At 38.9% G+C, this 1,153,433-nt stretch overlaps 8 protein-coding genes, 1 long non-coding RNA gene and 9 pseudogenes across 23 annotated transcripts; 9 read left to right on the top strand and 9 right to left on the bottom strand.

Annotated features, from left to right (window-relative positions):
* Positions 1-81,119: 81,119 nt before the first annotated feature.
* Positions 81,120-82,700, bottom strand: LOC103232041 (ATP synthase subunit beta, mitochondrial pseudogene; annotated as a pseudogene).
* A 409-nt stretch (positions 82,701-83,109) lies between these two features.
* LOC103232042 (large ribosomal subunit protein uL3 pseudogene) lies at positions 83,110-87,744 on the bottom strand (annotated as a pseudogene).
* Positions 87,745-134,835: 47,091 nt separating this feature from the next.
* On the top strand, positions 134,836-136,290 carry MAGEH1 (MAGE family member H1). Its single transcript, XM_007991846.2, has one exon. It carries the CDS (start codon positions 135,096-135,098, stop codon positions 135,753-135,755), a length of 660 nt encoding a protein of 219 aa, XP_007990037.1. The 5' UTR covers positions 134,836-135,095; the 3' UTR covers positions 135,756-136,290.
* Positions 136,291-162,351: 26,061 nt separating this feature from the next.
* USP51 (ubiquitin specific peptidase 51) lies at positions 162,352-167,574 on the top strand. 5 transcript variants are annotated; one of them, XM_007991850.3, is made up of 3 exons: positions 162,364-162,461; positions 162,988-163,073; positions 163,252-167,574. In XM_007991850.3, exon 3 carries the CDS (start codon positions 163,301-163,303, stop codon positions 165,431-165,433), a length of 2,133 nt encoding a protein of 710 aa, XP_007990041.1. In that variant the 5' UTR covers positions 162,364-162,461; positions 162,988-163,073; positions 163,252-163,300; the 3' UTR covers positions 165,434-167,574. The 5 variants fall into 5 exon arrangements, with proteins under 5 accessions (XP_007990043.1, XP_007990041.1, XP_007990042.1 ...); XM_007991851.3 differs by lacking the exon at positions 162,364-162,461 and adding an exon at positions 162,469-162,772; XM_007991849.3 differs by lacking the exon at positions 162,364-162,461 and adding an exon at positions 162,469-162,772 and having other exon boundaries at positions 162,871-163,073.
* A 61,445-nt stretch (positions 167,575-229,019) lies between these two features.
* Positions 229,020-229,732, bottom strand: LOC103232045 (prefoldin subunit 3-like). The gene has a single exon (XM_037994902.2). The coding sequence runs from the start codon at positions 229,704-229,706 to the stop codon at positions 229,113-229,115; it is 594 nt and encodes a 197-aa protein (XP_037850830.1). The 5' UTR covers positions 229,707-229,732; the 3' UTR covers positions 229,020-229,112.
* A 103,041-nt stretch (positions 229,733-332,773) lies between these two features.
* FOXR2 (forkhead box R2) lies at positions 332,774-333,709 on the top strand. The gene has a single exon (XM_007991853.3). The coding sequence runs from the start codon at positions 332,774-332,776 to the stop codon at positions 333,707-333,709; it is 936 nt and encodes a 311-aa protein (XP_007990044.1).
* Positions 333,710-378,834: 45,125 nt separating this feature from the next.
* On the bottom strand, positions 378,835-386,291 carry LOC119622592 (X antigen family member 3-like; annotated as a pseudogene).
* Positions 386,292-403,302: 17,011 nt separating this feature from the next.
* LOC103232048 (X antigen family member 3-like) lies at positions 403,303-408,291 on the bottom strand (annotated as a pseudogene).
* A 44,313-nt stretch (positions 408,292-452,604) lies between these two features.
* RRAGB (Ras related GTP binding B) lies at positions 452,605-493,893 on the top strand. Of its 3 annotated transcripts, XM_007991854.3 has the most exons (11): positions 452,609-453,290; positions 454,203-454,236; positions 458,096-458,195; positions 463,209-463,292; positions 465,203-465,269; positions 467,486-467,708; positions 486,189-486,284; positions 488,481-488,603; positions 490,957-491,048; positions 492,323-492,438; positions 493,360-493,893. In XM_007991854.3, the coding sequence occupies exons 1-11, from the start codon at positions 453,199-453,201 to the stop codon at positions 493,455-493,457; spliced, it is 1,125 nt and encodes a 374-aa protein (XP_007990045.1). In that variant the 5' UTR covers positions 452,609-453,198; the 3' UTR covers positions 493,458-493,893. The 3 variants fall into 3 exon arrangements, with proteins under 3 accessions (XP_007990048.1, XP_007990045.1, XP_007990047.1); XM_007991857.3 differs by lacking the exon at positions 486,189-486,284 and having other exon boundaries at positions 452,605-453,290; XM_007991856.3 differs by lacking the exon at positions 463,209-463,292 and having other exon boundaries at positions 452,612-453,290.
* Positions 470,423-471,963, bottom strand: LOC103232049 (ribosomal protein uL30-like; annotated as a pseudogene).
* On the bottom strand, positions 477,713-483,681 carry LOC140710866 (uncharacterized). Its single transcript, XM_073013645.1, has 2 exons — positions 479,881-483,681; positions 477,713-478,796 (listed from the first exon to the last, which is right to left on the bottom strand). The coding sequence occupies exons 1-2, from the start codon at positions 480,413-480,415 to the stop codon at positions 478,567-478,569; spliced, it is 765 nt and encodes a 254-aa protein (XP_072869746.1). The 5' UTR covers positions 480,416-483,681; the 3' UTR covers positions 477,713-478,566.
* A 971-nt stretch (positions 493,894-494,864) lies between the features above and the next one.
* On the bottom strand, positions 494,865-657,632 carry LOC140710867 (uncharacterized). 2 transcript variants are annotated; one of them, XR_012091994.1, is made up of 5 exons: positions 657,464-657,632; positions 510,225-510,394; positions 502,091-502,128; positions 501,437-501,714; positions 494,865-496,759 (listed from the first exon to the last, which is right to left on the bottom strand). It is a non-coding gene; the product is annotated as an uncharacterized lncRNA (long non-coding RNA). The 2 variants fall into 2 exon arrangements; XR_012091993.1 differs by lacking the exon at positions 494,865-496,759 and having other exon boundaries at positions 501,144-501,714.
* On the top strand, positions 636,590-639,642 carry LOC140710770 (coiled-coil domain-containing protein 117-like; annotated as a pseudogene).
* A 78-nt stretch (positions 657,633-657,710) lies between the features above and the next one.
* KLF8 (KLF transcription factor 8) lies at positions 657,711-919,105 on the top strand. 8 transcript variants are annotated; one of them, XM_073013639.1, is made up of 8 exons: positions 657,711-658,315; positions 684,729-684,834; positions 705,209-705,325; positions 877,023-877,096; positions 889,029-889,593; positions 893,575-893,686; positions 894,380-894,519; positions 914,220-919,105. In XM_073013639.1, the coding sequence occupies exons 3-8, from the start codon at positions 705,304-705,306 to the stop codon at positions 914,399-914,401; spliced, it is 1,095 nt and encodes a 364-aa protein (XP_072869740.1). In that variant the 5' UTR covers positions 657,711-658,315; positions 684,729-684,834; positions 705,209-705,303; the 3' UTR covers positions 914,402-919,105. The 8 variants fall into 8 exon arrangements, with proteins under 8 accessions (XP_072869740.1, XP_072869743.1, XP_072869744.1 ...); XM_073013641.1 differs by lacking the exon at positions 657,711-658,315 and adding an exon at positions 658,381-658,556; XM_073013642.1 differs by lacking the exon at positions 684,729-684,834.
* Positions 693,409-695,284, top strand: LOC103232052 (aspartate aminotransferase, mitochondrial-like; annotated as a pseudogene).
* Positions 743,799-746,530, bottom strand: LOC140710769 (coiled-coil domain-containing protein 117-like; annotated as a pseudogene).
* A 42,375-nt stretch (positions 919,106-961,480) lies between the features above and the next one.
* LOC103232054 (transcriptional coactivator YAP1-like) lies at positions 961,481-962,329 on the top strand. Its single transcript, XM_037994918.2, has 2 exons — positions 961,481-961,548; positions 961,669-962,329. Exons 1-2 carry the CDS (start codon positions 961,481-961,483, stop codon positions 962,327-962,329), a joined length of 729 nt encoding a protein of 242 aa, XP_037850846.2.
* A 48,601-nt stretch (positions 962,330-1,010,930) lies between these two features.
* Positions 1,010,931-1,012,036, top strand: LOC103232055 (selenide, water dikinase 1 pseudogene; annotated as a pseudogene).
* Positions 1,012,037-1,153,433: the final 141,397 nt, after the last annotated feature.

Genomic DNA, 1,153,433 nt, shown 5'->3' with positions numbered 1-1,153,433 from the left:
AGGGTGGACATTAGGAAGAGGATGGGATTAGGGGCTCATCAAGGGGAGAAACTGTGCTTGGATTATTTACAAGACATTCAAACAGAGTAAGTCCAGAGGTGAGAAATCTGGGCTGACCACAGGAGCAGAGGGCTCTCATTAGCATGTGAATAGAGACTGAGGCCTGAAAGTGGGCAAGATCACCTATGAGAGAAGAGAGGGTGAGAGAAAGGAAGAGGACTTAAGACCAGGAGGAGAGGTTTCAAGATGATTGACTAGGGACATGCCAGTTCTCCTCAGAAAGAAGATCAAAGTTACTGTGAATTGACAACTTTTGAATGGAAAATAGAGGAAAGAGAGCCAGGACCTTTAGGAGCACCCATGGGAAGAAGCTGGAGCTCAGAAAAAGAAAGCAGCAAGAGTGACTGAGATCCATCCCTGAGGATCTCAGAGCCCTGTGGACAGGGTAAGTGGGAGTGCTTCTCTGCTCCCCTCACCCCTCTGGCAATCTGCTGACTGTCAAAGTCCCTCTGCCCCAAAGCCCCACTGCTGGCTAGTGCCACTGCACCACCAGATCACCTGCAAACATACCCCATTACCCATTGCCCATGGTAAACCAACAAGTATCTGAGACAAGTCTCAATCAGCTTAGAAGTTTATTTTGCCAAGGTTAAGGATGTGACTGGGAGAGAGGTCTGTGCTTTTTTCCAAAGATGATTTTGAGGGCTTCAGTATTTAAAGGGGAAAAGCAAGCTGGAAGGGAAAAGGAGAGTATGGTAGTTCACATGTTGCAAGAGAAAAGGAGCAGGTAAAGGAATAGTCAATTATATTTTAATCTTGAGCTCAGTAAATCAGCACTTTACATACAATAAGGTGAACACAGAGTATCCACCTTTTATTTGTAGCTATCTGCTTAGGAACAAAAGGAAAGGTAGTTTCTTGCATGACTCAGCTTTCAGCCTTTTTTTTTTTTTCTTTTCTTTTGGTGCAGTGAATCGGGGCCCCAGGTTTTTGTTTTTCTTTCACATCATTCTGACTTTGACAAGCACAGGAAACCGATAGTTCCCCAGGGACATGTGGTCCCCTGGAGATCTAATCCTTAATGCAGTCTGCTCTGAAGGGAGGGGGTCCCCCTTGGGACAAAGAAAATGCAGACACAGTACAAACTGCTGAAGGGGGCAGCACCGATGCCCAGGAATGAGCCTGGAGAGGGTGTCATCTCCCACACACACCACCCCCACTGGCCAACACCCCTCCCCACCCGCCACCAATAATGCCCACCACATCCCTCCTCCAACACCTCTTCCTTCCCCCTCAACACCTCCCTCTGCTAACACCCGTCCCCCTCTCCCCCTACACCATCTCTCTCTGCAACATCCCTGCACCACCCTCCCTACCCCGCTCCCAACACACAGTTTCCGAGTGAGTGGCGGTTCTTCTCACAAGAGTCCCAGTGAGCATGCACTAAAAGAAAATGCTTTTTGTGTTTTTCCAGTGGCCCCACCCTAGCTGAAAGTGAGTCTGTGCCTGCTAAGGCTTTCTAGAAGGGCAGAGCCTAAGTTCCCACCCTACACAGAGCAGCAGCATCCCGGCAACAAAGTTCAGACTATGGAGTTGCCTCTCCTGGACTAGGGGAAGAGGCTCTGCCCCATCCCCATTCTAGTGGTAACCATTAGAGAGCAGGATCTGAGGCCCACAGCCACACTATGGCAGGAACAAAAGGACAAAGCCTTTATAAATAGAAGGTCATGAGTCCTGCAACTGGGGCTTAATAGGGAAGTGAATAGTGTTTCTGCTGGCCCAGGAAAAGGAGTTGGTGCACATCTTCCCCCACATTCCTTCCTCACCACCCCCCACCATCCCGAGACTTTCAGCACACCCCAATACAATTTCTTTCTGCCGTCCCTGTCAGGGCAGGTGCATCCACTGGGCACCATACTGGTTCTCACTCTTTTGCTCCTTCTACTGCATTGCATCATGAACTGCACTACCAAAAAATATACATGGTTACAATAAGGAGAATCTGAGAATGCTTCTCCACAGAACCTAACCACAACAAACGAGCCCATACAGAGCTTTGGCCCCGTGAAAGCACCTGGAAATGAAGCCAATCAATCTTACACAGCATATACCACAGTCATACCTTGAAGGGAAAAAAAAAAAATTAAAAAACTAAAAGGCCCCATTCAAATGATAGCAAATTCAAAAATAAGAAGCAATAGCTCCCTCAAATGAGAAGGAATCAGTGCAAGAACTCCGACAGTAAAACATCCAGTTTTGACACCTCCAAAGACTCACACTGTCTCCCTAGGAATGGATCCTAACCAGAATGAAATGTCTGAAATGACAGATAAAGAATTCAAAATATGGATTGTGGATCCTGTTCCAAGATGGCCGAATAGGAACAGCTCTGGTCTGCAGCTCCCAGCATGATTGATGCAGAAGATGGGTGATTTCTGCATTTCCAACTGAGGTACCTGGATCATCTCACTGGAACTGGTTGGACACTGAGTGGAGCCCATGGAGGGTGAGCCGAAGCAGGGTAGGGCGTCACCTCACCCAGGAAGCACAAGGAGTCAGGAGATTTCCCTTTCCTAGCCAAGGGAAGCCGTGACAGACTGTACCTGAAAAAACGGGACATTCCTGCCCACATACTGCACTTTTTCCATGGTCTTAGCAACTGGCAGACCAGGAGACATTTTCCTGTGCCTGGCTCATTGGGTTCCATGCCCACAGAGCCTTGCTCACTGCTAGCACAGCAGTCTGAGATTGACCTGCAAGGCTACACACTGGTTGGGGGAGGGGCGTCCACCATTCCTGAGGCTTGAGTAGGTAAACAAAGCATCAGGGAAGCTCGAACTGGGCAGAGCCCACTGCAGTTTAGCAAGGCCTACTGCCTCTATGGACTCCACTTCTGTAGGCAGGGCATAGCTGAACAAAAGGCAGCAGAAACTTCTGCAGACTTAAATGTCCCTGTCTGACAGCTCTGAAGAGAGCAGTGGTTCTCCCAGCACAGCATTGGAGCTCTGAGAACAGACGGACTGCCTCCTCAACTGGGTCGCTGACCCCATGTAGCCTAACTGGGAGACACCTCCCAGTAAGGGCCAGACTGATGCCTCATACAGGTGGGTGTTCTTCTGGGACAAAGCTTCCAGGGGAAGGATCAGGCAGCAATATTTGCTGTTCTGCAATATTTGCTGTTCTACAGCCTCCACTGGTGATACCCAGGCAAACAGGATCTTCAGTGGACCTCCAGCAAACTCCAACAGACCTGCCGCTGAGGGACCTGACTGTCAGAAGGAAAACTAACACACAGAAAGGAATAGTATCAACACCAACAAAAAGGACATCTACACAAAAACCCCATCTGTAGGTCACCAACATCAAAGACCAAAGGTAGATAAAACCACAAAGATGGGGAGAAACCAGAGCAGAAAAGCTGAAAATTCTAAAAACCAGAGCACCTCTTCTCCTCCAAAAGATTGCAGCTCCTTGCCAGCAACAGAACAAAGCTGGACAGAGAATGACTTTGACAAGTTGACAGAAGTAGGCTTTAGAAGGTTGGTAATAACAAACTTCTCCAAGCTAAAGGAGCATGTTTTAACCCATTGCAAGGAAGTTAAAAACCTTGGAAAAAGATTAGACAAATGGCTAAAGAGAATAAACAGTGTAGAGAAGGCCTTAAATGACCTGATGGAGCTGAAAACCATGGCACAAGAACTTTGTGATACATGCACAAGATTCAATAGCCAATTCGATCAAGTGGAAGAAAGGGTATCAGTGATTGAAGATAAAATTAATGAAATAAAGTGAGAAAGCAAGGTTAGAGGAAAAAAGAGTAAAAAGAAAAGAACAAAGCCTCCAAGAAATATGGGACTATGTGAAAAGACCAAATCTACATTTGATTGGTGTACCTGAAAGTGATGGGGAGAATGGTACCAAGTTGGAAAACACTCTTCAGGATATTATCCAGGAGAACTTTTTCAAACTTGCAAGGCAGACAAACATTCAAATGCAAGAAATACAGAGAACACCACAAAGATACTCCTCAGGAAGAGCAACCCCAAGACACATAATGTTCAGATTCACCAAGGTTAAAAAGAAGGAGAAAATGTTAAGAACAGCCAGAGAGAAAGGTTGGGTTACCTACAAAGGGAAGCCCATCAGACTAACAGTGGATCTCTCGGCAGAAATCCTACAAGCCAGAAGAGTGTGGGCAAATATTCAACATTCTTAAAGAAAAGAATTTTCAACCCAGAATTTCATATCCACCCAAACTAAGCTTCATAAATAAATGAGAAATAAAATCCTTTACAGACAAGCAAATGCTGAGAGATTTTGTCATCACCAGGCCTGCCTTACAAGAGCTATTAAAGGAAACAGTAAACATGGAAAGGAACAACAGGTACCAACCACTGCAAAAACATGCCAAATTGTAAAGACCATCAGTGCTATGAAGAAACTGCATCAATTAATGGACAAAATAACCAGCTAACATCATAACGATGGGATCAAATTCATGAATAACATTATTAACCTTAAATGTAAATGGGCTAAAAGTCCCAATTAAAAGACACAGACTGGCAAATTGGATAAAGAGTCAAGACCCATCAGTGTGCTGCATTCGGGAGACCCATCTCACCTGCAGAGACACACACAGGCTCAAAATAAAGGGATGGAGGAAGATCCACCAAGCAAATGGAAAACAAAACAAAATAAAAAAGCAGGAGTTGCAATCGTAGTCTCTGATAAAACAGACTTTAAACCAACAAAGATCAAAAGAGACAAGGCCATTACATAATGGTAAAGGGATCAATTCAACAAGAAGAGCTAACTATCCTAAAAATATATGCACCCAATACAGAAGCACCCAGATCCATAAAGCAAGTCCTTAGAGACCTACAAAGAGACTTAGAATCCCACACAATAATAATGGGAGAATTTAACACCCCACTGTCAATATTAGACAGATCAACGATACAGAAGGTTAACAAGGATATCCAGGAATTGAACTCAGTTCTGCACCAAGCTGACATAATAAGACATCTACAGAACTCTCCACCCCAAATCAACAGAGAATATACATTCTTCTCAGCACCACATCTCACTTATTCTAAAATTGACCACATAATTGGAAGTAAAGCACTCCTCAGCAAATGTAAAAGAACAGAAATCACAACAAACTATCTCTCAAAGCACAGTGCAATCAAATCAGGACTCAGGATTAAGAAACTCACCAAAAATCCCACAACTACAGGGAAACTGAATAACCTACTCCTGAATGACTACTGGGTAAATAACGAAATGAGGGCAGAAAAAAAGATGTTCCTTGGAACCAATGAGATAAAAGACACAACGTACCAGAGTCTCTGGGACATATTTAAAGCAGTGTGTAGAGGGAAATTTATAGAACTAAATGCCCACAAGAGAAAACAGGAAAGATCTAAAATTGACACCCTAACATCACAATTAAAAGAACTAGAGAAGGAAGATCAGACAAATTCAAAAGCTAGCAGAAGGCAAGAAATAACTAAGATCAGAGCAGAACTGAAGGAGATAGAGACACAAAAAATCCTTCAAAAAATCAATGAATCTAGGATCTGGCTTTTTGAAAAAAAAAAATTGATAGACCAGTAGCCAGACTAATAACGAAGAAAAGATAAAAATCAAATAGATGAAATAACAAATGATAAAGGGGATATCACCACCAATCCCACAGAAACACAAACTACCATCAGAGAATACTAAGAACACCTCTACGCAAATAAACTAGAAAATCTGGGGGAAATGGATGAATTCCTGGACACACACACCCTCCCAAGACAAAACCAGGAAAAGTTGAATCTCTTAATAGACCAATAACTGAAATTATTGCTTTAATTAAGGCAATAATTAATAGCTTTCCAACTAAAAAAAATCCAGGAGCAGATGGATTCACAGCTGAATTCTACCAGAGGTACAGAGAGGAGCTGGTAACATTCCTTCTGAAACTATTCCAATCAATAGAAAAAGAGGGAATCCTCCGTAACTCATTTTATGAGGCCAGCATCATTAGATACCAAAGCCTGACTGAGATACAACAAAAAAAGAGAATTTTAGACCAATATCACTGATGAACACTGACGCAAAAATCCTCAATAAAATACTGGCAAACTGAATCCAGCAGCACATCAGAAAGCTTATTCACCATGATCAAGTGGGCTTCATCCCTGGGATGCAAGGCTGGTTCAACATACACAAATCAATAAATGTAATCCATCACATAAACAGAACCAACAACAAAAAACACATGATTATCTCAATAGATGCAGAAAAGGCCTTTGACAAAATTCAACAGCCCTTCATGCTAAAAACTCTAAATAAACTAGGTATCGATGGAATGTATCTCAAAATAATAAAAGCTATTTATGACAAACCCACAGCCAATATCATACTGAATGGACAAAAACTGGAAGCATTCCCTTTGAAAACCGACACAAGACAAGGATGCCCTCTCTCACCACTCCTATTCAACACAGTGTTGGAATTTCTGGCCAGGGTAATCAGGCAAGAGAAATAAAGGGTATACAATTAGGAAAAGAGGAAGTCAAATTGTCCCTGTTTGCAGATGACTTGATTGTATATTTAGAAGACCCCCTCATCTCATACCCAAATCTCCTTAAGCTGATAAGAAACTTCAGCAAAGTCTCGGGATATAAAATCAATGTGCAAAAATCACAAGCATTCCTATGCACCAATAAGACAGAGAGCCAAATCATGAGTGAACTCCCATTCACAATAGCTACAAAGAGAATAAAATACCTAGGAATACAACTTACAAGGGATGTGAAGGACCTCTTCAAAGAGAACTACAAACCACTGCTCAACGAAATAAAAGAGGACACAAACAAATGGAAGAACATTCCATGCTCATGGATAGGAAGAATTGATATCCTGAAAATGGCCATACTGCCCAAGGTACTTTATAGAGTCAGTGCCATCCCCATCAAGCTACCAATGGCTTTCTTCACTGAATTGGAAGAAACTACTCTAAAGTTCATATGGAACCAAAAAAGAGCCCGCATTGCCAAAACAATACTAAGCCAAAAGAACAAAGCTGGAGGCATCACACTACCTATCTCAAACTATACTACAAGGCTACAGTAACCAAAACAGCATGGTATTGGTACCAACACAGGTATATAGACCAGTGGAATAGAACAGAAGCCTCAGAAATAACACCATACATTGCCAAGACCAGCTTGGTCATAGAGACCCCAACCCAGCAGTACTAGAGGAATAAAGATACAGTCACAGAAATAGAGTGCAAAGTGGGATCAGGGGGCTAACAGCCTTCAGAGTTGAGAGACTCGAACAGAGTTTGACCCACATATTTATTGATAGTAAGCCTGTGATAAACATTGCTTCTGCAGTTTATAGATTAACTAAAAGTATTCTTTACGGAGAACAAAGGGACAGGCTCTGGCTTGTTATCTGCAGCAGGAACATGTCTTTAAAGCACAGATCACTCATGCCATTGCTTGTGGTTTAGGAATGCCTTGAATGGTTTTCCACCATGGGTGGGCCAGGTGTTTCTTGCCCTCATTTCGGTAAACCAGCAACCTCCATTGTGTGCATCATAGCCATTACGAGCATATCACAGAGCTGCTGAGATCTCGTTTATGGCCAGTTTCTCATGGCCTGTTTAGAGCCAGGCTTGGAGCCTGTTCCCAGCAACACATCTGCAACCATCTGATCTTTGACAAACCTGACAAAAACAAGAAATGGGGAAAGGATTCCTTATTTAATAAATGGTGCTGGTAAAACTGGCTAGCCACATGTGGAAAGCTGAAACTGGATCCTTTCCTTTCACCTTATACAAAAATTAATTCAAGCTGTATTAAACAATTAAATATTAGACTTAAAACCATAAAAACCCTAGAAGAAAACCTAAGCAATAGCATTCAGGACATAGGCATGGGCAAAGACTTCATGACTAAAACACCAAAAGCAATGACAACAGAAGCCAAAATTGACAAATGGGATCTGTTAAACTAAAGAGCTTCTGCACAGCAAAAGAAACTACCATCAGAGTGAACAGGCAACCCACAGAATGGGAGAAAATTTTTGCAATATATCCATCTGACAGGAATCTACAAAGAACTTAAATAAATTTACAAGAAAAAACAACCCCATCAGAAAGTGGGCAAAGGATATGAACAGACACTTCTCAAAAGAAGACATCTGTGCAGCCAACAGACATGAAAAAATGCTCATCATCACTGGTCATCAGAGAAATGCAAATCAAAACCACAATGAGATACCATCTCACACCGGATAGAATGGTGAACATTAAAAAGTCAGGGCACAACAGATGCTGGAGAGGATGTGGAGTAATAGGAATGCTTTTACACTGTTGGTGGGACTGGAAACTAGTTCAACCATTGTAGAAGACAGTGTGGCAATTCCTCAAGGGTCTAGAACTAGAAATACCATTTGACCCAGTGATCCCATTACTGGGTATGTACCCAAAGGAGTATAAATCATTCTACTATAAAGACACATGCACACGTATGTTTATTGCAACACTATTCACCATAAGAAAGACTTGGAACCAACCCAAATGTCCATCAATGATAGACTGGGTTCAGAAAATGGTGGCACATATACACCACAGAATACTATGCAGCCATAAAAAAATATGAGTTCATGTCCTTTACAGGAACGTGGTTAAAGCTGGAAACCATTATTCTGAGCAAACCATCACAAGGACAGAAAACCAAACACTGCATGTTCTCACTCATAGGTGGGAATTGAACAATGAGAACATTTGGACACAGGGTGGGGAACATCACACACTGGGGCCTGTCATGCAGTGGGGGGCCGGGAAAGGGATAGCATTAGGAGAAATACCTAATATAAATGACAAGTTGATGGGTGCAGCACACCAAAATGGCACATGCATAGCTATGTAACAAACCTGCACATTGTGCACATGTACCCTAGAACTTAAAGTATAATAATAATTAAAACAAAATGTGGATTGCAAGGAAACTCAATGCGATCCAAGATAAAGTTGAAATCCAATACAAAGAAACCAGGAAAATGATCCAGGACATGAAAGACTATGAATGCATAAAAAGTATTAGACAAAATCAACATCCTTTCATAAAAACTCAAACTAGGCATTGAAGAAGCATGCCTCAAAATAATAAGAACCATCTATGACAAACCCACAGTCAACGTTATACTGAACCAGCAAAAGTTAGAAGTATTCTGGAGCAAGTTAGAAGAACTGGAGCAAGTAAGAACTGGAGCAAGACAAAGATATCCACTTTCCCCACTCCTATTCAGAACTGTACTGGAAGTGCAAGCCACAGCAATCAGACAAGCAAAAGAAATTAAAGGCATCCAAATTGGAAAAGAGGAAGTTGAATGAACTCTGTTTGCTGTTGATATAATTCTATACTTAAAAATCTCTAAAGATTTCTCCAAAGGGGCTTTTAGACCTGATAAATGACTTCAGCAATGTTTCAATATATGAAATCAATGTACAGAAAATCAGTGGCATTTCTATACAACAATAACGTTCAACCTGAGAAACAAATCAAGAATGAAATTCCACTTACAATAGCCTCCTTCCTTTCCCTCCTGCAAAATATCTAGAAATACATCTAACCAAGGAGGTGAAAGAAGAACTCTAAGACAAGAAGAACTATTAAACACTGATAAAGGAAATCATAGATGACACAAACTAATGGAAAAATATTCCATTCTCATGGATTGGAAGAATCAAGATCATTAAAATACCTATATTACCCAAAGCAATCTTCAGATTTAATGTAATTCTTAGCAAACTACAGACAACATTTATCACAGAGTTAAAAAAAGTCTATTCTAAAATTTATATGAAACCAAAAAGCCTGACTTTTCAGAGCAATCCTAAGCAAAAAGAACAGAGTACAGGCATCACATTACTTGATTTCAAACTATACTACAAAGATATAGTAACCGAAACAGCATGGTACTGGTACAAAAATAGACACATAGATCAATGGAATAGAAAAGAGAACCCAGAAATGAAGCCACACACTTACTCCAACTGATTTTTGACAAAGTTGACAAAAATAAACAATGGGAAAAGGATATCCTATTCAGTAAATGGTGCTTGGATAACTAACTAACTGTATGGAGAAGATTGAAACTGGACCCCTTCCTTTCACTGTATACAAAAATAAACTCAAGATGGATTAAAGACTTAAATGTAAGGTCGCTACCTATAAAAATCTTGGAAGAAAACCTAGGAAAATTTCTTCTGGACATTGGCCTAGGCAAGTAGTTGATGACTAAGACTTCAAAAGCAAATGCAACAAAACAAAAAGTTGTTAAGTGACAGTTAAATGAAAGAGCTTCTGCACAGCAAAAGAAACTATCAAAAGAGTAAACAGACAACTTACAGAATAGGAGAAAATTTTTGCAAACTATGCATCTGATAAAGTACAAATATCCAGAATCTGTAAGTAATTAAAATCAATAAGAAAAGGACAAACAACACCATTAAAAAGTGGGTAAAGGACATGGACAGACACTTCTCAAAAGAAGACATACAAGTAGCCAACAAACATGAAAAATTTTTCAACATCACTGATCATCAGAGAATTGTAAACTAAAACCACAATGAGATGCCATCTCACACCAGTCAGAATGGTTATTATTAAAAAGCAAAAAAAAATAATGTGGAGAGAAAGGAATGCTTATAGACTGTTAGTGGGAATGTAAACTAGTGTAGCCACTATGAAAAACAGTATGGAGATTTCTCAAAAAACTAAAAATAGAACTACGATGTTATCCAGCATTCCCACTACTGGATATTTATCGAAATGGAATGAAATCAGTGTATCAAAAAGATACCTGCACTTGTTTGTTTATTGAAGTACTATTCACAATAGCCAAGATGTGGAACCAGTGTAAGTGTCCATCAATGGACAAATGGACAAAGAATATATGGTACATATTCACAATAAAATACTATTCTCCTAAAAGGACATATGCATTCACTATGATGTGTTATGTCTTTGTCTGTCTTTGCCTCTCTGCATGTCTGTTTCAATGTCATCTCCCACACATAACTACATATGTCTTCTATATGTTGGTTGGCCTTACAGAGAATAATCACTCTGTAAAAACTGAGCTGTGCAGCAAGCACTTTGTGAATTAATTCTGGACCTGTTTTCAAGGTGAACATTACCTGGTTAGTGTTTCATGAGTTCCGTTTACATTGTTTACATTGTTCCAATAGTTCTGTTTTGAATTCTGCTGTTAAATTTTTAATTTTTGAAATGTTAAGTGATTTTTTTCCCAAAATATGATAATGTGACTTTTCTTCATTGTAAAAGAGATATCGGTTACCAACTTTTATGAAGGGAGGGGGATTTGTTAATTAAAATTCTCTGATGCCTTCTAAGGACAGCTGGTGGGTCTGTGGGAGGATACAAATAGGGGGCTAAGACTAACTCAAAGTGCCATCATGGTGAAACTGGATGCAGATGGCAGCTGGAGACAGGAGGCTGTGCAGGTCCCTAGGGAGATGAGAGAAGCAGGTGGGGTGAGAGCAGGTGTCCTCAGGATTAGGAGGGAAATGGAATGTCAGTCAACAGAGAGGAACTTTAGGAAAATGCAGTGTTGTGCATGTGGAGGCTTTATTCACTTTTCTATTGCACTCCCTCTGTCAGGCAGTATACTGATAGCTTTATGCATTGATTACAACAGTCAGTCATCTTAACAACCCCACCAGGCAGTTACTATTATTTCTTTCCTTTTACAGATGAGAAAACTGACTCACAGACCTTAGGAGTCATGCTAAAGTTTATAAAATAAAAAAAAAAAAATGGAGAATTTGAAGAGAGAAAAGACATGTGACTTCCTCTAGAAGAATAACTTTAGAGAAAGGACAGAAAATTTTCTAAGGGAGTTATTTTTGTTTAACTACCTGATTGAGGTATGACTGACAAACTCACCAAGTTGAAGGAAGTTTTGAAGTATAGCCAGGAAGTGGGTAATGGCCATACTCTTCTCCATGCACCCTCAAAGAGTCCCAAGTTGACCTCAGTGTGCAAGTTATTTTCTTTTTAATTCCACAATCCAATGCATATATTACACAGCACTTGGGCTCCACTTTATTCTATCTTCCAGAGCTTTCTTGTTGTCCTCCTCTCCTCATATAACTTAAGTAAGGGAGGCTGGTCAGGGGACAATTCCCTGGAGAGACAGAAATGTCCCTGACCTCTACAATTAAGGTTTTCTTCTTCCCTGACATTTTGTCTATTGGAGTAAGCCCTCTGCATGGACACTGCTCGGCTCCTCCTGCCAACTGACCTTTGGCCCCAGCAATTTGACAAACATGCATGGACATCTCTGAACCCCAGGGATTAACAAAGCTTAGGTGGCGGGGGGGGGGGGGGGTGCGGAGCAAGATGGCTGAATAGGAACAGCTCTAGTCTCCAGCTCCCAGTGCGAACGACACAGAAGACAGGTGACTTCTGCATTTTCAACTGAGGTACCGGGTTCATCTCACTAGGGAGTGCCAGACAATCGGTGCTGGTCAGCTGCTGCAGCCTGAATAGCGAGAGCTGAAGCAGAGCGAGGCATCACCTCACCTGGCAAGTGCAAGGGGGAAGGGAATCCCTTCTCCTAGCCAGGGGAACTGAGAAACACAACACCTGGAAAATCGGGTAACTCCCACCTCAGTACTGTGCTTTACCAAGGGTCTTAGCAAATGGCACACCAGGAGATTATATCCCACACCTGGCTGGGAGGGTCCCATGCCCACGGAGCCTCCCTCATCGCTACCACAGCAGTCTGCGATCTAATGGCAAGGCAGCAGCGAGGCTGGGGGAGGGGCGCCCACCATTGCTGAGGCTTAAGTAGGTAAAGCCACTGGAAAGCTCGAACTGGGTGGAGCCCACAGCAGCTCAAGGAGGCCTGCCTATCTCTGTAGGCTCCACCTCTGGGGACAGGGCACAACTAAACAAAAAGCAGCAGAAACCTCTGCAGATGCAAACGACCCTGTCTGACAGCTTTGAAGAGACCAGTGGATCTCCCAACATGGAGGTTGAGATCTGAGAACTGACAGGCTGCCTGCTCAAGTGGGTCCTTGACCCGAGTGGCCTAACTGGGAGACATCCCCCACTAGGGGCAGACTGACACCCCACACCTCACACGGTGGAGTACACCCCTGAGACGAAGCTTCCAAAGCAAGAATCAGACAGGTACACTTGCTGTTCAGCAATATTCTATCTTCTACAGCTTCTGCTGCTGATACCCAGGCAAACGGGGTCTGGAGTGGACCTCAAGCAATCTCCAACAGATCTACAGCTGAGGGTCCTGACGGTTAGAAGGAAAACTAACAAACAGGAAGGACACCCACACCAAAACCCCATCAGTACGTCACCATCATCAAAGACCAAAGGCAGATAAAACCACAAAGATGGGGAAAAACCAGGGCAGAAAACCTGGAAATTCAAAAAAAAAAGAGCGCATCTCCCCCTCCAAAGGAATGAAACTCATCACCAGCAATGGATCAAAGCTGGACGGAGAATGACTTTGATGAGTTGAGAGAAGAAGGCTTCAGTCCATCAAACTTCTCAGAGCTAAAGGAGTAATTACATACCCAGTGCGAAGAAACTAAAAATCTTGAAAAAAGAATGGAAGAATGGATAACTAGAATAATCAGTGCAGAGAAGGCCATAAACGAACGGACAGAGATGAAAACCATGACATGAAAAATACGTGACAAATGCACAAACTTCAGTAACCGACTCGATCAACTGGAAGAAAGAGTATCAGCAACTGAAGATCAAATGAATGAAATGAAGCGAGAAGAGACGTCTAAACAAAAAAGAGGAAAAAGAAATGAACAAAACCTTCAAGAAGTATGGGATTATGTGAAAAGACCAAATCTACATCTGCTTAGGGTGCCTGAAAGTGAGGGGAAAAATGGAACCAAGTTGGAAAACACTCTTCAGGATATCATCCAGGAGAACTTCCCCAACCTAGTAAGGCAGGCCAACATTCAAATTCAGGAAATACAGAGAATGCCACAAAGATACTCCTTGAGAAGAGCAACTCCAAGACACATAATTGTCAGATTCACCAAAATTGAAATGAAGGAAAAACTGTTAAGGGCAGCCAGAGAGAAAGGTCGGGTTACCCACAAAGGGAAGCCCATCAGACTAAGAGCAGATCTCTTGGCAGAAACTCTGCAAGCCAGAAGAGAGTGGGGGCCAATATTCAACATTCTTAAAGAAAAGAATTTTAAACCCAGAATTTCATATCCAGCCAAACTAAGTGTCATAAGTGAAGGAGAAATAAAATCCTTTACAGACAAGCAAATGCTTAGAGATTTTGTCACAACCAGGCCTGTCTCACAAGAGACCCTGAAGGCAGCACTAAACATGGAAAGGAACAACCAGTACCAGCCATTGCAAAAACATGCCAAAATGTAAAGACCATCAATGCTAGGAAGAAACTGCATCAACTAGCGAGTAAAATAACCAGTTAATATCATAATGACAGGATCAAGTTCACACATAACAATATTAATCTTAAATGTAAATGGACTAAATGGTCCAATTAAAAGACACAGACTGGCCAACTGGATAGAGTCAAGACCCATCAGTCTGCTGTATTCAGGAGACCCATCCCTCATGCAGAGACACACAGAGGCTCAAAATAAAGGGATGGAGAAGATCTACCAAGCAAATGGAAAACAAAAAAACAGCAGGGGTTGCAATCCTAGTCTCTGATAAAACAGACTTTAAAGCATCAAAGGTCAAAAGAGACAAAGAAGGCCATTACATAATGGTAAAGGGATCAATTCAACAGGAAGAGATAACTATCGTAAATGTATATGCACCCAATACAGGAGCACTCAGATTCATAAAGCAAGTCCTTAGAGACTTACAAAGAGACTTAGACTCCCATACAATAATAATGGGAGACTTCAACACTCCACTGTCAACATTAGACAGATCAATGAGACAGAAAGTTAACAAGGATATCCAGGAATTGAACTCATCTCTGCACCAAGCAGACCTAATAGACATCTACAGAACTCTCCACCCCAAATCGATAGAATATACATACTTCTCAGCACCACATCACACTTATTCCAAAATTGACCACAACGTTGGAAGTAAAGCACTCCTCAGCAAATGTAAAAGAACAGAAATTATAACAAACTGTCTCTCAGACCACAGTGCAATCAAACTAGAACTCAGGACTAAAAAACTCAATCAAAACCGCTCAACTACATGGAAACTGAACAACCTGCTCCTGAATGACTACTGGGTACATAACGAAATGAAGGCAGAAATAAAGATATTCTTTGAAACCAATGAGAACAAAGATACAACATACCAGAATCTCTGGGACACACTTAAAGCAGTGTGTAGAGGGAAATTTAGAGCACTAAATACCCACAAGAGAAAGCTGGAAAGATCTAAACTTGACACTCTAATATCACAATTAAAAGAACTAGAGAAGCAAGAGCAAACTCATTCAAAAGCTAGCAGAAGGCAAGAAGTAACTAAGATCAGAGCAGAACTGAAAGAGAGAGAGACACAAAAATCCCTCCAAAAAATCAATGAATCCAGGAGTTGGTTTTTTGAAAAGATCAACAAAATTGATAGAATTGATCATGAATGAACTCCCATTCACAATAGCTTCAAAGAGAAGAAAATACCTAGGAATCCAACTTACAAGGGATATCAGGACCTCTTCAAGGAGAACTACAAACCACTGCTCAGTGAAATAAAAGAGGACACAAACAAATGGAAGAACATACCATGCTCATGGATAGGAAGAATCAATATCGTGAAAATGGCCATACTGCCCAAGGTAATTTATAGATTCAATGCCATCCCCATCAAGCTGCCAATGACTTTCTTCACAGAATTGGAAAAAACTGCTTTAAAGTTCATATGGAGCGAAAAAAGAGCCCACATTGCCAAGAGAATCCTAAGTCAAAAGAACAAAGCTGGAGGCATCATGCTACCTGACTTCAAACTATACTACAAGGCTACAGTAACCAAAACAGCCTGTTACTGGTACCAAAACAGAGATATAAACCAATGGAACAGAACAGAGCCCTCAGAAATAATACCACAGGTCTATAGCCATCTGATCTTTGACAAATAAACAAGAAATGGTGAAAAGAGTCCCTATTTAGTAAATGGTGCTGGAAAAATTGGCTAGCCATAAGTAGAAAGCTGAAACTGGATCCTTTCCTTACTCCTTATAGGAAAATTAATTGAAGATCGATTAGAGACTCAAATGTTAGACCTAATACCATAAAAACCCTAGAAGAAAACCTAGGTAATATCATTCAGGACATAGGCATGGGCAAGGACTTCATGTCTAATACACCAAAAGCAACGGCAACAAAAGCCAAAATTGACAAATGGGATCTAATTAAATGAAAGAGCTTCTGCACAGCAAAAGAAACTACGATCAGAGTGAACAGGCAATCTACAGAATGGGAGAAAATTATCCAGGACCTACAAAGAACTCAAACAAATTTACAAGAAAAAACAAACAACCCCATCAAAAAGTGGGCAACGGATATGAACAGACATTTCTCAAAAGAAGACATGCATACAGCCAACAGACACATGAAAAAGTGCTCATCATCACTGGCCATCAGAGAAATGCAAATCAAAACCACAATGAGATACCATCTCACACCAGTTAGAATGGCAATCATTGAAAAGTCAGGAAACAACAGGTGCTGGAGAGGATGTGGAGAAATAGGAACACTTTTACACTGTTGGTGGGACTGTAAACTAGTTCAACCATTATGGAAAACAGTATGGCGATTCCTCAAGGATCTAGAACTAGAAGTACCATATGACCCAGCCATCCCATTACTGGGTATATACCCAAAGGATTATAAATCATGCTGCTATAAAGACACATGCACACGTATGTTTATTGCGGCACTATTCACAGTAACAAAGACTTGGAATCAACCCAAATGTCCATCAGTGACAGACTGGATTAAGAAAATGTGGTACATATACACCATGGAATGCTATGCAGCCATAAAAAAGGATGAGTTTGTGTCCTTTGTAGGGACATGGATGCAGCTGGAAACCATCATTCTCATCAAACTATCACAAAAACAGAAAACCAAACACCGCATGTTCTCACTCATAGGTGTGAACTGAACAATGAGATCACTTGGACTCGGGAACGGGAACATCACACACTGGGGCCTATTATGGGGAGGGGGGAGGAGGGAGGGATTGCACTGGGAGTTATACCTGATGTAAATGACGAGTTGATGGGTGCTGACAAGTTGATGGGTGCAGCACACCAATATGGCACAAGTATACATATGTAACAAACCTGCACATTATGCACATGTACCCTAGAACTTAAAGTATAATAATAATAAAAAAAAATGAAAAAAAACCCCACAAAGCTTAGATTGAAGATGGGACATCTCTCCCCACTGATACTTTTTCCTATCTAAAAATAACCTGCATTTTATACCAAAGTAACACATGATCATTTGGTACAATTTCAAGCATATAGAATTAAGTAAATGAAGACCTTAAGATGAACTTTCAATTCTTTCTACCTGAGATAACAAAGTTGACATGAAAACAACAATGTATGTACCAGGCACCAGTGTTGGACAAACTTGAGGTACATTCTTTCGGTTAATCCTCACAAAAAAGCAACAAAGTGGGTCATTTGATCATACATATTCTTGTCACTTTGTCAAGCTCTCTTTTAGTAATGAAAATGGATCTCCATGGTGGCTCCTCTTGTGGTCATCTAGGGAAAGCCCACAGTGCATGGTGGTTGAAGGCATAGGCTCTGGAGGGAAATGGTCTGGGAACAATTCTGGACCCCATCATACATCAGACTGTGACCCTTAGCAAGTGATAGAGCCTCTGTGACTCAGGACTGTCTTGTGTGATGTCAGGTGAGGATATACGCTACTAATAGAGCTCTTGTTTGGGGATTAAATGTTTTTGTAGGCATAAAGCACCAAGAAAAGAGCCTGGTTTGAGTTCAAGTACGTTGGGATATAATCCCATCTAAGACAAAGAGTATCTGTACAGGAATATTATCACCAACTTTATCCCAATAAACTTGTCAGTCCTTACATGCCTCTGAGTGCTTCTAGAAGGAAAGCAATATTTGGAATGGAGGGATGGAAGTGTTCCTGCTGAGCCAGGGATTTGCCCTATTTTGACCTTGAGTGAGGAAGAGGACTAAGCAGCTGAAGTGGTCTTTCCATCCAAAGCTGTGGGGAACAGTCTTGAGTGTGATGCTTTTTCGCTACCTCCCATTTAGACTCCTCCACAAGGCTGGCTCAATCTAATCTTTCTTCTTTGCCTTTGTGGGCAAACTGCTGAGTTGTACATCACTCAAGTAAACTTCCTGATGGAGGAGTCTAGGGTGTTGCTGTTGGTTTTTAGCTCCCCCTTGGCACATGTCCAAGCAGCCTGACAAGTGTTATGGCAGACATCAAAAGTTCCATTCTCTTGATTGATGACTTGCCTTGGAAGGCAATGCAGACACAGCTGCTTCCCAGTCGTTTCTCTACATTTCCTAATGCAGCTTGAGAGAGAGAAAGAGAGAGAGATAGAGAGTGAGAGAGATTGAAAGAGAGAGGATCTCCCTTTTCTCACTAAAGTTATTTCCTAAAAAGAATCCAGTCAATCGGTATATATAAGAGTCAATTAAAAGTGCATATTCTGATTTCTTTAAAAAATATTACTTTCTCGTCAAAGCTGCCATTCTCTCCCTCTCTTCCATATACCATCTCCCTTACATTTAACTGATGGTAAATGTGAGTATAAATAGTGAAAATGGAGATGATGTATATAGCTTACTGTCTACATTAACAAGAGTTTACTCATCTATAGTTTTCATCAGCATTGCTTTACCATTCCAGGAAACTCTTGCCCAGAAAGGAACATGCAAATAACTTCATTGTTCATTCCAGGAACTTCATGAAAGACCCATCTTCTTTTCTTTCAGGTAATTGTTTTTGTTTGTTTGTTTTTGTTTTTTAAGTTATGGGGTCTTTCTCTGTCACCTAGGCTGGAGTGCAGTGGCGCAACTGTAGCTCACTGCAGCCTCAAATTCCTGGGCTCTAGCGATCCTCCTGCCTCAGCTTCCCAAAGTGCTGGGATTATTGGCATCAGCCACCTTGCTAGGCCCCCATCTGTGTTTCAGTAAAAAAATCCAAATAACATTTTTTAACCCCAAGACTCTCTGAATGCTTTGAAAATCCTTGCATTGCTAATTCCACCCATCCTAAACAATTATTAATATATTGTAATCCTTACCACATACCCTATTGTCCTTCCTCACCCACATTTGAAGACTCACTTTACCACAGACTTCAAAATCTCAATAAATATCCCTTCCTCCTCTGATATTTTCATAAGGCTCTGTCCAGATGTTGCTCTCCCTTAGACCGATATACAGTAATGACAGCTATGTCTTATCAATAGTTGTTTGACAGATATCTGGATAATACTCTCTCTTCATGCACTGTATAACAATGTTTCAGTCAACTATGGACTACATAAATAAGGACGGTCTCATAATAAGGATGGTCTCATAAGATTATAGTAGTAATATACTGTATATTTACAGTATATTTTCTATGTTTAGATACACAAATACTTGTGTTTCAAATGCCTACAGCACTTATTACAGTAACATGCTGTACAGCATATATGTACAGTATATAGCATATATGCTATATGTATAGCATATAGCCTAGTGTGCAGCAGACCAGGCTATACCATTTAGATTTGCATAGAAACACTGCAAGATAATCACATAGTGATCAACTGAGGCATTTCTCAGAATGTATCCCAGTCAATAAGTGGTGCATGCCTGTATATTATGGTGAGCATAGGCAACACCATTGTACAACATGCAATAGTACATGAGTCCAAATCCTAGTACCCATATCTATGGGTATTTCTGAACCATACACTGTCCGAATGAACACAGGCATATTCAGCAAAATTAGTGTCACTTCAGAGACACAATTATGCAACAAGGCATCCAAAACTATAAAGAAATCATGTGAAGGTGTTTATTTTATGGGAATTGGCTAGGTCATTGCAAATATGACAGAAATCTGAGAAACAGGAAAGTACATAATTGATCAATGCATGTGCAAATTAGGTATTAAAGTTCATAATGGCTATTTCTGTTACAGGGATCTTTCTGTGACACATCTTTCCCTAAAGGTAACCTCGGTCTGTCAGTCCCCAAAATACCTGGACAGGGAGGAAAGGATGGATGCAAAAAAGAAGGAACTGCACAAGCCCCTTTTCATACTCAGGAGAGCTAGTGGTTCCTTGTCTGCAGAGGTGGGAAAACCTCAGCATCCACACCATCCTATGGATCAGTGCACATGGCTGCTATTGCCATCAATTATTGATAAGACACAGCTATCTTTACTACATAGCACTCTAAGGGAGAACAATATCTGGACAGAGCCTTAAGAGGGTATCAGAGGAGGAATGGATATTTATTGAGATTTTGAAGTCTTGTAAAGTGAGTCTTCAAATGTGGGTTGGAAGTACAATAGGGTATTTGATAACCTTGCACCTTTTGCTGTCCGTGTTCTGTGCTCAAAGCTGTGCCAGAGCAGGTGGTCTTCCTGAGGTCTTTGTTCTTTTTCCTCAACTGAGACTCAGGTGGTGAGTCCCCGGTTCAGACCTCTCAGGAGTTTAAGTGTGAGTGGGTGTGAGGAGGAGCTAGCAGTCTTCAAGTAGGTCAGGCAGGTTGGTCTGTGACTTTGGAAGAGGGAGGGGCTTGAGTTCATCTTCTCTTCACAGATGGCATAGCCGCCATGGGCCTTGTCATCGTGGCTGGGCTGGAACAAGGGAGGAAGGAAGGTTGAACAACGGAGTAAAGGAGTAGGGGGGTCAGGTGAAGATGGAGCAAGCACTGGGGGTGCTGTTGGAGGTATCTGAGTCCTGAAAACACCTGGAGTCCCTGAAAGAAGACAGATTCCAGACTCCTTGGTGAGAACCCCGGAAGAAGTAGGACGGGCAGTAAGGAAGGGACCTTAAATCTGGGAATACTGTGGGCTGGTGACCGCAGCCCTGAGGACTAGAGAGTGCCTGGCAGAGGTGTCCAGTGAGGAGCACACCCTTCACTCTGTGTCACAACTTCTCACCTCCTACATGAATGTCATGGGTAGGAATGGGTAAGGCTGTGTATTCCAACAAAACTTGATTTTAGTGGGGAAATGAGCCTAGTAAATCAGAGTGTGATGAAAGCACTATATACTAAAATTCTAAATCTCTAGTCTCTAGAGTCCAGTTGTGAAACCAAAAATCATCAGAAACATCCCCAGGCTTTTTTTTTTTTTTTTTTTTTTTTTCCCTTTAACCATGTTCATAAGGGCAGTTTCTCTGCCTGCTTAAGGATATATAAGCAAAGGTTTATTTACTGTGATTAGAAAGCATGCATACTTGTAATGACCCTGGGACTTTCTCTGAAAATATTTTCTAAATTTGAAAAGAAAAGGGCACTGTGGAAGCTGATATACAGGAAGATCGCTTGAGACAGGAGGATTACAGGAGTTCAGGACCAGGCTGGGCAACGTAGCGAGACCCTATCATTTACAAAAATTAAAATAAAATTTCAAGTCACCATTTGGCCATGAAGTGTTCATATATAGCTATTCTTTTAAGTACATTTTCAAAATCACAGTATTCTACTTTCAGCATGAAATATGAATGGACATGTAAAGATAAGATCCAAATCTAGAGGAAGAGGAAATGATGGAGAGACTTCCCAGACAGCTGAACCTATGATTGTGAGTGCTTTGACATATCATGTTTTCTATTTGCAGAAATTTATTTTTGTGATAATGTTGTTGAACAAATATAGATACACTTTTAAAAGGCTTCCATACTGATAGTGGGTGACACTGGAATCTCACAAAGCAAACATTGATCTCAAAAGATTACATTCTGGTGTTGCTTGGATGACTGCTGTTAGTTTACTGGGAATATGCCTGATGACTTCTTCTCATGCTTATTAACAGATTGCTTATATCCATGCCAGCATAGATTAAAATACCTTCAAAAGACCTACGAGTAACTTTTCTTGTTATCTTTACTCCTCCTTTGTAGGAAGAGTAACTTTGTTAAGAGTATAAATATAGAATAGTACTGGGAAAATGTTGTTGAACTTATTTATGATTAGATATGTGTATGTGTTGTGTATATTTATATTATTGGCATATATATTTTATTATAAATTGAGAATTTATAGTATATATAGGGTACAAAGTGATGTTGTGATTTATGAATAAAATGTGAAATTATTAAGTGAATTAACATATTCGTCACTTCAAGTACTTATCCATTTTGTTGGTAAGAATATTTGAAATTTACTCAGCCACTTTGAAATGTACAATCCACCTTTATTTACTGTATTTACCATGCTGTGCAATAGATCTCAAAAATTTTCTTTCAATCTGTCTGAGATTTTGTACTCCTTGACCAACATCTCTTCATTCCCCCAACCCTCGCAGACTCTGTAACCACCATTCTACTCTCTGCTTATATGAGTTTCATTGTTTTAGATTCCACATATAAATGAGATCATGCAGTATTTGTCTTCCTATGCCTGACATATTACACTTAATGTAATGCTCTCCAATTCTATCCATGTTGTTGCAAATGACAGAATTTTCTTCTTTTTTAAAGCTGAAAAATATTCCATTGGGTATATATGCCATATTTTATTTATCCATTTATCTGTTCATGGACACTTAGGTTGATTCCATAACTTGTCTATGGTGAATAGTGCTGCAGTGAACATGGCAGTGCAGATATCTCTTCAGCAAACTGATTTCAATTTTTTTGGCAAATATCAAGAAGGGGGATGGCTAGATCATATGGTTTATCGACTTTTAGTTTGTTGAGGAACTTCCTTACTGTTTTCCATAATGACTGTACTAATTTATATTCTTGCCAGCAATGTACAAATGTTCCCATTTTGCCACATCCTTGCCAGCACTTGTCATCTTTTTGACAATAGCCATCCTGACATGTGTGAGATAATATCTCATTGTGGTTTTAATTTGCATTTTACTAATGATGAGTGATATCAACCATTTTAAATATATATCTGTTGGTCATTTGTATGTCTTCTTTTGAAAAATGTCTGTTCAGGTGGGCACAGTGGCTAACGCCTGTAATCCCAGCACCTTGGGAGGCCGAGGCTGGCAGATCAGGAGGTCAGAAGATTGAGACCATTCTGGCCAACACAGTGAAACCTTGTCTTTACTAAAAATACAAAAAATTAGCCGGGCATGGTGGCAGGCGCCTGTAGTCCCAGCTACTCGGGAGGCTGAGGCAGGAGCACAGTGTGAACCCAGGAGGTGGAGCTTGCAGTGAGCCGAGATTGCACCACTGCACTCCAGCCTGGGTGACAGAGCGAGACTCCGTTTCAAAAAAAAAAAAAAAAAAAAAAGGCTATTCAAGTTTCTTGCCCATTTTTTAGATTTTTTCTTGATATTGAATAGTTTGAATTCCTGATATATTTTGGATATTAACCCCTTATTGTATGTGTAGTTTTCAGATATTTTCCTTAATCATTAGGTTGTTTCTTTATACTCGTTTCCTTAGCTGTGCAGAAGCTTTTTAATTTTATGTAAACTCATTTATCTCTTTTTACTTTTGTTGCCTACGCTTTTGCAGTTAAATGCAAAAAATCATCGCCTAGACCATGTTTTGTAGTTTTCCCACTATGTTTTCTTCTAGTAATTTTGCAGTTTCAGGTCTTATGTTTTTAATTCACTGTAAGTTGACTTTTGTGTCTAGTGTGAGATAAGGGTCCAGTTTCACGATTATCTTCATGTGAATATCCAGTTTTCACACCATTTATCCTTTCCTTATTGTGTATTTTTGGCAACTTTGTTAAAAAAATCATTTGACTGTACCTGCATGAGTTAAGTTCTGGGCTCTCTGTTCTGCTCTGTTGGTCAATGTAACTGTTTTCTGTCAGTGCAATACTATTTTATTTACTATAGCTTTGTAATATCGTTTGAAATCAGGTACAATGATGCTTCCAGCTTTGTTCTTTTTGCTCATGATTGCCTTGACAGTTTAGTATTTTTAGTAGTTCCCTGTGAATTTTAGGGTTTTTTTCTATTTCCCTGAATAAAAACATTGAAATTTTGGTAGGGACTGCATTGACTCTGTGGGTCACCTTGCGTAGTATACATATTTTAACAATATCAATTCTTGTAATCCATGAATTATGGGGTTTCTTTCCCTGTTTTGTGTCTTTGATTTTTTTTTTTTTTTTTGGTCAGTGTTTTTATAGTTTTCATTGTACAGGTCTCTCACCTCATTGGTTAAATTTACTCCTGAGTATTCTTTGTTGTTGCTATTGTAAACAGGATTGTTCCCATTTTCTTTTTCAGATAGTTAATGGTTAATGTGTAGAAATGCTACTGATTTTTGCATGTTGACTTTGTATCCTACAACTTTACAGTGGCATCTGTAAGGTTTACTATATATAAGATTATGTCATGAGCCAACGGTGACAATTTATCTTCTCCCTTTTCAGTTTGGATGCCTTCTATGTCTTTCTCCTACGTAATTACCCTGTTGAGGTTTTCCACTACTATGTTGAATAGAACTGGCTAGAGTAAGCATCCTTATCTTCTTCCAGATCTTAGAGGAAAGACTTTTCACCATGGAGTATAATATTTGCCATAGACCTCTTCTCTATGGCTTTTCTTGTGCTGATGTACATTCCTTCAAAACATAATTCCATGAGAGTTCTTATCATGAAAAAAATGTTGAATTTGTCAAATTATTTTCTGCATCTCATGAGGTGATTATATGATTTTTATCCTTCATTCTGTTATGTGATGTGAAATATCACATTTATTGATTTGCATATGTTGAACCATCCTTCAAACCCAGGGATAAGTCTCATTTGATCACAGTGGATGATCTCTTAATGTGTTGTAGAATTTGGTTTGCGACTATTTTGTTGAGGATTTTTGCATCTATGTTAATTAATAACTTTTATTGTAATGTCCTTGTCTAGCTTTGGTAGCAGACTAATGCTGGCCTCATAAAAACAGTTTGAAAATATTTCCTCCTTTTATTTCTTGGAAGAGTTTGAGAAATATTGGTATTCATTCTTCAAATGTTTGATAGAATTCAGCAGTGAAGCCATCAGTTCCTGTGCTTTTCTTTGATGGGAGGAATTTTTATGACTGATTAATCTTATTATTGTGTTGTTCAGATTTTCTATTTCTTCATGATTCAGTCTTTGTAAGTTGCATGTGTCTAGGAACTTATTGATTTCTTATCAGCTGCAATGTCTCTTTTATTTCTGATTCATTTGAATTGTCTCACTTTTTTTCTTTGGTAGTTTATCTAAAGTTTTGTTGGTTTTGTTTATCTTTTCAAAAACCCAACACTTAGTTTCATTGACTTTTTTTTATTCCTTTTTAGTTTGTATTTTGTTTATTTCTGCTCTGACCTTTGCTATATCTTTCTTTCTGCTAACTTTGGGCTTCATTTGTTCTTTCTCTTGAAAAGTAATGTGAAATTATTTTTGAGAGCTTTCTTCTTTTTGATGTAGGCATTTATTACTATCAACTTTCCTCTTAGAACTGCTTTTGTTGTATTTTATAAACATGGGTAGTATGTTGCATTTTTATTTTTGTTTTTCCCAAATATTTTTTTGATTTCCCTTTTATTTTCTTTGTGGATCCACCAGTTGTTCAAGAGCATGTTGTTTAATTTCCATGTATGTAAGTTTTCTGGAATTCTACTTTTATTGATTTGTAGTTTCATGCCATTGTGGTCAGAAAAAACACTTGATATGATTTCAGTCACCTAAAATTTGCTAAGGCTTGTTTTGTGTCCTAATGTGATCAATCCTGGAAAATGTTCTAAGTGCAGTTGAGAATAATGTGTATTCTTTTCTTGGATGGAATGGTCCGTATATATATGTTGGGCCCATTTGTTCTAAACTGTTGTTTGTGTCCCATGTTTCCTGATTAATTTTCTGTCTGGATAATCTGTCCATTGTTGAAAGTGGGATATTGAAGTCTTTAGCTTGTGATTCTGGAAGGTCTAGCTGTTGATGGGTAGGCAGAGCTTGTTGTGAGTTCCCTAGTTGGCTGGATTGCTTCATTGTCTTTACTCTGATGTTAGGTGGGGCTGCTGTCTAGGTTCTGCTGTCTGGTGACGCCATTGGTGAGACTGTTGTCAGGCAGAGCTGCTGGCTAGTTACTGCAATGGCTTCTGGTCAGGTCGGTCACAGGACGTAGTCCCTGGCTGGGCAGTTCTGCTCTTTGGGATGAGTAGTTGGGCAAGACTGCAAGCTGGGCTCTGAGGCGAGGCAGAATTGCTGCTCAGGATGGGTGGGACCAGAAGATATGGTTCTGTGAAATGCATGATTTAGGATTACCTCCCTGTCCTGGAAGAGCTGTGGGATGGGGTTTTGGCTGAGTCAAAAAGCTCTTTGACCTTCTAGATCAAGTAGGTAAACACTTCTCTGCAATGTGTAGAGGTGGGGGTCTTTCTGCTTGAGTGGATGTTTTGGCTGAGTGAAGACTTGTGAGTCAAGCAGATCTAGTCTATACACATCTCCAAGATGGCCAGAGGTGGGCATCTCCTTGCTTGGGTGAATCATTGGACTGGGCTCTGAGGCCAGGCATGGAAACTAGCCATCTAAGTATTTAAGCTATGTTGACCCTCCCCTGGGCTTCTGAAAGTGACCAACTCAACTTTATAGGTGGTTATAAAGTTGGCTGATGTCTCCAATCATGTACAACAGGTAGCAGGAACATAGAGGTACCACAAAGATCCATGTGCTGGTCACCATGATCTCTGCCTCCTTTCTTTGTTTCTATCTGACCCTGGCCACTTGGGCCCATTACATTTGGTGTTTCCCATGAGGTGAGACTAGAGTAGGCTTTTTGAGAAGCATCTAATAATGCTAGGAAAGCCTGATGACTGCCTCTGGTTCTCTTTTCCCCTTGTAGCAATCATGCACTCAGAGAAATCTTCTCTATATGGAATTGTGTCAACTTAGGGGAGGTGGAAGGGTGGTGCGGTTGAAGTGAGACCATTCTTCTTACCCCTTTAAATTGGTTTTCATTCAGTTCCAAGGATCACACAGTTGTCTTGGGCTTGATTCCATTTATTGGTGTTTTCAGAAAGGTGTTCTTGTCTGTGAATAGTTGCTAGTCGAACTTTCTGTGGGCTGGGGTTGGAGCTTGAAACTTTCTACTCCACCATCTTGCTGATGTCATCTTTATTGACATATATTAATAACAAAACTTTTAATTTGCACACACGTATTCCTAGGTCCAGCAGCCCAGTGACGAACAATCTCAAAAAGAGACACCACCACCTAAAAGTTGGGATATTTCTTCCATTCAAGAGAAAGGAGATGAAGAAGTATCTGTGGTTCAAGGTGAAAAGAAGGGGAAGAAGAATGCCTATGGATGGAAGTTTATGTGTGCGCCATGCATTATGACAGATCAGGAACAGAAGAGAGAGCATTAGAGAAGGATATCAAACACTTCCTAAAAATTGACTTGAAAGTGAAGTGGGCTTGCAGCCATGTGCAGTCCCCTCGTCATTATGAATTTTCCCTTTCTCTTCAAGACTTACTTGGTGTGCTTGGAAAACACAGTACTTCTCAGAACTAATCTCTAGTGAATCTAAGAAAGCTATTTAATTTTAGTCATAAAATTGTACATCATTTCACTAGTCAAATTTGATATTAGAACATTGTTGCTGGATTTTTAAATCATTGCATTAAAAGTGTAAGCAACTTTTAATAGCATGTGTAGAGTACCGAGTCAAAATGTAAAGTGCCAAGTGAACATACATTGAAACATTCTGACTAAAGCCCTGTTGTGTAGAAATGTTAAGCTACTTTGTAAATGAGAAAACTGAGGCTAGCTCATTGTGTCTCACCAAAGAGGATGCAAATGATAGCTACAGAATTCATGTTTCATTCCAGAGTTTGTGTTCTTCCTAAAATCTCTGTTGCTTTAAGAAAAAGTGAATGATTTTGCTTAAAATGCCTAATACTCAAATTTCTATACTGTAAGATAGCTCAGCATTGACACAGGCATAGATCTAGTTCAAAGGAACAGGACAGACTCTGGAAAGGAGCTCAATGAATGATGGCCATTGTTTTCTTTGATTTACATTTTTTGTGTGGTAAGCTTGGTTAAGAGCTGGATAATTCAGGGTACTGACATACCTGTACATGTTTTACTGTAATTATTTAAGTCACTTTTAAAGGTGGTTAAGTCGTCTTATGGTGAGGAAACTCAAAAGACTGAGTTCCTAAGATTAACAGGAAAAAGAATCATTTTTTCCATATAGAGTATTTTTAAGCGAAATATTTCTATAATTTAGACTGTGGATTATTTTAGTGGTTCATTGTGAACAGATTTCCAGAATATGACTCAAACAATGCCCATGCATTTGTCTTCACCCCTCTTCCCTTATTCTCAGTAGAAGACAGTAATTTTGCTGTATTCACAAATAATTTTTCTGTCGTTTTTGATTCTTTGTTCTGCCTGGGATTCATTTGTGGAAAGTTACACATAGGACTTTTGGATAATTTTAACAAAGTATGTTTCAGGTTACTCCAATAGTGGTGGAGGTCATGACTATAAGATTTGCCATGGGCCCTCAAATCCATTTGGCTGATCCTTTAGAAAATTATCTTTTAAATGTAATTGAAATCCTGTTCATGGTGTAGATTTCAGATTTTTTTTTTTTGACAGCTGATGTTTATTGCTCTTAATACACTATGGGGAAATATAGGAAATGTAGGTTCAGCATGGCTCTTACGTCGTCATTTAAAATAGGGTTTCATAAGACATATACAGGTAACAATGCTATTTTAATAGTAGAGTTTACACATAAAGATTCTTTGAAAAGTAGTTCAGATTCCATATATACTTGACTTATAAACTATGAGAGAAAAAAATTGGGTCAAAGCAATATTGTAGTATAAAACATGAAGGTGTTTACTTACTTTTCAGTGTCCTTTAACCAACAACAAATAATTTTAGGATACTATCATAATGTCCTGATTGTTACAAATAAATAATACATTTATAACACAAATCAGTGGTATGAAATATGCTATGCACTGAGGTTGGTTGTCGTACCAGCTCTAACATAAGTTTTTTTTACTCTGGGTCAGTCCCTTAAGATCTAAACTTATTTTTGCTGTTATAAAAACTCCAAGTTCAGTTAATAGTAATTTATTGTATGTTTCAAAATTGCTAAAAGAATCAATTTTTTTAAACATTCTCACCACAAAAAAGTGCTAAGGTGGTGAGGTAAGAGATGTGTTAATTAGCTTGATAGGATCTTTTTATAATATGTACCAGTATGACATTGGACTCCATAAATATATACCGTTATTGTCAATTAAAAATAAAGAAGCAAAATGGAAAAAAACAGTGAGTTCAAGTCAGATATTTTAAAATGATTTTCAGTGTATTCTGGTTCTGTTGGCTAGAATTCATAAAATAGAATCTGCTTTGTGTGATTTGTTTATCATACTTCATCAGATTCTGGCCTGAGTCCAATTTAATTCTTCTGACTTTTAAAGAATAATTACATTTTAAATCCTTCTCCAAATGTAACTGCAAATGATTGAATGATAAAATGGTGAGAGGCTATCTAGTTTCTAGTTACTGTAGTTGGTGAAGTAGGGAGAGTGCATATAGGTCACTGATACTCCAGATGGGTGTAAGTGAGATGCCCATGCTAAGCATGCTTCTTGCTCCTGTCAGTCTTCTAAGACAACTGTGGACACTATATTATAGAGTTCAAGTTCAAATACCATAACAGCAGTACTTATTTAATAATTTAGTGTTTTACATATGTGTTTTCCAATTTTCTCAGCATTAATTACACAAGCTTCTGAATTTAAAAGAAGCTCTTGATGTTTAGGGAGGAAATTACCTTGCGTTAGTCTTCTAATGCACTCTACATTTTTTCATTCTACATTCCTTACCCATTCCATCAGAATATTTAGATTAAAAAATTGTTTTTAAACTACTCTTAGAAACCATTAAACGTGGCTAAATGTACTAATGGAAACATCATAGCTTTCAATCATTGTTATTAAAAAGATGATAAATTACATGAGCACCCAACACAAAAATAAGAATAAAAGAGTAACAAAATAAACCTAAGGGAAAAGGAATGAGGTACTCAATGAAAAAACAGGTATAAATCATTAGTAAAAGAAAAAATAGTGCCAGAGAAAGGGGGGAGCAGCCAAGATGGCGGAATACAAACAGCTCCACTCTGCAGTTTCCACTGAGAAGGATGAAAACCGTGAGTGAACTCTGCATCTTCAATTGAGGTAGCAAAGTTCTCTTTGGGACTGACTAGGTGGTTGGCACAACCCACAGAGAGTGAGGAAAGCAGGGTGGAGTGATGGCCCACCCAGCTGCTGCACAGGGCAAAGGAGAGAGTGAGGAATTGTGTCTCCTCTCCCTGAAAACCACAGCTTTTCCCAATCCTTGCAACCTGTAGATCAAGAGGTCCCCCACTGAGCCCATGCTCCTAGAGCCTTGGGTCCCAAGCACAAAGCTGGGGAGACCCATGGTGGCTTCTCAGGCTTCTCACACTGAGTGAGAAGGCACTGAAACACAGGAGTATTTGCATACTCCAGCTCTGGGAACTTCCACAAGGTGGGAGATTCCTCCACTCCATCTCAGCTGAAGCCAGGAAAGGGAGCTGAAGTCAGGGAGCCAAGCAGCCTCACTTCAGTGGAACACCACAAACTGAAACCCATTGGCTTGGAATCTTCCCCGGCCAGCCCAGCCCTCTAGAGACTGCCTAAGAGGACCGAATTTCCAGGGTGGGGAGTTGAGGAGGGGCAACACGATCACTGCAGCTCCAGTAGGCCGTTTTCCCCTGCTACCCATGCCAGTGAGATGGGTGGTCTGGACCCACAGCAGTTCACCACAGTGCAGCACAGCTGCTGGATCAATTTGTGGCCAGACTGCTTCTTTAAGCAGGACCCTGATCCACTCCTCCTCATTGGACAGGGTCTCCCTGTGGGAATCTCAGTATCCCCAGCCAGGGGTTTATGGACAGAACTCTGATAACCCTGAGAGGAGCCCCTATGAGAAAGGGGTGGCTGCAATATCGTGGATCAGTAATCTTAGTCTTTTCTGCCTGCTGGCTCTGGAGAGTCAGGGCAGCCCAGATGAGGGGGATTCCACCCAGTGCAGCACATGTGCCCCACCAAGGGGCAGACAGACTACTTATTTAAATGGGTCCCTGGTCCTGATCCTCCTGACTGAGACCTCCAAACAGGAGTCTCCAGACACCTTATACAGGAGCATTCCCGGGAGCATCAGCTCAGTGCCTCTCTGGGATAGAGCTCCCCGAGGAAGGAGCAGGCTGCCCTCTCGGCTGGTCTGTAGCCTCCACTGGTGATGTCTCCAGGGGTGGGTGGGGCCCAGGTGAATAGGGTTTGGAGTGCACCCCAAGCAAACCACAGCAGCCCCACAGAAAAGGGGCCTGACTGCTAAAAGAAAACAAAGTAGCAACAACAACATCAATGAAAGAGACACCAGGAAAACCCCACCCAAAAGTCAGCAGCCTCAAATATCGAAGGTAAATAAACCCATGAAGATTAGAAAGAATCATTGCAAAAATGCTGAAAACTCAAAAATCCAGAGTGCCTCTTCACCTCCAAATGATCACAACACGTCTCTAGCAAGGACATAGAACTGGGTTGAGGCTGAGATGGATGAATTGACAGAAATAGACTCCAGAAGATGGATTATAATGAACTTCACTGAGCTAAAGGATTATGTTCTCACTGCAAAGAAGCTAAAAACCATGACAAAACATACAGGAGCTGTTAACCATAATAACCAGTTTAGAGAGGAACATAAACAATCTGATGGAGCTGAAAAACACAACATGAGAACTTCACAAATCAAACAAAAGTATCAATAGCTGAATAGACCAAGAAGAAGAAAGGATATCAGAGCTTGAAGACTATCTTACTGAAATAAGGCAGGCAGACATGATTAGAGAATAAAGAATGAAAAGGAATGAACAAAACCTCCAAGAACTGTGGGATTATGTTAAAAGACCAAACCTACAACTGATGGGGTACCTAAAAGAGATGGGGAGAATAGAACCAAATTAGAAAACACACTTCAGGGTATCATCCAGGAGAACTTCCCCAACCTTAGCAAAACATTCAAATTCAGGAAGTCCAGAGAACCCCAGTAAAATACTCCATGAGAAGATCAACCCCAAGATACATAATCATCACATTCTCCAAGATCAAAATGAAGGAAAAAATGTTAAAGGTAGCCAGAGAGAAGGGCCAGGTAGTCTCTAAAGGGAAACCCATCAGACTAACAGCAGACCTCTCAGCAGAAACCCTATAAGCCAGAAGAGATTGGGGGCCAATATCCAACATTCATAAAGAAAATAATTTCCAACCAAGGATGTCATATCTGGCAAAACTAAGCTTCATAAGTGAAGGAGAAACACAGTCTTGTTTAGACAAGAAGATGCTGAGGGAATTCATCACCACCAGGCCTGCCTTGCAAGAGCTCCTGAGGGAAGCACTAAATATGGAAAGGAAAAACCATTACCAGCCACTACAAAAAACACACTGAAGTACACAGACCAGTGACACTATGAAATAAATACATAAACAAGTCTGCAAAGTAACCAACTAACATCATGATGTCAGGATCAAATTCTCACATAACAGCACTAAACTTAAATGTAAATGAACTACATGCCCCAACTAAAAGACACAGAGTGGCAAGCTGGATAAAAAAAGTCAAGATCCATTGGTGTGCTCTATTCAAGAAACCCATCTCAAATGCAAAACCACACATAGACTCAAAAGAAAAGGATGGAGGAAAATTTACCAAGCAAATAGAAAACAGAAAAAAGCAGGGTTGCAATCCTAGTTTCTGACAAAACAGACTATAAACCAACAAAGATAAAAAATGACAAGGGCATTACATAATGATAAAGGGGTCAATTCAACAGGAAGAGCTAACTATCCTAAATATATATGCACCCAATCTAGGATCATAGATTTACAAAACAAACTCTTAGAGAACTACGGAGAGACTTACACTCCCACACAATAATAGTGGGAGACTTTAACACCCCACTGTCAATATTAGACAGATCAATGTTACAGAAAACTAACAAAGATATTCAGGACTTGAACTGAGCTCTGGATCAAGTGGACCTGATAGATATCTACAGAGCTCTCCACCACAAAACAACAGAATACACATTCTCCTTGGTGCCACATGGCACTTACTCTAAAATTGATGATATAATTAGAAGTAAATCACTCCTCAGAAAATGCAAAATAACTGAAATGACAACAAACAGTCTCTCAGACCACAGCACAATCAAATTAGAACCCAAGATTAAGAAACTCACTGTAAACTTCACAACTACATGGAAATTCAACAACCTGCTCCTGAATGACTCATGGGTAAATAATGAAATTAAGGCAGAAATCAAGAAGTTTTTTGAAACCAATGAGAACAAAGAGACAATGTACCAGAATCTTTGGGAGGCACCTAAAGCACTGTTAACAGGGAAATTTATCGCACTAAATGTGCACATTAAAAAGCTAGAAAGATTTCAATCGACACCCTAGCATCACAACTAAAAGAACTATAGGACCAAGAGCAAACAAACCCTACAGGTAGCAGAAGACAAGAAATAACCAAGATTAGAGTGAAACTGAAGGATATAGAGACAAGAAAAACCCTTAAAAAATAAATGAATTCAGGAGCTGACTTTTTTTGAAAAAAATAATAAAATAGACCATTAGCTAGAGTAATAAAGAAGAAAAGAGAGAAGAATCAAATAGACACAATAAAAAATGATAAAGGGAATATCACCACTGACAACACAGAAATACAAACAACCATCAGAGAATACTATAAACACCTCTATGCACATAAACTAGAAAATCTAGAAGAAATGGATAAATTCCTTGACACACACACCTTTCCAAGACTAAACCAGGAAGAAGTTGAATCCCTGAATAGACCAATTCAAGTTCTGAAACTGAGGCAGTAATAAACAGCCTCTCAGCCAAAAAAAAAAAAAAAAAAAAAAAAAAAAAAAAAAAAAAAAAAAAAAAGAACAAAACAGCCCAGGACAAGGTGGATTTACAGCTGAATTCTACCAGAAGTACAAAAAGGAGCTGATACCCTTTCTTCTGAAACTATTCAAAGCAATTGAAAAGGAGGAACTCATTCCTAACTCATTCTATGAAGCCAGCGTTATCTTGATACCAAAATCTGGCCGAGATACAACAACAAAACTTCAGGCCAATATCCCTAATGAATGTCGATGCAAAAATTTTCAATAAAATACTGGCAATCCAAATCCAGCAGCACATAAAAAAGCTTGTCCACCATGATCAAGTTGGCTTCATTCCTGGGATACAAGGCTGGTTCAACACATGCAAATTAATAAACATAATTCATCACATAAACTGATCAAAAGAGAAAAACCAAAGGATTATCTCAATAGATGCAGAAAAAACCTTTGATAAAATTCAACATCCCTTCATGTTAAAAACTCTCAACAAACTAGGTATTGAATGAACACACCTCAAAATAATAAGAGCTATTTATGACAAACCCACAGCCAGTATCATACTGAATGGGCAAAAGCTGGAAGCATTCCCCTTGAAAACCAGCACAAGACAAAGATGCCTTATCTCACCACTCTTATAGAGCATACTATTTGAAGTTCTGGCCAGGGCAATCAGGCAAGAGAACTAAATAAAGAGTATTCAAATAGAAAGAGAGGAAGTAAAATTGTCTTTGTTTGCAGATGACATAATTCTATATCTGGAAAACCCCATTGTCTCAACCCAAAAACTTCTTCAGCTGATAAGCAACTTCAGCAAAGTCCATACAAAATCAGTGTGCAGAAGTCACAGACATTCTGATACACCAAAAACAGACAAGCAGAGAGCCAAATAATGAAGGAACTTCCATTCACAATTGCTACAGAAAGAATAAAATACCTAAGAATACAGCTAACAAGGGAAGTGAAGAACTTCTTCAAGGAGAACTACAAACCACTGCCCAAGGAAACCAGAGAGGACACAAACAAATGGAAAAATATTCCATGCTCATGATAGGAAGAATCAATATTGTGAAAATGACCACGTTGCCCAAAGTAATTTATAGATTTAATGCTATTCCCATTAAACTACCATTGACAGTCTTCATAGAATTAGAAAAAACTATTTTAAAATTCATATGGAATCAAAAAAGGGCTATATAGCCAAGACAATCCTAAGTGAAAAGGACAAAGCTGGAGACATCACATCGCCAGGCTTCAATATATACTGTAAGGCTACAATAACCAAAACGCATGGTACTGGTACAAAAACAGACACATAGACCAATGAAGCAGAATAGAGAACTCAGAAATAAGACTGTACATGTACAACCATCTGATCTTTGATAAACCTGACAAAAACAAGCAATGGGGGAGAGGATTTCCTATGTAATAAGTGGTGCTGAGAGAACAGGCTATCCACCTGCAGAAAATGGAAACTGGACCCCTTCCTCACACCTTATACAAAAATTAACTCAAGATGGATTAAAGACTTAAATGTAAAATTCAAAACTGTAAAAACCCTAGAAGAAAATCTCGGCAATACCATTCAGGACATAGGCATGGGCAAATATTTCATGATAAAATCTCCAAAAGCAATTGCAACAAAAGCAAAAATTTTCAAGCGAGACCTGATTAAACTAAAGAACCTCTGTGCAGCCAAAGAAACTATCATCAGAGCAAACAGGCAACCCACAGAGTGTGAGAAAATTTTTGCAATATATCCATCTGACAAAGGTCTAATATCCAGAATCTACAAGGAAAAACTTCACAAGAAAAAAAAAAAAAAAAAACATTAAAAAGTGGGCAAAGGACATGAACAGACACTTCTCAAAAGAAGACATTCATGCAGCCAACAGAAATATGGAAAGTAGCTCAACATCACTGATCATTAGGGAAATGCAAATCAAAACCACAATGAGATACCATCTCATGCCAGTCATAATGGTGATTATTAAAAAGTGAAAAAACAACAGATGCTGGTGAGGTTGCAGAGAAATAGGAATGCTTTTACACTGTTGGTGGGAGTTCAACGACTGTGGAAGAAGGTGTGGCAATTCCTCAAAGATCTAGAACCAGAAATATCATTTGACCTAGCAATCCCGTTACTGGGTACATACCCAAAGAAACATAAATCATTCTATTAGAAAGATAGATGCATGCATATGTTTATTGCAGCACTACTCAAAATAGCAAAGACATGGAATCAACCCAAATGCCCATGAATAATAGTCTAGATAAAGAAAATGTGGTACATATACACCATGGAATACTATGCTGTCATTAAAAGGAATGAGATTATGTCCTTTGCAGGGACATGGATGAAGCTGGAAACCATTATCCTCAGCAAACTAACACAGGAATAGAAAACGAAACACCACATGTTCTTGCTTATAAGTGAGAACTGAACAATGAGAACACATGGACACAGGGAGGGGAACAACACACACTGGGGCCTATTGGGGGTTGGTGTTGGGAGAAGGGAGAACATTAGGAAAAATAGCTAATGCATGCTGGGCTTAATGCCTAGGCGATGGGTTGAAGGGTGCAACAAACCACCATGGCACACATTTTCCTATGTAACAAACCTGCACATCCTGCACATGTACCCCAGAACTAAAAATAAAAACTAAAAGAAAAAAAAGGAAAAAATAACCCAACTAGTAAATTAAAAAGATTGCTACTTTTAAATACATCTACAAATAGAAGATCCACTAATTTTACATAATCTTGAAGAAAATGGACAAAGTCAACCATATACAATAAGGAATATGGACAAGACGCTAACACATAATGAGTATATTATATAATTAAAAGTTAATACATTTTTGAAATATAAATATTTTTAAAATATGAGTGAAATGTGCTAGGAAAACATAAATTCTTTAACATATTGCAAGAGTAACTAGATATCTAAACAACACAAATAATATGGATGAGCTTTTAAAATTTGTCAGTTATCCCTCCAAAGCAATTATCTTTTAGAAGCCAATAATAATCTGTATATGTGTATACTGACTTTTCCTGATCTCTCTCTCTGTCTCTTTCTCCCAGACCATGAGAAATTAATTGTACTATTTTTTTCTTCACGTTGTTTTGTTTCCTAAAATTATATGACTTAAAAGTAGTGTGTTCCTGTAATTTATTTTACAAACTGAAAAAAACTTTAAGTGTATAAAGAGGCATTATTTATAATTAAAGCAGGAGTATGGGTGACAAAGAGGACAAGTGGCTACTCTAAAACAAACACACAATGGCTAAATTAGCCTAAAGGTACATTTTTGTACTTTTCCACAAAACGATAAAGTAAATATAATGGTGGTCTTTTTATTCACTTTACCGAGGAGTTCTAAGACTGACATCATTTTTGCTATCTTGTGTTGAGAATGTCATTTCCAGACAAAATATCTCAATGATACCTTTAAATATTTCTCTTTGTTTTGATATTTGTTTGCTTTAGTTGCATTGTTATTAAAAGTTATGGGATTTTTGCTTTCGACTTAAAAGAACCTTTAAATAACTTTTGATTTAATCTGTTCTTTACTTGAATAGTCAATTTGAATCCCCTTCTACTAGAAAGGGTAGTATGTTTAACAAAAAAATATTGTTAATATGCCTAAAATTCTACCTTCAGAGTCTGTATAGACCTTTAACTAGGTATAAACCCAAGGGTTGCCCTTAGAATTCTGTGCTTAGTTCACTCTATAAAACCTTAACTGCAGTGTTCTTTGGACCTTTACTGTCATCTAAATAAAACTTTGCCCAATAGTTTTCCCAACTGTTATGTCTATTTTATAGGTGAAAGGCAACTGTAGCTTTCAAGGAAGACAAAGTTCTTCAAGGAAGACATGCGGTCCTTACGTTGGAAATTTGACTGTTTAAAATTCTCTCAATAAAGTTTTATAATTTTATCCAAAGAAGTCCTGCATGTCTTGCTATTATAAACCATATATTTTTCTGAAATTTTATACTGCAACTGATCTGATATACAAACGTGTACTTTTTGGATACTGATCATTCTGCAATTTTGCAGTTCCCCCCATCTTTCTCAGGAGCATTCAGTGAAAGTATATTTGGAAGAACTTGCAAGAGGGCACAACAGTCCTTGTGTCTGTGGCTCTCAAGAGTTCTATACCATCATGGCAGGCCACACTAGGCCCTTATCAGCTTGTTAAAAGTGTTAACTGAAGTCTACTCATCCACAGTGTGTCCTCCTCCCATGCTCTACCCTGTGGTGGGGGAGTCATCATTCTTGTTTTGAAAATTCTTACAGGTACTTTTCTTTCCTTAGATTTCAGGCTAGCAAGTATCTCTGAAAACTAAGCTTTCTGATTAGTTCAAGAAAAGTTATGATTTTTAGCTTTTTCTTTCTGTTTGTGTGGGAGTAATGCTCTTTCCAGTTTTTCAGTCTTATGCAGAAGCCAGAATTCGTCTAAATTCTTTAAGTCTGTTAAATGAATTTTAGAGTCAATTACATAAAAATCATTTCTATTTAGTAAAGGAAATCTGTCATATATCTAGGCACAACTCAAAACTGAACATTTGTGTTTAATTTATATTGCCCCCTTATCCTGCCTGATGAAAAATAGATGGTTGTAATTTAGAATAGTGAACTATGTCTTTCTTCCAAACTCAAATACAACTTAAATCTTAATATATATGCAAATAAGACCTGGAAACCTGTACTTCTTCCAAAAACCTTTAAAATTATGGTACCCTGTGAAATTTTTATCAAACTCTAGGAATTAATATGCTGGGGGAAATAGCCCTGTTGATTTTTCACATTTACATGTACCATGTATGGGGAGGACTAAAGTATTCTATTTACATATTTGGATTTTTTTTCTCTCTATTGCTGTTACACTGACCAGTTTATCTAAGCAATGCCATTAACCCCTGTTTTTGCAACAATAGCACAAAATTCGACTTCGCAACTGGGGCATTCTTTTATTGTTGGGTTTTTTCTTTTTCTTGAGACAGGGTCTCACTCTGTCATCCAGGTTGAGTGCAGTGGTGTAAACACAGGTCACTGCAGCCTTAACTTCCTAGGCTCACGTGATCATCCCACCTTAGCCTCCGAAGTAGCTGAGCCTACACACCCATGTCACCATACCTGGCTAATTTAAAAAGTGGGTTTTTTTTTTTTTTTTTCTGCAGAGATAGGGTCTTAACTATGTTGCCCAGGCTGGTCTCAAACTTCTGGCCTCCTGCCTTGGCCTCCCAAAGTGCTGGGATTACAGGCATGAGCCACTCTGCCTAGCCTGGTGTATTCTTACATAGAGAAATTGCCTTGAAATACAAATTATTAACCATACAACCAAATTCATCATAACAGTGTAGTTTCCCTTCCATAGATCTGATCCACTCTAGAAAATTGAACCAAGAGTCCTCTCATTCTCTGAAAATATTGAAACAATTGACTAGTTAAATTTATACAGGTTGAACAAACTTAATTTGAAAATGTGAAATCTGAAACACTCGAATCTGAAACTTTCTCAGTGCCAACATGATTCTCAAAGGAAATGCTCATTGGAGTATTTTGGATTTCAGATTTTTGGATTAGGGTTGCTGAACCAGTAAGTGTAAGTATTAGCTCGGTGCAAAAGTAATTGTGGTTTTTGCCATTACTTTTGATGACAAAAACAAAATAACAAAATTACAGTTTTTGCCATTACTTTTGGATCGACCTAATAAATGCACATATTCCAAAATCCAAAAAATCCAAAATCCCAACACTTCTGGTCCCAAGCATTTCAGATAAGGGATACTCAACCCGTACTGATTCAAACAAACAAACAAACAAACAAAACAGAACATGTTTAAATTGAAGCTAATCATATATTACATGGTGACTGGCTGACATGCACACATTCCAGAGTTTCTCTGATTATCTCAGTAAGTGAATCATCAGTTTCTATGAAAACACTTCAGTTTCTTTATCTTTTTTCCATGGGGTTGGGACTTAGTTGGGAGGCATCATGCCCTCTCCTCCCTGCACAATTTTGGAGGAGCAATCCTCCTAGCCCAGTTAGGTCTCTGCGTTTGACATTACCCATAGAAGGTTTAAAGATCTTATTCTCCACCTATAAGGGAAATTCCTAACATGAAAAGAGAAACATTTCATACGCAAATTTTAAATCAAAATTCTGTTCTTGAAGAGACAATGTTTGTGAGTCTAACAATTGCTGAATGCAGTTTAAGGTCAGGAAAAGAGAAAGATTATGTTCAATTATGGAATTCTATTTTTAAAATTTATTTTTGTTTTTGAAACAAGGTCTCACTCTGTCGCCCAGACTGGAGTGCAGTGGTGAAATCATGGCTCACTGCAGCCTCTATCTCCTGGGCTCAGGTGATCCTCCCACCTTAGCCTACTGAGTAGCTAGGACTACAAGTGTGCACTACCATGCCAGGTTAATTTTTGTATTTTTTGTGGAGACAGAGTCTCACTGTGTTGCCCAGGCTGATCTCAAACTCCTGGGCACAAGTGATCTGCCCACCTTGGCCTTACAAAGTGCTGGGATTACAGACATTAGCCATCGCACCCAGCCAGTTATGGAATTCTAGAAACATTAAGTCATACCCTGGCCTGCCTTTTTATTCTCATATTCTCTCTCTCATTCTTTAATCTCCTTCTGTCTGTCTGTGTCTCTCAGGCCCATGTTGTCCTCACTCCAAGTGCTACTTCAAATTATCTGTCTACATCTACTACCTTAAGCACCACTGCCCCAGAATAAGAGGTTAAGATCTGTGAAAAAAAGTACTCCTTTGGAAGTCCTAGACTTCCTTAAATGACAGGAGGACAACAGCATCATGAGGCCACCTGGTTTTCAGGCCACTGGGAAAGAGCTTCTTAGAGAAACTGAATCCTAGTTTCCTCCCTCAGGCCTGAAGCAGACAGGGCTGGATGAAGAGAGGGTGGAGCTGTGGAAGGGGAGGTAGGCTTTCTTGGGTAACAAAAAATAAAGCTCTATTCTGAGGAGGAAGGGGGTTGAGCACTGAAATACAGGACATCCCAGCACATGAAAGTAGAAGCAGCATGGGAGTGACTTATCCCCAATAGGTGTGATTGGCTGGAACAAGTGCTTCTTGAGGAGGAAAGAAGAGTTTTCGGGCAATATGAGTGACTTCACAGAAAGGGGTTTCATTACAAAAAGTGGACCCTAAATATCCCAGCTCTAGGTCCTAGGGTTGGGACTAGGAGGATGGAAATGAAATGGGCTTCTCTGTGGGGCTGACTGGATAAGGATGGAAAGGAAATGTGCTTCTCTGTGGGGCTGACTGGTAAGTTTATTTTTATTATAGTAATAATATATTTATTATAGTGCATATTTATAAGAATAAATACCTTTTATTGTAAAGTTGCTTAAATGCTTACTGTTTTTGCATAAGCAATACAGGTACACGGTAAAAATGCCGGAAACATCTTCATGCCTAACTATAGGGAAATGTGTACAGAGATTCTGTTCTTGTAGGGAGGAAATTGATAATAGAACAGCTCTTTGTTGTTACAAATAGAAGTAATATATTCATAGTCTAAAAGAAGAGATAACTGAATAATTATCCCAAATTTTTATTATTTTCATTGAAAATGAATTATGTTTAAGTAAAATATGATCTCCAAAATCACAGGAGTAATTCGTGAGAGGACCGTATATTGATGAACATCAGATCCACATTTCTAGCTCAGGCCTATTTCCTAATCTACATGCTTCCTGGCCAACTGTGGGTCCCAGAGGCACCTGACAATCAACATGTCTGTAATGAAGTCATCTTCCCTCTACCCTGAAATCGTGCACTCCTTTAGTGTTGCCTAACAAGGTGAAAGCCACTGCTCTCTACTCATTTTACCCAAGCCAGAAATCTTTAACACTATATATTTATTTGAGAGAATTACCCTAGCCACTCAACCTCAGGGTAGATTTTCCTGATATGTGCTAAACTGAGGCCACAGCAAACCTTTTATTATTATTATTTTACACTCAGGGCACATGTGCTTTTTTGTTACATGGGTATATTGCATACTGGTGAAGATTGGGCTTCTAGTGTACCTAGTACCCAAATCGTGAACATTGTCTCTCGTAGATAGTTTTTCAACCCTCACTCCCCTCCCACTCTCCCACCTTTTGGAATCTCCAGTGTCTATTATTTCATCTTTATGATCATGTGTACCCATTGGCACACTTTATTTTGAAGAACACTTTCTCAGTTTGATGTCACTTTTTTTTGTATTGCCATCTTCTCCAACACCCATTCTGTCTTGCTGCTTCTGAATGTTCAGTGCTTAGCACAGTTTCTGACACACAGTTTTGGAAAAGGAAAAGACTGTATGGCAATTATGATTGGAATAACAAGGAAATATAAATATGAACATACTTTTTCAGTTTATGGAATAAAGGTGCAGTGAAAAACTACAACTAAAGGGAACGTAATTTTTAAACATATTTATTTATTTTAACTTTTATTTTAGATTCAGGGGGTACATGTGCAGTTTTGTTACCTGGGTATATTGCATGATGCTGAAGTCTGGTGTACAAATGTTCTGCTACCCAGGTACTGAGCATAGTACCCAATAGTTAGTTTTTCAATTCTTGCCTCCCTCTTTTCCTCCCCCATCTAGTAGCCCCCAGTGTCTATTGTTGCCATCTTTATGGCCATGCAAACACAATATTTAGCTCCCACTTATAAATAAGAACATGCAGCATTTGGTTTTCTGTTCCTGAATTAATTCGCTGAGTATAATGGCCTTGAGCTGCATCCATGTTTCTGTAAAAGACATAATTTCATTCTTTCTTATGGCTGTGTAGCATTCCATGGTGTATATGTACTTTTATTTTTTTTTGAGGCAGAGTCTCGCTTTGTCACCCAGGCTGAAGTGCAGTGGCGCTATCTCGGCTCACTGCAAACTCCGCCTCCCGGATTCACACCATTCTCCTGCGTCAGCTTCCCGAGTAGCTGGGACTACAGGCACCTGCCATCACGCCCAGCTAATATTTTTTTTGTATTTTTAGTAGAGCCGAGGTTTCACCGTGTTAGCCAGGATGGTCTCGATCTCCTGACCTCGTGATCTCCCCACCTCGGCCTCCCAATATGTACCATATTTTAAAAATTCAATCCACCATTGATGGGTACCGAGGTTGATTCCATGTCTTTGCTATTGTGAATAGTGCTGCGACGATCATTCAAGTGCATGTCTTTTTGGTAGAATGATTTGTTTTCTTTTGGATACGTACCCAAGAATGGAATTGCTGGGTCAAATGGAAGTTCGAAGTCCTTTGAGAAATCTCCAAATTGCTTTCCACAGTAAGTGAACTAATTTTCACTCCCACTAACAGTGTATAAGCATTTCCTTTTCTGGGAACATGTAATTTTTAATAGAACATATCAACGACTTTATTCAACTCAATTAATGGACATACCAGTAAGATGTTGACACAAGTTCAAAGAAGAAATTGAAGAACAGGAATTTATGTAGTCAGTCAGAAATATTCTTAAATGAACTTGCTAATAAATGCAAAACTGATTAATATCTTGAAAAACAATAAATTGCATTATTAAGGATTATCTTTTCTACATAATGTTCATTGCTGCTATAATTATTATAATTAATTATACCAGATAAAATTTATTTGCATAGAAATATATAGGAATCCTTTGTATTTCTCTCAGACCAGAATAATTTGCATTGTTATCAATTTTCTGCAAGTTAACCTCTACCTGTACAGTGCTGTAAAAGAGTAGCCAAATAAAAATCAATGATTGCATGCCCAGCACTACACTGATAAGAATATCCACATTTTGAATAATTTTTCATTAAAATCTCAGCTTTGTGCTTATAAATAACCTCTAAAGATTCACAAAATGACTTATTATGTTTTGCCCAGTTATTTACATAAGTGTAGCAGGGGTGCTTATTAATAACATAGAAATCTTTGAGTTTGTGTTTCAAATTCAGCTTCTAGCAATATCGAGCAATTCCTAATGCCCAATAATTAATTTCTGCCAGGAAGTTGTCCTACTGAATCTTGGAAAGAACTTTACAACTTCTTCTATTATATACTACTCTATCTCAAGGAGAGAATATCAAACCCAAGAAATTAGCTTTACCATATTTCACCTGAAGCTCCTATAAATTCGAGGGTATTTCTCCCTTCTCAGGGTCCACCAAATTTGCTGTGGTTTGTAGCATGCCAAGAAGTGACCTTTCTTACCACTTCTGTGGATGGCACTGGTTTGTAGTCATTGGTTTGCGTGTAAAGTCAATCTCTGTTCCTTAGTGGACTTGACATAAATGATTAAGTGACACTTTAGGCATTGCCCTGGTTGCAGAATTGATTTGTTCAAGTATATCCTGGTTAAAAGGAGAACAGATTCTTATTTAATCCATATAAAAAGCTATGTTGCCATGAAAAGTAAGAAAACTCAGTTATAAATAATTGTTTCTGAATTCTAATAGTTCAGTGAGAAGGCGATATCATTTTAAAATGTTTTATTTCAATTTACAAAAGCACAGTTAAATAAATTGTGAGTTAGAGATAGATTGATAAAGAATATAAAGGACTTCTTCATATATGCATCAGAAAATAACAATTTTCTTTAAACAACATCAACATGTTTCCAATAAATAGCCACAATTAACTTTCCCTCATTATTTCATTCATGCTGTCTTAGTCTGTTTGTATTGCTATAACAGAATACCTGAGACTGGGCAATTTATAAAGAGCATAAATTTATTTCTCACAGTTCTGGAGGCTGAGTACTCCAAAATCAAGGTGCTAGCATCTGGTGAGGGTCTTCTTGCTACATCCTTATATGGCAGAAGGAGGAAGGGCAAGAGAGAACTTTTTTTATTGATATATAATAGTTGTACATATTTTGTCAAGCCCTTTTTTATTGATATATAATAGTTGTACATATTTTGGGGGTACATGTGATATTTTGATACATGCATACAATATGTAATGATTAAATCAGGGTAATTGGGTTATCACCTCAAATATTCATCTTTCCTTTGTGTTGAGAACAGTCCAGCTCTTCTCTTCTGGCTATTTTAAACATAAAATAAATTACTGTGAACTCTAGTCCCCCTTTTGTACTATCAAAAACTACAACTTACTCCCTCTGTCTAACTGGGTATTTGTACCCATTAACCAACTTCTGTTCTCCACCCACTCTTCTCAGCCTTGAGTAATGACCATTCTACTCTCTACCTCAATGAGATCCACTTTTTTAGCTCTCACATATTTGTGAGAACATGTAAAAATTGCCTTTCTGTGTGTGACTTATTTCACTTAGCATAATGTCCTCCAGTTCCATCCATATTGCTGCAAAAAACTCAGGATTTTATTTTTCTCATGGCCGAATACTATTCTGTTGTGTGTATACACTGTATTTTCTTTATCCATTCATCCATTGATGGACATTTAGGTTGATTCCATATCTTTGCTATTGTGAGTAATGCTGCAGTAGGTATGAGAGTGCAGATATCCCTTCGACATAATTATTTCCTTTCTTTTGGATATATACCCAGCAGTGGTATTTCTGGATCATATGGTAGATCTATTTTTCATTTTTTGAGGAACCTCCATACTACCCCATTTGTCTATTTTTGCTTTTGTTGCCTGTGTATTTGAGGTCCCACACAAAAAATCTTTGCTGAGACCAATGTCCTAGAGTATTTCCCCAACATTTTCTTCTACTAGTTCCATAGTTTCAGGTCTTACATTTAAGTCTTTAATCTGTTTTGAGTTGATTTTTTTATATGGTGAAAGATTGGGACCTAGTTTCATCTTCATATGGATATCCAGTTTTCCCAGCACCATTTATTTAAGAGAGTATTCTTTCCCCAATATATGTTCTTGGAACTGTTTTAGAAAATGGATTGGCTCTAAGTTCTCTGGGTTCCTTCCATTGGTCTATGTGTCTGTTTTTATGCCAGTACCATGCTTATTTGTTTACTATATCTTTGTAGTGTATTTGAAGTCAAGTAGTGTGATACCTCTAGCTTTGTTCTTTTTGCTCAGGATTGCTTTAGCTATTTGCAATCTTTGATTAAATTGCTTACTAGGGTTTTAATATTTTTAGCTGTTGTAAATGGGATTGTTTTAATTATTTCTGTTTTAGATTGACTGCTGTTAGAGTACAAGAGTGCTACTGTTTGTTTCATATTCATTTTGTATCCTACTAGTTTACTAAATTCATTTATCAGTCAGTTATAAGAGGTTTTTGGTGAAGTCTTTAGGTTTTTCTAAATGTAAGATCATGTCATCTGCAAATAAGGATAATTTGACTTCCTTCTTTCCAACTTGGGTGCCCTTTCCTTCTTTTGCCTAATTATTCTGGCTAGGACTTCCAGAACTATGTTGAATAAATGATGAAAGTGGGAACCCTTGTCTTGTTTCAGATTTTAGTGGAAAGCCTTTCAATTATTCCCAGTTCAGTATGATATTAGCTGTGGATTTGTCATATATGGCCTGTATTGTTTTGAGGTATGTTCCTTATACACCCAGCTTGTTGACTTTTTATCCCTTCATGAAGGGATGTTGAATTTGAATTTTATTGAATGCTTTTTCAGTATCTATTGAAATAACCATGTGGTTTTTGGCTTTGATTCTTTTGATATGATGTATCACATTTATTGATTTGTGTTTGCTGAATCCTTCTAACATTCATGGGATGAATCCAACTTGATCATGGTGAATGGTCTTTTAAATTTATTGTTGTTAAATTCAGTTTGCTAGTTTTTGTTGAGGATTATTGCATCTATGTTTATCGGGAATATTGGCCTGTAGTTTTCCTTTTTTGGTGGCTGTCTGGTTTTGATATGAGGGTAAAGCTGGCCTTGTAAAATGAGTTTGAAAGTATTTTTTCTGCAATTTTTTGGAATATTTTGAATAGGATTGGTATTAGTTCTTAAATTTTTGGTAAAATTCAGCAGTGATTGCTTCAGGGGTAACTTTTTATTGCTGCTTCTAGCTGGTTATTCATTATTGGTCTGTTAAGGTTTTCTGTTTCTTCATGTTTCAATATGGTAGGTTGTATATGTTCAGGAATATATCCATTTCTTCTTGGTTTTCCAATTTGTTGGTGTATTAGTCCTTTCTCATGCTGCTATAGGGACATATCTGAGACTGGGTAATTTATAAAGGAAAGAGGTTTAATTGACTCACAGTTTCACATGGCTGGTGGTGCCTCACAATCATGGTGGAAGGCAAATGAAGAGCAAAGTCAAGTCTTACATGGTGACAGGCAAGAGAGCATGTACAGGGGAACACCCCTTTATAAAACCATCAAATCTCATGAGACTTATTCAGTATCATGAGAACATCATGAGAAAGGCCCTCCCCCATGATTCAATTACCTCCCACTGGGTCCCTCCCATGACATGTGGGGATTATGGGAGCTAAAATTTGAAATGAGATTTGGGTGGAGACACAGCCAAACCATATCAGTTGGTATATATTTGTTCATAATAGTCTCTAATGATTCTTTGGGTTTCTGTGGTATCAGTTGTAATGTTTTTGTATTTGTCTCAGATTTTCTTTGAGTCTTCTCTTTCTTAATCTAGCTAATGTTTTGTCAATTTTTTTATCCTCTTCAAAAAACCAACTTTTCATCTTATTGATCTTTTGTAGTTTTTAGTCTCAATTTCATTTATATCTGTTCTGTTCTTTATTATTTATTGTTTTCTACAAATTTTGGGTTTAATTTGTTCTTGTCTAGTTGCTTGAACTGTTTCATTAGGTTGTTTATTTGAAGACTTTCCACTTTTTTTGATGTAAGTGTTTGTTGCTGTAAACTTCCCACTTACTACTGCTTTTGCTATATCTCATATGTTTGACATGTTGTGATGACATTTTTATTTGTTTGAAGAATTTTAAAATTTTTCTTCTTAATTTTTTCATTAGCCCATTGGTCATTCAGGAGCATGTTGTTTAATTTTTGTGTATTTATACAGTTAGTTTCTGAAGTTCTTGAGTTCCAGTTTTATTCCATTGTGGTCAGAAAAGATACTTGATATTATTTCATTTTTTTAAATTTGTTGAGACTTGTTGATAAGGGCATTTAGTCTCATCCGCAAAGAAGCCCTTATGGCTTAACCACCTCTTAAAAGCTCCATCTTTAAATACTATCACGTTGGCAACATCTAGATTTTAAAGGGAGCACATTCAAACCATAAGACATATTTATGTATTTAATTCATGTTCTGCTGGATGTTAGGTCATGACTCAATTGGTTTGGGCTGCTGCAATAAAATATCATAAACTAGGTGGCTTATAAATGACAAATACTTATTCATCACAGTTCTGGAGGCTAGGAAGTGCAGGCTCAATATGTCAGCAAAATCAGTCTCTGATGGGGATTCATTTCTTGATTCATAGACAGTCTCTTCTCACTGTGTCCTCACATTATGGAAGGTGGCAAGGCAGCTTTCTATGGAGCTGTTTATAAGGAGACTAATTGTGTTCATGAGGTTTCTACCCTCATGACATAATCACATTCCAAAGGACCCACTTCCTAGTACCCCCACTTTGGTGATTAGCTTTCAACATATAAATTTTGGGTAGACACAAATCTTCAAAACAAAGCAGTTCAACAGTCTCCTTCCATGTAGCCATATGCTTCCAGCCAAAAGTGATCCTAGCAAAAATACCAAGGCCAAAGGGTACAGTCTGAAAATTGCTTAAGTGATATCAGCTAGGAGTTTCTAACCAAGAATCTATTCTTTGAAGCATCAGTACTTTATAGTAACTGCTAACATTCTTTCAAGATTTCTAAAATTTAATTTAATTTTTTAAATGGACAAATATTTCTTAGCTCTCTATTCTGTTCCGTTGGTTTATGTGTCTTTTCTTGTACCAGTACCATGCTGTTTTGGTTACTGTCACCTTGTAGTATAGTTTGAAGTTGGATAGTGTGATGCCTCCAGCTTTGTTCTTTTTGCTTAGGTTTGTCTTGGCTATGTGGGCTATTTTCGGGTTCCATATGAATTTTAAAATAGTTTTTTTCCCCTAATTCTGTGAAGAATGTCAATGGTAGCTTAATGCGAATTGCATCGAATCTATAAATTACTTTGGGCAGTATGGCCATTTTCACGATATTGATTCTTCCTATCTGTGAGCATGGAATGTTTTTCCATTTGTTTGTGTCCTCTCTGATTTCCTTGGGCAGTGGTTTGTAGTTCTCCTTGAAGAAGTTCTTCACTTCCCTTGTTAGCTGTATTCCTAGGGATTTTACTCTTTTTGTAGCAATTGTGAATGGGAGTTCCTTCATTATTTGGCTCTCTGCTTGTCTGTTGTTGGTGTATAGGAATACTAGCTATTTTCGCATATTGATTTTGTATCCTGGGACTTTGCTGAAGTTGCTTATCAGCTGAAGAAGCTTTTGGGCCAAGACGATGGGGCTCTCTAGATATAGGATCATGTCATCTGCAAACAGAGATAATTTGACTTCTTCTCTTCTTACTTGAATGCCCTTTGTTTCCTTCTCTTGCCTGATTTCCCTGGCCAGAACTTTGAATACCATGTTGTATAGGAGTGGTGATAGAGGGCATCCTTGTCTTGTGCTGGTTTTCAAAGGGAATGTTTCCAGCTTTTGTCCATTCAGTATGATGTTGGCTTTAGGTTTGTCATATGTGGCTCTTATTATTTTGAGGTATGTTTTTTCAGTACCTAGATTATTGAGTGTTTTTAACGTGAAGGGATGTTGAATTTTATCAAAAGCCTTTTTGGCATCTATTGAGATAATCATGTGGTTTTTGTCGTTGATTCCGTTTGTGATGAATTACATTTATTGATTTGCATATGTTGAGTCAGCCTTGCATCCTGGGACATTTTAGCAATGTCTGGAAATATTTTTGTTTGTCACACTGGGGAGATGTTGTTACTAGACTCTAGTGGATAGAGGCCATGAATGCTACTAAAAATCCAACCATGCACAGGAGAGCCCCTCCCCCCACAGCAAAGAATTATCCACCTCAAAATGTCAACAGCACCAAAATGTCAACAGTACTCAAAATATTAAGTAACTCTGTAAGTAATGGGTAACAAAATAAATATGTAAATTTCAATAGCTTTCATATACACTGAAGATAACCAGCCAGAGGATGTGATAGTAGAGAAAATTCTATTTTTATCAGCAAAATAATATATAGGAATAAACATAACAAGTGAATAAAACTTTAAAACACTTTGTTAGTAGCTAGATTTAATCATTTCACATTATAAGTATATATCAAGACTTCACATTGTACCCCATAAATATATACAATTATTATTTCTAAATTAAAAATTTAAAAAACACTTGTGAAAGAAAAGTAAACTTAAACAAATGAAATGTTACTAATTGATCTTGCATCAGACAACTCAACATCACAGACTTTATGTTTCTTGAAGTTAATTTATTAATTTAATGTGATCTGGGATAATCTCCTTATTTTAAGACCCTTAATTTAGTCAAACCTGCAACATCTCTTTTGTGCTTGTAAGGTAACACTCAGGCTTCATTGATTAGGACATAGAAACCTTGAGGGGCCATTATTCAGCCTACTACACAGGTGAACTTCCTTTTTGAAATCACTTTTGGTTTGTGTATTACCTGACAAGATATTCTCATGTTTTTTCTTCTACCATACTGGTCGTTCTTTCTTAAGTGTTTTTACTAGTTTCCTCTTCTCCAGCTAACTTTTAAATGGGTTTGAGGCTCTAGCTATATTATCTCTGAGTGGTTTCATCCAATCCATAATATAGCGTCTTTATCGTGAGACCTCCCAAATTGAATTATCATGCACCAACCCCTTCCCTGATACCTAGACTTTTATCTGACCTCTCTTTGGATAGTAAAAGGACAAACTCAACATTTCCCAAACAAAACTAACTCCTGGTTTTATTATTTTTTATTAGTTTTTTTATTGCAACCCTTTAGCAAGTCTTTTTGATTTGATCTAAAAAACAGAACCCTTAATCCAGCCCTTTCTCTTCTTATATACTTCTACCAAGTTAAAATATAAACTCTCTAATCATCACTTCTATTAGCTACTAAGTTTACCTCTTTATTTTCTTATTTGAGTTATCTTTCCTTTAAAATCTATTCTACACAAGGCTGTAAAATTATAAACTTAATCTTACTAGAATGTAAATCAGATAATGTCTGTATTCTAAGAAAAAATCTCCAAAACTTCACATTGCACTTGTGTGGGGAAAAGAAAGAAAGATCAGACTGTTACTGTGTCTATATAGAAAGAAGTAGACATAAGAGACTCCATTTTGTTCTGTATTTGAGATGCTGTTAATCTGTGACCCTACCCCCAACCTTGTCCTTGCAAGAGACATGTGCTATGGTGACTCAAGGTTTAAAGGATTTTGGGCTGTGCAGGGTGTGCTTTGTTAAACAAGTGCCTGAAGGCAGCTTGCTGGTTAAAAGTCTTCACCATTCTCTTAATCTCAAGTACCCAGGGACATGCACACTGCCAAAGGTCGCAGGGACCTCTGCCTAGGAAAGCTAGGTATTGTTCAAGGTTTCTCCCCATGTGATAGTCTGAAATATGGCCTCGTGGGAAGGGAAAGACCTGATCGTCCCCCAGCCTGACACCCGTGAAGGGTCTGTGTTGAGGAGGACTAGTACAAGAGGAAAGAAGGCCTCTTGGCGGTTGTTGGCAGTTGAGATAGAGAAAAGCATCTGTCTCTTGCCCGTCCTTGGGCAATGGAACATCTCGGTATAAAACCCGATTGTATGTTCTGTTTACTGAGAAAGGAGAAAACCGCCTTAGGGCGAAAGGCGGGACTTGCTAGCGCAATGCTGCTCTTTATGCACTAAAAAGATTTATGGAGATGTTTACATATGCATATCAAGGCACAGCACTTTTCCTTAAACTTATTCATGTCACAGAGGATTTTATTCATATGTCTTACTGCTGACTTTCTCCCTATAATGATCCTATTATCCTGCCACTTCCTTTTCTTTAAGATGGTAAAGATAATTATCAATAAATACTAAGGGAACTCAGAGACCAGTGCCGGCGTGGGTCCTCTGTATGCTGAGCGCCGGTCCCCTGGGCCCACTTTTTCTTTCTCTATACTTTGTCTCTGTGCCTCATTTCTTTTCTCAAGTCTCTCGTTCCACCTAACGAGAAACGCCCACAGGTGTGAAGGGGTAGGCCACCCCTTTACACTTGTAATAAGATTCATTGTTATTTTGGCCTATAAAACCATTCAAAATTAGGACCTAGCCTAGCTTTCCAAATTCATTTTCTTATTATCCTCACATCACTCATTATGATCAAGCAACATTGGAATTTTTCTTTTCCTTTAATACATCGTGCTCATTTGCTACTTTAGGTATTTGCACTTTTTGTTTTCTTTTTATGAGCTAGTTTTCCCCCAGATCTTTTCACACCTGATACCTTTTCATATTTCAAGTTTTAGCTCAACCGTCACTTCATAAAGAAAATCCTTTTCTGGCTGCTCATTCTAAAGTAAAGTGTGCCTGAGGTAGTTTTTATTGCAGTTCACACAATATTTTATTTTTTTCTCACGTCAAGGCATACAACCTTACTGCACATCTTTGTTCCTTGCAGTTTGGTGGGACCATGTGACCAATTGTGAAGTGGTGACACTTCCAACATAGAACACTAAATTGCTGATGTGAGACCTTATAGATATCTCTCTTTTGCTCTGCTATGAGATAGGTACCCTTAGGGATTGTAGCTTTTGTAACATTGACTACAGAGCCCTATTGTTGCCCTGGGATGGATAAACATTAGCAGTAGTAAATAAATCTTCATGATTTTGAGGATCTCATATCTGGGAGTTGTTTCCTATTACAGCTTAACTTTACCTACCCTGATAATACAATACCCTTCATGCAGTTAGCCTCTACTTTATCACATTTATTATTGTCTTCAAAGCATTTATTCTAATGTGAAATAACTCAACTCATTTGTTCTTTAACTTATGTCTTGTTTAGCAGGTCAAATGAAATGTGGGATAAGTGATGGTTTTGCTTCATTTTTTAATGTTTCATTTTGTTTAAAATTGGTGAAATCTGGGAAGCCTGCATGGGGTTGCTGAGCACTAAGACTCATTTCTGGCCCTGAGTGGCTCCTAGGGAATGGGTAAGTTAAATAGGCATGGAGTGGCCCACGCTCACTATGAACCTCTGAAACCATAGCTGCAGGAGACCCTATGGTCCCCATGGGCATTGGAACTGGCAGGGAAAGCTGTTTGGAGAGTTGGCAGGGACAGAACTCTAGAAGGTTTGGTGTGGGAATGGCTGCAGTGGAGCACAGCCAGGGATGCCCACCCCAAGGCTTGCCATGGCTTTTGTTGACTATTGAACCTGAACAGAACAGGGCTATCTTGCCTGTGGGACAGGGCCAATCCAATCTGAACATCCCCCTGTCAGGGTCTTTGTTGGACCCCACTCATTAGCAGTGCAGCTTCAGATACCCAACCCAGGTGCTTCTCAGGGGCTACTACCATAGCTCCTTCACTGGCAGACCCTGCCTGTCAGAGAGCTTCTGCAAATGGGCTCCTGCTGGCATGCGCCCACCCACTGCCTACCCCAACCGCTTTGCCAGCCTTCACTTGCCTGCAGCCTTCCCCCATTGGTTTGCTGGTGCAGGCACATGGGCCTCACTGGTCACTGCCACCAGCATGTGTGGACCTTGCTGAGACCACACTGCTCAGGCTGGTCCACATGTGCATACCCTGCTGCCCTGCCACCACTAGCATGTTCTACACACATACACCATCATGCTGCTGCCATTGGGGCACGTGCATGAGTGAGGATCCTGCTGCCACCACTCTGATGAAGAACTTTTGCCAGCACTCCCCACTGGAATGTTTTTGCCAGCAGATGAGAAACACCTTGGTCTCTCCAGCACGGCAGGTGGTCAATCTTGAAGGACCAGAGAACAAAGCAACTGGCTTGGTCCCAACCCCCTAGAGTTAGAGCATGAATCCCAGGAGTGCAGAGCTGAACCTTGGCCACCTGAAATGAAACCAGGCAACTGAACCCAACTTATACCACAGTCATACCCTCTAGGGCATCAAATAATATAAAAATATAAATATAAAGAATTTATAAGAATATAAAACCATATGCAAAGGACAGTAAGTTCAAAGATTAAAGGAACAACAACCTGCAAAGCTGAGAAAGAACCAGCTCAAGAACTCTGGCAACTCAAAAAGCCCAAGTGTCTGTTCTAGAAATGACTGCACTAGCTCCCCAGCAGTGGTCCTTAACCAGACTGAAATGGCAGGAATGATAGACAGATAATTCAGAATTCACATGGCAATGAAAATTATCAAAATCCAAGGGAAAGTTGAAACTTAATCCAGGGGAATATAAGGAATCCAGTAAAATGATGCAAGAGATGAAAGATGAAATAGCCATTTTTAAGAAAGAACCAAACGAATCTGAAACTCAATACAAGGATTGCATAATCCAATCAGAAGTATTAACAGAAGAATAGACCAAACTGACAAAAGAATTTTAGAGCTTGAAAATCAGTGCCTCTAAACAACACAGTCAGACAAAAATAAAGAAAAAGAAATAAAAAAGAATGAACAAGACCTTCGAGAAATATGGGATCATGTAGAGACCAAACCTAAAACACATTGGTGTCCCTGAAAGAGAGGGAGAGAGAGCAAGCAACTTGAACAACATTTTTGAGAACATTGCTCCTGATAACTGTCCCAACTTTGTTAGAAAGATTGACATTCACATTCAGGAAATTTAGAGAACCCCTACAAGGTACTCTGCACTCCAGCCTGGGCGACAGAGCGAGACTCTGTCTAAAAAAAAAAAGAAAAAAGTAAGAACCAACTGTATGCTGTCATCAGAAATCTGACATTCATAAGTTCAAAGTAAAGGTATGGAGAAAGATCTATCAAGTAAACAAAAACCAAAAAAGATCAAGTGTTGCTCTTCTCATTTCAGACAAAATAGACTTTAAACCAACAAATATCAAAAAAGACAAGGTCATTACATAATGGTAAAAAGTTCAATTCAACAAGAAGATGTAACTGTCCTAAATATATAGGCACTCAACACAAGAGCACCCAGATTCATAAAACAATTTATTACAAACCTATGAAGAGATTTAGATAACCACACAATAACAGTGGAAGACATCAACACTCCACTGACAGTATTAGACAGATCATGAAGGCAGAAAACTAACAAAGATATTTGGGACCCAAACTGAACACTTGACCAAATGGACCTAACAGACATCTACAGTATGCTCCACCCTAAGACAACAGCATATACACTTTTATCATCTGCACATGGCACAGTCTCTAAAATTGACCACACAATCAGCCATAAGACAATTCTCAGCAAATTCACAAAAACCAAAATCATACCAACCATACTCTTTGACTACAGTGCTATAAAAATGGAAATCAATACTAAGGAGATTACTTAAACTCATACAATTACATGGAGGTTAAACAACCTGTTCCTGAATGACTTTTGGGTAAACAATGAAATTAAGATAGAAATCAAGAAATTATTTGAACCTAATATACAATATACATTCCTTGAAACAAAGATACAAAATACCAGAATCTCTGAGACATAGCTAAAGCAGTGTTAAGAGGAAAAATTATCGTGATAAATGCCACCATCAAAAAGTTAGAAAAATCTCAAATTAACACACGAATATTACACTTAGAGAAACTAGAAAAATAAGAGAAAACAAACACCAAAGCTAGCAGCAGAAAAAAATAACCAAAATTAGAGCTGAACAGAATAAAATTGAGGTGCAAAAGATCAGTGAAACCAAATGTTGGTTCCTTGAAAGAATAGATAAGATAGACTCCTAGTTAGACTAATAAAGAAAAAAAGAGAGAGAATCCAAATAAACACAATCAGGAATGACAAGGGGGACATTACCACCATACCACAGAAATAAAAAATATTCTCAGAAGTTCTTACAAATACTTGTATGCACATAAACTAGAAAACCTAGAAGAAATGGATAAATTCCTAGAAACTTACAACCTTCCAAGAATGAACCAGGAAGAAATTGAAAGCATAAACAGAGCAATAATTAGTTCTGAAATTGAATCAGTAATAAAAAACCTACCAACTAGTAGAAGGCCTGAACCAGCTGAATTCATAGCCAAAATTTACCAGACATATAAATAAGAGCTGGTACCAATTCTACTGAAATTTTTCCAAAACTTGAGGAAGAGTGAATCCTCCTTATCTCATTTCATGAGGACAATGCCATTCTGAGATCAAAATCTGGCAGGGACACAAGAAAGAAAAACTTCAGGCCAACGTCTCTGATGAACATAGATGCAAAAATCCTCAACAAAATACTAGCACACCAAATCCAGAAGCACATGGAAAAGCTAGTCCCTCATGATCAAGCAGGCATTATTTCTGGGATGCAGGGTTGGTTCAACATACACAAATCAATAAATGTGATTCATCACATAAACAGAACAGAAAACAAAAACTACGTGACCATCTCAATAGATGCAGAAAAGACTTGATAAAATTCAACATTCCTTCATGTTAAAAAACCTCAGCAAACTAGGCATTGGAAGAACATACCTCAAAATAATTAAGCCATCTGTGGGAAACCCTCAGCCAACATCATACTGAATGGGCAAAAGCTGGAAGTATTCCCCTTGAGGACCAGAACAATACAAGGATGCTCACTCTCACTATACCTATACAACATGGTCCTTGAAGTCCTGCAAGAGTTATCAGTCAATAGAAAGAAATAAAAGGCATCCAAATAGGAAGATAGGAAGTCAAATGATCTCTTTTGCAGACCATATGATTCTATACCCAGGAAACCTCATAGTCTCTACCCAAAGACTCATATATTTGATAAACTGTGGCAAAATTTCAGGATACAAAATCAATGTACAAAAAAATCAGTAGCAGTTTTATACACCAATAACATCCAAGGTCAGGGTCAAATCAAGAACACAATCCCATTCACAAAGCCACAAAAATATAAAATACCTAGGAATACAGCTAACCAGGGAAGTGGAAGATCTCTACAAGAAGAATTACAAAACATTGCTCAAAGAAATCCCAGATGACAAGCAAATGGAAAACGTTCCATACTTATGGATAAGAAGAATCAATATTGTTAAAATGGTCATACTGGCTAAAGCAATTTACAGGTTCACTGCCATTCCTATCAAAGTACTCATGTCATTTTTCACAAAATTAGAGAAAAAAGGCCAGGCATGGTGGCTCACGCCTGTGATTCCAGCACTTTGGGAGACCGAGGCGGGCAGATCAAGAGGTCAAGAGTTTGAGACCATCCTGGCCAACATGGTGAAACCCTGTCTCTACTAAAACCACAAAAGTTATCTGGGTGTGGTGGCACATGCCTGTAGTCCCAGCTACTCGGGAGGCTAAGGCAGGAGAATCGCTTGAACCCAGGAGGTGGAGATTGCAGTGAGCCGAGATTGTGCCACTGCACTCCAGCCTGGCGGCAGAGCAAGATTCCTTCTCAAAAATAAATAAATTAATTAACTAACTAATTAATTAAATTTATATTTAAATTCTAATGATCCCATATTTTACATACTCCCTGAACTCCATCCCCAGATTCAGGTAAAATTGTGCCGATACTTATCTTAGAGGGTATTTGTGCATCTTAGTTATGTGTGTACAGGGCCTGGTTTCTAGCTGTCCTTCAATAAGAATTCTCTGAGCAACTGCTGTGTGCTTTGTTACTATTTTCAGTGTTGAGAATACAATAGAAAACACCATTCACAAATATCTAACCTCATAGAATTTTCCAGGAAATGTATAGCCCACTAGAGGGTAGTAGGTACTGCATAAGTCAGGAAGAATGATATGTGAAAAGAATTGCTACTGTATTCAAGTATATCAGAGAAGGCCTCCCTGAAAACATGATTATTGATCAGACCTGGAGGAAGTGAGGAAGCAGGCCATGCAATTACCTAGAGAAAGAATATTCCAGGCAGAAGGAACAGTAGGTGCCCTGATATGGTTTGGCTATGTCTCATCTTGAATTGTAGCTTCCATAATCCCTATGTGTTGTGGGAGGGACGTGGTGTGAGGTGATTGAATCATGGAGGCAGATTTTCCCGTGCTGTTCTCGTGATAGTAAATAAGTCTCATGAGATCTGATGGTTTTGTAAAGGGCAGTTCCCGTGCACACACTCTCTTGCCTGCCACCATGTAAGATGTGCCCTTGCTCCTCCTTTGCCTCCCCACCATGATTGTATGGCCTCCCCAGCCATGTGCAACTATGAGTCCATTAAACCTCTTTTTCTTTATAAATTACCTAGTCTCGGGTATTTCTTCATAGCAGTATGAAAAGGGGCTAATACAGCAAATTGATACTGGTAGAATAGGGTACTGCAATAAGCACGCCCAAGAATGTGGAAGCAACTTTGGAACTGGGTAATAGACAGGGGTTGGAACAATTTGGAGAGCTCAGAAGAAGATAGGAAAATGTGGGAAAGTTTGGAGCTTCCTAGAGACTTGGAGGGCTCAGAAGACAGGAAGATGTGGGAAACTTTGGAACTTCCTAGAGACATGTTGAATGGCTTTGACCAAGATGCTGGTAGTAATATGGACAATAAAATCCATGCCGCGGTGGCCTCAGATGGAGAGGAGGAACTTATTGGGAAGTGGAACAAAGGTGATTCTTGCTATGTTTAGCAAAGAGACTGGTGGCATTTTGCCCCTGCCCTAGATATCTGTGAAACTTTGAACTTGAGAGAAATGATTTAAGGTATCTGGCAGAAGAAATTTCTAAGGAGCAAAGCATTCAATAGGTGACTTGGCTGCTCTTAAAAGCATTCAATTTTATTCATTCACAAAGGGATGGTTTGGAGTTAAAACTTATGTTTAAAAGGGAAGCAGAGCATAAAAGTTCAGAAAATTTGCAGCCTGATGATGCAATAGAAAAGAAAAACCCATTTTATGAGAAGAAATTCAAGTGGGTTGCAGAAATTTGGAAAAGTAATGAGGAGCCAAATGTTAATTTTCAAGACTATGGGCAAAATGTCTCTGGGGCATGTCAGAGGTCTTCATGGCAGCCCCTTCCATCAGAAACCTGGAAGCCTAGGAGGAAAAAATGATTTCATGGGCTGAGCCCAGGGCCTTGCTGTTTGCTGCAGTCTTGGGACTTGGTGCCCTGTGTGTCAGCTGTGGCTAAAAGGAGCCAAAGTACAGCTCGGGATGTTGCTTCAGAGGGTGCAAGCCCCAAGCCTTGCTGGCTTACACATGGTGTTAAGCTTTCAGGTGCACAGAAGTCAAGAATTGAGGTTTGGGGACCTCTGCCTAGATTTCAGAGGATTTATGGGAATACTTGAATGTCCAGGTAGAGGTGTGCTACAGGGGCAGAGCCCTCATGGAGAACATCTGCTAGGGCAGTGTGGAAGGGAAATGTGGAGTGGGACCCCCCACCGAGTCCCCACTGGGGCACTGCCTAGTGGAGATGTGAGAGGAGGACCACCATCCTCCAGACCCCAGAATGGTAGATCCAACAACAACTTTTGCCATGCACCTGGAAAAGCTGCAGACACTCAATGCCAGCCCATTAAAGGAGCTGGAAAGGGAGCTGTACCCTGCAAAGCCACAGGTTCAGAGCTGCCCAAGTTTGTGGGAACTCACCTCTTGCATCAGTGTGGCCTGGATGTGAGACATGGAGTCAAAGGAGATCATTTTGGAGGTTTAAGATTGGACTGCCCCACTGTATTTGGGACTTGCATGGGGCCTGTAGCCTGTTCATTTTGGCCAATTTCTCCCACTTGAAATGGGTGTATTGACATAATGCCTATACTCCCATTGTTTCTACAAAGTAACTAACTTGCTTTTAATTTTACAGGCTCATAGGTGGAAGGGATTTGCTTGGTCTCAGGTAAGACTTTGAACTGTGGACTTTATAGCTAATGCTGAAATGAGTTAAGACTTTGAGGGGACTGTTGGGAAGCCATGACTGGTTTTGTAATATGAGGACATGAGATTTGGAAGGGGCCAGGGGTGATATTACATGGTTTTGCTGTGTCTCCACCCAAATCTCATCTTGAACTGTAGCTCCCATAATCCCCATGTGTCATGGGAGGAACCCGGTAGGAGGTAATTAAATCATGGGAGTGGGTTTTCTCATGCTGTTCTCATGATAGTGAATAAGTCTCATGACATCTGATGGCTTTATAAAAGGCAATTCCCTTGCACATGTTCTCTTGCCTGCCACCATGTAAGACATGCCTTTGTTCCTCCTTCACCTTCTGCCATGATTGTGCAGCCTCCCCAGCCATGTGGAATTGTGAGTTCATTAAACCTCTTTTTCTTTATAAATTACCCAGTCTCAGGTATTTCTTCATAGCAGTATAAAAATGGACTAATACACTCCTTGAGAAGAAAACTTGGTGTGTTCCTGAAATATGACTCCTGTAATACTTGTAAAGCCTCATCATCCCAGGTTTTGGCACATAGCATTCATTGAAAGCCACCTAGTAGTAGTAACTCTATTTCTCCTACAACGTGTGAGAGAGGTGGGGTTATTTCCATTGTATAAATGAAAGACCTGAGACTCTGAAAATTTCCCTGAGCCTCTTTTCCTGTTCACACCTGGAACTCTTAAAGGAGGAACAAAGTCTTCATTATGAGAGACAAAGATTTGAGCATTACAGCTAGAGGGTGGACACCATGCACAATGGATGCCAGCTAACCAGCCAGTATAAATGAAAAGTTATAATAGAGTGACCATGACCATCATAACATTTCTACTTTTGGTGAAGGGAAGGACATTAGGAATGAGACAGTCATTGGGATATGGGAGAAAGGCAGAAAGGGGAAGCTGGGGACAGTGGAAAAAACAAAACAAAACAAACACTGATTGGGAAGGGATCCAGTGGACATTTGCAATGCTGATAATAGTCCACTGCTCGATCTCGAAGTATAATTGTACACTTGTTCATGTGTCTTCCCAGTTCTGCCTTATTTTGCTCACATATTTTAAATTTCTGTGTTTGAATGTAGTATAGAAAAGTGTTAATCATAGTCGGCCTGATTCTGCTATCCTAGAAAAGGCCAGTTTGCAAGGTTGGGCCTTGCCAGAAATCTAAGAACTTGGATTTTGAGAGTATTGTCATGATTTCTTAATTGATAAAGGTGGTTTACTGTGCCTCATCTATTTGTGTAAAAAATAGAATCAGTCCCCATTATCCATGGGCTCTACCTCCTTTGAATTCAACCAATGGCAGATTGAAAATATTTTTTAAAAAAGGATGGTTGCTTCTGTATCAAACATGTACAAACATTTTTCTTGTTATTATTTCCTAAACAATACAGTATAACAATTTTTTACATAGTATTTACATTGTATTTGATAGTATAAGTAATCTAGAAATGATTTAAAGTATATGAGAGAGGAAGGACTTCAAGATGGCTGAATAGAAGCATTTCTGGCTCACCTCCCTCCTTCGCTTAGAAGAACCAAAATAGTGTATAGACAATCACATTTCAAATACATTATCCAATAGAGAACACTGAAATTCAACAGAAAAGTGAGTGACAGAAAGCAAGAAAAGAGAAGGAAGAGAGGCAGTCTGCTTGACTGAGTTTGGCTGGGAACTGGGAATGACTTCCTTACATGGGGAAAAGGCAAGTGAGAGACATGTAGCGGCCCACATCCCCACCATCAAATCTGCAATCCTGATCACTTGAAGAGCCCCTCGATCCTCCAAGCCCTGAAATTAACATAAAGAGCTGGCAGAAGATGATGAGACAAAACTGCTCCAGGGAGGGAGCTCGCACTAAATCCCAAACCCTTTCTGACAACTAAATGGCTACTTTAGTTAGCATGGTGCCATTTAAAATCCCAGCCTTTAACAGAGTATGCCAGGACTGAGGCATTAGTGAAGCTTGGGCTGTTGTTGCTGGAGCTGGGGAGCAAGATGGAAACAGGCTCCCACGGCTGGGGCTGAGAAGTGAGCAAGGCATGGGCTGCAGCTGGCAGTGTTGGGAATTGAACACTACTAGTATTGAGACTGAGATGTGAAAGGGGTGCAAGTTGCCATTGGGCCTTAGTTTCAAGCTGGGTGAGGGTCTCCTGCAGCTAGGGCTGGGGTGAGACTTAGGTGTGGGCTACCACCACCAGGATCAGGGGGTGAGCCTCGCTGGAGCTGGAGCATGAGAGTGACATGCATTTCCCACCTGCTAGCCCAGGCTGTGGCCACTGAGGTGAGCCCCACCCTGTCCAGTGGCAGGGTCTCAGCTCATTTGCTAACCACCCCTCTCCTGAGCATTCCACCTGGAGTCTTAGGATTATCTGTCCCTGCTAACCACAGCTGGTGCCTACCGTCACCATTGGAGAGCCTGAGTACAAGCCCACTCAGCCCGGTTTTACACACTCCCTCCAAGACCCCAGGCATATAACCTGGGGTCATGCAGATTGCCCAACCCAATCCATCAAATCGAACACTTGAACACTTTCCCAGGGGCCTAAGATTGAGCAAAAACTCCTGACCACTGCCACCACAGTTAGCTTCTGCCTGCAAGCACCATCTTCAGGCCTGAAGACTGACCCACCCAACCCATTGCAGGCACTGCCAACATTGATGCGTACTGCTCCGGACCCAGAAAATCATCCCACCATTGCTAGTACCATTGTCCATGCCACACCAGTTGTCCAGGGGCTCAAGAACCCACCCAACCACCTGGTTCACCATTGCGACTACCAGTATGTAAGCAAGCCACCTGGACGCCCAAAAATTGGCCTGCTGGTAACCATCAACACTTATGCCAGTGTACATTGCCCTGGTGCACAAAGATAGGCACATTCAGCCCACTGCTGCCACTACTGGGGCCTGAGGACTTGCTCACCTGAGTGTCCGAGTCCCAAGCACAACTTCATCCCTGCCTCTACTAAAAACTATACCTAACCCACCAAGTAAATCATAGTTACCACTAATGCTGTTTACAGCCAAAGAAATACATACAGAGACTACACCACTGCATACACCCAAAATCAAAGTCAAAATGCCCTACCCAATCAACACCATAAATACATCGTCAGGAAAACGTCTTCCCCTTCAAAAGTAAATTCAAAAATAGGAAGAAGCAACTGTCACACTAGATGTTCAGATATCAACATAAAGACACAAGAAACATGAAAGACCAAAGAAATATGTTACTTCCAAAGGAACACAATAATTCTTCCGCAATAGACCTTAATCAAAAAGAAAATATCAGAATTCCAGATGAAGAATTCGAAATATTGATTTTAAAGAGGCTCAGTGAAATACAAGAGAATTCTGAAAAACAACACAAAGAATCAGAAAAACAATTCAAGATATGAATGACAAATTTACCAAAATGATAGCTATTTTTTAAAAAATCAAATAGGGGAAATCCTGGTACAGAAGAATTTATTGAAGAAAGTACAAAACATTTGAAAGCTTCAACAATATATTAGATCAAACACAAGAGATAATCTCAGAACTTGAAGACAGGTATTTAAAAATAATCCAGTCAGAAAAAAACTAAAGAAAAAAAGAATTAAAAAATTAGCAAAACCTTCATGACATTTGAAATAACATAACACAAATACTTACAGCCAACTGATCTTTGAAAAAGCATACAAAAACATAAAGTGGGGAAAGCACACCCTCTTCAACAAATGGTGCTGGGATAATAGGCAAGCCACATGTAGAAGAATGAAACTGGATCCACATCTCTCATCTTATACAAAAATCAACTCAGGATGGATCAAAGACCTAAATCAAAGACCTGAAACCATAAAAAGTCTAGAACGTAACATTGGAAAAACTCTTCTAGATATTGGCTTGGGCAAAATTTCATGACCAAGCACCCAAAAGCAAATGCAACAAAGACAAAAATAAATAAATGGGACCCAATTAAACTAAAAACCTTCTACACAACAAAAGAAATAATCAGCAGAGTACATAGACAATCCACAGAATGGGAGAAAATATTTGCAACCAACACATGTGACAATGGACTAACATCCAGAATCTACAAAGAACTCCAACAAATCAGCAAAACTCCCACAAACAGACCCATCAAAAAGAGGGCCAAGGGCATGAATAGACAATTCTCAAAAGAAGATATACAAATAGCCAACAAACATGAAAAAATGCTCAACATGACTATCAGGAAAATGCAAATTAAAACCATAATGAGATACCACTCTACTCCTGCCAAAATGGCCATAATTTAAGAATAAAAAATAATAGGTGTTGGTGGGGATGTGGTGAAAAGGGAACACTTTTACACTGCTGGTGGGAATATAAACCAGTACAACCACTATGGAAAACAGTGTGGCGATTCCTTAAAGAACTAAAAGTAGAACTACCATTTGATCCAGCAATCCCACTACTGGATATCTACCCAAAGGAAAATAAGTCGTTATATGAAAAAGACATTTGCATATGTATGTTTATAGCAGCACAATTTGTAATTGCAAAAATATGGAACAAACCTAAATGCCCATCAATCAATGAGTGTATAAAGAAAATGTGGTATGTATACACCATGGAATACTACTCAGCCATAAAAGGAAATGAAATAATGCCATTTGCTGAGCTTGGATGGAGTTGGAGATCATTATCCTAAGTGAAGTAACTCAAGAGTGGAAAATCAAATATCATATGTTCTCACTTATAATCTGGAGTTAAACTATGAGGATGCAAATGCGTAAGAATGATGTAATGAACTTTGGGGAATCAGGGGAAAGAGTGAGAGGGGGATGAAGGATAAGAGAGTACACATTGGGCACAGTGTACACTGCTATGGTGAAGGGTGTATCAAAATCTCAGAAATCACCACTAAAGAATTTCTCCATGTAACCAAAACCCACCTGTTCCCCCAAAACTATGGAAATAAAAATTAAAAAATATATATATATCATAGCACAATGGATGCAAAAAAAATAGCAACATCCATGTTTGGCAAAAATACTGATCATGCAAAATTTCAGTACATTGCTGATAGGAGTACAAGTTGTTTTAATCAATTATGGGAGTAGATTGGAATTATCTAGTTAAAAGGAAGAGGCACACAGCTATGAATTTTAAGTACATATCCCAGAGAAAAATGTGTACATATGCACCATAATGTATTCACAAGAACATTGATAAGAATGTTGTCCTTGTTAGCTAAAACTTATAAAATACAGAAATCCATCTACCCAAAGGAGGAAAACTGGGTGGTATGTACACTCTGTGGAATATTATAAGGTAGTGAAAATGCATACACGAAAACAAGCACCAATGTAGTTCAATTTCCAATCATGATGTTGAGTAAATGAAAGAAGATTATACAAAGTATGTGTACATGGTTATTTTGTTACATAAAGCTCAAAGGAAGGCAATATTTCTTATTTAGGGAAGCATATCTAGGAGAATTTTGTAAAGCCTGTGGTATCTATATTGAAATTACTTCTTTTCTAATATATTTAATATTGACAATGTCTTTCACTTCTTGTTTTGTCTGAAATTCTATATTTTGCTATGTTTTAATTGTATTATCATTTTTCTTTTATGTATTTTAACTGATAAATATACATATTTGTGTGGTACAATGTGGTATTTTGATATATGTATATATTATAGAATGATTAAATTAAGCAAATTAACAAAAAAATTGAAATAACATAAAGTGACTGAATAGTAGAATAATTGGTATCCCCCAGGGCAAAGAGAGAACAAAAGTATTTAGAAAATCTATTTAACAAAATGACAGATAAAAACATCCCAAGTCTAGCAAAAGATTTAGACATCCAGATACAGGAGAGTCTGTGATCCCTAAGCAGATAGAATGCAAAAGGGTCTTTTACATGACACATTATAGTCGGACTATTTAAAGTTAGAAAAAAAAGCAAAATCCTAAAAACAGCAAGAGAAAAGCAACTAGCCACCTATAAAGGAAACCCCTTCAGACTAACAGCAGAGAGGGATGATATATTCAAAATGCTAAAAGAAAACACTGCTAGTCAGCATATTATATCCAGCAAAAATGTAGGAATACAGTCTTTCCCAGACAAGCAAATGCTTAGAAAAATGTGCTACCAATAGAACAGCTCTACAAGAAATGCTCAAGGGAGTCCTAAACATGGAAGTGAAAGGATGACGTTTATTAATACTATCATGAAATCACATGAAAGTATAACTCACTGGTAAGGCAATTACACAATGGGCTCAGAGAAAAGACTCAAATGATACCACTACAGAAATTCACTAAATCACAACGACAGACAATAAGAAAGATGTATACAGCAGGATGTGCATAGGTCTACGCAAATACTACACCATTTTACATAAAGGACTTGAGCATGTGTGAGTTTTGTTTCTACACATGTTTCTCTTTCCTTTGTTGCATGGATACTGAGGGAAGACAGTATTTCAAACTTAGTGCTTTTGTTTGTGAGAGTCTAGAATATTGGTATGTGCTAGGTAGAGTGCCTAAGTGACCAGCTCTCAATAACAACTTTACAGGCTGAGTCTATAATGAGCTTCCCTGGTAGACAACATATCACACAAATTGTTACAAATCATTGCTGGAGGAATAAAATGTGTGATTCCACAAGGAGAGGACTTTTGAAAACTTGTACAGATAATCTTTCAGTCCTCTCTCCAGGCATCTTTTCCTTTTGCCATTTTTGTTTTATGTCCTTTTACTGTAGTAAATGTATTTTTTCCTTTTTGATTATGGTAAAATCACATAAAACAAATTTATCATCTCAACAATTTCTGAGTTCAGTAGTGCTAAGTATATTTTCATTAATGTGCAACTAATCTCCAGAACATTTTCATCTTGCAAAACTAAAACTATACCCATTCAACAATAGCTCCCCTTTTGTTGTAGCAAATCTGAGCTGTGAATTTGACTATCAGCTGAGTCCTGTGAGTTTTCCTAGGAACTCATCAAACCTGTGGTAGTCTTGGGAACAGCTGACACTGATGTATACACATTAAGTTGGTCTTTGATCTGCTTCACTGACTACACATTTTACATGTGGGAGGTGGGGTAGAGGAATCACCACTTCCGCATTCAGTGAATCTTCATTTTTACATAGGATAAAATAAGCATAGGGCAGAGGAAACAGTCAGATATGCATTTTTCTCAGGTAAACAGAGGGATGACTTTTTAGTTCTGTCCTTTGTCTGGTACCCGTGAAGGTAAGTTATTAATTTACATTGTCAGGGTGAAATTTAACAGAACTGTTTTAGGGTAAAGAGCTTGGGGCCCATTGTGGGCAAATTATGAGGGAGGTATGCAGCTTTTATTCTACTTATGTTTGTAGCTATCTTATTTAGGAACAAAATGTGAGGTAGCCTTGTGTGACCCAGGTCCCAGCTTGACTTTTCCCTTTGGCTTAGTGAGTTTGGTGTCCCAAGATTTATTTTCCTTTCACAATAGTAAAATGGTTACTATAGTGAAGTAGATTAACGATTAACTTTTTTAACTCCTAGAATTTCCATTTGGCTCTTCGTTAAATCTTTTTTGTGCTTGCTTGTGTGTATGCTGAGATGTCTGTATTTCTTTCAGAAGTGTTCATGATTGCATGTTGGAGCATTTTGACAATTTTGGCTTTAAGCCTGTCAGGTAATCCCAACATCTCCGCCTTTTTGACTTTAGTATCTGTTAATTGTCTTTTCCCATGTAGGTAGAGATTTTCCTAATTCTTCATGTTGTGAGAATTTGGAATTATATCACGGGAATTTTGGATATCAGGTTATGAGACTCTTGGTCTTGTGTATATTCTGTAAAGAATGTTGATATTTTTGTCTTAGCAGGCAGTCTACTTCTCTTCTCTGGTGATACCTTTGCCATAACTCTTTTCCTCATGATGGAGCTAAGGCAAAAGAGAAAGGCTGCAGAAGGAAGGTGTTTAAAGATAGGGTGAGTCTTGAGGGCACTGTTTAAGGTGCCTCTGCCCAGGACACTGTGACGGAACTGCTGGTGGTGCACAGATTTCAGAATCCTTAGTGAATACAAAAGATGGAGGTAGGGTAGTAAAGAAATGGCCTAGTAATTAAAAATTATGTCAAGTTGTAACTGCATTTCTGAGATTTATAGTGTGACAAGCAACAGTGCCAAGTGAGGAGAGCACCACTTATGGTCTTTATCACAGCTACTCAACTTTACCGATTATTGAACCAGTATAGACGAATCAACAGAGAACTAAATATTGTTTCATTATGGGTGACCAAGTGTTAACAATTGGCTATTACTTACACTCTGGCTTGGATTGACCTTAGTCAGGCTCCTTTATTCCTTGCAGGCTTGTTCCCTAGTTGGAGGGAGCAGTCATTATAATTCAAAATCTACCCTTAATAGCTTATCCTGAGAAGCAATTGACCACAGCATAAAATATTTTCTGTCAGGTCACCTGGTTATGTTGTCTGTTCAGTCTCACTCTTTCCCCCAATTTCCCTTCAAATGTTCCTGCTAGACCTGCTTATCTCTTCCTATAAAGGAAAGCCTTTTTCTGATTCTGAGATTCTCAAAGACTCTGAAGTCAGAGCAATCTTCCTATGATAACAGTGTTTTTGAAAAAAGTCTTTCTTTATCTAAGACTAGATTGTTTTTATTTGACTTAGTGATATGGATGGAGGAAAAAAAGTGTGTGTATGTGTGTGTGTGTATTGTGCTATCCTCTAGCCTAGTTATAAATGTAACATGAATGTAAATAAGTAATATAATAAAAATAATAAAATAATAAAACCCTTCTGAGGAAAATGATAGAAGACTGGAGAAATTTGGCAATTACTTTTTTCTTTGATAAACAGACATCGTTATAGAAAGATGATGATTTTTTCTAACTTAATATATAAACTAAATACTACTGCAATTAGTATCCCAACAGAATTTTTTTTGGCATCTGACTGAAAGATTTTCAAGTTCTTCTGAAAGACCAAAGTACCAGAAGAGCCAGGAAAGGAGAAAATAATGGAGAAGAACGAAGGTTACTTGACATTTAAAACATAATTAGGTTATAGCAATTAAAATAAAGTGATACAAAAATAAATATACAAAAATGAATATTGAATAAACAAATGTACAATAAAGAAAGAAAATAAAATTAAGAGGCGAGAACTAAATACAAAAATGTATGGGGATGTATGACATAAAAAATAAGCCATTTTAAACAAGTGGGAGAAACAGGGATTCATTAAACAATGGTGAATCCTTCACTCTTTGCCCTAAGTAGATGTGCTAAAGAAAAAATTAGTCAATGAAACTTGTTAAAGCATGCAAGGCAGACTTTACTCAGGATCATTGTGATGGATATAAGGACCATGACATTGGGGTTTTGCAGCAGGAAAAGAGATTGGATTCAACTCCAAAAGTAGTACGGGAAAGTAGTAATTTATAGCCAAGGAGCAGGGTGGGAGTCAGTGGATGGAAAATTACTGAAAGGGAACATCAGGATTAAGGAGGATTCTGGCTAAACCTGCCTAACAGGATTCTTGCTGAAGACAGGCCAGAGTGATCAGACATCACCTAGGGAATGGTGGAGGATGGGGAACAGGATCAGATATCAAGGATGATCAGATATCAAGGGTAGGGTGTTCTTGCTAAATGGACTTAGCAGGGTTCTTTGTTAAAACTGGATTTTACAAGTACACAGATGGGCCTAGGAGAAGTTTTGGGAGCCCGACTAAAGTTTGGTCAAACAGAAACTCTTTGTCAGATGAAGGAATTAAATGTATAATAATGCAACCAAATAGTATTAAACAAAACAGATGTGAATGTGTTTATTCTGTAGGGTGGACAAAGTCATTGTAAGAATGACAGAAAAACCAGGAGCAGAGAAGAAAATGATTGATGAAAGTTTGGGCAAAAAAGCCAAATGCTAAAAAATGTCTGAAGATTTATTCTAAGCCAAATGTGAGGACCATGACTCATATGCAGGGGCTTCCCTCTACTCACGATTTTTTTCCCCAGCTGTTAAAAAAGAGGAAAGATTGTCCTTTTTTTCAGATTTAGATGCTTAGCATAATAATGAATTAGCATATCAGTTTTTCCCTTACACTGACAACACACATCCAGTGTGTTGACGAAAAATCCAAACTCTAAAATATTTGAAGAAATTTATTCTAAGCCAAATGTGAGTACCATGACCCATGACACAGCCTCAGGAGGTCCTGAGACCATGTGCCTAAAGTGGCTGGGTTGCAGTTTGGTCTTCTAAATTTTAGGGAGACATAAGATATCAACCAATACACGTGAGGTATACATTGGTTCGGTCCTTAAGGGCAGGACAACTTGAAGTGGGGGTTCTCACAGGTCATAGATGGATTCAAAGATTTTCTGATTGGCAATTGGTTGAAAGAGTTAAGTTATTATCTAAAAACCTGTAATCAATAGGAAGGAGTGTCTGAGTTAAGATAAGGGATTGTGGAGACCAAGGTTCATATTAGGTAGATGAAGTCTCCTCGGTGGCCATCCTTAGAGGCAATAGATGGTAAATGTTTCCTTTAAAAGGTCCTAGACTCTCAGTTAACCTCCTTAGGATCAGTAAAAGACCTGGAAAGGGAAGTGGATTATCTACAGAATATAAATTTCCTCCACAACAATTTTGCAGAGCCATTTCAAAATATGTCAAGGAAATATATTTTGGGATAAAATACTTCAATTTCTGGCCAGGCGCGGTGGCTCACGCCTGCAATTCCAGCACTTTGGGAGGCTGAGGCAGGTGGATCACGAGGTCAGGAGTTCAAGACTAGCCTGACCAACACGGTGAAACCCCATCTCTACTAAAAATACCAAAATTAGCTGGGTTGGTGGCACACACCTGTAATCCCAGCTACTCAGGAGGCTGAGGCAGTAGAATCGCTTGAACCTGGGAGGCGGAGGTCGCAGTGAGCCGAGATCGTGCCATTGCACTCCAGCCTGGGTGACAGGAAGACTCTGTCTCAAAAAATAAATGAGTAAATAAAACAAAAAACAAACAAACAAACAAAACAAAAACCTTCAGTTTTCTTCAGGGCCCTGCTATCTGCCATTTGATACTATACTAGAGTCGGGTTGGAATTTGACATCTTATTGCTACAAAGAGTTTATTTTGTCAGTCTTAATATCTCCTTTTTTAATGTTAATTCTTGTCAGTTGTGCCTGAATTCCAAAGGGAGGAGAGCATAATGAGGCACGTCTCAGGTGAAGATGGGGCGAGTATTGGGGGTGCTGTTGGAGGTATCTGAGTCTGGGACAGAATCCAGATCCCTTGATGGGGACCCAGGAAGGGGCAGGGTGGACAATAAGAAAGGTGCCTGGAAACTGGGAATACTGAGGGCTTGTGCCCATGGCCCCAAGATCTATAGAGCACCCCATGGAGGTGCCAAGTGAGGAGCGTGCCCTTAGCTCCTTGTTGCAGTTTTTTTACCTCTGCCATGGATGTCCAGGGAAGGAATGGGCAAGGCTGTGCGTTCTAACAAAACTTGATTTTAGGGAGGAAATGGGCCTAGTAAATTAGAGTGTTATGAAAGCAGTAGTCACTCCAGTTTCAGTTCTCTAGTGGTATTTTTTTAAATGTCTTCATTTTGGAGAATCCTGTTGTGAATCTAAATCTCATCAATAGACTCCTCTATCTTTTTACCATAAGCCTTAAAGTGATTTCTATGCCTGCTTGGCCGTAAAATAAACAAAAACATATTTACCCTGATTAGAAAATGTACACAGTATAATAATTGGGATTTATTATTAAAACATTTTCAAATGTTAAAAAAATGTACCCAAATGCAGGTATGGATGCTTGCCACTTACAGAGTCCAGTTAACAAGAACGAGGTCTGGTAGAAATAACGTGTCTTTTTTTTTTAACCAAAACTAGTAAAAGGGAAGTGGCCAGATTCCTATCCAAAGTAACCACTTCGATTTGGAGGAGAAGGGAAGCCACAAATCTCTGTTTTCCTAAAATTCTTTATTGCCTGACAGCAAATCTCAGCCCTTCCTGATTCCAGTCTTACACCCTTATCATTGTACACAAGGACAACAAGGTACATCTGTGAGCCCCGATTTGTACCCTCACAGTCTTAGAAACAGTTCTGTAACAAAAGACCCTACTAAGAATCTACCCTGCTTAGGAAAGCAATTATTTCTTTCTCCTACAGAGGTTTAAAAATAAATTTCTGATATAAAAGCACTGAAAATCTATGGTTCAAATATGAAGTGAGACTTATTGTAGGATATCTCAATTTGCCACAACATATGTGTAATGTCTCCACAGTGGGACCATTGAGGTGGACAGACAGGGTACAGCCTCAAGAAAAGCAAGTTTCCCATCCCCTGGGGAGAACAAAATGTCAACGGTCAATTAACATAGAGTGATTTCTGTTGCAATAACAATAAAAATACTATCAGCATTTACCTGACTGTGATTCTGTGTCAGACACTTGCCGATCAGTTTACATGAGTCCTGTTTTCTTACACCAATTCCTGAGTGTAAACGGTATGTTTATCATAAGTTACAGATGGGAAAACTGAGACCCTGAGGGCCTTCTGTGTTCTCTTCAGCCCTGAGTAGTCCTTTGCAGGGGCCTTCCTGATCTTCCTCTCCCTCCTCCTTGTGACTAGGTCTAGTATCTTAACCTCACAGTGGTCCCTATTCTCTCTGTCCTCAGCCCTCATCGCAGCTGTCAACCACTAACATCTTACCACACTTCCACTTCCTCTTCTGGATGCCTATGGTCCAGAGTGAGACCAGGTCCAAACCTGAGCTTCTTGCTAAGTCAAAGTGACCTTTTCCTGTCAGTCAGGGAAGAAGAGCTGTGAAAGTGGTGCCATGTTGGTTGACTTGCTGTCACCAGGCAGAGCTCAGACTGCCCATATTATAGTGATATCTGCTTTTGCCAGAAGGGGCATCTTATCTCCCAGACCTGGAGGTCTTCAGAGAAGACAAGGGAGAGACACACTCTTAAACACTCATACCTGTTAAGGTCACAGACCTTAGGATGCATGAGGGCCAAGCTGGGGTGTCCCCCCAATCAACACTCTCTGTGCGTGGACAGGTGGGGCAGGCTAAGGCTGGCTTAGCCCCTTCTTCCTAAAGGGCCTCAATTTTAGTCAGTGTTGTTTGGAATCATCGCCTTATGGCTGTTTTCTCCTTTATACTCCTTTCCCTCATACCAGAAGTTCATTTCCAAGGCTAAAGGTAAATTCTCACACATTTTTATCTTTTTTTCTTATTTAATGATTGCATTATATGCTTTCTTCTACAAGATGCACTGGCTCTGAGGGAGGTCAATGCATCTTGTACTTGTGCCAGGCAGGGCAGGCTACAACTTGGCCTGTCCTGAGGGCACAAGCCTGGATCCTGAAGACACTGGGGAAAACCCCAACAGAGCACTGGGCTTAAGAAAAGACCACCAACTTCCAGCCAAATGCTGGTCAGCTGCCGGCTCTGCCTCCACCCAATCCTATATCAGGGTCTGAAGGCTGGGTCTAGAATCCCAAATTGGAGTGAGTGGATGCCCCAGGACGGGGAGTCTGAGGGGTAGACTGACAGGCCAGGAAGGCCTCTCAGAGGAGGAGGCAGCAGAAAATCTCCACATGGCTTGAGGGGATGTACAGCTGTAGGGTGAAGCACGGCCCAGCAACCACCTGTTCACTGACCTGCTGTGCAGGTGCAGGTCCAGTTTTTGCCCTCTTTGGGCCTCAGTCTCCTCACTTGCACAATAGGCATAATTAAACCTCCAGCATGCAGGGGATGTTTCTGAATGGAGAGGAGCTGAAGTGATAAGAAAGCAGATTTGGCCCAAGAAGAGGAAAAGTGGGTCAGAGTGGGTGGGGAAAGGTTGATAGGGGCCACTTCAGCACAGCCAGGGGCTGCCTTCCTGGAAGTGCTCAGCGCAGTCAGGCAGGGGGAGACTGAGGCTGTGGTCGGAACCACAAACCAGAGACCAGGTAAGGTTGTTTCTGTAGTGCTCTGGGGTGATCAGCTGCTGTGTCACTGCTCCTTCCTCATCTCTGCTCACAGGGAGTCCCAAATAAGCCCAGTGGTTATCTTTGCCCCATTGGTTACTGTGACCCATGTGAAGTTATTAGAGCCAAATGTCATCATCACAACGGTCACCAGGTTAGTATTTTGTAAATGTATCCAAATAATGACTTGCCTGTTCTGAGATGATTTTGATAATATATCATCATTTATTGTAGCCATAGTTTATTCAGCCATTCTCCTATTGGCTATTAAGTAGGGCTTGATTTACTTTTTATGCATCTTAAACTAGTTGTGGTGAGCATTCTTGTACATAAATGTAAATATGGAGGATATAGAGCAATGTACTATTTGTAATAGCAAAAAACTAGAAACAGTCCATTTATATATTAAGGAAATGCTTCAGTGAATTATGTTATATTCACATCATGTGATAGATACAACAATGATAATGAAAAAATTAAACCATATGCAGACATGTGAAGTGAAAGAAGCCAGGCATAAAAGAGGGTATGCTATATGAAAGTAGACAAAACTGGTATTTAGGGATATATGCACTTGTATTAAAGCAGTTTTACAGAAAACAAGGATTCTCACCTACCTGAATAATAATTTTTTTGTAATTTTATTTTTTAAGCAATCAGGCAGTAAAATTGACATTTCAAGGTGTACAGTTTAATGAATTTGTAAGCACGTATTGATTTACCACCACATTCAGAACACAGAACTGTTCCATTATTCCCAAAAGCCTCCTATGTGCTTTATTTTTATGGTCACACCTCTCTATTCACTTAAGCCCCTATAACCACTGATCTGTTCTTTATCACTGTACTTTTGTCTTTTCAAGAATGTCATATAAATGGAATAATACAGCATGTAATCTTTTGAGTATGGCTTCTTCATTTAGCATAATGTCATTTAGTTCTATGCAAGTTTTTAAATGTATCCATATTTCATTTGTTTTATTGCTAAATAATAGTCCGTTGTATGTGTATACCACACCTTGGTTATCCATTCACCCAAGGATATTTGGATTATTTCTCATTCTTTGTGATTATAAATAGAGCTGTCATAAACATTTGTATATGGGTTGTTGTGTAATCATAAGTTTTCACTTCTTTATAGATCAATTTGGGAACGACTGACATCTTAACTGTGTTGAGTCTGTTAATCCATGAATATGTCATATTTTGTTTTCTGGAGACTTTACTGAGAGAAGACTCTTGGAAGCTTGTGTTAGTTTTCTCTGGACGTTGCTCTGTTTACCTTTTCACTTCGCTGATTTTCATTTGTATCTTCTTACTGTAATAGATATAAGCTATTAATATGTGTGTGACTATATGGTGAATTCTGTGAGCCCTCCTTGGTAATCATCAGCAATCATCAAAATTGGGTGCAGCTTCAGAGATTCCTGACACAGTGGTGACAGGGGCTGAAATTTTCTAGTGCAACCCAAAACTCTAAAACATACCAAGAGCATTGTTTGGGTAAAGGAAGGATGAATGATTGAAGAAGGATGAATCTCTGATACCTGTGTAACTATTGGGTTACCCATGACTTCATATGAAGTAGCCAGTCAGCTGCTTGTCTGTTATGAGAGGTGAAGCCACCTAGGATATTTAACCATAATGCATCCAACTCCAGTAGAGTTCACTCACTGGATCTCTTGGCTGCTATTGGCCATGCTTGATGAAGTGAGGGGAAAAAGCATAGCTGGAGAATGCCTTTGTCTTTGTTTTTGTTTTCTCTTCTCCAGGGAGAAGGAGAAAGATCACAAACATCTCTAAAGGTGACTTTTAAGTAGGCCAAAAATGTTAAAAGTTGATGTTGCTCTTTTCTAAATGGAAGGGAAAAAATAAATCAGATCCTTTGGCTGGAGCAAAGCTTTGGATAAACCAGAGGGGAAATAAAGGGGACACTTCAGCCTTTTCTTAAACTTGGCTACTGTTTCTGATGCAGCCTCTTACTCTCCTCTGGCATTCCAGCCAAGATTTCTCATGGAAACTATAATGTTAACCTTATAAATGCTAAATTTATTGTTTGCAGTTTTAATAAACTTGCAATGAGATAAAAATGAATTAAAAATGACTTTGTGTTTGTGGCTATTGCATTTGGATGTCTCATGGGGGTTATTTTCTATGGAAATAAGCTTGTTAGAGTACTTTACAGGACTTGTGTAGAATATGTTGAATAATCTCACTTGACTAATTCAAATTTATTTATCTCCACTTTATTTTTTCCTGATGTTGCCTTTCTGAGTAATTATACTCTATTTTTCACACTACACCCACCTCACCCTCTCCTACCTGACAAATTGTTCCAAAATCATAAACAAAGATTGAACCATTTGGACAAGAAGAAACTATAGAAGGAAGCACATATGTCAGTAAAAGGAAAGAATTAGAAGGTAAATTTGCATTTGCTTGCATGTGTGCATTGTGTTATACCTGTAACATGTGGTCCCCATTCTCCTCTTATTAAGACTCTTACTGATGAAGGAAGAGTTTGTACTATTTAGGTAAGTATCCTCCTTACTATGATTAGAAAGACATTTCGTCAATATTTTACCCAGCCTAGTTTTTAAGGCTTAGTGGGAAAAAAAGAACTTATTTTTAATAGGATTGTACCTTAACCAAAACAAAGTAAAGTAATTACATTTCAAATACAGACATTCAATTGGCATACCATTGCTCTAAATTAACCTGGTGCCCTTAAAATATCATTTTCTTGCCCCTGAAGTCACTATTTCAAAAGATGGAGAATATATTAATGACACTTTGTTATTATTTTTATTGATATGTAACATAATAGATGTACATACTTTGGGATACAGGCAATAATTTGATACATTCATGTAGTATGTAAAAAACAAATAAAGTATTGGGGATATTCGTCATCTTAAATATTTATTTTTTTCTTTATGCTGGCAACATTTGAATTATTCTTTTCCAGCTATTTTGAAATACACAATAGATTACTATTAACTATATTCAACCTAGTGATCTATCAAACACTAGGTCTTATTTCTTCTATCTAACTGTATATTGTACCCATTGAGGAGAGATTAATTAATGACACTTTCGTTGTGCTATCTTCACTTATATTTCACCCTCCCTAAATCCAAGGAATGCTGTGAAGCTTATCTGCATTTCATAGATAAGAAAAATATGTGGCATACTTAAAATCACTTAGCTGGTGCAACCAAAATTTAGATCTGGTTTGAAAGCTTTGTTATTCACCATTCTATTCTACTCTAAGAGTAAATGACTTTGCTTAGAAGGGCTTATTTATTCATTGACAAACTGTTTTGGCTGCTAATTATGTGTGTACCAGGCATTGTTCTAGGTTTAATATTACAGTGTCTCTACACTAATTCACACAGCTTAGTACTGGTTCAGAAATGCACACAGATAAATGCAAAGGGTGAAGGAATCTTGAAAATATGTCTAAAAATGGGAATTTGTATATGTTATAATAAAATTGGTATTTAAAATCTGTGGGATTGAGTCAAAGATATTCTTTGTTAAGAAATATGGGATCACGGCCCAGTCTTTTGCAAAATATGAAAAAGGATCCCTTTTAAAATTATTATACTACAGTAAATTCTATATGGACACAAGATGCAAAAGTAGAAAGTAAAGATGCCAAAATAGTACATGAAAATATGACAAAGTGTTTTGTAGTATTGACATGTAACTCAGTATTCATACAGGGAAAGACTGATAAATTTGATTACACACAATATTGAAACTTATGTATAGAAAATTTTCATAAACAAAATTGGGAAGTATTTTGCAACAAACATGTTAATTTTATATGAGTGATACAATGCAACCTGGGCTGTAGCAGCTTGGGGTTTTACAATCACAGGACTCTATTTTATTGATGGCCAGCAGATGTGGGGTGAGGTTTTTTTGAGGTATGCATAGCAGATGGTCTCTAAATGGCAAACATATGCTTGTTTGGGCTATTTTTAAAACAATTGGACTTGTAAAAATTGTATTTTACTACCAGCAGACTTAAGCTAATGGGTCTCAGCCTGTAGGGAAGAAATAATTAACCAAGGGACCAATACACATAGGCTATTTTTGGCTCATTTATGTAACACTTCAATAAGATTAAAAAACAATTTGCAAAACAGAGTACATACTACATTCCGATTTGTGTGAAAAATATCTGAGAGTATATGTATGTGTTTTCATTTCTCCTGGTGTATATATGTGTGTAGCACACAAGAGGAATAAATTTTGAAAGATGACCTTTATTAACAGAAGTGTTTGGAGTGGAAATTGGACCAGAGGCGAAAAACAAAACAAAACAAAACAAAAAAACAAAACAAAAAACTCCAGTTTTTAAAATGTTTTAGCACATCTATGTATTTTTCAAATTTTCTTTTACTCGGAATGTGTATTATTTATATACTTTTAAAAAGCTATTAGGTCAGGCGTGGTGGCTCACACCTGTAATCCCAGCACTTTGGGAGGCTGAGGTGGGTGGATCACTTGAGCCCAGGAGTTTGAGACCAGCTTGGGCAACATAGTGAGACCCTGTCTCTACAAAAAATAAAAATTAGCTGGTTAGCTCTGTGTGGTGGCATGCGCCAATAGTCCTATCTACTTGGGAGGCTGAGGTGGAAGGATGGCTTTAGCTTGGGAGATCCGGGCTGCAGTGAGCCATGATCACACCACTGCGCTCCTACCTAAGACCTTGTCTCAAAAACAAACAAACAAACAAACAAACAAACAAAAACCCATTTAATTTTTCATTAAAAACCCATTGAGATAGTTACTATTGTATTTCCTAAAGAAAATAATGTATGGGAACCACTTTTACATTAATATATTTCTACTGCTGTCTGAGCAGTAATAAAATATCACTAACATATTCCAACATTTCTTCTTGTGATCTTCATGGTTGGATTTTCTCCAGCAATGTATGATGCTTGCTCTCGTGATCTGCTTTATTGGTGTGCTCAGTTTAGATAGAAAGACTTCATAGATTTGGGATTTAGGACAAGAGGTGTGCTAAAACAGTTTTAAGAATAGGTTTATTTTTAGTGGTAGTTGATAATGTAAATAACATTGCAGTACATAATTCAATCTCATTTCTTTTTTCGACGCTATATAATTTAGACTGCACTAATTTTGGCTTTTTCTCATCTAGCTGCTTCTTCAATATAAGTTTGTTATGATTTTGAGCCTTTGTTCTCTAATCTCAAAAAATGTGGATTCTTAATAGTTTTTGTGGTTGTATAGCATGCTCAGGCTCTGGAATCAGACAGTCCTCAGTTCTGAATTCTAGTCATTTAAGAACTGCATGGATTTGGGCAAGCTATTTAATCTCTTCTATGTCTTCTATGCTACAGTTTCCACATCTATATAATGGGGATAGTTGTAGTACCTACCTCACAGCACTTGTGAGAAATAAATGACATTTTCCATAAAAGCATGGTATACGTACAAAAACAGACATATAGACCAATGGAACAGGATATAGAACCCAGAAATAAAGCTGCACACCTACAAACATCTGATCTTCAACACTAGTAAGCAATGTGGAAAGGACTACCTATTCAATAAATGGTGCTGGAATAACAGGCTAGCCATATGCAGAAGATCAAAACTGGACCCCTACCTTGCACCATATACAAAACTTAACTCAAGATGAATTAAAGACTGAAATGTAAGACCTAAAACTGTAGAAACCCTAGAAGAAAACCTAGGAAATACCATTCTGGACATCAGCTTGGGCAAAAACTTTGACTAAGTTTCCAAAAGCAATTGCAATAAAAACAAAAATTGACAAGTGGGACCGAATTAAACTAAAGAGCTTCTGTACAGCAAAAGAAACTATTAATAGATTAAACAGACAACCTACAGAATGGGAGAAAATATTTTCAAACTATGCATCCAAGAAAGGCCTACTATCCAGAATGTATAAGGAGCATAAATGTTGAATTCAACAAGTAAAAAACAAACAACCCCATTAAAAGTGGGCAAAGGTCATGAACAAACCTTTCTTAAAAGGAGACATACATATGGCAAACAAATATATGAAAAAAATGCTCAGCTTCACTAATTATTAGAGTAATGTAAATCAAAATCACACTCAAAACCGGTGAGATTCATTGGTTAGAATGGTTATTATTAAAAAGACAAAAATAACAGATTTTTGCAAGGTTGTGGAGGAAAAGGACTGCTTATACATTGTGGGAATATAAATTAGTTCAGCCACTGAGAAAAGCAGTTTGGAGATTTCTCAAAGAACTTAGAACTACTATTTAACCCAGCAGTTCCATTACTGGTATATAACCCCCCTAAAATAAATCATTCTACCAAAAAGACACAAGAACTTGTATGTTCATCACAGCATTATTCACAATAGCAAAGACATGGAATGAACCTAGGTGCCAATCAACAGTGAAGTGGATAAAGAAAATGTGGTATATATACACCATGGATTGGTACACAGTCTTAAGAAATAATCAAATCATGTCCTTTCAGCAACATGGATGCAGCTGCAGGCAATTATCCTAAGCAAATTAATGCAGAAACAGAAGGCTAAATACTGAATGTTCTCACTTGTAAGTGGGAGCTAAACATTGAGTGCACATGGACATAAAGATAGGAACAACAGACACTGGGGATTACTAGAGGGGGAAGGGTGGGATGGAGAAGAGGTTTGAAAAACTACCTATTAGACACCATGCTCTCTACCTGGGTGACGGGATCTTTTGTATGCCAAACCTCAGTGACGTGCAATTTAGTCATGTAACAAACCTGCACATGTACATACTGAACCTAAAATAAAAGTTGGAAAAAAGCAGATAGAATAAAAATTAGTTCTAATTTGGAAATTGAAAGTTATTAATAGCATTTTCATTTTTTGAGGGGTGTACATTTTATTGGAAACCTTAAATAATTTTCAGAAGACATCTTCAATCAAGTTTCTTGTGTGGCCTACACAGAAAACTGAAGCTTTTTGGATTAGGGGCAAGGAGACGGACAGTACAGAGGACAAGGACCCCTCACAATGAATGGCCTTCAGCTAGCTTTTGCCACAGCTTCTTCAATGGGTCCTAGCCTATAGAAGATCTGTTCTGGGAGATGGTCATATTCACCTGGCAAAATCTGCTAGAATCCTTTGATGGTATCCTTCAGGGGTACCAGCTTCCTCATATGACCTGTAAAGACCTCAACAACCTGGAATGGCTGAGACAAGTAACACTGTATTTTCTGTGCACAGGACATGGTCAATTTGTCATCCTGAGAAAGTTCATCCATACCCAGGATGGCAATGAGGCCTTGGAGGGATTTGTAGTCCTGCGGGATCTTTTGCACCCCATGGGCCACATCATAATGCTCATCACCAACAATGTTGGGATCCATGATACAAGAGGTGGAATCTAGAGGATCCACAGCTGGACAGATGCCCAGTTCAGCAATGACATGGGACAGCACATCCAAATGAGCAAAAGTAGTAGCAGAGGCAGGGTCAGTCAGGTCATCAGCAGGCACATAGATAGCCTGTACAGAGGTGATAGATCCCTTCTTGGTGGTGGTAATTATTTCCTGCATAGTACTCATGTCAGTGGTCAGGGTAGGCTGATAGCCCACAGCAGAATGGATTCCGCCTGATAAGGCAGACACCTCTGCACGAGCCTGGATGAAGCAACAGATTTTATCAATAAATAGCAATACATCTTGACCTTCTTGATCTGTGAAGTATTCAACCACAATCAGTCCAGTCAGAGTTACCTGGGCACGAGCACCAGGTGGTTCAATCATTTGACGTATACCAGTACTATCTTGGAGGTGGCATGTTTTAAGCTGATAACATCAGATCACAGAATAAATCATTGCCCTCACGGGTCCTGTCACCAACACCAGCAAACACCGAGTAACCACCATGGGCTTTGGCGACATTGCCTACTAACTCTATGATCACTACAGTCTTGCCAACTCCAGCACCACCAAAAAGTCAAATTTTGCCAACCCTGGCATAGGGAGCTAGCAGATCTGGTGACCTTGATATCAGTCACCAGAATTTCCTGCTCAACACTCATTTCCATGAACTCAGGAGCCTCAGCATGAACGGGAGCAAACTGTGTGGTTTTGATGGGACCTCTTTCATCAGGCTCCTTAATGACATTCATGATTCTGCCCAAAGTCTCAGGACCAACAGGAATTTTGATTGATGCACCAGAATCCAGGACTTTCTGGCCTCTAACCAAGCCTTCTGTACCACCCACAGCAGTGGTCCTTACTGTGCTCTCACCCAAATGCTGGGCCACCTCCAAAATCAGCCTGGTCTTCCTGCCTTGAACTTCCAGGGCATTTAGGGTATCCCATCAAACTAGACATCCACCACTGCATTAATGACTGCCATGATGCTCCCGGTGAGAGCATCTGCCTTCAACAAAGGAGATGCTTGTGATGCATTGTCCCTGGCAGGATGGACTGCTGTGGGAATGGCCTGCAGTAAGAGTTGAGCTATGGATAGCGATGCTGAAGGACTGAGTCCTTGCAAGGCCCTAGAGACTGAGGCAGCAGCCACAGGACCAACAAGACTCAACATGGTAGAGTCCGGGTGGAGTCTAGCACTTTCAATTTTGAAAGGTATTACTTTTGTAGAAACTACCTTTTTTTTTCATGCAGAAAATCTCTAAAATGTGATCAAAACAACTCTTTCTAAATTTACTTACATTTCTTTAGCTAAGCCATGTACTATGTATTCAATTTTTCAATGTAAATGCTTTGAAGAAATATGTATTTTGAGCATGTAAAAACATAGAGGTGGTTAAGAGCTTGGCATTAACTTATGATGGGTAAACGAATAAGTGGTCAGAAATGTTTTTCAGACATTTCTAATTAAATTTGTTTTAAAAATAAACCGACTAATTTCTCTGTCCATTTCAATTTATGATTTTGCAGCAAATATTTATGGACTTTTATAAACCTTTTGTTATTTGTTTCCTTATTTGCTGTTATTGATCTTTAGAATACGGATTGGGTAATTCTTTCTTATAATTGAAGTCGAATATAGAGAAGAAGCCTACTGAAGAGCTTTATGATATCATGTTACACCAGATACTCAGTAAATAGCTGCGTGATATATGAGTAATTATTTAAAACAGACTTTACTTTTTAGAGACATTTTAGGTTCAAACTTGAGCAGAAATTATAGAGTTCCCTTCCATGCACAGACTCCTCCACAGTCAACATCCCACACCAGAGTGATACATTTTCTACAAATGGTGAACCTACACTGATAACATTATCTCCGAAAGTCATGGCTTACATTAGAGTTCAGACTTGGTATTATACATTCTCTAGGTTTGGATAAATATATACTGATATGCATCTACCATTGTAGTATATGGAATAATTTCGCTGACCTAGAAATCCTCTGAGCTTTGACTATTCATCCGTTTCTCACCACCGACACCTGGTAATCACTATCTTTTTATTGTCTCCATAGTTTTGCCTTTTCCAGCATGTCACCTGTTGGAATCATACAGTATTCAACCTTTTTATATATGCTTCTTTCACTTAGAAATATGCATTTGAAGTTTCTTCAGGCCTTTTCATAGCTTTATGGCTCTTTTTTAAATTGTTGAGTATATTCCATTGTCTGGATATACCACAGTTTTGCTGAAGGACATCTTGGCTTTTTCCAAGTTTTGTCAATTATGAATAAAGCCGTTATAAACATCTGTGTGCAGGGTTTTTTGTAGACATGAGTTTTAAACTCATCTAGGTAAATACCAAGGACAGCAACTGCCAAATCACATGGTAAGAGTATGTTTAGTGTTTTAAGAACTGCCAAACTGTCTTCTAAGGTAGCTATACTACTTCGCATTACTACCAGCAATGAATGAGAGTTTCCATTGCTCCACATACCTGTCAGCATTTGGTGCTGTCACTGTTCTGGATTTTGGTCATTCCAAGGGATGTGTAGTGGTATCCCATTGTTGTTTTAATTTGAATTTTCCTAATGGCACATGATGTTGAACATTTTTTTTTACATGCTTATTTGCCATCTGTATATCTTCTTTGGTGAAATATCTGTTCTTGTCTTTTGCCTATTTTAAAATATTTTTATATTATAGTAATTTAATTTTGTTCCTGTATTATATTAATTTAATCTCCATTGAAACACAGGGTTTAAAATGTGTAAAATAATTTCAGCTTTTGTTTTAAATTCAGGGTGTACATGTGCAGGTTTGTTACATGGGTATGTTGAATGATGCTGAGGTTTGGGATACAAATGATCGTGTCACCCAGGTTGTGAGAATAGTACCCAAGAGTTAGTTTTTCAGTTCTCATGCCCCCCACTTTCTTTACTTGTTTCTCCAATAGTCAGTCTAGTGTCTAGTGTATAGTCCAGTCCAGTGTTGACACCTTTATGTCCATGAGTACCCAGTGTTTAGCTCTCACTTATAAGTGAGAACATGTAGTATTTGGTTTTCTGTTCCTGCATCAATTTGATTAGGATAATTATTTGATGATTTTTAAATCTGATTTTTTACTTTCTTATTTGTAAGTTATAAGAGTTAACTGTACATTTTAGATAATAGTCTTTTATTAGATATGTATTTTGCAAACATTTTCTCATAGTCTGTGGCATGTCTGCTTATCCTCTTGGTGGTGTCTTTCATAGAGAAGTTTTAAATTTATTTTAGTTTACACATATTGTTTTATTTCAGTAGCTTTTGGGGTATAACTGGTTTCTAGTTACATGGATGAATTATATAGTGATGAAGTCTGGGATTTTAGGGCACCTGTCAGCCTAGTAGTGTACGTTGTAAAAGTAGTTTTCTATTCCTTTCCCTCCTTCTACCCTCCCAACTTCTCAGTCTCCAATGTTCATATTACCACTCTCTATGCCTTTGCATACCCATAACTTAGCTCCTACTTAAAAGTGAGAAAATGCCATATTTGGTTTTCTGTTCCTGAGTTACATCACATAGGATAATGGCCTCCAGTTCCATCCAAGTTGCTGCAAAAGAGATGATTGCATTCTTTGTAATGGCTGAGTAGTCTTCCATGGTGTGTGTGGAACATTTTCTTGATGGGCATTAGGTTGATTCTATACCTTTGCAATTGTAAATTGTGCTGCAATAAGTACACATGTGTAGGTGTCTTTTTTATACAATGACTTATTTTCCTTTGGGTAGATAACCAGTAGTGGGATTGCTGGATTGAATGACGGGTCTCTTTTTAGTTCTTTGAGAAATCACCATCCTGTTTTCCACAGAGGTTGTAAATACTACTTTACATTTCCATTAGCAGTGCACATATGTCCCCTTTATACTACATCCATGCCAACATTTGTTGTTTTTTGACTTTCTAATAATGGCCATTTTTGCAAGAGTAAGATGGTATCTCATTGTGGTTTTAATTTGCATTTCCCTGATGATTAGTGATATTGAGTATTTTTTTAATACACCTGTTGGCAATTTGCATATCTTCTTTGAGAAATTTCTGTTCATGTTGTTTGCCCACTTTTTAATGGGGTTATTTGGGGTTTTCTTTCTTACTGATTTGTTTGAGTTCCTTATAGATTCTGCATATCTGCATATTAGTCATTGGTCAGATGCACAGTTTACAAATATTTTCTCCCATTCTGTAGGTTGCCCATTTACCCTGTTGGTCACTTCTTTTGCTGTGCAGAAGCTTCCAGTTTAATTGGGTATCGTTTATTTAATTTTGTTTTGTTGCATTTGCTTTTGAGGTCTTACTCATAAATTCATTGCCTAGGCAAATGTCCAGAAGAGTTTTTACTAGGTTTACTTTGGGAATTTTTATGGTTGGAGGTATTAGATTTAAGTCTTTAATCTATCTTGAGTTAATTTTTGTATGTGCTGAGAGGTCAGAATCCAGTTTTATTCTCCTATTCATGACTACCTAAGGACACTGAATCAAGTGTCCATTCTGCAGTGTATATTTTTGTCTACTTTATCAAGGACAAGCTGGTTGTAGGTATTTGGTTTTATATCTAGGTTCTCTATTCTATTCTGTTGGTCTATGGGTCTACATTTATCACAGTACCATGCTATTTTGGTTACTATATCCTTGTAGTATGATTTGAAGTTGGGTAATGTGATGCTTCTAGATTTGTTCTTTTTGCTTAGAATTAGTTTGGCTATTCAGGCTCTTTTTTTGGATTCATATAAATTTTAGGATTGTTTTTTCTAATTCTCTGAACAATGATGTTGGCATTTACATAAGAATTGCATTAAGTCTGTACATTGTTTAGCATAGTATGGTCATTTTCCCAATATTGATTCTTGCAATCCATGAGCAGTGGATGTTTTTCTATTTGTTTGTGTCATCTATGATTTCTTTTTTTTTTTTGCTGGTGGAAAATAACTTTTATTGAGACCCCACCAGCTGCAAAATCTGTTCCTGGCACTAAATAAGCTTCTTCCTTTGCAATTTGGTCTTTCTTGAGTGGTCCCATGAATACTTTCTTCTCCTCCTTGATCTGGAACTGCCCATGGCCAAACTTGAAGGTGGTGTCAATGAACTTAAGGTCAGTCTTCTCCAGGGCCCGCTGTTTGGTCTGCACCAGCAAGGACTTGTGGAGGGTGAGCACTCACTTCTTGGTTCCCATCAAACAGCCTTTCAGCATGACAAAAGTTATTGGTCACTTCACCATAGTGGACAAAGCCACCCAGGGGGTTGATGCTTTTGTCAGACAGGTCATAGTTAGTGGAGACCTTGTCCTTGATCAGTTTGATGTCATTGATAAGGTAGCCCTGGGCAATCTTATAGATCTTCTTGTTGATCTCAGTGCAGTGATGGTAGCCTTTCTGTCCAGTGCATGCCACAGGGAAGGCTGCATGAGCATGATGCCATGCTCTAATGCAGATCACCTTGCACAGGACTCAGGGGGTCTTGAGGGGCAGCCTCTTGCTGTGCCAATGTCTGGTGACTCCTTTGTAACCTTTGCCTGTGGTCACCCCAATGATGTTGATTATCTCATCCTGTCCAAACACTTGGTTCACAGGTACCTGCTGCTCAAGCCTCTCTCGGGCTCAGTCCAGCTTCTTGGCCATGGTGCCTCGGTTCACCTGGATCTCCATCAGGTGGGCCTTCTGGCACAGAGGAAGTGGGTGCCTCTGGGTGTGGGCAATGACGTGGATGACTTGGCAGTACTTCTTCATGCTGCTGAAGTCCTTCTCCAGCTGCTTCTTGCCATCCTCGTACTGCCATTTCTTGCAGTACTTGAGAAAGGCCTTCTTCTTAGATTTATGCCAGTTCTTATAGCCCTTTGCACTCATTGCTGATGTGCTCAGCAAAAATGGTCTTGAAGTTCCGGAGGCCTCAAGGGGTTTCCCTGTCACCCACATTGCCCACAACCACCATGGGTGATGTCTCCACAATGGACACAGCCTCTACCACCTCCGTCTTGTTCACCTTGGATTCTGGCCTGTCGACTTCCCACATGATGCGGGTCATGCCAGCCTTGTATCCCAGGAAGGCTGTGAGGTGGACCGACTTGGAAGGGTCATCTTAGGGTAGCAATTCACCTTCCCATGGTGCCTGCTGCTGCACTTCCAAGGCAGGAAGCCGAGGGACCCATGTCTGGGAACAGAGAACTTTCTGTGAGACATCATACTGTCAAATCCCGCCAGTAGAGTCATCTATGATTTCTTTCATCAGTGTTTTGTAGTTCTCCCTGTAGAGATCTTTCACTTAATGATAAAGTATATTCCTAGGGTTTTTTTTTTTTTTTGCAGCTATTGTTAATGGGATTGAGTTATTGATTTGATTCTCATCAGTGCTACTAATTTCCTCTTCTAATATAAATTTGACATATGACTCCAATTTCATTACTTCTTCTTGAGGAATCTTTGTTTACTCATGACACCAAGACAAGGTTTGCCAAATAGGACAAATAGATACAGGACACTTTGTTAAATTTGGATTCCAGATAAATAACAAATAATGAGACACACTTATAATAAAAATCATAAAATTTATTATTTACCTAAAATTCAAATTTAATTAGGTGTCCTGTATTTTGTCTGGCAACCTTAACTCAGAATTACTTTGTTTCTACACCCCTTCAGATTAAGATACTGCCCCACCCGCCAACACACAAATACATTCTGGATGGTCTTCAGTAGCATAGAACACTCCAAATAGATATCCTCTGACTTTCCCTTGATAAGTTCAAACGATTGACTAGAAAAAGAGATTCTCTTGCGTATTGCAAGTAGACATCTTCTTTTGAGAGAAATCCTCTCCCTCTGGTGAAATTTTCTGACAGTCATTCTGGCTATTTTCCCTATTCAGAATAAACCAGACCTCAGAAAGTGTGCATCCATCCTTTCTTTACTCTGGCACTTGACATTCTGTCCCAGGTCTATATTGGGAAGAGCAGCTAGTTCAGGTCATCTCTTATAAGTTTTAGCATTTTCCAAATTTATAAGAATATTCTTATTTTTTAATTTTAATCATTTTTGTGAAATTATGCATGTTGTGTTTTTAGATTAATTTAATAATTAATAGCTGTAGAAGAATTATTTACTTTAAAAGGCTTGGAAATTCTATAATTCTATAGCTGTAGAAGAATTATTTACTTTAAAAGTCTTGGAAATTGTGACGTTGATTAGGAATTTCTTCCTTCAGTCCTGGGACATTGAAACATGTTCTTCCCTATATCACCTTCCAAAATTAAATGAGGATATAGAAAGTAGGGCCAGTAAGGTAAATCATAAATATGGTAGCAGATTGAGCACCTCCCTTTGTTGAGTTCACCCTCGCACTGCCTTGATTTCTGAAAAGAAGTAATTCAACAACTAACTCTCCTGACCTCTCTTCACAAAACCAGGATAGGTTTTGTAACTTGCTTTAGTATTTTCAAAGTGTGGACAGCGCTATCATTTTAGGCTTACCGATGCTCCAAATCTCCAGATGGCCAATTTACAGATCTAATGTACTAGAAAGGGCACAGAACAGAGTATTTTCCAAAGCAACCAAGACCCACACTAAGCATGTTCCTGACACTGTAAGTAGCATACAATGTAGCAGGCTCTTCCTAAATGAAAACATCGTAAGACAAAATTACAACAAACTTAATTATAGATCTAATTGGTTTTTATTCACAATTCATTCATCAGGGTTACTTTCATTCTACAAAATAGAATGAAAGCTGCTGGACAATATCAGAACAGTGGGTTTTGTAGGGTGGGAATAAGAAAGTAAAACAATAGGAAAAAACTCATTGGTTAATATAAGGTTATTTTGGTTACTTTTCTGTAAGGGTTGAAGCAGAAGGGACTTCCTTATTATGCTAATGCAGGTAGACTGGAATCTCCTAATTTCAGGAAAAATGGTCTGTTCAGGATCTGTTTGCTTCCTTAAAGCTTCAGTTTGATTACGTGACATTTAGCATGAGTGACTCAATTTTGATTTGGTCTGGTCTGTTGTGGCCTAGTACATGGGCTCAGTACAAAATAATGGCCTCCCATCATTTTTGTTTAAAAGAAGTAAGAAATGGCAAAGGATGCAGAACCTTTTATTTGAGGGACCAGAGGACAGGTAGAAGTGTCATTGAATCAAGGCTTCCTAAATCTTTCTTAAATTCTGCTTTCTCATACCTCTTTCAATTATCCTGTTATTATCTTCCCCATAGTGTCCAGTTCCTCTTAAGTTCTGCTCCAGATTGATTTACATTTCAATTTACTCACAATTCACTGTTTTAATTCCTGTGCTCAGTTTACCTTCTTCCCACTGCCAGGTTCTGCCTACTAACAGCTTCATAATTGAATCCATTTTGTCTAGCTTTAGTCCCAAGCAGCCCTTTTTAGAACTGACCAAGGATTGGGTATATACCTAGACAGGATGCTTACAAGAGAAAACATTCTCCAAAGACACACATATTTACTTTACAAACAGTGTAAAGTATCACTTTTTGTGCTTATCTCCGTAAAGGTGAGAGAATGAGTTACCTTGTTCCAAGAATGAATGACTTAATTAGGGATTAATCACCCTAATCACCCTTCTGTTTGTCAACCTTTTGTTTTTCAAATAATTATTCTATATGTATGAACAATTTGTAATAATTAAAAGTACGGTAAGTACATCTTTCTGAAAATATATTAAAATGTTCAAATATGGAAAATAATAAATAAAATGTTAAAATAGACAAAAATCTATAAAAATCATCTTTATGAAATACAAAATCAATAATGCCCCTTGATTCTGATAAGTGCACAATTTGTTTGGGGGAAAAAAGTTAAAAAATATCCATTGCTGTAGTAAAAACAAAGGATCAAAAGATTTTTTAAAGTGACAGGAATAAACTTGTGGCCTGGCAGAAAAAGCAACAAAACAACTAATGCTGAAAAATAATTTCTAAATGGTAAACAAAAGTGATTGTAAATGATTTATGACCATATTATTTTGATTTGGAAAGTTTGTTTTCAAGGAAACTGTTTGAATCTTCTCAACTGAGAAGTTTCCATTTATCTTCTACAAAGCTCTCAAGATTTGCCCCAGCAGGTATCTGAGTGACAGCAGGTACAGTAATACTCCTTCTAGTTAGTATCTGTGGCGATACAAGAAACTCAAGCATTCCTTTAGGAGGGCAGTGTCAGAAACCCCAGGAGCCTAGGAATTCTCACTAGAGACGTTTCAACTGTCACGTGACTCAGGAGACTGCTTCAGGCTTCTCATGTGCTTATTTAGACTGTAGGCTTCTAGCTAGAGCAGAGTAAATACCCTCCATTGCTGTGTAACCTGTGAATGGTGATCTCTGTCTTTTTACATTATCATGCTTCTTCATTCACACAAGTGTGGTTTGTGGAGATTAAATGTAAACCTCATGTTTGTTACCTAGACATGCAGACTCTTATTTCCAAACCCAAACCTGAAATAGGAATCAGAATATTTTCAGACTTTTCTTTTCTTTCTTTCTTTCTTTTTTTTTTTTCAGATGGAGTCTAGCTCTGTCGCCTAGGCTGGAGTGCGGTGGCACGATCTCGGCTCACTGCAACCTCCACCTCCTGGGTTCAAGCGATTCTCCTGCCTTAGCCTCTCGAATAGCTGGGATTACAGGCACCCGCCACCATGCCCAGCTAATTTTTGTATTTTCCGTAGAAATAGGGTTTCACTGTGTTGGCCAGACTGGTCTTGAACTCCTGACCTCGTGATCCGTCCGCCTCAGCCTCCCAAAGTGCTGGGATTACAGGCGTGAGCCACCGTGCCTGGCCTAGATGTTTTAAGAATAATCCATTCACATCACAGTAGTGAGTGAGGATTTCAGGGAACAGATGAAGTTTATTCCTCAGTGTTTCACCAGGAAAACCTGCATTGGCCACATTCTCCAACCAGAAGGATTCCCCTCTATATTCTTCTTCTGGGAAGCCTCTAAATTTCTCTAGATCTTGTCCTACTTGGCTGTCAGCCCCCCTTCACCCCCATCACAATAGAACAATTATAAATCTCTCAGTTAAGAATCTCTCAGTTTCTAAAGCTAAATTGGAACACCCTACCCTTTACTTGAAAAATGCAAAAAGACATTTAGTATTCTAAAGCTAAAAACAGCACTCAGAAAAAAACAATCTTCTCCACTTAGTATAACTCACTTCCTTAAAAGGCAATAGAGAATTTTAAGTAAACACTGTTTTCCTATGGATACATATACAATATAAATGGGCATATTAGTTTTGTTGTTAGGTAGGATGGAGACATTGAGTCTCATGTTACTTCATTAGCAGTATCCATTCAGATAACTGCTGACAGATATCTATTAGAAGCAAATAGAAACAGTAGCAAATAAAACATAACATACATACAGCATGCTGTCATTCATCTAGGGATTAAAGTCACTTGGACCCATGGAACTGGCATTTGGACCAATAGGAATGTACTGGTCAATGTTTCACTGATTACAAGCTGATTGTAAGCATTGCATTACAGCCTTATACCAATTATCAAAACTAGGTTATTCAACGTTAGTAGTTGATGTAGAATTTTAAGACTCTAATCAGCACATTAGAGCAGTTTGCTGCAGAAAGGTGTGCATTAGGCAGATGTGTTTTTACCACCTGCTTTCTGTCTTAATAATGCAGATAACAGTTACGGGGCCCTATTAAGTGCTGGGTGCATTTTTGATGTGTTTTCTGATTTTATCCTCACAATATCCCCCTGACATGAATATAATTATCACATTTTATAGATGAAGAATATGAGACATGGAGAGATTAAGTAACTGACTAAAGATCAAATAGCTAATAAGTTGTCAAGCCCAAGATGTGAATACAGGTCTGCTTTGACTTCACACACCCTATATTTATCACTACAATATAAATCTCTCTGGCATCTGGCATTCTGATTTTTTTAAAAAAGAAAATAAAAAGAAAGAAAATAGCCCAAAGTGGGAAGATTAAACTTTGTATGGAGACTAGTATTTTCCCTCACCAAGAGGCTCAGCTACATTTTACTGGTGGTACAATGTAAAGACAGTGCAAAGGGAAAATAGCTGGGTGACAGGTGGGATTGCTAAATAACAGTTTATGAAATCCAGTAAAACCATGACAATGGAACACAATGGTCCCAGTCACGAACCTATTCAATATTCAAGAGTAAAGACACAGCTATCAGGAACATCTGGTAAGATAAATCAAGAGTGCTATAAACTTTGGAAATACAAGGCATCAGTATCATTATTGTTATTACCAGAATATATGATACAAATAATCAAAACAATCAGTGCATTTAAAATAATTGCTTCATTAAAAATGTCATTGTCACATATAGAAACTTTATTTTCCTTGACAAACAAATTTTCTGCTTTCTTTTCTTACTAAACACAACTCTTCACTTTGATTAAAGAATGAATCTGTGCTACACCAGAACACTTTGCATTTTAAAGCATTTTGGATTTACAATGTGCTTCCTGACAATGTGTTTCTGACGATGCTATAACAGATAGTATCATTCCCATTGCATAGAAAGAAAAATTGGGGCTTTAAGGAATTTAAGCAACTTGTCCAAGGCACACTGTTAGTCAATATCACATCCTAAACTTCTACAGAGGTCTACTTCTAGATAAGAGCTTCTTCCAGTCAAAGTACTTTTTATAATTCCCTAAGCCACATATGTATCTGAGAATCTGACCAAGCTCGTGGTCCCTTCCTCTGTCCTTTTTGATGATTGTGTCATCTCCCTGGACTTTGTCAGTTATTACATACACCTCACCCCAAATGTCTGCATCCTGAGTTTGATCACGAAAATGGACGCTTGATCTAGCAGCAACTCAAAACCCTGCTTAACTTTCTGCCTTGCACTAACCTGCACCCATCCACCTTCTCTGTGCTCAAACCAGCACTTTAAATAATGAAGTCAGGAGCCATTATTTAACAAGACCCTTTCAGGCTAGAGTAACACCTTTGTTCCTCTTTCTTATTCTCAAGATTGTCTATGTAGGGTAGGCTTCCACATTTGATATGAAACATATCAGTTAAGGACTGTGTACAGTACTTTAGGGGGTAAGAACTCATGTTTACTGAAGGTCTGATCATTCAATTCTCCATCATCTTATGTAAATCAGAAGACATAAACCTCATTTTTCCAGTTCCAGTTTGATATGCACCATTGACATTATAGCTAGAAGGATCTACTTTGATATGCACTGTTTACAGCCAGAACTCCCTATATAATAAAACATATGAGAAAAGCTGCAATGTCAGAATCCAGCCTTTCTGTGAGGTGTAATGCTCTAAAAATTCTTTTGGAGATAATTATGATGACTGAACATGCATGGATATGAGATACACACAATCATGATCACCTTTGACCAGTGCCTCCTCAATGTGGTCCCAGTATTTGGAGAGTGCAGTGGGGCTCAACTCTGTTTGAATGGCTATTCACATGTTACAGACAATAGAGGGTATCCACACTTGCAGTGATACAACGCTTGGCTATTTCCTAATGTCATGCATTTCCTTATAGGTCTTCTGAGGGTCTTCTATACTTATAATGTCCTCAGTTTACCACTTCTTGTTACACTTAAGTATTATGGAAGAACATCCAAGGAAGAACATACAAGGAGGCATCAGACTGGTATGTTCAGTGAACTAAGCACAACATCTGAAGTCTCCTCAGTTTTTTAGTGGACACTAAAGTTGGTGGTGATGGTATTCCTTGTACCAGATCACAGAAAACTCTATCAGGAGCAACCTAAGCCAGATTAAGAGTTAATAGGAAGGAAGCTAGATCTCTATAGCTTATTGGATTACTGTCCAAATAAATTACAGATATAGTTAATTACATTATTCCTCTAGGGACTAAGATCTTCCACATGGTGTTGTAAAATCATTTTTTTCAGTAGCAGAACCTTTTCTTCACATATTACCTCAAACCCATTTTGTAATTTGGTTATTTAGTTTGTTTTGCTTGTAGGTAAAATCTGTTAGTGATATATTATCTCAATGTTTATCAAATAAAGTTTTAATTATTCTTTTATTTTTGAAGGATAGTTTTTCCAGATATAAATACTGGGTTGACAGCCTTTTTATTTAATCATTTTGAATATGCCATCCCAATGACATCTTGGCCTCCATGGTTTCTGATGAGAAGTCAGCTATTATATTTTTGAGGATACCTTGTATATGATGAGTCACTTCTCTCTTGCAGCTTTTAAGATTTTTTCTTTGCCCTTGCTTTTTGACAGTTTGACTATGATGCACTCAGCTGTGACTCTCTGTGTTAATCCTAATTGGAGTTCGTTGAGCTTCTGGGATGTGTAGGTTAATGTTTTTCACCAAATTTCATAATTTTGGTGATGATGTCTTCAACGTTCTTTCTTTCTCACTTCTCTCCTCTCCTAGAATCTTATGCCTATGTTGGTGCTCTTGATGTTGTTCCATAGGTTCAAGTTGCTCTATTTATTTTTATTCATCTTTTTTTCTGTTTCTCAGACTGTATAATATCAATTGACCTATCTATATCTTGCTCACTCCTTTTTCCTGCTAGTTCAAACCTGCCGTTGAGCTCCTTTGTGAAAATTTTCTTTTTAGTGGTGCTTCTCTTCATAATTTCGATATTTTTAAAATAATTTTCATATCTTTATTGATATTCTCTACTTGGGAAGACATAGTTTTCATACTTTCTTTTAGTTCTTTATACATGGTTTCCTTTAGTTCGTTGAACATATTTAAAATGGCTGATTTAGATTCTTTGTTTACTAAGTTTAATATTCATGCTTCCAGAAAAAGTTTCTATTGATTGTAGGATGTTTTTCTGTGTATAGGCCGTAATTATCTATTTTTTTGCATTCTCATAATTTTTGTTAAAAACTGGACATTTTAAATAATATAATGAAGCAATTCTGGCAATGAGGTATCCCTTACTACAGGTATGGCAAACATAAGTAATTACTGTTCATAGATGTTTAATGTCCTAATTACCCAGAATCTTCTATTATAACAGATTATATTGTAAAAGGGAATTAAGTTTGCTTATGCAATCAACTTTGCTAATATGCTGACCTTACAATAGGGAGATTATCCTGGATTAACTGAGTGGCCCAATGTAATTACAAGGTTGTGTAAAAGTGGAAGAGGAAATCAGAAGAGATAACCTAAGAGATGGTAGCATGACAAAAGACTGGGGCCACACAAGGAATGTAGGTGGAATCTAGAAACTGGAAAATGTAAGAAAAAAAGATTCCATCCTAAGACATCCAGAAAGAACATATTCTTGCTGATAACTTGATTTTGGTCAGCTAAGACCCATTTTAGAATGAGTCTTTCCAGAACTATAAAATAATAAATTTGTGTTGCCTAAGCCACTAAGTTTGTGTGAATTAATAACATCAGCAGGCTGTTAATGTACTAGGATTTCTTCTTGTTGCTAGTTTGTTTTTGTTGTTGTTTGTTTAATGACTTTACTGAACCAATTCTGTAGTCTGTATTTTTTGTCATGTACAGCAAATTCTCTGCTCAGTTAGCTTAGTAGTCAATGATAAAGTAGGGATTTCCTTAAATGCCTTGAACCATTAAGTCTCCCAGCCTTTACCAAGAAGCTCTGTGTATGTGTTGAGATATACCTTCAGTGCTCCAGCAGGCAGTTTACAATTCTGCCTTTGCCTTCATTTCCTACTTGTGCAAAACCACAAGTGAGAGATTAGGGCCTTCTCATGTCTTTCTTGAATATGTCCAAAGCCTTGGACATATGCATGGCCTTCTAAATTCCCAAGAATATGTTATAGGTTTTCCAAGCCCCATATGAAACCCTCATTCTCCAGTTTTTTTCTTTTAATTTTTTTTGTAACCTCTTATTAGCCCTAACTTCTTCTAAGGCAGCTGTTATGTTAAACACTTGCCTCTGATGTTTTTGACAAATGCCTTGGCAATAGAGTTTTTCAGAGTGATCTCTGAGTCATGTCAAATAAATATAAACCTTGAGCATGAAGCTTTTCAGTGAGTTTCCAGACAGGTCAAATTGTAGTAATTCTCTGGGTGAAGCTTTTGGGGATCTCCAAATGCATCCTCCACTCCCACCCCACATTTGCTGCTAGGTTGCTGGTTTTCACAGGTACTGTAGCACTGGGGCTATTCATTTCCAAGGATACCATGAAGGTAAAGAGTAGGGGATATAACAAGGGCAAGTTAAAACACCATGAAGTTCACGTTTCTTGTTGAGATTCAACATTTTTCTTGAATAAGCACTTCTCAGTTATTGCAAATATGTAGTTAATTTCCAGTTTTGAAAATTTTGTTTGACATATTTTACCAGTGCTCTTATAGCTGCTATAGGGGGAAGATTTTTTTTTCTTGTCATTTCAGATGGCCCTGTCTTTTCTAATTTAGGTGGAGATTTTCTTGGTTCTAGGTATTGTAAATGATTTTTTAGTGAAACCTGGGCATTTTGGGTGTTATGACACTATGGACCTTATTTAAATCTTTTTTCTCCCATGCTGTCAGGAAAAGAGGGGTACTTCCTCATTTCTTCTAGATGGGAGTGGAATTCCAGATTCTCCACTTGACCTCTATTAATATCCAGTGGTAGAGGCTCATTCTTACTGCTGAATGTAGGTAGGAGTTGATGCTGTTTCTTATAAAGAAGTAGATAGTTTTCATAGCCCTACATATTAGTAAAAACTTTCCCAGAAAGAACACTCCAGGCCCAGAATTCTACCAAACATTTAAGGAAGTAATAACACCAATTTTCCACAATCTACTCCAATAAAAGAACCAGAGGAAACACTTTCCTACCATTCTGTAATGTGAGCAGTACTCTGATACAAAAATAAAACGAAACAAAGTTTACAAGAAGACTACATCAATATCTATTGTGAATATAGATACAAAAATCTTTACTAATATTTTAGCAAATCATATATATGTGTGCATGTATGTATATATATATGCTATATATATTATATATATACATACACACACAAATGATATGTTATGTTTATTTTATTTATTTGAGACAAGGTCTTGCCTTGTCACCCAGGCTGGAATGCAGTGGCATGAACACAGCTCACTGCAGCCTCAACCTCCTGGGGTCAAGTGATCTTCCTGCTTCCACCTTCTGAGTAGCTAAGACTACAGACATGTACCACCATGCCCAGCTAATTGCTTTAAAATTTTTGGTAAGATGGGGTTTCACTTTGTTGCCGAGACTCGTCTTGAACTCCTTGGTTCAAACAGTCCTCCTGCCTTGGCCTCCCAAACTGCTGGGATTACAGGCATGAGCCACTGCCCCTGGCCCAATAATATTGTAGGTTATAACCACATGGGATTTATCCCAGGCATGCAAGTTTGGTTTAATATTGGAAAACTGATCAGTAGCATTCATCATATTAACAGTCTAAAAAGTACAGTCTATATGATCATCTCATTTACTGCGGAAACAACATTATACAAAATCCAAATGTTCACGATAAAACCTCTCAACAAACTAGGAATAGAACGAAACTTCTTCTTGGTAAAGGGCACCTACAAAATACCTATAAGTACCATCATACTTAATGGTGAAAGACAGTGCTTCCCCTCAAGACTGAGAGTAAGCCAAGGAAATCTTTTCTCAAAACTCCCATTTGAATTTTTACCATAGATGCTAACTAATGTAATAAGTCAAGTAAAAAAGGGAATACAGATTTTTTTAAGTAGAAAAACTATTTTTCTACTTTTAACATGTTTTAGACAACATGATTGCATATGTATATAAAAAAGATACTAGAACTAAAAATTAGTTTAGCAGGGTTGAAGAATACAAGGTCAACATGCATAACTCAATTGCATTTCTATATACGGGCAACTAATAATCTGAAAGTTAATAATATAAAAATACCATTTACAACAGCATCGCAAAACCAGAAATACTTTGGGATAATTTTGATAAAATATGTACTCTGAGAACAAAACAACATTGCTAAGAGACCTAATTAAAGAAGACCTAAATTGATTTGAGAGTCGTATTGTTTTCTTGCTAGGAAGCTTTTTTTATTTTTTATTTTTTGGTAGCCATTGACAAGCTGATTCTAAATTTTATGCACAGAAATTATAAAACATTAGTGAGATATGTAAAAGAAAAACTAAGTAGGTAGAGAAATATACCACATACACTGGAAGGCTCAATGTTGTTAAGATATCATTTATTCCCAAATGTATCTATACTGTCAACACAACCTAGGTGAAAATATTAGCAGGTTATTTTGTTGAAATTTATAAGACTCCTAAAATTTATTTGTAAATTGTATGGATCTCTAACTGACAAAACAATTTTGAAAACAAGAACAAACTTCAAAGCCTTAAACTACCAGATTTCAAGACTTATTATAAAGCTACAATCAAGACAGTGTGATATTGATGTAAAGAAAGACATGTAGAACAGTGGAACAGAAAAGAAAGTTGAGAACTAGATCTAGAAATAGTAAGATCAGATCAAATTATCAACCATGCAAATAAAAGAATCACTTGGGGCAGGGACTTAGAGTCAGTGCTATAAAAGCACAGTCAAGTTGTACATTCCCAAAGTACTTTGGTATGTTTATTTTGCACAAAAAATTGACAAATGAATTTAATCTGCTTGTTTCTATGCAATATGTAGCCCTAATTTGCAACATGTCTTTTTAAAGAATCTTCAATTATGGCTTTAGTAGATGTCCAGCCTAAGACAGTAAAGAGTGATACAAACTAATTCAAATTAATGATTTAAACCAATTCAAAGTATTGGTAATAATATTAAAATAAGCTTAGTTACAGAAGTATCTGACGACTGTTATATTTTAAAATTTTGCTGAGATTTAGCATTTTTTCAAGAGATTAATTGCCTAAATGGTAATATTTATACCAAGTTAAAGATGTCAGTTTAGGCTTCCCCAATGAGAGTTAAATGCCAACTGAATAATTTTGAATCCTCTCTGTCTGGAATTGTGCTTAGCTAGTCAAACCAAAAAAGATTATGTTTCACTGTACATATAATTCAAATTGATAGCTTAATATGACTCTGGCTGATGAGCACCATTTCAATACCATCTCACTTGTATATATGATAATTTCAGACAAGAAATTATAATTTCTAAACACTATTCTAACTTTCTGAGATTAAGACTAAAGAATGTGAACAACATTTTTATTTTCCACTAACTGTAATGTGGGGTCTCCATTGGGTCACTTGGGTTATAATAATTACATCTGGTTTGCCACAATTGTGTAATCTTAAAACATCTAAAATTTAAAGAATAGACAATAGAGTGAGTATCCTTACAATGGGGAGTTGCTGTCTACCAGTTATATAGTATCAGTTACACAAGATGAATACATTCTGAACATCTGCTGTACGGCATTGTGCCTACAGTTAACAATACTCTATTGTGCACTTAAAATGTGTCAAGGGGATAATCTCATGTTTAGTGTTCTTAACACACACACAGACACACAGGCACAAACACACACACACACATGCAGACACACACACACACACACACACACGAGGGGGAGGAAAAGCATCTGTAACACCAAGAATGAGTCTCCAAAATAGAATCACCCTTTGTTTAGAGACAAAAATGCTTTAGGTAACTTCTTGCTAACTGGAATTGTCCTCTACCCAGTGATATATAAATTATGACCTGAATATTTAGAAAAATTCTGATATACAACATTCTTCCCCCTGTCCATACACAAGGTAGAAAATTACCTGGAAATTTTATTAGTATGTCTTTCACATTCAGAGATAGCATAAAAATCTTTGGCAGCTCATATGTCCTAACTTTAGATTTACATTTATTTATTAGAGTTAGCATTGAAGAACAAGTTAGTTTACATCATCACACATATATCTTTGATACCTGTCTCAGCTTCTGTGGCAGAAATTGACTTCCCATTAAAATTGCCTGACAAAATACAGAATACCTTGTTAAATTGAATTTTAGCTATATGGTGAATATTTTAGCATAATTATATCCTGATTATCACAAGAAGCATATTTATACTATAAAATAGTTGTTTATCTCTGTCAATTTGGGTTGACGACTTGTGAAGCATTAAGATGATGAATATAATGATTGAGTAGGTTCTACTTACCACTCTCTACTACCTAACACATTTAGCCTGTGATATAATTGTGATCGTGTCTACAGTGAGATGGAGTAAACAGGAAGACATATTTGAATAAGTTAACAAGAATGAAATTCAGAGAAATAAGGAAATTAAAAATATGAAAGAGAAATTAAATGATATGGAGAATATGGTATGCAGGTTGTACACTCATCAAATTGTAATGTCAGAAATAGATAATAGAAAGAGTAAGAAATAGGTGGTATTAAAAATATAAAGGCCGTGGGGGCAGAGCAAGATGGCTGAATAGGAAAGCTCCAGTCTCCAGCTCCCAGTGCGAGTGACACAGAAGACACGTGATTTCTGCATTTTCAACTGGGTTCATCTCACTAGGGAGTGCCGGACAATCGGTGCTGGTCAGATGCTGCAGCCCGACCAGTGAGAGCTGAAGCAGGGCGAGGCATCGCCTCACCTGGAAAGCACAAGGGGGAAGGGAATCCCTTTTCCTAGCCAGGGGAACTGAGACACACAACACCTGGAAAATCGGGTAACTCCCACCCAAATACTGCGCTTTAACAAGGGTCTTAGCAAATGGCACACCAGGAGATTATATCCCACACCTGGCTGGGAGGGTCCCATGCCCGTGGAGCCTCCCTCATTGCTAGCACAGCAGTCTGTGATCTAATGGCAAGGCAGCAGCGAGGCTGGGGGAGGGCCACCCACCATTGCTGAGGCTTAAGTAGGTAAACAAAGCCACTGGGAAGCTCGAACTGGGTGGATCCCACAGCAGCTCAAGGAGGCTTGCCTGGCTCTGTTGACTCCACCTCTGGAGACAGGGAACAGCTAAACAAAAGAAAAGGCAGCAGAAACTTCTGCAGATGCAGGCGACCCTGTCTGACAGCTTTGAAGAGAGCAGTGGATCTCTCAACACGGAAGTTGAGATCTGAGAATGGACAGACTGGCTGCTCAAGTGGGTTCCTGACCCCTGAGTAGCCTAACTGGGAGACATCCCCCACTAGGGGCAGACTGACACCCAATACCTCACACAGCAGGGTACACCCCTGAGATGAAGCTTCCAAAGCAAGAATCACACAGGTACACTCGCTGTTCAGCAATAATGTATCTTCTGCAGCCTCTGCTGCTGATATCCAGGGAAACAGGGTCTGGAGTAGACCTCAAGCAATCTCCAATAGATCTACAGCTGAGGGTCCTGACTGTTAGAAGGAAAACTAACAAACAGGAAGGACACCCACACCAAAACCCATCAGTACATCACTCATCATCAGATAAAACCACAAAGATAGGGAAAAAGCAGGGCAGAAAACCTGGAAATTAAAAAAAAAAAAGAGCGCATCTCCCCCTCCAAAGGAACGCAGCTCATTGCCAGCAACAGATCAAAGCTGGACGGAGAATAACTTTGACGAGTAGAGAGAAGGCTTCAGTCCATCAAACTTCTCAGAGCTAAAGGAAGAATTATGTACCCAGTGCAAAGAAACTAAAAATCTTGAAAAAAAAAAATGGAAGAATGGATAACAAGAATAATCGATGCAGAGAAGGCCATAAACGAACTGACAGAGATAAAAACCATGACACGAGAAATACATGACAAATGTACAAGCTTCAGTAACTGACTCAATCAACTGGAAGAAAGAGTATCAGTGATCGAGGATCAAATGAATGAAATGAAGCAAGAAGAGAAACCTAAAGAAAAAAGAGGAAAAAGAAATGAACAAAACCTTCAAGAAGTATGGGATTATGTGAAAAGACCAAATCTACATCTGCTTGGGGTGCCTGAAAGTGAGGGGGAAAATGGAACCAAGTTGGAAAACACTCTTCAGGATATCATCCAGGAGAACTTCCCCAACCTAGTAAGGCAGGCCAACATTCAAATTCAGGAAATACACAGAATGCCACAAAGATACACCTTGAGAAGAGCAACTCCAAGACACATAATTGTCAGATTCACCAAAGTTGAAAAGAAGGAAAAACTGTTAAGGGCAGCCAGAAAGAAAGGTCGGGTTACCCACAAAGGGAAGCCCATCAGACTAACAGCAGATCTCTCAGCAGAAACTCTCCAAGCCAGAAGAGAGTGGGGGCCAATATTCAACATTCTTAAAAAAAAGAATTTTAAACCCAGAATTTCATATCCAACCAAACTAAGTTTCATAAGTGAAGGAGAAATAAAATCCTTTACAGATAAGCAAATGCTTAGAGATTTTGTCACCACCAGGCCTGCCTTACAAGAGACCCTGAAGGAAGCACTAAACATGGAAAGGAACAACCAGTACCAGCCATTGCAAAAACATGCCAAAATGTAAAGACCATCGAGGCTAGGAAGAAACTGCATCAACTAATGAGCAAAATAACCAGTTAATATCATAATGGCAGGATCAAGTTCACACATAACAATCTTAACCTTAAATGTAAATGGACTAAATGCTCCAATTAAAAGACACAGACTAGCAAACTGGATAAAGAGTCAAGACCCATCAGTTTGCTGTATTCAGAAGACCCATCTCACATGCAGAGACATACATAGGCTCAAAATAAAGGGATGGAGGAAGATCTACCAAGCAAATGGAGAGCAAAAAAACAGCAGGGGTTGCAATACTAGTCTCTGATAAAACAGACTTTAAACCATCAAAGATCAAAAGAGACAAGGCCATTACATAATGGTAAAGGGATCAATTCAACAGGAAGAGCTAACTATCCTAAATATATATGCACCCAATACAGGAGCACCCAGATTCATAAAGCAAGTCCTTAGAGACTTACAAAGAGACTTAGACTCCCATACAATAATAATGGGAGACTTCAACACCCCACTGTCAACATTAGACAGATCAATGAGACAGAAAGTTAACAAGGATATCCAGGAATTGAACTCATCTCTGCAGCAAGCAGACCTAATAGACATCTACAGAACTCTCCACCCCAAATCGATAGAATATACATATTCTCAGGACCACATCACACTTATTCCAAAATTGACCACATAATTGGAAGTAAAGCACTCCTCAGCAAATGTACAAGAACAGAAATTATAACAAACTGTCTCTCAGACCACAGTGCAATCAAACTAGAACTCAGGACTAAGAAACTCAATCAAAACCGCTCAACTACATGGAAACTGAATAACCTGCTCCTGAATGACTACTGGGTACATAACGAAATGAAGGCAGAAATAAAGATGTTCTTTGAAACCAATAAGAACAAAGATACAACATACCAGAATCTCTGGGACACATTTAAAGCAGTGTGTAGAGGGAAATTAATAGCACTAAATGCCCAGAAGAGAAAGCAGGAAAGATCTAAAATTGACACTCTAACATCACAATTAAAAGAACTAGAGAAGCAAGAGCAAACACATTCAAATGCTAGCAGAAGGCAAGAAATAACTAAGATCAGAGCAGAACTGAAGGAGATAGAGACACAAAAAACCCTCCAAAAAATCAATGAATCCAGGAGTTGGTTTTTTGAAAAGATCAACAAAATTGATATACTGCTAGCAAGACTAATAAAGAAGAAAAGAGAGAAGAATCAAATAGACACAATAAAAAATGATAAAAGGGATATCACCACCGACCCCACAGAAATACAAACTACCATCAGAGAATACTATAAACACTTCTACGCAAACGAACTATAAAATCTAGAAAAAATGGATAATTTCATGGACACTTACACTCTCCCAAGACTAAACCAGGAAAAAGCTGAATTCCTGAATAGAGCAATAGCAGGCTCTGAAATTGAGGCAATAATTAATAGCCTACCAACCAAAAAAAGTCCAGGACCAGATGGATTCACAGCTGAATTCTACCAGAGGTACAAGGAGGAGCTGGTACCATTCCTTCTGAAACTATTCCAATCAACAGAAAAAGAGGGAATCCTCCCTAACTCATTTTATGAGGCCAACATCATCCTGATACCAAAGCCTGGCAGAGACACAACAAAAAAAGAGAATTTTAGACCAATATCCCTGATGAACATCGATGCAAAATTCTTAAATAAAATACTGACAAACCAAATCCAGCAGCACATCAAAAAGCTTATGCACCATCATCAAGTGGGCTTCATCCCTGGGATGCAAGGCTGGTTCAGCATACGCAAATCAATAAACGTAATCCAGCATATAAACAGAACCAAAGACAAAAACCACATGATTATCTCAATAGATGCAGAAAAGGCCTTTGACAAAATTCAACAGCCCTTCATGCTAAAAACGCTCAATAAATTCGGTATTGATGGAACGTATCTCACAACAATAAGAGCTATTTATGACAAACCCACAGCCAATATCATACTGAATGTGCAAAAACAGGAAAAATTCCCTTTGAAAACTGGCACAAGACAGGGATGCCCTCTCTCACCACTCCTACTCAACATAGTGTTGGAAGTTCTGGCTAGGGCAATCAGGCAGGAGAAAGAAATAAAGGGGATTCAGATAGGAGAAGAAGAAGTCAAATTGTCCCTGTTTGCAGATGACATGATTGTATATTTAGAAAACTCCATTATCTCAGCCCAAAATCTTCTTAAGCTGATAAGAAACTTCAGCAAAGTCTCAGGATACAAAATTAATGTGCAAAAATCACAAGCATTCTTATTCACCAGTAACAGACAAACAGAGAGCCAAATCATGAATGAACTTCCATTCACAATTGCTTCAAAGAGAATAAAGTACTTAGGAATCCAACTTACAAGGGATGTAAAGGACCTCTTCAAGGAGAACTACAAACCACTGCTTAGTGAAATAAAAAAGGACACAAACAAATGGAAGAACATACCATGCTCATGGATAGGAAGAATCAATATCGTGAAAATGGCCATACTGCCCAAGGTAATTTATAGATTCAATGCCATCCCCATCAAGCTACCAATGAGTTTCTTCACAGAATTGGAAAGAACTGCTTTAAAGTTCATATGGAACCAAAAAAGACCCCGCATTGCCAAGACAATCCTAAGTCAAAAGAACAAAGCTGGAGGCATCATGCTACCTGACTTCATACTATACTACAAGGCTACAGTAACCAAAACAGCATGGTACTGGTACCAAAACAGAGATATAGACCAATGGAACAGAACAGAGTCCTCAGAAATAATACCACACATCTACAGCCATCTGATCTTTGACAAACCTGACAAAAACAAGAAATGGGGAAAGGATTCCCTACTTAATAAATGGTGCTGGGAAAATTGGCTAGCCATAAGTAGAAAGCTGAAACTGGATCCTTTCCTTACTCCTTATATGAAAATTAATTCAAGATGGATTAGAGACTTAAATTTTAGACCTAATACTATAAAAACCCTAGAAGAAAACCTAGGTAGTACCATTCAGGGCATAGGCATGGGCAAGGACTTCATGTCTAAAACACCAAAAGCAATGGCAACGAAAGCCAAAAGTGACAAATGGGATCTAATTAAACTAAAGAGCTTCTGCACAGCAAAAGAAACTACCATCAGAGTGAACAGCCAACCTACAGAATGGGAGAAAAGTTTTACAGTCTACTCATCTGACAAAGGGCTAATATCCAGAACCTACAAAGAACTCAAACAAATTTACAAGAAAAAAACAAACAACCCCATCAAAAAGTGGGCAAAGGATATGAACAGACATTTCTCAAAAGAAGACATGCATACAGCCAACAGACACATGAAAAAATGCTCATCATCACTGGCCATCAGAGAAATGCAAATCAAAACCACAATGAGATACCATCTCACACCAGTTAGAATGGCGATCATTAAAAAGTCAGGAAACAACAGGTGCTGGAGAGGATGTGGAGAAATAGGAACACTTTTACACTGTTGGTGGGATTGTAAACTAGTTCAACCATTATGGAAAACAGTATGGCGATTCCTCAAGGATCTAGAACTAGATGTACCATATGACCCAGCCATCCCATTACTGGGTATATACCCAAAGGATTATAAATCATGCTGCTATAAAGACACATGCACACGTATGTTTATTGCGGCACTATTCACAATAGCAAAGACTTGGAATCAACCCAAATGTCCATCAGTGACAGACTGGATTAAGAAAATGTGGCACATATACATCATGGAATACTATGCAGCCATAAAAAAGGATGAGTTTGTGTCCTTTGTAGGGACATGGATGCAGCTGGAAACCATCATTCTCAGCAAACTATCACGAGAACAGAAAACCAAACACTGCATGTTCTCACTCATATGTGGGAACTGAACAATGAGATCTCTTGGACTTGGGAAGGGGAACATCACATACTGGGGCCTATCATGGGGAGGGGGAAGTGGGGAGGGATTGCATTGGGAGTTATACCTGATGTAAATGACGAGTTGATGGGTGCTGACGAGTTGATAGGTGCAGCCACCAACATGGCACAAGTATACATATGTAACAAACCTGCATGTTATGCACATGTACCGTAGAACTTAAAGTATAATAATAATAATAATAATAATAATAAATAATAATAATAAAATAAAAGAAAAGAAAAAAAAGAAAACGTGGCACATATACACCATGGAATACTATGCAGCCATAAAAAAGAATGAGTTTGTGTCCTCTGTAGGGACATGGATGCAGCTGGAAACCATTATTCTCAGCAAACTATCGCAAGAACAGAAAACCAAACACCGCATGTTCTCACTCATAGGTGGGAACTGAACAATGAGATCACTTCGACTCGGGAAGGGGAACATCACACACTGGGGCCTATTATGGGGAGGGGGGAGGAGGGAGGGATTGCACTGGGAGTTATACCTGATGTAAATGACGAGTTGATGGGTGCTGATGAGTTGATGGGTGTAGCACACCAACATGGCACAAGTATACATTTAACAAACCTGCACGTTATGCACATGTACTCTAGAACTTAAAGTAAAATAATAATTAAAAAAAAAGAAAAAACAAAAAAAATATATAAAGGCTGAGAATATTTCAAAAATTATGAAGGAAATAAATCCTCAGATTCAGGAAGTCCAGTGAACCCCACATAGAATATATAAAACTAAATTCACACCTAGACATATTATAATAAAACTACAGAAACCCAAAAACAAAGATATATTCTAAGAAGCAAAAGAATATGTAATTATCTACAGAAGAATTACATTTAACTTCTTAGATGACATCTCAATAGGAACAGTAAAATCTAGAAGACACTATAGCATCTACACAGTGATAAAAAGAAATAAGGATTTGGGACAAGATGACTGACTAGGAGCAGCTAAGGTGCATGCCTCTCACAGAAGGAAACAAAAGGGGCAAGTAAATATAGCAAATTCAACTGAAAAATCCACTCACATTGGGACTAATCAAGGAAACAACTCGACCCACAGAGAAAGGAGAAAAGCAAGACAGGACAACAGCCCACCTGGGAGTGACACAGAGCCAGGAGAACCTCCCCAACCCAGGGAAGCAGTGAGTGAATGATTGACCCCAGGAAACCATGCTTCTGTCACTGATCTTTGCAACCCTTTGGTTGGGAGACCCACCAGGACCTTCAGTCTGACACTCAGTGTGAAATCTCAGCAGAGCAGCTACTCAGGCATGCATGGAGGCCCAGGAGCTTTACATACTCCAGCTCCAGGCTTACTGGCAAAAGTGACTGCAACTCAGGCAAGGCAGGGGGTTGAACCTCCACACATACCTCTAGGAAGGGGGCTGAGTAGCAATGGTCTGTGGGCCCCACTTCCACTGAGCCTCACAGGATAAGACCCACTGGCTTGGAATTCCAGCCAGTGTTGCCCATACCTGGGACAGAGTTCCCAGGGGAAGGGGCAGGCCACCATCTTTGTTGTTTGGGTAACTCAGCCATTCCAGCCTGCAGGCTTTGGAGAGTCCAACCAGGAGCAGAGGGATCCCTAACCACAGCACAGCTGCTCTACCAAAACGTGGCCAAACTGCTTCTTTAATCAGGTCTCTGATCCATTCCTCCTCACTGGGCAGGACATGCAATCTGGGCTTCCAGCCACTCCCACTGGTGTTCTCTGACTGATAGAGATTGGAATTCTCCCTGGGAAAGAGTTTCCTGGAGGAAGGGGTGGACTGCCATCTTTGCTGTTTGAGCAACTAAGCTGTTTCAACCAGCAGCCTTGGGAGAGTTCAAACCAAAAGAGGGTGGAAGCAGTATTCTGGCACAGCACACCTGCCCTATAAAAGTATGGCCAGACTGCTTCTTTAAGCAGGTATCCTATCCCATTCCTCATGACTGGGTGAGACCCCAAAATAGCATCTCCAACCACCTCCTACAGGTGCATTTGGGCTGGCAACAGTTCTGTACCTCCCTGGGACAGAGGTCCCAGAGCAGGGGGCAGGCTGCCATCTTTACTGTTTCTCATCCAAAGGTCAGCAACCTCATAGACTGAAGGTAGATAAGCCCACACAAATGAGAAAGAATTAGTGCAAGAATGCTAAAATTTCAAAAAGCCAGAGTGCCCTATTTCCTCCAAATGACTGCACCACCTGTCCAGCAAGGGTTCAGACCAGGCTGAGGCTGAGATGGCTGAAATGACAGAAGTAGAAATCAGAATATGAATAGGAACAAAGTTCACTGAGCTAAAGGGGTATATTGTAACTCAATGCATAGAAGCTAAAAATCATGATGAAACACAGCAGGGGCTGACAGACAAGATAGCCATGATAGAGAAGAATGTGACTGACCTGATAGAGCTGAAAAACACATTGGAAGAATGTAATAGTGCAATCATAAGTATTAACAGCAGGCTAGATCAAACAGTGGAAAGAATCTCAGAGTTTGAAGACTGCATTTCTGAAATAAGACAGGCAAACAAGTATAGAGAAAACAGAATGAAAAGAAATAAAGAAAACCTCTTAGAAATAAGGGATTATGAAAAGAGTGTGAATCTAAAACTCATTGGTGTATCTGAAAGAGATTGGAGAAATGGAACCAATTTGGGAAACATATTTCAGGTTTTATGCATGAAAACCTCCCCAACCAAGGAAGACAGGCCAACATTGAAATTCAGGAAATGTAGAGAACCCCAGTAAAATACTCTATGAGGTTATCATCCCCAAGACATAATTTTCAAGTTCTCCAAAGTTGAAATGAAAAAAAAAAAAATGTTAAAGGCAGCTAGAGAGAAATGCCAGGTTACCTACTAAGGGAAGCCCATCAGAAGAACAATGTACCTCTCAGCTGAAGCCCTATAAACCAGAAGAGATTAGAGGCCAACATTTAACATTCTTAAAGGAAAGAAATTCCAATGCTGAATTTTGTAGCCAGCCACACCAAACTTCATCAGCAAAGGAGAAATAAGATATTTTTTCACAGAAAAGCAAATGCTGAGACCTGCCTTACAAGAGCTTCTGAAAGAAGCACTAAATATGAAAGGGAAAGACTGTTACAAGCCACTACAAAAACACAATGTACTTCAGACCAGTGACACTATAAAGCAACTATATAAAAAGTCTGCAAAATAACCAGCTGACATGATGACAGGATCAAATCCACACATATCAACACTGACCTTAAATATAAATGGGCTAAATGTCCCAATTAAAATACACAGAGTGACAAGCTGGATAAAGAACCAAGACCCATTTGTATGCTATCTTCAAGAGACCCATCTCAGATGCAATGACACACATAGGCTCAAAATAAAGGGATGGAGGAAAATCTACCAAGCAAATGAAAAACAGAAAAAAATCGAGGGTTGCAATCCTAGTTTCTAACAAAACACAATTTAAACCAACAAAGATCAAAAAAGCCAAACATGGGCATTACATAATGGTAAAGGGTTCAATTCAACAAGAAGAGCTAACAATCTTAAATATATATGCACCCAACACAGGAACACCCAGTGAAGGGGTGGCTTGCCCCTCTACACCTGTGGGCATTTCTCGTTAGGTGGAATGAGAGACTTGAGAAAAGAAATGAGACACAGAGACAAAGTATAGAGAAAGAAAAAGTGGGCCCAGGGGACTGGCGCTCAGCATACAGAAGACCCACGCCGGCACAGGTATCTGAGTTCCCTCAGTATTTATTGATCATTATCTTTGCCATCTTAGAAAAAGGGAAGTGGCAGGATAATAGGATCATTGTAGGGAGAAGGTCAGCAGTAAGACATATGAATAAAGATCTCTGTGACATAAGTTTAAGGAAAAGTGCTGTGCCTTGATATGCATATGTAAACATCTCCATAAACCTTTTTAGTGCATAAAGAGCAGCATTGTGCTAGCAAGTCCCACCTTTTGCCCTAAGGTGGTTCTCTCCTTTCTCAGTAAACAGAACATACAAACGGGTTTTACACCGAGATGTTCCATTGCCCAGGGACGGGCAGGAGACAGATGCTTTTCTCTATCTCAACTGCCAAGAGGCCTTCTTTCCTCTTGTACTAGTCCTCCTCAACACAGACCCTTCACGGGTGTCAGGCTGGGGGACGATCAGGTCTTTCCCTTCCCACGAGGCCATATTTCAGACTATCACATGGGGAGAAACCTTGGACAATACCTAGCTTTCCTAGGCAGAGGTCCCTGCGACCTTTGGCAGTGTACGTGTCCCTGGGCACTTGAGATTAAGAGAATGGTGATGACTTTTCACAAGCTTACTGCCTTCAGGCACTTGTTTAACAAAGCACACCCTGCACAGCCCAAAATCGTTAAACCTTGAGTCACCACAGCACATGTCTCTTGCAAGGACAAGGTTGGGGGTAGGGTCACAGATCAACAGCATCTCAAATACAGAACAAGATGGAGCCTCTTATGTTTACTTCTTTCTACATAGACACAGTAACAGTCTGATCTCTCTTTCTTTTCCCCACACCCAGATTCATAAAACAAGTTGTTAGAGGCCTTCAAAAAGACTTAGACTTCCATGCAATAATAATGGGAGACTTTAACACCTCATTCACAATACTAGGCAGATCATCGAGACAGAAAGTTAACAAAGATATTTGGGACTGAAGCCCAGCTCTAGATCAAGTGAACCTCATAGATATTGACAAAACTCTCCACCCTAGACAAGAGAGTACACATTCTTCTCATCAACATAGAAACGCATGATGGGAAGTAAAGCACTCATCATCAAATGCAAAGGAACTGAAATCATAACAAACAGTCTCTCCAACCACAGCACAATCAACTTGGAACTGAAGACTAAGGCATTCACTCAAAACCATGCAATCACATGAAAATTGAATAACCTGCTCCTGAATGACTTCTGGGTAAATAATGAAATTAAGGCAGAAATCAAGAAGTCCTTTGAAACTAATGAGAACAAAGAGAGAATGTAGCAGAATCTCTGGGATGCAGCTAAAGCAGTGTTAAGAGGGAAATTTATAGCACTAAAGGCCCACATCAATAAGTTAGAAAGATCTCAAATTGACACCCTAACATGACAACTAAAAGAACTAGAGAACGAAGAGAAAATAAACCCCAGAGCTAGCAAAAGACAAGAAATAACCAAGCTCAGAGCAGAACTGAAGGAGATAAAGATATGAAAAACCCTCCAAAAAATCAACAAATCCAGCAGCCGGTTTTTTGAAAAAATCAGTAAAATATATAGACTGCTAGCTAGACAAATATAGAAAAAAAAAGAGAAGATTCTAATAAACACAATCAGAAATGTTAAGAAGGATACCACCACTGACCCCAGAGAAATACAAACAACCATCAGAGAATACTATAAACACCTCCATGCAAATAAGCTGGAAAATCTAGAAGAAATGGTTAAATTCTTGGACACATGCACCCTCCCAAGACTGAACCAGGAAGAAGTTAAATACCTGAATAGACAAATAACAAGTTCTATAATTGAGGCAGTAAAAAATAGCCTACCAACCCAAAAAAAGCCCAGGACCAGATGGATTTACAGCTGAATTCTACCAGAGGTACAAAGAGGAGCTGATATCACTTCTTTTGAAACTCTTCCAAACAACTGCAAAGGAGGGACTCCTCCTTAATTCATTTTGTGAGGACAGCATCATCCTAACACCAAAACCTGGCAGAGATACAACAACAACAACAAAAACTTCAGGTCAATATCCCTGATGAACATTGATGCAAAAATTCTAAATATAATACTGGCAAACCAAATACAGCAGCACATCTAAAAGCTTATCCACAATCAAGTCAGCTTCTTCCCTGGGATGCAAGGCTGGTTCAACACACAGAAATCAATAAATGTAATTTATCCCATAAACAGAACTAAAGACAAAAACCACATGATTATCTCAATAGATGCAGACAAAGCCTTTGATAAAATTCAACATCCTTTCATGTTAAAAATTCTCAATAAAGTAGATATTGAAGGAACATACCTCAAAATAGTAAGAGCCATTTATGACAAACCCACAGCCAGTATCATACTGAATGTGCTAAGGCTGGAAGCATTCCCCTTGAAAACTAACAGAAGACAAGGATGCCCTCTCTCACTACTCGTATTCAATGTAGTACTGGAAGTTCTGGCCAGTATGATCAGGCAAGAGAAAGAAATAAAATGTATTCAAATAGGAAGAGAGGAAGTCAAATACTCTTTATTTGTGATGACTTGATTCTATATCTAGAAAACCCCATTGATTCAGCCCAAAAGCTTCCCCAGCTGATAAGCAACTTCAGCAAAGTCTCAGGATACAAAATCAATGTGCAGAAATCACAAACATTCCTATACACCAACAACAGCCTAGCAGAGAGCCAAATCATGAATGGACTCCCATTCACAATTGCCACAAAGAGAATACAATACCTAGGTATATAGCTAACAAGGGAGGTTAAGGACATCTTCAAGGGGCACTACAAACAACTGCTCAAGGAAATTAGAGAGGACACAAGAAGACTGAAAAACATTCCATGTTTATGAGTAGGTAGAATCTATGTGAAAATGGCCATACTGCCCAAAGCAATATAAAGACTCAATGCTATTCCCATTAAACTACCATTGACATTCTTCACATAATTAGAAAAAGACTATTTTAAAATTCTTATGGAACCAAAAAAGAACTTGTATAGCCAGGACAATCCTAAGCAAAAAGAACAAAGCTGGAAGCATTAAACTACCTGACTTCAAACAATACTATAAGGCTACAGTAACCAAAACATCATGGTACTGGTACAAAAACAGGCACATAGACTAATGGAACAGAATCAAGAACTCAGAGACAAAACCACACATCTACAACCATCTGATCTTCAACAAACCTTTGACAAAAACAAGCAATGGGGAAAAGATTACCTGTTTAACAAATGATTCTGGAAGAACTGGCTATTCATATACATAAAATTGAAATTGGACCCCTTCCTTACACCTTGTGCAAAAATTAACTCAAGATGGATTAAAGAATTAAATGTAAAACCAAAGACTATAAAAACCCTAGAAGAAAATCTAGTCAATACTATTTAGGACATAGGCATGGGCAAAGATTTTTATGATGAAATCACCAAAAGCAATTGCATCAAAAGCAAAAATTGACAAATGGGATCTAATTAAAGAGCTTCTGCACAGAAAAAGAAACTATCATCAGAGTGAACAGACATCCTACAGAATGGGAGAAAATGTTTGCAACCTATCCATCTGACAAAGGTCTAATATCCAAAATCTACAAGGAACTTAAACAAATTTTATGAGAAAAAAACAAACAATCCCATTGAAAAGTGGGCAAAAGACATGAACAGAGAATTTTGAGAAGAAGACATACATGCGACCAACAAGCATGTGAAAATAAGCTCAACATCACTGATCATTAGAGAAATGCAAATCAAAACCACAATGAGATGCCATCTTATGCCAGTCAGAATGGTGATTATTAAAAAGTCAAGAAACTATAGATGCTGATGAGGTTGTGGAGGAATAGGAATGTTTTTACACTGTTGGTGGGAATGTAAATTAGTTAAACCATTGTGGAAGACAGCGTGGTGATTCCTCAAAAGATTTAGAACTAGAAATACCATTTGACCCAGCAATCCCATTACTGGGTATATACCCCAAGGAATATAAATCATTATATTATAAAGATACATGCACGCATCTGTTCATTGAAGCACTATTCACAATAGCAAAGATGTGAAATTAACTCAAATGCCCATCAATGATAGACTGTATAAAGACAATATGGTACACATACACCATGGAATACTATGCAGTCATAAAAAGGAACAAGATTATGTCTTTTGCAGGGGCAAGGATGAAGCTAGAAACCATTATCCTCAGCAAAGTAATGCAGGAACAGAAAAACAAACACCACATATTCTCAGTGATAAATGGCAGCCGAACAATGAGAACACAAGGACAAAGGGAGGGGAATAGCACACACTGGGGTCTGTCAGGGGAGGGCAGGGGGCGGGGAGAGCATTAGGAAAAAAAGCTATTGTATGTCGTGCTTAATACCTAGGCGATGGGTTGATAGGTGCAGCAAACCACCATAGTACACATTTACTTACGTAACAAACCTGCATATCCTGCACATATACCCTGGAATGTAAAAAATACAATAAAATAAAAAACAATACAAAAAGTAGAACCATCATGCAATTCAGCAATTCCTTTACTGGGTATATATCCAAAGGAAATGGAATCAGTATACTGAAGGGATATCAGCACTCCCATGTTCACTGCAGCATTATTCACAATAGTCAAATATGGAATCAAGCTAAGTGTCCATCAATGGATGAATGGATGAATATAATGTGGCATTTATACACAAGGGAATACTATTCAGCCTTAAAAAAGAAGAAAATCCTGCCATTTGTGACCACATAGGTGAACCTGGAGGACATTGTGCTAAGTGAAATAGGCCAGGCACAGAAAGAGAAGTGCCACGTGATTTTATTTACATGTGGAATTTAAAAGAGTTGAGTTGATAAAAGTAGAAAATCGACTGATGATTTCCAAGGACTGGGAAGATGTTGGTCAAATATTACAAAATTTCAGTTAGATAGGAAGAATAAATTCAACAGATCTATTGTACAACATGGTGACATAGTTAACTATAGTTAACTAAAGTATACTATATAATAACTATAGTTAACTATTGAAAATTGCTAAGAGCATAGATTTAAGTGCTATCACCACAAAAATGATAAGTATGTGAGGAAATGCATATGTTAACTAGGTTGATTAAGCCATTACATGTATAAATACGTCAAAACATGTTGTATATGATGAGTATATATAATTTTTATTTATCAATTAAGGAGCAAATAGGTAACAATGAAGTATTAATATACACAACAATTGGGATTGATCTCAAGGATGGATTATGTTGAGTGAAAAAAGCCAATCTCAAAAGATTACACACTGTATATTCTATTCATATAACATACTCGAATTGACAAAGGTATAGAAATGTAGAATGGATTAGAGGTTATCAGGGCTTAGGGATGTTGGATTCTAGAGAGTAGATGTGGCTGTAAAGGGGTAATTTAATAGTTTTATATTTTAAGACAGTGGTGGTTATTAAAATCTACATGTGTGATAATATGAACTATACATATTATATATGTGTAGAACATAGAACTATACACAAACATTGTGTCAATGCCCATTTCTTGGTTTTGATATTGTGCCATAATTATGTAAGATGTTACCAGTTGGGTAAACTTGAAGAAGGTTGTAAAGGATCTCTCTGTATTATCTTTGCAAATTTCACTCTATCTGTAATTATTTCAAAATAAAGTTTTTAGAGCTAATGAATGAAGAAACTATACACACAAAAATAATAAACAGAAGGCTCGTGAAATTATATTGACATCAGACTAAGCTGGCTTTAAGGCAGAAAAACACATAATAAAATTAAAACCTTACAAATAATGCTAAATTAAACAACTGACTCAGAATCTGTATCAATTCTGGATATTTATAAACCAAAGAATATAGCTTCAAAATATACAAAACAGAAACCATCAGACTTATAAGACTTACAAGAAGAAACTGATAAATTGACATTTATATTTTAGAATTTTAACATATCCTCTCCGTAATTGCTAGATGAAGCAAACCAATACTAAAGAAAGATAGAGATAAATTAAACAACATAGCAAGGTTTATCTGATAAATTAAACAACATAGCAAGGTTTATCTGATAAATGCATGTAAAATAAGACACTGAACAAAAAAATAAGTACATATTAATTCTAGACTAAACAACATTTTTTAAAAGTAAACACATACTATAACACAGAGCAAATATTACCAAAGAGTCATTACCCTCTTTATCACATTGTCTTCCTACAATACAAGTAAATTAGTCGTCAATAACAAAAGATAACCCCCAATGCTTGAAATACTTGGCCATTCAAAGAATAGTTTATAAATAACTTGTGGGTCAAGGGAGAATTCACAGGGGAAATTAGAAAAGGTTTGGAATGAGAATGAAAGCAGTACACATCAAAACTTGTGGGATGCAGCTAAAAGTGAAAATTTGAAGACATAAATGTTTGTATTGACAAAGAAGACTGAAAGTAGTAAGCTAAGTAAATAATTCAAGAAATTAAAAAAGAACAAAATAGAAGTAAAAGAAAGGAAACAATAAGATCAACAATCAACAAAACCAAAACCTGATTATTTGACAAAAAAAAAAAGTTAATGAGAGAGAGAGAAAGATCACAAATGAGTAATTATGGGAATGAACAGGGAATGTTAAGTACAGGATAATAGGTTTTAAAAATTCACTTTTAAAAAAGGAGCACTGTGCACAATGTTGTGAAACAATACATTTAAACTTACATCAAAAGAACAATATTCTGACTTACCAACAAAAATTAAAATAAAAGAATAAAAAGGGAAAAAAAATATGGGGGTGGGGGAAGATGGAAAGTCAGTGGAAGAATCGGGAAGGGGGAGAAAAAGAAGAGAGTTTTGGGTTGTAACCTATAGTACAGTAGGACAGACAGTGCCGAACAGAATATAATAGGACTTGAAAAGATACAACATAATACAACAGAATTCACTATTCTCGCTCTCCCTCTATCTCTCTCTCTTTGTCTCTCTCTTTCTCTCTGGTCTCTGAAACATCACTAAAAGTCTCTTACTAAGGAATCTTCTAAAGGGTGAAACTTTGGGATCACTGAGTGTTATTACTTCAGTAAAGAGAAGTACAAAACATTTATTAATTTAACTATGATAAAATTTCAGACAAAACTAACTTTGCAAAATAATGGATACATTATACTACAAGACTGAGTTGTTTAACTGTCAAAACTGTAAATCTACTACAGATCTCATCACATTCTGTCAGATGAAAACCAACAGAGGATTGAAAGTGTTTACTGAAGGCTTCCAAAGGATCTGGAAGGGCCCCATTATGAGGGGCTCTTTGAGATTTTGTCCCATCCCATCACTCTAACCTGTCTCTTGATTCCTCCATCCAATCCATCAGCAAGTCCAGTATGTCCAGTTCCTAAATACATTCCAAAACCATCCACTTTACCTCCACTGGGCCAAGATTATACCTATGCACCGTCATCTCTCACCTGCAATAGCCTCCTAACTAGTTGTTCTTCTTTCACTACTGACCTTTACAGTCTATTCCTTACCCAACTGCAAGTGTGAAATATTTTAAATGTTGATCAGATTATGTTACTCACATACTCTAAACTTTGTAAGAACCTTCCACTACACTAATAATAACATCCAAACTTGCTACCCCAGACTTCAAGGCACATTCATGATCTGGCCTCTACCTATCACTGTAGTCTCATGTTGTGGCCTCACCTCAAATATTACATTCCCAAAGAAGCCTTTTATTTTCTTCTTGTTGTGGCCTCACCTCAAATATTACATTCCCAAAGAAGCCTTTTATTTTCTTCTTGTTTTAGGCAGTACTCTCTCCCTACAAGTACTCTTTATCACTGTACCCTGGTTAAATTCCTCATAGCATTTACTATGATCTGAAAGTAGTACACACCCACACAGAGTCACTCCTCACTCCCACTAGATTTCTTGTCCTGAGACCATGCATCTTGTCCACTACACTTTAACAAGCCACCCAGAAACTCCAAACACTACTATCCCTCAGAGTTGGCCCAAATTTATCTAACTACAAATTAGAATTTATTCATATAGATGAACATTCAAATGTAAAATTTAGCAAATTCTGTTCAGTCTACAAAACTTATAACAAAGAAGATGAAAATATCTTAACTGCTAAATATGCGCACCTTGCACACATCACTGATAAAATGAGAGTGATCTGTTTGCCTGTAATATTGAGGTTTTCATAATGAAAGGTTGTGGTCACTTTTTAATTTTCTCAAAACATGAAGAAGCACCTAATGGGATTTTTGACTATACATAAATGGAAGTACATAGCATCCTCAGACACATGTCTACAAGAGGGCTATTATTGTTGCCAGTCACAGAAAATATCTAAACTGTTGGTCTGCCATAAAATCATATTTTCAAAACATGAGATAAGAAGAATGTCATTCTCTTATTTGAAAATATATTGAAGATGGGAAAGGAGAAAAGGATTAGAGTAAAACAGAAATTTTTATGCTGTTCCTCTAAAACTGAAGATCTTTGAAGAACCTTTAAGAAGTTTGTCAAAAAAAAAAAATGCTGGAGACTTGTTGAAGTTGTAAGGACAGATTTTAAAATAATTGGCAATATACTATTGCAATAGGGAAAAGCATCCAGCATAAACTGAACACAACTTCAGTTTGTGGAGAGGTACCTGGGTATTAATGAAGAAAAAATGAAAAGTAGAGAGGAAATGGTAGGGACTTGAGCAGAGTACAGGAAAAGGAAAATTATAAAAAGCAACAAAGGAGGCTTGAGGTGCCTACTGAAGCAGATATATCTTAGATCAGAACGCCCAAGTCCTTTCAAATATCTGGAAAACCTTCCCAAGAATGGTGGGTACAAAAAAGCCAAGACCGTGAAGACTACAATAAAAACTTAACTCTTCAATGCCACAACACCAAAGAGTATCTACTAGCATCAACATCATCCAGGAAAATTACCTCACCAGGCGAAGTAAGCCACCAGGGACCATCTTAAAGAAAAAGATATATGTGACCTTTCAGACAGAAAATTCAAAATAGCCACGTTAAGAAAACTCAAAGAAATTCAAGATAACACAGACAAGGGATTTAGAACTGTATCAGATAAATTTAACAAAGGGATTGAAGTAATTAAAAAGAAGCAGAAATTCTACAGCTGAAAAATGCATCTGGCATACCGAAGAATGCATCGTAATCCTTTAATGGCAGAATTCATCAAGCAGAAGAAATAATTAGCGAACTTAAAGACAGGCTGTTTGAAAACTCACAGTCAGAGGAGACAAAGTAAAAAGTAATAAAAACAATGGAGCACACCTATGAGATTTAAAAAATAGCTTTGAAAGAAAAAAATCTAAGTTATTGACCTCAAAGAGATAGAGAAAGAGATAGGGATAGAAAGTTTATCCCAAGGGATGCTAATAGAGAACTTCCCAAACCTAAAGAAAGATATCAATATCCAAATACAAGGCAGGTTTAACCAAAAAAAGAATATTTTCACTGGATATACTATAGTAAAGTGTTGAAGGAAAAAAAAAAACTATTATCCTAGAATAGTATATCCAGTGAAAACACAAAGCAGGTTTAACCAAAAAAAGACTACCTCAAGGCATTTTATAATCAAATTCCTAAAGATCAAGGATACAGAAAGGACCCTAAAAACACCAAGAGAAAAGCAACAAATTACATACAATGGAGCTGCAATACATCTGACAGCAGACATCTCAGTGGAAACTTTACAGACCAGGATAGAGTAGTGTAACATATTTAAAGTGCTGAAGGAAAAAAAAAAATCTATTATCCTAGAATAGTATATCCAGTGAAAATATTCTTCGAACATGAAGGAGAAATACTTTCCCAGCAAACAAACAAACAAACAAACAAACAAACAAACAAACAAAAACTTGAGGTACTTCATGAAGACCCAGACTTGTCCCACAAAATGTTAAATGGATTTCTTCAATCTGAAAGAAAAGGGTGTTAACAAGCAATAAAATATCTGAAAGCAAAACACTCATTGGTAATAGAAAGTACACAGACAAACACAGAATATTATAATACTGTAGTTGTATAAGCTACTCATATCTTGAGTACAAAAACTAAAATATGAACCTATCAAAAATTATAACTAAAACATCTTTTCAAAACATGGACAGTATAATAAGATATAAATTGAAACAAGGAAAAGTTTAAAAGTAGAGGGGGAATGAAGTTAAAGTGTACAGTTTTCATTAATTTTCTTTTTGCTTGTTAGTATGTTTATTTGTTTTGCAATCACTGTTGTCATCACTTTAAAATAATGGGTTATAAGATGTTATTTGCAAGCATTATAGTAACCCCAAATCAAAAAACCTACAACATACACCCAAAAATTAAAAGGAAAGAATTAAAACATACTACCAGAGAAAATCACTTTCACAAAAAGGAAGACAGGAAGGAAGAGAAGACCACAAAACAACCAGAAAACAAATAACCAAATGGCAGAAATCCTTATTCATCAATAATAACATTGAATGGAAATGGACTAAACTCTCCAGTCAAAAGATAGAGTGGCTCAATGGATTATGAAAACAAGACCCAGCGATCTGTTGCCTACAAAACACACAGTTCACCTATAAGGACATGCATAGACTGAAAATAAAGGGATGGAAAAAGATATTCCATGCCAATGGAAACAAACAAACAAACAAAAACAGGAGTAACTATACTTATTTATATCAGAATAAATAGATTTCAAGACCAAAACTATAGAAGGGACAAAGAAGAACATTAAATAATGATAAAGGGGCCAATTCAGAAAGAGGATATAACAATTGCCAATACATATGCACCCAACACTGGTGCACCTAGATATATAAATAAAATATTAATAGAGCTAAAGGGAGTGATGGATTCCAATAAATTAATAGCTGGGGACTTCAGTGCCCCACTCTCAGCTTTGGACAGATTATCCTGACAGAAAATCAACAAAGAAACATCACACTTAATCTGCACTATAGACCAAATGAACCTAATAGATATTTACAGAACACTTCATCCAATGGATGACGAATGCACATTCTTCTCTTCAGCACATGGATCATTCTCAAAGATAGATCATATGTTAGGCCATGAAACAAGTCTTAAAACATTCAAAGTAATTGAAATCATATCAAGCGTCTTCTCTGATCATAATGAAATAAAATAAAAAGTCAAAAACGAGGAACTATGGAAACTATACAAACACATGGAAATTAAACAACATGCTGCTGAATGATCAGTGGGTCAATGAATAAATTAAGAAGGAAATTGAAAAAAATTCTTGAAATAAATCACAATGGAAACAACATGCCATATCTACATCAAAAAAAATAGAAAAACTTCCAATAAGCAACCTGACAATTCATCTTAAAGAACGTGAAAAGCAAGAGCAAACTTAACCTAAAATTAGTAGAAGAAAATAAATAATAAAGATCAGAGCAGAAATAAATGAAACTGAAATGAAAAAAAAAAAAACACCAATACAAGGAAAAGTTGGTTTTTCAAAAAGATTTTTAAAAATTGACAAAGCTTTAGCCACACTGAGAAGAAAAGAGAGAATACCAAAATAAATAAAATCAGAGCTAAAAAGGTAGACATTACAACTGATCCCGTAGAAGCTCAAAGGATCATTAGAGAGTAACTATGAAAAACCATATGCCAATAATTTAGAAAACCTAGAATAAACGGACGAATTCCTAGACATACACAACTTAGCAATATGGAACCATGAAGAAATCCAAAACCTGAGTAGATCAATAACAAGTAATGAGAGCAAAACTATAGTAATAAAAAAAACTTACAGCAAAGAAAAGCCAGTGACCCCATGGCTTCACTACTGAATTCTACCAAACATTTAAAGAAGAACTAATACCAATCCTAATTAAACTATTTCAAAAAGTAGAGGAGGATGGAATAGTTCCAAACTGATTTTATGAGGTCATTGTATGAGGTCATTACCCTGATACCAAAACCAGATGACAGATTTAAAAAAACCCACAAAACTACAGTCCAATAACCCTGAAAAATATTGATGCAAAAATCCTCAACAAAATACTAGCAAACCGAATTCAGCAACACATTAAAAATATCATTCATCATGACTAAATGGAATTTAACTCTGAGATGTGAGGATGTTTCAGCATATGCAAACCAGTCATTGTGATACACCATATCAACAGAATGAAGGATAAAAACCATATGATCAATTTAATTGATGCTGAATAAGCATTTGATAAAATTCAACATCTCTCCATGGAAAAAAACTAAAAAAACTGAGTATAGAAGGAGCATACCTCAACACAATGAAAACCATAAAAACCATAGACGACAGACTCACAGCTAGTATCACACTGAATGGGGAAAAACTGAAAGCCTTTCCTTTAAGATCTGGAGCAAGACAAGGATGCCCACTTTTACCACTGTTATTCAACATAGTACTGGATGTCTTAGCTAAAGCAATCAGACAAGAGAAAGATATAAAGTGCATCAAAATTGGAAAGGAATAAGTCAAATTATCCTTGTTTACAGATGATAAGATCCTATATTTGGCAAAACCTAAAGACTCCACCAGAAAACTCTTAGAACCAATAAACAAATTCAGTAAAGTTGCAGGATACAAAATCAACATATAAAAGTTAGTAGCATTTCTATATGCCAACAGTGAACAGACTGAAGAGGAAATCATGAAACCAGTCCCATTTAAAAGAGCTACAAATAAAATAAAACACCTGGGAATTCACCTAACCACTTAACCAAAGAAGTGAAAGATCTCTACAGTGAAATCCACAAAACATTGATGTGACAAATTGAAAAGGACACAAAAAATGGAAACATATTCCATGATCATGGATTAGAAAAATCAATGTTACTAAAACGTCCATACTACCCAAAGCAATCTGCAGATTCACTGTAACCCCTATCAAAATACCAATGGTGTTCTTCACGGGAATAGAAAAAAAATTCCTAAAATGTATATGGAACCACAAAAAATCCAGCAAAGCCAATGCCATCCTGAGCAAAATTAACAAAACTGCAGGAGTCACATTACCTGACTTCAAATTACACTACAGAGTGATAGTAACCAAAACAGCATGGTACTGGTATTTAAACAGACACATAGACCACTGGAATAAAACAGAGAACACAGAAATATGTCCATACTTCTACGGGGAACTCATTTTTGACAAAGATGCCTAGAACCTACATTGGAGAAAGTATAATCTTTTTAATAAATGGTGTTGGGAGAACTAGATATGCATATAGAGAAGAATGAAACTAGACTCCTATCTCTCACCATATAGAGAAATCAAATGAAAATGGATTACAGACTTAAATCTAAGACCTCTAACTATGTAACTACTAACAGGGAACATTGGGGAAACTCTCCAGGACATTGGTCTGGGCAAGTAATAATTCTTGAGTAATAACTCACAAGTGCAGGCAACCAAAGCAAAAATGGACAAATACGATCACATCTAGTTAAATTGTTTCTGCACAGCAAATGATACCATCAACAAAGTGAAGAGACAGCCCACAGAATGGGAGAAAATATTTATAAGCTGTCTTATCTGAAAAAGGATTAGTAAGCAGAATATCTAAGGAGTTCAAACACCTTATTAGAAAAAGTCTAATAATCTGATTTAAAAATGGATGAAAGATCTGAATAGACATTTCTCAAAAGGAGACATGCAAATGGCAATAGCTGCTGCCTACTTTAGATAGAGAGTGTGCTTGTGAGTTTGCCCCAGTTCCTATGTCATTGAGTCTGCAAAATATATTTACATTTCCTTTTTGGTCCCTGTGTGTATTTGAGTTTAGAACCGTGCTTATAAGATCATAAGACATAACTCTATCAGTCTGTGATAGAGTCAGTTCAATATTTTGTACAACATTCCAGATTCCATAAACTTTTTTCCTTAGCCTCTACCCATTTCCAGATGAGGGTATCTTTGCTCTTATTTCAGCTTTTTAAATACTCTCATCAGAACTTCCTGCTTCCATTCTGAGTCTGTTCCTACCACCATTACCATCCTGCCACTCCCAACCCCTGAATTATAAGGTAACAAATGGTTTTATTTAGTAATCAGGCTTTTATTATTTCTTTTAACTTGACATACAAAATTGTATAAAAGCCTGATTACTAAGCCCCAAAAAAAAAAAAAAAAAAAAAAATCCTGATATGCTGCCTTAATATTGGGAACCCCTGCCCTAAACAATCTTTACTTAATAATAATTCTTATTGCCCTAAACAATTCTTTACTTAATAATATGCAGTGAATTGTTTCTGAGTTATTCAGCTGAATTTTTTTACCTGCTTAAAACCTCATAACTCTAAATTATTGACCACAGTTTAAAAGGCCGTTTATTTCTCACTAGTCCTCCTTATACAGTGTCCACTCTTCAATTGCTTATACAAGGCATCCCTTTATTGTCCTTAAGGTAACAATTTCAGGTTGTCCCTGATACCTTCATATCTCCAAACTAGGCGTACTCTTTCTATAACAATTTTCAGGATGACCCTGCCCTATGTACTTAGGAAGGAGGAGGGCAAAACCTCCATTTATCAAAAGAATATGTGCAAACTAAAATCCAACGATACTTCAGTAGGACAAGATACCCAAGAGAAGCTCAAGGCAGCTGACCTGCTTCTCCTCCTGTATTCTGAATCTCATCTCCTACCCAAGCCAGAACCTGGGTGTCCCACTTAACCCATTTTTCTCCCTCACTGCCAAGATCCAAGAAATCCACAAGGCTTGTTGATGTGGTCTTCTAATCATCTCTCATATTCATTTCCTTCTCTCCATCTTCACTCTATTTTAGATCACCACTATCTGTAGCCTGGATAAGGGTCTTCCACTCTCCCTTCTCCCCTCCCACATAGTCCATTTTTCTCCATACTGCAGCCAAAGAGATTTTGCTAAACCACAGATCTGATCTCCTCAGTTCCTTGCTGGAAAATATCCAGTGCCTTTGGGGTAATGTTCAACACGGCTTATGTATTGTAGAATTATGTAGTCAGACAAGTCTCTGCTTCCTATTGAAGATTCAGGAAAAAACCATAAATTACCTCTATTCTGACTGAAGTAGAAGGAAGAATTTTAAATAATTTGTCAAACATCCTGAAGATAACATTTACTCTCATACTCCTTTGGAAATATTTCCCATTTGAGAAAATGGGCACTGAATTTTATTAGAGCATTGTTTTTAGAAAATTAAATAAGTTGGGTGGGTCCATTCCAATATGGCCAAATAGGAACAGCTCAAGTCTGCAGTCCCAGTGTGATTGATGCAGAAGATGGGTGACTTCTGCATTTCCAACTGAGATATCTGGTTCATCTCATTAGCACTGGTTGGACAGTGGGTGCAGCCCACAGAGGGTGAGCTGAACCAGGGTGGGGTGTCGCCTCACCCAGGAAGCCCAAGGATCAGGGGATTTCCCTTTCCTAGCCAAGGGAAACCATGACAGACTGTACCTGATAAAATGGGACGCTCCCACTCAAATACTGTACTTTTTAAACTGTCTTAGCAACTGGAAGACCAGATTATATCCTGTGCCTGGCTCAGCAGTTCCCATGCCCATGGAGTCTTGCTCCCTGCTAGTGCAGCAATCTGAGAACAACCTGCGAGGCAGCAGTCTGGCAGGGGGAGGGGCATCTGCCATTGCTGACAGTTGAGTAGGTAAACAAAGTGGCCAGGAAGCTCGAACTGGGCCGAGCCCACCACAGCACAGCAAGGCTTGCTGCCTCTATAGACTCCACATCTGGATGCAGGCATAGCTGAACAAAAGGCAGCAGAAACTTCTGCAGACTTAAACGTCCCTGTCTGACAGCTCTGAAGAGAGCATTGGTTCTCCCAGCATGGTGTTTGAGCTCTGAGAATGGATGGACTGCCTCCTCAAGAGGGCCCCTGACCCCTGTGTAGCATAACAGGGAGATACCTCCCAGTAGGGCCCAACTGACACCTCATACAGCCAAGTGCCCCTCTGGGACAAAGCTTCCAGAGGAAGGATCAGGCAGCAATATTTGCTGTTCTGCAGTATTTGCTGTTCTGCAGCCTCCACTGGTGATACCCAGGCAAAAACGGTCTGGAGTGGACCTCCAGCAAACTCCAATAGACCTGCAGCTGAGGGACTTGACTGTCAGAAGGAAAACTAACACACAGAAAGGAATAGCATCAACATCAACAAAAAGAACATCTACACAAAAACCCCATCTGTAGGTCACCAACATCAAAGACCAAAGGTAGATAAAACCACAAAGATGGGGAGAAGGCAGAGCAGAAAAGCTGAAAATTCTAAAAACCAGAGTGCCTCTTCTCCAAAGGATCACAGCTCCTCACCAGCAACAGAACAAAGCTGGATGGAGAGTGACTTTCACGAGTTGACAGAAGTAGTCTTCAGAAGGTCAGTAATAACAAAGTTCTCCAAGCTAAAGGAGGATGTTCGAACCCATCACAAGGAAGATAAAAACCTTGAAAAAAGATTAGATGAATGGCTAACTAGAATAAATAGTGTACAGAAGACTTTAAATGACCTGATGGAGCTGAAAACCATGGCACGAGAACTATGTGTTGCATGCACATGCTTCAATAACAGATTCAATCAAGTGGAAGAAAGGGTATCAGTGATTGAAGATCAAATTAATGAAATAAAGTGAGAAGAGAAGTTTAGAGAATGAATAATAAAAGAAATGAATAATGGTGTGAACCCAGGAGGCAGAGCTTGCAGTGAGCCGAGATCATGCCACTGTACTCCAGCCTAGGTGACATAGCAAGACTCTGTCTCAAAAAAAAAAAAAAAAAAAAAAAGAAAGAAAGAAAAGAAATCACAAAGCCTCCAAGAAATATGGGGCTGTGTGAAAAGACCAAATCTACATTTGATTCGTGTACCTGAAAGTGATAGGGAGAATAAAACCAAACTGGAAAACACTCTTCAGGATATTATCCAGGAGAACTTCCCCAACCTAGCAAGGCAGGCCAACATTCAAATTCAGGAAATACAGAGAACACCACAAAGATACTCCTCAAGAAGAGCAATCCCAAGACATATAATGGTCAGATTCACCAAGGTGGAAATGAAGGAAAAAAGGTTAAGGGCAGCCAGAGAGAAAGGTTGGGTTACCTTCAAAGGGAAGCCCATCAGACTAACAGTGGATCTCTTGGCAGAAACTCTACAAGCCAGAAGAGAGTGAGGGCTAATATTCAATGTTCGTAAAGGAAAGAATTTTCAACCCAAAATTTCATATCCAGCCAAACTAAGCTTCATAAGTGAAGGAGAAATAAAATCCTTACAGACAAGCAAATGCTGAGAGATTTTGTCACCACCAGGCCTGCGTTACAAGACCTCCTGAAGGAAGCACTAAACGTGAAAAGGAACAACTGGTACCAGCCACTGCAAAAGCATGCCAAATTGTGAAGACCATTGATGCTATGAAGAAACTACATCAATTAACAGGCAAAATAACCACCTAACATCATAATGACAGGATCAAATTCATACAAACAATATTACCTTAAATGTTAATGGGCTAACTGCCCCAATTAAAAGACACAGAATGGCAAATTGGATAAAGAGTCAAGGCCCATCAGTGTGCTGTATTCAGGAGACCAATCTCACATGGAGAGATACACATAGGCTCAAAATAAAAGGATGGAGGAAGATCTACCAAGCAAAAGGAAAGCAAAAAAAAAAAAAAAACCAAAAAAAAAAAAAAACAAAAAAAAACCAGGGTTTGTAATCCTAGTCTCACATAAAAAAGACTTTAAATCAACAAAGATCAAAAGAGACAAAACCATTACATAATGGTAAAGGGATCAATTCAACAGGAAGAGCTAACTATCCTAAATATATATGCACCCAATATAGGAGTACCCAGATTCATAAAGCAAGTTCTTAGAGACCTATGAAGACACTTAAGATTCCCACACAATAATAATGGGAGACTTTAACAACCCACCGTCAACATGAGACAGATCAACGAGACAGAAGGTTAACAAGGTATACAGGACTTGAACTCAGCTCTGCACCAAGCAGACCTAATAGACATCTATAGAACTCTCCACCCCAAATCAACAGAATATACATTCTTCTCAGCACCACATCATACTTATTCCAAAATTGACCACATAATTGGAAGTAAGCACTCCTCAGCAAATGTAAAAGAACAGAAATCACAAACTGTCTCTCAGAGCACAGTGCAATCAAATTAGAACTCAGGATTAAGAAACTCACTCAAAACTGCTCAATTACATGGAAACTGAACAATCTGCTCCTGAATGACTACCGGGTAAATAATGAAATGAAGGCAGAAATAAAGATGTTCTTTGAAACCAATGAGATAAAAGACACGACATACCAGGATCTCTGGGACACATTTAAAGCAGTGTGTAGTAGGAAATTTACAGCACTAAATGTCCACAAGAGAAAGCAGGAAAGATCTAAAATTGACACCCTAACATCACAATTAAAAGAACTAGAGAAGCAAAAGAAATGAATTCAAAAATTAGGAGAAGGCAAGAAATAACTAAGATCAGAGCAGAACTGAAGGAGACAGAGACACAAAAAACCCTTCAATAAATCAATGAATCCAGTAACTGGTTTTTTGAAAAGATCAACAAAATTGATAGACTGCTTGCAAGAGTAATGAAGAAAAGAAAGAAGAATCAAATAGACGCAATAAAAAATAATAAAGGGGATATCACCACTGATCCCACAGAAATACAAAGTACCATCATAGAATACTGTAAACACCTCTATGCAAATAAAGTAGAAAATCTAGAAGAAATTGATGAATTCCTGGACACATACATCCTCCTGAGGCTAAACCAGGAAGAAGTTGAATCTCTGAGTATATCAAAAACTGATATTATTGCTGAAACTAAGGCAATAATTAATAGCTTTCCAACCAAAAAAGTCCAGGACCAGATGGATTCACAGCTGAATTCTACCGGAAGTACAAAGAGGAGCTGGTAACATTCCTTCTGAAACTATTCCAATCAATAGAAAAGGAAGGAATCCTCCCTAACTGATGTTATGAGACCAGCATCATCCTGATACCAAAGCCTGGCAGGGACACAACAAAAAAAGAGAATTTTAGACCAATATCCCTGATGAACATCGATGCAAAAAATCCTCAATAAAATACTGTCAAACTGAATCCAGCAGCACATCAAGAAGCTTATCTATCATGATCAAGTTGGCTTCATCCCTGGGATGCAAGCCTGGTTCAACATACACAAATCAATAAACGTAATCCATCACATAAACAGAACCAAAGACAAAAACCACATGATTATCTCAACAGATGCAGAAAAGGCCTTTGACAAAATTCAACAGCCCTTCATGCTAAAAACTCTCAATAAACTAGGTATTGATGGAACATATCTCAAAATAATAAGAGCTATGTATGACAAACCCACAGCCAATATCATACTGAATGGGCAAAAATTGGAAACATTCTCTTTGAAAACTGGCACAAGACAGGGATGCCCTCTCTCACCACTCCTACTCAACATAGTTTTGGAAGTTCTGGCCAGGGCAATCAGGCAAGAGAAAGAAATAAAGAGTATTCAATAAAGCAAAAGAGGAAGTCAAATTGTCCCTGTTTGCAGATGACATGATTGTATATTTAGAAAACCCCATCGTCTCAGCCCAAAATCTCCTTAAGCTGATAAGCAATTTCAGCAAAGTCTCAGGAAACAATATCAATGTACAAAAATCAGAAGAATTTCTATACACCAACAACAGACAGAGAGCCAAATCATGAGTGAACTCCCATTCACAATTGCTACAAGGAGAATAAAATACCTAGGAATCCAACTGATAAGGGATGTGAAGAACCTCTTCAAGGAGAAATATAAACCACTGCTCAACGAAATAAAGAGGACACAAACAAATGGAAGAAGGTTCCATGCTCATGGATAGGAAGAATCAATATCGTGAAAATGGCCATACTGCCTAAGGTAATTTATAGATTCAATGCCATCCCCATCAAGCTACCAATGACTTTCTTCAGAGAATTGGAAAACACTACTTTGAAGTTCATATGGAACCAAAAAAGACCCCACATTGCCAAGACAATCCTAAGCAAAAAGAACAAAGCTGGAGGCATCATGCTACCTGACTTTACGTTATAAGGCTACACTAACCAAAACAGCATGGTACTGGTACCAAAACAGAGATATAGACCAATGGAACAGAACAAAGCCCTCAGAAATAATACCACACATCTACAGCCATCTGATCTTTGACAAACCTGACAAAAACAAGAAATGGGGAAAGGATTCCCTATTTAATAAATGGTGCTGGGAAAATTGGCTAGCCATAAGTAGAAAGCTGAAACTGGATCGTATCCTTACTCCTTATACGAAAATTAATTCAAGGTGGATTAGAGACTTAAATGTTAGACCTAATACCATAAAAACCCTAGAAGAAAATCTAGGTAATACTATTCAGGACATAGGCATGGGCAAGGACTTCATGTCTAAAACACCAAAAGCAATGGCTACAAAAGCCAAAATTGACAAATGCGATCTAATTAAACTAAAGATCTTCTGCACAGTAAAACGAACTACCATCAGAGTGAACAGGGAACCTACAGAATGGGAGAAACTTTTTGCAATCTACCCATCTGACAAAGGGCTATTATCAAGAATCTACAAAGAACTTAAACAAATTTTCAAGAAAACAAACAACCCCATCAAAAAGTGGGCAAAGGATATGAACAGACACTTCTCAAAAGAAGACATTTACGCAGCCAACAGACACATGAAAAAATGCTTGTCATCATTGGTTATCAGAGAAATGCAAATCAAAACCACAATGAGATACCATCTCACACCAGTTAGAATGGCGATCATTTAATAGTCAGGAAACAATAGATGCTCGAGAGGATGTAGAGAAATAAGAACGCTTTTACACTGTTGGTGGAAGTGTAAATTAGTCCAATCATTGTGGAAGACAGTGTGGCAATTCCTCAAGGATGTAGAACTAGAAATGCCATTTGACCCAGTGATCCCATTACTGGGTATATACCCAAAGTATTATAAATCATGCTACTATAAAGACACATGCACATGTATGTTTATTGCAGCACTATTCACAATAGCAAAGACCTGGAACCAACCCAAATATCCACCAATGATAGACTGGGTTAAGAAAATGTGACACATATACACCATGAAATACTATGCAGCCATAAAAAAGGATGCATTCATGTCCTTTGCAGGGACATGGATGAAGCTGGAAACCATTCTGAGCAAACAGTCACAAGGACATTCTGCGTCATTCTGAGCAAACAGTCACAAGGACAGAAAATCAAACACTGCATGTTCTCCCTCATAGGTGGGAATTGAACAGTGAGAACACTTGGATGCAGGGCAGGGAACATCACACCCTGGGGCCTGTCATGGGGTGGAGGGTAGGGGGAGGGATAGCATTAGGAGAAATACCCAATGTAAATGATGAGTTAATGGGTGCAGCAAACCAACATGGCACATGTATACCTATGTAATAAAGGTGCACGTTGTGCACATGTACCATAGAATAATATAATAATAATAATAAAAGAAAATTAAATAAATTGAAGAGATTATGGTAAATCCATTGCAGGAATATCATCCAGCCACTAGAATGAAAGAATTAGAAGTGTAAATTGAGGAGATTTCATTATGAATTAGGAAAAAGGTTTGCCTGGAAATTCAATATGGAATGTTTTGATTTTTATAAATGAAACAAAGTAGAAAGCCATGTGTTCTATCTAAACATATACATGCCAACACATCCAGTAACCCTACTCTTTGATGTTGATCCTAGAGAAATGCATGCACATGTTCACAGGGAACATGCACACAAATATTAATAAGAGTATTATATTGTTTTGGAAAAATGGGAACTTCATAGGCGTGGATCATTAGGGACAGGATAAACTGAAAATGATGAAATGTACAAAATTAAAATAAATGAACTAGAGTTCCATGTATTTACATGGGTAAACATAAAAAATATAAACTTGAGCTGTAAAATCAACATGTTGAACAATGTATACAGCATGATGATGTGCTTTAAATAAAGGAAGAGATTCTATGTTGTATACAGACACACAAGTAGGTAGAAAATATATACAAGTTTCCATGGGCATAATAATTGCTGACTTCATCATAGAGGAGCACAGTGGGGAAGGAGAGAGCAGAGTGGGTCATGGAAGACGTAAAAGGAGTGTTTTACCATATCCAATATATAAAAGACAGTAAGTAGGGCCTAATATTTAAATTTTATGCAGCTAACTATTGGTGTTTATAATATTAATCTCTCTTCTTGCCCTATGTTTGAGATTAATTCTCAGTAAAAAAAAAAAAAAATTCATGCTAAACACAAGCAAATAAACGGCAAAAGCAATCCCCCCATTTTTGTTTCATAGGGTAGGATTATACATGCTATAGACTTCCATGCAAGACCCAAATTCCTGGAAACAGTAAAATAAGTTCATACCTGCACTAAAAAACAATTTAGAGCAATTATCAGTGGACCAGAAACTGCGAGAATTCTCAGAATGTGGGACAGCAGATAGAGCCAGACTACTGGTTTGAGTAAGCCATGACCCAGAACGAATGCAGATTATCCCAAATGGAGGGCTGGCTCAAGAGTGCTCTATGTCCTGGAGAGGTGCTTTCTTTGCTGAACCAAATTGATTTATTGCTAACTTACCCAACAGGAGGACTCAGTAGGCTCTAATTATAAAGAAAATTTCAGCAAGACACGCATAAAGTATTCATGTGTTTCTTAAGAGTTCAGTTAAGAACACCTATAAAATCTTTTCCATCATGTATTCCTTCAGCATGCATTGATTAGATGCCACACTCACACACCGCTTGGAAAACCTTGAGAGGCAGAGTCTGTGCTTACCATGTAATAAATGCTTTTCATTTTTTATCATATTTAATTCTCACAACCCTATGAGGGCAGTACTTTAGCCCCACTTTACAGATGGAAAAACAGGCTTAGAGAGAAGTGACTTGCTTAAACTAATACCTTGAATGACATAAGAAAGACAGAGTGCTAGTTTTAGGGCTTTCCTCAATGGAGTAAAAATGGACTCACGACCTTTTTGGGCACATCAAGACAAGTTTCAGGGAGAAACAGGTCTGTGAGCAGCCAGGTGGAATTTAGCTAGTTGGAGAAGGCTGAGAAGGCAGGTCAGGCAGAGCAAACAGTGAGCAAAAGCAAGCAGTGGACAAAGTTCAGAGTATGTTCTGAAAGAAGCAAAATAAATCAGGTGTCCAGGAAGACGGGAGCCTAGAAACCTTGGAGCCAACCCGCACCCCGTCACCCCCTCCCCATTCCCCACTTCATCCATTCTGTCTATAAAGCCCTTCAATGGTCACCTTTAAAATGTCTTTCTGCCTCTCCATCCCCATGGCAACAGCCTCAAGGCATACTTTAGTTCCCAGTGCTTGTTATTCCAATTGCTTCCTATGTGGTCTGCCAGGAAATAGTTTGCTCTTCTGAAAGCCTGCACAAATGCAATTCCTCTGATCCTGTCACTGCCCTGCTTTCATACATACATACATACATATAAGTGTGGTAGATATATGCACTGTATATAAAAATGTGGTAGATATATGCATGATATATGTAGGTATGTATGTATATATGTATAAAAGCAGAGCAGTATATATATCGTGCATATATCTACCACATTTTAAGGGCTCTGCACCTCTTTCACCCTGCTTGTTTCTGCAGTCCCATCTCCTCACATCATCCAGCATATCTGCCATAACAATATTATCCGGGTCCTACACGGGACCACGAATTCATTAGTATACACATAAATGCCTTCTGAAAACAGGGCGAGTGAATGAACGCGATATGTAAGTCAAGACAGGAAAGGAAGGCTGGAGACAGCTGACTCCTTCCAAGAATACACCCTCCCGCCACCCCTAGCCTCCCAACCTGCAACACACACACCGCCTGTCGTCAGTGGGAATGGAGCTGACGCACTCCTTCCCCAGACTGCCAAGCCAATCTTGGAATGTTTGTACTAGGCTGATAATACAGAAACTTTAAGCTATTTTTTTTTTCTCTTCTGCAAACTCCAGCCCCCACCAATCTCTAGCTGTCATTCCTGCCCTTGTCCCACCCCTGTCGCTGCCTGCCCCTTTTCCTATCTGCTAGCGGAAGTCCCTGTGGAGGACCAGCCTACTTCCTCTTTGGTGCTAGGAGTGTGCGTGGCAGGAGAGGCGGGGCCGGTTTTGCTGAGCTTTCTCGCGGGCTTGCAGCTGCGGCAAGTGCTGGCGGCGGTTGCTTGCGCAAGTCAGCTGGCGTGGGAACTAGCTTTGTAGCTGAGAACGGCTGGTTTATTGATACAGAGACTATTGACGTTGGTAGCTCCAGCGGCAGCAGCTTCTTACGGTATAAAGCAGTTGCTTCCTGAAGAGGCTACAAGCATCCTTCCCTAGGACTGCTGTAAGCTTTGAGCCCCTAGCAGGAGACATGCCTCGGGGACGAAAGAGTCGGCGCCGCCGTAATGCGAGAGCCGCAGAAGAGAACCGCAACAATCGCAAAATCCAGGCCTCGGAGGCCTCCGAGACCCCCATGGCCGCCTCCGTGGTAGCGAGCACACCCGAAGACGACCTGAGCGGCCCCGAGGAAGACCCGAGCACTCCAGAGGAGGCCTCTACCACCCCTGAAGAAGCCTCGAGCACTGCCCAAGCACAAAAGCCTTCGGTGCCCCGGAGCAATTTTCAGGGCACCAAGAAAAGTCTCCTGATGTCCATATTAGCGCTCATCTTCATCATGGGCAACAGCGCCAAGGAAGCTCTGGTCTGGAAAGTGCTGGGGAAGTTAGGAATGCAGCCTGGACGCCAGCACAGCATCTTTGGAGATCCGAAGAAGATCGTCACAGAAGAGTTTGTGCGCAGAGGTTACCTGATTTATAAGCCGGTGCCCCGTAGCAGTCCGGTGGAGTACGAGTTCTTCTGGGGTCCCCGAGCACACGTGGAATCCAGCAAACTGAAAGTCATGCATTTTGTGGCAAGGGTTCGTAACCGATGCTCTAAAGACTGGCCTTGTAATTATGACTGGGATTCGGACGATGATGCAGAGGTTGAGGCTATCCTCAATTCAGGTGCTAGGGGTTATTCCGCCCCCTAAGTAGATCTGAGGCAGACCCTTGGGGGGTGGAAAAGAAAGTCACAGGTACCCCAAGGAGTAGATGGCCAGGGTCCTAAGTTGAAAATGATGTGGATTGGGGGCGGGGGACACTGTATTTGATACTTGTGATCAGTGATCATTGTTTAACTGCAAAATAGAGTGTTTGCTTTTGATAATGGAAAATTGTATTCGTTTTAAAATTCTGTTTGTTGAGAATAACAATATGTTTAAAAATATAATTGAACAGATTTTTTTTCTTTGTTTCCTGTCATTGACATTTAGTATAACAGTTTTGCTACCGTTCTAAAATGAAGTCGTTCCATCATATTCTATAATCTTGTACAGCACTTATAGGAATGAGCTGTTCTTTTGAAGTTGAAATACCCAGTAAAAGGTTGAAGAAGGATGGAGGATTTCTTCATATATGACGTTTCTGAAATGCTTTGTGTTTGCTGTTGTGTGAAGATTGACATTTACTATGATTTTCCTTGGTTACTGCAGAACATAGAGAAAAATAAAAGCATAACGACTAGTACATCTTGCGCATTTTCTGACCACCTGTTATGTGAGGCACCAGTGTAGATTCTAGGAATACTCCCTAGTACACATCCTCCATGTCCAAAGAATGTTCTAGATTATGTGGGAGAGAAAAATAGGTAAACTGGCAGTGCAGTAAATGCTGGGATAGAGTGCCATGAAAATGTAGAAAATGACTGAAGTGCCATGAAAATGTAGAAAACATTATGTGACCTGTCTTGGGGAGGGAGCCAGGGAAGGGAGCATTACAGGATGTGTGAAAATTCAAGAGACACTTAAATAAGTTTGGGGGGACTGAAATATATGATCAGAATATATGATGAAAATATAATGTATTAGATATTTGATTGGATGCTCCACCCAGCATAGGGGAGGGAGCACTGGCAAAAAGAAGGGGACATCACAGGGTGCCTGCCACGGAAGTAGAAAATACACATAAACCATCTTGAGAAGAGGAGGGCAGAGGGAAGGGGTGGGTGCAGGGGAAAAGGTTGTCATGGGGTACTTCGGAAATAAAAAAAGATGGGGCCGTCACAAAATCTTGGTGAGGGGACAATCTGAGGTTTGGAAATAATAGAGAAGAAGGAGAGGGAGTAAAAATGGAGACACTGAAGGCAGCGTGGACATTTGGAAATAAATTCTTCACTGAACTATTAAGGTTATATGAAGGGGAAAGTAGAGAACAAGGAATGAGGCAAGCGAAGAAGTGCGCAGGACAGACCCTCAAAGGGTGGGTGACTTTAAACTAATGACAATAAAAATGATTAATAATAGTAACAACCCTGAAATAATTTGAGAAAACGCTATAGAAAAGCAGAGCTTCTGAGATACTGGATGAGCCAGAGAAAAGGCTCCACCTGTGGCATCTCCGAAAGGTAACCTTGCACTTCTCTCAGGAACTATGGTTCGTTATGGTGCACACATTGTTTAAAAGTGTGTGTGTCCAAGGGGGCAAGGGGACATTAGTATTTTCACTCTCACCTTCGGCCAATGGAGTAAGTCCGGATTGGTACCTGGCATGAAGGCCTATGCTATACTAAGTCATGTGGGATCAGGCCCAAATCCTACCACCTTTTCTCCAAGAGCTAAGCACTGCATGAACTGGGTCCCCCTGCTGGGGAGCACCAGTGACAAGTGCCCAACCTAGCCCTGTGGGGCTCATGGTTAGCAGTTATAACACACACAAGAGTGGTCAGGCTACCTTCTTCCTTCTTGACATCCAGGCTTACCCTGCTTCCAGCTGTGTGCAAAGTAACGTCACCAGGTGCAGGGTAGGCTAGCAAATGACCTTCTGGAGAAGGCCCAGGGACCCGCTCTCCTCAGCCTGCAGGCCAAGGAGGCTTCAAACAAAAGTAGTAACTATGACCCCATCAGCAGCTCCACATTCATTCAGCAAGCCAGAAAATGGTGAGCGCCTTCTGGGATTCAGACAGTGTGATAGAAACTGGAACTGCAGAAAATCAAAAGGCCTGTTCTTTGCCCTGGGAGGAGTCCTATTTATCAATATCACCTCCAGAGGTAAACAAGGTGGGAATCTGAGGTCCAGGTTTCTCGGTGACTTTCCCATCTAGAGCCACAGAAGCAAGAGAGAGATCCTAGACAAGACCCTATGTCCACTCCCTGCAAACCCAGGGTGCTTTCCTCTAGGCCACCCTGCTGCCTGTCTCTGCCTGCTAGTGCACTCTCAAGTCTCTGTCTTCAAAAGAAACACCACGTGAAGACAGGGGAAGGGATGTGAGTAACCCTGGCCGCAGCATCCAATCCTTTTGGGGACCAGGCCAGATTACATTCCTCCCCGCACCCGCCCTTTTACCCAAGGGGGCTTACAGCAGTCAGTGAGCCCCAGGTCAGTCAGCTAGTAAGTGGGAGAGCTGCAGAGTAAAATGATTTGTTGAGCACCTGCCTGTCCCAGAAGCACGCCACATATTATTTCTGCCAGGTCAGTGTGATTACTGCCCATTAAACAGGATGCTCCTCCGGCTAGCTTGGGGGAAGAGGTAATGTCTTCCCCTACCCTGTGTGAATCCATGCTTTCTCCGGCTCTGGTGGCAAATTATCATCCAATGGTCTAAAATGGTTCTTTGCAAGTATGGGCCAAGAAGCTTAATTCAGTCAGAGAACCAGCAGTATAAGAGGAGAAAGACTGGGAGAATACCTCCAGCTGCCCTGTCAGAGAGATGACTGCTGGAGTCCTGAAGGCCTCAGGCAGGAGGCTCTGCAGGGGATTAGGAAACAAGAGATTGGGTGATGGGTGACCTGCCCTAGCGCAAGGAGTACGCGATCAATGGACCAGGCCTATTCTCTTGTGGCCTGGAGGTTCAGTCTCCCTAACACACTACAAGAGTACTGCAAAGAGTTAAACTTCCTTTGGTTAGATAAAGGCTGAAGAAGGGCGGGACTTCCGGTGGCTGTGAAATGAAAGACAGGGGTGAGGGAGAGGCAGGGAAAGGGGCTTCTGGAAGGTGGAGAGGAAAAGAAAGCATTCACTGTGCCATTTACAAAAATTCTTTGAGCTTTGCGGGGAATCCAGATGAGACATCCAGGTGCAAGCCTCTTGCTGAGTAAATCTGAAACCCAAACTGGCCCCACCCCAGCGGAGGTTCCACAAAGCAAGTGGGAAAGCTGCAGTTTTAGGTGCAAGGATGCCTCTGAAAAGGGATTGACTTTCTGGGTCCTAGAACACTCCAGTTGTTAGGAGCACTCAAGGATAGAGAGCCCCAAGCTGCCCAAAGCCTAGCAAACATGGCAGTTGGCATTTACCGAGTGCCTAAATTGTTCCAGGCACTTTGATTGCTGTTTTCATGCATTGTCTCTAACTGCAGTAGTCCTGCAAGGGAGGTGCCACCAGGTCAGGCCGAGTTTACAGAGGAGAAAACCCCAACTCAGATCTCACAAGCAAGTTGCCAGGATCAGCTGGCTGGTCATTGGCAGCCTTGCAGGTGGACCCAGGGCCTGCCAAGTCTGAAGCCCACACTGCCGTGCTACAGGGAAAGATTCCATCTCCAGGGGAGCTGGGGCTCTGCCCAACCCTGGGAAAGTCTTCTGTTTTCAAACTCGGACACATCGCAGGGTAGGAGTGACAGGGAACATGCCGGGGTCAGGTGAGGAGGTGTGGAAAAATAAAATTAATCTGCACTTTCAGGACTAGCTGTGGCAGTCTGTCCCTTTATTTTGAAGGGCTGGGGCCCCATTGCCAGGCATCTTGGAGGAATCGTATGTGTGGAGTGAGCATTTCCTTCCAAGACAAGTGGACTTCCCCATCACAACACATTCCCCGGAAACTTAACTACCCAGCACCCTCCGTCAGTCCTGAAAATCCTAGGTCCTGGCTTTCCCACGGTGGACCAAGCAAACAACAATGTTTCTGAGCCTGCAACATTGCTCCGATACTGTTGCCAATGCAGAAGGTACTGGCAGACCTGTTCCCTTGAGCAGAGCAACCGGGATAAGATGCTGGCAGACAGCAAACAGTGGGCATTTGCCCATGAACAAAAGACAGGTTCCAGGGCATCCTCCTCGGGCCCAGTGTTGCGGCCTTGGCCTCAGCAGGCAAGTGCAGAGTAGACAATGGCCATGACCAAAGGGAGATTTGGATTCAGCCTGGGCTCACGTTGGCCCCTGTGAGGTGGGGAGCGGGCAGGATCTCCCCGACTCCTTTCTTTGGCAGAAAGGTAGAATTCCAGCCTTCTGGAGGAAATGATTTTGGAGTTGTGGTGGAGGTGGATGAGGGTGATTCTTAGGAAGATGTACTGAGACCTGTACACAGGCTCCTCCAGGGCTCACGAGCCATGGAACAGTTAAATGTCAAAGAGCAGATGGAATTTCTTTGAACATCCCTGTGAGGGCACTTTGTCAAAGGAAGGGCTCAGCTCAGCCAAGACTACATAGAAGAATAACTGGAGTAATCTGGGGCTCAGAGAAAAGGTTTCTGGAGGAGAAGTGGGCTCTACGCTTACACTGCTCATCATGCAACAGGCTTGCAAAGCTCACAAGGGTGATTCGGAGGGGAAGGCAGAGTCTATACACAGCTAGTGAAAATCAGGCCCAGTTCTTGACTGGTCGACTTCTGCCCCAGTTCCTGTGGCAAGTGACACCAGTGTTGCCAGTGTTATCTCCAGATGTGCAACGCACGAGAAGTGGTTGAGATTCCTCCTGTAACTTGGACCACGGAGGCCTGTGTAGTCTCAATAATAATGTAGCCTATATTATTTTTCATGTTGTGATTATCTAATGATTCATCCATTCACTCTTTCAACGAGTGCTTATTAAGGTCTACTATGTGCCAGTCATGAGTCTAGTCACCTGGGATTCATAGGTGAACAAATCACAAGCACCCTTGCCCTCATGAATGGTACACATAAAGGCAAGGAAACAGAAAATAAAATGCAAACCTTCTACATTACTAATTATATAGAAGGGTAGAAGGAGACAATCACTTTGGGTAGGGCAGGTGGTGGGTAGTGGTGGTGGTGGTGGTGGTGGTAAGCTAACACACAGCAGGGTAGGGTGCATCTCGGGTCGTTGAGAATGGGAGAGGAGAAAGGGAGTAGAGCATTCACTGCCATACGCAAGGGTAAGCAGGTAGGCTTCCTTGGAGGGGCGACATTGGAGGAAAGAAATGAAGAAGGTGAGAGGGGTTGCCTTGTGGATATATAAAGAAAGTACTGTCCGGGCGGAAGGTCCAGCTGGTGCAAAGGCTCTAAGGCCAGGGAGTGACTACCACGCTTGCGAAATGGCAGAGAAGCCAGCGTGGTTGCTGTAGAGTGAGCCAAAAGGACGAGAGCAGGAGAGGAGGTCAGAGAGATTAACAGAATCCCACATTCTGTAGGTTGGGAGTCCGTTTTAAGGACCTTGGCTCTTGCTTGGGGTGAAATGTTGGGGGAAGAAGGAGGGAAGCAGTGAGGGGTGGAACAGAGGAGTCATGTGATCTGACACATGTTTGGAAGGGATCACTTTGATTACTTACTATGCCAAGAATAGAGTCAATTCAGGAGAGGGTAGCGGAAGCGTGTAAACCAGGTAGGAAGCTACCACGGCTGACTCCAGGGGTTTTTTTTTGCCTGAGCAACAAGTGGACTGGGATTGGTATCAACTGATATGGGGAGCACTGCAGTGAGAATAGGCTTTGTAGGTAGGGAGGGGTCCAATAATTCAGTTTTGTACACATTGAGTTAAGCTGTCTCTCTGACATCCGTGTGAGTCAAGTAGGCAGTTGTATATACAAGTTGGGAATTTGGCTGAAAGATCTATACCTAAATACATGTGGATGGCACTTAAAAGCCATGAGACTACACGAGCTCTGCTAGGGAGGGAGAGCACATAGAGGAGGGCCTAAAGTCACAAACAGAGCCCTGCAGCATAAAGGGATCACAGAGAAGAGGAGACACCAGCTGAGGAGATGGGGAAATTGACACCAGTGACGCATGGAGGAAAACCAAGAGTGTCCTGGGAACTATGTGAATAAAAGTGTCTCAAGAGACATCCAGCGGTTCACTCTGCTCAAACTGCTGATGTCAGGCGAAATAAGAAGAGGAGTGAGAATTAACCATTGCATTTAGCAATGCAGAGGTTCCTGGTGACCTTAATAAGAGCAGTTTTTTGGGGGGACTGTGTGAAAAAGCCTGCTTGGGACAGCTTTAAGAGAGAATGGGAGGAGAGGAATCAATGAGTATGGACAAGTTTTACAGGTTTTGCAGCAATTTGGAGCAAAGAAATCAGGCAGCATCTGGTGGGGAAAGAGGGAGTCATGAAAAGATTTACTTCAGGTGGGAGAAATATCATTGTGCTGAAGGCAAGCACCCGGTGGAGAGACATGAAATCGATAGCACAGGTGTGGCAGAGAGCATCCTTGGAGCGGCAGCTTTGAGTAGGCAGGAGGGTGCAGGGACCTTGTATCAAGGGGAGAGCTGGAGCATGCAGGAGGAGTTGCAAAATAGGGAGTTACTGGAATGGGTAGATGTCAGCTAGGCATTCTGGCCATCCTGAACTCCTCTAGCTGAGGTTAGGCACCTGTCTTTTTGTTGATTCTGCATGTCTGTTGAGCATCTACTATGCATGAGGCACACTTGTGGGCACTTTACTAACATTTAACACTCCAAACAACCCATTAGGTGGGTTGTGTCACAATACCATGCTACATGTGAGAGGTCTGCCGCTCAAGGAGGTCAGATGGACTGGCCAAGTTCACTTAGCAAACAATTGGAAGAGTAAAGCTTTGAGAGACAGCCTGCCTCTCCAGGCAGGCTTATAAAGCTCACATCTGCTGGCAAGTCAGAGTGTGGGATTGCTCTTGCATCCCCTTACACTGGTAACAAGCTTGCCCACTGAACCACAGCAGCTTCTGATGACCACATGGAAGCCACAGTCTGTATGTCTGGGCACTTGCCTCAGTTTCCTGTGTGCCCATGCTACTTCAGTGTGCATGAGTTCGATTCTGAGTCTGAGGCTGAGGGGCAGGGCCTCTCTGTGACCTTGTCTCATTTAAAACAGACCTCTCTTCTGAAGGCTGACTCAGCTCCAAGTGGAACAGACACTCCAGAACTACAGAACTGCCCTTCCACTGGCTTTTTAAACACCCTTACTACCCAAAAGCCTGCTTTCTCACCAAGTCAGAGAAGAAAGGGCCACTGAGCTCACTGAGCCATGTGGACCATTATCATCTAGATTGATGGACACACACACACACACACACACACACACACTCCACATGAATGTGCGTGTGATCTCTTCTCATTAGACCTTTCTCTCTCTCTCTCCCTGTATGTGTGTGTGTGTGTGTGTGTGTGTGTGTATGTGCGTGTGTGTGTGTGAGAGAGAGAGAGAGACAGACAGACAGACAGAGAGAGAAAGAGAGAGAGAGAGAGAGAGAGAGAGAGACCCTACTTCACTCTGTCCTCTTCCTGCTTTTGGCCAAACTTGTTAAGGAATGATCCTATCAAATAAGACCCCCAAAGAAATAAGCTTTACGGTGCGTGGAGCCCCTCCTGTAGGGTATGCCTGGGTCCAGATACGGCTTTTGCAGGGTTGGGTCTCAGGGTACAGGGTCCAGGCCCATCCTGGGAAAGGAATAAACATTTTGCTGTTCTGAGCCAGTGAGAATGAGGCCAGAGACCATGAGAAGAAAGGAACAGAGAAGAGAATGGCCACTGGGGCCATTCGAGTCTTAAATCGGGAGGGCAAATTATTTTATAAATGAGCTTCTTTAAGGCACACACACCTATCTTCTACCCACTCCAATAGCCTTGATGACCCAGAAACAGCAATCAAGGACTTTGGGTACCCACCTCCCTCCAGATGGACATTTAGTATCTTTTGACTCTGCTTTCTCTTCATACACTGCTTTAGATAACATGCTTGAATGTGTCTCCCTCTTTTCAGAGATGAACTCCACCAAGATGCTTCAGAGCCCTGCTGCAGTGACTTCCATAAAGGCTGCTGAACTGCTCTGAAGGCATCACTGGCCCACATGATGTGGGGAGGTGAAAAGCCCCACCATGGTTGGGTTATCTGCACTTTGGAAATCCTGGTAAGTAGCCATTGATGTAAACCATGCATGTTGAGGGGAAGTATGCTGGTCCTGAAGCCAGAGCGTCTACTTGATCAGTAGCTTGGGGACCTGGTCGAAGTTATCTCCCTTGGGCCACCCTCTGTTTACATCTCCAAATACATGAATAATGACTCCTGCTTTATATACATGCTGCAGAAAATACATCAGCTGAACTCCACAAAGCTCCAAACTGTTGCTTCTTGAGCTCTCTGATGTAAAGGAGAAGCATTTAATTTTTTTGTACATCCGTCATTCATGGATCAATACATTCCTGTAACACAAGGAAGGTGAACGAACGACTAGAAAGAAGAAAAATATAGCAAAGACGTACAAAATACAAGCCCTGATTATTTCAACATCCAAATGACTCTCACTGCATGCTATAAAACTTCCTAAACGTATATTCTTATGCTATAAAACTTCCTAAACGTATATTCTTATGCTATAAAACTTCCTAAACGTGTACTCTCAAATGCTGTACTTACCGCAGAGAGGTAACAAACTTTTGCGAAGCGGCAAGAGTCCATGGACTGTGCTTTCATCAGTGATGCTCTGGCGCAGCAGCACCTGACCTATCACATTCATTCACTCGGTGGTTACTGTTACAAGGGAGTTATTACAAAATATGGTTCTTATCATGAAGGAGCTTCCATAACAAGAAATTGCAACTAAAGAGTACAAGAAATGCCAAAAGGTTCAACTGCTGCCTGTCATGAGAGTTGTGAGTCCCTGAAGCAGCACAGGAGTTCAAAAAGCAGATATCACAGTGTACATGACTTCCATTGGGCCTTGACGATCAAGGAAGGGTGGAACTTACTTTGTAGCGTTTTGTATTCTGTGATTGTAGGAAAGGAGCTTGATCATTGCACACGTTTCTGCAAGCCCTAGAAGAATAAGGCGGCTGGAAAATATTAAGCCTAATCCCAAGAATCAGAGTTTACCTGTGCTAACATTTATGTGTACACCTTCAATGCATAGTCAGGAATATTATAATAATGATAAGTAGAATTATTATAATAACTATATATATATAATATATATATATATATATACTGCTCTACACACCCTATGTTTGCAAATATTTATACCAGTTTTCTGTAAGCTGATGCAAACAATTACCTTGACTCAGAGCTCACACTACTGAGTTTGACTCGGAGCTCACACTGTTGACGTTCACACGACATTGATGAGATTCCCACAGTAGTTGTGTCTGGGAGTGCCCAAAGGGCGATACAAGTCATTAACAAGAGCAGCCTGCACACTACAAGCAGCCCCCTGAGAGAGCCTCACTGTAGCCTCCACCCTTGTGATGTTGACATTGTCCCTGATCAGCCCACAAAGCTGCCGGGACCCAGGTGCCAGAGCTGAGCTGCATTCTGTGTGGAGGTACATGGAATGGCCCTGTCCCCACCCCGTACCCAATCATGGACTCTGAAGCAGCTCTGCCAAACCCACACTGTCCCTCTCAGGAAGGCGAGCTCCTCACCACCTTCCTTCCAATCAAGTTCATCTGCAAACAAATCGCCATGTACAACACAGGTCTGCAGGCAGTATGGCTGAAGATTCACACATATTACTTAAATTCACACAGCAATCATAGGAAGCATGTCAAATTGGCCCCATTTTACAGGTTACAAAACCAAAGTTCAAGGAGGTTTCTGATAAGAGATGGAATCTCAGAAACACTGACCTGGTAGCTTCCAACATCACACATACGCACAGTTCAGTTTCTCTCTCTCTCTCTCTCTCTCTCTCTCTCTCTCGTTTCCTTCTCTGTGTCCTGTCCCCCACTACACAGACTACTGAAAGAGTCTTGGAAGGGGGCAACATGGTCCCCAGCCCTGAGGAAGAGTTACAGTGAGTGGGCGGCACCCACAACCTCCCGTGAGTCTTGGGCACAGAAGAACTCAGTCCTTGACCCCAGCCCCAATAGCTCCAAAGTCCATAGTTATGGCCCCTGCTTCTCAGCTCTTTCTTTTCACTGCTCCCTCTCCCTGCAGTGAGGCCTCCCTGCACCCTGACTTGTCTATCTTAGAATGTAGCTGCAGGAAGAAAGCAGATGTATCTGTTGTTCTATCCAACCACTGGTCTCAGGAATCCCAGCTCAAGAGAAGATAAAACGCTCATGTGCAAGGGGGATGAAGGAACACAGACAACCTACATACCATAACAGGGAACAGGAGATTAGCATGCAAGGTAGTGGCTACATATCTGGGAGCAAGGAGAGAAATGAGGAGGGAAGCCAAGGGAATCCTGCCCTGTTATCCAGTGCTGCCCTCACACAAAGTTTTCCTCAGGACTCACAATGAGTCTCTTAGCAACCCCTTCCTCCTTCCAGCTCTGGAAAATCAGACTGCTTGCCCTAGCAAAGCTCAGTCCATGGCATGCCAAGCTTTCATATGAGGCTTGGAACCTGTAATTCACAAATACGTAGACTGAAAACTCCTGAAGAATGTCAACACCAAAAGTGTAATAATAATAATAATAGTAATAATAAAAAAGAATGTCAACACCAGACTCTGGCCATCCACAGGACTCAACCCAGGACTCTGCTGAAGCAGAGGAGAAATGGCCTCTCCCTCTTGTCATCATGTGGTTAACAACCCCAAAGTCCGCTGCCCTCTCTCAGTAGACTCCGACAGGGCAGGGTACAGAATTTTGGAGGTCTGAAGGAGGACGTCCACATGGACCTTGTGGTCCAAGGGCCAGGAAAACCATGGTGCCCAACATTCCCCAGACAGGCTCCTAATCAGAACACTTGTGTCTCTCCAGTCCTGGCAAGCAATGTGTGGATGTGTGATGAGGTTGTGTGAGACTAAGTCTAGGAGGTAGATTGTGAAAAGTGCCTCTGAATGATCAGTGTCAAGAAAATTGCCAGACGTTGGTATGCCAGGAGAGTGGAAGGTGCTGGGCTTAGAGCAGGACCCAATTAGACCTTTATGCTAGGGTTTCCCTCAAAGCAGCCCCGCCGTCTGTTCCCATCAACATTCGTGTTTTCACATGTGTGCTGAAAATAGTCCCATGAGTGCAACTGGCAGCAAAGTGGAGATGGGCAAGCAAAGGGGGAACGAGAGAAATGCACTGTATCTACCCTGCAAAGAACTTGTGGGCAGCAGTAGCCTTCCTCTTCTTCTGTACCCTACTGCGTACTGCACCCTACTGTTGCAGTAAGGAATCACCACCCACAAGCCATGTTCGTGGCCTTTGGACACCACTGGCGGGAGCAATCTCAGGGGCTGCCATGTCCCTGACCTAAGTCAGAGAAGCAAGTTTGGACTGGCTGTGGCGTGCTGCTTCTCCATATCAGCCCCTTATTCCCACCCCAGCCCTAGCAGACTATAGAGAGTGCTCAACTCGAAATGAGGATAGGGATAGGAAATGAGGATAGGGATAGGAAATGAGTATCTTTTCCTTTCCCATGTCATCAAGGGTGTGGACCTTGCTGCCAGGGAAATCTGTGCATAGTGAGCGTAAGTAAGCCTTGGGCGTATCAGACACTGTGGTGCTTGAGAAGGCAGGACCTGGCCCATTCATCCTGCGAGTGGTCGATTCAACCAGCAGGCCAACACATATGGTATTAATCCCTGGGCTGTGGAAGCATCACAGATTGCACTGAGGCAATTGTTCTTCATTCTTTGAAAAACTCTCCTTCTGTGACCTCAACAGGCACAGGAGCATGCGGTGTGTGCACGTGCACGCGCACACTCTCTCTCTCTGTCTCTCTCTCTCTCTCTTTCTGTCTCTCTCTCTCTGTCTGTCTCTCTGTCTCTGTCTCTCTCTGTCTCTCTGTCTCTCTCTCTCTCTCTCTCTCTCTCTCTCTGTCTGTCTCTCTCTCTCTCTCTCTGTCTCTCTCTCTCTCTCACCCTGCACACTGTGCGTTGTGATCTTCCATTTTCTCATTGGGTTGGAGCTGCCTTTACTAGTTACGCCCTGAGAAACATGGATGGGATTTGGAATCAGAAGATACGGCTTCCTCCCTATCTCTGGGCTGTGTGATGCCTACTGACAGCATGGCTAGGAAGATTAAATGAGGTACAGTGTGTGCAACTGCTTTCTAAAGTGCAAGGGGTGGCTAAGCAAATATGATACCTATCACTGCCAAATACAACAATAGATAAGCAAGTTCAATGGCGCTGGTCACGTTCCTACCAAGATAGGAAAAGATTGTCTATCTTGTCTGGTTTCTCTGGAAAATACAGCAAAGTCTGTGGCCAGCAAGTCGGTCCATGGTTCTATCCATTCCCCATTATTTTGCTACAATGTAAGCTTCACGGGATCAGAATTCTGCTTGTTAGTAACACTTTCTTCACTGATGTGCCGCTAAAGCCTAGGACAGTACCTTGTGCATATTAAACAGTCAAAATATGAAGTGTGTGGGTGAATGAATCTTTTTGATCATCTACTGGAAAGGACGTCAAGGGTAATGACTGTAAATAATTTCAAGTGGGCGAGGTACTCACACAAAAATATCAGCTGACAGGAGAATATTACGTCACTCATCTTTAAGTGAAGGATACCAAGTTATTTTTAATGACGAAAACCACTGAAGCTCAGGGATGGTGCGTAAAACAATCCTAAAGCCAAGGCTGCATTCTGTGGTAGCACAGCTGGAAAATGCTGTGCTAAGTTGCTCTGGAGGTGGTACAGAATCCTCCCCTGATCCTGGGGGCAGATTCCAGAATGGAGCAAGAATATGAATCTTATCCATAGCTTATATATCTTGAGCACCTATTTTGTCCTGGGTATATAGTCATATCATTCATCTCAGCCTCATCACAACCCTAAGCGACAGGAATCATAGCCCTCCTTTTTCCAGATGAGTAAACTGGGAATCAGAGAGGTTAGGTAGCTTATACATTGCCATGTGAGCCTCCTATTAAGCGGCAGAAGTAGGATCTGAAATCGGTCTCTCCAAGTCCAAAATACACACTTTGCTTTTAAACATTAGATGGCATTGCCTTCCATTATCTGCGGGCTGGTCCAAAATGCTAATATCAGATACGTCTGTTTTTAGGTGAAGTTCTAAACCACTAGAGGGATAGAGACACCATAAATTGAAAGGGAGCCACATGGATACAAACTATCTTGCTAACAGGAGCTCAAATTTTAATACAGTATACAGTATAGGTTGTTGTGGAAATACAAAGAAACTTGTTTGCTTTCCATAAATAATCCTGCTTTCTGAGTACACAGTCCAACGGTTACTACAAGTGAGCAGGGGTGACCAGTTACATTTCTCCAATGAATTAAACATTCTTCAGCCTCTTCCAGTCTGGCTACTCTCTTTCAAGCAATCATTGAGTCAATTCTAAGATCTATGGACACCTCCATCTCCCTCTATAAAATCATGTCTGGGGATTGGAGGAAGGAGTGTGACATAAGTGATACTAGAGAGGCTTTGCAGCGGCAGTTGCGGGGGGTCCCCACTTTGAGTGCTTTGCTCTGGATTCTGCTGATATGTGTATACAACCTGTGTGCTCCTTTCTTACTGAACTTCTTTTTTCTCTTTCAAATATTGTGGATCCATATGAGATTTGGTTGCCACTCAGAGTTGAGACTTCAATGTGGGTGCTCAGTGCACATTTGCTGTGGCAATGGTCTCTGATAATTTTTCATCAGACGTTGTACTGGGTTGAATGGTGTCCCCCCAAAATACATGTCCACCCTGAACCTCACAAGGTGACCTTATTTGGAGACAGTGTCTTCACAGATGTAATTCATTGAGAGGAAGCCATACCCAGTTGGGGTGGACCCTCAATCCAACATGACTGATACCCTCATAAAAAAGAGTAGAGAATACACGGAGACGCAGACACATGGGGAGGAGAACACTGCGTGAACATGAAGGCAGAGACTGGAGTGAGGTGTCTACAAGCCAAGGAACACGAGGATTGCCATAAGCACCAGAAGCTGGAAGAGGCAAGGAAGGACTTTCCCCTGGAGGATTCAGAGGTAGCATGGTCCTGCCAATACCTTGCTTTCAGATTTCTAGCCCCCAGAACTGTGAGATAATACATTTCTGTTGTATTCAGTCACGGAGTTTGTGGTAATTTGTCACAGCAGCACCGAGAAACAAATACACCAACAGTAATAAAAGATGTTGAGCCCACACCTACAATATATGTATCTTTGTAAATTTACAAATTATATACTGGAAACACTGAATAATTATGGAATTCTCATATAGAACACACACCAAAATTAGACTTTTAAAATAAAGTGATACAAATGAATATGCATAGACTTGCTAATGTTTCCTTCCCATGCCTCAATGGCTCTTCTTGCCATTTCTGCATGTGCACACCTCATTTTGTAGAATAAGGCGCTCCAAGATCTACTCACCATGGTTGGGGTGGCCATGGAGTGCTTGCCAGAAAACATTCAGCTGCCTTCTGGACCCTTCCATCAGGCTGGTGAGACATTCTCAATCTCTTCTGAAGCAAATAGGAGCTGAGGAAAGTTCAGGAGTGCAGACGTGGGTCCATTCTCTCCAAATCCACTCTGATTGACGTGTCTTCACACAGACTGCAACAAATCTTTCCTCTTATAACAGTCAGAACGGCCCCAGTGTGGACGGCACATGGCCCCCTCTATATCCGGCTTTCTCATCCATCTAATGCCTCCACCTGTAGGATTTTTCACAAGATTGTTTCAGGTCACATATAGCTAAATAATTTATATCTCTGTCTCTGTCTCTGTCTTTGTCGCTCTCTCTGTCTCTCTCTCTCCACGTATTCCATCCTCTTTCTGTCTCACTTCTGGGGAGGGGAGAAGCATTGTGTTTTACCTCTTTTGTCTAATTGCCAGAGACCTAATTCTCCCATATAATGTTACCCTTTTCCTCAAGGGGATATCCTCTGTGGCCATCAGGGCTGTTGCAAGGCAAACCATTTATGGTGGAAGAATCAATACTCACATTTATTATTTCAATATAGCATCCCCATTATACAGCTTTGCTTCTGGAAAGTACCCAACCCTGAAAGCAGCAGAGGGTGAAAACCTCACCCCCACCACCCCTGACCTCTGTCACCTGTACTGATATAACTTAGACGAGAAGCATCAAGGTGGGACTGCTCCTCTCTTGAATATAAAGCAAAAGGGGAGGCAGGGGGTGGGGGTGATCCTCACAGATGAAGGTGATAGCTGATAGCCTAGGTTCAAAATTTTACTGCTATTCCCTGGGGGACCTAGTAAGATCTGAATGGAGTGTTTCAAAGGGGCCTCTATTTCAAAGGGGGCCTCACCCCTTTATAAAGGGGATGAGGGTTAGGCAGGCCTTTTTCTCCCAGAAGTGGGCAAAGGGACAACCCATCTAGGAACCTCTACCCTTGGGTAGGGGAGAACAACCTTTCCAAGGGATCCTGCCGGATCGACCACTCTCCTGGTGCACTAGTGGTAAGGAGAGAAAGTAACCCACTGCTCGAGTTCCCTAGACTGGTGTGTATGTTTTGGGGTCAAATACTGTTGGGGAGAGATGGCCTCTAATTGCTATGAACAGAATGTGGAGCATGTACCCCTTCCACAGTGACAATTAAAGCCAGGGCATAAGAGTCTTTGTTTCTGTTTACTTGCCCATTTTTTCATTATAAAAGTTTATTCATGAAGCATATTAAATTTTGAAAATGGAAAAAAGAAGAAGAAAGTCACCCAAAAGCTGCCCAGGCTCAACCCTGTGGCTCAAGGATCAGGAGAACCGTGACTGCCTTTATCTCACAACCAGACGTGTAAACCGGGACCCGTTTGTTTCCCCAGTCCTGGCAAGACGTGAGCGGGTTATACTTTCTTGAACAAAGAAATGGCCCAGAAACAATGAGGGGAAGGTGGAATCTATCCAAAGACTCTAAGAGACACTGAAAATTACATGCAATGTGTGGAACTTTTCGGATTTTAATGGGGTCACATGAACTGGAAAATCTTTCATGAGACAATTGGGAAAATGGAAAAGGTACTGGAGAGTAGATGATGTTTGTTCAGTCTTAGTCTTTTCTAGGGTATGATATTGTATCCTGCTTATGTTAAAACAGCCCTTACCTATTAAAGTCTGTTTCCGGATGAAAAGATTTGATGTCTATACTTGGCTTCTCTGCACTCTGAAAAGAAAAATTAAAAGTATGATGGAGGATAGATGAAACAAGGACTGAAGAAAGTTAATGATTGTTGAAGTTGATGGCTCTTGAAATTAATGGGTACACGGAGTGCATTCTAACATGCTTTCTGCTTTTATGTGTTTGAAGTTTTCATAATAAAAAGTTAAAAATGACTTGATTGGATTAGTGAGGGTAATGTGGGGGCAAGAGATTAGGAGGAAGAAAGAGTCATGTTCATGGGAACAATAGCAAGAGAAATATGAAAAATGCCTGTGAACTACATATTCATAGACGTCACGCCAATTGTAGATTCTGACGGAAATAAGCCACTCTTGAACAAATGGTTCAGAAAATGGCTCTGCAATATGAAACAGTGTTTATTTTCCCAGAGAAAGAATATGGATGGAAGGAGTGGTCTTTTGGATTTCTTAATCAATCATAATTTACTTTTAAAAGGCACTACTTTGCTGTTGTTGTTGAAGAACAAATGTACAAATTATTTATAAAATAACATGTACCCTCGGTAGCATGACCAAAAAAAAAAAAAAAAAAAAAAGACAGACAGATAAATTATTGTGTTATTTTAGTGACAGATGGAAGAACACATAAGACTGGATTAGGGAGGTAAATGCTGCACACCATGCACCCAACGCTGATGAGAAGAAAAGTGTGATTTGCTTACCTGTGATTTTGAGACCTATATAGTGAAGGCTTGTTGCCACTTTTTAATTTCCTCGAACATGCAGAAGTAAGTAATGAGGTTTGACAGAGACATGGGACTATAAGATGTCTGTCATTGCTGCCAACCATAGAAACGATGTTAAGATGTCCAGCTGCCCATAAAATCATATTTTCAAAGTGTGAGACAAGAAGAATGCCATTCTCTTATTTGGAAATATGTTGAAGATAGGAATAAAGAAAAGAATTACAGTAAAGTGGAGACAAGAGACACAGTGAAGCAGAAATGTATATGCCATTTCTCCAAAACTGTGTGAAGGTCCTTGAAGAGGCCATAAAGAGCTTAAGAACCTATCAACTGACTGCCCCTGAATTGTTCCGTGTTATGTGTAGGTTGTAATGAAAACTGACATGGCAAAAAAAAAAAAAAAAAAAAAAAAAAAGAGGCACTTTTTTTTTTGGCAAAAAGACTGCTTGAGAAATCAAGAGAAAAAAGGGTCACTAGCAAAAGGCTTCCATGTCAAACAGGACTTTCTCAACTTCTTTGCTAGTAATTTAACTTATAGGAAATCCAACTTCAACAATGCAAGTTCAAATTACCCTTGATCTTTAAAAACCTTTTTCCCGAGAAAGAGTGATGTAACATACGATGACATCCAGTGTGCTTCAGAGTGTTTAAGAATTATGGACACTTTAGCCATGAACAGCCTATAGGAGGAATCATTGATACAAAAGACCCAATTGACTGACAAAGCAAGCCTTATGTATAGAAAGGAAATGCACACTTCTGGAAACCTGGAAATCAGTTTCTACAATCTAAAACCTACTGTAGGTAGAAGTAAAATCCATGCTCAAACGCTTTGTTGAGAGGATATTTAGTTCAATGTCATTACGTTGGACTGATGCCGGGAGGCAATCTAATGTGGCCTTGAGAAGAGGAGAACTTGATACGTCTAAGTAAATGATAAGTCTGGTTGAGTGCTGATTAGCCACTGCACAAAAAAAAAAAAAAAAAAAAAAAAAAGGAAGTTCTAACATGGCGAGCAGTTCAAAGAAGAGTTATGACAGAAAAAAAATAAAAGTATTTTACTATTTTGGGAGACAATGAAACAAGCCAGTGGGTTTTTTTTTTTTTTAATGTAGGTAAATATCTGTGTGGTTATTACTGCTGTTTCTGCATATGCCTTTGAAAAAGTCTTCTGGTTGTGTATGATAAAAAGTAATAATATAGCCAACAAAATTTTAAAATCCAATAAGAATTTTTCTAAAAAGAGTTACCATAAATTGCTGTGTCAAAAGACAGAAAGGAACATTATGCTATATCGTTACATTTTTCACACCTACTGTATAAATAGTCCATTTATTTACTACTATTTGCCACTGTAAACTAGTCCCATTGTCACCTTGTTTAAACAATGGCATTTATGAAACCAAAGAAAGAAATACGGAATGATATGTAATTGTAAGTGAACTCTTATTTTTCTTATTTTATGGTGAAGGAATAATGTATACATGTACTACTAATTATGACACAATGCTTTCTTGTCTCCAACGGATATATCCAAGGTTGATGTTCTAAAATTTTGGTCACCCCAACCTTCCTTTTGTGATTTGTAAGATTTCTAGAAGGGTGCCTTCTCATTTCAGTAGACAGGTATCACAGGCGAGACTGAGTTTGAATGGCAAAGATACAGCCATCATTTTATTTCTTTATGGATTTCCATTAATATTTCATGGCCCAAATGATTTTTCATCATACAGAAGATATTTCTCAAAATTCCGATATTTTCCGAGCATTTTTTCATTTGCTCTTTGAACACTGGGATAAAGTATTTTTGAATGTTCTGATTTCACATGAATGATGGCATGGAACTGATATATGCTGATCATTTAATTTCTTCATCATCAATGACAGGACATTTTACTTATTTGAAGCATGAACATAACAGAACACAATTGTCGGTCTTTGAAATGTATGTGTTTAGCAATTTCAACTTTTAGATCTGACATTTGAGGGCCATTTGCATCCAACATTGAAATCACTTGCAAACAGAGTACACTCTAGTTGGAGAGAGGGATGTTGCGTCTGAGTGTGGAGGTTCAATCCTGACTCTACTATCTATTAGTTGTATGACATTATTTCACCTCATCTGTAAGATGAGGATGGTAATACTAAGCACCTCTTCCAGCTGTTTTTTCACTTAGTCGACAGACCATTCTGAAAGTTTGCTATGCTTCTAACAGGAACCAAGGATATTGCAATAAGCTAAAAAGAAAAACTGCCTTCCCTTGGGCCACTTTGATCCTATTGGAGGAGACATCACATACACGTATATTATAAAGTGGGAAATAAAGTCAAATAAAAGGAATAAAGGGAAACAAAATGCCCTTTATTCCCTAAGATGGTGGGCTGGGGAAGGCCTCTCTGGGTGATATTTGAGCAGAAACCTGAATGAAGACAAGGCAAGTCATAGGGAAAGACAGTTCCAGGTAGAGGAATGTGTGAAAAGATCCTGCGAGGAAACTAAGCTAATGCTTTGAGAGGGAGCAAAGAGCTTACATATATTTAGCCTTCACTATGTGTCAGGTTCTGTCCTATGCACTTGCTATTTCTGTAGCTATTGAATTCTGTCCACATCTCTCAAAGATAGGTGGTGCCAGTATAATCAGCCTGGTTTTACTGATGAAGAATTCAGGAAACACTGGGGAAGCTCTACAGGACATTGGTCTGGGCAAAGTAATAATTCTCGAGTAATAACCCACAAGCGCAGGCAACCAACGCTAAAATGAACAAATGTGATCACATCTAGTTAAATAGCTTCTGCACAGCAAAGGATACAATCAACAAAGTGAAGAGACAGCCCACAGAACGGGAGAAAACATTCGCAAACTGCCCATCTGACAAAGGATTAATAACCAGAATATCTAAGGAGCTCAAACGACTCAATACAAAAAAAGTCTAATCTGATTAAAATATGGGCAAAAGATCTGAATAGACATTTCTCAAAAGAAGACATGCAAATGGCAAACAGGTAGATGAAAAGGTGCTCAACATCATTGACCATCAGAGAAATGCAAATCAAAACTACAATGAGACATCATCTCACCCCAGTTAAAATGGTGTTTATTCAAAAGGCAGGCAATAAGGAATGCTTGCGAGGGTGTGGAGAAAAGGGAGCCCTCAGCACTGTCGGTGGGAATGTGAATTAATACAGCCACCATGGAAAACAGTTTGGAGGTTCCTCAAACAACAAAAATTAGAACTATCATATGATCCAGCAATCCCACTGCTAGGTATATACCCAAAAGAAAGGAAATCACTATATTGAAGAGATCTCTGCACTCCCATCTTTATTGCAGCTCTATTCACAATAACCAAGATTTGGAAGCAACCTAAGTGTCCATCAACAGACAAATGGACAAAGAAAATGTGGTACATATGCACAGTGGAGTACTATTCTGCCATAAAAAGAATGAGATCCTCTCACTTGCAGCAACATGGATGCAACTGCAGGACATTACGTTAAGTGAAGTAGAATGATGGTAACCAGATGCTGGGAAAGGTGGGGGCTAGGGGAAGTGGAGGTGGTTAATGAGTACAAAAATATAGTTAGGTAGAAAGAATAAGATCTGGTATTTCAGGTTGACTTATTTATTTATTTTTTTGAGACAGAGTCGCACTCTGTCACCCAGGCTGGAGTGCAGTGTGGCAATCTCGCCCCTCACTGCAACTTCCGTCTCCTGCATTCAAGCGATTCTATTGCCTCAGCCTCCCAAGTAGCTGGAAATTACAGGCCTGCTCCACCACACCTGGCTAATTTTTGTATTTTTAGTAGAGATGGGGTTTCGCCATGATGGCCAGACTGGTCTCGAGCTCCTGGCCTCAAATGATCCGTCCGCCTTGGCCTCCCAAAGTGCTGGGCTTACAGGCGTGAGCCACTGCGCCTGGCCCCGATCTGGTATTTGATACCACAACAGGGTGATTACAATCAACAATAATTCGTTGTACATTTAAAAAGAACTAAACGTATAATTGGAATGTTAGTAACACAAATAAATGATCAATGTTAGAGGTGATGGATACCCCATTTATCCTGATGTGATTATTACACATTGTATGCCTGTATCAAAATATCTCTTGTACCCCATAAATATATACAGCTACTATGTACCCATAAAAGCTAAAAATAAAAATTTAACATTTCTGTTCTTTAAAAATTATTATAAAGAGAATAAGAAGACAACCAAAGACTGGGAGAAAATATTTGCAAATCATATATCTTATAAAGCACTTTTATCCTTTCATTCCTAGTTTTCTAATATTTTTGTTAAGTTTTAGTTAGGAATGTAGATTAAATTTTGAAAAATACTTTTTTTTCTGAATCTGTTGAGATGATCACTTTGTTCTGTTAATGTCATGAATGAATTAGATTCATTCCTGAATGTTGAACTAGCCTTGTATTTTTTAATGAATATCACTTCATCGTTATATAACATCCTTTTATAGCTTGCTTGATTCAATTTGTTAATATTTTATTGAGAATTTTTGGATCTTAGGTAATGAGGGACATTAGTCTTTTCTGGTAATAAAAAACCAATGTCTTTTATTGGTCTTTCATCTATGTCAGGTTTGGCTCTCTCTTCTTTGACTTGTGGGTAATTTAGAAATGTGATTTTTAAGCACCATATAATTGAGACTCTTCTATGTATCTAAATATTATTGTTTTCTAATCGGTTGTGAACAGAGGATGTACTCTGTATGATTTTCTTCCTTTGGAATTAGTTAAACATTGTGTTATGGTCCCAGAATATAGTGTATCTTAGGGTTGGCAAAGTATGCCCTGTGAGCTGGCAGCTTGTTATTGTCAATTAAGGTTTTTTTAAATACAGTCACACCCATTTATTTATACATTATTTATGGATGCTTTTACACTAAAACGTCAGAGTTGAGCAGTTTACAAAACCTGAAATATTTACTATTTTTCTCTCGAAGGAAAAGTTTCCCAATTCCTGTATCTTACTGAATACTAAGCACATTTCAAAAGATGTGTGCAGTCAGCCCTCCACATCTGCAGGTTACACATTCATGGATTCAACTGTCAATTGAAAATATTTTAAAACATAAAATAGAAATAAAAATGACAATACAATAATAAAAAGTAATAATACAAATTAAAAATTACAGCATAGCCATACTCACATAATCGTATTAGGTATTATAAGTCGTCTAGAGATGATTTAAAGTACACGGGAGTATGTGCATAGGTTATATGCAAATACTATATACCATTTTATATAAGAGACCTGAGCATCCAAGGATCTCGGTGTTCACGGGAGTCCTGGAACCAATCCCCTGTGGATACTGAAGGAAGACTGTATTTTATGGTGTATATTAGTGGTGTATTTTATAAGTATCGATTACCACAAGTTGGTTCACAGTGTCGTTTAGTCTTCTATATCTTTATTGTGTATGGCCTTTTGTTTCATGAATTATTGAAAGAGCAGTGTTAAAATATCCAACTATGATTGTGGGCTTCCTATTTTTTCCTTTAATTCTGTCTAAGTGTTAATACAATCATGATTTTGAAACAGTGCTCTTCGTTTTTGTATCACTCTTTTTTTATAAATGGAGCATACCAAAGATTCGTGGGGTGGGGGGGAAGAGAGAGAAAAGAGCACACGATATGCACTTAATAAATGGTCTGTAATTCTTTGGCCCACTAAGCAGGCAAAGTGCTCAGGGCATCGTGAAGCAAGTCTAGTCAGAGCTTGGAATTCAGAGGTCTCTGCATGTGTGTGGGGAAAAGAGCTGCGTCTTTATTTTCACCCACCTCTAACTTAAAGTGATCATGTCCTAAAACTATGGGCCTAGGCATGAAACTCCATTGATAGTAGTACTACATGTGACTGTGTCGCCAATAAACATTTCGGTATCACATTACACTTCTATCACATTTCTCAAGAGTATCACTTATGCTCAACACTACTTTGAAACTATGGTAATTATTATACCCATCTTGCGATACTTATGTAAGGTTTAATAAAAAAAAAAAACTCCTCATATCACAATATCTTTCTATCTTTCTAAAAGTACAAAATGTCATCTCCATACTATGCATTTTTATAATCCCGTGTATTTAGTTATATATATTTATGTTAAAAATATCATTGTCTTAAGGGATCCACCGGCTGTACCAGGATACCAAAGGGATCCAAGGCACCAAAAGGCTGAGGATCCCTACTCTGAAGGTTAATATTAGGGGTCAACTTGATTGGATTGAATTGAAGGATGCCTAGATAGCTGATAAAGTATTACTTCTGGGTAAGGGTGTTGTCAGAGGAGACTGACGTTTGAGTCCGTGGACTGGGAGAGGAAGACTCATCCTCAATGTGGTTGGGCACCATCCAATCGGCCGCCAGCGCGGGTAAGGCAAGGCAGATGGAAGTAGGTGGGACAAGCTGGCTTGCTGAGTCATCTGGCTTTCATCCTTCTCCCATGCTGGATGCTTCCTTCTGTTCCTCCTGCCCTTGGACATCAGACTCCAGGTTCTTTAGCCTTTGGACTCTTGGACTTACACCAGTGGTTTGCATGGGGGCTCTCGGGCCTTGGGACACAGACTGAAGGCTACACTGTTGGCTTCCTTATGTTTGAGGCTTTTGGACTCAGACTGAGTCACTACTGGCTGCTTTCTTCCCCAGCTTTCAGACGGCCTGTCATGGGACTTCGCCTTGTGATCATTTGAGCCAATTCTCCCTGATAAACTCCTTTTCATACATATACATATACATATGCATATACATATACATATACATATGCATATGCATATACATATACGTGTGTGTGTGTGTGTGTGTATGTAGGATACATATATCCTATTGGTTCTGTCCCTCTGGAGAACCCTGACTAAAACACCTACTCTAGGGGATGTTTTGAAATGAACATCCAAGGGCAAAGGGAAGGCAATGGACTGACAGGCCGGATGTTTTCACATATGTAATCTCATGTGCACAGACAATACAGAGGCTTCTGTGGTTGAAGTGCTGGAGCCTAAAAAAGCAGAAAGTGAAGCTGAGGTTGGACCTACTCAGGGGTAGGGGGAGTTGGAGTAAGTTGGGCAGTTTCCATTTTAACCAAGAGACCACAGGGAGTCACCATGGGTCTGTGGGCAGGAGAGGGCACACTCCAGTGGTGTCTGAGGCTGTTGCTTCAGAAGCCCGGAGGCAGACCAGCTACGAGCTGGAGTACAGGATGTAAAGGAACAGAAGAGGGGATCCATCAAGTGAGGGGGCAGGGGCAGGAGGCTGGGCAGACAAACGTGGGCCCCAAAGGACTAGAACCCAGTCCATGGCACCCTCCCTGCAGCCCCAGTCAGGGGCAGGTAATGGCTCCAAGTCTGCCCTTTGGGATGCTGGCCTCTGAGAAGCGAGGTCATTGAGGGGAAGAGGCCCAGGTTGGGAGAAAGAAGGCTGTGTGAGGCTTCAGGAGTCCAGTTTTCAAGGTACTGAGTGAGCCACCAGGAGCACAGAGGCAGGCTTTTTCCCAATCCTGCTCTTTCATACACCACCCCACTCCCAAAGGAGCCCGCCAGACTGGCCACAGCTAGAATCTGTAAGAGACGCCAACATAACACAGTCCTGGGAAACCAGCTCCGTCAGACATGGCTCCTGCTACCAAGGCCAGAGTGCCTTGACCTGGGCTTCTTTACACATAATCCCACAGCAGTGGTTCTCAAAGTGCCCTCTCCATGCCAGCAGCACCCGCATCAGCTGGTACAGCGTTAGAAACCTAAATTATTGGGCCTCACCAAACCCACTAACCTGGGAACTCTGGGAGTGGGGTCTAGCAGACTGTTAAGTCCACCAGAAAGTTAGATGCTGCTTCATTTTGGAGGAACCAGTGAACTCCAGAAAGGCCTAAACCATGCAGTCCCATTCATTTTCGTTTTGACAGAAGTGACCCATCACACTGTTCTGAGGTTTTCCTACAGGACAATTGTCAATGAAGAAATCATTTGTTTGGTCACCGTAGCGTGTGGGCCGATTTAAAGGTGTGTCTTGCTCAATAACAATTGTTTTCAGAAACTTTTTGAAGCACTATAACAATCCCACCTCCCAAATGTTAAGTTGTTGATTAGGAGTGGTTTTTAGGCCTTTATTAACTAACATTAATCTTCACAGCACATTCCTTTGCATTTCCTGATGTGGATCTCAGGCAGGGACTCTGACTGACTTGCTTTTGTGCCCAGTTTTGTTTGGCTGTATATTCATAGTGCCCAGGGCAGCAGTAGGTGCTGTTTACATATCTGCTAAATAAATGAATCTAGGTAAGGCTGGCATTCTCATGATTCTGATTTTGCACAAAAGAAAGCAAAGGCTCAGAAGACAGAAGTATTTATAAATTGTGCCCTGCCTCCCTGCCTGAATAAAGGGTGCAAGGCTGTCTCAGAGCAGCTGGGATCCACGCCACAGGTGGCGCAGCTAGCAAACAACTGACTCAGCATTTCCTTCTAGATCTGCTAATGCAGAAGCAACTCTTTGCTTAGCTGTGACTGAGAAAATGCCCTTCCCTAGGGGAGAAGAAACACGTTTTCCTGCACAAGCCAGTCTATAATTCCAAAGCACTTTCCCTCCAGTTGCTTGTAGGTGACTGAGATATGGTCGAATCTAGACCAAGTCACAAAATCGCTGATATCCATTGTGCGGAGGTATCCACTAGATGCCACTGCCAAGTTAAAGAGAGCTGAATCTTAATCGTGAGGTTTTGAGGGGAGATGTGTGACTTTCTCAGAGAGATTAAATGTAGCATTAAACATCCTCTGTAATAAACCATAATTTTCTTGGGATTGGACAGGAAGGGCAAGAAGCCCTGGAGATAGCTTTCCTCTGAGGTTGTCACCTTGGATGCTGGATCTGTCACAGAAAAGGAAAAGTCTCCTGGCCTATGGACTTCATGACACAAACAGTTGTATCTTGTGCTTCTCACAGCACAATCTAGCACTATAATGCACCGATGGCATCTTTGGTGAATGCATGCTCCTGTACATGAACCGCCTAGGAGGGATGATAGCGTGAACTGAGCCATAACTTGGAGAGAGCTTCGAAAGAGAAAGGCATTCTCTTCTCCTCTGCTCTGCATCAGTTGTTGTTCTCTAGACTGATTTTCAGGTCGGGACTGAAAAAAGAGGTGTGAAAGATAAAGCTTGCCAAAAAGGTCTTTTACTTGATATATACTATGACTTAGTGTTCACATTGGGTTAGGGTTATTATTTCAATTTCTCTTAAAAAATTGACACAACTAAGGCTCAGAGAAGTTAAGTGTTTTATCTGAGGTCACACAGCAAGCATGTGCCTGGGCTCAGGTCTCTCTGAGCCTGAGCCCTTGCTTATGCTTCCTCCCCTGCACATTCTGGGATAATCTCTCTCTCTTTCTCTCTCTCTCTCTCAACTCCCAGAGACCAGACTCTGACAGGATCCTGAGGGATTCCTGCCAGGGAGTTGCCATCTCTGGAAGCCCCCACCCCCATGCCGGGCGAATCTTTTTTTCTGTGGAGTGCGGGCCTGGAGCTAGGTGAGGCCTGAGCCTCCATTTCAGGGGCTTTCTGTAGAATCTGTTGCTGCTGTTGCCTCCAGTAGAGTCTGTTTCAGGAAGAGGTTTGCCTGCCTGCGCGGGACAGCGGTGCCATTCATCACTGCAGGAGGGCAGAATCCGGGGTTGGGGGCCGCACGTCGAGAGGGGAGGGGCCAGGGGGCGGCCCCCTTGTGACCAGCCCTGAGGAGAGGTCAGGAGAGAAGGCTGGCTGAGGAGCGCCTGGACAGCAGCAGTTGCTGACGTTCTATATCACGCGCCTGGGGCCCAAGGTAACCCAGACCTTTAAACAAACCGCCGGGCTGGGGGCGTTGCAGGGGCAGGAGAGGGAAAAGGGAGCGGGGACTTCGGGGATCGCCCGAGGATGGTGGTGGCCTTAGAGGTGGCAAATGCCTGAAGGGAGGGAGTAGTAATCCGAATTCTAGGAGAAATCGTAGGAATTGAAGTCGCAGAAGCAAGAAAAGGGGTGTGAGAGCACAAGAGCGAAAAAGCGTGAGAGGGCGCAAGAGCTGGGCGGACCGAAAGTGCGCTGAGGGGCAACGGCTTAGCGTGGAACACACCGGGTCACAGAAGTATAGATAAGGTAGGAGCAGAGGGACACTTTCTTCCTCTGAGTTCATTTTCCAAAAGTGCGCCTTTCAGCCATTTTTGAGAGAAAATGTTGACCCAAGTGTTTTTTAGGATACAGGGAAAGAACGTCAGAGGAAGCTGCACCAAAGCGAGGCTGCGCAGGGCGCAAAAAAGCAGACAGAGGGTGGCGCCTTTTTTAAAGAAGTTTCCATCCTTTCTGTCCTAAAGCTCAGGCCGTTCCCCACCCCCACCGCTCGCTAGCCTTCTGTTCCCAGTCCCCTGGCCCCTGCATGATCTGAGCGTCTTTAAAGCAGGTAACCGCCTCGGTCTCCCCATCAGCTCCAGGGGCCTCTCAGTTGAGTGGGTGGAGCCGGCAGCGGCCGCGGGCTGAGCTCAAGGGCCGATGGGAGGGGTCCTGGGGGCGCTAACTGCGCACTGCGGCCATGACGCTAGGCAGATCATTCACAGAAGTCTGTCTCGTTTCATCTACAGTCGCAGCTCGTTTGCAGACGCCTTGCTTCTCAGGTCGAGCAGTGATCTGATGGCCCAGGTTCGAGAAACTTCTTTGCCCTCCGGCTCTGGGGCCCGCTGGATCTCCGGAGGTGGGGGAGGAGCCTCTCCAGAGGAGGCGGTTGAGAAGGCGGGGAAAATGGAGGCGGCGGCGGCGGGGGCGACGAAGGCGTCTTCGGGACGGGAAGCTGAGGAGATGAAGCTGGAGCCATTACAGGAGCCTAAGCCCGTGCCGGAGGAGAACTTGACGTGGACCAGCAGCGGCGGCGACGAGAAGGTGCTCCCTTCAATCCCCCTTCGCTGTCACAGCAGCTCCTCACCCGTTTGCCCGCGCCGCAAGCCCCGCCCTCGGCCCCAGCCCCGGGCCCGCTCCCGCAGCCAGCCTGGGCTCTCGGCCCCACCCCCGCCTCCGGCCCGGCCCCCGCCCCCGCCGCCACCCCCGCCCCCATCCGCACCGCGGCCCAGGGCCTGGCGTGGATCCCGGCGCAGATCCCGACCTGGGTCCAGGCCTCAGACACGGAGAAGCTGCTCTGGTGACCTAGACGGGTCGGGGGATCCTGGCGGCTTAGGGGACTGGTTGCTGGAGGTCGACTTTGGTCAGGGTCCCACAGGCTGCTCTCATGTGGAGAGCTTTAAAGTAGGTAAGAACTGGCAGAAGAACCTGAGGCTGATCTACCAGCGTTTCGTTTGGAGTGGGACCCCAGAGACTAGGAAACGTAAAGCAAAGTCATGCATCTGTCATGTATGTAGTACCCATATGAATAGACTCCACTCTTGTCTCTCCTGTGTCTTTTTTGGCTGCTTCACTGAGAAACATATTCACAAACATGCAGAAACAAAGCAGCACCATTTAGCTGTAGATGTTTATCATGGGGTCATATATTGCTTCATGTGTAAGGATTATGTATATGACAAAGACATAGAACAGATTGCCAAAGAAACAAAAGAAAAAATTTTGAGATTAACTTCCACCTCAACAGATGTTTCTCATCAACAGTTTATGACATCAGGGACTGAAGACAAGCAATCAACCTGTGAGACAAAGGAACAGGAGCCAAAATTGGTGAAACCCAAGAAAAAGAGAAGAAAAAAGTCAGTCTATACTGTAGGCCTGAGAGGGCTAATCAATCTTGGGAACACTTGTTTTATGAATTGTATTGTCCAGGCACTTACCCATATTCCTCTACTGAAAGATTTCTTCCTCTCTGACAAGCACAAATGTATAATGACAAGCCCCAGCTTGTGTCTGGTCTGTGAAATGTCTTCGCTTTTTCATGCTATGTACTCTGGGAGCCGAACTCCTCACATTCCCTATAAGTTACTGCATCTGATATGGATCCATGCAGAACATTTAGCAGGGTACAGGCAGCAGGATGCCCATGAGTTCCTTATTGCAATATTAGATGTGCTGCATAGACACAGCAAAGATGATAGTGGTGTGCAGGAGGCCAATAACCCCAACTGCTGTAACTGCATCATAGACCAAATCTTTACAGGTGGCCTGCAATCAGATGTCACATGTCAAGCCTGCCATAGTGTTTCCACCACCATAGACCCATGCTGGGACATCAGTTTGGACTTGCCTGGCTCTTGTGCCACATTCGATTCCCAGAACCCAGAGAGGGCTGATGGCACAGTGAGCAGGGATGACCACATACCAGGAATCCCCTCACTCACAGACTGCCTACAGTGGTTTACAAGGCCAGAGCACCTAGGAAGCAGTGCCAAAATCAAATGCAATAGTTGCCAAAGCTACCAGGAGTCTACTAAACAGCTTACAATGAAAAAATTACCCATTGTGGCTTGTTTTCATCTCAAGCGGTTTGAGCATGTAGGCAAACAGAGGCGAAAGATTAATACCTTTATCTCCTTTCCCTTGGAGCTGGACATGACTCCGTTTTTGGCCTCCACTAAAGAGAGCAGAATGAAAGAAGGCCAGCCACCAGCAGATTGTGTGCCCAATGAGAATAAGTATTCCTTGTTTGCAGTGATTAATCACCATGGAACTTTGGAAAGTGGCCACTATACCAGCTTTATCCGGCAACAAAAGGACCAGTGGTTCAGCTGTGATGATGCCATCATCACCAAGGCTACCATTGAGGACTTACTTTACAGTGAAGGGTATTTACTCTTCTATCACAAACAGGGTCTAGAGAAAGACTAGTCTTACCAGACCACTTACTGAAGAAAAGTAAATGATTAGGCAAGGATTTTGAAGTGACACACAGACCTACTTGGAATGGACAATGACAATAACACCTATATGACAGCTAGTATCTTGATGTAAAGAACCTATTTTAGCATGGCCCATGGGTCTGTAGGAAGAAAAAAAATGAATACTAACCAGTGACCATTCAACCTTAAGAAATGGGGAGAGGGAGAAGAGGTTGAAAATGGTCACATAAAGCATAATGAAATGAAAAGAATACTTTAGGTGGGGACAATGGGAGTAGAGGTGTTCTGATGCTACTATGTCATTTGTTTCTACAGAAATATCTTGTGAAGTCAGGGAGTATTCCTTTATCAGCAAAAACTTCACAATTGGTGTTCCAGCTGTGGCTGACCAGCCAAATAGTTTGAAAGAAAATTAATATTTTAAAATAAAGTTTAAAAAGCTTTAAAAGAAAAACATTTAAAAAGGAAAAAATCATTTTTAAGGTTTTAAAAGAAAAAAATTTTAAATGTTGAAAAAAATTTAAGTTGATATTTTTTAAATAAATATTTTAAAAGTTAAAAATAATTTTTTAATTTAAAGAAGTTTCAGAATTTTAAAAATTAAAAGCAAATTAAATTCTTAAAGTTTAAAAATGTAAAATAAGGAACAAGGTTAAAAATGAAAGTTTACCAAAAAAAGGAAGAAAATACTGTTAAAAATTAAAGTTAGAAACAAAAGAACATCTTAAAAGTTTCAAATGAAGGAAAATAATATAAATAGATATTTCAAAATTAAAGCATAAAATATACATATTTAAAAAGTGTTAACAAAATTACTACTATAATGATTAAGAAATAAATTTTCGAAAATACAGAATGGAATGCAATTCAATTTTAGAGAAAAGTTTTAAAAGAGGAAAGTTTAGAATAATTCAATACAAAAAGACAAAATTTGTTTAAAGACAAAAATTGAAAAAATATAGGAAGAAAATAGAGACTTATAAAAAGAACCTTAGATAAGTTCAATTCAAGAGATTTAAATGAAAATTTTAAATATTTAAATAAAGATTTAAAAATTTAAACTTAAAAAAAGTTACATAAAAATTGATAAATGTAAAAGATTCAAGTAGAAAAAAATTATTAAAATTAAAAGTTTAAGAAGTTCTATTTTTTTATTTAAACATATTAAAATACAGACGGGTATGAAAGAAATGGAGGAGACAGGAATAACAAGACAGCGGTGTGTGAGTATATATTTTTTTTGAGCTTTATGTTGATATATCAATATACTTTGCAAAAGGAAATAGACATTTTAATCATTATCTTACCATCCAATTGTGAGATGGCTGCAAGGCCTAAACACTAACCCACCTTCCTCTCTTGAGATTCCATGCCCCATCTCATATCCTGAAGGAAGTCGAATTACTTCCTAGGCAGAATCAATTCATCTGAGAAAAATGAAAACATTAGGGACTTTTCCATTTAGAACTGCATTATTCATACAAATTCTTAGCTTCTGAAAAGGGGCTTGATAATTTGGTGGCTTAGGGAAGTTAGATCACAGCTGTGAAACTCTGGCTTTGGTATTTGAGCCCCATGGCCTGACTGAGGAAGTGGCAGGGACCCATATCTGAGGCCCTCCCACCTTCCTTTTTCCCTCTTCCCCCTCCAAGGGGAAACAAGACCTTTAATTTCCACAGTAGAGCTATGGGCTTGTGCTTGCAGTCCTTCTGCTCATTCGTTATTCCCTCTTTATTTCCTTTTTTTGTCACTCATACCTAGTTCCCTGAACCCCTCACTTACCTGGCCTTACCTACATCTCTGAGCCCCAGCCTGCAGGGCTCCTTCTTTGACTATTCACCTGGTGGCTTTTACTCCTCCTTCAAGACCCAACTCACAGATGACTTCTCTGTAGCCTTCCCTGAATGCTCTAGGCAGGTATAAATGAGAAAATTGTTCCTCCCTCGCCCTCTTTATCCCTCTCACTGTGCCTCCAAAGTACTTTGTCCATACCTCGGTGATAGTACTTATTCTACTGTGATTTTATTGTAGCTTTGTGATTGTCTGCCCCTCTGCACTGAGCATCTGAGACCAGGGGGCCAAGCCTTACTCATTTCTGTGTTAATAAATATTTGTTAAATGTGAAGATGAGTTCAGTTATTTGCTCTATTCACCTTGTCAGTAATGTTTTCTCACCCCTTCATCCATCAGGCTGCCATTAAATGCCCAGTGCTATAATACAGTGTGATCAGTATTGTATTTTACCCCAAAGCAGGGTATTAAAAGCACTCAGCTGCAGGGGCTGGCTTAAGAAAGGTGGTCAGTGAGAAATAGCCAGGTGTGTGGAGGGAGGCCCAGGTACAATGCAGAGAAAAGAGCACAGGCCTGGAAGTTGGCAGTCATGGAAGACTGGGTGGGGAAGAGGAGCAGCAATCGAAGGTGAGGCTGAGCTCTCTGGCATGTATGTGTCCACACTGCCCCTCATCACAGTGTCCCTCAGCAGCAGTGTCTCACAACTGTGTACCACACCTTTCTAGGGTTTACCACATTAGTTTACCTTCCCCCATGAGACAGTAGTACCTCACCACTGCGCAGTGTTCTTCATCACACTGCACATCATCACTCTGCTACAAGGGAGTGATGTCTGGTGACTGTGTTTATCAAAGAGCTGTAGTTTATTTTTCTGCTTAGCACCCTCATTTTCCCACCATTCTTTGTGGACCTATTGGGGCTACTGATCACTTTTCCTTGCCTCTGTCACCCCACCCCAGGGTGGGCACGTTACACAGGCTGGGCCAGATTAGAGTTCTCAATTCCCCGGTCCCTCTACCAATACCCCTCCCACAAGAGCATTTCTTCTGAGGGTGGGCATAGGGCCCAAGTAGGGCCAATCAGAGTCTATTGCTAAATTGAATGTATATGGACACTGGAAGAAAATACGTGTCTCCCTCCTGACCCCACCCCCAAGCTGTAGTCACTATGCTATGATGACCTGATTCTGGGACTTTGAGAGGTTAATATCTATAACACAAAGAGAAAACCAGAACTGGAGATTGGGAGAAAGAGCCCAGGGAACATCGTTTGAACCTTGTGGATCCAGCTGTGCCAGAAGTGCCAAAGTTCCCAGCTATCTGAGCCAATAGAGTCCTTTGTTTTGCTTAAGCTAGTTTCAGTTGGGATCCTGTCATTTGCAGCCAAGGGTCTTGAACATACTAACCAAGCTATACGATTAGTGCAGCATCAGTTCCTAAGACCACAAAGCATGAGAGAGAAAAGGGAAGGAGGAGTGACCTTGGATGAACATCATATAAAATTAAGAAACTATAGTGAGTCCCTGTACATCTTTAAGAAACAAGTGTCAGCTCAGCCACTGACCTATGCTAGACTTCAAACCTTACAGCAATGAAATACTTATTCCAAATAAAAGGGAAAAAACGGCAATAATGTTATATGAGTACTGATTTAAAGCAGGCACTGTGTTAACTGCTTTACCTTGATTATCTCACTGGGTCCTGGGTCCTCGTATTTCTGGGAGACAATCATTACTGAACATATTTCACAAACTGGGAAAGTGAAAATCAGAATAGAAAAGTGATTTGCTTAAGTTCACTCTACTGTTCTAATCAGTGAAGCCATTATTCAAATGCAGGTCCCCAAAGCCCATGCATGTCCCATCATAATCCAGTATAGATAATTCAAATATATATATTTTTGCTTTTTGTGACTTTGCTATGGAAGACAGCATAAACCAGCATGGTACAGAAGGGCAACTTCTGACAAATCTGGATGCAGGTAACCTGCGAGGAGAGAGTAACCTATCAACTACACAAAGTTGCCCATGCTGCAGGTGTATTTGTTTTTGTGGAAATGGCTGATTCAGATAGATCAGGCTAAACGACTTTCCTAAGGATAATAATGATGGATGAGACCAAAATATTACCCCCAATATAAGACACATAGCCTCACTCAATACTATATGCCAGGCTGAGCACCAAGACCTGACTGTAAGATCTCACGTTTTTGCTATCTGTAAAACCACCAGCTCTTTAGTCACACAAGAATTCTTTTCTAACTTCAACACCATAGCCATCACTTTGTCACTTTTATCACCCCTCTCCCTCAGATCCTCCCAAAATGCCCACAACACCAGCTCTTCCAACAAGCCTGGGGAGGGACTTACGTGTTGGGACCTTATCCAGGTGGTCCAATACTGATTTGCAATGTATAGCTTCTGTTGTTTCTGAATTGCTTTCAGTTCCTTTACCTTGATTCTCTTCCAAACACACAGTAGTGGCTACTCCGGGCCAGGGCCAGATCTATGTGTTTATAAATCCCACAGGCCTACCACAGTTTATGGCAGGTACTTAACATGCTGGCTGAATGAATATATGAATGAACAAATGAAGACATTCCATTCTACACTCTAAGCCTCAGCTTCAGCAGGTGACTTCATGTCCTATTTTTCTGAAATCAAAAATCTCATAAGAATGCCTGATTTACCCATGTCTACACACTTAAGTTTCCATCCATCCTGTATGCCTTCACTATCATTTCAAAGGAAAAGGAATACTGCTTCTTTTTTGAAGCTGCACCCACTAGCCTCCTTCTTCTAATCCATTCCTAACAGCCTGAGGGCCTTACTCCTACACACTTTCCTCTGTTCCAGTAACAGCCATGTTTTCGCTAGACAGATAAAATCCAGCAACTAGACATCCTAGATTTTCTATGGTAGTTCCTCAAAAATGTTGTCCCATCATCCCTGTAAGAGAAAAAGTCTCCCAAATCCCAGTACTTCTCTAGAGTGTATGTTATCCCCAGAAGAAACCCGAGTCTGTTTTAAAATCCAGATTTGGGTTCTCATGTTTAAAAGAAAAATACATTACCTTTGCTCCCCTTCCTTTCACTGTCAAACTCTTTCTCATGTGTTTTTTTCATACACTATTTTCACTTACCTCCCACTCCATCTTTAGTTCCCTGCATTCTGGTTTCTGCTTGCACCACTCTGTTGAAACTACTTTTGCTTAAGTTAAAATGACTTATTTTTTCAAAATTCCTGATTTTACTACTTTATTCCATTTAATAAAGAGATATATGATATTTGCAGATAATGGAACAGCAATCACAGAATATTTGAAGTTAAAGCTTTCCTCAAAAAATCCAGATCATAATGTTGCCACGTTGGCTACCATTTAGGAGCAGTTTCAGCTTCCCTTATACCAGGAGAGTATGCCAAATCTGAGAAAGGGACTGCAGCTAGAGGTGGAGCAAGTGGAGTTGAGGAAGGGATTGCATAGAAAATCAAATTTTAAAAAACTGCATCATGTTTTAAATGTATCAGAGAAGTTGGTATCTAAGGACAGGTGTAGAAAATCCTTTTTGTATACAAATGAGGCCTTATCCAGACTCTAACCATGCCCTAAATTGATTTGTTTTTAAGAGTCCCCTTAAAGACACACCTGTATTCTATATGCAAACTTACAATTTGAACCCTGTTTCTCACCAACCCTTTCATCGAGAATTAAACTGACTGGCCTATGATTTCTACTTCTTTATGATGAGGTACCTGTGGTGAGGCCTAACTAGGCAGAAGATGACTGAGGCACCAGAAAGACTTGAACTGAAATCACATCCCATATTTGCCATTTATTAACCGGCGACACTGGGCCGGTTGCAGCTCCACCTCTAGCTGCAGTCCCTTTCTCAGATTTGGCATACTCTCCTGGTATAAGGGAAGCTGAAACCGCTCCTAAATGGTAGCCAACGTGGCAACATTATGATCTGGATTTTTTGAGGAAAGCTTTAACTTCAAATATTCTGTGATTGCTGTTCCATTATCTGCAAATATCATATATCTCTTTATTAAATGGAATAAAGTAGTAACAGAATCTTGTGCACAGCCCTCCCAGGATTGTAGAAGAGACTAAAACTAACAATCTTTGTAAAGCATTTGGTGGATAGCAAAATGCTTGCTATCTACACATGGTTGAAGCTAAAAAGAAAAAGTAGTTATATCTCTTGTCCCACGTGTCAGTGTCCACATACTCTCTTTGACCCACACATGTCCATAGTAGATAAGAAGTGCTAGCTCTCTGGAAGCATATTTTCCAGTACATTACATGGGATTGTTACCTGAGCAAATCCTCATCAGGCAGGGCTCTCCCAATGGGGTGTGACTTACTGTTGGCTATACTTGATGAAGAATATGAGACTCAGAGAATTTGAATATTTTTTCCAAAATAAATAGTAATTAACACACAGAGCTGGGTCAAAAAGACTGGACGTTAACCACCAGGCTGTGCTGCATCCACAGAAGCTGCCCTGGTCTAGACCAACCTCTAAGGATCTATCCTCCACACTGGTTTTTCTCTCCTCTACACCCAGGTCAAGTGTCGCCTCCTCCAAGAGGCCTTCCAATATCTTCCAAATCATGAGAGAAGGAGCACTCAGAGCACAGAAGCACTACTAAGGCAGCATCCACAAATTATAAAAGGGGTCATGCCCCTCAGATTAGACTGCAGCCCCAGCACCTGACCCTCCTATCCCTGCCCCTTTGTCAGCAGGGATTGGGCTACATAAAGAGGCCTCCACAAAGAAAACAGGTGTCTGGTAAAAAAGGAGCTAAAAAAATTTCCAAGTCGCAGTCACAATACAAGCACCTGGAGGAAAGTGCTTTGGAATTATAGACTGGCAATGGGTTTGGTGAGGCCCAATAATTTAGGTTTCTAACGCTGTACCAGCTGATGCGGGTGCTGCTGGCATGGAGAGGGCACTTTGAGAACCACTGCTGTGGGATTATGTGTAAAGAAGCCCAGGTCAAGGCACTCTGGCCTTGGTAGCAGGAGCCATGTCTGACGGAGCTGGTTTCCCAGGACTGTGTTATGTTGGCGTCTCTTACAGATTCTAGCTGTGGCCAGTCTGGCGGGCTCCTTTGGGAGTGGGGTGGTGTATGAAAGAGCAGGATTGGGAAAAAGCCTGCCTCTGTGCTCCTGGTGGCTCACTCAGTACCTTGAAAACTGGACTCCTGAAGCCTCACACAGCCTTCTTTCTCCCAACCTGGGCCTCTTCCCCTCAATGACCTCGCTTCTCAGAGGCCAGCATCCCAAAGGGCAGACTTGGAGCCATTACCTGCCCCTGACTGGGGCTGCAGGGAGGGTGCCATGGACTGGGTTCTAGTCCTTTGGGGCCCACGTTTGTCTGCCCAGCCTCCTGCCCCTGCCCCCTCACTTGATGGATCCCCTCTTCTGTTCCTTTACATCCTGTACTCCAGCTCGTAGCTGGTCTGCCTCCGGGCTTCTGAAGCAACAGCCTCAGACACCACTGGAGTGTGCCCTCTCCTGCCCACAGACCCATGGTGACTCCCTGTGGTCTCTTGGTTAAAATGGAAACTGCCCAACTTACTCCAACTCCCCCTACCCCTGAGTAGGTCCAACCTCAGCTTCACTTTCTGCTTTTTTAGGCTCCAGCACTTCAACCACAGAAGCCTCTGTATTGTCTGTGCACATGAGATTACATATGTGAAAACATCCGGCCTGTCAGTCCATTGCCTTCCCTTTGCCCTTGGATGTTCATTTCAAAACATCCCCTAGAGTAGGTGTTTTAGTCAGGGTTCTCCAGAGGGACAGAACCAATAGGATATATGTATCCTACATACACACACACACACACACACGTATATGTATATGCATATGCATATGTATATGTATATGTATATGCATATGTATATGTATATGTATGAAAAGGAGTTTATCAGGGAGAATTGGCTCAAATGATCACAAGGCGAAGTCCCATGACAGGCCGTCTGAAAGCTGGGGAAGAAAGCAGCCAGTAGTGACTCAGTCTGAGTCCAAAAGCCTCAAACATAAGGAAGCCAACAGTGTAGCCTTCAGTCTGTGTCCCAAGGCCCGAGAGCCCCCATGCAAACCACTGGTGTAAGTCCAAGAGTCCAAAGGCTAAAGAACCTGGAGTCTGATGTCCAAGGGCAGGAGGAACAGAAGGAAGCATCCAGCATGGGAGAAGGATGAAAGCCAGATGACTCAGCAAGCCAGCTTGTCCCACCTACTTCCATCTGCCTTGCCTTACCCGCGCTGGCGGCCGATTGGATGGTGCCCAACCACATTGAGGATGAGTCTTCCTCTCCCAGTCCACGGACTCAAACGTCAGTCTCCTCTGACAACACCCTTACCCAGAAGCAATACTTTATCAGCTATCTAGGCATCCTTCAATTCAATCCAATCAAGTTGACCCCTAATATTAACCTTCAGAGTAGGGATCCTCAGCCTTTTGGTGCCTTGGATCCCTTTGGTATCCTGGTACAGCCGGTGGATCCCTTAAGACAATGATATTTTTAACATAAATATATATAACTAAATACACGGGATTATAAAAATGCATAGTATGGAGATGACATTTTGTACTTTTAGAAAGATAGAAAGATATTGTGATATGAGGAGTTTTTTTTTTTTATTAAACCTTACATAAGTATCGCAAGATGGGTATAATAATTACCATAGTTTCAAAGTAGTGTTGAGCATAAGTGATACTCTTGAGAAATGTGATAGAAGTGTAATGTGATACCGAAATGTTTATTGGCGACACAGTCACATGTAGTACTACTATCAATGGAGTTTCATGCCTAGGCCCATAGTTTTAGGACATGATCACTTTAAGTTAGAGGTGGGTGAAAATAAAGACGCAGCTCTTTTCCCCACACACATGCAGAGACCTCTGAATTCCAAGCTCTGACTAGACTTGCTTCACGATGCCCTGAGCACTTTGCCTGCTTAGTGGGCCAAAGAATTACAGACCATTTATTAAGTGCATATCGTGTGCTCTTTTCTCTCTCTTCCCCCCCACCCCACGAATCTTTGGTATGCTCCATTTATAAAAAAAGAGTGATACAAAAACGAAGAGCACTGTTTCAAAATCATGATTGTATTAACACTTAGACAGAATTAAAGGAAAAAATAGGAAGCCCACAATCATAGTTGGATATTTTAACACTGCTCTTTCAATAATTCATGAAACAAAAGGCCATACACAATAAAGATATAGAAGACTAAACGACACTGTGAACCAACTTGTGGTAATCGATACTTATAAAATACACCACTAATATACACCATAAAATACAGTCTTCCTTCAGTATCCACAGGGGATTGGTTCCAGGACTCCCGTGAACACCGAGATCCTTGGATGCTCAGGTCTCTTATATAAAATGGTATATAGTATTTGCATATAACCTATGCACATACTCCCGTGTACTTTAAATCATCTCTAGACGACTTATAATACCTAATACGATTATGTGAGTATGGCTATGCTGTAATTTTTAATTTGTATTATTACTTTTTATTATTGTATTGTCATTTTTATTTCTATTTTATGTTTTAAAATATTTTCAATTGACAGTTGAATCCATGAATGTGTAACCTGCAGATGTGGAGGGCTGACTGCACACATCTTTTGAAATGTGCTTAGTATTCAGTAAGATACAGGAATTGGGAAACTTTTCCTTCGAGAGAAAAATAGTAAATATTTCAGGTTTTGTAAACTGCTCAACTCTGACGTTTTAGTGTAAAAGCATCCATAAATAATGTATAAATAAATGGGTGTGACTGTATTTAAAAAAACCTTAATTGACAATAACAAGCTGCCAGCTCACAGGGCATACTTTGCCAACCCTAAGATACACTATATTCTGGGACCATAACACAATGTTTAACTAATTCCAAAGGAAGAAAATCATACAGAGTACATCCTCTGTTCACAACCGATTAGAAAACAATAATATTTAGATACATAGAAGAGTCTCAATTATATGGTGCTTAAAAATCACATTTCTAAATTACCCACAAGTCAAAGAAGAGAGAGCCAAACCTGACATAGATGAAAGACCAATAAAAGACATTGGTTTTTTATTACCAGAAAAGACTAATGTCCCTCATTACCTAAGATCCAAAAATTCTCAATAAAATATTAACAAATTGAATCAAGCAAGCTATAAAAGGATGTTATATAACGATGAAGTGATATTCATTAAAAAATACAAGGCTAGTTCAACATTCAGGAATGAATCTAATTCATTCATGACATTAACAGAACAAAGTGATCATCTCAACAGATTCAGAAAAAAAAGTATTTTTCAAAATTTAATCTACATTCCTAACTAAAACTTAACAAAAATATTAGAAAACTAGGAATGAAAGGATAAAAGTGCTTTATAAGATATATGATTTGCAAATATTTTCTCCCAGTCTTTGGTTGTCTTCTTATTCTCTTTATAATAATTTTTAAAGAACAGAAATGTTAAATTTTTATTTTTAGCTTTTATGGGTACATAGTAGCTGTATATATTTATGGGGTACAAGAGATATTTTGATACAGGCATACAATGTGTAATAATCACATCAGGATAAATGGGGTATCCATCACCTCTAACATTGATCATTTATTTGTGTTACTAACATTCCAATTATACGTTTAGTTCTTTTTAAATGTACAACGAATTATTGTTGATTGTAATCACCCTGTTGTGGTATCAAATACCAGATCGGGGCCAGGCGCGGTGGCTCACGCCTGTAAGCCCAGCACTTTGGGAGGCCAAGGCGGACGGATCATTTGAGGCCAGGAGCTCGAGACCAGTCTGGCCATCATGGCGAAACCCCATCTCTACTAAAAATACAAAAATTAGCCAGGTGTGGTGGAGCAGGCCTGTAATTTCCAGCTACTTGGGAGGCTGAGGCAATAGAATCGCTTGAATGCAGGAGACGGAAGTTGCAGTGAGGGGCGAGATTGCCACACTGCACTCCAGCCTGGGTGACAGAGTGCGACTCTGTCTCAAAAAAATAAATAAATAAGTCAACCTGAAATACCAGATCTTATTCTTTCTACCTAACTATATTTTTGTACTCATTAACCACCTCCACTTCCCCTAGCCCCCACCTTTCCCAGCATCTGGTTACCATCATTCTACTTCACTTAACGTAATGTCCTGCAGTTGCATCCATGTTGCTGCAAGTGAGAGGATCTCATTCTTTTTATGGCAGAATAGTACTCCACTGTGCATATGTACCACATTTTCTTTGTCCATTTGTCTGTTGATGGACACTTAGGTTGCTTCCAAATCTTGGTTATTGTGAATAGAGCTGCAATAAAGATGGGAGTGCAGAGATCTCTTCAATATAGTGATTTCCTTTCTTTTGGGTATATACCTAGCAGTGGGATTGCTGGATCATATGATAGTTCTAATTTTTGTTGTTTGAGGAACCTCCAAACTGTTTTCCATGGTGGCTGTATTAATTCACATTCCCACCGACAGTGCTGAGGGCTCCCTTTTCTCCACACCCTCGCAAGCATTCCTTATTGCCTGCCTTTTGAATAAACACCATTTTAACTGGGGTGAGATGATGTCTCATTGTAGTTTTGATTTGCATTTCTCTGATGGTCAATGATGTTGAGCACCTTTTCATCTACCTGTTTGCCATTTGCATGTCTTCTTTTGAGAAATGTCTATTCAGATCTTTTGCCCATATTTTAATCAGATTAGACTTTTTTTGTATTGAGTCGTTTGAGCTCCTTAGATATTCTGGTTATTAATCCTTTGTCAGATGGGCAGTTTGCGAATGTTTTCTCCCGTTCTGTGGGCTGTCTCTTCACTTTGTTGATTGTATCCTTTGCTGTGCAGAAGCTATTTAACTAGATGTGATCACATTTGTTCATTTTAGCGTTGGTTGCCTGCGCTTGTGGGTTATTACTCGAGAATTATTACTTTGCCCAGACCAATGTCCTGTAGAGCTTCCCCAGTGTTTCCTGAATTCTTCATCAGTAAAACCAGGCTGATTATACTGGCACCACCTATCTTTGAGAGATGTGGACAGAATTCAATAGCTACAGAAATAGCAAGTGCATAGGACAGAACCTGACACATAGTGAAGGCTAAATATATGTAAGCTCTTTGCTCCCTCTCAAAGCATTAGCTTAGTTTCCTCGCAGGATCTTTTCACACATTCCTCTACCTGGAACTGTCTTTCCCTATGACTTGCCTTGTCTTCATTCAGGTTTCTGCTCAAATATCACCCAGAGAGGCCTTCCCCAGCCCACCATCTTAGGGAATAAAGGGCATTTTGTTTCCCTTTATTCCTTTTATTTGACTTTATTTCCCACTTTATAATATACGTGTATGTGATGTCTCCTCCAATAGGATCAAAGTGGCCCAAGGGAAGGCAGTTTTTCTTTTTAGCTTATTGCAATATCCTTGGTTCCTGTTAGAAGCATAGCAAACTTTCAGAATGGTCTGTCGACTAAGTGAAAAAACAGCTGGAAGAGGTGCTTAGTATTACCATCCTCATCTTACAGATGAGGTGAAATAATGTCGTACAACTAATAGATAGTAGAGTCAGGATTGAACCTCCACACTCAGACGCAACATCCCTCTCTCCAACTAGAGTGTACTCTGTTTGCAAGTGATTTCAATGTTGGATGCAAATGGCCCTCAAATGTCAGATCTAAAAGTTGAAATTGCTAAACACATACATTTCAAAGACCGACAATTGTGTTCTGTTATGTTCATGCTTCAAATAAGTAAAATGTCCTGTCATTGATGATGAAGAAATTAAATGATCAGCATATATCAGTTCCATGCCATCATTCATGTGAAATCAGAACATTCAAAAATACTTTATCCCAGTGTTCAAAGAGCAAATGAAAAAATGCTCGGAAAATATCGGAATTTTGAGAAATATCTTCTGTATGATGAAAAATCATTTGGGCCATGAAATATTAATGGAAATCCATAAAGAAATAAAATGATGGCTGTATCTTTGCCATTCAAACTCAGTCTCGCCTGTGATACCTGTCTACTGAAATGAGAAGGCACCCTTCTAGAAATCTTACAAATCACAAAAGGAAGGTTGGGGTGACCAAAATTTTAGAACATCAACCTTGGATATATCCGTTGGAGACAAGAAAGCATTGTGTCATAATTAGTAGTACATGTATACATTATTCCTTCACCATAAAATAAGAAAAATAAGAGTTCACTTACAATTACATATCATTCCGTATTTCTTTCTTTGGTTTCATAAATGCCATTGTTTAAACAAGGTGACAATGGGACTAGTTTACAGTGGCAAATAGTAGTAAATAAATGGACTATTTATACAGTAGGTGTGAAAAATGTAACGATATAGCATAATGTTCCTTTCTGTCTTTTGACACAGCAATTTATGGTAACTCTTTTTAGAAAAATTCTTATTGGATTTTAAAATTTTGTTGGCTATATTATTACTTTTTATCATACACAACCAGAAGACTTTTTCAAAGGCATATGCAGAAACAGCAGTAATAACCACACAGATATTTACCTACATTAAAAAAAAAAAAAACCCACTGGCTTGTTTCATTGTCTCCCAAAATAGTAAAATACTTTTATTTTTTTTCTGTCATAACTCTTCTTTGAACTGCTCGCCATGTTAGAACTTCCTTTTTTTTTTTTTTTTTTTTTTTTTTGTGCAGTGGCTAATCAGCACTCAACCAGACTTATCATTTACTTAGACGTATCAAGTTCTCCTCTTCTCAAGGCCACATTAGATTGCCTCCCGGCATCAGTCCAACGTAATGACATTGAACTAAATATCCTCTCAACAAAGCGTTTGAGCATGGATTTTACTTCTACCTACAGTAGGTTTTAGATTGTAGAAACTGATTTCCAGGTTTCCAGAAGTGTGCATTTCCTTTCTATACATAAGGCTTGCTTTGTCAGTCAATTGGGTCTTTTGTATCAATGATTCCTCCTATAGGCTGTTCATGGCTAAAGTGTCCATAATTCTTAAACACTCTGAAGCACACTGGATGTCATCGTATGTTACATCACTCTTTCTCGGGAAAAAGGTTTTTAAAGATCAAGGGTAATTTGAACTTGCATTGTTGAAGTTGGATTTCCTATAAGTTAAATTACTAGCAAAGAAGTTGAGAAAGTCCTGTTTGACATGGAAGCCTTTTGCTAGTGACCCTTTTTTCTCTTGATTTCTCAAGCAGTCTTTTTGCCAAAAAAAAAAGTGCCTCTTTTTTTTTTTTTTTTTTTTTTTTTTTTTGCCATGTCAGTTTTCATTACAACCTACACATAACACGGAACAATTCAGGGGCAGTCAGTTGATAGGTTCTTAAGCTCTTTATGGCCTCTTCAAGGACCTTCACACAGTTTTGGAGAAATGGCATATACATTTCTGCTTCACTGTGTCTCTTGTCTCCACTTTACTGTAATTCTTTTCTTTATTCCTATCTTCAACATATTTCCAAATAAGAGAATGGCATTCTTCTTGTCTCACACTTTGAAAATATGATTTTATGGGCAGCTGGACATCTTAACATCGTTTCTATGGTTGGCAGCAATGACAGACATCTTATAGTCCCATGTCTCTGTCAAACCTCATTACTTACTTCTGCATGTTCGAGGAAATTAAAAAGTGGCAACAAGCCTTCACTATATAGGTCTCAAAATCACAGGTAAGCAAATCACACTTTTCTTCTCATCAGCGTTGGGTGCATGGTGTGCAGCATTTACCTCCCTAATCCAGTCTTATGTGTTCTTCCATCTGTCACTAAAATAACACAATAATTTATCTGTCTGTCTTTTTTTTTTTTTTTTTTTTTTGGTCATGCTACCGAGGGTACATGTTATTTTATAAATAATTTGTACATTTGTTCTTCAACAACAACAGCAAAGTAGTGCCTTTTAAAAGTAAATTATGATTGATTAAGAAATCCAAAAGACCACTCCTTCCATCCATATTCTTTCTCTGGGAAAATAAACACTGTTTCATATTGCAGAGCCATTTTCTGAACCATTTGTTCAAGAGTGGCTTATTTCCGTCAGAATCTACAATTGGCGTGACGTCTATGAATATGTAGTTCACAGGCATTTTTCATATTTCTCTTGCTATTGTTCCCATGAACATGACTCTTTCTTCCTCCTAATCTCTTGCCCCCACATTACCCTCACTAATCCAATCAAGTCATTTTTAACTTTTTATTATGAAAACTTCAAACACATAAAAGCAGAAAGCATGTTAGAATGCACTCCGTGTACCCATTAATTTCAAGAGCCATCAACTTCAACAATCATTAACTTTCTTCAGTCCTTGTTTCATCTATCCTCCATCATACTTTTAATTTTTCTTTTCAGAGTGCAGAGAAGCCAAGTATAGACATCAAATCTTTTCATCCGGAAACAGACTTTAATAGGTAAGGGCTGTTTTAACATAAGCAGGATACAATATCATACCCTAGAAAAGACTAAGACTGAACAAACATCATCTACTCTCCAGTACCTTTTCCATTTTCCCAATTGTCTCATGAAAGATTTTCCAGTTCATGTGACCCCATTAAAATCCGAAAAGTTCCACACATTGCATGTAATTTTCAGTGTCTCTTAGAGTCTTTGGATAGATTCCACCTTCCCCTCATTGTTTCTGGGCCATTTCTTTGTTCAAGAAAGTATAACCCGCTCACGTCTTGCCAGGACTGGGGAAACAAACGGGTCCCGGTTTACACGTCTGGTTGTGAGATAAAGGCAGTCACGGTTCTCCTGATCCTTGAGCCACAGGGTTGAGCCTGGGCAGCTTTTGGGTGACTTTCTTCTTCTTTTTTCCATTTTCAAAATTTAATATGCTTCATGAATAAACTTTTATAATGAAAAAATGGGCAAGTAAACAGAAACAAAGACTCTTATGCCCTGGCTTTAATTGTCACTGTGGAAGGGGTACATGCTCCACATTCTGTTCATAGCAATTAGAGGCCATCTCTCCCCAACAGTATTTGACCCCAAAACATACACACCAGTCTAGGGAACTCGAGCAGTGGGTTACTTTCTCTCCTTACCACTAGTGCACCAGGAGAGTGGTCGATCCGGCAGGATCCCTTGGAAAGGTTGTTCTCCCCTACCCAAGGGTAGAGGTTCCTAGATGGGTTGTCCCTTTGCCCACTTCTGGGAGAAAAAGGCCTGCCTAACCCTCATCCCCTTTATAAAGGGGTGAGGCCCCCTTTGAAATAGAGGCCCCTTTGAAACACTCCATTCAGATCTTACTAGGTCCCCCAGGGAATAGCAGTAAAATTTTGAACCTAGGCTATCAGCTATCACCTTCATCTGTGAGGATCACCCCCACCCCCTGCCTCCCCTTTTGCTTTATATTCAAGAGAGGAGCAGTCCCACCTTGATGCTTCTCGTCTAAGTTATATCAGTACAGGTGACAGAGGTCAGGGGTGGTGGGGGTGAGGTTTTCACCCTCTGCTGCTTTCAGGGTTGGGTACTTTCCAGAAGCAAAGCTGTATAATGGGGATGCTATATTGAAATAATAAATGTGAGTATTGATTCTTCCACCATAAATGGTTTGCCTTGCAACAGCCCTGATGGCCACAGAGGATATCCCCTTGAGGAAAAGGGTAACATTATATGGGAGAATTAGGTCTCTGGCAATTAGACAAAAGAGGTAAAACACAATGCTTCTCCCCTCCCCAGAAGTGAGACAGAAAGAGGATGGAATACGTGGAGAGAGAGAGACAGAGAGAGCGACAAAGACAGAGACAGAGACAGAGATATAAATTATTTAGCTATATGTGACCTGAAACAATCTTGTGAAAAATCCTACAGGTGGAGGCATTAGATGGATGAGAAAGCCGGATATAGAGGGGGCCATGTGCCGTCCACACTGGGGCCGTTCTGACTGTTATAAGAGGAAAGATTTGTTGCAGTCTGTGTGAAGACACGTCAATCAGAGTGGATTTGGAGAGAATGGACCCACGTCTGCACTCCTGAACTTTCCTCAGCTCCTATTTGCTTCAGAAGAGATTGAGAATGTCTCACCAGCCTGATGGAAGGGTCCAGAAGGCAGCTGAATGTTTTCTGGCAAGCACTCCATGGCCACCCCAACCATGGTGAGTAGATCTTGGAGCGCCTTATTCTACAAAATGAGGTGTGCACATGCAGAAATGGCAAGAAGAGCCATTGAGGCATGGGAAGGAAACATTAGCAAGTCTATGCATATTCATTTGTATCACTTTATTTTAAAAGTCTAATTTTGGTGTGTGTTCTATATGAGAATTCCATAATTATTCAGTGTTTCCAGTATATAATTTGTAAATTTACAAAGATACATATATTGTAGGTGTGGGCTCAACATCTTTTATTACTGTTGGTGTATTTGTTTCTCGGTGCTGCTGTGACAAATTACCACAAACTCCGTGACTGAATACAACAGAAATGTATTATCTCACAGTTCTGGGGGCTAGAAATCTGAAAGCAAGGTATTGGCAGGACCATGCTACCTCTGAATCCTCCAGGGGAAAGTCCTTCCTTGCCTCTTCCAGCTTCTGGTGCTTATGGCAATCCTCGTGTTCCTTGGCTTGTAGACACCTCACTCCAGTCTCTGCCTTCATGTTCACGCAGTGTTCTCCTCCCCATGTGTCTGCGTCTCCGTGTATTCTCTACTCTTTTTTATGAGGGTATCAGTCATGTTGGATTGAGGGTCCACCCCAACTGGGTATGGCTTCCTCTCAATGAATTACATCTGTGAAGACACTGTCTCCAAATAAGGTCACCTTGTGAGGTTCAGGGTGGACATGTATTTTGGGGGGACACCATTCAACCCAGTACAACGTCTGATGAAAAATTATCAGAGACCATTGCCACAGCAAATGTGCACTGAGCACCCACATTGAAGTCTCAACTCTGAGTGGCAACCAAATCTCATATGGATCCACAATATTTGAAAGAGAAAAAAGAAGTTCAGTAAGAAAGGAGCACACAGGTTGTATACACATATCAGCAGAATCCAGAGCAAAGCACTCAAAGTGGGGACCCCCCGCAACTGCCGCTGCAAAGCCTCTCTAGTATCACTTATGTCACACTCCTTCCTCCAATCCCCAGACATGATTTTATAGAGGGAGATGGAGGTGTCCATAGATCTTAGAATTGACTCAATGATTGCTTGAAAGAGAGTAGCCAGACTGGAAGAGGCTGAAGAATGTTTAATTCATTGGAGAAATGTAACTGGTCACCCCTGCTCACTTGTAGTAACCGTTGGACTGTGTACTCAGAAAGCAGGATTATTTATGGAAAGCAAACAAGTTTCTTTGTATTTCCACAACAACCTATACTGTATACTGTATTAAAATTTGAGCTCCTGTTAGCAAGATAGTTTGTATCCATGTGGCTCCCTTTCAATTTATGGTGTCTCTATCCCTCTAGTGGTTTAGAACTTCACCTAAAAACAGACGTATCTGATATTAGCATTTTGGACCAGCCCGCAGATAATGGAAGGCAATGCCATCTAATGTTTAAAAGCAAAGTGTGTATTTTGGACTTGGAGAGACCGATTTCAGATCCTACTTCTGCCGCTTAATAGGAGGCTCACATGGCAATGTATAAGCTACCTAACCTCTCTGATTCCCAGTTTACTCATCTGGAAAAAGGAGGGCTATGATTCCTGTCGCTTAGGGTTGTGATGAGGCTGAGATGAATGATATGACTATATACCCAGGACAAAATAGGTGCTCAAGATATATAAGCTATGGATAAGATTCATATTCTTGCTCCATTCTGGAATCTGCCCCCAGGATCAGGGGAGGATTCTGTACCACCTCCAGAGCAACTTAGCACAGCATTTTCCAGCTGTGCTACCACAGAATGCAGCCTTGGCTTTAGGATTGTTTTACGCACCATCCCTGAGCTTCAGTGGTTTTCGTCATTAAAAATAACTTGGTATCCTTCACTTAAAGATGAGTGACGTAATATTCTCCTGTCAGCTGATATTTTTGTGTGAGTACCTCGCCCACTTGAAATTATTTACAGTCATTACCCTTGACGTCCTTTCCAGTAGATGATCAAAAAGATTCATTCACCCACACACTTCATATTTTGACTGTTTAATATGCACAAGGTACTGTCCTAGGCTTTAGCGGCACATCAGTGAAGAAAGTGTTACTAACAAGCAGAATTCTGATCCCGTGAAGCTTACATTGTAGCAAAATAATGGGGAATGGATAGAACCATGGACCGACTTGCTGGCCACAGACTTTGCTGTATTTTCCAGAGAAACCAGACAAGATAGACAATCTTTTCCTATCTTGGTAGGAACGTGACCAGCGCCATTGAACTTGCTTATCTATTGTTGTATTTGGCAGTGATAGGTATCATATTTGCTTAGCCACCCCTTGCACTTTAGAAAGCAGTTGCACACACTGTACCTCATTTAATCTTCCTAGCCATGCTGTCAGTAGGCATCACACAGCCCAGAGATAGGGAGGAAGCCGTATCTTCTGATTCCAAATCCCATCCATGTTTCTCAGGGCGTAACTAGTAAAGGCAGCTCCAACCCAATGAGAAAATGGAAGATCACAACGCACAGTGTGCAGGGTGAGAGAGAGAGAGAGACAGAGAGAGAGAGAGAGAGACAGACAGAGAGAGAGAGAGAGAGAGAGAGAGAGAGAGAGAGACAGAGAGACAGAGAGAGACAGAGACAGAGAGACAGACAGAGAGAGAGAGACAGAAAGAGAGAGAGAGAGAGACAGAGAGAGAGAGTGTGCGCGTGCACGTGCACACACCGCATGCTCCTGTGCCTGTTGAGGTCACAGAAGGAGAGTTTTTCAAAGAATGAAGAACAATTGCCTCAGTGCAATCTGTGATGCTTCCACAGCCCAGGGATTAATACCATATGTGTTGGCCTGCTGGTTGAATCGACCACTCGCAGGATGAATGGGCCAGGTCCTGCCTTCTCAAGCACCACAGTGTCTGATACGCCCAAGGCTTACTTACGCTCACTATGCACAGATTTCCCTGGCAGCAAGGTCCACACCCTTGATGACATGGGAAAGGAAAAGATACTCATTTCCTATCCCTATCCTCATTTCCTATCCCTATCCTCATTTCGAGTTGAGCACTCTCTATAGTCTGCTAGGGCTGGGGTGGGAATAAGGGGCTGATATGGAGAAGCAGCACGCCACAGCCAGTCCAAACTTGCTTCTCTGACTTAGGTCAGGGACATGGCAGCCCCTGAGATTGCTCCCGCCAGTGGTGTCCAAAGGCCACGAACATGGCTTGTGGGTGGTGATTCCTTACTGCAACAGTAGGGTGCAGTACGCAGTAGGGTACAGAAGAAGAGGAAGGCTACTGCTGCCCACAAGTTCTTTGCAGGGTAGATACAGTGCATTTCTCTCGTTCCCCCTTTGCTTGCCCATCTCCACTTTGCTGCCAGTTGCACTCATGGGACTATTTTCAGCACACATGTGAAAACACGAATGTTGATGGGAACAGACGGCGGGGCTGCTTTGAGGGAAACCCTAGCATAAAGGTCTAATTGGGTCCTGCTCTAAGCCCAGCACCTTCCACTCTCCTGGCATACCAACGTCTGGCAATTTTCTTGACACTGATCATTCAGAGGCACTTTTCACAATCTACCTCCTAGACTTAGTCTCACACAACCTCATCACACATCCACACATTGCTTGCCAGGACTGGAGAGACACAAGTGTTCTGATTAGGAGCCTGTCTGGGGAATGTTGGGCACCATGGTTTTCCTGGCCCTTGGACCACAAGGTCCATGTGGACGTCCTCCTTCAGACCTCCAAAATTCTGTACCCTGCCCTGTCGGAGTCTACTGAGAGAGGGCAGCGGACTTTGGGGTTGTTAACCACATGATGACAAGAGGGAGAGGCCATTTCTCCTCTGCTTCAGCAGAGTCCTGGGTTGAGTCCTGTGGATGGCCAGAGTCTGGTGTTGACATTCTTTTTTATTATTACTATTATTATTATTATTACACTTTTGGTGTTGACATTCTTCAGGAGTTTTCAGTCTACGTATTTGTGAATTACAGGTTCCAAGCCTCATATGAAAGCTTGGCATGCCATGGACTGAGCTTTGCTAGGGCAAGCAGTCTGATTTTCCAGAGCTGGAAGGAGGAAGGGGTTGCTAAGAGACTCATTGTGAGTCCTGAGGAAAACTTTGTGTGAGGGCAGCACTGGATAACAGGGCAGGATTCCCTTGGCTTCCCTCCTCATTTCTCTCCTTGCTCCCAGATATGTAGCCACTACCTTGCATGCTAATCTCCTGTTCCCTGTTATGGTATGTAGGTTGTCTGTGTTCCTTCATCCCCCTTGCACATGAGCGTTTTATCTTCTCTTGAGCTGGGATTCCTGAGACCAGTGGTTGGATAGAACAACAGATACATCTGCTTTCTTCCTGCAGCTACATTCTAAGATAGACAAGTCAGGGTGCAGGGAGGCCTCACTGCAGGGAGAGGGAGCAGTGAAAAGAAAGAGCTGAGAAGCAGGGGCCATAACTATGGACTTTGGAGCTATTGGGGCTGGGGTCAAGGACTGAGTTCTTCTGTGCCCAAGACTCACGGGAGGTTGTGGGTGCCGCCCACTCACTGTAACTCTTCCTCAGGGCTGGGGACCATGTTGCCCCCTTCCAAGACTCTTTCAGTAGTCTGTGTAGTGGGGGACAGGACACAGAGAAGGAAACGAGAGAGAGAGAGAGAGAGAGAGAGAGAGAGAGAAACTGAACTGTGCGTATGTGTGATGTTGGAAGCTACCAGGTCAGTGTTTCTGAGATTCCATCTCTTATCAGAAACCTCCTTGAACTTTGGTTTTGTAACCTGTAAAATGGGGCCAATTTGACATGCTTCCTATGATTGCTGTGTGAATTTAAGTAATATGTGTGAATCTTCAGCCATACTGCCTGCAGACCTGTGTTGTACATGGCGATTTGTTTGCAGATGAACTTGATTGGAAGGAAGGTGGTGAGGAGCTCGCCTTCCTGAGAGGGACAGTGTGGGTTTGGCAGAGCTGCTTCAGAGTCCATGATTGGGTACGGGGTGGGGACAGGGCCATTCCATGTACCTCCACACAGAATGCAGCTCAGCTCTGGCACCTGGGTCCCGGCAGCTTTGTGGGCTGATCAGGGACAATGTCAACATCACAAGGGTGGAGGCTACAGTGAGGCTCTCTCAGGGGGCTGCTTGTAGTGTGCAGGCTGCTCTTGTTAATGACTTGTATCGCCCTTTGGGCACTCCCAGACACAACTACTGTGGGAATCTCATCAATGTCGTGTGAACGTCAACAGTGTGAGCTCCGAGTCAAACTCAGTAGTGTGAGCTCTGAGTCAAGGTAATTGTTTGCATCAGCTTACAGAAAACTGGTATAAATATTTGCAAACATAGGGTGTGTAGAGCAGTATATATATATATATATAATATATATATATAGTTATTATAATAATTCTACTTATCATTATTATAACATTCCTGACTATTCATTGAAGGTGTACACATAAATGTTAGCACAGGTAAACTCTGATTCTTGGGATTAGGCTTAATATTTTCCAGCCGCCTTATTCTTCTAGGGCTTGCAGAAACGTGTGCAATGATCAAGCTCCTTTCCTACAATCACAGAATACAAAACGCTACAAAGTAAGTTCCACCCTTCCTTGATCGTCAAGGCCCAATGGAAGTCATGTACACTGTGATATCTGCTTTTTGAACTCCTGTGCTGCTTCAGGGACTCACAACTCTCATGACAGGCAGCAGTTGAACCTTTTGGCATTTCTTGTACTCTTTAGTTGCAATTTCTTGTTATGGAAGCTCCTTCATGATAAGAACCATATTTTGTAATAACTCCCTTGTAACAGTAACCACCGAGTGAATGAATGTGATAGGTCAGGTGCTGCTGCGCCAGAGCATCACTGATGAAAGCACAGTCCATGGACTCTTGCCGCTTCGCAAAAGTTTGTTACCTCTCTGCGGTAAGTACAGCATTTGAGAGTACACGTTTAGGAAGTTTTATAGCATAAGAATATACGTTTAGGAAGTTTTATAGCATAAGAATATACGTTTAGGAAGTTTTATAGCATGCAGTGAGAGTCATTTGGATGTTGAAATAATCAGGGCTTGTATTTTGTACGTCTTTGCTATATTTTTCTTCTTTCTAGTCGTTCGTTCACCTTCCTTGTGTTACAGGAATGTATTGATCCATGAATGACGGATGTACAAAAAAATTAAATGCTTCTCCTTTACATCAGAGAGCTCAAGAAGCAACAGTTTGGAGCTTTGTGGAGTTCAGCTGATGTATTTTCTGCAGCATGTATATAAAGCAGGAGTCATTATTCATGTATTTGGAGATGTAAACAGAGGGTGGCCCAAGGGAGATAACTTCGACCAGGTCCCCAAGCTACTGATCAAGTAGACGCTCTGGCTTCAGGACCAGCATACTTCCCCTCAACATGCATGGTTTACATCAATGGCTACTTACCAGGATTTCCAAAGTGCAGATAACCCAACCATGGTGGGGCTTTTCACCTCCCCACATCATGTGGGCCAGTGATGCCTTCAGAGCAGTTCAGCAGCCTTTATGGAAGTCACTGCAGCAGGGCTCTGAAGCATCTTGGTGGAGTTCATCTCTGAAAAGAGGGAGACACATTCAAGCATGTTATCTAAAGCAGTGTATGAAGAGAAAGCAGAGTCAAAAGATACTAAATGTCCATCTGGAGGGAGGTGGGTACCCAAAGTCCTTGATTGCTGTTTCTGGGTCATCAAGGCTATTGGAGTGGGTAGAAGATAGGTGTGTGTGCCTTAAAGAAGCTCATTTATAAAATAATTTGCCCTCCCGATTTAAGACTCGAATGGCCCCAGTGGCCATTCTCTTCTCTGTTCCTTTCTTCTCATGGTCTCTGGCCTCATTCTCACTGGCTCAGAACAGCAAAATGTTTATTCCTTTCCCAGGATGGGCCTGGACCCTGTACCCTGAGACCCAACCCTGCAAAAGCCGTATCTGGACCCAGGCATACCCTACAGGAGGGGCTCCACGCACCGTAAAGCTTATTTCTTTGGGGGTCTTATTTGATAGGATCATTCCTTAACAAGTTTGGCCAAAAGCAGGAAGAGGACAGAGTGAAGTAGGGTCTCTCTCTCTCTCTCTCTCTCTCTTTCTCTCTCTGTCTGTCTGTCTGTCTCTCTCTCTCTCTCACACACACACACGCACATACACACACACACACACACACACACACACACACACACACACACACACAGGGAGAGAGAGAGAGAAAGGTCTAATGAGAAGAGATCACACGCACATTCATGTGGAGTGTGTGTGTGTGTGTGTGTGTGTGTGTGTCCATCAATCTAGATGATAATGGTCCACATGGCTCAGTGAGCTCAGTGGCCCTTTCTTCTCTGACTTGGTGAGAAAGCAGGCTTTTGGGTAGTAAGGGTGTTTAAAAAGCCAGTGGAAGGGCAGTTCTGTAGTTCTGGAGTGTCTGTTCCACTTGGAGCTGAGTCAGCCTTCAGAAGAGAGGTCTGTTTTAAATGAGACAAGGTCACAGAGAGGCCCTGCCCCTCAGCCTCAGACTCAGAATCGAACTCATGCACACTGAAGTAGCATGGGCACACAGGAAACTGAGGCAAGTGCCCAGACATACAGACTGTGGCTTCCATGTGGTCATCAGAAGCTGCTGTGGTTCAGTGGGCAAGCTTGTTACCAGTGTAAGGGGATGCAAGAGCAATCCCACACTCTGACTTGCCAGCAGATGTGAGCTTTATAAGCCTGCCTGGAGAGGCAGGCTGTCTCTCAAAGCTTTACTCTTCCAATTGTTTGCTAAGTGAACTTGGCCAGTCCATCTGACCTCCTTGAGCGGCAGACCTCTCACATGTAGCATGGTATTGTGACACAACCCACCTAATGGGTTGTTTGGAGTGTTAAATGTTAGTAAAGTGCCCACAAGTGTGCCTCATGCATAGTAGATGCTCAACAGACATGCAGAATCAACAAAAAGACAGGTGCCTAACCTCAGCTAGAGGAGTTCAGGATGGCCAGAATGCCTAGCTGACATCTACCCATTCCAGTAACTCCCTATTTTGCAACTCCTCCTGCATGCTCCAGCTCTCCCCTTGATACAAGGTCCCTGCACCCTCCTGCCTACTCAAAGCTGCCGCTCCAAGGATGCTCTCTGCCACACCTGTGCTATCGATTTCATGTCTCTCCACCGGGTGCTTGCCTTCAGCACAATGATATTTCTCCCACCTGAAGTAAATCTTTTCATGACTCCCTCTTTCCCCACCAGATGCTGCCTGATTTCTTTGCTCCAAATTGCTGCAAAACCTGTAAAACTTGTCCATACTCATTGATTCCTCTCCTCCCATTCTCTCTTAAAGCTGTCCCAAGCAGGCTTTTTCACACAGTCCCCCCAAAAAACTGCTCTTATTAAGGTCACCAGGAACCTCTGCATTGCTAAATGCAATGGTTAATTCTCACTCCTCTTCTTATTTCGCCTGACATCAGCAGTTTGAGCAGAGTGAACCGCTGGATGTCTCTTGAGACACTTTTATTCACATAGTTCCCAGGACACTCTTGGTTTTCCTCCATGCGTCACTGGTGTCAATTTCCCCATCTCCTCAGCTGGTGTCTCCTCTTCTCTGTGATCCCTTTATGCTGCAGGGCTCTGTTTGTGACTTTAGGCCCTCCTCTATGTGCTCTCCCTCCCTAGCAGAGCTCGTGTAGTCTCATGGCTTTTAAGTGCCATCCACATGTATTTAGGTATAGATCTTTCAGCCAAATTCCCAACTTGTATATACAACTGCCTACTTGACTCACACGGATGTCAGAGAGACAGCTTAACTCAATGTGTACAAAACTGAATTATTGGACCCCTCCCTACCTACAAAGCCTATTCTCACTGCAGTGCTCCCCATATCAGTTGATACCAATCCCAGTCCACTTGTTGCTCAGGCAAAAAAAAACCCCTGGAGTCAGCCGTGGTAGCTTCCTACCTGGTTTACACGCTTCCGCTACCCTCTCCTGAATTGACTCTATTCTTGGCATAGTAAGTAATCAAAGTGATCCCTTCCAAACATGTGTCAGATCACATGACTCCTCTGTTCCACCCCTCACTGCTTCCCTCCTTCTTCCCCCAACATTTCACCCCAAGCAAGAGCCAAGGTCCTTAAAACGGACTCCCAACCTACAGAATGTGGGATTCTGTTAATCTCTCTGACCTCCTCTCCTGCTCTCGTCCTTTTGGCTCACTCTACAGCAACCACGCTGGCTTCTCTGCCATTTCGCAAGCGTGGTAGTCACTCCCTGGCCTTAGAGCCTTTGCACCAGCTGGACCTTCCGCCCGGACAGTACTTTCTTTATATATCCACAAGGCAACCCCTCTCACCTTCTTCATTTCTTTCCTCCAATGTCGCCCCTCCAAGGAAGCCTACCTGCTTACCCTTGCGTATGGCAGTGAATGCTCTACTCCCTTTCTCCTCTCCCATTCTCAACGACCCGAGATGCACCCTACCCTGCTGTGTGTTAGCTTACCACCACCACCACCACCACCACTACCCACCACCTGCCCTACCCAAAGTGATTGTCTCCTTCTACCCTTCTATATAATTAGTAATGTAGAAGGTTTGCATTTTATTTTCTGTTTCCTTGCCTTTATGTGTACCATTCATGAGGGCAAGGGTGCTTGTGATTTGTTCACCTATGAATCCCAGGTGACTAGACTCATGACTGGCACATAGTAGACCTTAATAAGCACTCGTTGAAAGAGTGAATGGATGAATCATTAGATAATCACAACATGAAAAATAATATAGGCTACATTATTATTGAGACTACACAGGCCTCCGTGGTCCAAGTTACAGGAGGAATCTCAACCACTTCTCGTGCGTTGCACATCTGGAGATAACACTGGCAACACTGGTGTCACTTGCCACAGGAACTGGGGCAGAAGTCGACCAGTCAAGAACTGGGCCTGATTTTCACTAGCTGTGTATAGACTCTGCCTTCCCCTCCGAATCACCCTTGTGAGCTTTGCAAGCCTGTTGCATGATGAGCAGTGTAAGCGTAGAGCCCACTTCTCCTCCAGAAACCTTTTCTCTGAGCCCCAGATTACTCCAGTTATTCTTCTATGTAGTCTTGGCTGAGCTGAGCCCTTCCTTTGACAAAGTGCCCTCACAGGGATGTTCAAAGAAATTCCATCTGCTCTTTGACATTTAACTGTTCCATGGCTCGTGAGCCCTGGAGGAGCCTGTGTACAGGTCTCAGTACATCTTCCTAAGAATCACCCTCATCCACCTCCACCACAACTCCAAAATCATTTCCTCCAGAAGGCTGGAATTCTACCTTTCTGCCAAAGAAAGGAGTCGGGGAGATCCTGCCCGCTCCCCACCTCACAGGGGCCAACGTGAGCCCAGGCTGAATCCAAATCTCCCTTTGGTCATGGCCATTGTCTACTCTGCACTTGCCTGCTGAGGCCAAGGCCGCAACACTGGGCCCGAGGAGGATGCCCTGGAACCTGTCTTTTGTTCATGGGCAAATGCCCACTGTTTGCTGTCTGCCAGCATCTTATCCCGGTTGCTCTGCTCAAGGGAACAGGTCTGCCAGTACCTTCTGCATTGGCAACAGTATCGGAGCAATGTTGCAGGCTCAGAAACATTGTTGTTTGCTTGGTCCACCGTGGGAAAGCCAGGACCTAGGATTTTCAGGACTGACGGAGGGTGCTGGGTAGTTAAGTTTCCGGGGAATGTGTTGTGATGGGGAAGTCCACTTGTCTTGGAAGGAAATGCTCACTCCACACATACGATTCCTCCAAGATGCCTGGCAATGGGGCCCCAGCCCTTCAAAATAAAGGGACAGACTGCCACAGCTAGTCCTGAAAGTGCAGATTAATTTTATTTTTCCACACCTCCTCACCTGACCCCGGCATGTTCCCTGTCACTCCTACCCTGCGATGTGTCCGAGTTTGAAAACAGAAGACTTTCCCAGGGTTGGGCAGAGCCCCAGCTCCCCTGGAGATGGAATCTTTCCCTGTAGCACGGCAGTGTGGGCTTCAGACTTGGCAGGCCCTGGGTCCACCTGCAAGGCTGCCAATGACCAGCCAGCTGATCCTGGCAACTTGCTTGTGAGATCTGAGTTGGGGTTTTCTCCTCTGTAAACTCGGCCTGACCTGGTGGCACCTCCCTTGCAGGACTACTGCAGTTAGAGACAATGCATGAAAACAGCAATCAAAGTGCCTGGAACAATTTAGGCACTCGGTAAATGCCAACTGCCATGTTTGCTAGGCTTTGGGCAGCTTGGGGCTCTCTATCCTTGAGTGCTCCTAACAACTGGAGTGTTCTAGGACCCAGAAAGTCAATCCCTTTTCAGAGGCATCCTTGCACCTAAAACTGCAGCTTTCCCACTTGCTTTGTGGAACCTCCGCTGGGGTGGGGCCAGTTTGGGTTTCAGATTTACTCAGCAAGAGGCTTGCACCTGGATGTCTCATCTGGATTCCCCGCAAAGCTCAAAGAATTTTTGTAAATGGCACAGTGAATGCTTTCTTTTCCTCTCCACCTTCCAGAAGCCCCTTTCCCTGCCTCTCCCTCACCCCTGTCTTTCATTTCACAGCCACCGGAAGTCCCGCCCTTCTTCAGCCTTTATCTAACCAAAGGAAGTTTAACTCTTTGCAGTACTCTTGTAGTGTGTTAGGGAGACTGAACCTCCAGGCCACAAGAGAATAGGCCTGGTCCATTGATCGCGTACTCCTTGCGCTAGGGCAGGTCACCCATCACCCAATCTCTTGTTTCCTAATCCCCTGCAGAGCCTCCTGCCTGAGGCCTTCAGGACTCCAGCAGTCATCTCTCTGACAGGGCAGCTGGAGGTATTCTCCCAGTCTTTCTCCTCTTATACTGCTGGTTCTCTGACTGAATTAAGCTTCTTGGCCCATACTTGCAAAGAACCATTTTAGACCATTGGATGATAATTTGCCACCAGAGCCGGAGAAAGCATGGATTCACACAGGGTAGGGGAAGACATTACCTCTTCCCCCAAGCTAGCCGGAGGAGCATCGTGTTTAATGGGCAGTAATCACACTGACCTGGCAGAAATAATATGTGGCGTGCTTCTGGGACAGGCAGGTGCTCAACAAATCATTTTACTCTGCAGCTCTCCCACTTACTACCTGACTGACCTGGGGCTCACTGACTGCTGTAAGCCCCCTTGGGTAAAAGGGCGGGTGCGGGGAGGAATGTAATCTGGCCTGGTCCCCAAAAGGATTGGATGCTGCGGCCAGGGTTACTCACATCCCTTCCCCTGTCTTCACGTGGTGTTTCTTTTGAAGACAGAGACTTGAGAGTGCACTAGCAGGCAGAGACAGGCAGCAGGGTGGCCTAGAGGAAAGCACCCTGGGTTTGCAGGGAGTGGACATAGGGTCTTGTCTAGGATCTCTCTCTTGCTTCTGTGGCTCTAGATGGGAAAGTCACCGAGAAACCTGGACCTCAGATTCCCACCTTGTTTACCTCTGGAGGTGATATTGATAAATAGGACTCCTCCCAGGGCAAAGAACAGGCCTTTTGATTTTCTGCAGTTCCAGTTTCTATCACACTGTCTGAATCCCAGAAGGCGCTCACCATTTTCTGGCTTGCTGAATGAATGTGGAGCTGCTGATGGGGTCATAGTTACTACTTTTGTTTGAAGCCTCCTTGGCCTGCAGGCTGAGGAGAGCGGGTCCCTGGGCCTTCTCCAGAAGGTCATTTGCTAGCCTACCCTGCACCTGGTGACGTTACTTTGCACACAGCTGGAAGCAGGGTAAGCCTGGATGTCAAGAAGGAAGAAGGTAGCCTGACCACTCTTGTGTGTGTTATAACTGCTAACCATGAGCCCCACAGGGCTAGGTTGGGCACTTGTCACTGGTGCTCCCCAGCAGGGGGACCCAGTTCATGCAGTGCTTAGCTCTTGGAGAAAAGGTGGTAGGATTTGGGCCTGATCCCACATGACTTAGTATAGCATAGGCCTTCATGCCAGGTACCAATCCGGACTTACTCCATTGGCCGAAGGTGAGAGTGAAAATACTAATGTCCCCTTGCCCCCTTGGACACACACACTTTTAAACAATGTGTGCACCCTAACGAACCATAGTTCCTGAGAGAAGTGCAAGGTTACCTTTCGGAGATGCCACAGGTGGAGCCTTTTCTCTGACTCATCCAGTATCTCAGAAGCTCTGCTTTTCTATAGCGTTTTCTCAAATTATTTCAGGGTTGTTACTATTATTAATCATTTTTATTGTCATTAGTTTAAAGTCACCCACCCTTTGAGGGTCTGTCCTGCGCACTTCTTCGCTTGCCTCATTCCTTGTTCTCTACTTTCCCCTTCATATAACCTTAATAGTTCAGTGAAGAATTTATTTCCAAATGTCCACGCTGCCTTCAGTGTCTCCATTTTTACTCCCTCTCTTTCTTCTCTATTATTTCCAAACCTCAGATTGTCCCCTCACCAAGATTTTGTGACGGCCCCATCTTTTTTTATTTCCGAAGTACCCCATGACAACCTTTTCCCCTGCACCCACCCCTTCCCTCTGCCCTCCTCTTCTCAAGATGGTTTATGTGTATTTTCTACTTCCGTGGCAGGCACCCTGTGATGTCCCCTTCTTTTTGCCAGTGCTCCCTCCGCTATGCTGGGTGGAGCATCCAATCAAATATCTAATACATTATATTTTCATCATATATTCTGATCATATATTTCAGTCCCCCCAAACTTATTTAAGTGTCTCTTGAATTTTCACACATCCTGTAATGCTCCCTTCCCTGGCCCCCTCCCCAAGACAGGTCACATAATGTTTTCTACATTTTCATGGCACTTCAGTCATTTTCTACATTTTCATGGCACTCTATCCCAGCATTTACTGCACTGCCAGTTTACCTATTTTTCTCTCCCACATAATCTAGAACATTCTTTGGACATGGAGGATGTGTACTAGGGAGTATTCCTAGAATCTACACTGGTGCCTCACATAACAGGTGGTCAGAAAATGCGCAAGATGTACTAGTCGTTATGCTTTCATTTTTCTCTATGTTCTGCAGTAACAACGCACAATCATGGAACACATAAGTCTTTATATAACATACACACAAATGCAGGAGGATTATTCAGATGAACTTGTTTTATTTTGTGTTTTTCCCTTTTATGACCTGGCTATTTTACTGAAGAATCCATTGAAATATTTCAAGGGTACTCCATTGAAATGCTATGTACTATGTATTTCATATAATAGAATATCATGAAAAATATTTTTGTTTTTACAAAGCTTTTGAAATACTTGTGAGGAATCTGTACAGGCAACAGGAAAACAAGTCCTCACAAAGTTATTAATACTTAGAGTGTGATCTTTCACCAAAATCTTATGATGAATATAACTTGTGAATATCCAGTAATTAAAGGGGGGAAAAGAACCAATATTGAAATAACACCTAAATCATAATGTTACCCACAGAAACTCAAACACCAGCACCAAATATTTTGTTTTCTCTTCCTTTCCTTTCCCTTTCCAAATCAGTAATACCCATTGTCCTGAGGCACTCTGGCTCTTCTAGTTGCCCCTCCTCACCAAGTGATAGCTGTGACTCATACTTCACTAGCTGCATGAGGAGTTGCTGATGGTAGCATTTGAAGGAAGCTGAAATTGGAACTGGAACTTGCACAGGATCTGGCAGGGGCTAGAACTCTGGCGTCGGTTTGGGCTTGGACATCAGTTAGTGCTTTGTATTTTGCTGTGTCTCTGGCCTTCAGTTGTTTCATAGCTTCACTGTACTGTGATGGCGAGTCCCAGAGGTCTCTGTTAAAGACTTTGGCCACAAAATTTAAAATTTCCATCTTACTGTTTTTTCTAGTTGGCTTTGGGACCCCAAAATAATGCATACCCCAGTGGATTGTTGTAGTTCACAAGCTTATACTCTAGGTACCCATGCTATACAAACTCTTGGGTGATTACCTTTTTCAGGTACCCAAATATTCTGTACTTCTTCTTCAGTTTCACTTCTAACTTTTGCAGAACCTCCCAGATGAGGTTTTCCTTAGCTCAAGTGAGCACCATGAAATCGATGCCTAATATCACAGTTAGGAGACCTCTTTTGAAATTATTCACATGTTTGCTGGTGCTTTGGGACTTTGATATTTTCTGGGCCCTTGAAGTACCCCAAGCCTTTGAGGTTCTTGGCTTCTGAGAGATGCCTGAAACCACTGAGGATCTAAGGATCTCTGAAGTCCTGAGTTCCTATGAGATTTTAGGGGTCTCTGAAGTACTGGGAACCTCAGACATGATCAAGGAATTCAAGGTGCTGGAGGATTTGAAGGTGCTTAGAACCTTTAAGGCCCTCCAGGCTTTTGACATGCCTGTAGCCTCTGAGGAGCTGAGGGTCTTTAAAGTGGTGGGAGCCTCAGAGGTGCTTGGGTCTTCTATGGAGGACTCCGAGATACTTGAGACCTTCGAGATGTTTAAGGCCTTTGAGGTACTCACTGTCTCTGAGGTGCTTGGAACATTTAAGGTGCTCAGGGCCCTCAAGGTATTTGGGACCTCAGTGGTGCTGGGCGCTTTCAAGGTGCTTCTAGCCTTAGTGATTCTAGGGTCCTTTGAGGTGCAGGGAGCCTCGAAGATGCTGGTAGCCTTTAAGGTTCTTAGGATATAAAGAATGCTCAGGGATTATGAGGCACTAGGGACTTCAGAGGTCCTGAGGCCCTTAGAAACTCTTGGAGCCCTCAAGGTGCCAGGATCCTTGGAGGTGATCTGAGATTTCAAGGTTCTTGGGACCTCAGAAGTTCTGGTAACCTCTGAGATGCTGGGGTCACTTGATATAATTTGCTTGGATGTACGTGGGCTCCTTGATGTGCTGGAGCCCATGGATGCATTTGGTACACTGGAAGTGCTTGAGGCCTTCCAGTTACTCAGGCCCTGCAAAGGGCTTGGGGTCTCCAAAGTGCTCAGGTCCCAGTAAGTGTTTGTGTTTGGAGTCTCTGATGCACTGAAGCCTTGTGAAGTACTAGGAATCTCAGAGACACTAGGACTCCTAGGAGTGTTTCTCAGGGACTCCTAGGAGACCCTGAGAAGTGCTGCAGTCATGAGAATTATTCCAGCCACGAGAGCTGCTGCAAACTTGGGAGTTGTTATGACCCCTTAAAGGACTTGGGCCCCAGGAGGTGCTTGGGATCCAAGACAGGCTTGGGACCCACATAGTGCTAGGAGTCTCAGATGTCCTCTGGCCCTGTGGATTACCACAGTCTCTGGAGGTGCTAGGGCCTTACCAAGTGCTTGGGCCCTTCCAATTGTCAGGGACCCGCCAGGTGCTGGGGCCCGGCCAATAGCTCTGGATCTCTGAGGGATGAGGGCCCTGCCAGGTACTTAGGCCTTGCCAAATGCTGGGACCCATAGCAGCACTTGGACATTGCCAGGTCCTGGGTTTCTGCCAGGTGGCTGAGTCCAGCCAGGAGGTTGAAGTCCCCCAAGTCGTCAGTCTGTGCTAAGCTGTTGGATCCCTCCAGATGGTTAGGCCTATCCAGGAAGTACTCAATCTTTGTGAAGAACTCAGCCTCCACAACATGTTAGGAACCCAACCCATGCCCCTCCAGGTGTTGGGGCAAAGTGAATAGGGACTCTAAGTCTCCAGTTGTTTGACATCCCCAAGGTGCTTGAACCAAAGAAGGCCCTGAAAGTCCTGGAAGTCCCTGGGCCTTGTGAAGCCATCAGGCCCTGTATATCGCTGCTGCCCCTCCATTCTCTCCTACACCCTGTGAGCTTCGAAGCGGCTCACTATTCTGTCCTCAGAGCTTGTGTCCAGCAGTGTTGGGGAAGAGGGGGGAGAATGGGGGATGTGATTCATGCAGGTAAGTCAGAGATGGTTGCATACAAACCATAGCAGCCTGGAGGGCAGGAGGGAATAATGTACTACAGAACAGCCTTAGAAACTGGTTGCTTCAGCTGATATTACTCCCACTGCTGCCACCACCGCCTCTATCATTACAGTCTCTACTTTCTCTACTGCTGCCTCCTGCCTCAGCCCCTTCACCTTCCCTATCTCTGCCACCACAGCTGCGGCTGCGGCCAACGCCTCTACTGCCGCTGACAATGTGATCCCTACTGCAGGCAATAAAATGCCACCATTAGCCCATTGTGTAGCTGGTTTCTGTGCTGCAGCTTCCTGGCTAACTACGCCTACCTACAGCCCTCCAGACTTCCTTCCCAGCAGCCTCCAGTCATAGGGCTCCCCTCATATGGCTTTGCCCCACTCCACTTCCAGCACTTCCCACCTCTGACTCCTGCAGAGGAGGTGGGCGGTCTGCAGTTGAGGATGGGAGGCTGGCAGCCAAGGGAGAAGGCTGCAGGGAAAGGAGTTGAGAAGAGGATGGCAACCAGTCCTTGCATTCTATAATTATTAGCTCTCAGGTCTAAGGAAGTAGTGAGAATCTACTCCATTCCTACTGAAGGCGGGCTTTTTGTGTGGTTGTGGGGTTGGGAGGCCAGGGGTGGCGGGAGGGTGTATTCTTGGAAGGAATCAGCTGTCCCCAGCCTTCCTTTCCTGTCTTGGCTTACATAGAGTATTCATTCACTCACCCTGTTTTCAGAAGGCATTTATGTGTATACTAATCAATTTGTGGTCCCATGTAGGACCCGAATAATATTGTTATTGCAGATATGCTGGGTGATGTGAGGTGATGGGACTGTGGAAACAAGCAGGGTGAAAGAGATGCAGAGCCTTTAAAATGTGATAGATATATGCATGTAATATATGTATATGTAGATGTGTGTATATATACACATATGTGTGTGTGTGTGTGTGTGTGTGTGTATGCAGGGCACTGACTGGATCAGAAGAATTGCATTTGTGTAGCCTCTCAGAAGAGCAGACTATCTCCTGGCAGACCACATAGGAAGCAATTAGAATAAAAAGCACTGGGAACTGAAGTATGCCTTAAGGCTGTTGCCATGGGGATGGAGAGGCAGAAAGGCATTTTAAAGGTGACCATTGAAGGACTTTGCAGACAGAATGGATGAAGTGAATTAATCTCAAACATGGGGACAAGAAGAGAGATTAATATTATAAACACCAATGGCTAGTTGTATAAAATTTAAATATTAGGCCCTACTTACCGCCTATCTTTTACATGTTGGATATGGTAAAACACTCCTTTTATGTCTTCCCTGACCCACTCAGCTGTCTCCTTCCCCACTGTGCTCCACTATGATGAAGTCAGCAATCATTATAGCCATGGAGACTTGTATATATTTACTACCTACTTATATGTCCATATAAGTAGGGGAGGGGGTGATGGACTGCAGGTTGGCTCTAAGGTTTCTAGGCTCCAGTCTTCCTGGACACCTGATTTATTTTGCTTCTTTCAGAGAATACTCTGAACTTTATCCACTGCTTGCTTTTGCTCGCTGTTTGCTCTACCTTACCTGCCTTCTCAGCCTTCTCCAACTAGCTGAATTCCATCTAGCTGCTCACAGACCTGTTTCTTTCTGAAGCTTGTCTTGATCTGCCCAAATGGGTAATGAGTCCTTTTTTACTCCATTGAGGAAAGCCCTATAACTAGCACTCTGTATCTTTCTTACGTCATTCAAGGTATTAGTTTAAGCTGTTTTCCCATCTGTAAAGTGGGGTCAATTAAAGTACTGGCCTCATAGGGTTGTGAGAATTAAATGAGATAATAACTGAAAAGCATTTATTACATGATAAGCACAGACTTTATCTCTCAAGGTTTTTCAAATGGTATGTGAGTGTGGCATTTAATAAATGCGTGCTGAAGGAATACATGATGGAAAAGATTTTATAGGTGTTCCTTACTGAACTCTTAAGAAACAAATGAATACTTTATGCCAGTCTGGCTGAAATTTTCTTTATAATTAGAGCCTACCAAGTCCCCCTATTGGGTAAGTCTAGCAATAGACCAGTTTGGTTCAGGAAAGAAAGCACCTCTCCAGGACATAGTGCACTGTTGAGCCAGCCCTCCATTTGGAATAACCTTTGCACTCATTCTGGATCATTGCTTACTCAAACCAGTAGTCTGGCTCCATCTGCTGTCCCACATTCTGAGTCTTCTTATAGTTTCTAGTCCACTGATAATTGTTCTAAAATGTTTTTCAGTGCAAGTATGGGCATATTTTACATTTTCTAAGAATTTGGATCTTGCATGGAAGTCTATAGCATGTACACTCCTACCCGCATTAAGCAAAAGTGGGGGGATTACTTTTGCAGCTTATTTGCTTGTTTTTAGCATGAAATATTTTTGCTGTGAATTAATCTCAAACATGTGGACAAGAAGAGAGATTAATATTATAAACACCAATGGCTAAAATTTAGATATTAAGTCCAACTTACTGTCTATCTTTTACATATTGGATGTGGTAAAACACTCCTTTTACGTCTTTCCTGACCCACTCTGCTCTCTCCTTCCCCACTGTGCTCCACTATGATGAAGTCAACAATCATTATACCCATGGAGATTTGTATATATTTACTACCTACTTATATGTCCATACACAACATAGAATCTCTTCCTTTATTTAAAGCACACCATACTGTATACATTGTTCAGCACTTTGATTTTCCTGCTCAAGTTTGTATTTTTTATGTTTACCCATGTAGATACACAGAACTCTAGTTCATTTATTTTAATTTTTAACATTTCATCATTTTCAATTTCTCTTGTTCCTAATGACCCACACTTATGCAGTTTCCATTTTTCCAAAACAAAATAATACTCTTATTAATATTTGTGTGCATGTCCCCTGTGAATATGTGCATGCATTTCTCTAGGATCAGCATCAACAAGTAGGGTTACTGGATGTGTTGGCATGTATATGTTTAGATAGAACACACAGCTTTCTACTTTGTTTCATTTATAAAAATCAAACCATTCCATATTGAATTTCCAGGTTAACCTTTTTCCTAATAAATAATGAAATCTCAATTTATACCTCTAATTCTTTCATTCTAATGGCTGAATGATATTCCTTGCAATTGATTTCCCGTAATATCTTCAAGCATCTGCCTCTTGGCAGAGCGTACTGTATTTCCAACTTATTTAACTTTCTAAAAACAATGCTGAAATAAAAGTTCTCTTGTTAGTTTACTAGAATTTTCTCAAATGGGCAATATTTCCAGCTGAGTATGAGACCCAGGTTTATCTTCAGGATGTTTAATGAATGATTTAAAATTCTTCCTTCTTAATTCAGTCAGAATAGAGATAATTTATGACTTTTTCCTGAATCTTTAATAGAGAGCAGAGGCTTGTCTGTCTACGTAATTCTGCAGTGTGTAACACTGCAGAATTGTTGAACATTACCCCAAAGGCACTGGATTGGGCATCACTGAATGTTTTCCAGCAAGGAACGGAGGAGATCAGATCTGTGGTTTAGCAAAATCTCTTTGGTTGCAATGTGGAGAAAAAGAGTATGTGGGAGGGGAGAAGGGAGAGTGGAAGACCCTCATCCAGGCTACAGATAGTGGTGACCTGAAATAGAGTGAAGATGGAGAGAAGGAAATGAATGTGAGAGACGTTTAGAAGACAGCATCAAGAAGCCTTGTGGAATTCTTGGATCTTGGCAGTGAGGAAGAGAAACAGGTTAAGTGGGACACCCAGGTTCTGGCTTGGGTAGGAGATGAGATTCAGAATACAGGAGGAGAAGCAGATCAGTTGCCTTGTGCTTCTCTTAGGTACCTTGTCCTACTGAAGTATTACTGGATTTTAAATGGCTGCTTAACCCATACTAATGCTCAGCCTCTCACAACACACAGTCACAGAGTAAAGCGAGGTGCAGCCTGCCCTTAGAGTTGTGGGAGAGTAGACATTGCCTATGACATTTGTGTCTTGAAGAAGATTCTCTTTAAGCGCAAGTAAACACATACTCAGTTTCCTGTGGACTCTTCTCGGAATGACAATTGTCCTTAGAACCCCAAATTAAGCCCATCATCACAGGTATGATGATGCTTCCTGAAATGCATCCTGGGGTCCTCTGGCATCTCAGGGTGCTGACATGCCCCAAGTGACATCGGAGGCAATCTGAACAAAAGGCGCTAAATGATTCAACGCATTAAATAAGGCTGCACGCTCTTTTTTGCGACTTCAGTGCCTACCACTGGTGCCTTTAGAGTAGCTTTTTTGGCTCCTCTTGGACATGCCCATACATTTTCCTAATGGGAACACCACCAGTCCTTCATTCTTTCTCTTTAGGAATGGGAATGAATCTGGAGGCAGACATGGGATACCTGCATCCTCAAAATTTAAAAAAGTACTCAATTACATTAAAGTTTCCCCAGGTGTTATCCAGTGCATCACTTATTCTTGGGCAATGAACAGTGGTTGCATTTCCTACTTCAACATATATCTGAAATCCATCTTATTAATATTCATAGTATCAAGAATAAGTAACTTCCTTCTGCCATTCTTCATGGGCATTATCTCTAGGTGGACACTGTCATTTGGATGCCCAATGTAGATATGAGGCTTCTGAGGCTGTCACTGGCACAATAACAGACCTAGTATCAAATGCCTGACAGGCAGTGGAGTCAGGGGTTTTGATGCACTTTCCCTGATGCCCCAGACATTGTTCATTCCCTCTGTGGGTCATTAATGATGCTATTCCCACTACCACCACCCTCCCTGTCTTAGAGGGTTGTCTGTGTAGATTTATGCAGCAGGCGCCTTCTTCTTCTTTACCTCACCTCTAGCCTCTCCTCATCCAAGGGTCTCTTGGTCATAAGATGATCCTCCTGAGGAGGATCTTACTTGTTTCCCATCACTAGCCTATATTCCTTAGGTGCTGTGTTGTGTGCCTTGCTAGCTCAATGGGGTTTGGCCCATAGAACATCCTCAAAATTAAGACATGATGGATCAAATGAATGAATGAACAAATGAAGAAATGAGGCAATGTATCTTCCTTCCTTAATATCTCTCAGCTGGAGCCATTAGTGTGTTTGGCCTTCAGTCTCAAGTTTTCCCAGTTCTTTAGCCCATACTGATCAAGCAGGGGAGACCCTTAGACTCAGCCCTCTGTGTATTTGCATGGCTGTGTGCACATAGGTTGAGGCAGGAGAGCCCCTTAGGGCACCAGAATTTGCTTGTTCACCTAGATCCTTGCTTCTGGTTCTGTGTGAAGGTTCTGACGCTACTCCCTCTGAGATAGACCATCCACTCAGCACTTGTCTGTTCAAAATTTAGCATACTTTATCTTATCGAACCTTCACAACATTACTGAAGAGTGGGCATTCTCATTCTCTTATGCAGGTGGAAGCCCGACATGGAGATTCCTTACCTAGATAGAAGTATGGACACAGGAGAGGAATGGGGGCAGAATATCAATAAAAATGTTGACCATTTCTTGAGCAGCTTGTCTGTGCCAGGCATTTTGCATATTCCATTTGTAATATAGTTACTATTATTCCTGTAATTCTAAAGATGAGGCATCTGGGACATAACAAAAACAAATACTTGTTCAACATCAGTGTTAAGTTTTGTACCTGGGTTCATGCCCAAGTTTGTTTGCTGTCATAGCCCATGCCCTTATGACGAAGCCAAGTGTCGGGTGTGGGAGTAGACTGAAGGAGTAGGGACTGGTGTGTATGAAGGGTGGGGATGTGTGACAAGGCAATGGGGGATATCCCAGCTGGCATAAACCTCCCTTCCTCCTTCAGAGGACTAAGAGTCGTGAATGGCTCTGAGGCCGGAGCTCATCTATGGGTCATCTCCACCTCCTCCATAATTGTCAGAAGTGAACACTTCGAGATTAATAAAAATCTTTATAACTGGAAGCTACAAAAGGGAATCAACTTCGTTACTACAACATTCCTCTTTTTGTAAGCAATCAAGGACTAAATAGGCCACTATCCTTCCTAGAAGGGACACTGTGGCTTGAGAAACTTTTAGTGTTGCTTAGCATCAGTTCTGACAGCGCTTAGTATGCCCTACAATGTAATGTTAGTCTATGATTGTTGATGGCTCTCTTTAGCACACAGATGTCTGGACCTCAGGTCCACAGTAACAAATTCATGGTCAACAGTGAATTTCCCTTTTAATAGCCTTTTATAATTGACTATAATAGTGGCAGTAGAGATGCAGAGAAGTGGACAGATGGTAGAGATATTCATGTGGTGGAATAGCCTAGACTTGGTGACCAACTTGCTATAACAAAAAAAAGGAAGAGAGTAGTCCATGCTGAGTTCAAAGGGCATTTGTTTTTCCTTTGGACCATTGATAATTTGGTGGTGGTACCATTTCCTGAGACATAAGACAGGAGGAGTAGGTTTTAGAGAGGAAATGACTATGAGTTCAGTTTGGGTTTCATTTGAGGTACCTTGGGATGTCTGAGTGGAGAAGCCCTTTAGGCAGGCTGCTAAATAAAGGAGTGTGGGATTTCTCAAGACATCCAGGATACAGTTAGAGATTAAGGAATCACCAACACACAGATGACAAATGAAAGAAGGAGGATGAGCTTACCTAGAGAGAATGCGTAGACATAAGCAAGTCTAACATTTAAGGCCTAAGAAGAAAATGAGAATGCACAGTGTTTAGAAAGCATTTTAAGATTAAAATAATTAAATATTAAAATATATTTAAAAGCCATAACATATTTAAAAGAGAGTCAATTTTCTTTCAGTATTCAAGTAGCAATCTCCCAGTAAGATGCTGTGCAGAAAATCATTTAGAACTTGACTTTTAAAACTCTGAAAAACAGGTGACTTTTCTATTTTAGTAGGGCAATATTTTAGTGTTACACTGTACTCAAGTGAGTAAATCTCTTTAGTTTTGTTTCTAGTAGTGAAAAATTTCCTGATTCAGTCCTATGGGTATCAGATGTATGTAATATTACACATATAATTCTAAGTCATGATTCCCCTTTTCAGGCACTTCCCCTACATTGTCTTAGTCTGCTTGAGCTGCCATAACAAAATATCACAGACTAGGATGCTTAAACAACAGGAATTTATTTTCTCACAGTACTGGAGACTGAGAGAAGTGCTTCTAAGTGAATGAGGGTTCTACAGCCAAAATGTGAGATATTAAAGAAATTAAAGCTGGCATTGAAATTTTGAATGCCTTTGATTTTCTTTTTTATTTGTCAGCATTGCCAACTGTGATCACATAGTTCATATTGCATAGCAGAAGGGGAAAAAAGAAAACAACAAAACTTCCAAATTATCACAAAACCTGTGGGGGAAGGGAAGGGAAAAACTCTCAGCCCTTTGTTCCTCCAGGGACAGTTTCAGGACCTAACTTCTGACTCCAAGCTCAGACTCCTTTCTAAATATTCTTCTTCACTCGGGTTGCCAGCTCTAGTTGTAGCCATAACAATGGCTAGCTACCACTAATTGAACATCTACAATGTGCCAGATACTTTACTCTTAAGAATCAAATTTACTGAATATTTATTGTATGCTAGGCACTGGTCCACTCATTGGGATTTTAAGGATGAGGTCTCAGTCTATTAGAAGAGACAGGGAATTTAAAAAGGTGAGTATAACAGGTGCTGCCTTTGATTAGGAAAATCTTGAATGATGCATCCAAGCATGAATCAGGGGAATCCGCCTAATTTTTAGTGGTCAGGGAAGGTATATATGAGTAAGTAAGTGGTCTAGATTGAGACGCCATGGTTTGGTAGGAATTAGCTAGGAGAAGACTGAGGGAAAGTGTTGCATACAAATGGAACAGTATGTTTGAGGACCTGGAAACCAAAATGAACACAGGCACTTATAAAGAGTTTTGGTGATTGTAAACTTTTCTCTCTAAGGGTCAAGTTTTATTTCCTGTGTGACCTGAGTATCTGGAGGCACACATAATTTTTAGTCCATAATATTATATACATTGTGTGGCTGCACATAATTTATTCCACCATAACCCTACTGTTGAATATGTAATTACTTGCTTTTAGAAGCAGTGCTATAGCCCTCATCCTGTACACATTTGTACACTTGTCCATTTATTTAGTTACAATATATTTCTAGTCATGGAATTTCTGATTCAGATGGCTGTGCACATTTAAACTGTGATGCAAGTATCCAGCTTGATTCTCTTGAATGGTTGTGTCATTTCATGGTATCACCAGCAGAGAACTGATAGTGACTATATGATCACATCTATACTTGCCTTAAGCGTTGTCAAGCATGTTACAAATTGGTAATCAGATAAATGAAATACCATATCTCCCTAATGTTGCTTTTAACAGTTTTTTATGTGTAATTGGCATATAATAAACCACATATCTTTACATATATAAGTTTTGACATCAAAACTTATGAAACTGTACACCTTAAATATATGTAGCTTATTATATGCCTATATATATATACACACCTGTGAAACTGTCACCATAATCAAGATATTATCATATCCTCCATCATCAAGTTTCCTCATGCCCCTTTGTAATCTTTCTCTTTATATCACTTCCCTTCCATCACCCCAGAGAAACACCAATTTGCTTTCTATCAAAATAGATTATATTGTATTTCCTGTAGTTCATACAAATAGAATCATACTATAGGTACTCTTGTTTTGCAGTCTAGTATCCTTCACCCAGCATAATTATTGTGAGATTCATTCATGCTGCTGTGTGTATCAAAAATTCTTTTTTTTTCTGTTATCTCATTGTATGGATGTATCACAATTTGCTTATCCATTTACCTGTTGATGGACATTTGGGTTGCTTACAGCTTTTGACTTTTACAAATAAAGCTACTATAAACATTTATGTGCAAGTTGTATGAACATATGCTTTCATTTATCTTAGGTAAATAAGTGTGAAATGGCTGAATAGTATAGAAGGTGTATGTATAACTTTTAAATACATTTCCAAAATATTTTTCAAAGCTATTCTCAAATTTCACGTTCCTACCAGAAATGTATGAAAATACCAGTTCCTCCAAATCCTTGCCAACATTTATTATTTTCTATCTTATTATAGTCATCTTAGTGTGTGAAGTGTTATCTCATTGTAGTTTTTATTTGTATTTCCTAATGATGAATGATGTTAAGCACCTTTTCATATGCTTATCTGCCATCCAAATATCTTCTTCGGTGAAATATGTGTTCAAGTCTTTGGCCCATTTGTTCATTGGCCCATTTGTTCAATAACTTCTTTGCTTATTATTATTAAGGTTTTAGTGTTTTGTGGAATACAAATTCTGGATAAAAGAGCTTTATCAGATTTGCTAATATTATCTCCCAGTCTATGGTTTGTTTTTCATTCTTTTAACAATGTCTTTTAAAAAGAAGAAGTTTTTAATTTTGATGAAATCCAATTTACCATCTTTTTTTCTTTTATGAATTATGCCTTGATGACATAAACAAGACATTATTTCTTACTTGTGTAAATGTATAGGGTATAAGTGTAAATTTGTCACGTGGATATTTTACATAATGGTGAAGTCAGAGCTTTTAGTGTATCCATTACCAGAATAAAATCCCTTGTACCTGTTGAGAAATTTCTTATCATACCCTCTCCCATCCATCAACTCTTCCAAGTATCCATTGTCTATCATTCCACTCTCTATGTCTATGTGTATACATTATTTAGCTTCCACTTGTAAGTGAGAACATGCAGTATTGGTCTTTTCGTGTCTGAGTTGTTTCATAAGAAAATGGCCTCCAGTTCCATCCATGTTGCTGCAAAAGACATTATTTCATTCTTTTTATGGCTGAATCATATTCTATTTTGTGTGTGTGTGTATGCCACATTTTCTTAATCCAGTAATCTGTTGATAAACGCTTAGGTTGGGTTACATATCTTTGTTACTGTGAATGGTTTCTTTTCCTTCTAGGTAGATACCCAGTACTGAGATTGGTTGTTTTATTTTTACTTCTTTGAGAAATCTCCGTATCGTTTTCCATAGAGGTCGTACATTCTCACCAACAACATATAAGCATTTCCTTTTCTCCACATCCTCTCCAACATCTGTTATTTTTTGTCTTTCTAACAATAGCCATTTTGATTGGTGTAAGATGATATCTCACTGCAGTTTTAATTCTAATTTCTCTGATTATTCGTGATGTTGACCATTTTTCCTACGCTTGTTGGCCATTTCTGTCTTCTATTAAAAAATAACTATTCATCATGTCCTTAGCCTTTTCTTCCTTCCTTCCTTCCTTCCTCTCTCTCTCTCTTTCGTTCGTTCATTCTTTCTTTCTTCTCTCTCTCTCTCTTTCTTTCTTTCCTTTCTTTTTCTTTTTCTTTTTTTTCAGAGTCTCCCTCTTGTTGCCCAGGCTGGAGTGCAGTGGTATGACCTCTGCCTCCCAGGTTCAAGTGATTCTCCTACCTCAGCCTCCTAAGTAGCTGAAATTACAGGAGCCTGCCACCATGCCTGGCTAATTTTTGTACTTTTAGTAGAGACGGAGTTTCTCCATGTTGGCCAGGCTGGTCTCGAACTCCTGACCTCAGGTGATTCGCCTGCCTCAGCCTCCCAAAGTGCTAGGATTACAGGTGTGAGCCACTGTGCCTGGCCAGCCCACTTTTTAAATGGAATTATTTGTTTTTGTTTTTGTGTTTTTTAGGTATTGTAGCTCCTTGTAAATTCTGAATATCAGACTCCTGTCAGATGCATAGTTTGCTAATATTGTCTCTCATTCTACATGCTGTCTCTGTTCACCCTGTTGATTACTTCTTTCACTGTGCAGAAGCTTTTTAGTGTAACTAAATCCCATTTTTCTATTTTTGGTTTTGTTGCCTATGCTTTTGAGATATTAGTCATAAATTCTTTGCCTATACCAAAGTCCAGGAGAGTTTTCCTTAGGCCTTCTTCTAGTATTTTTATAGTTTTGGGTTTTACATTTAAGTTTTTAATCATTGTTGAGTTGATTTTTTTTATGTGATGACAGATAGGCATCCAGTTTCATTCTTCTACATATGGCAATCCAATTATCCTGGCACCATTTATTGAACCCAGTGTCCTTTCTCCAGTATATTTTCTTGTGGCTTTGTAAAAAAATCTGTTAGCTTTAAATATATGCCTTTATTTCTGTGTTCTTTATGCTGTTCCATTGATTTATGTGTTTATTTTTATACCAGTATCATGCTTTTTGTTTACTGTAGCCTTGTAGTATAATTTGGAGTCAGGTAATGTGATGCCTCCAGCTTTGTTCTTTTTTCTTAGGATCACTTTGGCTATTGGGGCTCTTTCTTGGTTCCATGTACATTTTAGGATTTTTTTTTTTTAGTTCTATGAAAAATGACATTGATATTTTCAAAGGGATTGCATTTAATCTGTAGCAATCTAAAGCAATTGCTTTAGGCAGATTTGCCATTTTAATGATATCAGTTCTTCAGATTCAGGAAGATAGGATGTTTTTCCTTTTGTTTGTGTCATCTACAATTTCTTTCATTAGGATTTTCTAGTTTTCCTTGTAGAGATCTTTCACCTCCATGGTTAAATATATTGCTAGGTATTTTTTTGTGGCTATTGTAAATGGAATTGTCTTCTTGATTTGGTTCTTGGCTTGACTGTTATTTGTGTATAGAAATGCTACTGATTGAGGTCAGAGCAAGATGGCCGAATAGGAACAACTCCAGTCTCCAGCTCCCAGAGTGAGCAACAAAGAAGACGGGTGATTTCTGCATTTTCAACTGAGGTACCAGGTTCATCTCACTAGGGAGTGCTGGACAATCGGTGCTGGTAAGCTGCTGCAGCCGGACCACCAAGACCTGAAGCAGGGCGAGGCATCACCTCACCTGGGAAGCACAAGGGGGAAAGAAATCCCTTTACCTACACAGGGGAACTGAGACACACAACACTTGGAAAATCGGGTAACTCCCACCCCAATACTGTGCTTTACCAAGGGTCTTAGCAAATGGCACACCAGGAGATTATATCCCACACCTGGCCGGGAGGGTCCCAAGCCCGTGGAGCCTCCCTCATTGCTAGCACAGCAGCCTGTGATCTCGAGGCAAGGAAGCAGCGAGGCTGGGGGAGGGGCACCCGCCATTGCTGAGGCTTAAGTAGGTAAACAAAGCCCCTGGGAAGCTCCAACTGGGTGGAGCTCACAGCAGCTCAAGGAGTCATGCCTGTCTCTGTAGACTCCACCTCTGGGGAGAGGGCACAGCTAAACAACAACAACAATGACAAAAAGCAGCAGAAACCTCTGCAGACACAAACAACTCTGTCTGACAGCTTTGAAGAGAGCAGTGGATCTCCCAACATGGAGGTTGAGATATTCTATCTTCTGCAGCCTCTGCTGCTGATACCCAGGAAACAGGGTCTGGAGTGGACCTCAAGCAATCTCCAACAGAGCTGAGGGTCCTGACTGTTAGAAGGAAAACTAACAAACAGGAAGGACACCCACACCAAAACCCCATCAGTACGTCCCCATCATCAAAGACCAAAGGCAGATAAAACCACAAAGATGGAGAAAAAGCAGGGCAGAAAAGCTGGAAATTTAAAAAAAAAAGAGTGCATCTCCCCCTCCAAAGGAACGGAGCTCATTGCCAGCAACGGAACAAAGCTGGATGGAGAATGACTTTGACGAGTTGAGAGAAGGTTTCAGTCCATCAAACTTCTCAGAGCTAAAGGAGGAATTACGTACCCAGCACAAAGAAACTAAAAATCTTGAAAAAAGAATGGAAGAATGGATAACTAGAATAATCAATGCAGAGAAGGCCATAAACGAACTGACAGAGATAAAAACCATGACACTAGGAATACGTGACAAATGCACAAGCTTCAGTAAATGACTCGACCAACTGGAAGAAAGAGTATCAGAAATTGAGGATCAAATGAATGAAATGAAGCAAGAAGAGAAGTCTAAAGAGAAAAGAGGAAAAAGAAATGAACAAAGCCTTCAAGAAGTATGGGATTATGTGAAAAGATCAAATCTATGTCTGATTGGGGTACCAGAAAGTGAGGGGAAAAATGGAACCAAGTTGGAAAACACTCTGCAGGATATCATCCAGGAGAACTTCCCCAACCTAGTAAGGCAGGCCAACATTCAAATTCAGGAAATACAGAGTACACCACAAAGATACTCCTCAAAAAGAGCAACTCCAAGACACATAATTGTCAGATTCACCAAAGCTGAAATGAAGGAAAAACTGTTAAGGGCAGCCAGAGAGAAAGGCCAGGTTACCCACAAAGGGAAGCCCATCAGACTAACAGCAGATCTCTCAGCAGAAACTCTACAAGCCAGAAGACAGTGAGGGCCAATATTCAACATTCTTAAAGAAAAGAATTTTCAACCCAGAATTTCATATCCAGCCAAACTAAGTTTCATAAGTGAAGGAGAAATAAAATCCTTTACAGACAAGCAAATGCTTAGAGATTTTGTCACCACCAGGCCTGCCTCACAAGAGACCCTGAAGGAAGCACTAAACATGGAAAGGAACAACTGGTACCAGCCATTGCAAAAACATGCCAAAATATAAAGACCATCAATGCTAGGAAGCAACTGCATCAACTAGTGAGCAAAATAACCAGTTAATATCGTAATGACAGGAAGAAGTTCACACATAACAATATTAACCTTAAATGTAAATGGACTAAATGCTCCAATTAAAAGACACAGACTGGCAAATTGGATAGAGTCAAGACCCATCAGTTTGCTGTATTCAGGAGACCCATCTCACATGCAGTGACACACATAGGCTCAAAATAAAGGGATGGAGGAAGATCTACCAAGCAAATGGAAAACAAAGAAAAGCAGTGGTTGCAATACTAGTCTCTGATAAAACAGACTTGAAGCCATCAAAGATCAAAAGAGACAAAGAAGGCCATTACATAATGGTAAAGGGATCAATTCAACAGGAAGAGCTAACTATCCCAAATATATAGGCACCCAATACAGGAGCACCCAGATTCATAAAGCAAGTCCTTAGAGACTTACAAAGAGACTTAGACTTCCACACAATAATAATGGGAGACTTTAACACCCCACTGTCAACATTAGGCAGATTAACGAGACAGAAAATCAACAAGGATATCCAGGAATTGAACTAATCTCTGCACCAAGTGGACCTAATAGACATCTACAGAACTCTCCACCCCAAATCGACAGACTATACATTCTTCTCAGCACCACATCACACTTATTCCAAAATTGACCACATCATTGAAGTAAAGCACTCCTCAACAAATGTAAAAGAACAGAAATTATAACAAACTGTCTCTCAGACCACAGTGCAATCAAACTAGAACTCAGGACTAAGAAACTCAATCAAAACCGCTCAACTACATGGAAACTGAACAACCTGCTCCTGAATGACTACTGGGTGCATAACGAAATGAAGGCAGAAATAAAGATGTTCTTTGAAACCAATGAGAACAAAGACACAACATACAAGAATCTCTGGGACACATTTAAAGCAGTGTGTAGAGGGAAATTTATAGCACTAAATGCCCACAAGAGAAAGCTGGAAAGATCTAAAATTGACACTCTAACATTACAGTTAAAAGAACTAGAGAAGCAAGAGCAAACACATTCAAAAGCTAACAGAAGGCAAGAAATAACTAAGATCAGAGCAGAACTGAAGGAGATAGAGACACAAAAATCCCTCCAAAAAATCAATGAATCCAGGAGTTGGTTTTTTGAAAAGATAACAAAATTGATAGAATTGATCATGAATGAACTCCCATTCACAATAGCTTCAAAGAGAAGAAAATACCTAGGAATCCAACTTACAAGGGATGTCAAGAACCTCTTCAAGGAGAACTGCAAACCACTGCTCAATGAAATAAAGGAGGACACAACAAATGGAAGAACATACCATGCTCATGGATAGGAAGAATCAATATTGTGAAAATGGCCATACTGTCCAAGGTAATTTATAGATTCAATGCCATCCCTATCAAGCTACCAATGAGTTTCTTCACAGAATTGGAAAAAATTGCTTCAAAGTGCATATGGAACCAAAAAAGATCCCGCATTGCCAAGACAATCCTAAGTCAAAAGAACAACGCTGGAGGCATCACGCTACTGGACTTCAAACTATACTACAAGGCTACATAACCAAAACAGCATGGTACTGGTACCAAAACAGAGATATAGACCAATGGAACAGAACAGAGTCCTCAGAAATAATACCACACATCTATAGCCATCTGATCTTTGACAAACCTGAGAAAAACAAGAAATGGGGAAAGGATTCCCTATTTAATAAATGGCACTGGGAAAATTGGTAGCCATAAGTAGAAAGCTGAAACTGGATCCTTTCCTTACTCCTTATATGAAAATTAATTCAAGATGGAATAGAGAGTTAAATATCAGACCTAATACCATAAAAACGCTAGAAGAAAACCTAGGTAATACTATTCAGGACATAGGCATGTGCAAGGACTTGATGTCTAAAACACCAAAAGCAATGGCAACAAAATCCAAAATTGACAAATGGGATCTAATTAAACTAAAGAGCTTCTGCACAGCAAAATAAACTACCATCAGAGTGAACAGGCAACCTACAGAATGGGAGAAAATTTTTGCAATCTACTCATCTGACAAAGGGCTAATATCCAGAACCTACAAAGAGCTCAAACAAATTTATAAGAAAAAAACAAACAACCCCATCAAAAAGTGGGCAACGGATATGAACAAACATTTCTCAAAAGAAGACATGCATACAGCCAACAGACACATGAAAAAGTGCTCATCATCACTGGCCATCAGAGAAATGCAAATCAAAACCACAATGAGATACCATCTCACACCAGTTAGAATGGCAATCATTGAAAAGTCAGGAAACAACAGGTGCTGGAGAGGATGTGGAGAAATAGGAACACTTTTACACTGTTGGTGGGATTGTAAACTAGATCAACCATTATGGAAAACAGTATGGCGATTCCTCAAGGATCTAGAACTAGATGTACCATATGACCCAGCCGTCCCATTACTGGGTATATACCCAAAGGATTATAAATCATGCTGCTATAAAGACACATGCACACATATGTTCATTGCGGCGCTATTCACAGTAGCAAAGACTTGGAATCAACCCAAATGTCCATCAGTGACAGACTGGATTAAGAAAATGTGGCACATATACACCATGGAATACTATGCAGCCATAAAAAAGGATGAGTTTGTGTCCTTTGTAGGGACATGGATGCAGCTGGAAACCGTCATTCTCAGCAAACTGTCACAAGAACAGAAAACCAAGCACCGCATGTTCTCACTCATAGGTGGGAACTGAACAATGAGATCTCTTGGACTCAGGAAGGGGAACATCACACACCGGGGCCTATTATAGGGAGGGAGGAGGGGAGAGGGATTGCCCTGGGAGTTATACCTGATGTAAATGACGAGTTGATGGGTGCTGACGAGTTGATGGGTGCAGCAAACCAACATGGCACAAGTATACATATGTAACAAACCTGCACATTATGCACATGTACCCTAGAGTTTAAAGTATAAAAAAAAAAAAAAAAGAAATGTTACTCATTTTGTAGGTGGATTTTATATCCTGAAACTTTACTGAGCTCATTTATCAAATCTAAGAGTGTTTTGGTGAAGACTTTAGGGTTTTCTAGATACCATCTGCAAACAGGGATAATCTGTCTTTTTCTTTTCCAATTTGGTTGCCCTTTATTTCTCTCTTGCCTGATTGTTATTGAATAAAAGTGGTGAACGTGGGCATTCTTGTCCTATTCTAGAATATTTTTCAACCTAGGATTAACATGAGTTGTGAAGTATTTTCCTTCAAGTTTTTGGGAGAATTTTTAGGAATGGCATTATTTCTTGCTTAAATATTTAGTAGAATTCAATGGTGAAGCCATTTCGGCCTGTAGTTTCCTTTGTGAGATGGTCTTAAACTATAAATTAATTTCTTTATTAGATGTGGAATTATTAAGTTATCTATTTCATCTTTGTTAGTTTGTACCTATCAAGAATTTTTTTTCTATTTAATGTAAGTTGTGTAATTTATTGGCATGAAGGTCTTCATAATATTCCCTTCTCTTATTAAAATCTCTAGAATCTATAGTAATGCCATCTCTTTCTTTCCTAACAGTGATAATTTGTCTTCTGTCTTACTTTCTTGATCATCTGCATAGAGATTCGTCAATTTTATTGACTTCTTAATGAAACTAACTTTTCAATTCGTTGATTTTTCTGTATTTTCTGCTTTCTATTTCATTGATTTTTGTTGTCGTCTTTTTTCTACCTACTTTAGGTTTAATTTGCTCTTCTTTTTCCATTTTCTTAAGGTGGATGCTGAAATCATAATGTTGAGACCACTCTTTACTTCTAAAATTGATGTATATGTAATGCTCTAAAATTTCCCCTAAGTACTGATTTAGTGGTATTGCACAGACTTTTTCCTTCTTAAATTTTCATAGAGTAAAACTGATTTATTTTAAAGTAAACTTCTATAAATTTTAATGCATGTATAGATTTATGCTACTACTACCACAATTAGAGTGTGGGACAGATATATCACTACCAAATATTTTCTTATGCTATCATTGCATGGTCATACCACCTCCCCACCATTTATCTTCCAGGGTTTTATAGTTTTAGGTTTTACATTTAAGTGTTTAATCCATGTTGAGTTGATTTTTTTTTCCTTCTTAAACTGGGGGGCTGTGTTGTCTTTCAACTCTTGGATCATTTTCCTGTGTTTCTTGGATTGTATTTCAACCTTCTCCTTTATCTCAATGAGATTCCTTGCCATCCAGATTCTGAATTTTATGTCTGTCATTTCAGCCATTTCAGTCAAGTTAAGAACAAGTACTGGGGAACTCATGCAGTCATTTGGAAGTACGCACCTGCTGGACTGAAGGAGCCGAGATATTCCCAGTCTACTAGCAATAACACTCCAATGGAGACCTCTTGCAAAAGCGCTCCAGCAAGGTATTGGCAGGTCTGTGCCCACACATGCACTGGTGGGTCTCTAGGGGTCTCTATGCTCTTGCGTGCTGGCGGTGGGTGGTGATAGCAGGTCCCTGCATGTGTGTGTGCTGGTAAGGCAGCACAGGGAGGCTATCGTCAAGTGTGCACTGGCGAGTAAAGGCTGAGGGTGGGTGGGTGCATGCTACTGGGGGAAGGCTGTGGGCAGGTGTGCACCAGTGAGGGCATGCTGCTGACAGGTGTGCACTGGTGGCGGTCTGTCTGCAAAAGTACTGCAATGGTTAGGTGGGTTCTGCTGGTGAAAGAGCTACTGCAATGTCTGTTGGCAAGCTGAGGCTGTGCTGCAATGAGTGCCATCAGGCAAGGTCCCAAGGAGAGGCCAACAGATCGGGGGACACTCACATCAAACTGGTCTTGTCCCATGGGCACGACAGTCCTGCTCTCTTTAGATCTGGCAGCCAAGCCAACAAGGGCTACAGCCACCTAGGGGAGGATGGTGAGCCTTGGGGGATAGGCACAGATGGCTGTGCTCTATTGAAAGCCATTCCCATGCCAAATGCTCTGGGCTCTGTGCAGGCTGGAGTTCTGTTTCTGTAAACTCTCTGGGCAGTTCTCCCTGCCAGCTCAGATTTCTCTGAGAGCTGTGAGATCTCCCACAGCTAGGATCCCAGAGGTTCATGGTGAGAATGGGCCACTCCATGCGTTCTTCACTCACCTCTTCTCTGGGGACCACTTGGGTCCAGGAATGAGTCCTGGTGCTTGGCAAACCTGTGCAGGGTTCTCAGCTTCCTCTCCTTTCAGCCTGGTGTGTCTGCATTCTCACTCTGTCCACTCTTTTTAAATTTTTTTTTCTTTTTCGAGAGGGAGTCTCACTCTGCCAACCAGGCTGGAGTTCAGTAGCATGATCTTGGCTCACTGCAACCTCCCTCTCCTGGGTTCAAGTGATTCTCCTGCCTCAGCTTTCCAAGTAACTGGGATGACAGGCACTCACCACCATGCCTGGCTAATTTTTGTATTTTTAGTAGAGGTGGGGTTTCACCACATTAGCCAGGATGGTCTTGAACTCTTGGAACTTTTGACCTTAAATGATCCACCTGCCTCAGCCTCCCAAAGTGCTGGGATTACAGATGTGAGCCACTGTGTCTGGCCTGTCCACTCTCAATGTCTTGTTTCTGGGAATCTGCTTGGAGTGAGATAGTCTACTTGATCTTAGTGGGAGAAGCTCTTTCTGGCTTCAATTAGTTGGCCATCTTGACTCTCCAGCATTCTCTTTTGACTATTTTTATTTCTGTAAGGTTGGTAGTAATGTCTACTCTTTCATTTCAGATTTTAGTATTTTGAATCTTCTGTCTTTTTTCTTTGTCAGTCTAGCTAAGTTTGTCTATTTTCTTGATTATTTTCAAAGAATCATATTTTCATTTTATTAATTCTCTTATTTTTCTATTTTTTATTTTGTTTATCTCCCATCTAATGTTTATTATTTCCTTTCTTCTGTCTGCTGGCTTTAATTTTAATTTGCTCTTCTCTTTGTAGTTTCTTGAGGTGTCATGTTAGGCATGACATGAGGATCTTTCATCTTTTTAAATATTGGTGCAAACTACTAAAATTTCCCTCAGCACTGCTTTTGTTGAATTCCATAAATTTTGGTATGTTGTGTTTTTAATTTTATTTATCTGTAAGTATTTTCTAATTTCTTTTGTGATTTTTTTCTTTCATCTGCTGGTAATATAAGAGTGTGTTGTTAGGCTGGGGGAGGGGTGCACACCAGTGCTGAGGCTTGAGTAGGTAAACAAAGCTGCCCAGAAGCTCGAACTGAGTGGAGCCTACCGCAGCTCAAGGAGGCCTGTCTGCCTCTGTAGACTCTACCACTGAGGGCAGGGAATAGCCAAACAAAAGGCAACAGAGACCTCTGCAGACTTAAATGACCCTGTCTGACAGCTTTGAAGAGAGTAGTGGTTCTCCCAGCATGGAGTTTGAGATCTGAGAATGGACAGACTGACTCCTAAAGTGGGTCCCTGACCCCAGAGTAGCCTAACTGAGAGGCACCCTCAAGTAGGGGCAGACTGACACCTTACAAGTCCAAGTACCCCTCTGAGACAATGCTTCCAGAGGAATGATCCGGCAGCAACATTTGCTGTTCAGCAATATTTGCTATTCTGCAGCCTCCACTGCTGATACCCAGGCAAACAGGGTCTGGAGTGAAGCTCCAGAAAACTCCAACACAGCTGCAGCTGAGGGTCCTGACTGTTAGAAGGAAAAGTAACAAACAGAAAGGATATCTACACCAAAACCCCATCTGTACGTCACCACCATCGAAGACCAAAGGTAGATAAAATCACAAAGATGGGGAAAAAACAGAGCAGAAAAGTTGAAAATTCTAAAAATCAGAGCGCCTCTCCACCTCCAAAGGAGCACAGCTCCTCACCAGCAATGGAACAAAGCTGGATGGAGAATGACTTTGACGAGTTGAGAGAAGAAGGCTTCAGACGATCAAACTTCTCTGAGTTAAAGGAGGAAGTTCGAACCCATCACAAAGAAGCTAAAAACCTTGAGAAAATATAAGAGGAATGGCTAAATAGAATCACCAGTGTAGAGAAGTCCTTAAATGACCTGATGGAGCTGAAAACCATGGCATGAGAACTACGTGATGAATGCACAAGCTGATTTGATCAAGTGGAAGAAAGGGTATTAGTGATTGAGGATCAAATGAATGAAATGAAGTGAGAAGAGAGGTTTACAGAAAAAAAGAGTAAAAAGAAATGAACAAAGCCACCAAGAAATATGGGACTACGGGAAAAGACCAAATCTACATCGGATTGGTGTGCCTGAAAGTGACAGAGAGAATGGAACCAAGTTGGCAAACTCTCTGCAGGATATTATCCAGAAGAACTTCCCCAACGTAGCAAGGCAGGCCAACATTCAAATTCAGGAAATACAGAGAACGCCACAAAGATACTCCTCAAAAAGAGCAACTCCAAGAAACATAATTGTCAGATTCACCAAAGTTGAAATGAAGGAAAAACTGTTAAGGGCAGCCAGAGAGAAATGTCGGGTTAACCACAAAGGGAAGCCCATCAGACCAACAGCGAATTTCTCAGCAGAAACTCTACAAGCCAGAAGAGAGTGGGGACCAATATTCAACATTAAACAAAGGACACGAACACATGCTTTTTATGGCTGCATAGTATTCCATGGTGTATATGTACCACATTTTTTAAATCCAGTCTGTCACCGATGAACATTTGGGTTGATTCCAAGTCTTTGCTATTGTGAATACTGCTGCAATAAACATATGTGTATGTGTGTCTTTATAGCACCATGACTTATAATCCTTTGGGTATATACCCAGTAGTGGGATGGCTGGGTCGGATGGTATTTCTAGTTCTAGATCCTTGAGGAATCGCCACACTGTTTTCCACAATGGTTGAACTAGTTTACAGTCCCACCAACAGTGTAAAAGTGTTCCTATTTCTCCACATCCTCTCCAGCCCCTGTTGTTTCCTGATTTTTAATGATTGACATTCTAACTGGTGTGAGATGGTATCTCATTGTGGTTTTGATTTGTATTTCTCTGATGGTGAGTTATGATGAGCATTTTTTCATGAGTCTGTTGGCTGTATGAATGTCTTGTTTTGAGAAGTGTCTGTTCATATCCTTTGCCCACTTTTTGATGGGGTTGTTTGTTTTTTTTCTTGTGAATTTGATTGAGTTCTTTATAGGTTCTGAATATAAGCCCTCTGTCAGATGAGTAGATGGCAAAAATTTTCTCCCATTCTGTAGGTTGCCTGTTCACTCTGATGGTGGTTTCTTTTGCTGTGCAGAAGCTCTTCAGTTAAATTAGATCCCATTTGTCAATTTTGGCTTTTGTTGCCATTGCTTTTGGTGTTTTAGACATGAAGTCCTTGCCCATGCCTATGTCCTGAACGGTATTACCTAGGTTTTCTTCTAGGGTTTTTATGGCTTTATTTCTAACATTTAAGTCTCTAATCCATCTTGAATTAATTTTCATATAAGGAGCAAGGAAAGGATCCAGTTTCAGCTTTCTACTTATGGCTAGCCAATTTTCCCAGCACCATTTATTCAATAGGGAATCCTTTCCCCATTTCTTGTTTTTGTCAGGTTTGTCAAAGATCAGATGGCTGTAGATATGTGGTATTATTTCTGAGGACTCTGTTCTGTTCCCTTGGTCTATACCTCTGTTTTGGTACCAGTAGCATGCTGTTTTGGTTACTGTAGCCTTGTAGTACAGTTTGAAGTCAGGTAGCATGATGCCTCCAGCTTTGTTCTTTTGACTTAGGATTGTCTTGGCAATGCGGGGTCTTTTTTGGTTCCATATGAACTTTAAAGCAGTTTTTGCCAATTCTGTGAAGAAAGTCATTGGTAGCTTCATGGGGATGGCATTGAATCTATAAATTACCGTGGGCTTATGGCCATTTTCACAATATTGATTCTTCCTATCCATGAGCATGGAATGTTTTTCCATTTGTTTGTGCCCTCTTTGATTTCACTGAGCAGTGGTTTGTAGTTCTCCTTGAAGAGGTCCTTTACATCCCTTGTAAGTTGGTTTCCTAGGTATTTTCTTCTCTTTGAAGCTATTGTGAATGGGAGTTCATTCATGATTTGGCTCTGTCTGTTACTGGTGTATAAGAATGCTTGTGATTTTTGCACAATGATTTTGTTTCCTGAGACTTTGCTGAAGTTGCTTATCAGCTGAAAGAGATTTTGGGCTGAGACAATGGGGTTTTCTAAATATACAGTCATGTGATCTGAAAACAGGGACAATTTGAGTTCTTCTTTCCTAACTGAATACCCTTTATTTCTTTCTCTTGCTTGATTGCCCTAGCCAGAATTTCCAACCCTATATTCAGTAGGAATGGTGAGAGGGGGCACCCCTGTCTTGTGCCAGTTTTCAAAGGGTATGCTTCCAGTTTTTGCCCATTCAGTATGATATCAGCTGTGGGTTCGTCATAAAGAGCTCTTATTATTTTGAGATACGTTCCATCAATACCGAATTTATTGAGAGTTTCTAGCATGAAGAGCTGTTGAATTTTATCAAAGGCCTTTTCTGCATCTCTTGAGATAATCATGTGGTTTTTGTCTTTGGTTCTGTTTATATGCTGGATTACATTTCTTGATTTGTGTATGTTGAACCAGCCTTGCATCCCTGGGATGAAGCCCACTTGATCATGGTGGATAAGCTTTTTGATGTGCTGCTGAATTTGGTTTGCCTGTATTTTATTGAGGATTTTTGCATCAACTTTCATCAGGGATATTGGTCTAAAATTCTTTCTCTGTTGTATCTCTGTCAGGCTTTGGAATCAGTATGATGTTGGCCTTGTAAAATGAGTTAGGGAGGATTCCCTCTTTTTCTATAGATTGGAATAGTTTTAGAAGGAATGGTACCAACTCCTCCTTGTACCTCTGGTAGAATTTGGCTGTGAATCCTTCTGGTCCTGGGCTTTTATGGTCGGTAGGCTAATAATTATTGCCTCAATTTCAGAACCAGCTATTGGTCTATTCAGGGATTCAACTTCTTCCTGGTTTAGTGTTGGGAGAGGGTAAGTGTCCAGGAAATTATCCGATTCATCTAGGTTTTCTAGTTTATTTGTGTAGTGGTGTTTATAGTATTCTCTGATGGTAGTTTGTATTTCTGTGGGGTCGGTGGTGATATCCCCTTTATCATTTTTTTTTTTTTTTGCATCTATATGATTCTTCTCTCTTTTCTTCTTTATTAGTCTTGCTAGCGATCAATCAATTTTGTTGATCTTTTCAAAAAACCAGCTCCTGGATTCATTGATTTTTTGGAGATTTTTTTTATGTCTCTATCTCTTTCAGTTCTGCTCTGATCTTAGTTATTTCTTGCCTTCTGCTGGCTTTTGAATATGTTTGCTCCTGCTTCTCTGGTTCTTTTAATTGTGATGTTAGGGTGTCAATTTTAGATCTTTCCAGCTTTCTCTTGTGGGCATTTATTGCTATAAATTACTCTCTACACACTGCTTTAAATGTGTCCCAGAGATTCTGCTATGTTGTATCTTTGTTCTCGTTGGTTTCAAAGAACATCTTTATTTCTGCCTTCATTTCGTTATGTACCCAGTAGTCATTCAGGAGCAGATTGTTCAGTTTCCTTGTAGTTGAACGGTTTTGATTTTGTTTCTTAGCCCTGAGTTCTAGTTTGATTGCACTGTGGTCTGAGAGACAGTTTGTGATAATTTCTGTTCTTTTACTTCTGCTGAGGAATGCTTTATTTCCAACTATGTCGTCAGTTTTTGAATATGTGCGATGTGGTGCTGAGAAGAATGTATATTCTGTTGATTTGGGGTGTAGAGTTCTTTGGATGTCTATTAGGTCTGCTTGGTGCAGAGTTGAGTTCAATTCCTGTATATCCTTGTTGATTTTCTGTCTCGTTAATCTGCCTAATGTTGACAGTGGGGTGTTAAAGTCTCCCATTATTATTGTGTGGAAGTCTAAGTCTCTTTGTAGGTCGCTAAGGATTTGCTTTATGAGTCTGGGTGCTGCTGTATTGGGTGCATATATATTTAGAATAGTTAGCTCTTCCTGATGAATTGATCCCTTTATCATTGTATAATGGCCTTCTTTGTCTCTTTTGATCTTTGATGGTTTAAAGTTTGTTTTTTCAGAGACTAGGATTGCAACCCCTGCTTTTCTTTGTTTTCCATTTGCTTGGTAGATCTTCTGCCATCCCTTTGTTTTGAGTCTATGTGTGTCTCTGCATGTAAGATGGGTCTCCTGAACATAGCAAACCGATGGGTCTTGACTCTTTATCCAACTTGCCAGCCTGTGTCTTTTAATTGGAGCATTTAGTCCATTTACATTTAAGGTTAATATTGTTATGTGTGAACTTGATCCTGTCATTATGATATTAGCTGGTTATTTTGCTCGCTAGTTGATGCAGTTGCTTCCTAGCATCAATGGACTTTACATTTTGACATGTTTTTGCAATGGCTGGTACCGGTTGTTCCTTTCCATGTTTAGTGCTTCCTTCAGGGTCTCTTGTGAGGCAGGCCTGGTGGTGACAAAATCTCTAAGTATTTGCTTGTCTGTAAAGGATTTTATTTCTCCTTCACTTATGAAACTTAGTTTGGCTGGATATGAAATTCTGGGTTGAAAATTCTTTTCTTTAAGAATGTTGAATATTGGCCCTCACTGTCTTCTGGCTTGTAGAGTTTCTGCTGAGAGATCTGCTGTTAGTCTGATGGGCTTCCCTTTGTGTGTAACCTGACCTTTCTCTCTGACTCCCCTTAACATTTTTTCCTTCATTTCAGCTTTGATGAATCTGACAATTATGTGTCTTGGAGTTGCTCTTCTGAAGGAGTATATTTGTGGCATTCTCTGTATTTCCTGAATTTGAATGTTGGCCTGCCTTACTAGGTTGGGCAAGTTCTCCTGCATGATATTCTTCAGAGTGTTTTCCAACTTGGTTCCATTTTCCCCGTCACTTTCAGGCACACCAATCCGATGTAGATTTGGTCTTTTCACATAATGTCATATTTCTTGGAGGCTTTGTTCATTTTTTTTTTTACTCTTTTTTCTCTACACTTCTCTTCTCCCTTCATTTAATTCATTTGATTTTCAATCCCTGATACTCTTTCTTCCAGTTGATCAAGTTGGTTCCTTAAGCTTGTGCATTTGTCACGTAGTTCTCATGTTATGGTTTTCATCTCTATCAGTTTGTTTATGGTCTTCTCTGCATTGATTATTCTAGTTATCCATTCATCCATTCTCTTTTCAAGGCTTTTAGTTTCTTTGCGCTGGTTACGTAGTTCCTCCTTTAGCTCTGAGAAGTTTGATCGACTGAAGCCTTCTTCTCTCAACTCATCAAAGTCATTCTCCATCCAGCTTTGTTCTGTTGCTGGTAATGAGCTGCGTTCCTTTGGAGGGGGAGATGTGCTCTGATTTTTTGAATTTCCAGCTTTTCTGAACTGCTTTTTCCCCATCTTTGTGGTTTTATCTGCCTTTGGTCTTTGATGATGTTGACGTACTGATGGGGTTTTTGGTTCGTGTTTCCTTTCTGTTTGTTAGTTTTCCTTCTAACAATCAGTACCCTCAACTGTAGGTCTGTTGGAATTTGCTTGAGGTCCACTCCAGACCCTATACGCCTGGGTATCAGCAGCGGAGGCTGCAGAAGATAGAATATTGCTGAACAGCGAGTGTTGCTGTCTGATTCTTGCTCTGGAAGCTTCGTCTCAGGGATGTACCCCACTGTGTGTGGTGTGAGGTGTCAGTCTGCACCTAGTGGGGGATGTCTCCCAGTTAGGCTACTCAGCGGTCAGGGACCCACTTGAGCAGGCAGTCTGTATGTTCTCAGATCTCAGCCTCTATGCTGGAAGATCCACTGCTCTCTTCAAAGCTCTCAGACAGGGATATTTACCTCTGCTGAGGTTTCTGCTGCTTTTTGTTTAGCTGTGCCCTGTCCCCAGAGGAGGAGTCTACAAAGGCAGGCCGGCCTCCTTGAACTGTGGTAGGCTCCACCCAACTCGATTTTCCAGGCAACTTTTGTTTTTTACCTACTTAAGCCTCAGCAATGGTGTGTGCCCCTCCCCCAGCCTCGCTGCTGCCTTGCAGTTAGATCTCAGACTGCTGTGCTAGCAATGAGGGAGGCTCCATGGGCGTGGGACCCTCTGAGTCAGGTGTGGGATATAATCTCCTGGTGTGCCATTTGCTAAGACCCTTGGTAAAGCGCAGTATTAGGGTGGGAGTTACCCAATTTTCCAGATGTTGTGTGTCTCAATTTCCTTTTGCTAGGAAAAGGAATTCCCTTCCCCCTTGTGCTTCCCAGGTCAGGGGATTCCTTGCCTTGCTTCAGCTCTTGCTGGTCTGGCTGCACTCGTGGACTAGCGCCAACTGACACACCCCAGTGAGATGAACCTGGTACCTCAGTTGAAAATGCAGAAATCACCCGTCTTCTGTGTCACTCATGCTGGGAGCTGGAGGCTGGAACTGTTCTTGTTTGGCTATCTTGGGCATGCCCCACTGGAGGCCTTCTTTCAATTAACATCTTAAATGTATAACAACTTCATTTGAATTGATACCAACTTTGTTAACATAAAAAAATCTCTTTTACCATACATTACTATCCTTTTCATTACTCTTGTGGCAAATTACATCTTTATACTTTGTGCGCATATTGTTGTAGACATAAGTTTTATGCATTTGTCTTTTAAATCTTGTAGGAAATGGAAAATGAAATTACAAGCCAAAAATACAGTAATACTGTCTTTGTATTTACCTATAAAGTTAATTTTACTGATGTCCTCTATTTCTTCAAGTTACTCTCTAATGTTGTTCGTTTTTGGCATGAAGGACCCTTTTTAGCATTTCTTGTAAGACAAATATGTTAACATCAAACTCCTTTAGTTTTTATTTATCTGAGGAATGTTTGAACTTCTCTTTCATTTTTGAAGAAAAATTTTTCCATACATAAAATTTTTGATTGTGAAGCTTTTTTCCTAACTAGTTAAAAAAGCACCCATCGCTTTCCATTATGACTTCCATGGTTTCTGATAGAAAGTCAGCTCTTAAAATATTCTTGACAGTACCTTGTATGTGATGAGTTGCTTCTATATTGTTGCTTTCAGTATTTTTCCATTATCTTTAGCTTTTGACAGTATGATTATATTGTGTCTCAGTATGAATCTTTTTGAATCTTTCCTATTTTTAGTTAATTGAGATTTTGCATGTATAAATTTATGTTTTTCATCAAATTTTGTTTTTGAGTATTATTTTTTAAGTATTTTTTCTGCCTATCTCTTTCTCTCTTTACTTCTGAAACACCTGTAATATGTATGTTATGCTTGACATTGTCCCATAGGTATTTTAGGCAATGTTTATTTCCTTTTATTCTTTTTCTTTTTGCATCACAGACTGGGTAATTTCTATTTTCTTATTTTCAAGTTCGCTGATTCTTTCTTCTGCCTGTTCAAATATGCTGTTGAATTGCTCTAGTAAATTTTTTTTAGAGTTCAGTTAATGTGCTTTTCAGCACCAGTATTTCTATTTGATTCCTTTTATGATTTCTGTCTCTTTTTGATATTATCTATCTGTTGACACATTATTTTCCCAATTTCCCTTAGTTATTTGTTCATATTTTCTCTTAGCTCTTTGAGAATTTTAAAGAGAGTTGATTTAAAACCTTTACTAAATTCAATATCTAGAATTTCACAGGAATTATTTCTGTTAGTTCATATTTTTCCTGTGAATGAACTATACTTTCATAATTCTTTGTGTAGCCTGTATTTTTTGTTGAGATGTGGATGTTTTAAATATTATTGTGTAGTAATTTTAGAAATTAGATTCTCCTCCTTACTCTCTGGCTTTGCTTTTGTTGATTTTTGATGGCTTCAATCATCCATTAGTTTAGTGAATTTTTAAAACTATTTTTGTAAAGATTGTATTTTTTGTCATGTGTGGTCACTAATATCTCTGTTCTATTATCTCAATGGTCAATCAATGACCCAACAGAAACTTTTTTAAACATTTGGAACCACATGGTTAAAAAAAATTAGTACTCTCCCAATCTTTGAAGCATAGCTCTTTACTAGGGTGTTCCTTCTATGCTAAACCAAGCTGCTTGGGATCTTGTTTTACCTTTCAACTTCTACTTGTGTGGAGTCCACAGATCCACCAGAAGTTGGAATCCTAGGGGTCACTCAGGTGTTTTCTAAGTATGCATTCTCCCCTGTGCATGCACATGCATTTTTCACTCTGTTTTCCTGAGTAAAACCTTGCTTTGTAGCCTGCTGTTTCAGGGCTCTTAAATTCTCTCAGCTGCTTGTCTTATCTGCAGTCCTTTTCCTAAGGGAAGAATGGGATGTGTATGATTATATATTTCAACAGATGCCACTACTGCCCAGAAAGCAGTAGTCGGGGGCAGGTGGCAAAAGACAGACTTTGTGGCCAGTCCCTCAGGAAATCAGCAGAAAGGTCAAAATACACAATCTCAACATTTTAAGAAAAAGGTCCATATTAGTCTCCAGATGTCAGCAATCTACATGAGAAACATGGGCTTCCATCCCCACCTTAGCTGCTATTGCACTGGAAAACTGATTCTTTAAGTGTTTTACTCCAAATTTTTTTTTTTATTTTAGTTTTAGCATCACTGTTTTAACATCATGAAATACAAGTACAAAACATTATATAAGTGTACTTTTTGCTACACAGAGATGAACTAATACATTTATGTTTTCATCAGAATCTGTATCACCCAGAACTGACCAATGTACTAGTAGTTTTCCACGGGGATTTTTTTTTTTTTTTTTTTTTTTTACGATTCTTATAAGGTTTTATCATGAATAAAAAAGCTCACAACTCTTTTCAGCCATTGCAGATTTACATTTATCTTAATATTCCTGTTTAAGACGCTTTGGAGAACTGTTAAGAACTACAAAATCATCTTAAGCAGAGTTTTGAATGAGTAATTTTATTTCACGTTGGCCAAGATCTCCCTTATGCTGGCATTGCAAAGACACTGCACTTATCTGAGGTTAGAAAAAATGTTGTCTTAATAGCCCCTTCACTGTGTAACAAGGCAAATTACTATTTCCTGAAATGTCCAGAATATCATAGTAGATAGTTATTTGTTAAGCAGTGAGTCATGAAACCCCACTTATAGAAGACAATAGCAACAGAGGACCACTAAGTTCTAAATATACCAAAGAAAAACAAGTTCACAAATATTCAAACTGTCTGTCTTCTCTACCTCTAAAATGGTTTAACCACATCAAGTGAGAGTAACATAAGCCAATTAGAAAGGGAAAAAGTAAATGTGCTAGTGTCCGACATTCAGCTTCCATAGCATGTCTCACAGTTTTCGGCCATTTCAGCTAAGAGTTTTCTAATGACAGGCAAAAATAATGATTAAAATACCATTAGCTTTGCTGAGAAATGTGGGAATAAACCACAATGTCAAAAATATTTGAAACTAATTTTGTTTTTATAAATAAATAAAATGATGTTTATCTTTTCTTAAATTCTTGCTGTTAAAACATTCAAAGTTACGTCAACCTGTAAGGATAAAGGGGTATTTAAGATAACATGCTTGGAAAACTGAACCACATTTTTAATTGCCAGCATTATGCTTTATTCTTGGTAGAATCATCCTGGTTTCTTCTTTTTACATCCCAATTATAAACCCTGGCCATATTGACTTCTGTGGTAGTAAATTGATCTCGAAGAAAGTCAAGGTCTTCCTCAAGGGAATCAAGATTCTTCGTGGCAGTCGATAAATTCTTTTCCAACAATGCCTGAGCTTCATCAATATCATATTCAAGCATTACATTAGCCCCCAACCACAGACGCACTTTATCAGGAGGAGGAACTGAAGCTTTGCAATACAAGTTATCTGCCAATAAGAATCTGGTCTCCATTGAGTTGGTGGACTCTTTTATTTTTTGCATGTATTTTAGAATTTCCAAAGTCTGTTTAATTTCAGGAATCTGACCTTTTAGCCTTCTTTTCTTTTGAGCAACTTTGAGTTCCATAAACTTATACTTCTGGTACTGTTCATCCAGCTTCTTTAATACCGTATCTGCAGTCTCATTCCCAGGCTGTTTCATGAAGGAATCTACATCTTCCACAAACACTGCCTCAGGAATCCCCAGGTGGAGCCGCCGCCCATTCCCTGTGGCCATTTCTCCTTTGCCACAACTGTCCTTAGCGGCCGCCATCTTGGGGATCTACTCCAATATTTTTTGAAGTCATCTACATTGGTTGATTTTTGTATGTTGAATCACTCTTGGATTTTTGGGATAAATCCCATTTTGTTATGGTGCATAATCCGTTTTACATGCTGCTGCATTCGTCTTGCTGGTATTTTATTGAGGATTTTTGCATTATGTCCATATAGAATATTGTTCTGTAGTTTTCCTTTCTTGAGATATATTTTTTTCTGGCTTTGGTATCAGAGTAATGCTGGCCTCATAGAATGAGTTACAAAGTGTTACTTTATGTTCTACATTTTGAAATAGGCTTTAAAAGATAGATGTTAATTTTTAAAACATTTGGCAGACTTTACCAGTGAAGCCATATACTTCTGGGTTTCTGTTGTTGTTCTTAGCAGTTTTTTGATTACTAATTCAATCTCTTTACTTGTAATAGCCTATTCAGGCTTTTTATTTTTCATTAGTCATTTTTTGTAGTTTGTGTGTTTCCAGGAATTTATTCATTTTATCTAGGCTATCAAATTTATTTATGTTGTTCATAATATTCTCTTGTGATCTTTTTTATTTCAGTAAAGTCAGTAATATTATTCCCACTTTCATTTCTGGTAATAGTAATTTGTGTTTCCTCTATTTTTCTTTAGTCATGACTAAACATTTGACAATGTTTTTGAACTTTCAATGAACCAACTTTTGGTTTCATTGATCCTCTGTATTGTTTACTGCTCCTCAATTTTGTTGATCTCCTCTCTAATCTGTATTATTATTTTCTTTCTTCTTCTTGCACTGGATTTAGTTTTCTTTTTTTCTAGGTCCTTAAGATAAAAAGAAGTTAGCTTATTGGCTTGACTTATTTTTCACCTTTTAAGGTAAGCATTTACATGTGTAAATTTCCCTGTCTGCATTTTTTCACTGTACTGTGTAGGTTTTGTGTGCTTTCATTTTAATTCTTCTCACAATGTTTGTCAATTTATCTTGTTTTTTTCTTCTTTGATCCATTAGTTTTTTAGGAGTGTATTGTTTAATTTTCACAAATTTGTGAGTTTTCCTTCCATTATCAGTATCTAATTTCATTCAGAGAAAACACTGTGTATGATTTCAATTTTTTAAAATTTATTGAAACTTACTGTGTGGGCTAACTATGGTCTATTCTGGATGAAGTTTCATGTAATTTTAAGAAGAATGTGTAGTCTGTGTTGTTGGGGGCAGTGTTCTCTATATGTCTAGTAAGTGTAGTTGGTTTATAAAGTTGTTCCATCATCTATTTCCTTATTGGTTTTCTGTATGGTTGTTCTAGCCATCAATCAATGTGAGGAGTAATTTAGTTTCCAATTATTATTTGAGAATTTTCTATATCTCCATTAAATTGTTATTTATTTTGCTTTATATATTTTTGGGCTCTGTTATTAGGGGTATGTATATTTATAATTTTCATATCTTCTTGATCAATTGACCCTTTCGTCAATATGTAATGTTCTTTGTTCTAGTAACAATTTTTGACTTAAAGTCTATTTTGTCTCATATTATTACAGTCACCCCTGCTCTCCTTTGCTTTCTATTTCCATGGAATATCATTTTCCATCATTTACCCTTCAGTCTATATGTATCTTTGGATTTAAGTGAGTCTCTTGTTGACAGAATACAGTTGGGTGACATTTTTTTGTATCCATTATGCCTATCTCTACCTTTTAATTGGAGAGGTTAAACCATTTATATTTAATGTGAATAGTAAAAATAAAATGCTTGCTTCTGCCATTTTGCTATTCAATTTTTATGTCATATATTTTTTGTCCCTTAATCCTTCCACCACTCTGTTGTCTTATGTTTGATTGATTTTTACTGTTCCATTTTTGTTCTTTTCTTATTTATATTTCTCTATATATGTTTAGTTATTTTCTTAGTGGTTACCTACGGATTACAATTTATGATAATCTAGCTTGAATTAATACCAATTTAGTATACAAAAATTCTCCTCCTATACATCTTCTTCTTTTGTGCTTTATATAGTTATTGTCACAAATTATATCTTTATACATGTGCCTACTAACATAGATTTTTGTTATTTTTTTTGGTTGTTAATTATTTTGTTAATTATTTTTTAAATTTGTCTTTTAATATAGAGAGTTGTTACAAGTGAAACATAGAATACTGGCTTTTATACATACCTATGTATTTATATTTAACAATATTTTCCTTTCTTCATAGAGTTTTGATTCTATCTAGTGTCCTTTCCTTTCAGCTTGAAGAACTTCCTTCAGAATTTCTTATAAGAAAGCTTTACAGTGAAAATTTCCCACAGGCTTTATTTGTTATTTTAATTTTTCTAAATTTTTGAGGGAGATTTTTGCCAGACATAGACATGTGGATGGAAGAGTTTTATTATTACCTTTTACACTTAAATATGTCTTCCCACTGCTTTCTGGCCTCCATGGTTTCTGATGAAAAATTGGCTGTTAGTTATTTAGAACTGTTTATGCATAATGAATTTTCTCTCTTGTTGCTTTCAAGATTCTCTCTGTCTTTGGCTTTTGACAGGTTGATTATAATGTGTTTCAGTATGATTCTTTTTGAGGTTATCTACTTGCATTTTGTTGAGCTTCTTGGATATGTTGATTCATGCCTTTCATCAAATTAGTAAAGGATTGGGCAGTTATTTTAAAAAATATTTTCTCTGCCTGTTTCTTTCTTTCCTCTCCTTCTGAAACTCACATTACGTGCATGCTTATATGCTCTGGTTTCCCACAGTTTTGTTGGGCTTTATCAATTTTCTTCATTATTTTTTCTTTCTGCTCCTTAGACTTGATCATTTCAATCGACCTATCTTCAAATTTATTAATTGTTTCTACACTGCTCAAATCTGCTTTGGGATCTGTTCAGTAATTTTTTTCATTTATTGTACTTTTGACCCCACAATTTTCATTTGGTTCCTTTTTATAATTTCTATTTCTTTATTAATATTCTCCATTTGCTAAAACATTGTTCTCCTGATTTTCTCTGTTTGCCATGCTTTTCTTTAACTCTTTAAGCATGTTTAACACAGTTGTTTTAAACTCTTTGTCTTCTAAGTGCAATGCCTCAGCTTTCTCAATGATATTTTCTGTTAATATATTTTTCCTTATGCATAAGCCATACTTTCTTGCTTTTTGCCTAACTTATTATTTATGTTGTTATTGAAAAGTAGACTTTTAAATATTATTATGTGATAACTCAAAATAAGATTTTATCCTTCCAGAGTGTGTTTTTGTTTCTGTGGATTGCTGTTGTTTGCTTATTTAGTAAGTTTTTAAAATTGGTTTTGTAAAGTCTGTATTTTTTGTCATGTGTGATCATTAAAGTCTATGTTGCATTAGCTTTGTGGTCAGTTAATGATTTGACAGAGATTTTCTTGAGGGCCTTGAACAACAACATAAAACAGGCTCTCTTGGTCTTTGCTGACTGACTCTGTGTAGTAGTGTTCTTTCAGGTTTAATCAGGCCGTTTATAATTCCGTGCTATAGTTTAGATATTTGACCCTCCAAACTTCATGTTGAGATTTGGTACCCGATGTTGGAGGTGGAGCTTAATGGGAAGAGTTTGGGTCATGAGGTGGATCCCTTATGAATGTTTTGGCGCTGTCCTCACAGTAATGAGTGAATTCTTGGTATATTAGTTCCTACAAAAGCTGGTTGTTAAAAAGAGCCTGGAACCTGCCTCCCCCTCTTCTTTGTTTCCCATTTTGCCATGTGATTTCTGTACATGTGGCTGTCATTCACCTTTTACCATGAGTTGAAACTTCCAGAGGCCATCACCAGAAACAGATTCTGTTTCCATGCTTCTTATAGCCTGCAGAAAAATTAGCCAAATCAACCTCTTTTCTTTATAAATTACCCAGCCCAATCTCAGGTATTCTTTTACAGCAACATGAATGGACTAAAACGTTCTGCATTAAACTTCACTTCCTGTGTGTGTGGAGCACGAAGATCAGCCAAGTAAAAAAGGTTTGGGTCTTCTCAGATATTTTCTGAACATGTGTCATTGCCTGAACATCCTCATATATCTCTTTTCCCATACTTTTTTTTTTTTTTTTTTTTTTTTTGAGACAGAGTCTTGCTCTGTCACCCAGGCTGGAGTGCAGTGGCATAATCTCGGCTCACTGTGAGCTCCACCTCCTGGGTTCACGCCATTCTCCTGCCTCAGCCTCCCAAGTAGCTGGGACTACAGGCACCCACCACCAGGCCCAGCTAATATTTTGTATTTTTAGTAGAGACGGGGTTTCACCGTGTTAGCCAGGATGGTCTTGATCTCCTGACCTCGTGATCCACCCGCCTCGGCCTCCCAAAGTGCTGGGATTATAGGCGTGAGCCACCGTGCCTGGCCTCCCAGACTTTTTTTTCCTAGGCTTTTCAGTCTGTTAGCAGTTTACCCGCCCTGTTATTCCTTGACCAAGAAAGATGCAGCTAGTATATTTGCATTTAAATGTTTTCAACAAATATTGCGCTGGAGGCCACTTCAGCCCTGAGAACATTTTATAGTTGGTGAAGAAAAGGCAAGCCCTTTATCTTATTCCTCAGGAAACCACCAGACAGGTCAAAATACAAAACCAAAATACTTTGAGAGCAAGGTCTATATTGCTTTCTCTGGCATAAGCAAGCTGCATCAGGAACACAAGCCACCATCTCCATAGCCATGACTGACATGGGAGATAGGGAATGGTATGTGGATAAATTAAAATGCCACAATATTCCCTCACTAAGATTAATCACTTCCCTGGTAATTGTAAGTTTTTAAAATTAGATTCCAGCATTCTGAAAAAGTTGGTTCTGACACATTTTTTTTGTCAGGCTAATATTTGATTTAGTGGTTGGATAATGTTTTAGAATTCTCCACTTTGCCATTTTCAGTGGAATCAGTCATTGATATTTTCAAGTTGTATATTCCATTAAATCTTATCCAGCTTTCAAGTAAGGAAACTATATCAAAACTTAATATGATTTTTCATACCATGTACTTCTATTTTCATAAATGAGGACATTATGCCATATTATGTTTGTTTTATAAATAGTGGAAGCTTCAGATGTGAGGATTAGGACATGGGTTATACTGATGACTGCAGGCCTATGGTGAGGACATTAGGGTAGGCAAGGAATTTCTAGTTTCCAAAATGACTGCCTTTTTCCAGGAGAAACCCATCAGCCTATGAAACTGAGATTTTATTTTTAGTTGAAGCTTTTTCTATTCACAAACTGACTTCCTGATTAAAACTTTTCAGACCAAGAACCTCCACATCAATTAAAAAAAATCTTAGACTTCTTCATGAAATCTCATCCAGTGTTTATCCTCAAACTCTGTCACTCAGTGAGCACAGATTTAGTCATATATTCACCCTATCACCCTGACATTATATTGTCCAGGAAGGAGCTATGTGCTGCATAATAGGATCAGCAGGCCAGAGAAAGGAAAAGGTCATGACTAACAAGCATTATGAACAGTGGGTGTCATCTAGGGAAGGAAACAGGTAAGATTTTTCCCCCTCACATCAGCACTACCAGATACTATTTCAAACTGAGGGTTGGTTGGTAAGTGCATTCAAATAGACAAAATGGCACCCTTAGTTATGATAGGGTTGAACTGTGATGGCTGCAATGAGTAAGAAAGCTGTGTGGCATGTCCATGTATGGACTTAAAGAGAAGTGGAGCAGGCTCAGGTAAGACAGCAGAGGTGAGGACATACACCATATTGGGCACAAAATAAGCTATGTTTTTGGAGCTGATGTACAAGTGGTGGTCACAGTGGGCTCACTAGAATTCATAAGGAATAAAGTTGTGAAATATGTGCCATGGTTAGCATATGGGCAACATGACTACTGTTTTCATGGTCCCCTCTCAGAGCAGGACCTACTCTAGTATGTAGACAGTGCATACGTTCTGGGGACAGTGAAAGAAGTTCCTTGTACTGAAGACTTCATGAGAGACACTTATGCAGGACAGAATCTAGTGCTAAGTGATTGTGTTGAGTTGTCTCTTTGTCGTAGTAGGGCTACCGTGAATGTACAAGGTGTTTTAGTAAAAATATATGTGCAGAGCCTATTCAAGGGGTGTTAGTTATCAGTTCATGCTGGGTAAGATTTGAGACTGCAAGAGCTGCGTAAAACAGAAATAAGGACCCTAGTCTGGATGGGGTATGCCAATGGTGTGGTGGGAACTTGGCAGGGGCTATTTCAGGCAGGGGACTAAGTCTAGTTTTTCTGTTTGCCAAGAAATTTAATGTTTACCTTCAGGAACCCTTCCTCCAAGAATCTGGCCATATTTTATGGAAAATTTCATCACTTATTTGATTAATTACCGGCTATACTCTTTGAGACTGCAGGCTTTCTCTTCCACCCAACATGGGCTGATTCTAGAGGAGCATTCCTTAGACAGTTCCATCACAAATCCTGTGTTCGTTCCATAGAAATCTGAGCCCAGTAGTCACATGGAAAATAGAATTAGCAAATATGTTTTAGGGGAGCCTATCCCACAGGGCCAGCATAGTCCACCTCCCCCACTGTGAAATGGACTTGCAGTCACTCATAACTTCCATCCTCCGCCTTCAAAATGAACCCATATCTTAGCAAGAATAGTCCCAATTCTTGTTCAATTTATTCCCCATCTCTAATCCACCTCCCTTCCTTCATCTCCTCCTTTTGGCCTTTCCGTAGTTGAGCTATAAGCTGAAGTGCAGAGTGCACAGATCATTTCCTATGAAAAAAGGAAAAGGAAATGGTCATTTCTGACAAGACTTCTTCAGCAAAGGATATCAACTAGGTTTGGAAAAATGTGACTTTGTTGTTTCATCACATCTGGAATACCTTGTTCAGCCACATGGTCAATAGCTGGCTCATTAAAGTATTCTAATGGATCAAGCATATTTAAGGATTGCAAAGACCCCAAGTAAGGAAACTATATCAAAGACCTATTGCAAACTATTGCAAAGACCTCAGTGTAGGATGCTGTGTCTTGGTGTGATGGGCAATGGTGTGTGCCTGAGTTCGAACAGGGGTTATTGGAGGTGTATGTAGTGGCACAGAGAGCTTGCTATAGAAAATGCCCACTTCATATACCAAGGGGGTGAGGGATTGCTTTACTTTTACTTGTTTCTGCCCATTGGTTCTACATATTGCTGAGAGAGAAAAAAATCATTTTTACAAATTAGTTGAAAAACATCACTTTACATTTTACAACTTAGTACTACTGTTCGTTGATTTCACACCTATGTTAGACATTTTTGCAAGTCATTTTAAATTGTTTTGTTTTATTTTAGCTCCTTTCCATTCAGTAATATATATTTTACATATTTAGCCTAGTTTGCACTTTTTCATTGACTATTCCTTTTATATTTAAAGAGAATTTATTTAAAATAATTCTATCATACATTGCAAAGGTTTCTATATTTTTCTCTCAGAATTAGGGTATTTTCCCCTAATCTGGACAGGGTCTGTTTCCTTGTGTTAGGGGCAGAGGTGAGGGCCCTGTCCTGGACATAAATGGCCTGCTTACCTAGCATGAAAATGTTTGATATTTTCATGAGAACACTTTCTTTTAGTCATATATAGGTAATGTTATTAGACTACATATAATTAACATGGACAATTTCCAAGGGTCTATAGAAATTCTCAACACCATTCCAACATGGAAGAGTGACTTTTTCACATCCATCAAGAAAATTCCACTCACAGAAAATTCTGTGTGAAGAATGTGGACTTTACTAAAAATTTTAAAGAAGCATCAGTGAGTTTACTCCCCCACAGCAGAAATGCTTAGTAGTTTTGTGTTTTATGACATTTCTGGCAGATATCTCCATTAAGCATTTTTTCCCAAAGCTTTTCAAGCATAAAAATTATGAGACTTCTGCTGTTGGGAACATAATATAGACACAAGTGTTCATATTCTTCATTGTAAGTAAAACTAAAACCCCAGATATTATGTACAAAACAAACATAAAAAGGCCTTGAAAGGTAGAGAGAAGGAAGACTGGCTATGGACATCAGGTCATGGGGAACAATATGATGATGAGTTCCATAAGTTTTTGTTTTGTCTGAGATATCCCAGATTGAGTACTGGAAAAGGTGGCAACTCAGCAAAGCCAATCTATCCACATAAAAGAGTCCCAGAAAAGTCTGCTTACTCTAGCCAAGGGACCTGGAAAGGAGCAACATAATATACCAAAAACTTTTAAACAATAATTATTCTTCTTAAGCCAAACATCATAAAAAAGACTCTGACCCCAAGCCCATTTGCACTGGCAAAGGCAGGGTACAAGCCTAGACTTCCATTCTCCTAAGGCTGAAACAGATGCCCAGGCTCCTCTCCCCAAAACCAAGGTAGTGTCAGACAAGTTACAGTGGAGATACAGGACATCCCCATAGGGCGATAACCAGCTCCTCCACCGTCTTGGTGTCAGTAAAGACCACATAAGGAATCTGAATTTCTACTTCCACTTAGCAATATGAAAGTATCCCTCTCCCTCCCTACTTTTATTGTGCTGTAAGATATTTAATGGAAAATTGGGACTATCACATCCACCAGGCAGTAATGAGGCCACCCACTCCTTTGGTGGTCTAGTTGAGGTCAGGGAGTGAGTAGGAATGAAAGACTCCTACTCCTCCCAGAAATGGAGATAGCAGTGGAGTGTGAGGGAGAAGCTGGAACCTACAACCTTATCGACCAGTAATGAGGAGCCCCTCACCAAGTGTCAATGAATGCTAAGTAGGAAACTTGGACTTCTATCCTCACCTGGTAGTGACAAGGTGTTACCCCATCATCCACTGATAGATTAATGTCAAATAAATCCAGTTAAAACAGAAGGCATGAATAAGATCTAGAACCTCATAACATAAACTCCCAAATGTCAGGTGTCAATCAGAAACCATTTTCAGACCATGAACCAGGAAGATATCAATCTGAATGGAAAAAGACAATAAATAGATACCAACACCAACAAGACAAAGTGTTAGAATTATCTGGCAAAGATTTTAAAGCAGCCATTATAAAAATGCATCAGTGAGCAATTATGAACATGCTTGGAACAAGTGAAAAATAGAAAGTGTCAACAATGAAATAGAATGTCTCATCAAAGAAATAGATAATTTGAAAAAGGACTTAAAATACAATAGTGAAAATTAAAAACTCAATGAATATGTTTAAGAATGGGATGGGGAAGAAGAAGAAAGAATCACTGGAAGGAGGCAAGATGGGTGACTAGAAACAGCCAGAAGGAACATCTGCCACGGAGGGACTGGAACATCAGGAAGACTGGCACTCTCCTAACAGATCTTCAGAGGGGAGGCATTGAGAGTGAGTGGAGGGAAGTCACAGATGCTGAGCTGAAGTGAGAAGAAGGTGGGAAATCTGCTACCATGCACCAGGATTCATTCCTGGTCCCAAAAATCTCCTCGGGAAGGAGTGAGTTGAGCAGGCAAGGAGCAACCTTCTCTTGCCACAGTCCTCTTGGTTACTGGCAGCAGGAGACCCCATGACCCCTGTGCACACTAGAGCTGGCAGGGAGAGCTGCTTACAGAAGTGATAGGTGCAGAACTCCAGCCAATGAAGAGCCCAGGGCATTTGGTGTGGCAGCATCTGTATAGAGCATGGTCAGGGACACCCATCCTCCTGTTCACCATGTTCCCCGGGAGACTTTAACCCTAGGGAAATTGTTGGACCTGAACAGAACAAGGCAAACTGCCCATGAGACAGGGACAATCTGACCTGAGCACCCCTCAGTCTGCCCACCTCTCTTGGGACCCCAGCCCAGCCACATCTGCTTGCATTGCAGCCTCAGATGCCCAGGCAGGGGGACCCAAATCATAGCTTCTTCACTGGCAGCCCATGCCTGACAGGTGGAGAGCTCCAGCAGAGCAGTCTCCACGGATACGAACTAGCCCACTTGTGCTCTCCCTCCACTGCAGCCTATCCTGTGCTGCTTTCCCTGCATGCCCTTTCCCATGTCCAACCCTCAAATCACTTTGCTGGTGTGTATGTGCATGGACAGAACTTGCCTTCCCTTTCCTACCAGAGCACGAATGCACATGTACCCCACTGTGTCATTGCTGCTGGCATGAGTGCACCCCACTGCACCCACCATGCCACCACTGTCATCAGAGCATTCATGGGCACAGAGACCACCAGACCAGCACCTGCCAGCACTCTGCCCCCATGTTGACACTGCTACCGGCATGAAACTATGCAAGGAGACCAGTGGACTCATCCCCACTGAACAATGCCACCCATATGAACACATGCACAGAGGAGGTACATAGTCACACAGACACCAGCACGAATGCATGTACTGATGCTGGCATGGTCCCCTGTTCCCTTCATTATGCTGCCATCACGCTGCTGTGAACACCTGCATGGAGGCTGAAACCACCAGCACCGTGCCACAGCTGATGAGCATGTGCACCACCTTGCTGCCACTGCTGCTGACACATGTGAAAGAGGATGTATCACACAGCCACGACCCTATGGAGCACTTTGGCTACTACCACCCATCAGAGTGTTGTGACCAGCCATTCAGGAACACATCAGCCCCTTCAGCACAGCAGGTTCCTAACCTTGAAGAACCGGAAAACAAAGTTAGGCACTCAATACTAAGCCCCCAGAATTAAAGCAAACAGTCCAGGAGTTCATATGTGAGCCTTGGCCTTCAAAAACTGTTCCATAAACAAAGCCAGTTGATCAAAGTCACATTATACCACAATCAAACCCCTAGGACATCAGATAGGATACAAGAGAAACATTCCAAAGGACAGCAACTATAAAGATTAAAGGAACATCAGCCCACAGAGATGAGAAAGATTCAATGCAAGAACTCTGGCAACTCAAAAAACCAGAGCCTCTTCTTATCTCCAAATGACCACACTAGTTGCCCAAATATGGTTCTTAACCAAGCTGAGATGGCTGAAATGACAGAAATAGAATTCAGGATATGGATAGGAACAAAGGTCATCACCATAAAGGTGAAAGTCAAAACCCAAACCAAAGAATCTAAGGATTATAACAAAATGATACAGTAGATAATAGACAAAATGGCCATTATAAGAATAAACCAAACTGGCCGGGCGCGGTGGCTCAAGCCTGTAATCCCAGCACTTTGGGAGGCCGAGACGGGCGGATCACGAGGTCAGGAGATCGAGACCATCCTGGCTAATACAGTGAAACCCCGTCTCTACTAAAAAAAAAAAATACAAAAAACTAGCCGGGCGTGGTGGTGGGCGCCTGTAGTCCCAGCTACTCGGGAGGCTGAGGCGGAAGAATGGCGTAAACCCGGGAGGAGGAGCTTGCAGCGAGCTGAGATCCAGCCACTGCACTCCAGCCTGGGCAACAGAGCGAGACTCTGTCTCAAAAAAAAAAAAAAAAAAAAAAAAAAGAATAAACCAAACTGATATTATAGAGCTGAAAAACACTACAAAAATTTCATAATGCAATCACAAGTGCTAAAACAGAAGAATTGACCAAGCTGAGGAAAGAATCTCAGCTTGAAGACTGGCTCTCTAAAATGAGAAAAATCAAGAAAAAACAATGAAGAAGAATCAGCAAAACCTCTGAGAAATATAGGATTATATAAAGATGCCTTATCTACAACTCATAGGCATGCCTGAAAGAGAAGGAGAAAAAGCAAGCAATTTGGAAATCATATTTCAGGATATCATCCATGAACATTTCCTCAACCTTGCTAGAGAGGCCAACATTCAAATTCAGGAAATACAGACAACCCATGTGAAATACTAGACAAGAAGACCATCCCAAAGACAGAGAATCATCAGATTCTCCAAGGTTGAAATGAAAGAAAAAATGTTAAAGGCAACTAAAGGGAAAGAGCAGGTCACCTATAAAAGGAACCCTGTCAGGTAAACAGCAGACTTGTCAGCAGAAACTCTACAAGCCAGAAGAGATAGGAGGCATATATTCAGCATTCTTAAAGAAAAGAATTTTCAACCAAGAATTTCATATCTGACCAAACTAAGCTTCAAAAGCAAAGGAGAAATAAGACCCTTTTTAGACAAGCAAATGTTAAGGGAATTCATAACCATGAGATCTGCCCCACAAGAGGTTTTGAAGAGAGTGCTAAGTATGCAATGGAAAGACTGTTACCAGCCACTACAAAACCACATTGAAGTACATAGACTAGTGACACTACAAAGCAACCACATAAACAAATCTGTATAGTAACTAGTTGACATCTTGATGACAGGATCAAATCCACACAGATCAATACTAACCTTGATTTTAAACAGGCTAAATGCCCTAATTAAAAGTTACAGAGTGGAAAGTCTGATAAAGGAGCAAAACCCAGTGGTATGTTGTCTTTAAGTGATCCATCTCACATGCAATAACACCCATAATTTCAAAATAAAGAGTTGGAGAAAAGTTTACCAAGCAAACAGAAAAAGTCATTGCTATTCTAATTTCAGACAAAAGAGACTCTCATAAAGATCAAAAAGACAAAGAAAAGTATTACATAATGGTAAAGGACTCTATTCAACAAGAATCTGTAACTATCCTAAATATATATGCCCCCAACACAGGAGCATCCAGATTCATAAGGCAAGTTCTTAGAGACCTACAAAGAGATAACCACATAATAATACTGGCAGACCTTAACACCCCATTGACAATATTAGACAGATAATCAAGGCAGAAAACCACCAGATATTTGGGACCTTAACTCCACACTTGACCAAATGGACCTAGTAGATATCTACAGAACTCTTTATCCAAAAACAACGGAATAATAGATTATTCTTATCTGTACATGGCACGTACTCTAAAATCAACTACACAATTGGGCATTGATATTGTTTGGCTCTGTGTCCCCACCCAAATCTCATGTCAAACTATGATCCTTAATGTTGAAGGAGGGGCCTGGTGGGAGGAGATTGGATCATGAAGGTGAACTTCCCCCTCGCTGTTCTCATGACAGCAACGGGGAAGACAGTGAATGAATTCTCATGAGATCTGATGGTTTAAAGTGTGTAGCACTTCCCCTTTTGTTCTCTGTCTCCTGCTGGCTGTGAGAAGATGTGCTTACTTCCCCTTCACCTTATGTCATGACGATAAGTTTCCTGAGGCCTCCCCAGGCATTTCTCCTGTGTAGCCTGTGGAACTGTGAACCAATTAAATCTCTTTTCTTCATAAATTACCCAGTCCCAGGTAGTTCTTTATAGCAGTATGAAAATGGACTAATACAGGCATAAAACAATCCTCCACAAATTCAAAAAAACCCGAAATCATACCAATGACACACTTGGATGACAGCACAATAAAAATAGAAATAAATGCTAAGAAAATCACTCAAAACCATACAACAAGATGGAAATTAAACAACTTACTCCTGAATGACTTCTGGGTAAATAAAGAAATTAAGCCAGAAATCAAGAAATTCTTTGAAACAAATGAGAAAAAAAGATACAATATATCACAATCTTGGGGACACAGGCAAAGCAGAGTTAACAAGGAAGTTTATAGCACTAATCATGCATATCAGAAAGGTAGAAAGATCTCAAATTAACAAGCTCGCATTGCAATGAGGGGAACTAGACACACAACCTAGAGGAAGTGAGTAAATTCCTGGAAACATACAAGCTCTCAAGATTGAACCAGAAAGAGAGAATCCTTGAACAGACCCGTAATGAGTTCTGCAATTGAATCAGTAATAAAATGCCTACAACCCAAAAAAGCCCAGGAGTAGGTGAATTCACAGCCAAATTCTACCAGATGTATAAAGAAGAGTGGGAACCATTACTACTGAAACCATTTCAAAAAACTGAGGAGGAAGGATTCCTTCCTAACTAATTGTAGGAGGCCAGCATCATCCCATACCAAAACCTGGTGGAGACACAACAAAAAAAGAAAACTTAAGGCCAGCATCTGTGAAGAACATACATGTAGAAATACTTAACAAAATATTAACAAACTAAATCCAGCAGCATATAAAAAAGCTAATCCACCATGATCAAGTAGGTTTTATCCATGGGAAGCAAGGTTGATTTAGCATATGCAAATCAATAAATGTGATTCACCACATAAACAAAACTGAAAACAAAAATCACACACACACACCCAGACACACACACACACACACACCCAGCTCTCAAAGGAAATGCCAACTATAGGGAAGACAGAAAGAACTGGTATACCATTTTTCAAATGCTGAAAGAAAAAAAAAAAAACCTGTGATGTTAGAATCCTATACCCTACAAAAATATTCTTCAGAAATGAAGAAATTATCAGATAATGGGAAACTAAGAAAATTGTTATTCAGCCAATCTACCTAAAAATAATGGCCAAAAAAGTTTTTACATGTAAAAAAAATGAAAGAAGGAATTTTGAAAGAAATGAAGGAAAAAAAAATCAGAGTAAGCAAAAAATTTTCTGAATTTTGTTTGATAAAGTAAAAATTTCAATGCTGTGTGATGTGGTTCTAAATGTGTGTCGAAGAAATACTAAGATGCTTATTTTATAAATAGTGAGGGTAAAGAAATGTAATGAGTGGTAAGATTTCTACACTTCACTTGAACTAATAAAATGTATCCTATAAGTTATGTATATGTAATGTAGTATCAGTAAAAGAAAACTATACAAACAGATACACTCAAAAACACTAGGTGAATCCAAATGAAATTATATAAAATTTAGACACAATCTGTAGAAAGGGAGGAGAAATAAAATGGAAACAAAAATAGAGTGCAAATAGAAAACAAACAATAAAAGTCAGACTTAAGTTACAGCATATCAATAATTACAGTAATGTAAATGGACAAAATATTCCAGTATTCTGAATGGATTTAAAAAGATAATCCAACAATGCGTTATCTACAAAAAAAATCGCTTTTAATATCAAATGCCAAAGAGGTAGGTTGGTAAAAGTATGAGAAAAGCTGGGCATGGTGGCTCACACCTGTAATCCCAGCATGCTGGGAGGCTGAGGTGGGAGGATCTCTTGAGCTCAGGAGTTCCAGACCAGTCTCGGCAACATAAGGTGACCTCACCTCTACAAAAAGAATTAAAAATTAGCTGGGTGTGGTGATACATGCCTGTAGTCCCAGCTACTTGGAAGGCTGAGGTGGGAAGATCACTTGAGCAGAGGAGGTCAAGCTGCAGTGAGCTGAGATTGCACCACTGCACTCCAGTCTGGGCAACAGAACAAGACTCTGTCTCCAAAAAACAAATGAAAAAAATATATGCAAATATTAATTTAAAGAACCCATAGGTACCTATATTAATCTCACTTAAAGTAGACTTCAAAAGACTTCAAGCCTCAGAAATCTAGGCACTACTGTGAAGGACTTTTACAGGTGTAATTAAAGTTTCAAGCCAGGTGTGGTGGCTCATGCCTGTAATCCCAGCACTTTGGGAGGCCAAGGCAGATGGATCTCCTGAGGTCAGGAGTTTGAGACCAGCCTGGCCAACATGGAGAAACCCTGTCTCTACTAAAAATACAAAAATTAGCCCCTTGTGGTGTCAGGCGCCTGCAATGCCAGCTACTCGGGAGGCTGAGGCAGGATAATTGCTTGAACCCAGGATGCGGAGGCTGCAGTGAGCCGAGATTGTGCCACTGCACTCCAGCCTGTGTGACAGAGCGAGACTCCATCTTAAAAAATAAAATAAAATAATTAAAATCCCAATTCAATTGATCATAAGATTTTCTAGGTAGATATGACCAAACCAGACAAGCCCTTTAAAAGCCATTTTCTCTGGCTTAGCAGCAGAAGAATAAGTTGAAAAAATGCAAAGCGTAAGGATTCAACAATTGTTGTGGCTTTGATGATGGAGTGGGGGGCATAGGCAAGGAAGGGAGAGATGCATCTAGGAGTTGAGTGACATACAGCCAACAGGTAGCAAGGAAACAGGGAGCTCAGTCTCACAACCTCAGAGAAATGGATTCTGCCTACAATCTTAATGCACAAATGTAGATTCTCTCACTAAGCCTTTAAATAGAATCCAGCCTGGTGACCACCTTGATTTTGGCCGTGTAAAATCTTCAATGGAGAACTCAACTGAGCTTACCTGGATTTGTGACCTAGAGAACTTTGAGAATAAATGGGTGTTGTCTCAATCCTATAAGTTTGTAGTAATTTTTTACACAGTAATAGAAAAATAATGCAGATTTTTGATATAAATTTAATATGGAAATCTTCCCACAATTGGAATCTCTGAGCCACTTCTGTAGGCATCTAAACAAGACTTTAAACAGAGCTGAGGAATTCATAGAAAATAACAAAGACAACATAAGAAGAAAACTGTGGACCAATATAACTTATGAAATTCATGAAAAATTCCAGAAGTATATTAGCAAGTAAAATTCAACAAGAGAATAACATACCACAACTTGAGTTGTTTCTTGTGCAGTAAACACTTCATCATTATAAAGTGTACATCTTTATGTATTTTATTGTTATTATGCTTTAAACTGTACTTTTGTTTTCTTTTAAGGTCATGACCCTTGCTTTATTCTTACTTGCACTTCCTTGGTAGCTCCTTATCTATGCATTTGTTTTTTAACATTTCTGAATTAATAGTTGGCCTTCAGCATATATTTGTTGAATGCCTACTATGTGCTAGGTGAAGGTCCAGGCAGTACGTTTAATCCATTCAGCAGACATGTTTTGCCTTAATCTGTTATGGTATGACTTTTTAACATAATAATGCTCACTTAGTTTTAATTTTTTAAAAATATTTTATGGTCTGTGATTTCTTTTTATTTTATTATTTGTTTTTTGGTGTGTCTGTGTGTGAATGTATATTTTGCTTTTCATAATCCTGATGGTTTATAGTCCCTTTTTTCTAGTTTTTCCTTTATAGCTTTGTGTATTTAAACCTCTATTTCTTATGACCTGTTAAAAAGTTTCAACTCTCTATTGAAATGTGAAAAAATATTTCTCCAAGCTTTTTGCCACCTGTTTGTTATATTATTCTTAGTTCTTCCGGTAGTTAAATTTATACTTTTAAATAATATATTTATCCTTTTGTTAATTAATTTATTGGTTTTCAAACAGTGCCTATAGATACCTACAACACACAAAAGATATAAATCAGCTTACTTATACCAACTGATTCCACCCTTGCCATTTCATAGTCTCTCTCTCTCTCTCTCTCACACACGCACACACCCTAATCTTTTTATTTACTTTAATTTTTATTTTTATGGATTTAGAGGTACAGGTGCAGTTGTGTCACATGGATATATTGCATAGTGGTGAAGTCTGGTTTTTAGTGTACCCATCACCCAAATCGTGCAGATTGTACTCAATAGAGTATTTCAGCCCTCATTCCCCTCCCCCACCCTCCCACCTTTTGTAGTCTCCAATGTCTGTTGTTTACAGAGTGATCTTTTTAAAGTTTAAAGCAGATCCTTCCATTCCCCTGCTTAAACTTGTTCAGTGACTTCTCATCTCTGGCCTAAGGTCCTAAATGTTTTGCCAATCATCTCTCCAACCTCATCTCCCAACACTACCTAACTAGCACACTGAGTTCCACCCGCAATGGCCTACTGACCTTTCTATTCCTTGAACTTGCTAAGGTGTTATTCCAAAAAACAATACAGAAAAAAAAAGGACATACATGGGATGTAAATCCTCTCAGAGACTTTGGATTTGCAATTTCTTGTTTGAAATGCCTTTTCCCTCTGGCTTTTCAAATGCCTGCACCCTTCTCACCTTACAGGTCATCTCTTCAGAGAGGTCTTCCCTGATCATCTTCTATGAGAACACAAAACTCTTCTTTACCCCAAGCAATTATTTTCTATCATATTATATTTCTTTGCTTCATAATGTTTCTCAAGGTATATAACTATCTTTTAAAAATTTATTTAATATCCAACTACCCAACTAACAAAGTTCCATGAAGAAAGGGGCTTCTCTTTTTTAAAATTGTCTGCTATACACTGGATCCATGTACCAGTAGTTTGGTACATAACTGGTGTTCAGTGAATATTTTTGGAAAAGGGACAAATGAATACATTAAAATTAAATAAATGAAGGAATTGTTAACTGGTAATAGAAGAAGAGAGAAAAGATGACAACTGGACAGGTATTTGACATCAAAAATGTTCTTTTTACATGTAAATTGACCCCTTTATCATTATATAATGACTTTCTTTTTACAGTTTTTATGGTTTTTGACTTAAAGTCTATCTTGTATGATGTAAGTATAGCTACTCCTGCTCTTTTTTGGTTTCTGTTTACGTTTAATATTTTTTCATCTCTTCATTTCAGAGTTCAGTTTTAAAGACAAAACTAAACACTAAAAATGAGTAGAGTATTATTATTATTATTAATAGTTACTATTTATTGAATGCTAGCAATAAACCAGCCATTATATTTGGCTGTTTCCATACATGGTCTACTCTTACAATATCTGAGACAGTTGTTATTATGCTTATTTTATAGAAGAGGAAACTGAGACTCAGAGAAGTAAAGTAACCTATGTGTCCATGACTGGATGAATGGATAGAGAAAATGTGTTATACGTACAAATTGGAATTGTATTCAGACATAAAAAATGAAATCTGTCATTTGCAGCAACTGCATAGAACTGGAGGTCATTATCCTAAGTGAAATAAGCCAGGCACAGCAAGGCAAATACCGCATGTTCTCACTCACATGTGGGAGATAAAAAAGTGGATCTTATGGAGGTAGAGAGTAGCATGATGGTTACTAGAGGCTGGGGAGGGTAGGGGGTTAGGTAGGGGGAAATCGAAAAGTCAGTTAAGGGGTACAAAAATGCAGTTAGATAGAAAGAATAAGTTCTAGTACTCAATAACACTACAGGGAAATTATAGTTAACAATTATTCATTGTATATTTTAAAATATTTAGAAGATGACAATGGTAATATTTCCAAGACAAAAAAGAATTGTTTGAGGTGTTGGATATCTCAATTATCCTGATTTGATCATTACACATTGAATACATGTATGAAAATGCCATATATACCACCCAAATATATACAACAATAATATATCAATAAAAATATAAAAAATAAATAAAATGGAGACTAAAGGCATTTAAAAATTAACAAACGTGAGTTGTTCTTTTAAGGATAAATAAAATTGACAAACCTTTAGCTAGATTAATTAGGAAAAAGATAGGAATTAAATTAAATAAGGAATGAAATATGAGAAATTATAACATATACCGCAGAAATACAAAGAATCATGAAACTACTATGAACAATTATATACAAACAAAATGGATAATCTAAAAGAAACAGATAAATTCCTAGAAACATACAACCTATCAACAATGAATCATGAAGAAATCAAAAATCTAAACAAAATAATGAGTAAGGACATTGAATCAATAACAAAAATAATCTCTCATCAGAGAAAAACCCATGGATTGATTGCATCTTGGCTGAATTCTACCAAACATTTAAAGGGGAACTAACATCAATCCTTCAAAACTTTTCCAGAAAATTGAAGATAAATGAATATTTCCAAACATTTTTTTAGACCAGCACCATCCTGATGCCAAAGCCAGACAAGGACATTACAAGAAAAGAAAACTAAGGGCTAATATCTCTGAGGAACATACATGCAAATATACTCAATAGAATACAAGCAAACCAAATTCAACATCATGTTAAAAGAACAATTTACCATGATTAAGTGGAATTTTTCTTTGAGATACAAATTAGTTTAACATGTGTGAATCAATAATTGTGATACACCACATTAACCGAATAAAGGCTAAAAACTATACTGTCATCTCAATAAAGAGAAAGCATTTGATAAAATTTAACAACATTTATTATAAAAACCCTCAACAAAATACATAAGAAAGAAATGTACTACACCATAGTAAATACCATACACAAGAAGTTCACAGCTAACATATATCCAATGGTGAAAAGTTGAAAGCTTTTCCTCTGAGATTGGGAACATGACAAGGATGCCCTCCCTCACCACTTGTATTCAACATAGTACTGGATGTCCTACCCAGAGCAATTAGGAAAGAGAGACGTAAAAGGCATCCAAATTGGAAAGGAGGTAGTCAAATTATTCTGTTTGCAGATAGCATGATTGCATATATAGCAAACACTGAAGACCTCACCAAAAAACCCATAGGAAATAAAATTAACACCTCATAAAGATATCAGTACTCCCATGTTGATTGCGGCATTATTTACAACAGCCAAAATATGGAAACATCCTAAGTTTGACAAATGTGATGCACCACACTAACAGAATAAAGGATAAAAACTATATGGTTATCTCAATATGTAAAGAGAAAGCATTTGACAAAATTCAGCAATTTTTTATTATAAAAATTCTCAACAAAATACATGTAAGAGAAATGTACCACTGATGGATAAACAGATAAAGAAACTGTTATATATATATGTGTATATACACATACATAATTAAATATGACTGGACCTTAAGAAAGAAAATCCTGTCATTTGCAACAACATGGATGAATATGGAGAACACTATGCTGTGTGAAATAAGCCAGACATAGAAAGAAAAATACTGCATGATCTCTCTTGTATGTGGAATCTAAAAGAAAAGAAAAGAAAAAGTCAAATACATAGAAACTGAGTATAAAATGGTGGTTACCAAAGACAGAGAGAAGTTAGGATGTAGAGATGTAGTTCATAGGGTACAAACTTTCAGTCATGTAGGATGAATGTCTAGAGATGTAAAGAACAGCTTGAGGACTATACTTAATAATATTGTATACTGGAAATTTGCTAAGACAGTAGATTTTGGGTATTCTTAGCACACACACAAGCACACACACAAGAAAGATAACTATGTGAAATAAGAGATATGTTAATTGGTGTGACTAATTCTAATTTCACTATGCATATGCATATTAAAATGTCCTATTGTTTATCTCATATATAATCAAGATATATTTTTTAAAAAAGAAATGAACTCCGAGTAGGACAATTTAAGAATACCCAATCATCACGTTAGAATTTTAGTGCCTCTAAGGGTCATCAGACTAACCCCCTAACTTATAAATGAAGAATCTAAGGTCAAGAAAGGGGAAAGAAATCATCCATATTCACACCACCAGTTGAGAGCAGAGGAAATTCCAAACAACCTCTGTTTATTTCTCTTTCTACTACAGCAACTTGTCCCTCAAGGGGAATAAAAAATCACATGAGACATAATAGCCTTTGGCCTAAAGGACACAGTTTAATCTCACTTCTGAATGTCAACATGAGATTTCCACATAGATGTTGAGAAGATTCCTTATCAAGTTACAAACATAAGAAACAGGTTCTAGTTGACAATATAAATGGACCTGACTATCTAAGATTTTTATTTCTAGCTGATTTCTTGAGGGAATTTTTGGAGTGAATTTATAAAGTAATTATGAAACCTCCCTAAGAGGGGAAGACTACATTTCTAGCTTTGCTTTATCTCATTTTTAAATAAAATTATCTTCAAATGTACTCTAATCATGGAAAAGCATTTGAAATGGAGTCAATTTAACTGTTACTTTATACATAATTCTAACAAGTTTGTTTCTGTAGTGTCTAAAGATTATTAGAAGCAGCCAACATGATAGAATTAAGAAAGACAATCAAACATCAAAGAAGGATACTGAACGAATACTGCATATTTAATGAGACATAGCAGTGTGAGACCATAAGCATATTGTCAATACACTTTCTTTAATCCTAACATATCCTGCCAGGGAGGCTGTCTAGAGAACAGTGATAACCCCTAAATAGTCATTATGAAATTCATGTTTTATTTCACCTCTTGTAAGTGGGTGAATCGTATAAGTGAGTAGCAATAGGACTTTCAGGCATTTGAGTTTTGTAAGGCTAACCAAGTCAAATTTTAAGATTATTAGCCATTGGACCCATACTTCTTTTTTGGCCTTTTTTAGTCATCACAAATTTTATATATTTATGGGATCCAATGTGACATTTTAATAGATTTATAAATTGTGAAATAATTCAGTCAAGTTAATTAACATATCTATCACCTCACATACTTATCTTTTTGTTTTGAGAACATTTAAAATCTACTCTTCTAGCAATTTTCAAGTATATAAAACATTATTATAAACTATGGTCTCCATATTGTACAATAGACATGCTAAATTCATTCCTTGTGTCTTACTGAAAATTTGTGACATTTGACCAACATGTCCTCAATTCCTCTTCCCTCTTCAGCCTCTGGAAACCATCATTCCACACTAATTTCATGAGATCAAATTTTTAGGTCTCTTATGTATGTCAGATCATGCAGCATTTGTCTTTCTATGCCTGGCTTATTTTACTCCAGGTTTATACTCATCCCTGCAGTTGACAGGGTTTCCTTCTTTCTGAAAGCAGAATTGGATATCATTATGTATATATGCCATATTTTCTTTATCATTTCATCTACTGAAAAACACCTAGATTGATTCCACATCTTGGCTATTGTGAATAATGTTGAAATGAACATGGGAGTGCAGACATCTCTTCAACATACTGCTTTTACTTCCTTTGGGTATATATTCAGAAGTGGGATTGTTGGATCATATAGTAGTTCTATTTTTAATTTTTTGAGAAACCGCTATACTTTTTCTGGTAATTGCTGTACTAATATACATTTCTACCAAGAGTTCACAAGGGTTTCCTTTTTTGCTACTTCCTTAAGAACACTTTTTATCTTTCATCTTATCAATAGTAGTCATCCTAACAGGTTGGAGATGATAATTCATTATGTCTTTAATTGGCATTTCTCTGATGAGTAATCATGTTTATGATTTTTTTATATAGCTGTTGGTCAATTGTGTGTCTTCTCGGAGATATGGTTATTCAGTTCTGCTGCTCATTTTTAAATAGAGTTATTTGTTTTCTTGCTATTGAGTTGTTTGAATTTCTTACACGTTTTGTATAATACCCCTTTGCCAGATATGTGGTTCACAGATATTTTCTCTCATTCCCCAACTTGTCCCTTCACTTTGTTGATTATTTTCTCTGCTGTTCATGAACATTTTAGTTTGATGCACTCCCATATTTCTGTTTTTACTTTTGTTATCTACGCTTTTTGGTTAAATTTTAAAAGTATACCCAAAACCAATGTCAAAAAGTTTTTCTCCTATTTTTTTTTTTTTTTTCTGAGTAGTTTTACAGATTCAGGTCTTACATCTGAGTCTTTTGTCTATTTTGAATTTATTTTTTATATAGAGTGAGATAGGGTTCGATTTCATTCTTCCACATATGGATATCCAGTTTTCCCAACACTGTTTATTGAAGAGACTATCCTTTCTCCATTGTATGTTCTTGGCATCCTTATCAAAGATCAGTTGACCATAAATGTGTGGATTTATTTCTGAAATCTCAAATCTGTTCCATTGGTCCATGTATCTGTTATTTCAATAGATTTTGAGATCAGATAGTGTGACGCCTCCTGTTTTGTTCTTTCTGTTGAAGATTGCTTTGGCTAAACAGGGTCTTTTGTCGTTCCATATGAATTTTAGAATTATTTTTCTATTTATGTAAAAACGGCACTGAAATTTTGACAGGGATCACATTGAATCTGTAGGTTACTTTGTGTAGTATGAACAATTAAAAATATTAATTCTTCCAATCCATGAACATGAGATATCTTTTCATTCATTTGTGTCTTTAGTTTCTTTCATTAATGTTTTATAGTTTTCAGTGTACAGATCTCCAGATCTCTTTGGTTAAGTTTACTTCTAAGTATTATAACTTTTGATGCTTTGTAAGTAGAATTACAAATTTTTTGTATACTTCATTATTAGCGTATAGAAATGCTACTGATTTTTGTATGCTGATTTTGTGTGATTTTATTTATTCTGATAGTTTTTTGGTGGAGTCTATGGAATTTTCCATATATAAGATAATTTCATCCACAATCAGAGACAATTAAATTTCTTCCTCTCTGATTTGGTTGCCTATCATTTTTTACTTGCCTGATTGCTCTGGCTAGGACTTCCAGTACTATGTTGAGTAGAAATTTTAAGAGTGAGAATCTTTGTTATTTTCCTGATCTTAGAGGAAAAGTTCTCAACGTTTCACTATTCAGTATAATGTGAGCTGTGAGCTTGTTATCTATGGCCTCAATTCAATTGAGATATGTTCCTTCTAAATCTATTGTGTTGAGAATTTTTAATCATGAAATAATGTTGGATATTGTCAAATGCTTTTTCTGTATCTATTGAGATAATCATACGGCTTTGTCTTTTGTTCTGTTAATGCAGTGTATCACGTTTATTAATTTGCATATGTTGAACCATACTTGCATCCTAAGGATAAATCCCACTTGATCATGGTGGATGATTCTTTTCATGTGTTGCTGAATTCAGTTATTGGCTAGTATTTTGTTGAAGAATTTATCATCTATATTCATTAAGGGTATTAGCCAGTAATTTTCTTTTCTTTTAGTGTCCTTTTATGGCTTTGGTATCAGGATAGCACTGGCCTTATAAAAAGAATTTAGAAATATTCCTTTCTCTTCAGTTTTCTGAAAAATTTTTGAAGGATTGGTATTAGTTCTCCTTTAAATGTTTGGTAGAATTCAGCCATGAAACTCTAAGGTTCCGGGCTTTTCTTTGGTGAGAGATTTTTGATTATTGATTCAATCTTCTTACTCATATTGATCTGTGCATATTCCTATTTCTTCATGATTCAGTGTGGGTAAGTTGTATGTTTCTAGGAATGTAACCATTTCTTCCAGATTATTCAGTTTTTTGGCATATAATTGTTCATAGTAATCTCTTATAATCCTTTATGTTTTTTTTTTTACCACTTATAATGTCTCCTTTCTCATTTCTGAATGTATTCATTTGAGTCTTCTCTCTTTTTTTATTAGCCTAGCTAAAGGTTTGTCCATTTTATTTATTTTATTTATTTATCGAATTCTTAGTTTCACTGATCTTTTCTATTGTTTTTTTTCTAGTCTCTATTTCATTTATTTCTTCTTTGATCTTTATTATTTCCTTTTCATCTACTAACTTTTGACTCTGTTCTTCTTTTTCTAGTTATTTAAGATATAACATTAGATATTCCTTATTTTTTAATGCAGGCACCTATTGTTGTAAATCCATTTTAAAACTGTTTTTGCTCCATCCTATAAGTTTTGGCATGTTGTGTTCTATTTTTGTTTGTTTTGAGATTTTTTTTGCTACCCCCTTTGATTTCTTCTTTTTCTATGGGTTATTTAGGTGCATGTTGTTTAATTTACAAATATTTGTGAATTTTCCAAATTTCCTCTTATTAAGTTGTCATTTCAACCAATTGTGGTGAGAAGAGATTCTTGGTATGATTTAAGTCTTCTTCAATTTGTTAATGCTATTTTGTGTCATAACATATACTCTATCCTATGTGCTATTGAGAAGAAAGTGTATTCTGCTGATATTGGATGGAATATTTATATGCGTCTGTTTGGTCCATTTAGTCTAAAGTATAGTAGTTCAAGTTCAATGTTTCCTTATTGATTTTCTGTCTGGATGATCAGATTATTGAAAGTGAAGTACTGAAGTCCTCTACTACTTGTACTGCTGCATATCCCCCCCTTCAGATCTATTAATATTGGCTTTATTTATTTAGGTATGCTAATGTTGGGTGCATATATATTTACATTTGTTATATACTGGGTTCACAGTTGGATCTGCAATTGGTGAGCCTATTACTGGGGATCTAGCAGACATGGATATTATCTGGTCCCTGGGTGGACTGGAGTGTCTTTATGATCTTTGTTCAGAGAACTGTTGGTCAAATGATAGTCCACTCAGCCACAAGCAGTGGGCCTGTTGCTATGTGTGTGGGTGAGTGTGACTTCTTCCAAGTCCCTCGGATTCTCTCACTGGATTACTGAGTGGGTTCCTGGAAAGGCATTACTGCCCTACTTCATGGCTAAGAGGATCTGGAACTGAGTTGCAAGACTACTTTTGGGTCCACAGCTGAAGCCAAGTTCTTCAGACCTGTCTTTAGGGTCATGGACAGGTGTGTCTCTTTATGTGTTTCTAGGTGAGCAATCTTGCTCTCCAACCACAGTTAAGAGGTCTGGAACCATATTACAGAGCCAATTAAAGATCCACAGTGTTGCTCATGTCAGAGGGCCAGTATGCAGGGTCACTGATGGGTATGTCCCCATTGGTGTCGCTGTGTGGGCAAGTCTTCTCTCAAGCCACAATTGAGAGTGGCTGGGACTCAGATTCAGGATAATTTCAGTATCTACTATGAGACCAACATCGGCAAGCCTGCCTCATAGACTCAGACTGATGTGTCTCCTGGCTAGTCTCTGGATAAGCAGAATTGTTCTGAGACTGCAATTGAGAGGGCTGAGAATAATATTAGCGGTGTTTCAGGATCTGCTATGGGGCTGGGATCAGCAAGCCTGTCTCAGTGACACAGATAGGTAAGTCTCCCAGCAATGTTTGATGCAGGTAAGAGGTAGAGGAGCTGGAGCCTAGATTTGGGGCCTTTTCAGGATCTGCTGTGGTACCAAGGTTAGCAAGTCTATTCCAAGAATACAGATGAATGTGTTTCCCTTTGGGTCTTTGTGTAAGCAAAACTCATCTCAGATCACAGCTCAGAGGGGCTAGAACTGCATTAGAGGGTAGTTTTAGGGTAAATAGCCAAAACAAAAGTTTAGTGGGCCTGTCTCCTGAGATACTAGTGTATGTGTGTGACATATCCAAGGCACACTGGCAAATGTTTTTGATAGCAATACCAAGATCATACTGGTCCATAGCCAAGACTACAGGAGCACAGGGCCACTTATGGGTCTGGCTGCATGACCACAATCAGTACATCTGCCACCTGGGTGCAGGTTTACCTTCTCAAAATAACCGTTCTCATTCATGCTACTCATTTTTCAAGTACTCATAGAACATTCACAGAGATAAACCGTATCTTGGCCATAAGCAAATTTCAACAAATTTAACATAATTTAAATAATAAAGTGTGTTGTCTGACCATAATAGAATCAAACTAGGAGTCAATAACAGAAAACTAAGAAGAAAATATCCAACCACTTTGACATTAAACAACACACTTTAAAATAATCCATTGATCAAAAAAAGTATCAAGAAAAAAACACAGCATAGCAAATTTTGCAGGATGCTGCCAAAGTAGTACCGGTAGGAAAATATATAGCTTTAAATGTTTATAACATTATAAAAGATTCCAAATCAGTAATATGGGCTTCTAAGAGTCTAGAGAAAAAAAAAAACCAAAAGCAAGAAGAAAGAGGAGCATAATAAAGACAGGATCATAAATCAAAGGAAGTTAAATTGTCCCTCTTTGCAGATGACATGATTGTATATTTAGAAAACCCCATCGTCTCAGTCCAAAATCTCCTTAAGCTGATAAGCAACTTCAGCAAAGTCTCCGGAAACAAAATTAATGTGCAAAAATCACAAGCATTCTTATACACCAGTAACAGACAAAGAAAGAGTCAAATCATGAATGAAATACCATTCACGGTAGCTTCAAAGAGAATAAAATACCTAGGAATCCAACTTACAAGGAATGTAAAGGACCTCTTCAAGGAGAACGACAAACCACTGCTCAGTGAAATAAGAGGACACAAACAAATGGAAGAACATACCATGCTCATGGATAGGAAGAATCAATATCGTGAAAATGGCCATACTGCCCATGGTAATTTGTAGATTCAATGCCATCCCCATTAAGCTACCAATGACTTTCTTCACAAAATTCAAAAAAAAAAAAAACTGCTTTAAAGTTCATATGGAACCACAAAAGAGCCCGCATTGCCAAGACAATCCTAAGCCAAAAGAACAAAGCTGGAGGCATCACGCTACCTGACTTCAAACTATACTACAAGGCTACAGTAACCAAAACAGCATGGTACTAGTACCAAAACAGAGATATAGACCAATGGAACAGAACAGAGACCTCAGAAATAATGCCCCACATCTGCAGCCATCTGATCTTTGACAAACCTGACAAAAACAAGAAATGGGGAAAGGATTCCCTATTTAATAAATGGTGCTGGGAAAACTGGCTAGCCATAAGTAGAAAGCTGAAACTGGATCCTTTCCTTACTCCTCATATGAAAATTAATTCAAGATGGATTAGAGACTTAAATGTTAGAACTAAAGCCATAAAAACCCTAGAAGAAAACCTAGGTAATACCATTCAGGACATAGGCATGGGCAAGGACTTCATGTCTAAAACACCAAAAGCAATGGCAACAAAAGCCAAAATTGACAAATGGGATCTAATTAAACTAAAGAGCTTCTGCACAGCAAAAGAAACCACCATCAGAGTGAACAGGCAACCTACATAATGGGAGAAAATTTTTGCAACCTACTCATCTGACCAAGGGCTAATATCCAGAACCTATAAAGAACTCAATCAAATTTACAAGGAAAAAACAAACAACCCCATCAAAAAGTGGGCAAAGGATATGAACAGACATTTCTCAAAAGAAGACATTCATACAGCCAACGGACACATGAAAAAATGCTCATCATCACTGGCCATCAGAGAAATACAAATCAAAACCACAATGAGATACCATCTCACAGCAGTTAGAATGGCAATCATTAAAATATCAGGAAACAACAGGTGCTGGAGAGGATGTGGAGAAATAGGAACACTTTTACACTGTTAGTGGGACTGTAAACTAGTTCAACCATTGTGGAAAACAGTGTGGCAATTCCTCAAGGATCTAGAACTAGAAATACCATTTGACCCAATCATCCCATTACTGGGTATACACCCAAAGGATTATAAATCATGCTGCTATAAAGACACATGCACACGTATGTTTATTGTGGCACTATTCACAATAGCAAAGACTTGGAATCAACCCAAATGTTCATCAGTGAGAGACTGGATTAAGAAAATGTGGCACATATACACCATGGAATACTATGCAGCCATAAAAAAGGATGAGTTTGTGTCCTTCATAGGGACATGGATGCAGCTGGAAACCATCATTCTCATCAAACTATCACAAGAACAGAAAACCAAACACCACATGTTCTCACTCACAGGTGGGAATTGAACAATGAGATCACTTGAACACAGGAAGGGGAACATCACACACCGGATCCTATTGTGGGGAGGGGGTAGGGAGGAGGGATAGCATTGGGAGATATACCTAATGTAAATGATGAGTTAATAGGTGCAGCACACCAACATGGCACATGTATACATATGTAACAAACCTGCACGTTTTGCACATGTACCCTAGAACTTAAAGTATTAATAAAAAAAAAGAAAGAAAGAAAGTAAAAAAAAAATTAGTGGGATAGAAAAGAGAAAAAAATAGAGAATAGCAATGAAGCCAAAAACATATTTTCATTAAAATGATCAATAAAAGGGATAACCCTTTAGTCAGACTGATGAGAGAGAGGAAGAATATCAATATCAGGAATGAAGTAGGGAATATCACGACAGATCCTACAGATGTAAAAATGACAAGAGAATACCACAAACACCATTATTCTCACACATTCAACAAAACAGAAGAAATGGACTAATTCCTGAGAATCCGCAAATGAACAAAAATCAGTCCAGATGAAATTGACAAACTGAACAGTGCTGATACCACTAAAGAACCAAATTTGTAACTCAAAATTTCATGAAAATGAAATCTCTGTGCTCAGATGTTCTTAGTGGATAATTCTATTAAGTACTTAAAGAAAATTATATCAATTTTATACCATCTCTTCCCAAAATCATAAAAGGAGGGAGCACTATTCAACTCATTTTATGAGGCTAGTACTGACCATCCTATCACAGGGATAATCCCAGGATTAGCAACAATACGCACTCCTCTACTGATGTGGTTTGGTTGTGTCCCCACCCAAATCTCATTTTGAATTGTAGCTCCCATAATCCCCATGTGCCATGGGAGAGACCCGTGGGAGGTAATTGAATCACGTAGATGATGGTTTTTATAAGGGGCTTTTCCCCCTTTGTTCAGCTCTCATTCTCTCTCCTGCTTCCCTGTGAAGAGATGCTTTCCACCATGATTGTAAGTTTTCTGAGGCCTCCCCAGCCATGCGGAACTGTGAGTCAAGTAAACCGCTTTTCTTTATAAATTACCCAGTCTCGGGTATGTCCTTATAGCAGCAGGAGAATGAACGAATACATCTATCTTTTGTCCAAATTGGCTATTTCAGGCAGAACTAGACTATCCCATTTCATATTATGTATATTGACCTTCCAGGTTTGAAGTTGCCCAGCAACTGTTGACTGAGAGTCTGGTCAATGCATCTTGGATGAGTTTAGGGAAATTCAGCTCACACTAAATGGCATGCACCTTGTTAATCTAGTCATACCATTTTAAAATTCTTTACTCTCCTATGTCTAGAACTCCCATTAAACATTGTGTTGGACATTATGAAATATGGGGAACATGTGTGGGAAGTGCTCTGCTCTGAGAGGCTCTCTAGCCTAAATATTTCGTATTCAGCCTTGGTTGAAGGTAACTGAGGTGTAAACACAAACAATTTGATCCATACAGTTGTCTGTGCTCAGCTGAAATCTAAATCACCATTGTGGCTCCCAAAGTGTCAGAGGGCAGTGAAGGCTGAAGGCTGGCACAATAAATTATTAATTTTTCCAAAGATAATGCACCTTAGGTGATTTATGCAGCCAATTCAAAATTTTGTGGAGGGAAACTTTGAGCTGGAGATTTGATTTATGCATGGAAAGAAACTGGCCTTGGCACCCAAAAGATCCTATACTTGATGCCTGGTAAGGGAAAGAACCATAAGAACAGTCAGGGAAATTGCTGAATTGCATCCCAAAAGTTGGTGCATCACCATCTTTGAGATTGCTGTAGCTCTTTGGACTTTAGTATTTAAAGCAGGTTTTTTGGTGCTTGTATATCTAATCCCTATGGAAATACAACTTGGCTAGTGTCTCTGGCCCTCAAAACTTTTACTGCTTCTTTACAGTTTCTGTTCTAGTTATTGTTCTGATCCAAATAAATAAAACTCTACCCTCAAACGTATACCTTAAGTGATTTCAAATATATATGCCCACAGACAGGACATTTAATTATTTTCTTTCTCCTATATGATTAAAATAGCATTAAATTATATTAAATGTGTTCTCTTTATTACATATTATACATTATTTAATTATACATAGATGTTACTTCATTTTGTGCACAAAATCCTGTATATTGTGCTTGTTCGCAACTTAATAGATACCCAGAGTTATTTTGACTATATAAGATTTCATACTGCTTGCTGATTTCTAAAACTACTAATCTACATAAAATGTAACTCATCAGAAACACAGGGGTCAAATGGCATCACCATGTTTGTAACTGGAGGATCACAGCTGGAAATATCAGTTAAGTTTAATGAACCTTGAAAACTAATTGTGCACAGACATCCTCCACAATAGCTGATCTCGCTAGCTGAAGAACAATTAAAAGGTAAATTGCCAAGGATAACCATGACGTAGAGTCTGAAAGCTACTCCCGATCATTCTTTCCCCTTATTTTTTGATAAAAGACACTCAAGCTTTGGCAAGCCATATACCACTATGAAAGAAGTCACAATTCAAGCTTTGAGCTTTGGGAGGACTCTGTGGCACAGGGCTCTACTTATTGTAACAGTCATAGAGGCAGTGGAGACAGATGCTATGGAACTAAGATCACCTTGAAAGTCTAGGTATGACTAGAAGATGGTGTGGAATTTCTAAGTATTAAAATTTCTAGCAACGCTCCAGTTTTCATCCCAATGCCACACCTCCACTTCCACAGTTTCTGGTGCCTCAAATTCCAAAAACTTTTCTAATTGTCTTTGGAGTAAATGGGCTTCCATCTTTTTTTCTATGCCTCTCTGAAAACACTTAAATTTACCTTCTATTGCTCTGCTAAGTAAGCTACTAATCCTCTTTCCTCATTGTGGTTCAAGATTATACATCTAAATATATCCTTCTTTCCTTGATGTTAGAGTTTATGTTGCTAAGTCTCATTTTCCTTTCTGTTTAGGGGCAATTCCCAAGAGACAAATACATCTTTGCCATCTTAAATGACAAATCCACAAAATTTTCCTTTGAGGAGAAGTGATTGAACTTGTCTAAGAAAGACTTCTAGGAGGTTTGCAAATACATGTGAGAGTTGTATTAGTCAACAGTGCTGGACTTGGCCACCAGCACAACTGCTGGAGGGTCACCCACTTATTAACGCTAAGAGTTTTAGACTTGATATATCAGATGTGGTGCAGAGGTGCATCTACTATGAAGCTAAGGAATCTTAAGCTTCAGCTTCTGTCAGTTGCACAGGCCCCTTTCAAGGTCCTGAGAGAGGCATTAGAAACATGCTAACATGATTTTATGCCCTTTTAAATTTGAAAGCTAAGGTATTTTGACAGCAATTGGTTAAGACTATTGTCTCTTTCCACTCTGACTTCCCCTCCATCATACTATCTCTTCTGCCAGATGGCATTGGAATGCTAGCAAGCATATTTGGGATCTGGCAAAGGGCAAGTTGAGTATTAAGTGGTTTGCAGTTGCTTCCATGTAGTTAATTTATTGCTAACTGTCCTGATGTAGAAATGGCTTCCAGGAATCCTCTCATTTCCATTTGTGCCAATTCACTTGGTGTCTTGACATGAAGGTTTATGGCTTGAGAAATATGTAGGTAAAGGAGGAGAAACAAAGTTTGAAAGGAACTAATAAAGATAGTAATCTGTGGAAAAACCTTCAAATCATCAGATACGTAAAATTATAATTTAAATTTGGTTCTCATCTATGCCTAGAAAAACAGAAGGACTTGCTTGAAAGGACTATACTAATAATGCAGCTTATTCAATTATGTGTGCACCACACATTTTCGTTTGCTTTCGATAGAAATTGGGTGAAAAGTAATTCATCAGAATCCTTGGGTTCACAGGGGACAGATTCCACATACATACATGTGAATTTGCATTATTTATGTATCCCAACTATTTATAACTAAAAAATAAATTTGACCAACCGAATATATTACAAAACCCTTGTTGTTTGAAGAAGTAATCAAAGAGTAGGCAGCTAACAAGCATAGGATAAAGATTAGAGATGGGTTAGGTAATAATAAATGTGGTATTTTTTTTTAGATTTGGTAGCATTTAACAAGTTTCTCAACTTTAAAAAGTGTAAAATATTGTAATGTCATTTCTTATTCTAAATGAATATTTATTTTCCTACCTAATTTTGTATTTGTAACTTTGTATTTTATCTTAAAGAAAATCATATAAGCTTCAGGCCCACAAAATGTGCCTTTTCAGTACTTGTTGATGTGTCATGATTGAATTGTGTATTCAGGAATTGAGCATTATTTTCTGTGCTTTTGATACCTACAGGCTTTGTGAGACTATGTATGTGCATGTGTATATGTGCATACACGTATGTGTTTGAGTGTATGTGTGTCATGAGTCTGTGATGGGGTAGCATAGAGATAGGAATTCAGCCTCTAGGTCTGAGACACAATGAACTAGATTCGGTTGTGTACCAGGTAATGTGCATTAATGGGAAATAAAATGTGTTTTAGAAGGAAATATTTAGTTAACACTAAGTTTGGTTTACACATTTAATTTATAGAAAACAAATATGCCTTGTGGGTGGTTTGTTACTCATTGGTAACTTTTCTGTAACGTAAATGAACTTTCCAAACTTTGATGAGACAAAGCATTTTCATCATTTGGGATTCTTTGAATAATTTGTGATATTTTAAATTTTATTTCTGACTCATTTTAGCCCATTATGTATATTCTCCTCATTTGCCAATATTTTAATAAATTTTATTTTTTAATTACTTTAAAATGTCACCAGTATATATATATATATAAAATTATAATTTAAGTTCTAGGGTACATGTGCATAATGTGCAGGTTTCTTACATATGTATACCTGTGACATGTTGGTGCTGCACCCATCAACTCGTCATCACCCATCAACTCGTCATTTACATCAGGTATAACTCCCAATGCAATCCCTCCCCCCTCCCCCCTCCCCATGATAGGCCCTGGTGTGTGATGTTCCCCTTCCCGAGTCCAACCGATCTCATTGTTCAGTTCCCACCTATGAGTGAGAACATACAGTGTTTGGTTTTCTGTTCTTGTGATAGTTTGCTAAGAATGATGGCTTCCAGCTGCATCCATGTCCCTACAAAGGACACAAACTCATCCTTTTTTATGGCTGCATAGTATTCCATGGTGTATATGTGCCACATTTTCTTAATCCAGTCAGTCACTGATGGACATTTGGGTTGATTCCAAGTCTTTGCTATTGTGAATAGTGGCACAATAAACATACGTGTGCATGTGTCTTTATAGCAGCATGATTTATAATCCTTTGGGTATACACCCAGTAATGGGATGGCTGGGTCATATGGTACATCTAGTTCTAGATCCTTGAGGAATCGCCATACTGTTTTCCATAATGGTTGAACTAGTTTACAATCCCACCAACAGTGTAAAAGTGTTCCTATTTCTCCATATCCTCTCCAGCACCTGTTGTTTCCTGACTTTTTAATGATTGCCATTCTAACTGGTGTGAGATGGTATCTCATTATGGTTTTGGTTTGCATTTCTCTGATGGCCAGTGATGATGAGCATTTTTTCATGTGTCTGTTGGCTGTATGAATGTCTTCTTTTGAGAAATGTCTGTTCATATCCTTTGCCCACTTTTTGATGGGGTTGTTTGTTTTTCCTTGTAAATTTGTTTGAATTCTTTGTAGGTTCTGGATATTAGCCCTTTGTCAAATGAGTAGATTGCAAAATTTTTCTCCCATTATGTAGGTTGCCTGTTCACTCTGATGGTAGTTTCTTTTGCTGTGCAGAAGCTCTTTAGTTTAATTAGATCTCATTTGTCAATTTTGGCTTTTGCTGCCGTTGCTTTTGGTGTTTTAGACATGAAGTCTTTGCCCATGCCTATTCCTGAATGGTACTACCTAGGTTTTCTTCTAGGGTTTTTATCGTATTAGGTCTAACATTTAAGTCTCTAATCCATCTTGAATTAATTTTCGTATAAGGAGTAAGGAAAGGATCCAGTTTCAGCTTTCTACTTATGGCTAGCCAGTTTTCCCAGCACCATTTATTAAATAGGGAATCCTTTCCCCATTTCTTGTTTCTCTCAGGTTTGTCAAAGATCAGATGGCCTTAGATGTGTGGTATTATTTCTGAGGGCTCTGTTCTGTTCCATTGGTCTATATCTCTGTTTTGGTACCAGTAGCATGCTGTTTTGGTTACTGTAGCCTTGTAGTATAGTTTGAAGTCAGGTAGCGTGATGCCTCCAGCTTTGTTCTTTGGACTTAGGATTGTCTTGGAGATGCGGGCTCTTTTTTGGTTCCATATGAACTTTAAAGCAGTTTTTTCCAATTCTGTGAAGAAACTCATTGGTAGCTTGATGGGGATGGCATTGAATCTATAAATAACCTTGGGCAGTATGGCCATTTTCACGATATTGATTCTTCCTATCCATGAGTATGGTATGTTCTTCCATTTGTTTGTGTCCTCTTTTATTTCACTGAGCAGTGGTTTGTAGTTCTCCTTGAACAGGTCCTTTATATCCCTTGTAAGTTGGATTCCTAGGTATTTTATTCTCTTTGAAGCAATTGTGAATGGAAGTTCATTCATGATTTGGCTGTCTGTCTGTCTGTTACTGGGGTATAAGAATGCTTGTGATTTTTGCACATTAATTTTGTTTCCAGAGACTTTGCTGAAGTTGCTTATCAGCTTAAGGAGATTTTGGGCTGAGACAATGGGGTTTTCTAAATATACAATCATGTCATCTGCAAACAGGGACAATTTGACTTCTTCTTTTCCTAACTGAATACCCTTGATTTCTTTCTCTTGCCTGATTGCCCTAGCCAGAACTTCCAACACTATGTTGAATAGGAGTGGTGACAGAGGGCATCCCTGTCTTGTGCCAGTTTTCAAAGGGAATTTTTCCAGTTTTTGCCCATTCAGTATGATATTGGCTGTGGGTTTGTCATAAATAGCTCTTATTATTTTGAGGTACGTTCCATCAATACCCAATTTATTGAGCATTTTTAGCATGAAGGGCTGTTGAATTTTGTCAAAAGCCTTTTCTCCATCTATTGAGGTAATCATGTGGTTCTTGTCTTTGGTTCTGTTTATATGCTGGATTACGTTTATTGATTTGTGAATGTTGAACCAGCCTTGCATCCCAGGGATGAAGCCCACTTGATCATGGTGGATAAGCTTTTTGATGTGCTGCTGAATCCGGTTTGCCAGTATTTTATTGAGGATTTTTGCATCGATGTTCATCAGGGATATAGGTCTAAAATTCTCTTTTTTTGTTGTGTCTCTGCCAGGCTTTGGTATCAGGATGATGTTGGCCTCATAAAATGAGTTAGGGAGGATTCCCTCTTTTTCTATTGATTGGAATAGTTTCAGAAGAAATGGTACCAGCTCCTCCTTGTACCTCTGGTAGAATTCAGCTGTGAATCCATCTGGTCCTGGACTTTTTTTGGTTGGTAGGTTATTAATTATTGCCTCAATTTCAGAGCCTGCTATTGCTCTATTCAGGGACTCAACTTCTTCCTGGTTTACTCTTGGAAGACTGTAAGTGTCCAGGAAATCATCCATTTCTTCTAGATTTTCTAGTTTATTTGCGTAGAGATGTTTATAGTATTCTCTGATGGTAGTTTGTATTTCTGTGGGGTCGGTGGTGATATCCCCTATTTCATTTTTTATTGCATCTATTTGATTCTTCTCTCTTTTCTTCTTTATTAGTCTTGCTAGCGGTCTGTCAATTTTGTTGATCTTTTCAAAAAACCATCTCCTGATTCATTGATTTTTTGGAGGGATTTTTGTGTCTCTATCTCCTTCAGTTCTGCTCTGATCTTAGTTATTTCTTGCCTTCTGCTAACTTTTGAATGTGTTTGCTCTTGCTTCTCTAGTTCTTTTAATTGCGATGTTAGAGTGTCAATATTAGATTTTTCCAGCTTTCTCTTGTGGGTATTTAGTGCTCTAAATTTCCCTCTACACACTGCTTTAAATGTGTCCCAGAGATTCTGGTATGTTGTATCTTTGTTCTCACTGGTTTCAAAGAACGTCTTTATTTCTGCCTTCATTTCGTTATGTACCCAGTAGTCATTCAGGAGCAGGTTGTTCAGTTTCCATGTAGTTGAATGGTTTTGATTGAGTTTCTTAGTCCTGAGTTCTAGTTTGATTGCACTGTGGTCTGAGAGACAGTTTGTTATAATTTCTGTTCTTGTACATTTGCTGAGGAGTGCTTTACTTCCAGTTATGTGGTCAATTTTGGAATAAGTGCGATGTGGTGCTGAGAAGAATATATATTCTGTTATTTTGGGGTGGAGAGTTCTATAGATGTCTATTAGGTCTGCTTGCTGCAGAGATGAGTTCAATTCCTGGATATCCTTGTTAACTTCCTGTCTCGTTGATCTGTCTAATGTTGACAGTGGAGTGTTGAAGTCTCCCATTATTATTGTATGGGAGTCTAAGTCTCTTTGTAAGTCTCTAAGGACTTGCTTTATGAATCTGGGTGCTCCTGTATTGGGTGCCTATATATTTAGGATAGTTATCTTTTCCTGTTGAATTGATCCCTTTACCATTATGTAATGGCCTTCTTTGTCTCTTTTGATCTTTGATGGTTTAAAGTCTATTTTATCAGAGACTAGTATTGCAACCCCTGCTTTTTTTTGCTCTCCATTTCCTTGGTAGATCTTCCTCCATCCCTTTATTTTGAGCCTATGTATGTCTCTGCATGAGGGATGGGTCTCCTGAATACAGCAGACTGATGGGTCATGTCTCTGTATCCAGTTTGCCAGTCTGTGTCTTTTAATTGGAACATTTAGTCCATTTACATTTAAGGTTAATATTATTATGTATGAACTTGATCTTGCCATTATGATATTTACTGGTTATTTTGCTCGTTAGTTGATGCAGTTTCTTCCTAGTCTCGATGGTCTTTACATTTTGGCATGTTTTTGCAATGGCTGGTATGTGTTATTCCTTTCCATGTTTAGTGCTTCCTTCAGGGTCTCTTGTAAGGCAGGCCTGGTGGTGACAAAATCTCTAAGCATTTGCTTGTCTGTAAAGGATTTTATTTCTCCTTCACTTATGAAACTTACTTTGGCTGCATATGAAATTCTGGGTTGAAAATTCTTTTCTTTAAGAATGTTGAATATTGGCCCCCACTCTCTTCTGGCTTGTAGAGTTTCTGCTGAGAGATCTGCTGTTAGTCTGATGGGCTTCCCTTTGTGGGTAATCCGACCTTTCTCTCTGGCTGCCCTTAACATTTTTTCCTTCATTTCAACTTTGGTGAATCTGGCAATAATGTGTCTTGGAGTTGCTCTTCTCGAGGAGTATCTTTGTGGCGTTCTCTGTATTTCCTGGATTTGAATGTTGGCCTGCCCTACTGGGTTGGGGAAGTTCTCCTGGATGATATCCTGAAGAGTATTTTCCAACTTGGTTCAATTTTCCCCATCACTTTCAGGCACCCCAATCAGACGTAGATTTGGTCTTTTTACATAATCCCATACTTCTTGCAGGCTTTGTTCATTTCTTTTTCTTCTTTTTTTTTTGGTTTCTCTTCTTGCTTCATTTCATTCATTTGATCCTCAATCGCTGATACTCTTTCTTCCAGTTGATCGAGTTGGTTACTGAAGCTTGTGCATTTGTCATGTATTTCTCGTGTCATGGTTTTCATCTCTGTCATTTCGTTCATGAACTTCTCTGCATTAATTACTCTAGCTATCAATTCTTCCACTCTTTTTTCAAGATTTTTAGTTTGTTTGCACTGGGTACGTAATTCCTCCTTTAGCTCTGAGAAGTTTGATGGACTGAAGCCTTCTTCTCTCATCTCGTCAAAGTCATTCTCCGTCCAGCTTTGATCCATTGCTGGTAATGAGCTGCGCTCCTTTGCCGGGGGAGATGCGCTCTTATTTTTTGAATTTCCAGCTTTTCTGCCCTGCTTTTTCCCCATCTTTGTGGTTTTATCTGCCTCTTTGTGGTTTTATCTGCCTCTGGTCTTTGATGATGGTGACGTACTGATGGGGTTTTGGTGTAGCTGTCCTTCCTGTTGGATAGTTTTCCTTCTAACAGTCAGGACCCTCGGCTGTAGGTCTGTTGGAGATTGCTTGAGGTCCACTCCAGACCCTGTTTGCCTGGGTATCAGCAGCAGAGGCTGCAGAAGATTGAATATTGCTGAACAGCGAGTGTACCTGTCTGATTCTTACTTTGGAAGCTTCCTCTCAGGGGTGTACTCCACCCTGTGAGGTGTGGGGTGTCAGACTGCCCCTAGTGGGGGATGTCTCCCAGTTAGGCTACTCAGGGGTCAGGGACCCACTTGAGCAAGCAGTCTGTCCCTTCTCAGATCTCAACCTCCGTGTTAGGAGATCCACTGCTCACTTCAAAGCTGTCAGACAGAGTCATTTGCGTCTGCAGAGGTTTCTGCTGCTTTTTGTTGTTGTTGTTGTTGTTTAGCTGTGCCCTGTCCCCAGTGGTGGAGTCTACAGAGACAGGCAGGTTTCCTTAAGCTGCTGTGAGCTCCACCCAGTTCGAGCTTCCCAGAGGCTTTCTTTACCTACTTAAGCCTCAGCAATGGCGGGCACCCCTCCCCCAGCCTCGCTGCTGCCTTGCGGTTAGATCGCAGACTGCTGTGCTAGCAATGAGGGAGGCTCCGTGGGCTTGGGACCCTCCCGGCCAGGTGTGGGATATAATCTCCTGGTGTGCCCATTTGCTTAAAGTGCAGTATTGGGGTGGGAGTTGCCTGATTTTCCAGGTGTTGTGTGTCTCAGTTCACCTGGCTAGGAAAAGGGATTCCCTTCCCCCTTGCACTTCCCAGGTGAGGCGATGCCTCACCCTGCTTCAGCTCTCGCTGGTCGGGCTGCAGCAGCTGACCAGCATGGATTGTCCTGCACTCCCTAGTGAGATGAACCCAGTACCTCAGTTGAAAATGCAGAAATCACTGGTCTTCCGTGTCACTCGCGCTGGGAGTTGGAGACTGGATCTGTTCCTATTTGGCCATCTTGCTCTGCCCCCACCAGTATATATTTTTAAATTTTGTCTAAAGACACATGATTTATGATTTACATCTTATTTGCTTTAGTTTTGTCAGCTTTCCAGTATGATATCTGCTTTTGTAGATTTAAAAATCATTTTTAGTCTGAAATTAATTTACCATTTAGTCCTACATTTCCTTTTAAATTTGTCTTATGCTTAGTTTCCTGTAACTTCGCGTAACCTTTATATATCCATAATATATATAATTATATTTCTTTCTTTTACTGTAATATATAATACACAATTACTATATATAATTACTCTTATATATAAAATTACTCTTACCTGGCATATTCTGCCTCTTATTAAACGTACATTGCAACTTGGTCAGTGTAAGGATCACCTGGATTTTCATAAAATAGAAATGAGAATATTGATTTCAGAAGACACTGCTTTATGATAAGAATGTGGAAGATAAGTTTCCTTACCATTGTAGTAATTGTCAGTAGGTGTGGGGATATGAGGAGAGGTTTCTGATCTGAGTGAAGGCTAATTTATGGAATAGGGTTGGGACCCACCTGATGATGTAGGGACAGGAGGGAATTCTCTATTTCTATGTTAGGATTGACCTACTTTCAGAAGAGAACAATGTGTGGTTGATATGCTGATTAAGAGAGCTCAGTTCCTATTGCAGATTCTTTCTGCCTGGGGGAAAGTCATAGCCCTACCTCTAGGTAGTGTCTTTCTCTTTTATTGATGACACAGCGATAGCCTTTCACACCAAAAATTCTGACATTATGTAGTGATGTAGAATTGTCTCCAGTAATGTACATCCAGTACAGATCTCATTTTCACTGACAGCAAAGCCCAGAAAAGTGGGAAGATGTATGGAATATCTCCCACAATGGGGATTATGGCAGGCAGCCTTTAATATGGTTTCCAATGATCCTGTCTCATGTTATTCATGTCTTATGTAACCTCATCCTTTTAGTATAATAAGCTCTACCTAATGACTTGGTTCTAATGGCAGAGGTAATGGGATGTCAATTCCAAAATTAGGTAACAAAAACACTCTGGCTTCTGTCTTCATTTTCTCTTGTTCTCTCATTTGTTCATTTTGATGGAAGCCATATTTTATGTTGTATTTTGCCCTATAGAGAGGTGCATGTTGTAAGGAAGTGAGAGCAGCTTCCAGCCAATGATCAGCAATGAACTGAGGTCCTAAGCTCAACAGCTTGCAACAAATTGAATCTTTCCAAACACTACTTGAATGAGTTTGGAAACAGATCCTCTCCCAGCAAAACCTTGGAATGATACTGTAGCCCTAGCCAACACCTTAATTGCAGTCTTATGAGCTAACTTGATGGATACTCCTGGCTGTAACTTCATGCTTTTTTAAAAAATCTGGTAATTCACCAATATTCAATGAAAACTAGATGCAGACCAGACGTGGTGGCTCACGCTTGTAATCTCAGCACTTTGGAAGGCTGAGGCAGGTGGATCACTTGAGGCTAGGAGTTCGAGACCAGCCTGGCCAACATGGTGAAACCCCGTCTCTATTTAAAAAACAAAACAAAACAAACAAACAAAAACACATTAGAAAAAGAAAACTTGATGCAGAAGCATTGATTAAGCCATGCATTGATACCTGACCCAAAGTAACTTTAAAATAATAAATGTTTATTGCTTTAAGCTGCTAAGTTTTGGAGTAATTTATTTTGCAGTCATAGATGAATAATACAAGGGTGCACTCCTTCCTATAGCAAATTAGGTACCCCATTTCACTGTACTTATACTTTAAAAATTTTTAATTGACAAATAAAATTCTATGTATTTATAATGTACAACATAATGTTTTGAAGTAAATATACATGGTAGAATAACTAAATATAGTAATTAACATTTGCATTACCTCACATAGTTATCATTTTTATGATGAGAACACTTAGCACCTACTCTCTTAGCATTTGAGAACACAATATATTGTTATTAACTATTGTCACCATGTGGCACAAGAGATTTCTTGAATTCATATCTAGTATCTCACTAAAATTTTATATCCTTTGACCAACATCTCCCTAACCTCTCCTCAATAATTTCTTCAGCTCCTGGAAATCACCATTCTACTCTCATTTTGTGAGACCAACTTTTTAAAATTCCACATATGAGTTAGGTCATGTGGTATTTGTCTTTCTGTGCCTGGCTTACCTTAATTAATATAATGTCCTTCAGATTCATCCATGTTGTCACAAATGACAGGGTTTTATTCTTTTTTAAGGCTGAAAAGTATTCCATTGTGTATATATACCACATTTTCTTTATCATTCATTCGTTGATAGACATTTAGGTGGATTTCATATCTTGGCTATTGTGAATAATGCTATAATAAGCATTAGAGTACAGATATCTCTTCAACATATTGATTTCATTTCCTTTGGATGTATACCTAGTAGTAAGATTGCTGAATCACATAGGAGTTCTATTTTTAATTTTTTTAGGAACTCCCATACTGTTATCCATAATGGCTGTACTAAGTTACATTCACATTAACAATATCACCACACTTATTCTTAACCTGTCCTATGCCTGCCCCACTGCTTCATCCCCCATCACATCAATCATGGAAAACTACATATCCCAGGGAATAGCCTTCAAGTAACTCATAGTCAACCATATAAAGTTACAGGACTCTTCAGCATGTCACATGAACTTAAATCATTTTATAATTAATCATCTTGAGGTCACTATTTCCTTTGATGCCATCCCCTTCCAAGCAGATAACTAATTGAACCTATACTCCTGGCTGTAATTTTATGCTTTATGACCTGGCCACTCACCAGTATCCAAGGGCAGGGGAATAGCTGCTATGGAGGAACAGAAAAAGTCTTCATATCCTCAGCTTCTTTACAACCACGACAATGTAATACCCATTCAAGTTATCCATCAGCTTTGGGATGTTACTTTTACAAACTCAAATTTTGCTGCTTCAGCCAAGCATCCTTGCCAGCTCTTCATGCTATTAGAGTATGAATCCAATCTGTCCTTTGTGCTGAATCCAATCTGTTATTTTAGATGCTTTTATTTCCCCTACCCCTCAAGAAAACTCTTCACTCCCTATGTGAAAGAGGAAAAAGTTCCTCCCAGGGTATGTAAGATGCACACATAAAGATTGAATAATTTGTTGGAATATATCATAAAATAAGTCATTCCACATTTGAGTCATATTGATGTTTATGTAGGTATAATGCATATGACAGATTGAATATAAAAGAAGCTAGTACAATTCTGCTTGCAAGGTTTTTCATCCCATAATGGTTTCTACAGGTTTAAACCTATTATTAGAGAACTACATCAGACCACTAACTTGACCATATAATGTTAGAATCATTTAGAAAAAGCTATTTTAAAAAACATTACATTTCAGTAGCCCCAACTATGGTGAATGGTGGCTTCTTTTGGGATTTTTAAAGGGAAGATCACAAATTAGAAAATGGAAAAAGTGTCCAATATATCCTCAAAATAATAATTATTATCCTACTAATGTAATTATTTTTGGAATTATACCTATGAACACTGATAATAGGTAATAACCAAGAAACAAAGTGAATATTCATACATAGAGATAAATAAAACTTATCTACATTAAGTTCTACATGGAAACCCAAATCCTACAATTTTACAATATTTCCCCACTGATAAAATATAGAGAGAGCAAAAAACTGAAATTATATTAATTATTTGATCCCAGGACACATTTCTGTCCAGATCATCACCTGCTTGGTGAAATTTGGGAAACAATAGGTGGTGGAATAATGGGAATGTGTAGGTAATATTGTATTTTACAATGCTTGACAAACATTACTGTTCATATGAGTAGTCTGGAGAGCTTATTAGAACATAAATTACTGGTATATTTCTTGAATAGGTCAGGAATTCGGCCCATACATTTCCATTTCTTATTCTCTGGTAATAATGATGTAGCTGGACCAATGAGCACATTTAGACTAGTACTGATATATCCTGGAACTTGGGAATAGGTTCAAGAGTCATAGAGTTTCAGTAACACCCTGTGAAGTTTTCTCTCTTTTTTTATGAGGAACTTCTCTCCTCTTTTATGAGGAAGCTTCTGGGACATTTTAATAATTCTTGGCAAAATATTCAACCAATTATAAGTTTTCCTGATGTGCTACGTAGGGAATCTTCAAGATGGAGTCAGTCAGATGAGTCCAAGTCTTCAAGGGTGGGGAGTTTTATAACATTTCAGCCCAGTATGAGGAATCACTTAGCTGTGTCTATTTGTAACTGTAGCTTCAACTACTTCATGGCCACCTGCTGATGGACATCATATATTTACAGAGAATACATACACTTTCTAAAACAATAACAACAATAGCAACAACAGGTATTCAGTATAGCTGCTTAGGAATCTATCTGTAGAAGTGAATACTTTTTTTTCCTTTTGAACAATGTGAACTCCTCTTAAAAACAAATTAATGAGTGCTACTGATGGAGCAGAGAGCTCCAAGGATCTGTTATTCCATACAAGCAACCATTAAATGGACAAAAACTATCAGAATCAACTCTTTCAGAATACTAAAATACGTATTTTTAAAAACTTACAACAACAAGGAGAATTTTGAATGAAGAAAGAGGTTGCAAAATTTCTTAATAAAATGCTGGGGCATTTTAAATTATTTATCTATGATCCTCCACTCTCCAGTCAAGCAGTGGCTATGATGATGGTGGTCTACTTTTTGGGGTGGCTTACTGATATCAGAGGGGACAATCATTTACAAAGAATTATGGTTATGGATTTTGATGTGTCTGGTGTCTCCATGAGGCATTGACTCGGGGGCCTGGTTTGGTTTTGTCTCCCTTAGAACTTAGGGCCGGAGGATCGTCCCAGAGAGCATTTTACAAAAGCATTTAAAAGTAAATACTAAGTGCAGATGCCTGAGTTAAGGGGCAACACTGGGGACAAGCAACAGGCAGATTGAAACTTAGGGGAAAAGATGCTGGGGAATGAGATGCTTAAGGGAGGAGGGTATAAGGGCTTGGAAAAGATTTTGCAAATCCTATGGAATTCAGAAGGCCACGCAAATGCCCATAGATAGGTGCATGCTCAGAAAGTACCTGAGAAAACTCTAAGTTTACACGTCAATCTGAATTTTATGTTCCTTGTAAGCAGGAAGTGAAGGCTAGGGCAAAATTATTAGTTCCTTAGCTATGTTTTGAAGATGTTCCTCAATACAGAGCCAATCCGCAAAAACAAAAAACTAATCCAAAAGAAGTAACAACAACAAATCCTGAAGAGTGAGGATAACTTGGTTTCTAGAGTTGCCACATTATATGATTCAAGATGCCTCATTTTCAGCAACAAAATAAAAGACATGGGGAGCTGCCAAAATGGCTGAGTAGAAACAGCTCCGTTCTGCAGCTTCCACGGAGAACAAAAACAGTGAGTGAATTCTGCATCTTTGATTGAGGTACCCAGGTTCTCTCATTGGGACTGATTAGTCAGTTGCCGCGGTCCACAGAGAGCAAGGAAAAGCAAGGTGGAGCGAGGGCCCCACCCCTGGAGCTGCAAGGGGCAAAGGCAGTTCCCTCCCCAAGCCAAGGAAGGTGGTGAGGGATTGTGCTACCCCTCCCTGAAAACCATGCTTTTCCCATGGATTTTTGCAACCTCTGGATCAGGAGATCTCCTTGTGAGCCCATGCTACCAGGGCTTTGGGTCTCAAGCACAGAGCTGTGCAGACTCACAGCAACTGGTCAGGTAGGCGGTAGTTGGGGGCAGGCACTGAGACACAGGAGTTTTTGCATACTCCCACTCCAGGAACTCCAGTGAGGCAGGAGATCTGTCCAATCCCATGGGAAGGGGGCTGAAGCCAGGGAGCCAATCAGCTTTGCTCAGCGGGCCCCACTTCCATACAACCCCACAAGCTAAAACCTACCAGCTTGGAATCCCCATCGGCCAATGCAGCAGTCAGGAGACTGCCTAAGAAGACTGAGTTCTGCAGGCGGAGGGGCAGCTGCCATCACTGTGACTCCTGTCGGCCATTTTCCCTTGCCACCAGTGCCAGTGAGACTGGGAAGTTTGCACTGGGAGGAATTCTCCACTGGACATGGCCTCCCTATGTGATTTCCAGCATCCCCAGTCAGGAGTTTATGGACAGAACTCTGATCTCCCTGAGAGGAACCCCTAGGAGGAGTGGTAGCTGCAGTATCATGGATCAATGGTCTTAGATTTTTCTGCCTCCTGGCTCTAGAGAGTCAAGGCAGCCTGAACCAGGGAGATTCCCCCCAGCACAGCACACCTGCTCCACCAAGGGGCAGCCAGACTGCTTATTTCAGTGTGCTCCTGATCCTGTTCCTCCTGACGGGCTGAGATCTCCCAAAAGGGGGTTCCAGAAACCTCACATGGGAGCATTCCAAATGGCATTAGGTCAGTGCCCCTCTGGGACAGAGCTCCCCAAGGAAAGAGTAGGCTGACATCTTTGCTGTTCTGCAGCCTCCACAGGTGATACCTCCAGGTGCAGGAGGGACCCACGTAAATAAGGAGTGGAGTGGACCCCCAGCAAATTGCAGCAGCCTTTCGGAAGAGGGACATGATTGCTAAAAGAAAAAAAAATAGAAAGCAACAACAACATCAATGAAACACCACAAAAACTCCATCCAAAGGTCAGCAGCCCCAAAGATCAGAGGTAGATAAACCCATGAAAATGAGAAAGTATCAATGCAAGAATATTGAAAACTCAAAAAGTTAGAGTACCTCATCTCCTCCAAATGATTGCAACATTTCTCCAGCAAGGACGCAAAACTGGGCAGAGACTGAGATGGATAAATTGACAGAAATAGGCTTCAGTAGATGGATAATAGCAAACTTTGCTGAGCTAAAAGAGTATGTTCTAACCCATTTCAAATAAAGCTAAGAAGCATGATAAAACATTACAGGAGTTGTTAACCAGAATAACGAGTATAGAGAGGAACATAAATGACCTGATAGAGTTGACAAACATAACATGAGACTGTCACAATGCAAACACAAGTATCAATAGCTGAATAGACCAAGCAGAAGAAAGGATATCAGAGGTTGAAGACTATCTTGTTGAAATAAGGGAGGCAACATGATTAAAAAAAAGAATGAAGAGAAACAAACAATACCTTTGAGAACTCTAAAACTGTGTAAAAATACCGAACCTATGACTGATTGGGTTACCTGAAAGAGATGAAGAGAATGGCCCAAGTTGAAAATACACTCCAGGATAACATCCAGAAGAACTTCCCCAACCTAGCAAGACAGACCAACATTCAAATTCAGAAAATACAGAGAACCCCAGTAAGATAATCCATGAGAAGATCAACCCCAAGACACATAATCATCAGATTCTCCAAGGTCAAAATGAAGAAAAAAATGTTAAGAGCAGCTGGAGAGAAAGACCAGATCACCTACAAAAGCAAGCCCATAAGACTAACAGCAGACCTCTCAGCAGAAACCCTAAAAGCCAAAAGAGATTGGGGGTCAATATTCAACATTCTTAAATAAAAGAATTTCTAACCTAGAATTTCGTATCTGGCCAAACTAAGTTTCATAAGTGGAAGAGAAATAAAATATTTTCCAGACAAGCAAATGCTGATGGAATTCATCACCACCAGGCCTGCCTTGTAAGAGGTCCTGAAAAAAAAGCACTGAATATAGAAAGGAAAAACCACTATAAGCCACTTCAAAACACACTGAGCTGGGTGCAGTGGCTCACACTGTAATCCCAGCACTATGGGAGGCCAAGGTGGGTGGATCACCTGAGGTCAGGAGTTCGAGACCAGCATGGCCAACATGGTGAAACCCCATCTCTACTAAAAATACAAAAATTAGCTGGGCCTGGTCGCAGGCGCCCCTGTAATCTCAGCTACTTGGGAGACTGAGGCAGGAGAATTGCTTGAACCCAGAAGGCAAAGATTGCAATCAGCTGAGATCTTGACACTGCACTCCAGCCTGGGCAACAAGAACAAAACTCCATTTCATAAAACAAACAAACAAACAAACAAATCTGAAGTACACAGAACAATGACACTGTATAGTAACTATATAAACAAGTGTGCAAAATAACCAGCTAGCATCATGATGACAGGAACAAATACACACATAACATTTTTAACCTTAAATGTAAATGGGTTAAATGCCTCAATTAAAAGACACAGAATGGCAATCTGGATAAACAGTCAAAATCCATTGGTATGCTGTATTCAAGAGACCCATCTCACCTGCAAAGACACACATAGATTCAAAATAAAAGGGTAGAAGAAAATTTACTAAGCAAATGAAAAACAGAAAAAAGCAGGGACTGCAATCCTAGTTTCTGAAAAAACAGACTTTAAATCAACAAACATCAAAAAGGACAAAGAAGGGCATTACATAAAGTAAAGGGGTGAATTCAACAAGAAGAGCTAACTATCCTAAATATATACACATCCAATCCGGAGAACCCAGATTCATAAAACAAGCTCTTAGAAACATTCAAAGAGGCGTAGACTCCCACACAATAATAATGGGAGACTTTAACACCCCGTTGTCAATATTAGAGAGATCAATGAGACAGAAAATTAACAAAGATATTCAGGATTTGAATTCAGCTCTGGATCAAGTGAACCTGATAGGTATCTATAGAAGTCTCCACCCTAAAATGACAGAATATACATTCTTGGCATCACATGGAACTTACTCTAAAATTGACCACATAATTGGAAGTAAATCACTCCTAAGTAAAAGTAAAAAAAAAAAAAAAAAAAAAAAAATCCCAAAATCATAATTAATAGTCTCTCAGACCACAGCACAGTCAAATTAGAACTCAAGACCAAGAAACTCACCTCAAACCACAGACCTACTTAGAAATTGAACAACCTGCTCTTAAATGACTCCTGTGTAAATAATGAAATTAAGGCAGAAATCAAGAAGTTCTTTGAAAAAAATGAGAACAAAGAGAAAAGGTACCAGAATCTCTGAAATGCAGCTAAAGCAGTGTTAGGAGGGAAATTTATAGGCCCACATCAAAGAACTCAATAGATCTATGTAACGACCTAACATCTCAACTAAAAGAACTAGAGAACCAAGAGCAAACAAACCCCAAAGCTAGCAGAAGACAAGAAATAACCAAACTCAGAGTGAAACTGAAGGAGACAGAGACATGAAAAATCCTTCAAAAATCAATGAATCCAGGAGTTGGTTTTTTGAAAAAATTAATAAAATAGACCACTAGCTAGACTAACGAGGAATAAAAGAGAGAAGAATCAAATGGACACAATAAAAAATGACACAGGGGATATCACCACTGACTCTACAGAAATACAAACAACCATCAGAGAATACTATAAACACTTCAATGTAAATAAACTAGAAAATCTGAAAGAAATGGACAAATTCTTGGACACATATACCCTCCGAATACTGAACCAGGAAGAAGTAGAATCCCTTAATAGACCAATAACAAGTTCTGAAATTGAGACAGTAATTAATAGCTTACCAATCAAAAAGAGCCCAGGACCAGATGGATTTACAGCTGAATTCTACCAGAGGTACAAAGAGAAGCTGATACCTTTTCTTCTGAAACTATTCTAATAGAAAAGAAAGGACTCCCCGCTAATTCATTTTATGAGGCCAGCATCATCCCAATACCAAAATCTGACAGTGATACAATAAAAAAAAAAAAAGGAAACTTCAGGCCAATATCCCCGAAGATCGTTGATGCAAAAATTCTCAGTAAAATATTGTCAAACCAAATACAGCAACACATCAAAAACCTTATCCTCCACAATCAAGTTGGCTTCATCCCCAGGATGCACGGCTGGCTCAACATACACAAATCAATAAACACAATTTATCACATAAACAAAACTAAATACAAAAGCCACATGATTATCTCAATAGATGCAGAAAAGGCCTTTGATAAAATTCGACATCACTTCATGTTAAAAACTGAAAAACTGTCAATAAAGCGGGTATCGAAGGAACATAGATCAAAATAATAAGAGCTATTTATGACAAACCCACAGCCAACATTATGATGAATTAGGCAAAAGCTGGAAGCATTCCCTTTGAAAACCAGCACAAGACAAAGATACACCCTGCGACTGCTCTTATTCACATAGTATTGGACATTCTGACTAGGGCAGACAAGAGAAAGAAATGAAGGGTATTCAAATATGAAAAGGGGATGTCAAATTGTCTTTGTTTGCAGATGACATGATCCTATATCTAGAAGAACACTTTGTCTCAACCCAAAAGCTTCTTAAGCTGATAACCAATTTCAGGAAAGTCTCGGGATACAAAAGCAATATGTAGAAGTCACAAGCATTCCTATACACCAACAACAGACAAGCGGAGAGCCAAATCATGAATGAACTCCCATTCACAATTGCTACAAAGGGAATACAATACCTAAGAATACAACGAACAAGGGAAGTGAAGGATCTCTTCAAGGAGAACTAAAAACTACTGCTCAAGGAAATCAGACAAACAAATGGAAAAACGTTCCATGCTCATGGATAGGAAGAATCAATATTGCAAAAATGGCCATACTGCCCAAAGCAATCTATAGATTCAATACTACTCCCATTAAGCTACCATTGACATTCTTCATATAATTAGAAGAAACTATTTTAAAATTCATATGAAACCAAAAAAGAGCTCATATAGCCAAGACAACTCTAAGTAAAAAGGACAAAGCTGGAGGCATCACGCCACCAGACCTCAAACTATATACTACAAGGCTACAGTAACCAAAACAGCATAGTACTGGTAGAAAAATACATACACCAATGGAATAGAATAGAGAACTCAGAAATAAGACTGCACATTGACAACCATCTGATCTTCAACAATCTTGACAAAAACAATCTATGAGGAAAGGATTCCCTATTTAATAAATGGTGCTGGGAGAACTGGCTAGCCATATGCAGAAAATTAAAACTGGACCCCTTCCTGACACCTTATACAAAAATTAACTCAAGATGAATTAAAGATGTAAATATAAAACCCGAAACTATAAAAACCCTAAAAGAAAATCTAGGCAATATCATTCAGGACATAGGCACAGGCAAAGATTTCATGATGAAATTGCCAAAAGCAATTGCAACAAAAGCAAAACTTGACAAATGCAATCTCATTCAACTAAATAGCTTCTGTACAGCAAAAGAAACTTATCATTGGAGTGAACAGGCAAACTACAGAATGGCAGAAAATTTTTGCCATCTATCCACCTGACAAGGTTCTAGTATCAAGACTCTACAAGGAGCTTAAACAAATTTGTAGGATAAAAACAAAACAACCCCATGAAAAAGTGTGCAAAGGACATGAACAGACACTTTTCAGAAGAAGACATCCATGCAATCAACAAACATATGAAAAAAAGCTCAACATCACTGATCATTATAGAAATGCACATCAAAACCACAATGAAATACCATCTCATGCCAGTCAAAATGGTGATTATTAAAAAGTCAAGAAACAATAGATGCTGGTAAGGTTGCGGAGAAATAGGAATGCTTTTACACTGTTGGTGGAAATGTAAATTAGTTGAATAATGTGGAAGACAGTGTGGCAATTCCTAAAAGATTTAGAACCAGAAATACAATTTGACGCCGCAATTCTATTACTTGGTATATACCCAAAGGAATATAAACCATTCTATTACAAAGATACATGCACATGTATGTTCACTGCATCACTATCCACAATAGCAAAGACATGGAATCAACCCAAATCTCCATCAATGATAGACTGGATTAAAAAATGTGGTACATATACATGATGGGATACTATGTAGTCATCAAAAGGAATGAGATCATGTCCTTTGCTGGGACATGGATGGAGCTAGAAGTCATTATCCTCAGCAAACTAACGCAGGAACACAAAGGCAAAAACCACATATTCCCACTTATAAGTAGGAGCTGAACAATGAGAACACATGGACACAGGGATGGCAACAATACACATTGGGGCATGTCAGAGGGGGTGGAGGGGGAGGGAGAGCATTAGGAAAAATAGCTAATGCATCCTGGGCTTAATACCTAGGTGATGGGTTGATAGGTGCAGTAAACCACCATGACATATGTTTACCTATGTAACACACCTGCACATGCTGCACATGTACCCCAGAACTTAAAATAAAAATAATTCTTTTTTTGAAAAAGAAGAAAGTAAATTACATGGTAGAAATAGAGACAAGAAATAAGGGCCCTTTCAAATAGAAAAATAAAATTAACAGAAACTGTCACCAAGGAAGACCAGATATTCAGCTTACTAGAAAAGGACTTTAAATAAATGGATTTTAATATGTTCAAAGAGCTCAAGAGAATCTGGCAAAAATATGTAACATAATCCAGGAGAATGGTATGTCACTAGAGAGAGAATATCAATAAAGGGAAATCAATTATTTAAAAGAAACCAAATGAAAATTGTAGAGCTAAAAGGTATAATAACTGATATTTTTAGAAAAATCACTAGAAGGGTTCCACATAAGACTTGAGCAAGGAGAAGAAGCAATCAGCAAACATACAAATGGGTCAATTGAAATTATCTAGTCTGAGATGCAGAAAGAAAAATAATGAAGAAAAATAAAGATTCTAAGGTGCATATGGTACACCATTGATCTTACCAACATACTCATAAGTGTGTCTCCAGAAGGAAAAAGAGAAGTAAGGGTGCAGAAGAAATAAAGTCAAAAAACTTTGAAAATTTGTTGACAGACATAAATCTACACAACCAAGAATCTCAGTGGTTCCAAGTAGAATCCACTGAGATCCATTGGATTCAAAGCAGCATATGCTAAAGCAGGTCACGCTAAAACACGTTATAATTAAACTATCAAAAGCCAGAGATAAAAAAAATCTTAAATGCAGCAAGAGAGAAGTGAGTTGCATTGTATAAGGTATCCTCAATAACATTAACAGCCAATTTATCATCATAATCCGTGGAGGGTGGAGGTAGCAGATAACATTTAAAGTGCTGAAAGAAAAAGCCCTGTCAATCAAGAATTCTATGCCTGGTAAAACACCTCCTCAAAAATACAGGAGAAATTAAGTTATTCCTACACAAACAAAAGCTGAAGGAGTTTGTCACTAGTAGACCTGCCTTACAAGAAATACAAAAGAAGTCTCTTAGGCTGAAATGAAGGATGACAGACAGTTAACTCAAAGCCATATGATGAAAAAAAGTGTATCATTAAAGAAAAATACAGCAGTAAATATAAAAGCCAATCTTGTTTCATTTTTCGCAATGCCTCTTTATTCCTATATGATAGAAAAGATAAGTCCATAAAACAATATTATAAACTTATGTTAATGGGCATACAATGTATAAATGGGCATACATTAACTTATGTTAATGGGCATACAATGTATAAATATGTAATTTGTGACAATAACATAAAGGGAGAGGGCTAGAGATCTATAGACAGAGAATTTTTGTATACTGCTGAAGATAAGCTGGTATCAATTGAAACTAGATTGCTATAAATTTAAGATGTGAGTTTTCATCCCCACAGTGGTTCTAAGAAAATGACTAGAAAATATACAAAAAGAAAATAAGAAGGGAATCAAAATGGTAGCTAAAAGAAATCCACCAAATCAAGTCTCAATAAACGTCAAAAGATGGAAATCTTGCAAAGTGTTTTCTCTGAATAAAACCATCTATAGATAACAGAAGAAAAACTGGAAATTCCCCCAAATTTTTTGAACTTAAACAAGATACAAGTAAGCAACTAATGGATCAAAAAAGAAATAAGGGAAATTAGAAAATATTTTGAGATGAATGAAAATGAATACACAGCATAGTAAGGCAGATAGGATATGGCAGAAGGAGTACTCAGAGAAAAATTTATAGTTTTAAATGTTTACAATAAAAGAAAAGAGAAGTTGCAAGTCAATAAACTACATTTACACCTAAAAACTATGGAATAAAAATAGATAATTAACTAGGAAACTAGCTAGCATAAGGAGGAAATAATAAAGATTAGAGACATGCAAAAGAAAGTAGAACAACAACAGAGAAAAACCTGAAAACAAAGATTCATTCTTTGAAAAAAATCAACAAATTGGTAAACCTTAAGTTACACTGATTAAGGCAAAAAAGGACTCAAGTTTTAATATAAGAAATGAAGATATAGATATTACCCACCAACCTTATATAAATAAGACATTATAAAGAAGATTATGACTTGTACACCAAAAAATTAGATAACTTAGATAAAGTGGACAAATTCCAAAGATACACAAAGCTGTCACAACTGAACACAATGATAAATAGAAAATCTTGATAGACCTATTATGAGAAAGGAGATTGAATACGCCCTCAACAACTTTCGAACAAAGAAAAGCCCAGGATCATATGGCTTCACTTGTAAATTCTACCAAACTCTTTAAAAAGAAATATTACCAATCCTTCTAAAACGCATCAAAGAAATGAAAAGGAATGAATACTTCTTAATTTAGTCTATGAAGCCAGCATTACTCTGATACCAAACCAAATATATGACAAGGAAAGAGAGCCACAGACCAATAACTCTTACGAATACAGGTGCAAAAATCTTCAGCAAAATATTAGCAAATAAAATCCAGAAGCAAATGAAAATAATAATTCACCATTGCCAAATGAGATTTATTCCACAAATGCAAGGGTTGTTCAACATATGGAAAGCAGTCAATGTAATACACCACATTAGCAAAATGAGGGAGAAAAAATGACATGATCATTTCAACTGATGCAGGAAAAGCATTTGACTGATTTGAACACCCTTCTGTGATGAAAACCTTAACAATCTGGGAATAGAAGAGAATTTCTTCAACACGGTAAAGAACATTTATTAAAATTTCAATGATGAAAAACTGAAAGTTCTCCCCATAAAATCAGGACCAAATAAAGGTGCACACATTCATCCCTTCCATTGGACATTGTACTAGCCAAATCAATTAAAGAAGAAAAATAAAACCAACTAAACTGAAAAGAAAAAATAAAAATATGTCTACTTTCAAATTGCATGACTTTATATATAATACTAAAAATCCCATGAAAAATGATTGGAACCCATCAAAGAATTCTGCAAAGTTACAAGATATGAGATGAACAGACAAAAATCTGTTTTATTTCTGTATCCTAGAAATTGACAATCTGAAAAAAACATTAAGAAACAACTCTATCTATGATAGTATCAAAAAGACTAAAGTAGGAATAAATTTAACCAAGGAGATACAAGGTTTTTACACTGAAAACTACATGATATGCTGAAAGAAATTAAAGATGATCTAAACAAATGACAAATGGAAATATAACCTGTGTTTATGGATGGGAAGACTAAATATTGTTAAGACGGCAATATTTGGATAAAGAAATGTGGTATATAGACAAAACAGAAGAAAATTCTGTCATTTGCAATGACATAAATGAACGTGGGTGTGAAATAACCCAGGCAAGAAAAACAAATACCAAATGATTTGATTTATATGTGGAATCTATCTAATGAAGTCAAATTTATACAAGCAGAGAGTAGCATGAGGGGTATAAAGGGCTGGGGAAGAGGGGACTGGGGAGATGTTGGTTAAAGGATACATAATTTCAGTTAGACAGGAGGAATTAGTTCAATTGTACAACATGATGGTTAGATTAAAAAGAATGCATGGTATAATAGAAAATTGCTAAAAGAGATGTCAAGTGTTCTCACCACAAAAATGATAAAGATATGAGGTAATGCATATATTAATTAGCTTGATTTCACCATTCCACAATGTATATTCCAAAACACTATGTTGTACACCATAAATACATATAATTTTTATAATTAAAATAATTCAAAAATAAATAACAATTTTAAAGGTAGCAATACTCCCCAAAGCATTCTACATACTCAATGCAATCCCTATCAAAATTCCAGAGGATTCATTGTTAAAATAAAACAGCTAATATCAAAATGACAGGATCAAGTTCACACATAACAATATTAACTTTAAATGTAAATGGACTAAATTGTCTAATTAAAAGACACAGACTGGCAAATTGGATACAGAGTCAAGCCCATCACTTTGCTGTATTCAGGAGACCCATCTCACATGCAGAGACACAGGTAGGCTCAAAATAAAGGGATGGAGGAAGATCTACCAAGCAAATGGAAAACAAAAAAAAAGCAGGGGTTGCAATCCAAGTCTCTGATAAAACAGACTTTAAGCCATCAAAGATCAAAGGAGACAAAGAAGGCCATTGCATAATAGTAAAGGGATCAATTCATCAGGAAGAGCTAACTGTCCTAAATATATACGCACCCAATACAGGAGCACCCAGATTCACAAAGCAAGTCCTTAGAGACTTACAAAGAGACTTAGACTCCCATACAATAATAACGGGAGACTTTAACACCCCACTGTCAACATTAGACAGATCAAAGAGATAGAGAGTTAACAAGGATATCCAGGAATTGAACTCAACTCTGCACCAAGCAGACCTAATAGACATGTACAGAACTCTCCGCCCCAAATCAACAGAATATACATTCTTCTCAGCACCACATCGCACGTATTCCAAAATTGACCACATAGTTGGAAGTAAAGCACTCCTCAGCAAATGTACAAGAATGGAAATTATAACAAACTGTCTCTCAGACCACAATGCAATTAAACTAGAACTCAGGACTAAGAAACTCCATCAAAACCACTCAACTACATGAAAACTGAACAACCTGCTCCCGAATGACTACTGCGTACATAACGAAATGAAAGCAGAAATAAGATGTTCTTTGAAACCAATGAGAACAAAGATACAGCACACCAGAATCTCTGGGACACATTTAAAGCAGTGTGTAGAGGGAAATTTAAAGCACTAAATGCCCACAAGAGAAAGTAGAAAAGATCTAAAATTGACACCTTAACATCACAATTAAAAGAACTAGAGAAGCAAAAGCAAACACATTCAAAAGTTAGCAGAAGGCAAGAAATAACTAAGATCAGAGCAAAACTGAAGGCGATAGAGACACAAAAAACCCTCCAAAAAATCAATGAATCCAGGGGTTGGTTTTTTGAAAAGATCAACAAAATTGATAGACTGCTAACAAGACTAATAAAGAAGAAAAGAGAGAAGAATCAAATAGACGCAATAAAAAATGATAAAGGGGATATCACCACCGACCCCACAGAAATACAAACTACCATCAGAGAATACTATAAACACCTCTATGCAAATAAACTAGAAAACCTAGACTAAACGGATAATTTCCTGGACACTTACACTCTCCCAAAACTAAACCAGGAAGAAGTTGAATCCCTGAATAGACCAATACCAGGCTCTGAAATTGAGGCAATAATTAATAACCTACCAACAATAAAAGTCCAAGACCAGAAGGATTCACAGCCGAATTCTACCAGAGGTACAAGGAGGAGTTGGTACCATTCCTTCTGAAACTATTCCAATCAATAGAAAAAGAGTGAATCCTCCCTAACTCATTTTACGAGGCCAACATCATCCTGATTCCAAAGCCTGATAGAGATACAACAGAGAAAGAATTTTAGACCAATATCCCTGATGAACATTGATGCAAAAATCCTCAATAAAATACAGGCAAGTCAAATCCGGCAGCACATCAAAAAGCTTATCCACCATGATGAAGTGGGCTTCATCCCTGGGATGCAAGGCTGGTTCAACATACACAAATCAAGAAATGTAATCCAGCATATAAACAGAACCAAAGACAAAAACCACATGATTATCTCAAAAGATGCAGAAAAGGCCTTTGATAAAATTCAACAGCCCGTCATGCTAAAAACTCTCAATAAATTCGGTATTAATGGAACGTATCTCAAAATAATAAGAGCTATTTATGACAAACCCACAGCCAATATCATACTAAATGGGCAAAAACTGGAAGCATTCCCTTTGAAAACTGGCACAAGACAGAGATGCCTTCTCTCACCACTCCTATTCCACATAGTGTTGGAAGTTCTGGCTAGGGCAATCAGGCAAGAGAAAGAAATCAAGGGTATTCAGTTAGGAAAAGAAGAAGTCAAATTGTCCCTCTTTGCAGATGACATGATTGTATATTTAGAAAATCCCATTGTCTCAGGCCAAAATCTCCTTAAGCTGATAAGCAACTTCAGCAAAGTCTCAGGATACAAAATCAATGGGCAAAAATCAGAAGCATTCTTATACACCAATAACAGACAAACAGAGAGCCAAATCATGAATGAACTCCCATTCACAATAGCTTCAAAGAGAATAAAATACCTAGGAATCCAACTTACAAGGGATATCAGGACCTCTTCAAGGAGAACTACAAACCAATGCTCAGTGAAATAAAAGAGGACACAAACAAATGGAAGAACATACCATGCGCATGGATAGGAAGAATCAATATTGTGAAAATGGCCATACTGCCCAAGGTAATTTATAGATTCAATGTCATCCCCATTAAGCTACCAATGACTTTCTTCACAGAATTGGAAAAAACTGCTTTAAAGCTCATATGGAACCAAAAAAGAGCCCGCATTGCCAAGACAATCCTAAGTCCAAAGAACAAAGCTGGAGGCATCACGCTACCGGACTTCAAACTATACTACGAAGCTATAGTAACCAAAACATCATGGTACTGGTACCAAAACAGAGATATAGACCAATGGAACAGAACAGAGCCCTCAGAAATAATACCACACATCTAGCCATCTGATCTTTGACAAACCTGACAAAAACAAGAAATGGGGAAAGGATTCCCTGTTTCATAAATGGTGTTGGGAAAATTGGCTAGCCATAAGTAGAAAGCTGAAACTGGATCCTTTCCTTACTCCTTATACCAAAGTTAATTCAAGATGGATTAGAGACTTAAATGTTATAACTAAGACCATAAAAACTCTAGAGGAAAACCTAGGTAATACCATTCAGGACATAGGCATGGGCAAGGACTTCATGTCTAAAACACCAAAAGCAACAGCAACAAAAGCCAAAATTGACAAATGGGATCTAATTAAACTAAAGAGCTGCTGCAAAGCAAAAGAAACTACCATCAGAGTGAACAGGCAACCTACAGAATGGGAGAAAATTTTTGCAATCTACCCATCTGACAAAGGGCTAATATCCAGAACCTATAAAGAACTCAAACAAATTTACAAGAAAAAAACAAACAACCACATCAAAAAGTGGGCAAAGGATATGAATAGACAGTTCTCCAAGGAAGACATTCACACAGCCAACAGACTCATGAAAAAATGCTCATCATCACTCACCATCAGAGAAATGCAAATCAAAACCACAATGAGATACCATCTCACACCTGTTAGAATGGCAATCATTAAAAAATCAGGAAACAACAGGTGCTGGAGAGGATATGGAGAAATAGGAACACTTTTACACTGCTGGTGGGATTGTAAACTAGTTCAACCATTGTGGGAAATAGTATGGCGAATCCTCAAGGATCTAGAACTAGAAATACCATTTGACCCAATCATCCCATTACTGGGTATACACCCAAAGGATTATAAATCATGCTGCTATAAAGACACATGCACACGTATGTTTATTGCGACACTATTCACAATAGCAAAGACTTGGAATCAACCCAAATGTCCATCAGTGACAAACTGGATTGAGAAAATGTGGCACACATACACCATGGAATACTATGCAGCCATAAAAAAGGATGAGTTTGTGTCCTTCATCGGGACATGGATGCAGCTGGAAACCATCATTCTCAGCAAACTATCGCAAGAAGAGGAAACCAAATACTGCATGTTCTCACTCATAGGTGGGAATTGAACAATGAGATCACTTGGGCACAGGAAGGGGAACATCACACACTGGATCCTATTGTGTGCAGGGGGTAGGGAGGAGGGATAGCATTAGGAGATATGCCTAATGTAAATGATGAGTTAATGGGTGCAGCACACCAACATGGCACAAGTATACATATGTAACAAACTTGCACATTGTGCACATGTACCCAGGAACTTAAAGTATAATAAAGAAAAAATTTCTAAAAGTCAAATGGCATTTCAAGAGACACTGAATAGCCAAAAAAGTTAGAAAATTGAAAGACTCAAAATTTTAGGTTCAAAACTTACTACAAATTTACTGCAATCAAAAACAACATGGTACTGACAGAAAGATAAAAATACAAATTAATGAGATACAACTGAGATTCCAGAAATAAACCCATAAATCTTTGATCAATTGATTTTGAAAAGGCTGCCAAAAACATTCAATGGGGAAAGTAGAATCATTTCAACAAATGATGTTGGGACAATTGCATAGCCACATGCAAGACTGTTTACAATGCAGTTTGACCATTACCTCACACCATATACAAAATATATACAAAAATTAAGTCAAAGTTGATCAGAGTTCTCAATATAGGAGACAAAAATGTAAAACTACTAAAAGAAAACCTAAGGGTATATTTTGCATGACTTTGGATTTAATAATGGATTCTTAAATATGACACTAAAATCACAAACAACCAAAAATAGACAAATTGGACTTCAAACGTTCAACTTTTGGACAAGAAAAATATTTTATCAATAAATTTTAAAAGAAAAACCACACAATTTAGAAAATATTTGCAAGTCATATATGTGATTAAGTGTTGAATAACCAGACTTTAAAAAGAACTCCTTCAACCTAACAATAAGAAAAAAAACACACACAAAACACCACCTCTATTAAAAAACAGAGCAAAGGGTTTCAGCAGACATTTACCCAAAGAAGATATATAAATGGCAAATATGTACATGAAAAGATACTCAACATCATTATTCATTAAGAAAATTACAAATCAAAACCACAATGAATTACTACCTCATTGCCACTAAGCTGGCTATAATTTTAAAAATCAGAAAATAAGCAATGGTAAGGATGTGGAGCGATTGGAACCCTTCTATATTACTGGTTAAAGTGTAAAATGATGCAGCCACTGTGTAAACAACTCCTCCTCAATAAGTTAAACTTAGAATCTCTTTGTTTCCCAGTAATTCCAATCCTAGATATATTTTTGAAAGGATTGAAAACTGGTGTTCAATGAGATCACTTGGACACAGGAAGGGGAACATCACACACCAGGGCCTGTTGTGGGTTGGGGGAAGGGGGGAGGGATAGCATTAGGGTATATACCTGATGTAAATGGTGAGTTAATGGATGCAGCACACCAACATGGCACATTTATTCACATGTAACAAACCACATTGTGCACATGTACCCTAGAACATAAAGTATAATAAAAAAATTAAAAATTTGTAAAACTAAAAGAAAAGAAAAGAAAATAGAATATAAAAAAAAGGTGGAGAGTTACGTGGCCCCCCACTGAGAGCAGATTATCTACATAAATTATTTTGAATACAAAAAAAAAAAGAAAAGTGGTGTTCAAACAAAAGCTTGTACATGAATGCTCATAGCAGTAATATTCACAATAGTCAAAAGGTGAAAAAAATCTAAATGTCCACCACTGGAAGAATGAATAAGCACAATATATTACAATATACCCATTCACTGGAATATTATTCAGACATAAAAAGCAATGAAGTACAAATATATGTTAAAACATGGATGAACTGAAGATATGCTAAGTGAAATGCAAAAAGAACAAAGCTGGAGGCATTATGTTACCAGACTTCAAAACACACTATAAGGCTTTTATGAACAAAACAGCATGGTATGGGTACAGAAACAGAGACATAGACCAATGGAACAGAATATATAGCCCAGAAATAATGCCACACACCCATAATCATCTGATCTTTGAAAAAGTAAACAAAAACAAGAAATGAGGGAAGGACGCTCTATTCAATAAATGGTGCTGGGATAGCCGGCTAGCAATATGCAGAAGATTGAAACAGGACCTGTTTCTTGTAGCATGTACAAAAATCAACTCAACATGGATTAAAGACCTAAATGTAAAACCTAAAACTATAAAAACTTTGAAAGACAACTTAGGAAATACCATTCTGGACATAGGATCTGGCAAAGATTTCATGATGAAGATGTCAAAAGCAATTACAACAAAAACAACATTGGACAAATGGGGCCTAATTAAACTAAAGAGCTTATGCACAGCAAAAGAAACTAGCAACAGAGTTAACAGCCAACCTACAGAATGGGAGAAAATATTTTCAACTACACATCCAACAAAAGTCAATATCCAGATTCTATAAGTGACTGCAACAAATCAACAAACAACAAACAAACAACCCCATTAACAAATGGGCAAAGAACATAAATATACATTTTTCAAAAAAAAAAAAAAGACATACGGCCGGGCGCGGTGGCTCAAGCCTGTAATCCCAGCACTTTGGGAGGCCGAGGCGGGTGGATCACGAGGTCAGGAGATCGGGACCACCCTGGGGTAACATGTTGAAACCCCGTCTCTACTAAAAATACAAAAAAAAAAAAAAAAAAGAAAAAGCAAAAAAAAAAAACAAAAAAAAAAACTAGCCGGGGGTGGTGGTGGGCGCCTTTAGTCCCAGCTACTTGGGAGGCTGAGGCGGGAGATGGCGTGAACCCGGGAGGCGGAGTTTGCAGTGAGCCGAGATCACGCCACTGCACTCCAGCCTGGGAGACCACAGCGAGACTCCGTCTCAAAAAATAAATAAATAAATAAATAAAATAAAAGACATACACGTGACCAAAAAGCATGTGAAAAAGTGCTCAACATCACTAATCATTACAGAATGCAAATCAAAACCACCATGAGATACCATCTGACATCAGTAAGAATGGCTATTATTAGAAAGCGACGCTGGCGAGGTTGCTGAAAAAAAAGGAATACTTATACCCCCCTGTTGAGAATGTAAATTAGTTCAGCCATTGTGGGAAGCAGTTTGGCAATTTCTCAAAGAACTCAAAGCAGAATTACCATTTGACCCAGCAATCCCATTATTGGGATTATTGCCAAAGGAATACAAATCATTCTACCATACAGATACCTACATGTGTATGTTCATCACAGTACTATTCACAATAGCAAAGATGTGGAATCAATCTAAATGGCCATCAGTGGTAGACTGGATAAAGAAAATGTGGTACATATACGCCATAGAATACTATGCGGTCATAAAAGAAGAATGAGACCATGTCCTTTGCAGCAGCATGGATGGCACTGGAGGCCATTATCCTAAGCAAACTAATGCAGGAACAGAAAATCAAATACCACATGTTCCCACTTAAAAGTGGGAGCTAAACATGTGAGTACATATGGAAACAAATAATGGAACAATAGACAACAGGGCCTATTTGAGGATGGAGGAAAGAAGGAAGGTGAGGATAGAAAAACTACCTTGTTAGGTACTATGCTTACTACTTGGATGGCAAAATAATCTGCACACCAAACCCCATGGCAAGCAACTTACCTATATAACAAACTTGCACAACTACCTCTGAACCTAAAGGAAAATTTCTAAAAAGAAAACATGCTTTGTGGAAGAATCAGACATAAAGATCACACATTGTATTACATTTATATAAAATATCCAGACTGAGATCATAAGTTTTCCCCTCAGGCTGTTGCAAACAGAACATGGTTAGCTAATTAGTGAAGGACTATTTTGGCACAGAGCCAATTGTGAAAAGTGGGAGAGGTTACTCTTTAAAAAATTATAATTGATACATAATAAGTGCACATATTTTATGTATTACAACATGATGTTTTGATACATGTACATATTATGTAATGGTAAAATCACAGTAATTACCATTATCCATCACCCTAAACATTTATTATTTCTTTGTGATGAGAATGTTCAAAGACCTATTTTCTAATTATTTTGATATATACAATGCATTATTGTTAACTGTAATCATACTACTATGTAATAGAACACCAGAACTTATTCCTTCTAACTGTGGCTTCATACCTGTTGACGAATCTCTTTCCACCACCTCCCCCACATTTTTTAAATGTGTAATTTTCAAAAAAAATCATGAAATATACAATAAAACAGGAAAACATAATCAAAGGATAAAAATGAAATGACAAAAACAATCCCCGAAGAAGCACAGGCATGAAGCTAGTCAAAAGACTTTAAAACTGTTGTAAATATGCTCAAAGAACTGAAGGAAAACAGATTTAAAAAAAAAAACTAAAGGTTTCAGGAAAATGACATATTAAAAAACAAGAATATCAACAAAGAGAAAGAAATTATTTTTTAAAAAAGAAAAAATAAAAATTCTGGAATTGGAAAATATAAGGACCATATTGATTGAAATATTCGTTAAGGGGTTCAACAGCAAATTTGAGTATGCAGAAGAAAGAATTGGTGAACTTGAAGAGAAGACATTTGAAATTATCAAGTCTAAGGAATAGAAAGAAAAAAGACAGGAGAAAGTGAACAGAGCTTAAGGAAGTTATGGGACATGATCAAGTGGACCAGCATATATATTATGGTAGTTCTAAAGGAGAGAGAAAGAGATAAAGGCTATATAAAAAATAATGGCAGAGAATTTCCTATATTTGTGGAAGAACATGAATAATCAAATCTAAGAAGCTCAACAAACTCCAAAAAGGAAAAACCCAAAAAGACCCACATTAAGACATATTACAATCAAATTGTCAAAAGACAAAGAGAAAGAGAGAATGTTGAAAGCGACAAAAGATACTCATACATACCAAAGATCCTCAATGAAATTATTAGGTGATTTCTCAGCAGAAGCCTTAGAGGACAGAAGGCATGAATTAGAAAAGAGCAAGTAAATTATCTCTGTTTGGTGATACTAATAATATAATATTATACCTAGAAATCCCTTAAGACTTTATCCAAAGACTCCTAGATTTGGTAAATAAATTCAGTAAAGTTGCAGGATACACAATGAACATACAAAAATCAATTTTATTTCTACATAGCAATAACAATAAATCTGGAAACCAAATCAAGAAAGAAATCTGAACTGCAATAGCCACAAAAAAAAAAAAAAAAAAAAAAAAAAAAAAAAAAAAAAAAAAAAAACACTGGGAGTATATTTAACCAAAGAGGTGAAAGATGTCTACAAGAAAACCTACAAAACACTCATGATAAAAATCATAGATGACACAAGCAAATAGAAAAACATCTCATGCTCATGAATTGGAAGAACCAAAATCATTAAAATGACCATACTACCCAATGCAATCTACAGATGCAATGCACATCTTACCAAAATACCATCATTTTTCACAGAAATTAGAAAAAAAGTCCTAAAATCCATATGGAACCAAAAAAAAAAGCCTAAACAGACAAATCAATTCTAAACAAAAAGAACAAAGATGGAGGCATTACATTACCTGACTTCAAATTATACTGCAAGCCTATAGTAACCAAAACAACATAATACTCATATAAAATATAAACATAGTTCAATGTATATAAACTCAAAAATAAAGCCACATATCTAATGCCAACTGATTTTGAACAAAGTCAACAAAAACACACACTGGAGAAAGGACTCCCTATTCAATAAATGGTTCTGGGATAAATGGATTGCCATGTGCGAAAGAATGAAACTTGATCCCTATCTTTCACCATATGCAGAAATCAACTCAAAGTGGATTAAAGACTTAAATGTAAGACTGAAAACTATCAAAGCACTAGAAAAAAATCTAGGAAAAAACTCTTCTGGACATTGGCTTTGGCAAAGTATTTATGACTGAGACCTCTAAAACATAGGCAACAAAAACAAAAATAGACAAATGGGACTTAATTAAATTAAAACTTGTGCACAGCAAAATGAATCATCAACAGAATCAATGGACAATCTGATGGATGAGAGAAAATATATGCAAAGTATGCAACTGACAATGGACTAACATTCAGAATCTATGAGGAACTCAAGCATCTCCGTAAGAAAACAACAAATACCCCATTAAATAGTGGGCAAAAGACATGAGTAGATATTTCCCAAAAGAAGACAAAGAAATTACCAATAAGCATAGGAAAAAATGTTCAACATCACGAATCATCAGGGAAATGCAAATTAAAACTACAATGAGATACCATCTCACATCAGTAAGAATAATGGCTATTATTTAAACGTTAAAAAAAGAACATATACTGGTGAGGATATGGAGAAAAGGAAACACTTATACACTGTTAATGGGAATGCAAATTATTAAAACTTCCAAGGAAATCAGTGTAGAGATTTCTTTTTTTCCTTTATTTTTACATTATACATAAAATTCTTATTTTTTATTTATTATTATTATTATATTTTATGTTCTAGGGTACATGTGCATAACGTGCAGGTTTGTTACATACGTATACTTGTGCCATGTTGCTGTGCTGCACCCATCAACTCATCAGCACCCATCAACTCGTCATTTACATCAGGTATAACTCCCAATGCAATCCCTCCCCCCTCCCCCCTCCCCATGATAGGCCCCGGTGTGTGATGTTCCCCTTCCCGAGTCCAAGTGATCTCATTGTTCAGTTCCCACCTATGAGTGAGAACATGCGGTGTTTGGTTTTCTGTTCTTGTGATAGTTTGCTAAGAATGATGGTTTCCAGCTGCATCCATGTCCCTACAAAGGACACGAACTCATCCTTTTTTATGGCTGCATAGTATTCCATGGTGTATATGTGCCACATTTTCTTAATCCAGTTTGTCACTGATGGACATTTGGGTTGATTCCAAGTCTTTGCTATTGTGAATAGTGCCGCAATAAACATACGTGTGCATGTGTCTTTATAGCAGCATGATTTATAATCCTTTGGGTATATACCCAGTAATGGGATGGCTGGGTCATATGGTACATCTAGTTCTAGATCCTTGAGGAATCGCCATACTGTTTTCCATAATGGTTGAACTAGTTTACAGTCCCACCAACAGTGTAAAAGTGTTCCTATTTCTCCATATCCTCTCCAGCACCTGTTGTTTTTTATTTATACATAAAGTTCTAAGGTACACGTGCACAACGTGCAGGTTTGTTACATATATATACACATGACATGTTGGTGTACTGCACCCATTAACTCGTCATTTACATTAGGTATATCTCCTAATGCTATCCCACCTCCCTACCCGCTCCCCACAATAGGACCTGGTGTGTGATGCTCCCCTTCCTGTGTCCAAGTGATCTCATTGTTCAATTCCCACCTATGAGTGAGAACATGCAGTAAATGGTTTTCTGTTCTTGCGATAGTTTGCTGAGAATGATGGTTTCCAGCTACATCCATGTCCCTACAAAGGATACAAACTCATCCATTTTTATGGCTGCATAGCATTCCATGGTGTGTATGTGCCACATTTTCTTAATCCAGTCTGTCACTGATGGACATTTGGGTTGATTCCAAGTCTTTGCTATTGTGAAGAGTGCTGCAATAAACATACGTGTGCATGTATCTTTATAGCAGCATGATTTATAATCCTTTGGGTATATCCCCAGTAATGGGATGGCTGGGTCGAATGGTATTTCTAGTTCTAGATTCTTGAGGAATTGCCACACTGTTTTCCAAAATGGTTGAACTAGTTTACAGTCCCACCAACAGTGTAAAAGTGTTCCTATTTCTCCACATCCTCTCCAGCACCTGTTGTTTCCTGATTTTTTAATGATTGCCATTCTAACTGGTGTGAGATGGTATCTCATTGTGGTTTTGATTTGCATTTCTCTGATGGCTAGTGCTGATGAGCATTTTTTCATGTGTCTGTTGGCTGTATGAATGTCTTCCTTGGAGAAGTGTCTGTTCATATCCTTTGACCACTTTTTGATGGGGTTGTTTGTTTTTTTCTTGTAAACTTGTTTGAGTTCTTTATAGGTTCTGGATATTAGCCCTTTGTTAGATGAGTAGATTGCAAAAATTTTCTCCCATTCTGTAGGTTGCCTGTTCACTCAGATGGTAGTTTCTTTTGCTTTGCAGCAGCTCTTTAGTTTAATTAGATCTCATTTGTCAATTTTGGCTTTTGTTGCTGTTGCTTTTGGTGTTTTAGACATGAAGTCCTTGCCCATGCCTATGTCCTGAATGGTATTCCCTAGGTTTTCTTCTAGGGTTTTTATGGCTTTAGTTCTAACATTTAAGTCTCTAATCCATCTTGAATTAATTTTCATATAAGGAGTAAGGAAAGGATCCAGTTTCAGCTTTCTACTTATGGCTAGCCAATTTTCCCAGCACCATTTATTAAATAGGGAATCCTTTCCCCATTTCTTGTTTTTGTCAGGTTTGTCAAAGATCAGATGACTGTACATGTGTGGTATTATTTCTGAGGGCTCTGTTCGGTTCCATTGGCCTATATCTCTGTTTTGGTACCAGTCGCATGCTGTTTTGGTTACTATAGCCTTGTAGTATAGTTTGAAGTCAGGTGGCCTGATGCCTCTAGCTTTGTTCTTTTGACTTAGGATTCCTTGGCAATGCGGACTGTTTTTTGGTTCCATATGAGCTTTAAAGCAGTTTTTTCCAATTCTGTGAAGAAAGTCATTGGTAGCTTAATGGGGATGGCATTGAATCTATAAATTACGTTGGGTAGTATGGCCATTTTCACAATATTGATTCCTCTGATCCATGAGCATGGTATGTTTTTCCATTTGTTTGTGTCCTCTTTTATTTCACTGAGCAGTGGTTTGTAGTTCTCCTTGAAGAGGTCCTTGACATCCCTTGTAAGTTGGATTCCTAGGTATTTTATTCTCTTTGAAGCTATTGTGAATGGGAGTTCATTCATGTTTTGGCTCTCTGTTTGTCTATTACTGGTGTATAAGAATGCTTGTGATTTTTGCTCATTGGTTTTGTATCCTGAGACTTTGCTGAAGTTGCTTATCAGCTTAAGGAGATTTTGGGCTGAGACAATGGGGTTTTCTAAATATACAATCATGTCATCTGCAAAGAGGGACAATTTGACTTCTTCTTTTCCTGACTGAATACGCTTTATTTCTTTCTCTTGCCTGATTGTACAGAACTTCCAACACTATGTGGAATAGGAGTGGTGAGAGAAGGCATCCCTGTCTTGTGCCAGTTTTCAAAAGGAAATTTTCCAGTGTTTGCCCATTCAGTATGATATTGGCTGTGAGTTTGTTATAAAGAGCTCTTATTATTTTTAGATACGTTCCATCGATACTGAATTTATTGAGCGTTTTTAGCATGAAGGGCTGTTGAATTTCGTCAAAGACCTTTTCTGCATCTATTGAGATAATCATGTGGTTTTCATCTTTGGTTCTGTTTATATGCTGGATTACATTTCTTGATTTGTGTATGTTGGACCAGCCTTGCATCCCAGGGATGAAGCCCACTTCATCATGGTGGATAAGCTTTTTGATGTGCTGCTGGATTCGGTTTGCCAGTATTTTATTGAGGATTTTTGCATCGATGCTCATCAGAGATATTGCTCTAAAATTCTCATTTTTGTTGTATCTCTGCCAGGCTTTGGTATCAGGATGATGTTGGCCTCGTAAAATGAGTTAGGGAGGATTCTCTCTTTTTCTATTGATTGGAATAGTTTCAGAAGGAATGGTACCAACTCCTCCTTGTACCTCTGGTAGAATTCGGCTGCGAATTCATCTGGTCCTGGACTTTTTTTGGTTGGTAGGCTATTAATTATTGTCTCAATTTCAGAGCCTGTTATTGGTCTATTCAAGATTCAACTTCTTCCTGGTTTAGTCTTGGGAGAAGGTGTCTAGGAAATTATCCATTTCTTCTAGGTTTTCTAGTTTATTTGCATAGAGGTGTTTATAGTATTCTCTGATGGTAGTTTGTATTTCTGTGGGGTCGGTGGTGATATCCCCTTTATCATTTTTTATTGCGTCTATTTGATTCTTCTCTCTTTTCTTCTTTATTAGTCTTGCTAGCGGTCTATCAATTTTGTTCATCTTTTCAAAAAAGCAGCTGCTGGATTCATTGATTTTTTGGAGGGTTTTTTGTGTCTCTATCGCCTTCAGTTTTGCTCTGATCTTAGTTATTTCTTGCCTTCTGCTAACTTTTGAATGTGTTTGCTCTTGTTTCTCTAGTTCTTTTAATTGTGATGTTAGAGTGTCAATTTTAGATCTTTTCTACTTTCTCTTGTGGGCATTTAGTGCTCTAAATTTCCCTCTACACACTGCCTTAAATGTGTTCCAGAGATTCTGGTATGTTGTATCTTTGTTCTCACTGGTTTCAAAGAACATTTTTATTTCTGCTTTCATTTCATTATGTACCCAGTAGTCATTCAGGAGCAGGTTGCTCAGTTTCCATGTAGTTGAGTGGTTTTGATTGAGTTTCTTAGTCCTGAGTTCTAGTTTAATTGCACTGTGGTCTGAGAGATAGTTTGTTATAATTTCTGTTCTTTTACTTTTGCTGAGGAGTGCTTTACTTCCAACTATGTGGTCAATTTTGGAATAAGTGCACTGTGGTGCTGAGAAGAATGTATATTCTGTTGATTTGGGGTGGAGAGTTCTGTAGATGTCTATTAGGTCCACTTGGTGCAGAGTTGAGTTCAGTTCCTGTATATCCTTGCAGTTAGATCTCAGACTGTTGTCCTAGCAATGAGGGAGGCTCCATGGGAGTGGGACCCTCCAGGCCAGGTGTGGGATATAATCTTCTCATGTGCCCTTTGCTAAGACCTTTGGTAAAGCGCAGTATTAGGGTGGGAGTTACCTGATTTTCCAAGTGTTGTGTGTCTCAATTTCCTTTGGCTAGGAAAAGGAATTCCCTTCCCCTTGCACTTTCCAGATGAGGTGACTCTGCTTCAGCTCTGGCTCATCAGACTGCACCTGGTGGCCAGCGCCAACTGTCTCACAGGCCCCAGTGACATTAACCCAGTACCTCATTTGAAAATGCAGAAATCACCCATCTTCTGTGTCACTCACGCTGGGAGCTGGAGGCTGGAGCTGTTCCTATTTGGCCATCTTCCAGAGTCCTTTTTATTAATACAATCAAACCCCTCTGCCAGCTCCAACCAGAAAAATGTCTTCACCATCATCATTACAGGCAAGTCTTTGGCCAGCCCCATCCCCATCAAGTCCTTCTTATGGTTGGCAGGCTTCTATAACCAAGGTTCTTCTATTCTTTATTCAAAGGCTTCTCTTCATTCCCTCTCAACCCAGGGTATTTCTCTTCTGTAGAAGCAGGCCTCTAGTCAGTTCCACCCACGTAAAAGTTGTTCTCATTTCTCTTGGTAAATCCCTGCCTATACTATAGGATCTTTCTCTGCAAGGAGTTCTCTATTCTTCTGAGTACACACCAGGTCCTTCCATATCACACGGGCAGTCCTATGCTCAATCTTACCAACACCAGAGTGGTATTCTCATATTGGGAGGCATCTCAGTAGGCCTGCCCCTGACAATTATGTATTTTCTATTTATAGGCAGTCCACTGAACAGCCCTTCTCACATAAGGGTCCTCTTTATCATACAAGCCCACATATGGGTGAACCACCCACCATAGGGTACCTTGCATTTCTATTGGCAGGCTTCCAGTTAGCTCCACCCAGCATCATAATGTCTCTCTTTTTCATGGGTGGGTTCACTCACCTAAGTTCCTAAGTAATATAGGAAGGCCTGTGGAGAGCTGTGCCCCTTGAGTGTGGTACTCTTTTGCGATGGAGGATGGTAGCATTTGTGTCACCATAATAGGGTATTTCTCTTCACTAGAGGCAGTCTTCTGGTCAATTCTGCGACATCATGGGCCTTATCATCACTACAGGTAGGCTTTTGGTCATCACCACTTATGCCTGAATCCTCTCCTCAATACAAGTAATTCCTCTGGTAGATTCCAATAACCTACAACTTGAATTTTTTCACTAAACAGTTCTCCTGAACTGCGCTCAGTCTTCCTACAAATTTTTTTTTTTTTTTTTTTTTTTTTTTGAGATGGAGTTTCGCTTTTGTCGCCTAGGCTGGAGTGCAATGGTATAGTCTTGGCTCACTGCAACCTCCGCCTTCCAGGTTCAAGAGATTCTCCTGCCTCGACCTTCCGAGTAGCTGGAATTACAGGCACGTGCCACCATGCCTGGCTAATTTTTGTATTTTTGGCAGAGACGGGGTTTCACCATGTTGGCCAGGCTGGTCTGGGACTTCTGACCACAGGTGATCCGCCCAAAGTGCCTCCGCCTCCCAAAGTGTTGGGATTACAAACATGAGCAGCCATGCCCAGCTTGTGTGTGTGTGTGTGTGTGTGTGTGTGTGTGTGAAAGCTACATAGTGCTCCTTAGTATAGTTTTTATGGTATTTAAGTCCCCTGTTGCCATCCACATTGATGGACATTTTAACTATTTTCAGCATTCCAAGCAGTAGTGTGGGGTGCACCCTCTCCTATTTCCTTAATCATAGTTACAAGTGCATTCTAGAATACATGCCTGGAAGTTAAAACGTCAGAATCTTAAGGTACTCAAATTATAACTTGTAATAAACACAGACAAATTGCCTTTTATATATTTGTACCAGTTTACACTCTTACAACTAGTGGATGAGAGTATTTCCTTCCATTCTTGTCAAAGCTCGATGTTATTGTTAGCTTGCTTTTTTTTTTTTTTTTTTGCCAAAATGATGAATGTGAATTGATATCTCATAATTTATGTATTTTTCCACATTACAGCCTCAATTGAAACTCTCTGTGTACTCCTCCCTAATCCTATTCTCTTTTCTCCCTTTGCATGGTTTTACACTTTCTCTATATATTTTTAAATAATTTAAATAGTATTGTTTTGCAGCCTTTAAAATTTCATTTAAATGATGGCATATGGTATATATTCATTTGCTACTTTTTTCATTCAAAATTATCTTTTTGAAATTAATTCATATTGAAATGCATAGCTTTGGTTTACATGCTAATATCAGTCTATTACATATCCTTATATTTGCTGTGGACATCAGGCTTTTAGCTATTTTTCATTTGTTTTACCATTTCAAACGGTGCTGTTTTTCTGATATATTTCTCAGTGTGCACATGTGAAAGAAGTTCTCTAGAATATAACCTAAATATAGAATCCCCAGGTTGTAAGTTTTAAGTATCTTTTAATTTACTAGCTATTTCTAATCTGATGGTGTGTAACATAACCTTATTTTGTTTTAATTTGCATTTTTCTGATTATTATTGAGTTTGAGCATCATTTGTGTTTTCTTGGCCATTTAGGGTTTTTCTTCTGTGAGCTAGCCTTTTCATGTCCTTTGCCTATTCTACTGTGTTATTTGTTCTTTTCTTGTTGATACGCTGAAGTTCCTCTTGTGTTCTTGTTTTATGTGTCTCATAAATCTTCCTGCAGTCTGTAGTGGCTTGTTTTTACCCTTTGTTTGTTACTTCTGTCTGTATGTGTGTCCATGAGTTTTAAGTTTTTATGTAAACCATTTTTTTATATTTCTAAGAAATTCTTCTCTACTCCAAGGACACAACCATATTTATTCCCCTGTATTCTAAAGAATACCAGTTTCAGTCTGGATACGATGGCCCACGCCTGCAATCCCAGCCCTTTGGGAGGCCGAGGCAGGCAGATCAATTTGAGCTCAGCAGTTAGAGATCAGCCTGGGCAACGTGGTGAAAGCCTATCTCCACAAAAATTACAACTATTAGCACCTGGCTAATTTTTGTAAATTAGCTGGCACACACCTGTGGTCCCAGCTACTCGGGAGGCTGAGGTGGGAGGATTGCTTGAGCCTGAGAGGCAGGGGCTGCAATGAGCCTAGATCACCACTCCAGCCTGGGTGACAGAGTGAGACCCGGTCTCAAAAAATTAATTAATTAATTAAAATTACAAATATCCGTTTTGATTTTCACATTTAGATCTTATTCATTCACTAAATATTTATTGAGGCAGGGATTCTTCTGGGCACTGGGAATACTTCATCAAAAAAATGAACAAATACAGGCAAACATCTCAGTCTTTTTTTTGAGATGGTGTCTCTCTCTGTCACTCAGGCTAGAGTGCAGAGGCGTGATCTCGGCATCTTGGCTCACTGCAAACTCAGCCTCCTGGGTTCAAGCAATTCTCGTGCCTCAGCCTCCCGAATAGCTGGGATTACAGGTGCATGCCACCACGCCTGGCTAATTTTTGTGTTTTTAGTAGAGACGGGGTTTCACTATGTTGGCTAGGCTGGTCTGGAACTCCTAACCTCAAGTGATCTGCCCGTCTCGGCCTTCCAGAGTGCTGGGATTATAGGCATGAACCACCTCACCTAACCAAAAATTTCGGTCTTTATTGAACAAGACCATTAAATAATAGAATTGTGTATCATTTTAGGGAATAAGTGCTACAGAGAAAAAGAGGGATAGAGAGTACAGATGATGGGATTTGTTTCTGGACTCCTTTGTCTCTTTGAGTCTTCCCTTTGTTAATAACATAGTTTTAATTTACTATAGCTTTATAATAAGTATAGGTGTCTAGTAGAACAAATCTCCTAATTGCATTTTCTATAATATGTCTTAGATATCCTAGGGCTTTTGTTCCCGTCTGTAATATTGAGGATCAACTTGAAAAGTTGTTTTAACACTCTTCCTGGGATTTTGATTGGAATGCTATTCCATTTTTAGGGTAAAATGCAGAATGTTGATATCTTTATGATACTGAGAATTTCATTATATTAGCATGGTATATCTATTCATTTATTAAGACCATATTTTATGTCTTTTAGTAAGGTTTGTTAAGTTTGTTGGGTTTTTAATATTTTTGGTGAAAGACATCATTTGTAATGTGTTTTATTTTTCAGTACAATTGTTCATTTAGAGCTATAAATACCTTTCTAAATGTCACTTTACTGCATCTCTCAAGTTTCAGAATCTGTTCATTGCTGTTTAGGTTTGAATATCTTGTAATTTTCATTTTGAACTCTTCTTTAACGAATGAGATTTTAAAGAATGGTTTTTGATTGGGAGGCTAAGGTGGGTGGATCACCTGAGGGCAGGAGTTTGAGACCAGCCTGCCCAATATGGGGAAACCCCGTCTCTACTAAAAATACAAGAAATTAGCTGAGCATGGTGGCAGGCGCCTGTAATCCCAGCTATTCGGGAGACTGAGGCAGGAGAATTGCTTGAACCTGGGAGGTAGAGGTTGCAGTGAGCTGAGACTGTGCCACTGCACTCCAGCCTGGGCAACAAGAATGAAACTCTGTCTCAAAAAAAAAAAAAAAAAAAAAAAAAAGGAGGGGTTTTAAAATTTGTAAGCATTTTTTCTTATTTTTACTACATTTCATAGTTAATTGCATTGTGATTAGAGAAAGTGAATACGTTACATATTATTTGAAATTTTTAAGACTTATGGTAAATTTTGCAAATTCTTGAAGAAAATGAGGTTATTTCTTGGGTGCAGGTTTTTATATATAGGTTAATCTTTAATTTTATTGGGATTTATTTATTGGGACTTTTAAATTTATATGAGTTTGTTTCTTGACTATTTTTCCTTTGGGCCTTTTGTTTTCCCTTTATTAATAAGGGTCTTAATTTACTATAGCTTTATAATAAGACTTGGTGTTTGGTAGGAAAAATCGCCCCACTGTATTTTCTTTAATATGCTTTAGGGTATTCTAGGGCTTTTGTTCTTTTTCTCTGTTTCTAATATAATAAAGGAGAGTGCAATTCTGTCTTGTTTGCAGATTCATAAATGTCTCCTCGTAATTCTGTCAGTTTTTGTTTTATCTGTTTTGTTGCTACCTGGAGACATGCATCCAAGTCCATGATGCACTGTTTCTTTTATTATTTTGGACTGTCCCTCTATTGATGCTTTTTGCCTTTAATTCTATTTTCTCCAATATTTAATTTTTTGATGTTTTTTCTTTTAGATGTAGCTCTTAGAAATACTATATAGCTCGATTATTTAAAAATGATTCTGGTTATCTTGTCTTTATTAGATGAAGTTAACTTTTTTACATTATTATGTTTATGAATAGATTTTGACTCATTTCTACTATTTTGGGGGGTTTTCAGTTTGTTTGATTTTTTCAAGACAAGGTCTTGCTCTATCGCTCAGGCTGGAATGCAGTGGCGTAATGATGGCTCACTGCAGCCTTGACCTTTTGGGGCACAAGTGATTTTCCCACCTCTGCCTCCCAAGTTGCTGAGACTACATGCTACCACATCTGGCTAATTTTTGTATTTCTGTTAGAGCTGGAGTCTCGCCACATTGTCCAGGTTAGTCTTGAACTCCTGGCTCAAGTGATCCACCTGCCTTGGCCTCCCAAAGTGGGAGGATTACAGGTGTGAGCCACTGCACCTGGCCAGGTTTTGAGTTTAACATCACTTTCCTTGGCTTCTTTGTCCCTCATTTCCTATGCTGCTTTGGATGCTGCAGATTATGTTCTTACTGTGTTTGCCTTTAAATTTTTAGATGTACACACAATTAATTTTTCTAACAAAATCTTTGGTTACTCAATATTTCCTATCCTTTTAACTATGGTAAAAGCCTTAGTATTCTGGAACTACCCATTGAACCCCTACTTATTATTTTTGGACACAGTTTTTTTTTTTTCTTTACCCTTTTAAACACAAAAAATCAGTTATAATTTTATAGTCACAATAAACACAGCCTGTTAGTTTCTTTCTTCATTGTTGTTTCTCTTTCCCCCATATTTTCCCTGTGGCTTCGCTCCTCATACTACTAAAAAACATTGTTTATCTGTGAGTATAGTGATGATCTTTGGTTGACTCTAATGACGGAAAGTGTCTTTATTTTGCTCTCACACTTGAATAATTGAGTACAAACTTATGAGCGACAGTTATTTTACTTCAACATTTATAAGTATTTCTAGTATCCATTGTTTTTTGCCCTCAGTCTAGTTGATCTTCCTTTAGAATAAAGCTTTTTCCCCTCTAGTGGCTGTTAAGATTGTTGCTTTATTATGATTTATTATTAATGTCATATAATTCTTTTTAGATAAAGTGCAAACACAAGCACAACTAATCTATGATGATAGAAGACAGAAAGTAGTTACAAGGGTGAGTGAAGATTGGAAACAGGATGAGAAAATCCTCTGGGGTGAAAGAAATGTTCCACATCTCATGCTGAATGGTAGTTCATGGGTGTATGCAATTGTCAGAGTTGATCAAATTGAATATGTATGTTCTATGCATTTTAACGTATTTGAATTATTTCTAATTTTTAATGCCGTAGGACTTCAGTAACTTATGGCAAACTTCTTGCAAAAAGCTCTCAGCATCCTCTGAGGCAGAGCTAGTTGCTTAACCATCACATTGTACAAGAAGTCCCAGAAGAGTTCATATGAAACATCTGGCGATTATTTCCATGGAATGAAGTGTGACATCTATATCTTCATCTTCTCTAAATTGCACAGCTAGGTTTGAATTTTTAAAAATCTCCGGTGTTATTGTTTTATTGCAGGTGAGCCAGCAGTCTGTGTCTGCACAGTGGCTTTATCAGTTAAAGTCTTATCATCAGCAATAGCCTACTCCTGACAATATCTACAATTTTCTCACTGCTGCAGGGCAATAGGTATAATTCTCTTTTCTGTAGCTAGGCACACAGATAAGATACCTCTGAAGTCTGTATACTAATGGCTATGAAACAAAGCTTGAGCATCTCTATGGCATATTGCACTTAAAATAATATTGGAAAAAATGAGGGAAAATTATTTCAGATAAGAAATATATCAAATACAGAAAATACCTCTGGCTTCTAGGAGATTATGAAGACTGACACACCTCAAGCAGTACCCAACTCAGCACCACTGCCATTGTATCAAGCACCCACCTTCCCTGACACTTTATTCTTGATGTTATAAGGTTTTATTCAGTGTGTCTTGGAGTGGGTTTACTTGTATTTATCCTGTTCAGTGGACTTTTGAAAACTCATGTCTTTCTTCAAATCTGGAAAGTCATTAGCAATTTCTCCTCAGTTATTAATCCTTTATAATTCTCTTGAAACTTTTATTAGATGAATGTTGGAGTTTCTCAATATACTCTCAATTTCTCTTCACTATTCTTTTGTATTTATATATACATATATATTTTTTCTTTTTTTTATTTTACTTTAAGTTCTGGGATGTATGTGCAGAATGTGCAGGTTTCTTACATAGGTATACATGTGCCATGGTGGTTTGCTGCACCTATCAACTCGTCATATATAGGTTTTAAGCCCCGCATGCATTAAATATTTGTTCTAATGCTCTTCCTCTCCATGACCCCCACCCCACAACAGGCCCCAGTATGTGATATTCCCCTTCTTGTGTCCATGTGTTCTCATTGTTCAACTCCCACTTATCAGTAAGAACATGCGGTGTGGTTTTCTGTTTCTGTGTTAGTTTGCTGAAAATGATGGTTTCCAGCTTGATCCATGTCCATGCAAAGGACATGAACTCATTCTTTTTTATGGCTGTATAGTATTCCATGGTGTATGTGTTTCATATTTTCTTTATCCAGTCTGTCATTGATGGGCATTCGGGTTGGATCCAAGTCTTTGCTATTTTAAATAGTGGTGCAATAAACATATGTGTTCATGTGTCTTTATAGTAGAATGATTTGTAATCCTTTGGGTATATACCTAGTAATGGCATTCCTGGGTCAAATGGTATCTCTGGTTCTAGATCCTCGAGGAATTGTCACACTGTCTTCCACAGTGATTGAACTAATTTACATTCCCACCAACAGTGTAAAAGCATTCCTAATTCTCCATAGCCTTGCCAACATCTGTTGTTTCCTGACTTTTAAATGACCACCATTCTAACTGACGTGAGATGGTGTCTCACTGTGGTTTTGATTTGCATTTCTTTAATGACCAGTGACCATGAGCATTTTTTCATAAGTTTGTTGGCCACATAAATGCCTTCTTTTGAGAAGTGTCTGTTCATTTCCTTCATCCACTTTTTGGTGGGATTGTTTGTTTTTCTGTTGTAAATTTGTTTAAGATGCCTCTAGAGTCTGGATACTAGACTTTTGTCAGATGGGTAGATTGCAAAACTTTTCTCCCATTCTGTAGGTTGCTTGTTCACTGATGATAGTTTATTTTGCTTTGCAGAAGCTCTTTAGTTTAATTAAATCCCATTTGTCAATTTTGACTTTTGTTGCAATTGCTTTTGGTGTTTTAGTCATGAAGTTTTTGCCCATGCCTGTGTCCTGAATGGTATTGCCTAGGCTTTCTTCCAAGGTTTTTATGGTTTTAGGTTTTACGTTTAAGCCTTTAATCCATCGTGAGTTAATTTTTGTATAAGGTATAAGGAAGTGGTCCAGTTTCTGTTTTCTGCATATGGCTAGCCCGTTTTCCCAGCACCATTTATTGAATAGGGAATCTTTCCCCATTGCTTGTTTTCATCAGGTTTGTCAATGATCAGATGATTGTAGATGTGTGGTATTATTTCTGAAGCCTCTGTTCTGTCCCATTGGTCTATATATCTGTTTTGGTACCAATACCATGTTGTTTTGGTTACTGTAGCCTCGTAGTATAGTTTGAAGACAGGTAGCGTGATGCCTCCAGCTTTTCTTTTTGCTTAGGATTGTCTTGGCAATGCAGGCTCTTTTTTGGTTCCATATGAACTTTAAAGCAGTTTTTGCCAATTCTGTGAAGAAAGTCATTGGTAGCTTCATGGGGATGGCATTGAATCTATAAATTACCGTGGGCAATATGGCCATTTTCACAATATTAATTCTTCCTATCCATGAGCATGGAGTGTTTTTCCATTTGTTTGTGCCTTCTTTGATTTCACTGAGCAGTGGTTTGTCGTTCTCCTTGAAGAGGTCCTTTACATCCCTTGTAAGTTGGATTCCTAGGTATTTTATTCTCTTTGTAGCAAGTTGTGAATGGACGTTCACTCATGATTTGTCTGTCTGTTTATCTAATGTTGGTGTATAGGAATCCTTGTGATTTTTGCACACTGATTTTGTATTCTGAGACTTTGCTGAAGTTGCTTATCAGCTTAAGCAGTTTTGGGGCTGAGATTATAGGGCTTTCTAAATATACAATCATGTCATCTGCAAGCAAAGACAATTTGACTTCCTCTCTTCCTATTTGAATACCATTTATATCTTTCTCTTACCTGATTTCCCTGGCCAGAACTTTCAATACTATGTTGAATAGGAGTGGTGATAAAGTGCATCCTTGTCTTGTGCCAGTTTTCAAAGGAAATGCTTCCAGCTTTTGCACATTCAGTATGATATTGGCTGTGGGTTTTCAACAGCTTTTATTATTTTGAGATATTTTCAATTAATCTCTAGTTTATTGAGAGTTTTTAGCATGAAGGGATTTTGAATTTTATTGAAGGCCTTTTCTGCATCTATTGAGATCATCATGTGTTTTTTGTCATTGGTTCTGTCTATGTGATGGGCTACATTTATTGATTTGCATATGTTTAACCATCCTTGCATCACAGGAATGAAGCCAATTGATTGTGGTGGATAAGCTTTTTGATGTGCTGGTGGATTCATGTTGCCAGTATTTTATTGAGGATTTTCACATCGATGTTTATCAGGGATATTGGCCTGAAATTTTCTTTTTTTGTTGTGTGTCTACCAGGTTTTCATATCAAGATGATACTGGTCTCATAAAATGAGTTAGGGAGGAGTCCCTCTTTTTCCACTGTTTGGAATAGTTTTAGAAGGAATGGTACAAGCCCCTCTTTGTACCTCTGGTAGAATTCGGCTGTGAATTGGCCTGGTCCTGGGCTTTTTTTGCTTGGTAGGCTATTAATTACTGCATCAGTTTCAGAACTTGTTATTGGTCTATTCAAGGATTCGACTTCTTCCTCGTTTAGTCTTGGGAGGATGTATGTATCCAGGAGTTTATTGATTTCTTCTAGAGTTTATAGTTTGTTTGCATAGATGTGTTTATAGTATTCTCTGATGGTAGTTTGTATTTCTGTGGGATTAGTGGTAATATCCCCTTTATCATTTTTCATTGTGTCTATTTGATTATTTTCTCTTTTCTTCTTTATTAGTCTAGCTAGCAGTCTATTTTGTTAACCTTTTCAAAAAACCAGCTTCTGGATTCATTGTTTTTTGAAGGGTTTTTCATATCTCTATCTCCTTCAGTTCTGCTGTGATCTTAGTTATTTCTTGTCTTCCACTAGCTTTTGAATTTGTTTGCTCTTGCTTTCCTATTTCTTTTAATTTTGATGTTCAGGGGTCTATTTCAGATATTTCCAGCTTTCTGATGTAGGCATTTGGTAGTATAAATTTCCCACTTAACACTGCTTTAGCTGTGTCCCAGAGATTCTGGTACTTTTTCTCTTTATTCTCTTTGGTTTCAAAGAACTTCTTTGTTTCTGCCTCTATTTCATTATTTACCCAGTAGTCGTTCAGGAGCAAGTTGTTCATTTGCCATTTTTCCATGTAGTTGTGCAGTTTTCAGTAAGTTTCTTAATCCTGAGTTCTAAATTGATTCCACTGCAGTCTGAGAGATGGATTGTTATGATTTCCATTCTTTTGCATTTGGTGAGGAGTGTTTTACTTCGAATGATGTGATCAATTTTAGAATGAGTGCTATGTGGTGCTGAGAAGAATGTGTATTCTGTTGATTTGGGGTGGAGAGTTCAGTAGATATTTCTTAGGTTTGCTTCTTTCAGAGCTGAGTTCAAGTCCTCAATATCCTTGTAAATTTTCTCTTGTTGATCTGTTTAATATTGATAGTGGGGTATTAAAGTCTCCAACTATTATTGTGTGGGAGTCTAAGCCTCTTCATAGGACTCAAAGAACCTTTTTTTTTTTTTTTTTTATGAATCTGGGTGCTCCTGTATTGGGTGCATATATATTTAGGGTAGTTAGCTCCTGTCATTTTATTGATCCTTTTACCATTATGTAATGCCCTCTTTGTACTTTTTGATGTTTGTTGGTTTAAAGTCTGTTTTATCAGAGACTACAATTGCAACCCATGCTTTCTTTTGCTTTACATTTGCTTGGTAAATCTTCCTCTATCCTTTTATTTTGAGCCAACATGTGTTTTTGCATGCAAGAAGGGTCTCCTGAATACAGCATACCAATGGGTCTTGATTCTGTATCCTATTTGCCTGTCTGTGTCTTTTTTTTTTTTTTGCATTTCTTTTATTATTATTATTATTATTATAATTATTAGTAGTAGTATACTTTAAGTTCTAGGGTACATGTGCAGAACATGCAGGTTTGTTACATATGTATACTTGTGCCATGTTGGCGTGCTGCACCCATCAACTTCTCAGCACCCATCAACTCGTCATTTACATCAGGTATAACTCCCAATGCAATCACACCCCCACCACCTTCTTCATGATAGGCCCTGGTGTATGATGTTCGCCTTCCCAAGTCCAAGTGATCTCATTGTTCAGTCCCCACCTATGAGTGAGAACATGTGGTGTTTGGTTTTCTGTTCTTGTGATAGTTTGCTGAGAATGATGGTTTCCAGCTGCATCCATGTCCCTACAAAGGACACAAACTCATCCTTTTTTATGGCTGCATAGTATTCCATGGTGTATATGTGCCACATTTTCTTAATCCAGTCTGTCACTGATGGACATTTGGGTTGATTCCAAGTCTTTGCTATTGTGAATAGTGCTGCAATAAACATACGAGTGCATGTGTCTTTATAGCAGCATGATTTATAATCCTTTGGGTATATACCCAGCAATGGGATGGCTGGGTCACATGGTACTTCTAGTTCTAGATCCTTGAGGAATCGCCATACTGTTTTCCATAATGGTTGAACTAGTTTACAATCCCACCAACAGTGTAAAAGTGTTCCTATTTCTCCACATCCTCTGCAGCACCTGTTGTTTCCTGACTTTTTAATGATTGCCATTCTAACTGGTGTGAGATGGTATCTCATTGTGGTTTTGATTTGCATTTCTCTGATGGCCAGTGATGACGAGCATTTTTTAATGTGTCTGTTGGCTGTATGAATGTCTTCTTTTGAGACTTGTCTGTTCATATACTTTGTCCACTTTTTGATGGGGTTGTTTGTTTTTTTCTTGTAAATTTGATTGAGTTCTTTATAGGTTCTGGATATTAGTCCTTTGTCAGATGTGTAGATTGCAAAAATTTTCTCCCATTCTGTAGGTTGCCTGTTCACTCAGATGGTAGTTTCTTTTGCTGTGCAGAAGTTCTTCAGTTTAATTGGATCCCATTTGTCAATTTTGGCTTTTGTTGCCGTTGCTTTTGGTGTTTTAGACATCAAGTCCTTGCCCATGCCTATGTACTGAATGGTATTACCTAGGTTTTCTTCTAGTGTTTTTATGGTATTAGTTCTAACATTTAAGTCTCTAATCCATCATGAATTAATTTTCGTATAAGGAGTAAGGAAAGGATCCAGTTTCAGCTTTCTACTTATGGCTAGCCAATTTTCCCAGCACCATTTATTAAATAGGGAATCCTTTCCCTACTTCTTGTTTTTGTCAGGTTTGTCAAAGATCAGATGGCTGTAGTTGTGTGGTATTATTTCTGAGGGCTTTGTTTTGCCCATTGGTCTATATCTCTGTTTTGGTACCAGTACCATGCTGTTTTGGTTACTGTAGCCTTGTAGTATAGTTTGAAGTCAGGTAGCGTGATGCCTCCAGCTTTGTTCTTTGGACTTAGGATTGTCTTGGCAATGTGGGGTCTTTTTTGGTTCCATATGAATTTTAAAGCAGTTTTTTCCAATTCTGTGAAGAAACTCATTGGTAGCTTGATGGGGATGGCATTGAATCTATAAATAACCTTGGGCAGTATGGCCATTTTCACGATATTGATTCTTCCTATCCATGAGCATGGTATGTTTTCCCATTTGTTTGTGTCCTCTTTTATTTCACTGAGCAGTGGTTTGTAGTTCTCCTTGAAGAGGTCCTTGACATCCCTTGTAAGTTGGATTCCTAGGTATTTTATTCTCTTTGAAGCAATTGTGAATGGAAGTTCATTCATGATTTGGCTCTCTGTCTGTCTGTTACTGGGGTATAAGAATGCTTGTGATTTTTGCACATTAATTTTGTATCTTGAGATTTTGCTGAAGTTGCTTATCAGCTTAAGGAGATTTTGGGCTGAGACGATGGGGTTTTCTAAATATACAATCATGTCATCTGCAAAGAGGGACAATTTGACTTCTTCTTTTCCTAACTGAATCCCCTTGATTTCTTTCTCTTGCCTGATTGCCCTAGCCAGAACTTCCAACACCATGTTGAATAGGAGTGGTGAGAGTGGGCATCCCTGTCTTGTGCCAGTTTTCAAAGGGAATTTTTCCAGTTTTTGCCCATTCAGGATGATATTGGCTGTGGGTTTGTCATAAATAGCTCTTATTATTTTGAGGTACGTTCCATCAATACCCAATTTATTGAGCATTTTTAGCATGAAGGGCTGTTGAATTTTGTCAAAAGCCTTTTCTGCATCTATTGAGATAATCATGTGGTTCTTGTCTTTGGTTCTGTTTATATGCTGGATTATGTTTATTGATTTGCAAATGTTGAACCAGCCTTGCATCCCTGGGATGAAGCCCACTTGATCATGGTGGATAAGCTTTTTGATGTGCTGCTGAATCCGGTTTGCCAGTATTTTATTGAGGATTTTTGCATCGATGTTCATCAGGGATATTGGTCTAAAATTCTCTTTTTTTGTTGTGTCTCTGCCAGGCTTTGATATCAGGATGATGTTGGCCTCATAAAATGAGTTAGGGAGGATTCCCTCTTTTTCTATTAATTGGAATAGTTTCAGAAGGAATGGTACCAGCTCCTCCTTGTACCTCTGGTAGAATTCAGCTGTGAATCCATCTGGTCCTGGACTTTTTTTGGTTGGTAGGCTATTAATTATTGTCTCAATTTCAGAGCCTGGTATTGGTCTATTCAGGGATTCAACTTCTTCCTGGTTTAGTCTTGGAAGAGTGTAAGTGTCCAGGAAATAATCCATTTCTTCTAGATTTTCTAGTTTATTTGCGTAGAGGTGTTTATAGTATTCTCTGATGGTAGTTTGTATTTCTGTGGGATCGGTGGTGATATCCCCTTTATCATTTTTTATTGCGTCTATTTGATTCTTCTCTCTTTTCTTCTTTATTAGTCTTGCTAGCGGTCTGTCAATTTTGTTGATCTTTTCAAAAAACCAACTCCTGATTCATTGATTCTTTGGAGGGATTTTTGTGTCTCTATCTCCTTCAGTTCTGATCTGATCTTAGTTATTTCTTGCCTTCTGCTAACTTTTGAATGTGTTTGCTCTTGCTTCTCTAGTTCTTTTAATTGTGATGTTAGAGTGTCAATATTAGATTTTTCCAGCTTTCTCTTGTGGGCCTTTAGTGCTCTAAATTTCCCTCTACAGACTGCTTTAAATGTGTCCCAGAGATTCTGGTATGTTGTATCTTTGTTCTCATTGGTTTCAAAGAACATCTTTATTTCTGCCTTCATTTCGTTATGTACCCAGTAGTCATTCGGGAGCAGGTTGTTCAGTTTCCATGTAGTTGAGCGGTTTTGATTGAGTTTCTTAGTCCTGAGTTCTAGTTTGATTGCACTGTGGTCTGAGAGACAGTTTGTTATAATTTCTGTTCTTGTACATTTGCTGAGGAGTGCTTTACTTCCACTTATGTGGTCAATTTTGGAATAAGTGCGATGTGGTGCTGAGAAGAATGTATATTCTGTTGATTTGGGGTGGAGAGTTCTATAGATGTCTATTAGGTCTGCTTGCTGCAGAGATGAGTTCAATTCCTGGATATCCTTGTTAACTTTCTGTCTCATTGATCTGTCTAATGTTGACAGTGGAGTGTTGAAGTCTCCCATTATTATTGTATGGGAGTCTAAGTCTCTTGGTAAGTCTCTAAGGACTTGCTTTATGAATCTGGGTGCTCCTGTATTGGGTGCATATATATTTAGGATACTTAGCTCTTCCTGTTGAATTGATCCCTTTACCATTATGTAATGGTCTTCTTTGTCTCTTTTGATCTTTGATGGTTTAAAGTCTATTTTATCAGAGACTAGTATTGCAACCCCTGCTTTTTTTTGTTCTCCATTTCCTTGGTAGATCTTCCTCCATCCCTTTATTTTGAGCCTATGTATGTCCCTGCATGTGAGATGGGTCTCCTGAATACAGCAGACTGATGGGTCTTGACTCTCTATCCAGTTTGCCAGTCTGTGTCTTTTAATTGGAGCATTTAGTCCATTTACATTTAAGGTTAATATTGTTATGTGTGAACTTGTTCCTGCCATTATGATATTAACTGGTTATTTTGCTCATTAGTTGATGCAGTTTCTTCCTAGCCTCGATGGTCTTTACATTTTGGCATGTTTTTGCAATGGCTGGTACCGGTTGTTCCTTTCCATGTTTAGTGCTTCCTTCAGGGTCTCTTGTAAGGCAGGCCTGGTGGTGACAAAATCTCTAAGCATTTGCTTATCTGTAAAGGATTTTATTTCTCCTTCACTTATGAAACTTAGTTTGGCTGGATATGAAATTCTGGGTTGAAAATTCTTTTCTTTAAGAATGTTGAATATTGGCCCCCACTCTCTTCTGGCTTGGAGAGTTTCTGCCGAGAGATCTACCGTTAGTCTGATGGGCTTCCCTTTGTGGGTAACCCGACCTTTCTCTCTGGCTGCCCTGAACATTTTTTCCTTCATTTCAACTTTGGTGAATCTGGCAATTATGTGTCTTGCAGTTGCTCTTCTCGAGGAGTATCTTTGTGGCGTTCTCTGTATTTCCTGGATTTGAATGTTGGCCTGCCTTACTAGGTTGGGGAAGTTCTCCTGGATGATATCCTGAAGAGTGTTTTCTAACTTGGTTCCATTTTTCCCCTCACTTTCAGGCACCCCAATCACATGTAGATTTGGTCTTTTTACATAATCCCATACTTCTTGCAGGCTTTGTTCATTTCTTTTTCTTCTTTTTTCTTTAGGTTTCTCTTCTCGCTTCATTTCATTCATTTGATCCTCAATCGCTGATACTCGTTCTTCCAGTTGATCGAGTCAGTTACTGATGCTTGTGCATTTGTCACGTATTTCTCGTGTCATGGTTTTCATGTCTGTCATTTCGTTTATGACCTTCTCTGCATTAATTACTCTAGCTATCAATTCTTCCACTCTTTTTTCAAGATTTTTAGTTTGTTTGCACTGGGTACGTAATTCCTCCTTTAGTTCTGAGAAGTTTGATGGACTGAAGCCTTCTTCTCTCATCTCGTCAAAGTCATTCTCCATCCAGCTTTGATCCATTGCTGGCGATGAGCTGCGTTCCTTTGCAGGGGGAGATGCGCTCTTATTTTTTGAATTTCCAGCTTTTCTGCCCTGCTTTTTCCCCATCTTTGTGGTTTTATCTGCCTCTGGTCTTTGATGATGGTGACGTACTGATGGGGTTTTGGTGTGGGTGTCCTTCCTGTTTGTTAATTTTCCTTCTAACAGTCGGGACCCTCAGCTATAGGTCTGTTGGAGATTGCTTGAGGTCCACTCCAGACCTTGTTTGCCTGGGTATCAGCAGCAGAGGCTGCAGAAGATAGAATATTGCTGAACAGCGAGTGTACCTGTCTGATTTTTGCTTTGGAAGCTTCCTCTCAGGGGTGTACTCCACCGTGTGAGGTGTGGGGTGTCAGTCTGCCCCTAGTGGGGGATGTCTCCCAGTTGGGTTACTCAGGAGTCAGGGACCCACTTGAGCGGGCAGTCTGAGATCAGGAGGTTCTCAGATCTCAACCTCCGTGTTGGGAGATCCACTGCTCTCTTCAAACCTGTCAGACAGTGTCATTTGCGTCTGCAGAGGTTTCTGCTGCTTTTGTTGTTGTTGTTGTTGTTTAGCTGTGCCCTGTCCCCAGAGGTGGAGTCTACAGAGACAGACCGGCCTCCTTGAGCTGCTGTGAGCTCCACCCAGTTCAATCTTCCCAGGGCTTTTTTTACCTACTTAAGCTTCAGCAATGGCGGGCACCCCTCCCCCAGCCTCGCTGCTGCCTTGCAGTTAGATCGCAGACTGCTGTGTTAGCAATGAGGGAGGCTCAGTGGGCGTGGGACCCTCCCAGCCAGGTGTTGGTTATAGTCTCCTGGTGTGCCCATTTTCTAGGACCCTTAGTAAAGTGTAGTATTAGGGTGGGAGTTACCCGATTTTCCAGGTGTTGTGTGTCTCATTTCCCCTGTCTAGGAAAATGGATTCCCTTCCCCCTTGCACTTCCCAGGTGAGGCCGTGCCTCACCCTGCTTCAGCTCTTGCTGGATGGGCTGCAGCAGCTGACCAGCACCGATTGTCCAGCAATCCCTAGTGAGATGAACCCAGTACCTCAGTTGAAAATGCAGAAATCACCTGTCTTCTGTGTCGCTTGTGCTGGGAGCTGGAGTCTGAAGCTGTTCCTATTTGGCCATCTTGCTCCGCCCCCGTTGGTGTCTTTTAATTGGGACCTTTAGCCCATTTACATTTCAGGTCAATATTGTAATGTGTGAATTTGATCCTGTCATTATGATACTAACTGGTTATTTTACACATTATTTGATGCAGGTTCTTCATAATGTCATTGGTCTTTATATTTGGGTGTGTTTATCCAGTGGCTGGTACTGGTTTTTCTTTTCCATATTTAGTGCTTCCTTCAGGAGCTCTTGTAAGGCAGGCCTGGTGGTGACAAAATCTCTCAGTATTTGCTTGTCTGGAAAGGATTTTTTTTTCTCCTTTGCTTATGAAGCTTGGTTTAGCTGAACATGAAATTCTGGGTTGAAAATTCTTTTCTTTAGGAATGTTGAATATTGGTCCCCTACTCTCTTCTGGCTTGTAAAGTTTCAGCAGAGAGATCTGCTGTTATTCTGACTGGCTTCCCTTTGTAGGTAACCTGACCTTTCTCTCTGGCTGCCATTAACATTTTTTCCTTTGTTTCAACCTTCGTGAATCTGATGATTATGTGTCTTGGAATTGATCTTCTTGAGGAGTATCTTAGTGGTGTTCTCTGTATTTCCTGAATCTGAATGTTGGCCTGTCTTGCCAGTTAGGGGAAGTTCTCCTGAATAATATCCTGAAGTGTGTTTTCCAACTTTGTGCATTCTCACTGTCACTTCAAGTACACCAATCTATTGTAGGCTTGGTCTTTTCACATATTCCCATATTTCCTGGAGGCTTTGCTCATTTCTTTTCATTCTTTTTTCTCTAATCTTGTCTTCACGCCTTTTTTCAGTAAGTTAATCTTAAACCTTTGATATCCTTTCTTCCATTCGATTGATTCAGCTATTGATACTTGTGTATGCTTCACGAAGTTCTCGTGCTGTGTTTTTCAGCTCCATCAGGTCATTTATATTTCTCTCTAAACTGGTTATTCTATTTAGCAGTTCCTGTAACCTTTTATCATGGTTCTTAGCTTCCTTGCATTGAATTAGAACATGCTTCTTTCACTCAGAGGAGTTTGTTATTGCCCACCTTCCAAAGCCTACCTCTGTCAGTTCATCAAACTGATTTTCCATCCAGTTTTGTTCTCTTGCTGGAGAGGAGTTGTGATCCTTCGGAGGAGAAGAGGCATTCTGGTTTTTGAAATTTTCAGCATTTTGTGCTGGGTTTTCCTTATCTTCATGGATTTATGTACCTTTGATCTTTGAGGTGGATGACCTTTGGATGTGGTTTTTGTTTGGGGGTTCTTTATGTTGATGTTGTTTTCTGTATCTTTCTTCTAACAGGCTCCTCTTCTGCAGGTCTGCTGCAGTTTGTTAGAGGTCCACTCCAGACCTTGTTTACCTGGGTATCACCAGTGGTGGCTGCAGAGCAGCAAAGATTGCTGCCTGTACCTTCCTGTGGAAGCTCCGTCCCAACGGAGTACTACCCTCATACCAGTGGGTGCTCTTCTGTATGAGGTGTCTGTCGACCTCTTTTGGGAGGTCTCTCCCTGTCAGGAGGCACAGGGGTCAGGGACCCACTTGAGGAGGCAGTCGGTCCCTTAGCAGAGCTCAAGAACTGCACTGGGAGAATCCTCCTTGTCAGTATCAGCTGCTTTCTTCAGAGCTGACAGGCAGGAGCATTTAAGTCTGCTGAAGCTGTGCCCACAGCTGTCTCTTCTCCCATGTGCTCTATCCCAGGGAGATGGGAGTTTTTTCTATAAGCCCCTGACTTGGGCTGCTGCCTTTCTTTCAGAGATGTCCTGCCCAGTGAGGAGGAATCTAGAGAGGCAGTCTGGCCACAGCCCCTTGCCAGGCTGTGGTGAATTCTGCCCAGTCCAAATGTCCCGGCCTCCTTTGCACTGTCAAGGGAAAACCGCCTACTCAAGCCTCAGTAATGGCTGATGCCCCTCCTTTCACTAAGCTCAGTCATCCCATGTAGACTTCAGACTGCTGTGCTGGCAGTGAGAATTTCAAGCCAGTTGTTCTTAGCTTGCTGGCTCTGTAAAAGTGGGACCCGCTGAGAGAGACCAGTTGGCTCCCTGGTTTCAATCCCCTTTCCAGGGGAGTGAATGGTTCTGTCTTGCTGGGGTTCCAGGTGCCACTGGGGTACAAAAGAAAAAAACTACTTCTTCTAGCTTGGTGTCTGCCCAAACGGCCACTCAGTTTTGTGCTTGAAACCTAGGTCCCTGGTGGTGTAGGCATATGAGGGAATCTCCTGATACGCAGATTGCAAAAGCCGTGAGAAAAGTGTAGTATCTGGGTCGGATAGCACAGTCCCTGTCGGCTTCCCTTGGCTGGGGAAGGGAGGTCCCCAGATCCTTGCATTTCTTGGGTGAGATGATGCTCCACCCTGCTTCTGCTCTCCCTCTTTGGACTTCACCCACTGCCTAACCAGACCCAATGTGATGAACTGGGTACTTTAGTTGGAAATGCAGAAATCACTTGCCTTCCTCGTTGGTCTCTCTGGGAGCCTCAGACCAGAGCTGTTCCTATTTGGTCATCTTCTCAAAGGTCCTTATTTTTATATTTTTATGACTACTGCATGTTGGATGTTCTTTAGTATTCTATCTTCCAATTAACCAACTTACTCTTTGACTATGTCCAAATGAGTTTCTCTCATCTATTGCATTTTTAAATTTCAGTGACATTTTGTATTCAATATTTTTATTGCTTTTTTATTTCTACCTGTGTTACTTTCATTGCACATATTTTTTATTATATTCACTTTTTGTTGCTTTGACTATACTGAACATAATTATTTTATTATCCAGGCAGCTGTATAACATTATTGTTTCTTTGAATGAATTCATTACCTAGCTAATTATTCTTGTTGTTAAATTTCTTCATGTATTTTTGGAATTTGGGTTTTCTGCCTGATTTGAATGGATAGTTTTGGTTCTCCACCTCTTGCCTACGTTTATTCATTAGCCTGTGCTCCCTCAACCCTTTCTAGAGGCTTTTTGGTTGCTTTCTCCCAGCACTCCAGGCTTCAATCCACTACCACATTTCAGAATGGAAGTTCTGAGTTACTGTCTCATGATGTTGCAGAGAATACTACAGATCCAGTAGAATCAGTTACAATTGCTAGTGGGCTTGGCCCAAATTCTGGTTGCAAGGTTTCATCAGTGATGTTCTTCTTTCCTAGACCTGCAGTTTGCCAGGGTTTGGCAGGATTCCTTTTTTAGCTTCTTTTCACAAGCAGAGGTAGTCCCTAGGATGGGGCTAGAATGCCACTGAATTTTAGTCTCCTTTCTTCCCCCACCAATAAAAAAAATCTCTGAACTTTTAATTCCTGCTTGATAATTCAGAGTCCAGCAAGCCAATGGCTTAGTTGCACTCATCATTCTGCTTTTCTCTTGTCTAATAAGATGCTTTTTTTTTTTCTTACATTTGAGCTTGATTTTTTTTTTTATGGTCTGTTTATCTGTGTAATTTTTTATTCCTTATTTATTTGGAGTAGAAAGAAGAGGGTTGTTAAAGTGTATTAAATTAGTGTACCAAATTGACCTGGCCATAATATGTGTTTAATATATGTATGTTGGTGTGACTTGTCCTGAGAATAACAAAAAGCAGCTGAGATTATGTGAAACATGTACTGGACCTAAAATCCTGACTCTACTCTCTGTATTCTGTATGTTCTTGACATGCCATTTAATTCGTATCGCAGAATAGATTCATTGCGTTAAGTTGTGCAAACTTGACCCAGGATATAGCCATCTCCACAAGGTTTTTATCTGATTTTATATTTTCTTTTTTTTTGTAGACAGTCTCTTTCCCCTTTCCAGGCACTTGAGGCTGAACCCTTGGAAAGAAAAACAAGCAGTAAGTGGCAATTAACAAGGGGTTATTGCCTTTTAAAGGGTCTCAGAACACTTGAAAAAAAGTATTCCAAATAAAAAGTCACTTTTCTCTCTCAAGTTCAAAACTCTGGAAGCCTTGGAATAAAGTAAGGCTCCAGATTTTTTTGTTGGATTGAGGTTTTCAGTTCAAATTGCAGCTCCTAAAGTAAGGATTAAAATTCAATTTGACGACTCCCAAGTTAAGTAAGCTTTCTATGCATAGTTATTTAAATCAATCCTCTTTGTTTGTCACTATGATTTCTGTGTGATATATTCACGTTTAAGAACCAGTGTTGCCCTTATAAAGAGTAACATAATAAAAGTTTACATTTATGGAACATTATAATTGTCAAACGCTAAACTTAGGCCTTGATACACACGATACATAAATTAATGATATACGTTAAAGTATTTCATTTGATATTCTCAATAACTCATTGAGGTAGGACTTTTTATTATCTTCATTTTACAGATGAAGAAGCTTAGTAAGGTGTGACAGAAACAAGTTGGTGAGTCTATTAGCAATCACTTATTCAAATAGCCTACTTTAGTTTGCTGCATGTACAGGTACTTCAAACACAGCATTTCCAGAACTGAACTCTGTCATTTTTGGTGCATGTGAGAATGCTGAGGAGTTCTCCAGAAACTCAAAAGGTTAATCTGATTGCTAAAGAGAAAAGCTAAAGAAAATAGTGTTAACATAATAAATCCTTTCACAGATTCTTGGGCATCCAGTGGCCTTTGTACATGGATATAAATACTTACCACTACTTGTACATTGCCTCCTGCTCTATTTTATGAAATTCAAATAACTTATAAATAAAGATTTTAAAACTAATTTTTAGTGACCATCTAAACATTGGTTACCAATTTGATGAATTAAATTTCCTAAAAGCTTTAAACTGCAATTACAAATTTGACGTGGCCTTTTTTGAAACACTTCAAACAGCTCGACTCGTATATGAAATCTACACAAATACAATGATTAAAAATATATCCATGCATTTACATTTAAAGTTACTCTACAATATGAATACCACAGGTTTAATTTATTTATTCTTTATTTGCAGTCTTGCATTTTTTTCTTCCTTGAGCTAACTTATTTTATCTTCCCAGAATTTTAGTACTTTTATTTCTTTTTACATTTTCCTAGGATTTCAATAATCTTAGTCAAATGAGAGGAAAAAAGAAATAACATCTCAGACATGCCAAGCTAACAGAATACAGGTTATCAACTAAATTGATTCTTGGGGCAAGAGGGTCATAAGACATCATTGGGTTGCTCAAAATGATTTAACCATAAGGTATTGGCTGAAGTCCTTTTAATAACAATTTTCTATTTATTATCTCATGGTACTAATTCCCTATCCATCACACAGAGGTGTTTTGTTTTTGCTTTTGTTTTGCTTTTTTGGCAACTTGTCTTTGACAAAAATGGAGCATTCTTTAATTTATACATGTTTGCTAGTATCCATTATCCTGTCCTGTCTTCTTGCTATATTTATCTAGTCTGTTAGCATTATTCAGATTTATGTATTCTTTATTAATATTTCATTATAATTATTAGGACTTCTGAAAGGATTTATTTTTTAGAAGATAAGGGATTGAGTTTTCTTAGGTAGTTTTTTTCTTTTTTTCTTTTTTATTTTTTGAGACAAAGTCTCACTCTGCCACCAGGCTGGAGTGCAGTGGTGTGATCTCCACTCGCTGCAACCTCCGCCTCTCAGGTTCAAGCAATTCTCCTGCCTCAGCCTCCTGAGTAGCTGGGACTACAGGTGTGTGCCACCACGCCCAGCTATATCTTGTATTTTTAGTAGAGATGAGGTTTCACCGTGTTGGCCAAAATGGTCTTGATCTCTTGACTGCGTGATCCACCTGCCTAGGCCTTCCAAAGTGCTGGGGTTACAGGTGTGAGGCACTGTGCCCAGCCGGTAGTTCCTTTCTTTAAATCATGTTGTTAATCATCTTGCAACACTCTATTGGACCTATTTATACGTGATTATTATTTGTGACCATCAGTATTAATCTGTCTTACTAGTTCTTGGTATACATGGCGGCTGGTCTTTGTGTGAGTTAGAATAAAGATGTCCCATCTAGGAAGATACAGTTTGGCCACATGGTGACCGAATGGCTCCTCTGTGTGAATTAAAAAGAGACACCACTTTGGAATTGACACAGCCACAGAACCAGAGCACATGGTTTGGAAAACAGAGCTCAGGCTAAATTTTATGCTATCTTGTTGGGCACTGTATTAGTCAGGGTTCTCTAGAGGGACAGAACTAACAGAATATATGTATATATAAAGGGAAGTTTATTAAGTATTAACTCACACGATCAGAAGGTCCCACAATAGGCCATCTGCAAGCTGAGGGGCAAGGAGGGTCAGACTGAGTCCCAAAACTGAAGAACTTGGAATCTGATATTCAAGGGCAGGAAGCATCCAGCATGTGAGAAAGATGTAGGCTGGGAGGCTAGGCCAGTCTAGTCTTTTTATGTTTTTCTGACTGCTTTATACTCTAGCTGCACTGGCAGCTGATTAGATGGTGTCCACCCAGATTAAGGGTGGGTCTGCCTTTCCCAGCCCACTGACTCAAATGTTAATCTCCTTTGTCAACCACCTCACAGGCACACCCAAGATAATTACTTTGCATCCTTCAATCCAATCAAGTTGATACTCAGTGTTGACCATCACAAGTCCACACCTTGTCATCTTGAGCCCATACACATCTCCTGAGATCATATGTAATCTTCAAATAAAAACAACAATAAAGTCATAATTACGATTAATATAAAACAACTATCCTTCGTACACCTGGAAATGCACCAATCCCCAATCCAAATACTATTACATAAAGTTAACAATATTTAAATGCTGATATGAAGTCAATAAATCTTATGTCACATGAGAACAGAAAAAGGAAATAAAATTAAAGTATTTTCTTAGTGCAAGTGTATACATGCACAAACATGTTTTTAACAAAAGGAGGAGGAAATACTCATGACAATTACAGTCCTCGTTTCTGCAGCTGGTTATGTGGTCATAACTGGTACTGATGACTACCTTCTTCTACTATCCATTCTTTATTCCCTTTACCTTTAGCAAGCACCTCAGCAGGTTGTGGGTTTTTTTTTTTTTCCTTGGTGGAGTGACCCAAACCTTCATTCTTGAAGGTCTGGGCCATTTATAGTCCTTCCTGGATTGGACTGTTGTAGTTTCCCATTGACCTGAATCACAGGGCATAGTAATACTAAGAGATGCCTTAATTGATCTCTTGTATTCCATACATGCACTTCCTTACCTCCGTTGTGGAGTAAAAGACTGATTTCATCTTGATACTCTGGGTCTGTCACCTCAGTCAACACTCTAACTCCCTTCTTAGCCTGTTGACTTAAAGATAGGAGGAGCCCAAAGTGTCCATGTGGCAATCTTAACTTCCAGTTGAATGGATTTGTTGTTGTGTCTCCTGCTGGCATCATTCCTCCCTCTGGAGCTAAGACCTCTAGACCAGCAGAATGTAATGTCATGGAAACAGGAAGCAAAAATTTTGCTAGTGGATCACTATGTGTCATGGCAAATGGTGCCACTTCCACTTCCACCCCTTGATTCCTGGACCCATGAATCCTGGCTGTGGGAGAAACTATCATATACTGGACGCTGATTCAGAGTATACATAGCCTTCTGGAGAACTTTGCCCCAGGCTTGCAAAGTATTGTCACCTAGTTGGCATTGCAATTGTGACTTCAAAAGGCCATTCCACTGTTCTATCAATCCAGCTGCTTCAGGATGTTGGGGAACATGGTAAGGCCAGTGAATTCCATGAGCATGAGCCCACTGCTGCACTTCTTCAGCCATAAAGTGAGTGCCTTGGTCAGAAGCAATGCTGTGTGGAATACCATGACGGTGAATAAGGCATTCTTTGAGTCCACGGATGGTAGTCTTGGCAGAAGCACTCCGTACAGGATAGGAAAACCCATATCTGGAGTAAGTGTTTATTTCAGTGAGGACAAATCTCTGCCCTTTCCATGATGGAAGAGGTCTAATATAATCAACCTGCTGGCTGATCATCCCAAGGAATGATGCCATATTGAGGACTCAGTGTTGGTTTCTGCTGCTGGCAAATTGGGCACTCAGCAGTGGCAGTAGCCAGGTCAGCTGTAGTGAGTGGAAATCCATGTTGCTTAGCCCATGTGTAACCTCCATCCCTGCTACCATGGCCACATTGTTCATAGGCCCCTTGGGCGATGACAGGGGTGGCTGGGAAAAGAGGCTGAGTGGTGTCCACAGAATGGGTCAGCCTAGTCACTTGATTTTTTTAAAAAAATTTATTTATTTATTTATTTATTATTATACTTAAATTCTAGGGTACATGTGCATAACATGCAGGTTTGTTACATATGTATACTTGTGCCATGTTGGTGTGCTGCACCCATCAACTCGTCAGCACCCATCAACTCGTCATTTACATCAGGTATGACTCCCAATGCAATCCCTCCCCCCTCCCCCTCCCCATGATAGGCCCCGGTGTGTGATGTTCCCCTTCCCGAGTCCATCAGTGACAGACTGGATTAAGAAAATGTGGCACATATACACCATGGAATACTATGCAGCCATAAAAAAGGATGAGTTTGTGTCCTTTGTAGGGACATGGATGCAGTTGGAAACCATCATTCTTAGCAAACTGTCACTTGATTATTAAAATCCTCCTTTGTTGAGGTCACCTGTTGGTGAGCACTCACATGGGATACAAATATCTTCAGAGTTTTTGACTCTTCAGGTCCATCTACATGCCTCTTCCCCAAATTTTTTGTCACCAATTTTCCAGTCATGCTTCTTCCAAGTCCCTGATCATCCAGCCAAAGCATTGGCTACACCTCATGAATCAGTATATAATCCCGCATCTGTCCATTTCTCCTTCCATGCAAAGTGCACAACCAGTTGCACTGCTCGAAGTTCTGCCCACTGTGGAGATTTCCCTTCATGGTTCTTCTTCAGGGATGTCCTAGAAAGGGGCTGTAGTGCTGCAGCTGTCCACTTTCAGGTGGTGTCTGCATATCATGCAAAACCATCTATGAACCAGGTTCTAGTCTTCTCTTCCTGTGTCAACTGATCATAGCGAACTCTCCATGAGGCCATTGGTGCAGGCTTGGGGAGAGAAGGCAGGGTGGCAGGAGTGGAGACCATGGGCATTTGAGCCACTTCCTCATGTAACTTACTTGTGCCTTCAGGATCTGCTCAAGCCCGATCACGAATATACCACTTCCATTTGATGAAGGAATGCTGCTGTGCACGACCCACTTTATGGCTAGATGGGTCAGAAAGCATCCAGTTAATGACAGGCAGTTCAGGTCGCATGGTGACTTGATGACCCATAGTCAAATGTTCACTTTCCACCAAAACCCAGTAACAGGCCAAAAGGAGAGTAGTTATCTGCAGAAGATGGCAAGACCTTGCTCCAAAATCCTAGAGGCTTCTGCTGCGATTCGTCAATGGGGGCCTGCCAGAGGCTCCAAACAGCATCCCTATCTGCCACTGACACCTCAAACACCATTGGATCTGCTGGGTCCTATGGCCCAAGTGCAGAGCAGCTTGCACAGCAGCCTAGACCTGTTGCAGAGCCTTCTTCTATTCTGCACCCCACTCAAAACTGGAAGCCTTTCGGGTCACTTGATAAATGGGCTGGAGTAACACACCCAAATGAGGAATGTGTTGCCTCTAAAATCCAAAGAGGCCCACTAGGTGCTGTGCTTCCTTCTTGATTGTAGGAGGGGCCAAATGCAGCAACTTATCCTTCACCTTAGAAGGAGTATCTTGACAGGTCCCATACCACTGGACTCCTAGAAATTTTACTGAGACTGAAGGTCCCTGAATTTTAGTCAGATTTATTTCTCACACTCTAGCACGCCAGTGTCTCACCAATAAGTCCACTGTGTTTGCTACTTCTTGCCCACTGGATCTAATCAGTATAATGGCACCAATGTAATGGACCAGTGTGATATCTTGCAGAAGCAAAAAGCGATCAAAGTCTCTTCAAATAAGATTATGACACAAAGCCAGAGAGTCAATATACTCCTGAGGTAGGACAGTAAAGGTGTATTTCTGGCCTTGCCAGCTGAAGGCATATTGCTTCTGGTAGGCCTTATGGACAGGAATGGAGAAAAAAGCATTTGTCAAGTCAGTGGCTGCATACCAGGTACCAGGAGATGTGTTAATTTGCTCAACCAATGAAATCACATCTGGTACAGGAGCTGCAATTGGAGTCACCACTTGGTTAAGCTTACTGTCACTCTCCAAGAGCAATCTGTCTTCTGCACAAAACAAATGGGCGAGTTGAATGGGGATGTGGTGAGAATCACCATCCCTGTGTCTTTCAAATCCTTGATGGTGGCACTAATCTCCACCATCCCTCCAGGGGTGCAATATTGTTTTTGGTTTACTTTTTTTCTAGGTAGAGGCAGCTCTAATGGCTTCCTTTTGGCCTTTCCCACCATAATACCCCTCACCCTACCAGTCAGGGAGCCAATGCAGGAGTTCTGCCAGCTGCTAAGTATGTGTATGCCAATTATACACTCTGGCACTGGGGAAATGACCACCGGATGAGTTTGGGAACCCGCTGAACCCACTGTAAGTCGGACCTGAGCTAAAACTCCATTAATTACCTGACATCCATAAGCCCCTACTTTAACTGGAGGACCACAATGACGTCTTGGGTCTCCCGAAATCAACATCAGCTCAGAGCCAGTGTCCAGTAGTCCCCCAAATGTCTGATCATTTCCGTTTCTTCAATGCATAGTTACCCTGGTAAAAGGCCAAAGGTCTCCTTGTGGAGGGATGGGAGAAACAGTAACAGTATAAAAATTGTCAGTAGTGTAACAGGGTTCTTCCTCAAGGGGACCCGGCCTCCCCTTCATTCAAGGGGTTCTGGGTCTGTAAACTGGCTCAAGCCTGGAAATTGATTGAGAAGCCGTGATTCTCTGTTTTTATAATTCAAATTAGTCTTTTGTCCATTCGACCTAGAAGTTTTCTGCTTATATAAATTAAGTAGGAATGCAGTAGGCTTCCTATCAATTTCACTTCTAGGAACACCATGATTAATTAGCCAATGCCAGAGCGCTCTCTCTCTGTCTCCCCACCCCCCATATATATACATACACACACACACACACACACACACACACACAAACACAAAGGGGAGTTTACTAAGTATTAATTCACACTATCACAGGATCCCACAATAGGCTATCTGCAAGCTGAAGAGCAAGGAGAGCCAGTCTGAGTCCTAAAACTGAAGAACTTGGAGTCTGATGTTCGAGGGTAGGAAGCATCTAGCATGGGAGAAAGATGGTAGGCCGGAAGATTGGGTCAGTCTAGTCTTTTTATGATTTTCTGTCTGCTTTATATTCTAGCCATACTGGCAGCTGATTAGATGGTGCCCACCCAGATTAAGGGTGGGTCTGCCTTTCCTAGCCCACTGACTCAAATGTTAATCTCCTTTGTCAACACCCTCACAGGCACACCCAGGATCAATACTTTGCATCCTTCAATCCAATCAACTTGACATTCAGTATTAACCATCACAGGCACCCTTGGGCTGCATGCAACCTATACAACTATACACAGCAGTCACTGGTATCGTACCTGTTTTTGTGGAACCACGTATAGCTTATTCATCGTTTTTCCTGTATTCTTTCCTGTTTGCCCATTGATAGAAACAAGTATATATCTATGCTTTACAAAAGACATATACTTAAAATGAAAAAAGTACCCATGAACATTTAGCAGTTTCATATATAAAAGCAACAAATCTTAAAAATCCTATGGCAATTTTTTTCATTACAAGTACCTACTTTATTTTATTTTTTTTTAAAGATAAAAGGTCTTATTCCACCGACCAGGCTGGAGTGTAGTGGTACCATCACAGCTCACTGCAGCATTGAACTCTTGGGCTGAAGCAATCTTCCCACCTCAGCCTTCTGAGTAGCTAGAACTACAGGTGCATGCCATCAAGCACAGCTGATTTTAAAAAATGTTATAGAGGCAGAGTCTCACTGTGTTGACCAGGCTGGTCTCAAGCATTTGGCTCCAAACAACCCTCTTGCCTTGAGCTCTCAAAGCACTGGAATTACAGGCATGAGCCACTGCATGCAGCCCACAACTACCTTTTGTATTTTTAAGAGTATCATCATATACTTATAACATTTAGCAGACTAAAAGAGTTTCAATTAATCATAACATATGTGGTAAAAAAAAAGTTAGAATTTGGTAGTGAGAGCCCTTTTAAAGTGACTTTTCATCCTTTTAACACTGCTCCTCACATTCTTGAAGGAATTTTTTATTGTAACAAGAGGGTTTATTAGTATTGCTGACTTTTTCTTGTGAGAACTCAATATCATGAGAACAGCAAGGGAGAAATTCATCCCCATGATACAATCACCTCCCACCATGTCCTTCCTCCAACATTGGGGATTACAATTCAACATGAGATTTAGGTGGGAGACAGAGCCAAACCATACCATTGGGACTGCGTGTGTGTGTGTGTGTGTGTGTGTGTGTGTGTGTGTGTGTGTGTAAGAGACAGAGCAAGCATAAGCATGCCCATGCTAAAGAGGTATTTCTAAGGTCATTATGAGTTCTCACCACTTTTTCCAATTTAGCTTATTATGTTGTTGTACCATTCTTTACTTATAACATGTGGTTTCATCAATCGCTGACATTTTTGCCTATATCAACACTTGGGATAGGTTTGGACCTGGGAAACAGGCTACCCACAAATATGAGTTTGAGTACTTTTCCAGAGCATGTGCAAAATGTCCCTGTCTCCTTTTCTGGAGCACACTTAAGCAACATTGGGTTCTAACATGTGTTTGAGAGTAACGAACACCATCTTTTGATGGTTACCATCTTACTCTGAAACTCATATAGTTTTATGGGTTTTGCTTTGTATAGTACATATACTGTGTTGAATGTGTACCTGGTTGGCATGTGCTAGCCTGTTCTCCATATCTCTGCTTCTGGGTAACATGTCTTTTAAGCCTAAGTAATATTTTCTATGGGATCTCTTTTGATTCCTATTATCTGGGGTTAAGTTGTTCCTCTCTATGGTCTTCTGTTGCAGTGTCTAATACTCATCACAGTGTATTTTAACTTTCTCTTCACTTCTCTGTCTTTCCCCGTTACTCTGTGATATCCTCTCGGGTTGTGTCTTACTCATCTGCCAGACCTATTACATACTTCTTGGAACATGCTGGATGCTCAATACATAAATATTGAATGTTTCTAAATGAGGCCTAAAGAAACAATACACAGTGATAACTTGGTTTTATTAGCCAATATCTAAGGATTGGAGCACTTTCCCAGGTGAAGATGGAAGAGAAATTCTGTAACACCAGAGCCCCCATTTAAGGAATAAAAGACTGCTGAGCACTAAAATGCTGCCAGGTTCTCTGTGGTTGGCATAATAAGCTAAATATTTCAGGTTAATCTCCTGCTTTTCCAAGATCAGTGCTCCACTGGCAAGGAGATCCATTAATTCCCTGTGGGAAGATGGAGGCAGTGTTTTTATTAGAGAAGGCTTTCTATTGTCTTAAAAGATGAGTAGAGGTTTGTTAAGTCAAGGCAATGGGTAGTAAGCCATTTTAAGCGAATGTTTTTGAGCAAAGAGACATGAGAAAAAGATCGGTGTGTGGTGAAGATCCCAGCATTTCAGTATTTCTTGGACGTGAAGTATGAAGCAAGAAATCTAGGGTGTTATGTTAGCCTGGAAAGGTAAGCAGAAGTGATTTTGGAGGGCCTTTTATGTTGCATTAAGTTATAAGATTTTATGTTATAATATCAAAATAGAGAAGATTGGTATAGTGAGTAAAAGCACATGTTCTGCAGTCAGGTTGCCTATATTTGAAAGTCAGCTCTGGCCTTTACTAACTCTGTGACTTAGGCTTTTTTGTGCCTTATGTTTTTTACTCTGTAAAGGAAGAGTAAGAGTACCTCCTTCATACGATTATTTTGAAGACTTACGAGTTAAATAGAGTGCTTACAGCATTCTGTAAGAATTAACAGTTGGTACAACTGTTGTGTTATTTTTTATATTTATGCTGTAGAAAGACCACTCAGGCCATCTGTGTGAAAGATCATTTAGAGTAGAAGAGAACCAGAGTGTGAAAACCATATGGAGATTAAAGTGCCTCTCCAATAGCTCCCAATGACATTTGCTGGATATGTTTGCAACATAGTCCTATGTAATGACTTTAATGAAATAGCGTACTTTACACATGGATTTTGTGCAAACTGAATTAAAGGAAACCTTGGCATTTTGTTTTTCTTACAAATATCCTGAGCATGAACTTATTGGAAAAAGAAGCTCTGGGGCTTTCAGGACCTTGCATACTGTGGATAACTTTTGGTCCTACTGTTCAGCATATAGTTCAGAATTCATTTCCTGAGAAGGTGACCTGGAGAGAGGAAAGCCAGCTGTTTCCCAGAAAAGGATTAAAAATGGCAGCAAGGTTAGATTCTAGTATCAGTATGAGAATAATAGAAGCCATGTTCTGATAGTTACCATCTTACTATAAAACTCAGGTTGCACATATTGCTGCCTGTTGTATATCGTATGTTGAGTATGATCAAGAGGCAATGGGTATAGTGAAAATAAAACAAGATCTGGGTTGTGAATCTAGCTCTTCTACTTACTTGTTTATGTAGATCTCAGTTGCCATATCTGTGACATGAGGTTAATAATACCATGTTATCTTGCAGGGCTGTGATGAAAATCAGTTGAGATCATCTATGTGAAAGCACTTAACAGAAATCCAAAGGCACTTGATGAATGAAATGATTTTTTAAACCATTAAGGAAGACTCAGAAATATAATGTGATCTATACATATGTTTGTCCCTTCATTAAATGAACTCATCAAGAGTTTAAATATGTACCAGATGATCACCTGTTATGCAAGTCACCGTAGTTTGCACATAATTCAAAGTTTATAATTCCTCTCGAAGCGACTTTCTGCTTCCAATCAAAGCTCAAGAATTCCACCTAAAAATGTTTTTCTGCTCAAAAGCTCTTTTTTATTACTTCCATGTTTTGAGCCTTGTTCCAGAAAGCTGAGGTTTCTCCGGGTCTGACCACTAATCAGTGAGGCATTGTTGCCTCTTTCTTCAGTGCTTCTAGCTGGCCTACTGATAAGCTCCCTAGGTGAGGATATACTACATTAAAAAATGGTGCCCAAACAACAGCTTTAAGCGCCTGCTAGATCTCTGTTCTTCCAGAAGTCTCTCTCCACCTATCTCTCCACTAAAGATGGACTTAAAACTAAAAGATTGTGAATTTTGGTATAGTCTCCATGGCCAGGTCCCAGGGCTGCTGGACTGGGACATGGGGAATGAGTTATTTCTGCCTTGTACCACAGACCAGTGCCCTTTAGCTGAGCAGATCCTTGCCAAATACAAAGTCCAAGTAATTAAGCCCCCAGAGATGCCTCAGAAGAGGAGACCCAGTCCTGATGAAGATGGTCCTCACTGTGAACCCAATCTGTGGATGTGGGTGGACCCCAATATCTTGTGCCCCCTTGGCAGCCAGGAGGCCCCAAAACCCAGTGAAAAAGAGGATCTGACAAGCATTTCTCCTTTCCCTCAGCCCCCATTAAAAGATGAAGAGTCTAACTGCTCAGAGGACAAAGTGGTAGAGTCTCTGCCATCTTCCTCCAGTGAGCAGTCTCTTTTACAGAAGCAGGATGTCTATTCCCCCAGTGAGTTTGAGCTCACAGAAGAGGAGGCTGAGGAACAAGAGGACAACTCCCTCCTGTCCCCTGAAAGGAAGTGCTTCCAGAGTCAGAAGCTACGGCAAATCAACAGCCAAGTGAAGTCCTGGCAACGGCCCCCTCTCAATTGTAGCCACCTTATTTCCCTAGCATTAAGAAACAGCCCCCACTGTGGCCTCAGTGTGCAGGAGATCTACAGTTTCACCCGACAGCATTTCCCCTTTTTCTGGACAGCTCCAGATGGCTGGAAGAGCACCATTCATTACAATCTCTGCTTCCTGGACAGCTTTGAGAAGATGCCAGACAGCCTTAAGGATGAAGATAATGCAAGACCTCACTCTTGCCTTTGGAAGCTCACTAAGGAGGGGCACCGCCGCTTTTGGGAGGGGACTCGTGCCTTAGCCTCTGCTCAAAGGGAGAGAATCCAAGAGTGCATGAGTCAGCCAGAGTTGTTGACCTCTCTCTTTCATCTTTGAAATACCACTGCTCCCTTTTTGGAATACTGCCTTCCTTACTGTGCTTACTTATCCCCTGACTGATATTCATTAATCTCTAAACTTACCCAGCCTGGTTGGTGCCAAGCCTGTCTTTAGCTACTCTTACAATAATAGTGTTAAGTAAAGTTAGAGGTGGGTACACGGGAAGCAGAACTTAAATCAAGGTGGAGAGTCATGGAAAGTCACACAAGGAGAGTGGTTGCTGTTCCACATATTGAGCAAAGGAAGGAAATCCTAGAAACAATGGCATGGAAACTAAGGAAAGAAGGATGTGTTTTGTGAAAGAAAGGAATTTTGTTTGTAGAGAGTATTTTCACACATTAAAGTGAACAGTGGAATATAAAGCATAAAAGGCAGGATGGAGCCAAGCCATGGAGAACCTCGAGTGCCATGTGAAGAGAATTTGACTTGTGATGGAGAATCAAGTTTCCTCCTCTACCATTCATCAACTACATCTCCTTTTTAAGTAACCCATTCCATCCTTCAGAACCTCACTTTTCTATTTCTGGCCCTGGACTTCTAAGCCTTGTTTCTTTGTCATCTAATTCTAATATTAACAAATAATCCTGAACAGCTACTTTTAGTTTGTATGTTGAACGTCCTTTGAAATATTCCTGTATTAACCCCAAGCCTTTTGATGATAAAGGTTTGTTTTTCATTCTTTTTAGTTCTCAAGATGTTATTGAAGACATGCTAATGCGTCAAGGTCCATCTTAGATGTTGAGGATAAAAAGCTGAGGGATACTAGTGGGAGACATATTTATAATGTAAATATGATAAAACAGATGTGAGAAATTGACATGGAAGTGGGGAGACATTCTTCCTGGGAAAGACATTAAAGGCATTGGAAAAAATACATTTTGAGCTAGTTTTGAAGAATAAATAGAAATTTGCTGGACTGGTAAACTGAAGTAGAGGCATTACAGAGGCAACAATGTGAAAAAAATGGATGGAGTGTTTTGGGGGGATAGCATGAAGTTCAGTGTGTCTTAAATACATGAGGACCATGAGTGACTAAGAGAAAATTATTAGGTGTTTGGACTTGTGGGTTTTTGGGAGCCAAGAGGCATCAGTGGTGTTTTGCTAAAAAACAAACAAACAAGAAAAGAAACAAACCAGCAGCAACAACAAACATTTCAGCATTTGTTTTTCTAATTTCAAAATTATCTTTAACATCTTTTCTATGCAAATAAACTTTTGTGTGCCAGATTTAAGAATAGCTTTTTGCCTTCAATGTTATTAAAAAATATCCAGGAGAAAATAGATTTTTAGGTATAAATTTAGTTGCAAAACCTTCATAATGGGGGTACAAAAATGCCTGTAAGTTACAAAAGCATTTAATTCAACATAACTGTAACTCTTTTGAAAGTTTACATTTTTTCAATGAACTATTATAGCTCATACAAAATTGTATATTTGCTAAATCACAAAACAACATTTGCAAACAGTATTTTTTGAAAAGGAATTGTAAATGTTACTTCTGTATCATAAGGCAAAGACGAAGTTAACAGAATACCTTGGAATTAATAAAATATTCTGCATATGAGTAGTCACCATTTGCTTCTCATTTTTCTCCCAAATTAACACTTACTAGTAAAAGAGCTGGATGTGAAATTAATGAGACTATTTTTATCACAAACTACACTTCTAATATACCTAGTCTGTGAATTTTTCAAACAAGACAAACTTTCATTTTTAGAACTAAACCTGCATTTTTCTGCTGCAACCTAGTACCTTTGAGTTTTGAACTCTTTTCAGTATTTTCTGATCCTTATTTCTGCTCTCTGGTTGCATGAAAAAAAAAGCAGTGGCTGGACATGGTGCTTCTTCAGTAACCTCAGATGATCCAGATATACCTTCAGAGGAACATTTTTTAAAAAAATTATAAATTGCTGTAATCGAGTGCAAAATAAAGGAAACTTGAGTTGCTTTATTCAGCTTTCAGTTTCTGGGAGGCTTAAGAGTCATAAGAATTCTGGATAACAAAAGAAAATAAGGCTGTGCTTATAGAGTTTGTTCTGCCATATTTTTTCTTAATGATTGCTATTTTATTATTACCTTTCCTGTTACATGTGACGTACACATCAGGTGTTAAAAGGTACAGTACATTCTACAACTGAGCACCATTTTCTGTAACTGAACAGGCAAAGAAATGACACCAAACATCTGCATCTGGCTAAAAATAAACATTAAAATGATGAAAAAATGGCTAAAAATAAACACTATTAAATCACATCTAATATTTGATACTACATGATTCAATACAGCTATAAATACAATTATACAAAATATGTTAACATCAAAGAATACAACTAAAATTAAGACAGCAAACAAATCCTATATAACTTCTTTAAATAGGAAAATACTTTTGAAGTATGCACGTAGCTGCCCATTCTTTTAAAGAAAATCTACTGCAAGCAAAGCTATCAACCTCCAGAAAAATCACACATAGCATTACTAAGCATATCCCCAAAAAGTGTACAATATGTGCATTTGGAAAATATAATATTTTAAAAATTGTAAACAACAGGTGAACTTCATATTTATAACAATGTGAAAAGAAGTCCCATTTTTAACACTGTTGTATAAATAATTGTCTTTATGTGAAAAGACCAAATCTACATTTGATTGGTGTACCTGAAAGTGACGGGGAGAATGAAACCGGTTGGAAAACACTCCTCAGGATATTATCCAGGAGAATTTCCCCAACCTAGAAAGGCAGGCCACATTCAAATTTAGGAAATACAGAGAACACCACAAAGATACTCCATGAGAAGGGTAACCCGAAGACACATAGTGGTCAGATTCAACAAGGTTGAAATGAACGAAAAAATGTTTTTTGTTTTGTTTTGTTTTGTTTTTACAATTAAAGGCATTTATTGAGAACGTTATTTACACAAGTCTCCACAGCCTGTACTTTGGGTAGATTATTTTAATCTCCACCATTAGCCCTATGAGGTAGGCATTGTTTTTTTTTTTTTTTCTTTTTTTCTTTTTTTTGATTATACTTTAAGTTCTAGGGTACATGTGCACAATGTGCAGGTTTGTTACATATGTATACTTGTGCCATGTTGGTGTGCTGCACCCATCAAATCGTCAGCACCCATCAATTCATCATTTACATCAGGTATAACTCCCAGTGCCATCCTTCCCCCCTACACCCTCCCCATAATAGGCCCCGGTGTGTGATGTTCCCCTTCCCGAGTCCAGGTGATCTCATTGTTCAGTTCCCACCTATGAGTGAGAACATGCGGTGTTTGGTTTTCTGCTCTTGTGATAGTTTGCTGAGAATGATGTTTTCCAGCTGCATCCATGTCCCTATGAAGGACATGAACTCATCCATTTTTATGCCTGCAAAGTATTCTATGGTGTATATGTGCCACATTTTCTTAATCCAGTCTGTCACTGATGGACATTTAGGTTGATTCCAAGTCTTTGCTATTGTGAATAGTTCCACAATAAACATACTTGTGCATGTGTCTTTATAGCAGCATGATTTATAATCCTTTGGGTATATACCTGGTAATGGGATGGCTGGGTCAAATGGTATTTCTAGTTCTAGATCCTTGAGGAATCGCCATACTGTTTTCCACAATGGTTGAACTAGTTTACAATCCCACCAACAGTGTAAAAGTGTTCCTATTTCTCCACATCCTCTCCAGCACCTGTTGTTTCCTGACTTTTTAATGATTGCCATTCTAACTGGTGTGAGATGGTATCTCATTGTGGTTTTGATTTGCATCTCTCTGATGGCCAGCCAGAGAAAATGGTCGGGTTACCCACAAAGGGAAGCCCATCAGACTAACAGCAGAACCATAGGCAGAAACTCTATAAGCCAGAAGAGAGTGGGAGCCACCTTCTAAAAGAAAAGAGTTTTCAAACAAGAATTTCATATCCAGCCAACCAAAGCCTCAAACTAAGCTGAGAGATTTTGTCACCACCAGGCCTGCCTTACAAGAGCTCCTGAAGGAAGCACTAAACACAGAAAGGAACAACCGGTACCAGCCACTGCAAAAACATGCCAATTTGTAAAGACCATCGATGCTATGAAGAAATTGCATCAACTAATGGCCAACACAAACAGCTAACATCATAATGACAGGATCAAATTCACATATACCAATATTAACTGATGACTCAAGACCCCTCAGTGTGCTGTATTCAGGAGACCTATCTCAAGTGCAGAGACACACATAGGCTGAAAATAAAAGGGTAGAGGAAGATCTACCAAGCAAATGGAAAGCAAAAAAAAAAAAAAAAAAAAAAAAGCAGGGGTTGCAATCCTAGTCTCTGATAAAACAGATTTTAAACCAACAGAGATAAAAAGAGACAAAGAAGGCCATTACATAATGGTAAAGGGAACAATTCAACAAGAAGAGCTAACTATCCTAAATATATATGTACCCAATACAGGAGCACCCAGATTCATAAAACAAATCCTTAGAGACCTACAAAGAGACTTAGACTCCCACACAATAATAATGGGAGAATTTAACATCCCACTGTCAGTATTAGACAGATCAATGACACAGAAGGTTAACAAGGATATCCAGGAATTGAACTCAGCTCTGCATCAAGCAGACCTAATAGACATCTACAGAACTCTCCATCCCAAATTTACAGAATATACATTCTTCTCAGTACCACATCGCACTTATTCCAAAATTGACCACATAGTTGGAAGTAAAGCTCTCCTCAACAAATGTAAAAGAACAGAAATCACAACAAACTGTCTCTCAGATCACAGTGCAATCAAATTAGAACTCAGGATTAAGGAACTCGCTCAAAACCACACAATTACATGGAAACTGAACAACCTGCCCCAGAATGACTGCTTGGTAAATAACAAAATGAAGGCAGAAATAAAGATGTTCTTTGAAACCAATGAGAACAAAGACACAAAGTACCAGAATCTCTGGGACACATTTAAAGTAGTATGTAGAGAGAAATGTATAGCACTAAATACCCACAAGAGAAAGCAGGAAAGATCTAAAATTGACACCCTAATATCACAATTAAAAGAACTAGAGAAGCAAGAGCAAACACATTCATAAGCGAGCAGAAGGCAAGAAATAACTAAGATCAGATCAGAACTGAAGGAGATAGAGACCCAAGAAACCCTTCCAAAAATTGATGAATCCAGGAACTGGTTTATTGAAAAGGTCAACAAAATTGGTAGACCACTAGCAAGACTAATAAAGAAGAAAAGAAAGAAAAATCAAATAGATGCAATAAAAAATGATAAAGAGGATATCACCACCAATACCACAGAAATACAAACTACCATTAGAAAATACTATAAACACCTCTATGCAAATAAACTAGAAAATCTAGAAGAAATGGATGAATTCCTGGACACATACACTCTCCCAAGACTAAACCAGGAAGAAGTTTAAGCACTGAATAGACCAATAGCAGGCTCTGAAATTGAGGCAATAATTAATAGCCTACCAATCAAAAAAAGTCCAGGACCAGTTGGATTCACAGCTGAATTCTACCAGAGGTACAAGGAGGAGCTGGTACCATTCCTTCTGAAACTATTCCAATCAATAGAAAAAGAGGGAATCCTCCCTAACTCATTTTACGAGGCCAGCATCATCCTGATACCAAAGCCTGGCAGAGACACAAAAACAACAAAAAAGAATTTTAGACCAATATTCCTGATGAACCTCGATGCGAAAATCCTCAATAAAATACTGGCAAGCCGAATCCAGCAGCACATCCAAAAGCTTATCCTCCACGATCAAGTCGGGTTCTTCCCTGGGATGCAAGGCTGGTTCACCATATGCAAATCAAGAAACATAATCCATCACAAAAAAAGAATCAGCAACAAAAACCACATGATTATCTCAATAGATGCAGAAAAGGCCTTTGACAAAATTCAACAGCACTTCATGCTAAAAACTCTCAATAAACTAGGTAGTGATGGAATGTATTTCAAAATAATAAGATCTATTTATGACAAACCCACAGCCAATATCATACTGAATGGGCAAAAACTGGACTCATTCCCTTTGAAAACTGGCAAAAGGCAGGGATGCCGTCTCTCACCACTCCTATTCAACATAGTATTGGAAGTTCTGGCCAGGGCAATCAGGGAAGAAAAGGAAATAAAAGGTATACAATAAGGAAAAGAGAAAATCAAATCGTCCCTGCTTGCAGATGACATGATTGTTTATTTAGAAAACCCCAGTGTCTCACCCCAAAATCTCCTTAAGCTGATAAGCAAATTCAGCAATGTCTCAGGATACAAAATCAATGTGCAAAAATCATAAGCATTCCTATACACCAATAACAGATAAACAGCCAAATCATGAGTGAACTCCCATTCACAATTGCTACAAAGAGAATAAAATACCTAGGAATCTAACTTACAAGGGATGTAAAGGACCTCTTCAAGGAGAACTACAAATCACTGCTTAACAAAATAAAAGAGGTCACAAACGATGGAAGAACATTCCATGCTCATAGATAGGAAGAATCAATACCCTGAAAATGGCCATACTGCCCAAGGTAATTTATAGAATCAGTGCCATCCCCATCAAACTACCAATGACTTTCTTCACAGAAGTTGAAGAAACTACTTTAAAGTTCATATGGAACCAAAAAAGAGCCTGCATTGCCAAGACAATGCTAAGCAAAAGAACAAAGCATCATGCTACCTGACTTCAATCTATACTACAAGGCTACAGTAACCAAAACAGCATGATACTGGTACCAAAACAGAGAGACCAATGTAACAGAACAGAGGCCTCAGAAATAACAACACACATCTACAACCACCTGTCTTTGACAAACCTGGCCAAAACAAGAAATGGGGAAAGGATTCCCTATTTAGTAAATGGTGCTGGGAAAACTGGCTAGCCATAGGTAGAAAGCTGAAACTGGATCCCTTCTTTACACCTTATATAAAAATTAATTCAAGATGAATTAAAGACTTAAATGTTAGACCTAAAACCATAAAAACCCTAGAAGAAAACCTAGGCAATACCATTCAGGACATAGGCATGGGCACGGACTTCATGACTAAAACATCAAAAGCAATGGCAACGAAAGCCAAAATAGACAAATGGGACCTAATGAAACTAAGGAGTTTTTGCACAGTAAAAGAAACTACCATCAGAGTGAACAGGCAACCTACAGAATGGGAGAAAATTTTTGGAATCTGACAAAGGGCTAATATCCAGAATCTACAAAGAACTTAAACAAATTTACAAGAAGAAAAGAACCCCATCAAAAAGTGGGCAAAGGACATGAACAAACACTTCTCAAAAGAAGACATTTATGCAACTTCATCATCATTGGTCATCAGAGTAATGCAAATCGGAACCGCAATGTGGTATCATCTCACACCAGTTAGAATGGTGATTACTAAAAAGTCAGGAAACAACAGATCCTGGAGAGGATGTGGAATAATAGGAACACTTTTACACTGTTGGTGGGAGTGTAAATTATTTCAACCATTGTGGAAGATGGTGTGGCGATTCCTCAAGGATCTAGAACTAGAAATACCATTTGATTCAGTGATCCCATTACTGGGTATATACTCAAAGGATTATAAATCATGCTACTATAAAGACACATGCACGCATATGTTTATTGTGGCACTCCTCACAATAGCAAAGACTTGGAACCAACCCAAATGTCCATCAATGATAGAGTGGATTAAGAAAATGTGGCACATATACACCATGGAACACCATGCAGCCATAAAAATCGATGAGTTCATGTCCTTTGCAGGGACATGGATGAAGCTGGAAACCATCATTCTCAGCAAACTATCACAAGGACAGAAAACCAAATGCCACATGTTCTCACTCATAGGTGGGAATTGAATAATGAGAACACTTAGAACACAACAGGGAACATCACACCCTGAGGCCTGTCATGGGGCATGGGGTAGAGGGAGGGATAGCATTAGGAGAAATACCTAATGTAAATGACAAGTTAATGGGTGAAGCAAACCAGTATGGCACATGTATACGTATGTAATAAACTTGCACGTTGTGCACATGTACCCTAGAACTTAAAGTATAATAATGACAATAAAATGGTATAGAAACATGAAAACAAATTGTCTTTTGATGTGAAGTTCATAAATTGTCCTCCTGTTGGGACCATACTTTATAAAAACACTGTGTTTTTGAAATGAGATTAGAGAGCAAGATAGAGCATCTTAGCAATGTCACTAAAGGGTTTTTTTTTTTTTTAATGAGTATCTCATCAAAATATGTCCCTTACATGTGTAGGATTCATTTTTCAAATTCTTCTTAGAAGTAATATACAGGAGGGGCGGAGCAAGATGGCCAAATAGGAAGAGCTCCAGTCTCCAACTCCCAGCGCGAACGACACAGAAGACCAGTGATTTCTGCATTTTCAACTGAGGTACTGGGTTCATCTCACTAGGGAGTGCCGGACAATCGGTGCTGCCAGCTGCTGCAGCCTGACCAGGGAGAGCTGAAGTAGGGTGAGGCATCGCCTCACCTGGGAAGCACAAGGGGGAAGGGAATCCCTTTTCCTAGCCAGGGGAACTGAGACACACAAAACCTGGAAAATCGGGTAACTCCCACCCCAATACTGCATTTTAAGCAAACAGGACACCAGGAGATTATATCCCAAACCTGGCCGGGAGGGTCCCACGCCCACGGAGCCTCCCTCACTGCTAGCACAGCAGTCTGTGATCTACCGGCAAGGCAGCAGCGAGACTGGGGGAGGGGCGCCCGCCATTGCTGAGGCTTAAGTAGGTAAACAAAGCCGCTGGGAAGCTCGAACTGGGTGGAGCTCAGAGCAGCTCAAGGAAACCTGCCGGTCTCCATAGACTCCACCTCTGGGGACAGGGCATAGCTAAACAACAACAACAACAACAACAACAACAAAGCAGCAGAAACCTCTGCAGACGCAAATGACTCTATCTGACAGCTTTGAAGAGAGCAGTGGATCTCCCAACATGGAGGTTGAGATCTGAGAAGGGACAGACTGCCTGCTCAAGTGGGTCGCTGACCCCTGAGTAGCCTAACTGGGAGACATCCCCCACTAGTGGCAGTCTGACACCCCACACCTCACAGGGTGGAGTACACCCCTGAGAGGAAGCTTCCAAAGTAAGAATCAGACAGGTACACTCGCTGTTCAGCAATATTCAATCTTCTGCAGCCTCTGCTGCTGATACCCAGGCAAACAGGGTCTGGAGTGGACCTCAAGCAATCTCCAACAGACCTACAGCTGAGGGTCCTGACTGTTAGAAGGAAAACTATCCAACAGGAAGGACACCGACACCAAAAGCCCAACAGTACGTCACCATCATCAAAGACCAGAGGCAGATAAAACCACAAAGATGGGGAAAAAGCAGGGCAGAAAAGCTGGAAATTCAAAAAATAAGAGAGCATCTCCTCCTGCAAAGGATCGCAGCTCATCAACAGCAACAGATCAAAGCTGGACGGAGAATGAATTTGACGAGATGAGAGAAGAAGGCTTCAGTCCATCAAACTTCTCAGAGCTAAAGGAGGAATTACGTACCCAGTGCAAACAAACTAAAAATCTTGAAAAAAGAGTGGAAGAATTGATAGCTAGAGTAATTAATGCAGAGAAGGTCATAAACGAAATGACAGAGATGAAAACCATGACACGAGAAATACGTGACAAATGCACAAGCTTCAGTAACGGACTCGATCAACTGGGAGAAAGAGTATCAGCGATTGAGGATCAAATGAATGAAATGAAGCGAGAAGAGAAACCTAAAGAAAAAAGAAGAAAAAGAAATGAACAAAGCCTGTAAGAAGTATGGGATTATGTAAAAAGACCAAATCTACATCTGATTGGGGTGCCTGAAAGTGAGGGGGAAAATGGAACCAAGCTGGAAAACACTCTTCAGGATATCATCCAGGAGAACTTCCCCAACCTAGTAGGGCAGGCCAACATTCAAATCCAGGAAATACAGAGAACGCCACAAAGATACTCCTCGAGAAGAGCAACTGCAAGACACATAATTGCCAGATTCACCAAAGTTGAAATGAAGGAAAAAATGTTCAGGGCAGCCAGAGAGAAAGGTCGGGTTACCCACAAAGGGAAGCCCATCAGACTAACAGCAGATCTCTCTGCAGAAACTCTACAAACCAGAAGAGAGTGGGGGCCAATATTCCACATTCTTAAAGAAAAGAATTTTCAACCCAGAATTTCATATCCAACCAAACTAAGTTTCATAAGTGAAGGAGAAATAAAATCCTTTACAGACAAGGAAATGCTTAGAGATTTTGTCACCACCAAGCCTGCCTTACAAGAGACCCTGAAGGAAGCACTAAACATGGAAAGGAACAACCAGTACCAGCCATTGCAAAAACATGCCAAAATGTAAAGACCATCGAGGCTAGGAAGAAACTGCATCAACTAACGAGCAAAATAACCAGGTAATATCATAATGGCAGGATCAAGTTCACACATAACAATATTAACCTTAAATGTAAATGGACTAAATGCTCCAATTAAAAGACACAGACTGGCAAACTGGATAGAGAGTCAAGACCCATCAGTCTGCTGTATTCCGGAGACCCATCTCACATGCAGAGACATACATAGGCTCAAAATAAAGGGATGGAGGAAGATCTACCAAGCAAATGGAGAACTAAAAGAGCAGGGGTTGCAATACTAGCCTCTGATAAAACAGACTTTAAACCATCAAAGATCAAGAGAGGTAAAGAAGGCCATTACATAATGGTAAAGGGATCAATTCAACAGGAAGAGTTAACTATCCTAAAGATATACATGCCCAATACAGGAGCACCCAGATTCATAAAGCAAGTCCTTAAAGACTTACAAACAGACTTAGACTCCCATACAATAATAATGGGAGACTTCAACACTCCACTGTCAACATTAGACAGGTCAACGAGACAGAAAGTTAGCAAGGATATCCAGGAATTGAACTCATCTCTGCAGCAAGCAGACCTAATAGACATCTATAGAACACTCCACCCCAAATCAACAGAATATACATTCTTCTCAGCACCACATCGCACTTATTCCAAAATTGACCACATAAGTGGAAGTAAAGCACTCCTCAGTAAATGTACAAGAACAGAAATTATAACAAACTGTCTCTCAGACCACAGTGCAATCAAACTAGAACTCAGGACTAAGAAACTCAATCAAAACCGCTCAACTACATGGAAACTGAACAACCTGCTCCTGAATGACTACTGGGTACATAACGAAATGAAGGCAGAAATAAAGATGTTCTTTGAAACCAATGAGAACAAAGATACAACATACCAGAATCTCTGGGACACATTTAAAGCAGTCTGTAGAGGGAAATTTAGAGCACTAAATGCCCACAAGAGAAAGCTGGAAACATCTAAAATTGACACTCTAACATCACAATTAAAAGAACTAGAGAAGCAAGAGAAAACACATTCGAAAGCTAGCAGAAGGCAAGAAATAACTAAGATCAGATCAGAACTGAAGGAGATAGAGACACAAAAAACCCTCCAAAAAATCAATGAATCCGGGAGTTGGTTTTTTGAAAAGATCAACAAAATTGATAGACCGCTAGCAAGACTAATAAAGAAGAAAAGAGAGAAGAATCAAATAGATGCAATAAAAAATGATAAAGGGGATATCACCACCGATCCCACAGAAATACAAACTACCATCAGAGAATACTATAAACACCTCTATGCAAATAAACTAGAAAATCTAGAAGAAATGGATTATTTCCTGGACACTTACACTCTTCCAAGACTAAACCAGGAATAAGTTGATTTCCTGAATAAACCAATAGCAGGCTCTGAAATTGAGACAATAATTAATAGCCTACCAACCAAAAAAAGTCCAGGACCAGATGGATTCACAGCTGAATTCTACCAGAGCTACAAGGAGGAGCTGGTACCATTCCTTCTGAAACTATTCCAATTAATAGAAAAAGAGGGAATCCTCCCTAACTCATTTTATGAGGCCAACATCATCCTGATATCAAAGCCTGGCAGAGACACAACAAAAAAAGAGAATTTTAGACCAATATCCCTGATGAACATCGATGCAAAAATCCTCAATAAAATACTGGCAAACCGGATTCAGCAGCACATCAAAAAGCTTATCCACCATGATCAAGTGGGCTTCATCCCAGGGATGCAAGGCTGGTTCAACATTTGCAAATCAATAAGCATAATCCAGCATATAAACAGAACCAAAGACAAGAACCACATGATTACCTCAATAGATGCAGAAAAGGCTTTTGACAAAATTCAACAGCCCTTCATGCTAAAAACTCTCAATAAATTCGGTATTGATGGAACGTATCTCAAAATAATCAGAGCTATTTATGACAAACCCACAGCCAATATCATCCTGAATGGGCAAAAACTGGAAATATTCCTTTTGAAAACTGGCACAAGACAGGGATGCCCTCTCTCACCACTCCTATTCAACATAGTGTTGGAAGTTCTGGCTAGGGCAATCAGGCAAGAGAAAAAAATAAATGGTATTCAGTTAGGAAAAGAAGTCAAATTGTCCTTCTTTGCAGATGACATGATTGTATATTTAGAAAATCCCATCGTCTCAGCCCAAAATCTCCTTAAGCTGATAAGAAACTTCAGCAAAGTCTCAGGATACAAAATTAATGTGCACAAATCACAAGCATTCTTATACACCAGTAACAGAGAAGCTGAGAGCCAAATCATGAATGAACTTCCATTCACAATTGCTTCAAAGAGAATAAAATACCTAGGAATCCAACTTACAAGGGATGTCAAGGACCTCGTCAAGGAGAACTACAAACCACTGCTCAGTGAAATAAAAGAGGACACAAACAAATGGAATAACATACCATGCTCATGGATAGGAAGAATCAATATCGTGAAAATGGCCATACTGCCCAAGGTTATTTATAGATTCAATGCCATCCCCATCAAGCTACCAATGAGTTTCTTCACAGAATTGGAAAAAACTGCTTTAAAGTTCATATGGAACCAAAAAAGAGCCCGCATCTCCAAGACAATCCTACGTCAAAAGAACAAAGCTGGAGGCATCACACTACCTGACTTCAAACTATACTACAAGGCTACAGTAACCAAAACAGCATGGTACTGGTACCAAAACAGAGATATAGACCAATGGAGCAGAACAGAGTCCTCAGAAATAATACCACACACATCTACAGCCATCTGATCTTTGACGAACCTGAGAGAAACAAGAAATGGGGAAAGGATTCCCTATTTAATAAATGGTGTTGGGAAAATTAGCTAGTCATAAGTAGAAAGCTGAAACTGGATCCTTTCCTTACTCCTTATACGAAAATTAATTCAAGATGGATTAGAGAGTTAAATGTTAGACCTAATACCATAAAAACCCTAGTAGAAAATCTAGGTAGTACCATTCAGGACATAGGCATGGGCAAAGACTTCATGTCTAAAACACCAAATGCAACAGCAACAAAAGCCAAAATTGACAAATGGGATCTCATTAAACTAAAGAGCTTCTGCACAGCAAAATAAACTACCATCAGAGTGAACAGGCAACCTGCAGAATGAGAGAAAATTTTTGCAATCTACCCATCTGACAAAGTACTAATATCCAGAACCTACAAAGAACTCAAACAAATTTACAAGAAAAAAACAAACAACCCCATCAAAAAGTGGGCAAAAGATATGAACAGACATTTCTCAAAAGAAGACATTCATACAGCCAACAGACACATGAAAAAATGCTCATCATCGCTGGCCATCAGAGAAATGCAAATCGAAACCACAGTGAGATACCATCTCACACCAGTTAGAATGGCAATCATTGAAAAGTCAGGAAACAACAGGTGCTGGAGAGGATGTGGAGAAATAGGAACACTTTTACACTGTTGGTGGGATTGTAAACTAGTTCAACCATTATGGAAAACAGTATGGCGATTCCTCAAGGATCTAGAACTAGATATACCATATGACCCAGCCATCCTATTAACGGGGGTATATACCCAAAGGATTATAAATCATGCTGCTATGAAGACACATACACAAGTATGTTTATTGTGGAACTATTCACAATAGCAAAGACTTGGAATCAACCCAAATGTCCATCAGTGGCAGACTGGATTAAGAAAATGTGGCACATATACACCATGGAATACTATGCAGCCATCAAAAAGGATGAGTTTGTGTCCTTTGTAGGGACATGGATGCAGCTGGAAACCATCATTCTTAGCAAACTATCACAAGAACAGAAAACCAAACACCGCATGTTCTCACTCATAGGTGGAAACTGAACAATGAGATCACTTGGACTTGGGAAGGGGAACATCACACACTGGGGCCTATCATGGGGAGGGGGGAGGGGGGAGGGATTGCACTGGGAGTTATACCTGATGTAAATAACGAGTTGATGGGTGTTGACGAGTTGATGGGTGCAGCACACCAACATGGCACAAGTATACATATGTAACAAACCTGTACGTTATGTACATGTACCCTAGAACTTAAAGTATAAAAAAAAAAAGAAGTAATATACAAAGGAGAGGCATATTTATTCCCAGTGACACTCCTGGAAGATGTTTCCCATGTTCGAGAAGGGTCTTTTCTCGCTTCACTGGTGGTTTTTGGCCTTAGCATGTGTTAAAATGTGAGATTTCAGGTAAGTTGACTGAGCAAACTTATTACAACCAACGAAGGGGCACACATGGGTCTTGTCTCTGGCAGATTCACACTTGTATACCCAAATTGAAGTCCAGGGGAAAGCATTTCCCAGAAAGGGGGGCCAAGATGGCCAGATAGGAACAGCTTCGTTCTGCAGCTCCCAACGAGACCAACACAGAAGGCGGGTGATTTCTGCATTTTCATCTGCGGTACCCAGTTCATCTCATTTGGCCTGGTTAGGCAGTGGGTGCAACCCACGGAGGGTGAGCAGAAGCAGGGTGGGGCATCGCTTCACCTAGTAAGAACAAGAAGCCCAACACCTCCCTCTCCCAGCCAAGGGAAGCCATGAGGGACTGTGCTATCTGCCCAGGTAACTATGCTTTTCCCATGGTTTTTGCAATCTGAAGATCAGGAGATTCCGTCATGTCCTTATGCCACCAGGGCCCTAGGTTTCAAGCACAAAGCGGGACAGCTGTTTGGGCAGAGCGAGCTGCAGGTTTTTTGGTGTTTTTTGTTTTGTTTTGTTTTTGTTTTTTTGTTTTTTGTTTTTTTTGTACTCCGGTGGTGCCTGGAACCCCAGCAAGACGGAACCGTTCACTCCCCTGGAAAGGGGGCTGAAGCCAGGGAGCCAAGTGTTCTCGCCTAGTGGTGAACTGCAAGCGAAGAACCACTGGCTTGAAATTCTCACTGCCAGCACGGCAGTCTGAAGTTGACCTGGGAAAATAGAGCTTGGTGGAGGGAGGGACAGCGCCATTAATGAGGCTTTAGTAGGCGATTTTCCACTGACAGTGCTAAGGAAGCTGGTAGGACTGGACTGGGCAGTGTCACCACAGTCCGGCAAAGTGGCTTAGGCCAAACTGCTTGTCTAGATTTCTCCACACTGGGAAGGGCATCTCTGAAGGAAAGGTAACAGCCCCAGTAAGGGGCTTACAGATGAAACCCACAGTTCCCTGGGACAGAGCACATGGGGGAAGAGGAAGCTGTGAGTGTAGCTTCTGCGGATTTCATCTTTCCTGCCAGCCGGCTCTGAAGAGAGCGGCTAATACTGATAGGTGGGACTCTCCCAGCACAGCACACCAGCTCTGCTAAGTGACAGACTGCCTCCTCAAGTGGATCCCCTACTCCTGTGCCTTCTGACTGGGAGAGACTTCCAAACAGGGGTCAACAGACATCTACAGAAGAGCTCCGGCTGGCATCAGACTAGTGCCCCTCTGGGATGGAACTTCCAGAGGAAGGAGCAGGCAATGATCTTTGCTGCACTGCAGCCTCCAATGGTGGTACCCAGGTGAATAGCATCTGGAGTGGACCTCCAGCAAACTGGAGCAGACCTGCAGAAAAGGGCCTTGACCGTTAGAAGAAAAACTAACAGAAAGCAACAACATCAACATAAAGGACTCCCACAGAAAAACTGCATCCAAAGGTCATCAGCCTCAAAGATCAAAGGTAGATAAATTCAAGAAGATGAGGAAAAACCAGTACAAAAACACTGAAAATTCCAAAAACCAGAGTGCCTCTTCTCCAAATGATCACAACTCCTCTCCAGCAAGGGCACAAAACTGGATGGAGAATCAGTTTGACAAATTGACAGAGTAGGCTTCAGAACCTGGATAATAACGAACTGCTCTGAGCTAAAGGAGCATGTTCTAATTCAATGCAAGGGAGCTAAGAACCTTGATAAAAGGTTACAGGAACTGCTATCTAGAATAACCAGTTTAGAGAGGAACATAAATGTCCTGATGGAGCTGAAAAACACAGTATGAGAACTTCGTGAAGCATACACAAGTATCAATAGCGGAATCGATCCAGTGGAAGAAAGGATATCAGATATTGAAGATTAACTTACTGAGATAAGGTGTGAAGAAAAGATTAGAGAAAAAAGAATGAAGAGCAATGAACAAAGCCTCCAGGAAATATGGGAATATGTGAATAGACCAAATCTATGATTGATTGGTGTACCTGAAAATGACAGGGAGAATGGAACAAAGTTGGAAAACACACTTCAGGATATTATCCAGGAGAAATTCCCCAAACAAGCAAGACAGGCCAACATTCAGATTCAGGAAATACAGAAAATACCACTAAGATACTCCTTGAGAAGATCATCCCCAAGACAAATAATCATCAGATTCTCCAAGGTTGAAATGAAGGAATAAATGTTAACGGCAGCCAGAGAGAAAGGTCAGGCTACCTACAAATGGAGCCCATCAGACTAACAGCAGATCTCTCTGCAGAAACCCTACAAGCCAGAAGAGAGTGGGGGCCAATATTCAACATTCTTGAAGGAAAGGATTTTCTACCCAGATTTACATATCCAGCCAAACTAAGCTTCATAAGTGAAGGAGAAATAAAATCCTTTACAGACAAGCAAGTGCTGAGGGATTTTGTGACTACTAGGCCTGCCTTACAAGAGCTCCTGAAGGAAGCACTAAATATGGAAAGGAAAAACCAGTACTAGCCACTGCAAAAGCATACCAAATTGTAAAGGCCACTGACATTATGAAGAACAAGCTTCAAGTAATGTGCAAAATAACCAGCTAGCATTATGATGACAGGATCAAATTCACACATTACAATATTAACCTGAAATTTAAATGGGCTAAATGTCCCTATTTCAAAAGTCCTAGACTGGTAAATTGGATAAACAGTCAAGACCCATCAGTGTACTTTATTCAGGAGACCCATCTCACATGCAAACACACACATAACCTCAAAATAAAGAGATGGAGGAATATTTACCAAGCAAATGGAAAGCAAAAAAAAAAGAAAGAAGCAGTGGGTTCAAGTCTATCTCTGATAAAACAGGCTTTAAAACAGCAAACATCAAAAAAGACAAAGAAGGGCATTACATAATGGTAAAGGTATCAATGGAAGAAGAAGAGCTAACTATCCTAAATATATATGCATCCAATACAGGAGCACCCAGATTCATAAAACAAGGTCTTAGAGATCTAGGAAGAGACTTAGACTCCCACACAATAATAGTTGGAGACTTTAACACCTTACTGTCAATATTAGACAGATCAACAAGACAGAAAATTAACAAGGATATTCAGGACTTGAACTCAGCTCTGGACCAAGTGGACCTAATAGACATCTACAGAATTCTCCACCCCAAATCAACAGAATATACATTCTTCTCAGCACCACATCTCATTAAATCCAAAATCGACCACATAGTTGGAAGTAAAACACTTCTCAGCAAATGCAAAATATGGAAATCATAACAAACAGACTCTCAGACCACAGTGCAATACAATTAGAACTCAGGATTAAGAAACTTACTTAAAATCGCACAACTACATGGAAATTGACCAACATGCTCCTGAAGGACTATTGGGTAAACAACGAAATTAAGGCAGAAATAAAGAAGTTCTTTGAAACTAATGAGAACAAAGAGAGAACGTACCAGAATCTCTCGGACATGGCTAAAGCAGTAAGAGGGAAATTTATAGCACTAAATACCCACATCAGAAAGCTGGAAATATCTGAAATTGACACGTGAACATCACAATTAAGAGAGAAGCAAGAGCAAACAAATTCAAAAGCTAACAGAAGATAAGAAATCACTAAGATTAGAGCAGAACTGAAGGAGATAGGGACACGAAAAACTCTTCAAAAAATCAATGAACCTAGGAGCTGGATTTTGAAAAGGTTAAGAAAATAGACCACCAGCCAGACCAGTAAAGAAGAAAAGAGAGAAGAATCAAATAGACACAATAAAAATGATAAATGGTTTATCACCATAGATCCCACAGAAATACAATCTACCATCAGAGAATACTATAAACACCTCTATACAAATAAACCAGAAAATCTAGAAGAAATGGGTATATTCCTGGACACATACACTCTCCCAAGACTAAACCAGGAAGAAGTCAAATCCCTAAATAGACCAATAACAAGTTCTGAAATTGATACAGTAATTAATAGCCTATCAACAACAACAACAAAAATGCCCAGGACCAGATGGATTCACAGACGAATTGTACCAGAGGTACAAAGAGGAGCTGGTACCATTCCTTCTGAAACTATTCCAAACAACAGAAAAAGAGGGACTCCTCCCTAACTCATTTTATGAAGCCAGCATCATCCTGATACCAAAATCTGGCAGAGACACAACAGAAAAAGAAAATTTCAGGCCAATATTCCTGATGAACATTGATGCAAAAATCCTTAATAAAATACTAATGAACCGAATCCAGCAGCACATCAAAAAGCTTATCTACCATGATCAATTTGGCTTCACCCGTGGGATGCAAGGATGGATCAACATATGCAAATCAATAAAAGTAATCCATCACACAAACAGAACCAATGACAAAAACCACATGATGATCCCAATAGATGCATAAAGTTCTTTCATAAAATTCATCATCCCTTCACGTAAAACCTCTCAATAAACTAAGTATTGATGGGACATATTTCAAAATAATAAGAGCTGTTTATGACAAACCCATACCCAATATCATACTGAATGGGCAAAGGCAGGAAACATTCCCTTTGAAAACCAGCACAAGACAAGGATGCCCTCTCTCACCACTACTATTAAACATAGTATTGGAAGTTCTGGCCAGGGCAATCAGGCAAGATCAAGCAATAAAGCATATTCAAATAGGAAGAGAGGAAGTCAAACTGTCTCTGTTTGCAGATGACATGATTGTATATTTAGAAAACCCCATCGTCTCAGCCCAAAATCTCCTTAAGCTGATAAGCAACTTTAGCAAACTCTCAGGATACAAAACCAATGTGGAAAAATTACAAGCATTCCTATACACCAACAACAGACAAGCAGAGAGCCAAATCATGAGTGAACTCCCATTCACAATTGCTACAAAGAGAATAAAATACCTAGAAATACAACTTACAAGGGATGTGAAGGACCTCTTCAAGGAGAACTACAAACCACTGCTCAAGGAAATAAGATGGGACACAAACAAATGGAAAAACACTGCATGCTCACGGATAAGAAGAATCAATATAGTGAAAATGGCCATAATGCCCAAAGTAATTTATAGATTCAATGCTATTCCCATTGATCTACTATTGACTTTCTTCACAGAATTATAAAAAAAAAAAACCTTTAAATTTCTTATGAAACCAGGAAAGAGCCCATATAACCAAGACAATCCTAAGCAAAAAGAACAAAGCTGGAGGCATCATGCTACTTGACTTCAAACTATACTACAATGCTACAGTAACCAAAACAGCATGGTACTGGTACCAAAGCAGTTATATAGACCAATGGAACAGAACAGAGGTCTCAGAAATAACACCACATATCTACAACAATCTGATCTTTGACAAACCTGACAAAAACAAGCAATGGGGAAAGGATTCTCTATTTAATGAATGGTGCTGGGAAAACTGGCTAGCCATATGCAGATAACAGAAACCGATGTCCTCCTTACACCTTATACAAAAATTAACTCAACTTGAATTAAATACTTAAATGTGAATCCTAAAACCATAAAAAGCCTAGAAGAAAACTTAGGCAATACCATTCAGGACATAGGCATGGGCAAAGGCTTCATGAATAAAACACCAAAAGCAATGGCGACAAAAGCCAAAACTGACAAATGGGATCTAATCAAACTAAAGAGTTTCTGCACAGCAAAAGAAACTACCCTCAGAGTGAACAGGCAACCTACAGAATGGGAGAAAAGTTTTGCAACCTACCCATCTGACAAAGGGCTAATATACAGAATCTACAAGGGACTTAAACAAATTTACAGGAAAAAAAAAAAAACCATCAAAAAGCAGGTGATGGATATGAACAGACACTTCTCAAAAGAAGACGTTTATGTGGCCAACAAACATATGAAAAAAAGCTCATTATTACTGGTCATTAGAGAAATACAAATCAAAACCACCATGAGATACCATCTCACACCAGTTAGAATACCAATTATTAAAAAGTCAGGAAACAACAGATGCTGGCAATGCTGTGGCAAAATAGGAACAATTTGACACTGTTGGGGGGAGTGTAAATTAGTTCAATCATTTTGGAAGACGGTGTGACAATTCCTCAAGTGTCTGCAACCAGAAATACCATTTAACCCAGCAATTCTATCGATGGATATATTCCTGAAGGAATATTAATTATTCTACTTTAAAGACACATGCACAAATATGTTTATTGCAGCATTAATTACAATAGCAAAGACTTGGAACCAACCCAAATGCCCATCAATGATAGACTGGATAAAGAAAATGTGGCACATACACACCATGAAATACTATGCAGCCATGAAAAAGAATGAGTTCATGTACTTCGAAGGGAAGTGGATGTAGCTGGAAGCCATCATTCTCAGCAAACACAGGAACAGAAAACCAAAGACCACATGTTCTCACTCATAAGTGGGAGATGTACAATGGGAACACATGGACGCAGGGAGGGGAACATCACACACCAGGTACTGTCAGGGGATGGGGGACAAGGGGTGAGAGAGCACTAGGACAAATACCTAACTCATGCCGGGCTTAAAACCTAATTTACGGGTTGATAGGTACCTTGTATGTTGTTGGTAGGAATGTAAAATGATATAGCTGCTGAGGAAATCAGTATGGGAGTTACTCAAATAATTAAAAATAGAATTACTAGATGTTTCAGCAGTTTCACTTCTGGATACATACACCAAAAAGAACTAAAAGCAGGGACTCAAAGAGCTATGTGTATATCCATGTTCATAGTAGCATTATTTACAATCGTCTAGAAGTAGAAGCAAACCAAGAGTTCATCAAAGAATGAATTGATAAACTAAATGTGGTATATAAATAACAATCAAATAATATTTAGTCTTAAAGAAGAAGGAAATTCTGACACACACTATAACATGGATGAAACTTGAGGACGTTATGCCGAGTGCAATAAGCCAGTCAGGATAGGACAAATGCTGTATGATTTCACTTATATGGTGTATTTAGATAAGTCAAATTCGTAGAGACAGAAAGTACAAAGGTGGTTGCCAGGGGCTAGAGAGAAGCTAATTAATAAGTATGAGTTTCAATTTTGCCAGATAGTGTTCTGTGAAAAGATGATGGTGATGGTAGCAAAACAATGTGAATGTACTCAATGTCACTGAACTGTATACATAAAAATGATTGATGTTAAATTATATATTATGTATACTTTACCATAATTTAAAAAATAAGAAATGAATGAACAATTTTTACAGAGAAAAGCATCTTGAGATACCAACTCTAATAATCCTGAGACATACCATGAATATACCAAACATATAGTTAGAATATACCCAAAATTAATAAATCATAAGTGAAGAGATTCAGTTAATCTGGAATAGGTTCATATATTAATAAACAAATAACAATATGCTATTGCTATATAATGTCAAGTAAAAAAGCACCAGGATTCTGGTAAATAGAAAAATATGATGGAGAGTGAGGGCATTAACAAATCTCTAGAAACTTCTCATACGGCATACAATTCTAAACTATTTATATTAACAACTTTAGCCACACACAGGCTGTGGGTAAAGTTGTTAATATAAATAGTTTAGGAAGACCTAGCAAAGCTTCTGATCTGACAACTCTTTCCAGACAACTCATCAATAGTAACATGTAAAATAAGCACAATTATTTATAGCACCTCTCTTTCTATGATGTAAATGAATACGAATTTTACGTGCAAAAAATACCATGAAAGTTTTATTTTACTTTATTTGACGTTTAGGATTCAATGTTGAAAAGATGCAAATTAAAAGTTTTCAGATTTGAACACTTAAGACAGGAATTGGATCATGAGTGCCTGAGAAACTGCACTTTGCCATTCATTTCAAAGTGACAGTAAAACAGTTAAAAATAAAACAGAAGGTAACATGATCATTAAAAATATTAGCTCTTTGTTTTGTTTGCTTAAATAATCAGGGGCATAAGAAAATCAATATATCCCATAGAAGATTATTTTGGAATACACAGAATCTTTGCTGTCTATTCAGAATACACTGAACAACAACAATCCTTTATATTATAGGTGAAGGCACTTAACTGTAACCAAGAAGACATGGTCTTCAAAATTGAACAAACTTCGCTAATATTTTAACATGTTGTATAACTTTTCAAACTCATGTATTATAAACCAAAATACATGAAATTCACTCTGAAGATTTGTGTTTCATTCAAGTCTTTCATATTCTGAAACAAACTAATAATTTATTTTAGGATTGATCTCAGTGAATCCACAAGGTCAGAACCAATTTTATAATATTACCAAAATGTTATTAATATGTATTGCATTCATGATTCATCATTGCTCTCTTCAAGTAAACCAATAAGCAAATGCAAACTATTACTTTTTTTTAATTTATTTTTTATTATCATTATACTTTAAGTTCTAGGGTACATGTGCATAACGTGCAGGTTTGTTACATATGTATACTTGTGCCATGTTGGTGTGCTGCACCCGTCAACTCGTCAGCACCCATCAACTCGTCATTTACAACAGGTATAACTCCCAATGCAATCCCTCCCCCCTCCCCCCTCCCCATGATAGGCCCCGGTGTGTGATGTCCCCCTTCCCGAGTCCAAGTGATCTCATTGTTCAGTTCCCACCTATGAGTGGATTAAGAAAATGTGGCACATATACACCATGGAATACTATGCAGCCATAAAAAAGGATGAGTTTGTGTCCTTTGTAGGGACATGGATGCGGCTGGAGACCATCATTCTTAGCAAACTATCACAAGAACAGAAAACCAAACACTGCAAACTATTTCTGTTAAAATTTTTGAGATAGTAAAAATATCAATACTTGTAACCCACAAAACAGCTCTCTTGGGTCCTCAGTAAACTTGACAAGTGCAAAGGGGTTTGGAGACCAAAAAAATATTCTTTTAGAACAAAACTACTCTTTTCCTTAAAAAATAGAAACGTTCACACAGTTGCATTTCTATAAAAATGTTGCTCATAAGTAATATTTATTCACATAGTAATTATACCTTTTTCCAAAGTAACTGACTTCTATGTAACAGAGAAAACTATGTGATGGGTAATTGTGAACTGTCTGTCACACAACAGCATTTTGCAGCAGATTAGCAGAGCTTGTTGGGGGGAATAAAACAATCCTTCCAACAAAAGACCTCCAACACAATTTGTCAGTGAGTATGCATTATAGGTTTATACATATATAAAGGCAGCATGAAAATGTCTATAAAATCTGCATACAACTTCACACAAATTTATGTCTGTAGTAAAGTGGAAGAAAGAACAATACAAATAATTAAAATTTTCTCCATGAAATACAAATGACACACCTTGATGACTGTCTTTTGTATACCTTGTTAGAGAGTTCAATTTGGAGGTATGTATTTACAGTTCCAAAAGTCAGAAGGTCCATGAACTTACATTGTAAAATTCAAAGTTTGGGCACCTTATTAGGTCTATTATGTCAAGGAGACATACTAAAAAGAGGAGGGTGGAGAAGGAATGGCCTTCCTCCTCTTAATTAGACAAAACTTGATCATCTTACCCTTATAATTTGAGAGCTTGGTCATTTTGCATCCATAATTTTCCCTTTTATTAACAGTTTATATTAACATAATTTTTAAAATTATTGTCATTGTCCTATCTATGTTTCTCTGTGCTATTTTCAATCATCAAAATATCCATCAAGTCCATAGGAAAATACAAAGAAAAGCAATTATCAGAACTACAAAAGAATGAATTTAAAAATTATATAATCTGAATATGACATCAAAGCTTTCTATATGAGTGACAGTAAGCTCATTAGAATAAATCTTTTTCTGGTAAGTTCATTACCAATGTCAGATATTCTAAAAAATTTAAGTTTCAAAGTCCTTTGTGTGAGTCTCTGGTATTTTTGAGGTACTGTCTTCACATGAAAAGCATAAATCTAGTTGAGTTATTTCACCTTAATAGTAGTATGGGTGATAAAAAAAATCTGTATGTATGTTTATTCCCAGTGTGGTGGCAGTCCTTCTTCTTCAGAATGCTTTTTTATAGATGACATCTCTTGATTGATATGGATGAAAGATTTCTTCTGATTAATCTTTCCAGTTTCTTGTAATTTTATTTCTTAGGGTTGTGAGAGGAGAGAGAGAAGCCTTTTTAAGTATTGGCATGGTTATGAAAGGATTCAATTAATGTAGACATGGAATATGGTCTCAGGCCCATATTCACAGGTCTGCCAAATATAAATCCTAATTTTTAACAAGGCTAGTGACAAAGGTTTAAGGCACATTAACCCAATATGTTACTGAATTGTAGCCAATGAGTTGTGCTTTTTCTTTGAATTTGATTATGTTTTTCGGATGAAGGATAAGAAATATACTCTTACAGGAATTTGCAAACAATTACATAATTAGTAGATAACAGTGAAAACAAAATGACTTCCTCTGTCTGATTCAGTATGCTTAATTCTCTAAAAAACGGGAATTATTTATAACAAAATCACCTTTACCCATACTTTGAACATCAGTCTTTGGAGAAGTTTGGGCCATGTCAACACCATATAAACCATAACAAAATAGAAGCTTTTACCTTCCACAGAGGCTGCATACGTCTGCTACTAGTTTCCTGGTAAAGTTTTGTAGGGAAAGAAGAAATGTTTTCCTCTACCCTCTTAGGTTTATTACCTGGGTTCCTGCAAGTTAAACTGACAAAATACAGATTAATGGAAGAAAAGGCTTGTACATTTCATTTGATGTGCATATTTTTCATCTGTGACAATGGGAGGTGTTTTATAGAAAAGAAGAAATCCCTGAAGAAGTAGTTAGGCCTGAGACAATATATACCATTTTAACAAAAGCAACGAGTTGTTGACATGTGATAAGACAAAGGAAAAGGAGTTTGGGGCTTCTAGGGTGGTAATTTGTGGAAAGGTAAATATATGAAAGAAAATACTGGAACATAAAGGCTATTTAGTAAGTTTTGTTATGTAAACTCAAGTCAGTGTCATCTTCAGTGAAAAGAATCTAGTAATAGTTATCTCCAGTGATTAAGAGGTATTCTTCCCTTTCTGGTATGTGAGAGGGGAGAGAGGGAAACTTTCACAAAGGGAAATGTTTGTCCTACCTTTAAGCACAAAAACAGAAAGTGAAAGTAGAAAGATTTTCCTGTCTGGTGTTTCTCCACTGCTTTCAGTTCAAAATAATTCTTATGCCAAAGTGGCATGTTTTGGAGTAGCATACTCTGATGCCTTTTAGTTTCTTAGGAAAAAAAAAAAAAAACCCATATAATTTATGAGAACATAGGGGCATAAGAAACTAACCATCCCATAAGATTTATCCAGAATTAAGCCCATTTGGAGGTTGTATAGACTAGCCTACAACCTCTGGATATCAGAGCTGGGCAGAAAGAGTGAGAGAATGTCATGTCTCCATTGAATATTGAAGTAAACATAGGAAGCAGCAATGTGATTATTAAGACATTCTAGGCTGAAGAAAGAGTGTGCAAAAGCAACAGCGAATGAAAAGGAGTGAGACTCTTTTACAACTTGCAAGTAGTTTAAGAATGTTTGGGTTAGGAGACATGAGGAAAGTAGTGATGGTAACTGAGGCTGTAGAGGTAAACAGGGCCAAATCTTCAAAGGCATTGTAAGTCATCTTATTTTGAAGGCAATGGGGAGTCATAGAACAATTTGAAGCAGGATAGTGTAGCATGTTAGAAGTATCAAATATTACACCCAGAAGTATGAGTCTACTAGTAGTTCTACAGTTGTAGGTCTTACATTTAAGTCTTTAATTCATTTTAAGTTGACTTTTGTATATGAAGTATGGTATGAGTCCAATTTATTCTGTATGTGGATATCCAGTTTTTACAACACCATTTTTAAAAGAAATTGTTCTTTCCCCATTGTGTGTTCTTAGCACTTTTGTCAAAAATCAGTTAACTGTAAATGTGCAGATTTATTTATGGACTCTCTCTTCTGTTCCATTGGTCTGTGTCCATCTGCCATGATTGCGAGGCCTCCCCAGCCATGAGGAACTGTGAGTCCATTAAACTTCTTTTTATTTATAAATTACTCAGTCTCAGGTATGTCTTTATTAGCAGTATGAGGATCAACTAATACACAAGAGAAATACATTTTGGAGATCTATTGTAAAACACGATGACTATAGTTAATAATAATGTATTGTATACTTGCAAATTGCTAAGAGAGCAGATTTTAAATATCCTCAACACCAAGAGATGATAACTATGGGGGTGATACATATTTTAATTAGCTGCATTTAATTATTCCACAATTTATACATATATTGAAATGTTAAATTGTGCCCCATAAACATATGCAACTTTTATGTCTCAATTTTAAAAGGTTGAGAGAGAGAGAAAGAGAGGCACAGCAAGATGGCCAAGTACATGGCTCCACCAATCATCCCCACTGTAAAGGCACTAATTTAATAACTATCTGCACAAAGAACAGCACCTTCATAAGAACCAAAAGTCAGGTGAGCACTTACAGTACCTGCTTTTAACTTCATATCACTGAAAAACATACATAAGAGAGTTAAAAAGATAGTCTTGAATCCCCACACCACTCCTCTTCCATACCACTGCAATGGCTGCATGACAGAGAAGGAAACTGTGCACTTGGGCAAGGGAGAGTGCAGGAATTGTGAGATATTGCATTGAACTCAGTGATGCCCTGATACAGCTAAAAGCAAAACCTTGCAGAATTCAGTGACACCCACCCACAGAGGGAGTATTTAATCCAGCCCTAGCCAGAGGGAAATGATTCAACCCAGTAGTCAGAACTTGAGATCCAGCAAGAGTTGTTACCATGGGTCAAAGTGTTCTGGGGCTCTACATAAACTTGAAAAGCAGTCTAGGCAACAGGACTGCAAGTCTTAGAAAAGTCCTGAACTGGACTTAGAGCCCATGGACTTGTGAGGCACAAAACCTACTGAGGCACCACTTGGAGTGGCTAAGGGACTGTTAACATCACACTTCTTCCAACTGCGAGTAATGCAGCTCATGGCTCCAATAAAGACCCTTCCCTCTGTTTGATGAGAGGAGAGGAAAAGTGGGAATGACTTTGCCTTGCATCTTGGATACTACCTTAACCACAACAGGATAGGGCACCAGTCAGAGTCATAAGGCCTCCATTCCAGGCCCTAGCTACCAGATGACATTTTTTAGGCACACCCTGGACCAGAAGGGAACCTGTTGCATTGAAGGAAAGAACCCAGTCCTGCCAGCATTTATCATCTGCTAATGGAAGAGCCCTTGGCCACTGAATAACCAGTAGGGACACAAAGGTACTACTTCAAAAGCTTTGATAAGCCTCTGAGACATTCTGGCTTCAGGTGAGACTAGTCACATTACCAGCTGTGGTGGCTATGGGGCAAACATATAATGGCACTCCAATACTTCTGGCAGCAGGCTTTTAAGTGGAAACCTTACAGGCCAGGAGAGAGTGGGATGACATATTTAAAGTGCTAAAAGAAAAAAACCTCTTATCCTATATTAGTGTACCTGGTAAAAATATTCTTCAAGCATGAAAAAGAAATAAAGACTTTCCCAGATAAATAAAAGCTGAGGGATTTCATCAATACCAGATCCTTCTTACAAGAAATGCTAAAGGGAGTACTTCAATCAGAAAGAAAAGAACATTAATGAGCAACAAATAATCACCAGAAGGTCCAAAATTTCCTGGTAATAGTAAGTACACAGAAAAACAGTGAATATTATAACACTGTAACTGTGGTGTGTAAACTACTCTTATCGTAAGTGGAAAGACTAAACAATGAACCAATTAAAAATAATAACTACAATAACTTTTCAAGACATAATCAGCACAATAGGAAATAGAAACAAAAAATAAAAAGAGAATGAAGTCAAGGTGAGTTTTTTAATTAGTTTTCTTTTTCATTGTTTGACTATTTAAAGAGTGTTACGTTGTTATCGGTCTAAAACAATGGGTTATAAGATAGTATTTGCAAACCTCATGGGAACCTCAAACCAAAAACATACAATAAAGACACAGAAACTAAAAACCAAGAGACTAAATTATATCACCAGAGGAAATCATCTTCATTAGCAGAAGATGAAGAGAAGAAAGAAAGAAAGAAAGAAAAGAAAGAAAGAAAAGAAAGAAACGAAAGAAAGAAAGAAAAGAAAGAAAGAAAGAAAGGAAGGAAGGAAGGAAGGAAGGAAGGAAGGAAGGAAGGAAGGAAGGAAGGAAGGAAGGAAGGAAGGAAGGAAGGAGAGAGAGAGAGAGAAAGAGGAAGAGGAAGAAGAAGAAGGATGAGGAGGAGGAAAGGAAGGAAGGAAGGAAGGAGAGAGAGAGAAAGAGAAGAAAGAAAAGAAGGAAAGAAAGAGAGAGAGAAAGAAAGGAAGAAAGGAAGGAAGGAAGGAAGAAAGAAAGAAAGAAAGAAAGAAAGAAAGAAAGAAAGAAAAGAAAGAAAGAAAGAAAGAAAGAAAGAAAGAGAGAGAGAGAGAAGACCACAAAACAACAAGAAAACAAATAACAAAATGGCAGGAGTAATTCCTTACTTATGAATAATAACATTGAATGTAAATAGACTAAGTTCTCCCATAAAAAATACATAGACTAGAAGAATGGATAGAAAAACAAGACCAATCGATCTTGCTTACAAGAAACACACTACACCTAGACCCCAATAAAACAAGAGCAGGAGACTTCAACACTGCACTTTCGGCATTGGACAGGTCTTCCAGACAGAAAATCAACAGAAAAACTTCAGATTAATCTGCACCGTAGATCAAATGGAGCTACTAGATGTTTACAGAACATTTTGTCCAAGAGCTGCAGAATATAAATTCTTTTCCTCAACATATGGATCATTCTCAAGGATAGACTATCTATTGGTACACAAAACAAGTCTTTTCTTTTTTTTCTTCTTTTTTTTTTTTTTTTTTTGACAGAGTCTCGCTCTGTCGCCCAGGTTGGAGTGTAGTGGTGTGATCTCAGCTCACTGCAAGCTCCACCTCCCAGGTTCACACCATCCTACTGCCTCAGCCTCCTGAGTAGCTGGGACTACAGTCAACCCGCCACCCACACCCCAGGTAATTTTTTGTATTTTTAGTGGAGACAGGGTTTCACTGTGTTTGCCAGGATGGTCTCAATCTCCTCACCTTGTGATCTGCCTACCTCGGGCTCCCAAAGTGCTGGGATTACAGGCATGAGCCACTATGCCCAGTCCAAAACATTAAAAAAAAAATGGAAACAATATCAAGCATCTTCTCTGAACACAATAGACTAAAACTAGAGATTAATAACAAGAGAAGAAAAGAAATAATAAAGATCAGAGCAGAAATAAATAATATTGAGATTAAAAAATACAAAAAAATTAACGGAACAAAAAGTTGGGTTTTTTTAAAGCTACACAAAATTGACAGATCTTTAGCCAGACTAAATAAGAAAAAAACACAGAAGATCCACATAAATAAAATCAGAAACTAAAGAGGAGACATTACAGTGATACTGCAGAAATTCAAATCATCATTAGTGACTACTATGAACAAAAAATATGCCAATAAATTGGAAAATGTTGAAGAAATAGACAAATTTTGAGATACATACAATGTACCAAGATTGAACCAGGAAGAAATCAATAATCTGAACGGACCAATAACAAATAACAAGATAAAGCCATAATAAAAGTTCTCCCAGTAAAGAGAAGCCTGAGACCTTGTGGCTTCACTGCTGAACTCCACCAAACGTTTAAAGAAGAACTAATATTATACCAATCCTACTCAAACTATTCCAAAAATTGGAAGATGAGGGAATACCTCTCAACTCATGCTATGGGGCCAGTATTATTCTGATACTGAAACCAAAGACACATCAAAAACTACAGGCCAATATCGCTAAAATATATTTATGGAAAAAGTTTAACAAACATTAGCCATCCAAATTCAGCAATACATTAGAAAGATTATTTGCCATGCAACATCAATTCATGATTTTAAAAACCCTAAAAAAAACTGAAGATAGAAGAAACATACCTCAACATAACAAAATCCATATAGAGGTGCGGGGCCAAGATGGCCAATTAGAAGCAAAGACACTCTGAGGCTCTGATTAAAAAAAAAAAAAACAACAACCATAATAAGCATGTGAAGCCTGCACAGGCAGCCAAGGTATTCAGGTTGTCTCATCAAAATTGACTAGAAGGCTGGCGTGACTCAGGGAGGTGGTGAGTGAGCATGCTATGCAGCCGGGAAAACTGTGATTTTTCCACAGAACTGTGCAACCCATGGATAGGAAGATCCCACTCCTAAACTCATACCACGAGGCCCTAGAGTCCCAACTCAGAAATGCACAGATACTTACAGTCTCTCAGCTGGAATCTGCTTAAGCCTACTGAACTTCCAGGGGGAGGGGCGACCAGCACTTGCTGCAGCTGCCTGCTTTCTAAGCCCTTTGAGTTCCTTGGGGACAGCAGCCAGTACTGGGACTCACACCTGCCTAACACACTAAGCTCCCTGGATGGGGGAAAGGAGGCACCCATTTGATAGCTCCAGGCTGCACTTTTCCCCTGCTGGAGCCAGGGAGCCTGGACGGCTTGGTCCAAAGATTTGTCCCTACAAGCCAACACACCAACTGTGGCAGTCTGTGGCCAGAGTGCCTCTTCAGGCCTAACCCTGACCCATCCTCCTCAGTGAGTGGGGCTTCCCTGGAGGATCTCCAGTAACTCCAACCAGAGGCTCAGGGACAGAATTTAGATCTCCCTGGGCCTGAGCCCGTAGAGGGAGGGGTGGCCACAGTCTCTGTGGACCAGCAGACTTAGCCTCTCTTTCTGGTAGTTCTGAGGAATCTAGGCAACCCAGACAAGTGGGTTTCCCCATTGAAACATACCCTCTCCAACAAGGGACAAAATGCTTTGTTAAACAGGTCCTGTTCCCTGTGCCACCAAACTGGGTGAGACCCTCCAACAGGGGTTCTCAGACACCCTATACAACAGCGATCCTACTGGCATTATGTTGGTGCCTCTCGAGGTCACAAGTCCCCAGAAGAAGGAGCAGGCACCCATATTTGCTGTTCTCCAGTCTCATTGAGAGACATATCCAGGCACAGAGGCTAATCAGATGAATAAGGACTGAAGTGAATGCCAAGCAAACTGAAGCAGCCCTAAATAAGAAGGACCTGACTATTGAAAGAAAAACAAGAAGACGGCAGAATAAAAACAGCTCCAATCTGCAGCTCCCAGCGAGATCAAAGCAGAAGGTGGGTGATTTCTGCATTTCCAACTGTGGTATGTGTCTTATCTCATTGGGACTTGTTAGACAGTGGGTGCAGTGCACGGAGGGTGAGCTGAAGCAGGGCAGGGTGTCACCTCACCTGAGAAGTGCAAAGGGTAGGGAAACTACCTCCCTTAGCCAAGGGAAGCCATGAGGGACTGTGCCTTGAGGAATGGTGCATTCTGGCCCAGACACTACACTTTTCCCATGGTCTTCACAACTTGCAGAACAGATTCCCTCAGGTGCCTACACCACTAGGGCCATGGGTTTAAAGCACAAAACTGCGCAGCCATTTGGACAATCACCGACCTAGCTGCAGGAGTTTATTTTTCATACCCCACTGGCACCTGGAATGCTAGTGAGGCAGAACCACTCACATCCCTGGAAAGGGGGCTGAAGCCAGGGAGCTAAGTGGTCTAGCACAGCAGATCTCACCCCCACAAAGCCCAGCAAGCTAAGATCCACTGGCTTGAAATTCTCACTGCCAGCACAGTAGTCTGAACTCGACCTGGGACACTAGAGCTTGGTGGGGGAGGGGGGGTCATCTGCCATTACCAAGGCTTGAACAAGTGGTTTTCCCCCTCACAGTGAACAAATCTGCCTGGAAGTTCAAACTGGGTGGAGCTCACAACAGCTCAGCAAAGCCACTGTGGCCAGACTGCCTATCTAGATTTCTCCTCTCTAGGGAGGGCATCTCTAAAAAAAAGCCTGCAGCCCCAGTCAGGGGCTTATAGATAAAACTCCCATCTCCCTAGTACAGAGCACCTGGAGGGAGGCGAAGCCATGGGTGTAGCTTCAGCTGACTTAAATGTTCCTGCCTGCTGGCTCAGAAGAGAGCAGTGGATCTCCTAGCACAGTGCTCAAGCTATTGAGAAACAGACTGCCTCCTCAAGTGAGTCCCTGAACCCCATGCCTCCTAACTGGGAGACACTTCCCAGCAAGGCTCGGCAAACATCTCAGACAGCAGAGCTCCTGCTGGCATGTGGCAAGTGTCTCCCTGAGACGAAGCTTCCAGAGGAAGGAACAGGCAGCAATATTTGCTGTTCTGCAGCTTCTGCTGGTGACACCCAGGCAAACAGGGTCTGGAGTGGACTTGCAACAAATTCCAACACACCTACAGCAGAGGGGCCTGACTGTTAGAAGAAAAACTAGCAAACAGAAAGGAATAGCATCAACATCAACAAAAAGGACATCCACTCAAAAATCTCAGCCAAAGGTTACCAACAGCAAAGACCAAAGGTAGATAAATCCATGAAGCTAAGGAGAAACCAGTGCAAAAAGGCTGAAAATTCCAAAAACAAGAACACCTCTTCTCCAAAGAATCACAACTCCTTGCCAGCAAGGGAACAAAGCTGGATGGACAATGAGTTTAATGAATTGACAGAAATAGGCTTCAATAAGTGGGTAATAACAATCTCCTCTGAGCTAAAGGAGCATGTTCTAACCCAATGCAAGGAAGCTAAGAACCGTGAAAAAAGGATGGAGGAATTGCAAACTAGAATAACCAGTTTAGAGAAGAACATAAATGACTTGATGGAGCTGAAAAACACAGCACGAGAATATCGTGAGTCACACACAAGTATCAATAGCCAAATCGATCTAGTGGAAGAAAGGATTGAAAATCAACTTAATAAAATGAAGCAAAAAGACAAGAGTAGAGAAGAAAGAATGAAAAGAAACAAACAAAGCCTCCAAGAAATATGGGACTATGTGAAAAGACTAAACCTATGATTGATTGGTTTACCCGAAAGTGACAAGAAGAATGGAAACAAGTTGGAAAACACTCTTCAGGATATTGTACAGGAGAACTTCCTCAACCTAGTAAGATAGGCCAACATTCAAATTCAGGAAATACAGAGAACACCACAAAGATACTCCTTGAGAAGAGCAACCCCAAGACACATAATCATCAGGTTAACCAAGGTTGAAACAAAGGAAAGAATGTTAAGGGCAGCCAGAGAGAAAGGTGGGATTTCCCAAAAAGGGAAGCCTGTCAGATCTCTGCAGAAATCCTACAAGCCAGATGAGAGTGGGGGCCAATATTCAACACACTTAAGAAAATAATTTTCAACCCAGAACTTCATATCCAGCCAAATTAAGGTTCATAAGTGAAGGAGAAAAAAAAAACCTTTACATACAAGCAAATGCTGAGAGATTTGGTCACCACCAGACCTGCCTTACAAGAGCTCCTGAAGGAAGCACTAAATATGGACAGAAGAAACTGGTACTAGCCACTGCAAAACCATACCAAATTGTAAAGAAGATCAACACTATGAAGAAACTGCATCAACTAATGGGCAAAATAACTAGCTAGCATCAAAATGACAGGATCAAATTCACACATAACAATATATATATTTCTTAATGTTTTAAGAAAGTTTATGAATTTTTGCTGGGCTGCATTCAAAGCCATCCTGAGCCACATGCAGACTGCAGGCCACAGGTTGGACAAGGCTGGTTTACACCTTAAAATTTAGGGTAATCAACACTTTGTAGTTTGATATTACTTCTTTTTTATATATATACTTTAAGTTCTACGGTACATGTGCACAATGTGCAGGTTTGTTACATATGTATACATGTGCCATGTTGGTGTGCTGCACACATCAACTCATCAGCACACATCAACTCGTCATTTACATCAGGTATAACACCCAATGCCATCCCTCACCCCTCCCCTCTCCCTATAATAGGCCTGAGTGTGTGATATTACCCTTCCAGAGTCCAAGTGATCTCATTGTTCACTTCCCACCTATGAGTGAGAACATGCAGTGGTTGGTTTTCTGTTCTTGTGATAGTTTGCTGAGAATGATGGTTTCCAGCTGCATCCATGTCCCTACGAAGGACACAAACTCATCCTTTTTTATGGCTGCATAGAATTCCATGGTGTATATGTGCCACATTTTCTTAATCTAGTCTGTCACTGATGGACATTTGGGTTGATTCCAAGTCTTTGCTATTGTGAAGAGTGTCACAATAAACATACATGTGCATGTGTTTTTATAGCAGCATGATTTATAATCCTTTGGGTATATCCCCGGTAACGGGATGGCTAGGTCAAATGGTATTTCTAGTTCTAGACCCTTGAGGAATCACCACACTGTTTTCCACAATGGTTGAACCAGTTTACAATCCCATCAACAGTGTAAAAGTGTTCCTATTTCTCCACATCCTCTCCAGCACCTGTTGTTTCCTGACTTTTTAATGGTTGCCATTCTAACTGGTGTGAGATGGTATCTCATTGTGGTTTTGATTTGCATTTCTCTGATGGCCAGTGATGAAGAGCACTTTTTCATGTGTCTGTTGGCTGTATGCATGTCTTCTTTGAGAAATGTCTGTTCATATCCTTTGCCCACTTTTTGATGGGGTTGTTTTTTTTTTTTTTCTTGTAAATTTGTCTGAGTTCTTTATAGATTCTGCATATTAGCACTTTGTTAGATGAGTAGATTGCAAAAATTTTCTCCCATTCTGTAGGTTGCCTGTTCACTCTGATGGTAGTTTCTTTTGCTATGCAGAAGCTCTTTAGTTTAATTAGATCTCATTTGTCAATTTTGGCTTTTGTCGCCATTGCTTTTGGTGTTTTAGACATGAAGTTCTTGGCCATGCCTATGTCCTGAATGGTATTACCTAAGTTTTCCTCTAGGGTTTTTATGGGTTTAGGTCTAATATTTTAGTCTCTAATCCACCTTGAGTTAATTTTCATACAAGGAGTAAGGAAAGGATCCATTTTCAGCTTTCTCCTTGTAGCTAGCCAATTTTCCCAGTACCACTTATTAAATAGGGAATCCTTTCCCCATTTCTTGTTTTTGTCAGGTTTGTCAAAATCAGATGGCTGTAGACGTGTGGTATTATTTCTGAGGTCCCTGTTCTGTTCCATTGGTATACATCTCTGTTTTGGTACCAGTACCATGCTGTTTTGGTTACTGTAGCCTTGTAGTACAGTTTGAAGTCAGGTAGCGTGATGCCTCCAGCTTTCTTCTTTTGACTTAGGATTGTCTTGGCAATGCGGGGTCTTTTTTGGTTCCATATGAAATTTAAAGCAGTTTTTGCCAATTCTGTGAAGTAAGTCATTGGTAGCTTAATGGAGATGACATTGAATCTATAAATTACCTTGGGCAATATGGCCATTTTCACAATATTGATTGTTTCTATCCATGAGCATGGTATGTTCTTCCATTTGTTTGTGTCCTCTTTTATTTCACTGAGCAGTGGTTTGTAGTTCTCCTTGAAGAGGTCCTTGACATCCCTTGTAAGTTGGATTCCTAGGTATTTTATTCTCTTTGAGGCAATAGTGAATGGGAGTTCATTCATGATTTGGCTCTCAGCTTCTCTGTTACTGGTGTATAAGAATGCTTGTAATTTTTGCACATTGATTTTGTATCCTGAGACTTTGCTGAAGTTGCATATCAGCTTAAGGAGATTTTGGGCTGAGATGATGGGGTTTTCTAAAGATACAATCATGTCATATGCAAACAGGGACAATTTTATTTCTTCTTTTCCTAACTGACTACCCTTGATTTCTTTCTCTTGCCTGATTGCCCTAGCCAGAACTTCCAACACTATGTTGAATAGGACTGGTGAGAGAGGGCATCCCTGTCTTGTGCCAGTTTCCAAAGGGAATGCTTCCAGTTTTTTCCCATTCAGTATGATATTGGCTGTGGGTTTGTCATAAATAGCTCTTATGATTTTGAGATACGTTCCATCAATACCGAATTTATTGAGCGTTTTTAGCATGAAGGGCTGTTGAATTTTGTCAAAGGCCTTTTCTGCATCTATTGAGATAATTATGTGGTTTTCATCTTTGGTTCTGTTTATATGCTGGATTACGTTTCTTGATTTACATATGTTGAACCAGCCTTGCATTCCAGGGATGAAGCCCACTTGGTCATGGTGGATAAGCTTTTTGATGTGCTGCTGAATCGGGTTTGCCAGTATTTTATTGAGGATATATGCATCGATGTTCATCAGGGATATTGGTCTAAAATTCTCTTTTTTTGTTGTGTCTCTGCCAGGCTTTGGTATCAGGATGATGTTGGCCTCCTAAAATGAGTTAGGGAAGATTCCTTCTTTTTCTATTGATTGGAATAGTGTCAGAAGGAATGGTACCAGCTCCTCCTTGTACCTGTGGTAGAATTCAGCTGTGAATCCATCTGGTCCTGGCCTTTTTTTGGTTGGTAGGCTATTAATTATTGCCTCAATTTCAGAGCCTGCATTGGTATGTTCAGAGATTCAACTTCTTCCTGGTTTAGTCTTGGGAGAGTGTAAGTGTCCAGGAAATTATCCATTTCTTCTAGGTTCTCTAGTTTATTTGCGTAGAGATGTTTATAGTATTATCCAATGGTAGTTTGTATTTCTGTGGGATCGGTGGTGATATCCTCTTTATCATTTTTTATTGCATCTATTTGATTCTTCTCTCTTTTCTTCTTTATTAGTCTTGCTAGTGGTCTATCAATTTTTTTCATCTTTTCAAAAAACCAACTCCTGGATTCATTGATTTTTTGGAGGTTTTTTTTTTTTTTAATTTTACTTTAAGTTCTAGGGTATATGTGCACAACGTGAAGGTGTGTTACATATGTATACTTGTGTCATATTGGGGTGCTGCACCCATCAAATCATCAGCACCCATCAACTCGTCATTTACATCAGGTATAACTCCCAATGCCATCCTTCCCCCCTACTCCCTCCCCATAATAGGCCCTGGTGTGTGATGTTCCCCTTCCCGAGTCCAAGTGATCTCACTGTTCAATTCCCACCTATGAGTGAGAACATGCGGTGTTTGGTATTCTGTTCTTGCGATAGTTTGCTAAGAATGATGTTTTCCAGCTGCATCCATGTCCCTACAAAGGACACAAACTCATCCTTTTTCATGGTTGCATAGTATTCCATGGTGTATATGTGCCACATTTTCTTAATCCAGTCTGTCACTGATGGACATTTGGGTTGATTCCAAGTCCTTGCTATTGTGAATAGTGCCACAATAAACATACGTATGCATGTGTCTTTATAGCAGCATGATTTATAATCCTTTGGGTATATATCCAGTAATGGGATGGCTGGGTCAATTGGTATTTCTAGTTCTAGATCCTTGAGGAATCGTCATACTGTTTTCCACAATGGTTGAAATAGTTTACAATCCCACCAACAGTGTAAAAGGGTTCCTATTTCTCCACATCCTCTCCAGCACCTGTTGTTTCCTGACTTTTTAATGATTGCCATTCTAACTGGTGTGAGATGGTACCTCATCGTGGTTTTGATTTGCATTTCTCTGATGGCGAGTGATAAGGAGCATTTTTTCATGTGTCTGTTGGCTGTATGCGTGTCTTCTTTTGAGAATTTGGAGTGTTTTTTGTGTCTCTTATCTCCTTCAGTTCTGCTCTGATCTTAGTTATTTTTGCCTTCTGCTAGCTTTTGAATGTGTTTGCTCTTGCTTCTCTGGTTCTTTTAATTGTGATGTTAGGGTGTCAATTTTAGATCTTTCCAGCTTTCTCTTGTGGACATTTAGTGCTATAAATTTCCCTCTACACACTGCTTTAAATGTGTCCCAGAGACTCTGGTATGTTGTATCTTTGTTCTCATTAGTCTCAAAGAACATCTTTATTTCTGCCTTCATTTTGTTATGTACCCAGGAGTCACTCAGGAGCAGGTTGTTCAGTTTCCATGTGGTTGAGTGGTTTTGATTGAGTCTCTTAGTCCTGAGTTCTAGTTCGATTGCACTGTGGTCTGAGAGACAGTTTGTTATGATATCTGTTCTTTTACATTTGCTGAGGAATGCTTTACTTACAACTATGTGGTTAATTTTGGAATAAGTTTGATGTGGTGCTGGGAAGAATGTATATTCTGTTGATTTGGATTGGAGAGTTCTGTAGATGTCTATTAAGGCCCTTTGGTGCAGAGTTAGTTCAATTCCTGGACATCCTTGTTAACTTTCTGTGTTATTGATCTGTCTGATGTTGACAGTGGGGTGTTGAAGTCTCCCATTATATTGTATGGGAGTCTGAGTGTCTTTTTACATCTCTAAGGACTTGCTTTTTTAATCTGGGTGCTCTTGTATTGTTTGCATGTATATTTAGGATAGTTAGCCCTTCCTGATGAATTGATCCCTTTACCATTATACAATGGCCTTCTTTGTCTCTTTTGATCTTTGATGGTTTAAAGTCTGTTTTATCAGAGACTAGGTTTTTTTTTGTTCTCCATTTGCTTGGTAGGTCTTCCTCCATCACTTTATTTTGAGCCTATGTGTGTTTCTGCATGTGAGATGGGTCTCCTGAATACAGCAAACTGATGGGTCTTGACTCTTTATCCAATTTGCCAGTCTGTGTCTTTTAATTGTACCATTTAGTCCATTTACATTTAAGGTTAATATTGTTAACACATAACAATATTAACCTTAAATGTAAATGGGATAAATGCCCCAATTAAAAGACAAATGGGATAAAGAGTCAAGACTCATTGGTGTGCTGCATTCAAGAGACCAATCCCATGGGCAGAGACGCACATAGTCTCAAAATAAAGGATAGAGGAATATTTACCGAGAAAATGGAAAGAAAAAAAAAGCAGTGGTTGCCATCTTTGTATCTGATAAAACAGATTTTAACCAACAAAGATCAAAAAATAAAAAGAAGGCATTACATGATAATAAATGGATCAATGCAACAAGAAGAGCTAACTATTCTAAGTATATATGCACCCAATAGAGTAGCAAACAGATTCATAAAGCAAGTTCTTAGAGACCTTCAAAGAGACTTAGGCTCCCACACAATAATAGTGGGAGACTTTAACACACCCACTGTCAATATCAGACAGATCAACAGGACACAAAATTAACAAGGATATTCAGGACTTCAACTCAGCTCTGGACCTCAGAGTTCTAATAGACATCTACAGTAGTCTCCTCTCCAAATCAATAGAATATACATTCTTCTCAGCACCCCATCACACTTATTCTAAAATAGAACACATAATTCGAAGTAAAACACTCCTCAGCAAATGCAAAAAATGGAAATCACAGCAAACAGACTCTCAGACCACAGTGCAATTGAATTGGAAGTCAGAATTAAGAAACTCACTCAAAACCACACAACTACATGGAAACAGAACAAATAGCTCTTGAATTACTACTGGGTAAATAACAAAATTAAGGCAGAAATAAATAAGTTCTTCAAAACCAATGAGAACAAAGACACAATATACCAGAATCTCTTGGACACAGCTAAAGCAATGTGTATAGGGAAATTTATAGCACTAAATGCCCACAGGAGAAAGCTGGAAAGATCTAAAATTGACACTCTAACATCACAATTAAAAGAAATAGGAAAGCAAGAACAAACAAATTCAAAAGCTAGCAGAAGACAAGAAATAACTAACATCAGAGCAGAACTGAAGGAGATAGAGACACCAAAAATCCTCCAAAAAAATCAATGAATCCAGAAACTGGACATTTGAAAAAATTAACAAAATAGATAGACTACTAACCAGAATAATAAAGAAGAAAAGAGAAGAATCAAATAGACACAATAAAAAATGATAAAGGGAATATCACCACTGATCCCACAGAAATACAAACTACCATCACAGATTACTATAAACAACTCTACACAAATGAACTAGAGAATCTAGAAGAAAAGGATACATTCCTGGACACACACACCTTCCCAAGACTAAACCAGGAAGAAGTCAAACTCCTGAATATACCAATAACAAGTTCTAAAATTGATGCAGTAATTAATGGTCTACTAACCAAAAAAAGTCCAGGACCCAAAGGATTCACAGCCAAATTCTACCACAGGTACAAAAAGGAGCTTGTACCATTCCTCCTGAAACTATTCCAAACAATGGAAAAAGAGCAAGTCCTCCTTAACTCATATTTTTAGGCCAGCATCATCCTGATACCAAAACCTGGCAGAGACACACACACAAAAAAAGAAAATTTCAAGCCCATATTCCTGATGAACATCGATGTGAAAATCCTCAATAAAATACTGACAAACCAAATCCAGCAGCACATCAAAAAGCTTATCCACCACGATCAAGTTGACTTCATTCCTGGGATACAAAGCCGGTTCAACATATGCAAATCAATAAATGTAATCCATCACATAAACAGAACGAATGACAAAAACCATGTGATTATCTCAATAGATGCAGAAAAGGCCTTCAATAAAATTCAACACTCTTTCATGCTAAAAACTCTCAATAAACTGGGTATTGCTGGAACTTATCTCAAAATAATAAAAGCAGATGACATGATTGTATATTTAGAAAATCCCATCATATCAGCCCCAAATCTACAAGCATTCCTGTACACCAATAATAGCCAAACAGAGAGTCAAATCATGAACTTCGATTCACAATTCCTACATAGAGAATAAAATACTTAGGAATACAACTTACAAGGGATGTGAAGAACCACTTCAAGGAGAACTACAAACCACTATTCAAGGAAATAAGAGAGGACACAAACAAATGGAAAAAAGTTCCCTCCTCATAGACAGGACGTATCAATATCACAAAAATGGCCATACTGCCCAAAGTAATTTATAGATACAATGCTATCCCAATCAACCTACCATTGACTTTCTTCACAGAATTGGAGAAAAACTACTTTAAACTTTATATTGAACCAAAAACAAGCCCACATAGCCAAGAAAATGATAAGCAAAATGAACAAAGCTAGAGGCATCACGCTATCTGACTTCAACCCATATTACAAGTCTACAGTAACCAAAACATCATGGTACTGGTACCAAATCAGATATATAGACCAATGGAACAGAACAGAAGTCTCAGAAATAATTCTACACATCTACAACCATCTGATCTTTGAAAACCCTAACAAAAACAAGTGACGGGGAAAGGATTCCCTATTTAATAAATGGTGTTAGGAAAATGGCCTAGTCATATACAGAAAACAGAAACTCAATCTCTTTCTTTTACCTTTTACAAAAATTAACTCAAGATGGATTAAAGACTTAAATTTAACACCTAAAAACATAAAAACCCTAGAAGAAAACCTAGGCAATACCATTCAGGACATAGGCATGGGCAAAGACTTCATAACTAAAACAACAAAAGCAATGGCAACAAAAGCCAAAATTGACAAATGGGATATAATCAAACTAAAGAGCTTCTGCACAGCAAAATAGACTATCATCAGAGTGAACATGCAACCTAGAGAACTGGAGAAAATTTTTGCAATCTATCCATCTGACAAAGGGCTAATAACCAGAATCTACAAGGAAATTATGCAAATTTACAAGAAAAGAAAGACAACCCCATCAAAAAGTGGGTGAAGGATATGAACAGACAGTTCTCAAAAGAAGATATTTGTGCAGCCAACAAACACATGAAAAAAGCTAATTATCACTGGTCATTAGAGAAATGCAACTTAAAACCACAATGAGATACCATCTCACGCTAGTTAGAATGGCAATTATTAAAAAGTAGGAAACAATAGATGCTGGAGAGGATGTGGAGAAATAGGAACACTTTTACACTGTTGGGGGAACTGTAAACTGGTTCAACCATTGTGGAAGGCAGTGTGGCAATTCCTCAAGGATCTAGAACCAAAACTACCATTTTACCCAGCAATCCCATTACTGGGTATATGTGCAAAGGATTATAAATCATTGTACTATAAAGACACTTGCACACATATGTTTATTGCAGCACTACTCACAACAGCAAAGACTTGGAACCAACCCAAATGCTCATCAATGTTGGACTGGATAAAGAAAATGTGCCACATACACACTATGGAATACTATGCAGCCATAAAAAATGATGAGTTCATGTCCTTTGCGGGGACATGGATGAAGCTGGAAACCACCTTTCTCAGTAAACTAACACAGGAACGGAAAACCAAACACCACATGTTCTCACTCATAAGTGGGAGTTGATCAATGAGAACACATGGACACAGGGAGGGGAACATCACACACCAGGGCCTGTTGGGGAGTGCAGGGCTAGGGGAGGGATAGCATTAGGAGAAATACCTAATGTAGATGATGGGTTGATGCGTGCAGCAAGCCACCATGGCACGTGTATACTTATGTAACAAGCCTGCACGTTCAGCACATGTACTTAAAGTATAATTTAAAAAAAATAGTGAAAGAATTCTGTGACCAAATGTGTGGTTTTATTCCTCCACAAACCAAGCAAGCAATGAGTTTCCCAACACATACCTGTTGGGTGTCCTCTCATTCAATTCTGAGACAATCTACCTAGAGATAGTCTCAGATTGTACAGGTTGACACACAGACCCACAATATGGCCCCCAAGTTCTAATGCCAATTGCAAGCACTAGGATGTTTTACCTGTGCTTCTGACACACCAGCTATAAATTGGATTTCACATGACTTTTATTCGGGTTCAATTAATTTGCTACATCACCTCACAAGACTCAGGGAAACATGCACATTTATGGATTGATTAAAACAGGATATTAGAAAGGATGCAGATAAAGAGATACATGAGATAAGAAACGGGGGAAGAGCAGGGAGCTTCCATGCCTTGTATGGGCATGTTGCCCACCATGTGTTCAGCTAATCAGAAGCTCTCTGAACCCTGTACTTTTGGGTTTTGATGGAGGTTTCCGTTATTGATTAAACTGTTGGCCTGCCATTGATGATCAAATTAACCTTCAACCCCTCTTCCTTCCCTGAAGGTTGGGGTTGGGGTTGAAAGTCAGAACCCTTAGCCACGCCCAAGATGGCCGAATAGGAATAGCTCCAGCCTCCAGCTCCCAGCATGAATGACACAGACGATGGGTGATTTCTGCATTTTCAAATGAGGTACCGGGTTCATCTCACTGGGGCATGTCAGACAGTTGGTACTGGTCCATGGGTGCAGTCCAAACAGCAAGAGCTGAAGCAGGGTGAGGCATCGCCTCACCTGGGAAGCACAAGGGGGAAGGGAATTCCGTTTCCTAGCCAAAGGAAATTGAGACACACAACACCTGAAAATTGGGTAACTCCCACCCTAATACTGCACTTTATCAAGGGTCCTAGCAAATGGCACACCAGCAGATTGTATCCCACACCTGACCCAGAGGGTCCCACACCCACAGAGCCTCCCTCATTGCTAGCACAGCAGTCTGAGATCTAACTGCAAGGCAGCAGGGAGGCTCCGGGAGGGGTGCCTGCCATTGCTGAGGTTTAAGTAGGTAAACAAAGCCACCAGGAAGCTCGAATTGGGTGGAGCCCACCACAGCTCAAGGAGGCCTGCCTGCCTCTGTAGACTCCACCTCTGGGGACAGGACATAGCTAAGCAAAAAGCAGCAGAAACCTCTGCTGATGTAAAAGTCCCTGTCTGACAGCTTTGAAGAGAGCAGTGGTTCTCCCAGCATGGAGGTTGAGATCTGAGAACGGACAAACTGCCTGCTCAAGTGGGTCCCTGATCCCTGAGTAACCTAACTGGGAGACATCCCCCACTAGGTGCAGACTGACATCTCACACCTCACACGACTGGGCGCACCTCTGAGATGAAGCTTCCAGAGCAAGAATCAAACAGCAACACTCGCTGTTCAGCAATACTCTATCTTCTGCAGCCTCCACTGCTGATACCCAGGCAAACAGGGTCTGGAGTGGACCTCAAGCAAACTCCAACAGATCTGCAGCTGAGGGTCCTGACTGGTAGAAGGAAAACTAACAAACAGAAAGGACACCCACACCAAAACCCCATCAGTACATCAAAATCATCAAAGACCAAAGGCAGATAAACCACAAAGAAGGGTAAAAAGCAGTGCAGAAAAGCTGGAAATTCAAAAAATCAGAGCACATCTCCCCCTCCAAAAGAATGAAGCTCATCACCAGCAATGGAACAAAGGTGGATGGAGAATGACTTTGATGAGTTGAAAGAAGATGGCTTCAGTCGATCAAACTTCTCAGAGCTAAAGGAGGAACTACGTAACCAGCACAAAGAAACTATAAACCTTGAAAAGAGATGTGACGAATGGCTAACTAGAATAACCAATGTAGAGAAGTCCCTAAAAGAACTGATAGAGATGAAAACCATAACATGAGAACTACGTGACAAATGCACAAGCTTCAGTAACCAACTCGATCAACTGGAGGAAAGAGTAACAGTGATTGAAGATCATATGAATGAAATGAAGTGAGAAGAGAAGTGTAGACAAAAAAGAGTAAAAAGAAATGAACAAAGCCTCCAAGAAATATGGGATTATGTGAAAAGACTAAATCTACATCTGATTGGGGTGCCTGAAAGTGACGGGGAAAATGGAAACAAGTTGGAAAACACTCTGTAGGATATCATCCAGGAGAACTTCCCCAATCTAGTAAGGCAGGACAACATTCAAATTCAGGAAATACGGAGAACACCATACAGATACTCCTCGAGAAGAGCAACTGCAAGACACATAAATGTCAGATTCACCAAAGTTGAAATGAAGGAAAAAATGTTAAGAGCAACCAGAGAGAAAGGTCTGGTTACCCACAAAGGGAAGCCCATCAGACTAACAGTAGATCTCTCGGCAGAAACTCTCCAAGGCAGAAGAGAGTTTCTCAGGACTAAGAAACTCAATCAAAATCGCTCAACTACATGGAAACTGAACAACCTGCTCCTGAACGACTACTGAGTACATAACGAAATGAAGGCAGAAATAAAGATATTCTCTGAAACAAATGAGAACCAAGATACAGCATACAAGAATCTCTGGGACACATTTAAAGCAGTGTGTAGAGGGAAATTTATAGCACTAAATGCCCACAGGAGAAAGCTGGAAAGATCTAAAATTGACACTCTAACATCACAATTAAAAGAACTAGAGAAGCAAGAGAAAACACATTCAAAAGTTGGCAGAAGGCAAAAATAACTAAGATCAGAGCAGAACTGAAGAAGACAGAGACATAAAAAAATCCTCCAAAAAATCGATGAATCCAGGAGGTGGTTTTTTGAAAAGATCAACAATATGAATAGACCGCTAGCAAGACTAATAAAGAAGAAAAGAGAGAAGAATCAAATAGATGCAATAAAAAATGATAAAGGGGAATATCATCACTGACCCCACAGAAATACAAACTACCATCAGAGAATACTATCAACATCTCTACACAAATAAACTAGAAAATCTAGAAGAAATGGATAAATTCCTGGACACATACACTCCCCCAAGACCAAACCAGGAAGAAGTTGAATCCCTGAATAGACCAATAGCAGGCTCTGAAATTGAGGCAATAATTAATAGCCTACCAACCAAAAAAAGTCCAGGACCAGATGGATTCACAGCTGAATCCTACCAGAGGTACAAGGAGGATTGGTACCATTCCTTCTGGAAGTATTCCAATCAATAGAAAAAGAGGGAATCCTCCCTAACTCATTTTACGAGGCCAACATCATCCTGATACCAAAGCCTGGCAGAGATACAACAAAAAAAGAGAATTTTAGACCAATATCCCAGATGAACATAGATGAAAAATCCTCTATAAAATACTGACAAACCGAATCCAGCAGCACATCAAAAAGCTTATCCACCATGATCAAGTGGGCTTCATCCCTGGGATGCAAGGCTGGTTCAACATACGCAAATCAATAAATGTGATCCAGCATATAAACAGAACCAAAGACAAAAACCACATGATTATCTCAATAGATGCAGAAAAGGCCTTTGACAAAATTCAACAGCCCTTCATGCTAAAAACGCTCAATAAATTCGGTATTGATGGAACGTATCTCAAAATCATAAGAGCTATTTATGACAAACCCACAGCCAATATCATACTGAATGGGCAAATACTGGAAGCATTCCCTTTGGAAACTGGCACAAGACAGTGATGCCCTCTCTCACTACTCCTATTCAACATGGTGTTGGAAGTTCTGGCTAGGGCAATCAGGCAAGAGAAAGAAATCAAGGGTAGTCAGTTAGAAAAAGAAGAAGTCAAATTGTCTGTTTGCAGATGACATGATTGTATCTTTAGAAAACCCCATCATCTCAGCCCAAAATCTCCTTAAGCTGATAAGCAACTTCAGCAAAGTCTCAGGATACAAAATCAATGTGAAAAATGACAAGCATTCTTATACATCAATAACAGGCAAAGAGAGAGCCAAATCATGAATGAACTCCCATTCACTATTGCCTCAAAGAGAATAAAATACCTAGAAATCCAACTTACAAGGGATGTCAAGGACCTCTTCAAGGAGAACTACAAACCACTGCTCAGTGAAATAAAAGAGGACACAAACAAATGGAAGAACATACCATGCTCATGGATAGAAACAATCAATATTGTGAAAATGGCCATACTGCCCAAGGTAATTTATAGATTCAATGTTATCCCCATCAAGCTACCAATGACTTTCTTCACAGAATTGGCAAAAACTGTTTTAAACTTCATATGGAACCAAGAAAGACCCCGCATTGCCAAGACAATCCTAAGTCAAAAGAACAAAGCTGGAGACATCATGCTACCTGACTTCAAACTATACTACAAGGCTATAGTAACCAAAACAGCATGGTACTGGTATCAAAACAGAGATATAGACCAATGGGACAAAACAGAGCCCTCAGAAATAATACCACACATCTACAGCCATCTGATCTTTGACAAACCTGACAAAAACAAGAAACGGGGAAAGGATTCCCTATTTAATAAATGGTGCTGGGAAAATTGGCTAGCCATGAGTAGAAAGCTGAAACTGGATCCTTTCCTTACTCCTTATACGAAAATTAATTCAAGATGGATTAGAGACTTAAATGTTGGACCTAAAACTATAAAAACTCTAGAAGAAAACCTAGGTAATACCATTCAGGACATAGGCATGGGCAAAGACTTCATGTCTAAAACACCAAAAGCAATGGCAACAAAAGCCAAAATTGACAAATGGGATCTAACTAAACTGAAGAGCTTCTGCACAGCAAAAGAAACTATCATCAGAGTGAACAGGCAACCTACAGAATGGGAAAAAAATTTTGCAATCTACTCATCTGACAAAGGGCTAATATCCAGAACCTACAAAGAACTCAAACAAATTTACAAGAAAAAAACAATCCCATCAAAAAGTGGGCAAAGGATATGAACAGACACTTCTCAAAAGAAGACATCATGCAGCCAACAGACACATGAAAAAATGCTCATCACCACTGGCCATCAGAGAAATGCAAATCAAAACCACAATGAGATACCATCTCACACCAGTTAGAATGGCAATCGTTAAAAAATCAGGAAACAACAGGTGCTGGAGAAGATGTGGAGAAATAGGAACACTTTTACACTGTTGGTGGGACTGGAAACTAGTTCAACCATTGTGGAAAACAGTATGGTGATTCCTCAAGGATGTAGAACTAGAAATACCATTTGACCCAGCCATCCCATTACTGGGGATATACCCAAAGGATTATAAGTCATGCTGCTATAAAGACACATACACACTTATGTTTACTGTGGCACCATTCACAATAGCAAAGACTTGGAATCAACCGAAATGTCCATCAGTGACAGACTGACTTAAGAAAATGTGGCACATATACACTACGGAATTCTGTGCAGCCATAAAAAAGGATGAGTTTGTGTCCTTTGTAGGGACATGGATGCAGCTGGAAATCATCATTCTCAGCAAACTATCACAAGAACAGAAAACCAACCACCACATGTTCTCACTCATAGGTGGGAATTGAACATTGAGATCACTTGGACACAGGGCAGGGAACATCACACACCAGGGCCTGTAAGGGGATGGGGGAGCTGGGGTAGGGATAGCATTAGGAGAAATACCTGATGTAAATGATGAGTTGATGGGTGCAACAAACCAACATGGCACATGTATACCTATGTATCAAACCTGCACGTTGTGCACATGTACCCTAGAACTTATAGTACAATAATAAAAAAGGAAATTAATTCTGGACAAAAAAAAGACTATAACCTTCCTAAGAATACAGTTGAGTCTTCTTCAGTAGGCTCTTGGAAATAGACTAAAAACTACTTTTCAATGTGAATGGTCTAATGGAATGGTTCAGCAGTGTAGAGTCAAAAACATTTAGGTAATTTCTTCCCTAAATATGAAGTGCTTCCTTGAAATTCAGAAGTTCTTCTAATTAACCATCAGCAATTTAGAAAATATGTGTAAAAAATACTTACGTCGACTACTCACGAATTAGGACGTTATGGTCTTTGAACTTTAAATCATATCATCTGATGTCTCAAGGCAGAAACCTGTAACCTATGATATGATTACAGGTGATTCTATCATATGTGCCTTCAATCTAATTACACACAGTAGCTCATGAAGACTAACAGGAAGACAGGGGTCATAATTAACACAGGCATCTTACACCCACCTTCAGCATCACTGACCTACATGTATGCTCCCTACTACATCGGTCACAGAAACCTGACAGTCTCTTGCCATTTTATTATTCAGTCATTCAAGGGTTCACTGCAGAAAGCGTTTAAAATGCAATTATTCTTTAAGAGCCAGAGAAATCAGAATTTAACAAAATCCAAGGATAGTCATTTACGTCTCCAAACAGGAAAAAAAAAAACATCAAGCAGGTTGCCCGCTCATTTCTTAGGAACCACGAAATCTCAACTCAGATATTATAACTGGAGGGAAACTGATTGTTATGAAAAATCATATCTTTGTGTTATATCCAACAGAACATGAAAACACAGAAATCAACCTTGAAACAGATTTTAATGTATCTGATTTGCATCTACTATTTTCAATAATAGAAAAAGATGGGTGTAGAATTTATGGAATTCACCCAAAATCTCACAAATTATGTTAGATCTGATACTAGAACCTCCTTCAGTACTCAGCATATTTCACACAAAGTAGTATTACAAATGTATTATGTATTTATTAAAAGCGGAAATTAGAAAATAATCTGAAAATTTTTCGCTCTTGGTTATAGTCACAAGTAAGAAAATGCTTTCATATTTGATGATTCAATACAGCTTTGACCCAATTTGTTTCTGTATCTGATAGTGTTTAAGTCTTCCAGTCAGGCATATGGGGTAGGAACAACTTTTCAAGGAAAGCCTGCATTTGAATTGTGTTTTAAAGGGGCAGTAATGTTCTCTCTTTTTGTTATCAAAAGTATAATATTGTGAAAAACAGAAAACACATAATTTTGCCTCTTAATGGATAGCATACCTCCTTCTGGCGTTTTAAATTGCTCTAATTTTGGCAGAATTTTCTCCTGGACATCAGTACCATCTCTGCATTCATCCCAGTCTTTGACTGAGACAGTTCCTGGAGATCAATTTCCAGGTCAGGCACTAAAAAATACAAAGGTTATTGATTAAAACGGGCAAACAAGAAAGACAAAAAAGGAAATGATAGTATTCTTTTCCTCAGTGTTATGAAATAAAAGCCTGTGGACTACCGTGCTAATAAATGTCATGTAAAGATGTCACACCTTTATTTTCCTGTATTATAAAATCTTATATTAAATGACAATCTGAGGATAAATCACACCACACCTACATTTCCCATATTTTACCATTGTGTATTATGAACAGTGAATATCGACTAAGAAATCTGAAGTCTGCCTGAAGTCTGGATAGAATTTTAATCATAAATGAAATGTAATTTTCTAAAGGATTAGAACAATGTATTGGCCTGCTTATGAGAAATCTTACAATTGGACACCCATTCCTTGTTGAGGTAACTTGAAAATTATTTGGATAAAGTTAATTAACTTTATGCTTAGGTTCAAGGGCCCTATATGTAACTTTGTATAAATAAGTCACATTTAGAATAATGTACCAAAATAACAGGAAAGTAACTGTATTCCAGTGAGGGCATAGGAAATTGAGTGCAAAGAAATTAGTGGTCATCGTTGACAGTCATATTCTGGAAACCTCTTAACAATGAATTGCTAAAATAATCCACGTCCCAAATTCTGCCAATGTTTAGTGTGAAAATGGTATCCACTGAGTAAACAACTTCTGATTCAGGATAAACTTATGGTACTTTGAGTTTTCTAATTATGAAAGTGCTTCAGCAACTTTTAAAAGCCCCTTCAAAATCATACTAATATAGCTACCTGTATGCCAGTATCTTGAATTAGCCACCTTTTACCAAACATCTTGAAAAAATACCAATCAAAGGATACCACTCAAAGAGTGGCTGTCATTTATTGAGCTGTTTTCTGGAGTTGCTATTCTGCTTCATTGAACTGTGTTTTGTCCTGAGCCCAATACTGAAGTACCTTACAGTACACACACATTCGAATAATAAGTATCTTAAGCAAAACCACTGACCTTTTCTTATTACAACATGGATAACACAAACCTTGGGACAAAATATGAATTTTGTCTCCATAAGTCAAGTGTTCTTGGTAAACCTCAATCCCTGAGCCTCAATTTTCTTATTTATAAAATGGGGCTAACATTCCTATGCAAATGGGCTTTATTCAGGGTGTTACAAGGTAGGATGACTTGGCACTCTATATGCTATTAAAGGGTGTTTATAGCACGGTTGACGCAATGACTTAGAAGATCATAAAACAACATTCTAAGAAGAACACATTAAACTAGTGAAATACTGCATATGTTTATACATAAAATTAAACTGCTTAGTCTGATTTAGCAAGGACTGTATTTTCAAGCATACAAAATACATCATGAAGAAAAAGAAAAGATTCATTATATTCAGGGACTGCATGAAGCTGCAAACTATACTGTTCACTTTTCCAGCCAACTTTCAGCAAGTGTTTGAGATCCTTTCCTAATGTTTTCTTTCCTCCCGTTACTGGTCATGACGTAAGGCATGATGCACACGTAGGTCTCCTCCCCACTGTAGACATTCTTTCTTTCCCTTCCCAGCACCATGAATCTCAGCTGCACCCTGATCTCTCTCCTGACCAGGTGTAGGATCCCAATTTTCAGTTGGTGGTTCTTCTTGTTGAGGGTCCTCATCACTGTGCTCCTGGGATCATGGTTGTGTGTGTACAAATAAAAAGTTTTGTTGTCAATATATGTCAATAATGTAAATATATAGAATACATAGATATTTCTGATCATAAGTAAGTCTAAAGACATTTCTCCAACACTATTCCATATACCTATCCTTCATAAAGTTATTCTTCCCACAGAGAGGTTACTCTAAGACAGAATTACCCTCAAGGGCTTTGGAAGGTGATTTAATCTATGTTGAGATGGATGTGTGCAATCTGTTATGAATAAGCATACGGAGGAAGTCATGGGCAAAATCTGGGGAACACAAGGTTATCCATCCAGGCAAAACCAGAAAGTACGCCAGGCACAGTGGCTCAGGCCTGTAATCCCAGCACTTTGGGAGGCCGAGGCAGGTGCATTACCTGAGCTCAGGAGTTTGAGACCAGCCTGGGAAACACAGTGAAACTCTGTCCCCCATCTCTACTAAAATACAAAATGAAATTAGCCGGGCATGGCGGTGTGCACCTGTAGTCCCAGCTACTCGGGGAGATGAGGCAGGAGAATTGTTTGAACCCGGGAGGCAGAAGTTGAAGTAGCTGAGCCTGGGCAACAGAGCAAGACTTCGTCTCCAAACACACACACACACACACACACACACACACACACACACATATACAGCAACAGACATAATCCTCTTGGATCAGTCTTTCCTTCATGAGATGCCATGATCTTTTTTTGTCAGCTTGGAAGACCTTTAACAGTGTATGTATACTAGTTCAACAACACTATCACAAAAAGAAATGTCTGTTAATAGAAAACAACGAATGTTAAAGCACTCACAAGCATAGGCCCAATCAGCTCAGGAGTTTGTAAACTTCATCTTGGTCTAGGCCTACATGTTGATCTTCCTCACCAGATTATATTTCACTCTGCAAAGAGAATACAAAATACTGTGATTGGGAAAATGCACTTGACAAGATAGCTATATTTGAGCACTTCCATGGCCAAATGTTAACTTGTTATTTTTTTAAAGTTTGGAAATACTTTGAAGGTAAGTCCCAGGGCAAGTATAAGTTTGTGTGCCTTCTGAATAGAATTCTTGCACAGTCACTTAAGGTGGCGAAGCTAGCAAAGTAATGCCTTAAGGCTCCTGGCAAGAGACACTGGATATCTCTGATGTGGTTTAAGGCATTTCTGGGACTCAGATACCTCCAACAGCACCTGCAACACGAGCCCCATTTTAACCCTATCCCCTCCGTGCCAAGGCGCTCCTGCCTCCCTAGTTGTGGCCCTGACAAAAAAGAAGGCCCATGGCTGTGGTGCCACATGAAAAGGATGAAGACCTCCAGGCCCTTCTCCCTCTGAGTCTCCCTCCCCCTGACAACCCTCTGGAAGCGCACTGGCTTCTCCTCACTCTCACTCACACTTCAACTCCCAGTTGGATTGGACTGTGGACCTACCTGCTGCTTCTCAGTAGGAGAGAAAGAATCCAGACCTCAGGAACTTGACCCCACAGCTCCGAGGCATTCACCACGTGGGCGAAGAGATAGAGTAGAAGACACCCAGTGAACACGTGCACTGAGGTGGGCGCCCAAAGAGCATGCGCAGTGAGATGTGTGCGTGCCTTAAGTGTTGTGGTGTCCCTCCTTGTCCCCCCCTCCCCCCGCTCTTTCCTCTATCCCTTCCTAGGACCCCACTAAGGACTTTGAAATCCATCCTCCCTGTGTGACTTTTTTTTCATGCCTCTGAGACTCAAATATCTCAATATCACCGTTCAAAACTCACTCCATGTTCACCTGACCCTCCTCCCTTCTACGGCCCTTGTTCCTCCCTTGTCCAGGCCCTCAAGGGAGCAAGTGCATGGTGGTGTCACTGATCTCTAGTAGAAGGATGAGGATCTCTATCAGGCCATGGACCAAGTGGCCCAACCCATAGGAAGTCTGCCCACTTTCCCTCACATTCACTCACACTCAACTTCTGGTAGAACTGATCTGTGGACATATGTGTTATAGTTAGCAAGAAATAAGTCACAATGTTTCCTTCCACAGCTCTGCAGGGACAGAAGGCAGATAGCAAGGACCACGGGGAACAGGAATTTGCATAGGAAGGGACATGCACACTGAGCCAGAGACTTTCAGGGAACACCAGAGTTTTCCCTCTGTCGCCGTGATAGCAGCAGCCACTGCCATCATACTGGCTGCAGCAGGGAGGCCCAGCCAGGGCTGCATGCTCTGTGGAGCCAGCAAAAGCCAGGGACAAGTGGGATCCCCACCTTTTACGAGTTGAGGAGGGAGCCTCTGGGTGCCTCTGCAGCCACCCAAACTGCAGCTGTGGACTCAGAATTCCCACTCCATAGAGCAGGCAGGAGCCCTGCCCTCCTGGGCGGGACTGCAGCCACCCAAATTGTGGCTGCAGCTCCAAGCCTCCCTGTGCTCTTTGGGGGACAATGAGCAGGCAGGATCCCTGCCCTCCTGGGTGCAATTGTAGCCACTGGATCCATGGTTGTAGACCCAGGGGCTGGGGACAAGTGGGAGTCCCAACCCTTCAGAGTTGGCGGGTCAGGAGCTCCTTGGGTGCAGTTGAAACTCCCCTCCCAGAGGCAGGACCCAGGTGTGCCTGCAACCTGCACTCTCTGAAACCCGGGAAGGTCCCCACTGTCCCCGCAGACTCAGAGGTATCTGCTCCCACTACTTGGTCCCTCCCTGCTCCCAGCACCCACTCTGATTTCAGAGCAGGTTGTGGGCTGAGCCCCTGCACTGTCACAGCTCAGCTGGGCTTGCACATGGGCAGGTCAGCACTGGAATACCAGCCCCCTGCCACCTCATACCCCTCCAGAATTTCGGTGCCAAGAAACATGAGAGGGGAAGCCAAGAGAGTGCTGAGGGCAGCTGGGCAGTGGCCTGCAGGTGTGAGCAGTCTGGACACCATGGACTTCAGTGGGAGGCAAACAGGATCCAGAGCAGAAGGGGGTGGTCCTAGGTAAGTTCCCACCTTCAGGCCAGGGATGGGCCAGGCTGCTAATCCCAGAGACCAGAGTGTGGACTTGTGATGCCTTTTCTGGGTACACTCATGGACTAATGTACATGCACTTTCTCCCCTCTGAGGTCCATAAATGCCTGGAACTCAGCCAGAGCAGAGCAGAGGATGGAGAGACAATGGGACAACCAGCTGCAGAGACGAGCTACCCTCTCCAGGGCCTCCTCTCTGCTGAAAGCTGCAGATGTTTGAAAGACCTGCCTGCAGAGAGGAGACACACTCTTCAGGGCCTCCTCTCTGCTGAGAGCTGAACACTTGAACTGACAACCTGCCTACAGAGGAGCTACTCACTGGGATCTCCTCTGAGCTGTTCTAATACTCAATAAAGCTCCTGTTTGTCTTGTTTACCCTTCACTTGCTTGCATGCTTTATTCTTCCTGGATGCATAACAAGAACTTGAACAAAGGCGCCACCAGCCACAGAGGTTTCCAGCCAGAAAAATTGACTCCCCAAAGATCCCATAACACCCGTACCCACATCCACAGGGCATTTTTTTAGTAAAAATAAAGGGACTTAAAAGAGCTTTTCCTTCTTTGCCCAATCTCTTGCATTGAGAAACACTGGAAACACACAGTCCCATGTCATCCTTATTGGAGGATGTATTTCTTTTGTGACAGAAATAAGGAATTTTATGTCTGTATTTACATATGCTTTTTTCTAAGGATGTTACTCTGTTGCCAAGGTGGAGGGCAGTAGGATGACCACACCATTCTATGCAGCCTCCAACTCCTGGGCTCAAACAATCCTCATGCTGCAGTCTCCCAAGTGGGTGGTACTACAGGTGTGGACACACCTGGGCAATTGATTCATTTATTTTTTAGAGAGTGGTCTCACTATGCTATCAATGCCAGTCTCAAATTCCTGGGCTCAAGCAATCCTCCCACCTTGGCCAATTTTTATACATGATTTGATTAATGACTTTTTTCTGTGGTTCTGGGTTTTCTGCCATGCTTCCAGTAATGTAACAATAAAAGATCTTACATGGCAGTAATTCTACTGCATTTCTAAGGAGACTAACAATTATTACACGTCAGATTTTATGTCACCATTATGCTTGAATGACACATTGACCAAGATATAAAATGAAAGATTCTGAGATTTTGATATTTTTAACAAATCAACTTGATAAATACACAATCATGGAATATCAGGAAAATTCTCCCCGTGAAGCTCATGTAGGATAGGCGAGCCCCAAAGTTGGAGCTTATTCCAGGAGAGTTCCTGACTTTGCCTCAGAGAGAATTTAAGCATGAGCTGGTAATGTTAGACAGCAATACTTTTACTGAATAGTACTGTTCCTTTCTGAACAGGGGTAACCCACAGGCAGTGAGTCAGCAGGCAGCAACCTATGGGCTCTTGACAACCGTATTTATGCTCATTTATACCCACTTTCAATTCCATGTAAATGCAGGAGTGGGTTAATGCAAATTGAAGGATGAATTATTTAGAACTGTCTAATAATGCAGGGGGCAGAGGAGGGTGAACTTCTGGTTCATTGCCATGGCAGTTGTAAACTATCATGGCGCTGGTGGGAGCATAATGTGCTAGTGAGCAATGAGGGCAGCTAAAGATTGCGATCATCTCTATCTGTGGGTTCATGTGGGTTCCTTCACCCTATCCTGTGGGGACCATGATTTAAGTCCTATCAGGACCTGGAATTAAGTCTTGTGTGTTTTCTACTTCAAAACTACAAGAGAATGCAGGGTTTTCTTTCTCATTAAAATCAGGTGTCCCTTTAATCATCCCAAGCATATTTTTTATTGCATGCAATCATTCAAAGTTTGCTTTTTCACAAATGCTTAGCCTAAATCTTCTATTGAGCTTCAGTTTCAGCTTAGGATGTTTAGGAAGACCCAGCAGCTAAATTATATGCCAATAAGATTGGCATCCCCATACTACTTTGGCATCCCTATACTACTGGCATCCCTATACTACTTTGTGATTCTGATCGTTCTTATGTGACCATCATATCTAACCAATAACACTTGGTTATTCAGTACTATATCAGTACTATAAACAAGCCATAACATTTGGAGTCATGGTTATCATGTGAACTTCCTCCTTCAATAATAGGTAATATTTTATGATGTAACTTTGAATAAAAATCTATTTATATGCTTAATATTTTGATATACTGCTAGTCAGTGAAGGTACAAATGTATATTAATCATAGAGTAATAATCTGCCATAAGTAATGATGATTGTAAAAACTCCTAATATTATGTATAGAAACAAAGAATAGTCTTTCAGATGAGTAGTTAAGAAATAGATTGAAAGTTCAATAAAAAGAGAGTATACATAAGCTAGAAAATATCTGGAAGAATGTTATATTCTTCTTGATTAGACCCATGTTTATATAAATGTATGCATTATAACATAAATATGTCTTTACATTGATACAAATTCTTGGTAAAGATAGTGAAAAACATTCATTTGTATCAAGTTTTTAATTTTGCTTGTTGAAAAATTACAAAACACAGAAAATCATAAACAAAAACTTCAGCAATGGGAGATTTACAAAAGTGCCCATTTAACTGCAGCATTATGAAGAATATCCATGGATATTCCTTGTTTATTCAAAAATAAGTGTTTTCTAATTTGATGGAGAAAGTTTCAATTCAAATTTTGCTTTATTTTTCATTCTGAAATTGCTAGAAGGTGCATAAGTGTTTCTATATCTTTATAGTTTGAACTGTTTTGGTGTTAATTTTTCATTTTATTATTATATTTATTCATCATGTTATATCCATACTATTTTAAATTTTTTCATCTCAAAAGTTTTTGTGTGGACAAAGAATGTTAACTCTGTCACGTTATATAAAGAAGAATTTTTCTGTTGACATATTGTTTCAAAATTGTTGATGACTTTTATTATTTTTTCTTCTTTAAAAACGTTTACTTAACAACTAATAATTATACATATTTATGGGAACAGTGTGATAATTTGATATATGTATACAACTTAAGATATGAGTGAGTTATAAAAGGGACTGGATAGACATGCAACAAATGGTTTACCTCACACCGTGAAATTGTGGCTGTTAGTTTATATTCTGCTATTCCATATTTTACAATTTTCTATAAAAAGCACCTACTACTTTTTGATCAGAAAAGAAATAGTATTTTACATCAAGAAAATTAATATTAAATTCCTTTAGAGAGGATATACAATCACATATCTTTGATAAAATAAATGGTAATATGCTATTTACTTTATTATGGTGAACTTCTGGTTCATTGCCATGGCATTTATAAACTGTCATGGCGCTGGTGGGAATGTCCCATGCTAATAAGCAATGAGGGCAGCCAGAAATCACCCTCACGGTCACCTGCTGGTTCCTGCCAGTTTCACTATCTGATCCTGTTTGGATCCGATCCTGTTTTAGTCAGTAGGGTTATGACCAGAAAACAAGTCCTGCTGGTCTCCTACCTCACATGTATGTTTCTGTATTCACATGAGCCTTGGGCCAAGTTTCCCCTGACTGAAACCATGGTATCATAAAGCTGGATGATTTCTTGAGAGGATATAGTAAGATGAGAAAGTAATCCATACTTTTCAGTCTGTGAGTAAATAAATTAAATAATGGATGAAAAATGTATACAATAATGCAAAGCAGAATAATACATATTAAATTAATATGAGGTTGCAGCAAACTTTTCTTTATCAGGCCCAATAATAAATATTTCAGTCTTCGTAGGCCATGTAGTTTCTGTGTCATGTTGTTGTGTTTTTTAGAAATAATACTTTAAAATGTAAAAAGAAAAAAAAATGCTTATCTCAAGAGCTATGCAAAAAAAAGCCATAGGCTGGATTTAGCTTTCCAGTCACAGACGGCTAGCCCCTGGATTATCTTTAATTCAAATACTTGAATACTGTATTTTTGTACCAGTAGTCAAAATATTAACAAAGGAGAGTTATACCCAAAGTAAGATTTTGAAAGTCTCAAGAGAAAGTCACTCTAGCCCTGAAAATGAGAAAAAGCCTAATAATCTGTAAGAATATAGGGGGTTTTTAAGATCATGATCTAAAAAAAGATCATCAAGGTAACAAGGCAGCCATAGAAACTTATACAAAAGGGTGACTAGTCCCTCTAAGGAGAGATGAGGCACAAACTCTGGCAGAGCATGTGTGGAAGAAGTGCCAGTCATAAGAGTGGGTAAGAAGGAAACAACTGAAAATGTAACAAATTCATAAAGGCCAAACACAGGCACTTGAGAGAGCTGGAATCCCTGGAAGTCTCAGAGACAAGTGGAATTCACATCCACAGGCAGAGTGAGATACCTTTCTCAAAAAATAATTTTTCTGAGTTTATAACACTGAATTAAAAAGCAAGAACGAAAATAACAGATGCTGGTTAGTTTGTGTAGAAAAAGCAACACTTGCATCCTGTGAGTTGGAGTATAAATTAGTTCAACCATTGTGGAAAGGAGTGTGGCGATTCCTCAAAGACCTAAGAATAGAAATACCATTTTGACGCAGCAATCCCATTGCTGGGAATATACCCAAAGGAACACAAATCTTTCTATTATGAAGACACATGCACATGTATGGTCATTGTAGCACTATTCACAATAACAAAGACATGGAATTAACCTGAATGCTCATCAATAGTAGACTGGATAAAGAAAATGTGGTACATATACACCATGGAATACTATGCAGCCATTTTAAAAAGCAAGGTCATATCCTTTTCAGGAACATGAATGGAGCTGGAGGGCATTATTGTTAGCAAACTAATGCAAGAAATTAAAAATAAATACCACAAAATCTCACTTATAAGTGGAAACTAGATGATGAGAACTCACGGACACATAGAGGGGAACAACATACACTGGGGCCTATTGGAGGGTGGCGGGTGGGAGGAGGGAGAAGATCAGAAAAATACTTAATGGGTACTGGGCTTAATACCTGAGTGATGAAATAATCTGTACAACAAACACCTGTGACACAAGTTTACCTAGGTAGCAAAAGTGCACATGTACCTCTCAACCCAAAATAAAAGTTTCAAAAAAAATCACAAAAAATTGTGAAATATTCTGATCTTCCTACTGAGAAAAAAAATCAGTTCATTTCTTTTTATTAAGGAAGGAAGGAAGGGAGGGAGGGAGGAAGGAAGGAAGGAAGGAAGGAAAGGAGGGAAGGAAGGAAGGAAGGAAGGAAGGAAGGAAGGAAGGAAGGAAGGAAGGAAGGAAGGAAGGAAGGAAGGAAAGGAGGGAAGGAGGGAAGGAGGGAAGGAAGGAAGGAAGGAGGGAAGGAAGGAAGGAAGGAAGGAAGGAAGGAAGGAAGGAAGGAAGGAAGGGAGGAAGGGAGGGAGGGAGGGAGGGAGGGAGGGAGGGAGGGAGGAAGGAGGGAAGGAAGGGAGGGAGGGAGGGAGGAAGGAAGGAAAAGAGGGAAGTAAGGAGGGAGGGAGGAGAGAAGGAGAAGAAAACAGAAAAGAAAAACAGGGCTGAAAAATGTGGCTGTCTCTATCCGATGAGCAGGCACTTTGAGCAACTTGAGTGAGAAGTAACATAAATCAGAGGGTCACAAACAGACTTTCAAAAGTTATTCTGGCTGGTTTTTCTGAGTGATTCAATCCTGCCATGGGCTCCATTGAATCCGTGTATTGTCCTGAAGGGCACCTCTTCCCTGGATTAACAGCCCAGCTGAGGACCAACAGAGACTGGCTAGTTTAGGAAAAAAAGGAAAAGAAAAATACAGAAGACCAATATTTCCCCTTCCCCCATGATATTGTTCTCCTTTTTACATTTCCCACTCAATCTACAGAAGGATATTTGAACACCAAAATGTCAAAGCTAAGAGAGCTCTGAGAGATCATCCAATATAGTGGTTTTTCAAAGAACTTTTAGCAACAGAACACTTTTGTAAAATGAAATTTTATCCAAAACCCTATTGCAGAAAAATGGGGGGATAGAATGATATTTTTATACAAATATATCACTTTAGTTTCAAGTTATCTTTCTATAAAGGCTGTCAAAGAGTTTGATTGAGGTTCTTTTACAGAACCTAACAAATTATTCTGTGGATTTCTGCATAACACTTGAGTTCCATGTTAACTTCTGCATCTAATTTTTTGGTAGTATAATTGTTGTGGCACAGCTGCAAGATCATCTTGATTTTTACAATATATTTATCAGTAATCCGTATCTTGAAAACACCCCACTTTAAAAATAAGTAAGTTATAAGTAAAGGATAGAAGAAGATATAACCCCACAAATATGAATCAAATAAAAACTGGAGGTATTAAATTAATACCTCACAAGACACACTTTATAGTGGAGATTATTACAAAGGACAAAGTGGGACATTACATAATAATCATAGAGAGATGCATTGATTCAGACGACAGAAACACCATGAGTATGTATGCACCTTCGAAATACATGAGGGAAAAACTGATACATCAGAAAGAAGAAATAGACACGTACTCATTTATGGTAGAAGACTTCAACACTCCTCCCAGCAATTGGTAGGAAATGTGTACAAAAACAAAAACAAAAACAAAAACAAAAACCCAGGCTATATAAATACAAAAGGCTTAAACAACATTATCAAACAACTTGGCCTAATTGATATTCATAGAACAACAGCAGAATGCACATTCTTCTCAAGTGCTCATGGAATGTTCACCAAGATAAACCATATTATGGGCCAAAAAACAAATTTCAACAAATTCAAAAGGAGTGAAATCTTATAAAGCATGTTTTGTGACCACAAAAGGATTGAAATAGAAATTAGTTGTAGAAAGATACCTGGAATCCATGAAATATTAGAAATTAAACTACACTTTTAAGTAATGCAGTGATAAAAGAAGAAATTGTAGGGAAAATTTTAAAATGAAAACGGAACATATCAAACTTCGCAAGATGAAACTAAAGCATAAGGGAAAATGTATACCATTCAATACATCAGAAAGGAAGAAAAGTCTTAAATTGGCCAGGAGCGGTCAGACGCGGTGACTCACACCTGTAATCCCAGCACTTTGGGAGGCTGAGATAAGAGGATTGCTTGAAGTCAGGAGGTCAAGACCAGGCTGGTCAACATAGGGAGACCCTATCTCTAATTTATTTTTTAAAAAAGCATCATAGAACTAAATGTAAAAGCTAATGTTACAACACTTGTAGAAGAAAATGTATGAGGATCTGTGGCATCATGTCAGACAAAGATAGGATACAAAAAGCACAAATTATGAAACAAAAAATTCATACTGTTTTTAAATTTATATACATATGTCCTATCATTATCCAGTGACTACTTACTTCTCAAAGCATTATACAAACCAAATGAAGAAGTCACTAGAGGTATGATTGCCTAGAGAAATTTCCATGCAGATTTTTCCTACAAGCTCATGATGACTAAACCCCACTTAGGTTCCACATTACCCTTTAAGGAGAGCTGAATATTCATTACGCTTAAAAAAACAAAAAGCAAAAAACAAAACAAAAACAAACAAACAAAACAAGAAAAAAGCTATGCCCTCCCCCAAGCCCCACAGACTCAATCCTTGAGTCCCTGAAGAGCTGAAGAGATAATCCAAAGATCAGTCAAGGGGTCAAAGGTAGCCTTGAAGTTGTATCTCTGGAACACGCTCCAGGAAAATGTGGAAACAGCAAATATTAACGGCAAAAAAATAACAGCTAGAATTGATTGGAAACTTACTATATGCCAGGAACTGTTCTGACAACTGTACTTGTCTTCACATAGTCAGTGCTCTAAACTGCCTGCAAGAAGTAGACGACTTTACTAGTACTATTTCTGAAGAACTAATGGAGAAAGGCGGCAAGAGATGTTAAGTAACATTTTCAGTGTCACCCAGCAGTGAGCAGTGGAGCCATGTGGTTCAGAGGCATCATGAACAAGTAGGATACCCCCAGCAGGACATACATTCGTTAGGCAGGAGCTGGCCAACGCTCCCAATATGGCCTCCCACTGTGCGACGTTTCCCTCTAGGGTTCCTTATCCAGTCCAAACAATTCATTTGCGTCTTTGGCTTAGGGGAACTGTCAGAAGGCAATCAGTTCAGGGTAGTCATTGACACCAGCTCCTCCACTTCAAAAGCATGGATGACATCCCCAGGTGTTATGCCTGGGATGTTCAGGAGCTGGGTTGCCCCTGCTGTCCCATAGTCGCAGCTGTGTTAGGTGTGATCTTCCGTTTAGTATTCAGTGTGATTTCAACCTTGGCCGCAGCGTATGACTGTGGGCTCCTCATAGGCAGAGAGACCCACCATCTGTGCTGTCATTGAGTACCTCTGATTCAGTGTCATACTGTGAGACTAGGGACACAGTGCTGACACAGTGCTGATCTTACTTTTGCTGTGTATGCAAGCACTCAACCACTTGGATCAATTTGGACTCATTTTCTTCTTACTGGCCAAATATATGGATATGTGACAAGGCAAACTAACAACAGCACTGGTGAACCTTGTAGCCCTGTTAGCCACAATAGGGCTGTTTAGGAACTGCTTGAGCAATTGACACACTATTTTACTGAATCGTGTGTAGTGTTGCCTGGCCAGAATATTGACTAATTCCTTCTGGCATCACACAGAGCAAGAAGCACAGTTTTCAGCATGTACCATTGACTTAGGTTTGGCCTTTTCACAGTTGGGTATTCACAAACAGACTTTAGAATTCATTCTACATCTGATACAATTAATTAACATATTTATTACATCAAATAAGTTTTGGAAGTCAAATGCATTTTAAAAGGTAACTTGGTATTTTTACTTGCATTTCAAAAACAGTTATTACTTAATTATAGATGTAGTTGTAAAGGTAAATTGAATGAAAAAATAAATTTTGAAGAAAAAGCAGAAATATAACTAGTAAACTAAATTTGTCTGCAATGTAATGCTTGCTTCCTATATTATTTCATTTATTCTTCACAGCAAGTATTTAGTGTAAATATTCTAATTTCTACTTTAGAAATGGGGAGGTGGTCCCACAGGATATATGTATCTTGTCCACCATCTCAAGACCAGTGTGTGAGAGGCAGGATAGAAACCCATGGCTATTTCATGCCATAGCCTATAAAAAGACAGTGTAGCTAAGACCCGAGTCCTCTCTCATCAGCAAGTTGCCCTGGTTACTTTCCCCTGTCTACTACCTAGGCCCTCATTCTTTCATCCAGCTCTGCAGCCTAGGAACTTCTCACATACTTTGTGGCAAATGGGATCCCCTACATTTAATCTCACTTTTTATTTGAATCCTAGCTTTTCAGTCCTTTTGGATAAGAAAATATTTTACAATCTCTGTAATAGAGAGAAATAATTGCTGATTATAATTTCCTTCCCCTCCTTAAGCAGTATGGATTGTGAGTAGGCCCGCAGAATTCTCTCTGTGTATATGAAGATACAAATGGAGCTCAGAGTTGAAATTCCTGTATTACGTATAGTAAGAGGGGTATCAGGCTGGATCTAGGAAGCTTCAGGGGCTTCTGAATGAGATGTGGTGACTGTCAGACTGATGGAGTTTTCTGTAGATGAAAAATAAGGTTTGCATGTAATACTATGCAGCCATAAAAAAAGAATGAGATCATGTCCTTTGCAGGGACATGGATGAAGCTGGAAGTCATCATCCTCAGCAAACTAATATAGGAACAGAGAACAAAACACTGCATGTTCTCACTCATAAGTGGGAGTTTTCACTCATTAGGTAGGGGAGCGAGAGCATTAGGACAAATATCTAATGCATGTAGGGCTTAAAACCTAGATGACGGGTTGATAGGTGCAGCAAACCACATGGCACATGTATACCTATGTGACAAATCGGCACATTCTGCACATGTATCCGGAAACTTAAAGTAAAATTTAAAGAAAAATGAAAAATGATTTAAAGAGGAAGCAGAATTTCTTTTAGAAATACAGAAGAGGAAGCTTAGCAGTCTAACTACATTAAAGAAGGCTTCATAGAGAAGGTAACACCTGAGCAGAATAAGGGAGAGTAAATGGGAGTTACTCAAGTTAAGAAAGAGGGGTAAGCACATTCCAGGCAGAGAAGACAATATATATACAGACAGGGAGGAATAAAATAGCATTGTGTGTGGATGAGAAGTATGAGCAGTCCTTGACAATAGAATGTAAAATGAAAGGTGGAAAGTGGCGGTGATTGAAACTAGAAGGATCATAGGAGGGTGGGAAAGAGAGGAAATTTTGTATGTCGTGTTGAAAACTTGGAATATATCATACAGAGATATAAAATCAGTGCTAAGTTTTGAGTGATGGGGTTCAGGACACACTACCCCAGAATATGGGGATATTTAGAAAACAGTAGAAACAGGAAGGTAACTCTCACCTTCCCCCAACTCTTCTCTCCTGAAGCAGGTCATAAAACCCTCATTTGACAGGTGCTGTCTCTATACCCAGAGGAAGTGAACATCTGTGTATCTCTAAAAACAGAAGGTCACTGACAGCAATCTAAACAAACAAGCATAGCTGAGTTCTCCCCAGTTAACTATCATTAGATCATGTGTTTTTATCCAATTATACTTCATCACTATCCACTTCTCTATCAAACCTAGAATAAATATACACAAGTTTTCCTGTTTCTTTGTGTTTTCCTTTTCCTATGTAAAACTTATATTAAATAAATGTGCATGCTTTTCTAAAAAAAAAAAAAAAGAAAAGAAAATGAGGTTTGGTGCTTCTCCTTCCCTGGATTTTAATAACTTTTAAGGAAAGGTCAGATGTGTTTTCAGGAGATGTTGTGACATTTTCCATAGGAATTGAGGCATCAGTTCTTCTCTCCGTGTTCCCACAAACTATTCCAAATGACTTTAGTATTCAAGTTATATTGTTCTGTAGCACAGTAAAATAGGTATGTTATCATTACTTTTTAAAATGTTTTTGTACCAATGGTTTCATCTCGGAACGTCTGTTAGCTCTATGTGTCATATTTTGGAAAACCACTCCTTCAATAAAAGAAAAAAGTCTTTTATCTTTAACAATGAAAAAATATACATTTTATATATTACCACAGATTTATATAAAAATGAGATTACCACTAAAGTCAACATATACAACACCAGTTCTACATTCAATGCTATCAGAAGCATTTGCTTTGAGAAAACGCAGACTGTGAACTTAGAACTCGAATCCCCATATCTGCTTTTTACTAGAGTCATTTATTGTTAATTTTATGAAAACTCTTAGTCACCTTTTTAAAGGATTAAATGAGGTCAGAAACAATGAAACGTAGCTCAGAGAAGTGGCTAATGGATAACACATACTCTATAAATGTGACTTATTATTATTCCTGTTTTTCTTAAAGAACTCAATAAATGGAGCTATTGTCGTAACTATACACACCTTTGGTTAGTCAACCCATTCACAACCGCATACCACAGATCAAAATCATGTAGGCAGGCCCAGCACGGTGGGTCACACCTGTTATCCCAGGATGTTTGGAGGCCAAGGAGGGAGGATCACTTGAGCTCACGAGTTCAAGATCAGCCTGGGGAACATAGCGAGAACTCATCTCTTTAAAAACTTATGTAGGCAAATTAACAGAATGGCTACTTTTAACTTTTTTTTATACAGAGGTTAATATCAGTACAGAAAAAGGAGAGGTAGTTTTCAGAGTGACAGCATCATTAGAGGCATTACTGGAGGAAAGACCGCCACCTTATAATATTGGGAGCCGAAAGCCTGAGGATTGTGACCAACTCAGCATTCCACTGGAGGCTATATGATCAAACAGCAAACTGCACCTGCCACCAGAAGGTATGCTGAGGGAAGTCACTCCTTGGTGCCATGCTCCTTGAGGTTATCTAATGGAGCATCTGAAGCCTACTGTTCAAAGAATGCAGTCATGGAGGCCTGCACTAAGTCAAGCAGCTGACTGACAACCACTCCCTTCTCCCTATCTCCTTTACTCAATAAATATGAAGGGTCTAGAAGCTCAGGGCCCTTGTTCACTAAAAGCAAGGAGCCCCTGATCCCTTCTTCAAAACATACTGTTTTGTCTTCATCTTTATGCCCATGTTCATCCTTCTTTGTTCAGTTCGGCAAGGTCTGCAGCATTATAAAGTTCAAAGGCATGGGAACCTAGAGCTGCCCCTTCTGCCTTTCTTTTAAGTAGGGTCCAAAGGTAAAAAGGAGATTCAATCCAGAAACAAAAAAACATGGTAAAGGCTATCCCCAAGTTATTCAGTCTTGTAGAGATTTCAGTTCCAGAGAATAGAAAGAGGACTTATATCCCAATTCATTTCATGAAGCTAGTGTAACCCAGATACCAAAGTCCAAAGAGAGAATACAGATGCCCCTGACTTGTGATGCTTCCACTTAAAAATTTTCAGCTTTACAATGGCAGATAAAAGAAATGCATTCAGTGGAAACAGTACTTTGAGTAGCCATATAACCATTATGTTTTTCACTTCCAGGATCGTATTCAATAAATTACATGAGATATTCAAAGTCATGATAAAATAGACTTTGTGTTAGATGATTTTGCACAACTATAGGCTAATGTAAGTGTTCTGGGCACATTTAAGGTAGGCCAAGCTAAGCTATGATGTTTGCTAAGTTAGGTATACTGAATGCCTTTTCACCTTACAAAATTTTTAATAAATGATCAATTTATTGGGACATAATCCTATGATAACTTGAGGAGCAGCTGTACATAAAATAAAAATATAGGCTAATGTCACTTCTGAGAACACACATACAAATCCTAAACCAATTAATGATACATAGATTATTCAAAAAAGATAATGTGTCATGACCCAGTGTTCCCCCTAGGAATGCAAAGTTGGTTTAAACATAGCAACTTACCAATGTAATTCATAATGTTAACAGATTAATAAAGGAAAAAGTCCTGTAATAATCTACATGGATGCATTACAAGTGCTTCATGAAACTCAACATATATTCAAGATAAATAGTCTTAGCAAAGGGAAAATAGAATGGAACTTCTTATTCTAATAAAATATATCTATTTTAAAAAGCACAGCAAACATGGTAATATGTTAAAAAAAAATTTCCAATACCTACTAGGCATAAGAGAAGGATGGCCACAATTACTGGTCCTAATCAGCACTGTATTGGGTGGGTCTGTCCGATGTTGTAAAATAGGAAAAAGGAAAAAGTATACTGTTTGAAATGTCAAAAACAAGCTGTTGTTATTCAAAGATGATATGATTGTATATGTTGAAAATCAGAAAGGATTTAGAGATAAATTTGGAATAAGGATATTTAGCAAAGTTACTTCATAGAAAACCAATATACAAACATGAAACCTGTTGGTTGAATGGAAGAAAAAAGTGTTTTCTCTGTTCTTGCCCTACAACCAGTAACATGAATGACTTCTGTGACCAAATACATGGGGAGCTTTTCTCCACACACCAAGCAAGCAATCAGTTTTGCAGCATACACCAGCTGGGTATCTTCTCATTCAACTCCAATAAGATGTACCTGGAGATAGCATCAGATTGCACAGGTTGAGGGCTCAGTTCCACAAGAGGGCCCTGCCAGTTGCCTCAAGCCCTGGGTTGTTTTACTGTGTTTGTGACCTACCAGCTATAAATTGAATTTCCCATGACTCCTACTTGGGTTCAATTAACTTGCTAAAGCATCTCACAACTCAGGGAAACATATACGTTTATGGGTTGATTAAAATAGGATATTAGGGCCGGGAGCGGTGGCTCACACCTGTAATCCCAGCACTTTGGGAGGCTGAGGCAGGCAAATCATGAGGTCAGGAGATGGAGACCATCCTGGCCAACATGGTGAAATCCTGTCTCTACTAAAAATACAAAAATTAGCCAGGTTTGGTGGCACGTGCCTGTAGTACCAGCTACTTGGAAGGCAGAGGCAGGAGAATCACTTGGACCTGGGAATTAGAGGTTGCAGTGAGCCAAGATCACACCACTGCACCATTGCTCTCCAGCATGTCGACAGAGTGAGACTCCATCTCAAAAACAAAACAAAACAAAACAAAACAAAAAACAAAAACAAAACAACAACAACAAAAACAGGATATTAGAGAGGACGCAGCTAAAGAGATGCATAGGATAAGGAATGGGTTAAGGGGCAGGGAGCCATGCCCTCTATGGAAATGCTGTCCTCTGTGTGCACAGCTACCCAGAAGCTCTCTGAACCCTGTCCTTTTGGGTTTTCATGGAGGTTTCCATGATGTAGATGTGATCAATTAAACCACCGGCTGACCATTGGTAATCAACTTAACCTTCAGCCCCTCTCCCTTTCCTGAAGGTTTGGGGTGAGACTAAAAGTCCCAGCCCTCTAATCTCCCATCATAAAGCTACCAAGGGGCTGCCAGGCATCAGCCAACTCATTAGCATACAAAAAGACATCACTTTGTGGAGATTCTAAAAATATTAAGAGTTGTATACCAGTATAGAGGGTAGAGGACCAAATATATATTTATGTATTTCATAATATCACAAGTGTGTATACCAGTGTAATAAGAATACAAATTTTCAAAAATGATACTTTTCCTATTTTTTTAAAGCAGAGTCTCACTCTGTCACCCAGGCTGGAGTTGCAGTGGCCTGAACATAACTACCTGCATCCTCGACCTCCTGAGTTCAAGAGATCCTCTCACTCTAACCTCAAGAGTAGCTAGGACTAACGCTACATGTGTACATGCATACATTCATGCATTCATTCATTTATTTTTGGAGTGAGGGGATCTCACTATGTTGCCCAAGCTGGTGTCAGTTTCCTGAGCTCAAGAAATCCTCCTGCCTCAGCATCCCAAAGTGCTGAGATTACAGGCTTGAGATACCACACTAGGCCACCATTTTCAATAGTTTCAAATATTTCGGAATAAAATGAACAAAAGATGTGCAAGACTTCTTTGGAGAAAGCTGCAAAAGTTTATTTCGATATTTTTAAGTCAAATATCTTAGATAAGAACAGTTCATGTTGTTTCAGCTTGTCTTCGTTGAAACCTGTGGTTGCCTGTCACCTATAATAGAAACATAACAGGGGGGAATATTAGTAGCAGAACTGTATTCAGATGACATTAAAGGTATGCGAAGGACACGAAAGTTTTGGTTTTATACCATGGGCTGAAACCAGAAGCCTAAGAATAACCTGATGGCTAACATTCAGTTAAACCTCTGCACAGACTTGAAGATAGTCTTCCAAGCATATACATTAGCAACATTTTTAAAACACCCTGCTTTCTGTAGTTTAAGGAAACCAAAAACTGTCTAACTTCAGAACACATTAAATCAAGTGACCTATTAAAAGGTGTTCGAAAGTGAAAAGCAAACATTGTATATAGTTTTAATAAAAATATAACCAACACACAACAAACCTAAGAAATAAAAGGAATTTACAAACAATGTATAATGTAATGTAATGTTTTGGCTTGAAATAATAGCCTGGATATTCAACAAGCTCCTGGGAAACAGTTAATGTTACATTAGGAATTGCGTAAGTGCAGTGAATGGAAAGCCCAGTACTGCATTTGTTTTTTCTCTGTTGCACACAAGTGCAAAAATATTGCTTGGGGCTAGTTTGCCTTCTGTGGTCTTTCAGGTATGGTAACCATTTGTCCAAGATTTTCACCTGATATCCTGATATCAATATGAAGAGTCTCTCTTTTTACACTTGAAAGTATTCCCATTGGTAAAATAAATTACATGGTCAGATTCAGTTTATTCTATCACTATTATTTTTAACATCAAAATGGGAAAGAGGCATACACCATGAACAGTGGGGCAAAAAAAAAAAAAAAAAAAAAAAAAGAAAGAAAGAAAGAAAGAAATGGAGGGAGAGGAAAATAGAAAAGGAGAGCCAAATATCTAGAAAAGCCAAATAATTGTTTCTAAAAGTTAAGCATTTTTGAGGGATAAGTGGTAAGTTTCAGAAGTTCTTCCACAGTCTTTATGATGTTTAGATATTCAGCTATTACTGGAATAGATTAACTTATGTGTGTGTCTCTAGCATATCAATCATTTCATTCATATTTTGAAAATATTAGAGTTCAAGAAGGTATTCACTTTCAATTATACCATATATTCAGTATCTGTTAGGGTCTTGTTCATATTCCATGCTGAGCATTTTCCATTTTCCATTTTCCATTCTCCATTTTCTTACTGTATTCACAGATACTTTTCAAAAGAACAATCTTTTAAATTTATTACTTTTGGATTACATTTCCTCTTACTAATGATTCATAGCTGTCTCCTATTAAGTACCTCTTTCCTTTTCCCTTAGATTTATTCTATTGTTCTTTATTATTTTCATTTTTTATTATTTTCCTTTCTCATGTAATTTGCTAACTATTTTAACAAGATAATTATTTAAGACTATAAGATTCCTAAGAATGCAACTGAGGCTTGTTCAACGGGCTCCTGGAAATAATTGAAAATTATCTTTCAATGTAAATAGTCTAATGGAATGGTTCAGCAGTGTAAAAACATTTAGGTAATTTCTTCCATAAACATGGAATGCTTCCTATAAATTCAGAAGTTCTTCTGATTAACAGTTGCCAATTTGAAAAATGTGTGGAAAAGATACTTTCATCAAGCAAGTTGCCCACTCATTTTCTCTTTCTTTCCTTCTTTCCTCCCTCCCTCCCTCCCTCCCTCCCTCCCTCCTTCCTTCCTTCCTTCCTTCCTTCCTTCCTTCCTTCCTTCCTTCCTTCCTTCCTTCCTTCCTTCCTTTCTTCTTTCTTCTTTTTCTTTTTTTTTGACAGAGTCTCGCTCTGTCGGCAGACTGGAGTGCAGTGGTGCGATTTTGGCTCACTGTAACCTCTGCCTCCCGGGTTCAAGCCATATTCCTGCCTCAGCCTCCCGAGTAGTTGGGACTATAGGCATGCACCACCATGCCCAGCTAATTTTTGTATTTTTAGTAGAGACGGGGTTTCACCATGTTTGCCAGGATGGTCTCGATCTCTTGACTTTGTGACCTTGTGATCTGCCTGCCTTGGCCTCCCAAAGAGCTGGGATTACAGGTGTGAGCCACCGTGCCTGGCCTGCCCACTCATTTTCTTAGGAACCATGAAATCTCAACTCAGATATTATAACTGGACTGAAACTGATTGTTATGAAAAACAAATCATATCTTTGTATTCCATCCAGTAGAACATGAGGATACAGAAATCAACTTTGAAACAGATTTTAATATATCTGATTTGCATTTACTATTTTCAATAACAGCAAAAGATGGATGTAGAATTTATGGAATTCATCCAGAATCTCACAAATAATGTTAGAGCTGGTACTAGAATCTGCTTAAGTTGCTCAAGATATTTCACACAAACTGGTATTAGAAATGCATTATGTATTTTTTAAAAGCAGAAATGAGAAAAGAATCTGAAAATTGTTAGTTGTTGGGTATAATCAGAAGTAAGAATATGCTTTCATATTTGATGATTCTATATGGCTTTGACACAATTTGTGTCTGTATCTGACAGTGTTTAAATCTCGTAGTCAGGCAACTGGAGTCTGAACAACCTTTCAAAGAAAGTCTGCATTTGAACTCTGATTTTAAAGGGGTAGTAATGTTCTCTCTTACTATCGAAAGTATAATATTGTGGAAAACAGAAAGCATATAAGTTTGCATCTTAATAGATAGCATACCTCCTTCTGGCATTTTAAATTGTCTGATTTTGGCAGAATCTTCTCCTGGTCATCAGGACCATGTCTGCATTCATCCCCAGTCTTTGACTGAGACAGCTCCTGGAGATCAGCTTTCAGGTCAGGCACTTAAAAATACAAAGGCTATCAACTGAAGAAGGCAAACAAGAAAGATAATGATAATATTCTTTTCCTCAGTGTTATGAAATAAAAGGCTGTAGGCTACCGTGGCAATAAATGTGATGCAAAGATGTCCCACCTTTGTTTTCCTGTATTATGAAATCTTATCTTAAATGACAATCTGAGGAAAAATCAGACCACACTTATATTTCCTATACTTTACCATTGTGTATTATAAACAGTGAGTATCAGCTATCCAGGAAATCTGAAGACTGCCCAATGGATAGCATTTTAATCATAATGTAAATGTAATTTTCTGAAAGATTAGATGAATGTACTGGTGAGCCTATGACAAATCTTACAGTCCTGACACTCATCACCTGTTGAGGTAACTTGAACATTTTTTGGTTAAAATTAAACAAACTTAGGTCCAAAGGCCCTATATGTAACTTTCCATAAATGAATCGCATTCAGAAAAAAAGTACCAAATATAACAGCAAAATCACTGTCTTCCACAAGAGTACAGGAACTTGAGTGAAAAAAAAATTAATGGGTATTGTTGACAGTCATATTCTGGAACCCCCTTAACAGTGAATTGCTAAAATAATCCATGACCCAAGTTCTGTCACTGTTTAACTTCAGAATGCTATCTGTTGAGGAAATAATTTCTGTTTCATGATAATCTTATCGTACTTTGAGTTTTCTAATTATCAAAGTTTAAACAACTATTAAAAAGTCTCTTAAAAATATACTAATACCTGTATGCCAATGTCCTGAACTATCCAGCTTTTACCAAACATACTGTCAAAAATGCAGAGCAAAGGAAACAGTGGCTGTCATTCATTGAGGTCTTTTCTGGAGTTGCTATCCTGCTTCACGGAACTGTGTTTTGTCCTGAGCCAATACTGAAGTACCTTGCAGTACAGACACATTCAAGCATGAACATTTTAAGCAAAATCATTCATGTTTTCTAACACAGATGGTAGGAAGAACACAAACCTTGGAATGAAACATGAATTCCTTCTCCACGAGTCAAGTGTTCTTGGTAAGCTCCCATTTCAGAGCCTCAGTTTTCTTATTTATAAAATGGGACTAATATCCTTATGCAAATGGACTTTATCCAGGGTGTTACAAGGTAGGGTGACTTGGCATTCTACATGCTATTAAAGGGTGCATACAATACTGTGGACACCACAGCTGAGAAGATCAGACAACATTCTAAGAAGATCAAACTAGTGAAATTTTATACACCACATTAAACAGTTTCATCTGATTTAGCAAGGACTGTATTTTCAAGCATGCAAAATAAACCTGAAAGAAAAAGAGAAGATTCATTGTATCCAGGGACTGCATGAAGCTGCAAACTATACTCTTCACTTTTCCAGCCAACTTTCAGCAAGTGTTTGAGATCCTTTCCTAATGTTTTCTTTCCTCCTGTTACTGGTTTATGGCAAAATGTATGACACACATATAGGCCTCTTCTACCCACCGCCCTCCCGCCCACCATAGATAATATTCCTTCCCTTCCCAGCACCTTGAATATCAGTTGCACCCCTGATCTTCTCTCTCCTGACCAGGTGTAGGAGGATCCCGACTTTCCTCTTGCTGTGGTTTCTCATCACTAGGCTCCTGGAACGAGAGGTGTGTGTGTGCAGATAAAAAGTTTTGTTATCAATACATTTCAATAATATAAATATACAGAATACATAGATATTTCTGATCATGAGTCTAAAGACATTTCTCCAACACTCTTCCACATACTGATACTTCATAAAGTTACTCTTCCCACAGAGAGGTTACTCTAAGACAGTTACCCTCAAGGGCCTTGGAAGCTGTTTTAATCTATGTTGGGATGAATGTGTGTAATCTTTTGCAAATAAGCATGAGAAGGAAATAATGGGAAAAAAATCTGGGGAACACACAATCATCCATCCAGACAACAAAAGAACTTAATTCTCTTGGATTAGTTTTTTCTTCATGAGATGCCATGATCATTTTTATAGCATGGGAGACCTTTATCGGTGAATCTATACTGGTTCAACAACAATTACAAAACATATTTTTGTAACAACAAGTTACAAAAATAACTTTTTGCTAATAGAAAACATCAAAGGTTAAGACACTCACCAGCAGAGGCCCAATCAGCTCAGGAGGTGGTACACTTCTCCTTGGTCTAGGCCTATATGTTCATCTTCCTCGCCAAATCATATTTCACACTGCAAACAGAATACTGTGAATTGGTAAACGCACTTGAAAGGACAGCTGTATTTGACCACTTTCATGACCAAATGTTAACTTGTCATTTTTTAAAAGTTTATGAATACTTTCAATCTAAGTCTCAGGATAAGTGTAAGTGTGTGCCTTCTGAATGCTTGCAAAGCCACTTAAGTTGGTCAAGCTAGATGAGCAATGCCTTATAGCTTCTGGCAAAAGACACAGGATATTTCCGATGAGGTTTGGTTTCACAACCGAACTCTCCTCCATGGAGGCATTTAGGAAAATACAGCCAGAGAATTAAAACTACAGTGACCACGGCTTTTGTCATACACCCATTTGCTAGGCCCGTTGCCCCCCCAAAATCAAGTTTTGTTGGAATGCAGAGCCCCGCCCATTCAAATCTCCACAGTGAAGTTGAGAAGTTGCCACACAGCACTGGGCCCTCTTCACTGTACACCTCTGCCAGGCGCTCTGCAGACTTCAAGGCCACAGTCACCAACCTGCAGCGCTCCCAGTTCCCTTCCTTAATGCCCACCCCTCTCCTTCTTGGGTCGCCATGGAGGAGTCTGGAATCTGTCCTCTGTCGAGGGTTTCAGAGACTCAGATACTTGCCTCAGCATCCCCAGCACTCACCCCATCTTCATCTAACCCCTATCAACTACTCAGCCCACCTTCTTCCCTCGTTCTGACCCCACCACAACAAGGTCCACATTGGTGCCACCTCACGAGGAGAAGGACGAGCACCTTGAGACCCTTTGGCTTCTGAGGCCACGTACCACCCTGCCCCACACTCCAGACGGCCGCTGGCTCCTCCTCACTCTCATTCACACTTCAAGCCCTGGGAGGACTGGCCTGCGGACCTACCGGCTGCGTCTCAGCAGAACAGAAAAAGTCCTGACAACAGGAATGCGACCCTCACACCTTCACAGCTCCCTGGCGTTCACCACATGGGCAAAGGGGCCTATGGGAAGATGCCCAGTGAACATGCGCAGTGAGGTCAGTGCCTGCCCAGTGGGCTGTGGCGCCCCTCCTCGCCCCACCCCGTCTCGCGCTGCGCAGTCCTCTGCCCTCTCCCAGGTTCCCACTGAAGACTTCGGAATGTGTCTTCTGTGGGCGGTTTCATATGCCTCTGGGACTCAAATACCACAAATAGTTTCCCCCTTCAAGACTCACTCCATGTTCTCTAGGTCTTCCTCCCCTCTATGGCCCTCCTTCCTCCCCTGTCTGGGATCCCCACGACAGAAACGCCATGGCTGCATCTCGCCGCCTGTTAGGAGGACGGGAACCTCAAGGCCCTTCCCGGTCAGCGGCCATAGACTGCACCTGCGGGCTCCTCCTCACACTCTCACACGTCAAATCTGGGAAGACTGATCTGCGGACCTACTGCCTGACTCCTAGCCAACAGCATAGAAGGAAGTCACGATGTCTCCTTGCGCAGCTCTGCAGGGACAGAAGGCAGACAGCAAGGCACATGGACAAGAGACTTGGGCAGCAAGGTGCGTGCACACTGAGTCAGGCACATGCAAGGCCAGCTGGGGTTTTCCCTCTCTCCCTCGGCCCACATCCCTAAAGTGTTTGTAGTAGAAGGAAAGGGACTAAGAGGCTTTGTTCTCTCTCTTGCCCTACCGTTCTCATGCATCCAGAAACACTGGGAACACATAGGTGACAGTCCCATGTCACCATTAGTGGAGGATGTGGTTCAGAAAGACCTTTTGTGACAGAAATAAATTACTTTAATAACTATGTTTATACATGCTTTTTTTTTTCATTTATATATGCATGGGTGCCTGCCATGTTGCAGGAAATATCTGGGATGCTGGAAATGTGAAGACCAACGAACCACACGTGGTCTGTACCATGGAGGCTACCACACTGTGGTGGGGAAGACAGACAGTTAAACAGAAGAGCAGTTGAGCTGCAATGGAGAAACACGGGGAATAGACCCAGGGGAGTAAAGAACAATTAATGTAGTGGCCAAGAAGCAGGGTGAAACAACACAGTTTCTCAAGAAGATAATATTTTTCCATTGCCTTTGCACCTCTTTTGAAAATGAGTTTATCATGTCTGTGAACCTATTTCTGGACTCCATTCTGGTTTGTTGATTTTTCCCCAGTACCACGTTCTCTGGGTTACTATAGAATTAACATGACTCTTGATATTAGGTAGTATGAGTTCCCCAAAGTTATAGTTCAGAATCGCTTTGGTTGTTCTGGTTCATTTTCTTTTCTATATAATTTTGAAAACTGACTCCAGTGAAGTGGATTGTATAAATTCATGCAGTTTCCCTTTGAAGGGCAGCAGATCAATGTGTTAGTGGCTACAGGAGGACATGGGGGAAGAAGGTGAGTTCCCCCTTAGCTTGGGGAATTATCCCATTTAGAGGGAGCAGTTGGTAGTTCAGGAGAGAGGAATGATCACTGCAGGAGCAAAACCCCTGAGAAGGTGAGAGGCATAGGATCCTGAGCTGAGGTGAGGGACTGGCATCAGTTAGGAGCATTGTATGCAGAAGGGCGATGGAGAATGCCACGGCAAGCATGGGCAGACTGGGTTTGGGAAGCTCTAAGAGTTCCCAGCAGATCGCTTCTCTCCTCTGAATGCATCATTATGGGAGGTCATTCAAATGGAAGAGAGTTTGTAGCATTGTGTAGGTGTTTATATAACTATAGAGAAAGTTTCTGTCATCTCAGAGAATACATCCATCATCATTAACAGAATATTCCTAGAAATATGAATGTTGAAGGTGCTTCTGGTGAGCTCTCAGACAGGAATGGGGAACACGTTATTGGAAACGTGGACACACAATCCTTGTAAGAAAGTGGCAGAGAATTTGGCTAGATTGCATTCTCTTAGATGCAGAGTAGAACTTGTAAGTGACGAAATTGCATATGTAGCTAAGAACATTTCTAAGCAAAGTATTGAAGTTGTGGCCTGGTTTCTCCTCGCTGCTGGTTGCAAAATGCAAGGGAGGAGAAATAAATCAACGACAGAATTGCTGAGCAAAAAGGAATCAGCCCTTGATTATTTAGAAGACTCTCAGCCTATCCAGATAGCAAGCTCTGGAAATAGGGCCAAGGGTGTAGTGGGAAAATTGATTGCTAAAGAAATGAGGTATATGAGTCATGGATCCAGTCAACCATCTCAGCAGAATGCAGGGAAGGAGATGCATTTATCCAGGAAAGATCTATGGAGGACCCAGGGACTGTTGGCATGGACGCCATTAATTGCATCAGAGGCCAGCACGTTTTGGGGATTTTATACCAAAAGAAGCACAGCCAGCCTGGAATGAAAGGAACAGAAATGGGACAAAATAAAGGAAGAGTGACTTTGAGGCTAGAGCTACAGATGCAGAGGCTGGCAAGCTGCCACTGCCTCTGTAGGCCCAGAGAGCAGCGACCTGGGGGACAGGAATCCAGACACTTCCTCCTGAGCTCCAGATGGCAGAGCCACCTCCTCGATTTCAGGGAACAGGGCTTCTGCCCAGGGTCGAGGGAGCAGGGCTAACACTCAGGTCCAAGAGGGCAAAACTGCCACCACAGTAGGCCCAGAGGACACAGCATCAAGCCAAAGAGGACCATTCTGAAGCCTTAAAATCTCATGGAATTTACCCTGCTAGGTTTCAGACTTGCTTGTTCCCCATGACTGCTTTTCTTCTTCCATCTTCTCCATTTTGGAATGGGAATGTTTCTCCTGTGCCTGCACCTTCAGGCTACTTGAAAGCAGATAACGTCTTGTCTGGTTTCACAAGTTCACAGATGGAAAAAATTTTGTCCCAGGATACAACATACTCTGAATCTCACCCTTTCCTGATTTTGATTATATTTGAATGATATTTGGGATTTAAAGTTGATGCTAGAAAGAATTTTGAGGATGTTGAGATGAAGTGAATGCATTTTAGATGTGAGAGGACATGAATTTTGAGGTGCCAGATGGTGGATTTTTATGTGTTAAATCATGCCCCCTTCAGAAATTTATTCAGACATAAATCATAGATACTGTACTGTTCCAGACCACCACAATAAACAAGTCACACACATATTTTTTGGTTTCCTAGTGCATATAAACGTGATGTTTATTGTATGTTTTCACTCATAAGTGGGAACTAAGCTATGTGGATGCAAAGGCATAAGAATGATACAATTGACTTTGAGGACTCAGGGGAAAGGGTGGGATGGGGGTGAGGGATAAAGGACTACAAATTGGGTTAAGTGTTCACTGCTCGGGTGATGGGTGCACCAAAATCTCACAAATCACCACTAGAGAACTTACTCATATAACAAAATACCACCTGTTTCCCAAAAACCTATTGAAATAAAATATTTTAAAAATAATAAAATAAAATAAAAGTGATGTTTACACTACACTACAATCTGTTAACTGTGCAATAGTATTATGTCAAAAAAAGTACAATGTATCAAGCTTTTTGTGTATGTTTGCTACCTTGATTGGAAAATACTGTATTGCTAAAACATGCTAAAGATCACCTGAGCCTTCAGTGAGTTTTAACTTTTGGACTGGTAGGGGGTGTTGTCTGGATGTACATGGCTGCTGACCGACTAGGGTGCTGGTTTTTGAAAGTCGGGTGGGTGTGGCAATTTATTTTCTTTTTTATTTACTTTTTAACAAGCCAATACTACATGGAGGGCTATGGCAATTTCTTAAAATAAGACAACAATGAAATTTCCTCCACTGATGGACCCTTCCTTTCAAGAAAGATTTCTCCACAACAGGCAATGCTGCTTGATAGCATTTTACCTACAGTAGAACTCCTTTATAAATTACAGTCAGATCTCTCAAATCCTGCCATTACCTAATCAACTCATCCTTTGCTGTCATTTCCACAGCGTTCAAAGCATCTTCACCGTGAGTAGATTTCACCACAAGAAACTACTCTCTTCATTCATCCATAAGAAGCAACTCCTCACAGGTTAAAGTTTTATCATGAGATGGCAGCAGTTGAGTCACCTCTTCATGCTCCACCCTTGTTCTCTTTCTGTTTCCACCATGTTGGCAGGTACTTCAGCCACTGGAGCTGTGAACCCCTCAAAACCAGCCATGAGGGAATACACGGTCTGCTGTCATTATGAGGAGTTTTCTCCACGTGTCACTTAGATCCAATTAGTCCATGGTGCCATTCAGTTCATCTATATGTTGCTGACTTTTTTCCATTGGTTCTGTCTGATTTGATTATGTATTTTAAAGCTTTGTAGTTGAGTTCTGTGCAAAAAAAGAGGTAATATAGCAGGTCTGAAACTACTATCCTTAGAAAGGCCAGCTTGCAAGACTGGCCCTTGCCTGGCATCTGTGAACTTGATTTTGGGAGGTTTCCCACCATTCTCCATCTGATAAGAGTGGTTTACTCTTCCAAAACTGTTTGTTCAAGCAATGTGTTTTATGTTGAACATCAGCCTCCCTTCTAGGAATCTGAAATGTTATTGCCTGCTAGGCAGAGAGTGCCTATGTGACCAGTCCCCAGTAAAAACCTGGGGCACTCAGTTTCTAATGAGCTTCCCTGTAAAATGTAGATAACATTTTACACATGTTATCATGGTTCATTGCTGGAGAGACAAATTGTGTGACTCCATTGGGAAAGGACTCTTGGCAGCTTTTGCTGGTTCCCAACAGACTTTGCCCAGTGGTCTTTCCCCATTACTGATTTAGCTCAGTATTCTTTTGCTGTAATAAGTCTTAACCATGAGCACACCTATTCATTGGGTCCTCATAGGCAATCACTGAAAGTGAGGGTGGTCTTGGGGATCCCTGACACACTGGCAGCAACAGTGTGATTCACCAGCAAGACCCTGACTCACTAAAATATGATGAAAGCCTTCTTTGAATAAAGAATGAAGAAGCAGACATGACGAAGCTGTACTGGGAGACTGTGGATTTGCCCCTAATAGGAAGCAGCAGCCAAGCTGTTGTCTGTTGTGAAAAATACACGTACTCACAGCATTTCACAGTAATCCCTCCAACGGCAAGAGAGTTGGCCCACTGGATCCCTGAGCCGCTGTTCTATGCTGAATAATGCGGTGGCGGGGGTGGGGGGGTGCAGCAGGGGGAAGGTGCAGCCAGGTGCTGCCTTTGGCTTTTGTTTTCTCCTTCAGGCAGGAGGAGAAAGTACTCAAATGTTGCCAAAGCTGAGTTTTGAGTAGACAAAAATCCTGAAAGTTTGATTGCTCTTTCCTCCAAGTGGGAGAGAAAACATCGGTTTTCTGGGCTGGAGTAAAGACTTAGATAAAGGAAAAAAATGGAAGGGGCAAACAGGCCAGGTGCAGTGGTTCACACCTACAATCCCAGCAAATTGGGAGTCTGAGGCAGGACAATCACTTGAAGCCAGGAGTTTGATACCAGCCTGGACAACATAGTGAGACCTCACATCTGCAAAATTTTAAAAATTAGCTGAGCATGGTAGCACCCATATGTAGTCCCAGCTACTCAGGAGGCTGAGGTGGGAGGATCACTGAATCACAGAAGGTTGAGGCTGCAGTGAGCTGTTATCATGCCACTACCCTCCAATCTGAGCGAGGCAGCAAAGCTCTGTCTCAAAAAAATAAATTCATTGGTGACGTAATAAAAGACCAATGATACTAATATTTTCTGAGCTAAATGATGAGAAGATGGTATCAATTTACTCAGATCCAGAGTCAGAGGAAATGGACAATGGGGAAATAGAGTGGAGTGTGGAGGGGAGGTGAAGGTGTGCAGGGCAGGGAGAGAGGTCTGCAGCAGACAGGGGCAAGGAATAATGGGGAAGAGCAGAAAGCAGAAGTTCAGAGATGTGAGAATAGAAGCTCACACTTCTGGATACTTACTCTAAGCCATATGTTTTAGTGTTTCTCTCTCTCTCTCTCCCCCCCCACTTATATATATATATATATATATATATATATATATATATATATACACACACACACACACTATATTTTAAATTATATATATATATATATATATCAGTCACTTAGTGCTCACAGCAACACTGTCAGATGTGTGTTACTAATGTTATCATCTCTTATTATAGAACAGGAAACCGAGACACATTAAGAGACTAAGGAACTTACCCAAAGTCACCTTGCCAGCGAGGGCAGAGTCAGATTGGTACCCAGGCTGGTGAGGGGTATACAGACACATGCAATCCGACCCTGACACTCTAAAATGTGCCGCAGTGTGGAATGGTCCTCCAGATCACAAGACAGGTGAAAGTGTCCAGCAGTATTTATGAGATGACATTATCTGTGTGTGGATTGAACATGAGGTCTCTTGAGTGTATTCGATAATACAGGGTGATGAGTCAATACCAGGAAAGCACAAATGCAATCTCTGGTCCATATTAAGCTTTCTGTGTTTGCTACCATGGATTTTAGCAGCAACATCCCTGTCACTGTCATTATGGGAAATAGCTTTGGTATATTAAACAAAACAACAGATGCAGTTTATTATTATTATTATATTTTAAGTTCTGGGATACATGTGCAGAATGTGCAGTTTTGTCACATACACGTGCCATGGTGGTTTGCTGCACCTATCAGCCCATCACCTACATTAGGTATTTCTCCCAATGCTATCCCTCCCCTAGCCCCCCACCCCCCGACAGGCCCCAGTGTCTGATGTTCCTCTTCCCGTGTCCAGGTGTTCTCTTTGTTCAACTCCCACATATGAGTGAGAACATGCAGTGTTTTATTTTCTGTTCCTGAGTTAGTTTGCTGAGAATGATGGTCTCCAGTTTCATCCATGTCCCTGCAAAGGACATGAACTCATCTTTTTTTATGGATGCATAGTATTCCATGGTGTATATGTGCCCCATTGTCTTTATCCAGTCTATCATTGATGGACATTTGGGTTGGTTCCAAGTCTTTGCTATTGTGAACAGTGCTGCAATAAACATACATGTGCATGTGTCTTTATAGTAGAATGATTTATAACCCTTTGAGTATATACCCAATAATGGGATTGCTGGCTCAAATGGCATTCCTGATTCTAGATCCTTGAGGAATCACCATACTGTCTTCCACAATGGTTGAAATAATTTACACTCCCTCAAACAGTGTAAAAGTGTTCCTGTTTCTCCACATCCTCTCCAGAACCTGTTGTTTCCTGAGTTTTTAACGATCACCATTCTAACTGGCATGAGATGGTATCTCATTGTGGTTTTGATTTGCATTTCTCTAATGACCAATGATCATGAGTGTTTTTATGTATCTGTTGACTGCATAAATGTCTTCTTTTGAGACGTGTCTGTTTATGTCTTTTGCCCACATTTTGATGGGGTTGTTTGTCTTTTTCTTATAAATTTGTTTAAGTTCTTTGTAGATTCTGGATGTTAGTCCTTTGTCAGATGGATGGATTACAAAAATCTTCTCCCATTCTCTAGATTAGCCTGTTCACTCTGATGATGGTTTCCTTTGCTGTGCAGAAGCTCTTTAGTTTAATTAGATCCCATTTGTCAATTTTGGCTTTTGTTGCCATTGCTTTTGGTGTTTTATTCATGAAGTCTTTGCCCATACCTATGTCCGGAATGGTATTGCCTAGGTCTTATTCTAGGGTTTTTATGATTTTAGGTCTTATGTTTAAGTCTTTAATCCATCCTGAATTAATTTTTGTGTAAGGTTCAAGGAAGGGATCCAGTTTCAGTTTTCTGCATATGGCTAGCCAGTTTTACCAACACCATTTGTTAAATAGGGAATCCTATTTCCACCGCTTGTTTTTGTCAGATGTGTCAAAGATCAGATGGTTGTAGACGTGTGACGTTATTTCTGAGGCTTCTGTTCTGTTCCATTGGTCTATACAGCTCTTTTGGTACCAGTGTCATGCTATTTTGGTTACTGTATCCTTGTGGTATAGTTTGAAGTCAGATAGTGTGATGCCTCCAGCTTTGTTCTTTTTGCTTGGGATTGTCTTGGCTATACGGGCTCTTTTTTGGTCCCATATGAAATTTAAAGTAGTTTTTTCTAATTCTGTGAAGAAAGTCAATGGTAACTTGATGGGGATAACATTGAATCTATACATTACTTTGGGCAGTATGGCCATTTTCACCATATTGATTCTTCCTCTCCATGAGCATGGAATGTTTTTCCATTTGTTTGTATCCTCTCTTATTTCCTTGAGCAGCGGTTTGTAGTTCTCCTTGAAGAGGTCCTTCACATCCCATGTAAGTTGTATTCCTGGGTATTTTATTCTCTTTGTAGCCATGGGAATGGGAGTTCACTTATTATTTGGCTCTCTGTTTGCCTATTATTAGTGCATAGGAATGTTTGTGATTTTTGCACATTGATTTTGTATCCTGAGATTTTACCGAAGTTGCTTATCAGCTTAAGGAGATTTTGGGCTGAGACCATAGGGTATTCTAAATATATAATCATGTCATCTGCAAACAGAGAAAATTTGACTTCTTCTCTTTTTATTTGAATACCCTTTATTTCTTTCTATTGCCTGATCGCCCTGGCCAGAACTTCCAATATTATGTTGAATAGGAATGGTGAGAGAGAGCATTTTTGTCTTGTGCCACAATAAAACCGATTTCTTTGAGAAATTGCCAAGCTGCTTTCCACAATGGCTGAACTAATTTATATTCCCACTGGCAGTGTATAAGCAAGCGTTCCCTTTTCTCTGCAACCTTGTCAGCATCTGTTATTTTTTGACTTTTATTATAGCCATTCTGACTGGTGTGAGATAGTATCTTAATGTGATTTTTCATTTGCACTTCTCTAAATGATTAGTGATGTGCATTTTTTCATGTTTGTTGGCTGTATGAATGTCTTCCTTTGAAAAGTGTCTATTCAGATCCTTTGCCCACTTTTAATGGGGTTGTTTGTTTTTCACTTGTAAATTTGTTTAAGTTCCTTATAGATTCTGGATAGTACACCTTTGTCAGGTGCGTCATTTGCAAATATTTTCTCCCATTCTTTAAGTTGTCTGCTTCTTGATTATTTCTTTTATTGTGCAGAAGCTCTTTAGTGCAATTAGGTTCCACTTGTCAACTTGTGTTTTTGTTGAAATTGCTTTTGGAATCTTTGTCATTCAATAAAGTTTCATGATACAAAATCAGTGTACAAAAATTAGTAGCATTTCTATACACCAATAACGTCCGAGCTGAAAGCCAAATCAAAATGCAATTCCATTCACAATAACCACAAAAAATCATAGGAATTTACAGCTAATCAGGGAGGTGAAATATCTCTAAAACAAAAATTACAAAACACAGCTGAAGGAAATCAGAGATGACATAAACAAATGGAAAAACATTCCGTGTTCACCGGTAGGAGTATCGATATTGTTAAAATGGCCATAATACCCAAAGCAATTTACAGATTCAATGCAATCCTATCAAACTACCAATTACATGTTTTACAGAATTAGAACAAAGTATTCTAAAATTCATATGGAACCAAAACAGAGGTGGAATAGCCAAAGCAATCCTAAGCAAAAAGAACAAAGCTGGAGGTATCACACTATCTGAATTCAAACTATACTACAAGGATACAGTAACCAGAACAGCATGGTACTGGTACAAAAACAGACACATGGACCAATAAAACAAGTTATGGAGCCCAGAAATAAAGTCACACACCTACAACCATCTAATCTTCAACAAAGCTGACAATGACAAGCAATGAGGAAAGGACTCCTTATTCAATAAATGATGTTGGGATAATGGGCTAGCCATATGCCAAAGATTGAAACTGGACCCCTTCTTGGCACCATATGCAAAAGTCAACACAAGGTGGACTAAAGACTTAAATATGAAACCTAAAACTATGAAAATCCTAGAAGAAAACCTAGGAAATGTCATTCTTGATATAGGCCCTGGCAAAGATTTCATGATAAAGTTTGGATTTCTTTTTCAGACAGTTTGCTATTTCATTGTAGACACAATACTAATTTTTGTACATTGATGTTGTATCTTGCAGCTTTTCTAAATACACTAATTAATTCTAATAGTTTTTTGGTGGAGTCTTTATGGTGTTCTATGTGTATGATAGTATTATCTACAAACAGGAATTATTGGCCTTCCTCCATTGTAATTTAAATGCCTTGTATTTCCTTTTCTTACCTAAATGCTCTGACTAGAACATACAGTACTATGTTGAATCAAGTGATGAAAATGGGTATCCTTGTCTTGTTCCATATCTCAGAGAAAAAGGTTTCAATTTTTTTCCCATTCAGTATGGTGTTATCTGTAAATTTGTCATTTATGGCCTTTATGGTATTGAGGTATGTTTCTACTGTACCTAGTTTTTTTAGGGTTTTTATTATAAAGATATGTTGAACTTTAATGCTTTTTCAGCATCTTAAAATGATGTCATCATTTTTGTCCTTCTGTTAATGTGATATATCAGATTTATTGATTTTCTTTTTTTAATATACTTTAAGTTCTGGGTTACATGTGCAGAACGTGCAGTTTTGTTGCAATGTTATACATGTGCCATGGTGGTCTGCTGCACCCCTCATCCCGTCACCTACATTAGGCATATCTCCTAATGTCATCTCTCCCCTAGCCTCCCACCCCCTATAGGCCCCAGTGTGTGATGTTCCCCTCCCTGTGTCCATGTGTTCTTACTGTTCAACTCCCACTTATGAGTGAGAACATGTGGTGTTTTGTTTTCTGATCTTGTGATAGTTTGCTGAGAATGATGGTTTCCAGCTTCATCCATGTCCCTGCAAAGGACATGAACTCATCCTTTCTTATGGCTGCATAGTATTCCACAGTGTATATATGCCACAATTTCTTTATCCAGTCTATCGTCAATGGGCATTTGGGTTGGTTCCAACTCTTTCCTATTGTAAATAGTGCCAAAATAAACATACATGTACAAGTGTTTTTATCATAGAATGATTTCTAATCCTTTGGGTATATGCCCAGTAATGGAATTGCTGGGTCAAATGGTATTTCTAGTTCTAGATCCCTGAGGAATCGCCACATGGTCTTCCACATGGTTGAACTAATTTACACTCCCACCAACACTGTAAAAGCAATCCTATTTTTCCACAACTTGTCCAGCATCTGTTGTTTCCTGACTTTTTAATGATTGCCATTCTAACTGGTTTGAGATGGTATCTCATCGTGGTTTTAATTTGAATTTCTCTAATGACCAGTGATGATGAGCATTTTTTTATATGTCTGTTGCTTGAATAAATGTCTTCTTTTGAGAAGTGTCTGTTCATATTCTTTGCTCATTTTTTGATGGGGTTGTTTGTTTTTTTCTTGTAAATTTGTTTAAGTTCCTCATAGATTCTGGCTATTAGCCCTTTGTCAGAAGGACTCCTTCTGTAGGTTGCCTGTTCACTCTGATGATAGTTTATTTTGCTGTGCAGAAGCTCTTTAGTTTAGTTAGATCCCATTAGTCTATTTTAGCTTTTGTTACCATTGCTTTTGGTGTTTTAGACATGAAGTCTTTGCCCATCCCAGTGTCCTGAATGATATTGCCCAGGTTTTCTTCTGGAATTTTTATGGTTGTAGTTCTTATGTATAAGTCTTTGAACCATCTTGAGTTGATTTTACTATAAGGTGTAAGGAAGGGGTCCAGATTCAGCTTTCTGCATATGACCAGCTGATTTTCACAACACCATTTATTAAATAGGGAATCCCGTCCCCATTGCTTGTGTGTGTCAGGTTTGTCAAAGATCAGGTAGTGGCAGATGTGTGGTATTATTTCTGAGGCCTCTGTTTTGTTCTATTGGTCTACATATCTGTTTTGGTACCAGTACCATACTGTTTTGGTTACTGTAGCCTTGTAGTAAAGTTTGAAGTCAGGTAGCATGATGCCTCCAGCTTTGTTCTTCTTGCCCTGAATTGTCTTGGCTATGCGGGCTCCTTTTTGGTTCCATATGAACTTTAAAGTGGTTTTTTCCAGTTCTGTGAAGAAAGTCATTGGTAGCTTGATGCGGATGACATTGAATATATAAATTACTTTGGGCCGGAAGGCCATTTTCACGATATTGATTCCTCCTATCTATGAGCATGGAATCTTTTTCCATTTGTTTGTGTTCTCTCTTATCTCCTTAAGCAGTGGTTTGTAGTTCTTAAAGAGGTCCTGCACATCCCTTGTAAGTTGGATTCCTGGGTATTTTATTCTCTTGATAAGCAATTATGAATGTGAGTTCACTCATGATTTGGCTCTCTGTTTGTCTCTTATTGGTGTATAAGAATGCCTGTGATTTTTGCACATTGATTTTGTATCCTGAGATTTTGCTAAAGTTGCTTATCAACTTAAGAAGGTTTTGGGCTAGGACAATGGGTTTTTCTAAATATACAATCATGTCATCTGCAAACAGGGACAATTTGACTTCCTCTCTTCCTATTTCAATATGCTTTATTGCTTTCTCTTTCCTGATTGCCCTGGCCAGAACTTCCAATACTATGTTGAATAGGAGTGGTGAGAGAGCGTATCTTTGTCTTGTGCTGGTTTTCAAAAGGAATGCTTCCAGTTTTTGCCCATTCAGTATGATATTGGCTGTGGGTTTGTCATAAATAACTCTTATTATTTTGAGATGCATTCCATCGATACCTAGTTTATTGAGAGTTTTTGGCATGAAAGGCTGTTGAATTTTGTCAAAAGTCTTTTCTGCATCTATTGAGATAATCATGTGATTTTTGTCTTTGGTTATGTTTATGTGATGGATTACGTTTATTGATTTGTATATGTTGAACCAGCCTTGCAACCCAGGGATGAAGCCGACTTGATTGTGGTGGATAAGCTTTTTGATGTGCTGCTGGATTCGGTTTGCCAGTATTTTATTGGGGATTTTCTCATCAATGTTTATCACGGATATCGGACTAAAATTCTCCTCTTTCTTGTGCCTCTGCCGGGCTTTGGTATCAGGATGTTGCTGGCCTCATAAAATGTGTTACAGAGGATTCCTTCTTTTTATGTGTATTGGAACAGTTTCAGAAGGAATGGTACCAGCTCCTCTCTGTACCTCCGGTAGAATTTAGAGGTGATTCCGTCTGGTCCTGGACTTTTTTTGGTTGGCAGGCTATTAATTATTGCCTCAATTTTAGAACATATTATTAGTCTATTGAGGCATTCAACTGCTTCCTGATTTTGACTTGTGAGGGTCTATGTGTGCAGGAATTTATACTTTTCTTCAAGATTTTCTAGCTTATTTGTGTAGAGGTGTTTATAGCATTCTCTAATGGTAGTTTGTATTTCTGTGGAACGGTGATGATATCCCCTTTATCATTTGTATTGCATCTATTTGATTCTTCTCTCTTTTCTTCTTTATTAGTCTTGCTAGTAGTCTATCTATTTTGTTCATCATTTCAAAAAATCAGCTCCTGGATTCATTGATTTTTGAAGGGTTTTTTGTGTCTCTGTTGCCTTCAGTTCTGCTATGATCTTAGTTATATCTTGTCTTCTGCTCGCTTTTGAATTTGTTTGCACTTGTTCCTCTAGTTCTTTTAACTGTGATGTAAGGGTGTCCATTTTAGATATCTCCTGCTTTCTCTTGTGGGCATTTAGTGCTATAAATTTCCCTCTACACAATGCTTTAAATGTGTCCCAGAGATTCTGCTTCATTGTGTCTTTCTTCTCATTGGTTGCAAAGAACATCTTTATTTTTCCCTTCATTTCATAATATACCCAGTAATCATTCAAGAACAGGTTGTTCAATTTCCATGTAGTTGTGTGGTTTTGAGTGAGTTTCTTAATCCTGAGTTCTAACTTGATTGCACCGTGGTCTGACAGACAGTTTGTTGTGGTTTCTGCCAGTTTACATTTGCAGAGGAATGTATTTTTTTTTTTTTATACTTAAGTTCTAGGGTACATGTACACAACGTGCAGGTTTGTTACATATGTATACATGTGCCATGTTGGTGTGCTGCACCCATTAACTCGTCATTTACATTAGGTATACCTCCTAATGGTCTCCCTCCCCCCTCCCCCCTCACCTCAAAAGGCCCCAGTGTGTGATGTTCCCCTTCCTGTGTCCAAGTGATCTCATTGTTCAATTCCCACCTATGAGTGAGAACATGCGGTGTTTGGTTTTCTGTTCTTGCGATAGTTTGCTGAGAATGATGGCTTCCAGCTACATCCACGTCCCTACAAAGGACACGAACTCATCCTTTTTTATGGCTGCATAGTATTCCATGGTGTATATGTGCCACATTTTTTCAATCCAGTCTGTCACTGATGGACATTTGGGTTGATTCCAAGTCATTGTTATTGTGAATAGTGCTGCAATAAATGTACGTGCGCATGTGTCTTTTTGCAGCATGATTTATAATCCTTTGGGTATATACCCAGTAATGAGATGGCTGGGACAAATGGTATTTCTAGTTCTAGATCCTTGAGGAATCACCACACTGTTTTCCACAATGGTTGAACTAGTTTCCAATCCCACCAACAGTGTAAAAGTGTTCCTATTTCTCCACATCCTCTCCAGCACCTTTTGTTTCCTGATTTTTTAATGATTGTCATTCTAACTGGTGTGAGATGGTATCTCACTGTGGTTTTGATTTGCATTTCTCTGATGGCCAGTGATGATGAGCATTTTTTCATGTGTCTGTTGGCTGTATGAATGTTTTTTTTGAGAAGTGTCTGTTCATATCCTTTGCCCACTTTTTGATGGGGTTGTTGTTTTTTTTCTTGTAAATTTGATTGCGTTCTTTACAGGTTCTGGATATTAGCCCTTTGTCAGCTGAGTAGATTGCAAACATTTTCTCCCATTCTGTAGGTTGTCTGTTCACTCCGAGGGTAGTTTCCTTTGCTGTGCAGGAGCTCTTTAGTTTAGTTAGATCTCATTTGTCAATTTTGGCTTCTGTTGTCGTTGCTTTTGGTGTTTTAGACATGAAGTCCTTGCCCATGCCTATGTCCTGAATGGTATTACCAAGGTTTTCTTCTAGAGTTTTTATGGTTTTAGTTATAACATTCAAGTCTCTAATCCATCTTGAATTAATTTTCGTATAAGGAGTAAGGAAAGGATCCAGTTTCAGCTTTCTATTTATGGCTAGCCAATTTTTCCAGCACCATCGATTAAATAGGGAATCCTTTCCCCATTTCTTGTTTTTGTCAGGTTTGTCAAAGATCAGATGGCTTTAGATGTGTGGTATTATTTCTGAGGGCTCTGTTCTGTCCCATTGGTCTGTATCTCTGTTTTGGTACAAGTACCATGCTGTTTTGGTTTCTGTAGCCTTGTAGTATAGTTTGAAGTCAGGTAGCGTGATGCCTCCAGCTTTGTTCTTTTGGCTTAAGATTGTCTTGGCAATGCAGGGTCTTTTTTGGTTCCAAAGGAACTTTAAAGCAGTTTTTTCCAATTCTGTGAAGAAAGTCATTGGCAGCTTAATGGGGGTGGCATTGAATCTATAAATTACCTTGGGCAGTATGGCCATTTTCAATGTTAATTCTTCCTATCCATAAGCATGGTATTTTCTTCCATTTGTTTGTGTCCTCTTTTATTTCACTGAGCAGTGGTTTGTAGTTCTGCTTGAAGATGTCCTTTACATACTTTGTAAAATGGATTCCTAGGTATTTTATTCTCTTTGAAGCTATTGTGAATGGGAGTTCATTCATGATTTGACTCTGTTTGTCTGTTACTGGTATATAAGAAAGCTTGTGATTTTTGCACATCGATTTTGTATCCTGAGACATTGTTGAAGTTGCTTATCAGCTTAAGGATATTTTGGGCTGAGACAATGGGGTTTTCTAAATATACAATCATGTCATCTGCAAACAGGGACAATTTGACTTCCTCTCTTCCTATTTCAATACGCTTTATTGTTTCCCTTACCTGATTGCCCTGGCCAGAACTTCCAGTACTATGTTGAATAGGAGTGGTGAGAGAGCGTATCTTTGTCTTGTGCTGGTTTTCAAAAGGAATGCTTCCAGTTTTTGCCCATTCAGTATGAATTTGGCTGTGGGTTTGACATAAATAACTCTTTTTATTTTGAGATGCATTCCATCAATACCTAGTTTATTGAGAGATATGGCATGAAAGGCTGTTAAATTTTGTCAAAGGCCTTTTCTGCATCTATTGAGATAATCATGTGGTTTTTGTCTTTGGTTCTGTTTATATGCTGGATTACGTTTCTTGGTTTGTGTATGTTGATCCAGCCTTGCATCCCAGGGATGAAGCCGACTTGATTGTGGTGGATAAGCTTTTTGATGTGCTGCTGGATTCGGTTTGCCAGTATTTTATTGAGGATTTTTGCATCGATGTTCATCAAGGATATTGGTCTAAAATTCTCTTTTGTTGTTGTGTCTCTGTCAGGCTTTGGTATCAGGATGATGTTGGCCTCATAAAATGAGTTAGGGAAGATTCCCTCTTTATCTATTGATTGGAATAGTTTCAGAAGGAAAGGTACCACCTCCTCCTTGTACCTCTGGTAGAATTCAGCTGTGAATCCATCTGGTCCTGGACTGTTTTTGGTTGGTAGGCTATTAGTTATTGCCTCAATTACAGAGCCTGCTATTGGTCTATTCAGGGATACAATTTCTTCGTGGTTTAGTCTTGGAAGAGTGTAAGTATCAAGAAAATTATCCATTACTTCTGGTATTCTAGTTTATTTACATAGAGGTGTTTATAGAATTCTCTGATGGTAGTTTGTATTTTTGTGGGGTCGGTGGTAGTATCCCCTTTATCATATTTTTATTGCATGTATTTGATTCTTCTCTCTTTTCTTCTTTGTTAGTCTTGCTAGTGGTCTATCCATTTTGTTGATCTTTTCAAAATCCCACCTCCTGGATGCATTGATTTTTTGGAGGGTTTTTTGTGTCTCTATGTCCTTCAGTTCTGCTCTGATCTTGGTTATTTCATGCCTTCTGCCAGATTTTGAATTTGTTTTCTCTTGCTTCTCTAGTTCTTTTAGTTGTGAAGTTAGGGTGTCAATTTTAGATCTTTCCTGCTTTCTCTTGTGGGCATTTAGTGCTATAAATTCCCTCTACACACTGTTTTAAATGTGTCCCAGAGATTCTGCTTTGCTGTATCTTTGTTCTCATTGGTTTCAAAGAACATCTTTATTTCTGCCTTTGTTTCATTATGTACCCAGTAGTCATTCAGGAGCAGGATTGTTCAGTTTCCATGTAGTTGAGCAGTTTTGATTGAGTTTCTTAGTCCTGAGTTCTAGTTTGATTGCACTGTGGTCTGAGAGACAGTTTGTTATAATTTCCGTTCTTGTACATTTGCTGAGGAGTGCTTTACTTCCAATTATGTGGTCAATTTTGGAATAAGTGTGATGTGGTGCTGAGAAGAATGTATATTCTGTTGATTTGGGGTGGAGAGTTCTGTAGATGTCTATTAGGTCAGCTTGGTGCAGAGTTGAGTTCAATTTCAGGATATCCTTGTTAACTTTCTGTGTCGTTGATCTGTCTAATGTTGACAGCCGGGTGTTAAAGTCTCCCATTATTATTGTATGGAGTCTACATCTCTTTTTAAGTCTCTAATGACCTGCTTTATGAATCTGGGTGCTCCTGTTTTGGGCACGTATATATTTAGGATAGTTAGCTCTTCCTGATGAATCGATCCCCTTACCATTATGTAATGGGCCTTCTTTGTCTCTTTTGATCTTTGATGGTTTAAAGTCTGTTTTATCAGAGACTAGTATTGCAACCCCTGCTTTTTTTTGTTCTCCATTTGCTTGGTAGATCTTCCTCCATCCCTTTATTTTGAGCCTATGTGTTTCTCTGCCTGTGAGATGGGTCTCCTGAATATAACAAACTGATGGTCTTGATCCTTTATCCAATTTGCCAGCCTGTGTCTTTTGATTGGACCACTTAGTCCATTTACATTTAAGGTTAATATTGTTATGTGTGAACTTGATCCTGCCATTATGATATTAACTGGTTGTTTTGCCCATCAGTTGATTCAGTTTCTTCCTAGCCTCGATGGTCTTTACATTTTGGCATGGTTTTGCAATGGCTGGTACCGGTTGTTCCTTTCCATGTTTAGTGCTTCCTTCAGGGTCTCTTGTAAGGCAGGCCTGGTGGTGACAAAATCTCTAAGCATTTGCTTATCTGTAAAGGATTTTATTTCTCCTTCACTTATGAAACTTAGTTTGGCTGCATATGAAATTCTGGATTGAAAATTCTTTTCTTTAAGCATGTTGAATATTGGCCCCCACTCTCTTCTGGCTTGGAGAGTTTCTGCCGAGAGATCTGCTGTTAGTCTAATGGGCTTCCCTTTGTGGGTAATCCGACCTTTCTCTCTGGCTGCCTTTAACAGTTTTTCCTTCATTTCAGCTTTGGTGAATCTGACAATTATGTGTCTTGGAGTTGCTCTTCTCAAGGAGTATCTTTGTGGCATTCTCTGTATTTCCTAAATTTGACTGTTGGTCTGCCTAACAAGGTGGGGAAATTCTCCTGGATGGTATCCTGCAGAGTGTTTTCCAACTTGGTTCCATTTTCCCCATCACTTTCCAGCACACCAATCAGACATAGATTTGGTCTTTTCACGTAATCCCATATTTCTTGGAGGCTTTGTTCATTTCTTTTTACTCTTTTTTCTCTACACTTCTCTTCTTACTTCATTTCATTCATTTTATCTTCAATCGCTGATACTCTGTCTTCCAGTTCATCCACTCAGTTACTGAAGGTTGTGCATTTGTCACATAGTTCTTGCGTCATGGTTTTCATCTCTATCAGTTCTTTTAAGGTCTTCTCTGCATTGATTATTCTAGTTATCCATTCATCCATTCTTTTTTCAAGGCTTTTAGTTTCTTTGCACTGGTTACGTAGTTCCTCCTTTATCTCTGAGAAGTTTGATTGACTGAAGCCTTCTTCTCTCAACTCGTCAAAGTCATTCTTCATCCAGCTTTGTTCCATTGCTGGCAATGAGCTGCATTCCTTTGGAGGGGGAGATGTGCTCTGATTTTTTGAATTTCCAGTTTTTCTGAACTGCTTTTACTCCATCTTTGTGGTTTTATCTGCCTTTGGTCTTTGATGATGGTGACGTACTGATGGGGTTTTGGTTTGGGTGTCCTTTCTGTTTGTTAGTTTTCTTTCTACCAGTCAGGACCCTCAGCTGTAGGTCTGTTGGAATTTGCTTGAGGTCCACTCCAGACTCTGTTTGCCTGGATATCAGCAGCAGAGGCTGCAGAAGATAGAATATTGCTGAACAGCGAGAGTTGCTGTCTGATTCTTGCTCTGGAAGCTTCGTCTCAAGGGTGTACCCAGCCCTGTGAGTTGTGAGGTGTCAGTTGATCTGCACCTAGTGGGGGATGTCTCCCAGTTAGGCTACTCAGGGGTCAGGGACCCACTTGAACAGGCAGTCTGTCCATTCTCAGATCTCAACCTCCATGCTGGGAGAACCACTGCTCTCTTCAAAGCTGTCAGACAGGGACTTTTACATCTGCAGAGGTTTCAGCTGCTTTTTGTTTAGCTATACCCTGTCCCCAGAGGTGGAGCCTACAAAGGCAGGCAGACCTTCTTGAGATGCAGTGGGCTCCACCCAATTCGAGCCTCCCTGTGGCTTTGTTTACCTACTTAAGCCTCAGCAATGGTGGGTGCCCCTCCCCCAGCCTCACTGCCACCTTGCAGTTAGATCTCAGACTGCTGTGCTAACAAGGAGAAAGGGTCCGTGGGCGTGGGACCCTCAGGGCCAGGTTTGGGATATAATCTCCTGGTGTGCCGTTTTCTAAGACCCTCGGTAAAGTGCAGTATTAGAGTGGGAGTTACCCGATTTTCCGGGTGTTTGTGCCTCAATTTCCCTTGGCTAGGAAAAGGAATTCCCTTCTCCCTTGCACTTCCCAGGTGAGGTGATGTCTCACCCTGCTTTAGCTCTCGTTGGTCGGGCTGCACCCGTGGACCAGCATTGACTGTCCAACACGCCCCAGTGAGATGAACCCAGTACCTCAGTTGAAAATGCGGAAATCACCTGTCTTCTTTGTGGCTCATTCCGGGAGCTGGAGGCTGGAGGCTGGAGCTGTTCCTATTTGGCCATCTTGGGCGCTCCCCACTGAGGAATGTTTTACTTCCAATTATGAGGTAAATTTTAGAATAAGTGTGACTTGGTTCTGAAGAAAATGTATATGCTTTTGATTTGGGGTGGAGAATTCTGCAGATGTCTATTAGGTTACCTTGGTGCAGAGCTGAGTTCATGTCCTGGATATCCTTGTTAACTTCCTGTCTGGTTGATCTGTCTAATATTGACAGTGGGGTATTAATGTTTCCCATTATTATTGTGTAGGAGTCTAAGTGTCTTTGTAGGTCTCTAAGAACTTGCTTTAATTATCATGGTGCTCCTGTATTGGGTGCATATATGTTTAGGATAGTTAGCTCTTCTTGGTGAATTGATCCCTTTACCATTATGTAATGGACTTCTTTGTCTCTTTTGATGTTTGTTGGTTTAAAATCTGTTTTATCAGAGACCAGTATTGCAAATCCTGTTGTTATTATTATTATTATTATTATTATTTTGCTTTCCATTGCTTGGTAGATCTTCCTCCATCCCCATATTTTGAGCCTATGTGTGTGTCTCCACGAGAGATGGGTCTCCTGCATACAGCACACTGATTGGTCTTGACTCTTTATCCAATTTGAGAGTCTGTGTCTTTTAATTGGGGCATTTAGCCCATTTATATTTATAGTTAATATTGTTAGGTGTGAATTTGATCCTGTCATTATGATGTTAGCAGGTTATTTTGCCCGTTATTGATGCAGCTTCTTCATAGCATCAATGGTCTTTACAATTTGGCATGTTTTTGCAGTGGCTCCTACTGGTTGTTCCTTTCCATGTTTAGTGCTTCCTTCAGGAGGTCCTGTAAGGCAGTCATGGTGGTGACAAAGCTCTCAGCATTTGCTTGCCTGTAAGGGTTATGTTTCTCCTTCACTTATGAAGCATAGTTTGGCTGGATATGTAATTTTGGGTTGAAAATTCTTTCCTTAAGAACGTTGAATACTGGCCCCCACTCTCTTCTGGCTTATAGGGTTTCTGCAGAGAGATCCACTATTAGTCTGATGGGCTTCCCTTTGTGTATAACCTGACCTTTCTCTCTGACTGCCCTTAATATTTTTTCCTTCATTTCAGTCTTGGTGAATCTGACAATTACGTGTCTTCGGGTCACTATTCTCAAGCAGTATCTTTGTGGTGTTCTTTGTATTTCCTGAATAAAATGGTGGCCTGTCTTGCTAGGTTGGGGAAGTTATCCTGGATGATATCCTGAAGAGTGCTCTCCAACTTGGTTTCATTCTCCCCATTATTTTCAGGTACACCAATCAAACGTAGATTTGGTCTTTTCACAGAGTCCCATATTTCTTTGAAGCTTTGCTTGTTTCTTTCCACTGTTTTTTTCTGTAATCTTGTCTTCTCACTTTATTTTATTAATTTGATCATCTGTCACTGATATCCTTTCTTCTGCTTGATCGAATTGGCTATTGAAAATTGTGTATGCTTCATGAAGTTCTTTTATTTATTATTATTATGCCTTAAGTTCTAGGGTACATGTGCATAACGTGCAGGTTTGTTACATATGTATACTTGTGCCATGTTGGTGTGCTGCACCCATCAACTCTTCAGCACCCATCAACTCGTCATTTACATCAGGTATAACTTCCAATGCGATTCCTCCCCCAAACCCCGTGATAGGCACCGGTGTGTGATGTTCCCCTTCCCGAGTCCAAGTGATCTCATTGTTCAGTTCCCACCTATGAGTGAGAACATGCGGTGTTTGGTTTTCTGTTCTTGTGATAGTTTGCTAAGAATGATGGTTTCCAGCTGCATCCATGTCCCTACAAAGGACACAAACTCATCCTTTTTTATGGCTGCATAGTATTCCATGGTGTATATGTGCCACAATTTCTTAATCCAGTCTGTCACTGATGGACATTTGGGTTGATTCCAAGTCTTTGCTATTGTGAATAGTGCCGCAATAAACATACGTGTGCATGTGTCTTTATAGCAGCATGATTTATAATCCTTTGGGTATATACCCAGTAATGGGATGGCTGGGTCATATGGTACTTCTAGTTCTAGATCCTTGAGGAATCGCCATACTGTTTTCCATAATGGTTGAACTAGTTTACAGTCCCACCAACAGTGTAAAAGTGTTCCTATTTCTCCACATCCTCTCCAGCACCTGTTGTTTCCTGACTTTTTAATGATTGCCATTCTAACTGGTGTGAGATGGTATCTCATTGTGGATTTGATTTGCATTTCTCTGATGGCGAGTGATGATGAGCATTTTTTCATGTGTCTGTTGGCTGTATGAATGTCTTCTTTTGAGAAATGTCTGTCCATATCTTTTGCCCACTTTTTGATGGGGTTGTTTGTTTTTTTCTTGTAAATTTGTTTGAGTTCTTTGTAGGTTCTGGATATTGGCCCTTTGTCAGATGAGTAGATTGCAAAAATTTTATCCCATTCTGTAGGTTGCCTGTTCACTCTGATGGTAGTTTCTTTTGCTGTGCAGAAGCTCTTTAGTTTAATGAGATCCCATTTGTCAATTTTGGCTTTTGTTGCCATTGCTTTTGGTGTTTTAGACATGAAGTCCTTGCCCATGCCTATGTCCTGAATGGTATTACCTAGGTTTTCTTCTAGGGTTTTTATGGTATTAGGTCTAATATTTAAGTCTCTAATCCATCTTGAATTAATTTTCGTATAAGGAGTAAGGAAAGGATCCAGTTTCAGTTCTACTTATGGCTAGCCAATTTTCCCAACACCATTTATTAAATAGGGAAACCTTTCCCCATTTCTTGTTTTTCTCAGGTTTATCAAAGATCACATGGCTGTAGATGTGTGGTATTACTTCTGAGGACTCGGATCTGTTCCATTGGTCTATATCTCTGTTTTGGTACCAGTACCATGCTGTTTTGGTTACTGTAGCCTTGTAGTATAGTTTGAAGTCAGGTAGCGTGATGCCTCCAGCTTTGTTCTTTTGACTTAGGATTGTCTTCGTAAGAGAAAGAAATAAAGGGTATTCAGTTAGGAAAAGAAGAAGTCATATTGTCCCTGTTTGCAGATGACATGATTGTATATTGAGAAAACCCCATTGTCTCAGCCCCAAATCTCCTTAAGCTGATAAGAAACTTCAGCAAAGTCTCAATATACAAAATTAATGTGCAAAAATCACAAGCATTCTTATACACCAGTAACAGACAGAGAGCCAAATCAGGAATGAACTTCCATTCACAATTGCTTCAAAGAGAATAAAATACCAGGGTTCCAACTTAAAAGGGATGTAAAGGACCTCTTCAAGGAGAACTACAAACCACTGCTCTGTGAAATCAAAGAGGACATAAACAAATGGAAGAACATACCATGTTCATGGATAGGAAGAATCAATATCTTGAAAATGGCCATACTGCCCAAGGTAATTTATAGATTCAATGCCATCCCCATCAAGCTACCAATGAGTTTCTTCACAGAATTGGAAGAAACTGCTTTAAAGTTCATATGGAACCAGAAAACAGCCCGCATCTCCAAGAAGTTCTTGTATTGTAGTTTTCAGCTCCATGAGGTCATCTAAGGTCTTCTCTACACTGTTTATTCTAGTTAGCCATCCGTTTAACCTTTTTTCAAGGTTTTTAGCTTCCTTGCATTCGGTTAGAACGTGCTCCTTTAGCTCAGAGAAGTTTGTTATTACTGACCTTCTGAAACATACTTCTGTCAACTCGTCAACGTCATTCTCCATCCAGTTTTTTCCCTTGCTGGTGAGGAGTTGTGTTCCTTTGGAGGAGGAGGCATTCTGGTATTTGGAATTTTCAGCCTTTCTGCTCTCATTTCTCCCCTTCTTTGTGGTTTTATCTACCTTTGGTCTTTGATGATGGTGACCTACTGATGGGGTTTTGGTGTAGACGTCCTTATTGTTGATGTTGAGGTTGATGCTATTCCTTTCTGTTTCTTAGTTTTCCTTCTAACAGGCCCCTCAGCTGCAGGTCTGTTGCAGTTTGCTGGAGGTCCACTCCAGACCCTGTTTGTGGGGTATCATCAGCGGAGGCTGCAGTACAGCAAATATGGCAGAAGAGTAAATATCGCTTCCTGATCCTTCCTCTGGAAGCTTCATCCCAAAGGGGCACCCACCTGTATGAGGTTCTGTTGGTCCCTACTGGGAGTTGTCTCCCAGTGAGGCTACATGGGGATCAAGGACTCACTTGAGGAAGCAGTCTGTCTGTTATCGGAGCTGAAACACTGTGCTGGGAGAACCACTGCTTTCTTCAGAGCTGTCAGGCAGGGAGGTTTAAGTCTGGAGAAGCTGTCTGCTGCGTTTTTTTCAGATATGCCCTGAGCCCAGAGGCCTTGCTGAGCTGCAGTGGGCTTTACCCCATTCGAGTTTCCCTGCTGCTTTGTTTACACTGTGAGCATAGAACCGCCTACTCAAGCCTCAGAAATGGTGGGCATGTCTCCCCCTGCCAAGCTCCCGCATCGCAGGTAGATCTCAGATTATGGTGCTAGCAGTGAGCAAGGCTCCGTGGACATGGGACCTGCCGAGTCAGGCATGGCAGGGGATCTCTTGGTCTGCTGGTTGTGAAGACCATGGGATAAGCACAGTATTTGGGCAGGAGTGTACTGTTCCTCCAGGTACTGTCACTCATAGCTTCTTTTGGCTAGGAAAGGGAAATCCCTTGATCCCTTGTGCTTCCTGGATGAAGCAATGCCATTCCCTGCTTCAGCTCACCGTCCGTTGGCTGCACCCACTGTCCAATGAGTCCCAATGAGATGAACCAGGCACCACAGTTGGAAATGCAGAAATCACCCATCTTCTGCATTGGTCTAGTGGGGAGTTGTACATCACAGCTGTTCCTATTTGGCCATCTTGAAAGCCACTGGATGTAAATCATTTTTAAGTCAGGTGGGATGATATCTCATTGTAGTTTTGATTTGCATTTCTCTAATCAATGATGTTGAGTACGTTTTAATATGTCTTTTTGCCACGTGCATGTTTTTTTGAGAAATGTCTATTCAAATCTTTTGCCCACTTTTTAATTGGCTTGCTACATTTTTTTCTTGTACAGTTCTTTGAGCTTTTCCTATATTCTCATTATTAATCCCTTGTCAGATAGGTAGTTAGCAAATATTTTCTCCAAATTTGTGAGGTATCTCTTCATTTTGTTGATGATCTCCTTTCTGGTTCAGAAGCTTTTTTTAAAAAATTAATTAATTAATTAATTAATTATTATTATACTTTAAGTTCTAGGGTACATGTGCATAACATACAGGTTTGTTACATATGTATACTTGTGCGTTGTTGGTATGCTGCACCCATCAACTCGTCAGCAACCATCAACTCGTCATTTACATCAGGTATAACTCCCAATGCGATCCCTCCCCCCACCGCCGTCCCCATGATAGGCCCCGTTGTGTCATGTCCCCATCCCGAGTCCAAGTGATCTCATTGTTCAGTTCCCACCTATGAGTGAGAACATGCGGTGTTTGGTTTTCTGTTCTTGTGATAGTTTGCTAAGAATGATGGTTTCCAGCTGCATCCATGTCCCTACAAAGGACACAAACTCATCCTTTTTGATGGCTGCATAGTATTCCATGGTGTATATGTGCCACAATTTCTTAATCCAGTCTGTCACTGATGGACATTTGGGTTGATTCCAAGTCTTTGCTATTGTAAATAGTGCTGCAATAAACATACGTGTGCATGTGTCTTTATAGCAGCATGATTTATAATCCTTTGGGTATATACCCAGTAATGGGATGGCTGGGTCATATGGTACTTCTAGTTCTAGATCCTTGAGGAATCGCCATACTGTTTTCCATAATGGTTGAACTAGTTTACAATCCCACCAACAGTGTAAAAGAGTTCCTATTTCTCCACATCCTCTCCAGCACCTGTTGTTTCCTGACTTTTTAATGATCGCCATTCTAACTGGTGTGAGATGGTATCTCGTTGTGGTTTTGATTTACATTTCTCTGATGGCCAGTGATGATGAGCATTTTTTCATGTGTCTGTTGGCTGTATGAATGTCTTCTTTTGAGAAATGTCTGTCCATATCATTTGCCCACTTTTTGATGGAGTTGTTTGTTTTTTTCTTGTAAATTTGTTTGAGTTCTTTGTAGGTTCTGGATATTAGCCCTTTGTCAGATGAGTAGATTGCAAAAATTTTCTCCCATTCTGTAGGTTGCCTGTTCACTCTGATGGTAGTTTCTTTTGCTGTGCAGAAGCTCTTTAGTTTAATGAGATCCCATTTGTCAATTTTGGCTTTTGCTGCCGTTGCTTTTGGTGTTTTAGACATGAAGTCTTTGCCCATGCCTATGTCCTGAATGGTACTACCTAGGTTTTCCTGTAGGGTTTTTATGGTATTAGGTCTAATATTTAAGTCTCTAATCCATCTTGAATTAATTTTTGTATAAGGAGTAAGGAAAGGATCCAGTTTCAGCTTTCTACTTATGGCTAGCCAATTTTCCCAGCACCATTTATTAAATAGGGAATCCTTTCCCCATTTCTTGTTTCTCTCAGGTTCGTCAAAGATCAGATGGCTGTAGATGTATGGTATTATTTCTGAGGACTCGGATCTGTTCCATTGGTCTATATCTCTGTTTTGATACCAGTACCATGCTGTTTTGGTTACTGTAGCCTTGTAGTATAGTTTGAAGTCAGGTAGCGTGATGCCTCCAGCTTTGTTCTTTTGACTTAGGATTGTCTTGGAGATGTGGGCTCTTTTTTGGTTCCATATGAACTTTAAAGCAGTTTTTTCCAATTCTGTGAAGAAACTCATTGGTAGCTTGATGGGGATGGCATTGAATCTATAAATAACCTTGGGCAGTATGGCCATTTCCACGATATTGATTCTTCCTATCCATTAGCATGGTATGTTTTCCCATTTGTTTGTGTCCTCTTTTATTTCACTGAGCAGTGGTTTTTAGTTCTCCTTGAAGAGGTCCTTTACATCCCTTGTAAGTTGGATTCCTAGGTATTTTATTCTCTTTGAAGCAATTGTGAATGGAAGTTCATTCATGATTTGGCTCTCTGTTTGTCTGTTACTGGTGTATACGAATGCTTGTGATTTTTGCACATTAATTTTGTATCCTGAGACTTTGCTGAAGTTGCATATCAGCTTAAGGAGATTTTGGGCTGAGATGATGGGGTTTTCTAAAGATACAATCATGTCATATGCGAACAGGGACAATTTTACTTCTTCTTTTCCTAACTGCCTACCCTTGATTTTTTTCTCTTGCCTGATTGCCCTAGCCAGAACTTCCAACACTATTTTGAATAGGAGTGGTGAGAGAGGGCATCCCTGTCTTGTGCCAGTTTCCAAAGGGAATGCTTCCAGTTTTTTCCCATTCAGTATGATATTGGCTGTGGGTTTGTCATAAATAGCTCTTATGATTTTGAGGTACGTTCCATCAATACCAAATTTATTGAGCGTTTTTAGCATGAAGGGCTGTTGAATTTTGTCAAAAGCCTTTTCTGCATCTGTTGAGATAATCATGTGGTTCTTGTCTTTGGTTCTGTTTATATGCTGGATTATGTTTATTGATTTGCGAATGTTGAACCAGCCTTGCATCCCAGGGATGAAGCCCACTTGATCATGGGTGTAAGCTTTTTGATGTGCTGTTGAATCCAGTTTGCCCGTATTTTATTGAGGATTTTTGCATCGATGTTCATCAGGGATATTGGTCTAAAATTACCTTTTTTTGTTGTGTCTCTGCCAGGCTTTGGTATCAGGATGATGTTGGCCTCATAAAATGAGTTAGGGAGGATTCCCTCTTTTTCTATTGATTGGAATAGTTTCAGAAGGAATGGTACCAGCTCCTCCTTGTACCTCTGGTAGAATTCAGCTGTGAATCCATCTGGTCCTGGACTTTTTTTGGTTGGTAGGCTATTAATTATTGCCTCAATTTCAGAGCCTGCTATTGCTCTATTCAGGGATTCAACGTCTTCCTGGTTTAGTCTTGGAAGAGTGTAAGTGTCCAGGAAATTATCCATTTCTTCTAGATTTTCTAGTTTATTTGCGTAGAGGTGTTTATAGTATTCTCTGATGGTAGTTTGTATTTCTGTGGGGTCGGTGGTGATATCCCCTTTATCATTTTTTATTGCGTCTATTTGATTCTTCTCTCTTTTCTTCTTTATTAGTCTTGCTAGCGGTCTGTCAATTTTGTTGATCTTTTCAAAAAACCAACTCCTCGATTCATTGATTTTTTGGAGGGTTTTTTGTGTCTCTATCTCCTTCAGTTCTGCTCTGATCTTACTTATTTCTTGCCTTCTTCTACCTTTTGAATGCGTTTTCTCTTGCTTCTCTAGTTCCTTTAATTGTGATGTTAGAGTGTCAATTTTAGATCTTTCCTGCTTTCTCTTGTGGGCATTTAGTGCTATAAATTTCCCTCTACACACTGCTTTAAATGTGTCCCAGAGATTCTGGTACGTTGTATCTTTGTTCTCATTGTTTTCAAAGAACATCTTTATTTCTGCCTTCATTTCGTTATGTACCCAGTAGTCATTCAGGAGCAGGTTGTTAAGTTTCCATGTAGTTGAGCGGTTTTGATTGAGTTTCTTAGTCCTGAGTTCTAGTTTGATTGCACTGTGGTCTGAGAGACAGTTTGTTATAATTTCTGTTCTTGTACATTTGTTGAGGAGTGCTTTACTTCCAATTATGTGGTCAATTTTGGAGTAACTGCGATGTGGTGCTGAGAAGAATGTATATTCTGTTGATTTGGGGTGGAGAGTTCTATAGATGTCTATTAGGTCTGCTTGCTGCAGAGATGAGTTCAATTCCTGGATATCCTTGTTAACTTTCTGTCTCTTTGATCTGTGTAATGTTGACAGTGGAGTGTTGAAGTCTCCCATTATTATTGTATGGGAGTCTAAGTCTCTTTGTAAGTCTCTAAGGACTTGCTTTATGAATCTGGGTGCTCCTGTATTGGGTGCATATATAATTAGGGTAGTTAGGTTTTCCTGTTGAATTGATCCCTTTACCATTATGTAATGGCCTTCTTTGTCTCTTTTGATCTTTGATGGTTTAAAGTCTGTTTTATCAGAGACTAGTATTGCAACCCCTGCTTTTTTTTGTTCTCCATTTTCTTGGTAAATCTTCCTCCATCCCTTTATTTTGAGTCTATGTATGTCTCTGCATGTGAGATGGGTCTCCTGAATATACCAGACTGATGGGTCTTGACTCTCTATCCAGTTTGCCAGTCTGTGTCTTTTAATTGGACCATTTAGTCCATTTACATTTAAGGTTAATATTGTTATGTGTGAACTTGATCCTGCCATTATGATATTAACTGGTTGTTTTGCCCGTCAGTTGATGCAGTTTCTTCCTAGCCTCGATGGTCTTTACATTTTGGCATGTTTTTGCAATGGCTGGTGCCGGTTGTTCCTTTCCATGTTTAGTGCTTCCTTCAGGGTCTCTTGTAAGGCAGGCCTGGTGGTGACAAAATCTCTAAGCATTTGCTTATCTGGAAAGGATTTTATTTCTCCTTCACTTATGAAACTTAGATTGGCTGGATATGAAATTCTGGGTTTAAAATTCTTTTCTTTAAGAATGTTGAATATTGGTCCCCACTCTCTTCTGGCTTGTAGAGTTTCTACTGAGAGATCTGCTGTTAGTCTGATGGGCTTCCCTTTGTGGGTAACCCGACCTTTCTCTCTGGCTGCCCTGATCATTTTTTCCTTCATTTCAACTTTGGTGAATCTGGCAATTATGTGTCTTGGAGTTGCTCTTCTCGAGGAGTATCTTTGTGGCATTCTCTGTATTTCCTGGATTTGAATGTTGACCTGCCCTACTGGGTTGGGGAAGTTCTCCTGGATGATATCCTGAAGAGTGTTTTCCACCTTGGTTCCATTTTCCCCCTCACTTTCAGGCACCCCAATCAGACGTAGATTTGGTCCTTTTACATAATCCCATACTTCTTGCAGGCTTTGTTCATTTCTTTTTCTTCTTTTTTCTTTTGGTTTCTCTTCTCGCTTCATTTCATTCATTTGATCCTCAATCGCTGATACTCTTTCTTCCAGTTGATCGAGTCGGTTACTGAAGCTTGTGCATTTGTCACATATTTCTCGTGTCATGGTTTTCATCTCTCATTTCGTTTATGACCTTCTCTGCATTAGTTACTCTAGCTATCAATTCTTCCACTCTTTTTTTAAGATTTTTAGTTTATTTGCACTGGGTACGTAATTCCTCCTTTAGTTCTGAGAAGTTTGATGGACTGAAGCCTTCTTCTCTCATCTCGTCAAAGTTATTCTCCGTCCAGCTTTGATCTGTTGCTGGTGATGAGCTGTGTTCCTTTGCAGGGGCGATGCTCTCTTATTTTTTGAATTTCCAGCTTTTCTGCCCTGCTTTTTCCCCATCTTTGTGGTTTTATCTGCCTCTGGTCTTTGATGATGGTGACGTACTGATGGGGTTTTGGTGTGGGTGTCCTTCCTGTTTGTTAGTTTTCCTTCTAACAGTCAGGACCCTCAGCTGTAGGTCTGTTGGAGATTGCTTGAGGTCCACTCCAGACCCTGTTTGCCTGGGCATCAGCAGCAGAGGCTGCAGAAGATAGAATATTGCTGAACAGCAAGTGTACCTGTCTGATTCTTGCTTTGGAATCTTCCTCTCAGGGGTGTACTCCACCCTGTGAGGTGTCGGGTGTTGGTCTGCCCCTAGAAGGGGATGTCTCCCAGTTAGGCTACTCAGGGGTCAGGGACCCACTTGAGCAGGTAATCTGTCAGTTCTCAGATCTCAACCTCCGTGTTGGGAGATCCACTGCTCACTTCAAAGCTGTCAGACAGAGTCGTTTGCATCTGCAGAGGTTTCAGCTGCTTGTTGTTGTTGTTATTGTTGTTTAGCTGTGCCCTGTCCCCAGAGGTGGAATCTACAGAGACAGGCAGGACTACTTGAGCTGCTGTGAGCTCCACCCAGTTAGAGCTTCCCCAGCAGCTTTGTTTATCTACTTAAGCCTCAGCAATGGCGGGCGCCCCTCCCCCAGCCTCACTGCTGCCTTGTGGCGAGATTGCAGACTGCTGTGCTAGCAATGAGGGAGGCTCCGTGGGCGTGGGAACCTTCCAGTCTGGTGTGGGATATCGTCTCCTGGTGTGCCCATTTGCTAAAATCCTTGGTACAGCGCAGTATTGGGGTGGGAGTTACCCGATTTTCCAGGTGTTGTGTGTCTCAGTTCCCCTGGCTAGGAAAAGGGATTGCCTTCCCCCTTGCGCTTCCCAGGTGAGGTGATGCCTCGCCCTGCTTCAGCTCTCGCTGGTCGGGCTGCAGCAGCTGACCAGCACAGATTGTCAGGCACTCCCTTGTGAGATGAACCCAGTACCTCAGTTGAAAATGCAGAAATCACCTGTCTTCTGTGTTGCTCGCGCTGGGAGTTGGAGACTGGAGCTGTTCCTATTCGGCCATCTTGCTCCACCCCCCGGTTCTCTTTCTTACCAATAAATATCATTTGTGGCTTTTTCCCCCAGAATAGGGCACATTCATTGCAGTAAAAGTTGTTCAGGCAGATATCCTCTCTCCTCAATGATTTTCTTAATGGTGTCTGGGACCTCTGTGTCTGTTGATTGCCAGAAGCTGCTTCTCCTGCTATCTTAACATTTTAGAAGGCAAACCTCTTTCTAAGTTTATCAAGCCATTTATTACTGGCATTAAATTCTTCAGCTTCAGGTCTTTCACATTCTTTTTGCTTTAAGTTGTCAGATCATATTGAAGTCTGTAGGAATGCAATGCTTATAGCAACACAGCACCCAAATAAAAAGTGTATTTTCATTACAATATAAAAAAGTATTTTGCAAAAGGTGCAAGGATTTCATGCGTGCTGGCATAGCTCCAGCAACGACTTCATGAAATTTCTTTTCTTTTTTTAATTTTTACTGTGGTCTTTACACTGGATTTATTAATCTTGAAATGGTAGGCAACCATAGCTTCAGACCTCAATCTATGGTACACATCAAACAAGTCAACTTTTTCTTGTAATGTAATTACTTTTCTATGTTTCTTGGGAGCACTTCCAGCATCACTAGTGGAACTTTGTATAGGCCCCATGTCATTATTCAAGGTTTACAACTAAAACTGCCTTTGTAAAAATTATATCAGTGAGAAAATTATGGCAGCGAGGAAGATCTGATCTAGCCAACTCTCCTCTGGCCTTTAGCCTTCAAACTGCCAAGCTAGCTTTGGAAAACATCTAGGTTATAGTTTAAATGATAATTGCCCTTCACCAAAACTCAACTGCCTTTGTAAACCTAATGAGAGACCACTAGGCTAGGAGAAGGAAAGGAGCCTGAATTCTGCTAAGGTGTAGACATAAAAGATTGCCAGCCATTATTCCAGAGATCACAAGATAACATCACTAATGTGGAATCTAAGATTGGCCTTTTGAGATATCTTTTCAGGTTTTGTGTATGTCTGGAACCCATGGCTCCACATGGACTCACCAAATGATGGTTCTTGTGGCCCTATCCAGAAGAAATTCAGCCTGAAGAAGGATCATTTCCCACACCCCTGTAATTGCACCCCAACCAATTAGCAGCAAACAACCATTTCCCAGCCACCTCCACCCCTTCCCCCAAACTGCCTTGGAAAAACCCCTAACCTAGGAGCCTTCCAGGAGATTGATTTGAGTAATAACTCAGTTTCTGATGTGGCATGTCAATTCAACTTTTTCTTTATTGTAGTGCTGTGGTCTTTGTGCAGTGGGCAGGAAGAACCTGTCAGGTGGTTACACAATACTGCAGTAAACACGATTAAAAAAAAATAAGTGAGAACTCTGACAGATCACTTTTTACTTTGTTAGCCAATTTTCTGGAGAGATAAACTCCTTATGCAGAGATAATTAGTGTCACAGGGCATTTTAAGTGATAAAACACTTGAGCCCACTGCAAAGACAACAAGAGGTGACTATGAAATTATTATAGTAGTACAGTATTGTAACACAGCTAATTTTATGCAGATATGATTTGATTCTGCATCTTTACATTTGTTTACATTTCTCTCAACTGAGAATGGTGTCATGTTTATCTGATCTTTGACTCACCTGACAAAAACAAGCAATAGGGATAGGATTCCCTATTTAATAAATGATGTTGGGAAAACTGGCTAGCTATATGCAGAAAACTGAAACTGGACACCTTCCTTGCACCTTGTACAAAAATTAACTCAATGTGAATTATAGACTTAAACATAAGACCTAAAACCATAAAAACCCTAGAAGAAAACCTAGGTGAAACCATTCAGGATATAGGCATGGACAAAGACTTCATGACTAAAACAACAAAAGCAATGGCAACAAAAGCCTAAATTGACATATGGGATCTAATTAAACTAAAGCGCTTCTGCACAGCAATAGAAACTCTCATCAAAGTGAACAGGCAACCTACAGAATGGGAGAAAATTTTTGCTCTCTATCTATCTGACAAAGGGCTAATATCTAGAATCTACAAGAAACTTAAACATATTTACAAGAAAAAAACAAATAACCCCATCTAAATGTGGGCGAAAGATATGAACAGACACTACTCAAAATAAGATATTTATGCAGCCTACTAACATATGAAAAAAAGCTCATCATCACTGGTCATTAGAGAAATGCAAATCAAAACCACAATTAGATACTATGTCACGCCAGTTAGAATGGCAATCATTAAATAGTCGGGAAACAACAGATGCTGGAGAGGATGTGGAGAAATAGGAACACTTTTACACTGTTGGTGGGAGTGTAAATTAGTTCAACCATTATGGAAGACAGTGTGGTGATTCCTCAAGGATCTGGAACCAGAAATACTGTTTGACCCAGCAATCCCATTACTGGGTGTATACCCAAAGGATTATAAATCATTCTAATATAAAGACACATGACACATACATTTATTGCAGCAGTATGCACAATAGTGAAGACTTGGAACCAACCCAAATGTCCATCAATGATAGACTGGATATAGAAAATGTGGCACATATACAATATGGAATATTATGCAGCCATAAAAAAGCATGTGTTCATGTCCTTTGCAGGGACATGGATGAAACTGGAAACCATCTTTCTCAGCAAACTATCACAAGGACAGAAAATCAAACACCACATGTTCTCACTCATAAGTGGGATTTGAACAATGGGAACACATGGACACAGGGAGGGGAACATCATCATACACTGGGGCCTGTCTAGGCATTGGGGGCTAGGAGAGGGATAGCAGTAGGATAAATACCTAAAGTAGATGATGGGTTGATGGGTACAGCAAACCACCATGGCATGTATATACCTATGTAAAAAAACTGCACATTCTGCACATGTACCACAGAACTTAATGTACATTTAAAAAAAGACAATAACACAATTCACAAAGAAATTTGGTTACCTCTGTGACATACAATGATTTTATGTAACAATTATAATTATTAATAACATACACAAAGTCATATCAGAATTATAGTTATCCATAATTTCAAAACATGCCAAAAACACATTTATAGGGAAATACAGCCCAAAGAAAACCAAATACCATTTTGTATTTGATAATGCTTCCTGTATAACTTTTATACCAAATAAGCCAAATGTCACTATTGCATTAGTGCATTATTGATGTCAAACCCAATTTTATTTTATTTTATTTCATTTTATTTTACTTTATTTTATTTTTTAACATACTTTAAATTCTGGGATACGTGTGCAGAAGATGCAGGTTTGTTACATAGGTGTATATATGCCATGGTACTTTGCTGCACCCATCAACCCATCATCTAGGTTTTAAGCCCTGCAAGCATTATGTATTTGTCCTAATCCTAGCCCTCTCCTTGCCTCCCACCCACCAACAGGCCCTGGTATGTTATGTTCCCTCCCCTGTGTCCATGTGTTGTCATTTTTCAGCACCCACTTATGAGTGAGAATATTTGGTGTTTGATTTTCTGTTCCTGTGTTAGTTTGCTGAGAATGATGCAAACCCAACTCTTAATAAAACTTTATAGACAAATATAATCAATCTTAATCAGTTTGACCATAAGGTAAGATTTTCATAAACCTTTTAAAACCTTTACAAATTTTTGTTTAAGAGCAGATCATAAGCATGTTTTTGCTCTAAGAAAAACCTGTTGCGCTTTTATTCCAATGCTAAATTTACAGAAAAACTGAATAATACCCTTTAATTTTAGGCAATGTCCACATACAGAATCTCTTTTACAATTAGTTTTATTAGTTTTTCATGAACCTTCCACAACTTGCTTAAACCTTTAGCTTTATCATAACTTAAAACAATCCTTTAACCCTTTAGGAAAAAAAAAATCCACGTTCCCATGACTTTTTATAATTAATTAATTAATTTATTTATTTATTTTTAACCAAAAACACAATTCACTTTCCTTACAAGTCTTACATGTAGGACTGTTTCTTTAATAGTCTTCATTATGTGTTACAATGTTAAGTTTGGCAATTTTTATATTCTATGAAAACCTTGGTAAGTTTGGGATTTTAATTATGTACTAGGTGTGGAGCCTAGGACTCAGACAGAAGTGTAGATAAGGTATGACTCTCTCTAGTCTCTAATTTTATGTGTCTCAGGCCTTACCTAGCTGTAAAACAGGCAAGTTTTACAGTTAAGAGTCACAGTGGCATTTTATGAAGTATTTAGGAGGGCTAATCACCTTTAAATTGCACATTTCTTGCATAAATTCTCTTTGACAAATTCTTTCATGACTTATACAGACCATCTATGACATGCTTGGACTTTCTGACTTGTCCTAAACATTGCTCTTGTCAAACAAACATTCATTTTATTTTAGGACAAGAATTTACCATACAACACCCTTTGTTTTAGAAAATGTCTTTTCTTTATAATCTTCTTTGTATAGCTAAGGAGCATGGCTAATTCAACTTGCACCCAGGCCTTATCTAGAATCTAATGTCCAAGCTAGGTAAATTGAACAATTTTTAAAAGTCAAAGAAGCAGTTTATGGCCTTAAAGCATTTAGCAAACTTAATATCTAACCTGCTTAATTTAGACCAAATGCTTACATTTTAGAAGATATTTTTATTTTACCAATAACCTTTAAAACTGTCTTTATTTCCCAAAGATTAAGTTGCATGAACTAAATAAAAAGCATTACACTTTTACTTTTCTGACAAAATATTTAATTTAAGCTCTTATTATTATTAAACTCATTAATTAAAACTTTTATATTAAACACACATAACACATATAACTACACAGACAGACAGAAGATAAACGACTCATTCCGCAAACCAGGAATTAAAACCTGAACCTGGGCTACTATTGTAAAAAGAAAAGCATGGCCACATTGTTTCAATGTCAAGTTTCCAAGGACATACAAGGCAAGAGGGAAACCTCATCCAGTTTTTTTCAGGGAACTGTAGCAAAGTTTGTAACCAGTTTTCTGGGCCATCTTGGATAGTGGGCTCTGGGGTCCTAGGCCCATGTTCTGTCCTAAGGTACCCCTCCTTCATGACAGAACAATACAGAAAGACACATGAAGAACACCAGAATTGCTACAGCTCAAGACTAGCCTAACAAATCCTCATAAATCCTTTTTATCCATTAATCAAACATTACACAGGCAATAAACAGTGATTTTTACCATTCTTTCAACTGGTTTGCATAGAGACAGAGACAGAGAGAGGGAGGGAGGAAGGGAAAGAGAGAGAGAGAGGCCAGGAGTCTGAGTTGTAAGAAATTCTTGCCCTTTTGCCAGCATCCCAGGCTTCTGTGTTTCCTTTCCCTGATTCAACCTGGTGAACCAGTTTGCTGCACCATAGCACTGGGGGCCAAGTTGCAACACAAAGGAAAATTATCATTTTCTGTTCTGGCCAGAGCAAAATACATATGACAAAACGTAGACATTAGCCACTGTGCTTATCACCCAAAATCAAACTGGCAAGGCCCAAACTTGCCCCTGATTGGGCCCCATCATCATTAATCCAACCTCTGACCAGGAGTTTCAACTCGTGGTCTCTGGGCAAGACAGTCACCCTGAGTAATAGAAAAGATAGGAAAGAGAAAGGAGAGAAAGAAAAGTATTGCCTGTGGCAGGGTGGGGAAGGCGAAGAGCGCAGGGAGGTGAAGTGAAAGACTTATCCCTTGCAGCCACACTGAATCAAAAGTTCAGATGGCCACTTTTCGATTGTGAAGGGATATTTTCCAGCAGTCCCATCAGCTCTCAACTTTCCCCTTTTTGAGAAGAAAAAGGCTCCCCATATCCCACTGTCCTGTACATGCCTAATCCTGTCACCCACAGCAAAAGCTGCAAGGCAGATTATTCCAAAGAGAATAGCAGTTAACATTCTGTAGTGCCAAACCCATTCTTAGCCAAAAGGGAATTTACTGAGAGGAGCCTCTAACCCTCTAAGTCTTAGAAGGGACCCTAACCCTCCTAGGTTGGGCCTCTAACCCAAGGTTGGTCAAGTGTCCTTGCCTTTTATTAAGAGGGGCCTCTAACCTACTCTGTCTTATGAGATACTCTAACTCCTCTAAATTAGGCCTCTAACCCAATCGCATCCTTTACCTGGGTACTCCACCACTTACCCAAAATGGGACAATCAGTGCTGCAGTTTATTTCCTTTGAGTTGGAGTGTTTCTTCAGTATCATCCCTTTGAGGTTTGCCAAAAAGATGTTACTGGATCCTATCACTTGCCCAAAGTTAGCCTTTGGGTTAGGTGTTTCTGCAGTATAGTCCCTTTGGTGGTTGCCAGAAAGATGTTACTGGAAAGGGGTCCTGATCCAGATCCCAAGAGAGGGTTCTTGGATCTCTCACAAGAAAAATTCAGGACAAGTCCATAAAGTGAAAGGAAGATGTTAGGAAAGTAAAGAAATAAAAGAATGGCTACTCCATAGACAGAGCAGCCCCAAGGGGCACTGGTTGCCCATTTTTATGGTTATTTCTTGATGATATGCTAAACAAGGGGTGGATTATTCATGCATCCCCTATTTAGACCTTATAGGGTAACTTCCTGACATTGCCATGACATTTGTAAGCTGTCATGGTGCTGGTGGGAGTGTAGCAGTGAGGGCAACCAGAGGTCACTCTCGTCACCATCTTTGTTTTGGTGAATTTTAGCTGGCTTCTTTAATGCCACCTGTTTTATCAGCAAGGTCTTTATGACCCGTATCTTGTGCTGACCTTGTATCTCATCCTGTAACTTAGAATGCCTTGTCTGGGAATGCAGCCCAGCAGGTCTCAGCCTTATTTTACCCAACCCCTACTAAAGATGGAGTTGCTGTGGTTCAAACACCTCTGACAGTTCAGGTTTTTCTACCTAGGTAATGGTTCCCAGGGAGGCTTCTGCTCATGGAATTTTGCTCTGGAAACTTGTCATTATCTGTATTTGCCTCTCTCCCCAATTCTGGCAGCAGCTGTTTGTCCTGTGGCCTCACTTCTCTAAAGGATTTAAGAATAATTGTTGATTTTTCAGTTTGTTCGTTTTTTTACTTATTGTTAACATGGAGTGTTGACTTCTAAGCTCCTTATACCTAGGATTGGAAACTGAAAGGCCCGACCTTAAGTTTTCATCAATCAAGTCCTTAAATCTTGTTAAATAGAACACTTTGTGACATTTTAAGCCATGATGTGGGAATGGGGAGAAAAGAGTTGCTAGCAGTATGTAGGCGTAAACTTAAGGTGCTCTGGGAAGTAGCAGTGAGCTATGGAAAAAGAGGAAGAAGGGAAGGGTGGAGTAGGAGAAGGGCAGGCAACTTACAAGTGACAGTTTGAGTACTGGAGACTCAGGAGCATGTTTGCAGATACAGGTAACTAGATTGAATTTAGGGCGTAAAAGGAAACTTATTAAAGGATTTGTTGGGGGCCTGTATTACTTTTTCTTGCTGAGATGGATGGTTAAAAAAATATACGTGTTGGGATCTAGACAAACAGAATGCTGACGTTCGTGTGTATATAGTGGAGCTGAAGTGTTAAGACAGAAGCATCTGACAGGCAGTGGAACCTGAAATAGAGTGATGTTTGTATCCCTGTTGTCCAACACAGTTCCTGGCGCTGAATGGCTGCTCAATAAACATTTGTTGAATGAATGTGTGAGTAATAGAGTTTAGTTCACTCTTTCTGAAAAGAACCTATAATTAAAAGTTTAAAAATTAATTCTACAAAAATAAAAAGTGACCTCTGCTTCCTATGTATGTAAGGTTTCTTTTTTAAGAATAAAAACGTGAAAAATAAGTAGCCAAAGGTACCTGGGTAGAAACCAGAATCTTAACTGATAGACTATATAGTATCAACAAAAAGAGTCAAACTCTGGAAAATATTTGATGAGATTTATTCTGAGCCAAATAGGAGTGACCATGGCCTGTGACAAAGTCCTCAGGAGATCCTGAGAACAAGTGCCCAAGGTGGTTGGGGAGCAGCTTGGTTTTATACATTTTAGGGATACAAGAGGCTTCAGTCAAATACATGTAAGAAATACATGGGTTTGGCCCAGAAAGGTGGGACAACTCCAAGTGGGGTAGGAGGGGGGGCTTCCAGCTTATAGGTAGATTGAAAAAATTTCTGGTTGACAATTGGTTGAGTTTAAAGAACTGGGATCAATAGAAAGGAATGTCTGGGTTAAGATAAGAGGTTGTGGAGACTAAAGTTTAATCATGCAGATGAAGCCTGCAGATTCAGAGAGAATAGAATGTAAATGCTTCTTATCAGATCTAAAGGTCTGTGTTGATGTTAAAGCCGGAGAAATACAATGAGGCATGTTCGATCCCTACTTCCTGTCATGGCCAGAAAGTCTCTCAGGTTACATTTTTAAAGAGCGCCCTGGCCGAGGTGAAAGTACATTCAAATGGTTGAGGAACCTTGGTATTTTATTTTTGATTTACAATAGGAATGCATTGCACATTGGCCCTATTCACCATTATTTGGAATCTATACTTATTTGATTTAGTTCCTCAATCTTTTTCCACTACCTTTCTTCCATTCCCCTCCTCCTATCCCTATTCCTCCTTTTTCCTCTTCTCCTTACCCCTCTATTCCTTCCCTCTTTCCCATCTCCCCACTTCTCCCCCTTTTCTTCTTCATCCCTCCCCTCCTCTCCCCTTCTTTATCTGTTCCTTCCTCTTCTTACTTCTTGCCTCTTGGCACTTTGAGGCAACTACCAGCAGTTCCTTATGAAGCTTGTGAGGTAGTGAATGTGGGTAGAGAAATATAGCTGATAAGTTGCTATAGGCCAGATCTTGAAGGTCCTTGTGTTGACACACTTTTTCCTTAAGTTATGGGAGGATTTTAAAGTACAGAAGTAGTCTCCTCTGATTTGTGGTTTAAGAGAGTACTTAAGTTGAGGTTGCAGTGAGCCATGATTGTGCCACTGTACTCCAGCTTGGGTCATAGAGCAAAACCCTGTCTCAAAAACAACAACAACAACTACAACGACGACAATAAGAAATTTTATCACACCTTTAATCCCAGCACCTTGGGAGGCCAAGGCGGGCAGATCCCTTGAGACCAGGAGTTTGAGTCTGGCAACAAAGTGAGACCCCAGTCTCAACAAAAACTAATTAATTAATTAATTAATTAAAATAAAGGATCACTTGAGCAGCTTTTAGGGAGGATGGATGGTTTGAAGGAGGGGGAAAAGGATACTGGCAGCAACAGGGAGACAGTAAATTTTTTTTTTTAACTTGCTTTGTTGCCCAGGTTGGAGTGCAGTGGCACGATCTTGGCTCACTGCAACCTCCGCCTCCTGAGTTCAAGTGATTCTCTTGCCTCAGCCTCCTGAGTAGCTGGGATTATAGGTGCGTGCCACCACACCTAGCTAATTTTTGTATTTTTAGTACAGATGAGGTTTCACTATGTTGGCCAGGCTGGTATTGAACTCCTGACCTCAGGTGATCACCCCACATTGGCTTCCCAAAGTGCTGGGAATACAGGCGTGAGCCACCGTGCCTAGCCGAGACAGTAAATTTTTATAAAAGAGTGGTTTAAGGGGCCAGTTTGGCTGGTGAAGCCTGGGGGCAGTAGGTGTTGGAAGACATATTTAAAAGCTGCCTTTAGAAAGCAAGCACATATTAATTACATCAAATTTTTGGGGGGATGAGATGATTAATGAAGATCAACTCACTCACTCCCAATCCCTTCGGAGCTGCCACTGTGGGAAAATCACTTAGCAGGCTATTGTGGATGTCTAGGCCAGAGATTATGATAGCTGGAATAAAAAGAGCAACAGTAAGAATAAGAGCAGGCAGACAGTAGAAAACAGACTGATCATGACCTGGTCTCATTGACACATATGGAGGACAGTGAATCTAAAGTGACTTCCTGATTTTGGACTCAGGATCTTTCATCAGACAAGGAAAGCCAGATGGAAGCTTGTTTGGGGGTAGTTGGTTGGAAGGAAACAAAAGATTAGCTAGTGATAGAGTGAAGGATCACTAATCCGTGTAGAATAACTTTTTTCTTGAGGCAAGGCAGTTGTGGAGAAAACAAATCACACAGGACCTCAAGTGGAAAGTGTGGGAGCAGACAGTGTAACTGCTCAATGGGTTCACCTTGCCTGCCGCTTAGACAGAGCTGATTATCAAGACAGGGGAATTGCAATGGAGAAAGAGTAATTCATGCAGAGCCACCTGTGGGTGAGACTGCAGTTTTATTATTCAAATCAGTCTCGGGGCATTGAAACTTTTAAGAATAATTTGGTGGGTAGGGGCTTGGGAAGTAGGGAGTGTTGACTGGTTGAGTTGGATATGGAATCATAGGGGGCTCTAAGTGAGTTTTTCTTGCTATCCTCTGTTCCTGGGTGGGTTCACAGAACTGTCTGGGCCAGATTACTGGTCTGAATGCTGTAAGTGAAATGGGGAAAGTTCCCCTATCCTCCTTGCAGGGCATGCCACAGGGGGAATGGCTCGCTTCTTCAGAACCTCTAGGGGGAGTATGCAGACAGGCAGGCTGTGGGGCTCTGACCCCATGGCAACATCTAGGGGTGAAAATAACATTTGGGTGGGAAGGCAGGAGTGCCTATCCTCACCTAGGTCCCTGGGCACAGACTCGAGGGTGGAGCCCTAGCCAGGGACCCGCCTTTCTCTGCCCAGCACTTCCCTACCCTGCTCGTGTATCACAAGCTGGTGCATCAAAATGCAGGGTCTGCAAAATATATCAAACAGTGATCTTAGGTTTTACAACAGTGATGTTATTCCCGGGAGCGATCTGGGGAGGTTCAGACCCTTGCAACTGGAGGCTGCATGGCCCCTAAACTGTAATTTCTAATCTTGTAGTTAATTTGTTAGTCCTGCAAAGGCTGACTGGTTCCCAGGTAAGAAGGTTTTTTTTTGGGGGGGTGGGTGGGAGGAGACGGAAGGGCTATTATTAATTTTGTATCAGAGTTAAACTATAAACTAAATTCCTTCCCAAGGTTAGTTCGGCCTATACACAGGAATGAACAAGGACACCTTAAAGGTTAGATGTAAGATAGAGTCGGTTAGGTCTGATCTCTTTCGCTGTCATAATTTCCTCAGTTACAGTTTTTGCAAAGGCAGTTTCAATAATAGTACCCTTCTCTTCCTTCCTTCCCATTTTTTCTTCTCAAAGTAATATATGTACACAGTTATGTATAAATAATACATGTAGTATATCATATATATTAATTATAAATCATATAATTAACAAACTACACATGTATTAAAAATAGCATCTATAACATATTAAGTATTAATTGATTATATTAAATATAATTGTCATATTATCTTATTATATATCATTTATACATTGTAGAAACATATATAGCACAGAAGGGCTTCAGATAAAAAATAATAGTCCCCTGATATATCACATCCTTAACCCTACCCCACTCTCCAAAAGCAACATCTTTGAACCCCTTTGGGCATTTTTCCTGGTGTGCATACCCCTACCAGTAGTCTTTCTGTTATCAATTCTAGACTTTACTTATTTATAGATGGGGTCTCGCTACGTTGGCCACGTTGGTCTTGAACTCCTGACCTCAAGTGATCCTCCCTCCTCAGCCTCTCAAAGTGCTGGGATTAGAGGCATGACCCACCACCCCCTGCCCTAGACTTTATTTATTGACTTCTTACTATGGTATTTTCTGTACTTCCTGTTTTAAACAAGTGGGAAGATGAATGCGTGTGTTAAAATTCCTGATGAATCCCTGGTTTCAGCAATAACGATAATTTATACAGCACTTGCTATGTGGAAGACAGAGTTCTTAGCGCTTTGGATGTATTAATCATTTAATTACAAACTCGATTGCAAGAATCAATAAAAAGCAGGAAGGCAAAGAATGCTGAGTCTTCCCCGTCAAAAACCATTACCGGTAACCAGCAGTAAAAGAGAGAAGCTCAGAGGCACTGAAATTGCCAGCGGCTCCTTTAATTCTCCATAGCGGATGAGTGGTGCCAGGCCCACCCACACGAAACAGGCTGAAGGCTCCCAGCGCCCTACCCCGCCCGAGGCGCGGAGCCTGAGCCAAGGCCACGTGACGATGACAGACGGCACTCTGGCTTTCCCGGAGCAGTCTCTATGGTATTCTTCCCAGCCCACCCATCCCTTTGGTAGCGTCAGTCACGTGAGAGACTCCGGGTTTACGGCAGATGCCCACGTGATCCTGGCCTGCAGTGGGGTGGCTGCGGTGAGATACCTGGGTTCCTGAAGGGCGAGCGGTTAGGTCGTAACTACCGCCTCCGCTGGCCGACTCTCCGAGCGGCCGGGCTCCGAAGCAACGAGCCAACTCAGGCTTTCACCGCTTAGTGCCTACGGCACGGGTCAGCTCTTTCTGCCTCCTCCGCCTTCGCGGTCCTCACCTCTTTGCGGGTGAAGTTACCTTTGGGTTGCCAGACCTTGGGGCCTGAGGCCCAAACTCGGGACGAACCCCAACCCACCTCTCTTTTCCTGTCATTCTCCAACTCTTACTTTGTACCACGGAATCACTTGGCCTTAGAGCTAGCTAGCTCGGCTGTGCCTTGAGGCCAGGTTTGGGGAGATAAAGGTAACCGTGGGGAAAGTGGCCCCCCAGTGGACAAAGGCGGAGGCAAGAATAGAGCAAGCCTGAGGGCCATAGGGATGAGAATACGCGGTTGAGGGGTGAAAAAGAAAACAAACAACAAAAAACCCTAAAGACTACTGAAGATTTAGAAGGGACTGGAAAGGACTTGTTGCGCAATGGAAGAATCTGACTCTGAGAAAACGATGGAGAAAGAAAATCTGGGGCCGAGAATGGATCCACCACTAGGGGAACCGGAAGGATCGCTTGGGTGGGTGAAGGGTATTATGTCAAACTTGGAAGTGGGGGTGTTCAAATTGAAGAGAGTATTGTGAATTAGAACACTTCTCCCCACCCCCCCCATGATAAATTGCTTTGATTTACCAGTAATGTAATGTTGATTTGTATTATGCTTTGGACGATAGGATAAACTGGAAAGCGAATTGGTGCTAACTGGGCAGAAACAACCCTTGGGAAGGGGCTGATACTCCTGGTGGTGGTGCTGGGGGAGTGTTCTAATTAAAGCAGTTCTGAGTTGCTTTGAATTATCAGTAAAGGAGATTTGCTGTCACCAGGTTGGGGATGGAAAGACTAGGAAGAAGATTTGCATTTCCAGGTCAGAGACCAGTGGCTTGAGGGTGCTTTCTGTGCCAATTTGTACTTGAATTTGAGACTTATGTTATATCTACTTTGTGCCTGTGATGAGTGAAATAGGGCTTGGAAGGACAGCTGAAGGACTAAAAAGATACTTCCAGATTTTAAAATTAGGAGGCTGAATGCTTTTTATAAATAGAGGATATTCAATATTCAGTCCTCAAATAGAGGATATCAATATACTCTATTTTTTAGAAATAGAAGATATTGTTTGATTAAAGCAGCTGCATTGTTTTGATTAATTTAAGATGATGAAAAATTGAATCTTGAATTTTAATGACTGATTTGTATTCCTAAATACATCTTCCTAGGAGTTCTCTCTTGAACTTCTACTTAGGAGATAGGGAGCATACGCACAGTTTTATAATTTAGGAAAATGAGGCCTCTATTCATCTCAGGTCCCACACAGCTGTACTCAGCTGTTGTACTAAACATGCTCTTTTGTACCTCCGTGTTTATTTATATTTCATTAATTTCAATTTCTAAGGGAATTGGATCATAGAAACTGTTTTTTGGTTTATATCTGCAGATGGGTGCTACCAAATACAGCCATGAAGAAAAAGGTAAGACGTGTTAGATACATCAAAACCATGAAGGTAAAGGTAAGAAGTTGATATTCAGGAAGTTTGTGATATATATACACCACCTTTTCTGGACTATTGCAGGAGCCTTCTATGTGGTCTCTCTGACTCTCTTCCCCTTGTATGCTATCTGGTTTAATTTTTCTAATATGAAAATCTGACTGAGTCATCTACATACTTAAGAACCTTTAGTAACTTCTTTAAGCCCGTGGAATAAAATCCAAATGATTTCATGGTCCTTTAAAAATCTGTTCCTGACCAAACCCTCTGCCACACTTACACACCCTTTCGCAGCCATACAGAATTTATTGTTCTCCAGATTTACAAATTAATTTGCACTTTGTGTAAGCCATATACCACACACCATACAGGCCTCTGTCTGCACATTTATTTTTAATCTAACTCAAATGTTACCACTATAAGGTCTTCTGTGAGTTCTTCAGATGGAATTGGACACACCTTCCTTTGTGCTGTCATAGTACTGTGCCCTACGTTGGGATTTAGGCAGAATTGCTAAGAGTGCAGCTCAAGCTAATTTCTTAACCTTTTGGGGCTTCAGTTTCCTAATTTGTAAAATGGTAGTAATAATATTAACTGTATCATAGGATTGTTGTGACGTTTAAGTTAGTAAATGCCTGTAGAACACTTAGATCAGTACCTAACATGATTAGCCTTGGTAAGTCTTTCATAGGCAATTAAAAGAGGTACATTGTATAAATTAATAACTGAAGGAAATGTACCATATTTTGCCTTAGCTTCATCTAATAATTCAGTTCTGTAACTACAGTTTGCTAAGGGAGTGTTCTTGATGAGCCTGTCTGAAGTTGCTTTCATCGAGAATGCCTAAAAATACCAGAAATTTCTACATGATTAAGAACAAAAATTAGTTTGATTTAATCATTCTGCGTTGTATACATGTATCAAAACATCGCGTTGTACCTCCTAAATATATTGTTTTTCAATTAACATTTTAAAGAACAAAAGCAAACTTTTTGTGGCAACTTTAGACTGGCTCAGCAGTGACATTTTCTTAGTGAGATAAAGTTATGTAGCTAAAATTGTTAGATTAAATCAAGCCTGAGTGTAGTATATTTCATCAATACTCCTTATATTTGTAATTAAAATTTTAATAAAATATCTTGGGATCGAAGGTAGAATATAGATTCCCTTCATTTGAAAAGCAAGGTAAGGCTGAGCACGGTGGTTCATGCCTGTAATCCCTGCACTGTGGGAGACTGAGGTGGGCGCATCGCTTGAGGCCAGGAGTTCAAGATCAGCCTGGCCAACATGGCAAAACCCTGTCTGTACTAAATGTACAAAAAAAATTAGCTGGACGTGATGGTGCATGCCTGGAATCCCAGGCATGGGATGGCTGAAGTGGGGTGGCTGAGGCACGAGAATCACTTGAACCTGGGAGGCGGAGGTTGCAGTGAGCCGAGATCATGCCGCTGCACTCCAGCCTGGATGATAGAGCGAGGCTTGGTGGGATTGTAAACTAGTTCAACCATTATGGAAAACAGTATGGCGATTCCTCAAGGATCTAGAACTAGAGGTACCATATGACTCAGCCATCCCATTACTGGGTATATACCCAAAGGATTATAAATCATGCTGCTATAAAGACACATGCACACGTATGTTTATTGTGGCACTATTCACAATAGCAAAGACTTGGAATCAACCCAAATGTCCATCAGTGACAGACTGGATTAAGAAAATGTGGCACATATACACCATGGAATACTATGCAGCCATGAAAAAGGATGAGTTTGTATCCTTTGTAGGGACATGGATGCAGCTGGAAACCATCATTCTTAGCAAACTATCACAAGAACAGAAAACCAAGCACCGCATGTTCTCACTCATAGGTGGGAACTGAACAATGAGATCACTTGGACTTGGGAAGGGGAACATCACACACCGGGGCCTATCATGGGGAGGGGGGAGGGGGGAGGGATTGCATTGGGAGTTATACCTGATGTAAATGACGAATTGATGGGTGCTGACGAGTTGATGGGTGCAGCACACCAACATGGTACAAGTATACATATGTAACAAACCTGCACGCTATGTACATGTACCCTAGAACTTAAAGTATAATAAAAAAAAATAAAAAAAAAATAAAAAGAAAGAAAAGAAAAGCAAGGTAATTGGAACTATATTTCATAAATTCTAGATTTGAAAGGACTCTCAAAAGTCACTTTACTAAATTCCCTTTTAGTATAAGAGTATACAACATCTTTGACAAGTGCTCTCTGTGTGAGATGCTGATATTGACGGGAAGGCTGCTTACCTTCATGAGGCTACCCTTGCCCTTGGACAATTCTCACTGTCAGATACTCTCTTGCTTTATATATTTGTTTTGATAACTTGCTTGTCCTTTTGATGTACATACTTGGAGCATCTGTTATATGTTAGGCACTGGAGGTATGAGGGGACTCTCTCTCCCCTTGCAGAGCTCAGAGTCTTCTGAGAGAGAGGGACAGACCCCCCCCAAATAAGTAACTGCAGTGCATTATAGTCTTTGCAATGAAATAACAGTGCCATGGGAGGACAGAGGTGAGGTAAGACACTTAAGTCAGCCTAGAGCATTGGACTCAGAATATGTTCTTGCAAAAATGATTACTGAACCAAGTCTTGAAGGGTAACTGCAATTTAGCTGAAGGAAGGAGGAGAATGGATAGTTTACTGGCAGATAGTACTGTGTGAAACAATGGCACAGATGCAGGACCTTCCAGAGGGTTGGGAGCAATCAGAGGGACTACCAGCAGTTCAATTAAGTGTGGCTGTAAGCTAAAACTTTCAGGCCAAGAGGGACAGGAGATGAGGGATGAGAAGTAGATAGACTAGATCAAGGAGGGTCTTATATGTAGTCTGAGGACTTCATCCTGCAGGCCATGGGAAGCTTATCAGTGACAGATTGGATTAAGAAAATGTGGCACATATACACCATGGAATACTATGCAGCCATAAAAAAGGATGAGTTTGTGTCCTTTGTAGGGACATGGATGCAGCTGGAAACCATCATTCTTAGCAAACTATCACAAGAACAGAAAACCAAACACCGCATGTTCTCACTCGTAGGTGGGAACTGAACAATGGGATCACTTGGACTCGGGAAGGGGAACATCACACACCGGGGCCTATCATGGGGAGGGGTGAGGGGGGAGGGATTGCATTGGGAGTTATACCTGATGTAAATGACGAGTTGATGGGTGCAGCACACCAACATGGCACAAGTATACATATGTAGCAAACCTGCACGTTGTGCACATGTACCCTACAACTTGAAGTTTAATAATAATAAATAAATTAAAAAAAAAAAAAAAAAAAAAGAAAAGAAAAAGGAGGGATAGTAATAAATGGAACAAGAGCATAGCGGTAAGTGGAAGGGATGAGATCAAAGGCAGAGGTGGAAAGATTGACCTTGAGCAGGAGGAGGAAGAACTTTCAGTTATATTGCAATCCTCTGCTAGGTAATTCAGTTAACAAAACATTGAGTTATGATAGAACAGGGTTTAGTTTCCTCTAAACGTGGTATTTTTCTAATGTGTTTCTGAACATATTAACAGTGCATCTTAATAGCATAGATTCAGTGTAATTCTGTCACCTAAAGGATGTGTGTCCTGTGACAGGTAAGTGTCTGGCTTCTGGAATTCTAAGTATCTCTGCATTCACCCTTGGTTGGGAAGAGTTTAGTTAGTTGTGAGTATCCACAGCAGGTTGTTGGTACTGTCAGTTCAGGAAAATATCAAATCCAGGAGAGAAATAGATCCCTTTAGACTTGATTTGCTCTAGATTGCTAACTTTTTTCCTTTCCTTTTCCCTACTTTGTCCTTAGGTGCTGTTGATGGGTAAAAGTGGATCTGGTAAGACCAGCATGAGGTCTATTATCTTTGCAAATTATATTGCCAGAGACACACGTCGCCTTGGCGCAACAAGTAAGATGTTTTATCTTATTGTAAAGTCAGGTGATCTTAACTCTTAATAATCTGCATAACACACTTGTTTGCAGTAGCTTGGGGATGCAGAAAGGTTGGGGGATTTGTTATGGAGCATGTTTACCCTTTTTGCATTGGTTCTCAAAGAGGTATGGCCTAATTCCAGTTACTGCTGCTTGCTCTCTTCAGGGAGGTTCTTTTCTTTCTAGGTTGTTTATGAAGTGGATTGCCCTTATCCAACTTTTTGTTTATCCTGCTATTTCTTAAACAAGCATTGTTTGTTCGTCTTCTGGGGAGTGTTTTTAACTCTTATACAAAGGAAAATTCATAGGTATTAACAAGCATAACAGTAAAATATCCTAAGATTTTTTAAAGCAGTAGTTATACCTTGTCTTCGTTAAAAGGTAAATTACGGTGGTGGGAAGGAAAGAGGTTAACTTGATCTGTACTCTGCTACTTCTTTTCCTGGATACACATAGATGATCTCATTAGAGTTTTGGTTCTGATTTAGGGAATATATTGTTGCCTTTTATAGTTTGAGTGTTAGTATGTACTAATTGGGCTGCCATGACAGTGAATGTAGGATCCTGGGAGAGCCCTTCTGTCTCTGGGTTGTACTGCCATTTCCTTCTGCAGCATTCAAGCATTTCTGGATTCTGCTTGGTCCTTTATTTTTAGGGACAGGCCACCCACTACCCTATACAGTTCCTGAAGTTTCAAAAACAACAGCATTTTAAAAACACAGTATGTTTCAGACCCTAGGAAATAAAAGAGAAGGAAACTTCATTTCTGTTCTTATGGTGCTTGGAGTGTAAGTGTAGACTCTCATAATTGGGGCAGCTTTGATGACTAGAAAGCTATTTCTTGAATGTATTTTTTGTTGTTATTGTTTAAGATGGAGTCTAGCACTCTCTTGCCTAGTCTGGAGTGCAGTGGTGCAGTCTTACCTCCTGGGTTCAAGTGATTCTTGTGCCTCAGCCTCACGAGTAGCTGGAATTACAGGCACCCACAACCACGCCCAGCTAATTTTATATTTTTACCAGAGACAAGGTTTCACCGTGTTGGCCAGGCTGATCTCTAACTCCTGACCTCAAGTGATCTGCTTGCCTCTGCTTCTCGAAGTGCTGGGATTACAGGTGTGAGCCACCGTGCCTGACCTCTTTCTTTTTTTTTTTTTCTGTTAGCTTGTTCTCTTTCTGTTCTCTTAAGCCTCTACAAAAATTTGAGGATAGTCATTGTCTCAGTTTGTCCAAGCCATCTCTTGCCTCACAAATCTTTTTTTATTTTTTTCTTTTTGGAGACAGAGTCTTGCTCTATCATCCAGGCTGGAGTGCAGTGGCATGATCTCAGCTCACTGCAACCTCCTTCTCCTGGTTCAAGGGATTCTCCTGAATCAGCCTCCCAAGTAGCTGGGACTACAGGTGTGTACCACCACATCCAGCTAATTTTTTTTATTTCTAGTAGAGATGGGGTTTCACCATGTTGGCCAAGCTAGTCTCGAACTCCTGACCTCAGGTGATCCTCCCGCCTTGGCCTCCCAAAGTGCTGGGACTACAGGTGTGAGCCACCATGCCCGGCCATCTTGCTTCACAAATCATGTCTTCCTTAAGTTAAAAATGTCCAGCTCTTCCATCTATTTCTCATTTGACATATTTTGAAACATTTTTAAGGACTTGTTCAAACTTGTCTACATTTTTCTTATGGTACTGAGACTTGGATGCAGGTGGAGTCTGATCAGGGCAGAGTGGGCCTATCACATGTGTTATTCTGGACATTACATTGCTGTTAGCACAGTCTAACATGTGTCCTCCTTTTCTGGAGTAAGTTTTGTTATGAGGAGTCTTACCAAAAAACCCTTTCAAATATATTCAAATTCCCTTTCAAATATGTTGTTTTTAAAACACATACCCTTCTGGCTTTTGGGCAATTAATATTTTAAACCAAAGAATAAATGCTTGCTTCTATTAAATTATTTAGTTTTGTTTGTTTTAGCCCATGATATGTTCCTGTACCCTTTGTTTGTTAACTGTGAAATTCAGAACAAGTCCAATCCCTTTTTTCTCATCCATAAAAAGAGGGATTGGATCCTGTTTTCATTTTAGCTACTTATTCTCTTATCTGATATATTAGCTATATTTCCTAACTCCATGGAGTTTGTACATTTGATGAATATCTCATCTAGTTTTCATCTAAGTCATTGGTCAAAAGTTTTGGTCAGGATAATGTCCCATGGCCTGTCATGCCTCTAATTGACATCTGTAGCTCTGGCCTCTGGAAAGTCTACCTGTCCAAACTTCTCTCTGTCTTGATTTGATAGATTAAAACTTTTTTTTTTCCTTTCAAGTTAAATATTTGGGCCTAATTACCCTTATGGTTTCAGTAGATTAGAGGAAGCTAATGGTTACTGAACAACTGTTATTTGTCAGGCTTTTGTGTACTGTTTTATTTACTTAAGTTCTCATCTTAACTTCATTTTTATAGGGAATAAAGGAGGAGGTACAACTTAGAAGTTAATATCACTAAGCTAGGAAGTATCAGAGCTGGAATGTCAATCTATGCTCTTCCCTTATTCCTTATGCCACATTCTATCTAGCTTACCCTCTCCTAACAATTCCTGGCAGACGTATTTTTATTTCTGTTTTAAATTCTGCACACTTTGTTGAAGCACCTTTTTCTAGTCCAGTTGCTGTTGCTGTTTTTATATAGCTGATCAGAGTTGACTTATTACCCCGAATCCAGAGAACAGTCTTGCAACCAACATTTCAGAGCTATTCAAACTGCTTGAAATAGTTTTGATATAACCTAGCAGCCTTATTGTGAACAGAATGTTGCGAATTATATGAACCCTATACATTAAGGCAAACCATTTATTTAGCAAGTGCTTTTCTGGAACTTTTTATGTAGGAGGCACAGAGAACAGGACAGAGCTCTTGTCCTTAAGAATATCTCAAGCAGGACCTTTATTACTAATACTTTGTTAGTAATCACTGTATCTCCTTACAGGTAGTGAAAGTATACTTTAAAATACTATGCTTTAGGATATCATCATTAGCTAGTTTGTCATTGCTAAAGAAATACCTGGGTTCTACTGCTAAACTTATAGACAAGTTCAAAATACATATATAGTGCATTACTTTTTACTTGATAATCCTCTTTATGTAGTTGCTGATTTTCTTTAAAAGTAGTAAGAGTACTTTTAAAATATTACATTGATTTTAATGTTTTAGTGTTTTTCTGGTTTCTTATTGCTGAAAATAGTCCAGTTTTATTTTGTTAAACTTAGAGCCTACTGTGTTTTGAAATTTGAAGTAAGAGTACATGATGGTGATATTATTAATTTATTAGGGGGCTGCTAAAATGTGTTTGTTGGAACAGTAAACTTGTCAATAAAAATGATTATGAAGTATTTTAGTCTCAAACACTGTTGACGGCTCCAAGATTTCCTACCTTCTCAAAATTCTCTGTTCCCTTGGCTTTTATTTAATGCTCTGTTACCCTGGTTTTCTTCCATTATCTTTAACCATCCCATCTCTCTTTAAAAAAAATCTTTATCATAGTATTTTCTTCTTTCTGCCCCGTAAGTGTGTGTCATTCCCCAAAGCTCTGTTCTTGGTTCTTTTTAGTTGTTCTTGTGATAATAGGGTTTTTAGTTGTTCTTGTGATAATAGGGTAGGAAGACTAGGAGAGCCAGAAAGCCATATATGGAAGACATGAGACTAAAGAGGGAAGCAGGAAGTGGGTGGTTAGATCATAAAATGTCTTGTAAGCCAAGTTAGGTAGTAGGACCTGAGGGTAGAGAGAGTTTTAAACAGAAGAGCGATATTTTACAGGTCCCGGGGATTAGGGAAAATGTTAAAAAAAAAAAAAAAAAAAGCAACATGAGCAGATTTATATTTTATATTTTTAATTTTCAGTTTTAATTACAAAAGTAGTACTTGTGAAAAATTCAAACATTACAGACGTGTAAAAAGCCTCTTTTCTCCCTCTCAGGCCTGCTTCCTAGGGACAACCACAATTAGTAGTTTTGAGGTTATCCTTCCGGCCCTTTCTTTTCTGCGTGTATACAATTGTGCATATGCAGAGAGACATGGTTTTTTTCTGTTTAAAGAAGAATGAAAATCTGCATTTTGGAGAGAGATCACTCTATCTGTAATATGGAGGATAGATTGGAGGGAGGCAAGGTTAGAAAGAGGTTGATAAGTTAGGAATCTATTTTAGTAGACCAGGTGAGAGATGATGGGGGCTTAGTTTGGGCTAGGGTGATGGTAGTGGATATGGCGAGAAGCAAATGGATTTGAGATCTATTTAAGAGATAGAGTCAGCCAGACTTCCTGGTAGATTTAGGGAGAATGATGAGGAAAAAAGCAGACTGAAGGATGAAACTGAGGTTTTGGCTTAGGCAACTGGTTGAATTCACTGAGAGAGAGAAGACTGAAAGAGGAATAGATTTGTAGGAAGAAAGGGGAGATGATGAGCTACATATACTTGGATACATTGAGTTTGGGATACTTGTGGTTTATTCAAATGGAGATTTGTAATATATGTCAGAAAGGTAGGAGAGAAATCTGTCCTAGAGATACCTGTTTCTGAGTCATCAGTGTCCAAATGGCAAATAAAATAATACGAATAGACTAGCTTGCCTTGGGGAAGGTGGCCAAGGATGGAGTCCTGAAGAACTTCCAACATTTAAGGGACAGAAAGAAGAATAGGAATTGTAAGGGAGGATCTGCCAGAGAAGTCGTAGATATGATATCAGAGACCAAGAGAAGAGAATTTTTTGAGAAGAGAGTAGTCAACAGTGTCATGCTGCAGAAAGTAAGACAAGGACTAAAAGGTCCATTGGATTTGGTTATGGGGCCATTGGTCACTTGATGAGAATAATTTCTATGATATGGGAGTAGAAACTTGATTTCTATCCCATGTGCCCCATGTCTAAACAGTCACTGAATCCTGTCACTTCTTTTGTTATTGTCTTTCCCTTTCTCAGTAGCACTTCTTTCCATTTTTTTTTAGTACTAGACCGTATACATAGTCTTCAAATTAATAGCAGTTTGAGCACCTACTCTCTCGTAGACTCTGTTGGAAATACAAAGACATGTAAGATATGATTCCTTTTCCAAGGAGGGGGAAGTAAAGGGGAGAAGGGAAGTAGTTTGAGCACCTACTACGTGCCAGGCACTTTATGTATGATAATTCATTGAATCCTCATGGTAATCCTGTGAGGTCAATGCTATGCCCCGCCCCCCCCCCACTTTCTTTTTTAATAGAAGAGGAAACTAATACTCAGAGCTTAAGTGACTTGCCCAAGGTCACACAGAGAGGTAGAGCCATGATATTTGAGTGAAGATTTGTTCGACTCCAAAGCCCGTGCTTTTTAAAATAATGCTCTGCTGCTTACAATGTAGTTTATAAGAAGATAAAATTGCACAAAAGTTAGATAGCAGTCAATTTAAGCAACAGCTTTGAGATAGTCATAGGGGAAATATCACTGTGTGATTGATTATCACAAATTGTATAGATTATAATTCCTAGACTTTGATAAATTTTCAGGATAAAATCTTTCATTATTACTCCTTGGGATTTTTAGTGCCTGGCAGAGAGTAGATGCTTAATAAATGTTTGAATGAATTCAGAGGGAGAGATGACGGTAAGTGGGGGTAGCCAGGCAGGGCTTTTAGAGGAGGTGGGATTTAGGCTGGCTCTTAAAAGATGAATATAGTTTGAAAGAAAGATGGGGAGGGCTTTCCAGGCAGATGAACAGAGTAGGTGAAGAATAGAGGGGAGGGAAGTGTAACTCAGAGGTCGCAAACAGGCAGCCTGTATCCTGGATAAGACCTGTAGATGTGTTTTGTTTGGCCCATGTGATGTTTTCTAAAAATGAGAATTAGTTATCAACATGTAAAAGTTTTCATAAAAATATGGATTTCCCACTACTGCTGAAAAACTTAAAGGTCTGGTAACCCAGAACCCCCATTCCTGCATGGCAAAGCAACCAGAGCTGAGTAACTGATGCTCACTCTACTGTCCCATTGGGTAGATGTTTACCCTCCATTTGTGGCCAACTTTGCTCATAGACGTTTACTGCCCTGGCCCCTGTTAGCAAGTTTGCGACCCCTGGTGTAAAGTATTTTGGGGGTTGGGGAGGTAGTGGGGTTTGGGAGGACTGTGAATAAACCAAATTGGGCTGGAGTGAAAGGCTTTATTAATGTGGATCATTGGGGACTGTATAGGTAGACTGGAAGCCAAATTGTGAAGGACCTTGAATGCCTCCCCATAGGCATGGAGGAGCCATTGAAAGTGTTTTGAATGGGGAGTGACATGTTCAAAGTAGTGTTAAGAAGATGAGCTTGACAGTAGCCTGTAGGATGAAGTAAAAGTGAGTAAGGCTTTTTGGTGGGGAGGTCAGTTATGGAGCTATTGTAGTAGTGTAGACATGAGATGATAAGGGGCTTCCTTAGTGTTTGTGGTGGGTTATAAAATAAGGAATGGAATTAAGAGAGATTACAAAGGACTAGCAATGTATTGAATGTGGATAGAAGAGTCAAAAGTGGGAAAAAGTTAGGGTCATTAACTGGAAAGGAAATCAATAACAGGAGTTCATTTGGTTATGTGTTATGTTTGTTTTTTGTTACTTTTTTTTTTAATGTGTGTGTGTGTGTGAGGTTGGTGGGGGCAGGTGGGACAGGGAAGACTGATTAAATGGTATATATCTATTACATGTTGAAATTTTAACATAAGTATTGTAATTGGAGATTGTTTCTGCTCTAAGTATTAAACTACTAAAAAGTAAAATGACTTACATGAGAGCCAATTCTGTAGCTCAGGGTAGTTTAGGTGCCCACCTTGCCACTAAACCACACTAACTCAGCTGAAAATCACCTTCTTGTTGTGGCTTTGAGCATTTCACTCCACTTTGGTCCTTCTAAATTTCATGGGTTAGTGCTTTGCTTATTTTGAATTTCACTTCACCTGCTATAATTACTAGATCTGTCATATTTGTCTTCCAGTTGATGTAGAACATTCTCATGTTCGATTTCTGGGAAACCTGGTATTGAACCTGTGGGATTGTGGTGGGTAAGTACCATCTGCTTACTTGTTTGTGAAGTTGATGTCAGTAATCATGGCATCTAGCATATCAGCATGGTGAATACACCTAGACTAACTATGATTTGTAATAGATTAGATAGAAATTAGTTCAAAATTGACACTTGAGTCAATAAACATCTCTGACTTTTATGGAATTGTGAAAATGCCCTCTGTATGTGACATGTTTAAATAGCACTAATCCAAGCTCTATCTAGGTATCTGTAGTTTGGGATAGATTATTCCCTTTTGTGGAGGAATAAATTAGGTTTCTGTCTCAGGCATCCTGACACCAGTGCTGAGCTCTTAGCTGTCACACCATACTACTTTGTTCTTAGTAATAAAACATCAATAATTTTCTCCAGGCAGTCTCAATACTGTAGATCAGACACTGAGCACACATTCTCTAGCTAAGTGACCTACTTTTTGGAAGAGTAGGAGTTACCTCTTCCTCTTATGAGCAAAGTATTCACCACATATTCCATCACAAATGTACACACACTATGGATGTATGCTGATGTTGCTCCCTACCCTATGGCCATTGCATCTCTGTGCTGAAGGAGCAGTGTGCATTGCACAGTGGATAGGAGCATAGGTTTTGGAGTCAGATTGGGGTTTGCACCTCAGCTCTATTAACTGTGTTATCTTGGGTAAATCATTTAAACTCTCTGAGCCACAGTTTCTTCATCTGTACAGTAGTGAAGGCAATGGTACCAGCTCATAGGGTTGTTTTGATGATTAAGATAATTTATACAAAGTTGCATAGCAGAGTGCCTCACAAAACGCATAGATATTGTTAGCTCAGTGTATCCCAGCTTTTAGCATAGAGCCAGCCATAGAGTGGGTGCTCAGTGAATATGTGTTGAAAGAATAATGCAATAGCTAAATACTCTATAAGAAAATGACTCCATTCCTGATAGCAGATGGATCACTTAACATCCTAGCACCTATCTCCATACAAATCCTTCCTCATTATCATTGGTTCTAATTTTCGAATCCGTGTTAAGACATTAGTCCCAAGTCCCTTGCTTTTAGGCACTAAGATGTGGTGATCTTCGTTTTTACAGATAAGGCAGCTGAGGCCTGGGGAGATTATGATTCTGCTGAGTTCACACAGCTAATTAATAGCAAAGTGCAGGATAAGAACCTAGGTTCCTGATTTTTTTCTCCTACTACCGGATGCTACTGTTTTCTGCTGGCCAAGTGGTAATTGAGAGCTTCCTGGAAAGCAGCACTTAGCCTAAGGAGCAGAGAGCAACATCTACAAAAAAATACAAAAAAACTAGCCGGGGGAGGTGGCGGGCGCCTGTAGTCCCAGTTACTCGGGAGGCTGAGGCAGAAGAATGGCGTAAACCCGGGAGGTGGAGCTTGCAGTGAGCTGAGATCCAGCCACTGCACTCCAGCCTGGGTGACAGAGCGAGACACCGTCTCAAAAAAAAAAAAAAAAACAAACAAACAAACAAAAAAAACAGTTACCATTGGAGTCATTTTAATGTAGTTTAGAATATTTGACTGTTGAGTTATTCATTCAGCAAATTTTCATTGAGTACTTAACACTATTAGAAGCTGGGAAACAATGAAGAATAGTAACATACATGGAACTTGCTGTCTAGGGAAGTGAATGGTATTAATGAAAAACTCTCACAAACAAGTGTAATAACTTGTGGTAAGTGTTAGAAGTAAGAGGAATATATTGATATAAGAGCCTATGCTTAGTGGATTGACCTGTCAGGAGGCCATGGGCAGTTTCTGTGAGGAAATATGGATTGAACTGAAATCTAAAGAGACAAGCAGGGGTTAACTAGATGAAGAGGTGGGGGGTAGCATCTGAGACAGAGTGAACAGCATGTGTAAAGGCTACATAGTGGATAAACCATGTGTCACTTGAGGAATTGAGAAAAAGTCAGTGTGTTTAGAATATAAGGAGAGGGGCAGAGAAATGGATCTGGTACAGGAGAATCAGTGGGACCTGGTAAGAAACAGAAAAGGGGCTGCACCAAATGGTTGACATGCTTTGCAAACTTCTTTTGTTGGCTCAAGTTGTGCCTCAAGAGGTAAGAAGGTAAGGCCAGACTTATTTGTTATGATTTGCCCTTTAGATTGAAGCCTTAAGGTTATCTTTCACATTGATCAAGCCAACAAAAATAGGTCATAAGGAGGAGTGATTGAACTGCGGATTTGCTTACTATATATTTTTTTTCTACCAGGCAAGACACCTTCATGGAAAATTATTTTACTAGCCAACGGGACAACATCTTCCGAAATGTGGAGGTTCTGATTTATGTTTTTGATGTGGAGAGCCGCGAACTGGAAAAGGACATGCACTATTACCAATCATGCCTGGAGGCCATTCTGCAGAACTCTCCAGATGCCAAAATATTTTGCTTGGTACACAAAATGGATCTGGTACAGGAGGATCAACGGGACCTGGTAAGAAACAGAAAAAGTGCTACACCAAATGCTTGACATGCTTTGCAAACTTATTTTGTAGAGGTATAGGTTAATTTGTACCATTTTTTTCAGGAATAAAAGGTCAGCAGAAGTTTTCAAAGTAAAGTTTTGTCATTTGCTTTAACAAAACACTCTTTTAAACACATTTTCAATGATAAGGGAAAGATATTATTTATTAGTAAATAATTTTCAGAATTAGGCAAGAAATCTGTCCAAGTGATCTCACTAAGCAGCATTTATTTATTTTTAAAATATATTTGCTGCCCCAGTTTTATTGTCCTTCAAAGCAGGGAGGTAGTGTCAAGGTTAAGACCCACTAGAAGTGAGATGAAGAGAGGTTGCTGATTTCATTAGATTGACTTAGGAAACTGGTATATACCAGTTCAAGTGCCAACCACAGTGTGTTAGGCACTATGCCAGGTCCCTCATAATTGCACTGATATAGTAAATTTCTCTTTCTGACGTGGGAGTTAGTACACACAAATTTAAACCAGAGAAGGCACAGTAGCAGGTGACGTCACCAAGATAGTGGAGTAGGAGATAACCAGTCTTCATTCCCCTACAAAAAAACAAATATAGATAGCTATCCACAAACCAAAATAGCCCCGAGAAGGCTCAAAGGCCCATTATAGAAAGACATAGTAAAATGGGTAAACTCCTGCTTAGCTGTGAGACTACAGGATTGGCAAGTCATATAGTCTAGCTTCAATATAGTCTGTCTAGTTTGCTCAATATAAAATAAGAGGATTGGATTTTAAGGTCTATGCTGAAAGAGAAGATCCTTCTCTATTTCTAAGGGTATGAAACTAAGGAAAGCAGTTTTGGGATATGCTGGTCATATAGAGGAATACAGTTACTCTTTGAGTTGGAGTATAAGAATCTAAGGAAATCCTTTAATGAAAGGATGTTTTGGTAATTGCTCTGGTAAGGAATACTTCTTTATATGACTAGTTACAGGATTGCCTCCACTGTTTTAGTGTTTTGATATTTATAGGTTAGCTTATAGGCTTTCAAAACCATTTGAAGGGTTCCATATTTGACTCAGAAAACTGCTTTTGATTATTTAGTAGTCTTTTTAGTTCTTCCTCAACTTCTGTCATTAAGTATTAATTACTATTTAATACCTAATAATTAATATGGTTTTAATTGAGCATAAAATCATGTGTGTAACTTGGGTCTTGAGTTTGTGAGGGCCTTGTTACTGCGCTTGCTGTTTTGTTCTTGTTTGCTTTTAAAAATCACTTTATTTCCTAGCCAAAATTGCAGTAGAAAAACTTACAGCATTCCAATAAATGAGCTCCTTTAAACATTTAGAAGTGTTTTATTCACTTGTAATTTTGTGTTTTTTTAGTATTTTTATTTATTTTATTATTTCAGTAGCTTTGTGGTTATGTGTGGTTTTTGGTTACATGGATGAATTGTACTATGGTCAAGTCTGGGCTTTTAGTGCATTCATCACTTGAATAGTGTACATTATACCCAGTAGATAATTTTTCTTCCCTCACCCCCCACAACCTCCCCGTTTCTGTGTCTCCAGTGTCCATTATACCACTCTGTATGCCTTTGTGTACCCATAGCTTAGCTCCCACTTACAAGCGAGAATGTGCAGTATTTGGTTTTCCATTCCTGAGTTATAAACAAGAGATAGTTTGACTTCCTTTTTTCAATTTGGATCACCTCTATTTCTTTCTCTTGCCTGATTGCTCTGGCTAGAACTTCTAGTACTATGTTGAGTAGAAGTGGTGAAAGTGAGTATAATTGTCTTTTTCCAGTTCTTAAGGGGAATGCTTTAAACTTTCCTCCATTCATTTTGATGTTGGCTGTGGGTTTCTCATAAAAGGCTCTTAATATTTTGAGGTATGTTTCTTCTGTACCTAGTTTGTTGGAGGTTTTTTATCATAAAGGGATGCTCTGTTTTATTGAATGCTTTTTCTGCATCTATTAAGATGACCATATGGTTTTTGTTTCTAATTCTGTTTATATAGTGAATCACATTTATTGACTTGTGTATATTGAACCATGCTTGCATCCCTGGGATGAAACCGACTTGATCTTGGTGAATGATCTCTTTGATGTGCTGGTAGATTAGGTTTGCTAATATTTAGTTGAAGATTTTTGCATTTATGTTCATTGAGTATATTGATTTGTAGCTTTCTTTTTTTATGTCCTTTTGTGGCTTTGGTATCAGGATGACACTGGCTTTGTAGAATGAGTTAAGGAGGATTCCCTTATTGTCAATCTTTTGGGGCAATTTCAGTTGGATTGGCATCAGTTCTTTGTCTCATAGAATTTAGCTGTGAATCCATCTGGTCCTGGGTGTTTCGTTTGTTTGTTTGTTTTGTTTTGATTTTTTGGTTGGGAGATTTTGGGCTTGTTTTTTTTTTTTAACTGATTCAGTCTCACTAATTGTTAGTGCTCTGTTCAGGATTTCTATTTTTTTTTTTTTTTTCCTGATTCAAGCTTGTGTGGTTGTGTATTTCCAAGAATTTATCCATTTCCTCTAGATTTTGTACTTTGAGTGCATAGAAGTGTTCATAGTAGTCTCAGTCATCCTTTGTATTTCTGTGTTATCAGTATGATGTTTCCATTTTCATTTCTGATAGAGCTTATTTGAATCTTCTTTTCTTTATGTAGCTAGTGGTTTATTAATTTAGTTTATCTTTTTTTTTTTTTTTTTTTTTTTTTAGAGACAAGTGAACATTTATTTGTATGCCTTTCTTCCTATGTGTATTTCAGGTCTTTTTCAAAACAAGGCCCTAGGACTCTCCAGATTCAATTATGTCCTTGGGCTTGGTCAACTGCTGCAGGAGTCTTAGGGAGCCTTGTACAAATGCTAGAGTGACTCATTTACCAACATTAAACCCTAAGATAGATGCAACAAAGCAGGACTCCTTCCTCCACGGAATGTGCTGATTTCAGACGATGCAGTACCCAATGTAGAAAACACTGGAATTTTTCTTTGGAACTGGAGTGTGATGAGAGATGCTTGCCATGAACATGAACATAAGCTACTGTCTTTTCTTTTCTTTGAGACAGAGTTTCGCTTGTTGCCCAGGCTAGAGTGCAAGGGCGTGATCTCGGCTCACCGCAACCTCCGCCTGGCAAGTCTCCTGCCTCAGCCTCCTGAGTAGCTGGGATTACAGGCATATGCCACCATGCCCGGCTAATTTTTGTATTTTTACTAGAGACGGCATTTCTTCATGTTGGTCGGGCTGGTCTCGAACCCCCAACCTCAGGTGATCTGCCCGCCTCAGCCTCCCAAAGTGTTGGGATTACAGGCGTGAGCCATCACGCCTGGCCAGCTACTGTCTTTTCTTTGACCCTTCCTTTCCAGTTTTTGAAGATAAAGCAGGAAATAATCTTCTCTGAAGATACTTGATAAAAATTCCCAAAACAATTAAACACATGCTTCCACTTCATTGATAAAAATTTACCGCAGTTTGATACCTGGGTCTAGTTCAGCTGGCAGATGAGCTGATTGATGCGTTCACCCCGATAGCCAGGTGTGCCCATCTCCTTGAGGAAGCCCACTCTATTTTTGGTAGCATGTCGGGCCACTGAGAGGTGGAAAGGGCGCAAGAACCATGAGATCTCCTGGAAATGCTTCCCTGGGAAGGCAATTTCATGAATGAGATCTTCCAAGCAAATGACGCCAAACTTCCCCAGGTGCTCCTCAATCACTGTGTTGTCTGGCAGAAATGGTCTTATTCTTGACCTTGGCTTGTCCACGTTTCAAAATGAGTTCTCGGACAGACTTCAGATTTGGAAATCCCCAGGTCACATAAGGTTCCACTATACGCAGCATTTTTAGGTTCTGGGGGGTGACTTTTACAAAGACACCACTAAAAATTTTCTTTAGGCGAAGTCTTGTAATGGTTCTCTGCACCAATAAACTCACGCCATCAATCCTTTCGATGCGTACAACAAAGGCCAAGGAATGTTTGTCTGGCAATTCCAAGGCATGAGGTTTCACTTCTAGTCGTCTGAGACGCACCTTGTCACGTTTCTGCCGCCAGGAATCATGTAGGAATGATTCCAGTCGCTTAAACCTGAGCCCTTTTCCTTTCCTCTGCTCCTTCTTTGCCAAAAGTGCCTGCTTTGCCTGGGTGGCTTTGAGGGCTTGATAAGCCTTCCTCTTTTTCAGCAGATTTTCTGGAACCAAAGGGATTTTTCTTTGCTCTTCCTCCGCCATCTTTCTAGTGGTGCAGCTACTGATCATGCGCCTAGTTTATCTTTTCAAAGAACCAACTTTTTGTTTCATTGACTATTGTATTTTTTAAATTTATTTTCAGTTTTCTTGAGTTCTACTCTAACCTTTGTTATTTCTTATTTCTTTTCTTCTGCTAGCTTTGGGTTTGGCTTGTTCTTGTTTCTCCAGTTCATTGAGGTGTGATGTTAGGTTGTAAATTTGTGATCTTTTTGTCCTTTTGATGTAGGCATTTAGTGCAATAAACTTTGATCTTAGCACTGCTTTTGCTATATCCCAGAAATTTTGATAACTTGTGTCAGTATTTTCACTCATTTCAAAAACATTTTTAATCTCCATCTTGATTTTATTTTTGACCCAAAGATCATTCAAGAGTAGACTGTTTAATTTCCATATATTTGTATGGTTTTGAGAGTTCCTCTTGGAAATGATTTATGGTTTTATTCTGCTTTGGGTTGATTCGATACTTGATATGATTTTGATTTTTTAAAATTTATTAAGTCTTGTTTTGTGGCCTGGCATATGGTCTATCTTGAAAAAGTTCCATGTGCTGACAATAAGAATGTCTATTCTGCAGTGTTTCGATAGAATTTTCTGTAAATGTCTGTTAAATCCACTTGTTCTAGAGTCCAGTTTAAGTCCAGTGTTTGTTTGTTGACTTTCCGTCACAATGATCTATCCAGTGCTGTCCATGGGGTGTTGTAGTCCTCCACTATAATTGTATTGCTTTCTATCTCTTTTTCTTAGGTATAGTAGTTTCTGTTTTATTAATCTGGGAGCTCTGGAGTTAGGCGTGCATATATTTTGGATTGTAATATCTTCTTGTTGAATTGATTTCTTTATCATTGTATAATGACATTTTTTGTCTTTTTTACTGTTGTTGATTTAAAGTCTGTTTTATCTAAGAATAGTTATTCCCACTCACTTTTGGTTTCCATTAACATGGAATATTTTTCCTCCCCATTTACCTTAAGTCTATAAGCATCTTTACAAGTTAACTGGGTATCTTGCAGACAGCAGATATTTGGTTTGTGTTTTTTTCCATTCTGTCCATCTGTATCTTTTAAGTGGCACATTTAGACCATTTACATTCAATGTTAATATTGACATGTGATGTACTGTTGCAGTCATCGTGCTGCTACCTAGTTGCTTGATTTTCTTCAATGTGTTACAGTTTTATAAGTCCTGTGAAATTTTTGCATTCAAGTGTTTTCATACTGGTGCATATGATCTTTCATTTTGATATTTAGAACTCCTTTTGCATTTCTTATAGTTCTGGTCTAGTGGAGACAAATTCCATCAGCATTTGCTTGTCTGGGAGAGACTTCTTTTCTCTTTCATTTATGAAAATTGGTTTTGATAGATACAGAATTCTTGGCTGACAGTTATTCCATTTGAGGAGACTTAAAGATAGGACTCAATCCCTTTTGGCTTGTAAGATTTCTGCTGAGAAGTCTGCTGTTAGTCTGATAGGTTTCTCCTTTATAAGTTATCCAATACTTTTGTCTCACTCTTCTTAGATTTCTTTCCTTCATGTTGACTTTAGATAGCCTGATGATTTGGTAATGTCCTTTTTATAATGAATCTGCTGTGAGTTCTTTGAGCTGCTTGTATTTGGATGTCTAAATTTCTAGCAAGACCAGGAAAATTTTCCTCAAATATTTCCTCAAATGGGTTTTCCAAGTTTTTTGCTTTTTCTTCTCCCTCAGGAACACCTGTGATTCTTAGATTTGGATGTTTTATACCTAAACCCATATTTACTGGAGACTTTGTTCATTTCTTTTAATTCCTTTTTAAAAATTTTTATCTGATTGTGTTAATTTGAAAGCCTTGTCTTCAAGCTCTGAAATTCTTCTTCTACTTGGTCCAGTTATTTCTTTATGTTGGTTTTTAACTTTCTCTTAGATATCATTTAGCAACCTAATAATTAACATTTTGAATTCTTTATCTGATATTTCAAATATTTCATTTTGGTTTGGATCCATCACTGGAGAGTTCATGTGATCTTTTTGGGGGTGTTGTAGAACTCTGTTTTTGCACGTTGCCAGAATCATTTTTCTGGTTCCTTCTCATTTGGGTAGATAATTTCCTCTTATTATTTTTAAATTTATTTCTGATTTTACTGGGTTTTTAAATTTTTTTCTCCCCTTGAGGATGTGACTTTAATGGGTGTAGTGTATGGTCACCTAGCTTTGGCTCTGGGTGCTTTCAGTGTCAAAGACTGTGTATGAGCTCTTTGGTTGTACAGAATCTTTGTGCAATGGCTTTCTTAGCTGCTGGTTATAGTAGCAGTGTGCTGGGTGTGTGAGAAGGCTTACTGTCTCCTATGGGCCAGTATGGCAGAGGTCTCATGAAGCTTATCTCATTTCCCCATGGTATACATTTTGTTATTTTTGTGAGAAGTATACTGGGGAAAAAATAACAAAGTGCATACCACTGGGGAATGAGATAAGCTTCATGAGACCTCTGCCATTGAATAGTTCAGCCTTCATGCTAGTACAGGCACCCACAGGTGAAAACCAGCTGCAGCTGAAGCAGGTGGGTATATGCAGTACCCCGTTTGTGGGCAGAAGGCCCAGCCTTGACTGAGCTGGCTGGGGGAGCTCTCTGAAATGTACTGAGGTCTTTGCAAGGGGACAGAAGGGAGCCATCTCAGCTCCTCTCCCAGGCCAGCAAGAAAGCCATCTGCTTCCCCATCATGCCCTTGTCCCAGTGTTCTGGATATTCAGATCAGACAAGCACCTCTGTCCATCTGCAGGAATGCTGACATTCCGTGTAAAGAGGAATTGTGACTTTACTTCTTATGCAAGCCTGAACCCAGAAGGCACTCCTCTTGTGGAGATGTAGTCACCCTGAAGTGCTCCAGAAAGACTGTCTATAGGCACACTCATGCTGAGTTCCTGGAAGAGAAGCCCCACCTGTATCTGCAAGTGCTGGGCAAGGGGGAGAAGTTTCCTTCTCTAGGTCCCTTCGTGAGCCCTGGAGCTGCCTGACTGCTGGGGTAGAACTGCAGTTTTTCACCACTGAGCATGGCCTTGCACCTGTGCCTCTGCTGAAGGAAACTTCCCACAAGTGGAAACTTCTGGGACTCAAGGCCTGCAGTCTGGTTTCTTTTGTCCCACAGGGTGCTCCCTTGATGTGGTGCACTCCCTGCTCCCATAGGTGTGGCAGTCCCTGAGGGCCAGACTGCTGTGAATCCTGCTGCTCATCTGGTCTAGCCACCTTGTGGGGCTTCCACACTCTAAGCTGTTGCTGGGGGAATATGTGCAAAGCATCCAGTGATGTGAAGACACAAGGATTGAAGGTCCCTGAGCAAAACAAAGTCTCACAATGGGTGCACATCCAGCATGGCACCCACTGCTATAGCTCAGGTCCAGAGGGAAAGTGAAGGGACCTTGTGTTAGCAAGGTAATGCCCTTGAGGAGTCCCTAAATCACAGCTTACTCTGGTACTTGTGCTCACAAGTGCAGAGAAGCCCTCTTTGAGCTTGGATACCAGCAGTCTGCTGCAAGGGCCAGAGAGGCCAAGAGCACTCCCATCTCCCCTGTCCACAGATTACTAAGTTTCTCAGGGTTTGATCTCTGCCAGCTTCTTGTTACTTTCTTTTTTCTTTTTTGGTGTGTCACAGATTCTTCCAGTGAACTCTCTGATAAGCTCCAGCACTCTCCGCTTAACATTCAGTTTGGGCTACGATTATTCACCTGTAATTTTCGTTCTTCCTTCTGAGGAGAATTGGTCACTGATGCTTCTTATCAGCCAAGTGGAGAAGCTGTCTGATGCCTCAGGCTGTGGACAGGTCTGCAGGATGTGCAGTGGCTTAGGCTCTGCTCTGAGCTTCAGAGGGGGACAGTGTTGGGTGGATCTGGACCAAGCTGCCCTGCCCTCTGGTCTCCCAGCAGCAGGTGTAAGCACAAGCTCTGATAAGGGTAGCAGGGGAATGACATAGACTCTGAAAGATTTCCCTGGCTAAAAATAGCATTACTGTGATGGCTTTCTCAAATCCCAGCTATAGTAGTAATGTACTGGGCAGATGAATAGGCTCAAGACCTCCTGATTAGCTGGGATGGTGTAGGTAAATGATGTTAGCTGAGGTCATGCAGACGTTTTCTCCTTCTCAAGTGGTGTGTTGTTGTGTCAGCAGATGTTGTAATGGGCTGCACCAATTGGTCTCTAGCCAGGAGGTGGTATTTGCAGGAGAGAGCCAATTGCTATGGTGGCCATGGCATTTGTGCCTGGCTTATCATACCCAGGGGAAGTACTTGTGTCTCAGGCGATGGGCAAGGCCATGAAACTCCCAAAAGTCCCTGTCTGTTGTGTTATGCTACCAAGGCAGGTGGAGGGGCAAACCCAGGTTTGGGCTGGGTCAAACAGATTTGCATTCTGGCTCCTCATATGTAAGCACAAGCAGTGGTCCCAATGGGGCTTGGAGGGCAGTTCCCTGGCCACTAGGGTAATGTTCCAGGGAGAAGCACAACTGACTCTGCTGCACAAAAGAATCCACATTGGGAGAAGGAGTAGCAGGTGTCAGTGAGACCCACCCAACTCCCACACTCTTGACAAGGTGGGTCTCACACCCACAGTCTTCTGCTGGCAACGGCTAGCTGGGTCCCAGGCAGTCTGTGTTCAGAATGCAAAACTGCCCCAGGCCATAAGCCTTCCTGCTGCCTGAGACAGAAACCACGCCTTTCAGGCCTCACTTCTCCCTGTTTGTTCACAAAGCTGGGACACTTGGCTGCTGTTCCTGTGGCAAGAGCATACTTCCCACTCACCCCTCAGTTCTGGCCAAGGGAGTTTGTCCCCACTGGAGAGATTAGAGTGCAAATCTCAGTTGGGAGCTTCTCGCATCCTGTGACCACTGCCTGAGTTAGCTGTAAGGTTCCTCTATCAGGAATGGTTTCCTTCTGTCCCCACTGGGGTTTCAGGGTACATGCAAAGTACTACTGTTTTTCATATACTTGCCACTGCTCACCAGATCAACTCCAGTGCTGGGTAGGGTTAAGGTGCTCCCCTGTGGCCTGGCTTGCTCAACTCCTCAGTAGGAATGTGTATCAAGGAGACATTCTCTCCCGCTTTCATGCTCTGGAGACTCACAGTGGTCTGCCTGGCTCATGGTGTAGGTTGCTGCCCACCACTTCTTTCAAAGTGTCTGAAGTTTCTTTCAGTTTTTCTATTGAGTTCCTGTGTTCCTTCTTGGATAAAAGTTTACACTGTGAATCTCTACACACCACTCTGCTGTTTCCAAGCAGGTGAGGCCCGCTAACAAAGCCTTCAGTCTATCATCTTGGAAAAAAAAATCACTTGTAATTTTGATTAATCATCTTATTATTTTCTAAATGCGTATATAAAGATTTCCAAAGATAGATTAATATTCTTCAAGATACTTTAAGCTTAATTAAGAAAAGTATGTTCTTTATTTTATTAAAAATATAGACTTAGAAGTTTTAGGTAAAATGGTTAGTGTACTTCCCTAAATATCCATTTCAGCTAAGGTTGCTGCAAAAATAATTGTGATTTTGAACCATGAATTATTTATTTATTTATTTATTTATTTATTTATTTATTTATTATTATTATTATACTTTAAGTTCTAGGGTACATGTGCATAGCGTGCAGGTTTGTTGCATATGTATACTTGTGCCATGTTGGTGTGTTGCACCCATCAACTCGTCAGCACCCATCAACTCGTCATTTACATCAGGTATAACTCCCAGTGCAATCCCTCCCCCCTCCCCCCTCCCCATGATAGGCCCCGGTGTGTGATGTCCCCCTTCCCGAGTCCAAGTGATCTCATTGTTGAACCATGAATTTTAAATCATAACTAGGCTCAAACACATCTTTCTTAATGAAAATAGGAACCATTACAATTAGCACATTTTTGCCAACAAGAAACACATTTGTTTATTCCTGTAGCACAAAAATTCGTGCTTCAGGATTCGACAAACTCTTGGAAAGCATTTTCTGCATCCTGCTGGCTGTGGAAGTGTTTTCCCTGCAAAAGATTGTCAAGATGCTTGAAGTAGTAGTTGGTTGGCAAGAGGTAAGGTGAATATGATGAATGAGGCAAAACTTCGTGCCCAATTCCTTCTACTTTTGAAGTGTTAGTTGTGCAATGTGCGGTCGGGTGTTGTCATGGAGAATTGTACCCTTTCTGTGACTGGTGCTGGCAGCAGGTGTTGCAGTTTTTGGTGCATCTCGTTGATTTGCTGAGCGTATTTATCATATGTAATGGTTCCCCCGCGATTCAGAAAGCTGTAGTGGATCAGACCGGCAGCAGACCAACAAAGAGTGACCATGAGTTTTTTTGTGCAAGTTTGGCTTTGGGAAGTGCTTTGGAGCTTCTTAGTCCATCCACTGAGCCAATTGTCACCAGTTGTCATATAAAATCCACTTTTTGGTGCACACCGCAATCCAACTGAGAGAATCATTTGTTGTTGTTGCATGGAATAAGAGAAGACAACACTTCAAAATAATGATTTTTTTTTTTTTTTTTGCTCAGCTCATGAGCAAACCTGTTGAGCTTTTTTACCTTTCCAATTTGCTTCAAATGCTGAACAACCATAGAATGGTCGACGTTGATTTCTTTGGCAACTTCTCGTGTAGTTGTAAGATGATCAGGTTTGATGATTGCTCTCAATTGATCGTTGTCAGCTTCTGATGGCTAGCACTATGCTCTTCATCTTCAAGGCTCGTGTTTCCTTTGCAAAATATCTTGAACCACCACTGCACCATACGTTCGTTAGCAGTTCCTGAGCCAAATGCATTGTTGATGTTGTGAGTTGTCTCCGCTGATTTATGACCCATTTGAACTCGAATAAGAAAATCGCTCAAATTTGCTTTTTGTCTAACATCATTTCCATAGTCTAAAATAAATATAAAACAAACAGCAAGTAATAAGTCATTAGCAAAAAAACATAAAGCGAGAAATGGACATTAAAATGATGTCTCACATAACCACATTTACTTAAGAATGTATTCCAATATCAAATGGCAAATTTCAACAATACAAAAACTGCACCTAGTTATTTTCTTCTATGTGTGTATCTTAGGGTTCTCCAGAGAAACAGAACTAATTGTGTGTGTATGTGTGTTTATGTGTGCGCTTGTACTCACACATGCACCCATGCGTTGAAAGACAGGAAGAGACACATGCAGAGAGAGGGGTATTTATTTTGAGACCTTCAACTGATTAAATAAGGCCCACTTACATTATAGGTTGTAATCTTTACCCAAAGTCTCCTGATTTAAATGTTACTCTCATCTGAAAAATACCTTCACAGTGATATCTAGACTGCTGTTTGACTAAATGTCTGGATACTGTGGCCTAGCCAAGTTAACACGTAAAACTAAATATTACAGTCACACCCCTTGTCAACTTGGCACTCATACACATCTACGAAACCATACTTAATCTTCAAATAAAAACAATAACAAGGTCATACTTCCACTTAACATGATACAGTAATCCTGCATACAACCAAAAATGCACTAATCATTTTCCTAGAAGAGGATGTAAAGTTATTGACTAATGTTTACTCTTCTTTTACATTATAATGTAAAGTTAACAATACTTAAATATTATGACATATGATATGTTCATGATAAGGGATTAAAAGGGAAAAAATAGACATTTACTTTATATACATAGATACATGTTCATAACAAAATCAAGATGAAGTACTCTTGACAATTGCAATTCTCATTTATATATCTGGTCATGTGATTTTTAGCTGGTATTTATAACTGCCTTATTCAGTTCCTTATTACCTTTGCCCACAGCAATCACCTCAGCTTGTTGTATTATCTGGTGGGGTGACCCAAAGACCATTAGTGGACCTTCCTGAATTGGGCATTGTTGTTTTCCATTGAGTTTAATTACAGAACGTGCTATTACTAAGAGACATCCTAAGAGCTCTCCTATATTCCAGAAATACTCTTCTTCCTTACCTCTGTTGTGGAGGAGCAATCCAGCTTCCCCATGGTAGTCAGGATCAGTCAGTCCAGTCAGCATAGTAACTTCTTTCTTTGCCTGTTGATTCAGAGGCTTGAGGGACCCAAGGTGGCTGGTTGGTAGTCTTAACTTCCAGTTCAGTGGAATCACTATGTCTCCTGGTATACACATTTCTGCCTTTGGAACCGAGACCTCTAGTTTAGCAGAGCATAAGGTCACAGGGGCAAGAAACAAAAATTTTGCTAGTGGGTCACTGGAGTGAGTGGTGGCGCAGTTTCCACCCCATGAATCCTCACTATGAAATAAAAAGCACCATTTTCTGGACGCTGATTCAGAGCACATACAGCCTCCTAGAGAACCTTGCCTAGCTCTGCAAAGTATCGCAACATAGTTGGCACTGTGCATCTTCAGAAGGCCATTCGAACCAGGTATGGTGGCTCGTGCTTGTGGTCCTATCTCCTTGCGGGAGGGTAAGGCAAAAGGGTTGCGTAGCCTCGTTGAAATCCAGCCTAGGAACATAGTGAGATGCATCTCTAATTAAAACAAAACAAAAAGGCCATTCTGCCATTCTGTCAAGCCAGCTGCTTTAGGATGGTGGGGAACATGGTAAGACCAGTGAATTTCATGAGGATGAGCCCATTGCCTCACTTTATTTGCTGTGAAGTGAGTTCCTTGATCAGAAGCAATGCTGCGTACAATACTGTGATGGTGGATGAGGCATTCTGTAAATCCATGTATGGTAGTTTTGGCAGAAGAAATGCATGCAGGGAAGGCAAATCCCTATCCAGAATGTGTAATTAAGTAATCATGTCCCTTCCATGATGGGAGCAGATGAGTGTAATCAACCTGCCTCCAGGTACTTAGCTGATCAGCTTGGGAGATAGTGCCATATCAGGGACTCAGTGTTGGTCTCTGTTGCTAACAGATTGAACACTCAGTTGTGGCTGTAGTCAGATCAGCCTCGGTGAGTGGAAGTCCATGATGCTGAGACCATACATAACAACCCTGCCACCATGGCCACTTTATTCAAGAGCTCATTGGGCAGTTACCTGCATGGTTGGAGAAAGAGACTGAACAGGTCATCCTATCTACTTGGTTATTAAAATTCTCTTCTGCTGAAGTCATTCTTTGGTGGCATTCATATGAGACACAAATATCTTCACATTTTTCACCCATTGAGAAAGATCTGTTTATATACCTCTTCCACAGACCTTTTTGTCACCAATTTTCCAGTCATGTTCCTTCTAAGTCCCTGACCATCCAGCAGACCAGTGGCCATAGCTCATGAATTGGTAACTAATTGTATGTATGGCCATTTCTTCTTCCTAGCAAAATGAACAACCAGGTGGTCAAAGTTCTGCCCATTGGGAGGATTTCCCTTTACTACTTTCTTTTAGGGCTGTCCCATAAAGGGCCTGTAGTATTGCAGTTGTCCACTTCCAGATAGCACCTGTGTATCATGCAGAACTATCTGTAAACCAGTCCTGAGTTTTCTTTCTCTGTCAGCTGATTGTGGGGAACTCCCCATAAGGCCATAGTTGCAGGCTGGAAAAGAGAGGGTAGTATAGGCCGGGCATGGTGGCTCATGCCTGTAATCCCAGCTTTTTGGGCGGCCGGGGTGGGCAAATCACTTGAGGTCAGAAATTCGAGACCAGCCTGGCCAACATGGCAAAACCCCATCTCTACTAAAAATACACTAATTAGCCAGGTGTGGTGGTGTGTGCCATGCGCCTGTAGTCTGAGCTACTCAGGAGGCTGAGGCACAAGAATCGCTTGAACCTGGGAGGTGGAAGTTGCAGTGAGCCGAGACTGTGCCACTGCACTCCAGCTTGAGTGACAGAGTGACTCAAAAAAAAAAAAAAAAAAAAAAAAAAAGAGGGTAGTATAGCAGGAATGGGGACTGTGGCCATGTTCCTTACTTGTTCATCCAAGGCCTACTTGAGCCTGATCTCATATATACCACTTTAATTTAGTGATGGAGTCCTACTGTGTATGCACAACTTTATGGCTTGGTAGGTCAAGTAATACCCAGTTCATGATCAGTAGCTCAGGTCTCATGGTAACTTAGTGGCCCATGATTAAGTGCTCAGTCTATACTAAGACCTAATAGCAAACTAAGAACTGTTTCCCAAAAGGGGTATAGTTATCTGTGAACAATAGCTGGGGTTTGCTTCAATATGCTGAAGGCATGTGCTGCAATTCACGTATGAGGGCTTGCCAGTGACTCCAAATGGCATCCCTATCTGCCATTGACACTTCAAGCACCATTGGATGTGCTGGATCGTATGACCCAAGTGGAAAGCAGCTTGAATAGCAGCCTGAACCTTCTGTTCTGGGACCTACTCAAAACTATCAGGTTTTTGGGTCACTTGGTAAACGGGCCAGAATAACACAGCCAAATGAAGACTGTGTTGCCTCCAAAATTCAAAGAGGCTTACTAGATGTCGTGCCTCTTTCTGGGTTGTAAGAGGGGCCAGATGCAACAACTTAACCTTCACCTTAGGAGGGATATCTCTCCATACCACTGCACCCCTCAAAATTTCACTGAGGTAGAAGGCCCCTGAATTTTTGTCAGATTTCCTATCCCCTGACGTGCAGCTATCTTACCAGTAAGTCTAATGTAGTTGTTACTTCTCGCTCATTAGGTCCCATCAGCATAATGTCATCAATATAATGGACCTGCCTAATATCTTATAAAAGGGTGGTCAAGATTCTTGTGAAGGTGGTCAAGATTCTTGTGAAGCAAATTATGACATAGGACTAGAGAGCTGATATACCCCTGCAGCAGGACAGTGAAGTGTATTGCTGGCCTTGCCTGCGGAAAGCAAACAACTTACAGTGTACTTATGGTGGACCTTAATAAAGACAGGTATGGAGAAAAGAGCATTTGTTAGAAAACCAGCTGCATACAGGTACCAGGGGATATGTTAATTTGCTCAAGCAATGAAACCACATTTGGCACAGCAGCTACAATTGTAGTCACCATCTAGTTAAGTTTATGACAATCCACTATCCAGGAGTCATCTTTCTTCTACACAGGCTGAATAGGAGATTTGAAGGAGGATGTGGTGGTAATCACCAACTCTGCATCTTTCAAGTCTGATGGTGGCACTAACCTCTGCAATCCTTCCAAGAATATGCAATATTGTTTTTGGTTACCATTTACCTAGGTAGAGGCCATTCTAATGGGTTCCACCTGGCTTTTCCACCACAACAGCCTACACTACACAGGTCCAGAGACCAATGAGGGATTCTGCCAGTTGTTGAGCATGTCTGTTTCAATTATGTACTCTGGAACAGGAAAAATAACCCACAAGAAGGTTGCAAGGACCCACTGGGCCTACATGAGACAGACCTGAGCTAAAACTCCATTGATTACTTAATCTTTATAAGGCCCTACTTTGACTGCTGGATCACAGTTACATTTTAGGTCTCCCTGGAATTAGGGTCAATTCAGAGCTAATGCTCAGTAGTAGATTATTTCCTTTTCCCTAACGCACAGTCACCCTGGTAAAAGGCCACATAGGTCCATTTGCAGGAGGCTGGGAGGAAGATTAACAGTATAAATACTTGGCAGTGTCCTTCCTCAAAGGGACCCAGGCTCCCCTTCATTCAAGGGGTGTGGGTTTGTAAACTGGTACAAGTCTGGGTATTGATTGAGAAGCTGTGACTCTCCAATTTAATAATTCAAATTAAATTTTTTATCACTTGACCTAGAATTCTTCCACATATACAGATCAAGTAAAAATTTAGTAGACTTCCCATCCATTTCACTTCTAGGAACATCATGATAACTAGCCAACACCATAGGTCTCTACGAGTCAGACTATTCTGATTAATGCTTTGACTCTGCTTCAGTTATGGTACTATGCCCACCTTGTCTTTGGTGATTAAGTGCCCCCACTTGGTTCCTGCCATTCTAGGATCCAACTACTCCCATTGCATTTAGGTTTCCCAATTCAGTGGCAGCAGTTCCCACTGAAAGTTCTAGCCTGCTGAGAAGAATGATCACATAACTGGGGAAAGAAGCTGGGGCTGCCCTCACAACTTTATTTTTCATAGTCATGATGAAAGAAAGGTGTGTCTTCTGGAACCTCGCAGGTTTGGTGAGTAGGCCTTAAATAAATCTGTTAATACTTGAACATTACAATGTCCCTAAAGCCTCTTTTTTTAATGAATCTCTTCTTCTAGAGTATACCAAATCAGTTCTGGCATTTTAACTTCATGTCGTTTAGGCCACCTTTTGGTCCATGTTTCATCCAACCGTCCAAACAAACTGTTAAAGCTCTTTCTTACCCCATGGGCTGCAACATTAAGTGTGGAACCTCTGCTTAATGAGCTCCTATCAGTAAATTTAGCCTGATTCAACTTTATATTTTTTCCACTGTTTTCCCATACCTTTAATACCTATTCCCATACATATTTCCTTGGTTTTTGTCTGTAAATTGGAGAAATTATGTAGTTCTTTGGAGTATAGCATAATTCCTCATGGGTCATACTTCACACCTCACCTTTAGGAGCCTGCTGAGACTTGAACTAGTTATAGGTCTAGAAGCAAAGAGGGGTAGTGGAGGTGAATCAGTAGTGTCTTGCATGGCAGATACCTCAGAGGAGACCATTGCAGTTTTCTCAGGCCAAATAGAGTTAATCTAAGATATGGATGAGTGGCTGCTTCTACTGGCAAAGAAGACTGAGAATTTAAGGGTTCAATTTTGCCAGCTTCATTAGGATCTTCCCAAATAACCTCCATTCCAAATTTTAGAATCCTACTTCTTCTTGGTCAATGCCCTCACTTTATTAGCAGATGCCCTGTGAGGTTGTGAATTCAGTTTGCATTGTAATTCATCCACTTAAAGGATGAGATTCTGAGTTTGGTTTTCATCAGTCTCAGCTCTGCAGCTATAGGGGTTAAGAGGTTTTTTTCAGGGCAGTCATAGAAACTTTCTGGTCATTTATAAAGTACTTACACTGATAATTCAGATCTCTGAGCTCATCCTTTCTCTCCTTTATTCAGCACACTTAGGATCAGCCAGCCAATCTCATATTTGTTATTTTGACAAAAATGTTCAAAATTTTGTATGTGGTCACCTGGAACCTTGCCTCTTAAAACTATTTTATTAGGAATATCCAGTGGTGGTATTTTGTGTATCTCTGCTGCCACATCACACTATAGATGATCAGTACTCTCTTTTCTACTGGAAAGAGAGTCATTAGGGCCTTTAAATCTAATCAGATTAGAGAACCAACCCCAGAACCAATTTAGAAAACTCATCCTTAAGATTATTCTCTAGAATCACTCTCAGTACTAAAGTCTGTGTTAGGGTTCTCCAGAATAACAGAATTAATAGAATATGTGAATATACATATACATACATATATATGTGTGTACGTGTGTGTGTGTGTGTGTGTGTGTGTGTGTGTGTGTTTAGGGAGAGAGATTGAGAAAGACTGAGATTGATTTTAAGGAACTTTCTCAACTAATTGTAGAGACTAGCAAGTCCAAAATTTGCAGGGCAGGCTGACAGACTGGAGACCCGTGGAAGAGTTAATGTGGAGTTAATTTTGTGGTTCAGGTTAGAAAGCAATCTGGAAGCAAAATTCTTTTTTCTTGGGGAAATGTCAGGCTTTTTCTCTTAAGGCCTTCATCTGATTAGATGAGGCCCACCCACATTATACAGAATGAACTACTTTACTCAGAGTCTACTGATTCAAATGTTAATCTTAACTAAAAACTGCCTTTACAACAACATACAGATTGGTGTTTAACCAAATGTCTGGGTATCATGGCCTAGCTAACTTGACACATAAAATTAGCCATCCCAGTGTGTATGTACATATTTAACAATAATCCACTGACTCCTGGGAAAATATCAGTGTATATATGTTTATATAGATATTTTTCCATATGTATATATGTGTCTGAGAAAGATATATACAAGGGTTAAAATATTTTCATTTATATATTCTTGGTATGTGTATAACTATCTTAAAATGACCCAGATTTGGTGATTTGGAGTGTTTGATGTATTAAGACTCCTCTGTATGATAAGCTTTATTTATAAACATAGTGCTCATAGTGAGTATTTAGCATAAGCAGGATAGGCCTGAAGAATTCTAGCTATTGCACTTTTAGACCTGACCTGAAACAATTTCTGCCATCCTAGTTTGTGAAATAGACATACTTAAAATTCCTCTTAGAAAGGAACAAAAAGCTCCTGGTTAAAATATGATAAAATAACTACATCTTAGCTTGAAAGATGAGAACTATTATATGTTGATCAGTATGTTGGGCTTTTTAATTTAGATTTTTAAAGAGCGAGAAGAAGATTTGAGGCGTTTGTCTCGCCCATTGGAATGTTCTTGTTTCCGAACATCTATCTGGGATGAAACCCTCTATAAGGTGTGTATGTCTCCCTGAGTTCCCTCATTTTAAGAGCATGAAAAAAAACCTAGAAGGATGTTAACAAAACTGAAAGATTTTAAACTATTTCATAGCCATCTAGATTTGTTGTACTAAAAAGAAAAATAATCTGCAACAAATTGTTTGAAGAATATCAAACTTAATATTAAGAGACTTGGGTTTTGATCTTAGATTGGGTCGACATAGCTACTGAGTCACACTGAATTAGCCAGTTTGGTGATGATTAATTTGGTACTGGTCTTTGTGATAGCAGAGGTTTTACTTACTGGCCATCATCCATTTTGACCTGTTGTGGTCTCAATGCTGATTGGAGTTGTATCTAGTATTCAGGTACTTCTACATGATATAAGCTAGTCTGTCTAAGTTTGGATGGCAATAAAATGACAATATTTAGGAAAGAGATTGGAGAAGGAGTCTTAGAATCAGACATGTTATGCCTAGCATATGGTATAATAGCTTCAACTTTCATGCCAAATTGGAGACGAGCATTCTTTCAACCAGAAGTACTGTTCCCATTTCTGGAATGGATACCACACTGCTTACACTTATTATGGAGGTTGCAACAATAGCTTTGTTATGGATGAAGCTGAAATTACCTTATTGGCACATAGGCTCCTTATTCTGATTCCTCCCTTTCTCCTACTGATCTGGTTATTTGAAGGACTAGGTCCTTTTGGATCCTCCTATAGTTAGCCCTTTCCTTCAGACTGCTTCTGGTATCCATTGACAAGTCTGACTCTGGGTAGGAAAGCACCCTTCTCTGTCACTGGTAGCTAGAGCTTCAGTATCAACGGCATCTGACAAGTATCTACAACCAGAAGCACAGAAACCTGACGTGGCAAGGAGAAAAACCATTGGACTTTAAAATAGCCATTGCTTTTTTTTTTTTTAACTAATTCATTTTCCCCAATATTATGTTGACCTAGCCTCACTCTAATAACAGATCATTTTGAGATACCTGTCTAGGAAATACTGTTCTAGATTAATATGGGCCGAATTTCTCTCAAAGCCTTATTCCCATAGAACAGGTAACCGTGAATAAGGATGGACATGACGCACTGATAAGAACCAACTGCGGTGTGAAGGATGGCAATACATAACACGACCAAAGACAATTGGCTAATCACAACACTGCTGTGAGTGACAATGTCTCTGCTGTGGTTAGCTTTGGTGCCTTCTCCAAGGTAAATTCAGCAGTGACATTAACACCGACCTGGGAACTTGGAACCTGAACCCTCATGCCTAAGTAATAAAACTAATTGGAACAGAGACATGGCACTTCTATCTCTTACATCAATGTTGCATAGAGCTGACTTAAATTTTTATATTAAGTTTTATTCAACAAGCACTCATTACATACCTGCTTGATGCTGTTGGATACACAAATGACTAAGACCAGGTTCCTGCCCTCTTGTAGGGGAGAGAAGAACAAAGTACACCTTACCAGACAAATTGGAGTCAGAGTGAAGGAAGTATTATAATGAAAATACAAATAAAAGAGCCTATAAGAATAGAGGGAGAGTGTGGTTAATTTCAACTGCTTACATTAGTCATACTCCTGGATGAAGTCAGTTTTAGGCAAAAACACAGTAGATCATTTTGAATTCAATTGGATCAATAACTTATGCAGATAACAACAAACCTTTGGGAATGATAATGCCACTAGTTTCTCTTTTAATGGTATATTATTCTATTGAGGGGAGGGGCCATTTGTCTATGTGGCTCTGCTACTTTCATTAAATTGATTCTTAGGTATATGTTAAATATAGCATAATTAGGTTCTGATCTTTAGAGAAATCTACACTGTTGGGCTTAAATATTTGTGACTAGATTAGGAGCTTTTTAACAGAGTAGATCATATTTTTCAACTTTTTTCCTAAGGCAACATGATGGCATTAAATATTTGTTTGCTTTCAATTATCAATGGAAATAAGTTTCTCCAGCATTTTACAAAACTGTTTGAACTTAAAAAAAAATTCAACTCAAGGATAAAAATCAGATACTAGCTTCATTTTCTCATTTCATTTGTGTTATATCATATTTAATGTCAGTATTTGTTTGGGACTGGATTATCATCATATTTTGCTGTCCACATGTTATAGTGTACTTACTAATTTCAAAGGTCTGGGACTGACTAGCTGTTAATAATAGTACACTGTGTTTCTGTTCTGTTAGGCTTGGTCCAGCATAGTTTATCAGCTGATTCCCAATGTTCAGCAGCTGGAAATGAACCTAAGGAACTTTGCTGAAATTATCGAAGCTGATGAAGTACTTCTGTTTGAGAGAGCTACTTTTCTGGTAAGAACTTTCTGCTTTGCAGATGTACTTCACACTGTACCTTCTTTGTTTTCAGCAGCAGAGAACAGCATGTCACTACTTTCACGAAGAACCTTCTTCCCTCTTGTCAACTTCAGCATGTACAGCCTTATTTATAAAATAGTATTGTCAGCAAGTGACCTGAAAGAAGGAAGCCCTTTGGTGTGTAGCTCTTTAGAAGTTAATGAAACTTAGATTTTTGCAGGTATTTCTTATTAGTGAGTTCAGATTATTGGCTGGGTGCGGTGGCTCACACCTGTAATCCCATCACTTTGGGAGGCCGAGGTGGGTGGATCACCTGAGGTCAGGATTTTGAGACCAGCCTGACCAACATGGAGAAACCCCATCTCTACTAAAAAATACAAAATTAGCCAGGTGTGGTGGCACATGCCTGTAATCCCAGCTATTCAGGAGGCTGAGGCAGGAGAATCGCTTGAACTCGGGAGGTGGAGGTTGTGGTGAGCCGAGATCGTGCCATTGCACTCCAGCCTGGGCAACAAGAGTGAAACTCTGTCTCAAAAAAAAAAAAAAAAAAGAGTTCAGATTCTTTATGCTAATCACTGTTCATTTATGTTAAAGGATTCCTATTTCCTGTGGACTTTTATTATGAAATGTGGCATATTTTCCTTTTGAGAAAACTCACATCCTATCCTTTTCTCTAAAAGACTCATTGAAAACTTTTAATGTAGAAGAAACGTTATGGTCATCTCAGTGATATAGTTAGGAGTTCACATGAAGAAGTGGAGAGGGAAAGAAGCATGTTGGTATTTCTATTTTTCTTGTAAATTGAGCTTAGCAACTATATTAGAGCCTACTGTTTGTATAACCCTGAAAGGGGGATGCAAAAACCAGTATTGTATTTGTAAATACATTTTAAAAATAGCAATAACAGAAACTAATTTAAGATGTCACAACACACTGCATAAGTAATTGCTAATTAGCCTTGGTAAATGTAACTCTAAGAGTCTTTCCCAGTAAATAATTTGTTTCTGGGCCCTGCCAATGCTTGGTGATTTTAGAAACAATACTTAATCTCTAGGGGCTTGTTTTCCTTCTACAAATATCTAGATCGTAGATTTATTGTGCAGATGAAAATGGGACACAGGAACATTGAGCACCTAGCAAGCCTTGGCATTTAGCTGGCAAACTATTAAATATTGATTCCTTTTGCTACTATAGCAACAGGGCAGAGAATCTAAAGTACAATTTTCCCCTCTTCCTTTGTGGAAATATTATTTGTAACCCCAAGAGTATTTGGGAGCCATCCTTCTAGCTGGTATAGATGGGGCAAGGAGTCCTAATTAGAGTATCTTTCTGTCTCAGCCCACTGACAGAGGTCACTTGCTTGGAATTGTGCTACCCTGAGCCTGTTTTTCCTGCTAGTGTGAGTAACCATGAGCAAGAAAGCTATTCTGTCTTGATGTACGTGGCAGGACCGAAACCTGCTTCAGCAGTATTCCCCTACTATGTCTGCCACACATGGTTGTAGAGGTTAACCTAATATAAGCTCCCTGTTCCTCACTAATAGTAACAGGTAGTTTTTGTTTCTCTTGGGACCAAGTTTAGATGTGACTGAACATTTTCACTGAACGGGGTGAAGTCAAGCAAGGGGGATTTGTTCTTCCACTGGTATAGAAATTATGTTTTGAAATTTTCACATTGTCTCATGGAATTTCCCTGTGAGTTTTCTTCTGGTGAGTGACTCAGTTTTGCTTCCTACTAGACACTCTGCATCTGCATATTCAGCCTATAGGTAATACTTGTGTGGTTTTATTAAAATGTGAAAAAGTTAGAAAAGTATTTTCAGCTGGTGTGGATGTCCATCCTGCATAAGTTCATTTGTAAATAGTCCTCAGGGATTGGAATCAACCAGTTACGCTTTTAAAATATAATTCCAAAAGCTATTTGGTTAGCTTGGGCTTTTTAAAAATTAAACACGTGAAGTATACCTCAAGAACAGCTAGGAATTTTTATGTTTTTCTTTTTGATTTGTACTTTTTAAAAATCGAAGACTATCATGTGAAATATTGAAATAAAATGAATATTTAGTGATTAAAGTTAGAAAAAATAGCAGTGAACCAAAATAGGCAATACGTAAATGATTTAATAAAATTATAACCAAACGGTACTAGATGGGCCATCTGAATAGACGTTGAAATCACACAGAATGTTGGTAAGATACAGGACAGAGGAAAAGAGACAATAAGCCAGGTGCCAAGTCTACTCTACCCTAAAAACCAGTGACCAAGGGACTCACAAATGTCTGCTTTGAGGAGTAGCAGAGGATGATATGACTATTTTGCATGGATTCAAAGGACAATATTCTTTTTCATAGGTAATTTCTCACTATCAGTGTAAAGAGCAGCGTGATGCCCATAGATTTGAGAAAATAAGCAACATTATTAAGCAGTTCAAGCTGAGCTGCAGGTAAGAGATCTTGTATGAATGATCTGTTAATCTCTTGAAAAAATTATTGTCATTTTTTAGAAGTTCAAGTAACTATAGTTAACTGTACTTCTATATTCAGAATAGTTCCTTCAATCAAAGAGAAAGCTAAATTCTAAGGGGCCTCCAGTTGACTGAAGTGCAGGTCCTTGTCCTTTAATGCAAACTCAGCTGGTACAGAAGCATATGAAAAATATCCAAACAGAATATCTTTTTGAGATGATTGATACTATTTGGGAAGAAACAGAATATCCAAGAGAGTTTTGAAAAAGAAGAAGGAAGGAGCATTTGTCTTACTGAATACCAAAATTTAGTCTAAAACTACTACTTTAAGTATTTACTATTTAACTGAATTAAAATAGGTACTGATTCAGAAATGGTACAGAAAAGACAGTCTAGAAATGTTTAATCATGTTGTGTCAGCCATTGTTAAATAAAATTTGAATCATAGCATTGCGAATCTAGGAAAAAGGAATGGCTGAACACCATAATTTAGCAAAGATTTAATAATCAAAATCCTTACCCTGATAAAAGTTTGATTCCAGAACAGCAGGAGTAAGCTTACTCTCTATGCCTTAGCACACTTTGAGACTTTCTGGAATGTTTATGCTAACATTTTGAAGAAGAAATAACCAATGACAAGCAAATATAGTTGCCTTGTTTGTTTTCAAAGAAAAAAGATCATTTCTTGAATTTAAATGTAACACTGAAAAGATGTAGGCTTTAATCTCAATGATAAGGAAATTTCAACTTAAGATGCTTATTAAATGTTGAAGAAGTCTTCTGAATATGATTTTAAACATGGATCTAGGTCTAAGCCAATTTTCATTTCACAGTCAGTTTCAAGTGCTTTAGGCAGATGTGGTGGCATGCACCTCTGTAGTCGCAGCTACTTGGGAGGCTTAGGCAGGAGCCTAAGACTTGAGCCAGGATTTCAAGGCTGCAGTGAGCCATGATGGCACCACTGCACTCCAGCCTGGGTGACAGAGCGAGACTCTGACTCATAAAAAAATAAATTGAAATTGAAAAAATTTTAAAAATCAAGTCCTAGCCCACTTTTGTCCCAGTTACTTTTCAAAACATGTTAAATTCAGTATAAGAGTTTCCTTGGAAAAAATAGAGTTAGTGATTAACAATCTTAATGAAGTGGTGAATTGAGGTATAATGCTATAAAAAAGATGTTTAACATAAATGATAAGAGCTTGTTACAGTGTTATTATTTCATTCTTTAACCACTTTTCTTCTTTTTCCTATAGCAAGCTGGCTGCCTCTTTCCAGAGTATGGAAGTCAGGAACTCTAACTTCGCTGCTTTCATTGACATCTTTACATCCAACACTTATGTGATGGTTGTGATGTCTGATCCATCCATTCGTAAGTTTAAACTTAGCTGACCTAGCTTCAAAGCCACATATTCTTTAAACAATTGTCCCAGAGGTAGTACCTTATTAGATACTTAAAAGCTGTTTTATAGTGGAGATGATTACACAACAATGTGAGGGCACTTAATCCCAATGAACTGTATGCTTAAAAATAATTTAAATGATAAACTTTGTGTTATGTATACTTTACCACAATAAAAAAAACTATTTTAGTACTAGTGGTAAATAGTTTTTATTTAATAGACTTATATTTTAAAGCTTAAAAATAATTTACCCTCTAGTGTATTACGTTTTTCTTCATGGGAACTTCAAAAAGCAAGTCACTAAATCCAAGAATTTTAAAGAAAAGAGAACCCAAATACATGATTTGTGCTGCATCTGGTATAGATTTTTAAAAGACTAGTCAATCTAAGCTCTTAAACTATTAAATGACAAACTATTTTATATGTCATTGCATATTCCTATGTACCATATTCTCATATTTCTGTTATGGGCATGAAGGGGTGTTTGATGCTTCCATACCATAATAACCATGACTATCACAACCATTGAAATAAAGGTTCTTGCAGTATTTTTCAGGATGGTCCCAGAGTTTAAATTAATTTCTCATTCATCGGCTTTTGCTACTTTAAGTTAATATTAAAATATAACATAAATTTATGGGTTTTATGTTGTTAGCTCCAAACCAAAAGATTTTGGAAATTTATTTTGTAAATTTTGTGTTTAGAATATGAATAAATCTTCTGCTTATTCAGAAAAATTAAACCTTGATAACTTGGGACCTCCTATTCCTGTATGTTCTCTGACATACATTGAGGGATTTGGCTCTCTTTTGTTTATGTGTTTTACTAGTCAGACATTCCTTTGGCTGCCCATACTTAATTCTGTTGGGTGTTTCCGCCCCCACCCTCAGCTTCTGCAGCTACTCTGATCAACATCCGCAATGCCAGGAAACACTTTGAAAAGCTGGAAAGAGTGGATGGACCAAAGCAGTGTCTTCTCATGCGCTAAACATTGATGAATGTTGTTTCACACAAAAATTAAAAGTTTCCTAATTAATGTATTCATATATGTAGGCTCTGAAATGTTGTGATGCTTATTGCTTCTGTATTTCTTCTCTACTCCCTAGTCTTAATGTTAAACCTTGAATGCTATTAACTTAAATAGCCATTGAGGAGTTAGAAGATGAATTGTTCATGAAGTTGGTGTTACATAAAAGTAGGTGATATGTAAGTTTTCTGATAACAAGGTTCTAATAGTGTTTAAATGTACTGGCAACCTGGTTCCAATAGTTGTGTTTGCCAAAGCCTTTCTCAGCATCATCTTGTATTCCTTATCAGACAGTAAGTAACCTGTAAGTTTGGAGTATTACTGTTTTCTCAGCATGCATTAAAAATATTCCTTAACTTCAATTGTAAATAAACTTTTGCTGTTAGGGATTTCAGTGTCTATTTTTCTTTTCCCTGTTTCTTCAACTTTGTCCTAAGAAACAGTAAAGGAATTTCACAGTTATCCTAGGTGAAGGGGACCTTCTGGTTGGGAAGGCACAAAATAAAGTTGGATGGGAAGAATGTAGCCAGATTATGGCCTTAAAGCGAGCCAGAAGAATTCAGATATAAGACATCTAAATGTGATAGGATATAGGAAAGCATTGTGGGCCTTTGAGCAAGGGAATTATGTGAAAGCAATTTTGAAAGAAAGTTAAGCTAGACCATATGTACTGACTGATGGCAGCTGGGGAAACTCTGGTAGTAATCCATGCCTGAAGTGTATTGAAAGTCTATTCAGGATGCAGCTGGAGAAGGAATGCATAAAAAGTGGGGGGAGAAATAGGATTTATGAGGTCCAGGAGTGGTTAATTAGGTGTAATTTCCATAACACTTAATGAGATGTACCTTCATTATTCTATCAAGCAGTATTAAAACCTTTTTCAAGCTGGCAGTTGGCTTTAATTTTGTCCCCTAAGGAAAAAATGAAGCACGGTGAACTGTGAGAAATGGAGTGTGATATCACAAAGCCCTAACCTTTTCAGTTTCCATTTGCAGGAAAATAGAAGACAGAACCATTTAGGGAATCTACAGCACCGTTGACAGTAGACTCATCCCATTTCTCCTTCTCCATGTCATAAAGGAACTTCTTCTAAACCACTGGTCTCTCACCTTTTCTCACCTTAGTTTAATAGTTCCAGTTGAGGGATAAGTAGAGTTTTCACTGAGCAACAAAAAACATGTTTTTTTTTTTTTTTGCTACATGACCTGCATTATGTAGACTAAAATTCTCAACTTGTAAAACAATTTTATGGGAGTATTTCTATCAACAGCTGTGTTAATCTTCTGCAGAAGGAGAGATTTAAGTATTCCAGAGTCTTTATCCTATTAGCATCTAGGAAAATGAAAAGAGTTCAGGAAAGTGAAAAGAGTCATTGAACAGGGGTATATTCTGTGACTAGTAATGAAGTGGGATTCACTTCTAAATCAGACATTCACACTACTTGAATGTGTTCTTTTTAAGGTGGATAGATATTGATACATATAGAGACATTAAATTAGATGAGCCCAGAAAAATCATAAAGTTATATCTTTATCCTATTTGCCCTTAGTTCATTCAATCCCTGCTCAGATTATAGTTATAACTTGGACATGGATGTTTTGAAAGTTTAGACAAATGAGGTTCTGATTAGACTTAATCCTTCTTATGGTGATGGCCAGATAGCTGTCTTTGTCACTGAAGGCAAAAGAGTTTTGAGATATATATTTATCCAAAGATGCAGTCACTTTGAAACAGAAGTGGAATCAGGTGGATGGTGAAGGCATGCACACAGAAACAGATGGAGAATAGAAATCAAAATTAGAGATGAAATGAAATGATACAATGAAATAATGCTTTTTATAGGCCGTGTTAACTATGTCAGTAGGATAGGGCAGTGGGTCTCAAACTTGAGCATGCATCAGAATCACTTGGAGGGGGACTTATTAAAACAGATTGCTGCCCCACCCCAAAAGTGTCAGATTCAGCAGGTCTGGGGTGAGGCTCATGAATCTACACTCTTCACACGTTGCCAGATGATGCTGATCCTGCTGGTCCAGGGACTACACTTTGGAAACCACTGCTTTAGGGAAGAAAAGAGGAAATGTAGACATGGAAACAAGTATGGGAAAAACATGTGTTCACCACTTTGGCAATAATGAAGTGAAGGCATTATACCAAGTATGATATATATATTTTAAACCACTGATTCTCAAAGTGATCTGTAAGTTTGAGAAGCACTGTTGTAGACAAAAGCAATGCCTGGCAAGCTTCTGTTTCATAAGTAATATGTTCATGTGGAAACCCTTGCTAGTATAAAGAGACTATGGGTACTGATTTGTATCGGGACGACCTAGCTTGTTGCAGTTTCATCCAGCTTTATTTGCTAACTCAATAGGATACCAAGAAGAGTTAGGTGGATTGCCAAATGAAAACGGTGCTATCCTTTAGTTGAGTACTTACCAAGTGTCAGTGCTTTATAAGGATTATCTCAGTTAATCTTCACAAGAACCCCATGGCATAAGTACTATCACTGTCTCCATTTTGAAGATGGGGAAACTGGTCTCAGAATAAGAAACTTGCTAATAGTTATTGTAGTAATGGCAAAGCTGGGATTTGAATTCAGTGTAACTCCGGAGCTCATGTACTTAATCTTAACCTTGAAGTTATATGGCCTTCCTGAATGTAAGGGCCTATTCAGAGTGGAGAGTATGAGGTGCACCCAGATGTGGTACCTCACTGTGAGATTACCACTATTTGGCTACTTTGAAATAGTAAAGCAAATGCTCGTGAACCTATCTTACTCCTGGTTTTACTGCAGCATAGGAAGCCTTACCACAGTAGGCAGTACAAAGCAGTCACCAGGAAAACAAAGCAAAAACCCCTCCAGCTTGAAGGATTTAGGTCAAACCTAAACCGTTTTTTAATATTTAGAAGTTTTGTCCCTGAATTGGGTTTCTGTAAGCAGTTATAGCCTCTACTTCTCTGGGGCCATTTATTAATAAAAATAGGAGGGAGAAAGTGTGTAACTTTATAACATTTTTAGGTCTCTCCCAAGAGTGCCTTGCATAGGCCAGTTTAATATTTCCTGCTTAAATTCCTGACTCTTCATTATAAAGCAAGAATTGGTTAGGGCCCTCCTGTAGCCCTCACTAACAAAATTTCTGGCCTCATTAATTTAGTCAAAAGATATTTTTTCAATACTTACTATGTTTCAGACACTGTTTTTGAAGCCCAGGATATGAGAGTGAACAAAATAAAGCCCTTGTACTCATGGAGTTCATATTCTAGGAAGAGGAGACAGACAACCAATTAAGTAAACATAATATATTAGGAAAGACAGATATATGAAGAAAACTTAAGCAGTAATGTGGGAAGGGGCTGGGGCAGGCAGAATAATGGCCCCATGGAGGATTACATCCTAATCCCTGGACCTATGAATATGTTGCATGGCAATGAGGAAGTCAGGTTGCAGATGGAATTTAGGCTACTAATCAGCTGCCCCCAACATAAGGAGATCATCCAGGTTTATCCAAATGGTCTAATGTAATCATAAGGGCCCTTTAAATGTGGGAGAGGGAGGTAAGAGAGTCAATGTCAGAATGACTTGCTGTGAGAAAGAGTCAATTTGCTGTTCTTTGCTTTGAAGATGGAGGTAGGGGGCCATGAGCCAAGAAATGTGAGCAATCACACTAGAAACTGGAAAAGGCAAGGAAACTGATTCTTACCTAGAATCTCAAGAAAGAAACAGAGCCCTGCTGACGTCTAGATTTTAGCCCAGTGAAACCTACATCAGACTTCTGATATCCAGAACTATAACATAATAAATTTTTATTGTTTTAAGCCACTAAGTTTGTGGTAATTTGTTAGAGAAGCAATAGGAAACTATATTAATCAGGGTTCTCCAGTGAAACAGAACCAATAGGGTGTGTGTGTGTGTGTGTGTGTGTGTGTGTGTGTGTGTGTGTAAAACTGTATTAGAAATTGGCTGACATGATTCTGGAGGCTGAGAAGTCCAAAGATCTGCAGTCAGCAAGTTAAAGACCCAGGAGAGCCAATGATGTAGTTACAGTCTGAGTCCAATGGCCAGAGAACCAGGAGAACTGATAATATAAGTTCCCGTTCAAAAGCTGGCAGGCTTGAGACTCAGAAGGAACCAGTGTTTCAGTTCAAGTCTGAATGCAGGAAAAGACTGATGTCCTGGCTCAAGGCAGTCAGGCAGGAGAAATTCCCTCTTACTAATGGGAGAGTCAGCCTTTTTGTTTATTCAGGCCTTCAGCTGATTGGATGAGGCCCACCCATATTAGAGAGGGCAATTGCTTTACTCGGTCTACCCATTCAAATGTTGGTCTCATCTAAAAACACCCTGACAGACACACTTAAAATAATATTTCACTAGATATTTAATCTGGGCACCTTGCAGCCTAGTCAAGTCAACATGTAAAATTAACCATCAGAGAAACTAAAACAGGGATTTATTTAGTTAGGGAGATCAGAGATAGCCTCTAACATGAGATGACATCTGAACAAAGAACTGAATAAAATGTGAGAGCCATGTGTATAGCACGTTTAAAAAAAAAAAAAAAAAAAAGACATATTAGGCAGAGAAAACAGCAAGTACAAAGTCCCTGAGGTGGGAGGATTCTCAGAATATTAGAGAGGCAGCAGCAAGGCCAATGTGGAGGTAAGAGTGGTAAGAAGAATAGGAGATTAAGGTGAGGAATTAGATAGACATGGGGTGGGAGAGAAGACTGTGTAGGACCCTTTAATCAAGTGTAAGGATGTTTGTGTTTACTACCAGTAAGATGGGAAAGCCACTAGAAAGTTATGAGCAGAGGGGTGATGTGATCAGACTTACTTTTTAAAAAAGATCACAGCTAAAGAATAGACAATTCGGAGATAAGAGTAAAAGCAGGGAGACCAGTGAAGAAGCTATTGTGATATGTAATATTAGGTATCAACTTGACTGGATTGAGGGATGCCTAGCTATCTGGTAAAGTATTGTTTCTGGGTGTGTCTGTGAGGGTGTTGCCAGGAGAGATTGACACTTGAGTCAGTGGACTGGGAGAGGAAGACACCTTCAGTGTGGGTGGGCACCATCCAGTCGGCTGCCAGTACTGCTAGAACAAAGCAGGCGGAAGAAGGGGGATAAAAGCAGCTTGTTTACTGAATCTGCTTGTTCTCTTGCTTCCCATGCTATGCCCGATGCTTGGCTTCCTTTCCTCCTGCCCTGGGACATCAGACTCCAGGTTCTTTGGCCTTTGGACTCTAGAACTTGCACCAGCAGCTTCCCAAGGGGCTCTTGACCCTTTGGCCTTAGGCTGAGGGCTGCACTGTCAGCTTCCCTGGTTTTGAGGCTTTCAGACTTAGACTGAGCCATGCTACTGGCTTCTGTCTTTCCCCACCTTGCAGATAGCCTATTGTGGGACTTTACCTTGTAACTGTGTGAGCCAATTTTCCCTAATGTGCTCCCCCATGTGTGGGGGGAGCATATATACACACATGAGGGAGCATATGTATGTGTGTATACACATATACACAGGGGAGTACGTGTGTGTGTGTGTGTGTGTGTGTATCTCCTGTTGTTTCTGTCCCTCTGGAGAACCCTGACTAATACAGCTATTAAAGTAATAAGTGAGAGATGATGGTGGCTTGGCTTGGGTCAGAATGGTACCAGAGGAAGTGATGAGAAGTGGTAGGATTCTTGCTAAGTTTCTAATGCCACATCAACAGGGTTTCTTAATGAAGTGTGTAGGAGAAAGAGGAATCAGATAACTTCAACGTTTTTGGCTAGAGCAACTGGATTAATGAAGCTGCCTGAAACTGAGAATGTTGAGGGAGAACCTGGCTTAAGGAAGAAAACAAGGCTTGGGAGTTTTGCACATGGTATGGTAAGCTTGAGATACCTGCAATACACAGATGGAGTTGCTGAGTATGAGTATGAATATGAGTATGATGCATGAGTGTCAAACTCAGAGGAGAGGTTGAGCTACAGATTCAAATTTAGTTTTGACATTGGATGAGATAAACTCAACGGTGAGTGTAGATAAAGAAAATAAATAGTTATTTAAAATTTATAAAGAAAGGAGGAAATAGCTTGCCACAAGCATTAGAATAGATAGCTGATGTAGAATCTCAGACTCTTGAACATATACAGTTGTGCGCCACATAATGACATTTTGGTTACACAGATCACATATATGATGGTAGCTTCCTAAGACTATAATGGAGCTGAAAAATTCCTATTGCCTAGTGGCATTGTAGCCATCTAACATTGTAGCATGACACATTACCTGCCATTGTGTTATAATTGCCTACAATATTGAGTACAGTCACATGCTGTACAGGTTTGTAGCCTAGGAGTGATAGGCTATATTATATAGCCTAGGTGTGTACTAGGCTATACCACCTAGGTTTGTATAAGTATACTCTATGATGTTTGCACAATAACAAAATTGTCTAACGACCCATTTCCCAGAACATATCATCATTAAGCAATGCAAAACTATATTGTCATTTTCTGAAAAAGAGAGGGATTGAAATGGATAACTCCTTAAGCTTACTTTCAGGCCTGTATATGTCCTTAATATTGAGTGGCTGAATGCCTACAACAAGAATAGCAAATAATATTTACTGATCTGTTAAGACGTGCCAGGCATAGGATCTAATTGTTGTTACATGTATTCACTCACTTAACTGTCACAGCAGCCCTATGAAATGGGTATTGTTATTTCTTTATTTTGTATGAAGAGACCAATTTGTACTTTAATCAAAAATCTCTCAACTTATAATAATTCTGTCTTGTGAATATATTTTATAGTTCTCACATTAGTTTCTCATACATTGTCTTTTTTGTTCTTCCCAAGAATCTTGTGAAATGGATAGGAAAGGTAGTAGCACAGTTTTATAGATAAGGCAAGTGAGCATCAACAAGGTCGTGATTTATCCAGTGTCACAAATTAGTGAAGAGCGTAGTTGGCACTTAAACCCAGTTCTGATTCCAAGCCAGCCTCACCTATACCTTCCATACAAACTTGCTCTAAGACAGCACTGTCCAATAGAGGTCTCTGTGATGATGGAAATGGAAATTTTCTAATCTGTGCTGTTCACTATGGTAGCCACTCAGCACATGTGGCTATTGAACACTTGAAATGTGGCTAACAAAACTAAGCAAATAATTTTTTATTTAATTTTAATTAAATTTAAATGAATATAGCCAGATGTGACTAGTGGCTGCCATGTTGGACACTGCAGCTGAAAAATATGAATAATCATTAGCAAATGAAGATTATATGAAAATATTACTAAGGAATTCCACATCTCTTTGTGTCACAAATAGACACTGATGAATTTTTTCCAACTGTTTCAAGAAGAGTTAATCCTGTATTGTACTATTTCAAAATACAGAAAAGGATGCTGTGCTGTCTAGCTTGATGAGACAAATAAGGTTTGATCCCCAAACCTCAAAATAACTTTACCACAAATGAAAATTTCAGGCTGATCATAACTTATGAACATCAGTCATTCTAAATAGACTTGGCAAACCACACATTGCAAGTATTCCACATGATCATCAAGTAGAAATTTCAACTTAAAATTGTTATAACAGAGTGGTTATTTAAAATATATAATAAATATATTTATTAAAATAAATTTATATAGAAAAAAACACCAAAAGGACAAATAATGTATGACACACGTAAAAGTTAAGAGTAGGTAAACAATCTAAATGATCACCTCTGTTTAATATCCAAATTTTACTTGACAGTTTACAAATTAAAACAAATGCTTACTCCAGGACCCTCAGTAGTTGCGATAGGCAGTCTCCACGCATTTGTGTTTTCCCTTCCCCTTAAGTGTAGACTGGATTTAGTGACTCTCTTCTGACAAACAGAATTTTGCAAAAATGATGAGATGTCACTTAGATTAGGTTACAAAAAGACTGTGGCTTCTGTCTAGCTTACCTTTTCTTGCATGTTCAGCATTAAGAACTGAGGAACTGAGGATGGCCTCTGACCAACAACTAGCAAGAAGCTGAGACCCTCGGTCCAGTAGCTCACAAGGTTGTTGAATTCTTCCAATAACCACATAAGTGAGCTTGGAAGCAGATCCTCCCTCGGTATAACCTTCAGATAAGACCACAGCCCCAGCCAACACCTTGATTGCCAGATTGTAAGAGGTCTTGAATCCTTGAGGCAGAGACACTCAGCTAAGCCTCACCTAGTTTCTTGACCTGCAGAAACTGTGAAATGATAAATGCTTATTGTTTTAAGCCATTCAGTTTTAGTGTAATTTGTTACACAGAAATAAAAACTAATATACTAGGGAAATCAAAGATGCACTGGCTTTGCTTCAGCCTCATTAGGGAGCTTCCTTTCAAGTAGGGGAGAATGCATGAGGTGATACACAAAGTAGATCCTGAAGTAGAAAAAAATGCATTGCCTGTGCAGCTATCAAAAATACATTTTAAGGTACTATTATGTAGCATTCAAATGCAAAAAATGACAGGGCTATTGTCAGCATATTGCTGAAATATACTTTGCATATTGCTGAAAGCTCCAAATCGGTCCTTTCTGACAAGGTATCTGGCAAAAATAATATTACAAAATTTTTCTTACCCTTTGATGTGGTGATGATTCCTTTTTGGCAAGATATCCTAAGAAAATACCAAAAGTATATGTGGTTTTAGAGGGAAAATTTTAAAAATATGACTAATGCTGCATTATAAATAATAGCAAACAATAGGAACATTTCAAATACCTAACAGTGGATTAAAGATGTACATCTGATGCAGCAACTTAATGAAATACAGTAGAGTATCATATTGTCTAGGATTAAACCCAAAATGGAGTAGCTTAAATAAGACTTTTTTTTTTCCTCAAATATTAGAAGTTTGGAGATAGATCCTCTAAGACTTGGCTGTATGGTAAAATCAGAGACTCAGGCTCCTTCTAGCTTGTTGCTTTGTTATCTTTAAAAGGTTACCTCATGGTCCAATATGGCTATTTAAACTCTAGCCATCACATCCACATTTCAGCCAACAGAATATTTTACACTTCCTGAAAACCACATACAGCACTCATTCATATCTTACTGTCCAGAATCTAGTCACACAATCATATGTACCTACAAGGGAGATTCAGAAATGTCATCTTTTATTTTATTTATGTATTTATTAAGACGGAGTCTCACTCTGTCGCCCAGGCTGGAGTGCAGTGGCACAGTCTCAGCTCACTGCAACCTTCGCCTCCTGGGTTCAAGCGATTCTCATGCCTCAGCCTCTGAAGCAGCTAGGACTACAGGCACGTGCCACCACACCCAGCTAATTTTTGTATTTTAGTAGGGGTGGGGTTTCACTGTGTTGGCCAGGCTGGTCTCAAACTCCTGACTTCAAGTGATCCACCTACCTCGGCTTCCCAGAGTATTGGGATTACAGGAGTAAGCCGCTATGCCTGGCTGCCATCTTTTAGTTAGGTACATTGCTTCCCCAAATGAAATAATGTTTTGTTACTAAGGAGCAAGGGAAGAATGGATGTTGTTGTAGGAAAATAGATTTTGCCACAAGCGGCTGCTTATAATTATGTCTATGGATTGAGTTGATAAATGGAGATACACATAGCTGACTCTTGGCATTTATGAGGGGGTGTCATCAGAGATCTTAAAAATTCTAGAACTGTAAAAGTGAAAATGTTGATTTAAGTGCCTGGCTATTTTCTGGAATCATTTCTGTTGAGTTATGTATTTCCTATGCTTTGTCTCAAAACACAAGTTAATCCCTTTCAATTTTGATAAGAGTGCTGCCTATATAACAACAAGTACAGAGAAAAAAAAAAGATTAGGGATTCTGGTTATTTTTAAGAGGGGAGGGTGACTTGCTTTTGTATAATTCAAATTTGTACCAGAGGAAAATGACCAGTTACTAAGTCTTAGACTTTCAGGGAGTTGAAAGTACTAATTACACCTAAGTGTATACACTGAAAAAGATCAAAAGATAACTTGCATAATTATTTTTAAAAGCCATCGTTATTAAGTTGCTAACTTATTTATAGTTTTATTAAAAAATAATTATGTTTCCTCAACTCTCATTCATTCCTCTACCTACTCCATTCTGGCTTCTGTCCTCACCATTCCACCAAAATAGCTCTTGTTAAGATCACCAGTGCCATCCATACCATGAAATTCAATGGACACGTTTTAGTATTCATCTTCTTTGACTATTAAAGCAATATCTGGCTCTGGTGAGCATTCACTTTTTCTTTTTTTTTAAATTTTTTTTTTATAGTTTGTAGGGTACATGTGCACAACATGCAAGTTTGTTACATATATATACATGTGCCATGTTGGTATGCTGTACTCATTAATTCATCATTTACATTAGGTATTTCTCCTAATGCTATCCCTCCCCCATTCCCCCAACCCACGGAAGGCCCCCGTGTATGATGTTCCCCACCCTGTGTGCAAGTGTTCTCATTGTTCATTTCCTACCTATGAGTGAGAACATGTGGTGTTTGGTTTCTGTATGCTCAGAATGATTTCCAGCTTCATCCATGTCCCTGCAAAGGACATGAACTCATCCTTGTTTATGGCTGCATAGTATTCCAGGGTGTATATGTGTGACATTTTCTTAATCCAGTCTATCATTGATGGACATTTGGGTTGGTTCCAAGTCTTTGCTATTGTGAATAGTGCCACAATAAACATACGTGTGCATGTGTCTTTATAGTAGCATGATTTATACTCCTTTGTCTATATGCCCAGTAATGGAATCGCAGGGTCAAATGGTATTTCTAGTTGTAGATCCTTGAGGAATCACCACACACAGTGGTTGAACTAGTTTACACTCCCACCAACAGTGTAAAAGCATTCCTATTTCTCCACATCCTCTCCAGCACCTGTTGTTTCCTGACTTTTTAATGATTGCCATTCTAACTGGTGTGAGATGGTATCTCATTGTGGTTTTAATTTGCATTTCTCTGATGACCGTGATGATGAACTTTTTTTCATGTTTGTTGGCCATGTAAATGTCTTCTTTTGAGAAGTGTCTGTTCAGATCCTTTGCCCCCTTTTTGATAGGGTTGTTTGATTTTTTCTTGTAAATTTGAGTTCTTTGTAGATTATGTATATTAGCCCTTTGTCAAATGGGTAGATTGCAAAAACTTTCTCCCATTCTGTAGGTTGCCTGTTCACTCTGATGGCAGTTTCTTTTGCTGTGCAGAAGCTCTTCAGTTTAATTAGATCTCATTTGTGGCTTTTGTTCTTTTGTTGCCATTGCTTTTGGTGTTTTAGTCATGAAGTCCTTGCCCATGCCTATGTCCTGAATGGTATTACCTAGGTTTTCTTCTAGGGTTTTTTATGGTTTCAGGTCTAACATTTAAGTCTTTAATCCATCTTAAATTAATTTTTGTATAAGGTGTAAGGAAGGGATCCAGTTGCAGCTTTCTACATATGGCTAGCCAGTTTTCCCAGCACCATTTATTAAATAGGGAATCCTTTCCCCATTTCTTGTTTTTGTCAGATTTGTCAAAGATCAGATGGTTGTAGATGTGTGGTGTTATTTCTGAGGCCTCTGTTCTGTCCCATTGGTATCTATCTCTGTTTTGGTACCAGTACCATGATGTTTTGGTTACTATAGCCTTGTAGTATAGTTTGAAGTCAGGTAGCATGATGCCTCCAGGTTTGTTCTTGTTGCTTAGGATTGTCTTGACAATGTGGGCTCTTTTTTGGTTCCATATGAACTTTAAAATAGTTGTTTCCAATTCTATGAAGAAAGTCATTGGCAGCTTGATGGGGATGGCTTTGAATCTACAAATTACCTTGGGCAATATGGCCGTTTTCATAATATTGATTCTTCCTATCCATGAGCATGGATTCTTCCTATCCATGAGCATGGAATGTTCTTCCATTTGTTTGTGTCCTCTTTTATTTCGTCAAGTAGTGGTTTGTAGTTCTCCTTGAAGAGGTCCTTCACTTCTCTTGTAAGTTGGATTCCTAGGTGTTTTATTCTCTTTGAAGCAGTTGTGAATGGGATTTCACTCATGATTTGGTTCTCTGTTTGTCTGTTACTGGTGTATAGGAATGCTTGTGATTTTTGCACATTGATTTTGTATCCTGAGACTTTGCTGAAGTTGCTTATCAGCTTAAGGAGATTTTGGGCTGAGATGATGGCATTTTCTAAATATACAATCACGTCATCTGCAAACACGGACAATTTAACTTCCTCTTTTCCTGATTGAATACCCTTTATTTCTTTCTTCTGCCTGATTGCCCTGGCCAGAACTTCCAATACTATGTTGAATAGGAGTGGTGAAAGAGGTCATCCCTATCTTGTGCCAGTTTTCAAAGGTAATGCTTACAGTTTTTGCCCATTCAGTATGATATTGGCTGTGGGTTTGTCATAAATAGCTCTTATTATTTTGAGATACGTCCCATCACTACCTAGTTCATTGAGAATTTTTAGCATGAAGGGCTGTTGAATTTTGTCAAAGGTCTTTTCTGCATCTATTGAGATAATCAGGTGGTTTTTGTCTTTTTTTTATTATTATTATACTTTAAGTTCTAGGGTACATGTGCATAACGTGCAGGTTTGTTACATATATATACTTGTGCCATGTTGGTGTGCTGCACCCATCAACTCATCAGCACCCATCAACTCGTCCTTTACATCAGGTATAACTCCCAATGCAATCCCTCCCTGCTCCCCGCTCCCCATAATAGGCCCCGGTGTGTGATGTCCCCCTTCCCGAGTCCAAGTGATCTCATTGTTCAGTTCCCACCTATGAGTGAGAACATGCGGTGTTTGGTTTTCTGTTCTTGCGATAGTTTGCTAAGAATGATGGTTTCCAGCTGCATCCATGTCCCTACAAAGGACACAAACTCATCCTTTTTTATGACTGCATAGTATTTCATGGTGTATATGTGCCACATTTTCTTAATCCAGTCTGTCACTGATGGACGTTTGGGTTGGATGGTTTTTGTCTTTGGTTCTGTTTATATGATGCATTGTTTATTGATTTGCATATGTTGAACCAGCCTTGCATCCCAGGGATGACGCCAACTTAATCATAGTGGATAAGCTTTTTGATGTGCTGCTGGATTTGGTTTGCCAGTATTTTATTGAGGGTTTTTGGATTGATATTCATGAGGGATATTGGACTAAAATTCTCTTTTTTGTTGTTGTGTCTCTGCCAGGCTTTGGTGTCAGGATGATGCTGGCCTCGTAAAATGAGTTAGGGAGGATTCCCTCTTTTTCTGTTGATTGGAATAGTTTCAGAAGGAATGATACCAGCTCCTCTTTGTACCTCTGCTAGAGTTTGGGTGTGAATCCATCTGGTCCTGGACTTTTTTTGGTTGGTAGGCTATTAATTATTGCCTCAACTTCAGAGCCTGTTATTGGTCTATTCAGGGATTCAACTTCTTCCTGGTTTAGTCTTGGGAGGGTGTATGTGTCTAGGAATTCATCCATTTCTTCTAGATTTTCTAGTTTATTTGCACAGAGGTGTTAGTAGTATTCTCTGATGGTAGTTTGTATTTCTGTGGCATCAATTGTGATACCCCCTTTATCATTTTTTATTGCATCTATTTGATTCTTCTCTCTTTTCTTCGTTATTAGTCTTGCTAGCAGTCTATCTATTTTGTTGATCTTTTCAAAAAACCAGCTTCTGGATTCATAGATTTTTTGAAGGGTTTTTTTGTGTCTCTATCTCCTTCAGTTCTGCTCTTAGTTATTTCTTGCCTTCTGTTAGCTTTTGATTTTTTTTTGCTTTTGCTTCTCTAGTTCTTTTAATTGTAATGTTAGGGTGTTGATTTTAGATCTTTCCTGCTTTCTCTTATGGGCACTAAGTGCTATAAATTTCCTTCTACACACTGCTTTAAATGTGTCCCAGAGATTCTGGTATGTTGTGTCTTTGTTCTCATTGGTTTCAAAGAACATCTTTATTTCGGCCTTCATTTCTTTTTGTACCCAGTAGTCATTCTGGAGCAGGTTGTTCAGTTTCCATGTAGTTGTGTGGTTTTCAGTGAGTTTCTTAATCTTGAGTTCTAATTTGATTGCACTGTCGTCTGAGAGATAGTTTGTTGTGATTTCTGTTCTTTTACATTTGCTGAGGAGTACTTCCAACTATGTGGTCGGTTTTGGACTAAATGTGATGTCGTGCTGAGAAGAATGTATATATTCTGTTAATTTGGGGTGGAGAGTTCTATAGATGTCCATTAGGTCTGCTTGGTGCTGAACTGAGTTCAGTTCCTGGATATCCTTGTTAACCTTCTATCTCATTGATCTGTCAAATATTGACAGTGGGGTGTTAAAGTCTCCCATTATTTTTGTGTGAGAGTCTAAGTCTCTTTGTAGGTATCTAAGGTCTTGCTTTATGAATCTGGGTGCTCCTATATTGGGTGTATATATATTTAGGATAGTTAGCTCTTCTTGTTGAATTGATCCCTTTCCCATTATGTAATGGCCTTCTTTGTCTCTTTTGATCTTTGTTGGTTTAAAGTCTGTTTTATCATAGACTGGGATTGTAATCCCTACTTTTTTTTTTGCTTTCCATTTCCTTGATAGATCTTCCTCTATCCCTTTATTTTGAGCCTATGTGTGTCTCTGCATGTGAGACGGGTCTCCTGAATACAGCACACTGATGGGTCTTGACTATCCAATTTACCAGTCTGTGTCTTCTAATTAGGGCATTTATCCCATTTACATTTAAGGTTAATATTGTTATGTGTGAATTTTATCCTGTCATTATGATGTTAACTGGTTATTTTGCCCATTAGCTTATGCAGTTTCTTCCTAGCATTGACGGTCTTTACAGTTTGGCAAGTTTTTCAGTGGCTGGTACTGCTTGTCCCTTTCCATGTTTAGTGCTTCTTTCAGGAGCTCTTGTAAGGGCAGGCCAGATGGTGACAAAATCTCTCAGCATTTGCTTGTCTGTAAAGGATTTTATTTCTCCTTCACTTATGAAGCTTAGTTTGGCTGGATATGAAATTCTGGGTTGAAAATTCTTTTCTTTAAGAATGTTGAATATTGACCCCCACTCTCTTCTGGTTTGGAGAGTTTCTGCCGAGAGATCTGCTGTTAGTGTGATGGGCTTCCCTTTGTGGGTAACCTGACCTTTCTCTCTGGCTGCCCTTAACATTTTTTCCTTCGTTGCAACCTTCGTGAATCTGACAATTAGGTGTCTTGGGGTTGCTCTTCTCGAGAAGTATCTTTGTGGTATTCTCTGTATTTCCCGAATGTGAATGTTGGCCTGCCTTGCTAGGTTGGGAAAGTTCTCCTGGATAATATCCTGAAGAGTGTTTTCCAGCTTGGTTCCATTCTCCCCGTCACTTTCAGGTACACCAGTCAAATGTAGATTTTGTCTTTTTACCTAGTCCCATATTTCTTGGAGGCTTTGGTTCGTTTCTTTTTACTCTTTTTTCTCTAAACGTCTCTTCTCACTTCATTTCATTAATTTGATCTTCATTCATTGATACCCTTTCTTCCACTTGGTTGAATCAGCTACTGAAGCTTGTGTATGTGTCATGTAGTTCTTGTGCCATGGTTTTCAGTTCCATCTGGTCATTTAAGGTCCTCTGTACACTGTTTATTCTAGTTAGCCATTGTCTAACCTTTTCTCAAGGTTTTTAGCTTCCTTGCGATGGGTTTGGACATCCTCTTTTAGCTCAGAGAAGTTTGTTATTACTGACCTTCTGAAGCCTACTTCTGTCAACTCGTCAAAGTCATTCTCAGTCCAGCTTTCTTCTGTTGCTGCCAAGGAGCTGCTATTCTTTGGAGGAGAAGAGGCTCTCTGGTTTTTAGAATTTTCAGCTTTTCTGCTCTGATTTCTCCCCATCTTTGTGGTTGTATCTACCTTTGGTCTTTGATGATTGTGACCTACAGATAGGGTTTTGGTATGGATGACCTTTTTGTTGATGTTGATGCTATTCCTTTCTGTTTGTTAGTTTTCCTTCCAGCAGTCAGGTCCCTCTGCTGCAGGTCTGTTGGAGTTTGCTGGAGGTCCACTCTAGACCCTGTTTGCCTGAGTATCACCAGTGGAGGCTGAAGAACAGCAAATATTGCTGCCTGATCCTTCCTCTGGAAGCTTTGTCTGAGAGGGGCACCTGGTTGTATGAGGTGTCTGTCAGCCCCTACTGGGAGGTGTCTCCCAGTTAGGCTACATGGAGGTCAGGGACCCACTTGAGGAGGCAGTCTGTCCATTCTCAGAGCTCAAACACTGTGCTGGGATAACCACTGCTCTCTTCAGAGCTCTCAGACAGGGACGTTTAAGTCTGCAGAAGTTTCTGCTGCCTTTTGTTCAGCTATGCCCTGCCCCCAGAGGTGGAGTCTACAGAGGCAGGCAGGCCTCATTGTGCTGCCATGGGCTCCACCCAGTTCAAGCTTCCCAGCCACTTTGTTTACCTACTCAAGCTTCAGCAATGGCGGATGCCCCTCCCCCAGCCAGGCTGCCACCTCACAGTTCCATCTTGGACTGCTGCACTAGCAGTGAGCAAGGCTCTGTGGGTATGGGAGCTGGTAAGCCAGGTGCAGGAAATAATCTCCTCATGTGCTGTTTGTTAAGACCATTGAAAAAGCGTGGTATTAAGGCGGGAGTGTCCCAATTTTCCCAGTACAGTCTGTCACGGTTTCCCTTGGCTAGGAAAGGGAAATTCCCCGACCCCTTGTGCTTCCCGGATGAGATGATGCCCCGCCCTGCTTTGGCTTGCCGTCCTTGGGCTGCACCCACTGTCCAACCAGTACCAATGAGATGAGCCACGTACCTCAGTTGGAAATGCAGAAATCACCCATCTTCTGCGTTGATCACGCTGGGAGCTGCAGACTGTAGCTGTTCCTATTCAGCCAACTGAGCACTCACTTCTTTTTGGAACACTCTGTTCCCTTTCTTGATAGCATAGTTGCCCCCACCTCTTTGGCTGCTCTTGTCAGTATCCTTCGCAAAAAAGAAAAGGCCTCTCTCAGCTGTACTGTTTACCTAGACAAGTTTATATGCTTCAAATTCCATTATATGCTAAGCCTTCCAAATGCCTATATGATCTCTACAACTGCCTATGTAATATGTGCAAATGCTATCATGGTATCTCCACTAGGATTATCTTCAGGGCACCTCAAATTTTCCAAGTCTGGAAACAAATCCATGATCATTCCCTAAAATGTTAATATCAAGTGATCATACAGGTTTACCATTATGGAACAGAGTCTAGCAGGGGCTTTGTTAATGTGCATTAGGAGGCTGAATTAATTAATTAAAGGTGTATTATACCTTTATGCAATGCTGAAGAAGGAGAGCATGGAATGTAGATGAGGTGCATTACTAATGATTTGTGTTGATGTTCCTACCAGTTTGATAGGATGGGGCATCGGATGGGGTGCTCTTTTATTTAAAGAAAATAAAAGATATATGACATTTCTTACGTATCTAACTTTGTGGAATAAGATTCATACCTATGACATAATTATACATTCATTAATGTGATTATTTGATTAAAATCTATCTCTTACATTTATCTGTGTGCTTGATAAGTACAGGAATTATGCCTGTTTTGCTTACTGTTGTATCTTTAGTACTAACATAGTGCCTAGCAAGTAGTAGGCTTTCAATAAATGTTCAATGCACAATTAGTGGTCTGTATTTTCTGCTGTGTATTCTATTGTGCACTCAAGTGTAGTCTGATTTACCCTTACTCTTTATCCAAACATATATGCCTCCATGACTTTAAAAAGTGAAATTAGACAAACCTGGCCAGAGAATAAGTAACACCAGACATATTCTCAGACTACTTTGTGAAGCATGGGGGATGCTGAACCTGTAGGGAGAAACAGAACCTATTCATTTAGAAGAGCCATTTGTTGCCTAATCTTGTTCTTTTGCAGTTTGTCATTCTCAGTTTTGGTTCCTGGTTTTTGTGTTCTGTCAGATAGTCAGCTTCAAAAAATTATGTCCAAAATCAGAACAAAAAAACACGACAAATGGAAGTTGTCGAGGCTTGGCCCTAGTAATGCATAAACATTTGACTGTGTGAGGATTGGAGGGCTACTAAAACAAGGATTATATGGTTTACTCATTGATAACCTCAGCAAAGTGACTAGAAAAACTGGAGGCACTTATGAAGTACAGGAGGAAGGCAGAGAATAGACTGAGTACCTGTTAGAAACAGCTGTCCCAATAGACAGCAGTCAGGAAAGGGCTGGGGCTGGGAAATGCATTGTGATAGACTGGCTCTTTATGTCTTTTGGAGTAGGCCATGGCTTACTCTTTTTTAAAAAAAGCACTAGGATCTCTCTGTGTTAACATTACTTCGCATTTCAAGGCTTCCAACTGATCTTACAGATAAGTCACCTGTTCTGATCTGGGCCTTCTTTTGGTTCTGTGCTATCCCTTTGGGCTTGCTCAGACAGAGGGAGGTGCTGATGGTCCCAGCTCTTGGATGTTGTGCAGTCCTGGACATTCTGACCAAGTGCTTTGTGCTTTGTGAACCCAGAAAATCTGAGACAGGTCTCAGTTAACTTAGAAAGTTTATTTTGCCAAGGTTGAGGATACACCCATAACACAGCCTCAGGGAAACCTGAGGCATGTGCCCAAGGTGGTTGGGACACAGCTTGGTTTTCTACACTTTAGGGAGACATGAGACATCAATCAATATATGTAAGAAGTATATTAATTTGGTCTGGAAAGGTGGGACATCTTGAAGCAATGGTAGAAAGACTGGAAGCTGGGAGGGTGCTTCCAGATCACAGTTGAGACACAAATGGTTGCATTCTTTTGAGTTTCTGATTAGCTTTTCCAAAGGAGGCAACCAGATATGCATTTATCTCAGTGAGCAGAGGAGTGACTTTGGATAGAATGGGAGGCAAGTTTGCCCTAAGAAGTTTTCCAGCTTGAATTTTCCGTAGTGATTTGGAGGGTGCAAGATACTATACTTTCACAGCTTCTGCTGAGGATTGTCCTTTAAGTCCTTTCAGCAAGAATGGACAAACCTTGTGGCCATTCAAGGGACAGGTAAATATCACCTGAGAACCTAAGAAAATGCATTTCTGTGTCAGTTCCCAAGCTCAGTGTGCCACTTGGAGGGCCAAGGCATCATGGTTTCAAATTCCAACATTGCTACTTATATGCTATGGGATTCTGCCTAAATCTTTAGATCTCTCTGCAGTTCAGTAAAACACTTTTCTGTATATTTTTTCCTGGATCCCTAATGACCATGTTCCACTCCCTTTTAGATACTTTTCAGTGTGTCTGGCAAGGTATATAGGGATCAATATTTGGTGTGTATCTGCATGTAAGAGAGGTCTATAATCCCTTTAGCAAATGCACACAAACACACTCATACACACATGTTTATAATACCTGCATAGTAATTATAGAATTACTGTAGTATGTTTAGTAATATCCTGAGGCAATGTGTTTTAAAAGGCTGTCATCTAATTGACCAAGGAAGTGATTTCCTCTATTCCATTCCCACTGTCTTGTGAACCAGGGACCAGCTTTGTCATGGGCATCCATGTGAAGAGACTACCAAACAGGCTTTGTGTGAGCAACATGGCTTATTTCACCTGGGTGCAGGCAGGCTGAGTCCGAAAAGAGAGTCAGTGAAGGGAGATAGGGGTGGGGCCGTTTTATAGAATTTGGGTAGGTAAAGGAAAATTACAGTCAAAGGGGGTTGTTCTCTGGTGGGCAGGGTTGGGGGGTCACAAGGTGCTCAGTGGGGGAGCTTTTGAGCCAGGATGAGTCAGGAAAAGGAATTTCACAAGGTAATGTCATCAGTTAAGGCAGGAAGAGGCCATTTTCACTTCTTTTGTGGTGGAATGTCATCTGTTAAGGCAGGAACCAGCCATCTGGATGTGTACGTGCAGGTCACAGGGGATATGATGGCTTAGCTTTGGCTCAGAGGCCTGACAAGCTTCTCACTGCCAAACAGAAAGATCTAGAAAAGCAACTGGAGTGTGGGCTGAGAGAGTGGTGATCAGTCAAGAGTCAGTGTGATTGCCACGTAATATTTCTCATTCCAGATACAAATTCTATGCATTATGCCTTATGTGTGGGGAATGGTGATCTGGCCTTAGCCTGACTCCCCTGGGCAAACAATATAAGGCTCCCATCTGGAAACCTTGATAGGTTGCTTCAATGGGGCTGTGCTGGGAAATTTAAGTAGGAGCAGTGATGGGAAGGAGAACTAACATTTATTTCATAAGCAAATATGTGATTTCATTTTATCTTCACAACAATCCTATGATATAGGGATCTTAAATATCTCCCATTTTAAAGATGAGAAAATAGAAGCTCAGAGAGGCAGAGTAACTTGCGCCAGGTCACAGAGCCATAAAGTGAAATTCCAAACCATATCCTTCCAAATCCAAAACCTGCGTTATTTCTCTTATGCTATTTGGCATAAAAGTGTAGGAAGGAAAATGGTTAAGAACAATGACTCTGGGGATGGATTGCCTAAGGCTGAATAGATGTGTGATGTTGGCAAGTCACTTCACATCTCTTGGTTTTAGCCTCATCTTAAAATGGGGACAATAACTACCTACTTCCTAGGGTAATTTGAGGATTAAAAGAGTTAACACAAGAAAAGTACCTCCAGTGCCTAGAGTAAAATATGCAAGCTATTTATTATCATCCCACAGTGCTTTGGAGCTCCATCCCTCCGAGTATGCTGGTAGCACAGGGCTCTCACATTCCTGGCTCTTGCCCTCACATCTATAGCCTGGGGCCTCTTTAGCAGGGATTGTCTACTGCTAAAAGAAATAAGGCATTTTCCTGGTAGCCTGCAGTGAAACTTTTATTGAAGTATCAGCTTATCTAATTGGCTTTTAATATTACTCAGTTCAGCTTCTCAAGAGAAGAAGTTTTTAGTGCTGTGGGGTCGCTCTCACTTAAGGAGGGGCATGGTAAATGGACAATTTGGATATAAAAGCAGCTTAATTTTTTTTTTACTTTTATTTTAGGTTCAGGGGTACATATGTGGGTTTGTTATATGGGTAAACTTGTGTCACAGGGGTTGGTTGTACAGATTATTTCATCACCCAGGTACTAAGCCTAGTACTCAATAGTTACCTTTTCTGATCCTCTCCCTCCCCCAACCCTCCACCCTCAAGTAGGCCCCAGTGTCTGTTGTTCCCCGCTTTGTGTCCATGTGTTGTCATCATTTAGCTCCCACTTATAAGTGAGAACATGTGGTATTTGGTTTTCTGTTCCTGCATTAGTTTGCTAAGGGTGATGGCCTCCAGTTCCACCACAGAAATTTAATACACAGAAATGAACATTCCTTGAACAAAAATCTTTGCCTATCTAACTGTACCTTCTTAGTGCAGATTTCTTGAAGTGAAATGGCTGGATCAAAGGATAGAAACATTTTTAAAGCTCTTTAAATTTAGTATTAAATTGCTTTCCAGGCAAATGATATCCCCACCAACACATAAGAAGATCATGAACCTGCCTATTCAATGACACCTCCATAAGCCATAGTGTTATTTAAAATGCTTCTTCTGAAAGAAATCATAGATGGCACAAACAAATGGAAACACATCCCATACTCATGGATAGGTAGAATCAATATTGTGAAAATTACCATACTGCCAAAAGTAATCTACAAATTCAATGCTATCTCCATCAAAATACAACCATCATTCCTCACAAAATTAGAAAAAAAATTCTAAAATTCATATGGAAGCAAAAAAGAGCCCACATAGCCATAGCAAGACTAAGCAAAAAGAACAAATCTGGAGGCATCATACTACCTGATTTCAAACTACCCTATAAGGCCATAGTCACCAAAACAGCGTGGTACTGGTATAAAAATAGGCACATAGACCAATGGAACAGAATAGAGAATCCAGAAATAAACTGAAATACAGCCAACTGATGTTCGACAAAGCAAACAAAAACATAAACTGGGGAAAGGACACCCTTTTCAACAAACGGTGCTGGGATAATTTTCTAGCAACACGTAGGAGGATGAAACTGGATGCTCATCTCTCACCTTATACAAAAGCCAACTCAAGATGGATTAAGTACTCAAACCTAAGACCGGAAACTATAAAAATTCTAGAAGATAACATTGGAAAAACCCTTCAAGACATTGGCCTAGGCAAGGATTTAATGACCAAGAACCCAAATACAAATGCAATAAAAACAAAAATAAATAGCTGGGATCTAATTAAACTAAAGAGCATTTGCATGGCAAATCTTCACAATCTATACATCTGACAAAGGACTCATATCCAGAATCTACAACGAACTCGAATCGGTAAGAAAAAAAGCAAACAATCCCATCAAAAAGTGGGCTAAGAACATAAGTAGACAATTCTCAAAAGAAGATATGCAAATGGCCAATAAACATATGGAAAAATGCTCAACATCACTAATGATCAGGGAAATGCAAATCAAAACCACAGTGTGATACCACCTTGCTCCTGCAAGAATGGCCATAATAAAAAAAATTAAAAAACACTAGATGTTGGCGTGGATGCGGTGATCAGGAACACTTCTGCACTGCTGGTGGGAACATAAACTAGTATAGCCACTATGGAAGATAGTGTGGAGATTCCCTAAAGAACTAAAAGTAGAACTACCATTTGATCCAATAATCCCTCTACTGGATATCCACCCAGAGGAAAAGAAGTCATTATTTGAAAAAGATACTTGCACACACGTTTACAGCAGCACAATTCACAATTGCAAGATCGTGGAACCAACCCAAATGCCCATCAATCAACAAGTGGATAAAGAAACTGTGATATATATATATATTTTATATATAGATATATGATGGAATACTACTCAGCCATAAAAAGGAATGAATTAACAGCATTTGCAGTGACCTGGATGAGATTGAAGACTATTATTCTAAGTGAAGTAACTCAGGAATGGAAAACTAAACATCGTATGTTCTCATTGAAATGTGGGAGCTAAGCTATGAGGACACAAAGGCATAAGAATGATACAATGGACTTTGGGGACTTGGAGGGAAGAGTGATAGCGGGGTGAGGGATAAGACTACAAATATGGTGCAGTGTATACTGCTCGGGTGATGGGTGCACCAAAATCTCACAAGTGACCACTAAAGAACTTACTCATGTAAACAAATACCAGTTGCACTGCAATAACTTATGGGAAGAAAATATTCTGTGGTATTTAGTTCCCTTAGTGAAAGTCAAAAGCGTGAAGTCACAACTTTAAATGTCAACATTTATACCACACCCAAAATTATGTCTTTTGCAAGTATTTAAAATTATTTTAAACATTTTTAGATGTCGACCTAAAAATATATGAGGGCCTGTATAGTCTGCAAATTTTTTTTGTAATGGTTCTCATCCTTGCATTCACATTGGAGTTTCCTGGGGAGCTTCGGAACTTATGAATGACTGGGTCCCATTTCCAGAGTTTCTGATGGAATTGATATGTTTTACAGCCTGAGCACCAGAAGTTTCTATAGCTCCCCAGGTAAATCTAATAGCTAAAGTAGAGAGCTCTGGTTTTAGGGTGGGTATGTGAGCAAAAATTTGTAAAGACTATATTTTACAGAAATGCCTTTTTGTCACTTCTCATCCCAACCCCATTCATGGAGGCAGTCACTCAATGTCAAGATCCTGGCCTCATTAGTCCGCTGCAGTTTCGGTCTCCAGGTGCTCCAAGTACTCGTGAACATAATTCTTGAGCCCCTGGACTAGGGTTTTCTCATAGTACTGCCTTTTGTTCTGAAGAGAAGCATCAAAAAAGGTCATCATCTAGGCCATTACCTTTCCAAGATCTTAAGACAGAATCTTTCCCTCAAGCAGAGGACTGACTTTTATTTCTTGTTTTTCTAACACATCACCTACTACCTATCCTCAATCATGGGCTTTGTACAGTAACTGGCATCCTTATATTTCCCTGGATCCTCCCAAAAGAAATGGGATTTTTAAGTTTAATTTAATTTTAAATTAAAACTTCTTTGCCAAAAATGTCTTATATGCCCATGCCATGAGAATGAAAATATAATAAAACTAAATTGCCTTCACAGATCTGTTCCTAGCAACCCATTTCTTCTTCAAGGAGGCAACTCCTATTAATAGTTTCTTACGTACCCTTCCAGAGACACTTCATACATTTACATTTAGTTATGCATAAGTGTCATTTTTCAACTTTAGTTTTTATTTTTGCACAAATAATGTCACACCATACACACTTCCCTGCACCTTGTGGCTAGTTTCATATCAGCAATAGACATCTTAGTTTCTTATATGAATCTTAGCATATTAACTCTGGTCTCTTTTGCACTTCTCACCTCCTCACGATCCAGTTTAATGGTTAGCTTCTCTGTCTAATGCCTAAGGCCAACCAATGCGAAATGAAACCCTACAATAAGTGACTTTTTGTGTCTGGCTCAGTGTGAAGTGAGTTTATACTATGCTGCATCTCTGGTATTGTGCTGTGGTACATGTGGTCCCACACCTGATTCAGCTCTATGAAAAAGGAGAATGAGACTGAGATCTGTAGTATTCTGAAGCAGATTTTCAAGAACTATTTTCCTGTTCCTCTCTTGTGTCTTAGTTGTTGATCTCTTCACACAAGTGAACTTCTAATTGCTCTGTTTTTTTTTTCTCTTTATTAACAACTATGTGTTTGGCTGTTTTCTCCGTGCCAGGTCCTATGCTAAATAATTTGCATGCCATTATGTCTTCTTTTGCATATATATGTGAGCTGAGTTGTGTTAAATTCCATTTCACAGATGGGAAGATTAAGGCAGAAAACAAGTAAATCACCTTTACTTTGCTACAGCAAGTAAGTGGTAGAACCAAGATTTGAACTAAGAGGGTCTGGCTCCAGTCAGACCTTAATCAGGATTTTTTTTTTTTTGGCATTTTAGTATATCCAGCGTGCAAAGACGCAAGAAAACAGTATGCAGTAAGCCAACATAAATGTGTAATCCTGAGATTGGAATCCTTAATCTGCAGATACATTTGAAAGTTTTATTGCAAGGAATTGAGTTTCTACCTAAAGATGAGATTGAGGTTTAAGGTGGGTAGAAAAGGTTTAAATAGCCATTGCTCACAGGGTGAGAGAACCATCTGGGGAAAAGTTGGAGATTTAGTGGGCATAATACTTACTAAATAGTTACCTGTATATTACCGTAGCGGTTCTTCCCTAGTGGTTTCCCTCCCAACCATGCTCTTCTACACAGGATGTTAGCAATCCACCATCACATAGAGGAAATATGAGTTATCAATTTAGTAAATGATTATTTAATACTTATGACACATCAGGCACTAGTGTCAGTGTATATACATTGGCATGCTGAACCAGAATGAAAGGCCAGCAGGAGGGCCACTGTGTAGAGGAGAAATCTGTTGGAAGTGACCAATGATCACTTCATCATTCCCCCAGGTGTCTGCTGCACTAGGATGGGCCTTTGCTTTGCTTTCAGTGAGCGTATCAGGAGGCAAAACTTACTTCATTGTTAAGTTGACACGTGTTCTTATTGAGGAAGAGCAGCTTCTACTAATCGGCTGAGGTCACAGTCATGCTCTCTGAGAGATGACCATTTATTCTGAGTCATTCTTCTCTGTGTTGATATACTCTGCATGTGTGCATTCTGTGTTCTCTTTGCCAGGAGGAAATGGATGTGGGAGAGGCATCCAAAACCTTAGTCTGGTTCTCAATGCATTCAATGGTCTGGTGGCTGCATTCACTTCCCTGCTTAAAATAATAGTTAATACTTATTGAACATTCACTCTGCCAGGCATCTGGTTAAGCACTTTATCTGGACTATGTCATCTATTCTGCTCCAGGAAACCTTTGATGTTGATGCTACTATTATCCTCTATTTCTATATGAGATACGAAGAGGCTATATTCAGGGTTCCAGAGCAACAGAGCCAAATAGGATATATGTGTATAGATATATGTGTATACGAAAGGGAGGTTATTAGGGAGAATTGGTTCACATGATTACAAGGTAAAGTCCCACAATAGGCCACCTGCAAGCGGGGGAAGAAAGAAGCCAGTAGTGGCGCAGTCTGAGTAAAAAAGCCTCAAAGCCAGGGAAGCCAACAGCGTAGCCTTCAGTCTGCAGCCGAAGGTCTGGGAGACCTCTGCAAGCCACTGGTGCAACTCCCGGAGTACAAAGGCTGAAGAACCTGGAGTATAATGTCCAAAGACAGGAGGAACAGAAGCAAGCGTCCAGCACGTGAAGCCAGAAAACTCAGCGAGCAAGCTTATCCCACCTTCTTCCACTTGCTTTGTTCTAGCCATGCTGGCAGCTGATTGTATGGTGCCCACTTACATCGAAGGTCTTCCTCTCCCAGTCCAGCGACTTAAATGTTGATCTCCTCTGGCAACACCCTCACAGACAAACCCAGAAACAATACCTTACCAACCATCTAGGCATCCCTCAATCCAATCAAATTGACACCCAATATTAACCATCACAGAGACTAAACCTTTTATATTTGATAGCCAATAAAATGGCAGAGATGGAATTTGAATCTAAGAAATTTATATGGAGCCTGTGTACTTAACCATGTCTTGATACTACTTCTCAAATCCACAGATGTTTTTCCCTTACACCAACCAGTCTCCTGACCATGGCCTATAAGATCTTATGTGATCTGGCTTCTACTTCTTCAACATCATCTCTTACCATTTTCTTCTCTATTCATTCTGCTTCTGCCATAACTGGCCTTGCTAATTTTAACATATCAAGCTTATTCTTACTTTAGGATCTTTGTTCTAGCTGTTCCTACTTTAATGTTCTTCCCATGACTTGTTTATTCTCATTATTCAAGTCCCTGTTCACGTTACCACATCAGATATCTTCTCCATGAACACCTCATCATAACTACTTCTATCTCACCCCCATTACCGCTCTACCATAGTATCTTGTTTTAATTTCTTTATAAAACTTATCATTACTTGAAATTATTATTTATTATTATTATTTTGAGACAGAGTCTCGCTCTGTTGCCCAGGCTGGAGTGCAGTGGTGCAATCTTGGCTCACTGCAAGCTCCGCCTCCCAGGTTCACGCCATTCTCCTGCCTCAGCCTCCCAAGTAGCTGGGACTACAGGCACCCGCCACCATGCCTGGCTAATTTTTTTGTATTTTTAGTAGAGACGGGGTTTCACCATGTTAGCCAGGATGGTCTCGATCTCCTGACCTCGTGATCCGCCCGCCTCGGCCTCCCAAAGTGCTGGGATTACAGACATGAGCCACTGCGCCCAACCTACTTGAAATTATTATTTTATTTATTTGATAATTTTCTGTTGGCTCTCACTAGAATTGTAGGTCCACATGAGTGCAGGGACCTTGTTCACCACTGTATCCACAGCATCTAGAACAAAATCTGTCATACAGTAAAGGACTCAGTAAATACTTGTTTAATGAATGAACAAACCCTACAAACATTTATTCAACACCTTCTACATGCCATGCCAGATACTGGGAATACATAGATTGGATAGGACATGGACTTCGAAATTTCTGCCATTGAAATTTCTGTGGTTTTACAAGAAAGGCAGACATTACACCAGAGAGTGAGCAGCATTGTGCTAGAAGGAAACAGAAAGCTCAGAGGAGGGACGTTTACTGCAGCCTGGAGGCATTGAGAAAGGCCTCCAAGAGAGGGGGGCTTCTGAGTTACATACTGAGGACTAGGTCAGTGACACCTAGAAAAACGAGAAAATAAGGGTATTCCAAGCCAAGAGACCAGCATACTGGTAAGAAGAGTCCTGGAGGTGTGAGACATCATGTTGCTTTAAGAAACAACAATATGATTAGAGTGAAGTGAGATAGTGAAAAGACACGCCCTCCAATTTTCTGCTTGACTCACACCTACTGCTGTTTAAGACTCAGTTTGAATGACACTGCCACAGTGAATCAGGCTTTGCCCTGTTCCACCCTTATTCCTTTAGCATCCTATACTTCTATTTAACATAACCCCTACCTTACATTATTAGAATGATTTTCCTTTTCACTTTGGTATTTCTCACTGGAGTGCAGCTCCTTGAGAAAGAGGTATGTGTGACTCATTTATGTGCCCTCTCTACACTTAGTGCCCAAATGGTGCTATTTGAGCTAATGAACATAAAATAAATAATGGTCATGGATTCAGCAGTTAAGAATAAGATTTTCATTAAATAAAAATAGTTCTGATGACAAAAAGGGGGAAAAATTAGAAAACCACTGCACTAAAGCTCTCTCTACAAAGACAGTTTTCCTGAAAAGCTATTCACCATGATATGTGGACAAATCCAGGAAGACTATGTGAAGTAATGGTTAAGATAATAGGCTTTGCATCAAATAAATATTTATTTTCTAATCCTGGCTCTGCCTTAATTGAATTTAGGCAAGTTCCTTAACCCTTTAGATACCCCAGTTTCCTAGTCTGTTGAATTGGTATCTACCTCACAGGGTTGTTGTATGGATTACACAGGATAAGGCATGTAAAAATGTTTCACACCAGCATTTGGCACATAGCAAATGTGCAATAAATGCTTGTTTCTTTTATTATCATCCTCATGCTCATCATCTATGGCATAAAGAAGTGTTTATTGTGTTAATCTTAGCTCTTATATAGAACAGCTTTTTCCCAGATGGCAATATTTGGAAAGAATTTGCCTTTGAGGTCTGATTTGTACTTCTTTTTCACTTCCTCAAGGGGGCCTCTGATAGATGCAATAACCAGAAACTGACCAAGCAAGGGTAACAAGGAGTAAGGAGTGAGAAATAGACTGAAAAAGGAGTAGGTTAGTAGGTTAGGAATAGGAGAGAAATAAGCTTTTCTGGGAGCCTATGTAGCAGGGAGGCACAAAATAAGACAATGAGAGAGCAGATTTAATGGACGTGTGAAAAGAGACTAGAATTAAAGGCCTGCACAATTTACCTAGAATGAGCAAAAGAACTAGTAAGAAATATTTCTTAGTCTTTCTCATTGTAAATAATTTTATTTTATTGATAAAATACTAATTAAAATGTACACAAATATGTTTATTTCAGGTGCTGATTATTATGGTAAAGTGTTGGAAACAATATAGAAGTTCAACTGTAGAATTTATTAAATTATCCTTCACATCTGTAGGAACAGTAATGTACACACATTTGTTTGTGTGTGTGTGTGTGTGTGTGCACAACAAGGCTGTTTATTTCACCTGGGTATAGGCGGGCTGAGTCCGAAAAAGGAGTCAGCAAAGGGTGGTGGGATTATCATTAGTTCTTATAGGTTTGGGATAGGCATACAAAGTACATTCTTAAGGGCAGGGGAGAATATTATCAAGTACCTTCTTAAGGGTGGGAGAGACTATATCGAATTAGTTAGGGTGGGGCAGGAACAAATCACAATGGTGGAATGTCATCAGTTAAGGCTATTTACACTTCTTTTGTGGATCTTCAGTTGTTTCAGGCCATCTGGATGGACACGTGCACGTCACAGGGGATATGATGGCTTAGCTTGGGCTCAGAGACCTGACATTCCTGTTTTCTTATATTAAAAAGAAAAACAAAACAAAATAGTGGTGAAGTGTTGGGATGGTGAAGTTTTTGGGGGGTGGTATGGAGAGATAATGGGCGATGTTTCTCAGGGCTGCTTCGAGCGGAATTAGGCACAGTGTAGGAACCTACGGTGGGGGAGATTAAACTGAAGAAAGATTTGGGGGTAAGAGGTGATATTGTGGGGCTGTTAGAAGGAGAATTTGTCATATAGAATTATTGGTGGTGACCTGGATGCAGTTTTGTATGAATTGAGAAACTAAATGGAAAACACAAGGTCTAAATAAAAGAAGGAGAAAAATAAGTATTAAAGGATATAAGAATTGGGAGTACCCAGGACATCCAATTAGACAGTGTCCAAGGGGGTTCAACATAATTATTTGCTTGGTTGGTGAGTTTTGGGGCTCTATCCTTCAGTTTTTTTGTTTTGTTTTGTTTTGTTTTTTTATATATATACCAAGCCAGATTGATTTAGGTAAAAACAACACTCTTTGTTTAAAAATGTACAGAGTCCTCCTTTTTCAGCAGTGAGTAAATCGAAGCCTCAGTGATTTTGGAGGAAAGAGAAATGCAAAGCCAACAATTGTTTGTTAAAGAAGGATTAGAAACAGCTAGGAGAGAGTGAATGAGATGGATAGTGTGGTGGAGAGAGCTGGGGAGAGGTAAAGTGTGGCATAAGAACAGGAACGAGAGTAAGAAAGTATAAAAGTAAAGAATAGGACTTCATCAGGGTGAAAGTATTGGAGTGTCCTGTCAGCAAAGATCATCTATCCACTCCAAGAGGGAGTCAAGAGTGGCAGACTGGGGATAGATTTTCATGATGGAAAGGAAATAAGAGGTTTTATAGGTGGGCTAACAGCTTGTAACCTACATGGAAGAGGTCATGAAATGATGACAGAATAGAGTGGGCCTGTGAGGCTAGTGGGAGAGTTTTTTTTTTTTTTTGGTCTAAGAACCATCTGCCTTGAGTGGAGAGGGATTGATAGGTGGAAACTTCATTTAGAGAGTAAATAGGAGTGACCAATGAGAAGGAGAAAAACTGGCCGTGAGGGACAGAAGTTGGAACGCTAGCTGCTGCTTTAGCTACCTTATCAGCATAAGCGTTGCCCTAAGCGATGGGATCTGATGCCTTTTGATGGCCCTTGCAGTGAATGACTCCAGCTTCCTTTGGAAGTAAAGTGGCTTTAAGAAGAGTTTTTATTAAGGAGGCATTAATGATGGAGGACTCTTGTGTAGTGAGGAAATTTCTTTGTGTCCATATAACAGCATGGTGGTGCAGGATATGGAAGGCAAGTTTAGAGTCAGTATAAATATTGATGCATAGTCCCTTTGCAAGAGTGAGAGGGCCCGAGTTAAGGCAGAGAGTTCAGCTTGCTGAGAGGTAGTGGAGGAGGGCAGAGCAGTAGCCTCAATGATAGATGTGGAAGATACTATAGCATGGCCTGCCTTTGCTGGTGAGTGGCGATTAGGGCTGGTGGAACTGCCATCGATAAATCAAGTGTGATCAGGGTGAGGAACAAGAAAGAAGGAAATATGGGGAAATGGAGTGAAAGTCAGATGGATCAGAGAGATAGTCATGGGGGTAAGGTGTGGTATCCGGAATAATGTGGGAGGCTGGATTGAAGTCTGGGCCAGGAACAGTGGTACTTGTGGGAGACTCAACAAAGAGTGGGTATAGCTGAAGGAGCTGGGGGGCAGAAAGTATATGCATCAAGGGTGAGGAAGAAAATAGATTTTGAAAGTCATGGGAACTGTAGAGAGTAAGTGGAGCATAGTTTGTGATTTTGAGGGCCTCTAAAAGTATTAAAGCAGCGGCAGCCACTGCACACAGACATGAGGGCTAGGCTAAAGCAGTAAGGTCAAGTTGTTTGGATAGAAAGGCTACAGTGCACAGTCCTGGCTCTTGTGTAAGAATTCTGACCACACAGCCCTGTATTTTGGCTGTGTGTAATGAAAAGAGTTGGGATGAGTTAGGGAGAGCTAGTGTGGGAGCAGCCTTTAGGACTGTTTTTTAAGGAATGGAAAGGGGAGTAGGGAAAGGATTTAGGATTTATGGGGTCAGCTAGGTTTATCTAGAACAGAATAATGGGTTGTGGAGTGAGGTATTGAGGATAGCAGAGTATATGGGTTTGGCACCACAGGGTGGATAGGAAAACAATTTGGTTGATAAGGTGCTGATCCTGAACAAACTTGTAAGACTTGTCTGGTTTTTGGACAGGTAAAATGGGGAATTGTAAGGAGAATTTATAGGCTTTAAAAGGCCATGCTGTAACAGGCAAGTGATAACGGGCTTTAATCCTTTTAAAGTGTGGTGGGATAAGGGTGATTAGGTTTTAATGGGATGGTAAGGGGTGCATGATTGGTCACCAAGGAGGGAGTAGAGGTGTCCTTTACTTGTGGATTAAGGTGGGGAGATACAAGGGGAGGATATGAAGGAGGCTTTGAGCTGGGGAAAAGGGCAGCAATGAGGTATGGTTGTAGCCTAGGAATAGTCAGGGAAGCAGATAATTTAGTTAAAATGTCTCGATCTAATAAGGGAGAAGGGCAGGTGGGGATAACTAAAAAGGAGTGCATAAAGGAATGTTGTCCAAGTTGGCATCAGAGTTGGGGAGTTTTAAGAGGTTTAGAAGCCCGGCCATCAATACCCACAACAGTTATGGAGGCAAGGGAAACACGCCCTTGAAAAGAAGGTAATGTGGAGTGGATAGCCTCCATATTGATTAAGAAGGGGATGGACTTACCCTCCACTGTAAGGGTTACCCAAAGCATCTGTGATGGTCCTGTAGGCTTCTGAGGCAATCAGGCAGTGTCAGTCTTCAGCTGCTAAGCCAAGAAGATCTGGGAAGAAGTCAGAGAGCCTTGGGCCAGAATTCCAGGGTCTCTGGGAGTGGCTGCCAGCTGAGTTGGACAGTCCAGTTTCCAGTGGGGTTCCGTACAGATGGGACATGGCTTAGGAGGAATCCCAGGCTGTGGGCATTCCTTGGCCCATTGGCCAGATTTCCGACACTTGAAGCAAGATCCTGGGGGAGGCGGTCCTGGAGGAATGCCTAGCCCCTGCGGTTTAGGCGTTTTGAAATTCTTGTGTGCTGGAGATATGGCTGGGGTTTCTCTTACAGCGGAGGCAAGTAATTGCAACTCTTCCCAATTATTGTACACCTTGAAGGCGAGGTCAATTAAGTCCTGTTGTGGGGTTGAGGGCCAGAATCTAATTTTTGGAGCTTTTTCTAATGTCGGGAGTGGGTTGGGTAATAAAATGCATATTGAGAATAAGGTGGCCTTCTGGCCCCTCTGGGTCTAGGGCAGTAAAGCGTCTAAGAGTTGTTGCCAAACGGGCCATGAACTGGGCTGGGTTTGTATATTTGATGAAAAAGAGCCTAAATGCTAACTGATTTGGGAGAGGTTGGCTAAAGAAAAAGGGGCATTAACCTTGACTATGCCTTCAGCTTCAGCCACCTCTTTAAGGGGAAATTGTTGGGCAGGTTGGGGAGGGCTAGTTGTGGAACGAAACTGTAAGCCAGACTGGGTGGGAGGAGGAGAGGTGATAGAAGGATTATAGGGTCGGGGAGCGGAGGCTTAAGAGTTGGGACCTGGCTCGGCCTGGCGAGGAGCAGCCTGGGGAGAAGGGGAGAGGTCAGATGGGTCTGTAGAAAAGGAGGATTCACAGGACTCAGAGCTTGGGGTGGAGACTGAAGGAATAGAGAGGAGAGAAAGAAGAAAGATTTGGGACGAGTCTCACTGGGAGCAGAGACTAGGGAGGGACCAATGTGTAAAAGAATGTCTGGACGTCAGGCACCTCAGACCATTTGCCCATTTTATGACAAGAATTATCTAGATCTTGTAGGATGGAAAACTGAACGTGCCATTTTCTGGCTACTTGGAATCATTGTCGACTTTGTATTGGGGCCAAGCAGTGTTGCAGAAGAAAATAAGATGCTTAGGTTTTAGGTCAGGTGTGAGTGGAAGAGGTATTAAGTTTTTGAGAACATAGGCTAAGGGAGAAGAAGGAGGAATGGAGGGTGGAAGGTTGCCCATAGTGAAGGAGGTAAGTTTAAAGAGAAAGGTAGAGACATGGAGAAGGGGGTGGTGAGCAGCCCTGGGCTGCAATGTGGGTGAGCAGCCAAAGCAGACGTCCTTGCAATTGACTTGCCACCAAGGGAATGTGGGTGAATAACCAAGGCAGGTGTCCCCATGGTGATCAGACACCAATGGAATGTGGGTGAATAATCAGGCAGGCATCCCTGCAGTGATTAAACACCAAGGGAAGACTGTCTTCCCGAGTCCGTGACTGGTGCTGGAGTTTTGGGTCCACGGATAAAATGTGTCTCCTTTGTCTCTACTAGAGAGGAAAAGAACTGGAATTGGAAGGATGGGGAGATTGAAGGGTAGCAAGAGAGGTTGGAGAAGAGAGTGAAAAGACCGCTTACCCAATTTAAAATTGGTGAGCTGTTCCTTGGGCTCGTTGGTCTGAGGACCCGAGGTGGATCTCCTCACGGAGTGAGAGTGACGACAGGGTACAAGTCTCCCGAAGGAGTCCTCCTGTCCTGGGTCTTCGGCACCAAATGTCACACGCATCCATGTGAAGAGACCACCAAACAGGCTTTGTGTGAGCAATAAGGCTGTTTATTTCACCTGGGTGCAGGCGGGCTAAGTCCGATAAAGGAGTCAGCCCACACATTTCTTAATATGAAGTAGTGTTCAGTATGTAAATTATTAAAGAAAAAGATTACATAAGTGTATATATCGTATATTCACATCTATTTATAAGTTTATACATATATACATAAAATAGTGTAGCTGGATACACAATAAATATTTAAAGGCTGTGGGATTATGAATGTTGTTTCCTCTAACATTTACATATACTTATGTTCTAGTTTCTCTAAAATAATTTGTATTAATTGTGTCATAAATATTTTTATTAACAGTTAACATTTATTGAGTGTCTAATGTGTGCCAGACACTACATATATCTTTTAATCCTCACAGTCACCCTGGTAAGTATTATCTGTCCTCCCACCCCCTGCATTATACAGATGATGAAATAAAGGCTAACAGTGACTTGGGCAAGATCATGCGGCTAGGATGACTGGAAACTGAAACCAAATCTGTCTGGCCCAAGTCCGTGCATTTACCCACAGCAATACTGCCTTTCCTGGTTAGCTCATCATGTCAGAACCTGGAAAAAAAATAGCTGTTCCAACTGTCAGAATGTTATACCACAGTGGTTTATGTAATAACCTTGTTTTGTTTATTTTTCTAGCAGAACACTTTCTTCAAATGAAAAGTTATGTAACAGGCTCTCAATAAGTGCTTATTCAATTTTCCTTGAGATACTCCTACTCTGATCTCCTAAACACGAGTTCATGTGCCTCCCACAAAGCTGAGATCGCAATGGCTCTTGTTACTTGTGCTTTCTCACATCTCTCCTGGGAAATGTTGGCTTATCCCATTAGGATGGGGTCTTGAACCTGAGGATGATGAAGTGTCAGCAAGTCTAGGACCACAGGAATCCCTGCCATCTCCACAAGGACTGTTGTTATTTTTGAAAGAATCTCCCATGTAAACAGAAGAAGCCTTGGTATTTAAACACTAGTGTCATATAACCAGATTGCTAGACCTTGTGAAAAATGGGCTTCTGTGAATTCTGTTTTGCCTCATTATATTTTTCTGACTACACTCTGCCCTTCCTTGTTTAAATCCAGTATACTGCCAGTAATTTGAATTAGCAATCTCAGTAGTGAATGAAGGAGGAGAACGGTGTCATCATTGAAGTGGAAACAGTGTGAGGGGTTGCCCAGCTGAACATCATTAGTTTGATGCTTTTTCTACCCAGCTTGGTGAAGTCCCTGTTGTCATGGTTCCTTTGTGAAAGTTCTCTCACCCTCATAATTACACATGCCTCATTGCCTACCGTACTTGTGAATGGAATACAAGGCCCTCATATCTGCTTCATGCCTCATACCAGTTTCCTCTAATGCAATACCCTTGCCTTGAGTTTTACATTCTGTATCACAGAGCATTTCTTTCTTTCCTTTTCCTTCCTTCCTCCCTCCCTCCCTCCCTTCTTTCTTTCTCCCCTCCCCTCCCCCCCTCCCCTCTCACCTCCCCTCCCCTCCCCTCCCCTCTCCTCTCCTCTCCCCTCCCCTCCCCTACCCTCCCCTCTCCTCTCCTCTCCTCTCCTTTCCTTTCACAGACTCTTACTCTCTTGCCCAGGCTGGAGTGCAGTGGTGCAATCTCGGCTCATTGCAATCTCCGCTTCCCGGGTTCAAGCAACTCTCCTGCTTCAGCCTCCCAAGTAGCTGGGACTACAGGCACAAGCTGCCATGCCTGGCTAATTTTTTTGTATTTTAGTAGAGACGGGGTTTCACTGTGTTGCCCAGGCTGGTTGTGAACTCCTGAACTCAGGAAATCTGTCTGCCTCGGCCTCCCAAAGTGCTGGGATTATAGGCATGAGCCACTGGGCCCAGCCATCACAGAGCATTTCTAACTTTCTGTGCACTCATTGTGGGCTTCTGTCCATGCTGCTTGTAATGCCCCTCTTCTCACTTTTACCACCTTGCTAACTCATTTATTTTTCTTTTTTTTTTTTTCTAAAATAGATATATAAAGGTGGAGTTGTTGGATTAAAGAAAGTGAACAATCTTATTTGATTTCTACAAAATCAACTTCCAAAAATGCTTAACCGAATTGGATATGTGCCAATAACATATGACAGTAACTGTTTTTCCTCCTCTACCAATATTACATTTCACTAATTATGTAATTTTTGTCGGTCTTATGAGAGAAATGTGGTATTTCATTGTAGTTTTGATTTGCTTTTCTCTGGTCTCTACTAAGGTGGAATTTTTAAATTTTCTTATTTGGCTATCTGTATTTCTTTTATGAATTGTCTGTTCATATACTTTACTTATTTCTATGAGATTGTCTTTTTCTTATTTAATGTAGTCTTTCTTTGTGTTTTTGGTATTAAGATTTGGCTGTAGTACATGTCACAAATATTTTCAATGAGTCTGTGGTATGTGGCATTTTATTTGTATGTATGGGTATATACAAGTTAATTCTGAAGTTGTCAAATGTATAAATCTTTTCATCATGGTGTCTATATTTTACATCTTCCTTAGGCTGACTGTCCTTATGCCAAAGTTTATTAGATTATTAGAAAGTTATCCTTTATTTTCTCCTAATCTTTTATACTTTTGTTTTTTATGTTTACTTCTTTAAAACTTTGGAATTCATGTGTGCTTATAGTGTGAGGTTAATATCTAATCTAGGGGATGGGAATTCAACAGTGAAACAGATAAAAGTTACTGACCACATACAGTGGGAATTATGGTGAGTTTTTTCTTTGATTATGCATTCATTTCTAATTCACTTAAATATTATACCTTCCTCAAGACAAATACCATATGATCTCACTTATATGTGTAATCTAAGAAAGTCAAACTGATAGAAGTAGAGAGTAGAATGGTGGTTACCAGAGACTAGGGGTTGATACTGGGGAGAGATTGATCAAAGCATACAAAATTTCAGTTACACAGGAAGAATAAATTCAAGAGATCCATCATGGTACAACATGGTAACTATAGTTAAAAACAATGTATTGTATAGTTGAAAATTACAAAAAGAGTAGATTTTAAGTGTTATTACCAAAAATAAATATTACATCTTCTTGATATGTTTTAATATCTGGTGGGGCAAATTTTCCCTCATTGTTCATCTATACAGTCACATGTTGCTTAACAACAGGGATGCATTCTGAGAAATGTGTCAGTAGGCAATTATGTTATGTGACCCTCATAAAGCGTATGTACACAAGTCTAGATGGAATAGCCTACTACACATCTAAGCTTTATGGTACAGCCTATTGTTCTACGCTACAAACCTGCGTGTTATCGTACTGAATACGGTAGGCAATTGTAATGCAATGGTATTTGTGCATTTAAACATATCTAAACATAGTAAAAATATAGTATAAAAGTTAAAAAATAGTACACCTGTATAGGGCACTTACCATGTATGGTATTAGCAATCTGGAAATTGAACTGGAAGAACTGGAAGTTGCTCTGGGTGAGTCAGTGAGTGAGTGGTGAGTAAACATGAAGGCTTAGGACATTCTACACACTATGGTAGACTTTGTAAATACTATACATTTAGGCTACACTCAATTTATGAAAAAATATTTTTCTCTTCAATAATAAATTAACTTTAGCTCTCTGTAAGAATTTTACTTTATAAACTTTTTAATTTTTTTAACTTTTTGACTCTCCTGTAACAACACTTAGCTTAAAACCCAAAACACTGTATAGCTGTCCAAAAATATTTGCTTTCTTTATACCCTTATTCTATAAGCTTTTCTTATTTTAATTTTTTTTATCTTTAAAACCTTTTTTTGTTAAAAACGAAGGCACAAACACACACATTAGCCTAGGTCTACACAGGATTAGGGTCATCAATATCACTATCTTTCACCACCACATCTTGTCCCATTGGAAGGTCTTCAGGAGCAAAAACATGCACGGAGATGTCATCGTCGATGACAACAATGCTTCTTCAAGAATGTCTCCTGAAGTACTTGCCCAAGGCTCTTGAGAAGGTATCACTCTTCAGAAATATGTCTATGATGATTTACTTTTTTGTCTCTTTTTTTTTTCATCATAAATTTGTAAGTAGATAGAGCACCATGTACATCTTTCTCTCTTTTCAAAATCTTTAATGAGTTCGTTGAAGTTTGCAAGAGCTTATGATAAACCTTTCACTGTGGATTTTCTTGAGGATTCTTTTTCTTTTTATTCTCCTGCAGTTTCCTTTTCTGTTGCCTCTTCTGAAGCTATGCATTTCTGTTCCAGTTCTAATAACTCCTCATTACTCAGTTTTTCAGGAACCACTCTAGGAGCTCCTCAGTGTCATCCTCATCCTCATCCAAGTTAAAGTTTCTTGCTATCTCAACTCTAGCCTTGTTGATTTTTACAGCCTCCCCATTCTTGGAAAATCCTTTGAAGTCATAGATGAGCCTCTTGAGTGTCTTCTTCTAGATACCATACATACACTCCTTGGTGACATCATCCCAAGCCCAAGCAAAGTTACTGATGCAGTCATAGATGTTATAATCCTTCTAGATTTGCACCAGTGTCTTCTCAGTGTCTTCCTTAGCTGAAACCCATGTGACCTGGCTCCTCAATGAAATACTAGCAAACTGAGTCCAAACACACATCAAAAATATAATACACCATTATCAAATGGATTGTATTCCAGGGAAGCAAGGATGATTCAACATACTCAAATCAGGCCAGGTGCGGTGGATCACACCTGTAATCCTAGCACTTTGGGAGGCCACAGCAGGAGGATCGCTTGAGCTCAGGAGTTGAAGACCAGCCTGGGCAACAAAGTGAGACCTTGTCTCTAAAAAAAAAAAAAAAAAGAAAGAAAAGAAAAAACATACTCAAATCAATAAATGTAATTAATCACATAAACAGAATAAAAGACAAATAAAACCATATAATTGTCCAGGTGTGGTGGCTCATGCCTGTAATCCCAGCACTTTGGGAGGCTGAGGTGGGAGGATCACTTGAGCCGAGAATTTGAGACCAGACTGGGCAACATGATGAAACCCCGTCTCCACAAAAAAAATACAAAAATTAGCCAGGCATGGTGGCACATGCCTGTAGTCCCAGCTGCTTGGGAGGCTGAGTTGGGAGGATGGTTTGAGCCCCGGAGGAGGAGGTTGCAGTGAGCCGAAATCACACCATTTCACTCCAGCCTGGGTGACAGAGCCAGTTCCGGCTCAACCAAACAAACAAACATATAATCATCTTAATGGATGCAAAAAAAGCCTTTGATAAAATTTAGCATCCCTTCGTGATAAAAGCTCTCAACGAACTAGGTAAAGAAGGAACAGACCTCAAAATAATAAAGGGTATATAGAACAAACCCACAGCCAACATCACACTGAATGGGGAAATGTTGAAGGCATTCACCTGAGGAACTGGACAAGAAGATGCCCACTCTCACCATTTCTATTCAAGATAGTACTGGAAGCTCTAGCCAGAGAAAGCAGGCAAGATAAAGAAATAATAGGCATCCACATTGGAAAAGAGGAAGTCAAATTATTGCTGTCCACTGCTGACATGATCTTATATCTAAAAAACCCTAAATGCTATACCAAAAACCTTTTATATTTACCAAGTTAATTCAGTAAAGTTTCAGAATAGAATATCTATGTACAAATGTTAGTAGCATTTCTATACACCAATAATGACGAAGCTGAAAACCAAATCAAGAAGGCAATACTATTTTCAATAGCTATAAAAAATATACCTGGGAATATATTTAACTAAGGAGGGGGAGGATCTCTACAAGGAAAACTACAAAACACAGATGAAAGAAACTGTAGATAACGCAAAAAAGATGGAAAAACATCCCATGCTCATGAATTAGAAGAATTAATATTGTTAAAATGATCACACTGTCCAACACAATCTACAGATTCAATGCAATCCCTATAAAAATGTCAACATCATTTTCCACAGGATTAGAAAAAAAAATCCTAAAATTTACATGGAACCAAAAAGGAGGCTGAAACCAAAGTAACCTAAGCAAAAGAATAAAGCTGGAGGCATCACATTACCTGACCTCAAATTATACTACAAGGTTACAGTAACCCAAACAGCCTAGTACTGGTATAAAAACAGACACATAGATCAATGGAACAGAATAGAGAACCCAGAAATAAAGCCACATATATACAACCAACTGACCTTTGATAAAGTTGACAAAAACATACTGGGTAAAGGACATCCTTTCAATAAATGCTCCTGGGAAAATTGGATATCCATATGCAGAAGGATGAAGCTGGATCCCTATCTCTCACCATATACAAAAATTAACCAAGATGGATTAAAGACTTAAATATAAGACCTGAAACTATAAAAGTCCTAGAAGAAAACCCAGGAAAAACTTCTGGACATTGGCCTAGGTGAAGAATTTATAATGGAGACCACAAAATCAAATACAAGAAAAAGAAAAACAGACAAATAGGACTTAATTATACTAATAAGCTTCTGCATAGCCAAAGAAATAATCAATAGAGTGAACCGATACTCTGCAAAATGAGATAAAATATTTGCAAATATCCATCCAACCGGGAACTAATATTTACTATTTATAAGGAACCAACAGAAACAACCCCATTAAACAGTGGTCAAAGGACATGAGTAGGCATTTTTTCAAAGAAAACGTACAAATGGCCCATGAACATATGCAAAATGGTCAACATCACTAAACATTACAGACATGCAAATTAAAACCACAATGCGATATCATTTTATACCAGTAAGAATGGCTATAATTAGAAAAGACAAAAAATAACAGATGTTGGTGAGGATGCAAAGAAAGGGAAATACTTATACACTGTTAGGAAATTCACATTAGTACAGCCTGTATGGAAAACAGCATGGAGATTTGTCAAAGAAGTGAAAATTGAACTACCATTTGATCCAGCAATCCCTCTACCAGGCATATACACAAAAGAAAAAAAGAGTCATTGTATCAAAAAGATAACTGACTCATACATTTATCAAAGCACTGTTCATAATAGCAAAGATATGGAATCAAACCAAGTGTTCATCACTGGATGAGTGGATAAAGAAAAAGTGGCATATATATACCCAGTGGAATACTATTCAACCATAAGAACAATGAAATATCTTTTGCAGCAACATGGATGGAACTGGGGGCCATTATCTCAAGTGAAACAGCTCAGAAAACGAAAGTCAAATATAAATTTTCACTTATAAGTGGGAGCTAAATAATGTGCACACAATGACAGAGTATGGAGTGATATACATTGGAGACTGGAAAGTGGGGATGGAAGGACAGAGGGTAATGAGAAATTACTTAATGAGTACAATATATGTTATTTGGGTGATGGATACACTAAAAACCAATACTTCCCCACTACTCAATGAATGCATGTAACACAATTGCACTTGTACCCCTAAATTTATACAATTTTTTTAAAAAGATAAACATCATGAAAGTTAACAGGACTGACCGAAGTTGGAGAAAGATCAATGCAGTGGCTAAGAAAGCAGATTTTGTGGTCAGACAAATCTGACTTAGAATCCCATCATAACCACTTACTTTCTGAGTGACCTTAGACAAACTTACTTAAGTGTTTGTACCTAAATGTCCTAACTGCATCTAATTTCATGGAACATCATTACTATGTTTAAGAAAATAGGCTGGAGGCGGTAGCTGGCGCCTGTAATCCCAGCACTTTGGGACGCCCAGGAGGGTAGATCACCCGAGGTCAGGAGTTTGAGATCAGCCTGGCCAACATGGCCAAACCCCGTTTCTACTAAAAATACAAAAAATTAGCTGGGGGTGGTGGCGGGTGCCTGCAATCCCAGCTACTCAGGAGGCTGAGGCAGGAGAATTGCTTGAAGGTGGGAGGCGGAGACTGCAGTGAGCCGAGATCGCGCCATTGCACTCCAGCTTGGGCAACAAGAGCGAAACTCCGTCTCAAAAAAATAAAAACAAAATAAACAAACAAAAAAAAGACTACATTAAACTAGAAAAATATCAGTATACATCGCATAAAGCAAGGCTTATCATTTCTGTGAAACTTTTGCTGTGTGTATGTCTGTGTGTGTTTGGTTTTGATGTGAAATGTTGTTTTTACATGTATTATATTCAGTTTGAAAGCCTCTGTTGTAGTTACAGGATAAGTAATCTGAAAATGTGGTGGAAAGGGAATTTGCAAATAAAGAAGAGTTGGGAGAGACATTGCAGACAGAATGGACATGCCTTGGTGATTGACTGGATTGTAGGGAGGGATCATTAAGGCAAAAAAAGGAGGAAATGAATATTATCGTGAGCTTCAACTGGGTAATGTGATGATTATTCTTTTTACAAAAATGGGACTATATGGTTGCATTCCACTAAGATGGCTCTCAGAATTGCAGCTGACAGTGAATAACATTGACTTATATGATTCATTTACCTCCTGCTTAGTCTCTTTGTCTCTAGACTCTCCCTCTTATTTCTTTCTTATGACTGATTAGGTGGATTTAATGTTCTGAAAGCATGGTACTCAGAGTCTCAGCTCTGCTCTAAAACTCTACATGATTGTCTACTGTCTGAATTATTTGGGATCATGGCCTTCATTACCTATTTCAACTAAGTAGAATATCTTTGTTATAATAAGTGGGGTCTAAAATGTTATACTGAAATCAATGCAAGATCAGAGCCTTGAATTTAGTCGCTCTTTAAGTAGGGAGTTTACAGATAATTTTACTTTTAAGAAAATCTGCTTCTTCCAATTACTCACCTTAAAACCACCTGATTTGTCAGGTGATGGCAGCAAAGAGCTGGTTACCTGAGAAACACTCTGGGTCCTCAAGTGCCTGACTACTGACTGTTTAACTTTTATAAGCATAATTATCTCATGTAAACTTCATAAGTATTCTGATGTAAATACTATTCTTCTCTCAATTTTACAAGTGATGAATTGGAACAAATAGAATTCAGGTACTTTCTCAGGTCACAAAGCTAGTTATGGTGGAGTCAGAATTTGAAGTCTGTATAAATCAGAATCCTGGTTCCTTCTACTACATAACTTATCTTCTCTGGATGCAATAACATACAGCTGAGTAGCCTCAGGCAAATTTGTTCTAACTTCTCAGAATCTGTATCATTATTTGCAATATTGGGTTAATACTTTAAAGGTGTGAGAATTAAATAAAATTATAGGTATAAACCTCTTAGTACCTGCTAAGTGTTAAACAAATCTTACTCCTCTTTTATTTCCTCAAGGAAGAAAAGATAAACAATAAATTAGTTGGTCAACATAGTCATATGCTGTAAAAAGATTGAGTCAGCATCAGCTACGACCTAGGAATAGTCTGATATGGTTTGGATCTGTGTCCCTGCCCAAATGTCATGTCAAATTGTAATCCCCAATGTTGGAGGTGGGGTCTGGTGGAAGGTGTTGGACAGTGGGGGCAGTTTCTCATGATTGGTTTAACACCATCCCCTTGGTACTGTTGTGATAGTGAGTTCTCACAAGATCTGGTTATTTAAAAATGTGTGGTGACACATCCCCGCTCTCTATTCCTCCTGCTCCTGCCATGTAAGACACCTGCTTCTGCTTTGCCTTCTACCATGAGTAAAAGCTCCCTGAGGCCTCTTCAGAAGCAGATACCACAGTGATTCCTGTACAGCCTGAAGAATCATGAGCCAATTAAACCTCTTTTGTTTATAAATTACCCAGTCTCACATATTTCTTTATAGCTGTGTGAGAACGTAATAACACATAGACTCAGTTTGTATGCTGGCAATTCGAATTTTAATTTGGCAATTAAGTTGCATTGGAGTGGAGGAGGCAGAAGCCACATCCACTGGACATGAAGAGTGGACAGTGATAAAGGAAAGAAGTGATGCAGAGAAGAACAATAAGATGGCAGCAATGTCCAGGGAAGTATTTCTTTTCATAACTCCTTAAAAATGTCATACTTGGCCTGGTCTTATCCCAAAATAAATTTCTTAGAATGTCTGACCAACAGCTTCTGAGTGAAAGATTGCCTAGTATATATTTTGAATACCACATATATGCTCTTCTTGAGACTGGGAAGACTGAGCTCAGTGTAGAAGAGAAAGCAGACAATTATTCATCACATCAAAACAGGAAACTGAATTTATTTCAAATGGCTCAGTTGGAAACAACTAAATTTTAATAGCTCCCTTCATTGTAGCTTCAGAGTAACAAATACAATGTCCAACATTTATTGATTACTTACCATATATTAGGCACACTTCTAGCATATATTTAACTCTAATCCTCAAAACTTCCATTAATTAGGTTATATTATGGATGATAAAACTGAGGCACAGAAAGGTTAGGTTATTTGCCCACAAGTCACATGGTTAGTGAGAGACAGAACTGAGACTTAAGTCCAAGGCAGTTTATTGTGTCCCACTATCCTCTACTGCTGTACTGCTAGAATAACGGAAAAGATCTTAGAGAAGGAGATGACTGGATGACTGCACCCTGTATAGCTCAGGAATGTCAGATTAAAGTGAACAGATCTGGACAGACACATTATCTCTAGATGAGATTGAAGCCAAATCTGTCTCACAGTATTGAGGCTGATTTAGCTCAAGTTATTTTCAATTTCCTTTCATATGTTCAACAAGCCTTTACTGAAGATAGTCTGCTTGCAAGAAAGATCTCACTAGGCTGGAAACTCCTTGAGGGAATAAACGTGTCTGTTTAGTTCCTCCCTCACTGACTCCGCACAACATAGTACAGTGCCTGACATGTCACAGAATCCATGATGAATCAGTGAAAAAGGCTTCTGCTCTAGATGGTCTCTGTGCTAGAGAGAGAGAAAGAGAGAGGAGAGAGAGAGAGAGAAACAGAAAGAAATGCTTGCTGCATTAACTGAGATTGAGGATACATCTAGCTCTAGTTAATAGCTTTTAGATTTCTGTGTAGTCACTTTTTTTACATTGTCAGTTGGAACGGGTAGGTTAAAGTGCTTGAGCCTGCAGCTTGATGATTTTCTAAGCCGGATTTCTACGGTACCTCTTGAAACTTTCAGCAAGACAAAAGCATTTTGTAGCTGGGGGCATTTGAGGATAACATCAGTTCATTTCATGCTGAGGCAAGACACATAATCTGAGGCAGGACACGTTGTCTTACTCTGAGACTGTTCTCTGGTAAGGAAAAGATGGCCAAAGTTATGCATGCTTCATACTGTTCCACTCCAGACAGTTTCTCTGCCTTCAGCCATGCTTTCTTAGGCAGAGCCCTTGGGGACTAGAGTCTGAAACCCCCAAAGGAAGAAAGTTGGTCTTTCTTCTGCTTCATACTTAATGGAGTAGGTGGGGTACAACTTTCAGTGGCTCAGATTGGCAAGAGCTACATGTGTCTGAACATGGAAAATACAGTGATTGTTCTCTAAAGTAACCTGGTGTAGAAGTAAAAAGATTAGCATTAAAGTCAAACAGACCAACTTTACACTTTCTAGATGCATTATTTTGAATAAGTCTCTTAACCTCTCTGAGCCTCAATTTCCTCATCAATAAAATGGTAACACCACCACCACACCAGCTTCACAAGGCTGTGAGGAGAAAGCGATGAAATAATGTATCTAAAGCTCCCTAACAATGCTTGGCACATATTTGGTACTCAATCACAGTAGATATTAATACTATTAATAAAAACTGATCCAGTTGTAGATCCACAGAGAGATGAATCTGGAACACCTGGCTCAGAAAGATGCTAAGGAGAAGATGGCTTAATTAACTCCCCAGAAACTGAAACTCTGGACCATCAAAATGTCATCAGGCATTGGAGTCTCTACAAATACCTGGCCACAGTGAACCTGGGAAGGGTCAACAGAAAGCTCCATGGTCATGCCTTCCTAAGGATTCATTTAAGCAGAGATACTCCTTGTGGTACTGAGGGAACTTAGTGCTGAGATGTCCCTGGCTGTCTGCGGCTTTCCTTGGAGACCTGGCTCTATGTGATAGCCCTAGTGGTAATAGCTTCTTTGCCTAATCTGGATCCATCCCTATCCAGTCTCTGCCATACCTGGCTCCTGGCTGGCTTATCTACCACCCGATCTGAACCCTAGTTCTGTATCCACCCTTATTAGTCATTCTGGTCCCAATGTCATTCAAGATTTCAACTTAATTCAGTATCCTGCCAGAGTAATAATGATAATAACTGCTATTTGGAGAGCACCCACTATGCATGAGGCATTTTATTTACATTATCTCATTTCATCCTCATAGTAACTTACTTAAGAAAACTCTCAGATGATCCTTACCTTTCAGATATAAATGCTGAAATGTTTATGTATGAAAGGATAGAAAGTGTGGAATTTGCTTCCAAATTTTCTGGAGGTCTGTAGGGCGTGGGTAGGTATATAGATGAAACAAGAGAGACTGTGACTTGATAAGTATTAAAAATGACAAGTACAAGGGAGTTCATTATATTATTCTACTTTTGTATTTATATTTGAAACTTTCCATTATAAAAATGTTTTAACAATTAACAGAAAAGCAAAGCAGAGACACATGCGTGCATGCACACACACACACACACACAATCCCCAAACAAAAATCCTCTCAGATGACCTCTCATCACACTTAGAACACATTCATAATTTTTTATAAGACATAAAAGGACTAACATGACCTATTTTTTTTAATCTCACCTCCTACTACTCTCCTCCAGGCCTTCTGAATTCTATCCACAGTGTTCTCCTTGCTATTCTTTCAACGGCCTTGCTCTGCATCAGGGCTTTGGACTTGATGTTCCCTCTACATGGATCACTCCTTTCTCAAATATTCACATGCCTTGCTCTTTTGTTATTTACCTAAATGTCACCTCATCATAGAAATATGTTCTGACCATGAAAAATACTCCATTCCTCTCATTACTCTCTAACCATTTACCCTGTTTTTCTATTTTTAAAAAAATTCACTATCTGAAACAGTAATAAACATTTTTTTTTGTTTGTTTATGTTTGGTCTATCCCACTAAAAGTTGACTTTTCTTAGGATAGGGACTTGGTTTTGTTCACTGTTATAGCCTAAGTACCTAAAGCAGTACCTAGACTATAATGGTTCTCAAATATTTGTTAAATGAATTTAATCAAATTATAAGTAATTGCCATAGCCCTTAAATGAAACACCAGGAAATGTTACTGCCAGACTAAAGTGAGATATGTGTTTAACATAGGCAGGGTAATTATTTAGTTTCCCACCAAGCCACCATTCTTCAAACATTAGTTCAGCATTTTGGAAATGATAATATATTTTCTTACTAATACATTTTTTATGTCTCTGAATTTCAAAACAAATTAGTACTTATTTATTATATGTGATTTTCTAAAACCAGACAACTTCTTGGGAAACATTTTTAAAGCTCTAACATTCAGCTAATAAAACAACTTTATTTTTAAATGATAAACAGTATATAACATGCACTATTTGGTCACAGAATTCCATCTGACTTGGACTATCGACTTTAGACAACTGTCAGTTGATTGATAATCCAGCTTGTAATTGCACTATGCAACTTGGAAGTGTGTCGCAAAATTATTCAGCAGAGATTAATCAATTGTTGATAAAATGTGAGCTCTTTTTAATGTTCAATTTCCATTTGAATGTGCACTCTAGTTTAGCAATAGGTAGTAGTAGAGAGACCAATTCACATTTTACTAGTTAAAAGTCTCATGCTGAAAACTGAGTTGTCTAAAATCACCTTTATCATGTATCTCAGTGACACTGCAGTGCTCATATAGATCTGGCTTTGGTAAGGTAATATACAGCATGCAGTCATGAGGTCTAAAACTGTGATAGAGCCCTAAGAAACAATTTTTGATAATGATGGCAATTGCAGCCCATCTGGAGTGGCTGATACTAAGATGCTGGCTGCAGCAGGGAAGGTGCAGCTGGGTCTGTGTGCTCTGGGGAGCCAGCAGGGGGCTGGAAACAGGAGGGAGCCCTGAATTCCCAGGCATAGCTGCAGCTGCCCAGCCGCAACTCCAGATCTAGGCATCCCTGCACTCTCAGGGGCCTGGGAAGCCCCCTGCCCCTGCAGGCTTGTGCCTGCTCCCACTCCCTGGTCTCTCCCCACTCCCAGTGCCCATTCTGGGGTGGAGCAAAGTTGTGGCCAAGCCCCGGTGGTGTTGCAACCTGACTGGGTGTGCACACACTCAGAACAACACTGACATGCCATCTCACTGCCACCTTGGCCCCTCTGGACTTTGGGTGCCGACAAGCATGGAAGGGAGGCTGAGGAAGGGCTGAAGGCAGCTTGGAATGGGCTTTCAGGTGCTCCTCAGTATGAACAGCCATGTCGATGGAGGCAAGAGGCAGACAGGCTCCTGGGAGGAAAGGGATGGGTCCCTGGTTAAACTCCACCTTCAAGTCAGGGATGGCCTGAAGCTTGGGGGCCAGATTGCCAGTTATAGGTGGAGTCCATGGCCCAGAGTGAGAATTTATGGTGCTTTTTCTGGGCCCACCCATGGCCACCCATGGACCAATCAGCACACACTTCCTCCCTTCTGAGCCCATAAACACCCCAGACTCAGCCAGACTTAGCCAGATGTTGGGACCACCAGCTGTGGAAAGGAGCTACCACTTTGGGTCTCCTCTCAGCTGAGAGCTGGACACTTGTTGGGACAATCGGCCTGCAGAAAGGAGCTACCCACTGTGGTTCTCCTGAGAGCTGTTCTGTCACTCAGTGAAGCTCCTCTCCACCTCACCACCTTGCTCACCCTCCAGTTGTCCAAGTACCTCATTCTTCCTCGATGTGGGACAAGAACTCGGGACCTGCCAAATGGCAGAGACTGAAAGAGCTGTACCACAGACAGGGTTGAAACATGTACCCCCACACTCACCATGTGGGTGATGAGGAGAGAAGTGCTGTGGCCCTTCAAGAAGCCCAGACCTAGGGGCTCCCTGAGCCAGGGCTGTGACACCCTCTTTGGGGCTCTGCAGTCCTAGGCATCTCCAAGCTTCCAGGTGCCACTGCGTTCCCCTTGTCCAGATGTGGGTGCCTGCAGCAGAAGCTGTGTGTGGTACATCTGGTCCAGTCACAGCCTCACATGGAGCTTGCACCTGTGCTGGCGCCTGAAGCTGCCTGCCCCACCACAACAGCTGGTGTGCCTGGCTGTATGCAGTGGCTGGATCCTGCACTTGCTTGCCCACACTCCTCTTGCCACTTAGTGCCTGGTTCACCCTTGGTGCATGTAGGATATGGGCCAGTAGCATAAGCCAAGCACAGCCTGCTGGGCTGAGTGGGTGGAACAAGCCCAGCAGGCAGGAGCAATACTCAGGCAGAAGGCACCATTGGTCACAGAGATTTCTGGCTGGTGAAGCGATATCCCAGGGATTCTGTGACAATAATATATGGGGCAAGGAAGGACTCCAATTGTACCCCCCCAAAACTGAGAAACTTTGCCTCGGGCTTCAACTTTTTCTATCTCCATTCTCATTCTGAATTCATATGATCAACAGCTATTTCTCGAGGGTAGATCATATGAAATCTTTAACTGTCACCACACTGCTACTACACTTGAGTCCTCAATTATCTCTTTTGCCATTGGGAACTGCTTTCCTGCCAACAGCAGCTTTTCTATAGTCACAAGCTGTAGTGTTGAGAAAAAAGGATTGAACTATACTTGTAGTCAAAAGACCTGGGTTTTAGTGTACTGCTCAGCCAGGTAACTGAGAAATTAAGGGCAAGTCACTTAAGCCAATTAAACCTCAGTTTTTTCATATGATAATGTAGAATAATAACATCTATCTCATAGACTGTTGCACTTGCTCTTTCATTGAAATATCTATAGCACCCCCTACATTCTCTAGCATTGTGCTTACCAAGTTGTATTAAAATGAATTCTTTATATCTCCCACCACAACTTGAGTTGCTTAATGGCAGAGATGGTGGCTTATTCATCTCTGTATCCTCAAGTGCTTAGTATAGGGCCTGCCATGTAGCCAGCCCTCAAGACATGTTGTTAAGTTAATCAAAACCAGTGTAAAAAAAAAAGGCATTGAAAGTAGTTGCTTATCAGCTAAAGAAGATTTTGGACTGAGACGATGGGGTTTTCTAAATATACAATCATGTCATCTGCAAAGAGGGACAATTTGGCTTCTTCTTATCCTAACTGAATACCCTTGATTTCTTTCTCTTACCTGATTGCCCTAGCCAGAACTTCCAACACTATGTTGAATAGGAGTGGTGAGAGAGGGCATCCCTGTCTTGTGCCAGTTTTCAAAGGGAATTTTTCCAGTTTTTGCCCATTCAGTATGATATTGGCTGTGGGTTGTCATAAATAGCTCTGATTATTTTGAGGTACATTCCATCAATACCGAATTTATTGAGCGTTTTTAGCATGAAGGGCTGTTGAATTTTGTCAAAAGCCTTTTCTGCATCTATTGAGATAATCATGTGGTTCTTGTCTTTGGTTCTGTTTATATGCTGGATTATGTTTATTGATTTGTGAATGTTGAACCAGCCTTGCATCCCAGGGATGAAGCCCACTTGATCATGGTGGATAAGCTTTTTGATGTGCTGCTGAATCTGCTTTGCCAGTATTTTATTGAGGATTTTTGCATCGTTGTTCTTCAGGGATATTGGTCTAAAATTCTCTTTTTTTGTTGTGTCTCTGCCAGGCTTTGGTAGCAGGATGATGTTGGCCTCATAAAATGAGTTAAGGAGGATTCCCTCTTTTTCTATTGATTGGAATAGTTTCAGAAGGAATGGTACCAGCTCCTCCTTGTACCTCTGGTAGAATTCAGCTGTGAATCCATCTGGTCCTGGACTTTTTGGTTGGTAGGCTATTAATTATTGCCTCAATTTCAGAGCCTGCTATTGGTCTATTCAGGGATTTACCTTCTTCCTGGTTTAGTCTTGGAAGAGTGTAAGTGTCCAGGAAATTATCCATTTCTTATAGATTTTCTAGTTTATTTGCGTAGAGGTGTTTATAGTATTCTCTGATGGTAGTTTGTATTTCTGTGGGGTCGGTGGTGATATCCCCTTTATCATTTTTTATTGTGTCTATTTGATTCTTCTCTCTTTTCTTCTTTATTAGTCTTGCTAGCGGTCTGTCAATTTTGTTGATCTTTTCAAAAAACCAACTCCTGGATTCATTGATTTTTTGGAGGGATTTTTGTGTCTCTATCTCCTTCAGTTCTGCTCTGATCTTAGTTATTTCTTGCCTTCTGCTAGCTTTCGAATGTGTTTGCTCTTGCTTCTCTAGTTCTTTTAATTGTGATGTTAGAGTGTCAATTTTAGATCTTTCCTGCTTTCTCTTGTGGGCATTTAGTGCTCTAAATTTCCCTCTACACACTGTTTTAAATGTGTCCCAGAGATTCTGGTATGTTGTATCTTTGTTCTCACTGGTTTCAAAGAACATCTTTATTTCTGCCTTCTTTTCGTTATGTACCCAGTAGTCATTCAGGAGCAGGTTGTTCAGTTTCCATGTAGTTGAGCGGTTTTGATTGAGTTTCTTAGTCTTGAGTTCTAGTTTGATTGTACTGTGGTCTGAGAGACAGTTTGTTATAATTTCTATTCTTTTACATTTGCTGAGGAGTGCTTTACTTCCAATTATGTGGTCAATTTTGGAATAAGTGCGATGTGGTGCTGAGAAGAATGTATATTCTGTTGATTTGGGGTGGAGAGACCTATAGATGTCTATTAGGTCTGCTTGCTGCAGAGATGAGTTCAATTCCTGGATATCCTTGTTAAATTTCTGTCTCGTTGATCTGTCTAATGTTGACAGTGGAGTGTTGAAGTCTCCCATTATTATTGTATGGGAGTCTAAGTCTCTTTGTAAGTCTCTAAGGACTTGCTTTATGAATCTGGGTGCTCCTGTATTGGGTGCATATGTATTTAGGATAGTTATCTCTTCCTGTTGAATTGATCCCTTTACCATTCTGTAATGGCCTTCTTCGTCTCTTTTGATCTTTGATGGTTTGAAGTCTGTTTTATCAGAGACTAGTATTGCAACCCCTGCTTTTTTTTGTTCTCATTTGCAAAGGATATGAATAGACATTTCTCAAAAGAAGACATTCATACAGCCAACAGACACCTGAAAAAAATGCTCATCATCACTGGCCATCAGAGAAATGCAAATCAAAACCACAATGAGATACCATCTCACATCAGTTAGAATGGCGATCATTAAAAAGTCAGGAAACAACAGGTGCTGGAGAGGATGTGGAAAAATAGGAACACTTTTACACTGTTGGTGGCATTGAAAACTAGTTCAACCATTATGGAAAACAGTATGGCGATTCCTCAAGGATCTAGAACTAGATGTACCATATGACCCAGCCATCCCATTACCGGGTATATACCCAAAGGATTATAAATCATGCTGCTATAAAGACACATGCACATGTATGTTTATTGCGGCACTATTCACAATAGCAAAGACTTGGAATCAACCCAAATGTCCATCAGTGACAGACTGGATTAAGAAAATGTGGCACATATACACCATGGAATACTATGCAGCCATAAAAAAGGCTGAGTTCATGTCCTTTGTAGGGACATGGATGCAGCTGGAAACCATCATTCTTAGCGAACTATCACAAGAACAGAAAACTAAACACCGCATGTTCTCACTCATAGGTGGGAACTGAACAATGAGATCCCTTGGACTCGGGAAGGGGAACATCACACACCGGGGTCTATCATGGGGAGAGGGGAGGGGGGAGGGATTGCATTGGGAGTTATACCTGATGTAAATGACGAGTTGATGGGTGCTGACGAGTTGATGGGTGCAGCACACCAACATGGCACAAATATACATATGTAACAAACTTGCACGTTATGCACATGTACCCTAGAACTTAAGGTATAATAATAATAAATAAATAAATAAGTAAAAAAAAAAATAAAGTAGTTGAAGACCAATTTTTCACTTCATTTTGCTAGTGCCTGACTAAAACAATATAAATTAAACTTATAGGAATCTTTTCCCAAGAATGAGGAATCCCTCAAACTTCACTGCATTACTGCCATTACACCTCTGCACCTTGCTCTTTACCTGGATGTGTGATTACTAATATTTTCAGGCCATGACTCCCTTAGAGTAGCTGATAAAAGCCATGTACACCTGGAAAAAATGTACACATATATCCATTTTTTTTTTTTTTTTTTTTTTTTTTTAGTTTCATGGGATTTGTAACGCCCTGTAGCTCTCCGGGGATTCCAGGTTAAGAATCTCCATTAAGAAAAACTGTGTACTCACTTGAGGAGAATGAGGAAGCCTTGTGTCTTACACTGCTGTGGGCCTAAGATCTAGGTCTAAGGGCATATCATATTCAGAAGAGGCTGCTTTTCATTAAAAAGAAAAGCCTTACCGAGGACTCCCATACCCTTACTATCTGCCTAAATGATTTCTTCTTAACTCCTATATCATCAGCAAGGTGCTTCTTTCAAAGACTCTGCAAATCCTTTCAGTCTTCCTGGTATGTTTCTGCAGTAGTTCTTGGAGCAAAAGTTCACAATGTGAGTCTCCACACAATGTTCTGTCCATCCAAGTGGGAGCCGCAAGTTAATCCTGCCTCCATTTCTTTTTCCTTTTTGAGCAACTTTTTTCATTTGTTTGTTGGCCACATGCATGTCTTCCTTTGCGAAGTGTCTGTTTGTGTCCTTTGTCCATTTGTTAATGAGGTTGCCTGTCTTTAGCTTGTTGATTTGTTTAAATTCCTTATAGATTCTGGGTATTAGATCTTTGTTTGATGCTGTATTAGTCTGTTCTTGCATCGCTATAAAGAAATACCTGAGACTGGATAATTTATAAAGAGGTTTAATTGGCTCATGATTCCACAGGCTGTACAGGAAGCATAGTGGCTTCATTTTCTAAGGAGGCCACAGAAAGTTTCCAATCATGGCAGCAGGCAAAGGGGGAGCAAGACTTCTCACATGGCCAGAGCAGGAAGAAGAGAGCAGGGAGGTGCTACACATTTTTAAGCAACCAGATTTCATGTTAAATCACTCACTATCATGAGAATAGCACCAACGGATGGTGCTAAATAGACCATTCAGGATTAACCACCCCCATGATCCAATCACCTCCAACCAGGCCCCAACTCAAACACTGGGGATTACAATTTGACATGATATTTGGTGGGGACACAGATCCAAACCATATCAGATGCATAGTTTGAAAATATTTTCTCCCATTCTGTAGGTTTTCTGTTTACTCTGTTGATAGTTTCTTTTGCTGTGCTGAAGCTCTTTAGTTTAATTAGGTTCCACTTGTCAAATTTTGTTTTTGTTGCAATTGCTTTTGGAGTCTTTGTCATGAAATCTTTACTATGGTCTATGTCCAGAATGGTATTTCCTAGGATTTCTGTCTACCTTGATGGGCCAAGAAGGCTATGCTGTCTTGCTGGGCAAGTGCTAGTTCTATATCTTGAAACTTTATTGAAGTTGTTTATCAGTTCTACAAGCTTTTGGTCAGTGACTACGGGGTTTTCTAGGTATAGAATCATATTCTCTGTGAAGAAAGATAGCCTATCTTTTTCTTGCTTGATTGCTCTGGTTAGGACTTCTAGTACTATGTTGAATAGGAGTGGTGACAGTGGGCATCCTTGTTTCAGTTCTCAAGGGGAATGCTTACAGCTCTTGCCCATTCAGTGTGATGTTGGCTATTAGTTTGTCACAGATGGCTCTTGTTAGTTTGATGTACACTTTTTCAATGTCTAATTTGTTGAGGGTTTTTAACATGAGGGATATTAAATGTTATTGAAAGCCCTTTCTACATCTATTGAGATGGTCATGTCGTTTTTGTTTATACATCTGCTTATGTGAGGAATTACATTTATTGATTTGCATATGTTGAACCAAACTTCGATCCAGGAATAAAGGCTACTTTGTCACAGTGGGTTAGCTTTTTGATGTACTACTGAATATGATTTGCTAGTATTTTGTTGTGTATTATTGTGTCTGTGTTCATCAGGGATACTGGCCTGAAATTTTACTTGTTCACTTTGTCTCTTCCAGGTTTTGGTATGGGGATGATGCTGGCCTCATAGATGAGTTAGGGAGGAGTCCCTCATTCTTGCTTTAATAAAATAGTTTCAGTAGGATTGGTATCAGCATTTCATCATATGTCTGGTAGAATTCGGCTGTGAATTCATTTGGTCCAGGGCTTTTTTTCTGGTTTGTAGCTCCCTTCCTTCCTTCCTTCCTTCCTTCCTTCCTTCCTTCCTTCCTTCCTTCCTTCCTTCCTTCCTCCCTCCCTCCCTCCCTCCCTCCCCCCTCCTCCCCCTCCTCCTCCTCCTCCTCCTCCCCCTCCTCCTCCCCCCTCCTCCCCCTCCTCCTTCTCTCCTTCCTTCCTTCCTTCCTTCCTTCCTTCCTTCCTTCCTTCCTTCCTTCCTTCCTTCTTTAAATTAGTGATTCAGTTTTGGAAATTGTTATTGGTCTGTTCAAATATTCATTTTCTTTTTGCATGAGTATTAGAAGCTTATGTTTCCAGGAATTCATCCATTTATTCTAGGTTTTCAAGTTTCTGTGCACAGAGGTACTCCTGGTAGTCTCTGAGGGTGGTTTGTATTTTTGTAGGGTTGATAATAATGTCTCCTTTATCATTTCTGATTGCACTTATTTGGTTTTTCTCTCTTTTATTTTTTATTAGTCTAGATAGAAGTGTACCAATCTTAACAAAGAACCAACTTTTGGGTTCGTTGATCTTTTGTATGTCTTTTTTGCAACTCGGCTTCCTTCAGCTCAGCTCTAATTTTGATTATTTCTTTTCTTCTGCAAGGTTTGGAATTGATTTGGTCCTTATTGCTAGTTCTTCTAAGTGCCATGATAAATTGTTAATCTGATATCTTTCTGACTTTTTGATGTGGACATTTAATGCTATGAACTTTCATCTTAAAACTGTTTTAGTTGTGACTCAAAAATTCTGGCATGTTGTACTTTGTTTTCAGGAGTCTCAAAGAATATTATGCTTTCTGCCTTAATTTCATTCTTTACCCAAAAGTCATTCAGGAGAAGTTTCCTTAATTTTCATGTAATTGTATGGTTTTGACAGATCTTCTTGATATTGATTTGTATTTTTATTGTCCTGTGGTCTGAGACTATGGTTGGTATGACTTTGGTTTATTGAATTAATTGAGAATTGCTTTACGGCCAAGCATGTGGTCAATCTAAGAGGACATGCCATGCGCAGATGAAAATGTTTATTCTTTTGTTGTTGGGTGAAGTGTTGTGTAGATATCTGTTAGGTCCATTTGGACAAGTGTTGAGTTTAGGTCCTGAATAACTTTTTTAAATTTTTAATAACTTTTTATTTTTAATTTTTGTGGCTGCACAGTAAATGAATATATTTATGGGATACATGAGATGTTTTGATACAGTCATGCAATATGGATAATAATCACATTATGAAAAATGGAGCATTAATTGTTTGTGTTATATGAAAACCAATTATACTCTTTTAGTTATTTTAAATGTACAATTAAATTATTATTGACTATAGACATGATGTTGTGCTATCAAATACTAGGTCTTTTTTTAAAAAAATTATTATTATACTTTAAGTTCTAGGGTACATGTGCATAACGTGCAGGTTTGTTACATATGTATAATTGTGCCATGTTGGCGTGCTGCACCCATCAGCTCGTCAGCACCCACCAACTCGTCATTTACATCAGGTATAACTCCCAATGCAATCCCCCCCTCCCCCCTCCCCATGATAGACCCCGGTGTGTGATGTTCCCCTTCCCGAGTCCAAGTGATCTCATTGTTCAGTTCCCACCTATTAGTGAGAACATGCAGTGCTTGGTTTTCTATTCTGGCAATAGTTTGCTGAGAATGATGGTTTCCAGCTGCATCCATGTCCCTACAAAGGACACAAACTCATCCTTTTTTATGGCTGCATAGTATTCCATGGTGTATATGTGCCACATTTTCTTAATCCAGTCTGTCACTGATGGACATTTGGGTTGATTCCAAGTCTTTGCTATTGTGAATAGTGCCGCAATAAACATACCTCTGCATGTATCTTTATAGCAGCATGATTTATAATCCTTTGGGTATATACCCGGTAATGGGATGGCTGGGTCATATGGTACTTCTAGTTCTAGATCCTTGAGAAATCACCATACTGTTTTCCATAGTGGCTGAACTAGTTTACAATGCCACCAACAGTGTAAAAGTGTTCCTATTTCTCCACAACCTCTCCAGCACCTGTTGTTTCCTGACGTTTTAATGATTGCCATTCTAACTGGTGTGAGATGGTGTCTCATTGTGGTTTTGATTTGCATTTCTCTGATGGCCAGTGATGATGAGCATTTTTTCATGTGTCTGTTGGCTGTATGAATGTTTTCTTTTGAGAAACGTCTGTTGATATCCTTTGCCCACTTTTTGATGGGGTTGTTTGTTTTTTTCTTGTAAATTTGTTTGAGTTATTTGTAGGTTCTGGATATTAGCCCTTTGTCAGATGAGCAGATTGCAAAAATTTTCTCCCATTCTGTAGGTTGCCTGTTCACTCTGATGGTAGTTTCTTTTGCTGTGCAGAAGCTCTTTAGTTTAATTAGATCCCATTTGTCAATTTTGGCTTTTGTTGCCCATGCTTTTAGTGTTTTAGACATGAAGTCCTTGCCCATGCCTATGTCATGAATGGTATTACCTAGGTTTTGTTCTAGGTTTTCATGGTATTAGGTCTAACATTTAAGTCTCTAATCCATCTTGAATTAATTTTCGTATAAGGAGTAAGGAAAGGATCCAGTTTCAGCTTTCTACTTATGGCTAGCCAATTTTCCCAGCACCATTTATTAAATAGGGAATCCTTTCCCCATTTCTTGGTTCTCTCAGGTTTGTCAAAGATCAGATGGCTGTAGATGTGTGGTATTATTTCTGAGGACTCTGTTCTGTTCCATTGGTCTATATCCCTGTTTTGGTACCAGTACCATGCTGTTTTGTTTACTGTAGCCTTGTAGTATAGTTTGAAGTCAGGTAGCGTGATGCCTCCAGCTTGGTTCTTTTGACTTAGGATTGTCTTGGCAAAGCGAGCTCTTTTTTGGTTCCATATGCACTTTAAAGCACTTTTTACCAATTCTGTGAAGAAACTCATTGACAGCTTGATGGGGATGGCATTGAATCTATAAATTACCTTGGGCAGTATGGCCATTTTCATGATATTGATTCTTCCTATCCATGAGCATGGTATGTTCTTCCATTTATTTGTGTCCTCTTTTCCTTCATTGAGCAGTGGTTTGTCGTTCTCCTTGAAGAGGTCCTTTACATCCCTTGTAAGTTGGATTCCTAGGTATTTTATTCTCTTTGAAGCAATTGTGAATGGAAGTTCATTCATGATTTGGCTCTCTGTCTGTTACTGGTGTATACGAATGCTTGTGATTTTTGCACATTAATTTTGTATCCTGAGACTTTGCTGAAGTTGCTTATCAGCATAAGGAGATTTTGGGCTGAGACAATGGGGTTTTCTAAATATACAATCACGTCATGTGCAAACAGGGACAATTTGACTTCTTCTTTTCCTAACTGAATACCCTTGATTTCTTTCTCTTGCCTGATTGCCCTAGCCAGAACTTCCAACACTATGTTGAATAGGAGTGGTGAGAGAGGGCATCCCCATCTTGTGCCAGTTTTCAAAGGGAATTTTTCCAGTTTTTGCCCATTCAGTATGATATTGGCTGTGGGTTTGTCATAAATAGCTCTGATTATTTTGAGATACATTCCATCAATACTAAATTTATTGAGCATTTTTGGCATGAAGGGCTGTTGAATTTTGTCAAAAGCCTTTTCTGCATCTATTGAGATAATCATGTGGTTTTTGTCTTTGGTTCTCTTTATATGCTGGATTACGTTTATTGATTTGCATATGTTGAACCAGGCTTGCATCCCACGTACGAAGCCAAGTTGATCATGGTGGATAAGCTTTTTGATGTGCTGCTGAATCCAGTTTGCAAGTATTTTATTGAGGATTTTTGCTTCAATGTTCATCAGGGATATTGGTCTAAAATTCTCTTTTCTTGTTGTGTCTCTGCCAGGCTTTGGTATCAGGATGAAGTTGGCCTCATAAAATGAGTTAGGGAAGATTCTCTCTTTTTCTATTGATTGGAATAGTTTCAGAAGGAATGGTACCAGCTCCTCCTTGTACCTCTGGTAGAATTCAGCTGTGAATCCATCTGGTCCTGGACTTTTTTTGGTTCGTAGGCTATTAATTATTGCCTCAATTTCAGAGCCTGCTATTGGTCTATTCAGGGATTCAGCTTCTTCCCGGTTTAGTCTTGGGAGAGTGTAACTGTCCAGGAGATTATCCATTTCTTCTAGATTTTCTAATTTATTTGTGTAGAGGTGTTTATAGTATTCTCTGATGGTAGTTTGTACTTCTGTGAGGTCGGCGGTGATATCCCCTTTATCATTTTTTATTGCGTCAATTTGATTCTTCTTTCTTTTCTTCTTTATTAGTCTTGCTAGCAGTCTATCAACTTTTTTGATCTTTTCAAAAAACCAACTCCTGGATTCATTGATTGTTTGGAAGGTTTTTTGTGTCTCCATCTCCTTCAGTTCTGCTCTGATCTTGGTTGTTTCTTGCCTTCTGCTAGCTTTTGAATGTCTTTGTTCTTGCTTCTCTAGGTCTTTTAATTATGATGTTAGAGTGTCAATTTTAGATCTTTCCTGTTTTCTCTTGTGGGCATTTAGTGCTCTAAATTTCCCTCTACACACTGTTTTAAATGTGTCCCAGAGATTCTGGTATGCTGTATCTTTGTTCTCATTAGTTTCAAAGAACATCTTTATTTCTGCCTTCGTTTCATTATGTACCCAGTAGTCACTCAGGAGCAGGTTGTTCAGTTTCCATGTAGTTGCGTGGTTTTGATTGATTTTCTTAGTCCTGAGTTCTAGTTTGATTGGCACTGTGGTCTGAGAGACAGTTTGTTATAATTTCTGTTCTTGTACATTTGCTGAGGAGTGCTTTACTTCCAATTATGTGGTCGATTTTGGAATAAGTGCGATGTGGTGCTGAGAAGAATGTATATTCTGTTGATTTGGGGTGGAGAGTTCTGTAGATGTCTATTAGGTCTGCTTGCTGCAGAGATGAGTTCAATTCCTGGATATCCTTGCTAACTTTCTGTCTCGTTGATCTGTCTAATGTTGACAGTGGAGTGTTGAAGTCTCCCATTTTCATTGTATGGGAGTCTAAGTCTCTTTGTAAGCCTCTAAGGACTTGCTTTATGAATCTGGGTGCTCCTGTATTGGGTGCATATATATTTAGGATAGTTAGCTCTTCCTGTTGAATTGATCCCTTTACCATTATGTAATGGCCTTCTTTGTCTCTTTTGATCTTTGATGGTTTAAAGTCTGTTTCATCAGAGACTAGGATTGCAACCCCTGCTTTTTTTTGTTCTCTATTTGCTTGGTAGATCTTCCTCCATCCCTTTATTTTGAGCCTATGTATGTCTCTGCATGTGAGATGGGTCTCCTGAATACAGCAAACTGATGGGTCTTGACTCTTTATCCAGTTTGCCAGTCTGTGTCTTTTAATTGGAGCATTTAGTCCATTTACATTTAAGGTTAATATTGTTATGTGTGAACTTGATCCTGCCATTATGATATTACCTGGTTATTTTGCTCGTTAGTTGATGCAGTTTCTTCCTAGCCTCGATGGTCTTTACATTTTGGCATGTTTTTGCAATGGCTGATACCATTTGTTCCTTTCCATGTTTAGTGCTTCCTTCAGGGTCTCTTGTAAGGCAGGCCTGGTGGTGACAAAATCTCTAAGCATTTGCTTATCTGTTAACGATTTTATTTCTCCTTCACTTATGAAACTTAGTTTGGTTGGATATGAAATTCTGGGTTTAAAATTCTTTTCTTTAAGAATGTTGAATATTGGCCCCCACTCTCTTCTGGCTTGTTGAGTTTCTGCCGAGAGATCTGCTGTTATTCTGATGGGCTTCCCTTTGTGGGTAACCCGACCTTTCTCTCTGGCTGCCCTTAACATTTTTTCCTTCATTTCAACTTTGGTGAATCTGGCAATTATGTGTCTTGGAGTTGCTCTTCTCAAGGATTTTCTTTGTGGCCTTCTCTGTGTTTCCTGAATTTGAATGTTGGCCTGCCCTACTAGGTTGGGGAAGTTCTCCTGGATGATATCCTGAAGAGTGTTTTCCAACTTGGTTCCATTTTCCCCCTCACTTTCAGGCACCCCAATCAGATGTAGATTTGGTCTTTTTACATAATCCCATACTTCTTGCAGGTTTTGTTCATTTCTTTTTCTTCTTTTTTCTTTAGATTTCTCTTCTCACTTCATTTCATTCATTTGATCCTCAATCGCTGATACTCTTTCTTCCAGTTGATCGAGTCGGTTACTGAAGCTTGTGCATTTGTCACGTATTTCTCTGTCATGGTTTTTATCTCTTTCATTTCGTTTATGACCTTCTCTGCATTAATTATTCTAGTTATCAATTCTTCCACTCTTTTTTCAAGATTTTTAGTTTCTTGGTGCTGGGTACATAATTCCTCCTTTAACTCTGAAAAGTGTGATGGACAGAAGCCTTCTTCTCTCATCTCGTCAAAGTCATTCTCCCTCCAGCTTTGATCCGTTGCTGGCGATGAGCTGCGTTCCTTTGCAGGGGGAGATGCGCTCTTATTTTTTGAATTTCCAGCTTTTCTGCCCTTCCTTTTCCCCATCTTTGTGGTTTTATCTGCCTCTGGTCTTTGATGATGGTGACGTACTGATGGGGTTTTGGTGTGGGTGTCCTTCCTGTTTGTTAGTTTTCCTTCTAACAGTCAGGACCCTCAGCTGTAGGTCTGTTGGAGATTGCTTGAGGTCCACTCCAGACCCTGTTTGCCTGGGTGTCAGCAGCAGAGGCTGCAGAAGATAGAATATTGCTGAACAGCGAGTGTACCTGTCTGATTCTTGCTTTGGAAGCTTCCTCTCAGGGGTGTACTCCACCATGTGAGGTGTGGGGTGTCGGTCTGCCCCTAATGAGGGATATCTCCCAGTTAGGCTACTCAGGGGTCAGGGACCCATCTGAGCAGGCAGTCTGTCCTTTCTCAGATCTCAACCTCCGTGTTGTGAGATCCACTGGTCTCTTCAAACTGTCAGACAGAGTCGTTTGCGTCTGCAGAGGTTTCTGCTGCTTTTTTTTTTGTTGTTGTTGTTGTTTAGCTGTGCCCTGTACCCAGAGGTGGAGTCTACAGAGACAGGCAGGCCTCTTTGAGCTGCTGTGAGCTCCACCCAGTTGGAGCTTCCCAGTGGCTTTGTTTACCTACTTAAGCCTCAGCAATGGCGGGCGCCCCTCCCCCAGTCTTGCTGCTGCCTTGCCGCGAGATCGCAGACTGCTGTGCTAGCAATGAGGGAGGCTCTGTGGGCATGGGACCCTCCCAGCCAGGTGTGGGATATAGTCTCCTGGTGTGCCCGTTTGCTAAGATCCTTGGTAGAGCACAGTATTGGGGTGGGAGTTACTCGATTTTCCAGGTGTTGTGTGTCTCAGTTCCCCTGGCTAGGAAAAGGGATTCCCTTCCCCCTTGTGCTTCCTAGGTGAGGTGATGCCTCTCCCTGCTTCAGCTCTCACTGTTCGGGCTGCAGCAGCTGACCAGCACCGATTGTCCGGCAATCCCTAGTGAGATGAACCCATCACCTCAGTTGAAAATGCAGAAATCACCTGTCTTCTGTGTCACTCGCCCTGGGAGCTGGAGACTGGAGCTCTTCCTATTTGGCCATCTTGCTCCGCCCCCTCTAAATACTAGGTCTTATTCATTCATTTTAAATATTTTTTTTGTACCCATTAACAATACCCACTTTTCCCACAGACTCCTCCACTACACTTTCCATTCTCTGGTAACCATTCTTCTATTCTCTATCTTCATGGATTCAATTGTTTTGATGTACAGATCTCACAAATAAGTGAGAACATGTGATGTTTTCTTCCTGTGCCTGGTGTATTTCGCTTAACATAATGACCTGTAGTTCCATCCATGTTGTTACAAATGATTGAATCTTATTCTATTTTATGGCTGAATGGTTCTCCATTGTGTACATGTGCCACATTATCTTTATCCATTTGTAAGTTGATGGACACAGGTTGCTTCCAAATGTTGGCTATTGAGAACAGAGCTGCAGCAAACATGAGAGTGCAGATATCTCTTTGATATACCGGTTTTCTTTCTTTTGGGTATATATGCAGCAGTGGGGTTGCTGCATTGTATGGTAGCTCTATTTTTAGTTTTTTGAGGAACCTCCAGGCTGTTTTCCGTAGTAATTGTAGTAATATACATTCCCACCAACAATGTACATGAGTTCCCTTTTCTCCATATCCTCACTGCCATTTGCCATTGCCTGTCTTTTGGATATAAGCCACTTAACTTCAGTGAGATGATTATCTCATTATAGTTCTAACTTGCATTCTTCTGATGATCAATGATGTCAAGCACTTTTTCATATGCCTGTTTATCATTTGTATATCTTCTTTTGAAAAATGTCTATTCAAATTTTATGCCAGTTTTTGATTGAATTATTAGATTTTTTTCCTACAGATTTATTTGAGCACCATATATATTCTGGTTATTAATCCCTCAGCAGGTGAGTATTTTGAAAATATTTTCTCTCATTCTGTGGGATGACTCTTCAGTTTGTTGGTTGTTTCCTTTGCTGTGCAGAAGCTTTCTAACTTGAGGGGATCTCATTTGTCCATTTTTGCTTTGGTTGCCTGTCCTTGTGGTGTATTACTCAGGAAATCATTTTCAGGAGTCATGTCCTGGAGAGTTTCCCCAATGTTTTGCCATACTAGATTCACAGATTGAGGTCTTAGATTTTTAAGTCTTTAATTCATTTTCATTTGACTTTTGTATATGGTGAGAGATACGACTTTAGTTTCATTCTTCTACATATGGGTATCCAGTTTCCTCAGCACCATTTATTGAAGAGATGGTCTTTTCCCCAGTGTTTATTCTTGGTCCCTTTGTCAAAAATAAGTTCCCTGTAGATGTGTGAATTTGTTTCTGCGTTCTTTATTCTATTCAGTTTGTCTATGTGTCTGTTTTTATGCCAGTATCATGCTGTTCTGTTTACTATAAATCTGTGGTATAATTTGAAGTCAAGTAATGTGATTCCTCCAATTTTGCTCTTTTTGCTTAGAATAGCTTTGGCTATTCTGGGCCTTTCGTCTTTCCACATAAATTTTAGGATAGTTTTTTTTCTATTTCTGTAAAGAATGCCATTGTTATTTTGATAAAGATGCATGGAACACATGGATTGCTTTGGGTAGTATGGACATTTTAACAACTTTGTTTCTTCCAATCCATGGGCATGGAATATCTTACCATTATTTGGCAAAGAATGTATGACTAAGTCCCCAAAAACAAATCCAAATAAAAAACCAAATACAAATAAATGAGCACTAATTAAGCAAAAAAGCTTCTACACAGCAGAGGAAACTGTCAATCCAAGTAAACAGACAACCCTCAGAATGGGAGATAATATTTTCAAATTATGCATCTGACAAATATCTAATATCTGGAATCTACAAGAAACTGAGACAAATCAGCAAGAAAAAACATAATACCAGTAAAAAGTGAGTAAATATCATGAATATACATTTCTCATCTCCAAAGAAGATATACAAATAGCCTACAAAGATATGAAAACATTCTCAACACCACTAATCATCAAAGAAATGCAAATTAAAACCACAATGAGATACCCCCTTACCCAAGCCAGAATGGCCATTATTAAAAAGTTTAAAAAAATAAAACAACCCACTACCACCAAACTAGACATTGGCACAGATGTGGTGAAAAACGAATGCTTATACACTGCTGCTGAGCATGTAAATTAGTATAACGTCTGTGGAAAACACCACGGCATTTTCTCAATAAAAAGTAGATCTACCATTCAACCTAGCAACTTCACTACTGGGTATCTACCCAAAGGAAAGAAGTCACTATATCAAAAAGACACATGCATGTATGCCTATGTTTATTGCAGCACAACTGCAAAGATATAGAACCAGCCTAAGTTCTCACCAATCAAAGAATGGGTAAAGAAAATGTGGTATATACCTACACAGAATACTACTCAGCCATTAAAAAAAAAAAAAAAAAAAAAAAGTCATTTGCAGCCACTTGTATGAAACTGGAGACTATTATCTGAATCCCAGCAAGTCAGCAACAGAACAGCAAATATTGCATGTTCTTGAAGCCATGGGCATGCAAAGGCATACAGAGTGGTATAATGAACATTGGAGACTCATAAGGAGGGAGAGTAGGGTGGTGAGTGATGAAAAACTACCTATTGGGTACAATGTCCACATTTGGGTTATAGGTACACTAAAATTCTGCACCTGACCATGATAAAAATTAATCCACATAACCAACGTCCACTTGTATCTCTATAGCTATTGAGATGAAAAGAAAAATTTTAATGGTGTCTGAATTCTGGCTCAGTTGAATGCTGATGCCACCAGCCAAAATATGGAATCTGAGTGGAGATGTATAAACAAAAAGGCTTATGATGATCATTTATGTTTAACTGTATAGATCGTGTGAGATATCTATATCTAGGACTTATCTTTAGGGTATGCAGGTATAGGCATTCTAAGTAAGTGTAAACATATGAGTAACATCATGGCTAATATTTTTAACCATAGAATCATTGAAATCACTTCAAAATAGGATATCAAGCAAAAAGTATTGGACCAAAGACATAAAGCTGAGAAGCACTATCCTTAAGAATTAGGCAGAGGAGATACTTTCAGAAGACCACAGGAAATGATGGTCAAAGAGATAGAAGGATTTCCACAAAAAGTTTGTTTTCATAGAAGGAAGAAATAGTTAGAAAAAGGAGGCAATCAGTGGTATGAAATAAACAGAGGGTCCAAGTAAGAACAATATAGTACTTGTTATTTAAATTAAGAATATCAAAGTGAAGATGAATACCAAGAAGTTTGAGGAAAGCACAGGCCAATGATATAAACTTGAGATTCATGAGAGAAATGGGAGTTGAAGCTGTGAAAGTAAATGTGATCACCCAAAGATAGTGTATGGAGGGAAAAGAGCAGTGGCTTGAGGATAGAGATGTTGAAAAACCAGATTTAGGAGCCGGTACCAACATGGCTTAATAGGAACAGCTCCAGTCTACAGCTCCCAGCGTGAATGACACAGAAGATGGGTGATTTCCGCATTTCCAACTGAGGTACAGGATTCATCTCTCTGGGGCTTGTCAGACAATGGGTGCAGTGCACGGAGCGTGAGCCAAAGCAGGACAGGGCATCGCCTCACCTGGGAAGTGGGAAGCGCAAGGGGTCAGGAAATTCCCTTTCCTAGCCAAGGGAAGCCGAGACAGATGGTACCTGGAAAATTTGGACACTCCTAGGCTAATACTGTGCTTTTCCAATAGTCTTAGGAAATGGCACACAAGGAGATTATATCCTGCACCTGACTTGGAGGGTCCCATGCCCATGGAGCCTCGCTCACTGCTAGCACAGCAGTCTGAGATCGAACTGCAAGGTGGCAGCAAGGCTAGGGGAGGGGCGACTGCCTTTGCTGAGGCTTGAGTAGGTAAACAAAGCAGCCAGGAAGTTCAAACGGGGTGGAGTTCACCGCAGCTCAAGGAGGCCTGCCTGCCTCTGTAGACTCCACCTCTGGGGGCAGGACATAGCTGAACTAAAGGCAGCAGAAAATTCTAGACTTAAACCTCCCTGTCTGACAGCTTTGAAGAGAGTAGTGGTTCTCCCAGCATGGAGTTTGAGATCTGAGAACAGACAGATTGCCTCCTCAAGTGGGTCCCTGACCCCTAAGTAGCCAAACTGGGAGACACCTCCCAGTAGGGGCCGACTGACACCTCATACAACTGGGTGCCCCTCTGAGACGAAGCTTCCAGAGGAAGGATCAGGCAGCAACATTTGCCATTCTGCAATATTTGCTGTTCTGCAGCCTCTAGTGGTGATACCCAGACAAAGAGGGTCTGGAGTGGTCCTCCAGCAAACTCTAACAGACCTGCAGCTGAGGGTCCAGACTGTTAGAAGGAAAACTAACAAACAGAAAGGACCTCCACACCAAAACCCCATCTATACGTCACCATCGTCAAAGACCAAAGGTAGATAAAACCACAAAGATGGGGAGAAGCCAGAGCAGAAAAGCTGGAAATTCTAAAAATCAGAGCGCCTCTTCTCCTGCAAAGGGATGCAGTTCCTTGCCAGCAATGGAACAAAGCTGGATGGAGAATGACTCTGACGAGTTGAAAGAAGAAGGTTTCAGGCAATCAGTAATAACAAACAACTCCAAGCTAAAGTTGGATGTTCTAACCCATTGCAAAGAAGCTAAAAACCTTGAAACCAGATTAGATGAATGGCTAACTACAATAAACGGCATAGAGAAGACCTTAAATGACCTGATGGAGCTGAAAACCATGGTATGAGAACTACGTGATGCATATACAAGCTTCAGTAGCTGATTCAATCAAGTGGAAGAAAGGGTATCAGTGATTGAAGATCAAATGAATGAAATGAAGCAAGAAGAGAAGTTTAGAGCAAAAAGAGTAAAAAAAATGAGCAAAGCCTCCAAGAATTATGGGACTATATAAAAAGACCAAATCTACATCTCGTTGTTGTACCTGAAAGTGACAGGGAGAATGGAAACAAGTTGGAAAACACTTTTCAGGGTATTATCCCAGAGAACTTCCCCAACCTAGCAAGGCAGGCCAACATTCAAATTCAGGAAATACAGAGAATGCCACAAAGATACTCCTCAAGAAGAGCAACTCCAAGACACATAATTGTCAGATTCACCAAAGTTAAAATGAAGGAAAAAAATGTTAAGGGAAGCCAGAGTGAAAGGTCAGGTAACCCACAAACAGAAGCCAATCAGACTAACAGCGGATCTCTCAGCAGAAACTCTACATGACAGAAAAGAGTGGGGGCCAATATTCAACATTCTTAAAGAAAAGAATTTTCAACCCAGAATTTCATATCCAGCCAAACTAAGCTTCATAGGTGAAGGAGAAATAAAATCCTTTACAGACAAGCAAATGCTTAGAGATTTTGTGACCACCAGGCCTGCCCTACAAGAGACCCTGAAAGAAGCACTAAACATGGAAAGGAACAAACGGTACCAGCCATTGCAAAAACATGCCAAATTGTAAAGATCATCAATGCTAGGAAGAAACTGCATCAACTAACAAGCAAAATAACCAGCTAATATCATAATGACAGCATCAAATTCACACATAACAATATTAACCTTAAATGTAAATGGGCTAAATGCTCCAATTAAAAGAAACAGACTGGCAAATTGATAAACAGTCAAGACCCATCAGTGTGCTGTATTCAGGAGACCCATCTCACTTGCAGAGACATACATAGGCTCAAAATAAAGGGATGGAGGAAGATCTACCAAGCAAATGGAAAACAAAAAAAGGCAGGGGTTGTGATCCTAGTCTCTGATAAAACAGACTTTAAACCAACAAAGATCAAACGAGATAAAGAAAGCCATTACATAATGGTAAAGGGATCAATTCAACAGGAAGAGCTAACTATCCTAAATATATATGCACCCAATACAGGAGCACCCAGATTCATAAAGCAAGTCCTTAGAGACTTACAAAGAGACTTAGACTCCCACAATAATAATGTGAGACTTTAACACTGCCCTGTCAACATTAGACAGATCAACAAGACAGAAAGTTAACAAGGATATCCAGGAATTGAACTCAACTCTGCACCAAGTGGACCTAATAGACATCTACAGAACTCTCCACCCCAAATCAACAGAATATACATTCTTCTCAGCACCACATCACACTTATTCCAAAATTGACCACATACTTAGAAGTAAAGCACTCCTCAGCAAATGTACAAGAACAGAAATTATAACAAACTGTCTCTCAGACCACAGTGCAATCAAACTAGAACTCAGGACTAAGAAACTCAATCAAAACCGCTCAACTACATGGAAACTGAACAACCAGCTCCTGAATGACTACTGGGTACATAACGAAATGAAGGCAGAAATAAAGATGTTCTTTGAAACCAATGAGAACAAAGATACAACGTACCAGAATCTCTGAGACACATTTAAAGCAGTGTGTAGAGGGAAATTTACAGCACTAAATGCCCACAAGAGAAAGCAGGAAAGATCTAAAACTGACATCACAATTAAAAGAACTACAGAAGCAAGGGCAAACACAATCAAAAGCTAGCAAAAGGTAAGAAATAACTAAGATCAGAGAAGAATTGAAGGAGATAGAGACACAAAAAAACGCTTCCAAATATCAATGAATCCAGGAATTGGTTTCTTGAAAAGATCAACAAAATTGATAGACCACTAGCAAGATTAATAAAGAAGAAAAGAAAGAAGAATCAAATAGATGCAATAAAAAATGATAAAGGAGATATTACCACTGATCCCACAGAAATACACACTACCATCAGAGAATACTATAAACACCTCTATGCAAATAAACTATAAAATCTCGAAGAAATTGATAAATTCCTGGACACATACACCCTCCAAAGACTAAACCAGGAAGAAGCTGAATCCCTCAATAGGCCAAAAACAGGCTCTGAAAATGAGGCAGTAATAAAAAACCTACCAACCAAAAAAAGTCCAGGACCAGACGGATTCACAGCCAAATTCTACCAGAGGTACAAAGAGGAGTTGGTACCATTCCTTTGGAAACTATTCCAATCAATAGAAAAAGAGGGAATCCTTCCTAACTCGTTTTATGAGGCCAGCATCATCCTGACACCAAAGACTGGCAGAGACACAACAAAAAAAGAGAATTTTAGACCAATATCCCTGATGAACATCAATCCAAAAATCCTCAATAAAATAGTGGCAAACTGAATCCAGCAGCACATCAAAAAGCTTATCCACCTTGATCAAGTTGGCTTCATACGTGGGATGCAAGGCTGCCTCAACATACGCAAATCAATAAACATAATGCATCATATAAACAGAACCAAAGACAAAAACCACATGATTATCTCAACAGATATCGAAAAGGCCTTAGACAAAATTCAACAGCCCTTCATGCTAAAAACTCTCAAGAAACTAGGTAGTGATGTGATGTATCTCAAAATAATAAGAGCTATTTATGACAAACCCACAGCCAATATCATACTGAATGGGCAAAAACCAGAAGCATTCTCTTTGAAAACTGGCACAAGAAGGGATGCCCACTCTCACCATTCCTATTCAACACAGTGTTGGAAGTTCTTGCCAGGGCAATCAGGCAGGAGAAAGACATAAAGGGTATTCAGTCAGGAAAAGAGGAAGTCAAATTGTCCCTGTTTGCAGATGACATGATTGTATATTTAGAAAATGCCATCATCTCAGCCCAAAATCTCCTTAAGCTGATAAGCAACTTCAGCAAAGTCTCAGGATACAAAATCAATGTGCAAAAATCACAAGCATTCCTATACACCAGTAACAGACAAACAGAGAACCAAATCATGAGTGAACTCCCATTCACAATTGCTTCAAAGAGAATAAAATACCTAGGAATCCAACTTACAAGGGATGTGAAGGACCTCTTCAGGGAGAACTAGAAACCACTGCTCAGTGAAATAAAAGAGGACACAAACAAATGGAAGAACATTCCACGCTCACGGATAGGAAGAATCAATATTGTGAAAATGGCCATACTGCCCAAGGTAATTTATAGATTCAATGCCATACCCATCAAGCTGTCAATGACTTTCTTCACAGAATTGGAAAAAGTACTTTAAAGTTCATATAGAAACAAAAAAGAGCCCACATTGTCAAGACAATCCTAAGCCAAAAGAAGAAAGCTAGAGACATCACACTACCTGACTTCCAACTATACTACAAGCCTTCAATAACCAAAACAGCACGGTACTGTTATGAAAACAGACATATAGACCAATGGAACAGAGCAGAGCCCTCAGAAATAACACCACACATCTACAACCCTCTGATCTTTGACAAACCTGACAAAAACAAGAAACGGGGAAAGGATCCCTATTTAATAAATGGTGCTGGGAAAACTGGCTAGCCACATGTAGAAAGCTTCAACTGGATCCCTTCCTTACACCTTATACAAACATTAATTTAAGATGGATTAAAGACTTAAATGTTAGACCTGAAACCATAAAAACCCTAGAAGAAAACCTAGGCAATACCATTCAGGACATAGGCATGGGCAAGGACTTCATGACTAAAACACCAAAAGCAACAGCAACAAAAGGCAAAATTGACAAATGGCATCTCATTAAACAAAAGAGCTTCTGCACAGCAAAAGAAACTACCAACAGAGTATACAGGCAACCTACAGAATGGGAGAAAATTTTTACAATCTATGTATCTGACAAAGGGCTAATATCCAGAATACATAACGAACTTAAACAAATTTACAAGAAAAAATGAAGTAACTCCATCAAAAAGTGGGCAAAGGATATGAACAGACACTTCTCAAAGAAGACATTTATGCAGCCAACAGACTCATGAAAAAATACTCATCATCACCGGCCATAGAGAAATGCAAATCAAAACTACAATGAGATACCATCTGACATCAGTTAGAATGGCGATCATTAAAAAGTTAGGAACCAACAGATGCTGTGGAGGATGTGGAGAAATAGGAATGCTTTTACACTACTGGTGGATGTGTAAATTAGTTCAACCATTATGGAAGACAGTGTGGTGATTCCTCAAGGATCTAGAACTAGACATACCATTTGACCCAACCATCATATTACTGGGTATATACCCAATGGATTATAAATCATGCCGCTATAAAGACACATTCACAGGTATGTTTACTGCAGCACTATCCACAATAGCAGAGACTTGGAACCAACCCAAATGTCCATCAATGATAGACTGGATTAAGAAAATGTGGCACATATACACCATGGAATACTATACAGCCATAAAAAAGGATGAATTCATGTCCTTTGTAGGGACATGGATGAAACTGGCAACCATCATTCTCAGCAAACTACTGCGAAGACAGAAAACCAAACACTGCATATTCTCACTCACAGGTGGGAATTGAACAATGAGAACACTTGGACACAGGGTGGGGAACATCACATGCCAGGCCCTGTCGTGGAGTGGAAGGAGGGGGAGGGATAGCATTAGGAGGTATACCTAATGTAAATGACGAGTTAATGGGTGCAGCATACCGACATGGCACATGTATACATATGTAACAAACCTGCACATTGTGCACATGTGCCCTAGAACTTAAAGTATAATTAAAAAAAAAAAAAAGAAAAAAGAAACACCAGATTTAATGGTAATGTGCATAAATAAGAACCCATGAAGACAGAAGACAGGGAAGGGTTATCAAAACTTGGTGAGAACCTAAACAGTGTTGTGTTATAAAACCCAAAGGTGAAGGTGGTTGCAATGGGAATGTTCAGCAGTTACAAATAAGCAAAATGGTTGACAAGATGAAGATTAGGAAATATTTATTGGGTTCGATGATTAGAAGGTCGTTATATACTTTATCCAGTTAAATTTAATCACTTAACCAGCTCAATTTTAATGGAACACTGAGGTATTATACCATATTGCTGAGAATTGAAGAGAAGCTTACAATTTGTAATGCTAATACAAAAAATGCTTACCAGTATGTGAGAGTTAGAGTGGTGGGAAGACCTAAGGGCAGTGTAACAGTCAGTGTCTTGGCAGGAAATAGATCATACACTCAGATTTAGGAGAGTTTAAGTCTTCCTAAATTCTTTAGGAAGTTACTGTGCCCATACACTGAAACATAGGTGTGGGCACAGTAAGTATAGAGAAACCACAATGCATAGTAGAGTACTTCAGGCTAGTAGCATAGAAGTTGTCATTGCCATCCCTAAAATGGGTAAAGGGGAGGGAGCAGTTACTGAAATGTTAATTCAGAAAAGCTGTAAAGAAAGGGTTGTATAGCAGAGCTGTATATTTTGGTTGATAAGAGCATCCATGAAGATTTGGACCTCAGGGAGAGAGTCAGGTTAATAAATATTGCAACTTTACTTTCTTCTGTCCCTCGATTTCCAGTCAGTCGTTTCCATTGGTTGATCCAAAAATAATCCAGAAGACAAGGGGGTCTTTATAGGTCTGCTTCTAGACGCAGAGATCAGAGTGGAAAAGGGTTAAGAGTTAACATGGAGAGACAAACAGAAGATACCCAGCATGGTCTTCACTTAAATATTTGCCTAATTTTACCCTGGCTTTCTTATTGTCCTAAAGGCCAAGTACAACTACCGGGATAAAACCCAATAGCCAGAAAAATTGTGTATGGCCTCTTCTCATCAGGTTGGAGAAAGAAGGCCAGAATTGTTAGAAGCTACAACGAAACACTTAGGGTATGAGGTAGGCAGACACCTGGCTGTTGAGATGAGTGAATTTGAGGGTAAAGTTGGCAAATCGTAGGCCATAAAGGTTAAGAGAAGAGCCTATTCAAAAGGAACCAAGATGGAGACATCACACTACCTGGCTTCAAAATCTATTACAGAGTTATAGTAAACAACAGTATGTTACTGGCATAAAACAGACACATCAACCAACAGAATGGAACAGAAAGCCAAGAAATAAACTCTCACATTTATGGTCAATTGATTTTCATAAGAGTTGCCAAAAATACACAATGGAGAAAGAACAGTCACTTCAGTCAATGTTGTTGAAACAACTGGATATCCACATGCCCAAGAATACAATGATCATTCCATATCCTCAAAAGGTGCCAATTTAGCAAGAGGATATAACAATAATATGTATGCACCCAACACCAGGAACACCCAAATATATAGAGCAAGTATTAATAGATCTAAAGAAAGAGATAGACTTATCAACATCCCACTTTCAGTATTGAACCGATCACCCAGGCAAAATACCAACAAAGAAACATACTGTTAAAACTATACGCTAGATTAAAGGGGTCTAACAGACATTTACAGAACATTTCATTAACTACAGAATAAGCACTTCTTTTATCAGCACACAGAATATTCTCCAGGATAGACCATGTGTTAGGCCACAAAGAAAGTCTCAGCAAATTCAAAAAGTCAAAATCACATTGAATATCTTTTTTTTTTTTTTTTTTTTTACCACAACAGAAGAAAACTAAAAATCAATAACAAAAGGGATTTTGCAAACAGTTCGACTACATGGAAATTAAACAACATAATTCTGAATGACCAATGAATGAGTCAATGAAGAAATTAAGAAGAAAATTTAAAGTTTTTTGAAACAAATGAAAGAAAACACAACATACTCAGAATCTATGGATACGGAAAAAGCAGTATTAAGAGGGAGGTTTATAGCAATAAACAGATCAAAAAATAAAAATACTTCAAATAAATAATCTAATGGTGCACCTCAAGGAACTAGATTAGCAAGAAAAAAACAAATTCAAAATTAGTAGGGTAATAACAATAAACATCAGAGTAAAAATAAATTTGAGACTAAGAAATATAAAAGATCAATGAAACAAAATGTTGGTTTCTTAAAAAGTTAAACAAAATTGACAAAGCTTTAGCTAGACTAACAAAGAGAGAGCAAACTCAAATAAAATAAAAGATTTAAAAAATTACAACTGTCTAGACATGGTAGCTTGCATGTATAATCCTAGTGGTTTAGAAGATGGAGATGGGATGATTGCTTGAAGCCAAGAGTCCAAAACCAGCCTAGACAACATTGAGAGACCCCATCTCTATCAAAAATAAAAGCAAATTAGCTGGGCATGGTGGTAGACAACTGTACTCACAGATTCTTAGAAGGTTGAAGTGAGAGGATCGCTTGAGCCCAAGAGTTTGAGGCTGTGGTGAGCTATGATCATTCCAGTACACTCCAGACTGGGTGACAGAATGAGACACTGTCTCTCAAAAAAAATTACAACTGATAAGACTGAAATACAAAAGATAATTTGAGACAATTATGAACAACTATACAACAATAAATTTGAAAATGGATAAATTTCTGGACCCATAAAACCTACCAAGATTAAACCATAAAGAAATAGAAAACCTGAACAGGTAAATAATAAGTAACAAGATAAAAGAAGTAATAAAAAGTCTCCAATTAAAGAGAAGCCCAGGACATCATGGCTTTAGTGAGGAATTCTACCAAACATTAAAAGAACTAATACAATTATACTCAAACTATTTCAAAAAATTAAAGAGGATGGAATATGTCCAAACTCATTCTATGAGGCCAGCATTACTTTGATATCAAAACTAGACAAAGATGCAACAACAACAAAATAAAACTACAGGACAGCATCTAAAATCGTCAAGAAAATAAAAGCAAATAGAATTCAAGAACACATTCAAAAGAACATTCAACATAATCAAGTGGGAATCAACCCAGTAATGCAAATATGGTTCAAGTTACGCAAATAAATAAACATGATACATCGCATTAACAGAATCAAGGACAAAAAACATACGATCATTTCAAAAATGGTGAAAAAACATTAAACAAAGTTCAACATTTTTGCTGAATGAAAACTGAACAAATCAGGTATAGAAGAAATACACCTCAAAATGATAAAGGCCATAAATGACAAATCCACAACTAATATCATACTGAACAGGGAAAAATTGAAAACCTTTCACTAAGATCAGGCACAAGACAAGGATGCCCACTTCCATCGCTTTTATTTAACATAGTACTGGAAGTCCCAACCACAGCAATTAGGCAAGGGAAAGAAATAAACAGCATCCAATTTGGAAAGGAAAAAGCCAAATTTCCTTCTGTGCAGACAACATTAATCTTATATTTAGAAAAATCTGAAGATTTCGCCAAAAAACTCTTAGAATAGACAAATTCAGTAACATTGGAGGATACAAAATCAACATACAAGGATCAGTAGCATTCATGTACACTAATAGTGATCAATTTGAAGAAGAAAATCAAGAAAGTAATCCCACTTACAATAGGGACAAAAATATCTAGGAATAAATTTAACTGATGACCTGAGAGGTATCGACAATGAAAAATACAAAACACTGATGGAAGAAGTTGAAGAAGACACATACACACAAAAAAGGAAAGATATATCACACCCATTGATTGGTTGAATTAATAATATTAAAATGTCTATACTACCAAAGCAATCTACAGATTCAATGCAATCCCTACAGAAACAGCAATGACATTCTTCAGGAAAAAAAAAAAAAAATCCTGAATTTTGTATGGAGCCACAAAAGACTGCAAATATCTAAAGCAGTCCTGAGGAAAAACAAAACAAAATAACAAAGCTGGAGTCATACCACCTAATTTTAATACTAAAAATCTATCGTAACCAAAACAGAATGGTCCTGGCACAGAAAGGTACACATACACCAAAATAGAATAGGAAACCAAGGAATAAATCCATGAATTAACAGTCACCTCATTCTCAACAAAGGCTCCAAGAACATACACTGGAGAATAAAACTAGATCCTCATTTTTCACCATATACAAAAATCAACTCAAAATGGATTAAAGGGGGGCGGAGCAAGATGGCCAAATAGGAACAGCTCCAGTCTCCAACTCCCAGCGTGAGCGACACAGAAGACCGGTGATTTCTGCATTTTCAACTGACGTACTGGGTTCATCTCACTAGGGAGTGCCGGACAATCGGTGCTGGTCAGCTGCTGCAGCCCGACCAGCCAGAGCTGAAGCAGGGCGAGGCATCACCTCACCTGGGAAGCACAAGGGGGAAGGGAATCCCTTTTCCTAGCCAAGGAAACTGAGACACACAACACCTGGAAAATTGGGTAACTCGCACCCCAATACTGCGCTTTAAGCAAACGGGCACACCAGGAGATTGTATCCCACACCTGGCCGGGAGGGTCCCATGCCCACGGAGCCTCCCTCATTGCTAGCACAGCAGTCTGCGATCTAACCGCAAGGCAGCAGCGAGGCTGGGGGAGGGGCACCCGCCATTGCTGAGGCTTAAGTAGGTAAACAAAGCCACTGGGAAGCTCGAACTGGGTGAAGCTCACAGCAGCTCAAGGAAACCTGCCTGTCTCTGTAGACTCCACCTCTGGGGACAGGGCACAACTAAACAACAACAAAAGCAGCAGAAACCTCTGCAGACGCAAACGACTCTGTCTGACAGCTTTGAAGAGACCAGTGGATCTCCCAACACGGAAGTTGAGATCTGAGAAGGGACAGACTGCCTGTTCAACTGGGTCCCTGACCCCTGAGTAGCCTAACTGGGAGACATCCCCCACTAGGGGCAGTCTGACACCCCACACCTCACAGGGTGGAGTACACCCCTGAGAGGAAGCTTCCAAAGCAAGAATCAGACAGGTACACTCGCTGTTCAGCAATATTCTATCTTCTGCAGCCTCTGCTGCTGATACCCAGGCAAACAGGGTCTGGAGTGGACCTCAAGCAATCACCAACAGACCTTCAGCTGAGGGTCCTGACTGTTAGAAGGAAAACTATCAAACAGGAAGGACACCTACACCAAAACCCCATCAGTACGTCACCATCATCAAATACCAGAGGCAGATAAAACCACAAAGATGGGGAAAAAGCAGGGCAGAAAAGCTGGAAATTCAAAAAATAAGAGCACTTGTCCCCCGGCAAAGGAGCGCAGCTCATCTCCAGCAATGGATCTAAGCTGGACGGAGAATGACTTTGACGAGATGAGAGAAGAAGGCTTCAGTCCATCAAACTTCTCAGAGCTAAAGGAGGAATTACGTACCCAGTGCCAAGAAACTAAAAATCTTGAAAAAAAGTGGAAGAATTGATAGCTAGAGTAATTAATGCAGAGAAGGTCATAAACGAAATGAAAGAGATGAAAACCATGACACCAGAAATATGTGACAAATGCACAAGCTTCAGTAACCCACTCGATCAACTGAAAGAAAGAGTATCAGTGATTGAGGATCAAATGAATGAAATGAAGTGAGAAGAGAAACCAAAAGAAAAAAAGAAGAAAGAGAAATGAACAAAGCCTGCAAGAACTATGGAATTATGTAAAAAGACCAAATCTACGTCTGATTGGGGTGCCTGAAAGTGAGGGGGAAAATGGAACCAAGTTGGAAAACACTCTTCAGGATATCATCCAGGAGAACTTCCCCAACCTAGTAGGGCAGGCCAACATTCAAATCCAGGAAATACAGAGAACGCCACAAAGATACTCCTCGAGAAGAGCAACTCCAAGACACATAATTGCCAGATTCACCAAAGTTGAAATGAAGGAAAAAATGTTAAGGGCAGCCAGAGAGAAAGGTCGGGTTACCCACAAAGGGAAGCCCATCAGACTGACAGCAGATCTCTCGGCAGAAACTCTACAAGCCAGAAGAGAGTGGGGGCCAATATTCAACATTCTTAAAGAAAAGTATTTTCAAGCCAGAATTCCATATCCAGCCAAACTAAGTTTCATAAGTGAAGGAGAAATAAAATCCTTTACAGATAAGCAAATGCTTAGAGATTTTGTCATCACCAGGTCTGCCTTACAAGAGACCCTGAAGGAAGCACTAAACATGAAAAGGAACAACAGGTACCAGCCATTGCAAAAACATGCCAAAATGTAAAGACCATCGAGGCTAGGAAGAAACTGCATCAACTAACGAGCAAAATAACCAGTTAATATCATAATGGCAGGATCAAGTTCACACATAACAATATTAACCTTAAATGTAAATGGACTAAATGCTTCAATTAAAAGACATAGACTGGAAAACTGGATAAAGAGTCAAGACCCTTCAGTCTGCTGTATTCAGGAGACCCATATCAAATGCAGAGACACACATAGGCTCAAAATAAAGGGATGGAGGAAGATTTACCAAGCAAATGGAGAACAAAAGAAAGCAGGGTTGCAACCCTAGTCTCTGATAAAATAGATTTTAAGCCATCAAAGATCAAAAAAGACAAAGAAGGCCATTACATAATGGTAAAGGGATCAATTCAATAGGAAGAGCTAACTATCCTAAATATATATGCACCCAATACAAGAGCACCCAGATTCATAAAGCAAGTCCTTAGAGACTTACAAAGAGACTTAGACTCCCATACAATGAAAATGGGAGACTTCAACACTCCACTGTCAACATTAGACAGATCAACGAGACAGAAAGTTAACAAGGATATCCAGGAATTGAACTCATCTCTGCAGCAAGCAGACCTAATAGACATCTATAGAACTCTCCACCCCAAATCAACAGAATATACATTCTTCTCAGCACCACATCGCACTTATTCCAAAATTGACCACATAAGTGGAAGTAAAGCACTCCTCAGCAAATGTACAAGAACAGAAATTATAACAAACTGTCTCTCAGACCACAGTGCAATCAAACTAGAACTCAGGACTAAGAAACCCAATCAAAACCGCTCAACTACATGGAAACTGAACAACCTGCTCCTGAATGACTACTGGGTACATAACGAAACGAAGGCAGAAATAAAGATGTTCTTTGAAACCAATGAGAACAAAGATACAACATACCAGAATCTCTGGGACACATTTAAAGCAGTGTGTAGAGGGAAATATAGAGCACTAAATGCCCACAAGAGAAAGCAGGAAAGATCTAAAATTGACACTCTAATATCACAATTAAAAGAACTAGAGAAGCAAGAGCAAAGACATTCAAAAGCTAGCAGAAGGCAAGAAATAACTAAGATCAGAGCAGAACTGAAGGAGATAGAGACACAAAAAACCCTCCAAAAAATCAATGAATCCAGGAGTTGGTTTTTTGAAAAGATCAACAAAATTGACAGACCACTAGCAAGACTAATAAAGAAGTAAAGAGAGAAGAATCAAATAGACACAATAAAAATTGACAAAGGGGATATCACCACTGACCCCACAGAAATACAAACTACCATCAGAGAATACTATAAACACCTCTACGCAAATAAACTAGAAAATCTAGAAGAAATGGATAATTTCCTGGACACTTACACTCTTCCAAGACTAAACCGGGAAGAAGGTAAATCCCTGAATAGACCAATAGCAGGCTCTGAAATTGAGGCAATAATTAATAGCCTACCAACCAAAAAAAGTCCAGGACCAGATGGATTCACAGCTGAATTCTACCAGAGGTACAAGGAGGAGCTGGTACCATTCCTTCGGAAACTATTACAATCAATAGAAAAACAGGGAATCCTCCCTAACTCATTTTATGAGGCCAACATCATCCTGATACCAAAGTCTGGCAGAGACACAACAAAAAAAGAGAATTTTAGACCAATATCCCTGAAGAACAACGATGCAAAAATCCTCAATAAAATACTGGCAAACCAGATTCAGCAGCACATCAAAAAGCTTATCCACCGTGATCAAGTGGGCTTCATCCCTGGGATGCAAGGCTGGTTCAACATTCACAAATCAATAAACATAATCCAGCATATAAACAGAACCAAAGACAAGAACCACATGATTATCTCAATAGATGCAGAAAAGGCTTTTGACAAAATTCAACAGCCCTTCATGCTAAAAACGCTCAATAAATTCAGTATTGATGGAACCTACCTCAAAATAATCAGAGCTATTTATGACAAACCCACAGCCAATATCATACTGAATGGGCAAAAACTGGAAAAATTCCCTTTGAAAACTGGCACAAGACAGGGATGCCCTCTCTCACCACTCCTATTCAACATAGTGTTGGAAGTTCTGGCTAGGGCAATCAGACAAGAGAAAGAAATCAAGGGTATTCAGTTAGGAAAAGAAGAAGCCAAATTGTCCCTGTTTGCAGATGACATGATTGTATATTTAGAAAACCCCATTGTCTCAGCCCAAAATCTCCTTATGCTGATAAGCAACTTCAGCAACGTTTCAGGATACAAAATTAATGTGCAAAAATCACAAGCATTCTCATACACCAATAACAGACAAACAGAGAGCCAAATCATGAATGAACTTCCATTCACAATTGCTTCAAAGAGAATAAAATATCTAGGAATCCAACTTACAAGGGATGTAGAGGACCTCTTCAAGGAGAACGACAAACCACTGCTCAGTGAAATAAAAGAGGACACAAACAAATGGAACAACATACCACGCTCATGGATAGGAAGAATCAATATTGTGAAAATGGCCATACTGCCCAAGGTTATTTATAGATTCAATACCATCCCCATCAAGCTACCAATTAGTTTCTTCACAGAATTGGAAAAAAACTGCTTTACATGGACCAAAAAAGACCCCGCATCTCCAAGACAATCCTAAGTCAAAGGAACAAAGCTGGAGGCATCACGCTACCTGACTTCAAACTATACTACAAGGCTACAGTAACCAAAACAGCATGGTACTGGTACCAAAACAGAGATATAGACCAATGGAACAGAACAGAGTCCTCAGAAATAATACCACACATCTACAGCCATCTGATCTTTGACAAACCTGAGAGAAACAAGAAATGGGGAAAGGATTCCCTATTTAATAAATGGTGCTGGGAAAATTGGCTAGCCATAAGTAGAAAGCTCAAACTGGATCCTTTCCTTACTCCTTATACGAAAATTAATTCAAGATGGATTAGAGACTTAAATATTAGACCTAATACCATAAAAATCCTAGAGGAACCTAGGTACTACCATTCAGGACATAGGCATGGGCAAAGACTTCATGTCTAAAACACCAAAAGCAATGGCAGCAAAAGCCAAAATTGACAAATGGGATCTCATTAAACTAAAGAGCTTCTGCATAGCAAAAGAAACTACCATCAGAGTGAACAGGCAACCTACAGAATAATTTTTGCTATCTACTCATCTGACAAAGGGCTAATATCCAGAACCTACAAAGAACTCAAGCAAATTTACAAGAAAAAATCAAACAACCACATCAAAAAGTGGGCAAAGGATATGAACAGACATTTCTCAAAAGAAGACATTCATACAGCCAACAGACACATGAAAAAATGCTCATCATCACTGGCCATCAGAGAAATGCAAATCAAAACCACAATGAGATACCATCTCACACCAGTGAGAATGGCACTCATTAAAAAGTCAGGAAACAACAGGTGCTGGAGAGGTTGTGGAGAAATAGGAACACTTTTACACTGTTGGTGGGACTGTAAACTAGTTCAACCATTATGGAAAACAGTATGGCGATTCCTCAAAGATCTAGAACTAGATGTACCATATGACCCAGCCATCCCATTACCGGGTATATACCCAAAGGATTATAAATCATGCTGCTATAAAGACACATGCACACGTATGTTTATTGCGGCACTATTCACAATAGCAAAGACTTGGAATCAACTCAAATGTCCATCAGTGACAGACTGGATTAAGAGAATGTGGCACATATACACCATGGAATACTATGTAGCCATAAAAAAGGATGAGTTTGTGTCCTTTGTATGGATGCAGCTGGAAACCATCATTCTTAGCGAACTATCACAAGAACAGAAAACCAAACACCGCATGTTCTCACTCATAAGTGGGAACTGAACAATGAGATCACTTGGACTCGGGAAGGGGGACATCACACACCGGGGCGTATCATGGGGAGGGGGGAGGGGGAGGGATTGAATTGGGAGTTATACCTGATGTAAATGACGAGTTGATGGGTGCTGACGAGTTGATGGGTGCAGCACACCAACATGGCACAAGTATACACATGTAACAAACCTGCACATTATGCACATGTACCCTAGAACTTAAAGTATAATAATAATAATAATAAAAAGAAGAAACTCAAAAAAAAACACCAAAAAAATGGATTAAAGGCTTAAATGTAGTACTTGAAAGTATGAAAATACTAAAAGAAAGTAAAAAATAAAAATAAATTAAAAAAAAAAAAAACACTGGTAAAACTGTGCAGGACATTAGTTTGGTCGAAGATTTTTTTGGGTAAGGCCTTGAAAGCACAGGCAACTATTGTAAAAATAGACGAATGGGATTATATCAAGCTAAAAAGTTTCTGCACAGCAAAGGAAACAATCAACAAATAAAGATACACCCTACAGAACAGAAGGAAATATTTGCAAACTATCCATGGGAAAAAGCCTTAACAAACAAAATATATAAGGTTATCATCCAATGTAATAGCAGAAAACCCCACATTATCTGATTAAAAAATGGGCAAAGACCTAAAGAGACATTCTCTAAGGAAGACATAAAAATGGCCAACAGATGTATGAAAACATGCTCAACATAACTCATTATCAGGAAAATCCAAACCAAAACAGTTAGAATGACTGTTATCAAAAAGACAGAAAATTACAAATGCTGACAAGATGCAGAGAAGAGGAAATCTTTGTACACTGTTGGTAGGAACATAAACTAGCATAGCCATTATGAAAAACAATATGGAGAGTACTCAAAAAAACTAAAAATAGAACTGTCATATGATCCAGCAATTCCAATGCTGGGTATAAGTCTAAAAGAAAATAAATCAGTATGTTGAAGAGATATCTGCACTCCATAGTTATTGCAGCACTATTTATAAAAAACAAGACATGGTACCAACCAAAGTATTCATCAACAAATGAATAAATAGATAAAGGAAATGTGTTATATATACACAATGGAGTATCATTCGGCCACAAAGGGATAAAATTCTGTCATTTGCAGCATCATAGATGGAACTGAAGGTCATGATGTTAAGTAAAAGAAGCCAGGCACAGAAATACAAATATAGCATATTCTCACTAATGTATGGAAGCTAAAATGGGGATCTCATGGAAGCAGAGGTTTGAATGGTGATTACCAAATGCTGGAAAGGGTAAGAGGAGGAGAGGATGAAAAGAAGTTGGTTAAGTGGTACAAAAATACAGTTAGATAGAAGGAATAACTTCTAGTATTCAAAAGTACAGTAGAAAATTATAGTTAACAGCAATTTATTGCATCTTTCAAAATAGCTGGAAGAATTGTAATGTTTCCTAAACAAAAAAAAAAGATAAATATATGAGCTGATGGATATTCCAATTACCCTGATTTGATCATTACACATTGTATACAAGTATCAAAATATCACAGTACCTCAAAAATATGTCCAGCTATTATATATCATTTTTTAAAAAGTTAGACCCTTATCTCATGCCATGTACAAAATTCAACTCAAAATGGACTAAAGATTTATATGTGAGATCTGAAACAATAATATCATTAGAAGAAAACAGGGAAAAAGCTCTATGCCATTGGTCTGGGCAAAGATTTCTTGACTATGACCTCCAGAGCACAGGCAACAAAGGCAGAAATCAACAAATGAGATTGAATCAAGCTAAACAGTCTTTGAACAGCAAAAGAAATAATGAATAGAATGAATAGACAAGCCACAGAATGAATTAAAATACTTGCAAGCCATACATCTAATAAGTAGCTAATATCTAAAATATACAAGGAACTCAATTCAATAGCAAGAAAACAACCTGATTATAACTGGGTGAGGAATGTGAAGAGACATTTCTCAAGACATACAAATAGCCAACAAATATATGAAAAATGCTCAACAGTATAAGTCATCAGGGAAATGCAAATGAAACCACAGTGAAATATCATCTCACACCTGTTAGAATGGCTATTACCAAAAGAACAAAAGATAAGTGTTGGTGGAAATGCAGAGAAAATGAATCCCTTTTTCATTGTGAGTGGGAATGTAAATTAATACAGCCATTATGAAACAGTATGGAGGTGCCAAGAAACTAAAAATAGAGCTACCACATGATCCAGCAATCCCACTTCTTCGTATATATACAAAGGAGTTGAAATAAGTGTGTCAAAAAAATCTTGATCTTTAATCAATTTAAAGGGCGGGCATGGTGGCTCACACCTGTTATCTCAGCACTTTGGGAGACCGAGGTGGGTGGATCACCTGAGGTCGGGAGTTCGAGACCAGCCTGACCAACATGGAGAGACCCCCATCTCTAATAAAAAAAAAAAAAAAAAAATACAAAATTAGCTGGGCGTGGTGGCACATGCCTGTACTCCCAGCTACTCGGGAGGCTGAGACAGGAGAATTGCTTGAGCCCGGGAGGCGGAGATTGCGGTGAGCCAAGATCGTGCCATTGCACTCCAGCCTGGACAATAAGAGCGAAACTCTGACCCCCCCGCCCCCCAAAAAAAGCTAAGATGTGGAAGCAACCTAAGTGTTCATCAACAGATAAATGGACTTTTAGCTGTGATATATATTTTTATATACATAAAAAATATATATATATAAAATAAAATACTCTTCAGACTTAACAAAGAAGGAAATCCTCTCGTTTTTGACAACGTGGATACATCTAGAGGACAGTATGCTAACTGAAATAAGCCAGGCATAGAAAGGCAAATACTGCGTGACCTCAGTTACAGGTGGAATCTGAAAAAGTTGAACTTGCAAAAGTAGAGGCTGGAGGCAAGGAGAATGGGGAAAGAGGCGATGTTGATCAAAGGGTACAAAGTTTCAGGTAGACATGAGGCATAAGCTTTGGTGATCTATTGTATAGAATAATAGCTATAATTAATAATAATGCACTGTATATTTTAAAATTGATTAAAGATCAAGATTTTAAATCTTCTAACCACAAAAAATGATAAATACATCAGGTGATAAATATGCTTAGTTAGCTTGTTTGAATATTCAACAATGTAAACATGGATAAAATATTACAATATCCACCATACATATAGACAATATTTGTCAATTAAAAACAAAATAGGCTGGGCACAGTGGCTCACTCCTGTAATTCCAGCACTTTGGGAGGCTGAGGTGGGTGGATCACTTTGAGCTCAGGCGTTCGAGACCAGCCTGGGCAACATGGTAAAACTCTGTCTCTACTAAAAATACAAAAAATAGCCAGGAGTGGTAGGGCATGCCTGGAGTCCCAGGTACTCGAGAGGTTGAGGCTGGAGAATCGCTTGAACCCAGGAGGCAGAGGCTGCAGTGAGCCTAGATTAGACCTCTTCATTCCAGCCTGGGTGACAGAGCGAGACTCCATCTCAAAAAAAATTAAAACAAGAGTAGGTCAAGTGGATGAGCCAGAAACTCAGAGATGAATTTGACACTTATGACCAATGTGAATAGACTATGTAGGAAAAGGTCACAAATGGAAATCAAGACAGGTAGAAGCAGGGTGGCAGAAAAACCATTAATGAAACCCTCCTAGGTTTTATCTGTTACCACTAAATAGTTGCTTATCCTGCAATGCAGGTTCACCTGAAAATAATGATCATATTCTACTTTCCAAGTGAACACTCTTCTTTGCCCAGGGTGAGCCTTAGACCTTAATCCTACTCTGACCACCGGGGCCCTTCTGCTTGATTTCAGTTCATATGCCCTTGTCTTCAGCTACATTATGAGAATCCCACTGCCTGTGATTCCTGGCTGAAGTGGCTCCTCCTAATTCCAGTCTCTTCCTGTTCACTCAGATCTGTGACATTCACCCCACCATTTGTCCAAATAACTGGAACCAGAAGATCTTACAGTGTTACCACCACAGTGGGATGCTCTGAATTCCCTTATATCTGTATTGCTTTTTCCCTAAAGTATTACACTAGAACTTGGCCTTAGGCCACATGCTTAGAATCAGTTTCTACTCAGGCTCTGCTGCCTGGTCCGGTTCCCTGGACCCTTTGTGACTACTCAGACTCTACTTCTGTGACAGAAATTTGTACTATCAAAAAATAACAGATACTGGTGAGGTTGTGGAGGAAAAGGAACACTTATACACCATTGGTGGGAGTGTAAAATTAGTTCAACCATTGAGGAAGATACTGTGGCTATTCCTCAAAGACCTAAAGACAGAAATACCATTTGACCCAGTAATCCCATTACTGGGTACATACCCAAAGGAATATAAATCCTTCTATTATAAAGACACATCCATGCATGTGTGTATTGCTGCACTATTCACAATAACAAAGACAGGGAATCAACCTAAATGCCCATTAATGATAGACTGGATAAAGAAAATGTGGTACATGTACACTACGGAATACTATGCAGTCATAAAAAAGAATGAGATCATGTCATTTGCAGGGCCATGGATGGAGCTGGAGGCCATTATCCTTAGCAGACTAAGGCAGAAACAGAAAACCAAATACCACATGTTCTCACTTATAAGTGGGAGCTAAATCATGAGAACACATGGACACATAGAGGGTAACACCACACACTGGGGCCTATCGAAGTGGTGGAGGATGGGAGGAGGTGGAGGATCAGAAAAATAATCTGTACAATAAACCCCCATAACACAAGTTTACCTATGTAACAAACCTGCACATGTACCCCTGAACTTAAAAGTTAAAAAAAAAAAAAAAATGGATTATCTATATAAGAAAACAGCATATGATGGGGGTGGGAGTATGGGCTCTGGAGTAACAGTGCCTGTGTTTCAAATTTGCCTCTACCTCTTACTAGTCTTGTGGTCTTGGGGAATCATTTAACCCTTCTGAACCTCACCTTCATCTTCAGAATTGAAATACTAACAGTAATTGTTTCATAGAGTTGTTATGACTAAATGAGATAAAGCATGTAAAGTCTTAGTGCAGGGCCCATCCCATAGTGAGAATTAAATAAATAATAGGATTCAAAGTCCTTACCATGACCTAAAAAGCCCTACATGATCTGACTCCTTGGATAATTCTTCAATCTAGTTTTCCATTCTCTCCCCTGCTCACTGCATCCCAGCCACAAGGGCTTATTGATCTCTTGAACACACCAATTCTTTTCCTTCTTTGATGCCTTTGCAGTGCCTTCTATCTGGAACATTTCTACTGTGTTTTCATGGTTTACTTCCTTACTTCATTCAAAACCTTGCTCAAATTGAAGCTTCATAGAGATGTAATCTGACTACAGTATCAAAATATCATTACCCATAACTCTCTCCTCTTATTCTGCTTTATTTTCATCATTTAGTCATTGTATTATTTTTACCATTTATATAATTTTTAGCATTTATTATTACTTGATATTAAAATATGTACTTATTTGATTTTGTTATGACTATCTCTCATATTAGGCTATGACTTGCATGATGGCAAGAACTTTGTTTTGTTCACTGCTGTATCCCCAGCATCCAGAACTATGCCTGGATCACAGTAGGAACCCAATGAATACTTTCCTTAATTAGCAATTTTTAAATTAATTAAGGCATCAAGAGTAACCAGGAGAGACTGAGTTATGTGATAGTAATAACTCCAGGATTTCACTGATTTAATATAACAAAAATTTACTTGCCATGCAAGCTAAATGTCCAATATATCATCTTGGGGGTTGTGCTCATCTTAGTCACTCAGAGACCTAGATGGATGGAGGTCCCTTTATGTATTTTTACAATCACTGAGACAGAGGGTGTAAGGGTACTGTGGAGCGTCTCACATTCCAGTCTGGAAATGATGTACACAGCACTTCTGTTCACCACTCATAGACCATAATTAGTTATTTGGTCCCCTTTAACCAATTTTCTATTTTCCTTATTGTCATCACTGTTGTTACCATTCAACTTCTTTTATCTGGATCTCTAGACTTTATTTATGCCTAAGTTTGACATCTGTCCCAGAGCTCATGATCTTGAGCTCTGGCCTCAGACCTAGTGTCTAAGATAAAAGTCATACTATAATTCTGCTAAGGGCATTAAGCAGCTCCTCATTAACCACTTGAAGGTCTCTGTGATTTCACATTCCACTCTCATCGCAGACACTGTCGAGACCATATATCCTAGATTTTTACAGATAGCCCTAATTCCAAATCATCTACTTTGGTTGTCCCCTCAAACAACTGAAATACTTTGAAAATTCACAAAACTCTGTGCTCAAACTACATTTCCAAAATTGTTTATTGGTTTGTCACATTATGTATTCCAAAGTAGGGTTGCAATAACTTTATGTTCTCTGTCAATGTACAAGCTTAATGTCATTGTGGGCTTCAGGCAGGGAGTAACACATTTTGTTTTTCAGGGAGAATGCTAATCTGGCATCTTTTCACAATAATCCCTTGGGAATACTTTTCCTTTATGAAACTCACTTGCCATATTCTCTGCCAGGTCTCCTAGTTGGCTACACTTTATCATCTAAGAATGGCATCAAGTTCTTGGTTTGTTTGCAAATGTATTTGACCTTCACTAAGACTAGTGAATCTTCAGTCCCTTTCAGTGCCCAGGTGGGTGAGGTTGGTGGTGAGGAGAAGAAATAGAAAGGAGGAAAGAAAGAGAAAGAGAAAATTGAAATGTGTGTTTGTGTAGGGAGGAGAGGGGTTGAATCTAGCAGGATAGTATTTAGCTCTCCTTATGATACCCTCAAAATAATTTTCAGTAAAGTCTGAAAAAAATCACACAATATTTGGAGTGTATTTCTTTTGGAGTGAAAACTGGTGAAGTGGCTAAATTCTACATTGGAGTGCTCAGGGGCGCAAAACAGAGAAAACACTTAAGTACATGGAAACCCTAATAAGAGACAGGCAAGAGAAAGTTAACTGCAGAACCAGCCGGAATTACAGGGAAGGGTGCAACTGGTATGCAGGCCAACTCTAAACAGCTCTTTCTACTTCTACATTCTAATATTCTCCCTCTGGAAGTATTCTCTTGCCCAAACTGGAGCTCTGGACTCGGTCCCTTCACCATTCTTATATCCTTCACTATTTTAGTGGTGGTTTGAAGCTTTAAGTGTAAACCACTCCCTGCATTCTGTCTCAAACTACACCCTCCTGTTTCGTCTAAATCACTGGTTCCCTCATTACTGGTTTCCATGTTTCCAGTTGCTTCACATCCAGTATGTTTCCTTGAATACTGACTCTTGAAGTGGTTAAGTAATAAAGTCCACATGCAAAATGAAAAAGCATGTAAGTTGCAATTACCTTTGGAACTACCATAACTCAACCATAATGCACAATATATATGGTTTCATAAATATAGCCCTGTTCAATAATACACATACACCAGAAGGTTTGAGAAATACTCATCAAGACTAAAGAAATGGCTATGTGCAGATGTCTAGCTATTCAAACCATATGTTTATAAGATGACCATCAAATTCCTAGTGTTGAAGTGAGGTATCTGTAAAAAATTCAAAAGTGCGCCTCTATGTGTGTTTGGAATTGTTTGTTCTTGTAAGGATTAAATGAAATAATAAAGCCATGTTTCATGTGGTGGAAGTTGGTGGGTGATTAGATTTACAAAATTTTTTTTAACTTTCATTTTAGCTTCAGGGTACATGTGCAGGCTTGTTAATATAGGCAAACTCATGTCATGGGGGTTTGGTGTATAGACCATTTTAATACTCAGATAATAAGCATTAGTACCCGATTGAAGGGGGCCAGCCCCTCCACACCTGTGGGTATTTCTCGTCAGGTGGGATGAGAGACTGAGAAAAGAAAAAAGACACAGAGACAAAGTATAGAGAAAGAACAGTGGGCCCAGGGCACCAGCACTCAGCATTCGGAGGACCCGCACCGGCACCGGTCTCTGAGTTTCCTCGGTATTTATTGATTACTATTTTCACTATCTCAGCAAGGGGAATGCAGCAGGAGAACAGGGTGAGAGTGGGGAGAAGGTCAGCGAGAAAACATGTGAGCAAAGGAATCTGTGTCACAAATAAGTTCAAGGGAAGGTACTATGCCTGGATGTGCATGTAGGCCAGATTTATGTTTCTCTCCACCCAAACATCTCAGTGTAGTAAAGAGTAACAGAGCAGCATTGCCGCCAGCATATCTTGCCTCCAGCCACAGGGCGGTTTTCTCCTATCTCAGAATAGAATGAATGTACAATCAGGTTTTATACTGAGAAATTCAGTTCCCAGGGGCAGGCAGGAGACAGAGGCCTCCCTCTTATCTCAACTGCAAGAGGCCTTCCTCTTTTACTAATCCTCCTCAGCAAAGACCCTTCACGGGTGTTGGGCTGGGGGATGGTCAGGTCTTTCCTGTCCCACGAGGCCATATCTCAGGCTATCTCAGTGGGGAGAAACCTTAGACAATATCCGGCTTTCTGGGCAGAGGTCCCTGCAGCTTTCCACAGTGCATTGTGCCCCTGGTTTATCGAGAATGGAGAATGGTGATGACTTTTACCAAGCATACTGCCTGTAAACATATTGTTAACAAGGCACATCCTGCACAGCCCTAGATCCCTTAAACCTTGATTCCATACAACACATGTTTCTGTGAGCTGAAGGTTGGGGCAAAGTTACAGATTAACAGCATCTCAGGGCAAAACAATTGTTCAGGGTACAGATCAAAATGGAGTTTCTTATGTCTTCCTTTTCTACATAGACACAGTAACAGTCTGATCTCTCTTTTCTCTATACCCGATAGTTATTTTTCCTGATGCTGTCCCTCCTTCCAACCTCCTCCCTCATGTAGGCCCCAGTGTGTGTTGTTCCCCTTTTTGTGACCATTTGTTCTCATTTAGCTCCAACTTATTAGTGAGAACATGTTGGAGTTAGTTTAGCAAACTTCCTGCATTAGTTTGCTAAAGATAATGGCCTCCAGCTCCACCCATATTCCTGCAAAGGACATGATCTCATTCATTTTTATGGTTGCATAGTATTCCATGGTGTATATGTACCACATTTTCATTACCCAGTCTACTGTTGATGGGGATTTAGGTTGATTCCCTGTCTTTGCTATTGTGAATAGTGCTGCAATAAACATACATGTCCATGTGTCTTTATGGTAGAATAATTTATATCTCTTTGGGTATACGGCCAATAATGGGATCGCCGGGTCAAACGGTAGTTCTGTTTTTAGGTCTTTGAGGAATCGCCACACTGTCTTCTACAATAGTTGAACTAACGTACCTTCCCACAAACAGTGTATAAGCATTCCTTTTTCTCCACAACCTTGCCAGCATCTGTTATTTTTTGACTTTTTAGTAATAGCCATTCTGACTGGTGTGAGATGATAGCCAATTGTGGTTTTAATTTGAATTTCTCTAATGATCAGTAATATGAGCATTTTTCAAATTTTGGCCACATCTATGTCTGCTTTTGAAAAATATCTCTTCATGTTCTTTGCCCACTTTTTAATGGGGTTGTTTGTTTTTGGCTTGTAAAACTAAGTTCTTTATAGATTCTGGATATTAGACCTTTGTCAGATGTATAGTTTGTAAATATTTTCTCCCATTCTGTAGGTTGTCTGTTCACTCTGTTGATAGCTCCTTTTGTGGTGCAAAAGCTCTTTAGTTAGGTCTCATTTGTCAATTTTTGTTTTTGTTGCAATTGCCTTTGGCATCTTCATCATGAAATCTTTGCCAGGTCTTATGTCCAGAATGGTATTTCCTAGGTTACCTTCCAGGGTTTTTATAGTTTTAGGTTCTACATTTAAGTCTTTAATTTATCTTGAGTTGATTTTGTATATAGTGTAAGGAAGAGGTCCAGTTTCACTCTTCTGCAGATGGCTAGCCAGTTATCCTGGCACCATTTATTGAACTGGAAGTCTTTTCCCTACTGCTTGTTTTTGTCATCTTTGTCAAAGATCAGATGGTTGTAGGTGTGCAGCATTATTTCTGGACTCTATTCTGCTCCATTGGTCTATGTGTCTGTTTTTGTATCAGTACCATGCAGCCTTATAATATAGTTTGAAATTGAGTGATGTGATGCCTCCAGCTTTGTTCTTTTTGCTTAGGATTGCTTTGGCTATTTGGGCTCTTTTTTGGTTCCATATGAATTTTAAAATAGATTTTTCTGGTTATGTGAAAACTGTCATTGGTAATTTGATATAAATAGGGTTGAATCTATGAATTGCTTTGGGCATTATGGCCATTTTAACAATATTTATTCTTCCTATTCATGAGCATGTAATATTTTTCCATTTTTTGGTGTCATCTCTAATTTCTTTGAGCAGTGTTTTGTTAATTTTCATTGTAGAGATATTTCAACTCCATGGTTAGCTGTATTCCTAGGTATTTTATTCTTTTTGTGGCAAATGTAAATGTGATTGTGTTCCTGTTTTCGCTCTGAATTTAGATGTTGTTGGTGTATGCTACTGAATTTTGTACACTGATTTTCTGTCCTAAAACATTGCTGAAGTTATTTACGAATTCATGGGGCTTTGGGGCAGACTATCATATTTTCTAGACATAGAATCATGTTGTCTACCAACAGGAGTAGTTTGACTTCCTTTCTTCCTATATATGAGTACGTTTTATTTCTTTCGCTTGCCTGATTGATCTGATTAGGACTTACAATACTATGTTGAATAAGACAGTTCATATTCGTCTTGTTCCTGTTTTCAACGGGAATATTTCCAGCTTTGGCCCATGAAATATAAAGTTGGCTGTTGGTTTGTCATAGATAGCTGTTATTATTTTGAAATATGTTCCTTCAATGCCTAGTTTATTTAGGGTCTTTAACATGAAGGAATGTTGTATTTTATTGAAAGCCTTTTCTTAATTTATTAAGATAATCATGTGGCTTTTGTCTTTATTTTTGTTTATGTGATGAACATATTAATTCATTTGCATATGTTGAACCAACTTTACATCCCAGGTATAAAGCCTACTTGGTTATGGTGAATTAGCTTTTGATGTGCTATTGGATACAGTTTGCTAGTATTTTGTTGAGGATTTCTGCATCTATGTTCATAAGGAATACTGGCCTGAAGATTTTGTTTGTTTGTTTGTTTGTTTGTATCTTCCAGGTTTTGATGTCAGGATGATGCTGGCCTAATGGAGTGAGTTGGGAAGAAGTCCTCCGTCCTCAATTTTTTGGAATAGTGTCAGTTGGAATGGTAGCAGCTGTTCTTTGTACATCTGCTAGAATTTGGCTGTGGATCCGTCTTGTCCTGGCCTTTTTTTGTTGTTGTTAGTAGGCTATTTATTACTGATTCAGTTGTGAAGCTTCTTATTGATCTGTTAAGGGATTAAATTTCTTCTGGGTACTTGGAGGCTTTGTTCATTTTTTAAAAATTCTTTTTTCTTTGTCTTTGTTGGACTGGGTTCATTTAAAAACCTTGTCTTCAAGCTCTGAAGTTCTTTCTTCTCCTTGTTCGATTCTATTGCTGAGATTTTCCAGTACATTTTACATTTCTCTAAGTGTGTCCTTTATTTCCTGAAGTTGTGATTGTTTTTTTATTTATGCTATGTATTTCACTGAAGATTTCTCCCCTCATATCTTGTATCATTTAAAAAATTTTTTTTCTTAAATTGGACTTCACCTTTCTCTGGTGCCTCCTTGATTAGCTTAATAATCGACTATCTGAATTCTTTTTCAGGCAAATCGGGAATGCGTTTTTGGTTTGGATCCATTGCTGGTGACCTAGTGTAATTTTTTGGGGAGTGTTAAATAACCTTGTTTTGTCATATTACCAGAATTGTTTTTCTAGTTCCTTCTCATTTGAAGGCTATGTCAGAGGGAAGATCTGGGGCTGAAGGCTGCTGTTCAGATTCTTTTGTCCCACGAGGTGCTCCCTTAATCTAGTACTCTTCCCCTTTTCCTAGGGATGTGGTTTCCTGAGAGCCAAACTGTAGTAACTGTCATTTCTCTTCTGGATCTAGCCACTCAGTAGGGCTACCAGTCTCCTGGCTGGTACTGGGGGTTGTCTGCACAGAGTCCTGTGATGTGAACCATCTTCAGGTCTCTCAGTTGTGGATACCAGCACCTGCTGTGGTGAAGGCAACACAGGAGTGAAATGGACTCTGTGAGGGTCCTTAGTTGTAATTGTTTAATGCACTAGTTTTTGCTGGTTGTCCTGCCAGGAGGTGGTGCTTTCAAGAGAGCATCAGCTGTGGTAGTGTAGGGAGGATCAGGTGGTGGGCAGGGCCCTGGAACTCCCAAGAGACAGCACTAGTTCTCCAGAAAGGGTTCTTAACCAGGCTGAAATGCCTGAAATGACAGAAACAGAATTCAGAATATTGATAGGGGTCCTCAACTATCAGGGCTGGTTGATAGGGAAGGACCATCAGGCAGGGGCAGGGTTAGGTATGTCAGAGCTCAGACTCTCCTTGGGCAGGACTTACTGTGGCTGCTGTGGGGGAGGGGGTTTGGTTCTCAGTCCAATGGAGTTATGTTCCCAGGTGGACTATAGCTGCCTCTGCTGTGTCATGCAGGTTGTCAGGGAAGTGAGGAAAAGCTGGCAGTTACAGGCCTCATCCAGCTCCTATTCAACCCAAAAGGTTGGTCTCACTCCCACTGTGAACTCCCCAGCACTGAGTTTGTTTCCAGGCTGTGGGCAAGCAGGGCTGAGAACTTGCTCCAAGCTACCAGCCTCCAGCTAAGAAACCAAGCAAGGCTTTTGTGCCTCCCTGCCTGTTGAGTCTGCACACTGGATTCACACCCCGTGAGTTCTGGCCAGGAGACTTTGAGTTCGGTTAGAATTGTTACTAAGTTCAGCTTGAAGTTTCCTTCTCCCTGTGGTCTTTTCTCAGTTCATCCAGCAATCCTCCCTAAGGAACCCTGTGTGACAAATGAGAAATGGCTTCTCTGGGGACCCAGAAAACCCACAAGGCTTTTCTCGCTGCTTCCTCTACTGTATTTTGCTCAGCTCTCTAAATTGACTCAGCTCCAGGTAAGGTCAAACCCTTTTCCCATGATCTAGACCTTCAGGTTCCCCAGTGAGAATATGTGTTCGAGGGCAGATGATCTCCTTTTCCCACTTTCACAGTTTGGGCACTCACAGTATTTGGGCTGTCTCCCACGTTCTGAAGAAGCAATCTGCTTCCTGCTTCCTTCAGAGGGTCTGTGGATTCTCTAGGATTTCCTGGTACATTCCTGCAGTAGTTCTGGAGCAAAAGTTCATGATGAGTCTGCACACGCTGCTCTGTCCATCTGAGGGGGAGCTGCAATTTAGTCTTGACTCCTATCTGCCATTTTCCCTCTCTAGTCTACACCCCTATCAATATTCTGAATTCTGTTTCTGTCATTTCAGGCATTTCAGCCTGGTTAAGAACCCTTTCTGGAGAACTAGTGCTGTCGTGTGGAGGACAGAAGACACTTTGGCCATTTGAGTTGCCAGAGTTCTTTCACTGCTTCTTTCTAATCCTGTGGATGTTCCTTTGTCTTTGGTGTAGATTGAGTACAGTCAGTAGAAATATTTTCTGGCTTTTTCCAGAGGGCTGAGGCTTTGTGCAGGGTCTTTATTTGTAGGTTTCACAGGAAGTAAGTTAGTAAAGTATTTTTGGTGTGTAAAGTTTGGGGTGTAATCCATTGTATGGCACTTAAGTGTAATGGTCAGTAGGTAGGCTCTTGTTCTGTCATGTGGCTCCTCTACATATTTTCACAGTTGCAGCTGTTCTCCCTATCAATGCTCTGAAATTGTGGGCTCCTCTCCCACCTGAGTGTTGGCTGCAGTTCAGAGCTTGGCACTTCAAGCTGCACATCACAGCTCTGGGGTAATCTCAAAGTTTACGTTCCCTCCTCAACTTGGAGGCAGCAGAGGAAGACGTGTTAACAGTGGTTGTGGCCAAGAGTCTATTGCTTTTCTCCTGGGGCTCCACTGCAGGGAGATGTGGAGCTGCAACCAATCAGTGTGATTGGCCTAGCATGGGGTGCTGTGCTGTGGGCCCTGGCCAAAAAGGGGGACCTGTTTGAGGATGAACAGGTAGGTGGTTGGGACCTGTGGGAGACAGAATGGCCTCCTCTTCTTAGGGTAACTGCAGGTTGCTGGAGGTGTAGATAAGGCACTTACAGTCTTTGCTCCTTTCCCAGTCCAAGGGCAGCAGGGGCAGTATCTCTACAGAAGCAGCAGTAGAAGGGCTTTCAGTTGCCCCTGGGAGCTATACCTTTGAGAGAAAAGGAGCTGCTGCAACGAGGAGTGTTCATCCAGCTGGTGGGGTACCCATACTGTAGGCCTGAGCTGGGAGCTCCACTTGTAGAGGAGTTGAGGGTTGGGAGCTCACAGGGAGGAGAGACTGTCTTCTTTCTGTATGGTGACTGTGGTGTTCTGTAAGCTCTGGTGTGACCCTTAGGCTCTTTATTTTTAACCCAGACCAATGGCAGTAGGAGCAGAACCACTGCTGTGATAATGACAGAGGTGTTTTGGTTTTCTCTGGAAGTCTCTCCCCACAGAAACTCAAAGCCACTACCAGTGGGTATGCTCAGTCATGGATGGGGCAGTTGTTATGTGGTCCTGAGTGGGGTCTCCACCTGGTGGAGAGTAGGTGGTGTGGGCTCCCAGTTTGGGGACACTGGAATCCTCTCCAAGTGGTGGTTGGTGCTGGAGGTGCCAGCATAGCAACTAGGCCCTTCGTTCCTTCTCCAGCCTGAGGGCAGTTAGGGTGGTACAACTGCAGCTGCAATGATGAAGAAGTTGTGAGTTGACTCTGGGATTTCCTCATAAGAGAAGTCTTCACCCACCCCTGATTGAGGTGATCAGGCAGGGGCAGGGTAGTTGCACTGGAGTCCCAGGTCAGGTGGCCCCGCCCAATGAGAAATGAGGCCCAGAATCTGTGTGGTGGACAGTCTGGCCACTTTTCTGGGTAGTGGCTGTACTGTGCTGGGGATCCACATCAGCCCTACTTCCCCCTTATACTCTCCAGAGCCCAGAAGAAGCAAAGTGAAGGCTGTGAAATGGCAAAGACAGCTGCCTGCCCCTCCTTCTGGGAGCTGAATCTCAGGGAGATGCAGAGCCTCTGCCCACCTGAGAACGCGGCAGGGGTGGCTGGAGTCCGAGGTTGGGAGGTCCCATCCAGTGAGGAGAAACAGATAAGAGACCCATGTAAAAAACAGTCTGGCCACTTTTCCACAGGGTGGCTGCACTGTGCTTGGGATCCACTCCAGTTCCTATTCACCTTAGACTCTCCAGAGACCAAAGGCAATAGCTGTGAAGACTGCAAAACAGCAAAGATGACAGCCCACTCCTCCTTCTGGTAGCTCCCTCTCAAGGGAGATGCAGATTTCCTGCTGGCCTGAGAACCCTGGTGGTTGTAGCTGGAGTCCCTTCTGGGAGGTCCTGCCCAGTGAGGAGAAACAGGATCAGGGATCCATATAAAACAGTCTGGCTGTTTCATGCTACTCCACAGTCTGGCCATGCTGTGCTGCAGATCTGCTCTAGTCCCCAATCCCCTTGGACTTTTTAGATCCCAAAGGCAGCAGTAGTGAAGGCCAGGAAACAGCAAAAATGGTACCCGCCCCTCCTTTTGGGAGCTCCATTTCAGGCAGTTGCTGTGCTGGTACTGGCTGGAGTACACAGGCAGTGCATGGCTGGAATCCTAGTTCAGTGGGTCTTATTCTGCAAGATGCCATGGAAGCAAGGCTGCTCAGCACCCTGGACTCAGCCCCTTTCCTGGGGTTGCATAAGACAGGCTGATCTCCCTCTTTGCTGGAGCTGCAGCGGCTGTTGCCAGGATGCCCAGGGATCAAGAGCTTTCAAGACTTCATGTGTGTCTGAGCTGCAGCTCTGCCAGGACTCCACGTATCTCTGTCTGACTGAAAGCCCTGTTGGAGTGGATTCATGAGGGTATCTCCTGATCTCAGGGTTGCAACGATCTCTGGAAGAAATATGGGTCCTCAGGGTCTTGCAAGAGTGATTAGATTTTAAAGTCAAGGGTAAATTAAGTGTTGGTGTGACTATTTTGTATAATTAAATTTCAGTTAAGTGAGGAGTGCCCTCTTTCCTGTTCCAAATCTCCACATGCTCGCTTCTGCCTTTCCCCATGCCCTTCTCCATTGAATTCCTCTCTATGATCTGACCCTTTCCTTTGGATCCATTACTACAGCCTGTGCTCATTTTCTCAGGCCCAGTCCTTGTAATCCAATCTCCTGATAGCACCTACCTGCCTGAGCCTAGTCCCACTATGTACTCTGACTCCACTTTGGCTTCTCACTTTACTCTAAGACCCTATGACCTAAACTCTGCCATTAGTCCAAAGGCTCTGGAAGTTCTGGCCAGAGCAATCAGGCAAGAGAAAGAAATAAAGGGTATTCAAATAGGAAGAGAGGAAGTGAAATCGCCTCTGTCTGCAGATGACACGATTGTATATTTAGAAAACCCCATAGTCTCAGCCCAAAAACTCCTTAAGCTGATAAACAGCTTCAGCAAAGTCTCAGGATACAAAATCAGTGTGCAAAAATCACAAACATTCCTATACACCAATAACAGACAAGCAGAGAGCTAAATCATGAGTAAACTCCCATTCACAATTGCTATAAAGAAAATAAAATACCAAGAAATACAACTTACAAGGGACGTGAAGGACCTTTTCAAGGAGAACTACAAACGACTGCTCAAGAAAATAAGAGAAAACACAAACAAATGGAAAAAAATTCCATGCTCATGGATAAGAAGAATCAATATTGTGAAAATGGCCATACTGCCCAAAATAATTTATACATTCGATGATATTCCAATGAAGCTATCTGTGACTTTCTTCACAGAACTAGAAAAAACTACTTTAAATTTCATATGGATCCAAAAAAGAGCCTGTATAGCCAAGATGATCCTAAGCAAAAAGAACAAAGCTGGAGGTAATTCTACCTGACTTCGAACTATACTACAGTAACCAAAACAGCATGGTACTGGTACCAAAACAGATATATAGACCAATGGAACAGAACAGAGGTTTTAGAAATAACGCCACACATCTACTACCATCTGATCTGTGAAAACCTGACAAAAACAAGCAATGGGGAAAGGATTCAAATGGTCCTTATCCTCCTCCCTTCCCTCCACCCTTAAGTAGGCTCTGGTGTCTATTGTTCCCTTCTTCGTGTCCAAATGCACAGTGTTTAGCTCCCACTTATAAGTGAGAATATGCGATATTTGGCTTTCTTTTTCTGTTTTAGTTTGCTTTAGTTAGGATAACTAACTAAAGGATAACTAATCGTGTCCTGCAAAGAACACGATTTTGTTCTTTTTTATGGCTATGTAGCATTCCATGGTATATATGTACCACACCCACACTTTCTTTAACCAGTTTACCATTGATGGCAATTAAGCTGATGCAATGTCTTTGCTATTGTGAATACTGCTGTGATGAACATATGTATGCATGTGTCTTTTTGGTAGAATTATTTATTTTCCTTTATGCTGGGTAAGACGGTAGTTGTCTTTTAAGTTCTTTGAGAAATTTCCAACCTGCTTTCCACAATGGCTGAACTAATTTACATTCCAACCACCAGTGTGTAAGTATTCCCTTTTCTCCACAACTGGCCAGCATCTGTTCTTTTTTGATTTTTTAAAATAATAGTCATTCAGGCTGGTGTGAGATGGTATCACACTGTGGTTTTGATTTTCATTTCTCTAATTTTTAGTGCTGTTGAGAATTTTTTCATATGCTTGTTGGCTGCGTGTATGTCTTCTTTTGAAAAGTGTATGTTCATGTCATTTGCCTGCCTTTTAATGGGGTTGTTTTTTGCTTCTTAACTGGTTTAAGTTCTTAATAAATTCTGGAAATTAGACATTTGTCAGATGCAAATACTGCAAATATTTTCTACCATTCTGTAGGTTGCCTGTTTACTCTCTTGATAGTTTCTTTTGCTGCACAGAAGCTCTTAAGTTTAATTAGATAACTTTTGTCAATTTTTGCTTTTGTTGCAATTCCCTTTGGCACCTTTGTCATTAAATATTTGCCCATTCTTATGTTCAGCGTGGTGTTGCCTAGGTTGTCTTCATAGGTCTTTATAGTTTCAGGTTTTACATTTAACTCGTTAATCCATCTTGAGTTGCTTTCTCGAAGGTCAGATGGTTTTAGGTGTGTGGCATTATTTCTGAGCTCTCTGTTCTGTTCCCTTGGTCTGTGTGTCTGTGTTTGTACTAGTGCCATGCCATTTTGACTACTGTAGCCTTGTAGTATAGCTTGAAGTTGGGTAATGTGATGCCTCTAGCTTTGTTCTTTTTGCTTAGGATTGCCTTGATTATTTGGACTCTTTTTTGGTTCCAATATGAATTTTAAAAGTTATTTTCTAGTTCTGTGAATAATGTAATTGGTAGTTTGATAAATACAGCATCGAATGTGTAAATTGCTTTGGGCAGTGTTGCCATTTTAACTATATTGATTATTTCCATCCATGACCATGGAATGTTTTTCCATTTTTTTCTGTCATCTATGATTTCTTTGAGTAGTGTTTTATAAGTCTCATTTGTAGAGATCTTTCATCTACCCGGTTAGCTGAATTCCTAGGTATTTTATTTTTTTTGTGGCTACTGTGAATGGGATTACATTATTGATTTGGTTCCCATCTTGGATTGTGTGTGTGTGTGTGTGTGTGTGTGTGTAGATATGCTGGTGATTTTTGTATATTGATTTTGTATCATGAAACTTTTCTGAAGTTGTTTATCAGATCATGGAGCTTCAGGGCAGAGACTAGGTATTTTCTAGGTACAGAATCCTATTGTCTGCAAACAGGGATAGGTTGACTTCCTCTCTTTCTGTTTGGATGCCTTTCATTTCTTTTTCTTGTCTGATTGCTCTGGTCAGGACACCCAGTACTATGTGGAACAGGAGTGATGAGGGAGGACATCCTTATATTGTTTAAGTTTACAAAAGGAATGCTTCCAACTTTTGTCCACCCAGTATGATGGTGGCTGTGGGTTTGTCATAGATGGCTCTTGTTATTTTGAGGTATGTTCCTTCAATGCCTAGTTGTTTGAGGGTTTTTAATATAGAGGGATACTGAATTTTATTGAAAGCCTTTTTCTGCATCTATTGAGATAATCATGTGGTTTTTGTTTTTTGTTCTGTTCATGTTGTGTATCACATTTATTAGTTTGTGTATGTTGAACCAATCCTGCATCCCGGGGTTAAAGCCTAGTTTACCATAATGGATTATCTTTTTGATGTCTTGCTGGATTCTGTTTAGTAGTAGTTTGCTGAGTATTTTTGCATCGATGTTCATTAAGCATATTGGCTTGAAGTTTTTTTTTTTTTTTTCTGTTGTGTCTCTGCCAGGTTTTGCTATCAGGATTATAGCATAGTTTTGCTATGAGCTGGTCTCATGGAATAAGTTAGAGAAGAGTTCCTGCTCCGCAATGTTAAAGAATAGTTTCAGTAGGAATTATACCAGCTCTTCTTTATGAATCTGGTAGAATTTGGCTGTGAATCCACTTGGTCCTGGAATTTTCTGGTTGGCAGGCTTTTTATTAGTGATTGAATTTTAGAATTCATTACTAGTCTGTTCAGGGAATCAATAATCTTTCTGGTTAAAACTTGGAGGGTTGTATTATTCCAGCAATTTATCAATTTCTTCTATGTTTTCTAGTTTGTGTGCATAGAAGTGTTTATAGTAGCAGTGTCTGAGGGTTTTTCTGTATTTCTGTGGGGTCAGTGGTAACATCCCTTTTGTCATTTCTGATTGTGTTCAATTGGATCTTCTCTCTTTTTTCTTTTTAGCTACCTATCTATCTTATTATTTCTAAAGGCAAACTCCTCTAGTAGTTGTTCTTTTGTATGGTTTTTCACATCTCAGTTTCCTTCAGTTCAGCTATAATTTTGTTGATTTCTTGTCTTTTGCTACCTTTAGGGTTGGTTTGCTCTTGTTTCTCTAGTTGTGATGTTATGTTGGTAATTTGAGACCTTTTTAATTTTTGATGTAGACATTTAGTACTATGAATTTCCTGCTTAACACTGTGTTAGCTGTGTTTCATAGATTCCAGTATGTTGGGTCTTTGTTTCATTAGTTTCAAATAATTTCTTGATTTATATCTTAATTTTGTTATTTAACCAAAAGTCATTCATGAGAAGGTTGTTTAATTTCCATTTAGTTGTATGATTTTGAGCCATTTTCTTCCCATATTGAGCTTTATTTTTACTGCACTGTGGTCCAAGAGTATGGCTGGTGTGATTTGGAGACTCTGAAACTGAGGAGAGGGCAGGAGGCCCCAACCTCCTCTCTGCAGACTGGGCAATATGGGGATAATAAAATCCAAGGGCTGTGGGAAAAACTAAAGTATAATCCAGGCATATGCCACTCTTAGAGATAAGCCTGATCTAAAGTAGTAGTTTAGAATATGTTATTGGTATTTGTGAGAAGCAGCTGTACTCGTTATATGGGAAAAATTGATCTTAATAGAGACAGCAATTCTATACAAGATGAAAGTAAAACAAAGTTCTACTCAAGGGAGATAGGCTTCCAAAACTTTTACCAAAAACAAAACAAAACAAAAAAAACCCCACAACCCTAAGTAAATGCTTCCATCACCATCATGACCATCTCCATAGTCACTGCTATCATTGCCATGGCTACCATTAACAGAACCACAAGAACTGTATACACCACTACCATTACCATCATCAGCACCATCCCTGATAAGCCTTGGGATTCCCCTAAACCCACCAGCCAGGCCATAGGGCTGGCCTCTAAGTCAGGAAAACGACACACAGGAAAAAGAAAGATGTCAGGAATGGGATAAGTATACTATATTCCAGTTTCCTAACTCATTAGGTAGAGTTCAGAGCTTAAGCCTCCAGTTCATGATTCTTAGCCCCATATGGGAGGGAAGGGGGTTAAGGTGGGTGGCTACAGCCCAGTTATCTCCCAGGTTGTCAGGTTCTACATACTCTTCTGGCACTGGGTTCCAGACAGCCATTGTATTAGTTCTTTTTCACGGTGCTGATAAAGACATATCGAAAACTGGGAACGAACAGAGGTTTAATTGGACTTACAGTTAAACACGGCTGAGGTGACCTCAGAATCATGGCAGGAGGCAAAAAGCACTTCTTAAATGGCAGTGGCAAGAAAAAACTGAGGAAGAAGTAAAAGTGGAAACCCCTGATAAACCCATCAGATCTTGTGAAACTTATTCACTATCACAAGAATACCAAAGGAAAAACCAGCCCCTATGATTCAATTACCTCCTCTGGAGTCCCTCCCACAACACAGGAGAATTCTGGGAGATAAAATTTGAGTTGAGATTTGAGTGGAGACACAGTAAAACAATATCATTCTGCCCCTGGCCCCTCCAAATCTAATGTCCTCACATTTCAAAATCAATCGTGCCTTCCCAAGAGTTCCCCAAAGTCTTAACTCATCTCAGCATTAACCCAAAAGTCCACAGTCCAAAGTCTCATCTGAGACAAGGCAAGTCCCTTATGCCTATGAGCCTGTGAAATCAAAAGCAAGCTAGTTACTTCCTAAATACAATGGGGGTACAGGTATTGGGTAAACACAGCCATTCCAAATGGGAGAAACTGGCCAAAACAAAACGGTTACAGGGCCCATGCAAGTCCAAAATACAGTGGGGCAGTCAAATGTTAAAGCTTCAAAATGATCTCCTTTGACTCCATGTCTCACATCCAGTTCACACTGATGCAAGAGGTGGGTTCCATGGTCTTGGGCAGCTCTGGCCCTGTGGTTTTGCAGGGTACAATCTCCCTCCTGGATGCTTTCACAGGCTGGCATTGAGTGTCTGTGGCTTTTCCAGGTGCATGGTGCAAGCTGTTGGTGGATCTACCTTTCTGGGGTCTGGAGGATGGTGGCCCTCTTCTCACAGCTCCACTAGGCAGTGCCCCAGTAGGGACTCTGTGTGGGGGCTCCAACCCCACATTTCTCTTCCACGCTGCCCTAGCAGAGGTTCTCCATGAGGGTCCTGCCCCTGCAACAAACTTTTGCCTGGGCATCCAGGTGTTTCCATACATCTTCTGAAATCTAGGCGGAGGTTCTCAAACCTCAATTCTTGACTTCTGTACACCCACAGGCTCAACAACACGTGGAAGCTGCCAAGGCTTGGGGCTTCACCCTCTGAAGCCACAGCCCACGCTCTACATTGGCCCCTTTCAGGCATGGCTGGAGAGGCTGTGATACAAGATACCAAGTCCCTAGGCTGCACACAGCACAGGGACCCTGGGCTTGGCCCAGAAAAACACTTTTTCCTCCTGGGCCTTTGGGTCTGTAATGGGAGGGGCTGCCATGAAAGTCTCTGACATGGCCTGGAGACATTTTCCCCATGGTCTTGGGGATTAATATTAGGCTCCTTGCTACTTATGCAAATTTCTGCAGCCAGCTTGAATTTCTCCCCAGAAAATAGGGTTTTCTTTTCTATCACATTGTCAGGTTGCAAATTTTCTGAACTTTTATGCTCTGCTTCCCTTATAAAACTGAATGCTTTTAGCAGTACCCAAGTCACCTCTTGAATACTTTCCTGCTTAGAAATTTCTTCCACCAGATATCCTAAATCATCTCTCTCAAGGTCAAAGTTCCACAAATCTCTAGAGCTGGGGCAAAATGCCACCAGTCTTTTTGCTAAAGCATAACAGGAGTCACCTTTGCTCCAGTTCCCAATAAGTTCCTGATCTCCATCTGAGACCACATCAGCCTGGACCTTAATGTCCATATTGCTATCAGCATTTTGGGCAAAGCCACTCAACAAGTCTCTAAAAAGTTCCAAACTTTCCCAAATATTTCTGTCTTCTTCTGAGCCCTCCAAACTGTTCCAACCTCTGCCTGTTACCCAGTTCCAAAGTTGCTCCCACATTTTCCGGTATGTTTTCAGCAACAACCCACTCTACTGGTACCAGTTTACTGTATTAGTTCATTTTCACGCTGTTGATAAAGATATACCCGAGGCCGGGCACGGTGGCTCACACCTGTAATCCCAGCACTTTGGGAGGCCAAGGTGGGCAGATCACGAGGTCAGGAGATCGAGACCATCCTGGCTAACATGGTGAAACCCTGTCTCTACTAAAAATACAAAAAATTAGCCAGCTGTGGTGGTGGGCGCCTGTAGTCCCAGCTACTCGGAAGGCTGAGGCAGGAGAATGGTGTGAACCTGGGAGGCGGAGCTTGCAGTGAGCTGAGATAGCACCACTGCACTCTAGCCTGGGTGGCAGAGTGAGACTCCATCTCAAAAAAAAAAAAAAAAAGAAAAAAGAAAAAAGAAAAAAGACATACCCGAAACTGGAACAAAAGGAGGTTTCATTGGACTTACAGTTCCACATGGCTGGGGTGGCCTCAGAATCATGGTGGGAGGCAAAAGGCACTTCTTAGATGGTGGTGGCAAGAGAAAAAGGTGAAGAAGCAAAAGTGGAAACCCCTGATAAACCCATCAGATCTCGTGAGACTTATTCACTATCACGACAACAGCATGGGAAAGACCAGCCCCATGATTCAATTGCCTCCTCCTGGGCCCCTCTCACAACACATGGGAATTCTGGGAGATACAATTCAAGTTGAGATTGGGGTGGGGACACAGCCAAACCATATCAGCCATAAACTATTACTAGCCCCAAATCATCCTTCTTGTTAATGAGAAGGAAACTTCTACTATTCTTATTGGATGGGCCCTTACTGGTTCCAGTAATGCTGGTCAGTACAAAGAGTGATCACAAACAGTTTGAGTGAGGCTGGGGAAGGCAAGAGATAACCCAGTCTAAGATAATTAATCTCTCAACATGGAGATTTCAAAACACATGAATTCCACAATTTGTCCCCAACAAGTGTCATAGTACTTTTGGGTTGAGGGAAGCTGCTAGGTTACACTCACTGAAATAAATAAAATAAAATGCTATGTTCCACAAAAAAAGATGCCAGAAGTTCTGTGTCCAAGCCTAAAGTAGAACACATTGGAAAAAATCCTAGGCCAATCAAGAGATATCCAAAACTGTCATCCTAAATAACAGAGAGATGTTCTCCAAAATAAAATAATACTTTCACGGGAATATACTGCAGTGGGAATTTGCATTCCATAATAAAACCATATGAGTTTTCAGGGAGGTAAAGGAAGAAAGTGGGTTTTTTTTTTTTTTAAATGATTGCTTTGAGATAACTATCCTTGGTTACAAGGATCAATAACAAGAATGGCACCAGCCTGAGGTTAGACAGGCAGTTGCTGGGCAGATATCATTTCAGAAGCATTTTCTTTTTAAGTTTGTGATGGTCTTTGTGCAACGTTTTGGCTTTTGCAGAGTCTTTTGTAATAGTTTTTGTTAGCAGGCATTTGTGCATGAGAGCCATCCCTTTATTCCTTGGCTCTATTTGTCAGGCTTCGTTTGTTAGTTTGTTTGTGTTTGTATTTTTTTTTAAAAAAAACATAAATGACTCTATTATGATTCTGACAATGTACAAAACCAAGTTATGCCAGAAATCATGATTTTGGGGATGCCATATGTAGATTGGTTAAACCGAATGTTAGAAGTCAGGATTGTGCCAGAAGTTCAGCTCAAGGATGTTACAAAAACAATTCAACCCCATAGAGGGCTGACAGAAACATAGCCAGATAGCAACCAGATATGTTGTTGGAAGTCACGGTGGAATTTCTTTCCAGGTTCCAGTACCCTAGAGAAAAACAAGAAAGCCCATGGGATAATTGAAGAGCAGTGTGGAGCTTAGGGCAAGTGGTGAAGATCCAGGCATGCTGTAGCCCTTCTGCCTTTAAGCACAGGCCAGTCATGTCTGTTCCACTGCCAAGTTTACTGTATTCAGGAGAGTGGCACAGCCTGCAGATACCTGTGGGTATATCTACAAGAGTTGGGACAGGAGTTGCAGCATGGTAAGGGACAAAAATAAAATTCTGCCCAAGTGAGGAAGAGGGCTATCATAATAACACATGCACATATAAAGGTGTTTCTGTGCACTGAGTAGATTAAAATAACATTAGAATTTGTCAATGTATACATTTACAGTTGGAGCCTAGAAGCTATATACATTTGGTCACTAGAACTGTGACAATGAGTTCTGGTACAGTATATATGAAACATGCAACAGAACCCTTTGTTGTTAGTTTAAGCTAGTCAAGAAGACTTCTAGAATTCTCAAGAGCAAAAAAAAAAAAAAAAAAAGAACTGGGCTGGGCACGGTGACTCACGCCTGTAATCCCAGCACTTTGGGAGGCCGAGGAGGGCGGATCACGAAGTCAGGAGATCGAGACCATCCTGGCTAACACGGCGAAGCCCTGTCTCTACCAACAATACAATGAAATACTATTTCAATCCTAAATTTCCTTGTGAGCAGTAACGACATGATTAAGCATGTAGCCCCGAAATGAGGTTACCTGGGTTCAAATCCTGGCTCTATTGTTTGTTAATAAATGCTTCTAGGAGATTATTTAAATTTTGGGACTCAGTTTCCCTGTCTGTAAATTGGAAGATAATAATGATAATACTTCACAGTTTGTGGGTTTCACTTAGAAACCAGGCCTTGGCACATAGAAAGTGCCATATAAATATTAGTCATTGTTATCAATATCACAGAGCATAGTTTGGTGGGAAAAGTTTCTCTTGATTTCGCCATGAATCAGGAAGCTAATTTGGGTTTGAAATTATTGAGTCCCCTAAAGGTTAAACTGATCACTTCTCCTCTGTGACCCAGCCTAGTTTAGGTAGGTAAACCTCACTCATCTCTCCCTCCATCAGAAGACTCATCTATCATACTGCTGTGTCATTTTCTATTTACTTGTCCAAGAGCCTGTAAAAACCATGATGGTAAGGTTTTTGTCTTGTTTATCATTTAAGCCTACCTGGCAAATAACAGATCCTCAATTAATTATATACTGACTAGATGTATGTACATTCAGTTAACTTCTTTGCTTCATGGTTGCATTGAAACTAACTTGAAAACAGAATGAAAAACAAAAACCACATGGTTATCTCAATAGATGCAGAAAAGGCATTCAGTAAAATTCAACACTTCATGTTAAAAACTCTCAATAAATTAGGTGTTGATGAAATATACCTCAAAATAATTAGAGTCATCTATGACAAGGCCATAGCCAACATCATACTGAATGGGCAAAAGCTGGGAAGCATTCTCCTTGAAAACAAGCTCAAGACAAGAATGCCTTCTCACCATTCCTGTTCAATGTAGTAATAAAAGTCCTGGTCAGCACAATTAGTCAAGACAAAAACATAAAGAGCATCTAAACAGGAAGAGAGGAAGTCAAAGTACCCCTGTTTGCAAATTATATGATCCTATATGTAGAAAACCCAAAAGTCTTGGCCCAAAAGCTCCTTAAGCTGATAAACAACTTCAGCAGAGTCTCAGGATACAAAATCAATGTGCAAAAATCACTAGTACTCCTGTACACCAACAACAGTCAATCTGGAATCTGAAAGCCAAATCAGGAACACAATCCCATTCACGATTGACACAAATAAACAATACCTAGAAATACAGCCAACCAGAAAGGCAAAAAATCTCTACAAGTAGAACTCCAAAACAATGCTCAAAGAAATCAGGGATGAAATAAATTCAAAAACATCCCATGCTCATGTTTAGGAAGAATCAATATCATTAAAAAGGCAATACTGCCCAAAGCAATTTATAGATTCAGTGCTATTTCTATTAAACTACCAATGACATTCTTCACAGAACTAAAAAAAAAAAAAAAAGAAAAAAACTATTTTAAAATTCATATAGAACCAAAGAAGAGCCCGAATAACCAAGGCAATCTTAAGCAAAAAGAACAAAGCTGGAGGCATCATGCTATCTGACTTCAAACAATACCACAGGGCTACAGTAACCAAAACATCATGGTACTGGTACAAAAACAGATACATAGAGCAATGAAACAGAACAGAGAACCCAGAAATAGAGTATAAGTCATACACCTACAACTATCTGCTCTTTGACAATCCTGACAAAAAAAAGCAATGGGGAAAGGACTTCCTATTCAATAAGTGGTGCTGGGGTAACTGGCTAGCCATATGCAGAAGATTAAAAATGAACCCCTGGCCGGGTGTGGTGGCTCACGCCTGTAATCCCAGCACTTTGGGAGGCCGAGGTGGGTAGATCACAAGGTCAGGAGATCGAGACCATCCTGGCTAACACGGTGAAACCCCGTCTCTACTAAAAATACAAAAAATTAGCCAGGCGTGGTGGCGGGCACCTGTAGTCCCAGCTACTTGGGAGGCTGAGGCAAAAGAATAGTGTGAACCCGGGAGGTGGAGCTTGCAGTGAGCTGAGATCGTGCCACTGCACTCCAGTCTGGGAGACACAGCGAGACTCCGTCTCAAAAATAAAATAAAATAAAATAAAATAAAAATGAACCCCTTTCTTACACCATATCAAAAACTAACTTGAGATGGATTAAAGACTTAAATGTAAAATCCAAAACTATAAAAACACTGGACCAGATAACCTAGACAATACCATCCTGGACATACCAATGGGCAAAGATTTCATGACAAAGATGTCAAAAGCAATTGCAACAAAAGCAAAAACTGACTAATGGGATTTAATTGAAACAAAGAGCGTCTGCAAAGCAAAAGAAACTATCACCAAAGTGAACAGAATAAAAGAAAATATTTGCAAACTATGGATCTGACAAAGGTCTAATATCCAACATCTATAAGAAACATAAATGGCCGGATGTGGTGGCTCACACCTGTAATCCCAGCACTTTGGGGGGCCGAGGTGGGTGGATCACAAGGTCAGGAGTATGAGACCAGCCTGGCCAATATGGTGAAACCACATCTCTACTAAAAATACAAAAATTAGCTGGGTGTTGTGGCATGCGCCTGTAGTCCCAGCTACTCAGGAGGCTGAGGCAGGAGAATCAGTTGAACTTGGGAGGTGGAGGTTGCGCTGAGCTGAGATTGCACCACTGCACTCCAGCCTGGGCGACAGAGCAAGACTCCGTCAAAAAAAAAGAAAAAAAAAAAAGCATAAACAAATTTACAAGAAAAAAAACACACAGCCCTATTAAAAAGTGGGCAAAAAACATGAATAGGCAGCTTTCAAAAAAAGACTTACATGTGGCCAAAAAGCATATGAAAAAAGATTAACATCACTGAGCATTAGAGAAATGCACATTAAAATCTCAATGAGATATCATCTCACACCAGTCAAAATGGCTATTAAAAAGTCAAAAAGTAACAAATGCTGGTGAGGTTGTGGAGAAAAATAAACACTTATACATCGCTGGTGTGCAGGTAAATTAGTCGAACCATTGTAGAAGACAGTGTGGCAATTCCTCAAAGACCTAAAAACAGAAATACCATTCGACCCAGCAATCCCATTACTGGTTATATACTCAAAGAAATATAAATCATTCTACCATAAAAAGACACACGTGCATGTTCATTACAGCACTATTCACAATAGCAAAGACATGGAATCAACCTAAATGTCCACCAATTGTAGACTGGATTAAAAAAAATGTGGAACATATACACCATGGAATATTATGTAGTCATGAAAAAAGAATGGGATTATGTCCTTTGCAGGAACATGGATGGATGGAGGCTATTATCTTAGCAAACTAATGCAGAAGCAGAAAAACAAATACCACGTGTACTCACTTATAAATGGGAATTAAATGATGAGAACACAAGGACACAAAGGAGAACAACATACACTAGGGCCTATTGAAGGGTGGAGCATGAGAGAAGGGAGAGAATCAGGAAAAATAACTAATGGGTATTAGGCTTAATACCTGGGTGATGAAATAATCTGTACAACAAACCCCCATGACACAAGTTTACCTATATAACAAACCTGCACATGTACTCCTGAATTTAACATAAAAGTTATAAAAAATAAAGATAGAGGAGGAAAAATAAAGTAACATTAAATTATTAATCTCTTATTGACGAAAAGAGTCAAATTCTGCAAAATATTTGAAAAGATTTATTCCAAGCCAAATATTAGTGACCATGGCCCCTGACACAGCCCTCAGGATATCCTGAGAACATGTACCCAAGGTGGTCGGGGTGCAGCTTGGTTTTATACATTTTAGGGAGACATGAGACTTTAATCAAATACATTTAAGAAATACATTGGTTTGGTCCATAAAGGTGGGACAACTTGAAGTGGGGGCTTCCAACTTATAGGTGGATTGAAAAATTTTCTGGCTGACAATTGGTTGCGTTTATCTAAAGACCTAAGATCAACAGAAAAGAATGTCTAGGTCAAGATAAGAGGTTATGGAGACCAAAGTTCTTATTTGCAGAGGAAGCCTTCAGATAGTAGGCTTCACAGAGAATAGGTTATAAGTGTTTCTTATGGGACTTAAGGTTTGTGTTGATGTTAATGCCGGAGAGGTATAACGAGGCCTGTTTGACCCCCCACTTTCCCTCATGGCCTGAAACAGTCTTTCAGGTTAAACTGTAAAAGAGCCCTGGCTGAGGAAGAAGCCCATTTAGATGGTTGGAGGGGCCTTAGAATTTCATTTTTGGTTTACCCTCTTTAGGCATGGGACTAAGTTATATGATCTCTCCTCTACCATATGGATTAGGCCATTTTTTAAGCATTAGCCCTGGCTAGTGGATACCCAGAGGTAAATTGGGAAATCACATGACACTAATGCTACTGAAAAATAAGAATACTCAGTGCATTGGCTGTGAGCCAAACCACAGTAATGTCTCTTTTCTAAGAACGAAGCAGGCAGAAACTTAAATAACTAACCTAGGAAAGTGATTCTCAAAGTGAAGTCTTCAGGCCATCATCGTCAGCATCATGTGGGAACTTCTCAGAAATGCAAATTCTTAAGGCCCACTTTATATGTGCTTTATCAGAAACTCTGGGAATGAGATCCAAAAACTTGTGGTTTAGTAAACTTTCCAGGTGACTCTGATGCATGCTCAGGTTTGATAACCACTGACTTAGACCAACATTGTTTAGGTGTCCTTAAAATATATTCTGCTTGTTACAGTTGTCTAAATTGCCTATATTTCAGGCCTGGGTATAATTTTTTTCCAGGCCAGTTTCTTTATGACATACTCTAACCTAACCCCTCATGCCATAAATACTCATAAGAAAAAGGGCACTAGGTGAGACTATAAATGTAGAGAAACAGCAAAATTACGCAGGCCTTCCAATTTTCTTTCTAATTATTTCCCTTTATTACTAATCTTGTGGGCATCTTACGGCTGGCTATTATTAGAGACAGGCAGTTTAATATACAGTTGTGAACTCCAAATATCTGAGACAGATCTCAGTCAATTTAGAAAGTTTATTATGCTAAAGTTAAGTATTCACCTGTGACACAGCTTCAGGAAGTACTTAGACATGTGTCCATGGTGGTCGGGGGGTACAGTTTGCTTTTATACATTTTAGGGAGACATGAGACATCAATCAATATGTGTAAGATGTACATTGTTTCAGTCTAGTTCCAGTAAGGCAGGACAACTGGAAGTGGGGGCTTCCAGGTTAGAAGTCGATAAGAGACAAAAGGCTGCATTCTTTTGAGTTCTTGATCAGCCTTCCACTGAATACACAATTTAGTGTGGCTCAGTAAATCTGTATTTTCTACATAAATAATAGGGGAGAAGAAGCAATCAGATATGCATTTGTCTCAGGTGAGCCTCAGAAGGATGACTTTGAATAGAATGGGAGGCAGGTCTTCCCTAGGCAGTTGCCTGCTTGACTTTTCCTTCTAGCTTAGTGATTTGGGGGTCCCAAGATTTATTTTCCTTCCACACAGTAAAGAGTAAAGTCTTCCAAGTTAGAGAGATTTGGGTGTGAATTTCTGTTTCCTGGCTCTCAGCTGCTTAATTGTGTGCAAATTCCAGAATTTGAGTTGTGCTTTTTCCTAGCTGCTTCACAAAAGCTGCTGTGAATATTAAAGGAAAATTAAAAACAAAGTTGAAACCAGTGACATATGGTCACTGGTTTCTACATATGGAATGCGGCATATTCTAATCTCCTGAGGGCCACCAGGAAAATGAACACTAAGGTCTAAGAGGCACCAAGAATAGCTGGCCAGAGTAATTGGTGAGGATTATTTCCTATATGAGCCCAGCCTGTGAAGACTAAAAGAGGTGTCTATTCCATTCAATGCACAGAAGCCAACAGAGTCAAGAAAAATAAAGAAACAGGAAGATATTCTCCAAATAAACAAACAAGATAAATCTAAAGAAACTGACCATGGAGAGATGGAGATATGTGATTTACTTAAAAGGAAATTCAAAATAATGGTCATGAAGAAGCTCACCTAGTTTAGGAGAGAATCACAGGGACAATATAAGAACTTCAACAGAAAGACAGAAAATATTTTTAAAATATCAACAAGAAATTACAGAACTAAATAATACAATAACTGACAAGTAAAATTTAATACAAGGTTTCAACTGTAGACTAGATCAAACAGAAGAAAGGGTCAGTGAGCTCGAAGGGAGTTCATTGGAAATCATCCAGTCACATGAGCAAAGAAAAAAAAAAAGAATGAAAAAGTGAAGATAGCTTAAGGGACTTATAGGACATATGGAAGTCTCAGTAGAAGAAAATAGTAAAGGGCAGAAAGCATATTCAAATAAATAATGGCTGAAAACTTCCCAAACCTGGGAAAGAAAAAAAGACATCCAGATCCAAAAAGCCCAAAGGACACTAAACTAGAGGAATACAAAGAGATCCACAGTGAGAGACATTATAATCAAATTCTTAAAACTTAAAGAGAGAATTCTGAAAGCAACAAGAGAAAAGTAACTTGTTACCTACAAGATAACCCTCATAAAACAATCAGTGTTTTTATCAGTAGAACCTTGCAGGCCAGAGGGAGTAGGTGGGTTGATAGATTCAAAGTGCTAAAAGGAAAAAAAGAGAAAAAAAAAAAACCTGCCAGGCAATAATACTACAATTGGCAAATATGTCTTTCACAAAGGCAAGAGAGGCAAAGACTTTCTCAAACAAAAGTTGAAGGAGTTTACTACCACTAGACCTGCCTTGCAAGAAATTCTAAAGTGAATTCTTCAAGTTAAAGCAAAAAGATACTAAACAGAAATGTGAGAGCATCAAAAAGTATAAAACTTGCTGGTAAGGGTAAATACATAGACAAATAGAGGGAATACTGCTTTACTATAAAAGTAGTGGGTAAATTATGCTTAATTCAATTATAAAAGTCAAAAGACAAAACTATTAAAAATAGTTATAAGTAAATTATGTTAATGGTTACACAATATAAATGATTCTAAATTGTGACATTCTTGACCTATAATGTGGGGTAAAGAAAGGTAAACATGTAGAGTTCCTCTACACAAGTGAAGTTAAGTTGTTATCAGTGTAAAATAGACCACTGTAAAACTACCGTACTTTATGTAAGCTCGTTGTTGATCATAAAGAAAATACTTACAGAAGTTACATATGCAAAAATAAAAAACAAAACCTATCGACACAATAATAATAATAATAATAAAGACAGCAAAAGAGGAGAAAGGGGACACATGAACTGTAAGACAAACAGAAAACAAGGAACAAATAGCAATAGTAAGTATTTTCTAATCAATGTAAATGTAAATGGATTACACTCTCTTATCAAAAGATATACAATGGCCGAATGAATTAAAAGTAAAGAGTTGGAAAAAGATATTCTACGCAAAGGAAAGCAGGAGAGGCTATATGTATATCAAACAAAATAGACTTTAAAAACGTTTTAGAGACAAAGACAGTAATTGTGTAATGATGTAAGAGTCAATTTGTAGCAGGACAAGCAGCAGACAAAACTCCTCAGACACTGAGTTAAAGAAGGAAGGGGTTTATTCGGCGGGGGGCATCGGCCAAGACTTCAGTCTCCAGAGCCCAGCTCCCTGAATGAGCAATTCCTGTCCCTTTTAAGGGCTCACAACTCTAAGGAGGTGCACGTGAGAGGGTCGTGATTGATTGAGCAAGCAGGGGGTACGTGACTGGGGGCTGCATGCACCGGTAATTAGATTGGAACAAAACAAGACAGGGATTTTCACAGAGCATTCCTATACAATGTCTGTAATCTATAGATAACAGAACCAGTTAGGTCAGGGGTCGATCTTTAACTACCAGGCCCAGGGTGTGGTGCTGGGCTGTCTGCCTGTGGATTTCTTTTCTGCCTTTTAGTTTTTACTTCTTCTTTCTTCGGAGGCAGAAATTGGGCATAAGACAATATGAGGGGTGGTCTCCTCCCTTAAATTCAATAAGACATAATAATTTTAAATATATATGCACCCACCATTATAGCAATTAAATATATGAAGCAAATATTGACAGATATGAAAGAAGAAACTGACTGCAATACAGTAATAGTAGAAAACTTGAACACTCCATTTTCAATAATGGATAAAACATCCAAACAGAAAATCAATTAACAAATTGTAGACTTGAATAACACTACAGACCAAATGAACCTATCAGACATAGACAACACTCTCCACCCAACAGCAGAAGAATATACATTGTTCTCAGCACACATAAAACATTCTTCAGGATAGATAACGCATTGGGCAACAAAATAAATCTTAGCAAATTGGGAAGTCTGAAATTATACCGAGTATCTTTTCTGACCACAGTGGAATCAACTTCAAAATCAGAACAGTAAGAAAATGGGAAAATTCATAAATACATAAAAATTGACAAGATTTTGAAAAACCATTCAGTCAGAGAGGAAATCAAAAGGGAATTAAAAGAGTGTCTCAAGACAAATGAAAACAAAATTACTACATACCAAAACCATACAGAATGTAGCAAAAGCAGTATTAAGAGGAAAATCTGTAGCAATAAATGCCTACATTAAAAGGGAAGAGAGATCTCAAATAAACAATCTAACGTTACACATCAAGAAATTAGAAAAAGAAATGAAAACTAAGCCCAAAACTTAGCAGAAAGGAAATGAATAAAACAAATGAGAGCAGAAATAAATAGAAAAAAAAAATCAACAAAATCAAGGTCTTCCCCGCCCACCCGCCCCCCGCCGCTGAGACTGAGTCTTGCTCTGTCACCCAGTCTGGAGTGCAGTGGTGACATCTCGGCTCACTGCAGCCTCCGCCTCCCAGGTTCAAGCAATTCTTCTGCCTCCGCCTCCCGAGCAGCTGAGATTACAGGGGCCTGCCACCACGCCCAGCTAATTTTTGTATTTTTAGTATGTTTTACCATGTTGGCCAGGCTGGTGTCGAACTCCTGACCTCATGATCTGCCCGCCTCAGCCTCCCAAAGTGTTGAAATTGTAGGAGTGACCAAGATCTAGTTTTTCTGAAAAGATAAAATTAACAATCCCTCAGCTAGTTTAAGAAAAAAGAGAAGACTCAGATAAATAAAATCAGATGGTAAAGAGAAGGCATTAAAACAGAGGCCTTAGAAATAACAAGGATCACAAGAGTGTATTATGTACAATTATATGTCAACAAATTTGATAAAATAAGTAGATACATTCTAGAAACAGGAAACCCACCAAGACTGAAACAATGAATAGATATAAAGCCTAAGCAGACAAATAACAAGAGATTGAAATGTTAATAAATACTGCCTAACCAAAAAAATCACAGGAACAGATGGTTTCATGGGTAAATTCTACGAAATACTCAAAAAACAATTAATACCCAAGCTACGTAAAGCCTTAAAAAACACATAGAAGAGGAAACACTTCAAAACTCATTTTATAAGGCATCATTTTCATATGAAAGCCAAAGACACCACAGAAAACAAATCTAGAAGCCAATATCTGTGATGAATATAGATAGAACAATTCTCAATAAAAGAGTAGCTAACTTGGGCCGGGCACGGTGGCTCACGCCTGTAATCCCAGCACTTTGAGAGGCCCAGGCAGGTGGATCACGAGGTCAGGAGATCGAGACCATCCTGGCTAACATGGTGAAACCCTGTCTCTACTAAAAATACAAAAAATTAGCCAGGTGTGGTGGCGGGTGCCTGTAGTCCCAGCTACTTGGGAGCTGAGGCAGGAGAATGGCATGAACCTGGGAGGTGGAGCTTGCAGTCAGCAGATATCGCACCACTGCACTCCAGCCTGGGTGGCAGAGTGAGACTCCATCTCAAAAAAAAAAAAAAAAAAAAGACTGGCTAACTTAATTCAAAAGTATATGAAAAAGGTTATATGACATAAATAAGTAAAGTTTTCCCAGAGAAGCAAGGCAAGTTCAATATATGCAAATCAATCAATGTAATGTAACATAATATAAACCAAAAACCATGTAATAATCTCAATAGACACAGAAAAAGCATTTGACTGGGTTCAACATCCATTTATAATAGAAAACTGTAAACAAAGTAGGTATAGAAGAAACTTACCTGCACATAATAAAGGATATTTATAAAAAGTTCACAGTTAGCATCTTAATCAATGAGGAAAAACTGAAAGCTTTCCCTCTAAGATCTGGTTGAAGGCACTTGCCAGTTCTATTCAACAGATCATTACATATCAACATAGTAAAAGCTGGGAAGTCCCACCAGAGCAATCAGATAAAGAAAGAAACAAAAGTCATCTAAATCAATAATATAAACATTCGATTAACACGTATTTTATATATTATTTGTATCATATACTGTTATTTTACATTAAAATAAGCCAGAGGAAAAAATATTATGAAAATACTAAACAAGAGAAAATATATTTACTATTTATTAAGTGGAAATGGATCATCATAAAGGTATTCATTCTCATCTTTACAATGAGTAGGTTGAGGAAAAAGAAAAGGAGGGACTGATCTTGCTGTCTCAGGGGTGGCTGAAATGAAAGAGATGGGATAGGTGGAAAAGGAGACAGGAGAGGCATGCACACTCAGTGTAACTTCGTGAAAATACATTGTAATTCCTGCCTGACATTTTTGCTTTTTCATTTCTCTGAAAATGTTTCTATACAGTACCAATATTTTCCCAACATTTGTTTTAATTTCAGTGCCCATATCATAGAAGGTTTCATGTTGTAAATGAAGTCAAAAGCTGTATTGAATAATCAGAACCTTCATACCAGCTTGTCTAATGAAGTTTTGCTTTCTGGCACTGCCTCTTATACATCTTCTTCCTCATCATCTGCTGTTGGTTCAGATGCACGCAACTCTATCAAGTTGTCTTCTGTTAATTCTTCTGGTATGGTGTGTATTCCCTCCTGAATTTTTCCAAGATCCCTATCTTGAAACCCTTCACTCCCCATCTTTTTTTGCCACATTCACAATCTCTTTCATAATTTTCTTGATTGGCTCTGTTGTAAATTCTGTGAAGTCATATACAACATCTCAAAACAGTTTTTTTTTTTTAAAGTAAGAATTCATTGTTTCAGCCTTGATCATTGTCACAGCTTTTTAAAATATATATAACAATGTTTAAATCTTCAATAGTGTAATCCTTCCAAATTTTTGTGATCTTCTCTGTATTGAGGTTCTCTCACAGCGTTGACAATCCTTTCCACGGAGTACTATGTGTAATAAGCCTTAAAGTTTCTTATGATTCCCCTAGATCTAGAGGCTGAAATAGAGATGTTGTGTTTGGGAGAAGGTAGACAACTTCAATGCCTTTGGTGTTGAATTCATGGGGTTCTGGGTGGCAATAGGCGTTGTCCAATATCAAAAGAACTTTAAAAGGCAGCCCCTTAGTGGCAAAGTACTTTTTGATTTCAGGGACAAAGCATTAACGGACCCAATCTAGCAAAACAGTTATTTTCAAGGCTTTCTTGTTGTACAACAAAAGTCTGGCAGTTGGTGTTTATCTTTTTTCTTCAAGGCCTGGGATTAGCTACTTTATAGATAAAGGCAGTCCTGATAATAAGCCTGGTTGCATTTCTACAAAACAGCAGAGTTAGCCTATCTCCTTTTGCCTTAAATCCTAGTGTTCACTTCTCTTCCTTACTGATAAGCGTCATTTGTGGCATTTTCTTTTTCCAGAATAGGGGACTTTTATCTGCATTAAAAATATATTCAAACAGATAATCTTTTTTTTCTCAACGGTTTCCTTAATATCATCTGGGAACTAGCTTGCTACGTTTTGTTCAGCATAAGTTGCTTTTCTTGTTATCTTGAAATTTTTCAAGCCAAGTTTTTTTTTCTAAATTATTGAACATCTTTTGCTAACATTAAATTAACCAGCTTTAGATCTTTCACTTTCCTTTTGCATTAAATTGTCATATAATGACTTCACTGTTTCTAGAATCACACTGAAGTCTACAGGTATGGCTTATAGCAATCCTACACACACATGAAAATTGCATTTTCAACAACAACAGAAGGATATTTCACAAAAAGTGCAAGGTTTTTGAACCTTCTCACATAGCTGCAGCAATGGCTTTACAAATTTCCTTTACTTTTTTTACAAAGGTCTTTACACTGAATTCACTATATGGCATGTATCAAGCAACTCAACTTTTTTCTCATAATGTCATGACTTTTCTCTTCTTGAGAACACTTCCAGTATCACTAGTGGCACTTCATATGGGTCTCATAGTGTTTTTTAAGGTAGGCAGTATTGCACTAAACACAACAAAAAGTACATGAGAATTGCAATAGATCACTTTTTACTGTGATACACAATTTAGTAAACAGAAAAATTGTCATGTGAAGATGATTAGTTCACACAGCACTTTAAGTGGATACTTGTAACATTTAAGCTTACCACAAAAGCAAGAAGAAGTGGCTACAAAATTATTACAGCAGTACAGTATGTACTGCAGTTAATTTTATGCAGTTATGATTTAATACTGTCTTTGTTTACAATTCTCTGAACTGAAAATGGCATTATGTGTGTTAATGTGCATACGATTTGATAAATCTTAACTTTTTAATAATAGATTTGTGTATATTTTATGGTGGAAAATGATAAAATACACTAGTATCAACATATATTTTATGGATTTATGGCATACCTAACTTTTTCTTAATTTTTAAAATATTTCTAGGCTATGCAGTTCATTTGCAAGACTTTTTTAAATTGTCACAAATCTCCAAAAAGTTTCCAATATATTTATTGAAAAAAATCCACTTGTAAGTGGACCCCATGCACTTGAAATCTGTGTTGTTCAAGGGTCAACTGTATAGCTACTCTTGCTCTCTTTTGGTTTCCATTTACATGAAATATCTTTTTCCATTTTTCATTTTCAGTCTGTGTGTATCTGATATGGTTTGGATTTGTGTCCCCACCCAAATCTCATGTCAAATTATAATCCCAAATGTTGGAGGAAGGTCCTGGTGGCAAGTGATTAAATCATGGGGGCAGATTTCCCCCTTGCTGTTCTCATGGTAGTGAGTAAATTCTCAGGAGAGCTGGTTGTTTAAAGCTGTGCAGCACCTCCCACTAGGCCCTATTGTTCCTGCTCTGGCTGTGCGAGTTGATGTGCCTGTTTTCCCTTTGCCTTCTGCCATAATTGTAAGTTTTCTGAGGCCTCCCCACCTGTGCTTCCTGTAGAGCCTGTAGAACTGTAGGACAATTAAATGTCTTTCCTTTATAAAATACCCAGTCTCAGGTATTCATTTATAGCAGTGTGAGAATGGACTACTAATACACTATCTTTTTTTTTTTTTTTTTTTTTGAGATAGATTCTCACTCTGTCGCCCAGGCTGGAGTTTAGTGTCATGACCTTAGCTCACTGCAACCTCCGCCTCCCAGGTTCAAGCAATTCTCCTGCCTCAGCCTCCTGAGTAGGTGGGACTACAGGCATGTGCCACCACACTGAGCTAATTTTTTTTTGTATTTTTAGTAGAGACGGAGTTTCACCATGTTAGTCAGGATGGTCTCGATCTCCTGACCTTGTGATCTGCCCTCCTTGGCCTCCCAAAGTGCTGGGATTACAGGCATGAGCCACTGCGCCCAGCCCTAATACAGTATCTTTATAAGTGACATGAGGCTCTTGTAGACAGCACAGAGTTGGGCCTTAATTTTTATCCAGTTAGCCACTCTATGTCTTTTGGTTGGAGAATTGAATCCATTTACATTTAAGGTAATAATGAGTAGATAAGGACTCACTACTGCTATTTAGCTAAATGTTTTTTAGTTGTTTCCTAGATCTCTTGTTTCTTTCTTCCTCTCTTGCTGTCTTCTTTTATGGTTAAGTAATCTTCTCTTCCATGCTTTTTATTTTGGGTGTATTTATATAGTTTCTTGCTTTGTGGTTATGATAAGGCTTACAACAAACCTCTTCCAGTCATAATAGATTATTTTAAGGTGATAAAAACTTAACTTTGATTGCAAGAATATCTACACTTTTACTCCACTCCCCTCCAACATTTTGAATTTTTGATGTCACAATTTATATGTTTTTCACTGCATATCCCGTAACAAATTATTGCATCCATTATTATTTTAAAAATATGCTTGTCTTTTAACCTTCATACTAAAGATATAAGTGATTTACACATGGCCATTACAATAAAAATGTCTCATGAATTTTCCTGTGTAGTAAATTTTACCAGTGAGTTTTATATTATCAGATGTTTCCATGTTACTCATTAGCATCTTTTTCTTTAATCTTGAACAACTTACTTTAGCATTTCTTGTAAGACAGTTCTGGTGATGATGAACCTCCTTGGCTTTACTTTGTCTGGGAAAATCCTTATCTCTCCTTTATTTCTGAAAGGGAGCTTTGCCAGGTACAGTATTCTCAGTTGGCAAGTTATTTTTTTAATTTTTCCTTTTGCACTTTGAATATATAATGCCTCTCTCTCTTTGCCTCTAAGATTTCTGCTGAGAGGCTTGATAGCTGCATTGGATCTTCATATATATATATATACACACACACACATATATATATATGTGTGTGTGTGTATATATATATATATGAGAGAGAGAGAGACAGTTTTGCTCTATCACTCAGGTTGAAATGCAGTGATGATCACAGCTCACTGAGCCTCCAACTCCTCGGCTCAATTAATCCTCCTGCCTCAGTCTCTAAGGTGGCTGGGACTACAGGCACATACCACCATAACCAGCTAATTTTTGAATTTTCTGCAGAGATGGGGACTTGCTATGTTGCCGAGGCTGGGCTAGAACTCCTGGCTTCAAGTAATCTTCCCACTTCAGCCTCCCAAAGTGCTAAGATAACAGACATGAGCCACTTTACCCAGCCCCTTATATGTTATTTGCTTCTTTTCTTTTGATGCTTTCAGGATCCTCTTGTCAGGCAATTCACAAATCTCCATTTCTTTTGTGTCTGTCACTGGCACTTTATTTTGTCCCTTTGGTGATGTCAGGTTTCCCTCATTGTTCTTGACTTGTGTGGTCATGCATCACTGTTTGCACACAGAGTAAGTATGGTGCTTGCTGTCTTCACAGGGTGGCTTTGTCTGAGAAAGCCCTTCAATTGTCAAATCTTCTCGAGGTTCTGGGCAGGCTGTCTGGTGTGGTCCCCAAACCCAGGGCTCCTAGAATGGCATGGCACTGGGAGGAGCCCGAAGCCCAAATCCATTGCAGCTGGCATGGCACTAAGGAAGACCTAAAGCCCATGCTGCTGTGGCTGGATGGCACTGAGGCGCCAGAAGCCTGGGGTTTGCTGTGGCTTACACAACACTGGGATACAACTGAAGGTGGCACAATGCTGGTACAGGTCAAATGCCCAGAGTCACTATAGCTGTCTTAGTGCTGGGGCATGCCCAAGGCTAGGGGTGTTGAAATTTATATAGAGCTGGGGTGAGCTGGAGATCAATTCCACCATGCAAGCCTGATGCTTGTGGATGCAGGGTCCTGTCTGGCACCAGAAAGGGTCTGAAAGCTTCATGTGTGGTGCCAGCCTGGAGTCTAGGGCTGTAGGGGGCTGTCCAGTGCTGGGTTTTACTATAGCAGGCCCAGTGTAGAGTCCATTGCAAAGTCTTGTGCTTACTTCCACTTCCCTCCCTTTTCTCCAGTTAGACTATATTTCTCTCTGTGCTGTGACGCCTGGAGTTGAGAATGGGATGACATGGATGATGTTAAACTGTCCTGCCTACCATCTTCAATGCATCATTTCTTATTATTGTGCCACATCCAGGTACTGTAACCTCTCAGCTGGTTTCCTGAGCTCTGGTAAAAGTAGTTTCGTGCAGAAATAATTGTTTAAATTTATGTTTCTGTAAAGTGACAATTGCTGAAAAGTCTAACTCTGCCATCCTTCTCTGCTGCTTGGATTACACTCTGGGTGTATTTACTGCTACACAATTTTGTCTCATCTGTAGGTTTCCGTATTCACCACACATTCATGATACAAAACATTCAGTAGTGGGGTTTTTAGCCACTCCAGCAAAAGTTCTACAGACAGGGCTCTGATCTCTCCCTAGTATGAAGCCCCTGAGGGGAGGGGTGGCTGCCATTTCTACAGTTCAGTAGACTCAGCTGTTCCAGCCTACTGGCTTTGGAGAATACAAATGGTCCAGACAAGGAAGGGTCCTCCACAATGAGGCACAGCTGCCTTGCCAAACTCTGACCAGACTGCTTCTTTAAGCAGGATCCCAATCCATTCCTCCTCACTGGGAAGAAGCTCCCTGTGGGGGCTTCAGCCACCCCAGTCAGGGATCTACTGATAGAGCTCTGTTCTCTACCTGGGATGGAGTTTTTGGGGGGAGGTGCAGCTGCCATCTCTACAGTTCAGTTAAATCAGTCTAGTCAGCTGGCTTTAGAGAATACAAATGGTCTGGACAAGGTTGGGTTCCCCCAGTGAAGCACACATCTCTATCTAAAAGCAGTGAGACTGCTTTTTTAAGCAAGTCTCTGATCCTGTTCCTCCTCACTGGGTGAGACCTCCCAACAAGAGTCTTCAGCCACCTCCTACAGGTGCATGCGGGCTGGCAACATGCACCTGTAGGAGGTGGCACCATGGATCAGAGCTTCCAGAGAAAAGAGCTGGCTGCCATCTTTTCTGTTTTGCAGCGTTCACTGGTGATAATTCCAGGTATGGGATAACCAAGGCAACTAGGGATTGGAGCAAATCCCCAGCAATATGTGGTAGCCCTATGGTAGAATGACTTGAATGTTAAAAGAAAAACAAACAAAAAACAACAACATCAACAAGAAAGATCCCCAAAAACCCGAAACAAAGGTGAGTAACTTCAAAAATTAAAGACAGATAAACCCAAAAAGATGAAAAACAATCAATCAAAAACGCTGAGAACTCAAAAACCCAGAGAGACTCTCCTCCCCGAAATGACCGCAATACCTCTCCAGCAAGGGCACAGAACTGGGCTGAGGCTGAGATGGATGAACTAACAGAAGTAGGTTTCAGAAGGTGGATAATAGTGAACTTTGCTGAGCTAAACAGGCACGTTGTAACCCAATGCAAAGAAGCTAAGAATTATGATAAAGCAATATAGGATCTGATAATCTGAATAGTCAGTTTAGAGAGGAACATAACTGATCTGATAGAGCTGAAAAACATAACACAAGAACTTCACAACGCAATCACAAGTATTGATAGCAGAATAGACCAAGCGGAAGAAAAACAATCTCAGAACTTGAAGACTGTCTTTCTGAAATAACAAGGCAGACAAAAATAGAGAAAAAAAAAGAATAAAAATGGGAATGAACACAATCTCCAAGATATATGGGATTACATAAAGAGACCAAACCTATGACTGACTGGGGTACCTGGAAGAGATGAGAAGAATGGAACCAAGTTGAAAAACATACTTCAGGATATCATCCAGGAGAACTTCCCCAACCTAGCAAGACAAACCAACATTAAAATTCAAGAAATGCAGAGAACCTCAGTAAGATACTCCATGAGAAGATCAAACCCAAGACACATAATCATCAGGTTCTCCAAGTTCAAAATGAAACAAAAAATGTTCAATGTAACCCAGAGTGAAAGGCTAGGTCACCTACATAGTAAAACCCCTCAGACTAATAGTGGACCTCTCAGCAGAAACCCTACAGACCAGAAGATATTAAGGGCCAATATTCAACATGCATAAAGAAAAGAATTTCCAAACCAGAATTTCATATCCAGCCAAAGAAAGCTTCATAAGCAAGGGAGAAATAAGAACATTTTCAGACAAGCAAATGCTTAAGGAATTCATTACCATCAGACCTGATTTGCAAAAGCCCCCTCAAAGAAGAAAAAAAAAAAAACCTACAATTATCAGCCACTACAAAACAAATTATACACAGACCAGTGACACTATGAAGCACAAAATAAGTCTGCAAAGTAACCAACTATCATGATATAATAACCAACCATCATAACAGGAACAAATTCACACACAACAATACTATAAATGTAAATGGCCTAAGTGCTCCAATTAAAACACACAGAATGGCAAGCTGGATAAAGAGCCAAGACCCATTGGTATGCTGTCTTTAAGAAATCCATCTCTCATGTGAAGAGGCACACAGGCTCAAAATATAGGGATAGAAGAAAATTTACAAAGCAAATGCAAAACAGAAAAAAGCAGGGGTTTCAATCCTCGTTTCTGATAAAACTTTAAACCAAGAAAGACCAGAAAAAAAAAGACAAAAAAGAGGATTACATAATGGTAAATGGTTCAATTCAACAAGAAGACCTATCTATCCTAAATATATATGCATGCAAAACAGGAGCACCCAGATTCATAAAGCAAGTTCTTAGAGACCTACAAGAAGACTTAGACTCCCCCACAATAATAGTGGGGGTACTTAAACAGCCCAATGACAATATTAGATCATCAAGACAGAAAATTAACAAAGGTATTCAGGACCTGGACTCAGCTCTGGATCAAGTGGACATGATAGATATCTACAGATCTCTTCACCCCAAAACAGCAGAATATACAATATTCTCATCACCACATGGCATGTTCTCTAAAGTTTATCACATAATCAGAAGTAAAACACTCCTCATCAAATGCAAAATAACTGAAATCATAATAAACAGTCTCTCAGACCACAGCATAATCAAATTAGAACTCAAGATTAAGAAATTCACCCAAAACCACACAACTACATGAAAATTGAACAACCTCCTCCTGAATGACTCCTGGATAAATAATAAAATTAAGTCAGAAATCAAGAAGTTCTTTGAAACTTATGAGAACAAAAACACAATGCACCAGAATCTCTGTGATACAGCTGAAGCAATGCTAAGAGAGGGAAATTTATAGCACTAAATGCCCCCATTGGAAAGCTAGAAAGATCTCAAGGTAACAACCTAACATCTCAACTATGAGAACTAGAGAACCAACAGAAAAGAAATCCCAAAGGTAGCAGAATCAATAAATAGGCAAGATCAGAACTGAACTGAAGGATATAGAGATACAAAAAAGCTCTTCAAAAAATCAGTGAATCCAGGACCTAGTTCTTGGAAAAAATTAATAAAAGAGACAGATTTCTAGCTAGACTAGTAAGGAAGAAAAGAGACAAGAATCAATAAACACAATCAGAAATGATAAGAGGGATATCACCACTAACCCCACAGAAATACAAACAACCTTCAGAGAATACTATAAACACCTCAATGGACATAAACTAGAACATATTGTAAAAATGGATAAATTCCTGGACACATATACCCTCCAAAGACTGAACCAGAAAAAAATTGGATCACTGAATGGACCAATAACAAGTTCCGAAATTGAAGCAGTAATAAATAGTCTACTAACCAGCAAAAGCCCGGGACCAGATGAATTCAAAGCTGAATTCTACCAAAGGTACAAAGAAGAGATGGTACCATTTCTACTGAAACTATTCCAAAAACTTGAAAAGAATGAACTCCTTCCTAACTCATTTTATGAGGCCAGCATCATCCTAATACCAAAACCTTGTAGAGATACAAGAAAGAAAGAAAACTTCAGGCCAATATCCTTGGTAAACATCAATGTAAAAATCCTCAATAAGATAGTGGCAAACCAAATCCAGCAGCACATCAAAAAGATTATTCACCATGATCAAGTTGGCTTCATCCCCAGGATGCTAGGTTGGTTCAATATAGGCAAACCAACAAATGTGACTCATCACATAAACAGAACTAAAGACAAAAACCACATGATTATCTCAATAGATGCAGAAAAGTTCTTCAATAAAATTCAACATCCCTCTATGTTAAAAACTTTCAATAACACAGGCACTGAAGGAACATACTTCAAAATAATAAGAGCTATATAAGACCAACCCACAGCCAATATCATACCGAATGGGCAAAAGCTGTTAGCATTTCCCTTAAAAACAGGAACAAGGTATGCCCTCTCTCACCACTCCTATTCAACATAGTATTGGAAGTTCTGGCCAGGCCAATCAGGCAAGAGAGAGAAGTAAAGAGTATTCAAATAGGGAGAGAGGAAGTCAAATTATCTTTGTTTGCAGATGACATGATCCTATATCTAGAAAACTTCATTGTCTTGGCCCAAAAGCTTCTTAAGCTGATAAGCAACTTCAGCAAAGTCTCAGGATACAAAAGCAATGTGCAAAAGTTGCTACCATTCCTATACACTAACAATAGGCAAGCCAAAAGCTAATTCATGAGCTCCCATTCACAATTGCTGTGAATACCTAGGAATACAGCTAACAAGGGAAGTGTAGGACCTCTTCTTACAGAACTACAAACCACTGCCCAAGGAAATCAGAGAGGACATAAACAAATGGAAAAACATTCCATGCTCATGGACAGGAAGAATCAATATGAAAATGCCCATACTGCCCAAAACAATTTATAGTTTCAGTGCTATTTCCATTAAACTACCATTGACATTCTTCACAGAATTAGAACAAAAAAAAATAAAATAAAATTCACTAAAAAAGATCTCCAATAGCCAAGACAATCCTAAGTAAAAAGAACAAAGCTGGAGGCATCACGCTACCTGACTTCAAACTATACTACAAGGCTACAGTAACCAAAACAGCATGGTATTGCTGCAAGAACAGAAACATAGACCAATGAAACAGAATAGAGAACTAAGAAATAAGACTGTCTACCTACACTGTCTGATCTTTGACAATCCTAACAAAAACAAGCAATGGGGAAGAATTCCTTATTTAATAAATGGTGCTGGGAGAACTGGCTAGTTATGTGCAGAAAATTGAAACTGGACCCCTCCCTTACACCATATACAAAAATCAACTCAAGATGGGTTAAAGACTTAAATGTAAAACATAAAATTATAAAAACTCTAGAAGAAAATCTAGGCAATACCATTCAGAACATAGGCACAGGCAAAGATTTCATGATGACAATGGTAAAAGCGATGAAAGCAAAAATTGACAAATGGGATCTAATTAAACTAAAGAGCTTCTTCACAGCAAAAGAAACTATAATCAGGGTGAACAGAAAACCTACAGAATGGGAGAAAATATTTTCAAACTATGCATCTGACAATGTTCTAATATCCAGCATCTATAAGAAACTTAAATTTACATGAGAAAAAACAAACAACCCCATTAAAAAATGGGCAAAAGACACAAACATGCACTTATCAAAAGAAGACATACATGTGGCCAACAAGCATATGAAAAGAAAGCTGAATATCACTGATCATTAGAGAAATGCAAATCAAAACCACAATGACATACCATCTTACACCAGTCAGAATGCCTATTAAAAGTCAAAAAATATCAGATGCTGGTGAGGTTGCAGAGAAAATGGAACACTTATACACTGATATTGTGAGTGTAAATTAGTTCAACAATTGTGAAAAGCAGTATGGCAATTCCTCAAAGAGATAAAAGCAGAGCTACCATTTGACCCAGCAATCCTATTATGGATATATACCCAGAGAAATAGAAATCACTCTACCATAATGATACATGAACATGAATTTTCATTGCAGCACTATTCACAATAGCAAAGACATGGAATCAACCTAAATGCCCATTGATGACAAATTGGATAAAGAAAATGTGGTACACACACATGATGGAACACTTTGCAGCCATGTAAAAGAACAAGATCATGTCTTTTGTGAGAGCATGGATGGAGCTGGAGGCTATTATCCTTAAGAAACTAATGAGGGAACAGAAAATCAAATACCACATGTTCTCAATTATAAGTGGGTGCTAAATGATGAGAACTTATGAACACAAACAAGAAAACAGTGGACACTGGCTTCTACTTGAAGGTGGAAGATGGGAGGAGGGAGAGGAGCAGCAAAGATAACTATTGGGTACTAAGCTTAATACCTGGGTGATAAGATAATATTTACAACAAACCCCCGTGACACGTGTTTACCTATGTAATAAGCATTCACATGTACCCCCAAGCCTAAAATAAAGGTTAAAATAATGGTGAACCAGTCTTACATACCTTAAATAAGTCCTATTTGGTTGTGGTGTATTATTACATTTGTTCATTCCTGGATTCAATTTTTTGTGGCTAAATTCACAGGACATATTGATCTGTAGGTTTCTTTTTGTGTGTACTATCTTTTATTTTGGTAGCAGGATAATACTGGCCTCACAAAACAAGTTGGGGAATGTTTTTCTTCTTTTATCTGGAAGAGATTGTGTAAAATTGTTGTTTATTCTTTAAGTGATTAGTAAAATTCTCCAGGGACACCATATGGGTCTGCAGATTTGCTTTTTGTAGAAATTTCATTATATATTAAATTTCTTTAATATTTATGAGGCTATTTATTTATTTTCTACTTTTTCTTGGTTGTTTTTACAGTTTGTGGTTTTAGAAAAATTGTTCCTTTTATTTCAAAGGAGCAATTGTCAAATATTTGGCCATGAAGTTATTCTTAGCATCTCCTTAACATCCTTTTAATGGCCGTAGGATCTTTAGTGTTATTTCTCATTTTATTCTTCATATTGTCAATTTGTGTCTTCTTCCTTTTAACTTCTATAAATCTTTCTAGAGGATTATCAGTTTTATTTTGTTCGATGAATCAACTTTTGGTTTCATTAATTGTCTATTTTCTTATTATAATGTTATTGATTGCTACTCTGATTTACATTATTTTTTCTCTCTGCTTCGATTTTTTTTGTTCTTTTACTTGGTTTTTGAGGCAGAAATTTTGATTTTTTATTTGAAAACTTCATTTCTAATGTAATCATTAAGTGCTATAATTTTTATTTCAATTTTGACATATTACAACATGCTATATTTTAATTTCATTTAATTCTCTGTGTTTTTTGCACTCCTCTTTAATCATAGATTATAGGCTTGTATTATTTAATTTCCATGTGTCTAAAGACTTTTCTGTTGTCTTTCCTTTATCAATGTTATTGTTTGATTCTATTACTTTCCGTATAATTTCAGTTATTTTAAGTTTGTTGAGATTTGTTTTGTGACCCAGAGTATGGTCTATCTTGGTGAATTTTCCACAGACACTTAAAAATAATGTATTTTGCTGCTGTATGGAGCATTCTATATGTCAATTATGTACTGTTGGTTGATCATGTTTGGTACTTCTATATCCTTGCTGATTCTCTGCTTAGTAACTATATCAATTTCTGAGAGAAGGTAGTGAAGTTTCCCCGTATAATTGTGGATTTGTCTATTTCTTCTTTTATTTCTATTAGTTTTGTTTCTTACATTTTGAGACTCTTGTTTGGTGTACACACATGTGGGATCATTATGTCTTTATAGTAGATTGATTATTTTACTTTTATGAAATGCCCTCTTTGTCTCTAGTAATTTTGTTTGTCCTGACATCTACTTTGTCAGATATCAGTATAGCTGCTTCTGCCTTTTTTTGGTTAATGTTTGCATTGTATGTCTTTTTTCATCTGTGTTAGTTTCCTAGAGCTGCCATAACTAAATACCACAGATTGAGTGACTTTAAACAACAAAACTTACACTCTCATACATACAGACATACTCTGCAATTCTAAAATCAAGATGTTAGTAGGGTTGTGCTCTTTATGAAAGTTCTAGGGAAGAGCTCTTACTTGCCTCTTTTAGATTCTGGTGGTTGCTGGCAATCCTCAGTGTTCCCTGGATTGTAGATATATCACTCCAATCTCTGCTTCACCTCACATGGCCTCCTCCTCTGTGTGCCTGTGTCTAAACTTCCTTCTACTTGTGAGAGCACCAGTCATTGGATTAAGGTTCACCCTAATCAAGTATGACTGCACCTTGACTTGATTACATGTGAAAATACACTATTTCCAAATAAGGTTACATGCATAGGTTCAGGTTCTGAGGTTTAGAACTTCAACCTATCTTATTGTGAGACACAATTCAGCCCATAACACCATCCTTTTACTTTCGACCTACCTATGCTGTTGAATTTGAAGTGAGTTTCTTATAAACAGCATACAGTTGAGTATATGTTTTTTTGTTTTTCAATCTACTCTGCCTATCTCTATGTTTTGATTAGTGCATTTAGGCAATTTACTTTAAAGATAATTCTTTATATGTTAACACTTAAGTCTGCCATTTCATTGCTTGTTTTCTTTTTGTTTCATCTGGTTGTCATTTTTCTGGCCTTCCTGTGGGCTAATTAAACTTTTTTAAAGGATTCCATGTTGATTTATTTATAGTCTTTATGAGTGAATCTATTTGTATAGTTTTCATAATGGTTGTTTAGAGTAATAACATATACATATGCCACTTACCACAGTCTACTGACATGAATATTTTACCACTTTGAGTAAAGTGAAAACTTCATGTTCATTTAGATAGCTTTATCCCCACTTTTAAATATCATTACCTTATCAGATGGCATCATGAATTTTATCTAATCATCAAATATGAATTCTAAAACTCAAGAGGAAAAGAATAATCTGCTGTATGTACTCATATTTCTGCTCATTTTGTTATTCCTTCTTCCCCACTGATGCTCCAAGGTTCTTCCTTTTATTATTTCCTTTTGGTTTGAAGTATTTTCTTTAGCCATCATTAAAGGTACATCTGCTAGAAACAAATTCTTTTAGTTTTCCTTCGAGAATGTCTTTGTTTTCTCTTAATTACTAAATAATAGTTTGCCAGATACATAAATTATGGTGTATTAGTATGTTATTGCATTGCAATAAAGAACTACCAGAGACTGGGTAATTTGCAAAGAAAAGAGGCTTAATTGACTCACAGTTCTGTAGGTTGTACAGGAATCAGGGCTGTGGAAGCCTCAGGAAACTTACAATCATGGTGGGAGGCAAAGAGAAAGCAGGCACGTTTTACATTGAGCAGGAGAAAGAGAAAGACGGAGGCGGTGCTACACACTTTTAAACAACCAGATCTCATGAGAACTTACTATCACAAGAACAGTAAATAGGAAGTACACCCACATGATTCAATGATCCCATGATCCTGCCAAGCCCCTCCTTCAACATTGGGGATTATAATTCGACATGAGATTTGAGTGGGGACACTGAGCCAAACCATATCACATAGTTAGCAATTCTTTTCTTTTAGCACTTGAAAAATACTAAAGCATTACTCCTTTGTAGTCTCTATGGTTTTGGATGTGAAGTTCACTATCACTTGAATTAGTGTTCCTCTATACGCAATATGTTCTTTCTCTCTGACTTCTATCAAGGTTTTTTTCTTCGTCTTTAGTTTTCAGAAATTCAATCAAAATGTTGTCTTGACATGTAAATTTTTGGGCTTTTCATGTTTGGGTTTCATTTACTGTTTAAATCTGTAGGTTGATATCTTTTGCCAAATATGGGAAGTGTTTGGACATTATTTCTTCAAATACTCTTTCAGCTACACTTGCTTTTCCACTTTCTGGAATGCTTATGATACAAATATTGAAATTTTGGTATTGTAGAGGTTCCTGAGGCTGCATTCATGCACTTGTGTGTTTTTGTCTATTTTATCTTTGTTTTCCATGTTGGGTAAGGTCTATTTTTCTGTCCGCAGGTTCACTGATTCTATCTTTTGCCATATCCTTTTTACCACTGAGCCCATCCAACTCACTATGTTTTTTAAAAATTCTGCTATTGAGGTACAAGGAGGAGCTGGTACCATTCCTTCTAAAATGATTCCAATCAATAGAAAAAGAGGGACTCTTCCCTAACACATTTTTTTGAGGCCAGCATCATCCTGATAGCAAAGCCTGGCAGAGACACAACAAAAAAAGAGAATTTTAGACCAATATCCCTGATGAACATCGATGCAAAAATCCTCAATAAAATACTGGCAAACCAGATCCAGCAGCACATCAAAAAGCTTATGCACCATGATCAAGTGGGCTTCAACACTGGGATGCAAGGCGGGTTCAACATACGCAAATCAATAAACGTCATCCAGCATACAAACAGAACCAAAGACAAAATCCACATGATTATCTCAAGAGATGCAGAAAAGGCCTCTGACAAAATTCAACAGCCCTTCACATTAAAAACTCTCAATAAATGAGGTAATGATGGGACGTATCTCAAAACAATAAGAGCTATTTACGACAAACCCACAGCCAGTATAATACTGGGTAAAAACTGGAAGTATTCCCTTTGAAAACTGGCATGGGCAAAAACTGGAAGTATTCCCTTTGAAAACTGGCATAAGACAGGGATGCCCTCTCTCACCACTACTATTCAACATAGTGTTGGAGGTTATGGCCAGGGCAATTAGGCAGGAGAAAGAAATAAAGGGGATTCAGTTAGGAAAGGAGGAAATCAAATTGTCCCTGTTTGCAGATGACATGATTGTATATTTAGAAAACTCCATCATCTCAGCCCAAAATCTCCTTAAGCTGATAAGTAACTTCAGCAAAGTCTCAGGATACAAAATCAACGTACAAAAATCACAAGCATACCTATACACCAATAACAGACAAACACAGAGCCAAATCATGAATGAACTCCCATTCACAACTGCTTCAAAGAGAATAAAATACCTAGGAGTCCAACTTACAAGGGATGTGAAGGACTTCTTCAAGGAGAACTACAAACCACTGCTCAAAGAAATATAGAGGACACAAACAAATGGAAGAACATTCCATGCTCATGGATAGGAAGAATCAGTATCATGAAAATGGACATACTGCCCAAGGTAATTTACAGATTCAGTGCCATCCCCATCAACCTACCAATGAGTTTCTTCACAGAATTAGAAAAAAAAACTGCTTTAAGGTTCATATGGAACCAAAAAAGACCCCGCATTGCCAAGACAATCCTAAGCCAAAAGAACAAAGCTGGAGGCATCACGTTACCTGACTTCAAACTATACTACAAGGCTACAGTAACCAAAACAGCATGGTACTGGTACCAAAACAGAGATATAGGCCAATGGAACAGAACAGAGCCCTCAGAAATAACACCAGACATATACAACTATCTGATCTTCAACAAACCTGACAAAAACAAGAAATAGGGAAAGGATTCCCGATTTAATAAATGGTGCTGGGAAAAACTGGCTAGCCATAAGTAGAAAGCTGAAACTGGTTCCCTCCCTTACACCTTGTACAAACATTAATTCATGATGGATTAAAGACTTAAATGTTAGACCTAAACCCATAAAAACCCTAGAAGAAAACCTAGGCGATACCATTCAGGACATAGGCATGGGCAAGCACGTCATGTCTACAACACCAAAAGCAATGGCAACAAAAGCCGAAATTGAAATATGGGATCTAATTAAACTAAAGAGCTACTGCACAGCAAAAGAAACTACCATCAGAGTGAAGAGGCAACCTACAGAATGGGAGAACATTTTTGCAATTTGTCCATCTGACAAAGGACTAATATCCAGAATCTACAAAGAACTCAAACAAATTTACAAGAAAAAAAAAAACCATCAAAAAGTGGGCAAAGGATATGAACAGGCACTTCTCAAAAGAAGATTATTTATGCAGTCAACAGACACATGAAAAAATACATATCATCACTGGCCATCAGAGAAATGCAAATCAAAACCACAATGAGATATCATCTCACACCAGTTAGAATGACGATCATTAAAAAGTCAGGAAAAAACAGGTGCTGGAGAAGATGTGGAGAAATAGGAACACTTTTACACTGTTGATTGGACTGTAAACTAGTTCAACCACTGTGGAAGACAGTGTGGAAATTCCTCCAGGATCTAGAACTAGAAATACCATATGACCCAGCCATCCCATTACTGGGTATATACCCAAAGGATTATAAATCATGCTGCTATAAAGACACATTCACTTGTATGTTTATAGCGACACTATTCCCAATAGCAAAGACTTGGAACCAACCCAAATGCCCATCAAGGATAGACTGTAGTAAGATAAAGTGGCACATATACACCATGGAATACTATGCAGCCATAAAAAACAATGAGTTCATGTCCTTTGCAGGAATGGGGATGAAGCCCAAAACCATCATTCTCAGCAAACTAACAGAGGAACAGAAAACAAAACCCCGCATGTTCTCACTCATAAGTGGGATTTGAACAATGAGAAGACATGAACACAGGGAGGGAAACATCACACACCAGGTCCTGTCGGCAGTGACAGGGGGACTAGGCGAGGGATAGCATTAGGAGAAATACCTAATGTAGGTGACGGGCTGATGGGTGCAACAAACCACCACGGCACGTGCATATCTATGTAACAAACCAGCACGTTCTGCACAGATATCCCAGAACTTAAAGTATATATAAAAAATAAAACAAGTAAACATATAAAACTCACTATATGTGTGTGTATATGTGTGTGTATATATATAAACCCAATACTGGAGCACCCCGATGCCACTGAGGGACCAAGATGATTGGCACACTCCTAATGCATCATCAGAGTGAGGAGAAGAAAGAAACAGTAGCTAGCAAGAGGGAGGAAGCGGGGCTACTCCACACTGGGACTTGTTCCTGGCCGCCAATAACTCTGGAATGCATGAGTTGAACTGGTAAAAAAGCAATCTGTTTTCTCTCCATAGGTTTCTCGAATGCCAGCAGAAGGAGACCTCTCAACCACCATGGACACTCGAGTTGGCAGGGAGAGCTGCTTAAAGAAGTGGTAAGGGTAGCAATCCAGCTGAGTTGAAGCCTAGAGAGTTTCATGCAGCAGCATCTGTGGTGGAGCAGAGGCAGAGACAGCCATTACCCAGGCTTGACTTGCTCCCATAGGAGACGTTAGCCCTAGAGGAACTATTAAACCTTAACTCTCCAGGGTGTTCTTGTCCACCAGATGGGGCTGGTCTGACATCAGCATCCCTTAATTTCCTGGCTTCTCCAATTGGCCCCAGCCTAGTCACACTTGTGCAAAGTAGCCTTGAGTGCCCTGGGGACCTGCATCATGGCTTCTGTGCTGGTGAAACATTTCTGACTGATGGAGAGCTCCAACAGTGCTGCCTCCATGGCCACACAAGAGTCTTTCTGCTACCTCCCCACAACGCAGCTTCTCGTGGGCCAACAGCAACCCCGCACATCACTTTGATGACAAGTGTGTACAGGGGCATGTTTGCTTTCCTTGACCTGTCAGTGCACCTCTATGCATGTACCCTACCCTTCCACTGCTACAGCAAATATACAGACCACCGCCCTCTCCCCACAAACCACCACTGCAGTCAGAGTCTTGGTAGGCACAGAATCAGCAAGCCCCACCCTTGCACCAACAATGTCACAGGAGAAAAACTAAGCATAAAGAACAAGGAATTCTCCATCCTGAGCAACCACCCATATCTGTGGCACAAAAAGAATGCACACAGACCTATACCCCCTAGAGCTCCACCCCCATGCCAACACCACTACCATCATGACCCTTGCAAACAAGGACCCCCTGGCCCCAAGCCTAACTACCTTCACCACTGTGATGAACACTCACATACAGGCAGTCCTCAAAGCGCCTGTTAGCACCCTGCCACAGGTGACAAGTGTGCACCCTGCCAGACTGCTGCTGTTGCTGGCACATGCGAAAACGAACAGATTCTTTGGCAACCACATTACAAGACACTTTGGCTGACACCACCCATCAGAGTCTAGTGACCAGCTGTTGGAGAGCACCTTGGACCCTCAGTGCAGTGAATTTCAAACATCAGAAAGACAGAGAACAACGTTGGGGCCTGATACAAGGCCCCCAGAGTAAGAGCAAATGGTACAAGAATTCAAAGTAGAGTGTCGGTCTCCTAAAATCTTCCAGAAATGAAGCCATTTGGCTTAAGTGACTTCATACCACAATCAAACCATAAAGGGCATAAATAAAATACAAGAAAAAAAATTCCAAGTTCAGCAACTTTGACCAAAAATTTAAAATTAAAAAAAAAAACATAAACCCATAAAGATGAGAAAACCAGCACAAGAACCCTGACAACTCAAAAGGCCAGAGTGCCTTGGTCCTCAAAATGACTGCACCACCTCTCCAGCAAAGGTTCTGAACAGGACTGATGGCTGAAATGACAGAAATAAAATTCAGAATATGAATAAAAAGGAAGATCATTGAGATGCAGGAGTACATCAAAACCCAATCTATATCAGCTAAGAATCAAAGTAAAATACTATAAGAGCTGAAAGACAAAATAGCCACTATAGAAAGAAATGTAACTGAACTAATAGAGCTGAAAATCACATTACAAAAATTTCATAATGCAATCACAAGTATTAATAGGAAAATAGACCAAGTGGAGGAAAGAATCTCAGAGCTTGAAGACAGGCTTTCTGAAATAAGACAGCCAGACAAGAAGAGAGAAAAAAAATTAAAAAGAATGAACAAAATCTCTGACAAATAAGGGATTATGTAAAGAGACCAAATATTTCACTGAAGTCCCCGAAAAAGATGGAGAGAGTGGAAGCAACCTGGAAAACATATTTCAGATTGTCATCCATGAGAACTTCTTCAACCTAGCTGGAGAGGCCAAAATGCAAATTCAAAAAATGCAGAGAATTCCAGTAAAATACTTCTGAGGAAGATCATCCTCAAGCAACATAATCATCAGATTATCCAAACACAAAACAAAAGTAAAAATGTTAAAGGCAGCTAGAAAACAAGGTCAGGTCACCTACAAAGGGAAGCCAATCAGAAAGACAGTGAACTTCTCAGCAGAAACCCTACCGGAAAGCCAATATTCAACATTCTTAAAGAAAATAAACTCCAACACAGAATTTCATATATGGCCAAACCAAGCTTCATAAGCAAAAAGAAAATAAGATAATTTTCAGACGAACAAATGCTAAGAAAATTTGTTACCATCAAACCTACCTTAAAAGAGCTCCTGAAAAAGTCACTAAATATGGAAAAGAAAGCCCATTACCAGCCACTACGAAAACATACTGAAATACAGAGGCCAGTAACAATATAAAACAACCACATAAACAAGTCTGAAAAACAGCCAGCTAATATCATGTTGACAAGATCAAATTTACACATATCAATATCAACCTTGAAGGTAAACAGGCCAAATGCCCCAATTAAAAGGCACAGAGTAGTAAGGTGGATTAAATGCCTAGACCCGTTGGCAAGCTGTCTTCAAGAAACCTATCTCAAATGAAATCACACACATAGACTTAAAGGGATGCAGAAAAATTTACCAAAGAAATGGAAAACAAAAGAAAGCATGAAATGCAATCCTAATTTCAGGCAAAACAGACTTTAAACCAACAAATAACAGAAAGGACAAAGAAGAGCATTACGTGATGGTAAAGGGTTCAATGAAACAAGAAGACCTATTATACATATATATGCACCAAGCATAGGAGTACTCTGAACCATAAAGCAAGATCTAAGAGACCTTCAAAGAGATGTAGACTCACACACAGTAAGAGTGGGAGACTTCAACACCCCGCTCAGCATATTAGAAAGATCATCAAGGCAGAAAATTAACAAAGATATTCAGGACCTAAATTCAGCACTAGCTTAGCTGGACCTGATAGATATCAACGAAACTCTCCCCTCAAAAACAGTAATAAATTCATTCTTCTATGTCCATATAACAAATACTCTAAAATCAATCACATAATCATAATTTTAAAAGTCCTAAACAAATGCAAAAGAACACAAATAATAACAACCAATCTCTCAGACCACGGCACAAACAAATAAAAAACCAGGACCAAAAATAATCACTCAAAACCATACAATTACATGAAAATGGAATAAACTGCTCCTGAATGACTTTTGGATAACTAATGAAATTAAAATAGAAATCAAAACGTTTCTTCGGACTAATGAGAATAAAGATACAACATCCCAGAATCTCCAGAACACAGCTAAGGCACTGTTAAAAGGAAAATTTATAGCACTAAATGCCCATATTGAAAAGTTAGAAAGATCTCAATTTAACAACTTAACATCACAACTGGAAGAACTAGAGAACCAAGAAAAAGCCAACCCCAAAGGTAGCAGAACACAAGAAATAACCAAAAATCAGAACTGAAGAAGATAGACACGAAAAAGCATTAAAAGATTAACTCAAGGAGTTGGCTTTTCGACATAAAATAATAAAATAAGTGCATAGCTAGCTAGAATAAAGAAATAGGGAGAGAAGATCTAAATCAACACAATCAAAAATTACAAAATGGATATTACCACAAACCCCACAAAAATATGAATAAACACTAGACAGTATAATAACCCACAATGCATACAAATAAAAAGATATAGAAAAAGACACATGAATTCCTGGACACATACACCCTCCCAAGATGAAACGAGGAAAGAATTCAATCCCTGAACAGACCAATAATGAGCACCAAAAGTGAATCACTAATAAATAGCATACCAATTTAAAAAGGCACAAGACCAGATGGATTCACAACTAAATACTAACAGATATACAAAGAGGAGCTGGTATCATTCCGGCCAAAACTATTCAAAAAAAGAAAACAGAAACAAAAACAAAAGCAAAAAACCAAAACAACAAAGAAAAGACTTCTCCCTAAATCATTGCATGATCCTGACATCAAAACATAGCAAGGAAACAACAACAAAAAAACCACCCCAAGTCAATATCCTTGATGAAAATTGATGCAAGTATCCTCAACAAAATACTGACAAATTGAAGCCAGCAGCACATTAAAAAACTTATCCACCAAGATCAAGTGACATTTTATTCATAGGATTCAAAATTGGTTCAACATACACAAATCAAAAAATGTGATTCATCAATACTGTGAAAATGGCCAAACTGACCAAGGTAATTTATAGATTCAACGCCATTCCCATCAAGCTACCAATGACTTTCTTCACAGAATTAGAAGAAACAACTTTGAAGTTCATATGGAACCAAAAAAGACCCTGCATTGCCAAGACAATCCTAAAGCAAAAGAACAAAGCTGGAGGCATCAAACTACCTGACTTCAAAGTATACAACAAGGCTCCAGTAATCAAAACAGCATAGTACTGGTACCAAAATAGAGATATAGACCAATGGAACAGAACAGAGCCCTCAGAAATAACACCACACATCTACAACCATCTGATCTTTGACAAACCTGACAAAAACAAGAAATGGGGAAAGGATTCCCGATTTAATAAATGGTGCTGGGAAACCTGGCTAGCCACATGTAGACAGGTAGAACTGGATCCTTTCCTTACACCTTATACAAACATTAATTCAAGATAGATTAAAGACTTAAATGTTAGACCTAAAACCATAAAAACCCTAGAAGAAAACCTAGGCAATACCATTCAGGACATAGGCATGGGCAAGGACTTCATGTCTAAAACAGCAAAAGCAATGGCAACAAAAGCCAAAATTGACAAATGGGATCTCATTAAACTAAAGAGTTTCTGCACAGCAAAAGAAACTACCATCAGAGTTAACCGGCAACCTACAGAATGGGAGGCAATTTTTGCAGTCTACTCATCTGACAAAGTCTAATATCCAGAATCTACAAAGAAATCAAACAAATTTACAAGAAAAAAACAAACAACTCCATCAAAAAGCGGGCAAAGGATATGAACAGACACTTCTCAAAAGAAGACATTTATGCAGCCAACAGACACATGAAAAAATGCCCATCATCACTGGCCATCAGAGAAATGCAAATCAAAACCGCAATGAGATACCATCTCACACCAGTTAGAATGAGGATCATTAAAAAGTCAGGAAACACCAGGTGCTGGAGAGGATGTGGAGAAATAGGAACACTTTTACACTGTTGGTGGGACTGTAAACTAGTTCAACTGTTGCGGAAAACAGTGTGGCGATTCCTCCAGGATCTAGAACTAGAAATACCATTTGACCCAGCCATCCCATTACTGGGTATATACCCAAAGGATTATAAATCATGCTGCTATAAAGACACATTCACACATATGTTTACTGTGGCACTATTCACAATAGCAAAGACTTGGAACCAACCCAAATGTCCATCAATGATAGACAGCATTACGAAAATGTGGCACATATACACCATGGAATACTACGCAGCCATAAAAACCTGCACGTTGTGCACATGTACCCTAGAACTTAAAGTAATATAATAAAAAAGACAATATACTCAGCATTTTTCAAAGGCATTTTTATAATTAAATCCTGTTGCTACTGGTTATTTAATTTATAACTGATATGGTGTTTTGCTGAAGAATATTGAACATGTTGCATTACATAAAAATCACAATCCAATGTGTATTCAACAAAACAGAAATGTCACATCTAGTATAATACAAATTTAAGAAATGTATGCAATGTACTTACTACAATATAAATAAAATTCTTACAAAACCCATGATATAATTTAGGTTAAAAAGATTCCTTTAAACAATGGCTTCGTTTCTTGCATATAGTGTCTAATAGTTTAAAGTATTTTTACTTCAGGAAAGCATGAGAATTCTCTTTATGCCTTTATTGTCAATACACTTTTTGTCAGTTTCTAAAAAAAGAAAAAGGATGAGTTCATGTCCTTTGTAGGAACATGGATGAAGCTGGAAACCATCATTCTCAGCAAACTATCGCAAGGAGAAAAGACCAAACACTGCATGTTCTCACTCGTAGGTGGGAATTAAACAATGAGAACACTTGGACACAGGAAGGGGAACATCACACACCAGGGCCTGTTATGGGGTGGGGAAAGAGGGGAGGGATAGCATTAGCAGATATACCTAATGTCAATGACGAGTTAATGGGTGCAGTACACCAACAAGGCATATGTAACAAACCTGCACATTGTGCATATGTACCCTAGAACTTAAAGTATAATTTTTAAAAATGTGATTCATTATATAAACAAAACAAAAAACAAAAACCAAATTATTATCTCAATAGCTGTAGAAAAGCTTTTTAATAAAACTAAACACTGCTTCCGGCTTAAAATTCTCAATAAATTAGGTATTGAAGAAACATGCCTCAAAATAATGAGAGCCATGTATGACAGACCCAGAGCCAACACCATAAAGAATGGGACAAAGCTGAAAGCATTCTCCTTGAAAACTGGTGCAAAACAAAGGCGCCCTCTCTCATCAATTCTATTCAACATAGTATTGGAAGTTCTCAGCAGAGCAATTAGGTAAGAGAAATTAAAAAAAAAAAAATCCAAATAGGGAGACAGGAAGTCAACCTACTCCTGTGTCCAGATGACATAATCCTACATCTAGAAAACCTTGTGGTCTCAACCCAAAAGCTCCTAAAGCTGATAAACAACTTAAGCAAAGTCTCAGGATAAAAAATCAATGTACAAAAAATCACAGGCCAGATGTGGTGGCTCACACCTGTAATCCCAGCCAACTGGGAGGCTGAGGCAGGTGGATCACTTGAGGCCAGGAGTTCGAGACCAGCCTGCCCTGGCCAACATGACAAAATGCTGCCTCTACTAAAAATATAAAAATTAGCCAGGTGTAGTGGTGCATGCCTGTAGGATCATCTACGTGGGAGAATGAGACAGGAGAATCACTTGAAGCCGGCACGTGGAGTTTACAGTGGACTGTAATCATGCCACTGCACTCCAGCATGGGCAACAGAGTGGGACTCCATCCCCACACACAAAAAAGCACTAGAATTCCTTACACACCAACAACGGTAAAGCTCAGAGGTAAATCAAGAATATGCAACCCCAGTCACAACTGCTACAAAAAAAAATATGAAATTACTAGGAACATGACTAACCAGAAAAGTGAAAGATCTCTACAAAGAGAATGCAAGACACTGCTTAAAAAAAAAAAAAAGAGAGAGAGATGACACAAACAAATGGAAAAACATTTCATGCTCATGGATAGGAAAAATGATTATCATTAGAATGGTAAAATTGCCAAAAGCAGTTTCAGGATTCAATGCTATTACTATCAAACTACCAACGACATTCTTCACAGAACTAGGAAAAACTATTTTAAAATTCATGTGAGAGCTCAGATTAAGATGGCGGATAAGAGGCAGGACTAGCGCTTGAAGGCCTGACATTGGGTCCAGAGTAGGCTCAGAGGTGGGCGCCTCTCAGCAGTCGCTGTGGCTGCAGCTACCTTCTCATGGCCATGGCTGTGCTCCTCTAGCCTTTCAGCGGCCTCCCCCTGAGCTGCAGTTTGGACTTCCTCCAGCGGCTGCTTGCCTTGCCTAGCGGGTTTTTCCACCTGGGGGCAGACAGCGCCCAGCTGGCACCATGGCTAGGACCATGAGCAGTCCCAAGCAACCACAGTGGGAGAACGGTGCACGACATTTTCCCATTCATTGTAAAAAGAAACACAAGATAGAGGAGCAGGAGGAGGAGGATTGCCTGCTTAAAGTTCATATGGAACCAAAAAAGAGCCTACATCTCCAAGACAATCCTAACTCAAAAGAACAAAGCTGGAGGCATCACGCTACCTGACTTCAAACTATACTACAAGGCTACAGTAACCAAAACAGCATGGTACTGGTACCAAAACAGAGATATAGACCAATGGAACAGAACAGAGTCCTCAGAAATAATACCACACATCTACAGTTATGTGATCTTTGACAAACCTGAGAGAAACAAGAAATGGGGAAAGGATTCCCTATTTAATAAATGGTGCTGGGAAAATTGGCTAGCCATAAGCAGAAAGCTGAAACTGGATCCTTTCCTTACTCCTTATACGAAAATTAATTCAAGATGGATTAGAGACTTAAATGTTAGACCTAATACCATAAAAACCCTAGAGGAAAACCTAGGTAGTACCATTCAGGACATAGACATGGGCAAAGACTTCATGTCTAAAACACCAAAAGCAATGGCAGCAAAAGCCAAAATTGACAAATGGGATCTAATTAAACTAAAGAGCTTCTGCACAGCAAAAGAAACTACCATCAGAGTGAACAGGCAACCTACAGAATGGGAGAAAATTTTTGCAATCTACTCATCTGACAAAGGGCTAATATCCAGAACCTACAAAGAACTCAAACAAATTTACAAGAAGAAAACAAACAACCCCATTAAAAAGTGGGCCAAGGATATGAACAGACATTTCTGAAAAGAAGACATTCATACAGCCAACAGACACATGAAAAAATGCTCATCATCACTGGCCATCAGAGAAATGCAAATCAAAACCACAATGAGATACCATCTCACACCATTGAGAATGGAAATCATTAAAAATTTAGGAAACAACAGGTGCTGGAGAGGATGTGGAGAAATAGGAACACTTTTACACTGTTGGTGGGATTGTAAACTAGTTCAACCATTATGGAAAACAGTATGGCGATTCCTCAAGGATCTAGAACTAGATGTACCATATGACCCAGCCATCCCATTACTGGGTATATACTCAAAGGATTATAAATCATGCTGCTATAAAGACACATGCACCCGTATGTTTATTGCGGCACTATTCACAATAGCAAAGACTTGGAATCAACCCAAATGTCCATCAGTGACAGATTGGATTAAGAAAATGTGGCACATATACACCATGGAATACTATGCAGCCATAAAAAGGATGAGTTTGTGTCCTTTGTAGGGACATGGATGCAGCTGGAAACCATCATTCTTAGCAAACTATCACAAGAACAGAAAACCAAACACCGCATGTTCTCACTCATAGGTGGGAACTGAACAATGAGATCACTTGGACTCGGGAAGGGGAACATCACACACTGGGGCCTATCATGGGAAGGGGGAAGGGGGGAGGGATTGCATTGGGAGTTATACCTGATGTAAATGACGAGTTGATGGGTGCTGACGAGTTGATGGGTGCAGCACAGCAACATGGCACAAGTATACGTATGTAACAAACCTGCATGTTATGCACATGTACCCTAGAACTTAAAGTATAATAAAAAAAAAAAAAAAAAAAAAAAAAAAAAAAAAAAGGAAAAAAAGATAATTGAAGCAGAGCTCTGTGCTGGTCATAATAACTGAATTCTTTGTGCATGCCAAGATGTAGAGGGGTGTGGAGTGTGGAGTAAAGCCATGCACTAGTGGACTTTCTCTACCTCGAATATTAGATTCTATTTGTGAAGAAATAGATGAGACGACTGGAGAACCAGTGTGAAGTTGCCTGAAGTAAGCTTCAGGAGATTGAAGACAGGATAATTGATGAAGAAGTTGAAGCTCACAGAAATGTTAACCACCTCCGTAGTCTTCTCCTTTCTGATACTATGAAAACAGGTTTGAAGAAGGAATTTCATGAACTTTACAAAAAAAAAAAAAAAAAAAAAATTGAGTCTATGAGCCATCCTTCCATGGAGCTTGTTCTCTAGAAACCCCTCACTGAACTCCTTCCCAATGAGCCAAAGCCATCCTCTAATGCTAAGAACTATACAGGAGAGAGCCAAGCTAAGCATGCAGCTGCTGGCATTGCCTTCTCTCAGAGAACTGAACTGTTCTTGGAACTTCGGCACACAGGGATGTCTCCTTATAATGGTTTGGAGATAGCTACTAGCACAGAAGCAGAGATGGAACTCTAGAAACCAATTTATACACTAAAGTCGTCAAATGTTAGGAGAATCCTGTGTTCATTTATGAGCCTATTTGCATAGTATAGGGACTTGCAAGTTTTATGAAATGGGTGTAATAATATCTCCACCTGTGATTTGGGGTGGGACTCTCATTTTGGGTAGACATTTATTGAATTCAACTTTTTGCCAAGAAAGTTTGTCTCAAAGGAAACACAGTTTTCAGTGGGACTTATTGAAGAAATGTTGGATTACAGTCTCTTCAAAGGTAAGTATAGAAGCTATATGTGTAAGGGTGACTTAAATCATATGCCACATTGTCTAGACTATTCAGACACTTAGAGAATATTCTCCTTGAATTAAAAAGGATGATTAAGAAAGAAGGATGCTCCTACTACAACTGTGCCCTGACAGTTAAGTCACAGTTTAGTCTGTAGATACAAGCTGTTTACAGTGGCGACTATATATAATGGGGGAGAAGGAGGGAAGACGGCGGTAGCTTAAGCCTGTTGCTAAGAAATTTAATAAAGGCCCTGAAACTTGTAAATTAGTTGTCAATTCAATATAGCTCTGTTGAATAAATAGCCAACAGCATGTGGCTCTCCTCTTTGCCTCTGAAAATGCAATGAAAATACAGAGAAAAAGTTTTTCCTTCAAGGCTTTTTGCCTTGTGCCATTGTTGCTCCTTGGTTTCCCATGCATAATTGATAAGCCCAGTTATTCAGTAATGTTTACAAATTAATTAACTTTGAATGATAGCTAAAAGATTATGAGGTAACCCAAGTGCAAATTATGTATGGGATAAGCATCCTTTAGCGCATCCTAAGGAATGCTTTGTCAGCTAAACCCAGTATTGATAACTTTAGTAATTAAAAAAAAGTTATACTTATATTAGGAAGTTGTTTTAAAATGTTAATTTAGAGAACAGTGAAATTGAAAATGTAGGAGCAAATGACATTGAGGTTTACTGACATAGCCAATTTGACTGGTGCTTAGACTATTGTGCAGTAGGCCTAAATAGTAGTGGACAATTGCTTCCTGCTAGCAGAAAGCCTTCATCTTATTGAGTACCTAAGCCAGGTTCCAGGTGTCCTTTGTAGATAGCCAAGTTTGAAATTTTTAGTTTCTCAGGCAGAGCTCTTCTGTGTGGTAGGGACTCACAGGGCAAAGTAAAATTACAATTCCTTTACTGCTACAGAATATTAACTATAGGTTACTAAATGAGTGCTACGGTATAATACTGGCCCTCCCTTCACACAACAGGACACCACCCCAGTTTTGTTTTGTTTTCTGGGTTTCCTCCCCCTTTGTAAGCAGGCACGAGATACCATTTGTAGAATAAAAAAATGTTTTATGCCACATAAAGGTGAAATTTTAGAAACTACATTCCAGGCATTTTGAAACCCTTACTGAAATGTCTCCTGTTGTTACAGATGGCATAGAAGTCACAAGTCTATTAACTGGTCTATTAAATGTTCTACACCATTCTACAGATGGCGTAGAAGTCACAAGTCTATTAATTGTTGCTTCTTTGGCCTCTTCCTGCTTTCTCTTTCTGTTTGGATAGTCAGGAAAAGATTTAATGTTTAATATTTAAACAAAATATTTGATGTCTACACAGTAAAAGTATTCAAACTTCACACCACTATTGAAAGCAGTTGGAAACCAGATAATAGTTTCTTAATCTTATATTTAGAGATGAATGTAAACTGTATTCTTTTGAAATGTGCAAGTGTTTGATTCATGCCATTTGATAAACTCGTGCCTTGTAGTCATTGTTTAATGGAACCAGCTTGTAAAGTTTGTAGCCTTAAATAAATCTCCACGCTAAAAAAGTGTGCTCTAGTGCAACACAAAAACATGAAGTGACTGCCCAGAGGTGGAGTTAGTGTTAAAGTGGGAAGGGAGATGACACATTTCCCAAGAAGGACCCGAAACACACCAAGATTGTCTTCTACAGGAATTGTTTGGGAGGCCTCTGAGTAAAGGTCTTATGATGAAAAGGGAGCAAAGAGGCCCCCAAACAAAGCTCTGATAGTACTGGTAAATATAGGAGAGAATTAAGATTCTGTTAATTAAAATCCAAACAGAGCTTATTTGAGGAGTCAAGTTACCTGATATAATTATTTCTTGGAACTTTGGCACGCAGGGATGTCTCTTTATAATGGTTTGGAGATAGCTACTAGCACAGAAGAGATGGAACTCTAGACACCAATTTATACACTAACTGGAATAACCAGTTTAGAGAAGAACATAAATGACCTGATGGAGCTGAAAAACACAGCAGGAGAACTTTGTGAAGCATACACATGTATCAATAGCCGAATCAATCAAGCAGAAGAAATGATACGAGATTGAGGATCAAGTTAATGAGATAAAGTGTGAAGACATGATTACAGAGAAAAGAATGTAAAGAACAAAGACTCCAAGAAATATATGACTATGTGAGATGGTAGTTTTATCTTTAAGTCCCTGACTGGGGCTGCTGCCTTTCTTTCAGAGATGCCCTGCCCATAGAGGAGGAATCTAGAGGGGCAGTCTGGCTGCAGCGGCTTTGCTAAGCTGTGGTGGGCTCCATCCAGTTCTATAATTTCCATTTTAATAACTTCTAATTCTTTGCTATAATTTTCTATTTTTTTCATTTGTCTCAAGATAATTTATAATTAATTATTGAAGCTTTTTTTTTTTTAAATTGTTGCCCAGGCTGGAGTGCAATGGCGTGATCTCCACTCACTGCAACCTCCGCCTCCAGGGTTCAAGCCATTCTTCTGCCTCAGCCTCCTGAGTAGCTGGAATTACAGGTGCTCGCCACCATGCCTGGCTAATGTTTTTGTATTTTTAGTAGAGATGGGGTTTCACCATATTGGCCAGGCTGGTCTCAAACTCCTGGCCTCAAGTGATCTGCCTGCCTCAGCGTCCCAAAGTGCTAGGATTACAAGTGTGAGTCATGGTGCCTAGCCTGAAGCATTTTTCTAATGGCTTCTTAAAAATCTTTGTTAGATAAATCTAAGTCAACATCTCAGTGTTGGCATCATATCTATATTGTCTTTACTCATTGAAGTTGTGGTTTTCTTGGGTTTTGATACCACAAGTTATATTTGATTACATCCTAAAGTTTCGTGTATTATATAAGGAGACTCTGGGTCTCATTTAAATTTTTTATTTTAGAAGGCAATTGTCCTGTTTAGGTTTAGCATGTTGGTCCTGGCTTACTTTTGTTGGCTGAGGTTATAATGACAATTTAAGTGCAGAGCCTTACTGGTGGTATTTTGATTGATTTGGTACTGTCTGGGCTTCCATTGATTTCAGCTGCTGCTGCTTGGGATGGTAGAGTGGTTTCCCCAGGCCAGGTCCCTGAATATCTCTAGTTTTCTGGAAATCTTCAGGTGGAAAAGGGAGTCTCATATTGCATGGTCAAAGATGCCTCCTTGGCAGGTAGTTGTAGCAAAAACTGCCTGCCCCCTCACCACCACCACCACCAGTGTGGGTAGTGGAGTGCATTTCCTGAGCCAGACACTTGTGGTGAAATTCCACTATTTGTGTCTCTTCGTTACATTTAAGTCAATATCTCAGTGTTGGTACCTCTTGATTGTCTTTGTTCATTCAAGTTGTGATTTTCTTGGCTTTTGAGATTACAAGTGATTTTTTATTACATCCTAAAATTTTAGGTTACAATGACAATGCTGTCTTTAGGCATGTGAGGGGAGTGTTAGGCCTGCAGGATTCAAGAAAAATCAGATTGCCTTGTCTGACAGTCTCAGAGTGAAGAGAATCTCAGTACACATGGGTAAAAATAGGCCAGTAAGGGTGGGCTGTTTTGTGACTGGGTCTCTCTTGTTGGTTAGGCCTGCCCATGTGGGTATCTCTCAGCAGTCTCAAGACCTTCAGGGAAGGAGAGCACTTTCCCTGATCTCTTATATTTAGTAGGACTCCCAATGTATCTTCCACCTTGCTGGTGCTGTGAGAAAGATTACCTTTGGATCCAAATAATGAATGATCCCACTTGGGCTGTCTTTTGTTTCTAGGTAAGGAGGTCAGGAAATGCTGGGTCTGGGTCACCTTCTTCAATTGTGGGGTTGGGGGCATAAGATGCCTAGGTGGTATGTTGTTTCTTCATTCCTGAGATCACAAACCAGTTTACGTTTTTCCTACAACCTTCTTACCACGTAGTACTCATTTGAATGTCTCTTGCAGTATTTCATGGGTTTATAATTCCACTTAGTGGGTTGGAGCAGGAAGAAATGGTTCTATGCCATCTTGTCCAGACTGAAAGTTCTCCAGGCATTTAATTTTTAGCAGGACATACTTAGAGACTTCATGCTTTAGAATGAAAGGTTGGATTTCTAATGGCAAGAGTTCCATGTACCGGTGGCTACTTGGCAGTATTGAGTACTGGAAAAACTATTCTCTCCCATAGAGAAAGGCCGTCTTTTAACCAAATGACAGAGCAGTTACCATACTCCCTGTGGGCTCACTGATTCTCAAGATGAAGGAGAGAGCAAGGGGCAATTTATTGAATTTTTCCATAAATGTTTTATTGATGAAGTTCTAATTATAATTTGATATGGTTATTATTAATTTAGCTGAATACATTTTTTGTAATACAGGTTTACTATTGAGCAGAATCAGAATTTTTAAAGATAATATGCCACTTAATTTGAGTTCAAAGTTAGTGTTCTTTATCATCAAAATTAATTGAAAATGTTTTGTCAATGCTGATTTGTAATGAGACTTCATTATTTGAAAATTTTCATTATTTTTCACACAGATAGGTACTGCCAAATACAGATATCAATCCATGTACCAGTGATATTTTATAACCCATTAAAAATGCTGGTAAAATATACAAAATGTAAAATTTACCATTTTAACCATTTTCAAGGCTACAATTAAGTACATTCACAATGTTGCGCTAACGCTACTCATTTTCAGAGCTTTTTCATTATCCCAAAGAGAAACGTCCCACACATTAAAAATACTTCCCATTCCTCCTTTTCCTGAGCCCCTGAAATCCTGTATTCTGTTTTCTGTTTGTTTCTATAAATGTGCTTATTTTATGCTCCTCATATAAGTAGAGTCATACAGTATTTGTTCATTTGTGTTTGTTAAAGTTTCCTCCATGTTGTAGCATGTATCAGAATTTCACTCTTGTCTAAGGCAAAATAATATTCTTTGTATGTGTATACATATTACCTTTAGCCATCCATCAAGGAATATTTGGGTTATTTCACTTTTAAACATTTTATTTCTACTGTATCTATTTAAGGTGTGCAACATGATGCTTTGATATATATATGTAATTAAATATGTAATTACTATGGTAAGCCAATTTGCACATCTATCATCTCACATACTTGCCTTTCTTTTTTTGTATTGTAAGAGTACCTAGGATGGCTGGCAAGATGGCCAAATAGGAACAGCTCTGGTCTGCAGCTCCCAGCAAGATCAACGCAGAAAGTGGGTGATTTCTGCATTTCCAACTGAGGTACCCGGCTCATCTTATTGGGACTGGTTAGACAGTGGGTGCAGCCCATGGAGGGCGAGCAGGAGCAAGGTGGGGCGTCGTCTCACCCAGGAAGTGCAAAGGGGCTGGGAACTCCCTCTCTTAGTCAAGAAAAGCCGTGAGGGACTGTGCCCTGAGGAATGGTGCATTCCGGCTCAAATATTACACTTTTCCGAAGGTTTTCACAACTTGCAGACTGAGAGATTCCCTCCGGTGACTATGCCACCAGGGCCCAAGCACACCAGGGTTTCAAGCACAAAACTGGGTGGCCATTTGGGCAGAGATTGAGCTAGCTGCAAGAGTTTCTTTTCATACCGTAGTGGTGCCTGGAACACCAGTGAGACAGAACCATTCACTCCCCTGAAAAGGGGACTGAAGCCAGGGAGCCAAGTGGTCTAGCTCAGTGGATCCTACCCCCACAGAGCACAGCAAGCTAAGATCCACTGGCTTGAAATTCTTGCTGCCAGCACAGCAGTCTGACGTCAACCTGTGACACTCCATCTTGGTGAGGGGAGGGGCGTCCACCATTACTGAGGCCTGAGTAGGTGAATTTCCCCTCACAGCATAAACAAAGACGCCAGGAAGTTCAAACTGGATGGAGCCCACCGCAGCTTGGTAAAGCTGCTGCAGCCAGACTGCCTCTCTAGATTCCTCCTCTCTGGGCAGGGCATCTCTGAAAGAAAGGCAGCAGCCCCAGTAAGGGACTTTTAGATAAAACTCCAATCTCCCTGAGACAGAGCACCTGGTGGAAGGGGTGGCTGTAGGCACAGCTCAACAGATTTAAATGTTCCTGCCTGCCAACTCTGAAGAGAGCAGCAGATCTCCCAGCACAGCACTTGAGTTCTGCTAAGGGACAGACTGCCTCCTCAAGTGGCTCCCTGACCCCCATGCCTACTGACTGGGAGACACCTGCCAGCAGGGGTCGACAGACACCTCATACAGGAGAGCTCTGGCTGGCATCTGGCAGTTGCCCCTCTGGAAAAAAGCTTCCAGAGGAAGGAACAGGCAGCAATCTTTGCTGTTCTGCAGCCTCTGCTGGTGATACCCAGGCAAACAACATCTGGAGTGGACTTACAGCAAACTCTAGCAGACCTGCAGCAGAAGGGCCTGACTGTTAGAAGGAAAACTAACAAAGAGAAAGCAATAGTATCAACATCATCAAAAAGATTGTCCACACCAAAACCCCATCCGAAGGTCACCAACATCAAAGACCAAAGGTAAATAAATCCATGAAGATGGGAAGAAAGCAGTGCAAAAAGGTTGAAAATTGCAAAAACCAGAATGCCTCTTCTCCAAAAAATCACAACTCCTCACCAAGAGGGAAACAAAACTGGACGGAGAATGAGTTTGACGAATTGACAGAAGTAGGCTTCAGAAGGTGGGTAATAGCAAACTCTTCTGAGCTAAAGGAGCATGTTCTAACCCACTGCAAGGAAGCTAAGAACATTGAAAACAGGTTAGAGAAATTGCTAACTGAAATAACCAGTTTAGAGAAGGACATAAATGACCTGATGGAGCTGAAAAACACAGCACAAGAACTTCGTGAAGCATACACAAGTATCAATAGCCGAATCAATCAAGCAGAAGAAAGGATATAAGAGATTGAGGATCAACTTAATGAAATAAAGTGTGAAGACAAGATTAGAGAAAAAAGAATAAAAAGAACAAAGACTCCAAGAAATACAGGACTATGTGAAAAGTCCACACCTACATTTGATTGGTGTACCTGAAAGTGATGGAAGAATGGAAACAAATTGGAAAACACTCTTCAGAATATTATGGAGGAGAACTTCCCCAAACTAGCAAGACAGGCCAGCACTGAAATTCAGGAAATACGGAGAACACCACAAAGATACTCCTTGAGAAGAACAACCTCAAGACACATAAGTATCACATTCACCAAGGTTGAAATGAAGGAAAAAATGTTAAGGGCAGCCAGAGAGAAAGGTCGGGTTACCCACAAAGGGAAGGCCATCAGACTAACAGCGGATCTCTCTGCAGAAACCCTACAAGCAAGAAGAGAGTGGGCGCAAACATTCAACATTCTTGAAGAGAAGAATATTCAAACCAGAATTTCATATGGAGCCAAACTAAGCTTCATAAGTAAAGGAGAAATAAAATCCTTTACACATAAGCAAATGCTGAGAGATTTTGTCACCACCAGTCCTGCCTTACTAGAGCTTCTGAAGGAAGCACTAAACATGGAAAGGAATAACTGGTACCAGCAACTGCAAAAACATACCAAATTGTAAAGATTGTCGACACTATGAAGCAACTGCATCAACCAACGGGCAAAATAACCAGCTAGCGTCATAAGGACAGGATCAAATTCACACATAACAATATTAACCTTAAATGTAAATGGGCTAAATGTCCCAATTAAAAGACACAGACTGGCAAAATGGATAAAGAGTAAAGACCCATCAATGTGCTATAGACAGGAGAACCATCTCACGTGCTAAGACACACATAGGCTCAAAAAAGAGGGATAAAGAAATATTTACCAAGCATATGGAAAGCAAAAAGAACACAGGTTGCAATCCTAGTCTCTGATAAAACAGACTTTAAGCCAACAAAGATCAAAAAAGACAGCAGAACATCAAAAAAGTTATCCACCATGATCAAGCTGGGTTCATCTCTGGTATGCAAAGTTAGTTCAACATACTCAAATCAATAAACGTAATTCATCACATAAACAGAACCAATGACAAAAACCACATGATAATCTCAATAGATGCAGAAAAGGCTTTTGACAAAATTCAATACCCCTTCACACTAGAAACTCTCAATAAACTAGTTATGGATGGAGTGTATCTCAAAATAATAAGGGCTATTTATGACAAACCCACAGCCAATATCATACTGAATGGGCAAAAACTGGGAGCATTCCCTTTGAAAACCAGCACAAGACAAGGATGTGCTCTCTCACCACTCCTATTCAACATAGTATTGAAAGTTCTGGCAGGGGCAATCAGGCAAGAGAAAGAAATAAAGCGTATTCAAATAGGAAGAGAAGAAGTCAAATTGTCTCTGTTTGCAGATGATACGATTGTATATTTAGAAAACCCCATAGTCTCAGCTCCAAATCTCCTTAAGCAGAGAAGCAACTTTGGCAAAGTCTCAGGATACAAAATCAACGTGCAAAAATCACAAGCATTCCTATATGCCAATAACAGACAGACAGTCAAATCATGAGTGAAATCCCCTTCACAATGGCTACAAAGAGAATAAAATACTGAAGAATACAACATACAAGGGATGTGAAGGATCTCTTCAAGGAGAACTACAAACCACTGCTCAAGGAAATAATAGAGGACACAAACTAAGGAAAAAACATTCCATGTGCATGGATAGAAAGAATCAATATAGTGAAAATGGCCATATTGCTCAAGGTTATTTATACATTTAATGCTATCCCCATCAAGCTACCATTGACTTTCTTCAAAGAATTAGAAAAATCTACTTTAAATTTCATGTGAAACCAAAAAAAGAGTCTGCATAGCCAAAAGAATCCTAAGCAAAAAGAACGAAGCTGGAGGCAATGCTACCTGACTTCAACTATACTACAAGACTACAGTAACCAAAACAGCATGGTACTGGTACCAAAACAAATATATAAACCAATGGAACAGAGTAGAGTCCTCAGAAATACCACCACAGAAGTATAACCATATGATCTTTGACAAACTTGACAAAAACAAGCAATGGGGATAGGATTCCCTATTTAATAAATGGTGTTGGGAAAACTGGCTAGCCATATGCAGTAAACTGAAACTGGACCCCTTCCTTACATCTTATACAGAAATTAGCTCAAGATAGATTAAAGGCTTAAGCATAAGACCTAAAACCATAAACACTTTAGAAGAAAAGCTAGGCAATACCATTCAGGACATAGGCATGGGCAAAGACTTCATGACTAAAACACCAAGAGCAATGACAACAAAAGCCAAAATTGACAAATGGGATCTAATTCAACGGAAGAGCTTCTGCACAGCAGAAGAAACTATCATCAGAGTGAAAAGGCAACCTACAGAATGGGAGAAAATTTTTGGAATCTGTCCATGTGACAAAGGTCTAATATCCAGAATACATAATGAACTTAAACAAAAGTACAAGAAAAAATCAAACAACCCCCTCAAAAAGTGGGTGAAGAGTATGAGCACTTTTCAAAAGAAGACATTTATACAGCCAACAAACATATTAAAATAAGCTCACGATCACTGGGCATTAGAGAAATGAAAATCAAAACCACAGTGAGATACCATCTCACGCCAGTTAGAATGACAATCATTAAAAAGTCAGGAAACAACAGGTGCTGGAGAGGATGTGGAGAAATAGGAATGCTTTTACCCTGATGGTGGGAGTTCAAATTAGTTCAACCACTGTGGAAGACAGTGTGGCGATTCCTCAAGGATCTAGAACTAGAAATACCATTCAACCCAGCAATCCCATTACTGGGTATATACCCAAAGGATTATAAATCATTCTACTATAAAGACACATGCACACGTATGTTTACTGCAGCACTGTTCACAGTAGCAAAGACTTGGAACCAACCCAAATGCCCATCAATGATAGGCTGGATAAAGAAAATGTGGCACATATACACCATGGAATACTATGCAGCCATAAAAAAGATGAGTTCATGTTCTTTGCAGGCATGGATGATGTTGGAAACCATCACTCTCAGCAAACTAACACAAGAGCAGAAAACCAAACACTGCATGTTCTCACTCATAAGTGGGAGTTGAACAATGAGAACACTTGGACACAGGGAGGGGAACATCACACACTGGGGCCTGTTGGGGTGTGGGGGGCTAGGAGAGGATAGCATTAGGAGAAATACCTAAAGTAGATGACGGGTTGATGGGTGCAGCAAACTTCCATGGCACATGTATACCTATGTAACAAATCTGCACGTTCTGCAAGGTATCCCAGAACTTAAAGTATAATAATAATAAAAAAAGAGTACCTAAAATGTACTGTCTTTAAAAATTTCTGGTATACAATATTATTTTTGGAGCCCTTATGCTGTACATTACATCTCTAGACTTATTCATCCTACGTAACTGCAACTCCATATCCTTTAACCTACATCTCCTCATCTCTCCTCCTCCCTTCCCCCACTGCCTCTGGTAACCAACATTCTACTGTGTGTTTCTATGTATTATACTTTACCTTTTTCTAGATGCCACATATAACAGAGACCATGCAATATTCTTTTTTCTGTGTTTGTCTTATTTCACATAACATAATGTTATCCACATTATTGCAAATAAAAAATCCTCCTTTTTAAAGGCTGAATAATATTCCATTACTTGTGTGTGTATACACATGCTACAATTATTATATTTATACATCTGTCAGTGGACACTTAGGTTGACTTGATAACTTGGCTATTGTGAATAATCCTGTAATGAACATTGGGAGTGCAAACATCTCTGAGCTGCTGATTTCATTTTGTTTGGGTATATACAGAAGAGGGATTATTGATGGGTCATATGATAGTTCTGTGGATTGAAATAATTAATATTGATAAAATGTTAATGCTGCCTAAAGCAATGTAGTTTCAATGTGGTCTTTACCAAAATTCCAATGGCATTTTTCTCACAAAATAAAAATAAATACTGTAATTACTAAAGAACCACAAAGGGCCCAAAACTGAGGACAGTATATACACTAAGTTTTTAAATATGATGACCAAGACAGCTACTAAGTGACTAATGGTTGGGTAGCACATGTAGTGTGGATAAGCTGGACAAAGGGATGATTTGCATCCCAGGTGGAAGGGAGTGGGAATGCTCGAGATAGTATGAGATTTCAACATACTACTTAGAATGCACACAATTTAAAATAAATGAATTATTTCTGGAATTTTCTATTTAATAATTGTGTGTCACAGTTAACTGTGGGTAACTGAAACTGCTTAGAGTAAAATTGTGAGTAACAGGGTATTATTGTACCTAGGATTGGAATTACTGGAATATATGGCAATTGTTTGTTTAACTTTTTGAGTTAAACAAACATGTTGTTGTCCACAGCAGCTGCACCACTTTACATTCCCACCAGCAATGCACAAGATTTCCAATTTCTCCATATCCTCACCAACATTTACTTTCCAATTTTTAAAATTATAACCAGCATAGTGAGTTTAAAGTGGTATTTCATTGTGGTCTTGATTTGCATTTCCCTTAATGAATAATGATTTTGAGCATCTTTTTATATGCTTATTGGCAATGTGTATATTTCCTTTGGAGAAATGTTTATTCAAGTCCTTTGCCCATTTTTATATTGAGTTGCTTTTTGTTGCTGTTGGTGTTTTAGGGGTTCTTTATAATTTCTGAATATTAATTCTTTATCAGATATATGATTTGCAAATGTTTCTCTCATTCTAGAGGTCATCTTTGCACTCTCTTGATAGTGTTCTTTGCTGCACAAAAGTTTTTAATTTTGATGAAGTCCAATGTATCGATTTTTTCCTTTGGTGTCATATCCAAGAAGCCATTGTAAAGTCCAATTACATGAAGCTTTTTTCTCATGTTTTGTTCTAAAAGTTTATTAGTTTTAGTTCTTATGTTTAGGCCTTTGATCCATTTTGTGTTGATTTTTGCATATAGTGTAAGATAGAAGCCCAATTTCATTCTTTTGCATGGTGTTATCCAGTTTTCCCGCAACCATTTGTTAAAAAAGCAGTTCTTTCCAAAGTATTGACTTTTAAAGGTCACTTTAAGATGACTCTTTTACTTTCTCCATGTTGATGGCTATTTTTCTTAAAATTTGTAAGAACACTTTATATATCAAAGACATTAACCTTTTGTTGCATTGCTGCAAAATTTTCACCCAATTTGTCTTTTGCCTTTTATTTTTACTTACAGTATGTGTATTAGTTTGTTCTCATGCTACTAATAAAGACGTATCTGAGACTGGGAAATTTACAGAAGAAAGAAGTTTAATGGATTTACAGTTCCCTGTGGCTGGGGAAGCCTAAAAATCATAGTGGAAGGCAAATAGGAGCAAGTCACATCTTACATGAATGGCAGCAGTCAAAAAGAGCTTGTGCAGGGAAACTCTCATTTTTAAAAACATCAGATCTCATGAGACTCATTCACTATCACAAGAACAGTGCAGGAAAGACCTGCCCTCATAATTTAACCACCTGCCACCAGGTTCCTCCCACAACATGTGGGAATTATGTGAGTTACAATTGAGGATGAAATTTGGGTGGGGATACAGCCAAACCATATCAATATGTGGTAGAATGTTTAAATTTTGTCCATAAACAAATCTGCCACTTTGTGGATTTTGCTACTGGGAAAATGTTTTAAAATAGTATTCACATTCCAATATTTAAAAAACATATTCTCCTCTGATCCTTTATAGTTTTTTTAAAACACTGTTAATGGACTTCAGATATTAATAAAATGGATTAATGATAATCCTTGGTTCTTGACACACTATTATTGGCCTATTTACATCATTTCTTTTTTAAATAATATAACAAATACATGTGAACCCATCACCCAGCCCAAAACCTAGTATATTACCAATAACTCATATCCACCTATGGTGTCTTTTCTATCCCATTCTCCTACCTCCCTAACAGAAGTATCCTGAGATTATATCAATACTTCCCTTGCCTTAAAAGGTTTTATCTTATATGTATGTATGAACAGACAATATACTGTTGACTTCTACTTGTTTTTGAACTTTATAAATTGATATTAAACCATATACTGTCTTCAAAGAATTGCTCTGTTCACTCAATTTTTGGTATTAAGATCTGTCCATTGTGTTGCATTAAATTGTAGTTAATTTTTACTTGAATAACTAATAGAAACAAGCCAGATGAACTGTGAGTATAAGAGTATATGAGTGAAAGAAAAGCATGTGTGATGGCCCTGGGATTAGAAAAAGCATACCAAATTTGAGGAATTATAGAAAAGAAGGTCGGTGACTCTGGTGTCCTGAGGCCTGGAGGAAGAGTGACAGAAGACGAGTTAGGAGAAGCAGCCAAGGGACAGATCATACAAGACCATGGTAAGGATGTAGACTTTTATCACAAGTGCATTGGAAGACATTATGCAGGGTAATGACATGATCTGGTGTGCAATTACTAAAGATTAATCTGGATACTTATAAACAGTTGATTGAGACAGGTGACAAAAATTCAATCTTGAGGTATTGCAATTATTGTCCCCATTCGACAGATGTGAAAACTAAGGCTCAAAGAAGTTAAGTAACCTTCCTTGTATTACACAGCTACTACATGACAGAACCATGATATACACAAAGGTGGTATGACTTCAGAACTTGCTTTTTTAACAGTGGTACCACATATGGATCTAGAGTTTAATGGGGTTTGGTTTTGGGATATAAATTTAGGAATTCATCGGCTTATATTTAGAGTCATAGGACTGTATGAGATCTCCTAGGGAGAGAATATAGATAGAAAAGAAAAGAAGTTTAAGGAGAAGCCCTAAGGTACTGTAATATTTAGACTTTGGTAGAAGAGGAGAAAAGAAGACTGAAAAGGAGCAGCCAGATTTTTCACATAGAAGTTAAGAGAAAAAGGCTGCTTCAAGAAAGTAGTAGTGATCAACTACTCCAATGTTGTTGAAAGGTACAGTGAGTTAAGGACTGAAAAGTAACTATTTGATTTAGCAACATGGAGGTAACTGGAGATCTTCAAAAGAGCCATTTCATTCATGAAGTCATGAAGAAGGAAGGCAGGTTGGAATGTGTTTAAGAGTAAATGGGTATTCCCAGGAAGTCTAAAGTCACCCCAGGAGATGGAAACCACAGGAAAATTTCAGACTAGAAGCCCCTTAAGGGGAACAAATGAGCCATCTAACTTCATGTGCTTGGAACCTAGCAGTTTTTTCTACGTAATGAGTGTGCAGTAATTTATTTCTTGAACTTAACTGAATTAGATGTGGCTTCTGTTCCCATCCTTAGGGAATTACATTCTAGTTGGGTAGGTAACAAAAAAATATAGCATGAGTGGATGAGGTGTTTTCTGTAAATGCAATCCAGACTACATATTAAATGTGACCTCAAAATGGGTGTATAATCATGAAGCCAAAACCATTTTGTAAGATACCTGGAAAACCACTCTTGGACATTTAGGGATAATCAAGAGCTTTCAAGTGTTGCCTTAACCAGAGGATAAATACTATATTTAACCATGTACTCTTGCCATGAACTCTTAGTCATTTCTTCTTTAGCAAGTGTTGCAAACTAAAATGCAAACACAGGACAAACTGGTAACAAAAATAAGTGAAATGTTCAGGTGAGGGCTGTAATAAGCTGACAAGATCATGGCACATCTAGAGGGGCCAGGCACTGCTGATTTCCAACAGATTGACAGCACTCTGGAAAATAGGCTTAAGGATGAAAATACAGATTTTCATATATCCCTAAATTTTTCAATGTTGATAATTTATTCAGTCAACACCTGCACAGGCACACTTGCACACATACATATGTATGACATTGCAGACAAACAAAATGTATCTGCTGGCCAAATTTAACTTATGGACTGTTGGTTTGTAACCTGTACTGTATAGCAATTTCCACAGTTTTCAGGGTTGTCTCAATTTCAACCCAGTCTTAGTTTGCTTGATGCCAAATGCTAAGCCCCTCTGCATCATCCTTGCAAATAACTCTGCCTTGATTCTCAGAAATAGTGTAAGTGTTCTCTGATGCCAAAACTATCAGAGACTCCTATAATCCCCACAAGAAATGTTTCCTAGCCCAAAGTACTTTAGTGGTCAGAGTCACTACTTTCTTAGCCATCTTCATATATGCACAGAGGAGCTTGAGAGCAGTATATTGTCCTTCATGTTTCTGTGTGAAGAAGCTGAAACTCCGCGAGGTTATGTAACTTGCCTCAAGTCACACAGCTCGGCAGAGACAAATCTGGAACTGGAGTTCTTCTCATTCCAAATTCAGTCCTCTTTCTACTACACTTCAATTGCCTTTCATATCTGGGGGTCTTGCTACTTTGCTACATGGCTGACTGAAGTCCCATGTGTAGTGCAGAGTTGAATTCAATTTAACATACCTGGAGTGCCTGTTATGTACAAAGCTATGTGGTAGTCACTGCAAAATATATGAAGATAAACAAGACACAGATCATACTCCCAAGGAGTTTATATAGTTTGGAAAGATAACACAGAAACAACTATTTGTTGTTGTTGTTGTTGTTGTTGTTTGAGATGGAGTCCCACTCTGTCGCCCAGGCTGAAGTGCAATGGTGCAATCTCAGTTCACTGCAACCTCCATTTCCTGGGTTCAAGTAATTCTCTTACCTCAGCCTCCTGAGTAGCTGGGATTACAGGCGATGGCCACTACGCCTGGTTAATTTTTTTGTATTTTTAGTAGAGACGGGGTTTTGCCATGTTGGCCAGGCTGGTCTCGAACTCCTGACCTCAGGTGATCCGCCCGCCTTGGCCTCTCAAAGTGTTGGGATTACAAGCATGAGCCACTGCATCCAGCCTACAACTAACAAAATTTTTAAACAACATGGAAATAATGGAAACACAGAAAAATCACGATGTGGGTTAGGTCTGGGTCAGCCTTGCTTTGCTCATTTTTTCATTCATTCATTCTTCCATTAACAAGTATTTATTGAGCAACTTTTTGTTAGACACATAGAAAGTATATGGCAATAAACAAGAAGTAGACATTTGCTAACATAAATAACAAAAGCGAAAAAAACGTTAGACATGGTGAAACTCCGTCTCTACTAAAAATACAAAAAATTAGTTGGGCATGGTGGCGGGCACCTCTAGTCTCAGCTTCTCGGGAGGCTAAGGCAGGAGAATGTCGTGAACGCAGGAGGTAGAGCTTGCAGTGAGCCGAGATCACCCCACTGCACTCAAGCCTTGGCGACAGAGAGTGACTCCGTCTCAAAAAAAAAAAAAAAAAAAAAAAAAGTTAGAGAAAGGGGAAATTTATTGAAAGAGTCCTTTCTTTGCCTATGGTCCACAGTGCTTAACATTGTGCTGAGAATATAACCATGGTATCTGTCAAACCTCCCTATAATATTATGCTCAGGTATAAGTAGCAACCTAGTAAGAGCTGCCTGGCATTCATGGCTCAGAGGTCCAGAGATTTGGGCTGAGTAACCTCTATGAACAGGCAGATAGTTAAGGTTAGGACACAGTGGGTATAAGCAACCAATGACATGTTAATGACAGCTCAAGACAACCCTGAAAAAAAAGATTGTTGTCCTCCTAAGTTTTCTCTTGTTGAGACTAAATAGCCCTATATTCTTCTAGTGGTGAAGGAAAATGGCTGCTTCTTATGACCCTGTATCAAGGACATAGTTTACAAAATTGCTTAAACCATCCTTCTTGCTTTATGTAATCAATCTCCTTAATTTTATTCTTCTCTTCATCTTTAAATTAAGAACATGAGTCAACCATCAGCTATGAACTGCCAACCCTAGAAGCCAACCTGAAAGCACACTTCTACTATGTCACTGCTCCAATCATGTTGCCAACTCAGCCCAGAGGCAAGATATTCAAGCAGATGTTCTAAGGAAGAATAAATAGGGAAAGTTGTTCATATCAGGTGTGTATTTCTTTCTTGTTTTCTTTTTTGGTTTGTTTATTGTTTACAAACAGATATCACCCAGATAAATCACTGATGATATTGCCTTTAATTGTTCTTTCAACAAATTTTTATTGAGTCCCTACTATATGACACCCACTGTTCAGTATGCTGTGGATAGAGCAGTGAGCAAAACAGATGATGTCCCTGCTCTTTTTGAGCTTATACTCCAGTGGGAGATTTACTTTGTCACAGAAACGAACACACAATTAAATTGTGAACTGTGCTGTGATAAAAATAAAATGAGATGAGGTCACAGAGAGTGCCTGGATTGTGGGAGCTACCTTAATCTACATGATAAGGGAAAGCTTTCCTGAGATGTGTACGATATTGGAGCCCACTATGGGCATAATCAGACAGAAGGAAAAGGAACTGCAAAGGCCTTGAGGTGAGAGAGATCTTAATATACTGGAATGAAAAGGAGGTCAGCATAGCTACAGCAATGTGAACAGGTGTTTAGAAATCAAAGAGACAGGCAGGGGACAGGTCGATCTTGAGGGCCTTGTAGATAATATAAGACAATCTGGATGCTAACTGCAATGGGAAATGACTGAAAGATTGTAAACAGAGGTGCAACCTGGTCATATTTGCCTTTTAGAAAGACTGTTGGCTGTTGAACAGATTTTAGCGGGGCAGATGTGGAAGAAGGGACACCAGTGAGGGCACTCTTCTAGACATCCATTTGGGAGATGGTGATGGCCGGGGCCAGGGTAGTAGTAGTGGAAAGGTAGAGAAATGGTCGGATGCTGAACACACTTTTAGGACAAAGCTAAAGGAATTTCCTCAATAATTGGATGAGACTTGTGAGTGTGAGAAGAATCAGGGATGGCGCCAAGATTTTTGGCCTAAGCAACCAGGTATTGTCATTAACTGAAAGGGGGAATGGCATTAAACATGATTTCTCATGGGTCATTCTGGAGTTCCAATTATACCTGTGGGATGGAACCTCAGGGCCCTTCTCTGACTCTGAGCTGCCTAGTTATGAGGTGGGGTGGTAGAAAGGACTGCTGTTTGGGGTGAATTAGAGGCATAAGGCAAATTTCTGGGATTCCCCACTCTCTCTCCCTTCCGCCTCCCCATTCTAGTAAAAAACATGGAGACTCACACAGATGAGAGACGGAGAAGACTGAGCATCCCAGGCTAGGCAGAAGGAAGAATCCCCAGAGACTCTACAGTTGTTGTAGCCACTTCAGTCCAAAGACTGCATGGGCGTGGGCGGCGCCAAGAGGGCGCCACAGAAACTTTCTTGGGGATCTGGCAGCCTAGGGAACCACTTTTACCGGAAACGAAGTAATGAAAAGAGATGGGGTGGGGCGTGGCGGGGCCTGCCCCTGCCGGAAGAAGTTTGGGTGGAGCCAAGTATTCAAGCTCCAGGACAAAGGGGGAGGGGAGGCCGCCACTAGCAAACAACCTCAGCTTCATAAACCCAGCAGAAAGGTCCGGGGTATTGGTGAAAAGGTCGAAAGGACCACGATTCTGTCCGCCCGCCTAAGTGGGACGAACAACGAAGTTGTGCGATGCAGCTTTAAAGGGGCTGGTGATTGACAGAATGTGTAGTAGTGGATGGGGTGGAGCTGCTGGGTGGGGTCGAGACTGGCAGCTGAGAGATACCAAAAGGAAGAAAAAAGAAAACCATTGCCCTTGATATCGCTAATGCCGGGGGAGGGAAGCTAACTAGAAAGTAGGGAAAAGGAAGGTTTTGACGGTTTTAGCGCTCACCTAGACTCGTTCCCCTGGCTAACACTCTTCACACTCTTTTGCCTTCCTTTGAGATAATTAAAACAGACTGTATAGCAGCCTTAGTCGGTGCCCATTCCCCCTAACTCTTCACTCAACTACGTGTGTAGTCCGAGGGAGTGAGGACCCCGGGTCCACCAGCTCAATCCCGGCCCCGCCCCGTCGGCCCTGGCCGCGAGGCTGGGAGGAGAGGATGCCTTCGGAGGCGCAGAATCCGAAAGTAAGTCCCTTTTATTTTGCCTTACCAACTGGCACCTCCCATTCCACCTTCCTTTTATCACCCTCTCTGGGCGGCGAAATAGCCTCATTCAAGGAAGACCTTTGAGGGTGGGACAGAGTGGGGTTGGTAAGAAGGGGAAGGGAAGGGAGGTGGTGCTTCAGAACCTAGGGGAGCTGCCACTGGCGGGACAGGCGCGCTCAGTTCGATGGCTGTGTGGTTGGATCCTTGATATCTCCTCCAGGTATTAGAGCCTCGACTTCCTCCCTTCTGGCATTCTTTCTTTTTTTCACCCTGCAGCAACCCTATCAGGTTGCCTGAAGCCTCTAGCTGTGAGCTAGGAGGGCTCCATCTTGCCTGGCTTCTTAAAGGGACAGTGTACTATTTAACTGAAAATTCAATTATGAGAAGAGTGGCAGCGCCTCTATGTTGGAAGGAATTTGTGCGGCGAGGACAGCTTTTTCTTACTCAGAACAGCTTCCAAACTTGATTCTCATATCCATTTGATTCTCAGGAGGTGCACCGTGGGCAGTGTTGCCAAGTCACACATTAGTTAACTGCAGCCAGTTGACTGCAGTTTTAGCTTAAAGGGAAAATTTCCGTTTTCTGAGAGGCGCCATGGCAGTGCAGATATCTTGAACAAATTCAATCATTCTACAAATTTTATTGAATGTCAGGTGCATTGCCTATGGCTGATCACGCTGCTGGGAGGTTTGTGTAAAATGTCAAGGCCATGCAGAGCGTTGTCAATGACTCCCTTTTTAACTGATTAGTAGCCTTCCCAGAATACGAAGATAAATGTTGAATTTGATTCCAACATTTACCAAACATTTCTCACATGAATGGCTCAATGGTTCACTTTTATTGTCTTCCATTCAGTACCAGGTGTCTATACGCTCAAAGCCAAGTGACTGGGAATTCCAGCTAGAAGAAATAGGAACTCAAGTCAAAATGGCATGCAAAGAGGAAAGAGCAGGAAACTTCAGTAGGAAAGCTAATGCCGCTTTGGCGTTATCCATGTCCAGTAAGGGAGATTGTTTTGGGAAGGAGGGCTTCACCATCTCCCTTCCACTGTAAAAGAAGAACTGGTGTGGCAGAAACTTGTTAGAAAGGGTCTCTCATGGACCAGTGACATCTCTTACATATTTGTCTCTCTTACGTTTCTGCACAGGGAGGGTGGAAGAACTGTGGATAGACCCTCATGATACTACACAGGTCGAAGAGATGAAAACATGTTGTTTGAGGTTTTAGGGTTTGTAGCAGGATGAGCCACAGACAAAACCTCTCAGACACCAAGTTGTGGAAGGAAAGGCTTTATTCAGCTGGGAGCATCGGCAAGCTACTGCCTTAAAATCCGAGCTCCCCGAGTGCACAATTTCTGTCCCTTTTAAGGGCTCACAACACTAAAGATTTCACATGAAAGGGTCGTGATTGCTTTGAGCAAGCAGGGGGTACATGACAGGCACTGCATGCACCGGTGGTCCGAGAGAAAAGAACAGGGCAGGGAGTTTCACGGTGTTCTTCTATACAATGTCTGGAATCTATGAATAACATCGATTTCTAAGTTATGAGTTGATTTTTAACTACTGGGTTTAGGCCAGGCAGGCCCAGGCCTGGTTTGGGGCCTGGCGTCGGGCTGCCTGTCTTTGGTTTTACTTCTTTGTTTTTTTCTTAAAACAGGTACTGAGTATAAAACAATATAAAACAATATGAGAGGGTCTCTCTGTTTCCTCAGGTTCATATTTCACTCTGTAGGTTTTTGTTTGGTCAATGGAATGCCACAGTTCCCAGTGCTCTGCAATTTCCTTTGTTTTGAGTCCCTTCCTAGTTCTTACTCAGCAGTCCAGGGTAGGGAGCTGTGACAGAGAAAGGTATCGACACAAAATTACATTGTGTTATTATATTCATTCATTCATTTGTTCATTCATTTGACAATTACATACTGAGAATCTACTCTATAACATCACCACATAAGACTCTGGGGAAAATATGCCTTCTTGGAGATTATGTTCTAATGAGGAGGTGTTGGTGGAGGGGACAAACAAAAAACAATAAACATATACGTTGAGTGGGGATAAGATGGGAGAAAGGCTACAGGGCATATGGAATTGGGATGATATTAAAGAATATATCTGAATGAAGTGAGGGAGCCAGCCATGAGAATACCTGAGGGAAGGGTGTTCTAGATAGAAGTAGCAGCAAGTGCAAAGGCATGGTATATTCAAAGAATAGTAAGAAAGTCAGTATCACTGGAGTGGAGAAGAGGAAGAGTGGCAGGATATAAGGTCAGTGAGACAGGGGGCTAGATCATATAGGAACTTGTAAAGACTTTGGCTTTTATTCTGAATAAGACAGGAAGTCATTTGTAAAAGAAAGGACCATTCCATTTGAAATTCTATTGCATTAAAGAGAATGAATCTTGAATTATTTATCTTATACAATCCAGATGGATTATGTTTTTATATTTGGGATCTAATGCTCCTTTAAGAAAAACTTAGTAAACTTATTGCTAACTTGTTCATGTCAAAAACTTAGTAAACTTATTACTAACTTGTTCATGTCAGTTAATACAATTTATTTTCATACTAACCATTGTTTTATAAAATAATTATCTGAAGAAAGTTTCAAATGCACTTGAAACTACTGTTGACAGCACAGAGGTTAGAGATGCTGACCCCACGCAGTTGAAAATCCATATATAACTTTTGATTCCCCAAAACTGATCTACTAGTAACCTACGGTTGACCAGAAGCTTTACTGATAATATAAACAATATACATTTTGTATGTTATACATATTATATACTGTGTTCTTATAATAAAGTAAGATACAAAAAAGAAAATGTTTAGAAAATCGTAAGCAAGAGAAAATATATTTACTATTCATTAAGTGGAAGTGGATTATCATAAAGGTCTTAATTCTTGCCATCTTCATGTTGAGTAGGTTGAGAAGGAAGAAGAGCTGGTGTGTGGTCTTGCTTTTTCAAGAGTGGGAGAGGTGGAAGAAAATCCGTGTATAAGTGGACCCATGCAGTTCAAACCTGTGTTTTTCAAGGGTCAACTATACCTAAATACAAAAAGTCTCTTCGATGTACTTCAAATATATTGCAATAAATTTATTAGCACTAGAAAAAGTCTCATCTGCTTTAAGAAAATATCACAAGATTTTGTAGCACTCTTTTTCAAGAAATTGTGAAAATTATTTGCTTGGAAACCTTTTTTAAAACTTTCCATCCTGCTGGCACACATGATTCCTTTTAAGTTGTGCTCTGTGCTTCCCCCAAGTCCTTCCCAGTGGGAGCTGTAAGTTTAAAACACCTCATTAGCCTCAGGTAACTCAGAAGGAGAGAAGAGTAAGAGGAATGGAATTGAGAGAAAGAAGAAAACAGCCAAGTAAGTCCAAACAGGACAATACAGTGAGAATATGAACAAGTCACACAAATACAAAGTTTTAACTTCTCTGTTCTATACATTGAAAGTTCCATTCATTTCTGACCTTGAAATTTCCACTTGTCCTTGCGACTCCCTTTTAGGGATAAGGTAGGTGTGTGTGCATGTTAGATGTGTGTGTAAAGGGAGACTTGTCGATTAGGGTAGGCTTCCCCTAAAACAATTCTTAACCTTGGCCACACACTGGAATCAGTTGGGGATATTTTTAAAATACTGATAACTTTGTCCATCGTCAGAGATACTGATGTAATTGGTTGGGGCACAGCTTGGAAGATGGATTTTTTAAAGTTCCCTAGGTAATTCTAATGTGCAGTAAAGGAGAAGTAAGCTAGTTGAGAGCCACTAGCTTAGAGTTGAGGTTCTCATAGTATGGTGCTTGGACCAGCAGCATCAGCATCACCAGGGAACCTCTTAGAAATGCAGATTTTCAGGCCCCACCTCAGACATACTGATTCAGAAACTCATACTGATTGTGGTAAAACAATCAGTATTTTTTTTTTTTCACACACCATCCAGGTGACCTGGATACACACTGAAATTTGAGGACTACTGCCTTAGAAGTTAGAGGTTCTCATTTTTTTTTCATTCCCAATACACCTAAGGAATATAACACACTCCTATTAGTAGCAGAGACTCACTGTGCCCTGTTTGTGAAAGGTGGAGAAGGAATATGCCTGTTCCCATCCCATATCAGAATCCCCATTCCCATTCCCTACCGCAGAATTTGCAATCACTGTTTTAGAGTATATGGCTTTTTAAATTTTATGCATTATTTCCATTAATTTCAGCACTCTTGTGTTTCATGCATCATTTCACTTCATCCTCACAATAATCTTGTGAGGTAGACACTATTGTATTGCCATTTTATAATTGAGAAAACTGAGGCACAGGAAAGAAAGTATCTTATCCAAGATCATACAGCTAGTAAGTGTAAGAGATCCATCCTCTCCTGTACTTTCTAAGTTGTTTCATCAGTTAGGTTCCTTCTCTCTTATTTTCTTAAATTTCTTCTTAGTCTTTGATTTTCCCACTCATTCAACCCTATCTACCTAATATTGCTAATATATATTGAAGACCTACTTTTTACCAGGCCCCTTTATTGAGCACTTTACAGGTATCAATGTATGTAATGTTCACAGCAGTCCTATTAAGTAGATAGTATTATTTTCCTCATTGTTCAATTAAGGAACTTGGGGCACAGCAAAACCAAGCAACTTGCCTAAGCTTACAGAGCTAGTAAGTGGCAGATCTGAGATTTGAACCCAAGTCTACGAAGTCTATGCCTATTATGCCATACTGCCTAATCTTAAACTTGCAAGCACATTTTTTCCCTTGTCTAAATCTTTCTTTGACAGAACTCATTTAAATTACCACTCCCATTTTTTTTTGGTGCAGTTTCCATTTAAACCATCACTGAAACTGTTCTTGCCAAAGTTACTTAAAGATCTGTCATGTTCAGTGCTCTCTCTCTTTAGATCTTTAGCCTTCTTGACTCTCTACTACATTCAAGGCTGTTGACCACTTTTTTCTTATTTAACTTCCCCCTTGTCTTTCATGACGATACTCTTTCTTAAATTTCTACCTACCTCTGACCATTTATTCATTCTCTTCTCTTGCCATTCTATAATCCTATCTGGATTATCTTGTCCACTTGAGTTTTAACTGCCATTTATATGCTGATGACTGCCTGCATCTCCAGAGTGAATGTTTCTCCTGAGCCTAGGCTATTCATTCATTAACTAGATATCTCAGTATCATACACTTAATATTTCTAAAACCCTTCACGTGTTATTAAACTCTCCACTCCTATTTCTATCTTCTGATTGACAGTGACCTAATCAACCAAGCTATAAAGCCTTAGTCATCTGTGAGTCTTCTTTTTTCTTTACCTTCTAGATTCTGCTTCTTGAATCTTTGTATCCTCTCTATCCCTACTTATGTTGTCTTTGCTTATTTTTTCATTTTATCTGACCTAGCTTATTATAATAGCTCCTTTATTGTTCTCTCTGCCTCCAATCTGTATGTCCTTTGCTATGGGTTGAATTGTGTTCCCCAATATATGTTGGAGTCTTAATTTCTAGTTTTTCAGAATGTGACTATTTGGAGACAGGGTCTTTGTAGAGATAATAAAGTTAAAATGATCTCATTTTATTTTTTTATGAGATCATTTTAACATTATTAAATTAAATGGGCCCCAATTCAATATGACTGGTGTCCTTATAAAACAGGGAAATTTGGATTCAAAGACAGACTCACACAGTGGGAATATGATGTGAAAAGACATAGAGAATACAACCATATGCAACCCAAGGAGAGGCCTAGAACAGATTCTTCCTTCACAGCCCTCATAAGGAACCAATGCTGCTGACACCTTGATTTCATACTTCTAGCCTCCAGAACTGTGGGACAATAAATTTCCATTGTTTAAGCGAACCAGTTGGTGACACTTTGTCATAGCAGCCCTAGGAAATTAATACAGAGTGGAGGGGAAAGGTTATTCCAGGCAGGAAGAATCTTACTACCAGAGGCAGGTAATGGGCACTAACATAATGTGGGTTGGAGAAGGACTGGGTAGGGTTAGAGAAAGGGTGAATTTAAGAGAACTTTTTCTTGTGGTGGTAATACATATGGAGTAAAAGCAGCGACTGGATAAACAGCAAGGTTAAAATTCTTTCTTCTAGTGTCTCAGGGAAATAGCTAAGTTTCAAAGAATATTATCTAGCTAATACCTCCTAATTGCTAAGATGGCCTATATTTTATTCCTTAGAAGGCTCAATTTAGGAATAACTCCCTGAGCTGGGAACATTTTACTGGTCAGTGATGGCATGATATATATGTAACAGACAGAGAACATGGAAAGGGGTTCAGAGTACATTTTTACAAAAATAATAACTCAAATGTGATCTGCAGCTTTGGTTTAATTAAACCTGGTCATATATATTAACCATTTCCACTTATGTAAGGCAGATGGTTTTTGAAATGGGGAAGCAGCATTCTGTTATTCATCTCATTTATTTGTTCAATATATATGCCATGAGAACCCTCTGTGTAGTCAGCTCTGTGCTACAGCCTGGGTATACAAAAATCTGAGACCTCAGTCTTGCCCTGGAGCTCAGTTGGGAGACAGACAAAACTCTAGCTAACATCTAGCATTTCTTGATTACTTAATATATGTCGTGGACCATACTAAGAAAATTCACAATAGTTATGCTCACTTTTTAGATAAGGACACTGAGGGTTAGAGAAAAGTTGAGTCAACTTCAGGAGAGGAGTTTTGGCAAACTTGCTGAGTGAGAAAGTCATTAATATGAGCAAGTAATACGTGGGTGATTTGGGGGGTTAGAGGGTCAGAGAAGACTTGCTAGAGGAGATGATATTTGAGTTTTGAAGGATAAATAGGAGTTTTCAACATACACAAGTTGAGAAAGGAGCATGGCAGATGGAAGGAACGTTATGTATAAATCATTGGAGACACCAGAGATATGCTGTGTTCAAGAAATAGTGTTTCATTATGGCTGACACATAAGTTGGTGGCAGGAAAAAGACTGGAAAAGTAGGCAGAACTCAGGAATCAACCATAGATAAGAGACTCTTATTTTTTATAAGCACGATATGAGGAACACTGTACCCGAAAGCAGTTCTTTACTATTCAGAACATTAGAGATTGCATAAACAGCTGCTTGCATTGCTATGCAGAGAAATTAGAGGGTTATTTCACGGAGGGTCAGTCAGTAAAGACCAGAAAAATTACTGGGACCAGAAGATGGACAGAAACCTTAGGACTCAAAAGTCTGCTGATCAGGGAGAAGGGATGCGACTGGTACTTTGTGGGAGTCTGGACCGGCAAAAATGATTACTAACCAGAGTAGTCAAAGCAATAATAATAATTTTAATAATAAAACAATAAAAGTACCAACTACTACTCTAAGTATTGAATTTACTATATCCATTTGATAAATGGGGAAACTCCAGTACCCCAAACCTCTGACAATATCTGTAAAGAAACTGGGAACACTACTAATAATTTGTAGAATTTGAATTTGAATGCAGATAGTTTACCTGTACAATCTACATTTTTAATCATTATGAAATGTTGAACTAACTAGTTAGTAAGACCAAAAAAGGAAATAGAATCAAAGTGAGTCAGTAACTGTGGGTCCTGTTAAGCAGTGTAATTCAATGTACAAATGGGCACATACGAAAAAGATAAAAATAGATGAAAGATCTCAGAAGTAACATGTAAGACAGATTTTGCTGACAGAGATCACAACTCAAGGGCTCACAAGCCACATTCAGGCCATAGATGTACTTGTCCTGAGCCATGTTCTTTTCAAAATTTGAATTAATTGCCAGTGTATAAAAGACAGATGATTGCACATAAAATAGGTTTGCAGTTTTCTTGAAAAACTTGAAATGTGTGGCATCACTGGGCCTATACTGCCTCATGGTAACACTTAACACAAGCTGAAGCAGCAGCTTCCCCTTTATACATGTTATTTATTCATTAATATCCTTTGGTTGCAAAGGGTGTAAACCAGCTGAAGCTAGCTTAAACACAAGAGCAATGTGACTGGATCTTAGGAATGGACTGGGTTTTGGAAATGGGAAGTTGTCAGCAACCTAAGGTGATTTTCTTTCTATGTCTTATATATGCTTCCCTTGGCATATCTGCTTATTTCTTCTCTCTTAGCAAATTATATTACACAGTGAGCAAGAGATAGCTCCCTCATCTCTCGAGTTTATAAGTTACAGTTCAGTCACATGAAAAGGTACTGGCTCTGTTTGTTCCAGTTCGCAAATCACAGGGAAGTGGACACTCACCGATTGATCAGGCTTGAGCCAGCTACTTATACCTAGATAAACCAGCTCTGGTCAGGAAGCTAGGGTCATGTAATATAAGCTATTGGCACACCTTTGGTAATCAAAGAGGAGTTATAAGGTGGTCACTATGTACAGAGCAGACACCTCCAAATATGTCCCCTGTACCAAACATTATTTTGGCCCTACCCACTTTGTAGTAACTTCTTGTGTTCTCTTGGAAGTTTTGCAGGCCACTGGCCTAGTTGATATGCTTGCCAGACTATGTCTTGCTATTTTGAGAATATGTGGGGTTGACTGTGCTCCCAGTAGCCTAGTCCTTTCCTATGGTGAATCTATTCCTATTACTGTATAAAGCAATTTGAGGCCAAAATTGCCATAATAGCCTTCTCCAATTTTCTTTTTGTACTTTGAAGCCCACAGGCTTCCTTCAGTGGCTTAAAATTATCTTATTAATCATCATAATGATCTAAAGGCCAGTGAATGAGGCCTGGTGAATGCATTCTCAAAGGGTAACAGGCCTGGATGGAAAAGAGGGAAGTCACGGGGAGAGCAGCTGATACCAATGTGCCCAGGCCTAGAGAACAAGCAAGAGTTGCATTTATAAATGTAATGCCTGGGCTTTAGAACTAGACATAGTGACAGTGATTAACTGTGTTTACCCTTTGTGGGTCCCATTACTCCCAGGAGCTTTCCAAGGTTTATGCTTCCCTGCTAAGGCTTTGGATACTTCTTGTATCAATGATTTTTTTTTCAGTGACTGTAAAGTTCCCTTCCTGACACTCCTTACTGAAGTAGCAGTTGATATTGGAAGTTTTGCCCTCAGCAAAGTTTCCTTAGAGCTGTTGTTAGAGGTTGGCTTGCAGAGATTGCTAACCTTAGACCATGTTGAGAGAGAAGCTTCTTCTACCCTCCAAAATATCAGAGTAAGCTGATGTGGCCGAAACTATCCACTTTCAAGATCCTGGGATAGATTTCTTCCAAAGGAATCCAATCTCCCTGCTCAAGTCATGCTACCTCCTCTGGAATCTGCTTTGCTTTTTATAAATAGAATAGAATTGTCCTGACTTCCTCAAGGTAAGTGTTTCTTATTTCCAGAGTGAGAGTCTACATTTTTCAAAGTGAAGTAGGAAGAACCCAGAGCCAAAATGAAGCAACTTCCTAGGAAGAGTAATTTCACTTGGAGCATTTGGAATCTAGGCAAACATTGTTTTCTTTCCCTTTCCTCTTTGATAAAGTCAGTTCAAGTTGGAACAAAGTGAATATGGGTTTCTTACTTTGGATCCCCTGTCTCCTTCATCCAATTCTTTAGTTGGCAGGTGAAGGCAGTATTTATCACAGATAGCAATAATAATTAACATTTATTGAGCAATTACTAAGTGCAAGACACCATTCTAAATTCTTGACAACACCTATGTACTAAAATGGTCATGATGGTGTGTTAAAGTTATCATGTTTAACTCAAAATAAAGTCAGGAAACATCATCCTTATAAACTGTGTAGGTTTAAATAGAGAGTGACCTTGGGAATCTTAAATTTGTATTTCACACCCTGTCATCTACTCACTCTTCTGCTAGCAGGAAATAGTACATTCATATAGTAGAAAAAGTACTCAAGCAAAAGAACTTTTTCTTGAGTATTCAAGGGGCAGAAGACAGCTGGCTTCTGAGTGCCCAGAACTGTGTTGGCCCTGTATAAAGATTATTTTGTTGAATCTTCAGTACAATTCTGTGAAATATTGCTCCCCCACCTTTTCTTTTAACAAATGAAGAAATATAGAATTAGAGAAGTTAACTAAATAACTTGCTTTCAGTCACACAGCTAGCATTTGTCATCTGGGATTTCAACCCAAAATTAACACCAGAACCCTTGCCTTTAAGTACTAGATCATACTGCTTTTAAACACATAAATTAGGAAGGGGACAGACTCAAATGTCGCAATTCTCTTTTATAAGTTTTCTTGTATTGTTTAGTAATTCAACTTCTCACTATCTTTCCTTGAGTGGAAATAAGATTAGAGAAATAACAGGAACCACAGAAAGTAAGTAGATAAAGGAAGTTGTTTCCACCTCTGGGTTCCCATAGCACTAGATTCAGCAGTCTAAATCTTAATCATGATTGTCCCGAGTGCCTAGAACATAGAAGGAACCCAGTGAATACTTGTTGAGGGAATAAGTGAATCAATGAGTTTGGGGAAATTATCTACCTAACTTGAGACTTCCTGGCAGATTACACGTCATTTTTCACGTTCCTGGTCAACTATATGTAGCTCATGCATATAGGTACCCAGACAGAGATATACATGCTCATTCAGAAATTGCCATCCAATCCTGATACATGCAAATTCATAAAGATATATCTCCACATAAATGAATACTTGGCATATTTGTTTTCTGCTGCTGGAAAACGTAGCACAAAATGGTATACAAGGCAGTGAAGAATGCCCAACATGAAGGGAAGATACCTGGTGCTCCAGGAATCCAGATTTAAGACCAATTATAGTGGATAAGATGGTTGGAAAAGACCTCAAGGAGGTGGAAAAGCTTGAAGATGAAATTGTATCAAGGGCAGAAAGGAGAGATTGGCAATTTTTGTGGGGACGAGGGATGGTCTAAAGTCAACCTGCTAGACTATAAGTTCCATGAAGACAGGAAATATGTCTGCCTTTTAAAAACATTTTAAAATTCTTGTGGGTGCATAGTAGGTGTATATATTTATGACCCCATAAATGAGATATTTTGGTACAGACATGTAATACATAATACTCACATCATGGAAAATAGGGTATTCATCCTATCAAGCATTATCCTTTGTGTTATAAACAATCCAATTATACTCCTTTAGTTATTTTAGCATCATATTCTTGGTGCCTAGTACATGGTCTGACACTTAGTAGAAAGTTGTTAATATTTGTGGTCATGATGTGTAACCTCTGAGTAGACAAGTTTGGATGAAGCACAGATTCTGCTGCCTGAGTAGTTAGAGATAAGGATAGGCTGTAAAAAGTATTTTGCAAACTTGTGACACTGATGCCCTTCAGGATGCCCCCTATTCAAATCCTATGAGTCTGAGGAAACTTTAGAGGAAAAAAGCAGTAGGCACTAGGGAGCTGAACCAAGATTGTCTTTATAAATCTATGACATCTCCCTGTCTTTCCATATATCTCCCTGTCTTTCCATGCTTCCTATCTGTGTATTTACAGATACGAATTGGGCTGCTTAATTATAAAGTACTCTCCATGTTTCTAAAATTGCAAAAATGCTTTATTTATTCAGAGTCAATTTTTAGTAGTCTGTGTATTTACTTACACACTCAATTTCCCACTTGCCATCATTCTCTTATATATTTACTTTCTTATTTGTTGGGAATATGATAATTTACTTTGCATATGGGGGCTAACAGTTGGGATCAGGCCCTAGAGTTTTAAACTAAAATATACCGTATGATACCTTTAAAAAATATCCTTAGCCTACTGTTAGTGTAGTCAGGAAGACTACTAAAACTTGACTGAATAAATACAGCATTTTTGCAATTTTAGGAACATGGAGTGTACTTTATAATTAAGCAGCCCAATTTTTTTTGTAACTCAAGGGCCAAAGAGACTAGATATTTAATTAATCAAATTTGCATTATAGTTCACTTGAAACTTCCAAAGCAAGATCACATGCTCAGACATACTGATAGACAAACCTAAGAAAAAAGTGAGTTGTAGAACGTGGAATAAAATTTCCTACAGAGAAAGGAGGTCTGTAGAAGTGCCAATGCAAAATTACGAATAGACTGAAGTACAAAGCAGACAGTAGGACAAATAGGATGAAAGTACAAATTATGGAGTCTAACCAACACTCCTTGAATATAAAAGTGATCAGGAAGAGATTTTAGAATCCAGTGGAAATATTTTCTTGGGTTAGAAAACAATTATACCTATACTCTTGTGATAACTGTAGATTTCTCAGTTTTGGCATTATTGATGTTTTAAGCAAGATAATTTTTTCCTCTGGAGGGCTATCTTGTCCATTGTAAGATGTTTAGCAGCATCCTTGGCCTCTACCCACTATATACCAGTAGCAACTCCTCCGTTGTGACAATGAAAAATCCAAATCTCTCTGTCCTCTCTTTCTTTTATCATGCATAGTGCTGCGATGAGTGTCTTGTATGTGTTTCTTTCTCCTTCTGCACATATGTGAGAGTTTTTCTAGGGCAGAGATCTAGAAGCAGACTTGAGACATGGTGTATACACATTTTCAACTTTACCAGGCTTGGCTCTTTAGTGTAAATGTTACAGTTTGGAGTTCAACCCCCCTTCCTCACCTCAGCCATTAACTATGTAGTTCCTGTTTCCCTGTATCTATTGGTATTTGGAATTATCAGATGTCAGACTTACTAATTTTCCAGTCTAGGGAGTATAAAATGGTAATGTATAGCTTTAATTCATATTTCCTTTCTAAAAGATTGTGGATCATTTCGAAGGTTGATTGATCATTCAGATTCTTTTCTTTGAAAGGTCTGTTCATTCATTTGCGTTTTTATAGTTATTTTTGGTTTTTCTCTTACTGATTTGGAATTTTTAATATATTTTGTATACTATTTTCTGATTATGTGTGTTGTAAATATTTTCCCCAGCCTGTGGATTGTCTATACTAAGAAAAGTTGCAAAGGATACAACAGAGAGTTTCTATATATATCTTTTACCCAGTTTTCCTAACTATGATACATTTGTCAAAACTAAACAGTGAACATTGATATGATACAATACTGCTAACTAAACTACATATTTTATTTGAGTTTTCTCAATATTTCCATTAATACCTCTTTTACTCTTTTGGAATCCAATACAGAATACAGATTGTATTGAGTCTTCATGTCTCCTTAGTCTCCTCTGCTCTGTGACAGTTTTGCGATCTTTTATGACCTTGACATTTTTTAATGTTAGTGTTCTAATATTTTGAAGAATGTAAATTGACTGAGTCTAATTATAATTAGACTGACATTATGGATTTTGAGTGAGAATACCACAGAGGTGAGGTGTCCTTCTCATCATGTCATATTAGGGTGTACATGATATTTACATGACTTATTACTGGAGATGTTAACCTTGACCATTTGGTTAAGATTGTCTAGATTGTCTGCTGAGTTTCTCCACTTTCCCTTTTCTTTTTTTTTTTTTTTCTTTTAATTATACTTTAAGTTCTGGGATACATGTGCAGAACGTGCAGGTTTGTGACATAGGTATACATGTGCCATAGTGGTTTGCTGCACCCATCAACCCATCACCTACTTTAGGTATTTCTCCTAATGCTATCCCTCCCCTAGCCCTCCACCCCCTGACAGGCCCAGGTGTGTGATGATCCCCTCCCTGTGTCCATGTGTTCTCATTGTTAAACTCCCACTTATGAGTGAGAACATGTGGTATTTGGTTTTTGGTTTTCTGTTCCTATATTAGTTTCCTGAGAAAGATGGTTTCCAGTTTCATCCATGTCCCTGCAAAGAACATGAACTCATCCTTTTTTATGTCTGCGTAGTATTCCATTCCATGGTGTATATGTGTTCATATCGTTCGTCCACTTTTTCATGGGGTTGTTTGTTTGTGTTTTTCTTGTAAATTGGTTTACGTTCTGTGTAGATTCTGGATATTTGCCATTTGTCAGATGGATAGATGACAAAAATTTTCTCCTATTATGTAGGTTGCCTGTTCACTCTCCTGATAGTTTCTTTTGCTGTGCAGAAGCTCTTTCATTGAATTAGATCCCATTTGTCAGTTTTGGCTTTTGTTGCCATTGCCTTTGGTGTTTTAGTCATGAAGTCTTTGCCCATGCCTATGTCCTGAATGGTCTTGCCTAGGATTTCTTCTAGGGTTTTTATGGGTTTAGGTCTTACATTTAAGTCTTTAGTCCATCTTGAGTTAATTTTTGTATAGGGTGTAAGGAAGGAGTCCAGTTTCAGTTTTCTGCATATGGCTAGCCAGTTTTCCCAGCACCATTTATTAAATAGGGAATCCTATCCCTATTGCTTGTTTTTGTCAGGTTTGTCAAAGATCAGATGGTTGTAGGTATGTGGTGTTATTTCTAAGGCCTCTGTGTCTGTTCCATTGGTCTGTATATCTGTTTTGGTGCCAGTGCCATGGTGTTTTGGTTACTGAAGCCTTGTAGTATAGTTTGAAGTCAGGTAGCGTGATGCCTCCAGCTTTTTTTTTTTTTTTTTTTTTTTTTTTTTTTTTTTTTTTTTGCTTAGGATTGTGTTGACTATATGGGCTCTTTTTGGTTCCATATGAAATTTAAAGAGTTTTTTTTCTATTTCTATGAAGAAAGTCATTGGTAGATTGATGCTGATGGCATTGAATCTATAAATTACCTTGGGCAATGTGGCCATTTCCACGATATTGATTCTTCCTATCCATGAGAATATAATGTTCTTCCATGGATTTGTGTCCTCTTTTATTTTGTTGAGCAGTGGTTTGTAATTCTCCTTGAAGAGGTCCTTCATATCCCTTGTAAGTTGGATTCCTAGATACTTTATTATCTTTGTAGCAATTGTGAATGGGAGTTCACTCATGATTTGGCTCTCTGTCTGTTATTGGTGTATACGAATGCGTGTGATTTTTGCACATTAATTTTGTATCCTGAGACTTTGCTGAAGTTGTTTATCAGCTTAAGGAGTTCTTTGGCTGAGATGATGGGGTTTTCTAAACATACAGTCATGCCATCAGCAAACATGGACAATTTGGCTTTCTCTCTTCCTATTTGAATACCTTTATTTCTTTCTCTTGCCTGATTGCCCCGGCCACAACTTCCAATATTATATTGAATAGGAGTGGTGAGAGAGCACGTCCTTGTCTTGTGCCGGTTTTCAAAGGGAATGCTTTCAGCCTTTGCCCATTCGGTGAGATATTGGCTGTGGAGTTGTCATAAATAGCTTGTATTATTTTGAGATATGTTCCATCAATATCTAATTTAGTTTTTTAGCATGAAGGGCTGTTGAATTTTATTGAAGGTCTTTTCTGCATCTATCGAGGTAATCTTGTGGTTTTTGTCATTGGTTCTGTTTATGTGACGGATTATACTTATTGATTTGCATATGTTGAACCAGCCTTGCATCCCAGGGATGAACCCAACTTGATTGTGGTGGATAAGCTTTTTGATGTGCTGCTGGATTTGGTTTGCCAGTATTTTATTGAGGATTTTTGCATCGATGTTCATCAGGCGTATTGGCCTGAAATTTCCTTTTTTCATTGTGTCTCTGCCAGGTTTTGGTATCAGGATGATGCTGGCCTCATATAATGAGTTAGGGAGGATTCCCTCTTTTTCTATTACTTGAAATAGGTTCAGAAGGAATGGAATACCAGCTTTTTTCTGTACCTGGGATAGAATTTGGCTGTGAATCCATCTGGTCCTGGGCTTTATTTTTTTGGTTGGTAGGCTATTAATTACTGCCTCAATAGACCAATTTGTTGTTGGTCTGTTCAGGAATTCGACTTCTTCCTTGTTTAGTCTTGGCAGGGTGTGTGTGTCCAGGAATTTATCCATTTCTTCTTGATTTTTTAGTTTATTTTCATAGAGTTGTTTGTAGTATTCTCTGATGGTAGTTTGTATTTCTGTGGGATCAGTAGTGATATCCCCTTTATCTTTTTTCATTTTGTCTATTTGATTCTTCTCTCTTTTCTTCTTTATTAGTCTACCTAGTGGTCTATTTTGTTAATCTTTTCCAAAAAGCCAGCTCTTGAGTTCATTGATTTTTTGAAGGGTTTTTCGTATCTCTATCTCTTTCAGTTCTGCTCTGACCTTAGTTATTTCTTATATTCTTCCTGCTTTTGTATTTGTTTGCTCTTGGTTCTCTCATTGTTTTAATTGTGATGTTAGGGTGTCGATGTTAGATCTTTCCTGCTTTCTCCTGTGGGCATTTAGTGCTATAAATGTCTGTCTAAACACTGCTTTAGCTGTGTTCCAGAGATTCTGGTACATTGTGACTTTGTTCGTATTGGTTTCAAAGAATTTATTTATTTTTGACTTAATTTTGTTATTTACCCAGAGCAGGTTGTTCAGTTTCCATGTAGTTTTGCAGTTTTGAGTGAGTCTTAATTCTGAGTTCTAATTTGATAGCACTGTGGTCTGAGAGACTGTTATGATTTCTGTTCTTTTGCATTTGCTGAGGAGTGTTTTACTTCCAATTATGTGGTCAATTTTAGAATAAGTGCAATGTGGTGCTGAGAAGAATGTGTATTCTGTTGATTTGGAGTGGAGAGTTCTGTAGATGTCTATTAGGTCCATTTTTTCCACAGCTGAGTTCAAGTCCTGAATATCCTTGTTAATTTTCTGTCTTGTTGATCTGTCTAATATTGACAGTGAGGTGTTAAAGTCTCCCACTATTATTGTGTGGGAGTCTAAGTCTCTTTGTAAGTCTCTGAGAACTTGCTTTATGAATCTGGGTGCTCCTGTATTGGGTACATGTGTATGTAGGATAGTTAGCTCTTCTTGTTGCATTGATACCTTTACCATTATGTAATGCCCTTCTTTGTCTTTTTTGATCTTTGTTGGTTTAAGGTCTGTTTTATCAGAGACTAGGATTGCATCCCCTGTTTTTTTTTCTTTCCATTTGTTTGGTAAATATTTCTCCATCCATTTATTTTGAGCCTATGTGTGTCTTTGCATGTGAGATGGGTCTCCTGAATACAACACACTGTTGGGTCTTGACTCTTAATCCATTTTGCCAGTCTGTGTCTTTTAATTGGGACGTTTAGTCCATTTACATTTAAGGTTAATATTGTTATGTGTAAATTTGATTCTATCATTATGATGGTAGCTGGTTATTTTGCCTGTTAGTTGATGCAGTTTCTCCATAGTGTCAATGGCCTTTACAATTTGGTATGTTTTTGCAGTGGCTGGTACTGGTTTTTCCTTTCCATAGTTAGTGCTTCCTTCAGAGCTCTTGTAATGCAGGCCTGGTGGTGACAAAACCTCTCAGCATTTGCTTGTCTGTAAAGGATTTTATTTCTCCTTCACATATGAAGCTTAGTTTGGCTGGATATGAAATTCTGGGTTGATAATTATTTTCTTTAAGAGTGTTGAATATTGGCCCCCACTCTCATCTGGCTAGTAGAGTTTCTGCCGAGAGATCCTCTGTTAGTCTGATGGGCTTCCCTTTGTGGGTAACTTGACCATTATTTCTGGCTGCTCTTAACATTTTTTTCTTCATTTCAATCTTGGTGAATTTGATAATTATGTGTCTTGAGGTTGCTCTTCTCGAGCAGTATCTTTGTGGTGTATGCTGTATTTCAGGAAACACTTTCCCTTTTCATTGAAGTCACTAAGTGCACCCTACACTTGGGAGAAGGGGAATATTCCCATCTTTTATGTTAATAGCACACTCTTTTTAAATTCTGTTTATGTTATTTTAATGTTTAAATGTTTTAACTATTGAGGTACTCCAATGGATGTCTTTTTCTTATGCTTTGTACATTTTTACGTCTTATTTAAGATAGCTTTCCTTGCTCTGATTTGTTTTATCAGAGTTTTCTTGTGTTTTCTTCAACATATTTACCATTTTGCTTTTCATGCTTTAATATATCTATGATTTATTTGTGCATATAGCATAAGGAAGAGGTTTAATTTTATCTTTTCCCATATGACTATATGGTTGTCCGATCACCATTTAAAACAGACAGTCCATTTCTACCCTTTATACTCAACCAAGATGTTCTAGTCTTCTCAGAACAATTTCTGCTTTAAGGTGCTTTATCAGATCTACTTACATAAGTGGTTGGCAATGTTATGAAAGCTTGTGTTGCTGAAATAAAGCTTTGCTTTTTATGGCCCAAAACAGATAATGGCAAACAAAGAGAATATTCCTGTTATATTATTTAAAATGATCAGTTATTAAACAGCCAGTTTAAGGGGATGTAATATCACCATCATGATCCATTGACCTTTAAAATTTTTAGAAAATATTTTGATTTTGAGGCATTTCTTGCAGAAATTTTGGCATTTACTGGAATTTCTGTTGAGAATTTAAAATTACTCAGCAATCATTTTTATACAGTACAGTTTTCTGTCTTCACTAATGACTGTGTGCATGCATGTGCAGAATTATGCTTTCCCACAATTTTCTCTGTCTTAGGGAGAAAAGAAGAAACAGTTGTCAGCTGTGACTTGACTGTGTGCATCTTCCAACCAGGGACTATATTCTCCTTTCTACTCACCAAGTATAACCTGTTTTTAAGGTTGCATTTCAAATTACATTACATTATTTCTACCCATGGAGAACTTTAGTGACATTTACCATATTGCCTTAATCTGAAGATGCTTTGAATTCTAAATTGCAGCATGGGTTGGTCATAGCTTTTATAAGTTTACATCAATTATAAGATAAATGTTGATTTCAGAGTTGTGAAAAAGTAAAAAACAACAAACAACGTGTATCCTAGAATTGAGGGAATATGGTGCTACTTAATCCATCCACTTAGAAATCATATACAGTTTTTTTGTAAAGTTATTTAGTGTTCTGTTTAGCTGAATGGCTTAGATCATCTACATTTACCTTTAGTCTGTAAATTCTTTTGAGGGCAGAATCTATTCTAACCACTGTATTTCTGTTACCTGTCAGAGTCATGGTATATAAAAGGTGCTCAATAAATGTTTTTAATGGGGTTTAATTAAGATTTTCTGTCTCTTCCTCTTAGCACCTATAATGAGGCTGGATATAGGACAGCCAAAGACTTATCAATAATAAAAGAATCAGGCAACTGGGGCATGGATAGAAAAAGTTAAAGATCTCAAAGATTTACAGCATTCCATCAAACATAAGCAAAGATACAGTTGTCAGAAGCAGAATGTTCAAGTGCTGAGAAGACCTGCCCCTCTTTCAGGCATCTCTTTGAATGCTGGTGTAAGTAGCACCAGACTTTGAATCAGTGAAAGTTATTCCATTGAATAGTAGCATTCACCTTTCTTCCTTTCTGGACATGGTGGTATTTAGTTGTTCTCCATTTAGTCAGCATCTGTCCCTAATGTCTACCTCCTCTATTTGAAAATATTAGTCAGTTAGCTTCTAGCCAATATCTTCAACCAATTCTTCCCTCAGAAATCACAATGTTATTCGAGCAAGGGATGATGCCATTAAGAAAAGTATCATTTGAAAATTGATCGAAATCCTCCTCGCCACACTCATTGTGTGACTCAGCTGCCTGTTCAGTTCTCCCCCTTGGTGGGGAATGGCTAGGCTACTGGGAGTTACTGAGATATTCCTGAGAAAAGCATGGAAAATAGGGTAGGAGACCACGGTAAGTTGGCTTTGTTGGAGTTAGGGTTAAATCCAACTCTTCTAGTGGCCAAATAACTTTATAGTTGAAGGGGAGCCATATGTACATCCATGAAAATAGATTGGAGTGGAGCACAGAATAATTAGTTTCATACTAATACTAATCTTACTAATACTTACCTAGCACAATCATGGTGTATAAAACGTGTTCAATAAATGTTAGCAATACTGTTAATTACTAATACTAAGGTGAATGTATAGAGAACTATGAACATTCTCATACTGTTGGTGTCAATGTTAATTGTTACAAGGACTTTGAAAATAGTTTAGCATTACTAGTAAAGTAGAAGACCTGCATAATCTATGATCCAGTAATTTCACTCCTGGGTATAGACTCTTTAAGGCCTTCCTGCTCCAAATGTGGTCCATAGACCAGCTGTAACATCGCCTGGGAGCTTGTTAGAAATGTGTAATCTCAAGCCCCACCCTAGACCTACAGAATCAGAATCTGAATTTTAACAAGATATCAAGTGATTTTTATGCACATTAAAGTATGAGAAGCATCTAGAGGAACTATTTACTTGTGAACAATGAGACTTTGTTTCAAGAATATTCTTTCTTTCAAGAATATTCATGATATCAAAAAACAGAAACAACCCAGATACCAGTCAATAGGAGAATAGATAATTATGGAATTTTGATAGCATGCATAGCTGCTAAATAATGAACTAGAGCCACATGGATAAATCTCAAAAACATAATATTAGAGTGGAGGACAAATTGCAGAATGCATATAATGTGATAACTTTTATAAGACTTAAAATATATCAGTTATACTATTTATACATATATAGTAAAAGTATAAAAACATGCATTGGAATAAAACCACCAAATATAAGGCTTAAAATGTATCAGTTATACTATTTATACATACATACTAAAAGTATAAAAACATGTATGGGAATAAAACCACCAAATTAATGATAGTAGTTACTTCTAGGATGGAGAGGAATGGGATCTTGGAGGGTTATTCATTGGCATGAAGCATATTTGTAATATTTCATTTACTTGTTTAAAAGCTTCAGCAAATATAGCAGCATGCTATCATTTGACAAACTTGAGAATTAGCTACATGGATTTTCATTATTTTATTCTTTATTATTTTTCAAATGATCTACCAGAGAGAATGATTCTAAAAGTATCATGGGCATATTAATATAGGTACCTAAGAAATACTAAACTTTTTAAAATTTTTCTCCCCTCAGTTACTTAAATAAATCATCTTTTCTTTATATGTGATCTGTGATTGATGATCATCCCCCCCCCTTCAGTATCACTCCAGTCTGGAGAATCTCTAGTCCCCAAAGTTCATCATTCATCATATATTGATTGTGAACATATTAGGTGGGTATACAGTGGTTGACAAGACAAAAAAAAGACCTTACACTCATGGAGCTTGTATTCTAGTGGTAAAAGACTTAAAAGAATCTAGTCAACAAATGCATAGCCAAGATAATTTCAGCTTATGGTCACTATTATAATGAAAATAAAACAGGATAATGAAGGTTGAGAGACTAGAATGTATATGGAATGAAGATCGTTTTGATTGGGTTGCATAGGGAAGTTTTTATATTAGGTCGTCTTTAGGCTGGTTCCTAGGATAATGGAAAAGGGTTAGACATGTGATAATATGGAAGAAGAGCATGTCAGACAGAGAAGCCAACAAGTGCAAGGCCCTGAAGTGAAGGAGCTTAGACTGTTGGAGGAATAGCTAGAAATTCAATGTGGCTGGTGCATAGTGATCAAGTAATGGAGAAATTTTATGAGGGTTCTTTAAAGCACTGAGACATTGAAACATTTTAAGCATATCAGCCTGTTGTTTGGATGCCTATGACCTGTTGGGTGACTGTGGCCCAAGAAAGAGATAATTCTTGAGCTTCGATGGTAGCAGTGGAGACAGAAAAGTAGACAGAGTCAGAATCCATTTTGGAAGTAGAGTTGACCAGACTTGTTAATGGAATGAATGCAGTGGCAAGGGAAAGAAAAGAATGGATTATTTTTAATTTTTGGCATGAGTGACAGAGAAGATGGTGGTTCTATTTACAGAGATAAGGAAGAAGGGGAGTGAATTTGGGAACTAAAATAAAGAGTTTAGTGCTGGTCATATTGAATTTGAAATGCTTATTAGATATCCAAGTGGAGGCACTAGAGCAGCATGGCTGGAAATAAAAATTTGGGAGTCATTAGCCTAGAGATGGTGTTTAACAACACAGTACTAGATTAGATTACCCAATTAAAGGGTGTACATGGAGAAGAAAAGAGATTTGAAGACCGAGTCTAGGACACCCCAAAATTTAAAAGTCTGGTAGATGAGAAGCCTTCACTGGTATTTGATTAGTGTATTCATTGGGGGAGGTGAAAGAAAAATTGGTGACTAGGTTTCTGATGACTAGCAGCTGAATTTTAACTTCAGATTTTGCTTCCTATCTTTGGTAAAATAATTAGCCACAGTGACTTCCTAATAGTTATTGGTAAGGCAGTGAAGAGGGCTTGGGCTTTGAGGAAGGAAGAAACTCTAGGAAGTGAAAACTTAAGAGGGATGCAAATGTTCAGTGTAAGGCTATGGAGGAAAGCCAATGGCTTACTGCTCTGGTTTTCATCTGCTTTCAACTTTCAGCTGCATTCTAAGTGGCTGTAATTAAAAACAACTTCTTTGGGACATTGTGTTTGCAGCTGTCTGCTTTCCCTTGAGAACTCAGGTAATCTCCGGAACCTCATTCCTAATCTACCCTGCACACATGGAGTCTGGTTGCTGGATGGGGCAGAGGTTTCAAGGGGAGCGAACCCCGATGTTTGCAGATAAAATTACGAATCGAACTCTAGGAATTGTTCATTCAACGACAAATTCACTGTTTTTGTTTTCTCCTTTTTGATAGAAATGTTCCTTCCATAGGAATAGATTCCTTGAGTGTTGGGGATCAGAGTAGAATCAAATCAAACTTTTTCTTTGAATTTTGTACCTAAGTCTAACCCCTTATGACTTTCGGTTGAGCTCTAAGCAGCCTTGCAAAATAAATACTGTATATTATAATGTAGAAGATTCTTAGGTGTGTATAAGACATGCCCCAATATTTTAAAAAACATTTCCTCTTTTTAAAAAGTATAAGTGTATTTAAAGTAGTTTCTAGAAGGATAACTTTTTCTCATGAAAATACAGTGTACATTTTTGCTAGAGGTACAATAAGATGCAGAGAAATTATTTGTGCCAATAACTCAGTCCATTATTTTACGTATTTTGCTCACTATATGGGTGTATTAGATGTTGAAAATATTTGCATACATTATTGGTGCTAGAAGTTGGGAAGTATAGCTCATATGCCAGCAAATAAGATAGTCTGCTTGCAAACAGGTTTATTTTTTAACTAGCTCATTTTCTTTTTAAGGAATACCAGTAATTAGCTGATTAACATTCTCAACCCTTTACACTCACACAAGAAGTTGTTAATGTAGAAGACAAGTCAGCAAAGTTTTTCTGTAAACGACCAATAAAACTTTAGGCTTTGCAAGCCATACGGTCTCTATTGCAACAATGCAACTCTACCCTTTTAAAGTGAAGAGTTGTATATAATACATAGACAAATAGGCATAGCTGTGTTCCAGTAATACTTTATTTCTGAAGCTAGCTACAGAGCTGGAATTGGCCAAGGTTGTAGTTTGCCCACTTCTGTTGTAGAAGATCATTTTACCTGGAATGTCTCAGACCTGATTTATTCCCAATTAAGAAGTTCTTACAATTGCAAAAAGATACTTTAAAACAGTTGTTACATATCATACCATATATATAGCATATAGCAACTGAGGATCTTTTCAACTTGTGAAAGTCACCACAGATAGTGCAGTCATGTCTAGAGATTATGGTTTAATATTTCTTTATAATCTGTTCTACCCCATAGCATTTAAGGCCACCAAGACATCACCAACAGGTTTTTGGAGCTCATTAGATCATACCATCACCACTCTTGCAATATACTGGGAGACAATTTAGTGTAGTAGTTATAAGATCAGACTTTGAAGCCACACAGTTATGAGGTTGGGTCCTAGCTCTTAATTCTTTTACCATCATGTGACCTTCTAAACGTCCCAATGTGTCAGTTTCCATATCTATAAAATGACTTCTTACATGTAAAATACAAGTACTTAGTAAGCATTCCATTGGCATTAGCTGTTATTCTAGCAATAATTATTCAGTTGTGGCATGGCATCTTTAAATAGATCATCAATGGAAAAGTCCTTTTAGGCAGTTCCCTTTTTTCATGTGTCTGGCATTTGAACTCTCAAATAACTTATCTTCTATGATACTAGTCTTAGATGAACGTCTTTTAGTCAGGCTGGAGTAACTCTTGCTTTACAGGGCAAGACAAATACATCAAGACATTGAAATTAGGCTTAAGAAAACACTGTGGTTTACGACTCAAATTAACCAATCTTATTTAGTATATTTTATTGATGAAACAACTTCTTATTTTCCCAGGCCCCATGGACAGTTGTTACAAATGCAGACTTCTCCAGGGCTTTACTGTTTTTGACCTTGTTAAACCTATATGTTTTGCCCCAAGTTGGTGGGCAGTTTTCATATGCTTTGTGTGTGTGTGTGTGTGTGTGTGTGTCTGTGATGCTTTTAAAAGAATTAGTCAACTTATTCAACTTTAGTAGAAGATGCTCTATTGGTAATAATTGGGAAGGAGTAGTTTTCTGGAGCATTTATTTGGTTTAGCTTACAGACAAGAAAACAAGAAGCACCGGGCACAGTGGCTCACAGCTGTAATCCCAGCACTTTGGGAGGCCAAGGCAGTTTGATCACAACGTCAAGAGATCACGACCATCCTGGCCAACATGGTGAAACCCTATCTCTACTAAAAATACAAAAATTAGCTGGGCGTGGTGGTGGGCGCCTGTAGTCTCAGCTACTTGGGAGGCTAAGGCAGGAGAATCGCTTGAACCCGGGAGGTGGGGGTTGCAGTGAGCCAAGATCGCACCACTGCACTCCAGCCTGGCGACAGAGTGAGACTCCATCTGAAAAAAAAAAAAAAAAGAAAAAAAGGAAAAGAAAGCAAGAACCTTTAGTTTTTGATGCTTGCAAGACTCTTCCAGCACAAATGGTCTGGAACCCATATGTTTAAGGTGAATATGGGAAAAGTTTACTTTATTACCAGGAAGTAAGCAATTAATGTTTATAAAATGCTGTATTAAAGTTTGAGTAGTATTATAATATGCCAATTATTATTATAAAGTGATGACTGTCTCCAAACTGGAGTATTAAAGCATGATTTAAAACCATCAGTTTCTTTACCTAACTAATGTAGCTTACATACCTACCTTAGTTTTGGAGCTGGAGTATTTTTGGCTCTTTATGAATACTCATTATGTCCTTCTGCAGTGTTCCAGAGCAACGCTGCCTTCCAAAGTCTGGCCACCTGCATGAGGATATCCTCAACTGAGAGTTTGAACAGATGAACATGTGGCACATCTAATGGAGAGGTGTAATGTTTCACCAAGAAGAGCTGGTTGTCATGAGTTAGTCCTGCAGAGAGCGGGAGATTTCAGAATGGCCAACAGCAATATGAGTAGTTAGAGACTCAGAGTATCAGGGAAAGCGCATTATGTAGCAGTTAAAAGCAAAGCCTCTAGAATAAAACAGACCTGGATTCAAACATTACTTCTACCACTCATTTTCCATGCTTAACCTTAAGCAAGTTGCTCAACATTTCAGAATCTCAGTCTCCTCCTCTCTAAAGGAAAGGTAATGATAATGAACCTAACTCATTGGGGGCTGTTTTGTGGATTAAATGAGCTTATGCATGAATGCTCTTTGCACAGTAACACTAGGTGATATTTATTAATCCTCCACTGGTATCACGCCCTCTATGCAAGCCCCTGGAGAAATCCTACTAATTCTGTAAGGATTATCTCCAAACCTTTCTTCATGCCCTGGTGATACTTTGAACCTCTCTTATGGCACTTTTCCTGTTTTTCTGTTTCTCACAATTATAAATATACTTGCCTAATCTCTTCCTACTAGACTGAAAGTAACTTGAGGGGAGAGATGTTGTGTATGTATCTCCCACAAAGACTAACAGAAAATCTTGCATATGGTAGGACTCAATACTTACTGAGCTGAATTAAATTGCACTAGTTTATATTTAAAATATACTTACCAATAAGTACCATCAGTTAGTGTCATGTTGTGACACTGCCATTGGTCTTTACTTCCCTTCTTTCCAGAGGTCTATCATTTGTCCTGCAGTGATAGTTCAAGGGTATCTGCCATAGAAGTGAGTTGGGAGTTCATAGAGTTTCCAGAAAGACTTTTTCTGTAACACTCACAGAAAGTCATAGAGGCCAAAATGGCAATAAGTACTGCTGGATCAATTCAATAAATATGTATTGAGGACTTGTTGTATGTAAGAGATTGTGGGTCAGGCGCGGTAGCTTACACCTGTAATCCCAGCACTTTGGGAGGCCGAGGTGGGTGGATCACCTGCGGTCAGGAGTTTGAGACCAGCCTGGCCAACATGGTGAAACTCCATCTCTACTAAAAATACAAAAATTTGGCGGGTGTGGTGGGGGGCGCCTGTAATCCCAGCTACTTGGGAGGCTGAGACAGGAGAATCGCTTGAACCCGGGAGGTGGAGGTTTCAGTGAACTGAGACCATGCCATTGTACTCCAGCCTGGGCAACATAAGAGCAAAACTCCGTCTCAAAAAAATGAAAAAAAAAAAAAAAGAGAGATTGTGATAGTTCTATGGGGATATGCAAAGCTACAGGAGACAGAAAGAATGAGAAAGAATGAGAGAGCAAGAGAGATAAATTCTGACTGGGAGAATTATTTTTGTTTCTAGGCTAGTGAAGGAGGCTTCAAGAAGTTCCAAGTCTTGGTGGCTAATGATGTGAACATATCGTATGGCTTGAGGAGGTGAAGACTGCTTACGGACCTTAAAAGATTTGGTAAAGATAAAAAAAAAATATATATATATATGAACAGTGGTTTTCTCAATCTTGGCTGCTCTTTGGAAATACCTCGGAGGGGGATGGATTAAATAGTGATAACTGGGTCCCAATCCTTAGACATTCTGATGTAATTGGTGTAGGTTACAGTTTGGACACTGGGATTGTTCTTAATTGACCCAGGTGACTCAGATGCACAGCTGCGGCTGAAAATCATGGCTTCGGAGTTGCGTTTCTTGTTTATACTCTGGCTGAGTAAGATAACAGTTAGTCCATCCATTTATATCAAGGACATTCCCTGCTACAATTTGGTAAGCTATTTATTGTAGGGAAAAATACTTTTTTGTCATTGTTGCAATTTTTATTGCCTTCATTCATTTCTCAGAGGGGAAAATTGACAATTAAGATGTGTAATGGACCATTTTTAGAGCAAAGTGAGGAGGTGACTGGAGACCATGTGTTGCCCACAAACAGAGCCTTCAACAAACGTTGAAGAGAAAAATACTTTTTAATAACAGACTCCAATCACTTATTCATTTATTTAGAAAACATCAAAAAGGACTATATTAATTTCCTATTGTTGCTGTAACAAGTTACCACAAACTTAGTGTATTAAAACAACACGAATTTATTATCTAATAGTTCTGAAGGTCAGAACGCCTAAAATCAAAGTGTTGGATACTGCATTCTTTCTGATGGCTCTAGGGAAGAATTTGTTTCCTTGCCTCTTCTGGTTTCCAGAGGCTACTCATGTTCCTTGGCACAGGGCTGCATCACTTCCACCTCTCTGTTGTCACATCTTCTCTGACCCCTGCCTTCCTCTTATAAGGACTCTTGTGATTACAGTGGACCCATTTGGGTAATCTAGGATAATTCGGCAATTTCACCTGTCTTAATCACATCTGCAAAATTCCTTTGGACATGTAAGGTAACATATTCATAGATTCCAGGGATTAGAATGTGGGCTTCTTTGGGGGAGGTCCTCATTCAGCCTTCCACAGGGATTAAAGATGACACTGGTACTATGACTGCTAATATTTACTTATGTCCTCTATAACACATCACAAATACCTAATGATTATTTATTGTGGACCAGGCCCCGTGATAAATGCATTAATGCCATTATCTCAGTTAAACTTATGATGTGGATATTATTAATATCCCCATATTTTGTATGAGAAAACTGAGGTGCATAGAAATTGTGATTTGCTCAAACTCACATAACAACTAAGTGGTGAAGTCAGATTTCAAACCCACATGAGTCTTGAGTTCAATGCCCTTATCATCATCAAAGATTACATTTTCTAGTACTTTTGACTTTAAGGGCTTAGGTATTCATTCCATAGATAAGGTAGTTATTCAAGTGTGTATCAAACATCACACTACAGGTACAGTAGTGAACAAGATGAAGTTCCTGCCTGACATCTTGGAGCTCACATTCTTGAGGAGTACATAGCAAAGTAATCAGAGAAACAAATAATGTTAAGTAGTGGTGAGTGCTGCAAGGCAAATTAAAGCCGGGTACAGGGATACAAAATGACAGGAAGTGAGGATGCCCCATTGAGCTATTGTAAATAAAGTAGTCAGAGGAACCTTCTAAGAAGAAATTACTGTGTTCATGGATGAGAATACTCAATTTTAAGATGGCATTTCTCCTCCAACTGATCTACAGCTTCACCCCAATCCCTCAAAATCCCAGGTGGCTTTTTTTTTTTTGCAGAAATTGATAAGGTGACCCTAAAATAAATATTTGAATACAAAGGGCCCAGAATATCCAAAACAAACTTGTAGAGAATTTAGAGGATTTGTATTTCCAAATTTCAAAACTTACTATAAAGTTATGTTAATAGATAGTGTGGTACTTGCATAAGGATAGACATATAGATAAATGGAATATAATTGAGCCCAGAAATAATCCCATGTGTCTATGGCCAATCAATTTTCATTAAAGGTGCCAAAACAATTCAATGGGATAAAGAATAATCTTTTCAGCAAATGGTGGTGAGATAACATGATACCTACACGTGAAAATTGGACCCCTACCTCATACCATACATAATTGTGTAAAGAGCAAAAACTACAAAATTCTTAAAAGAAAACATAAATGTAAATGTTGTGATTTGGGTTAGGCAATGCCTTTTTAGATAGGACACCAAAGGTACAAACAAGCAATCAAACTATATATATATATATATATGTCCATATATATACATATATATATTTTTTTTCTAAATTAAAAACCTTAGTGCTCCAGAAAAAGCTCAAGTGAAATAACCATAGAATAGGAAAACATATTTGCAAATCATACTATTTGTAAGAGTCTGATATCCAGAATATATAAAGGACTCTTATAACTCAGTGATTAGAAGACAGATAACCCAATTAAAAAATAGGCAAAGGATTTGAATAAACATTTCTCCAAAGAAGATAGTCAAATGGCCATATGAGAGAAAGCCTCACGTCCTTAGTAATTAGGAAAATGCAAACAAAACCACAATGAGAAGCCACTTTATACTTACCAGGGTAACCATAATAGAAAAAAATGAAAAGTAAGTGTTGTGAATGTGGAGAAATCAGTGCCTTCAAACATTATTTGTAGAAATGTAAAAAGTCTAGTCACTTTGGAAAAGAGTTTGACAATTCCTCAAACAGATGAAACTGATTTATAATGTGCCCTAGCAATTCCAAATATTGGTATCTACTAAAGAGAAATGAAAATATATATCCACACAAAGATTTACATGTGAATGTTCACAGCAGGATTAATCATAATAGCCAAGAAGCAGAAAAAATCTCAATGTTCATCACCTGACAGATGGTTAAACAAAATATAATATATCCATGCAATGGAATAATATTCAATAGTGGGCAGGATGAACCTTAAAACATTATGCTAAGTGAAAGAAGCTAGATGTAAGAAACCACATGTTGCGTGATTCTATGTATACGAAATGTTCAGAACAGTAACAGAAGGTAGATTAATGTTTGACTAGCACTATGAGTAAGAATAGGGAGGACTGCAAATGTGCATGAGGGATCTTTTTAAAGTAATGGAAATGTTATAAAATTGGATTGTGGTGAGAGTTGTACAACTTCAAATTTACTACAATTTATTAAATTATACTATTAAAGGTAGTGAACTTTATAGTACATATAACTCAACAAGGCTGTTAAAGAGGAAAAAAGGTGATATTTGAGCAGACAAATGAATGACAAGAAGGACAAGCCATGCCAAGAACCTGGGTGAAAAAAATTATAGGAAGAAAGAACAGCAAGCTAAAAAGTCCTGGGCAGGAAGGTTCTTAGAGTTTTTGAAGAATAGTGAAAATGACACTGTGACTAAAATTCTGCCTGTGTGATAGTAGTAGGAGATGAGGTCAGAGAAGAGTCAGAAGATCTGATCGTGAAGGGCCTTGTAAGCAAATGTAAAGATTCCAAGTTTTACTGTATGTGTGATGATAGCCATAAGAGGATTTTGAGCAGAGGAGTGATGTCATCTGCTTTATGTTTTTAAAGGTAACTCTCACTACTGTGTATTGAAAAAGCTATAGTGGAAGCACTTAGGAGTACATTGCCATGTTTCTGGGGTTTAAACTGGGCAAACAAAAAATGTTTTATGGGAGTAATAATTGAGTAAGAAAGTTCAGGCTGTTGAGTTAATTAAGCTCAAGTACTGATTGGGCACCCAATATTGCTCAGCATTTCGTTAGGTTCTGTACCAAGACTTTGTCTCTGATATTTAGAATTTAAGGGCTGCGAAGACAGGGACAGAGTCTTCCTTGTTCACTGCTGTATCCTTAGCTCCTAGAGTTGCACCTGGTAGGTGATCAAGAGATACTCATTACATGATTGAATAAATGAATGTAGGAGCTTTAGAACATAAATCCTACAGTGTGTTTATTTTATTCCAATGAGTTGCCAATATTTAAAAGTCAAGAAATTCCATATAAGGATAGGAATTTTCAGCTTTTATGGTGATATTGGAGCTCTATTTCTCCATCCATTTAGAGGAGATATGCCCTGACCAGTTTCAACAGTTCCCACTCAGCCGGTTCACTCACATATATTACCTATCTCATCTGTATAAGCATCATGGGACTTCTCAGCCTTCCTAATCACATGAGCCAATTCCTTCTAATAAATATCTATCTATTTTCTTTCTTTCTTTCTTTCTTTCTTTCTTTCTTTCTTTCTTTCTTTCTTTCTTTCTTTCTTTCTTTTTCTTTCTTTCTGTCTATCTGTCTATATGCTATTCTGTTTTTCTGGATAATGTTCACTAATTCAAAGACATTTTGTTTATCCATTTCTCTATAAGTGGAAATTAGGGTTGCTTCTACTTCTTGGCTATTGTGAATAAAACTGCTATGAACATAGGTATACAAATATGTCTTTGAGACTCTGCTTTTGACTTTTTTTGTATATACACCCAAAAGTGAGATTACTAAATCATGTGGTGTATTATTTTTTATTTTGGGCGGAACTTTCATGCTGTTTTCCATAAGGCTTGTACCACTGTTGGTGTACAGTCCTACCAACAGTGCATAGCGGTTCCAATTTCTCCACATCCTGACCAATACATGTTCTTTTCTGCTTTTCTTTTGATGGTAGATATTTTAATAGATGAGGTGATATTTCATTGTGGTTCTAATTTGAATCTCTCTGATGATTAGTGGTGTTGAACATCTTTCCATATGCTTATTGGTCATTTGTATATCATCTTGGAAGAAATATTTATTCAAGTCAGTTGCCCATTTGTATTTAACATTTTGTTGTTGAGTTGCAGGAATTCTTTATGGATGCTGAATATTAACCTTTTATCTGATATTTTATTTGTATTTTCTCCCATTTTATAAGTTGCCTTTTCAGTCTGTGGATCATGTCCTTTGATACGTAAGTTTTTAAGTGTGATATACTTCCATTTGTCCATTTTTGTTTTGATTGCCTATGCTTTTGGTGACATAACCAAGAAATCATTGTCAAGTTCACTGTCATGAAACTTTCCCCCACTGTTTTTTTTAGGAACTTTATAGTTTTGGGTTGTTAGGTCTTTGATCCATTTTGAATTAATTTTTGTATATGGTGTAAGATAAGGGTCCAGTTTTATTCTTCTGCATGTGGTTATTCAGTTTCCCTAATGTCATTTGTTGAGGAGACTGTCCTTTTCTCATTGAGTGGTCTTGGCACCCCTGTCAAATATCATTTAACCATATATGTAACAGTTTATATCTTGGCTCTCTGTTGTATTACATTAGTATATTTTTCTGTCTTTATGCCAGTACTACAATGTTTTTACCACTGTAACTTATATTAAGTTTTGAAATCAGGAACTGTGAAGCTTCCAAATTTGTTGTTCTTTTCGGAAATGGCTTTGACTATTCAGGGTCCCTTGAGATTCCACATGAATTTTAGGAAGAAGTTTTCTATTTCTGCAAAAAATACTGTTGGGATTTTTATAAGGATTGCATTTAATCTGTAGATTGCTTTGAGTAGTAGTGGCTTCTTAACAATATTAAGTTGTCTAGTCTATGAACATGAACACAGGATGTGTTTCCATTTATTTGTGTTTTCATTATTTTCTTTCAGCCATGTTAGGTATTTTTCAGTGCACATGTCTTTTGTCTCCTTGGTTAGGTTTATCCTTAAGTATTTTATTATTGCTGATGCTATTGTAAATGGAATTGTTTCTTTAATTTCCTTTTTCAGATTATTCACTGTTAATTGCTTGGTGATATTTTTTAAAGTTTAGTTTATAATTATGTAACTTTGGAGGTTGAGATTGAGAAAATCACAGAATATTTATATGCAGAATATTATTAAATTTATCAATTTGGGGAATAATAATGGCACATAATGAGGCTTTACTATATTCCAGGCATTAAGTGTTTATCATAAACTCATTTAATTTATAACAACCCTATAAAGTGTGTACTATTATTATTCTCATTTAACATATGAGAAAATTAATGCATGGAGAGGTTAAATAACTTTTTCAAGATTACACATCCAGGAAGCTTTAGATGCAAGAATAGAAAAATAAAATCATATTATGTTTAGCTAGATAAAATAAATTAGCTTGTAATAATTTGACACTTACTCCTTTGACTGGGTCTTAGGAATAAATTTGCTCCACTTCTGATGTAACAGATGTAAGAGAAAAAGATCAGCTAAGATTTGGCTCTTGTTCTCATGAACAGACATGCAGTATGAATAGAAGGAACTTTGAATACCAGTCACAGAATAGGACTGTCTTATAGCTATGAGACTCAGCTTAACTTCCTCATTATTTCCTTTGTAAGAGGTAAGGTAATATAAACTGGATTGGGCAGTGGAGGAGTGAGACACTGTTGCAGCATCAACCAAGTTCTGCTACAGGAGGTTTTATACGTTTAATCAGTCATATTTTATCTGAAGAAGGACTCTCAGGCTGTGAGAATCTCTCCTTGGAAACAGAAATGAGAAAATGGGGGATGTGTAATTTTTGCTATTTTATTTTCTTTTTGTTTCCTATACCCAAATAAATGGGCCTTTTCAATTTTTAAATCCCTGGTTAAGCATATTTTTACTGTTATAAATGCATGGAGATAAACTTCATTCAATCAGAATGCCCTGCCTTGTGGGATAGAGAGAACAGAAATGGAATCCCCAAAAGTTACTGAAAGTAGTCTAAAACATCTTGCAACAACAAATGAATTACTTGTTACAAATATTATAGAGAATATTTAAGCACTAATTGGAGAGTAGGAATAGATAAGGTTCTTGTCAACTCTAAGAAAATATGATTAAATATAATCATAGAAGAGAGATGGTTTGGGCAGACCCACCACTGTCCCTTCTGGTGCATGCATACAGGCAGGCCTGCAGGCACACACATGTGTGCAGACCCACCACCGCCCCACTGACATGCACATTTGTGAGGACCCCTGCCACCCTACTGATGCACATTTGCAAGGGGGATCACCACTGCCCTGCCAGAGCTCTTTTTCCGACAGACCCCATCAGACTGTTGTTGCTACAGGACTGGGAAACCCTGGTCCCACCAGTGCAGATGGTGCTTAACCTCAAGGAAGCAGAGAACAACAGGTCCCAGTCCCTCAGGGTAAGAGTATGTAGTCCAAAAGTGCTGAGCTAAGCAAGCCTTGGCTCCATGAAAGCATCTAGAAATGAAGCCAATAGACTAAAACCAAATTATGTCACATTGAAACCCTCAAGAGCATGGAAGAATATACAAATAAAAAACCACATCCAAAACACAGCAACTTTGAAGATTAAAGAAACATCAGGTCATGTAGATGATAAAGAACCAGTGCTAGAACTCTGGCAACTCTAAAAGCCAGAGTGTCTTCTTACCTCCAAACGACTATACTAGCTCTCCAGCAATGGTTCTTAACCAGAGTTAAATGACTGAAATGACAGACATACAATTCAGAATCTGGATGGCAAAGAAGCTCATCAAGATACAGGAGGTGGTTGAAACCCATTCTTAGGAACACAGTAAAATGGTCCAGGAGTTGAAAGATGATGTAGCTATTTTAAGAAAGAACCAAACGATTTTAGGAAATAAAGAACTCACTATAGAAATTTTAGAATGCAATCGGAAGCACTAATAATAAAACAGACCAAGCCAAGCAAAGAATCTCAGAGCTCAAAGACTGCTCCTTCAAATCAATGCAGTCAGAATAAAAAAAGAATAAAAATGAATGAAACCTCCAAGAAATATGGGATTATGTAAAGAGACCAAACCTATGACACATTGCATTCTTGAAAGAGATGGAAACAGAGGAAGCAACTTGGAAAACATATTTGAGGATACGGTCCATGAAATTTTTTCCAACTTCATTGGAGAGATTGAAATGCAAATTTAGGAAATGAAAAAAACAAAACAAAACAAAACAAAAAACCTTTGCAAATTACTATAGGAGGTGACCATTCCCAAGACACATAGTCATCAGATGCTCCAGTTAACAAGAAAGAAAAAAAAAATCACAAAGGCAACTAGAAAGAAGGAGCAGGTTATGTACAAAGGGGACCCCATCAAGCTAACTTAAGTGAGTCTTTCAGCAGAGACTTGCAAGCCAGAGATGTTGGAGGCCTATAATCAGCATCACTAAAGAAAAGAAATTTCAACCAAGAATCTCGTACCCCGCCAAACTAAGTTTCAAAAATGGAGAAATAAGATTATTTTCATACAAGCAAGTGATAGGAGAATTCAGTACCACAAAACCTGCCTTCAAAGAAGTCCTTGACTGGGTGCGGTGGCTCATGCCTATAATCCCAGCACTTTGGGAGGCTGAGGTGGGTTGATCACCTGAGGTCAGGAGTTCGAGACTAGCCTGACCAACATGGAGAAACCCCGTCTCTACTAAAAATACAAAATTAGCCAGTCGTGGTGATGCATGCCTGTTATCCCAGCTACTGGGGAGGCTGAGGCAGGAGAATCACTTGAACCCAGGGGGCAGAGGTTGTGGTGAGCCAAGAGCACGCCATTTCACTCCTACCTGGACAACAAGAGTGAAACTCCATCAAAAAAAAAAAAAAAAGGAACAAGACGAGGAAGAGGAGGAGGAGGAGGAGGAGGAAAGAAGAAGGAGGAGGAGGAGAAGGAGAAGGAAAAGGAGAAAAGAAGAAGAAGAGGTAGCCCTTAAGGGAGTGCTAAACATGGAAATGAAATACCAGTATATAGCACCACAAAAACACACTTAAGTGCATATCCCAATGACACTATAAAGGAATTATACAATCAAGTCTACATAACAACCAGTTAACAACCTGATAACAGGACCAGTTTCTCACATATCAGATTAACCTTGAAATTACACTGGCTTAATGCCCAACTTAAAAGGCACAGAGTATCAAGCTGGATAAAGAAGCTAGACACAACTGTATGCTGTCTCCAAGAGACCCATCTCATCTGAAATAACACCCATAGTTCAATGTAAAGGAATGGATATAGGTCTCTCAGGAAAACAGAAAGCAAAAGAGAGTAGGGGCTGTTATTCTTATTTCAGACCAAATAGACTTTAAACCAACAATGATAAAAAAAAAAAAAAAAAAAGCAATACATGATATAAAGGTTCAATTCATTCAATTCAACAAGACTTAACAATTCTAAATATGGCCCACTCTCCCTCCACTCTGTCCTATGGCTGCCCACTGCCCTCCTACTGTTCAGTGTGGCCCTGCTGCACTCCAGCCATGTCCTCTCCAGGATCCCCACTGCCTTCCACCCAGGCCTCACCACCATGGCCTCTGCCAGAGCCAGGTCCTGGTGGACCTGTGTGGAGATGGGACTTCCAGATCCCATTCTGGGAGTCACTGAAGCCTTTAAGAGGGACACCAATAGCAAAAAGATGAATCTGGGAGTTTGTGCCTACTAGGATGATAAGGGAAAGCCTTACATGCTGCTTAATGTCAACAAGGAAGAGGCCCAGATTACCACAAAAAATTTGGACGAGGAATACCTGCCCATTGGGGGACTGGCTGAATTTTGCACGGCATCTGCAGATCTAGTCCTGGGTGAGAATAGTGAAGTGTTGAAAAGTGGCCAGTTATTCACTGTGCATACCATTTCTGGAACTGGGACCTTAAGGATCAGAGCCAGTTTTCTGCAAAGAATTTTTAAACTCAGCTGGGATGTCCAAACCATCCTGGGGAAATCACTCACCCATCTCCAGGGATACTGGCATGCAGCTACAAATTTATTGTTACTATGACCCCAAGACTTGGTGTTTTGACTTCACAGGTCGTATGGAGGACATTTCAAAAATGCCATAGCAAAATGTTTTTCTGCATGCCTGTGCCCATAATCCCATCGGAGTGGAACCTCGTCTAGAGCAGTGGAAGGAAATAGCAACAGTGGTGAAGAAAAATAATCTCTTTGCATTCTTTGACATGGCTTAGCAAGGCTTTGCTAGTGGTGATGGTAACAAGGATGGCTGGGCTGTGCGCCACTTCATCAAACAGTGTTAATTTTTGTCTCTGCCAATCATATGCCAAGAACATGGAGTTATCCAGCGAGTGTGTGGGAGCCTTCACTGTGGTTTGCATAGATGCAGATGAAGCCAAAAATGTAGAGTCAGCAGCTGAAGATCTTGATCCATCCCATGTATTGTAATCCTCCCCTCAGTGGAGCCCAGATTGCTTCTAACATTCTTAACACCCAAATTTGCAAAAACAATGGTTGCAAGAAGTGAAAAGCATAGCCAGCCACATCATTAGCATGCAGACTCAGCTGGTCTCCAACCTCAAGAAGGAGGGTTCTGCCCACATCGGGCAACACATAACTGAGCAAATTGGCATGTTTTGTTTCACAGGGCTAAAGCCTGATCAGGTGGAGCAGCTGACCAATGAATTCTCCATCTACATGACAGAGGACAGCCACATCTCTGTGGCAGGGGTCACCTTCAGCAACATGGGCTACCATGCCCATACCATTCACCAGGTCACCAAGTAATAGCACTGGTGCAAGGAAGCAGAAACAACCTTTCTGTCTTCAGTCTCTGCTGTTGGGAGCTTCACACAGAGGATGACAGACGGTGGATGGTGGTGAGTAGATCATTTCTTTCAGCCGCATTGTTTAACAACACTCAGCAATTGAATGTTTCTCAGAAAAGAACATGTAATGACATAGGGCCGAGGCATCCATGGTTGGTGTCTGGAACATTGTGGCTTTAAACCAAACTCTCCCCTGTCCTTTTATCTCCCAACTTTTCTCAAAGAGTTTATACATGCAAGAAAGTCATCACACCAAAAAACCTATCAGTTATACCATTGCAATATTTCAGAAACTTTAACTGAAGGGTAATACAGTGTTGGGGTTCCTCATGGGAAACAGCACACATTGGAGGCTTTGAGAGAAGAACTGCTTCTATCATGAACAGTCAGCATTGTGTCTGTCCTCCCATGATAGAGCAACCTTAACAACAGACCATATTGCATTTTATGAAAACCAGTGAGTCTGCTGATACTACAGCAAGGAAAAAAAAAAAATGTTGTTTTCTGTCTTATTTAAGAAAAAGAGAAGGCTCTCTCTTCTCCCTTGTCATTGTTTTTTTTCTTATAGACAAAGATTTTTAACTAATGTAGATTTTCATCCCATTCTACTGCTTGATTGATCATCAACCCCATCCTGTTGGGATTTATTTAAAAATAAAGAACATAATTTTCTGCTGATACCTTACCATCACCTTTCTCAGCAAAGAGTAGTGGAGAGTAGGTAACTGCACTTTATCTCAGCATCCTCCTCAATGATTGTATATTTGTCTTCTGTTGAGATGTTGTCTCTGCCCAGTTGGACATACTCCCTTTGTTGAATGTAGTTGTGCAGTCACTCATTTCACATCATGAGTCAGGTGGCACAGGGCAATACCAGGAAATAGGATATTCTAGGCTTTATGTGCTGCCAGCTGGGATCAAACTTCACCCTTTGTAAAGAACGACCATCTGCTCTAATCATATAGACTTATTGCAGCCTGGTTTCTCTGTTACAATAAAATTACTGTAGACACTCCACCTCAAAGAATAAAAAAAGGTGAGGGTGGACCAAGATGGCTGAATAGGAACAGCTCCAGTCTCCAGCTCCCAGCCTGAGCAACACAGAAGACAGGTGATTTCTGCATTTTCAACTGAGGTACTGGGTTCATCTCACAAGGGATTGTCGGACAATCTGTGCTGGTCAGCTGCTGCAGCCCAACCAGAGAGAACTGAAGCAGGGCGAGGCATCACCTCACCTGGGAAGAGCAAGGGGGAAGGGAATCCCTTTTCCTAGCCAGGGGAAATAAGAAACACAACACCTGGAAAATCGGGTAACTCCCACCCCAATACTGCACTTTACCAAGGGTCTTAGCAAACGGGCACACCAGGAGATTATATCCCACTCCTCGCTGGGAGGGTCCCATGCACACGGAGCCTCCCTCACTGCTAGCACAGCAGTCTGCTATCTAACTGCAAGGCAGCAGAGAGGCTGGGGGAGGGGCGCCTGCCATTGCTGAGTCTTAAGTAGGTAAACAAAGCCACTGGGAAGCTCAAACTGGGTGGAGCTCACAGCAGCTCAAGGAAGCCTGCCTGTCTCTGTAGACTCCACCTCTGGGGACAGGGCACAGCTAAACAACAACAACAACAACAACAACAACAAAAGCAGCAGAAACCTCTGCAGATGCAAATGACTCTGTCTGACACCTTTAAAGAGAGCAGTGGATCTCACAACACGGAGGTTGACATCTGAGAACGGACAGACTGCCTGCTCAAGTGGGTCCCTGACCCCTGAGTAGCCTAACTGGGAGACATCCCCACTAGGGGCAGACCGACACCCCACACCTCACACGGTGGAGTACACCCCTGAGAGGAAGCTTCCAAAGCAAGAATCAGACAGGTACACTTCCTGTTCAGCAATATTCTATCTTCTGCAGCCTCTGCTGCTGATACCCAGGCAAACAGGGTCTGGAGTGGACCTCATGCAATCTCCAACAGACCTACAGCTGAGGGTCCTGACTGTTAGAAGGAAAACTAACAAACAGGAGGGACACCCACACCAAAACCCTATCAGTGCGTCACCATCATCAAAGACCAGAGGCAGATAAAACCACAAAGATGGGGAAAAAGCAGGGCAGAAAAGCTGGAAATTCAAAAAATAAGAGTGCATCTCCCCCTGCAAAGGAAGGCAGCTCATCACCAACAACGGATCAAAGCTGGATGGAGAATGACTTTGACAAGATGAGAGATGAAGGCTTCAGTCCATCAAACTTCTCAGAGCTAAAGGAGGAATTACGTACCCAGCACCAAGAAACTAAAAATCTTGAAAAAAGAGTGCAAGAATTGATAACTAGAATAATTAATGCAGAGAAGACCATAAACGAACTGACAGAGATGAAAACCATGACAAGAGAAATACGTGACAAATGCACAAGCTTCAGTAACCAACTCGATCAACTGGAAGAAAGAGTATCAGTGATTGAGGATCAAATGAATGAAATGAAGCGAGAAAACTAAAGAAAAAAAGAAGAAAAAGAAATGAACAAAGCCTGCAAGAAGTATGGGATTATGTAAAAGGACCAAATCTACGTCTGATTGGGGTGCCTGAAAGTGAGGGGGAAAATGGAACCAAGTTGGAAAACACTCTTCAGGATATCATCCAGGAGAACTTCCCCAACATAGTAGGGCAGGCCAACATTCAAATTCAGGAAATATAGAGAACGCCACAAAGATACTCCTTGAGAAGAGCAACTCCAAGACACATAATTGCCAGATTCACCAAAGTTGAAATGAAGGAAAAAATCTTAAGGGCAGCCAGAGAGAAAGGTCGGGTTACCCACAAAGGGAAGCCCATCAGACTAACAGCAGATCTCTCGGCAGAAACTCTACAAGCCAGAAGAGAGTGGGGGCCAATATTCAACATTCTTAAAGAAAAGAATTTTCAACCCAGAATTTCATATCCAGCCAAACTAAGTTTCATAAGTGAAGGAGAAATAAAATCCTTTACAGATAAGCAAATGCTTAGAGATTTTGTCACCACCAGGCCTGCCATACAAGAGACCCTGAAGGAAGCACTAAACATGGAAAGGAACAACTGGTACCAGGCATTGCAAAAGCATGCCAAAATGTAAAGACCATCGAGGCTAGGAAGAAACTGCATCAACTAACGAGCAAAATAACCAGTTAATATCATAACAGCAGGATCAAGTTCACACATAATATTAACCTTAAATGTAAATGGACTAAATGCTCCAATTAAAAGACACAGACTGGCAAACTGGATAAAGAGTCAAGATCCATCAGTTTGCTGTATTCAGGAGACCCATCTCACATGCAGAGACATACATAGGCTCAAAATAAAGGGATGGAGGAAGATCTACCAAGCAAATGGAGAACAAAAAAAAGCAGGGGTTGCAATACTAGTCTCTGATAAAACAGACTTTAAGCCATGAAAGATTAAAAGAGACAAAGAAGGCCATTACATAATGGTAAAGGGATCAATTCAACAGGAAGAGCTAACTATCCTAAATATATATGCACCCAATACAGGAGCACCCAGATTCATAAAGCAAGTCCTTAGAGACTTACAAAGAGACTTAGACACCCATAAAATAATAATGGGAGACTTCAACACCCCACTGTCAACATTACACAGATCAACGAAACAGAAAGTTAACAAGGATATCCAGGAATTGAACTCATCTCTGCAGCAAGCAGACCTAATAGACATCTACAGAACTCTCCACCCCAAATCAACAGAATATACATTCTTCTCAGCACCACATCACACTTATTCCAAAATTGACCACATAATTGGAAGTAAAGCACTCCTCAGCAAATGTACAAGAACAGAAATTATAACAAACTGTCTCTCAGACCACAGTGCGATCAAACTAGAACTCAGGACTAAGAAACTCAATCAAAACCGCTCAACTACATGGAAACTGAATAACCTGCTCCTGAATGACTACTGGGTACATAACGAAATGAAGGCAGAAATAAAGATGTTCTTTGAAACCAATGAGAACAAAGATACAACCTACCAGAATCTCTGGGACACATTTAAAGCAGTGTGTAGAGGGAAATTTATAGCACTAAATGCCCACAAGAGAAAGCTGGAAAGATCTAAAATTGACACTCTAACATCACAATTAAAAGAACTAGAGAAGCATGAGCAAACATTCAAAAGCTAGCAGGAGGCAAGAAATAACTAAGATCAGAGCAGAACTGAAGGAGATAGAGACACAAAAAACCCTCCAAAAAATCAATGAATCCAGGAGTTGGTTTTTTGGAAAGATCAACAAAATTGATAGACCGCTAGCAAGACTAATAAAGAAGAAAAGAGGGAAGAATCAAATAGATGCAATAAAAAATGATAAAAGGGATATCACCACCGACCCCACAGAAATACAGACTATCATCAGAGAATACTATAAACACCTCTACGCAAATAAACTAGAAAATCTAGAAGAAATGGATAATTTCCTGGACACTTACACTCTCCCAAGACTAAACCAGGAAGAAGCTGAATCCCTGAATAGACCAATAGCAGGCTCTGAAATTGAGGCAATAATTAATAGCCTACCAATCAAAAAAAGTCCAGGACCAGTTGGATTCACAGCTGAATTCTACCAGAGGTACAAGGAGGAGCTGGTACCATTCCTTCGGAAACTATTACAATCAATAGAAAAACAGGGAATCCTCCCTAACTCATTTTATGAGGCCAACATCATCCTGATACCAAAGCCTGGCAGAGACACAACAAAGAAAGAGAATTTTAGACCAATATCCCTGATGAACATCAATGCAAAAATCCTCAATAAAATACTGGCAAACCGGATCCAGCAGCACATCAAAAAGCTTATCCACCATGATCAACTTGGCTTCATCCCTGGGATGCAAGGCTGGTTCAACATACGTAAATCAATAAACGTAATCCAGCATATAAACAGAACCAAAGACAAAAACCACATGATTATCTCAATAGATGCCAAAAAGGCCTTTGACAAAATTCAACAGCCCTTCATGCTAAAAACTTGCAATAAATTCGGTATTGTTGGAATGTATCTCAAAATAATAAGGGCTACTTATGACAAACTCACAGCCAATATCATACTGAATGGGCAAAAACTGGAAAAATTCCCTTTGAAAACTGGCACAAGATGGGGATGCCCTCTCTCTCCAGTCCTATTCAACATAGTGTTGGAAGTTCTGGCTAGGGCAATCAGACGACAAAAACAAATAAAGTGTATTCAGTTAGGAAAAGAAGAATTCAAATTGTCCCTGTTTGCAGATGACATGATTGTATATTTAGAAAACCCCATTGTCTCAGGCCAAAATCTCCTTAAGCTGATAAGCAACTTCAGCAAAGTCTCAGGATACAAAATTAATGTGCAAAAATCACAAGCATTCTTATACACTAGTAACAGACAGACAGAGAGCCAAATCATGAATGAACTTCCATTCACAATTGCTTCAAAGAGAATAAAATAACTAGGAATCCAACTTACAAGGGATGTAAAGAACCTGTTCAATGAGAACTACAAACCACTGCTCAGTGAAATAAAAGAGGACACAAACAAATGGAAGAACATACCATGCTCTTGGATAGGAAGAATCAATATCGTGAAAATGGCCATACTGCCCAAGGTAATTTATAGATTCAATGTCATCCCCATCAAGCTACCAATGAGTTTCTTCACAGAATTGGAAAAAACTGCTTTAAAGTTCATATGGAACCTAAAAAGAGCCCGCATCTCCAAGACAATCCTACGTCAAAAGAACAAAGCTGGAGGCATCACACTACCTGACTTCAAACTATGCTACAAGGCTACAGTAACCAAAACAGCATAACACTGGTACCAAAACGGAGATATAGACCAATGGAACAGAACAGAGTCCTCAGAAATAATACGACACGTCTACAGCCATCTGATCCTTGACAAACCTGACAAAAACAAGAAATGGGGAAAGGATTCCCTATTTAATAAATGGTGCTGGGATAATTGGCTAGCCATAAGTAGAAAGCTGAAACTGGATCCTTTCCTTACTCCTTATACGAAAATTAATTCAAGATGGATTAGAGACTTAAATGTTAGACCTAATACCGTAAAAACCCTAGAAGGAAACCTAGGTAATACTATTCAGGACATAGGCATGGGCAAGGACTTCATGTCTAAAACACCAAAAGCAATGGCAACAAAAGCCAAAATTGACAAATGGGATCTAATTTAACTGAAGAGCTTCTGCACAGCAAAAGAAACTACCACCAGAGTGAACAGGCAACCTACAGAATGGGAGAAAATTTTTGCAATCTACTCATCTGACAAAGGGCTAATATCTAGAACCTACAAAGAACTCAATCACATTTACAAGAAAAAAACAAACAACCCCATCAAAAAGTGGGCAAAGGATACGAACAGACATTTCTCAAAAGAAGACATTCATACAACCAACAGACACATGAAAAAATGCTCATCATCACTGGCCATCAGAGAAATGCAAATCAAAACCACAATGAGATACCATCTCACACCAGTTAGAATGGCAATCATTAAAAGGTCAGGAAACAACAGGTGCTGGAGAGGATGTGGAGAAATAGGAATACTTTTACACTGTTGGTGGGATTGTAAACTAGTTCAACCATTATGGAAAATAGTATGGCGATTCCTGAAGGATCTAGAACTAGAAGTACCATATGACCCAGCCATCCCATTACTGGGTATATACCCAAAGGATTATAAATCATGCTGCTATAAAGACACATGCACACGTATGTTTATTGCGGCACTATTCTCAATAGCAAAGACTTGGCATCAACCCAAATGTCCATCAGTGACAGACTGGATTAAGAAAATGTGGCACATATACACCATGGAATACTATGCAGCCATAAAAAACGATGAGTTTGTGTCCTTTGTAGGGACATGGATGCAGCTGGAAACCATCATTCTCAGCAAACTATCGCAAGAACAGAAAACCAAACACCACATGTTCTCACTCATAGGTGGGAACTGAACAATGAGATCACTTGGACTCGGAAAGGGGAACATCATACACCGGGTCCTATCATGGGGAGGGGGTAGGGGGGAGGGATTTCACTGGGAGTTATAGCTGATGTAAATGATGAGTTGATGGGTGCTGACGAGTTGATGGGTGCAGCACACCAACATGGCACAAGTATACACATATAACAAACCTGCACGTTATGCACATGTACCCTAGAACTTAAAGTATAATAATAAAAAAAAAAAACTGGAAAAAAAAATTTCAGTAAAATACTGGCAAACCAATTCCAGCAGAACATCAAAAAGCTTACCCACCACAATCAATTTTGCTTCATTCCCAGGATGTAAGGCAGATTCAACATATGCAAATCGGTAAACAGAACTGAGGATAAAAACACATGATTATATCAATAGATATAGAAAAGGCCTTTGATAAAATTCAACATCCCTTCATATTAAAAATTCTCTGTAAAGTAAATATTGATGGAAGATACCTCAAAATAATAAGAACCATTTATGACAAACCCACAGACAATACCATACTTAATGAACAATAGCTGGAAACATTCCCTTTGAAAACCAGCACAAGACAAGGATGCACTCTCTCAAGACTTTTATTCAACTTAGTATTGGAAGTTCTGGCCAGGGAAATCAGGCAATAGAAAGAAATGAAGGTATTGAAATTGGAAGAGAGGAAGTCAAACTGTCTCCATTTGCAGGTGACATGATCCTATATCTAGAAAAACTCATCATCTCAGTGCAAAAGCTTCTTAACCTGATAAGCAACTTCAGTAATGTTGGAAAAATCAGTATCTTGAAAATGGCCATACTGCCTAAAGTAATTTACATATTCAATGCTATTCCCATTTAACTACTATTGTCATTTTTCACAGAATTAGATAAAAACTATTCTAAAATGTATATGGAACCAAAAAAGCAAATAGCCAAGACAATCCTAAGCAGAAAGTACAAAGTTTGAGGCATCTCGCTAGCTGACTTCAAACTATACTACAAGGCCACACTATCCAAAACAGCATGATACTGGTACAAAAACAGACACATAGACTAATGGAACAGAGTAGAGAACTCAAAAATAAGACCACCCATCTGATCTGCAATAAACCTGACAAAAACAAGCAATGGGGAAAGGATTCCTGCCCAAGGCCATGAGAGCCCACCTCTTGCATCAGCGAGACCTGGATGTGAGACATGGAGTCAAAGGAGATTATTCTGGAACTTTAAGGTTTAATGACTGCCCTTTTGGATTTCAGACTTGCATGGGGCCTGTAACCCCTTCATTCTGGCCAATTTGTTCCACTTGGAACTGATGTATTTATTCAATGCCTGTACCCGCCTTGTATCTAGAAAATAACTAACTTGCTTTCAGTTTTACAGGCTCATAGGCGGAAGGGACTTGCCTTTTCTCAGATGAGATTTTGGGCTTGTAATTTTGGGTTAATGCTGGAACAAGCTAAGACCTTGGTACTGTTGGAAAGGCATGGTTGTGTTTTGAAATGTGAGGACATGAGATCTGGGGGAATCCAAGGGTGGAATGATATGGTTTGGTTTTGTCCCTACCCAAATGTCATCTCATTGAATTGTAGTTTCCATAATCGCCATGTGTCTTGGGAGGGACCGGGTGGAAATAATTGAATCATGGGAGTGGTTTCCTTCTTCCTTTTTTTATTCCTTATGATAGTGAATTAGTTCTCATGAGATCTGATGGTTTTTTAAGGGGCTTCCCCCTCACTGGGCAGTCATTCTTCTGCTGCTGCCATGTGAAGAATGACATGTGTTCTTCTCCTTCTGCCATGATTGTAAGTTTCCTGAGGCCTCCCCAGCTATGCTGAACTGAGTCAATTCAACCTTTTTCTTTTACGAATTACCCAGTCTTGGGTATGCCTTTATCAGTAGCATGAGAACGGACTAACACTATTCCGTATTTAATAAATGGTGCTGGAAGAACTGGCTAGCCATATGCAGAAAACTGAAACTGGACCCCTTTCTTACACTTTATGTAATAACTAACTCAAAATGGATGAAACACTTAAATGTAAAACCCAGAACTATAAAAATCCTAAAAGAGAATCTAGGCAATACCATTCAGGATATAGGCATGAGCAAAGAGTTTATGACAAAAACATCAAAAGCAATTGCAAAAAAAGCAAAAATTGACAAATGGGATTCAGTTAAACTAAAGAGCTTCTGCACAGCAAAAGAAACTATCATCAGAGTAAACAGACAGTCTACAGAATGGGAGAAACTTTTTGCAACCTATCCATCTGACAAAGGTCTATTATACAAAATCTACAAGAAACTTAAATAAATTTATAAGAAAACAACCTTGTTAAAAAGTGGGCAAAGGACATGAACAGACACTTCTTAAAAGAACACATATGTGTGGCCAACAAACATATGTAAATAAGCTCAACATCACTGATCATTAGAGAAATGCAAATCAAAACCACAATGAGATACCAACTCACACCAGTCAGAATGGCCAATATTAAAAAGTCAAGAAACAACAGATGATGGCAAGACTGCGTAGAAAAAGGAATGTTTTTACACTGTAGGTGGGAATGTCAATTAGTTCAACTTTTGTGGAAGACAGTGTGGCTGTTCCTCAAAGACCTAGAACCAGAAATATCATTTGACCCAACAGTCCCATTACTGAGTATATACCCATAGGAATATAAATTGTTCTATTGTAAGGATACATGCACGCATATGTGCATTGCAGCACTCTTCACAATATCAAAGATATGCAATCAACACAACATGCCCATAGACTGGTTAAAGAAAATGTGGTACATGTACACCATGAAATACTGTGTAGCCATAAAAAGCAACAAGATCATGATTTTTTTGTTTTTGTTTTTGTCTGTTCGTTTGTTTTGCAGAGACATGGATGGAGCTGGAAGCTGTTATACTCAGCAAACTAATGCAGGAACAGAAAACCAAATACTGCAAGTTCTCAGTTATAAGTGGGAGCTGAATGATGAGAACACTTGGACATGGTGAGGGGAGGACAACATGCAGCGGGGCCTGTTGGGGAGTGTGGCAGGAGGGAAAGCATCAGGAAAATTGCTAATGGATGCTGGGCTTAATAACTTGGTGATGGGATGATCTGTGCAGCAAACCACCATGACACATGTTTACTAATGTAACAAATCTGCACATTCAGCACATGTACCCCGGAACTTAAAAGTAAAGCAAAATAAAAATAAAAATATAATTTTTCCCCATTCAACATCATGGACTTCCTGAAGTTCTCTAGACCTTGGATTAAGAAGATGTATCTACAGTACATCAGATTTGATATGTCACAAAATATATACATCTTTAGTCTGAATCACTCTCCAAGGTTGCTGTCCTAGCTTTCATTCCCACCAGCAGTATTGGAAAATTTGTATTATCTCACACACTTAAACAACCATTTATATTGTTTTCCAACTTGATGGGTTAAAATAACATCACATTTTTGTTATAATGTGAATTTCCTTGGTAACTGATGAGGCTGAACATCTTTTTGTCTGTTTGTTGGCAATTTTGGCTTTCTGATTCTGTGAACTGCCTTTGTACATTTTCTATTAGGTCATTGACAGTTTTCCAATAGGAAAATGACATAATCTCTGCCTTGCTCAATACATAGGTCTCTTGTAGCTCTAGTACTTTCTGACCTGGTTCTAGCATTTTGCTAAAAGTCTAGGTGAGTGGGTTCAAGCAAGGTAAAAGCCATACAGACTGCAGTGGAGGAAGGGTAGAATACCAACAGGGAAAAGAGTTAAGAGGTTATTTTAATAGTTAAATAGTGTATAAAAGGATAGCATCAGTGGTGGTGTAGAGAAGGAGACTAATGTAAGAGACCCCACAGGATTTTGTTTGCGGGAAAGGAAGAAAATTAGGAGCCAAAATGGAAGCCACGGAAATATTTTGAGAACGGGACAGTTTTGTCTTCTCAGTCTCTATTCCTTTTAAATAAGTAAACTCTTAAATAGCATTTTCTTTCCCAGACCATATGTGTGTATGTGTGTGTCTGTGTGTACAAACTAACAAACAGTAAGCTCTAATTGTGAATGCTTTTATGGAGCATGTGCTTCTAGAGATTCATACAGTTTCAGCCCAATTTTTGCATGCTGTTGAACCTGGGTTTTGGAACTTGGATTCAAATCTTAGCTTCAGCAGTGACGACTATGTGACCTTGGGCACATCATTTAGCCTCAATATAATACTGGCACAACACTGGCTTCTACGCAGAAGTATTGTGAGGTAAATATAAGGTAATGTATGTGAAGTATATAACATAGTGCCTGGCACAGAGTGAGTATTCAGCATATTTGTTGAGTAGATCAATCAAAATTGAGATTCCCAATGCTGAAGCCATAGAAGCTGTCATAGTAGTTTGTATTAATTTGTTTTCCTTCCATTTTAATCGTGATTTTAAATGTAATAACTTCTGGTGATAGACATAGTAATTCTTAGTTAACTAGACTGTAAGACTGATAAGAACCTGCCATTCATTTCCTATGCCAAATGAAAACTTACTAGAAACAATAACAATTCACATTTATTAGACAATATATTCATGCACTCTTAGAAGTACTTTACACTAAATAAGCCATGAATCTTCACTATAACATTATAAGATAGGAACTATTATTATCCCTATCTTATAGATGGGAAACTAAGGTATAAAGCAGTTATTTAACTTATTCAAGGTCAAACAACTACTGTGGTTCCTGAGTCTACATTTTAACTACTGTAGTCAAAGAGGAGGAGTGACCTGCCTAGGTCACTCTAGGACTTATTTCTTCTATCTAACTGTATCTTTGTACCTGTTAACAAGCCCCTCTTCATCCTCCTATCCCCATTATCCTTCTCAGCCTCTGGCAGTGACCGTTACAAACTCTCTACCTCCATCAAATCAATTGTGTAGCTTCCACATATAAGTGAGAACATGCATTTGTTTTTTGGTGCCTTTTTTATTTCACTTAACATAATTTTCTCCCAATTTTTATTAACCTTAATTTCCACATTATTAACTATAAATAAAAATATACTACTTAGAAGAAAAAAGAAACCTATCTTTGACATAGCTCTGAACGAAAGTCATAGTAAAGACTTTTGAGTGTTTTCTGTTTATGTGTATGAGTGTGTATTGAGTTGAAAGAAGAATAAAACTAGTCATAGCAGCTGAATTATGCCCTTTGGGCAAAGTTTGGTTTTCATAGAAACTAGTATGGCCTAACTCTCTGAGGGAAAAATACACACACACACACACACATCAATACGTTTTATTATATAATACATGGTAATTTACATACATATACATATTATTTTATAATATATGCTAATTTGCTATGCTATATGTATATATATTCAGTTGAACCATAAAAAATTGGCACTTTTGTAGGTAAAAATTGTTAAATATTAGCAATTCTATATGGTTACACTGGGCGTTTGTGTGTGTGTGGTTTAAAACAAATGAGAGAGTAAGAGATTGACAGGAAGAAGGGGAGGGATGTGTGTATTTGGTGTGTGTATGTCATAATAAAACTTTCAAGCTGTAGAAATCTATCTAGCTATATTTAGGAAGGATCTCAGAAAAGTGGCGAGGATACTATTTTCAACATATTTTTAAGGAATGAACTTCCACCTTCTTTAGTAGAGCTCTTTGATCATCTCAGTGATTTTAGGCTCTGAAAGCCTTTGCTTTCCAGATGTTTTGGTCATTTGTTTGGGTGGAATCCTCATATTGCTGTTTAAGTCTGTTCAATCTGCTTTGAATTCTGTATAGAATGAGAAAGGAAACAACTCATCAGCATTATAAAAAAAATAGTAACAGCCAGTTGTATATGATAGTCTCATGACTACAAAGGAAAAATTAGTATTGGATTTCACAAATATGACCAGATCTTCTCAGATAGTCATTTGATATAAAAACCAGTCCCCTGGAGATTGTTGTATGTTATTAAGCTAGTCTTCAGACTTCTTTTGGAGAATGGATCTTAACTAAACTATGGCTGCTGTTTTAGAATCTTCCTTTCAGAGAGTGCTGAGAATAAAATGCACTTCTTTCCCAGAAAATTGTTCATTGATTGTCTGTTTTAAAGATTATTGGATTATCCTCATTAACATTCAGTTGATGTATTGAGCACTTGCTCTATGCAGCAAACTCTGCAAAGACCTATGTTTTGGATATTCACAAATACTTTAACATCTCTGTGACAGATTACTGAGAGTGGACTTAATTTTTGGAATAGTCAAAAGCAGAGGTGGGTACATAAAGTTAGTGATGAGGCTTATGTGGTAAGATAAAGTCCTGAGGCTGATTTTCTTCTATGCACATACAACTTCAGAAGTAGTAGGAGACTTTAATGGTGTTTGGCTCAGAAAAAAAGAATAGTTATCCTGGGCCTATCTTGGTCCTCTCCACAAAGTCCCTGAGGAACACAAGAAAGAATGGTAAGGAAAAGGAACATAACACATAATTAGACAGACTTGTTTCCCAGAACTCTATTCAGAGAACTGTGGTAGGTCAAGCTAGATCTTATAGTTAATTTTGGAGGCCTGTGAGGCCAATTTCCTCTACCTAAACTCAAACCTTAATCTCAGAGTCTTACTTGAGAGTTGACTGCAATGTGACAGAAGGCCACTATGATAAGCTTGATTAATAAAAAGAGAATAGAGAATTGACCACAATCATGTATTGATGTGTCATGGCATTTGACCAGTCAAATAAAAGTTAGATGGGAGGCACAACAAAGTTTTTAGTTATTATATCCCTTATTCTAGAATTCTACATACACCAAATATGAAAGGAATTCTAAAGCAGCATTTTGAACATAATGGAAATCAGCATGTATTCGGCTGGAGTGATAATTCGGACAGCAATTTTATTTAGGGAAGATAAGGGCTCTGGGGGTGAAAAAGGAAGGATTGTGAAGGGCAATATAAGGCATGCTAAAGATTTTGGTGTTTAGAAACATCCTGCTACAGCAATGTGGAGCATGCTTAGAAAAGAGGAGAAACCACCAGCAGAAATACTGTCTAGAGACTTTTGTGATAAGTCCACGTGAAACAGTAGGCCTTAAACTAAGGTAGGAGACACTGGACTGTAGAGAAGCAAGTAGATTCTAAAGTTATAAATGACATGATAAATAAAAATATACTACTTAGAAGAGAAAAGAAACCTATCTTTGGCATAGCTCTGAATGAAAGTCATAGTAAAGACTTTTTAGTGTTTTCTGTTTATGTGTATGAGAGTGTATGATATGGTATCACCAGTATTTGGTTATTGATTGCTTGTGGGAGAAGAGGAAGTAAAGGTGACTCCCAGGATTCTGATTTGGGCAATGGAGTGAAGAATGGTGCCAAGGTACCAAAGGAAGAACAAGTTTTAGTCTGTGGATGCGGTATCAGACTGAAGATATTTTGTTCCAGAGTGTCTATGTTGAGGTGCTTCCGAAACATTCAGATAGATGGCCTATTGTAAATACATATATACAATACATATGGTGAGAGTGGACTTAATTTTGGGAATAAACAAGTCAAAACACATTTTTTTATTATTATTATACTTTAAGTTCTAGGGTACATGTGCATAACGTGCAGGTTTGTTACATATGTATACTTGTGCCATGTTGGTGTGCTGCACCCATCAACTCGTCAGCACCCATCAACTCGTCATTTACATCAGGTATAACTCCCAATGCAATCCCTCTCCCGTCCCCCCTCCCCATGATAGTCCCCAGTGTGTGATGTTCCCCTTCCCGAGTCCAAGTGATCTCATTGTTCAGTTCCCACCTATGAGTGAGAACATGCGGTGTTTGGTTTTCTGTTCTTGCGATAGTTTGCTGAGAATGATGGTTTCCAGCTGCATCCATGTCCCTACAAAGGACACAAGCTCACCCTTTTTTATGGCTGCATAGTATTCCATGGTGTATATGTGCCACATTTTCTTAATCCAGTCTGTCACTGATGGATATTTGGGTTGATTCCAAGTCTTTGCTATTGTGAATAGTGCTGCAATAAACATACGTGTGCATGTGTCTTTATAGCAGCATGATTTATAATCCTTTGGGTATATACCCAGTAATGGGATGGCTGGGTCATATGGTACTTCTAGTTCTAGATCCTTGAGGAATCGCCATACTGTTTTCCATAATGGTTGAACTAGTTTACAATCCCACCAACAGTGTAAAAGTGTTCCTATTTCTCCACATCCTCTCTAGCACCTGTTGTTTCCTGACTTTTTAATGATTGCCATTCTAACTGGTGTAAGATGATATCTCATTGTGGTTTTGATTTGCATTTCTCTGATGGCCAGTGATGATGAGCATTTTTTCATGTGTCTGTTGGCTGTATGAATGTCTTCTTTTGAGAAATGTCTGTTCATATCCTTTAACCACTTTTTGTTGGGTTTGTTTGTTTTTTTCTTGTAAATGTGATTGAGTTCTTTGTAGGTTCTGGATATTAGCTCTTTGTCAGATGAGTAGATTGCAAAAATTTTCTCCCATTCTGTAAATTGCCTGTTCACTCTGATGGTAGTTTCTTTTGCTGTGCAGAAGCTCTTCAGTTAAATTAGATCCCATTTGTCAATTTTGGCTTTTGTTGCCATTGCTTTTGGTGTTTTAGACATGAAGTCCTTGCCCATGCCTATGTCCTGAATGGTATTACCTAGGTTTTCTTCTAGGGTTTTTATGGTATTTGGTCTAACATTTAAGTCTCTAATCCATCTTGAATTAATTTTCGTATAAGGAGTACGGAAAGGATCCAGTTTCAGCTTTCTGCTTATGGCTAGCCAATTTTCCCAGTACCATTTATTAAATAGGGAATCCTTTCCCCATTTCTTGTTTTTATCAGGTTTGTAAAAGAGCAGATGGTTGTAGATGTGTGGTATTATTTCTGAGTACTCTGTTCTGTTCCATTGGTCTATATCTCTATTTTGGTGCCAGTACCATGATGTTTTGGTTACTGTAGCCTTGTAGTATAGTTTGAAGTCAGGTAGCATGATGCCTCCAGCTTTGTTCTTTTGACTTAGGATTGTCTTGGCAATGCGGGATCTTTTTAGGTTCCATATGAACTTTAAAGCAGTTTTTTCCAATTCTGTGAGGAAACTCATTGGTAGCTTGATGGGGATGGCATTGAATCTATAAATTACCTTGGGCAGTATGGTCATTTTCACGATATTGATTCTTCCTATCCATGAACATGGTATCTTCTTCCATTTGTTTGTGTCTTCTTTAATTTCACTGAACAGTGGTTTGTAGCTCTCCTTGAAGAGGTCCTTGACATCCCTTGTAAGTTGGATTCCTAGGTATTTTATTCTCTTTGAAGCAATTGTGAATGGAAGTTCATTCATGATTTGGCTCTCTGTTTGTCTTTTACTGGTGTATAAGAATGCTTGTGATTTGTCAAAACACATTTTTAAACTCTTACTATATTCCAGAAATAAAAGGTTTGCTCTACCTCTCCTCTTTTACCTATAAGCATAGCTGTGCTCCTGCCCTACTGAACTACTCACCATTCCAATAACACAGCACACAGCATGTTTTTCACATCACAGTACCTTTGTACATATTTTTCCCTTTGCCTCAAATGCTTCCTTTCTCTCTCTCTTCAGTCAGAATATGTATGTTTACATTCTGATTTGCTGATATTTATTGTAATATAACATACATATGAAAGAGTACAGAAATTATACATGCACAGTTCAGCAAGTTTTCATAAATTTAACATACCTGTGTAATTGGCACCAGAAATATGAAACAGATTATCATTTCTCACCCCATCTTCTACAATTATAGATTAGTACCATCTGTTTTTGAAATTTATGTGAATGAAACCATATATCTATTTATTGCTATCTATCTTATTTCATGCAACTTAAGATTTTGAGATTCATTGATGTTGTTGTATGCAGCAGTGATTTGCTCTTTTTTCATTTTCTCAGTAGTATTTCATTGTGTGATTATACCATAATTTATTTACTCTTTCTAAGATTGATGGACATTTGGGTCATGTTCAGTTTTTGGCTATTAATAATAATCATACTATTAAAATAAAAACTGTATGAGTTTTTAAGTATGTAATTTTTTTGCTACATATGTGCACACCCATTTCTGTTGATTATATATAAAGGGGTGGAATTGCTGTGCCAGAGGTTATGCATATGATTAGTTTTAGTCAGTACTGCCAAATAGATTTCCAAAGCAGTTGTACTGACCCACTCTTTTTTTTTTTTTTTTTTTTTACACAACTCCAAAAACACAGTTTTTCCCATTGAATTTTGTTGCAGTTAAATCAGAGATGTCAGAATTATGCTCATCAGGAAACACAAAGTACAGAAATATAATTTCTGTGAGTAGTTTGTCAGTGCTACTAGTAAGTACTGCTAGTGAGTGGTGTGTATGATTGATAGCTTCTAGTGAAAGTCTGGAATCCAAAGCTTGATATGTATCTGAATATATGTTTACCCCACCTTGGCACTGTGCTTTGCCGGGGGAATAGCAGGCCTTGTGCAGGTCCAAGATATTTCTCATAAACACTTCATAGCCTCATTCAGGACATGAAAATTGGGTAATTGATGTCCCAGAAATGTGTGCAGAGGAGAATAGAGCAAAAAAAAAAAAAAATGCATCTTGGAAAAAATTCAAAGCAAGTGCCAACCATATTCATCACAATTTAAACTGAAACAAAATGAAGCAAAAAACCTCACATAAAATCTGAATTTAAGAATACAGTCTGGTGTGTCATCAGTGAAAATGGAGTGAGAACCTGTAGAATATCCCTTATCTATAAAAACCAATGAGAACACTGGCCAAAAATGAAAATGTGAGAATCAATGTTTTCAGAACTCTAGAAGTTAACCAAAGGCTTGCAGAAATCCATGGATTCTTTATTCAAGAAAAATATCTGAGGCCAGGTGCAGTGACTCACACCTGTAATCCTAGCACTTTAGGAGGCCAAGGTGGGTGGATCATGAGGTCAGGAGATCGAGACCAACCTGACTAACACGGTGAAACTCCGTGCCTACTAAAAATAAAAAAAATTGACAGGGCGTGGTGCTGGCGGGTGCCTGCAGTTCCAGCTACTTGGGAGGCTGAGGCAGGAGAACGGCATGAACCCCGGAGGCGGAGGTTGCAGTGAGCTGAGATCGCGCCACTGCACTCCATCCTGGGGGACAGAGCGAGACTCCGTCTCCCCCCTCAAAAAAAAAAAAAAAGAAGAAAGAAAAAAAAAGAAAACACACACACAGAAAAAAACAAAACAAATCTGTAGCTCAGTAGGAGCATGAGCTTTTTATCATTTTTATTTGTCCTGTTCCCATGCCCTCTCCCCAGTTCCACAGTAGCCCTGAAAATCAACAGCATGCAGTCACAGCGAAAAGCAGCAACGTGGTATAACCCCTGAAGAGGGTAGAATGAGGTTGGAGCCTGTATGACAGCTCTCAGGGAGACCTCTTGTGCAAGGCTACCTTTAATAGAACTGACTAAAAGCTCTCCCAGGGTGAATAGACCATTCCATGGAGCCATTTGTCAGAAATAATCAGAGAAAATTATGTGTGTATATATATATATATATATATAAAATCTACCACCAATAATTTTATATTAGATCACAGCACCTGAGGTGGTAGGTAAGGATTGGTGCAAACATTAGGCTAACCAAAAAGCTTACAAAGAAAATATGGGGAATAAAATGTCCATAAGTGTGTTAATGGGCATGCAATATTTAAATATGTAATTTCTAGGACAATTACAACACAAAAGACGGGGAGGGAATTGAGATTTATAGGGGCAAAGTTTTTGTATATTATTGAATTTTAAATTATAAAATACAGTAATAGAAACAAGGGAATTAAGATGATATGTTGCAAAATATTTATAAGAAAGAAGACAGCAATGGAAAACAAAAAAGACATAAAACATACAGAAAACAAATAGCAAAATGATAGATGTGAATCCTATTTTATCAGTAATTATATTGAGTTTAAATTGATTAGCTACTCTAACCAAAAGGCAGAGACTAACAGAATGGATTTTTAAAAACAGTGGTCCAACCGTATGCTTTCTATGAGACACACAAAGACACAAACAGGATGAAAAAGCTATATTTTGCATATCATGGCCAAAGTGGCTATGCTAACATCAGACAAAACAGAATTTAGGACATAATTGTTTCTAGATGTAAATAAGGGACTTTTATAAGGAAAAACGGATCAATGAATCAAGATGATATGATAAATATACATTCACCTAATCTGAACCCCCAAATACAAAGGTTGTTATATATACTGTTATTCATACCTTTTTTAAAACACAAACACTCCTTTGATTGTTACAAGAGTTTGATTAATTTTTAGAGTTCTAAAAATGTTGATTTTGAGAATTACTACCAGCATTCTTATTGCTTTTATGGAAGAAAAGATTTTTGGAGGTCTCTACTCCCCTTTTTCAAAAATCTCAACTCTTAGCAGATTTTTCAGTGGATATGAAGAATGTCATTTTATCAACATGCTCTGATGCATTTATTCAGTCATCTACTGATGGACATTTATTTAGGTTGTTTCTAGTATGTTGCTAGCACAAACAGAACTCCAGCAATATCATTCTACATATAATTTTATGCAACTTTATGAGAATAGCCATACAAGTGGAATTATTTAGATCATAGGATATATACATTTTAATATTTGATAGATATATATTAGTTTTCTCTAAGGAAGCTGTAATAAATTACATGCCCACCAATTTATGAGATTGAATGTTTTCACACATTTAATTTTTTATTTTTTTTTTATATTTTTTTTAAATTTATTTATTATTATTAAACTTCAAGTTGTAGGGTACATGTGCACAACGTGCAGGTTTGCTACATATGTATACTTGTGCCATGTTGGTGTGCTGCACCCATCAACTCGTCATTTACATCAGGTATAACTCCCAATGCAATCCCTCCCCCCTCCCCCCTCCCCATGATAGGCCCCGGTGTGTGATGTTCACCTTCCCGAGTCCAAGTGATCTCATTGTTCAGTTCCCGCCTATGAGTGAGAACATGCGGTGTTTGGTTTTCTGTTCTTGTGATAGTTTGCTGAGAATGATGGTTTCCAGCTGCATCCATGTCCCTACAAAGGACACAAACTCATCCTTTTTTATGGCTGCATAGTATTCCATGGTGTATATGTGCCACATTTTCTTAATCCAATCTGTCACTGATGGACATTTGGGTTGATTCCAAGTCTTTGCTATTGTGAATAGTGCTGCAATAAACATACATGTGCGTGTGTCTTTATAGCAGCATAATTTATAATCCTTTGGGTATATACCTAGTAATGGGATGGCTGGGTCATATGGTACATCTAGTTCTAGATCCTTGAGGAATCGCCATACTGTTTTCCATAATGGTTGAACTAGTTTACAATCCCACCAACAGTGTAAAAGTGTTCCTATTTCTCCACATCCTCTCCAGCACCTGTTGTTTCCTGACTTTTGAATGATCGCCATTCTAACTGGTGTGAGATGGTATCTCATTGTGGTTTTGATTTGCATTTCTCTGATGGCCAGTGATGATGAGCATTTTTTCATGTGTCTGTTGGCTGTATGAATGTCTTCTTTTGAGAAATGTCTGTTCATATCCTTTGCCCACTTTTGGATGGGGTTGTTTGTTTTTTTCTTGTAAATGTGATTGAGTTCTTTGTAGGTTCTGGATATTAGCCCTTTGTCAGATGAGTAGATTGCAAAAATTTTCTCCCATTCTGTAGGTTGCCTGTTCACTCTGATGGTAGTTTCTTTTGCTGTGCAGAAGCTCTTTAGTTTAATTTTTTAAAACATTTATTTTACAACACTGCATACTGACAATATTTTTAATCTTTATCAATCTGATGGTGAGCAAAATGTCTTTTTAATTTTTTTTTTTTTTTTTTTTTTTTGGACATAGAGTCTCTCTGTCACCCAGGCTGGAGTGCAATAGTGCGATCTTGGCTCACTGTAACCTCTGCCTCCCGAGTTCAAGCTATTCTCTTGCCTCAGCTTCCCAAGTAGCTCGAATTACAGGCTCGTGCCACCACGCTGGGCTAATTTTTGTATTTTTAGTAGAGACAGGGTTTTGCCATGTTCGCCAGCCTGGTCTGGAACTCCCGGCCTCAAGTTATCTGCCCACCTTTGTAGTAGGGCAAGCTGTGGACAAAACCTCACAGACACCGAGGTAGTGAAGGAAGTGGCTTTAATCAGCTGGAAGCATCAGCAAGCGAATGTCTCAAAGTCCGAGCTCCCCGCATGCACAATTTCTGTCCCTTTTAAGGGCTCACAACGCTAAAGATTTTACATGAAAGGACCGTGATTGATTGAGCAATCTAGGGGGTATGTGACAGGGGCTGTATGCACTGGTAATCAGAGTGAAACAGAACAGGATGAGAAGTTTCACAAATGGCCTTCCATACAATGTCTGGAATTTATGGATAACATCAGTTGCTAGGTTATGGGTTGAATTGTAACTACCAGGTTCGGTCAGGCAGGCCCAGGCCTGGTTTTGGGTCTGGTTCCTGGCGCCAGGCTGCCTGCCTTTGGTTTCACTTCCTTGTTTCTTCTTAAAACAGGTACTAAGTATAAAACAATATAAAACAATATGAGGGGTCTCTTTTTCTCTTCTCTCATTTCCCCCCTTTGAGACTCTCACTTTTCAGTGGGAGTTCTCACTTTCATTTTTACTACTTATGTCTTCCTGTGCAATAGATTGATAGTGATTCATATAATATACTTGTGCTGAAGCATTCTGGTGAACTAAGGTAGTGATGAAGCTTTTTATCATTTGAAGAAGTACAGGTAGTAAACAAAGAGGTAGTAAGCAGGTTCCTATTACTATTATAACTTCTATTACAAGAGTTTTAAGTCCTCCTATTGCTGGGAACCAATTTCCAAACATGGCCCCAGGATGAAATCCGTGCCACACTTGAACGGGTACGTGTGCCAGTTTTGTTATATCTTTGACTATGTCTTCAACTACTTGCCCCTGATCATCTATGCGTAGACAGCAATTAATAAGGTGAATTTTTCCACAAATCCCTCCTTCAGCTGCTAGCAAGTAGTCGAGAGCTAATCTGTTTTGGTAGATAGCATTTCTCATCTGAGTCTCTTGCCGGGCAAGAACAGTCAAGGCTTGACTGGTTTTATTAGTAACAGTTTCTAAAACAGCTTGTAACCATATGATTCGGTTGAGCATGTAGATGGGGGTCCAATACCCCCACGAGCCATCTTGTGCCCAAGTGGCGGGCCCATAGTATTGTATAATTCTTTCAGGGGGCCGTTCATCATCTTTCTAGTTACCTATGGCTATGCTTTGCTTTTTGTGGGAAGCACAGACAGGGAATCCTAGGAGTTCACCTGTTTTTATGGGCAATAGGAAGAAAGATGGTTTAATAGTGCCAATTACACAACTACCTGTCCACTGATCAGGTAGCTTAGCATAGGCTCTATGCCCACATATCCAGTATAACCCAGTAGGGGCTGTCCAGTCCCAGTGGGATTCTGGGTTGGTCCAAACGGCCTGTAATCTTGGAAATTTACTTAACGGATTTTTTTCTGTGTGGTTTGAACTCCACCATGTAACTGTTTTTGTGGTACCATTATACAGTTTCTGTCCAAGACAACTAAGCTGTCCTACAGGATGAGTGAATTCTTTTCCTTCTCTAGCTATGCAATATTGTCCAATAATTGAGAATTTTAGAACCCAGAAATTGTCAGGATGGTTCTTTTGGGCTGGGAATTCATCAGGAACTGGGCCCGTAGGGACTAATTCTCAGGCTTCCCATGGCCATTGATCTCTTATTACAGTTCCGCCACAAACATAACATGAAGTGACTTTTAAAGACTGTGCTACATGCTCGGCTAACTGCAAAAACAAATTTCTAGTTTTTCCTGGAATCTCAGGTACTGGCACATTTCATTCATCACAGAAAGCCTGAAATACTGGTTCTAGAGAGCGTTTTCGAACCTCCCCTTTTATTAAGATATTTATTCTAGGATCTAGTCCCTTTCCATCAATGCCTAGAGATACATGCTCTCCTTTTTCCCACTTTGGGTCTGAGGGATTTGTAATTATTAATTCTAAAGGGTTGCAGCTTCCACTTGTGCAGGAGGGACTGATTTTTCCTTTTTGGAGCCAAACAGGATCTTTTTCATATTTTTTCCAAGTAGCCCAGATGACACAAGACCAGTATTAACACACATTTGTACATGAATTTGATTCATGGCAGATATACTTATTTCTGCTGTGTAACTCTTTTCCCAATCTAGAAAACCACATCCTATTCCTTGCTGATTGCTATTAATAGTGGCACAAGCGTCAAATTTTAGGGTTACATGTTTGAGGAACCCTCTTTCTTCTGTTCTAGCTATTACTTTATTTGTGTCACCTAGAAAAGGACCAGTCTTTAGTCTTATTTCAAATACCATGATCATGGGAGGTTCACAGGGGTCATAACACACATCACGCTGATCACCTTCTGGATTACATACTTTGTACTGTTATTATATAAACATGTTCCTTTTGGAGTTCCTAGGCACTCATAATAACTATAGAAAAAAAGATTGTTTTAACTTGTTGACCTACCTCAGTGACCTGATGTATACACTGAAAGCAATCCTCTATGTGAAAAGAAGCAGTGGAAGCTTTTACCACACAAGTCCATGTCTTAAGGAAAATAAGTACCACGATGATTTTCGTTATGCTTCAGCCGTGCGTAGATGAGTCAGCTTCAGGGTGTGACTGGAGCAGGGCTTGTCGTCCTCCTCAGGGTCGCTTTACAGGGATTGTCCAGGCTTGGTTTGGCCTCCCAGGTTTCAGTGGCTGTGGGCTTTACACGGCTGTGGTGAATCCAGACTGGGATTCCTTCTACCTTTACAGATGTGGGAGTGGTCAGGATAACGGTCTGGGGGTCCTTTCCACCATGGCCACAAAGGAAATACTTTCCAGTCCTTGATCCACACATGGTCACCTGGAGAAAAAGGGTGAACTGGGGAGAATAAGCTGACCAGGTACCTCTTATTTACCCAAGTTGAGATTGTCTGGGTAATTTTCCCCAAGGCCTGTAGCTGTCACTGTAATTCAATTTCACCTAACTCTTGGGGAGTACCCGGAAGTCCTCGCAGTATAGGAGGAGGTCTATGATATAATATTTCATAAGAGGAGTATCCTGTTTTCTTAGAGGGGGTGCACCTAATTTTAAACAATACCATAGGAAGGGTCCGTATCCATTTCCCTAAACTATTTTTGATAGTCAAATTCATTCACTCTACCTTTCCGGAACTCTGAGGTCAGTAGGCAGCATGTAACTTCCATGTGATTCCCAATACTTTTGCTGTCTTCTGTACTAAGTCAGCCACAAATGCCGGCCCATTATCTGAGCCAATCCGTAGAGGCAGTCCAAACCTAGGGACAAGATCTCGAAGAAGCACATGGGTTACTTCACGAGTTTTTCAGTTCGTGTCGGATAAGCCTCTACCCACCCAGAGTAAATACCCACTAGAACCAGTAAATACTTGTTGCCTCTGCATTTGTGCATCTCTGTGAAGTCCATGTGAAGCTTTTCAAAAGGAGCTGCATGCCGGGAGGAACAGAAGGGCCTTGCTTTGCATTGTGCTGTTGACAGGTAACGCATCACTGCGCTACTGTTTTAGCAAGAACTGGCAAGTGTGAGATGTAGAAGTATCGGCGTAACAGCTTTTCAAGTGACTCTTGGCCTAAATGGGTAGTTTCATGTACAGCCAGCACGACTGCGGCTCCCAGCAGCTGTGGCACAGCTATTCTCTCATCTGGTAACTTTATCCATCCTTCTTTTATTGTTTGTCCTCTCTCTGCCTGAAGAAAGTCTTTTTCCTCTTTAGAATAAGTAGGTACCAGATCAGGTTTTGAGGGAGTAGGGGGGCTGTGATTGATGTCTGGTAGGGAGTAGATGCTGCTTTTCGTGCCTCTGTGTCTGCTTGGGAGTTTCCTGGACTCACTGAGGTGGTAACTTGCTCGTGTCCCCTACAATGCATGACTGCCACCTTTTGGGGTTTCCACACTGCCTCTAATAATTGTAGAATATCTTGTTGATATTCTATGTCCTTTCCCTCAGAATTTAACAGGCCTTTTTCTTTATATAATGCCCCAATAATTTGAAGAGTTAGAAAGGCATATCAAGAGTCAGTATAAATGTTTACAGTCTTACCTTCACTGAGTTCTAGAGCCTGAGTTAAAGCAAAGAGTTCTGCTTTCTGGGTCGAAGTGTCCTGAGGCAATGTCTTGGCTTCAATAAAATTATCCAAGGTTACCACTGCATAACCTGCACATCTTTCTCCTCATGGGTTGATGAAGCTGCTCCCATCTGCATTTAACTCCCAGTCTACTGATGCCGATGGCTGGTCTCAAAGATCGGGTCTGCTAGAATAGACTGAGTCCAACACCTCTACACAGTTGTGTTCAACAGGGCTGTCTGATACTGGGAGGAAGGTGGCAGGATTTAGTGTATTACAGACTTCAATGGTTATGCAGGGGTTTTCACACAACAAGCTTTGGTACTTGGTTGATCTAGCATTCGTTAGCCAATGGTGTCCTTTGGTGTTCATTAAAGTTACCACCACATGGGGGGATTTATATTTAAGTTTTGCCCAAGAGTTAGCTTATCTGCTTCTTGTGCTAACAGGGCTGTAGCTGCCAGGGCTCTCAGACATGGAGGCCAGCCTTTTGAAACTCCATCTAGCTGTATTGAGAGGTAGGCCACTGGTCTTGGCCAGGGCCCCACAGTTTGAGTTAAAACTCCGACTGCCATTTTTTCTCTTTCTAACACATAGAGTGTGAAGGGCTTGGTCAAATCTGGTGGTCCCAGAGCTGGGGCTGACATAAGTTTTTCTTTTAACTTACAAAAGGCTTGCTGTTGTAGAGGCCCCCATTCAAAGGGCTCTCGGTTGACCCCCTTTGTAATCCTGTACAACGGTTTGACTAGCACCACAAAGTTTGGAATCTATAATCTACAAAACCACACAGCTCCTAGAAATTCCCTTACTTGCCTTCTGGTTTTAGGTTCCGGTAGGCTGCAGATGACCTGCTTTCTTTCTGACCCCAGGCTGTGTGCTCCCCTTTCTGAATAGTGAATCCCAGGTAGCGTAACTGCTGTCTGCAGATCTGAGCTTTCTTCTTGGACACCTTATAGCCACAGTCCTCCAGGTGCCGAAGTAGGGCATCCGTCCCTTTTGCACACCCGACTGCCATGGAGTGTCCTAGCAGAAGGTTGTCCACGTACTGGAGCAAGACACAGCCTAGGTCTTTAGCAGGAAACTTCTGGAGGTCTCGAGCCAACACCTCCCCAAGATGGTGGGGGAATTTTTGAACCCTTGGGGAAGCCGAGTTCAAGCATACTGTGTGGTGACACCTGACCCTGGGTCTTCCCACTGAAAGGCAAACAGCTTTTGGCTCTCAGGAGCTAGTCTGATGCTAAATAAGGCATCTTTCAGGTCCAGGCAAGTGAACCAGCCATCCTCAGCTGGCAGCAATCCTAACAGTGTGTAAGGGTTAGGAACTGTTGGGAGCAGAGTCATGGTAGCTTGGTTAACCAAGCATAAGTCCTGTACGTGTCGATAGTCCTTGGTCCCTGGCTTGGGGACAGGTAGGAGGGGGTGTTCCATGGAGACTGGCAAGGAACTATAATTCCAAAAGATTTCAAGTGTCTAAGATGTGCCTGTATTCCTTCAAGAGCTTCCCTGGGAACCAGATACTGCTTTTGTCTGATTGACTGGGCCCCAGGCTTAACTTCTATGAGTGTGGGGACTTGATTAATCGCCAGCCCTGGAGGACTGTCCTCTGCCCATACTCGGGGCCATCGCTTAGCTAGAGCCAGTTTTATCTCCTGACCTGGCTCGGTTAGAAAAAGCCTCCATTCTTCTCGGGGGACTGTAAGGGCCATGATAACTCCTGTTCCCGGTAACTTCAGCTATAAAGAGCCCTGTTTTGTAAAGGAAATGGTGGCTCTCAGCTTGCTAAGCAAGTCTCTCCCTAACAAAGGCAAGGGGCAGTCAAGGCATATACAGAAATTGATGAGTCACTCTGTGTCCTCCTACTGAGCAGGTCCGCCGTAGGCAGAAAACCTGCTTGGTGGAGACTCCTGTTGCTCTGATTATATTAATGGTTTTCTTAGATATGGGGGCCACCGGGGTGGTTACTACTGAGTGTTCGGCACCGGTATCTATCTAAAACTTAATGTCCTTGTGCCCTATTGTCATCCTGACCATAGGCTCCTTGGGGGCATTTGAGCCCGGTCCCCTTCAGTCTAGTAGCCCTTCGACCAGATTCAACAAAGTCCCTTCATCTTTTCTGTGGTCTTTTGCTCCACATCACCTTGTATCTCTTTTAGTTGGAGGCATTTATCTTTCGAATGTCCTATTTCTTTACAGTAGGCATATTGGTTATGCTGCAGATGTGAGCGATTGGACTGGGCATTCCTCCTAGAACCCCCCTTTTCCTGTCCCTTTGGGGGGATTCCTCTAATTGCCACAGCCAGCAAATCAGCGTTCCGCCTGGCCTGGCATTCACCCTCCTTACGGCTTTCTTGGCGGCTTGTTGCATCTCTATTTATGAATACTTGATTAGCTATCTCAAGTAACTGTGAGGTATTCATTCCTGCAAAACCAGCCTGTTTTTGTAATTTCCTTCAGATATCTTCCGCACTTGAACTAATTAAGGCCATATTAATCATACGCTGATTTTCAGGACTATCCGGATCAAAAAGAGTGTACATACGATAGGCCTCACACAGTCTTTCATAGAATTGGGCTAGGCTTTCCTCCTTTCCTTGGATGACTTCAGAAACTTTACTTACATTGGTGGCCTTTTGAGCTCCTTTTTTCAGACCTTCAGCTAATGCCTCCTGGTATCGTCTTAGCCCCACTATATCTGGTCCTTCATTCAGATCCCATTGAGGGTCCATTCCTGGCAGCTGAATTCTTATGTATTCCTGGGGATTTTGGTAATCGGCTGGGATGTGCTCTTCTAGCCATTTAGTTGCCACCTGGAGCACCCTTCGCTTTTCATCTTTGTTAAAGAGATACATGAGTAGCTGGTGGCAATCAGCCCTAGTAGGATTATGAGTCCATATAATAGTTTGGAGCAAGTCAATTAGAGCTTGAGGCTTTTCAGTGTAAGATGGAGTATTATATTTCCAATTGAGGAGGTCAGCAGAGGTGAAAGGGTGATACACGAAGGCACGCCTTTCCACCATGTGTCCATCCTCATCTACCCCAGTATATCGCTGCTCTCTCAGGGGCATTTGGATTCCAGTCTTGGGCCGTAAGCGAGCCACCAAGGGGAGGAGTTTCTCCTGCAGCTTCACTTCCTTTCTTGTCTACTCTGGGTGGTCCAGGGGCTGTGGGCTCAGAAGTAGGAGCCTCTCTGCTTGTTAAGGGGAGAGCACTGTTGGTGCCATCTCCTGCCACGAATCTTCAGGCTCTGGGTCAGACAGAACTTTAGGGGCTGGCTTCCCTTGGTAGGTAAAGCGAGAACCTTCCTTAACTAACTGTCCCTTTGCTGCTAGTATTGCTGCTGCCTGTCCCCTTAACCACCGTGGGGTGTCTAAAACCAGCTGTAACCAGGAATCTATGTATGGGAACTGATCTGGGTGTCCTGGTTTGCCAGTTACTTTGTGACATACCTTTGAAACGAGAGACCTGTCCAGGCTTCCTTCTGATGGCCAACCTACCTCTAATTCTGGCCAATCTATTTCACACAAAGTTCTAAGTTTTCCTGGAGTCATAGTGACTCCGTAGTCTTCTTTGAATCCTTTCTTGAAATTCTTTAACTTAGTTCCCAATGGAGTGGGCTTACTTTGTGCCTGACCCATGTTTTCTCAAGACAAAATATCATGGTCACACCACACACTTACCACAAAACAAAGAACAGGTAAAGAGGGCACACACACGCCTTTATCATTTATACCAAACCAAAATCAGAGTATCAAGAAATTTAAGCCAAGTCAAAACCAGAACCAACGTATCAAGCAATTCAAGTCAAGTCAAAACCAGAACAAAAGTGCCGATACAGACACACCGTGGGTGATTAGGCCACGCTTCCACTCAAATGGAGTGGGTAAGTTTCAAAGACTAGTCTTACCAAGTTTCAGATGTCTGGACTCCAAGTGCCAGTTCCTTCCTGGTGTTCAGCCACTGCATTGACCCTCCACGGGGGCCTGCCACACATTGCTCTGGTGAGGTGTTTCACCGGGGTAATTGCCTACCTGGGAGCACTCTTTGGTCGCGTCGCTCAGGCGGGCCGGAGTCCCCCGCAAGGATGCTCCGTGGGGCAGGCCTAAGCTGCCTAAGGGGCTGCCCTAGCCGTCTGTCAGTCACCTCATTTCCTGGTCAGGGAACCAAGAAATGTAGCAGGATGAGCCACGGACAAAACCCCACAGACACCAAGGTAGTGAAGGAAGTGGCTTTAATCAGCTGGAAGCATCAGCAGGTGAATGTTTCAAAATCCGAGCTCCCTGAGTGCACAATTTCTGTCCCTTTTAAGGGTTCACAACACTAAAGATTTTACATGAAAGGGTCGTGATTTCTTGAGCAATCTAGGGGATATGTGACAGGGGCTGCATGCTCTGGTAATCAGAGTGAAACAGAACAGAAAGAGAAGTTTCACAATGTCCTTCCATACAATGTCTGGAATCTATGGATAACATCGGTTGCTAGGTCATGGGTTGAATTTTAACTATCAGGTTAGGTCAGGCAGGCCCAGGCCTGGTTTTGGGTCTGGTTTTGGGTCCCATGCCTGGCGCCCGGCTGCCTGCCTTTGGTTTTGCTTCCTTGTTTCTTCTTGAAACAGGTAGTGCGTATAAAACAATATAAAACAATATGGGGAGGGGTCTCTTTTTCTCTTCTCTCACCTTGGCCTCCCAAAGTGCTGGTGATTACAGGCATGAGCCACCATGCCTGGCCATTAAATATTTGTTTTATTTGTTTTTTGTTGTATATGCCTCGAGTCTTTGATTTTTTTATTGAGGTATAATTTATATTTAGTAAAATTTATTCTTTTTATGTCTACAGTTCTTTGAAATTTGGCAATGTATACAATTCTGTAACCACCACGATAATCAAGATAAAGAACATTTCTGTCACCTGAAAAGACTCCCTTGTGCTCTTTTGTAATCAACTCCTCCCTCTGATTCCCAGCCTTTATCAACTACTGATGAGATTTCTTTCACTACAGTTTTGTTCATTATAAACTGTTATGTAAGTGAAATTATATAGTTTGTAGCCTTTTGATTCTTGCTTCTTTTACTTAACATTTTTCTTGAAATTCTTTTGTGTTGTTGTGCTTGTCAGTAATTATTGTTGTTGTTCAGTAGTTTTCTATTGTATGAATATAGCAATTTGTTTATCCATTCATCTATAGATGGACACTTCAGTAGTTTCCAATATTTAATGACTATGAATAAAGCTTTTATAAACATTTGCAGGCAAATTTTCCTGTGGACAGATTTGTGTTTGTATTTTGGGGTAGGTAAATACCTAAGAGTGGAATTACTAGGTATTATGTTAAATAAATGTTCAACTTTACTACCAACTGCCAAACGGTTTTCCAGACTGGCTTTAAAATTTCATAGTCCTACTAACAATGTATTAGAGTTTCATTGCTCCATGTCCTTGCCACCATTTGTGTTTTTAAATTTTATGATAAATTAACAAATAATAATTCTATATATTTATGTGGAACATATGATATAGATATATAATGCAATATGATTGAACTAAGTGACATATCCATCTCCTCAAATACTTATCATGTATTCTTCCTATCTAACTTAAACTCTGTACCTTTTTAGCAGCATCTCCCCATTCCCCAACCCAACCTCTGATAGCCACCATTCTACTCTCTATTTCTATGACTTAGATTATTTTATATTCAAAATAAAAGTGAGATTATTCAGTAGTTTTTTGTGTGGCTGGCTTATTTCACTTAGCGTAATATCCTCCAGGTTCATCCACGGTGTCACAAATGACAGGATTTTTTTTCCTTTTCAGTGCTCTTATTCCATTGTGCATACATACTGCATTTTCTTTATCATTTTTTTTTTTTTTTGATGGGCACTTAGATTGATTTTATATGCTGGCTATTTTGAATAATGATGCAATGAATATAGGAGTGCAGACATCCCTTCAACATACTAGTTTTTAATCCTTTGGATATATACACAGAGGTGGGATTTCTGGATCATATGGTAGTTCTATTTTTAGTTTTTTGAGGAACCACCACACAGTTTTTTATAATGGCTGTAATATTATAATTCACATTCCCACCAAGAGTGTACCAGGGTTCCTTTTTCTTCACTTGTTATCACTTGTCTTTTTTATAATAACCACCCTCACAGGCATGAGGTTATATTATATTGTGGTTTTAATTTGCATTTCCCTAATGATTAGTAATGCTGAACATTTTTTTCATGTACCTGTTGGCCATTTCTATGTCTTCTTTGAGAAATGTGTTTCAAATTTTATGTCTGTTTTAAAATAGTTAGTTGTTTCTTGCTAGTCATTTGTTTGAATACCTTACATGTTTTGAATACCTTTGTTTGAATACCTTACATATTGAATACCTTACATATTTTGTATAGCAAACCTTTATCAGATGTTGGCTTGCAAATATTTGTTCATTGTTTCCTTTGCTTTACAAAATCATTTTTGTTTGTTACAATCAGGTTTGTCTATTTTTGTTTGTGTTGCCTAAGATTTTGGAGTTAAACCCAAAGAATCATTGCCAGACCAATTTCCTGTAGTTTTTTCCACTATATTTTCTTTTAGTATTTTTACATTTTCAGGTCTTTTTAAAAAATTTTTAATCTATGGTGAGTTGATTTTTGTGTGCAGTGTGAGATAAAGGTCCAATATCATTCTTCAGCATATGGATATTCAGTTTACCCGACATCATTTATTAAAAAGACTGTCCTTTTCCCATTGTATATTATTGGCACCTTTGTCAAAAATCAATTGACTGAAAACACATGTGTTTATTTCTGGAATTTCTATTCCATTTCTTTGTGCATGTGTCTATTGCTATGCCAATACCATGCTGATTTAATTACTGTAGCTTTCTAATATAATGTGAAATCAGATAGTGCCTCCATCTTTGTTCTTTTGCTGAAGTTTGCCTTGGCTATTTGGGCTTTTTAAAGTTTTTACTTTATAATTTATTTTATTTTGTGATTGACACAGTTATGCATATTTATGGGATACATAGTAATATTTTGATACATATAGTGATAAGATCAGGGTAACTAGCATATTTATCATCTCAAACATTTATCATTTGTTTGTGTTGAGAACATTCAATATCCACTTTCTGGCTATTTGAAAAAATAAATTATTTTTAACTGTAGTCATCTTAGAGTGGGATAGAACACAAACTTATTTCTTTTATCTAGCTATAATTTTATGTCATTTAAGAAATCTCTCCCTATCCCTCATTCCTTATATGCTTCCCAGCCTCTGGTATCCTCTGTTCTACTCTTTACTTTTATGAAATCACCATTTTTTACCTTCCACATATAACTGAGAACATACATGGTTCAACGTTCAGTTCCTAGTTTATTTTACTTAACATAATATCCTCCAGCTCCATCCATGTTGCTGAGAATCCCAGGATTTTATTCCTTTTCATTGCCAAATGGTATTCCATTGTTTATGTATACCACATTTTCTTTACGTAGCCATCTGTTGTTAGATACTTAGGTCAATTCCATACCCTGGCTATTGTGAATAGTACTGCAACAAACATGGGGTAACAGATGTCTCTTTGACATACTGTTTTTATTTCCTTTAAATAAATGCCTAGTAATTGGATTACTGGATCATATAGTAGTTCTACTTATAGTTTGTTGAGAAAACTTCATACCGTTCATTATGGTGGTACTAATTTAAATTCCTACCAAGATTGTATAAGAATTTCTTTTCTCTTCCTCCTTGCCAACATATGTTATTTTTTGTGTTTTTTCTAAAGCCTCCTTAATTGAGGTGAAATGATATCTCATTGGGTTTTGATTTGCATTTCTTTGATGATTAGTGATGCTAAACTTTTTTTCATATATTTGTTCGCCATTTATATGTCTTCTTTTGAGAAATGTCTGTTCAGATCATTCACCCATTCACCCCTTTTTAATTGGGTTGTTTGGCTTTTTTGCTGTAAAGATGTTTGAGTTTCTTATATATTCTGGATGTTGATCCCCTGTCAGATAAATAATTTGCAAATATTTTATCTCATAATGTAGGTGGTATTTTCACTTTGTTGATTGTTTCATTTGCTGTGCAAAATCTTATTAGTTTGACATGATACTATTTTTAAAATTTTTGCTTTTGTCAGATAGTGTGATGCCTATGGGGAAAGCCTCCAGCTTTGTTTATACTGAAGTTTCCCTTGACTAAATGGACTTTTTAAATCTTATACTTCATTTTTAATTTATTTTATTTTTTAATTGACACATAATAATTATACATATTTATGGGGTACATAGTAATATTTTGATACATATGGTGTTTAGTGATCAGATCAGGGTAACTAGCATATTTATCATCTCATCTGTGCTTTCAAGGTTCTATTCATAAATTATTTTGTCAGAACAATTTCCTCAAGCATTTTCCCTATATTTTCTACTAGTAGTTTTATAGTTTTGTTTTTTACATTAAGGTCTCTGATCCATTTTCAGTGGACTTTTGTATAGGGTGAGAGTTGGTGGTCTAATTTTGTTCTTTCATATAGGGATATCCAATTTTCCCGGCACCATTTATTGAAAAGACTGTCCTTTCCCCAATGAATGTTCTTGGCATCTTTGTCAAAAATCAGTTTGGCTGTAGATATGTGGATTAATATTTGTGTTCTGTATTCTATTACATTGCTCTGTGTTTCTGTTTTTATGCCAGTGCCATACTGTTTTGATTACCACAACATTGTAGTATATTTTGAAGTTCAGCAGTGTGCTTCCTGCAGCCTTGTTCTTTTTCTCAAGATTGCTTTGGGTATTTAGAGTCTTTTGTAGGTCCATACATATTTTAGAATTATAAAAATTGTTTCTTTGAAGAATGTTATTGGTGTCAAGTTAGGAGTTGCATTTAATCTGTAGATTCCTTTGGGTAGTACTATCTTTTAACAATAATAAATTTTCTGATTCATAAGCATGAGATGTCTTTCCATTTTTGTATCGTCTTCATTTTTTTATCAGTGTTTTGTAATTTTTCTTGTGGAAATCTGCTACCACCTTCATTAAGTTTATTCCTAATTTTTAAAGCAATTGTAAATGTGATTGCCTTCTTGATTTTCTTTCAGCTAGTTCATTGTTCCTGTATAGCAACACTACTGATTTTTGCATTTTGATTTTTTTATTTTAAATTTTACTGAATTTATCAATTCAAATGATTTTTGCTGAAGTCTTTAGTTTTTTTCTATATATAAGATCATGACATTTGCAAACATGTACAATTTGACACTCTCTTTTCCAATATAGATATCCTTTATTTTTTTCTCTTACCTAGTTACACTGCCTAGGACTTCCAATATTATGTTGAATAAGAGTGGTGAGAATGGGCATCCTTGATTTGCATATGTTGAACCATCCTTGCATTCCTGGGATAAATCCCACTTGATCGTGGTGTATTATCTTTTTCATTTGTTGGTGGATTCCATTTACTAATATTTTGTTGATGAATTTACATCTATGTTTATCAGGAAGATTGGCCTGTATTTTTTTTATTGTTGTGTCCTTGTCTGGTTTTGATAACAGTGTTACGTTGGCCTCATAGACTGAATTAGGAAGAATTCTCTCTGCTTCAAATTTTTAGAAATAGTTTGAGAATAATTGATATTAATTTTTTTAAAAAAGTTTGGTAGAATTCAGCAGTGAAGACAGCTGTTTCAGAACTTTCCTTTGTTGGGATTATTTTTATTACTGATTCAATCTTATTACTTGTTTTTTGGACTGTTTGGGTTTTCTATTTATTTTTTCTTGGTTCAATCCTTTTTATTATTTCTTTATTTAACTTTTTTCTTTAATTTTTATGTTTACATAGTAGGTGTATATATTTATGAGATACATGAGATATTGTGATATGGGCATGCAATGTGAAATAAGCACATCAAGGAGAATGGAGTATCCATCCCCTCAAGTATTTATCCATTGTGATACAAAAAATTCAATAACACTATTGGATACAGTTGTTATAAAATGTACAATTAAGTTATTATTGACTACAGTCACCCTATTTTGCTGTCAAATACTAGGTCTTATTTATTTCTTCTAAATATTTTTTGTATGCATTAACCATCCCACCTCCCCACCACTTCCAGCCCCTCACTATCCAACCCAGCCTCTGGTAACCATCCTTCTACTCTGTTTATGAGCTCAAATGTTTTGATTTTTAGATACTACAAATAAGTGAGAACATGTGATGTTTGTCTTTCTCTGCCTAGCTTATCTCACTTAGCATAATGATTTTCAGTTCTAACCATGTTGTTGCAAATGACTGGGTCTTATTCTTTTTTTGACTGAATAGTACTCCATTGTGTATATGTACCAAATTTTTTTTATTATTATTTTATTTTAAGTTCATGGGTATATGGTGCAGGATGTGCAGATCTGTTACATAAGTAAACATGTGGCCATAGTGATTTGCTACACAGATTATGCCATCACCTAGATATTAAGCCCAGCATCCATTAGCTATTCTTGATGCTCTCACTCACCTCACACACCACCTTCTGACAGGCCCCAATGTGTGTTCTTCCCTGCCATGTGTCCCTGTGTTCTCATCATGCAGACCACATTTATGAGTGAGAACATGCCATGTTTTTCTGTTCCTGCATTAGTTTGCTGAGGATAATGGCTTCCAACTCCATACATGTCCCTGCAAAGAACGTGATCTCATTACCTTTTATGGCTACATAGCATTCCATAGTGTATATGTACCACATTTTCCTTATCCAGTCTGTCATTGATGGGCATTTGGGTTGATCTTATGTCTTTGCTATTAGTGATAGTGCTTCAATGAACATATGTATGCATGTATCTATAAGATAACGATTTATATTATTTTCAGTATATAGCCAGTAATGGGATTGCTGGGAGAAGTTGTATTTCTGTCTCTAGGTCTTTGAGGAACTGCCACACTGTCTTACACAATAATTGAACTAATTTACGTTTCTACCAACAGTGAAAAAGTGTTTCTTTTCCTCCACAACCTCACCAAAATCTGTTGTTCTTGGACTTTTTTAGCCATTCTGACTATCGTGAGATGGTATCTCATTGTGGTTTTGATTTGCATTTCTGTAATGATCAGTGGTGTTGAGCTTCTTCTTCCTATGTTTGATGGCCCCATGTATGTCTTCTTTTGAGAAGTATCTGTTGAGGTTTTTTGCCCACTTTTTAATGGGATTTTTCTTTTTCTTGTAAATTTGTTTAACATCCTTATAGACTCCAGATATTAGAGTTTTGTCAGAGGGATACATTGCAAAAACTTTCTACCATTTTGTAGGTTCTTTGTTCACTCTGATGACAGTTACTTTTGCTGTGTAGAAGGTCTTTAGTTAGATTCCATTTTTGAATTTTTGCTTTGTTGTGATTGCTTCTAGTGTTTATGTCATGAAATTTTTGTCCATGCCTATGTCCTAAATGATATTGCCTAGATTTTCTTCTAGAGTTTTTATAGTTTTGGGTTTTACAGTTAAGTCTGTAATCCCTCCTGAGTTAATTTTTGTATATGGTGTGAGGAAGAGGCGTAATTTCAATTTTCTGCCTACGGGTAGCCAGCACTCACAACACTAATTATTAAATAGGGAATCCTTTCCCCATTGCTTGTCTTTGTCAAGTTTGCCAAAGATCAGATGGGTGTAGGTGTGCAGTCTTATTTCTGAGTTATCTATTCTATTCCATTGGTTGATGTGTCTGTTCTTGTACCAGTGTCATGCTGTTTTGATTATGATAGCCTTGTAGCATAGTTTGAAGTCAGTTAGGATGATGCCCCCAGTTTTGTTATGTTTGCTTAGGATTGTCTTGTCTATTTGGGCTCTTTTTTGGTTCCATATAAGTTTCAGAATAATTTTTTTCTAGTTCTGTGAAGAAGGTAGTTTAATGTGAATAACATTGAATCTATAAATTACTTTGGGTAGTATGGCCATTTTCAATATATTAATTTTTCCTATCCATGAACATGGAGTATTTCTTTGTGTCCTTTCTGATTTCTTTGAGCAGTGCTTTTTAGTTCTCCTTGAAGAGGTCCTTCACTTTTCTTGTTAGCTGTATTCCTAGGCATTTTATTATTTTTGTATCAAATGCGAATGAGAGTTCATTCATGATTTGGCTCTCTGCTTGCCTGTTATTGGTGTTTAGGAATAGTAGTGATTTTTGCACATTGCTTTTGTAGCCTGAGACATTACTGATGTTTCTTATCAGCTTAAGAAACTTTTGGGCTGAAACAATGGGGGTTTCAAGATACAGGATCATGTCATCTGCAAACAAAGATAATTTGAGTTCCTCTCTTCCAATTTGTATACCCTTTATTTCTTTCTGTTGCCTGATTGCCCTGGCCAGAACTTCCAATACTGTGTTGAATAGGAGTGGTGGGAGAGGTCATCCTTTTCTCGTGCCAGTTTTCAAGGACAATGCTACTAAATTTTGCCCATTCAGTATGATATTGGCTGTGGGTTTGTCATAGATGATTCTTATTGCTTTGACTTTTGTTCCTTTGATACCTAGTTTATTTAGAGTTTTTAACATGAAGAAATGTTGAATTTTATCAACAGCCTTATCTGCATCTATTTATATAATCATGTGGTTTTTGTCTTTTGTTCTGTTTATGTGATTAATCACATTTATTGATTTACGTATGTTGCACCAACCTTGCGTCTCTACCATGAAGCCTACCTGATTGTGGTGGATAAGCTTTTTGATGTGCTTCTGGATTTGGTTATTTTGTTGAGAATATTTGCATCAATGTTCATCAAGAATATTGACCTGAAGTTTTCTTCCATTGTTGTATCTCTTCCAGGTTTTGGTATCAGGATGATGCTGGCCTCATAGAATGAGTTAGGGAGGAGTTCCTCCTTTTCAATTTTTTTGTAGGCTACTGCCTCAATTTCAGAACTTGTTATCGGTCTACTCAGGGATTCAACTTCCTGGTTCAGTCTTGAGAAGGTGAATGTGTCCAGGAATTTATCCATTTCTTCTAGATTTTCTAGTTTATGTGCATAGAGGTGTTTATTGTATTCTCTGATGGTTGTTTGTATTTCTGTGAGGTCAGTGATGATATCCCCTTTATCCTTTTTTTGTTTTTTCTTTTCTTTTTTGGAGACAGAGTTTCACTCTTGTCACCCAGGCTGGAGGACAATGGCATGATCTTGGCTCACTACAACCTCCACTCCTGGATTCAAGCAATTCTCCTGCCTCAGCCCCCTAAGTAGCTGGGATTATGGGTGTGCACCACCATTCCCAGCTAATTTTTGTATTATTAGTAAAGACAGGGTTTCACCATGTTGGCCAGCCTGGTCTTGAACTCCTGACCTCAGGTGATCCACCCACCCAAAGTGCTGGGATTACATGCATGAGCCACCGTGCCCGACCACTTTTATTTTTTTTTATTGTGTCTATTTGATTATTCTCTCTTTATTAGTCTAGCTAGCAGTTTATCTTTTTTTTTTTTTTCCTCCAAAAAACCTCTCCTGGATTCATTGACTTTTTGAATGGTTTTTCATGTCTCTGTCTCCTTGAGTTTAGCTCTAATCTTGGTTATTTCTTGTCTTCTGTTAGCTTTGGGATTTGTTTGCTCTTGGTTTTCTAGTTCTTTTACTTGAGATGTTAGGTTGATAAATTGAGATCTCTCTAGTTTTTGTTGTTGTTGTTGTGATGGAGTCTCGCTCTGTTACCAGGCTGGAGTGCAGTGGCGTGATCTCAGCTCACTGAAACCTCTGCCTCTCAGGTTCAAGTGCTTCTTCTACCTTAGCTTCCCAAATAGCTGGGACTACAGACGCATGCCACAACACCCAGCTAACTTTTGTATTTTTAGTAAAGATGCGGTTTCACTATGTTGGACAGATGGTCTTGATTTCTTGACCTCATGATCTGCCTGCCTCGGCCTCCCAAAGTGCTGGTATTACAGGCATGAGCCACCGTGCTCAGCCCTTTCTATCTTTTTAATGTGGGCATTTAGTGCTATAAATTTCTCTCTTAACTTCTTTAGCTGCATCCCAGATATTCTGGTTTGTTGTCCCTTTGTTCTCATTAGTTTCACAGAACTTATTGATTTCTGCCTTAATTTTCTTATTTACCCGGGTATCATTCAGGAGCAGGTTGTTTAATTTCCATGTAGTTGTATGGTTTTATGTGAATTTCTTTACATTGAGGTTTAATTTGTGTTGTGGTCTGAGAGGCTGTTTGTTATTATTTCAGTTCTTTTGCATTTGCGAGGAGTGTTTTCCTTCTGATTTTATAATGAATTTTTGAGTAAGTACCATGTAGCAATGAGAAGAATGTATATTCTGTTGATTCGAGGTGGAGAGTTCTGTAGCTGTCAGGTCCAATTGATTTAGAGCTGAGTTCAGGTCCTGAATATCTGTTAATTTTCTGTCAGTTGGGGTGTTAAAGTACTCCCACTATTTTTGTGTGGGAGTCTATGACTCTTTGTAGTTCTCTGATAAGTTGCTTATGAGTCTGGATGCTCCTGGAATGGGTGCATGTATATTTAGAATAATTAGCTCATCTTGTTAAATTGAACACTTTACCATTGTGTAATGCCCTTCTTTGTCTTTTTAAATCTTTGTTGGTTTAAAGTTTCTTTGGTCACAAACTAGAATTGCAACCCTTGTTGTTTTCTGTTTTTCATTTGCTTATAAAGTTGTCTTCTATTCCTTTATTTTGAGCCTGTGTTTGTGTTTTCACCTGAGATGGGTGATCTCTTGAAGACAGCAATCTGATGGGTCTTGGCTCTTTATCTTGCCATTCTGTGTCTTTTAGATTGTTTACACTTAAGGTTAGTATTGTTTTGTGTAAATTTGATCCTGTCATCAAGATGCTGGCTGGTTACTTTGCAGACTTGTTTATGTGGTTGCCTCATAGTATCACTGGACTGTGTACTTCAGTGTATTTTTATAGTGTCTGGTAATGGTTTTGTTCTTTCCATGTTTAGTGCTTCCTTCAGGACCTCTTGCAAGACAGGCCTGGTGTTAATGAATTTCCTCAGCATTTGCTTGTCTGAAACATATCTTATTTCTCCTTTGCTTATGGAACTTAGTTTGGCCAAATATGAAATTCTGTTTTGGAAATTTTTTTTTTTTTTTAAGAATGTTGAATATTGGCCCCCAATCTTTTCCAGCTTAATATGATAGGCTTCCCTTTGTAGGTAATCTGGACTTTCTGGCTGCCCTTAAAATTTTTTTTGCCATTACGACCTTGGAGAATCTGATGATTATGTGTATTGGAGATGATCTTCTCATGGAGTATCTTACTGGGGTTCTCTGCATTTCTTGAATGTGAATGTTTGCCTGTCTTGCTTGGTTGGGCAAGTTCTCCTGGATGATATCCTGAAGTATATTTTCCAACTTGGTTCCATTCACTTTGTCGGTTTCAGGTACGCCAATCAGTGATAGTTTCAGTGTCTTTATATGAACCCATATTTCTCAGAGGTTTTCTTCATTCCTTTTTGTTTTTTTGTTCTCTGTTTTTGTCTGCCTTGTTTCAGAAAGATTATCTTCAGGCTCTGAGTTTCTTTTCTCTGCTTTTTCTATTCTGTGGTTGATACTTGTTATTGCATTGTGAAGTTCTTATGTTGTGTTTTTCATCTCCATCAGGTCGGTTATGTTTCTCTCAAAACTGGTTATTCAGGCTATCAGCTCCCGCATCGTTTTATCATGATTCTTAACTTTTTTGCATTGGGTTACCCTATGCTCCTTTAGCTCAGTGAAGTTCATTGTTACCCACATTCTGCAGCCTACTTCTGTCAATTTAGCCATCTCAGTCTCAGCCAGTTTTGTGCCCTTGCTGGAGAGGTGTTGTGGTTATTTGGAGGAGAAGAGGCACTCTGGTTTTTGAGTTTTCAGAATTTTTCTGTTGATTCTTTTTGTCGTTGTGGCCTTATCTGCTTTCTATCTTTGAGGCTGCTGACATTTGAATGAGGTTTTTGTGGGGTCTTTTTTGTTGATATTGTTATTGTTTTGTGTGTGTTTGTATTTTTTTAACAGTCAGGCCACTCTGCCATAGGGCTGCTGCAGTTTGCTTTGAGTTCACTCTAGACCCCAGTTGCCTCACTTTCTTTTGTACCTGGAGGTATCACCAGTGAAGACTGAAACAACAAAGATGGCAGCCAGCTCCTTCTTTTGGAAGCTTCATCCCAGCAGGGTACTGACCTGTTCCTGGCCTATACACACTGTATATGATGGCTGGAGACCCCTGTTAGGACCTTTCATGCAGTAAGGAGGAATGGGTTCAGGCACCCATCCAAAGAAGCAGTCTGGTTGCTTTTTGGGAGAGATAGTGTGTTGTGTTGTGGGTTTATTTTTTGTCCAGACTGCCTGTATTCTTCAAAGCCAGGAGGCTGGAGTTGCTGAGTCAACTGAACTATAGAGATGTCCGCTTCTCATCCCACTGGGAGCTTCGTTCTATGGAGAGATTAAAGCTTTGTCCATAGAAACCTGGCTGGATTATCTGAAGGCCCTGCAGGGAGGTCCCACCCAGTGAGGAAAAATGGATTGTGCTCTCAGTTAAAGAAACAGTCTCGCCACTATCTGGCAAGGCAGCTGTGCTGCACTGTGGGAGACCATTCCTTGTCCATACCATCTTTATTACCCACAGCTGGCAGAATACAGTGGCTTAGTCAACAAAACTGCAGAGATCATGGCTGCTTCTCACCCTGGGAAGTCAGACCCATCTCAGGTAGACTCCAATCCATTGCCATTGGCTGGATGGGATTCCAAGCCAGTGAGTCTTAATTTGTGAGGTGCTGTGGAAGTGGAGCCTTCAGAATGATGCTGCCTGGCTTCCAGGATTCAGCCCCATTTCTGAAGTTATGTATGGACAGATTTCCTGCTTTGCCACTTTTTAGTTTAATTAAGTCCCATCTATTTTTGTTTTTGTTGCATTTGCTTTTAGGTTCTTGGTCATGAACTCTTTGCCTAAGCCAATGTCTAGAAGGGTTTTTCCAACATTAACTTTTAGAATTTTTATTGTTTCAGGTCTTAGATTTAAGTCTTTTGTCCATGTTGAGTTGATTTTTATATAAGGTGAGAGATGAGGATCCAGTTTCATTCGTCTACATATGACTTGCTAATTATCCCAGCACCATATGTTGAATAGGATGTCCTTTCTCCACTTTATGTTTCTGTTTGTTTTGTCAAAGATCAGTTGGCTGTAAGTATTTGGTTTTATTTCTGTGTTCTTTATTCTGTTCCATTGGTCTATGTGCCTATATTTTTACCAGTACCATGCTGTTTTGGTGACTAGGACTTTATAGTATAGTTTGAAGTTTGGTAATGTGATGCCTCCAGATATGTTGTGATTGCTTTGTCTTGCTTTGCCTATGAAAACTTTTTTTTTTCCTTCCATATGAATTATGGGATTGTTTTTTTCTAGTTCTGTGAAGAATGATGGTGGTATTTTTATGGGAATTGCATTGAATTTGTAGATTACTTTGAACAGTATGGTCATATTCTCAGTATTGATTCTACCCATCTATGAAAATAAGATTTGGTTTCATTTGTTTATCTATGATTTCCTTTAGCAGTGTTTTTGTTTGTTTTTTGCTTTCGTAGACGTCTTTCATGTCCTTGGTTAGGTATATTACTAAATATTTTACTTTTTTTGTAGCTATTGTAAAAAGGGATTGAGTTCTTGATTTGATTCTCTGCTAGGTTGCTGTTAGTGTATAGCAGAACTACTGATTTGTATACATTAAGTTTGTGTCCTGAATCTTTGCTGAGTTCATTTATCAGATCTAGGAGCTTTTTGGATGAGTCTTTAGGGTTTTCTAGGTACGTGACCATATCATCAGCAAAGATTGCTCTGGCTAGGAATTCCAGTACTGTGTTGAATAGAAGTGGTGAAAGTGGGCATCCTTGTCTCTTTCCAGTTCTCAGGGGGAATGCTTTCATCTTTTCTTTGTTCAGTATAAAGTTGGCTGTGGGTTTGTCAAAAATGGCTTTTTTACCTTAAGTTATGTCCCTTCTATGACAGTTTTGCTGAGAGTTTTCATCACAAAGTGATGCTGTATTTTTTCACATGTTTTTCTGCATCTTTTGAGATGATTGTATGATTTTCGTTTTTAATTCTGTTTATGTGGTGTATCACATTTATTGACTTATGCATGTTAAACCGTCCTTGAATCCCAGGTATGAAACCCACTTGATTATGGTGGATTATATTGCTGATATTCTGTTCAATATTGTTTGCTAGTATTTTATTGAGGATTTTTGCATCTATGATCATCAGGCATATTAGCCTGCAGTCTTCTTTTTTTGTTATGCCCTTCCCTGGTTTTGGTATTAGGATTAGGGTGATACTACCTACTCTGGTATTAGCACTTTGAAACACTTAGGTCATTTACATTCAATGTTAGTATTGAGATGTGTGGTACTATTCTATTCATTGTGCTGTTTTTTTTTTTTTTTGTCTGAATACCCTGTGTATTTTTCATTGTGTTTTTGTTGTATAGGTCCTGTGAGATTTATGCTTTAAGGAGGTTCTATTTGGGGGTACTTTTACAAGTTCTTTTAGTACCGGATTGGTAGTGTCATATTCTCTCAGCATTTGCTTTTCTGAGAAAAAAAACTATATCTTTCTTTCATTTATGAAACTTTGTTTCACTGGATACAAAAATCTTTGCTGATAATTTTTTTGTTTAAGGAGGCTAAGCATAGGACACCAATCTCTTCTAGATTGTAGGGTTTCTGCTGAGAAATTGGCTGTTAATCTAATACATTTTTAATAGGTTACCTGATGCTTTTACCTCACAGCTCTTAAGATTTTTTTCCTTTGTTTCAACTTTAGATAACCTAATGACTATGTGCCCAGGCGATGATCTTTTAGTGATGAATTTTCCAGGTGTTTTTTGAGCTTCTTTTATTTGGCTGTCTAGATCTCTAGCAAGGCCAGAGAAGTTTACCTCGATTATTCTTTCAGATAAGTTTTCCAAACTTTTAAATTTCTTTTCTCTCTTAGGAACACCAATCATTCTTAGGTTTGGACATTTAACATAGTCCCAAACTTCTTGGAGGCTTAGTTCATTTTTTAATTTTTCTTTTTTGTCTTTGATGATTTGAATTAATTTGAAAGACTTGTCTTTGAGCTCTGAGTTTCATTCTCCTGCTTATTTGAGTCTATTGCTGAGACTTTCCACTACATTTTGCATTTCTCTAAGTGTGTCCTTGATTTCCAGAAGTTGTGATTTTTTTTATTTATGCTATGTATTTCAATGAATAATTTTCCTTTCTTATGCTGTATCATATATTTTATTTATTTAAGTTGGCCTTCATTTTTATTTGCTGCCCCCTTGATTAGCTTAATAATTGACCTTCTAAATTCTTTTTCTGGCAATTCAGAGATTTTGTCATGGTTTCAATACATTGATGGTGAGTTGGTATGATCTTTTGGGGGTGTTAAAGGACCTTGCTTTGTCATCTTACCAGAATTGTTTTTCTGGTTCCTTGTCATTTGGATAGACTATATCAGAGGGAAGATCTGGGATTCAAGGGTTTCTGATCAGATTCTTTTGTCCCATGTCCAACTCCCTTGACATAGTGTTCTCTCCCTTTCCCTAGGAGTGGGGCTTCCTGATAGCCAAACTGTAGTGATTGTTTTTGCTCTTCTGGGTCTAGCCACCCAGTGGAGCTGTCAGGCTTCAGGCTGGTACTGGGGAGTGTTTGCATAGAGTCCTGTGATATGATTCATCTTCAGGTCTTGCAGTCTTGGATACCAGCATCTGCTCTAGTGGAGGTAGCAGGGGAGTGAAGTGGACTCTGTGAGTCTTTGGTTGTGTTTTTGTCTAGTGGACTGATTTTGTGTTGGTTGGCCTCCAGCCAGGATGTGGCATGTTCAAGAGCCCATCATCCACAGTCCTATAGGGAGGATGCAGACTTATCCTAGGGAAACCTGGTTAAGCATTCAGGTTTCTCAGTTGGTGGGCAGGGCCATAAAGGCCCCAGGAGATTTGACCTTTGTCTTCAGCTAGCAGGGTGGGTAGAGAAAGTCCACCAGGAGGGGGCTAGGATAGGCATTTCTGAGCTCAGCCTCTCCTTGGGTGGGGTTTGCTGTGGCTACTATGGGGGATGAGGGTGTGGTTCCCTCCCAGTCCAATGGAGTTATATTCTCAGGGAGATTATGACTGCCTCTTCTGAGTCATACATTGCCAGGGAAGTTGGGGAAAGCTGACAGTCACAGGCGCAGGCAGCCAGTGACCAGGGCTGGGAACTTGCCTCAGACCACGAACCTCCCCAGTGATAAAGCAAGCAGACTCACAGGTTTTTTTTTTTTGGCATCTCAGGGAGACTGCAGCAGTGATCCAGTTCCTTCAAAGGGTCTGTGGAATCTCTCGACTTTCCTGGTATATTCCTGTGGTAGTTCTTGGAGCAAAAGTTCACAATTTGAGTGTCCAGATGCTGCTCTGTTTGTCTGAGCAGGAGCTGCAAGCTAGTCTTACCTCTTTTTTTTCCCCCAAAACACTTAAGAAGTTGTATTGAAAAGGATAAAATACAGAAACAGCAGATTCTCATTTTAAAGTAAAATTAACAGTATCTTCCAGAACATTCCTAGAACTGAGCCATTCTTGTCACTACTGAAAGACAAAACCAAGTTTCAAATCTAAAATAATAAATGAATCTGCTGGTAAACATTCTTTTCATGGTTCTAGCCCCTACCTTAGTTGTTTTTCTAAAACTTTTATTTCTACCTTTTCAAGATGAGTAGCAGTTTTTTTAAGTGATTAATATTTACGAAAATAAGAATTTCTTCATACTAAATACAAAAACAAAAACAAAAACCACACGCACCCTACTCAAACTCAGAAAAAATATACATTTGTTCATTAAAGCTCACTTGCTTTAGATAATTGTTTTCTCTTCACACATTAGCACAATAAGCCAAAGTTTGATCCATGCTGCAAAAGCTGTACAAAATGAAAAGCCCTGTTAACTCCCTAGGGAAATCTTAAGGCAAAAGCAAAAGCAAAAACCTTATCCTACAAAAGTAAAACAAAAAGCAGAGGTGTTGGGACTATGGAGCCTGCTCAGATGAATAAGCACCACAAGGATGGAAAACAATTTTTGTACAAACAAATGTAAGAGGATAAAGTCCAAAAAAGAACATAAAACCTCAGTTATCCTACAAAAATAATTATCATATCAGGTAACCTGACTCCTCAAATAAGCTCTGTTTGGATTTTAATTAACAGAATCTTAATTCTCTCCTATATTTACCAGTACTATCAGAGCTTTGTTTGGGGGCCTCTTTGCTCCCTTTTCATCATAAGACCTTTACTCAGAGGCCTCCCAAACAATTCCTGTAGAAGACAATCTTGGTGTGTTTCGGGTCCTTCTTGGGAAATGTGTCATCTCCCTTCCCACTTTAACACTAACTCCACCTCTGGGCAGTCACTTCATGTTTTTGTGTTGCACTAGAGCACACTTTTTTAGCGTGGAGATTTATTTAAGGCTACAAACTTTACAAGCTGGTTCCATTAAACAATGACTACAAGGCGCGAGTTTATCAAATGGCATGAATCAAACACTTGCACATTTCAAAAGAATACAGTTTACATTCATCTCTAAATATAAGATTAAGAAACTATTATCTGGTTTCCAACTGCTTTCAATAGTGGTGTGAAGTTTGAATACTTTTACTGTGTAGACATCAAATATTTTGTTTAAATATTAAACATTAAATCTTTTCCTGACTATCCAAACAGAAAGAGAAAGCAGGAAGAGGCCAAAGAAGCAACAATTAATAGACTTGTGACTTCTACGCCATCTGTAGAATGGTGTAGAACATTTAATAGACCAGTTAATAGACTTGTGACTTCTATGCCATCTGTAACAACAGGAGACATTTCAGTAAGGGTTTCAAAATGCCTGGAATGTAGTTTCTAAAATTTCGCCTTTATGTGGCATAAAACATTTTTTTATTCTACAAATGGTATCTCGTGCCTGCTTACAAAGGGGGAGGAAACCCAGAAAACAAAACAAAACTGGGGTGGTGTCCTGTTGTGTGAAGGGAGGGCCAGTATTATACCGTAGCACTCATTTAGTAACCTATAGTTAATATTCTGTAGCAGTAAAGGAATTGTAATTTTACTTTGCCCTGTGAGTCCCTACCACACAGAAGAGCTCTGCCTGAGAAACTAAAAATTTCAAACTTGGCTATCTACAAAGGACACCTGGAACCTGGCTTAGGTACTCAATAAGATGAAGGCTTTCTGCTAGCAGGAAGCAATTGTCCACTACTATTTAGGCCTACTGCACAATAGTCTAAGCACCAGTCAAATTGGCTATGTCAGTAAACCTCAATGTCATTTGCTCCTACATTTTCAATTTCACTGTTCTCTAAATTAACATTTTAAAACAACTTCCTAATATAAGTATAACTTTTTTTTAATTACTAAAGTTATCAATACTGGGTTTAGCTGACAAAGCATTCCTTAGGATGCGCTAAAGGATGCTTATCCCATACATAATTTGCACTTGGGTTACCTCATAATCTTTTAGCTATCATTCAAAGTTAATTAATTTGTAAACATTACTGAATAACTGGGCTTATCAATTATGCATGGGAAACCAAGGAGCAACAATGGCACAAGGCAAAAAGCCTTGAAGGAAAAACTTTTTCTCTGTATTTTCATTGCATTTTCAGAGGCAAAGAGGAGAGCCACATGCTGTTGGCTATTTATTCAACAGAGCTATATTGAATTGACAACTAATTTACAAGTTTCAGGGCCTTTATTAAATTTCTTAGCAACAGGCTTAAGCTACTGCCGTCTTCCCTCCTTCTCCCCCATTATATATAGTCGCCACTGTAAACAGCTTGTATCTACAGACTAAACTGTGACTTAACTGTCAGGGCACAGTTGTAGTAGGAGCATCCTTCTTTCTTAATCATCCTTTTTAATTCAAGGAGAATATTCTCTAAGTGTCTGAATAGTCTAGACAATGTGGCATATGATTTAAGTCACCCTTACACATATAGCTTCTATACTTACCTTTGAAGAGACTGTAATCCAACATTTCTTCAATAAGTCCCACTGAAAACTGTGTTTCCTTTGAGACAAACTTTCTTGGCAAAAAGTTGAATTCAATAAATGTCTACCCAAAATGAGAGTCCCACCCCAAATCACAGGTGGAGATATTATTACACCCATTTCATAAAACTTGCAAGTCCCTATACTATGCAAATAGGCTCATAAATGAACACAGGATTCTCCTAACATTTGACGACTTTAGTGTATAAATTGGTTTCTAGAGTTCCATCTCTGCTGTGCTAGTAGCTATCTCCAAACCATTATAAGGAGACATCCCTGTGTGCCGAAGTTCCAAGAACAGTTCAGTTCTCTGAGAGAAGGCAATGCCAGCAGCTGCATGCTTAGCTTGGCTCTCTCCTGTATAGTTCTTAGCATTAGAGGATGGCTTTGGCTCATTGGGAAGGAGTTCAGTGAGGGGTTTCTAGAGAACAAGCTCCATGGAAGGATGGCTCATAGACTCAATTTGTTTTTTTTTTTTTTTTTTTGTAAAGTTCATCAAATTCCTTCTTCAAACCTGTTTTCATAGTATCAGAAAGGAGAAGACTACGGAGGTGGTTAACATTTCTGTGAGCTTCAACTTCTTCATCAATTATCCTGTCTTCAATCTCCTGAAGCTTACTTCAGGCAACTTCACACTGGTTCTCCAGTCGTCTCATCTATTTCTTCACAAATAGAATCTAATATTCGAGGTAGAGAAAGTCCACTAGTGCATGGCTTTACTCCACACTCCACACCCCTCTACATCTTGGCATGCACAAAGAATTCAGTTATTATGACCAGCACAGAGCTCTGCTTCAATTATCTTTTTTTCCTTTTTTTTTTTTTTTTTTTTTTTTTTTTAAGCAGGCAATCCTCCTCTTCCTGCTCCTCTAGCTTGTATTTCTTTTTACGATGAATGGGAAAATGTCGTGCACCGTTCTCCCGCTGTGGTTGCTTGGGACTGCTCATGGTCCTATCCATGGTGCCAGCTGGGCGCTGTCTGCCCCCAGGTGGAAAAACCCGCTAGGCAAGGCAAGCGGCCGCTGGAGGAAGTCCAAACTGCAGCTCAGGGGGAGGCCGCTGAAAGGCTAGAGGAGCACAGCCATGGCCATGAGAAGGTAGCTGCAGCCACAGCGACTGCTGAGAGGCGCCCACCTCTGAGCCTACTCTGGACCCAATGTCAGGCCTTCAAGCGCTAGTCCTGCCTCTTATCCGCCATCTTAATCTGAGCTCTCACATGAATTTTAAAATAGTTTTTCCTAGTTCTGTGAAGAATGTCGTTGGTAGTTTGATAGTAATAGCATTGAATCCTGAAACTGCTTTTGGCAATTTTACCATTCTAATGATAATCATTTTTCCTATCCATGAGCATGAAATGTTTTTCCATTTGTTTGTGTCATCTCTCTCTCTCTCTTTTTTTTTTTTTTTTAAGCAGTGTTTTGCATTCTCTTTGTAGAGATCTTTCACTTTTCTGGTTAGTCATGTTCCTAGTAATTTCATATTTTTTTTGTAGCAGTTGTGACTGTGGTTGCATATTCTTGATTTACCTCTGAGCTTTACCGTTGTTGGTGTGTAAGGAATTCTAGTGCTTTTTTGTGTGTGGGGATGGAGTCCCACTCTGTTGCCCATGCTGGAGTGCAGTGGCATGATTACAGTCCACTGTAAACTCCACGTGCCGGCTTCAAGTGATTCTCCTGTCTCATTCTCCCACGTAGAGGATCCTACAGGCATGCACCACTACACCTGGCTAATTTTTATATTTTTAGTAGAGGCAGCATTTTGTCATGTTGCCCAGGGCAGGCTGGTCTCGAACTCCTGGCCTCAAGTGATCCACCTGCCTCAGCCTCCCAGTTTGCTGGGATTACAGGTGTGAGCCACCACATCTGGCCCGTGATTTTTTGTACATTGATTTTTTATCCTGAGACTTTGCTTAAGTTGTTTATCAGCTTTAGGAGCTTTTGGGTTGAGACCACAAGGTTTTCTAGATGTAGGATTATGTCATCTGGACACAGGAGTAGGTTGACTTCCTGTCTCCCTATTTGGATTTTTTTTTTTTTTTAATTTCTCTTACCTAATTGCTCTGCTGAGAACTTCCAATACTATGTTGAATAGAATTGATGAGAGAGGGCGCCTTTGTTTTGCACCAGTTTTCAAGGAGAATGCTTTCAGCTTTGTCCCATTCTTTATGGTGTTGGCTCTGGGTCTGTCATACATGGCTCTCATTATTTTGAGGCATGTTTCTTCAATACCTAATTTATTGAGAATTTTAAGCCGGAAGCAGTGTTTAGTTTTATTAAAAAGCTTTTCTACAGCTATTGAGATAATAATTTGGTTTTTGTTTTTTGTTTTGTTTATATAATGAATCACATTTTTAAAAATTATACTTTAAGTTCTAGGGTACATATGCACAATGTGCAGGTTTGTTACATATGCCTTGTTGGTGTACTGCACCCATTAACTCGTCATTGACATTAGGTATATCTCCTAATGCTATCCCTCCCCTCTTCCCCCACCCCACAACAGGCCCTGGTGTGTGATGTTCCCCTTCCCGTGTCCAAGTGTTCTCATTGTTTAATTCCCACCTACGAGTGAGAACATGCAGTGTTTGGTCTTTTCTCCTTGCGATAGATTGCTGAGAATGATGGTTTCTAGCTTCATCCATGTTCCTACAAAGGACATGAACTCATCCTTTTTCTTTTTTTAGAAACTGACAAAAAGTGTATTGACAATAAAGGCATAAAGAGAATTCTCATGCTTTCCTGAAGTAAAAATACTTTAAACTATTAGACACTATATGCAAGAAACGAAGCCATTGTTTAAAGGAATCTTTTTAACCTAAATTATATCATGGGTTTTGTAAGAATTTTATTTATATTGTAGTAAGTACATTGCATACATTTCTTAAATTTGTATTATACTAGATGTGACATTTCTGTTTTGTTGAATACACATTGGATTGTGATTTTTATGTAATGCAACATGTTCAATATTCTTCAGCAAAACACCATATCAGTTATAAATTAAATAACCAGTAACAACAGGGTTTAATTATAAAAATGCCTTTGAAAAATGCTGAGTATATTGTCTTTTTTATTATATTACTTTAAGTTCTAGGGTACATGTGCACAATGTGCAGGTTTTTATGGCTGCATAGTATTCCATGGTGTATATGTGCCACATTTTCTTAATGCTGTCTATCATTGATGGACATTTGGGTTGGTTCCAAGTCTTTGCTATTGTGAATAGTGCCACAGTAAACATACGTGTGAATGTGTCTTTATAGCAGCATGATTTATAATCCTTTGGGTATATACCCAGTAATGGGATGGCTGGGTCAAATGGTATTTCTAGTTCTAGATCCTGGAGGAATCGCCACACTGTTTTCCGCAATAGTTGAACTAGTTTACAGTCCCACCAACAGTGTAAAAGTGTTCCTATTTCTCCACATCCTCTCCAGCACCTGGTGTTTCCTGACTTTTTAATGATCATCATTCTAACTGGTGTGAGATGGTATCTCATTGTGGTTTTAGTTTGCATTTCTCTGATGGCCAGTGATGATGGGTATTTTTTCATGTGTCTGTTGGCTGCATAAATGTCTCCTTTTGAAAAGTGTCTGTTCATATCCTTCGCCCGCTTTTTAATGGAGTTGTTTGTTTTTTTCTTGTAAATTTGTTTGAGTTCTTTGTAGATTCTGGATATTAGACTGTCAGATGACTAGACTGCAAAAATTGCCTCCCATTCTGTAGGTTGCCTGTTAACTCTGATGGTAGTTTCTTTTGCTGTGCAGAAGCTCTTTAGTTTAATGAGATCCCATTTGTCAATTTTGGCTTTTGTTGCCATTGCTTTTGCTGTTTTAGACATGAAGTCCTTGCCCATGCCTATGTCCTGAATGGTATTGCCTAGGTTTTCTTCTAGGGTTTTTATGGTTTTAGGTCTAACATTTAAGTCTTTAATCCATCTTGAATTAATGTTTGTATAAGGTGTAAGGAAAGGATCCAGTTCTACCTGTCTACATGTGGCTAGCCAGTTTTCCCAGCACCATTTATTAAATAGGGAATCCTTTCCCCATTTCTTGTGTTTGTCAGGTTTGTCAAAGATCAGATGGTTGTAGATGTGTGGTGTTATTTCTGAGGGCTCTGTTCTGTTCTATTGGTCTATATCTCTATTTTGGTACCAGTACTATGCTGTTTTGATTACTGGAGCCTTGTTGTATAGTTTGAAGTCAGGTAGTGTGATGCCTCCAGCTGTGTTCTTTTGCGTTAGGATTGTCTTGGCAATGCGGGGTCTTTTTTGGTTCCATATGAACTTTAAAGTTGTTTCTTCTAATTCTGTGAAGAAAGTCATTGGTAGCTTCATGGGAATGGCATTGAATCTATAAATTACCTTGGTCAGTTTGGCCATTTTCACAGTATTGATGAATCACATTTTTTGATTTGTGTATGTTGAACCAATTTTGAATCCTATGAATAAAATGTCACTTGATCTTGGTGGATAAGTTTTTTAATATGCTGCTGGCTTCAGTTTGTCAGTATTTTGTTGAGGATACTTGCATCAATTTTCATCAAGGATATTGACTTGGGGTGGTTTTTTCGTTGTTGTTTCCTTGCTAAGTTTTGATGTCAGGATCATGAAATGATTTAGGGAGAAGTCTTTTCTTTGTTGTTTTGGTTTTTTGCTTTTGTTTTTGTTTCTGTTTTCTTTTTTTGAATAGTTTCAGCCAGAATGATACCAGCTCCTCTTTGTATATCTGTTAGTATTTAGTTGTGAATCCATCTGGTCTTGTGCCTTTTTAAATTGGTATGCTATTTATTAGTGATTCACTTTTGGTGCTCATTATTGGTCTGTTCAGGGATTGAATTCTTTCCTGGTTTCATCTTGGGAGGGTGTATGTGTCCAGGAATTCATGTGTCTTTTTCTATATCTTTTTATTTGTATGCATTGTGGGTTATTATACTGTCTAGTGTTTATTCATATTTTTGTGTGGTTTGTGGTAATATCCATTTTGTAATTTTTGATTGTGTTGATTTAGATCTTCTCTCCCTATTTCTTTATTCTAGCTAGCTATGCACTTATTTTATTATTTTATGTCGAAAAGCCAACTCCTTGAGTTAATCTTTTAATGCTTTTTCATGTCTATCTTCTTCAGTTCTGATTTTTGGTTATTTCTTGTGTTCTGCTACCTTTGGGGTTGGCTTTTTCTTGGTTCTCTAGTTCTTCCAGTTGTGATGTTAAGTTGTTAAATTGAGATCTTTCTAACTTTTCAATATGGGCATTTAGTGCTATAAATTTTCCTTTTAACAGTGCCTTAGCTGTGTTCTGGAGATTCTGGGATGTTGTATCTTTATTCTCATTAGTCCGAAGAAACGTTTTGATTTCTATTTTAATTTCATTAGTTATCCAAAAGTCATTCAGGAGCAGTTTATTCCATTTTCATGTAATTGTATGGTTTTGAGTGATTATTTTTAGTCCTGGTTTTTTATTTGTTTGTGCCGTGGTCTGAGAGATTGGTTGTTATTATTTCTGTTCTTTTGCATTTGTTTAGGACTTTTAAAATTATGATTATGTGATTGATTTTAGAGTATTTGTTATATGGACATAGAAGAATGAATTTATTACTGTTTTTGAGGGGAGAGTTTCGTTGATATCTATCAGGTCCAGCTAAGCTAGTGCTGAATTTAGGTCCTGAATATCTTTGTTAATTTTCTGCCTTGATGATCTTTCTAATATGCTGAGCGGGGTGTTGAAGTCTCCCACTCTTACTGTGTGTGAGTCTACATCTCTTTGAAGGTCTCTTAGATCTTGCTTTATGGTTCAGAGTACTCCTATGCTTGGTGCATATATATGTATAATAGGTCTTCTTGTTTCATTGAACCCTTTACCATCACGTAATGCTCTTCTTTGTCCTTTCTGTTATTTGTTGGTTTAAAGTCTGTTTTCCCTGAAATTAGGATTGCATTTCATGCTTTCTTTTGTTTTCCATTTCTTTGGTAAATTTTTCTGCATCCCTTTAAGTCTATGTGTGTGATTTCATTTGAGATAGGTTTCTTGAAGACAGCTTGCCAACGGGTCTAGGCATTTAATCCACCTTACTACTCTGTGCCTTTTAATTGGGGCATTTGGCCTGTTTACCTTCAAGGTTGATATTGATATGTGTAAATTTGATCTTGTCAACATGATATTAGCTGGCTGTTTTTCAGACTTGTTTATGTGGTTGTTTTATATTGTTACTGGCCTCTGTATTTCAGTATGTTTTCGTAGTGGCTGGTAATGGGCTTTCTTTTCCATATTTAGTGACTTTTTCAGGAGCTCTTTTAAGGTAGGTTTGATGGTAACAAATTTTCTTAGCATTTGTTCGTCTGAAAATTATCTTATTTTCTTTTTGCTTATGAAGCTTGGTTTGGCCATATATGAAATTCTGTGTTGGAGTTTATTTTCTTTAAGAATGTTGAATATTGGCTTTCCGGTAGGGTTTCTGCTGAGAAGTTCACTGTCTTTCTGATTGGCTTCCCTTTGTAGGTGACCTGACCTTGTTTTCTAGCTGCCTTTAACATTTTTACTTTTATTTTGTGTTTGGATAATCTGATGATTATGTTGCTTGAGGATGATCTTCCTCAGAAGTATTTTACTGGAATTCTCTGCATTTTTTGAATTTGCATTTTGGCCTCTCCAGCTAGGTTGAAGAAGTTCTCATGGATGACAATCTGAAATATGTTTTCCAGGTTGCTTCCACTCTCTCCATCTTTTTCGGGGACTTCAGTGAAATATTTGGTCTCTTTACATAATCCCTTATTTGTCAGAGATTTTGTTCATTCTTTTTAATTTTTTTTCTCTCTTCTTGTCTGGCTGTCTTATTTCAGAAAGCCTGTCTTCAAGCTCTGAGATTCTTTCCTCCACTTGGTCTATTTTCCTATTAATACTTGTGATTGCATTATGAAATTTTTGTAATGTGATTTTCAGCTCTATTAGTTCAGTTACATTTCTTTCTATAGTGGCTATTTTGTCTTTCAGCTCTTATAGTATTTTACTTTGATTCTTAGCTGATATAGATTGGGTTTTGATGTACTCCTGCATCTCAATGATCTTCCTTTTTATTCATATTCTGAATTTTATTTCTGTCATTTCAGCCATCAGTCCTGTTCAGAACCTTTGCTGGAGAGGTGGTGCAGTCATTTTGAGGACCAAGGCACTCTGGCCTTTTGAGTTGTCAGGGTTCTTGTGCTGGTTTTCTCATCTTTATGGGTTTATGTTTTTTTTTTTAATTTTAAATTTTTGGTCAAAGTTGCTGAACTTGGAATTTTTTTTCTTGTATTTTATTTATGCCCTTTATGGTTTGATTGTGGTATGAAGTCACTTAAGCCAAATGGCTTCATTTCTGGAAGATTTTAGGAGACCGACACTCTACTTTGAATTCTTGTACCATTTGCTCTTACTCTGGGGGCCTTGTATCAGGCCCCAACGTTGTTCTCTGTCTTTCTGATGTTTGAAATTCACTGCACTGAGGGTCCAAGGTGCTCTCCAACAGCTGGTCACTAGACTCTGATGGGTGGTGTCAGCCAAAGTGTCTTGTAATGTGGTTGCCAAAGAATCTGTTCGTTTTCGCATGTGCTAGCAACAGCAGCAGTCTGGCAGGGTGCACACTTGTCACCTGTGGCAGGGTGCTAACAGGCGCTTTGAGGACTGCCTGTATGTGAGTGTTCATCACAGTGGTGAAGGTAGTTAGGCTTGGGGTCAGGGGGTCCTTGTTTGCAAGGGTCATGATAGTAGTGGTGTTGGCATGGGGGTGGAGCTCTAGGGGGTATAGGTCTGTGTGCATTCTTTTTGTGCCACAGATATGGGTGGTTGCTCAGGATGGAGAATTCCTTGTTTTTTATGCTTAGTTTTTCTCCTGTGACATTGTTGGTGCAAGGGTGGAGCTTGCTGATTCTCTGCCTACCAAGACTCTGACTGCAGTGGCGGTTTGTGGGGAGAGGGCGGTGGTCTGTATATTTGCTGTAGCAGTGGAAGGGTAGGGTACATGCGTAGAGGTGCACTGACAGGTCAAGGAAAGCAAACATGCCCCTGTACACACTTGTCATCAAAGTGATGTGCGGGGTTGCTGTTGGCCCACGAGAAGCTGCGTTGTGGGGAGGTAGCAGAAAGACTCTTGTGTGGCCATGGGGGCAGCACTGTTGGAGCTCTCCATCAGTCAGAAATGTTTCACCAGCACAGAGGCCATGATGCAGGTCCCCAGGGCACTCAAGGCTACTTTGCACAAGTGTGACTAGGCTGGGGCCAACTGGAGAAGCCAGGAAATTAAGGGATGCTGATGTCAGACCAGCCCCATCTGGTGGACAAGAACACCCTGGAGAGTTAAGGTTTAATAGTTCCTCTAGGGCTAACGTCTCCTATGGGAGCAAGTCAAGCCTGGGGTAATGGCTGTCTCTGCCTCTGCTCCACCACAGATGCTGCTGCACGAAACTCTCTAGGCTTCAACTCAGCTGGATTGCTACCCTTACCATTTCTTTAAGCAGCTCTCCCTGCCAACTCGAGTGTCATGGTGGTTGAGAGGTCTCCTTCTGCTGGCATTCAAGAAACCTATGGAGAGAAAACAGATTGCTTTTTTACCAGTTCAACTCATGCATTCTGGAGTTATTGGCGGCCAGGGACAAGTTCCAGTGTGGAGTAGCCCCGCTTCCTCCCTCTTGCTAGCTACTGTTTCTTTCTTCTCCTCACTCTGATGATGCATTAGGAGCGTGCCAATCATCTTGGTCCCTCAGTGGCATCGGGGTGCTCCAGTATTGGATTTATATATATACACACTCATATACACACACATATAGTGAGTTTTATATGTTTACATATTTTATTTTTTTTATATATACTTTAAGTTCTGGGATACCTGTGTAGAACGTGCTGGTTTGTTACATAGATATGCACGTGCCATGGTGGTTTGTTGCACCCATCAGCCCCTCACCTACATTAGGTATTTCTCCTAATGCTATCCCCCCGCAGTGCCCCTGTCACTGCCGACAGGACCTGGTGTGCGATGTTTCCATCCCTGTGTTCATGTCTTCTCATTGTTCAAATCCCACTTATGAATGAGAACGTGCAGGGTTTTGTTTTCTGTTCCTCTGTTAGTTTGCTGAGAATGATGGTTTTGGGCTTCATCCCCATCCCTGGAAAGGACATGAACTCATCGTTTTTCATGGCTGCATAGTATTCCATGGTGTATATGTGCCACATTTTCTTGCTTCAGTCTATCCTTGATGGGCATTTGGGTTGGTTCCAAGTCTTTGCTATTGGGAATAGTGTCGCTATAAACATACACGTGAATGTGTCTTTATAGCAGCATGATTTATAATCCTTTGGGTATATACCCAGTAATGGGATGACTGGGTCAAATGGTATTTCTGTTTCTAGATCCTGGAGAAATTGCCACCGTGTCTTCCATAATAGTTGAGCTAATTGACACTCCCACCAACAGTGTAAAAGTGTTCCTATTTCTCCATATCCTCTACAGCATCTGTTGCTTCCTGACTTTTTAATGATCACCATTCTAACTTGCATGAGATGGTATCTCATTGTGATTTTGATGTGCATTTCTCTAATGACCAGTGGTAATGAGCTTTTTTTCATATGTTTGCTGACCGCATAAGTGTCTTATTTAACAAGTATCTGTTCAAATCATTTCCTCACTTTTTGATGGGGTGGTTTGTTTTTTTGACTTGTAAATTTGTTTAATTTCTTTGTAGTTTCTGGATATTAGCCCTTTGTCAGATGGGTAGATTAAAAAAAAATTTCCCCTTTCTGTAGGCTGCCTGTTCATTCTGAGGATAGTTTCCTTTGCTGTGCAGAACCTCTTTAGTTTAATTAGATCCCATTTGTCAATTTTTTCTTTTGTTGCCATTGCTTTTGGTGTTTTAGTCATGAAGTCTTTGCCCATGCATATGTCTTGAATGGTATTACCTAGGTTTTCATCTGGGGTTTTTGCGTTTGTTTGTTTTAGGTCTTACATTCAAATATGTAACCCATCTTGAGTTAATTTTTGTGTAAGGTGTAAGGAAGGGGTCCAGTTTCAGTTTTCTGCATGTGGCTAGCCAGTTTTCCCAGCACCATTTATTAAATAGGGAACCCTTTCTCCATTGCTTGTTTTTGCCTAGTTTGTCAAATATCAGATGGTTGTAGATGTGTGGCATTATTTCTGAGGACTCTGTTCTGTTCCATTGTTCTATATATCTGTTTTGGTACCACTATCATGCTGTTTTGGTTACTGTAGCCTTGTAGTATAGTGGAAGTCAGGTAGCATGATGCCTCCAGCTTTCTTCTTTTGGCTTAGGATTGTCTTGGCTATATGGGCTCTTTTTTCTTCCATATGTAATTTAAAGTAATTTTTTCTAATTCTTTGAAAAAAGTCAATGGTAGCTTCATGAGGATTGCATTGAATCTATCAATTGCTTTGGGCAATATGGCCATTTTCAGGACATTGATTATTCCTGTACATGAACGTGGAATGATTTTCCATTTTTTTTCCTCCCTTATTTCCTGAGGTTTTCCTGAAGTTGCTTATCAGCTTAATGAGATTTGGGGCTCAGATGACAAGGATTTCTAAATATACCATCATATTATCTGCAAATAGAGACAATTTGATTTTCTCTCTTCCTATTTGAATACCTTTTATTTTTTTCTCTTGCCTGATAGTGCTGGCTGGAACTTTCAATAATATGTTGAATCGGAGTGGTAAGAGAGGGCATCCTTCTCTTGTGCCAGGTTTTCAAAAGGAATGCATCCAGGTTTTGCCGATTCAGTATGATATTGACTGTACGTTTCTCATACGTATTTCATATTATTTTGAGATACTTTCCATCAATACCCAGTTTATTGAGAGTTTTTAGCATGAAGAGGTTTGGAATTTTATGGAAGGCCTTTTCTGCATCTATTGAGATAATTGTATGGTTTTTGTCATTGGTTCTGTTTATGTGATGGTTTACGTTTATTGATTTGAGTATGTTGAACCACCCTTGCATCCCGGATATGAAGCCAACTTGATCATGGTGGATAAGCTTTTTGATGTCCTGCTGAATTCGGTTTGCCAGTGGTTTTTTTTTTTTAATGCAAAAATTTTAAGAGTACAGCACCATGAATTTTGCAAAGTGAACACATTATTGTAAGCATTACATTAACCAGAACATTAATACCACATAGAAACTTCTCTGTGGCCCCTCGTAATTGTTACACTTTCTACAAAATTAACCACTATTTTTTTTTTAATTTTTTTTTATTATTATACTTTAAGTTCTAGGGTACATGTGCACAGCGTGCAGGTTTGTTACATATGTATACATGTGCCATGTTGGTGTACGGTACCCATTAACTCGACATTTACATTAGGTATATATCCTAATGCTATGCCTCCCCCTACCCCTCCCCACAATAGGCCCCGGTGTGTGATGATCCCCTGTGTGCAAGTGATCTCATTTTTCAATTCCCACCTATGAGTGAGAACATGCAGTGTTTGATTTTCTGTTCTTCTGATAGTTTGCTGAGAATGATGGTTTCCAGCCGCATCCATCTCCCTACAAAGGACACGAACTCATCATTTTTTATGGCTGCATAGTATTCCATGGCGTATATGTGCCACATTTTCTTAATCCACTCTGTCACTGATGGACATTTGGGTTGATGCCAAGTCTTTGCTATTGTGAATAGTGCCACAATAAACACACGTGTGCATGTGGCTTTATAGCAGCATGATTTATAATCCTTTGGGTATATACCTGGTAATGGGATGGCTGGGTCAAATGGTATTTCTAGTTCTAGATACTTGAGGAATCGCCACACTGTTTTCCACAATGGTTGAACTAGTTTACAGTCCCACCAACAGTGTAAAAGTATTCCTATTTCTCCACATCCTCTCCAGCACCTGTTGTTTCCTGACTTTTTAATGATTGCCATTCTAACTGGTGTGAGATGGTATCTCATTGTGGTTTTGACTTGCATTTCTCTGATTGTTATTAATGATGAGCATTTTTTCATGTGTCTGTTGGCTGTATGAATGTCTTCCTTTGAGAAGTGTCTGTTCATATCCTTTGCCCACTTTTTGATGGGGTTGTTGCTTTTTTCTTATAAATTTGTTTGACTTCTTTGTAGGTTCTAGGTATTAGCCCTTTGTCAGATGAGAAGATTGCAAAAATTTTCTCCCATTCTGTAGGTTGCCTGTTCACTCTGATGGTAGTTTCTTTTGCTGTGCAGAAGCTCTTTAGTTTAATTAGATCCCATTTGCCAATTTTGGCTTTTGTTGCCCTTGCTTTTGGTGTTTTAGAGATGAAGTTCTTGCCCATTCCTATGTCCTGAATGGTATTACCTAGGTTTTCTTCTAGGGTTTTTATGGTTTTAGGTCTAACATTTAAGTCTGTAATCCATCTTGAATTAATTTTCATATAAGGAGTAAGGAAAGGATCCAGTTTCAGCTTTCTACTTATGGCTAGCCAGTTTTCCCAGCATCATTTATTAAATAGGGAGTCCTTTCCCCATTTGTTGTTTTTGTCAGGTTTGTCAAAGATCAGATGGTTGTAGATGTGTGGTATTATTTCTGAGGGCTCTGTTCTGTTCCATTGGTCACGATCTCTGTTTTGGTACCAGTACTATGCTGTTTTGATTACTGGAGCCTTGTTGTATAGTTTGAAATCAGGTAGTGTGATGCCTCCAGCTTTGTTCTTTTGACATAGGATTGTCTTGGCAATGGGGGGGTCCTTTTTGGTTCCATATGAACTTTAAAACAGTTTTTTCCAATTCTCTGAAGAAAGTCATTGGTATCTTAATGGGGATGGCATTGAATCTATAAATTACCTTGGGCAGTATGGCCATTTTCACAATATTGATTTTTCCTATCCATGAGCATGATATTTTCTTCCATTTGTTTGTGTCCTCTTTTATTTCACTGAGCAGTGGTTTGTAGTTCTCCTTGAAGAGGTCCTTTACATCCCTTGTAAGTTGGATTCCTAGGTATCTTATTCTCTTTGAAGCAATTGTGAATGGAAGTTCATTCATGATTTGACTCTCTGTCTCTCTGTTACTGGTGTATAAGAATTCTTGTGATTTTTGCACATTGATTTTGTATCCTGAGACTTTGCTGAAGTTGCTTATCAGCATAAGGAGATTTTGTGCTGAGACGATGCAGTTTTTGAAATATACAATCATGTCATCTGCAAACAGGGACAATTTGACTTCTTCTTTTCCTAATTGAATACCCTTGATTTCTTTCTCTTGCCTGATTGCCCTAGCCAGAACTTCCAACACTATGTTGAATAGGAATGGTGAGAGAGGGCATCCCTGTCTTGTGCCAGTTTTCAAAGGGAATTTTTCCAGTTTTTGCCCATTCAGTATGATATTGGCTGTGGGTTTGTCATAAATAGCTCTTATTATTTTGAGATACGTTCCATCAATACCGAATTTATTGAGAGTTTTTATTTTATTTTATTTTATTTTTATTTTTTTATTATCTTATTTTATTTGTTTTTTTATTTTTTTATTATTATTATACTTTAAGTTCTAGGGTACATGTGCATAACGTGCAGGTTTGTTACATATGTTTACTTGTGCCATGTTGCTGTGCTGCACCCATCAACTCGTCGCATGAAGGACTGTTGAATTTTGTCAAAGGCCTTTTCTGCATCTATTAAGATAATCATGTGGTTTTTGTCTTTGGTTCTGTTTATATGCTGGATTACGTTTGTTGATTTGCATATGTTGAACCAGCCTTGCATCCCCGGGATGAAGCCAACTTGATCATGGTGGATAAGCTTTTTGATGTGCTGCTGGATCGGTTTGCCAGTATTTTATTGAGGATTTTTGCATCAATGTTCATCAGGGATATTGGTCTAAACTTCTCTTTTTTTGTTTGTCTCTGCCAGGCTTTGGTATCAGGATGATGTTGGCCTCATAAAATGAGTTAGGAAGGATTCCCTCTTTTTCTATTGATTGGAATAGTTTCCGAAGGAATGGTACCAGCTCCTCCTTCTACCTCTGTTAGAATTCAGCTGTGAATCCATCTGATCCTGGACTTTTTTTGGTGTCTAGGCTATTAATTATTGCCTCAATTTCAGAGCCTGCTATTGGTCTATTCAGGGATTCAGCTTCTTCCTGGTTTAGTCTTGGGAGAGTGTAAGTGTCCAGGAAATTATCCATTTCTTCTAGATTTTCTAGTTTATTTGCATAGAGGTGTTTATAGTATTCTCTGATGGTAGTTTGTATTTCTGTGGGGTTGGTGGTGATATCCCCTTTATCATTTTTTATTGCATCTATTTGATTCTTCTCTCTTTTCTTCTTTATTAGTCTTGCTAGTGGTCTATCAATTTTGTTGACCTTTTCAAAAAACCAACTCCTGGATTCATTGATTTTTTGGAGGGTTTTTTGTGTCTCTATCTCCTTCAGTTCTGCTCTGATCTTACTTATTTCTTGCCTTCTGCTAGCTTTTGAATGGGTTTGTTCATGCTTCTCTAGTTCTTTTAATTGTGATGTTAGAGTGTCAATTTTAGATCTTTCCTGCTTTCTCTTGTGGGCATTTAGTGCTATAAATTTCCCTCTACACACTGCTTTAAATGTGTCCCAGAGATTCTGGTATGTTGTATCTTTGTTCTCATTGGTTTCAAAGAACATCTTTATTTCTGCCTTCATTTCTTTATGTACCCAGTAGTCATTCAGGAGCAGATTATTCAGTTTCCATGTAGTTGAGCGGTTTTGAGTTTCTTAGTCCTGAGTTCTAGTTTGATTGCACTGTGGTCTGAGAGACAGTTTGTTATAATTTCTGTTCTTGCACATTTGCTGAGTAGTGCTTTACTTCCAATTATGTGGTCAATTTTGGAATAAGTGTGATGTGGTGCTGAGTAGAATGTATATTCTGTTGATTTGGGGTGGAGAGTTCTGTAGATGTCTATTAGGTCTGCTTGCTGCAGAGATGAGTTCAATTCCTGGATATCCTTGTTAACTTTCTGTCTCATTGATCTGTCTAATGTTGACAGTGGGGTGTTGAAGTCTCCCATTATTATTGTATGGGAGTCTAAGTCTCTTTGTAAGTCTCTAAGGACTTGCTTTATGAATCTGAGTGCTCCTGTATTGGGTGCATATATATTTAGGATAGTTAGCTCTTCCTGTTGAATTGATCCCTTTACCATTATGTAATGGCCTTCTTTGTCTCTTTTGATCTTTGATGGGTTAAAGTCTGTTTTATCAGAGACTAGTATTGCAACCCCAACTTTTTTTTGTTCTCCATTTGCTTGGTAGACCTTCCTCCATCCCTTCATTTTGAGTCTATGTATGTCTCTGCATGTGAGATGGGTCTCCTGAATACAGCAGAGTGATGGGTCTTGACTCTTTATCCAGTTTGCCAGTCTGTGTCTTTTAATTGGAACATTTAGTGCATTTACATTTAAGGTTAATATTGTTATGTGTGAACTTGATCCTGCCGTTATGATATTAACTGGTTATTTTGCTCGTTAGTTCATGCAGTTTCTTCCTAGCCTCGATGGTCTTTACATTTTGGCATGTTTTTGCAATGGCTGGTACCTGTTGTTCCTTTCCATGTTTAGTGCTTCCTTCAGGGTCTCTTGTAAGGCAGGCCTGGTGGTAACAAAATCTCTAAGCATTTGCTTATCTGTAAAGGATTTTATTTCTCCTTCACTTATGAAACTTAGTTTGGCTGGATATGAAATTCTGGGTTTAAAATTCTTTTCTTTAAGAATGTTGAATATTGGCCCCCACTCTCTTCTGACTTGTAGAGTTTCTACTGAGAGATCTGCTGTTAGTCTGATGGGCTTCCCTTTGTGGGTAACCCGACCTTTCTCTCTGGCTGCCCTTAAGATTTTTTCCTTCATTTCAACTTTGGTGAATCTGGCAATTATGTGTCTTGGAGTTGCTCTTCTCGAGGAGTATCTTTGTGGCCTTCTCTGTATTTCCTGAATTTGAATGTTGGCCTGCCCTACTAGGTTGGGGAAGTTCTCCTGGATGATATCCTGAAGAGTGTTTTCCAACTTGGTTCCATTTTCCCCCCCACTTTCAGGCACCCCAATCAGACGTAGATTTGGTCGTTTTACATAATCGCATACTTCTTGCAGCCTTTGTTCATTTCTTTTTCTTCTTTTTTCTTTTGGTTTCTCTTCTCGCTTCATTTCGTTCATTTGATCCTCAATCGCTGATACTCTTTCTTCCAGTTGATCGAGTCGGTTACTGAAGCTTGTGCATTTGTCACATATTTCTCGTGTCATGGTTTTCATCTCTGTCCATTCGTTTATGGCCTTCTCTGCATTAATTATTCTAGTTATCAATTCTTCCACTTTTTTTTCAAGATTTTAGTTTCTTTGCGCTGGGTACGTAATTCCTCCTTTAGCTCTGAGAAGTTTGATGGACTGGAGCCTTCTTCTCTCATCTGGTCAAAGTCATTCTCCATCCAGCTTTGATCCGTTGCTGGCGATGAGCTGTGCTCCTTTGCAGGGTGTGATGCGCTCTTATTTTTTGAATTTCCAGCTATTCTGCCCTGCTTTTTCCCCATCTTTGTGGTTTTATCTGCCTCTGGTCTTTGATGATGGTGACGTACTGATGGGGTTTTGGTGTGGGTGTCCCTCCTGTTTGTTAGTTTTCCTTCTAACAGTCAGGACCCTCAGCTGTAGGTCTGTTGGAGATTGCTTGAGATCCACTCCAGACCCTGTTTGCCTGGGTGTCAGCAGCAGAGACTGCAGAAGATAGAATATTGCTGAACAGTGAGTGTACCTGTCTGATTTTTGCTATGGAAGCTTCCTCTCAGGGGTTTACTCCACCGTGTGAGGTGTGGGGTGTCAGTCTGCCCCTAGTTGGGGATGTCTCCCAGTTAGGCTACTCAGGGGTCAGGGACCCACTTGAGCAGGTAGTCTGTCCGTTCTCAGATCTCAACCTCCGTGTTGGGAGATCCACTGCTCTCTTCAAAGCTGTCAGACAGAGTCGTTTGCTTCTGCAGAGGTTTCAGCTGCTTTTTGTTGTTGTTGTTGTTGTTGTTGTTGTTGATCTGTGCCCTGTCCCCAGAAGTGGAGTCTACATCGACAGGCAGGACTCCTTGAGCTGCTGTGAACTCCACCCAGTTCGAGTTTCCCAGCCTCTTTGTTTATCTACTTAAGCCTTAGCAATGGCAGGCACCCCTCCCCCAGCCTTGCTTCTGCCTTGCTGTGAGATGGCAGACTGCTGTGCTAGCAATGAGGGAGGCTCCGTGGGTGTGGGACCCTCCCAGCCAGGTGTGGGATATAGTCTCCTGGTTTGCCCGTTTGCTAAGATCCTTGGTAGAGCGCAGTATTGGGGTGGGAGTTACCCGATTTTCCAGGTGTTGTGTGTCTCAGTTGCCCTGGCTAGGAAAAGGGATTCTCTTCCCCCTTGCGCTTCCCAGGTGAGGCGATGCCTAGCCCTGCTTCAGCTCTGGCTGGTCGGGCTGCAGCAGCTGTCTAGCACTGATTGTCGAGCACTCCCTAGTGAGATAAACCCAGTACCTCAGTTGAAAATGCAGAAATCACCTGTCTTCCGTGTCGCTCGTGCTGGGAGTTGGAGACTGGAGCTGTTCCTATTCGGCCATCTTGCTCCACCCCCTATGTGCCACATTTTCTTAATCCAGTATATCATTGATGGTTATTTGGGTTGGTTCCAAGTCTTCGCTATCATGAATAGTGCTGCAATAAACATACGTGTGCATGTGTCTTTATAATAGCATGATTTATAATCCTTTGGGTATATCCCCAGTAATGGAATTGCTGGGTCAGATTGTATTTCTAGTTCTGGATCTTTGAGGAATACCCCACACTGTCTTCCACAATAGTTGAACTAATTTACACTCCAACTAATAGTGTAAAAGCATTCCTATTTCTCGACATCCTCTCCAGTATCTGTAGTTTCCTGACTGTTTAATGATTGCCATTCTAACTGACATGAGATGGTATCTCATTGTGGTTTTGACTTGCATTTGTCTGATGACCAGTGATGATGAGCATTGTTTCATGTGTCTGTTGGCTGCATAAATGTCTTCTTTTGAGAATGTCTTCTTTTGAGAAGTGTCTGTTCATATCCTTTGCCCACGTTTTGATGGGGTTGTTTGTTTTTTTCTTGTAAATTTGAGTTCTTTGTAGATTCTGGATATTAGCCCTTTGGCAGATGGGTACATTGCAAATATTTTCTCCCATTCTGTAGGTGGTCTGTTCACTCTTATGGTAGTTACTTTTGCTGTGCAGAAGCTCTTTAGTTTAATTAGATCCCGTTGGTCTATTTTGGCTTTTGTTGCCATTGCTTTTGGTGTTTTAGTCAGGAAGTCTTTGCCCGTGCCTATGTCCTGAATAGTATTGACTAGGTTTTCTTCTAGGATTTTTATGGTTTTAGGTCTAACATTTAAGTCTTTTATCCATCTTGAATTAATTTTTGTATAAGGTATAAGGAAGGGATCCAGTTTCAGCTTTCTACATATGGCTAGCCAGTTTTCTCAGCACCATTTATTAAATAGGGAATCCTTTCCCCATTGCTTGTTTTTGTCGAGTTTGTCAAAGATCAGATGGTGGTATATGTGTGGTGTTATTTCTGAGGCCTCTGTTCTGTTCCATTGGTCTATATAAACAGTACCATGCTGTTTTGGTTACTCTAGCCTTGTCGTATAGTATGAAGTCAGGTAGCGTGATGCCTCCAGCTTTGTTCTTTTTGCTTAGGATTGTGTTGGCTATGCGGGCTCTTTTTTGTTTCCGTATAAACTATAGGGTAGTTTCTTCCAATTCTGTGAAGAAAGTCATTGGTAGCTTGATGGGGATGGCAATAAATCTGTAAATTACCTTGGGCTGTATGGCCATTTTCATGATATTGATTCTTCCTATCCATGAACATGAAATGTTCTTCCACTGGTTTGTGTTCTCTTTTATTTCGTTAAGCAGTGGTTTGTAGTTCTCCTTGAAGAGGTCCTTCACATCCCTTGTAAGTTGGATTCCTAGACATTCTTTTCTGTTTGTAGCAATTGTGAATGGACGTTCACTCATGAATTGGCTCTCTGTCTGTTATTGTTTTATAGGAATGCTTGTGATTTTTGCACATTGATTTTGTATCCTGAGACTTTGCTTAAGTTGCTTATCAGCTTAAGGAGGTTTTGGGCTGCGACTGTGGGGTTTTCTAAATATACAATCATGTCATCTGCAAACAGGGATAATTTGACTTCCTGTTTTCCTAATTGAATACCCTTTATTTCTTTCTCTTGCCTGATTGCTCTGGCCAGAACGTCCAACACTATGTGGAACAGGAGTGTTGAGAGAAGGCATCCTTGTCTTGTGCCAGTTTTCAAAGGGAATGCTTCCAGTTTTTTTTCCCATTCAGTATGATATTGACTGTGCGTTTGTCATAAATAGCTCTTATTATTTTGAGATACGTTCCATCAATACCTAGTTTATTGAGAGCTTTTAGCATGAAGAGCTGTTGAATTTTGTCAAAGGCCTTTTCTGCATCTATTGAGATAATCATGTGATTTTTCTCATTGTTTCTGTTTATGTGATGGATTATGTTTATTGATTTGCATATGTTGAACCAGGCTTGCATCCCAGGGAAGAGGCCGACTTGATCATGGTGGATAAGCTTTTTGATGTGCTGCTGGATTCATTTTGCCAGTATTTTATTGAGGATTTTCGCATTGATGTTCATCAAGGTATCGGTCTAAAATTATCTTTTGTGTGTGTGTGTGTCTGCCTGACTTTGGTATCAGGATGATGCTGACCTCATACAATGAGTTGGGGAGGATTCCCTCTTCTTTTATTGTTTGGAATAGTTTCAGAAAGAATGGCACCAGCTCCTCTTTGTACCTCTGGTAGAATTTGGCTGTGAATCCGTCTGGTTCTGGACTTTCTTTGGTTGGTAAGCTATTAATTATTGTCTCAGTTTCAGAGCCTGTTATTGGTGTATTCAGAGATTCAGTTTCTTCCTGGTTTAGTCTTGGGAGGGTGTATGTGTCCAGGAATTTATCCATTTTTTTTAGATTTTCTAGTTTATTTGCATAGAGGTGTTTACAGTATTCTCTGATGGTAGTTTGTATTTCTGTGGGATCGGTGGTGATATCCCCTTTATCATTTTTTTATTGCATCTGTTTGATTCCTCTCTTTCCTTCTTTATTATTCTTTCTGGTGGTCTATCAATTTTGTTGATCTTTTCAAAACACCAGCTCCTGGATTCATTGTTTTTTGGAAGGGTTTTTTGTGTTTCTATCTCCTTCAGTTCTGCTCTGATCTTAGTTATTTCTTGCCTTCTGCTAGATTTTGAATGTGTTTGCTCTTGCTTCTCTAGTTCTTCTAATTGTATTGTTAGGGTGTCAATTTTAGATCTTTCCTGCTTTCTCTTGTGTGCATTTAGTGTTATAAATTTCCCTCTACACACTGCTTTAAATGTGTCCCCGAGATTCTGGTACAATGTGTCTTTGTTCTCATTGGTTTCACAGAACATCTTTCTTTCTGCCTTCATTTTGTTATTTACCCAGTTGTCATTCGGGAGCAGGTTGTTTTGTTTCCATGTAGTTGTGCAGTTTTGAGTGAGTTTCTTAATCTTGAGTTCTAATTTGATTGCACTGTGGTCTGAGAGACAGTATTTTGTGATTTCTGTTCTTTTACATTTGCTGAGGAGTGCTTTACTTCCAATAACGTGGTCAATTTTGGAATAAGTGTGATGTGGTGCTGAGAAGAATTTATATTCTGTTGTTTTGGGGTGGAGAGTTTGGTAGATGTCTATTAGGTCTGATTGTTGCAGAGCTGAGTTCAGGTCCTGGATATCCTTGTTATACCTTCTGTCTCGTTGATCTGTCCAATATTGACAGTGGGGTGTTAAAGTTTCCCCCTATTGTTATGTGTAAATCTAAGTCTCTTTGTAGGTATCTAAGGACTTACTTTATGAATCTGGGTGCTCCTGTATTGGGTGCATATATATTTAGGATAGTTAGCTCTTCTTGTTGAATTTTCCCCTTTACCGTTATGTAATGGCCTTCTTTGTCTCTTTCAATCTTTGTTGGATTAAACTCTGTTTTATCAGAGACTAGGATTTCAAACCCTCCTTTTTTTTTTTTTTTTTGCTTTTCATTTGCTTGGTAGATCTTCCTCCGTCCCTTTATTTTGAGCCTATGTGTGTCTCTGCACATCAGATAGGTCTCCTGAATGCAGCACACTGTTGGTTCTTGACTCTATCCAATTTGCCAGTCTGTGTCTTTTAATTGTGGCATTTAGCCCATTTACATTTAAGGTTAATATTGTTATGTGTGAATTTGATCCTGTCATTATGATGTTAGGTAGTTATTTTGCCCGTTAATTGATGCCATTTCTTCATAACATTGATGGTCTTTACAGCTTGGTGTGTTTATGCAGTGGCTGGTACCAGTTGTTCCTTTCCATGTTTAGTGCTTCTTTCAGGAGCTCTTTTAAGGAAGGCCTGGCCTAGTGGTGACAAAATCTCTCAGCATTTGCTTGTCTGTAAAGGATTTTATTTCTCCTTCACTTATGAAGCTTAGTTTGGTTGGATATGAAATTCTGTGTTGAAAATTCTTGTTTTTAAGAATGTTGAAGATTGGCCCCCACTCTCTTCTGGCTTATAGGGTTTTTACCAAGAGAGATAGGCTGTTAGTCTGATGGGCTTCCCTTTTTGGATAACCTGACATTTCTGTCTGGCTGCCCTTAACATTTTTTCCTCCATTTCAATGTTGGTAAATCTGATGATTATGTGTCTTGCGGTGCTCTTCTCGAGGAGTATCTTTGTGGAATTCTCTGTATTTCTTGAATTTGAATGTTGGCCTGCCTTGCTAGGTTGGGGATGTTCTCCTGCATAATATTCTGAAGAGTGTTTTGTAACTTAGTTCCATTCTCCCTGCCACTTTCAGGTACACCAATCAAATGTAGATTTGGTCTTTTCACATAGTCCCATATTTCTTGGAGGCTTTGTTCATTTCTTTTTACCTGTTTTTCTCTAAACTTGTCTTCTGGCTTTATTTCATTAATTTGATCTGCAGTCACTGATACCCTTTCTTCCACTTGATCAAATCAGCTATTGAAGCTTGTGCATGTGTCACGAAGTTCTCGTGCCATGGTTTTCAGCTCCATCAGGTTACTTAAGTTCTTCCCTACACTGTTTACTCTAGTTAGCCATTTGTCTAATCTTTTCTCAAGGTTTTTAGCTTCTTTGCAATGGGATAGAACACGCTCCTTTATCTCAGAGAAGTTTGTTATTACCTACCTTCTGAAGCCTCCTTCTGTCAACTCATCAAAGTCATTCTCCGTCCAACTTTGTTCCGTTGCTGGTGAGGAGCTGTGATCCTTTGGGGGTGAAAGTTTTTTAGAATTTTCAGCTTTTCTGCTCTGGTTTCTCCCCATATTTGTGGTTTTATGTAACTTTGGTCTTTGATGTTGGTGACCTACAGATGGGGTTTTGGTGCAGATATCCTTTTTATTGATGTTGATGCTATTCCTTTCTGTTTGTTAGTTTTCCTTCTAACAGTGAGGTTCCTCAGCTGCAGGTCTGTTGGAGTTTGCTGGAGGACCACTCCAGACCCTGTTTGCCTGGGTATCACCAGCGGAGGCTGCAGTACAGCAAATATTGCAGAACAGCAAATATTGCTGCCTGATCCTTCCTCTGGAAGCTTCATCCCAGAGGGGCACCCACCTGTATGAGGTGTCTTTCCGCCCCTACTGGGAGGTGTCTCCCAGTTAGGCTACACAGGGGTCAGGGACCCACTTGAGTAGGCAGTCTGTCCATTGTCAGGGCTCAAATGCTTTGCTAGGAGAACCATAGCTCTCTTTAGAGCTGTCAGACAGGGATGTTTAATTCTGCAAAAGTTTCTGCTGCCTGTTTTTCAGCTATGCCCTGCCCACAGAGGTAGAATCTATAGAGGCAGTAGGCCTTGCTGAGCTGCAGTAGGCTCCGCCCAGTTCAAGCTTCCTGGATGCTTTGTTTACCTACTCAAGTCTCAGCAATGGTGGACTCCCCTCCCCCAGCCAGGTTGCAGCCTCACTGGTCCATCTCAGACTGCTGTGCTAGCAGTGATCAAGGCTCCATGGGCATGGGACCCACTGAGTCAGGCACTGGAGAGAATCACCTGATCTTCCAGTTGCTAAGACTGTGGGAAAAGCGCAGTGTTTGGGTGGGAGTTTTCCATTTTTCCAGGTACAGTCTGTCACAGCTTCCCTTGGCTAGGAAAGGGAAATCCCCTAACCCCTTGTGTTCCCGGGTGGGTCGACGCCCCACCCTGCTTCAGGTCACCCTCCATGTGCTGCACCCACAGTCCAACAAGTCCCAGTGACATGAACCAGGTATCTCAGCTGGAAATGTGGAAATCACCCGTTTTCTGCATTGATCACTCTGGGAGCTGCAGATCAGAGCTGTTCTTATTCGGCCATCTTGGAACAGAGCCCCGCTCCTCTTTAATTTCTTTTAGCAATGTTTGAGAGTTTTCAGTGGACAAATCTTTCACCTCCTTGGTAAAATATATTCCCAATTTTTATTTTTATTCTTTTTAATGTTATTGTAAATGGAATTTAAAAAAATCTTTTCCGTTGTTCATTGCTTGTGTGTAGAAACACAACTGATTTTTGTTTGTTGGCTTGTATCATGAAAATTTGCTGAGTTTTGTTATTAGCTCCCACAGGTTTTTAAAAAATTTTGACAGATTTTCTATATACAGGATTATATCATCTGCAGATGTAAATATTTTTACTTCTTTCTTTCTAATGCCAATGCATTTTTTTAACCCGCCTAATTGTACTGGCTATTACTTCCAGTGCAATGTTGAATAGTAGTGTTGAAAGCAGACATCCTTTTCTTATTTCTGATCTTAAGGGGAAAGGTTTTATTCTTTTACTATTAAGTGTAATTTAGCTGTGGGCTTTTCATAAATGCCTTTTATCATTTTGAGGAATTATTGTTTCTAGTTCTTGCTTTCTGGGTGCTTTTATTATGAAAGTTTATTGGATTTTGTCAAATGCTATTTCTGCATCAACTGAGAAGATTGTTAATTTTTTTTATATGTATGTGTATATATGTGGTATATTATATTGATTGGTTTCCATAAATTTGGTAGTAATGTCTCCACTTTTATTTCTGATGTTAGTTATTTGCATCTTCACCTGTTTTCTATTTATGTATTGCTTAAGGTTTGATAATGTTGTTGATCTTTTATATGAATTATATTTTGGTCTTTAAAATTTTTTTCTATTGCTTTTCTATTCCCTATTTTGTTTACCTCTGTTCTGATCTTCATTTTTCTGTTCTTCTGCCAACTTTGTGTTAAGTTTGCCCTTTTGTAGTTCCTAAGAGTGAAAAGTTGTGTTGTTTTGAGAAGTTTTATTTTTAAATTTATGCATTTGCTGCTGTAAAATTCCCACTGAGCATTGTTTTCACCATATTTTATAAGTTTTCATATGTTGTGTTTTGATTTTCATTTTCTTTGGGCTATTGTCTAATTTACTTTGTGTTTTCTTCTTAAACCAATTCGTTGTTTAAGAGTGTTTTGTTTAATTTCTTCATAGTTATAAATTTCTCAGTTTTCCTTCTGGTATTGATTTCATTGTGGCCAGAAATAATCCTTTGTGTGGTTTTGATCTCTTTACATTTATTGATACTTGTTTTGTGCCTTATAATATGTTCTAGGCTGAGCATAGTGGCTCACACTTGTAATCCCAGCACTTTGAGAGGCCAAGGTGGGAGGATCATGAGCCCAGGAATTTGAGACCTTCCTGAGCAACATAGTAAGACCTTGTCTCTACAAAGAAATAAAAAAATTCACCAGGCATAGTGGTGTGCACTTGTAGTCCCAGCTACTCAGGAGGCTTAGGTGATAGGATGGTTTGAGCTAGGGAGATTGAGGCTTCAGTCAGCTGCGATCATGCCACTGCACTCTAGTCTGGGCAGCAGAGCAAAAATTCTGTCTCAAAAAAAGAAAAAATGATCGATTTTATTCTAGAGAATGTTCCATGCTCACCTGAGAAATGTTGTTAGGTGGAGTGTTCTATATATGTCTACTAGGTTTAGTTTATAGTGTTTTCGATGTCCTCTATTCCCTTGTTGATCTTCTTTCTAAATGTTTGATTATTATTGAAAGTAGAACATTGAAGTCTTCAACTATTATTGTAAACTGTCTATTTTTCCCTTTAATCCTTTCAGTGTTTGCATATAATTTTGACTCTGTTGTTTTGTGCATGCATGTTTATAATTATTATACATTCTTGATAGATTAAGCTTTTATCAAAATAAAATGACCTTCATTTCTCATAACTTATTTTTCACTTTCTTTTTTATTTTATTTTTATTTTTATTTTAAGTTCCAGATTACACATGCAGGATGTGTAGGTTTGTTACATAGGTAAACACATGCCATCATGGTTTGCTGCACCTACAATCCATCACCTATTAAGCCCAGCATGCATTAGCTATTTTTCCTGATGCTCTCCCTCCCCCTGCCTGCCTCCCAACAGGCTCCAGTGTGTGTTGTTCCCCTCCCTGTGTCCATGTGTTCTCATTGTTCAGCTCCCACTTATGAGTGAGAACATGTGGTGTTTGGTTTTCTGTTCCTGCGTGAGTTTGCTGAGGATAATGGCTTCCAGCTCCATCTATGTCCCTGCAAAGGACATGATCTCATTCCTTTTATGGCTGTATGGTATTCCATGGTGAATATGTACCACATTTTCTTTATCTGGTCTATCATTGATGGGCATTTTGGTTGATTCCATGTCTTTGCTATTGTGAATAGTGCCACTTCTTTTAACTTAAAGTTTGTCTTTTGTAATGTTAATATAGTTACATCATCTCACTTTTGGTTACTATTTGCATGGAATAGCTTTTCTCATTATTTTGCTTCCAAATTATTCAAGTCTTTTGGCTCTAACCTAAGTCTATTGCGAATATCACATTGTTGGGTCATCCATTTTGTGCATTCTACCAGAGTCTGTTGTTAAACTGATGATTAAGTCATTTACATGTAATGTGGCTGCTAACTGGAAGGACTTCTGCTATACTGTATTTGTATCCTGTATGTCATATCTTACTTGTTTGTCAATTCCTCTAATACTGACTTTTTTTCTGTTTGATTTTTTCTAGTGTATTTTGATTCCCTTCTAATTTTGCTTCCTGTATATATCTTAGTTGTTTTTATAGTTTTCATGATGATCATTACAATAGGCATCCTAAAATTAGATCGACCTGGTTCGAATTTATGCCAATGTAGTTTCAATTATGTCCAAAATCCTTGTTCCTGTATGGCTTACTTCTTTATGTTGTTTTTGTCACAAATTATATCTTTACATGTTCTGTCTTCATTAACATGTATTGATAATTTTTGTTTCATTACTTTGTCTTTTAAATCTTATTGAAAACAAAAAGGAATTACTAACCTAATATTAATAATACTTGCTTTTATATTTATTTATATAGTCACCTTTACTGAAGTTTTTTTATTTCTTTATGTGGCTTCAAGTTACTGTCCAATGCTCTTTTATCTCAACCCAAGGGACTCTCTCTCCCATTTTATTAGGGTCCGTCTACTGGTAATGAATTTTCTCAGCTTTTCTTTATCTGGTAATGTCTTAATCTCTGCTTATTCTCGAAGAAGAGTTTTACAAATAATTTTTGTTTAATAGTTTTTTCTTTCAGGATTTTGAATAAGTCAGTCTACTGCCTTCTAACTCTTATGGTTTCTGATGATAAATCTCATCTTTAAATTATTGAGGATCACATTTATGTGTGATGCATTATTGAAGATCACTTCTTTCTTGCTCCTCTCAGGATTCTCTCTTTCTCTTGGCTTTCAGCAGTTTGATTATAATGTATCTAGCTGTGGAGCTCTTTGAGTTTATTCTACTTTGAGCTCATTGGCCTTTTTGATGTGTAGATTCAATTGTCTATCAAATTTGGTATTTTACCATTCAGAACATATGCATGGGCAAAGACTTCATGACTAAAACACCAAAAGCAATGGCAACAAAAGCCAAAATTGACAAATGGGATCTAATTAAACTGAAGAGCTTCTGCACATCAAAATAAACTATCATCAGAGTGAACAGGCAACCTACAGGATGGGAGAAAATTTTTGCAATCTATCCATCTGACAAAGGGCTAATATCCAGAATCTACAAAGAACTTAAATTTACAAGAAAAAGACAAACAATCTCATCAAAAAGTGAGCAAAGGATATAAACAGACACTTCTCAAAAGAAGACATTTATACAGCCAACAAACATATGAAAAAAAGCTCATCATCACTGGCCATTAGAGAAATGCAAATCAAAACAACAATGACATACCATCTCACGCCAGTTAGAATGGCGGTCATTAAAAAGTCGGGAAACAACGGATGCTGGAGAGGATGTGGAGAAATGCTTTTACACTGTTGTTAGGAGTGTAAATTAGTTCAATTATTGTGGAAGACAGTATGGCAATTCCTCAAGAATCTAGAACCAGAAATACTATTTGACCCAGCAATCCCATTACTGAGTATACACCCTAAGGATTATAAGTCATTCTACTATAAAGACATATATGCACATGTATGTTTATTGTGGCACTGTTCACAATAGCAAAGACTTGGAACCAACCCAAATGCCCATCAATGATGGACCAGATTCAGAAAATGTGGCACATATACACCATGGAATACTATGCAGTCATAAGAAAGGATGAGTTCATGTCCTTTTCAGGGACATGGATGAAACTGGAAACCATCGTTCTCGGCAAACTAACACAAGAACAGAAAATCAAACACTGCATGTTATCACTCACAAGTTGGAGTTGAACAATGAGAACACATGGACACAGGGAGGGGAACATCACACACTGGGGCCTGCCATGGGATCAGGGGCTGGGGGAGATAGCATTAGGAGAAATACCTAATGTAGATGATGGGTTGATGGGTGCAGCAAACCACCATGGCACGTGTATACCTATGTCACAAACCTGCATGTTCTGCACATGTATCCCAGAACTTAAAGTAAAATAAAATTTTTTAAAAAATTGATTTTTTTTGTTATTTCTTCAAATAGTCTTTCCACCCCATTCTCCCTCTTCTCCCTTTTGGACCTCCATAATGCACACGTTGTTATGCTTGAAGATGTCCCACATGACCCTTAAGGTCTGTTTATTTTTTGTCATTCTTATTTTCTGTCAGCTCCTCAGATTTGGTAAATTGCATTATCCTGTATTCAAGTTCAGTAGTTCTTTCTCCTGCCAGTTCAAATCTGCTCTGTGTCCCCTCTAGTGAAATTTTCATTCAGCTATTATACTTTTCAGTGTCAAAATTTTTATTTTAGTTCTTTTTGTAATGTGTTTTTATTGGTATTATGTTCAGAAATCCCTCTCCTGGTTTTCCGTAGCTTTTAATTTTTTAAGGTTTTTTTTTTTTTTTTTTTTTAACCTCTCTGAGCATGTTTAAGCCAGTTGATGCAGCTGGACGTGGTAGTTCATGCCTGTAATCTTAGCACTTTGGGAGGCAAAGGAGGGTGGATCCCTTGAGATCAGGAGTTCAAGACCAACCTGGCCAACATGGTGAAACCCCCATCTCTACTAAAACTACAAAAATTAGCTGGGCGTGGTGGTGCATGGCTGTAGTCCCAGCTACTCAAAGATGGCTTGAACCTGGGAGGAAGAGGTTGCAGTGAGCAGAGATCATGCCACTGCACTCCAGCCTGGGTGACAGAGCAAGACTCCGTCTCAGAAAAAAAAAAAAAAAAAGACAGTCTTTGTCTAAAAAGTTCAATGTCTGGACTTCTTTGTGGATAATTTTTGTTAATTTATTTTTTCCTGTAAACAAGCCATACTTTCGTGGTTTTTTTGTTTTTTTTTTGTTTTTGTATGCCTTGTTTTTGTTGAAAACTGGACATTTTAAATGTTATGTGGTAACTCTGAAAGTAAGAGTTTTCTCCCCTCCCTAGGTTTGCTGTTGGTGGTTGTTATGAACTGTGGACTTTCATTTGTATAGTGACTTTTCCAAACTAATTTTGCAAAATCTGTAATTATTATTTTGTGTTGTTACTGAAGTCTCCATTTTATTATCTCAGTGGTCAGACAGTGACCTGACAGGGATTTTTTTTTTTTTTAATATCTAGACAAAAACATTAAAAAGGAGAAAAAAGAAAAAAAAATGAAAAGAAAACACACACACACACACACACACACACACACGTGTCAAGTCTTCACAGATCGGTTTTGAATTTGAGAACTCCTTCAGTGCTAATATGAATGTATAGTCTGTTGTTTTGGGGTAGAGTGGGTGGAGTATTCTGTAGATATCTATCAGATCCCCTTGATCCAGAGGTGTATGAGGTGTCTGGTGACCCCTGTTGGGAGGTCTCACCCAGTCACGATGCAGGAGATCAAGCGCTTATTTAAGGAAGCAGTCTGGCCCCTTGGCTAAGCAGGTGCGCTGTGCTGGGGGGAATCCCACTCTTCTGGATTGTCCGGATTCCTCAGAACTAGCAGGGTTAAGTCCTCTGAATCGGAGACTGCGGCAGACCCTACCCCCAGGGGCTCTGTCCCAGGGAATCAGAGTTCTGTCTGTAAATACCTGGCTGGAGTTGCTAAAATTCCGCAAGGAGGCCCCGCCCAGTGAGGAGGGATGGATCCGGGTCCCACCTATGGAAGCAGTCTGGCCGTGATTGGCCACAGCTGCTGTGCTGCACTGTGGGGAGTTCCAAACCGCCCAGTCCCCTTGGCACCCACAGGGGATAAAGGCCTACTGGAGCCTCAGTGATGGCAGCCGACCCTTCCCCTCAGGTAGTCGGTCATCTTAGGCCATCTCCAGCGTGCTGCCCCTGGGCGCAATGTGAGCGGCCACCAAGAGTCTGCACAGTTCTGTGCTTGGGACCCAAGGACCTCCTCTAGTTTTTAGATATCATTCTGCTGCGAACCTTCTGGAAGATCTTGCACAAGTGCTTGTTTTTCTTTCTAAACTTCAGTGTTCTCATTTGTCAGATAAAGAGAGTTTGCAATTATGTGACCTCTTGCAGCTTTGATTTGTGGAATTCTATTATCCAGCAGGCAAAACAGTAAACATTGGGTGTGACTACCTGTGCCAAGAGGTGTGAAAAGTGGAATGGCTGGTCTCATATTGCATATGGACATAGACGTAGTTTTTTATATTGAATGCCTGGGCTAAATCAAATAACTGCCTTGTTCTTTAGTTTGCCTATCTGATATGTGAGCAGAATCAAGGACTAAGAAATATTTTAGTTAGTTGTTTTAAAAATCACATATTTCCCCAAGTTGCCTCAGGCAAAAGTGAGGGATATGTGGAGTGGTAAGAAAAAGCATTACAATTTTATACAGACCAAAGGTAGCATAATATAAAGAGTACTTAAATTGGCATCAGAAGTGTTGGCTTTTAGTTTTATTTTTTACTCACTGCGCTGACTTATATTGTGTGTGGTCTTTTCTCCACACTTCAGTTTGTCTCATCTATAAAATGAATAAATTATATAACTCACTGTTTCTTGGCAAACTTTAAACACTGAATAGTTATGGATTGATTTCCTTGAATGTATACTACATATGGGAGGAATTTTCTATTTGTGGTAAGGTTATATTTTTCTCTTAAAATCATTATTATTATTATTTTATTTATTTATTTATTTTTGGCCAGGCACACTGGCATGTGCCTGTAATCCTAACTACTCTAGAGGCTGAGGCAGGAGGACTGTTTGAGCTCAGGAGTTTGAAACCAATCTGGGCAACATAGTAAAACCCCATCATTAAAAAAAAAATCATTTTTTAGGTAAGTCCATTGAAAATATATATTAAGTAAAAAAATAGTCAAAGTCATGAAGGGGAAGGTCAGATAGTCTCTGAATTCTTTTTCTGAGACTCAAGTCCTGATTTATCTCATTCTCAAAATGGAAGCAGACACATCTGAAAAGCAGCATCTGCTGAGAATTTTTGTTATTGAGTCTGGGTTTGGCAGTTGACAGCTAAAATTTCTTTAACATGCTGGAAAACATAATCAAAAGAATCTTTATTCCCTATGCATTTTGGAGTGATGTTGTTCCCAATTAATTAGTGATAGAAGTGGACCTTACCATTCACAGGTGTAGAACAAGCAAGCTGGGAGTGCCCTCAGGTCATGAGGGCAGGCATTATGTAGTAAAATATCTTTCAGTGCACCAGCTATACCTTTAGTAAACTGATGCGGTATCTGGCTAAGTAGGGTCGAAAGCTGACATTCCCATAATAATAATAATATCATTTAGCATGTACTTGCCTTGTGTCAAGCAAGTTTGTAAGAACTTTATATGGAACATCTCATTGAATATTCATGACAACTCTATAAGGTAAATACTGTTATTACTACTTTTTTCAGATGAGAAACCTGATACACAGAGCAAGTAAGTACCATGCCTAAGGTCACAGAGCTAATAAAGAGTTAGGCTTCAAGCATCTATCTTTTCCGTCCCATGTGAAAGCTATTCCACTACTGAATTTCCCCACTAAAGTTACCAGGTACACTTTGTTAAATATGAACTTATCTAACTGATGGTCAGCTTTTGTATAGAACAACATTTCTTCCCTTAATTGACTTTTTATTCTGTGCTTTCTTAGTTCTTTGCCTTGGGACCCAGACTGCTACTGCTCTAAAGTTAAAGTTGGTACTATGTGGCATGAAACTGCTTTGGCAATCTGAGGTCTGTCATCTGGCCAAAGAGATCCTGGCTGTAAGCCTGAGTGCTCATGTGGAGCTGGACCTGGCAGGAATAGGTGTGATGAGGAGGATCCAGCCCGGGATTCTGAGAGAAAGGCTGGATCTGTTGCAATATAGTATTTATGAGAGAGAAGGTGGCCTGATGGGATCCAATGAGAAGAATTGATGAAAGAGCTAGTGAAAAATGACTACCCTCATCTCCACTCAGTTGAGAGCTAATTCTGTACTCTTCTTTTCACCCTGGTGACCTTTTCTGCCAGAAATCAGTGTTACAGCCAGAGGTCCAGAAGTTGCAAGTTCCTGAAAAGGACCTGGAAAGCTGGAGGGGGAATGGTCATGAGACAGGAGGGGCATCAGTTGGTTATAGGATTTTTTCCCCAGCTTTATTGAGGTATACTTGAGAAATAAAAAATTGTCTGTATTCATGGTGTACAGTACGATATTCATATATATATATATACATACACACACACACACACACGCACATTGTGAAATGATTCCCACAATCAAGATAATTAACATATCTGTCACCTTACAGTTACCATATTTTCTTTTTTTGTGTGTAGTGAAAACATTTAAGATCTACTCTCTTAGCAGATTTCATGTATACAATGCAATATTATTAACTGTAGTCACCATGCTGTACCTTAGCTCACTAGGCATTTGAAATGTTCTGCCTTTAAAATACCTTAGCAGTTCATAAACATTGTAACGTGTTAGAATTCTTATCCATACTTTCTTTGGTGCAATAGCATGCTTTAATAAATTCCTATTATGAGTTCTTGAGTGATCTTTCTAATAAGTTAGAACTCTTGGCCAGGCATGATGGCTCATGTCTGTAATCCCAGCTCTTTGGGAGACTGAGATGGGAGGATTACTTGAGGCCAGAAGTTTGATACCAATCTGACCAACAGTGCAAGACCCCTATCTCTATTAATTTTAAAAAAGAAAGGAAAACAAGTAGAACTCTCCAAGCCATGAAACACCTTGTAAGAACCAGAGACTTTGATATAACGGTCATAACGGTCCTAACACATTTTAGTACAAGTAACTATCCTCCCATTTCACCTTCCCCCTTATATACATTTGAACTTGCTCATGAACATTAGCATGCTCCTTTTTGAAATCAAATCTATTTAACAAACATTCCCTGAGCATCTACTCTATTGCAAGGCTTGTGCTGAGTGCTGAGCAGGAGATGCCAGTGCCTTAGAAAAAATTGAGGTTTTGCATTCACTGAGTTTTTGCATTCTATGACAAAAGCGTGATCCTGTCCTCTTACAGAATATACATTCTACCCTGGCTGCTCTGTTGTGCTCTATCATCTCTGCGGGGCGGGGGAAACAGAACCTCACCTTGCCATTGATTTCAGCTTATTCCTCAATCAGAACTGTTCATTAGGAACAATGAAACAATTCATTCTACATTCTTATTAAATATGCCACTTTCAGATACTCATATGTAAAAAGTTAAATTGTTCTGAAGCAAGACAACTGCAGGATCAACCCATTGGATCATGTTTTTGATTAACTGTCTTTTCGTGTTTCTTCAAATTCATTTATCTTTAACTGTTTAATCTAATCCATGTGTCAGTGTGGGGCAGTACTGAAGTCAGACTGCCCAAATTTTAAGTGCTAACCTCTGCACTTCTGTTTTAGTCCATTGGGCTGCTAGGACAAAGTACCACAGACTGGGTGGCTTATAAACAACAGAAATTTATTTCTCATGGTTCTGGAGGCTAGGAAGTCTAAAATCAGGGTGCCAGAATATTGGGTTTGTGGTAAGGGCCCACTTCCTTGTCCTGGTATGGCAGAAGGGGCAAGTGACCTCTCTGGGGCTCTTTTATAAGGGTGCTAATTCTATTCCATGAGGCCCTCATGAAATAATCACCTCCCAAATGTTCTGCCTCCTAATACCATCAGCTTAGGACTTAGGATTTCAACATATGAATGAGGGCAGGAAGGGGAGACAAAAATCAGACTATAGCAATTCCTAATTGTATGACCTTAGACAATTTACTTAACCTTTCTCATACTCAGCTTACCTACCCCACAGGGCTGTTGTGAGTTGCAGAGGAGCTAGTGTGTGTGTGTGTGTGTGTGTGTGTGTATCAATTAATAAAATATCTGGCACCTAGTGCTCAATATAAGTCAGCTATTACTGTTAATATGTGCTATGAGAATGGAGCTGGTGAATTCCATTAGGCCATAAACAACTCGGAAAGTCAGATAAACCTTAAATAGTCTGAAATAGAAGTTATAAATACTTGTCATTACTGTTTATATTATTTTCAAGTACATTTTATGTATCAATTTCTACGACCCTCACAGTCTTATTTTCACTTGTTTACTATAATATTTGTATGAAATAGGTAGAGTGGAGATTTTGACCTGAGTCAACTGAGGCCTAAAGAGACTAGATGATTTGTTCAGGGTCACACTTGAAAGCCCAAGTCTCCTAACTCTTAATTTCAAATCCTTCCACTACACAACAACCTATTATCTCTTAGTTTTTAGTGCAAATGTTATTGTCATTTAATCATCAATAAGCTATAATGGAAAAACTTCTGGGTGATAAAATTTTGCCAATAATAATGCTCTTCCTTCTGGCTACATCATGCAAGCTTTTTCTGAAGCAGTATACAGCTGTGCTGGTCTGAAATTTCTAATTTAGATTGTTTTTGATTGTATGTATATGCTTATTTGTTGTGTATATGTATATTTCAGTCACAAGCTTTATATAGTTCACAGAGGCTCATAGTTGGGTGGAGGAAGGGCACGATGTAGGAAGTCTCAAATGGGAGGAAATTCCTGGAGAAGGTGTAGATATAGAGAATGTTGTATGTAACTCTGTTTTGCAGGACCCAGGATAGCTTTTCTTAAATTTCTGAGGGATTCTCTTATCTGAGCCATGTAATCAAAAGTAGTTGTCACAGTTTGAAGAGAGGAGGCCTATATGTGAAAGACAGAGGGAAGAGAAATTAAAGAGACTGGTCTACTTCCCACAGAGCCTTCTTTCCTCCTACTGGGGTCCGCTTTGACAGAAGACAGCTTTTATTTCCTTTGCTAAAGTGGGAAGAGGAGGAAGAGGGTCATGGTGGGAGAATGCAAAAGTTGCCTCTGTCTTAGCTGCCTGATCCCCAAAGAGCCTAATGGGAGAGCTGAGGAGGCATCCCAGGGGAGGCCAGCTGAAGCAAGCTGGCTGTGGCACAGCAATCATCACACCAGGTTCCACTTTTATAATAATAATTATTATTATTATTTGAGACAGAGTCTCACGATCTTGGCTCACTGCAACCTCCGCCTTCTGGGTTCAAGTGATTCTCCCGCCTCAGCCTCCCGAGTAGCTGGGACTACAGGTTCATGCCACCATGACTGGCTACTTTTTGTGTTTTTAGTAGAGATGAGGTTTCACCATATTGGCCAGGCTGGTCTCGAACTCCTGACCTTGTGATCCACCCCCCTCCACCTCCCAAAGTGCTAGGATTACAGGTGTGAGCCACCACGCCTGGCCTATTTTTAGTGATTTTAAAAAAAACTTTGGGTTTTAGGGTTGTTTTCTTGTTGTTTTAATATAGTCTAGTTTCTGTAGGCTGAGTAGTTTCTCAGTTACGGAAGGGGCTGGCTTCTCCAGTGTGCCTGCAAGCAGAAGAATGGGTTGTGCAAGTTCAGGTCTCGATCTGCATGAGGTAGGATCCATAAGGTAGTATCCAAGTATTCTTTGGATACTAGAAAACTTGGAAGTCTACATAGTTAATAGTTACTCCATTTGGGCCTTTTACACTACTGGAGGGTGTTTAGAAAGGCTATATATATATCCTTCCACTACACAACAACCTATTATCTCTTAGTTTTTAGTTTAGTTTGTGTGTGTGTGTGTGTGTGTGTGCGTGTGTGTGTAGAGAGAGAGAGAGTGTGTGTGTGTGTTCTTATTGGTTCAAAACTATGTGTCTGTATATCACCAGCCTCTGTTCCTGAGGGACATTTCCCTACTGTTTTTACCTGCATTCTGGCCATTCCTACTCCCATCCTTCTTCCTATGGTTGTTTGACTACCTTGGAGGCCCTGGCGTCCCCATTCAGCATCTCATCCCAGTTTTATGTCCATGCCAGTGGGTGGCTTAGGGAGTGGAATTTAGCTTCTCCACAGTTTTCATTAGTGTCCCCCAATCGTGCCAAATAAATGTAATATTAATTATTTTAAGTGGTTAATTGATATTCTCTCAATCTTATGTCAAGTGTAAATAAAAGCATCTTTGGAAACTTTACTTGTAACTAATCTTGAATCTATGATGTAAGTCCCACAGTATGTTTGCAATGCAAATAGAGCTCCAAAACTAGTCTTTTGGTCTCCTACTTTTTTTCCAACCCAATTTCCTGCCCCTAAGCTCTTCTGATGTGGGAATTCTGGATGCCACCACTGCCTTGTCTCCTTTGTCTTGTGCCACCCAATCCCAGCCCTGATGCAACAGTGCCCAGCTTTAGGTAGAATGTCCAGGGACTTCAAGTTGCAGCCCTCTTGAAGGCTCAGGATCTCATTTTTCAGCTTTGGTAATATAGGAAGTTTTCCTCGAGTTTTTTCAACTTTTAAACAAACACTATTTCCCTCTATTCAGCTGATCTTTGTGCAGTGGCCAAGCTCTCCCTTAAGGAAGAGCCCATTCCAGGCAGCTGGCCAGGTGTCCGACTATTTTTCTGTGCTCTTGGTTCCTGCATGAAGGGCTCAAAACAGAGATGAAAGAGAAAAATGCCCCCAGTCTGAATGGCTTTACCCAATTTCCTGCATTTATACCAGCTCTCCAGAAATTCCCGTGGTCTCTTAGGCCTTGGGATGAGTGTTATTGCTAGCTCCAGAAACATGCTTTTGGTCATCCCTTCCTGCTGCCACTCACTCACCTAGGGCCTTTCCCTCTTCTTTTGTACGAAGGTGAGAGTAAAAGAGAATATGTCCCACCTCCTCCCCTTTGAGGCTCAGGGAAGCATAAATTCTGGGTTTTAGAGGGCATGTTTCCAAGTGAGGGTAAGAGTTTGACCTTGTTTGTTCTTTCTCAAGGAATCCTGCTGGCTTCTGAGCAGGGTGACTGTAGCATGCCCTGGACCTAAAGAAAACTCTAAATTCTGGGCTGAGCCTGGTGGCTCATGCCTGTAATCCCAGCACTTTGGGAGGCTGAGGTGGGCGGATCACGAAGTCAGAAGATCAAGACCATCCTGGCTAACGCGGTGAAACCCCATCTGTACTAAAAATACAAACAATTAGCCGGGCATGGTGGTGGGCACCTGTAGTCCCAGCTACTCAGGAGGCTGAGGCTGAGGCAGGAGAATGGCGTGAACTGGGGAGGTGGAGCTTACAGTGAGCCGAGATCACGCCACCGTACTCCAGCCTGGGCAATAGAGTGAGACTCTGTCTCAAAAAAAAGAAAGAAAGAAAAAGAAAACACTAAATTCAGACACCACACACATAAGGCTTCCTGCCTAAGACTGTGAAAGGGATACTCAAGAAAGGAAAAGATAAAGGGCAAAGGAAGGGGAAAGGATGGAGAGTAGGGCTGGAAAGGAAGAGGTTGGAGGAAGAACAGCCTGCAGTTAGAGAAAAGGGAGAAAAGTGAAGAAGGGAGAGGAAAGAGAACGTTTCTAAGTAGGCAGGATTGACTTGTCTGTTGGCATTACTTATTGTTTTTGGACTTGTATCCTGACTCCTTTAGTTTTCACATGGCTGTCATTTTATCAGACTGCCCTGAAAGCTCAGTTCTTCTGACCTGGAAATTCTTTTCCCAAAGACAGAGAAGAATTTTGATTTATCTTGTCATGTTTCTGCCTTATTTAGCTTTTTCAAAAGCACCCCAGTAGGGTGATTCTTGGAGAAAAGCCACATGGCCCATATTGGCTTAACTTTAGATTCAAATAAAGGCTACTTGCCACAGCCAGGGCCTGATGGCTTTCATTATTGCCACAGTACTTATGTAAGTGTGATGTGATTCATCATATACTTCAGAAAGTAGTTGATAGTGCTTAGTAAGTATGGTCATAAATAGAAAGGTCCTCATTTGAGGGAAACACTCCTACTTAATCCCAGTAAAAATCACTTCCAACTATGTGTGTGTCTTTATTGTGCAAACCCTTGCACTTATTAGATACTGAGTAAACATTTATGAAATCAGTATCTACATCTGTAAAAAGTGAATGATAGTTTATTTTCTGAACATATTTTGAGTAAAATTTCATAATTTTTATTACCATTAAGGTTGTCATTGCTTGATTATTTTCTACTCCTTATTAACTGAAATGATAGTAAAGCCATAAAGGTTTATGAAACACTCACTAGGGCTTTAATAAAATTTGTTGTGTGCCCTGCCTTGTGCCATGGGCTGTGGGAGGGATGAGAAAGAATACTCAGTGACAGTTCATGGTCTATTTGAGGAGGTAAGACTGATATATATGAAAAAGAACAAAATGTGAACAAGTTATACTTGGAAGTCAACATGCCAAAGTGAAAAAGTTTGGGAATGTGCCAAATCTGGATTCCAATCCTGGCCCTACTACTTATCAGCTGAGTATCTTTGGATGAGTGAGTTAACCTTTTTGAGCATCGGTTTATTCCTCTGTCAAAATGATGCTACCATAAAAATGGGAAATAAATGATATAAAATATGTAAAATATATGATACCTCGTATACATTTGATTATACTGATGATAGTATTAATAATACTGTTCTAATACTTTTGTGCAAACCTACTTTAAAGAGAGATGAAGGAGTTTTTTTCTGCTCTATGATAGCGGAACATTTGTAATGACTTCATGTGTTATTTTTTAAATTAAAATATTAAGTACTTTTAAATAAGGGGGAGAAAAGAAATTGAGGTTTATTAATGAAATTTTTCATTTGAGCTTCTTGCTTTAAGACTTATTCACATGATGAATTTCTATGTACCTATCCTTTTTTTTTTCTTGTAATACTACTCCATGGAGTTGAACTTGCTTTATATATATATTTCATTTTTAATAGAAAAGGGGTCTCACTATGTTACCTAGGCTGGTCTTGAACTCCTGGGCTTAAGCGATCCTCCTGCCTAGGCCTCCCAAATTGCTGGGACTACAGCTGTGAGCCACCATGCCCAGCCTTAACTTGGTTTTAATACCTCTGATTTGCCTTGCCTCACTTACCTCCTTTCTTATTTTCTTTCCTTTGGTGACTCTCATACTCTGTTCTCCCAATTCTCCCTCCTTTCCACTCCCTGCCCACCCTGAAAGACACACACACACACAATAAGTGGGTGGAGTATAAGAAGTCAAGGGAGTTGGATATAAGCATTCCTGCTTTTCTGACATCTCCAGTGTCTTAGAGAACAAGGATTCTAGAATGAGGGCTCCTCATTATGCTTCCTTTCAATATTTTTTCTCTGTGTTACTTAAGCTTTCACCCCAAGTGTGTTTGACAGAGAGCCAGTGCATTCCCCTTACTTTTTGCAATAAAAAAAAAAAACAGTTACCGATCTTGGTAGACAGAAAAGCTAAACTTATGAAAGTCTCAATTCTGGGCACAAGCCTGAAATAACCTCTAAACTCTTTAAGGTTGTAATTTATCTAGACATTGGATGGAATAAGAGATGAAATAAGAGGACTTGGGCAGAGGGCACTAATAGAAGCATAAGAGAAAGTTTGGTTTAATGAAGGGATTGATAAAAGTGATTATTTCTAAGAAGAGTGGCGAGGTTTCACTCATTAAGGAAGGAAACTTTTTATAAATAAGTTATTAATTTTATAAGTAAGTATAAAGCCTTGTTTCTATATTCTCAAGTGGCACCCAATTTAACTGACCCCTTCTCAGACGTTTCTGAAATCTACCTAACTCTGAGATGGGATGCTGTGACTATTTCCACAAATAGATGCTGAACTAAAGAATTATTTTTCCAGGGGATTAATGACATTAGTAGAAAACAGTCTTTGGTCAAATGACATCATGGGACAGTAATAATAAATTTAATGAAGCATGTTCTATGTGACAGGCACTGGTCCAACACTTCACATTTTAAATCATTATGATACACATTTTACAAGTGAGGAGACTGAGGCCAGAAAAGTTAAGTAACTCCCTTCCTGCTAGCTCAGTGTACTTCCTAGGGTTTGGGGAATGATGCGGTGAGAGTATGCATATAAAGCACCCACAGTGCCTGGTACTTATTATTTATGGTAAATTGTAGTTATTTTTATAATAGTCATTGATTTTGTTTTTGTAGTTTTGTGATTAATGGTAACTCAGTAATAGGGTTTAAAGCAGGAAGCTCAAAACAAATAAAATGTAGGCTTTGCTCTACATTTTTGTTTCTCTCTAACACTTTTTACACTCAAACATGCTATAAAATTACATTTGTTTATTGCCTACATTTTCCCACTAGAGTGCAGGCTTAATGAAGCAGGGATGTGTACCTGTTTTGTTCATCGCGGTATACAAAGTGCCTAAAACAAAGCTTCGCATATATTAGAACCTCAATCAGTTTTTGTTGAATAAATAAATTGCCCAAGGTCATACAACTTGTGAATAAGAGTCTAGTTTTGCATGCAAGCAAACTGGCTTCAGTGTCCATTCTCTTAACTGCTAGTCTATACTATCTCTTTACCTGAAGTACATGAATTGTTTATCAATTTCTGATATGCCATATAAAACATGATGCTTTTCATTCACAAGCTGCCTTTATAAACCATAGGCAATTGTGGCCTATAGAGAGAGAGGTCAGTGGAGTCTTCTGCATCACTGCCAAGGGATTTTTCTGGGAGAATTCCCAGTCTGTATCAAGTCTCTGTGGGCTAAGTTTAGCCCAGCTTATGTATACTATGGTCATTCTGGGTAAAGAAGGGTGATGTCATAAAAACTTGTGCATTTTCTTTTAAGTCTTGGCTATGGTTAAACCCAGATAAAATTATTTTTTTGTGTGTCACTGTGACCTTTTGGTGTTCATTCTCATTCCCATTTCCTGAGTCACAAGAAGAACTCTCTTAATGAAGATCAAAAGTCAGAGGAAGCTCAACTGTAGATTTCATTCAGAAATGAAAATGCACTATGAAATCTCTTCAGAAGCTTCTTTCTACACAGAGTTGATTTTAGGCTAACAGTCAAGTGGGCAGGCTTGATTCAATGACAGCTTAAAGAGCCCTGGTGTCTGAGTCACTTCAGTGTCTGCACCAGTTTTCTAGTTTTGGCCTTCATTACATTAGTATGGATTAGGGTATGATCAGCAATGCTTTTTCCACCTGCACTTTTAAGAAGTGTAAAAGGTGGGTGGTGGTACTTTTAAATTAGAAGAACAGATGTAGCAGACATCTTTTTCTTTCACTCCTCCATCCTCATAGCCTAGAGACATCAGATGCAATCCTTTGTCATTTGCATAACCTCTGAAAAAAACTTCTCAGTGTCTTTCTTAGACTACGGAGTACCTCTCAGAGGAAGACAGAAACAGCTACTCACGTGAAAATGTCCAGAGTCCTGGGGAGTGTAATGTGTCTGTCTGTCATATACTAAAGATGGAATAGATATCTTGACTTTATTTTAAAAATGGCAACTAGACAAGAGGATTCCATGTGTTCCAATCTACATGTAACAGGGCATGGATAATGTAGCCTGCTCCCTCCAACAGGTTATGAGGCCTTCAAGTCACATTTGCATTCTCTATCATTGTCTGGCATCTTTTCTAGTGGTCAGCTATTGTTTCTTATGAGAAGGTATTTCCCTGGACTATGGTGTCTTTCTGTCTGCATCACTGCCAGTAGTTAGGCCTTAAGTAAGTACTTTTTCTCCTTCTAGAATATCCATTACTCCAATTGTAAATCTGGAGAAGATAAACTATAATAGGGATAGCTCAAATCTAGTTTATGGGGAAGAATGTAGAATAGAAATACATAACAGGCTTAGGGTGTGATATACTCTCTGGCACTTACCTGTGCAGTGTTATTACTTGCATAGGATGCAAATAACTTCTCTGAACCTCAGCTATATCATGTGAAAACGGAAAAATAATTTGTACTTCCTAGGGTCTGGGGAACGATGAGATGAGAGTATGCATATAAAACACCCACAGTGCCTGGTACTTATTATTTACAATAAATTGTAGTGATTTTTATAATAGTCATGATTTTGTTTTTGTAGTTTTGTGATTAATGGTAATTCAGAAAACACTAAAATCATGTAGACTTAATCTGCTTGTAGGAAAGACGTGAGAACTGCTTATCTTCATCCATTTATCTTAACTTGTCCCAATCTTAACCTAGCCAAAGCACGACTCAGCGTTCCAATGGCTATCATTAACCTTTTCTACCCAGACTTCCCCATTTCAGTAAATTGCAGCTTTTCCTTTCAGTTGGTAAGACCAAAAACATTAGATTCATCATTGCATCCATATATAATAACAAAATCAGCGAATGCTATTGGCTCTAACCTTAAAAAACAGAATATCCTAAATCCAATCACTTCTCTTCACCTCCAGTCTACCATTCCCGGTCCAAGCTACCACCATCTCTCTTTTAGAATATCATAATAGCCTCTTAACTAATCACTCCTCATCTGTCCTTGCCCCTAACAATTTATTCTAACACATCGGCTAGAGTGATTTTTTTTAACCTAACTTAGATCAGATCACTTCTCTACTCAAATCCCTCCAGTGGCTTCCCATGTTACTCAAACTGAAAGCCAAAGTATTATACCTGACATACAAGAATCTGCATGATGTGGTCCCTGCTCCCTCTCTGACCCCATCTCCTACTCCCTGTTTCCACTCACTCACTCTATTCAATTCAGAGCAACTTTGCACTTGTTATTTTTTCTGCTTGGAATTCTCTTCCCTCCAATATTTACACGACTCACTTTCTTTCTTTTCTTTTTTTTTTTTGAGACGAAGTCTCGCCCTTGTACCCAGGCTGGAGTGCAATGGCGTGATCTCAGCTCACTGCAACCTCCACCTCCCGGGCTTAAGTGATTCTTCTGCCTCAGCCTCCAGAGTAGCTGGGATTACAGGTGCCTGCCACCAAGCCAGGCTAATTTTTGTATTTTTAGTAGAGACAGGGTTTCACCATGTTGGCTAGGCTGGTCTCAACCTCCTGACCTCAGGTGATCTGCCTGCCTCGGCCTCCCAAAGTGCTGGGATTACAGACATGAGCCACTGTGCCCAGCCTACATGGCTCACTTTCTTATTCTTTCAGGCCTCCATTCAAATAATGCTTCCCAGAGAGACCTGTGTAAAACAGCAACACATTTCCCAGCACTCTCCATCCCTTTAGTCGCTCTTAGTTTCTCTGACATGTTATATATTGTTTATTGTCCATTTTCCCTGACTAGAATTTAGCTCTATAAGGCATATTGTTTTATCAATGTATCCCAAGTACTGAACAAATGAAAAATTTACTGTATGTCTCTTATGTTATAAACACTATAACACTACAGATAAAACATGAGCTCCAGTGCTAAAGCATAGGCCAAGCACAGTTGCTTATGCTTATAATCCCAGCACTTTGAGGTGGGAGGATTCCTTGAGCCCAGGAGTTTGCGACCAGTCTAGGCAACGTGGTGAGACCCTGTCTTTACAAAAAATAAAAAAATAATAACCAGGCATGATGGTGTGTGCCTGTAGTCCCAGCTACTTGGGAGGCTGAGGCTGGAGGATCACTTGAGCTCAAGAGGTTGAGGCTGCAATGAGCTGTGATCAGGCCCTTACCTTCCAGCATGGTTGACAGAGCGAGGGCCCTGTCTCAAAACAAAAACAAAAATACTTTAAATGAAGGCTTGTTGGTAATCATTTCACATTGTGTATATGTATGAAAATATCATGTTATTTACCTTAAAATGTACAATTCATTTCAATAAAGATGGAAAATAATTATTTCATGGAAACTTGCTAAAGTAAACAAGAAATTGAGTATCTACAAAGTGTCTATATTGGCCCTCCAGAAAAAAAAAAAAAGATGAAGGCTCACAAAGAAATAATATAAGTATACAATTCCCATTATGCTCAACGCTATAATAAAGGTCTTTGCCAGGTACTGATAGGTTAGAATAGGGAGCTTGATGGCATGAAGGATGACAGTGTCATCAGGACAGTAATGCTTGAGCTGGAATTGGAGCAGAATTTTGAAGGATGAACATTCAGTAAGCAACTGAGGGGTGAAGGGTGGTGGTAAAAGTGGTTTATTGAGAAAGCATTCCAGATAAAGAGAAGAGCAAGTAAAATAATATGGATATTTAAAAGAGTATAGCAACAGATGGAGAGAAACTTTTGGGACTAGTGAATTAGGCACACATTGGGGGGGACAATTTTTGTTCATTTTTCTCAAAGGGTTTGCCTTTCTTCAGCCAATTATTAATAAAAGGATAGAGTGAATAGGAAGAGCATGTGAAATATACATTATCCCATTCACTGGAGAGGAGCTCTGATAGACTGAAAGAACTCATGATGCCTTTGAAAATTATTTGAATCATATCCTTTAGGCCTGGATTATGTTCCTGGGGTCAGTTTATCTTCTACTTTAGGTAAGGAACAGAACAATAACAAACATACTTTAGTATCAATCCTTACTTCAATTCACCAGCTTTGGATAAAATTGTGAATATATCCTTTCGCCAGAGCTTTGGCAGAGAAATCTATTATTTAATTACTTTAGAGTACCTTTGCTTGTCAACAAGAGACCATTTTATGCCCCAACCCCCAAACTCAATAGAAAAAAAGAAGAAAATAAAGAAGTATTTCCATATTTGACATAATATAGGAAGATTTCTCTTTAAATAAATGGCTTAGCATTTATCTGTTTGACTGTTTACTTCAGAGCTGCTTTTAAAGGTTTTGCACCCATCTATAAGTCAAATACTCCCTTGTAATGTACCAAATGGGATCAAAATTAAGTCAGTTTTCTAACAATGCACTCAGTCTGGATTATAAAAAGTTTCTTAAATTGGCAAATTAGATCATAAAACAAAGCAAAACAAACAAAAAGCCCACAGTGTAGCTGGTGTGCAAATGTAGCTGATGAGATTTGGATTGTCATATTGTGAGATGTTATGAACTTCTCAAAACATCATTTCTGTGAACACATGAAAATTGAGTGTCTACAATGTGCAAGAAAGTGTAATCAGGGAGAGAGAAAAAAATTACTAGTCATGTACTTTAAAAATCTTATACTGGGTTACACTTTGGGGTGGGATAAATGGGGTGCCACTGGTAAAGTTGAGCAGTGAAGATGATTCACCTTCCTATGCCTTCTAGATCTAATCAGTTACAAAATCAAAATGTCTTTAAATCTCTGTTATATCTGAAAAAATGGCAGAGAAGAGACAGGACTAAATTGCACCTCCCACTTGGACAGACAGAGCAGGGTGTGGAGACTCACCTCATGAATTTTCACTCAAAGAACTACTGCAGGAATAGACCAGAAAAGCTGAGAGAATCTACAGACCCTTTGAAGGAAGAGGATTAATCACTCCTGCAGGACCCGGGAGATAGCCCAAATACTGTGAGTGCCTAAACTGGGAAAGTGGGAAAGGGGTATTGTCCACTCCCGAACACACACGCTTACTGGGGAACCTGAAGTTCCAGATCTCAGGAGAAAGATATGACCTTAACTAGATCTGAGACAATTTAGAGAGCTGAGCGAAATACAGGGGTAGAGGAAACAGCAGGAAAAGCCCTGTGAGCCATCTGGGTCCCTGGGGAAGCCAGTTCTGACTTGTCTCACCGGGGTCCTGTGGGAGGGCTGCCAGAGGAACTGGGGAAAGATCACAGGGAAAAGGAAGCTTCCAGCTAAACTTTATAACCATTTGAAACGAACGTGAAGTCAGTCTCATGGCCAAAACTCGAGGGAGGGCATGAATCCAGTGCACAGACTCAACAGGCAAAAAGATGCAAAAGCTGTGCTTTCTTTCTCAGCTGGTAGCCTGGGGCAAGTTCTCAGCCCTGCTCACTCACTGCCTGGAAACAAACTTGATGCTGCCAGGGTAGGGCACGGTGGGAGTGAGACTGGCCTTTTGGGTTGCATGGGAGCTGGATGAGGCCTGTAACTCCTAGCTTTCCCCTTTTTCCCCTACTTCCCTGACAACCTGCATGACATAGCAGAGCAGCCATAAGTCTCCTGGGAACATTACTCCATTGACCTGGGTACCATACCCCCAACCTCCCGACCCCCACAGCAACCTCAGCAAGCCAGGCCAAGGAGAGTCAGTAGCTGAAGACAAAGGTCATATTCTCTTGGGAGTTCTAAGGCCCCGCCCACCTCCTGATTCTCCCCTATAGGACCACAGCTGATGGTCTCTTGAAATCCCCACCTCCTGGCAGGAGGCCAACCAGCACAAACCAAGTGCACTAAACAACTACAACTAAGGACCCTCACAGAGTCCATTTCACTCTCCTGCCACCTCCACTGGAGACTGAGAGACCTGAAGATGGTTCACATCAAAGCACTCTGTGCAGACAGCTCCCAGTACCAGCCCGGAGCCTGGTAGCCCTGCTGAGTGGCTAGATCCAATAGAGAAATAACACTCATTACAGTTTGGCTCTCAGGAAACCACATCCTTAAGAAAATCTGGAGAGTACTACATCAAGGGAGCACCCCGTGAGACAAAAGAATCTGAACTGCAGGCTTCAGCCCGAGATCTTCCCTCTGACATAGCCTACCCAAATGAGATGGAACCAGAAAAACAATTCTGGTAATATGACAAAACAAGGTTCTTTAACACACCCTACCCCCAATTACACTAACTCATCAGCAATGGATCCAAGCCAAGAAAAAAGTCTTGGCTAGCCTGAATTGCTGGCAAAAGAATTCAGTCAATTATTAAGTTAATCAAGGAGGCACCAGAGAAAAATGAAGTCCAAACCTTAAAATTTTTTTTAAAAAACTACAAGATATGAGGGAAGAAATCTTCAGTGAAATAGATAGTGTAAATAAAAAGCAATCACAACTATAAAAAATAAAGAGCACAAAGAAATGTAAAATGTACTGGAAAGTCTCACCAATAGAATTGAACAAACAGAAAGAAGAACTTCAGTGCTCAAACACAAGGTTTTCAAAGTAACCTAACCAGCAAAGACAAAGAAAAAAGAATTTCAAAAATGTGCAAAGCCTTCAAGAAGTTTGGGATTATGTTAAACGACCAAACCTAAGAATAAGAAAGTAGAGAACTCTAAACGTTAGGAAAACATATTTGAAGGAATAATCAAGAAAAATCTCCCTGGCCTTGCTAGAGATCTAGACATCCAAATACAAGAAGCTAAAAGAACACCTAGGAAATTTATTAGAAGAAGATTATTGCCTAGGCACATAGTCATCCGCTCATCCAAAGTCAAGACAAAGAAAAGAATCTTAAGAGCTGTGAGGCAAAAGCACCAGGTAACCTATTAAAGGAAACCTATCAGATTAATAGCAGATTAATAGCAGATATCTCAGCAGAAACTTTACAAGCTAGAAGGAGTTGGGGCCCTATCTTCAGCCTCCTTAAACAAAACAATTATCACCCAAGAATTTGTATCCAGTGAAAATAAGCTTCATAAATGAAGGAAAGATACAGTCTTTTTCAGACAAATGCTGAGAGAATTCACTACTACCAAGCCAGCAGTACAAGAACTGCTAAAAGGAGCTCTAAATTTTGAAACAAATCCCAGAAATACATCAAAACAGAACCTCTTTAAAGCATGAATCTTACAGGACCATAAACAAAATACAATTAAAAAAAAACAGGTATTCAGGCACAAACAGCATGATAAATGGAATACTACCTCACATCTCAATACTAAGGTTGAATGTAAATGGCCTAAATGCTCCACTAAAAAATGCAGAATTGCAGAATAGATAAGAATTTAACAACCAAGTATCTGCTGCTTTCAAGAGACTCACCTAGCAATAAGGACACACATAAACTTAAGGTAAAGGGGTGGAAAAAGACATTCCATGCAAATGGACACAGAAAGCAAGCAGGATTAGCTATTCTTATATCAGACCAAATAAACAATAATAAAGCAACAGCAGTTAAAAGAGACAAAGAGTGATATTATATAATGATAAAAGAGCTTGTCCAACAGGAAAATATTGCAATCCTAAATATATATGCACCTGACACTGGAGCTTTCAAATTTATAAAACAATTACAACTAGACTTATGAAATGACAGAAGGCAACACAATAATAATAGGTGACTTCAATACTGTACTGACAACAGTAGACAGGTCATGAAGACAGAAAGTCAACAAAGAAACAATGGATTTAAACTATGCACTAGAACAATGGACTTAACAGACATTTACAGAACATTCTAACCAGCAACCACAGGATATACATTCTATTCATCAGTGCATGGAACTTTCTCCTGGATAGATGATATGATACACCATAAAATAAGTCTCATTAAATTTAAGAAAGTTGAAATTATGTCAAGTACTCTCTCAGACCACAGTGGAACAAAATTGAAAATCAACTCCAAAGGAACCTTCAAAACTATGAAAATACATGTAAATCAAATAATCTGCTCCTGAATGATCATTGGATCAACAATGAAATGAAGATGCAAATACAAAAATTCTTTAAATTGAATGATAATATTGACACAACCTATCACAACCTCTGGGAAACAACAAAAGCAGTGATAAGAGGAAAGTTCATAGCCTTTAATCCCTACATAAAAAAATCTGAAAGAGCACAGATGGATAATCTGAGGTCACACTTCAAGAAATTAGAGAAATAAGAACAAAACTTAAACCCAGCAGAAGAGAAGAAAGAAAAACAAAACTCAAACCCTGAAGAAGAAAAGAAATAACAAAGATCAGAGCAGAACTAAATGAAATTGGAACAAAAAAACACAAAAGATACATGAAACAAAAAGCTGGTTATGTGAAAAGATAAATAAAATTGATAGACTGTTAGGAGGGTTAACCAAGAAAAGAAGAGAGAAGATTCACGTAACATTAATTAGAAATGAAATGGGAGATAGTACAACCAGCACCATAGAAATGTGAAAAATCATTCAAGGCTACTATGAACACATAATAATTGAACACAAAATAAAAATTTCTAGTTTACACCCATAAACTAGAAAACCTAGAGGAGATTGATAAATTCCTGGAAATATACAACCCTCCTAGCTGAAATCAAGACGAATTAGAAACCCTGAACAGTAAAATAACAAGCAGTGAGATTGAAATGGTAATGAAAAAATGGCCAACAAAACCAGTCCAGGACCAGATGGATTCACAGCTGAATTCTATCAGACATTCAAGGAAGAATTGGTACCGATCCTGTTGACACTATTCCACAAAATAGAGAAAGAGTGAATCCTCCCTAAATCATTCCATGAAGCATCAACCTAATACCAAAACCAGCAAAGGACATAACAAAGAAAAAGAAAACTACAGACTGATGTCTCTGATGAACATAGATGCAACTATTCTTAACAAAATACTAGCTAACTGAATCCAACAGCCTATCAAAGAGATAATCCGCCATGATTAAGTGGGTTTCATTCCAGGGATGCAGGGATGGTTTAACATATGCAAGTGAATAAATTTGATACACCACATAAACAGAATTAAAAACAAAAATCACATGATCTTCTAAATAGATGCAGGAAAACATTTTACAAAATCCAGCATTCCTTTAAGATTAAAACCCTCAGCAAAATCAGCATTCAAGGGACCTGCCTCAATGTAATAAAGTCCAAACCCACAGCCAACATAATACTGAAATGGGAAAAGGTGAAAGCATTCCCTCTGAGAACTGGAACAAGACAAGGATGCCCACTCTCACCACTTTTATTCAACGTAGTACTGAAAGTCCTAGCCAGAGCAATCAGACAAGAGAAAGAAATAAAAGGCATCCACATTGGTAAAGAGGAAATCAAACTGTAACTGTTTTCTAATGATATGATTGTATACCTAAAAAACCCCTAAAGACTCATTCAAATAGCTCCTAGGACTGATAAATGAATTTAGAAAAGTTTCAGGATACTAAATTAATGTACACAAATTAGTAGCTCTGCTATACACCAACAGTGATCAATCTGAGAATTAAATCAATAACTCAACCCCTTTTAAAATACCTGCAAAAAAAATACTTAGGAATATACCCAACCAAGGAGGTGAAAGACCTCTACAAGAAAACTACAAAATACTGTTGAAATAAATTGTAGATGACACAGACAAATGGAAACACATCTCATGCTCATGGATGGGTAGAATCAATATTGTGAAAATGACCATATTCAATGCAATTCCCACCAAAAATGCCACCACTGTTCTTCACAGAACTAGAAAAAACTATCCTAAAATTCACATGGAACCAAAAAAAAAAAAAATTTTGCATAGCCAAAGTAAAACTAAGCAAAAGAACAAATCTGGAGGCTTCACATTACCTGACTTCAAACTATACTATAAGGCCACAGTCATCAAAACAGCATGGTACTGGTATAAAAATGGCCACTTGGACCAATGGGACAGAATGCAAAACCCAGAAATAAACCCAAATACTTAACGGTCAACTGATCTTCAACAAAGCAAACAAAAACAAAGTAGAGAAAGGACACCCTATTCAACAAATGGTGCTGAGATAATTGGCAAGCCACATGTAGGATACTATATCCTCATCTCTCATCTTATACAAAAATCAAGTCAAGATGAATCAATAACTTAAATATAAGACGTGAAGCTATAAAAATTCTAGAGGATAACATTGGATAAACCCTTCTAGATATTGGCTTGGGCAAAGACTTCATGACCAAGAACCCAAAAGCAAATGCAACAAAAACAAGGATAAATAGGTGGAACTTCACTAAAAAGCTTCTGAAAAGCAAAAAGAACAGTCAGCAGATTAAATAGACAACCCACAGAGTGGGAGAAAATCTTCACAGTTTATACATCTGACAAGACTAATATCCAGAATCTACAAGGGGCTCAAACAAATTAGCAGAAAAAAAAAGAAAAAAAGAAAAAACAATCCCATCAAAAAGTGGACTAAGGACATGAATAGAAAATTCTCAAAAGAAGATATACAAAGGCCAGCAAACATATGAAAAAATGCTCAGCATCACTAATGATCAGGGAAGTGCAAATCAAAACCACAATGCAATACTACCTTACTCCCACAGTGCAATACAAATAAAAATCAGTACCACGAACATGTCACAAAACCATGCAATTATGTGGAAATTCAGCAACCTGCTGCTGAATGACTTTCAGGTAAACAATTAAATTAAGGCAGAAATCAAGAAATTCTTTGAAACTAGTGAAAACAAATAAACAACATACCAGAATCTCTTGGATACAGCAGTGTTAAGAGGAATGTTTATAACACTAAATGCCCACATCAAAATGTTAGAAAGATTTTAAATTAACAACCTAACATCGCACATAGAAGAACTAGAAAAACAAGAGAAAACCAATTCCAATGCTACCATACCAAAAGAAATAACCAAACTTGGTTTTAAAATGATTGAAATTGAGATGTGAAAAAACCATACAAAAGATCAACAAAACTAAAAGTTAGCTCTTTGAAGGAATGAATAAGATTGGTAGACTGCTAGATAGACTAATCAAGATAAAAGAGAGAAGATAAGAAAAAACACCACCAGTAATGACAAAGTGGCCATTACCACTGACCCCACAGAAATACAAAAAAAAAAAAAAAAAATCCTCAGAGACTATTATGAGCACCTCTATGCACACAAACTGGATGACCTCCTAAGATTGAAACAGGAAGGAATTGAAACCCTAAACAGACCAATAAAAAGCTTTGAAATTAATCAGTAATAAAAAGTGTACAAACCAGAAAAAGCCCTGGGCCAGGTGAAATCACAGCTGAATTTTACCAGATGTGTAAAGGGCTGGTGCCAATCCTACTGAAACTATTTCAAAAATGGAGAAGGAGGGACTCCTCCCTAACTCATTTTATGAGGCCAGCATCATTCTGATACCAAAACATGGCACAAGCACAACAAAAAAAAGAAAACTTTAGGCTAATATCCCTAATGAACATGGATGCAAAACTCCTCAACAAAGTACTAGCAAACCAAATCCAGCAGCTACATCAAAACGTTCATCCACCACAATCAAGTAGGCCTTATTTCAGGGATGCAAGATTGGTTAAACATATACAAATCAATATATGTGATTCATCACATAAACAGAACTAAAAACAAAAACCACATGATCATCTCAATAGATGCAAAAAAAAAAGGCTTTCAATAAAATTCAACGTCCCTTCATGTTAAAAACCTCAACTAATTAGGCATTGAAGGAAGATACCTCAAAAAAGTAAGAGCCATCTGTGACAGACCCACAGCCAACATCATACTAAATGGGCAAAAGCTGGAAACATTCTCCTTGAGAATCTGAAAAAGACAAGGATGCCAATTCTCACCATTTCCATTCAAAATAGTACTGGAAGTGCTAACCAGAGAAATAAGACAAGAAAAAGAGAAAAAAAGGCATCCAAATAGGAACAGAAGAAATCAAACTATCTCTTTTCACAGATAATATGACTTTACACCTAAAAAAGCCCATAGTCTCAGCCCAAAAGCCCCTACATCTTATAAACAACTTCAGCAAGGTTTTAGAATACAAAAATCAATGTACAACATCATTTCTACATGCCAAAAACCCCCAAGCTGAAAGCCAAATCAAAAATATAGTCCCATTCTTAATAGCCAAAGAAACCTAGGAAGACAGCTAACCAGGGATGTGAAAGAAATTTTGTACAAAGAAAATTACAAAACACTGCTGAAAGAAATCAGCAACAAGACAAACAAATGGAAAAGCATTCCATGCTCATGGATAGGAAGAATCAATATTGTTAATGTGGCCATACTGCAAACCAATTTACAAATACAATGCTATTCTTATCAAACTACCAACAATATTTTTCACATACTTAGAAAAATCTCTTTGAAAATTCATATGAAACTACAAAAGAGCTCAAATAGTGAAAACAATCCTAAGCAAAAGAACACAGCTAGAGGCATCACAATACCCAATTTCAAAGTATATTACAAGACTACAGTAACCAAAATAGTATGGTGCTCGTTCAAAAAACAGACACATAGACTAATGGAACAGAATGGAGAACCCAGAAATAAAGCAGCACACTTAAAAACATCTGATCTTCAACAGAGTGGACTAAAACAAGCAATAGGGAAAGGATTCCTTATTCAATAAATGGTGCTGTGATTAAAATTGGACCCCTTCCTTTCACCATACGCAAAAATTAAGTCAAGATGGATTAAGACTTGAATATAAAACCTAAAACTATAAACACCCTAAAAGAAAACCTAGGAAATGCCGTTCTGTACATAGCACATGGAAAAAATTCCATGACAAAGATTCCAAAAACAGTACCAAACAAAGCAAAAGCAGGCAAATGGGACCTAATTAAACTAAAGAGCTTCTGCACAGCAAAATAAACTATCAACAAAGTAAACAGGCAACCTACAAAATGGGAGAATATATTTGCAAATTATGCATCTGACAAAGGCCTAATATCTATAATCTGTAAGGAACTTAAATTAACTAGCAAAACACAAAGAATCATGTTAAAAAAAATGGGCAGAGGACCTGAACAGACTCTTCTCAAAAGAAGACATATGTGCAGCCAACAAGCGTATGAAAAAATGCTCAAGATTTCTAATCATTAGAGAAATACAAATCAAAATCACAAATAGATGCCATCTCATACCACTCAGAATGACTTTTATTAAAAAGTCAAAAAATAACTGTTGCCAGCAAGATTGTGGTGAAAAGGTAATGCTTATACACTGCTAGTGGAAATGTAAATTAGTTCAGCCACTGTGGAAAGCAGTTTGGCTATTTCTCAAAAAACCTAAAACAGAGCTACCTTTCAACTCAGCAATCCCATTAATGGGTATATACCCAAAGGAATATAAATTATTCTACCATAAGGACACACACACACCCGTATTTTCACTGAAGCACTATTCACAATAGCAAATACATGGAATCAACATAGATGCCCATCTATAGTGGACTTGGTAAAGAAAACATAATACGTATGCGTGATGGAATACTACATAGCCATAAAAAGGAACAAGGTCATGTCCTTTGCAGCAACATGGATGGAGATGGCAGACATTATAAAAAGGTAATTAATGCAGGAACAGAATACCAAATAATGCATATTCTTTTATAAGTGGCAGCTAAACATTAGGGTACATATGTACACAAAGAGGGGAATAGACACCAGGGCCTACTTGAGGGTAGATGGTGGGAAGAGGGTGAAGATCGAAAAACTGCTTATTGGGTACTATGTTTATTACCTGAGTGATGAAATAATCTCTACACCAAACCCTCGTGACATACAATTAACCCATGTATGAAACCTGCACAAGTTCTAGCTCCACATAAAATAAAAGGTGGAAAGAAAAAAATGAAAACGCTGCCCCTCCAGTAAAAAAAAAAAAAAAAAAAAAAAAAAAGTTATACCAATTTCCATACCCACCAACTGTGCATGTGCATAAAACTTTCTTCATACTCTTGCCAACACAGAGTATTATCAACTTTTTAAAAAATTGACAATCTAAGGGGCTAAAAAACATCTCATTCTGGTTTACTTTGCATTTGTTTTTTGTTTTTTGTAGTTTTTGCAGTTTTTTGTTTTTTGTAGTTTTTTTTTGAGGTGGAGTCTCACTGTCACCCAGGCTGGAGTGCAGTAGCATGATCTCTAGGCAATCCTCATGCCTCATCCTCCCAAGTAGCTGGGACCACAGGTGCATGCCCCCACACCAGGCTAATTTTTTTATATTTTTGATAGAGACAGGGTTTCAACTGTTGTGTTCAAGCTGGCCTTGAACTCCTGAGCTCAAGTGATCCGCTTTCCTTGGCCTCCCAATATGCTGGGGTTACAGGCGTGAGCCACCATACACGGCCAGCATTTGCGAACAGTTAATTGAAGTTAAGACTCAGGTCATTTATATTTTCCTATGAATTGCCTATTTATATCCTTTGTTCATTTTCTTGTGTGTGGGTAGAGAGTGGATCATATTGTGTTAGGTAAGAATTTAACTTTGTTATTCCGAAATGAATAGCTGGTTTGCCAAGTGCAATCTAATTTATTTGTAAATTAAAGATTATTTAATTAATTAAGTAATTTATTTTTTCTAATTTTATATGCCACCACATTTATCAAATACAAACCCTCATATTTTTGAAATCTCTTATTTTCTTTAATCTGTTTGTTTAATCATGTTTCATTAGCACCCTGTTTTTGTATCTGTGAATGTATGGTATCTTTTTATGTTTGGAAGAGTAAAACTGTTCATATTTATGTTGAAATTACAGTTATAGCTTAACTGGGGGAAAACTGACATGGTATTAATGCTTACTTATGTAGTTTGAGGACAGAATCAAGCACAAGTGTATCCTTAATAAGTTGTATGTGGTGATACCTTCACTACCACCTGGTGATGATACAAATGACCAAAGATCTCACCTGAAATCCTGCTCTCATGCTGGAAATGTAGCCAGAAGTTGTATGAACAATAATTCAACTATTACCAAGACTTCACCTCTCATGAATGCTATGTTTTCAGCGAAGACAAATTGCTCATTGTGGCTCGAGCACAGTCTTGTGCAAATCAAGACTTCTGTGCCTTTTGCTTGTGTTGTTTCCTCTATCTAGAGTATCCCTTCTTTTCTTTTCCCAGCAAATTTCTATTTATCTGTCAGAACTCACTTCATTCTGTCCCTTCTCTGTTACGATTTCTCTAATAGGCAATTATAATTTTTGTGGAACCTATGAAGTAAACCAAAAAACTATCTTTTTGTTTGTTATTTTTAACTATAGGATTTTATCCTTACCATTTCACTGAAATGTGCTTGTCAAGTTCGCCCATAACCTCCAAGTTATTAAATCCAGTAGTAAAATTTCAGTCCTCATCTTACTCAAAATTGTATGTAGCAAAAGATAGTTCTAGTCGTTCATTTTCTTGGAAACAGTTTCTTTATGTTACTTCTAGCTTCCTGTGCTCTCTTGGTTTTCCTCCTACCTCTCTGACTCTGGTTTCTTTACTGAATCTTCCCTATCTCATCCAACTCTAAACTTTGGAGTGATAAAAGCATCAATCTTTAGAGCTCATTTCTATGTATGCTCACTTTTTAGGTACTATCCTCCAGTCCCATGACTTCACATGCCATCTAAATGTCAACTATTCTTAAGTTGTATATACCTAGCTAAAACCATGCCCCTGAAATTATAACATATATCTAACCACCTACTTGATATCTTTACTTGAATATCTGTTAGGCATCTCAAACTTAACAAGTCCCAGACTTAAGTCTTGTTCCCTACCCTTTATCACCAAACCTACTTAACCTTCATTCTTCTCCATTTCAAATAATGACAATTCCATCTTTTCATCTGGCAAGGCCCAAAACCTTGAGGTCATCTCTTGGAAGTCTCTGTAACACTCTACATCCTATCCAACAGCATACTGAGGAAATTCTGCCTTGGAACATGATCTCAACACCTCTACCATTACAACTGTGATACAAGCTACCATAATCTCTCATCTGGATTAATGCAATAGCTGACTTAGTGGTCTTTTTGCTTGCCCCTGTCCTAAAGTGATACTTTAAAAACACGGATCAGACATTGTCACTCCTCTCTTTGTAACCTTTTGATTGCTTTCTATCTCATGCACAATAAAAGTCAAAGCCTGACCATGACCTCCAAGGCCTTATGCACTCTGGGCTTCTGCTACCTCCCTGACCTCATCTCTTGCTACTCTTCCCTTTTCTGTCTGTGCTTTTGCCACACTGGTCCCCTCACTGTTCCTGAAATGTAGCAGACATGCTCTCATCTCAGGCCCCTTTCATTAGTTATTCCCTCTGCTTAAACCATTTCTTCTAGATTGTCCTATGTCTTTCTCTGTTATCTCCTTTATGTCTCTGCTCAAATGTTACTTTCTTTAAAAAGCCTTCCTTCATTAAAACAGCAGCCCCTAATCACTCACTGTCTTTTACTTTGCTTTTATTTAACACTGTCTGACCTTAGATATTTGTTTATGTGTTTATATCTGTCTCCCCAACTTGAATGAAGGTAACACAAGGACAGGGATTTATTTTTCTTATTCACTAATATGCCCCCCAGTGTCTAGAATAGTGCCTGAGACATAGTAGGCATTCAACGAAGATATGATAGATGAACAAATGAATGAGTGGCATATGTAATAGACACCCTTATTTCATCCCACTTTCCCTTTCACATCCCTGAACTTAATTCCATTACCAAGTTTCACCCCAACCCTTACCATTCTTTACTTCCTCCCATTTCTGATCCTATGAGGTAAAAATCTCAGTGATGGGATGAGAGTCATGAATGTGTGTTATATATGTCTCTTGAAAATAAAACAGGGAGAAAGAAAAATTTTATACTTTGTTGCAACCATTTAAACAATCTTGTCAATCTTGAACTGCTTTGATAAATTCAGCGCCTGATATATAGTAGAACTTCAATAAATGTTTATTCAATGAATAATTGAATAAAAATCCACAGGGTGAAATGCATCCAAGATAAGTGTCAAGTTCTGTACTTGGAAACGTTGAGTCAAGTATGGTATTACACAATATGGGAAACCCAGAATTTGTGAAGAACAACAAGAAAAAGGGATTTCATTCAATCACTAATTTAATATGACCCAACACTGGTGATGTAACTGCCAAGATTATTCGATCAGTTGTGTACAGTTTCTTCACCAAATAGCCTGGGGCAACTGGATATCCCCATACAAAAGAATGTAGTGTATCTTACTTCTTACCATATACAAATATTAACTTAAAATAAATTAAAGACTAAAATGTAAGAACTAAAACAGTAACTCATAGGAGAAAATATAGGGGTATATTTTCATGACCTTGCATTTGGGATTGGATTTTTACATATAACACCAAAGCACAAACAATAAAAGAAAAAACAAATAAATTGAACATCATCAAAATTAAAAACTTTTATGCATCAATGGGCACTATCAAGAAACTGAAAAGGCAACCTGTAGAATAAAAGAAAATATTTGCAAATCATATATCTGATATGGGTCTAGTATCAGAATTCATAAAGAACAATTTTCTTTCGGCTGAGTGCGGTGGCTCACGCCTGTAATCCCAGCACTTTGGGAGGCCGAGGTAGGCGGATCACAAGGTCAGGAGTTCAAGACCAGCCTGCCCAAGATGGTGAAAGCCCTTCTCTACTACAAATACGAAAAAAAAAAAAAAATTAGCCAGACATGGTGGCGGGAGCCTGTAATCCCAGCTACTCACGAAGCTGAGGCAGGAGAATCGCTTGAACCTGGGAGGTGGAGGTTGCAGTGAGCCGAGATGGCGCCACTGCACTCCAGCCTGGACGACACAGAGAGACTCCTTCTCACAGGAAAAAAAAAAAAAGAGAGAGAGAGAGAGAGAAGAAAAGAAGTTTATTTGTTTGTTTGTTTGCTTTGAGATGGAGTCTTGCTCTGTTGCCCAGGCTGGAGTGCAGTGGCACCATCTCAGCTCATTGCAACCTCTGCTTCCTGGAATCAAGTGATTCTCCTGCCTTAGCCTCCCGCATAGCTGGGATTACAGGCTCACACCATCATACCTGGCTAATTTTTGTATTTTTGGTAGAGACAGGGTTTCATCATGTTGGCCAGGCTGGTCTTGAACTCCTGACCTCAAGTGATCCACCCACCTTGACCTCCCAAAGTGCTGGGATTATAGGCGTGAGCCACGGCACCCAGCCAGAATACATAAAGAACTGTAGAAAACTCAACAAAAGAAAGACAAGCCACTTAAAATATGGGCAAAGGATTTGAAGAGACATTTTTCCAAAGATATACAAATGGCCAACAAGCACATGAAAAGATGCTCAACATCACTAAGCATTAAGGAAATGCAAATCAAAGTTATAGTGTGATACTACTTCACACCAACTAGATTGGAAAATAACAAGTGTTGATGAGAATATGGAGAAATTGGAACCCTCATCCATTGATGTTGGGAAAGTAAAATGATACACCTACTGTGGAAAACTGTGGAAAATAGTTTGGAAGTTTCTCAAAAAGCTACAGTTACCATATGGTTCAGCTATTTCACTCCCAGTTACATACCCAGAATAATTGAAAACAGATGTTCAAATAAATTCTTGCACACAAATGTACATAGCACTATTCACAATAACCAAAAGGTAGAACCAACACAAATATCCATCAACAGATGAAAAGATAAACAAAATGTAATATATCCAAACAATGGAATGTTATTTAGTTATATAGAGGAATGAAATACTGTTACATACTACAACATGAATGAACCTTAAAAACATTGTGCTAATGAATGAACAGGCAACCTAGAGAATGGGAGAAAATTTTTGCAATCTATTCATCGGACAAAGGACTAATATCCAGAATCTACAAAGAACTCAAACAAATTTACAAGAAAAAAAAAAACATCAAAAAGTGGGCAAAGGATATGAACAGACGCTTCTCAAAAGAAGACATTTATGCAGCCAACAAATACATGAAAGAAAGTTCATCATCACTGGTTATTAGAGAAATGCACATCAAAACCACAGTGAGATACCATCTCACGCCAGTTAGAATGGCAATCATTAAAAAGTCAGGAAACAACAGATGCTGGAGAGGATGTGGAAAAACAGAAACGTTTTTACACTGTTGGTGGGAGGGGAAATTAGGTCAATCATTTTGGAAGACGGTGTGGCAATTCCTCAAGGATCTAGAACCAGAAATACCATTTGACTCAGCAATCCCATTACTGGGTATATACCCAAAGGATTATTACATCATTCTACTATAAAGACACATGCACACGTATGTTTATTGTGGCACTATTCACAATAGCAAAGACTTGGAACCAACCCAAATGTCTGTCAATGATAGACTGGATAAAGAAAATGTGGCACATATACACCATGGAATACTATGCAGTCATAAAAAACAAGTTCATGTTCTTTGCAGGGACATGGATGAAGCTGGAAACCATCATTCTCAGCAAACTAACACAAGAACAGAAAACCAAACACCACATATTCTCACTCATAAGTGGTAGTTGAACAATGAGAACACATGGACACAGGGAGGGGAACATCACACACTGGAGCTTGTCCGGATGTGGGGGGTTAGGGGAGGGATAGCCTTAGGAGAAATACGTAATATAGATGACAGGCTGATGGGTGCAGCAAACCACCATGGCATGTGTATACCTCTGTAACAAACCTGCACGTTCTGCACATGTACCCCAGAACTTAAGGTATAATTAAAAAAAAAAAAGAAGAAGAAGAAAAAAAAAGAGGTTAAAGATTGTCTGTGAAAAATGTTCAAGATTCTACCCAGATGGGAGGAATTTTTCAGTTTTCAAAACCTTATCTAAAACAATTCTGTTGTGAAAAAGGTTTAAAGCACATATTTTCTTTTGTTACATGAATAGAGACATAATCCTAGGGTCTCTTTAAACAGAAAGTACAATTCAGCTTTAAGTTGTACTCTAAGAACTTCCAAAATCTCAGCGCCGATAGCAGTTGCTGTTTTCCCTGGGTGAGTGTATGACTGGGAATGCCTGTAGGGAGTTTGATCAAGATTCCATTTTAGGTGGCCTGGTGGAAGAAAGAAGAAAGTATTGTAAAAAAGGAAATTGTATAATAGCATCATGTTATTAGATACATTAGAATGTGGCATATTGCACCAGTAATCATAGAATCAGGGGGAAATGGAGAGGAGAAACAGACTCTCATAGGGCAGGATTTGAAGAGAAGGCTTGGAACTGCTGCTAGTGGTGACAGAGCATAAAAGAAAGTTTTCCATTCTGTACAGGTTCTCACCTGTGCTGAATGAAATTCGACTGTAAGGAGAATTTCTGGGAAACGTTGATTCGACTATAGTGTAGTATTGTGGCATATTAAAAGGGGCTTTTAACTCTTACAGATATTTCTAGACTTGAAGTCTTACATATTTTAGAATAAAAGAAATCTTGATGGGATTTGTGCAAACAAAACAAAACAAAAAATAAAAAACATTGTGCTAATGAAAGAAACCAGTGACAAAAGGACACATATTTCATTATTTCATTTATATGAAATATCAAGAACAGGAAAACCTATAGAAGTAGAAAAGAAATTAAGAGTTGCCAGTGGGTGGGATTAGAGAAGGGTAAGCAGTGACTACTTAAATGGTATAAGGTTTATTTTTGGTGTGATGAAAACTTTTTGAAACTAAATAGAATGCCAGCATGGTGGCTCATGCCTGTAATCCCAGCACTTTGGGAGACCGAGGCAGGTGGATCACATGCAGTCAGGAGTTTGAGACCAGCCTGGCCAACATGGCAAAACTCTGTCTCTACTAAAAATACAAAAATTGACCGGCACAGTGGTGCACATCTGTAATCCTAACTACTTGGGAAGTTGAGTCACAAGAATCTCTTGAGCCTGGGGCGGCAGAGGTTACAGTGAGACGAGATCATGCCACTGCACTCCAGTCTGGACAACAGAGTGAGACTCTGTCTCAAAACAAAACAAAACTAGATAGAAGCAATGGTTGCACAACATTTTGAATGTACTAAATGTCACTCTAATTACACACTTTTAAGTAGTCATTTTTGTATTATGTGAATTTTACCTCAATAAAAATGTTTGGGCATAGGCTACATGCTGTGCACACCTCACAGATATGCATGCACACCCTCAGATATTAATAATGCACTTTTGGTATTAATTGTTCCTTGAGCGGATATTCAAAGAATGAAAAGATAATTTAAAACCCTACATAATAAAGCAAAATATGAATAACTTAAAATTAGGCCCTAATTCTTCCAAATATTCTTCCTTTTCTTTACTGTTGTGTTCTCCTACTCATAAAAGTTACAGAACTCATTAACCAACTCTATGTCTCTATTGTTGGTGAGTTTATACCATTTCTTAAGAACAAAAATACATTTGAATTTTAAAACAAAGGGTCCTCCACAAGCTTTTTTTTTTTAGAGAAATACACCATAACTATACTCTATGCTCCCTATGAAGTAGAAGTAGCAAAAGAAAAACATGATAATGGCTCTGTGGATTTTGTAAGAAATGTGTATTTGTCTGTTCTTACACTGTTAATAAAGACATACTCAAGACTGGGTAATTTACAAAGGAAAGAGGTTTAATGGACTCACAGTTCCACATGGCTGGGGAGGCCTCACAATGATGGCAGAAGATAAAGGAAAAGCAAAGGGATATCTTACATGGTGGCAGGCAAGAGGGCATGTGCAGGAGAATTCCCCTTTATAAAATCATCAGATCTCTTGAGACTTATTCACTACCAGGAGAAGAGTATGAGGAAAACCGCCCCATGATTCACTTATCTCCACCTGGCCCTGCCCTTGACACTGGAGATTATTACAATTCAAGATGAAATTTGGGTGGAGACACAGCCAAACTATATCAAAATGGAAGGCTTGCGAAATGTAAATATTGATTCATTTACCAAAGGCAGCATCTATAAGCCCGGACCCATGAAGGGCTTCATAGCCCATATAAAGGGTTTTCATTTTATTCAAAATATAATGGAAGGCTTTAGGTAAATGAAAATTAAACTGTTGGGAGCAAGAATAGAAGCAGAAAGACCAGTGAAGGAGTGGTTACATTAGTTCCAACAACAGATGTTGGGTCCTGGAACTAGAGTGGTAGTGGAATAAATGAAGAGAATGGGGCATTTTTATATGTATAATATCTGAATAGTGACACCTGATGTCTATATCTACGTCGGATATTTAGATATAAAACTCTGGAACGTAGAAGAGAAGTCAAGGATAGAAATTTAGATTTGGCGTTCATCTAATGTTATTGCATGAGATTCAAAGGGAGAGGGTATAAAGCAGAGGGTTGATATGTTCTCACATATAAGTGGGAACTAAGCATTGGGTACACATGGACATAAAAATGAGAACAATAGACACTGAGGACTACTAGAAAGGGGAGAGGGGGAGTGGGACAAGGGCTGAAAAGCTACCTATTGGGCACTATGCTCACTGCCTGCCTGATAGAATCGTTTGTACCCCACATCTCAGCATCATACAATACACCCAACTAACAAACCTGCACATATATGCCCTGAATCTAAAATAGAAGTTGAAAGTGTAAAACAAAAAAAGAAATGCAAAAAAAACAAAATTAAAAAGAAGAGTGTTGCAATGTGGGTAATGTGCAGGTTCAAAATGTCTCAAAGATAACACCTAAAAATTGAGTTATTTGCTGATGTTAAAAATTATCAAATATTTCACAAAGGTCCAGATTTCTGATTTCTCCTAGAAAATCCAAATATCTGGCAATACTGGGGCTCAAATCTCAGTAGCCCCTTAAGAACAGCCCCCTCCCAATTTTCCCTTTTAGAGTCACAGGCACACCATTTTTCTGATTCTCTAAGGCATACCTTAGAGAAACCTTTGCTTTTTTACATTTTTATTAACTTTAGAGATTCTATTAATTTTTTAAATGCTGAGTACTCCATGTAATTCAAAATATGTATTGTTAAGCGCTGGATTCACCAAATATCTTTGCTCTACTTGAATGTTGGGCAGGAGGTCCACTTGGAGTAAAGACTCAGTCTTCTCTGTTGTACATAGCCCTGGAACATGAACTGATTTTGTCTTCCTTAGCCCTAGGCTGACGGCAAGGTCATCCTGACTTAGCTATGAGTGAACAGAAAGGAGAAGGAGACAGAGCCTTTAGTGAAGGTTCCTTAACACCTTCACCTCAGATGAAGTTCATAATAGATGAATCTGGAGTTTTATTTCCAGAAAAGCAAATGTTTTTCTCCCTGCCCTAATCTTAGCCCACCACAATCCACTCCTACTGACATGGATGCTTATTTTTTAAAACTCGCAATAATTTTAAGAACTTAGATACTGCTTTGATGTCATTTTTATGTGAAAGCTATCTGAAGGCAAAGAAGCTTTGGTATTTACATTAACTCCAGCACCTGGTACAACAGCTGGCATGTAGTATGTATTTTGGCAAATGAGTAATGTGTCATCTATATCAATGAAGGAAAGGCAAGCTATCAGCGATGGATGGTTGGGGACCCCTCCACAGACCTGCTGTGTTGGATGCTCTGGGCCTATAGTTCCTTAAAAATAGTCTCTCTTTGGTTCCCATTATGCAACCTCCTGAATGCCCTCCTATCCCTGGGCTACTCTCACTAGGACTCTTTCTTCTCTTCCTCTTTATATGTCAAAAATATCTGTTTCATCCAGAATTGCAGTCATCTAAAGACTTGACTAGGATTACAGGATCTCCTTCCAAGATGTTTTACCTACATGGTTGCTGAAAGGAGGATTTATTGCTGATAATTATTATTAATCATACTAATATAAAACTGTAATAAGTTCAACAAAGAAAAATATGTTGTTATAAAATGCTAAAATGGATGATTTGCCCTCCTCAGAAGGTCAGAGAAGGCTTGACTTCTAAAGGATTAGTAATCTAGGCTAAACCAGGACAGAGCAGCATTCCAGAAAAAAGGGAACATCATAAGCAAAGGCTATATGGAGCAGGAGGGAGTATGGTAAAAATAAGAACTCAAAGAAGTATAATGTAGCTGTTGCTGAGAGAGCAAAGGAATTAGAAGCAAGTTGGGGCTGAAGACACAAAGGTAGGGCCAAACAGTGTAGGGATTTGTATGTCTTGGTAAAGACTTTGTGTTTTCTTCTAAGAGTAATGAGAAGGCCCATTTGAAAGGTTTAAGTAAGGTAGGGATGTAGTCTTTTTTTCTCACTTAACAGCATCACTCTGGCTACTTATCAAGAATACAGCTATAGATGTAATCTCTATAAGAGAATGGGGATGGAATATGAGAAGACAGTTAAGTGGTTACTGCAAGTACAGACAAGAGTATATTGGATTAAAGTAGAAGTAGAAATGAAGAGAAGTGAACAGACTTGAGAAAGATATAGAAAGTAAAATTGACAGTACTTGGTGATAGATTGGATGTGGGTGGTAGGAAGTATGAGAGAAGCGAGTGCCAGGATGATTCCTCTGATTTTTGGGCTTGTGTAACTGGGTGTGTGATGGTGTCCACACAAATATTGGGAACAGTGGAAAAGAACACAATGGGGGGCCGGGCGCGGTGGCTCAAACCTGTAATCCCAGCACTTTGGGAGGCCGAGACGGGCGGATCATGAGGTCAGGAGATCGAGACCATCCTGGCTAACACGGTGAAACCCCGTCTCTACTAAAAAATACAAAAAACTAGCCGGACGAGGTGGCGGGCGACTGTAGTCCCAGCTACTCGGGAGGCTGAGGCAGGAGAATGGCATAAACCCGGGAGGCGGAGCTTGCAGTGAGCTGAGATCCGGCCACTGCACTCCAGCCTGGGCGACAGAGCGAGACTCCGTCTCAAAAAAAAAAAAAAAAAAAGAACACAATGGGGAAAGAGTGCTGGGTGGGGGTGTGGAGATCACGAGTTCAATTTTGAACCAGTTCAGTTTGAGGTACCTTTGAAACAGCCAAGTAGAAAATTGGTTAAATGGATGTGAAATTGGTATGAGAGATCTGAGTTGAAGATATAAATGTGAATACAGTGTTCGTATACATTTGAGAATTTAAGTTCTAGGCATGCAGGAGCTCTCTTATTGGAGGGAGAAGAGAAAAGGGCCTAGAGCTGAACCATAACACACCTTGGCATTTAATGGCCCACCTTGTTAAAGCATCATGGGAATGGAGAAGTAAATTTAATCTCTAGTATGGCATATTACAAAATACAAATAATCCATTATTTTAAATTTGATTTCTTGATTGACCCAGCAATTATGTTTTATAAATTTTTACATTTTCGTTTTCTCTTATATATTTTTGTTTTTTAATTTGGAGTTTTATTATATAGTTAGAGAATATGACTGGCCTGCATTGATTTATAGTTTTAGGAATTTTCAGGGATTTTCTTTGTAGCTTAATACACAATGGGTTTTTATAAATGTTATACAGACATTTGAAAAGAATATATACTCTATTTTTATTTCTTATTCACCTGTACTTCCAGTTGTTGTCTAAATGAATTCAACAAGGTGCTGAATCTCTAACGTCTTTGTTGAATCAGATAATCTATAGGTAATTATATAAGGGGGTCATAGAGCATGGCAGATGTTACCTTCGTGTGAGATTTTCTTTGGAAGGTGGTCATTAGATATTAGAGACATAGAGAGCTTAGGCCTTGGACCTAAGCCCTGTAGACAAATGGGTCCCACTTGATGCTCTGCTGTGTAATCATAGAAGGTGGTTTTGCCAGAAGATAGTGACTTCTTTGAGACTTTCAGAAGAAGGGTTACCTGGGCAGTATAGGTCCTAGAGTTCTTTACTGCACAAAGACTTAGATAATAGTAGAGGAGGGATGACAAATACATTGTCTCGAAGTGGCACTTTTACGATATTTTCTAAAGGTAATATATTCACATAACACATTAGTTAGAGGAAGCTCTGTGGAAATAAGTGGGTGAAACTTGGGTGGGGGTGAAGATAGAGAGAGGGAAAGGTAATTAAAGGTAGTGCTTTATTTTTTACTCTTTCTAGCACCAACCTAAAGCAGAGGCTTCACCTGCGTCTCTGCACTCCTTAGATGTTAAAAGGATATGAACAGACATTTCTCAAAAGAAGACATTCATACAGCCAACAGACACATGAAAAAATGCTCATCATCACTGGCCATCAGAGAAATGCAAATCAAAACCACAATGAGATACCATCTCACACCAGTTAGAATGGCGATCATTAAAATGTCAGGAAACAACAGGTGCTGGAGAGGATGTGGAGAAATAGGAACACTTTTACACTGTTGGTGGGATTGTAAACTAGTTCAACCATTATGGAAAACAGTATGGCGATTCCTCAAGGATCTAGAACTAGAAGTACCATATGACCCAGCCATCCCATTACTGGGTATATACCCAAAGGATTATAAATCATGCTGCTATAAAGACCCATGCACACGTATGTTTATTGCGGCACTATTCACAATAGCAAAGACTTGGAATCAACCCAAATGTCCATCAGCGACAGACTGGATTAAGAAAATGTGGCACATATACACCATGGAATACTATGCAGCCATAAAAAAGGATGAGTTTGTGTCCTTTGTAGGGACATGTATGTGGCTGGAGACCATCATTCTTAGCAAACTATCACAAGAACAGAAAACCAAACACCGCATGTTCTCACTCATAGGTGGGAACTGAACAAGGAGATCACTTGGACTCGGGAAGGGGAACATCACACACCGGGGCCTATCATGGGGAGGGGGGAGGGGGGAGGGATTGCATTGGGAGTTACACCTGATGTAAATGACGAGTTGATGGGTGCTGACGAGTTGATGGGTGCAGCACACCAACATGGCACAAGTATACATATGTAACAAACCTGCACGTTATGCACATGTACCCTAGAACTTAAAGTATAATAATAATAAAAAATAAAAAAAGTCCTATACCTTGAAAAGATACTGTTTACTATGTATTCTAACTTCGCAGTGTGTACTAACACAGTTAATCCTTACTATGCCCAGTAAGCATTATACTCCTCTTCATTACACAGGAACAAGCCCAGAGAGCTTAAGTAACGTGTATGAGCTCACATAGCGTAGCATCAGAATCCAAATTCCTTAGATTGTTGACCAATATTCTCAAACTTTTTGGTCTTAGAGCCTTTCATACTTTTAAAAATCATTGAACACCCAAAGAGCTTTTGTGTATGTGAGTTACATCTATCAATATTTACCATAGTGGAAATAACAATGAGAAATTTCTAAAACATATATTTATTAAAAAATTTAATATGACATGAGTAAGCCAATAATATATGAATGTAAATAGCCTTTTTTTATGAAAAATATTACATTTCCCAAAATAAATTAGTCTTAAGAGTAACGTTACCTGGGCATGGTGGTGCGTGCCTATAGCCCCAGCTACTTGGGAGGCTAAGTCAGAATAATCACTTGAGCCCAAGAGTTTGAAATGAGCTATGATTGCACCACTGCGCTCCTGCCTGGGGAACAGAGTGAGACCCATCTCAAGAACAAAAAGAAAAAGAGTAGTTTTGCCTTATATTTCAGCAGATCTCTTAATGTCTAGTTTAAAAGAAGACAGATGGATTCTCATACCTGTCTCTGCATTCAATCGGTAGCAATTTGTTTTGGCTCAAACATATGAAGAAAATATGACTTTAAAAAGATATGTACTTAGAAAAAGAAGTATCTTTTTTTAATTTCAACTTTTATTTTAGTTACAGGAGGTACATTGTAGATTTGTTACATTAGAATATTGCATGATGCTGACGTTTGGAATACAAATCCCATCACCCTGGTAGTGAACACAGTTGCCGATAGGTGGTTTTTTAACCCCCACCTTGTGCTTCCACCCTCTAGTAGTCCACAGTGTCTACTGTTTCCAGATTTATTTCCATGTATGCTCAATACTTAGGTCCTACTTATAAGTGAGAACATGTGGTGTTTTATTTTCTGTTACTGTGTTAATTCGCTTAAGATTATGGCCTCCAGCTCCATCCATGTTGCTATAAAGAACATGATTTCATTTTTATGGCTCCATCGTATTCCATGATATATATGTACCAATTTTCTTTGTCCAATCTACCATCGATGGGCACCTAGGTTGATTCCATGTCTTCGCTATTGTGAATAGCACAGTTGCAAACATTCAAGTGCATGAAGTGCATGTGTCTTGTGTCTTTTTGGTAGAATAATTTGTTTTCATAACATTTTAAATACTTGTTTATATTCTTCTTTGATGTTACATCAAAATTTCACAAGCAGTAATTTCTTTTTTGTTTGTTCGTTTTCATTTTTAAGTTCAGGGGTACAAGTGCAGATTTGTTACATAGGTAAACTTGTGTCATGCAGGTTTGCTGTACAGATTATTTCATCACCCATGTATGAAGCCTAGTACCCATTAGTGATTTTTCCTGATCCTCTCCCTCCTCCCACCATCCATACTCCAATAGGCTCCAGAGTATGTTGTTCCCCTCTATTTGTCCACATATTATCATCATTTAGCTCCCACTTATAAGTGAGAACATGACATATTTGGTTTCCTGGTCCTGCCTTAGTTTGCTAAGGATAATGGCCTCCAGCTCCATCCATCACCCTGCAAAGGACATGATCTTGTTCTTTTTTATAGCTTCATAGTATTCCATTCCATGGTGTATATCTTTATCCAGTCTATCATTTTTGGGCATTTAGGTGGATTCTATGTCTTTGCTATTGCAAATAGTGCTGCAATAAACACATGCATGTATGTATCTTTATAATAGAATCATTTATATTTCTTCAGGTATGTACCCAGTAATGGGATTGCTGGGTCAAATGGTATTTCTGTCCTTAGGTCTTTGAGGAATTGTCACACTATCTTCCACAATGCTTCAACTAATTTACACTCCCACCAACAGTGTATAAACATTTCTTTTTCTCCACAACTGCACCAGCATCTGTTATTTTTTGACTTTTTAATGATAGCCATTCTGACTGGTGTGACATGGTATCTAACTGTGGTTTTCATTTGCATTTCTGTAGTGATAAGTGATGTTGAGCTTTTTTCATATGATTTTTGGCTGAATTTATGTCTCCTTTTGAAAAGTGTCTGCTTATGCCGTTTGCCCACTTTTTAATGGAGTTGTTTATCTCTTGTAATTTTTTTACGTTCCTTATAGATATTGGATATTAGACCTTTGTCAGATGTGTAGTTTACAAAAATTTTCTCCCATTCTGTAATTCTGTTTACACTCTTGATAGTTTCTTTTGCTGTGCAGAAGCTCTTTAGTTTAATTAGATTTCATTAGTCAATTTTTGCTTTTGTTGTAGGTGCTTTCAGGAATTATAGTTCTTTGTCACTAAACCTTTGCCCACTCCTGTGTCCTCAATGGTATTGTCTAGGTTGTCTTCCAGGGTTGTTATACTTTTGAGTTTTACATTTAAGTTTGTAATCCATCTTGAGTTAATTTTTGTATATGGTATAAATAAGGACACCAGCTTTGATCTTCTGAATATAGATACCCAGTTATCCCGGCACCACTTATTTAACAGGAAATTATTTACCCATTGCCTGTTTTTGTCAGATTTGTCAAAGATCAGATAGTTGTAGGTGTGCAGTCTTATGTCTTGGTACTCTATTCTGTTCCACTGGTCTATGTCTCAGTCTTTGTACCAGTATCATCCTGTTTTGGTTACTGTAGACGTATAGTATAGTTTGGGCAGTGCAATGCCTCCAGCTTTGTTCTTTTTGCTTAGAATTGACTTAGCTATTCAGGGTCTTGTTTGGTTCCATATGAATTTTAAAATACTCTTTTTAGTTCTGTGGAGAATCTCAATTGCAGTTTAGTAGGAATAGCATTAAAATTAATAAATTGCTTTGGGCAGTATCTGCAAAGCCAGAATCGAAGCCGACCAGGGGTGGAGGCAGTCCCCCAGCACAGCACAGTTGCTTTGCAAAAACATGGCTAGACAAGTAATTTCTTAAAGCTTGGTTGAAATGTATAATGTAAAACAATATCAGTGAGCTTTTCATAATCTGTTACATTAAAATCCATTGGTCTATCTTGCATTTTAAATGGATCTTTTTCCTATGCATGATTTTGTAATATCACCACGTTGGTGACTTAAAAAATATTGATTCACTCAGTTGTGTGGGTCTTCAAAAGGTTGTCATGTTTCATTGTACAATAACAAAAAATCTGTCTGGGCATAGTGGCTCATGCCTGTAATCCCCATATTTTGGGAGGCTGAGTTGAGGATTGCTTGAGGGCAGGAGTTCAAGACTAGCCTGGGCAACATAGTGAGACCTCATTCAAGAAAAAAATAAATTTAAAAATTAGCCAAGCATGGTTCTACATGCTGGTAGTCCTGGCTACTTGGAATGCTGAAGTGGAAGAACTGCTTGAGCCCAGGAGTTCAAAGCTGTAGTGAGCTATGATTGCACCACTGAACTCCAGCCTGGGTGACAGAGTGAGACCCTGTCTAAAAAAAAAAAAAAAAAAAAAAAAAAAAAAAAAAAAAAAAAATGCCTTATTTAATATCACTACCAATCTCTTCAGAAAAACATTTTAAGTTTTAAGAAGACTTCTGCCTCATAGAGGCAGATACAAATTTTTCAAAATTTTAACTTTTGCTTGAAAACTCAAATTTTATTTTTGGTAAACTCTCTATCAAAGACCCAAATCTGAATAATCACAATTTGCCTCCCAGTTGCTCTTTCAAGTAAAAACAGCATTCAATAAAAATAGTAGCTAGTTCTACCTATACCCCAAACAATCACATAAGTGCTTTTCTTTTTCTGAAACAACCATTGCACTTCAGTGTACAGTGTACAGAAGAAGTGCTTTTGGCCATATAGAATATTAAAAAGACTTTTACTTAATAGTTAATATTTAATAAAATTAGTACTTTATATAGTTTCATCAAGGTATTCTTAAGTGAAACTGATGTTTTTAAAACTGAAATATATGATATTCTTCTATATAACATCTACTAGTTCACTTTGCTGCTGCCTTGATTTGTGCTAAGATGCCAACAGTTTAATCAACCATTGCTCTTGCACCATCAGGACAAGTTTCAATGCAGTGAAGAAGGCAAATAATGTCTTCATATTATTGTAAAAGTATTGTTTGGCCTCATAGACCCCTGAAAGTGTCTTGGAGATCCTGGGATATGTGTAGATACATTAAGAACCACTCATGTAGCAATAGAAATGAATGGAATTTGCGCTATAAATACTGTTTTTAATGGACATGTGGCATCTACAGATGGAGTGGCATATAGTGGTATTCTGTATATGCCAACTTTAAAGGTGAGTTCCATTTTCATTCAGGGCTCTTTAGTGTCCCAAGATTTCCTGTTCATTGACACTGTAGGAAACTGTCAGATAGATTATACAGCTTTACTGTTAACTGACCAGCTAATAATAGCAGTAGGTGTTCTCTAGGAGTGTGATTTGTTTTCTGGGGAGAAATCATTTGTTAGCAGGCTGGGTTGAAGCCTACTATAGAGATGCTCCAGATGTGACAATTGCCAGGCTTTGAGAATCAACGTCTATTAATTGAGAACCCGAGAGGCCTATCCAAGGATTTCATGCTTGCAGTCAAGTGTCTACGAGTTCTGATGCATGTGTTTGGGAACATGATGTGTGTAAAAGCCATATGTGTTCCATTTTCTGGCCACTCTAAAAGGACAATGAGTGAATCTCTCCCTCATGATCTGAGACAAGAAATAATACTGCAGAAGGTAATGGAGTTGCCACATGTGACACATTGCCTTTTTTTTCTTTCTTTCTTTCTTTCTTTTGGGCAGGGGGATGGAGTCTTGTTCTGTCATCTAGGCTGAAGTGCAATGGCACTATCTAGGCTCACTGCAACCACCGCCTCCTGGGTTCAAGCGATTCTCCTGCCTCAGTCTCCCAAGTAGCTGAGATTACACAGGCCTGTGCCACCACACCCAGCTAACTTTTGTATTTTTAGTAGAGACAGGATTTCTCCATGTAGGCCAGATTGTCTCAAACTCCTGACCTCAAATAATCCGTTTGTCTATGCCTCCCAAAGTGCTGGGATTACGGTGCGAGCCACCATGCCTGGCCCACATTACTTTCTGATTTGAGCTCTTCTCCAGTACCCTGTAATCGAAGAGACTGGGAAGTGGATTAACTCTGTAGTATTGGCTGGAAGAACCCATCACTGTTAAGCTTCACTCATGACGCTTGGCTTCAAGAGAGCCAACTAGGAAACCCCCTGAGAGTAAAACAGTGAACCTGTGGACTCCAGCTAAAGGACTACTGGGGAATTACATGATTGTTGGAGTCCTATTTAATAAGAGTAGTTGATCACAATGATTGAGCCCTTACCATGACAGGCACTGTGGCTGGGCATTTGCTATGTATATTTATGTGTGGTATGTATGTGTATAATTTAATTCTCATAGTAATTTTATGAGTTGGATACTATCACCATTCTCATTTTACAGAAAATAAAACCTAAGCAAAGAAGATTAAATTACTTACCTAAGGTCACACTTCAAGTGACAGAGACAATATCCCAGTTCAGGCAATCTTTTTGTAGAACCACATTTTAAAATATACTACCTCTTGATGACCTGTGGAAGTTTTAAAGCAAAATCAAACATATATTACTTAGCAAATTTTAAATGAGCAAACCAAAGTGGAGAAATTATTTCCATCCGATATTCAGTTATTTTTAATGCTGAATTTTCATAGCAAATACCACAGGATACCCATAAAGGGAGCTATATCTCCACATATTTTTCCACCAGTGGAGATTTTTATCAGTTTGAAAGGCTGCCCTGAGGGATTTAAGGAACACAATTTTTTTCCGATAAACAATGGAAAATTGGTGAAAGTCATAAATCTCATGAAAATGTGTATTTTTCTCGATAATGTCACAATTTTAGGCAAAAGTATTTTAGGCTTCTAAATAGTCTCCTCAAAAAACTGTTAGAACTGATGAACAAATTCAGTAAACAAAGTCAACAAACAAGAATCAGTTGCATTTTCATACACTAACAATGAATTATCCAAAAAGAAATTATGAAAACAATTCTATGGACAATAGTATCCAAAAGAATAAAACTTAGAATAAATTTAACAAAAATAAAATATCTGTGCACTGAAAACTGTAAGACATTGATAAAAGAAACTGAAGGTGACAAAAATAAATGGAAAGATATCCCATGTCCATGGGTTAGACAAATTAATATTGTTAAAATGCTTATGACTTTTTACACATAAATAGAAAAAAATAGTCTTTTTTATTATTATACTTTAAGTTCTAGGGTACATGTGCACAACGTGCAGGTTTGTTACCTATGTATACATGTGCCATGTTGGTGTGCTGCACCCATTAACTCGTCATTTACATTAGGTATATCTCCTAATGCTATCCCTCCCCCCTCTCCCCACCCCACGACAGGCCCCAATGTGTGATGTTCCCTATCCTGTGTCCAAGTGTTCTCATTGTTCAGTTCCCACCTATGAGTGAGAACATGCGGTGTTTGTTTTTTTGTCCTTGCAATAGTTTGCTCGGAATGATGGTCTCCAGCTTCATCCATGTCCCTACAAAGGACATGACCTCATCCTTTTTTATGGCTGCATAGTATTTCATGGTGTATATATGCCCAAATTAGTATGGTAGCACAAAAGACCCTGAATAGCCAAAGCAATCTTGAGCAAGAACAAGCTGAAGACAACACATTTCCTGATTTCAAAATGTATTGCAAAGCTATAGTAACAAAATAGTATGATACTGGCACAAAAACTGACTTCCATACCAGTCAGAGACATGAGGCCCCCTTTCAAGGCCCTAGCTTCTGGATGACATTTCTAGCCACACTCTGCCAGAAGGGAAACTGCTGCCTTAAAGGGAATGATCTGGTCCTGGCAGGATCCATCTCCTGCTGACTAAAGAGCGCTTGATCCATGAATAATCAGCAGTAATACTCAGGTAGTAACCCATAGACCTTGGATAAGACTCAGATTTACCAGCTTCAGATAAGACTCAGCACATTCCTACCTGTGGTGGCTACAGAAAGACACTCCTTTTTTGCCTGATAAAGGTGGAGGGAAAAGTAAAAGGGACTTTGTTTTGCACCCTAGGTACCAGCTTGGCCACAGGAGGATAGAGCGGCAAGTTCGCTCTTGGGGTCCTTGATTCCAGTGAAAGTCCAGAAATGCTCTTGCATGGCATTTCTGGACCTGCCTTGGACCAGAGTGGAGCCCACTGCCCTGAAAGGTGAAGTCTCAGGACAGTCATAAGCTGACTGAAGAGCCCTTGAGCCTTAAGGGAACATAAGCAGTAGTCTGGCAGTACTCTCTGTGGACCTGTGATGGTGGTGGCCATGGAGTTAGACTCCTCTGGCTGTGCAAAGGAAAGAGAAGAGTGGGAAGGACTGTGTCTTGTGATATGAGTGCCAGCTCAGCTGCAGTATAATATAACATGAGGTGGACTTCTAAGTTTTTTTGACTCCAGTCCCTGGCTCCTGCATGGCATCTCTGGACCCACTAGGGGCCTGGGGTAACTTGCTACCCTGAAAGGAAGAACACAAGCACATCTGGCTTTGCCATCTTCTGATTGTAGTGCCCCAGGGCCTTGTGTGAACATAGGTAATAGCTAGGTACTGGCTCAAGTGGGCCTTGATTGAGACCCAGTGTTGTGCTGGCATAAGGTCTGACGAGCACAGTCTCAGTGGTCATGGCCACTGCGGTGCTTGTGTCTGCAACCCTCAGTTGCAGGTGGATCAGAACAAAGACAGAGACTTTGTTGGAAGAAAGTAAGGAAAGTACACAAGAGTCTCTGACTGGTAATCAATAGAATTTTTGTGGATCTTATTCAAAAATATCAAGATGGTACATCTGTTAGTCTAGAAAAACCACAGCATTAGTGGACTTGGAGTGCCCACTAATGCAAACATAACTTAGATCACAACCACCAAGTCCATTCAAATACCTGGAAAGCTTTCCCAAGCAGGAGGGGTATAAACAAACACAAAATGTGAAGATTATAATAAATACCTAACTCTTCAATGCCCAGAACTGACAAATATCCACAAGCATCAAGACCATCCAGGAAAACATGACCTCACCAAATGAACTAAATAAGAAACCAGGGACCAATGCTTCAGAAACAGAAATGTGACCTTTCAGAAAGAGAATTGAAAATAGTTACTTTGACAAAACTCAAAAAAGTTCAAGGTAACACAAAGAAAGGATTCAGAATTCTATCAGACAAATGTAACAAAGAGATTGAAATAATTTAAAATAATCAAGCAGAGGTTCTGGAACTAAAGTGCAAATTAGCCTAGTGAGAAAGTCATCAGTCTTTTTATAGCAGAATTGGTCAAGAAAAAGAAATAATTAGTGAGCATAAAGACAGGACATTTAAAAATATACAGTTAGAAGAATCAAAAGGAAAAAGAATTAAAAACAAATAACACCTACAGGATCTAGAAAATAGCTTCAAAAGGGCAAATCAATATTGACCTTAAAGAAGAAATAGAGAGATGGGGTGGAAAGTTTATTCAAAGGAAAAATAACAGAGAACTTCCCAAAACTAGAAAAAGATATCAGTATCCAAGTACAAGTAGGTCATAGACCACCAAGCAAATTTAACCCAAATAATCCTATCTCAAGGCATTTAATAGGCAAACTCTCAAAGGTCAGGGATTAAGAAAGCATCCTAAAAGCAGTAGGAGAAAAGAAACAACATGCACTGGAGCACCAATATATCTGGCAGCAGACTTTTCAGTAGAAACCTTAAAGGACAGGAGAGTTCATTCTTCAGTCAGAAAGAAAAGGATGTTAATGAGCATTAAGAAATAATCTGAGATACAAAACTCACTGACAATAGTAAGTCTGTAGAAAAACATAAATATTATAGTACTGTAACTGTGGTGTCTAAACCACTACATCTTTAGTAGAAAGACTAAACAAAGAATCCATCAAAAAATAACTACAATAACTTTTCAAGACGTAGACAGTACAAAAAGATATAAATAGAAACAACAAAAAGTTTAAAAGCAGGGGGATGAAGTATAGAGTTTTTATTAGTTTTATTTTTGATTCTTTTTTTGTTTATGCAAACAGAGTTTTATTAGTTTTATTATGCAAATAGAGTTTTTATTAGTTTTATTTTTGATTGTTTTTTTGTTTTTTTGTTTATGCAAACAGAGTTAAGTAGTTATTAGCTTTAGATAATAGGTTATAATATAGTATTTTTATTATACTTTAAGTTCTAGGGTACATGTGCACAATGTGCAGGTTTGTTACATATGTATACATGTGCCATGTTGGTGTGCTGCACCCATTAACTCGTCACTTACATTAGGCATTTCTCCTAATGTTATTCCTCCCCCCTCCCCCAACCCCACAACAGGTCCTGGTGTGTGATGTTCCACACCCTGTGTTCAAGTGTTCTCATTGTTAAATTCCCACCTATGAGTGAGAACATGCGGTGCTTGGTTTTCTGTCCTTGTGATAGTTTGCTCAGAATGATGGTTTCCAGCTTCATCCATGACGCTACAAAGGACATGAACTCATCCTTTTTTATGGCTGCATAGTATTCCATGGTGTATATGTGCCATATTTTCTTAATCCAGTCTATCATTGATGGACATATGGGTTGGTTCCAAGTCCTTGCTATTGTGAATAGTGCTGCAATAAACATACATGTGCATGTGTCTTTATAGCAGCATGACTTATTATCCTTTGGGTATATCCCCAGTAATGGGATGGCTGGGTCGAATGATATTTCCAGTTCTAGCTCCTTGAGGAATTGCCACAGTATTTTCCACAATGATTGAACTAGTTTACAGTCCCACCAACAGTGTAAAAGTGTTCCTATTTCTCCACATCCTCTCCAGCACCTGTTGTTTCCTGACTTTTTAATGATCGCCATTCTAACTGGTGTGAGATGATATCTCATTTTGGTTTTGATTTGCATTTCTCTGATGGCCAGTGATGATGAGCATTTTTTCATGTGTCTGTTGGCTGCATATGTGTCTTCTTTTTAGAAGTGTCTGTTGATTTCCTTTGCCCACTTTTTGATGGGATTGTTTGATTTTTTCTTGTAGGTTTGTTTAAGTTCTTTCTAGATTCTAGATATTAGCCCTTTGTCAGATGGGTAGATTGCAAAAACTTTCTCCCATTCTGTAGGTTGCCTGTTCACTCTAATGGTAATTTCTTTTGCTGTGCAGAAGTTCTTTAGATTAATTAGATGACATTTGTCTATTTTGGCTTTTCTTGCCATTACTTTTGATGTTTTAGTCATGAAGTCCTTGCCCATGCCTATGTCCTGAATGGAATTGCCTAGGTTTTCCTCTAGGGTTTTTATGGTTTTAGGTCTAACATTTAAGTGTTTAATCCATCTTGAATTAATTTTTGTATAAGGTGTAAGGAAGGGATCCAGTTTCAGCTTTCTACATATGGCTAGCCAGTTTTCCCAGTATCATTTATTAAATAGGGAATCCTCTCTCCATTTCTTGTTTTTCTCAGGTTTATCAAAGATCAAATGGTTGTAGATGTGTAGCATTATTTCTGAGGGCTCTGTTCTGTTCCATTGGTCTATATCTCTATTTCGGTACCAGTACCATGCTGTTTTGGTTAGTGTCACCTTGTAGTATAGTTTGAAGTCAGGTAGTGTGATGCCTCCAGCTTTGTTCTTTTGGTTTAGGATTGCCTTGGCAATGTGGGCTCTCTTTTGGTTCCATATGAACTTTAAAATGGTTTTTTCCAATTTTGTGAAGACAGTCATTGGTAGCTAAAGACAAGGAAGTATAACTAATTCTAATTTATAGAATCTGTAAATTACCTTGGGCAGTATGGCCATTTTCACGATATTGATTCTTTCTATCCATGAACATGGAATGTTCTTCCATTTGTTTGTGTCCTCTTTTATTTTGTTGAGCAGTGGTTTATAGTTCTCCTTGAAGAGGTCTTTCACATCCCTTGTAAGCTGGATTCCTAGGTATTTTATTCTCTTTGTAGCAATTGTCAGTGGGAGTTCACTCATGATTTGGCTCTCTGTTTGTCTGTTAATGGTGTATAGGAATGCTTGTGATTTTTGCACACTGATTTTTTTATCCTGAGAATTCGCTGAACTTGCTTATCAGCTAAAGGAGATTTTGGGCTGAGAAGATGGGATTTTCTAAATATACAGTCAAGTCATCTGCAAACAGGGACAATTTGACTTCTTCTCTTCCTAATTGAATGCCCTTTATTTCTTTGCCCTGCCTGATTGTCCTGGCCAGAACTTCCAACACTATTGTTGAATAGGAGTGGTGAGAGAGGGCATCCTTGTCATGTGCCAGTTTTCAAAGGGAATGCTTCCAGTTTTTATCCATTCAGTATGATATTGGCTGTAGGTTTGTCCTAAATAGCTCTTATTATTTTGAGATATGTTCCATCATTACCTAGCTTATTGAGAGTTTTCAACATGGAAGGCTGTTGAATTTTGTCAAAGGCCTTTTCTGCATCTATTGAGATAATCATGTGGTTTTTATCATTGGTTCTGTTTATGTGATGGATTACGTTTATTGATTTGTGTATGTTGAACCAGCTTGCATCCCAGGAATGAAGCCGACTTGATTGTGCTGGATAAACTTTTAAATGTGCTGCTGGATTCGGTTTGCCAGTATTTTATTGAGGATTTTTCCATCGGTGTTCATCAGGAATATTGGTCTAAAATTATGTTTTTTTGTTGTATCTCTGCCAGACTTTGGTATCAGGATGATGGTGGCCTCATTAAATGAGTTAGGAAGGATTCCCTCTTTTTCTATTGATTGGAATGGTTTCAGAAGGAATGGTACCAGCCCCTCTTTGTACCTCTGGTAGAATTCAGCTGTGAATCCATCTGTTCCTGGACTTTTTTTTCGGTTGGTAGGCTATTAATTATTGCCTCAATTCCAGACCCTGTTATTGGTCTATTCAGGGAGTCAACTTCTTTCTGATTTAGTCTTGGGAGGGTGTATGTGTCCAGGAATTTATCCATTTCTTCTAGATTTTCTAGTTTATTTGCATAGATGTGTTTATAGTATTCTCTGATGGTAGTTTGTATTTCTGTGAGATCAGTGGTGATATCCGCTTTATCATTTTTTACTGCATCTATTTGATTCTTCTCTCTTTTCTTCTTCATTAGTCTTGATAGTGGTCTATCCATTTTGTTGATCTTTTCAAAAAACCAGCTCCTGGATTCATTGATTTTTGGAAGGGTTTTTTGTGTCTCTCTTTCAGTTCTGCTCTGATCTTTGTTATTTCTTGCCTTCTACTAGCTTTTGAATTTATTTGCTCTTGCTTCTCTAGTTCTTTTAATTGTGATGTTAGGGTATCAATTTTAGATCTTTCCTGCTTTCTCCTTTGGGCATTTAGTGCTATAAATTTCCCTCTACACACTGCTTTAAATGTGTCCCAGAGATCCTGCTACGTTGTGTCTTTTTTCTCATTGGTTTCAAAGATCATCTTTATTTCTGCCTTCATTTCTTTATGTACCCAGTAGTCATTCAGGAGCAAGTTGTTCAGTTTCCATGTGGTTGTGCGGTTTTGAGTAAGTTTCTTAATCCTGAGTTCTAATTTGATTGCACTGTGGTCCGAGAGATAGTTTGCTGTGATTTCTGTTCTTTTACATTTGCTGAGGAGTGCTTTACTTCCAATTATGTGGTCAATTATAGAATAAGTATGATGTGGTGCTGAGAAAACTGTATATTCTGTTGATTTGGAGTGGAGAGTTCTGTAGGTATCTATTAGGTCTGCTTGGTGCAGAGCTGAGTTCAAGTCCTGTATATCCTTGTTAACTTTCTGTGTCATTGATCTGTCTAATGTTGAGAGTGGGGTGTAAAAGTCTCCCATTATTATTATGTGGGAGTCTATGTCTCTTTGTAGGTCTCTAAGGACTTGCTTTATGAATCTGGGTGCTCCTGTATTGGGTGCATATATATTTAGGATAGTTAGCTCTTCTTGTTGAATTGATCCCTTTACCATTATGTAATGGCCTTCTTTGTCTCTTTTGATCTTTGATGGTTTAAAGTCTGTTTTATCATAGACTAGGATTGCAACCCCTGCTTTCTTTTGTTTTCCATTTGCTTGGCAGATCTTCCTCTATCCCTTTATTTTGAGCCTATGTGTGTCTCTGCACGTGAGATAGGTCTCCTGAATACAGCACACTGATGGATCTTGACTCTTTATCCAGTTGGCCAGTCTGTGTCTTTCAGTTGCAGTATTTAGCCCATTTACATTTAAGGTTAATATTATTATGTGTGAATTTTATCCTGTCATTATGATGTTAGGTAGTTATTTTGCCCATTAATTGATGCTGTTTCTTCATAGCATCAATGGTCTTTGCAATTTGGCATGTCTTTGCAGTGGCTGGTACCCGTTGTTTCTTTCCATGTTTCATGCTTGCTTCAGGAGCTCTTGAAGGCAGGCCTGGTGGTAACAAAATCTCTAAGCATTTGCTTGTCTGTAAAGGATTTTATTTCTCCTTCACGTATGAAGCTTAGTTTGGCTGGATACGAAATTCTGGTTTGAAAATTCTTTTCCACAAAAATGTTGAATGTTGGACCCCACTCTCTTCTGGCTTGTAGGGTTTCTGCCACAAGATCTGCTGTTAGTCTGATGAGTTTCCCTTTGTGGGTAACCCAACCTTTCTCTCTTGCTGCCTTTAACACTTTTTCCTCCATTTCAACCCTGGTGAATCTGACAATTATGTGTCTTGGGATTGCTCTTCTCGAGGAGTATCTTTGTGGTGTTCTCTCTATTTCCTGAATTTGAATATTGGCGTGCCTTGCTAGGTTGGGGAAGTTCTCCTGGATAATATGCTGAAGAGTCTTTTCCAACTTGGTTCCATTCTCCCCATCACTTTCAGGTACACCAATCAAACGTAGATTTGGTCTTTTAACATAGTCCCACATTTCTTGGACACTTTGTTCATTTCTTTTTACTTTTTTTTGTAATCTTGTTTTCTCCCTTTATTTCATTAATTTGATCTCCCATCACTGATACCCTTTCTTCCACTTGATTGAATCAGCTATTGAAGCTTGTGCATGTGTCACAAAGTTCTCCTGCCATGGTTTTCAGCTCCATCAGGTCATTTATGGTCTTCTCTACACTGGTTATTCTAGTTAGCCATTTGCCTAATCTTTTTTCAAGATTTTTAGCTTCCTTGCGATGGGTTTGAGCATTCTCCTTTAGTTCAGAAAAGTTTACTATTACTGACCTGCTGAAGCCTACTTCTGTCAACTTGTCAAAGTCATACTCTGTCCAGCTTTGTTCTGTTGCTGTCAAGCAGCTGCGATTCTTTGGAGTAGAAGAGGCGATCTGATATTTAGAATTTTCAGTTTTTCTGCTCTGGTTTCTCCTCATCTTTGTGGTTTTATCTACCTTTGGTCTTTGATGTTGGTGACCTAGCGATGCAGTTTTTGATGTAGATGACCTTTTTGTTGATGTTGATGGTATTCCTTTCTGTTTGTTAGTTTTCCTTCTAACATTCAGGTCCCTCAGTTGCAAGTCTCTTGGAGACACTATTTGCCTGGGTATCACCAGCAGAGGCTGCAGAAAAGCAAATGTTGCAGAACAGCAAATATTGCTGCCCAATCCTTCCTCTGGAAGCTTTGTCCCAGAGGGGTAGCTGCCTACATGAGGTGTCTGTCGGCCCTTACTGGGAGGTGTCTCTCAGTTAGGCTACACGGGGGTCAGGGACCCCCTTGAGGAGGCAAGCTGTCCATTCTTGAAGTTCAAACACCATGGTGGGAGAACCACTGCTCTCTTCAGAGCTGCCAGACAGGGATGTTTAAGTCTGCAGAAGTTGTCTGCTGCCTTGTTTTCAGCTATGCCCTGCCCACAGAAGTGGAGTCTAGAGGCAGTAGGCCTTGTTGAGCTGTGGTGGGCTCCACCCAGTTGGAGGTTCCAGGCCGCTTTATTTACCTACTCAAGCATCAGCAATGGTGGACGCCCCTCCCCCAGCCAGGCTGCCACCTCACAGTTTGATCTCAGACTGCTGCGCTAGCAGTGAGCAAGGCTCTGTGGGCCTGGGACTCACTAAACCAGGCACAGGAGAGAATCTCCTTGTCTGCCAGTTGCTAAGACCTTGGGAAAAGTACAGTATTTGGACGGGAGTTTCCCATTTTTCCAGGTAGTCTGCCACGGCTTCCCTTGGCTAGGAAAGGGATATCCCCCAACCCCTTTCACTTCCCGGGAGAGGTGACTCCCTCCCCTGCTTCAGCTCGCCCTCTCTGGGCTGTACCCACTGTCCAACCAGTCCCAATGAGATGAACCAGGTACCTCAGTTGGAAATGCAGAAATCACCTGTCTTCTGCGTTGATCCCACTGGGAGCTGCAGACTGGAGCTGTTCCTATTTGGCCATCTTGGAACGCCTCCCCACCCTGAGTTAGAGGAGACATTTTAATACAAGGATGCAATGCACAATAATCACATCAGGGTAAATAAGCTATCTACAGTGTAAAGCATTTTTCCTTTGTGTTGCAAACAATACAGTTATACTCATCTAGTTATTTTAAAATGTACAATTAAACTATATTTATTATAGTCACTCTGTTGCGCTAGCAAATACTAGGTCTAATACATTCTTTCAATTTTTTTTTGTACCAGTTAAGTATCCCCACTTCCACACACCACTGAATTACCCTTTCCAACCTCTGGTAAACATCCTTCTACTCTCTATCTCCATAAGTTCAATTGTTTCAATTTTTAGTTCCCATAAATAAGCCTGAACATGTGAAGTTTGTGTTCCTGTGCTTGGCTTATTTCATTTAGTTTAATAGCCTCCAATTCCATTCATGTTGTTGCAAATGACAGAATTTCGATCTTTTTTAAGGCTAAATAATACTCAATTGTGTATATGTACCTTTTCTTTATCCATTCATTTGTTGATGAACACTTCAATTGCTTCCAAGTATCCGCTATTGTTGATAGTGGCACAATAAATATGAGAGTGCAGATATCTCTTAGATATAATGCTTTCCTTTCTTTTGCATATATACCCAGCAGTAGCATTGCTGGATCATATGGCAACTCTATTTTTATTTTTTGAGGAACCTCCAAACTGTTCTCCATAGTGGTTGTACTAACTTACACCCCCACCCAAAATATATAAATGTTCCCTTTTCTCCACATCTTTGCCAACGTTTGTTATTGTCTGTGTTTTGGATAAAAGCCATTTTAACTGGAGTGACATGATATTTCATTGTATTTTTGATTTGTATTTCTCTGATGATCAGTGATGTTGAGCACCTTTTCATATACCTGTTTGCCACTTGTATGTATTCTTTTGAGAAACGTCTATTTAATTTTTTTGCTTTTTTTATTGGAGTATAAGATTTTTCCCTACAGAGTTGTTTGAGCTCCTTATACATTCTGGTTCTCAAACCCTTGTCAGAAAAGTAGTTTGCAAAGATTTTCTCCCACTCTGTGGGTCATTTCTTCACTTTGTTGATTGTATCCTTTGCTGTGCAGAAGCTTTCTAACTTCATGTGATCCCATTTGTCCATTTTTGCTTTGGTTACCTGTGCTTGGGGAGTACTGCCTAAGAAATGTTTGCCCAGGCCAATGTCCTGGAGATTTTCCCCAATGTTTTCTTGTGGTAGTTTCATACTTTAAGATGTTTGACTCAAGTCTTTAATCCATTTTGATTTAACTTTTGTATATGGTGAGAGAAAGGGGTCTGGTTTCATTCTTTTGCATATGGGTATCCAGTTTTCCCAGCACCATTTATTGAAGAGATGGTCCATTCCCTGATGTTTGTTATTGGCACCTTTGTCAAAAATGACTTCCCTGTAGATATGGATTTATTTCTGGGTTTTCTCTTCTGTTCCACTGGTCTATGTGTCTTTTCATGCCAGTATCGTGCTGTTTTGGTTAGTATAGATTTCACATAATTTGAAGTCAGGTAATGTGATTCCTTCAGTTTTGTTGTTTTTCTTTAGGATAGCTTTGGCTATTTGAGGTATTTTGTGGTACCATATAAATTTAAGGATTGTGTTTTCTATTTCTCTAAAGAGTGCCACTAGTATTTTAATCGAGATTGCATTGAACCTGTAGATTGCTTTTTGTAGTATAGATATATTAAGAATATTGAGTTTTCCAATCCATGAGCATGGAATGTCCTTCCAGCTTATGTTGTCTTCTTCAATTTATTGCATCAATGTTTTATAGTTTTCGTTGTCAAGATATTTTATTTCTTTGGTTAAATTAATTTCTAGGCATTTTCTTTAACTTTTGCTATTGTAAGTGGAATTACTTTCTTGATTCTTATTTCAGGTGGTTTGATCTTGGCATTAAGAAATGCTACTGATTTTTGCATGTTGACTTTTTATCCTGCAACTTTACTGAATTTGTTTATCAGTTCTTGTAGTTTTTGTGGAATCTTTGGAATTTTCCAATTATAAAATCATATCATGTGCACACAAGAAATTCTGCCTTTCCAATTTCTATGCCCTTTATTTCCTTCTCTTGCCTGATTGTTTTAGTTAGGTCTTCCCATACTATGTGAAATAACAGTGGTGACAATGAGCATCCTTATTGTGATCCAGATCTTAGGCAAAGGCTTTAAATTTTTCCCATTCAGTATAATACTAGCTGTGGGTCTGTCATATATAGCTTTTATTAGTTTGAGGTGTATTCTATCTATACCCAGTTTTTAATTAATTTTTAACATAAGGTAATGTTGAATTTTTATTAAATGCATTTTCAGCATCATTTCCTTCCTTCAAAGAATGAAGGAATAATTTTGCCATTCATTCTGTTGATATGATGCATCACATTGATTAATTTGCACATGCTGAACCATCCTCGAATCTCTCAGATAAATCCCAGTTGGTTATGATGAAAGATCTTTTTAATGTATTGTTGAATTCTTCCTGCTAGTATTTTCTAGAGAATTTTTACATCAATACTTATCAGTGATACTGGCCTATAGTTTTCTTTGTTTGGTGTCTCTGTCTGGTTTTGGTCAATACTGGCCTCATGGAATAAGTTTGGAAGTATTCCCTCATCTTCTAGTTTTTGAAATAGTTTGAGTAGGAGTGGTATTAGTTCTTCTTTAAATGTCTGATAAAATTTAGCAGTGAATGTATCAGGTCCCAGGCCTTTCTTTGCTGGGACAATTTAAACTACAACTTCAGTCTCATTACTTGTTTTTGGTCTGTTCAGGTTTGAAATTTCCTTGTGATTCATTGTTGGTAGGCTCTATGTTTCTAGCAATTTATCCTTTTCATTTAGGTTTTCTAATGTATTGGCATGTAGTTGCCCATAGTAGCCACTAATGATCCTTTGAATTTCTGTGGTATCATTTATAACATCTCCTTTTTCATCTCTGATTTTATTTATTTGGATCTCTTTTTTGTTTTTCTTAGTCTGACTAAAGGTTTGTCAGTTTTGTTTAAGTTTTAAAAAAACCAATTTTTGTGTAGTTGATCCTTTGTATTATTTTCTTTTTCTCAAATTCATTTATTTCTGTTGTTATCTGTAGTATCTCTTCTGTTCTACTAATTTTGGGTTTGGTTTGCTCCTGTTTTTCTAGTTCTTTAAGATGCATCATTAGATTGCTTATTTAAAGTTTATCTTGTCTTTTGATGTAAGCAGTTATAGCGATAAACTTCCCACTTCATACTGGTTTTGCTGTATCTGATAGCTTTTGGTATGTTGTGTCTTCACTTGTTTCAATAAATGTTTTAATTTTCTTCTTACTTTCTTTGTTGATTCACTGGTCATTGAGGAGGATACATTTAATTTTCATGGGTTTGTATAATTTCCCAAATTCTTATTAATTTCTGGTTCTATTCCATTGTGTTCAGAGAAGATGCTTGATATTATTTCAATTTGTTGAGAGTTTTAAGACTTTTTTGTGACCTAAAATATGATGTTTCTTTGAGAATGATACCTGTGCCAAGGAAAAATGTTTATTCTACAGCCATTGGATGAAATGTTCTGTAATTATTTATTAGGTTTATGTGGTCTATAGTGCAAATTAAGTTTGATGATTCTTTGTTGATTTTCTGTCTGAACCATCTGTCTAATACTGAAAAGGGGGTACTGGAGTCTCCAGCTATAATTGTATTGGAGTCTATCTCTCTTTTTAGCTCTAACAATAATTGCTTTATATATGTGAGTGCTCCAGTGTTGGATGCATATATATTTACAATTGTTATATCCTCTTGCTCAGTTGACCCCTTTGTCATTCTATATTGACTTTCTTGTCTCTTCTTATTGTTCTGGTCTTGAAATCTATTTTGTCTGATAAAAGTATAGCTACTGGTGGTTTATTTACGTTTCCATTGGCATGCAATATATTTTTCCATCCCTTCATTTTTAGTTTATATGTTTCTTTACAGAGGAAATGTGTTTCTTGTAGGTAAAAAATCATTGGGTCCTGATTTTTTATCATTTGAGCCTCTCTCTGTGTCTTGATTAGAGAGTTTACTTCATTTACATTAAATGTTATTATCAATAAGTAAATAGTTACCCTTGCCATTTTGTCATTTGTTCTCTGTTTTGTCATCTTCTCTTCCTTCTTTCCTTTCTTCCTGTCTTCTTTATAGTGAAGGTAGTTTTCTCTGGTGATATGATTTAATTTCATGCTTTTTAGTTTTTGTGTATTTTTTTTATTTGAGGTTACCATGAGGCCTGTAAATACTATATTCTAGGAGGGTTCCAAGATGGCTGAATAGGAGCAGCTCCAGTCTACAGCTCCCAGCGTGAGCAGTACAGAAGATGGGTGATTTCTGCATTTCCAACTGAGATACCAGGTTCATCTCACTGGGGCTTGTTGGACAGTGGGTGCAGCCCACAGAGTGTCAGCTGAAGTAGGGCGGGGTATTGCCTCACCCGGGAAGTGAAAGGGGTTGGGGAATTCCCTTTCCTAGCCAAGGGAAGCTGTAACAGATTATACCTGGAAAATCAGGACACTCCTACCCTAATACTGCTTTTCCAACAGTCGTAGCAAACGGCACACCAGGACATTATATCCCATGCCTGGCTTGGAGGGTCCCACGACCACGGAGCCTTGCTCACTGCTAGTTCAGCAGTCCAAGATTGAACTGCAAGGTGGCAGTGAGGCTGGGGGAGGGGCATCTGCCATTGCTGAGGCTTGAGTAGATAAACAAAGCAGCTGGGAATCTCAAAAAGGGTGGAGCCCACCACAGCTCAAATAGGCCAGCCTGCCTCTGTAGACTCCATCTCAGGGGGCAGGGCATAGCTGAATAAAAGGCAGCAGAAGCTCCTGCAGACTTAAATGTCCCTGTGTGATAGCTTTGAAGAGAACAGTGGCTCTCGCAGCATGGAGTCTGAGATCTGAGAATGAACAGACTGCCTACTCAAGTGGGTCCCTGACCCCCAAGTAGCTTAACTAGAAGACACCTCCCAGTAGGGGCCGACTGACACCTGATACAGCCAGGTGCCCCTCTGAGATGAAGTTTCCAGAGGAAAGATCAGGCAGCAACATTTGCTCTTCTGCAATATTTGCTGTTCTGCAGCCTCTGCTGGTGATACCCAGGCAAACAACGTCTGGAGTGGACCTCCAGCAAACTCCAACAGACCTGCAGTTGAGGATCCTGATTGTTAGAAGGAAAACTAACAAACAAAAAGGACATCCACACCAAAATCCCATGTCTAGCTCACCAGCACCAAAGACCAAAGATAGATAAAACCACAAAGATGAGGAGAAAACAGAACAGAAAAGCCAAAAATTCCAAAAATCAGAGCACCTCTTCCCATCCAAAGGAACACAGCTCCTTGACAACAACAGAAAAAAGCTGGATGGAGAAGGACTTTGACAAGTTGACAGAAGTAGGCCTCAGAAGATCAGTAATAAAAAACATCTCTGAGCTAAAGAAGGATGTTCGAACCCATCGCAGAGAAGGTAAAAACCTTGAACAAAGATTAGACAAATGGCTAACTAGAATAAACAACATAGAGAAGACTTTAAATGACCTGATGGAGCTGAAAACCATGGCACAAAAACTGTGTGACGCATGCACAAGCTTCATTAGCCAATTCGATCAAGTGGAAGAAAGGATATTAGTGATTGATGATTAAATGAATGAAATGACGGTAGAAGAGAAGTTTAGAGAAAAAAGAGTAAAAAGAAACAAACAAAGCCTCCAAGAAATATGGGACTATGTGAAAAGACCAAATCTATGTCTGATTGGAGGACCTGAAAGTGATGGGGAGAATGGAACCATGTTGGAAAAGACTCTTTGGGATATTATCCAGGAGAACTTCCTCAACCTAGCAAGGCAGGCCAACATTCACATTCAGGAAATACAGAGAATGCCACAAAGATACTACTCAAAAAGAGCAACTCCAAGACACATAATTGTCAGATTCTCCAAAGTTAAAATGAAGGAAAAAATGTTAAGGGCAGCCAAGAGAAAGGTCGGGTTACCCACAAAGGGAAGCCCATCAGACTGAGAGTGGATCTTTCAGCAGAAATTCTACAAGCCAAAAGACAGTGGGGGCCAACATTCAACATTCTTAAAGAAAAGAATTTTGAACCCAGAATTTCATATCCAACCAAGCTAAGCTTCATGAGTGAAGGAGAAATAAAATCCTTTACAGACAAGCAAATGCTGAGAGATTTGGTCACCACCAGGCCTGCCCTACAAGAGCTCCTGAAGGAAGCACTAAACATGGAAAGGAACGACCAGTACCAGCCACTGCAAAAACATGCCAAATTGTAAAGACCATCGATGCTAGGAAGAAACTGCATCAACTAACAAGCAAAATAACCAGCTAACATCATAATGACAATGTTACCCTTATAATGGCAATATAACAATGTTACCCTAAAATGTAAATGGGCTAAATACTCCAATTGACAGACACAGACTGGCCAATTGGATAAAGAGTCAAGATCCATCAGTGTGCTGTATTCAGGAGACCCATCTCACGTGCAGAGACACACATAGGTTCAAAATAAAGGGATAGAGGAAGATCTGCCAAGCAAATGAAAAGCAAAAAAAACCAGGGGTTGCAATCCTAGTCTATGATAAGACAGACTTTAAACCATCAAAGATCAAAAGAGACAAAGAAGGCCATTACATAATGGTAAAGGGATCAATTCAACAAGAAGAGCTAACTATCCTATATATATATGCACCCAATACAGGAGCACCCAGATTCATAAAGCAAGTCCTTAGAGACCTACGAAGAGACATAGACTCCCACACCATAATAATGGAAGACTTTTACACTCCACTGTCAACATTAGACAGATCAACGAGACAGAAAGTTAACAAGGATATCCAAAACTTGAACTCAGCTCTGCACCAAGCAGACCTAATAGACACCTACAGAACTCTCCACCCCAAATCAACAGAATATACATTCTTCTCAGCACCACATTGCACTTATTCCAAAATCGACCACATAATTGGAAGTAAAGCACTCCTCAGCAAATGTATAAGGACAAAAACCGTAACAAACTATCTCTCAGACCACAGTGCAATCAAATTAGAACTCAGGATTAAGAAACTCATTTAAAACTGCACAACTACATAGAAACTGAACAACCTCCTCCTGAATGACTACTGGGTACATAAAGAAATGAAGGCAGAAATAAAGATGTTCTTTGAAACCAATGAGAGGAAAGACACAACATACCAGAATCTTGGGGACACACTTAAAGCAGTGTATAGAGGGAAATTTATAGCACTAAATGCCCACAAGAGAAAGCAGGAAATATCTAAAATTGACACCTTAACATCACAATTAAAAGAACTAGAGAAGCAAGAGCAAACAAACACATTCAAAAGCTAGCAGAAAGCAAGAAATAACTAAGATCAGGGCAGAACTGAAAGAGATAGAGACACAAAAAACCCTTCAAAAAGATCAACAAGTCCAGGAGCCGGTTTTCTGAAAAGATCAACAAAATTGAAAGACTGCTAACAAGACTAATAAAGAATAAAAGAGAGAAGAATCAAATAGATGCAACAAAAAACGATAAAGGGAATATCATAATTGATCCCACAGAAATACAAACTACCATCGGAGAATACTGTAAACACCTCTATGCAAATAAACTAGAAAATCTAAAAGAAATGGATGAATTCCGGACACATACACCCTCCCAAGACTAAACCAGGAAGAAGTTGAATTCCTCAATAGACCAATAACAGGTTCTGAAATTGATGCAATAATTAATATCCTACTAACCAAAAAAAGTCCAGGATCACATGGATTCACAGCTGAATTCTACCAGAGGTACAAAGAGGAGTTGGTACCATTCCTTCTGAAACTATTCCAATCAACAGAAAAAGAGGGAATCCTCCCTAACTCATTTTATGAGGCCAGCATCATCCTGATACCAAAGCCTGGCAGAGACACAACAACAACAATAAAAGAGAATTTTAGACGAATATCCCTGATGAACATCAGTGCAAAAATCCTCAACAAAATACTGGCAAACCGAATGCAGCAGTACATCAAAAAGCTTATCCACCATGATCAAGTCGGCTTCATCCCTGGGATGCAAGGCTGGTTCAACATACGCAAATCAATAAATGTAATCCAGCACATAAACAGAACCAAAGAAAAAAACCACATGATTCTCTCAATAGATGCAGAAAAGGCCTTTGACAAAATTCAACTGTCCTTCATGCTAAAAACTCTCAATAAACTAGGTGCTGATGGGATGTAAGTAAAATAATAACAGCTATTTATGACAAACCCACAGCCAGTATCATACTGAATGGGCAAAAACTGGAAGCATTCCCTTTGAAAACTGGCACAAGACAGGGATGACCTCTCTCACCACTCCTATTCAACATACTGTTGGAAGTTCTGGCCAGGGCAATCAGGCAGGGCAAAGAAATAAAGGGCATTCAATTAGGAAGAGAAGAAGTCAAATTGTCCCTGTTTGCAGATGACATGATTGTATGTTTAGAGAACTCCATCTTCTCAGCCCAAAATCTCCTTTAGCTGATAAGCATGTTCAGCAAAGCCTCAGGATAGAAAAATGATGTGCAGAAATCACATCCATTCCTATACAGCATTAACAGACAGATAGCCAAATCATGAGTGAACTCCCATTCAGAATTGCTACAAAGAGAATAAAATACCTAGGAATCCAACTTACAAGGGATGTGAAGGACCTCTTCAAGGAGAACTACAAACCACTGCTGAATGAAATAAAAGAGGACACAAACAAATGGAAGAACATTCCATGCTCATGGATAGGAAGAATCAATATCGTGAAAATAGCCATACTGCCCAAAGTAATTTATAGATTCAATGCCATTCCCATCAGGCTACCAATGACTTTCTTCATTGATTTGGAAAAAAACTGCTTTAAAGTTCATGTGAAACCAAAAAAGTGCCTGCATTACCAACACAATCCTAAGCCGAAAGAACAAAGCTAGAGGCATCACGCTACCTGACTTCAAACTGTACTACAAGCCTACAGTAAACAAAACAGCATGGTGCTGGTACCAAAACAGAGATATAAACCAATGGAACTGAACAGAGCCCTCAGAAATAACACCACACATCTACCACCATCTGATCTTTGACAAACCTGAAAAAAACAAGAAATGGGGAAAGGATTCCCTGTTTAATAAATGGTGCTGGGAAAACTGGCTAGCCACATGTAGAAAGGTGAAACTGGATCCCTTCCTTACACATTATACAAAAATTAATTCAAGATGGATTAAAGACTTAAATGTTAGACCTAAAGCCATAAAAACCCAGAAGAAAACCTAGGCAATACCATTCAGGACATAGGCATTGGCAAGGACTTCATGACTAAAACACCCAAAGCAATGGCAACGAAAACCAAAAGAGACAAATGGGATCTAATTAAACTAAAGAGCTTCTGCACAGCAAAAGTAACTACCATCAGAGTGAACAGGCAACCTACAAAATGGGAGAAAGTTTTTGCAATCTACCCATCTAACAAAGGGCTAATATCCAGAATCTACAAAGAACTCAAACAAATTTACAAAAAAAAAAAAAAAACATCAAAAAGTGGGCAAAGGATATGAATAGACACTTCTCAAAAGAAGACATATATGCAGCCTACAGACACATGAAAATGTGCTCATCACTGGTCATCACAGAAATGCAAATCAAAACCCCAATACCATGTCCTACCAGTTAGAATGGCAATCATTAAAAAATCAGGAAACAAGAGTTGCTGGAGAGGATGTTGAGAAATAGGAATGCTTTTACACTGTTGGGGAGAGTATAGATTAGTCCAAGTATTGTGGAAGACAGTGTGGTGATTTTTCAAGGATCTAGAACTAGAATTACTATTTGACACAGCAATTCCCTTACTGGGTATATACCCAAAGATTATAAATCATGCTTCTATAAAGACACATGCACACGTATGTTTATTGCAGCACTATTCACAATAGCAAAGACTTGAATCCAACCCAAGTGTCCATCAATGATAGACTGGATTAAGAAAATGTGGCACATATACTCCATGGAATACTATGCAGCCATAAAAAAGGATGAGTTCATGTCCTTTGCAGGGACATGGATGAAGCTGGTAACCATCATTCTCAACAAACCATCAGAAGGGCAGAAAACCAAACACCGCATGTTCTCACTCATAGATGGGGATTGAACAATGAGATCACTTGGACACAGGGCAGGGAACATCACACACTGGGGCCTGTTGGGAGGGCTGGGGCTGGGGAAGAGATAGCCTTAGGAGAAATACCTAATGTAAATGATGAGTTGATGGCTTCAGCAAACCAACATGGCACATGTACACCTATGTACCAAACCTGCTCATTGTGCACATGTACCCTAGAACTTAAAGTATAAAAAAAAAGTATCTTCTAACTCATAAACATATACGCCTTGTGTGTACTCACAAAAGCTAAAACTTAAAAATTATAAAACATGGTGACCCAATAAGGAGTCTAAAACATCTACAAAAAATTGAATATAAAACATATAAATATATAAGTAAATATTTTTAAATTAAAAATAATATTAAAAGGTTTTGGGAAAATTGGACATTCACATGCAGAAAAGTGAAATTGGGCCTTTATCTCAGATGACATACAAAAATTAGCTTGCGTGGAATAAAGACTTAAATATAAGACCAGAATCCATAAAAATCCTAGAAGAAATCAATAGGGAAAATATCATTCACATTGGTCTTGGCAATGATTTTACGGATGTAAAACCAAGAACACAAGCGAAAAAAGCAAGTGAACTACATCAAACTAAAACACCTCTGAGCAGCAAAGGAAACAAACAAACAAAAAAAATGAAAAGCCATCTTATGGAATGGGAAAAAATATTTGACAACCATATATCTGATACATGTGTTAATAATCAAATATATAAGGAATGACTACAACTCAACAGGAAAAAAATTAATAATAAACCACTTTAAAAAGGAAGAAAGGACCTGAATAGACATTTTTTCCAAAGAAAACATACAAATAGTCAAAAGGTATATGAAAGGCACTCAGCATTATTAATCATTAGAGAAATGCAAATCAAAATCACAATAACATTATTACATCACATCTGTCAGGATGGCTATTATTTTTTAAAAAAAATAAAAGATGACACATGTTGGTTAGCATTGTGGAGAAGAAAGAATTACTGTACAGTTTTGATGAGAGTGTAAACTGTTACAGCCATTATGGGAAACAGTGTGATGTTTTCTCAAAAAATTAAAAATAAAACTACCATACGATTTAGCAATCCCACTTCTAGGTATTTATCCAAAGAAATTGAAATCAGGATCTCAAAGAGTATTTGTATTTCAATGTCCATTGCAACATTATTCACAATAGCCAAGACAAGAAAACAACCTAAATGTCCATTGGCACATGAATGAATAAAGAAAATGTGACGTATACATACAGTGAAATATTATTCACCCTTCAAAAAGAAGTAAATTCTGCCATTTATGACAACATGGATGGAGCTGGAGGATATGATGCTGTGTTAAATGAGCCAGGCAAAGAAAAACAAACACTATATGATTACACTTATATGAAGAATCTAAAACAGGCAAACTCATACACACAAAAACATGGTAGTTGTTAGGGGTTGGCGGGGGTAAATAAGGAGATGATCATCAAAGGATACAAAGTTTCAATTATGCAAGGCAAATAAGTCCTGGAGATCTACCATACAGCATAGTGCTTATACTTATCAGTATTTTATTGTGTAGTTAAAATTTGGTAAGAGAATAGTTCTTATATTACATGATCTCACAAGAAAGAATTATTATAATGAAAAATACAGAAGGAAACTGGGAGGTGATGGATTTGTCTATGGCCTTGATAGTCGTGATGGTTTCATGGATATATACTTATCCTCAGACTCATTTAGTTGTATACATTAAATATGTACAGTTTTTACATGTCAATCATACCTCAATAATGTGCAGCCACAAATTAAAATTACATTAATAGAGGCCCATCAAAAACTCAGTAGCCTAAGTATGGCTGGCCCTAAGTCAGTTTTCAACAAATTCTTGTTTTCCTGGACTTAAATAAAATACATGAATTATTTCATTTATCAAGTGGAACAGCATGGAGCCATGAAAACTGATCATGGAGATCTGTGGATGCCTTACCAATATTAAGAATTGAGGACTTTCTTGGGATTCAGGAAGTATGTCAACAACTTCTCCCTCATTGCCAAACCCATTAAGACTTGACTTGCAAGTATCTGAGCCTCCTGGAGAAGAGTATCGACTCCCAGAGAGTGAGTATGAAGAAAGCTGGTACTGTCCAGTAGTCCTCCAGGTGAACTGTTGGGTATTTATGAGAGAGAAGGGCACAAACTGACTTTTGAGGCCCTACCTTTTTTTTCACATTGCATGACTAAGTCTTTTGATTTGTCTTTTTGGTTTGTTTGTTTGTTGGGTTTTTTGTTTGTTTTCTTGTTCTGTTTTGTTTTTTTATTTTTGTGGGTACATAGTAGGTGTGTATATTTATGAGGTATATGAAATGTTTTCATACAGGCATGCACTGTGAAAGAAGCACGTTATGGAGAATTAGGTATCCATCCTCTCAAGCATTTATCCTTTCAGTTACAAACAATCCAATTACACTCTTTGTTATTTCTACATGTACAATTAAGCTATTGTTAACTATGGTCACCCTGTTGTGCTATCAAATAGTAGGTCTTATTTCCTCTTTCTAACCATTTTTTTTGTACCATTAACCATCCCCACCTCCCCATCTGCACTCCATTATCCTCCCCAGCCTCTGGAAACTATCCTTCTACTCTCTGTGTCTATGAGTTTCATTGTTTTTATTTTTAGATACCACAAATAAGTGAGAACATGTAATGTTTGTCTTTCTGTGCCTGGCTTATAACAGAATGATCTCCAGTTCCATCCATATTGTTGCAAATGACTGAATATCATTCTTTTTGTGTCTGAATAATACTCCATTTTTATATTTACCACATTTTCCTTATCCGTTTATCTGTTGATGGGGTCTTAGGTCCCTTCCAAATCTTAGCTATCATAAACAGTGCTGGAACAAACATAGAGGTTCAGATATCTCTTTGATATACTGATTTCCTTTCTTTTGGGTATATACCCAGCAGTAGGATTGCTGGATCTTATGGTAGCTCTATTTTTAGATTTGGAGGAACCTCCAAACTGTTCTTCATAATGATTGTACTAAGTTACACCCCCACCCAAAATGTACAAGTGTTCCCTTTTCTCTGTGTCCTTGCCAACATTTGTTATTGTCTGTCTTTTGGATAAAAGCTATTTTTAACTGGAGTGGATGATATTTCATTGTAGTTTTGATTTATATTTCTCTAATGATCAATGATGTTGAGCACCTTTTCATATTCCTGTTTGCTATTTGTATGTCTTCTTTTTAGAAATGTCTATTTAAATGTTTTGATCTTTTTTTATTGTATTATAAGATTTTTCCCTATATTGTTATTTGAGCTCCATATACCTTCTGGTTATTAAGCCTTTGCCAGAAAGGTAGTTTGCAAAGATTTTCTCCCACTCTGTGGGTTGTTTCTTCACTTTGTTGATTGTATCCTTTGCTGTGCAGAAGCTTTCTAACTTCATGTGATCCCATTTGTCCATTTTTGCTTTGGTTACTTGTGCTTGTGGAATATTGCTCAAGAAATTTTTGCCAAGGCCAAAGTCTTGGATATTTTCCCCAATGTTTTCTCGTAGTAGTTTCATGGTTTAAAATGTTCGATTCAAGTCTTTAATCCATTTTTATTTGACTTTTATATAAGGTGAGAGAAAGGGGTCCGGTTTCATTCTTTTGCATATGGATATCCAATTTTCCCAGCACCATTTATTGAAGAGACAGTCCATTCCCCAATGTATGTTATTGGCAACTTTGTAAAAAATGACTTCACTGTAGATGTGTGGATTTATTTCTGGGTTTTCTATTCTGTTCCACTGGTCTATGTGTCTTTTCAGGCCAGTACCATGCTGTTTTGGTTACTATAGATTTCGCATAATTTGAAGTCAGGCAATGGGATTTCTTCGGTTTTGTTGTTTTTGGTTAGGATAGCTTTGGCTATTCTGCTTTTTTTTTTTTTTTTTTTTTTTTTTTTTTTTAATGGTTCCATATACGTTTTAGAATAGCTTTTTTCTAGTTCCATGGAGAAAGTCTTTGGTATTTTAATAGGAATTGAGTTGAATCTGTAGATTGCTTTAGGTAATGTGGACATTTTAACATAGTCGATTCTTCCAATTTTGAACATAGAATATTTTTCCAATCTTTAGTGTTCTCTTAAACTTCTTTCATCAGTGTTTTACAGTTTTTATAATAGATATCTGCCACTTCTGTGGTTAAGTTAATTCCTAGATATATAATTGTATGTGTGGCCGTTGTAAATGGGATTACTTTTAAATATTTTTCAGACTGTTCACTGTTGGCATATAGAAATGCTACTGATTTTTGTATGTTGATTTAGTATACTGCAACTTTACGGAATTGGTTTGTCGGTTCTAATAGTTTTTTTGTGGAGTTTTTAGGCTTTTCCAAATATATGATTGTATCATCAGCAAACAAGAATAATTTGATTTCTTCCTTTCCAATTTGGATGCCCTTTATATTCTGCTCTTGTCTGATTGCTCTAGATAGGACTTCCGGTACTAGGTTTAAGAACAGCATTGACAATGGGCCTCCTTGTTGTGTTATGGATCTTCAAGAAAAGGTTTTCACTGTTTTCTCATTGAGTATGATACTAGCTGTAGGTCTGTCATATATGGCTTTTATTGTGTTGAGGTATGTTACTTGTTTCCCCAGTTTTATTAGGGTTTTTTTTTTTATCATGAAGGGATGTTGAATTTTATTAAATGCTTTTTCAACATCAATTGAAATAATCATATGGTTTTTCTCCTTCATTTTTTTAAGTTCCTCTGTCAGACTTTCTGTTGTCCTATGAAAGTTCCAATGTAAGTTGCCCAGCAAAATACAAAGTCAAGCTTAATCTCCATAGTATGACATTAAACTCTCTCTAGATAACAACAGTTTGATTCTAAATGGAGACCACTGATCTGTTTCATTTTAAGGGTAACCTACCGCTTGGGGACGGGGTTGGGGGAGAGTATGTGTGACATACTTTACTGAATCTGTGTTAATCCCATCCTTCCCCACCTTCGTTCTAATTTTAGAAGCTGAGCAGAGAAATCAAGATGGAAAATGACATACAGATATTACAGTTTTATTCTGTGGAATATGAAGATTGTCTATTAGTGTGATGGTAACAATCTAATAAAATTTAGATACTAGACTGCTTGTTATGTCTGGGGTTCATTGGAAATAAATGATTCACTGGAACAATTCTCCCGTCAAAAAAAAATGAGGTTTATAACTTGCTCTAAGTATAACAAGGGATATATTTTAATATTGGATGTATTTTTTCTTAAGAAGCAACCATTTATCAGCTTATACATAATAGTAATAATAAAAGCTTTGACCCTATTAATGATTTCCTTATTTTATCTTGATTTTTACAGTTCATCGCTGCATTCATTATGGGAAGATTTAAATATTAAATAGAAACTAGCTAACTTAATAAAATCTGAACACAGTTAATGTCTGTCATAATACTCATTTTAATACATTTCTATCCTTCATTCTGTTGATATTATGTATCATATTGATTGATTTGCACACATTTCACCATCATTGCATCCTAGGGATTGCACTTGGTCATGGTGAATGGTCTTTCTAATGTATTGTTGAATTTGGTTTGCTCATAGTTTGTTGAGGATTTTTGCATCAATACTCATTAGAAATATTGGCCTGTAATTTTTTTATGTGTCTTTGTCTGGTTTTGGAATCAGAGCAATACTAGCCTTGTGGAATGAATTTCAAAGTATTCCCTTTTTGCCTATTTTTTCTGAATAATTTGAGTAGGGTTGATGTTAGATCTTCTTTAAATGTTTGGTAGAATTCACCAGTGAAGCCATTGGGTCCCAGGATTTTCTTTACTGGGAGACTTTTTAATACAGCTTCCATCTCATGACTTATTATTTGTTTGTTTGGGTTTTGGATTTTGTATTAGTCTATTTTCAGGCTGCTAATAAAGACATACCCATGACTGGATAACTAATAAAGGAAAGAGGTTTAATTGACTCACAGTTCCACATGGTTGGGGAGGCCTCACAATCATGGCAGAAGGCTAATGAGGAGCAAGGTCACGTCTTACATAACAGCAGGCAAGTGAGCTTGTGCAGGGGAACTCCCACTTATAAAACCATCAGATCTCATGAGACTTAATTACTACGATGAGAACAGTATAGGGGAAACCACCCCTATGATTCAATTATCTCCACCTAGCCCTTCCCTTGACACATGGGGATTATTACAATTTGAGGTGAGATTTGGGTGGGGACACAGCCAAACCATACCATCCCACCCCTGGTTCCTTTCACATCTCATGTCCTCATATTTCAAAACCAATCATGCCTTCACAACAGTCCCCCAAAGTCTTAAATCATTTTAGCATTAACTCAAAAGTCCACAGTCCAAAGTCTCATCTGAGACAAGGCAAGTCCCTTCCGCCTATGAGCCTGTAAAATCAAAAGCTAGTTAGTTACTTCCTAGATACAATGGGAGTACAGGCATTGGATAAATACACCTATTCCAAATGGGAGAAATTTCCCAAAACAGATGGGCTACAGACCTCATGAAAGTCCAAAATCCAATGGGGCAGCCAAATATTAAAGCTCCAGAATGAGCTCCTTTGATTCCATGTCTCACATCCGGGTTATGCTGATGCAAGAGGTGGACTCTCATTGCCTTGGGCATCCCTGCCTCTGTGACTTCTTAGGGTACAGCCTCCCTCCTGGCTGCTTTCATGAACTGGCATTGTGCCTACAGCTTTTCCAGGTGCATGGTGCAAGCTGTTGGTGAATCTACCATTCTGGTGTCTGGAGGACGGTGACTCTCTTGTCACAGCTCCACTAGACAGTGCTCCAGTTGGGACTCTGTGTGGGGGCCCCAACCCCACATTTCCCTTCTACACTGCCCTAGCAGAGTTGCATGATGGCTGTATTCCTGCAGCAAACTTCTGCCTGGACATCCAAGCATTTACATACATCTTCTTAAATCTAGGCAGAGGATCCCAAACATCAATTCTTGATTTCTGTGCACCCACAGGCCCAAAACCACATGGAAGCTGCCAAGACTTGGGGCTTGAACCCTCTGAGGCAACATCCTGAGCTAGAGCTCAACATAGATGTTGTCCCCTTTTAGCCATGGCTAGGATACAATTCATCAAGTCCCGAGACTGCACAAAGCAGCAAGGCCCTGGGCCCAGCCCATGAAATTATTTTTTTCCCTTTAGGCCTCCAGGCCTATGATAGAAGGAGCTGCTCTGAAGACCTCTGACATGCTCTGGAGACATTTTCCCCATTGTCTTGGCGATTAACATTTGGTTTCTTGTTACTTGTGCAAGTTTCTGCAGCTGGCTTGAATTTCTTCTCAGAAAATGGGTTTTTCTTTTTTATTGCATATCAGGCTGCAAATTTTTCAAAATTTTATACTCTGCTTCCCTCTTAAACATAAATTCCAATTCCAAACCATTTCTTTGTGAATACATAAAACTTAATGCTTTTAACAGTACCCAAGTCACATCTTGAACACTTTGCTGCTTAGAAATTTCTACTACCAGATGCCCTAAATCATCTTTCTCAATTTCAAAGTTCCACAGATCTCTAGGACAAGGGCAGAATGCCACTAGTCTCTTTGCTAAAGCATAACAAGAGTCACCTTCGCTCTAGTTCTCATCTCCATCTGAGACCAACTGGGCTTGGACTTTATTGCCCATATCACTCTCAGCATTTTGGTCAAAGCCATTTAACAAGTCTCTAGGAAGTTTCAAACTTTCCCACATTTTGCTGTCTTCTGATTCCTCCAAACTGTTGCAACCTCTGCTTGTTATCCAGTTCCAAAGTTGCTTCCACATTTTGGGTACCTTTACAGCCACACCCCACTCTACCAATACCAATTTACTGTATTAGTCTGTTCTCATGCTGCTTACAAAGACATGCCCAAGACTGGTTAATTTATAAAAAAAAGAAGTTTAATTGACTCACAGTTCCACATGGCTGGGGAGGCCTCACAATCATGGCAGAAAGTGAATGAGGAGCAAAGTCACATCTTACATCGTGGTAGGCAAGAGAGCTTGTGCAGTGGAACTCCCATTTATAAAACCATCAGATCTTAGGAGATTTATTCACTATCACAAGAACAGTATGGGGGAAACTGTCCCCATAATTCAATTATCTCCACCTAGCCCTGCTGTTGGCACATGGGGATTATTACAATTCAAAGTGAGATTTGAGTAAAGACACAGCTAAACTATATCAGATTTCTTTCTGGTTCAATCTTGGTAGTTTGTGTGTGTCTAGGGATTTGTCCATTTCTTCCAGACTTTCCAATGTATTGGCATATATTTGCTCATATTAGCCACTAATGATCCTTAGAATTTCTGCAGTATCAGTTCCAATGTCTCCTTTTTCATTTCTGATTTTATTTATTTGGATCTTCTTTCTTTTTTTTCTAGTCTGGCTAAAGGTTTGTCAATTTTGTTTAACTTTTTAAAAAAACTAACTTTTTGTTTCACTGCTTTATTATACTTTAATTTTAATTTATTTCTGCTGTAATCCTTATTTTTTTTTTTTCTTCTACTAAATTCTGGTTTGGTTTGCTTTTGCTTTTCTAGTTCTTTAAGATCCACTATTAGATTGTTTATTTGAAGGTTTGCGAGCACTTATAGCTGTAAACTTCCCTATTATTACTGATTTTGCTGTATCCCATAGGTTTTGGTATGTTGTGTTTCCATTATCATTTGTTCCAAGAAATTTTTCAATTTTAATTTTCTCATTGATTCACTGATCATTGAGGAGTATATTCTTTGATTTTCATATATTTGCATAGTTCCAAAATTCCTCTTTTCAGTAATTTCTACATTCATTCCATTCTGTTCAGAGAAAATACTTGATATTATTTTAATTTTTTAAGAAATTAAGACTTGTATGTGATCTAACATATGGTCTATCCTTGAAAATTGTCCACGTGCTAAAGAATAAAAATGTGTATTATGCAGCTCTTGAATAAAATGTTCTGTAAGTATCTATTAGATCCATGTGGTCTGCCATGCAGATTAAGTCTGATGTTTCCTTGTTGATTTTCTGTCTAGAAGATCTGGCTAATGCTGAAAGGGGAGTTTTGAAGTCTCCAGCTATGATTGCACTGGGATCTGTCTTTTTAGCTCTAATATTTTCTTTATATATCTGTTTGCTGTCGTGTTGGGTGCATATGTACTTAAAATTGTTATATCCTCTTGCTGAATTGACCCCTTTATCATTATATACTTACATTCTTTGTCTCTTATAGTTTTTGTCTTGAAATCTATTTTGTCTGATATTAGTATAGTTACTCATGCTCTTTTTTTGGTTTCCATTGACATGGAATAGCTTTTTGCATTTTTTAATTTTCAGTCTCTGTGTATCTTTATAGATGATGTGTGTTTCTTAATAGTCAAGAGATCCACGGGTCTTGTTTTTTCATTCATTGAGCCAGTGTGTCTTTTGGTTGGAGAGTTTAGTCCATTTACATTCAACGTTATTATTCATAAATGAGGACTTTAGCCGGGCATGGTGGTGAGTGCCTGTATTCCCAGCTCCTCGGGAGACTGAGGTTCAATTGCTTGAACCCATGAGGCAGAGGTTGTGGTGAGCTGAGATGATACAACTGCACTCCAGCCTGGGTGACAGAGTGAGATTCCATCTCCAAAAAGAAAAAAATTAGTAAATAAGGACTTACACTGCCATTTTGTTATTTGTTTTCTGTTTTGTTTTTGTTTTTGTTGTCTTCTCTACCTTCTTTCTTTCCTTCCTGTCTTTATCTAGTAAATGTGATTTTCTCTGGTTATATGATTTTGTTTATTGCTTTTTTTGTGATTCATTGTATATTGTTTGGTTTGTGGTTACCATGAGGCTTGCAAATACTATCTTATAATCTATTATTTTAACCCAATAACAGTTTAACACTGTTTCCATAAACAAACAAGCATAAATAAAACTAACAAAAACTGTATGTTTTAAGTTTGTCCTCCTGCTTTTTACTTTTTTATAGTTTCTATTTGTAGAAACTTATTTAACTTATTTAATGACTATGTCTTGAAAAGTTGTTGTAGTTTTTATTTTTTATTGGTTCATTGTTTATTTTTTCTACTTAAGGTAAAAGTAGTTTGCACACCACACTTACAGTGTTATAATACTCTATATTTTTCTGTGTATCTACTATTACCAGTGAGTTTTGTACATTCAAGTGATTATTTATTGCTCATTTATGTCCTTTTCTTTTTGATTGAAATGCTTTCTAGCATTTCTTGCAGGACAGATCTGCTATTCATGAAATTGTTCAGCTTTTTTCTAGGACAGTATTTATTTTTTCTTCGTGTCTGAAAGATACTTTCACTAGATATGCTATTCTGCAATAAGTTTTTTTTTTCTTTAACACCTTAAATATTTCATGCCACTCTCTCCTGGCCTTTAAGGTTTCCACTGAAAAGTCTTCTACCAGAGGAATTGCAACTCTATTACATGTCATTTGTTTATCTTATCTTGCTACTTTCATGATTCTTTCTTTATCCTTAACCTTTGGGAGTTTGATTTTTAAATGCCTTGAGGTAGTCTTCTTTGGGTTAAATCTGCTTAGTGTTCTATAACCTACTTGTACTTGGATATTGATATCTTTCTCTAGGTTTAGGAAGTTCTCTGTTATTATCCCTTTGAATAAACTTTCTACCCCTATCTCTTTCTCTACCTCCTCTTTAGGGTCAATTACTCTTAGATTTGTCCTTTTGACACTATTTTTTAGATCCTGTAGGCATGCTTCATTTTAAATTTTTTTTTTTTTTTACTTTTATCTCCTCTGTATATTTTCAAGTCGTCTGTCTTCAAGTTCACTAATTCTTTCTTCTGTTTGATGAATTTTGCAATTAAAAGTCTCTGATGCATTCTTCAGCATGCCAATTGCATTTTTCAGCTCCAGAATTTCTACTTGATTCTTTTTAATTATTTCCATCTGTTTGTTAAATTTTTCTGATAGAATTATGAAATCCTTCTCTGTGGTATCTTGAATTTCCTTGAGTTTCCTCAACACAGCTATTTTGAATTATCTGTCTGAAAGGTCGCATATCTCTGTTTCTCCAGAATTGCTCTCTGGTGCCTTATTTAGTTCATTTGGAGAGGTTAAGTTTTCCCTGTCTGGTGTAGATATTCTTCGGTGTCTATGCATTGAAGAGTTAGGTATTTATTGTAGCCTCCACTGCCTGTACTTATTTGTAGCCATCCTATTTGGGAAGGCTTTCCATATATTTGAAAAGACTTGGATGTTGTAATCTAAGCTCTATCTGCTTTAGGGGGCACCCCAGACCCAGTAACACTGTGATTCTTGCAGACTTGTAGAGGTAAGCCTTGATGGTCTTGGACAAGATCCAGAAGAATTTTATGGGTTACCAGGCAAAGACTCTTATTCTCTTCCCTTACTTTCTCCCAAACGTACAGAGTCTCTCTGTCTCTTCTGAGCCACCTAAAGCTGGGAGTGGAGTGACACAAGAACCTCTGTGACTGCCACCACTATGAATATACTGGGTCAGACCCGAAGCTAGTACAGCACTGGGTCTTGCCCAAGGCCTGCTGTAACCACTCCATGGCTACTCTCTATGTTTGCTCAAGGCCCTAGGGCTCTACGGTTAGCAGGTTGCAAAGCCAGCCAGGCCTGTGTCCTTTCCTTCAGGGAAGTGAGGTCCCCAGGCCCCGGGTTGATCCAGAAGTTCCATTAAGGAGTCAGGGGCTAGAGTAAAAAACCTTTTAATTCTACTTTGTGTTCTGTTGTATTCCAACTGAGCTCACACTCAAACCACAAGATGCAGTCCTTCCCGGTCTTTCCTTCCCTTTCCAAAGGCAAAAGTGCCTCACCCTATAGCCACTGTCTCCCCAGGCCATGAGGAGTACTGCAAGACTGACTCTGATGTTCCCTTAAGGCCAAAGTCCCCTTAAGTCAGCTTTTCATGAATACTGCCTGGCCTAGGACTCATCCTTTAGGACAGTGGGCTCCGCTCTGACCAGGGCAGGTCCAGAAATATCAACCAGCAGTCACATTTTAGAATTGAGGACCCCAAGAGCCCACTTGGTGCTCTGTCTCTCTGTGGCCATGCTGGTACCTAAGGTACAAGACAAAGTCCCCTTTGCTTTTCTCAAGCAGAAGGAGTTTTGCCCTGAGGCCACCACAGCTGGTAATGTCCTGAGTCTCACCTGAATCTAGCAAATCTCAGGCTTACCCAAGGCCCTCAGTGTAGTACCTGAGTATTGCTGCTGGTCATTCAGGGCCCAAGGGTATTTTATTTAGCAAGTGATAAATGCTGCTAGGCCTGGGTCCTTTTCTTCAAGGCAATGGGTTCCCTTCTGGCCCAGGGTGTGTCTAGAAATGTTGTCTGGAGTCTAGGACCTGGAACGGGGGTGTCACAACTCTGACCAGTGTCCCATCTTGCTGTGGTTAAGCTGGTATCCTAGACGCAAGACAAAGTCCACTCCACTCTTCTCTCTCCTCTCCTCAATTGAAAGGAAGGGGTTTCTTTTGTAGCTGAGAACTGCGTAGCCTGGTGTTTCAGGTAGGGTGATGCTTACACTCCCTTGGCTGTCCCAGCTGGTGTTTCAGTATGTCGTGTGCCCCCACAATCCACTGTCTCTAGGCTTATTTCAACTCTAGGATTCACATAAGTGTTGCAGTCCTTGTGGCCTAGACTGCCTTTCAAGTTTACTTAGAAACCTAGAGCACTTTGGCCCTCAGTGATGAGGTTTGTGGGAACTCATGTTCGAACTGCTGGGATTGGCAATTTTTCTCTGGCTAGGGCTGGTTTAAATGCTCCTCCTGTGTAGGGGTGTCAGCTGAGTTTGGTCTGGTTTTTATTTCTGCTCTAACAGGACCCTACTGAGTTTGATGCCTCAAATTGCTGTGTTTCCCCTCTCACAATGCCCAGAGACCACCATTGCTGCGTATTGAGGGAGGTGTGGCACTGACAACTCAGGGCTGCTTTTTCTATCTCTTCAGTGTTTCTTTCAAGGATAGGAAATTAAAACCAGGTAATGTAACTGCTCACTTGATTTTTGCTCCGTATGATGGTGTTTTTGTCTGTGTAGATAGTTAACTTGGTGTCCTTGCAGGGAGAAGAGAGACGATTAGTGGATCTTTCTATTCTGCCATCTTGCTCCACCTCTCAGCATGAGTAGGTCTTTTGTTCTTAATGACATTGTTGTTAGCCTAGGTGGCCTAGAGGTGCTGTTATATTAGATTGATAAAGGATATATGTGATCAATTGCTTTTGCTAATCAGAGTCCTGAAGACAGTAAGATCCTGGCACTGATGCATGAAATAATTGACCATATCTGAAAATATTTCTCTGGCAGTCAGTTTCAAATAGACAGTAACCTAGTTAGTAATCACCTGGTGATGCTTTATATCACCTGACGATGCTTTATGGTATAGTGAAACATGCATCAGCTTTGGGATTAGTCAGAGCTATATTGGAATAGTAACTCTACCGTTACTAGTTGTGTGATGTTGAGTCTCATGTTCTCATCTTTTAAAATGACTTCTTTCTTTTCTTTTTCTTTTTCTTTTCTTTTTTTTTTTTTTTTTTTTTTTTTTTTCCTGAGACAGTTTCACTCTTGTTGCCCAGGCTGGAGTGCAATGGCGTCATCTCAGCTCACTGCAACCTCTGCCTCCCGGGTTCAAGCAATTATCCTGCCTCAGCCTCCCGAATAGCTGGGATTACAGACACCCACCACCATGCCTGACTAATTTTTTGTATTTTTAGTAGAGATGGGGTTTCACCATGTTGGCCAGGCTGGTCTCAAACTCCTGACCTCAGATGATCCACCCGCCTTGGCCTCTCCAACTACTGGGATAATAGGCATGAGCCACCGCACCTGGCCTAAAATGAGCTATTTCATATGGGTCATAGATGTAAGCATAAAATTAGGTAACATACAGCTTAATAGTTAATATTAAGACAACGTCTGGTTGGAGTTACCTGTGACCCCAGAAGCCCCAGAAGGAGTGTTACAGTCAGCACTCTTTTAGCTTTGCCATCTGCAGATGGCTTAAATGCTTAACGGCTCAGTGGACCCTCTGCCTTTTCACAAGGGCACAGGATCAGTGTGATAGGCTTCTGTATCCTAAACTTTTGCCTGGTATCCAGGAAAAATCAGGTCATGCAAACCAACTGAAGGATAGTAAATTCAGGGGATTTTATTGCTGATGGAATTGGCTCTCGGCAGGAAGGGGAGCTAGAAGAGGATGGAGCAGGAGGGTATGCTTCCCCTGAAGTCCAGCCATCTCCAGCTGGACTCTTCTCTGAAGTCCTGCCATCAAGCCATCCCTCTGAAGTCAAACTGCTTCTCTTTGATGTTCAGTTGCTTCTTCTCTTCTCCCCTTCTCTGCTCTTTGCCAGTGAAGCCTGGAGTTTTTATGGGTACAGGATGGGGGATGAGGGGGCCAGATGTGGTTTTGGAAAAGGCAACATTTGAGTGGGAAAACGAGGATATAAAGTTCTCAGTTTGGGCCGATTTTTCAATCTTGAGGGTGGGGCCCTTGCCAGGGACCCCAGCTTTTTCTCCCTAGAATTTCTCTGCCTCCTGTCCCTGTCACTGTTTTAAGTACTTTGTGGATTATCTCTTTAAAACTTCACAGCAATTCTATGACATAATGTTATGAACTGATTTGTGTCACACCCCTGCCTCAAATTCATATGATGAAGTCCTAATGCCCAGTATTTCAGAATGTGACCTTATTTTGAAATAGGGCTATCACAGATGTAATTAAGTTAAAACGAGGTCATGAGGGTGGATGAATGACCTCAGTCAATCCAATATGACTGGTATCCTTATGAAAAGGGGAAGTTTGGACACAGATAAATGCTTAAAGAGATGATGTGAATAAGTATAAGAAGAACATGGCCATCTACAAGCCAAGGAGAAGGACTGGAATAGATCCATCCCTTACAAACCTTAATAGGAACCAGTGCTGCCAATGCCTTAACTTGGGACTTTTTTTTTCTTTTAAAGACAAGGTCTCACTCTGTTGCCCAGGTTGGAGTACAGTGGTATAATCTCAGCTCACTGCAACCTCCGCCTCTTGGGTTCAAGTGATTCTCTTGCCTCAGCCTCCCAAGTAGCTGGAATTACAGGTGTGCACTACTATGCCTGGCTAATTTTTTTATTTTTTGGTAGAGACAGGGTTTTGCCATGTTGGCCAGGCTGGTCTCAAACTCCTGACCTCAGGTGACCTGCTCACCTCGGCCTCCCAAAGTGCTAGGATTACAGGTATGAGCCACTGCATCCAGCCAATTTTGGACTTCTAACCTTTCAAACATGAGACAATAAATGTCTGTTGTTTAAGCCAATCAGTTGTGGTACTTTGTTATGTTAGCCCTAGCAAGCTGATACACATAAGTACTGCAATTAGCCTCATTTCACAGGGGAAAAGACTAAAACACAGAGTGGTTAAAAAAATTTACTCAGCATCACAGAGCCAGGATTGGAATCCAGGCAGTCCAACTCCAAAGTCTAAACTATTAACCACTACCTCGTACTGCCTTCCTTGCATAAACACATCTTGAACCTTATAACCCATTTTATATTTGACACATAACAGGTGTTATGCTCAGCACATGTCATTATCCTTCAATTTAGAAAACTATTGCTAAATTATGTACTATGAGACAGAGGTAAGTTGCCAAGTTGATCAGTAGACTATGAGTCTTTTGCAGACAGTGGCCAGGTCTTAATTTATTTTGGAATCTCCAGAGCCTACCCTAAGATGCATCTCATATTAAGTGATCAATAACTGTTTGCCCTTATTGTTGTTATTAAGGGAATGTAAGTGACAACTTGAAACTACCACTGTTACATTGGTGATCTGTATATTAAATGAGCCAGTTGTCACTATTGTAGAGATGGTTAATTAATTCAATAAGAATTAGACGGAGGATTCAGGCGAGTTTCTTGGACAAAAGATAAAACAATGCTTGACTCCAAACTAAATAAGTCTCACTTAATTCTAAAATACTGTTTGAAGAGAGGCCCAAGTTGAGGCTCAGAAAAGTGTGTATGTATAGAGTAAAACAACACTCGAGGTCTCCAGAAGCAATTGCTGCTCTATGAGGTTTAGGTCCTCCATAGTGAGCGTACAGCTTCTCAGAAATCCACATATCCAATTGCTGACCAGGTGCAGTGGCTCACGCCTGTAATCCCAACATATTGGGAGGCCAAGGCGGGTGGATCACTTGAGGTCAGGAGTTCAAGACCAGCCTGGCCAACATGGTGAAATCCTGTATCTATTAAAATACAAAAATTAGCCAGGCATGATGGCCAGCACCTTTAATCCAAGCTACTCAGGAGGTTGAGGCAGGAGAATCCCTTGAACCCGGGAGGTGGAGGTTACAATGAGCTAAGATCACGCCACTGCACTCCAGACTGGGAGACAGGGTGAGACTCTGTCTCAAGAAAAAAAAAAAAGAAGAAGAAAAGAAAAAGAAAAGAATCCACATATCCAGTTGTTTACTTGGCCTTGCCTATAAGGCACCTTAAACTCAAGTCATCCAAAACCAAATTTATAATATTCCCTCCCCAAACATGTTTCTTTTTTATTGTTTCTCGGTGAATGACACCACTATTCATCCAGTTGCTCAAGTTAGAATTCTAAGAATCATCTTAGACATTTCCCTCTCCCTCACCTTCAATATTCAATCTGTTCCCTAACTTTGTGGATTGGACCTCCTAAACTTATCTAAAATCAGCCTACTTCTCTTCATCTTCACTTCCTCTACCTACTGTAAGCTGTAATCCTTTATTGCTGAAGTCCTGCACTAGCCTCCTGATTGGTATCCCCTAATTTGCCACATCTCCTTCCAATCAGTTCTCTATGATGCAACCAAAAATATGTTTTCAAAATGCATATCTTATCATGTTGCTCCTCTGCTTAAAATGTTGGTGGCTCCTTAGATAAAAACGAAGCTCTTTGTTTTAATTAATGTATTTATTTTAGAGGTCTCTTTCCGTCACCCAACTTGGAGTGCTGCGTGATTGTAGCTCACTGTAACCTTGAACTCCTGTGCTCAAGTGATCCTACTGCCTTAGCTTCTCCAGTAGAGAATACCACCATACCTGGCTGCTGACTTATTTATTTATTTATTTATTTATTTATTTATTTATTTATTTTAGTGACATCATCTTGTTATGCTGCCCAGACTGGTCTTGAACTCCTGTCTTCAAGTGATCCTCCAACCTTGACCTCCCAAAGTGTTGGGATTACAGACATGAGCCACCACGTCAAGCCAACAAAACTCTTTAGGATCACTATAAACTCGTGTATAGTGTGGCCCCTTCCTTTATCTCCAGCCTCAACTTATACTACATGTCCTCTTGCTCACTTTGCTCCAATTTTTCTGGCCTCTCCTGTTTTTGAACATGTATGGTCCTTCCTGCCGCAGGGACTTTGCTTATGAGGTTCCATCTTCCTGTTCCTTCCCTGTTAGCTTTTACTCATCCTCAGGTAACCCTTCCTTGATCTCCCTTGCTAGCTCAAATCTCTCTCATAGCATATAGTATGTGCCAAACAGGTATCTGTTTAATAAATAGCTGGATTTCAAGAGGGAAAGGCCTTAATGTTGCTTAGAATCTGGTTCTCCTGGCCCATGGTAGCCAGGAATGTGAATGTGTGCATGACTGTTTTACAGAGATAGTGAAAATATGTGCTGCCTACTTGGAGAGCATAATTAAGTAAAAATTAGTACTCATTGACTTCCTATCTTGGAGGCATACTCAAGAATAGTGAGCCACATCTTGGTAATGCTTCATATGTAGCATGCATTAGAAATATGGTAAAAGGACTCATTATTGGTAGTGTTTTCCTGATAGAACCAAATTAGAGGCTGATTGCTTCAGGTTCCATCTAATTGGATTTGTACAATCCAGGATTCTTCCATGCCATTCTCAATTGTACCATTTATTTATTTATGTATTTATTTATTTATTTTATTATTATTATCTTGAGACAGAGTCTCGCTCTGTCGCCAGGCTGGAGTGCAGTGGCACGATCTTGGCTCACTGCAACCTCCGCCTCCCGGGTTCAAGCGATTCTCCTACCTCAGCCTCCTGAGTAGCTGGGACTACAAGCTCGTGCCACCATGCCCAGATAATTTTTTAAAATATTTTTAGTAGAGACGGGGTTTCACCATGTTTGCCAGGATGGTCTCAATCTCTTGACCTCGTGATCTGCCCACCTTGGCTTCCCAAAGTGCTGGGATTACAGGTGTGAGCTACCGCACCCAGCTGTCAATTGTACCTTTTAAAAGGCTAAAGATATTGGTTGGACTCAAGAGTTGGAGCAGAAGCAGATATTTCGACAGGCAGAACATTGAAATAGAGAAGTAAATTAGGATTGGGAATGTGGATAGATAGCATAAAAAAAGGGGCACTACCCTGAAGAAGGACGAGTGGTGGGTAGAGGTCCAAACTTCTAGGCCCTTGATGACAGCTGGAGTCACTTGCTGCAGACCAGGTGAGAGTGGAATCACTACTGGGGATGGAATTTGCAGCATCTCAGAAACTAGTCAGGTCAGAGATAAGACTACTGAGCGGCCATTGCATCAGTAGCACTAGTGTGAGGCAGAATCATTTGACTTGTTTTTACATACCAACAGCAGAAAGGAAAACCTGTACCAATGCCTGCATCTGTGTAGAGAGGATCCAAAGGTAACCTGTTCCAAAGGGCAGGGATAAAAGAACTGTGATGTTTTTGATTAAATTATTTTAGAACTCTATAAATGTCTGAGATATCAGATAAAGTATGTAAACTCACCCCTGCTACAAACAGGCGATAGTGAGGTAATATACCTAGGCTAGAGTTCTGGGAGCTGAGCCAAGAGGTCTGGGTTAGAGTGATGGAGAGCAGAGTCCTGCTCAGTAACAGATATATCTTGGGGTATGATAAAAACAGTCCTTTCGCTGGTTCAAAACATGTTCTGTGATAGGAACTCCTAAATAAATTGACTGTTTCCTGTGTACAAAACGCAATAAACATATCACCAATCTCCTCTTAAAACCAGTAACTCCTCTCTTTTATTATAAGCAGATTATCATTCCATCTGAGCAATATACTATGACAATCAAAGGAACCCATCATGTAGTAGTGATATAGTCAAACTTAGAACATAAAAGTTAACCTAACACATGTTTACTGATACATATAATTGCTATTTTGCTTTATAGTAATTAGTCATAAATAGTAAGGAAGGTTTAAAGATTGATGAAAAATTCAACTTTTTAAATTTTACACTAGGTCCCAAAGGGGCAAATCTCCTTCTCAGAAACTATCCACTCAGATTTGTATAGCTGTAAAAGGGTTTGTGAGGATTAGGTTAGGCTCTCATCTTGAGAAAGTAGAGATGTGAGATTTAAAAATCCATTTGGTTTAGGGAAGAGGCTAACAACATGAGGCCAAGACCTCACAGTGGTCAAAGGAATTTGTGCTACTTCTTTTTGTTGAGATTCTTATAATATTTTTTAAATGAAATATCAAAAATAGTGTCTTCAAAATTGTGGCATATTTTAAATTGTCACACTAAACAAAACAACATTTTTTAACAAGCACAAGCGCACAGAATGCTATTTACAAGATGATAAAAATATTCTTATATATAAATATAAATGTCATAGTGTGCTGTAGAAGGTGTAGTCCAATCATAGGCTCCACGTTTGAATTTGTATGATGAAATATTCTTTCAGAAAAAAAGAAAGAAATATTATTTCAATGTTGTGATTTGGTGATAAAGGCAGAAATTTAAATTTAATAACTTTGGGGAATTTGAGGCCTTGACCAAGTGATTTTTCAGGACCCATCTCTGATAGTCCATGAAAGAAATCTCTTTTGAGGCCTCTCTGAGGAATGGAGTATCCTTAAACACAGATGATTAGTGGCCAGTTATGACAGCTTCTCCAGCAGAAGGGGTCTGTGCGGGCATAGAGATTATTAAAATCAAGAGGTTCTGAGCCCTAAATATTAGCAACTGGGAATGAGCCTTTGCTAAAGCGCCAGGCTTGTTTCTTGACCTATGCTAAAAATAACCTCCATAAATGGGAAAACAAAAACAAAAACAAAAACAAAACCGAAAATGCTTCTTAGCTATCACAAGGCTAGTGTCCAGAAATATTCAGATAGGGACCAGTGCTGAAGATGCCTGCTGACCCCTATCCTCTCCCTAGTGTCCTCACCTTCTCCCACTTTTTCCCATCCTTGCCCCCCTACTTCAATTCAGAACTTTTGAAAGAATACAAAAATCAGCCGGGCATGGTGGCACGTGCCTGTAATCCCAGCTACTGGGAAGGCCGAGACAGGAGAATCACTTGAACCCAGGAGGCAGAGGTTGCAGTGAGCTGAGATTGTGCCACTGCACTCCAGCCTGGGCAACAGAGCCAGACTGTCTCAAAAAAAAAAAAAAAAAAAAAAAAAAAAAGCTGGTAAAAGGTTGAGACTAACTCTGAACATTGGGGGGCAGTAGAGATTACAATCTGGTATGTACTTGGCTATAAAACAAATAATAACTCAGTCCCTACTCAGGGTAAAATAGGAATCTCAACGTTGTACTGAGCAGTAAATGAAGTAATGTATGTATAGTGCTAATTTGGTAGCTATTATTATCAGATGCTTTCATAAAATGGAGATTTAAAAAATTAGAAAATATTCCTTGCACTAAAGATCTACAGAATGTACTTCCTGTGGATCACTTGTCGGTTTATAACACCTGTAGAGCAATAATAGAATAACAAGATATATGTTCTTATTCCCTAAAGAGCAAGACCTAGGCCATTAGTACTCCAAGAATTGCAATCGTTGCTATTAGTCCTCAGAATAGCAACATCAGCATCACCTGGGAATTTGTTACAAATGCAAATTATTGGGTTCCACCCCTGACCTACTGTATCAGAAATTCTGGAAGTGGCACCCTGCAATCTGTGTTTTATCAAGAACTCCCAGGAATTCTGATGCATGCTAAAGTGTGAGAATCATAAGACACTGAAGTTGTTTTGCTTTTGTTTTTGTTTTTCGTTTTTTCCTTCCTCCCTCCCTCCCTCCCTTCCTCCCTTTCCCTCCCTCCCTCCCTCTCTCTCTCTCTCTCTCTCTCTCTCTCTTTCTTTCTTTCTTTTGAGACAAAGTCTCGCTCTGTCACCCAGGATGGAGTGTTTCATCTCCGCTCACTGCAACCTCCGCCTCCCAGGTTCAAGTGATTCTCCTGCCTCAGCCTCCCGAGTAGTTGGGACTACAGGCATGCGCCACCACACCCAGCTAATTTTTTTTTTTTTTTTGTATTTTTAGTAGAGACGGGTTTCATCATGTTGGCCAGGCTGATCTCGAACTCCTGAGCTCAAGTGATCTGCCTGCCTCGGCCTCCCAAAGTCCTGGGATTACTGGCATGAGCCACTGTGCCCAGCCCAGATACTGAAGTTTTAAGTGTTGTCATAGAATCTTAATTCTTTGAGAGGCACTTCTTTTTCACACACACACACACACAAAAAGTACTATTATTCACATAAGCCTTTTATTTTATCAAATGTGTTCATGTTTCTCTCACAAATGTGTATTATACAACACTCTTATGTTTTTATTCTGTGCTTTGTCATAGTTTATATAATTATCTGAATAAAGAATCTGACATTTTGGGTTTCCATCTTTAATATATTAATTTGTATTCTTGGAAAAATAATTTAAGTTAAATTATACTTCCTTACTTGCACATAAGCATAATAAGCCATATTGATTATTTCATGGAAAAAATAAATCTGTGCATTTCTGGAGCTCTAAAATGGGAAAAATAATACTGGCTAGAATTGTCAGAACTAGTTTTGAAGTAAACTTTAAATTAAAAAATAATTCTACAGCAAATGACTCTTTTGGTCACCTTGGAAAAGTGCCTCCTGTTTTATTCCTTCTTGGATCATGACTAGAGGCGCCTCCCCTGGCCTTATTCCAACACAGTGTGGCCAAGGACAGATGTGAACATGCAAATAGGATTGTCATTTGGCAAAACTTGTACAGGTTTATAATAGTTACTTATCCAGACCTCTAGGGTTCATTTCTGAGGATCCATGTCTTGTCCTATGGTCCATGTTCTTTGAATCCAGCTACAATCAAAACAACTGAAAGGAGTGATATGTTATGTGATCTTGGCAAACTCACTTAACTTCTCTCTGCCTCAATTTTCTCCTCTGTAAAATGGAGATAATGGTACTAGCTTACTACATGTAAAGCACCTAGAAAAATGACTGGCACATAGCAAGCACACTATTCATGTTAGTTATTATTACAGAAATGTAGACTAATTTCAGCCTCAAACTCTTACTCCAATTATCATTAATAGGAATAAATAACTTACTACAATCTAACCTACCCCCAACACTATGGCCCCTTGCCATTCCAGCATATTCAGGAGCTTTGTAGATCAGAGAAGTCAAAGATGAACACTGCAATAAAAAGCAAATGAGGATATCATGTAGTTAGTCAGTCAATGAATTTAGCAAATATTTATTGAGCAACTACTTTCTTTCAAACAATGGATCACATTTGTGAGTAAAGTTCACCTAGATTCTGCCTTCACAGTAAGGATTCTAGTGGGAGAGACAGGCATAGAAAAAATAATCACACAAATACATAACATACCTAATTACAAATTGTGATTACTGTTACTAAGCCAAATTTCTAAGCAGAGAGAAAGATGTAGCCAGGATTTGTGTGCTTTCCCTTGCAAAGCATTGTCTTGAGCAAGCGGCAAATCCTAGTTGGGGAGATGAGACTAGGGAGAAAAGCACAAGCTATTTCTGAAGGCTTTTTTGTTGTTGTTTTTTGTAGATAACATTAAGAGATTTTAGTTTTTACCTTACACTTGTTTGTTATATTTTTTTGTCTCTTTTTTTCTTTTTGTGGAGAACAGGGTTTCACTACATTGTCCAGGCAGGTCTTGAATTCCTGGGCTCAAGCTATCCTCCTGCCTCTGCCTCCCTAAGTTCTAGATTACAGGAGTAAAACATGGCGTCTGGCTTACATTTTATCTTGAGGGAAATGAGACACCTTTGAGAAATTTCTGATTTTGGAATGATAAATTTTAGCTGCGGTGCATGAGGGCAGAAACGGTTAGGGAGACCAATTAGGAGGTCATTTTGATAGTGTAGGTAAGAAATGTTATGGTGGTTCTTGTTACTGGTATTACATACTCATGCTCCTTGAGTATTCTTTCCTAAAGCTGATATGACCCAGGTAAATGAACATTATGATAAGATGTTGCTTTAAAAACAGTTCATCTTGTTTTATCTAATTATATCAATACTACAAATTTGTCATAGAAAATTTGAAAAATGAAGAAGTGTAATAAAAGAAATAAAAACCACCATAATCCTTCAGCTACCTACAACTACAGTACTATGTCCAACTTGATTTTTTTTATTATAAAAGCAATACATGATCTTTATAGAAAAATTTTTAAATAAAATAAAATTTTCTTATAATCCTACTAGATATCCTTTGTTTTAATGCTAAACTGTGTTTGTTTCTGTGGCAAAGATGAATGACATGTGTGTAGGTCTAGTAAAATGTAAATGATAGTATAACTATACTTCTATGTCCTGTTTTTACACTTAATATTATTATGCAAATATTTTCTGTAGTGATTGAGAATTCTTGAAAAACTTAAATTTTAATGGCTATATAATGTCTATGTCTTACTATGTCCTGCTTTTATAACAAAATACCCCAGACCTGGTAATTTATACATAATAGAAATTTTTTTCCCCACAGTTCTGGAGATTGGAAGGTCCAAAATCACTGTGCCAGCAGATTTGGTGTCTGGTGAGGGCTCGCTGTTTCCAAGATGGTGCCTTGTTGCTGCATCCTCCAGAGGGGATGAACACTGCCTCCTCACATGTAGGAAGGGACAGATGGGTAAAAAGGGGTGAACTCATTCCCTGAAGCCCTTTTATGAGGACACTATTCCCATCTTTGCAGGTGGAGCCCTCATAACCTAATCACCTTCCAAGGTCCTACCTCTTAATACCATCACATTGGAAGTTAAGATTTCAACATATGAATCTGAAGGGCACACATATACTTAGACCCTAGCAGTGCATCAATCATATGGGTGTACTATATTTTAGTTACTCAATATCTCAGTATTAAACATTTAGATCTTTTCAATTTTTTCATTATTATATTTAAATAATATAATAATATAATATAAAGGATGGGTGACCATCCTTTGTTTCCATCTCTGACTTTCTGGTAATAGAGACATTTATTCTCACCCTTACACTTGTTTACCCGGTAAACTATATGGTAAAGCACCTTGGTCTCTGTGAGATGGCATCCCTGGCCTAAGAGTCTTTATTATTTTACTGTAATCAACCAACTAATAGGTGGTAAGGGGGTGTGACAACTATGTTATGCAAGAGATAGATTATGCAATCAGGGAAATTTATGGGAGAGGACAAAAGGTGAGACCTTCGAGGGATCATGACATAGAAGGAATAGATTTGTTCTATGTTTCTCCAGGAATGAGTCCCAGGACCAATAGGTGGAAATATTAAAAAGGCATATTTCAGTTCAACGTAATAATAGCAAAAGTTTATATCGTGCTTAGTCTGTGGCAAGTACTCCTCTAAGCATGTTTATGTACATGTATTAAGTTACATAATTCTCTCAATATCCTGTGTGGTAAGTCCTATCATTACGCTCACTTTACAAAGGAGGAAGCCAAGGCCCAGATAGGTTAAGTAACTTGTCCTAGGTCACACAGTTAGTAAGTGGCAAAGTCAGTATTCACATCCAGGCATTTGCAGCTCTAAATTATTCCATTCTACAAACTTTTATTACTTGTCATATGACAGGCACTGTGTTCCGAGTTGAAAGCATAAAGGTGATTGAACTACTAGACTCCTGGCCTCAAGGAGCTGACAGTCAAATGGATAAGACTGCCACATAAAAAGAAAGGTATACTACGTTGCAGTGAGCCCTCTGAGAGAAATATGTCAGAGTGCTGTAAGAGTCAGAAGAGGGCCCATTAGCCCAAACTGGAGGTTCAAGGAAGAAGAGTAGAAGGCTTCACCTAGGCTCAGTGGAAAAATGCCATGTTCTATTCACAATTCTGCCATGCACACAGGAGGAGGAGGCAAGCTTGCTTGATATTTATTGATTTTGGGGTTAGACTCTCCTCCAGACAGAGGTGTCTAAATAAGGGAACTCCTGAATTGGGAGTAGAATTTAATTCAATCATGGTTTGCTAACATTCAATTATTTATGTTTTAACTTCATGATTTAGACCATATCTGAGTAATACCTATATCATTAGTTACTTAATATGCTTCTTTAAATACACTGACAAGTTTTACTAAAATAAATTTTATCAAAAATAGCATTACCATAAATGGAAAGCTAGTTTTACTCTCCATAAATAGAAGGTAGCCATACAAATAAATATATACTATTAGAAAATATTTATCTATGTACCACCTAAATCACCTGGTATGAATGCCACTGGATGAAATAACCTCTTTGGGTCCTTCTTATGCCAACATTCTGTGATTGGATGACTAAATCTTGCTAATATGTGTGTATGCATTGTTTTATTTTCAGTATATTTGTGTATATTCTCCCCACTTGTTCACATACTCCTGGCCATTTAGTTGTGTGTTTATATCATGTAAACAGGTATGACTGCCTATATCTCCATAACATACTAATTAGATTCTCATCTTGGATCAAATAATTTATTTCACCTTAGGAAGTAAATTACTACTGCTAATCTGCCTGGCATACTCTTTTAAATACCCTGCTGGCCTGACTTGAGAAGGGAATATCCTGTTATTGTGGCTCCAGGGTAAACTGCTCCAACTATATTTGTGGTATTGACTTGAGGGAAAAGGACTACCACAATGCAAGGCCATTTGGGCAAACAAAGGACAGAGGAAATGAAAAATAAGGCTGCAGTAGTTCAATAGGTGTGTTGGCAGAAAGGTTTTAAGAAAGCACCAAAGACATCCTCCCCACCCTCTTTCTTCTCTCCCTTTTACTTTCTGAGGGAAGTGATAAGACTGCAATGGGAAGAAGGGTGAAGGCCAATCTCCTGTTGGCTTAGGGGACAGTGAAAGATGGATACCACCCCTCTGTTGGGGAAGTGAGAGCTGCCTGTGGTAAGTAACACAAGGATGATAAGCATGAGCCTGCCTTTGGGGGCCTTCAGAGCCCTGGCGCCTCTCTGGATTAGCTCAGTGATAAAAAAGTTCCTGTTCTATTTATACATTTCCTTAGACAATCTCATATATTTATTTGTTTAATATTAAAGCAGTAATTCAAGTCTTTTTCTTTTTGTTTTTTTGAGACAGAGTCTCACTCTGTGGCCCAGGCTGGAGTGCAGTGGTGTGACCACAGGTCCCTGCAACCTCCGCCTCCCAGGTTCAAGCAATTCTTTTGCCTCAGCCTCTTAAGTAGCTGGGACTACAGGTGTGCGCCATCATGCCTGGCGAATTTTTGTATTTTTAGTAGAGACCGGGTTTCACCATATTGGCCAGGCTGGTCTCGAACTCCTGATGTCGTGATCTGTCCACCTCGGCCTCCCAAAGTGCTGGGATTACAGGCGTGAGCCACCGTGTCTGGCCTGCAAGTCTTTTTCTTGTATACACAATAGGCTCTTTCCCTGACTCAGGAATATACACTTTGGGGACAAGGCCAAGGATGTTATCCCTTTCTGCAGGTGCAGTTTTTCTGGTTTGACTTGATTGTTGATTATAAAGCTTCTTCTCTCTTCCCTCCTCCAATTTATGGGTGTGGTGGTATCTAGGGTCCAAAATGGAGTTAAAAACCCATACACACTCAACCCCCTAGCCCCAACACACACATACACACACACGCACACACGCACACACACCCCTACCTAGTCAAGCTCCTTGGTCATAAAGATAGCAGCCTCAGGCACAACTAAATTTATAGGACTCAGCAGACCTGCTAGAGCTTGTCTGGGATGGTGCCATGCCAGGAGAATTTCAAACCCTGGCCACATGTTTCTGTCCCATTGGCCATTCCTAAACCAAACTTAATCATGCCTCTGAATGTCTCAAGCAAGCAGTTTAGTTGCTGATTTTTGTAAACTGGTTTATTTACACATACAGTGGCAAGGGTTATGGGGAATACGGGAGCATGTTCTCAATATCTATGACCAGAAGGAGACTCAACCTAAAGCTGGTAGTTTTCACAGTTGCCATTGCCATGAATATTAGTTAACCTTTATTGAGAGCTTTCTTTGTGCCAGACACTGTGCTTTGTAGGCTATAATCTCATTGGGGGCCTAGAAATCTAGGTTTTGTGGGGCTGGAAGCTTATACCACTTTGGGGACCATCTTTAAGAAAAACACGATGTTTGATCCCTCCCGGAGTCTTGGAAAGGGGCGTAAAGCTTAAGCTTCATTAATTTTACTGTAAAGCCACCTCTGCATCTTATTTAATCTTTTTGACAATTCTGTGAAGTAATAAGATATCTTTAAAAGAAATAGGTGAGGAAACTGATGTTTTGAGATGTGAAGGCACTTGCGCAGCGTTGCACAGTTTGCAATCTAAATCATTGTTTTATTCTCGCAATCTCCTTCCAGGCTTTCTTCTCTCAGCTAACTAGATTTCCTTCTCCAAAATATCTTTATCTTTTGCTGTCAGTAACCTTAGCGCTGTCCTCTGGGGCATGTGAGGAACTTAACACTGGTTCAACATTAGCAAAGGGGCAAAAGGTCTCCTTCTAGCTGAGCTCGCAGAAGGGATATGCTCTCTGGGGAACTGTGGAATAAGAAGAAAAGTGGGTGAGGAGGACAATTTTGTTCCCACTAGGTCTGAACTATGCCCTGGTTTTAGCTACATTTTTGTTGTTCCACAAACAACAGTGATTTAATGAATGCAGATTTTTCTGTTTATATATTGCTTGACTTCCCTCCCATCCCCAGGCCAGCTTTACCCAGCTGAGGTCCTAACTCCCCTCCCATCTACCCACCCTTCCTCACTTTGCCCTTTTCTGCCCCACCTTCCTGTCAGCCCCAGCTTCTCAAGCCTTCTTTTTTTTATTGTTGTTGTTCTACTGGGAGCAGAGAGGGTGGAGTCCTCTTACTGAGGCTTTTCCTCCTCCCCTTCCTCCAGCCCTCAGACTGGGCTCCACCCTGGTAGTTTGTCAGCAGGCTTTCAGGAGGAGGAGAAGCAGGATGATGAAGAGGAGAAAGAGAGGAAGGGAAGAACAGCATATGTGGGCCCAGAATCGTGTCTGCATATTTATCAGCTGCTTTTCATTGGGTTCCACACTTAATTTAATACTCCTCATCTAATTCCTTGGATATATAGAGGAAAGCACAGGCTGCTTCTTCAAGCAGTCTCCCTCAGGCATAAGGTGGTATGGAAGGAGTTGAAAATATCGCAGGTTGCTATTTGGTTCCTGTTTATTCTAGCCAGCTAAAGAAAGGAGAGCCTGAGGTGCTTCCTAGAAGGACAGGGAAATTTATCAAAACTTCTAGTTCTCCATACCTACTCTTTCACACCCTTTCGTGTGACATAGACAACACCAATCACATGCTGATTATTTTTATGTGTCAAGAGTAAAAGAATATAAAGGCAAACTCCCGCCTTTGACATTAACTGTGGTCATGGGTTTCATAGTTCCCTGTGAACCACCTTTGGGTCCTAATTTGAGTGAGACAGAGGCCATCTCTAAAAGACTTGAAGGGGGAAATGTGGACTAATAGGCTGTGTGCATACAGTGGAATTGAGGGTTCCTCCACTGGAGCCTCTTAGAATGGATGTTCTCATTCCACCTCCCCCGCCCCCAACACCTAGCATTGTTCTTGATGAAGCACAAGTGCTCAATACATTGTATTGACTGAATGGATGGAAGAACAGATGGGAAAGGATCTTGGGTTTGTTTTTCCAAGTTTCACTAACTTCAAGTTTTGCAAAAACTGAATTTGCCATCTAAGGTCTAAGTTTTCCCCACAAATAAAGGTGAGGCAGTATTTCTAAAACAAACAAAAAACTAGAGCTTAAAATAAATTTGTTAACAATAAAGACTTTTAATAAAATATAAACTGTTCAGCTATCTGTGTATGAATCGGCCTTCTTGAAAAGCTATTTCAGACTGAATAAGTAACTCGATGACCTTAAGGCACACCCACTGTATTCAGGGCTAGTAGTGGCTACTCTTTTCAAAATGTTACTTCAGCAATCTACTCATTTTCATCTGCACATCACGAAAAATGCATTTATTATTGATATAAACCGCTTAATGTATTTTACACACTTGAATCTAAGAGAAAACTTTTCAGCTTTGCTCAAAATAGCCTTCGCTGTAGTGGTGAGAATCCTATGTTGGATAATACTCCCCAAATTTTATACATTGAAAAACAAAGCCTCCAAGGAATAAAGTAAAATTTTCAAATGAAGGCGTAGAGAGTTGTACCCTTCTCTGTATGATTCCATCTCAATATATCTTACCTTGTAAGCTTGGCAGGGGTACAGGTGGTGATGAAGAGATATAGTGAGATAGAGAGTTATTTATGAAACCCCTACTACAGGGACATTCTTTTATGAAACAAATACATATGCATATGTATTTATTTAACCTCTGTCACTAAGTTTCCTCATCTGTAACATGGGAATAGCAATAATGTCTACCCATAGGATTGTCAGAAGGATTCAATGAGTTAATATACATAAGAGGCTTACAACAGAGTTTAGTACACAGTTAATGCTCAATAACTGTTATTATTGTTAATAATAATATAACCTGGCATCCAAGTTACAGAAATGAGATCACCTGATGCTTCAGCTCAAGGACTTTATAGTTTAGTAGGGGGAGGCAATTATACCAACAAATATGTGCCCCGAGGTAGAGAAGGGTGCAGAGGAAGCAATGGTCAGTTTTGCCTGAAGAAATTAAGTAAGGAGGGGAGATGACCTTGAGTTAGTCCTTGCAAGAAACTGGACAGATTCATTGGAAGGACATGCAAAAAAGAAAAAAAATGGTGGACAGGGAGCTTCATCTATTTCAGTCAGAGAAAGTAAAGCAACCCAAGGCATAGAGATTAGAAACAGCTTGGAATTCCCAGGGATTTGTAATCCAGGTAAAGCCCAGGAGAACAGCAAAATCTCTCCTGTTTGAGAGGTAGACAAAGGCCAGATCACAGCAGGTTAAAGGATGAGTTCCAGGGTGCTGCCTTGGATGTATGGTGGTGCCATTCAGGTAGTTGGTGAACTACAGGAGGAAGAACAGAGTGTTTTGGGGAAAGGAAGGTAGATGAGATGCACAGAAGACATTCAGGCAGAAATATCAACTAAGCAAGTGGACCTATGTGTTCAAAAGTACTGGGCTGTGGGCCTCCGTTTCCTTATTTTTTTAAAATAAAGGGCACAGAGAATATAACAGTACCTAGTTTCCAGGGTTGTTATTGGGACTAAATGAGGATATGATGAATGTAACAGCACCTGGCCCAGGGACTTGCCCATATTAGGTGCTGAATACATGGCAGATATTATTATTTCTCCTGTCTCTTTGCTTTTCCTCCCTCTGCTTTGTTTCTTGTCTCTCTTCTTTTTCCTCCTCTTTAAAAGAATTGTGGTAGGGAAGAGGCACTGAAAATGGGCTGCGGTTGCTTGTGACTTCCTGGCCTCCTATTAAAATGAGCTAGAGAGAGACTTTCAGGCAAGTGTAAAGAAATCCTGGAAACATGGCTCCTATCCTGTGGATTCAGCTTTACGGGGATCTTCGCCAATGCCTGGCTGAGAGGCGGTCTCAGGGGGTTGAGAACTCTATTCTTAGAGGTCTGGTATCTGGGAGACTGAGAAAGCCTTTCTTAAGTCTCCCTGCTGGGCCACGCTGTATTCACAGATCATCTTCAACTCCTTCTTCCCCACCTACTCCTTCGCCCTCACCTCCTTGGCTTATCTCTTGCTAGAAAATGCACCCAGCTCCAATCTCCGTTCCTTTTAGCTTCCTCCCTGAGAAGACATTGTGACCTCGCTGTCCTTGCTCGTGTTACCATGGAGAGGTAGGAGGATAAATATCGCTTCCAGTTGCCAGCTTTTTTGTTTTCTCCTTTCCCTATCCTTTCCCTCCTAGACAGCCTCCAGCCCCAATCCCAGTACCCGTTTCACCACCCTCCCCTGGAGAGTTAGCATAACCGGAGTAAATAGGTAATCAAGCAGTGTGCTTGCAAGCCTTAATTTTGGGACAGATAAGGAACTGAAATTAATTGGAATTATACCTGCCGCTGCTGGAGGATGAGGGAGGCGCCCGCCGGGGGCGAGGCTAGCTCTCTCGGCCCAGGGCCCCGCCCCACCCCCTCCTTCCTCCCTCCTCCTTCTCAGCCCCACCCTTCTCCACCCCTCCCACTTTGCACTCTCCTCTAGCGGCCGCCTGTCCTTTTTAAGGAACTCCACCCTAGGTGGAGTCCTCACGATAGTCACACCTCTCCTTTGGGCCTAGCAGGGCCAGAGAAAGACGGAATCACTCCACCCACTCAGGTTGCCCAGAGAGCACTTTAGGTTCTGACCCGCGTGGGGCGTGAGGTCCCCCGTGGGTCAGCTAGGTGCCTCCAAGGAACCCCGCCCCAGAGGACCCGCACGAGTTGCTGCCATTTTTCGCTGAAGCCCCTGCCCTGGGGCTGGTGTTCTTCTCTATGATTCTACCAATCGTCGGCATTTTTCTCCTCCCTTCTTTCTTTTTAGGAAGGCGCTGGGGTGTGCGGCGGCAACGGCGGCGGTGAAGGGATCCTCTTGTGGTATCTCCTCGTGGGTTCCCGGCTTGAAGGATTTCTTCTCCGCCTCAACTTTGTGCTCAAGTAGTGCTTTGGGGGTTGGGTTGGTTTTCATAGCCCCCACCCCCGGCCCTCTCCTTTTAAAGGGTGTGTGGAGTTCAGAGGATGGGTGGAGAGCGGGCTTGGCCGGAACTGAATTGGTGGAGGTAAAAGGGGAACGGAGGACCTTAAGCTCTGGCCACTTCGGCCCAGCGAACCCACTTTATTTTTGTCCAAGGAAAAGCTGCAGGGGGAGGATTCTTTTCAGAAAGTCTACTCTGCCGGCCCCTGATTTTTGGGTTGGATGCTTGAGAGCTTTGTTTCCCTTGTTCCGAGAGTGGCCCAGCTGGGTCTGAATCGACTCCCTCCTCCCCTTTCAATCCCCTCCTCATTTTCCAGCCCGGAGAAAGAGGGGAGTGGGGGGCCAAGAACGAGAAGACGGGAGCGTGTCGCCCTGCGCGATGTCAGAATGGGGCGGGAGTGAGGGGAGCAGCTCTCTTGCGATCAGCTCAGGAGTATGAGCCTCCCGGAGGACGGCATGAGTTCTGGACACTTCAGGAGTCCTCAGCTAGTGACATGGTCGGTAAGTGACTCTGGGACTAATACCCACCCACTCCCACCTCTTTCTTTTAGATTCTCTCCCCCTCTCAGTCGCCCTGCTCCCCCCCACACCCCACTTGAGGTTTCAGCAGTGGGGGCGGGAGCGGAAGGTTAAGAACACGGTATGGAATCAAATGAAACTCAAGGGAAAATGACTTTACTAAAGGGTTGGGCAAAGAGGAAGAGGGGCTAAGAAGGAGAGGAGAGAGCTTGGTGGAAGAAGTGAAAGGGGGCAAGAAAGGATAATTTGTCTAGTCTAGTCTGCCCTGGCTCGGCACTCCCAATACTCCTTAAGCGGTAAGGATTGTCTTTGACTTAACCCCACACAGCCAAAGTCACAACCAGAGAGAACAGGATTCGCAAGGCCAACGCTCCCAGGTAACCCCCGAAACCATAGCGGGTACCTAGAGAAGCTTCTGAAAAGAAGGAGGAGGGGACAGTGGTTTAAGGTGCAAAGTTAGGCTATTGGAGGCACAGAGTGAGGCCTGGAAGCAGCTGCAGGGGAGGAGCTGCTTTGGGCGTGCCAGCTCTTTAAGGAGGGGCTGAGCATGGTTGAAGAAGGAAGCCAGAGCGTAGGTTCTGCTCCGGCCCTTTAAGACATGGCCAAGGCAGTTGGTTCGTCTGTGTAGGTGGAAGACTGATTGGGCCGAGTTGCTATGATTGCTGAAGTGAATCCATTTGTTCAGTCACTTGGCGGAGCTGTCTTTTTGTGTTTTTGTTGTTGTTGTTGTTGTTTGTTTGTTTAACCCTAAGAATTTGGGAAAAAATAAATCACATCCAAACAGGTGGCCAAAGGCGCCATGTCTTGTTTCTTTTGGTATTGTCTTCATCGTGAAGAAAGGCATTTATTAAGCACCTGTCATCCAGTGTGGTAATAATTGAGCAAGAAGAATAACCTTTAAATTTGGATTTGAAACTGATGGAGATTGCCATGGTTTGGAGTAATCTGCTTTGAAACCCTAGTATCACCACTTATTAGCTACATCACCCTGGGCCTTGTTTTTCTCTTCCATAGAATGCAGATTAGTAACTCTATCTCAGTAGATATTCGGGTGGATGAAATATCTTGTGTATGTGGCAGAGGCTGCCACTTGTATCTTAGTTTAACTTACTTTTTCTACTCAGTTTGGAACTCTTTTTCTGGAGCACAGCTGATAAAATTAGTGTTTTTCTATCCTTAAAACACCTTCCAGATGTGGTAAAAGGAAACAGGAAGACTGAATTAGTTTGTCCAAAGACGGAGGTTAGAACACAGGTTTTATTTGCTTCTGATTTAACGTTGTTTCCACTAGATTTCATCACTTCTGAAAGAAAGGGCTACTAGCCTGCCTTTCCTCTCATTCTTTGGGCAACTTAACCAGAATGATATAACCAACAGGACTTTTGGACAACAGAAACAAGTGATTCATAAGTGACCTCATCCCATTCTTCAGAGTTATGGGGAAGCCCTTATGTGAGAGTTGTTTCCCTTATTCATACTCTGCTTAACAATAAGATGGTAATCATACTAGATGATCATCTATGTCAATCATCCTAATCAAATTTTGTTGCTGGGGACACAGAGAATGGGTGGGGAGCAATGTCTTCAGGTAAGCCTGGAGGGTAGGCAGGCAGAAAATGTAGGAAGAGTAGAAATAATAACTTCAAAAGTGAGAATGACAGGTGCATCTATATAGTCCACCCTCAAGACCAACTTACTTAATGGCTGTACCTTCAGAGCCCTCAGGAGCTATACATCCCTCTTGTTCAGACTTTTCAGGACACATTGGAAATTGGGAAAAAAACATGAAGCAGACTACCATCACCACTCTCATTGTTCTAATACATGCATTTCTGAGATGGGGTTCTCATTGGCTGAGTTAAATGAATTCCAATAACCAAAGTAGCAAACAGAGTCTAGTCATCTTTGATCTTGCCAGATTGTCTGTGTCTGGTGTGGTGGGGGCTGTAGATGATCTTCTAAGATCTAGCTTTACATTGCCATGATTTTGTGAATGAAGGAAAACTTGATTAGGATGATTGACATAGATGATCATCTAGTATGATTACCATCTTATTGTTAAGCAGAGTATGAATAAGGGAATAACACTGTGGTATTGGGCTTATTTGTTTATTCAAAGACAGTATGAGATCATGTTTGGTATTCTTCCTGATTTTTTTTTTTTTTTTTTTTTTTTTTTTGACACGGTGTTTCACCCTTGTTGCCCAGGCTGAAGTGCAATGGCGTGATCTCGGCTCACCGCAACTTTCGCCTCCCGGGTTCAAGCAATTCTCCTGCCTCAGCCTCCTGAGTAGCTGGGATTACAGCATGCACCACCACACCCAGCTAATTTTGTATTTTTAGTGGAGACAGGGTTTCTCCATGTCGGTCAGGCTGGTCTCGAACTCCCAACCTCAGGTGATCCATCCACCTCGGCCTCCCAAAGTTCTGGGATTACAGGCGTGAGCCACCGCACCCGGCCTCTTCCTGATTTTTATATGCTAATGTTTACTATCCTCAACTGAGTTTCATCATTTAGCCTCAGTTTCCTCCTCTCTAAAATGATGTGGTAATTTGTGATTATAATGTAAGTAAAGCATTGAACCCAGTGCCTGATATCTAATATGTTTCATAAGTTGAGGGTCTCATCATTTTTGTTATTTAAAAATTTTTCTTTTGTTTAAATACTGCTGTGTGTTTGCAGAAGTGGAATATAGACAGGAAGCTGGATTTAAATATCTGAAAGATGCTAGATGCTCTGTATAATATACTAAAAGATGTTATTTGTATATTCAGACAAAGTAGATGTGATGTGGGCAAACCAAGCTCTAGGATTATTAAGGAGCAATAACCTAACTCAAGAGCCCAATCCAGATATTTCAAATCACTAGCAATTTGACATTTTGTTGTAACCTCACACTCACCATTTCTAATATACAGCCCATCACCACCTCTGGACTCTTCACTCATCCCTCATTCAAGACTCTTCCCTTCACTTCTCTGGTACTGCAACTTATGACCATAGTAATGGTGAACTTATTTAAACTCTGTACTTTAGTTGTCCCATCTGTGCATTGGGGATAATAATAGAAACTACCTCATAAGGTTGCTGTGAGGAATAAGTGTGTTAATTTTGTAAACACTTAGAAGGCGGCATAAAAGTGAAGCAGTGGGAAAATGTAGCTGTTGTGGTATTCATGTCCCGTGCTCAAATGCGGGCACTAAACTTTCCCCTCTTCCTCATTTTCTCATTTAATTAGATGCTTCTGAATAACCTTTCTACTCACTGCCTGAGCAGTGGCTCAGGAGCACCAAGACAAGGCATCCTAGAAGAGTCTTGGACAATTTCAGTTTGTAGAGCTCCAGAAAGTGAGGTTAATGCAGTAGCCAATTCAACACTACACATCTATTCTAGGATCTAGCTACAAAATTAAGGAATACGTGTGTTATTATTCTTTTAGCACCAACTGTTATGTATATTTATCAGAACTAGTTTAGCAAACAAGAAATAAATATATTCACATCACATCCCCGCCCATTCTATCTGAAGATGAAACAACCCCATCATTGAACATATAGGAAGAAACAAGAGATGGAATAATTAGCTCCAAATAATCAAAGTTAATATATGCTCAGCATCATGTAGACCTTTCTGAAGACACTGTATTTGTGATGTACAATATTTCAAGAAAAAATGGTAAATAGAAGAGAAATGCAGGAAAAAAATGAAAGAAACTCTACAGAAATAATCAATTTTTAAAAAATAAAACAAAATGGAACTAGATCAAGAAATGTAGATGATTACATCTGGCAAAAAGGGGGACAGGGAAAAAGAAAGCTGGCCTGATAATTGTCTTCAAAGGCACATGTTAGGTATTTGGAGAAAGCAGAACTGCTATGTCATTTACAGGACATCATGGTTAACTTAAAGAGGAACTTTCTGATGGTAATCAAGTCTTTACCAAGTACCTACTAAATAGCCAACACTATAGTAGATATTGTGTGGGAAGGAGGGAGGAGGTACTGCCAAAAGGAAGAAAACAAACTTCATGGTCTCTGGCCTCTATCCTCAGTAAATTTGCAGTCTAGGTCAGATAGAGAAAACTGCCAGCCCGCTGCAGATGTTGGCCTGGTTCTCACAGTGATGTTAAAGATTAAAACAGAAACATCTAACCAGAAATGGCTGCGACATTCTTAATTGTCAGTTCTCCCTGTTATACTATTTTACTAAAATATTTGTGATATAGGAGGGCCAAGAAGTATTTTTCAGGCTCCTTGATTGTTGCTATTAAAGGTTTTGAAGATGGGTAGTTATAGTTCTGGATATGGCTCTATCTTCCTGCATTTCCATGATCATTCATTCCTTTATTCACTGGACGTTAGTACATAGTATATAGGAGATGCTCTGCTAAAAGATAGGGATACAAAAAAAGGAAAAAGACTAGGTAACTATTGAAGGGCTCACCTGGTGGTGGAGGAAACAGACAATTCCTCTTTGTGCCAGGTACTGTTATAAATACTTGAACATATATCAACTTGATACATCCTCATAGTAACTCTGTGACCTGGTACTATTATTATTCCCATTTTACAGATGAGAAAACAGACACAAGAGGCTGGAAAAACTTTGCCCAACTTCTTACTGTTAAGAAGTCACAGATGTACCCTAGAACTTAAAGTATAATTAAAAAAAAAAAAAAAAAAGAATTCACAGAATCAAAATGTGATTCTAGGCACTTAATCCAGAGCCCACATGTTTTACTACACTTTGATAGCTATGTGGAGTATTTACCAGAAGGGGAAGGAAATGACTAAGAAATGATGAAGGGCTAGATTTAAGAGATATATCTGTGGGAGACTTATTATAGCTGATAACCAACTGGCTGAAGATAGGGAGGGAGGAGTCAAAGGTGTCTGGCCCCTAGGTTTTTACACTGATAGACTGGGTTTATGGTGGTGCTAGAAATTAAGATTAGAAATATAAGAGGTGGAGCAGGTTTGTGAACTCATGGGGTACAAAAGTCCTATTTGATACACAGGAGAGATTCTTTGGGCCAGAGTTCAAGATTCTGATAATCAACAATAATAATGGTAGTGATAATAGCTAGTTGAGAATGTTTTATATGCCAGGATTTGTTTTAAGTGTATTTATATGTACAGTTATTCATCATAGAACATACTAACATAAACCTAGATGGTATAATCTACTACAACCTAGGCTATATGGTACAGCCTATTGCTCCTAGGCTACAAACTTCTATAGGATGTTACTGTACTGGATACTGTAGGCAATTGTAACATAATGGTGTGTATTTGTGTATCTAAACATAGAAAAGGCACAGTTAAAATATGGTATAAAATATTTTTAAATGGTGTACCTGAACACCACTTAACATGAAGGAAACTTGCAGAACTAGAAGTTGCTCTGAGTAAGTCACTGAGTGAGTAGTGAGTGAATGTTAAGGCCTAGGACATTACTGTACCTTACTTTAGACTTTTTAAACAATGTACACTAGGCTACACTAAATTTATAAGCAATTTTTTTCTTATAAATTAACTTAGCTTACTATAATTTTTTTAGCTCAAAACACAAATCCTGTACAGCTGTACAAAAATATTTTATTTCTTTGTATTCTTATTTTATAAGCTTTTTTTATTGTTAATTTTTTTTTTTTTTTTTTTTTTTTTTTTGCTTTTTACAAGTTTTTGTTAAAAACTAAGACACAAAGACACACATCAGCCTAGGCCTGCGAGGGTCAGGATCATCAATATCACTGTCTTCTACCTTATATCTTGTCGCAGGGGTAATAACATGCATGGAGCTGCCATCTCCTATGACAACAATACTTTCTTCTGGGATACCTCCTGAAGGACCTGCCTGAGAATGTTTTATAAATAACTTTTTTTTAATAAGTAGAAGGAGTACACTCTAAAATGATGATAGAATGTATAGTGTAGTAAATACAGAAAACAGTAACATAGTCATTTATGATCATTGTTAAGTGTTATATACTGTATATAATGATATTGACTGACAGCACAGTCAATTTGTTTACACCAACATCACCACAAATACATGAGTAATGCTTTGCACTGTGACATTACAGCGGGTATGATGTCACTAGGTGATAGGAATTTTTTGGCTCTGTTATAATCGTGTAGAATCATTGTCGTATCTATGAGAACACTTGGACACAGGAAGGGGAACATCACACACTGGGGCCTGTCGTGGAGTGGGGGGAGGGGGGAGGGATAGCATTAGGAGATATACCTAATGTAAATGGTGAGTTAATGGGTGCAGCACACCAACGTGGCCCATGGATACTTACGTAACAGACCTGCACGTTGTGCACACGTGTACCCTAGAACTTAAAGTATTAAAAAAAAAAAAAGAATAATTGTGGTATCTATGGGTCATCATTGACTGAAATGTCATTATATGGCCTATGAATGTATTAACATGGAATGTTCACATTAACTCTGTTAAGGCAATACTGTGTTCCCCTCTTTTGGCAGGTGAAGAAACTGAGGTTCATAGAAGCTAATGTAGTTTCTCAGAATCACTCTGCTTCCTCAACCCTGCTGTCTCTTAATCCATAGGAATGGAAGAACAGATTGGAGATGGCTCTCTTAAGTTGTACTTGCTAGAAATAATGAAGCCTGTTGAAGGTGTTGTGTGAATGCAGAGGGAGAATCGAATCTTCTCCACTCCTACAGATGTTTCTGGCAGCAACAAAGAAAGCTCTCCTGGCATTTTGGTGCCCCCCTGTGGGCTGTATGAGAGTTACCTGACCTCACATTCTTTTTCCACCATCACACCTCCTTTTCCTGTCCTAGAAATCAGAGAAAGCTTAGCTACCCTCTCCACCACCTCTCACTTCATAGTTAATTACACCTCAGGCATCTTTCATGCATAAATTCTCTAATTTTCTTTCATTCTTTTCCACTCTTTTCCAATTTCTGTACTTGAGAAAACACATTCCCTCACTCTCCATTTCTGTCACTGTCATCAAAAACCTTCAGAAATGTGATTAAACACCTACCATGTACCAGGCAATGTTCTAGGACCATGGAATACATTAGTGAAAAAAAAAACAAAGATGGAAGTATCTGCCTGCAAGGAGCTCAGATTCTATTGGAAGTCAGTTTTCTACTATTGTTATTACTTACTACAGTTCCTCCATTAACCTGTTACAGGAGAAACTTTAGACAAATTACAGTTAACAATTTAATCGAGCAAAGAATGATTCATGAATCAGGCAGCCCCCAGAAGAAATAATAGATTCAGAGCAACTCTGGGGCTGCCATGTAGTCAGATAATATTTATGGACAGAAAAAGGAAAGTGACATATAGAAAATGGAAGTGAGGTATAAAAACAGCTAGATTGATCACATCTCAGTATTTGCCTTATTCAAACACTTCGAGTTGTTGACTGCCTGTAATTGGCTGAAACTCTGTGATTGGTGCAAGAGTAGGTTACACTCTGTCTACACATCCAGTTAGGTTATGGTTCATTATGGATGGGGAAACCTTTAGGCTGAACTTGAAATATGTAATGAGGAAGCTTTAAGCTAACCTTAATTTAACAAACCCCACCCCCAAGTTCCATGGAAGCCTTAGGGCTTTGCAGAGGATAGTCTGAAATCTTTTAATCATAGATGGACAAGTTGAGGCTTAGGAAAAAAAAAAAAAAAGGCCTTGCCAAAGATTACGGGATGTGAATGCTGCACATCTAACTCCCAGAAAATCTGGTTGAGGAAGAAAGCTAGTAGGTGCTTCTAGTATGAATGACTGATGGTTTAAGGCAGCTGAATTAGGTCACCAGTTGCTTTTCCATAAGAGGAAAAACTAAAGAGGAAAGAGAAAACTGTTTTTATTACCCCACCTGGCTTGTAGATTTAAGAGACGTAGATAGATAAAATATATCTAGAGAGATTTGGCCTTGACGGGTAAATAAGTTCACTGGGGTAAATATACATATAGAAGCTTAGAACTTAGAACTCCTTCAAGCAAGAACTAGACCAGGAAGGTAGGATACTGAAAACTGTAGCTATGCTGATGTTCCTATGAAGGCAGAGCGTGTTGGAGAAATAGGAAGAAACAGATTACCTGCATGCAGTTTGGTGGAGGGGAGTGGCTAATATTATTGGGGAAAAGTTAGGGCCATCTTGATAAGTAAAATAAATCAGAATATTTCAATGGCTTATCAGTATCTAGTAAGTACTGAAAGATAAAGGTCATAGAACACACATAACATTAATGGCGTACTTACGTATATAGTGGGTTAGATTTTATTCTGAAAGTTGTCTTTTCCTTTTCTCTTTTCCAGATATGGATCAACTCGTAAACAACTTGGAGGTCCAACTTAATTCAGAAGGTGGCTCAATGCAGGTATTCAAGCAGGTCAGTTATCAGGAAAATAGGGTACTAATATTGGGCCGTAATAGTATTGAATACCTGGTAGTGATTACAGAATTTAAACTCATTTTTCTTTCTATTACATGTTTGGGAATTGAGAAGAGGTGAAGGAAGACATATTTCTAGAAAGTATATAAATACCTTGGTTTCATGTTCAACTAGGGAGTAGATCTGGCCTACAAGAAACATAGCCTCTGGAATCAAGGCTATAAAGACAAGAGTAGACCTTTAGTAGACAATAGCAACTATTTATCTAGCACTATTTCATATAGGATGAAGATTAAATGCATTGTCTTATTTAATCTTCACCATAATCCTGTTGAACAGTGTATTAATTAGTGTTCTCCAGGGAAACAGAACCAACGGGATATGTGTGTATGGTGTATGTATGTGTGTATGTACATGGAGAGAGAGAGAGATTTCAAGAAGTTGCCTCATTAGATTGTAGAGGCATGGCAAGTCCAAAACCCCATCGGGGCGGGCCGGCAGCCTGGAGATTCAGAAGGAGTTGCAGTTTTGAGTCCAAAAGCAGATTGTGAGAAGAATTCTTTCTTGCTCTATGGAGGACAGTCTTTGTTTTACTAAGGCCTTCAACTGGATGAGGACCAATCACGTTATAGAGAGTAATGTGCTCTATTTAAAATACGATTATTTAAATGTTGGTATCATCCAAAAAAATACCTTCACAGAAACATCTAGAATAATGTTTGACCAAATATCTGGGCACTGTAGCCCAGCCAAGTTGTCACATAAAATTAATCATCATTATTCTTAGTTTCCCCATTTGATGGAAAATAAAACTGGCCTTGAACACTCGAAGAATTAGGATTTGAAACAGGTTATCTGGATTTTATATCCCAGGGCTCTGTGCTAGATGTTGAAGTCCCATCTTTCTTGGGGTTGCAAAATCACTCCATGAGTGAAACTCAAACACAATCAAAATTAACCTTGAAAATTCTTAAATCACCTATAGACTTGAGTATACAGTGTTGTATAAACAAACTTGTCTGTTTCTTTATTTAATTCATCAGATAAAGTATCTAGATTACATTAGGAATCTTTATTTGTTACAATTTCAACTTTTATTTTATTTTTTGAATTTTTGAATTTTTATTTATTTTATGTATGTATTTATTTATTTATTTTTTAATTTTTTAGATGGAGTCTCACTCTGTCACCCAGGCTGGATTGCAGTGGCGCAATCTCGGCTCACTGCATCCTCTGCCTCCCGGGTTCAAGCTATTCTTCTGCCTCAGCCTCCCGAGTAGCTGGGACTACAGGCATGCACCACCACCATGCCTGGCTAATTATTGTATTTTTAGTAGAGACGGGGTTTCACCATATTGGCCAGGCTGGTCTCAAACTCCTAACCTCATGATCCGCCCACCTCAGCCTCCCAAAGTGCTAGGATTATAGGTGTGAACCACCGTGGCTGACTTTATTTTTAATTTTTGTAGGTACATAGTAAGTGTATATATTTATGGGAAACATGAGATGTTTTCACACAAGCATGCAATGTGAAATAATCACATTATAGAGAATGGGGTATCCATCCCTGCAGCATTTATCCTTTGTGTTACAAACAATGCAATTACACTCTTTTAGGTATTTTTAAGTGTACAGTTATTATTGACTCTAGTCACCCTATCATGCTATCAAATAGTAGGTATTATTTGTTATTTCTAACTTTTTTTTTTTTTTTTTGAGATGGAGTCTCTCTCTGATGCCCAGGCACCCTAGTCACCAGATCGTGCTATCAAATAGTAGGTCTTATTTATTATTTCGAACTTTTTTTTTTTGAGATGGAGTCTCTCTTTGTTGCCCAGGCTGGAGTGCAGTGGTGGCTTCTCAGCTCACTGCAACCCCCGCCTCCCAGATTCAAGCAATTCTCTTGCCTCCGCCTCCTGAGTAGCTAGGACTACAGGCACACACCACCACAGCCAGATAATTTTTTATATTTTTAGTAGAGATAGGGTTTCGCCATGTTGGCCAGGCTGCTCTCGAAATCCTGACCTCAGGTGATCTGCCCACCTCGGCCTCCCAAAGTGCTGGGGATTACAGGGGAGAGGCACTGCACCCAGACAATTTCTAACTATTTTTTTGTACACATTCACCACGACCAACTCCTCCTCAACACCCTACTGCCCTTCCTAGCCTCTAGTAACCATTCTTCTACTCTCTATGTCCATGAGTTCAATTGTTTTGATTTTTAGATCCCACAAATAAATGAGAACATGTGATAGTTGTCTTTCTATACCTGACTTATTTCACTTAACATAATAATCTCCAATTCCATCCATGTTATTGTAAATGACAGGATCTCATTCTTTTCATGGCTGAATAGTACTCCATTGTGTATCTGTACCACATTTTCTTTATCCATTCATCTGTTGATGAATACTTAGGTTGCTTCCAAATCTTAGCTATTGTGAATAGTGCTACAACACACATGGAAGTGCAGCTATCTCTTTGATATACTGATTTCCGTTCTTTTGGGTATATACCCAGCAGTGGGATTGCTGGATCATATAGTAGCTGAATTTTCAATTATTTGAGGAATCTCCAGACTGTTCTCCATAGTGGCTGTACTAATTTACATTCCCACCAACAGTGCACAAGTGTTTTCTGTTCTCCACATCCTCACCAGCATTTATTATTGCCTGTCTCTTGGATAAAAGCCATTTTGAATGTGGTGAGATGATATCTCATTGTAGTTTTGATTTGAATTTCTCTGATGATCACCAATGTTGAGCACCTTTTCATATACCTGTTTGCCATTTGTATCTCTTCTTTTGAGAAATATCTATTCAAATGTTTTACCCATTTTTAAATTGAATTATTAGACTTTTTTCTATTGAGTTGTTTGAGCTCATTATATATTCTGGTGATTAATCTGTTGTCAGATGGGTAGTTTACAAATATTTTCCCCCAATCTATGGGTTGTCTCTTCACTTTATTGACTGAATCCTTTGCTGTGCAGAAGCTTTTTAATTGATGTGATCCCATTTGTTCCTGTTTGCTTTGGTTGCCTGTGTTTGTGGGGTTGCTCAAGAAATTTTTGCCCAGACCAATGTCTTGGAGATTTTCCCAAATATTTTTTGCAGCAGTTTCATAGTTTGAAGTCTTAGATTTAACTCTTTAATCCATTTTAATTTAATTTTTGTATATGGTTACAGGTAGGGTTCTGGTTTCATTGTTCTGCATATGGATATCCAGTTTTCCTAGCGCCATTTATTGAAGAGAACACCCATTCCCCAATGTATGTTCTTGGCACCTTTGTAAAAAATGAATTCTTTGTAGATGCATGGATTTATTTCTGGGTTCTCCATTTTGTTCCACTGCACTATATGTTTGTTTTCATGCCAATACAATGCCATTTTGGTTACTATAGCTCTGTAGTATAACTTGAAGTCAGGTAATGTGATTCCTTCAGTTTTGTTCTTTTTGCTTAGGATAACTTTGGCTATTCTGGGTATTTGTGGTTTTATATAAATTTTTGGATTTTGTTTTTCTATTTTTGTAGATAATGTCTTTTTTTTTTTTTTGAGATGTTGTCTCATTCTTTTGCCCAGGCCAGAGTGCAGTGGCACAATCTCGGCTCGTTGCAACCTCCACCTCTCGGCTTCCAGCAATTCTTGTGCCTCAGCCTCCCAAGTAGCAGGGACTATGGGTATGTGCCACCATGCCCAGCTAATTTTTTTTTTTTTTTTTTTGGTAGAGATGGGGTTTCACCATGTTAACCAGACTGGTCCCAAACTCCTAACCTCAAGTGATCCACCCACCTCAGCCTCCCAAAGTGTTGATATTACAGATATGAGCCACTGCACCCAGCCAAGAATGTCATTGGTATTTTGATAGAGATTTTATTGAATCTATATTGTGTTTTGGGTAGTATTGAAGCGGGATATTTCCCTGACCCCTTCATGGGTGGGAACTGGAGTGCACTGGTGCTGGACCTAGCTGGCGCTTTGGCACTAGCAGGGACGAATTCCACTCACTTAAACCTGCTGCGTTCTAGCCCTTGTGGGAGGGGAAGCACAGGTCACTGGGTGCAAGAGCTGGGGTGAGTGCCTTTGGGCACCAGCAGGAGCAAAACTCTATGCACAGCCCGCAGCAGGGTCTGGTGGGTGCCTGCGACCCCTGAGGCCCCAGAAGGAGTGTTACAGTGCCCTTTTAGCTTTGCTGTCTATGGATGGCTTAAGCGTTAACAGCTCACCGGAGGATCAGTGTGACAACCTTTTGCACCCACACTCAAGTTCTAGTCTGGCATCCAGGAGGAATGAGGTTACACAATGAGTCGAAGGTGGTTAATGTGGGGGATTTTACTGCTGATCAAAGTGGCTATCAGTGGGAGGGGGAGCTGAAAAGGGGATGGAGCAGGAAGGTAATCTTCCCCTGGAGTCCAGGTGTCCCCATCTGGACTCCTCCCCAAAGCTATGCCGTCAAGCTGTCCCTCTGAAGTCAAGCTGCTTCTCTCCAACATCCAACTATAATCTCCAACGTTCAGCTGCTTCTCCTCTCTCTGCCGGCTGAGTCTGGGTTTTTATGGACACAGGATAGGGGGCAGGGTCAGCCATGGGTGGTTGTGGAAAAGGCAACATTCAAGCAGGAAAACGGAAATGTAAGTTCTCACTTTGGACCCCGTGGTTCCAGGCTTCAGGGTGGGGCCCTCACCAGGGACCTGCCCACTTCTGCCTAGAATTTCCCTGCCTCCTGTCCCTGTCAGTATCAACATTTCAACAATATTGATTCTTCCAATCCATGAGCATAGAATATTTTTCCATTTTTTGATATTCTCTTCAATTTCTTTCATCAGTGTTTTATAGTTTTCGTTGTAGACATCTCCCACTTCTTTGGTTAAGTTAATTTGTAGGTATTTAATTTTATGTGTGGCTATTGTAAACAGGTTTACTTTTTTATTTCTTTTTCAGATTGTTCACTGTTGGCATAAAGATGCTACTGATTTGATTAGTTTGATTTTCTATTCTGCACCTTTATGGAATTTGTTTATCGGTTCTAATAGTTTTTTGTGGAGTTTTTAGGTTTTTTCAAATATAGGATCATATCATCTGCAAACAAAAATAATTTGACTTCTTATTTTCCAATTTGAATGCCCTTTATATCTTTCTCTTTTCTGATGGTTCTAGCTAGGATTTCCAATACTATGTGGAATAACAGTGTTGACAATGGGCATCCTTGACATGTGCCAGGTCTTACAGGAAAGGCTTTCAGTTTTTCCCCATTCAATATGATACTAGCTGTTGGTCTGTTTTATATGACTTTTATTATGATAAGGTGTTACCTGTATCCCCAGGTTTTTGAAGGGATGTTGAATTTTATCACATGCTTTTTCAGCATCAGTTGAAATAATCACGATTTTTATCCTTCATTCTATTGATATTATTTATCACATTGATTGATTTGTATATGTTGAACTGTCTTTGCACCCAGGGATCCCACTTGGTCAGGATGAAGGATCTTTCTAATGTATTGTTGAATTTGGTTTGCCAGTAGCTTGTTGAGGATTTTTGCATCAGTATTCATCAGAGATATTGGCCTGTAATTTTCTTTTTTTTTTGATGTGTCTTTGTCTGGTTTTGGTATCAGGGTAATACTGGCCTTGTAGAATGAGTTTGGAAATAGTCCCTCCTCTATTTTTCAGAATAGTTTCAGTAGAACTGGTATGAATTCTTCTTTAAATGTTTGGTAGAATTCAGCTGTGAAACTATCAGGTCCTGGGCTTTTGTTTACTAGGAGACTTTTTATTATGGCTTCAATCTCATTACTTGTTATCGATCTGTTCATGTTTTGGATTTCATGGTTCAATCGTGTTAGGTTATATGTGTCTAGGAATTTGCTCATTTTTTTCTAGTTTTTCAATTCATTGACATGTAATTGCTCATAGTGGCCACTAATGATCCTTTGAATTTCTACAATATCAGTTTTAATGTCTCCTTTTTCATTTCTGATATTGTTTATTTGGATCTTCTCTCTTTTTTTTCTCATTAGCCTGGCTAAAGGTTTGTCAATTTTGTTTAACTTTTCAAAAAACAACTTTTTGTTTAATTGATCTTTTTTATTGTTTTATTGCAAATTCATTTATTTCTCCTCTCATCTTTGTTATTTCTTCTACTAATTTTGGGTTTGGTTTGCTCTTGCTTTTCTATTTTTTTTCAAAAAGAATATGCAGGTATCATTGCTTTTCTAGGTCTTTAAGATGAATTATTAGATTTTTTATTTGAAGTTTTTTCTGTCTTCTGATTTAGGCACTTGTAGCTATAAAACTTGCCTCTTATGATGGCTTTTGCTATATTCCATAGGTTTCGATATGTTGTTTTCCATTATCATTTGTTTCAAGAAATTTTTCAATTTTCTTCTTAATTTCTTCATTGACTCACTGGTCATTCAGGAGCAATTTTTGTTTGTTTGTTTGTTTGTTTGCTTGAGAAGGAATTTCACTGTTGTTGCCTAGGCTGGAGTGAAACGGTATGATCTCAGCTCACTGCAACTTCCGCCTCCTGGGTTCAAGTGATTCTCCTGCCTCAGGCTCCCGAGTAGCTGGGATTACAGGCATGCACCACCACGTCCGGCTAATTTTGTATTTTTAGTAGAGACGGAGTTTCTCCATGTTGGTCAGGCTGGTCTCGAACTCCCAACCTCAGGTGATCTGCCCACCTCCACCTCCCAAAGTGCTGGGATTACAGGCATGAGTCACCGTGCCTGGCAGGAGCATATTTTTTAATTTCCCTAATTAAATTATAGTTTAATATTATTAAACATTAATAAATTCATGTTTTATAATACTAGTAGTGTATGGTGTTTGTATAATTTCCGAAATTCCTCTTGTTATTAATTTCTAGTTTTATTCTATTGTGGTCAGAGAAGATGCTTGATGTTGTTTCAGGTTTTCTGAGTGTCTTAAGATGTGTTTTGTCACCTAACATATAGTCTGTCATTGAGAATGATCCTTGTGCTGAGGAAAATAATGTGTATTCTTTTTTTTTTTTAAATTTATTTATTATTATTATACTTTAAGTTGTAGGGTACATGTGCACAACGTGCAGGTTGGTTACATATGTATACTTGTGCCATGTTGCTGTGCTGCACCCATCAACTCGTCATTTACATCAGGTATAACTCCCAATGCAATCTCTCCCCCCTCCCCCTTCCCCATGATAGGCCCCGGTGTGTGATGTTCCCCTTCCCGAGTCCAAGTGATCTCATTGTTCAGTTCCCACCTATGAGTGAGAACATGCGGTGTTTGGTTTTCTGTTCTTGTGATAGTTTGCTAAGAATGATGGTTTCCAGCTGCATCCATGTCCCTACAAAGGACACAAACTCATCCTTTTTTATGGCTGCATAGTATTCCATGGTGTATATGTACCACATTTTCTTAATCCAGTCTGTCACTGATGGACATTTGGGTTGATTCCAAGTCTTTGCTATTGTGAATAGTGCCGCAATAAACATACGTGTGCATGTGTCTTCATAGCAGCATGATTTATAATCCTTTGGGTATATACCCAGTAATGGGATGGCTGGGTCATATGGTACTTCTAGTTCTAGATCCTTGAGGAATTGCCATACTGTTTTCCATAATGGTTGAACTAGTTTACAGTCCCACCAACAGTGTAAAAGTGTTCCTATTTCTCCACATCCTCTCCAGCACCTGTTGTTTCCTGACTTTTTAATGATTGCCATTCTAACTGGTGTGAGATGGTATCTCATTGTGGTTTTGATTTGCATTTCTCTGATGGCCAGTGATGATGAGCATTTTTTCATGTGTCTGTTGGCTGTATGAATGTCTTCTTTTGAAAAATGTCTGTTCATATCCACATCAGAGCTGTTCTAAATACATGAAAAGTGGAAACTTTGTAACAGTTGATTTCACTGATTCTCAGGGCTTCTCTACCTATCTTAATCAAATGCTTAAATATTTGTGAAATTGACCAACTTTTCTCAGAGTTTATTTCTAGAATTGAGAGGGGTGTTTCCTAAGAACTGAAAGGGTCTCATCTTTAGTAATTTATGAATAAATAACTCTTTTTATAATTTTTTGTCCACTCAAATTGGCTTAAGGAAACCTGATAAGGATTCTGTGTATTTGAGGAGTAGCACTGTGGAAATGCAAGCTTGTCTTCAAACCACTCCTAAGTTTCTTTGTTTTCTTTCATGCACAACCTTCTTCATAGATTCAGAAATCCAGGAATTCAAGATAAAGTCTTAAAATACCTAATGGGGAAAGTAGCTATTCTCTTTGATAGTGATTGACTAGAGAACCCTTAAAAACTGAAGCCATCACACCACGCTAAAGATGAAGAAAGATTACTTTAAAAGAAAAATCTGGTGGCAGAACAATCTTCGCATGAGCTTTCAAAGCGGAAGTGATTACATTCAGTGAAGCGTGAAATAGGTAGCCATCCCGACTCATCTTAGTGAGGATTCTTAAAATCACCAAAATTCTAGGGACAAAAACTCACTCAATCAAGACTTGAAGGTCTTCTTCAGAACGTTCAAGCATAATATGCTATCTAGAAAGATAAGGTAAAGCAAATAGTGTGTTGGGGTTTTTTTTAACCATAGGGTGGGTTATATTCAAAATACAGAATAAGTTAGACTGTATAGCAGTATTTCTATTAAAATTATTTTGATCATATTGAAAAAAAGAATCCTCAGTGCACACAAAATTTATTCAGCCTAATAGTGTATAGATATGGAATACTTGTCTTTAAGCCACAAAGGAAGGAGCAGTAAGGTCAACCTTGAGACCTAGTTTTAAGAACAGTCTGTTTTCTCAAGAAAGCTTGCATTCAGAAGACAATATTTACACCCAGAAAATACTTGCTACAAGATAGATTCACTTAGACATAAGAGGCATACTTGGATGATATGCACAGAAAAAAGTATGTGTTGATATGCTTTGAGGAAGTTACTATTAAGATACTAAAACCCAAACAACTGGCATTCCAACATTTCTCTCAAAGTCTTTTGATGGCAGGAGAGAAGTAGTGATTGAAGCCCTGCTGCAGACAGGGTTTGGTTAAGAATTGGCAAACCACAAAATAGGTTTAGTCTATAAAAGGACAACTAATGATGGCCTGTTGGAGCAGGACCCTGTAGCACTGTATCTCATCAAGGCATTAAGAATAGACTATCAGTTCTTCAGTTTCTTGACTTTCATCAATCAGTTTACATTTTAGATGTTCCTAGATAATGTTTTTCAATAAATTTTGCATACCTGCAGATCAAGTGTCAGCTAAGCACAAGGCCTTGAGCTAGTAACATTGTTGTAGGCAGCACTCAGCTCACTGAAATGTCCTTTCTTTGGCAAAAGAGAGTAAACGTTGCCAAAGTAGTGTTTATTTTATAGTTAGGATTCAAAGCTTCAGCTTTTTCAGGTTTCTGGGCCTAAAGCTTAGAGTCCAAAAAGTCCCTAAAATTTAGCTAAATCCTTTCTTAATCTCAGTGACAAGTTGTGTTTATTTATACACCTGCACCCACAACTGTATTCTTATAGAAAATGATATTACAGTGAATTTTTTTTTTTTTTTTTTTTTTTTTTTAGACAGAGTCTCTTTCTGTCACCCAGGCTGAAGTGCATTGGCAATTTTCCTGCCTCAGTCTCCCGAGTAACTGGGACTACAGGTGCATGGTACCACACCTGGCTAATTTTTGCATTTTTAGTAGAGATGGGGTTTTACCATGTTGGCCAGGCTGGTCTCAAACTCCCGACCTCAAGTGATCCACCTGCCTTGGCCTCCCAAAATGCTGGGATTACAGGCATGAGCCACCGTGCCTGCCCTACACTGAACCTCTTCTTATGCTTTCTATTGTAACTCTATTTCTCACTGTTATTGACAGCAATGATAGAGAGACTATGGAAAGAGATAACATAACATTTTTCCTTTTGAAGTTTCCTTGGATTCTATCTTTTTAATCTGGGAATAGAGCTACTCAAGTGAAGAGATATGTGGGAAATGTAGGAAAAATAAGACCTTAAGTTGATTTGAGGGATTCTGAGAACAGGGGAGTTTTATGTTCAGCAGAGCCAATCTTGACAACTTCCTCTCCCTGTCAACAGGATTCTACTCCCCCCTTATCTGGATGGGTCAAATCCACCCATGAGGGATGTGTTACATTCGCAGTATGTGAAACAGTGGCACAAATCACAGAAATCATGTCCTGGAGGAGCAGATTGAAGCAATATTTGGACCACAAACAAGGGCTGAGTTGGGATAGGGGCTTGCAAATCAAGAAACCAAGAATGTTGTAGCGTAAAAGAAGGGAAAAGAAGATGGTAGTTTGGCTAAATTCTGGAGACAAAGCACGGATGGGTTTTTGGTGCTGTTACTCATTCCCAGCCTGCTCTGAGGGTTTTTGTCATGTGTTTTTGACACAGAGTCTTGCTCTGTCACCCAGACTGGAGTGCAGTGATGTGATTATAGCTCACTGCAGCACTCTGAGTGTTTTTAAAATAAAGTCAGAGCAAGAAGACACTGCCTCCCCTGCCACTTATTACTCTCTGAATTCAGACCCTTATTATCTCTCACCTAAATTTTAAAAAATCGTAAGCATAACGTAATTATCACACCTTAAAATTAACAATAATTCATTAATATTGTCCAATATCCAGTCAATAGTCAAATATTTTTAGGTCTCATCGCGATTTTTCCACGTGCTTTCTTTTGAATTTCTTTTAATCTAGTTTTATTCCACTTTCAATCAATCTTCATTGAGAAGCTAGTTAAATCTCACAGAAATACTTCTTCCCTTGTTATTCCTCTCTTCCAAACAATTATCTTCTATCAGCCAACCTTTCACTGAACTCTACCTTTCCTCATCTTTCAAATATACAAAACTAAAAGTAGCTATGTTTTATATAAAGGTTGTATTCCTTAAAATTTTTCATAATTTAAAACTCCAATAATTCTAATATAATGCTAATAGATAATGGAGGCTTGTTTGTTTACTGGCTAAAGAGGTACCACCATCTCCAAACTCATCTTCAAGATCCAGAGTGTTGCTTGGCAGTGAAATACACAGTTCGTTATATCCTTGACCTTTGAATTCATGGAATTCTTAGAAAGTTTTTAATTAGGTTGAGGCGTTACTTCATATATTACATATAAAGTTATCATTTATTAGTTTTTTTAAAAAATTTATTAGTTTTTTAAACTAATAAATTTATTTATTAGTTTAAATCATTTATGATCATTTAAATCATTTATTAGTTTTCTTTAAAAATCCCAGAATTAAAAAGTTACAGAGTTCAATTTTGCATATAATACAACTAACTGTATTGCAAGTTTATTTCATAGTTTATTCTGTAATTATATTGTCTGTTGTTATGGCTCTATAGACAGGAATATCTTTCTTATCTCTAATCTGCCTAGAAAATTTCTATTAATTTTCTATGACTCATCTGAAGTATCATCTCCTCCTTGAAGCCTTCCCTTTCTAGACAGAATGAGTCATTCCCTTTTGTTTTTCTAAAACGCCTTGCTTGTATGCCTGTTACATTATTTATTATGGTATGATTTATAAACTAGTCACATTATTCTATCATTATATTTAGTATGTTAGTATGTACTTATTGGCTGTACTTTATTCATGTGAGCTGCCACTAAGCTTATAGTGGATGCTCATAAAGTGTTGACTTTAAATAGTTTTGCAAGATTATTGTGAAGGTTAAATGAAATAATTTTTAACAATTGCCTGATACAGTACCTGGTACTTACTGGTACTCAGTAAAGTTTCCCTTCCTTTTTTCTCTTTAGTTTACTCATGCCTTATTTCTCCCAGCACTATGTATTCCTTCCATGTGAAATGAATAGAGATTTCTTTTTTACATTGCTTGCATGTCTCTTCAGGGTACTAACACTGACTTACGCATGTCTCATTTGTTTATTTATTTAAGGTCACTAGTTCTGTTCGGAACAGAGATCCCTCTGAGATAGAATACAGAAGTAATATGACTTCTCCAACACTCCTGGATGCCAACCCCATGGAGAACCCAGCACTGTTTAATGACATCAAGATTGAGCCCCCAGAAGAACTTTTGGCTAGTGATTTCAGCCTGCCCCAAGTGGAACCAGTTGACCTCTCCTTTCACAAGCCCAAGGCTCCTCTCCAGCCTGCTAGCATGCTACAAGCTCCAGTACGTCCCCCGAAGCCACAGTCTGCTCCCCAGACCCTTGTGGTGTCCACGTCAACATCTGACATGAGCACTTCAGCAAACATCCCTACTGTTCTGACCCCAGGCTCTGTCCTGACCTCCTCTCAGAGCACTGGTGGCCAGCAGATCTTACATGTCATTCACACTATCCCCTCAGTCAGTCTGCCAAATAAGATGGGTGGCCTGAAGACCATCCCAGTGGTAGTGCAGTCTCTGCCCATGGTGTATACTACTTTGCCTGCAGATGGGGGCCCTGCAGCCATTACAGTCCCACTCATTGGAGGAGATGGTAAAAATGCTGGATCAGGTAAGTAACAATATTGCCCCTTTCCTGGCCTTCCTGAATCTATTCCCTTTTTGAGTCATCCTATCTCCTGTCTCTTTTCACCTCCAGTTATTCCTGGACACTGCTTCAACAGTAATCTTTCATAAGTACTATTTTTATCATGTCTTTTTAATGCTTAAGAATGTACAATGACTCGGCCGGGCATAGTGGCTCATGCCTGTAATCCCCGCACTTTGAGAGGCCGAGGTGGGTGGATCATGAGGTCAGGAGATCGAGACCATCCTGGCTAACATGGTGAAACCCCATCTCTACTAAAAGTACAAAAAATTAGCTGGGCGTGGTGGCAGGCGCCTGTAGTCCCAGCTACTCAGGAGGCTGAGGCAGGAGAATGGCATGAACCCAGGAGGCAGAGCTTGCAGTGAGCCGAGAGTGCGCCACTGCACTCCAGCCTGGGTGACAGAGCAAAACTCCGTTTCAAAAAAAAAAGAATGTAAAATGACTCTTGATTAGACCATGCTTCTCGACCAGGTATGCATATCTATCAGTGACATATCAAACAACTTCCTGGAACTTCCATATTATTTGATATTAAATAATGTAAAGCATTTTATATTTAAAATATGATTATCTTGTATTACAAAATGCAAAATTTGCAAAACCTGTTAAGATAAACCACACACTTCAAAAAGAGTTTAAGCTTACTAAAGGCATCCACCCTCGGACTTTTCAGGATAATGTGTTTATTTTATGCCTTCAGAATGCTTTGGTGGAAAAGCTGAGAACAATATTTCTATCTCAAACATACTTAGCCAGTATTAGCTCCTGTCTCTACCAATACTTTCCCTTTTGCCTTCCCTACAAAAGAAGTAATTGAAATATTGTCATGTTCCCTGTGTTCTTCCTCATTTGGCATCTATCACTTTCCATTTTACTTATTTATTTGCCTGTATCGCAAGTGTCTGGGCATTATTTTCACAACTGAATTGTAGATTCCTCAAAAATAATACTCTATATTAATTTTTTTAATGTATGCCTCCAGAGAACTTAACACAGTGCTAGTAGTTGTCTTAGTTGTCTTGCAACAGATAATTTGATAAACAAACAAACTTGAAAATTTGTCCAAGAGAGAATTCAAATGCTATAATCTTCCATTTTATTTTTAAAATAAGTTCAAAAATTCAGAAAGGTATAAATTAAGTCTGTCTTCCACCACTATCCCCCAACCACTAGTTCTCCTCCCAGAGGTATATCTGTTTTAGTTTGTAATCAGGAATGATCAGGGAAAATTATGTGGCCTCTAAAGCAGGCTGATAAAGTTTTGCATAAATCGAAAAGGGCAAGGGGTGGAAATGACTAGGAAGCAGATTTCAGCTTAGTATAAAAGAGTCTCTACCTTTGAAATTTGATGCCCTATACTAAATGTAGGAGGCTGAAAAACAATATACTACTAAGCATCAAGTTGCTGAGACTGCACTGGTCTTCTGAATACAAATATTATCTTTGACTAGTGGTTAAGTGTGGTAATGATAAGTGTTCATAATCTTATTTTGAGATATGAGATCCATTCCATATACGAAAGGAGAGCCAAAGAAACAAACCAAAGAAAAGGAAACAAATAAAAAAGGAAATAAAATTTCCCGTGTGATAATTTGCTGAGATAAAGGCAGTGGTAGCATCAAGGGATGGTTTGAAGGAGCTTTGAATAGTCTCCATAATATCATCAGTCCATCAGAGCCACTCTAAATAAACAGAATACATTTTAAATGTGCTCAATGTGGTTGCAAGCTAAGGGCATTGGCCCAATGGTATCTGTATTAGTTTGTTTTCATGGTGTTGATAAAGACATACTCAAGACTGGGAAGAAAAAGAGGTTTAATTGGACTTGCAGTTCCACATGGCTGGGGAGGCCTCAGAATCATGGCAGAAGGCAAAAGACACTTCTTACATGGTGGCAGCAAGAGAAAAATAAGGAAGAAAGAATAGCAGAAACCCCTGATAAACCCATCAGATCTCATGAGACTTATTCACTATCATGAGAATAGCAGGGGAAAACTGGCCCTTATGATTCAATTACCTCCCCCTGGGTCCCTCCCACAACATGTGGAAATTCTGAGAGATACAATTCAAGTTGAGATTTGGGTGGGGGCACAGCCAAACCACATCGGTATCCAAAATGGTGGGCTTACTAAACCTTAGGGGGCACATATAAAACAATTGGAGTGCAAGAAGAACGTATCAAAATTTGTATTTTCTTACCCTTAAAAATTGACAGGTAATATTGTATGTTTTATCATCTATAGCATGATGTTTTGAAGTATATATGCATTCTGGAATGGTTAAATCTAGCTAAATAACAAATGCATTACCTTATTATCATTTTTGTGGTGAGAGCACTTAATATCCATTCTCTTTACAATTTTAATAAATAAAGTGTATCATCATTAACTATACTCACCTTGCTATGCAATAGATCTCTTGAAATGTATTCCTCCTATCTGATAGATCTCTTGAAATGTATTCCTCCTATCTAACTATACTTATGCATCCTTTGACCAACATCTCCCCATCCCCCTCCCCACTAGCCACCCCAGCCTCTGGTAACTACCATTCTACTCTACTTGCATGAGATTAAATTTTTTGGATTCCAAATATGAGTTAGATCATGCACTATTTGTCCTTCTGTGCCTGGCATATTTCACTTAACATAATGTCCTCCAAGTTCATCTGTGCTCTCACAAATGTCAGGATTTTGTTCTTTGTTATAGCTGAATAATTTTATATTGTATGTGTGTGTGTGTGTGTGTGTGTGTGTGTGTGTGTGTGTGTGTGTCACATTTCCTTTATTCATTCATTTGTTGATAGATATTTTAGGTTGGTTCCACATCTTGGCTATTGTGAATAATGCTGCACTAAACAGGGATGCAGATATCTTTTGGGCACATGATTTTATTTCCTTTGGATATATACCCAGAAGGGAGATTGCCAGATCATACGGTAGTTCTAATTTTAATTTTTTGAGGAACCTCCGTACTGTTTTCCGTAAAGGCTATAACTAGTTTACATTCCCATCAACAGTGCATAAGGGTTCCCTTTTCTCCACACACTCACCAGCACTTACTGTCTTTTGTCTTTTTGATAATAGCCACTTTAACTTAAGTGAGATGACGTACTACTTTTTGTTTGTTTTCTTATAATGCATATAAAATTGTAGGATACCAGTACCTGTATATCACATACATGCACAAACATGCACACCTCAAGATACATGCTTAAAACTTTTTAATGAATGATGTGCAAAGTATAGGACAACTCTTTTAACCAAATACTTGTTCCCCACCTTCTCACCACCCCCAAGTTTCTTCTCTATAGAAATTTTGAAGGTTTCACTGGATCTAGGAGACTGTTGAGCACCTGATTGAGTTTTGTTAGGAATCAGAAACATCAGTGTTTGATAATAAGGAATATTTGACAGCTTCTCCCAACATAGGTGGAAAGGAAGGTTGTATCAAGCACCTACTAGGTGGTAGGTGTATGTTTCATCTCATTGACTCATTTCTGTTTAAGAGCACAAAGGCCAAGGTAGATGTTCTCACATCTGGACTAATCCTATAATTTGATTTTAGGACAGCCAGGAGCTATTCAGTGAGTTCAATTCAACACACACACACTTGAAACTAACTTTTCAGCAGACCCTTTCCTGGTAGCTGGACATAGAGATGAATCATACCCAAACCATATCCTACAGACACTCTCATTCTAGTGGTATCAGAACTCTCCATACTACTCTTACTTTAAAGGCATTTCTGTTCCCTGCTATGCAAAAGAATAAAATAAAATGTTATTCTCTTCCTTCCATACAAATACACTTCCTTCATCTTTGTTTTTTTCTTTATTTTTCTATCTTGCTGCCACTTCTTTAGGTGGGACAAACTGGGAATTCTGAAAATGATTAAAGAGGCACATATATTTTTAGCTCACACTGCTCCCTTTCTTTGCTTTTAGTGAAAGTTGACCCCACCTCCATGTCTCCACTGGAGATTCCAAGTGACAGTGAGGAGAGTACAATTGAGAGTGGATCCTCAGCCTTACAGAGTCTGCAGGGACTACAGCAAGAGTGAGTACTTTTTGTCTTCAAGTCTGTCTTTGTGTATGTGTGTGTGTGTGTATGTGTGTACATTTGCACATATGTATAGGTGGAACCAATGATCAGACACAAGAGTAAGAATTTGAGGACAAGAAATGTAGGGAGACTGCCTTTCCAGTGAAAGTATACGAGTTTGTGTGCATACATGTGCATGTACATGCATGTTATGGTAGAGCTATGTTCTAACTGTAAATCATCAAATTTTCTTTTGAAAAATCTTCAAATTTCCCACAAAGTGTAGTTGTGTATTGTTTCTCTCTGTAAGTTTAAAACAGCCTTGTCTTTCAATATCAGAACTAATTGGAAGTAGTTGGCTTGTGTTTAGCAACAACTGTTGTATGAAAATCAAATTTCTTTAAGCAGGAGAATGAAACTTATTGAAGTGAAATGCTCACACTGTTTGGGAACACAACCACTGAAGGAAACACTACCACCTCGCATGCTTTCTCTGAGCACCTACTGAGAGACCTGTACCTACTGAGCAGAATGGCCTAGTTGACAGAATTGTTTTTACTATTCCAATTATTTCTTTTTGGGGGGACCTAGCATTAAATTTGCATAAATTAAAAGCAGATATGAGGTGGCACCAATGAATGTAAATTCATTTTTTTAAGCCTTCACTGTAAAGTCACTGTTTGGCTTTATCTCTATTTCTTTGATCAGACCAGCAGCAATGGCCCAAATGCAGGGAGAAGAGTCGCTTGACTTGAAGAGAAGACGGATTCACCAATGTGACTTTGCAGGATGCAGCAAAGTGTACACCAAAAGCTCTCACCTGAAAGCTCACCGCAGAATCCATACAGGTCTGCCCACTCCCATCTCACCCCTAACACACACACATACACACACACACACACACGAGAGAGAGAGAGAGGCAGCGAAAGAGAGAAAATTTCTGAGAGACAGAGAATGAAGTATTGAAACAAAGACTGATGCATTTATACTCGTGGGCACAGGCTCCATTCATAGTTTTTATCCCTATTTCTTGTCTCTGCTCTAAGGCAAATTTTATAAAACCGGCCTAGGAAAACACTAAACTAAATCTGGTGTCTTAATAGTCATCATTCTCAGTGAGCCCCTGTGGGTCTTTCTAATTGTGGAGTCAACAGTTAAGCAAAGATTAAGGTATTACTCCCTTCCTTATTACCAGGGTCTCACAAGTTTTACTAAGCATGGAAAAGCACAAGAACAATTTAAACTATCTGAAATTAAAGCAGGCTTTAATCCACTAACCATTAACGTGTCTTCGTTCACATTAAAAAAAAAAAAGGTGCACATAAATAAATAAAGCAGACCCGGTAGTGATCCTGTCAAACTGGACAGCACATACCTGATCTGAAGAAGGAGAGCTGCCACTCAAATCCAGCTCACTACAGTCAGCCATCAATATTCTTGGATTCCACATCCATGGATTCAACCAACCACAGATCAAAAATATTTTTTAAAAAACAAGAAAAATAATAATACAACAATAAAAAAATACAAATTTTAAAATACAGTATAACAACTACTTACATAGCATTACATGGTATTAAGTAACATAAGTACATCTAGAGATGACTTAAAATATAGGAGAGAATGTGCATAGATTATATGCAAATGCTATGTTATTTTGTATCAGGGACTTGAGCATCCATGGATTTCATTATCCACCCAATGGGTGGGGTTAGGAATGTAGGTGGCTCTGAAATCAATCCCCCATGGATACTGAGGGACGACTGTATTAGTAAATTTCATTGTTAAAGAAAAGCAAAAAAAAAAAAAAAATCCAGATTATGTGAAATGTCCTTGATTTTGAATGTTGGCATCTTGTTCAAAAATTTTTTATAACCCCAGGAATTCAAAGAAACCTGCCTAGAAGCCAGATGCAGTTTGTTGTTTATCATTGTGTGCCCTTTGCCTTGGAGACTCCTTCTCCATAGTGATCTCCAAGCTCAGAATTGGGACTTAGACACTTTGGACAAGGAGGAAGCCCTCCTTTCTTGTAAACATCTGCTATGTTACATTTGCTATGTTAGAATTTGTATAGAAGGACCCAGAGCCCTAGTTGTTGTGCCTAGAGGCTATGAACAGGTGAGTGATTTCTAGGCTGCATTATTCAAACATTCCCATGACACTATTATTATTTAGTGATGTATTTGTTTGCTTTTCTTCCATGGGAAATGGATGCTGACTATATGTATATTCCATATATTCCAAGTCTCCAATTAAGCTGCTGTGGGATCTGATAAGTCTTCCTACCTCTTTGATCTTAGGTTTCCTCAACTGTAAGATGAAGGGTTTGGACTAGGTGATCCCACTTGACTATTTTAATCTGGAACTCTATGGATTGAATTTCAATGTAACCTATTGTGTGGCTACCTTCTAGGAGTTCTTGGAAATTGCTTTATAATATGCTAAAAGTCTGACTGTCTTTCCTATGTCACCTCTCGACTCTTAAACTGAGATAACAGATATAATTTACTTTTATTTACTTTTCAGATTTCAGTACTGTTTTTCTCCCTAGTGGTGTAAGCTTCCCATATGAAGGGAAAAAATGGCCCTAAAATATCGATAATTCTTAGCTTTGAGTGTTATAGGTGAATGCCTTATCTGATAAGAGATCATGACAGCCAGATGGCTGGTGGTTGAATGAAGACAATGGATGTCTACATGAATCTCAGTACTTTTTTTTTTTTTTTTTTTTTTTTTTTTTTTTTTTTGGGACAGAGTTTTGCTCTGTCACCCAGGCTGGAGTTTAGCCTGGTATAATCTCAGATCACTGCAACTTCCGTCTCCTGGATTCAAGCAACTCTTATGTCTCAGCCACCCAAGTAGCTGGGATTACAGGCATGTACCACCTTGCCCAGCTAATCTTTCTGTTTTTAATAGAGATGGGGTTTCACCACGTTGGCCAGGCTGATTTCAAACTCCTGACTTCAAGTCATCTGCCTGCCTCGACCTCCCAGAGTGTTGGGATTACAGACATGAGTTACTGCCCCCAACCTCACTTTGTTTAGATTCAGAATTGTTCTTATTCTACTCAGGTTTTAAGACTGACCCATACCTTTGCCATGGGTCTGTGACCATAGGAATGCTCACTTGAAGGCCTTTCACAGTAACATTTAATTTGCCCCAACTGCTTGACTTACAATAGGCTTAGTTGCTTTAGGAAATAACGGGACAATTGTGTAAGTACTCCCATCCCTGCAATATTGTAACAGGCCTTCTTTCCTCACTACAATTCATTCTCCACACAGTAGCCAGAGGATTTTCATCTGTTTGCTTTTGTTTTGTTTTGTTTAAATATAAATAAGATTATATAACATCTACTTAAAATCTTCCAAGGACTTCCCGTCACACTCTGAATGAAATCCAAATAGAGTACCCTAAAAGGCCCTATAGGATCTTGCCTCTTATTAATTTTACCTCATGACATTTCTTATCCTTTAGATCTCAATTTGAATGTCTTCTGCCCAGAAAATTCTTCCCTAAACCTATTTTAAGCAGTGTCCACTTCCAAATATCTGTATAAGAAAACCCTACTTAATTTCTTGATAGAGTTTTCTTTTCTTTTCTTTCTTTTAAAAATTTTAATAATACATATTTTAACCCAATATATCACAAATATTATCACTTTACAACCTAATCAGTACGAATAATTATTTTTATTTTATTCTCATATTTTGTGGGTACATAGTAGGTTTATGTATTTGAGTTACATGAGATATTTTGATACAGGAATGCAATGTGTAATAATCAAATCAGGGTAAAGGGGTGTATCTGTCCCCTCAAGCATGGGGCATTCTTTGTGTTACAAACAATCTAATTATACTCTTTTAGTTATTTTTAAATGTGCGATTAAATGATTTTTTTTAACTGTAATGATGCTGTTGTGCTATCAAATGGTAGACCTTATTCATTCTCTCTATTTTTTGTACCCATTAACCATCCCCACTGCCCTCTGACCCACTGACATCCCAACATCCTTCCCTGCCTCTGGTAATCATCCTTTTTCCTCTGTCTACATAAGTTCAATTATTTTAATTTTTAGTTACCACAAATAAGTGACAACATGTGAAGTTTGTCATTCTGTGCCTGGCTTATTTCACTTAACATAATGACCTCCAGTTTTATCCATATTGTTGCAATTGATAGGATCTCATTCTCCATGTGTGCCCTTTGCCTTGGAGACTCCTTCTCCATAGTGGTCTCCAAGCTCAGAATTGGGACTTAGATACCTTGGACAAGGAGGAAGCCCTCCTTTCTTGTAAACATCTGCTATGTTACATTTGCTGTGTTAGAATGTATATAGAAGGACCCAGAGCCCTAGCTGTTTTGCCTAGAGGCTATGAACAGGTGAGTGATAATGTCTTTTCAGCTGTTTTGCCCATATGCACCACATTTTCTTTATCCATTCATCTGTCGATGGACACCAGTTACTTCCAAATTCTGGCTGTTGTGAATACTGCTGCAATAAACATGAGAGTGTAGATATCTCATTGATAGACTGATTTCCTTTCTTTTGGATATATAACCAGCAGTGAGATTACTGGCTCTTATGATAGCTCTACTTTGTTTTCTGAGAAACCTCCAAATTGTTCTCTACAGTGATTGTACTAATTTACATTCCCACCAACAGTATATGAGGGTTCCCTTTTTTCCACATTCTCACCAGCATTTGTTATTACCTGTATTTTGGATAAAAGCCATTTTAACTGAGGTGAGGTGTTATCTCATTGTAGTTTAGATTTACATTTCTCTGCTTATCAGTGATGTTAAGCACCTTTTCATATGCCTGTTTATCTTCTTTTGATAAATGTCTTTTTAGCTCTTTTGCCCATTTTTAAAATGGATTATTAGATTTTTCTCCTATAGAGTTTTTTGAACTCTTTGTATGTTCTGGTTATGAATCCCTTGTCCGATGGGCAGTTTGCAAATATTTTCTCCCATTCTGTGAGTTATCTCTTCACTTTGTTGATTATTTCCAGAAGATTTTTTAACTTTATGGCACCCCATTTGTCCATTTTTGCTTTGATTGCCTATGCTTGTGGGGTATTGCTCAACAAATCTTTGCCCAGTCCAATGTCCTGGAGAGTCTCCCCAATATTTTATTGTAATAGTTTCAGATCTTAGACAGAAGCCTTTAATCCACTTTGATTTGATGTTTGCATATGGTGAGATATAGGGCTCTAGTTTATTCTTTTACCTATGATATCCAGTTTTCCCAGCACCCTTTATTGAAGAGACAGTCCATTCCCCAATGTATGTTCTCAGCACCTGTGTCTGAAATGAGTTCACTATAAATGCATAGATTTATCTCAGGGTTCTCTATTCTGTTCCACTGATCTGTGTGTCTGTTGTATGCCAGCACCACACTATTGTGATTACTATACCTCTATAGTATAATGTAAAGTCACATAATGTGATTCCTTCAGTTTTATTATTTTTGCTTAAGATAGCTTTGGTTATTCTGGGTTTATGTGGTTCCATATAAATTTTAGGATTGTTTTCTCCATTTATGCAGAAGAATGTCATTAATATTTTGATAGAGATTACATTAAAATTGTAGATTGCTTTGAGTAGTACAAACATTTTAACAAAATGTGTTCTTCCACTCTGTGAACATGGAATATCTTTCCTTTTGTTTCTGCTTCAGTTTCTATCCTCATTGTTTTGTAATATATATTGTAGAGATCATTTCTTTTCTTGTTTATGTTAATTCCTAGGTATTTCATTTTATTTGGAGCCATCGTAAATGAGATTATTTCTTGATTTCTTTTTCAGAATGTTCATGTGTTGACATATAGAAATGTTTTAGATTTTGTATGTCAGTTTTTTATCCTATAACTTTACTAAATTTTTTTTTTTTGTCAATTCTAATAGCTCTTTTTCTGGAGGCTTTAGGTTTTTCCAAATATAAGATTATATCTTCTGCAAACAAGGATAATTTGTCTTTTTCCTTTCCAATTTGGATGATCCTTAATTCTTTTCTCATCTGACTCCTGTAGGTAGGACATCCTGTACTATGTTGAATAAAGGTGAAATTGGGCATCTTTGTCATGTTCCCAACCTTAGAGGAAAGTATTTCAGTTTTTCCCCTTCTAGTATGATACTTATGGGTCAGTAATTAATGACTTTTATTATGTTGAAGTGTGTTTCTCCTATACCCAGTCTTCTGAGGATTTTTATTAGGAAAAGATGTTGAATTTTATCAAATACTTTTTCAGCATCAATTGAAATGACCATATGGTTTTTATCTTTCATTCTGTTGGTATGATGTATCACATTAATTGATTTGCATATGCTGAACCATCCCCACATCTGTGGGATAAATCCCATTTGGCCATGATGAATTATCTTTTTAATGTGTTGCTAGAATTTTGTTGAGGATTTTTGCATCAATATTCATCAGTGATATTGACCTATGGTTTTCATTTTTTGATGTGTCTTTGTCTGGTTTTGGTATCAGGGTAATACTGGCCTCATAGAATGAGTTTGGAAGTACTTCTTCCTGTTCTGAATAGTTTCAGTAGAATGGATATGAGCTAATCTTACATATTTGTTAGAATTTGACGGTGAAGCCATCAGGTCCTGGGCTTTCTTTCCTGGGAGACTTTCCCACCGCCCCCACCACCCCCCACCCACCACCCCTCCAAGACCGAGTCTCACTCTGTTGCCCAGGCTGGAGTGCAGTGGCATGATCTCAGCTCACTGCAACCTCCACCTTCTGGGAGAGTTTTAATTATGGCTTTTGTCTCATTACTTGTTGATTAGTCTGTTCAGGTTTGGGATTTCTTCCTGATTCTGTGTTTTTCCTGTCCTTAATATTACCAGTGAGTTGTGTACCTTCAGATGATTTCTTATTGCTCATTAATGTCCTTTTCTTTCTGATTGAAGTACTCCCTTTAGCATTTCTTGTAGGATGAGTCTGGTATTGATGAAATCCCTCTGCTTTTGCTCATCTGGAAAAGTCTTTGTTTCTCCTTCATGTTTGAAGGATATTTTCACCAGATATGCTGTTCTAGGGCAAAAGTTTATTTTTCCTTCAGCATCTTAAGTATGTCGTGCCACTCTCTACTGGCCTTTAAGGTTTCTACTAAAAAGTCTTGTCAAAGGTATTGAAACTCCAGTGTATGTCATTTCTTTCTTTTCTTTTGCTTCTTTTAGAATCCTTTCTTTATCCTTGACCTTTGGGTGTTTAATTATTAAATGCTTTGAATGGTCTTTGGGTTAAATTTGCCTGGTGTTCTTTATCCTTCTTGTACTTGGATTTTTTTTTTTTTTTTTTTTTTTTTTTTTAGACGGAGTCTGGCTCTGTCGCCCAGGCTGGAGTGCAGTGGCCGGATCTCAGCTCACTGCAAGCTCCGCCTCCCGGGTTTACGCCATTCTCCTGCCTCAGCCTCCGGAGTAGCTGGGACTACAGGCGCCCGCCACCTCGCCTGGCTAGTTTTTTGTATTTTTAGTAGAGACGGGGTTTCACCGTGTTCGCCAGGATGGTCTCGATCTCCTGACCTCGTGATCCGCCCGTCTCGGCCTCCCAAAGTGCTGGGATTACAGGCTTGAGCCACCGCGCCCGGCTGTACTTGGATATTGATATCTTTCCCTAGGTTGGGAAGTGCCGTGTTATTATCCCTTTGAATACTTCTACCCCTATTTCATTATCTACTTGCTCTTTAAGGCTGATAACTCTTAGATTTGCCTTTTTGAGGCTATTTTGTAGATACTATAGTTGTTGCTTCATTGTTTTTTATTCTTTTTTTTATTATTATACTTTAAGTTCTAGGGTACATGTGCACAACGTGCAGGTTTGTTACATATGTATACTTGTGCCATGTTGGTGTGCTGCACCCATCAACTCGTCAGCACCCATCAACTCGTCATTTACATCAGTTATAACTCCCAATGACATTCCTCCCCCTCCCCCCCTCCCCATAATAGGCCCTGGTGTGTGATGTTCCCCTTTCCATGTCCAAGTGATCTCATTGTTCAATTCCTACCTATGAGTGAGAACATGCGGTGTTTGGTTTTCTGTTCTTGCAAAAGTTTGCTGAGAATGATGGTTTCCAGCTGCACCCATGTCCCTACAAAGGACACAAACTCATCTTTCTTTATGGCTACATAGTATTGCATGCCGTACATGTGCCACATTTTCTTAATCCAGTCTGTTACTGATGGACATTTGGGTTGATTCCAAGTCTTTGCTGTTCTGAATAGTGCCGCAGTAAACATACGTGTGCATGTGTCTTTATAGCAGCATGATTCATAATCCTTTGGGTACATACACAGTAATGCTATGGCTGGGTCATATGGTATTTTTAGTTCTAGATCCTTGAGGAATTGCCATACTGTTTTCCACAATGGTTGAACTAGTGTACAGTCCCACCAACAGTGTAAAAGTGCTCCTGTTTCTCCACATCCTCTCCAGCACCTGTTGTTTCCTGACTTTTTAATGATTGCCATTCTAACTGGTGTGAGATGGTATCTCATTGTGGTTTTGATTTGCATTTCTCTGATGGCCAGTGATGATGAGCATTTTTTCATGTGTCTGTTGGCTGTATGAATGTCTTCTTTTGAGAAATGTCTGTTCGTATCCTTTGCCCACTTTTCGATGGGGTTGTTTTTTTCTTGTAAATTTGTTTGAGTTCTTTGTAGGTTCTGGATATTAGCCCTTTGTCAGATGAGTAGATTGTAAAACTTTTCTCCCATTCTGTAGGTTGCCTGTTCACTCTGATGGTAGTTTCTTTTGCTGTGCAGAAGCTCTTTAGTTTAATTAGATCCCATTTGTCAATTTTGGCTTTTGTTGCCCTTGCTTTTGGTGTTTTAGACATGAAGTCCTTACCCATGCCTATGTCCTGAATGGTATTATCTATATTTTCTTCTAGGGTTTTTATGATTTTAGGTCTAATATTTAAGTCTCTAATCCATCTTGAATTAATTTTTGTATAAGGAGTAAGGAAAAGATCCAGTTTCAGCTTTCTACTTATGGCTAGCCAATTTTTCCAGCACCATTTATTAAACAGGGAATCCTTTCTCCATTTCTTGTTTTTGTCAGGTTTGTCAAAGATCAGATGGCTGTAGATGTGTGGTATTATTTCTGAGGACTCTGTTCTGTTCCATTGGTCTATATCTCTGTTTTGGTACCAGTACCATGCTGTTTTGGTTACTGTAGCCTTGTAGTATAGTTTGAAGTCAGGTAGCCTGATGCCTCCAGCTTTGTTCTTTTGACTTAGGATTGTCTTGGCGATGTGGGCTCTTTTTTGGTTCCATATGAACTTTAAAGCAGTTTTTTCCAATTCTGTGAAGGAAGTCATTGGTAGCTTGATGGAGATGCCATTCAATCTATAAATTACCTTTTCACAATATTGATTCTTTCACAATATTGATTCTTCCTATCCATGAGCATGGTATGTTCTTCCATTTGTTTGTGTCCTCTTTTATTTCACTGAGCAGTGGTTTGTAGTTCTCCTTGAAGAGGTCCTTTACATCCCTTGTAAGTTGGATTCCTAAGTATTTTACTCTCTTTGAAGCAATTGTGAATGGAAGTTCGTTCATGATTTGGCTCTCTGTTTGCCTGTTACTGGTGTATAAGAATGCTTGTCATTTTTGCACATTAATTTTGTATCCTGAGACTTTGCTGAAGTTGCTTATCAGCTTAAGGAGATTTTGGGCTGAGATGATGGGGTTTTCTAAATATATAATCATGTCATTTGCAAAGAGGGACAATTTGACTTCTTCTTTTCCTAACTGAATACCTTTATTTCTTTCTCTTGCCTGATTGCCCTAGCCAGAACTTCCAACACTGTGTTGAATAGGAGTTGTGAGAGAGGGCATCCCTGTCTTGTGCCAGTTTTCAAAGGGAATGCTTCCAGTTTTTGCCCATTCCGTATGATATTGGCTGTGGGTTTGTCATAAATAGCTCTTATTATTTTGAGATTCGTTCCATCAATACCGAATTTATTGCGAGTTTTTAGCATGAAAGGCTGTTGAATTTTGTTGAAGGCCTTTTCTGCATCTATTGAGATAATCATGTGGTTTTTGTCTTTGGTTCTGTTTATATGCTGGATTACGTTTATTGACTTGCATATGTTGAACCAGCCTTGCATCCCAGGGATGAAGCCCACTTGATCATGGTGGATAAGCTTTTTGATGTGCTGCTGGATCTGGTTTGCCAGTATTTTATTGAGGATTTTTGCATCGATGTTCATCAGGGATATTGGTCTAAAATTCTCTTTTATTGTTGTGTCTCTGCCAGGCTTTGGTATCAGGATGATGTTGGCCTCATAAAATGAGTTAGGGAGGATTCCCTCTTTTTCTATTGATTGGAGTAGTTTCAGAAGGAAAGGTACCAGCTCTTCCTTGTACCTGTGGTAGAATATAGCTGTGAATCCATCTGGTCCTGGACTTTTTTTGGTTGGTAGACTATTAATTATTGCCTCAATTTCAGAGCCTGCTATTGGTCTATTCAGGCATTCGACTTCTTCCTGGTTTAGTCTTGGGAGAGTGTAAGTGTCCAGGAAATTATCCATTTCTTCTATGTTTTCTAGTTTATTTGCGTAGAGATGTTGATAGTATTCTCTGATGGTAGTTTGTATTTCTGTGGGGTTGGTGGTGATATCCCCTTTATCATTTTTTATTGCATCTATTTGATTCTTCTCTCTTTTTTTCTTTATTAGTCTTGCTAGCGGTCTATCAATTTTGTTTATCTTTTCAAAAAACCAGCTCCTGGATTCACTGAAATTTTGGAGGGTTGTGTCTCTATCTCCTTCAGTTCTGCTCTGATCTTAGGTATTTGTTGCCTTCTGCTAGCTTTGGAATCTGTTTGCTCTTGCTTCTCTAGTTCTTTTAGTTGTGATATTAGGGTGTCAATTTTAGATCTTTCCAGCTTTCTCTTGTGGGCATTTAGTGCTACAAATTTCCCTCTACACACTGCTTTAAATATGTTCCAGAGATTCTGGTACATGGTGTTTATGTTCTCATTGATTTCAAAGAACATCTTTATTTCTGCCTGAATTTCGTTATGTACCCAGTAGTCATTTAGGAGCAGGTTGTTCAGTTTCCATGTATTTGTGCAGTTTTGAATGAGTTTCTTAATCCTGAGTTCTAATTTGATTGCACTGTGGTCTGAGAGTCAGTTTATTGTGATTTCTGTTTTTTTATATTTGCTGAGGAATGTTTTACTTCCAATCATGTGGTCAATTTTAGAATAAATGCAATGTGATGTTGAAAAGAATGTATATTCTGTTGATTTGGGGTGGACAGTTTTGTTTATGTCTTTTAAGTACACTAGGTTCAGAGGTGAATTCAAGTCCTGGATATCATTGGTAATTTTCTGTCTCATTGATCTGTCTAATATTGACAGTGGGGTGTTAAAGTCTCCCACTATTAACAGAGGGGGAGATGCTCTCTGATTTTTTGAATTTCTAGCTTTTCTGCACTGCTTTTTTCCCATCTTTGTGGTTTTTTCTGCCTTTGGTCTTTGATGATGGTGACAAACTGATGGGGTTTTGGTGTGGGTGTCCTTTCTGTTAGTTTTCCTTCTAACAGTCAGGACCCTCAGCTGTAGGTCTGTTGGAGATTGCTTGAGGTTCACTCCAGACCCAGTTTGCCTGGGTGTCAGCAGCAGAGGCTGCAGAAGATAGAATATTGCTGAACAGCGAGTGTTGCTGTCTGATTCTTGCTCTGGAAGCTTTGTCTCAGGGGTGTACCCTGCTGTGTGAGGTATGAGGTGTCGGTCTGAACCTAGTGGGGGATGTCTACCAGTTAGGCTACTCAGGGGTCAGGGACCCACTTGAGCAGGCAGTCTGTCTGTTCTCAGATCTCAGCCTCCGTGCTGGGAGATCCACTGCTCTCTTCAAAGCTGTCAGACAGGGGCATTTACCTCTGCTGAGGTTTCTGCTTTTTTTTTTTAACTATGCCCTGTCCCCAGAGATAGAGTCTACAGAGACAGGCAGGCCCCCTTGAGCTGCAGTGGCCTCCACCCAGTTCGAGCTTCCTGGTGGCTTTGTTTACCCACTGAAGCCTCAGCAATGGCGGGTGCCCCTCCCCCAGCCTCGCTGCTGCCTTGCAGTTAGATCTCAGACTGCTGTTCTAGCAACGAGGGAGGCTCTGTGGGCGTGGGACCCTCCCATCCAGGTGTGGGATATAATCTCCTGGTGTGCTATTTGCTAAGACCCTTGGTAAAGCGCAGTATTAGGGTGGGAGTTACCTGATTTTCTAGGTGTTGTGTGTCTCAGTTTCCCTTGGCTAGGAAAAGGGATTCCCTTCTCCCTTGTGCTTCCCAGGTGAGGCGATGGCTCACCCTGCTTCAGTTCTCACTGGTAGGGCTGCACCAACTGACCAGCACAGATTGTCTGGCACTCCCCAGTGAGATGAACCCGGTACCTCAGTTGAAAATGCAGAAATCACCCATTCTCTGTGTCGCTTGCGCTGGGAGCTGGAGGCTGGAAATGCTCCTGTTCGTCCATCTTGCTCCAGGAAACTGTTTTTTATTCTTTTGTCTCCTCTCTATGCATTTTCAAATAGGCTGTCTTCAAGCTCACTAATTTTTTCTTCTGCTTTACTCTATGTAGTTGTTTCAATCTCTTTGTTAAATTTATCTTATGGGATTCTGAATCCCTTCTCTGTATTATCTTGAATTTCTTTGAGTTTCCTCAAAATATATTTTGAATTCTCTTTCTGAATGGTCACATATCTCTCCAGGATTGGTCCCTGGTGCCTTATGTGGTTCATTTGGTTTGGTCATGTTTTCCTGGATCGTCTTGATGCTTGTAGATGCTCATTAGTGTCTGGACATTGAAGAGTTAGGTATTTATTGTAGTCTTCACAGTCTGGGTTGGTTTGTATCCATCCTTCTCAGGAAGTCTTTCCACATATTCAAAGGGATTGGGTGTTGTGATCTAAGCCATCTCTGCATTAGGGGGCACCCCAAGCCCAGAAACCCTGTGGTTGTCACAGAGTTGGGGAGGTTCCACTTTAATGTTCTTGAATAAGATCCAGAATTTTCTGGATTACCAAGCAGAGACTCTTGTTCTTTTCTTTTACTTTATCCCAGACAAACAGTCTCTCTCTGTTCTGAGCCACCTAGACCTGAGGGTGGGTTGACACAAGCATCCCTGTGGCCACCACCACTGAGTCTGTGCTGGGTCAGGCCTTAAACTAATACAGCACTGGACTTCAGCCAAGACTCGCTGTAACCACTACCTGGCTACTGCCAGTGTTCACTCAAAGCCGTGGGTCTCTACAGTCACCTGTTGGTGAAGCCAGTCGTACCTATGTCTTTTCCTTCAGCACAGTGAGTTCCCCTAGGCCCTTGGTAGGTCCAGAGATGCCATCTGGAAGCCAGGAACTCGAGTCAAAAACCTTAGAAGTCCATCTGGTGTTCTATTGTACTGTGACTGAACTGGCACTCAAGCCATGAGACATAGTTCTTCCCAGTCTTCCCTTCACTTTCCATAGTCAGAGGAGCCTCACCCCTTGGCCACCACTACCATAGGCTTACAAGGAGTATTGCCAGGCTACTCCTGATGATCCCGTAAGGCCCAAGGCCTCTTTATTCAGCTTATCATGAACGCTGCTTGGCCTGGGACTCATGCTTGAGGGCAGTGGGCTCCCCTCTGGCCCTGGGCAGATCCAGAAATGCCATGCAAAAGCATAATCCTGGAACTGGAGACCCCAATATTTTGCCTGTGCTCTATCCCTCTGTGGCCAATTGGTAGCTAAGGCACAAGACAAAGTCCCCTTTACTTTTCTTTCCACCTTTCCTAAGCTGGAGTGTCTCCCCATAGCCATTACAGCTTGGGAATGTGCTGAGTCTCATCTGAAGCCAGCACGTCTCAGAGTCTCATCCTAGGCCCATGGTGTACTACCTGAGTTTTGCTACTGGTTATTCAGGGACCAAGGGCTCTTTAGTCAGTAGATGATGGGTCCTGCCAGAACTGGGTTCTTCCCTTCAAGGCAACAGCTTCCCTTGTGGCCCAGGGTGTGTCTAGAAATGTCATCCATGAGTTAGGTCCTGGAAAAGGGCATCACGACTCTGAATGATGCCCTATCCTACTGTGGTTAAGCTTGTATCCAAGATGCAAGACAAAGTCCTTTTTACTCTGCCCTCACCTCTCCTCAAGTGGAAGGAAGGAGTCTCTTTTGAAACTGTGAGCTGTGCAGCCTAGGGTTGGGGAAGGGGTGGTGCAACCGCTGTATTATCCGATCCAGCTGATATCTTAATATGTCATATGCTCCCCGCAAGTCCACTGGCTCTGAGCCCAGTTCATCACTAGGACTCACCTAAGACTTGAAGTCCTTGTGGCCTATACTGCCTTTCAAGTTAATTCAAGGCCCCAGAGCACTTCATCTCATAGTGGTGAGTCTTCCAAGAATTCAAGTTCTGATTTCTGGGATGGGTGATTCCCCTCTGGCTCTGTCTGTTTTAAATATTCCCTCCATGGGTGGGAGTCAGCAGACTTCAACCTAGTTTTGCTTTCTGCTGTGACAAGGCAGCACTGAATTTAATGCAATGTCTCGCAAGTGCTATACTGTCCCTATCTGAAGCACACAGATTCTCTCTCCACACCATGTAGTCACTGCAGAGGGATGGGTGAGGGGTGGTGTTCGTGATCCAAGACTTTTTCCTACCCTCTTTCAGTGCTTCTTTTAACAATATGAAGTTAAAACCAGGTACTGTGAGTGGTCATCTGATTTTTCGTTCTTATGAAGGTCCTTTTTTGTGTAGATAGTTGTGAAATTGGTGTTCTTTTTGGGGCATGATTGGTGGAGCATTGTATTTGGCCCCCTTGCTCTGCCCCACTTCTCCATTTATTTTTCAATTGTAGAAGTTTAAGGGGTACAAGTGCAGTTTTGTTACATGGATATGATACATAGTGATGAAGTCTGAACTTTTAGTGTAACTAAGGAAGTTTTTTAAAGTAGGGAGAATAACAATCAATATGGGAAGGAGCAAGCTGTGTAAAAAGTGTGGCAAAAGACTATTCTTGGCTAGGCAGAGTACAAAACTAGTGAGATGGGAATAAGCTTGCCTTGTTCTAATAACTGATACTAGTTCAGCTCGACTAGGACATATTGAGCACAGCGGTGGGTGGAGAAAGCATTGAGGTGCAAGAGTGGAAGGGGGAAGATCAGTTAAGAGGATAATGAAGCAATCCAGGCAAAAAATGATGACAGCCCAACTAGTATGTTGCCAGCGGAGATGGAGAGAAGATGATTGAGGGGACGTTGGTGACTCTAAGGTTTCTGTTATGGGTGACTGGGTGAATGGAGGTGCCATTTATAGAGCTAGAGAATTTGCCAATAGTTACACAGGTAGTAAATGGGTAAAGCCCCATAGGATTAGACCTTTGTACCTAACCTAGGTATACTTTTCTCTATTGCTAGTATTCCACAGGTTCCCTGGGACTGAGGCAGCTACAGAAATGCCTTATTCATTGCCCTCCAAAGATTGTGATTCATTGTTAAGGGTCCTAGAGAGTGCTGTCTCTGTCTTTGGTAGATATTTTTTCCAGCAGAGAGCCATGAGACTCTTGCTTATCTGCAAACACCAGGCATGCAATGCAGCACTTCATCTCCCCTGAGTTTGCAATCATATAAAGCAGGAAACATAGATATAACAGTTCTCATTAAACATACTGTGTTCATACTGTCAAGTCCCAATATATTTATAATGGCATCACCCATTTCCCCAGGCTCCAAATGTGTCATTGATTCTTACCATTATCTCTTTTTTTTTTCCCTCAAGTCAGAGTCTCACTCTGTTTCCAATGCTGGCGTGCAGTAGCACAATCTCGACTCACTGCAGCCTTGCTCTCCCAGGCTCAAGTAGTTCTCCCACCTCAACCTCTGGAGTAGTCGGGACTATAAGCACATGCCACCACACCTGGCTAATTCTGTTTATTTTTTTTGTAGAGACAAGGTCTCACTATGTTGCCCAGGTTGGTCTCAAACTTCTGGACTCAAGTTATCCTCCCACCTCAGCTTCCCAAAGTGGGTGGGATTATAGGCATGAGCCATTAATATTCTCTTATGTCTCAGTTATTTGTTTCTAAAGTTCTATTATTTCTTTCTAATTTTGAACAGCCTTTTTATTCATAATGGCTAAGGCTATGTATTGTGAAACTAGTGTCGTGATTTGACATCTCAGTCTGCTACTCACTGCTGAAAGTTGCTTCACCCCTCTTTACCTCCATTTCCCTATCTTGGAATATTAATAGTGTAAAATACTTAAAATAGTACCCAGCATATAGTGAATACTCAGTAAATGCTAGGTTTTATTAATGTTTTTCTTTCAATTCCAATCTCTCTGTCACCTCCTTAGGTCTTATTCTTATATTTATTATTGATTCCTTTATCAATTCAATGAAAAACCAATTTGAGCTTTATATGCCAGACAAATAGATTACCCCAGTAGGCTCCTAGTCATTGTAGTCCACCTTACACAGCATGGGTAAATAATTTTAATGTACAACTTTGACCGAGCCATTCTTGAGTTAAACAGACTAACTTTTAGTCTGTTTTATTATTGTTTTAAAGTTCTCTATTGTCAATGCATCCCCATTATTGCTCACACCTAGGACAGACTGCTCTCTCACACACCGCCTTGGGTATATTATTGACTTTTATGCTTAAGTCCAAATTCTCTTTTAAAAAATAATCCCAAGTTTTTCATCTGTCTTTTATAATAAGGATCATCTCATAATACTCTTGTAAGGATGCTCCATGCTCCAAGATGGCTGACCCTATGTGTACCATTCACTGCACCGCCTTACCAAGACCTTGCCACCAGCTGCCTGGGTTGCTTTCTTCATCTAAAAACTACACATGCCTCCATATTTGTGCCTTCACAGTAACCCAGAGGTTATTAACTAGCCTTGGAACTGATATCACACTTATTTATTTTTTTGAGATAGAGTCTTGCTCTGTCACCCAGGCTGGAATGCAGTGGTGCAATCTCAGCTCACTGCAACCTCTGCTTCCCGGGTTCAAGCAATTCTCATACCTCAGCCTCCCAAGTAGCTGGGACTATAGGCACGCACCACCACACCTGGCTAATTTTTGTGTTTTCAGTAGAGACAGGGTTTTACTATGTTGGCCAGACTGGTCTCAAACTCCTGACCTCAAATGATCCACGTGTTTCAGCCTCCCAAAGTGCTGGGATTCCAGGCATGAGCCACCGCACCTGGCATATCACACTTACTATCTTTGTCACATAGTTAATATATATGCTTTATATTATGAATTCTTTTTCTGCATATATACTTTGTTCTTTAATTCAAATGATAAGTTGATGGAGATTACAAGTTGTGTTGTGTGATGTTCATTGGCACAAACAGGAGCTTGTTCAATGATAATACAAGGGTAAATGCTTTTGAAATAGGAATATGGGCCTCACTGCTGAATTCCTTTACAATAATTTGTGTGTTCTAGAAATGAGCTCTGATCACCACAGGGTGTCACTGATTTACAAGTCAAATTTTCCTCAGTTGGTTGAGGTGTAGATAAGAATCAGAAGACATTCTTGAGAGATCACAACAAAATATATAGATAGCAATGCAGCCGTTGGGAGGTATGGAGATGCTGTAAAATCACATAGAACAAAAAGTGAAAATTTCATTTACACACTTTAAACATCCCCTGAAATCCTATTCTTCCCTCTGTTAACAATTTGTTGTATAGCCTTCCAGATCTTTCCTCTTGAGACAGAGAGAGAGAGAGAGAGAGAGAGAGAGAGAGAGAGAGAGAGAAAGAACAGGCACAAGATTTTAAAAACATAAACCAGATCCTACTCTCCATGAGCATATGTGTGTATGTTTGTTCAGTATCTTTTTTGATTTGATAACATTTCATTGGCCATCTTTTTGTCTCATTACATCCAGCTTTATCTCATTCTTCTTAGCAGCTAATGCAACTATTTCTGAATATTGAAATGATCAGCAATTGATGTGTTTAATCCTTGAAATGTTTGCCTGGGTATAGTCCAAAGCTGTGATTCAGACTGGATTTCATACTGTTGCTCATTATGTGAACACTATACAGTTAATTAGCAAACACTTGGGAGGGTTAGTAGGTGGTGTGTAGTAAGTTGGAAAACAGTTTATGCAAGCCAGATTGCCACCAGAATTTAGAACAGCATAAAATTAAATGCCCTAGGTAATTTACAGGGAGAAAAGGGGAAAAGACCGAGAGAAAGAGACTGTTAGAAAGAATACCAATACATTTTTGTGTCTGCATTATTGCTTGTTTCTGATTATAAAATAATACATGCTCGTTGTAGAAGATGGGAAACAGAAAAAGGTATTAAGAAGAAAGCAAACATTACCCTAATCCTACAACCCAGACTTATCCACAGTTAATATTTATTGCTGCTCATATAGCTTATTTCCTTTTTAAAAATTTTTATTATAAGATAAAACATTATGATTTTAAAGCATTTAAAACAGTACAAAAGGGTATAAAGTAAAAATGAAAAGTCCTCTTCCCACTATCCCTGGTCCTCACTTTCCACAGTCATTCACTGTTAACAGTTTCTCTCATACTGTACATTTAAGTGTATTGATACTGGCTTTATTATGAGTATACAAATGTATTGCGTGTGTTCTGTATACCATAATGCGGTCATACTGTGTTAATTTTTTATAATACTTTTTTTGCCATTTAGCTTTCTATCTTGAGCATACATATCCTATATGTAATTCAAATACAACCCAAAGATTCTGGGCATGGAGCTATTTCAAAAACTGTGGCCTGACACTGCCCCGCGTGCCATTACATGCCCTTGAGTTTCTAACCTTACACAGAAGACCTGTAGCCTTTGCTGAGGGCCCTTTCCAGTGAATCAGACATTCATCCTGTGTATATATGGCTCTATTTTACTTTATTTATTTATTTATTTATTTATTTATTTATTATTGAGACGCAGTCTCACTCTCTCCCAGGCTGGAGTGCAGTGGCACGATCTCAGCTCACCGCAAGCTCTGCCTCTCGGGTTCACGCCATTCTCTGCCATAGCCTCCTGAGTAGCTGGGACTACAGGCACCAGCCACCACGCCCAGCTTATTTTTTGTATTTTTAGTAGAGGCGGGGTTTCACCGTGTTAGCCAGGATGGTCTCGGTATCTTGATCTTGTGATCCGCCCGCCTTGGCCTCCCAAAGTGCTGGGATTACAGGCATGAGCCACTGCACCCAGCCATATGGCTCTATTTTAGACTGTTTGATAGGAGATATTAGAGGAACAGATATTTTAAAGTGCCAAAGACCTGAGTTTAGATCCCAGTTGCATTGGTTGCTAGCTATCTTTTAAAAAGAAAATGTTTTGAACAACTTTGTAGTATATTTTTATCCTTTAGAAATGAGAAAACAGAGCCCAAGCCAGGGAGAAGTGATTATGTAAGATCACACAGCTAGTTTATAGTAGAGCTGGATCACACAAAGGCCTGTTTGAACAAGAGGCTATGTGCTTCCCACTCTAACATCTTGGCCTTTCTTTAGAACTCCTGTAGGTAACAATGTATTGTATTATTGAAAATCAGGAACACTTTTACATTGTTGGTGGGATTGTAAACTAGTTCAACCATTATGGAAAACAGTATGGCAATTCCTCAAGGATCTAGAACTAGAAGTACCATATGACCCAGCCATCCCATTACTGGGTATATACCCAAAGGATTATAAATCATGCTGCTATAAAGACACATGCACACGTATGTTTATTGCGGCACTATTCACAATAGCAAAGACTTGGAATCAACCCAAATGTCCATCATCAGTGACAGACTGGATTAAGAAAATGTGGCACATATACACCATGGAATACTATGCAGCCATAAAAAAGGATGAGTTTGTGTCCTTTGTAGGGACATGGATACAGCTGGAAACCATCATTCTCAGCAAACTATCACAAGAACAGAAAACCAAACACCGCATGTTCTCACTCATAGGTGGGAACTGAACAATGAGATCACTTGGACTCGGGAAGGGGAACATCACACACCGGGGCCTATCACGGGGAGGGGGGAGGGGGGAGGGATTGCATTGGGAGTTATACCTGATGTAAATGACGAGTTGATGGGTGCTGACGAGTTGATGGGTGCAGCATGCCAACATGGCACAGGTATACATGTGTAACGAATCTGCACGTTATGCACATGTACCCTAGAACTTAAAGTATAATAAAAAAATAAAAATTAAAAAAATAAAATCAATGAGAGAGTAGATTTCAAGTGTTCTTACCTCAACAAAAGATAAGTATATGGGTAATACGTATGTTAATTAACTCGACTTTGCCATTCCACAGTGTATATACATCTCAAAACATCATGTTGTACATTTATACGGTGCTTCTCAATCAATCAATTAACTTAAAAGATTTACTAGCATATACCTTCAAGGTTATTGCCTAACCTTTTCACTTGACACAAGTTATGTATCTATTATCTTTCTAGTATCCAATCCCCCTCTCTCTGATTCTCTTTTTTTTTTTTTTTTTTTTTTTTTTTTTTTTGTTATATTCCCTTTTTAGGAGAGAAGCCTTATAAATGCACCTGGGATGGCTGCTCCTGGAAATTTGCTCGCTCAGATGAGCTCACTCGCCATTTCCGCAAGCACACAGGCATCAAGCCTTTCCGGTGCACAGACTGCAACCGCAGCTTCTCTCGTTCTGACCACCTGTCCCTGCATCGCCGTCGCCATGACACCATGTGAGCTGCACAGATCACACTAGAGAAGCTGCGCTGGTATCTTTCCTGTTCGTGTGCTGAGGTTGGGACAATTTTTTCCTCTTTGACTTCAGCTTGCATCTGCAATGGGGTTGAAGCAGCCCACTGAGCCAAGTTGAGGAGACTGGAGGAAAAGAGAGCTGGTCTCCCGGGGGGAGGCTCTTCATATTCTACCTTCACTTCTCCACTGTCCAGACCCGTTTTTTTCAACCTCCATGTGGGTTGAATTCCAGTGTGGCACCCATGGCTGCCTTCCCATCCCCCCTGCTCTGAAATAGGACATTTTTCCTACAGTAACAAAACAGGAATCAAACTCAAGGCTGTGAACAAACATACGCTGCTTTTTTCTTTCCAATTTTTCTCTTGTTTTCTAGAACTCTCGTCCATATGTTTTTTAAATAAGTACCTAAAAGTGGTTTGATAGTGTCCTAAATGACTTTTTTAACTTCCTAAATGGAAAGAGCATAACAATGTAGTTGATTGGTAAGATTTACAGGGATTTGGTTTCTGAGTATGAGGCACACTCCCAGTGAATAAGCTGAGTCCCATACCACACTCAAAAGGTTTTAATAAATCTAATCCTATTTCTTCTTAAAGTTTGGTTTTCAGATAGTGCTGGTGCTTCTGCTTCTTAGTTCATCAAGGGAATGAGGAGTTCTTGTACTTCTCCTCTTTTTCTTCTCTTCCACTTTCTCCTTCAGGATTAAAGATTTTGCTGCACAATTATTATTTGTTAGGTTAAATTTGGACAAATATTCAAAGCACACATAGACATATCAGTAAGGAGAAAAATGTTCCAGGAGAGTAGGTTGGGCAGAGGAACAAACAGACCTAAGATGATCCTGAGAACAAATAGAGGAGTTCATTTATTTGGATAAGATATCAAAAGTGCTGTTAATCACAAACCTCATTCAAATGACAGGCTGTTGAGACAGTGTCTTGAGGGGCTGGCTGTACTGTTTATTTTTTTGTTTACACAAAGAAACAATTGAGTATATTGCATGATGAGAAATCACACACTAGGGGCATGTTATACAGAAGTGAGGGGTTGGAAGAACGGAATGTTTTCACTCCATGGAATTATTGGCATTCATTCCTGTGTTTCAAATGAAACATAAGATGCTTTTCATGAAAACTGACATACAAAAAGCAATTTGATGTTCTGCAACTGCTATGAAAACCTAAGCCGTTTGTTTTAGCTATTATAGCAGGTTGCATAATATACTCATTTGGCTGCCCAATCAGATTGTTTTATAATATTACCTGGGGCACAAAATCCTCTGTTCCTGGCCCTGGACCATAGATCTACCTCCACATGGCATATTTCCTTTCCTGGGGTCAGGGGTGGGGAAGGGGGCTTTGCATCACTTGAATTTGGACTCAGCCTCTCTTTTAAAGATTGTCTTTATATTGAACACCTTTTTCTTTTCAACCCTGCTTGAATACTTTAGGTTACTATTTCCCGAGGCTGTCCATTCTCACTAAATTGTAGAATTCTAGCACCAAGAAGGGATCCCGTTAACCATCTAGTCCTGCCCATCCCTCATATTTTACAGATGAGACAAATACGGGTCAGATTTTTTCTCTAGATGTTTCCTTGAGCCCTTATACACCTGCATGCTTATTCTCCTAGGGATCACATAATTTTATTTATTTATTTTTTGAGAGGCAGTTTCACTCTGTCACCCAAGCTGGAGTGCAGTGGCATAATCTCTGCTTACTGCAACCTCCGCCTCCCATGTTCAAGTGATTCTCCTGCCTCAGCCTCCCAAATAGCTTGGATTACAGGTACGTGCCACCACACCTAGCTAAGTTTTGTATTATTAGTAGAGATGGGGTTTCACCATGTTGGCCAGGCTAGTCTCAAACTCCTGACCTCAAGTGATCTGCCTGCCTCGGCCTCCCAAAGTGCTGGGATTATAGGAGTGAGCCACCACGCTTGGCCAGGATCACATTATTAAACCAAATTAAAGTTTATGTGATTGGTTGCAATATTTGTCTAATTTTATATGTTATTCTTCAGAAAAACTTTAGAACTCAAAAATCATTTACAGCTGATTAAATAGCAAGTAAAATGTACTTGTGGTCATTGCCATATAACATCAGGCACATAGTTCTAACACTTCTATAATGTCTAGATTTTTTTTTTTTTTTTTTTTTTTTTTTTTTTTTTTGAGAGGGAGTCTCGCTCTGTCTCCCAGGCTGGAGTGCAGTGGCCAGATCTCAGCTCACTGCAAGCTCCGCCTCCTGGGTTTACGCCATTCTCCTGCCTCAGCCTCCCAAGTAGCTGGGACTACAGGCGCCCGCCACCTCGCCTGGCTAGTTTTGTTTTGTTTTTGTTTTTGTTTTGTATTTTTTAGTAGAGACGGGGTTTCACCGTGTTAGGCAGGATGGTCTCGATCTCCTGACCTCGTGATCCACCCGTCTCGGCCTCCCAAAGTGCTGGAATTACAGGCTTGAGCCACTGCGCCCGGCCTAATGTCTAGATTTTATTTACCTCATTTTAACTTGCAGTGTCTGTCTAGATCATGAACTCTCCATAAATCCAAGGACTGCCTGTAGTTTTCAAAATGACGTGTGGATTTTTACTGTTATCATTGTTATTTCGATCAAGGCTTTTTCCTGACTTTGGGTATACAAGTTCCAAACTTGCATAATAATTGCTAACACACTAGGCGATATCTGGGGCCAGTCTGTTAAAGGGGACCTCTGATGTAGCTGTAAGACAGATTGGTAAAGATGAACTAACTTAAGTTTAAGCTTATAATTCAGTAGTTGATGCAGTATTTCACAGTACAGCCCAAGCTTACTCATTTTCTTCAAAATTTGGATCCTGATACTCCTTTTTCAGAGTTCAGAACTGAACTGCTCCCCTCAGAACTCAGAATCTTTTGCATTGAGACATATGATCTACTCATAAATAAAGATTATCAAATATCTTGTTGAACTAATTAGGTTGATCAAATTAGGGTCCCAAATATTAGGGTCCCTGACATCTGAGCCTTTATCTAAAAATGTTTCTGTAACATAATGACAGCCTTTATGTTTGTTAATTGTCTATAGTAAAGAAGCAATTTTAACCCTATTCTCATTTCCCTCTCGCCTCCAAAAAACGATAAAAGCTTCCCAATTATTTACATATGCTCTAAGAAGTGTCTCAGGATTCATTAACAGAATCTTATAGAGTACAGGAATTCAAATATAGCACAGTACAGAGTTTACCAAAAACACATAAAACTTTGCTAGATAGACAGTGAAGTGGAAAGGAACTAAAATGTATCTCTTGAATAGCATTTGGGATTCAATTGAATTTGTTGTTTTTACAACAGCAAAGCACCTTTAGCCTGGACAGTTGCTTAGGGCATTGATATGATTGGATAATATTCTGGGATCTGTTGCAGCAGAATTCCTCTATCTGATGATCAGCAGTTGAACATAAACTTCATAATTACAGTAAAATTTAGGAAAAACTAAGAGTGTGAAGAGTGTGAACTGATTGGGTAGATTAGGCAGAGTGCATTATGGGCAAGACAAAGGTTTTCGATATTAATTTCTTTTAAAATAAACTTTTTATTTTCAAACAGTTTCAGATTTACAGAAAAATTGTGAAGCTAGTACAGAGAGGTCTCATTTACCCCACATCCAGTTTCTCCTATTATTGACATCTTACATTAGTGTGGTATATTTGTTACAATTAATGAAACACAATGATATGTTAATATTATTAACTGAAGTCCATACTTTATTCAGGTTTCCTTAATTTTTACCTAATATCCTTTTTAAAGAATTGTTTCGGCCAGGCATGGTGGCTCACACCTGTAATCCCAGCACTTTGGGAGGCCAAGACAGGCGGATCATGAGGTCAGGAGATCAAGACCAGCCTGGACAATATGGTGAAACCTTGTCTCTATTAAAAATACAAAAAATTAGGCGGGCGTGGTGGTAGGTATGTGTAATCCCAGCTACTTGGGAGGCTGAGGCAGGAGAATTGCTTGAACCTGGGAGGCAGAGGTTGCAGTGAGCCAAGATGATGCCACTGCACTCCAGCCCGGGTGACAGAGCGACAGTCCATCTCAAAAATAAAAAAAAAAAATGTTTCAGCATCTTGTTCAGGATTCCACATTACATCTGGTAATCATATCTCCTTAGGTTCCTGTAGGTTGTGACAATTTCTCAGACTTTCCTTGTTTTCAGTGACCTTGACAGTTTTGAGAGATATTTTCCTCAACTGGGATTTGTCCATTGTCTTTCTCATGATTAGACTGAGGTTATGAGTTTTTGAGAGTAGGACCACAGAGAAGAAGTGCCATTTTCATCACATCATACAGGCATACTTTGGAGACAATGCAGATTTGGTTCCAGATCACTGCAATGAAGCAAATATTACAATAAAGCAAGTCACACAAATTTTTTGGTTTCCCAGTGCATATAAAATGTTATGTTTACACTATCCTGTAGTCTGGTGAATGTGCAATAGTGTTATGTCTAAAAAACAATGTACCTACCTTATTTTAAAATACTTTATTGGTAAAATGTTACTGGCACAAACACGAAGTGAGCACATGCTATTGGAAAAATGGTGCCAATAGACTTGTTGGTCACAGGGTTACCACAAACTTTTAATTTGTAAAAAATGCAATATCAGCAAAGTGCAATAAAGCAAAGCACAATAAAACGAGGTATGCCTGTATTTACATGACTCATCACTGTTGTTTAACCTTGATCACCTGACTGAAATAGTCATTGTCAGGTTTCTCCCCCGTACTCTTTTTTCCTCCCCCCATACTGTAGTCTCTGAAAGGAAATCACTGTGTATAGCCCATGCTTCTGGAGTGGTAAGTTATATGCCACACCCTTCAGAGCAAGTATCTTACATAAATTATTTGGAATTATTTTCTAAGGGAGATTGTCTCTTCTCCCCCATTTATTTATTTATACAATATTTATATCAGCATGGACTCATGGGTATTTATTTTATACTTTGAGTTATAATCTAATACTACTACTTTATTTCATTGCTCTAATTGTTCCAGCTTTGGCTATTGGGAGCTCTTTTGGGTGATTCTGAAGTCCTTTTGACATACCCCCATCAGTTTTTTTTTTTTTTTTTTTGGCACATTCTTACTTTCTGCCACTGCAAGATGTTCCAGGCTCATCTTGTATATTTTGTGGCCTACTCCTATAATCAGCCATTTCTTCAAGAAGTCCTGGTTTCTTTTACTGGAAAATTGTATTAGAAACCAATATCTGGGCATTAGGTATGTTCATTGCTCCTGGGTTATTGTTGCTTCTAGGGCATCTCAGCTAACAGAGCAAGGAAACATATGTGTATACTATCCTATGTATATGCACATTCTATAAATATTTCTATATGTAATCATCCAGATTTTTATTTAGCTAAACATGAGTTCATATTGATGTTTTCAACTCTAACGTGTTACCATGTGAATCATTCTAGCTTCTTCCTCTTAGTTATATGAAGCCTCCCACACTAATACTGAGAAACCTGGCTCTCAACCTCTGTCATCTATTTACTTATTTTTTTAAATTCAGTGTGCATATACAGCAGTATCTGAATTGTTAACCTGTACACCCATGGGAAACAACTTTATCAACTACAGCACAGTGTGTGTGTACATGATAGTAATATTTTTGAACTCCAAAAGCTCTTTGAAACAAAGTGGTCTGCAAAATTCTGGAATTAGGGATTTCTGTGATCTGAGTTCTAAGATTCTGGGGTCTATCCTGCCCCCAAAAAGTTTTCTCATGAACCAAACCATCAAGAATGTACCTAACCTTAAATTAGCCAAGGGAACTTACTGATGCTCCACAGTTTGCTAATTCTTGTATGAGATACTGCAGAGTGATGGACACAGAAGGAACTGGGTGGGCCAAGTTTAAATAAACACATAGCACTATCTTTTCTCACTGTTAAATATGGCTCTCTCACAATGGTAATGCCACCCTGAGTTACCTCTCTTCTGTATTTTCCCAGGTCTCACTTGTTTGACCTTAGGCAAGTCATATCACCTCTCTGTGCCTCAATTAATCCATTTGCAAAATGAGGATCTCAATATCTACCTCACAGGAATGTTGTGAGGCTTTTCATAAATTGATGTTGGCAAAAATGATGAAAGATCTTTAAGTGAACAACCAAGTATTATAACCATTGTTAAAATGATAGTTATAGTACCTTATATTTACCCTATGTAAAAGAGAAGATTAGGCTTCCTAGGTGATAAACAGATAGATTTGAGTCAGTAAGAACGATAATTAAAGAGTGGCCACTGGAAGCAATATTATTTATTCTTTTACTTTCACTTTCCCTGTATCTTCTTTGTTACTAACAATAGGATTATCATCTGTTTCCATACTTGAAATGTATTCGGACCTAAAGGAAGAGGTAGGCAAAATTCATTGCTTCAAAAGCTGTATTCTTCCCCCTTTGTCACTCTGCTTGGACCACATTACACGTCACATTCTCAGAAGCACAAAGGCAATTTTCCAGAGCCCTTTAAGCTTTGGCCAGTTCAGTTTCACCACTTATATTTTCTCTTTCCCAGCTTACTTTACTCTGAATAGTATAGGTAGGAGGAGGGAAGTTGGGTAGGGTGGTTGGGGGTGGGAGTGGGTTGGAAGAGGATGGGATTTATACCAGTGGCAGGATATTTCTTTGTTTTCCAAACACTGGTTTTACTTTCCATTTCCTTTTCTGGTGTTGGGGTGGGGTCAGGGGAAGAGATATTATTTTGTCAACTGTTAAAAACTCCTTCCTTTCCTAGAGTCACTACAAGTAGCTGTGTTGGACATTACTTTATAACTATGCTGTATGCAGTGCTGTTTTCATTGTATTACAGAATTAAAAGGGGAAGAGACTTCCTAGTGGTGTCCATCCCTGTTTTTTGACAGGAGGTCACGCAGGTGAGCAGTGCCAGAAACTGGTTCTCTTTTTTTGTGTTGGGGAAAGGAGCCTGCAGTGAAAGGATCAGTTGGATTTTTTGTCATTGTTAGTTTGTTTAAATAAATTATAAAACAGTATATTAAGCTTTAGTCTCTGTAACTCTTATGTTTGTGCCTCATTATTTTAGTGCTTTAGAGCAACACCTTATTTTTTCTCTATTTTATACTAGTTCTTGCCTCAGAGGCATGGCTCTGAGGCTAGGATCATGAGCAATCTCTCATAAACAAGTCTGTTATGAACCTGGAGATACTCAAGATTTGCCTGTTAGCATGGCCACTTAGAGGTTACTCTGTTCTACTTCAGAGACTCTCCCATTATGGCATCCATGCAGGGTGTGTGCTTGGGTACTAAGCAATCTTGTTCAGTTTAATTATTGTACTTTTTTATTAATAAAAAGATCTTAAACTTCAGAAATCATGGCTATTTTCTTGACTTTGTCTCCAATCTGTTTCTTCAGCATGTCATGAGTAGATCACTTTTTTCCGCCTAGCTGGGTAAAGTTGTGATGAAACTACTGTGTAGTATCATGGGATGAAAAAGGAAGCCATGTTGTCTTAAACATGACAGTTTCTCTGTTTAATCATATGAGGTCCTCCCCATTTTGGGGAATCTATTCAGCCGTGTCCCTGAATGGAGCTTCATGAAGGCTTTGTGCTCCTTTTGTGTATTTCCTACAAAGGATTTGACAAGAGTTCGTGGGATACAGACATAGTTGGCTATATTTTCTTGCTCAGCTCTGCTCTCCTCACTATTTTGTTTGTGTTTTCCTAAGATGTAAGGAGGGAAAGGAGGGTGTTGGGACAGCTTTAAACTTCAAAGACACCACAGTAAAAATTCTAGCCCTGAATGAAGATGTGGAAGTTGCCTCACCTTTCAGAGAAACTCTGGGAGAAAAGTAGAAAGAGGGAAATTCTGTGCTGGAGATTGAGGCCAAGAGCAGGAAGAACAAATTGAAAAGTGACTGTTCCTGGGGCTGCCAGAATGAGGTTTTCACTACAAATGATAAAAATAAGAAATCTCACAGTCTTTTTTACTCATTTCTTTATTCTAAGAGCCAATGTCATCCCTTTGGGCCATAGGCATTATCAATTCAATGCTACCAGTATTGACTGAAAACCTACCAATAATCCAGTCTCCTTTCTGGTTGCTATGGAGATGAATAAAACCCAGTTCCTGCTCTAAAGAAATTTACTCTCTAGCGGAAGAGACCAGCATGTGAAGAAACACAGTAGTTTTTTAAGTGTTTTCATGGAGATATGTTTAATATTTCCAAAGATTAAAAACATGTGAACAATGATAGCCACATATGTAATGCAGGATTTCTATTCAGAATGTATTTTTTAAAATCCTACAGATCAATAAGAAAAACACAATGTACAATAATTTAAAAAGAAATTAACAAATAATTCAGAGGATTACATGTAGTCAATGAACATATAAAAAGATGTTCAATCTCATTAGTAATTAGGGAAATAAAATGAAATTGAACTATTTTCTATTCATTTGACTGGAAAATGTTTACAAGTTTTATAAGACCAAGTATTGGCAAATGATTAGGATGGAGAAATTATAAATTATTGGTTGGAGATAAAAATGGTAGTTGTTTTGGAGGGGAATTTTTTTCCTATTTATTATGACCAAAAAGGCCATATGCCCTATGTCTCAGAAATTTCACATTTTGGTGTCTATAGTAGAGCAACTCTCAATTATATACAGTTTAGTCCATATACCATAAATATGTTAATTTTAGCATTGCTTGTAATTGTGCAAAATTATAAACAACCTAAATACCTATCCAAAGGGGAATGGCCAATTAAACTATATGGTATGTTATATTGTGTGATACAGTGCAGCAGTTTATAAAAATGTGGTAGATTTATACTAACCTACATGAAATGATCTTCAAATCACATTGTTGAGAAAAAAACCAAATCATATGGTTTGGGAAGAATTCATACGAACCAGATTACCATGCCTATGTATTGAGAGAAGTAAAGGGCCTGAGTTTGAGGGCTTATAATCAGTCTGTGAGAATTCAGGAAGGAACTCCATAGGGCTGGTGGAGGATATGGTCAAGAGAATAGTGAATGCAAAGGTACCTCTTCTCTGAAATCTGCTATTGAAAATGCTTAGGAGTTACTTAGGAGAGTTAATATGTAAATTTATGTTTGAGCACACATGAGGGTATTAGCCTGCTTTGTCTATGAGGTTAGGAAGAGTAACCTGGCAGAGAATGAGCATGGGTAGGAGACAATGGTAGCAGGTACATTTTGAAAGGAACTAGGATAGGTCAGCAAGGGGAAGGTACATGTCCTGGTAAAAACAAAGCAAGCAATCATTGCCTCTTAGCTAATGCAGGCTATGAAGCCAGAACAGCTGAGGGTGAGGCCCAGAACACATGTTTTGTACCCCTCACCAGGTGAAGAGTGAAAGGAGAGCGTACCTGCTTGCTTGCTTCGTTCTTCATGCTGGATCTCTGGATCCGTTGCTTTACAGTAATACTTGTGGGCTGTCTGTCTTCCCTTAGCATTTTCTCTAAATCATATTTTCAGTATAATGTGGCTGAACCTTGATAAAAGTGGATGATCATCTCTAGGCACTTATTTTCCTTTTCTTACTTTGGTTCTTGTCATTATGAAATATAAAAACAGAGGAACGAATAAAACATATCTACAATTGAAAGACATGATAGCATAAAGCTACATGTGTCCACAACTCAGGTTCAGATGTAACACATTTATTGCCCAGACCTCCAGAAGCATCCAGGCACCTCTTGCTTACCACAATCTCCTCCCTCTCCTCAAAGGTAACCTCTATCTTATTTTCAGTGATAATTATTCCCTTCTTTGTGAAAAAAAATTTTTTTGCCAATGATGAATGCAAACTTAAATCATAGCTTAATTTTCCATATTTTTGAACTTTAAATAGATTGAATCATATTGTATGTGTCCTTTTATGCTTTATTTTTCTCAGGAGTGGTTGTACAATTTATCCATGTAGATATTTGTAACTGTAGTATTTTTATTTCCGTAGCTCTGTGGTATTCTATTATATAAACAACTATATTAATCACATTGAGCTTTGAAGTTCCCTCGTGTTGTTTCAAGTTTACAGGTAACAATGTTAAGAGAAACAGTATTTCTATGAATGTTCTTTCAAATGTCTGAGGGTATACATGTGCAAGAATTTCTCTAAGGAAAATATCTAGGGGTGAAATTGCCGAGACAAAGGCATTTGCTTTTTTGTTGTTCTTAGCTAGATTATGCAAAATGTTTCTCATTGCAGTTGCATGAACTTGCATTTCCACCAGCAGTGTATGAGGATTTTAATCTCTCTACATCTGTGCAAATATACGGTACAGTCTTTTCTTAATTTTTACAATTTAATGGTGTATAAGTGTATTTTACGGGGTTTTGGCATTTTCTTGTCGACTAATGAGGAAATAATTTTTTCATGTATTTATTGACCTTTTGGATTTTTCTGTTGAAGTGTCTGTTGAAGTCTATAGGGGATGCTATCATGTGCCTCCCAGATACCCCTCTCCAGGACAGAAGCACTCATTGTCAAGCTACTGAGAGTGTTGGCAACAGATAGATCTCAGCTGAATTTCTCCCCAAGATAGGGCTTATCGAAAGGTACATACCTTTCTCAGGGTCGGCCTGCATCCAATGGCTGTTTGATGTGAGTATATAAAGGCCCTGACCTCCATCCCAATTCAGGACGGCTTTGAAGGGCCATTCTAGCTCCAGAAGCCCCATAGGATGGTCTGAGGTCTTTGCTGTGACTGCATTGCAGTTCTTCCTTTCCTTGTGTCCTATGCTGCTTCTTCCACTTCCCCATAGGTTCTGATCCTGAGATCGTGTCCCAGTGCATTTTCTATGTTGTTTGTAAAATCACTACGTTTCTTGCCGGGCACAGTGGCTCATGCCTGTAATCCCAGCACTTTGGAAGGCCAAAGCGGACAGATCGCTTGAGGTCAGGAGGTCAAGGTCAGCCTGACCAACATGGTGAAACCCCGTCTCTACTAATAATGCAAAAGTTAGCCAAGTGTGGTGGCTCACACCTGTAATCCCAGCTACTCAGGGGGATGAGGCAGGAGAATCTCCTGAACCTGGGAGGCGGAGACTGCAGTGAGCTTTGATTGTGCCACTGTACTCCAGCCTGCAAGAGAGTGAGACTCTGTCTCAGAAAAAAAAAAAAAAAAAAACAATCAACTCGCTACATTTCTATCTTTCAAATTTAGATCTTAATTCATCCTGTAATTAATTTTTGTATGTGATGTGATAGAGGTCTTGTATCATTTTTTTCTACATGGACGATCAGTTGTCCCAGCACTATTCATTGAAACACCCACCCTTTCCCCAAAAATATGCACTACCATTTCTGTTACATTAAGTAATGCAAGTGTCAATTTTGGGGCCTCCATTTTTGTTTGAATACTATACACACTGTTACTTATAATAGCTTTATAATTAGGCTTGATACCTGGTGGAGAAAATTGTATGAGTATCAGTTAAACCATTAATTGAGTAGATTGTATTTTTGTAATGTTGAATCAACTTTGCATTCATAGAATGAACTCACTTTGATCATAATATATTGTCCTTTATATACATTGGTATACATTTCTGAATTAGGTTTGATAACATTTAAACCATGAATAAGATTGGCCTGAATTTTTTTTTTTATGAATTGTCCTTGCCAGGTTTGAGGATCAAAGTTTTATTGGTCTCATAAAATGAATATGAGACAGTTCCAGAGTTTTCTATACTTTTTGGATAAGTTTGTTTAAGACTGGAATTATTTATTCCTTGAATATCTCAGAGTTTTTTTTGTGTGTGTGGGAAAAATTCAGTCTATTAGCTCAACGTTTTGGATATTTTATTCTTTCTTGAGTTAATTCTGATGTTATATTTCTCCTGGGGATTTGCTGGTTTCACTACAATTTAAAATTTACTAGCATAAAGCTGTTAATAATTGCTTCATTTATTCTACAATTTCTTTTGAAATTTTTCCAACCTATAGAAAAGTTGAAAGAATATTGCAGTGAACACCCACATGCCCTTCATCCAAATGTACCAATGCTCATCATTTTGCCGCATGACTCTTACCTGTTTATCTATCCACATGCACGCGTGCGCGCGCACACACACACACAAACTTTTAGTTGAACGATTTGAAAGTCAGTGGAATAGAGGTCATGACAATCGACCAATAAATACTTTTGTATGCATCGCTTAAGAACAAATATATTCTACATAACCATAATGCATAATTGAGAGAATAAAAATAATTCCATAATTTTTTACCTACTATAAAGTTGCATTGAAATCTATCTAATTGCCCCTAAAATGCCTTCGATCTTTTTTTTTTTCCAGCCTAGGATTCAGTGAAGTTTTACACATTACATTTGGTTATATCTCTTTGGTGTGTTTTAATGAAAATGAAGTATCTTGGAATTTTGTTTACTTATTAATGACATTGAATATTTTTTAAGAGTCTAAGCCAGGTCTTATAGAATGTTTCTCATTCTGGATTATTATGATTGTTTCCTTATGACATTCAGATAAAATAATTTTTGTTAAAATACTACATAAGTTATACTATGTAATTCACATTTCATCTTATGAGGTACATAATGTAAATTTATCTCAGTATTTGAAATGCCACATTTGATCACTGCATTAACTGACTTTCCAGATTTCTTCATTGTAAAAGTACATTTTCCTATGTAATTTGTAAGAAATTAATGGGACGATATTCTGTTCTCCATCAATTTCTCTGAGATTAATGCCCAAAAGTACTATATTTTAGTGAAATGCTAAATGTGTATTGAGTTTTAATCTTAGTTCTATGGTTTTATTTTTTTTTAATTTCTAGAAATTCTATTTGGTTATTGTATAAATTTGTGGGATCATTCTTTATAGTGTACTGTTCATTACAGATATTTTAAGCTCATATTTTACCTCTTTAAATGTAACAAGCATAGTCATTATATATTTTTTCTCTGGGAATTCCAACATCAGAAGTTTTTGTGGGTCTTTCTCTACTATCAGTTTGTTTATGACAGTTCTCCCTCACAGTTCCTTATTCTGCTCTGTTACTAGTTATTTTTTTGTGTGGTGAGCAGCCCATTCTTGAAAATTTATTTATAGGACTTCTTTAAGAGCTTAGATGATGGAACCTTTTTCCATAGGGAATTGGTATTTGCTTCTTTCAGGTCTCTTGGGGTATTATTAGTGTAGAATGACATTAAATAACAGCTTGAGGCATTTAGGGCCACATAGATTATGGGAATTTGGGTTGTAATTCTCATAAGGGTATGCTTGAGTTATAAAATCTCAGTGATGGCTTCATCCCCTGCATTGTGTAGGAACCAGGCAACTTTCTTTGCAGTTCTCTGGGGGCTGCTGTGGGTTGGATATGTTTTTATCTACTTCATTCTTTCACTGAAAATATAGCTCTTTAGGGTTCCAAATTTGTGGAATCAGGATCTGTTGTTAGATTTCTCATCTTACATGGAGTCCAGACTTTGTCTTCCATCCCTTTAGAATACCAAACCCATGAAAACAAGTGTTCAATGTGCAAAAGTGGCTTCGATGCTCCTGTGATTTTTGTGGACTGCCACATTTTGTAGATTTTGGCCTGAACAAAAAATCATACTATTTTGCCAGCTCTTTATGATATAAGAATAATTTTTGTACATTATTTGCACTTTAGTTGTTTTCAGCATAAGCATTAGTCAAGACACCTAACCTGCTATTTTACTGATATTGGAAGACTTATCTCTAAATACTTTAAATTTCATGCATATGTGGCTATTTGTTGCCATGGAATAAGATAAACCGAAATATAGCAGTATAGCATAGTGCTTAAATACACAGTCTTAGGAGTCATAGAAAAGTGGGTTTAAATCACAGCTCTTTCCCTACCTGTGTCAATTCAGCTAACTTTTAAAATTCTTCTGCTGAATTTTAATTTTTGTTTTTTCCTTTTCTCATCACCCACATTTTACTAATTTTAATCCTTTTCCATGTTTTCTTTCAGTCTTCTTTTTTAAAAACATATTTTAGGTTCAGAATTACATATGCTGGTTTGTTACATAGGTAAATTGCATGTTTAGTTTGGTTTGTAAATTGGGGTTTGGTGAAAAGATAATTTTGCCACCCAGGTAATAAAGCATAATACATGATAGTACACGATACAGTAGTTTTTCAATCCTCATCCTCCTCCCTTCCTCCACCCTCAAGTAGGCCCCAGTGTCTGTTGTTTCCTTCTTTGTGTCCACATGTACTCAATATTTAGCTCCCACTTATAAGTGAAAACATGTGGTGTTGGGTTTTCTCCTCCTGTGTTAGTTCACTTAGGATAATAGTCTTTAGTTTCATCCATGTTGCTGCACAGGACATGATCTTGTTCATTTTTATGGCTGTGGAGTATTCCATGATGTATATGTATCACATCTTTATTCATCCTACCACTGATGGTCATTTAGACTGATTTCATGTCTTTGCTATTGTGAATAGTGCTGCAGTGGACATGCATGTGCATGTGGCTTTATGGTAAAGTGATTTATATTCCTTTGGGTATATACACAGTAATGGGATTGCTGGGTCAAATGGCAATTCTGCTTTGAGTTCTTTTGGAAATTGCCAAACTGCTTTCCACAATGGCTGAATTAATTTACAGTTCCATCAGCAGTGTACAAGCATAACCTTTTCTCTGAATCCTCACCAGCGTTTATTATTTTTTGACTTTTTAATAGCCATTCTAACTGGTATAAGATGGTATCTCATTGTGGTTTTTATTTGCATTTCTCCAGTGATTAGTGATGTTTAGTATTGTTTTCATGTGCTTGTTAGCTGTATGCATGTCTTCTTTTGAAAAGTGTCTGTTCATGTTATTTGCCCACTTTTTAATGGAGTTGTTTGTTTTTTGCTTATTGATTTAATTTCCTTATAGATTCTGGATATTAAACGTTTGTTGGATGCATAATTTTCAGATATTTTCTCTGATTCTGTAAGTAATCTGATTACTCTGTTGATAGTTTCTTTTGCTATGCAGAAGCTTTTTAGTTTAATTAGGTCATATTTGTCAATTTTTGGTTTTGATAAAATTGCTTTTGGTGTCTTTGTCATGAAATTGCTGCCAGGGTCCTTATCCAGAATGGTATTTCCTGCATTATCTTCCAGGGTTTTTATAATTTTAGATTTTACATTTAAGTCTTTAATTCATCTTCAGTTAATTTTTGTATACTGTATAAGGAAGGTGTCAAGTTTCAGTTTTCTGCATATGGCTAGCGAGTTATCCCAGCACCATTTATTGAATAAGGAGTTCTTTCCCCACTGCTTGTTTTTGTGAACTTCGTTGAAGATTAGATGGTTACAGATGTGTTGCATTATTTCTGGGCAATTTTGTTCCATTGGTCTAATGTATCTGTTTTTGTACCAGTACCATTTTGTTTTGGTTACTGTAGCTTTGTAGTATAGTTTGAAGTTGCATAACATAATGTCTCCAGCTTTGATCTTTTTGCTTTGGATTGCTTTGCCTATTCAAGGTTTTTTTTTTGGTTCCATATGAATTTTAAGAAGTTCTGTGGGGGCCGGGAGTGGTGGCTCACGTCTGTAATCCCAGCACTTTGGGAGGCCGAGGTGGGTGGATCACGAGGTCAGGAGATCGAGACCATCCTGGCTAACACGGTGAAACCCCGTCTCTACTAAAAATACAAAAAATTAGCCAAGCGTGGAGGCAGGTTCCTGTTGTCCCAGCTACTCAGGAGGCTGAGGCAGGAGAATGACAAGAACCTGGGAGGTGGAGCTTGCAGTGAGCCGAGATCGTGCCACTGCACTCTAGCCTGGGTGAAAGAGTGAGACTCCATTTCAAAAAAAAAAAAAAAAGTTCTGTGGAAAATGTCATTGGTACTTTGATAGAGGAATAGCATTGAATCTGTAAATTGCTTCGAGTAGTATGGTCATTTTAACAACATTAATGCTTCCTATACATAAGCAAAGAATGCTTCCATTTGTTTGTGTCATCTCTAATTTCTTTGAGCAGTGTTTTGTAATTCTTATTGTAGAGAACTTTCACCTCCCTAGTTAGCTTTATTATATTTCTAGATATTTTATTCTTTTTGTGGCTATTGTGAACGGGATTGTGTACTTGATTTTGCGCTCAGCTTGAATATTGTTGGTGTATCGGAATCCTGCTGATACTTGTACATTGACTTTTATATCCTGAAATTTGCCAGCATTGTTTATCAGGTCAAGGAGTTTTGGAGTGAGACTATGGGGTTTCTAGGTATAAAATTATGTCATCTGCAACCAGGGAGAGTTTGACTTCCTCTCTTCCTGATGGAATGCCTTTTATTTCTTTCTCTTGCTTGATTGCCCTGCTCAGGTCTTCCACTACTATGTTGAATAGGAGTGGTGAGAGAGGGCAAGAGGGCAACCTTGTCTTGCCGCAGTTCTCTAGGGAAATGTTTCCAGCTTTTACACATTCTCAGTATTATATTGGCTATAGGTTTGTCATAGGTACCTCTCATTATTTTGAAGTATGTTCCTTCAAGGCCTAATTTGTTGAGGGTTTTTAATATGAAGAGATGTTGAATTTAATTGAAAGCTTTTTCTGCATTATTGATATGCTCATGTGGTTTTTCAATTCAGTTCATATCGTGAATCACGATTACTGATTTGCCTATGTTGAACCAACCTTGCAACCCAGGGATAATGCCTACTTGATTGTGGTGGATGAGCTTTTGATGTGCTGTTGGACTCCATTTGCTACTATTTTGTTGAGAATTTTTGCATCTATCTTCATCAAGGATATTGGCCTGAACTTTTCTTTTTTGTTCTGTCTATGCTAGATTTTTGTATCAGGATGATGCTGGCCTCATAGAATGGAGTTTGGGATTAGTACCTATTCCTCAGTTTTTTTGGTATAGTTTCAGTAAGAATAGTACCAGCTCTTCTTTATATATCTGGTAGAAGTTGCCTGTAAATCCATCTGGTTCTAGGCTTTTTCTCGTTGCTAGGCTTTTTATTACTGATTCAATTTTGGTATTCACTCTTGGTCTTTTCAGGGATTCCATTTCTTCCTGTTTCAATCTTTGGAGGTTGTATGCTTCCAGAAATGTATTCGTTTCTTCTAGGTTTTCTAGCTGGTATGTATAGAGGTGTTTGTAGTACTTTCCGAGGTTTTTTTTTATTTCTGTGGGGTTGACGGTAATGTATCCATTGTCATTTCTGATTGTGTTTATTTTAATCTTCTCTCCATTTTTTCTTATTAGTGTAGCTAGGGGTCCATCTCTCTTACTTATTCTTTCAGAGACCCAACTACTAGGTTTATTGATCCTTTGTATGGTTTTTCACATTTCAATTTCCTTCAACTGGGCTCTGATTTTATTTCTTGTCTTCGGTGAACTCTGTTATTGGTTTGCTGTTGTTTCTCTAAATCTTCTAGGTGTGATATTAGGTTCTTAAGTTGAGATCTATCTGACTTTTTGAGGTGAGGGTTTACCACTATAAACTAACCTTTTAATACTGCTTTAGTTTTGTCCAGAGATTCTGGTATGTTGTATATTTGATCTCATTAGTTTAAAAAAAAATTCTCGATTTTTGCCTTAATTTCTTTTTCTTTAAATTTACTTTAAGTTCTGGGATACATGTGCAGAACATGCAGGTTTGTTACATAGGTATACATGTGCCATGGTGGTTTGCAGCACCCATCAACCCGTCATCTAGTTTTTTAGCCCTGCATACATTAGGTATTTGTCCTAATGCTCTCCCTCCCCTTGCCCCCCACCCCCAACAGGCCCCAGTGTGTGATGTTCCCATCTCTGTGTCCATGTGTTCTCACTATTCAACTCCCAATTATGAGTCAGAGTATGTGATGTTTGATTTTCTGTTCCTGTGTTAGTTTGCTGAGAATAATGGTTTCCAGCTTCATCCATATCCCTGCAAAGGACATGAACTCATCCTTTTTTATAGCTGCATAGTATTCCATGGTGTATTTGTGCCACATTTTCTTTATCCGGTTTATCATTGATGGGCATTTGGGTTGGTTCCAAGTCTTTGCTATTGTAAATAGTGCTGTGCTGTAATAAACATATATGTGCATGTGTCTTTATAGTAGAATGATTTATAATCATTACTTTGGTAACCATTACAATGGGATTGCTGAGTCAAATGGCATTTCTGGTTCTAGATCCTTGAGGAATTGCCACACTGTCTTCTACAATGGTTGAACTAATTTACACTCCCACCAACAGTGTAAAAGCATTCCTATTTCTCCATATCCTCACCAGCATTTGTTGTTTCCTGACTTTTTAATAATCGCCATTCTAACTGGCGTGAGATGATATCTCATTGTGGTTTTGATTTGCATTTCTCTAATGACCAGTGATGATGAGCTTTTTTTCATGTTTGTTGGTCATGTAAATGTCTTCTTTTGAGAAGTGTCTGTTCATATCCTTTGCCCACTTTTTGATTGGGTTGTTTGTTTTTTTCTTGTAAATTTGTTTAAGTTCCTTGTAGAGTCTGGATATTAGCCCTTTGTCAGATAGACACATTGCAAAATTTTTCTCCCATTCTCTTGGTTGCCTGTTCACTATGATGATAGTTTCTTTTGCTGAGCAGAAGCTCTTTAGTTTAATTAGATCCCATATGTCAATGACTTTTGTTGCAATTGCTTTTGATGTTTTAGTCATGAAGTCTGCCCATGCCTATGTTTTCTTCTAGGGTTTTTATGGTTTTAGGTTTTACATTTAAGTCTTAAATCCATCTTGAGTTAATTTTCATATAAGGAGTAAGGAAAGAGTCCAGTTTCAGTTTTCTGCATATGACTAGCCAGTTTTCCCAGCACCATTTATTAAATAGGGAATTCTTTCCCCATTGCTTATTTTTGTCATGTTTGTCAAAGATCAAGTGGTTGTAGCTGTGTGGTGCTATTTCTGAGGCCTCCGTTTTGTTCCATTGGTCTGTATATCTGTTTTGGTACCAGTACCGTGCTTTTTTGGTTACTGTAGACTTGTAATATAGTTTGAAGTCAAGTAGCGTGATGTCTCCAGCTTTGTTCTTTTTGCTTAGGATTGTCTTGGCTATACTGGCTCTTTTTCGGTTCCATAAGAAATTTAAATAATTTTTTTCTAATTCTGTGAAGAAAGTCAATGGTAGCTTGATGGGAATATCATTGAATCTATACATTATTTTGGGTAGTATGTTTTGCCTTAATTTCATAGTTTACTCACTGGTCATTTGGAATAAGGTTGTTTAATTTTCATGTAATTGTATGGTTTTGAGTGATTTTCTTGTTATTGATTTCTATTTTCATTGTGCTGTGGTCCAAGAGTGTGGTTGGTATGGTTTTAGTTTTTGTGAATTTGGTGAAGATTTTTTTATTCTGTGGTCGCTTCTATAGCATGTGCCACATGTGGCTGAGAACAGTATACATTCTGTTAATTTTAGATGGAGTGTTCTGTAGATGTCTATTAGGTCCGTTTGGTCAAATGTCGAGTTTAGATCCTGAATACTTTCGTTAGGTTTCTGACTCAGTGATCTGTCCAGTACCCTCAGTGGGAAATTGATGTTTCCTAGTACTGTTATGTGGGAATCTAAGTCTCTTTGTAGGTCTCTAAGAACTTACTTTATGAATCTAGGTGCTTCTGTGTTTGGTGCTTCTTTATTTAGGATAGTTAGGTCTTCTTCTTGAAATGAACCCTTTACCATTTTATAATGCCCGTCTTTGTCTTTTTTGATCTTTGTTGGTTTAAAGTCTGTTTTGTCTGAAATAAGGATAACAACATCTTCTTGTTCTTGTTTTCTATTTGCTTGGTAGATTTTTCTCCATCTTTTTTTGTTTGAGCCTATTGCTGTCGTTCCATGTGAGATGGGTCTCTGGAGGACAGCACACCATTGAGTCTTGCTTCTTTATCCATCTTTCCACTCTGTGAGTTTTAATTGGGGAACTCATTCCATTTACACTTTAAGTTAATATTCATATGTGTAGATTTGATCCTGTCATGTTCTTAGCTGGTTATTATGCAGATTTGATTGTGTAGTTGCTTTATAGCATCAATGGTCTGTTTACTTAAGTGTATTTATGTAGTGTCTGGTCTGTCCCTACCATATTTAGTATTCGTTTTGGGACTTCTTGTGAAGCAGATCTGGTAGTAAAGTAGTCCCATGGTATTTGCTTGTCTGAAAAGGATCTTATTTCTCCTTTGCATGTGAAGCTTAGTTTTACTGGATATGAAATACTTGATTGGAAATTCTATTCTTTAAGAATGCTGAATATTCGCCTCCAATCACTTATGGCTTATATGGTTTCTGCTGAAATGTCTACTGTTAGCATGGTGGAGTTCCCTTTGTAGGTGGCCTGCTTTTCCTCTCTAGCTGTCTTGAACATTATTTCTTTCATTTCAATCTTGGAGAATCTGATGTCTATGTGTCTTGGGGTTGACCTTGTGTAGTATCTCATAGGGATTCTCTGCATTTCCTGAATTTGAATATTGGCCACTCTACCAAGCTTGGGGAAATTTTCATGGATAATACCTTGAAATTTGTTTTTTAAGTTGCTTGCTTTCTCTCCCTCTCTCTCGAGGGCACCAATGAGTCTTAGATTTTGTGTCTTTACATAATTCAATATTTCTCAGAGGTTTTGTTCATCTTTTTGTTATTCTTTTTATTATTGTTGCATGAGTTAGTTCAGAGAAACAGTCTTGAAGATCCGAGATTCTTTCCTCAGCTTTGATGTATTCTGTTCATAATACTTCTGATTGCACTATGAAATTCTTACAGTGTGCTTTTCAGCTGTATCATACCCATTTGGTTCTTTCTTAATATGATCATTTTTTTTCTATCAGCTCCTGTGATGTTCCATTGTAATCTTTAGATTTTTTGGATTGGGTTTTGACTTTCTCCTGAATCTCAGTTGTCTTTGTTCCTATCCATATTCTGAATTATATTTCTGTCACTTTAGCCATTTCAGCCTGATTAAGAACTTTTGCTTGGGATTTCATGCAGTCATTTAAAGGAAAGAAGACACTCTAGCTTTTTGATTCGCCAGAGTTATTGCACTGGTTCTTTCTTATTTGTGTGGGCAGATGTTCCTTTAACTATAGTTTGATTTGAGTACAGTTAGTTGACTTCTTTTCTTTCTGTTTTCAGAGGAATGGGGGCTTTATGCAGTGTCTTTATTTGTAGCTAAGTTCTTGTCCTTAATTTCACAGGGGGGAATATTAGCAAAATATTTTTGGTGTTGAAGTTTGGGCTGTGATCCAGCAGATGGTGGTTACTCATAATGAGTGGTAGGTAGGCTCTTGCTGAGCCACGTGGCTCTTCTGTATTTCCTCATGATTGCAGCCATGCTCACTCCTGATGCTCTGAAAGTAGGAACTTCTCTCCCACTCAGATGCTGGCTGAAGACTTCGGATTGGCTCTCTCAGGCTACACAATGTAGCCCTGGAGTAAGCTCAGGCTTTCTGTTCCTTCCCAAGCTCAGAGGCAGCAGAAGAAGGGACATTGGTGGTGGCGGTGGCCGTGGCAGGAGGCATTTCACATGTTTCTTGGGGCTCCAACGCAGAGAAATGCAGAGCCGCTGACAGTAAATGCATTTGGTCTGGGGTGAGGTGGCTGCATTGTGGGCCCAAGCCAGGGGGCTGTGCTTGGTGAGGAGCAGGGTGTATGGGAGACTCACGTGGAAGATGGACTGACTTCTTCTCCTTAGGTTGGCTGAAGATTGATGGAGATGTGGCACTCAGGGTCTTTGGTCCTTTCCTAATCTGAAGGCAGAAATGGCAGTACCACTGGAAGCCTTACCTCAGAAAAATGTAGAAACACTGGTACTGGGAATGTTCATACATGGGGTGGGGAAGCTTTACTGCTGGCCCAAGGTGGGGGGCCCACATGGTAAAGAGCAGGGGATCGAGGGCTCAGAGAGAGGAGAAACTGAGCTGCTATCTCTATGGCAACTCTGTCATGCTGGAAGCGTGAGTAAAGCCCTCAGGTTATTTTGTTTCCTCAGGATCTTTTGTTTAAGGGCTTTACTCATGCTTCCAGCATGACACGCTCACCATACAGACAGACAGCACAGTTTGCAACTGTAAAAATATAGAACCAACCCAAATGCTCACAAATCAATGAGTGGATAAAGAAAATGTTTTTTATATATATATATATAGTTATATATATATATATATATATAGTTATATATATATATATAGTTATATATAGTTATATATAGTTTTATATATATATAAAACATTTCAATATAATAATATTTGGTTATATATATACACACACACATATATGTATATATGTATATGTATAACATCATAATGGAATTCACAGCAACCTGGATGGAATTGAAGACTATTATTCTAAGTGATGTAACTCAGTAATGGAAAACCAAGCATCGTATTTTCTCACTTACATATGGGAGCTAAGCTATGAGGATGCAAAGGCATAAAAATGATACATTGGATTTTGGGGACATGGGAGAAAGGGTGGGGACAGTGAGGGATAAAAGACCACGCATTGGGTTGAGTGTACACTGCTGAAGTGATGGGTGCACCGATATCTCAGAAATCACCATTAAATAACTTATTCATGAAACCAAACATCACCTGTTACCCCAAAGCCTATTGAAATAAAAAAAAATTAAAAATTAAAAACAAATCAAAACAAAAAAAGTGAATTACACCTATGGTTTTTATACAACTAAAACTTGGTAAAGTATCAAAGACATCTGAATTCAATTATCAAAATGTCTGAATCTTGTGTTGGTTTAAAAGTAGTAAAACGTGTATATACATAAATCATGTATTATATATTTATCTCATAAAACATGTTTATTGTCTCAATTTCAGCAAAATAAATTATGTTGTCATGATGAAATTTTTTTATAATCAAGATTATCATATCCCTGAAGGAATAAAAAATAAAATGAAGTAACTACTAAAAGTGTAAAAAAAAAAAAAGACCAAAGAGATATAACCAAATGTAATGTGTAAAACGTCACCAGATCCTAGATGGCAAAAAAAAAAAAAAAAAAAAAAAAAAAAAAACTATAAAAGGCATTTTAGGGAAAATTGAATAGGTTTCAATACAACCTTATAGTAGGCAAATTTATGGAATTATTTTTGTCTCAATTATGATAATGTATTATGGTTATGTAGAAGAATATATTTATTCTTAAGCAATGCACACTAAAGTATTTATTGGTCGATTGTCATGACCTCTATTCTACTCACTTTCAAATTGTTCAACTAAAAGTGTGTGTGTATGTGTGTGTGCGTGCGTGTGAATAGATAAATAGATAAGAGTCATGTGGCAAAGTGATGAGCATTGGTAAATTTGGATGAAGGTATGTGGGTGTTCACTGCAGTATTCTTTCAACTTTTCTGTAGGTTTGAAAAATTTCAAAAGAAATTGTAGGCCGGGCGCGGTGGCTCAAGCCTGTAATCCCAGCACTTTGGGAGGCCGAGACGGGCGGATCACGAGGTCGGGAGATCAAGACCATCCTGGCTAACACGGTGAAACCCCGTCTCTACTAAAAATACAAAAAACTAGCCGGGAGGTGGTGGGCGCCTGTAGTCCCAGCTACTCGGGAGGCTGAGGCAGGAGAATGGCGTAAACCCAGGAGGCGGAGCTTGCAGTGAGCTGAGATCTGGCCACTGCACTCCAGCCTGGGCAACAGAGCGAGACTCCGTCTCAAAAAAAAAAAAAAAGAAAAAAAAAAGAAATTGTAGAATAAGTGAAGCAATTATTAACAGCTTTATGCTAGTAAATTTTAAATTGTAGTGAAACCAGCAAATCACCAGGAGAAATGTAACATTAAAATTAACTCAAGAAAGAATAAAATATCCAAAACGTTTAACTAGTAGATTAAATTATTCTGGCCAAAAAAAAAAAAAAAAAAACTCTGAGATATTCAAGGAATAAATAATTCCAGTCTTAAACAAACATATCCAAAATGTATAGAAAAGTCTGGAACTGTCTCATATTCATTTTATTTTATTTCATTTATTTTTTAATTTATAAACAAGAGAAATTTATTGCTCATACTTCTGGAGGCTGGGAAGTCCAAGATCAAGACAACAACACATTCAATGTCTGGTGAGATCTTGCTCTCTACTTCCAAGATGGTGCTTTCTTACTGTAACTTAATGTGGTGGGAAGGCAAGGCAGCTCCCTTCAAATTCATTTATTAGGACACAAATCTCATCCCCAAAGACCCCACTTCTTAATATTATTATTACATTGGGTATTAAGTTCAAAAAATCAATTTTGGGGGAAACATCAATATTCAGATCATAGTAGGTAGAATAAATTTCAGATGAAAATTAGCTCCATCTACAAATAACTATTATTATATTTTATTTGATATCCCTACAGAAGCTTAATATGAATACCCATATATACATGATTTAAAACAAAATATCTGCTGTTTTGTAACATGCTTTTTTTTCCATTAAGCAAGAATATTGGCAATACTGTTCCATGTCATTAAATATTCTGGTATAACATCACTGAAATGTGGCATAAATATTCCATTATCTGGATGTCACATATTTTATTCAACCAAACACTTGTAATTTTCCCCAGTATTTCACTAATATAAAAGTGAGATGGATGACTTTATATAAAAATCTTTCTATACATCTCAGACAAATTCTTAGAAGTCAATAGGTAAGAAATTGCTAATATATATTGCAACTATGCCCTAGAAAGATAGTATCAATTCATTGTCCTATCAGCAACATTTCCCAGTAAAAATACCCAGGACTTGTGAAATACAAGAATCACCTACCCTTGACTTCTTTAGCACAATTATCTCCATTATTATAGAAATGCTTCAGACTAGGCCTCTGCCTATGGACATTAGTCATTCCAAAATATTTACTTCCTTCTCTGACACTTTTGTGGAAAAAATATGCTTCACTACCTCCTTGAGTTTAGGCTTGGCCGTGTGGTCAGGGCTTGCCTGGTTGTGCAACCTCTCTTGTTTCTCCACATTGCCATGAGTTAAGTTTCTCCTGGAAAGTGTTTAATTGAAGAAGGATGAAGCCTCAGGCAGACTTAGGTCCAATCAGCAGCTTATAGCTGTCCAGCCAAGCCCAGCCTATATCAGCCACATGTGAATGAAATCAACACCTTAGTGTTGTATGACACTGAAATTTTGTGGTTGTACATTTTGCAACAATGGCTGACTTATACTCTGGTAACTGACAACACCCATGAGAAAGGAACTGACCAGCACCTGGGGCAGATTGCTCTGTCCCTGGCTCCTCACACCTTTCCTTTGATCTGTCTGCATAAGTGATTGCTCCTTAATTTCCAGGTGTCAGCAGGTGAGTTGAGCTAAAGTTATTATCCTAGTTGTGCCATTTCACTCTTACATGTTTTTTCCATTTTTACTTTCTCTTTGTTCTAAACCTCAGTCCCAATCCAGTGCAAGGGGCTAATAGAATGTGGAACAGCATTTGGCTTCTAAAATGTCAAACTATAATGAGAAAAGGAAAACAATTATTAACAGAACCAGTCACAGACACCCATGGGGTGCATCCTTTTATCCTACACATTGTAAAGGCAATGCAGTGAGGTTATCAGCAGAGTCTAAACATCAGATGCATGACTTCAATGGAGAAGCTGTGATACAGTTTCTTAAATGCTTACTAAAAAGGACAACTTTAGTAAAAAACAAAACAGAACAAAACAACAACAAGAACCATATGCAGTTTAATTAACTCTTGTGGATAAATTCCAAACATTTTATTCTAGGGACTGCTCAAGATCCTTGTTTTAGGGACAAATTTTGGTATTTTCAACATTTTATTAACTCATGGAACTTCTGCAAAACCATTCCACAGATAATGATCTCAAGACTATACTGCTTAACTCAGTTAATCAACATTTATCAGCCATGTGCAGGAATATCTGTTAAAGACCAGGAATCCAAAGACTCATATGCATGTTTCCTGTGCTCAGCAAGTTTACAACCTAGCAGAAGAAGAGAGACACAGCATATAAATTAGTCCAGTTTAGAAGTGCTGTGACTGACCTATGGACAAGGTACTATCTAAGGGAAGAGGAATGATGTAAAACCACGCTTCAACCTAGTACCCTGTCTCCCATTGTATTTTACATACCAGACCTTTTTAGTTTCATTTTCTGCTTTGCCTGGCTTCTTGCCACCAAGTCATATACTGTCATCCCAGTTTTTCTACATAACCCACTTCCTTTTTTTTTTTTTCCAGACGTAGTTTCACTTTTGTTGCCCAGGCCGGAATGCAATGGTGCGATATTGGCTCACTGCAAACTCCGCCTCCTGGGTTCAAGTGATTCTCCTGCCTCAGCCTCCTGAGTAGCTGGGATTACAGGTGCACACTACCATGCCCAGCTAATTTTGTATTTTTAGCAGAGATGAAGTTTCACCATGTTGGTCAGGCTGGTCTTGAACTCCTGACCTCAGGTGATCTGCCCGCCTTAGCCTCCCAAAGTGCTGGGATTACAGGATTGAGCCACTGTGGCCCCCACCTCCTTTTTTTTTTCTTTTTTATTCATTAAATTCTAGGGTACATGTGCACAACGTGCAGGTTTGTTACATACTCATATTAATTTTATGAGACTACTGAAACTTTGATCCTCAAACCTTGCAAGGACAATTCATAAAAAAAAAAAAAAATACAGGCCATTCTTATTCGTGGTCTAAATGTTATCAAACTGAATTCAGAAATGTATAGCAATGTATGTAAAGGATAATACATTATGATCAAGGTGAGTTCATTCTATGAATGCAAAGTTGATTTAACATTACGAAAATACAACCCACTCAATTAATGGTTTAAAGGAGAAAACTGATACTCATGAGATTTTCTCCACCAGGTATCAAGCCTAATTATAAAGCTATTATAAGTAACTGTGTGTGTAGTATTAGAACAAAAATGGAGGCCCCAAAATTGACACTTGTGTTACTTAATGTAATAGAAATGGTATCGCATATTATTAGGGAAGGGGTGGGTATTTCAATGAACAATGCTGGGACAACTGGTCATCCATGTAGGAAAAAAATGATACAAGACCTCTATCATATCACATACAACAATTAATTACAGGATGAATTAAGATCTAAATTTGAAAGAAATGTAGTGATTTAATACTTTTTTTTTTTTTTTTGTCTGAGACAAAGTCTCACTCTCATGCAGGCTGGAGTACAGTGGCACAATCAAAACTCACTGCAGTCTCCGCCTCCCGGGTTCGGGTGATTCTCCTGCCTCAGCCTCCTGTGTAACTGAAATTACAGATGCAAGCCACCACACTTGGCTAACTTTTGTATTATTAGTAGAGACGGGGTTTTACCATGTTGGCCGGACTGATCTTGACCTCCTGACTGCAAGCGATCTGCCTGCCTCGGCCTCCCAAAGTGCCGGGATTACAGGTATGAGTCACTGCGCCTGGCCAGAAATGTAGTGATTTTAGAAATAACATAAAAAATGTATTGGGACACGATCTCAGGATTGGAACCTATGGGGAAGTGGAAGAAGCAGCACAGGACACAAGGAAAGGAAGAACTGCAATGCAGTCACAGCAAAGACCTCAGACCATCCTATGGGGCTTCTGGAGCTAGAATGGCCCTTCAAAGCCGTCCTGAATTGGGATGGAGGTCAGGGCCTTTATATACTCACATCAAACAGCCATTGGATGCAGGCCGACCCTGAGAAAGGTATGTACATTTTGGTAAGCCCTATCTTGGGGAGAAATTCAGCTGAGATCTATCTGTTGCCAACACTCTCAGTAGCTTGACAATGAGTGCTTCTGTCCTGGAGAGGGGTATCTGGGAGGCACATGATAGCATCCGCTATAGACTTCAACAAACAATTCAATAGAAAAATTCAAAAAGTCAATAAATATATGACAAAATTCTCTTATTAGTCCACAAGAAAATGCCAAAGACCCCATAAAATACACTTATACACCATTAAATTGTAAAAATTTAAAAAAGACTGTACCGTATATTTGCGCAGATGTAGAGAGATTAAAATCCTCATACACTGCTGGTGGAAATGCAAGTTCATGCAACTGCAATGAGAAACATTTTGCATAATCTAGCTAAGAACAACAAAAAAAGCAAATGCCTTTGTCTCGGCGATTTCACCCCTAGATATTTTCCTTAGAGAAATTCTTGCACATGTATACCCTCAGACATTTGAAAGAACATTCATAGAAATATTGTTTCTCTTAACATTGTTACCTCTAAACTTGAAACAACACAAGGGAACTTCAAAGCTCAATGTGATGAAAACAGGCAAAACTAAACTATGATTCAGGTTTGCATTCATCAGTGGCAAAAATATTTTTTAAACAGTATAGTACCTGTAATTTCTTTTACCACATATTATCTAGCACAGAATAGGTTCTCACATATGCTTATTAGATTGAAGTTACTTTAGGCTCTTTGATATTTTATGGTTGATATTGATGAAAAGATTTTTTCCGCCCTGCTTTACTCTTTAAAAATTAATGATTTATAGTTATCTTTCTGTTATAGTACAAGATAATCCTTGATCTAGTTGTACATAGCCTATTTAACTCCTTATTAGTTATGAATCTCTAGCCTCCCAAAAGCAGTTGCATTACAAAGCCAAGTAGGAGGAGGGGAAATTCAAAGGAGTTTAGAAAGCCTAAGAAAATAATACTAAGAGGAGGTACAATTGTTAGTTCCTTGTCCATATACAGCCCACAGAGATGCTGCATATGACCTGCAAAGTGGTTTTTTTTTTTTTTTTTCTGTTTTTGAATTTATTTACCAGCATGTTAAAATAGAGATTTCCCATTTCTCTGGAAAGAGAAAATCTGACACCAGTGAGCTGGCATTCCTCCTGGGCAACAAATTGGTAGAGCTAAGTAGGGCTGCCTTCTTCCAGGAAAACAGGCATGCCTGATTCTGCTTGCTTCACTTATATACCATGGTTCTTTTACCCTGGGTCTGTGGAATCCTGAGAGACCAGTAAATAGAATTCAAGGAGATCTGTGAACTGGGAGGAGGAAAGAAGTTATGTTGCTATTTTCATTAACCTCTAACTGAAATTTAGCATTTCTTTCTACTGTGAAAATAAACAAGCCACAGTTGTATCAATAGTACTTCCTCAACAGTGTGCGTTGCACACATTTTTATACCAATTTCATTTGTTGCAGATATCTGAAACATTTTTGATTCTCATTACCTTTTGAAAATAATGGGGACATCAGTAAGATGGTGGAATAGGACTTTTCAGTGTTTGTTCCCCTACGGAAACATCAATTTGAACAACACTACACACATGAAAATACCTTCACAAAAGCTAAGGAAACCCAGTGAACTATTACAAAACCTGGATGTAGCACAAAAATTAAAAAGATGCATTAAGGAACGTAGGGAGGGCAGTTTTATAATACCCACATCACTCTTCTTTCATACCCAGGCAGCACAGTGTGCAGAGAGATACCCTCTGCTTGGGGGAGAAGGGGGAAGTGATCACAGGACTCTGCCTTGGACCCCAACAGTGGGCTGACTCAAGTAAAACCCAGCACTGGGCATGCCCCCACAAACCAGACCCCAGGGCAGTACCCACAGACTAAGCTTCTAAGCCCACCCCAACACTAGGCCAAATCCCACAATCTTAGGCTCCAGGCATGCCAAAACAGACTTGGACTCTGGATCACCCTACCACCAGGTTAACTACAGTGGCCCCACGCTCCAGGACTGACCCCAATGGTCCTGGGTTTCAGATCCACTGCAGTGCCAGGCCATTCCCCACAGACTCAGGCTCCAGGCCAGCCCCAGGAACAGACAAACCTCCAATCCTAGTCATCATGCTGGTACCTGCAAGCCAGCCTCCATGTTGGCCCCTGTGTATACAAACTCCAAGATTACTCAGTACCAGGTCAGCCTCTGCATGCCTAGCTACAAGTCAGCTCCAGGTTTCAGACCAACCCAGAGTTGACTTGGCCAACACGTCCCCAGGCTTCAGGCCCGCTGCCAAGTCAGCACCCCTGGCCTCAAGTACCCCACTGGTACTTATGGACACAGATTCTAGGCCTGCTTAGTGCTAGGCTGGTCCTTGCCTCTACACTCTCCATGCTGGCCCTGTAGTCCCCTGCTCTAGCAAATCCAGGGTCCAATCCTGCTCCAAAAGATCCAGAGTCCAGGCCTATCAGAGACAATCCCAGTGCTGGGCCAGGCCCCAGATACCTAAGCTTCATGTCTGCCCCTATGAACTCAGGTCCCATGTGAGTCCTTGTGGTCCAAGTCCAACTCTTGCAGACCTAGCCTGTGGGCCAATACCCACACAGCTAGCTTTCGAGCTGACCTCAGAATAGTCAGGCTCCAGGTCAGTCCTACAGCCTCAGGCTCCAGACCAGATCCTGTGGCTCAAGGCTTTAGGCCAGCATGCATAATGCCAGGATCCACACCTTCTGCCACAGACCTAGACTCCATGCTTACACCTGCACCAGACTGGCTCTAGGCTAGGCCCTGTGGCCTCAGGTTCTAGTGGCCCAAGCATTCAAGTTAGCTCCATTAGACTCAAGAGTCCAGGCCTAACCCAGTGGATCCCAGTGCCAGACTGGCCTCCGTGAATCAAGGCTCAGGACCATTCCTGCAGACAGGTACTTCAGGCCAACACATGGACCTGTGTCCCAGGACTGCCCCTATGGAGTGAGGCTCCAGACCTTTTACAGTGGACCCAAGGGCCAGGCCCAGTCCCAGCTTAGTTCCTGGCTGGCCTCTGCAAACGCAGGCTCAAGGCCCACTCTTATGCCAGGTAAGCCCCTGTGGACCTAGGCTTTGAACTGGCCCCCGTGGATATAAGACAAAGGTCCCAGGCTCACCCTCCTGGATACAAGGTCTAGGCCCACTACTGCAGACCGAATTAGCTGGTTTCTCCTGGTAGATCCAAGTTCCATAACTCCCAGGCCAAACCCCATGGACTCAGATGCCGGGGCCTCTCACATGCTGACCCAGACCAGGTTACCCAAGGATTTCAGCATCAAGTCCACACTGGATGGCAGTCTCATAATCACCAGGTAGGCTGACTGGTAAAAGTTTTCTCAGAAAAAGTCAGTCTGCAAAGACTGAAATAATTACCCACTTATTCAAATGTGTGGATATTAATATACGGCAACAAGAAACATTTAAAACTGAGATGTAACACCACCAAAAGAACACAAAAATTTTCCAGTAGAAAAGTCCCCAAAATGGGGAGATATATGAACTGCCTGACAAATAATCCAAAATAATTCTTTTGAGAAACTCTGCGAATGTCAACAATACACAGAAAAAATAATTCAATGAAGTCAGAAAAGAAGTAAACAATGAAAATAAAAAATTTAAGAGAGACATTAAAATTATTTTTAAAAGTCAAAAATTCTTGAGTTGAAAAATACAACGAATGAAATGCAAATAGAGTAGCATCAGCAGCAGAACTGATCAAATAGAAGAAAGAATCAGCAAACTTGAAGATAGGTTATTGGAAGATATACAACCAAAGGGAAAAAGAGAAGAAAGAATTTTTTTAAATGAAAAAAAATGCAAATGGGATATATGTGACAACATCAAAAGAGTAAAGCATGTGTTATAAAAAAAAGAGCAAGAGAAATGAGACAAGGGATTAAAAAGCTTATTTTTAAAAAAAACCAGAAAGCTTTCCAATTCTGGGGGAAGATCTGAATGTCTAGGTACGGGAAGACCCAAGCTCTCCAGTCACATTTAATCAAAAGAAGATTACACCAAGACATAATTAAACTCAAAAGTCAAAGACAAAGAAAAATCCTGAAAGCAACAAAAGGGAAAAAAGCAAATGACTTAAAACAGTTCCAATAAGGTTAGCAATATACTTCTCAGCAGTAACCTTACGGTCCAGGATAGAGTAGGATCGCATATTCAAAGTGTTGAAAGAATACACTGTCAATCCAAAATACTGTACCTGGCGGGATCATCCAGAAATAAATAAAAACAACCACAACAACAACAAACACTTCCCCATACAAACAAAAGCTGAGGGAGTTTTTTTTTGTTTTTTGTTTTTTTAACCACCAGATCTGTGTTAAAATAAATGCTAAAGAGAGTTTGTCAAGTTGAAGAAAAGGATGCTAATTAGTAAAACAAAAATATATGAAATATAAAGCTCATTGATAAAATTACAAAGTCATATTTAGAATACTCTAATACTGTAATAATGGTGGTGGGGAAATTGCTTCTTTGTATAGTATAAGTTAAAAATTAAACTATTAAAAATAATAGCTTCGATTATGGATAAACTGTTAATGGATAGATGATCTAAAAGGATATACATATATATATACACACACATACACATACACATACATATAGACATCAAAAGTATTAAATTTTTAAATGTGAAGTAAAGGTGTTGAATTTTTTATGTGATCAAATTTATTTTGTTATCAGCTTAAAATAGACTGTTGTAAGTTGTTCTATATAAACCTTACGATACTCACAAAGCAAAAACCTGTAGTACATATACAAAAGATAAAAAGTAATAAATCAAAGCATAAGACTACAGAAAATCACCTAATCACAAAGGAAGACAGCAACAGAGAAAAAAAGAATGAAAGATTAGCAAAACCAGAAAACAAAAAAATGGAACAGGATACTTTTTACATATGAATAACTAAGTTGAATGTAAATGGATTAAGTGCTCTAATCAAAAGACATACAATGGCTAAATAAATTTTTAAAAAACATAATTTAATACATCATTCAAATAGAAAATCATAAGAAAATGTTGGACTTGAACACTAAACCAAGTGAGTTTAACAGATGTATCAATATATCAGAACATTTCACCCAATGGCAGCAGAATACACATTCAAAAGTGGTCACAGGAGGCCAGATGCGGTGGCTTATGCCTGTAATCCCAGCACTTTGGGAGGCCAAGGTGGGTGGATCACAAGGTCAGGAGATCGAGACCATCCTGGCTAACACAGTGAAACCCCATCTCTACCAAAGATACAAAAAAGTAGCTGGGTGTGGTGGCAGGCACCTGTAGTCCCAGTTACTTGGGGGGCTGAGGCCGGAGAATGGCATGAACCCGGGAGGTGGAGCTTGCAGTGAGCCGAGATCGCACCGCTGCACTCAAGCCTGGGCAATACAGTGAGACTCCATCTCAAAAAAAAAAAAAAAAACCTGTGGTTATAGTAGATAACAAAAGGGAAATCAAAACATTCCAAAACCTATGAGGAGCCACATTAAGAAAAAATAATATCACATAAACAACATCTCAAATAACTTGGGGAAAAGGCCAGATTAAAGTAATTTAGTAGAAGAAAGAAAATAACAAAAAGCAAAACATATAGTTACAGACGAGAAAAATCATACACAATCAGATCAGCAAAACCATGAGTTTGTTTTTTGAAAAGATAAAGAAAATCAACAAAACTTTGACTGAAACCATTGAAAAAGAGAGTACACAAATAAATAAAATCATAAGTAACAGAGATATTACAAGTGTGAACAGAAATACAAAGGTTCTTGTGATACTACTATGAACAATCATGCACTAGCAAATTGAGTAACCAGCAAAAATGAATATATTCTTAGAAACATATAACCTACCAGTATTAAATCATGAAGAAATAGAAAATCTGAATAGATAAAAAATGATAGTCCAGGCGCGGTGGCTTAGGCCTGTAATCCCAACACTTTGGGAAGACGAGGCGGGCAGGTCACGAGGTCAGGAGTTCAAGACCAGCCTGGCCAATATGGTGAAACCCTGTCTCTACTACAAATACAAGAATTAGCCGGGTGTTTTGGTGCATGCCTGTAGTCCCAGCTAGTAGGGAGGCTGAGGCAGGAGAATCGCTTGAACCTGGGAGGCGGAGGTTGCTACCTGAGATCACACCACTGCACTCCAGCCTGGGCCACAGAGTGATACTCCGACTATTAAAAAAAACCATAAATGGTCAACAGGTTTGTTTTTACAATCTCAACATTACTATTTATCAGGGAAATACAAATTAAAACCATGATAAGACTCGAATTGGTACTATGGCTGACTAGAGGCACCCATCACTCGCCTCCTCCACAAAAAAGGAACAAAGTAGTGAGTTAAAAATCACATATGGAATGCAGCATCCCAGAGTATACATTCAAATGTAGTAGGGAACTGACAGGGAACCTCTGAGGTACAGAAGGAGAAGAAAGTGAAGCAACTGGCCTGACCAAGATTACCTCAAAGCCAGGAAGAACTTCCCAGCACAAGGAAAGATAAAAGAGAGCTGCCCAGCAGCCCACATTCCCACCATGGACTACTGCAATGCTAGCCAAGAAGAGCCCACTGGCCCTCACAAGCACTGATATAAGGATCGGGAGATTCCTGGAGTCCATGCAATGCCATTTTCCAGAGAGGGACTTTGCACTGGGTCCTAAACAACCCCTGAAACCCAAACAGCTGCATCATGTCATCATTTTAAAAGCCCACTTCCAACCAGACTGCATTCTGTCCTGAAGCCCAACAGCCACCTATGCATCCATGGAAACCCTCTGACATCTCTGCATGCTCACAGAGAGGGCTGCAGTATTGTGACACCAACTGGGCCCAGTGATGCAGAAGGGCTCCCAACACTCTAGCCCACACAGTGTCCTAAACCCTGAAAAATGGGTGGTGAATGCCATGCAGAGGCCTAGGGATTGATATGCCCCATCTGCAACAGCTAGCAATTATGCACACCATTGAGGAGCCTGACTACAGACCTGCACCTGCTGTTGCCACCAGCACTCATATACATCATCTGGTGGCCAGTGGATCAACCCAGAGTGCCTTCTATTGACCATACCCACTCTACTCACTGCCAATGCTGCTGGTGCTGAAAGACACTGTCCAGAAACCTGGGGAACGACTCACTCTACACACCAAACTCTGCATCTATGCATGCCTTTAAGGGGCCTGAAGACAGGCCCAGCTAGTCTATTGGCACCTGCACATATCATATAGGGGTCTAGGGATGGACCTGCCCCACTAACAATCCCAGTATTTACATACACCTTTCATGATTCTAAGGATGGATGTGCCCAGCATGCCACCACCAGCACCCAGGTTTATGTGCCTTCTAGAGGCCTGAGGACTGCTCCTCCCCAATTTCAGTACTGCCAATTCTGGTGCCTATTCATGTTGCCTGGGGGTCTGAGGGTAGGCCCACAGCTGCTACTGCCATCACTGATGCCATGCAGGAAACCCAGAGGACCAAGGACACATCTGCTTACTAGGTCAACTGCTGCCATTGTTGGCACCCAGGCAAAACACATGAAGGCACAGTGACTGGCTTACAAACACCTTCTACCACCAGTGCCCACATATACCACAGAGGAGTCCAAGGACTATCACACCTGGCCCATCACCTCAACCAGTGGAGCCTGAGGGTAGGTCCACCACCTGGCAACCCCATCCCAAACCAAGCCTCACTACATACTCCACTAACAGCCACAGCCTGAAGCCTGTGGTACTCTGAGGAACTCACAGACAACACTGACACTGATTATAGCCAAAGAAATTATATGAAGACTCTACCACTGTGTTCATCCAGAATCAAAGCCTAAGTGCCTTACCCAATCAGCACTATAGATACATTGATATGGTTTGTATAATTGTCCCCTCCAAATTTCATGTTCTAATGTAATCTTCAGTGTTGGAGATGAAGAATGGTGGGTAGTGCTTAGATCATGCAGGTCAGCCAGGTGCAGTGGCTCACACCTGTAATCCTAGCACTTTGGGAGGCTGAGGTGGGCAGATCACTTGAGGTGAGGAGTTTGAGACCAGCCTGGCCAACATGGTGAACCCCATCTCTACTAAAAATACAAAAAATAATGGGAGCGTGGTGCCAACATGGTCGAATAGGAACAGATCCAGCCTCCAGCTGCCAGCATGAGTGACACAGAAGACGAGTGATTTCTGCATTTCCAACTGAGGTACCAGGTTCATCTCACTGGGGCATGTTGGACAGTGGGTACAGGGCAGTGGGTGCAGCCCAAAGAGTGAGAGTTGAAGCAGGGCAAGGCATTGCCTCACCCGGGAAGCACAATGGGGAAGGGAATTCCTGTTCCTAGCCAAGGGAAACTGTGACACACAACACCTGGAAAATCGGGTCACTCCCACCCTAATACTCCACTTTACCAAGGGTCTTAGGAAATGGCACACCAGGAGATTATATCCCACACCTGGCTCAGAGGGTCCCATGCCCACAGAGCTTCCTTCACTGCTAGCACAGCAGTCTGAGATCTAACTGCAAGAAGGCAGCAATGCTGGGGGAGGGGCGCCCACTGTTGCTGAGGCTTAAGTAGGTAAACAAAGAGGCCAGGAAGCTCGAAGTGGGTGGAGCCCACCACAGCTCAAGGAGGCCTGCCTGCCTCTGTAGACTCCACCTCTGGGGACAGGGCATAGCCAAACAAAAGGCAGCAGAACTCTCTGCAGATGTAAATGTCCCTGTCTGACAGCTTTGAAGAGAGTAGTGGTTCTCTCAGCATGGAGTTTGAGATCTGAGAACAGACAGACTGCCTGCTCAAGTGGGTCCCTGACCCCCGAGTAGCCCAACTGGGAGACATCTCCCACTAGGGGCAGACTGACACCTCACACCTCATATGGCCAGTACACCTCTGAGACGAAGCTTCCAGAGGAATGATCAGTCAGCAACATTTGCTGTTCAGCAATATTCCCTCTTCTAAAGCCTCCGCTGCTGATACCCAGGCAAACAGGGTCTGGAATGGACCTCCAGCAAAATCCAACAGACCTGCAGCTGAGGGTTCTGACTGTTAGAAGGAAAACTAACAAACACAAAGGACATCCACACCAAAATCCCATCTGTATGTCAACAGCATCGAATGCCAAAGGTAGATAAAACCACAAAGATGGGAAAAAACAGAGCAGAAAAGCTGAAAATTCTAAAAATCAGAGTGCATTTCCCCTTCCAAAGGAACGCAGCTCCTTGCCAGCAATAGAGCAAAGCTGGACGGAGAATGACTTTGACAAGCTGAGAGAGGAAGGCTTCAGGTGATCAAATTTCTCCGAGCTAAAGGAGGAAGTACGAACCCAGCGCAAAAAACTAAAAACCTTGAAAAAAGATTAGAGGAATGGCTAACTAGAATAACCAATGTAGCGAAGTCCTTAAACAACCTGATAGAGATGAAAACCATGACATGAAAACTACGTGACCAATGCACAAGCTTCAGTAACTGACTCAATCAAATGGAAGAAAGGGTATCAGTGATTGAAGATCAAATGAATGAAATGGAGCAAGAAGAGAAGTGTAGAGAAAAAAGAGTAAAAAGAAATGAACAAAGCCTCCAAGAAATATGGGACTATGTGAAAAGACCAAATCTATATCTGATTAGTGTATCTGAAAGTGATGGGGAGAATGGAACCAAGTTGGCAAACACTCTGCAGGATATTATCCAGGAGAACTTCCCCAACCTAGCAAGGCAGGCCAACATACAAATTCAGGAAATACAGAGAACTCCACAAAGATACACCTGGAGAAGAGCAACTCCAAGACATATAATTGTCAGATTCACCAAAGTTGAAATAAAGGATAAAATGTTAAGGGCAGCCAGAGAGAAAGGTTCAGTTACCCACAAAGGGAAGCCCATCAGACTAACAATGGATCTCTCTGCAGAAACTCTCCAAGCCAGAAGAGAGTGGGGGCCAATATCCAACATTCTTAAAGAAAAGAATTTTCAACCCAGAATTTCATAACCAGCCAAACTAAGTTTCATAAGTGAAGGAGAAATAAACTCCTTTACAGACAAGCAGATGCTTAGAGATTTTGTCACCACCAGGCCTGCCCTGCAAGAGCTCCTGAAGGAAGCACGAAACATGGAAAGTAACAACTGGTACCAGCCACTGAAAAAACATGCCAAAATCTAAAGACCTTTGATGCTAGGAAGAAACTGCATCAACTAATGAGCAAAATAACCAGCTAATATCATAATGACAGGATCAAGTTCACACTTAACAATATTAACCTTAAATGTAAATGGGGTAAATGCTCCAATTAAAAGACACAGACTGGCAAATTGGATAGAGTCAAGACCCATCAGTGTGCTGTATTCAGGAGACCCATCTCACACGCAGAGACACACATAGGCTCAAAATAAAGGGATGGAGGAAGATCTACCAAGCAAATGGAAAACAAAAAAAGGCAGGGGTTGCAATCCTAGTCTCTGATAAAACAGACTTTATTTTATTTTTATTTTTATTTTTTTTGAGATGGAGTCTTGCTGTGTCCCCCAGGCTGGAGTGCAGTGGCACGATCTCGGTTCACTGCAAGCTCCGCCTCCTGGGTTCACGCCATTCTCCTGCCTCAGCATCCTGAGTAACTGGGACTACAGGCGCCCGCCACCGCGCCTGGCTAATTTTTTATATTTTTAGTAGAGATGGGGTTTCACAGTGGTCTCAATCTCCTGACCTTGTGATCTGCCCGCCTCAGCCTCCCAAAGTGCTGGGATTACAGGTGTGAGCCACCGCGCCCGGCCAATAAAACAGACTTTAAACCACCAAAGATCAAAAGAGATAAAGAAGGCCATTACATAATGGTAAAGGGATCAATTCAACAAGAAGAGCTAACTATCCTAAATATATATGCACCCACTACCGGAGCACCCAGATTCATAAAGCAAGTCCTTAGAGACTTACAAAGAGACTTAGATTCCCATACAATAATAATGGGAGACTTCAACACCCCACTGTCAACTATTAGACAGATCAATAAGACAGAAAGATAACAAGGATATCCAGGAATTGAACTCAATTCTGCACCAAGAGGACCTAATAGACATCTACTGAACTCTCCACCCGAAATCAATAGAATATACATTCTTCTCAGCACCACTTCACACTTATTCCAAAATTTACCACATAGTTGGAAGTAAAGCACTCCTCAGCAAATGTAAAAAAACAGAAATTATAACAAACTGTCTCTCACCACAGTGCAATCAAACTAGAACTCAGGATTAAGAAACTCAATCAAAACCCCTCAACTACATGGAAACTGAACAACCTGCTCCTGAATGACTACTGGGTATATAGCAAAATGAAGGCAGAAATAAAGATGTTCTTTGAAACCAATGAGAACAAAGACACAACATACCAGAATCTCTGGTACACATATAAAGCAGTGTATAGAGGGAAATTTATAACACTAAATGCCCACAAGAGAAAGCTGGAAAGATCTAAATTGACACCTTAACATCATAATTAAAAGAACTAGAGAAGCAAGAGCAAACACATTCAAAAGCTAGCAGAAGGCAAGAAACAACCAAGATCAGAGCAAAACCGAAGGAGATAGAGACACAAAAAAATCTTCAAAAAATCAATGAATCCAGCTGTTGGTTTTTTGAAAATATCAACAAAATTGATAGACCCCTGGCAAGACTAACAAAGAAGAAAAGAGAGAAGAATCAGATAGATGCAATAAAAATGATAAAGGGGATATCACCACTGACCCCACAGAAATACAAACTACCATCAGAGAATACTATAAACACCTCTATGCAAATAAACTAGAAAATCTAGAAGAAATAGATAAATTCCTGGACACATACACTCTCCCAAAGCTAAGCCAGGAAGAAGTTGAATCCCTGAAAAGACTAATAACAGGCTCTGAAATTGAGGCAATAATTAATAGCCTACCAACCAAAAAAAGTCCAGGAGCAGACAGATTCACAGCCGAATTCTACTAGAGGTACAAGGAGGAGCTGGTAACATTCCTTCTGAAATTATTCCAATCAATAGAAAAAGAGGGAATCCTCCCCAACTCATTTTATGAGGCCAACATCATCCTGATACCAAAGCCTGGCAGAGACAAAAAAAAAAAAAGAAAAAAAAAAAGAGAATTTTAGGCCAATATCCCTGATTAACATCGATGGAAGCATCCTCAATAAAATACTGGCAAACCAAATTCAGCAGCAGATCAAAAAGCTTATCCACCATGATCAAGTGGGCTTCATCCCTGGGATGCAAGGCTGGTTCAACATATGCAAATCAATAAATATAATCCAGCATATAAACAGAACCAAAGACAAAAACCACATGATTATCTCAATAGATGCAGAAAGGGCCTTTGACAAAATTCAACAGCCCTTCATGCTAAAAACTCTCAATAAATTCGGTATTGATGGAACGAATCTCAAAATAATAAGAGCTATTTATGACAAACTCACAGCCAATATCATACTGAACGGGAAAAAACTGGAAACATTCCCCTTGAAAACTGGCACAAGACAGAGATGCCCTCTCTCATCACTCCTATTCAACACAGTGTTGGAAGTTCTGGACAGGGCAATCAGGTAAAGGAAATAAATAAAGGGTATTCAATTAGGAAAAGAGGAAGTCAAATGGTCCCTGCTTGCAGATGACATGGTTGTATATTTAGAAAACCCCATTGTCTTGGTCCAAAATCTTCTTAAGCTGATAAGCAACTTCATCAAAGTCTCAGGACACAAAATCAATGTGCAAAAATCACAAGCATTCTTATACACCAATAACAGACAAACAAAGAGCAGAATCATGAGTGAACCCCCATTCACAATTGCTTCAAAGAGAATAAAATACCTATGAATCCAACTTACAAGGGATGTGAAGGACTTCTTCGAGGAGAACTACAAACCACTGCTCAATGAAATAAAAGAGGACACAAAGAAATGGAAGAACGTTCCATGCTCATGGATAGGAAGAATCAATGTCATGAATATGGCCATACTGCCCAAGGTAATTTATAGATTCAATGTCATCCCCATTAAGCTACCAATGACTTTATTCACAGAATTGGAAAAAAATACTTTAAAGTTCATATGGAACCATAAAAGAGCCCACATTGCCAAGACAATCCTAAGCCAAAAGAAGAAAGCTGGAAGCATCATGCTACCTGACTTCAAACTATGCTACAAGGCTACAGTAACCAAAACAGCATGGTACTGGTGCCAAAACAGAGATATAGACCAATGGAACAGAACAGAGCCCTCAGGAATACCACACATCTACAACCATTTGATCTTTGACAAACCTGACAAAAACAACAAATGGGGAAAGGATTTCCTATTTAATAAATGGTGCTGGGAAAACTGGCTAGCCATAAGTTGAAAGCTGAAACTGGATCCCTTCCTTACACTTTATACAAAAATTAATTCAAGATGGATTAGAGACTTAAATGTTAGACCTAAAACCATAAAAACCCTAGAAGAAAACCTAGGCAATACCATTTAGGACATAGACATGGGTAAGGACTTCATGTATAAAACACCAAAAGCAATGGCAACAAAAGCCAAAATTGACAAATGGGATCTAATGAAATGAAAGAGCTTCTGCACAGCAAAAGAAACTACCATCAGAGTGTACAGGCAACCTACAGGCTGGGAGAAAATTTTTGCAATCTACTCATCTGACAAAGGGCTAATATCCAGAACCTACAAAGAACCCAAACAAATTTACAAGAAAAAAACAAACAACTCCATCAAAAAGTGGGCAAAGGATATGAACAGACACTTCTCAAAAGAAGACATTTATGCAGCCAACAGACACATGAAAAAATGCCCATCATCACTAGCCGTCAGAGAAATGCAAATCAAAACCACAACGAGATACCATCTCACACCAGTTAGAATGGTGATCATTAAAAAGTTGGGAAACAACAGGTGCTGGAGAAGATGTGGAGAAATAGGAACACTTTTAACACTGTTGGTGGGACTGTAAACTAGTTCAACCATTGTGGAAGACAGTGTGTTGATTCCTCAAGGATCTAGAACTAGAAATACCATTTGACCCACACATCCCATTACTGGGTATGTACCCAAAAAATTATAAATCATGCTGCTATAAAGACACATGCACACGTATGTTTACTGCGGCACTATTCACAATAGCAAAGACTTGGAACCAACCCATATGTCCATCAATGATAGACTGGATTATGAAAATGTGGCCCATATACACCATGGAATACTGTGCAGCCATAAAAAAAAGGATGAGTTCATGTCCTTTGTTGCGACATGGATCCAGCTGGAAACTGTCATTCTCAGCAAACTATTGCAAGAACACAAAACCAAACAGCGCATGTTCTCACTCATAGGTGGGAATTGAACAATGTGAACACTTGGGCACAGGGTGGGGAACATCACACACCGGGGCCTGTTGTGAGGTTGGGGGAGGCGAGAGGGATAGCATTAGGAGATATACCTAATGTAATTGATGAGTTAATGGGTGCAGCACACCAACATGGCACATGTATACATATGTAACAAACCTGCACATTGTGCACATGTACCCTAGAACATAAAGTATAATAATAAAAAAAAACCTAAAAAAAAGAAACCTAAATTTAGCCAGATGTTGTGGCAGGCACCTGTAGTCCCCACTACTTGGGAGGCTGAGGCAGGAGAATCACTTGAACCCAGGAGGCAGAAGTTGCAGTGATAATGCCACTGCACTCTAGCCTGAGTGACACCTGGGTGACAGAGTGAGACTCCATCTCAAAAAACAAATAAAATAAATACAAAACGAAAAGAGTAGATCACGGGAGTGGAACCCTCATGAGTGGTTTTGCGAATAGTTGTGGTGATGAGTGAATTCTTCCTTTGAGTTTAGGCTCTGATTGTATAAAAGTGTGTGGCACCTGCCCCTCTCCCTTGCTCCCTCTCTTGCTATGTGATATGCCTACTGCTTCTTCACCTTCTGCTATGATTGTAAGTTCCCTGAGGCCATCACCAGAAGCAAGATGCCATTGCCATACTTCCTGTACAGCCTGCAGAACCATGAGCCAAATAAGCTACTTTTCTTTATAAATCACACAGTCTTAGGTATTCCTTTATAGCAACAGAAGAAAAAATGTAATATAGAAAATTGATATTGAGGAGTGGGGCATTCCTATAAAACTACCTGAAGATGTGGAAGCACCTATGGAACTGTGTAACAGGCAGAAGTTGCAAGAGTGTGGAAAGCTGAAAAGGAGAAAGATGAGGTAAAGTTTGCCCTGCTCAACCTTGGGATGCTGTTCCCCACATCCTAACTGCTCCAGCTCCAGCTGCAGCTCAGAGGACTCCAGACAGATCTTGGGCATCTGCTCCAGTGGGTCCAAGCTGTAGATCTTTGCAGCTTCCTTGTGACATTAAGTCTGTGGTCACACAGAATTCAACAGTGAGGGGGACTTGGTAGCTTCTGACTGGATTTCAGAGGATACATCAGAAAGCCTGGGTGCCTAGGCAGAAACCTGCCACAGGGGAAGAACCCCCACAGAGTGACTCCACTAGGGCAATGCTATTGGGAAGCATAGGCTTGCAGTCCCCACACAGGGTCCTCACTGGGATACTGGCTAGTGGAGCTGGGGGAAGGGTATTGCTGCCCTCCATATCCCAGAATGCTAACCTGACTGACAGCTCGCACCTTCTGCCTAGAAAAGCTGCAAGCATTTAACTCCAACCCATGAGAGCAGCCACATGGATTACGTTCTGCAAAGCTATATGAGTGGGGCTGCCCAAGGCCTTGAAAGTCAATCCCTCACACCAGGATGTGGGATATGGGGTCAAGGATTATGTTAAAGCTTTAAGAGATTTAATGTCTGCCCTGCTGGATTTCAGACTTATGTGGGGCCTATTGTCCCTTTCATTTGGCTGATTTCTCCCTTTCGGAATGTGAATGTTTACTCAATGCCTGTACCACCATTGTATCTTGGAAGTAACTAACTTGTGTATTTGTGTGTGTGTGTGTGTGTGTGTGTTTCTTATCTCACAGGCTCATTGGAAGTAACTCATCTCCAGACGAAACTTTGGGCTTGAGAACTGAGACTTTTGAATTAATGCTGGAATAAGTTAAGACTTTGAGGTACCATTGAGAAAGGATTATTGTATTTTGCAATATGAGAAAAATATGAGATTTGGGGTCCAGGAGTGCAATGATATGTTTTGGATGTCTGTTCCCTCTAAATGTGTTGAAATGTAATCTCCACTGTTGGAGGTGAGACCTGATGGGAAGTGTTTGAATCATGCGGGCAGATCCATCATCTTCTTGGTGATGAGTAAGTTATTTCTCTGAGTTTATACAACATCTTGCTGTTTAAAAGTGTGTGGAATCTTTCCCCTCTATCTCTTGCTCCCCCTCTCACTATATGATATGCCTACTCTTTCACATTCCACCATGATTGTAAGCTTCCTGAGATCCCCCTAGAAGCAGATACCAGCTGTATGTTTCTTGTACAGTGTATTAGTTCACTACTGCCCAGTGTGAAAATTGAAAATTGTTCTAGTTAGTTTTCATGCTGTATTAGTGTTAGTTAGTTTTCATGCTGCTGATAAAGTATTAGTTAGTTTTCATGCTGCTGATAAAGACATACCTGAAACGGGGAAAAAAAGGTTTAATTGGACTTACAGTTCTATATAGCTGAGAAGGCCTGAGAATCATGGTGGGAGGTGAAAGGCACTTCTTATACGGCGGCAGCAAGAGGAAAATGAGGAAGAAGCAAAAGTGGAAACCTCTGATAAACCCATCAGATCTCATGAGACTCATTCACTATCACAAGAACAGTCCAGGAAAGACCCATCCCTATAATTCAATCATCTCCCATCGGGTTCCTCCCATGACACGTGGGAATTGTGGGAGTTACAATTCAAGATCAGATTTGGGTGGAGGCACAGACAAATCATATCATACAGCCTGCAGAACTGTGAGCCAAAATAAGCCATGTTTTTCTTTATAAATTACTCAGTCTCAGATATTCCTTGACAGAGATGGAAACATACTAACACATACATCTATAGGAAAACATCCTTTTCTGACAAAGGAAATCAATGTAATTGGAAGGAATGACTGTTACATGCAGATAAAAATGTAAGGATACAAGAAACATTAAAATATTGTTTTAAATGACACCTCTAAAGAAACACAACAATTCTCCATCAAAGAATTTCAACAAAAAAGAAGTGTACAAAATTGCTGAAGAAGAATTCAAAATAATATTAATGAAGCTCAGTGATATACAAGAGAACACAAATAAATAATGCAAACAAGAAATATTTATGATTAAAATGAGAAATTCAATAAAGAGATAGATATCATTTAAGAAGAACCAAACAGAAACCCTGGAACTGAAAACAATCAATAAATGAAATTAAAAATACAATGGAGACCTTCAACAATAGACCAGATTAAGCAAAATATAGTAATTTTAGACTTGAATACAGGTCTTTTGAAATAACCCATACAAATAAAAAGAGTAAAAGAATAAAAAAGAATGAAAAAAGCTTATTTTAGAGATGGAACACAATAAAGCAAAAAAGTATTCTAAATTTGGGTGTTCCAGAAGGAGAATAGATGGGCAAGGGCATAGAAAGCCTATTTAATAAAATAATACCTGAACACTTACCAAATATTGCAAGAGATGTAGACATCCAGATACAAGAAGCTCAAAGACCCCCAAATACATTCAACACAAATATTTCTTCAAGACACACTGTAGTCAAACTGTCAAAGACACTGATAATTCTAAAACACCAAAATAAGTGTCAAGTCACATATAAGGAAATCCCCATCAAACCGACATTGGGTTTTGTTGCAGAAATCTTACAGGTCAAGAGAGAATAGGACCACATATTCAAAGTGTTGAAAGAAAAACTAACATCCAAGAAGATTATATCTAGCAAAGCTATCCTTCAAAACACAAAAGCAAAATAAATTATTCCCCAGGCAAGCAAAAACTGAGGGCATTCATTACCACTACACTGGTCCTATTTAAAAAATGGTTAAGGAATTTCTACATCTGGAAGTGAACAGGTGATATAGGCCATCACGAAAACACACAAAAGTATAAAACTCATTGGTAGAGCAGACACATAAATGAGAACAAGAAAGGAGTCAAACAATAGCACTACGAGAAACCACTAAACAGCAATAATAAATAATAAGAAAGGAAGAAAGGAGGAAAGGATCAAAGGATATACAAAGAAACCCATAAAACAATCAACAAAGAACAGAAATAATTTCTCAACTATCAATAATAACCTTGAATGTAAACACATTAAATTTCCAATTTAAAAATATAGACTGGATACATGGATGTAAAAACATGACCCAACTATATGATTCCTATAAGACACTCATCTCACCTGTAGAGACACATGTAGACTGAAAGTAAAGAGGAAAAACAATATTCCATGCAAACAGAAACCAAAAGTGAGCAGGAGTATCTATACTTACATCATATAAAATGGACTTCAAGTCAAAAACAGTAAAAGAAGACAAAGAAGGCTATTATATAATCATAAAGGGATCAGTTCAGCAAGAGGACATAACAATCATAAATACATATACACTCAACATTAAAAGCACACAGGTATATAAAGCAAATATTATTATCTCTAAAGGAAGAGATAGACTCTAATACAATAAAGATTGGGGAATTCAACAACTCATGCTCGGCAACAGAAGATCATTTAGAGAGAAAATCAACAAAGAAACACTGAAATTAAAGTGCACTTTAGACCAAATGGAACTAACAAATAATTACAGAACATTTTATTCAAAAGCTGAAGAATAAACACTCAGAATATAAAACATTCTCCATAATAGATCGTATGTTAGGTCATAAAACAAGTTTTAAGAAATTAAAATAAAATTGCATCAAGTGTCTTATCAGACAAAAATGGAACAAAACCAGAAATCAATATCAAAAGAAACTTTAGAAACTGTACAAGGCTCAATGTGCATGCCTGCCCGTGCTCTGCATATTCACTTCTGCCAGGGCCAGGCCAGGACGGGAAGAGGAAGGCTTCTGGCATTTGTGTATGGGCCAGCATTGATGCAAGCACTGCAGGAGCCCTGACTCCACAGCATGTTTGAGCTCATTCCTCTCCAGCTTCTCTGCAGTTGGGAGCTGTTTGTTCATGGACACCGAACCCCACCAGAGTAGTCTGTGGCCCAGCAGCCACACCCACAGCTCAGTATCTTGGAAGTCTTTCGAGATACCTGATGATGTACCTCTACCAGCGGACTGGGAGATAGCAAAAATATCTTCTGGTCAGAGATACTTCTTAAATCACATTGATCAGACAAGAATGTGACAGGACCCCAGGAAGGCCATGTTCTTTCAGATGAATGTTACAGCCCTCACCAGTCCTTCAGTGCAGCAGAATATGATAAACTCAGCCTGAGATCCTCTTCCTGATAGATGGGAACAAGCCATGACTCAGGATGGAGAAATTTACTACATAAACTATAAGAACAAGACCACCTCTTGGCTAGACCCAAGGCTTGACCCTCGTTTTGGTAAAGCCATTAACGAGAGAATCAGTCAGAGTGCTCCAGTGAAACAGCCACCACCCCTGGCTCCCCACAGACCACAAGGAGGCGTCATGGATATTGGCAACCTCAACCAGCAGCAACAGATTCCACTGCAGCAATTGCAGATGGAGAAAGAGAAAGTGCAACTGAAACAGCAAGAACTACCTTGGCAGGAGTTAGTGTTCTGTAGCCAGTTACCAACACCGGACCAGAATGGTGGGACTCAAAATCCAGTAACTTCCCCTGAGATGTCTCAGGAATTGAGAAAAATGATGACTAAGAGCTCAGATGCCTTTCTTAACAGTGGCACCTATCACTGTCAAAACGAGAGTACAGACAGTGGACTAAGCATGAGCAGCTACAGTGTCCCTGACATCCCCAATGACTTCCTGAACAGCATTGATGAGATGGATACAGGTGATACTATCAAACAGAGAACTCTGCCCTCACAACAGAACCATTTCCCAAACTACCTCGAAGCCATTAGTGGTACAAATGAGGACCTTGGAACACTGGAAGGAGATGGAATGAACATAGGAGAGGAGTTGATGCCAAGTCTGCAGGAAGCTTTGTGTTCTGACATCCTTAATGACATGGAATCTGTTTTGGCTCCTACAAAGCTAGATAAAGAAAGCTTTCTTACATAGTGATAGAGACCTAAGATAGACTGAATTCTAAATCTATGGAGGATCTAAAGAAATAAGACATATATGCCTGAAATTTCCAAGTAAGCCAGTTGCAGTTTTCTGTCAATACAGAAAAAGTCGAACAAATGTCCAGCAAGACTCTTTCATCCACTATTTTGCTCTTCTTTGTCTATTGCTGCTGTTAATATATTGTTGACCTCTTTCACAGCTGGCCCTAAGGGAATCAAAAAGAAAAAAAAATGGTTTCTTTTGCTATTATAACTACTATTCATTCTGGGGACTTGGGAAGCGAGCCTGTTTGGATGATGGATGCCATTCCTTTTGCTTAGTTAAATGTTCACTGATTGACTGGGCATAGTGGCTCATGTCTGTAATCCCAGCACTTTGGGAGGCCAAGGTGGGCAGATCACCTGAGGTCAAGAGTTCAAGACCCACTTGGCCAACATGGTGAAACCATGTCTCTACTAAAATACAAAAATTAGCTGGGCTTGGTGGTGGGCGCCTGTAATCTCAGCTACTGGGGAGGCTGAGGCAGGAGAATTGGTTGAACCCAGGAGGCAGAGGTTGCAGTGAGCTGAGATCACACCCACTGCACTCCAGCCTGGGTGGCAGAGCCAGACTCTGTCTCAAAATAAATAAATAAATAAATAAAATAAAAAAGTTTACCTATCATTTTAAGTAAATACTCTGACTTAGAAATCAAATGCTTCATGTCACAGTTTGTTCAACAATTGTTTCTTCAGCTGCCTTTGGTCAATGTAAAAACATGACTTACTGGTCTGACAAGCCAAAAATGTTAATTCCGATATTAAGTACTTAATGCTGATTTGAAGAGATAACTGAAACCAAGGCTGAAGACTGTTTTTCTTTCAGTGTTTTCTTTTCCTTCTAGGGTTATCATTGGTCACATAGTGACCTAAAATAAAAGGAGGGACCACTTTTAATTTCAGGAGCTTATAAAGTGTGAGACAATTTCCATAGAAATATATTAATTATTGCCACATAGTCTAGTATAGGTTTTGGTGAATAATTTTGTGGGTGTGAGTTTTGTTTTGTTTCATTGTTTTTTGTTTTTTGTTTTTTGTTTTTTCTTTTGCTTGGTTGGTTAGTTTTGTTGAAAGCTAGGCAAATGATCATTTAGCAAATCTGTTCATAGTTGTAGCTCGAGACGGTTATTGTAGTTGTTTTGGCAAAATCTTCATTTCCTGTTTTTTAACCATATTATTTAAATCTTGATTATATGTTCTCTCTTTTACACACACACACACACACACACACACACGTAATGTTTATAATAGTGTGATAGTGGAATGTATCTTTTTTTTTTTTTTTAAGGTTTCCCTACTTTCCAACTAATTTTTAAAATGGTAGCTTTGTATGCAAAGCTGGTAGTTTATATTTCACTCACAGTTTAAATTTGGTTGGGGCAGTCTGCAGATGTTAGAAATATTTTCGTGTTCTAGAAAGGGCTGTTGCTATGGATAGTGCCTAGGGAAGTACTCTATGCCCTCTGGGCGTACAATACATTATATCTGATACATTGGAAAGGTACAAACAAGAAATGGCTTTATTTTCCCTCCTTGGACTATATTGGACTAATTTTTAAGTCTTGGTGGAAAATCACTGAGTAGGTTCATAATGTGCCTGACAGATTGGTAGTTGTTTACCTTCATTTAGCTTTGGAAGTTTACCTTCCAAAGTTCACCTTCACCTTGGTTTTGGAAATAAATTCTAGTTTGTAGTTCTCATTTGTAATGAACACATTAAAGACTGAAATATTGCCTTCAAGATTGTTCTTACTTGTAAGACTTGCTCCTACTTCTGTATGCTTAAAATTGACTCTGGATAGAATACTATAAGGTCATGATTTAGCTGGAAAAGTGATCAGATTAATAAATGTATATTGGTAGTTATATTAAGAAATAGAGATAATCATGATGATATATTTATTTTTACAGGATGATATGTAATTAAAGTACATGTCTACAGGAGTAATAATGATTTCCAAAGAGTATTTTTAAAGGAAAAGAAATGAGCATGAATTAACTCTGCAATATAAGCTATGAAGTAATAGTTGGTTGTAAATTAAAGTGGCACCAGCTAGCACCTCTATAATTCAAGGGTCTTTCAATGTTTCTAAAATAAGCCCTTATTTTTAAGGGGTTCTAACATACAAAATCTCTTTTCCTGGAAAAAATTGCTATGAAAAGCCTCAGATTGGAAAGATAGATTTTTTTTCCCCGATTACAAAAATCTAAGTATTTTGGCCCTTCAATTTGGAGGAGTGCAAAAATTGGAAGTAAGAAGTTTTAAGTACTTTCAGTGCTCAAAAAACGTGCAATCACTGTGTTGTATATAATAATTCATAGCTCAATCACTCGTAATAATTGACTCTAGACTTTTATTGAGAAAACAGCAGAAAGATTAAACCTTGATTTCAGTTTGAGGGAAAATGGCCACTGTACAGATGGAGTTTTAGAGTAGTAATGAAATTCTACCTAAAATGCAATATTGAGTATTTTAATTATACAGCATATTGGTGGGTTTTTTTAATGTGCAGAGGATCAAAGCTACTTGGAAGGAGTGCCTATAATTTGCCAGTAAGCCACAAATTAAGATTGTACCTTGTATATCAGAAGAGTAGTTAGCTTAGGGGGAAGGTGAGAAGGTGTGGGGGGATATTAAGATTTAGTAGGATCTTGATAGAGAAATTTATAAACTTTTTTATCTTTAATAAAGACTTTTCTTTTATCTTGCTGTCATTAAAGGCAGTTGTTCCTAAAATTCCAATCATTTAAGTACACCCACAAAATAAGAATATGGATATCTTTATTTTCCATTTGCCCAGTTATACCTCAAGGTTGTAGCAGTACTGTGATACCTGACACAGTGCTTTGATTTTATGATACCCTCTGTACTGACCTGAAGGAGACTTAAGAGTCCTTTCTTTTGAATGTCAGTCATAGCCTTGATGTGGTCTCTTGTTTTGTGTCCTAGTTCTTAATGTAAAAGTGCTTAACTGCTCCTTGGTTGTATTGGGTAGCATTAGGATAAGATTTTACATGGGTATTATTAACTGAAAAGAATACAAATGTAAAAAGCTGGTAAATTTAAAGATTATAAAATTTTTTTATTGTAAAAGCAATTCAAGAATATTCATTTGCCCAGTTATACCTCAATGTTGTAGCAGTGCTGCAATACCTGACACAGTGCTTTAGTCTATAATGATCAGTAATGTTGAGCTTTTATTCATGTTTATTGGCTGCATGTATGTTTTCTTTTGAGAAGTATCTGTTCGTGTCATTTTCCCACTTTCTAATGGGGTTGTTAGTTTTTTTCTTGTAAATTTTTTAAGTTCCTTGTAGACTCTGGATATTAGACCTTTGTCATATGGATAGATTGCAAAAGTGTTCTCCCCTTCTGTAGGTAGTCCGTTCATCTGATGATAGCTTATTTTGCTGTGCAGAAGCTCTTTAGTTTCATTAGATCCCATTCTTCAATTTTTACTTTTGTTGCAATTGCTTTTAGCATTTTCATCATGAAACATTTGCCTGTGCTGATGTCCTGAATGGTATTGCCTAAATTTTCTTCTAGGGTTTTTATAGTTTCAGGTTTTGCATGTAAGTCATTAATCAATCTTGAGTTAATTTTAGTATAAGGTTTAAGGAGGGGTTCAGTTTTTAATTTTCTGCATATAGCTAGCAAGTTTCCCCAGAGCCACTTATTAAATAGGGAGTCCTTTCCCCATATCTTGTTTTTGTCAGGTTTGTCAAAGATCACTTGGTTGTATGTGTTTGGCCTCATTTCTGAGTTCTCTATTGTGTTCCATTAGTCTATGTGTCTGTTTTTGTACTAGTACCATGGTGTTTTGGTTACTGTAGCCTTGTAGTATAGTTTGAAGTTGGGTAGCATAATGCTTCTAGCTTTGTTCTTTTTGCTTAGGATTGCCTTGGCTATACAGGCTCTTTTTTGGTTCCATATGAATTTTAAAATATTTTTTTTCTAATTCTGTGAAAAATGTTAATGGGACTTTAGTGGAAGTAGCGTTGAATCTATGAATTACTTTGGGCAGTATGGCCATTTTTATGATATTGATTCCTTCTATCCAAGAGCGTGGAATGTTTTCCCATTTGTTTGCGTTCTCTCTGATTTCCTTGTGCAGTGGTTTATAGTTGTCCTTTAAGAGGTCTTTCACTTCCTTTGTTAGCTGTATTCCTAGGTATTTTATTCTCTTTGTAGCAATTGTGAATGAGAAATCATTCATGGTTTGGCTTTCTGCTTGCCTGTTGTTGGCGTACAGAGATGCTAGCAATTTTTGGACATTGATTTTGTACCCTGAGACATTACTGAAGTTGCTTATCAGGTTAAGAAGATTTTGGGCTGAGATGATGGGGTTTTCTAGATATAGAATCATCATATGCAAACAAAGATAATTTGACTTCTTCTCTGCCTATTTGAATACCCTTTATTTATTACTCTTGCCTGATTGCTCTGGCCAGAACTTCCAACAACATGTTGAATAAGAGTGGTAAGAGACAGCATCCTTGTCTTATGCCAGTATTCAAGGGGAATGCTTCCAGGTTTTGCTCATTTAGTATGATAATTGGCTGTAGGTTTGTTGTATATGGCTCTTTTATTTTGAGGTATGTTCCTTCGATACCTAGTTTATTGAGACTTTTTAACATAAACTGATGTTAAATTTTATCAAAGGCCTTTTCTGCATCTATTGAGATAATCATGTGGTTTTCGTATTTAGTTATGTTTATATGATGAATTACATTTATTGATTTGTGTATGTTGAACCAACCTTGCGTCTCGGGGATGGAGCCAATTTGTTCATGGTGGATATGCTTTTTGATATGTTGACGGATTCAGTTTGCTAGTATTTCATTGATGATTTTTGAATTGATGTTCATTAGGGATATTGGCCTGAAGTGTTTTTATTTTTATTTTTGTCTCTGCCAGGTTTTGGTGTAAGAATGATGCTGGCCTCTTAAAATGAGTTAGGGGGGAGTCCCTCCATTTCAATAGTTTAGAATAGTTTCAGTAGAAATCATACCAGCTCTTCTTTCTACCTCTGGTAGAGTTCAGCTTTAAATCTACCTGGTCCTAGGCTTTTTTTTGGTTGTGTTTGTTCAGTAGAAATTGTACCAGCTCTTATTCCTAACTCTGGTAAAATTCAACTGTAAATTCGACTGATCCTGGGCTTTTTTTTTTTTTTTTTTTTTTTTTTTTTTGCGGAGGGGGGGTTGTAGGCTATTTATCAATGCTGGAATTTCAGAACTCATTATTGGTCTATTCAGGGATCCAATTTCCTCCTGGTTCAGTCTTGGGAGGGGATATGTGTCAGAAATTTGACCATTTCTTCTAGATTTTCTAGTTTGTGTGCGTAGAGGGGTTTATAGTATTCTCTAACGGTTGTTTGCATTTCTGCAGGATCAGTGATGATATCCCTTTAATTTTTATTTTGTGTTTGGTTCTTCTCTCTTTTCTTCATTAGTGTAGCTAGCGGTCTATTTATTTTATTAATTTTTTTCAAAAAACTGGCTCCTGGATTCATTGATTTTTTTGAAGTGTTTTTTGTGTCTCTCTCTCCTTCAGTTCCACTTTGATCTTGGTTATTTCTTGTCTTCTGCTAGCTTTTAGGTTTGTTTGCTCTTGGTTCTCTAGTTATATTAGTTTAGATGGTAGTTTGTTGATCTGAGATCTTTCTAGATTTTTGATGTGGGTATTTGCTGCTATAAGTTTCCCTTTTAACACTGTTTTAGGCTGGGCACGGTGGCTCATGCCTGTAATCCCAGCACTTTGGGAGACCAAGCCAGGCATATCACCTGAAGCCAGGAATTTGAGACCAGCCTGACCAACATGGCAAAATCTCATCTCTACTAAAAATACAAAAATCAGCTGGCTGTGGTGGCATGAACCTGTAATCCCAGCTACTTAGGAGGCTGAAGTAGGAGAATTGCTTGAACCCGGGAGGTGGAGGTTGCAGTGAGCCAAGATCATGCCACTGCACTCCAGACTGGGAGACAGAGAGAGACTCCATCTCAAAAAACAAAAACACTGTTTTAGCTGCATCCCACGGATTCTGGTACATTATTTTCTTTTCTCATTAGTTTCAAATAACTTCTTGATTTCTGCCTTAATTTTATTATTCACACAAGAGTCATTCAGGATCAGGTTTTTCAATTTCCATGTAGTTGTGTGGTTTTCGGTGAATTTATTAATCTTGAGTTTTAATTTGATTGTGTTGTGGTATAAGAGACTTTTTGTTAGGATTTCAATTTTTTACATTTGCTGAGGAGTGGTTTCCTTCCAATTATATGATCAATTTTAAAGTAGTTGCCATGTGGCAATGAGAAGAATGTATATTCTGTTGTTTTGGTGTGGACAGTTCCATAGATATTTATCAGGTCTGCTTGATCCAGAGCTGAGTTCAGGACCTGAATATCTTTGTTAATTTTCTGTCTTGCTGATCTCTGTAATACTGTCAGTGGGGTGTCAAAGTCTACCAACATTATTGTGTGGGAGTCTGAGTCTCTTTGAAGGTCTCTGAGAACTTGCTTTATGAATCTGGGTGCTCCTGTATTGGATGCATATGTACTTAGGATAGTTATCTCTTCTTGTTGAATTGAACCCTTTACCATTACTTAATGCCATTCTTTCTCTTTTTTGATCTTTGTTGGTTTAAAGTCTGTTTTGTTGGAAGCTAGAATTGCAACCCCTGTTTTTTTCCCATTTTACATTTGTTTGGTAAATTCTCCTCCATCCCTTTATTTTGAGCCTATATGTGTCTTTGCAAGTGAAATGGATCTCTTGAAGACAGCATATTGATGAGGCTTGACTTATCATCTAGCTTGCCATTCTGTGCCTTTTAATTGGGGCATTTAGTCCATCTACATTTTCAGTTAATATTCAATATTTTTATGTGTGAATTCAAGCCTGTCATCATGATGGTAGCTGGTTGTTTTGCAGACTTGTTTATTCAGTTGCTTCATGGTGTCACTGGTCTGTGTACTTCAGTGTGCTTTTGTAGTGACTGATAATGGTTTCTCCTTTTCATATTTCGTGTTTCCTTCAGGAGCTCTTGCAAGGCAGTCCTGGTCATGACAAAATTCCCTCAGCATTTGCTTGTTTAGCTTATGAAGCTAGTTTGGCAAGATATAAAATTCTGGATTGTAAATTATTTATTTAAATGTTGAATATTGGCCCCCAGTCTTTTCTGGCTTGTAGGGTTTCTGTTGAGAGGTCCACTATTAGGCTTATGGGCTTCTCTTTGTAGGTGACCTGGCCTTTCTCTCTGGCTGCCCTTAATGTATTTTCTCTCATTTTAACCTTGGAGAAGCTGAAGATTATTTGTCTTGGGGTTAATCTTCTCATGGAGTATCTTACTGGATTTCTCTGGGTTTCCTGAATTTAAATGTTGGTCTGTCTTGCTAGATGGGGGAAGTTCTCCTGGATGATATTCTGATGTATGTTTTCCAACTTGGTTCTGTTCTCCCCATTTCTTTCAGATGCCCCAATCAGTTGTAGCTTCAGTCTTTTTACATAATTCCATATTTCTTGGAGGTTTCATTTATTCCTTTTCATTCTTTTGTCTCACTTCTTGTCTTCTTGTCTTATTTCAGAAAGATAGTCTTCAAGCTCTGAGATTCTTTCCTCTGCTTGATCTAGTCTGCTGTTGATACTTGTGATTGCATGGTGAAGTTCTTGTGTTGTGTTTTTCACCTCCATCAGGTAAGTTATGTTCCTCTCTAAACTGGCTATTCTGGTTATGAGCCCCTGTATTGTTTTATCATGATTCTTAGCTTATTTGCATTGGCTTACAACATGCTCCTTTAAGTCAGCAAAGTTCATTATTACCCACCTTTTGAAACCTACTTCAGTCAATTCAGCCATCTCAGCCTCAGCCCAGTTCTGTGTCCCTGCTGGAAAAGTGTTGCGGTCATTTGGAGGAGAAGAAGCACTTTGGCTTTTGAGTTTTCAGTGCTTTTGTGTTGATTCTTATCTTTCTGGACTTATCTACCTTTGATCTTTTAGTTTGCTGACATTTGAATAAGGTTTTGTGGGGTCTTTTTTATTGATGTTGTTGCTTTCTGTTTGTTTTTCCTTTAACAGGTCACTCTTTTGTAGAACTGCTAGGGTTTGCTGGGGGTCCACTCCAGACCCTAGTCACCTTAGTCTCTCCCGCCCCTGGAGGTATCACTAGTGAATGCTGTGAAACAGAAAAGATGGCAGCCAGCTCCTTCCTCTGGGAGCTCCATCCCAGGGGGCACCAGCCTGACACCAGCCAGAATTCTCCCATAGGAGGTGTCTGGAGACCCCTATTGGGAGGTCTCACCTAGTCAGAAGGGACAGGTTTAGGGACCCGCTTAAAGAAGCAGTAAGGCTGCCTGTTGGCAGAGCAGGTGTGCTACGCTGACCACCCTGACACTCCAGAGTCAGCAGGCTAGAAAAACTAAGTTAGCTGAATTGCAGAGACAGCAGCTGCCCCTCCCTTTAAGGACTCTATCCCAGGGAGCCATAAGAGTTCTGTCCATATAATCCTGCCTGGAGTTGCTGAAATTCCTGCAGGGAGGCCACACCCAGCAATGAGGGATGAATCTGGGTCCCACTTAATGAAGCAGAGTGGCCACAATCAGGCCCAACAGCTGTGATGTGTTGTGGGAACTCCTCCCAGTCCCCAGTGCCAGTGAGCTAGAGCCGCTGACTTGAACTGCATAAATCATGGCCACCCCTCCACCTGGGAACTCAGTTTGTCTCAGGCCACCGCCAGCCTGCTGCCACTGACCAGCTGGAATTCCAAGTCAGTGGGTCTGAACTTGTGAGGTGTGGTGAAAGTGGGGCCAGCAGAACATGCCACCTGGCTCCCTAGATTCAGCCCCCTTCCTAGGGGAATGCACAAATGGATTTCCTGCCTTGTTGAAATTCTGAGGGCTGGGGTAGACAAAACTCCTGGGTTTCCCTACATGCTCTGGCAAGTGAGCAAGGGCTCCACTAAGACTCCACATAGCTCTGTGTTTCAGACCCAAGGCCCTAGTGGTGGGGGCTCACAATGGGATCTTCTGATTTGCGGGTTGCAAAGATGCACGGGAAAAGCATGATTTCCTGGGCAGGGTCACACAATCACTCACCACCTCCTTTGGTTTAGGGGTGGGGGCTCCCCTGGCTCCATGCCACTCCCAGGTGGGCCATCACCCCACCCTGCTTTTCCTCACTCTCTATGGGTTGAGCTGCCTGCCTAGTCATTCTCAATATGAAAATCTGAATACCTCAGTTGAAGGTTCAAAATTCACCCACCGTTTCACTGCTCTCCGTAAAAGTTGCAAACTGCAGCTGCTTCTAATAGGCCACCTTGGCCCCATAGAGCTAAACTTCTTTCCTAGAACATATTTTTGCTGCATTTTATATGATTTGGTAAGCTGTGCCTCCATTTTCATTTGTCTTAAAATTTTTTTAAAAATCTTTTAATTTTTTCTTTGAACGGTTTGTTGTTCAGGAACATATAGTTCAGTTTTCATATATTTGTGATTTTTCTCAAATTTCTTTTGTTATTGATTTCTAGCTTCATACCATTGTGGTCAGAGAAGACACTTGATAGAATTTCACTCTTCTTACATCTGTTAAGAGTCCTAAAATGTAATCTATTCTAGAGAATGTTTTATGTGTACTTGAGAAGAATGTGTATTTTACTGCTGTTAAATGAAATGTCCTGTATATGCCTGTTAGATCCATTTGGTCTAAAGTGCAAGGTTGAACGCCTATGTTTCCTTATTGATTTTCTGTCTGGGTGATCTATCCATTGTTGAAAGTCAGGTATTAAAATCCCCTAACAGTAGCTATTCTTATATCAGACAAAACAAACTTTGTTGTTGTTGTTGTTGTTGTTGTTGTTGAGACAGAGTCTTGCTTTGTCGCCCAGACTGGAATGCAGTGGCCGGATCTCAGCTCACTGCAAGCTCCACCTCCCGGGTTCACGCCATTCTCCTGCCTCAGCCTCCCGAGTAGCTGGGACTACAGGCGCCCGCCACCTCGCCCGGCTAGGGTTTTGTATTTTTTAGTAGAGACGGGGCTTCACCGTGTTAGCCAGGATGGTCTCGATCTCCTGACCTTGTGATCCGCCCGTCTCAGCCTCCCAAAGTGCTGGGATTACAGGCTTGAGCCACCGCGCCCGGCCAGACAAAACAAACTTTAAAGCAACAGCAGTTAAAAGAGACGAAGAGGGACATTATATAATGGTAAAAGACATGGTCAAACAGGAAAATATCACAATCCTAAACATATATGCACCTAACACTGGAGCTCCCAAATTTATAAAACAATTACTAATAGATCTAAGAAACGAGATAGACAGTAACACAAAAATAGTGGGGGACTTCAATACTCCACTGACAGTGTTTGACAGGTCATCAAGACAGAAAGTCAACAAAGAAACAATGTATTTAAACAATACCTTGGAACAAATGGACTTAACAGATATATACAGAACATTTTATCCAACAACTGCAGAATACACATTCTATTCAAGAGCACATGGAACTTTATCCAAGATAGACCATATGATAAGCCTTAAAACAAGTCTCAATACATTTAAGAAAACTGAAATTATATCAAGCACTCTCTGAGACCACAGTGGAATAAATTTGGAAATCAGCTACAAAAGAAACCTTAAAACCATGCAAATACACAAATTAAATAACCTGCTCCTGAATGAGCATTGGGTCAAAAACAAAGTCAAGATGGAAATTGAAAAATTATTTGAACTGAATGATGATAATGACACAACGTACCAAAACCTCTGGGATACAGCAAAGGTGGTGTTAAAAAGAAACTTCATAGCCCTAAATGCCTACATCAAAAAGACTGAAAAAGCAAAAACTGACATTATAGGTCACACCTCAAGGAAGTAGAGAAACAAGAACAAACCAAACCCAATCCAGGGAGAAGAAAGAAAATAACCAAAATCACAGCAGAACTAAATGAAATTGAAACAAAGAAAATACAAAAGATGAATGAAGCAAAAAGCTGGTTCTTTGAAAAAATAAATATAATTGATAGGCCATTAGCAAGATTAACCAAGAAAAGAAGAGACAAAATAAAAATAACTTCACTAAAAAACAAAACAGGAGATATTACAGTTGAGACTACTGAAATACAAAAGATCATTCAAGGCTTCTATGAAAACCTTTATGCACATAAACTAGAAAACCTAGAAGGGATGGATACATTCCTGGAAAAATACAATCTTGCTAGTTTAAATCAGCAAGAATTAAATACCCTGAACAGACCAATACAGGCAGAGAGATTGAAATGGTAATTAAGAAATTACCAACAAAAAAATGTCCAGGACCAGACAGACTCATGGCAGAATTCTACCAGACATTCAAAGAAGTATTGATACCAACCTTTGACACTATTCCACAAGAAAGAGAAAGAAGACACCCTCCCAAATCCATTCTATGAAGCCAGCATTACCCTAATATCAAAACTAGGAAAGGACATAACAAAACAACAAACCAAACAACAACAACAAAAACAAATCAAAACAAAACAAAACTGCACCGATATCCTTGATGAACATAGATGTTAAAATCCTTAACAAAATCCTAGCTAACTGAACCCAACAATATATTAAAAAGATAATCCGCCATGATCAAGTGGGTTTCAAACCGGGGATGCAGGGATGGTTTAACATACACAAGTCAATAAATGTGACAAAACAGAATTAAAAACAAAATCACATGATGATCTCAATAGATGCAGAAAAAGCATTCAACAAAATCCGACATTTCATTGTGATTAAAACTCTCTGCAAAATCGGCATACAAGGGATATACGTCAATGTAATAAAAACCATCTATGATAAACCCACAGTCAACATAATACTTAATCGGGAAAAGGTGAAAGCATTTTCTCTGAGAACAGGAACAAGACAAGGATGCCCACTATCACCATTCCTCTTCAACTTAGTACTGGAAGTCCTAGCCAGAGCAATCAGACAAGAGAAAGAAATAAAGGGAATCCAAATAAGTGAAGAGGAAGTCAAACTGTCACTGTTTGCTGATAATCTGATCCTTTACACTGAAAAACCTAAAGACTCCTCCAGAAAGCTTTTAGAACTGATCAAAGAATTCAGCAAAGTTTCCTGATGAAAGATTAATGCACACAAATCAGTAGCTCTTCTATACCCCAACGGCAATCAAGCAGAGAATCAAATCAAGAACTCAACCCCTTTTACAATAGCTGCAAAAACAAAACAAAACAAAACAAACAAAACCAAACAAACAAAAAAAATAGGAGTATACTTAACTAAGGAGGTAAAAGACCTCTACAAGGAAAACTACAAAACCCTACTGAAAGAAGTCATAGATGACAGAAACAAATGGAAACACATCCCATGCTCATGGAAGAGTAGAATGAATATTGTGAAAATGACCAAACTACCAAAAGCAATCTACAAATTCAATGCAATTCCCATCAAAATACCACCATCATTCTTCACAGAATTAGAAAAAAAATTTCTAAAATTCATATGGAACCAAAATAAGAGCCCACATAGCCAAATCAAGACTAAGCAAAAAGAACAAATCTGGAGACATCACACTACCTGATTTCAAACTATACTATAAGGCCATAGTCACCAAAACAGTGTGGTACTGGTATAAAAATAGGCACATAGACCAATGGAACAAAATAGAGAACCCAGAAACAAACCCAAATATTTACAGCTTCATATTTGATGAAGCAAACAAAAACACAAAGTCGGGAAAAGACAACCGTTTCTACAAATGGTGCTGAGATAATTGGCTAGCCACATGTAGGAGAATGAAACTGGATCCTCATCTCTCACTGTATACAAAAAGCAGCTCAAGATGAATTAAGGACTTAAATCTAAGTCCTGAAACTATAAAAATTCTAGAAGATAACATTGGAAAAACCCTTCTAGGCATTTGCTGAGGCAAGGATTTCATGACCAAGAACCCCAAAGCAAACGCAATAAAAACAAAGATAAGCCATTGGGACTTAATTAAACTAAAGAGTTTTTGTGTGGCTAAAGGAATAGTCAGCAGAGTCAACAGACAACTCACAGAATAGGAGAAAATCTTCACAATCTATACATCTGGCAAAGGACTGAGATCCGGAATCTACAATGAACTCAAACAAATCAGTGAGAAAAAAAAAATTCCATCAAAAACTGGGCTAAGGACATAAACAGAAAATTCTCAGAGGAATATATACAATTGGCTAACAAATATATGAAAAAATGTTCAACATCCATAATGATTGAGAAATTGCAAATCAAAACCACAGTACAATACCACCTTAGTCCAGCAGGAATGGCCGTAATAAAAAAATCAGAAAACACTGGATGTTGGTGTGGATGTGGTGAAAAAGGAACTCTTCTACACTGCTGGTGGGAATGTAAACTAGTACAACCACTATGGAAAACAATGTGGAGATTTCTTTCTTTCTTTCTTTCTTTCTTTCTTTCTTTCTTTCTTTCTTTCTTTCTTTCTTTCTTTCTTTCTTTCTTTCTTTCTTTCTATTATACTTTAAGTTCTAGGGTACATATGCACAACATGCAGATTTGTTACATAGGTATACATGCGTCATGTTGATTTGCTGCACCCATCAACTTGACATTTACATTAGGTATTTCTACTAATGCTATCTCTCCCCCAGCCCCCCTTCCTCCGACAGGCCCCTGTGTGTGATGTTCCCCGCCCTGTGTCCATGTGTTCTCATTGTTCAACTCCCCCCTATGATGGGAACATGTGGTGTTTGGTTGTCTGTCCTTGTGATAGTTTGCCAAGAATGATGGTTTCCAGGTTCATCCATGTCATTGCAAAGAATATGAACTCATCCTTTTTAATGGCTGCATAGTATTCCATGGTGTATATGTGCCACATTTTTTTTCTTTTTTTCTTTTTTTTTTTTTTTTTTTTTTTTACTATACTGTAAGTTCTAGGGTACATGTGCACAACGTGCAGGTTTGTTACACAGGTATACATGTGCCATGTTGGTTTGCTGCACCAATCAACTCGTCATTTACATTAGGTATTTCTACTAATGCTATCCCTCCCCCAGCCCCCCTTCCCCCAGCAGGCCCCAGTGTATGATGTTCTTCACCCTGTGTCCAAGTGTTCTCATTGTTCAATTCCCACCTATGAGTGAGAACATGTGGTGTTTGCTTTTCTATCCTTGTGATAGTTTACTGAGAATGATGGTTTCTAGCTTCATCCACGTCCCTGCAAAGGACATGAACTCATCCTTTTTTATGACTGCATAGTATTCCATAGTGTATATGTGCCAAATTTTCTTAATCCAGTCTATCATTAATGGTTATTTGGGTTGGTTCCAAGTCTTTACTATTGTGAATACTGCCACAATAAACATACCTGTGCATCTGTCTTTATAATAGCATGATTTATAATCCTTTGGGTATATACCCAGTAATGGGATTGCTGGGTCAAATGGTAATTCTAGTTCTAGATCCTTGAGGAATTGCCACACTGTCTTCCACAATGGTTGAACTAATTTACACTCCCACCAACAGTGTAAAAGCATTCCTGTTTCTCCACATCCTCTCCAGCATCTGTTGTTTCCTGGCTTTTTAAATGTATGTATGTATGTATGTATGTATTATCCCTTAAGTTCTAGGGTACATATGCACAACATGCAGGTTTGTTACGTATGTATACATGTGCCATGTTGGTGTGCTGCACCCATTAACTTGTCATTAACATTAGGTATATCTCCTAATGCTATCCCTCCCCCATCTCCCCACCCCATGACAGACTCCAGTGTATGATGTTCCCCACCCTGTCTCCAACTGTTCTCGTTGTTCGATTCCCACCTATGAGTGAGAACATACAGTGTTTGGTTTCCTGTCCTTGCCATAGTTTGCTCAGAATGATGGTTTCTAGCTGTATCTATGTCCCGAAAAAGGACATGAACTCATCCATTTTTATGGCTGCATAGTATTTCATGGTGTATATGTGCCACATTTTCTTAATCCAGTCTATCATTTGGACATTTGGGTTGGTTCCAAGTCTTTGCTATTGTGAATAGTGCCACAATAAACATACGTGTGTATGCATCTTTACAGCAGCATGATTTATAATCCTTTGGGTATATACCCAGTAATGGGATGGCTGGGTCAAATGATATTTCTAGTTCTAGATCCTTGAGGAATTGCCACACTGTCTTCCACAATGGTTGAACTAGTTTACAGTCCCACCAACAGTGTAAAAGTGTTCCTCTTTCTCCACATCCTCTCCAGCACCTGTTGTTTCCTGACTTTTTAATGATTGCCATTCTAACTGGCATGAAATGCTATCTCATTTTGGTTTTGATTTGCATTTCTCTGATGGCCAGTGATGACGCGCATTTTTTCATGTATCTGTTGGCTGCATAAATGTCTTCTTTTGAGAAGTGCCTGTTCATATCCTTTGCCCACTTTTTGAGGGGTCTGTTTTTTTCTTGTACATTTGTTAAAGTTGCTTGTAGATTCTGGATATTAGCCCCTTGTCAGATGGGTAGATTGCAAAAATTTTCTCCCATTCTATAGGTTGCCTGTTCTGATGATAGTTTCTTTCACTTTGCAGAAGCTCTTTAGTTTAATTACATCCCATTTGTCTATTTTTTCTTTCATTGCCACTGTTTTCGGTATTTTAGTCATGAAGTCTTTTCCCATGCCTATGTCCTAAATGGTATTGCCTAGATTTTCTTCTAGGGTTTTTACGCTTTCAGGTCTTACATTTAACCCTTTAATCAATCTTGAATTAATTTTTGTATAAGGTGTAAGGAAGGGATCCAGTTTCAGCTTTCTACACGTGGCTAGTTATATGGCAAGTCAGTTTTCTCAGCACCATTTATTAAATAGGGAATCCTTTCCCCATTTCTTGTTTTTGTCAGGTTTGTCAAAGATCAGATGGCTGTAGATGTGTGGTATTATTTCTGAGGGCTCTGTTCTGTTCCATTGGTCTATATCTCTGTTTTGGTACCAGTACCATGCTGTTTTGGTTACTGTAGCCTTGTAATATAGTTTGAAGTCAGGTAGTGTGATGCTTCCAGCTTTGTTCATTTGGCTTAGGATTGTCTTGGCAACACAGACTCTTTTTTGGTTCCATATGAACTTTAAAGCAGTTTTTTCCAATTCTGTGAAGAAAGTCATTGATAGCTTGATGGGGATGGCATTGAATCTATAAATCAACATTGTGAAATTATAAAATTTCACAATTATAAAATTTCACAATATTGATTCTTCCTATCCATGAGCATGGAATGTTCTTCCATTTGTTTATGTCCTCTCTTATTTCATTGAGCAGTGGTTTGCAGTTCTCCTTGAAAAGGTCCTTTACACCCCTTGTAAGTTGGATTCCTAGGTATTTTATTCTCTTTGAAGCAATTGTGAAAGGGAGTTCACTCATGATTTGGCTCTCTGTTTGTCTGTTATTGGTGTATAAGAATGCTTGTGATTTTTGCACATTGATTTTGTATCCTGAGACTTTGCTGAAATTGCTTATCAGCTTAAGAAGATTTTGTGCTGAGATGATGCGGTTTTCTAAATATACAATCATGTTATCTGCAAACAGGGACAATTTGACTTCCTCTTTTCCTACTTGAATACCCTTTATTTCTTTCTCCTGCCTGATTGCCCTGGCCAGAACTTCCAACACTGTGTTGAATAAGAGTGGAAAGAGAGGGCATCCCTGTCTTGTGCCAGTTTTCAAAGGGAATGTTTCCAGTTTTTGCCCACTCGGTATGATACTGGCTGTGGGTCTGTCATTAATAGCTCTTATTATTTTGAGACACGTCCCTCAATACCCAGTTTATTGATAGTTTTTGCATGAAGGCTGTTGAATTTTGTCAAAAGTGTTTTCCCCATCTATTGAGATAATCATGTGGTTTTTGTCTTTGGTTCTGTTTATGTGATGGATTACATTGATTGATTTGCATATATTGAACAAGCCTTGCATCCCAGGGATGAAGTCGACTTGTTTGTGTTGGATAAGCTTTTTGATGTGCTGCTGCATTGGGTTTGCCAGTATTTTATTGAGTGTTTTCGCATTGGTGTTCATCAGGGATATTGGTATAAAATTTTCTTTTTTTTGTTGTGTCTCTGCCAGACTTTGGTATCAGGATGATGCTAGCCTCATAAAATGTGTTACAGAGGATTCTCTCTTTTTCTATTGATTGGAATATTTTCGGAAGGAATGGTACCAGCTCCTCTTTGCACCTCTGGTAGAATTGGGCTGTGAATTCATCTGCTCCTGAACATTTTTTGGTTGATAGGCTATTAATTATTGCCTCAATTTCAGAACTTGTTATCGGTCTTTTCAGGGATTAAACTTCTTCCTGGTTTAGACTTGGGAGGATGTATGTGTCCAGGAACTTATCCATTTCTTCTAGATTTTCTAGTTTTTTTTTTTTTTTTTTTTTTTTTTTTGCGTACAGGTGTTTATATTATTCTCTGACGGTAGTTAGTGTTTCTGTGGGATCAGTGGTGATATTCCCTTTATTACTTTTGATTGCATCTATTTGAGTCTCTTCTTTTTTTTCTTTATTAGTCTGGCTCACGGTCTATTTTTTTTTTTTAATCTTTTCATAAAACCAACTCCTGGATTCATTGATTTTTTTTGAGGTGCTTTTCGTGTCTCTATCTCCTTCAGTTCTGCTCTGATCTTAGATATTTCTTGTCTTTTGCCAGCTTTTGAATTTGTTTGCTCTTGCTTCTCTGGTTCTTTTCATTGTGATATTAGGGTGTCATATTTAGGTCTTTTTGGCTTTCTCTTGTGGGCATTTAGTGCTACAAATTATCCTCTACACACTGCTTTAAATATGTCCCAGAGATTCTGGTACGTTGTATCTTTGTTCTCATTGGTTTCAAATAACTTATTTTTTTCTTCTTTAATTTCTGTATTTACCCAGTAGTCATTCAGGAGCAAGTTGCTCAGTTTCCTTGTAGTTGTGTGGTTTTGAGTGAGTTTCTTAATCTTGAGTTGTAATTTGATTGTACTGTTGTCTGAGAGACTCTTTGTTATGATTTTTGTTCTTTTGCATTTGCTGAGGTGTGTTTTACTTCCAACTATGTGGTCAGTTTTAGAATAAGTGTGATGTGGTGCTGAGAAGAATGTATGTTCTGTTCATTTGGAATGGAGAGTTCTGTAGATGTCTATTAGGTCTGCTTAGTCCAGAGCTGGGTTCAAGGCCTGAATATCCTTGTTAATTTTGTGTCTCATTTATCTGTCTAATATTTACAGTGGGGTGTTAAAGTCTCCCACTATTATTGTGTGGGAGTCTAAGTCTCTTTCTAGGCCTCTAATAACTTGCTTTGTGAATCTGGGTGCTCCTATATTGGGTGAATATATATTTACAATAGTTAGCTGTTTTTCTTGCATTAATCCCTTTACCATTATGTAATGTCCTTCTTGGTCTCTTTTGATCTTTGCTGGTTTCAAGTCTGTTTTATCAGAGACTAGGATTGCAACCCCTGCTTTTTTTTTTTTTTTTTTTTTTTTTTTTTTTTTTTTTTTTTTTTTGCTTTCCATTTGCTTGGTAAACATTTCTCCATCCCTTTATTTTGAGCCTGTGTGTGTCTAGGCATGTGAAATTGGTCTCCTGAATACTGCACACTGATGTGTCTTTATTCTATCTAGCTTGCCAGACTGTGTCTTTTAATTGGGGCATTTAGCCTGTTTACATTTGAGGTTAACGTTATTATGTGTGAGTTTGATCCTGTCATTGTGATGCTAGCTGGTTATTTTGCCCGTTAGTTGATGCAGTTTCTTCATAGTGTCGATGGTCTTTACAATTTGGTATGTTTTCGCAGTGGCAGATAACAGTTTCTTCTTTCTGTGCTTAGTGCTTCCTTGAAGAGCTCTTGTAGGCAGAGCTTTACCTGTAAAGGATTTTGCCTGTAAAGGGTTTTATGTCTCCTTCACTTATGAAGCTTAGTTTGTCTCGATATGAAATTATGGATTGAAAAAATCTTTCCTTTAAGAATGTTGAATATTGGCCCAACTCTCTTCTGCAGAGAGATCCACTGTTAGTCTGATGGGCTTCCCTTTGTGGGTAACCTAACCTTTCTCTCTGGCTGCCCTTAACATTTTTTCCTTCATTTCAACCTTGGTGAATCTCACAATTATGTGTCTTTGGGTTGCTCTTCTCAAGGAATATCTTTGTGGTCTTCTCTGTATTTCCTGAATTTTAATGTTAGCCTGTCTTTCTAGGTTGGGGAAGTTCTGGATAATATCCTGTAGAGTGTTTTCCAACTTGGTTCCATTCTCCCTGTCACTTTGAGGTACACCAATCAAACTTAAGTTTGGTCTTTTCACATATTCCCATATTTCCTGGAGGCTTTGTTCATTCCTTTTTATTCTTTTTTCTCTAATCTTGTCTTCACGCTTTATTTCATTAAGTTAATCTTCAATCTCTGCTATCCTTTATTCTACTTGATCAATTTGGCTATTGATAATTTTTGTGTGCTTCATGAAGTTCTCATGCTGTGTTTTTCAGCTCCATCTGGCAATTTATGTTCTTCTCTAAACTGGTTATTCTAGTTAGCAATTCCTCTAGCCTTGTTTCAAGGTTCTTAGCTTCCTCGCATTGGGTTAGAGCATGCTCCTTTAGCTTGGAGGAGTTTGTTATTACCCACCTTCTGAAGCCTACTTCTGTCAATTCATCAAACTCATTCTCCATCCAGTTTTGTTCCTTTCCTGGCGAGGAGTTGTGATCATTTGGAGAAAAAAGCATTCTGGTTTTTGGAATTTTCAGCCTTTTTGTGCTGCTTTTTTTTTTTTTTTTTTTTTTTTCTCATCTTCCTGGATTTATCTACCTTTGGTCTCTGATGTCGGTGATCTTCTTACGGTGTTTCTGAGAGGACATCCTTTTTGTTGCTGTTGATACTATTCCTTTCTGTTTGTTAGCTTTCCTTCTAACAGGCCCCTCTACTGCAGGTCTGCTGGAGTTTGCTGGTGGTCCACTCCAGACCCTGTTTGCCTGGGTATCACAAGTGGAGGCTGCATAACAACAAAGATTGCTGTCTGTTCCTTCCTCTGGAAGTGTCCTGTCAGAGGGGCACCTGCCAGATGGCAGCCAGAGGTCTCCTGTATGAGGTATCTGTCTAACCCTGCTGAGAAGTGTCTCCCAGTCAGGAGGCACAAGTGTCAGAGACCTACCTGAGGAGGCAGTCTGTTTCTTAGCAGAGCTCAAACGCTGTGCTGGGAGATCCGCTGCTCTCTTCAGAGCCATCAGGCAGGGACGTCTAAATCTGCTACAGCTGTGCCCACAGCCACCTTTCCCCCCAGGTGCTCTGTTTCAGGAAGATGGGGGTTTTATCTATAAGTCCCTGAGGGAGGCTGCTGCCTGTTTTTCTGAGGTCCCCTGCCCAGAGAGGAGGAATCTAGAAGCAGTGTGGCTACAGCAGCTTTGCTGAGCTGTGGTGGGCTCTGCCCAGTTCAAACTTTTCAGCAACTTTGTTTACACTGTGAGGGTGAAACCACCTACTCAAGTCTCAGCAATGGCAGATGCCCCTTCCCCCCTACGCCCCCTAAGATTTAGCATCCCAGGACGACTTCAGTCTGCTGTGCTGGCAGCGGGAATTTCAAGCCAGTGGATCTTAGTTTGCTGGCTTTGGTGGGGATGGGGTCCACTGAGCTAGACCACTTGGCTCCCTGGCCTCAGTTCCCTTTCTAGTGGAGTGAATGGTTCTGTCTTGCTGGCATTCCAGGTGCCACTGGGGTAAGAAAAAAGACTCCTGCAGCTAGCTTGGTGTCTACTCAAACAGCTGCCCAGTTTTTGTGCTTGAAACCCAGGGCCCTGGTGGCATAGGCACTTGTGGGAATCTCCTTGTCTATGGGTTGCGAAGATCATGGGAAAAGTGTAGGATCTGGGCCAGAGTGCACTGTTCCTCACGGCACAGTTCCTCACAGCTTCCCTTGGCTAGGGGAGGGAGTTCCCTGACTCCTTGTGCTTCCCAGGTGAGACAAGCCCATCCTGCTTCGGTTTGCCCTCCATGGGCTGCACCCACTGTCTCACCAGTTCCAATGAGATGAGCAGGGTACCTCAGTTGGAAATGCAGAAATCACCCACCTTCTGCCTTGATCTCACTGGGAGCTGCAGACTGGAGCTGTTTCTATTTGGCCATCTTGCCAGCTACCTCCACATCCAGAAGGCTTAAGCTGGACCTCTTCCTACACCATATACAAAAATCAACTCAAGACGGATTAAAGACTTAAATGTAAAGCCCCATATTACAAAAACCCTGGAAAACAACTTAGGCAATACCATCCTCTAGATAGGAACAGACCAAGATTTCATGACAATTATACCAAAAACAATTGCAACACAAGCAAATATTAACAAGTGGGATCTAAAGAAGAAGTAAAGAGATTCTACGCAGCAAAAGAAACTATCAACACAGCATACAGACAACCTACAGAATGGGAAAAATATTTGCAAACCATGCATCTGACAAAGGTCTAATATTCAGCATCTATAAGGAATTTAAATTTACAAGAGAAAAACTAACAACCCCATTAAAAATTGGGCAAAGGACATGAACAGACACTTCTCAAAAGAAGACGTACAAGAGGCCAACAAGCATATGAAAAAAAGCTCATTATCAATGATCACTAGAGAAATGTAAATCAAAACCACAATGAGATACCATCTCACACCAGTCAGAATGGCTATTATTAAAAAGTCAAAAAACAAATGTTGGCAAGGTTGCAGAGAAAAGGGAACAATGATACACTCTTGGTAGGAATGTAAGTTTGTTCAACCACTGTGGAAGACAATGTGACAATCCCTCAGAGACCTAAAAACAGAACTAACATTCCACCTAGCTATCCCATTACTGGGTATGAACCCAAAGGAATGTAAATGATTCTATTATAAAGACATATTTACATGAATGTTTGTTGCAGCACCATTCACAATAGCAAAGACATGGAATCAACTTAAATGCTCATAAATGACAGATTGGATAAAAAATGTGGTACATAAATATCATGAAATACAATGCAGCCATATAAAAGAATGAGATTATGTATTTTGTGGGAACATTAATGGATCTGGAAGCCATTATCCTTAGCAAACTGATGCAGGAAGAGGAAACCAAGCATTACATGTTCTCACTTATAAGTGGGAGCTAAATGATGAAAACTCATGAAGGACACTGGGGTCTACTTGAAAGTGGAGGGTGGGAGAAGGGAGAGGAGTAGAAAATATAACTATTGGGTATGGGGGTTAATATCTGGGTGATGAAATCATCTGTACAACAAACCCCTATGACACAAGTTTACCTATGTAACAAACCTTCACATGTACCCCTGAATGTAAAGTAAAAGTTTAGAAAACACTCTTTTATCTATCTATCTGTCTATTCTATTGGTTCTGCCTTTCTGAAGAACCCTGACTAATAAAAGCTTAAATTCTATGTGGGAAGTAGAAAATAAACAAAAGAAAAACATATGAGCAAATGGGAATATTTCAGAGAGCAATAACTAATACAAAATAAAGCAGGGAAATAGGTTAAAGAATGATGGGAGGAGCAAACTACTTGAGACAGTGTGATAAGAGAAGGTCTTTCTAAGGTGAGGACATTTAAACTGAGGCTTAAAAAAATGAAGAAATGTGAATTGCAAACATCTGGGAGATAACACTCCAGACAGCAGGAACACCAGTACAAGAACCCTAAGTGAGCAACCATCTTTGTGTTCAAAGAATAGAAAGAAGAGCAATTTAACTGGACTGTAATGGGTGACAGCAAAAGAGTTAGGAGTTGAAGTCAGAAAACTAGGATGAGACCATACTAAATGGGGCTTTGTAGGTTACTTTATTGCATTGGGAGTTATACCTGATGTAAATGATGAGTTGATGGGTACTGACGAGTTGATGGGTGCAGCACACCAACATGGTACAAGTATACATATGTAACAAACCTGCACGTTATGCACACATACCCTAGAACTTAAAGTATAATAATAATAATTTTTAAAAAATGATAGCTCTTATTCTGAGTGTTATGAAAGCCTCTGGATTGTTCTAAGTAGTGAAAAGGTATCATCTGGTTCATGTTTTCAAAGGAGTATTCCAGATGCTGAATTGAAGGGAAATAAAGGTGGAAGCAGAGATACAAAAGAAGAAACTGTTGTAGCTACTCAGGTAAGAGCTAATGGTAGTCTGGACAAATGTAGGAAGAATGAAGGAAGTGGAGATGGAGAAAATAATGAGTTTTTAAATATATTTTAAAAGTAGATTTTGCTGAATTTTTAATTTGAGTTTCTGGGTGGATTATGGTTCACTGAAATGACAGTGATGGAGGGGACAGATTTTGTGGAGTAGAGGGAATAAGTGCTTTATTGGGGAGCATGTTAAGTACTGTGTACTAGGTACTAAGTTAAGTGTTATACACATCTAAATAAGCAAGTTAGAATAGTCCCTAGGGAAAAACAAAACTATGCATATTAACCCCATTTTACAGATGAGAGAACCGAAGCTCAGAAAGTTTAAGTAATTTGGCCAAGTTTACACACCTAGTGAACGTCAGAGCATTTGAATGCAGGTGTTCTTATGTTCCTTCAATTCTGTGGTATTATTTCTCTTTAAAGCAATCATAAATCTGAGAGGCTTTATACAGGTTTAAGTGACACTGCAAAGAAATGGAGCTCATTATTAACATTGTCTTCATACAAGAGAGAGCCTTGAAGAAGAGCTTGTTTCTGAGATAAGGCTGGATGTTATAAATACTGCCAATTTGTAGCTTACTTTGGCAACAGGAACTTTTTTTCCCAGCAACTTTTCCCACTTTAACAATGCAAAGAAAAACCAAGACTTACTAATAGGTTAAAAAAAAAATAGTATGTTTATGGATAATGAAACATTTACCAGCTGTAATTATCCATTAGAGAAAAGGAATATCCGTATTCTGGGCAACATCCAAACCACACAAGTTTTTTTAATCTTTAATTTTAATTTTTGTGGGTACATAATAGTCGTATATATTTTTATGGGATACATTAGATGTTTTGATACAGGTATGCAATGTGTAGGTTACACATTCCTCAAGCATTTATCCTTTGTGTTATAAACAATCCAGTTATACTGTTTCAGTTATTTAAAAATTATTAATAGTACAAACCATCATTGTTCACCTGTATTACTGCAATAACCTCTCAACTGAGTATCTGCAGTTTTCCTTTGGGCCCCTACATTGTAACACAGGTTTAGGTGACACCAGAGTGTCTGTATTAAAATCAGAGTGACTGTATTAACCAGAGTGACTGTATTAAAATCTCAGTTTGTGTTGCTATTCTGCTCAAAAGTCTCTGACAGCTTTCCCCTTTACTCACAGTAAACACCAGAGTCCCCACCATGGCCCACAGACCTTCTGTGGTCTGACCCCTTGTAACATTCTCAATATTGATCATTCTATATCAAACATTTATATCTTACTATCCTTCTCTATTATCTTAATGTTTTATTTTTCTTCGTAGAACTTATAATCATTTCATATATTACATCTTTACCTATTTTTATTGTCTTTCTCCCCCAACTATTAAAATGTAAGCTTTTGAGAACAAAGATTTATGTCTTTTTAAATGCTATATTTCTCTTGCATAGAACAGTGCCTGCCATTTAGTAGACATTTGCAAAGTGTGTGTTGACTGAATATACAGATATTGGGCTTTGTGAATGTGAGCGCATCATATTTTATGACTTAAAACTTCAGATCCATGCTCCTGAAAAGTGAGTGTGAACAACCATGTTCAAACTCTGGTACAGTACCATGTTGAATATTTAAAGCAAATTCAAATTGAATCACAAAATATTCCACATAGCCAGAGCAATCATAAGCAAGAAAAATCAAAGCTGGAGACAATTATATCTGATTTCAAATTGTATTACGCAGCTATAGTAAACAAAACAGTATGGTACTGGCATAAAAACAGACACATAGACCAATGGAACAGGATAGAGAGACAAGAAATGAACCCACACATATATAGTTAATCAATATTTGACAATTGCCAGAATACACAATGGGGAAATGATAGTCTCATCAATACATGTTGTTGAGAAAAGTGAATATCCACGTGCAAAAGTATAAAATTGGACCTCTGTCTTACACCATATACAAAGATCAACTAAACATGGACTGAAGGCTTAAATATATGACTCAAACCATAAAATTTCTAGAAGAAAACATAGGAAAAATCTCCTTGACATTGATCTTGGCAATGAGTTCTTGGATATGACACCAAAAGCAGAGGCAACAATAGCAAATATAGTCAAGTGGGACTCCCTCAGACTAAAAATCTTTTGCACAGCAAAGGAAACAACAGAATAAAGAAACAACCTGCAGAATGAGACAAAATATTTGCAAACCATATATCAGATAAAGAATTAGTATCCACAATATATAAGGAAATCAACTCAATAGCAAAAATGTAAATAACAAGTAAACCAACTTACAAATTGGCATAGAATCCAAATAGTCATGTCACAAAATAAGATATGCAAATGGACAACAGGTATAAGAAAAGGTGCTCAACATTACTAATTGTTGGGAAAATGCAACTTGAAACCATAATGAAATATCAATTCACATCTTTAAGGATGGTTATTATCAAAAAGACAAGAAATAAAATGATGAGGATGTGGAGAAAAGGAACCCTGGTACACTGTTGGGAATGTAAAGTGGTACAGCTACTGTGGAAAACAGTATGTTGGTTCCTCAAAAATTAAAAAGAATACAAAATTTCAGATAGGAATAAGTTATAAGATCAATTGCACAGCAGGATGACTATAGTCAATAACAGTGTATTGTATAATTAAAAATAATTAAGATACATTTCAAATGTCTCGCCATAAAAACTGACAGGTAAGGGAAGTGATGGATATGTTAAGTAGCTTGATGTAATAATCATTCTGCATTTTCTACATATCTCAAGACATCATATTGTACCTCATAAATATATATAATTATGATTTTTTGAGCAGAAAAAATATTAATTTAAAAATTAAAAACATAACTACCGTATGATCTAGCAAGTCCACTTCTTGGTATATATGCAAAAACTAAAATCAGAATCTCAAAGAGATGTCTGCACTCAACTGATCATTCCAGCATTATTCACTATTCACAATAGCCAAGATGTGGAAACAACTTAAATTTCCATCTATAGATGAATGGATAAAATAAATGTAGTATACACACAATGGAATATCATTCAGGCTTTAAAGATGAAAATCCTGATGTTTATGATAACATAGATGGGTCTGGAGAGAATTATGCTAAGTGAAATAAGCCAGTCATGCAAAGACAAATACTGTGTGATGTCTCTTATATATGGAATCTAAAATAGTCAAACTCACAGAAGTAGAGAGTAGAAAAGTGGCTGCATGGGCTTAGTGGAGAAGAAAATGGTGGGTTATGGTTAAAGGTTAGGAAGTTTCAATTATGAAAGATAAATAAGTTCTGGAGATCTACTATATAGCATAGTACCTACAACTAACAACACTGTATTATATATTGAAAATTCATTAAGAAGGCAGACCTTATGTTAAGTGTTCTTACCAAAAAACTAATGATGATGATGGTAATAATAATAATAATAGGGGTGAATGAAAACATGGAGAGGTGATAGATATGTTTATGGTTTTGATGGTGGTAATGGTTTTAAAGGTGTGTGCTTATCCCCGAACACGTATGTACACATTTCTATATACCAATCATACCTCAAAAAGTGGTTTTATTTTTCTATTTTTTTATTTTTTAATACCCAAGTTTTGTTTATCATTGTGGGCATCCATTTTACAGAACTATATATAATTATTATTTAAACATAAAACAAAATATTTGTGAATTCATTTTTAAAATTTTTTATTTCCAGAAGTTTTTGGGGAATAGGTGATACTAACTTACATGAATAAATTATTTAGTGGTGATTTCTGAGATTTTGCTACACCCATCACTAGAGCAGTATACACTGCATCATATTTGTAGTCTTTTATTCCTCACCATCCTTCCACCCTTTCCCCTGAGTACCCAAAGTCCATTGTATCATTCTTATGCCTTTGCATCATCATGACTTAGCTCCCACTTGTAAGTGAGAAAATACGATGTTTGGTTTTCCATTCCTGAGTTACTTCACTTAGCATAATAATCTTCAATCCCATACAGGTTGCTGCAAATGTGATTAATTCATCGCTTTTTATGGCTGAGTAGTATTCCATCATACACACACACACACACACACACACACACACACACACACACATATATATATATATCTCTCACAGTTTCTTTATCCACTCATTGATTGATGGGCATTTGGGTTGGTTCCACAATTTTGCACTTGTGAATTGTGCTGCTATAAACATGCATGTGCAAGTGTCTTTTTCAAATAATGACTTCTTTTCCTCTGGGTAGATACCCAGAAGTGGGATTGCTAGATCAAATGGTAGTTCTACTTTTAGTTCTTTAAGAAATCTCCACACTGTTTTCCATAGTGGTTGTACTAGTTTACATTCCCACCAGCAGTGTAGAAGAGTTCCTTTTTCTCCATGTCCATGCCAACATCCACTGTTTTCTAATTATTTGATTATGGCCATTCTTGCAGGACTAAGGTGGTATCACATTGTGGTTTTGATTTGCATTTCCTTGATCATTAGTGACGCTGAGCATTTTTTCATATGTTTGTTGGTCAATTGTATATGTCCTTTTGAGAATTGTCTGTTCATGTCCTTAGTCTACTTTTTAATGGAATTGTTTGAATTTTTTTCTTATTGATTTAAGTTTGTTGTAGATTCTGGATATTAGTCCTTTGTCAGATGTGAACATTTTCTCCCACTCTGTAGGTTGTCTGTTTACTCTGCTGACTGTTCCTTTTGCCATGCAAAACTCTTTAGTTCAATTATGCCCCAGCTATTTATCTTTGTTTCTATTACATTTGCTTTTGGGTTCTTGGTCATGAAATCCTTGCATAAGCCAATGTCTAGAAGGGGTTTTCCAATGTTATCTTCCAGAATTTTTATGGTTTCAGGTCTTAGGGTTAAGTTCTTAATCAATCTTGAGTTGGCTTTTGTATAGGGTGAGAGATGAGGATCCAGTTTTATTCTCCTATATGTGGCTTGCCAATTATCCCAGCACCGTTTGTTGAAAAGGGTGTCCTTTCCTCACTTTATGTTTTTTGTTTACTTTGTTGAAGATCAGTTAGCTGTAAGTACTAGGGTTTATTTTGGGGTTCTCTATTCTGTTCCATTGGTCTATGTGCCTATTTTTATATCAGTACTATGCTGTTTGTGTGACTATAGCCCTATAGTGTAGTTTGGATGCTACTATACTATAGTATAGTAGTGTGATGCCTCCAGATTTGTTTTTTGCTTAGTCTTGCTTTGGCTATGCAGGCTCTTTTTTTGTTCCATATTAATTTTAGAATCATTTTTTTTCTAATTCTCTGCAGAATGATGGGGATATTTTGATGAAGATTGTATTGAATTTCTGGATTGCTTTTGGCAGCATGGTCATTTCACAATATTGATTCTACCCATCCATGAGCATGGGATGTGTTTCCATTTGTTTCTGTCATCTATGATTACTTTCAGCAGTGTTTCGTAGTTTTCTTTGTAGAGGTATTTCAACTCCTTTGTTAGGTATATTCCTAAGTACTTTTCTTTTTTTTTTCTTTTCTTTTTTTTTTTTTTTTTTGCAGCTATTGTAAAGGGGGTTGAGTTCTTGATTTGATTCTCTGCTTGGTTGCTGTGGGTGTATAGAAGAGCTACTGATTTGTGTACATTAATTAAATTTTGCTGAGTTCTTTGATCAGTACTAGGAGCTTTCTGGAGGTGTTCTTAGGGTTTTCTTTTTTTATTTTTATTATTTATTTATTTATTTTTTATTATACTTTAAGTTCTAGGGTACATGTGGATTTTCAAGGTAAATGATCATATCATCAGCAAAGAGTGACAGTTTGACTTCCTCTTTACTGATTTAGATGCCCTTTATTTCTTTCTCTTGTCTGATTGCTGTGGCTAGGACTTCCAGTATTATGTTGAAGAGGAATGGTGAGAGTGGGCATCCTTGTCTTGTTCCCGTTCTCAGAGGGAATGCTTTCACCTTTTCCTGATTAAGTATTATGTTGACTGTGGGTTTGTCATAGATGGCTTTTATTACATTAATGTATGTTCCTTCTATGCCAATTTTGCTGATAGTTTTAATTATAAACATGCTGAATTTTGTCAAATGCTTTTTCTGAATCTATTGAGAAAATTGTGTGATTTTTGTTTATGTGGTGAATCACATTTATTGACATGTGTAGGTTAAACCATCTCTGTATCCCTTGTATGAAACCCACTTTATCATGGTGGATTATCTTTTTGATATGGTATTGGATTTGGTTACCTAGTATTTTGTTAAGGATTTTAGCATCTGTGTTCATCAAGGATATCAGTCTGTAGTTTTCTTTTTTGGTTGTGTCCTTTTCTGGTTTTGGCATTAGGGTGATACTTGCTTCATAGAATGAATTAGGGAATGTTCCTTCTTTTTCTATCTTGTGGAATAGTGTCAAAAGGATTGGTACCAATTCTTTGAATGTCTGGTAGAATTCTGCTGTGAATCTGTCAGGTCCTGGACTTTTTTTGTTGGTAATGTCTTAATTACCATATCAATCTTGCTGCTTGTTATTGGTCTGTTTAGGGTATCTAATTCTTCCTGACTTAAGCTAGGAGGGTTGTGTTTTTCCAAGAATTTATCCATCTCTTCTAGGTTTTCTAGTTTATGTGTGTAAAGGTGCTCATAGTAACCTTGAATGATGTTTTATATTTCAGTGGCATCAGTTGTAATAGCTCCTGTTTCATTTCTTAGTGAGGTTATTTGGGTTTTCTTTCTTCTTTTCTTGGTTAATCTTGCTAACGATCTATCAATTTTATTTATCTTTTCAGAGAACCCGCTTTTTGTTTCATTTATCTTTTGTACTGTATTTTTTGTTTCAATTTCTTTTAGCTCTGCTTTGATCTTGGTTATTTCCCTCCTTCCGCTGGGTTTGGGTTTGGTTTGTTTTTGTTTCTCCAGTTCCTTGAGGTGTGACTTTAGATTTTTTGTGCTCTTTCAGACTTTTTGATATAGGCATTTAAGGCTATGAACTTTCCTCTTAGCTTTTGCTATATCCTAGAGGTTTTGATACATTGTGTCATCATTGTCATTTAGTTCAAAGAATTTTTTAATTTCCATCTTGGTTTTGTTTTTGACTTAATGGTCATTCAGGAGCAGATTATTTAATTTCCATGTATTTGCATGGTTTTGAAGGTTCCTTATGGAGTTGATTTCCAGTTCTATTCTACTGTGGTCTGAGAGAGTGCTTGATGTAATTTCAATTTTCTTAAATTTATTGAGGCTTGCTTTATGGCCTATTATATGGTCTATCTTGGAGAAGGTTCCATGCACTGTTGAATAGAATGTATATTCTGCCTTTGTTGGGTGAAATGTTGTGTATATATCTGTTAAGCTCATTTATTCCAAGGTGTACTTTAAATCCATTGTTTCTTTATTGACTTTCTGTCTTGATGTCTGGTGCTGTTAGTGGAGTATTGAAGTTTCCCACTATTACTGTGTTGTTGTCTATTTCTTTTCTTAGGTCTATTAGTAATTGTTTTATAAATTTGGGAGCTCCAGTATTAGGTGCATATATGTTTGGGATTGTGATATTTTCCTGTTGGACAAGGCCTTTTCCCATTATATAATGTCCCCCTTTGTCTCTTTTAACTGCTGTTGCTTTAAAGTTTGTTTTTCCTGATATAAGAATAGCTATTCCTGCTAGCTTTTTTTTCACCCCTTTACTTTAAGTTTATGTGAGTCCTTATGTGTTAGGTGAGTCTCCTGAAGGCACAGATAGTTAGTTGGTGAGTTCTTATCCATTCTTCTGTTCTGTATCTTTTAAATGGAGCATTTAGGACATTTACATTAAATATTAGTATTGAAATGTGAGGTACTGTTGCATTTGTCATGCTCTTTGTTGCTTGTGTACTTTTTGTTGTTGTTGTTGTTTTGATTTTGCTTTTTAACTTGTACTAGTGTGATTTTTGGGAGGTGTTGAAGAGCCTTGTTTTGTCATATTACCAGGGCTGATTTTCTGGTTCCTTCTCATTTGGGAAGGCTCTGTCAGAGGGAAGGTCTAGCGCTGAAGGTTGTTGTTCAGATTCTTCTGTCCTATGGGGTGTTCCCTTGATGTAATGCTCTCCCCTTTTTTTCTGTGGATGTGGCTTCCTATGAGTCGAACTGCAGTGATTGTTGTCTCCCTTCTGGATCTAGCCACCCAGCAGGTCTACTCAGCTCCGGACTGGTACTGGGGATTGTCTGCACTGAGTCCTATGATGTGAACAATGTATTGGTTTCTCAGCCGTCGATACCAGCACCTGTTCTGGTGGAGGTGGCAGAGGGTGTAATGGACTCCGTGAGGGTCCTTAGCATTGGTGGTTTAGTGCTCTACTTTTGTGCTGGTTGGCCTCCTGCCAGGAGGTGGCACTTTCCAGAAAGCATCAGCTGTAGTAGTGCAGAGAGGGACCAGTGGTAGGCACGGCCCTAGAACTCCCAAGATTGTATGCCCTTTGTCTTCCACTGCTAGGGTGGGTAGGGAAGGAACATCGGGTGCGGGCAGGGCTAGGTGTGTCGGAGCTCAGACTCTCCTTGGGCGGGTCTTGCTGTGGCTGCTGTGGAGGATGGGGGTGAGAGTCCTAGGTCACTGGAGTTGTGTACCTAGGAGGATGATGGCTGCCTCTGCTGAGTCATGCAGGTTGTCAGGGGATTGGGGGAAAGCCAGCAGTTGCAGGCCTCACCCAGCCCCCACACAACCTGAAAGGCCTGTTTCACACGATGCACCTCCACAACAGCCCCGAGTCTGTTGCCAGTCGCAGGGTGAGATGGGCTTGAGAAGATGTCCAAGGCCGTCTACCTCCCAGCTGCAAAAGAAAAGGGCTTTAGTTCTTCCCCTGCCTGTGAAGTCTGCACTCCGGATTCACAACCTCCTCCAAGTTCTGGCCAGGAGGCTTCCTGCCCTATTCAAATTGTTACAAAGTTCAGCTGGAGAATTCCTTCTCCCTGTGGAGTTTTACCCCCTGCTCCTCTGGCCACCCTCCCGATGGATCCCTGTGGTGCCAGGCAAGAATAGGCTGCTTGGAGACCCAGCGAGCTCCCAGGGCCTTTTTGATTCTTCTTTTCCCCTGTATTTTGCTCAGCTCTCTAACTTGACTCATCTCCAGGTAAAGTCAAAAACTTCTCCCGCATACAGACCTTCAGCTTCTCCAGTAGGGGTGTGTGTTTAGTTGAGGAGGATCTCCCTTTCTCAATTCCACTGTTGGGGCACTCACAGTATTTTGGGTGTCTCCTGGGTCCTGTGGGAGCAGTCTGCTTTCTTTAGAGGTTTTGTGGGTTCTCTCGTGATTGCTGGTTTGTTCTTGGAGTTGATCTGGAGCTAAAATATACAATGCAAGCCTCTCCGTGCTGCTCCGACCGGAGCTGCAATCTAGCTCTGCCTCCCATCCACCATGATCCTCTAGTTCCTCAATTTGATGTTTTAAGTGAATTGTTGAAATTTTAAATAAAAATTTCCCAAGTCTCAAAGGTCACCTTGAAAGCTGACACTCACAGGACCACAGAGCAAATGCTGAGTTCAGCTTTAGAAAACTGTATTGACTCATTCTCTTTGAGTGGGCAGAATCCTTCTATTTATCTCAAACCTAGTCCAGAGACTTATTATTATTTTTTTTTTAGATGGAATCTCATGCTGTTGTCTTTTTTTTTTTTTTTTTTTTTTTTGAGGCGGAGTCTCACTCTGTTGCCCAGGCTGGAGTGCAGTGGTGTGATTTCAGCCCACTGCAACCTCTGCCTCCTGGGTTCAAGTAATTCTCATGCCTCAGCCTCCCGGGTAGTTGGGACTACAGGCACCCACCACCACACCTGACTAATTTTTGTGTTTTTAGTAGAGATGGAGTTTCACCATGTTGGCCAGGCTGGTCTCAAACTCCTGACCTCAGGTGATCCACCTGCCTCGGCCTCCCAAAGTGCTAGGATTACAGGTGTGAGCCACCATGCCCGACCTGTGTTCTCCTTTTAATTTCCTCTGACTACCTGAGTGGCCTCTCACATTGACAAATTCAATACTTCTCTGAACTAAACTTTTTCTCTAACCAACTGAACCCTCCACTCTGATACCTGGGTCCTCAGACAGATTATAAGAATATTGTCCTTTTTTGTGAAGCTACTTTTGCATCAATGGTATCACTTGGAAAACTGTTTAAAGACCTCTGTAGGTGCCATGCACAGTATTTAACATGGTGATCCTGAGGGATAAATTCTTCACCTGCTTGTGTTCAGAAAAACTAATTGCAAAGGAGTGCAATTCAGCAGTTTGAATTTCTATTTCTTGGGAAGTGCTCCACCCTCCCACTTCCTGTGAACATACACACACATTTACACATATTTATGCCTTTCTGCTTCAGAATTTCACTGTCATAGCCATTAAAAAAATGAGTTCCATCTCATCTGGTTTAAAATAGTTCCCCCACTGTAATACTCAGAATGTCAGGGAGTTCAACTGCACAGGTAACAGCAGCTGGATACAGATATAATCCTGCACAATTTTGGCTGCTTTCTGTATTTCTTTTATCATTTTGTGCCCTAAGGATAATCTGCTGATTATTGGCTAAAGTAACTCTAACTCCTGCCGGATTGACTAAGACTGACTACCTGTCACTGAAGGTTCAAGTCAAGTAAGACTTAACAGATCAGACATCTTAAGGTCATAGCACACCTGGATTCCTAAGGATTAGTAAGAAAAGTTGAGTGAGTTTCATTTTGCTCCAACAGTGTTAAGACCCGGTCTCTTAACCCTATTGTTTTTACATTTTTAACTTGCATTTTAAATGTAACAGAAGGAAGAAGGATGATAGGCAAAAAGAGCCAGTTGTACAAATAAGAATGGTGAGAGCCTCATTCTAACTACTTCAACTCCAGAGACTATTACAGCGCTTACCTTGTAGAAATCTATCACAATGTCTGGAGAGAGATGTGGAACCATTTCCAGTTTTGAGGATCTCAGATGTGCTATCAGGACCTTGGACACTGAATATAGCCTCGCACAGGTAAGTCACAAACTTTTTCTTTGACATTTTTCTCTGCAAGCAAATGCTTATTGTGGTGAAAAGGTTAGAAAATAAAACATTCTGGAGGATTGAATTTTAAAGTATTTTTAACTAAATATTTTCCCCTAAGAAAATGTTCTTTTAAGAGTAGAAGGAAAACTGGAAGCTAGTGCAAGTTCACTTTTCGGTTTTGAAAGTGTTTGCCTGGGTGAGCAAAGGACTTTAAATAGGTTATTGGTGATCCAAGCTGTTCTCAGAAGCCCTTGAGAGGGCTGTTTTGTTCTGAAAGCTCTGTATTTAATAAAATAAGTGGCCACCACATGGGAGGAGATAAACTTATTTTCTTTGAACTGGTTTTGAGACACATACCATGCTATATAATATTGGTGAAAGGAGAAATTTTTTTAAAAGTCCAGAAATTTGAATTTGTTGGGAGCAAAGACCCTCAGTGTCTTACTAGTACCAGTGGAGATGAGACTGGAATTCCCTATAAATTAATCAGATCTCTGATCTTCCTGAGTACAGGAAAGACAAATATAAAGGCTGTAGAACATTGGCATGACTCCACTATTCTTGAAGAGTATTTTATTTCCGAGAAAGGTGATCATTTGGTGTTTGACTCTATGTTTTTGTTATGTGTGCTTCTTTATCTTTGAGAAAACAGGAAAAAATAAGGCCTCCTTATTTTTCCTCTGATAAGAGGAAAGAATGAAGAAAGAGATGGGAAAGTGCCTTATAAATTGTAGGCGTTATATCCATAATAGGAATTATTATTAGCATTACCATAGTGAGCAACTACATATAATTTATGACCATAAGCAGGGTTCCTCTGCTTAAGCCCTTATGGTTTCGAAGTAGAAACTAATCAGCTGAGATGGCAGCACTTGATGAATGATAAGTTATGATAATAACTGTCTATTAAGTGTCTACCCTATGTCAGTTGCTCTAGTCTTTCTTTATTGACACTTCACAACAACTTCATGAGCTAGGTAACACTGGCATTGCCATTGTACAGATAAGGAAACTGAGGTGCAAGGAATGTAAGAGACTGGCATAAGATCAGGCAGCTGGTAGGGAGCAAGAGCCAGTATCTGCTGTAGGCCATTCTGTCTTTCCACCAAAGATAATTGTGGGAAATAAATAAGACACAGAGGACCATTGCTATTAATTAATGATCTGAAAATTCATGGCAAAATCAAACTGAACATGTATACATTTGGAATCATCTCCTGACCTGATAAACTGGGACATAATTTTTGTTGTCTACCATCTACATCCTATGCTGTTTTTCTACTTTCTGCAAGTGACTTTCCTCAATAACCTTTACATGTGGGTGGCTACTAATATATAGTTTTTGTTTTTATTTTTATTTTTTTGGAATTTCTACTTAGTGTGGGTACATAGTAGGTGTATATAACGCTGGGATACATAAGATGTTTTGATACAGTCATGCAATGTGAAATAAGCACATCATGCAGAATGGGGTATTCATCCTTTCAAGCATTTATCCTTTTATTACAAACAATTCAATTGCATTCCTTTAGTCATTTGAAAATGTACAATTAACCACCCCCAGTTCCTCTCCAGCTCCCCACTACCCTTCCCAGCCTCTGGTATCCATCCTTCTACTCTCTATTTCCATGAGTTCAATTGTTTTGATTTTTAGATCCCATAAATACATGAGAACATACAATGTTTGTCTTTATGTGCCTGGCTTATTTAACTTAACATAATGATGTCCAATTCATCCATGTTGGTGCAAATGACAGGATATCATTCCCTTTTCGGGCTCAATAATACTCTATTGTGCATATGTACCGCATTATCTTTGTCCATTAATCTGTTCATGGACACTTGGGCTGCTTCCAATTATAGCTATTGTGAATAGTGCTGCAACAAACATGAGAGTGCAGATATCTCTTTAATATATGAACTTCCTTTATTTTGGGTATATATCCAGCAATAAGATTGCTGGATCATATGGTAGCTTTATTTTTAGTTGCTTGAGAAACCTCCAAACTGTTCTCCTAGTTTACATTCACACCAACAGTGTACTAGGGATCCCTTTTCTCCACATCCTTGCCAGCATTTATTGCCTGTCTTTTGGATATAAGCCATGTTACTTGAAGTGAGACAATATTTCATTGTAGTTTTGATTTGCATTTCTCTGAAGATCAGTGATGTTGAGCACCTTTTCATATGCCTGTTTACCATTTGTATGTCTTCATCTAAGAAGTGTCTATTGAAATCTTTTGCCTGTTTTAAAATAGGATTATTAGATTTTTTTTTTCCTATAGAGTTGCTTGAGCTCCTTTTATGTTTAGGTGATTAATCTCTTGTCAGATGGGTAGTTTTCAAATATTTTCTCCCATTCTGTGGGTTGTGTGTTCACTTTGTTGATTGTTTTCTTTGTTGTGTGGAAGCTTTTTAAATGGATGTAATCCCATTTGTCCATGTTTGAAAAAGGTTTCCTGTGCTTTTGCTCAATAAATGTTTGCCCAGACCAGTGTCCTGGAGATTTTCCCCAATGATTTCTTGTAGTAGTTTTATAGTTTGAGGTCTTAGATTTAAGTTATTAACCCATTTTGATTTTATTTTTGCATATGGCAAGAGATAGGGGTCTAGATTCACTTTTTTTATCTGTACTATTGTCTGCCTTATTTCAAAAAGATAATCTTCGAGCTTTTTGTTTCCTTGTTTCCTCCACTTGATCTATCCTACTATTGATACTTGTGATTGCATTGTGAAGTTCTCATGTTGTGTTTTTCAGCTCCATCAGGTCAGTTACGTTCTTCTCTAAACTGGCTATTCTGGTATAGCTCCTTATTGTTTTCTCATGATTCTTAACTTCTTTACATTGGGTTACAACATGCTCCTTTAGTTCAGTGAGGTTCGTTATTATCCAACTTCTGAAGCTTACTTCTGTCAATTCAGCCATATGAGCCTCAGCCCAGTTCTGTGCCCTTGCTGGAGAGCTGTTGTGGTCATTTGGAGGAGAAGAGACACTCTGGCTTCTTCAGTTTTCAGTGCTTTTGAGTTCATTCTTTCTCATCTTTTTAATCTTTGAGGTTGCTGGGGTTTGAATGAGGTTTATGTGGGGCCTTTGTGGTTGTTTTTTGCTTGTTTGTTTTTCTATTTACAGCCAGACCACTCTTCTATAGGGCTGCTGTGGTTTGCTGAGGGTCAGCTCCAGACCCTGGTTGTCTTGGATTTTTCCGTAACTGGAGGTATCACCATTGAAGATGGAACAGCAAAGATGGCAGCCAGCTCCTTCCTCTGAAAGCTTCATCCCTGCAGGGTACTGACCTTCTGCAGGCCCAAATGCACCTGCAGGAGGTGGTTGGAGACCCCTGTTGGAAGGTCTCACCCACTCATGAGGAACAGAATCAGGGACCTTCCCAAAGAAGCAGTCTCCGTTGGAGGAAACCCCTCCATTTCTGGACCATTTGTATTCTCCAAACCTGGCAGGCTGGAATGGCTGAGTTGACTGAACCACAGAGATGGCAGCTGCCATGCTTTGTTGGAGAAAGCCCTTCCTCATCTGGACCATTTGTATCCTCCAAAGCTAGCAGATTGGAATGGCTGGGTTGACTGAACCACAGAGATGGCACCTGCCCCTCCCCTCAGGAGCTCCATCCCTGGGAGAGATTGGAGTGCTATCCATAGAACCCTGGCTGGAGTGGCTGAAGCCCCTGCAAGGAGTTCCTGCCCAGTGAGAGAAAAGGTGGATTGGGGTCCTGCTTAAAGAAGTAGTATGGCCATGAACTGGCAAGGCAACTGTGCTGCATTGTGGGGGACCCTTCCTCAGCTGGACTGTTTGTATTCTCTGAAGCTGTCATGCTAGAAGACCTGGGTCTACCAAACCACAGAGGTGGTGGCTGCCCTTCCCCCTGGAACTTGGATGCATCTCAGACAGATTCCAGCCTGTTGCCATTGGCTTCCCAGAACGCCAAGCCAGTGGGTCTTAACTTGTGAGTTTCCATGGAAGTGAGGCCTGCAAAATGATGCTGCTAGGCTCCCTGGATTCAACCCCCTTCCTAGGGATATGTAAAGACAGATTTCTGCCTTACTAGAGATCCCAAGGCCAAAGTATGCAAAACTCCTGGGTCTCTGTATGTGCCCAAGCAGCTGCCCTGCCAAGATACCACACAGCTCTGTGTGTTGACCCAAGGCCCTGGTGGCTTGGGCTCATGAGAGGATCCCTGATCCATCGTTTGCAAAGATCCATGGGAGAAATGTGGTTTCTTGGTTGGGGTTGTGCTATCAACCACTGCTTCCCTTGGCTGAGGGTGGGGGTTCCTTGGGTTCTGCACTACTCCCAGGTGGGCCATCACCTCCCTCTGCCCTGCTTTTCTTCATTCTCTGTGGGTTGAGTTGTTTGCTTAGTCAGTCCCAATGCAAGAACCTGGATATTTCAATTGAAGGTGCTGAATTCACTTGCCCCTTTTTACTCCTCTCCATGAGTGTCATGGACTGCCCCTGCTTCTAATCAGGCATCTTTAAAGTGTGTTTCTTGTAGGCAACAGATCAATGAGTCTTGTTTTTTTCATCCATTCAGCCACTCTTTGTCTTTTGATTGGAGAGTTTCATTCATTTACATTCAATGATATTATTGATAAGGACTTACTCCGGCCAGTTTGTTATTTTTTTTCTGTTTGTTTTGTGGTGTTGTTACTCGTTGTGAATTTATGTAGGTCTACAGCAACCACAATTCTTGCCTGGTCAGAATAAAGAATTCAACTGAGGGTCATAAGCCAGAATGAGAGATCAAGGAAAGTTTTAAAGCAGAAGTAAAAGTTTATTTAAAAGTTTAGAGCAAGAAGAGAATAAAGTCCACTTGAAAGAGGGCAAAGCAGGTGACTTGAGACATCAAGTGAATGGTTTGACCATTGACTTGAAGGTTTTACACATTGGCATGGTTCCCAGGGGTTGCATCCCTTCTTCCCTGATTCTTTCCTTGGGTTGAGCTCTCTGCATGCATAGTAGCCTGCCAGCACCTGGGAAGAGCTGCACGCACTTTGTGTTTATTGAAGTTATATGCATGCTCACTTGAGTCATTCTTCTCTTACCAGTCAAGTGTTCATAGAAGGTCTTATATCAGTTAAACTCCTCCATTTTACTTCTTAGTGTGTTTGCTTGAGTCCATTTGCCCAACTCCTGATATCTTATTGGAAAGCTGATCAGCAGTTTCAGGTTTTTCTATCTATTGGGAGACTGCCTTTCCTTGGCACCAGCTGCAACTGATTATTATTTTAAAGAGACAGTTTAACAACTGCCTGACCATCACCTGACAGTCATTTGACATTCCTGGTGGCGGTGGGCCCCCTCCTGCCTTGCTCATGTCTGACTAGCTACCTACTGTAACATTTCTCCCCTCAAGAGTCCAAGACCCCAACTCTTTCAGGAAAATATATGGTCAGTCTTCTGTAACTGCTTCCTGCTGACAGAGGGGCAACGGTGGTTGTTCTGTGGGTCTTAGCCTCACTAGCTGTCATGGCAGGGTGGCTCTGTGGGTTGGTGAAGGCAGTATCAATCCAGGTCCAAGGGAGACAGGGGCAGGATTTCACCTCTGTTATACCCCACTGATGGGTAGTCAAGGGGTTCCCTGTAGAAGAGTGACTCTTGAATACTGAGAGGACAGTATCCCTCACTGAGGATCATCTGTAGCTTGATGGCTCAAAGGTGAAAGAAGACAAATCAAGTTATTAGATTTAGAAGCCATGGATCAAAAAGTGGATCAAAATGAAGCAAAGTTAGGAAGGCTCCTTGGGTTTTAAGACAAGTAGAAATGTCAAAATGAAATAAGTGGGTAAGGACAGTTCCAAAAAATCCCAAGGCTGCCAACATGCCCATGTAGCTGGTGACTATAGTCATGCCTGCTAAGACTTGGATGCATGGGGTTGCCAGCTGATTTCAATATGTGCCTAGAATTAGATTTTTACATTACTTGCCCCTCTTGTTTCTTCTGAGCTGCAGCCAGAAATCACTGGTTAATTCACAGAAATAAGCAGGGTTAGTACAAATTGCAGGAAAAAATTAGAAGCAACCAATGAAACTAGAATCTAATAATAGGTATGCTATAGTTCCTGAAGCTACCAGATTATAGTATTTTGAAACTTCCAGAAATAAAATTGAACATTCTTTCTTTCTTAACTCTTGCTGCTTTGAAGATCTTTATTCTTGCTATTTGGGAGTTTAATTATTAAATGACTTTGAAGTAGTCTTTGAATTCAATTGGCTTGATGTTCTATAACCTTCTTGTATTTGCATATTGATATTTTCTCTCTAGGTTAAGGAAGTTCTCTGTTTTTATCCCTTTGAATAAACTTTATATCCCTATCTCTTTCTCTATCAACTTTTTAAGGCCAATAACACTTAGATTTGCCCTTTTGAGGCTGTTTCCTAGATCTTGTAGGCTCCTTCATTTTATGATATTTTTCCTTTTGTCTCCTCTGTGTATTTTCAAATAACCTGTCTTCAAACTTACGATTTTTTTCTTCTACTTGATTAATTCTGCTATTAATGGACTCTGATGCATCCTTCAGTATGCCAATTGTATTTTTCAGCTTCAGAATTTCTGCATGATTATTTAAATTACTCCAATCTCTTTGTTAAATTTATGTATTAACATTTTGAATTCCTTCTTTCTGTTATCTTACATTTATTTGAGTTTCATCAACACAACTATTCTGAATTCTTTGTCTGAAAGGTCACATATCTCTGTTTCTCCAGGATTGGTCCCTGGTGTCTTGTTTAGTTCATTTGGTAATGCATGTTTTGCTGAATAGTGTTGATACTAGCAGATGTTCTTTGTGTCTGGAAATGGAAGAGTTTGGTATTTATTGTAGTCTTTACTATCTGAGCTTGTTTGTACCTGTAGTTCTTGAGAAGGTTTTCCACTTATTTGAAAGGATTTGAGTATTGTAATCTAAGCAGTATCTGCTTTGGGAGCACCTCAAACCCATAAACCCTATGATTCATGCAGGTTTATATAGGTACCACCTGGATAGTCTTGGACAAGACCCAGAAGAAGTCTTTGGATTATCAGGTGGAGACTTTTTTCCTCTTCGCTTACTTTCTCCTCCCTGCAAATTTTTTTTTATTTCTCTCTGTTCTAAGCCACCTAAAGCTGGCTTGGATTGACACAAGCACCCCTGTGGCCACAACCTCTAGGACTATACTGGGTCAGACCTGAAGCCAGCACAGTACTGTGTCTCACCCAAGGCCTGCTGTAACCACTCTCTGTCTGGCTTTGCCACCTGTTGAACCCAAGGGTCTTCACAATCAGTAGGTGGCAAAGCCAGCCTGTGTGTTATTTCCTTCAGGGCAGTTAGTTCCCACTGGCCTCGGGTGGGCCCCAAAGTGCCATCTGGGTGTCAGGGACTGAATCAAAAACCTTAGAAGTCTACCTGGTGTTCTATTGTACATCAGGCACTCAAACTACAAGAAGCAGTCTTTCTCATTCTTCCCTCCCCTTTTCAAAGTCAGAGAACTTCACTGTGTAGCCACTACCACCACAGGCCACGGGGACTTCTGCTTGACTACCACCAATGTTCTCTTAAGGTCCAGGGGCTCTTAAGTCAGTTTGTAGTGAATGCTGCCTGGCCTATGACTCACACTTCAGGGTAGTGGGCTCCCCTTTGACCCAGGGTAGGTCCAGAGATCCCATCCAAGGGTCAAGTCCTAAAACTGGGGACTCCAAAAGCCCACTTGGTGCTCTATATCTTTTGGTGTCGTGATGGTACCTAAGGTGCAAGACAATGTCTCCTTTACTTTTCCTTCTGCTTTTAGGCTCACCCAAGGCCCTCAACATAGTGTCTGGGTATCACTAGTTGTTTCTCCAGGCCCAAGGGCTCATCGGTTAGCAGGCAACAAGTGGTCTGTTTCTGTATCTATATGAACTAATCAAAATATTTTCCTGATATTGCTATGATGTGTGTAGAGTCAATAAATTAAGAGCAATATATTGGATATTGATTGATACAGCATTCTACTTATGGAAAAATTTGGATGGAATTTATATCTCTACAATGTTAAGATTTCCTATCCAAGAATATTCTGTGGAAATAAATTGTTGCTGAACATCACATTGGAAATGAGGCCTATAGTTTGGTTTGTTTCTTTATATGTTATATTGCTTGGGTGATCTCTGCTTGCTTTAGGTGTATTATTCTTTTACTCTCCTGCTAGATTTTATATGCTAATATTTTCATGTTTTTGCAACGATAATCAATATTTGACTGGCTGTTTTGTTCTTTGTATTATTTCTGCTAAGTATCCATATGAAAGTTTTTCAGGGTTTATTTTAGGAAAATAATTATAAAACTTTTTTTCTTTTCTGTTTTTTTGGCATGATTTAAAATATCTTTGGTTATATTTGAAGATATCAAAGATTTCACTTATTTAGTCTCCCTAATCATCAGGTTTTAAGGTTAATTCTCTGCAAAATTAATTTTTCCCTTTTTTATTTTGAAATAATTTTAGACTTACAGAAAAGTTGAAAAGAATACAGAGAGTTCACAAATACCCTTCACCTAGCTTCCTCTCATACTAGCAACTTAGATGATTATAGTACATTTTAATATTTTATATAGGGCATATTTTTATATATTTATACTATATCATTATAGATAATTATATAAACTGAGAAATTAGTATTGACACAAAACTATTAACCAAACTTAAGACCTTATTAGAGTTAGTAGTTTTCCTACTTATGTCCTTTTTCTATTTTAAGATTCAATCCAGGATTCCACATTGCATTCATTTGCTATGTCTCCTCCAATCTGTGATAGTTTCTCAGTTTTTCTTTAACATTTTTCTCAATTTTATTTTTATCTCTTCTTGAGTCCATTTTGGTAATTTAATTTTTTCTAGAAAATTATTCTTTCATCCAAGTTTTTGGATTAGAATAGATTGTACAAAATGTTCTCTCATGGTTTAAAAAATATTTTCTTAATCTGTGGTTATTTTCAATTTCTCAATTTTAATTTGATAAATTGGACCTTTTTATTTTGTTGGTTGGCTTAGTAAATGATTTATCTATTTGTGTGTGTGCATAAGTGTGTATGCATAGATTTACACATTTAAAGAGCTAATACTTCACTTTATCAATACTAATGCTTTTTTATGAAGTTAATTTTTCTTTTTATTGTCTTTGTTAATATCTTCCTTATGTTTCCTCTAATTGTATTGTACAGTAAAATAGTACCTACTTCACAGGGTTGTGTGTTAATACGTGTGAATTGTTTAGAACAGTCTCTGGCACTAATGGTTAATAAGTATTATAATTGTTATTTGTAGTATGTACAATTAAGTCTAATTTATTTAATTCAACTTAAGTCTTCTAGTTCAAAAATGTGTAAGTGTCTCAGGCAAGAATTTTTTTCTTGTGAGTCTATCTTTGGATGCATCCGAAGGGTAGTATTGTCATTATGATTATTTTATACATATTTGGCAATTTCTATTTTAATTTATTTTCCAAGCCAAGATATTTTTATCTTTTTCTTTCTTTCTAATTTCCATATGGGTGTGAAAATTTTTCATTTCTATTTTTGTTTATGTTTTGTTTTGTTGTTTTGCTGCCAAAGGCTATGGTTTCTACTATTTCTATTTTTGGCGTTTTTGAAGTTTATTTATAACAGTATATTTTAAAAGCAAATTTACATAAGCACTGAAAGTTGATTAGCACTTGAAAGTTTATTCTCTGTTGTGTAGAGTTTCATATTTAATACCACTTATTTGTTATACACTTGTGGTCGTCACTGAAAGATGAAGTTACCCATTTCCAATTGTATTTTATTCCTCTTTGAACTTTCAGCAATGTTTGCTTTATACATATTAATACTATGTGATTTAGACAGAAAAAGTACATGACACTGTATCTTCTTTATGTGTCTTCTTAGCAGATCATATCCCTTTACCATATCTTTAAAGCAGTCTTCTTTGCCTTTGTTTGAGGCTTGCAATTTTTTTTGTTGCATTATTTTTTACTTCTGTTGCTTTTCTCTCTCTTTTGGAAGCACTGGAGAATAATTTTAATTCATGACAATTAACACTTAATAATTAGCTGCCTGCTTGCTGTGATCAGACTGTCTGAGTTTGAAGTTCCATTACTAATTCTGTGACCTTGGCAAAGGACTTAACTTCTCTGTGCTTGTTTCCTCATCTGTAAAATAGGCAAAATAGGGTAAATAGTACCTACTCCATAGGGCTGTGAGTTAATACATTTGAAGTGTTTAGAACAATGTCTGGCACTAATGTTTAATAAATATTACAATTGTTATTTGTAGTAGATAGGCAAACGGAACTTTAATTCTATACTAAGGAAAGTCAAATGCAGATCCTTATAGTATAAAATAATTCTCTGCCATTTTGTTCAAACAAAAAGTAAAATCTCTTTATGTTATATAAGCCCCATGAGTCTTGACTTGAGTCTTGGTGATTAAGTCATACCTTGAGGCATTTAGGTGGGTCCCTTATCCCTCTAGTCTTAGAGAAGCATGCTACTTTTTATTTCACGGCAACTGCACACCAGGCACATGTGTAAGACTTTTTTACACACACACACACCTCCTTAATATTTTAAGGGAGTCACTAATATTTCCATTTTTACAGAGGATATAACTAAGGCTGAGAGAGATTAGACAATTTGTACAAAGAAACAAAACAGCTGGAGACTGGGCTCCAACCTAGGTCTTCCAGAATCTGAAGCTCAGATGCTTTCCACTAGAAATGCTTGCTTCTTGAGGAGAAAGACAATCCTTTACACACATTGTCCTGACTACATGTCATAAGAGGCTTTGCCTTCATTTGATCTCAGAATGCAATACTTACTGGCCAATTAAAGATAGTGTGCAGGGTACTCTGCTTAGTGCTATAGTCAGTTCTCCAAAGAAGCTCATGCCAACAACAAAAAAATGTCATTTACTGTTTAGTTACAAGACATGTGACTGCCTCTTTTTGCAGTCTCCTGGAAGGCATCTCTGCTGACCAAAGCCTAGCTACAATTTGGAACAATGACTCTCATTTCTGGTGACACATTAATATTGCCTGAGGAGTTTTTTTAAAAATGAAACAAATGCTGGCCCCACCCACAGAAATTCTGATCTAATTAAACTTAAAGTTGAGCCCAGGCAGCACTACATTTTAAGCACCCAGATGATTTTATTGTGCAGCCAATGTTGTAAACTTCTAGAATTTTTTTTGAAGCAACTCAAAAAGAAAGATGTGCTTGTTGTTCTGAAATCATGTGCCAAATAGTTTGATTTATTATTGTTATGATAATGTAAAGAGTAACTGTTGCTCTCAATCAAACCTCTCCCTTCTCCTGTATAATCCTGATTAAGAGATTAAAGGCCACCACCAAATCATGTCAAAGATAACAACCACAAAAATCATCTTTTACCTCTCTCTTCATCATCTATCATATCTGATCTGTTACAATTTTCTGTTGTTTTTTTTTTTTTTTTTTTTTTTTCTGCCATTGAGACATCTCTTCCATGTATCCTTTTTTTTTTTTTTTTTCCCATTCTCTTTCCCACATCCTAGCCCCAGGACTTGACAATAGAATCTTGTTTTGTTTTGTTTTTAACTCTTTATTTTGAGATCAATGTTGATTCATGTTCACTTGTATGGAATATTATAGAGAAATTCTGTGTAATCTTCACCCAGTTTTCCCCAGTAGTAACATTTTACATATCTTGTACAACATCGAGAACAATTTCTTGCTTGACATTGATGCAATCTACGGACCTTATTCAGAATTCACCAGTTTTACTTGCCTCATTTGTTATTGTTGTTTTAATTTTTATAAAATTTTTGGTAAAATAGACGTGCCATAAAATTTATCACCTTAACCATTAACCATTTTTAAGTTGTACAGTTCAGTAGTGTTAAGGATCTTAATTCATTTTTCTACCTGTAAATTCTCCTTTTTTTGATCCAGTCTGCACACGGTTGCCAAGATGATCTTTTAAAAATAAAAATATAAAGCCACAAAACATATTTAAAATGATCTATGAAACCCTTCATAATGTTTGTGGTTTCTGGCCCTCTAAACTCAGTGAAGTATCACCTCATCCAGCATCACATCTTGACTGGTTTATACAAAGAAGTTACATTTATTTATTACAGAGTTTGAGCACTTTTAATTTTTTTAATCACTTAGTATATTTTGAGAATCTCCATATCAGCATATACTGATGATTAACAGCTGCTGGTTGTTTACTCTGTCCCATGCAGTATGCTAAGTGAAAATAACTAGTGAATTTTCCCAACAGTATTTATTAATGAAGCTATCCTTTCCCCTTTTGGTTTGAAATGACACCATTTTCATGTATTATATTTCCACATTAGTTTGGATAATTCTTAACCTCTACTGACACAAACTATTTTAATCACTTTACCATTCTTTTCTTAAACAGCTTAATTAATTATTTATATACCATAAAATTCACACATTTAAAGTGTGTAATTTAAAAATTGTTAGTATATGTAAATAGTTGTTAAACTGTGTCCATAGTCTAAGTTTAGAAAATTTCATGATGCCAAAAAGAAAACTTGAACCCACTAACAGTCACCCTGCATGCCCCCACACCCAAAGCAACCACTAATCTACTTTCTGTCTCTATCAGTTTGCCTATTCTTGCCATGTAATATAAATGGGGTTATATAATATGTGGCCTTTTTTCTGTCTGGCTTATTTTATTTAGCATAATGCTTTTAAGGTTCACTCATGTTGTGGCATGTATCAATACTTCATTTTTTATTCCTGAAAATATATTTCATTTTATGGATATACTACATTCTATTATCCATTCATCAGTTGACAGACATTTAGATTGCTTTTACTTTTGGGCTACTATGAATAATAGTATTATGAACATCTCCATATAAGTCTTTCAGTGGACATATGTACTTCTCTTGGGTATACATCTAGGCATGAAATTGCTGGGTCATACAGTAACTGTATGTTTAACATTTGAGAATCTTTATTTAACAAAAATGGCCTCCAGCTCCATCCATGTTGCTGCAAATAACATAATTTCATTCTTTTTATGGCTGCATAATATTCCATGGTGTATATATACTACATTTTCTTCATCCAGTGAACTATTGATGGACACTTAGGTTGATTCCATGACTTTGCTATTATGAATAATGTTGCAATGAATACACAAACACAGCTGTCTTTTTGATATATATATGAATATATATCAAATATACATCAATATATGTATCAAATATATATATCAAATATATAAATATATACGTATTTGGAGATATATATATGGGTTTTTTTGCCCTTTGGGTAGATACCTGGTAGTCAAATTGCTTGGTCTAATGGTAGTTCTATTTTTAGTTCTTAGGGAAATCTTCATACTACATAAGAATCTCAATTCTATTCCATTGATCTATATCCTTATACCAGCCACACTGTCTTGATTATTGTAGTTTTGTTATAAGTTTTGAAATTGGGAAGGATGAATTTTTGTGTTTCTTTTCCAAGACTGTTTGGGTTATCCTAGGTATTTTGCATTTTCATGTAAAGTTTAGGGTCCATTTGTCAAATTCTGCAAAAACAAAGGAGTTGAAATTTTTATAGGGATTGTGTTTAATATATAAATCAACATGGAGCGTATTGCCATCTTAGCAATATTAAGCCTTCTAACTATGAACACTGGATTTCTTTCCATTTACTTAGTTCTTCAATTTCTTTTTCTTAATTAGAAGACTTTTTGTTTACAGAACTTTTAGGTTGACAGAAAAATTGAGTTGAAAATATAGAGTTCCCCTTATACCCCTAATACTCCTGAATTGTTTCCCCTACTATTAACATCTTGCATCAGTGTGTTACATTGGTTACAATTGATGAGCCAATGTTATATATGCTATGGATTTTGACAGGTCATTAATGTCTTTTAATAATGTTTTGTAGTTTTCCATGCATAAGTCTTACACTTATTTTATTATATTTATTCCTACATATGTTATTACTGTGATACTATTGTAAATCGATTTTTCTTAATTTCATTTTTGAACTGTTCATTGCTAGCATATGGAAATACAATTAACTGAGTTTTAATATTTACCTTATTCCCTGTAGCTTTTCTGAACACATGTATTACTTCTCATAGTTTTTTCAGTGGATTCCTAGGGAGATAATATACTTATAAGACATGTTGGGGAGAAGGTGCAGCTCCCCACAGAATGCCTTGTGGTCCAGCCCAGCAGGTGGTGGAAACATTCTATCCCTTGCAGTGGGGCCAGGGGAAAAATGAGGTGGCCCAGGTGCCAAAGGCTGCTGCCAATGCAAGTCGCAATTTTTGAAATCAATATTTTTTTTGCATCATGTAACTGATGCCAATGCTCCTCGAGTGAATCCCTAAACAACCCAGCCAACTCAGTGACGGAAGGAAGGGACTGAGCTGTGAGGAGAGTGAACCCAAGAACCATGTCTACATGGGATTCCTTTAATCCAGAAAGTTGCTAATTGACAAGAGCTTTCAGCTAACCAGATTCACTGAACTGAAGGGCACAGGCTACAAAGTGCCCCAAAATGTCCTGCAAAAATTGCTGGAATCTTTATAGGAGAACCACTTCCAAGAAGATGAGCAGTTTCTGGTAGCCGTTAATGTCAAAGCTTGCCATTGGAATTGATACTTGTGTCATTCTTTTGAGGCACGATGGGCTTTCCTTGGTTCAAACCATGGATTACATTTACCGATCATAGACGACCCTTACATGATGGGCAGGATGGCATGTGCCAATGTCCTCAGTGACCTATACACAATGGGGGTCACAGAATGTGACAATGTGCTGATGCTCCTTGGAGTCAGTAATAAAATGACTGATAGGGAAAGGGGTAAACTGATGGGTTTTAAAGATGCAGCTGAGGAAGCAGGAACGTCTATAAGGGGTGGCCAAACAGTATTAAACCCCTGGATTGTTCTGGGAGGAGTTGCTGCCAATGTCTGCCAGCCCAGTGAATTTATCATGCCAGACAATGCAGTGCCAGGGATGTGCCAGTGTTGACAAAACCCCTGAGGACACATGTGGCAGTGGTTGTACACCAGTGGCTGAATATTACTGGAAAACAGAATAAAATTAAATTAGTGGTCACCCAAGAACATGTAGAATTGGTCTACCAGGAGGTGATGATGAACATAAGGAGGCTCAACAAGACAACTGCAGGACTCATGCACACGTTCAATTCCCACGTGGCCACCAACATCATGGGCTTTGGGATTTGGGGTCTGGAGCAGAGCCTGGCTAAGTAGCAGAGGAACAAGGTGTCGTTTGTGATTCACAATGTCCCAGTGCTGGTCAAGATGGCTGCGGTGAACAAAGCCTGCAGAAACATGTTCTGCCTCATGTACAGGACCTGCCAGGAGACATCAAGAGGCCTTCTGATCTGTTTACCACATGCGCAAGCAGGTCGATTCCATGCAGAGATGAAGTCCCCCAACTGTGGTGAAGGCCACCAAGCATGAAATTATGGGGATTGAAGAGAAGGGCAACCACACAGCCAGAATCATAGACAAACCCTGGATCAAGTGACCATTCAAAATGTGAATCCCACGCCTGGGGGCCACCTCTTAACCTAGACAGAAATAGCTATTTGGTTTTGTTTTTAAATAGGTCTGTTTCCCTTATCATCACTTGAATTAAAGACTATAAACAACAAAATCTCATTGTGTCTACACATCGGGTGACCTTAGGTCGATTTGTAAGTGGATACAATTAATAAAATAAAATACATTGTCTTTTTTCCTGTTACATTAACTGAAGATGCGCCTAATCTTGAGGCAGCTTCCGAGTTGAGAATTATTATTATCTGATACTGTTCATTTGTTTTGAATCTTTAGATATGTATCTCTTGCCACATAGGCACTTTTTAAAGGTGCTTTTACATAGCACAGACATTACCAATAGTAGTTAAATGGCAGTTGGTGTCTTTTCATTTTATGTATATTTATCATATAAGTCTGATTTTTTTTTAAAGTGTTTTGAATGGTTTTCTGGAGAGACAGCATTGGTAAGTGGTACACGATGGTATCCCAGTGGTAAGAGGGTTGCATGATTCCTTCCAGTCTTTGATTTTAAAAGCCTGGTCTTGTACTCAAGAGCATCTCAGACCCAGGACATTCTCCAGTAGTGCATCCAGTTCAACATGAGAAGTGCCTCACTGCATGGAAAACACTTAGAAGAAGAAAAATAAATCTTACTTCTTTTTTGTAGCCTTCCTGATATTTACAGTCATACCATTAACTCTTCTTTATTGATAGCAAAAAAAGGATACTTTTTGCCATGTAATTAGGTGTTCTATACTGCAACAAGGAATTGCCTTCTGAAAGGAGGTTCATATATAATACTCATTTACAATTCAATATATAATTAGCTATGCAAATAATTTTAAATATAATCAATAATAAAGACTGTTTTGTGGATGGTAGTGTTTAATACATTTTATATTTTGTAGAGTGATTTCAGCCTTTTATTTGCTTAAAATCAGCAACTATTTAGCCTAATTCTTAGCATTATTTTGTCCTTTGCACCAGTACTTTTTTATGCATGCTTTTCGTGATCTGTGTTAAATATCTGCATTGCAAACATTGCAGCTTGAACTTAAACTTGTTATTCAAATAAATATTTAATTTTTAAATTGTTCTTGTATAATCAGATGCCCCTTTTAGTATTATTTTAGAAGCATTGGGAGGGTTTTGCCTAAAGTACAATTTATCTGGAAAATCTCGATTTTAGTCTTATAAAATTTTAAGTCTTTCATAGGACCTGTATTATCTTGAATTAAATTTTGTAGTTCTAGAATAAATAGGCAATCTAAAAACGTGTTATCTGTGTTACTTAAAGCAGAGGCTTTCTTATATTTTAACCTATTAAACAAAGAGGAGACATTCCTGTCATTAAGGACAAGGGCACTGGATCCTCAAGTTCGCATCGTCAAAAAAATAAAACGAAAACAACAACAATAAGCAGCACATCGTGCAAGTTTCTTATGCTTTCTGCTCACAGGCACGAAAGCCGCACATGTAAACCAATCAACTTCTTGCCAAAGGAAGCCACCCCTGGAAAGATGAAGCTCCCTGGAGGAGGCTTTAACTTTGACACGTCCACCTCCAGAAACCAGCAGGCAGCATTTGTGCATGTGTAACTGGACCTCCAGTCGTAAGTATGGTGTGCAATACAGAAGAATCTGCTATAGAACTAAAATTAATTGGACATTTTAAAGGAATTGATACAGATGTTGGTCCTCAAAAGTTACAAACCTGTAAAATAAAGTGTTTTGGAACCCTCTGAGTAAGATAAACAAAATAACACTTGTCACCCACTAACAGAAATAGTTGTATATCTTCCTTACTAATCCGTATTCCTAGTTGTCCTGGCTAGAACATTCCAGAAAAATGTTGAATGGAAGTGGCAATAGTAGACATCCTTGTCTTTTCCCTAATCTTAGGTGGAAAAAGCTTTCATTCCTTCTTTATTGAGTATAATGTTAGCTGTGGGTTTTTCATAGATGCCCCTTCCAGGTTGAGGAAGGTCCCAGCTATTCCTATTTTCTTAATGTTTTTATCATGAAAGAATGTTGGAGTTTGGAAATACTTTCACTGTGTTTTGTTGTCTTTTTTTTTTTTTTTTTTTTTTTTGGAGGCAGAGTCTCGTTCTATCCCGCAGGCTGGAGTGCAGTGGCATGATCTTGGCTTACTGCAGCCTCCGCCTCCTGGGTTCAAGCATTTCTCCTGCCTCAGCCACCCGAGTAGCTGCGTTACAGGCGCCTACCACTATGTCTGGCTAATTTTTGTATTTTTAGTAGAGACAGGGTTTCGCCATGTTGGCCAGGCTGGTCTCGAACTCCTGTCCTCAGCTGATCTACCCGCCTTGGCCTCCCAAAGTGCTGGGATTACAGACATGAGCCATCACGCCCAGCCTACTGTGTCTTTTAAAACACTCATGTAGTTTTAAAACATTACTATATTAAGATGGTGTATTAATTGATTTTGGATTTTAAGCAAGCTTGAATTCGTAAGTTAAATCAAACTTGGTCATAGTCATAGTTTATGTTATGAGAGTTGGTTTGCTAGTGATTTGTGAATGAACTTTGTGTCTATATTCATAAGAAATACTGATTTGTAGTTTTTGATTAATGAAATGTTTTTGTCCAGTTTCATTTCATTAAAATTTTTTTACTTCACTTTTATTTGACAAATAATTCATTGCATATATTTATGGTGTACAGTGTGATATTTTGATACATGTATACATTGTTAAATAATCAAATCAGGCTTATTAACATATCTATCACCTCACATATTTATTTTGAGAGCTTTCAAAATCCACTATTTTAGAAATTTTGAAATATAAATTATTATTAACCATTGTCACTACACAATAGATTACCAGAACATATTTATCCTGTCTCCGTGAAACTTTGTAACCTTTGACCAACATCTCGGTACTCCCCATCTACTCTCCACTCCCTTCAGCCTCTTGAGGAGCCCTAATGAGTTAAAAGAAAATTGAAAAAATGGGCTTAGCTGGCAGAAACAGAAAAGGGGTACAGAGGAGCAAATGTTCTGAGAAATGGGATCAACCACAAATAGCTCACTAGCACCCAATCATTCTGTTACAAGCAGTCAGCTCACAGTCCACCTGCACCCAAGAATTCTGTCTGCATGCATTCAACTCAAGCAGCACAACCTTATAAAATTCCCTTTCAGCTTCTGCTGTTTGCAGACAGCCTTCTTTCTGCTGTCTTGCTTGTTGCTTTCATCTTCTTTCCTCTAATAAATCTGCCTTTCTAAACTCATTACTGTCTTGGTAAGTTCTATTACAACCTACATATTGGCCTCAGGCAGTTATTGACCATGACACCTCTGGTAACCACCATTTTATTCTCTACTTCTATGAGTTAGAATTTTTAGATTTCACATATAATTGAGATAATACAGTATTCATTTTTCTGTGCCTGGAGTATTTCACGTAGCAAAATGTCTCAAATTCATCCATTTTTGTCACAAATGACAGAATTTTCTTCTTTCTAAAAGTCAAATAGTAATCCATTGTGTATATATTACCACATTTAAAAATTAATCATCAATTAATGAGAACTCCAGTTGTTTCTACATATTGGCTATTGTACATAATGCAATAAACATAGTAAGGCAAACATCTCTTTGACATACTGATTTTAATTCCTTTGGATATACATCTTCTTATGAGATTACTGGATGATATCATAATTCTGTTTTCAGTTTATTGAGGAAACTTTATGTTTCCCATAATGGCTGGGAAATTAGTAAATTTACCTTTCCACCAACAGTGCACAAGGGTTCGCTTTTCTCCATATTCTCATCAAAACTTAAATTTCAACTGTTTCATAATATCCATTCTAAATAGTTGTGAGGTGATGAGGTGATATCTCATTGGGGTTTTTCGTTACAATTTTCTAATTATTAGTGATATTGAGCATTTAGTCTCACGTCTGTTAGAAATTTGTATGTCTTCTTTGGAGAAATGTCTATTCACGTCCTTTGCCCGTTTTTAAAAAGGTGGTTACTTGTTTTCTTGTTATTCAGTAGTTTTAATTCCTTATATATTTTGGATATTAGCTCCTCATCTGCTTTATGATTTGCAAATATTATCTGCCAATCTGTAGGTTATCTCTTGCTGTGTTAGTTATTTTCTTTGCTATGCAATAACTTTTTAGTTGGATGCAATTCCATTGGTCTATTTTGCTTTTGTTGCCTGCACTTTTGAAGTCATATACAAGAAATTATTGCCAGACCAATGTCATGAAGCTTTTTCTCTGTTATTTTCCTAGTAGTTTTACAGTTTTGATCTTACATTTAAGTATTTAATCCATTTGAACTGATTTTTGTTTATGGCATAAGATAAGGCTCTAATTTCATTTATCAGCATGTGATATCCAGTTTTTCCAGCACCATTTATTGAAGGGACTATCTTTTCCTCAATGTGTGTTATTGGCACCTCTATTGAAAATCAGGTCATTGTAAATGTGTGGTTTTATTGCTGGGCTTTTTATCCTGTTCCATTGGTCAATGTGTCTGTTTTTATGCCAGTACCATGCTGTTTTGATTAATTTAGCTTAGCTTTGACATATATTTAGAAGTGAGAAAGTCTGATGCCTCTATTTTTGTTTTGACTATTCAGGGTCATTTGTGGTTACATACAAATTTTATAAGTTTTTTTGTTTTGTTTTTTGTTTGTTTGTTTGTTTGTTTTGTTTTGTTTTGTTTTTTGAGATGGAGTCTCGCTCTTGTTGCCCAGGCTGGGGTGCAATGGCATGATCTCGGCTCATTGCAACCTCTACCTCCCAGGTTCAAGTGATTCTCCTGTCTCAGCCTCCCAAGTAGCTGGGATTACAGGCATGCGCCACCATGTCTGGCTAATTTTTTGTATTTTTAGTAGAGGCAGGGTTTCACTATGTTGGTCAGGCTAGTCTTGAACTCCTGATCTCGTGATCCGCCCGCCTTGGCCTCCCAAAGTGCTGGGATTACAAGCGTGAGCCACTGCGCCCAGCAGAAGTTTTTTTTTTTTTTTTTTTTATTCTGTATAGAATATGAAATTTTGATAAGAATTGTCTAGATTGGTAGATTGCTTTGGGTTATGTGAACAATTCAAAATTTTTCTCTTGTTTCTCTAGTCTCTATTTCATATATTTTTGCTCTCATCTGTATTATTTCCTTCTTTCTGTTAACTGTGAGCTTAGTTAGTTCTTCTTCTAGTCTCCTGAGGTAAAGCATTAGGCTGTTTGTTTGAGATATTTCTTCTTTTTTGACAAGGACACTTAGTGCTATAAATGTTCCTTTGAGAACTGTTTTTGGTCCATCTCATAAGCTGAAGTATGTTGCATTACTATTTTTGTTTGTCTAAATATGCTTTTTATGTATTTCTCCAATTTTAATTTTTAATTATCGTGGGTACATAATAGGTATATATATTGATTGGGTACATGTGGTGTTTTGATGCAGGCATACAATGTGTAATAATCACATCCGGGTAATTGGGGTATCTAGCACCTCAAGCATTTATTACTTTTTGTGTTAGGAACATCCCAGTTTCACTCTTTTAGTTATTTTAAATATACAATAAATTATTGTTGATCATAGTCACTCTGTTGTGCCGTCAAATACTAGATTTTTGTTCATTCTATCTAACTATATTTTTGCACCCAGTATCCATGCCTGCTTTTCTTCTCCCTGCTACAATTCCCAGCATATGGTAACCATCATTCTACTTTCTATCTCTATGAGTTCAAGTGTTTTATTTTTTAAAGTCCACATATGAATGAGAATGTGCAAAATTTGTCTTTCTGTACTTGGTTTATTTCACTTAATATTATGTCCTACAGTTCCATCTATGTTGTTGAAAATGACAGGACTTTATTTCCTACAGTTCCATCTATGTTGTTGAAAATGACAGGACTTTATTTTCTTTTATGGCTGAATAATATTTCCTTGTGTATATGTAACACATTTTCTTTATTTGTTCATCCATTGATGAACACTTAGGTTGCTTACAAATATTGGCTATTATAAATGGTGCTGCAATAAGCATGGGAGTGCAGATATCTCTTTGATATAGTTTTCTTTTTTTAATTTTTTTGGATATATATTGAGCAATGGGATTATGGGATCATATGGTAGTTCTGTTTTTAGTTGAGGAAACTTCACACTGCTTTCTATAGTAGCTGTACTAATTTACATTCCTTCCAACAGTGTATGAAGGTTCCTCTTTTTCTGTATTCTCACCAGCATTAATTTTTGCTTGTCTTTTGGATAAAGCCATTTTATCTTTGGTGAAATATCTCATTGTAGTTTTGATTTTCATTTCTCTGATGATTAATGATGTTGAGCATTTTTTCATACACCTGTTTTCCATTTGTATGTCTCCCTTTGAGGAATATCTACTCAGATTTTTTACCCATTTTTAAATCAGATTATTATATTTTTTTCTACAGAGTTGTTTGAGCTTTTTACATATTCTGGCTACTATTCCCCTATTAGATGGGTAGATTGCACACATTTTTCCCCTTTCTCTGGGTTGTCACTTCTGGATTCTCTATTCTTTTTTTTAATTTTGCACATTAATTTTTTATCCTGAGACTTTGCTGAAGTTGCTTATCAGCTTAAGGAATTTTTGGGCTGAGACAATGGGGTATCTTAAACATACAATCACTTCATCTGCAAACAGAGACAATTTGACTTCCCCTCTTCTTATTTGAATACCCTTTATTTCTTTCTCTTGCCTGATTGCCTTGGCCCAGAACTTTCAGTATTATGTTGAATAGGAGTTGTGAGGGAGGGCATACTTGTCTTGTGCCGGTTATCGAAGGGAATGCATCCAGCTTTTGTCCATTCAATATGATACTGGCTATGGGTTTCTCATAAATAGCTCTTATTATTTGAGATATGTTCCATCAATACCTAGTTTATTGAGTTTTTAGCATGAAAGAGTGTTGAATTTTGTCAAAGCCTTTTTTGTGCCTATTGAGATAATCATGTGGGTTTTGTCATTGGTTCTGTTTATGTGATGGATTATGTTTTTTTATTTGTTGTTTTTTTTATGTTGAACCCGCCTTGCATCCTAGGGATAAAGCTGACTTGATCGTGGTGGATAAGCTTTTGTATGTGATGCTGGATTTGGTTTGCCAGTAATTTATTGAGGTTTTTTGCATCGATGTTCCTCAGGGATATTGGCCTGAAATGTTCTTTTTTTGTTGTATCTCTGCCAGGTTTTGGAATCAGGATGATGCTGGCCTCATAAAATGAATTAGGGAGGAGTCCCTTTTTTTTAAATTGTTTGGAATAGTTTCAGAAGGAATAGTACCAGCTCCTCTTTGTACTTCTGGCAGAATTTGGCTGTTAATCTGTCTGGTCCTGGATGCTTTTTTATTGGTAGGCTATTAATTATTGTCTCAATTTCAGAACTTGTTATTGGTCTATTCAGGCATTCAACTTATTCCTGGTTTAGTCTTGGGGGGGGTGTATGTGTACAGGAATTTATCCGTTTCTTCTAGATTTTCTAGTTTATTTGCATAGAGGTATCTATAGTATTCTCTGATGGTAGTTTGTATTTCTATGGGATCAGTGACGGTATCCCCTTTATCTTTTTTTATTGTGTCTATTTGGTTCTTCTCTTTTCTTCTTTATTAGTCTAGCTAGTGGTCCACCTATTTTGTTAATCTTTAAAAAAAAAACAGCTCCTGGATACATTGATTTTTTGGAAGGGTTTTTTGTATCTGTATCTCCTTCAGTTCTACGCTGATCTTAGTTATTCCTTGTCTTCTGCTAGCTTTTGAATTTGCTCTTGCTTCTCTATTCTAGTTCTTTTAATTGTGATATTAGCGTGTTGATTTTGTATCTTTCCAGCTTTCTATTGTGGGCATTTTGTGCTACAAATTTTCCTCTTAACACTGTTTTACCTGGGTCTCAGAGATTCTGGTACATTTTGTCTTTGTTCTCATTGGTTTCAAATAAATTATTTCTGCCTTTTAAAAACATTTACTCAGTAGTCATTCTGAGTCAATCAGATTGTTCAATTTCCATGTAGTTGTGTGGTTTTGAGTGAGGGTTCTTAATCCTGAGTTCTAATTTGGTTGCACTGTGGTCCGAGAGACTGGTTGTTATGATTTTCATTCTTTTGCATTTGCTGAGGAGTGTTTTATTTCCAATTATGTGTTCGATTTTAGAATACATGCTATGTGGTGCTGAGAAGAATGTATATTCTGTTGATTTGAGTGAAGAGTTCAGTAGATGTCTATTAAGTCCGCTTGGTCCAGAGCTGAGTTCAAGTCCTGTGTATCCTTGTTGATTTTCTCTCTCATTGATCTGACTAATATTGACAGTGGGGTGTTCAAGTCTCCCACTATTTTTGTGTGGGAGTCTAAGTCTCTTTGTAGGTCTCTAAGAACTTGTTTTATGAATCTGGGTGCCCCTGTATTGGGTGCACATATATTTGGGGTAGTTATATCTTCTTGCTGCATTGATCCCTTTGCTATTATGCATTGCCCTTCCTTGTTTCTTTCTTTTTTTTTTTTTTTTTAATCTTTGTTGGTTTAAAGTCTGTTTTATCAGAGATCAGGATTGCATCCCCTGCTTTTTTTTTCTTTCCATTTGCTTGGTTAATCTTCCTCCATCCCTTTATTTTGAGCCCATGTGTATCTTTGCATGTGAGATGAGTCTCCTGAATAGAGCACACTGATGGATCTTGACTCTCTTTCAAAGTTGCCAGTCTGTGTCTTGTAATTTGGGCACTTAGCCTGTTTACATTTAAGGTTAATATCGTTATGTGTGAATTTGATCCTGTCATCATGATGTTACCTGATTATTTTGCACATTAGTTGATGCAGTTTCTTAATAGTGTCATTGGTCTTTATATTTTGGTGTGTTTTTGCAGTGGCTCATACCAGTTTCTCTTTTCGATATTTAGTGCTTCCTTCAGGAGCTCTTGTAAGGCAGGCCTCGTGGTGACAAAATCCCTCAGCATTTGCTTGTTTGAAAATAATTTTATTTCTCCTTCGCTTATGAAGCTTAGTTTGGCTGGATATGAAATTCTGGGTTGAAAATTCTTTTCTTTAAGAATGTTGAATACTGGCCCCCACTCTCTTCTGGGTTGTAGGGCTTCTGCTGAGAGATTTGCTGTTAGTCTGATGGGCTTTCCTTTGTGGGTAACCAGACCTCTCTCTCTGGCTGCCTTTAACATTTTTTCCTTCATTTCATCCTTGGTGAATCTGATGATTGTATGTCTTTGGTTTGCTCTTCTCAAAGAGTAGCTTTGTGGTGTTCTTTGTATTTCCTGAATTTGAATGTTGGCTTGTCTTGCTAGGTTGGAGAAGTTCTCTTGGATAATATCCTGAAGAGTGTTTTCCAACGTGGTTCCATTCTCCCTGTCACTTTCAGGTTCACCAGTCTATTGTAGTTTTGGTCTTTTCACATAGTCCCATATTTTTTGGAGGCTTTGTTCATTCCTTTTCATTCTTTTTTTCTCTAATCTTGTCTTCATGCCTTATTTCAGTAAGTTGATCTTAAATTTCTGGTATCCTTTCTTCCACTTGATTGATTTGGCTATAGATACTTGTATATGCTTCACAAAATTATCATGCTGTGTTTTTTAACTCCATCAGGTTATTTCTGTTCTTCTCTAAACTGGCTATTCTAGTTAGCAGTTCCTGTAACCTTTTATCAAAGTTCTTAGCTTCCTTGCATTGGGTTAGAACATGCTCCCTTAGCTAGAGGAGTTTGTTATTCTGAAGCCTACTTCTGAAGTCTACTTCTGTCAATTTGTCAAACTCATTCTACGTCCAATTTTGTGTCCTTTCTGGAGAGGTGCTGTGATCATTTGGGGGAGAAGAGACATTCTGGTTTTTGGAATTTTCAGCATTTTTGCACTGGCTTTTCATCTTTGTGGGTTTATCTACCTTTGATGTTTGAGGCTAATGATGTTCAGATCGGGTTTTTATGTGGGAGTCCTTTACGTTGATGTTGATGTTGTTGCTTTCTGTTCATTGATTTTTCTTTTAGCAGTCAGCCCCCTCTTCTGCAGGTCTGCTAGTTTGCTGGAGGTCCACTCCAGATCCTGTTTGCCTGGGTATCACCAGTGGAGGCTGCAGAACAGCAAAGATTGCTGCCTGCTCCTTCCTCTGGAAGCTTCGTCCCAAAGGGGAACTGGCCTGATGCCAGCTGGAACTCTATTGTATGAGGTATCTGTTGACCCCTGTTGGGAGGTTTCTGCCAGTCAGGAGGCATGAGTGTCAGGGACCCACTTGAGGAGACAGCCTGTCCATTAGCAGAGCTGGCACACTGTGGTGGGAGAATCCCTCTTGTCAGCATCAACTGGTCTCTTCAGAGCCAGCAGGCAGGAACAATCAAATCTGCTGAAGCTGCACCAACAGCTGCCCCTTTCCCCAGGTGCTCTGTCCCAGGGATATGGGGGTTTTGTCTGTAAGCCCCTGACTGGAGCTGTTACCTTTCCTTCAGAGATGACTTTCCCAGTGAGGAGGAATCTAAAGAAGCAGTCTGCCCCAGCTGCTTTGACGCACCCAGCCCAGCCCTCCCAGCCTCCTAAGCACTGCCAGGGGAAAACCGTCTACTAAAGCCTCAGTAATGGCAGACTCCCCTCTCCCCACCAAGCTCAATCTTCCCAGGTTGACTTCAGACTGATATGCTGGCAGTGAGAATTTGTAGCCAGTGGTTCTTAGCTTGCTGGGTTCCATGGGAGTGGGTCCCACTGAGGTCTTGCTCACTTGGTTCCCTGGCCTCAACCCCCTTTCCAGGGGAGTGAATGGCTCTGTCTCACTGTGGTTCCAGGTGCCACTAGGGTATGAAAAGATACTCCTGCAGGTAGCTCATGTTTGCCCAAACAGCCACCCAGTTTTATGCTGGAAACTCAGGGCCCTGGTGGTGTAGGCACATGAGAGAACCTCCTGATCTGCAGATTGCAAAAACTGTGGGAAAAGCATACTAACCCAGCAGGATAGCACAGTCCCTCATGGCTTCCCTTGGCTTGGAGAGGGAGGTCCCCGCCTCCTTGCACTTTCTGTGTGAAGCAATGCCCCACTCTGCTTCTGCTCGCCCTCCATGGGTTGGATCCACTGCCTTATCAGTCCCAATGAGATGAACTGGGTGCCTCAGTTGGAAATTCAGAAATCACCCTCCTTTTGAATTGGTTTCGCTGGAAACTGTGGACCAGAGCTGTTCCTATTTGGCCCCTTCCCTCAGCTAATTGAGTTTATATTGTGCCATTTGTCCATTCCACCAACCCGGAGGATTTGAGATGGTAGGCACAATAGAAATGTTGTATTATGGGCCAGATTTTGCAAATGGATTGAACAACTTGTCCAGTAAAATGAGTCCCACCATCACTGTGCAATTCAGAAGGAATTCCCAAACTGGAATGATTCTAACAAAATTTTCCCTATTATTAAGATGGTGGACCTCCAACAAGGATATGCTTCTACTCAATGAGAAAACATACAAACTAAGACCAGCACATACTTGAAATTTTGAGATCTCGGCATGTTGATAAAATCCAAATGCCATACTTCAAAAGATCCTATTGGCAGAGGAAAATGACCTTGGGAGCCATGTAAGGACTTGCCAGGGTTGTTTTGGGTGCATAGCAAATTGAGATTATACCTTTTGGGATACCGTGGGAGATCGTTTCCAAAAGTATTGTTTTCCCCATGATATAATTTTTTCTGGGGCCCAGTGAGTCATTTCATGAGTAAACTGAAGGAAAGGGCATTGTGTACCTATGGGAACTATGGGTTTTTTGTTAGGCCCTAGCCATAATTCCTTACTTGGGGCAAAGATGCCTCCCTTTTGCTCCCAGGTTTGTTTCTCTTTAGGGGTAGATGCTTGTTGATATTGTAAAATAATGTTAGTAAGGGTATTTGTAGGACAAAATGTACATTCCCATACAGGACAGGCCGTCTTTCCTAGGGCGGCACTCTTTGCAACAGCATCTGCTAGATTATTTTCTTTTGCTTTTTCGGTGTTATCCTTTGAGTGCCCAGGAATTTTTATAATTGCAAGTTGCTTTGTCATCTGAATTGCTTCTAGTAACTTTGAGACTTGGTGCCCATTTTGTATGGGCTGTCTGGATGAGGTAAGAAATCCTCTCTGTTTCCACAGCATGCTAAAATCCTGGGCTACTCTGAAAGCATATTGGCCATCGGTGTATATATTTGCCACTTTTCCTTCAGCTAATTTACAAGCTCTAGTTAATGCTATTAATTCAGCCATCTGGGCTGATTTGATTCCTTGGGGTTGGGTGCTTTCTATTATGTCTGTTATGGAAGTGATGGCGTATCCTGCCTGGTAATGTCTCTGGTTATCCCTTAAATAAGAGCCATCCATGAACCAAATTAATTCAGCATTCTTAATGGGAGTTTCCTGTAAATTTTCCGGAGGAAAGATTAAGATATTAGTTGGTAGATTGTGGTCATGTTTCTTTTCCTCTTATTCACCCAGAAGGAGGAGCAGGGTAGCAGGGTTAAGAGTGTTACAGCACTTCAAGGTGATGTTGGGAGCAGAAAGGAGGAGCACTTCATAAGAGGTGAGGCGGCCAACAGAATAATGTTGAATGTGGTGAGAGCTTAGAAGAAATTTCACAGAGTAGGGGACATAGACGGTCAGAGGGTACCCTAGGAAAAATTCTTTGATGTTTTTGCATAAGGTGGCTACAGCTGATATAGCCCTTATACAAGGAGGGTGCCCCCTGCAGCTGCATCTAACCGTTGACTGAAATAACCAATTGGTCTGTGATTGTCACCATGTTTTTGAGTTAATACTCCTAGAGCATTTCCATTTATTTCATTTACAAAGTAGGAATAGGGAAGACTATAATTGGGGTGGCCTAGCACAGGTGCTTGGGTGAGAGCATGTTTTAGATGTTTGTGTTGTTTCTCCCCCTCTTCCCAGTGGATTAGGTCTGGCTGGGTCTGTTTTAGTTTTTTACGTAGGGGTTGGGCCATTAAGGAGTAGTTTGGAATCCAACTCCTGCAATAGCCCATTAACCCTAAGAATCCTCTCAATTGCTTTTTAATTTTGGGCAGGGGAAAGGTCATAACAGCAGAGATTCTCTCAGGGTTTAATAGCCCTCTTGGGGAAATCATATTTCCCAAATATTTAACTTGGGGGAGACAAAATTGTAATTTATCTTTTGACACTTTGTGTCCCTTAGAGGAAGCTGTTGTAATAGGTGGACAGTATCTTCTCTGCATTTTGGTAGGGGGGATAAACACAACAATACATCATCCACATACCCAATTAGAGTAGATTAATTTGGAAATTCATTGTCGTCTAAATATGACTTAAGTATTTGAGAAAAATAAGTAGGACTTTCAGAGTAGCCCTTGGGTAAGACTGTCCATGTGTATTGGCAATTTTCCCAAGTTAAAGCTAAACGATAATGGCTATTTTGCTCTACAGGTATGCTAAAGAATGTACTACATATATCAATAACACAGAAGTGGCTGGCAGTGACAGAAATATTGGACAGTAAGATGTGGGGGTTAGGAGCAACAGGGTGTCTAGGAATTATTATTTTATTTATAACTCTTAGCTCTTGAACAAATCTCCAGCCTTTCCCATTGACTTTTTAACTGGGAGGATTGGTATATTGCAAGGGCTGGTGCAGGGTATTATGAGTCCTCTGTCTAAATAGTCCTGAATGATTGGTTTGATTCCTAGTAAGGCTTCAGGTCTAAGGGGATATTGCCTTACATTTGGCAAGGGTTCGGACTTATTTAAGGTTATCTTTATAGGAAGTGCTGACTTAATTATCCCAATATCTTTGGAAGAGTTTGCCTATAAGGAGTCTGGTACCTTAGATTCTTCTTGTCCAGAATCTTAACTTTCACAAGCATACATGTGGGCTTTTATAAGTCTTCTATATCTCCAAAGTTGAGAATCATTTCTCTCTTCTGTAAAAATGAGACGTGAACATTATGGGTCTCTAGGAAATCCTGTCCCAACAGGTGTATGGAGGCACTATCTACTATAAGAAAAACGTGATGCCCCACTAGTTCTCCTAATCGAAATTGAAAGGGATTTGATTTAAAGGTTATGGTAGAAGAGTTTCAAACCCCTGCCATTTGGAATTTTACTTTACTCTGAGGAAGAGCATTTTTAATCAAGGTAGAGTTGTGGACTGACAGTGTAGCACCAGTGATGACACGGGCTTTGGTATTTTCCCCATTTATGGATATTCCTACTTCTCCTAAAGTATTTAATTAGAAGTAGGGGAAAACCCTCTCTATTCCCTCGAAGCATCCCTATTCTGATTTTTGAGTTGCTCTGGTGCCTTCCTCTGGGGCCCTTTGCCCTCTTTGTGCAAGCACCCATTTAGGTTTTTTTGCATTCTTTTTAAAAATGTCATTTCTTTTTGCAATAGTGGCAAATTGCTTCCTCTTGGGGTTGCTTAGATCTCTGGGGACCAAGAGATCTTTGCAAACTCCCAACTTGGTTACTGAGTTGTAAACTCATAATTTTAAAGACTGTTTCCTTTTCTTTCTTAATGATTGTTTGTGACACCTGGTCAGCTAGGGTGACTAGGTGGCTAGTGGACAAGGAAACCCAAGCCACATTATTCCTCTTTATTAGGGTTGCTAACTCCTTATGTAAACCTTAAACATACCCAGAATTTAGTAAGGTGTCACTTCTACCATGCTCAAAGTTTTCAGGAGGTATTCCTGAGAACCATTTGAATGCCTTTTCCAACCTGATATAGAAGTCAGACATGGTTTCATTTGGGCATATTTTACATTGTTGCACCTTTGCCCAATCTATAACCTTGGGGAATATCTGTGGTACAGTTTCACAAAGGCGATTGCAAAGCTCTCTGGATTTCTCCCTTCCAGTTGCATCTAGTTCATCAAAATCTTCTAATGGCTGTTTTCAATCTGCTACTCTAAACCATTCTTCAGTTTTGTTTTGGGGGACCAGTGATTCAATCAGCTGACATAGTTCAGAGAACTCTGGATCATAAGTCTTAAGCATTAATTGAATGTCCTTAGCAAACCCAAAGGGACCTTTGGTCGGATTGGGGAATCCATATACTAGGGCCTTTAACTCTGATTTGATCCAGGGGGTATATATTATGTTAGGACCCCCTCTGCCTGTGGGTTTTACTCTAAAAGGAGCAACTACTATATTATTTTCTCTGGCCATTTCTGGTCCCCCTGTGGCTCAAGGTAAGGAAGTAGGGGAAGGAGGAGGAAAAATGAAATTGTCCGGATAAGGAAGTTCAGAGAGCAAAGGGTCAGGAGGAGCAGAAGGGGAGAGAGTTTCTGGAGTCTTACTGATTTCAGAAGTGGCTTCTACTAATTTCTTTAAATCTGAGACGGTTTCAAAAATTTATTTTATCAACTTCATGAAGAGAGGCAAGCTTATTGTTCCCTCTTTTGGATGATTCTAGATGCCAAAGTATGATTCCCATTCATTTTCTTTGATTTGGGAGCCTAATTTTCCTATCTAGCATGCAGAAAAACCAGTTTAGGGATATCAAAAGTTTCCTATTTTGGAAACCTTAAACCTAGGTCATCTTTAGTAAGATCTGCACATTTGCATAAATACTTGCAAGTAAAGGCACCATAATCATTAAACATAAACCCAGCTGGGGTGCCCATAGGGTGCTGCTTTCCTTGACTTTCTTCTTTTTTGGAGGGCTAATTTCCCATCCCCTCTTTCGCTCTTTTTTTTTTTTTTTTTTTTTTTATTTAAAGAGGAACTGACCTGTGGTTTAAGGTTTTTGTGTGGTTTATCGATATGTGCTACTTGTGGGCAGGACTCTACAGTGTGTCACCACTGAGTCATTTCTACCCTCTTACGTGTCTCAGTTTCTTTCTTCAGAGGTCTATCACCTCTGAGAGGGCTCAAAACGCCAGGTGATCAGCCCTTATATGAGTTTCTTGGATGAGCTTTTAAAAATTACTATTTGTTGGGGAGTTTCCTATAGGGCCACTATACGTCACGGGGGATCAATCTCCCAGTCACCCAAGGGCACCTTTCAGCTGGGAGGAGCAAAGTGCCCTTTCTCTTTAGAGCTGAGGAACTCAGTCTCCATTTTCTTATGAAAAATAACAGTTTACTTTCTCATGCAAAGTGCGCACAGACAAGCCAATCGAGATTAATTTTGAGAGAAAAGGCAATGGAGAAAGACCCTTTTGAATGCACCTCTGAAACTAATATTGAGATTTTAACCAACTTCCTAGGAGAAAAGAGAGAGAGAAAAACCAGCTCATCAACCAAAATGGGAGGTCCGGGGCTCAGGAGGACTTACCAGCTCCACTCGAGGAGAAACTCGAACTCAGTGAGGCTTCAGTGGGCCCCTGATGGTAACTCAGCTCTGGTTTGGGGCAACTCCTTTGGGATCCTGAGTCTTCTCTGAGGTCCAATGTGTTTGGGTGCCAGATTATTGTCAATGAAAAGAGTCAAATTCTGTAAAATATTTGAAGGGATTTATTCTGAGCCAAATATGAGTGACCATGGCCCATGACATCAGCCCTCAGGAGGGCCTGAGAACTTGTGCCGAAAGTGGTCGGGGTACAGCTTGGTTTTATATATTTTGGGAGGCATGAGATATCAATCAAATACATTTAAGAAATACATTGGTTTGGTTCAGAAAGGCAGGACAACTCAAAGCGAGTGCTTTCAGGCTATGGATACATTTAAACATTTTCTGGTTGACAATTGGTTGAGTTTATCTGAAGACCTGGGATCCAGGGAATGGAATGTTCAGGTTAAGATAAAGGATTGTGGAGACCAAGTTTTATTGTGCAGAGGAACCTCTCAGATAGCAGACTTCAGAGAGACAGCAGGTCGTAAAATGTAAAATTGGACCTAAAAGAGTGCCTGGCTCTTAGTTGATTATCTCCTGAATTTGAAAAGGAAGGAAAGCAAAGGGGGAAGGGAATTATCTATAGAACGTGGATTTTTCCCACAAGAGACTTTCCAGGGAATTTCAAGGTATGGCAACAAAATATATTTTGAGGCTAATTTTTTTTCCTTGTCTCATAATGTTACGCCAGAGTCAGATTGAAAATAAGTCACAATACACAGGGTCAAATAAAATCCATCTGATGAGAATTTATGGTTTGTAGGGCATGACTCTCTAGACCCCTTAGGCAGGAATTTGGGCAAGATAAATAATCAGAGTTTAGTCCTCAATAGGCTACTTTTAAGTTGGCTTTGCTGGAACTTTACCTAAAAATATGCTATTTCAGTCAAAGTCATGGTAAAATAGCCAGTGTCTCCAATTGTTCAGTTCTAAAAGACTCTTACTAAACTTATGCAAATAACTGTATTGTCATAAAATCACAATCTGAATTTTAGAGAACTCAGAGAAAAATATTAATTTGCTTACAATAACACACTCCACCCAAATGATCTAAACTATTAATATAAATAACTTAAAAGAAGCAAAATTTTGACCCTTCTTTAACCAGAGCAGCAGGTTTCTGGGCAAGAGGTTTGTTCACCTTGAAATTGCCATTTACATGCCAAAGAGCTCATGAGAGCTGTCTATCAGACACTGCAAAATATAGCAGCTCCTCACATAATTAGAATCAGTCCAAGGGAGAAAAGAGGCTCGCTTCTCAGAAGTATCTCCTTGTATCCCCAGGTAGCATGATCCTATGTAAACCACTTTTATTTTATCGTGGAACTCTTTTGGACACCATTATTTCCATTAGCATACGAGTAGCTTCAGTTAACATTCCATAGCATGGCTGTAAATGTCCCTTAAGTGGAAATTATCCAGCCCAGTAGTTGTTTTTGGGAAGAACTCACTGTCTTTTGCCGTACACCCCAATAAATATTCCACAAAAGGCTATAAAGGTGGAGAATTTGTCCCAACTAGCATTCCAGCTTCTGCCCTATGTTTTGTGGGTTCAAACAATCTTACTAGTTCCCATTTAGTGTGTCCAACTAACATTTCTAAAAGAGCAGATTGACATGCCTTCAGTTTTATAGTACTAAACAGAGGAAATATCTCCCAGTTAGATACAATACCCATTTTCATAAGACCTTTTAGGTAAAGGGGTCACCACTACCTTACATAAAGTCTGTTTAAATATCTCAAATGTCATAATTCTATTAACCTGTGTTTTTAATGTTCTGGTCCCAGGAACTTTTCTTTTCAACCCCCAGATCATGTTACCTTTCCGGGTGAAAAAGGGTTTGGATTCCCAGCAGGAGGAGGAGGAGCCCAGGGACACAGGCTGTTCTGTCAGTTTTTTTATTTTAATTTGTCACACCATTGCTCCAGGCAATGGCAGCTTTCTCTTGATAACCTTTGCCTTCTGATTTTTTTTTTTAAATGTTTCAATTGGGGCAGATAGTGAATAACAATAAAAAAAAAATTTCTATCATCCTCTGGGATGAGTCCTTTGACTCCTTTTTTTCCTTCTATTTTTTTATTTCACTGTTAATTACCCCAATGTTCTTTAAGCATCTGTAAGACCCATGAGGGACAGCAAATTTTATAAGGCTTCTCAAACAGTCTTATGATTCTGTGGGAGAGGTACCCATGTAAAAGGGGCCCCCTTAACGTCCAAATTTACCATGACCTGGGTAATAGGCATACTTGATGGGAGAATATCCCAGTCATCATAAAGCCAGTCCCACATAACTTGCATATGAAGCATCTTATTGCTTCATCTTGGGTGTTTCACTTGTTATTTTATAGAAAGAGTTGAACAGTCCCGTTCTCAGGGCAAACAGACCTTACAGTGGCATTTATATGATCCACTAGGCTTTTCTTTCAGGAAAAACCTTCTGTTCATTTGGATCACATATACTCATCAGTGATTGTTGAATAGTGGGTCCTGAATTAACCCAAATAAGCTTTCATTTCTTAACATTTAAAATCAAAGATTTTGTCCCTAAAGTGGTTACTTTTACAATCCATTATAGTAAAGGTTTCTCAAGCAGCTGATGATACCAGTCTACAAAATGGAACAATTCCTTTACATTATACCCTCTGGTTTTAATAGTTACTTGGTTTTGTCCTTGCCCAACAGTGACTATCTTGTTGGTAACCACGGGTCTCAGAGGTAACTTTTGTTGCCCTGGCTTAACTTTAATTTTTAACAATTTAGTTTTATTTGTATAATTTTTCTTCATTTTAAAGTGAATCTTAAATAGTCTCTGAACTAAGAAGAAATATTACATTTTCTTTAGCAAAAACCACATCCTTGTTTTTTAAAAAACTTCACCCAAAACACTTTTTATGCTCCTAGCATTTTAACTCTTAGTAACCCAAATTCCCAGTGGAAAAAAAACCAGAGGTTACTTAACATGACTTTAAGATTTTAAACTATTAGAGATAATTTGGATATTAAATTTACCATATTAATATTACCAAACATTGCCAAAGTCATGTGAATTAAAAATCATCTGAGCTAGCTTCTATCAATCTCATAAGCCCTTACTTTTCCTTGAGTTGAATGATTAGAGCTCTTTCATATAGTCTAATAGTAAAAATTAATTCCACATGACACATATAAACATACAGATAAAACAGACATGCAGACAAAAGCAAATTCAAAAGATTTTTAATCCGGTTGTTTCAAAAATCTTCTCCTTTATTTTAGATTATTAATAAATAAAATATTACCCTGAAAGTTGAAGGAGAGAGTTACCATGCCAAGCCTTCCCAAAAGAGAGAAGCAGCAGGGTACAGCTTCTGAGATATCAATCTGAATAATTTCAAACGGAAATATTATAGAATTTAAAAATTAAAAGCTTCTTGCATTAAGAGCAACTCATTGTTTTTAAATAAAATCTTGTTTTAACCAATTCTTTAGTTTTATATAAGTATATTTTTTATACTGGCAAACCGAATCCAGCAGCACATCAAAAAGCTTATCCACCATGATCAAGTGGGCTTCATCCCCGGGATGCAAGGCTGGTTCAACATATGCAAATCAATAAACGTAATCCAGCATATAAACAGAACCAAAGACAAAAACCACATGATTATCTCAATAGATGCAGAAAAGGCCTTTGACAAAATTCAACAGCACTTCGTGCTAGAAATTCTCAATAAATTCGGTATTGATGGAACGTATCTCAAAATAATAAGAGCTATTTATGACAAATGCACAGCCAATATCATACTGAATGGTAAAAAAAAAATGGAAGCATTCCCTTTGAAAACTGGCACAAGACAGGGATGCCCTCTCTCACAACTCCTATTCAACATAGTGTTGGAAGTTCTGGACAGGGCAATCAGGCAGGAGAAGAAATAAAGGGTATTCAATTAGGAAAAGAGGAAGTCAAATTGTCCCTGTTTGCAGATGACATGATTGTATATCTAGAAAACCCCAATGTCTCATTCCAAAATCTCCTTAAGCTGATAAGCACCTTCAGCAAAGTCTCAGGATACAAAATCAATGTGCAAAAATCACAAGCATTCTTATACACCAATAACAGACAAACAGAGAACCAAATCATGAGTGAACTCCGATTCACAATTGCTTCAAAGAGAATAAAATACCTAGGAATCCAACTTACAAGGGATGTAAAGGACCTCTTCAAGGAGAACTACAAACCACTGTTCAATGAAATAAAACAGGACACAAACAAATGGAAGAACATACCATGCTCATGGATAGGAAGAATCAATATTGGGAAAATGGCCGTACTGCCCAAGGTAATTTATAGATTCAATGCCATCCCCATTAAGCTATCAATGACTTTCTTCACAGAATTGGAAAAAACTGCTTTAAATTTCATATGGAACCAAAAAAGACCCCACATTGCCAAGACAATCCTAAGCCAAAAGAACAAAGCTGGAGGCATCACGCTACCTGACTTCAAACTATACTACAAGGCTACAGTAACCAAAACAGCATGGTACTGGTACCAAAACAGAGATATAGACCAATGGAACAGAACAGAGCCCTCAGAAATAATACCACATGTCTACAACTATCTGATCATTGACAAACCTGACAAAAACAAGAAATGAGGAAAGGATTCCCTATTTAATAAATGGTGCTGGGAAAATTGGCTAGCCATATAAAGGAAGCTGAAACTGGATTCCTTTCCTTACACCTTATACAAAAATTAATTCAAGATGGATTAGAGACTTAAATGTTACATCTGAAACCATAAAATCCCTCGAAGAAAACCTAGGTAATACCATTCAGGATATAGGCATGGGCAAGGACTTCATGTCTAAAACACCAAAAGCAATAGCAACAAAAGCCAAAATTGACAAATGGGATCTAATTAAACTAAAGAGCTTCTACACAGCAAAAGAAACTACCATCAGAGTGAACAGGCAACCTACAGAATGGGAAAATGTTTGCAATCTACTCATCTGACAAAGGGCTAATTTCCAGAACCTACAAAGAACTCAAACAAATTTACAAGAAAAAAACAAACCCATCAAAAAATGGGCAAAGGGTATGAACAGACACTTCTCAAAAGAAGACATCTATGCAGCCAACAGACACATGAAAAAATGCTCATCATCACTCACCATTAGAGAAATGCAAATCAAAACCACAATGTGATACCATCTCACACCAGTTAGAATGGAAATCATTAAAAAGTCAGGAAACAACAGGTGCTAGAGAGGATGTGGAGAAATAGGAACACTTTTACACTGTTGGTGGTACTGTAAACTAGTTCAACCATTGTGGAAGACAGTGTGTTGATTCCTCAAGGATCTAGAACTAGAAATGCCATTTGACCCAGCCATCCCATTACTGGGTATATATCCAAAGGATTATAAATTATGCTGCTATAAAGACACATGCACACGTATGTTTATTGCGGCACTATTCACAATAGCAAAGACTTGGAATTGACCCAAATGTCCATCAATGACAGACTGGATTAAGAAAATGTGGCACATGTATATACACCATGGAATACTATGCAGCCATAAAAGAGGATGAGTTCATGTCCTTCATAAGGACATGGATGCAGCTGAAAACCATCATTCTCACAAACTATCACAAGAACAGAAAACTAAACCCCGCATGTTCTCACTCATAGGTGGGAATTGAACAATGAGATCACTTGGACACAGGAAGGGGACATCACACACCAGGGCCTATTGTGGGGTGGGGGGAGGGGAGAGGTATAGCATTAGGAGATATACCTAATGTCAATGATGAGTTAATGGGTGCAGGACACCAACATGGCACATGTATACATATGTAACAAACCTGCATGTTGTTCTATACCCTAGAACCTAAAGTATAATAAAAAAGGTGTATTTTTAATAATAAAGTCCAATTTTTTAGAAAACCTCTTTATTATAATTTTTTAAAGTTATAGCCAATTAATCACAGAACATTTTTATAAATTCCTTTTATACTAACTTTATTAAGACTTACACCATTCATGAAATGCTTGGACTTTCTGGTTTGTTCTAAATATCCCTCCTTGTTGAACAACTCAGTTATTTTATTTTAGGACAAAAATTCACCATGTAAGTCTCTCACATAAATTACTTTTCTTGTAAGCTTTCTTACCAAAAATACTTCTTTATTTCTATAACTTTCTTTACATCTTTTTTATTTCCTGGTTCTTTTTACCTTGTTTTATACAAAACCTTTAAGTAAGCTTTTAATTAGACAAAAAATATTCATCTTTTAACATGAACACACATTATGTTAGAATATTTTTCTACAATAGAATTTTCTAATTGTAAATTATCCAGATAATTAATGAAGTACCTACTATTTAATTTAACTTTTGATTCTAGATTATAATGCTTGTCTACAAGTACTTACCCCATTAGATTTACCTAATTATTTTATTTCAATAGTTTACCTAAATTATTTATAAAAACTGTGATAGTCATCTCTTAAATTTCTTTTCCTATGAATCATTTTATAGCCTGCGAATTTCAAATGTCTACCTAAGTAAGAATGTTGACATTAAATATATGATTATTTTGCCAAATAATTCAAGATTTAGCTCTTTTCATTAAATTAATATTAATGTCTTATTTATCAAACATTACACAAGCAAAGAACATTCTGTTTTGGGCTGGGCTTATAGTTTAATAACACTTACACCAAATTTGACACCTTATAGTATTTGGCAGGGATAAATATAAAATCTCTTGATCAATAAATATAAACAAAAATGTATGCTATTAATAAAAATTCTGAAGACATTTCTAATATTACTTTACCAATAATTTTACAGCTAGATTATTAGAGATTTTACTTAAATAATGTGAACTTAAAAAGCAGTTAAGCTTATTATTTAATTTATGAGTACTCTAAGTTTAAGCCAAATTTGGTATCTTGTTGCCAAAAGCACATAAGAAAACGCATGTTTATGCACATAAACACACAAACACACCCTCATACAAAGATTCTATAGCTTTTACTTTAGAATTACGGCCATAAGATTTTAATAAAAACTCATTAGTTTGGAAAAACAATAACAAAAAGAAATGGATGCAAACAGTATATTTTATCTCAGTAGAAAAGGAACAACAGACTTAGAGTAGGCAGAAAAAAATGCAGAAAGATAGAGAACTTAGGAACTTAATAGTTGCAGGTCAAACTTTGGGCTCTGAGTTTTCCTTGATGTAATTGTGCACTAAAAGACCATAATATGTCCATTTTACACAAACACTGCAAGTAGAAGTGCCATAAAACCAATGTAGTGTCTGAAAGATCATTCTCCTTGTTCTTTTTGTTGTTGTTAGAAGATTATTTGTGGCCTAGAATTTAGTGGAGTGGGTTGAAGTGTGCTGTCTGTGGGTGGGACTCGACAGTGTTTCACCATTGAGTCATTTCTACCCTCTTATGTGTCTCAGTTTCTCTCTCCAAGGATCTAGCACCTCCAAGAGGGCTCAAAGCACAGAATGACCAGCTCCTATATATGCTTCCTGGAAGAGCCTTTTTAAACTAACTTTGTTGGGGATTTCCTATAGGGTCACTGCACGTCATGGGAGGTCAACCCCCAGCCAAACCCACTTGGCCTTCATTCACCCAGAGATGCCTTTGGGCTGGGAGGAGCAAAATGTCTTTTCTCTTTGGAGCTGAGAAAACTCAGTCTTTCATTTATCCACAAAAGTGACAGTTCAGTTCCTCACACAAATGCTCAGACAAGTGAATCAAGATTAATTTCAGGAGAGAAGGCAATGGAGAAGACTCTTCAGAATGCACCATTATATTAAAATTAGGATCTTAAACAACAACTTCCTAGGAGGAAAAGAAAAGAAAAAAAAAAAAAAACAGCTAAGACAACTTCCTGTAAATTGTCCTCAGCCACCCCTAACTTTGTAGCAATTTTCTGCCATTACACATACCACGGACAAATCCTCTTACAATACAACGTAATATCTGGTACATCCAAAAGCCAAATATGTCAGGTAACACAATATAGGAAAGCAGACGTTTAGATCTAAGAAGAATCTGCCCATGACTCCTGAAACTCCACAGAGAAAACAGAGCACCCCAAAAAGAAGTGAGTGGCAACTTTGTTCCGAGTTCTTTAAGAAGTTTAGTCATTAGAAGCCTTCTCTAGAATTTTCTTGGTACCAAAGATGGCAAAAGAGAAAGGAGAAATAAGGTGGAACCAAAGTAAACAAAAAAAAATATTTTTTTAAGACAGGAAGCAAACACAGAAAGTACACGACTTTGTTTTGTGTTGTTTTGTTTCTTTTGCAGCTGTGAGAAATTTTATCAAATTCAGAGGCTTGTACCACATAATTTGGAATCTTCATTCGGATTTGACCAAGTCAGGTAGAGTTGGTGAAATTTGATGGAAGAAAGACCAGAATAAACAATGACAAAATAACACAAAAATATGATTACTGAGTGTTCTAAAAATAAGGAGAAATTAAGACAAGCTGGTTGTTAATCCTAACTTTAGCCAAGACAAAACCTAATTCAGTTACTTACCTAGGAATGGGTCTCAGGCTGAAGACTGTTCTCTACCATTTTCGAAGCAGGAAAAAACTCAAGCTTACCTTCCTTATTGGAAGCAAACTCAATCCCCAGAAAGGAGTTACCTGTCTTCTTTGTCATAAAAGCAGAAAAACTTCCCTTCCTTGTTGAAAGCAAGTAAAACTCCAGAAAATGAGTTGCACAGCAAAATAAACTTTGGATCTGAACCAAATTTTGGAAGATCAGGGATTCCCTGGAGGAAGGAAAGCTCCCAGGCCTCAGCAAATTGTTCTATTGGTTTGAGCCATAAAGATAGCTCAAGCTGGTACCAAGCACTGATAGGGGATTTGTTAAAGGTCAGGGCTGGCCTGGAGCAGTGGCTGATGCCTGTAATCCCAGCACTTTGGGAGGCCAAGGTGGGCAGATCACAAAGTCAGGAGATCGAGAACATCCTGGCTAACACGGTGAAACCCCGTCTCTACTAAAAATACAAAAAATTAGCCAGGCGTGGTGGGGGGTGCCTGTAGTCCCAGCTTCTCTAGAGGCCGAGGCAGGAGAATGGCGTGAACCCAGGAGGCAGAGCTTGCAGTGAGCCAAGTTCACACCACTGCACTCCAGCCTAGGCGACAGAGCGAGACTCCATCTAAAAAAAATAAATAAAAAATAAAAAAAGGTCAGGGCCATCTCCACTCAGTGTCCTTCCATTGGTCACCAATTTGTGAACCTTAAATATCTGAGGCAGATCTCAGTCAATTTAGAAAGTTTATTGTGCCAAGGTTAAGAATGCACCCATGACACAGTCTCAGGAGGTCCTGATGACATGTGCCCAAGGTGGTCAGGGTACAGCTTGCTTTTATACATTTTAGGGAGACAATACGTATAAGATTTACATTGGTTCAATCTGGAGAGGTAGAACAAGCTGAAGTGGGGAGTGGGGTGAGGGATGGGGATATCAGGTCATATATAGATTTAAACATGTTCTGATTGGCAATTGGTTGAAAGAGTTATCAATAAAAATGAATGGGTTATGATAAAGGGTTGTAAAATACTAGGATTTGTCATGGAGATGAAGCCTCAAGTAGCAGACTTTAGAGAGAATAGACTGTAAATGTTTCTTATCAGACTTAAGGTCTGTGTCGATGTTAATGCTGGAGGGGTATTATGAGGTATGTTTAACTCCCATTTCCTGTCATGGCCAGTTTTTCAGGATAAATTTTTGGGTGCCCTGGCTGAGGAGGGAGTCCATTCAGATGTTTGCAGAGGCCTTCAACTTTTACTTTTGGTTTACAGCCTGTATCTTTCTTTTCTTTTTGTGTTCCTGTTTCTGTTGTGTCTTTGTCTGGTTTTGGTATCAGGGCAATATTGACCTCATAGAATGAGTTTAGAAGTATTCCCTCTTCCTCAATTTTTTGGGAATAGTTTGGGTAGAGTTGGCATTAGTTCTTCTTTAAATGTTTGGTAGAATTTAGCAGGGAAGCCATCAGGTCTCAGGCTTTTCTTTGATGGGAAACATTTTATTATGGCTTCAATCTTGTTACTTGTCATTGGTCTATTTAGGTTTGGGATTTTTTTCATGATTCAATCATTGTATATTATATGCTTATCCATTTCTTTTAGGTTTTCCTATTTATTGTTATATAGTTGCTCATAATAACCTCTAATAATCCTTTAAGTTTCTGGAAGTACCAGTTTTAATTTCTCTCTTTTCATTTTATTTTCTTTTTTTCTTTTTTCTATTTTCTTCTCCCTTTTTTTCTCAGTCTGGTTAAAGGTTTGTCAATTTTATCTTTTCAAAAACACTTTCCATTTTATTGATTTTTTTGTATTTTTTAATTATTTCAATTTCATTTATTTATGCTCTAGTCTTTATTATTTCTTTTCTTTTACTCATTTTAAGTTTGTTTTACTCTTGCTTTTCTAGTTCTTTATGATGTATTGTTAGGTTGTTTATTTGAAGATTTCATACTTTTCTGATGTAGGCATTGCTGGGCAAGGTGCCACAGCCCTGGCATCAGGAAGTGGTTGACTTGTGTGTTGGTAAGAATTTACCAATGACAGTATAGGTTTGAAAAAGGAAAGTTTTATCAGAAAGAAAGAATGCTGCAGAAGAGAGAAGCTGGGTGCCTCAGAAAGAGAGGACTGAGCGCACCATGGTGGATAATCCTTAGGAGCATCTGTGGACCTTACAGTGGGAGCTGAATGGTAATTTACATGATAAATGATTACAGTTGTAGACATTTTGGTACCTTAATGTCAGCAAGGGTTTGCACAATGAGTTTTGGCATGCATGCATTCCAGAGATGTATAGAAATTCTCGTTACTTATAAATTTTAAGTTGAAAGAGGCATAGGACCAGGTGCCAAGTTTAGATAATAGGGAAGTCTAATTACTTATAAATTTCTCCCATAAGAAGTTTTTGTCTCCAGATGGCCTGCTTGATAGTCCCCTGAGAGTTTTTGCTGTCTTCATTATATTTCTAAATTCCTCAGATAAGGAGTTTTGTCTCTGGGTGGCCTGCTTGATGGTCACCAGGTGATTTTTGCTATCCTCATTTTCCCCTGATAAGTACCTTGGCAATTTTTTTGACCATTTATATTCCCCCATGATCATGTTTACCTGCTGCCTATTGTGGTCTCAAGAAAGGGAAAGCAGCACAGTGAAGAGGGGCATCAAGTCTTTGTGAATAATTTCTGCTGAAAGGGGGAATTTATAGAACAGGTTGTGTTTTTCCCTTTCTTGCTCTCTTTCATGAAAAAGGAATGAAGTGTTGTGAAAAACTCATTTATGGGTGGGAAGGCCAGATTCCATTAAGAGTCCCCATGTAAATTGAAGTTGCTGTTGCAGGCCAGTATTAGGATTGCATAATCATCTGAAGATGGAATTGTTGTAGTATGGAAGATATAACCTTAATGAGAGCATTAAAAAGGCAAAGACCAAATATTAAAAGAAAAAATGACAATGAATAAAGGTCCAAGAAATGGGGGAAGCCAAGTGGTTTTGGAAACCAATCAGTAAAAGTTTTGACCTTGCCTTGGTTACTTTGGGAAAGTATGTGTAGCCATTTGGCCAGTTAGAAAGTAACCTTCCTCACTCACCACAGGTTAGGAACCCTGTACAGGGACTGTATAGACAAGATATTAGGCCAGTTTTCCCAAGGGGCTTTTATTGGCTAAGTCAAGTTTGATTCCTTAAAGGAAAGCACACCTTCCCAGTCAAAGCCTTGGTAAAACAACCAGTTTCTCCAATTGCATCTTGTTGGAAAAGAAATAAAATTTTACTGTACTTTTTCAAATAACTATATTGCCATAAGTTGAGAATACTCACAAGTAGTTTCCAAATTCTGGAGAAAACAGGCAGAGAGAAATGAATATGTTCCAAATTTTGTTCACAGAAGTATACCTTACTCAATTTTTAAATGCTGTAAATAGATCAAAATACGTTTTCCTGACTTTGAAAAAATGAAAGATTAGCAATATTTAAAGCAAAAAGTTAGAAAAGATTACTTTAGCTTTCTATTAGTTCAGTGCATTCAGTTAACTCTTGTTCTGATTGATATTCATGAACATTTTAGTTGTTCATGAGTCCTGTTTTCCTTTATTCCAATGTCACAATCTGCAAAGTTATCAGAAACCTGCATTTAAGAGCACCCCTCAAAGTTCCATAACTGATTATAAACCATCTTTTGAAAAAGATCAAACAAGACAACAATCATCCGTGAATGACAAAATGTTTTTGGGTAGTCACAGTTGAAAACCTGATTGACAAAGGAATGTGGTCATTTCTGTGGTTTACAATAACCTAACATAATAACCCTAATTATGATTGATAGCATATACTCAGACATTAGAATTTTAGAAATCTCATAAAATTTTGGAGAATATATTAATTTTATTCACTAAAATATAACCTGAAGAAGGTTAAACATTATTTTTATTTTGACAATCCCATGTAACTAAACATGTTAAAAGATTAAAACACTTGATAATGTGAAATTGAATTCCAGATTATCATAAGTCACTTATTCAGCAAAAATGATGGCTCAAAAAATTTCTTTAAACTTTACTTATTAAGAAGGAAGACTTGGCTTTCCAAACAATCTGTCTCTTGTCTTTCTCTTCCTTTTTTGGTAGTTTATTTGCAAGGCAAATAAAAATCATTCATTATCTTTTAATATTATATGAAAATCTTGCAAAAATATTTTTACAGAAAATCTTTCTCAAAACAGAGAAAGCCAAATTTCACCCTTACATTATTCTACTATTAATGTCAACCCCAATTTTTTAATGAAACCTCACAGACAATTCAATCCAGTCTTAACCAGTTTGACCATGAGGTGAGATTCTTATAAACTTTTTATAATCCTTTACAAATTTTTGTTAAAAAGCAGATCAGTGCCTTAAAAAACTTTGTTTTTTTTTTTTTATTCCGGTGCTCAATTTATGGAAAAAACAAATAATATCCTTTTGAATTTACTCAATTGTTCATGCACAGAATTTCTTTTACAAGATTAATTTTTACAAACCTTCCACAACTTGTTCAAATCTTTAGTTTTATCTTATTTAATTTAAAACAATCTTGTAATTCTCCAAAGTAAGCAAAAATTTACATTGCCCTGTCTTCTTATAATCTACTAAAAACACATTTTACTTTCCTTAAACACCTTGCCTGAAAATCTATTTTCAGTACTCTCAATTACATGTTATAATGGTAACTCTTAGCAGGTTTTCATTTTGGTGTAAAACTTGGTAAGTTATTGTAATTATGTACTACATATAGATAGGATCTGACTCTTTCTAGCATAGTTAGGGTTGTGGTTACCTCCATATGTCCCCAGTCCTTACCAAATTGTTAAGCAGGCAAGTGTAACAGTTTTCAAAAGTCAAAGAAGCAGTTTATAACCTTAAAACATACAGGAAACCTACTTTCGAACCTGTGTAATTTAGACGACATATTTACATTTTGAAGAAATTTGTATTTTACCAATAATCTTTAAAACTGCTTTTGTTTTTCAAAGATTAGAGTTATGTGAACTAAAAGGCACTACAGCTTCTATTTTTCCTTTAAAAATATTTGATCTAATCACTTATTTTTCTCTAGGCCAATTAATTAGAGCTTTTTTATATCAACATTACATACATAACAAATATACAACTACAGAGACAGACTGCAGAAGATCCAGTAGTTACGAGATTTTTCATTTGCCAATCTCCTAATTGGATTACTGGCCTTAGGGTGGAGACCTTCAAGAAACAGGGCTAGGAAAACACGCAGTTTCCAGGGGCCTAATAAGCAGGTTTAGCTGGAAAACAAAAACAAATTTTGAGAGTGATCTATCCACTTTTAATTCTTGGTGTTCCATGAGTAAAACAGGTTTTTGTTTTTGTTTTTTTCCGAAATGGGACCTATAGCATCTTCTGTTTTTCCCAAGCAGCCCCAGGCTATCAGAAGTTATCTCATGTGTGCATTAAGAGTGGCAAGACAAAATGGGGAAAAATAATTCAGTTGACTGAGAAGAAAGAAAAAAAAAAAAAACTTTTTCCAGCAAGAAAGATCCAAGAAGATAAAAGACATAAAGCCATTTTAAGTATAGTTGTAGCTCAGTTATCCCTTTTAATTAAGCTGACTTTTAACCATAGCACTCTCAAAAACATCCTTTTACATTCCTTATTGTCAGGCCTCTGAGCCCAACCCAAGCCATCGCATCCCCTGTGACTTGCAAGTCCGCATCCGCTGTTACTTGCATGTATTCACCTGTGACTTGCACGTCCACATCCCCTGTGACTTGCACGTATACGCCCAGATAGCCTGAAGTAACTGAAGAATCACAAAAGAAGTGAAAATGCCCTGCCCAGCCTTAACTGATGATATTCCACTACAAAAGAAGTGAAAATGGCCAGTCCTTGCCTTAAGCGATGACATTACCTTGTGAAATTCCTTTTCCTGACTCATCCTGGCTCAAAAAGCTCCCCCACTGAGCACCTCGTGACTCCTACTCCTGCCCGCCAGAGAACAACCCCCCTTTGACTGGAATTTTCCTTTACCTACCCAAATCCTATAAAACGGCCCCACCCTTATCTCCCTTCACTGACTCTCTTTTTGGGCCCAGTCTGCCTGCACCCAGGTGATTAAAAAGCTTTATTGTTCATACAAAGCCTGTTTGGTGGTCTCTTCACACGGACGTGCATGACACTTATCACCCATCTTTAGCCCGGTCAAGCAGCCCATATTTCTGGCTTTTGAACTCTACCAGAAGTAACCTTACAGGTGAAGCCAACAAGCCTCGACTAAGTTTATGACTTAACCATGAGTGTACGAGGTATTTGCAAAGAGGTGATAAGCAGTTTTTACAAAATCTAGAATCTTTAAAGATAGCTCAAAGAAAGGAAGACTTTTAAAAGGAAGTCGAAAGTTGTTTATGGAGGGGAAAAACATCAGCAAATTGCAAAAGTCACATAGTTATTAACCAGAAAGTACTCATTTCCTAAGCCAGGATTGAACGTGGGCCACCATTGTAAAGTGGCAGAGACCAAAAGAAAGTATACCATGTGGTGGCAAGGTCAAGCTCCCAAGGACATACAAGAGGTAAACCTCATCCAGTTTTTTGTTTCAGAGACCTTCAGCAAAGTTTGTTACTGACCAGTTTGCTAGTGGGCTTATGGAGTCCTAAGCCTGTGTTCTATTCTAGGGTATTTCTCCTTGTAACAGAATCATACAGAAAGTCACACAAAGGGCACCAGATTGGCTACAGCTTACAACTAGCCTCATAAATCCTTTTATACCATTAGTCAGACTTTGCAATAGATATAAGCAGTGATTTATACCATTCATTCAATTGGTTTGCACAGGGAGAGAGAGGCCAGAAGCCTGACTGGCAAAAATGTTTACACCTTCGCTGCTATGTTAGGCTTCTGGGTTCCCTTCCCCTGAGCTATGGAGTCCTATTGACCCTGGAGCCCTGTGAAGTGGGAGCAGACAAAGAGGTTATCTGCATACCTTCCTCAGGAGATTGCTCAGGTAGAATTGTAATTTTTTCCCACTTCAATTTTAAGCCAAGCATTTTAAGGTTTGGGAAAATTAAACTTTCCCTGTTTGGGGGATGCATTCAAGGGGAGTGTCCTGCGGTATGGAGGCTCAATTACCCATCCACGAAGAGAGGAGAGAGGGAGGAAAAAAACAGGAAAAAGAACGTGCTTTTTTTTCCCCCCCAAAGGTGTCCTAGTGATTAAGAAGGCATTTGAGAGAAGCACAGACTGAAGATGGTTGGTTACCCATCTGGAAAGAGGGAAAAAAGATGTCCCTTAGTTCCTTTCCCTTCCCAGAAAATACCCAGGGTGTATGAGGGAGAGAAAGATGGCATTCCCTTTTATCTTCTGTCCTTATATCTCTGAGTCCCAGCGACCTTGGCAGGTGCCGACCATGGGTGCCAATGCAGCCTTCGCCCATGTAACACAGAGGCATATAGGTCAGAAATATCTGCACTCTCTTACACGCTGGCCTATCCTCTCTTCTACAAGTAAACTTTGAGTTTCCTAGACTTTATCTATGCCATGAATATGGATTTGGCTTTCTTCCATGAAGTGGGAACCCAATCAGCAGAAATTAGTCTTGCTCACTCCCTGTGCCACCTAATATGGTTTGGCTGTGTCCCCACCTAAATCTCATCTTGAATTGTAGCTCCCCAAATCCTCACATGTTGTGGGAGGGACCTGGTGGGAGGGAATTGAATCATGGGAGCAGGTTTTTCCCATGCTGTTCTTGTGATAGTAAATAAGTCTCATGACAACTGATGGCTTTCTAAAAGTGCAGTTCCACTGCACATGCTCTCTTGCCTGCCACCACGCAAGACATGCCTTTGCTTCTCCTTCACCTTTTACCATGATTGTGAGGCCTCCCTAGCCATGTGGAACTGTGAGTCCACTGAACATGTTTTTCTTTATTAATTACCCAGTGTTGGGTATGTGTTTATTATCAGCGTGATAACAAACTAATATACTCACCTACTCTGCACCCCTTGGCTTCCATTGTTGCCTGCCTTTGGATCCCTCAGATCTAGTTTTCCTTACTAAGGCTTAAACGTGAAGCTTGGAATTGAGTTTGGGACAAAAAGGTGCCTCCGGAGGGTGCATGGATTCATTTAAATTAAGTCCCAGGCTGCCCTCACCAGATTTGCAGCCAGCAGCCAGCAGGGCTTCTCCTCCATTGCTTCCTTTTCATAATAAGAGTGCTAAGGTGAAGCTGTGGAACCAGACCCTCCTCAAACAAGGGAGAGAAAGGAAGTCTTGTAAATTTGGGACTTGGCCTAGTAAGGTGCCTCCCAAAAGAGAAAAAAAACAAAAACAAAAACAAAAACAAAAAACACCTCATTAAAAAGCTCCCTGTATTTGCAAGGCTATGTGAACTCCTGACATGGTGGAGAAAAGAGAAAAAAACAGCTTAGGTTCAGAGGAGGGGTAGCCACCTCCGGAGAAAAAGCCTCTTGCTCTATGCAAATCAGTTCCTTTCAAAGGGTAAAAAAGCCTCTTAATCACTACATCCTCCCCACTTCTAAGAATACACAGAAACCACATTGTACTGAATTACATTTCTGAGGACTGGGCAAAGTGCCCATTCTATCCAGTAATATTTCTGTAGTTTGCAACAACACCTCTAATATTGTATATTAAAAAAAAGACAAGTGCCACAAAAGAAAGAATAAAAATGCCATTAAAAAAGACTGGATTGGAACAAAGCTGACATTTTTTTTTTCTTTAAGTTCTAGGGTACATGTGCACAACGTGCAGGTTTGTTACATATGTATACATGTGCCATGTTGGTGTGCTGTACCCATTAACTCGTCATTAACATTAGGTGTATCTCCTAATGCTATTCCTCCACGCTCCCCCTACCCCACAACAGGCCCTAGTGTGTGATGTTCCCCTTCCTGTGTCCAAGTGATCTCATTGTTCAATTCCCACCTATGAGTGAGAACATGCGGGGTTTAGTTTTTTGTTCTTGCGATAGTTTGCTGAGAATGATGGTTTCCAGCTGCATCCATGTCCCTACAAAGGACACGAACTCATCCTTTTTTATGGCTGCATAGTATTCCATGGTGTATATGTGCCACATTTTCTTAATCCAGTCTGTCATTGATGGACATTTGGGTTGATTCCAAGTCTTTGCTATTGTGAATAGTGCCGCAATAAACATACATGTGCATGTGTTTTTATGGCAGCATGATTTATAATCCTTTGGATATATACCCAGTAATGGGATGTCTGGGTTAAATAATATTTCTAGTTCTAGATCCTTGAGGAAGCGCCACACTGTTTTCCACAATGGTTGAACTAATTTACAGTCTCACCAACAGTGTAAAAGTGTTCCTATTTCTCCACATCCTCTTCAGCACCTGCTGTTTCCTGACTTTTTAATGATCACTATTCTAACTGGCATGTGATGGTATCTCATTGTGTTTTTGATTTGCATTTCTCTAATGACCAGTGATGATGAGCCTTTTTTCATATGTTTATTAGCTGCATAAATATCTTCTTTTGAGAAGTGTCAGTGAATATCTTTTGCCCACTTTTTGATGGGATTGGTTTATTTTTTTCTTGTAAATTTGTTTAAATTCCTTGTAGATTCTGGATATTAGCTCTTTGCCAGAGGGACAGATTGCAAAAATTTTCTCACATTCTGTAGGTTGCCTGTTCACTCTGATGATAGTTTCTTTCCCTGTGCAGAAGCTCTTTCATTGAATTAGATCCTATTTGTCAATTTTGGCTTTTGTTGCCTTTGCTTTTGGTGTTTGAGTCATGAAGTCTTTGCCCATGCCTATGTCCTGAATGGTATTGCCTAGGTTTTCTTGTAGGGTTTTCATGGTTTTAGGTTTTATGTTTAAGTCTTTAATCTATCTTGAGTTAATTTTTGTATAAGGTGTAAGGAAGGGATCCAGTTTCAGTTTTCTGCATATGGCTAGCCAGTTTTCCCAACACCATTTATTGAATAAGGAATCCTTTCTTTATTGCTTATTTTGGTCAGGTTTGTCAAAGATCAGATGGTTGTAGATGTGTGGCATTATTTCTGAGGCCTCTCTTCTGTTCCATTTGTCTATATATCTGTTTTGGTAACAGTACCATGCTGTTTTGGTTACTGTGGCCTTGTAGTATAGTTTGAAGTCAGATAGTGTGATGCCTCCAGCTTTGTTCTTTTGGCTTAGGATTGTCTTGTCTACACAGGCTCTTTTTTGGTTCCATATGAAATTTAAAGTAGTTTTTCTAATTCTTTGAAGAAAGTCAATGGTAGCTTGATGGGGATAGTGTTGAATCTATAAATTACTTTGGGCCTTATGGCCATTTTCACAATATTGATTCTTCCTATCCATGAGCATGGAATGTTTTTCCATTTGTTTGTGTCCTCTCTTATTTCCTTGAGCAGTGGTTTGTAGTTCTCCTTGAAGAGGTTCTGCACATCCCTTGTAAGTTGCATCCCTAGGTATTTCATTCTCTTTGTAGCAATTGTGAATGGCAGTTCACTGATGATTTGGCTTTCTGTTTATTTATTATTGGTGTTTAGGAATGCTTGTGATTTTTACACGTTGATTTTGTTTTCAGAGACTTTACTGAAGTTGCTTATCAGCATAAGAGGATTTGGGGCTGAGATGATGGCATTTTCTAAATATACAATTATGTCATCTGCAAACAGAGACAACTTGACTTCCTCTCTTTCTATTTGAAGATGCTTTATTTCTTTCTCTTGCCTGATTGCCTTTGCTAGAACTTCCAATACTGTGTTGAATAGGAGTAGTGAGAGAGGGCATCCTTATCTTGTGCCAGTTTTCAAAGGGAATGCTTCCAGCTTTGCCCATTCAGTCCGATATTGGCTGTGGGTTCGTCATAAATGGCTCTTATTATTTTGAGGCACATTCCATCAATACCTAGTTTATTGAGAGTTTTCAGCATGAAGAAGAGTTCAATTTTATCGAAGGCCTTTCTACATCTATTGAGACAATCATGTGGTTTTTGTCATTGGTTCTATTTATGTGATGGATTACGTTTATTGATTTGTGTATGTTGAACCAGCTTTGCATCCTAGCGATGAAGCCAACTTTATTATGGTGGATAAGCTTTTTGATGTGCTGCTGGATTCAGTTTGCCAGTACTTTATTGAGGATTTTTGCCTCAATGTTGATCAGGGATATTAGCCAGAAATTTTTGTTGTTGTTGTTGTGTCTCTGCCAGGTTTTGGAATCAGGAGATGCTGGTCTCATAAAATGAGTAAGGGAAGATTCCCTCTTTTTCTATTGTTTGGAATAGTTTCAGAAGGAATGGCACCAGCTCCTCTTTGTAACTCTGGTAGAATTTGACTGTGAATCTGTCTGGTCCTGGGCTTTATTTTATTTTATTTTTTTTGGTTGGTAGGCTATTAATTACTGCTTCAACTTTCTTTTTTTTGTTTTTGTTTTTGTTTGTTTGAGATGGAGTCTCACTCTGTCACCCAGGCTGGAGTGCAGGGGCACAATCTGGGCTCATTGCAAGCCTACCTCCTGGGTTCACGCCATTCTCCTGCCTCAGCCTCCCGAGTATCTGGGACTACAGGCGCCCACCACTACTCCCAGCTAATTGTTTTGTATTTTTAGTAGAGACAGGGTTTCACTGTGTTAGCCAGGATGGTCTCAGTCTCCTGAACTCATGATCTGCCTGCGTTGGCCTCCCAAAATGGTGGGATTACAGGCATGAGCCACCGCACCAGGCCTGCCTCAACTTTCAAACTTGTTATTGGTCTATTCAGGGATTTGACTTCTTCCTGATTTAGTCTTGGGAGGGTGTATGTGTCCAGAAATTTATACATTTCTTCTAGATTTTGTAGTTTATTTGCATAGAGGTGTTTATAGTATTCTCCGATGGTTGTTTGTAGTTCTGTAGGATCAGTGGTGATATCTCCTTTAATATTTCTCATTGTGTCTATTTGATTCTTCTGTTTTTTCATCTTTATTTGTCTGGCTAGTGGTCTATTTTTTAATTTTTTCAAAAAACCAGTTCCTGGATTTATTGATGTTTTTGAACGGTTTTTCATGTCTGTAGCTCCTTCATTTCTGCTCTGATCTTAGTTATTTCTTGGCTTTTGCTAGCTTTTGAATTTGTTTGTTCTTGCTTCTCTAGTTCTTTTAATTTTGATGTTGGGTATTGATTTTAGATATTTGCTGCTGTCTTCTGTGGGCATTAATGCTTTAAATTTCTCTCTAAACACTGCTTTAGCTGTGCCCAAGACATTCTGGTATATTGTGTCTTTGTTCTCATTGTTTTCAAATAATTGATTTATTTCTGTCTGAATTTCGTTATTTACCCAGTAGTCATTCAGGAGCAGGTTGTTCAGTTTCCATGTATTTGTGCAGTTTTGAGTGAGTTTCTTAATCCTGAGTTCTAATTTGATTGCACTGTAGTCTGAGAGACTGTTTGTTATAATTTCTGTTCTTTTGCATTTGCTGAGGTGTGTTTTACTTCCAATCATGTGGTCAATTTTAGAACAAGTGTGATGTGGTGCTGAGAAGAATGTATATTCTGTTGATTTGGGGTGGAGAGTTCTGTAGATGTCTATTAGGTCTGCTTGGTCCAGAGCTGAGCTAACGTCCTGAATATCCTTGTTAATTTTCTGTCTTGTTGATCTGTCCAATATTGACAGTGAGGTGTCTTCCACTATTATTGTGTGGGAGTCTAATTCTCTTAGTCTTCCACTATTATTGTGTGGGAGTCTAATTCTCTTTGTAGGTCTCTAAGAACTTCCTTTATGATTCTGGGTGTTCCCATATTGGATGTGTGTGTGTGTGTGTGTGTGTGTGTGTGTGTGTGTGTGTGTGTGTGTATGATAATTAGCTCTTCTTTTGGCATTGATGCCTTTACCATTATGAAAGCCCTTCTTTTTCTTTTTTGATCTTTGTTGGTTTAAAGCCTGTTTTATAAGAGACTAAGATTGCAACCCCTGCTTCTTTTTGCTTTCCATTTGCTTGGTAAATATATCTCCATCCCTTTATTTTGAGCCTATGTGTGTCTTTGCATGAGAGATGGGTCTCCTGTATACAGCACACTGATGGGTCTTGACTCTTTATCCAATTTGCCACTCTGTGTCTTTTAATTGGGGCACTTAGCCTGTTTACATTTAAGGTTAATATTGTTATGTGTGAATTTGAATCTGTCATTATGATGCTAGCTGGTTATTTTGCCCATTAGTTGATGCAGTTTCTTCATGGTGTTGATGGTCTTTACAATTTGGTATGTTTTTGCAGTGGCTGGTACCAGTTTCTCCTTTCCATATTTAGTGCTTCCTTCAAAAGCTCTTGTAAGGCAGGCCTAGTGGTGACAAAATCTCTTATTCTTTGCTTGTCTATAAAGGATTTTATGTCTCCTTCACTTATGAAGCTGACTTTGGCTGGATATGAAATTATGCATTGAAAAATCTTTTCTTTCAGAATGTTGAATATTGGCCTCCACTCTTTTCTGGCTTTTAGGGTTTCTGCAGAGAGATCCACTGTTAGTCAGATGGTTTTCCCTTTGTGGTTAACACGATCTTTCTCTCTGGCTGTGTTAACATTTTTTTCTTCATTTCAACCTTGGTGAATCTAACGATTATGTGTCTTGGGGTTGATCTTTTTGAGGAGTATCTTCGTGACATTCTCTGTATTTCCCAAATTTGAATGTTAGTCTGTCTTGCTAGGTTGGGGAAATTCTGGATAATATCCTCATGAGTGTTTACCAACTTCATTCCATTTTCCCCGTCACTTGCAGTTACATCAATCAAATGTAGGTTTGGTTTTTTTCACATAGTCCCATATTTCCTGGAGGCTTTGTTCATTCCTTTTCATTCTTTTTTCTCTAATCTTGTCTTCATGCTTTTTTTCATTAAGTTGATCTTCAATCTCTGACATCTTTTCTTTTGCTTGATCGATATGGTTATTGATACTTGTGCATGTCTCACGAAGTTCTCATGCTGTGTTTTTCAGCTCCATCAGGTCATTTATGTTCTTCTCTAAACTGGTTATTCTAGTTAGCAATTTCTTTAACCTGTTTTCCAGGTTCTTAGCTTCCTTTCATTGCATTAGAACATGCTTCAATAGCTCGGAGGAGTTTGTTATTACCCACCTTCTGAAGCATACTTCTGTCAATTCGTCAAACTCATTCTCCGTCCAGTTTTGTTCCGTTGCTGGCGTGGACTTCTGATCCTTTGGAGGAAAAGGGGCATTCTGCGTTTTGGAATTTTCAGCCTTTTTGTGTTGATTTTTCCTCATCTTCGTGGATTTATCTACCTTTGGTCTCTGATGTTGGTGACCTTCAGATGGGGTTTTTGTGTGGACTTTTTTTTTGTTTGTTTATGTTGATGCTATTTCTTTCTGTTTGTTAGTTTTCCTTCTAACAGTCAGGTCCCTCTGCTACAGGTCTGTTGGAGTTTGCTGAAAGTCCACTCCAGACCCTGTTTGCCTGGGTATCACCAGTGGAGGCTGCAGAACAGCAAACATTGCTGCCTGTTTCTTCCTCTGGAAGGTTCATCTCAAAGAGACACCTTCCACATGCCATCCAGAGCCCTCCTGTATGAGTTGTCTGTCGACTCCTGCTGGGAGGTGTCTCCCAGTCAGGAGGCACGGGGGTCAGGGACCTACTTGAGGAGGCAGTCTGTCCCTTAGCAGAACTTAAGCAGTGTGCTAGGAGATTCACTAGTCTCTTTAGAGTTGGCGAGCAGGAAAGTTTAAGTCTGCTGAAGCTGCACCCACAGCCGCCCCTTTCCCCAGGTGCTGTGTCCCAGGGAGATGGGAGTTTTATCTATAAGCCCCTGACTGGGTCTGCTGGCTTTCTTTCAGAGATGCCCTGCCCCAGAGAGGAGGAATCTAGAGAGGCAGTCTGGCTACAGCAGATTTACCAAGCTATGGTGGACTCCACCCAGTTCAAACTTCCTGGTGGCTTTGTTTACACTGTGAGGGGAAAACCGCATACTGAAGCCCCAGTAATGGTGATGCCCTTCCCCCTACCAAGCGAGAGCATCCAGGTTGACTTCAGACTGCTGTGCTGGCAGTGAGAATTTCAAGACAGTGGATCTTAGCTTGCTGGGCTCCATGGGGTTAGGATCCTTTGAGCTAGACCACTTGGCTTTCTGGCTTCAGCTCTCTTTCCAAGGGAATGAAGAGTTCTGTCTCACTGGCTTTCTTGGCACCTCTGGGGTATGAAAAATAAACTCCTGCAGGTAGCTCGGTGTCTGCCCAAATGGCCACCCAGTTTTGTGCTTGAAACCCAGGGCCCTGGTGGTGTAGGCACTTGAGGGAATCTCCTGGTCCGTCCGTTGTGAAGATCATGGGAAAAGCATAGTATGTGGGCTGGAATGCACTGTCCCTCATGCCACAGTCCCTCAATGCTTCCCTTGACTAGGGAAGGGAGTTGCCTTGCACTTCGTGGGTGAGTCGATGCCCCACCCTGCTTTGGCTCCCCCTCCGTGGGCTATACTCACTGTCTCATCAGTCCCAGTGAAACGAGCCGGGTACCTCAGTTGGAAATGCAGAAATCACCCAACTTTTGCATTGATCTCGCTGGGAGCTGCAGACTGGAGCTGCTCCTATTTGGTCATCTTGCCAGCCACCCTCCACAATGGTTCTTTTGAGTCAGAGTAGCACCTATTGCCAAGAACCTTCTGCAGCAATACTACTCAATGTATTTGTTCCCTACAGATAATAATGCCTGCATAACTTCTGAGAGTGCTATTCCATTTTTGGCCCTATAATTAGACTTGTTTATAATACTAAGATTCATCCCAATAGCTATATCACATTTGCTAGGACTACTGACTATTGTTTTTCCCATCTCTGTATGATTCTGGTTTCTTCTGTTCCTCAGTAGTGCATATTGCTGAGACTGGGCCCACACAACAGTATATTTCTATGTCAATGGTTCTCAAAATATAATCCCTGGAGCAGCAACACTTGCATGTCCCAAGAATTTGACAGAAATGCAAATTCCTTCATCCCATCCCAATCCTGTTTAACTACAAAGAAACTTTGGGCATCTGTCCCAGCAATCTGTGTTTTAATAAGTCCTCTTGATTATACAGATAGAAACTAGAGTCACCTTTAGGATATCGCACTATAGAATATGATGTTCACAGTAAGTTTCTGGTAGATTCCCTTTAGTTAAATAAGTTTCCTTTCATTCCAGTTTTCTTTGTGTGTTGGAGAGGGAGGGATAACTCAGGAATGGGTACTGCATTTTGTGGGGGAGAAAGTACATGCTTTAAATTTTTAATATAGTGAATTACATTAATAGATGTTAGCTGTATTATTCTTTGAATTCTTTACTGAAATCAAATAAATATTTGGGGTGTTTGGATGTTTAAAAATGTATTCATCAGTGAGATTGGTATATAATTCTTTTGCTCTGCACACTTCTCATTTGATTTTGGTATCAGGACTATGTTTTTTTTCTGTTTTCTCTTTCCCAACTTTTATTTTAGGTTCAGGGGTTATATGTGCAGGTTTGTTACATGGGTAAATTACATGTCCCTGGGGATTGGTGTACAAATAATTTCATTACCCAAGCAGTGAGCATAGCACCCCATAGGTAGCTTTTTGATCCTCCCCTTTCCCCATCCTCTTCCCTAAAGTAAGCCCTAGTGTCTATTGTTCCCCTCTTTGTGTCCACGTGTACTCAGTGTTTAGCTCCCACTTACAAGTGAAAAGATGTGGTGCTTGGTTTTCTGCTCTGGCATTAATTCACTTAGGATAATGGCCTTCAGCCGTATCCATTTTGCTGTGAAGGACATGATCTCATTTTTTTCTGAATGGCCTGTAGTATTCCATGGTATATGTGCACCACATTTTCATTATCCAGTTCACCATTGATGAGTATCTAGGTTGATTCCTTGTCTTTGCAATTAGGAATAGAGCTGTGATGAATATATGAGTGCACGTGTCTTTTTGGTAGAATGATTTATGTTCCTTTGGGTGTATGTCCAGTAATGGGATTTCTGGATTGAATGATAATTCCGTTTTAAGTTCATTGAGAACAATTTACATTCCCACCAGCAGAATATAAGCTTTCCCTTTTCTCTGCAATCCTGCTGACATCTGATATTTTCTGAATTTTTAATAGCCATTCTGATCTATGTGAAATGGTATCACATTGTGGTTTTGATTTGCATTTCTCTAAAGATTAGTGATGTTGAGCATTTTTTCAAATGCTTATTGGCCATGTATATGTCTTCTTTGGAAAAATGTCTTTTCATGCCTTTTTCCTATTTTTTAATAGGGTTGTTTTTTGCTTGTTGATTTGTTTAGCTTCCTTATAGATTCTGGATATTAGACCTTAGTTGGATGCATATTTTGTGAATATTTTCTCCCATTCTGTAGGATGTTTTTTGTACTGTTGATTGTTTTCATTGTTGTTTGCTATGCAGAACTCTTTATTTAATTAGATCCCACTTGTCAATTTTTGTTTTTGTTGCAATTGTTTTGGGAGACTGTCATGAAATCTTTGCCAAGGTCTAAGTCTGGAAATGTATGTGCTAGGTTTTTCCCAGTTTTTTTTTTTTTGTTTTTTTGTTTTTTGTTTTTTGTTTTTTGTTTTTTTTAAGTTTTAGGTCTTACATTTAAAGTTTTAACCCATCTTGAGTTGATTTTTGTATATGATGACAAGAAGGGGTCCACTTTCAATCTTCTCCCTTTGGCCGGCCAGTTATCCAGACATCATTTATTGAATAGGGTTCCCATTGTTCATATTTCTGTCAGCTTTGTCAAACATCAAATGGTTGTAGGTGTGCAGCTTTATTTCTGGGTTCTTTATTCTGTTATGTTGGTCTATGTGTCTGTTTCAATGCAAGTACCATGCTGTCTTGGTTATTTAAACCTTGTAGTATACTTTGAAGTCCGGTAGTCTGATGCCTCTCGCTTTGTTCTTTTCACTAAGAATTGCTTTGAGTATTTGGGCTATTTTTTGTTTCATATGAATTTTAGAATAGTTTTTTCTAGTACCGTGAAAAATCATATTGGCAGTTTGATAGAAATGCATTGAATCTGTATATTTCTGTGGGTAGTAACACCAATTTAACAATATTTATTCTCTCTCTGAATATGATGATTTTCCATTTTTTTGTGTCATCTCCAATTTATTTCAGAAGTGTTTTGTAATTAATTCTTGTTGTAGAGATTATTCACCTTTCTGGTTAGCTGTATCCTAGCTACTTTATTGTATTTTGGCTACTGAGGATGAAACTGTGTTCTTGATTTGGCTCTCAGGGTGGATGCTGCTGGCATATAGAAATACTACTAATATTTGTACATTGATTTTGTATCCTGAAATTTTGTTGAAGTTGTTTATCAGATCTAGGGGCCTTTGGCCAGAGAATGTGGTGTTTCTTAAGGTATAGAATTTTATCATCTGTGAAGAGAGATAGTTTGACTTCCTCTCTTACTATTTGAATGCTCTTTATTTCTTTCTCTTGCTTGATTGCTCTGACTAGGACTTCCAGTACTATGTAGAATAGAAGTAGTGAGATTGGGCACCCTTGACTTGTCATAATTCTAAAGGGTAATGCTTGCAGCTTTTGCCCACTCATTACAATGTTGGCTGTGAGTTTGTCTATTTCAGAGACCTATGAAGAGATTTAGATAACCACACAATAACAGTGGGAGACTTCAACACCCCAACGATAGTGTTAGACAGAAAATCAAGGAGCAAAATTAACAAAGATATTCAGGCCCTAAACTTGACATTTCATCAAATAGACCTAACAGACATCTACAGAACACTTTACTCAACTAAAACAGAATGTACATTCTTCTCATCTGCACACAGCACATGTTCTAAGATCAACCACATGCTTGGCCATGAAGCAATTCTCAAACAAAACAAAACAGAACAAAAGAAAGTAGCAACCACACTCTTTGACCACAGTGGAATAAAAATAGAAATCAATACCAAGAAAGCCTTTCAAAACCATACAATTAAAGAGAAAACAAACAACCCGCTCCTGAATTACTTTTCAGTAAATAATAAAATTAAGGCTAAAATAAAGAATTATTTGAAAATAATGAAAACAAAGATACAATATACCAGAATCTAAAAGACACAGCTAAAGCAAGGTGAAGAGAAATGTTCATAGCACAAAATGTCTGCATCAAAAAGTTAGAAATATCTCAAATTAACAATCTAAGACCACACTTAGAAGAAATAGGTCTATTTCAATTTTTTATTTCTATTGTATTTATTTATTTATTTATTTATTCCTTTTAAATTATATTTTTAAATATTTTTTCAATAGAATAGGTCTCTTATTATTTTGAGGTATGTTTATTCAATGCCAAGTTTGTTGAGGAATTTTAACATAAAACAATGTTGAATTTTGTCAGAAGCCTTTTCTGTGTCTAATGATGGTCGTGTATTTTTTGTTTTTAGTTCTGTTTATAAGATGAATTATATTTATTGATTTGCATATGTTGAACCAACCTTTCATCCCATGAGTAAAGCCTGCTTGCTCATAGTAGAGTAGATTTTTGATGTGCTGCTGGATTCGATTTGTTAGTATTTTGTTGAGGATTTTTGTGTCTATGTTCACCGAGGATATTGGCCTGAAGTTGTTATTTCTATGTGTCTCTGCCAGATTTTGGTATCAAAATGATGCTGGCCTTATATAATGAGTTACAAAGGAGTCTTTCATTGTCAATTTTTTGAAATAACTTCAGTAGGATTGGTACCAGCTGTTCCTTATATGTCTGGTACAATGTGGCTATAAATTTTTCTGGTCCAGGGATTTTTCAGTTTTGTTTTTTTTTTTTCTGGTCTAGAGATTTTTCAGGATTTTTTTAAATTACTGATTGAATTTCAGAATTAGTCTATGCAGGACTTCAATTTCTTCTTGGTTCAATATTGGGAGGTTATATATTTCTAGGAATTTGTCCATTTCTGCTAGGTTTTCTAGTTTGTGTTCAGAACAGTGTCATAAGAGTCTCTGAAGGATTTTTGTAATTTCTTTGGGTTTGGTGGTAATGTCCTCTTTGTCATTTCTGATTGTGCTCATTTAGATCTTTTCTTTTATAATATTAATATAAACAGTGATCTATTATTATTTATTATTTCAAAATACCAACTTTTTGTTTTGTTGATTTTTTATATTAATTTATACATCTCAATTTATTTCCGTTCAGTTCTGTTTTTTTTTTTTCTTCTGTTAGCTTTGCAGTTTGTTTTATTTTTCTATTTCTTCTCAGTGTGGTCTTAGGTTGTTAATGTGAGATCTAACTTTTTGATGTAGACATTTTGTGCTATGAACATTCCTCTTCACTTTGCTTTAGCTGTGTCTTAGATTCTGGTATATTGTATCTTCGTTTTTGTTGTTTTCAAATAATTTTTTATTTCAGCCTTAATTTTATTATTTACTGAAAAGTAATTCAGGAGCATATGGTGTATTTTCTGTTTAATTGTATAGTTTTGAAAGACTTTCTTGGTATTGATTTCTATTTTTATTTCACTGTGGTCAAAGAGTGTGGCTGCTATTATTTTTTTAAAAATTTTTTGAGAATTGCTTCATGGCCAAGCGTGCGGTTGATCTTAGAATATGCACTGTGTGCAGATGAGAAGAATGCATATTCTGTTATAGTTGAGTAAAGTGTTCTGTAGATGTCTGTTAGGTCTATTTGATGAAACGTCGAGTTTAGGGCCTGAATATCTTTATTAATATTCTGCCTTGATTTTCTGTCTAACACTGTCATTGGGGGGTTGAAGTCGCCCACTATTATTATGTGGTTATCTAAATCTCTTATAGGTCTCTGAAAACTTGTTTTATGAATCAAAGTCCTTGAGTTTTGAGTGCATATATATTTAGGATAGTTACCTAAATGGTATTACCATTATGGCATTACCATTATGTAATGCCCTTCTTTGTCTTTTTTGACCATTGTTGGTTTAAAGTCAGTTTTGCCTGAAATAAAAATAGCAACCCTTGCTTTTTTTGTTTTCTGTTTGCTCAATAGACCATTCTTTATTCCTTTAATTTGAACCTATGTGTGTTATTGCATGTCAGATTAGTTTCTGATATGCAATAACACACATAGGTTCAAATTGCTGTGAAGGACATGATCTCATTTTTTTCTGAATGGCCTGTAGTATTCCATGGTATACGTGCACCACATTTTCATTATCCAGTTCACCATTGATGAGTGTCTAGGTTGATTCCATGTCTTTGCAATTAGGAATAGAGCTGTGATGAATATATGAGTGCATGTGTCTTTTTGGTAGAATGATTTATGTTCCTTTGGGTATATGTCCAGTAATGGCATTTCTGGATTGAATGGTAATTCCGTTTTGAATTCATTGAGAACAATTTACATTCCCACCAGCAGAATATAAGCTTTCCCTTTTCTCTGCAACCTTGCTGACATCTGATATTTTCTGAATTTTAATAGCCATTCTGATCTATGTGAAATGGTATCACATTGTGGTGTACAGTTGGGTCTTGCTTCTTTATCCAGCTTACCACTCTGTGTCTTTCACATGGGGTGTTAGCCAATTAACATTAAAGGTTAATATTGATATGTGAATATTTGATCCTGTCATTGTTTTGTTAGCTGACTGTGATGTGGACTTGGTTGTATAGTTGCTTTAAGGCAGGTCTGATGGTAAGGAATTCCCTTATTATTTCTTTGTCTAAAAAGAATTTTATTTTTCTTTTGCTTATGAAGTTTGCTTTGGCTGGATATGCGATTCTTGGTTGAAATTTCTTTAAAGTTGCTTAACATAAACCACCAATCTCTTCTGACTTGTAAGGTTTCTGCTGAAATGTTTGCAGTTAGCCTGAGAGGATTCACTTTGTACATGATTTGCTCTTTCTTTCTTGCCACCTTTCTTTTTCTCTCTACTTTTTCTTTTGCATTGATCTTTGGGAATCTGATGAGTATGCATCTTAAGGATAGTCATTGTAGTATCTCACAGGGGTTCTCTGAATTTCTTGAATTTCTTTTTTTACTTTTTTTTTTTTGAGACTGAGTTTTGCTCTTGTTGCCCAGGTTGAAGTGCCATGATGCGATCACGGCTCACCACAACCTCTGCCTCCCGGGTTCAAGTGATTCTCCTGCCTCAGCCTCCCAAGTAGCTGGATCACAAGCATGCAGCAACACACATGGCTAATTTTGTATTTTTAGAAGAGATGGGGTTTCTTCATGTTAGTCAGGCTGGTCTCAACCTCCTGATCTCAGGTGATCTACCCGCCTCAGCCTCCCAAAGTGCTGGGATTACAGGCTTGAGCCACTGTGCCCGGCAATAATTGATTTTAAGGGAAACCATAAGCGATCAAAAGTTACTCAAAAAGTAGAGAACCTGAAAAGACCAATAATCATAGAAAAAATTTAAAAGGTGACCCACAATCTAACTTTTAAAAAAGGGACCAGTATCATGTATTTCTTCTGTTGAATTTTACCAGATAATTCTCATGTTATATAAACTCCTTCAAAGGTCGTAGGGCAAAAGCTTTCCCAATGCATTTGAAGAGAAAATGCAGCAGCTGTGCTGGTGCTCATGCACTTGCAGACCTATGACTCCTTGCCAGAGTGATTTTGGCAGCAGCCCCTGGCAGAATGTTGCTGCCAGCAGACTGGGGACACCCTGACCCCTTCAGCACAGCAGGTGCTTAACTTCAAGGAACAGTAGAACAAAGCCACAGGCTTGGTTCCATTACTCCACCACCCCCAACCCCCAGGGTTGGAGCATGCACCCCAGGAGTGCTAAGCTGAAAATTCCACTGAAAGCATCCAGAAATAAAGTCAATTGACTAAACCCATCTTACACCACAGCTAAACCCTTAAGAGCATCAACAAATACAAAAGCAAAAATCCCATCCAAAGGACAGCAGCTTCAGAGTTTAAAGGAGCATCAGCCCACACAGATGAGAAAGACCCAGTGCAAGAACTCTGCCAACTCTAAAAGCCAGAGTGTCTTCTTTCTTCCAAATGACTCTGCTAGCTTCCCAACAGTGGTTCTCAACCAAACTGAAATGATTGAAATAACAGGCATAGAATTCAGAATCTGAATGGCAAGGAAGCTCATTGAGATATATGAGAAGGTTAAGACTAAGTCCAAGGAACACAGTAAAATGGCCCAAGGGTTGAAAGATGACATAGCTCTTTTAATAAAAAGCCAAACTGAACTTCTGGAAATGAAAAATTTACTATAGGAATTTCAGAATGCGATTGGAAGCATTAATAACAGATCAGGCCAGGCTGAGGAAAGAATCTCAGAGTTCAAAGAATGATCTTTTGAGTCAACACAGGCAGACAAAATTTTTTCAAAAAATGTTTTAAAATATGAAACCTCTGATAAATAAAGGATTATGTAAAGAGATGAAACTTATGACTCATTTGCATTCCTGAAAGAGATTAAGAGAGAGCAAGCAAATTAGAAAATATACTGAAGGATATTGTTCATGCAAATTTCCTCAACATGCTGGAAGGTTTGACATAAAAATTCAATAAATTGGCCAGGTGCGGTGGCTCACGCCTCTAATCCCAGCACTTTGGGAGGCAGAGGTTGCAGCGAGCCAAGATCATGCCATTGCACTCCAGCCTGGGCAACAAGAACTAAATTCTGTCTCAAAAAAAAAAAAAAAATCAATTATTTCATCTTGGTATTCAAACTTATTAATATGATAATGGGTATATCACTCTCTTGTAAATTTGAAAACTTTTTCTATACATTTTGCTATGAGCCTCTTGTTGTCCACGATTATTCTTATTGGGTCTTATTTTTTTAAACAGGTTTTACTATTTTATTGGTATTCTTAAAGAACCAGCTTTTGAACTTATTGAACAACTCTATTAATTTTATAATTTCTATTTTATTAATTTCTATATCTTCATTACTTTCCCCTATATTCTTTGTTCTTAGAGGTTAATGCATTGTTCTTTCATAAACTTCTTAAGTTAAATGCCCAATTAAATAATTTTTAATCTTTTTTTTTTTTTTTGAGATGGAGTCTCGTTCTGTCACCCGGGCTGGAATGTGGTGGTACGATCTTGGCTCACTGCAAGCTCCACCTCCTTACAGGCGCCTGCCACCATGCCCGGCTCATTTTTTGTATTTTTAGTGGAGACGGGGTTTCACTGTGTTAGCCAGGATGGTCTCAATCTCCTGACCTCGTGATCCTCCTGCCTTGGCCTCCCAAAGTGCTGGGATTATAGGCGTGATTACTGCGCCCGGCCCAATCATTTATTTAATAAGTGCTTTTAGGCGTATTCATTTTCCTTTGACTATATCTTAATTGTATCTCATAAGTCTGTATGTATATAATTTTAATTTTTTATTTCTAAACAGTATCTAATTTATTTTTTGATTTTTCTATTCTCCCAAGGCTATGTGTGTATTTGTGTGTATAATTTTAAAATATTATGTTATATATTTGTTATCACTTTATTTGTAAATTCTAATTTTATTGCTTTATAGACAATGAATGTGGCATTTTTAAGATCTGCATTGGAAACTTTGCTTATATGTTTGTGGCCTAATGCATAAACAATATTAATGAATACAGCACATGTATTTGAGAATATTATGTATTCTCGGTTTTGAAGTGTAAGAATCTAAAAAAATTCTGTGTGTGTGTGAGTGAAGTGTCTTAATTCATTCAAATTTTCTATAGTCTTATTATATTTGTGTCCATATATCATCAATTTCTGTGTGATAAATTAAATATCTTTCAATGATTGAAGCTTTAAAAATTTAGCCTCGTATGCTAGTCAGTTTTGATTAATATGTTTAAGTCTGTTCTTAATTCATGTATGTAATAACATCTTTTATCTAGGGTATATTAATTATACTTATTTTGGACTTTTAACTTTTTTACTACAGTACTCACATATTTCTCTTATCTTTTTCTGTTTGACCTGTTGATCATGAGAAAGGTGTAGTAAAGTTTCACATTAAGATTGTGAGTTAGCAAATCTCTTTTTGTGTTTTTATTCTCTCTTTTCTTTCTGGCTAGAACTCCTATTAAATAAATATTGGAACATTTATACTGATCCTTTATATCTTTTAACTTTTGTTTTGTGTGTTCTAGCTCATTGTTATTTTGCAGTGAATTCTGGAAAAACTCTTTCATTTAACCTTTCAGTTCATTCATTCATTATTTAGATGTGTCCACTTTTATTTGCAATATTTTCACATTTTTATGACAGTCTGTACTTGTTGCATAGATGTGATATTCTTTTTTATTATTGTGTAGCTATTCATTATACTTTTATTACTGTCTTTTTTATGCTATTACTTTTACTACTTTTGTGTCAACTTTGGTCCATCCTCTCTTTTAAGCTGCTGTTTTTCTTCAAATGTGTGCTGATGAATTCTTCTGGGTTCATCTTTCCATTTCAGATTTTCTATTTGCCTACCTGTGGATTTTATCTGTGGTTACCATAGCCTACCTCCAAAGATTATCAGGGAGGAATGGAATGTCTCTCTAGAAAGGTGTACCAGTTGCTTATCTGTGGAGCATGAACATTCAATAGTATTCCTGGTACCATCAGCATTCAAATTATTCTCTCTATACTCTGGTCCAATTATCCACACATACAGCTACAGCCTAGTAGCAAAACTCTGCCATCTGATTCTTGCTAGTGTGTGTTGTGTGTGTGTGCGTGTGTCCGTGTTTGTGTTTGTGTGGTTGGTGTAACCTGTCTTGCTACTTTAACGTAATCTTGGAACTCCTGCTGCACTCTATATTTGCTATTTCAACTTTAGATCATCTGTGAGCCACAATTTTCTGAGTTCTCTCCTACTTATATTTAGGACTATGGTTTTCTTTGTCAGTCCAATCTTATTTGTGCTTATCTTTCAGGGATTACTCATCATTTATGGTACACTGAAAATATCATGTTGTTTTTTGGTGTTTTTCTAGATGCATTTTTTTTCTGCCATTTCTTGGGGTTTGAAGCAGAAAAGCAAGGAAGGTGCATGTGTTCAGATCACTGTTTATCTAGTCTGTATTAATCAGGGTTCTCCAAAGGGACAGAACTAATAGAATATATGTATATATGACAGGGAGTGGAAGAATTGGCTCACACAATTACAAGGTGAAGTCCCACAATAGGCTGGCTGCAAGCTGAGGAAGAAAGAAGAGAAGTTGGTAGTTTCTCAGTCCAAGTTGGAAAGTCTCAAAGCCAGGGAAGCCATCAGTTCAGCCTTCAGTCTGTGACTGCAGACCTGAGAGTTCTCAGCAAGCAACTGAGTCTCAGAGTCCAAAAGCCAAAAGCCAAAAAATCCTAGAGTCTAATGTCCAAGGGTAGGAGCAGTGGAAGGAAGCATCCAGCATGGAAAACAAAACAAAACAAAACAAAACAAAACAAAACAAAACAGAAGACTCAGTAAGCAATGTTATCCAACCTTCTTCCACCTGCTGTGTTCTAGCTCTGCTGGCAGCTGATAGGATGGTGCCCATCCACATTGAGGGTGGCTCTTCATCTCTCAGTTCACTGACTCAAATGTCAATCTTCTCTGGCAACACCCTCACAGACACATATACATAATACTTTACCAGCCATCTAGGCATTCTTCAATCCAATCAAGTTGACACCTAATATTGTCTATCACAAGCCCACCTATCAGCAACTTGGAATCCATACACACCTCCTGAAAGTATACTTAATTTCAAAATAAAGACAATAATAAGATAATAGTTATGCCTAACATAATACAACTACTCTTTGTATGACCAAAAACACACTAATATCTAACCTAAATGTTGTTACATAAAGTTAAAAACACTTAAATGCTAATATGAAGTCAGTAAATCTTATGTTACATGTTAAAGAATAAAGAAAGGAAATAAAACAACGATATTTTCTTAGTACAGCTGTATACATGTACAAACACATTCTTAACAAAATGAGGAAATACTCATGACAATTATAGTCCTCATTTCTGCATCTGGTCACATGGTCATAGCTAGTAGATAGATAACTACCTTCTTCTATGCATTCTCTATTCCCTTTGTCTTAAGCAAACACCTTGGATAATCATGATTTTTCACCTAGTGGAGTAACCCAAACCTTCATTCATGAAGGGTCTGAGTCATTTGTAGTCCTGCTTGGATTGGGTTATTGTAGTTTTTCCCGGCTTCATCAGGGTTCTCCCACACATTCCCAACCCAAGTTACCGGGTTCCATTATTTCCAAATCAATGCTTTCACTTTAACAATAGACATGTGGCAAGGCTGAGTATGCACTTTTTGTTGTAGGCCAGCCACTCACAAGATAAGAGCTTGTGTCTGATTTTTAGCAATTTCAGCCTTTTGTTTACAGAAGATAAGACTCTCAATCAGGGCAATCTTAGAACATTTGAGGCTAAATATGTGCTTCTGTAGCTGGGAAATATATTCCCTAAGCTCATCCTTCTCTTTAATCACCTTGTCCAACGAACTTAGAAGCAACCAACGAAATTCATTATATTCCTTGGTTCTCCAAAAATATTCAAAGGTATCATGCATAGAGTCACTAAACTCCTTGCCTCTCAGGAGTGTTGAGACAGTCTAGTATAAAGAGGTCCCCAAAGAACCTCTGACCGGCCTGCACACTGGGAGGAGTGCACACTGGGGTGGAGCCTCAGGAAGTTCTTGCTATTTGCATGAGGGAGGAGCCTAGCCACTCCTGTTCCAGGGTGGTAACCAGGATTCAATCTGTGAGGTGGGAAGCCAGTTAGCAGGACTCTCGCTTTGCTGAGAGTCTCTGTTTCATTTTTTTCCCTTTTACCCCCAAACACCCTACCCTCCTCACCCTTCAAAGTGTCTATAAGCCTAATCTTTTATCGTCATGTGACAAAAACCCCATTTTTAGCTGAACTAAGGAGAAAGTCCTGCAACAGTATTAAATGCATCTATTTTGTACAACTCTCTAAACAAGTCACACCAAGGACTATCAGTGTTCTCCACACTATTAGAATTAGAATTCTTAGCATTTTCAGATCTGATCAGATTAAAGAGCCAATTCCAGAAACCCCAAAACAAAACTAAACAAATCTATTCTTAAAATTATGTTCCTCTAGAACCAACCCTGGTATGAAAATCTGTATTACTGAGAGTTCTCCAGAGGGACAGAACTAATAGGATATATGTAAACATAAAAGGGAGTTTATTAAGGAAAATTGGCTCATATGATTACAAGACAAGGTCCCACAATAGGCCATCTGCAAGCTGGGGAAGAGAGAAGCTGGTAGTGGCTCAGTACAAATCCCAAAGCCTCAAAACTGTGGAAGCTGACAATGCACCCTTCAGTCTGTGGGCAAAGGCCTGAAAGCCCTTGGCAAGCCACTTGTGAAAGTTCCAGAGTTCAAAGGCCAAAGAACTTGGGTTCTGATGTCCAAGGGCAGGAGGAATTGAAGAAAGCATCCAGCATGGGAAAAAGAAGAAAACCAGAAAGCTCAGCAAGCAAGGATATCCCATCTTCTTTCACCTGCTTTGTTCTGGCCATGCTGGCAGCCAATTGGATAGTGCCCACCCACATTGAGGGTGGGTCTTCTTCTCTCAGTCAACTGACTCAAATATCAATCTCCTCTGGCAATACCTCACAGACACACCAGGAATCAATAATTTACCAGCCATCTAGGCATCCTTCAATCAAATCAAGACACCTAATATTAACCATCAAAAAGTCCAAGATGATGACTAATTTTATAAAGTTCTCCTCTTTTTCTCCTTTTTCTCCTCCTCCCCTTCTCCTCCTCTTTCTTCTTCTTCCCCTCATCTTCTTCTTTCATCTTCTTCTCCTTCTTTCTCTTCTTTTTTCTTCTTCTTATCTTCTTTCTCTTCCTCCTCGTCATTGTTTTGCCTGTAGATTGTCTATTTCATTGCTAAAGGGATCACATTTTCTGAGCACAAACAGACCCTCCCCTTTGTACATCTAATTTAGTTACTTCATAGAATTTTTGTACAGAAAGTGTATTCAAAAAGCCATGCATAAGCAAATAATGAGACTGAAATAATGATATAGACTATTACATATATCCTAAAGCAATTGATAAAAGGAGAATATCCAACAAGACTTTTTAGCTTTCTTATCTTTAATGTATCATTCCATGTTTAACAGTAGAAGTCCATTTTGTTAAACTTGTAATTATATGATACTTCAATACTTTCCTCAGACTTAGTCATCTAACCTTCTTTTAGGACTTATAAGGTGCATAAACTTCACCGATTCTTCCTAATCTTTAGTGTTACGATTTCTCTTATAAATTTATTGTTATAAAAATAAAACATACACAAAATACAGAGAAAAAAGGTAAAGTGAAATCTATTCCCCCACTAAAAGGTGATTTCTCTCTTTTATCAGCAAGAGGTAGAAGTAGTTAATTTTAAAAAACAGGATCATTTCTTTCCTGATATTCTGTAACCTTTTTTTAAAACCTAATAACATGGTCTGAGTATTTTCTCAAGTCAACAAACATAGCTCTGCACTATAAACCTTATTAAATTTATACTATTTTATTATGTGAATTAAAATAGTTTATTTAACTCACCCTTAATGATGGATAGTTAAGTTGTTAAACTTAGGTTGGTTGGTTGTACATCATTTAAAAGTATTTTGCATTTAAAAAGCTTTCTTCTGTATCTTCTGGCACTTGTGCCATTATTTACTTAGGGTAAATTCCGGGAAATGGGAATGTTAGAGTAGCAGTACACTAATTTTATATTTTGAAACATATTGCCCAATGGCCCCATAGTAGCACACTGATTTACAAATGCAACAATGTGTACAAAAGTTTCTTTCCCTTAACACTTCCAAACTCTGTGCTTTGTCAATATTTTTAACCTTTGCCAATTTGTATATGTGAAAATAAAATTTTCATTTTAAATTTGTATTCCTCCAATTTATCAAGTTTGTAGTAATTTGTTACAGCAGCAGTAGAAAATATACATCCACCAGTTGTCTCCAAGGCATTAATCCCTGGCAAACATTAAACTTTTTAACGTTTTCTACACTTTTGTTATTTAAAAAGTGTTATATGAATGGGATCATATGGTATTTAATGTTTTGGGATTTGCTTCTTTCATTCAGCAGAATACTCTGATATTGATCCTGTTAGCTCTATATGCCAATAGGTTTTTTTCTCCTTTTTGTTGCTGAGCTATTTTATTCTATAGATGTTCCCCCATTTTTAAAAACATTCAATTATTAAGGGATATTCTCCAGTGAAACTATTTGTACCTCAAGCTTTCTTTTTCAGGAGGTTTTAAATTATGCTTTCACATTCTTTAATGGTTACAGAACTATTCAGGCTATCAATTTCATCTTGGTTGAGATCTCACAGTTTTCACTTTTTGATAAATTAGTCATTTATTTTATGTTGTCTAATTTATAAAAATAAAGTTGCTCATACTAGTCCCTTAATATACTTTTTAAATGTTTTTAGGATCTGCAGTCCTGTCCCATGTTTTTTTCCTGTTATTCTGATGTGTGTCTTCTTTCTTTTTATCTTTGTGTTTCTTGTTAGAGATTTATTAATTTTACTATTTTGTTGAAGAAACAGATTTTTAAGAAATTTAACTGTTATATTGAGGTATAGTTGAAATACATAGAACTACACATATTTAATGCATACATTTAATGAGTCTAAACACATGTGAAACTCATTATACCATCACCACAGTAGAGGTAATAAACATATTCAACACCTTACAATTAGTCCTAGTGTCTCCCTCTTTTTGTGTGTATGGTTAGATCAATTAACATTAGATCTACTCTCTTGACCAATTTTGAAATGCACAATACTGTATTGTTAACTGTTTCATTAATTTTTCTATTGGTTACTCTTTTAAATTTATTTTATTTCCAATCCTGCCTTTTATTGCTCTTGCTGCTTGTTGAATTTATTTTGCTATTTTTAACGTAATTTATTGAGTTAGGAACATAGATTAGAGATTTTAGACCTTTCTTCTTTTCCAGGGTGTCTTAGTCCATTTGTGTGGCTATAAAGAAATACCCGAGGCTTGGTAATTTATAAAGGAAAAAGCTTTACTTTATTCACACTGTTTTTCTTTTTGCTAAAAGAATGAGCATCTGGTGAAAGCTTCAGGCTGCTTACACACATGGCAGAAGGTAAAGGAAAGCTGGCATGTGCAGAGATCACATGGTGAGAGAGAAAGCAGGAAACAAAGGGCAGATGCCAGCCTCTCTCTCTCTCTCTTTTTTTTTTCTTTCTTTTTTTTTTTTTTTTTTTAGCAACCCACTCTCATAGGACCTAATATAGCAAGGAATTACTCATTACTAAGAGGGCAGAGGGCAGCACCAAGCCATTCATGAGAGATTCCCCTCCATGACTTTTCTTCCATTAGGCTCCACCTTCAACATTGGGAATCAAATTTCAAGATGAGGTTGGGAAAAGTAAACATCCAAACTATAGCATAGTGTAAGAATTCAGTGGTATAAATTTCTCTCTTAGCACTGCATTAGCCACCTCTTCCAAATTTTGTTTTGGCACTTTAATTGTTATTCAATTCAATGTATTTTTATTTCCCTTAATATTTTCTCTTAGACCTATTAATTATTTCTATATGTGTCACTTAAATTTCAAGTGTATGAAGATTTTCCTGTTGTCTTTCAATTATTGATTTCTAGTGATTTTATTACAGTCAGAGAATATACTCTGTAAGATTTCAAATTTGTTGTGCTTTTTTTCCCCTAAGACTCAAGGTATAGTCTCTATTGTTGCATGTTTTATGGGTTGTTGAAAAAAACGATATACTCTGCTGCTGTTGGGTGAAGTGTTCTACATATGTCAATTATTTCCAGTTAGATGATTCCATTTTTCAGATCTTCTATAGCTTTCTCATTTTCTGTCTAGTAGTTCTATCAGTTGTTATGTTAGGTTGTTAAATTGAGATATTTCTAACTTTTTGATTTGGTCATTGTACTGCTGTAAATTTTCCTCTTAACACTGCCTTAGCTGTGTCCCAGAGATTTCAGTATGTTGTATCTTTGTTCTCATTAGTTTCAGAGAACTTGATTTCTGCCTTAATTTCATTTACCCAATAGTCTTTCAGGAGCAGGTTATTCAATTTCCATGTAATTGTAGTTGTGAGTGAATTTCTTAGTATTGATTTCTAATTTAGACTGTGGTCTGAGAGAGTGGTTGTTAGGATTTCAGTTTCTTTAATTTGCTAAGGAGTGCCTTATGCCTGATTATGTAAATGAATTTAGAGTATGGGTCATGTGGAAATGGGAAGAATGTATATTCTGTTGCTTTGGGATGGAGAGTTCTGTAGATGTATATCAGGTCTATTTAATCAAGTGCTGAGTTGAGATCTTAAATTCCTTGTTAATTTTCTGCATCAATGATCTGTCTAATGCTATCAGTGGAGTATTGAAGTCTCCCACTATTATTGTATGAAAATACAAGTCTTCTGTAGATGTCTAAGAACGTGCTTTATTAATCTGGGTGCTCCTGTGGTGGGTGCATATATATTTAAAATAGTTAGGTATTCTTGTTAAATTGAACCCTTACCATTAATGTAGTGCCCTTTTTTGTGCTTTTTGATCTTTGTTGGCTTAAAGTGTGTTTTGTCTGAAATTAGGATTGCAACAGGTGCTTTTATCTGTTTTCCATTTGCTTGGTAGGTTTTTTTCCATCCCTTTATTCTGAGACTATGGGTGTTATTGCATGTGAGATGGGTCTCTTGAAGGCAGCATACCAATGTGCATTGATTCTTTTTTTTTTTTTTTTAATTATACTTTAAGTTCTTGGGTACATGTGCACAACGTGCAAGTTTGTTACATAGGTACACATGTGCCATGTTGGTTTCCTGCACCCATCAACTCGTCATTTACATTAGGTATTTCTCCTAATGCCATCCCTCTCCCAGGCCCCCAACCCAGGACAGGTCCCGGTGTGTGATATTCCCCGCCCTGTGTCCAAGTGTTCTCATTGTTCAATTCCCACCTATGAGTGAGAACATGTGCTGTTTGGTTTTCTGTCTTTGTGATAGTTTGCTAAGAATGATAGTTTACAGCCTGATCCATGTCCCTGCTAAAAACATGAACTCATCCTTTCTTATGGCTGCATAATAGTCCATTGTGTATATGTGACATATTTTCTTAATCCAGCCTATCATTGATGGACATTTGGGTTGGTTCCAAGTCTTCGTTATTATGAATAGTGCTGCAATAAACATACATGTGCATGTGTCTTTATAGGAGAATGATTTATAATCCTTTGGGTATATACCCAGTAATGGGATGGCTGGGTCAAATGGTATTCCAGTTCTAGATCCTTTAGGAATCGCCACACTGTCTTCCACAATGGTTGAACTAATTTAGACTCCCATCAACAGTGTAAAAGTGCTCTTATTTCTCCACATCCTCTCCAGCATCTATTGTTTCCTGACTTTTTAATAAGCCCCATTCTAACTGGCGTGAGATCGTATCTCATTGTGGTTTTCATTTGCATTTCTCTGATGGCCAGTGATGATGAGCATTTTTTCATGTGTCTGTTGACTGCATAAATGTCTTATTTTGAGAACTGTCTGATCATATCCTTTGCCCACTTTTTGATGGGGTTGTTTGTTTTTTTCTTGTAAATGTGTTAAAGTTCCTTGTAGATTCTGGATATTAGCCCCTTGTCAAATGGGTAGATTGTAAAAATTGTCTCCCATTCTGTAGGTTGCCTGTTCACTCTGATGGCAGTTTCTTTTGCCATGCAGAAAGAAGCTCTTCAGTTTAATTAGATCCCATTTGTCTATTTTGGCTTTTGTTGCCATTGCTTTTGGTGTTTTAGTCATGAAGTCCTTGCCCATGCCTATGTCCTGAATGGTATTGCCTAGGTTTTCTTCTAGGGTTTTTATGGTTTTAGGTCGGACATTAAAATTTTTAATCCACCTTTAATTAATTTTTGTATAAGGTATAAGGAAGGGATCCAGTTTCAGTTTTCTACAGATGGCTAGCTAATTTCCCCAGCACCATTTATTAAATACGGAATCCTTTCCCCATTGCTTGTTTTTGTCAGGTTTGTCAAAGATTAGATGGTTGTAGATGTGTGGTGTTATTTCTGAGGACTCTGTTCTGTTCCATTGGTCTATTTCTCTGTTTTGGTACCAGTACCCTGCTGTTTTGGTTACTGTAGCTTTGTAATATAGTTTTAGGTCAGGTAGCATGATGCCTCCAGCTTTGTTTTTTTGCTTAAGATTGTCTTGGCAATGTGGGCTCTTTTTTGGTTCCATATGAGTTTTAAAGTATTTTTTCCAATTCTGTGAAGAAAGTTATTGGTAGATTGATGGGGACAGCACTGAATCTATAAATTACCTTGGGCAGTATGACCATTTTCACGATATTGATTATTCCTTTCCATGAACATGGAATGTTCTTCCATTTGTTTGTGAACTGTTTTATCTCATTGAGCAGTGGTTTGTAGTTCTCCTTGAAGATGTCCTTCACATCCCTTGTAAGTTGGATTCCCAGGTATTTTATTCTCTTTGTAGTAGTTGTGAATGGGAGTTCACTCATGATTTGGCTCTCTGTTTGTCTGTTATTGGTGTATAGGAATGCTTGTGATTTTTGCACATTGATTTTGTGTCCTGAGACTTTGCTGAAGTTGTTTATCAGCTTAAGGAGATTTTGTGCTGAGCCAATGGGGTTTCCTAAATATGCAATCATATCATCTGCAAACAGGGACAATTTGACTTCCTCTTTTCCTTATTGAATACCTTTTATTTCTTTCTCTTGCCTGATTGTCCTTGTCAGAACTTCCAACACTATGTTGAATAGGAGTGGTGAGAGAGGGCATCCTTGTGTTGTGCTGGTTTTCAAAGGGAATGCTTCCAGTTTTTGCTCATTCCGTATGATATTGGCTGCCTGTGGGTTTGTCATAAATAGCTCTTAATATTTTGAAGTATGTTCCATAAATACCTAGTTTATTGAGAGTTTTTAGCATGAAGGGCTGTTGAATTTTGTCAAAGGCCTTTCCTGCATTTATTGAGATAATCATGTGGTTTTTGTTGTTGGTTCTGTTTATGTGATGGATTACGTTTATTGATTTGCATATGTTGAACCAGCCTTGCATCCCAGGGATGAAGCTGACTTTATCATGGTGGATAAGCTTTTTGATGTGCTGCTGGATTCGATTCGGTTTGCCAGTATTATATTTAGGATTTTTGCATTGATGTTCATCAGGGATATTGGTCTAAAATTCTCTTTTTTTGTTGTGTCTTTGCCAGGCTTTGGTATCAGGATGATGCTGCCCTCATAAAATGTGTTAGGGAGGATTCCATCTTTTTCTACTGATTGGAATAGTTTCAGAAGGAATGACACCAGCTCCTCTTTGTACTTATGGTTGAATTCAGCTGTGAATCCCTGTGGTCCTGAACTTTTTTTGGTTGGTAGGCTATTAATTATTGCCTCAATTTCAGAGCCTGTTACTGGTCTATTCAGAGATTCAACTTCTTCCTGGTTTAGTCTTGGGAGGTTGTATGTGTCCCGGAATTTATCCATTTCTTGTAGATTTTCTAGTTTATTTGCACAGAGGAGTTTATAGTATTCTCTGATGGTAGTTTGTGTTTCTTTGGGATCAATTGTGATATCCCCTTTATGATTTTTTATTGCATCTATTTGATTCTTCTCTCTTTTCTTCTTTATTAGTCTTGCTAGTGGTCTATCAATTTTTTTGATCTTCTCAAAAATCAGCTCGTGGATTCATTGATTTTTTGAAGTGTTTTTTTGTGTCTCTATATCCTTCACTTCTGCTCTGATCTTAGTCATTTCTAGCCTTCTTCTAGCTTTTGAATTTGTTTGCTCTTGCTTCTCAAGTTCTTTTAATTGTATTGTTAGTGTGTCTATTTTAGATCTTTCCTGCTTTCTTTTGTGGGCATTTAGTGCTATAAATTTCCCTCTACATACTGCTTTAAATGTGTCCCTGAGATTCTGGTACGTTGTGTCTTTGTTCTCATTTGTTTCAAAGAACATCTTTATTTCTGCCTTCATTTCGTTATTTACCCAGTAGTCACTCAAGATGAAGTTGTTCAGTTTCCATGTAGCTGTGCAGTCTTTAGGGAGTTTCTTAATCCTGAGTTCTAATTTGATTGCACTGTGGTCTGAGAGACAGTTTGCTGTGATTTCTGTTCTTTTACATTTGCTAAGGAGTGCTTTAGTTCCAATTATGTGGTTAATTTTAGAATAAGTGTGATGTGGTGCTGAGAAGAATGTATATTCTGTTTATTTGGGGTGGAGAGTTCTGTAGATGTCTATTAGGTCTGCTCAGTGCAGAGCTCAGTTTAAGTACTGAATATCCTTGTTAACCTGCTGTCTCATTGATCTGTCTAATGTTGACAGTGGGGTGTTAAAGTCTCCCATTATTATTTTGTGGGAGTCTACATCACTTGGTAGGTCTCTAAAGACTTGCTTTATGAATGTGGGTGCTCCCGTATTGGATGCATACCTATTTAGGATAGTTAACTCTTCTTGTTGAATTGATCCCTTACGATTATGTAATGGCCTTCTTTGTCTCTTTTGATCTTTGTTGGCTTAAAGTTTGTTTTATCAGAGACTAGGATTGAAACCCCTGCGCTTTTTTGCTTTCCATTTGCTTGGTAGATCTTCCTCCATCCCTTTATTTTGAGCCCGTGTGTGTCTCTGCATGTGAGATGGGTCTCCTGAATACAGCACACTGATTGGTCTTGACTCTTTTTCCAATTTGCCAGTCTGTGTCTTTAAATGGGGCGGTTAGCCCATTTCCACTTAAGGTTAATATTGTTATGAGTGAATTTGATCCTGTCATTATGATGTTAGCTGGTTGTTTTGCCCATTAATTGATGTAGTTTCTTCATAGCATCGATGGTCTTTACAATTTGGCAGGTTTTTGCAGTGGCTGGTACCAGTTGTTCATTTCTATGTTTAGTGCTTCCTTCGGGAGATCTTGTAAGGCAGCGCTGGTGGTGACAAAATCTCTCAGCATTTGCTTGTCTGTAAAGGATTTTATTTCTCCTTAACTTATGAAGGTTAGTTTGGGTGGATATGAAATTCTGGGTGGAAAATTCTTTTCTTTAAGAATGTTGAATATTGGCCCCCACTCTCTTCTGCCTTGTAGCATTTCTGCTGAGAGATCTGCTTTTAGTCTGATGGGCTTCCCTTTGTGGGTATCACGACATTTCTCTCTGGATGCCCTTAACATTTTTTCCTTCATTTCAACCCTGGTGAATCTGACAATTATGTGTCTTGGGGTTGCTCTTCTCGAGGAGTATCTTTGTGGTGTTCTCTGTATTTCCTGAATGTGAATGTTGGCCTGCCTTGCTAGGCTGGGGAAGTTCTCCTGGATAATATCATGAAGAATCTTTTCCAACTTGGTTCCATTCTCCCCATCACTTTCTGGTACACCAATCAAACATAGATTTGGTCTTTTCACATAGTCCCGTATTTCTTGGAGGCTTTGTTCATTTCTTTTTACTCTTTTTCTTCTCTAACCTTGTCTTCTCGCTTTATTTCATTAATTTGATCTTCAATCACTGATACCATTTCTTCCACTTGATTGAATCAGCTATTGAAGCTTTTTCATACATCATGAAGTTGTTGTGCCATGGTTTTCAGCTCCATCAGGTCATTTAAGGTCTTCTTTACACTGTTTATTCTAGTTAGCCATTTGTCTAACCTTTTTTTAAGGTTTTTAGTTTCCTTGCAATGGGTTCAAACATCCTCCTTTAGCTTAGAGAAGTTTGTTATAACTGACCTTCTGAAGCCTACTTCTGTCAGCTCATCAAAGTCATTCTCCGTCCAGCTTTGTTCCATTGCTGGTGAGGAGCTGCAATCCTTTGGAGGAGAAAGGGCACTCTGGTTTTTAGAATTTTCAGCTTTTCTGCACTGGTTTCTCCCCATCTTTGTGGTTTTATCTACCTTTTATCTTTGATGTTGGTGACCTAAAGATGGGGTTTTGGTATAGATGTCCTTTTTATTGATGTTGATGCTATTCCTTTCTGTTTGTTAGTTTTCCTTCTAACAGTCAGGTCCCTCAGTTGCTGTCTGTTGGAGTTTACTGGAGGTCCACTTTAGACCGTTTGCCTGGGTATCACCAGCAGAGACTGCAGAACAGCAAATATTGCTGCCTGATTCTTCCTCTGGAAGCTTTGTCCCAGAGGGGTGCCCACATGTATGAGGTTTCTGTCATCCCCTACTGGGAGGTGTCTTCCTGTTAGGCTACATGGTGGCTAGGGACCCACTTGAGGAGTCAGTCTGTCTCTTCTCAGAGTTCAAACGCCATGCTGGGAGAACCACTGCTTTCTTCAGAGCTGTCAGACAGGACCGTTTAAGTCTGCAGAAGTTTCTGCTGCCTTTTGCTCAGCTATACCCTGCCCACAGAGATGGAGTCTATAGAGGCAGTAGGCCTTGCTGAGCTGTGGTGGGCTTCACCCAGTTCAAGCTTGCAGGCTGCTTTGTTTACCTACTCAAGCCTCAGCAATGGCAGATACCCCTCCCCCAGCCATGCTGCAGCCTCACAGCTTGATCTCAGACTGCTGTGCTAGCAGTGAGCAAGGCTCCGTGGGCATGGGACCCACCGAGCCAGGCTCAGGAGAAAATCTCCTGCTCTGCCGGTTGCTGAGACTGTGGGAAAAACACAGCATTTGCGTGGGCATGTCCCATTTTTCCAGGTACAGTTTGTCACGGCTTCATTGGCTAGGAAAGGGAAATCCCCTGACCCCTTGCACTTCTCAGTGGAGGTGACTCCCACCCTGCTTTGGCTCGCCCTCCATGAGCTGCACCCACTGTCCAACCAGTCCCAATGAGACATATCAGTTACCTCAGTTGGAAAAGCAGAAATCACCTCTCTTCTGCATCAATCATGCTGGGAGCTGCAGACTGGAGCTGTTCCTATTTGGCCATCTAGCACTTACTCTCTGCATTGGTTCTTTATCCAGCTTGCCACTCATTACCTTTTAATTGGGGGCATATAGCCCATTTACATCCAATGTTAGCATTGATATGTGTGGATTTGATGCTGTCATCATGATTTTAGCTGGTTTTTATGCAGACTTGATTGTGTGGTTGCTGAATAGGAGATTGTTTCCCCATTGCCTGTTTTTGTCAGATTTGTCGCAGATCAGATGGTTGTAGATGTGTGGTGTTATTTCTGAGGTCTCTGTCCTGCTCCATTGGTCTATATGTCTGTTTTGGTACCAGTACTGTGCTGTTTTGATTACTGTAGCCTTGTACTATAGTTTGAAGTTAGGTAGCATGATGCCTCCAGCATCGTTCTTTTTGCTTAGGATTGTCTTGATTATATGGGGACTTCTTTGATTCCATATAAAATTTAAAATAGTTTTTTTCTAATTTTGTGAAGAATGTCAGTGGTAGTTTGATGGGAATAGCATTGAATCTATAAATTATTTTGGGCAGTATGGCCATTTTCACAATATTGTTTATTCCTATCCATGAGGATTGAACATTTTTCCATTTGTTTGTGTCCTCTCTTGTTTCCTTGAACAGTGGTTTGTAGTTTTCCTGGAAGAAGTTTTTCACATCCCATGTTACCCATATTCCTAAATATTTTATTCTCTTTGTAGTGATTGTAAATTGGAGTTCAGTCATCATTTGGCTCTCTGCTTGCCTATTGTTGGTATAAAGGAATGCTTGTGATTTTTGCACATTGATTTTGTATCCTGAGACTTTCCTGAAATTGCTTATCAGTTCAAAAAGGTTTTGGGCTGAGATGATGGGATTTTCTGAATATAAAATCATGTTGTCTGCAAACAGAGACAACTTGTCTTCCTCCCTTCCTATTTGAATGCCCTTTATTTCTTCTCTTGCCTGATTGCCCTGGCCAGAACTTCCACTACTATGTGGAATAGGAGTGGTGAGAGGGGGCATCCTTGTCTTGTGCTGGTTTTCAAAGGGAATGCTTCCAGTTTTTGCCCATTTAATATGATCTTGGCTGTGAGATTGTCAGTAAATGTTGCAGGGAAAACTGGCTAGCCATATGCATAAAACTGAAACTGGACCCCTTCCTTACACCTAATAAGATAATTAACTTAAGATGGATTAAAGATTTAAATATAAAGCCTAAAACCATAAAAACCTTAGAAGAAAACCTAGGCAATACCATTCAGGATGTAGGCATGGGCAAAGACTTCATGACAAAATGCCAAAAGCAATGGCAACAGAAGCCAAAAGCAATGGCAACAAAAGTCACAACTGACAAATGGGATCTAATTAAACTAAAGAGCTTCAGCACAGCAAAAGAAATTATCATCAGAATGAACAGGCAACCTGCAGAATGGGAGAAAATTTTTGCAATTTTCCCCTCTGACAAAGGTCTAATATTCAGAATTTACAAGAAACTTAAACATATTTACAAGAAAAAAGCAACCCCATCAAAAAGTGGGCAAAGGATATGAACAGATACTTCTCAAAAGAAGACATTTATGTGACCAACAAACATATGAAGAAAAGCTTAACATCACTGATCATCAAAGAAATGCAAATCAAATCCACAATGAGATACCATTTCATGCCAGTCAGAATGATGATTATTAAAAAGTCAGGAAACAATAGATGCTGGCAAGGCTGTGGGGAAGTAGGAACACTTTTACACTGCTGGTGGGAATGTAAATTGGTTCAAGCATTGTGGAAGACAGTATGGTGTTTCCTCAAGGGTCTAGAAGAAGAAATACCATTTGACCCAGCAATCCCATTACTGTTATATCCATTATTATTATATCCCATTATTATTATATCCCAAAGGAATGTATATCATTCTACTATCAAGATACATGTACACATATGTTTATGGCAGCACTACATACAATAGCAAAGACATGGAACTAACCCAAATGTCCATCAATGATAGATTGGATAAAGAAAATGTGGTACGTATACATTATGAAATACTATGCAGCCATAAAAAAAGAATGAGATCATGTCCTTTGCAGGGACATGGATGAAGCTAGAAGCCATCATCCTCAGCAAACTAACACAGGAACAGAAAACCAAACACTGCATGTTCTCACTCATAAGTGGGAGTAGAACATTGAGAACACATGGACACAGAGAGGGGAACAACACACACTGGGGCCTGTTGGGGAGTGGGGAGTGAGGGGGAGGAACTTAGAGAACAGATCAATAGGTACAACAAACCACCATAGCACACACATACCTATGTAACAAACCTGCATGTTCTGCATATGTATCTTGTTTTTTTTTTTTTTTTAGAAGAAATATAAAGGGAAAAAAAATTAACTCAAAAGTAATCTTAGATCTAAATACAAAACCTGAAACTATAAAACTTCTAGAAGAGAACATAAGAGAAAAATCCCTGTGATCTCGACTTACTTAAAGATTTCTTAAATAATGACACCAAATTATAGTCCATAAAAGAACAAATTAATAAACAATTTTATCAAAATTTGAAAAAATTTGCTCAGCCTTTGCTTGTCTAAGAAGAACCTTATTTCTTCTTCACTTAAAAAGCTTAGTTTGAACCCCATCAAAAAGTGGGTGAAGGATATTAACAGACACTTCTCAAAAGAAGATATTTATGCAGCCTCAGGCACATAAAAAAATGCTCATCATCACTGGCCATTAGAGAAATGCAAATCAAAACTATAATGCGATACCATCTCACACCAGTTAGAATGGAAATCATTAAAAAGTCAGGAAACAACAGGTGCTGGAGAGGATGTGGAGAAATAGGAACACTATTACAATGTTGGTGGGATTGTAAACTAGTTCAACTGTTGTGGAAGACAGTGTGGTGATTCCTCAAGGATCTAGAACTGGAAATACCATTTGACCCAGCCATCCCATTACTGGGTATATACCCAAAGGATTATAAATCATGCTGCTATAAAGACACATGCACATGTATGTTTATTGCGGCACTATTCACAACAGCAAAGACTTGGAATCAACCCAAATGTCCATCAGTGACAGACTGGATTAAGAAAATGTGGCACATATACACCATGGAATACTATGCAGCCATAAAAAAGGATGAGTTTGTGTCCTTTGTAGGGACATGGATGCAGCCGGAAACCATCATTCTCAGCAAACTTTCGCAAGAACAGAAAACCAAACAGCGCATGTTCTCACTCATAGGTGGGAATTGAACAATGAGATCACTTGGACATGGGAAGGGGAACATCACACACCGCGGCCTATTGTGGGGAGGGGGAAGGGGGGATAGATAGCATTAGGAGATATACCTAATGTAAATGATGAGTTAATGGGTGCAGCACATCAACACGCCACATATATACATATGTAACAAACCTGCACGTTGTGCACATGTACCCTAGAACTTAAAGTATATATATATAAAAAAAAAAAACAACAACTTAGTTTGACCAAGTATAAAATTCTGGGTTGGAATTTCTTTAAGAATGTTAAATATTGGCTCCCAATTTTTATGGCTTGTAGGGTTTCTGCTGAGAGTTCTGCTGTTACTCTAATGGGCTTTCCCTTTTTAGTTAACCTGACCTTTCTCTCTATCTGCCTTTAACATTTTTTCTTTCATTTCAACCTTGGAGAATCTGATGATTATGTGCCTTCGGAATGACTTCTCATGAAGTATCTTACTGAGACTGAGGTTCTCTACATTTTCTGAATTTGAATGTTGGCCTCTGTAGTTTGGGGAGTTATCATGAATGATATCCTGAAATTTGTTTTCCAAGTTGCTTCCACTCTCCCCATCTCTTTCAGGGAAACTGATGAATCATAGGTTTGTTCTTTATATAATCCCATATTTCTTGGAGGATTTTTTGGTTCCGTTTCATTCTTTTTTTTCTGTTCTTGTCTGACTGTCTTATTTCAAAAAGCCAGTCTTCAAGCTCTTAGATTCTTCCCTCCACTTGGTCTATTCTGCTATTAATACTTGTGATTGCATTATAAAAGTATTTCAATGTGTTCTTCAGGTCTATCATGTCAGTTCTTGGAGGGTTTTTTTTGTTGTTGTTGTTACTTTTTATTCTTTTTTTTTCCTATTCTTGTCTGACTGTCTTATTTTAAAAAGCCAGTCTTCAGGCTCTTAGATTCTTTTCTCCACTTGGTCTATTCTGCTATTAATACTTGTGATTGCATTATAAAATTATTTCAGTGTATTCTTCAGCTCTATCATGTTGGTTACATGGTTTTCTATGCCGGCTATTTTGTCTGCACCTACTGCATCATTTTATTGTGACTCTTACCTTCCTTGGATTGGGTTTCAATGTACTCTTGCATCCCAATAATCTTTATTTCTATCTATGTTTTGAATTCTATTTTTGTCATTTCAGCCATCTCAGCCCAGCTCAGAACCCTTACTAGAGAGGTCATATGGTCATTTAGAGGTAAGAAGGCACTCTGGCTTTTTTAGTTGTCGGGGTTATTGTGCTCATTTTTTCTCATCTTTGTGGGCTCACGTTTCTCTAATCTTCAAAGTTGCTGACCTTTGGGTGAGGTTTTTTTTTTTTTTTTTCTTTTATCCTATTTGATGACCTTGAGGATTCTATTGTGTTATAAGGTGCATTCAGCCAACTGGCTTCACTTCTGGAAGATTTTAGAAAGCCAGTGCTCAGCTCCCAATTCCTGGGTTGCATGCTCTAACTTTGGGGGAATTGCATTGAGCTCCAACCTTGTTTTCTGGCTCCTTGAAGTTGGAAATCCACTGCACTAGGTGTGGGAGGAGCATAAGGTGCTCCCAGACTGCTGGTCACTACACTTTGATGGCTAGTGTCAGTCAAAGTGTTTTATCATGTGAAAGCAGTAAAATCTGCCCTTGTTTGCACATGCCAGCAGCAGAGGGAGCACGGTAGGATTCATGCTCATCAGCTGCAGCAGTGTGCTGTAGGTGCCAGGGTGCTGGTAGGTGCCAGGGTGCCTACCTCTGTGCAGGCATACCACAGTGGTGGAAGCTATGTGTCTAGGGAGGATGGAAGGGGCTGATAGCAACTGTGTGTGCCCTTGTGTTGGTGGTGGTGTTGGCATGGATTTAGAGGAGCTACCTTTGGGGCTCACTTTGCTACTTGAATCTGTGATTTTGCGTCTTCTGCCACATTAGAGAAGTTTTCAGCCATTATTTATTCAGATTTCAGTCCCATTCTCTCTCTTCTCTCTTTCTGGAACTCTGATGATATGAATGTTGCATCTTTTGTCACTGTTCCACCACCTCCTGAGGTTTTGATATTTTTTCAAGCTTACTTCTTTATGTTTTTCAAGTTAGTTTAATTCTATTGATCTGTTTTCAAGTTCACTAATTCTTTTCTCTGTCAATTTCACTCTACTACATCTAGCATGTTATTTGTTTCAGATTATTGTATTTCTCCATTTTATAATTTCTGTAATTTTCTTATATTTCTTTGCTGATATTTTTATTTATTTCAAGTGAATTCACAGTGTCTTATTGAATTATTTTTATGATTGTTGTTTTGAAATTCTTGTCAGATAATTCTAGTATCTGATTCATTTCACTGTTAGCATCAGTTGGTTGTCTTTTCTCATTCAAGATTTAATTTCCCTGTTCTTGTTATTATGGGTGACTTTTTAAATTGTGTCATTTATATAAGTTAGGATAAGCTAGATTTTAGTTAATTTTTTATTTTAATGGGAAGTCACTCTGTTTAAATTTGGCATGCAGACACCAACCTACTTTTGTGGGGTGTGGTTTCAACAGCAGTCTGACCTGGTACTTGTTATTTCAGGATACCATCTGCTGATGATAAATGGAGAGTATTTCCAGGTCTGAGGGACTACAATGCATTACTCCTTTTGCAGTTGTTTCCAGCTATGTGGTATTATTGGGTATGGAAAGTCTTCACTCATTTTTAATTTTTAAAAATGATTTTAAGTCTTTATGTATCATTTGTGGCAACATGAATGAGCCTGGAGGACATTATATTAAGTGAAGTAAACCAAACACAGAAAGAAAAATACCACATAGTATCATCCATATTTGGTAGCTAAAAAAGTTGCTCTCATAGAAGTAGAGAGAATGGTGCTAGGTAGAGGCAGAGAAGGGTAGCAGGGAAGAGGAATAGTGAGAAGTTGCTTAACAGACAGAAAATTGCAGCTAGATAGGGGAATAATTTCTAGTATGCTATAGCACAGTAGAGTGACTATAGTTAACAATAATTTATTATATGTTTCAAAATTGCTAGAAGAGGTTGGACATGGTGGCTCATTCCTGCAGCCCAACACATTTGGAAGGCCAAGATAGGAGAATCCCTTGAGCCTAGGAGTTTAAGACCAGCCTGGGCAACATAGTGAGACCTCATCTCTACAAAAAACATTTTAAATTAGCTCAGCATGGTGGCACATGCCTATGGTTCCAGCTATGTGGGAGGCTGAGGCAGAAGTATTGCTTGAGCCTGGGAGGTTGAGGCTGTAGTGAGCCATGATTTTGCCACTGTACTCTAGCCTGGGTGAGAGAGTGAGACTCTTTCTCAAAAAAAAATAATAATAATAATAATAATAATCCAGAAGATTCTGAATGATCTCAACAGAAAGAATTGATAAATGTTTGAGGTAATGATATTCCAATTATTCTAATTTGATCATTACATTGTATATATGTATCAAAATATTATCTGCACTCCATTAATATGTACAAGCATTATGCATTAATTAAAAATAGAAACAAGTTATGGAGGAAAATTTATTTTAAATCTTTGTGTACCAGGAAATTAACTCTTTGTTTATAATATGTATTGCAAATATTCTTCCAAGTTAATTTATTTTTCAACCTTATTTTTGATATCATTTGTGTTGCTTTGTTTTTTTCTAAAGGCTATGACGTTGCAATAAGTTGAGTTCACCACGCTATAATCTATACCACAGGACTTCTGCCATATAATATCTATAGTACAGATAACATTATTGGAAGCATTATGTAGAGCAACAACAAATAAATTCCTTTCAGCATAACATGTAAGAAACAGAATCCTTACAACTGGATCATCCTGAGTTTTATTTTCTTGTTTTATTCAGTTATATCTTCTGAGAATTTACTATAACAGTGATTCTTAATTAGAATGTTCTCAATTACTTCTTAATTAGAAGTATTTAGACTTCTGTGGATTTTTGTAATACTCTGAAATTGCCTGCAAAAATTTGTGTGCTTATACATGTAAGATATGTACATTTCTATAAAGTTTCCTCAGCATTCATCAGATTCTTTTATTTATTTATTTATTTATTCATTTATTTATTTATTTATTTATTTTGAGATGAAGTCTCGCTTTTGTCCCCCAATCTGGAGTGCAATGGCATGATCTTGGCTCACTATGACCTCTGCCTCCAGGGTTCAAGCGATTCTCCTACCTCAGCCTCCTGAGTAGCTGGGATTACAGGTGTGTACCACCACGCTCAGCTAATTTTTTGTATTTTAAGTAGAGATGGGGTTTCACCATGTTGGCCAGGCTGGTCTCGAACTCCTGACCCCAGGTGATCCACCTGCTTCAGCTTCCCAAAGTGCTGGGATTACAGGCTGAGCCACTGCGCCCGGCCCAGATTCTTAAATGGATCCATGGACCCCAAAGGATTAAGATCAACTGCACAAAATAGCTATCTTTCTGACCACTGCAACTATTAAATGAAGCAATCTTGTGAAGTAAAAAGAAAAGAGAACTTAAATTCAAAATTGAATTATAGTTCCAACTCTGCCACATATAACTGCACCACTTCCACTCTCAAAGCCTCTGTTTGCACATTTTTTAATCGTAGATAAAATAATATAAGGTCCTTTCCAGTACAGTTAGAGTTACCTGGTTCTTTCTGTACCCACTGATGTAACACAAAATGATTCTGGCAAAAAAAAAAAAAAAAAAAAATAATAATAATAATAATAATAATAATTCACTGATTACAAAATTCTAAATTAAGACAAGAAGAATGTTTTATATTCTATAGTACGCTGTAGTTTATTGTTAGAGTCTCTTAGTCTTTTTATTGGCTTTTTCTTGAGTGGTAAATGGGATCAAGGATCTAACTCCCTGTATTAACTGCTCTTTAGTATCATACAAGATAAAACCTGCAGTTTATGAATTGCTTGATATTTGTCAGGTGTTGTGTTGAGTGTTGTTTACTATTTCTCATCTTCATGACAGCAATGCTAAGTAGGTATTATTTCTATTTTATTGGTCCAAAGTCACAGAGCTCATGAGTACCTGAACTAATATTTAAACTAGGGTTAGTCTAGCTCAAAAGCTATAATTTTTTTCAACTACATATTAATTTAGATAGGTGATGTTTTATCACTGATGAGTCAGTGTTTCTCATTTATTTCCCTGGAAAGAAAATAAAACCCAAATGCAAGATCAGATCAAGACCTTTAGAAGTTCTAGGCCAAAAATACTTGCTGTCTGCCCATTTCATTTCTACCCAATAATGTAGTTCAGTGTTTTTTGCAGTGGCTCACACCTGTAATCCCAGTACTTTGGGAGGCCAAGGCGGGCGGGTCACGACATCAGGAGATCGAGACCATCCTGGCTAACACAGTGAAACCCTGTCTCTACCAAAAAATACAAAAAAATTAGCTGGGCGTGGCAGCGGGCGCCTGTAGTCCCAGCTACTCGGGAGGCTGAGGCCGGAGAATGGCGTGAACCCGGGAGGCGGAGCTTGCAGTGAGCCGAGATCGCGTCACTGCACTGCAGCCTGGGTGACAGAGCGAGATTCCGTCTCAAAAAAAAAAAAAAAAAAAAAAAAAAAAAAAAAAAAAAAAATTCGCATTAAAATAAGTGTAAAGACATTCAGTTAGCAATTCCTTTGCTGGGACTTTTTCCGCATTATGCTTCATTAATTATATAGCAAAACAAGAGGATATAAAATATATTTGCAGTATCAAAAGATTGAATTAAGAGTTGCTTTTTTCTTCCCTATTTTACCACCACTCAATACAATGTTTGTCAAGAGGACTTGAAAGATAATTCTGGAAACCTTTTCAATGGCAAAGAGAGGGACCAGTATTGGGATAATGATACATGTTTATATGAGATAATTATGAGTGGGAAGTCTCAAGATTTCTGTTTATGGAGGTGGAGATAACTATTGATGGGAACAGATGAGCAGGTGGTGAAACAAGGAATAAAATCTTCAATGTAAGTTATTACACCCATCACTAAAAGTAAGAATAGAGTTGTATCTCCACATACTTGTTGGAAAGGTCAAATATTGTTTAAACTGGTTATGGGACACCTCAAGGAGTGTTACTGCTTTCTCATAGTTATCAGCTGGCCCTAGTCTTCACCTCCAGTTGGTTTTTAATGCAAGAATAATCTTTCTGAAACCTACCTCTGATCATTTTCCCTTCCTCCTTAAATTTTTTCAGTTGTCTTAAGTTCTCAGCTTGGCATTCATAACTTTCTATAATTCTACCCTCTTTACATAACTTTATTTTCTACTCTTTTACATATATACTCCACTGTACCATGTATGTTGTTGCACACTTCCCAGAACACATCACACTCATTTTCATACCCTATAACTGTTTATGTTGCTGTTTTTGCCTGGAAAGCCCTACTTCTTCCTCTGCTTTACTAATTGAATCATCTTTATTTCTGAAGACCTAACACAAGTCGTCCATTCTCTCTGAAGCCTCTTCTAACTCCTCCAGTCCATATGGATATTTATGATTCTCTGGAAACATTATACTAAATTTATCTTAAGAGAGTCTAATTTTCTATTTGTTAATTGTATTTCTACAATCGGACAGTAAGCTCCTTGGGGATAGAAAGTACCACTTAGTCTTTTTAATTTTCTCTCACAGCACTGTGAAGAGGCCACATCACCCTATATATCTGTGGATTGAAACAGTAACTTAGTGTATATGTCAAAGGATTAGGACTGGTTTATAAAGGAAAGGAAGAAATTAAAGATGATGTCAGCATTCTTAAGCTGAGTAACTGAAATAGTAATGTGCCTATCCCCCAGAAAAGGGTACAGTCAGTATATATTGAGATAAGTGGTGGTTCCTTCCAAGTAGAAGATTCTTTGGGAATGGAAATCTCAATGGAGGAAGGCAAAGCCATTTACTCCTCCTTTTTCTCTCAATTTCCCCTTCTTTGACCTCCTTGACTGTGTCCCTTCTTTCTCATGTCCTGCAGACTCAATATAAATCCATACTTAGACCCAATAAGAGCAAAATGTTGAAGTAAAATATGTTTTCTACAACATCTTAGCCACAGACCTCATAGCACTTCTTTCCACTCTATTGGAAACAATCATTTTGTTCATTGCCTGATATTATTGTTAGTGCTCACTTTTCAACTACGTTCAGCAAAAGTTTCCCAAAGAACAACATCATGTTGAGAATGTGAATTTACCACTCTGGGTAGATTTAATAAAAGCTGGCCTGGGATACCTTTTTCAGTTAGAACCTGGATCTATTCTTTCCTCTTATTCTCTCTGCAGGTGAGAAGGCAATATAAGTGCACATGGAATGAATGTGACTGACATGACTCTCTTTTTTCTTTTATGTGCTCATTTGTCAAAAAAACAATTGAGACTATGGACTGGAAAATATAGTTTTTTCTACTCAGATGTGAATCTTCTTAGCCACTGAAATTTTATTTTTTTATAAAAATAAAAAGGCACCAATTTCTTCTTTGGAGTTTTATTTCTTCTTTGGAGAAAAACTTTTCATTTTACTTTAGGCATTATATTTCTTCTTTGGACAAAAACTTTTCATTTTACTTTAGGCATCATTGACCCTATTTGACATAGCCACCAGTAATAAATTAGCCTCAAGGTAGGGTTGCTAGATTTAGCAAATGAAAATAGAAGACACCCAGTTAAATTGAATTTCTGATAAATAACAATGTTTTTGTATATGTGTGCCTTGTGCAAGATTTTGGAAATACTCATACTAAAATGTATTTGTTGTTTATGTGAAATTTGAATTTTACTGAGTGTACTGTATTTTATCTGGAAACCTTACCTTAAGTGTGAGTCCAGACTGCATCTCACATCTCATTTTCTTTTGTGTGTGAATACTGGAGACGTTCCCAATAAAATAAGCAGTGGCATGAAACAGGTATTGTTTACATAGATAAATATTGAGTTGGTGTATAAGCTTTCAGTACAAGACCAGAGATGGAGAAATATCAGATTTACCCAAAAAGCAACTGTCATCATGGGTAATGGCATGAGTCAATTAAAAGCTGGTAGATTTCTATTTTAAAATGTTCCATTTTTTACCACTTCATCTGACTTCTAAATTGCTTTTCTTTTACATTATCTGTATTTGTCAGTTGGGAAATAGCAAGGATGTAAAGAATATAAGCCTTATTATAATCATCTAATGACATACACATGGGCCAAATTGGCCCTTTGTTAAGTCTCTGCTGCTCCTAGACTGAGAACAGCTATTCCGTTGCATTCTTCCAGTGTGACATACAGGCATAGCAGCTAAATGCATTCCTTTTGGAGTTTGGTGAGATGGAGAAGGCTGGGAAGGAAATAGGGATAAAAGTATCCCTACATTGAAGAGCCTGGAACATGGCCATTTATTTTACAAAGCTGGAAAACAGGTCTTGTCGAGGCCCTTCTGAATCTGTGATACTCTTTAAGATCTTGTGAGTCAAGGAGGAAATAAAAAAGGTAGGGTGGGAATTTAAACAGCTTAGATAGAAGATTTTTCAAGTTGCAGAATGTCTCCTTCCTCTTCTTTCTCTTGGAAGAGCAGCCCTACGACTAGAGTGACAAAGCCTGATTTCCACATCACAACTGCCCCATCTTTCCTGTGGTTGCAGCTGTTCTAAGCACTATTGCGTTCTGGTAAAAATAGTATATCTAACACCTGCCTAACAGGCTGACTGAGAAGACTTGTCTCTCATATGAACTTTTGTTTGCATCTTCCTACCTCTGGGGTCTTTGACCTGACTACCTCTGTTCTTGAGGCTAAAGGCAAATGAAAACAATGTCAAAACTATCTGAAGAAATTATGTTACAGTCAAATCTCATGAATTTAGACATTCTGATTAAATATTGAATAATCTAGAACAAGACTGGGATGGATTTAACTTCTGTACTATATATGATAAAAGTTTGCTAAGCAAACATACCATAAACAATTCTGCAAGAGTGAATATTTAACAAAATATGGAGCGCATACTTTTTTTCCGAGCCTTCAGAAGCACTCATCTAGAAACAGAATTGATGTACTGGGTGTAAATGCTCATCTGTCAGGTCCCAATATATCTCTGCAAGCCAATTTTTTTAAAAATCCAGTTTGATTACTATGTTTTCTTAAAAGAATTACCCTTGCATTTATTTAAAATATTATACTTGTCACTAGTTCAAATTGCTTTTTCCTCCTGTCATAAAATTAGGGAGGTTCAACTGTTTCAAGCAATAGAAAAGTCTGTTTTGCTTTGTTAGTAAGAGCAGCTAGTTTTGAAGGTGCTTCAGCATTTTCCTTGGTGCCCATACAACAATTCTCATAAGCACACTCCAGTATGACTCCATCTTTTTCACGCAGACTTACAGTATAACTCAGATGGCGTATTGACAAAAGAGAAATAATTGCTATAATCTCTTTTTAAAACTCCAGCTCCTCTGATAATCATAATTAACTTTAGTCCTCAGTGACCAGCTGCTCATGCCTTAAAGAATGGCTTAGAAAGGGACATCAAAAAGGATGCTTAGCATTGTCTCAGCGCCTAGCAGGAAGTGTATTGCTGGGCTGGCTAACAGCTACAATTTAATCCTTGAATCATCCTTCTAATTTGGTCAATAAGAATGATTCAAGACAAAGTGTGTTAGGGCCTGAGAAGTCAACCTTGATTTTACAAGTTATAATAAATGGATCAAATAATATTTTAGATCACATTATTTTTGTTTTTAAAATCTGCATATTGGGTGAATTTGCTCTGTAAAAATTTGTTTCTGATTATGTTAAATGAAAAATCAGAATTATGAATGTCACAGGGTGGCATTCTGGTCCTCCTGGTCTAATAACAGCCCTGTGCACAGCATACAGTAAGTCCTTTGGTCTGAGAAGTTAAAACCATACTTGAGTTTGTTCAAAATTTTCCTGGAACTGCTTTTGCTGATTTATTTTCTGAGTTGAACACTTTTCATTTCTCTTCTCTTCTCTCTTCTCTTCTCTTCTCTTCTCTTCTCTTCTCTTCTCTTCTCTTCTCTTCTCTTCTCTTCTCTTCTCTTCTTTTCATGATACCCCTAACCTAGGGAAAGCCTAACACTCTGGACCAATGTGCAGGTGGAGGGGGAATCCAGAACAGGATCAATGCATGCTATAATGAAAACTAAAATGACCATCATTTTTTTCATGTCTTAAAAATAGAAAAAAAGAGTGTAGAGTAAGAATTTGTGCAAAAAAGGACAGGGGAACAAGAAACAGTGCAACAGCCCTCAGGCTGAAATGTGTCAAAAGATCTGTGTGACTGCAGCTGAATGAGTGAAGGAGAGAGTGATAAGCAGTATATATATTTAATGTATGTTCATTTATGTGTAAATTATGTACATGAACTATAGTAAAATATATATTGTACGTTAAAAATATTCACAAAAATTATAAAAAGATAAAATAAGCCCCCTCCACTGGGGTGCACACACCCTACAGTGGAAATCATTGCTCTAAACATTGGAAAAGAGCTACAACTTAACAGAATGCAGTTGCATGTATGATTGCTACCAATCATACAAATATTTTCTTTTCAGCTTTAATCAGCACTCAGAATATAAAGGGGTTGTTATGATGCACAAATTTAGATCTCAAGGATATAAATATAGCTGTCATTTATTGAATGCCTGCTGCAGACTAGTCATAACACTAGGTACCGAACATTCCTTATTTTACTTAATCCTTGCAGCACACCTGCATCGGGGCATTTTTCCAGTTTTACAGATGAGAACGTAAAGTCTCAGAAGAACGAATGTTCCAGATTGCACAGCTAGTAAAATGGTTAGAACTAGAGCTACAAATTCTGTGCTTCTTCTACCTCACCACCTGGTAGACAAAGGAAATTATGCAAATATAATGAGTCACTGAACAGTATTTGAACCTACATTTCTCTGATGCTGGAGTCCACACCTCTTCCTTGAAGCTGTACAGGCTTTAATAAGGTTAACTGTTTAAGCCTCTTCTCTTTCTTTTTCTGCTGAGGGAATAGGGTTCTCCAGTGCAGGACCAATTAATGAGAAAACAATTACCTTCCAATGTTTTGGGGGTAGTTTGCATTTTATTTTAAACATTTGTATGTATGTATGTATGTATGTATGTATGTATGTATGTATGTATTTTACAGATGGGATTTTGCTGTTTCCCATGCAGGAGTGCAGTGGCATGATTATAGCTCACTGCAGGCTCAAACTCCTAGACTCAAGGCAACCTCCTGTTACCAGGAAGACTGGAAGTCCTTGGTCCTTGTCATTCTTTAAAGAAAGAATTTCACCAACTATTTATCTTTGCTTTTGTTGCATTTGCTTTTGGGTTCTTAATCATGAATTATTTGCCTAAGTCAATGTCTAGGATAGTTTCTGATGTTACCTGCTAGGAAATTGTATGGCTTCAGATCTTAGATTTAAGTCTTTGATCCATCTTGAGTTGATTTTTGTATAAGGAGGGAGTTAAGGATCCAGCTTCATTCTTCTACTTGTGGCTTGCCAATTATCCAGCACCATTTGTTGAATAGGGTGTCCTTTCCTCATGTTATATTTTTGTTTACTTTGTCAAAAAATAGTTGGTTGCAAATACTTGGCTTTATTTCTGGGTTCTCTATTCTGTTCCATTGGTTTATGTGCCTTTTTTCCCCCCAATACTATGCTGTTTTAGTAACTATAGCTTTGTAGTATAGTTTGAAGTCAGGTAATGCAATGCCTCCAGATTTGTTTTTTGTTTGTTTGTTTGTTTGGTCTTGCTTTGGCTATGCGGAGTCTGTTATGGTTCCATATGAATTTTAGAATTGTTTTTTCTAGCTCTGTGAATAACGATGATGGTATTTTGATCGGAATCACATGAAATCTGTAGATTGCATTTGGCCATAGGATCATTTTTATAATATTGATTCTACCCATCCATGAGCATGGTATGTGTTTCCAATTGTTTCTGTTGTCTATGGTTTCTTTCAGCACTGTTTTATAGTTTTTCTTGTAGGGATCTTCCGCCTCCTTGGTTAGTTATATTTCTAAGTATTTTACTTTATTTTTTGCAGCTGTTGTGAAGGGGGTTGGGTTCTTGATTTGATTCTCAGTTTCACTGTTGATGGTGCATAGCAGTGCTATTGATTTGTGTACATTGATTTTGTATTCTGAAACTTTACTAAATTCATTTATCAGATCTAGAAGCTTTATAGATGACTCTTTAGGGCTTTTGAGGTATACAATCATGTTAGTGATCCACAACAAGAGTTTGAGTTCCTCTCTACTTATTTGGATGCTCTTTATTTTTTTCTCTCATCTGATTGCTCTGGCTAGGACTTCTAGTTCAATATTTAATAGCAGTGGTGAAAGTAGGCATCCTTGTCTTGTTTTAGTTCTCAGAGAGAATGCTTTCAACATTTTTCTGTTCAGTGTAATGTTGGCTGTGGGTTTGTCATAGATGGCTTTTCTTACCTTCAGGTATGTCCCTTGTATGCTGATTTTGCTGAGGGTTTTAATCAAAAAGGGATGCTTGATTTGATCAAATGCTTTTTCTGCATCTATTATCATTTGATTTTTGTTTTCTGATTTTGTTTATTTGATGTATTACATTTATTGACTTGTATATGTTAAACCATCCTTGCATCCCTGGTATGAAACCTACTTGATTATGACCACAAAATTGGTGTTAATTCTTCTTTGAATACCTGATAGAATTCAACTGTGAACTCATCTGGACCTGGAATTTTTTTTGTAGGCAATTTTTTTATTACCTTTTTAATCTCGCTGCTTACCAGTGGTCTGTTTAGAGTTTCCATTTCTTCCTGATTTAATCTAGAAGAGTTGAATATTTCCAGGAATTTATCCATCTTCTCTAGGTTTTCTAGTTTGTGTACATAAAAGTGTTCATAGCAGCCTTGAATGTTCTTTTGTATTTCTGTGGTATCAGTTTGTAATATTTCCTGTTTCATCTCTTATTGAGCTTATTAGTATCTTCTCTTTTGTTGGTTGATATCATTAATGGTCTCTCAATTTTGTTTATCTTTTTAAAGAACTAGCTTTTTGTTTCATTTATCTTTTGTATTAATATTTTTTGTTTCAATTTCATTTAGTTCTGCTCTAATTTTTGTTATTTATTTTTTCCCACTGGGTTTGGGTTTTCTTTGTTCTTGTTTCTTTAGTTCCTTGAGGTATGACCTTAGATCGTCTCTCTGTACTCTTTCAGATTTTTTTATGTAGGCATTGTGATAAACTTTCCTTTTTAGCACCTCTTTTGCTCCATCTCAGAGGTTTTGATAGGTTATGTCACTATTATTCAGTTCAAAGAATTTTTAAATTTCCATCTTGATTTCATTGTTGACCCAAAAATTATTCATGAGCAGATTATTTAATTTCTATGTATTTGTATAGTTTTGAGGTTCCTTTTGGAGACAATTTCCAATTTTATTCCACTGTCATCTGAGATACTTGATACAATTTTGATTTTCTTAAGTTTATTGAGACTTGTTTTGTGGCCTATCACATGGTCTATCTTGAAGAATGTTCCATGTGCTGATGAAGAGAATGTGTATTCTGCAGTCATTGGGTAGAATGTTCTGCAGTTGTTGAATGTTCTCTTAAGTCTATATTTTCTCAAGTGTAGTTCGAATCCATTGTTTCTTTGTTGACTTTCTGTCTCATCAACCTGTCTAGTGCTGTCAGTGGAGTATTGAAATCTCTCGCTATTATTGTGTTGCTGTCTTTCTCATTTTTCAGGCCTAGTAATTTTTTTAATATAAACTTGAGAGCTCCCATGTTAGGTGCACATATAATTAAGATTTTAATATTTTTTGTTGGATTGATTATTTTGTCATTAGATAATGTCCCTCTTTGTCTTTTTTGACAGTTGTTGTTTTAATGTCTCTTGTCTGCAATAAGAATAGCTATTCCTGCACGTTATGCACATGTACCCTAGAACTTAAAGTATAATAATAAAAAAAAATAGCTATTCCTGCTTTTTCGTGTCCATTTTCATGGAGTATCTTTTTCCGCCCCTTTACCATAAGTTTCTGTGAGTTTTCTATATTAGCTGAATCTCTTGAAAGACAACAGATACTTGTTTGGTGGATTTTTATCCATTCTGCCATTCTGTATCTTTTAAGTGAAGCATTTAGGCCGTTTACATCTAATGTTGGTATTGAGATCTGAAGTACTATTTTATTCATCATTCTAGTTCTTGCCTGAATACCTTTTTTTCCTTTGTGTTATTGTTTTAGAGACACAGTAAGATTTATGGTTAAGAATGGTTCTATTTTGGTGTATTTCGGGGTTTTGTTTCAAAATTTAGAACTCTTTTTAGCATTTCTTGTAATGCTGCCTTGGTAGTGGTGAATTCTCTTAGCATTTGTTTGTCTGAAAAAGGCTTTAATTTCTCCTTCATTCATGAATATTAGTTTTGCTGGATACAAAATTATTGGCTGTCAATTATTTTGTTTTGGAAAGCTAAAGAGAAGACCCTAATTCCTTCTGGCTTGTAGGATTTCTGCTGAGAAATCTGCAGTTAATCTGATAGATTTTCCTTCATAGGTTACCTGATGATTTTGCCTCACAGCTCTTAGAATTCTTTCTTTTGTCTTGACTTTGGATAACCTGCTTACTATGTACCAAGGTGATGATCCTTTTGCAATGAGTTTCCCAAGTGTTCTTTGAGCATCTTGTATTTGTATGTCTAGATCTCTAGCAAGGCCAGGGAAGTTTTACTTGATTATTTCCTCATTTGTGTTTTCTAAACTTTTAGATTTCTCTTCTTAGAGACACCAATTATTCTTAGGTTTGGCTACTTAACATAATGCAAAATTTCTTGGAGGCTTTGTTCCTGTCATTATGATATTTGCTGGTTATTTTGCCCCTTACATGATGCAATTTCTTCATAGCACTAATGTTCTTTACAATTTGACAAGGTTTTGCAGTGGCTGGTACTGGTTGTTTTTTTTCCATGTTTAGTGATTCCTTCAGGAGCTCTTGTAAGGCAGGCCTGGTGGTGACAAAATCTCTCAGCATTTGCTTGTCTGTAAAGGAGTTTATTTGTTGTTCACTTATGAAGCTAAGTTCGGCTGGATATAAAATCCAGGGTTGAAAATTATTTTCTTTAAGAATGTTGAATATTGGCCCCCACTCTCTTCTTGCTTGTAGGGTTTCTGCCAAGAGGTCCACTGTTAGTCTGATGGGCTTCCCTTTGTGAGTAACTCGACCTTTCTCTCTGGATGCCCTTAACCCTTTTTGCTTCATTGCAACCTTGTAAACCTGACAGTTATGTGTCTTGGGTTTCCTCTTCTCGAGGACTATCTGTGTGGTGTTCTCTGTATTTCCTGAATTTGAATGTTGGCTTACCTCGTTAGGTTGGGGAAGTTCTCCTGGATAATAACCTGAAGACTGTTTTCTAACTTGGTTCCATTCTCCCTGTCACTTTCAGGTACTTAACTCTGATTATAAATAATATCCAATTTGGCACGTTTTTGCAGTGGCTGGTACTGGTTGTTTTTTTCCCCATGTTTAGTGCTTCCTTCAGGAGCTCTTGTAAGGTAGGCCTGGTGGTGACAAAATCTCTCAGCATTTGCTTGTCTGTAAAGGAGTTTATTTGTCATTCACTTATGAAGCTTAGTTCAGCTAAGGATATATCCTGAAGAGTGTTTTTCAACTTGGTTCCATTCTCCCCATCACTTTCAGGTACACGAATCAAATGTAGATTTGGTCTTTTCACATAGTCCCTTTTTTTTTTTTTTTTTTTTTTTTTTGAGGCTTTGTTTGTTTCTTTTCACTCTTTTTTCTCTAATCTTGTCTTCTCACTTTATTTCATTAATTTGATCTTCAATCACTGACACCCTTTCTTGCACTTGATCAAATCAGCTATTGAAGCTTTTGCATGTGTCACGAAGTTCTCATGCCATGGTTTTCAGCCCCATCAGGTCATTTACTGTCTTCTCTACCCTGTTTATTCTAGTTAGCCATTCAATCTAGGTAGATTATTATTTATAATCAGAGTTAAGTTTTCATCAGTGTAAAATGATTTACTGTAATATGTTTTTGCAAGCCTCATGGAAACTAAAAACAAAAACCTATAACAGATCCAAAAAAAAAAAAAAAAGTGGGAGCAGAGTAAGATAGCAAAATAGAAGTCTCTACCAATCATCCCTTCCCCCACAGGAACACCAAATTTTACAACTATTTACACAAAAACAGCACCTTCCTAAGTACCGAAAATCAGGTGAGAACTCACAGTATCTAGTTTTATATTCATATCACTGAAAGAAGCACTGGAGCAGGTAAAAAAAGGCTGAATTCTACCAAACATTTAAAGAAAAATACAAATCCTACTCAGACTGTTTCAAACAGTAGAGGAGGAGAGAATGCTTTCAAACTTATTATATGAGGACAATATTATCCTGACACCAAATCTAGACAAAGACACAGTAACAACAAAAATAAGCCAGTATTACTGACAAATATTAATACAAAAATTCTCGCATAAAGCTAGCAAACCATCATATTTAAAAGATCATTGATTTTGACTAAGTGGGATTTATCCCAGGGATGCAAAAATAGTACAACATATGCAAATTAATTAATGTAACACATCATATCAACAAAATGAAGGACGAAAACCGTATCATCATTTCAATAGATGCTGAAAAAGCATTTGATGAAATTCAACAATTATTCATGCTAAAAATGCTTTAAAAACTGGATGCACTGCAGTAACCAAAACAGCATGGTACTTGTACCAAAACAGAGATATAGACCAATGGAACAGAACAGAGCCCTCAGAAATAATACCACACATCTACAGCCATCTGATCTTTGACAAACCTGAGAAAAATAAGAAATGGGGAAAGGATTCCCTATTGAATAAATGGTGCTGGGAAAATTGGCTAGCCATAAGTAGAAAGCTGAAACTGGATCCTTTCCTTACTCCTTATACGAAAATTAATTCAAGATGGATTAGAGACTTAAATGTTAGACCTAATACCATAAAAACCCTAGAGGAAAACCTAGGTAATACCATTCAGGACATAGGCATGGACAAGGACTTCATGTCTAAAACACCAAAAGCAACGGCAGCAAAAGCCAAAATTGACAAATGGGATCTAATTAAACTAAAGAGCTTCTGCACAGCAAAAGAAACTACCATCAGAGTGAACAGGCAACCTATAGAATGGGAGAACATTTTTGCAATCTACTCATCTGACAAAGGTTTAATATCCAGAACCTACAAAGAACTCAATCAAATTTACAAGAAAAAAACAACCCAACCCCATCAAAAAGTGGGCAAAGGATATGAACAGACATTTCTCAAAAGAAGACATGCATACAGCCAATAGACACACGAAAAAATGCTCATCATCACTGGCCATCAGAGAAATGTAAATCAAAACCACAATGAGATACCATCTCACACCAGTTAGAATGGCAATCATTAAAAAGTCAGGAAACAAGAGGTGCTGGAGAGGATGTGGAGAAATAGGAACACTTTTACACTGTTGGTGAGACTGTAAACTAGTTCAACCATTGTGGAAGACAGTGTGGCGATTCCTCAAGGATCTAGAACTAGAAATACCATTTGATCCAGTCATCCCATTACTGGGTATATACCCAAAGGATTATAAATCATGCTGCTATAAAGACATATGCACACGTATGTTTATTGTGGCACTATTCACAATAGCAAAGACTTGGAATTGACCCAAATGTCCATCAGTGACAGACTGGATTAAGAAAATGTGGCACATATACACCATGGAATACTATGCAGCCATAAAAAGGATGAGTTCGTGTCCTTTGTAGGGACATGGATGCAGCTGGAAACCATCATTCTCAGCAAACTATCACAAGAACAGAAAACCAAACACCGCATGTTCTCACTCATAGGTGGGAATTGAACAATGAGATCACTTGGACACAGGAAGGGGAACATCACACACCGGGGCCTGTTGTAGGGAGGGGTGAGGGGGAGGGATAGCATTAGGAGACATACGTAATGTCAATCACGAGTTAATGGGTGCAGCACACCAACATGGCACATGTACACATATGTAACAAACCTGCACGTTGTGCACATGTACCCTAGAGCTTAAAGTATAATAAAAATAAATAAATAAATAAAAATTTTTAAAAACTGGATGTAGAAGGAATCATATCTCAACACAACCCATATATGACCAATCCACAGCTAAAATTACATGAATGGGAAACACTGAAATCTTTCCCTCTTAGATCTGGAAGACAACAAGGATGTCTACTTTCACCACTGTTATTCCACATGGTATTGGAAGTACTAGTTGGAGCCATCAGACAAGAGAAAGAAATAAAGAGCATTCAAGTTGGAAAGGAAGAAGTCAAGTTATCCTTGTTTTTAGATGATATAATCTTATATTTCAGAAAACCTAAAGACTCCAGCAAAAAACTATTAGAAGAGAGAAAGAAACACAGTAAAGTTTCAGCACATAAAATTAACATATATAAATCAGTAGCATGTCTATATGTCAACAATGAATAATTTGAAAAAGAAATCAAGAAAAATAACTAATGGGTACTTGGCTTAACAGTTGAGTGATAATATAGTTTTTACAACAAATCCCCATATTACAAGTTTACCTATGTAATAAAGCTGCACTTCTATTCCTGAAATTAAAATAAAAGTTAAAAAAAGAAAGTAATCCCATTTCCAGTTGCTACAAATAAGATAAAATACCTAGAAATTAAATTAGTCAAAGAAGTGGAAGATCTCTGCAATAAACACAATAAAACATTTATGCAAGAAATTTCAAAAGACCCCCAAAATGTAAAGGTATTCTATGTTCATGGATTGGAAGTATCAATATTGTTAAAAAGTCCATACTACCCGAAGCAATCTACAAATTTAATGTAATAACTATCAAAATATTAATGACATTCTTCACAGAAATAGAAAAAAAATCCCTAAAATTTATATGGAACCATAAAAGACCTAGAATAGCTAAGACTATCCTAAATAATAACAACAAGAAAAGAAAACTGGAGGAATCACATTATCTGACTTGAAATTATACTATGCAGCTATGGTAACCAAAATGGCATGGAACTGGCATAAAAACAGACACATAGATCAGTGAAACAGAATGAAGAACCCAAAGATAAACCCATACATCTAAAGTGAGTTCATGTTTTACAAAGGTGCCAAGAATAAACATTGAGGAAAGGGCTGTCTCTTCACTAAATAGTGGTGGGAAAACTAAATGTCCACATGCAGAAGAATAAAACAAGACCCCTATCTGTCACCAAATACAAAAATCAAACCAAAATGGATTAAAGACTTAAATCTAACACCACAAACTACTAGCAGAAAGCATCGAGGAAACTCTCCACAACATTGAAGTGGGCAAAGCTTTCTTAAGTAATACACCACAAGCACAGGAAACCAAAGCAAAAATAAAAGAAATGGAATCATTTCAAGTTAAAAAGCCTCTTCACAGCAATTGACACAAGAAACAATTGACAAAATGAAGAGACAACTCAGAATGGGAGAAAATATATGCAAACTACTCATGTGACAAGACATTAATAACCAGAATATATAAGGAGCTCAAACAACTTTATGGAAAAAAATCTAATACTCCAATTTAAAAATGGGCAAAATATCTGAATAGACGTATATCAAAAGACATACAAATGGCAAACAAGCCTATGAAAAGTGTTCCACATCATTGATTATCAGAGAAATGCATATCAAATCTACAATGGGATATCAGCTCAGCCCATTTAAAATGGCTTTTATGCAAATGTCAGGCAATACCAAATGCTGGCTAGGAGATGGAGAAAAGGGAACTCTTTTCACTCTTGTACAGTCTTGGTGGAAATGTTAATTAGTACAACTACTATGGAGAACAGTTTAGAGACCCCACAAAAAGTAAAAATATAGCTACCAGGAGTCTTGGGGGGGATCATGGCAGATGTGAGGCAAGACTAGATTGCATCTCTGACTTCGATGGACAGAGCAGCATACGAAGGCTTGCATTAGAAATTTTTGCTCCAGAATGACTGCAGGAATAAATCAGGACATCTGAGAAGACCCATAAACACCCTGAAGGAAGCATATTGCTCCTGCAAGACCTGGGAGACACCCAAATACTGTGAGTGCCCAAACTGTGGAGTCAGAAAAGAGAGATTGTCCACCCTTGAACACACACCTTTACTGGAGAAACTGAAGGCCTAGCTTATCAGAGAAGATTTTGACTTTACTTAGAGCTGAGTTAATTTAGATAGCCGAGCAAGAAACAAGGGTAGAGGAAGCAGTGGGAAAAGCTCTGGGACCTTGCTGGGTACCCTAGCAAGCTGTTTTTGGTTGACCTCACATGGGTCCTTCAGGAAGGTGGCCAGAAGCACTGGGAAAAGGCCACAGGGAGAAAGAAATCTTCAGCTGAACTTCGTAACAATTTGAACTGATGAAGAATCCTCCTGGCCAGAACTCAAGGAAGGGTGTGAATCTGCCTTGCAGACTCCACAGGCATGGGAAGAAGGAAAGCCATATTTGCTTTTACATCCGGGAGGCAGGAAGCCTGGGGTGAGTTCTCAGCCCTGCTCACCCACTGCCTGGAAATAGACTCAGTGCTGTTGGGTGGGGCACGGAGGGAATGAGAACAGCCCTTTGGAATGCATGGGAGCTTGGGTAAAGCCTGTGACTGCTGGCTTTCCCCCAGTTCCCTGAAAACTTTCATGACATAGTGGAGACAATCGTAAACCTCCCAGGAACATAACTCCATTTACCTGGGAACCTCACCCCCCATCTCCCACAGCAGCTGTAGCAAGACCCACCAAAAGAGAGTCTGAGCTCAGACATACCTAACCCTGCCCCCAACTAATGGCTCTTGCCTACCCACCCTGGTAACTGAAGACAAAAAGCATATACTCTTGGGAGTGCTAGATCCCCGCCTACTGCCTGTTCCACGCCATACTAACCTAGCTGATGCTCTCTGGAAAGCACCACCTCCTGGCAGGAGGACAACTAGCATAAAAATAGTGCATTAAACCACCTAAGCTAAAAACCCTCACAGAGTTTATTTCACCCCCTCTGCCACCTCCACCAGAACAGGTGCTGGTATCCACAGCTGAGACCCACAGATGGTTCACATCACAGGACTCTGTGCAGACAACCCCCAGCACCAACCCCCAGCCTGGTAGACTTGCTTGGTGACTAGATCCAGATGTGAGGCAATAATCACTACAGCTCAGCTCTCAGGAAGCTACATCCATAGGAAAATGGGTAGAGTACTACAACAAGGGAACACTCTGTGGGACAAAAGATTCTGAACAACAGCCTTCAGTCTTAGACCATCCCTCTGACAGAGGCTACCCAAATGAAAAGAAACCAGAAAACCAACTCTGGTAATATGACCAAATGAGGTTCTTTAACACTCCCCAAAAAAGTCACACTAGCTCACCAGCAAGGGATCTGAACCAAGAAGAAATCTCTGATTTACTTGAAAAATAATTCAGGAGGTTGGTTATTAAGCTAATCAGGGAGGCATCAGAGAAGGAGGAAGCCCAATGTAAGAAAATCCAAAAAACAATCTTAAGATCTGTGAGATAAAAGCACCAGGTAACCTATAAAGGAAAACCTGATCATCATGGTGGACAGGAGGCAGGATTGCAGCTCTGACTTGGACAGACAGAGGAGCGTGCAGAGCCTCACATTGTGAATTTTAGCTCCAGATTGATTGCAACAAATAAGCAATCCCAAGAGAACCCAAAGACCCTCTGAGGAAAGCAGAATGCTCTTGCAGGACCCAGGAGACACCTCAAATACTAGGAGTGCCCCAATAGAAGAAGTGGCAGAAGTGGGAAAGAGTGATCCTTCTCTCCTGAACACACACCCCCACTGGAGGAACTGAAGGTCTGTTTGTGGGAGAAGTTTCCAACCTTACCTGGAGCTGAGTCAATTTAGAGAGCCAAGTGAAATACAGAGGTAGAGGAAGCAGCAGAAAGGCCCTGGGAGCTTTCTGGGTCCCCAAGCAGGTCATTCCTGCCTGGTACCACAGGGATCCATTGGGAGGGCGGCCAGAGGAGTGGGGGAAAACAGCACAGAAAGAAGAAAATCTCCAGCTGAACTTTTTAACAATTTGAGCAGGCCAAGAAGCTTCCTGGACAGAACTTATGGGAGGGCAAGAATCCGGTGAACAGACTCTACAGGCAGGGGAAGAACCAAGCCCTTTAATTTCGCAGTTGGGAGGTGGGTAGCCTGGGGCAGGTTCTCAAGCCCAGCTCTCCCACTGCCTGGAAACAGACTTGGGGCTGTTGGGGGAGCACGGTGGGAGTGAGACAGACCCTTCAGTTTGCATGGGAGCTGGGTGAGGCCTGTGACTGCCAGCTTCCCCCCACTTTCCTGACAACCTGCATGACTCAGCAGAGAAAACCATAATCCTCCTAGGTACACAAATCCATTGACCTGGAAACCTCACATGCATCCCCCACAGCAGCCACAGCAAGACTCGCCAAAGGAGAGTCTGAGCTCAGACACACCTAGCCATGTCCCCACCTGATGGTCCTTTTTTACCCACCCTGGTAACTGAATACAACAGGTATATAATTTTGGGAGTTCGAGGGCCCCACCCACCACCAATTCCTCTCCATACTACTACAGCTGATGCTCTCTGGAAAGCACCACCTCCCAGCAGGAGGCCAACCAGTACAAAAATAGAACATTAAACCACTAAAGCTAAGAAAACTTTGAAGTCCTTTTCACCCCCCTGCCACCTTCACCAGAACAGGTGCTGGTATTCTTGGCTGAAAGACCCATAGATGGTTCACAGCACAGGACCCTGTACAGACAATTCTCAGTACCACTCTAGAGTTGTGTAGATATACTGGGTGGCTAGACCCAGAAGAGAGACAACAATCACTGCAGTTTGGCTCACAGGAAGCAACATCCATAGGAAAAGAAGAAGAGTACTACAACAAGGGAACACCTCATGGGACAAAATATTCTGAACAACAGCCATCAGCCCTCCCTAGACTTTCCATCTGACAGAGCCTACCCAAATGAGAAGAAACCAGAAAACCAACTCTGGTAATATGAAAAAACAAACCCCCCAAATCACACAAGTTCACCAGCAATTAATCCAAACCAAGAAGAAAAATTCCTGATTTACCTGAGAAAGAATTCAGGAAGTTAGTTATTAAGCTAATCAGGGAAGCACCAGAGAAAGGGGAAACCCAATGCAAGGAAATCCAAAAAATGATACAAGAAGCAAAGGGAGAAACATTCAAAAAATAATACATAGTTAAAAAAAACAATTTAAAATTCAGGAAACAATGGACACACTTACAGAAATGTGAAATGCTCTGGAAAGTCTCAGCAATAGAATTGAACAAGTAGAAGAAAGAAATTCAGAGTATGAAGACAAGGTCTTCAAATTAACCCAATCCAACAAAGACAAAGAAAAAAAGAATAAGGAGATATGAGCAAAGCCTCCAAGGAGTCTGGCATTATGTTAAATGATCAAATCTAAGAATAATTGGTGTTCCTGAGGAAGAAGAGAAATCTAAAAGTCTGGAAAACATATATGGGGAATAATTGAGGAAAACTTCCCAGGCCTTGCCAGAGACCAAGACATCCAAATACAACAGTCACACATACAAAAAAAATACAAAAAATAAATAAAACAAAAAATGGTTCTTGAAAAGATAAATTGATACACCATTATTGATATTAACCAAAAAAAGAAGAAAGTAAACACAAATAACTTCAATAAGAAAGGAAACAGGAGATGTTACAACTGATATAACTGAAATACAAAAGATCATTCAAGGCTACTGTGAACATCTTTAGGCACATAAACTAGAAAACCTAGAAGAGATGAATAAATTCCTAGAAAAATACAGCCCTCCTAGATTAAATCAGAAATAATTAGATACCCTGAACAGATCAATAAAAGGCAGAGAGATTGAAATGGTAATTTAAAAATTACCAACAAAAAATGTCCAAGACCAGACAAATTTACAGAAGAATTTTACCAGTTCGTTCAAAGAAAAGTTGGTACTAATACTTTTCACATATTCACAATGTAGAGAAAAAAGGGAACCCACTCTAATTCATTACATGAATCCAGCATCACCCTAATCCCAAAACCAGGAAAGGACATAACCAAAAGAAGAAACTACAGACCAATATCCCTGACGAACATAGATGCTAAAATCTTTAGCAAAATACTAGCTAACCGAATCCAACAACATATCAAAAAATAATCCACGATGATTGAGTGGTGTTCATACCAGGGATGCAGGGATGTTTTAAGATATGCAAGTCAATAAATGTGATACACCACATAAACAGAATTAAAAGCAAAAATCACATAATTATCTCAATAGATGCAGAAAAAGCATTTGACAAAATCTGGCATCTGTTTATGATTAAAACTCTCAGCAATATTGACATACAAGAGATGTACCTCAATGTAATAAAAAGCCATCTACGACAAACCCACAGCCAAAAAAATACTGAATGAGGAAAAGTTGAGATGGTCTGGCTTGGCAGGTCCTATCCCCACGGAGCCCAGCAAACTAAGATTCACTGGCATGAAATTCTTACTGCCACCACAGCAGCAGCCTGAGATGGACCTGGGACACTCAAGCTTGGTGGGGGGAGGAGCATCCACCATTGCTGAGGCTTGAGTAGGCACTTTTACCCTTACAGTGTAAACAAAGCCTCCGGAAATTTCGAACTGGGCAGAGTTCACTGCAGCTCAGCAAGGCTGCTGTGACCAGAATGCCAGATTTCTCCTCTCTGGGCAGGGCATCTCTGAAAAAAAGGTAGCAGCCCCAGTCAGGGACTTATAGACAAAACCCCCATCTCCCTGGGACAGAGCACTTGGGGGAAGGGGCGGCTGTGGGCACAGCTTCAGCAGACTTAGAAGTCCCTGCCTGACGGCTCTGAAGAGAACAGCGGACCTCCCAGCACAGCGATGGAGCTCTGCTAAGGGTCAGACTGCCTCCTCAAGTGGGTCCCTGACCCCCATGTATCCTGACTGTGAGACACCTCCCAGTAGGGGCCGACAGACACATCATACAGGAGAGCTCCAGTTGGCATTTGGCAGGTTCCCCGCTGGGATGAAGCTTTCAGAGGAAAAAACAGGCAGCAATCTTTGCTGTTCTACAGCCTCGGCTGGTGATACCCAGGAAACAGGGTCTGGAGTGGACCTCCAGGAAACTGCAGCAGACCTGCAGCAGAGGGACCTGACTGTTAGAAGGAAAACTAACAAGCAGAAAGGAAGAGCACGTCCACTCAAAGACCACATCCAAAGGTCACCAGCATCAAAGAACAAAGGTAGATAAATCCACAAAGACGGGGAGAAACCAGTGTAAAAAGTCTGAAAATTCCAAAAACCAGAACACCTCTTCTCCTCGAAAGGATCACAACTCCTTGCCAGAAAGGGAACAAAACTGGACAGGGAACGAGTTTGACAAATTGACAGAAGTAGGCTTCAGAACGTGGGTAATAACAAACTCTTCCAAGCTAAAGGAGCATGTTCTAACCCAATGCAAGGAAGCTAAGAACCTTGAAAAAAGGTTAGATGAATTGCTAACTAGAATAACCAGTTTAGAGAAGAACATAAATGATCTGATGAAGCTGAAAAACAGCACGAGGACTTCATGAAGCATACACAAGTATCAATTGCCTAATCGATCAAGAAAAAGAAAGGATATCAGAGATTAAAGATCAACTTAATGAAATAAAGTGAGAAGACAAGATTAGATAAAAAAAATTAAAAGGAACAAACAAAGCCTCCAAGAAATATGGGACTATGTGAAAAGACCAAATCTGTTTGATTGGTGTACCTGAAAGTGATGGAGAGAATAGAACCCAGTTGGAAAACACTCTTCAGGATATTATGCAAGAGAACTTACCCAACCTAGCAAGGCAGGCCAACATTCAAATTCAGGAAATACAGAGAACACCACAAAGATACTCTTCAAGAAGAGCAACCCAAAGACACATAATCGTCAGATTCACCAAGGATGAAATGAAGGAAAAAATGTTAAGGGCATCCAGAGAGAAAGGTCGGGTTACTTACAAAGAGAAGCCAATCATACCAACAGCAGATCTCTCGGCAGACACCCTACATGCCAGAAGAGAGTGAAGGCCAATATTCAACATTCTTAAAGAAAAGAATTTTCAACCCAGAATTTCATATCCAGCCAAACTAAGCTTCACAAGAGAAGGACAAATAAAATCCTTTACAGACAAGCAAATGCTGAGAGATTTTGTCACCACCAGGCCTGCCCTACAAGAGCTCCTGAAGGAAGCACTAAACATGGAAAGGAAAAACCGGTACCAGCAACTGCAAAAACAAACCGAATTGTAAAGACCATTGACACTATGAAGAAACTGCATCAACTAATGGGCAAAATAACCAGCTAGCATCATAATGACAGGATCAAATTCACACATAACAATATTAACCTTAAATGTGAACAGGTGAAATGCCCCAGGTAAAAGACACAGACTGGAAAATTGGATAAAGAGTCAAGACCCATCAGTGTGCTGTATTCATGAGACCCATCTCACATGCAAAGACACACATAAGCTCAAAATAAAGAAATGGAGGAATATTTACCAAGCAAATGGAGAGAGAGAGAAAAAAAGCAGGAGTTGCAATCCTAATCTCTGATAAAAAATCACTTGAAACTAACAAAGATAAAAAGAGACAATGAAGGGCAATATATAATAATAAAAGGATCAATGCAATAAGAAACACTAACTATCCTAAATACATATGCACCCAATACTGGAGCATCCAGATTCATAAAGCAAGTCCTTAGAGACCTACAAAGAGCCTTATAATCCCACACAATAATAATGGGAAACTTTAACACCCCACCATCAATATTAGACAGATCAATGATACAGAAACTTAACAAGGATATTCGGGACTTGAACTCAGCTCTGGACCAAGCAGACCTAATAGACAACTACAGAACTCTTCACCCCGAATGAACAGGATATACATTCTTCTCAGCACCTCTTCTCACTTATTCTAAAATTGGTCACATAATTGGAAGTAAAACACTCCTCAGCAAATGCAAAAAATGGAAATCATAACAGTCTCTCAGACCACAGTGCAATCAAATTAGAACTCAGGATTAAGAAACCCACTCAAAACTACATAAATACATGGAAACTGAACAACCTGCTCCGGAATGACTACTGGGTACATAACGAAATGAAGGCAGAAATAAAGATATTCTTTGAAACCAATGAGAACAAAGATACAACATACCAGAATCTCTGGGACACATTTAAAGCACTGTGTAGAGGGAAATTTATAGCACTAAATGCCCACAAGAGAAAACAGGAAAGATCTAAAATTGACACCCTAACTTCAAAATTAAAAGAACTAGAGAAGCAACAGCAAACAAATTCAAAAGCCATCAGAAGACAAGAAATAACTAAGATCAGAGCTGAACTAAAGGAGATAGAGACACGAAAAATGCTTCAAAAAAACAATAAATCCAGGAGCTTGTTTTTTGAAAAGATCAACAAAATAGACCACTAGCTCGACTAATAAAGAAGAAAAGAGAGAAGAATCAAATAGATGCAATAAAACATGATATAGGGGATATCACCACTGATCAAACAGAAATACAAACTACCATCAGATAATACTATAAACACCTCTATGCAAATAAACTAGAAAATCTAGAAGGGATGGATAAATTCCTGGACATGTACACCCTCCCAAGACTAAACTAGGAAGAAGCTGAAACCCTGAATAGAACAATAACAAGTTCTGAAACTGAGGCAGTAATTAATAGCCTACTAACCAAAAACAAAGCCCAGGACCAGATGGATGCACATCTGAGTTCTATCACAAGTACAAAAGGAGCTGCTACCATTCCTTCTGAAACTATTCCAAACAATAGAAAAAGGGGGAATCCTCTCTAATTCATTTTATGAGGCCAGCATCATCCTGATACCAAAACCTGGCAGAGACACAACAAAAAAAGAAAATTTCAGGCCAATATTGCTGATGAACATCGATACAAAAATCCTCAATAAAATACTAGCAAACCAAATCCAGCAGCACATCAAAAAGCTTATCTACAACGATAAAGTCAACTTCATACCTGGAATACAAGGCTGGTTCAACATATGCAAATCAATAAACATAATCCATCACATAAACAGAACCAATGACAAAAACCACGTGATTGTCTCAATAGATGTAGAAAAGGCTTTCGACAAAATTCAACACCACTACATGCTGAAAACTCTCAAAAAACTAGGAATGTGTCTCAAAATAATAAGAGCTATTTATGACAAACCCACAGCCAATATCATACTGAATGGGCAAAAACTGGAAGCATTCCCTTTGAAAACCGGCACAAGACAAGGATGCCCTCTCTCACCACTTCTACTCAACATAGTATTGGAATTTCTGGCTAGTGCAATCAGACAAGAGAAAGAAATAAAGGGTATTCAAATAGGAAGAGAGGAAGTCAAATTGTCTCTGTTTGCAGATGACATGACTGTATATTTAGAAAACTCCATTGTCTCAACCCCAAATCTCCTTAAGCTGATAAGCAACCTCAGCAAAGTCTCCAGATACAAAATCAATGTGCAAGCATTCCTGTACACCAATAGCAGACAAACAGAGAGCCAATCATGAGTGAACTCCCATTCACGATTGCTACTAAAAGAATAAAATAACTAGGAATACAGTTTACATGGGATGTGAAGAACCTCTTCAAGGAGAACTACAAACCACTGCTCAAGGAAATAAGAGGTGACACAAACAAATGAAAAAAACATTCCATGCTCATGGATAGGAAGACTCAATATCATGAAAATGGCCATATTCCCCAAAGTAATTTATAGATTCAATGCTATCCCCATCAAGCTACCATTGACTTTCTTCACAGAATTGGAAAAAACTACTTTAAACTTCATATGAAACCAAAAAAGAGCCTGCATAGCTAAGACAATCCTAAACAAAAAGAACAAAGCTGGAGGCATCATGCTACCTGACTTCAAACTATACTACAAGTCTACAGTAACCAAAACAGCATGGTACTGGTATCAAAACAGATATATAGACCAATGGAACAGAACAGGGACCTCAGAAATAATATCACACATCCACAACCATCTGATCTTTGACAAACCTGACAAAAACAAGCAATGGGGAAAGGGTTCCCCATTTAATAAACAGTGCTGGGAAAACTGGCTAGCCATATGCAGAAAACTGAAACTGGACCCATTCCTTACACCTTGTATAAAAATTAATTCAAGATGGATTCAAGACTTAAATGTAAAATCTAAAACCATAAAAGTCCCAGAAGAAAACCTAAGCAATACCATTCAGGACAGAGGCATGGGCAAAGACTTCATGTCTAAAACACCAAAAGCAATGGCAACAAAAGCCCAAATTGACAAATAGGATCTAATTAAACTAAAGAGCTTCTGCACAGCAAAACAAACTATCTTCAGAGTGAACAGCAACCTACAGAATGGGAGAAAATTTTTGCAATCTATCCATCTGACAAAGGGCTAATATCCAGAATCTACAAACAAACCAATTTATAAGAAAAAAACAAACAACCCCATCAAAAAGTGGGCAAAAGACACAAACAGACACTTCTCAAAATAAGGCATTGATGCAGTCAACAAACGTATCAAAAAATGCTCATCATCATTGGTCATTAGAGAAATGCAAATCAAAACCATAATGAGATACCATCTCATGCCAGTTAGAATGGCAATCATTAAAAAGTCAGGAAACAACAGGTGCTGGAGAGGATGTGGAGAAATAGGAACACTTTTACACTGTTGGTGGGAGTGTAAATTATTTCATCCATTGTGGTAGATAGTGTGGTGAATCCTCAAGGATATAGAACTAGAAATACCATGTCTCTGGATGCAGCTGGAAACCATCATTCTTAGCAAACTATCACAAGAACAGAAAACCAAACACCGCATGTTCTCACTCATAGGCGGGAACTGAACAATGAGATCACTTGGACTCGGGAAGGGGAACATCACACACCGGGGCCTATCATGGGGAGGGGGGAGGGGGGAGGGATTGCATTGGGAGTTATACCTGATGTAAATGACGAGTTAATGGGTGCAGCACACCAACATGGCACAAGTATACATATGTAGCAAACCTGCACGTTGTGCACATGTACCCTACAACTTAAAGTTTAATAATAATAAATAAATTTAAAAAAAAAAAAAAAAAAAGAAATACCATGTCTCAGCAATCCCATTATTTGGTATATACCCAAAGTATTATAAATCATTCTACTATAAAGACACATGCACACATATGTTTATTGCAGCACTATTCACAATAGCAAAGAATTGGAACCAACTCAAATGTAAATCAATGATAGACTGGATAAAGAAAATACGGCACATATACACCATGGAATACTATGCAGCCATAAAGAAGAATGAGTTTCTGTCCGTTGCAGGGACATGGATGAAGCTGGAAATCGTCATTCTCAGCAAACTATAACAAGAACAGACAATCAAACACTGCAGGTTCTCACTCATAAGTGGGAGTTGAACAATGAGAACACATGGACACAGGGAGGGGAACATCACACACCCGGGCCTGTCAGGGGTTGGGTGGCTAGGGGAGGGATAGCATTAGGAGAAATATCTAATGTAGGTGATGGACTGATGGGTGCAGCAAACCACCATGGCGCATGTATACCTATGTAACAAAACTGCACGTTCTGCACATGTACCCCAGAACTTAAAGTATAATAAAAAATTATTTTAATTAAAATATTTTAAAATCTAAAAAAATGACACAATGAACTTTGGGGACTCCAGGTGAAAGGGTGGGAAGGGTGTAAGGGATAAAATACTACAAATATGGTGCAGTGTATACTGCTAAGCTGATAGGTGCACCAAAATCTCACAAATTACCACTAAAGAACTTACTCATGTAACCAAACATCACCTGTTCCTCAGTAACCTATGGAAATAAAAAATAAATAAATAAAATAGACTGTGAGACTGCAAATATATATTCACAATAGCCAATATTTGGAAGCAACCTAAGTGTTTACCACCAGATGAATGAAGAAAATATAGTACATATGCATAATCGAGTATTATTCAGCCATAAAAAGAATGAGATCTTCTTGTGTGCAACAACATGGATACAACTGGAGTTCATTACCTTAAGTGAGATAAGCCAGTCACAGAAGGACAAACTTTGCACCTTTTCACTTATTTGTGGGAGCTAAAAATTAAGACAATTAAAACTCCTGGAGATAGATTGTAGAAGGATGGTTACCAGAGGCTGAGAAGGGTAGTGAGGTATGGGGGAAATTTGGGGATGATTAAGTATTACCAAAAAATAGTAGAAAGGAAAACTGAGAGGTGGTATTTGCTAGCATAACAGGATGACAATAGTCATAGATAATTTAATTGTACACCTTAAAATAATCAAAATAGTATAATTGGATCGTTTGTAATACATAGGAGAAAGGCTTTAGGTGATGCATTCTCCATTTGCCTTGATGGAATTAATATGCATTGCATGCCTTTATCAAAATATCTCATGTAATCCACAACTGTATACACCTATTAACCCACAAAAATTAAAATTAAAAAATGTTAAAAAACATAAAAAGCAAGAAATTAAAAACGTACTACCAGAGAAAATTGCAAAGGAAGAAAAACGAAAAGGAAAAAAGAGAGAACCAACAAAGCAACCAGAAAAAAAAAATAACAAAATGGCAATAGTTAAGTTTGTATCTAGCAATAATAACATTAAACGGAAATGGAGTAAACTCTCCAATCAAAAGACTTAGCATGGCTAAATAGATGAAAAGACAATACCCAACTACATGTTTTCTTTAAAAAAAACTCACTTCACCTATAAAGACACATATAGATTGAAAATTGAAAAAGTGTAAAAAGATATTTCATTCAAATGAAAACCAAAAAAGAGCAGGAGTAGCTATACTTATATCAAATAAAATAGATTTTGAGAAAAAAATCTATAAAAAGAGACAAAGAAGGTAATTATATAACAATTAAGGGGTCAATTCAGAAACAGAACATAAGAATTGTAAATGTATATGGACCCAACACTGGAGCGCCCAGACATATGAAGCAAATATTAGAGTGAAAAGCGACTCCACCAAAATACTGTTAGAACTAACAACAAATTGATTAAAGAATTAAATACAAGAATAACATACCAAAATCAGTAGCATTTCTATATGCCAACAGCAAACAATCAGAAAAAAAAAGAAAAAAAAAAAAAAGAAGAGGGATCTTGTCGTGTGCAACAACACTGGCAGCAACTACAAATAAAATAAAATACCTGGGAACAAACTTAACCAAAGAAGTGAAAGGTCTCTATAATGAAAACTATAAAACACTGATGAAAGAAATTGAAGAAGAAACAAAAAAGGTGGAAAGATACTCCATGTTCATGGATTGGAAGAATAAATACTGTTAAAATGTACGGACTACTCAAAGTAATCTACAGATGCAGTACAATCTCTGTCAAAATACTTATCACATTCTTAAACAGAAAACAATCCTAAAATTTATTTGGAACCCTAAAAGGCCCAAAATAGCCAAAGCCATCCTGAGAAAAACAAAGAAGCTGGAGGCATCACATCACTTGACTTCAAATTATACTAAAAACCATAGTAACCAAAATAGCATGATGCTGGCATAAAAACAGAAACAGACAAATGGAACAAAACAGAGAACCCAGAAATAAATGTATGTATTTACAGTCAGCTAATTTCCAACAAAAGTTTCAAGAACATGCACTGGGGGAATCACACACTCTTCAATAAATATTTATGGTGAAACTTGATGTCTATATGCAGAAGAATAAAATTAGACCTCTATCTCTTGCCATATACAAAATTCAAAACAAAGTGGATTAAAGATTTAAATCCAAGACCTGAAATTATGAAACTACTAGAAGAAAACATTGGAGAAACATTCCAGGATATTGGTCTGGGAAAATATTTTTTAAGCAAGACTTCAAAAACACAGTCAACCAAAGCAAAACTAGACAAACGGGATCATACCAAGTTAAAAATCTTCTGCACAGCAAAGAAAACAATCATTGAAGTGAAGAGACAAACCACAGAATAAAAGGAAGTATTTGCAAACTACCCATCTGACAAGAGATTAATAACCAGAATAAACTAAAAGCTCAAAAAAATTCAACACGGAAATATCAATTTGACTAAAAGATGGGCAAAAGATCTGAATAGATGTTTTTCAAAACAAGACATACAAATGGCCAACATGTATATGAAAATATGTTAACATCACTAAACATTTGAGAAATGCAAATCAAAACTACAATATCATCGCATTTCAGTTAAAATGATAATAACAAATGCTGACAAGGACACAGAGAAAGGAGAGCTCTTCTACACTGTGGGAATGCATAAGAGCCACTAGGGACAATGGTATGGAGGTTCCTTGCAAAACTAAAAATACAACTACCATATGATCCAGCAATCCCACTGCTGGGTATACATCTAAAACAAAGAAAAGCAGTATATTGAAAAGATATCTGAACACCCATGTATATCACAGTCACTATTTCTGATAGCGAACATATAGAATCAACCTAAGTGTCTACAAAGATGAACAAAGACTAATGTGATATGTATACACACTGTAACGTTATTCAGCCATAAAAAGTAATGAAATCCCGTCAACTGTAACAGCATGGATGTAGCTGGAGGAGATTATGCTAAGTGAAATAAGCCAGGAACAGAAAGACAAATATTGCATGTTCTCACTAATATGTGAGAGCTAAAACAATCGAACTCATGGAGATAGAGAGTAGAATGATGGTTACTAGAGTTAAGGAAAGGGAGGGAAAGATAGTGGGGATGACTAATGTGTCCAAAATTCAGTCAGATAGAATGAATAAGATCCGGTATGCAGTATCACAATAGGATGACTATCGTTAACAATAATTTACTGTATATTTTTAAATAGCTACAATAGCAAAATTTGAATATTTCTAACTCCAAGAAAGAATAAGTACTTGTGAAGGATACCAAAAGCAATCCTGATGTGATCATTACACATTGTGTTCCTGTATCAAAACATCACACATGCCCTATAAATATATACATTTATTATGTACCCATAATGAGTAATGAATTTTTAAAAATTCAGTATCTGTGTTGAGATGGGGGAACCAAAAGGCAATACCAGAACTGTAGATGAAAAGGAAAGTACTAGCAGTAGGCATGTTTGAATATAGTTAGAAAGAAATAGGGTAGGATAAAGATCTTTAATCAACTACTGCATTTGAAATCATGGGTCTTGCCACTCTGGATGTAGTTTCATTTCTATTAACCAATGAAGTTACGTGGTACAAATATAACATTAAACCAAATTAACTTGGTACTGGAATTGACCTTCCTTGGCACCTTATTAAGGTTGCCAAAATGAGAGCTATGGGTGGGGATAGGATTCTTGAAATTCTGCAGGTGGGAGCTGGCTTATGGAAATTTATGTTTTGATATTTTATCTTTGTGATGCTATTGCATCCTAAGCTTGTGGATTGGAAAATTTCTATCTACTTGGAAATTAAATACGGTCTTTTTTTTTTAAAAAAAAAAAAAAAAAAAAAAAAAAGGTTGTCAGAAGCATCTCTTTAATTCTCGGATCAAAAAGTGTTGAATAATAACATCCCATGGAGTTTTTGATTATTTTTAGACGATCAGTTTTCTCTGCAAATATTCTTCAGGTTTATATAAGGTGGTTTGACAGAAAAGAGTATAGTCTCTGTCATTAAATTAATTTTTATCTCTGTGTCAATACTAATTTGACAATAAAGAATAATTAATAAATAGACCTTTCTTGGGCACTTACTATATATAGAACACTGTACTAGGAATAAAAAATATTAAAACTGACCTTACCCTTAGAGGTCTAAAAATCATATAGGAGAGACAAGATACACATACCTGAAAGAAACAAAAACACAAAACATAATATAGTTGTTAAGTGGCATGGAACAATGTAGAAAAGTGGCTAAGAACACATGCTTTGGAGTCATTCATTCTTTCACAAACCTTTAACGAGCACTTATTATATGCTATGCACTATGCTAGGTTTTGGAGATACAATGATTAGCAAGACCAGAGAATGCAAATTAAACTCACAATGAGGTATCACTACACATCTTTTACAAAGCTAAATTTTTTTTAAAATTATATATTACACTAAATGCCTGCAAAGATGGACAGAATCTGGATAATTCCTACATTGCTGGTGTGAATGAAAACTGGCAAAGTCACTCTTGCAAAGTCACATTCTCTGACCTCTTAGAGGTTAAATTCTAGTTGGGAGAATCAGATAATGTACCTAACCTTTCTAAGCCTCTGTATCTTTATCTGTAAAATAATGAAAATCCCATCTACTATGCAGGATTATAATAAGACCATAGGTCAATTAGACAATTAGAAGATTAGACAGGTCAATATTTGTAAAATCCCTGGCATGCAGGAGATACTCAAGCCATAGGCTATAAGGATTATATATCTTCTCAAAAAATACGTGTTTCCTCCCAAAGGGAGCTGTGGTGTAACTGAAATATAATGGATCTTTTGGTGTTTTTTGAATTTTGACTTGTTCACTTAACCGTGTGACTATAGTAAAGTTCTTTATGCACTCTGAAGCTATACTTTCATGTATAAAATGTACATAATACTTGTTTCATAGAGATGAGTTTTAGGATTAAATAATATATTTGTAAAGTGCCTATTCCTTTACCTGACACATATTAGGTGTTTCTTCAATAGTCAAGTTCACAGGATTTATTGACCAAAGAGCACTGGACTAATCAGGTCCCTTGTGATAGATGAGGAGGCCTTGAAGAACATGAAGGAATGAATAATAAAGTAGTTTTCGAAGACTTCTCCCCAACCACCAACAGCAGCAGCAACAATTGGAAGCATTTTAGAAATGAAAATCCTTAGAACCCATGCTAGATCTACTGAATCTGAAACTTTGGGACTAGGAAACAGTGATCTGTGGGTTTTTAAAAAACTTTTACTTTGAAATAATTATAAATTCATTGATAATTGTAAGAAATAATACCAGGATAACCCATATACCCTTTACCCAATGGTGTCATATTGCATAGCTATTGTACAATACAACAACCATGAAATTGGCATTCACACAATCCACCAGTCTTATTCCACTTTACCAGTTTAACTTGGAGTGTGTGTGTGTGCGTGTGTGCGTATGAGTGTGTGTTAGTTCTGGTACATTCACGTGGCTATCACTACAGCCAAGAGACAGAAAAGTACTATCACCACAAAGGTTCCTCATACCACCCTTAACTCATTCCCTCCTGCCCTCTCCCTAATTACTTGCAACCACTAATCTGTTCTCCATTTTTATAATATTGCCATTTAAAGAATGCTTTATAAATGGATTCATATAACATGTCAGTATGTGCCCTTTTGAGATTGGCTTTTTTTACTTAACTTAATTCTCTGGAGATTTGTTCAAGTGTTGCATGTATCAGTAATTATTTTTATTTTTGAGTAGTATTTCATGATAGGAATGTACCACAGTTTAACAAGTCTCTCATTGAAGAACATCTGGTTGTTTTTAGTCACTGGCTATTATGAACAAAGCTGCTATGAATACTCATGCACAGTTACTGTGTAAGCATAAGCTTTTATTCATCTGGCATAAATGCACAAGTGTGCAATCACTGGATTATATAGACTGCATGTGTGATTTTGTAATAAACATTATACTCTTCGCAAGAGTGACTTTGCCAATTTTCATTCACACCAGTAATGTAGGAATTATCCAGATTCTGTCCATCTTTGCCAGCATTTAGTGTAATATATAATTTAAAAAAAAATTTAGCCTCATAAAAGATGTGTAGTGATATCTCATTGTGAGTTTAATTTGCACTTCCTTAATGGCTAATGTGATTGGTTAAGTTTATGTGTCAACTTGGCTAGGCCATAGTATATACAAATATTCAATCAAACATGTCTGATGTCACTGTGAAGGTGTTTTTTTAGATGAGATTCACATTTAAATTAGTAGACTTTGAGTAATGCAAATTACTGTCCAAAATGTGTCATAACGTCTATGGGTTTAATCCAATCAGTTGAAGACTTTAAGGTAAAGACTGACCTCCCCCAAAGAAGAGGGAATTCTGTCAGCAGGCTGCCTTCAGACTTAAAACTGCAACATCAATTGTTTCTTAGGTTTCCAGTCTACTGACCTACCCTGCAGATTTTAGACTTGACAGCCTCCACAATCACATGAGCCAATTTCTTAAAATAAACCTTTATTTCTGTCTCTCTACATATGTACATCCTATTGTTTCTGTGTCTCTGTAGAACCCTGATTAATACAGATAATAAGGTTAAATATTTTTATGTGTTTATTTGCCATCTCTGTTTCCTCTTCAATGAGATATCTGATTATATTTTTTACCCATTACATAATTGGATAGTTTATTTTTATAATACTGAATTTTGGGAATCCTTTATATATTCCGTTGACATGACCTTTGTTGGATATGTAGTTTGCAAATATTTTCTCCTTGACATTTTATATTCTTCACAGGTTTTTATGCAGAACAAAATTTTTTAATTTGGTGAGGTTCAAAATATCAATTTTTCCTTTTTTAAGTTACACTTACAATGTCAATTCTAAGAACTCTTCACATATTTCTAAGTGCCCAAAATGTTCTACTATGTTTTTTCCTAAAGGTTTTATAGCTTCATGTTTTACATTTAAGTTTGAAATCTATTTTGAGTTAATTTTTATATAAGGTTTAATGTTGAGTTTCTTTTTTTTTTTTTTTGGCTATGACTGTTCCATTGCTCTAGGTCCGTTTGTTAAAAAGACTATCCTTCCTCCATGAAATTGCTTTTATACCTTTGTCAAAAATACCTTTGTCTCACCTGTGTGAGATTATTTCTGGGTCCTCTAGTTTGTGTATCCGTTTGTCAAAAATACCTTCATCTCACTTGTGCAACTATTTCTGGGTCGTCTAGTCTGCTCCAGTGATCTGTGTGTCTATCCCTCCACCAATACTACCCTGTCCGGAATGCTGTAACTGTATAATAGGCTTTAACATCCAGTAGAGTGATTCCTAACACTTTATTCTTTTTCAAGATTGTTTTAAAACATTGGTTTTTATTTTTACTCAGAGGAAGGCCGTGCTCTCCATCTTACTTCTACGTCTGTCCTTATACTTTTTGTAGTCCCTGTACCACACAACTGAGATCTCAGAAGAAAGATGCCAATTTCCATTGTTGTCCAGAGATTACTCACTAAGAGGCAGGAATGTGTTAGCACTGGAGTCAGATGTCCATACCTGCTAGCTTCAAGGCCACCACTAACTAGTCCCTATAGCCATGGGCAAATTACCTGATGACTTTGTGAGTCAGTTTCCTTGTTTATAAGATTGGACTACTAACAGTATCTATCCCATAGGGTTGTGAGGAATCCTGGGTAGTGAAATTATAGGTATTTCTTCCTTCCATTATAAGTTGATAATTTCCTGATTTTTAAATAATAAACATGTATATAAAAATTGTTTTAGCTACTCCAGGGCTAATGCCTTTTCATATAATTTTAGAATAAGATTGTTTATATCTACAAAAGACTTTTCTGGGATTTTGATAAAATTGCATTAAACCTATAGATCAATTTTTGGAGAATTTACATATTTAGTATGTTGAGTGTTCAAATCAATAAACACATATGCCTCTCCGTTTATTTAGATCTTCTTTGATTTCTTTCATCATCATTTTATAATTTTTAACATACAGAGCCTGCGCGTGTTTTGTTCGATTAATACCTAAATATTTCATTGTCTTTGGAGTGAATGCAAATTGTATTGTGTTTTTTATTTCAGTTTCCACGTGTTCATCGTTAGTATATAAATGTTATTGATTTTTGTGTGTCAGTGGTGTGTCCTATGATCTTGCTGAATTCACTTATTAGTTCTGGAAGTTTGTTGTATATCCATTGAGATTTTCTACTTGAATAATCATATTATTCACAAATAGAGACAATTGCATTTCTTCCTTTCCAGTCTGTATGCCTTTTATTTCTTTTTCTTGCCTTATTTCACTGGCTGTGTCAAATAGCAGTGTTTTCCTGATCTCAAAGAGAAAACATTGTCTTTCACCATTATGTAGGTGTTAGCTGTAGGATTTTTGCAGATGCTCTTTACAAGATAGAAAAAGCTTCCTAGTGAAACAAACTTGAGAAAAAAAGAGGAAAATATACAAAACACAGTGTAAGAAACTGGACTGTATGTATTCAAAACCAGTAAAGTCTTGCAAAAAGTTACTATAAAATGTTTCCTCTAATTTTATCCCATCCTAACTACTATATTTGTGTATGCACACGTGTGTGTGTGTACCTATTGTCTACCTATCACCATAACTGCACTCATCTATATATTTTAAGTAGTAATAGATTCCTTAGTATCACTATGTAAATAAGTTAAAAATGCAACTTTATAAAACAGATAAAAGACTGAAACCAAAAAAGACGTTTTCTTCTAGTCCTAGGCTGCTGAAAGTTTTTCTTATGACTGAGTATTGGGTTTTGTCAAATGTTTTTTGTTGTCAACTATGATCAGTTTTTCCTCTTTATCTTGTTAATATAGTGGATTACATTGAATAATTTTCAAATTTTGAGCCATCCTTGCACAGCTGGAATAAATCCCACTTGTTTACGGTGTAGAATTCTTACACACACACACACACACACACACACACTCAAATTAATGTTTTTTTTTTTTTAACATTAGCAGAGGAGCTCAAAACAGACTGATGTTTATAGATATACTTTAAATGTAATGAAGAGTTGAAGTATGCACATTGACGAGAAGAAAGAGATTTTTATTACCAACCTTTTCCTCGTTTGCAGTTTTTAAATAGTAGAAACTAAACATGCATTTTTTTTACAATCTTAACTTAGGATGAAGTAATACAACTACGATCAGTCACTTAGGTTGCCTTTGTGGACAAAATTTAAATAAAATTTTATCTGGGTGTTACCATACTTATTAGTGGACTGGCTACATAATCACCTTGACTTCTTAAGTCTGAGAATCATTAGAACACAACAAAAGAGCATTTCCATGAAGCCCAGAGAAAACGTGATAGCAATGATATACACATCAGAAGGCAGATATATTATACATCACAATGATGAGTGTTGATGTCCGTTCCCTTTCTGACTAAAATTATTACTTTCACTCAAACTAGCTGGAAGTGAACCAAACAGTTACAAATTCAGAATGAAGAATAAAATTATTTTCTCTTCACATAGAGAAGGGACACTCTTTTGGCCCCATTTAAAGTAAATTCTGTGCTGAGTTCTTGCTCCTTTAGAAGGGTAAACTGAAGGTCAGTTATTGCTAGCAAAACTAAAAGTGGCTCCTTTTCCATCTTGAAGGTGTTTCACATGAAAATGCTGTTGGTTTGACTTTAAGCTCTCTGGGGAAGAAGGGATGCAGAGGTGGCAGGTTGGCATTGCAAGACCTCTTCATATGAGACACCCTTGCCCTGTGCTGTCAGGGAGAGCTTGGGCCACCCTGCTGTCTCTGAGAGAACCTGAGGTACCCACACACCTGTAGAATGGAGCAGAGGTGTTTATCTGGGATCCTTGAGGAGTATAAGCCACTGTATTTTGCCAGTCAAAAACTATGGAGCAGTCAAAAACCCCAAAAATTAAAAACCCAATTTTCTAGAGAAGCAGCCTCTAAAATAAATGCCAGTTGGTGAGGATAGATGAGAAGGCCAAGTCAGTGCCAAGTCAGATGGGCCAAATTCTTCGAAACATGGAACAACAGTGACTTGGGCAAAATCACGGAAGTGAGCAGTTGATAAAGCCACTATTACCACCACCCACTATCTCCCAGTATCTATGCATGGACAGACTTTGTTTCTCCAATTGTAAAATGGGAATAATAAAGGCACCTACTTCAAAGGGTTGTGAGGGTTACATGAGGTAATATATATATAAAATATTTATCCAAGAGGTCTGCACATACTATATACTCAATATATGGTAGCTACTGTTAATACTTCATAATTATTAGACACTGTCATTCAGAATAATTGCATAAGATGGCTCATTTAGGTAGAATGTATATTTTTTTAGTTATCAGTTCTGTAAATCTCTCTTCCAGAGGCAGGCTATAAAAGTTGTGGGCCTTTAGTTTGATGAGATCCCATTTGTCAATTTTGGCTTTTGCTGCCGTTGCTTTTGGTGTTTTAGACATGAAGTCTTTGCCCATGCCTATGTCCTGAATGGTACTACCTAGGTTTTCCTCTAGGGTTTTTATGGTATTAGGTCTAACATTTAAGTCTCTAATCCATCTTGAATTAATTTTCGTATAAGGAGTAAGGAAAGGATCCAGTTTCAGCTTTCTACTTATGGCTAGCCAGTTTTCCCAGCACCATTTATTAAATAGGGAATCCTTTCCCCATTTCTTGTTTCTCTCAGGTTTGTCAAAGATCAGATGGCTGTAGATGTGTGGTATTATTTCTGAGGACTCTGTTCTGTTCCATTGGTCTATATCTCTGTTTTGGTACCAGTACCATGCTGTTTTGGTTACTGTAGCCTTGTAGTATAGTTTGAAGTCAGGTAGCGTGATGCCTCCAGCTTTGTTCTTTTGACTTAGGATTGTCTTGGAGATGCGGGCTCTTTTTTGGTTCCATATGAACTTTAAAGCAGTTTTTTCCAATTCTGTGAAGAAGCTCATTGGTAGCTTGATGGGGATGGCATTGAATCTATAAATTACCTTGGGCAGTATGGCCATTTTCACGATATTGATTCTTCCTATCCATGAGCATGGTATGTTCTTCCATTTGTTTGTGTCCTCTTTGATTTCACTGAGCAGTGGTTTGTAGTTCTCCTTGAAGAGGTCCTTTACATCCCTTGTAAGTTGGATTCCTAGGTATTTTATTCTCTTTGAAGCAATTGTGAATGGAAGTTCATTCCTGATTTGGCTCTCTGTTTGTCTGTTACTGGTGTATAAGAATGCTTGTGATTTTTGCACATTAATTTTGTATCCTGAGACTTTGCTGAAGTTGCTGATCAGCTTAAGGAGATTTTGGGCTGAGACAATGGGGTTTTCTAAATATACAATCATGTCGTCTGCAAACAGGGACAATTTGACTTCTTCTTTTCCTAACTGAATCCCCTTGATTTCTTTCTCTTGCCTGATTGCCCTAGCCAGAACTTCCAACACTATGTTGAATAGGAGTGGTGAGAGAGGGCATCCCTGTCTTGTGCCAGTTTTCAAAGGGAATTTTTCCAGTTTTTGCCCATTCAGTATGATATTGGCTGTGGGTTTGTCATAAATAGCTCTTATTATTTTGAGGTACGTTCCATCAATACCGAATTTATTGAGCATTTTTAGCATGAAGGGCTGTTGAATTTTGTCAAAAGCCTTTTCTGCATCTATTGAGATAATGATGTGGTTCTTGTCTTTGGTTCTGTTTATATGCTGGATTATGTTTATTGATTTGCGAATGTTGAACCAGCCTTGCATCCCAGGGATGAAGCCCACTTGATCATGGTGGATAAGCTTTTTGATGTGCTGCTGAATCCGGTTTGCCAGTATTTTATTGAGGATTTTTGCATCGATGTTCATTAGGGATATTGGTCTAAAATTCTCTTTTTTTGTTGTGTCTCTGCCAGGCTTTGGTATCAGGATGATGTTGGCCTCATAAAATGAGTTAGGGAGGATTCCCTCTTTTTCTATTGATTGGAATAGTTTCAGAAGGAAACTAAAGAGCTTCTGCACAGCAAAAGAAACTACCATCAGAGTGAGCAGGCAACCTACAGAATGGGAGAAAATTTTTGCAATCTACTCATCTGACAAAGGGCTAATATCCAGAACCTACAAAGAACTCAAACAAATTTACAAGAAAAAAACAAACAACCCCATCCAAAAGTGGGCAAAGGATATGAACAGACATTTCTCAAAAGAAGACATTCATACAGCCAACAGACACATGAAAAAATGCTCATCATCACTGGCCATCAGAGAAATGCAAATCAAAACCACAATGAGATACCATCTCACACCAGTTAGAATGGCGATCATTAAAAAGTCAGGAAACAACAGGTGCTGGAGAGGATGTGGAGAAATAGGGACACTTTTACACTGTTGGTGGGATTGTAAACTAGTTCAACCATTATGGAAAACAGTATGGCGATTCCTCAAGGATCTAGAACTAGATGTACCATATGACCCAGCCATCCCATTACTGGGTATATACCCAAAGGATTATAAATTATGCTGCTATAAGGACACATGCACACGTATGTTTATTGCAGCACTATTCACAATAGCAAAGACTTGGAATCAACCCAAATGTCCATCAGTGACAGATTGGATTAAGAAAATGTGGCACATATACACCATGGAATACTATGCAGCCATAAAAAAGGATGAGTTTGTGTCCTTTGTAGGGACATGGATGCAGCTGGAAACCATCATTCTTAGCAAACTATCACAAGAACAGAAAACCAAACACCGCATGTTCTCACTCGTAGGTGGGAACTGAACAATGAGATCACTTGGACTCGGGAAGGGGAACATCACACACCGGGGCCTATCATGGGGAGGGGGGAGGGGGGAGAGATTGCATTGGGAGTTATACCTGATGTAAATGACGAGTTGATGGGTGCAGCACACCAACATGGCACAAGTATACATATGTAGCAAACCTGCACGTTGTGCACATGTACCCTACAACTTGAAGTTTAATAATAATAAATAAATTAAAAAAAAAAAAAAAAGTTGTGGGCCTGTAACTCCAGCACTTTGGGAGGCCAAGGCGGGTGGATCTCGAGGTCAGGAGATCGAGACCATCCTGGCCAACATGGTGAAACCCCGTCTCTACTAAAAATACAAAAAAATTTAGCTGGGCATAGTGGTGCTTGCCTGTAATCCCAGCTACTCAGGAGGCTGAGGCAGGAGAATCACTTTAACCAGGGGGTCAGAGGTTGCACTGAGCATAGATTATGCCATTGCACTCCAGCCGGGGCAACAAGAACAAAACTCTGTCTCAAAAAAAAAAAAAAAAAAAAAAAAAAAAAAAAAAAAAAAAAAAGTTGTGGAAGAGCTGTAGTGTTTGCTAATGTGACCTTTGTATGTAATTTTTAACCAGCAGGTAGGACATTTTTCTGAGGGAAAATATTGCTCAATTCTCTCCAAACTGGATAATCTAGTGTACATGTGTGGTTTTCACTTGATTTTTGGTTTGTTTTAACCAGAATTGAGATATGGGGAAACTTTAGGGGCAGAAACATATCCTATATACCACCATTGGAAATATTTTGTTTTTTCTCATGGAAATCAAGGTAAGAAAGGAAAGTGAGGGATAAGATAGACATAAGAAATGGGAGAATTAATATTGTTATCAGATACATTAAGTCAGTTAATCCTCACAACAGCCCTGTGAGATAGATACTACTATTAACCTGAATTTGTGGAAGAGGCTCAGAGGAATTAAGTAACTTGACCAGAGTCACAAAGTTATTAAATGACCTGCCCAAGCCAGGACTTGAGCTCAGGACTCTGCCTCTAAAATCCACAATCTTTGTTGCATATTATCCTATCTCCCCATGGGGAAACTTTCTTTGTCTACCAGCTTTCCTTCCTATTACTTACTTTTTCTTTACCTTCTGCAAATTCTTCCTCAAAGTTAACAGAGAGAAGAGAGAAAAAGATAACAATTTTAAAATTGAGAAAAACTCTGGAAAAGCATAAAAGCTTAGAAGATACTAAGAAACACTTGTAGTGACTTCAAGATTGACATCAGGGTTGATAGAATTTGGGGTTGGGCAAAGAGGAAAAATACATTATCAGTACCAATGATCAATGAGCTGGGGATGGGATTCACCTGCAATCTAATTCATTTCTGCACTCAACAGATATTTTCTGAATACCTACTGTTTGCTTGACTCTCTTCTAAGCATTGGTCATCTAGTGGAGAATGCAACAGAGAACATCCACATGAGTGGAGGTTCCACTCCAGTGGGTATAATACATAAGCAAATTAAAAAATGGCATGAAACATTAATTACTAACAAGAAAAGGTAAAGTAGTATAAGAGTACAGGGTGATGGAGTGCATTCTGGTTTAACTACAGTGGTTGGGAGAAACATCTCTAAGACATAATATCTAAGCAGAAATTATATGTTGGTAACAAAGGCCACTACTACATAGTGACTGGCAGGTGCCTAGAGCCTTCAGGGGAGATCTGGAAGCAGAAGTTCATTGAGGGAGCCCAGTCAAAGCTTCAAAGCTGAAAGTGGGAAGAGTTGCTGACCCTAGGCAGAGGAGTAATTATAAAAAATGTTTGGTAACAGGGACAGAGATGTGGTTCTGACCCCACTCACAGCAAGTGACCAGAAATTCATAAGTGATCTCAGAAAGGGATGCAGGTTTTCTTCTTTGAGAGGCTGGAGGAAAATGAGGTGAGCATAACTTTAAAAGTGTAGATTATAAAAAATGACAAATATTACAGATATGCTTTTTTCCATATTTTCTTTCCAAATAAAGGCAAACAGAGGCCAAACCTATTACAGTCCTGTGACAAGTAGTGCAAGTGAAAACAAAATGATCGTAGACCATATTCAGTTGGCTAGAGTTTTGAGTATTTTTTTTTTCTGAATGCTAGTGCCTTTGAGGAAAACAGAGAAATGTCAAGTACCCAAGGGATCTGGGAGAAGTGGATCACATACACATTTTTGTCATTCTTGATGATAGTGGTGGAGGTGCAGGACATTGACACTGATAACGTTGCTGAAGTGCTTGTCACTCTAGCATCAGGAAAAATTCAACAATGATTATTTCTAACTCCTACTTTTTTTTTTTTTTTTTTGGAGACGGAGTTTTACTCTGTCACCCAGGCTGGAGTGCCGTGGTGCATTCTCGGCTCACTGCAACCTCTGCCTCCCAGTTTCAAGCAATTCTTCTGCCTCAGCCTCCCGAGTAGCTGGGGACTATAAGCACACACCGCCACGCCCAGCTAATTTCTTTTCTATTTTAGTAGAGACGGGGTTTCATCGTATTGCCCAGGCTGGTCTCGAACTCCTGAGCGCAGGCAATCCACCTGCCTCGGCCTTCCAAAGTGCTAGGATTACAAGTGTGAGCCACTGTGCACGGTCTCCAGCAGCTTTAAGAATTGCTGACTAGTGGCCTTGTCAGATAAACCCAAATAAGAAGGGATAGTCAAGGACAGTTTAGCTGCCCTAAGATTGTAAAATGCTGTTGAGACAATCAGGCATGGACGAACAGAGAACTGTACAAAGACAAGTTTTATGAGACCTATAATCACACTAATAAATTCTCCGAAAGAGTAAGGTATTAAAAAGTCGAAACCATTGGGGAATGTAGGGAGATGGGAGGTATGCACAAATAAAAGAGCTGGCTACACAGTCTGGTAGAGAAAGCCCAAACTTGAGTTCTGGATCCCTTTTAGTGCACCATCCTAGTGTATCTTCAAGGTTCTTTCATGGTAGAGAAAGTGGCCTTTCAGGATGTTTGGAGGCCATATATTTGGCATAATATCTCCCAGTATCCTCCCACCTGTGAGATGCAAAAAGACTCATGCAGGGTGTTAGTGTCCTCAGTTCTCAAATGTGATTTCTAGAAAATCCATTGCATCAAGGTAAGAAAAATGATTCCATCTCATTTCAAGCCTCCTATTGCCACTGTAATTCACTAATTAATAACTTTGTTTTTCTCAGATCTGGGATGTGATTTTATTTTTCCCTGATTGTGTGCGCATGCACGCACACACACACACACACAGAGTTTTAATAAACGTGCTAGAATCAAGTGATAAGGAAGTTAATCTGTTTTTAAAAATAAATATGAGGTCTGTAATTGCTGTCTACAATGTGGCTTAGACTTTTTTTTTTTTTTTTTTTTTTGAGACAGAGTCTCACTCTGTCACCCAGGCTGGAGTGCAGTAGCATGATCTCAGCTCACTGTAACCTCCACCTCCCAGGTTCAAGCGATTCTCCTGCCTCAGCCTCCTGAGTAGCGCCCACCACCACGCCTGGCTAATTTTTTATTTTTAGTAGAGATGGGGATTTTGCCATGTTGGCCAGGCTGGTCTCGAACTCCTAACCTCAGGTGATCCACCTGCCTCAGCCTCCCAAAGTGCTGAGACTACAGACATGAGCCACCGTGCCCAGTCTGTTTGGTTACACAATGTATTCAATTAAAGAAAATTTTTACAGGCCATGATCCATGACCCAAGGTGGAATGGCTTTACTGAACACCTGTTTGAGTTTCTTTACTAATTAAATTTACATAAACTGGACCTGCTAGTGAGTCAACGAATGATGCTTAAAGTGACAATTCCTCTTTGATTTATAAATCTCTCAGGTTTTGCAGGTTCCCAACTCCAAATGTGAAGACAGAATCATTAAAATAAATGTGTCACCTCTCAAGGTGTTAGTTTGAACTCAATAATGACTTAATCTCTGACCTTTCTAACTGCGCATAATGCTATTTGTTTTTACTCTATATTTTTGACCTTTAAAATCTAACAAGGGACATTAAACTGGATACATGAAAAGATAATAATCATACCATAAGGAAAACAAATATCATCTACATGACTTTCAGCAAACCTTGCAACCTCTCTAGCCAAGTTGGAAAAGTACGTATCTATTGAGGCTATACATTCTAAACAGCAAGACTATATGGTAGTGTCAGAGACTTAATTCATTGGTGCAGTAATTTATTCATTTAGTTATGTATTCAACTAATGTTCCTAGAGCACCTATAACATGCTAGATTCTTTGCTAGGTTCTGGGAGCAAAAAGTAAAACTAGATAACACCAAAGTTCAAGACATTTACAGTCTAGGAGAGGGAGAAGGATATGTCAACAAACAAGAACAATAAAGGGTCATGGGTGCCATTGCAGAAATTACAGTATGCCCCAATAATAAAAATTATGGCTACTACTTATTGACTGTTTTCTATATGCCAAACATGGTGTTAGGTCCTAAAGGTAACAATGCCAATGACTAAAACTTATTGTGTGCTATTAAATCTTCACCTCTGAAATAGATTTACTATTCCCACTTATAGTTGGAGAAACTGAATCATGGAAAGGTTAAATAATTTGCCCTATGTCACCCAGCAAGAAGTGGTGCATAAATAAATTTGATCCAAATAGTTGGGTTCTAGGGTCTGCACACTCAACCATGAGAATGTTTATCCCCCAAAGAGAGACCTGGCACTTAAATGTTTAAGTCTAGCAAAGAGGCATATACAGTCAAATAAGGTAAATGACAATCTGGTAAGGAGAATTCTAAATGCATCCTCTGAAGATTCCCATCCCCCAGTTTTTCAATTAAATACTAATCTAGGTTCCGCTGTGGAGGTATATGTAATTAAGGTTACTAATCAGCTGATCTTAAAATAGAAAGATTATCCTGGATTATTTGGGTTGTCATAATGGGTCCTTAAAAGCAGAAAAGGAAGCCAGACAGTTTATCAGAACTATTTGGAAGAGAGAGGCAGGAGAGACAAGGCAGAGGGGAGATCAGATAGATGTGAATGAGAAGGACTCAATTTGCTGTTTCTGGCTTTGAAGATGGAAAAAAAAAAAAAATCCAAAAATGTGGGCAGCCTCTAGGAGATGAGAATGATGCTCAGCTAACATACAGTAAGGAAATGGGGACTACATAAAATTGAATTAGACCAACTTCCTAAATGAGTTTGGAACAGTATTCTCCTTAAGATTCTATAGATGAGAGCCCAGGCCAGAATAGCTTGATTTTGCCCTGTGAGACCTGTAGCAGAGAAATAAGACAAGCCACACTGTGCCCGAATTTCTGACCTACAGAAACATTGCAATAATAAATTGTGTTTTTGGAAGATGCTAAGATTGTGGCCATTTGTTACAGCAGCAATAGAAAACTGATGTGTATGCTTTGAAGACTAAAGCAAAGAGGAAAGGTGCTGCCCATTTAACCCTAAAATTTTAAGAGGAAACAACAAAACATAAAAGATCTCTGGATCTCCAATCTACTACTCTGTAAATTAATGAAGGTAGGATGTAGAGTGACTAGATATTTTAAGTTTCCTTTTAGATTTAAAATACCAGTTGTGCAATTATATTCAATTTGAAAGTATATGATATATTTGTGACTTTATAGAATTTTAGAGCAACAGAAATCTTAGAGTTTATCTAATCTGCTTACTATCTAACTCTTGAATTATCACAGCAACTCCATTTCCCCATGCATTTATTCTTGTATTCATTCAATAAATAGTTATTGGCCAGGCTTGGGGGCTCATGCCTCTAATCCTACTGCATTGGGAGGCTGAGGTGGGAGGATAACTTTAAGCCAGAAGTTTGAGAAGAGCCTGGGCAACATAGCGAGACCCTATTTCTACAAAAAATAACAATAAAAATAAATAAAAATTATACAGGCATGATGGTATTGGTATGTGCCTGTAGTCTCAGATACTTGGCTGGCTGAGGCATGAAAATTGTTTCTGTCCACAAGTTTGAGGCTGCAGTGAGCTATGACCATGCTACTGCACTTTAGCTTGAAAAACAGAATGAGACTCTGTCTTTAAAAAAATAGATAGATAGGCAGATAAATAATTCCTAAGCTACTAAAATGTTCCAAGTCCTTTGGGTAAATGAATTCCCAACCAGATAGTGTAGCCCTTGAAGCCAAAAGCTCTCATGTTGAAGGAGTCCCCAAGTCATAAAAAATCTCTCTTGTAAAGAAGTCTTGATACGACAAAAGGTGGTATTCAGCTTCCCTCTCCCTGTATATCAGAAGTTACACATTCTAATGACTTCAGAGGCTGAGCAGATAATTTAAGTGAGAAAGGTGAGAACACTATAAAAGGGAATGCAAGAGAAGCTGACACAAACTAGAGGGTGCAACTCTTTCAAAGCAACAGCCATTTATCCATCTACAGCCAAATGTTTTTACGGAGAAATATGAGTCCAGCATTAACCAAAGAAAGATAACATAGCATGGTTAATTAATGATGTGGGCTCTGCCATGTTCACCACTCTTATTCAATATAGTATTGGAAGTCCTAGCCAGAGCAATTAGGCAAGAGAAAGAAATAAAGTAGACCCAAGTTGGAAAAGAGGAAATTAAACGTCCTTCTTTGCAGTCAACATAATCCTATATACAGACAAATCTAAAGAGTTCACTACAAAAACGTCTAAAACTGATGAATACATTCAGTAAGGTTGCAGGATACCAAGTTAACAGACAATAATCAATAGTGTTTCTATACACCAATGACAAACTAACTAAAAAGAAATCAAGAAAGCAATCCCATTTATAGCAACTACCAAAAAAATACCTAAGAAAAAAAAATCTTACCAAAGAAGTGAAAGAGCTCTACAATGAAAACTATCAAACGCTGATGAAAGAAATTAAAGAGGACACAAACAAATGGAAAGACATCTCATGCTCATGGATTGAAATAATTATTATTGCTAAAATGAACTTACTGCACAAAGAAATCTGCAAATTCAATTCAATCCCCATCAAAATACCAATGACTCTCTTCACAGAAATAAAAAAAATCAAAAAATTTGTATAGAACTGCAAAAGACCCCAAATATCCAAAGCAATCTCAATAAAAGACAATAAAACCGAAGGCATCACATCACCTGACTTAAAAATATACTACAAAAACATAGTGACTGAAAGAGCTTGGTATTGGTATAAAAACAGACACATAGACCAATAGAAAAGAACACAAAACACAGAAATAAATGTACATACTTATAGCCAACTGATTGTCAACAAAGGCACCAAAAACATTGGAGAAATGACACCTTTTAAATATGTAGTGCTGGGAAAACTGCATATCCATATGAAGAAGAATAAAACTAGACTCCTATTTCTTACCATATACAAAAAAATCAACTCAAAATGGATTAAAGTCCTAAATATAAGACCTGAAACTATAAAACTACTAGAAGAAAAAAAATAGGAGAAATGCTTCAGGATGTTGCTTTGACAAAGATGTTATGAGTACGACTTCAAAAGCACAGGCAACAAAAACAAAAAATAGACATATGAGACTATATCAAACTAAAAGCTTCTGCACAGCAAAGGACACAATTAAAAGAGTGAAGAAAAACCTATATATATATATATATATAATATACAATACACAGTGTATTATATAGATAATATATAACATTATACATATAACTATATATGTAATATAATAGAAGGCCACTCATTAATAACAAAGAATGAAATCCTGTAATTTTAGGCAACATAGATCAGCCCGGGGGACATTATATTAAGTGAAGTAAGTCAAGCACAGAAAGATAAATATCACACGTTCTCACTCATATGCAGAAGCTAAAAAAAAAGGTTTATGGAACTGGAGAGTAGAATAGAGGTTATTAGGAGGCAGAGCAAGATGGGATAATAGAAGGCTCCAGCTTTTGGCCTCCTACCTCTGCAAGGACACCAAGTTAAGAACTATCTACACATTTAAAAAAAAAAAAAGAAAAAAAAACACTTCATAAGAACCCAAAATTAGGTGAGCAATCATAGTACCCAGATTTAATTTCATATCACAGAAAGAGACACTGAATAGATAGAAAAAAAAACAGTTCTCAATACCAGACACCACTCCCCCATGATGCCCTTGCCCCACCCTCCGCAGCAGTGGCCTGGTGTGGAGAGCATCTCTGGGTGTTGGGAGAGAAAGAACACTGCAATTGTGAGGCATTGAACTCAGTGCTGGCCTGTTAGAGCAGAAAGGAAAGTTTGACCAAATTCAGCAGATGCTTGTTCATGGAGGGGAGCATCTGAATCAGCTCAAGCAACAGGGGAATTGGCAATCCAAGTGGTCTAAACTTGAGTGCCTGAAAACATCACTAATGAGGATTACAGCTTTCTGTGTCTCCAAATAAACTTGAAAGGCAGTCTAGACCACAAGGACTGAAACTCTTAGGCGAGTCCTACTGTTGAACTAGGCCCAGAGACAGTGGACTGGGCGAGACGGGGAGGGAGGGGCACATGACATACTGAGACACCAGCTGAGGTAGCCAAAAGAGAGCTGGAATCACCCCTTGCTTAACCCCAAGCTTCACAGCTCACAGTTCCAAAAGAGGCCTTTCCTTCTGCTTGACGAGAGGAGAGGGAAGAGTGGGGAGGGCTTTGCCTTGCATCTAGGACACCAGTTCAACCAAAGCAGAATAGGGCACCATTCAAAGTTGTGAGGCCCCAGTTCTGAGCCCTAGCTCCCAGATGACATTTCTAGACACACCCTGGGCCAGAAAAGACCCAGTGCCTTGAAGGAAAGGACAGATCCAGTCCTGGCAGCATTCATCACTTGCTAACTGAAGAGCCCTTGGGCCCTGAATAACTAGCAGTGATACCCAGGTACTACATCAAAGACCTCGGGTAAGCCACTGAGACGCGCTGGCTTCAAGTGAGACTCACATTACCAGTTGTGGTGGCTATGGGGCAAAACTCCTTCTGTTTGAGGAAAGCAGAGTGAAAAGTAATGGGGACTTTGTCTTATACCTTAGGTACTAGCATGGAAACAGGGGAACAGAGCATCAAGTGGGCTCTTAGGGTCCCAAGTTTTAGGACTTGACTCTTGAATGGCATTTTTGGAACTGTCCTGGACCTGAGGGGATCCCACTGGCCTGAAAGGTGAGTCCCAGGCCAGGCACCATTTTCAACAAGCTGACTTAAGAGACCTTGGGACTTAAGGGCACATCAGTGGTAGTCTGGCAGTACTGTTAGTGGCCTGGGGTGGTGGTGGCTATGAGGTGAGGCTCCTCTGCCTTTGAAAAAAGAGGGAAGAGTGGGAAGGACTGTATCCTGTAATTTCAGTGCCAGCTCAGCAGCAACAAAACAGAGCACTAAGATAGACTTCTAAGGTTTTGACTCTAGTCACTGACTCCCTGATGGCACCACTGGACCCACGCAGGGCCTGGGGAACCTCACCACCCCAAAGGGATGAACACAGGTCTGGCTGGCTCTGCTGATTGTAGAGCCCCAGTGCCTTGAGCACACATAAACAGCAGCCAGAAATTGCTTACAGCGGGATTTGGGTGAGACCAGCACTGTGCTGGCTTCAGGTCTGATCCAGTGCAGTCATAGTGGGGGTGGTCACAAGGGTGCTTGTGTCAATCCACTCCCAGCTTTATGTGGCTCAGAAAAAAGGAGAGAGATTCTGTTTGTTTTGAAGTAAGTATGCCTAGAAAAAAGAGTCTCTGCCTGATAATCCAGATAATTCTCCCAAACCTTGTCCAAGACCATTAAGGCAATACTTCTATGAATCTGCAAAAACCACAGTATTACTGGTCATGGGTTGCCCTCTAAAGCAGACACAGCTTATATCACAACACCCAAGTCCTTTCAAATATCTGTAAAGCCTACCCAAGAAGAGCAGCTACAAATAAGCTGAGACAGTGAAGACTATAAAAAATAGCTAACTCTTCAATGCCCAGAGACTGAAGAACATTTACTAGCATCAACACCATACATAAAAACATGACCTGACAAAATGAACTAAATAAGTCACTGGGGATAAATCCTGGGGAAACAGAGCTATGTGAACTTTCAGATAGAGAATTCAAAATAGCTGTGTGCACTTTGGGAGGCTGAGTTAGGCGGATCACAAGACCAGGAGATCAAGACCACCCTGGCCAACATGGTGAAACCCCATCTCTACTAAAATGCAAAACATTAGCTGGTTGTGGTGGCACGCACCTGTAGTCCCAGCTACTCAGGAGGCTGAGGCAGGGGAATCACTTGAACCTGGGCGGTGGAGGTTGCAGTGAGCCAAGATTGTGCCTCTGCACTCCAACTTGGTGACAGAGTAAGACTCCATCACAAAAACAAAACAAACAACAACAACAAAAACAAAATAACTGTGTGGAAGAAACTCGAAATTCAAGATAACAAAAAGAAGGAATTCAAAATTCTCTCAGATAAATTTAACAAAGAGATTAAAATAATTAAAAAGAATCAAGCAGAAATTCTGGAGCTGAAAACATGCAAATTGGCATACTGAAGAATGCATCAGAGTCCTGTAGTAACAAAATTGATCAAACAGAAGAAATAATTAGTGATCTTGAAGATGGGTTATTTGAAAATACACAGAGAAGACAAGAAAAATAATAAACAATGAAATATGCCTATAGGATCTAGAAATTAGTCTCAAAAGTGAAAATCTGAGTTATTGACCTTTAAAGAGGTGGTAGAAAAAGAGATAGAAGTAGAAGCTTAATTCAAAGAAATAATAACCATGAACTTCCCAAACACAGGGTTAGATATCAATATGCATGTACAAGAAGGTTATAAAACACCAATCAGATTTAACCCAAAGAAGACTACCTCAAGGCATTTAATAATCAAACTTCCAAAAGTCAAAAATAAAGAAGGGATCCTAAAAGCAGCAAGAGGAAAGAAACAAACAATATACAATGGAACTCCAATGTGTCTGGCAGCAGACTTTATAGCAGAAACCATACAGGCCAGAAGTGAATGGCATGTCATATTGAAAGTACCAAAGGGAAAAAAATTACCCTAGAATAGTATATCTGGATAAATACCCCTCAATCATGAAGAATAAAGAATTTCCCAGACAAACACAAGCTGAGGGATTTCATCAATATTAGACCTGTCCTACAAGAAATGCTAAAGTATTTCAATGAGAAAAAAAGAGGACATTAATGAGCAATTTTAAAAAATTACCTGAAGGTACAACACTTATTGCTAATAGTAAGCATACAGAAAAACACAGACTATTATAACACTGTAACTATGATGTGTAATCTACTGTTATCCTAAGTAGACAGATTAAATGATAAACCAATCAAAAATAATAACTACAACTTTTCAAGACATACTCATTAAAATAAAATATAAATATAAACAAAAAGTTAAAAAGCAGGGGGATAAAGTTAGGGTGTACCATTTTTATTAGCTTTATTTTTATGTGTTTGTTTATGCAAATAGTGTTAAGTTATAATCAGGTAAAAATAATGGGTTATAAAACATTACTTGCAAGCCTCATGATAATCTCAAATCAAAAAATGTACAGTTGATACACAAAAACCAAAAGCAATAAACTAAATTATATTGCCAGAGAAAATAAACTTCACTAGAGGAAGACAGGAAGAAAAGGAAATAGGAAGAGAAGACCACAAGGGAAATGGAAAACAAATAAGAAAATGGCAGAAGTAAGTCCTACTTATCAATAATAACATTGAATGTAAATGGAATAAACTCTCCAATCAAAGACAGAGACTGGCTGGATGAATGGAAAAACAAGATTAATTGATCTGTTGCATGCAAGACACTCACTTCACCTATAAAGACACACACAGACTAAAAATAAAGGGATGGAAAAAGATATTCCATGCCAATGGAAACCAGAAAAAAAGCAGGAGTCACTATACTTAGAAAAAATAGATTATGAGACAAAAACTATAAAAAGAGACAAAGAACATCACTATATTATGATAAGCTGGTCAATTCAGCAAGAAGATATAACAATAACTATGTATATGCACCCAAAACTGGAGCACCCAGATATATAAGAAAAGATTATTAGAGCTAAAGAGAGATAGGTGCTAATACAAAAATAGCTGGAGAGTTCAACATCCCATTTTCAGCATTGAACAGAACTTCCAGACAGAAAATCAACAAAGATTAGACTTAATCTGCACTACAGACCAAATGGATCTAGTAGATATGTACAGAATATTTCATTCAAGAGCTGCAGAATACACATTCTTTTCCTCAGTACATATATCATTCTGAAGGATAAGCCATATATTAGGTCACAAAACAAGTATTAAAACATTCAAAAAAATTAAAATAATATCAAGAAACTTCTCTGAACACAATGGAATAAAACTAGAAATTAATAACAGGAGGAATTTTGGAAACTATAAATACGTGGGATTTAAACAATATGCTCCTGAATGACCAGTGAATCAATGAAGAAATTCAGAAAGAAATTGAAAAATTTACTGAAACAAATGATATACAAAAACTTATGGGATACAGCAAAAGTAGTACTAAGAGGGAAGTTTATATCAATAACTGTAACTACCTATATCAAAAAAGAGAAAAAACTTTAAATAAACAATCTAATGACACATCTTAACTAGAAAAGCAAGAGCAAACCAAATCCAAAATTAGTAGAACAAAAGAAATAATAAAGATCAGAGCAGAAATAAATGAAATTAAAATGAAAAAACCAAAAAGACCAATAAAACAAAAGTTGTCTTGAAAAGTTAAATAAAATTGACAAACCTTTAGCCAGACTAAGATAAAATAGAGAAGTAACAAATAAATAAAATCTGCAATACAAAAAGAGATGTTATACTTCATGCTGCAGAAATTCATAGGATCATTAGTGCCTGCTATGAGCGACTACATGCCAATAAATTGGAAAATCTAGAATAAATGCACAAATTCCTAGATACATGCAGCCTACTGAGACTGAATAAGGAAGAACTCCAAAACCTGAGTAAAGCAATAGCAAGTAATAAGATTGAAACAATAACAAAAAGACTCGCAGTAAAGAAAAGCCTGGGACCTGATGGCTTCACTGCTGAATTCTACCAAACATTTAAAGAAGAGATAATGCCAATTTTACTCAAACTGTTCTTGAAAATAAAGAAGTGAATACATCCAAACTTATTTTACAAGGCCAGCATTATCCTGATAGCAAAACCAGACAAAGACACACTCACACACACAAAAAATACAGGCCAATACCTCTGATGAATATTGATGCAAAAATTCTCAACAAAATACTAGCAAATGGAATTCAAAAATACGTTCAAAAAAGAATTCATTATGATAAAGTGTGATTTATCTCTGAGATGCAAAACAGTTGAAAACATACAAATCAATCAATGTGACATGTCATAACAACAGAGTAAAGGGTAAAAACCATATTTAATCATTTCAATTGATGCTGAAAAAGCATTTGATAAAATTAAACATCCCTTCATGATTTAAAAAAACCTTCAAAAACTGGTTGGGGATAAAAGAAACACAACTTAACATAATAAAAGCCATATATGACAGACACACGACTAGTTTTTTAAAAAAACTAAAAAGTCCCTCCTCTAATATCTGGAACACAATAAGGATGTCCACTGTCACCACTGTTATTCAACATAGTACTGGAAGACCTAGTTAGACCAATCAGACAAGAGAAGTATATAAAGGACATCCAAATTGGAATGGAAGAAGTCAATTTATCCTTCTTTGCAGATGATATAATCTTATATTTGGAAAAACCTAGACTCCTTCACAAAAATGTATTAGAACTGATAAAGAAATTTTCAGGATACAAAAATCAACATACAAAAACTAATAGGAAATCTATATATAAACAGTGAACAATTTCAAAAGAGAAATGAAAAAGTAATCTTATTTGCAATAGGCACACATAAAATTAAATACCTAGGAATTAATCAAAGAAGTGAAAGATTTCTATAATGAAAACTATAAAACACTGATGAAGGAATTTGAAGAGCATATCAATAAATGGACAAAGATTCCATGATCATGGATTGGAAGAATCAATATTGTTAAAATGTTCATACTACCCAAAGGAATGCAGATTTAATGCAATCCCTATCAAAATATCAACTATATTCTTCACAGAAATAGAGAACAAAATCATTAAATTTTTGTAAAACCACAAAAGACCCAGAATAGTTAAAGCCATTCTAAGAAAAAAGAACAAAACTGGAGGAATCACATTACCTGACTTCAAATTATACTACAGAGCTACAGTAACTAAAACAGTATGGTACTGACATAAAATCAGTCACATAGACCAATGGAACAGAATAAAGAACTCAGAAACAAGTGCACACACCTACAGTGAACTCATTTTTGACAAAAGTGCAAAGAACATACACTGGGGAAATGACACTTGCTTTAATAAATGATCCTAGGAAAACTGGATATCCATATGCAGAAGAATGAATCTAGACACATATCTCTCACCATATACAAAAATGAAGTCAAAATTGATTAAATATTTAAATATAAAACCTTAAACTATGAAACTACTAGAAGAAAACTTTGGGGAAAATATTCAGGATACTGGTTTGGGGAAACATTTCTTGAGTGATACCCCGTAAGCATAGGTAACAAAAGCAAAAATGGACTGATGGGATCACATCAAGTTAAAAAGCTTCTGCATGGCAAAAGATAAAGTCAACAAAGTGAATAGACAACCCCAGAATGGGAGAAAATATTTGCAAATGACCCATTTGACAAAGGATTAATAAACAGAATATATAAGGAGCTAAGCAACTCTATAGGAAAAAAACAATAATCTAATCCAAAAATGGCAAAATATTTGAATAAACATTTCTCAAAAAAGACATACAATGGCAAAAAGGCATATGAACAGGTGCTCAACATCATCAGTAATTAGAAAAATGAAAATCAAAACTACAATGAGATATCATTTCACCTCAGTTAAAATGGCTTATATCCAAAAGACAGGCAATAACAAATGGTGGTTGGAAGGTGGAGAAAATGAAACTGTAGCCCATTCTCACAATGCCACTAAAGATATAACCAAGACTCTGTAATTTATAAAGAGGCTTAATTGACTCACAATTCATTATGGCTGGGGAGGCCTCAGGGAAACTTACAATCACGGTGGAAGGTGAAGTAAACATGTCCTTCTTCACATGGCAGCAAGAAGGAGAAAAGTGACCAAAAGGGGGGAAATTCCCTTATAAAACCATCAGATTTTATGAGAACTAACTCACTGTCATGAGAATAGCATGGAGGTAAATGTCCCCATGATTCAATTACCTCCCATTTAATCTCTCCCATGACATGTAAGAGTTATAGGAGCTACAATAGAAGATGATATTTGGATGGAGAAACAGCTAAACCATATTATTTAAGCTCAGACCCTCTAAAATCTCATGCCTTTCCAACAGTCCCACAGTCTTAACTCATTACAACATCTCATTTGATACAAGGCAAGTCCCTTCCACATTTGAGCCTGTAAAAACAAAAGCAAGTTAGTTACCTCCTAGCTACAATGAGGGTACAAGCATTTGGTAAATATACCCTTTCCAAATGGGAGAAATTGGTCAAAATGAAGGGGCTACAGGCCTCATGCAAGCCCAGAATCCAGTAGGGCAGTCAAATCCTAAACCTCCAAAATGATCTCCTTTGACTCCGTGTCTCACATCCAGGTCACACTGGTGCAAGAGGTGGGCTCCCATGGCCTTGGGCAGCTCCACATCTGTAGCTTTGCAGGGTATAGCCCACTCTCAGCTTCCTTCATGGGCTGGCATTGAGTGTCTGTGGCATTTCCAGGTGCACAGGGCAAGATGTCATAGGATCTACCATCCTGGGTACTAGAGGAAGGCGGCCCTCTTCTTACAACTCCACTAAGTAGTGCCCCAGTGGGGACTGTATGTGCGGCCTCTGACCCCACCTTTTCCTTCTGCACTGCCCTAGCACAGGTTCTTCCTGAGGCTCCATCCTGCATCATACCTCTGCCTGGACATCTAGGCATTTCCATACATCCTCTGAAATCGACATGGAGGTCTCCAAACCTCAGTTCTTGTCATCTGCACACCTGTAAGCCCAATACCACATGTAAGCTACCAAGGCTTGGGGCTTGCATTCTCTGAAGCCATGGCCCAAGCTGTACCTTGGCCTCTTTTAGCCACTACTGGAGTGGCTGGGATGCAAGGCACCAAGTTCCAAGGAGGCTGCACACAGCAGGATGCCCTGGACCCAGCCCACAAAACTACTTTTGCCTCCTAGGCTTCTGAACCTGTAATGTGGGGGGAGCTCCTGCAAAGGTCTCTGGCATGCCCTGGAGGCATTTTCCCCATTGTCTTGGTGACTAACATTTGGCTGTTCGTTACTTATGCAAATTTCTGCAGCAGGCTTGAATTTCTCCTCAGAAAATAAGATTTCTTCTCCAACACATCATCAGGCTGTAAATTTTTAAACTTTAATGCTCTGCTTCCCTTTTAAACATAAGTTCCAATTCCAAACCATATCTTTGTGAATACACAAAGCTGAATGCTTTTAACAGCACCCAATTCACCTCCTGAATGGTTTGCTGCTTGGAAATGACTTCTGCCAGACACCCTAAATCATCTCTCTTAGGTCCAAAGTTCCACAGATCCCTGGGACAGGAGCAAAATACTGCCAACCTCTTTGGTAAAACATAGCGAGAGTCACCTTTATTCCAGTTCCTGACAAGTTTCTCATCTCCATCTGCAACCATGTCAGTCTCGATTTCCTTATCAATATTACTGTCAGCATTTTGATCAAAGCCATTCAACTTGGAAATTCCAAGCTTTCCCACATCTTTCTGTCTTTTCCTAAGCCTTCCAAACCGTTCAAACCTCTGCCTGTTACCCAGTTCCAAAGTCACTTCCACATTTTGGGGTATCTTTATAGCAGCACCCCACTCTCTGTGGTATCAATTTACTGTATTAGTCTGTTCTTGCACTGCTAATAAAGACATTCCTGAGACTGGGTAATTTATTTTAAAAAAAGAGCTTTAATTGACTCACAGTTTAGCATGGCTGAGGAGGCCTCAGGAAACTTGCAATCATGGAGGAAGTGGAAGCAAACATGACCTTCTTGATATAGTGGCAGAAAGCTCGAACTGTGAGGTGGAAGCCTGAGCAAAAGTGGCAAAAGCACCTTATAAAACCATCAGATATTGTGAGAACTCACTCACTATCACAAGAACAGCATGGAGGTAATCGGTCCCATGATTCAATTACCACCCACTGGGTCATGCCCATGGCACATGGGGATTATGGGAACTACAGTAGAAGATGAGATTCGACTAGGGACACTGCAAAATCATATCAGGAACCCTTGTACACTGTTGGTAGGAATGTAAATTAGTAGAACCACTATGGAGAACAGTTTGGAGATTCTTCAAAAAACTGAAAATTGAGCTACCATATGATCCAGCAATCTCACTGCTAGGTATAAATGTAAAAGAAAGGAAATCAGTATATCGAAGAGATAGCTGCACTCTCATATTTGTTGTATCACTGTTAACAATAGTTAATATTTGGAAGCAACCTAAGTTTCCATTAACAGATGAATGGATAAAGAAGAGGTGGTACATATAAACAGTGGAGTACTGAAGATGGCTGAATAGGAACAGCTCCAGTCTTCAGCTCACAGTGTGATCAACACTGAAGATGGGTGATTTCTGCATTTCCAACTGAGGTACATGATTCATCTCATTTGGAATGGTTGGACAGTGGGTGCAGCCCATGGAGGGTGAGCTAAAGCAGCATGGGGCATCACCTCACCAGGGAAGTTCAAGGGGTCAGGGGATTTCCCTTTCCTAGCCAAGGGAAGCTGTGACAGACTGTACCTGGAAAAATGGGACACTCCTGCCCAAATACTGCACTTTCCCCAAGGTCATAGCAACTAGCAGACAAGGAGATTCTCTCGCGTGCCTGGCTGGGCAGGTCCCACACCCACAGAGACTTGCTCATTGCTAGTGCAGCAGGCTGAGCTCAAACTGTGAGGTGGAAGCCTGGCTGGGGGAGGGGCATCCGCCATTGCTGAGGCTTAAGTAAGCAAACAAAGTGGCTGGGAAGCTTGAACTTGACAGAGCCCACTGCAGCTCAGCAAGGCCTACTGCCTCTAGACTCCACCTCTGTGGGCAGGGCATAGCTGAACAAAAGGCAGCAGACAACTTCTGCAGACTTAAACGACCCTGTCTGACAACTCTGAAGAGAGCAGTGGTTCTCCCAGCACGGCATTTGAGATCTGAGAACAGACAGACTGCCTCCTCAAGTGGGTCCCTGACCCTTGTGTAGTCTAACTGGGAGACACCTCCCAGTAGGGGCTGACAGACACCTCATATAGGTGGGTGCCCCTCTGGGACGAAGCTTCCAGAGGAAGGATCAGGCAGCAATATTTGCTGTTCTGCAATATTTGCTCTTCTGCAGCCTCTGCTAGTGATACCCAGGAAAACAGGGTCTAGAGTAGAACTCCAGCAAACTCCAAAAGACATGCAAATGAGGGACCTGACTGTTAGAAGGAAAACTAACAAACAGAAAGGAATAGCATCAAGATCAACAAAAAGGTCATCTACATCAAAACCCCTATCTGTAAGTCACCAACATCAAACAACAAAGGTAGATGTAACCACAAAGATGAGGAGAAACCAGAGCAGAAAAGCTGAAAATTCTAAAAATCAGAGCACATCTTCTGCTCCAAAGGATTGCAGCTCATCACCAGCAATGGAACAAAGCTGGATGGAGAATGACTTTGATGAGCTGACAGAAGTAGGCTTCAGAAGGTCAGTAATAACAAACTTCTATGAGCTAAAGGAGCATGTCCAAACCCATTGCGAGGAAGTTAAAAACATTGAAAAAATGTTAAACGAATGCCTAACTAGAATAAGCAGTGTAGAGAAGACCGTAAATGACCTGATGGAGTGGAAAACCATGGCATGAGAGCTTCATGATGCATGCACAAGCTTCAATAGCCAATTTGATCAAGTGGAAGAAAGAGTATCGTGATTGAAGATCAAATTAATGAAATAAAGTGAGAAGACAAGGTTAGAGAAGAAAAGAGTAAAAAGAAATGAAATAATCCTCCAAGAAATATGGGACTACATGAAAAGACCAAATCTACATTTGATTGGGGTACCTGAAAGGGATGGGGAGAATGGAACCAAGTTAGAAAACACTCTTCAGGATATTATCCAGGAGAACTTCCCCAACCTAGCAAGGCAGGCCAACATTCACATTCAGGAAATACAGAGAACACCAAAAAGATACTCCTCGAGAAGAGCAATCCCAAGATACATAATTATCATATTCACCAAGGTTGAAATGAAGGAAAAAATGTTAAGGGCAGCTGGAGAGAAAGGTCGAGTTACCCACAAAGGGAAGCCAATCAGAATAACAGTGGATCTTTCAGCAGAAACCCTACAAGCCGGAAGAGAGTGGGGGCCAATATTCAATATTCTTAAAGAAAAGAATTTTCAACCCAGAATTTCTTATCCAGCCAAACTAAGCTTCATAACTGAAGGACAAATAAAATCCTTTACAGACAAGCAAATGATGAGAGATTTTGTCACTACTAAGTATGCCTTACAAGAGCTCCTGAAGGAAGCACTAAACATGGAAAGAAACAACTCGTACCAGTCACTGCAAAAAACATGCCAAATGGTAAAGACTATCAATACTATGAAGAAACTGCATCAATTAAGGGGCAAAATAAGCAGGGAACATCATAATGACAGGATCAAATGCACGCACAATATTTACCTTAAATGTAAATGGGCTAAATGCCCCAATTAAAAGACACAGACTGGCAAATTGGATAAAGAGTCAAGACCAATCAGTGTGCTGTATTCAGGAGACTCATCCCATGTGCACAGACACACATAGGCTCAAAATAAAGGGATGGAGGAAGATCTACCAAGCAAATGGAAAACAAAAAAAAATGCAGAGGGTTGCAATCCTAGTCTCTGATAAAACAGACTTTAAACCAACAAAGATCAAAATAGACAAACAGGACCATTATGTAATGGTAAAGGGATCAATTCAACAAGAGCCAACTATCCTAAATATATATGCACCCAATACAGGAGCACCCACACTCATAAAGCAAGTCCTTAGAGACATACAAAGAGACTTAGACTCCCACACAATAATAATGGGAGACTTTAACAACCCATTGTCAATATTAGACAGATCAACAAGACAGAAGGTTAAAAAGGATATCCAGGAATTGAACTCAGCTCTGAACCAAGCAGACCTAATAGACATCTACAGAACTCTCCACCCCAAGTCAACAGAATATACATTCTTGCAGCACCACATTACACTTATTCTAAAATCGACCACATAATTGGAACTAAAGCACTCCTCAGCAAATGTTAAAGAACAGAAATCACAACAAACTGTCTCTCCAACCACAGTGCAATCAAATTAGAACTCAGGATTAAGAAACTCACTCAAAACCACACAACTACATGGAAACTGAACAATCTGCTCCTGAATGACTACTGAGTAAACAACGAAATGATGGCAGAAATAAAGATGCTCTTTGAAACTAATGAGAAAAAAGACACAACATACCAGAATCTCAAGGACACATTTGAAGCAGTGTGTAGAGGGAAATTTGCAGCACTAAATGCCCACAAGAGAAAGCAGGAAAGATCTAAAATCGACACCCTAACATCACAATTAAAAGAACTAGAGAAGCAAGAGCAAATATATTCAAAAGCTAGCAGAAGGCAAGAAATAACTAAGATCAGAGTAGAACTGAAGGAGATAGAGACACAAAAAAACCCTTCAAGAAATCAATGAATCCAGGAGCTGGTTTTTTGAAAAGATCAACAAAATTGATAGACTGCTAGCCAGACTAATAAAGAAGAAAAGAGAGAAGAATCAAACAGATGCAATAAAAAAATGATAAAGGGGATATCACCACCGATACCACAGAAATATAAACTACCATCAGAGAATACTATAAACACCTCTACGCAAATAAACTAGAAAATATAGAAGAAATGGATAAATTCCTGGACACATACGCCCTCCCAAGACTAAACCAGGAAGATGTTGAATCTCCGAATAGATCAATAACAGTCTCTGAAATTGAGGCAATAATTAATACCCCACCAACCAAAAAAAGTCCAGGACTTTTCTATTCTTCCTGCTACTCTTTATTTAATTTTAGACAGTTGTTTCTACTACATGATCCACTTCATTACCACTTTTTCTCTCTTCAGTCCACTCCAATCTGGTGTCCTTCCCAACCAGTTCACTCTAACCACTCTTGGCAAGGTCTTTGATGACCTTTCTGTTGCCAAACATACTGATGACTTTCTTCCTTCATCTTAAACCCTTAAAAGATTTGTTACAGTGGTCCACTCCCTCCTTCTTCAGCTCTCTCCTCTCTTGCTTCCTGTGTTGCCATACTTTCCTAATTTTCATCCTGCTACCCTCACTACTCAGTCTCTGCTATATGCTCCTCCTCTTTCAGACCTTTTATAGTGTCCCAGAACTCAGTCCTGGGCTTTCTCTTCTCTTTCCTCCACTTTATTCTCTTTCTCTTTCTTTTCATTTAGAGAGTGAATAGGTCAATCAGATGATCCAAAATTTGATTTTTAAAAATTAGTTTATATTCTATTACTATCACAATGAAAAGACACAAAGATGAAATTATCATAGAGAACTTTCTTTCCACGTGAGGTTATGTTCATGGACCCCCATGGAGTTCTGAGCACCTCAGAGAAATGAGAGAATTCTGGCCATATAGAACATATAAAGTGCAGAAATTCCACAGTCTATACATAACATGTTAATAGCTCAACATATATTTTTGAAAATAGATTGTTTTTACTATCAAACAGGTCAGCCTCAATAATGGCTTCAGCATTTGGGCCTTATCTATAATAATTACAACAACTACTACTGCCAATTTAATGATAACCTACAATGGTCTAGGCTCTGTACCAGGTGCTTTACATATAGCATCTCATCCTACCTTCACACAATCCTGAGATATAGATAATACCATCACCGTTTTTTCATTTGAAGAAACTGAAGCACAGAGGCATTAAATTGATAGTTGAAGACTATAGAGTCAGTTTATGAAGAAGCTATGTTTAAATTCCAGGTTGGCTAGGATTTAACTGATTTCAAAACTGGCTTTTTAGTACTATGCTAGTATAGGCCATTCTCACATTGCTATAAAGAAATGCCTGAGACTGGGTAATTTATAAAGAAAAGAGGTTTAATTGGCTCATGGTTCTGAAGCTATACAGGAAGCATAATGGCTTCTGGTTTTAGGAAGGTCTCAGGAAGCTTCCAATCATGGCAGAAGGCAAAGAGGGAGCAGTTGTCTTACATGACAAGAGCCAGGAGCAAGAAAGGGGGGGCATGCTACACACTTTTAAAGGACTAGATCTCACAAGAAATCACTCGCAATTGCAAGGGCAGTACCAAGGGGGATAGTGCTGAACCATTCATGAGAACTCTGCCCCCACAACCCAATCACCTCCCACCAGGCTTCACCTCCAATATTAGGAATTACAATTCAACATGAGATTCGGCGGGACACAGATCAAAATCCTACAAATGCTCATCATCTAATTTACTGACTATACTTAAATTGTCCTGCAATTTTGGAGAACATATATAGTTCAGAAGAAAGAGGTTAACTGTATGATTTTTTTAGAAGAAATTTTAGAAGTATTTCTTTTTCATCAATGAGAATGCATGAAGTCCTGCTACACAGAACAACAGAGATGAATCTTACAAATATAAAGTTGAGCATAAAATGCCAGACTCTAGGTAATATATACTAATTGATTCCAGGTACATAAAGTCCAAAAACAGGTACAACTAATTTTTTTGTGCTAGAAACTAGAATGGTGATAATCTTAGAAGAGGGTTTTGACTGGCAATGAGTAATGAAGGTTGCAAGGAATATTCTGTTTCTTGATCTGGCTGCTGATCACACAAATGTGCTCATAGAGCTCAACACACATGATTTGTGTGTTCTCTGTCTATATGCTATACTTCAATAAGTTTACTTTAAAATTATTCATTTCAATTTAACTATGTGGCTGGATATGAATTCACATATTCTTCAAGTCAGTGCTCCTATTATTGGACTACTACAATTCTAATCAAGAGTCACAAACATATATATATCCTTACTCGTTTCACTCACTGACTAGGTTTGAATCCTAGCTTTGCCATATACTAGATATGTGACCTTGAGCAATGACTTAAGAGCTCTGCACCTCATTTATCTCATTTATCAAATAAGAATAATTAGTATCTACTTGTAAGAATGCAATGATTTAATTGCTACCCCTTAGCTAAAGATCACCAAAGCATCATAATTATTCCCATAATTATTCTCATCACTTTGCTGATTCCATTGAACAATTGCCTTGACCAGACAAGTCTTCAAGTCCCTGCATGGACAGTTATAAATGTCTTCTAAGAAGTAATGCACAATGCTTTTAAAATCCTGGAAGCACAGCTACTGGAAAATCCTAAGATTTTGAATCCACTCAATGTCATCTGCACAATTGTTACTTACCTAATTTCCAGAGAAAACTGTAAAAGGTGATTCTTCCACAGAACATACCCATACTCACAAAGCTCAGGCTCTAGGGAAAATTTCTCTTCTTGACCTGAAGTACCTAATGTACTCTCTTTGACTTACTACCAATATGCTTGTCCACATTGCCAAGGGCATTCTCTTTTTTATTGCGCTTATTATTTTATTCTGAGACATAATTAAAGTTTCTATTCAAAAGTAACTTGACTTTCTCTGCATTCAGATGAATTAACTAATTCCCTGTATTCATATGTCTAACTTAGCTTTTCTGCTCCCATGGCTGCTTCATTTTATGAGGCATATTGTTCAGAAAATCTACACATTATTCAAAAATTTATACACATCAGAAAATTATACACATCAAAATCACGCATTTCTATGCTTTCCATTCTAATTTTTTATCTGTTGAGCAAAGTCAATAGAAAATTTTAATAATCCAACAACAAACACAAATTGAGTTGCTATTTTTGCCTAATGACTGATAGGACGTTCCCCCATCCAAAACTTGCTACAAAATTTTGTAACCTATTTGTATTTAACCTGGTTTTTCTATATCAGGAAAGCTCCCATTGCCTCTTTTCTTGGAATCCTAAAGCTATCCTAAATCCTGTCTCTCAGTCTAGAGTTCTTATTCTCTTCAGATTATGCCCCATGCTCTGCACTATTTTTCTTCTGAAGAGGATTTGGATTTCATGTAGAAACCCATTTAAAATTGTACTACCATTCAAATATTCTTTGTCTCATCTACCATTTAATGACTCTTATTATTCACTCTCTATCCTTTTCTGCCTATGTCGTCATCATGCAGTATAGTTCTTTCCTTGGCTAATGTCCTCTGGCTGCATTTCTTCACAGAAGCTTATTCTTCCTATCTTCTATTTTTGGTTATTTCTAGTTTTTCTCCATCCAGTCAGATATATTTCTTGTCATTTTCTTTCCAAGTTATGTGTTACCAGCTATTCTCTTTTTGATTATTTCTATATATTTTGAGTGATTATTACACCACACACTAAATTTTCACCTACATGTTGTGAACGTGTGACTGTGTATTCCGTCTGGTATCACGACCCTGTAAACTTCTCCCATAACAACGTATTACTAAGTTATTAATTCTGACTGAAAATAAACTGTACTTGCTTATTTGACTGATGTTGCTCTTTCCAAGCAATATTGTCAGTAAGGGACTACAAGCTACCTTTCCACTGCACCCCACCTCAAGAACTAGAAAATGAGAGCTATTTGAGTGTATTTTCAGAATTACATTTTAGGATCAGCATGTTACTAATCAAGGAATACAGATGTAAAATTATCTGAGGAGACAAAATGACTTTTGGGCCCTTAAAGCACAGGTATACTGTGACCTGGCTGCCTGTATTAGCATATTAAGAAAGAATGAACCACAAAGGCATAGGGAAAAGTTGGTCCCTGAAGTAAACATTGGCAGCAACCAATGGATGAAGGTGACTTAGCCACTTGACTTCCAGTATTTTCAATCCTATAATCAATATCATCTCTGTAGGGAGATGAATGCACAGCACTAGCTTTGATTTATGTCATTAAACTGTTAATTTATGATCTTATGAATCATCGTTTACCCAACAACCATCCTGTTATATCCTATCATATGTCTTTCAGATGATTTTGCTTGTGTCTGCTCTGATTAATGATGTAGGCTTATAATTTACATTCAAAGGACAATCAAATAGCTCTAATTTTCTAGTTCTGATTTTTATTTGGCTTCCTATTTAGGCTTTCAGAGGGGAAATGCGCTGAATGCATAGACATAAGTACTTTAGGTAGGCATCACAGTCCCGTTTCTCACTGGAAAATAATAAATCGACATTCTCCTGTTTATCTCAGTCTCATCTGCTGTTTCATTTGTGTGAGTCAGTAGCTCAGGGCCTGCCATATTCTGGCAGCTGGTAAAAGTGAGACCTTTGGACCTGCAAAACATAACAAAAGCCAGCAAGGCAACACTTAAATAACTGCTGAGACATACTGAAGTTGACATCTAAAGTTTGTCATCATATATTTAAATAATTGCAAGAACACAATTTCTGGGACATTATGAATATTGACATTTTGAAATAAACTGTTATACCTGTTAAAGTGAACTAAATATGGCCTGAGAGGGGCTCTGTACTTCTATATTTGAGTCTTGACCTAACTTAATAGGTAGACAAGATTGAAAACCTAACAGAAGTGTGCGCCTGTAACAGTAGCTGAGTCTTGGCCAATTCCAGAAGCCATACTTAACCACTCATACACTGCGGAGTGTCCAAACTGTGTTCAAATAAGGCAAACACCAACCTGTAACCAATCCAGCTGTTTCTGTACCTCACTTCCGATTTCTGTACATCACTTTCCTTGTTTTGTCTATAAATTTATTCTGACTACAAGGCATCCCTGGAATCTGTTTGAATCTGCTGTGATTCTGGAGGCTGCTCAATTCGTGAATTTTTTTTTTCCTGCTTAATTAAAATCTGTTTAATTTGTCCAAAGTTTTCTTTTAACACGTCAGCCTCTTAAATGTATCCAACAGATACTAAATACTGTAGCAACTTGAGATCTGCCTCATGCATCTTTAAAATATAATAACAGATTCTTCTTCAACAGTTGAAAAATTTATATTGTATATTTTTTCTTTAATATTTCTATTTATTTTTCTAAACATAATAGAAGATATTTTATGTTAAAAAGCCTTTCATCGATCACTCTATTCATGTTTCTCTACCACAAAAATTATACAAACCAAAATTAATTTCAAAGGATAAAACTGTTCTGTATTAAAGATAAATACTGTGTGTTCTCACTCATATGTGGAAGCTAAAACCGTTGATCTAATGGAACTAGAGAGTAGAATAGTAGTTAGTAGAGGCTAAGAAGGGTAGAAAAGGGGAAGATGAGGAGAAATTGGTTAAGGGATACACAATTACAGGAAGACAGGAGGAATAAGATTCAGTATTCCATAGTACTGTAGGGTGATCATAGCTAACAATAATTTATTGTGTATTTTCAAATAGCTTGAAGAGAAGATTTTGAATGTTTTCAACACAAAGAACTGATACCTGTTTGAGGGGATGGATATGCTAATTACCCTGATTTGATCATTATACATGATACACAGCTATCAAAACATTACACTGCACCTCATACATATATAAAATTATGTCAATTAAAATAATAAACTAATTTTAAAACCCCAAATAAATAAAACAACTTGTTGAAAAAAATTGTTTTGTATTATCATTAAAATTATTGTTAGTACAAAATGTATCAAAAGCATAAATATATTACCAGTTTTGATAAATACAAGACATATAAGTAAGATTTAATTTCATTTGGGAGTTTTTTTCCCTATTAGTTTATTTACCTAAATATCAATGTTACTCATTGGTAGCAAGTATTTTCCTTTATATTGTTTTTATAAATATAAGCACTGAAATCATTTAGTAAATAAACAAATAGATGGGAATGTAAATACTTTGTCATAATAATTCCCTCTATCTCTGATTTTCTTATATATAATATTCCAAAATCACATAATGATTCATCTTCATAAATTACTTTAATGACCTATCAGTTGACAACTCAATTAGGTTCTTCTTCGTTTTTGTCTAAGGCAAAGAATTGGAAATCACACATTTGCAAAAGGAGTTATTACCTAGTCATTAGAGTTATTCAATTTCTGAACATAGAAATCAATATATATTCCAAAGTGTCCCTTTGTTTGTTGCCCCAAGGTTTTTATACCCAGGGGCAATAGGCAATGTACTATTGTAAAATCCTGGGTATGCGAAAGAAGTATGCATTTATTTTGTAAAGTGGAGAAAGGTCAATTGCAAAAGGGGATGCCTTTACCTTGGGGGCATTTTCTAGCAGATCAGTTTTAGGAAAGAAGATATATGGGAATTGAGACTCTACAAATTAATTCATTTTAAACTATCTTTATCCTCCTACTGTTTGAAAGAACTTTGTGTAGACAAAGTCAAGTTTAAAGATCACTGCCTTAGATAAGACTGCTACCACTTCTGTATCTATTGTAACTAATTCTAGCACAGCGTCTTTGTTTTACCCTCCACCATCTACAGACCACAAGGCTTTCCCCATAAACACTGCATTCTCCTTCTAGTTGTACCTGGGTATTTTCTATGTCTGATGAGTCTGGACTGTAACATCATAATTCAACAATAGGTGCCATCTGCAGATGTCAATCTGAAGACATCAGGCTATGTAAAAGTAAATGCCAGCCACCCTATTTATCTCATACATAAGTTTGCCTTCTGGAAACAGTCACCTTGAAGAAATTGGTTTTACAATTCAATTACCATTCAACTCTCTTTATTTCTCTATTGCCACTAGGGATTCCCAAGTACCTTCTTCCCTTTTTGTGACTTTCTCCACTGACTCTAGAGTCTTGGGAATTCACATACAATGCATGTGGAGAAAGCACCTCCTCCCACTGCTGCCAAGTTTATTTCTGTCAATATTCTGATTTGCATCTTGGGATGCATTTTCACATAAAGTGTTTTCAATGGTAACACATTACCATTTGATTATAATGTAGCTAATGTCAACTCTATAAGTTAACTAGACTTCATAGGACTGTCTTGGAAACTTAACTTCTGCTTTGGGTAATTATTTATGTATTCATATAATTGTGTCAGTCCCAGAGCATTTTTCATGGCTACAAAATCACCTATGGCTACTATTCTATTATTAGAGGGATTAGGCCTTAATGACCTCATTTCACCTTCTGACACTTCCATTTTGTCTATTATTTCTACCTTACTGGTTTGAATGAGGTTGATTGACAGTAGCAGACATTCTACTCATTTCTACCTTCTGATAAAACATCTATTCTTCTTTTTCTATGCCAGGTCTTCTATAATACTCATTTTTAATTATCCCTGAGCATTTTTTCTCTTACCTCTTATTTTCATTTTAATTCTCCCTCTATTGATTTTTTAAATCTCAAAGGAATTTAGTGTTTCTACATTCTTTTGAAAGGCACTCATGAAATGCAACTTATGCCACAGTTTATAACATAAAACCTGATTCTACACAGCACAGTGAGGCAGACTTTCACTGCCATCTCATATTTTCTCTATTCCCAATTTTCAAATGGAAATCACTCAAAGTCATATAATTCTGATGGTAAGAGTCATGGAAAGATTAAACTCAAGAAAAAGTATTATCTGCCGTCAACATCATCATCTTCATTTGAAGAAAGTGTTTTCCACAATACAAACATATTTATAGCCCCCAAGGGTGAATATTCCATTCTTTTTTTCTGATCACCTGCTGCTTACTGAAGTTTAAATTTGTTTATTTATTTGTTTATTTATTGAGACAGAATCTCGCTGTGTTGGCCAGGCTGGTCTTGAACCCCAAGCCTCAAGCCATCTTCCTGCTTCTGCCTCCCAAAGTGCTGGGATTACAGGAATGAGCAAGCCACTATGCCCGGCCTAATATTCCACTCTTTAAGAAAGTGACCCAATTATGTTCTTGATCTTTTCCAATTCACCTCAGTGCTTCAGTGTTTCTACTCTTCAGGAGATATAGTGAAGGAGGAGAAAGCTTATTGAGCTCCTTCTTAAAAGATGAAAAATTCCAATGCTTATGGGGCAACTAAATAAGGAAATACATGAACTGGACCTGGTGGAGACTGGCAAATCAGAATACAACCCTTATCTAAAGAAGGCAGCCAATATTCACCTGTAGTCAAATTATAGCCCTCAAGTGTATGAGCCCAATGTAGCCAGATCATTTAATTTTGAAAGAGAAGTTTGAAATCTGAATCTGTAGGGGAAATTTTCCAAGTTTTAGGTGCCGGCAGGCCAAAGCCAGCCCAGGAATTGCCAATTTGTAATTTATGTCCTGGAGGTTAAAGTGGATATCTAACACTAGAATATCTGGGCATTCAAGATAGCCTGACTTGTACATTCTTAATAGGCAATCTAGATGAAAAAGCAAAATTATTAGAAGATTATAGGGAGCATAGGGTCAGAACAAAAATGATATGTAATTTGAACCTGTATCTCCAGAACAGAGTACATATCTGCCAGCTAGACTGTATCTCTGCTCTGATCTTTTCTAGGTTTTTTGTGTTGTTTTGTTGTTCGTTTCTTCATTTCATAATTTAACCTACCAGTGGTAAACTTATTTCATTTGTTTTATTTTCAGAGAGGAGTGTGTGTCAGAGCAATTATTGTCTGGCTCATGTACTTACTGCGTGTAACTACAACCCTGAAGGGTATGTGTATTAATCCCATTTTTGCTGACGAAGAAACTGAGGTTCAGTGAAATGAATGAACTACTCTGTCACAAAACCGTAAGTGACCAAGTTGAAGTTGAAATCCTGGTCTGTTTGGCTCCAGTTTAATCTCTTGCTACAATACCACAATACTGTTTCTCTAGTTCTGACTTTATTATTTGCCCCCAAATGCAAAAACAGGAGTACGGAATAATCATGGGATTTCTCTTAGGTTCTGTAGTTACACTGCAGGAAGAAAACACATTTAGTATAATCATCTCGAGACTCCACGAGCAAGAATTACTGCCTCCAGATAAATTCCTAAAAGTAGGATTACTCGGTAAACTTGTCTGCACATTTTCTTAAACTTTTAGTGTTTATTAGCAAATTGCCCTTTAAATAAGCTGTACCTACCAAGTAACTTAATTCCCAGCAGATTATGAGTTACCTCTTTCCTGTACTACTACTACTAATGATAATACTACTTACATAGTGCATACTATGAGCAGGAAACTTGTAGGTGCTTAAAATATGTTAATTTATTTGATTATCAAAATAGTCCATCATTTTATAAATGAAGAATACTGAAGTACAGAAAAGTTAAGTTACTTGCCAAAGTCATGCAGTTTACAATCAGAGGTAATAGAACCAGGATTTGAACTTAGGCAGTCTTTATTATGTCAAGATTGGATATTATATTGGTCTTTTAAATTTTATAGACAAAAAGTATTTCACAGTTACTTTAATTTGTATTTTTTTATTTAAAGAAGATAACATACTTTTTTCCTTCCTTTTCTCCCTTTCTTCCTTCTTTCCTTTTTCTTTTCATTCTGACTTTTTTTTTTTTTGTAAGATACTAGTTAACATCCTTTGCCTATTTTTCCCTTGGAGTGTTCATTTTTTAAAAATTTGTAAGAAATGTCTGTATGTCATGGATAGATCTCATGTGTTATATATGTTGCATTTTTTGTTTGTCTTTAACTGCTTAATTTTTATTACATTGCTGATATATAGTTTAAAATTCTTATTTAATGAAATCTATTAATTTTTCCATTCATGATTTTTCTTTGTTGTTT

This window comes from Chlorocebus sabaeus, chromosome X (assembly GCF_047675955.1).
Source record: "Chlorocebus sabaeus isolate Y175 chromosome X, mChlSab1.0.hap1, whole genome shotgun sequence".
NCBI classification, from domain to species: domain Eukaryota; kingdom Metazoa; phylum Chordata; class Mammalia; order Primates; family Cercopithecidae; genus Chlorocebus; species Chlorocebus sabaeus.
Note: the sequence above shows the minus strand (reverse complement) of the source record. Positions and strands in the feature narration are given on the sequence as shown.

Coding starts and splice junctions, on each gene's coding strand:
- MAGEH1 (XM_007991846.2), top strand. CDS start 135,096: ATGCCTCGGGGACGAAAGAGTCGGCGCCGCCGTAATGCGAGAGCCGCA.
- USP51 (XM_007991852.3), top strand. CDS start 163,301: ATGGCCCAGGTTCGAGAAACTTCTTTGCCCTCCGGCTCTGGGGCCCGC.
- LOC103232045 (XM_037994902.2), bottom strand. CDS start 229,706: ATGGCGGCCGCTAAGGACAGTTGTGGCAAAGGAGAAATGGCCACAGGG.
- FOXR2 (XM_007991853.3), top strand. CDS start 332,774: ATGGACTTAAAACTAAAAGATTGTGAATTTTGGTATAGTCTCCATGGC.
- RRAGB (XM_007991854.3), top strand. CDS start 453,199: ATGGAAGAATCTGACTCTGAGAAAACGATGGAGAAAGAAAATCTGGGG. Junction 465,270..467,485: donor AACCTGTGGGATTGTGGTGG/GTAAGTACCATC, acceptor TTTTTCTACCAG/GCAAGACACCTTCATGGAAA. Junction 467,709..486,188: donor AGGAGGATCAACGGGACCTG/GTAAGAAACAGA, acceptor TTTTTAATTTAG/ATTTTTAAAGAGCGAGAAGA.
- LOC140710866 (XM_073013645.1), bottom strand. CDS start 480,415: ATGCATCTCACTATGTTCCTAGGCTGGATTTCAACGAGGCTACGCAAC. Junction 478,797..479,880: donor ATTGCTCCTCCACAACAGAG/GTAAGGAAGAAG, acceptor TATTTATTTTAG/ACTATGGAAATGATGTTAGA.
- KLF8 (XM_073013642.1), top strand. CDS start 705,304: ATGATGAGAACACTTGGACATG. Junction 877,097..889,028: donor CAATGCAGGTATTCAAGCAG/GTCAGTTATCAG, acceptor TATTTATTTAAG/GTCACTAGTTCTGTTCGGAA. Junction 889,594..893,574: donor TGGTAAAAATGCTGGATCAG/GTAAGTAACAAT, acceptor CTTTGCTTTTAG/TGAAAGTTGACCCCACCTCC.
- LOC103232054 (XM_037994918.2), top strand. CDS start 961,481: ATGTTCTTTCAGATGAATGTTACAGCCCTCACCAGTCCTTCAGTGCAG. Junction 961,549..961,668: donor CAGAATATGATAAACTCAGC/CTGAGATCCTCT, acceptor CCCTCGTTTTGG/TAAAGCCATTAACGAGAGAA.